The following is a 1,153,433-nucleotide window of genomic DNA, read 5'->3' on the forward strand; positions in this document are numbered from 1 at the left end:
TTTTGCCTTCATCTCCATCTATGTACTCTTGCAAATGCAAAGCAACAGGATCCCTAAATAAGGCACCTTGGAGAAATTGCTAATTTTTTTAATCCATCTGAGTTGAGACCTCTGGCAGCAAGGAGCTGTCTGTAGTAGGCCATTAAATTTTTCTGCTTTTTCCCTGTTTCTTCCCTTCCTTCCACAATCCTCCCGTCTCCCTGTACTTCCCTCCTTCCCTTTTAGTCTATCTGATCCTTTAGCCTCCTGTTGTTTCTCACTTTCTGCTTGTCCACACAGTCAAAAAAACAACTTCTCTAAAAAAGTGTCAGGCAGGAACAAGAGCAAATCAGGTGCTGTGTGTTATAACTCCCCTTCCATCCCAACTGAAACATTTCTACTTAAATGATAAGCCCTGTGTGCTCCTCTCAGTGCAATGCCAAGCACAACAGTTGGTTCTTGAGCTGGTTCTTGGCTTCTTTTCTGCCTCTGTCAAGGTGGGGATTGAAGTGCTCGAGATGGTATTTTGTGTTCAAACTCAGATGCTTATTATTTGTTATCTATATTACAGTCTCACAAGAAGTGAGTTCTACAGCATTCTATTAACAAGCTATAAAATAGCTCACTGTCTTTCTCTAGAGGACTTTTAAGGTTAAACTATCCAATTAAGAAATGACACCTAAATTATTTTTACTTTTAACGTGATAAATAACCATTCGTGTCTCACAATGTGGACTTTTTTATCCAATTACAAAATACCACCCAAATCCATGAAGAAGAAGGCCAAGAAGAATGACCAGGTGCCACCCCAAAACCTCCATCTTAGCTTTGTAGAAATTATTATATTCTAAAACTTTAAACTCTAAGTTTTCCACCATGTGATGTCACACGCTTCTAATCAAACTCCACACCCACAATCCCACTTCTATCATGCAATTTTGGAAGCCTTCTCCACGGTCTCAGGTCAAAAATAGTATTGTCTTGCGGGTCTGTGCCTTTCAGCACAGAAAGTCTAAAATTCTCAGCATCCAGGGTCCCAACACTTAAGTACAAACATGATAAAAGCGGTAACAGCAGCAGAGGTGTGGGTGGCTCAGCCAGCTGCCTTTTCCTTTTCATCCTCATGAGCTGGAGGGTTCACACCAGCACCACTGGGAGCAGGGATGAAAGAGAGCTCCACTTCCACATGGCAAAATGTCTGCAAATAAACTGCAGAGCAGATGCTCGGAGAAATTAAATGATTCCACGTAATTTACCGTGGCAGGAGCATCAATTTGAGAATTGCTAAAGTGCGAGTTACTGAAACGCTGCATTTTATTACATTTTCAACCAGTAAATGTCAGCTGCTTTATTGGTTTTAACATGCTATCAGGTGCACTGATGAATTTAACAAACACACCAGTTGGGTTTCTAATCAGCATGGATTCCTCACCTCAGATACCATTAATTCTGCGTCATTTCTGAGTGCCATGAAGCTGGAGGAGTATTTTAGGTGTAATTTGATCCCATCCTAATCAGTTCCATAGCAATTTATTACACAATTTCTCTGTGTCTTGAGCAAAGCGTTATTGGTTCATGGAGTGTGGATTGTTTTATTTCATGTTAGTTCTATTAAGCAGGTTCTCTTCACTCAGCACTGGAAGAATATTAAGGCTGATTTGCAACTTGCCTTTCAAAGCAGAAAATAGAATGGACACCCCCCAAAATCCCTCCAATTTGGCATTCAAAATCATGACCTGGCTAAGCAGTCAATTCGATGTATGATGAATGCCAAAATCAATTAAAAGAACTTCCTATACAGCTTAAATCTGCTGATGAAAATGGATTTTTTTTTCTTATTGTTAAAAAAGAATGAAAAAAAATCCATCATGGGCACCCTAAAGGCATTTATTGAGTGTAAAGTAACAAAAAAAATTAAAAATCATGGTCTGAAAACATGTGTTTGATGAGGAATGAAAAGGCATCAAGCCAAGATCACTAAGATGATTTTTTTGCTACATAAATATGACACTGGATGTTGCAGCACAATCCAGAGCTCTCTCCCATTCCCAAATCCTCAGCCTGTCAAAACACCTGATGTCCCTGTGCATGGATTGTGTGTCTGAGCATGAACCCCTCCAGCCCAGGCTGGTGTGGAGGTGTCTGCAGAGGGAGGAACACAAGAACACGAGCTCACTTTTCACTGCTCAGCATCTCTGTGAGTCAGGCAGGAGCTGGAGGTGGGAAAGGGTCTGGATTGCTCTGGCAGGGAAGGTTTGGGTGGTGAGGTGAACTCAGTGTGGGTGGTGGGTTGACTTAGCAATTAATATGAAAACTTGCCAGCAACAACAGGTGGGAAGGATCTAGCTTTAATTTTTTTATGCAGGTTGGAGGAACTGTAGCAAATTCGGAGCCTTCCCTCCCTAACCTAAAGGAAGGCTGCCATCTAATGATCACCAGCAGCAATTCCTGCCTTATCACCAACTTGTCCTGCCTTAAAGGAAGCAAATAAATTCCCCACAGAGCAGCTTGTTTTAATCTATAGGTTCAGCAGCTCAGCTACTGCTGACCTTGACCTCAAACTAGCTGATGGTGTTGGGACCTGGCTCCTGACAGGGCACACGAGGATAAAGGTGCTGCCTATGAGCTGTTAAACATCATCTCTGCCTTTTATTGTTCCCTTCTTGCACCTCAGTGGGTATTGGGAGAGTGGTTTAGCTGCCTCTATACATCATCTTTATCCAGTTTCACGTTTAAACATGCTCATAAAGATCTCACTGCAATTAAAAAAAATACTATAATCACTCTAGGGAACAGATTGCTTGAAATTTCCACCAAGTGCTGCACAACAAAGTAATTCTTCTGCTGCTCCTGGGACATCAGGAGCTCTCTGCAATGTGCCACAGAGGAGAGATCCACAGCTGACACCCCCATTTCGTTCACAGGTATGTATTCCATAGATTTTCATGTGCAGAAATCATTCCAGCAAAAACAAGGAAGAAATCTGCTTCCATATTTGAGGTATGCAGAAAAAGAAGTGAGACACATAAACTGCACCAACAATTAAAAAAATTTAAAAATTAGAAGAAGTTTCTAAAAGCAGAGACAGTGAACTGTTGAAATTAATTGTCTGGGGCATTGCTAAAACTCTGTTAATGGAGTATTTTGGAAACAGGTTGGGCAAAATACCTGATATACCAAATATACCTGATCCTACCTTGGGACCAAAAGATGGACTAGCTCATCTCTGGAGGCCACACACAATGATTCTAGCTTTAAGGGTATCAAAAATGAAAAATCAGCAGGTTCTAGAGGCTTTATAAATAGCTTTCAGATTCTTTACAAAAAACATAAATTCTTTTCATAAGTAATCTAATTTATCCCATGCACTTGTGAAAATATGACTGCTTTATTGCCAGCACTAACACCCCTTTTTTTATCTGATAGGGTGAACAGTCTGACCTCTGGAATATTTCCCACCTCCTGGCCCAGTGGTGGCCCAGCTCTCCCGTCAAAGGCACACAGCTGTACAAACTGTCCAGCACAGGGCTGCGGTTCTGAGCTGCCACATTTCACCAGTGCTTTGCACTTCTAAGTAAGGTCATTCCAACCCCTTTCACTTAAATCTACCTAAATTACATCCTCTGTGAAGTCAAAAGTTAATTTAGGCAGATAGTTTAATTTCAGCAGTGCTGTGATGAGGTGACCTCTGAAGGTAGGAGTTAATATCCCCAGGTCCTTATGCCACCACCTTTGCTTTATCTTTCTTTTCTTTTTTTCCCTAAAAATAAACCTGAAATTACTGTAATTCTTTTGGCCTCTTTGGGTGATTCCAGGGGCTGTGACTGGTTTCAGCTCACACAGAGGAATCTCTCTGGAAAAAGAAGCAGCTTTTCCTCCAGCACACACCACAGGCAGACCCTTGTGGTTTGTTTTAAAGGAGAGATTCTTCTGCCTTCTCTCCCAGCAGGGACCAGGGCAGTCCCCAGACTGAGAAATTTGTTTTTCTTCCTGCATGGAATCCTCAGACAGTGGTCCCAGGCCCTTTCTAGTAGCCCTTGCTGTCCACAGGTGCCTGCCTCAGGCAGTGAGCTTTAAATAGATAAGAATTTTTTAATTAATCCTCACCAGCCCATTCCAGCACACATTTTTTCCCAAGCTGGAGCTTTGCTGCACTTGAGAGTGGTCAAACTCATCCTGCTCCAGCTGAAATGCCTGTCTGGAAGAACACCAAGGGGAGGAAGCAGCTGTCTGCAGTGAACACAAGAATGATAGAGTTGGAAAACTTCTAAAATTTTGGATATTTAAAGTGTAAAGCTTAAGGATCAGCAACAACAAAATTGGTGCTGCCCCCACTGAGAGAGGGCTGGTAACTGGTGTCATTTTGTGTAAAAGCACAATTCCCTCACTCATTTTTTCTTTGTTTTTGTCTTACAACCAGGCATCTTCACTCTGAACATGTTTCAACAATGATCAGATCAGATTAATTGGTTGAAAAATCAGAGTAACCCACAAAAAGCCTGAGAAGCTCGTGTTTGGAACTCCAGGGTTGTTTAGAGCATAACTGGTGCTGAAATAGAGAATGGTGGTGCTGCCAGGTGTAAAATTATGCTTGGCTCTTTCTTCCCACTGCTGCACTGTGAAACATCTGAATTTCAGCCTGTGCAGACTGAATCTGCACAATTTTCAGCCTGGCCCAAGAGATGCAGGCCCAAGGAAGTGTGTGACACTTCAGCCAGGGATGATTTTCTCTGATTCCCTTCAGGAAAAAATGCTGAGCCTCAACATTTCCAAGATCACGGAATCATTAAGGCTGGAAAAGACCTCTGAGATTATCGAGTCAACTGAATGAATGAACCTAATTAGCTGAGGCAAAGAGCTGCCATGTAAGCCCAGATTCATGTCAAACATCCTGCAGGGCATGGCTACAGCACTTGAAGCAACCCCAGGATCAGTCCAGGCTGGGGGTGAGCAGGTGTTCACAGCACAAGTATTTGACCTTGCAGAATTGAGTTATTCACAATTCAAAGCACCTATGGAGCTACCTAAGGATTTTATCTGTGTTTAACCAGATATTAGCACTTTTGATTTACTCACTTAGTGCTTTTTACTGCTCAGTGTTCCCCATCTTGGGGCTGTGATATTAAGTCCTCAGAAAATGACCATGTGGTTTGCCAAGCAAATGAGCACTACATGCAAATATAGTTTGCTCTTCTCCACTGTTTGTCTTTCTGTCATATCTTCTGTTGCTCTGTTACATCTTCAACAGCCAAAAAAATCCCCCAGAAATCTTCTGTCTGTACTTTATATTTTTTAACCTCACATCTCCAAAGTAACACAGAAGCAGCTGGTCCCATTTCATTAAAATACTCTTTTCCCTTAAAATGTTAATTCTCATCAGACCTGCCTCACATCATATTAATCCTACAAGCCAGGTAGCAGTGAATGAGCTGTCACTTCTTTTCACTTTAATTTTTGTTCCACCTTTCTTCCTGTGACAGTCAAAGCAATTTACTGAAGAAAACCAGGCCTTGGGTGCACATCAAAGGTTGGAGGGCTTGGTTATTGACTGTGCGAAGGCTCCTACACTTCTGATACCCCATGAGGTTCCATCACTACACAGATTGTCTGCATTGACCTAACAAGCTCTGCGGCCATGGAGAACTCCATTTATTTCAGGGTAAAGTGATTTTCTGGTGCTGCTTGGGCAGGAAGGATGGTCTTCCATCCACCAGGGATGGTTTCTCTCCTCAAGCCAGCTCTTGTAATTCCTTGGATGTAGTAATCACATATCCTCTAAACAGAGAGAGACATGGTTCTCCCAGAATTTTCCTGGGAAGCTGTGTAGAAGCTGTAAAAAACTTAGGCAAAAGAATTCAAACAATTATTATCTCTCATTCTGTAACCATCGTTTATAGATATGGCTCTCCAGAGTGTGCTATTCATAGCTCACCAACAGTGTGACAGAAGATTCCTAAAAACCAATCAGTTCTTAAGTCCACCATTGTTTCTATAAGAACTGTAGATTTCTAATAATAAAGTGTCTTTTCATACTTTCTGATGATGGAGTCTCTGTATCACCTTTGGCTGTCCCTGATACCCCTTCAGTGATACTTGGGAGGGTGTCCTCATTTTCCACAAGATCCATTTTGCCTTGATTGGCAGAAAAAGTGAAAGAAATGTCTGGCAATACCATCTTCTCCAGATCTGCTGCTGCTTCTGCAAAAGCCACATGCTCGCAGTCTGTCGCTTGGGAATGCTGTAAATGCAGGAGAGATGGGATTTTATTCCAGCACCACAAAAGCTCCAGACTTTTTTTTTCACCCCCCTAAATCGTTCCTGAGTTGTTGTGAAGCATCTCAGAGATCTGAGCATCACCATCTGTGGTATTCACATTCTCTGAAAAAATTCCTTCACCCAGGGTTATCTCTTGGGAAGCTGAAAGGCAGCAAGAGACCTCAGAGAAAAGGAAAACAATTCTTATCTCATTTGCTTCTCCTCTGTTGTGCTCACATCTGGAATGTGTTTGGAGATTGTTTACCCACAGGTGATTGTTTGATTGGACCCCAGTGTGAGTTATTTTGACTCATTGGCCAATTTGGGCCAAGCTGTGTCAGAACTCTGGAGTCACGAGTTTTATTATTATCTTTTAGGCATTCAGTAAGTATCTTTTCTGTATTCTTTAGTATAGCATAGTATAGTATTCTTTAATATAATATAGTATCATAAAGTAATAAATTAGCCTTCTGATAGGATGGAGTCAGATGGATCATTCCTGCCTTCATCGAGGCACCCCTTGGTTACAACAACCATTATTCTTCTCTTCAGTGTCTTTCAGAACAGGTTCCTACTAAAGCCTCTTTTCCTCTTTCCCAAGTGCTATTGATGACATTTCAAAGGATCTATTAAAAACATTTTTATTAATCTACTTTTATTAATTTGGAAGGGCTCTTTGCACTTGTTTGCAGCTACTTGGCATGAAATTAAGTGCTCTTCTGTGAGTTTGATAATGAATCACTTTCTGAGATGAGATCAGCTGTAGAACACTCCTCAATTTCTTCCCAATACCATTCCCTGTTTACCTTCTTTCAGGAAATCTACTGTATTTGATTAAAAAAAGAAATTAATATTTGAAAAATAATTACTGTAACTCCTTAATGACCTAATGTGGGTAGTTTGCATTCCAAAAAGACCAGATGGAATAGTTCAAACAAAATGTACTGTGGGACCATGACCCTGGAATAAAATCCTCTGATAGCAATCAGGGGAATGAAACTGAATGAAACAGTACCTATCCACAAGATTATTGGTAATTTCTATTTTAAAATGGTCACAAAATGAAGGTAATGTTCTGTGGTCTGTCTATGATCAGGAAAATTATCAAGTCGGAAGACCTTTGAATTGTGGCAGGGTTGGATGAAAAATAAAATTAAAAGGATTGCCATGGTTACCTTCTAATTGAACTCATGAAAGAATGGTCAGCAAAGGTGAGCAGAGGTTTATGGGGGCACAAACCTTCACATCAGTGATGACTGGTGACACAGGGAGCTAATGAATGTCAGAAATTAATTAGAGCTCACGTTTTCAGGAGCTGCTAGGTCACGGGTATTTACAGTGGCTTGAGATATTCCTGTCTTTGCAAACTGCTCTGCTATTTCAGAACCAACTGGGAGAAATCACTTGGGGTTGGTTTTGGAGGGGTTTGTTTTTGTTATTGTTTTTGTTTTGGTTTTTTGTTTGTTTGTTTGTTGGATTTTTTATGGTATTAGATGAGATAAAGAGTAGTTCCTGTTACTTTTAACAGATTTCTGACACAGTGAGTAATTAGGGGTTGTGGAATAGCACTCACATTAAAGACATGGAGATATGTGCTCACTTTCATGACCTCTGCTGCCCTGGAAATATGTTTGACACAGGCTGGAGTTTGTTTTGCCCTCAGACTAAAGAAGAAGCGATCTGTCATCTTGGCAAGTTTTCAGTATTGATTTATTAGATCAACTAATTCAATTATAGTTGAACTTTTTTTTGCTGGCATGTTTCACAGAATATGAAATGCAATTATCCCATCTGTTATTTAAATTACACAAACTGTAGTCCTTTATTTTATGTCTCCCTTCAACAAGCCCAAAGCCTGTGATTTACTTGGAGCCACAAGATTCAATTAAAGACTTCAAGTGACAACAAATTTCACACAGTCCTTACTAAGATGTTCCTATGGCTAATTGAAATAACTGTAAGAAATATTCAGACTTAATTAAAGGCCTGGATTTTCCTAGATTCAGTTTCCAGCCATGAAATCTTAATATGTCTTAGAAAGATGTGTCTGCATGACCAACCTGCTGGTTTTTATGTTGATTTTGAATTGAGTTTGCTGCTGTTAATTGGTGTTAATTGCCAGATTGAAGGCAGTCCACTAAATACAGCATCTAAAATTATTGGAGGTTATTTGATGAAGAAGCTGTGAGCTCTTTAGGTAAACTGCTGTAGAAATGCAAAGCTTTTCTTGGCTTATGTTTTTTAATTGCACAACAGGATCTAATCAATGCAAATAAAATTCCTTCTTGAAGCAGTGTAGGATCTGTCAGCCCAGGTTGTACAACCCTGTTTGGGGATGAATTCTATGGTTTTATGAGGGCCGAAGAGTCCAGATAAAAAACATATTTTGGTCTTATATACAAATCAAACACTTCTTGCATTGGCCCCTGGAGGTAGCTTGAGGACAGCAAAGGATACAATTCCATCAGCTGCAAACCCCAAATCCCTAAAAGCAAAGGAACAGTTAACACTTTAACGAAATTAGCATCTCTTGCAACATTAACAAAGCTCAGAAATGCATATTTCATTAGATATGAACACACCAATTTTTCATACCTTTGGAAGGTGCAGGAGTAGCAAGCCTTAATTTGAATAACTAAATACCATAATTTTAGCAATATTTTTTTGCAGATATGAAATTTAAATGTGAAGCATGAAGCTATTTGCCTTATGACACATTTTTTATTATTGTTTATTTAAAAAAATATTATTTATTACCAAAAATTACTTTCTACATTTTAAGATTCTTTTTCTCATTAACTTGGTTCACAAATTGGTAGAATCTACAATTACACAAGCTGTAATTACCTTAACAGATGGAAGGGAAAGGCTTTTCCAAAGCATTCCCAGACTACCTAAACCCCAAATTGCCTTTATTTGGCTGTGTATTTAGATATATTGCCTAAAATTAAGATTAATCTGTGCCATGATGCCCAACAAGTTATTTATACATTACACAGGATGAGGAAGACAATCCAGATCTCAAATGTGCATCATGGCTGAGGGTAAAACATCTTTTCATGATATATATATATATTGGATATAGGAAATAGATAATAAAAGTGGATTTTAATCCATACCCATCTATATAAAGGTGTTATTCAGACCACTAATATTTAATATTCTGTGGTTGCCACTTAATCATATGTTCACACCACCTTCTGCAGCTCTTCAATAAAACCAAATAAATTTGAAGGCCGTGAGAGAAAGAGACCCTGTGAGAGAAACCAGGGTCTGTCAGAGAAACCATTTTCTGTGAATATAAGAACTTAAGGCAGGCAGTTCTTGTCAAAAAAGTTCTGAATTCAGGAAAAGAAATGCCTTCTTTCTGCTTGTTTTCTGCACTTCTGGTAAGACTTTCAATTTTGCTTGAATATCTCCCAGACAAGTTTCAATTTTAGTAGATGATCAGGTCTCATATGACTTACAGGAAAAAATATATTTAATATCCTCATGTTTATTTTTGGTGAGCAGATGCCTTCTGAAGAAAAGCAGCCACATGGGGAAAAGGGAATTGTTATTGGAAAATGACTGTGATATTTATCTCTTTTTTTTCCATCGGTAAAGAGCTTTCTTTGGTGTACAAGCATGAAAGAGTAGGCATAAAGGAGCACATGGAAACAACCCATTACTTAATTCAGCTGGTGTGGAAGTTTAATTTAATAAAAAGAAAAAGAAGAAACGTTTTTTCCCCTCTAACAAATCATAAAGAAGCTGATTTTATCCTTCACTTCAGCTGTGAAAACCAATGAACCAAACATCCAAACCAAATTTCCTTTAGCTTAATTAATTGTAGAAGCCCCCAGACAAGAACACTCTACTTCTGTGCTCATGGAATAAAATGCTGGAGCTATCTGGATGCAGCTCTCTGGGGATACTTTGTAGTGCTGCCAGAAGGAAAGGTCACACAGTGCCCTTGATGAAGCACAGCACTGATGCAATAAAAGTGAAAGTTGAGTGTGGCATTCACATTCTCTGGAAAAATCCCTTTGCCCAGGATTTTTCTCCTGGGGAGCTGAGAAGCCTCAGAGAAAAGGAAAACAATTCTGATCTCATTTGCTTCTCCTCTGTTGTGCTCACATGTGGAATGTGTTTGGAGATTGTTCACCCACAGGTGATTGTTTCATTGCATTCTGCCCAAAACCTGATTTCAGCATGACTTAGGAGCCATCAGGCCAAAAATCACCTTTCCAAAGGATTCTACAAATATATAAGAAACTGGTTATTTCTGTCATTCCAGTCACCTCAGATGCCACAAACAACACAGGAAGTGACACATTTGTGTGTGAAACCTGCAGAGGAGCAGTGAAACAAAGCTGGGCTGCTGCTGCAAATATTTTCAGAGCAGTGAACTCATGATAAAGATTACACAGGTGGTGATTCCAACCATTGGGATTCATAGGTGCAGGCCAGAGAGGAAGGAAATGGAAGAAAATTTATCCTCCTGCTTGATCTCTGGTACAGGATTTCCCAGATAATTTCACCCATTGTTTCCCTGCCTGGCTTTAGGTTGAAATTTACCTTCCATAAAAGCATTCACTTTTCATATGAGGAATTCACCACTCATCTCAGTTGTCATCCTTAAAGCTTAATGTGCCATTTCTCATCTGCTTTTTGTATTTTCTTACCTTCAAAGTGGTCCAAAATCACAGAAAACATGGTGGTATCCCAACGAGGTTGTGCTGATCTGCATGGGAGGGGGAATCTTACTGAAAATTATAAAGTGAAAATAAGATTTTGTACTTTAAAGAAGAATGAGAGCACAGCATAGAGCAGGGAGGTGTAACAGAGAGAAAGGACATGAGTTAAAAAAATCCTATTTCATAATCATTTAGTCCAATTTTTTTGGTTTTTTCTCTTCTGGATTCTTAAGACTTGGTTGCACTAAGGACATCTGCCCTTAAGGGAAATTACAGATGTAGGTTGGTTACAACACACATTGTAACTGAACAAGGCTGAAGTTCTTTAAATAAAGGGGTTTTTAATATATACATCATTAAAAGAAAACCTAAACCACTCACCTATATAAGAATTGAGGATGGAGCACACAGGATTCTAGATTTTGAAGTGGAAATGGTGGAATTAATGAAAAATGAGTCACACATAGAACAGGGGCAGCCCATTTCTGAAATAAATATTGTTTGACATGAGCAAATGACCCAACAACTGGAACTGGACTAATGTTAAAATTAATTGGATAAGTCTCCCTGCAGAAAAATCTTAGATTCTTCAGATTCTGCTTGGATCTTAGTTGTATTTTCAGAAAACTGCATTATTCTTAAAGAATTTCTTGTTCTTATCAGGATGTGAGTCCTTGAAGATCCTTTTCAACCTTTAGGAAGCAGTGAGATTTTCAGCAAGCACACAAGCTCTGAGCTAGAAAATTTGCTATAATTTTTCTTTCCCTTCCCCATCCAGAATCTCATTTGATAAATAATCAGAAGTTTCTCAAGTTCTAAAGCGGAACATCAAACATTTCTGCAAGAGCTGGCAAAGCTGCTAAAGGTATGATAATTGTAATGAACAGCATCCCAGAACCACTGCCTGCTTTGACTCACATCCTGTTTCACTCATGCAAGGTATGAAGTTTATACAAAGGATTAATTGATGACAAACTTGCTCCTCCATGGATTACAAGTGAGAAAGTTGTAAAATTATCAACATCCAAACAGTGTTATCACATATTACAATTGATTTGCACAGCAGAGTGCAGGATTTCAAGTGTTCTTTCAAATTGCACCTGGATCAAACCAAATGTTAAGCAAAATGTGAAATTCTGACTGCTTCTGATGGAGAAAAATCTATGTTCTGTGGGAGTTTTTCTTTTCCATTTGAGATATTGGACTGGTATGGATCACTGGTGATCACTTGATTGTGGCATAGAAAGAGTTTTATTTACTGAAAAATCTCTGTAAATGAAAATATATGCTCCTGATATATATACACATGACCCTAGAGCCATAAAGAGTGGCCCAGCTCTGGTTTATTCACCAATCTCTTATGAATTGAAGCCCAGAATAATCAAGGACTGAAATACAGGAAGAGGGAGTAAAATGTGGGATTCAGCTTCTGTACTACCTGGAAGGAGAATAACTACTTCCAGATATATAGCTATTCTATTTTCTTAGGCAATCTGTCACTGTGGGACATCTGAGTGGCAGAGCGAAAAAGTTTCATCCTTGCTAACATTTTCAAGAAATTGCATGTATTTACACTGAATTTTAAATTGTGAGCAGATTAAACTGCCTAAAAAACAAGGTACTGTAATACTGGATTTAAAAAAAAATATCCCAAACAAACAAAACAAACTGAAGAAATTTTTACCTATAAGACACTGGTCAAACTAAACTGATATTGCAATTCTTGCTCTGCAATTCTTGCTCTACTACTCTGCTTTGGCTATGCAGAACAGTGTTCAGCAATTCTTAGAGTGTCACTGAGATGGCCAAACTCCAAAGATCAATACTTGGCTGGTTGTTGAGACAGGCCAGTGATGTTACCTGCATTTGGTGAAGGACAGATCACCATCAAGTGAGAGTAAAATGTGGGGACAGACTGGGAAATCAACTTGTAAAGACCTTGGAATGAAATTCAGGTATCTTATGCTCACAAATATATGGGTTGGTGGACTAGAGGAAGCTTATTTTTTCCTTTGAAACAATGTAGGGATCTGCAAATATCCATGATATAGTAGTTGGGAACAAAAAAATGGGCAAAAAAGGTGAAGTTTCATGCTGAATACAGAAAGAGCATCAACAAGTTTGGCAAGACTCCTCAAACACTTTGGTGGTGGAGCTGGGATTGGTTTGGATGTCGCCGTCTTTCCCAGGTGTTATCATGGCAGCTATGATAACTGATGCTGGTAAAAGAATCAAGCTGTCATTTTCAGAGAGGTTTGAAAGGAAACTGAGCTAAAACAAAAGGGATTTTCAACTTGGAAGGAGAATTTTTTGTCCTTGTTAGAAATCCCAAGCAGTGCTATTCATGCAGGAACTGCCCTGATGTGCAGATTGGCTCTGTGGGATGTCCTGTTCAGTTTCCAGGGCCTTTCCACAGGTGACGGGAGAACACATCACTGTCTGGTTGGATGTTTGGGATCCACCTGGCAGCACAAATTATATGAAGCAATTAGTGTTAAAAATGGACTCAATCTTTCAAACAGTGAAGAGGAACAGCTTCTGCTTGTCAGACTTGTGATTTCTAGATTGATAAGATGGTTTGGGTGGGAAGGGACATCAAACAACATCTTGTTCCATCCCCTGCCTTGGGCAAGGACACCTTCCTCTATCCCAGGTTGCTCCAAGCCCTGTCCAGCCTGGTCTTGGACACTTCCAGGGATTGAGTGGCAGCCACAGCTTCTCTGGGCACCCTGTGCCAGGTCTCCCCACCCTCACAGGGAAGAATTTCTCCGCAATATCCCATCCAGCCCTGCCCTCTGGCATTGGGAAGCCCTTCCCTGTGTCCTGTTCCTCCATCCCTTGTCCCCAATCCCTCTCCAGCTCTCCTGGAGCCCCTTTAGGTGCTGGAGCTTTCCCTTCTCCAGGTGAGCACCCCTAGCTCTCCCAGCCTGGCTCCAAGCAGAGATGCTCCAGATCTCTCCCTCAATCCTGGCTCCTGAGAAAACTTAAATCCAAGCCAGTTATTCAATCTCTACCCCACCTGCAGCTATTTCTGAATTTTTTGGAAGAGTGTGTTTGTGTACCACATGTACCTATATGTACCTGTAGACACACAGGTAGATAAGTTTTGGCACATTAATTGTTCAGGTGAGTGTTTCAGGCCAGAGGTCACAATGTAATAAAAAGTCCAGGTTGTCCAGTTCTCAGAATATCACAGAATCATCCCAATTTTTGAAAAGGCAGATGGCCAAAATAAAAGAGGTGATTACTCCTCATCCGTCTGGCTGGGGGTGACTACTTTTGATTGCAGCTGTATCCTAAAAAAAAGGAGTAAATTTTAAAAATTAGATTAGGATTAGAATGATTTGAATTAAAAAAGACTGCATTTACTCATTCTTTGGAGGAAAGAATGAGTTTGCCTTGAGATGCAGCACTTTTGTATCTGTGAGCATTTTAGTCATAGATCCATTGGATTTTGCGTCACACTGGGAGAAAAACTGCAAAACAATTCTCTGGATGCTCTGAATTTCTGTGAGCAAATAATTGATTTGCAGAGGGGTTTGATGCGCTGGTTATCCTCAAGGAGACATGTAAAGGACTCTGGTCCTGGCCTTTCAAGCTGTGATTGGTACAAGTCTAAATATTTCTGTGATTTCTGGACAAGGCTTGTGGTGCAATGAGTTCCTGGCTTCTTAGAATAACACAAAAAAAACCCTGATAAAATAAGGCTTTTATTTCTCAGTTTTAGCTAAAGGAACTTCAATTGCTTGCACAGTATTAAACAACAAAAAAAAAAAAAAAGCAAGACATTCCTCCTAGTTTCACAGAATTTGTGCCTGTAGGATGCAAATTAGAAGTGTGACCACTTAAAAATATCCTGGAAATATTACTTGGATGGCTTTTCTCAGTATCAGTGACATGTTTGCTGTGTGCTTTAAGCTACTTATAAACTGCAGTGACCCGTTTCCTCTGACAAGTTTGTAATAATGTTCGTGAGTTACAAAAAAAATGAGCATGGAAAATAGAGATATTCATGGAATTCAGAGCCAGAAGAAATTTTCCTTACGCTCTTGTTCTTAATCAAGTAAGATTCCTTCTGCCCAGGAAAGAATGAAAAGTCATTACTATTATCAAAGTCCAGCTTTTGAAAGGTCAGAATGTTAAAAACAGTGTCAGCATAAGAAGTCATCTAACAGAGAACAGCAAGGAAAAAAATTCAAGACATGAAGTATCTTGAAGGGGGCTTTAAGGATAACATTGAAAAGAAATCTATTTCTTAAATTTGGTCAAATATCCTCGGTTATGTTTGTGAAAATTAAAATCCCTCCTCTAGCAAATTCATGGAAGAAAATTGTTGGGTAGGACATGCCTCAAGCTGTCAGAGGGAGAGGAGGGGGCACCTCAGACAGCTTCACAGCTGGCTGGATTCCTCAATGGTTGGGCACCTACAGGGTCTAGAGCTGCAAAAAGAACAAGGAAGGGTAAGGAAATCATTCAGTCCTGATGAAAAATGGGATCATGGAATGGTTTGGGTTGGGAGGAACCTTAAAAACCATTCAGTTTCTACCCCCTGCCATGGGCAGGGACACCTTCCACTATCCCAGGTTGGGTCCCAAGCCCCATACAACCTGGCCTTGGACACTTTCAGGGGTCCAGGGGTGTCAACCTGTAAATCATCTTGTTTCAAATAATAAAAAAACCTTGGGCTTACAAAAGTGCAAGTGAAATTACTACAGTTAACATTACATTTCCAGAGAGAGTTATGACACCTGGAGTTTCACTCATGTTCTACAAAGAAACACTAAACTGAGTCCTTCTGCCCTCCTACTCCTGCTCTCAGCAGCCACAGACAGAAAAGCAGATACTCCTGAATGTTCCAGAATTGTGAATTTTTGAAAAATGGCAGGAGAAAGACAGGAAAAGGTTCTTTGTACTTATCCATTTTCTAGAACAATTTTAATAGAATAGTGTCCCCTGAGACTTTCTCCAAGGTAAACAACGCCAGCTTCTCTTCATAGGACTTTTGTTCCAGACCCATCTCTGGCCATGCTCCAGCCCCTCAATGTCTTTCTTCAAGTGATGGGCCCAGAAATGGACAGAGGACTCAAAGTGCCTGCACACAGTACTCAAGGTGGTTTTCAAACACTTGTTAATGCTCTTTTCAAAACAAGAAAACAGATTTAGCTGAATCCATCTAAATATTTTATTGGTAGAAGGGAGAAAAATAACTTTCATATCCTGCAATTTTAGTAGGATGGAGGAACTCCTAGGATCCAAAAGCCCAGGTTTTAACTCATTTTCATTCCCCAGCTCTTTGATGTGCAACCAGAGAATGCTGTTAATTAAAGCAGGTCCCCAAAGGCAAAAATTGTTGTTGTGTTAAAAGCGAGAGAGAGAAAAAAGCAACCTGCATCATTTCACATTGCAAGGGACCAAAGCAACACGGTTAAAAATTCATTTCCACAGAGTGCTCTGAAACCTGATCACTTGTCCCCAGAAAACACAACCCCTGGGCCAAATATTCAGGTGGTGTTGATCAGTGTGGCTCACACAGGCAGGGAGGAGGCTGTGATTCATGCGAACACTTTGTGCAACTTCTGACCATGACTTGGTGCTGTGGAAAACCACCACACCAGAGCAGGGATCATCAGACAGCCCAGACACAGCCCCAGCAACTTGTTTTTCATTCTTGTTGACCAAATTTGTTTCTGATTGACTTAATGTGTATTTTCTACTTTCATTCCAAAGCTGCCTGAGCTGTTGTTTTATAACAGCTTCATGCTACAGCACATGTGGTTTTCTCCTATTCTTACCCCTAGTGCTGTATGTAGTGCATCCCTTTCAGCCCCCCAAGTCCCCTCAGCTTTTCCATCATCCCTCAGCTCTCCTGGTCCCTTCAGCCCCAGTGCGGTGGCAGGTCCCATCACTCCTGGGACATTGATGTGGATGAGCCTGGAGGTGACACCAGCTGAGCAGAAAGGACCCTGTCACTGTTCAAACACAGCTCAGCAATGACATCTCTCTCTATTGACAAGCTTTAGGCCCCAAGCGAAAATATAACCCCACATGAGCCTCAGCCCTTCCCAGTCTTAACTCTCCCCCAGGTAAACCAGCACCCTGGGAAAGCTGGCTGCCTCCAACCCTAGGATCAGGCTGCCTGTGCTGCCTTCCTGCACTGCCAAAACCATCTCAGAGCAGCTCTGCTCCTCAGAGGGGCTGCCAAAACCATCTCAGAGCAGCTCTGCTCCTCAGAGGGGCTGCCAAAACCATCTCAGAGCAGCTCTGCTCCTCAGAGGGGCTGCTCTCCAGGAATTTGCAGGAGCAGGGCAGCAGCATCAGACACCACTGATGCAAACACAGCCAGGCTGAACACAGCCAGTTTTGCACCCAGCTGGAGATTTGCTCCAGGTCAAAGTAGGAGCCTCTGCTAGGGTTTCTAGGAGCAATGAGCTCTGCTCCTGAGGCAGCTCATTGGCCCAGTAGTGGAGAAAACCCAAGGAAAAACTCATCCCATCAGATGCTCCATGGAGCACTCCAGCACCACATGGATATCAGAGCCCCTCTCTGGGTGCTGCCCCACAGTGTCCTGCTCCAGGATGGAGGAGTGACCAGGGGGTGGCTGCAGGAACACGAGCAGCTGGTAGAAGATTCAATTCTTGAGGACCCTCCAGGATTCATGGGTGCCATTCATCCCAGTGTGTGGAGAAAGCTTTGGCATGAGAGTGCTCTGAACAGTCTTGGTTGATCAAGAAGTCACCCAGCAGCTGCTTCAGATTCCTGCCCAGGTCAGGCAGTTCCTGCACTGGAAATAGGGTGGGCCAAGCCAAAGGCCTGGCAGCATTTTGTGCTCCATTCAGGTCTTCATCATCCTCCTCATCCTCTTTGCTGCTGCAGTGGTCCTGCTCAAGGCAGCTGCTGGAGCTGAGCTGCTTTTGCATGCAAAATTCAAGGAGCCACAGCAGCCCAAAAGAACCAGTAAAACACAGAGTGGAGGAAAGCTTTTTCCAGGGCCCTCTACTCAACCTCCTGCCACAGCCACAATACCTCCTGCTGAAGAAGCTCCTCACGCTGCTGCATCTGCTGGACCATGGCCATATCAGCCTGGAGATCTTGTGTCTGCCCAGGCAGCATGGCCAGCACAGCCAGGAGAAGGATGATTGTCACAGCCGTGGCCTGGAGGAGGTGGGAGAAAGGTTTATCCAACAGAAATAATGGGCTTGAAGGGACCACAGACCCTGGCTGGAGACAGCACAGGTGCCATCCTGCCCAGGCCACCCTGATGGCCATCCCCAGCTGGGCTGTGCCCCATGAAAGGGCAACAGACACCAAAGCAGAGTTATCCCTCGTGGCAGGGAGAAATGATGCATCTGACTCCATGTTCTCAGAAGGCTAATTTATTATTTTATGATACTATATTATATTAAAGAATACCAAACTAAACTATACTAAAGAATACAGAAAGGATACTTACAGAAGGCTAAAAAGATAATAATGAAAACTCGTGACTCTTTCCAGAGTCCTGACACAGCTTGGCCCTGATTGGCCAAAGAGTGAAAACAACTCCCAGCAGAATTCAATGAAACAATCACCTGTGGGTAAACAATCTCCAAACACATTCCACACGTGAGCACAACAGAGGAGAAGCAAATGAGATCAGAATTGTTTTCCTTTTCTCTGAGGCTTCTCAGCTTACCAGGAGAAAAATCCTGGGCGAAGGGATTTTTCCAGAGAATGTGAATACGACACAGAGTTTCCCAAAGCCCTATCCCTGCCATGCTGGAACATTCCATGGAGCCAGGGTCACCTGCCACCACTGGGAGCCCCAAGGACAGGATCATGCCCTGCCCTGAGGGACACAGTTCTTGCCCTGGGTTAGAAACATCCCCAGGCATTTGCCCTGTGCCCCAGCCAGCCCAGCCTTGCTGAAAATATCTAACAACATCCAATGGCTGTCTAAAATAAGAACTGTAACCAGTTTGGGCTGAAGTTTCCCATCCTGGCATTTTCCAGCAGCTTCTTTCTATTCTATTTAACTTTCTTAAAGGTGGAAAAATTATAAGATGAGGAGGGCACAGTTAGTTCTTTTTTCTCCTTGATTTTCTCTGACGTGCTTTATGTGCTTCAGGAAATGCCAATTAAAGAAATTATGTTCTGTTTGCCTTGCCTGAAACAGTATTTTTAAAGAAAAATCAGAACCAAATAAATCCACATTTACTTAATTGTTACTCAGCTCATCCTTTGACGCAAAGACTCAAAATCTATCAGACTCTCTTCTTTTTTATTTTCCTGCAATGCACATTATTACAAACATCTGAAAAGCCTTTGTCTGTTCAACAAAGAGTTATTGAATCGTGGAATGAAGCTCAGAGCCTGCACTGAACATCCTGTACCTCTTTTTTAAAGATAGTTTTTCTACATGTACAGCACACTCCTACCAGATCTCTTCTGGTGTTACAAGGATGAGAAGGATTTTTCTCTCACAGCTGGATTTCAGGCAGTAAAAGCACTAATAGCTTCAAGGAAAAGGTATTGAATTTGAGATTCCATAGTTAATTCAGTAATATTGTTGTACCTTGGGCCTGAAAGAAGACTTGCACAGCATATTTAGATGGGCCCCCTGGAAATTAAAATTTAATTTTACAAAAAGTCCTTCTCATTTTTATCTAGTGGATGTGTTTGGGGCTTATTTTGCAGGAAGGTAGACAGGATTAGAGGGTAGAAGGTAGCATACTGTGGACTAGAAGGAAAATAAATAAATGCCCAAACATTTCAGTGTTCCCCAGTGCCTCTTCTAGGAGGAAGGAGCTAATGCTTACATGCTTTAAACTTGCAAGTTTTTAGCTTAATTTTAGTTACTTTTTTCCACTGCATGTGGGAACTTGCAGAAATTGATGCTTTTAAAAGTACAAATCCAAACCTTTAGTTTTGCAAAGCTGTGCATGAATCAGCTCCTTCTGCCAGTCTGTCCTTCCCAAACTGTGGAATAATAATCCCTTACCAGGAAATCTCCTTTCTCCTTTTCAGGAGGCCACACTATGACTGCTTGTTCTTTCCCATCCTAGATGTTATTTGATTTTAAATCAAATGTTTCATGGGAATGCTCTCTTTGCTAGGAATGTTGAGATACACCCCAGTGGATATCAAAGTAGGTTTCAACTCCCCGGCCTCGAGGAGCAAGAGCATAATTTGTTTTGTTCAAATAACATTTAGATATTTATATCTACTTTCTCCTACTCTTTTCTGGATGATTTTTTTTTTAATATGAAAGTTGCCACAGAGGGGAAAAGTTTTCCCCTCTGTTGACGTGAGTGCTGCACCACTTCTGATGCTTGAATAAAAACTGGGGGTGAACGTTTCAAAAGGCAAAAGAATTATGAATATTTTATACCAGACCCTAAAATATAAGTCAGCTTTACTTCCTGAGGAATTAGTCATGTTTCAGGCAAAAAAACTCTTCCTCTGGTAGATTAGTTTTATTTTTTATTTGTATTTTACACTTTTGTTTGGTTTGAGTACACTGGCACCCAAGCCAGGTTATCTTTGATGTTTTAGCCACCCTATTAACATGCTTTCCAATCAGCCAATATAGCTGAAAAAGGCAATATGCCTGCCATTAATCCTTTCCTGCTTTTTTAAAGCCAAACAAACAAATCCTGAATAATAATGTGGGATTTTCCGGTTTGGCTACAATCAGTTTCTTGCCATTCTCCTCTTTAAAAAAAATTTCCATCTGACATGCCAGCAGTGCTGTCTTGTTTTTGTTCTCATATATAATTAGAATGTCAGGAAAAATAAAAGCTTGCATCAGTTTAGTGCTGAGACCACGGCTTTTTCTTCTGGAGGAGCAGAACATCAAGTCCTCATTAGGATTAGAATCATTAGTGCATAAATACTTACTTGAAAATCCTTAATGTAAAGTGTTCTTTTAATGCTGCGGAAGTGTTTCCTTAATCAGGGCACTTTCACTTTTAAGTTCAAGGGTTTAATGACAGTTTTAGCCAGTAAATGTGGAAAAATTACCCAGCACATGAAACTGTGCTAAGGGAACGTTATGGATTGGGTAAATATGATTAATAGGACCTGGGCTTCACCCCATAAGTTCAAAGGAGTGAATGTATTAAAAAAAACCCAAAACATATTTTAATTTTAAAGGTATGTTTGTGAGGGAGGAAAAAAGTTGAATATTATTGAACACTTCCAGGGATCCAGGGGCAGGCACAGCTTCTCTGGGCAGCCTGTGCCAGGGTCTCACCACCCTCACAGGGAAGAATTTTATCACAGATATCTTACTTGCATTTTACTTTTTTTTTTTTTTTTGAAGCACCAGGGCCTTCTGAATGAAAGGAAGGTGCATTACTTTTACATTTACCAATTCAGAGTTATTTTCATAATTCTCACAAGAGGCTCCAATAATTGAAGCTCATTAGCTGACATTTAATGGTTTATTTGAAATTGTCAACAGATTTGACAAATGTTTTTAAAATCTGGCCTAGTGACAAAATTCTCTCCCTTCCTGAAGGGGCAGGCATAGCAAAACCCTAAATACTTTCTAATTGTGTTTCAAACACAAATGTTGCACCTTTGCCAATGCACATACATAAGCATGAAGCAGGTATTTTCTTAAGAAAGGAGAAAATTGAGAGCTTGAAGTCTCTCTTCTGATAATCCCATCCTTTCTGTTCCTGAGTCGTGAGAGCCCTCTAGGGTTAGTTCAGACACTTGGTGTTGCACTAATTAGACTTCAGAAATCCCAAGAAACAGCACACAAACTGTGCCACATCACATGGGTGGGCATCCTCACTTCTGCCTGCAGATATATCTGCTTCTGTAAATTTACACACAATTTACATTCCTCTGCTTCTAAATCCTCAGCCTAAAGAGCTTTTGTGTTAAAGCCAACTTTCCTCTTCCCTAACAAAGTGGGATCCATTTTCAATCTTGCTACAGTTATTTTCCCCCCTATATTTCTAATATATTATTTTCCCCCTATATTTCTAATTTATAATATTGACAACTTTATTCTGTGCTGCAGCAAAGAGAAATCCCTTTATCTGAGTAAAAGATTTAAAGAGTTGGGCAAGTCATGATATTTAAGAACCAATGGGCAGCTGCTTGTAGGACCCGGTGGCTTGCACCTTGTCAGGTTTAAGATGATATTCTCATTTTAAGATTCTTAATCTTAACAAGATTAAGACTTGTTGTCTTCTTTTATTCGTCATTACTATTATGAAAGCCCAATCATGGCATTAAAATGTTGAACAAGTGTTGGGCTGAGCTGCAGCTCCTTGCAGGACTCTTCCACATGTCTCTCCAAAGGAAATATTGGTACAAAGACAGAAAAAGATGGGCAATTCAAACCCCAACATAAGCAGAACAAGCTCTTTTCCAAACTTCAAAGGTCTTGCTTTGACTTCACACATAAATCATCAGTGAGGAGACACACTGAAGAAAAATCAAAAGCAGCAACAAGCAGCACAGCAAAAACAAATCCAGCTTTTCTGGTATTGTTCTATATATATATAGAGGCAGAGGTTTCTTGCATAAAATTTCAGGTTAAAAGTCCCAAAAGTGTGAGAAACAAGACCATACACAGCCAAAGAGTGGGTTATAATTCCCTGTATTTCAGAGGCAGCAGTTTCACCATTTCCAAACCATTTCTCCTGTGGTCTCTTCCCGTGGCTCAGAGCTTACGTTTCCATCTAACACCCATTTTTAAATTTTCTCTTGCCAAATTCCCTTCTAAACGTCACATAGTGTGACACATATGTAAGCCAGGAGTGGGGCAAAGGAAGCCAATTTGAGTGGGTGATGCTGTTACTCACAATTTAATGCCCAGCTTCAAAACACACAGAACCTCTGGTATTGTGAAATGCGGAAGTCTGATATTGCATTTTTTAAAGTTAGATGTTAACAGCTGTAACCACCACTTGTTTTTTATAAGAAGGAAAAGCAAAACTACTTGCAGGCCAGTTTGTGGCAGAAAAGCTCAGAAAGCCAAAGGCAAAGAGAAGGAATACAAAATGTGCTCTTCACATCAAAATCCCTTTAGAAGAAACTCAAATTACCACCTGATTTTGCTGACAGGGTGACTTAGAGACTCATGGAATCATTTGGATGGAAAAGACCTCTAAAGTCAGAGCCCAGCCATTCCCCCAGCACTGCCAAGGCCACCACTGACCCACGTCCCCAAGTGCCACATCTACATGGCTTTTAAATACCTCCAGGGATGGGGACTCCAACACTGTCCTGGGCAGCTGTGCCAGGGCTGGAGAGCCCTTTTGGTGAAGAAATTTTTCCTGTTATACAACCTAAAGCTCCTTTGGCACAACTTGAGGCTGTTTCCTCTTGTCCTGTTACCTGGGAAGAGAGACCCACTTGGCTAGAGCCTTCTTTCAAGTGGTTGTGCAGAGCCACAAGGTCCCCCCTGAGCCTCCTTTTCACCAGGCTGAGCCCCTTGCCCAGGTCTCTCAGCTGCTCCTGGGGCTCCAGACCCTTCCCCAGCTCTGTTCCCTTCCCTGGACTCTCTCCAGCTCCTCAATGTCCTGTCCTGAGGGGCCCCAAACTGACCCCAAGATTCCAGGTACCTCGGCAATGCCCAGCACAGGGGACAGTCACTGTTCTAGCCCTGATGAGACCAAACTTGCACCAGTATAAAAATGCACAAAACCCCCCATATTTGTGGATATTTTAATGGCTTTTTAACTTAGTGACTGAGTTTTAGAATTTCTAAACCCTTAATACCATCCAGCATTTAAAACACGGGAGCCAGAGCTCAGCAGTAACAGAACAGCCTGAGTCACAACCTGAACATATTTCCCCACTCAGATTTCCAAATCTCCTTTATCCCTTCCCCCACTCCATGTGTGTAGTAAAGAGATATTAAAGATTTTCTCAAAGTTTGTAGTTGATGCACTAAAAAATGAGAGAAGGGTGAAGAGCTTGACTGCAACTGCTGTGTTCTCTACTGGTACTTGCAGCCACATCCTGGAAAAAAAAAATCTTCCTGACTTGTTTTCCTCAGCAATGTCCCTTCAGCTCCTGGCAGGAGGGGATGCTGAGCTGCAGCACATCCTGGATGCTCAACTCCTTCCAGCTGAGCCAGAAGAGGGAGACCAAGGATGCACTAAGCCAGATGCCAGCTCCTTTCACTGCTCACACTCCCTTTCAGGAAAACCAGACTGCAATGTTTGCACCTGTGGGAATGCCAGTTGATGTAATTTATAATTTACAAAACAAGAGTGTTGGAACTGTGCAACCACACTGTAAAAGAACCTGACAAGGGCTAACAGCATTTTGAAATCCTCGGGATAAAACACCTGCACAAGCTGCTAGAAATACAGCAAAACAGTCTTAGTAAATATTTATTTTTAAAGCTGGGGAACTTATGTGCTAGTGGAAGAAAGCTGTTTGATGTGTTTGTGGACAAGATCACACCCACAGCTGCCTGCATTCCTGGAAAATAGGCCACAGCAAGCCAGGATTTACCTGTAATTTCTATGTTCTGAATATTTGGGATTTTCTGGGTCCAGAAATGGTTGGCAAGAAAAGCACTTTACCAGTGCTCTTGATTTGAATATACTTTCATGTGCTTTCTCATTCTTTTGCTTATTTTATGATCATCTTTATTTACACAGTCATTTTGGGGAATCCTAGAAGCCACAAAAAGGGATCAAAGCCCCTCTGTAGTGATTGGTGGAGAAACACAAAAAGAAATCCCCTGCCACTTAAATTCTGTGGTCTGAGCAGATTTGTATCCAGGGCAGATGAAAAGGTGGGTGCTGGGAAGGGCTGGAAGTGACAGCAAAAAATTCTGGTGACTTCTGTAGTAAGAGAACCTATTAGGACATTGCCCTGCATTCAATTTCTTTAAGAACATTTAGGATTATTTTTGGGAGTATCTGGAAGTATCTTGTAGGAAAACACTTGTATAATTTCCCAACCCCTTACACAGGATCTTATAGATGAACAGTGTTTTAAAAAAAATCTCCAAAGGATATGCAGCATCTCATTCCCCTGATATTACAAAAAAAGAGTAATGTTCTCAGAGGAATGAAAATTAAAAAACAACTCATCAATTTCCCCATAACTCTGCTCCAAAGTTCAGCCAAAATTTACCAGACCATTTCCACCAGCCAAAAATTGCTACAAGCTTTAAGGCAAAACTGGCAAACAATTTATAATTTCATTGAGAGGTAAATTTGCAAGAAACAACATTGCAAAACGTCAAAATAAATGTTTTACAGCATTTCTAACCATGAATTTCCTTCACCCTATTCAATTACACTCCTTGCAAATGCTTGGTTTTTCCATTCTCAAATTCTTACCCAAAGTTCACTAACAGCTATAAAAACACCCCCTGTGGCTTAGTGGATTTTGGATCTGGTCAGTTCCAAATTGTTTTTCTAGCTGACAAAAAAGGTAATTTAATTAATTCATTTAGCCAAGATCTTACCAAAGAGAACAGCTCTAGTTCCTTCCTGATTAATCTTGGAAGATACTTCAAAAAGATCAAGATATTTCTGCTTCCCTCATTTTCCAACCTGTCAGTGCAACAGTTTGGGGGTTTAGAGGAAGACTGCTGGATGTGGTCACCAGGACCCAAGGAAAGGAGAGGAAATTTCTCCTGGGCAGAGAAAGCAGCACTGTGCAGGTGATCCCTGCAAATAGCAGCCTCCCAACAAAAGAAAAGCCATATTCTCCTTGTAATGGGAACAAGAAGGCTGAAAATTACCAAAATCTGCTCAGATAACATGCAGAAAGTCATTCTTTGGGTCACCAGCGCAGAGTCAGGAGAATCCCAATGTCAACTCCAAGGCATTGATGCAAACACCACAAAAACTGCACCTGGTGTGAGTGGAGACAGCAGAGGGAGGGAGAATCAGCAGCTCTTTAGATGCTGAAGCCTGATGCTCAGGTGCAGCCAAGACTTCCAAATCTCACTTTTGCCCCCCCACATGATCTCTTGTAATTTATATTCCTGCAGTACCTAATTTTCTGTCTGCCAGTGGGCACAAAGACAATCATCACAAAACTTCAGTGACATCCCAGATTCCCTGGGAAGATTTCTCTTCTAGGGTTTTCCAAAGGTAATCAAGAGGAAATCTGGGATTAGCCCTTTACACAGAGCCCTAATCTGACTTTGCCCCATTGTTAGGGGACTCTGGGATTTGGAAAACCTCTTTTTGTTTGATTGGAAGCAGAAAACTGTAGGTTTCCTGCAAAGATGCTGCTGCACATGTGAGGTTTGGATAAATTAATCACACTGAAGTTGCTTTGTTTTGAGCAAATAATTCAATTTCCAACACACCTAAGAATTAACAAGCCAGAAGATGAGTTACTGTTTGGTCGTTATATTTTCCCAATATCTTGGCAAGGGCACAAGGTCAAACACTTCTTCCAATGAGTATTTATGTATCCAAAATGGAATTATATCTGATGAAGATTTTAAGAGATGTGTTTGCAGGAAGGTCTGAGACTCATAATTCTTTTCTGAGATTTAAAAACCATCTTCCAGAGTTGATCGGAGAAGAGATTTGATACCATGTCTTCTGTTTTCCACATGGTCTCACTCTTCTTTCTTCTCCTGCCTGGTTATCTCCTCAAAGGGGTAGAGGCAACTCTGGCTTTAGTATTCAGCACAATCTGAGAGCTCACAGATGAAAATCTGAATCAAAGATAGTTTATCTAGGACCTATCTCTTCTTATTTTTTAATTTACTGCAGATCAGTTGCCTAAATGCCTTGAAATCTGGACCCAAAGCTGCGAGGATTAGAACACTGATAACTAAAATGTCATCTAAGAGCTGAGTCACGTTTCTAAATGTCTTTGAGACATTTATCATGCATTATATGGTCCAGCAATAATTTCTTTTCAGACTTTTTACTGCAACATTAAATGATGGAAAAAAATTATCAAGCGGTTGCACAGCCTAATAAGGCAAGGAACCATCTCAGCAAGCAGAGAAAAACACAACTGAGCACTAATGAAAGAAATTACAGCAAAAAGGGGCAGGCACAGGCTGCATTACACACATGTCAGGAAGCGATTTAACAGCTGAGTAACCAGAACCAAATTATTGAGACTTGATCCCAGGAGAAATGAAATATGGTGCTGTGCTGACACCTGCTGCACAAATCCATTCACTCAGAAAACCACAGCTTCCCTCCGTGCATTCCAAAATGCAGCTTTCCAGCCCAGAGAAGTTACCCCGAGGCCTTTCAGAACGATCTGATGCCTGCAAAGCACTCAGAGACAGCCAGAGTGTCTGGGAGTGACACCTTCTTGAGCAATTCAGCACGGTAAATTTTCACGTGTTTACAAGACTCACCCTGACACATCAAAGATGTGATTAGAGGCTTGGGAGGAGTTTTCTTCCCAAGGACACAAGTGGCAGTGGAAGTGCTTGTCTGAGGAATATACCTTAAAATTAATTCCTTTTGCTTAGTATTGTTTAATTTTGAGGCTTTGAATGTCAAAGGTTTGCAGAGCACAGAGTCAAAGAACCACAGAATCATCAAGCATGGAAAAGACCTTCAGGAATATCAAGTCCAACTCTGAACCCAGCACTGCCAAGGACACCACTAAATCACATCCCCAAGCACCACATCCACACTGCTTTGAAATCCCTCCAGGAATGGTAATTCCACCACTGCCCTGAGCAGTCTACTCTTTCCATGAAGAACTTTTCCCTAATATCCAACCTAAACCTCCCCTGGCAAAACTTGAAGCTCTTTCCTCAGGACAAGTGAGCAACACCCATCTGGCTCCAGTAGTTTTAGTTGCAAAAATTGATGAAGTCCTTAGGTCTTGTTTGGCCCAGGTCACTCCTCAGGGTTAAACCCAGAAATGTTTCTTATCTTCTTGTGCTCCATCAGGCACCCAGGAATTTGCAGCAAGTTAGGCAGAAGCCTTCTCCATAAACACAGCCATGTGCAGTTCTCTCTTTTTTTCACCTTTGATCCTTTCATACAACACTCTCTTCTTTAAAAAAAAAAAAAAAACAACCAAAAAAACCCCCCAAAATCTCATGAGCCCCATGTTTCCTTACTCATACTTTAGACTCTTCTGCTGAGGGACCACAAAGTTTCATGTAGGTGAAAGAGTGACCCACCAACAAGCCTGTGATGTGAAAAGAGACATTTCCAAATTGAGGCTGCACCCTCCTCTTACATCAATTAAAATTAAAAAAAAAAAAACAAAAACAACCTATTGCATTTTCTGACCTTCATTAGACCCCTTCTCTTTAGCCCAGCTTTGAAATGCACTCCTGGCCACTTGGTTTGGGAAGAACAGATTCATCCAGACATGATTCTTTGCTATGGGAAGGGGGTGTGCTGTAGCCAGATTGATCACATGGCCTTGATTTTTAATTAAGGATGTCCTTATTTTTCATTTCTTTCCTTTAACCCCCCCCCATATTTCACAAATTTTTTTTCTATTTAAGGTCCTGCCCAGGAGAGGCATGCTGCTAACAAGAGCAGTTCCCTGTAATTACCTATGCAGACCTGGTGACCTAAAAGACACATTACACCAAGCAAACATCTCCCAACAGCAAGCAGTGGGCTTGTTACTTCCCTTGGAGCTGGTTAGGTTTAATCATTTTTGGGTTAATTTTTCAGCTAACTGATTTATATCATCATTTTCAAAACTGAAGCTCCTTATTTTCATTTTTCCAATACCCCACATCTCAGAGAGCTTTTAGTTTGTATTTAATATTGGGTTCAGATAGCACGTGTAAAAGAAAAATAACTGCCTGTTAAGACTATCAGGTGCCTCATTTGATACAGAATTTAAGGCACCCAAAATACTACAAGAACCTCACTCAGTTACCTCTTGCTTTCTCTGCCTGTGCCCAATCATCAGTTCACACTAAACACATTTAACTCACAATGACTAATCTTCCCCTCGGAACCCTTCAGCAAATTTTTTCCCCCTTAATCCCTTGGACACTTCTATTTGTTACCTGAAGCACCTCAGCCCAGCAGTCCCTGGGAGCAGCACACAGGGAGCTGACAGCAGAGGCTTTAAACCACCCCTCAAGCACCTTTAAATGAGGTGGCTCAGCTGTCAGAAGCATCAGACTGGATAAAGGAAGGCAAAACACCAGGGGATGAGTCTCTGATGAGCCTTGTGCCCTGTTAACTCTTCTACAGCTGTTTCCATTGCTTGGAAATGCTGTGAACAGTCACAGGTGACAAAAGCTGTGAGCTTTTATGTGGACTTTAGTGTCAACCCAGGTCATATCTGAAACTTGTGGTGCTTTCAGGTAATCTTTCTGAATTATTTTGTTGTCTCTGCTAGAGAGCTACAGCTCTCCTGATTTCATGTCTTGGCTGTTATGAAGTGTGAAGGTTGCAGACTGCCACATCTGCAGAATTTTCTCCTCCCACACTCTGCTGGACTTGGGGAAGTTCATCTGAGCACGTCACTTCTTGTTTGTGCTTTTCCCCTTTGCTGTTATATGAAACAAGCTATTTGTCTTCCTCACAAGCTGAGCAATCCCCTCCTGGTGCTCTCTCCTTCTCCACTTGCCTGCTGTTTATTGTCATGTGGTTAGACTGGGAAAGAAGAGAATCCTTTCATTTTGTATTTTTACAGCTCAGCACAGTGGGATGATGCCCTGAGCCAGAGGCTGCAAAGCTGTAAAATAATCCAAGCCAGCAGCATGGATATGGCAGTATTTCACCCCAGTTTTCATACAAATTGTGGAAGGTACTTAATGTCCTACACTCTCCAAGTTTGGGCAGTGTCATAAGATTTGAGACTTGTGGGTTTTCCTGCAAGGATTAGAGGAATACACCTCCCCTCTTCATCCCAGCAGGGCAAATGCCCACTCCTGTCCCTCACTGCGCGCTGCCACTTGCCCAAACTCACTCTTCTTTTCTCCCTGTCCAGAGAGAAGCCAATTGTACAATAAGGTCCTCATTAAGTATTGCTTCCCATGACTCCTGGATATTTAAAGGAGATATGCACAGCTTTAAAGCTGCTTGTGGTACTGACTCCAGTTTTTTTTTTAGGCAAAAAATTGAAGTCAGCAGAGGGGATGGTAGTTATGGCTCATTTGTACATGGACAGACCCAGAAGAAGGCAAGTTCCTGCCTCCTAAGCCATCACTCAGACATAATTCACATCAGAAATATGAACTGTCTCTCTAAACCATGATGGGGCTTGGAGCAACCAGGTCCAGTGACCCCCATGGCAGGGGTTAGAACAGGATGGTCTTTAAGGTCCCTTCCAACCCAAACCATTCCATGACTCTGGGAAAACAGAGGATTCTCCCTATCCCACCCATCATGCATGGAAACACATATTTCTTGTGTGGAATCTTGCACACTGCATAGCAATATCAGCAGAGAGCTCCACATTTCCACAGAGGCTGGTTGGCATTGTGGGATTGTGAGAGCAAGTAATGGGTGAAATAAATTAAATAAATGAAATACACAAACGCGCTCTGGGTCACAGGCAGGGGCAAGCAAGCAGCTCATTAACATCCCTAAGTGACCTTGTCCCTGCCTGGCTCTGCCCTCTCTGGTGTTACTGAAAACACATTTCAGTGGCTTCACACTATGCTTTAACACTTGTTTTTGCAATGCAGGGAATGAAAAGCAATAGATTTTCGAGGGACCTTAAACTGTTTACTTTTTCTTCCCTCAGCTACCAGTAACTGAAGCTGTTCTTGCAGGAAGTGGATTCAAATGTGGACATTTTAACATTTAAGAACCCTCAGAGGAGTGAATAGCTGCTTAGTGAGCAGTTCACATCCATCTCTGAGTCCAGGGATTAAGAATGTGCATCTTTTATGGCCAGTGCTCATGAGATCCTGTCCTTCAGCTCATGCAGGAATGGACTGAGCTCAGTGTTAATCCCAGCTAAAGCCTTTCAGTAAACACAAGTCAAGAGATTTTCCATGTAATATTTGTAGAAAGCTGGGCTGGTATCTTTGCCCTGGTGCTCACAGCTGCAGCCTTTCCTGGGTTAACAGTGCCTCCCCCTTCCACCAGCACAGCTCACGAGTCTCTGCATTGGGAAAGCCAAGTCAGAATTCTTGAACGGGGCATACATTTCTGCAATTAATAAATCTTCAGTAAGAGATGTGATAAGCTCTCTGGATCTTTCTCCTTAGATGCCTCGAGATCTGAGCTCCGCAGGGAAACTGGTGACTTCTGGCCTTTGGCCCTTCTAGGGTCACTGGGGAGTGTAGTCAGCACCCCGGTGCAAAAACAGAGAGTGAGAACTGGCAGTACTTTCCTCATTTCCAAGAGCTTCACAATAGACCTCTGGGGGAAAGGACAGTTAATCAGGTCCCAAAGGTGTGTGGAGCCACACTCCAGTACATAGTGAGTGTCCAAGACTGGTGTAGAAAGAGCTGCAACGGTTCAGTCAGTGAGAATGATGGGCTGGGGAGCTGCAGAGCTGCACATCCCCAACGGCAGGAGGATGTGGAGCGGCTGGAGAGAGTCCAGAGGAGGCCACAGAGATGCTCCAAGGGCTGGAGCCCCTCTGCTCTGGAGCCAGGCTGGGAGAGCTGGGGATGTTCACCTGGAGAAGGCTCCAGGGACACCTCAAGGCATCTTCCAGAGCCTAAAGGTGCTCCAGAAGGGTTGGAGAAGGGAGTTGGGACAGGGACGTGACAAAGGGAATTATTGCAGACTTGCAGAGGGCAGGGTTAGATGGGATATTGGGAAGGACTTGTTCCATGTGAAGGTGGGAGACCCTGGCACAGGGTGCCCAGAGAAGCTGTGGCTGCCCCTGGATCCCGGGAAGTGTCCAAGGCCAGGTTGGATGGGGCTTGGAGCAGCCTGGGCTAGTGGAAGGTGTTCCTGCCCATGGAAGGGGTGGAACTGGATGGGCTTTGACGTCCCTTCCAACCCAAACCTTTCTGAGATTCTGTGGTTTTGCCTGTCTTGTATAAGATCATGACTCACCTGGGGTGGAGCTGCTCAGGTCCACAGCTCCTCAGAGTCCAATAAAAAGAGATGGCTGAAGGGAACAGAGATGAATCTCATCAAAACTCTCCATCTGGTTATGTTCAGATGTCTCCATGAAAAATTTTATCAGTGCTCAATCCTTCTATGTTGAAAGAAAAAAGAAATTCCATAATAATGAAAATTCAAATCACTGGGCTTGGATCCTCAACTACAAACCTTCCACCCTATCATTTTGTTTGCTTTCAATGGTATGTTCCATTAAGCAGTGACTGTGTCTGTGATTAAAAATTATTGCTTATCTTCATGCCTCATTTAATATTTCCTGTATAGACATCCCATTCTTGAAAAGCAACATAGATCACCCCCAAAATTTTCACTGACTTATTCTGGTGAGCAAGGATCATATGTATTTTATTGTCCTTGTGTTGTCTTTCAGGCAGAAAAATATGAGTTATCATAAGGAAGACACAAGGGAGTCCTGAAAACAACAACAGTTCTTCACTGGCTTAGGATATTTGTTGCACTTGGAGTAAAATTGTCAGAAATGCTTTCTCAGGGAAAGTTATCTTTTTGCTCCTCAGGCATCTTTAATCTATTTAATCTCTGCTTCTTTTTTCTTTCTTTTTTTGTTTCCTTTTTTTTTTTTTCCTTTTTTTTCCTCTCTCTCAAATATAGAATCACATAATGGTTTGGGTTGGAAGGGACCTTAAGAATAATCTTATTCCAATCCCCTGCCATGGGCAGGGACAACTTCCACTCAACCAGGTTGCTCCAAGCTCTGTCCAACCTGGCCTTGAACCCTTCCAAGGATGAGGGGATATGCTACTAAAAGCTCACAGGTTCCCAGGAGGTACGTTCCTACCAGCAATAAGGGAAAAAGGCCTAGATCTGTGTGGAATTAAAAAGATTTAAATTTATTTCTGTCGATCTGCTGAGATTCATTCTTAAAAAAAAAAAAAATCAGCCTTTCTGTTTGCAAATAAACTTAAAAATAGCTAAGATTTTAATTTCTTCCCTGTTCTTTACCTGTCATCCCATATCACTCAAAATAAAGGGTCAGACTTTCGCACACAGGTCTGTCTTAGTTTGAAACCCTTCGCAGCAGCTGCAGAACAGAGTGAGAGAGATGTCAGGTATGGATCAGGACTGACCTTTTCATCAAGACCTCATTCTGTTTGTTGTTCCCGAAAGTCTCACAGCCAGCTGCATGCACTGATTTTGTTTGCAAAGGGATCTAGAGGGAGGTAATTGGAAAAGAGATTGACCTGAAATGTGTGCTGCAGCTCAAAACAGCTCTTAGGGGTTTGTAAATGTGACCCTGAAAGGAGAATTACATTACATCAGAATTAATAACATTTTTCTTCAAGCATGGAGAGAATCAAATGCTGGAAGGTGGCTAAATTATTTATTCTCACTGTGACCACCCACTTTTTGGTTCATCTGCCTTTTTCTCATGTTGCCCCATAATCTTTAGGTCAGAGGAAGAAGACGTGCTTCTGCTTGGTCCTTAATCTCAGTGCATGTTTCTACAAACTTCAAGAGATTAAACTTGCCACCAAGCTATGGAACATGCAAAGAGCTCCTTGTTTAATGCCTGAATAAATGTTTTCACCCCAGAATTCTGAGCAGGGAAAGAAAGCAGCCTTGCAAAAATCCTAGCAGGTTCTCAGCTCCCACCTCAGACCCTGTCATTACTGCATTTTAATTAATCCATTCCTATTTTATGTACAGGAAATATTAAACTGGAGTTGAGAGGGCTTGAGGGGACCTTGGAAGGTCAATTTACCCATCCTCCTGCTTCAGGACAAGCACAACTTTGTGTAAACCCATTCTGTGTGCTCTGAGAAACCTCTGAGGCTGAAGATGTTCCTGCTGTCTCAGCTAATCTCTTTCAGTCCTTTCTTTCTCTGACCATCCCAAACTCCAGTTAAACTATTTTGATGGTTTGGATGATTAAGTGCAAGACTTTAAACTGATAATTGGATTGGATTTGCCCATAATGTGAAGTATCCTGAGACTAAGCATTGTCCTCCTGAGTAATGAATATCCTTGTCTCTTTTCTGAGAGAAAGCATCTCTCCATCCTCCTGGACTCTTGGGGCTGCCCAGTGCAGGGGTTGGACTTGTCTATCCTTGTGGAACTCAGGATATTCCGTGATTCTGTGTGGGGTGGGCTTCCATTGCCATTGTTGTCCTTCACAGCTCATTTCTAGTCCAAGAGCCTCTGGAACAAACCTGGCTCTGAAATCCCATTGGAACCTGGAAGCCCAAAGCTGAGGTTTGCAGTAAAAGCCAACCATGGCCCAACTAATAAAAACCTGCACCTGTGGGACACCTAATAACTGCATCAAATCTCCTCTAAATATCATTGTTATTAGGACAGAATAAGACCTAAGGTTGAGAATTTCTGCGTTCCCAAATAATTCTTTGGCAATGTGACTGCTTCTGACCAGCAAATGTATTGGTCTGACCTCATTAACCCTCCAGTTTCCTGTAAAATACTGAGCAAAGACCCCTTGAACACAAAAAATACCAAGTCCAGCTGGGTTATCTTTGCCCCACCAGGGATTTCAACCATTTGCAGAAGGACATTTTAATCTGTTCAGGTTTTAAATTAGCCTGTTTTAAATAACCGTGAAGTAGTATAAATTGGGATTTCTATTTTGGTTTAAATCACCTTTATCTTTAGCTCCATGTCTTTCAGTTGCTTTAACAGTCCCATGATTCAAAAAAATAGAGTTATTTTTTATGGTGAAAGCCATCAATGTGCAAAAAAACCCAAAAAAACCCCAAAAAACCAACAAAACTATGGATTTAACAGAACAGTTCTGGATAAACAAGTTTTGGTTTGTTCATGTGGGTGAGCAACACTGTAAGTTTCCGTGACCAGTAAACCTCCAAAGGACAATTTTTTTTCTCCAGATTTATAGCAAAATCCTGCAAAATAACCATATTCCATTGTGTTTGCTCAAAAGGATTGTAAAATTGTGAACTGAGCCTGGCATTTGGATGTGATGCAGCCTGAAACAAGATGCAGATACAGGGAATTCTTTTGGGCAGGGGCTTGATGCCAAAAGCCTTAATTTAGTCTAATGCAGACACATGATCCAGTGTCATGTGCATGAATGGTTTAGTGAAAGTCATTATTTGAGTAATGGGGCCTTTTGAAGGGCTTTAGGGTAAAAAGGGTGAGAAAACAAGAGGGTGAATAACTCTAGAGATGCGACCAAAGTAAATATGTAGAGCTCAGTATCTGAACTGCTTGCATTGAGCACATCAAGATCACAGTGGAAAAAAACAGATGGTGCAGCTTCAGAGTACAACAGTTAGGTGGTTAAATGGCTTTGGAAATCCTTGTCATGAAAACCTCTCAACAACAAAATCCAATCACAAATTCAAAAAGGAAAACGTGGCAGGTTTTTCTTCATTGTTACCATATAATAGGAGTGATTTTATTAAGGAAATCAAATCCTACTTCCAAGTAGGAATCAAATAATAAAATGCTACTTGCAAACTGAAAGCGGGGAAATTTAGGTTACATGTATGGAATAAATTCTTCCCTGTGAGGGTGCAGAGGCACTGGCACCCAGAGAAGCTGTGTCTGCCTTTGGATCCCTGGAAGTGTCCAAGGCCAGGTTGGACAGGTCTGGAGCAGCCTGGGCTAGTGGAAGGTGTCCCTGCCATGGCAGGGGGTGGAATGAGGTAGTCCCTATGTCCCTTCCCACCCAAACAATTCTGTAACTCTGGGATTCTCTATAAATCATTGGGAGGGTTCTAACGCAAGTAGCAACATCTCTTCTCTGATTAATGTGTGTGTATCACAAATGCACACTGTATCATATTTTTTTAATAAATAAAATGTTTATTTCATGTTTTGAAACTTCTTTAGTTCACTTTTTCCTCTCTACAGACAGTTACCAAACCTGTGGGTGCTGCTCTCTCTGATCTTCCCCTGACTGTCACCTTTTTGGCGACTCACAGTGTTTAAGAGTGTCTTCAGAGAGAACACAATGGGATATGATGAATCCCATGAGAAAATTGCAGAGGGGAAGGAATCAGATTCAGGTTGCCTCATTTTCACAAAATGCAGACAGACAGAATGCATCTGTATTAAATATTACTTATAATTTTTAGCCAGGAGATGACAAAGCAAAAGTGAGAACAGTACGTTTCTTATGAAAACTGAGACCATTTCTGGGAGACAGAACAGGCCAAAAAGAAGATCTGTGGGACAATGTCCTGATTTCGGCCAGGAGAGAGATAGTTTTCTTCCCAGTAGCTGGCACAGTGCTGTGTTTTGAATTCAGTAGAGGAATAATGTTGAAAACACACTGATGTTTTAGTTGTTACGAAGTCATGCTTAGTCTACATCAAGGACTTTTCAGTTTTCCATGTTCTGGGAGGGACCATGGCCAGGACAGCTGGATAAATTGGCCAAGGGATTATTCCAGTCCATAGAACATAATTTCTGATATTTAGCCTGGAGGATCTGACCAGGAGGGGACAATCACTGATGGGGGAAGGGCTGGTGATGAACAATTGTATTGGGCATCACTTGCTTCTTGGGTTTTGTTCCCTCCTTCTCCTTCTCCTTCTCCTTCTCCTTCTCCTTCTCCTTCTCCTTCTCCTTCTCCTTCTCCTTCTCCTTCTCCTTCTCCTTCTCCTTCTCCTTCTCCTTCTCCTTCTCCTTTCCCTTCTTGTCCTTCTTCCTGTCCTTCCTCTTGTCCTTCTCCTTCTTTTCCTCCTTCTCGTCCTTCCTTTATCATTATAATTATTATTCCAATTATTAAACTGTTCCTATCTCAACCTATGGGGCTTTGTTTTTTTTCTGATTCTCCTCTCCATCCTACCAGGGAACAGAGTGGGGTTAGGGTGACCAAGGGCCTGTGTGATACTTGGTTGCTGGCTGGAGTTCAGCCACGACAGACATCTATGGCTGGGCTATCAATCACATTCACAGCCAGAGAGTATTTAAACTCTGGTGTGAATTTGCACACAGGTTTCATGGTTCAGGCCATCAGCAGTGTGACAGACCCTTGGAGTGAGAACTGTGATTGCAGGGTGAGGAGTGAGCTCTAAATCAGGAAGTACAGCAGCCTCCTCTCCTCGAGGAAGATGATGTGATCAGTAAATTCAGGCTGAAGAGCCAAGGTACAAGGCAGAGGACTGAACCAAAAGTGACTTTCTTTTAGAAAAATTGCCTGGTCCAACTGCACAGATGCAATGCAATGCATCCCTTCACTTCTTCAAATTACCAGTTGAATTGAAATAATTTGGTAGTTTATTTCATTTTTTGCACGTCAGACACAACAGCTGGCCATCTGAAATCAGAAAGTAAAGAAATAGTAAAATGTGCAATGTAACACGCATTACAACACTGAGCAATGTAGCATTTTGTCATGGAAGGGTGAAGAAACCCTTCCAACAAGAAGCTGAAATTTGTCAACATCTACCAAATATACACATTTGGAGCATTACTGGGCTGGTGTCCACATTATGCAAAATCTGCCAGAACAATCCTGGAGAAATAAAGAAATGATATGCAAAAAGTTTTTGGGGGCTGTGAGAAGTGCCATACACTGATAAACTCTTATCAAAAAGAAACCTGAGGAAGAAAACTTGATTATCAGCATTATTTAGAACAAGAAAACATTATAATTATTATTAGATAATAATTACAACAATGTGACTATTTCTGTGAGGAGATAACCACACATGCAGAGTAGTTTTTAGGTTGGGAAGGAAAATATTAGTGAGAAACAACAGCTGGAAAATTTAAACTAAGAGTAGTCCAGTGGCTGGAAGGACAGAGATTTTTAAGAGTGAAACAAGGTCCCAAAGGAGTCAGCAGAATTTCCATCTTTGGCTCTCCATGGATCAGGACTGGATGTTTTTCTGGAAGCAGTGCAGGACAAGTGGGTGAGCTCTCATGAGCTTTGTTCTGCAAGATGTCACCATGATTGATCTGCTGGTTCCTTCTGCCCATTAACTGGGTGTTTATTAGTCACACAGAAGAGACCGAATTCCCAGAGCCCCATCCCAGCAATGCACAGAGCTCCATTAGAAACCTCTGCTGGATCATTCTTGTCCCATGATTAGTCTGACTCTGTGAGCCAAAAGCAATATATTTTCACAGCTCACTCTTCTCTAAACACTGGAACAGCATTTCAATGTGAAGTTTCATGTTGACTTTCATATTGCCCTCATGGTTTTTATTTTTCAATTCGTTTCTTGTCATTAAGGGTTATTAAAAGTTGTTTTCATTTGAGTTGTAAATGAACTGTGTCTCCAAAAGTCAGATTGTCTTTTTTATTTCTGTTTTGACACTTAGTGACTTTTAAAACAAGTGGCTGTACATTGGTAAACAGAAAAAAAGAGTTCACAAAATCATGGACTGGTTTGGATTGGAAGGAACATTAAAGATCATCTTGTTCCAACATGTTAAGCAGGAGCCCAAATAAAATCTTGTGTAGTGCTTTGTGCAGTGAAGTGTTTAATTGAAAATTAAAGAAAATTTTCAGACCTTTCCCATTATAATCAGATATTTTTCAGTAGTGAGGAGCAGATGGATAAATCCTTTCTGGTTAAGCACATACCATTTTCTCCATCAGCAGCTACAATTTTCTGTAAGATATCATCGCACTGTAGAAAAGATTTCCTGAAGATGAAGTTTGCTTAAGAAATGCAAAATGCTCACGTGCACAATTTTCTGTCAGCAGCTTCCCTCCTCTAGCAGGTAAAATCAACTTCCTCAGCAGCTACAAATCTATCCCAAAGCTCTGGGAACTTTGTGCTGATACCTCTGCCTGCTTTCCCCAAGCCAGCTTGGTTATCTTTTTTAAAAAAGATCTTGGAAATGAATTCACTGGCCCTTAACTGAAAAATGATTTTAGCTGCTGTGTAGGCAGAGCTGTAAAACAGAGGAGCTGCTGAGTCAAGCCAGCCAAACCCCATTCACTTCCCCTGCACAACTTTCCATCCTTTTATTGCTGCCCATCACCCTCCTTCTGCCCAAACCAAGGCCACCACTGCTCTCCCAGGACAGTGCTGACCCACAGCCACTTTCTTCAGGCCCAGAGTCTCCTTGGGAAAGGACAGGAGACTCAAGTTGCATCAGGGGAGGTTTAGATTGACAACAGAAAAAAATTTCTTCATGGAAAGGGTTGTTAAACACTGGAACAAGATTCCCAGGGCAGTGCTGGAGTCACCACCCCCAAAAGTGTTGAAAAATAACCCCAAATATGAGAATATGGCACATGAGGATGTGATTTAGTGATGAACATGGTGGTGGTGCTGGGTTGACAGCTGGACTTGGTGATCTCAGAGGTCTTTCCCAACCTTAATGATTCTCTGAGTCCTTGAGATGCCCATTTGGGTTGTTCCTGCACTGGAGGATGAGCACAAGGTGCTGCTCCCTGTCAGCACCACAATCTCTTATGGCTGGCAGGGCTCTGCTGCAGCCAAACTTCCTAAAAGTGCCCCAGAGAAAGGTGCTTGGTCTGTGGTGGGCAGCAGCTGGGTCACAGTGACACGAGAATGAAAAGAGGACAGTCAGCTAACTGGAATCTTCTTTTCCTTAGGACACCTTTCTTTACCTCAAATGTGTTCTGCATCTATTTGATTTTCTTTTTTTAAGGTGTTTGTGATTGAAAGAAGGGCTTTCAGTCACGAAATTCAGTGGGTGCAGCAGAGAACCTCTGAGGATGCTTTGCTTTCTCTGTCCTTTTTTACTAATTTCAGAAGGTCTCGCCAAGCAGGTGTCTTTAAAGAATTTTTTTTAACATAAATGTCGTTACACAGAAAAGCAGATGATGTTATTTCTTAACAAGATTTTCTTCTACTCCCCTCCTGATAATGACTCTGAGAATGAAGGTAATTCAGACTGACAGGTTGAAAGCCATGGCTGCTTCAGAAACACTCAGAGCAGAAGAACAAGATGGTGCTTTGAGCAGAACCTATTTCTTGAAGTAATCTGACTCCAACAAGTGGATAAAAGTTTGTGTCATTTCTGTTGCAGAATTTTGTCGTATCATGTATAAGACTCTTGGAAGTTTTATTCCTGGAAAGTTCAGCTGTGACTGAAAGACTTGAGAGAGAGGGATTAAAAAAAATCCACCAAAACCTCTGAGCCAAAGATGTGGTATAGAATTTAAGCTCATTTTCAGAGAGGATCACATTTAGATGCATTGCACTGAGATGCATTTTTTTTTTTTTTAATAACCACATTACTCAAAGCAGTTTAGCAACAGGCAGGAGGGAAACTGCCTCAAGATATTGAAAATGCTTGTTATAACCCTGCAATGCACTTGGAAAGCTATAAAAATAATAATAATAATAAAGCTTCACAATAGTTGGCAGAGCTAAGAAAAATGGAAAAGCTAAAACAAATGAAATATAAAGCAGAACAATGATGAAATAAAATCTGGACATCTCAGGCTACACCCTGCAGTGTCTACTTTGGGAAAAAAAAAGACATTATGTGGCTGATTGAAATAATGGTTTCACTGGAGTGAAAGCTGCCAGGTTGATTGCCAAATTCACTTCCTGTGAAGTTTTCTGTGCTATAAGTGTCTCTAAGGTGCTCCTCGCTGAGGTAGGGAGAGTGGCACATACTCACACGTTGATAACACACTTTTCTCTGCCTCTGATAAGAAATTCCAATGACACCGAGGTAAGACTCCCACCCGGGGCAGCCTCATCCCCTCTCAGCCTTGGCAGGGAGTTCAGACAGCACACAGAGATTTGTGTGATGGTCACAAAAAGAACCCCAGCCATAAAATGTTCCTCAACAAAGCTCATCAACTCTGCTTCTGTTCCAGTAGAGACAGAAAAAGATGTTATCAGAAGATAAAGTCTTTGGCAACCATCTATACAACAGGGGTTTTTTTGATCTGAAAGCATTATTTCTTCATTGTTTCTTTCCAGTCCCAAGAAGCTGCTTGCTGAGAAAACAGTGATTTAAGAGACTGTTCTGTCATCTCCTGTAGATGGTTGTCAACCCTCAGTACTTATAAATATGGAATAAAATTTCACATACGGATTATAGTTAAGTTTATGTAGACAGAAGTACTTTCAATTTTTCCTTTGATCTGTCTTACCATTTCCCACCATTACCAGAGATTTTATTACACCTCTCAATCAGAAGCTGGGATTGTGGAGATGATTGACATGTGGAAGGATCTTCCACAAGCCTCTGCAAGGCCTTGGAAAAGAATAAAGTGTCTGAAACTGCTTCCATATGTGACTCTTTTTTTTCCTAGAATGTTTCTTGACCTGAGTAATGTCTCATCCCTGAGGTGACAGACATTCATGTGAGAAAAGCTACATCTCAGAAGAAAGTGTATTAGCATTGTATCCATGAAAAGTGTTGAAGCAAAAGATGTTTTAACAGAACAGCTGGACACAGACAGCAAATAGTTTCCTCTTCAGGAGCTTTTTATATAAATCCCATGAGGTTTTTGCATTTACCTATTTTGTTACAGACCATTTTGTCACATTTAAAATGGCCTTTGAGGCATTTTTAGAGAGCTATTACTCAATGTCAGGCTGGCAGGGATATTTCAGACACTGAGCACTGAGCACCCACAATGGAGATTGCAGCAAATAGGGCTGAACTCTTCAGAGACACAGAGAGGAAGCATTAGCAAAGGGAAAGCTGCCAGGCTTCTCAGGGGAGCAGAAGTAATTCTTTCATCACTGCTCTTGCTGATTCCCAGTCTGGGCTGTGTTTATAATAAACAGGGGAGTTGATTTATAAGAAATCCAAAGGGGTTTTTGCTGTGCGGTCTCTGAGTTTGAATATGTGAAATATAACTATAACCACCAGGACAGTGGCAATTATCATATTGGAGTTATTACACCTTCATTTCTTGCAAAGCATCTCCCTTTCAGCATCTCTTTTCCCTCTTTAATACTCATCCTTCTCTTTGAATCTAGATGCCACGTAAAGGTTGTTTTTTCACCTTAAAAGTCAATTTGTTCTCAAGCTTCTTCATCCCCTTGGTGTGCTCACAACTTCTGCACATCCTGAGGTTCATTTTCCACTAAGAGGGACCCATTCAGTCTTTCCACAAAAAGCCAAAATGAGTAGAGGCTGCTGTCCTCCTCATGAGGCTTCTTTCCTGCCAGGATGTAAAGAAAATTGTGAAATAACAGCAACGTGTTGTAGCACTGAGTTAGGAACCAAGAGAATGAATTTGAGTTGGGCTGTTAGAAGGAAAAACATGTAAACCTTGTGCCTGGGACTCCTGGCTCTTCCTCATTCCTGGCCTCCATCGTAATAAAATTACAAATAATCAAAATATTTTGGATTAGACAGTTTTACAATGAACCTCAATGAATAACATCAACTCACATAAAATGCCAGGTTTGCCTCTTGGTAGCTAAGTAAGTATTTGGGGGGAAACAGTGAAGATGCCATTACCGTCTATGAGGGCCAAATCTAAAGTGATTTAGGCTCAGTGCCATGAATTTCAGCAGCACTTCAATGCTTTCCAGGATCTATTTTTTAATAGATCTGAGCTCTTGTGTCTATTTAGCTCAAAGAGAAAGAGGACAAACCATTCTTACAACTCAGAGATTCTGTTTAGAGATGGAAAAATTTATGTTTTCCAACTCTCAGTGGAAGAAAGAAAAAAAGCAGACAAGGTTGTTTAACAAAAGATAAATGGGCGCTTAGAATCAGTGCAGTTTTCGGGGCAGTTGGTTCCAGCTCTTGCTAAATCATTTTCATTCAAATTTCTTGTCTCAAAGAATTTTTGACCACAAATATTTATGGCATTTTTTATCAGATAAATATGATTTCTATCATATATCATATAAAGGGTTGTGATTGTTGCGTAGAAGATGCCAGAGAACAGCCAAGTAACTCAGTACTTTTCATGGGTTTTTTTCCCAATCACATCACATTGAAAACTTGAAAATAACAAAAAGATGAAATAAACTTCTTTTTTTTTTTTTTTTTTCCCTAGGATGGATGTTGTCACTTTGCTTTTCTTTTCAGAAAATTTTGAATCCATCATCCAAGTAAGGCTTGGATGAATAAAAATATGAATAACTGCAGAACTGGCCCATTGGAAGGAGAGAGTGCACACTAAAACTGGGTGAATTGATCTAAATGATGAATTTCATTTTTGTTTTCTTGTGATTTAGGAATATTAATTCCATTAAGTCCAAATGTTGCACTGAGAACCCAAGAGCAGCTAATGGGGCTTCTCCTCAGGCTTCAAAAGCAGCCAAGCCAAACCCATAGCAGGAGGAAGGAGCTCATAACCCCTTCCTCCCTCCCTAAGTCAGGTTGCAGTATTTTTTATGTGCCACATTTCAATAACCAGGCTCCTACATGTCCCACATCCACCTCATTCCTGTAGCCACTCCAAATCCTCTGCTGCTTATTGCAAAATAATAGAGTGCTGTACTTCTGCTCTGGAGTGAGGCGTGCAGCCCTTTCCAAGTGGCTGCAGGACATTTATTCGCACGACAAAGGGATTTATTTGGCTGCACTGAGATTTTTGCCTTGCTGGCTGTTCCCCCTGCACAACTGCCACCACACTGAGACCAGGGAGACGTGATCCAATTCCATTTGTGATTCTAGGACATGTGATCCAATTATGTTTGTGATTCTAGGACATGTGATCCAATTCCATTTGTGATTCTGGGAAATGTGATCCAACTCCACTTGTGATTCCGAGTGCAAACTCTCAAATGAGCTCTAATGCAATCCAATTAGGTGAGGCAGGAAAGCAGAGCAGGAATCTTGATTAGCATCTACATGCATTAGCATTTGCAGCAGACCAGACAAAGTAATAAGCTGTTCCCAAAATAAGCGAGTGGCGTGCGTGGCACACGTAAAACAGTGATTAAAACCTTGTAGCTTCCTTGTCAGTGTCTGCATGTTGAAAGTCTGCTCCCAAGGTCCCCTACTCCATCCTCTGGGGTGTGTGTTCCCTCCTTGCTGCAAAGATAGCTGTGACAATGCTTTGGCTACTTTCCTGTTGGACTTCAGTGGAGCTGGATCATTGTACAAAAAGCTGGAATGTGCTTCTCTGTGGTTTCTGTTATTATTCATAGAATCATGGAATGGTTTGAGTTGGAAAGGACTTTGAAGACCATCCAGTTTTGACTCCCCTCTTCAGGGACATCTTCCACTAGCCCAGGATGCTCCAAGCCCTGTCCAACCTGACCTTGGACACTTCCAGGGAATCCAGGGCATCCACAGCTTCTCTGGGCACCCTGTGCCTGGGCCTCTCCACCCTCACAGGGAAGAATTTTTTAATATCTAATCTAAATCTACTCTCTTCCAGTTTGAAGCCATTTCCCCTTGTCCTGTCCCCAAAGTTCCTGATGAAGTGTCCTTCTCCAGAGACTGAAAGTCTGCTGTGAGGTGTCCATGCAACCTCCAAGACAGGAAAAGCATGATTTGTATTTATATGAATCATTGTATTTCAATTTCTGCCATTGCTTCTTGTCCATGCAGTGGCCACCACTGAGAAAAATCCGGGTCCCCACATCAGGTACTCCTCAGCAACAACTCCTGCTGGGAAGATCTTCTCTCCTGGAGGATAAACAGCCCTAATTGACTCAGCATCTCCTCATGTGACAGCTGCTCCAAGCCTTTAGTCACCTTCAGGGCCCTTCACAGGATCCTCTCTCATGTGCTCTTGTTGCTCTTCTGCTCAAGCTGCCCAAGCAGGGAGGGCTCACCAGTGCTGAGTAGTGAGGAACCTCCATGTGGTACCCTGAACTGGAGCATTTTAAGGGTGGGGTGAAGCCACCCCACCCTCACATGTCCCTAAAACTGCCCCACAGCCAGGCCATCAGCTCACAGAAAGGAAAGTCCTCACTCTGCAGTGGGTCTTGCATGGGTCCTTAGTTCTGCCAAGTTGTACCAGACTGGGCTTGTTTTTATTCTCAATCCAGCTAGTTTTCACAAAGAAATTTTCATCCAACATGTTGATTTCTACTAAATATGGGTCAAGAATTCTGGAGCTGTCCCCTGTTCTTGGAACGTTTTTAGCCACTGTCCTCTATGTTCAGTCTAAACAGAACAAGATTTCTTAGTTATCAACTGAGGGAAAAGCCCTCCAAGGAGATTTACTTGCCTACCTTTGATACATCATTGTCATTCCCAGAGTAAGATTCCTTGGAAAGAAATTGAAACCTCTAGCCTGCGGCAAATCTTTCAGCTCAGAGTGCTGCCAACCTAAAATATTTTCTTGTGGCTTGGTCACAGAAGAAAGTCAACTCACCCCAAATTCATGCAGGCTGTCTGTTCTACTTGTGAAACTCTAATATCTCTGCCACAAGGCTTTCCCCCACAGTCATTTCAAGGCTTTTAATTTTGCCAAAATAGCACAGAATGTGCTCATATTTCTCCTCTTGGCTCGAATACAGCACCGGTTGTGTCCATGATAGGGGGAGGACACACTGTCAATATTGCATTGCTCCTGCTGGGGATGAGCCAAACAATTAAAACAAATCAGTTTCCAGAATATTTGTTCATTTCTATGGCTGAAAATTTAATATTTCTGGGGAAGTTCTGATGTCTACATGAAGAAATTGCTGTATGGTAATGCTGGCCAAGAACTGGATTCTGGCACAATCAGTTTCAGTCTTGTATGTTTATTTTTTAAAGTTCGAACCTGGATATCTCTCAGGGAATCTCAGAGGAACCCAATCAAAACCAGATCCCTGACAAACACTTGTGTAGACAAAATGTAGATATATTTTTTGCAATCATTCCCTTCCTTCCATCTTTATTTTCCCCACTCTCCAGTGAGAATAAACATGAGAATAAACCCATTAAGTCAAAATCAGGGGTGAACCACCATCTTTGTAAACTCTCTGGAAATCTCTAAATAAATTAATCTCTCAGAAAATCTTTTCTCGTTGGTTTACCTCACAGTTGTGGCTTTTGGGAGACCAAGATTCAGATATAGTAAAGATTGTTTTTCTTAACCTGAAGGACTTAAAGGTGAGAAATGTCAAAAATCTTCTGTTGAGGTACTAAGTTTCAAGTGCTACTCCTGTTCCTTTTTTGAACAAGTGGCTTTGGAAAGTGATTCTGTCTCTGTGTGGGATTTTTGGGTTTACAGAAAGGTACTAATGTATTCACACACTTCATGCTGCCATCAGTGTTTCATTTAAGACTTTCAAGTGGCTTTTCTATGGTGTGAACATGGTTCCAATGACAAACCCAAACAGTAGGATCAGGAAAGAATCCTAAAACTGCAAAATACTTTCCAAGAGGCAAGCAGTCACTTTTAAAGTACTTGGATGTTGTCAAGCAAGGATGGTCAGAAAATGAACTTCAGCAAAGAGTGGGGAGGGAAAGCAACTCATCAACCTTAGGCTGAAGGAGGGCAGGGTTGGATGGGATATTGGAACAAATTCCTGGCTGTGAGGGTGGTGAGGCCCTGGCACAGGGTGCCCAGAGAAGCCGTGGCTGCCCCTAGATCCCTGGAAGTGTCCAAGGCCAGGCTGGACAGGGTTTGGAGCAACCTGGGATCATGGAAGGTGTCCCTGCCCATGGCAGGGATGGAACTGGATGAGCTTTGATGTCCCTTCCAACCCAAACAATTCCATGATTCTATGATTATTTTTTTCTGGGGAGTTATTTGAAATGCTGACTTTCCCATCAATGTTATCCCAAAATTTTACTCCTAACCAATCAAAGAAGTCTTCCTAAATCCCCAGAACCTTCTGCCCCAAAATGCACTTTGCAGCTCACAAAACATCCTTGCACCATGTTTCTTCTCCTGGAAACTCTGGAAAAATCAATAGTATTTAATTTCTGATGATATTTTCTGACTCAAAGTTGTGTCTGCTAGGAAGGGTATGGGGGCTTTGGCCACTGTGGGGCATCTTGGTTCATTTGGGTACAGGAAAAGACATTTGATTTGTGAGTGGGAGTGAAACCAGCCTTGATATTCCCAAGCAGATGAATCATACACAAATTCTGAGCATCTGTAATTTCGATGTTGCTCTCATTATTAGAAGCCCATTTATAGTTAATGAAATAGAAGATTAGAATTCCAGTGAAATGAGCTCAGAAAAGCACTATAAAGGAGTCTGGGAGACCGAGGCTGAAATTACTATGGCACCATTTTCTATTCAGTTCTATCTTCCTCTTTCTTTTATTTCTGGGAAAGAATCTCGTAAAGTGGTTTATATTTACTCTGGAAGGTAATTGAATATGCTGGTCATTCAGCTTGACAAGGACTCTTTTGTGGAAAAAGAATTTATTTACTGATAAATTGACCAGCTAATCTGTTTTTTATTACAGAGTTTCTTCACAAGTACTGCTGGCCAGGTTGCAATCTCCCTCCTAAAAACTGTGCTTTTCCTATGCTCGTGAGTCATTTTAATAGCTACAAAGTCACCACTTGCAGCTACCAGCTGTGAAATTGTTCTGAACAACTTAAAAAATTATAAACATCCAGCTGCTTCTTTGTAAAATTTTTTCTTTGTATCCTTGCCCTCCCTAACAGAATAAATCAACAGAAGTTCAGTCTCTGGGTATTCCAAAGGACATGCATATTTCCAAGTTGCACCAGGGCAGGCTTAGATTGAATGTTGGGAAAAATTCTTTATTGAAATGGACTTTTTCCATTTTCTTTACAGAAAAGTTCCCAGGATGGGGACTACAGCACTCCAGGGCAGTGTTGGGGTCCCCATCTCTGGAAGGATTTAAAGCCATGTGGATATGGCACTTGGGGACAGGGCCTAGGGGTGGCCTTGGCTGTGCTGGGTTAAGGGTTGAACTGGATGATCTTAGAGAGATTTTCCAACTTTATTGATTCTGTGAGTCTATAAATATTGAGTTCTGCCATGGTGTTTGAGCAGGAAGAGAAAACTTAAGCATCAATCTTACTAATTTGCCTTATTGTCCGTGCAGTTGGGACTGGTCACCAGATTCTGGCTGTTGCCTTGTTTACAAGTTTGTGAGTTTGACAAGTTTGCGTTTGACTTCCCACCTTCCACCCCTTGTCTCCCACTCTGCCCGTTTCTACTCACAGATTGTCACTTCTCTGTGGCACATCTTGCCCTGCACTGGAAGAAGGAAGTGATTCATCCAGGTTGCTGGACATCCAAGATCTTGGAAAAGTGACTGTTCTCTATTATATTTCAATAAAACTGCATAGTCATAGAATCCCACAATGACCTGGGTTGGAAGGGAACTAAAAACCCATCTAACCCACATCCCTGCCATGGGCAGGGACATCTTCCACTATCCCAGGCTGCTCCAAGCCCCATCCAACCTGTCCTTGGACACTTCCAGGATCCAGGGGCAGCCACAGCTTCTCTGGGCACCCTGTGCCAGGTCTCCCCACCCTCACAGGGAAGAATTCCTTCCCAATATCCCATCCATCCCTGCCCTCTGGCAGTGTGAATGTACTCCCCCTTGTCCTGTCACTATGTGCTTTTGTAAATAATCTTTCTCCCATTTTTCTCCTTGTTCTGGCACTTCCATCTCCTGTTCTGCATATTCAGATCAATATTCTTGTCACACACATATTTTTGCTGGAAAAAAAACCATCTGTAGGTACCAGTGAGTATCAGTCCTGATTTTTCTAGTGGTGCTGTGTATGGCTTCTGTGGGCACTGTTACGTGTCATAACAAAACCATCTTTGTCTCTTTCCTGTTGGGAATATAAATTCTTGGAAGCAGAATGCTTATTCCATGTCTCTGTGCAGTGGGACTGGGACCCCACGAAGGGTTGTAAGGCTGATGTGTTCAGCAGCATGCCCAGGATAGTGTGTCTCAGGAAACAAGTGGCAGAAGTTAATTTTTTGCCATTATTTCTTGGTTTAAGGAAACTTGCAGACTTCTCTTTGCTGCCATGTGCTGGTAACGAGAACTGCTGAGCTCTCCCAAGGGAAGAGTGTCTGAAGACAAGTGTTTTCTGTAAGATTGACAAAGCAGAGTTAAACTCAGCACTGCCCATTAGGCCTTCAATTGTCTGAGAGATTCCACAAACCTGAGTTGAGTGCCTGAGCTGCTGCTCTTGGCACTGCTGGGGGAGAAGGTGGCAGGTGTCAAACTGCTACAAAGAGATTGTACTAAGAAGTCCCTAAAATTTCATGCACTGTCATCTTTAAAGATTTTGTTGCAATGGCAGCACTTCAAATCCTGAAGCTGGTGCAAATTTGGTTTGTTTTTATCTCCTATAGCTGAGAAAAAGGGTTAAAACTTGTGCTAATGCCTCCTGCCTGCTGGGTCTGCACCTTAGCCCATGAGATGCACATTACTGTGAAATGGGGATCTCTTGGTCTTTCCCCTTCCAGCTAGAACTAACTTCATATTAGTTGGCAAAGGGACTTGCATTGGAGTCTCCTGCTGCCTGGGAGAAACATCTGAAGCTGAATTGCACAGAAAACCTAGACCTTGATTTAGCTTAATAAATACTTAATGTTATAAGGAATAAATCAGAGACCTGGGAGCATGTTCCTGCTTGAAGCCAAACTGAGGTCCCTGGGTAGAAGATAAACTTATTGCTTAATTCAGTTGAAGGGGGAAATGCACAGCTCCCTCTGACTGCTGAGCTGTGAGGCTGGACAGGACCCTGCAGGGGTTGGAGGCTGGAGGCAGCACAGAGCTTTATGGGATGCACTCCCAGATCCATGCAAGGTTAATTGGATGGGATATGTGGCCCTTCAGGACCAAAATATATTCCTCTGCAAATCCCTGAATGATGCCACGTGGAATCATGACCCTGAAGCTCTCCATCACAGCTCCAGTGGCTTGGGAATGCCTGGAGAGACCAGATGGTCACTGGGACACAGACCTTTCTCATCTTAAAATACACTCAGGACTTGCCCACCCTCCTACCTCAGCAAAAAGGTGTTCAGTGGCACCACAGCTCACATCTCCCCCTGGTAGATTTGGAGCTGGAGCTTCATATCCCTGCGAGCTTCCCCATGGAGAAAGTGCACAACTGAAAAATAGGGAAGCAGAGCTTGCAGCAATTATCCCTCAAAACCTCACAGGCTTCAAATGGCCTGCTGGAACTCCTTGGTCAGCAAAAGTCAGGACAAGTAATAAATTAGATAATTATGAATTGTGCTCAGTTCTCTTAGTGCCTTTTGCAAGCCCAAGGTTCTTGTTGACATGGGGTCAGCAGATAGAGTTTTGTCACCTGGGGAGCAAATATTTTTTTTGTGCTTTTGCTTTCTTGTTTTGTGTTTAGTAATGAAGTGTGGAGAATTCTCAAAAATATCCCCTTGCTGTGGCTAAAATAAAAAGCAGTAGAACAATTCCAAATATGCAAATCAGGTTAAGGCTTCTTTGGTTTCAGCTAAACAAAGTGTTCCTGTTGAATCACAGTAATCTTGGAGGATATAACTAATTTTTTTAAATCTACATTTCTCTCAAAATTCCAGGCACTTATTTACCTTCGAATGATGAAAACTATTTTGTGCATTTGTTTGGGTTTTTTTTAGTTGAAGTGGGTGTATCTTCACTTCTATCCATTCTTTTCATGGTGATGACATTAGGCAATATATTTGCTACATAATTAAAATTTTACACATTTGTCATAATTTTTTTTGCAATTGGAACTCTTCTGAAGTCAAACATTTCTCTTATTCTTTATTCACTGCATAAATGGCTATTCAAACCCATACACATTCTGGAATTTATTTTGACCTCTGGTTTTAAAAAGCAGCAGTCATGAATTCTTTGATGTTTATTGAATTCCTTGCCTAATTGCAAACCTCATTTCTGAGTTTCTTCTCTAATTTCAGCATTAGAAATGAACTTCAGCAGCTTTTCACAGGAGAAATACAAAGAACAAATTACATTTTAGCAGCAGGGTATAGCAGCAGCTTGTGATATTAATTTGTATTGTGTACAACAGGCAGGGAACATTTGGGTGAGCAATCGAAAAGAAAATGCTATCTGCAAGATATGTCACAAAACATGATGTCAGCTTTCCTGAGGAGCCTGGGAGAAATATCACACCGCCAGATTTCTAAATGCCTTGGCCCATGGGGACAGACATTCCAAACTGCAAGTAAAGCATCTGCAATCTGGTTTCTACAAGGCTAGGAATAAAATAGCCATTATTTGTGCCCCACGATGCCTGTGGGATGAAATGTGCTGCCTGTGTAACTGCCCTGGCTCTCCTGCTGCTCTAACAATGCATCCCCGTGTCAAATTGCTGGCATTTATGGATTTATTGCAAGCCCTGGGGAAATACACCACAACTTGACAGGTAGGAAAGTGAAAGAATGTCCAAAGTAATGGGCTAATGATTAGGTCCAAAAGGAGTTACAACAATAATTTCCCTCATAATTGGAAGAAGCAATGTGGGCTTGTAAAAGAACAGCAGTGTGGTGCAGTGTTCATTTTTATTTCATAAACCCACAAACACACACACACACACACACACACACACACACACACATATATATATATGTATATATATATGACAATTTTCTGTCTAAAATGATCCCCAGAATCATGGGGAAAAAAAATGTTCAAAGCCCACTCAAAAAAAACCCCAAACCAAAATAACCCCAAACCAAACCAACCAACCAAACAAACTTCTGCTCTCTTCTAGAAGGCAGAAATAGAAAATCAAATTCAAACAGGTCTTGTAGTAGAAATAAAAAATAAAACCGCAAAGGGATCTTAAATGATAATATAGTTTATCTCTCCTCCTCAGGGATCTGCTAGCTGGAAATTATTCTTAATAACTTGTCTTATCTCTGTGTATATTGAGAACAATTTTTTGCCTTTGTAGTTTCCTGTGGCGTGTGTGAAGAGCCTGGCCACAGCCTCACCTGCTGTTGTTTTCTCTAGGCTCAATCACTGGAGTTTCATTTTTTTTCCCTTTGGTATTTTCCTGGTTTCAGGTGTGTTGTTCAGTTCATGGAATCACAGAAGGGTTTGGGTTGGAAGGGACATTAAATCCCATCCAGTTCCAACTTTGTCCATGGGCAGGGACACCTTCCACTATCCCAGGCTGCTCCAAGCCCCATCCAGTCTGTCCTTGGACACTTCCAGGGTTGAAGCAGCTGCAGCTTCTCTGGGCAACAAAATCCAAGTATATTTGTATGCCACTATTAGTATATTATATATGTATATATATATATACATATTCTTAGCATTTTGCAGGCAAGGATAAGGTTTGTCCTTCTACAGAAATGTGATTTTTTTTTGTTTTACTTTGAGTTTTTGTTAATAGTTTTCACTTGGAAGTTCAATAAATCTCTTTTCAGTGGATTTGCTGTTGAACCAGTTTTCCTTATTCTGCATTTATAAAGCAGATTACCAGTGTCTAAATATAGAAAGCTGCACTTGTTTGTAATAAATAGCACCATGGTTCCCATCTTTATTAATAATACTCAGAATTCTACTTATCCTCTCCAGTACTGCAAAATTTTAGTTTGTCTATAACCCTAAAATCACATTATTTTATTAACCAGGGTTAGAGTACATGTAATAACACCAAACTCAGGAGAGTTTCAGTGCCATGTGGCTCTGCGTGAACCTCAACAACCTGAGGACAGTTTTTCAGCTCTTTCTGAACTCTCTGTAGAGCACTTACACCCTCTGGACACTCTGCTAATGCTTTCACATCTCACCACAAGGATGTTCTATATGATAACACCAAAAGTGTTAGCATGAAAGTAAAAATAAAGCGTTCGTGAAAGTAAAGAGTTGACATCAACAGCTTTTCCCCTTAAAATTGTGTCTTGAAAGGAAAATAGACTGGTCTAAAACATTTCTTGTTACTGAATAGGTTCATGCTAGCTCCTGAATTCCTGATTTCCTCAGTGTCTGTATTCATCCTGAGGATGATGATGATGATTTCTTAGTGCTGAACTTTGAGGATTTTAAAAAGAGAGTCAATATGTTTTGAGGTTTGGGTGGGTTTTTTTTTTCTTCTGTGTGGTGTTTTGTTTGTTTGTGGGTTTTTTGGGGTTTGGTTTTTTTATTTGGTAGTTTTATTCATTCAGGTTTCCATTCCATAGACAAATCATGACCTGTTTGGGAGTCATTAAAACCAGTTGCTTCCATGAAGGTAATTAAACAATATAAAGTTATAGGGGAGCTTTTAATACCTCCCATCACACCCACCTGTATTTTATATCTGGTTTTGTTACCTCTTGCCTTATCCAGCTTGGCCTTTTTGCCCTGTGCAAGTTTTAGCAGTGTATCTGAGCAAGGATAATTATTTTAGTGAAGGCTGAAGGAAAAAAGACATTAATCATTGTGACCTCTTGGCATTAAGTGTTGACAACTCCCACTTTATGTTGAAGCATGATGGAAAGTTTTCTTGTTTATCACTTGCTACTAATGAATGTTAGAGCTGCCAAGAACAGATTTTTGTGGCGCTGGTTAGTCTTCCCTTATATTTTGTATCAGCTTTCCTGATTTTCCTGTTCTGATTCAGTTGTCCCATTGGAGAAACCAAACATTTTGTTCTAGCAACATATATTAATTAATTTTTAGCTTCAATACATTCATCTAAGGGTATATGTTAAAATCATTTTGGAAAAGAAACATTTAATAGAATTGTAAAATATCCCAAGTTGGAAGGGACCCACAAGGATCATCCAGTCCTGACCCTGCACAGACACCCCAACAATTCCACCCTAGGCATCCCTGGGAGTGGTGTCCAAATTCTCCTGGAGCTCTGGCAGCTTCGGGGCTGTGCCCATTCCCTGGGGAGCCTGGGGAGCACCCTCTGGGGAAAGAACCTTACCCTGATATCCAACATAAATCCCCCTGACCCAGCTCCAGCTGTTCCGTGGATCCTGTCTCTGTCACAGGGAGAAGGATTACAGAAGATATTTTGCTGCTTTTTGGACCAATCCTGTAGCATTTGATCTGGGGGGCCTCTGGCTTCTGAATTTCCTCCATTTAAGGAGAGAACATGTTTTCATTGGTAATTTTGAGTGGCTGAAATTCTGATCATGTTTGTAGCGTTCTGTGCCTAAAGCATTCAATAAACAGTTTTCTAACTGAATAATATGAAAGGCACCAACATGCAAATTCATCTTTCCCTCTTCTCATCCCAAATTGCAATATGGTGCTTTCAAGTTCTGAATTGAGATTTCTTCCCCTCCTGTTCTTCTCCTTCACAATCTTTTCTTTAATTAGGCTATTAAAAAAAAAAAAAAAACAGAAAAGAAATTAAAAATAAATGATGTGTGAAAATGATGTTTTGTCACATTAATTTCACAGATGGTGGAGGCTCCTTCAACGAATGTGAGTATCGACATTAATCCTATTCTCTTCCTTCTGCTAAAAAAGACTTATCCTGATGGAAAGCCAGCCATACTGGGATAAATATTTACAGTGCACATACAGACACGCCCGTACATTGGGATAAAGTGGTTATTTTTTCCTCCTTCACCATCTTAAATATTAATTATTGGTTATTGCATGGGTCATGGCATTCATTGGGTTTTATTCCTAACTGCATGTTTTTCTACCCAAGTCATAAAATCATAGAATCACAGAAGGTTTGGGCTGAAAGGAACCTTAAAGATCATCTTGTTCCAACCCTTAAGTCATCCAACATCATTAGGCTTCAGTTTATTCTTTAGGGAAACAGGGATGAAACTGAACTCTTAGGGAAATGTTGCACAGGTTTGGTAATTCCAACAGCCATGGCGCTATAATTTTGTGTAACTCATTGCAATTTTTCAAAGAACTCTAGAGTAATTTATTAAGCATCAGTTAAAGCCTAGGCTAAGTTTCCATTTTCATCCACAGACCCAACAAAGAAAATTTCCTTCATTTTCTTCACTAAATTTTTGCTCTCAGAAGATCTTTATGCTGTTTGTTTTTTTTTTTTTCTTTATGCAAGTGAGAAGTCTGGCTTGGTCCTGTTTGCACTGTCTGCAATACAAAATTCTCCCTTTCCTTTTCCACACACACACACAGACACCCCCAAAATCTGCTCACCAGAAATCCTTGGAAAGCGCCACCAGCCACATAGAACAAGTAATCTGAAATAAATTTCTGAAGTGACTTACATAAAGGTTGCATGAATTGTGAAAGTCTTGAGTCAGAAGAAAAAGAAATAAAGGCAGGAAGAAAACACAAAATAAGGAAAGAGGGAAAAGGAAACAAACCTCTGTCATTTAAAGGATTTTAGTCTCTCAGTGAACTTCTACTAGTTTCCGAGCACCCCAAAATTAGGCATTTCTTTACAAAATTCTGTTTATTTTAAATATTTTTATACCATTCAAAAATGAGAGTTAGGTATTTGATTTTCAGAATGAAGGCTCTAATAGCACTGAATTCCTTTCAGCATTGCTAGCAAGCCTAAGGAGTCCCCAGCTCACCTACACATTGTAGATCCAACCCCATATTAAAAAAAACCTTCCCAGCTGTAGATGGTATTTACAAAGTGGAAAATCTGGAGTAGGGATGCAAGGCCTGTTTTAGTTCCTGTGTTCTCCTGTGTCCCAGTGAAATCCCACTCACCATGGGTTCAGTCATGCAGAATGTGCTGGGAATGGAGAGTTGAAGCTGGAAATAGAGCTCATGGTGGGAAAAAAAATCAGGGCATTATGGAATGGGTTTGGATAAACCCCAGCCCCTCTTGTGTTGGCTAAAATGTGAGAAAACTCACACCCTCCGACTCTAGGCTACGGGAAGGTTCTTTCTGCACAGCACACCCTGCCAGGGGCAGGAATGATATTAATGCTGTGGGAAAAAGACCAGCCTGTCATTCCTTCTGAAAATGATAAGAAAACAATTCCCTGTAAAAGTTAGAAAACCAGTGCTGGGGCAACTGGAGGGAAAACAAGGTGAAAGTCTGGTTTGTCAGGCTGGCATCCTCCACTGCTGGGACTGATAATTTACAACAGGACACCATTGTTGTGTGAGAAGAAATAAAGACAGCTCCAATCCCATTCAGCTCTGTGGAGGTTTTTGCTCTTAAGACATTGGATTAACTACAAGTTGTTATTTCAGAGGGCTGGTTCTAGTTGTAAGTAAAGTAAACAGCTGCAACAGGGAGCATGGATCTATCAGCTTTGGATTCTCCAGTGTCTTGGAAAACCTATTGGATGCTGTTTTATTAATATGATAAATAAAATAGTGTGATGCTCACTGATGGGGAACAAGTGTGTGGGGAATGAGCTGCAGTGGGTGGAAGGCCCTGCAGAAATTACCCTCCACAATAATTTAGGGTTCTCCCATCAGTTACTTTATCTACCTTGTTCTTGGCTTTTAGGGAGAATGCTCCTGGGAACAGCAATATTCAACCCTATGCTAGGCTAAGGACTTCTGCAACAAGCACTTTTCTTCTGACTGTTTCCCAAACTTTTCCCCTTTTCCAAAAGGGAAGTAAAATTTTGTACACAAAAAACAATACTCATGATGTCATGAATTTAGTCAAGAAATGAGGTAGGACTTAAAATAAGAAATTCTTTTCACACAGGGTGATGAGTCCTTGGCACAGGGTGCCCAGAGAAGCTGTGGCTTCCCCTGGATCCCTGGCAGTGTCCAAGGCCAGGATGGACAGGGCTTGGAGTGACCTGGGATGGTGGAAGGTGTCCCTGCCCATGGTCAGCGTTGGAACTTGATGATCTTTAAGGTCTTTTCCAACCCAAACCATTTAGTGATTCTTGAAGCAGGACAACATTTCAGGTGTCTCTCAGATGATTTTTTCCAATGACTCTTTCATAGAATAGATTTTTTTCCATAGACTCTTTCCTGCAATTGCAGAATTTATATGCAGGCAGGAATAAAAAAAAATTTAAAAAAAGAGTTTCTCCTGTGATTCAGGACAGCAAAAAATGCCTACGGATAGGAAGCGAAATAAGGAGAAAACTACACAGCTTTTAGGAAAAAGTAAAAGGTGACATGGAGCCCAATTATTTCCAAATACTATCAGGATTGTTACTGAGGACATTTCGAAGAAGAGTTTCTCAAACATGACAGGAACTCAGCAGAGGTCTCGATGGGGTCAAGCAATAGCAGTTTTTCAGCTGCAACATATTCAAGCTCATACCTGAAATGATTTTGACAACTTAGAGAAGTCAGTAAAGTTTCAAAAGTTCATCTTTTATCCCTACAAATGAAGAGGTTGTTTTCTTCTTCCCTCTTTCTCTCTCTTCCCTCCCCTCCTTCCCCTACCCAAATATCTTAGCACAAGGCTGCTTTCTTTACATTCCCCTTTGTTCAGGAGCCATCGAGACCTGATCCAAGGTCTGATGGAATGGATGAAAAAAAACAGGACTTCAGGATCTTCCTCTTCATCATTTGGATGAACACAGGCAGCTGCAGCAGCCCTTGAGAGCAGAGACAATTGCAGGAAATTGGCAGCACATGGAGCTCATGCGGAACTCCGTGGAGAAGCGCCCAAACTTCGAGAGGCAGATTGTCACTGAGAAATCACAGATGAACCAGCTCAAACCAGAATTTTGAAGTGTTTTTCTCTTCTTTAGAGCTGTATTTTACTCTACCTGAGCCAGACCAAAGAGAGAGAGGGATTTCTGAGAGAGCTGATGTGAAGGATGCGCTGAAAAATGGTATTGGCCTAATTTTGGAACTTGAAATAGAACCCAGATGAATCTGTAAAATTTCAGTCCTAGGGGCAAAGTTAAATGTGATAAAATGTGCACAACTACCAAACCTCATTACTTCCTCCATATGTTTTCCTTAGATGTCCCAGCTACTGGCTTGAAATTGCTGGGAGCTTCCATCTTGAGGATTGTTTGGGTAACAAAAGGCTGAGAAGAGAAATATGAAGACTTCTTTAAAACTGAGAGAATATGTGAGGCAGGTTAGGATAATGTCCTGGTTCCTGTGTCAAATAGGGTTTCAGCTTTCTGATGTTGAAAAACATCAGACAGAAGAGGTCAGAACAGTGTACTAAAAATCAGAATAATTTTCTCATAAAACACAAAGGATTTAATGAAAACCAAGTAATATGATTTATAGGAATGAGTCACTGAGTTGTAAGAATTTAACAAGGAAAATATTACCAAGTACCAATAAAATGAAAAAAAAATCTTTCTTAACAAAACTATTAATATTTTGGGAAACAGAACTCCACAATTACTAAGAAGACATAAAAGTTGTAGGAAAAGTCTTCTTGTAGGAAAATTTAGGAAGCTCCCACATTACCCATTGAATCACAGAATGGTTTGAGTTGGAAGGGACCTTAAACATCATCTGGATTCCACCCCATGCCATGGGACAGGATATCACCCACAAGGTGGGGAGATCAATTAATAACTGGATTATTAAAAGCAGTCACATTTGAATAAATGCTTGTGTATTAAAGAAGCTCCTGGCTTCATGGTTATCTTTCCCTTGCAGAGCCCCTTTGGGAAGAGGCTGTCACGTGAGTTGGATAGTAACTGGCTCTTGGGTGTAAAAAGTATTTCATGACATTTTATGAGCCATGTCTCAGATTTCCATTGGAATTTAAGACCCAGATGCTTTTGGCTCAATTGCAATAAAAAGCAACGTGCATTTTGTGTCTGTTGCTGGCAATCAAACTTGAGGTCAAGCTCACCTGACGGACTTTTGCAGGTGGGAAATGAAAAAGAAAAACCAGCCCGTAAAAGTCTAGCTGCAGCATGGATTGAGTGCATAGTGCACAGGTTAAACAGGTGGACCTGCCCAGTTTAACATAAAAAATTATTTAGTTTGACTAAAATTTGAGAACCACTACAGCCTAATCCAATTTAAAAGGAAAAAAAATAAAAAAAGAAGAAGAAGCAGGCTCTTATGACTGCATCTGTTTAAAAAACTGAGTTTAAAACTCCAGAATTCTGACTAAGGAGAGACTAAAGTTTCTTTGCTCAGGCCATTGATGATGAGAAATTGTCATTTTTTGGATCAGCAATGTTCTTACCCCAACTTATTGCTCCTTCAGCTTACGTCAAAGTCTTTAACTGCTGCAGGAGCAGTTCTGGGAAACATCCACACTGATGGGAGCCTTCCATATGTACGCACCATCCTTAAATGCTCCTTTTTCCTTTCCCATCAGGCTTATTTAGAGACAAGTGGCATTTTAGCTGTCTTTTCTAGCAGCCCCTCTGTGTCAAAGTTTTCCGACGTGTCGCATTTTCTGTTTATTGGTCCAAAAAAATAAAATAAAAGTAGTTTTGTTAGAGCTCAGTGAAACAGCAGTTGAGGTGTTGGAGATTCCTGGGTTTAGTTCTCTCAGCAAGCTCAGGGAGGGAGAGAAGTGCTGTGATTTCAGCTCTGTGCTGAATGAATGCTGGGCCCTCATTCACGAACACAACTGAAAAAACCTCCAATCAAAGTCTTTTAGACTCTCCAAATATGATTATTTCATACAATATGTCAAATATATTCAGACAGCAAAAAATAAGGGCCACAAAGAAAGATGGATTTTTACTCTATTGCTCATGGGAAAACCCACCAGGCTGTGTTCCTTTCAGTGGATAGGGAATTTCATTGTGAACTCTCCTCCATATATTGGAAGAAATAAGTCCATAAACTTTTGTGTTGATTATAGATTGCAACTGGAGAGGCAAAAAAAGTAGAGCCCTGTCATAATAGTATATCAGAACTTCACAAGATGGATGGGACTTGACCCTAATATTTATAATATATACTAGACTGAGGTGTGCCTTGTAAGACAATTGACTTTCTAAACCTGCTTTAGGTCAAGTAATGCACTTTTTTTCTATATTTATTGATTCATAAACTGTTTAGGAAAGAGGAACCTCTTCTTCCCTTCTTGGTAGAAGATGTAGTTGGAATTAGGACCTTTAGAACTAAAAGTTCCAAATTTTCAGTTAATCAGAATTTTGTAGACACTGACCTGGAGCGAAGACCACATACAGTTCTTCCTGATTTTTTCAGCTAACTCTAAAAAAAATCTATAGTTTGTTTCTGCATGGATTCAATATTGAGTATTTCTCATCTATTAATACACAGTGAGTGACTTATAAAATCTCAATATCCCATTTTATATGCTAATCATGCTTGATTAGAAATGATTAAACCTGTCTGGCTCTAACAATTATTTCGGGGGGTGTGGGGGGTTAAAGATCAACTCTAAAGAGTAGTGACAGATTATAAACATTTAAGATGGTTGAGGGCTCTCAGACCACCCTTTGCCCCTCTGCCCAAGATAGGAGATACTGGCAGTATAATCTAAAAAAAAAAGCAAAAGCCCAGGAAAAGATCTCTCAGCAAGCTCACACTTGGTCTCTGATGGAGGGCAAATGTGCCATGTTCAGGGTGGAGAGACCCTAAATGGTATTTCCTCAGACACAAAAAACAAACTCTGAGATCTGATGTACTCAGGAGATGCCTTGAAGAGCAGATAAAAGGGGGACAAAGGAAAACCTTCCTGCCTGAGCCTGAGCACAACATCTACATCTAGAAACAAACCCGGGAGATATTTGGTGGTGGTGCTAAACTGACACTTGGACTTGATCCCAAGGGTCTTTTCCAACCTTAATGATTCCATGATTTTGTGGCTCCGTGTGGTAAAATTCTGTCCAGGGAGTCCTACCAGAGAGAAGAGATTTGTCTTCTTTTTTTTGGAGATGGCTCTGCATATATTTCTTCCTTGAACTACTTCGTTTTCCCACAAGACTTCCACAAAACAAAAGGAACTGATGAGCTTTTAATTTTTTTCCCCCTGTTTCATACAACAGGTGTTTGCCACTGTTGTATTGGTGGCATTTTAGAAATGTTAGTCTATCCATTTTTGGGTAGATTTTCCCCATGTTTTTCAATAGAATGAGAACATAACACACCACAAACCTTGGGGAGAGAGGAGAGCAGCATTTCAAAATTGTGCCAAAACTTGCTTTTGTAGGAAAAAGGTAAAAAAATGAGAAGGATTCTTTCTTTATGACAAACAAGCAAACAAACAAATTAAAGCCTATTTTTATAGAAAGTGTTAGAAATGAAACAGCTATTGCCATGAGAACCACGAGTGGCTTATTTCTGCCATCCCATGTTAGCTCCTTCCTGTGATCTCTCTCCTCACAGGTTGAATCACCTATTTCTTGTCTCCCACCTACAACTCTTTTCTCCCACAGCCTTTTGGGGGCCTCCTGTGACTAGAAACTCTTCAAAGAGGCAGCTCCTTAGCAATTTATCTGCTCCCCTCAGTATGCCAACATTAAGGAGGAAAAGGGATCTAAGAAGCCACAGTTGAGTTTATTTAATCTTAATCTTCTGAGCCTGAAGCCTCAGCCGGTGGAGCTGGTGCCCTGAGGCTGACAGCAAACACCAAGCAGGAGCCTATTGTTTGCTGAATGTATCCATCAGGAGATTATTGTGCTTGGCCAAGTTGCTTCACTTTCTCTTTGCTGAAAGTATAAGCCCAGGAATCCTCTGCTCCACTCGAGAGGCATTCTGTGTTTAGTTAAGCAAACATTCCTGTAATTGCAGGATTAGTTCTGGAGGGGGATGCTGCTCAGATGGATGAGGATGAGTGCTGCTCTGGAGAAATGGCATTTGTTACCAGACATGTTTCTATTGCTGATATTTTATTTTATTTAATTTTTTAGCAATCATTGCCCACTTTCCCATTCATATTCCATAGCCCACTGGAGATTGCATGTCATACAAAGAGAGGCCTGAGCCCCCCTGCACTCTGTCATCAAGTGCAATTCCCTCTTAGGTCAATACTGTGCTGAGAGCAAAAATCAATATCTTATTCTCTTAATCTACAGCAGAACAGAGACAAATTTCTTTTCCCTGTCCAAGAGCTCCTTATTGATCCGAATTCCCAGTGCCAGTCCACTTATTTCACATGCCTTGTTCAGAAGCTGTTTTCAAGGAAAGTCCTTTCTTGTGCTAACCTACTGTAGTGATAAAAACAACATAAGTGGAGGGAAAAACCTGCCTTGAAACTGGGTGATCTTTGTTGGGGATCTTTGGATTGAATTGAAGCCATTATCATGGAGAGCATCTGGGTGTATCCCTGCTGTGCAATATCCAGGATGGGAATATGAGGATGGTGAGAGGACAGCCTTGCTGGTGAGTCAGTCTGCCTCAGCTCATCCACCTGGTGACTCTTGGAGAGATTTTCACACTGACTGCATATAGGAATGAGCCTTTTGTTGACAGAGTGACAAAACTGTCCTTTGTCTCCTTAAAAAGGAAATAAGCTCAGAAGTTTCTCTCCTCAGTTAGGTGAAAAAACATCTCATAGGACTTATAGGACTTCACCTCGAACTTAAAGATAGCTAATTAGACAGAAGCCAAAAAGTTCTTCTTGAGCAATTTACTAGAAAAAGAAGAGAACAAAAAAATTTATCGCTTTTGTGAGTGTTTTACTAGGAGCAAGAATCCCTTGCCCTGGCTCGTTTTTTCTTTGTAAAGAGTTTTGTTATTTTGCTTTTTATTAAAACCTTTTTGTTTCCAGCACTACTATAGAAGCCATCCTGCTAACTTTATGCCTTCTAAGGTAGCTGAGCTGTCTTGGGTGTGAAATAGATCTCCGAGAACTTGTGAGACCTGTCTCAAGGAGACTCATATTTCAACTGCAGTGTGATGGACTTACCTTGTTCATAGGAAGTTGCCTTAGGTATTTCTGTATCCTCTCTTCTTAGGCTAAGAGGTAGGAACATGAATCCTGGCAGGGAAATTCCCTATTCTCACCTTTCCAGTCCTCATCTCATTCTTCCACCAACAATCCTGCAGCCACACTCTTTCCAAAGAGGGATGTGAAGTGGTTTGAAGGGGCAGGTATCGCTTTTATTTCCTGATCTCCCTTTCCCTAATCGGTGCAATACTTTGGTGAGTGGAGACTGAGGAGAGCTTGATGAGCTGTGGTGCCTGCAGGGTTTCATTCCCACTTCCAACAGAAAAGAGGTCTCAGGCAGCTTTGGAATGGCAGGACAGGAAAGCAGTTCCCAGAGGATGTTGGTAGAGGTGTGCAGATCTGCAACTTGACCTTGCAGATCTTTTTCAACCGGAACAATTCTATGATTTTGTGATTTGATTTGATGATGTTAAACCTTTGCCTTTTTTTTTTTTTTTTCATATTGTATAAAATCCCAGCATCACAGAACAGGTTGGATTGAGCAAGATCTCTGCCTGTTGAGTGCTCCACCCTTGCTCTTGCTTTCAGATCGAAGCACACCATATTCCTTGCACCTTTCCTTGTAGTTTTCTATTCTCCACCATGTTCATCACCCTTCCTTGCACTGGAGAGCCCCAAACTGGGCACAGCACTGACAAATGCCAAATACAAGGCATCATCATAGAAAACACAGCCTAAATTATTTGGTGATGAGACAAGAATTCATTCTGTCCTCTGTCTAAACCACTTTCCCAGAAGATTAATACATCAAGAGCACTAACACATCAAGAGCATTAATATATCAAGTGTATTAATGCATTTAAAACTGATAGGCCGTGCTCAGATCTTATTTTAACAAAAAAAAAAAAAAAAAAAAGAGAAGCAGCAAGTCCAACACTCAAAGTTGGCAGGGAAATGAAGAGCAGCATTAGCCCAAGCTCATCTCTGAAGTAAAGAGATGCTCCAGCCCTAAGTGTGCACAATGTGAAAAGCAGGAACTCCCTGGAAGTGAAATTATCTTGATAAACAAGGGACTGAATTATATTAAATCACTCACAGGTGACAGATGCAGAGTCTCAGCAGATTTTGGATCCAAACTCATCACAAAAAGTTCACAAAAGGCTTGACAGCCTTGCTGAAGCCCACACCAGTGACACCAGTAATTCTCAACAAGTGGGAAATGTCCATTGTCAGGAAGTAAATTGAATACAGCAATAATTTCTGCAAAGCACAAATGGATGCCTGTGGGGTATGGATTTATATGGAGCTGTCTTTAAGGCATTACCCTCATGTTTTTTTCTTCTGTTTGGGAAGAGGTCGTGGTTAGATGGGATTTTGGGAACAGATTCCTGGCTGTGAGGGTGGGAGGCCCTGGCACAGGGTGCCCAGAGAAGCCATGGCTGCCTCTGGATCCCTGGCAGTGTCCAAGACCAGGCTGGATGGGGCTTGGAGCAACCTGGAATAGTGGAAGGTGTCCCTGCCCATGGCAGGGAGTGGAACTGGGTGGTTTTTGTTGCCCCTTCCAACCTAAACTGTTCCATGACTCCATGATCATAAACCTTGGATGACTCTTTAAGTATGCACAGTGGAGCCAAACCAAGCAACATGAGGAATTTGTGCTCAGCTGTTCATGCAGAGCCATTTACACCAAGACAACATGTTAATTTTTTTTTTTTTTCAAGAAAACTGCAGCTGTACTTCACATAAGCAGGTAGGAATGTGCAGGATGGGGTTTTCACGGTGACAGTGAAAATATTTCACTTTTCTGTATGGAGATCCTGAAATCCTTTAAACGTATTGATAAACAAGATTTCAGATGGATAAGTCAGAAACCACATTATTTTGATTTCAGAGCTAAAGATGCTACAGCACAAAGGCATTAAATATTAGCCAGTATCTATTTCCAGAGACAAGCTGGAAATAGATTAAAAATGTCCAAACATCAAGCAAGGTTTTATGCCCTAGCATAATTTTAATTTCCAATGCCTTTATGTACTGAATTTTATAAGGGCTTATTTTGATTAAAAATTCTATTAAATTAAACTGTTGTGGATAAATACTGGGTGTTTTTGTTGACTTCCTAGGTAATACTTTTTAAACATTTTTGTTTCACATTGCACTGTTCTAATTGTTTTTCCTTATTCAGTACATAAAATGTTTGTGAATTATTCAGTGGAATTTTTTTATTCTTCATTAACCATGCTTGGGACTGGGCTTTCTACCTTTCAGCTGATTCTTTCAAAGGGAAATGCCTGAAACTGGGCAGTGAAATCCATATTGAATCACATAATACAGCGTTACAATTTGAAAATGTTTGCTTTAGGTACCATTTAAACCTCCTTGCCAGTTTCCCATTTATTGACACCTTTCTAAATCAGATTCTCTTTGGTTAGCAGGGACTAGGAGTAGAAGCTCTGCTGGAAAACATCTTTCAGCTTTCCAATATCATATTTTCCCCTTGGAATGCTATGGAAATTCCAAATGCTTGGTAGGGATTAAGGTGAAATCAGTGACCTACATGAGACATGACTAATTTTTAAAGGTATTTATTAATATTAATAAATCATTGAACTAAATAATGCAAGGTATTAATGTTTTTGCTGAGTTTCTTGTTCTTATATCTCTCTTTTTGGTTGAATACCAGCAATAAAAATTACATTACTGTAATGTAATATAGATTCCCTCTGCAGCTGTCACACATCCAAAGGTGTTCCATGGGAAAAGCTTTAGGATTAAACAACCCTTCCCTGCAAGTAGGGGCCCATCCATCTCCAGTGACCCCACAAATCCTGGTGCTGACTTTGGCACTGAATTTTGCAGTAACAGCACCCTTTGATGAAAGTTTCAGTGAGCTGTGGTTGGCCAGGGGCACCTGAATCCCACATGGATTGATAGAATCCCAGAACTGGTCAGGCTGGAAAAGCCTTTTCCTGGACCCTACAAATCTTCCCACAGACTATGGAATCCACTCCAGGGCACTAGCCTTGCTTTTTAAGTTGCCAGATGTCTCCAGTGGCTCGGGAGATTGGAAATATCCTCAGCACTCCAGGGTGAGCACAGTGACTAGAATCTCCTTTTCCCCCTCTGGAAATGAAGCTTCCTCCCAAAGGAAGTGCAGACAATTGTGCAGTGTACTGAGTTCTGAAAAATAAGTGAAAAAAAAAGTGTAAGGACAAGAATTCAGTGAGTTTGGCATTGAAATCAGACTGACTGCTGCTTTCACATCAAGGTGAATTGTGCTGAATGCCTGTCATGTTTGAACACAGTTATAATACAATTTTTTTAATCTCTATTTTGACAGTTAAAGTGTCTGCTTAATGCTACACTGATGGTAATTAAGCTAATTACTGTTGGGTGTCAATGGCTTGCACTGCAAAATCAAAATCCCCATTCCAGAGAATTCACAACATCCATTGATTTGTCCCTGAGTTTTCAGAGGGGAAAGTGATGCTGCCTTGGAGAGTAGTGCTGGTATTTATCCTGACAGTGAAGAACTATTCTTGGAAATCCCAGTCTGAACTCCAAGGTTGGTGCAGATTATTTGGGGTTCTGAATACATTATTTAATCTACCTCATGTGCTCAAGTTGAAGTGGACAGGCTGCAGGCAGAGAAGTAATTTCATTTCCCCAAGACTATCCTGAATAAATTAGAAATTCAGGCTGGGCCCTGTTGATTGCAAAAAGGTCTCAAAACCAAACCCTTATGTCCATGCTCAGCAATCAGAGATTTCACTCGTGAGTATTACACTGCATTGCAGGTCACAGCACAAATTTAATTAAATCCTGATAAAATCGATTTGCAGCTCTTCTACTGCTGAAGTTTAGAAGAGAAAACTACGGAGACAGGCGCCCAGCTGGAAAAAGTTCTCAAGTATAAAATTACAACTGCATTTTTAAATGTTCTTCTGATTTGGGATGTGGGAAATGTTGATGGGCTGATCCCAGACTGTGCAGGACAGGGGAGTTCTGCTGACAGCAGTGGAATTGTGTTCCCTTCTACCAGCTGAGGTCCACCCTTTCCTCACACACATCAAGCAGAATTTGGGTTTTTTTGGAAAACAGCACTGACTACACACTTTAACCCCAGCACCCAACCTCCTCCTTGTTTGCTATATTAAAATTCAACACAATTTGAGGTGATCCAACATTGTTTCTGTCTCCAGTGGCAACGTGACATCCTTGGGACATCCAAGAATTATCTCACTGGCATAAGGCACCCACCATTTACATTACAGGAAGTCTTGTGCCCACAATTAGGATTTGAAAGGACAATATTTAATTTCAAGGGGAACTGGACAACCTTTCAAACCAAGGCTCTCAGCACAGCTGGGATGCAGGAGACATTAAGAGATGGTTTCTGGAGCAGGGAACAGGCACTCAGGCCATCCATCTGTAACAGCACCTGGCTGGGACATTTGAGTTCCTGGTCTTGCTCCAGTCTGGTTTCAGAAGGGACCAACTGGATATTCTGGAGCAAGAACCATGGCTATTGCCAGCCCCAGTGGCAGAGAGCACCCAAACTGTCATTTAATGCTGGCTGAGCATCCCAGGGAGATCCTTTCTAACCCACCTGCAGCTGGAAGTGGGCACCCCTCATTTTAAGGAAGTGCTCCACCTCCTACAAGTGATGCATCCCATCTGTAGCACCTTGCCTGTGCTTATTTTCCTTTTTGTTCATTACCTGGTGCTCTGCTCTGCTCTGCCTGGTCCCCACTCAGGCAGAGCATCATCCTTTCCTCCTCGAAGGAGAATATTTGGCATGTGCTTCGTGCATCCCCACTCCCGTCTCGCCTCCCACCGGGAATGCTGACGGAGAGCCCAGCGGTGCCTCTGAGCCCTGACAGCAGGTACAAATCTAAGGATGCACATCGGAGCCGCAGCTCCCCAGCCTCAGATGTTTCCATGACATCCAAAAGGTTTCCGGACATGCTTCTACCACCCTCTTGTGTCAGCTGGCTGTAAGAACAGGATTTATTCAGTGTTGCTCTTGTTCTGCATTTGGTGGTGTCCCAATTGATGTCTAAGGTCAATCTTCCTCCTGGGCATCATTCACAGAGCACAAAGGAGTGGAAAAGAGGATAAACTCTCTGGGAGGGTGGGGTTTTTCAGTAATTTTTCTGCAGGCAGGGGTTTGATCAGTAAGTGAAGCAAATTTCTATTTTTCTTTTTTTTTTTTACTTTTCCATTTCGGAAGCCTGCATTAACATTATGATAAAATTGATTCAACTCACAAAAATGACACATGACCCAGGAAGAAACATCCATTGGAATATGCAAGCTGTAAAAACATTTATTTAACATCACTCTGTAAATTATGCACAAGGTATTAATTCACAACCCTTTTTCATGATAGGGTCTCCAAGGTTTGATGGATGGTGTTTCATGGGATCTAAGGAGCTTTTCCAGTTCTCCTCACTTCTCCTGCGGTGGGCAGGCTGCCCGATCATTCTCTTCCTTTGGTTTGCACTTTTCCTGGGTAAGGAAGTGATCTTTCAAATAATTATCTATTCTGATAGTGCCAGCATAATTTCTTCTTATTGATTTTTTCTTTTTAACTCCGGTTCTCGTAGGTTGAGGCTTTCTAGGGCCACCCAACAGATTGACAGCTTTGAAAGATCAAAGCTGAATACACCCTTTACCTCTCTGTCATCTTAAATGAAATTTTAAGCTCACCTTTACAAGGCTTTACAAATGATGGCAGATTTTTTTTCCCTGCTTTGCCTGCATTGCAATCCCCAGCTCTGTAAAATGACCAGGAGAAGATCAGTCTGGGATGGCAGATGGTGAAATTACAGGGGGAAGGGAGGACAAGGAAAGATCTCACACATATTTTTAAGGCAGATTGTTGAAATCCACAGTTTCCCTGCACTGTTATGATGGTGATGTTATAATGGTAAAGCCTCTGAGCTCCTGTTATAAATCAGACCCCATTAGAACTAATTCCACTTCGAAATTTTCCAACCGGGAAAGTGGGAAATGGGAAAACCCTGGTAAAAATGCCCTTAGCTCCAATCTGTGCTGCTGTGCTGTCACAAAAATATTTTCCCACCTCCTCAGCCCTGTGCTCTTGCTCAAAGTGCTGTGGGGGTGTCAGGACTGGGGTGCAAAACCCAGGGAACCTGGGGGTTCAGCAGGAAAGAGCCTTTCATGTTTTGTTTGTAGAGAGCTGAGAACACTGCTGGTTGCATCTAGATTAAAAAAAAAAAAAGTAAATCTCAGGACTGAAATATTGGTATGGGTGTTTTTATTGAGGCCTGGCAGTGAAAAAAAAAGGGTATTTTCAGCTGGCTGGGAGCTTGGTGCAGAACTCTGAATTGCATACGCACACATCTACACGCATACAAGTAAAAAGTTAGGTGGTAAAAATTCAGATGAAATTAATATCCCATGGCATTGCTGTTGCTGCTGTTGCTGTGGTAACCAAGCATGACAATGTGTCAGACAAGTTAATTTTAGAGAAAGTAAACTGTTTTTTAAAACTGTTGGAGAAACAGATGGATTTTGTCTTAGAATGGACCCTTGAATGTTTGGTCTTTGGAAACAGAGGCAGACCAAATAAATACACATTCACATCCCAATAGCTTGCTGAACGGAAAAGGCTTTCCAGCTGTTTTGGGACCATCTTTATTAAATATATCTCACTTGCTAAAGTATTTTCGTGCACCTCCCTGAACTGATGTGTGGGCCAGTTGAGAAGAATATTTGATTTCTTTTTGCTGTATTTCTGCTGGGTTGCTTGGCCTCCATTCTAAGCACCCTTTGTGAGAGCTTCAAACCTCCCTATTTCTCCCCATTTTTATTTTTCTCTGTAAAGAACATTTATTTAAACATATAGTGAGTTTCTTTCTTGGTGTCTGCTCCTCTGCTGTTAATTTAATATCATCCAGCCTACTTCCACCAGACTATCCTGAATTTTCAAAGAAAATGTGCCGCACAGAACGCAAGATAACTCTTTTGGGGATCTGGGTATGATGACTAAAATGAATTAATCACTGGACTAGAAAATGATGGTTGCTAAGGCACCAGTGGTCACAACCTGATTATGTGCAGGATAAATAGAGGACAGGCCTAAGCAGCAATATTTTCACTTAGTCATTCAACAGGGTGATTTCCCAGTGCTGAAGAAGATGATGAGCCAACAGAGGAAGGAATAAAAAACAGAGGTGGAAAAATCAGATTTGCTTTTAGCATATAGATTCAAAGTCCAAAAAAATCCACCAAGTCAAGATCAAATAGGAATAAACTGAACACTCATCTCAGTGAGAGAAAGAAAAGAAGAAATTGAAAGAAAAAACAACCAAACAAACAAAAACCCAAGCCAAAGTAGAAATGAGGAAAACTTAAAACTTTAAGAAATGAAAATGAAGGGCAACTTCTATGACCAAGCAATTCTGAGATTAACTGACAAGAGAAGCTGATGACAGGAGGGTAAAAGCCATTGCAAGCACTGCTACAGAAAATTTAAAATATATGTAGAGCGAAAGAATTCTTATTAGTAGTAGAAACCTTTGCAGGAGACAGGGGTAACCATTATGAACAATATCACAGAACATCAAGAGTGCTCCCCAAACACTTCCCCCCTGGAAAATTCCAGAAGTCTATTCCGTATTTTTAGTAAGGACAACACTGTTTATAAGTGCTTTATTAAATCAAGGAATAAAGACCCAAACCTGCCAAAGTTTCCCCTTTTCATGATCAGCCAGTCCAGACAACTTTCAGGAGACTTTGATGGATCTGGCTGAGGAGCAGCTGATAAGCTGCTGTGAATGTTAATAAATCATTTCACTGCACTGAAACTCCAGGAGATGGAGGGACAATTTGAGAGATAATATTGAGTGAGGCTGGACACCCTGCATCTGTCACTCCCACACAAAATAATGGCAAACCTTCGATGAGATTCCCTTGGTAAAGGCTGTAAATATAATTAATGCCAATCAAAACTGTGTCTGGAAAATGGACCTTGGCACAGAACCTCAATTTTGTTCTTTATATTACTGTTTTGCCTGGAAAACCTGGTGCTAAATGTAGCAGTCTTTCCTAAAATGCTCACCTTTATATTGCACGGCTTCCCAGCTAAAAACAAAACACTACACCCTCCTGTGGTGTCCCAGCCCTAAGGGGAAGGGAGCAGCCAAGATTTCCACATGCCCACAGTTGAAAAGGAACAACAACAGACAGAGGGTCTGAACAAATTAGAAGTTTTATCAGTAAATCACACATTTGGCATGGAAATTTTTATAGGGTTGTCCCTTATCTTGCAGTATAAACACACAGGGGTGGATTTTGGATAAGGGGAAGAGGAAAGGAAAGGAAAGGAAAGGAAAGGAAAGGAAAGGAAAGGAAAGGAAAGGAAAGGAAAGGAAAGGAAAGGAAAGGAAAGGAAAGGAAAGGAAAGGAAAGGAAAGGAAAGGAAAGGAAAGGAAAGGGAAAAGTATTACAGAAGTAAAACTGAGGTAACCACGACATGTGGAGGTCAGAGTGTGTCATGGCATCGTGGAATGCTTTGGGTTGGAAAGCTCCTCAAAGTTCACCCAGTTCCACCCCCAAAGGAGGGTTCCAACAGTTGCTATAGTTCCAATCCCTAGTGGCTGGAATTAGATGGATTCATTGCAGTTATATGCTATATATACTGCTACTGTTAGACATATATATGCTGTACCATAGTTCTATGCTTTAATTGCAGTCTGACCCCCATACCCCCTGCACTCCTCTCAGCCTGAAGCTCCTCAAGTACAAATATTCTTTTACACCTATTCAGGAACTCCAAAAATTCTGCCTGAATTCAGCAATGATTCTGCAAAAAAAAAGAATTAAGAGCCCTGCACAGGTAGTGTCAAACAAGCTGGTGCCCAGAGCAGCGGTACAAGGCAGAGACAGGAAGTGAGATGATTTTGGATTGTCACCTCTGTTTTTGGACAGCACAAACTGGATGCCTGGTGGCCCAAAGGGAGTTTCCAACCAGTTATGACCAGTGTGATTTTAAACTGTGCTCTCAGGGTGTTTAATAGTGCCCCAACCCTGCTGGCAGCTCCCATGGGATGCTGGAATGACACCGAGTATCTCAGAAGCAACACTAGGTGACTTTCAGGATCTTCTATGCTTCTCACCAGGGGAAAAGCTGGCCTTGCTATTGAAACCAACATTCTCTCTTGCTTAATTTCTTCCAATTGTTCTTAATTGTGCCCTCAGGAGTAGAGTTTTGTGAATAATTGATTTTTTTTGTTTTGTTTTGTCCCCAGACTGAGGCGAGGGGAATTATTCAAGGTTGATTGGAAAGGAAACACATTTGGTTTTTCTCACCCTATAAAAAGCCCTTTTCCATGACATGTTTCAGGTCAAACAAAACAATTGAAAAACACAAAAGTGTTTTGTAAACAGTAAAGTGTAACAGCATGAAATCTTAAAGCATCTTTTGAAATGGGATAAATTTAAAACATGCCATTTACAAACAGTGAACTGAGAGGTTTCAAATGCAGCACTTCGGAGCAAGGGGTCTGATACAGATCAGAGTCAATCAAAATGGATGAGAATCTTCTTTTCCACCCTCCACATGCATTTTCTAGTAAATTCTTTTCCCCATTTTCCTTCCCAGATCACTGAATTTTGCTGTGATCTGACCTGAACAACCCTGCCTTTGGTATTGGTTTGGTATTCAGCTTACAGACAGGTAATGCCCCGTTCCTGAGCTCTACTTTAGCCAAGCTCTACCTCATTAATTCTGCTCTTCTCTCAGCTGTCAGTGCCTTCTTCCTACTAATCATTTTTCTCTTTGTCTTTATCTCCAATTTATCCTTTACCTCCAATTTATCAATATGTGTCTGAGCAGGAGGTGCTAACATTGATTCCTGTGCTAACCTGCAAGGCTACTTTTCATAGATAGCTGGGTTTTGGCATTTTTCCTGCAATTACCATTTTTTGCTCACTTCTTTTTTTTTTTTTTTTTTTTTTTTTTTTTTTGGCTTTACCAATCCCCTTGAAACACATTTCAAGCTGGCAAAGGTCTGCTTAGCCTTCGGGTTTTTTTTCCTAGAAAAATTGTAGATACCTCATTTAGGCTTGGGCTGGAAAAACCTGCACCCTGAGTGTTCCAGCATATTTTTATAGTTTATGGATATCTTACATTACTGTGTTCACAAAAATACCTGTTTCTTGCCCAATTCAAATATTCCTCAAATTCACCTGAGGCAAAACCTTAATGCTTATGCTTGGTACTTCCAAGGATTACTTAGGAACACCTGCATGCATGGATGCCTGAGGCTGTAATAAAGCCAAACCTGTCTGGATGAAATATTGTAGGGAAAAACATTGGAGGGTCACCAAATTGGAAAAAGGGAAGAGGAAGAAAAAAGCCACCAACGTTTTCCAGCATGTTCAAATGTCAGCTGGGCTTGAATCCCCTCCTTCATGGCCGTCTTCAAGCAGGATGGTTTGACAAACAGTGAGGGATAGCTGAGGATTGCTCGCTGGGGAGGAGCAGACATGGGGAGAGGTCTGAGAAACCTGTGCATGGTTTCATAATTCACCTGAGCAGAGCAGTGTTTACTGTCCCTCAAGGTGATCTGTCACCATCATCTTTTCTGAAAAATCCCTTCACCAGGATTTCTTCTTCTGGGAAGCTGAGAAGCATCAGAGAAAAAGGAAAACAATAATTATCTGATTTTCTTCTCCTGTGTTTTGCTGCTTTGGAATGTGGTTTGGACATTGTTTACCAACAGGTGATTGTTTCATTGGTTTCATGTGAATTGTTTGGACTTAATGACCAATCACAGCCAGCTGTGCCAGGACTCTGGAAGGAGTCACAAGTTTTTCATTAGTATCTTGTTAAGTCTCCTGTAAGTATCTTTTCTCTATTCTTTGGTATAGTTTTAGTATAGTTTTCTTTAATATAATATATCATAAAATAATAAATTAGCCTTCTAAGAACATGGAGTCAGATTCATCATTCCTCCTCTGTGGGGAACCCCGAGAAACCACAGTGATCCAACAGCCAGTCCTGCTGCCAGGGTTCAGACCTTTCAGAAGCACACAGAGGCTGATGATGGAGGAGCTCCACATGGCAGAATTTTTCTGACTTTTTCATTAAGAAATGTGTTTATGCCTGCTCACGTGTTTGTTCAGCACCTATGCTTCACTGATTTCTGTTGTATGAGCATACCTTGGCTGTGTCTTCTAAACCTCATTACTGCCTGCTGAACATCCGTTTCAATTGGAATTTTATTCATAAATGCAAATTTGCAAACATTGTTAATTGTGTGTCACACATCAGAGTGATTACAACTCGATCTCCTCTGTTTTGACATAATGTGTACTTCATATTTTGCAGACCCACCAGCCTAGAAAATTCATGATAACTTCTCATTCATACAGAAGCAAATGTTTGCCATTGTTTCTAGAGCTGTTCAACATCTCCCAAGAAAGAAGACACCCTGCATTTAACAGGAATGAACTATAGTCCTGTATAAAAGCAGCAAAACATTTCATTTTTAACAGGAATCAGAAAATATTTTCTTGTTTAGGGAAGAAAATGCAGTAGTAGTACATTCATTTGTTTTGCATTGACTGCAAAGAATTGATGCTCCAAATGTTTGCAACTGTTATGTAATATTAGATAAAGAGTAAATTAACAAGATCCAATTAAAATTAAGAATAAATGTCAACATTTGTTTGATGTCATGTTTCTGGTCTTCATTTTAACACCTTTCTCTGTCATTTCACCTCTCCCATTCCCCCATGTTATGTTTTTCTCCCTTGCTCTATAATAATTTACCATTTCTGATTCTCACCTCCTTTCCTCAGGATTTTCCTTGTCCCAGCTAAACAATGGGCACAAAGAAAAGCAAGAAATGCAAATTTCCACTTGTTTCAGATGAGAGTGAAGTTCCCTCTGCTGACTATGAGAGTGCAAATCTGGCAGTCCAAAGTGCTGTCAAACCCCTTTTTCCAGTGTTGCAGACCCCTTGCAATGGATCTGGAGCACCAGGATTATTTCTTCACCTGGGAATTGGAGCTTGAAGCTGGCACCAGGGTGTGCAATCAAAACCCTGTTTTTTTAATTCTCAACAGCTGGACAGGTTGTTCAGCAGGGAATAAGCACAAGCACTGGCTGGTTTCTCACATGGAACCTGCTGATCTGCTTTGTGAAGTCTGGATTCAAAGATGTTTCTCTCCATGTGAGTGTCCTTGGTGGCACGGCACAGAAAAAGAGATAATTTACCTTTTAAGTGTTTTATTCTATTGAGAAACCAATTGGTGATCTCCACTGGTGCTGCTTTTGGTACTTAAATAATAAATCTTTTGGGTTTCTGAATCTCTATTGTCTTGGCAAAAGGGTTTTATGGAGCTGTGCCTCTCTGGGCAGCCTCGTGGACCAGATTTCCCTCATCAGCATTGTTTCCTGCTTCAAAGCCATTCAGGACTGAAGAGAAAGGGATTAAGGACAGATACTCAGCTGCCTCCTGTCTTGGTTTGAAAAGACAGGTGTCTGATAAGGAAGGCAGGAGCCTTCCTTAAAATGGAAAATGTAAACCCCCTCCCACCAAATTATTATAATTTTGAAATTAAGGGGCTCTCAGGCAAAGATATGGGAATAGGAATAACAGCTCCTTACTAGGGAAATTAAAAATAAAAATGCAACAGTAGTGGCAAAAAAACCCCAAAAAACAACCCACTGCCAGAGTCAGAGCAGGAGCTGAGCCCCTGTGGGTCAGGGTGGTGGCAGCAGTGCCATTCCATGGTGGCTCAGCCCTCCTGCAGTGCCAGCTGTGGTTCTGCTGGAGCAGGGATCCTGCACAAGGCTGGAGCTTTCCTCTGAAGCTCCAGGGCTGCTGGAGATGGGCCTGCTCTCCCTCTGGGAATGCAGGGCAGAAGAAAGCTGCTCCTCTGGGAATGCAGTGGGCAGAGGCTGCTGTGGTGTTCCCAGGGTCAGATTGTATCCAGGTAGGAATGCTTGGCTCCTCCCCTGGGCAGAGCATCTCCCAGTGGGATGATGGAATTTGATCAGCCATGCAGGGACACTCACTGGCCATGAACAGAAGATAATTAATAATTAATGGCCCATGAACAGAAGAGATCTCCTGGAGGGAGGGTTGGTTGCGGAAGAGCTAAAGAAAACTGCCCAATGCACAGAATATAACTGCCCCACCTCTGACATACGGTGATAGAATGCACACTTTGCACACACCCCAGCTACATCTTGCAACCCAGGACACCTCCCCCCTAAAGTAATTTCCTCAAAATTTGCACAGTCCCTTCCCATTAAATGAATTGTTGCTGCACCCCTTCAATCATGACCTTGATCTTCCCTCAAATTATCTGCTTTTAATTGGCCTCCTTGTTTATAGATAAGTAAAGATGTCACTCAGTTAAAAGGTGGAAAGAGGATTGTCCATTGTGTGTTTTTGAGAGACTTAGGAAATACAGTTGTAAATTTCTAGTTAGGTCGAGCTGTTTGCTATGCTCTACAGAAGTATCTACAAGGCTGAAAGTCTTCAATTTAAAACAGAGTGTTCTGTGTTTAATAATTACATAGAAGAAATGGACATGATTTCTCAAAATTCTCCTATGAATGACTTTGTCACTGTTTCCACACTACGAACCCCTTAGCTGCCAGTAAAAATCAAGGAATGAGCTTGCTTTTTTCTTAGCTCAGATTTTCTACATGAGCTTTGAAAATAAATCAGTTTTTTTAGCTATTCCTCTCAGGTTTTTCTCCTGTAGCTCCTTTCCAAATCCTTTCCAAGCTTGCCTTCATGCTTTGTGGATGGCAGACATCTAAATCTGACACATTATTTCAAGCATTGCTCCAGACACAACAGGAATATGTAGAAGAATGGTACAGGGTAAGAACCCTTTTTCAACAGATCTGCTAGGAAATATTTCAGGGAGGAGAAATAAGGGACAAAAAGGAAAAAAAAAATAGGGTTCTATTACTGCTCAGAGAAGGCACTTGAGCCAGAAAGACCTGTATGTGATTCATCAGGACAGTTGAAATGTTCCTCTTGTTATTTTCTCTAATAAATACTTTATTTGGTGATTTATGGTAGATATCTTCTATCTTGCTGTTAGAAACCTTTGGAGATTTGACAGTAATTAATCATGATGAAAAGCCTTGCTTCTCAGGAAGGAAGACCATGCAATTCTGCAGGCTGTTAGTCAATAAAGAAACACTTTTCAGGGGTTCTTAATTGACTACCTTCATCACCAAATTACACACAGAAAAATTCTGCTAAGGATACCTTGAAGGGGAGATTGACAAACCAGAATAAAACAGAACTTACACACAAAATAATATTCTTGTGATGAATTCCTCAAACCCCTTCCTCTTATGGCAGTAGGGTTTTGATGTCTGAATTTATAAATAAAACAGGGTTAGGAGATCTGTGAACTTGTTGTAAATCTCTTCCAGGCTAGGGAGAATTTAAGAAATCTTTAAGGAAAAGTGCCAATGTATAGCAAGGAGGCCTATAAATATATCATGGTGGTTTAAAATATGTTGACTCCATAACTGTGAAATTCACTGTTGCGCAGATAAAACCCTTTAGTCTGGGTGAAGAGTAGAACATGAAAATTTATCCCGGGAACAGCCATTCTCCTGATGAAAAGGTCTGTGCAGAATTTCACAAGTGATGGGATAGACCCAGGGAAGCAGGGATCAAGAAAGGTGCTCCCACACAGATTGGTCTGTGAGGCTGCAGAAGATCCTCACAAGGAAACTGAGAGAAATCCCATTGCTCTACATACTGAAAATTAGGCTGGGTACAGCAGCTGTTATGTATCTCTAGCACTGCAATAAAAAATAATAGGAAGAAATCACCCTGGCACAGCTGGGGACATAAATAACAGTGTTTAGCTCAAAACCAGCTTTGAAGGCTACTGGGATATTCCAAACATGTTCCACGGGTTCGCAGTGAGGGATGTGTTGCAGGGACAAATCTGGGAGGGAGCTGGATTCCACATGTTGCTAAATGTGTTCTCTTTAGATGCCTTTTGGATTCCTTTATGCCTTGACATAGAAGATATACCTTTATTTTCAGTCTGGCACTTTATTCCAGTGGCTCCTTACCTGTGTCTCCAGCACCTACAACACCAATTCCCTTTTGTATAAAGTAACAAACAACTTGGTCCTGCAGCCTGTTTCTCCCTTCCCCACTTCTAAACTCTTGGAAAGGTTTGTGCTGTCCAGAAATCCTTTGTCTTGTCACCTGTGAGCTTTAGAACTAAAATATTTCTTCTTTGGTTCCCATATTTTTATATCTTCATGTGTGCCAAGGGGATAGAAGACTGACAAAACCAACCATGTGAAGTCTCTGTTTTGTCACGACATTCAAGAGTCATGCAGGAAGGGATCCCGCTGCTTCTTTCAGGGTATAATATCTGATTTCCATGGCCCAGACCTCCAGGAAAAGGTCGGAACACAGAATGAGCTCAATTGGTTATGGCATAATGTCAAGATGATGATTTTCTTTACAAGGCTTAGTCCAGCTCCAGGAAAGACACCTTTGTATTTGCTTTTCTTGTGCAGAGGGGGGAAATTCAAGTTGTCTGGATGTGGGAAAATAACGTCTGGTTTTCAGCTGGTAGTGAGGATTAGCCAGCTTTGTGTAAAACATCTCAGCAGCTCTGCTGCTCCTCCTGCTCCCCTGTTTGGAGCTTGGCATTTTACATCAGTGAAGGTGATACTACATGGCTTAAACTGAGGTGGTGGAATGAAAATCGGGCTTTCAAACTTAACACCTATTTTTCTATTCCAATGTTCATAAAAACCAATTTTATCCTCAAGATTGCACTGAAGAAGTACTAAAAAAAGCAATAAAAAGTTGAAAAGGTGAATCCTTTGAGTTAAAAATCACCAGCAAAATTGCTGTCAAGGTAGAGCAAGCTCTGTAGGTAGTAGTAACAGCCTTCCTTTAACTCCACACAGGAAAACAATCTTCAGCATAATGATCTGGAAAGAGCTCTTTGGAAGCAATTGAGGATATGGATATTTAGGTCTCTTAGGAAAGACAACCTACAGAAAGCTTCAGTGGGAAATGTCTCAAACAGAGCTCTGGGCAAAGCAAATATTGTGGGGTGTGGTGGGGTGCAGGCAGAGGTCAAACTGCAGGTCTGTTGCAAGGCAGAGTTTTTTTCTGCATCAGTCTGTTGATTTATTTTGGGGTTTTTAAATCATTCCCTTCTGAAAACACAGGTACTCCTCTGTTTTTCCCTCACAGGGAGGGAAAAAACTTTCCTTTCTGCCATGCCTGGGGGTGCTGTGAACCCTTCCCTGCATTTACCTGGTCTGGAGCTGTCAGCAAGGGCCTGGGAGAATGAGGTTGAGTGTCCTGTCCCACCTTGCATGATCTCAAACCCAAATCACAGAGCCTGGGTGAAAAGGAGAAAGAAAAGAGGAAGAGATATTGCGACCTTTGGCTTTTGACTTCAGAGATGTGGGGGGACCAGAGAGACAGAAAAAGGCAGCACCACCTGAAGCCACAGTCCATGCAATCATGTGAAAAGTGGGTGACCTTGCTCTGGCAGGTGTTTTTCAGGTTATACAATTGCAAATCTATTTATAATACATATCTATATTTAATTTAACCTTTACTTCATACATTTTGCATTTACACAATGCATCTACTATGAGGGTGGGGAGGCCCTGGCACAGGGTGCCCAGAGAAGCTGTGGCTGCCCCTGGATCCCTGGAAGTGTCCAAGGCCAGGTTGGATGGGGCTTGGGGCAACCTGGGCTAGTGGAAGATGTCCCTGCTCATGGCAGGGGATAGAACTGGATGAGCTTTAAGGTTGCTAAAAATCCTGATCCATTGTTTTAGTCCATGATCTAGTCCTTGAAAAGGAGGTCAGTATCTTTGTCCCCAGCCTGAATTCAGACCCTAACCCTCTTCTTGAGGAGTGTCTTTAATAGCTTCACACCACAATTATCTCCCCTTTTCACCTTTTCTGGGTAACCTACACTCAGTTTGTGTCTGAACAGTGAAAACTTCCAGCAAAATGAATGAGGAGCTGCTCCTTTACCTTGCAGAACACGACTCTGTCCTTGAGCACAGGGTTTGGAATCCAGGTGATGAGAAAAGACAAGCACTTGATCTGCTCTGTTTCCTGCAGGTGCTCTGATAACAGAGCTGGCTTGTAAATACAAAGTGGAAACAACCTACTGTGCACTGGAAACCTGGAATAACTCCCTGCCAAACTCTGCAAAGAAAGTTCCTAATTTCAAGAAAGCAGATAATATTTGTCAGTTCTAAATAGGAATGATTTCCCTACAAAAAATATACTCTGAGGAATGGGGGAAAATTAAAGTAAACTGTTGCCTTCTGCCTTTTCCTCCATGCAGAATATGAGGGGTTTTAGCTCAGGATGCTGCTTTTGAGAATCCATTTTCAGAGCCCTGGATGCTGCTCTGCCAGGGCAGGTGTTGATCTCCTGCAGTGCATCTTGCTCTGCATCTATGTTATTTTGCTACAACAGATGTTTACAGCAACACAGAACCAAATATTTGCCTTTTTCCCTTTATTTCTGATTTTCTTTTTTAACCACAAAGAAAAAACATAAATTGTTTCCAATTGTTTGGCTTTCACATATACATATACATATTCCCCAATATTTTGTGACCTTGCCTCAAAGTCTTCTAGAGTGTTGAACAAATATTGAGCCTTTGCAGTGTGCCTGGCTGGGATAGAGTTAATTGTCCTCCCAGTAGCTGGGACAGTGCTGTGTTTTGGATTCAGTGTGAGGATGATGTTGATAACACACGGATTTTCAGCACTGTTTGCACTGAGTCAAGCACCTTTCAGCTTCTCCCTCTGCCCTGCCAGAGCTGGCTGGGGGCACAAGAAGCTGGGAGGGAACCCAACCAGGGCAGGCTGATCCAAAGGGATATTCCAGCCCATATGGCATCATGGGGTGTTTCTATAAACTGGGGAAAGCTGGCCTGGGACCTCTGGTTGGGAACTGGCTGACCATCAGTCTGTGGGTGCATTGTAAATCATTAGTTTAGATTTATTATTATTATTATTATTATTATTATTATTATTATTATTATTATTATTATTATTATTATTATTATCCCCTCTTTTTCTGTCCTGTTATACTATCTTTATCTCAACCCACAAATTTCTTTTTCTTTCCAGTTCTCTCCTCCACCCCACTGCTGGGAGGGAGTGTGTGAGCAGCAGGACACAGAGCTAGCAAGGAAGCCAAATTTCTGACCTCCCTTTTCATTAATGTGTTCAACTATGGCCTATTATACCTCACACAGAGAGGGAAAGCTCAGTTCCACAGAACCTCTGCGTGGCTCGAGGGGAACCAGTTTCAGCTACCTCAGCTAAATGTCAGAGAGACTGAGCCAAGGTCCACCAACCTCAACAAGAGCCTTTTTTTTTTCCTTGACTTCAGTGAGCTTTAGATGGGGAATTAAGCCTACCTGCTAGAAGCAATAGTAAATTTTCAAACCTTTCTTCAAACCCATCACAGGGGAGGAACAACGCCCCAGAGCATGTTAATGAGGATTGAGTGCACTTGGAAAAGCTGTTTATGTTGGACTCTGCTCTCTTCAGACATCTCATGCTTTCTTTAAGTCATTCCCTTTCATTTCCATCTTCAGCTGCAGCTCACTTGTAATATCTGAGGCCCTTTTGCCCCTTGCTCCACTTTTTATGTTCCCATTTCAAAGACAAACTCTGTCTGCACCTTTTTTTATATTAAAGGTCACGGTCAAAGTTTGAAAGTTGGCCTGTAAATTCCCTCTGGTAGAAAGTGGTTCTTTGTTAAGGCAAAGATAGAGAAATAACAAGCTCTGTGATTCAGCAATCACTTTCAGTGCATCTCTGGGACTTTCACAAAATTCTGGAGTCTGTAACACAGACAAGTGTAGGACAAAACAAGGAGACAAATTAAATTGAGGGCTGGATGATTGTGAGGGGTAGAAAAAAGCCCTATTCCTCAGCTGTCACAAGCAACACAAACATTTAGAATTTTTTTAATCTGAAAATTTTCTAAGGATCCCAATTCTCTGTTCATGTTTGTGAGCAAATTACTTTTCTGGAGGGGAAGAGCATGGTTGCCAGTACCTGTTTCCCATTTAATTCTCATCTGAGAATTGTGAGGGGTAGAAAAAAGCCCTATTCCTTGTGAGGGGTAGAAAAAAAGCCCTATTCCTCAGCTGTCACAAGCAACACAAACATTTAGAATTTTTTTAATCTGAAAATTTTCTAAGGATCCCAATTCTCTGTTCATGTTTGTGAGCAAATTACTTTTCTGGAGGGGAAGAGCATGGTTGCCAGTACCTGTTTCCCATTTAATTCTCATCTGAATCTCCAAATTACTTGTAAACATTCTTCTTCTGACTCTGCCTGAGGGCCTGAGTGGTTTACACAAAACACCCAGGAGTGTGTGCTGAATCCAGGTCTGGGAGTTGTTCTCCTGGAGCAGGAAAGCAGAGAGCAATCCCACAGGTTTGCAGTGTGAATAGGAGATCAAAGCACTTGAGCAGAGAAAAGAACCCTACAAATAACCCTCTTGAACCCAAAAGGGAATTGCTGCAGCACTTCTCCAGGTTCAATTTCATTCTCTGCTCAAAGGGACTCAAACTTTCATCTCTGAGAACACTCTAAAACCACCAGGGTGTAAGTGGAGAAACAGAGCAGAGTAAGAAAGGACATGTTAGTATTTCTTCTCACTCAGCCTTGCTTTTGTTGAGTCAAGAGCCCAAAATTATCAGGGTGTATTTTCTGGAGGGGTTGAAATGTTTTGTTTAGTGGGATCCAAAGAAAACTCTAATTTCAGAAAACAATTTAAGATCCAGAAGGAACCATAGAATACTAAAATGGTTTGGGTTGGAAGGGACCTTCAAAATCATCTCATTCCACACCCCTGCCATGAGCAGGGACACTTTCCACTATCCCAGGTTGCTCCAAGCTCCATCCAACCTGGTCTTGAAGAATGAGTGTCTGCTTTTTCTGAGGTTTTCCAGCACAGAAAATATGCCAGGATTCCATGATATCACAAGGATTCCGTGAAAGCTTCAATGACCTGTCCAGCACCCAGATCTGTACTTGTAGGATGCAGTGGTTTTAATCTGAAAGAGGGTAGATTTAAATTAGCTAATAGGAAGAAATTCCTCCCTGGGAGGGTGGTGAGGCCCTGGCACAGGCTGCCCAGAGTAGTTGGGGATGCCCCATCCCAGGATGTGTTCAAGGCCAGGTTGGATGAGGTTGCCCTGGTCTTATTATTTTGGCATTGGCTTCTGGCCCTGAGGGGCATTTTATTTATCTACATTAACTTTAAACCCCTTTTCACAGCCAAACCTTGCAAATATGAGCTTAGCATGCTTGAGAGTCGGACTATGTGGGATGAAAGGAGAGCTGGGGCCATGTGGGGAGAAAGGAGAGTTTTTGTGAGAAGATCTGTGGCACAGTGAGGCTCCTTCTGCCCTGGACCCCAACCAAAGCAGCTGCCATGCACCTGGCTGTTCAAGAACCATTTAGGCCAGGGGATGAGCCAAACACTGTCCACAGCTCTAAAGTGAATTGCCAGCTTGCTGCTCTCCTCAGTGTTCACATCAGAGTAAACTGCTGTGCTTAAATTTGTGCAGGGTGAAGAATTACTCAGATACACTTTCTCTGCATTTTTAATTCTCTTGCATGGAAAACTAAGTGAAAATGTGCTTGAAGCATTAAAAAATATGATCTGATGAGTAATTCCAGCTACAAAATGAGGAAGCAATAGCTGTTCCCGCTCTTGTGCTTTTGCTCTGTGGGTTTCCTCTACCCCCAGCAGTTCTGCCTAATGATGATAGCCACAAAATGAATTTCTTGACTGGCACTTGCAATTACATTCAACTGAAGGTCTGACATGGTAAATGAAGCCATGGAAAAATGCAGTTCTCTGAGTCCCAAACCACACAAACACACATTGATGGTATCAGAGGGAAATGAGACAAATTCCTGATAGGACACATGAAGACATAAACACCCACACACGTGTATTTTCCATGGTAGTTTGTTGTGATAAAGAGGATTTGAGTTCTTCAGGAATTCTACACAGATATTTGAAAATAAATGGAAATGGTGTTTGTGATGTCAGTTATTGTGAGGAAAACAAAATTTCTGAATAATTGACAGAATAATTTAACAGGGAGGCAAAATTGATCAAGGAGGTATTTTTATCCTTGGAAAGCGATGGGATATGTGTAAGGCCATTGCTGTGTGGGATTATTAGATGAAGAAGTAATAATACACTCTGTTATCCCACAATGCTATGGATCTAACACAAAGCCTATTAAAGTCTATGCAAATGTTTCCATTATACGCTGTGGCCTCCCTGCTGATCCACAGGAAAATCTGATTACAAGTTCAGGAAAAATAAATATTCTCTCTCCCAAAATCATAGAATGATAGAATAATTAATGCTGGAAAAGCCCTCAAAGATCCTTGAGCCCAACCATTCCTTCAGCACTGCCAAGGCCACCAGTAAACTATGTCCCCAAGTGCCACATTTACACTTCTTTTGAACATTTCCAGCAACAGTGATTCCACAGCTTCCTTGAGCAACCTTTTCCATCTGAACCTGCCCGGTTTGAGCGCATGCATTGGAAAACGTGATTCCAGTGCTGGGATAACCCAGGATTTGAGTGGATCTGACTGAGATATGTTGGCAAATGTGCCCTACACCACAACTTTGAATTTAATTTGTGCAGATGAAGGTAAAAAATCATTAGCTGTTGACAAATAACTGTAGGTCTGCATGAAAATGAGCTCAGGGGTCTCAGTGCAACTCCTACACAATAATCTGCTAATAATTCTTACACCTTCCTGGTCTCCAAGCACCTTGTAATCTTTATAATGGGTTTATAATACTTTTGTGAGACAGAGAGGGGCTATTTCATTCATCTTCACAGGTGGAGAGGATGGCTAATGCTAACAGGTCTCCACAAATCAAGGGATGGCTCTGGAAGAGGCCCTGGGATTCAGCCAAGCAGCATCTGATCCTTGGGTAACTTGTGCCTAGTTTTTCCTGCACATGACAGAGGAAGTCCAGCAGACTAAACCATGAAACAGAGACAACACAAAGTAGAAAATGTGTAGGAGATCTGTGGGTTTAAATGCCCCTTACATTCAATTGCAATTTTTTCCTTAGGTTTTGTCTTCATTAGAGCAACGTGGAGCTCACCAGTGCTCGCAAAGGACATAATCCAGCTTCTTCCAAGAAATTCCCAGGGAGTTTCCTGGAGTCAAAGCTGATTTTCCACTTAAAGACATCGTGGCAACCACATGTCCTTTAGCCCGGGTGACTTTGCTTGGTGCTTGCTCAGCTTCAGTCAATCTGAAGCTGCTCAGAATTTTGATTATGAAGAAAGGAATAAGGGAAGATCCCTCTGCCATGTTCCCAGCATCACCCCACTGCCTGACAGGAGACTGCAGAAATCCAGAGTGGCTGTGTCAGCCCTGTGCACTGAGACAGCAAGATCAGACCTGACAAATCAGCAAGTTGACATACCAAGGCAAAGAAGACTCAAGGACAAATTTACCACCTAGGAATGTTCAAGGTCAGGCTGGATGGGGCTTGGAGGAATCCAATTTAGTGGGATATGTCACTTCCCATGGCAGGGGGGTGGAACTAGAAGAACTTTGAGGTCCTTTTCTGCCCAAAACATTCTATGATTCCACATTTTTTTGCAATATTTCAATTTTTCTTCATCTAATTTTATTTTTTACAGTATTTTTCTACTCCATGAGGCAGTGCAAAAGTCCCTGGAAAGCAGCATAATGCTCTCTCCCACTTGTTGTTACTCATGGATCTATTGCTTGAACTGTTCATACAGAAAGATTAATTATTTTTCACTCTGAATGAAGATCAGGAGAAATCTGTTGTCTAATGTTAACAGGAGCAAGAACAATGATGCTTTTATTGGGATAGCTGTGTCCCGGGAACCCTTCCAGAAAGAAAATCCTTTGAAGAAAGTCACATCAGGAGGAAATTAGATTCTATTTGTATTTACTGTACTATTCAAGGCAAGGCTCAGAAGGCATGGAAGACTGATTTACCAATTTATCAGTGGTGCCTGCAATCACACAGAATCCCTGCTTGGCTGCAGCAGGATGATCCCTTGTACCACCTCTGGGCCCTTCCACTTTGCACTTAAACAGAGCCTTTCAGCAACTTCACCTGCTAAAAGAGGGGTTGAGGTTAACTCTAAGGTCTGAGTCTATCAAAGGGTCATTTCTGGCCTTGTGGAACCAGCATCTCTCAGTGTTATTTTACAGATTGTGCACCTGACATCTGCTCTGATCAAGGGTGGCCAGTTTGTGCATATTTTATGCTGCAGTGCTGTCAGAGCCTAATGAGAAGTGACAGGATTCCTCTACATCATTTCTATTACTGTTTCCTTCTTCCAGCCCTACTCCTATCCCCTTTTTTTCCTGAGCTTTGTTAGCCTCTCTTGTCTCTGTGCTACACCTGTTATTTTGAGTTATGTCCATCCTCTGTAATTGCTTCTGAAAGGCTGAAGGTAAACACAGAAGAGCAGACTGATAAACAAATGCTGTAAGAAAGCCAAGTACAATAAAAGATAGCAGCATGGAGCAATATTTGGGAGTAGGATGTAATTTTAAAGGTCAATAATGCGCCAAGGAAATTCTGCCTGGAGCACAGCTCGCATTGATAACAGAGAGGATTGCTTGGCTGCTAAGTGAGTTTAACAATCTACCTCTGAGTTTATCTTCTTTCCTTCCATCCTTCCTTCTGCCACTTCCTTCCACCACTTCCTCCCACCACTTCCTTCCTTCTGCCACTTCCTTCCTTCCGCCACTTCCATCCTTCCTTCCTTCCTTCCTTCCTTCCTTCCTTCCTTCCTTCCTTCCTTCCTTCCTTCCTTCCTTCCTTCCTTCCTTCCTTCCTTCCTTCCGCCACTTCCTTCCGCCACTTCCTTCCGCCACTTCCGCCACTTCCGCCACTTCCGCCACTTCCGCCACTTCCGCCACTTCCTTCCTTCCGCCACTTCCTTCCTTCCTTCCTTCCGCCACTTCCTTCCGCCACTTCCTTCCTTCCGCCACTTCCTTCCACCACTTCCTTCCTTCCTTCTGCCACTTCCTTCCTTCCTTCCGCCACTTCCTTCCTTCCTTCCTTCCGCCACTTCCTTCCTTCCTTCCTTCCTTCCTTCCTTCCGCCACTTCCTTCCGCCACTTCCTTCCACCACTTCCGCCTTTCTTTCTTTCTTTCTTTCTTTCTTTCTTTCTTTCTTTCTTTCTTTCTTTCTTTCTTTCTTTCTTTCTTTCTTTCTTTCTTTCTTTCTTTCTTTCTTTCTTTCTTTCTTTCTTTCTTTCTTTTCTTTCTCTTCTTTTCTTTTCTTTTCTTTTCTTTTCTTTTCTTTTCTTTTCTTTTCTTTTCTTTTCTTTTCTTTTCTTTTCTTTTCTTTTCTTTTCTTTTCTTTCTTTCTCTTTTCCTTCTTTTCTTTCATTCTCTTTTCCTTTCTCCCTTCCTTCCTTCCTCCTTTCCTTCTTTTCTCCCTCCTCTCTTTTCTTTTCTTTTTTTCTCTCTCTCCATCTTTTTCCCTCTCTTGCTCTCTTTCTTTCTCTGTACCAGACTTATCATGGCTTACACTTTCCCTTAGAAAATCTTGAAACACATCTCTAGTACTTATTAAAATAATTTTTCATGTCAGGCCTTGTGCAGGAAACACTCACTGGATCAGTACTGCTACAGATGAGAGCAGGTTTTTAATTTCCAGGTTGGATAAAGATCTGTATCACCACAGCTCAAGTTTCCACTATCTCAGTTTCTCTCTGATCTGAGAACAAGCTGCTCTGACTTCGTGTGTTCCCATTGTGGCAGGTTCAGCTGAAAACTTGCACTGAAATGGTCACAGGGAAACCAGTTTCTCCCTGGGAGTTTTGAGTCCCACAGGGATGTCACCAACAATCCTAAAAGCAAGTAAAAACATGGATTCAAGAGAACACAGTGGCTTTTTTAATGTTGCGTTACAATGTAGTAAGGTCTAAACTTTTCAGAAAGTAAAGCAGACTATAGAGTTATGTTTGACCACATCTTTCAGCAGTCACTAAGGATTTCTATAGTCTTCATTTCTCAGCTGACATAAATTCTGTAAGGTAGGTGCTCAAATGCCTATTTTTGCCAATTGAGCTGTTCCAATTATGTCTTGGAAATCACTGATTGCTGCTCCAAATTTGGCATCAAACACCCTGATACAGTAGCAAGACTTAAAGAAAACATACAGTTAGTTATAAACTTTTTAATTTTGTAACATTTTAACATTTTTAAATGTTTAAACATCCACATTTTGAAATTTTAACTTGAAATTCCAATGCAAATACAAGTGAAGGGAGGCAATAATCTTTATACACCCAAGATTTGCTGGCTGCTCTCTTGGTGTCTGTCTGTCTGCATGGACAAACTCACACGCTGACAAATGGGAGTAAAAGATGGTTTAGAAGAGCAGGCTCTGCCTCTGCCCTTTGTGTGGTGCACTGCAGCTTGATTACTACCATGGAATCACAGAATATCTGCAGTTGGAAGGGATCCTTTAAGTTCATCCAGTCCTACACAGGACACCCCAACAACCCCCACCCTGTGCCTGAGAGCATTGAGGTTTTTGTAGGGTGTCCTATTCAGTCCTATATGAAACCCATTATTGTATTTATAAATGACAGCACAGTGAGGTACAACCTGTGGAATTTTTTCCCTGTGGATGTACAATGCTCCCCTGTGCAGGGGAGAGCAACTGGAAGCAGAACCTCTGCAGCAGATCTTTGTCAGGCTCAATATTTACAGATCCCAGATAAATCCTTGTAGCATTCACATTCTCTGAAAAAATCCCTTCACCCAGGATTTTTCTCCTGGGAAGCTGAGAAGTCTCAGAGAAAAAGGAAAATAATTCTTATTTCATTTGCTTCTCCTGTGTTTTGCTCATGTGGAATGTGTTTGGAGATTGTTCACCCACAGGTGATTGTTTCATTGCATTCTGCTGTGAGTTGTTTTGACTCTTTGGCCAATTGGGGCCAAGCTGTGTTGGGACTCTGGAGAGAGTCAGGAGTTTTCATTATTATCTTTTTAGCCTTCAGTAAGTATCCTTTCTGTATTCTTTAGTATGGTATAGTACAGTATTCTTTAATCTAATATAGTATCATAAAATAATAAATTAGCCTTCTGAGAACAGGGAGTCAGATGCATCATTCCTCCCTGCCACAGGTGTCCCTGAAAATACAATAAACCATGATTTGTGGCTTTGGCATTTATAGACTCCTGAGCTATAATAACACATATTTTGGAGACACAGTCCTGTGACAGTCTTCGTTCTGTGGGCAAGGCTCCCAGCACAAGGCTGTAGATGGTCACATGCAGATACACCCGGGGCTGAACAGGGAGCTTGTTCTCCCCTCCCAGCTGCTGTGTAGGGACAGGCTCAGCATCACTCACACTGCAGCACATGCCAGGGTTTTGATCCGTGTGAAATGAGTGCTGTCCATGAGCAGATCTGATGCTTTGTTATCCCTAAGACAAAATCAGCAGAATCTGCAGCTCCATGGGAAGAATTAGGCATAGTGGGGGGTAGATGTCTTTTTAATGAAGACTTTAGGCAGAATTCTGATCCAATTTAAAAGATCCCTCCATAAAATATTAAACCAAACCCCGTTATTATTACAAAGTCTGAGCACAAATGCTACAACTCTCCTTGGGGAGATTTGTGAGATTCATCCTCACACTGGGCTGGGATGTCTCTGAGCCTTTTCTCCTCAGTCTTCCCCAGCCTTATTTCTGAAAAAGAAGATCAGGAAGAGACAGAATTTGCAATATATAGCTCTCTCCACGTTTGACAGACAAATGCAAAAGGCAATTAATACCATTAGCTGCAATTAATAGTGCTTAAAGAACAATGCCCAGGAGGCAGCCACTTAGGGGTCTCATCATAAGCTGCTGATTTTAACAAAAAAAGGATCATTTTCTGGTATTAAGTAATTACGTGTTGCTCTAGGTACTTTCTCTCTTTCCTTGCAGTGCAACACATACCACAAGGAGGAGGAAAGCCTTTCATTTTTTCCCCATCTGGAGCTCTAATATTAAGGCTCAACCACTACTAATAGGCTAATGTTAAACTTTTGCAGTTTTCAATTATCCTCCTATTGAAGCTGAAAATTTCCTGTGCATACATCTTATTGCCTGCCCAACTTCTTTTCATAGTTCCATTTTTTTAGTTCAATAAAATTCAGCAAAACCCCCTCTGGCTTTATTCGTATTGTTTTTCCCTCTGTTAGTTCCCAAGTAATGTGAATGTGGATGTGACTAAAAGCACTGAATTATCACTCACTGGCAGCTTCCTGACAGCCACCAGTTGGGTCCTCACTCCATCTCAGTTGCACAATAAAACACACTGGTTTGAACAGCTTTTGGGGTGGCTTTGCTGCATAATTCTGTTTGGCTAAGAATATTTCAGCTATTCATAAGAGGCTGGGAATTAAACCAGCATGTTATGCTTGTTCAGGATGTCATTGTAGGATACATCCCTCTGAAAAGACTGGATTGCTTCATTTCTCTAATATTTCATGGTGTAAAATCCTCGCTGTTGAATCCAAACTGTCAGTGCACCAAACTTTATACCCAAAGTTCCAATTTATAACTTCCACTGTCCCAGGTTGCTCCAAGCCCCATCCAGCCTGGCCTTGGACTCTTCCAGGGGATCCAGGGGCAGCCACAGCTTCTCTGGGCACCCTGTGCCAGGGCCTCCCCACCCTCACAGGGAACAGCTATCTACATGTAATTAATGGCTCTAAAGCAACCTGCCTTATATCATTCAAAGTTCATCTTTTCCTTTTTTTTATCAATCCCTTCACTTTATTCAGGTCCTTCCCCCAGGGGGTGGTTGGGCACTGAACAGGCTCCCCATAGCAGTGGTCACAGCACCAAGTCTGTCAGAATTCAAGGAGATCATTTGGACAACACTCTCAGGCACAGGGGGGGATTGCTGGGGTTGTCCTTTGCAGGACCAGGAGTCAGACTCCATCTTTGTGAGATCCTTCCAAATCAGTGTTCTGTGGTTCCATGATTAAAATCATTATTCAAGCTTGTTTCTGGGCATGACTTGTTCTACCTCTTCCTAAGACAGGATTATTTATCTTCCTTCATTGTCATTCTGAATAAACAAACTTAACAGCTTTAATAGTTATTGGCAGTTTAAATTTGCCTAAACACAATCAGATCTCTAAAAAGTAGCCAAATACTGCTTTTTCATGTCCCCAGATGTGTTTCTTTTCTCTCTTAATTGTTTTAGGCCAGGTTCAAATAAATGGGTGCTTTGCTGCTGAGTCCAAGAGCACTCAGTTTGGCTGTCACTACATTACATTTTCAAAGTGTAATGACATACTCACGACTTCACCACAGGGCTTGCCACCCTTCTCTCTCCTCTCTGTGCTTATTGTATAATAGGTTCTGTGCCACTTCCCAAACCTAAAGAAAGATAAAAAGAGCAGGACCCAACCAACACAAAAAGCAGCTTCCCATGACAGTGAGCTCCATAGGGATGCAGAACCTGCAGCTCTGGGGAGGTGACTTGGTCCTTCTGCTGGCACACTCAAAGATTTCTTCCCTTGCCTTTTCACTGCCTTAGTCTGGCTCCCACCACACAGCTTTGCTGCCTTTTTGCCAGGAATCTGCCCAATGAGGGTCACTCTGTACCAAGGACCTTCTTTGTCACCCTGTACCAAGGACCCTTTTATTCCCTAAAGGCTCTCCCTTCTCCTTTTCTGACTGACCTTCCCTTCTCCCTGTCCAACAGAATGAAAACTCGAGCATTTCCTTGCTGTATTTACAGTGTCATAAAAGATATCTTGCTGAGGGACATCCATTCCCTGGTAGGATTCTGTTTAGGGTAATGGGAATCCATTGTGCAAGAATACAACCCCCTGATTCTTATCTTGTGCCCTTGTCTTCCCTTTGTGTCTCGCAGCACTTTAATTAAGCTGCAATTTGGAAGCTCTGTAAGGCAGGGATATATCTGTCTTTTGTCTCATAAAGTAGTTTATAGAATGTCATAAAGAGAGAAATTTTGCAAATCAATCTGCTGGCGTGTCACCAACAGGCTGGAGGTGAGGTAACAGGGAGTTCAGGAAATGCAGAGCTCAGTGAAATCTTCTGGGTTTATTGGGATTTGTTAATATCTCTTAAACCCAGAGCATTCCGTTCACGCCCATCTGAAGGATTTTCTAGGACAGAGCTGGGCAGATTTTGAAAACATATTTTCATTCCTTCCTTATTAATTCCATCAGTGGCATTGTGCTATTCTCAACAGCAGCTATGATTTAGTTTATCCCACATTAATCCAGAAAGGAGGAACTAGACATTTAAAATATACTAACTTGAGATGATAAGGAAGGAATTACATAAGGAATAAGGCAGCTGGAGAGAGGAAAAATATAGGAAGGGATATTTTAGCCTAAGGAAAAGCTTTAGGAAATGTTTAAGACTACATGGGAATAGCCATCTACTGGAAAAGGATAAAGGCAGAAAAAGGCCAATATAAATTAAGAATTTAATTCAGACTAATGGCTTTCACATGACATTTGACAGAAAAACTATCAATTCCAAAATACAAATTTTTTTTTTTGCATTCTTACAGGAAAATCATCAGAACTGAGCTTGAGACAATTCAAAGGTGCAGCAAATCCAACCAACACCACCTCCAAAAAGCTTCTGAGAGGGGACAAAATGTCCCTCAACCTCTTTGATTTCCACCAAGACACAACCCCAGTAGTGTGACATTTAGCTTTGGAAAAGAGAAACAGAAAATAAACACAGGAGGCAGGGAAAAGCTGTGCATAATCACCACTGCATTGGACATTCAATTTATCACCTGGCATATCTCTGCATAAAAGCCACCATGCTTCAACTCAACCCTACATGCTCTGAGAACAAATAAATCTTGCATGGACAGAGAGCAGACCCAAAGCTACTGATGTCCTAAAGGCAAGATTCAAGTTCTGTTACAGAAAAGGGAAGGAAATGTTGATTTTCTGATCATCTTTGGCTCCATAATACTTTTAGAGTTTCCTTATCACACAGACCAAAGCTGTCTCATAGGGTTTCTTTTGTCTTATCTGCTGTTAATATTGATATATTCTATCTGGTATCTTAGCCTTGACTCACAATATATCAATGGCAGAACATTTCTTGGCCTTTCTTGAATGACATTTAGCACAGTGTAGAAAAAACAAGGATTTTAAAAAATTATAGTCACCTCTGTGTCCTCTGTTTTTTTGGATCCTTTTCTCCAAAACCCTCTCTTTCCTTTCCAAAGCTCCCTGCCCCATTGGGTGCTACTGAATAGGCACTGATAGCAATTATAAAAAGTTTTATTAATCTTGCTTGAAAGAGTCAGAGGCAATGGGAGTGTAGGCAAAAGGGAGGTGAAATTCAGGTTGCAGAAATGAGATTGCAGCAATTAAAAAGGAGGGGAGAGCATGAAGAAATGAATCTCCAAAGAAAGGGAGGAAGGGACACCTTTAAAATGAATTAGCAATTTACTAGTGCCTCCAACCCCTCTGGTAGAATTAAACATGTTTACTCGTTTCCTCAGCGTGTGCGTGTTCTGGGGAGTGACAAATTAATTAATATTAAATATCTAGCCCATGGTCTGCCTCAGCTTTCAAGGCACATTATAAATATTGGCAAGAAAGATCATTAAAAACAACACAGATCGAATGTTCAGCTTGATTTGTAGAAATTGCCTGGTAGCAAAGGTGCTGTGAAGATGAATGAGTTTGTTAAAAGAGGAGAAGATTTCAAATATCAATTTGTAAGGAAACAAATAGCTCTTTACTCCCTTCTGCAATGTGGCCACAAACGCACACAGAGCAGGGGGGAAAACCCCCCAAATTTCTCTCATTACATGAGAGGCTTACAGACTACTGAAAAACAAAATGTGTCTAGTTCTGCCTCTTGTCAGGAATTTTTCAAGGGCTGGACCACAATTACCAGCAATTTCTCAGACTCCTCTATCATCCTTTCTCACCTGCTGCTCTCTGCTCCACCCCACACTGACCTGCTTCAACCTCTTGCCCCTCTCTGATGGGCAGCACAAAACCCAACAGTGGGATGCAGGAAACCTGCAATTTTCCTTCCCTGGGGCAATGTATAATTGGAACCCTTTTGGTTTAGGATATTTTAAACCAGGTGAAAAAGCATTTGAAACATTGAAAAGGGAATTTTCAGACCAACTGGTCTTAGAAGAACTCGTACTTCTGACAGATGGGGGGAATTTGTAAAGCCAGATGTTTTTACATCTCTGATCTTATTTTGAAGATCTTCAGTTTCATAAGGCTGAAAGTTATTTAGAGTCACAGAATTACTGCATCAGAGAATCAGAGAAAGGCTGACTTTGAAAGGGACCTCTGGAGGTCTTGTCCAACTTCCCTCCTCAGGCAAGGTCACCTAGACCCAGTTGTCCATGACTGGGTTGGAATGAGATGGTTTTTATTGTCCCTTCCAACTCAAACCATTCCATGACTCTTTAATGTTATGATTCCTTAATTCTATTAATCTTTAATTCTATGATTCTCTGATCATAAACTGAGGGGAACTATTTTAGTTTTAATTATTACTACAGAGATTTTACATAACAGGCTTTCTAACATCTTGTAAGGTAACACTGACCAAAAATCTTGTCAGTTTAAGGCAGACAAAGCTCCTTGTTTAAGAAAAAAATTAAACCCCCCACACCTTTTTTTTTTCATTTATGTGTCATTCCTCACAAACTTCCATTCTTTTCTCCATAACTCTCTTCTTATCTTTCCAATAGGTTTTCTTAGATGACCATAGTATGTAAAATATGGATTTTAGTACCATTTGGATGAGGTTTTTCTTCTCCTCCAATTTTGGGACAGATATTTTACCAAGACAACATTAAAATAACACAGATCTTCAGATGACAGTCTGGCAATAGCTCAAAATCTGGGAAGACAGAGAATCCTTTGGGGAAATTGATGAAAATGCCAAGGATACAGAAGGAAAAAGATAACATCTTCTTTGCTGGAACACCCTCACCAATTCTGTTGTGGATAGAAATGATTGCACAGATGTTGGACATCACAGAGAAAACGGATGTGCCCACTCTGGAATCTCACTGCTTTTAAAAACCATGGAAGTTTTATCACAAACCCACCCATGATTTTGACACCAGTGCTAAAAATGCTGTTACAAACCCCACAATCAATAGGCTGGGAAGTGGACCAATCCTTCAGAGCAGCTCCTGCTGTCACAATCATTACTGAGTGGCCACATCCCTGCAGCTGCCAGCGATCCATGCAGGAAACTTCCCTTTTGGAACACTGAGAAGTTCTGCATGGATGCATGGGCCAGAAGAGTCACTTATTTCCATTGTGACATTTTTCAGGCTCTGAAACGTGGAGATCCAGCAGCAGTGAACAGGGCTGTTCTGGAAATCAAAGCCACCTTTACTTTTATAGAGCCTCTGGAGGTCTCTTGTTCAAAGTGTGGTGTAAATCATAAGTGCAATTACATCCAAATATTTGGGAAGCATTGTACTACTAATAGTAATTTTATTTTCCAAAAAGATTGCAGAATCAAGGCTTTCATTATGTGCAACCACTTAAGATTCCAAGTTCCTCTTGCTAAAGAGGCAATGATAGCTTTGGTGTCTGGGCTAAAATCCAAATGAGTAATTACATTCTGCAAGCCTACATTCCTCCTCAAGTTTTATATGAGATAAAGTTCTTTTCACTTAGCAATGTTTCTTTTTAAAGACTGACGTTTTCCAAGCCAGAGGCAGCTGCATTTCACTGGTGGGTGAAATAATCCCTATGTAAACATAATTTGAATAAATCAAGTGCTTTGTGGTTTTCAAAATGCCACGTCCACTCCAATTCATGGTTTTCATTCGTTACATGCATGGGATAAAAACTTGTAATGCAAAAAAATACAAAAGTCCATCAAATCTTTGATTTCAGGGAACAGCCTAAGCACAGACAATGGGGAAAAATGCTTTGGGCAATTCACATTTGCTTTTGAGTGTTTTGTTCATAAACAGCTTTTAATGAAATGGCATTTAAATTGCAATGTAGTGCGTGTGAAAATAAAAGAGCTCCTCACCTGCTGAAACTTCCATTAACAAAACCCCCAATAAGATGAACTGAAATGAAAAAATCTCTGAACTTCCTTGAGATATATTTTAGCAGTCTCCAGCTCAGTAAATAACTAATAGGTATGAGTTTTTGCTTGTGTTGAGAAACATAAACTCAGAAGCATAGATCCAAAGTGCTTTACTTGCTAATGATCCTCAATGCATCAAAGCTGAGAGGTGCTGAGGCACAGGAGCTGAAATGAATACCAAAAAGGCAGCAGTGAAATTTCCAGGCATTTTAAGGTGTTTGCAAATCAGAGCTTGAACTTAAAATATAGTTCTGTTCAGAACACACAGTGCAGAGAGCTGCTGTCTGCAATCTGGATCGTTACTCAGTGGATATTGCCATGTTCAATGTTTTATTTCAGATGAGGAGTTATAGCCAAAGACAGATCAAGTAGTTTCCTTTGGATGTTTTTCCCATGAATGATCCTCTTTTGAAGCATAAAATGAAAGCTGCTCATACAGAATCACAGAATTCACAGAATGACCAGGTTGGAAGAGACCTTCATGATCATCGAGTCCAACCCAGCCCCAACAGTTCAACTCAACCCTGGCACCCAGTGCCACATCCAGGCTTTGTTAAACACACCCAGGGATGGTGACTCCACCACCTCCCTGGGCAGAGCATTCCAGAATTTTATCACCCTTTCTGTGAAAAACTTTTTGCCAATATCCAGCCTGTATTTCCCTTGGTGCAGCTTGAGACTGTGTCCTCTGGCTCTGTCAGTGCTGCCTGGAGAAAGAGACCAACCCCACCTGAGCACAACTTCCCTTCAGGAAGTTGTACAGAGAAGTCCTGCTAGGAAGAGGAAATCCCACTGTTGTTTGGGGTAGAATCCATGCATAGATCCCAGAAGGAAGAAAAGTGAAAAAACAAAAAAAGAGGATGGAAAACTTGTGGTAAGGGAATAACTCCTTTCTCAAGGTGTGTTGTCTGCACTTCCTCTGTGGTTAGAGAGGTCTTGTTTAATCCCTGCTTATCTTGCATGTGCTGTCACCCTCCTCATTCCCTTTCAACCTCCAGCCAGGCCAGGAGCACGTTGCTGCCTTGTTGCAAAATCCAAAAGACTCAGCCCACTAGCACTCTGTTTTGTTCAAATACACAGGTTTATTGGACTAAAAACTTGGAGGCTAAACAGAATAAATCATAAACAATGTTATTACTGCACAACAGTTCTTACCAAGCTAAACCTTGTTATTGCAAGGTATTGATCAGACTGGTCGAATCTCTCATAGCTTAAAGGATTTTACATCATTTACAGTAATTACAGTGTCTTCCTAAGTGCCAAAGGTATCTCTGAACTCCCTGAAGGACGTTCTGAACAGGCAGAATTAAGTGATAATTTCCAAGTTATTTCTGTGAAGCCAGGATTCTCTGTTTTTGGAGAACATTTTATATTTATGTATCTATATCTGTGGGTTGTCGTCTCCCAGACCAGCTCAGTGCCACGGGGAGCAGCAGGTCAGGGCATTGGCTGGCTGTCCCCACATCCCACATTGCATAACCTGGCACCATCTGCTCCCCAGCTGCAGGGAAATCCCACATGTGGCTCCAGTCACATTAAATCTGAAGCTGGAAGAGTGGAGACACTTCATGTTCCCTCTGAGCTGCGACTGAGATAAAAATACCACAGCTTCCTTCTGCTGTGCTTGTGGGCTTGCTGCTTGGGAATCTTATGCTGGAATTTTGACTTCCCAAACGCTGCCCTGCTCTGACTGCGAGCCTGCCCCCCACTTAGACTGAGGTACCTCAGGAAATGTGCTCATTTTCCCCTCAGTAAATAGGTATTTTCATTATATAATCATTATATAATAATTACACCCTTTTTACAGCCCAGCCAAGGGCTGGCACTCTGGTAGTAAATAAGTTTATCAAAGCAACAATCACAGCCAGTCATTTCCATTCATCTCAACGACAGGCAGTGACTTTACAATCTACCTTGGGACATTGTTTCACTATTAGCAAAGCAATTGAGAGAAAAGTGCCTTTCAAGCACGGGCTTTGTTCACAGCTGAGGATGGCATTAATGGTTTTGTGTTGGTACCTGCAAGCCTGGGTTAATCTTTAGTGACAGGTTCCCACTGGTATCTCTGTGTAGGATGAGGGTCTGTGGGTGGAGCACCTCAAAATCCTCTCAGTGAGTACCTTCTGACACATGGATGTGATGGGAGGCACAGCAACTCTTCAGAACAGGAAAAATGTGCGATACTCCAAACAATAGGAAAATGTTGACAGTTTCAACTTTAAAAGTTTGTCTTCAGTCAGAGGCATAATCCAAGTCAAATAAATAACTACAAAAATCCTGGAGAAGGAATTCTTGAATTCACCTCCTCATCCTAGCAGTGATTTGAGATATGACCTTGGGCAAGGTCAAGTTCAGATTTTCTGTACCTCAGCTTCCCCATTTGCAGAAGGGTAATAATAATTCTTACTCCACAAGAAGACCATGGGTCTTAATTACCATCCATAAACCACCTTGAAACCCTTATATAAAAGGTTCTGCAAAAGGGCAAATGTAATTACTGTTATTACAGTGGTGCAGCTATAAAATATTCATGGTATAATGGCAAGTCCAGTGAACACTCAGAAGCTTGTAAGATCAATTACTGTGCATGAATGCACAAGCACATTAGCAAGTTGTACAAGATGCCAGGCAATTTCCTTCCAACTCTAAGGTCCTGTCCTGCAGAGGGTCAAGAGCCTCAGTTTCCCTCTGAACTCCATGAGAGGCCCTTGAAAATTGCAGGAAAGTTGGGTTGAAGTACTTTGCAGGCTTAGAATCTTAAAAGAGAAGTAGAAATCCTTGTAATGGAAAAGAAAAAAAATTTTTTTTTTTAATATTGATCAGAAACCTTCTAGTAAAGTTCCATGGTGGGTTGTGCTGGTTCCAAGCACCTAAGAATGGAAGGTTGGATCCACAGCTGCTACAAATCAAATAAGTCATGGCAACATTTCTTAAGTCAGTGCAGCTACACTGGTTTATGATAGTGATGCTCTTAAGAACACAATGCATTCTTGAGGGTTTTTTAGACACGAATGACAGTGATTACACCAAAATAAACTAGTGCTGCACTGATAAAATAAAATAAATAAGCAAATAATTATATCCGCTTCTTTTTTCCAGAATCACTGGTTACCTATTTACACAGAACAATGTCAGGATTGGTTTGTCATTGAAGTATACATTAAAAGTTAATACCTTAGGATTTAGAACAGCAACTGGATATATTGTGGATTTGAATTATTCCTGTTCCTCCTGGTCTTATATTTGTGGTTACCTAGAGGGTCACAGAGCCAGCTGTTTGGGTTTGAAGCCAATTGTCATTAATGGCTTCCCAACCAATTACAGGACACACTTAATAAGTGATGGTGCTGTTATGCAATGCAGTTGTTCCAGGACTTCTCTCTCAAGGACAACACTGAAATTTTTATGGAGTCTAATCCCTGTTGTCACATTGTCTGGCTGCATTTCCTCAGATTTGACACTCCACACAGCACAGCTATCACACCGCAGCCCTCCTTTCCAGCACACCTGAGCTCATGCCCATTTGGCATTTCCTCAGGTTGGAACTGGTGACAAAGCAAGAATTCTTAAAACATGAATCCCAGTGTTTCAGAGGTAATATCAAAATTTGCTTCTCTAACGTGCTATGGGATTTTAACCTTAATTTTTTTGGAAGAAGAAAACATTTCTCTGCAGCTGTGTGGGTGTATCTCAGTGATGTAGAAAGGGGAAATTTCCCAGGGAAAAAGAAGCAGTCAACATTTCCCTTGCTTCCCTGTAAACCCAATGTTGGAATTCTGGATGTTGAGAGTTTTGGGTTTCTGTGCTGACAGTCACTGACCCCCAAGAGAACACTGCATTTGACTTGAGGCTGTGGAGAAGGCTTCTAAAATTGAATTATACAACTGAAATTACAAGTGTGTAGTTTGAATAGAAGTGTGTAATATCACATAGTAGAAAACTTGGAGTTTCAAGTTTTAGAATATAGTAATATATATATAAAGCTAAGATAAAAGTTTTAAGGTAGTGGTTAGTTTTTCTTCTTTGCTTTCTTCTTCATAGGTTTAAGTATTTTGTAATTAGACAGAAAAGTCTACACTGTAAGATACTAGTTATTAAGTTAAAAATAAAAATAATTTAAATATAGTTTCTTAATTAGATAGTTCTTCCTTTAAAAGACTTTGCAAAGATAGATTTGAGGCCATTTTGTAACTTGTTAGTAAAATACTATGAAACTCACAGCTTGTATGTCTGTAATATAGATAAGAAGTAATAAACATCTGAGTCTGAACATGAAATGCCATGGCAAGCACTTTTAATCCTAACCCTAACAGAAGCAAAAAAAAAAGTTAAGGAACCAACAGCCCAGTGGAAAGGCTGTGCCTTGGAAAGCAGCCCTGAAGCTCTGGAGGAACTCTAACTAAAATTAGGAGTTCTCAGAGCAAAATGCTTTTCCAGTAGTAATTGCAGAGCTGAAACCTCAGTTAGAGGATCTATTTTCAGTGAAGACCAAGAAAATTGTGCCTACAAATAGTTGTGAACTTGGGCTCCTTGACTGCTGGGTGGATTTTCAGGAAGCTCTGAGTGTGGATTCTTCAGGATCAGATGTTTCCAGTCTTCCCAGCACCACGAGAGTTCATCTGGCCTCTTTTCATAGGGAGGGCACACCACAACTGCAAGTGCTTTGACTAAATCCCAAATTTCCCAGCCCACCAGGCATTTGACAGCACAGCTGTCCAGGTTCCAAGATCCCAGCTCCTGGCAGGCTGTCTAACTCTTTTCCACAGGGGAGAATGTGCAGATTCCCTTTGTCCTGCTCATCCCAGGAAAAAGGCAGGACCAGTGGGAAGCACGTTTTGATTTTGGAGAAACACAGAGAGCCTTGGTGTGATCAGACTACCTCAGTGGATTTGGAAAGAAAAGCTGGAATATTTAAGTTCTGAAGAACAAAAATGCAGTAAGGAAAAATAAAACAATGCATCCTCTTTGCCATTGATTCAAGATTTAAAAATTTTTATAGCTTCAGGATCATTTATGGAACTCAAATTTTCCTTTCCATTTGGCTTTTGCCTAAGGCTTAACAAGTAGATGACCTTGACAAAGCTTTCTTGGAGTAGAGGAGCCCAAAGTTTTGCTGTAATTTAGGGCAAATGTCTTGAATTTCTGTTCATGTCCTTGAATTTCTTACATCCCGGTGTTAGTTCAAATCAATTATTACATAAATATGCTTCACCCAGGAGAGGACTGAGGGAGAATAGATGCACAAAGTGGTGAAAAAAAGGTATTTAAGTGTTTAGTGAGAAAAGGAGTAATCATAGAGGGATATTCCAAAGAAGAAAATGGCAAACACGGTGTACATTAACAGCTGATAAAATGACTGGTGAGGAAGATCTTCCACTGTCTGAAATATTTAACATCCACAGCTTTTGACATGGAGTTCATGATACAACACTTTTTTTTTAATGGGATTTTGATACAATATTTCTTTTATTTCATATTTTTATAAGGATATTCAGGGAATGTGTTTGTACCTTTTTTTTGCAGCCTTGGGCTCTTCATCTCTGTTTGAATAACAGTGCAAGGTCAGAAACCCCAAATACATTAAAACTGCTGCAACCTCAAGAAACTGAAAAGGCTAAGATTTAAAAAAAATAATAATCCTTTTAGCAGCCAAGATGAGATGAGTTCACAGCTGATGGGTAGAACTACCTACAATTCCTGCCCAAAGAAAGTCCAGCCCATGCAATAATGGTTTAGGCCAATCCTTTCCCTCCTGCACATCCCAATCTGTGGGACCACCGGCAATATTCAGATTAGATGTGCATAAACCTTTGTAAAGCACCAGGTTTGACCAAATGAATGAGTGCAACACCTCCAAATGTCATGAGTTTTGCAAGAAAATCTTGCCCATTGCACTTGAAAACCTCCCCATCCTGCCTGTCTTTTGCTGTGCTCCTCAAACACTGGGGAAATTTCCTCCTGCAGTAGCAATTCACAGAACGAGTGTTCGAACAATCAGACTTTGTGAACAATAAGTTTATGCATATGCATAAGCTGTCCTAAAACTTCTGTTTAATGAATAATCATAAGGATAATGCTGCTGATTCCCTGACTCAGGCAGGATGTCATTTTGGGTCTTGTACTTAAAAGATGAGAAAAATTAGGACATTCCAGGCATGAGTGTGACACCAAAAGTGATGACAATGGAAATACCAAGGCTGGAATGAGTGATGTGATAGATGAGAACACTGAAGAAATTTAAGAAGGGTGGGAAAGAATAAGAAAGATGAAACTTGTGATGGATTTAATGCCCAAGATATAATATAAGAATACTGGATGTGGTACAGAGGGGAAAAACCAGCTTGCTTCAGAAAGATAGAAGGGTGAAGATAAGTTAAAGCGTATTTCCCACAGCAGGCTCTAGAAGGATCATTCAAAGCAGTAGGGAATAATTTGGGAGCTGCAGTTTGTGCCAGGCAGAGGCAAGGATGGATAGTGTGACACTGGGATGCAGAACTGGGTGTTTAGGTCACCAACAAGATTTTTATCTTGTCTGGAAAATCCTGGCTCCTCCAAGTGTGAAGGATGCAGAGCCAAGCAGCCTTGCAGCTGACCTGGGTGATAACAGGAAACAATGCCCAGTGTATCCTAAAGGAAGGAGGCTGGTAATAGAGAAAAGAAAGGCAAAATCCAGCCAGCTTACAATGGGAAAATGAGGATTTAATAGGGTTTTATTAAGCCATCCCAGAAGAGCTGTCAGAGAGCCAGTCTGATACATGAGAGTCAGGCTGAGGGAGATACATCACAGGTTGAGAGCTGTAAGGCTTCAGAAAGGAGCTAATAGCTCTCCATCTTTCATGTAGGCTGGGCATGGACTGAAGTTCCCTGCTCAAAACACGTTCTCTACAAGGAGAATTTCATCCCCCATCAAAACACAGCCACCTCTCTGGTGGGTTGGCCAGTTTCATCTTCCCTACTAACACTACCAAATAGCTGTGGAAGAGTTAGCAGAGAGTAATTTCCCCTCTTTGAAGCTAATAAAGTAATTTATGTGAGCAAAATGTAATTATCCAAGCTGAAATCCAGCCAGCAGATTGGTGTCACATTTCTGCTGAAGCAAAACCAGCAGAAATAGGCAGGATTCCTTCTTTAGCTGGAGTATGAATTGAATCCTGGCTCAGGCGAAACGAGAGGGCCCTGAAGAATTGCTCCTGAAAGGTGCTGAGTTAACCATAGCTCTCCCTCTCCTCAGTGTGGACAAGGAGAGGGAGACAAAAGTGCCCAACACCTTTTCTCATGGCCTGGTACAGTACATGGATGAGGGTAATTTGAAAAGCTGACCTTAGTGAGGGCAAAGGGAGATTTACTCACATCTCCTACTGGTACAGGAATTGGCCAAGAAACATTTCCTTTGTGCTGCCAAAAATAAGCTTTGTGTTGATCAATCCTGACCCTGCAAGGGAATCAGATTTAACAACATCATAGTCCCAAAAGGCCTGGCTAGAAGATGGCCAGGGCATAATTCAGGGGAAAAAATCTACCAGGTTGGACTCACGGAGTGTGCCTGAGCCCCTTGACACAGGTGGGGATGAGGAGAGCTGTGGCATTCACATTCCCTGAACACGATTTCTTCACCCAGGGTTTTCTCCCGGGAAGCTGAAAGGCAGGGAGAGGCCTCAGAGAAAAGGAAAACAATTCTTATCTAATTTGCTTCTCCTATGTTATGCTCATGTGGAATGTGTTTGGAGATTGTTTACCCACAGGTGATTGTTTCATTGCATTCTACTGAGAGTTGTTTTGACTCATTGGCCAATTGGGGCCAAGCTGTGTCAGGACTCTGGAAAGAGTCACGAGTTTTCATTATTATCTTTTTAGCATTGACTAAGTATTTATTCTGTATTTTTTAGTATAGTAAAGTATTCTTTAATATAATATAGTATAATAAAGTAATAAGTTAACCTTTTAATAAGATAGAGTCCTCCTCATCATTCCTTCCTTCATCGGTAGCCCTGCATTTACAATAGAGAGCCAAATCCAGCCTCATATTGCCCAGACAAGAATTCCCTGGTGGGTCTGAGTGCCACGTCTGAGGTTTTGCACCTCAGCCTGACCTGAGGGGTGAGTGGCTGGAAACAAGAGCAGAGAAACTCAGGGCTGGGAGACTTAAATGTGGCTGCCCTCTGCCATGGCAGCCCCTCCTCTGGCACATCCTTGCTGCACAGAAGGGACAATTTTGCCTTTGCAGTTAAAGCAGGAGTCTCAAAGCAGGTCCCCTGAGCACCTGTGTCACTGCACATTTTGCTGTTCCATTTGTTTCTCTGCAATGTGCCACTGAAATAGGTGATTTGTTTGCAGTATTACATCACCTCCAGGATTATTTTTTGAAAACGTGTCTTATCTACCATGTCACAGTTGTTTCCTCTTCTAACGAGCTGATACCAATGAGCCCACCTGAGGAATTACTCCATAAAAACAGACCATGAAGAAAAAACAAAAACCCAAACCAAAAGGAAGAAGAAATTAAATATTTACTGGCATGTCTGCCTAACTGTCCTTTCCAGCTCTCTGCTTTAAGATGCTTTGAGGATTAATTACTTGATGTTCATGGAATTATCTGAAAATAAAATGAGCTGCACTGTTGGAATTCACTCATGCAATTCCTGCTCTCCAGTAAGAATTTTGTCTCATTTAGCCACTTATTAGTGACCTCTAAACTGGGCTATCAAAAAACCTTTGTCCATTCATAGAATCACAGGATAGCTGGGGTTGGAAAACCATCCAACAACTTCCACTACATTCAGCTGCTCCAAGCCCCATTCAGCCTTACCTTAAACACTTCTTTAAAATCCTTGAAGATTCCACTTATGTAGATGCTGCCTTGCTTACTGAACTCAGATGAAAAAAAGATCAGTCTCTTCAAAGTCATCCAGAAGACTTCTACCTGCTGGTTTGTCCATCGCACAAGCTACAAACAGCTCCACAGCTGCCTTTAATTTGTGAGGCAACTTCCTTTAATCCAGATTGATGCAAAAAAATAGTGGTAATTAGCAAGAATGGTCGTGCTTTCTTCCAACTACATTGTGTTCATGTTCCTCTTGGAGTCCCAGCCCATTAAACCAGATTATTTGACAGCAATCTCAGCTTTGCTTTAAAACATAGGCTGGATCCAGCATAGGTGGTAATGGGAAGCCTCTCTTTTTTTTTTTTTTTAATATCAGTAATACACATCTCCTGGAATCTTCCTAACAGCCACAACAAACTTCTGTGAAATCCAGGAGGCACAATCCCATCTGTTCTCAGAGCTGGAAATTATTTATGGTCAGACAAGACTGTGGTCTTAAAAAACACAAAGGGAAATTTTTCTTAAAAGCAGGACCTGGTAATGTCTTTCTAAAGCGTGGCACATCGTGGCTTTCCAAAATTACCTACTCAACCTGCACATCAGTGTTTGCCTAGGGCTGCCTCTGCAGCCAGGGCTTTAAGCCATTGGAAATATTTACATTTGAGTGTGGAATTCAGCCCCAGTCAGAACTCTGATCCTGAGAAATGCATTGTTTCTAAAAGGACTCCCCAACACAGATTTCACTGCCTTTTAGCAGCTGAGTTGGTGAAACTATAAATAAATGGAGATGCTTTAAAGCTTTTTAAAGTTTTCTAGGGAATCTGCATCCTTAGAGATCTTCCTACAGGTCTTAAAATAGCCTGAGTTCTCTTCCAAGGGTGTTGACTGCTCTAATTTTGCATGTGGGGATTGTTTTATCCCCAAGATAACACAACACACAGACACTGTGATGGTTTCCCTGCCTGGGCCCATCAGTCTCAGTTCTTCATTTGTCACTGAACAGTAGCTGAAGCATAACAGATGCCATGGAATCATGGCACAGATTCAGAGGACAGTTTGGATTGGAAGGGAACTTCAAGATCTTTGAGCTCCAACCCCCTGCCATGGGCAGGGACACCTTCCACTATCACAGGTTCCTCCAAGCTCGTCCAACCTGGTCTTGAATATCAACAGGCAACCCCTCCCCTCAATATCTCATTTCAACCACTCCCTAACATTTATATCTTATATCATTGCCTGTAACTAAGTTCTCCATTTCTTGAAGCCCCCCGAGCTAGCCCCTGCATCCTCCTTGGGACACATCCTAATACTTGGTCTTTTCAGGAATCTTCCCTCAGCCTACACACAACGTGCTCAATTTCATGGAGCAGTGATCCCTGTGTCATTGAGCTTCTAATCTAAGAAACAAATTGCACTTGGGTTTAATGTTATGGATACAAGTACTAAGAAACAGAATTAAAGGCAGTTTTTCTTTCTGAAATTTTCAAGTTTCAAAGGATGATGCACAAAAAGGATTTGCTGGAAACAATTGAAAGATTTCTGCTGTGATATTTGCAGCTCAGCCATTGTTTTCATTCTCAGTTGCTTGAAATAGATTCTCTCTTTCTTTCTTTTTTTATTTTTTTATTTCACTGCAAAATCCACAAAGCAGATGGCTAAAATACTGTTGGAAGCATTATCAGTGTTTAATTGGAAAAAATTGCTTTTTTGTTAATAATAACATTGATTTGTAACACTGCTTCTTATATATACCTCTATTTAATTTAATTTTCCATTCAAAAAAACAGAAACTTTGGGGGGAAAAAAGAAAGAGGGAAATGATTTTGACAACTTTTAATGAAACCCAGTGATTTTTCACGTCTTCTTTGAAGGAAAACTTTTTTTTCTTGAGGTAAACCCTTAACCAGCTGTACAGGCAAGCTTAACAAAGCAGCAGAACCTTTGTAAATCCATCATTCAAATGCAAGATCCACTGGGATGAAATGTGGCAACTGTTTAATAATGCACAGCAGCACTATACAATAATTTAAGATGAGAAGACAAGGACAATGACACATGGAATTGAAAATGCAGCCTGAGTGTAAGCAGGCAAAATGTAATCATCTGAATGTGAATTTTGCCAGGGCAACAGAGCAGGAATTCCTGCACTCACAGCTATTGCCATGAAATCTTTAATGAAAAGTTGTCAAGGTGTCTTTTATGTCTTCTTCTTGGGAAATGACATGCCCAAACACAGAGACCCCAAGCATTGGTTCTCAACAACCTGGAGGAATGAGCTCCTCATGGTGAATCCGTATTATAATTTTTTCTGAATATTCAATGTATTTTTGGAGTTGCCCTTAACTGGATGTCATAAACACTGTTTAGACTTTGGGGCACCTGAAAAGGTCAAAACTGAACCACAATGAATCCCATTTGAATGCACAAGGGTAGGGATGAAAAGTCATCTTTTCATATTTATTTAGAATGTGTTTGCGCTTTTAAAAATTTGTATGACTCCCTCCTTCCACCATGCCTCTAATGCTATGCTATGAAGTCTCATTGGTTTCTTCTGATCAGTGTGGACTTATTTTGCTGCTGGAGTGACAGTTTAATGCCAAAAAAGAATGAATGACCTGGGGCATTTTTGAATTTCTTCCCTTTCAATTCTTTGCAGAAAAAAAATGGCCCTTTGTCCAGCAAGACACTCAGGGGATCAAACAGTATTTCAACTCATCATGTCTGGACCAAAAATGAAGCACTTTGGAGGTCTTAAAAAGTCAAAAAGATGCACCAATCCAAAGAGAATTCATTAGATGAACAATCTGGTCTGGCAGAAGCTGTCCCTTCCCTTTTCTCTTCCCTTTTCCCTTCCCTTTTCCCTTCCTTTCCCATTTGTGTAGAGCATGAGCCCCCTGCCCCACAAAGAACAATTGATCACTGTGCAGGGAAATAAGAGCTGAAGGTGGATAACAAAAGAAACATTTCCCTGAAGGAAGTCACTCTCAGTCACTGCAGAAGAAAGAGTGAGCACATTATGGACCTATTTTTGTATCATAATTCCTTTTGCTATGTTATATTGCCCAGGGTTCTATGAAAGAAGAGGTAAAGCTCTCTCCATCTTCATTAGCAGGGAGCTGGGAGTCAGGGGAGTTGTTCATTAGACAGAGAGATCAGACAGTCATGTAAAAAATAACAGAGCTGGGGTAGGAAATCAGCAGTGATCAGGGAAAGGAGTGGAGCAGGCAGAGTGAGGAGTGAGCAGAAGGAAGCACTGTGGTGAAGGCAGGAGTTCTGTCTGGAAATCAAAGGAGAATCCTGAAAAAGTCACGATGAGATGGAGTGAAGAAGATCACTGGGATGGGGGATTCTGTGGTCAGGCTAGTGGGATGAAAGATGGGTGAAATATAAGCAAAAGTATTGGCAACCCTGGCTAAAGTGAGAAGATAAATACTATCCACAAAGAAACAGAAATACGGATTAATGCTTCTGATTTCCCACCTTTTCACCTCTTGTTTGTTTTGTTTCTCTTTTCATCTGCTTGACAGCTCACCCTGGAAAGGATCACGGCTTTGGTTGTCCCTCAGATGAGCTGAGCATCTTGCTCTTACTGAACAAAGACATAGTGGTGATAAGAGAGGAAACAAAGAGAAACCCTGACTTTCCTGAAATCCACAGGAATTTTTCAGTGATTCCTGAAGATTTCAATCACGAGTTTTGTGAGCTCTTCAGCAGGAGTCTGTATCTCAGTGTAGATACCTACACTCCCTCCATCGTTAATGGCCAGAAACAGGGCTTTCAGGGCTGTCATTCATCTCTTCAAGAGGGAAATGTATAGAAGAGGTAAAACACTAAAATAAGCCTATTTCTTGCATAAATTCTCAGCCTAGGAGGGCCTGGCTCTTGTGTAGATGTCTATAATGCACCGAGATGAATCCTGCTGTCTGTGCCTGAAGAAGTGCAGCGTGTGATAAAGCCATGAAATCAGACTTGTGAAGGAAAGGAATGTGTCAGGCTGGGGGTCATTCCCTTCTCACTTCTTCATCAGGCTTCATTGCTTCCCTTTCCACTTCCCGAGATAAGTCTCTCTCAGGAGAAAAAATGAGAATCCTCCAATCTCTGACTCATTTGAGTGCATAATATTGCCTGCAATGAGGGGTGGTGGAGATGCCTGAGGCAAGTCTTTCCATCAGCTCTGCTGGGACTGGGGAATGATGGAGGAACTGGCTCGAGCTGAGCTGGTGGAGGGAAGCAGACGCTGAATTAGTCATCTGTCGTGATGAGGAGTAGAAGCTGAGCAGGTAAGTTATGGGGAGAAAAAAAAAAACCCTATGCATCATCCTTCAGTCTTCCAGACTCTCATTTCCATTTCCTAATCAAAAATGAACAGGCAGGCAACTGAAAGTTTCAAAAACTTTAAAAGGCCATTCAAAACTTGACAGGGAAAAGAAATATCTGCAGCTCTTCAGAAAGTGCTGGGATTTCTAAGCAGATGGTCTGCTTGCTTTCCTGAAGTATAAAAATTAAATTGATGCTTCTAAAGCGGCATCCAGGCCTTTAAAGATAATAACCAGACACGATGTCATTTGCACTGAAGTGCAAAAAACTCTGGTAATGAACTGTGGGAGCAGAGTGGGTCCAGTCTACCTCCTGTGAACCAAAAGATGTACAGTGCTCGAGGTACAGATGGCACAGGCACACTCAGCGGCTCCTATATGTCTTTTGTTTAGTAAATACTGTATTTAATGGCCTGCCATTAACTGCTGAACACACCAAGTTAATTTTGCATTTAAATAGTAAAACTTCAAGGAACTTCATAATTGCGTATCTTTTTAGCAAATGACAAGCCATATGCTAGGAAATTTCAAGCCACTAATTAAACAAAACATGCCCAAGCATGTTTTTTAACAAATACTGTACATCGTTATTTAAATTCAGGGCAAATACTGTTCTGAACACTACAAATAGCTAAAATGGTGTTTAATAAGATACACCATCTGCATTTGAAATTGATGCCACCCACATTTAAATCTCTTGAATAATCCCACCGAACAGTTACTGGGGAACAGAAATGCATTCATGGCTCGTTCCATGAATCTGATCCTACTGTTCTGGGCAATTCTCGTTGGGTTATTAAACTCACTGGGGTAAAACTGCCAAAGTGCTGCCTGCCAGCTCCCGGATCACACTCATCCAGAAGTGCACCAACCAAACCAAACTGTCCTTTCAGAGCCCTGGAAAGGGAGTAATTAGAAATAAATCAAAATAAATGTGGAGGTTTTTTTCTCTTTCACCCCCTGCCCCCATTCGATTTAGCTACTCAGAACTACCAATATATGGAACCCTACAAATTGTATAATCTCCAGATAACTGCTGGGGCCACACCTCCATCAGCACACTGGAAGAGAATGCACAGAATAAAGCTCAAAAAGGGAAAATTATGGCATTCCAGCATATAGACATTTTTCCACCTCTCTCCCCCCGGACTCCCCAAGAGAACAAGCCTGAAATGCAACAGCTGTTTGGTTGAACATTCAAACATGCACCATGGACTGGGTTTGCAGGTGTTCAGAGTCCAAAGCACGTTGTCTTGTCTATGCCAAGACAGCTGGTGCAAAGTCACAGGCTAATTGTGACAATTCTCCTACCAAGGAGCTACAGGGCGTAGTTATGACAATTAACATGGCACAAATGGAGCCAGGGAAGGGAGGGGCTTCAGTAAAGACATCTGCTGGGAAAATGAAGTCAATATGTCCCTTTTCTAAAAGTTTTTTGGGGTTTGTTTTTTGTTTTTTTGTTGGTTTTTTTTTTTGTGCTTTTTGTTGTTTGAGGTTTTTTTAAATTTTGGGGAGGATTTTCTTTCCTGGTCTGCAGCTGATGTTTTCCTGTGGACACTTACAGTCTCCCTGAGATTATTAATCAGTACAAAAAAACTACTTGCTGCAAAAGCTGTGGGATTGTCTTAAAACCTCTGAGAGCTTGGAAATACAGCCAAGTCTTCTGTTCTACCTGGTTGGGTCAGAAATATATTGAATGACACCCAGAAGATTAAGCCAGAGCTGGTCCTGACATTATAAATAGCAGAGCAAACCAGCAGTTCAGGGCTTCTGCCTTTCAGCATTAACTGAATTTACTTTTTAGTGATTTAGAAGGGTGGCATAAAGATGAAATGTATCATTTATATCTGTGCTGTGAAAGGCTCTAAAACTCATGTGCAGAGCCCCATTAAACTGCCTCTCCTCCAGCCTCTGTGGTGGCAAAGGGACTGTATGTTTTCACAGGCATTTGGCCAGTTAGAGACACAGCCTCCTGTGGTATTTGTGAGGTCCCCAGGACGAAGGAGGAATTGAGAATCTGACTCCATGTTCTCAGAAGCTGATTTATTATTTTATGAATTATATTACATAAAAGAATACTATACTGAAACTATGCTAAAGAATAGAGAAACGATACTTAGAGAAGGTTTATCAAGAATGATAATGAAAATTTGCAACTGCTTCCAGAGTCCAGACACAGCCTGACCATGATTGGCCAAAGAGTCAAAACAATTCACATGAAACCAATCAAACAACGTCCGGTTGGATAAACAATCTCCAGACCACATTCCAAAGCAGCAAAACACAGGAGAAGCAATCAGATAATTATTGTTTTCATTTTTTCTCTGAGGCTTCTCAGCTTCCCAGGAGAAGAAGCCTGGGCAGAGGATTTTTCAGAAAATATTACAGTGACACCACCAGGTCAGTTCTTTCACTTTATGTCCTGTTCTCCATCTGATCCCTTCAGAAATGAGTCTCTGTAACATGTTGTGTCTTTCCCCCTGACAAGGATAAACAAAATGGGCCTTGACAGCAAAAAATTTCAAGCTTGGCTTCAAACTTTGCCACACCAGCCCTGATGCTTTGAATCACGGGGCTTTTTTGAATTTTAAGATGTTATAAGACTTTAGTTGAACTGTTTAGATTTACAGTAGGTGTTAGGAAGGAATTGCTCCCTGTGAGGATGGGGAGGCCCTGGCACAGGGTGCTCAGAGAAGCTGTGGCTGCCCCTGGATCCCTGGAAGTGTCCAAGGCCAGGTTGGATGGGGCTTGGGGAAACCTGGGCTACTGGAAGGTGTCCCTGCCCATGGCAGGGGGAGGAATGGGATGGGTTTTAAGGTCTCTTCCAACCTAAACCATTGTGTTTTAAACCATGAGTTCTCTTTCCTGATGCTGCAGGGTAGTTCCTCTCTCCCAGCTCTGCACCAAGACTCATCTGTTGTGTCTGGTTATTCTGTGCTTCCTGGTTTTCACCAGAGGACAGAGGTGTTAAAACTACTACTGACCTGAGGGACTTGAGTCAGTTGCAAGCAATAAACACATTGAGACTTTCAAAATCCATTCCTGCCACATTTATTTGTCTCATTTCAGCTTTCAAACACTGCTACTTGTGGTGTCTCCCAAATCCCTTATGCATTTTTTAATGCACTTTTCTGCAAGCCACACCAAATTTCTGAACCCAACCACAACAGCTCAAGAGGTAAAGTCCAAAAAACCTATTTGGGACGTAGATTTTAAACAGCACAAACAGTTTTAAGAAAAAAAAAAATAGTAAACTGAATTTCATGGAAACCACAATGCTGAACCCCTGACAATGCTCTCAGAAATGATCTCTCAACACATTTCACTCTGGAAGGGGTTGCAGAAATGCTCAGCTCTGCTCTGCTCTGTTCTCAATAGATTCTGGGGGAGTTTTCAGCACTGACTTCATCAAAATAGAGTTCGGCCAGCATTGAGTACTTCTGAAAATCTCATCCCTCTTCTATCAATCCATCCATTTTTAATTAAGAACAAAGAGGGTTATAGTTGGTGTTATGGATTAATGGTCTGAAAAGTTTCAGTTAAATTTACATAAGCCAAAGAAATGATAAAGCAATAAATCTAACACTACTGGTACATTTTGTTTTCTTTTTTATCCCCTTTTTTTCTCTTTTCTAACATTAGTCTCCTTGAAAAGCAGACAAATAGATATTCTTAATTCCCTTTTTTAAAAAGAATTGCTGTGCTCAGTATGGAGTCCATTTTGACTGCTAAGAATCTGGGGTTAATTCTAACAAGATTTTAAATGCAAAAGAGCCTTTTTAGGCTCCTCAGTAGTGTGAGCCAACTTTCTCTTAGCTCATAGCTAAGAAAGAAAAAGAATTAATTATCTGCAAGAAATAGAAATAGTTTAAAAAGCAGAAAGGAAGAAGGCTAGGAGACAAAAATATTGAATTTTATCAGCCCATACAGCAATACTTCCTTTCATCATCTATTTGGGATCCTCAGTTATAGAACAGAATGGTCTGAGTTGGAAGGGACCTTAAAAACCTTGTAGTTCCAACCCCATGCCATGGGCAGGGACACCTTACACTAGCACAGGTTGTGCAAACACAATCCAAACTGGCCCACCCAACCATCATTTCCACCTTTTTTTCTGGAGTCTTTCTGATTTAGGCTGGAGTTTTTTTGTGAACTGCCTTCTGAAAGCCAGGCTGCTGTTTGAAACTGCTCTTCTAAGGACCAGAGGGATGGAGGAAAGGAAGGGCTGTGAGAATTGGGACTGTTCAGCCTGGAGAAGATTCCAGGGAGAGCTTCCAGCACCTTCAGTGCCTAAAGGCACAGGAGACCTGGAGACGGACGTTTGGAAAGGACATGGAGTTTCGTGACAAAGGGGAGCACTTTAAAACTGAGAGAAGATTTAGATGGGATATTGGGAAGGAATTGCTCCCTGTGTGGGTAGTAAGGCCCTGGCACAGGGTGCCCAGAAAAGCTGTAGCTGTCCCTGGATCCCTGGAAGTGTCCAAGGCCAGGTTGGACAGGGCTTGGAGCAACCTGGGCTAGTGGAAGGTGTTCATTTCCTTAGCAGGTGCACTGAAGGAGACCAAGCAGCCCAGAAAACACATCAGGCAAAAACCACAAATCTTTGTTGTTCCCTGCAACACTGCCCCTGGGAACCAAACATTGTTTGCCACACTGTCCCTGACAGCAGCCACCCGTCCCCCTGTGAGGACAGAGGTCAATCTACAGCAGGACATCCAAGACAGAACCTTGGAAAATTGCAAAACAGGTCATGAAACTTATCCCTAGTGAAAACACATTCACCACTTCTGGATGAAACATGCAAGCAAATAGATATTCCTGAATGCTTGGAGGAGCCTGGTTCAAGCTGATTTTCCTCCATGTATTTGCCAGCACAGGCTCACATTTAGGCTCTTGTCCGTGACATGATGTATTGTCCTGTCATGACTTTTTTATGCCACGTTCTAGCCACATTCTGAATGTCACACATTTTAATTAGCTACAAGCCCATTAAAATGATGCCTTTTCACTCCATGTGCCCTGGGAAGGCTGGGCTGTTTTAAAGGAGTGATTGAAGCTTGCAAACACAAGCCAGTGATATGACAAAATTAACTGGACTGATTGTTTGTAAAAAGCAAAACTAACAATCCATGAATAATTATTTTTTCCCATTAAATGGTATGCTGGGATATCCTTCTGACAAGCCCCTCTCAGGAATAGTGTGTGTAAGTATTTTATGGTGTCACTCTTCCTAGGTAGTGTGACATTTTTTTAATAAGTCATCAAGTCACACCTCATGGTTTTCCTATTTAAAGATGAAATGAACCCCTGACACATCCAATAAATCATAGCCATCCATGCATACATCCATAGACTCACTAAACTTCAGGTTTTAATATGGTTTCTGTTTCGTTTACAGAAACAGTGAATGCCAGATTTCTCCATGTTTTCCCAAAGCTGGATTTTTTTACACTGACCTTGGAATAGGGGAGAGATGGGATACAGGAAAAAAAGAAAAAAAGAGAGGGAAAGAAAGACAGAAAGAAAAAAAGAGAGGGAAAGAAAGACAGAAAGACAGAAAGACAGAAAGACAGAAAGAAAGAAAGAAAGAAAGAAAGAAAGAAAGAAAGAAAGAAAGAAAGAAAGAAAGAACGAACTGTGGGCTGTTTGCATGGACAAATGGGACATAACCGAAATTCTCAGGAGACAAGAAGGTTGTAGAGAATAAATAGGTCAGATTTGTTCAGCTACTCTCTGTATTTAGAATCCGAGAATGGTTTGGGTTGGAAGGGACCTTAAAGATTATTCCACCACAGGGACACCTTCCACTAGCCCAAGGTTGCTCCAAGCCCCATCCAACCCAGCCTTGGACACTTCTAGGGATCCAGGGGCAGCCACAGCTTCTCTGGGCACCCTGTGCCAGGGCCTCACCACCCTCACAGGGAAGAATTTCTTCCCAATATCTAATCCACATATATTTTCCTTCCTAAAGTCTCATTGAGTAGGGTAATGGATTTTTTCTTAAACAAGTAAACAAAAGAACTCCACCCCTATAGATTTTATCATATCATAAAATAAAATATTCAAGATGAAAGTATTTATGTTTGGGGGTTTGTTTGGAGTTTTTTAAGCTGACATTGTGAATTCCCTACAGGAAGGAAATGCTTTTCATTAAAAAAAAAAAAAAAAAAAAAGGTTTGGTTGACAATGCAATTTTCCATCAGATTAATTTCTCTGGAAGTCCCTAATGTGATCCCAAGGGACAGAACTGCTGCTACCACTGTAACTCACAAAAGCAAGTAATGGAGGGGGTACAGTAGAGAGAAAAGTGACCAGAATTCCAGGTAAGTGTTGAGGATTTGTCTGTGCCACAGATCCCAGTGGATATTGCTAACAGCAAAAAGCCCAGTTAATGTCACAAAGGATGCCAACAGACCTTTAACCTGAGGGACCAACACTGTTGGAGTTTTGTACTGGTGTGGAACTGAACTGAGGAGAGAGAACCATCTAACAATTTCCTTTTTTCCCTTTTATTAATGCATTTCTCTTTAGTTACTGTTATCACTAAACTCCACTGTTGTCTTTTGCCCCCTCCCTTTCAGACTGATCATCAGCACTGGATGTATGATCTTATCCAACCACTTAGCTCCAGCAAAGCTCCTCATTAGTATTTCAAATGCAAAGGAAAAATTGATTTCCCCCTTTAAAGAGCTGTATTTCTGTGTCCTGGTGATTAGGTGTGAATATTCTAATACCTTTCCCTGATAAAGAGAGCCTCCTGGGGGTGCTTCAAGGGAGGCATTGCACTCTAATTATTATTAGATGAGTTCCTCCTCCTCAGTATGGAAGTGAGCAGTCTGTAGTGAGGCAGCTTGTTTACTAAAGGGTTGCTTTAAAATAAAATTACTTTTACAATAACTTGGATGTTTCCTCCATGGAAGAAACTTGAGAACTGGATAAGATATGGAAGGGTGAGAAGCTAATTTACCAACAGATAGCATCACATAGGTTTTCCTCAAAACTACTCAGGATTCTAGAAAACTCACTAAGTAGCTGCAGCATAAATAGAAAACAAAGGGGAGAGGAGCATAAGAATTACAAAATAATCACAGCAGGTCATGTTAACCAGTTGCCAAGGGCTCGTGGTGTCAGCCCATGAATATAAACCAAAATGTAATCCCATCTTCTGCTTGAGCAGATTTCAGCCCTGCTTTCCTGGATGAGGACCTGGTGTGGCTGCAATGTGGCATATTCCAAGGGAGAGGGAGCATTCCATGCCTCCTGTTGATGCACTTCCATCTGGCATTGCTAATTACACTTTCACCTGACATGAGGCTTGATTATTAAGTGTCCTGGTTGCTAAAACTCATTCTTCTTCCCTGCCTTAGTGAAATGAAGCAGAGATTTAGTGAGCCCAGCTCAGACTTGTCTCTACCTCCATGTCAGTATTCCCTGGAGCCTGGAGTCTTTGCTGTACATGGATGAGCTGCTTGTTTCAGAGATTGCAGCCTCAGGTGAGCTCTGTAGTGGTATTTTCTCCCTCAAATCCTCTTAGCAGAGGGGTCACATTCTGTGTTCAATAGTCCCTGAACCCAAGCAGCTGGAGGGGCACTCACACACAGGAGGTGGGACTCCTGTCCCCAGACAGCTACACCCACAATGGACAAGCAAGCTGGAAAAGCAGTAGCAGAAATAATTATGCCCCTTATAGCCAATAACAAAAGGATTAAAGGATCTGGAGATGTGGTTTTTCTACACACCAAAGCAAAATCAGGTGTGAAATCTGTGCCTCCTCTACCCAGGGTCAGTGTTTTGGCAGGTGGGGCAAGGAAACATCTCCTTTTCTCCAGTTAGGGAGTATGGTCCTTTATTTCTTTTTCTCCCTGGTGCTCTAAATAGCAAATATTTAAATTTTTTTATTCAGCAAGCCTTTTTTTTTCCACTTGGCATGAAGTGAACAGGTTCCTATGGTCTCATTTATTTCAGTTTTCACCAAATTGATTATTTTCTCTCCCACATCACTGCCATTCCTCTCTCCACTCCGGCATTTGAATCTCAGGTCCCTTTGCATTCAGTCCAGTGTACTCAGAAACAGTTCAGTCTCCAACCAGAAGTTACCTCTTGTGAAAGTCCAGCCACAATTTTCAGAATAACGATAATCCTTGCCTTGGATGGAAACCCCACTTGGGATCCTACACATCCAATGGAGAGCAGGGATCAGTCTCCACAGGATATTCAGGTTGTGATTTCACCTGGCTCATGTCTAGCAAGATAAGAGGTGCATTGGCATCAGATCCTCCAGGAGAGGAAAGGCTTGTTTTGGGTTTGTTCCACAGTTATTTCTGGCTTGCCCACTGAGTGAACAAGATGGCACTAAATAGCTGATATTCCACAAATATGTCCCAGAAGAGATGTGGCTGCCAGTGCCTGTCACACACACAGACAGACACAGTCTCACACACTGTGTGAATGTACAAAGAGCCCAAACTTCTGACTGAAGCTGACTGATTTGTAGCTGACTGAAGTGCTACAAATCATCACATAAAGGAGCCCAGCCCTTCATTCAATATCCTGCTTTAGAAGCCACACAATCCAGAGGATTTTGTGCAGAATGTGGATTATCAGTGTTTCCTGTTCCATGGGGCTTTCTCCCTTTCTCAGTGACACTGCTGTCACCTGCTCAGGACCAGTCTGTGGGCACAGCCCAGGCTGAGCTGAACCCCTTTAGGGAGCTCTAAAAGCTTTGTTCTTGGCAGTGGTGTCACTCTTTGAGGTCCCATGGTGGTGGCAGAGGACAGCCATGATGATGGGAGCTCTGTGCATGCTGTGCTACTGAAGTCAAGGCACGCCCAAGCCCTGTCCCTGCAGACTCCAGAGTTGGAGGCAGATGTCCTGACTTTATGTCTCTGAAGACTTCACCCTTCTGTGCAGCCACAGGGAGTTTGGTCAGAATCCCTCTCACCAGCTTGGGGATGTCTTTTCCTATTTATCAAGAAAACTGTGAACCCTTGACTGGGTAAAATTCAACTCAAGCGAAGAAATTTTCCTTCTGTTGAAAGCAGGAGGAATTTTCCCTTTCATTTAAATGCAACTTCAGACTAAAATCCATCTCTAATTTAGAGGGAAATGAAGAAGTGGACGTCCTTGGTTCAAGGACACTGCATTGAAGTACAGATTAACTTTTAACTGCGGGGAAAGGAGAATTTTGATGGCCAGGGGAACTTCCTTCTGCCCTCTTGCATCAACAGGATAGAGCCTTTTCAGCTGATCAATTATGGCAAAGGATATCTGGCTTTTTAAACACAAGTCATATGCCACATGCCTTTGGAAAGTGACTGGGTCAGATGGAAATCTGCAGAGGGACAAGGAGTCATTCCTTTGGGACTAAGAATCATAAAAACAGAGAAATATTCTGAGTTGGAAAGGACCCATCAGGATCATTGAGTCCAACTCCTGTACAGGACATCCCAAGAATCCCACCCTGTGCCAGAAAGTATTGTCCAAACACTTCTTGAACTGTGACTGGCTTGATACTGTGAGCACTGCCCTGGGAAGCTGTTCCAGGCTCAATTGGTCTTGGTCTTAATTGGTCTCAGCCTCCTCTCAAGAAGGCTTCAGGACTGAAGGATAGGGCAGGCACAGGAAGACACAGGGAGAGAACTTAGCAAGGACCTGGAAGACCACAGGTCAAGACTGGGAGATTGCTGGAGAGAGCAAAGCAGCCATTTAGAACTTCTTGAAACTCAGAAAACCACTGAGCTGACTGAAATCAAAAGGAGAAGCAAGGACACAGTGTCTTCTCTTTCTTCCTCTGCTTTACCAAATTGCTTTGAGTTGTCCTAATTAAAAATGTAATTGTTCTACTCTGTGTAAAACCCAGATTTTTGAATTTAAAGGGCATTGTGGTCTTCAAGGGGATATTACTGAATTATCCAGGCACATCCTTGGGAAAGCTGTGCTTGATTTGTGGTCCCATCACAGTAATGAACAAAACCCCACAGCAGTGCTTTCCAAACTGAATCAGTTCTGCGGCCACCAGTAGCATTCAACCTCATTAATCCTGGCTCCAGGCAGGACATCTTTTCTCTAAGCCTCTCTTACAAGAGATTTCACAAGCTGGATTTTGAAGAGCACCAGATGAACAGTGACAGGTAGGCACCGTGTCACCCCTTCCGTGGACTACAGGACAGAGTGGATGGTTGCTCCTGTCAGCTGAAGTCTGGGACACAAAAATGTTCCCCCAAACATTCACCTTTCCCTGAGAACACAGGGAATCACTGCATCCATGGTCAACTGCTGCCAACAACAGGTCACAGTAACATTGGCTCAGGGGCCTCAAAGGTGAATAAGGATTGGAGTTTCTCTCAGTGAGGAAAGGCTGACAGAGTTGAGACTAATTCATTTTGGTTTGATTTATCTTTGTGACGGCTCTTTTCAAGGTGTATAAATATCTGATGGCTTAGTAAAGGAGAAGGACCAGGTGGTGTCCAGTAACAAGACAAAAGACAATGGTCATAAATGGAATTAAATACAAGGTAAAAAACATTTTTCCTCTCAGGGTGATGGAACTGTGGAGTTTTCATCCTTGGAGATTTTCAAACCCAACTTTCCTGGATGCTTGCCTGGAGATCTTGCTGTAGCTGGTGTTTCTGCGGTCATGGGCTTTGGAGCAGAAAATTTCCAGAGGTCCCTTCTGAGCTCAGCTGTTCTGTGCCTTTGTGCTGTGCTCAGCTCCTCCATATACCACCCCCAAAGAAATCAGCTGCATTTTGCTAATTACTCCAACTCCCACCTTCCCCCTGCCCCCCAAGAAAACCCCTCAAAACAAAGACAGGGTCTGTGACCTTATAAGTAATTAAAATTACTTCCTTAATGGAAGCACTTAAGATCCTAAACCAGGAAACCTTGACCTCTCTTTCCACTAATAAAGATATTATGGATCTAAAGACCAATCTTTTCTGTCTGATGTTGCACCCTCCCCCATCCCTTCTGCTTATGGAAGAAGATGAATCTTTCCATCTGTGAATTACCCAATATGCATTATTCATGGAGCACTTTTATCAGCCCTATTAGCTGCACATGAATCCAGGTAAATGTCAAGTCATCTTTGTTAATCCTTCATTCAGGCTCTTGGAAGTGATAGTGCCCTGAGTGAAATGCATTTGACCTCCCAGAGTATTCACTTTGCCAGAGTCACATTTTGATGAGAAGGTCTAAGTGGTTCTCTGTGGCACAATCTGGACTCTTACCTTTCTGAATAATTGGTAGCAGGAGGTGGCCTTGCCGTTTGCATGTTTCCTTCTGTATCCATACTTAAAATGGAAGGGAAAAAATGACCTTTTATCTCATCTCATGTCTATTTGTGTAATGCCTTGCCTGGTGCAGGTGCCCTGCTCTCTCAGAACTTTAGGAGTTGCATGCTTTGCATTTCTCCTCTGCTCTAGGAGGTGACTCACTGTCTCACATCCTGAAGATTTTTCCCAGGAAGCACATATCCAGGGAAACTACCTTTTCACTCTAACCCTCAGACAAATTCCATGATTTTAACAGGTTCACTGTAGTGGGTTTAAAACATGCCACTTTCTGTCACCTGACACAACAGCTTTCCTTCCACAAAGACCCGAGTTCTTTGGAAAGGGACTCCAGCCAAAAAGAAAGGAGGGAATTCAGGCACATTAGTGGGAATTTTCTGATACCTGTGTTAATCTTCAGGGCCATAATCCCATAATTCCAATGATTTTATATTTTGCAGCATGTTTAGTCATAAATACTTTCCCTCCATCCCTGTGGATATTGAATTTCTGCCTGGATGCTGACGCAGTTTCCAGAGGTGGACTGGAACATCCTAGTGGTGAGGACACTGGCTGCCTATATGGGACACTGGAGACTGGGTGGCATCAGATCTGGGCCATGGGATAGGGAATGTATGACTGCTCCATTCTGCATAGGGCTGGGCTGTAGAACTAATTATCATGATCATAACTTATGACCCAGGAACCTGTTTTCCATCCTGTGCTCTGTCTTGTGCCTTGCAATGGAGCCTGATGTGGAAATATCCATATTTATGCCATGTTAACTTAAAGTAGCCAACTTTGAGAAGTCCACACCAGCTTTTGCCCTGCCTAGTCACAAGTTGTGTCTCTATATTAGTTTGTAGTGTCTGTGGAGACACAAAACTCACCTGATAGTTCCTCTCACAGAGTTTCTGTACTTGGTGTGTTCACACCTGATGCCTCAGGTTTTGGCTTTTATGTTTTTCAGATTCTGTGCTGCTTTAGTGTGTGGGTCAGGGCTTCATATGAGGGGGTGGTGAGCTCTCTGCACAGAGCAGGGAGACAAAACAATTCCTGCTCTAGCTGGGGACCAAGGACAAATTGTCACTCTAGGACATGAAACAGAAAGATGCAGACACTGGATTTTCTAAAGTAAGAAAGAGAGTGTTTAATTTCTGACTATAACATTTATAGATTTCCAAAAGTGATAGTGGATTGGAGGGTGACAGTGACACCTCTGCAATGGCATTGGACAAACCAACAGTCTATTAAATTTTTCCTCCTTCATTAAAGAATGCAAAACAATAAGGTTTTTACATAAAGTGTGTGAGAAAGTTCGTTACAAGAATGTAAACATCAGAAGGCTTAGAAAAACATAAAAATCAGAGTGACAACAAATGATCCAAATCTCAGGCCCAAGAGCATAAACAATGTGGACTGAAGAGAAAAAAACAAGAAGGATGGGACTTCATAACCTAAAGCTGTAACTGGACAATTAACTCCAGTATGCAAATGGAGCAGAACTTATAGAAGTGAGAGACCCCCATGGCTGGTTGTCCATTTTTGTGACCATTTTGGTTCATTTTGGGTGCAGCCCTGGCTGGGCTCTTGTGTTGCCCAAGGTGCATCCATTGAGGCCTTTTAATAAATCCCTGCTTTACTCTTTAACTCCATCTAGTCTCTGTTGTAGGTCAGCCTTGACAAGGCATCACTCCTTTCTGCTCCACACTGGCCATTAATACTTTGGCCAAGGCCATGGGGAGTCCATGGTGGAGCAGAAACACAAATGCTGGGTAGTGTCCAAATCCTTAATCCAACCTTCCCATGTGTACTGCAGTTGTCTTGCAGACTCGCTCTACACTGAATATAAAAGAATGAAAAGTGCCAGAAAATTTGCCTTCTATTTCCAGGCTTTCCTGGTTTCTCTCTGTGCATTCCGTTGTTGATCCCACATATAAAGCATAGAGCAAACGGAGGCTGATGCCAGCTGGAGGATTGCTGCAGTACAGACATGAAATGATGATCCCCTTGGTGTCCTTCTCTTTCATAATCCTTCCTCTAATCTGCTGGCAAGGGAGGCAGGACCATGCTAGAGCTCCAGCTGCCCATCTTGGATGGATGCAGAGACCCAAGTTTACACATAGTTTACTCTGCTTCTGCCAGATCCACAACTCTCACAAAATTTACCATTTTAAATAAAAGTAGTGAAAGCACAACCCTTGGAGAATATGGCAGTGCAAAAAACTTGCAGATACACAGTGGGCAGCAAAAGCGTCTGGAGTGGGTTTGAATTGTTCCTAGCAAAGAGGTTATGAAGCAGGCAAACAATCCAAGTATGATAAATGAAATATGCTCATTTCACAGTCTTTTCAGCTGGCATTTAAAACTCACCATCTTAGCTTCCCAGCTGAAGAAATCTGGATTAGCTAAAGAAATCTAAAGTAGCATGGCTTTCTCAGGATGAAACAAAGCCTTTTAAAAAAAATCCATATCCCCTGCACAGCAGAAAGCCTCTCCACCTGTTTAAATAAGCATTTAAAAAGTTGTTGTGAAGTACCCAGCCTGAGAGAGCACAGGACATAATGGGCCAACCCTAATTTACATCGTGCAGAGATAAAATAAACCCTTGGAGCAGAGTGGCTGGAAAATGGCCTGGAAGAAAAGGACATGGGGGTGCTGGTTGACAGTGGCTCAACATGAACCAGCTGTGCCCAGGTGGCCAATGGCACCTTCTTGTATTTGTGGGGTGCCCCGATGAAGGCAGGAATGACAAATCTGACTCCATGTTCTCAGAAGGCTAATTTATTATTTTATGATACTACATTATATTAAAGAATACTAAATTATACTATACTAAAGAATACAGAAAGGATACTTACAGAAGGCTAAAAAAGGTAATAATGAAAACTCGTGACTCTTTCCGGAGTCCCGACACAGCTTGACCCTGATTGGCCAAAGAGTGAAACAACTCACACCAGAATGCAATGAAACAATCACCCGTGGGTAAACAATCTCCAAACACATTCCAGACAAGCAAAACACAGGAGAAGCAAATAAGAATTGTTTGTTTGGCTTTTTTTGTTTTCTCTGAGGCTTCTCAGCTTCCCAGGAGAAAAATCCTGGGTGAAGGGATTTTTTAGAGAATGTGAATGCCACAGCACCTGGCCTGTGCCAGCAGTGGTGTAGCCCCAGGACCAGGGCAGTGCCCATCCCCTGTGCCAGGCACTGCTGAGGTCACACTGAGTGCTTTGTACAGTTTTGGGCCCCTCAGGACAAGAAGGAAATTGAGGGACTGGAGCATGTCCAGAGAAGGGAACAGAGATGGAGAAGGGTCTGGAGCACCAGGAGCAGCTGAGGGAGCTGAGTTTGTTTAGCCTGGGGGAAATGAAGCTCAGGGGAGACTTTACCACTCTCTACAAATCCCTGAAATAAAGCTGTGGCCACGTCAGGATCAGCCTCTTCTCCAGGCAGCCAGTGAGAGGAAAAGAAGAAAAGGCCTCAGTCTGTACCAGGAGAGGTTCAGGTTGAACAACAGATAGAATTTTTTCTCTGAAAGGGTGGTCAGGCATTGGAATGGGCTGATCAGGGACGTGATGGAATGCATCCCTGGAGGTGCTCAAGGAATGGCTGGACATTCTCTCAGTGCTCCAGTCTGGGTGACAGGGTGGTGTTCTGTCAAAAGTTGGACTCAATGGTCATGGAGGTCCTTTCCAAAGCTGGTGATTCTCAAGAGATTCATAGGAAAAAGCTGAGGAGAGCTAAATGTGAAAACACCAGCTCTCATTTAGCATAGCTCTATGCCACCAGCTCAGAGAGTGAACTCTGAGGAATCAGGGTGACATGCATGCCTGCTCCCAAGCTCTTCCCAGGCATCCAGAGTTATTTGCTGTCTGAAAAAGGATGCTGGGCAGGGAGGACTCTCCATCTGATGCAGCACAGTCATTCTCACAGCCTCCTGCGACAGGCAAACTGGGCAGAAATGGCCAAAGAGCTGGAAAACCTCGATGGCAAGTTTGAGCAGTTGTAGGAAGAGCACCAAGACAAAAACCTTGTGACTCTGCTGCTTTGCCAAGCACGTCACAGACATGGCACAGCCCTGAGCTGGGGCAGCTGGTGTGAAGATTGGTGCTGTGCTGGAAGGGGTCCCTGCCCACGGCTGGGGGTTGGTATTTAATGATGTGTAAGGTCCCTTTCAACCCAAACCATTCTGTGATTGTGTGTTACACACATGGTGGAAACAGAAAACATGATTAAACCTCTCTCTTAGAGAGCCTGGAAGTTCTCTGGTGAGAGCTAAAACTACTTTCTCTCAGGAAAGAGGATTTGAGGTGGATTTTCTTACAAGCTTTGACAACTATGTGACCCCCCCCGCTAAAAAAAAAACCCAACAAAACAAACACAGCACTGGAATCTCTGTCCTTTTTCCACTTAGAAGGGGCATGAACATTTCTCCTGGCTATCCACTTCTCTCTTGGTCTTGTCTTCCTTTTGCTAGTTAAAAAAAAATTACATTAAACACTTTATGAGTGAAGCTTTCCTCTTCCTTAAAACACACAGACCAATAAGAAGGTATTGTAAGCCCCCTCTTGCCTTCAATGGCCCACCAGGAATGTCAGTGCTAGAATGGTTTGTGTTTTGGTGCCAGGAGTTTCAATTTCACACTACAGACAGCCCTATTTTATTATCCATGCTTTATGGATGGGGAAATGAGAATTCTGATAAACAAAAACCAGGCAGGAAGGGGAGAAGGCAAGAAACAGAGTCTCCTTTCCAAGAAAAATTAAAGACCCCAGAATGAAGCAACTGAATGTGGCTGGTAGGATACACAGACCACAACACAAAGATACACACATGCAATTTTTTAGCCCTGTCAGGATCTAGATAAGCCTATCTGGTAATAGCAGCAGCTGATCCAATGACATGTGCAAAACACAAATCCACCAAATATGAGATTACATTTTACATTCAGAAAGCATCTTTCCCTGAGGATAGCATAACATTTTGGAAGTTATTAAATATTAACTAGATATTAAACTAGCCCGCTGCATTTGTGATGTGTAAGGGGGAAGTAACTATATTTCTTATGAGACATCTAAAAGCAAGGATGGAGTGATCTATGACAGTGGATTATGCTTCCTGTACCTATCTACTGTAAATGCTAAAAACTAGCAAATGTGATTCTATTCTGTGTGTCAGCACACACCTAGGGTGACAGAATGTGAACAAACCCAAGTGGAAAGTTGCAGAGAAATAGCAAAAAAATTGGGAAAAAAACTTGAATGTCTCCTACCTCTGACCTTGCACCCCATGGTATTCTGGGCATATTGCTCAGTCTCTCCATGCCTGTTTTCCATCCCTGAAATGGGGATGTAAGTCTTTATTTTATTGGCCTGTCTCACCTATTCATGCTACAATCTCCCAGGAAGGGAAGTGGTTATTATTTTGAGTTTGCAAAGCAGACAGTATGAAAAAGCCCCAGGCCCCAAATGCTACACTGTTGTGAGCAATAAGACTCAGACAATTCTTTGCTTCTCAGTGCACAGCACTGGCCACAACACAGGAAATAATGTCCTTTTGCTACCTCTGGCAGGTGGGAAAGTCCCAAAAGACTTTATCAGTAATCAGGATGGAAAGCTTTCCTGATGGAAGGCTTGTGTGCCTGGCAGAAAGACACGATTATATCCAGTCCTGGAGCCAAACCATCAATACCTGATGGATGAGCCTGTGTCCCTTGGGTGTGGGCAGCTCCAGGAGCTCACACACAGGTCAGCCCATGGAGCAGCCAGGGGATTATCCCAGGACAGCAAATCAAGGGAAAGGAAACGCTTGTTGCAGCCCGGTGTTTCATAGAGATAACAAACGCTCGCTGCCTCCAGATTGGGAGCGTTGCAACCTGCTTCACAGAGAGGAAAAAGTCCACCTTTTAGCCTGTCAGCAGCCTGGAGACAGATGGTCTTTTATGCACTAATCTTTTTCTACACCCCTAGAAAATCAAGGGATTTTGTCAGTTAGAAACTGCATGGCCAAACTCGCTTAGAAGGATGCATTGCGGAACGATTTGGGTCATTATGGATTAGGCAAGATTCCCACTTCTCTGGGAAACTAAATATCCCTTAAAAAAGAGCTGTGTCAGACACAATCCTCTTTGCTATGCTCTGTCCTGCCTGCGCACCTCACAAGGGGCTGTGTACAGAGAGCCTGATCCTCCTCTCTCCCCCATCAGTGATCAGCAGGGTAACGTTGTAATTGGGAAGATACATTGGAATCAGGCTCAAAGGTCCCTGATGGGATTGCTCTTTAGGAGCGAATACTGTTCAAGGGATGCATATTATGCAAAAACTTGGCCAGCAGTCTCTAATTTTCCTTTTTTTCTTCTGTATCCTCTTCCCTGCTGAGCTCTAGAAGACATTGGAAGTCAAGTCTCCAGAGGTGAAAAGCTAAAGCACAAGAGTGTGTTGGCCAACTTGTTTTATTCTCTTCTCCCGGGTGCTCCCTCTTGTAGCAGTTTCATTCATTCCACTTGAAATCCCATTGTTGTTAATCCCATTCATAAAGTGAAAGGAAATATTAGAGTTGAGCAAATAATTTCATGGTGACTGACATTGTCCAGTGAATTCACTGTACTTCACAGCCACTTTTTCTGAAATTTGGTGATATAATCATAGAATTATTAGGGCTGGGAGAGACCTGAAACCTGATTTAGTTCCAGCAGGGACACTTTCCACTAGACCAGGCTGATCTCAACCCCATCCAGCCGAACTTTGCCACAGCTTCTCTGGGCAGTGTCAGGTGTCATACACTGATCAGGAATACCAAAATGTAATCTCAGTTGTGTATTTATCACTGGCTCTAAAAGTTGCATGGCCTTGATTCACGTCTGGATGAACATGGCCAGCCAAAATGTCCATTTCTACCATCCACTGTCACAGGCCACTTAGGAATTCACTTTATTCATCCTTTTTGATCTGTGTATTTTTCACAGCTTCACAGAATTTAAAGCCAGAGGGTTTTCTGGAGCCATCTAATTTAAGTTTTCCAAATTTCACCTGGTTTCTCTTGAGTAAATTCAGTAATTTTTGTTGAATGAAACAGATGTGGCTCCTGGGGGTATAATGAAGCAAGGATGAAGGAAGTCATTCTGTGAGCAGAGGACATAAAAATCCAGCTTTGTTACAGGTTTTTGCCCTCACAGTATCAATTCCAGCTCTCCCTCTGAGACTCTCACTGTCTTGCTGGGTGAGAAACAAGGTGTGTTAGCCCTGTTTCAGAGAGGTGCCTGCCAGCCATTGGGCCAGGGCCTGTGGGGCTGGCCAGCTGCCCCCAGATAAATTGTCTAATGTCAGTTCTTCCTGGCTTTTCAATTCAGAGAGTGCTAATTCCCTTCACCACCCTGTGGATATTGAATTCTCTCTGAAGCTCCTACCTCCTCCCCTTCAAATCACTTTTGGGATTGACTGAGTTGCAAAAGTCAGGAGAGGATGGAGGGAGGAGCAGGAGAAGACCTGGGTTTGTAGACATAAGATCATGTAGCTGTGTCTTCTTGGGAAGCTAATAATGAATGCAAACATGACTGAAGAAGTCACTCCCATTCTCCCAGTTAATGGGAGAGTGTTTATCTTTATTCATTAAACCGTGCTCTTTCTAGAAAGGGAAATTTTGGTGTTGTCTGACACTATTGCCCAATGCCTACATGGGAAACTGGGTGTGAATTGGAGGCAGTCTCTCATCTGAAATGGAGGCACTGAATTTGGGGTTGTCAGGAGCTGCTCTGTGATCCAACACACTCAGTAGGGCACCACCATTAGGGCCACAGAAAACTGAAAACTCCAAAATTGGAAGGGAACCTCCAGGATCATTGATCCAGCCGCTGGCCCTGCACAGACACCCCAACAATCCCACCCTGGGCATCCCTGGCAGTGCTGTCCAAACTCTCCTGCAGCTCTGGCTGCCTCGGGGCTGTGCCATTCCCTGGGGAGCCTGGGCAGTGCCCAGCACACTCTGGGGGAAGAAATTTTTCCTGATATCCAACATAAATCCCCCTGACCCAGCTCCAGCTGTTCCCTGGGCTCCTCTCACTGGCCACCAGAGCCTGTTGGTGTGAGAGAAAGCAAACAGACATTTTCTCAGCTGTGTTTGTGGTACCTCTTTTTTCAGAATTCTTCGAGAAGAGTTAAACTCTAACCAGCACTGATTCTAGTGGAGGACATGTGTTTTACAACATCCCTTTCTCTGAGGATCAATGATTTGCAGAGGTAAAGAGCTTTTCCTCTGCATTAGGTTGCTGCACTGATGTAACTCTGTTCCCTGCATCTGTGCTGCATAAAGCACAAACCCACATTATAGATTTGTGCTGCAGCAGTGGGAAAGTGGCTCCATTCCAGTGTCTGGGTACCCCCAAGAAATGAGGTTTCTACTGCAACAGCCACACAGGAGTAGCTGCATTTTTCTTGAAAAGCCAAATTTTTGTTGACCACTAATTTTGATCTCTGAAGACCAAAAGCAACTCAAACTCAAACCTGAAAAGATGAACGGCAGCTGTAGCAGTCCAAGCAGTGACAATCCCAAGATTATTTCAATAAAAAAGGCAGGAAATTCTTTCAGGATATGGTGGTCTGTAAGCACAGAAGCACATCACTGCATAGATCAATTCACAGGCACTTACCAAGAGGAAATATTTTTTTTGTTAATATTTGTTTAAAGCAAGCCAACTGTGCAATATGTGATTTATATAACATGCCACCTGTCCAAATTATTGGTTTCATTTTTAAAGGAGTGAGAATACATATCTTAGTTCTCAGCTGAGACATGGTTTAAACAAAACAAAACAAAAAAAAAAAAAAAAAAAGACAGATCCAACGTTAATTCCTGCTTTCAGTTCAGAAATGAAGCAGGATTTTTCAATCAGACTTGCTGCAAAATCAGAATAGCAGCAAATGCCCCTTTGTGTGGTGTGCATTGACAGGAAAATCCCAGAGATAAAATCCTGCTTTGTGACTTCTTCACAAAAGGGAGAAACTGTGGAATCACATGATTTTTAATTTTAAAGTGCTGGAGAATTTGAACAATAGTATTAGATTATAATGCATCTGAAAAGGTGTTGCTATAAATGAAGTCACTGTGGGAAAATTTCCCCTGACTGCTAGGGAAGGGAATCAGCACAGAATAAAGTCCACAATCCGTCTGCCTTTACTCTCTGGCTCTCACCTCAACTATTAATTTAATAATTTTTTTCTGCCCTAACAGCACTGAGGTTTCTCTTTTACCTTCAAATTGCCCTGGAAACTTTAATCATTGCAGGGATTACAATAACCATTTCAAATTAATGTTATAATTCAGAGGATCTAGGTTTGCAGGAAACATTATCACTTCTCCTGAAATAAAAACCGCACAGCCTTAAGTGTAATGTTGTTATCATTTTTTCTGTAACTAACTGCTGAAAATTTGACTTAAATTTACGAAGACATCGATCAAGTTAATTGTTTTGTTGCTTAGCAAGAGAGAAGGAGAACTCAATAGGGTTACTAGAGCAGCAGCTACCTACGATTAATAAAGATTTTGAAATCCTGGTTTGTTGAGACCCATGCAGCTTCAGAAATATGATTTCCCACAGCTTGCAGAGCTGCAGGAACAATGACTTGTTTCCAAAACTTCTGCACATGAACAATGAAGTCTTGGTAATTAAGTCCAAAGGCGGGTAAAAGCAACAAAAAACCAACAAAAAAAGCTCTGTAGGATGAAGATTTTAAATCTGTATCTCTTTGATTTACTCAGAGTAAGGTGCATAAACACCAGAGGAGGTTTGGTTTTGGTTTGGGTATTTTTTTTAATAAAAGAGGAAATCACATGTTTTAAAATATAAGCTTGTTTTCCAAAGGGATCAAAGAGACAATCCCTAAATGGAGCATTATGAGTCAGACATCTAGTTAGTTTTAAGGATTTGGTTCCTGCTGATACAGATATTTTGCTTCTTATGGTAGTTTAGCAGTGCCAATGAAAGAAGTTTGGAGGTTTTTGGCTTGGTTTTAATTTGGTATGGGTTTTTGTTTGATTGTTGGTTTTGGTTTTTGGGGGTTTTTTAAGTACCTCTTTTTCAGGTTAGATGAATTCCTTTTCCACCCAGGCAGGAGCAAGGATATCAGTGTCACTGTCTTGGTGTGAATTCACAGAGGTAGCTTGAAGGGTTTAATTTACCCTTTGTCAGCAAGTCCTTGGGGGTTTACAGTTCTGCTCCCTTTGCCAGTGCAATTTTGGTTCCTTGAAGACGGATTTGACTACATCTGTGGGAAAACACCTGAGCTCAAAAATCACGTTAACTAATCAATGTAAGGATGCTCCATAAATCTACATCTCGTCAGTCATGCAAAAGTGTCATGGAATGTGTCACAGGAAAGTGTCTGGATCACAGAATCATGGGATGGTTTGAGGAGGAAGGGATCTTAAAGCCCATCCAGTGCCACCCCCTGCCACAGGCAGGAACATCTTCCACTAGCCCAAGGTGCTCCAAGCCCCATCCAACATGGCCTTGGACACTTCCAGGGATCCAGGGGCAGCCACAGCTTCTCTGGGCACCCTGTGCCAGGGCCTGCCCACCCTCACAGGGAACAATTCCTTCCCAATATCCCATCCATCCCTGCCCTCTGGTAGTGGAAGCAATTCCCTGTGTCCTGTCTCTCCATCCCTCATCCCCAGTCCCTCTCCAGCTCTCCTGGAGCCCCTTTAGGCCCTGGAAGGGGCTCTGAGCAGTCCCTGGAGCCTTCTCTTCTCCAGGAGAGCACCCCCAGCTCTGCCAGCCTGGCTCCAGCCCTTGGAGCATCCCTGTGGCCTCCTCTGGACTCTCTCCAGCAGCTCCAGGTCCTTCTGCTGCTGGCCCCAGGGCTGGGGCAGCTCTGCAGGTGGGGTCTCACCTGAGGGGACAAAGAGGCAGAATCCCCCATCCCCTGCTGCCCACGCTGGTGGATCAGCCCAAGATAGAAGAAGGTAATTAGAGACGTGCTAATTAGCACCCTAGATTTGCACTGATCATCTTTACTGATGCAAAGAGCAAATAAATTTACCTCCACACACAGAAAAATAAAGAAGCCAACCAAAGCTGTAAAACTCATTTCTCTACCAGTCAAGTTATTTATCCAAGAGATTGTAGAAGAAAAGGAAAGAGGAGGATGCTGCTTTTTCAGCCTTGAAAACTGAAGATGTACCTGACAAGCCAGAGGGAAATGTCTGGAAACACCTGGAGTCCTTCTGATTCCTGTCAGATGTCACATCAGCTGAGCTGCAAGTGGGCTTTTTGGCCCTCCAATAGCTTCTTCATGGAAAATAATATTTAAATTACTAAAGGTGAAAGAAAAACTGGCTGGAAATGAGAACGTTATGAGCTGGATCTATTTTTTTGAAGAAAAATTATCAACCTATCACAGACCCCTGCCTTAGGATGAGAAGCAAATCCTCAAGAGGTCTTCCTTTCCCCACAGCAGCCACTGAGACTCCAAAATGTCAAATGGTGCCACTTTGAAAGGTGCCAAATTTTTGGAGACCTGCAACAGCCCAAGAATAAATCTGATCCTCTGAGTGACCCATGCCAAGCCTTTAATCTTCATTGTCCTCTCTAGCCCCTGTGGCCACTTAGAGTGAATAATCCCAATACTTGGGGGAATCCCATATATTCAGGAGGACCATTTATCCATAATTTCCTTCTCCTGTTCCTAGTTTTCATCATGTTTCTGGAATACACACTGATGGTGTAGTTTTATATTACTTCCCTCTACCAGAAACTGGTAGCAAACAGATTTTTCTCTCTCTAATATAACCAAATAAATTAGCATCCAAAAGAAATTTCTATCAAAGACTGCAAGCCTAGAGGCACAGGAAAATTTGTATTCCTGCAGAAGACAATTATTTGGCTTAAGAAGGATAAAGATTCTGCAGGGATTTGATACTAGCTTAAAATTTGCAGGGGTGTTATAGCTATAAATCAGGAGGAAAGTAAAAAGCCTCAGATGGTCCAATTTGCTGACAATTTTACCTCCACATTTATTTTAGAAAATACATCTAATGGCAAACAAGGTTTGTTACTGCTGGGCTTCTCTGTACTGCAGTAGCATCTAAAATACTGCTGGAAGCTTTCCAAGCTCAGCATAAGTTCCACTGGCACTCTGAAAATTGTGCATTTCCTCTCTTTCATGCACCTCAGAAGAGTGTGACATGAGAAAGAAATCTCATCAACGAACCAAATATTGCTCTTCTGACCCGGAGCAATTCCTGGAATCTGGGTTCTCATCCAGGTTTTGGAAAAGCAATTAATTATTGCAGGTGCTTCAGGTGCTCAGCTAGAGACACCTTGAAGAAGGATGAATTTCAGGACATGCTATGCTCTGAATATAATTAGTGGCTTTCAGAAACCTTGGCTTTCCTTGTGCTGTTTGATGAGGAAAGAATTTTAAATTCCCATGGATGGATTTATTTTATCAGTGGTTTGAGTTTTATTTATTTGCTGGACTGCTGTTGTTTGGGGTGGGTTTTTATGGGGACCAGGACTGAAATGTCATTCCTTAAAGACTGCATGATAGGTTTTGTTTTAAGCATTTATTCTACTGAACAGTAATATTTACAACATCCAAAATAAAACATTTTGGTTGAAATGAAAGCTGAAATGTCACTGATCACTTGAAAGGTGTTTGAGTGTGTTCCCTTTCCCTTTAAACCATTCATTAAAACCAAAATATCTCTCACACATCTGTGATCTGTTCCAGCAGGCTAGATCCATATAATTCCCATGTTGACATCAGAATTATATTTCTCCCATAGAATTAACCACTCAATCACCAAATAATGCAGTGCAACACAATATATCTGACATTTTTAATACATATCCCTTTTATTTCAGATAAGCCTAATTGCACTCTGCTCTACCCTTTCAAGACACACAGTAGGATTTTATTCTCCTAAGCACAGTGCTCTGAAAGAAGCCTGACCTGAGATCTGTAAAATCCCACCAGAATTTCAAAAGGCACACAACTGCCTGCATCCACCCCTGATACTAAGCTTACCTTTCTTGTACCACTTGTCATCATTTCCCAGCAGGAAAAACAAAAAGAGAAATCCACTTGGGAATTTATATTAAAAAAACATGGATTTGTTAGTGTAAAATTAACTTTTCAGATTGATTTCTATGCCCCTCTGCACAGGTAGATGAAGCCAATTGATGTTTCTTTGTTGATTGTTGAAGTCACTCCCTCCTAGAAGGCACCAGTCTGGTCAGGCACGATTTGGTGATGCCCTCCTGGCTGTCTCAAGTCACTGCCTTGTCTTGCATATGCCCAAACATTGCATCCATGAGGATCTGCTCCATGGTTTTCCCATCATAGGTGGGGCTCACTGGCCTGCAGTCCCCTGAGTCTTCCTTTCTACCTTTTAAAATAATCTGATTGTCACTTCTGGTATCTGCTTTTGATACTTTAGCCCTTAGTACACAGATTAGAGATGAGAAAAGAGCCTTGAGCCCTGCCTTGAAAGCCTCTGAGTCCCTTTCAGGTTATCTCAGGATTGACAACGACCCATATTCAGAAATCCTTGATCCATGCCTCAAAAATCAGCACTGAACTCTGCAAACATGAATAAACTTCTGCTCTGAAAACCAGCAAAGGAAGAGAAGTGCCTCTTCTTTTACAGATATCTCCCTGTCTTTTGGGTTGTGGGATGGTCTTGTTAGGAAAATCAATCCACAAACACCATTGGTTTATGTCCGAAACGGAGACAGAGGAGTCCTTTTACTTTATTGGAATAAAGGGAGAGGCCATGGGGCATTCCCCTGGGGTCTCTCACATTTTTGGAGAACACAGCCTCCCTTTTCATTCCAATTTCCTGGCTGCATTTCCCTTCTCTCTTTCCTCATTTCTGAGGTACTTGAGAGGTATAGACTTCCCACAATGCCTGATACCAAAGATTTCCCTCTAATGTATAACCCTCCCTTTTAATTTTTAATTCTTATGGAATTTAGGGGTTTTCTTTCCCATTGTTTCTTTCATCTTTCAATGTCTAATTTCATTTATCAGCAAGCCTAAAGTTTATTTGTAAAAGCAAATATCTTTTTCCATTCACCAATCAGTGGAATCCTTCCCATTGTTTCTTTTATCTCCCAGTGCTAGTTTTGTCTACCAGCACACCCATAGCTTGTTTGTGAAGACAAATCTGCTATTCCTCTCAGTCTCCACCAATCACAGAGGGATCCTACATTTGGGAATCCTTGTGATGTCTGGGAAGCTGAATCTGGGTCTCTCTCTATCAGCTCAACAGGAGTTGAGGATCTGGCCGCTCCCTGCAGCGTTGCAGTCCTGGAAATGTGGAAAAGGTCACTCCTCACCTCAGTCCTTCTCTGCTTTTTTTTTTCATCCATTCTTACCTATCTTTTTATCTGGATTTCATTTTATTCCATTTCTATTGCAAGACTCAGCTGCTCTGTTGGCTGCAGTCGGGGAAAATCCTTATGATGACACAGTCAAAGAGATTTGACACTACAACATTGAGGGCAGCGCCTGGGAAGGGCAGAGTGAGGCAGCACAGATGCTGGATGTCAGATAAAACTCACTAAGGGTAAACTTTGACATAATTTTAGTATGTCTTTTGTCTTTCAAAGCAAGCTTTGCCCTTCACTTCAGCCTGTGTTTCATATGGTGACCAATCAGATTTATCTGTGCTTTCAAAGTTTCTATTTAACGAACCCTTGTGACTTTCTCTTTTCATTTCACTCCAGCCCCTGTTTTATCACCATCTTTTAGACTCAAAAAAGTAGGGACAAAACTGTTGCTTAATTCTTCAGAACTGTTGCCCTCTTTTCTCATTTGTAGTCATGGCTTAACTCCTACATTCATTAAGATAAGGATTTAAAGACATTCAGACCTAATTGCACCTTCTTTCACAGTTAGCTGTCCAAGTCGTGCATTTTCAGAATGATGAGCCTCTGAGAGTTTAGATCAAGTAGTTACTTATCTTTGTCATTAAACCCCATTGTTTGGGGTGTTTTTAATCTTGGATTGCATTTTGCATTAGCAATTACGACCTGAGGCCAAACTTTACAACAGGGATGCACCAAGCTTGGCATCACTCCTGTATTTAGCACACAGATAAAATGATCCCTTTTTTCCATGTTGTTGAAGACCCTGAAATTCTACTACTGTTTCTGGGATCTCCATTTGCTAATTGCAACAAAAATTCATGCAGTGTTTAGATAGACAGACTAAGGTACCTCATTTCTGTTGCCTAAATCCAAACCCAAACATTCATTTTTTAAAAATCCCTTTTTATTTTTAAGTACCTTGCTAGTGCGTAGTGAATAATTTGATGAAAATGGAGGCTTTCATTCAATTACATTCATACAATTTGCCCAGTTTGTATCTTTTTCAAGCCTCTGTATAATTGCCTACGTTTTATTCCTTCCCTGCAGCTGTGTTCCTGAATGTATTTCATGGATTGTTGAAGTGCATTCCCAAAATGTCCTCTAAGGATGTTCAATCTTACTTAAGCAATGAATTAAATTTTTTTCACCGAGTCATGGTTATATTGGACAAGCAGATATCTATTTGTCAAGATGTCTTGATTTCTTAACACTTCTGAGCTTTTGGGTCATCCATTTCATCAGCTGTTGACATCTGGACTATACTAAAGCCCAGAAAAAGGAAATTACAGTGACATTCACATCTGCTTAGGCCTTGTTAATGCTCTTGAGTACAGTCTTTCTTGCAAAGAGTGCACTTCTGAGGCACTTATTTATAAAGAACAATCAGTCCAAAAGCCCTCTCTACTGCCATGACTTTCAAGATACTTACAATGCAGCACATTTTGTTGTCAAAGAATCACAGAATTGTGGGATGGTTTGGGGTGGAAGGGATTTTAAAGATCCAGTCCCAACCCTGCCATGGGCAGGGACATTTTCCACTATCCCAGGCTGCTCCAAGCCCTGTCCAGCCTGGCCTTGGACACTTCCAGGGCTCCAGGAGCAGCCACAGCTTCTCTGGGCGCCCTGTGCCAGGGCCTTGCCAACCTCAGAAGTAAAGAATTATTTTTTAATATCTCATCTAAACCTAAATATCTCATCTAAATCTACTCTCTGTCAGTGTGAGGCCATTCCCCAATGCCCTGTCACTCCAGGCCCTTGTCAAGAGTGTATTTCCTTATTTCCTGTGGGCTCCTTTCAGGCACTGGAAGGCCACAATGAGGTCCCTCCAGAGCCTTCTCTTCTCCAGGTAAACAATCCCAACTCTCTCAGTCCTTCCTCCCAGCAGAGCTGCTCCATTCCTCTGATCATCCTGGTGCCTCCTCTGGACTTGCTTCCTCATCTCCAGGTTCTTCCTGTGCTGGGTCCCAGGGCTGGAGCAGCTCTGCAGGTGGGGTCTCACCTGAGGGGGCAGAGAGGCAGAATCCCCCTTTCCTGCTGGGGATCAGAATCCCCCCTTTCCTGCTGGGGATCAGAATCCTCCCTTTCCTGCTGGGGATCAGCCCGGAGGGTTCTGGGCTGTGAGTTCCCATGGCTGGGGCATGTCCAGCCTCTTGTCCTACTGTGGCATTTTTTGCTTCAACACACAGGAAAAAAATTTACCAGTTGTGCCTTTTGGGTTTAATCTTATTCAGATTTCTTAGCCATGAATTGCAAACAGATTAAAGGCACTTCTACTTTTTCGAAGTTCCAATGCACTTAGGGATTTACCTACAGTAAAATCAGGGTTCCCCTGACAAAGGAAATTATTGGCATCTGACTCCATTGATTCAGAAGGTTGAACAATTGCTTTATTAATATATATTATATTGCATTATAATATATTATATTAAAGAAACACTATACTACAAAGAATACTAAAGAAAACTCGTGACTGTCCCCTCAGACAGCTAGAACACAGCTTCAAGTGATTGGCTAAGGAAACTAAACAATCTTTAGCAGAATCTAATTGACAAATCACTTCAGGTAAACAATCTTCCTAAAACACTCCACATGTGCAAAAACAACAGGAATAGCAAGTAGAGATAATAATTGTTTTTTCTTTCTTCTCTCTGTGTTTCTCCTGGAAAAAGCCCAGAGAGAGAGAATTATGTCTCTCTGTTCAGAGAATGTGAATGCTGCACTTACCCAACCCAGTACCTGTATATTTGTTAATGGCTGTAGTTAATACATCACTGGCTGAGCTCAAATGAGTAGATAGAAGCCACAATAAATACATTTAGATATTTTATTTTAGGGAAGGTAAAGGAGCACTTTGCAAGCATTTAAACATCCAGCAGCTCTTTTTTAGCCTGACCAGAGCAGTAAATTAAATCCCAAACCCCAATCATGGAATGTAAATGCTTTTATATCAAAGCTTTTCTGTGTGATGTTTTGTTCTGAAGGTACTTATGTCTGTGACTTTCATAAATGTTCTTTTCCCCTTGGGACAACTGACTGATATCAGCCAGCAGAGATTCTCAAGGAAGCATTTATCCAGTGAGCTCTGCCTGTGACCTTCTTATCTCACATGGCTTCATGCATCTTCCTGCCACATCCAGCAGTTGAAGGCCATACATCATCCAATATTGCAGCCAGCCACCAGCAGCAGCTTTATATCAGATGGAGACACTGGGCCAATATCCAGGGTATTTGCAATGCACCCTCAGTGCCAAGGGGTTGTATCAGCAGGGGAATCAGAACATTGTTATTGTTTAAAACAACCTGTAAATATTAGGACAGCTTGTTCACCAGCAGCACTGTGCCCCCATTCCAGTGACAGGTTTTGATCTGTTCTCTTTAGATCCCAGCTGGATTTGCAGAGCTGAGAGTTGACAGCATATTAACTTTGTTATGCTTTTCAAGTTAACTGCAGAAAGTCAACAAGGAGAATTTGGGGGGGGGGGTTAATACAATGTTCTTTGCATTGTTACACTCACATTTATTTTATCAGCCTTAAAGAAAGGTTATTTCAATGCACAGCAGTGGAGAGCAGGCTGGCAGACATAAGAGAGGATCACAGAAAACAGAAAACAAGTGTACTGGTGGGACAGAGGGGCTCAGAGGTGACTTGTGCAGATCTGAGCCAGGTTTGAGTATACACTGAAAGCACCTTAAAAACCTTTCATCCACTTTTCCAACTAAACAGGCTGCAAAAATATTTTCTTCTTCACTCAGCATCTTGGAAAGGATCTGATTGCTTCTGAAATTAGGTGCTCAAGGGCTTCCTCACACCCACCTGAGGCAGTGGATAAGACTCCTGTTCCCCACAGCAGTGGGACCCCAGTCAGAATATTTTCTGTGATGTTCTTGCAATGCTTTGTCTGAGTTTTAACCACACTCAGGGGAACTGTGGAAATCCTACAGCTCTACTGACATTTTAGGCACTACTCCAGGTGAGTGTAAAAGAGCCAGAAGTGAAATCCAACCCACAAATCACATTTTCTTATCACAATCCTAACTTATTTTTTGACCACTAATGCAGAAAAAAATAAGATCATATTTTTGCTGTCTGTGAGAATAACCATGAGTCTTTGAGTTCACATTATGCACCTTAATCATTCCAACAGCCAGTGTGATTTAAAAATGACCTGGAGCAGCACAGTGTTTGAAAATGATGTCCCTGGTAACAGGGATGTTCATCCATACCAGAACCTGACAAATTTTTATCTCCACCGCGGGGTAGAGTTTGACTTTTCATCCCTCCCACATGACATGACAGGACATTCTACTGAGTGTTCTTGAACTTCATTTCCTCTCTGCTAAGATCTCACTGCTTTACCTGTTGCAGCTCAAGGGGAAGAAAAGCAAAAGGACAACATTTACAGCCCCTCCTGCTGAATGCAGAAAAAAAATATCATTTTTGTCTGTGAAGCCGTATGTAGATTGATTCACAGGCTGTCCTGCTGAGAGTATCAGAGGAAGGGAAAGCTCTCCTTTGACTACTGAAAGCAGGAGAAAGCCTTGAGAATTTACAGCAAAAACTACTCATTTATGCAGATGCATCTAAAAGCTCAGTGCCTGACCTAAGGTCATTGTCTGGGTTCTCAGCAGTCAATGGAAAAGGATTTTGGCACTTGTGGAAGTACCATTGATCCCAGCCTTAGATATTGATTTCAAATAGGTGGGATGTTTTCTCATTGACTGCAGATACAGAAAGTTATACAAAAAGCTAGAGAAATGCTATTTCAGTACCTGCATTTCAGTATCTATGCATCCCTGTGTAGATTACACACTGTCTGATGGCCTGGCAGGGCAGTCCTACATGGTCTGTGAAGGAGGATTAAAAGAAAAGGCTGAAAATCTTTTCACCCATTGAATGACTTCTGCTGGCTTTGAGTCAAGCCTTGAGCTTAAATAGAACTGTTTCCTTTTGGGGGGGGGGAAAAAAATCGAATGTATCATCCAATCAGTGAAGGTGGCAGAACAGACATAGAGGGAAAGAGCAGCTACAAATCCTCAGCAATTCCTTTTTGCCCACCTAAGACAGATGAATAGAACAAGCTGTGAAAAGAGAATCTCAGTATTTCTCCTGATTATATTAATTTTGAGCTGAGGATGGTCAAGCTGCGTGGGAGGTATTTTCTTTCCATTTTTGTAAGCCCATTTGATTTGATTTTGTGTAACTCTCCTATTTCTGTAGAAGATTCTTGTTTTTGTTGGTTGAAGGTACTTGTGCTTTGGCAGCAACTTCCTAAGGAAGAGAGAACAAAATTCACAGAAAACTGACTCAGCACTGCTCAGTACCTGGCAGGATGAGGAACATGAAAATGTGGGTTTGCAATACCTGCATTTACCTTCGTGTGTTTGTGCCCACACTCCTGCTGAGAATTTATCACCTCAGGAATATCTTCAGACCATACTCATTGCTCCAATGCCATCACAGGTTTACTCATGCTGGTAGGAATGGTGAGCGATCCATGTCCACAGCTTCCACACCTTCTGGGCTGCACCTCACCTGTCATCTCTTTCTGCGGCACCTAAAAACTTCTTGTTTCTCACTTGAAGAAGGGAGGTCAGATGGTGAAGGATGAAAAACAAAAGGCAAAGAAGAGCAATGGTTTCAAACTTCCTCTGGAGCTGTTTTTCCCATTGTGAAGAAGCATTGGAACAGATGTTTTCATTAGGAGCCTGATCCAAAGATGATGGAAGACTAAAAGCACTTCCCTTGATTTTGATGGACTCTTCACTGGAAGAATGGACCTCAACCAGAAGATACACAGTGTGGGTTTCCAGTATGATACAACTTTTTTTCCTGGGGAGGGGAGAGATTTCCATGGATCTAGATGAGTCCCTACATCCCATAGCCCTAAAGTTATGGGTTAAATGTGTGCTGAAGTGAGGGAGCTTATAAAGCTTTGTAAATAACTCCCCTGGAAGTGCGACTGTGGCCACAGCACTCGTGGCATCTCTGAGCTGGAGGGCAGCCCTTCTCACTCACTGTTGTTTGAATAATTGGAAAATCCCTCACCCGTTGCTATTTCATGGCCACAGCCACAATCCTCCCCTGAGCTGCAGCCTGGGCTGTGGATGCCTCATTTCCATTTAATAGGATGAGAACCATGTGGCTGTGAATCATCTTCTGCTCTCTCTGCTGCCTTCACAGCAGCACGTTCGCTGTGTTCCATCAGCCACGGTTCAAATTGATGGCAGGGCTCACACCTCATTTCCACATGTGAAATTTTTCACATTGGGAACATTTCCCTTGCCAACCTCCTCTGTTCCAGAGGCCTGCTAATCTTTTAATTTTTTTCCTTTTTCCTTTGGCTGCCATTGTGTGCTAGAAACTTTACAGACAGACAAGGTACCGTCATTCCCTGAAGATTTATTTTATTAACAGTGCTTTTTCTGTCTGTCCAAGGTTTTCTCCACATTTATTTCCACACATGTTCTTGGTTGTGTGTGTGTGAGCATGCCTGAAAATCACTGTACAACCCTAACAGCACTCCAAGAGAGCAGTCCCATGGGGTTTTATCTCAGCCAAACCAGAGCTACTGCAGTCCCTCTCCCTCCTTCACCCTCAGCCTCATATTCCTGCCTTCATCTTCCAGCTGGCACTACCAGATCTGTCAGAAGCATTGATATTTTATGCATTATCATGTAGGGATATAGCTCAGGATGCTGATGCAGTTAGAAACCAGGCAGATTTTGATCATCATCTAGATTTTGGCCAGTCCATTTTCCTGAGCCATGTCATAAGGATTTATCAGGATTAAGGATATAAAGCCATAACACCTAAAGGAAGGCCACAAAAATAGTGAAGGGTCTAGAGTAGAAGCCATAGGAGGAGTGGCTGAAGGTTTGTTCAACCTGGAGAAGAGAAACTGAGGGGAGACTCATTGTGGTCTTCAACATCCTCATGAGGAGCAGCACCAACCTCTGCTCTCTGTGAACAGTGACAGGACTCAGGATAATCGCCCAAAAAGGAGTTTTAGGAAGGATATTATCACCCCAGAGGGTGATTTAGCACTGAACAGGCTCCCCAGAGAGACAGATCTCAGGAAATGCTTGGACAGGCACAGGGTGGGATTGTTGGGGTGTCCTGTGCTGGGCCAGGAGCTGGATTCCTGGACCTTGTGGGTCCCTTCCAACCCAGGATATTCTATTCTATTCTATTCTATTCTATTCTATTCTATTCTATTCTATTCTATTCTATTCTATTCTATTCTATTCTATTCATCTGTGATAGTTCTGTATTGATAAAACAAGCCAGGAAATGAGACCACATGGAAAAGGATGGGATTGATTGCAGCAAACCAAATTTCCAGTGTCCTAAAGTGCCCAGGGCCTCTCACCTGCATACATGAGTGCGTACTTGTATTTGTAGATGTTTATTTCTAAGTACACACAAATTAAAATCCATAGATCAAGCACTGCTAAACTGTTACATATAAGACTGGGAATATTAAAAAAAAATATGAAAGATGCCATCGAGAGGCTTTTAAAGGAGCTGCAAGACCTGTTACTAACCCTGACCTCCCTGGAAGTAGTGTTGGGTAAACACCTCCAGGTATTAATTAATCAGTCAGTGATTGACACTGCCCATCTCATCAGGAGCAAGGAGCTGCACCTGGCACAGACTCCCAGCTCCTTCCATCACCCCTGGGAGGGACACAAAGCTGTGTTTCCTGATGAGGTGTATGGGCAAGGTCTGGGGCAAGTACAAAAAGGGATGCTGAGGAGGCTGCAGCTCCTGTAGGGCTGGTGGCAGCTCAGGGCTGGGTTATGTGTCTGTAAACTGTGAAACCACAATCTTACAGCTGCCCCAGTGGAAACTGGGGTGCTGCTGCTCTGACCTACTTTTGTGTAATAGGAGAGACACCGCCCTTGCTGCCAGGTGGAGAAGGTGCCTTCACCTCTGCACAGTGGAATACAAATCACCTCCTTCTGCCTACAGTGCCAGTAGCTCCCTCAAGAGGAAAGCAGCAGTGGGACCACCTGACCGGGTAGAACCTTTTCCTCACTTGTGTTCCTCTTTGTTCTCTGTATTTGCTGGGATTTCATTTTCCTCTTTCTCGAGTTTTCTACAACAGTAAAATCCAGCTTTTCTGCAAGCAACCTCTGCTAATATTGTTTCTTCCTTTATTGCAAACGTGTTAGTTATGCTGCTGTTGCCTTTACTTAAGCTTTCACTCCTGTCCCATGACCTAGAACTAAATGAACATAATGAACATTTCTTTTTTTCTCTACACTGGATGTTTTTTCCCTCTTCTAGCATTTATCCACCACCTCCCATATAGCAAAGATGTTCTTTTCTTTGCTTGTTCTTAGGTTAGCAGTGCTTGTGAATGTGAAAACCAACTTCTAGTCCCTACTTCTGACAGACAGGAAGTTTTGCCTCATGGGTTGGTACTTTTTTTATCCCAACTTCTGAGTTATTTAGTAATCAATGTTTTATAACTGGTGTTGATTGATAGCTGGAGAACAGTAATCACTGGTGGAATAGGCAGAAATATAATTATTTTGTAATTATATATTGTACCACAGTTTGACTAAATTGACACAAATAATTCTTGAAGGGTGAGTTTAAACTTTCAGAACAATTAATTTATTTTGCTTCCTTCATTTAACTCTGGATAAAACCTAAGATCACCTAAGTCTTAACATAGTCCTCTCACTTAAATGCCTTTAAGTGGGATGAATCAGAAGAAAGATGTGACTTTCACTGAAGAATTTGATTGACTCAAATTCTGGGTTGTTGATTTTTTTCTTTTTAGTTTTCTACGTGAGAAGATTTTGCTCTTCTTGTTCCTCAGGGAATAAATGATAAGAGCAGTCCAATGCCAGTGAGTGCTCCTCCAGCTTCTTGAACTGTTTGATGTCAAATGCAGCAGGGAATTTGGTTTAACTGCTAATCCACGGCTGCCCAAGCTGTTTAATCACTGTCATGTTCCATGGTGCTCTTTCATCATTACTGGTTGCCTGGGAGTGGTCTGGGAATGGGGCTGCTCTTGGGACATGGTGTGGAGAACGTGTGAACTTCCTTTCCACCTTGTACAGTTCTCCAAAGCTGCCTCAGCAGGCTCTGCGTTCCAAAATACACTTAGATGCCCTCATATCAAACCTCAAAAAGGCAGTTCAGGTCTGCAGAGGGTTTTTTTTTCCCTCCTCTTTTAATTTGGAAGTAGAGAGACAGCCTCCAAGAATGAAAGCAAACACTTCATTCAACAGATGAACGTGTTCCTAATCTGAGCACCTTCTGCTTTCAAAGAGCAAGGATAATAACATTTGGAAACCACCTGGATTTCCAGGAAGACTTCCCAATATCTGCCTGCTGGAAGCTGCATTAGAGCACCTCTGAACCCCTCTGCAATGGCAAAAAGAGATTACACCAGAGTCTCTTTAGCTGTAGCCATGGTGGCATCAAGCAAGCCCAGAATCTGAAAATGAATTCAGACTCTTGTTTCCAACCTACCTCCTCCTCCCATCTGGTAAATATTTTCTGTATTTTATGAGGCCATTTTCCTCAGTCCTTCTTGATCTTGATCTGTCAATCACCTGTAGGTAAATCTCAGGAAAAATGTTCATCCTTTCTAAGCAGGAAGCTCAGAGATTGATCTCTCTACTCCAGTCTCCCTCCAGGCAAACTCACATCATCCTCTGTGTGATTATGTACCAATTCAAGCTCAGCAAGGTCAGAACTGAGTTTATAATCCTTCCCTGTGATCCCTCTGGGCTATCTTCATTCTCTTTAGCCATTCTTGTGCTCATCCACGAATTCAGACAGCCTGTGTCATCCTTCAGGCAAGGGATCACGGCTGAGGGCAGGGAAAAGTTTTCTTAACATACCTTAAAATAAAACCAAGCAAAATACCAGCCTTTTCTACTTGACTTTGAGGCAAAACTCTCATTCAAATTCCCATCACTTGGGATTCACTTTTCCTAGCTTTAGCTGTCTTAGGTGTGTTTAGACATGCCCAGCATCTGGTTTAAGCTAAAAACCTAAGCTCCATAAGCAGCTGGAAAAGAGGAATAGGGGTGCTCCACAGGTTATGTTTTCCTACCCTTTAGACAGACGGGAAGGCACGATGCTGTCAGGGCAAATGTAACTGTGACAGGTACATGTGTTCCCAGATGTGTTTCTGTTCTCTGACAATTCAAAACTCCTCCTGAGGCTGTGTCCTGTGATACTGAACAGTTCTTTCCATTTCTTTTCCTCTATTTCTCAGGGTAATTGTGTTCATTTGTTTTTCATCTCTATTTACATTTAAATTCTTCAGGGAAGGGCTTCCTTTTCAGTGTGTGTTTCCACAATGCCCAGCATAGGATAATCTTCTTCTGGCACTGCAGCTTCATGGTGCTAAGATGAATAGTAAGAAATTAGAAGAATAGAATAATTTATATTGAAAAACACCTTTATGATCGAGCCCAACCATTCCCCCAGAACTGCCAAGGGCACCACTAACCTGTGTCCCCAAGTGCCACATCCACACAGCTCTTAAATTCCTTCAGGGGTGGGGACACCACCACTGCATTGGACAACCTGTGCCATGGATGGATGACCTTTTGGAGAAGAAATTGTCTCCAATATCCAATCTAAACCTTTTCTGGCACAACTTGAGTCCATTTCCCCTTGTCCTGTCCCTTGTTCCCTGGGAGCAAAGCCTGACCCCCACTTGGCTCTACTCTCCTGTCAGGGAGCTGAAGAAATTGATATCTCCCTTCAGCCAGGCTGAGCACCCCCAGAGCTCCTTCAGCTGCTTCTCACCAGACTCGTACTCCAGGCCGTTTCCCAGCCCATCTCTGAAAATGTAAATTTGTTGGGTATGGCAGGAGGTTCAAGCAAATGTAATTCCTTGTAAGAAACTTTCCTTAGAAAACCATTGACCTCAAAATGCAGCGAAGATGAATCCAGCTCATGATTCACTCCTAATTTTCTTGTAGCTCTTTTTTTGGACTATCAGTGGTTTGTAATTTTTTTCACTGTAAGAAACAACTGTTGCAATATTTTCTTCATAATTAAACTTGAGTTATTTTGCTGTAAGAGTTTAAAAAGTACATTATTTAATTTAATATGGACAGGCATAGTTTCAAAGTCACTTGTTCCATCATAGTCCTTATAGTTTGTTGCCCACAGCTGACTTAGTGCTTTGACTAAGCTGTCATTTTATAAATTATTGCAGTTATCTATGAAGACCTTAAAAGACACTGAACATATTTCAATACAAATTCACATGGACTGTTTTGTCCAACTAGATTGTAACTCAGAAAACCAAATCTGTGTCCATCAAATATATTTGCATCTAGAATTTGTTGGTATTTAAGTGCTCCTGAAAATGTTAAGTAAGCATTTACCTCAATATTGAATCTGTAGATGGGCTGCATACAAAAATACCAAACTGTCTCCCCCTGACAGTAATTGCCTTTGATGGGACTCAGAGTTAAGCACATGATTAAATGCTTTTTGGCAGAAGTAGAAATTAAGCATAATTTTTATACACAGAAGAATTTGAGACTGATTGTCAGGTTATTTGACTTATCAAATAACCTGATATTATAATCTGATTATAACCTGATATATTCCTTCCACTTGGGGAACTGCTCTAGAACTAGGAATGGCTAGCAAAGGAATGTGTTATGTTTATAATTTATTAATAAAATTTTTGCAGAGCCCTGGTGTGGAAGGCCTGGTAGCACTAGATCTGAAATCGCTGGGATAAGGGTCATAACTTTTTATTGAGGTTTTTGTGCATTAATAGATTCCCACTATTGAGGAGCAGTTTGTTTGCTCATGTGAGATCAATGCTTGGATGAGAGATGCAGTAACAAACTGGTTGGTTTACTTTAGACCATGGAAAACCTTACTGAATTCTTTGCTCAGTGTTCATATATTTAATATTCTCCTGCTTCAAAATTCATGATAGACATAATTGAATGCAGAGGACAGAAATGTGTTGTTCACTTGGCGACAATGTGAAGTGAGGGAGAGGAAGCCGAAAAGCAGGAGGGGGATTTAGAAACAGGCAAAATTTGATTGCATCTCTAGGAAATTAAACACTCAATTTGTCAGCCCAGCACTGAAAAAATCTTCCACAGGCTCTTTAGAAGGACAAAACATAAGGACTTGTTTGTTTACTTATACATGCACACACACAGAGTGGAGGTAATTTATGACATACAAATGATTCCCGTATTTGTGTCTGAGCTCACCTTGCAGGAAATGTTAAGGTCATTCCCAATTTGAAGATTAGTGCAAAGCTAATCCTGTGCTGAACTCAAGGCAATTGAAAAAGTTCAACACAAATGTGCTTTGCTGACATTGAGAGAAATTCAAGCAGGGAATTGGCAGACTTGAATCTATGCCCTTATTAGAGCCCATTTCTCCCATGTGGCTTAGCAAGTTCAGCTTTTTTTTTTTTCTACATCATAAACTATGTGCTTGAGCCGTAACTTCTTCCATCTTGGTAACACTGGAAAGAGGCTAGTGCCATCATACTCCTAAGTAAAATCACAGATTTTGAAAAAGGAAATTAAAAACCAAAATCCTGGGGTTAAGTGGATGAACACACGCAGGTTAATCAAGGAGACTGTGGGGAAGGGAAAAGACTCATGAGTGAATCTGGAGCCCGAGATTTCTTTTTCCAGGGTTTAGTTTGTCTGTGACAGGTTGACCCTGGTTGGATGTCAGTTGCCCACCAAAGCCACTGGGTCACTTCCCCCCTCAGCTGGAAAGGGAGAAAAAATCTGACGGAGGAAAGTGGTTTGATTTATTGCCGATCAGATCCGAGTGGGGGTGATGAGATGGAAAACCAAATCTTAAAACACTTTCCCACCAACCCTCCCTTCTACCCACACTCAACTTCACTCACAAATTCTGTTAGAAATCTGCTTTTTGGGGAGGAACAGGGTCTTGGAAGGAAGCAGGGCTGGGCAGTGAGATCAGATTAGCTCCTACACCCACTGCTGTGTCCTTCAAAATGCTTTGGGTGTGTTTCATCATCAGTAACTCAGTCCTACAGATTGAATGACTGCCCATCCCTGTACATATGGGAGCTTGGGCTCTGATTTTTGGTCATCTGGATCACACTTTAGATAAACAGCTAAAGTAGCCCAAAGTAGGCAAAAAGGGTTCCCCAACAACCCCCAGACTATTTGACCATGGACATTCACTTAAGTGACAATATTAGGAACTTCATCACCTGGAGTCAAGAAAAAAGGATTTCTGCCAAAAATCGGCCACCTGGAGCAGCTCATGTCTTTCAAAATTCACAATTTTTGTTAATTGTGAGTTAATTTGGCACCTTGTAGGAAGATGTAAGACATGTCTGGGCAGAGGTAGCAAAGAAACAGTGGTCTGGTTCATGTTATACAAAAACAATGCAGCACCAAAACAAAAGAGCATCTTGGGTCTTCCCAACAATACAAAAAAAAAATCATTGTTGCAGTATCTATAGGAAGTCCTATTTTCCAGCTGAATTCTGATTTAGCCATATTTCTTCCAGCTCACTGGAGAGAGCAGCTTCTGCTGGATCAGACAGGCATGTACTCCACTCCAAGATAAAGAGCTGTAGGAAACCAAGAATTAAAAACTGCTGGTCTATGACAAAAGGTAAATGGATTACTGAAAGAAAAAGAAATGTCTAATGACTTTTGTATCTATAAGGGATGGAGATTTGTCATGTCCTTCTGGAGAAGACACCTGTTCAAATACCCTTATTAGGATGACAATGAGGATAAGGATGACTCTTATGACTGGGATGCTAATGAGCAAAGCCACGGGTTTTTTTGCTATAAAGTGTTCCCATGGATAGCAAGGAAAAAAGTGAGCCGAGCTGTTACTTGTCACCATAGGAATCAGAGAGTCCCTGACCATGAGAAAACAAAACTGAAATCCAGATATTTGGGTGTTCTCCTGTAAGTGCAAAAGGTTTGGGAACACTTTGGGTGAGAGATGTGTTTGGAATGCTTTGTGCCACACACCTCAGTTGATCATCTGCAAGTATTTTGTTTTATTTCTTACCAAAACAATTTTAGCCTAATATTATGAGTTTCTTAACAGGAAATTCTTGCTCATTCATCTGACACAATTCTGCACTGGTGAGAGTAGACTGTGATTCATGTCAGGTCTTCAGTCAAAGCCTGGTGCTTTCCTAGAAGGTACAGTCAGTGCCAGGGGGTGAGTCTGTCTTCAATAACATGAGCAGCCTTGACTATCACCAACAAAGTCAGCTAGAAACGAGATCATGTCAGATGGGACATGACATCCACATTTAATAGATCATGGGAGAAATACTGTGAAATCTCAGTGGCTGATCTTGCCCTACATTCATCATAGGCAAATCCCCAGCAGTTTCTTTTTTAGAGCTGCCTTTTCAAGTTAACACTTTCATGAGCTTTGCTTCAAACACAAGATTTCTTGTGAAATTCTTTGCATCCTTAGATGGAAGATGCAAACCAAAATAATGCTTGTGATTTATTATTACATACACTCAGACTTTGTAGTGAAGCTGCAGTCTAGTTTCTTGTTTTAAATTAATTGAATACTCCGATCGAAAGGGAGAAAGCGATTCTCTGACAGGGGTGGTTGGAAACACTCAGCAGAAATGTGGAATTAACTGAGAAACCATCACCTAAGTATTCCCAGTCCTGAAGCGGCCATCTGGCAAGGCCTGAAACATTCCCTACTATGACTTGTGAAGGAGAAGGCAGTCCTGTGTGAACTACTCAGGTGAGGTGATGACAGGAAAATGACCTTCTGAAAAAACTTCTGATGCAAGGTCTGCACTGACAGATGTGCAGGAACCTTTGATTGCAGCAATTATGATTTTACAGTGATAAAGCATGTCTCATCCTGGGTCCCACAGTGCCCTGTGTAGGATCACACTGCTGACGTGCTCATACCACGATGCGAAACCAAGGCATGGTAAATGTGGCATTGAGGAAAGGAGAAAAACCTCTGAGAAGGACAACTTGCAAATGTAACCCAAATGCAACTGCAGGGCAAGAAAGTAAATGTCCAGTTTTAAAGCATTATTTATCAGCCAGCTTTGCTATAGCTTTGAGACTCGCTCATGGCTTTTAAACATCAATTGTTGTCAATATTAAAAGTGTGAACTTTTGTTGCAGGGACAATGATTTTGACTACCTGGAGCTCACCTTTGGATTGGCCTCTGGTCAGCCCTCCAGCATCTCATTCTTGTGGCCTCTGACACCAGCTACCTGGTCAAGTATTGCACCTGCTTCACCAAAGAAGGATTTTTTCCTCCCTGATCAGCTTCATTTATGATGCTCTCAAGAAGATGATCAAGTTGGCAGATCATTATCCCATTGATGCCTTGAGGAGCTGGAACAAAGGGAGTTAAGAGGAATAAAGTGGATATTTATTGAAGTGCCTTCAAAGACCACACCCTGGCAATACCAGAGGCACAGCGGTGGCTCTGCCCAGATGGCTCCAAGGTGGAAGGAAAAGAGGGCTTGGTCACAATATCTCACATTTTTATAAGTTTTACTCCATTTGCATATAGGAGTTAACTGTCCAATTGATAGCTTCAAATGATGAAGTTTCATCCTCCTTGCTTGCTCACCCACCCTTCTCTTCTCACATTTATTCTTTGGGCCTGAAGTTTGAAGAGCTTGTCCTTGAGCCTCCAGCTGGAATAGGATTGTTTTGTCTTCACCACCCTGTGAAAAGGTCCTAGTAACACTTAATATAAAGCTAAAACTGCACACCAAAGCATAACAGAAAAACTGAAAACATAAAGATATCATCATCAGTTCTCACTTCAAGGTGGACTATATAATGAATTATTCTTGTGCCCATAAACCACTAGATCCAGGTAAAGGAGGGTTCATTACCTCTCCAGTAGGAGGTGGCCTTTGCTCTCCTTTTCCCTTGTTCTGCAGCCTAGATAATAGTTAGATTATTCCTTCTTTATTGGTTGTCTTCAGATACCTATCTTAGTCTCAGGTGTTGCAGCAGATCTTTCATTAGGGGTAGAAATGAGCCAAGACACAGACTCTCACTTAACAGCATGAAAAGGGTCCCAGGTTACTCTTTACAGTTCAGCCATCCTGACTCTGGCTATCTCCTGCTGGAATATGACTGCAAGTATTTCCTTGCTGCCTCTGACCAGAGGTTTTCACCTGGCTGCACTGTGACTGCAGGCTCCACCAACAGGCTCTAACTCCATCAGACCCAGACTGACCTCACAGCAGAAACTCTCTTGTTTCACTTGTCTATGTGTCTCTCTGGATTGTTCCTTCTTCCTCAGGGCTCCCCCACCTCCTCTAGGTCCTTTTCCTCCACACTGTCCCTGACTGCCCAACCCACCCCTTTTATCACACTTATCTTTATGAGTCACAGCTGTGACCCAATAAGGGCTGCTCTTCTTTGGTATTAGTACAACTGTGACTTGTGATCAGGGCTGAGGTCACTTGTAATCCCTTCTTCTACACCTACAAGCTTTGACTTCAAGTGCTCAGACTCTCCTCTTTTCACAAATTCTTTTTAGACACAGTCCTGTACCTGGGGCTTAGTTCACAGCTTTCAGTTCTTTACCCTGCAGAACAGCCAAGATCCTCTCCAACTTTTTATATCATTGAAAAGATCAGAAAAGTCTTCTCACCTGTATACTCCTGTTCAGAGAAATGGGCATCTTCAGGTGACAGCTCATCTTGTTCAACCCCCTGCCAAGGCCACCTTCCACTAGCCCAAGGTTCTCCAAGCCCTGTCCATCCTGGCCTTGGGCACTTCCAGGGATCCAGGGGCAGCCACAGCTTCTCTGGGCACCCTGTGCCAGGGCTCCTCACCCTCACAGGCAATGACTACTTCCAGAAAGATCTAAAATTGTTATGATAAATAACCATAGAGTGAGTCAAGTGAATAATAACCATTGTGTGAGTCAAGTGAAACTTGAGATAGTTTTGAACCTGACAAGACCTGTGCCCAAATTCCAAAAATTCCAAACATTTAAAGCATCCTGGAAGACACAGGTCCAAGGACATATTTGCTAGAAACCCATGTCTTAACATATCCAGAGGTTCTGCTTTTCAGGATGCTTAGAAAGACACCAACTCTAAAAAATTCTAAATAACACCCCGTTTTCAGCATTTATTTTCAATCACCTTATGCAGCAGAGTAAAAAAAAAAAAAGGAACTCAAAGTTGTATTTTGAATTCCTGTGAGAGCTCGCTTCTGCCATAGAAGAAAAAAAAAACAAACAAAAACCTTTTCTTTTTTTTTTAGGTCAAAACAACAATATATGCTGAGTTTTCTCAGGCAATTTGGGTGTGGGAAGCAGAGAATTTGGGAATATGCAGGAGAACCATTTGTATTATAACTCTGCTAGGAGACAATGTACTCTAATTAGATGGCAGCAGACTGGCAATATCCACACAGCCCTACTCACACTATTAATATTTTATCCTAACTGGGACCCATCATGCATTCTTTAACATTCATTTTCTGTGCTTCACAGGTTACAGGCAGGTCTTCACTTTCCATGCCTACATGATAATAAATCAAGGTCTTTAGCAAACAGTTTTACAAAAGAAAATTGGAGGTTTGGGGGGGGGGGGGTTTGTTTGTTTGTGGGTTTTTTGTTGGTTTTTTTTGGTTTTTTTGCCAAAGATTGGTAAGGATTATGATTTACCCACTGCTGGGACATTTACTCCTACTGTGAATGATAGCAGAGATAGAAAATTGCCTTGAAGATTGCTTTGAATCATATAATTCTCATATTTTTCTATGTGGGGAGGGGGGCTGCAATGCATTTATTTTACCTCTAGGTTTCTATGCATTCTGGCACACACAGGTAGGTTTAGTTGGGAAGGTCACTGAGTAGGATTCCTCATTTTAAATTCAAAGAAAAAATGCATCCAGCCACCACTGGCCTATATTTCAGGAGAGTGTGCCCAGCTTTCCTTCAGCTGGCATTTTAAAATGGATTTTAGTCTATTGCCAAGCAGCTGCTTGTGTGGGGTCACCACTAAAATGAGCTCTGCTGTGAAAATGCATTTCCTGCACAGATGTTGCTGACTGGATTTCCTTGGTCAGGAATGGACCATGAGGTTTCATCATTTTGGTAATGAGTGGAGGGGGGGAGGTGAGGACAAAGCATTGATGGGAAAGACAGCTGCCAGTTAAAATCGCAGAGTAGATCTGTGAAAAAACAGCTGAAACTCCCATACCAGGTATTCCCATCAAGCTCCAAGGAGCTACAGATGATTCTTTTGAATATAACTTCTGCTGTGTGGCCTTCTGAGCCTACAAGTGCTCTTCCTTTCCTGTTAGTTCCAACTTGCTTTACATTTCTGTTTCCTAGCACTGCTTTCTGTTGAGTTAAAATTCCCTCCATCTCTCTCTCCATCTTTCATATCTAGTCTAATTGTTTCTCCCCTTTACTACTTTAGAACAAAATCATCTTGGACTTCTGTTTGGGTAGTGCTTTTTGATGTTAAAGATCATTTGCCTTTCATCTCCTTTAAAGGGGAATTTTCTTTCAAATATGGTCTTTCTTCAGCTTCTTATTTATCTGTTGAATTTTCTTCCTTTGCAGATTGATATTTTTTTGCTCAGATTTCTTTTTTCACTGCTGCACAGTTAAATTGCTCTTTCTCTGTTAGGCCTCTGACCTCATAAATCTGTATCTCCTTTATCTATCAAAAAGATCAGAGGAAAAAGGAGAAAAGAAAAGGGAAGCTCACTAAGTGGGAAAAAAAATCAATACATTATATGCACGATACTCATTTGTGGGAACTGAGGCGATTCTTCAGTATCTGAATTATTGAAGAATCCATGAACTTTACCAGGATTAAGGTCCCATTGTGCTTCAGCAAAGACCATCCTAAAGGAATTTAAGCAAACAGGGTGTACAAAAAGTAGAGGAAAAGATAGTTCTCCATCTGTGTGATGGAGAATTGAGATTCAAGACAAGGTTTTCCAAAGACCTTGATGACCATGTAGGAAAAAAAAGCCCAAATTCCCCTTGTCAAGGTTTTGTCTTCATCCTGATGCATCCTTTGGGCAGGCTTGGGGCCTCCAGGGATCTCTAACATATAGACTGGAGTGAAAATCATCAAGGAAAATGGTTTCAAAGGTTTTGATTTTCTTTGGGACGTTGGGCATGAGGCAGTGAACTAAGCTGGAAAATCTGGTTGTAAATGTCACAGGAAGAATGGAGCACTTCTGAATTTGTGGTTTGCTGCTCATAGAACAGAGCAGTGGCCCCAGAGCCTCCCTGGGTGCTTTCACCAGGGGCTCATTTTTCCTGGGATCCTGGGTTGAGTGGGGAGGCTGTGCCTGCTTGGGGAAGCGTGTCCTGCAGGATTTGTGTTTCTGCTGCTTTCGTGGGAGAAGTGTTTGTTTCTTATGCATTTACAGGATTTAAAGGGACTGAAGGGGGAGGAAGGGAAGCAGGAGGAAAGGACTATTGTATTCACAGGGAAGCTCTGATGAAGGCAGGAGTGATGCACCTGACTCCATGTTCTCAGAAGGCTCATTTATTACTTTATTATACTATATTATATTCAAGAATACTATACTATACTATAGTGGAGAATACAGAAAGGATACTTACAGAAGGCTAAAAAGATAATAATGAAAACTCGTGACTCTCTCCAGAGTCCCGACACAGCTTGGCACTGATTGGCCAATGAGTCAAAACAACTCACACTGGGGTCCAATCAAACAATCACCTGTGGGTAAACAATCTCCAAACACATTCCAGATGAGCACAACAGAGGAGAAGCAAATGAGATCAGAATTGTTTCCCTTTTCTCTGAGGCTTCTCAGTTTCCCATGAGGAAAATCCTGGGCGAGGGGATTATTCCAGAGAATGTGAATGCCACAAAGGACAGTGGGCAGGAAGGAAGGCTGGTTTGCCCAGAGGCCCAAACAACGAAATGCAGCAGTGCTGAAATGAGTCTTTTAAATATTCACAGCAACTATCAAGAAAAATCCAACCAAGTCTTATGCAAAGGCTTCTTTTCTTCACACTTCTCTGTGACTCTGTGCTGGCATTCCCAGTCCTCACTCGCATAAATGAAATTATGAAGAACTATAAAGAAAATCATAAGGATAAGAGTTTATTAGAGACATAAGTAAAAAAAAAAAAGCCAAAATCCAACTCGGAGTTTTCAATTTTAATCTTCTTTAAATAATTTTCTTTCTACAAGTTATCTTATAGAAGCTTCAGGCTCATTGAATAGGCTTTGATACATGCAGAGTTTGACTTACAAGGTTCCTTGAAGAAATTGTTTTTTGTTGTCTCTGTTCATACAATGAAGGAGTTTCAGTCAGGAGGGGAAAAAGCCAATTTAACACTGAGGGTTTTGCAGCACATCACAACATGCTTCTGATTCAGAGTCTTTATCACCATGTTTCACTTCAGTAAACACTGTTGATTAGAACCCAAGCCAAAATATCAGACAACATGCTCCATGTCTGCTTTAATGTTGAATTCACACCATAGTTTATTTAAAGACAAAAGCAATGTTATGGGATTTACCAGCAGCCTCTTCTTGTTGAATAAGAAGTCCAAGCTTCAGCTTCCTTGCAACACTAAAAGATGATGATTTGTTGGCAAAGCCAGCCTTTAACAAACCAGATATGTGCATCTATGACTGGAGTTAACAAGTCTCTGTTGTTGAATCATTCCAGTCAAAAGGCAATTTGTAAGTGCTGCTGTGCAGCTTCCAAACCTGTTTGGAGGGAATCTCTCCCTCGTTCTACCACGCTGCATTTCATTATTGTAAGGATTGAACATAACAGCCTTTTTTCATATTAAAAAAGGCTAAAAACAGGGCAGCATTTTCAAATCCCCACAGAAGCAGATTTTAAAAGATGTCCAGGTTCCTCCAGATGCAAACAGGCACTTTCTGGGATTCTCTGAGCATGCCTACACACATTAGGTGTTTGAAGTACTGTGGGGAAAAAATAAGTTATAATTGGGCCATTAATTATTTTTATAACCCACATTAAAGATGATTTGTGAGTGATGATGTCTGCAAAGGAGGAAAAGTGGTCTGATTTATACGTGTCTTCCTGTCTATGTGAATATTCCTTGTGATGTGGTTTCAGCCTGGCTTTTCAAAATGTTCACTTTGGTAGGATTTATCCCACAGCCAGACGTCAAATACCAACTAATTAAGTCATACTTCATTAAGTAACTCTTTCACTGGAAACAGGTAGGATCCAGGCTCCTGGTTTGGTTATCTATCTTGAGGTAAGATGAACAGCCTTGTAAAACTATTCCTTATTTTCCTGCTCCTAAAGACAGTGCACTGGAATCAAACACTTAACTCTTATGTGGTTAAAGTCCCATTAGAAATCCCCAATGTAATGGTTTCTACTCGAGGTTAAAGCAATTATTTTCCCTCCCCTTTCAGATGATACAACCTCACAACTGTTATTTCAGACATAACTTAAACCCTGTTAGAAATACCTTAAATCATCTCCTTTCTCAGTGGAAGCCAACCAGAGGATTGACAAAGGATAGGCAGATTCTCCCTCTGTCCCACTAAAGAACAAAGAAACATTAATGGGCTTGGACATTTATGTTTTAACATTTGTTTTTATTTAAACATGATGAGGGCCACTTTTTTGAAAATAGAGCCGTCTAAAAATAGGTATTGCATCATTATAACCAAATTACTCTTTCCTTGAGCATGATTTTAGACAAAAATAAACATTTTTCTCATCATTGCCAGAATGAATCATTGCTGTAGCTCCTAGAAGTCCAAACACAGGTTAAGAATCACTGCTGTAGCTCCTAGAAATTCAGAGGTTAGAGCAGAGTTTTTCAGATTACCAACTTGGAGACACCAGCTTCTCTGAGTCATACAGCAAGGTAAAATTGAAAAAATTTATTTCTTTTTAACACTGAAGAATAAAGTCAGCTGCCACATAGGTGCTGGACATTAAAAAAGTTGAGTGGGTCTTCATGTGTTTAATGAAGTGCATGATGTAATAACTTTGTAGGAAAAACATTCATTTCAGACAGAAGTTGGAGGAGGAGGAGTACAAAGAGGGAGCCGTCTTCCCTTCCTTCTTCTCAATAAGAATATAAAATCATCAGAATCTGTATTGCAGAATGAAATCTTATCCAGGGACTGCTGATATCCATTGATAGCCATGGAATGCTTCAAGCATTCTATGAATATTTTAAAAGAGATCTCTAATCTTTGATCTCCTCCACACTGAGATAACTGCCCTTGATTCCTTATCTTGGTCAAAGACTTGAGTAGGTCTCTCAAATGAAGCAGCCTCTCAGTCATTTGCATGTCACCGGGCACTGCTTTAAAATGCAGCTCGAGCCCCTGTGTTTATAGATGAGAAGTCACTAAATCTAATTTTTCTTCCTCTCTAATTGCATTTTGTGCCATCAGCTATGAAAACGTGACCCCATGGAAACTTAATGCTTCTGCTTGCATTACCTCACCTCCCCTGTGGATACACACTGCCTGCCAGCAGTCCCCTTGTCAAATCCAGTGATAAACTACCCCTGGTGGGAACAATCTGCTGCCATTCCCTGATTTTCCCAGTTTCATTTACCAGGAGCTCTGTTGTAACCTCCCAGAGCAGCACTTAATTTCCAGGAGAAACAATTTGGCAGTGAGGACCTGAGCATCCTTTTCAGCCTTGATCAGTGGGGATTTGGGATGGAGGTTGGATCCTGTGGTTAAGGCAAAGGGTTTGGATAAACATCTGTGACCAGGTATGAAGTTCCTGGTGTAAGAGTTGTCACTGTTGTTATCAGTGGTAAGCTTGTCAAGCAATCACCTAAAAATGTTGTTTTAAGCATCAAATAGAGGAAATAGGCATTCAGCAATGAGCTGGTCTAGGGGGAGGCGTCCCTGACCACATCAGGGGTTCGGAATGAGGTGTTCTTCAAGGTTCCTTCCAACCAAAATCAGTCTATTATTCCAATTGCATACAGGATTATTCACCATGTGGCTCAAGATTCCCTTGCACTCCCCACAACAACCACAACCTGCCTTGAGTTCTCCAAGCAACTGGCCTGTAATTGTCTCTGGCACTTTCTCTTCTATGAAACCAGAAAGAAAACTGAATGAATCAGCATATGAAGAAAAATCCCTATTGTTTTAATAAAAAACAGATCCATAACCTGCCCACAGTACTTAAATCTCAAAAGGAAATTTTTGCGTTATTCCACAATGCATGAGGTTGATATTGGAATGTTGATACTTGTGGTGATCTAAAAAGAAATAAAATAAATCCGGGTTTGGAGAGCCCCAAGAAACTGTTCTTAGCTGGTTTTACTGCAGCCAGAGTATTTTTTAATATCCTTGCAACTGTGTCACCACATGGACATGCAGGATGGGTGTAAAGCTTTATCAAACAGCCTTGAGAGACAGAATTGCTTATCCAGTTGTGAAAGGGCTCACTGAGGGCAGGGCAGGCAGCAGCTTTGCATCAATACAGAACATTTTGTGTAGCACTAAGCAGTGCATTGGTCCTTGGATTGCTCAGCCAGGATGGAGCTGCTTTGGCTCTGGCCATTTTGGGACCATATTACCCAAAGTTTCTGGCACTAAAGGACTGGGTGGGCAGGCAAAGAGGCTGCAAATTAATAATCTGAGCCTGGTGGGGCTATTTGATGTCATGTCTCTTGCCCAGTCATTCATATTTAAATGCCAGCTTGAAGCAGGCTTGCTAAACCCACCAGTACTGGACATTGTTGATTAGTGGGGAAACTCCTGGAAAAGTTGGGGTGTTTGTTTTTTTTCTCTCTGTAGCCACAGCAACCTCCTGTGCTCTGCTAGTCACTGAGTTTGTCTGGATCAGAGGTGCTCTGCCAGCCCCTGGGCTGGCTGCTCCTGATTTACACCAGCCTGGGGCTGTCTCCTCAGGAAGGCTCTAATTTACAGTGGCAACCTGGGCTAAAGTGCCAAACTGCCTTGTCTTAGCCCAGGTTTTATCTCAAAGTAATGATGTCGAGTCAATTCAAGTTAAGAACAAGCCTTTTTATGTTTTTTTTTTTTCTTTCTTTTCTGGGAGAGTGAAAAGGAAAGTCAGCTCACAAAGATTACTTTTAAAGCAGAATTGTTTTCAAAGCAAGCTGAAAGTGAACTGTAGCCATCCATCAGCCAGAGTGTACTGCACAGTAAACTAATTTCCCATTTCCACTTCATTTTGTGTTTAGCTCTGTAATTTGTACATCTCAGAGCAGCTACTGTAAAACCTCAGACAACCAAAAAAAAAAACAAAAAAGAAGAAAAAAAGGAAAAAAGATAATCTAAAGTAAATCATGAATAAAAGCCACAACAAAAAAAACCCCTAGAAGTGTCTGGACTTACCTAGAATATCAATGTGTCCCTGACAAAGGCTCTTTGTGAGGAAACCCAATCTGCATTGCCAGCGCTCCTAATTCTGCAAACTTTTCACATCTTCTTAATTGTTCTCTCTGTTAAATCACCCTTTCATATTTTCAACCAAATATATATGTAATAAATTAATTATCTGCCTTATCCCTTGAAGTGATCCATCAAGATGCAAAGATGATGGCTCTTTCATAGAGGTAAAGAATTTGCATACACAAGCTTAGAGTCCCTGACATGTTGTTCAAAGATTAAATCACATGCATTCATCAGACAATGGAATCATCTTATATAGTAAGAGAATATTCAATCAGCTGAAACAGATGCTTGGAGGAAATTTCCTTCTTCAGGCAACATCATGATACTGACAGGTGCATAAAAGAGTCTCAACTGTAGAGCAAAGATGAAAAATCAAATGAATTTTTTTTTTAATGGCAGTGAAAAGCAATTACTTTTTAATGGGCAGCTGTAGCCACTTTAGCAGCTGATGCCAGTTTGAATTGTTTCCATGTGTTATCCAGAAATCTGCTGTGAGGAGGGCACTGCTGAGGAACCACTCACATGCTGTGGAGTGAGGCGTTCCCATTCTCAGGGTGTCTTCTACCCACTCAGCATGGAAGGGGACCTCAAACATAACTATATGGGAAGAATGATAAAAAAGAGAAAATTTCCTGTGTGCTAATCCATGTAGGAAAAGGGCTGCTCTGCTCCCCACACTGCACATAAGGCTCACTTGCTAAGTGCTGCAGAGAAAAGATTTAAATCTACCTATATTTCATAAGATAAGGCAAAGGATTTTGTTGATATGGATATATCTCCTTTTTGGTAGCTTCTGAGGCAGAGGAAAATATCTGAGGGCGGAGGTATCTTTCTCCTGGGCGAGAGAACTCCTGTTAGTTACTTACTTCTGAATTTTCCAGCTAAGTAATAACCTACCAGAAGCAGTTGGGCAAAATGCATTATGGATTTAAGTTGCTATTTTTAAAATATTACTACAGATCTTCTCTCTGTGTTGGCCCTCTCAAGCATCACATATTTCCAGGCCTCTTTCCCAGCCACACAATTAATTTTGTTGTTGTCTATAAGGTAAAACTCTGGACATTAAGGAATATGAATAAATCAGACAGATAAGCCTTCAGAAATGAGATAGGAAACTTCCAGAAAACCAGTTAATAGCAGGAAAAAAGCATCTTCAAACAGGAGAGCACTCTGTCAGAAAATATCCTTTTGCCAAGGGGCAGGGATGGGGAGAAGGCTGTTAGTGAAGTTCACTCACTTTCAATTTTTTTTTCCCTAATTCTCTCCAGAATATCAAAGACTTTTTTTCCAGGTCATGAGGAAAGAAGAAATTCTCACTTGTGTGTTCTCTGATTGCAAGAACTCTCCGTTGCAGGGAGTCGACTTCACTGTCTGTCTTCAGAGGGCTCCTTTGGCTTCACAACTGCAGAGTTTGGGTTTGGGGGAGGTTAGTGGGGTTTCTTTTTTCTTTTCTTCTCTTTTTTTTTTTCCTCCCTGTCACACTGTGTTTTACATTTTAAGAATTTCTTGGGTTTAGTCAAAAATGCCTGCTGGTGCTTTCAGAGCCTCTCAGTGTCTCCAGCAACAATTATCCCAGACCAGCTTCTTTCCAGAATCTCATAAAAATATGCTTTGAGATACAGAGACAGTCTCTCTCTCTCACACACACACAAGCACACAAGGGTTGCAACTGCCATTCTCTGTCAATTATTTTCTGTGGGAAATGAACTTGCTGCAGGAGATGGGGAGAGTCTCATTGAAGTCATCTGTGCTGAATGGTTTCTCGGGGTGGTTTTTTTTTTCCTTTTGGGCTCCTTTTGGTAACAGATTCAACAGATCAGTAGCCAAGACTGTATTGTCTTGATTTTTGCATGCCATTGGTGAACTTAACACTGCGCCTTGGCACTTGGAGATCTGTGCCTTTTATATTCTTGGGCTGAGGATGTTGATGCAGATGTCTTTGCCATCTGAGCAGCTCTGAGTTCTTTTCAGGCTCTCATTTAAATGCAGCGCAGCTCCCTCCACTCTTCTGGCACAGCTTTGCTCCGAGCTGAGGGGAACTCGTGCCAAATGTAAACCATTACATGACCACATCCAGGAGCCTCATCCTCAGCTCTGCTGGGGCTGTTCTGCAGCTTGCTGCCAGTAGGAATAGCCTCAGGGTCACTGTGGCCACAATCCTAAAAACCTGCATGGCCACAGTGATGGCTGCACCCTGACCAGGACAAGGGATGGGGCTGAGGATCAAAGGTTATTGGTGGAAATCCACGTGCCCAGATTTATCTTCCTGGTCCCCAGCTGCCAGAACAAGTTTTGGGGCAGTAGGCATGTGTTAAAAAGAGGGAGACAAAAAGGAGGTGAAGGTTGTTTTTCTCTCTCTCTGCTAAACTGGCTTATTGTCCTCCCTTTTAAACCTCTTTCAGTGTCACTCTTGGTGTTGTATGTTTGAAATCTCCATGCTGAAAAAAAAAAAAAATTCATAATGAAGGTAAAGAATACTCTTATTCAGTTAAAAGAGGTGAGTATTTGTTCTTGCAAGGTAAAATCTTCCAAACTGTTCTGTGTGCAAAAGACAGCTGGGTACACATGGATGAGCTCCTCTTTTGTAGTACTCCCTAAATACTCACATTTAAGCAAACAAGTAAGTAAGAAAAAAAGATGTTCTGTTGATAAAAGCCACAGCTTTGCAGCCTCCACCTGCTTTTCCTTATTAAAAAGTAAAATTTTACTCTTTAGTGCTGATAAATACCAAACTCTAGGGGGGTCTTGGCCTCTGGATGGTTAAAAAGAGAGATGAAAATTATCAATGCTCTGGGCAGAACATATGCCTGGAGCTGGCAGCCTGTCCCCTCTGTGAGTGTGTGCTGGTCAGCAGGGCCAGGGCTTCAGAGACCTTTTTGTCTGCAGTTCCTCAGTGCCAGAACCCCCTGGTTCAGTCAGAGAGCTGCAGCTTGATGCACTCAGCTGGGTGAAAACATTGAATCCATGCTTCTTTCATCCCTATTCAGCAGAGTTTTGTGCTTGTTGTCTCCAATTCTTTGAATCTGTTGGCTAAAGGAGTGCTCCAAGGAGTTCAAAACCACTTAGAAATTCTTTTTTTTCCTGCTCCATGTCAGTACATCAATGCTCCTAACACCTTGTTGCCTGGCTGGCGATGGCATCTGGGCGCCTGCTCAGGACGTGGCAGCTGCATCCTGCAAAAATCTGTTGCTTTGCTCTTTGAAAATGCCACTGACATTATGAAAAGCAATCTCCTGACACAGGCTGGAGGAGTAAATTACAGCACGAAGTTTCTGTGTGGTATTAGGAGTAGAAAGGGAGCGGCAGAGTCACAGGACTGGTCACCACCACGGGGACAGGAGACAAATCCTTCACCAGCTGATCCACTGGTGTGCTGAGAGTGCCAAGGTCAAAGTGGTGGTGAGGGGGCCATGAAACTGCCTGGCTGTATAGAACATGGTAAATAAATACCCTTCCCACCTACAGAGCTCCATTCTCCTGTCGTGGCACAGCCTCTTGTGCTGCCGCCTCAGCCAAGCACACGGGTGAAGGCACAAACACCTCTAAGTGGTTTTACTCTCCTAGTGACTAAGCTGCTTCTTTCATTCCTTTTGTCTTTTGCTGACTCTTTGCCTCCTGCCTCCTTGCTGGCTGACTCTACCTTCTCTCCAGTAGTCTGTGTAATTGTGCCATAACCACTAAATCCTCTCTCAGCCTCCTTGGTATTAACTGCTGTTGTCACCAGCTACTTCTTGTCAACATTACTTGATCCCCTTTGTGCACAGCCCTGTCTTAACTCATTCCACCTGAAATTCATCAGTACATTCAGGGAAGAGATATGTAGGGAAAGAGAACTCTGCCTTTCAATCCTCCTTTATTTGGAAAAAAAAATCTCTCTCTACATGCAGAGCTGAAAAAGGATTTGATTTATGTTACCACAACTCTACTGATTCCACCTGAAGTTTCTCTAATTTCAACTGGTGTAAGGCAGATTAAAATCCATCTCAGAGTACAGTACCTTGCTGCTGTGGAATTACTTTTGACTGGGTAAGAGATAGGAAGCTTTTTTCCAGTCTGAAATACATTTTCATCGTTATCTCTTGCACAGGGCTCAGTGAGAGACTGTTACTGGAATTCTCTGCAAATCACCTGAATTACGGATAATCCTTTAGCAGCCCAGGAGCAATAAAAGACTGTATGGCATGGGAGGGGATGTTTCTGCATGCCTTGAATGCAGTGGAAGCACAAAAACTGGCTGCCAGCTGCACATCCAGACTAGGGGTGAAAAAGAGCTGCCTCACCTTGCCCAAGGAGAGGCAAAGGTGGCCCCAACATTTCTAACGGGCTGCCCTGTGGTTACCTCACTGATTTGCAGCCAGTCTGGCTTTGGGTTGTCTTCTTGAAATGTTTTTTTTAGCAGAAAATGTTTTATTTAAGGCTGGGAATACAAATGCAAAGTGTCCTCTAGTGTCCTGGTTCATCCTGCTGCATACCCTCCATACGGAATATCTTCTCTCTGCTCTCCCCTGACTCCTGACTTATCTCTGCAGATAATTTGCTGTTCACACACCTGGGTAGGGGCAACACTGGTTTTTTTTTTTTTTTCTCCACCACTTCATTTAGTGGAAAGATAGGAAAAGTGCAAAAGGTCCAGCCCCCACCCCAGTTCAGTTCTCCATGAACTCCGCTTTGCACCAGTTAAAGCTACAGCCCAAATCTGGTTTCCTGGAATATTCATTTATATCTCTTTCATGAAAGATTCTCCAGCACTTCCCTCTTTGACAGGAGTCCTACTTTGGGCAAAGTTGTCCATCTGTTTCACTGCCTTGCCAGGAGGCTCTGCACTCCTGTCTTTTAACCAGTTCATGGCCAAAAAGATCACACCAATCTCAGCCTTCATCTTACCTGAAGCTGACACTTTTTTTCCTTCCTTTCATACTTTTTCTCACCATTATAACACTGGCTAGCCAGAAGCAAGCTACACTTGGCTGGAATTTTTTCCTCACAAATCAGAGGAAAAAAAATATATAGTGATATTCACCTTGCAAAATAAATGTGTGATATCCTTATAGGTGCAAGGATTGGTCTGTAATTAAGACAGCAGGATGCTTCAAGCAATATGTCAGTGCAGAAGTAATCACACATCCTGGGTGAGTGAATTTATTTTATTTATTTTATTATTCAAGGTTTCAGACATGAAGGAGGAGGTCAGCAATCTCCTTTAGATAAAGTGTTGTCCCAGCTTCTGAGGAGTTCAGGAAGAAATGAACTTCTGGAAACTTCTGTGATTCCTTGCTAGGAGAGAATTGAGCCAGCAAGGAGTCTAGTTCTTGTATAATTGATTTCATCATCTATATTTATGTGAAGGACAGGAGGCAGGTGAGTTCTGCTTCCCCTCTCAAGCTCAGTCCTGAGCTGCAGTTCTTTGTGCCCTAATAGACATGGTGATGGGATTTATTAATAACCCAAATAGGGTTGCATCAGGCCCAGACTCCAGGCCAGTATCTGATTTTGTTTTTCATTGCTGCATTTATAATTCTTTGCTATATAAAGTAATGTGTTAGCATCCAATTCTCCCATCACAACATTGCTAGCAGGGCTTTCCTTTTACACAGTAAATATTTCAGTGTTAAATGGTCTTACCAAACACTTCAGACATCCATCCCTAAGACAAGCAGTGGATATGTTTCTCCTGCAGTTTTGGCCATCAGTTTTTGATGATAAAACCATGACATTTCTGCAATACACACAGATTCTTTGACTGGGAAGCATAAGGAAAGCAGGAGTCCATCAGAAGGGTTGCTAAAGGCTGTGGGGGTCTGTGAAAGTGCCCAAGTGTTTTGTGCTGAATTCTCTGCAGATTTCCAATGAAGGAATGCAAAAAAAGGGGAGGAAAGTGCCTTATTCCCTTAAATGATGAACTACAGGAACAGTCATTTCACCTCTATTTGAAAAGGATTTACATGGATGAAGAAGAGGCTCTCAGGGGAAAGAGCAAAGGAGGGTGTGAGATGAGAATGACCTGACCAAGAGAGTTCCTCAATCCTGAAGTCATTGCATCACCGAAAATTATATATAGCTTAGATCTGGCTATGCCAGGACTGCTCAGAGATGAGTCAGAGTCAAGCCAAATCCACCCAGCAGAGAGACAGAGCAGAGCACACAAGTTGCCTATGTCTGAAGATCTCGAGTGAGTGGATGTTTGGTAGGGAAAGGAATAAAAATTCAGTTTTGACTGCACTGATTTTTGGTCTGCTAGGAGCTTTCAGTCGGACACTGCCACAGATCAAGGTAGGAAATATTGAATATGATGCCTAGGCTGACCCTAATGCAACACAGAGTCCAGGAGACCCCTAAGCTGCAGCTCAGGCATCCCCTTGGTGTTCCTGAGCTTTTCAGAAGCTTAAGCAAAACAGACCAAATTAGATTTATGCTGTTAAGTAAAAGGCTGAGGTTTAAATCCTGGTAAAGCTGCTTCATTCCCTGCTACTCTGTATTTTAAAGGGCAGACTGTCAGCCAGTGAAGCACTGACCCCATCTCTGTGCAGCACATGGGCCTCCCCTTCCCCTCACAAACCCTGCTCGTGTTTGGTTTGAAAACCTGCAGCAGTAAATGTACAGGACTACGTGACCTGCATAATCCTGCAGCACAGCAAACTCAGAACCCCATAACTCACTGTTTACAAACACATTTACAAGTCTTTTAGCTTGGTGATGGGAGTAAATGAGCAAACAGCCTCAGCAGGCACTTACCTGATTTCCCAAGCACAGTAAAGCCATTTAGTTTATTCCAAAAAGCTGTAGGGGATGAGATGGGAGGAGAACCTCTTCCTGATTCTAATTTCTAAATATATTAGGTGCAAACTCTTCATTTGCACGAGAAAGTTTAACATTTGGCTCTATGAATATGAATCTTTGTTATGGGCTCAGATAAAGATTGTCATCTTTCAAACCCATCACTTTTGCCACATCTATTAGATAAGGTTCTTTTCTGCCATTTTCCCACCCAGCTCAGTGTCTGATAGTAGGAAATTAGCACAGGGCTATAAATTCTCCTTGCTGTCTGATTTTGTCCTCAGTAGATATATTTTTTTCTCATTCAATTCCATTTCTTATTTTGTTGGTGCATTGTATTTCAGAAATAGCTTGCTGGTTTTTTTTGTTGGGATTTTTGTTGTTGTTCTTCAAGCAATTACCATGCTACAGCTACAAAAAGTCATTTGCTTTCATTCAGGAAGGCTTCTCGCTCAGTGCCAACATAGAATATTGTAATATGCTGCAAATCCTTCATTTCTATTTAGGTTTGGAGTGTGCCTATTAGTTTCTAGGGAATAAATCATCACTGTCTGATGACTGAAATGACCTTAAGTCTCTACAGCAATTTGAAATGAAGCTAAGTTGATTCTCATTAAACACACGTAATTTTGCCAAGCATTTCAGTTATTTACTTTCTTTCTTGATGCTCTGTATAATTTCAAATCCTTTTCTGCAGCTAATTATCAAACTATATTTCGTTCTAAGTCTGATTGATACTGCCATGCCTGTTTAGGAGCTGTAGATACAATAGCAAAATGTGCTCTCGTCAAAGCACCAAGAATTTTCTGGGAATTGAATTTCACCTTGAATCACTCCAGCTCAGCCACGTTATCTTTTATTAGCTTTACCTTAAAGCCTCTTTCTCCAGAATTTCCTACGTGGTTATCTCTCAAAACACTTTCTGATATCATTGCTTGGGATATTTAACCTCACCCTGCTATCCAGACAACACATTGATTTACCACATTCCTGATACTGACTTCCCATCACCAATGCCCATTCAGGCTTCTTTGAGCACATTCAGCAATAAGACACCTGAAATACCCACATTGTGGAAATTTTATGGTTTGAGAGCCAAGATTTTTTTATAACTCTTTAAGTGCACCTTCACATTCTTTATTGCACCGAGTATGAAGTTAAATTTACCAAGCAGCATAAATCTCTTCCACCTCTGAGCCCTGTGGAAAAGAAATCATTAAAGGGACATTGCTGTATCATATGTTAAAGGTGGTGAAGGGAAGGAGAAAGACTGAAGCAAAATGTTCACAGGATGGTGCCTGGATTTTAGTATCCAGGACAAGATGTAACTTCAAATTTCAGACATCTGTGGTGTCAACACCCATCCCACACTCCTGAGAGAGGAATGTGCCCTTGGAGGGGAAGATTCATGTGACCAGCTTTAGAAAAGTGCTCCAGGATAAGATGATTAATCCCTTCTTCTCTCCATTGCCTGGAAGCAAAGTGGACAACCAAATCCAAGCAAAATATCCACACTGGATGCTTGGAGTTCAATAAGATGGATCTCACAAGCACATCTGTATTTAAAGATCTGACATTGAAGCCAACTCAAAATGTCCCATCTTGTCCTTCTAGACTTGAGTGATCAAAATCTCTAAAATGCCTGTGTTTCAGGAGGTCTGAGTGCTCCTGGTTCCCATTTTAAAAACACAGGAGCATGGAGACTCTTTAAAGAATTTTATGTCGAAATCAATCTAATTCTACCTCCACTCAGGACAGTTTTAAAATATGGTTTTAGCAGGAATATTTCCCTGACTCTGACGCTTTAAATAGTCACTTATGTATGACTTCCTAAACCCATATTTTTAGGCATCAGCCTTAAAATGTCCCCACTTTCAAAAATTGCTGTTGGCATTAGTCAGAAGCCTTTGTAACAACTGCCTTTGGTTATGATGATTATGCTTCTTTTTTGTTGCTTCTCTCATTTTTCTCTGTTAACGAAATTAAATAGACCTGCCTCAATTATAAGCCTTCCTGAATTACCAGGCTTGTGGGCTGCTTTGGGATTCTAATACTGCAAAGAATTTTGAAAGTAACAAGAAAATCACAAAACCAGATGTATGCATAATAAATTGGCAAAGCCTAATTTTATTTTTTGTTTCAGGCTCCGTTTTGGTGACCTACCTACTTGGCAAAGTTCTTCTAATAGCTGAGTTATTTTATTCTCAGAGGAATTTTGAATTTAAATACAAGTCCATACATTTTGGCCAAAATGAGCCTGAGAAATTAACACTATTTTGGATAGCAGGGGAAAAAAAACCCTGGAATCATCATCTAAAGGCATTTGAAAACGTTCCAGGAACATCATTACATATGTATTTTTAGTCTTCCTACTGGCAGCAAGAGCAGTGTAAGACGAATTTGCATTTCAAGGCTGGAATCAACTGCATTTTGCATGGATCTGATAAAAACATCAGAAGAACAAGGAGATACTTTGGCGCACACATACATTTCCTAAAACTACAAAAAAAAAAAATTGGAATTTTGAGGATGCATTTCTACACCTCCCACTTTGCTACTTTGTCTCCCTTGAATAAGGCGCAAATAAAGTAAACCTCTTAGTAAACCTCACTCATCTCTGTAGGTTTTTCCATGTACATCCCACAAAAGGAATGTCTCAGTGAGTTTACAGATATTGTATAGATACTCAGGAAGAGCAGAGACAAGAGACACCTTTAAATTTATCCCAGTGGTAACAAGTGGGATTTTTCATGGAATCTGTTCTCTCTGGAGCCCCACAGTATCTCCTTCTCAAAACCTGAGCACCTGATCTTTTGCTGGCTCCCAAAAGTAAAGGCAGATCAAGAAGTTACGACTTGGACTTGCAGAGTCATCCCCTGAATTTGTTTCACTGTAGGCTTCAGGAGCATTAATAGAAAAGTTTTTGAGGCAAACTAGATGATGCAGAGATCAAAATGTACAACTGAATCTTCCACCACTGCTCTCTGGCAGCAGCAGCAGCAGGGTACAAATAAAATCTGGGCTATTTGCACAGGATGCTGCACAGCTCAAAAAATGTTGCTTTTTATTGCACTTCCTGACTTTGAAGAATCTCTAGCTGCATGTGATGGCAGAAGGTATTTTATTTTCCAAACTGTGTAGGGACAACAAAATATCTCTTGGAGACATTTTATTCCTGCACACAGTTTTGTTTGATGCCAGGTAGGTGATGTTGGGTTGGAAGCACTCACTCTTCACTCTCTTGAAGCAGCATCTGCTCTTTTAGTGCTGCAAGCTGAAAAAGGAGTATCAGAAACAAGACATCCTTATTTCTCAGGGAAAATGTCAGAGAAAATAAAAGGCTTATCTGGTTATAAAGTAAATATCCACAATTACTAGGGAATGTATCTCTTGCAGCTAGGGAGGAAGTAAAAAGCCTTGCTTGATGCATAACCTTTCCAGCAAACAGAAATAGATTGGCAAAGGTTCCTGATCAAGCTGCTCTGCAACTTTTTCAAGTTCTGCTGTGTCAAATTTGGGCTTCAGCCCTGGCTCTCCCCCAGCAAACCTCCTGCTCCTCTGCCTCTGCATCCAGCCCTGCCTCTCCCCAGCTCCATCCTGCCCCTCCACCCTTGGAGCTGGCCGGGGGGACGGGAAGAGCCACCCTCACCAGTGGCACATTCCTGGCTCCAACATTGTCCAACTTCAGTGCTCAGCCAACCCCGGAAACACTCACAGAATCCTTTGCAATTCCCCAGACCTGGTGGCATTCTGGGATCAGGCTCCTTAGAAGCTGCTCCAGGATGAAAATTGAACTGCAGCCTAGAGCAAATTACATTTCTCTAGGGACAAGCAGGGCTCTTTTATCCTCATTTCTTTTGATCTGATAACCTTTCTATCTCTTTCCCTTTTGAACATCTTTCTCAGTTTCAACCAGAGAAGTCTCTGAGCTGTCAAGTTCCACCAGCCTTTAGGAAGAAAGAAGAAAGACAGAAGGTTTTAACATGTTGATCTCATCCCTCAGAGAAATACCTATTAACTCATCAGTGTGTGTGTCCTGCCTGGGACACAGGCCACCTCCTTAGTCCAGCAGGTGGGAGAGGTGGCAATTTGGCCAGGAAAGAGGAGTGATTTAGGACACAAACCTCAGGAATCCCAGGTTGTTGCCTGCTATTGAACAGCATCTTTAAGTTTTTATGATCACCACAATATGATGTAGCAATGCAGTCCAAAGGCTAATTATGATTTTACTGCAAAAATTACTCCTCATTCCTGTTTAATAAAAAAAAAATAAAAAAAAATTGCCTATTTCAGGAAATAGTATTTTTTTCTAAAGAAATAAGAAAGTGCTAAACAGAGCTCTGCAGCTACACCGTCTCTATAGCTTATTTGTTTATACATATTTTTAATGGTGTGGATAATTTTTTCCTATCTAAGATGAATGATCTCATTTTTGAATAGTTGTTGCTACAAATCACAAAATCAATTCCATTTCTCCTGTGTCCACTTTTGAGTTTAGGTGCCTGGAATTGCACATGGCATTCAAGGTGAAAAAGCATTTTGATTTACACAGGTTTGTATCATTTTCTTTATTATTCCCCATTGTGGTTTTCATTTCACACTTACAATTCTGTTCCACTGACCTTGCCTCCACAGTAAACACTTTCATTAAGTTATTTATAATGACTCACAGATCTACTAGAGCTGAAACAATGTAGAATTTCCATAGCCAGCTGTATAAAATAAACATTTGAGTATTTCAAGATACTATGCATCATTTTTGCATCTCAACATTGAATTTCCTCTGTTGTTCATACAGCTTGGAAAGCTCCTTTTGTCAGAATTTCTCCTGCCTTGGAAACCACAGTAGTTACCTGCAAATTCCCCTTTTCCCGTGCTCTCTGTCTCTTGTAGATTATTAAAGCATCCTTTAAACTCCACCATGTTTGGAGGGCACCTCTCAGCTTCCCCACTGACAGCTTTTCCTTGAGGAAAAATGAGCTTGTCCGTCTCTTCACTGAAATACTGAAGGGTTTCAGCAAATTGACATCTGTATGCCAGCACTCCTGTACTTACAGCAGTACACCTGGAAGAAGGGCTGTGTTCCCAGAGCAGGGATCAGGATTCTGTGCCTGCTTTGCTTTGCTCTGCTGATGCAGAGCAGATGTAAGCTCAAGGCAGGGCAGGAGAACACTGGGATTGCTGTAGAGCTCATGTCTTTGAGAATCCAAACCAGCCCAGCACTGAGCTATGTCACAGCATGCAGCACATTTGTGGGTTCCAACCTCCAACTAGGTGGTTTTTAGCATCTCTTCCAACCCAAGCTAAACTACAGTTCTGTGATTCAGGTATTACTGTTGTAATGTAAACTCTGGGTTTAAGCTAAATATTCATCCTGGTGTCATGACCATTCATCCCTTATATTCTGAGCTGAAGTTTTATGCCAGCAAGAGGCTCCAATGGTGGCCTGAATGAATTCACAGCACTTTTTAAAAAGCAATCTCCACGCTCCCTAACCAGCTCCACCAAAATCCCACCCACAAAATAACCCCTACAATCATGCAATACCCATTCTAACTACCAGGCAGGAATGTAATGTGTTTATTCCCACCCTCCCCTCCAAACTCTCTCTGTGTTTGGAGCAGAGGGATCTGCTGAGCCCATGGTGATGCAGCAGTGATTCAAGGGCTGCCCAGAGCTGGATCCAGGACTCACAGGGAGGAAATGCTGTTTCAGCTGAGTGAAGATGAGCAGCCTGTGCCAGCAGCTGCTCAGCTCTCTAGCACCTGACAACTGCCGACCAAAACCAGAACAGAGTCAGGAGGTGACCCAGCCACAGGTGTTTTAGATTGCAAATGCAAGATATGGCCAGGGGTATGTATTCTGTCACCATCTGCCAGAGGTGGGGCAGTTATCTGCTGCTCATTGGGCAGTTTTCTTTAGCTCTTCCACAACCAATCCTCCCTCCAGGAGATCTCTGCTGTTCATGGGCCATTGAATTATTAATGATCTTCTGTTAATGGCCAGTGAGTGTCCCTGCATGGCTGATCAAATTCCATCATCCCACTAGGAGATGCTCTGCTCAGGGGAGGAGCCAAGCATTCCTGCCTGGATACAATCTGACCCTGGGAACAGCACAGCAGCCTTTGCCCACTGCATTCCCAGAGGAGCAGCTTTCTTCTCACTGCATTCCCAGAGGGAGAGCAGGCCCATCTCCAGCAGCCCTGGAGCTCCAGAGGAAAACTCCAGCCTTGTGCAGGATCCCTGCTCCAGCAGAACCACAGCTGGCCCTGCAGGAGGGCTGAGCCACCATGGAATGGCACTGCTGCCACCACCCTGACCCACAGGGGGTCAGCTCCTGTTCTGACTCCATCAGTGTTATTTTGTATTACCGCATTTTTATTTTAATTTTATTTTTATTTTTCTTAATAAAGAACTGTCATTGCTTTTCCCATATCTTTGCCTGAGAGCCCCTTCATTTCAAAATTATAACTTGGCGGGAGGGGGTTTAAATTCTCCATTTCAAGGAAGGCTCCTGCCTTCCTTAGCAGTCACATCTTTTTTCTAACCAAGACACACATTTTCATTTATTTCTAGTATCAAACCTTGTAGCTGTTGTTTTTTTTCTTTAAAATTACTGTCCAAGATAACCAAAAAACAGAAGAATGCATTGGCTGTTAGTCTGTGTAAAATAATGTCAAATTCAGCTACAACTGTGTTGGTATTTTGGGGGTATTTACTTAACTTAATGAGGAATGTGATCAGCACTAATGGGGAAAGCACCGTGTTTTCATATGTGTATGCAAATGTAAGTAATTAGAATGTGCAAATGAGGAGTAGGTGTCCAGGGGAAGGTTGCTGTTTGCTTTCTATCGCTTGTGCATGATAATTATCAAAATAAAATTTGAAAATGGCCCTCTCTTCTTTTACTCCAAGGTTAATAATACAATTCAGTGGGCTTTAAAAAGGCCAGGCTTACATTACAGATTTGGCATGCTTCCCAAAGTGTTATACAAATTCAGAAGCTGATCTAGAGCCTTTAAATTCTTCCCTTGACAAGACATTATCTTTTCCATGACATGGGCAGCTGATCTGGACATGTGTATGTCTGATATGGATATTATCATTATTGTCAAACCCAGGTTTAAATTTAAGGTGTGAGTAAAATCACCCCTGGTTTTCAGAGGGTTTTTCTGGTTTTCTATTCCCTAAGAAATACAATTGCAGAGAAATTATTAATATTTGTATATCTGATATTAATTGCCCATGAATCAGCAGCTTGTGAATGAGGGGTTTGTAGGGCATTTTTAGAGAAACAGCCCTCACAGAGTCATTGCTCTTGAAATCATCTCCTTGAATATTTGTACATAATTGCTTAAATAAAACTGCTCAGATTAGAAAATCTCAGTCATGGAAAGCAGGGAAATTTCATCTGTGAGCAAACGTTTGCCTCTTATGAAGTCTGATTCCATTGGTCCTGAGCGCACAGAAATTGAAACTATCAGACAGGATTCAGCTTGGAGCCTGCAGCCTGCCATACACACTGGAGATGCAAGGTGAGTGTCAGTCACAGGGAGACAGTTCAAATATTGCAGTAAAATGCAAGGAAAATCTCACAAAATTCTGTTATTTCCTCTCTAAACTCTCCCTGGGTTGTTTTTTTTTTTTTGGTGGTGTTTTTTGGGGTTTTTTGTTTGGTTTTTTTTTGTCGTTGTTGTTGTTTTGTTTTTTGGGGTTTTTTTGGGCTTTTCAATCTATTTGTTTTTTCCTGTTTACACATTAGCCTTTAAAATCATGACTAGATACAGTAAAGCTTTTAGCAAATAAGACTGAAATCTGGTCAGTGCTTTTAATTTTGACAAAATTTTGCTTTGAATGACACATACACCAAAGAACAAATGAAAAAAAAAAAAAAACTGCACAGGGAAACATTAATAAATCTCTACCTGTTGACCAGCTTCAAGGAGCTGTTCCAAACCAAATCCTTCAAAAGCTCCCGAAGTGTTCAGCGCGCATTTGAGGTTATAATGTCCAGCATGGGGAGCCCATCTCTGAGTGCAGCCCCTCATTTCACACCTCAGCACGTTGCAGCTCCCCACCCCAAGACAGGGAATATATCCCTGTGCCTTGCAAAAGGGAGAGGGCAGAGGTGGAGCCAGGTTTGCACCTGAGTGGGTGGGGGATTCTGATCTGATTAATGCCAGCTTAAATGACCCCTCTATTTAGTTGTCCTAGTGACCCAAAACTTTAAAAAAAAAAATTCTAATCTCCCTTCATCCAGAGCAAAGCTGTGCTAAACATTTTAAACATTTGCATGCTGCTGTTCTCTAAGCAAACACTTTGTCTCTTGGCTGGAACGCCAGGATTAGTGAAGGACTTAGAGATGAGAAAGGCTCTTGCCGAGACAAAAACCCTCAGGGAGGCATAAACTGGACTTGCAGCTCCACTGAACACTGTGTCCAGTCATGGACACCACAGCTGAAAGAAAATATGGTCCAGTTGGAGGGAATCCAGAAAGGAGGAGTGAGAGGGATCAAGCTGTTGGGTGAGCTGTGGAGCTGAAGGAAGTGGAGGCTGAGACCCAGAGTGTCTGTAGGACAGCAGCATTGAGGGATAGAGTGAAAACACCACTGCAGGATACTTCTGTAGAATGAAGGAGATCAAATCTTAAATGGTATGGAAAAAATTGTCCTAGTCTGGGGAAAGAGGGACAAGCCCTCCCGTGGAGACCCCTTCCATCAGTCCCACTCTTTTCATGTGTTCCTGTGACATCTTACAGCCAGGTAAGCATTTTGTCTGCATTTCAACCTGTCTCTTCCATGGCTGAGGACAAACCTCCATGGGCTGCATTATTGTGGACCTAAAGAGCAGCAAACCGCTTCAGTCACTTAATTCCTAATTTTCTCCAGAAATTTTGACAAAGACAATTATTAGGATAAAGAAACAGAGAGGAAAAGCAGAAGGAAAATCAACCTTCCTCCCTCTTCCTTTCTAAACATCTCAGCCAGCAGGCTGCAAGCCACAGCTCCCTCCACAGGAATCCAGCAACCCTTGAGGCTGCACAGGGGCTCTGCTTGAGGACACTTCTCGCTGAGGTCATCTGTGCAAAAAGTGCACCTCAGCAGCCTTCCAAAGGCAGCAGGGCTGTGATCAATACCCCAGGAGACAGCTAACATAACTTTAATTTCCACCTCAGTCCAAGGAAATAAAAAGCTGTGTCTTTCCACTGTCAGGCTCTAAGTGCCAGTTTATCAGATATTTTGCAAGGAAGCAGTTTCCTGCTTCCTGCTTGTGTTCATGCCAAGAGGATAAAGGGAGAATCTTTGAAGAAAGAATTTTTTCCTGCTGCTTAGCACAGGTGGAAGAAGAGAAGGAAAAGCACTTGTCTCTGGTGAAGCAGAAATATGTCCTAAAGGCTAAATAGGAATATTTGATATTTAGAGAGAACAGGAATTGCCCTTTCTGGCTCAAAATTAAGTGTTGCACTGCATTGCATTGCATCAATCTGCCTCAAAGATAGCATAGGTTTTCCAGGAGCTCAGGCCTTGTGTGGCACCTCTGTGTGCCTCAACACCAGTTCAGTCAGTAAAAAAGTAAGAGAAGTTAGTTCTGTGAAGCAGAGCTGGGCTTGGCTGTCATCATCAACAATTTAGGCACGTAATGGAAGCATAAAGCTTGCACATTGTACTTAAGAATGGACATATCCTTAAGAAGAGATCCAAACTGTCTGCAATACAGGGATCACATCCCAAGAAAGTGATGCTCAGGCAAAGGCACTTTAGGCAAACACCTTCACTAGTGCCAGATCTTATTCCCCTTGAAGAGAGTGGACTTCTGCCATTGCCTTCAACAGAAAAAGGATTCAGGCAAAAAGCCTCCTTCCAGGCTGTTTTAATTTAAAACTGCAGCAAGGTTCAAGCCAGCAGAAGGATAGCCTGAAAATAATGTATTACATATGTTAAAAATGGGCTTGCTTAACTAAATTGACTTTTAACAATTGTTTCAACAATTAATATGTTGAAAAGAAATTGCAAAGCTACAGGAGTTGGGCTCAATGATCCCTGTGGGTCCCTTCAACTCAGGATATTCTATAATTCCTTGATCCTATGATTTTATGGATGAATTTACATTTTTTCTTAATGGATCTAAAAGAAGTTGGATCTTCACAGGGAGTGTGACCCTGGACATGCCATTGTCAAGTCACTTCACGTGTACAATTGAATGGGTTAGGTCAGTCACACTCAGAATTATTGCAGATAATCTGGTTTTACCTCAAAATATAAGTGACACTAAGATCAAACCATGTTCAGCCACCCGGTCTTGGAGAATAGGTGAAGATTTTTCAATGAATATTAGGTCTGGTGCTTTCAACCCTTCACAAAATCTTCCAACATATCTTGATTTTGTTAAAGTCAGCAGTTTGTAATTTAAGCTGGACCTATTGTGGACTGTATTCAAATATCTCAGGGTATAAAACTGGTAAATACACCCTAGAAATGACAGTTGTGGTATTGCATGCACTGAAGACCTCTATGGAAGAAAACTGGGGAACTCATGAACAGAATCAGTGCAGTGACCAACACTTTCTAAAATCATCAGAATTATTGCACGTGCCCATATGCCCAGTATGGAAATACAGGAGCTCAAACTTGCTGTCAAATATCCACCAATTTTAACTATGAGGCAGCTCCAAATGTGGGACCATGCACAAAGTCTCTGGTTTTATCTAACGTTTTCCCCACAGAAATGATCAGCAGCTTGAAAAATTATTTCTAGGACTGTTAAATGATCAAAAATTCCAGCTAAATTTTAAAAGGCTTCTCTTTCTGAGCATTTTTTTTTCCCCCGGGGACACATACCAGAAAACATAAAGCAGTCCTAAAATTAAACTCTTAGGGCTTTTACCATCTCATTCATAAATCAGTGAAGCTTGGAAGCCAAGTAGGATCAGTGCCATTTCTTCTCTTGGAAGGCTCTGACACACAGCCGTGGACTTCTTGAGTTTGGAAACTTCATTTTGATTTCTGTCCTGCGTTTATTCAGGTTCTGGTAGCTGCCTGTGGTTTTCAGCCCATGATCTATGGGCTCTGGGTGGCCCTCAGGGAACTTCCAGAGGCCTCTTGGCCAGCTCAGAGTCAACAGATGTGCATTTACAGGATCCACAATTCCACCTGGGGGACATTTAGGTGTCTACCAATGAGGTAAAGAATGAAAATTGTTAATTCCTGTGTCAGGCATTAACTTTGTCACAGCTCAGATTGCTGTTTGTGCATCCCACTGCTTAACCATGAGCTAGTGGAGTACTGTGCAGTCATTTTAGGGCTGTGAAAATGTTTTAGTTGCCTGTTCAATGTCCCACTCTTCTCAGAGCCATCCCCTGGCTGATTCTGAGGTGTCAAACACCTCCATGGTGAGGAGTTTCACCCTGGCTGGATGTGATCACCAGTGCTGGCAGCACTTCCAGCCAGGAATGAACTTTCCCTGGGGAGCACTCACACAAGCACCACTTGGATTCTTCAGTCTTCAACCTTCATGAATGTGGTTTATAAAGCATGAGCTGCAGCAGGATGCAGTGAAGCATTTCAGGTCATATTGATATTTGGCTGCATCTTTTAGTAATTATTGCTTGGGTGCACAGCAACTATTACACACAATACAGACAGATAATACTTTTCTCTCTCTCTGCAAAAACAAAAGGCCATAAAATGCTCTTGTCTACCCATTCATTACTTTGACTTTGCAATGGTTTAGGACAAAAAAGCCCAGTAGTATTTAGAACAAAAGCAAACAGGCTTAAGCTGGTGTTGTCAACACCATGGTAAAGCTCTTCACTCTGCTCTAAATGCAACGAGCAAAGTGCCTGACAGTGTCCAACTCCAACCAAAATTCTCACAAAATGGTTTGAAATTCTGATGTGTTGAAGGGCTCTTTTTTTTTTTTTTTGAAAGCAATTTAAGTTTGTACTTTTAAATAAGAAGCCAAATCCACATCAAGAGATATGTTCAAGTGTTTAATTTTAGGAGAATGTTTTGTTGAACTGGTCTAAACCAATTTTTCTAATGAGAATTTCTGCTGGGAAAAAAAAAAAACCCAACAAAAGTTGCTTGAGTTTTATGTGTACTATCTGGCTGTTTCTTAGGGAAAAAAAATAAAAAAAAGAAGCCCCTGAAGTACAATTTCATTCCTCAGAAGAACAAGGCATTTCAGGTGGGTTAAACAGCTCCTTTTGTCTCTCAAGATTGTGTTCTACTGCTGATCTTGATTATGGTAACCAGTTCAAAATATGTACATGTCAGTGAGGATCTTAAAGGTGGCTATTTCTCTTCTAAAAACCCCAACAGAAAAACAAGCTTCAAATCTTAACAGGGAATTGATATTCTTTAAGACTACTCTTGATTTTATGTAAGGGAAGGATTTTCAGAAGGAAAACTCACTATCTCTGAAGATTAAATTCATGAACCTGACTGCTTTTAATGCATTAAGTTAAGCAGATGATAACATCTCACAGATAAAGTCCTGTATTGATAAAGTGCATCTGCCTTGGTCCTCTGCAAGATTGGACAGGGGCATTTTAACAAAGCCAAACCTGCTGAATCACAGCAGGGATTTGGGTGTTCTCTTATTTGCCTCCACACTTAATCCAAGCCTTCAGAAATTGTTGTTATGGATCCTACCTATTGAAAAATATTTTAAAAGAATGTCTAAGGAATGTTTAGAAAGATAAATGCATTTTGAAGGTATTACCAGCCCAAAGCTTGGCCCCTATTGCAGGAAGTTTCTGGAACAGATAAATCTGATATTCCTTCTGTGTATGTCTGAGAATTGATGTAATTGCCAGCTTATTTCTTCAGGCTTTTCTTCAGTTACTATGAGAACAGCAGTTCCTTCCTAGGTGGAAGCAGAGAATTTTTCAAAAACTTCGTTATGTTACACAATTTGGTGTTCTAAGAAAAAGCAATAACCTGTGATGGGACTCAAAGAACAACTCATAACTTGGTCTCAGTAAACCTTTTGAACCAATAAAGAAACTCCCAAGGTACCTGTGCTCTGGAACAAGAGTCTCTTGTTAACACAGTGTGAAAAACAGGCAAACTGCCACAAACAATTAATTCCCAGCACCTCTGAGCTTCTCTTTTTATAGGGACTTTCTTTTTCCTGATATGTCTTCACAAAGGTAATCAGGTGTGTTGGACAGAGCTAAATGGCTTCAAAATTTAAAAAAAACCTCCAAAGATTTATGATTAGTTCTATGTCTTGTTATTTTACGTGGTGATTTAAATTGTATTTTATCTTTCTGGCTAATTTTTAGCAGCCTTTCATTGGAAATAAATAAATTTTAAGGTAGGTTTTATCTCTGCTATCTCCATCTTTCTGGGATTTTGAGGTCTAGCTGAGATCTGGTTTAGTCACTGCCTAGAGAAAAAACAACTCCAGCAGCCTCACGAGGTAGAATCTGTAAGGACTCACTGATTCCATGATTTCATTGACTGTGGGGAATCCCAGACTAAGCATCCCACGATATGGAGCTGCTGAAGTGAGTCCAGAGGAGGCCGTGGAGATGCTCCAGGCTGGAGCCAGGCTGGGAGAGCTGGGGGTGCTCACCTGGAGAGGAGAAGGCTCCAGGGAGAGCTCAGAGCCCCTTGCAGGGCCTAAAGGGGTTCCAGGAGAGCTGGAGAGGGACTTGGGATAATGAGAAGCTGTGGCTGCCCCATCCCTGGAAGTGCCCCAGATTGGACAAGGCTTGGAGCAACCTGGTCCAGTGGAAGGTGTCCCTGCCCATGGCAAGACGTGGAACTGGATGGTCTTGAAGGTCCCTTCCAACCCAAACCATCCTGTGATATCACAATTTACATCTGTTCATGAGGCTGAATCTCATCCCTAAATTTCTTTTTCCTAAGTGAAAACTGCAATTCCTCGATAATCACAAGAATCCTGCAGTTGTGGCATTAACAATGCTGAAAAGCAATTTAGAGCCTTGTCACACCTGATGAACAAACTGCTTCTGGTTTCCAGCAGCAATAATGGGTTATGAAATGTGTGACCCTGGGCTCCATCCTGCTCCCAAAGGCAACATGAAGGGATGTGTTGCCTTATTTTGTGACAGGAATGTACCAGCTGCTCACATTTATCACCTCAACAATTCAGCAGCAAGGACAGTTGCAGATTTAAGTGTGGATGTAGAATCTCCTAAAAAGATGCAGGATGAGGGTGAAGTGGATCAATAACTGGATGCATCCAGCCACAATTATTGCTGAAAATTGACCCTCCCCATCTCTACAGTCTCTCTCAGCTGGACATTCTTTTGTAGATTTATGTGCTTTCTTAAGCTTTTCAGAACAGACTTCCCCTCCCACAGGCTATAAAACTTAATTAATCAAACACATTTTTCCAGGGCTGGAATTTATAAACCCAAAAATAAAGTGAGAAAAGAATCTATAAACAACTGTGTAGAGTGAGATAGAAAATTCATCAAAGCTAATTCCTTACCTCTGATATTATCCAGTGGCAAATCTTCAGGAAAAGTGGATAACTAACAAGACATTTATAGTGAAATCTTTTCCCTGCTAAATCCTTCAGGCAGACAGTGGCATAAGGACTCGCCACTGCAGTTAATGGTTCCAAACTTACATGTACTCCTTGAAAAAGTCTTGTCAGCTTTTGAGCACAATCATTTAAATTTCCATGGCTTTCTGGGGTTATTTAATTATGCTCCATATGAAATACTGTTTCACTTTGTTTGTTTTGAGCTGCTTGCCTGATGATTGAATTGGATGTCTCCTATTCTCTGTATTTCAAGAAAGAAAGAGTAATGATTCCCTGCTCACTTTTTCAATGTCATTGTTTTCTGTGTGTCTGATCATGTCCATCCTGGTTGTTGCTAAGTGAAAGGAACTATTTTATAGGATTTTTCCTTATTGCAGAAGCTGTTACACACCTCTGACCATCTTTGCCACCTTTGCGTGGTTTTCTCCCCTTCTTTTGAGGTGAATTATCCATTCTGAAATAAGTCTCAGGAGACATGAGAGATGAGAATTCAAGGAGGGTTGTGGTGGTGGTTTGGATCTCCATTCCCATCCTAATGATCCCTAAGACCTCTGCTGGCTGCAAGCACTTCCTAATTACTGTTTCTGCAAGGTCTCCAAGATCCCTGCTCTGAGTGGCAATAATTAATGTAGAGCCTTTCACTGGGAATGGATGCTTATGGTGGATTCTTTCCATTTGGGTCTCTTTTAGCAAAATTCCATCTGCCTTTCCCGTTTCCAGCCACGCATATCATAACTGCAATGAAAAACCATCCAAAGGAGTCACTTTTGTTTCTTACACTGCTTCTCCCAGTGTCCACTGAGGTCAGCAGAGAGAAACAGATGGGTGTTCAGCTGGTCTCAGATGAATTAAGTTGCCACAGATTTTACAAAGTTTTCAAAGCAAAAAACCACTTCTGAAATGGAAATGTTTTCCAACTGTGTTCAGCAGCTGAGCTGCACATTCTGGAGATTAGAAAGGGACTGCTTTACCCACAGAAAGACTTGATGGCAACACCACAAGAAAAGAAAGTGGCACCACAGCATAGTTCCTCAGACACATTTTAATTCAAATTGGATGGGATGGTGGGGGAGGAAATGCTGAAAGCCACAGAAATAGAATTTTTCCTCTCTTGCTTCAGTGTAATTTAAAACATCAAACCATTTTTAATGAGTTTTAGTAAACCAAGTCTTGCCTGCGACCTTCTCTTCCAAAATTTAGCCTGGAGAAACTTTTCAAAGCTGATTTATAACTCCTATAAAACTGGGAGGTTGATGGTGGAAACAGTGAGCTCTGGACACCAGTACTTCTGCTGCCTTATTTTTAACTTTTAGTCTAAAGAGAGGCTTTGTAAGGTGTACTTAACGTGTATTCCACTGCTGAAATTCTGCCTGACACTTTGTCCTTATAAAACTCTGGGTTTGATCTGTTCCACTTTGTTGGAATCAAGGAGAAAACCACGTTAGCAAAATATAACATGCAGAGGGAAACACGTACCACCAAGCTCTTACCTTCAATACAGGACCCTCCTTCACAGCAATAAACAGCAAAAAGGACACAAAGCTGCCTGTGTTGTGCTGAAAAAAAGTGGATTCTTCAGCCAGTTCTCATTCTGGTACAAGGCTGAATAAGGTCTTCAAGGTACAAACCTTCTTTTTGTCACTATGGACAGGGCCTGCCCTGTGAGTCCAGTGCAGGATCTCTAGGAGACAACTGTCATGCAGATAATTGGTAATGACTAAGTTCATCGGTCATTTTTTTTCCTTGAGAGTCAGTAATTACAGGATTTTGCCATCATCTTCATTTGCATTCCTGCGCAGTGCTGCCTTACTGATTTCCATTTCACGTGCTTTGGACCCTCTGCACCAAAATGAAATTTGAAGCAAACCAAGGTCCTTTATCTCACAGCCCAGGACAGTGATCATGGCCCCAAGGCCCAGTGGGTGTTTGGACAGCACTCTCAGACTCAGGGAGTGTGTCTGAGACTTTGTCTGATTTTTGGAACTGTCCTGTATAGGGCCAGGACTTGGACTAGATGATCTTTTTATGTTCCATCCAACCCTTTTCTCTCTTCAGCCTTTATTTCTTGTAATTGCTTCTCCATCCAGATGTAAAGACATGTATAGAAATTACATCAAGTCAGAGAAAAGAAAATATTTTTAACAAACCAAGAAATAAATCGGAGAATCACAAAACCCTTAAGGTTGGATAAGACCTCCATGATCATCAACTCCAACCTTTGACCAAACACCACCATAACAACTAAACCACAGGCACTGATTGCCACATCCAGCTGTGCAGACAAAATAATTTCATTTGGAATTCACTTTCCTTCTAAATTTTTAATTTAGGTAGTGCCAGTGTCCACATGTGAGGTGGCAATTGAAATAGCTCTAACAGGAATTTACAATGCAGAGAATCACAGTGTGGATTTTAGGTGTCTAAGGGTGGTGAGATGAGTGATTTGCTGTAGGAGTATCCCTTTCTCTAGGCTGGCTATAAAGGGATGCTCAAGAACTAACTCAGAGCCCTATAAACACCTCAAATCAGAGGAGCTCCTCTCATTTCCTCTCCCCACAAGAACAGGACCTGATGCTGTGACTCTATCCTGCACTGACCTCGATTCAGGAAGATTCCTAGATTAACAACTGAAGTCTTTACTAATTAGTTAATCAACACTTGCATTGATCACTTTCTTTCAGAGAATTTCACAGAGTTCAATGCTGTGAACACAAACGTCCTGGCAAAGCACAGATTTTAGCCCCTAAAGTACAGTTTAGAGCCACCACCATTGTGATTAACACTGAGAAAAACAGGAGAAAAGTTCAGCAAGGCTGATGAAAAACAGCACTCCGGGGAGCAATAAGAAAAAAAGTGGTTTTATTCTGCACTGAGCAGGGTTGGCAGATGGGGATGGTGGTGGTGGCTGGGATATTTTATGATTCTATTGTTTTCTCGTGCATTTTATATTTTTTAACTTCGTTTCCAAAATAAGTGCATGGAAGCCTGGAGATGTGAATATTCATTCCTAGCTCCATTACTTACTGTCCTAAATTAAGTGGTTTCTGAACCTCCCTGCACCTCAGACATCCCAGCTGTGAAACAGATCTTGCCCTTTTATACCCATAAAGCACCTTGGGACTTAGGGAAGGGTTATCACCACATTCAACACAAACCAACGGCTCAAAACACAGTCCTGATCCTGGTGGTCACACTGCAAACTGTGGGGACCATCCCTGCTCAGAGATCAGTTACAGACTGTGAAAAAACCTAGGCTGGTTTTCTCTGGTGTTCCTGCCCACAAAAGGGAAAAAAAAAAAAAAAAAAAAAAAAAAAAGGAGAGAAAAGAGGGAAGAGAGGGAAAATAAGGAAGCAAAGGAAGCACTTCAAAAGGCAAAGCCCATTGCCCAAGAGCATGAGATCTTTAAGTCTGTTGTTCAGTATGTCTGTGGCTCCCAAAGTAGGGAGAGATCAAAACTGCAGCTCCACCACCTCTTCTTTAGAATAGCACTAATCACATTAGTCATTTCACAAGAATGACTCACTTTGATTTTGCTTTTTCATTTTGATCTTTAATGGGTAAAGGTTTGAAATAAAAATTTCAGGTTAAAGAGGGAAGAGCTGGTTGTAAAAGGATGAGGCTGCAAGGTGGAGGCTCTGAAAATGGTCACCACCTGCAGGGAAGGTTTAAAATTTGACCCAAGGGTTCATTAATCTGCTTAAGGATATCAGCTTCTACAGTGTCCTGGCTTGGAGGCAGTTTTTCTTTTTTCCCCTTCAATGCTTTATTCTTCTTTTAGAGGGAAAAACAAAAAAGAGCAATAAAAAAAAAAAAAAAAGCATAAGCAGGAAAATATTTCATTTTTCACTTCTATGAGTTTTGTCATTGCAGAAGAAGAAGTCTGGTCTGATACTGCCTGAACCCCTCAGCAAAGCCAACAACATTATGTCAAGGAAGAAAAGAGACAACAAACCAAGAAGTCAAAGAACCTCAAGGTGATCACCCATCCTCAATTCCATTTGCTGTGCCTGATGCTGTGGCAGGTTACAGACTGAGGCCTCTGAGTTCAGGTGCCTCTGAAACTCTCCTGGAGAACTCAAAGGAGTTCAAATGTCTCCAAAGCAGGACCATCTACTGCCTGAGCCTCACCCTTGGTCCTGGCCACCTCATTTGCAGTGCTTTGCCTAATTGATTGTTCCTTTTTTTTGTCTGTTGGACAGAATCAAGCCCCTGATTTTTGGTCGACTGACCATGAAGAAACAGATTAAGAAAAATAGAAAAAGGCAGTCAAGGCAAAATTTCTTCTTCACATCAAAAATTTAATCATAGAATGACAGAATGATTTGGGTTGGAAGTGACCTTAAAGAACATCCAGTTCCAACCTCTGCCATGGGCAGGAACACCTTCCACTGTCCCAGGTTTTTCCAAGCCCCATCCAACCAGGATTTTACAAATATTACCACACAAATTGCTTCAGCAGGCAGCACCTCAGTTTCCAAACCCCTGAATGAACTTCATTTCCTGACTAGGGGTGGGGGAGAAGAAGGATATGAAAATCACTCCAGAAAAAGCAGCAACTGAATTCCCAAGCTCCACAAATCTTTTCAGCTTCTGGTACACACAGTACATCAACCCAGATTGTTGTCCCCTGAAGTGAGCTATTTTGTCATGACAATATTAATCAGTTTTTCCTATTGTTTTCTTATTTTTTGCCTCCCAGAAACTTTCTTTCACTACCTCCTTCATTTCAAAGGCATTAAACAGCATTCAGGCCCAAACAGTCAAATTATGCCATCATTTTCTTACTGTAGTCTCCTAAAAATGAATACCTGAGAAAAATTGTGCTTGATTTAAGAGGACTCACTCACTCTATAATCATTTAGCATGGGTAGATGTCGAATAAGCCTGCATGGAAGAGACAATGGTCTTTTTCCTTTTTTTCTGGTTTTGTTTTGGGGTTTTCTTTGTTGTTGCAATTGTTTCTACATCTGCAGTTGCAGTCCAGGGCCAGAAACTTGATGTTCATGAAGAATTAGAATGTGCAGCTTGTTGTGGAAGGCGCTGAATTTTGCAGAGATGTGAAGACCTTTGTTATAAATCTAAAGGTTTAGGGAAGTGAGTTCTGCTTGGATCCCAGGGACAAAGGATTTACAAAGCTCTTGTCACTGCCAGAAGTCAAGAGGTGATTTCAAGAGGGACCATTAGGCTGGAAAAACCCGACCAGCAGAGATTTCAGTCCTGTCATTGCATGAGGGGAGCAGAAGGGGCTCCCAGCTGGATTTCAGCTGCACTAATCAAGGAAATTAGGAACGCTCTGGGTAAAATCAAAACCAGAACTGGCAGAGCAGGAGGAGTGCACTTGGCTCAGGGTGCTGTGCCCTTCCTGAGTGGGGAGGGAAGGCTCTGTGCTCTCCTCCCCCATCTCCAAAGGATATTGAGTCACAGCTGGGGTTAAATGAGTCTCCTCTCCTGCATAAATACAAATTTGGCCTTTGCTTGGATGTCTCCAAACCCCTGCCATTGGTATTTCTACTCTGCAAATGAGGAAACTGAGGCACAAAGCACTTAAGTGCTTGAATCACTTTTGAGAGACAGTCTGATTCTTCTCATGGGACATCATTTGGGATCTGCTCCAGTTTCACCTTGTTTCCATCAGAAAGAAAATAAAGGTTATATTAAATGTTATTTAAAATTTGAAATTTCTAGTGAAAGGGGTCCCTGCCCATAGCAGGGGAGTTGGGACTAGATGGTGTTTAAGGTCCCTTCCAGCCCAAACTACTCTGTGATTGGGATCCTCTTTGGGAAAAAAAAAAAACAAAAAAAAAAAAAAAAAAAAAAAAAAAACCAACCAAACAAAAAAAAAACCAAACAAAAAACCAAAAAAAACTTTCTTTCTTTGCTTATTTCAAAAAAACTAATTGAAAAAAGCAAATATTCTTGCATTTAAGTGACTGGAAATGACTGGTAGTTATTAATAGGAACAGTTTAAATGGGTCTACACCCCATTCTATGGAATTCAGCATGGAAATAGCTCCAAAATGACATAAGTAAAGTGCAGGTAGTACAAATTCCTAAGCATATTGGAGAATAAATGTGATCTACAATGTGGTCACATGTGTCCAAAAGTGTAAGAATAATAACAGTTCTGTCAGCCTGGAGAAATGTGTGACTCAGGCATCAGGCAAAGGTTTGCTGCTATGATATGATAGAGCTGTCACCTTTTAATATGTGATGCCAACAAGAAAAAAAAATATTTATAGCTCTCTTCTCAGTCAATTTTAATCAGATTGGGGAAGGAGAACATTGTGGAGGATGGGCCACCACATGCTGGGGTTATATGAACATAAACAGACAAATTACCATTTCTATTTCTGCATCAAGGTCTATCTGCTGCCCTTTTTCCTTTACAGGGTTAATAGGAGATCACTGAAAAAAAAAAAAAAAAAAAAAAAAGAGCAAACAGTATCTCTATGACAAGTTCTGGACCAGCTGTCTTAACTGGAAATCTTGGACTTTCATCCAAAACAGGCATCATTTTTAGCTAAGAGGTCCCTGCTCCTGCAAATGCAGGCAGGTTTGTTTAGCCTCCCACACACAAATAATTTAATGGATTTCAGGGGGCTGCCTTCACTGTGAGCAGTGAACATCTGCTTAATGCTTGAAGGAGCAGCACCCTAATTTTCCAAATAAACCTCTTGATGCATAAAGTAGTAACTGACAGACAATAACTGTGTAAAATTAATTCCCTCCATATGTGTTTACAAGGCCAAGAAAGAAAACTAATGGAGAGAGAAATGTTGTTTTCAAAAATCTATGAGAGGTCCTTTCACAAGAGGTTCATAAACTGGCTGATGAGAAGGGTAAGATGATTTGTCAGTGCATTTGTATCATGCCCATTCCTGGGGTAATCCCAGTGTTTTGTGGATTCCCCATCCCTGGAAGTGTCCAAGGCCAGGTTGGACAGAGCTCTGAGCAACCTGGGATAGTGGAAGCTGTTGCTGCCTGTGGCTGGGGTTGGAAGTGGATTGTGTTTCAGCTCCCATCCAATCCAAACTTTATGTTTCTATCGCTTTATGTTTTTATCATTCTGTGTAGGAATGAAGAAGGGAAAGAATGTGAGAAAATTGGCAGAATGGTCCTTCAATAAAGGAGCTGGGCTGTGACTCAGTGGCTCGTTCCATTCCTATCTCTCTCAGTGTCAGAAACCCTTTGCAACCTCAGGAGATATTATACCACAGCCTCCAGAGCAGCACCCACTGCTGGAGTTTTGAATCCCTCCCAGCAGCACCAGACCCCAGGAATCCAATAGAGAGCACTGCTTTTTTCCAATGGAGAACACTGCTTTTTTCCAATGGAGAACACTGTTTTTTTGCAATTGAGAGCACTGTTTTTTTCCAATGGAGAACACTGCTTTTTTGCAATGGAGAACGCTGCTTTTTTGCAATGGAGAGCACTTTTTTTTTGCAATGGAGAGCACTGCTTTTTTCCAATGAAAAACACTGCTGTTTTCAAATGGAACACTGATTTTTTCCAATGGAAAACACTGCTTTTTCCAATGGAGAATGCTGCTTTTTGTTTTTCCAGAGGACCTGTGTATCAATATAAAGATTTCTACTGCCACCTTCCACTTAATTCCAAGCACAGCTGTCTCACACAAGGGCCACATTGAAATAAGCAACAGCCTTGGATCTCCTGATTTCACAGCAAAAAAAAGTGCAAGGGGTACTTTATCCCTACTTCCATCGGTTGGTTGATTGATTTATTTAATTTTATTTCATTTTTGGGGAAGGACAGAAGTTGAGGACAAGAGGGACAAGAAGGCTTGAGGACTCCAAGTGAAAATAAGCAGAGCTTTTTTTGGAAATATGAGACTTCTTAGTGGGGGCAGAGAGAAGCAGAATGAAACAGCTTAATTGCAACATGTGCCTCTGGAAAATAAAATGCAATAACTGCAACCCAGAGCCCAGCCACAACGAAGTCAAGGTCAAGTTGCATGAGCAGCTTAAACTGTGGCATTTCCTGAGTTTTACTTATTTGGCTTTACAGCCTAAGCATTTTGTTCTTCTAGTTATTTTCTATTCGATATATGAAACACATTCAACCTGCCCGTTATTCATTAGTAGCTGGTGTTTTAAAGGAAATGGAATAAAACCATGGGGGCTATATGGGTTTGTGTGGCAAAAAAATCACTGAGGGACTTGTAATATTTCCTTGGCCTTTTGTTTTGAGGAGCTGCAGAGTGAAATATTGCCCTCAGGACAGAAGGAAAAAAAATAAAAAAGTTGTCTCAGTGTTTCATGAAGAAATTTCAGCCCTTAGCTCCAGGCAATCACAGCCTCAGCAACCCCCTATCCCCTGGTGATATTTTTCCATGTTTTCCCTCCATGTCAGAGTTTATAGGCTGGGAAGGAGGGCAGACACTGTGGTGTGTTATGTGCACACGGTGGTTTGTTCTGGGTGTCTGTGAGGAGTTTGAGGTTTGTTCCCAGCAATTCAGGCCACTTTATTTTATGCTCTCTGAACATGTACATGCAAAAAGCTTTTTAGTAACAATTCTAGGCAGAGTAGTGAAAGGAGCTTTTCATGTCAAATTATAGTGGGGAAAATAGAAAAAAAAAAAACTATGAGCAAACCTCCTGTAAAAACCACAGCAGGTACTCAGACACCTTTCCTTTTCATCACATTCTCAGTTCTGCAAATAAGAAAACATATCTATCCAAAAAACCCCAGTGGAGGTCAATTAATTTTAAGTGAGAGTCTCTATAGAGGAAGCTTTGCCTTTGGAGAACTGTCTTTCTCTCTGCTGGTGCTGTGGACACCCTGGAGATCAGATAACATTTTTAGAAAGACAGTGTAAAATAATATCTGAGATCACAGGGTGCTAGGAAAATTCAGGTTGGAAGGACTATCAGGAGCCTCTGCTCAAAGCAAGATCAACTCTGAGGTCAGACCAAGTCACACAAGGCTTTGTCCAGCCTCAGGAAAGGCTGGAGACTGTGCAGCCCATCTGGAAATCTGTTCTCATAGCCAGGAATTGGAGCTCTCTTATTTTCCCTGTCTCTCAAGTCTGATTCTTTTTATCATGGAAGAAATTCCTTTCGAAGAACCTCAGAGATTAGATATGTGTCATCCAACCTCGTACTCAAAGCTGCCTTTCCAAGGGGATAGAACTCTGTGTGGCACATGTCACCAGTTAGGAATCTTGATATCACAAAGGGAAAAGCATTTCCTTCTTTGTCACTGATATGGAAACGAGCTCTTTGTTGTCACAGACACTCATCTCCTGGAAACTGCTGGTTCAGATGTTAGATTAGCTCATTTAAATATAAGTGAAATTTTTAATAAGTTGTTCCAGAGAAAGTTCAGTGGAAGAACAAGGGAGGAACTGTAGCTGCAAGGTAACTAAGAGGATGAGAGGCAGTAAGAGGATGTCAGTGGACTGGGCTGAAGAAGAAAAGTGATTTTCTGAGGATAATTACAAGTATTGGGTGCTGACAATGGTCTTGATAATGCTTTCACTAATAAACTTGGCAAAACTGAGAGTATACTAATTAAACTGATGACAAGAGGCATCACTGACACAGAGGCACTCAGTCTACTGAAATAATTGAATGGGGAATGGAATAACAGAAATGGGATGAGATTTAACACTTTGAAGTGATAAGGTCACACATTTAGAGATTAGGAGCTATTAATCTAGCAAAGCTTCAAGTTTTCCAGTGCAAACAGCTGAGAGGAAAACATGACAGGATGTGTTGGTCAGTCAGGGGATGGCTGTGAGGCACTGACATGGCAAAGCCATCAAAAAGACAAATGTGCTTCTGGAGGCTTCAGGCTGAATGCTTCAAGGAGCCATCAGGAAATGTTAATTGTGCCTTCCAAAGCAGCTGTTTTCTCATCTGGAGCTGTGCACACACTTCTAGCCAGGCCCGTTCAACAAAGATATAAACAAAAAAATATTAATTCATTTTTGCTAGAAGAAAGAAATTAAAATGAGATGTGAGTGAGGAAAGAGAGATTCTACCTTGATTCATAATATAAGGAAGAGCCAGTGTGGGTCAAACAGGGAACAGAAAGTAATTTCTCCTAATAGGATGTCACCTAAAGAGCCATTTCATAGGGCAAATTCAAATGTTCTCAAGTTCTGCCAGGGGAGGTTCAGATTGGATATTAGAAAAAAAAATTATACACTATAAGAGTGGCCAAGCCCTGGCACAGGCTGCCCAGGGCAGTGGTGGAGTCACCATCCCTGGGGGTGACTAAAAAGTGAGTAGGTGTGGCACTTCACAATAGGGTTTAGTGGGAGGAATGGTGCTTGGTCAAAGGCTGGACTTGATGATCTTCAGGATCTTCTCCAACCTTAAGGATTCTGTGATTTGCCAAAAACTTATTGGTTGTCTATTGGAGAAACATCCCACAATGCTGAAAAGCTTCAGATTATCACAGCAACATAAACCTGCTGAGGCTTCTGTCTTATCTCCCAATCAAACCAATTTATATTATTTTATAAAAAGAAATAATATTATTTTTTCCTAACAAGATTAAATGGATTGTGAAATCTCAGAAATCACCTTCTGTTCTGTTTTTCCATAGAGTTTTGTGTCCTTTCTGTCCTCTCAGTTATATGATAACTGAGAATACAAAAAAAAAAAAATCAGGAAAAGACCCTTTCCAAATGCTGGAGCTGTCACTGTGCCCAAGATGAGGGCTGGACTGGTAGAATGAGGGTAAAAGTGTCCTAATCCTTCTGCCTGGAACTGCATATTTTTAAACCAAGTTTTACACACAGAAGACTACAGGTATATAATGAGGAAGCTGAAGATGAAGGCAGGGACTGAAAGTGAGAAAGTAAACTGATAAATTAAAGAATTTACAGCTGTTCAGGGTTTTATTAGGCTTTGTTTAAACAGAGTCAAGAGCAGTGAAAAAATATCTATCAAAGTGAAAAAAAAAAACCAACCAGTTCCATGGATGTAGATGAAAATAATACTTTAATTTGCTTGGAGGGAGAGAAGGGAAGATAAATTTCTGATGAATGTTGCAGCAATTATCAATATCAGGTCAAGAATACCTTCTCAGCAGCAGCAACATTTTGTGCTGATACAGTGGAATTTTTATAACTCAGGTCTTGCCTTGACCATTTTCCACCACATCAGGTTCCACAGTCTAATTTCTACTTTTTAAAAACAGCTCATTCCAGTGGAAGAGATAATTTAATTTATCAATAAGCCATTTTTAAAATCTACATATCTTGTTTAAATTTTAAGACATATGCCAAGAACGTACTAGCAGATATGCATCAGATTCCTCAAGTGTAAGTTTCTTGAGAAAAAATCTAGAAGAGAGCCTTGGAAAAAGAGCCAAGGCTGAAGAACTGCAATTCCCTCTTCATTGTGTTTTTATGCAGGAAAAAATCACTGAATTCCTGACTCTGACCCCAAATGAAAGCTGTCTCAGCAAGCAGGAACGGAGTGGTGCTGTGATGTTGATATGAAATCTGGAGCTAAGGGGAAAGAATAGAAAAATAATAATTAAGTTATACTGAAGCTCATATTTAAGATGGAAAATCACCGGAACTCGTTGCTGCGTTGCATAGTCCATCCTACACTTATCCTCATTTTTCTCACTGCTAAATTTTAAATGTGTTGCACAAAGAGCTTGTGACATTGCAAAGTGTCTGGAGACCAAAACAATATTCCTTGCTGTGTCTTGAGGAGCAAAGCCTGTGTACAGTCAACAGAGCAGCGTGCAAGGGAACGCAAGCACTTCAGAAAAAGGACAGGGAACAAAATCCCCAACCACGCTGCTTCTGCATGTCAAGAAGGATTTCCCTGAAATCACAACTAAGTGGAACTGAATGCTCTCCACAGCCATACAGGCACAGAGAAGAACAGCAGGGGGAAAATAAAAAGATAGGAGCAGGCAGAGAAGCAGACAAATTGAGGATAGCAGCACCCAGTGCAATAATTGTATGAGAGAGACTGGATTGCACTTTGAAAGGTCACTGGTTTTTGGGCCCTGTGTGGTTCTGGGTGTGTGGATCTGCACAAAAAGGCAGCAGGCAGGAGCCAGCCCCTCCACAAACGCCCATCTCCATCCAGGCACTTTCCAAGGGCGCTGTCATCAGCATTATCCCAGATCTCCCAGGGGAATCCCACCACGCAGCCCTTCCTGATGGTGCTGTGCCTCCACACACTGCCCTGCCTTCCATAGGTGGGGGCTGAAACATACACCTGAGCCCCAAATCCAGATGTTTCTCTACTTAATAAAGCAGGAATTGGGTGAGGATTTATTGATGGAACACTTTGCAGCCAACTGATGTGAATTGCTGATGGAAACGTTAAGAAGAAATGCAGCATTAATCGAGTTATGCTGAGGTCTGGGATAGATCACTGCATGGAAGAAAAACAGACCTGGCAGAGATCTGACTTAGCCAATGTGTAGAACAGGTTTTACACAGCATTTTCCACAGTGGATGCTTCTCTGTCCCTGAAATTCACAGCAAAAACTCAGCACAAATAACCACAGGCTTAGACTCACAGGAGCAAAGAACTGATGTTAGAAGATCATTGGATTCTGATTTCCTCCTAATTTTGATGTAATTATTTTTGGAAGCAACAGTATTTAATCAAATGTTAATGGTAATTTTAAAAAGCCTGAAATCAGTGGCACACCAGAGCCCGGTGTCATATCTGTGTCCAGCAGCAAAAATCACCAATGCCTGCCAAAATTTAAAGCTCAAAGTCACTTCACAGATATTTAGGGCAGGTGTTTAGTAAAAGCCAAGTACCTGTGCCCCTTCTATAGCCAATGGAGAGCAATAGCTAATTCCAGAGGAGCATTCATTTTACACTTAAAAGCACACAGCTTCCTGAGATAAGGTGGCAAGTTTTGCAAAGGCAAAGATAGGCAATGATTTCCATCAGGACAACCACTTACCCATGGACAAGGTGGTCACCTGGAAGCAGGTTGTGGCCCAGATCCAGAGCATCAATTGATTTTGTGCCTCTGGATCCATCAAAAAATGTTTATTAGCTGATGTGTTACCCTGTTCTCCCGACAAGTGAAAGAACATGGAAGACATTAATTTGTGGAAATTACAGCAGTCTGTGCTCCTTTAATATCCTGGAATTAGGAGAATTCTGCTAATAATGAGTCATTCTTTCCATTTGCATTTGGCTTCCCGTGAAAGGACCTCTGAGTCTTCAGAGGAGCTCAGGGTACCCCCAAAAAAATGAACATGCAGAGAATGTCAACCAAGGCGAGGGATTTCATTGTCAGTGGCTGGGAGGGGGACAAAACACAGGGGTTCAGATTTCTCAGACTGAAGCACCTCAGGAGCTTTCTGGAAACCCCAGATTAAGAGAAACATCAAAATGTGAACACTGGAGGAGAAACTGTGGTGATGTCAACACGCACCAGGGCCTGAGCTCCTCTCACTGCTCCCCACCAGAAGTTGCATAACCACATTAGTGCATTAGTGCTCCTGCAGGAGAACAGCCATGCATGGCCTGGAGCTCTGTGGTTTCCTGACAGGGGCTGGCTCATGTCCAGCCAGCTGAGAGCTTGGGCAGGGCAGGCTGGGGCTGGCTGCACCCACCCCCAGGCAGGGCCTTGGCTCTGTTTAAATCTGAAGTGAAACATCTGCCCCCTCTAAAGAGGGGCAATAGGCAGTCCTGGTGTTTGGCCAGGTTGCCAGAACAACTGTAATTTATCCTCTAAAGAGAGTGAGGAGCAGCTGAGGTAGCTGGGAAAGGGGCTCAGCCTGGAGAAAAGGAGGACCAGAGAGCCCCTCGTGGCTCTCTGCAACTCCCTGACATGAGATCATAACAAGGAGTCTCTTCTCCCAAGTAACAAGCAACAGTATTTAGCCTCAAGTTTTGCCAGGGAAAACATACGGAAAATTTCTTCACAGAAAGGATTGTCCAGCCTCAGCACAGGCAGCCCAGGGCAATGGTGGAGTTCCTACCCTTGGAGGTATGTAAAAGCCATGTGGATGTGGCACTTGGGGACAGGGGTTAGTGGTGGCTTCGGCAGTGCTGGGTGAAAATTGAGCTCTATGTTCTTAAAAGTATTTTCCAGTCTAAGGTAATCTAGGATTCTAAGGGAGTTGGCCAAGTTCCTGCTGTCCAGCAAACAATAAAATTCCCATGAGGGCTTTAAGCACCAGCTCCAGACAGGGAGAGTAGCTCAGAATGCAGGTTGTGCACCTAGGCACAGATTAAGGCAGGTGCTCAGATATGGAAGTAGTGTAAAAAAGCCCAGGTTCTATTACAGCTAATAATCATCTCAAAGCAAAATGCCAAGAGGAGCTGAGCTGTTCCAGGCTGCACAGCTGCTGCAGAAATGTCCAGGAAGTTACAGGCAGGAGGGGAATGGTGGAGCTGCCTGGGACAGTGGCAGAGAGCATGACCTAAAATGCTTAGATTTTATTTTCATTTAAGGAGGGGATTTTAAAATGCACACCATTAATATGTTTAAAACTCAGTTCCATCATCTTTAAAACTGAGTCAGACCCTTGGTAATCCCCACTTTGGCCCTCTATAAAGCAGTTTGTACTGATGCCTTGAGAAGCTGATCTGGAACAAAGACTAAACAGAGTTAAATAAAGTAGGATTTATTAAAAGACCTCAATGGATGCACCTTGGGCAGCACAAGAGCCCAGCCAGGGCTACACCCAAGATGGACCCAAAATGGTCACAAAATGGACTTTTATAGGTTCTGCTCCATTCACATATTGGAGTTAATCGTCCAATTATAACTTCAGGTTATGAAGTCCCATCCTCCCTGTCTGCTCTCTTCCATTCACAGTTGTTTGTGCTCTTTGGGCCTGAAGCTTGTAATGGCTGTCCTTGTTTCTCAAGTTGGAAAAGGATTGTTTTGTCTAATGACTCCATGATGAGAACTTGCTAACACTTAATATGAAGCTCAGAGCTCCACAACAAGGCAGCATAGAATCTGAAAAATATGAAAGCTAAAACTTAAAGCATCAGTACCCATGACACTGAATGGACTTTATGGCGAGGGCATTACCCTCCACACACTCCTGGGGCACTCAAGGCACACAGACATCCTTGGTGGAAGAATTAGAAATCAAACAGGAATTTTAGCCTTATCTGTTCCACTTGTCCTTACCTTGCTGCCAGTCCAGATACCAAGCCCTGGCTGTTACACCTGCTACAACCTGCACTGAAACCTCCCCTGTGGTTGATATACTAATTTTCTGTGTGTGAACTATACCCATTTTTCCAATATTAATTATAATTTTAAAGTATCTTCTGTCTCTTACTGGTTCTGCTGGTCTGTTCTTACAAGGCATAGCATTTCTTTTTGTGTTTTTTAATTCAGACTATGATATCAAAGTAATCCCCTCTGGCCTGAAAAAAATGTGAGCTCATCAATGTTTCAGACTGGAAGAAATGCTGTCACTAAATATCAGCCAACGTCTCATTTCCTCCTCCCATCTTCCTCAATGTTTTTTTCTTGCTGGATCCAGTAAAAACCTGGAATCTCAAGCTACAGCAACCAGTCCCAGCAATGAGGCTGCATTTCTGCTTGGGGGATGGTTATGTTTTTTATTTCCAACCACGTGTCCTTTCTGTCAAATTCCATGTCATTTTTATTTAATCAGATTCTCTATCAAGCTGATTCCCTGTCTCCCAAGCCTCCCTGTCTTCCAGCTGGACATTTTTTAAAGCAGTGATTTGCAAACCATTAAAGAAGGCATATAAATAAATTACTGTCTGGAGAGTGAGTCATCATTATTTAATAGGACTGGCTCATAAAAAGTGGCTGTTTGTTGGCAAAGCAGGCCCATGCTGCCCCCAAATTTATCCTGCTGCTCTCCAGCCTCCTGAGGGTTTGTCCTGCTCTATCACTTCCTGATATTCTGCTTCCTGGTAAACAAGGTTTTGATGTTGCAGAACTCAGGGAAGGACAGCAAAGGCACTCCAAGACCTGAGACACAAGAGCTGCCCTGTTGTATTGTGGCGTCAGCATCACGGAGTCATGGATTAAGGTTGGAAAAGACCTTTAAGATCATCAAATCTGATTGTTAAAGGACAAGATGTTCTGCAAATCGCAGCTACATCTTCATTTCTATGAATTTGGGGCCTGAATGTAGGGAATTTTTCCCATGGAAAACCAGAGTGTGCTTTTACAGAACGCAAAGGAGGGGAGAAATACAACAGGGATGGGTTTGACCAAGTCTGAGATCCCTCCCTCTTCTGCCACCCCCCCTCACTTGGGTCTCCCAACATTTCTACAGAGACTGAGCTTATTTCTTCATGTCCAACATTCTGCTAAGGAAGCAATCAGGGAGGATCCAATTAAAATAAACCTCAGGCATCATTCCTTCTTCTTCTGTCCCACCTTACACCTGCTGTGGCCTACTTCCCATTTATATTCCATCTATTTAAACCCCACACAAGAGCCATGCAATCACCCCACCTGAGGCTTTGCTGCAAGCTGTCCCTTGTCCCCATCAGAGTGTTGAGCTGGTGGCTTCCAGTCACTCAGCACTGCTGGTTTCCAGGCACCATCCTACCACTGGAAAAGCTCCAGACAAGTGGAGGAGCTGCACCTTGCTACCTTTTAAAAATTATGCAGCAAATCATTCCAAAAACTCCAGTGATGAAGCCAAAACGTTGCCGTTGCTCGTTGCCACTCCTTCATCCATGACCCCTCTGTAAGGACCTGGCTTAGAAAAACCCACATATGGTGAGGTGTCTTTTGAGGGTTTTGGTTTTTTTTTTTCATTGTGATGCCCTGCTGACAGGCAGAGTTCCCACTGGTAGCCACCACAATACTGACAAATTTCTTTTCATTCCCATTTCCTTGAAGTTCCCACCCATTCCTCTCAGCGTGCAGAACTGGTGTGACCTCAGTGCTTCTATTTTAGGCTCTCAGTAGCATTTGGACAGGTGTGAGGGACTTTCTGATGAGAATTCCAGCTAGAAAAAGGATCAGGTCTATATCTGGTGCCAAATTGTGCAATTCCTATGAAGCAAAAACCCAAGAAAAATGGAATGTTTAAATAGCTTCCACTGAGGACCTGATGAGTGTCTGTGACCTTACATAAGACCTAACACACTTGAAGGGTTCCCATACTATAAAAAAAAAGAGTACTGAATAATAATATTCCACTTTGTAAATGGAAATTTTACTTTTTTCTACTAAAACTGTTTCCAGAGGTCACAGAGCAGGAGGATCAGCCTCTCTCCATCACTTACTTGTGATGGAGATGTAAATTAAGAATCTAAGAGTAAAAGTGCCTTTCTTCTTTAAAAAATGACTAAGAAGCATTAGAAAACAACCTATGGATACCAAGTTATGGCACTTCGAGTAACAAAGGAAATTGGGAAGAGTTACAACATATGGAAAATTAAATTAATTAGGCTCAGACAGGAATCCTGTAGTTATTAATGGGAGCTAGCTAACAGCAGTGGTTATACTGGATCTGTGTCACCAGGTGTGGCAATCCTTTTTCTTAGGAATGATCCTTTTTCCTACCTGAGGAATAGATAATTAATATGCCTTTATGCAATGAAGGCTACAAAGCAATGACCAAGGTTCTCTCCCCCTTTACTCTCCATCTTGTTCCTTTTGTTGGCAAAGAGCCAGGATAGAAAATATGTTTATCCTCAGCAAAACCTTGGTAAAGTAGGCAGAGGAAAATTAAATAATTAGCACCCTTAAAAAAAAGAAACAAACCTAATTTGAGCTTAATTCTTTTCTACTTATAAAGATAATCATCCTAATAGGTATTTTGTATTTGGTTGTGGTTTATCTAGAAATGGCAATTATTAGCATGCCTTGACAATGGAACAAGCCAAGCTTCTAACGAGGTGTAATTATAACAAAAGATATATATAATTAAACATTATCCATTGACAAGCCCTTGACAGCCTGCAGTGAGTTAATCTCGTGGTATTGCTCACAAGGGTTAGGAGTATTCTGTGCCCCTTCTGAGCTAAATGCGCATTTGGATAATATATTTTCCTTTCCCCAGCTCTTCCTGCGACCAGATCGCACATTCCTCATTTCCTGGCAGTGTTTTAAGTGGAATTTTAAAAGATCCATTCAAACCTATTTGCACAATAGCCCAGAGTAATGACTATTGCTGCAAAATTTGTGTCTATATTTGATTTATTGAGAAGTACCAGCATCCCGAATCCTGGTGCATTGAGCTACTGTGAAGGCTGATGATGTTTTGCTGGAAAAAATGAGAAATATATGCAAATATATCATAAGCAGGTGATAAATTGCATTTTCATGCCTTCCTCACCTGCACTTTAACTTCTAGTGGTTTTCCCTCTCAGTTCCTTCTGACTTTTGAAATCTCTGACTGGCTTCAAGCAGCCACGGAATTATTTTACACAAAATCATGTGAAGTTTTTGAGTCTTTTTCTCCATTTGGTCTAAAGAAGGAATTTTTCTTGCCTGAGATCTTGTTTCATTTGGATGCACCATGAGCAGTAGTGTTTCCATGCAAGCTGAAAATCACGTATCTAATGACACAAAGAGTTTATAAGCAAGTGGAGGAATTTTGTCATTGCAAAGCAAAGATGTCCAGCTCCATTACAGACATTCTCTTGGTCCCAAGCTATGACATGTAACCTGTGTTGTCCTCCAATACAGAAAACACTGGTTTACCTTATTCTACATTAAAGGGTTTTCAAACATCAGCTTGGATTTCTCCTCTCTCCACAGCCTTTCCAGCTGGACTAAGGGTGAGTGAAGCACATGAGTGCACATGTGGAATGAAAAATGAGTAACCAAAGGCTCTGAGCATGCTGAATCTGTTTCCCCTAATCAGGAGTAATGCAGCACTGCAAGTGTGGACACTCCTGCCTCCCTGTGCCATACAGGTATCCAAAAGTTAAGATATTCTGTGACTAGGACAATGTAGCTTTCTTTTTCTTTTTCTTTTTCTTTTTCTTTTTCTTTTTCTTTTTCTTTTTCTTTTTCTTTTTCTTTTTCTTTTTCTTTTTCTTTTTCTTTTTCTCTTTTTCTTTTTTTCTTTTTCCTTTTCTTTTTTTTCTTTTTATTTTATTTTTATTTTTCCTTCTTTTTTTCTTATTCCCTTTCTTCTTCTTTTTGTCTTTTTCTTTTCTTTCTTTTTGGTCTTTTTCTTCTTATTATTATTATTCTTCTCCTTCTTCTCCTTCTCTTTCTTCTTCTTCTTTTTCTCCTTTTCCTTCTTCTTCTTTTCTTCTTCTTCTCCTTCTTTTTCTTCTTCTTCTTTTTTTCCTTCTCCTTTTTGTTCTTCTTTTTTTCCTTCTTCTTTTTCTTCTTTTCTTCTTCTTCTCCTTTTTCTTCTTCTTCTTCTCCTTCTTTTTTTCTTCTTCTTATTTTCTTCTTCTTCTTTGCTTTCTTTTTCTTCTCCTTCGTCTACTTCTTCTTCTTCCCCTTCTCCTTCTTTTTCTTCTTTTTATTCTTCTTTTTCTTCTTCTTTCTTCTTCTTCTCCTTCTCATGAATAATTAATAGAGAGCTCTTACTGCTTCACTTGAATGCTCATTTCCTGCTCACTGCCAGGAAAGACATCTGTGGTCAGAAGCTCAGCTGGTGCGAAGAGGTGTGTAATGGACAATGGATGGCTTCTGCCAGCTGAGGATCTGGAAGAAGATATTTCAGCACTGAAAGTCATCCATTTCTGATCAGACAGAGAAGAAGAACTCTGTGTGATGTGAGCAGCAGCCCCAGAAATCAGTATTTTAAAGTTAGAAGAGTGAGAAATTGTTATCTGTGCTTCACAAGTAGACTTGAAATTTTGGGACTAGTCCAAGATCACTTTTCTTCTGCTTTGGAGTCTTTTATATCAATGTCAAGATCATCTCCACAACATCTGAATGCCTTCCACACAGAGCATCATATCATCATTATTAATCACATTTCTTCTTCTGCCTCTGCAGCGAGACAAACATGTGCAGTGAAGTGCTTCCCTTTCAAAGTGTTGTGGGGTTGCTTTTGTTTCTATTTTTAAGGATATTATTAATTAGGGGACATAAAGTCTACCTGTCTTTTAGGACATTTATATATTTTTATGGAGGTGTGAAAAATAGAAAAATAAGGCAAGTATCTGACTCTTTACAGGAGGGAGGCAAAATTTATGAGGATATTGTCCTGGCCTCAGTAAATCTGCTGCACATTTGACCTTTCACTATATGGAAGAAAGTCACAGCGTGGCAAAGAAATGAACTTTTTGACCATGATATTTACTCTGGAGATTTACAAGGGCTTTTAGACATTCTGAGCTTACATCCCACGTCTTGGAGAAAACAAGTGAGTTCATGAATGGCAAAATAATATGCTTTTTATTTGATTTTTAAAAATAGTAAAGTTATGATGAATCTTTGTAAAAAGCATGGAAACACAGAACCATGGAATGGTTTCTGTTGGAAAAGACCTTAGAGATCATCTTGTTTCACCCTCTGCCTTGGGCAGGGACACCTTCCACTACCTCAGGCTGCCCCAAACTCTGTCCAGCCTGGCCTCGGGCACTTCCAGGGATCCAGGGGCAGCCACAGCTTCTCTGGGCACCCTGTGCCAGGGCCTGCCCACCCTCACAGGGACAATTTCTGCCCAATATCCCATCCAAATCTACTCTTTCAGTTTGCAGTCATTCCCTGTTGTCCTGTCATCCCATGCCCTTATAGAAAGTCTTCCTTCAGCTTTCTTGTAAGCTCCTTTCAGGTACTGGAAGGTAAAAAAAGGAGAATTATTTTAAAAGGATAGAACATGTAGTATTTTTAATGGTGAAAATTGGAAAAAGAAAACCCAACAGCTCATACATATTCTTATTTCACTCTTAAAATCTTACTCATAGAAATCAGTAAGAGGAGCTAAAATGTCTGCAGAAAAGCAAAATGATAAAGAGATAAATACATTGTTTGAGAGAGATCCACAATGAGAGCGGAGAGGCAGATGAGGAAGGTGGGCAGCAGATCCAGAAACTGGGCATGAGACCCTCAGGGCCAGATTTTCATTCAGGGGTTTGTCCACTCAGACCACCTTCAAACATATAAATACTCTGTTCTCTTAAACTCCTGAGGAGGGACAATGATGTTTTTAAAGTGTTTTTTAATGGGAAAGAACCTTGTTTTTCCCCTTGGGATGACAACACTGGATGGGCAATGGCTGATGGATCCCCTCTGTGGTTCCTGCACTCTTATTCCATGGAAATCCCTCTTTTGGCCCCAGACTATGGGCTGGCACCAAGGACACCAGACGAAGCATCCACCTGAGATCCTGTTTAAAGCTCTGGCTTTTTGTCACACGTGGCTTCCTCATGGAGACTTCTTTAAAGCATGGCAGGAAAGGAGAAGAGTCTTCTTGTGGGCTTCTAGGAAAGGACAATGTGGGATTTTTGCAGGCAATCCCAACAAGGGAAGAGACGAGAATCTCGACTCCATGTTTCAGAAGGCTGATTTATTATATTATGATATATATTATATTAAAAATGCTATACTAAAACTATACAAAAAGAATAGAGAGAAAGGATTCATCAGAAGGCTGGAAAGGAATAGAATGGAATGATAACAAAAGCTTGTGACTGACCAGAGGGTCCGACACAGCTGGACTGTCACTGGTTATTAAGTAGAAACAACTCACATGGACCAATCAAAGATGCACCTGTTGCGTTCCACAGCAGCAGATAATTATTGTTTTTCTTTTCCTCTGAGGGTTCTCAGCTTCTCAGGAGAAAAAATCCTGGCAAAGGGATTTTCATAAAATATCATGGTGACAGGACAAAAACACCTGGACAAGGATTTAAGCGCAGAGGAAGAACAGCAGGCGCAAGAACTCCTTTCCCCTTTGTTAGAAAGAGTCACCAATGCAGCAGAAGTAGTTGCATTTCACTTAGAGCTTGGGCAAGGGATCAGATTGTGTGTGTAAAAGAAGGTTCTGGTTATTTGTGCCTATCTGTGTGTCCTTACTGCAAGGAGCTGCCTCCTGGCTTCCCTCAGCTTTTCAGCAAAGCCTTGCTGCCAATTCCAGCACGGTTTCTTTCCCTCCTCAGAATTCCCTCCAACACAATTCCCTCCTTCAACTCTGAGCCCATCCTTCAATGCCAAAACACCTCCTGCCCACCCTGCTTTGTGCAGTGGAACCTTGGTCAGTGACCCCGAGGTGGAGGAGTGACAGCCTTGAACAACAATAAATTACAGAGGTAGCACTGAAGGGTTCTTTGTGATGGAATAAAATTTTTAACTCAATCCTCTTGAAACAGAGGAGGTGGAGTGGATTAATCCAGACAACTCATTTTCAATCCACTCTTTCAGCATGAGCTGACATAACTCACATTGACATCTTTGGGACCCAAAGAGCACCAGCCATGTTAAGCCCAATCAGAGAAAAAATAAAGAATGTTGCTATTTTTTTCCCATACATTGATTCATGTCACCTCAGTTAATTTTGGCATTCCTCATTTTTAGTTATCTGAATTCCAGAGAAATAAATAAAAGCTTTATTTATAGCAGAAGTGGTTTTTTGCTTGTATATATAGGTGGCAATTCCTACACCAGTAAACCCAAATAAGACAAACTATTATTTCATTTTACAAATTTGATTTGTATATATAGCCAGCTCAAACTATTGTACAAGAGTCAAAAATATGCCAAGCACTTCCAAACTTACAGAACTGTGACTAAACTTGGTTAAGATTCAATAAGCTCTGCAGAGGTTAATTAAATTTGTATAGATTTATTCTTCATTCAGTGCCGTAAAAGGCTCTTCTCTTTGGCTGTCATTGCCAAGTTGGTGAGGGGGGAAACTGAGAAGCCTGATCTACATCAATCTTCTGTGCTGCCAGATACTGAAATACTTTGCAGAATATTGGTCTGGCATAAATTGAGCAAAGAAGGAAGAAAACAGAACTGCAGCTAAAAGCTGTTTGGGTGCTCTGTGGGCTGCCATGAATGTTAGACTTGCAGGCACAAGTGACACATTGAAACCTCCTCTTGCTGGGAATTAGCTGCAGAAAAATGAACATTTTCCATCTTGCTTCCAGGCAAAATGGATGGTCACTTCTCCAGCAGGGCTATGCGAGGCTGGAATGTGGTAATCTCAGTTCCATGAGGATATTCACAGAATCCCAGAAGAAGAGACATCAGAGATCATCTACTTACAGCTCCTGCCCTGACCAGGGACACCTTCCACTGTCCCAGGTTGCTCCAAGCCCTGTCCAACTCAGCCTTAGGCACTTCCAGGGCTCCAGGGGCAGCCACAGCTTCTCTGGGCAGCCTGTGCCAGGGCCTCATCATCCTCACAGGGAACAATTCCTTCCCAATATCCCATCCATCCCTGTCCTCTGCCAGTGGGAAGCCATTCCCTGTGTCCAGTCTGTCCCTCCATCCCTTGTCCAAAGTCCCTCTCCAGCTCTTTTGGAATCTTTTTAGGTTCTGGAAAGTCTCCCTGGAATATTCTCTTCTCCAGGCTGAACGGCCCCATCTCTCTCAGCCTGCCAATGTTACACTCCCAAACAGCACTCAAGCACCCAGGAAAGTTCTCTGACATTCCAAACTACTGGAAAGGCTACTACTACTTTACTATACTCATCTACAACATTTATCTAGGAAACCAAGTGGGGCTGGGTGTTTCCTTGTACAAAGGGTCAGGCAGGCAGGTTACAAAGCAGAGTGGTCAGCATCCCAGGAGAATTCCAATCCCTGGATTACACACACAGCAGGTGGTTGGAATGAAAAAAAAGGATGAAGGCAGAAGGCTGAGAGATTAAGATAAGATAATATTATAAAGAATACTTTGGATGTCCAAGTCCCTGCTCAGCTTAATCTGCTCTGCAAATGACCAGCAAAGCTGGAAACACGGTTAAATCCAGCTCTCCTCTGCCACAGTCATATTTTCTGGAAAAATCTCTTTTCCCGGGATTCTTTTCCTGGGAAGCTGAGAAGCCTCAGAGAAAAAGGAAAACAATAGTTATCTGATTTGCTTCTCCTGTGTTTTGCTGCTTTTGAATGTGTTTAGACATTGTTTACCAACAGGTGGTTGTTTCATTGGGTTTCATGTGAATTGTTTTGACTCATTGGCCAACTGGGACCAAGCTGTGTCGAGGCTCTGGAAAGAGTCACGAGTTTTCATTATTATCTTTTTAGCATTAAGTAAGTATCCTTTCTGTATTCTTTAGTATAGTTTAGTTTAGTATTCTTTAATATAATATAGTATCATAAAGTAATAAATTAGCCTTCTGAGAACATGGAGTCAGATTCATCATTCCTTCCTTCGTCTAGAAACCCCACAAATGCAATACTTCTCCACCAAACTCTGGGATGTGTGTTTAGTTTTTAGCTCGTGACAAAATGTTCTGCTAAATAGGGATTGACTGCTGGGTCTGAGCCTGAGGATGTTGTTAAAGTAGTGGTGAGAGGAGAAGCAGTTAACATTATTTATTAAAAAGCTTTTAACAGCATTCCTTACAAAAAGCTGCTTAAGAAAGTCATCTATCATGGAGTGAGGTTCTGCCTGGGGTTAAAAACTGGTAAAAAGATAAAAAAGGGTGAGATTTGATAGTCACATTTCATGGATAATTGTCAAAGGAATCCACAAAAGAATGAAGCCCTGTAATGCTCCTACAGGGACACTGAGTAACCTGAAGTGTACCTGTGAACAGTTGGGGTTTTTTTACCAAAAGTCATCAAAAATTATATAGTTATGCTTTAAAAAACTATTTTATTTTATCAAGGTGTAGTTAATGACCACCATATTTCAGGCATACTGTGGATTCCTTGCCTCAAAACTGAACTCCTTGGGGAATGGCTCCGACTTTCTTTTTGACATGAAAAATATCTTGCAAAGTCCAGGCAGAAGCTGAGACAAATATCAACAGATATTGTGAATAATCTGGAACAAGGCCTTCAGCAGCAATTACTTTTCTTTTTTTTTACTTTTTTTTTTTTTTTTTTTATTATTCCAGGAAAAATGTGGTTTATGTGACATAATTTAGATTGGCCAAGACTAAATAAGACTTTGGAGAATTCTAGATGGCCAGACTGAACTCTCTGCAGAACATTCATGACAGATGAAGTTCACTACAGACAAATTTGAGGAGACACATGCTGGAAAGGACAATTCAGCTGCTCATATGCATAGCTGAGTTATAAATTAACTGTAATTATTCAAGAAAAAGATCTTGCTGTCACTGAAGACCACTCCATGAAAACATCTGCTCAGTGCACAGCAGGGATCAAGAAGCAAACAAAATGCCAAGATGTATTCAGAGAGGGTAAAGGTTTTAAGGCTGGGAATATTATAAAGCCATGGCCTAAGTCAGAGGTGTGCAGACATCTTGAGCACTGTCATCTAATGTGAATTAATTTATTGTGAAGAGAAAGGATTCAGGAAAAAACAAACTGTGAGGGCAACATTGAAATAAACAACGGAATATAGATAAATAGAAAATCTAATTTTCCCGTCTCCTGCTGCACATGTTATGGTGTTGGCCACTGTCCAAAAGATGAACTGATAGAAGTCGAATTCTGAGATTTTTTAAAAAATATAATTAACATGTGCAACACATTCCTGTAAACTCTCAGCTCAGGGGCTGAAACACTTTCAAAATAATTGTCAACATTCAAACTTAGATTTAGGTGTCCTAAGAAGTGACAAAACCAACCAAGTGACAGAAAAGGATGTTTGGAGGAAGCATCTCCTCTGACCAGATTATTGAATCTATTTCATAGTCATTAAAGACTTCTGAGGGTTTTACACTGTGGGTTCTCCAGTTTGCCTGCAATATTCCACCTCATATTGCAATACTCTAAGGATTTCTGGAGTACTGCCAGTTTTCTTCAATGTGTGCTGGACTGCTTAACCTGTCTGAATCAAGGACTCAAACTTGAGAAAGAAAGCATCAAGCCAAAGTGTTGAAATAAAATGTTGAAATAAAAAGTACAGCAAACTCAGAAAATGGAAGGAAAAGTAAAATTTAGACCACAAGACTTGATAAATGAGATTCCAGTTCATATCCTTCAGCAAGCCAAAAGTGTAAGAAAATAGTTCAGTGAGGAAAAAGAAATATTAGCCAGAAACAGCTTTGGGAATTATTTCCCAACAAAAAACATTTTAAGGATGTGAAACACAAAAATCTATTTTATGCTTCTCTATGCAGTTGATCATGCATTCCTTCAGGCAGGCAAATCCTATTGACTAAACAAGATTTATGTGCAGGGAGCAACAATGGGATCAAACCTGAGGAACCAAGCAGTTAACATCAGAGCAGGGCAGGGAGCAGCTCTTCTGTCTTGGCAAAAAAAAATTGAGATTTGAAAAATAGTATGTCTGTGTGTGGAGAAAAACTCCAAAAAACCATTAATTGTGGGATAAAGGGAGGGAGGGAGGGAGGAAAGAAGGAAGGAAGGAAGGAAGTGGCGGAAGGAAGGAAGTGGCGGAAGGAAGTGGCGGAAGGAAGGAAGGAAGTGGCGGAAGGAAGGAAGTGGCGGAAGGAAGGAAGTGGTGGAAGGAAGTGGCAGAAGGAAGGAAGGAAGGAAGGAAGGAAGGAAGGAAGGAAGGAAGGAAGGAAGGAAGGAAGGAAGGAAGGAAGGAAGGAAGGAAGGAAGGAAGGAAGGAAGGAAGGAAGGAAGGAAGGAAGGAAGGAAGGAAGGAAGGAAGGAAGGAAGTGGCGGAAGGAAGTGGCGGAAGGAAGTGGCGGAAGGAAGGAAGGAAGGAAGGAAGGAAAGGAAGGAAGGAAGGAAGGAAGGAAGGAAGGAAGGAAGGAAGGAAGGAAGGAAGGAAGGAAGTGGCGGAAGGAAGGAAGGAAGGAAGTGGCGGAAGGAAGGAAGGAAGGAAGTGGCGGAAGGAAGTGGCGGAAGGAAGGAAGGAAGGAAGGAAGGAAGGAAGGAAGGAAGGAAGGAAGGAAGGAAGGAAGGAAGGAAGGAAGGAAGGAAGGAAGGAAGTGGCGGAAGGAAGGAAGGAAGGAAGTGGCGGAAGGAAGGAAGGAAGGAAGTGGCGGAAGGAAGTGGCGGAAGGAAGGAAGTGGCGGAAGGAAGGAAGTGGCGGAAGGAAGGAAGGAAGTGGCGGAAGGAAGGAAGTGGCGGAAGGAAGTGGCGGAAGGAAGTGGCGGAAGGAAGTGGCGGAAGGAAGGAAGGAAGTGGCGGAAGGAAGGAAGGAAGTGGCGGAAGGAAGGAAGTGGCGGAAGGAAGTGGCGGAAGGAAGGAAGGAAGGAAGGAAGGAAGGAAGGAAGGAAGGAAGGAAGGAAGGAAGGAAGGAAGGAAGGAAGGAAGGAAGGAAGGAAGGAAGGAAGGAAGGAAGGAAGGAAGGAAGGAAGGAAAGTTCTTACATGTTCTGACAAAAGATGCAAGAAATTTCCAAAACATTTCAGCATCTCAGCCCCTGAGTTGTTCAGCCTCTTTCTCAAGGGCAGGTGGTTGGAGCTCAGGTATCTCTTGAGCTCCCTTTGTAAACTGGTACCAACAAAACCGTGGAGCAAGGAAAGCAAGTGGTGTCACATGTTGCTTCCTTATGGTACCCAGACTACTCCAGTTTAGCTGTTTGTGTTAGGAATACAAGATCCAGTGCCTCCTGTCTCGTTCCCACTGAGGTAATAGCTCTTTGAAACAGGGGATTGTGGCTCTGTGTCCCTTATCCCCATCTCTTTTCAATTCTACAAGAAATCCTGTCTGCACCCAAATGCCTTTTCTGAGAAAATTGATATCTAGTTTGCTTCAAGAAAAATAATAAAAAAATATGTTTTGATGAAACTGCATTTCATCAAAGAAAAGGCAATTTCTTAGAAATGTCCCAAACACCCCTGGGTAATACTTTGTTTTCTTTCTTCAGAGAGACCTATCTTGCCTTGAAAATGTGCACACTACAGAAATACACTGCTGGCAGCTCTGCTTGCAGAAACTTAATCCCTCCATGTCCACAGATGTAGCTAAGCAGTAGAGTTTTCTTTTGGTGCATCCAATGGTTACAAAACCATCTCCCTGCAAAAAGGGACTGTGGCACCAATAAAACCTATTTTATACTATTTATGTGGTGATAAAAATTAAAGCTACTCTGCTAGCATACTTAAAATAGGACAAAATTAATTTGCAGAAGATAAGAACACTGTAAGAACCTCATTCTAGCCCATAGGACACACGATTATTTACTTCAATTATTGTGGTGTTCATTTCCTATTTTTCCAGTAGCATCTAGAGGCTGTAATCTGGGTCAGCAGCCTCTTCGTTTAAATATTGTTTGTACAGGTAGGTCCCTGTGGAAATATTGCAAGCACTGACACTGCTGTGGTTAAAGAAGAGCCATTTATCAGCTAAACTGCACTCACTGGTCTTTTGCATGCTCTTATTGCAAATACAAGGTAAAACAAGTAAACTGAAAGCAATTTATATGAACACATTTATTGTATTTGCAGGGAATGCCCCGACAAAGGCAGGAATGCTGAATCTGACTCCATGTTCTCAGAAGGCTAATTTATTATTTTATAATGCTATATTATATTACAGAATACTATATTATACTAAAGAATACGGAAAGGATACTTACAGAAGGCTAAAAAGATAATAATGAAAACTCCTGACTCTTTCCAGAGTCCTGACACAGCTTGGCACCAATTGGTCAATGAGTCAAAACAACTCACAGCAGAATGCAATGAAACAATCACCTGTGGGTGAACAATCTCCAAACACATTGCACATGAGCACAACAGAAGAAAAACAAATGAAATAAAAATTGTTTTCCTTTTTCTCTGAGGCTTCTCAGCTTCCCAGGAGAAAAATCCTGGGCGAAAGAACTTTTCCAAAGAATGTGAATGCCACACACATTTTATTTTGTGCATGCAACAGACACAGAGCCTGGCTATGGGTGAATATCATCCCTGAGAAGCTGAGGGGGAAAAGCTTTGAGCCCTCTGGGCTGGCCTCTCAGCTGCCGTTCCTCTGTGCAGAAAATTTGGTTTAGAATCTCCTAAGGTCTCTTCCAACCAGGGTGACTTTAAGGCCAGTGACTGCTGTTGAGAGGACTTTTCATAACTCATGGGAAATCACCCACAGGTGGTTGTTTACCCAGACCTCCAGTTCGATTTTTTAGGGCAATTTTGTTATGCATCACTGAAAACTGCTACAAATCAACTGTCTCCAGGGTGAACATTTGCCCAGACAGTTCAAGAAGCTGATTAATTCAAATAAACTTAATTGCATGACAGCCAAACATTACTTTCCAAGAGGCTCAGTAAGGCACAGCTTTCCCTACGGGCCTGGGTTTGCTGTTCACTTGTCAGTATATAGTGTAAAAAACAACATTTGGCCGCTGGTGGCATCTGAAAATAATTTTTAAAATAGCTTTTCTGATTTTTTTCCTCTGAAACTTTGCATATTTCTTTTGTCTAACTTCCATCCGTCCATCCAGTGTGATATCTTTGAGCTCAAGTATGGGTGAAGAACTCACCAGCAAAATCCTGCACTCCAAGCAGGGCGTGCCTCATCCCTACACACAGTGAGTCCTTAATTGGGAATAATTAATGAATTAAAGAGCACCAGGACACAGGAAGTAAGGGCTTTTCTCTGGAAGGACAATTTCAAAATTATACAGCTGGAAAACTGCTCTCCTCCTCCTATTTTGATAATATATGAGCCAAAACCCCACATGGACTGTATTTTAACCTTTTCACCCTTTCTCCTCCTGGTCTCTGATGTCCTGGAGATGCTTCTCTGGTTTATTAATGTGACAAACCAGAAAACTGCCTTTAATTATCCCTGCATATATCCCTCAATGCTGGCTTAGTGGGACTCATTTCCCATTGCCTTTTGCCACACAGAAGGGAGAGGGAAGAAGGAAGAAAGGAAATAAGGGAGGCTGCACATCCTCCCTTTGGATGGAGATTTCTTGATTGTAATCACTTTTTTCCCCCTAAACTCTTGGAAATCCTGATTGCTGCTGTAAGTACTTAAATAAAGGAAACAGTAAGTTTGAATGACATCCTTATTTATTGTCCTATCCAGCTGTGATGTTTGTGGGTGGAGAAAATTATTTACTTTTGTGCATTAATCGCTGTACCTTAGTCCTGGTACCTTGTTGTGTTGCCAAAAAATATAGTAGAAAACAAGAAAAGTCATACAGGTTATAGTAAGAGTAAACATGTTCCTTAAACTCTTCAATACAACCCTTTTTTATCTTCCTTCCTGATCAAGTGACCAAGAAAAATCACATTGCTTTTGAAAACAGCCTTCACACCTTTGGCTTTAATTTTAAGATGACAAACTTGGGCATCCATGTGGCATTCACATTCTCTGGAAAAGTCCCTTCACCCAGGATTTTTCTCCTGAGAAGCTGAGAAGCCTCAGAGAAAAATGAAAGCAATTCTGATCTCATTTGCTTCTCCTGTGTTGTGCTCATGTGGAATGTGTTTGGAGATTGTTTACCCACAGGTGATTGTTCCATTGGATTCTGCTGTGAGTGTTTTGACTCTTTGGCCAGTCAGGGCCAAGCTGTGTTGAGACTCTGGAAAGAGTCACGAGTTTTCATTATTATCTTTTTAGCCTTCCATAAGTATCCTTTCTGTATTCTTTAGTATAGTTTAGTGTAGTATTCTTTAATATAATATAGTACAATAAAGTAATAAATTAGCCTTCTGAGAACATGGAGTCAGATTCATCATTCCTCCCTGCCACGGAAGGGGTGTCCCTGCAAATACAATACATCCATTTTTATCATCCACATGCCTCAGTTCTTGCTCTTGAGATGTGACATCCGCTGAGCTGCCACATGGCCATGAAGGGGTTAGGGAAGCATTCCCTGCTCCAGGAGGCATCCAGAGCTGGCACCAGAGCTGTCCATTCAAAAGGGAATTATCCTTCACTGCCTGCCTTGGTTCAGCTTGAAAGCTGTGCTCCCAGTCCAGATGAATCCACCTGCACCTCCCATCTCCTGAAATCCTTTCTGGCAAACCCTAAATGGTTCTCATGTAGGATCCAGTCATGGAGGTAGAGGACAAATTTGTTTTGGGGACAATTTGAGGAAAATTTGAGGACAAATTGAGTGTGTTTTAACTGTCTCTGAAAACGACTGATTTAACCATGTCCTTAAAGGATATAGTGATGAAGTGTCATCTTCTTCTCTGCTCTCATACCAAGCTATCTTTAGTTGGCAGATTTTTCTACTTCTAGACCTATTTTCTTAAGAGAACAGAGCTGATGATTATTATTAGCTGGAACTAGATGATCTTTAAGGTCATTTCCAACCCAAGCTAAGCTATGATTCTGTGATTCTATCCATGGTCTATCCGAGTAGGATGTGTCACCATCCTCACATGACATCTTTCTAAAATAAAAAATCCTTTCCCCCTCCTCTATTTCCATCTAAGTGGTGACTCAGTCATTATTTACAAACTGAGCCACCCTCCAGGCTTTAAATGTACCCAGCCTGCAGCGTGAGGAGCACAAATGAGCAATCCTGTGGCATCCTCCTCAAAGCACCATATTTCCCTCTGACCACCCCGTGATGCAGACAGGGGGCAACTCCCACGTGTCCCCAAATCATTTCCACTGACCCACTAAATCAAATCACATGCAAGGGTGAGGCATGCCCACAACATGACACAATGCACTAGCACAGTGGTTTTTTTGAAAAGAGAGCTTTCCAAAATGTTTGTGAGAGCAGTCCCATTGAGACTGTTCTGGCACGCTTACAGCATCCCTTGGCAGCTTTTGTTTTGTGCCCACATTGTGATAAAAATCAGTGCATCCACCTGAACCTTCTTGAATAAAACACAAGAGATTTCAGCAACAAACTGCTCAGCCTTCCATTTGTAGGAACATCCAAAATCTCTCTCCCAATTTGTCCAACTCTGCTGCACAATGCTGCAATTAATTCTGCTCATATCAACGGGCTCCAATGGAACCACTTTAGGAATAAGTGTATATAGTCATTGTTTATTCTGTGTACTTCTTGGAATTATTTTTCTGAGGCAAAAATCTGATTTCTTACCTTCTATTTCTGAAACAAGGCATTGTGTTGACTTGTATTTTCAGGGCAGTGTTAAATTGATATTTTTTGAGCCTCCTATAGTTGGAAAAAAAATGAGGAAATGGGAACCTTTGCCCCTTGAAAGATAGAACATGATTAAGGCAAAGCAGTTTGGTGTTACATTGCAATCTGATGTGATGATATGCCAGCACTGCCCTGCTGAACCTGACACAGAACAGTGTCTAAGGCAACGTGAGTTTCCCTCAGCAGAGGAAATGTTAAACAAACGGGCAGCAAAATCTACCAATCACTTGAGCATGGCAAATGGGCAAAGTGATTGTGCTCCACACACTGCACAGAAGAGGAGGCATAACACGAGATTAAAAAAACCAGCCATGCCCACTGGAAAACATTTGGGGGTTATTCCACACTGTGGGGGTTGTTCTGGAGCCTGTTTTAACCATTTTAAATGGGAGTTTGGTTCTCTCTAAACCCCATTCCATTGGTTAGCTCACTGTCATGTTCTGGCTCTTCTGGCCAGTGCAGCCTTAGGCCCTCAGGACTACTCAGAAATAGTCAGAACATTCCATCCAGCACACCCAGCCCTTGCATGGAGAGTGTACAAACATTTAACCTGTCCTTGCATAAAGGGAGGCTCTGAAATTGCTTCCTTCTCTTTGAAAACTGCGATTGGAGTTCACTGCTGTCTTTTCAAAGTGACACTCAGCACCTTTCATGTCATTTGGTGGTGGCTGGAGAGCTCAGCATGAAAGCAGGAGGCTCAGCTCCCCTCCTTTTTCATTCTGAAAGGGTTTCAGCCCACTTATTTCACCTTGCAGAAGAGAAATTTGATCTTTTTCCACTTTGGGCTGTTCTGGGTACTTTGTACTTAGCTTCTTAATGCTTCTGTTTGATGCATGTGTACAGGAGAGAAAAATGTCATAAATATGTCTCTCTGTAGCCTGGTGCTTCAGCATGGGGAGATTTCTGGCTTTCAGTGGCTTCCTGGGACAGTTCCTGTAATTTAGCAGTCAAAGAATGTGTTTCAGCTGTCCGGGTAAGATGGAGAGAATGCAGAATTACCGTTTTCTCTTACCTGTCAGCAAAAATTGGCAGTAACCTGTTGTTTTTTTTTTTTCTTTATATTATGGGGTTTCTTGGTCCCCTGATTTGTTCTTTGGCTGGAAAGAGCAGCAGCTTCAAAACAGCCCAGTGGCAAATACCTCATCTAAACTATTCCTTCATGACCCTATAAATGATGCTTGTGTGTCAGGGGTGGAATATTTTCTTGTTCTCTTGGAAGAGATGAAGGTTCTCAGGCTGAGGATGGATTACAGAGCAGCACTCTCACCTCAAGGATGAATGTACCATTCCCTAACTCACTGCATTTTAAGGTGGAGATCACAGTGGTGTCTATCCTTGGGTGTCCATCCTTGGGTGTCCTGTGAAGGTGTTCGTATCTGGGACTCCTTCACATCCCTTCATCTATTCCAGCTTAAATCAAAGCCAGATGTTAAAATTCTTGTTGCAGGACAGGTGGATCTGTAGCAGGAGAAGCATTTTTGGGCTGCTTTTAGGCAGTTAATAACTGTATGCATTGCATCAATCATAATTTATGAGCTGTGTTCTTTAATTTCCCACAGATCCTGAGCTTCTACCCTTTTTAAGGACCTTCTCTCCATCATCTGCATCAGGAATCAGCAGCAGCAGCATCTCAGCTCCTGTGCCACTCACTGAATATTGGATGTGGGCTTTGCCACAGTGAGCAATTAGCTGGAATGCCTGGAGTGGAGTGGGCTTCAATGCCATCCCTGTGGTGTGTCTGTGATTTTCCTCCTCCTGTGCATATTTAGGACTCACTGATTTTCTTTTTATCTGCGAGTCACATCAAGCTCCAACTGATGCTTGTGGCTTTAAATACCTGTATAAAAGCATTTTATTTTGCCTTTTGTGTTCTGACAGCTGCCATAGGGGGTTTATTATTTCTTCTTGAATACACTTGTTCTTTTACCTTGTATACCCCAGGACTGTTGAAAATTAGCAAATCAGAAGTGTTGTTTTTATTTGGATAATCTTAATATTGTACAAGTATCAGATTTTGTCTGACCTCAATTCCCTCCCTTCCTGCATTACATAACCTGGCAGCTCAGACTTCTGATTAATTCTTTGTAATTCCTCAAATGTGTCAGGACATATATGTTACAATCATTTGACATATCTGAGTGTAACAGGTGAAACCACAGGAAAACTATTCTCCAGAAAATTGAAATGGTTTCCATTTTGCTATGTGGAATAAATGCACCCTTTTTTTTATTGACTTCTCACCTCCTCATGTGTTTGCAGTGCCATGAATTTTGATGTAATAAAATAGCCTTGTATTTGCACAAAAAATATTTACATTATAAATATAGGCCACATTGCAAAAGTCAATGATTTCAATGTGTATTTTTTTTTCCCCTCAGAAGAGTTTGTGGGTTTGTTTTAAACCAGCCATTTTTCAACAAAGATGTTATATCCACAAGGAAATATAAAAGGATACAAACCCAGTCTGGTTTAAAGCTTTTGGGATATCTGAGCTTCTCTTAATGTTTTGTAACATCATTTTTTACGAGGGCGAGTCAGTCTGGGTTTTTTGCCATTTTTCTTTTTTTTCTCTATGTTTTATTTCAGCTGGTTTTGGTCTTATTTTTCAGAGAGGTCTCATCATGCTGGGCAGAAGTGATAACAGGCTGATGAACATTGGACAGGCTCAGGGGAAACTGAGAAAAAAGGAAGTTCTTGAAGTGTGTGAGGTTTTACCCTGGCTTTTCTTTCTTTTTATAATTTTATTTTTTTGTACTGTGGAGAAGGGCTTTCAGATGAGAAAAACTAGCAGTGATCCAGAAACATGTAGCTGTGTCCCTCTGGAAACTGGGAACTGCTGATTGCTACAAATCTGTTTAAGGCTGGAAAATCTGCAGCTGGCAGAGGCAGCTCTGGGCTCCCAGGGCTGCCCCCGAGGCTCAAGGGGACCAAGGGAGCACATACAGGTGTCACTCAGCCCCTCTCCCTCACTGTGCTTTAGGCTGGAAATCAACCCCCTAAAATCAGCCCCATCACATACGGAGACATGGGAATGAGGGCCTGAAGAAAAGCAGCAAAAATTTCATATGGCACCCGAAGGGAGCTTGACACGACATAAAGACAAACCATGAATAAATCTGTGTCAACTCAAATTCGTTTGTACAACCACACAAAACCCCATTTTTCATGATGACTGCCCATCCCCCTATCATATTTGTGTTCCCCCCAGACAAAGGAAGGAATGATGAATCTGACTCCCTGTTCTCAGAAGGCGAATTTATTACTTTATGATACTATATTATATTAAAGAATGCTATACCAATTATATTAAAGAATGCTATACCAAACTATACTAAAGAATGACGAAAGGATATTTACACAATGCTAAAAAGATAATGAAATAATGAAAACTCGTGACTCTTTCCAGAGTCTTGACACAGCTTGGCACCAATTGGCCAAAGAGTGAAAACAACTCACAGCAGAATCCAATGAAACAATCACCTGTGGGTAAACAATGTCCAAAGACATTCCACATGAGCACAACACAGGAGCAGCAAATGAGGTAAGAATTGTTTTCCTTTTCTCTGAGGCTTTCTCAGCTTCCCAGGAGAAAAATCCTGGACGAAGGGATTTTTCAGAAAATGTGAATGCCACATCCCCCAGCTCTCCAAGCACTGCAGGGTTGAAGTGTGAAGGGTTTGGGGGAGATGAACAGCTTTCAGCTGCTGGTGGGCGAGCTGCAGCCCAGAGCTCCCATGAGGAGGTGATGTGAGGATAAACCAAGGAGAGGATAATGAAGCAAAAGGCACTGACCACAGGATGCTAATGTGAGCTGCTGCCATGGTGAGTGCTCCACACTGCCCCTTCCTGGGGCTGTCCTCACCACTGACTCCGAAGCTTTGGTGAGAAAAAAGCACTTTTTAAAAATTATTGCGATTGCTCTGAGTGCAAAACACTTGGAGTTTCAATGAATCAAAGGCAAAGAATTCAGCTTATCCCAGACATGGAGATCTCAATCCTTCATAGAGATGAAACAGCACTAATGCTGAGTGGCTGTGTGCACTTCCAGTAATTACTAAAGAATAAAGTCTGATATCTGTGGTATAGAAATGTTAGGTTATGTAAAGCTTGCCTTGAATGAAGGGAATTTCGGGGAGAGAAGGATGTGCATTCATGGCTTCATTTTCATTTGAAAAGTATTACTACTGGTAATGTAAATATGCTGTCTCTTCATTAAATAAAATAAAAAACATGCCATTTCCCTGGAAAGCCTTAACAAACCCCCACTATTCCCTGTCAAGCCTGGCCATTCTCCAGTTCTATGATTCTGAGTTTAAATCAGGGGACTTGGACTCTGGATTATTTTTCTTGCCTTATAATAAAAACACTTCTATATTTCCTTGACTGAATCATTAAATCTGTAAAAATCTAGAGAAAACCTCCTGGCTCTGGATGCCATGAAGCACTGACAAGTCTGCCAGTTTCCAAAGGTGCTTAATGCCAACAAAATGATTGAAATCAGTAAAGCCTGAAGATATTCATAACCCAGTAAAGACAACATGTGCCCAAAACCTGAGGCAGTCACAGATAGCAGGGAAATGTGAAAATGGATTCCTACACATGCAATTCAGCCTTGAGTAGAAGTGAACCAGGAGAGGTTTAGATTGAGTTACTGGGGAACATTTCTTCACAGAAAGAGTTTTTAAGCCCTGGCACAGAGTGTTCAAGGGAGTGGTGGAGTTCCCATCCCTGCAAGGGATTTAAAAGCTGTGTGGATGTGGCACTTGGGGACAGGAGTTAGGGGTGGCCTTAGCAGTGCTGGGAAATGGGTGAGCTGGATGATCCTGAATATTCCAGCCTAAATGATTCTGTGATTCTACAAAGGGGAAAGGGCTGAAGCAGAAGAGGTGTCCTAACAGATGATTAATTCAGTATCCACCCAAAATGTCACCAACATTGTCGGTATCTTTTCATTACTGCAAATATTTGGCACTCTGGCAAGCTCCTTTCAAGCACTTTTAATTCTCTTTGCATCCTCTGGATCTGAGGATCATCTCCACCTTCTGCATGGAGAATCAAGGTTTTAAAAGGTGAGACTGTGAGCCAGAAATAGATTTGGGCTGTCTGACATCTGCCTTCCTCATGGGACTGGAATAATAGATTAGCATCAGGGAGGGATTCCTTGCTGCTGCTTTATTTGTGCTTCTGCAGAGGTTTTTCTTCTGTCTCCCTGTCACTCAGCAGTGCTCAGGCATAAATTCCTCTCTGTGCCATTGCCAAGAGAGGAGCCTCTCGACACTTGGAGGTGTGAAAGTGGTGAGTGCAGTTTATTTGAGTGCATGGCGGGGGGCCAGGCAGGTGGGTGGTTTGGCTGGAGCAAGAAGCTGCCAAACACACAGGGTGAGATGTCTTGGGAGGAAAATAGCTCTGAATCCTTCCTGTGTCAGGCTGATCCTCTTGGTTAAAGGTGGAAGTTGTCCCTGCCCATTGCAGGGACATAAAATTATATTTAAGGTCCATTCCACCCAAGCCATTCTGTGATTCTGTGATTAAAGATGAAATTTTAAACCATCCTTCCCCACCCTCAACACACACAGATGCAGAACAAAATTGAGAACTTTTTCACCACTGTTTCTTGCAAGAAAGAGAAATCCTGTAGCAGGATGGAGTTTAATTCTTTCTTTAATTCCTCTGATAGTTAGATTTAGTCATTCCCGTAGGACACAAAGTATGCTTTTTGAAGATGCCCATGACAGGCATTAAAGATTTTTTTATTTTCTCTTCTTCACATGGCAAAGAGAAGTAGAGAAGATGTCCAGAATGCCATAAAATCTCAGTGGTTTGAATTTTTTTTAAAAAGTAATATAAGAAAAATAATGATTTAAAAAAACCTACAACAAGAAGAAAACCTGCAACAAAACAATAAAAAAGGCAGAAAGCAGGTCTTCTGAATGAGTTACAAATTCAAAATGCCCAAAAGTGAGAGGGGAAATGACTCACCCCAAGGTCACACAACAGTTTGGGAGCAACAGCAGTGAAAAAATGCAAAAATCCCAGTTTGTTGCCTTAGAGAGAGGGACCCCCAGCATTCCTAGGAATCTCTGGAAGCAGCTGGGCAATGAAAGTGACTCTCCCTGCCTGTTTCCTTGGAGATGGAGAGCAATGTTTGCAGCAGCAAGCCTGAGAGAAGTTTCCTCCTTGCAAAGGGAGCCAGCTATCCTCCTGCCCTCAGCCTGCTCGGATCCATGTGAGCCAAAAACCTGTAGTGCACAAAAAGATCTTCTTAAAACTGATGTGTGGAACATGGGGATAGGGGGAGAGGTTATTTCAGAGCAGGATGTAGGAAATCCGAACCTAAAGCTGACTCTTCCCTGTACTTCCAAGCTGCAGGGAGTGAGATGCATTGAATATGCAGGAGCCTGGAGAGGGAAGGAGTTTGCCAAGTTACGTAATGCAGTTGGATGTTCTTGCTCTAACTGCTGACCTGGATCAAATCTGCCACCAACTTGCTCGTGCAGAAGTCAGCAGCTGGCTCCTGTACTGGCCTGGGAGACACTCTGTTCATAACATGCATTTTCCAGGGGAAAACTTACCAGAGACCTCAGAGGAAAAACATCCTTCTACAGATTATATATGCAGAGCTATCCACTAGGGCTAAAAATACTCCTTCTCATGCACCTCCTTGTAGTTTCATGACTTTTGGCATTTTGTGCAAGTGTCTGTGTTTGTTCTGGGGTGTTCTGTGAAGGAGTTTGTGTCTCCTGACGTGCAGGAGGGGCAGGGAGGGATGTGAGACTTTGCTGGGCGGGTGAAGGCGCTGCCAGGCGCCCGCGCCAGGACCTGGGCTGCGAGCAGAGACACCTCTGCCAGCACTGCCCTCTGAAGAGATTCTTCCCCAGCTCCAGGGTGCTGTGGCCATGCACTCAGAAAAGCTTTTATAAAGCACTGCCTGACAGATTTGTGTTGTGTGCTGGTATCACTTTGCACTAAGCCAGCTCAGATTTATGGCTCAGCCCGGGAGCAGCCTCCCAGTTTATCTGAGCTGTCGGGTAATGGGACCCGTCTGTTTTACAGGCAGCACCTTTTAGCTCTTTCATTTTCATCTACTTTTTATTTGTTTATTTCCTTTATCACAGAATCTTATCATTTTAAGGAATTATAAAATGGTTTGAATTGGAAGAGGCCACAAAGTTAATCTCATTCCAACTCCCTGCCTTGGGTACGGACAATTTCCACTATCCCAGGTTGCTCCAAGCCCTGCCTGACCTGACCTTGGAGACTTCCAGGGATCCAGGGGCAGCCACAGCTTCTCTGGGCAACATGTGCCAGGGCCTCACCACCCTCACAGGGAAATAATTTTTTCCTAATATCCCACCTAACTCTGCCCTCTGTTAATTGGAAGCCATTCCCCCTTGTCCCACGCCTCCATCCCTTGTCCCAAGTCCTTCTCTAACTCTATTGGAGTTTAGGTACTGAAAAGCCAATTTCTACTAATCTTCATTTGCAAGAATAGCTGTTTGTGAAGTCACTATTCTGGAAAGTTGGATCAAATTCTTTTCTGGTGTGAAATATTCATGCTTTGAAATGCTGGAAATCTGTGATTTCTCTACCTTCCTACTACCTCCACAACTCAATTTCTTTCAGTCACCTCAGCTGTAGCAGCAACACTATTCTAAAGTCTTTGCATTGAAGTCAAAGTCATTCCTCATGCTTGCAGGCAGTCATAACAACCCCAAAGAATCATTGTTGTAGATCAAAGGGCAAATGAATTTATGACAGCCAATTAAGGCACAATTAATAATTAAATGGTGATGTGAATTCTTAACATGAATATTGTTTTTTCTAGCAAGAATGCTGGCATCTGACTCCACATCTCAGTGGAGTCTGTGGCTAAGTATTAAATAACACAGCACACCAACAGAGTGGTGTCACTCCAACAGAGTTAATGAAATATTACACTGGAATCTGCTCCATGTTGCTCAGCTTCCAAGTAAAGTGCAGAGATTTTAAGAGAATACATTAGATGTGAAAAATAAGTAACATATTTGTGTCTTGCTTTCAGTTTTGCTGCAGGCCCTGTCTCTGCAGAGATCTCTCTGCTGAACCTCTGCTGGATGAAGGTCTGGCATAAACTTGCTAAAGGGTCATAAATTAAACAAAGAAAGAAAAAAGAGGCAAAGTAGGAAGCTGCAATATGGTTAGACTTCCCTTCCTCAAGCTTTTAAGTGAGGAAGGGAGATCTGCTCCATCCCTGGGATTGTCCATGGCCAGGTTGGATGGGTCTTGGAGCAACTTGGGATAGTGGAAGGTGTCCCTGCCCATGGCAAAGGCTGGAAAAAAATGGGCTTTAAAGTCCTTCCTACCCAAACTACTCTGTGATACATCCAAGACAGAAGTTGCAGGTGGGTTTCTGCCTCTCACAGGAGGAGGGAGGAAGGAGATAAACTGGGTTATAAAGCACAGCAAAGCTCCTGCAGCCCCAAGGGAAATGTGAACATTCCTGGTGCTGTAGTGGGGTCCCTGGACTCCAATGAGTACAGAAGGCCCCAGTAAGGGATTTGGGCAACATCCTCCACCTGAGCTTTTCTTGTGGCAGATGTGGTTTGACCCTGGCTGGACACCAGGCACCCACCAAAGCCACTCTGCCACTGCCCTGCACAGCTGGACAGGGGAGAGAAAATCTAAAAAAGGGTTTGTGGGTCAAACACTGAACACCATCATGGGGAAAGTACTCACCAAAAAAGAGAGAAAATCTAACAAAGAGTTCATGGGTCACCCCACCAAACACCATCATGGGGAAAGTAAATTCAACTTCTGCACTGACCTGGGGGCTGCAGGGCTGTTCCTCCTGGAACTGGCTTCATGGACACTGCAGCAGATTCCCACAGAAGCCACCCTTGTATCCCCCTCACCACCAAAACCTGGCCACACAAAGCCAATCCGATAGGGAAACATCTACCAGGGACAGGGGTTTGGTTGTTTATTCTTCCCCAAAGCCTCACAGTTCAGAGGATCTGCTGTTATTTTATTATTCTTCTCTACCCCCTGTTATTTTTTTAACAGCTTCCCCTCTAAAATTTTTTAAAATAACAGCTTCTCATCATGCAACCAGTATGAAAACATAGTTTCCTACCTCAACCCATGTGGTTAGGAAACCTTTATTTAAAATGCTTTCTCTCTCCCCACCTCCTTCCTGTACAAAAACAACCCAAACAAATAAAAGAGGGATTTTCTTTTTTTTTTTGAAAGCTGGCAGCAGTTTTCAGAGCTCCCACTGTCATTTCTTTAAGATCTTCAACTTGTTTGTTTAAATGTTCATGTCTTTAGGCCTTTTTTCCTGCTTTTATTGCTGGAAACCATGAGAGCTGCTATTTGTTCCAGAAAATAGATTTATTATTTCTTCTCTACCCCAACTATGACTTTCCTTCCATTTAAAGTAAAAAACTCAATTTACTCCTCCAATATGCACTTTATCTCCTGTGACTTAGAGCCCCAAGCTGTGAAACAGCACATCTTTGGTGGGTTGTGACAATTGAAAATCAAGAGTAGAAGGCACTCGATAAAATTTAGGTGATGCACGCCCCAACCAGCTGCAACCCCATCAGTTCCAGGGCATGGCCTGATGATGGGAGGCAATAACAAAATGTTATAAAAAAAAGGATAAATATGCATTTTGCATTACACCATATCAAACCTTGTCAGGAGGGAGCTGGCTGGGGAATTTGCAGCTGATAGCAGTTATGTGGTGGGTATCTGAAATTTTAATGAGGGTTTCTCAGGTTTGGGGATGCATTTTCTGGAAGCACAGGGGGGTGGGGGTTTGGGAGCATGGCTGGGGAATGTCAGAGGGGTCAGCCTGCCACTGCCTCAGGCTGAAGAGGGAGGTGCCACTGTGCCAGCACAAGCCCAAAGTGACACCCTGGGTTAGCAGGGAGCAGAGCCTGTGCACAAAGTGGTTGGGAAAAGGGGCACCTTCACTCCCAGATGTGCACAAGACCTGAGATCATTCATCCAAATGAAAGCTTTACCCAAGGAGTACATTTATTTAGTGAAAAAATACTCCCATCAAATGCAATTTTTCTTACTAACCCCTAAGAAAACACCCAATAAAGAGTAATGACAGAAAAATCCAGGAGACTTTGAGCAGGTGATTGCCCGGGATTACTTCTTTCTATGTCATTTCAACAGACAAGCAGGAGGAATTTGAATCTAGCCTCCCCACACCTCACAGCAGAGCTCCAGACTCTCTGTGTGTTCTAAGGAAAGCAAAGGGTTGTTTTGAATTTGTCACCAAAAATGCATTTAGAAAACTTCATTTCTGTTCTACATCAGCCTGGAAAACACATTTTGAAACCTGAATTTTCCACTATGCACAATTCTGGACTCCTTGCTATTCTCCTTCAGAGATCAGCATCTAAAATGGTGCAGTGGTCTTTTGATTACCTTCAGAGACCTGGTTCATGTGTGTATGTAAAAAGGTAATTCAGATCATTCAGTTGAAAATAGAAAGATGATTTCTGGCAGCACTGAAATGCATGTGGGAATTTATTTATTTTCCACACTGAAAGAAGTTCTCCCTGCTAGCCAATCCTGCCCTGAACACAATCACAGCTAGTGGCTGCCAACCATGCTGCTCTTTTGAGATACAATAAAGTGAGATTGGTGAGAAGAAAACCTGGGTAGAAAAAGGTTTCTGTGCTGATTGCATTTAAAGATTTCTAAATTCAAAGCAAAATTGTTAAAAGCTCACAATAAAAGAAATTCTGCTTCTAATGAAAGCTTACTGGTGCACAACCACTTTGACAAGGAGCATATGGCAGATAATCTGAAATATTTCTGGATCCCTAAGAGTGTGTAGTACTACAGATTGTGATCTCAGAGTTTTGGAAGTTACACTGGCTCCTGATAGTGCTCATGATTTTTCTTTTCCACGTGAATTATTTTAAGATAAAACCTCACCTTGGAGGAATAAACTTATTTTTTCCACCTGTTGGTTCTGGGGCAGCATGGGCACTGTTATAATTTTACAGTGCTGTGACTATCTTCCATGGCAAGAGGGGATCAGTGTGAGAGGGAAATTGATAGAATATGAGGACGGTTAAATTGTGCCTCTGCAGGAGTGTTTCAGGGAAACATCCTGGTCTGCCAGCATTTTCTCCACACATTGAACAGCAAAAAGGACAAATCAAACATCTTTACCACCTGTCACAGATGCAGATAACTAGACTTGAGGCAGCAGGAACTTAAGCAGAGATGTGAACAAAAAAACCAAAAAACCAAAAAGTGATTCAGTCCAATCCTTGACTCCAGACTCACCAGGATCTTCCCCATAAATAACTACAAGGTTGTTTTCATTTCTTTTTCTGGAGTTTGACTCCACTCCCACAGGCCTGTATGTATTTCCCACGGTGTCTCAGTGGAAAAAATCTGCTTTTAATGGGGGGCAAACTGGTAGATCCCAGCAGCCCCGGCTGTAATCAATTCAAGCTACCCAGGGAGGAGACAGTGATGCAAGGAACAGAATTCAGCCACTCCCATCCAGAAGAGCAATGATACCTCAGTAGGATCTGAATACGATGAGCAAGAAAAAGATCTGTCTTCTTCTTTCTTTTTGTCTATTCATTTTCACTAGAAAAATATTGTATTCATTTTCTGTTTGCTTTGCCTGCACCCAAAGCACACGTGGGTAAGAGGCTGTTTTCTGTCTCATATTTGCTGCTAAAAAATTTATAAATGACTCTACTATTTCAGCGTTTTCTCCCTCTTCATTTTGATCCCTGAATCTGAGGAAATTAGGACCATACGGGTGAAAATCTCAGCAACTGCTGTTGATTTTTCTCCCTCTAAAAGATGTCTTAAACCTCATAAAAGGCCACATGCAGAAGGCAAATATAGTTTCAAAAGAGCCTGGCTGAGACAACCATTCAGTACCATCCTATAAGTGAATCCCTATCTTAAAAGTAAATAAAACTGCATTAAGGCTGGGGAGAAGGAAGAAGAGCTTAAGTTAAGAAGGATTTTAAAGCTGTTTCTTCTTTGAAGTAGTTCAACTGCAAATCATCTCACAGTGTAAAACTCAGCATTAAAACTCGTGAGTTCTTCCCAGATCACCAGTGTGGAGCTCACCCAGACTTTGTGGAACCCGAAAGCAGACTTTGTACATCACTGAAGTATTGCCATGGGATGGGAAGCTTCATAATCCGTGGATGGCATCAGCTGATTCTCTCAGGTCAGGCTGCCTGAGAGGTTTGGGAAATCATTAAATTTGGAGTGAGCTGTATCAGCTTAGCACATATTGGTTCCCATCATGGACTGGTTTTGGAGAAGCTGCTGCACTGTGTTTTTGAAGGACTGGTGTTACTCCACCATGAAAATACTTGAAAAAGACACACGATAGGCCAACTATTTCACCCCATGGAACTGTTCTAACATTACTTAGTGTTTTAGGTTGGAAATGGGGGTGTGTATTCCATTGCCATCTGTCAGAGGTGGGGCAGTTATCTGCTGTTCATTGGGCAGTTTTCTTTAGTTCTTCCACAACCCATCCTCCCTCCAGGAGATCTCTGCTGTTCATGGGGCATTAATTATTGATTATCTTCTGTTCATGGCCAGTGAGTGTCCCTGCATGGCTGATCAAATTCCATCATCCCACTGGGAGATGCTCGGCCCAGGGGAGGAGCCAAGCATTCCTACCTGGATACAATCTGACCCTGGGAACAGCACAGCAGCCCTGCATTCCCAGGGGAGCAGCTTTCTTCTCCCTGCATTCCCAGAGGAACACCAGGCCCATCTCCAGCAGCCCTGGAGCTTCAGAGGAAAACTCCAGCCTTGTGCAGGATCCCTGCTCCAGCAGAACCACAGCTGGCCCTGCAGGAGGGCTGAGCCACCATGGAATGGCACTGCTGCCACCACCCTGACCCACAGGGTGCCAGCTCCTGCTCTGACTCTGGCAGTGGGTTGTTTCTGTATGTAATATTACATTTGCATTTTTAATTTTCCCAATAAAGAACTGTTATTCCTATTCCCATCTCTTTGCCTAAGAGTCCCTTCATTTCAAAATTACGGTAATTTGGAGGGAGGGGGTCTACATTTTCCATTTCAGGGGAGCCTCTTGCCTTCCTTAACAGACACCTGTCTTTTCAAACCAAGACACTTAGCAATGAAGCAGCGGCCACAGAGCATCCCAGAAATCCCCAGCTGCAGAGAAACCATGGAAAAATGGTCTTTCCATTAGCAAGGCCACCTTTAAAGGGTTGGTGGCAGTGCCAGGACCTGTGTGCTGAAATCCTGAGTGCCATTTCCTCTTCTGAGCAAGTACAAAAATCCTCACTAATTCTTCATCAAAAGTGGAGCTTTAATTGAATTTCTCTGCTCGTTCCTAGCGGGATGATGGTTTGCAATTGTCCTGTAGCTGCATGCCTGACTGCAGCTCTGCTTTATCTCACACACTGTGATTATGAAAACTGGCTGTACAGTGAATCATGCTGTGATTTACTTTGAAGAGGTCAGCTAAAAAAAAAAAAAATTCCCTGAGAGGAATTTTATTAGATGCAAACAGCACCAGGACTGAATTAAAATGCAGCCTCAGTAGTCTTATATCCATTTCATCAATATCATTATATTCCTCCCTCTGTTCCACTGTTATAAACTGATTGGAGGTGTTTTTTGCTTTAAAGTGGACAGGTCAAAAGAAGTTGTCTACAAACACAAGGTCAACTGTGCTCCACTGAAAATTATAATAAATAGCTGCATAGCCTCAGTTACACTCCGTGATAAGTGGATAGAGGGTGTAATGGAAGGGCAGATGTGTAAAGTATCATTTAGTAATCACTCAGCCCAGAGGTCTGCTGCATCTTTACCGATGGGCATGAAATGAAAGAACCATTTGCCTCTTCATCTGAGCCAGATCTTCCTAAAGCCTGTGTCTGTGCATGTCCTTCTTGGCTAAATAGAATAAATCATAAGCACTGATGTAACACACAGTCCAGAATTAGTGTTCAGTGCTCCACTGGCACCTGATTTCATCAACCACCTTCTGCTTGAGGACAAAGTCCTGAACTAAAGTCCTTGGATCAGTCCTGTAGAGTCTGTGTAGACTGTGAGATCTTCTAGAGAAAGAAATTCTTCCCTATGAGGGAGGCCCTGGCACAGGGTGCCCAGAGAAGCTGTGGCTGCCCCTGGATCCCTGGAAGTATCCAAGGCCAGGCTGGATGGGGCTTGGAGCAACCTGGGATAGTGGAAGGTGTCACTGGGAGTGGGACTGGATGATCTTAGGGGTCCCTTCCAACCCCAGACTAATATTCTATGAATATTTGTGTTTGATTTGTGTGTAGTAGAGGAATCCCTCTCTCATGTCCAGAGTAGCTAAGAAAGATGATTATTTTTCTGTGTTACCTAATAGGAAATGAATAAAGGATGCAAAAAAACAGTTCAGCAGGTTTGTCAGTAAATTTATTTTTCTGCACCAGGAATGGATGCCTTTTACCAATCTACACATGCTCTTAATAACAATTTTCTTTATTATTGCTAAAGACTCTGCAGAGGTATTAAATGACAAAAACTTCGCTGCAGTGTTGCCTGGGTTGCCATCTTTGATCACATCACTCCAAAATAGTTTATGGAAATCCAAGATTGGCTTGGAGCATGTATTAATCTCTCCTTCCTGAGGTGGAGATGGGCAGTGGAAGTTCAGCATTTCCTGGTGTGGCAGAGCACTCTGGCAACCTGCCCATGGATCTGGCAGGGTGGGCATGGACACACCTGGCAGGAGGGTAGAAATAGGGAGTATTTTGAGGATTGGTACATTTCTGCTCTGGAAGAAGCGGTGGTAAATATTGTAAATATTGTATTGTAAATATTGTAAATATTGTGTTCAGTGAGTAAATATTTCACACAGAGGCATTTGGGCATAGGTCTACACATACATGACATGGATTGTACATAGTCCTGTGCCACCAACATGCAGAAAATACTTAGATATCTGCTAAAACAATAAAAAGAAATAAAGACTTTAAAATAATATAAAAATAATTGCATTTTTTGAATTCTACCTGTTTCTGTTTCTTGAATTATCCATGTTACAACCTCTTCAGAAAACATTATTTTTATCTATAGCTTAATATTTTATATGGCTCATTAGCCAACTTTTGATTGTAATGATTCTTTATTCAAAGAGCCAGTGGTGCTCAAAGACATTGTGTTATATGCCTAAAATCACTTTTTAGATGACTGTGAGTTGCAAAATTAAGGTTCTAATGAGGTTGTTATAAATTTCTAAGTTGATTTTCAAAATTCTGCTGCTACAGTTGTCTGTGAGAATGGGAATTGTTGAAAGAAAATACCACAGTGATTTAAAAGCACTTAAAATTAAAATATTCATGCAATCTTTCCCTGATACTGGCCCAGTTTAGAATGAAGGGGCCCCAGCTCTCAATTATTTTTCTTTTACAATGCCTAAGCCGATGTAATTCTAGGTCTATGATTAATTGATTTTAACTTTGTTAAAACCTGTACTAAACCACAGCTTTATGTCAGAAAGGCAGCACTAAAAGTCAGAGAAACATTGTCATTAGAATCCCTCTAAAGATATAATTGTATATCATCTGCATATAATTAGAAGCAGGTGCACTCTCAGGCAACAAAGAGGTAACACTAAAAAATTCAGTAAAACAGAAATCTGAGATACACAGAGCATTTCCAGAAGATAATGAATCATCCTGGGACACCATAAAGACAAATTAAATGGAGTATCTGATATAGCATGTTGGGAAAGTTCATTTGTAAATTTTCCTGAGTGACTTAAAAAACTGTGAACTGCCAGGAACTGAGGTGATGGATACAAAAGAAATGCTGCAGGAAACTGGAGGTAAGGAAAGGAATTGCCTGTTAGAATGTAAACCCAAAGGTCTGTGCTTCATTCCCTGGGAAGCACCCAAGGGATGCTGGTCCCTGGTACTGGCGCCTGCTCTAGCTGTGGGGAGAAATTTGGGATTTGTGCCTAAACAAAAATGGTCCAGCTCTTGCCATCACACTTGCCCTGACAGTTTCTTACCACTCTATTGCTTCTTTAATTTTCCAAGTCATTATTTCCTTTCTTGACCCAAAGTCCATTCCTATCAAGGGGAATCTTTCCAGCAATGAGTTTTTGTCCTAATTTATCCATTCCCAAGAAAGTGAGTCAGGACCTCTCTGACTGCTGTAAAATTGGCATTCAGAAATATTCATTTAGACTCAGAATTGTTCAGTTCTTGTTTTGTACTGAACTCTGTAGAATCAGGTATTTGCCCAGTGTTCAGTTCTGCACCTATATTCTTACATGAACAATATTATACTATTGTTATTTTCCATCTCTTATTCAACATCCTCCCATGAGACATCATTGATTTTTTATTTCATTTTTTTAAGAGAACCATCATTTCTCAAGAAATCTTATTTTTCTCTTTGCCCAGCATTTTGCAGTCATTGGTTTTTCAAACAGAACAAAAAGCACACCAGTATTTTTGACTATTGTCTTCTTTATTTTTCCTCATCTTTCTTTTCCCCGTGGCTTTTAATAGATAATGGGGAAGGAAAATGAAAACCTGAACACATATTATTTGGTCAATAAACAAAATGAGAGTTCCAAAAAATTACGATCATTTCTTTTTGAATCATCCCCACTTTGATATTTCAGACATCTATTCAGGGAAGAAGAATACCATGTCTCATTCAGAAAAAGAAAAAATACCCCTTAAATCTAAATAAATACTGCATGAACACATCATGAGCTGAAATGGGTTCACTTAAATTAGCATTGAACAATTCCGGACAAGAAATAAGTATGCAAGAAATTCAGTGTGATTTGCAAATTATTTGAGAACAGGAAAAGAGCAGCCAAATACACGGGATAACTGATTAATTGTAATTAGAATGTGGGTCCCTGGCCATGCATAGCAAATTTCCCACTGATTTGATTTCACTGAAAATAGGGTTTGGTCCCTGTTAATGAAATCTCTCCTCAAGTCAATTGATTTTTAGTTCTCCTAAGGAAAATATTTGGTTCAGTTCAGCTGTATCAACTGTCCCTATTACCTAAAAAGCTTCATAAAAATGACACATTATTTCTGTAAAAAGTGAGAAAAAGAGATGCTTCTACAGGACCTGTTGCTGTCTGACAAAAGTATTTGGATTTTTGGTAGCACAAAACAGCATGGCATGGCAGCAGCAAATGCTCCAAATAGATTCATATTGATGGAAAATAGAAGTTTTGCATCAACATACTCAAGGGTGTGTATTTAGAACAATCTCTCTCTCCATTACAACAGCAAACCAGCAGCAGAAATGGATTTTTCAAGAAAATCTATATTTTTTCTACATGGTTTGATAGGTGGATCGGCTGCCAGAGCAGGTGATCTTCAGTGTGGCAATTGTAAAGAAGTAGTAAAGAAAAGAAACTAACCTGAATGTACCAAAATGGCTCTAAAATTCAGATGTTTAACTTCAAATTACCTAATTCAGAGGTATTTTCACCTTATTTGCCTTGTTGCTCAGTCGCTGAAAAAGTCATAGAAGAGTTGAGTTTTGCCAGGAATTTTGGGGTGCACGAGGGCAAATGAGACTCACACAGATCAGAGAGGAGAAATACTGGAAATTGCTAATGTTAAATCTGAGATTAAAAATTACTTTTGCTTCCCAGCTGGGAGCAAACAGAAATTAAATAAGCAGAAACAAACCAAAGGAAATGCTGCTTGGTTGAAAGCAGTAAGTTACTCATTTTCCTGCTTTAAAAAGGAAAGATTTTTTTGTAACAAATTGGAGGCAGAATATTTCCTCAATTTTGGATCAAGGAATTAACAACCTGAAGATTTATTAATTGTCCAAATGTTATGAGATAATTATTGAGGCACAGGAATCATCCAGGCCATGATCACTCCAGGAGACTGACACAGCTTAACCTGATGATTTGCAGAGGCAAAGAGGCAGAACCCAGAGCTGGGGCACTTTGAGTTCTCACAAGAAGCACAAAAGGGGAAAAGTACATTAAAACCCCAAATTATTTGGGAGAGGTAAAAGATTGTGTGGCTAAAAGTGAAGTGCACTGATGCAATATAGTGCAAAGAACAATACTGCAGAGCTCTGAAGAGTGTCACAGACAGTCAGGCTTGTAGTAAATAAATGTTATTAGGCTGCCACAATTACAGCATCTTCCTGTTTTCAGGCTGGTTGAGCCATCTGGCATGGGCATCCAGATAAAAGTTATGCAATTATTAAAACAAGCTAAATTAAATTAACTTAAATTAATCACAGTGTAGGAAAATAACTGGCCAGAAGCATTGAATCGCAGTTGTTTTGAACATTATGACCTATTTTTCTGTTTTTCCTGGGCTTTCTCTAATTATGAGATAACATGTTCTCTTTAAAACCAGTGGCAGAAGTCCAGCTGAGTGAAAAGAAAGATGTGCACAGGGTAATATCTCCCTTGTACTCTACCAGTGTGACATGCACAATAAACAACATGCACCTAATGAGGGGCACAGATGGGGATTTTTATTTCTCTGTTTAGGATGTGAAGATATCACATTGCAGCGAAGTGTTTCCCAAGCTTTTCTGGGAAGATCCAAAAGACCTTTCTGTTTCCCTAAAGTTCTTCAAAGGGTTCATAATTAGGTGGTTTTTACTTAGATGTTTCCAAGATGATTGTTTAAATGCTTTATTTGCCACAAATTTAGGGGGGTTGTTACAAATTCAGCCAATGTTTTGGTGACAATGTGCTTGAAAAACAGTGTAAAATATGACTAAGTGAAAATGGCTTGGCTTAAAGTGCTGAAGAAATTGGGAAGGCACTCAACTAACAGCCTCGCAGAGCTGCTGGGACTAAGAGCAGTTGAGAAGGAGAATCCCAAGAAGGAGAATCCTGAAGAATTTCTTTGTGTATTTACCAAACCTGCTTGCTGGTACATGGAGGGACAAGCCAGCACCTTGACTGCTGCTTTCTCAGGGGCAGCCTGGCTCCAGGTTTAGGGAGATGCTTGTGTCCTGGCTCCAGATTTATGGACATGCTCATGTCCTGGCTCCAGGTTTAGGGAGATGCTCATGTCCTGGCTCCAGGTTTAGGGAGATGCTTGTGTCCTGGCTCCAGATTTATGGACATGCTCATGTCCTGGTTCCAGGTTTAGAGACATGTTGGTGTCCTGGCTCCAGGTTTAGGGACATGCTCATGTCCTGCTGATCCAGCAGGATGTGTTTTCCACATGTGAAGCTCCTGATAGGTGCCTGAACCCCAGAACTGAGGACAGAAGGAGAGCAGCTTCCACAGCTTGAGTCATGAGCATCCCCAGCTTTTCTTCAGTGCCTCCAAATGCTTTTGTGCATCCTAAAACCCAGTAAAAGCCACCCAGCAAGGATGTGCAGACCCTCCTACAGCACAGGGAGAAGCTCCAGCTGAGTTCTGTTTGGCTTTCAGCTTTTTTCTTCTGTTTTGCCCTTTTCCTCAGTTACATCAGCTTTAGGTAAAGCCTTTTTACAGAAGTTCTTCCAATCTATACCTGCATTGCATAAAGAGCCAGTTCAACCAGTGTAATGCATTGGATTGGAACCCCACTGCAGGTAAGATGTGCTGTTTATTTTTGGGTTTATGCCCCTGAGTTAGAACAGAACCACATAGGCAGAACCACATCTAATGTCTTGAAGGGGATTTTGGGGGCTTCAGGGAAAATCTGTACTAGATATTGACATGTCTTTTGTTCAGAAGTATTCAGGGAGGAGGTGGAAATTGGTTTAAAACAAATCATGTCTTGTAAGTGGGGCCTGTACTTCTCAGAATAAAGGACAGGAATATGCCCAGGGAAGATGGAAAGACTCTCATCCACCCAGATTTCTGAAAGGCTTTTGAGATGGTCCCACATGACATCCTTCTGTCCAAATTGGAGAGAACCCAAACTTTATGTATGGAGTACTAAGGGGATAAAGAAGTGGCTCAATGGACCACTTCCACATCCAGAGAGCTGTGGTCAGTGGATCTGGTGCCTCAGGTTTTGGCTTTTATATTTTTCAGATTCTGTGCTGCTTTACTGTGTTCTTCTGAGCTTCATATTAGGGGATAGTAAGCTCTCTCCACAGAGTAAGGAGACAAAACAATTCCTTCTCTAGCTGGGGACCGAGGACAAATGATCCAAATCTCAGCCCAAGAGAACAAACGACGTGGGCTGAAGAGAGAAAAACAAGGATGGGACTGCATGGGCTGGAGCTGGAACTGGACAATGAATTCCAATACACAAATGGAGCAGAACTGATCAAAGTGAGAGACTCTGTGACTGGTTGTGCATTTTGTGACCATTTTGGTTCATCTTGGGTGTAGCCCTGGCTGGGCTCTTGTGCAGCCCAAGGCACATTGAGGCCTTCACTTTATTCTTTAACTCTGTCTAACCCCTGTTCTAGGTCAGCCTTCACAAGATATCAGATCCATGCCCAGGTGGAGGCCAGGAATGAGGGGTGTCCCTCCGAGCTCTGCCTTCAGACCAGGGCTCTTTATCAGTGCCACAGAGAGTGGAATTGAGGGCACCCATGGTGACACGAGGCTGAGGGGTTCAAGAAAAGAACACAGACATCCAGGGGGACCTGGGAAACCTTGGGAAGTGGGCCCAGGAAAATTTCATATCCGAGACAAGGAGCTGTGCCTTGGTCAGGGTGATCTCAGCTCTGCGTTCTTCAGCTCAAGAAAGTTCTGGACCTGCTAGAGGGGGTCCAGAGGAAGCTACAGAGATGCTCCAAGGGCTGGAGCCCCTCTGCTCTAGAGACAGACTGGGAGACCTGGGGGTGTTCACCTGGAGAAGAGAAGGCTCCAGGGGGGATTTCAAAGCCTCTCCCAGGGCCTAAAGGATCCAGGAGAGCTGGAGAGGGACTGGGGACAAGGGATGGAGGGACAGGACACAGGGAATGGCTTCCCACTGCCAGAGGGCCAGCTTAGATGGGATTTTGTGAAGAAATTCTTCCCTGTGAGGGTAGTGAGCCCTTCAAACAGGTTTCCCAGAGAAGCTGTGGCTGCCCCAACCCTGGAAGTGTCCAAGGCCAGCTTAGACAAAGTTTGGAAGGTGGACTGGTCTGTGGAATGTGTCTCTGTCAATGGCAGGAGTTGGAACATGATGGCTTTTGAGGTGTCACCCAAACCACTCTAGAATTCTGTGGTTCTGTATTTTTCACTGGGAAAGTTTTTAACTTTCTTAAGTAGGGATTGTAAAAATGCAGTCAGTGGAAAGTTCTGTTTAAAAATCAAGCCTAAACTTGCTGCTCATCACCTACCCAACAAAATTAAATTGCAGAGGTGTAACAGCTGTAGAGAAACCCAGCTGTGATACATGTGACTTGGACCACTATGAAGTAAAACGTTAGACAGAGGGGATTCTATAGCTGTAATTAGATTTCAAGCATAAGGAACTGCAATTTTATGAATTTCTTCCCCTTCCAAATTGCAGAAAAACCCTTTAGAGTAAAGCTGATTATCAACATACCAGTCTACAGAAATGAAAATGAATAAATTACTTGCCCAAAATGACAGAAGCCTTTACAATAGGATTCCTATCTCTAATAGCATTGTTATTACCATCATAATTGCTACAATAATTTTTCTTTTACAATCTCATAAGTCTGTTTCTCATATGGGCATTTAATTCAGATTCTCTTTCAATTAAATATCATTCTTCTTATGTCTAGGCCTCAGTAGATTTGCCTAAAATATTTTCTTTTGTAAGTTCTCCCTTTCTGAGCATGTGATTGGTCCTTTCAGGTACCGTGGCTATCTGCTGGGGAGAGGGATTAGGAGTCTGCAGGTGTGATCCTCCTTGGCCTTCTTGTTTGGGATTTGTGAACTTGAGCAAAGCACCACAAAAAAACAACAAAAATAACCAGTACATTGGCCTTCACATTTCTTCTTTGAGTAATTGAGTTTTGCAAAAAGCATGGACTAAATGTAAGCCCAACTCTTTTTTTTTTTTTTTTTTCCAAAACAAGGTTTCAGATCTTCAGCTGGAAGTCCCTAGAAGTGCTAATTATTTTTATTCCAGCATCTCTGTATAAACGGTCCTGCTGACCAATCAAACACTGCAGCCTTTTATTTTTTTTAATCTGGTTTGCTCCACTAGGATTAAAGTTATTTTAAAATACACATGAAAGACAGCAGTTATTAGCCAAAGCCTTAGAGATTCCTCTTGACAGTGAGGAACAGAGGGTTAAAGTCATCTATTTGGAAATGTCTGCCTAAAAATCACCCACCAGACACATCAAGTGCCTGGGTGTGTGTACCAGGGAGCATCGTGTTAACCATCTGCATTTGTCAGCTAATAAACCCCTGCACAAATACCTGATTTATATGCATACCTTGAGGTTTGGACACACAAAAAGGGACAAGGGCAAATCCCTGGGAACAATTTTGCCTCACTTGGAAAATGTGGATCTCTCTTTATATTTTGAGAAAGAGCCCATCTTCCTCTTTCCTCCTGAGTGATTGATGCTGTAATGACTAAGTCAGACAGGAAGCACAGGGAAAACAGGTGAACGTTTAAAAGGGGGCAAGAGGGAGAGAGAGGAGTTCCCGTCAGATGATTAATCAGACAAATGGGTTATTTGGAGAGAACTGTTTGCATGCAGCTGAGTTTTCTAAGATGTAATGAAGTAATTGCATTATGAAAATAATCAGCTGCTCTGCATTCTGATCATTAGATGCTGATGATATAATTGTGGTATAATGAAAAGCAGTCTAGTGATTATTCCATAGAGAAGTTCTCTGCAGATAGTATTCAAATTTACTTTATTTTGGCATCTTTTCAAAGAAGCTGCAAGTACAATATAAACAGCTGGATGGTGAGGTAATGTTGTTAGAACTTCTGAAATATGTCCCCTTTTTAAACTATAATCTTGAAAAAGTTCTTTGAGCTTATCTGCATAATGCCAACTGAACTTGTTTGTGTTTTATGGCAGCTCATTAAATAACTTTGTTCTCTATTTCCATTGGGAACCAGCAGTTGTTTTTTGGTTTTTTTTTCTTTTTCCTCTGAATACTTAATTAGAAAACATCCTGAAGCTATACAGAATCAATTCTCTTATATCCTGAATTATATTTTACCACTTACTCTCTTCTTCTGATACACTGTGATAAATCCCAACATCACGTGTGACAGGTGACTGACATTTGGAGCCCTTTGCAGGGTACACCAGTCTGATCTTCCTCCAGATGTAATTTCGCTGCTGTTTGAAAGCCAGGACACTGGGTTTTCTCAAGTTAATCATCGATCTCCAAAGCAGACACCTGGTATCTAAATTGGGATTGCCTTCCCAATTTTTTGACACAGGTCAAACCATTGGGCTTTGATGGGACAAACAGCTCTAAGCAGAAATCTGCCTTCCTCCTGAATATCTGGAAAGTTGTGAGGAAATTAATCTCCTAGCCAAATAAGAAATCCAAGTTATTTTGCTGTCTTGTTAAAAGTTGTGTATTTTTCTGCTGTCACCACTGTATTTGAATGCACCTTGAACAGTAAAATGCAGTTTTATGCTCCGCTGACTATATTGCTTGCAGGGAAATGTCTGGGCTACAACATGGGCTAATCTTTGACTGGTAACAAGCTCTTTGTTTTCTACTCACAGTTTCTTCATTATCCTCCCCCAGACAAATATGTAACTGCAGCTCTGTTTGATGGGGAATAGTGGTGAGAAAGCAGAGTTGAACATCGTGCTACTCACTAAGACCCATTAGTTTCCCTTTGTTATAAACAAGCATTTCCAACCTCAGAATTTCCCAGCTGATTTAAATCCCCTCCCTGCCTTTCTACCCATGATACACATGGCTGTTTTTTGAATTTGTTCTCTAATGCAAAGAGAAAAAACTGCCAATTCAGTGTGGTGTTAAGCCAGCCAAGTCTAGTAGCAGGAATGGATAGAGGGGGTGGAAAGGGAAATAGTGAGTGTAGAACAGGGAATCCTGAGATCTCGACCTTAAATATCCTCCTGCTGTATTGAAAATATGCTAAATACAAAGTTCTTGAGTTGAGGTTATCTTGAGCTTTGAAAGAACACTTCTTTTTGTAGTTACAGCCTTGCATAGCCAAGCCTGCACAGTTTAGCAGGTCACTGTGCTCTCTGGGTCAGTTTGTGCTTTTTCCACTTAGACCTGCTGCAAAACCAGAGTAATCAAATGATTTTAGCTCTTAATGCACAAAACCAGCTTCATCTGCTCTCCTTCTCAGGGCTTCAGAAAATATGTTTGCAACTTCACTACCACACCTGTGATGTGCTGAATCAAGTAAAAAGGCTGGAATAAAATGCTTTGTTTCATTTGATGATGTTTTAACAGGGGAAGTAGAAGCCCACACCTCTCATTGACTCTAATTAGAACAGCACATAATTGGCAGGGCTGAAAGTAAAGCACTAAAAAAACCCACAGATGTTTCTTGTTGTCTCAGAAATCTAAAAGAAGGGGGGAAAAAAAAGGCAGGACCAGAACTTGAAAGGGATCTGTAAGCTTTTGAAAGGTGCTCAGTTGTCTAATTCTAAATTGGTTTAGTAAAACTTAAGCACCTGTACCTTAAAGCTGTGCATATATATATTTCCATTATTACTTAAGACAATAACTCAATTTTAGACCTTTAGAGCCACAATTCCATTTCCTGCTTTAACTACTAAGTGTCACTGCCGGGTGGAAAGAGGCAGAAAAAGCCAACAGGACAGAAAGATATTGCTGTGCTCCAGCCTTTGCATTTAAGCCAACACAGGGAACTTTAGAGTCCGAATGCACTAAAGTTGGAGTTGATATATCTTAGTCTATTGGCCTGTGGAGTTGATTGCTGACTTGCTTTTCCTGACTTTCCTGCTGCAAGGGTCTCCAAATGGCATTGTTACTCTGAAGTGCTGTAACAAGGAGTAACGACCGTGACTCCCTCCTCATTACCTTTCTTTACAGGGAGCTGGATTTTTCATGTAACTGCAAGGTAAGTTTCTCAGATGTTGCTTTTTCAGTGCTTTTTATTTTACTGCAGTAATCAAAGAGAAAAATCATTTCTTTGACATGTTATGTGAATCCAACAGAGAAATGCCGGAGGGAGACTTTGGGAATTGCTGGCTGTGTATTCTACTGGCAGCAGACGGGAAGGATCAGGATGATTCCTGCACTTTTGATGGGTTGTGCTGTCTCCAGATATTGCAGAATCATTGAGGCCGTAGAACTTCCACCTGGAACTCGTAAAAATGTTGGGGGCAAGCAGCATTTCTGTCTAAAATTTACCACATTGAAGCACACACTGAATTAACTTCGTTTCCTCTTTAAATGCTGCCAAGGAGAAAATCACTGGATATACCTACAGGGTTTTTTTTCTCACTACCACCCTCCAGTCTATCTAGGACACAAATGGAAGCTCTGGATATGTGGCTCTTGTGGATAAAAAGAATACTCTTCTGCAGCTTTTCCCTGTTGTATAAATTGAATTATTAACTAGTATGAAGTAAAAGACAATTTCATCACTTTTACTGGGTATTGACATCATCTTTACATTGAACAACAGAAGGAAAGCTGTGAATGTCCAAGTGATCCAGTCAGGTGAATCATGGATACAAATGTGGTGGGGGGAAAAGTCCTGGGAAATGTCAGTGCTGCTGACAGGATGTGATAAAGACAGGTTATACCTCTGTCACTGCTTACACCTATGAGAAGGGTCCTCAGAGAAACTATAGCAGAACATCTCTATTTTAAGTATTTTAAGAGCAGAGCTCTGCTAACAGCTATGCTTGGCTATATTATTATTACATGTACTTCTGGGGCAGCACAGCTGATAATATTAAAAATAATAGTCAAAAACATTAAAAATTCAAAACCTACACACCAGCCAAGCTATTTTCACCTTTCTTCCATGCCCACTGTGCTAAGCAAATCACAGGTATAGTTAAAGAAAGAAATCCTACCCATTCTTACTCCTAATTCACACAGTTTAAACATTCTGCAGAGCAGGGTGTTGGTAACAGATGGATTGTTACAGTGTGTGCCATGAATACCTAGGAAGAATGAAAAGTATTTTGTATCAATATTGTGATTGGGAAATAAAAATCCTTGTGAAGACTCATTCCTGTGAATAAGCAGAATAGTCTGGCGGTGTAAACTGGCGGAGTGGTGGGGAACAACAAAATCATCATCCCATGTAATGGAAAAACTACCTCCAACCAATCCATTTCCATAGGCAGGCAATTCTGATTTGTAAATAGCACGCAAGCTAAATTAAGGGAAATATTAATGGCTCACAGATCAAAACTTTAGAGAGGATATTTAGCACTTGGTGTACTTTTGCAGCTAGTCTAAATAAGGTTTGGGGGGAAGTTTTGAATGACCTTTAATTAAGATAGTTTAAGGGAAGCCCTTGCAGTTCAGACTAATCTTTCCCATAATGCATCACACGTGCCCTTGGTCTCTGCCATAATGTTATCATTTCCTCTGGTAATTATATTAAACTCCTGTGTAGTGAGATTCCCTATCATAAAGCTTCATGTTTCACACCTCATATTATGCTCTCCCGCTGAAAGCAGTTTTCTACTGCAATTGCATTGTCATTGCATGTCCCACCCATACTGAACATGGTGCGTTATGGCCCATTTCCTCCTTTCCCCAGTCCTAATTGAAAAGCAACCAATTTTTACTGCTTCTAATACACGCATTGCTCAGAGCTGAAATATTTTGCTTAAGGCCAACTTCTAGTCTTTGCTGACCATCTTCACTGAGCCCAGAGGGCAGTGGCCAGTGGCAGAGTCCAGCTGGACGCCTGTAGGCAGTGGTGTGCCCCAAGGGCCAGTGCTGGGTTCAGTCCTGTTCTTATTACTCAGCAGTGAGCTGGATGAAGGGACAGTGTCCCCTGAACACGTTTGCTGATACAGAACTGGGAGAAGTGGCTGATCCACCTGGAGGTTGTGAGGCCATTCAGCAGGACTTTGGACAGGTTGGAGAGGCAGGTAAAGAGAAACCCAGTGAATCTCAAGAAAGGCAAATGCGGAGTCCTGCACGTGGGGAAGTATAACCCTGAGCACCAGAAATCCTTCCTTGTGAGGGTGGGCAGGCCTTGGCACAGGGTGCCCAGAGAAGCTCTGGCTGCCCCTGGATCCCTGGAAGTGTCCAAGGCCAGGCTGGATGGGGCTTGGAGCAACCTGGGATAGTGGAAGGTGTCCCTACCCATGGCAGGGGGTTGGAAGTGGATGATCTTCAAGGTCTCTTCCAAGTCAAACCATTCTAGAATTCTGTGACATATAAAGAACTAAGAAAATGTCTAACAAACACCTGGTACTTTTTCATTTATATTACCTGTGGAATGTTATCCAGAAAGTGATTGGTGCTTGATTCCTTTGTTAGGACAAAAAAAAAGTCCTGAATTTTAGCAGAGTTCTGAAATTCGAATGCAAATGCCGTGTCCTGCACCTGAGGAGAACGACCCCAGGCACCAGCTCAGGCTGGGGGTGACCTGATGGAGCAGCTCAGGGGAGAAGGACGTGGAGTTGTGGTGGACAGAAGTGTCCATGACAAACAGTGTGTCCTTGTGCCAATAAGGCCAACAGGATCCGGGGATTTATGAGAGGATTTCCAGGAGGTTAAAGGAGGTGATCCTGCCCCTCTGCTCAGCCCTGGTGAGGCACATCTGGTGTGCTGTTCTGGGCTCTCCAGGACAGGGATGTGGAGCTCCCTGAGAAGGTCCTTTGAAGGCTACAACGATGAAGAGGGGACTGGAGCATCTCCCCTACAGTGGAAGGCTGAAGCAGCTGGGGCTGTTCAGCCACAAGAAGAGACAACTGAGAGGGCATTTATCAATGCATACGAATATCTTGATGGTGGGTGTCAAGAGGAAGGGGCCAGACTCTTGTCTGTGGTGCTCAGCAGCAGAACCATGGGCAGTGGGCACAAACTGAAGAACTGAAGTTCTACCTAAATATGAGGAAAATCATTTATCCTGTAAGAGTAACAGCACTGGGGCAGACTGCCAGGAGAGGTTGTGGAGTATTTTTCTTTGGAGATATTCAAAACCTTCTTGAGTGGAGTGGTTGGACAAAATGATCTTAGATGTTCCTTCCAACCCCAACCATTCTGCAATTCTCTGAAAAATTCCATTCCCATCAATGAAGCCAGGATTTGTCTGCAGCTGTTTATTTGGAAAAGTGGGCTAGGTTTGTGCTTGGAGGCTTTGCTATGTCCTTCCAAGAAGCTGATAACCTTTCCACAAATGTCCTCCCTGAAAGGAAACAATCAGCAGAATGAGAATTTAAATGAGTTGAAGCAGAAAATTAATCAACCAGGAGGTGTTAATGGATTAACTCCTTTCCAGGCAGTGTCTCCTCCAGCATCCCTCCACCTTTCCAAGGACAGGGCGAGCAGGAGAAGTGTCCCCTAGCCTGGAGACATGCCTAGCAAAGCCTGGCTCAGCTGGTCAGGGAAGCATGCCCAGTCTTCTACACCATTTGCTGAACAAACAATCATTTAATCTCCAATTAATCAGGTCTCTTAGGCAAATGCTAAACTGACCCCTAATACCTCTTTCTCTGACTTCTGCAACAAAGTGCTGAGAAGACTGAGTTACTCAGGGCTTTTCTTTTTTTATTATGCATATTATTATATTTCATATTATTTTATTATTTGATTTTCAAAGAAGACCAATGATTCCATTATACAATAGAAAATCTGACTCACCCTTAAAACTATCTTTAATGTTTTTGCAAGCCCCGGGATTGCTAATGTTTAAATCAACAAGAAACAAAATTAGTTCCATCACTCTTTTTATCAGGAACTCAGCAACTAAAAAAGAAAATCTCACAGTAAAATTGCTTCCCACTCCTAAATCCTGTGCTGTGTCACAATTTAAATAATTCAAAATTCCCACGAAGTCCCTCTGTTCCTGAAGGAGGTAATCTATCAGCTTTTTTCATTGTGTTTGCAGGTTAAATATTCACTAATGGTTTATTAGCACATATATTGTAGATGATCAACTTTGATTAATGTCTAAATGCTACAAAGTTTCTCATATTTAATAAATATTTTCAGTACTCCCTTATTGCTTTATCAACATAAATTACAATAACTGTCTAGTAATTGTAAATCAATACAAACCCTGCAGTAAATCATTCTGAAGCAGAGTGCTGTTAAAAAAGGGAAATCACTGAATCATTTAGGTTAGAAAAGCCTTCAAGATCATCAAGATCAACAATTCCAACATCATCAAGTCCAACAATTTCCGCAGCACTGCCCAGGCCACCACTAAACCATGTCCCCAAGTGCCCCATATGTGGTTTTTAACCACCCCCAGGGATGCCTCAATGTTGCCATAGTTTTCCTGTTCCTTTCCCATGACAATCTAATGCAATGCCAATCTGAACTCCTCTTCCATTCCTTTTTTATACTTTCATTGCTATTTTTTACTTCTTTTTTTTTCCCCTGAACTCTCAGAAGCTGGGACAGTATATTGGTTAAATCATCTAATTAGAACACAAATTTTTACCATGCCTCAATTCACTGAGATTAGGAATGTGGGACGTGTGTGGGTTTTTTTTGCTATGGGCTGAAGATGCCAAGTGTGATCTTGAGGTCTTGTGGTTAATTTTACTTTGCCTCTGCTTACCTCCTGATTTCTCCTCTATTTAGTTATTTTACTGAACCTTGTGGATGCACTGAAACCAACAGTCCTTTGTGCACACACCTTGGAGAGAGTGAATTACAGAGCCTTGCTTTCAGCTGAGTGGGCCTTATGAAGGGGCTTCTGAGAATCACAGGATGGTTTGGGTTGGAAGAGACCTTAAAAATCATCTCATTCCCACCCCCTGCCATGGGCAGGGACACCTTCCACTATCCCAGGGTGCTCCAAGCCCTGTCCAACCTGGTCTTGGACATTTCCAGGGATGGGACAGCCACAGCTTCTCTGGGCAACCTAGAGACAGAGCAATCCTGTCTAGATTTAGGCTGGAAGATGTTGCTTTCTGCTGGCTGTTCCCCTGGGTATCGTCCATGGCAATGGAGAGAGGGAAGTCTTTCTACATAGCAGTTCCCAAAGTCGTTCTCTGAAGCAGGCAGGATACATCTTCCTCCACAAGTGACAAAAAAGGAATGACTAACTTTGATTCCACACCTACCTTTTGGATGGCTGAAGTTAAGGAGGATGAATCATGCTGCTGCTGCTGCACTGGTTTCCCTCCTCTTTACAGAACAAGGGTTTTATTGTTGCTTCTATCTTTATGCAGTCCTTGCCTCAAAATCTCTCCTAGTTTTACGGTCTTGGAAAGACCTATTTTACAGAGTCATGCTGTTGAGTTGAAATCACAGGCTGGAGTCTTGGTATGAAGAGAGCAAAACCCACTGGATTGAACTGCAGGATAAGCTATTTGGTGAGCTGCCTTTCAATAAATTTTCCTATGATTATTTTCTCTGGATTGGACAATCTGTTTAATGTTTCCTGCTCTTTCAAAGTGGGCCATTATGTCTGGGATGATTTCAGGCTCCTAATGTGAGTGTAAGTACTTTTAACAACAAAGTCTTTACTGTGCTGGAGTGAGTCACTCCCAGCCAGCACAACTGTTCGTTAAAATTACTGCCAGTTCCTGCATTATTTGTCAAAAATCACTTCTCACCAATTCTATTTACTAGGACTGATGTGCCCTCCCTGAACATTTCTGCTACAAAACTTCTGCTCTAGTCTTCCACTGCTTGATGAGCACAACTTATGACACCCTCCACATACCCCCTTTATAGCTTGGGATCTATATTTGCTTTGCTGTGTGAAATCAGCCTATCATAATTTTATTTTTACTAAACAAACCAACTATAATTTACAGGTATTAGAAAATGTTGTCAAATTCTTCCCTCTTGCTCAATAAACTGATCTGTCAATATATATTTTTAGCAATATCCTGTAATATTCCCACAGAGATTGGTCCCACTTGAAACTTTTAAAACCACATCCAAAACTTCAGCTGCAGCAATAGATGAAGAGACAACCCAACACATCACAGAAATGAAGATTATAACAGTATTTAGGCTCTTCTACTCTCTAGGAAGTTTTCTGAATTTCTTAAAAATATCAGGGACAACCAAAAAAAAAAAAAAAAAAAGAACAAGTGATGTGTGTGGGAGAATGATGGACACAAGATATTAATTCTTGGAATCTGTGAGCTGTAGTGTACAAAATGAAGTCCAGAGCCATATGTTTTGTAAGTGTTAAATAACACCAACTCTCCTTTCCAACAGGCACAAACCAGCCAGCTAGACTGGGAGGTGTCATTAAATGAAAAGAAAATAATAGAATTATCAACTATCAACTTTATTTTCCCTCAAAGGATGATACAATTTATCTCAGAAGCTACAGACATGCATAGCTATGGCCTAATATTGAAGATTTACAGGTTATAAACTCAGAAGACACCAATGTGTTCACTTAATTTTAACCTGGTGCAGTTCATGCACTTTCACAGAGCACTTCTTGCATCAAGGCTGTAACTTTTGACAACATTAGGACTCTTCCAGAAAAACCCCAAAGACTCAAAATGGTGGGGAATCAATAAGCTGCTTTAGTAATCTGTTACACAGAACCCCCATGGTTTCAAAATGTGTGTTTCATTTCCAAAATGATTTAAGTGGTTTTGTCCATTGGCTTTTGCCATGCTTCTGTCAGCCAGATTAAAGAGCTTTCTATTATCACAAGTCTTCTCTCCGTGTTCCTCCTTATAGATTAGAAGGTGACTTAATCATAATCTTTCCTCAGATAAACTAAACAAATCAATTTTGTTCAGTCTCTGGCTGTAAAAAAGGCTTTCCAGACCTCTAGAAATCCAAACACTCCTTTGGACTCAGTACTTTACAAGGCGTGGTTTCATATCTGAAATATCTGACATATTTTCTGCTCCTATTTGTATGATTTCCCCGGTTTTATTGAAGTTTCTGTAGCTTAAATCAGGCCACTTCACCAAAGGGTTCAGAACGTTCTGTGAAATCAGTCTTTTATTGATATTATTTTTTATCGCTGAAAGCTCTTGTTGATGAATGATGCAGGGGTGCAGTCTGACCACTTACCCCATTTATAATCCAGATATTATTTAGATTTTACAGAATTCTGGTGGATCATGTTCACATTTTGTTCACAGACTCCTCTCAGAAAACCACTGAAATAGTCTTTCTCTATGATCTTAGATGTCTTTTCCACAAAATGATTCTGTAATTTATTTTCATCAGAGTTTCACATGATGCTTCAGCTTTTCACTTCTGGATGGCTTTTTTGATAGACAACATCTGACGACAAAGCTTGGAAAACACCATGACTTGATTAATTAATTTATTTGCTTTTAACTGAACAGGTTTTGGGGTCCTGGTCTGCCTTAGTGAGGCAACATTTTCCTCTGAAATTTGCCAAAAATAACTTACAAAGTTTACATCCTGATTGGGCAGAGGCTGCAAATACCATGGGATATTCTCTTGATTTGCAAGTACAAGAGGTGCTGACAGTATTTGTGACAGCTTGTGGGCTTGTTTCACATCATTGCTAAAATATTTCCAAATTTACATCACATGGTGGAGTAGCCAGAGATATTTTCACATGGTTATCCTGCAAATGTACACCAGGAAAGTCTTTTGTATCTCTAAGCCTAAAGGGGACAATGTAGGGAAGACTCTCGCTATATTGCCAAATATTTCTATATATATACTTTTAAACTTCTCATTTACATGTGTTTCAACAGTCTTACAGAAGGTGGTAGCAGCTACCCTAAAGAAAGCTTTGAGCCTCTTGCATGACTTCCTTTTCCAGGAAATACATGTCTTTTTTTTTTTCAGCTGGAGACCTCTTTGCTCTTTAATCCTATATAGGTTTTACAGAGGAAGCAGTTGAATCACTCTTCTCAAGTGAAAATATGTTAAGGAATAAGAACATTTCATGTGTTGTTCATGTGTTTACGACCAAAAAGTCAAATTTAAATCAGAATCTCAGCACCATAATCTTTTAGCAAATGTTACCAGCTGTTCAGCTCCACACTTTCTTCCTTCTTGAAGTAAGTAGGAAAGTGAAAATCCATCATATCAGTCATCTAGAGGTTCTTAGTCCTTTTACCTTGACAGATGATATATCAGAGTGCCTGTCTTTCTGGAAATTTTAGTTTTAATGGGCTGGGATCCATCTTCCTGCAGATACTAAAATAAAAATATGCATCAAGTCATTTAGATGACTTAAGCCTATATATATAGGCTCACTTTTAGATGTTCTTCTGAGAAATAGGACTTAATTTTTCTTCTATGTCTATTTATTATGTCACACACAGCCTATTTTTCTTCACTGAAATGGCCAATGAAAACAGCATGGCTGCTCTGCTATTATGAGATCCTTCCAAATGCTAACAAGTGTGAGATTATTAAAAAAGAAAAAAAAAAAAAAGAAGTAGAGGTGTGTAATAGGTAGAAAAATTAATTTCAGTGAAATTCTGAGAAATTTGCCAACAAAATTATTGTAAGAGAGGAAATAGAAATCATGAAAGGACAATAGGAAAAAAACACCCCACCCACCAAGGGAAATATTTTCTAAGTGTTACAGTAAATTGGACATCAGGAAAATTCCTTCTTCAGGCACATGTAATTCTTTATTACACATAAACCTAAATTACATGTGGAAAATAGAAATATATTGTTTCCTGTGTGGTATAATACCTACTCTGCATTCTTCACTCATAGCTGTGCAGAGCCCTGCATGACAGAGTGTGGATGCTAAACATCCTGTTAGATGATACTGTAATAAAGATCAATATACAAATTTACTGCAATAAAGACAAGCAAATTACCCAGGGGTGAGTGTGGCTTTTGAACACTCTAATCTTTGTCCACACAGCAGCAAAACAATGTCAAACTCTGAATATCTGAAATGCAGGAAGTAAAACAGCCTCTTTAATGAGGCTTTTTTCCACATAGGTGTGGAGATGGGAAATAACAGACAGATCACACTGTAGATTTCAGGTAGCACAGAAACAGTCCTGCAAATAAGGGTTTTAAACTTTTTCTCCCCTTTGGCAAATAAGAACTACTTTGAAAAGTAAGCTGAGATCTTGTGCCTTATGCACCACCCAGGGTGGCTTAATGCCACTGGGGCTTTTGACAGGAATAAGAGATGAGAAAATGAGGAAAACAAATGAGGCTCATTTATATCCATGATATTTTGTATTGGTACTTGTCATATAGAATCATTAAGGTTGGGAAAACCCTCCAAGATCATGGAGTCCAACCATTCCCCCAGTACTGCCAAGGCCACCACTGACCATGTCCTCAAGTGCCACATCCACAAAGCTTTTAAATCCCTCCAGGGATGGGGACTCCAAACTGCCCTGGGCAGCTGTGCCAGGGCTGGAAAACCCTTTGGGTGAAGAAATTTCCCCCAATATCCAAACTAAAGCTCCTGGCACAATCTGAGGCCGTTCCCTCTTGTCTTGTCACTCGATGGTTTGAGAAGAGCCCAACCCTAAATGTGGGGGAAGTTGCCCAAACCAGGATGGCTCAGCTGGAGCCTCCAGTGCACCTCTCCAGCAAGGAGTGGCTTCTTGGCTTTGTGCTCACACCCCAGCAGTTCTCAGCTCCAGATTTTTGATCCATAAACCCATTAGGACTCCAACCTTTCCCAGCATTCTCAAACTTTTCTGTCCAGCTGTCAATTTATCCAGGATCTCCACACTGTCCCTTGGACTGCTTATCAAATTTAAAAGTATCATATTAAAATTCAAACATCTGCTACCTTATCTTTCTTTAAAATACTGGTTTACAGCTCTTTTTTTCTCATGTAAACTACTCATGTTTTCCATTTGCTACTTGTTTACTTCCAACCTCCACCCTGCATTAACAGCAACAAAAATACTAGAAATGCCTAATTACCTCATTTCATTTTTGTTATTGTCCATGGACTGAAATATTTTCTTGTGATAATTCATTTTACTTTCATTTCTAGTCAGCCTGGCAAAAAATGAAAAGAAAGATTAAATGATTTTGACTTGAAAGAGTATTTGTTTGACCTTAAACAAAGTAATTCAAATTCTTTCTTAAACTCTGGTTTTTACTATAAAGAAATTGACTTTTTAAACACAACTTTCGGTTTTAAATGATCCTTTTCAGCATTCTCTTTTTTTTAACATTATGCACATATTTTGCTTGATATGATTCAACTTTTTATTTTCATCAAAAAGATTTGATAGAAAAATTCCCCATACTCAAGAGACATAAATGGACCACAAAATGTTTTAACACTTTACTATGTTCATTTGTGTGCAAATTCAGACTTTATGTCCAATTTCACGTGTTTTTGTTTTAATCTAGAAAGTTTGCTAGGCAATGATGCCTCCATTTAATGCTTGTGCAACACCTGCCACAGAAATGTTTGGACCTTAGTGTGGATTTTTTTATTCATAGTCCAAATCAAATGCCAGGAAAGGACTGAAATTGTCTACTTTTCCTGTCCTTTCCAGATTTAAACTTGGATCAGGTATCTCTCAACAAATATGCTGAACAGAAATATTCACATGAATAAAAACCTTATTTGTATAGCCAAGTGGGAGCACTCAAGAGTTGTTTAATGTCTAAGTACAAAACCATTAACAAGAACATAAATTTTGCCAAGAATGTTGGCAAGAGAAGATGTATTTCTTCAAGGATTTATCTGTACCCATTAGTTTAGGCCTTTAGCAAGACGTTAAACATCAGAAAAATTAGTTAAGGTGTCACTTTAAGGGCCTGAAAAATGTTGGAGAGGGTTTGGACAGGAAAAAATCACCTTTTGGTATGTTTTGTGTGTTTTAAATAGCTCCCAAACCCTCTGGGCCATCAGGATGCAATTACTTGAGGAATACTGAGTTGGCTGCATGTGGCTGCTGTTGGGAGATGAGGGTGGGAGAGAAAACCAAACAGAACTGGTTGTGGTTGTGCCACCAGAACAGGCAACTACAAAGGGCCACCTAATTTTGGGAGTTTTCAGTCCTGTATCCACAAAATAACAATTATCCTGAATTTTAAGCTATGATGGAATCAAAGAATGGTTTGGGTTGGGAGAGAACTTAAAAATCATCTTGTTCCACCCCCTGCCATGGGCAGGGACACCTTCCACTATCCCAGGTTGCTCCAAGCCCTGTCCAACCTGGTCTTGGAAACTTCCAAGGATGTTTGGCTTCTTCATGCCATCAGAGCCAAATAATTTAAGAAGCAAAAGATAATGGCACAGCATTAGCTGTGTCTCCAGTGCTTCTCAAATGAATTATATGACCATTTTTGGAGACTGAGGACTTCCAGCTGTATGGAAATGTCCCATTCAGTGGCAGAAATGCTGGTGGGGAGCAATGATCTCAAATTTCTGGTCTATTTTCAATTGGGATCTGCAGTGTCCTTTTCTGGTGTCACACAAAGGACAGCGAGTTTCAGTATATCCTTAGGATATCATATAAAATAACTGCACTAATTATTCCCAGCTGAATGATCCAGTCAATTTTTTAATATTTTTATGATCCCTTCCCCTCTGATCCTGCAGCACTTTGCATGTTTGGGACTATAACCAGCAATTCTATGTGAAAACTTATCACCAGATTCAACACTATTGGTTCAAGTTGATAGGAAGAATTGCCTAAAAATAAGGAATCAATTTTGAGCCAAGGGTTGTACTTTTAAAACCACTACTTAAAGGGACATGGCAATGTAATTAGTCAGGGATGTAATTAGAAACATTTCAGTGATGGCTTGAGTGAATGACACCTCTTGCTTAGCCGTGCATTTTGGAAATGTTAGACCTGATTCAAGTTCTCAAAGAAACTCTTGTCTTTTGAACATGGTAGAAGTGGAAAAAAATAGCCAGCAATTGCTCTGAGGGAATGCTCTTCTGAGGCTCCCCAAAATGCCTTTGCTACAGCCCTGCCCCAGTATCCTGGCCTTTTTTCAGACTGAAAGGGAATTGCAAGCAACAGTGTCAGCTGGAGCAAAGAGCAACAGGCTTTGGATCTTGAGGTGATTTAGGGCAGCAGCTTCTAGAGACACAGTCAGTGATATTTGGGCTAGGACTGACTTTTGGCTCATGTTCAAAGATTTGGCTCTGGGATAACTTAAAGTGACACAGGGCAGGGTTAGATGGGATATTGGGAAGAAATTTTTGGCTGTGAGGGTGGTGAGGCCCTGGCACAGGGTGCCCAGAGAAGCTGTGGCTGCCCCTGGATCCCTGGAAGTCTCCAAGGCCAGGCTGGACAGGGCTTGGAGCAACCTGGGATAATGGACGGTGTCCCTGCCCATGGCAGGGGGTTGAATTTTGCTGGTCTTTATGGTCCCTTCCAACCCAAACCATTCCACAATTCTCTGACAGCTTAAAATTCAGGATTGTTGTTATTTTGTGGATGAGACTGAAAACTCTCCAAATTAGGTGGCCCTTTGTAGTTGCCTGTTCTAGCAGGGGTTTTGTGGCCAGATGTTATCCTCTAATTGCTTTGGTAGAAACACAGTGAAGAAAGGTGCTTTTTGAAGGGTTAATAAACACGAACAGAGCATGAAAATGATCAAACATGAAATGGATCAGGATAGAAAATATTCATTGAGGGTCAGCGTTATTTGTTCTGCATTAACTTTAGGAAGGCAAAATGGTTTGGAATTGAAGTTGGGACTACAGCTCTAAAAACAGGTTTGAGTTTGGCAATGTGAAATCTCAAGCCTTTCATATGTAGGATCTGATTCTGCATTTATATCTTTAATTGAATGATTTTCTTTTTTAAATAAAACAGATTTCCTTGGTATATTTGAAAGCTCTTCATGGTAGGAGAACAACTGCTATTTTTAATGACTAGCTGTTCAGAAACAGCCTTGTACACACAAAAAAGCTGTACATAAATTTGCTTCTGTGTACACAAAAGAAAAATGGAATATTTTCAAGGCTGTATAACCTGTTCTTTTTTTTCCCTCTGTAAAAGCTGAAGGGTTAAGCTTCTCTGTGTAATTTGCCAAATCAAATGTTCTTTCCCATAATCAGTGATGGATGGAATGTACAGATGTTTCATCACCATTTAATACTGAGCAAACCCCTCCAGAGTTTCTCCAGACCTCCTTATCTGTTATGTAGTACCTGTATAAAACTATGACTGATTTTTGTTTTTTTGCGGTATTAAATCCTTTTTTTAACAGGATGTAATTGATCATTTTTCTGTTTGATTTTTTTTTTCAATGTCTGGCCTTCTGGATTTGGGTTTTTTTTAACTGTTTGGAGGAGGTGTGGGGTCTGGTGAGGTATTTTGGGATGAACCTATCTTTCACTGAAGGCAGTATCAGTTAAAACCCCTTCTCTCTGCCCCAGACTTGGCATTTCTGGTGGCTCAGCTGAGCACAGGGAAGGGTTAAACAGCAGTATAATGGCAACTGCTTGGCACAGGGCAGCGAGTCCCCAGCTCAGATGACACTGCAGCCACTGTGGGAGAGGGACTGGTTAACCACCAGTGCCTCAGAGGAAAGCTTTGCCTTGCACCCTTTGACTTGTTTTTCTTGCTTGTGACATGGTGCAGGCTTTTGTTTAAAATGTGCATAATTTTGTAGCTACAGTAGTTACAGACTTTAATCAGCAGTAAAGATAAAACAGTGTCGCTTTTGTTCCCTTGCTAAAGCTCTTTTCATGTGGTGTCACTGGCTGCTCAACAGCCACGTTTAGCTTGGATGTTTTGTCCAGTCCATGGGAGTAAGAACATTCCTCATTATTTTTCTTCCTACAGCAAATATTTTCCACACATTTTCTCTCCCAGGTTTATGAACCACAGAATTCACAGAATGACCAGGTTGGAAGAGACTTTCAAGATTGTCAAGTCCAACCCATGCCCCAACACCTCAACTAAACTCTGGCACCCAGTGCCACATCCAGGCTTTTTTTTTAAAGACATCCAGGCATGGTGACTCTACCACCTCCCTGGGCAGAAAATTCCAGAACTTTATCACCCTTTCTGTAAAAACCTTTTCCTGATATCCAACCTGTATTTCCCTTGGCACAGCTTGAGCCATGATCAATCCAGGAGTAACATCCATCCTTGCTCATCCCACAGCTGTGCATGACTCCCCAAAAATGTCAGAGCACAATTCCCCCCTATTCCACAACCCTCTCACTTTGCTGATGGACCTGATCTGGCTAAAAACTCCCAAATGTGAATAGTGGAGGAGGAGGTCGATTTGATCCCTAATGAGATAGTCCTGACTAAATCAGGTAGGAGGATTTATTTTCCCTTCACACAAGCAGGTATGCAGACCAGAATGTGCCAGTTATAAATCTTACTTGCATGGAGTCACACAGCTCTCTCCCATTTCATGATTTGGCCCTTCATTTCTCATGGGTAAGAAATAAACAAGCTTTTATTGATAGAAGGAAAAAAAATGTTTTTAAGACAGTTCAACACTTGTGTAACACTACTTGGATTAAGGTGGGAAAACTTAAATGAAAACCACAAAATTTAAATTTCTCATCAGAGATTAAGAGCAACACTCTTCCTTCTTTCCCCCTACGTGTCTGACCCTTTTGTTCTTAATTTTTTACTCCACTGGAGATCACTGAAACAAAACTGAGTCAGTGGACTCTGGTTGCACTGTGCTGTTCAGGGATAGTTTTGTGCTCTCCTCATAGCAAGGGACAGGAAAGAACCTGACATTTTCCTCTGCTGTTTGCCAGGAGCCAGCTGGTCTGACAGCATACGAGTATTAGCAGGACAACAGGCAAAGCCAAGCTTTGTGTGGCATGTGCTCATTTCTTGCAGCGAGGAGGTCAAAAACCTGGCACAATAAAAGCTGGAGACACTTTAAGATTTTTGAGGAGAATGTATAGAAAATATAGGACAGAAATCCACAGAAAGGTGAGTTTTTTAATGCTATTCATAGAGGAGCTTATTCTGAGCATAACTCAGTATGGAGGGCCATTAAAATGAGCTTTTCCAGAAAAGCTGTAATACCTTGACTTTAGTCTCTCATACTTAAATAATTTTGAGTCTATTCTTGTTAGTACAGAAAAGTCTAGATGAAAGGTTTTTCTTCCCTCTCTTTAAATTTGTGGTGCAAAAAATGATGTCTCATTCTCATTAATATAGGGTTTTGTCTCGGAAAGGGCTTTTGACCTCACAGGACCAAGATGAATTTGGCAAGAGAAGAGGTAATAAAGTATTTGGGTGCCTTAAGTTGATACCTGATTGTAAGACAGAGTTCCTAACAGAGGGATATTGTTATAGACTAACTCAAAGGAGTGGAAATTAGGAACCCAATTTTACTGCATTTGCTGGAACCTTCTTGTTCTCTGAGCAGGAGGAGAGGGGAAGCAGTGCCCAGACCTCCTATTTGGCATGAGAAACGAAGAGCATGGAAACCATTTATTGCCTGAAACTGTACTCTGCTGGTCTGCAATCCACTTTTCCCTTTAGCACTAGGAGATGGCATCTCTAATTTCCATTTTCCTGACACTGAAGTGGTTCTAGGATGAAATGTAAAGGCACAGAAGGCTCGGAAGGCACATCTGAGCCAGCATGCAGGAGGTCTGTGTGACAGCCAGAGCCAGCACCTCCTCTGCTGTGCTGCAGTCCCACATCTAAGCACGCATAATTTTCCAAGTCTCTATCATTATGGTCATTTACTTCAGCAATTTAGATTGACTCATTAAAATGCTTCCCCTTCGTCTTCCCAGATGAGGCACATTTAATGGGTGTTTTACACAACCTCACACCTACCAGGGCTGCTCTGAACTCACATGAAGGGCAGTTCAGCTCTGTTCCACCACATTTATCTGAGCATCCAAGTCCCATTTTGAAGGTGCCAAGTCTTCTGTCAATTACTATTCTGGTCACTTCCTGAGTTTCATTACAATTTCTAATGATACAGTTTTCAGAGGGAATCTGGAGATAAAACATGGAAGAGATTAGGCAATTTTTCAAGAGATAACCACTGTCACCTTACAGAGAAAAAAAAAAAAATGAAGTAAATGTCCTCAGTGTATTAGAATGTCTTGGAATACCTGAATGTTTGCCTACTAAGGAAACAGTCCTGAAACTTAGTGTTTGGAAATAACATTGCAAAAAATGTCTGAGAAGGGAGATGTGAGATGCATAACAGTATTATTTAAGCTTATTTGCTCAATATCTTACTTTTACAGTTTCAACCTGCATCTGATGTCCATGCAGATGTAACTCATTGAATTACCTTGTAATTTACACCTTTATAATTCCCTGCAGCTCATAACAGGCACAAGAATTAAGGTCTTAAAGTGGAGGATGTTGTGGCAATTTGCGCTCACTCCTTCCCTTTTCACCCCTGCTAATCCCATTAGGTGCTTTGTAATGTCACATTCAGAGCATGTTATTCCTTTATTCTTACACCACCCTGTGCTGTGGGCAGTAACCTGGAGCCTCCCTGCTCTCACCTCCTCTTGCTTTTTAATGGGAAACAGGGAGATTTTATCAGGAGGCAAAAAAAAAAAAACAACCAGGAGCCAGTACACAGCACCATCATCATCATCATTGCACTTTTGCAGCACCAAAGACAAATATTTCAAGATAATTTGCTATTAATATATATTAGACCACATCCTGTGGCTGTTGCTCCGAGTTTGGGCAGACCAAGGTCAAAGGATATCACAAAATGCAGGATTTGGTCCTTTCTGCTGTGTTAGCTCCTTCTGTACCATTGGGATTTTCCTTTTAAGAGGGACCCACGTTGGAAATGCAGACTACGTAAGCCTTGACCCACTTTTGGGGAAGAGATGTTATTATACGTTACCTTAAAAGGCTCTTAAGATATTTTTGGCCACTCAATACATAATGAAAAAATATATTCAATACTTTAATGCAGCACATTTCTTAATAGTCTAAATGGGTCAAGGCACCACACCCACCTTGGCTTTAATGTTCATTTTTTCTGCTTGTTTGCATGTCTTTTTCTTAAATCATTAGCAAAGATTTTTAAAGCATTTACAGTGTCAAAAAAATTACAGGTTTGAACTACTCTGACAGTGTTTTACTGTTGGGTAAATTGAGATATTATCAGTAACAGCTGAGCACCTCGTGGGATGCCCTGTATTGGCCACTCACCTTCAGAAAACCAGACACTAAATGGTAAATTTTGCTTTTTTTTGTTGATTCTTTCCACATCTCCTGGAACATCTTTGTTTTGTCAGCTGCTCTTATGATTTCTATGACAGCTCCCTCAAATGTGGTCACACCTAGTGCAGCAGTTACAGATATTCTTAGCACTCATGTCTTTTTTACTGGTACATTTACACCTGTTGGGCCTTGAAAGGAGTTGTGCCACGCAAGCTGGTTCCCAGTTTTACACATATTTTCCTGATAGTCTGATGGCTCAGTGACAGCAGAAATCTGGACGCAGAATCAGTCTGTACACTACCAAGACATGCTGGCATTTAGAGAAAATAAATATTTAATAAAATGATACATGTTGTTTTCCCACTCCCAGCACAAAGCAGTGCAATAACAGACACACCTAAATCTGTGCTCCAGCTAGTACCCTGTCCTCGAGCCAAGTATTCTTTAAGAGAGTCAGGGCTCCCCATAAAACACTTGTTTTCTCATCAGCTTTATATAAATAAGCAATTTCCCAGAAGCACTTTCCATTTTACTCCCTATTACTCCAAACTCTCCCAAACCTATATGCATTTATAACCTGCTAAGGGAAAAAAAACAACATTGAAGCATTAAAATCAAAGTATAAATTATGTGTATCTGGGTCCTTCAAGTCAATTGCAAAAGTTGTATTAATGTCAGTGTGTGGATGGAAGGAGAGAGTGAAGTTAGCTAGAGCTTGAATATATAAAAAACAACAAACCAGAAGTTTTTCCTAAAATTTCATGATTAGAATCACTTTTCACACGGCTCTGTGACATCTCATCACAGTTCTACTGAGCACCTTTCTCTTCCATTCCCAGCTGCTTTATGTAACTGAGGCAGCTCCATGGCTTGTGGTAGAAAAGACCAAGAGAAAAGTCTGTGTTCTGTTTCTTTGAGCATAAAGCCTTTCACCATGTGCTGAAAAAATGTTGGTACCACTGGCTCCTGCAGTTCCTCATCTCCTTGATCTTAAATCAGCTCTTTTCCAGATGCTTTTTCAGAATATTCTACCCTCTGTTACTTTTATTTCAGTGTGGTTTCTGCTTGTTTCTTGCTTTGGGATATTCCCTTTCCCTTCTTTCTCAGCAACTTCACATCACCAGAAAATAAACTGCCACTAATCAAATGATTTCTACTTTCCTGACAAAATTTAATGATTTGTTTCTGCCATGTTGCAGTTCTTGAATCGCTTTTTGAGAGACTACAGCACAAAGCAACACAGATGTCAGCCCCTCTGAGGGGATGCCATCAGTTGATAATCTGTGATTAAACCCATGCTTAACTCATGTATAGGATACATCTGGGTTAATTTAAGGGAGGAATATATATGAATTTAAATTTAAGAAATTGCTTGAACTGTAAGTCAGCAACTTTATTGCCTCACAGAAATAAATTTTATCTTTGCCAACTCCTTTTCTAACTTAAACATCTTTTCTTCTGATGTGAAAAAATCCCAAATCTAAAAATACCCAGTCCTTTCAATACCTCTGAAGGAAAAGACACAACTGCCAACTTGGTAAATATGCCCCATAAAATGACAACTTTTACTTACAGTGGTCCACCTGCAGAAAAATGGAATGAGTTCCTTATGTGGGGTTTCATCAATGATGTCTGCATGATAAATCTGTGCTATTCTTATGTCTTTGAGATTTCACCTGATTCTTATTTTACAAAGCAATTCCCTGTATCCACTTAGACTTCACTTAGCATTTTACTACTGAAACAAACCCCAAAACCAATAACAATTCTGGCCATGGCTTGTGCTTGCTGACTTCCAGTTCAGAAACCACTAGAAAAGGTTTCACCAATGTGAGATGTCTTTTATTTTTCAATCACTGTTATACAGAGTAGCAAACAGAGTCAATTAAAATAAGAATACTCTATCTAATGACATTACTTATTTATAAGATTAAAGCTATGTCCTTGTGGGTTTATGGTTATGCAGATCTAAGTTACAGCATTTGAAATTAGCCTTCATCTTGACTTTGGCAAATAAGAAATATTTTTTAAAAAGCCTGAAAAATTTTTGTTTGGACAGAAATGGCTTAATTTTAACATATTTATAATGCAAAACAAAGCTAAAAGATTTGTGGGAACTGTCATAGCAAAATGTTTTGCTTTAAACTGCCAAAATTCTGTTATGGAAATCACTTAGGTTTTATAAAATACTTTATGTAGTTTGCATGAAGAAATAGTCAAGTGGAATGGATCCTAGTTTCCTGTCAGAGAAATTCCCCAATTAGGATATTGGTAGTTTTTTCTTCCACATTAGGGCAAGTCCTGTGACCACTCTAGTTTGCTGTGTCCCTTCAATATTTCTGAGCAGGTTCACCAATTTAATAAAAAAGCGTTTTCTGTTTTCTTTCTATAGGTGTTTTGGGGTTTTTAAGGGGCAGTTCATTCAGCTGTTATTCAAATAGGAAGAATAATTTGAAAATGTCCATATTCCTGCAGTGCCATTCCTGTTTTTGGTGTGCTTGGTGTAAGGCCTGTGAGCCCTTGGGTACCACTTGACCTGACTGACCAAGAGGTGCAACCATTTTCAGAAACAATAATTCAACTGAAATGTTCACAGCATTTCTGATACTGAAATCAAGGTTTTTAGCTAAATGTGGCACCCTTGTTTCACAAGGATTCTCACACTTCTCTCACAATCATCAGGTCCATGTGGGTTTTTTGATATGTCATTTTCCTTCTGTGTGAAATCACCTCCAGGCTCCAGTGGATGAGCCTGCTGCTGGATAACTGCATAACCCTGGGATCATTCACACACAAGCACAAAAAGGAATTATTTAATGAGGACAGGGCAAAGGGGTGTGAGATACTCCATGCGTATTGCTCATGATCCATTCATATGTTCAGAATAAAAAACACCTGAATTTAATGTTGCTGTATTGTTCTGAAGATGAGAAAAGATTTCTTAGTTTTAAGTACATGACCTTTAGCAGAAAAAAAGGGTCTGACCTTTCTAAAAAAGTTAATTAACAAGGAAGACTCTGTAAATTAGGTCAAAACTTCCATTAAGATTTATGAAAATTCTGGTTTACAATACACTGGTCACCACCAGTGGTAGCTCCTGTCATCATATGTCTGTATTTTAGTTTTTTCCTCTTCTTTTACTTACAGAACCTGCTCCATTAGAAAAATTAGCTATCATTTTCATGACTCATCAAGGCCTGAAGGAAAACACCAGAAACATCCACAGTCTTCTCATTTGTGACACAGACTGTTAACGACTTCATTAACTTTCTTCAGGCCATGTTCTTGTTCAAAGTCTCTTGTGCATTTTTACAGGAGTTACTGGAAAGATGCATTGTCTTGGGCTTCTGTCAAGAGGAAAAAAAAGGAATTAGAAAGTTTACATTCATTAAAACATGGGAAATGATTCCTGTAAGCACCATTGTAAGTAAAACAAATCTTGGTCACTGCTTTGTGCTCAAAAGACAGAAAATACATTTGACTGCATTTAATCTCATTAGGAAACAATATACCACAACCATCTGCTTTAACCCTTGATTAAGCACAGAGAATCATTAAAGTAGAGCAAACCAGAAATTATAAACAAGTAGAAAAGTTTCCAAACCCAAGTTTCTTGTTCTAGACTACCAACACGCAACATTACATCAGATTATATCAGATATAAACAATCCCTGTCATGTTCTGTCCTCTATAAATCTCATAAAGGCAACAGGAATTTGTATAATAAGGCCTGAGAAAGGATCAAAATATAGCCCAATACTCAAGACATTGCAGAACAGCACTGGGACACGGAGGAATCCAGTAATTTTCACTGTGATGAGCAAGTATTGGACAGCTCTCCATCTCACCTGTGTGCAGAAAGAACAGGCTGTAATTGTGGAAAAAGCAGAATGTTTGAGGGCAGTATCCCTTGGCTGCTTTCTTCAAGAGCAGAATACTTGCTGAACTGGACGTGCAGTCATGGCAGCACAGAAACCCTTCTGCCCCTCAGACTGACAATTCTGAAGTCAATCTTAATTTGTGACAGTTAAATTAAGATCTGGATGTTAATCTTTCTCCCTATGCTTTTCTTTGGCTGGGAAAATAAAGGGATTCTAGGGACAGGGAAGTTCCAGAAGACAACTTTTAACTAGTTCTGCAAAGGCAGGAGCCAAAAATACATCCTGCAGTTCTTTATCTGTGCACCTTCTGCCTCGTTCCTCTACCACCTCCTGTCCCTTCTCTCACACATTCAGCCAGTTCCCTCCTCCTGTGGTGTCTCTCTCTCCTTGCTCTTCCCCCTGGCCAAGACTCCTTGAACACAAATTCTGTGCACAGATGAACCACACTGAATTACAGCTTGCATCATCACTGTTTACCTCTGACAAGTTTCCTTAATTGAGATCCCCAGCAAGAAAAAAAAAACGATCCTGGCGTTGCGTGGGCTTCCCAGCCATGGACAGATTTCCTGTTGTTTTGATGCAGTGTGCAAACATAAGAAAATAGAACTTGTTTTCCAAGGAGCTAACAACATCAGCAGCACGAGGCATGAAGTGTTTACAAACAACAGATGGGAGACAAACAGCTCGAAGGTGGCGGTCAACGTGGGAAACAGAACTCTGTCTAAGAGCTGCTTGTCTGAACAAGGGGTTTGTAGGAAAGAAGAGCTCTGAGGAGAGAGAGAAAAGGATTTTTTTTCTGATATATGTACAATTAAGAAAGCTTTGAGGTAGAGAAATGGAGGTAGCTTTAAAGAAGTCAAGCCAGTTATTGAAGAAGAGCAGAGAAGATACATTTGCCTGAGTCTGAGTCTTTGAGACAGAAACACATTGATTTTATAAATGTGAGAAAAAGAAGTTATGGCATTTGAACTGAATATTCCAAAATTTATACTACATTCTCTGAAAATATGCATAACTTCTAAACCATTCTTTCTCTATCCCCCTTGGAAATACGGAGACCCAATGAATCTACTGCAAAGTGTCCTTGCAATTAAAGGTGAGAGATGATCTCCACCAACACACAACCCCCTGCTCTGATAATTGGCGGCATCGGCTGAAGTTCAAAGTAAAATTTTAACAAAATTTAAAGCCTGTTCCTATGGTTTTCAGAAGAAACTATTTAAGGAAAAGGCCTTTTAACAGCCTGCTATGATGGGCATTGATCTAAGTCCAACACCAGCAAACAGCAGGTGTATTCTCTGTGTTTCTCCTGAATTTTTTGAATTCAGCTTTCTGAAAGCAGTGGAGGCATCTGCCCCATCCTCTGTGGCATTAACAGACAGACCCCCTGTGTTTTTTCCCAAACAAACTGCATCTGCTGCTTGCCTGCAAGTCTCTTCAGGGGTCTGAAGCAGGCTAAGTCCCTGGATGCTCTGCCTGGCAGGCTCTTTTGAGCCAGAGCAAGGGGTGGCAAAGGGCATGGCAGGCAGGGCCTCTGTGTCACAGCCCACCTTGCAAGTGACTCTCCATAAAATACCCAATTTAAACATCCTGCAGGCTTGGAAGGTTTCACTGTGCTGCTCATGGAACACCCAGCACAGAAGTGTCTCTTTTGGCACATTTACTTGAGCAATACAGCGCTCAAGTAAATGTGTCAAAAATGACACAGCCAAACTGAAATACAGATACCCAAATGTGTTCAGGGACAGAGAGTGATGTTAGTCAATCCCTGGGTATTTATGTCCACTCAGTCAAGTCCAAAAAAATGTCTTGTATTTATACAAGGCACTGAAAGATCTTTTGAGAGCAGCTAACAGCCTCCCTTCAGCACAAGCAGCCAACTATCTACATTAAAGCAACAAGTTGGTTTGTCTTTAAACATCACTAGGCCTAAAAGAAGCTTAAAGTATTCCATGTTCCACCTGCAGCTTTCAGTCTGTTTGAATTGCCTGTGAGATAGATCCTCCTCAATTTCTCTCACTTAGATATGATTTAAATGATTATTTTCCTTAAAAACCCTCACTAGTCTTAGTTTCCCTGTTCTCCCAAATTCTCTTTTTCACTAAAGCACAAATGCTGTACAAATAGGAACAGGCATTCAGGATCAGGTGGTGAAGAAAGCCCATTAGACACAGAGGTGTTGAGATAATACCAGAAGATGTAAGAACTCAGAAAAAGTTCTTGAAGCAAACAATCAAAATGGTTTTCAGCAATGATCTCTCCTGGTGTAGAAGAAAGTTCTACAACAGAAAAGATGAGTAAAAGGTGTGGAGGTTTTTTTGTGTGCACACAGACACAATGCTGAGACTCTATGCTGGGGAAAGGGGGGAAATTCCTGCTGTGGTATTCTCACAAGAGCGAGATGTAGAGATAAAAACACAGTTTGTAATACTTCAAGAAGCAGACTAAGCTATTGTAATACTGAAAACATGTCAAATATTTAGTCTAACAGAAGAAGCTGGTATTGTAAAGTACTTAGATGCAAAGAAAATACAAGAAAACAGAGGAAAAAAAGAAATAAATTATGTGACAGATATTATAGCAAAAGCTAAATGTCCAGGTAAGCCAATGGTAAGGGGAAAAAATAGATAAACTGATTGTTACAATAAAAAAAAAAAAAAGAAAAAAGACAGAAAGCTAGAATTAGCATGAAGAAATAACATTGTGATTATATTTATAAACATGCTCAGTTTAATTTTAGATCTATCCTCAATGTAAATTCTTCTGGCATGCTGGAAAAGATAAAAGTTTTAGGCTGTTGTCTTCACTATCAAAGTCACTTTGTCAGAGAACACATGCCACATGTAATTTTATGGAGAAAAACTGTATTTGCTGGGTTTTAATGGCAGGCAGAAGAGAATTATTTATACTACACTATATCATGTCAAAATCCCTCCTTTCTAATGTTGTTATTAAAGAAAAAAAAATTCCAAAGATGATTCAGAAAGTCAAGTTCAGATTTGTCTGGACATCAGCAAACTATAGATTAACATTTGAAAACTGACTGCTGTGTGCTGAAATTTGCTGTGTGATAGATACTCTTGGAACCAACAATCTGCCTGTAAAGCCACAGTTACCAAAGCAGAGTTCCTTGAGCAGAGAAACTTAACTCCCCCTTGATTTCCTTTCCTTGTTATCCCAGGGACCACACAGCTTTGAGTTTTTCCAAGAGGAATGCACTCAGAGAACCCCAACGCTCATCCTGCCACATAAATCCCGTGAACTGTCCCCCAGAGCTCACAAGACACCACAAATTCTCCTGTGCATCCTCATTCTGGTTGGTCCCTCTGTCCAACCAGAGTTCAGTCAATGATCCCACTCCTTTCCTGATGGCCTTTTCCACAGCTAAGGGCTACTCTACCTATAGCAGGTCAATGGGCACAGCCAGAGGGTTCATCTTGCACAAAACCCACTTAATCACTGGGCTCTAGATTTTGACAGACATTTCCACATTTGACATAGAACTAAAAAAACCAAAAAACCAAAAAAAACCAAAAAAAAGCATCCATGCATATTTCCCTCAAGCAGAACAGTCCTTTTGTCTGTCGTGCTAGTCCAAGTGCCCAGTATCTCCACTGGTTTGGTGATGTTTTTCTCTCTCCGTAGCTGGATGTTGGCAGTGGGAGAGCTCATGGAGTCCAAAGCATGTTTGGAGCTGTCAGCTGGCCTCTCCTGGCTGGTGTGAGCTACATTCACTCACTGAGCAGCTTAGCAGCTTATCTCAGTTTTTAGTAAACAGTGGTATCAAATTCAGTTTTCTTCCTTTTCTTTAAGACAGTGATAAAAATGAGGGTGATTTCAAAAATCACTTAATAAGCTAAAGGAAAGAAAGAAATGTCAGAGCCTCTTTCAGGACCGTGAAAAAAGTAAGTTCATACAGCTCTTCCAGATCTTCAGATTTCTTCATGGCATTCTGGGAGATCTCTTAGCAACAGTCCAGCAATCCATGTCTTCTGTCTCAGATAAAAGCAATCTGGACTAGGTAAGTAATCTCATTTGTTTCTGAAATTGACACACTTTAAACAAAACCATACAAAAACCAGCTGAATGAGTCCTTAGGTTCGAATTTACAAGAGATGCATTTGAAGCCTTGCTACTGGTGAAGGGGAGAAATACTGTTTTTCATAATGATGCTTATTTATTATTTGTGGTCTTACACGTACACTATAGCTCATGCTCATTTCAGTCAGATGCCCGGAGGAACATTTAGCTGACATTCAATTAGCAAAGTAATGCAGGGTGATAAAGCAGTAGGTAATTTACCATGTTCTGTTTGGGAACATTCCTTACTGCCATTAATATTCACAACACACCAGCCAGCTCCAAAGGAAGGCACTGTCCCTCCCTAGAACAACCAGCAATCCAAAACATTTGGATTACAAAAATATAGGCAAGAAACAGAAGGTCAGTAGGTAACAGTTTCCTCACATCACACAGCTCCATTTACCAGGGTAGGAAGGACAATAACAGTACCTAGAAAAGGAATTTGGTGCCACCTGTTAAAGCACAAACTAAATCCCCAGTTTGCCTTGCACCAAGAATTTGCATTTCATCGAAAAGGGGAGGTCAGCCTAGCATGGTCTCTGTTCACACCTGACACTGTGAGGTTAAAACAATTCAAAGTATTTCTGCACACTACTGACTGTGACAACTTCCAGCTACATGGCTGCACCAAATACGTGCCATGCAGCATCTGGTCACATTTAAATTCATATTTAAATGAGTTCTTGCCTAAGAAATTTTTTTTCCCCCAGCTTCAATCCCTGAGAGAAGGGATTGACCTCCTCACTTATTCCCTGTAAGCATGAATGTAGATCCTGACTATATTTTGATATGGGACGAGAAAAGAAAAAGACTGGAAACTGCTGCCTCTACTTGAGGCCTATCAGGCACCTGCACCACTAGCATCACTCCCATACAGGCTGAGGCAGGGAAATTGTTTTGGCAAGATCCCTGCAAGCCTAAAACTGTCAAGCAAAGGTAAAAGCGCGGGAGGACTCCTCCCCCTCCCCTCCTTTGAGTTTCTGTAGAAGCCAGGGAAGCAGATGGATGCCACAAGAGGTGCAAAGGATGCCTGGAATGACAGCACGTCAGCGGGATTCGCACTGCATGGGAATGGCAAAATCCCCTGGTGACACCCACGCTCCACAGGGATCCTCCACCACTGGAGCTTACAGGTTTGGAGCAGGATGGTGGCAGCACGTTCTGTCCAAGAGAGACAGCAGAAGGTGCTGCCAGTGTAGCGAAAAAGAAAAAAAAGTAAGGTTGGTAAGATGAGCAATAAGGTTGAAATAAGGGGGTAATGAAAGTGGAAGGCTTTGCAGAGAGGACCAAACCCCGGTATTTGGTGCACAGAATCAGCAAATCACAGAATCAATTAGGATGGAAAAGACCACTGAGATTACTGAGTCCAACCAATGACCTCACATCACTGAGTGCCACATCCAGTCTTTCCTCAAACACCTCCAGGGATGGTGACCCCACTACCTCCCTGGACAGCCCATCCCAATGTCTAACCACCCTTTCTGTGAAGAAACCCCTCCTAATATCCAACCTGAACGACGTCCCCTGGAGCAGCTCAAGGCTGAGACCTGTCATCCTGTCGCTGGCTCCCTGGGAGCGGAGCCCGACCCCCACCTGGCTACACCCTCCTGTCAGGCAGAGCTGCCGAACACCCAGGGAAGGAAGGACATACACAGAGTTTCTACAGTTGAAAAAAACAGGAGAACTGAGGCTCCTGCAATCAGTGCTGACGGTATATCCATCCATAACCCACCGATCTTCCTTCCCCCCTGCGAGGCGCCCGAGGCAGCGCACGGGCCATGACAGGGACGCACCCAGAGAACGCCTCCCGCTCCTCGTTCCAGCCCTGCTGCCACAGCTCCAGCGCTGGCCCTGGGCCACCCGGCTGTGCCTAGAGAGCCCCGGCTGCCGGCACTGCCTTCAGAGAATCTCGGCGTGGTTTGGGCTGGAAGGGCACCCCGAAGCCCATCTCGTTCCATCCCCTACCATGGGCAGGGACACCTCCCACAGTCTCAGCTCGCTCCAAGCCCGTCCAAGCCGGCCTTGGGCACTTCCAGGGATGGTGCAACCACAGCTTCCCTGGGCAACCTGTGCCAGGGCCTCACCGCCCTAATACAGAGGGATTTATTCCCATTATCTAACCCAAACGCACTCTCTTTCAACGTGAGCCCATTCCCCCCGTGCTGTCACAGCCCGCTCTCGTCAACAGCCTCTCTCCATCACTCCCGTGCCTCCCGCCGCCCCTGCGCCTCCCGCTCCGCACCGCCCGCACCGGGGCCGCATCCCCCGCTCCCGCAGCGCCCGTGCCCCGCTCTCAGCCCCCCACCTGCCGCAGCCGTGCCCGCTCCGTACTCACGGCGGGCCCCGGAGCCGGGAAAGCGGCGGGTCCATCCCTCCCTCCCTCGTCGGCAGGCCCGGCGGCGCAGGCGCGCTGCCGCCTCCTCCCCCCGTGGCTGTGGCGGGGCGGCCGCGGCGGCAGCGCCCGGCTCCGCTCAGAGCCGAGCGAGCGCGGCTCGGGCCGGCGGCGGGAGGAGGGAGCGAGGCGAGCGGGGAGGCGGGGACCGGGCGAGGGAGCCGCGCCGCACACCCGGCCCGTCAGTGACCGGCGCTGCTGGGGAGGAGGAGGAGGTGGCGGAGGAGGAGGCGGCGGCGGCGGCGAGAGATTCTCCCACCCCCACCCACCGAGCTGAGGTGAGGCCAGGGCAAAGCATCCTCCTTTCTTCCCCTCATCCCTTCCTCCCTTTCATCCTTCCTCCCGACCTCCTTCCTTTCATCCTTCTTTCCCTATCCTCCTTCCCCCTTATCTCGCCTTCCCCTCATCCTACCCTGCGCTTCCTGGTCCTCCTTTCCTTTCTTCTCTCCTTAGCCACCTTTCTCTACTCCTCCCCATCCCCCAGGCTCCCTCTCCCCGTGCCCACATTTCGCACCCTCCAGATATAATAATCTTGCCTTCCCCCCCCCACCCTCCCCCCTCTCCAGTTTTCCTTTTTTTTTTTTTTTTTAATGCAATTTCAATTCTCGCGCAGTGAAAGACCGAGAGAGGGAAAGAGACAAGAGTCGGTCACAGAGATAATCCCCCCTCCTGTAAAGAATGGATTTGAATTAATGGTCATTTTGTGGTGTGTGTATTATGGGAAGAGGGGGATTATATTTAGGGAAGAAAAGAGAGGGTCAAAGGTGTGTTGTTTCACTTATTCATCTATTTACCCGCCGTCACTTCGAGGTGAAACCTGGCTCCGTATTATCTTAAGTATTTTTTTTTTGGGGTATTGTTTGAAATTATTCTCCTTTCTTCAGGCGTTAGAGGCTCCTTCCTCCCTTTTATCCATCGCCCTGTGCGCCCCTGTGCTTGGCGGTCGCTGCTGCTCCGATTGTGTGCGCCGGGAGCCGGCGGGGAAGGGTCGCGGGGAGCGGGGCTGGGCGGTGGGGAGGGGGCTGCGGGCACCTCCTCCATCCCTTCCCTCCAGGCCTCTCCCGGGCTCTGAGAGCTTCCCAAGCACCCGCTGCACATCCCGGCCAGCGCCCAGCCCGAGAGGTGCCAGCTCCCAGCGGAGCATCCGCTCCGGTGGCGAGGAGCGAAAGTTTAAAGCGTGGCTTTGTCTTTGCGAGGAGCCGTGGGGATGGTGGCTGGAAAGCGACGGCAGCCGAAGTGTCTCCTTGTGGGGCTCCTTGGGGTGGGAGAAGTTTTGCTCGGCCGGGGTGATGGCGGGGAGTGCCAGGCTTGCGTGGCTGCCGTGCCCAGCTGGGAGGTGGCGTTGGGGATGCTCGGTGGGACATCCGAGTGCCAGGGCTCCGGGAAAGAAACTTTTATAGATATTTACAGCGGGGTGTAGCGTGAGGTGGCAGGTGCTTCCTTCTCTGGAGGTTGGAGGGGTGAATGCCCTCTCGCTGGTTGTGTGTGTGATGCCTGGGTTCTTTTTAAGGTGATGCTCTGTCACTTGGTGGTTGTGTCTCTCTCCTGTGGAGCATTGATCTGGTTGCAGGCGTGCTTCGGACAATTCCAGCCCTTTCAAACTTCTGCTTGCTGAATTTGAAGTTAGTTCATTCTTCACCCGGATAGAAACGTTTCAACTCCCCTGTTGTTTTAGAAATCCACAGATACCACAGCAGCCGATGCTACAGCACAACTCTGAGCCTGGATATTTAACTTGTATGTTGTGCATTACCTTGGCATATATTCCTGAAAATTGTTGGATTTGTCAAGCCTTCCATGAGGGCTGTCTGTGTTTTGGAGTGCCAGGTGGATGAGGAGCATAAACAGGGGCAGGCTTAAACGATGCTGCTGATGTGTGCACCAGATTTTCCTGGCTTTGTGGCTATTACAATGATGCTGGTTTTCCTTTCTTACCTGTAGTGCCTATGATTGGTACAATGCATCGTATCAGCCTTTTCATACTCCAGGTCAAACAGGATTCTTTCTAGAGGAGAAAAAGTACTGACATGAAGGGTGAAGTTCTGCACTCAATTGTGTAAATGCTTGTTTACAGAAATACCACCTCAGCTGGGTACAAGGTAGCTGTAATTCCATTAATGGGCTCTGCTGGTGACAGAAGCCTCAACAGGAAAGCTCCAGTGTCACTCGAGCCCTTACATGGAAATACAACTGTAATTCATGCAGATTTTCTGAGAGCTCTTTTAATATTAATGTTGAGCATGCATGGTACTGCTGAAACGCCTTTGAAGCACTGAAAACCAGGAGTATTTGTAGATTGAGGCTTGAAAGCCAAAGGAAGCAATTAGATCTCCTGCTCTGACCCCTGACTGTTGAAGTCAGTTGGATTTCATCCAGTTACTCTTGAATGCAATAACGTGCATTTGGCTGAAACGTGTTTTCCAGAAAAATTGGAATTTTGATCGGAAGACAGTGAGAGGTAGAGAATCTGCTGTTTATTAAGTTATTTGGCTTCAGCTTCTAGTCGCTGGTTAATGATGTGCCTTTCTCCACTGTGCTAAAGAACTCAAAGTATTTTCTTACCATGGAAGTATTTATCTGCTGTAACACAGTATTCCCTCTCTTTTCTGCTTGAAAAACCAAGTAAACTGAAATTCTTTAAATTTGTCACTGCATGCATTTTCCTCACAACTCAGTTTCTGGGGATTGTTTTTTCCAAATCCACTTTTTCAGCATTTTTATGAAAACGTGAGCTGGATGCAGCACACCAGAGCCTTGTCTCAGGAGTGTTTTGTGTGTTTAAATATTACCTCTCTGGTGCTACTCTCCTGCTTCTGCATCACATTTACATATTAAACCTTCATCTGCAGACCTGCATTTTGATCTCCTTTTCTCTGGGTGCTCTCACTGTAGCAAACCCTTTGCAGGACTGCTTCTTTCCACAAGAGTTCATCATTCCCTAGACTGGCATGTGTTTTCCTGATTGCAGCTTTATAACTTTGTACGTGGCTTTTTTTAAATAACATTTTATTTCTAGCATTGATTGATTATACCCACCACTCCTGATGGCTTTTTGGAACTGATTTATCTCAGTTATGTAGCACTCTATCAATTTATACTTGTGCAAATTATGCCATGATTTATGGTGTAGACTTAGAAATAATTGAAAAGGTGTTTTGTGGTAGTGGCTCCACCTTTGGGGAGCTCCATGTTAATCTGAGTTATGTTGTGATGAGTTCTTCTCAAAAGCTGCTCCTTTTTCTTTTTGAGATGTCACTTAACCAGTTCTTCACCAGTTTAATTGGTTCTGTTTGGTTGTCAGGCTCTCACAGAACACTGCACCAGAGAAGTTTATACAGGCAGACAGATATTTCTGCCAATTGGAAGTATCAGTCATATCAAGGAACTAAATCAAATAACTTTAGAAAGTCAGCTTTCATTATTTTACTTCCTATTATTTGTTACAGAGCTCTGAGGCATCAGTTGAGTCCCCTATAATTTCTCTTAAATTACTGTTTTGTTCAGAACTGCCATTGTTCTAACCTTCCTATGGTTACAACAACATCATATTTGTAACCTAAGTGTTCATTCAGACTGCTGGAATTACCCCAGGATTTTCACAATTCCTAAAAATCCATGCTGGTGGGACGGAGAGCTCCTTGAACACTGCTGAGAGTGCCATTCTCCATGGTGATCTTTGGTCCTGCTCACCAAAAATATTTATTGCAAAGTAACACTGTTTTAACATTGTCTTTGCAATGAGATGGGAAAATAATTAATATTCTCATGAGGTACCAGGGAGTCATCAACTTCTTTGCACATGCAGAATTACTTTTGGAATGTATCTGCCCTTTTGCACTATTGGTGTAGATCAGAGTCCCTGTTTAGCACCACACCTGTGTGACAGCTGAGATTTCTTTGGTTCCTGCAGTTCCCCCCTGCTTTTTTTTTTTTCTGCTGCCAAGAAGTGTCTTCATCCTCACCTATTAGTTTTTTTACACCTACTGTTTCAAAAAGTATGAATTTTTTATCCCTTAACACTTTTCTTCTTGTTACATATGAATTATAACCACAGTATTTATTGAAATCTGTTTTGTGGCCGAATTGTAGTAGTTATGACAATGCCTTGCAGGTATTACATGCTGTCTGAACACACCAGCATGAGATTATTTTTTTTTTTCTGTCTAGAGTGACAGAAAGATGTTTTGTTGCATTTTAGGTGGGTAGGCTTTGCTTTTAGTAAAGCATCTTCTAAGGCTGGGCTAAAGAAAGCTGAACTCTATTCACTTGCTCCACAGTTTGTTCGTGGGTGTATAAAGCAAAGGAATACTTTGAATTTAGATAGAATATCAAATGGTCATGGGAAGATGAAGGGCAGCTATACAGAAATAATAATAATAAAAAAAACCATCACAGAATGGTTTGGCTTGAAAGAGACCTTAAAGATCATCCAGTCCCACTCCCCTGTCATGGCAGGGACACCTGCCACTATCCCAGCTGCTCCAAGAACCAATGTCCAACCTGGCCTTGGACACTTCCACGGATCCAGGGGCAGCCACACCTGCTCTGAGCATCCTGTGCCTGACTCACAGGGGAGAAGGAGTAAATAAATGATACAATATGCAGTTGGAAATGAGAAGGGCAAGGTGCAGAAATGAAGAGTAGCAGCACTAACCTGCTAGTTACTAGACGTATGCTTAGGACATAACTTGCTGGGAGGTTTTGTGGCTCAGGTCTGTAGGAATTGCTCCCTTAGAGCTGCTTTAGGTGAGATGCAAGAAGGAGATATAAAAAAAAGACCAGAATGGGAAGATGAAAGTTACAAAAAAAGTTGTATTTCACAGGAGGGACAGAGCTACTCCTGACTAAGATAAACTTGTTGATCTTGTATAAACACTACATTTGTTACATTTGTTGGGATTAAGTGCTTTGAGAACATTCCCAAGGCACAGCTTCCCAAGCCAGCAGGCTGCTGCAGGCAGCAGGGGCTGCTGAGCCTCTCCTTCCTCTCAGTAGTAGCTCCTGTACTGATGGGTGAGATGCTCCAGCTGGATCAAGAGCACCTGAACCTGACTGGGAGCAAACTGCTGCTGTGTCCAGCCTGCCCTGAGCAGTGCTGGAAAGTAAAAAAGACAGGATTTTTTAAGACTACTGTAAAAAGAAAAGTTGAAGTGACAACAAAGACCAGAAATCAGGGTTTTTTTTTTTATTAAAAAGTGGTTGATAACTCAGTTAACACCATTGTAAATTCTGGTGCCCCCAATATAAGAAGGACATGGAACTGTTGGAGCAAGTCCAGAGGAGAACCAAGAAGTTGCTAAGGGGACCACAGCATCTTCCCCATGGAGACAGGTTGGGAAAGCTGGGGCTGTTCAGTCTGGAGAGGAGAACGTTGTGTGGAGACCTCACAGCACCTCCCAGTATCTGAAGGGACTGCAGGAAATCCAGAGTGGGATTCTTCATCAGGAAATGTAGGGACAGGATGAGTGATGGGTTTGACTTGAAAGAGGGGAAATTTAGGTTAGAAATACAGAGAAATTCATCCCTGTGAGGATGATGAGGCCCTGGCACAGGGTGCCCAGAGAAGCTGTGGTTGCCCCTGGGTCTCTGGAAGTGTCCAAGGCCAGGTTGGACAGGGCTTGGAACATCCTGGGATAGTGGAAGGTGTCCCTGCCCATGGTGGGGAGGTGGAACAAAATGGTCTTTAAAGTCCCTTCCAACCCAAACCATTCCATGATTCTATTCTGATTTTAAGTTATTGCATTGTAGCTTCTTACTGTCTTAGAGGAATCCATGGTGCATCTAAATATATCCCAGAGTGATAACACTGTTGTATCAAGTCTTTGGTTGGGCAGGCTCAGCACTCTGCAGCTGTAAATGAATTTTGTATCAGGTTTCTGGATAAGAGCTCTACATCTCAGTTTTCCCATGGTTTCCTCAACATCACACACGAGCCAGTGACTGAGCAGTGATATCTGGTTCCAAGCAGTGGTTGGTTACAGAAAGGCTTTCCTGAATGTTTCCAAACACTTAGGTTAGGTTGAAGTCATATTTATACAACAAAAGATCAGCTGCTCTGAGGAAATAAACTCCTGTGACCATCAGTTACCAGTACAATTGGTTGGAAGGCAGGATTTTTGTGTTCCTTGTGTTTTGAATATTTTTTTTTTGTTTTGGCATGGAACAAGCAGGTGAATTTTAAAATTGCTAGCAAAATGAATAATCTTTCCCCTAGCAGGACTCTCCCTTCTCCCCTCATCCCCATACACATTTTATTGTTTCAGATATCAGACAAAGCATTTTGGCTTTGTAAGGGGCAGGAGGTAAGCTTTTCTGTAGTTTTTCTTTGGTTGTGTGGACAAAGCACACCTTTCCTTGAAGTACTTTAACTCTGCTGAATCAGCATTTTCTGATAGCCAGGTTTTTTTTTCTTTTTTTTTCTTTTTTTTCCCTCCTTTGGAATATTTTTTGTCTAGCTGTGCTTTTCAGCCACATCACCCCCTGCATTAGTATTCTGCTACAGAGAACAGTGGAGAGACATTTTCAACGTTGCAGCAGAGAGTGCCCAAGTTTTCAGGCTTCTTAAATAATGAGAATTGCTCAGTTAAGTGGAGCTGAATCCTGTAACATTAAGAACATCTCACAGGGATTGCATTTGAGAGGTAAGAAAACCAGTAGATTTTGTAGTTATACAAAAGAATGTCTGTGTTCAGAGTATTTTAAAGATATTTTTGTAGATACTCCACTCTGCTGTTTTTACTGGTGTTACAATCATTATTATGTGACATTTCTTTCTCCTGTGGACTTGTCCTTTACTTTGAAGCTTTGTATTAAAAAAACAACAAGCATCTCTTACAATACGCTTAATGCAGACAAGAAAATTCAAATGGAAGGCAATTTGAGTGTAAGTGGAACTTAAATTCTGAATACAAAAAGCGGAAGTGGTTTTGGTCAGGGGAGGCTCCCAGTTGCCCAGGTGTAAATGGGGCTTAAGCTTTTAAGTTACTTAAAGCTTCTGAATGGATTATTCACTTTGCCCTTCTCTACAACTAATCAAGCTTAATTTTTAATATGCTGTTATTTACTAGCAAAACCCACTCACTCTTGCATGTTTCATTTTTATGGCATTTCTCCATTAAAGCCCATTCAGCACAGCAGGAGCAGCTGAATCCCTCCATTCTCTCCATTGTGCTTGTAAGGAAAGGATCAATTGGAAATATTCCTTATGTTTTAGATACAGAAGCTGTGTCCATCCTGTGCAGAGCTGACAAAACCACTTTTATCAGTTCTCTATGTCTTTTTAAACATCAAAAGAAACTCCAAAAGGCTTCTTCCTAGAGATTGAACTTTCAAGTTAGACTGTGGAGTAAAGCACTTAAAAAATGGAGTAAAATGTTGGTCAGCACTGGTTTTAGTTCTGTTTTAATGCCATCATGTCAGTGGCAATAGTTGTGTCCTTTCCAGAGGATACACACCAAAAGAAATGAATAAACTCTTTCAGAAAGAGGCGTAAGAATTGTTTGCAAACAGATAATCAGAGGCTCTTGCATTTATGTAATTAGGTAATTTTTTTCTCCTTTGCTACTTCTGAAAAGCATTTTGTTGTATGCTTCTTGGGATAGTGAAATTTCTTCTTCAAGGCTGTTCTGTGACTTAATTTTGGAGGGTTCTGTAAATTAATATTTTTAAGTAAATGAATGAACATAAATCAACAGAAAATAGGTGTGATGTCCTCTGTCATTGAATACCAACTTTCTTGAATGTTATTATCAGGCTTTCTTCCAGATATAAAATTAAAAGCTGTGATAAGTTACTCATGATTAATTCTTCATGATATTTATGGAGAAACTTTGAATAAGAACTGAAATATGATTTTTTTTCTGCATATCTGTAAAAAATCATACTATGAAAATGGTTATTTCATTTTTACCAAAACAGAGCAAGATTGAGTCTAACATTTTTTATTGTGACAGAATATTTAAGTAAAATTGTGTCATCTGTGCTTGGTTTTGCTAGAGAATTTATCAAAGTGCTTCATAAATTGTTATCCCATGGGTACAAATGTTGACTGTTCAGATAAGAGACTCTAGAGGCTTATAAGGAAAGGTAAAAAATGGATAAATACTAAAATATGAAATGAGAAAAATCCAGGGTAATCAGGAGAGTAGTAAAATACAAGGAAAATATATTGTAAAATACAGGAAAGCTGATTACTTTAATTCTTGCAATTAAAATCCACAGGTGACTCTTTAAAATGAAGTTATAGAATAGCAAAGAAACAACTTCCATAAAAGTGCCATTTGTTACCTTTTTTTCCCCCTTTAATGGGGTCAAAGTGAGAGAGATTCATATATTTTTATTGCAGCACATGAACTCCTTTCTAATTCTTGTGCAGATAGTCTTCAGTGCTTACTATAATCAAGTCAGAAATGCAAATTCAGAATTACAGCTGCTTAGTCTAATTTTAAACGTCTCTATTATCTCCGTCATCTCCATTCCCAGTGCTTGGATGCTCCCAGAAATACTTCTAAGAACAAGAAATCCTCAGGAAGCCTGTGAGTGAAGGAGGATGAGGTGGAGTAGGGAGAGAATCAGGATAAAAAGGCTCTGACATGTCCTGCTCAGCTGGGAGCGCTGCTGGGAGGCTGCAGAGTTTGCAGAGCTGTTCCTTGCCTTACACGGGTGGCCCCTGCTCCCCCTAAAATTCAAGATGAATTTTATTCAGTGTGTTTTGGACTCTTGTCCTTGCTAAGTGTTGTTTCTGGGTCACATGTGATACCCAGCAAGAGCAGGAAGGTGAAGAAAAGGAAAGAGAAGAACTATTTCTAGCCTGTGATTTAATTTTCCTTGCGTGGCTCAGGGAGAATTCTGTGCATGGCTAAGGCAGCAAACTGAATCCCTCGATGCTCTCACACACTAATTGCATCCTTGAACAAAGTTGTTTTTTTTTTCTTTCACGCTCAAATTCCAATGCTTGCATTCAGGCCTGAGCCCAGAGGATGCAGGTGAGTGCAGAGGAAGTGCTCAGGTGCTTTGTAGGTGCTAAAGAGCAGTGGGGACACAAGTCCTGGGCAGGATTGTCTTCTACTCCTGCAGGGTTTAGATGAAAACCAGCATCAAATCTTATACTCATTTTGTCACTCTCTGTATGCTTTCCTCATCTTCTGAATAACTTAAGTGCATTTCCAAAGCATTTTCTGAAAATACTTTACAGTTTGTTTTGCTCTAATTCTGTACTTACTACCAACTGTATTTTGTTTACAAATTCAGCCTAAGAACTAGAGAATGTCTGTGTTCAGATATTTACCTTCATTTGGCTGGGTAAGAAACAACATTTCATTATTGTTTTTAATTATATTTAATATATTTAATTATAATTTCTTTAATGTGATCAGTGAAACTATCACCTTGCTTCTTGTGGAGTCTTCTTGGAACGCCAGCCAAGGGTATTGAATAGTCCCAGGTGATCCCAAACGCTGCAGCACAACCTAATTTACATGACAGAGTAGTATGGAAGCATACATTTTGTGCAAACATAGCCAAAAAGCCTTCAGAATTAATGTCTCGAAGTAGTTGAGAAAGCTGAGTGACTGTAGTAGCCATGGTAACTTTTTTCCCTTTTGCTTTTAAGTAGAAACTTCACTGATTACAAGGCTCCGTGTGAGCCTTAAGCTGGGGATCCGCTCAGCAAACTACGAGTGTGGTGGCAGCAAAGGAAAAAATCCCAGCTAGCTGGACAGATTGAACACAGGGAGAGCAGTGTGGATTGGATGCAAAAATAGTAGGCTTGCAAACACAATTAGGTTGAGAGCTCTAATTGTGGCAGAGATGCTTTTTTGGAGGCTCCACACTCCATGTTCTCCTTTTTTGCTGCTAGTTTTAGAACTGTTTTGGCTTGACATGTGCTGAAGCTGCACATCCCCTTTAGCTCAGATGCTGCCAGACACTGACTTTGGGCTGACAGATCTTTGCAAACTTGGTTTCATCCTAAGGGTGGAGTCAGCTTAACTTTATTTTAATTTTTTTATGGCTTTTGGGTTCACAAGAGTGATGCTGAGATGCACTGACAACATGAGTGTGTTCAGGTCTCTTGTCAGCTTAATGAGTTTATTTTTGCTGGGTGGTTGACAGTCAGCCAAAAGAAACAAAAAATTACATTGCCCAAGAACAGCTTCTTGGCTGGATTTTCATAAAAAGATCAGTCAGGAGGAAGAGGAAACACTAGAGATGGGTATTTTTAATACCAGTTTTCCATAATGGTGTAAAAATTGGGATCTCTTTATTTTGCTCCCCGTGCACCATAAACACGTTAAAGGTGGTGTGAGGTCTGTTCTGTTGCCATGATATTAAGAAAAAAGTTTGGTGCCACCCTTGAGGTGCTGCAGGATTTGTGATGTCTAAAGCTTTTCCTGGTCAACCCTTGGGAGATAATCCACAGTAATTAAATATTTCTTGAAGCAGAGTGAGATAGGCTGTGGAGTGATTAGGACATGGGTGGATGAGGGAAATAAATGTTTGATTACACAAAAGGAATCTTTAAGGAAGGACTGGAAACCACAGAAATACATAGGAAGTGTATTAAGGGCAAATCCTGGATGTGTGCACAGACAGGGGAATGATACCCAGCTCAGGATATTCTGTGATTCTATAAAATAAGACATTGGGGTTTTAACATCTCAGGTGTGTTTGAAATTACTGCCGAGAATTGCACAGACTGATTGTGTCTCCAAAAATTTTGAGTGACCTTCTACACTCACTCCTTGGCTGGGCTGGTTCAGATGTTTCTCTTTCATGCTGTTTTTCATTAATAAGTTGGTTTTCATTAAGGTGAAAGCAAGATTGTGTAAATGAGGAAAGAATTTTGAAATCACTCTTTAAATAAAACGTGGTTTTAATAATTTCCACCTAGCTTTAATTGGAAATTGGAATGGAAGTCACCTCTGGGCCATTGCAGCTCAGGTATGGGAAATATGGCAAAGCACAGCTGCTGTGGGACAGGTACATCACAGCAGGACTTTTAACAGCTTCTGGTACTTAGAGGTCCTTTTATTAAGAGGAAAATATGTAAATAAAAAAAGAAAGAAAAAGTCCTGTGTCTGAGAAGGTAAAGCTCTTTTATGTATTAAAATAATAAAGCACCCATATTGAATCTAAACTTTGGTTTTCACTTAATCCTCCTCTTGCAGTAAATTCAGTGCCTTGAATCTGAAATCCGTTTCTCCAATTTCAAGAAATGTGCAAAACATGAGGAACACTTAACAAGGACTCAGTAGAAAGATTTATTTTACCAGGAGCCTCTTCCAGTGTTGCAGATGGTTTCTGGCTGTCTTGTTTAAGGGACTAGTTTGGATATTCAGATTATGCAAGATTAAATCCTTTATCCTCTGAAATTAATTACAGAATTTTCGTCAGTGTTGCAAAGCTCTTACCCAACACTTCTGGAGCTGCTTCTGCCTTTGGCTGGGGATTGTGTCTGTGTCTTTTAAGTGGAGCTGGAGCCAGTCCTGTGTGCTATTACAGTGATGCATAAATTGCTTCTATCTCTGGAAAATTCAAATGTTTTTCTGTGTTACCTTGTAGAGCAGTCGTGAGCACTGATTGGGTCTGTTGCATGCTTTAGAAAGCAAATGATTTATGTGAGGAGGATTTTTTTTCGCCATTTTAACATTAAAAAAAAATTAGCCGTAAGTGTCTGGTACATCAGCTCTTCTTTGCATCTGATTTCTGAGCTGCTGCAAATACACAGTACATACTGCTCAACCTTTTATTTTAATGAGTTATTTTTTGTGTTGTTGTTGAATCCAAAGCCTTCTTTTCCTCTGAAGTGAGAAGCTTCTGTTGTCATGTTGGACCAGTAGAAGAAAACATTACAGGTGGATTGAGTTCCCTAAATATGACAGAGACCTGGCAGTGTTCAGCTTTGCTCTTCACTTAGGGCATGGGTCTCATGCAGCTCTGATTCTGTACAATATTCTGGGTTATAACTCAGTGCCAGAAAGAACCCCAGCCATGCCAAAGCACTGAATACTGGATAAATTTCACTGTATTTCTTCCCAAAGAGGCTCGCATGGATGGAAAGATTCCCTGGGAGGAACTACAACTCAGGGTCAGTCTTTAGTGTGGCAGGGTACGTCAAGTAATGGTGAAATTTCATGAGAGAACTGGCCTTTCAGAGAAAATTTGGCAAAGTGGAGATAGAATTTCAAATTTCTTAAATTCTGGGTATTGCAGACATGTGTATCTTCTATTCTGTGTGATGGATCTGAATTAACTTTGAGCCTGTCTTTCTGTACACAGAGTGCTGTGGAAAACAGCAGAAGGAGATGCAAGATCTGTCAAGGGCAGTGATCACAGTCAGTATGTTAGAAAGGTCTCATTATTTGTTTCTCCAAGGAAATTTTGGTGTCTTTTGGTGGAAATTTTGGAGGAGAAACTGTTGTGTTTTCATTTTTGGAACCCACTAAATAAAACAGATAGATTTGGTGGAGGTGTGTCATCCCTTGGATTTCTTCTGTCCCAGCAGTGATACCATACCACCACTTACAGTCCTTGCACATGGTTAATCACCATTAAAAAAGGGTTTTAACCATATTTATCAAGGTCCTCTAGTGAAAATGCCATGCAAAAACGCACCACCACCTTTTACTGAAAGGTGTCCCTGCCCATGGCAGGAGGTTTGTGACTAAATGATCTTTAAAGGCTCCTTCCAACCCAAACCACTGTGTGATCTTGTGATTTTATTCTTTTAAAGAATGACTCCAAACAAAATTCTTTCCTAAAATTCCATCTAAACTTCAGACCAAAAAAAGTGTATGTCTATATATTTCTAAATAATGGAGAGCAAATTATGTGCAAATTATGTAATATTTTTAAAGCTAAAACCATTTGAATGTGTTAAAATTCAGTTCTGTACAATATTGTGAAAAAGCTGAAAAATAGGAAATGTTGTTTACTATTATGATAAATTATTGTGCTTCAGGAGATTCCCAGATACCTTATGTGTCAAAGTAATGAGCACTTCCCATGCTGAATTACTTTTTGCTAAGTTAGGTTCTTAAGCCAAAGGAAAAATTTAATTTTTAAGAGCTGCATTTCTGTGGAGGCTGTTACAAAATGTGAATCATTGTAGTGAGGCCTCAGTAAAATGCAATCTATTATTCCTTGTGTTTTATTTCAAGCCAGCTGAATGTTGGGAGATGCTTTTTTGCTCCACACTGGCTCAGAGTTGCTGCAGTCCAATGTTTTCTGTCCTGGTGCTATTTTTGTTGCTGCTGTTTGTGTTGAAGGCTTGTGATTTCATTAACAGTTATTTTAAAACCTGAACAACCTGACAGAGGGCTAAATAGAGCACAATTCTGTTTCCCATGTAGATAAGCTCAACAACACATGAATAAAAATCAGATTGGCCTCTCCTCCACGCTTCACAAGTCTCCTGTGTGGCTTTGGGAGCCTTTGGCAAATGGGCCATGTTATCTTTAATTTTTAAAATAATTAGCATTTCTTTAATCCAAAGTGTATTTCTGGATGAATTTGCAAATAATGATAGTTGTGGTTCTTAAGACTCCTTTTTTCCTGGCTGTTTTTGTCTGTGTTTCTGGCATGGGGAAGTGGGATCTTATCCCCTTCCCTGGGTGGGAAGCCATGCATTGAGTGAAGGAATTAAACAATTTTCCCAGACTTTGAACCCATTTAAGGTTGTGATAACCCTTGAAATAACCCCCAAACTTGTGTCCTACATGTTAACTGCACCTGTAAAGTCATCCTAAGAGAGTCTTTGTCACTCAGGGTGTCACAACACAGGCTCATGGTTGTCCTCAGAATGAAGGAACTTTGATTAAATTACACAGGCTCTCCTGATCCTTGTTTTTCTGGTCTTCAGGATGGTATGGTGACCTTCTGCTGACACTACACAGGATGTGGGCTTTGTTGATGAATTTGAGATCTGCCCCTGAAGTCTCAACCAGAGGTGCTTGTTCTACAACACCAGCTTTGTTTTTTGAGGTTATCCCTGTGACATTTGTCCCTTCTCCACATTAGGTTCCACGTTCTGATACTTGTATTTATTTCATGTTATTTGCTCAATATGAGAAAACAACCCCGTGCCACGTTTGTTTTTAAGTGAAGAGAAAAAAATGCCTTTCTCTGGAATGATGACAATGAGCTGTTTATTACCACAAGCTGTGCGTTTTATTTTCTTTTACTTAGAAAGCAGTGATTTGTCTGAATTTTTGGAGTGGTTTTTAAGTGAATAATGATATAAGAGCCTTCTTACTTGAGGCTTCTTATAAATGTAGTTATTTATATGAGGAAAAATTGTTCAAGCATGGATTATTTATGTGGAGGAGAAAACTGGCTCTGGATTGATATAATTTTTCTTTCCCATCTGCTCTGAATGAATTTGTTTTCTCTGTGAGCAATGAGTGCTTGCTTGCAACTTTGTTGTAGATACTTAGGAACTCCTTTTAGTACTTCCCTTAATGAAGTGATCCAGTTCCAGCCTCACCTTTTGTTCTTCAGGGCAAACTTTGTTCTCTCATGGCTTCAAAGAAGTGTTGTGGCCTTTCCTCTTTCATTTTTAGCAGATCTGGTTTCATCAGGTGGTTAAAAAGTAGAACCTTTTTTTTTTTTTTTTTTCCTTTGGCCTGGTGATATTGTCATTTTTTCCTTAATTTTTTCTTCTTTTTTCCCTACCAACAACTAAGAAGATTAATTGCACTTTACCCACACCCCCTTTTGATCCCACTTTTGATGCCAGTCCCTTCCTAAGATGGTCCAGGCTATGCCTGGAGCCTGGGCTCAGCCTCCTGAGGGAACTGTGATGTCAATTTACCCACCAGATTCTTTCCAAATGGGTAATTCTGTCACTGGGAATGTGCAGTTGTTGGTTAAAAGAGCATCCAAGCAGCCTTCCTAAAGCATTGTTAATTATTGACAGTACAGAGAGACATGGAGGGGTTTATATCAATAAAGATCTCTCCTACCTAAAGCCAAGAATGACCTAATTTATTTTTATTTTTTTTTAGGTACACCAGCAAGATTTGTCTGTAAACAGTTTCTAAGCAACAGCTCCCTGTCCTCTAGAAAGAATGTCACATTTTATCCCTGACTCCTGGGTTTTTTATCCCTTCTGCCCAAATCTGCCCTGGTTTAGGGGGAGCTTGGAGGAGCCTCTTCTGCAAGGATGATTCTCCTCTTCTGTAGTACCAGCACCCACCCAGGGCTCACTGAGGTGTTGGGAATTAAATCACTGTCTCCCTTCGTGCTGCTTTGCCAACAGCTTTGCTGTCACCGGCCAGCGCTGTGAATTATTTCTGTGCAGCTTCATAAACATTCTGTAATGATCAAAGAGCCCATATTTCTACTTCCATTTAAATCCAGGAGGTGACAAACCAGAAACACCTCGGTAATTTTTTTTTTTTTCTTTAAATGATTACATGGTTTGAACTGGTTTTAAGGGAGAAAGTGAGTTTTCCCCACAGCACAACAGGTCTCTATTTTCACCAAGACTTGTGTGACATCTGTCTCAGACCGGGGAAATTGAGAGGTAAAGAAAAAGAGCCTTTTGTCATCAGGTTTTTATTAACCCTGTCCCTGGAAGTAAATGTTTAGTTTGTTGAAGATCTGGGAGGAAGAAGAGTCACAACCTCATCAGTTAGCAGAGGATGGTGGGACCTACAGAGATATTTTGTTCATTTCACTTGGCTATTTTTAATTTGCTCTGTTTTCTGCTCCTGTTACATAGTACTTCAGTTTGAAAAATGATCTTCCTGCTTTCATTATCAGAGAAGACCTGTGGATGTTGGAACTGTTTGGATTTGAGTAATGGTTATGATTGATAATATAGGCTGTAGCCTATGGCTTGATTTAAAGGAATTGTAGAGTTTATTTGTTCCCTAGATGAGGTAAAATGATAGGTCTTGTGTTTGAGAAAAACAGAGCTCTCTGTATGTTTCCTCTGCTATTGTGAGGAGCTGTCTAGTTTCTTACAACTCTCTTTGATTTCAAATCAAACAAAGGAAATAGAGATTTCTGCCACGTAGAGAATATGGGGAGGGAAAAAGCAGTGGAGGCACTTTTCTGGCTTGCATTAAGAAATAAAAATGAGTAGAAGGAATTCTGTGAGAGAGGTTAGGTGTTATGATGTGCAAGTGGAAAGCACAACACGAAAAGAAGTTGAAAATACCTGTTTAAAACTTAACATCAAAGTCAAAAAATCTGGAGTTAGAAGACTGATGAAACATGAGCTTTTGAAGAACTTTTTTTATGAAAAGGGCAATAAAACTAAGATTTGTGATGTTCTTACTCTTTAGGGGCTGCTAGGGTGGCTTCCTGTCAAATACCATAAAAAAGGGCTGATGAAAGAGTGAGAGTAAATTCTGATTTTTACTGTTTTCAGCATTCTCGCCTTCTCCATTACATTTTGACCAAGAGTAGTGTATCATCATAAAATTCAGACTGAAAGTGAGCTTTTGGGGCTTTGTGCCTTTCTGTTCATTTCTTAGGTAAAGAAAATGGTAATCTCAGGCAATCCCTACCAATATTTGGCTGATATTTCCCTCTAGCTTTGGGCCAAATGTACCTGATTATTTGTCTTTCATGTAGAATTATTCCTCATTATTGTCATTATTTCTCTCTTATTTCATTATTTCTGTGTTATTATGTCTAAATAATGGATAAATCTCATTGAAAGAGTGGCTCTGTTCCTTAAATATTTCACTGTATACTAAATATTCTTTTCTGTACAAGGCAAATTCTTGCACCTTTGCAAGCTCTGGGTTTATAGAAAAACCTCCCTTTTTATAAGCAAAGGATTGTAGCTTTGTTTCCTGCATATTTTAACAAAATGTTTGAAGATTGAAGGGAGTGAACATGCAGTGAGTCATCTCGTGTGGAGAATAAAACCTGATAGATTTGTGAATGAAATCCAGCTTTGGGAAGTGGAGCATGTAGTTTATTATTGCTGCTTTTTGGGGTTTTTTTTCTTTTTTAGTTTATTTTTGCTTTTAACAGATGTGTGAGAAAGGTTTTAATTAGACTCGGGAAGTGCTGTCTTATACATTTGTAAATCAGCAAATACTGGGATGAATTGAATTCAGTGGAACTTTAATATGGGTGGGAATATCTGTCTGAGATGTTTTGAGGAATTTTTGGAAGTGCCTCCACTCCTGAACCTAAACACAAACACGTGGATCCCCAAAAAGTTTGAAAGTGAACTGAAAACTGAAAGCTTGATGAAGTTCCTTGCCTTTTATGTGTCACAACAAGTGTAGGATTTTTGCAGAATTGTGGGTTGGTTCGATGACATCTGTGGAATGCCAAACTCTGCCCAAGTCCAAGCCTGTGTTGTACAAAGATTTCTGCAACTCAGAAACTACTAAACATGCTGATCACAGGGGAAGTGAATAATAAAATCTGTCCTTCTTTCTGTGGTGGTGGTTGGAAACAAGGGGATATGTGTGGTGTGACTGATCCCTGGTTATTCCATCCAGCCCCTAAAAACCAGGTGTTCACGGACTCCCTGAGTCTCAGGGCAGCAACTGGACCAGAGTTTTTAATTAAGGGCAGAAATGTTATTGTTTCATGGATTGCCTCATTCATGTTCCCTTCACCTTGGAAACATTCTGCTGCAATCGGTTCCACGAATCTGAGGGGACAGATGTTGCCTGTTGGATGGTTTGAAATCTGATGGGTGAAGAATTTGAGGTGCATTTAAGTTCTTGTGTCATAGCAGCTGTTGTGAGCTCTGAGCTCTGTTCCACTCTGTCTTCACACAGAATCATGGAATGGTTTGGTTGGAAGGGACCTTAAAGATAATCAAGTCCCCACCTCCTGCCATGGGCAGGGACACCTTCCACTATCCCAGCTTTCTCCAAGCCCCGTCCAACCTGGCCTTGGACACTTCCAGAGATGGAGTGTGGTTTAATCATATTTCTTCTCTGTGATTTATTTAAAAATTGAGTGATCAGGTGTGTTTAGACTCTCTTCATATGGAAAGCATTCCATGTCTCCTGTCGTGGAGACTCTACAGATCCACCTTCTGGTTTGCCAGACCTTTGTGGAGGTGGAAGGACATGAGGCATTAAGAATGTAGGTGTATAATTGATAGTGACATACCAGTATTTTGCATTTTTTCCTGAACAAAGCTGTGCAGAACTTGAGTTTTTCAGAGGGCTCTGGGATCAGTTGCTATCTTCAAGCCAATCATTTTACACATAAAGTAGAGTTACTTCTCCCCATGTTATTCCCACGTTGTTCTCCGTTTTATGCACTGGTGAAAAATGCATTTTCATTACCCATTTTTGCCCCTGGCCACTGAGCTTGATAATATCTGCAATCTGAACAGGGAGATTTATGATGGAGTGTTCTGATTTATTTATTTATTTCTAGTAATCATTAGAAATGATTTACTTTACTCTTTCACTTTACTCTTCACCTCCTTTTTTTTTTCCAAAGTGGTGGCAGGAATTCCTTCTGGAGACTGGTGATACTGTACAATTTACAGAGGGAAGATGTGAGGTTGTGCTTTACTTTCCAGAAAGCTCAGAATCCAATTAAATAAAGGAGCTAATTGTTTTAACAGGCAGTATAATTATACTGCATGGACTGAAGTTCTGCAGTGAAGTAGGAAAAGCTCAGAAAGGGTGAGGCAGAATTTGTCTGAAGACAACTTCACTGAAGTGTAGTCAGGGATCACAGGAGAGGAAAACTTGGTTTTGATGAGTTTGGGACTAAAACTGCTACTGTTGAAAACATCTGAAACAGTGATCACAGAAATTTTGGTTCAAAGCCTTGTAGGAGGTGGGGGAACAAGGCAAATTCACCATGGTAGTGTTTAATCTCCAAAGAGAACTACACATACAGGGAGATATGATTAAAAGGCAATTAAAAAGAACACTCTGGGATTTTGTTCTTGAGAAACTTCACAGAATCATTTAGGTTGGAAGAGACCAGGGAAATCATAGAGCCCAACCATTTCAAGGAAGTAAGGAAAATAAATAATATTCATTAAAATAGAAAATGAGGAGAAGGCAATGAGGACTCAGGACAGCAGCAAAAGCTACTTTTAGATAAGAGAAGTTTTTTTAAAAAGTATCATAATGTGCAAGTATTCAAAGCCCAAAACGTTACACTGGAGGCCAAAAATAATTCTGCAAAAACGTTCAAGATGTGAAAAGCAATTATGAATCTTTTTCAAGTGCTTTGGAAGCAAGAAGTGTTGCAGAGAGTTGGCAGCCAGAAGCAAAAGGAGGTAGGATAGGTAAAAGGCAAAGAGGATGAGGCCCAGAAGAAAAACAGGGAGAGTCTGAGCATCCTTGTTGTGAAACAGCCTCTGAAGGGTGTTCACAGGGAAGCTTCCAGAAAAGATGGCTGAGACTGAAGTGTTGGTTACAGGTGTTTTAGAGGAAACAGATACAATGAGTGACATCATGTCACTAAAACTGAATTACTCTCTAGCTCAGCATGCATTCATGTGTTGCCCTGTCTCAGATGCAGCAGCTGCCTCAGGGGTCAGGTTTCATAGCACAGAGAGCATTGATTAGATCCTGGATTGACATTGCCTGCTTTTTGCCAATTTGTATCACTACTTAATATATTGCTTCCTTTGAAAAGGTGCCAGTTTCACCTTCTTTTCATGTTCTTTTTTATTTTTGTTTTTCTTTTTTTTTTTTTGTTTTGTTTTGTTTTTAAACCCTATCATTTTTCATCATAATCCTATATGAAAACTCTTTGTATTCCACCAAGGTGCCTGTAATAATTTATTTACCTGATAGCCTGAAAGTTTCATTGCCTCTTTTGAGTTTATCTGGGGTCCTTTGTTTTCTTAATCTTCACAGAGATTATTTTTTTCAGAGACACTGATCAAAGATTCACTATCAAGATGAGAACTGTATATGAAAAGTTCCCCTGTGGAAAAATTAATCTGATGTTAGGAAAATTGCTTTTTTTGAAGGACTGGCATTCCATTGTCACCTATTTACTTCTCACATTTCCTTTAGCCTGCAAATACTAATCACTTGTTAATTAATCCTATCAGAATACAGGTTTTTATGTATTTATGCAAGAATTCAGAGCTAGTTTTAATGTTGGTAAAGAAGAAAATGCATTTTCTGTCTTTCTCCTTGACTTGGGGGATTTTCAGTTCCAGTAAGAGTCAGACTGGAGAGGTGTTTTGAAGACTGAAAACCAGATTAGATATGTTGGTTCCCTCTGTGGTCAGAGCACAGAGTGATGGTAATTGCTTGGACAGGTTGCAAACAATTCAAAATACAACTCTGCAGTTAGTGTACCATTTTGTCTTGGATTTTCTGTTAAATATCTCTCTCTATATTTTTTTTTCTGAGTTGGTACTATTCCCTTCTGTATTGCTTCTCCAAAGTCTTCTCAGACCCATTAGTGATGAAATCAGTTTCCTTCTGAGAATAACACCATAGCACCAGTGAAAAAATACTTTAAACTCTTTAAAATGCCCTGCACTGAACCTCATGTAATAAGTCTGAAATTTTTTTTGTGTTTAAAATTTCAGTTATTTTGAGAATAATCCTTAAATCTTTATTTTGAGGTAATCTTTAAAATTTCCATAATAATTTTAAAAGGGCCACTTAGAGGATGTGGCAGCGCAGAACCACGGGCATCTCAGATTTATGTCATCTGACCATATGGATCTGGCTGCTGCTTTTCCAGATGAGTGAATTTTGAGGATTCTCAGTGAAATACCTGACACAGGCTCTCTCTCACTGGACTTGTGTAGCCTGTAACCATGTGTGTTTATAGGTGTCTCTTGGTTCAAAAGGTACAGTTGTAGAGTGATGAATAATTTAAGGATCAAGCACTACTCTTCAGACCTCTTTATGTAAGAGATACAGAAAATTTCCCCATTTAAATGCTATTTTTTTTTTTTTTCTGGTGTAGGGATTTTTCTAAGTTTTAGAGGTCAGCCAGGTTTCTTTCCTCTGTGGAGTTAGGACAAAACCAAGTAAGCTGAGTAACTTCTGTGTATTTGTCTCATACCCCGCTGCTCTCTCCTTCCCAAGAGCAGAGATTTGTATCTGGAAAGCCAAATATTTTCTCTCTACCGTTTCCTAGAGCGCTTTCCCAAGACAAATGCTGTCCTGCTTTGGGTACAAATGGAGAGGGTCAGGGCAGTTTCTAATCCATGACAGCTCCAGGTTTCTTTGAAGTCCATGGGTGTCCTGAGCATCCTCTTCCAGGCTCAGCAGAGGGGATTTTGAACAGCTTTCTCAGCAGAGCAGACTTCCCACCAACTCCACAAAGTCACTGCATTTCTCTCAGCTGTTTAAAATTCATGTGCTCCCAGCTTATTAAGACTGTTTTTCCTCTCCTTTCTCTGTGTTTGTGGTTCTTTCACCTTCAGTCAGTAATAGGAAATCCTGTGCAGATTGAGAAGGCCCAGATGTCAATCATAATGCCTCAGTCTTCCTTCAAATCAGTTGTTTTCAAAGGACAAGAAAATTGTTCATTATACGTATATTTAATGGAATCACACTGCTCATTGAGTTTATGCAGGTTTGCCTGGGGGTGGGAATAAAACCACGATCAATTTAAACATAGCATCAGTTTCTGTTCAGCCTTACTGTAAAAAGGATAATAAGGTTTTCGTTACAGTCTTTGCTTTTCCAGAGGTTTATATCACCTACTAATTTACTCATTATAAGAACATTACATGGAAGGTTCGTGTACTAATCAAATTCCATTTGCAGAAAAATGCTCTCCAAACAGCCTTTCCACCTGCTCCAGAAGACAGGTGGTTTGCACAAATTGCACTGAAACTTCCAGACACTTTGGTTCAGAGAGAAGGGAACGTCAGATCAGGATTCTCAGATCGGGATTCTCTCTATCATGGTGCAGGAGCTCCCTGCTTTCTATTCCTGTGTTTCACCTCATCCCAGGACTTCTGACATATGAGAAAATGCTCTGAGGCTGGAGCCAGGCTGGGAGAGCTGGGGGAGCTCACCTGGAGAACAGAAGGCTCCAGGGAGAGCTCAGAGCCCCTTCCAGGGTCTAAAGGGGTTCCAGGAGAGCTGGAGAGGGATTGGGGACAAGGGATGCAGTGACAGGACACAGGGAATGGCTTCCCACTGCCAGAGGGCAGGGAGAGATGGGATGTTGAGAAGAAATTCTTCCCTGTGAGGGTGGTGAGGCTCTGGAACAAGTTTCCCAGAGTAAGCTGTGGCTGCCCCTGGATACCTGGAAGCATCCAATGCTGGGCTGGATGGGGCTTGGAGCACCTTGGGCTAGTGGAAGGTGTCCCTGCCCATGGCAGGGCGGGAGCTGGATGATCTTTGGGTCCTTTCCAACCCAAACCAGCCTGTGATTTGATGAACATTGTATCTGCACTTGCAGATTGAATTTCTGTTTCAAGAAAAAAGAGAGAGATGGGGAACAAGAGAACTTCACCTTGTTGTTGTCATGTGGGTAGTGATGTTTTCTGTAATGGTTCTTATGACTCATTGAGAGAGAAGGGGAGGCTGGGGTGCCACATATTGCAGTACCTTTGGTTCTGAGTCTTGGACAGCATTCCCATTCTGTTTGTGCCAGGTGCAGTGCAAATACCTGGCAAAACCAGACTCAGCCCCTCTGTTCCAAGTGGAAGATGGATTTTTGCAGATGGAGTGCAAACATAGACTTGGAATTGTTTACCAAGGCAAGGATTTGTGGTACCAACCCATCCCAATCCCAAGCACTGCTGGGTTTCCTGCCATGGTGCAGCCAAGCCAAGCCCTGGGAGGAGGCTGAGAGGAAGCAATGAGGGAACAGATCTTTGGAAGAGTTTCCTCTCAGGTGTCTGTGGCATTCACGTTCTCTGAAAAAATCCCTTCACTCAGGATTTTTCTCCTGGGAAGCTGAGAAGCCTCAGAGAAAAGGAAAACAATTCTTATCTTATTTGCTTCTCCTGTGTTGTGCTCATGTGGAATGTGTTTGGAGATTGTTTACCCACAGGTGATTGTTTCATTGAATTCTGCTGTGAGTTGTTTTGACTCTTTGGCCAGTCAGGGCCAAACTGTGTCAGGACTCTGGAGAGAGTCACGAGTTTTCATTATTATCTTTTTAGCATTCTCTAAGTATCCTTTCTGTACTTTTTAGTATAGTATAGTATTCTTTAATATAATACAGCATTATAAAATAATAAATTAGCCTTCTGAGAACACGGAGTCAGATTCATCATTCTTGCCTTCCTCGGGGCATTCCCTGTGAATTCAATAGGTGTCAAGCCCAGGCTTTGAGAGCGTGCAGTGTTACCTGTTTAACAGTTTGGTCAGCTGCTTTATGGGATGTTTGGAGCTGAACTCAATGTCCTGTCGCAGAAAGCTTATTTTCAGTAATTCCTTAGCTCCAGGGCTAAGTCAAGCAGCTGCTGTTGATGATTCTCATCCTGTGCCAGCTCCTGAGCTGTGCTCTGTCATTTGGGCACAGCTGAAGAGTGCTAAATTAACTTTCATTTTAGAAATACTTACTCCAAACCTGTTTTTTTTTTTTCCCTTCTTGGTTTCACTCAGTTTGTTCTGCACCTGAACAAGTCCTTGTATGAGCAGAACTGGGAGCAGAGCATGTGGATGGGAAGAAGTGGTGAGAAGCAGGTGGATGCTGCTGAAACCATCAGTGCTGCAGCAGGGAAGGCTCATTAAACTGCAGCCCAGTGGGTGTCTGAGTGAAGTTTTGAAAAGCTTTAAAAGTGAAGGTGAGCAGAGTGATGCAGAGAGGTGATTTAGTTCTTGGGAGAAGTTTGAGAAAGCACTGACTTTACAAAAAAACTGAAGTACCTTTGTAGTAGTTTTCTGAGTGCATGTGGTGGAATAAGATTGCTGTTAACAGAGAGTGCAGACAGTGAGGTGCAGGATGATAACATCAAGAAGAGGAGGGGGAAAGCATAGCTCCAGGTATAGGGATGAGTCAGAATGTCACAAGAGCAGTATCTTGGAAGATTTAAGTGTAGGTTGGATTGAACAACATAAGAAGAAATCCAAAAATAATACCTGTGTAATGGGACAGAGAGATAATAATTTTATTTTTGACTGGGAGTGTGATTCTCTAGATAGAAAGTTTAGAGGCTACATGACTTCCTTCTCTACCTCTTGTTTCTTGGTAACTGCTCTAAAAGCTGAGTATCCAGACTGAATGCACCATGGCAGTTCTGTTGCTTTCCATATGACCTTTAAAACCTTTTAGTCACTCCTTTCCACTATTCCCACTCCCTTCAGAAGTAGTTAGTTTTGTTCTTTCTTTTTTTTGTTTTACTTCTGATTTTTTTTATACTGCATTGGTTTTCATGAATGATCTCAATTTACCAAATAATCAGATTTTGCGGCTGAACTATTTTAGTGCTCTCTTTATCCTTGTGGTGGTTGCAATTTCCATCACTTTACCTGTTTTTTTTCCTTTTTCTTCTTTGGTTTTTAATTCTTTCTTCTGTAGAAAATAGGAGATGCTGGGGGAAAATATTTTATTTCAAGTAACGCACAGCCAGCCTGAACAGGCTGAAAATCTTCCTTCTGAGGAATCTTAGCAACATTTAAGCTGATTTTCTGCAGCCAGGTGGATAATGGATTGTGTTAGGAAGATCTTTGTGCTCGTAGAAGGTAGTTAAAGCATTTGATTCGCTCAGTGCTGGTTAGTCCTGGAAAGGTAAAGCAGTAAAAGGAAAGGTAAAGCAGTAAAACATTATTTGGAGTGGTTATTTTGGTCACCTGAATGTTGATGTAAGTCTTTGGCAATTGTTCCACATTTAACTTGGGGGTGCAGATATTCTTACATCTCACTTCTGGTGTTTTTTTTTTTTTTTTTTTTTTTTTATTGTAGCAGTGAACATAGTTCTGTTGGTTTTGGGGGGCAGATGTTGGCTGAATAAGCTCTGTATTGATACTTTGGAACAAGTGAAAATTTACTGAACAGTTTTCTGAACAAGTTACCTGCAAGGCTAAACATTCTTTCTGCATGGATTAAGGCTGAAGTCACAATAAAATCACAGTTTGAATGGAGATGTATGCAAACAGTAATTGATAATTTCACTGTTTTACTTCAGTTGTTTATTGCTGCATTCAGTGTTAATCAAAAGCTGGACAAAAATATCAATCATCGTTAAATCTATTAATTTCTGCCCTCGTGCATGCTTTTGAAGAAACTCTAAATTATACATGGAAGTTGGCACAGAAAATCATGAGGTGGAACATATTATATTAACATTTGATATTAAACCATCCCCTCCCTTAGTCTGGGATGCCCTGGGTATAATTTCAGGAAAGATTTCAAGCAGAACATGTTTGTATGATGGGAACTTAGACTCATTGCAGAGATTAAACAAAGGTAGAAGAATTCAGATGTTAAGCAGGACTGAAAATGCCTCTGTAGTCAAAATTTGTGTTTCAAGAAATTACCATATTTTAGAATAATTATATGAATTATCAAATTTAAACCAGTTAGTTTTCCATTTATAGGGCAATAAAAGTATAGCCAAGCTCTTCCATGGTGCAGTTGTGCTATTAAAAACTTTTCTCAAACACTTTAAAAGTCAACAGTGTGCTCATGATTTACAAAAAAATAAGCAAATGACCAAAAAACTAGAGAGACAATTTGCATAACATCGTTGTAAACTTCTCTCTTTATAAAAGAAATAATTACTGGGTTGAAAAGAACTGCTGATTTGCCTAAATGCTGAATTTCCTGTTTGTACAGCAAACTTTATGTGGCATGAAATCTTAAATGATTGAGAAATCTCATCTGGGACCTGCAAAGGCAAAGCTAGAATAAAAAAGAGAGTTCTAGAGACAGTGATTTCTTGATTTCCTTCATGGAATTATAGAGCTGTTGAGGTTGGTAAAGACCTCTGAGATCACTCAGCCCAACCTTGGATTTAATGACAAATTTCGTGTGAATTTGAACTGTGGGATTGACAGAGGAAAAGCCTGTTATTCCATACAAGAAATAATTGCATCAGATGTAATAAAATTTTAAAAATTTGGAATTAAAAAAAAGATGGTGTTTTTTCTCCCCTCCTCTTCATTGTTATTGTAGATCCCTCTAAGCCTTTAGAGTAATAACACTTAATGTAGCCAGGAATTCAAACCAGCAAGTTCATTAGATAAGTTCCAGTTCAGTGGCACCTGAAATTTCCTCCCAGCTCTTCCTCCACCAGTTCAGTTCTGACTGAGGCTAATAACAGTTTGCTAATTTGTTCACACCAGAATAAAATAAGAAACCAGAAGCTACAGTTTGTAGTTAACCTGTTTGGTCCCTGTGTTTCACTGCTGCAGTTCAGGCACCGTTTGTGGTTCACGTGCTGCTGTCCTTGAAGCGTGCAATGGGAGCAGCTCAGGATGCAGCTTTTGGGGTACCTCCAGGGTGAAAGGGGTGTTCAGGGAAGTGAGGCAGGAGCGGAAGCCCTCCCACATCTACCAAACAGCAAAGCACCGTTTTTTTGAGCATCTCTTAGATGCAGGAACTGGAAGTGTTCGAGTAGCGCAGTGCATGAAGAAATGTGGATGGGTCATGGAATCATGGAATGGTTTCATTTGGAAAGGACCTTGCAGAACATCCAGTTCCACCCTGTGCCATGTGCAGAGACACCTTCCACCAGCCCAGGTTGCTCCAAGCCCCGTCCAGCCTGGCTTTGGACACTTCCAGGTATCCAGGGGCAGCCACAGCTTCTCTGGGCTCTTGGCTCCAAAGCCTCATGACCCATTTAGAAATTTTTTTCTAAAATAAAATCTAAACCTTCCCTCTTCCAGTTTGAAGCCATTCCCTGTGTCCTGCCCCTCCATCCCTTGTCCCCAGTCCCTTTCCAGCTCTCTTGGAGCCTCTTAGGCCCTGGAAGGGGCTCTGAGGTCTCATTGGAGCCTTTTCCAGCTGAGCTCCCCCAGCTCTCCCAGCCTGGCTCCAGAGCAGAGGAGCTCCAGCCCTGGAGCATCTTCTCATACGGCAGAAGTCCTGGGATGGAGGAAATGTGGGACAAGATGAGCAGACAGTTTTTCACCACGATGTTGCTGGACAGGTTCTTGCTTAGGTGCCAGTGTGTAGTAAACTCAGACTATCAACTAGCATAAAAGAAAATAAATTCAGTTACAGCTCTAATTAGATTTCTGAGGAGCACATCCAGCTGGGTCTGCTTTAAGAAAAAGAAATGGCTTGCAATGGGTTTTTTGGTTTTTATTTATTTGGATTAAATTTTGGGCTATAGCCAAACCTAGTTGTGTTAAATTTTCTTATTTGACTATGGAAATGAAAGTGATGCTCTTGGAGAGCGTAGATCAGAAATCTGTAAGTGATGCCACAAATGCTGTTTTCTAAGAGAAATGGATAATAATCACATGATCTTTTTTAAGTGATATCACCATTTCCTATCTAAAAAAAATAAAAATTAAAGTATGTATTTTCATGAGACAGCTTTTCTGAGTAATTTGCTTAATCTGCTTCTTTTTTTTCTGTGTGTATAATTATCATCATACCATTGCCAGCATTATTTAATTTCTGTAATTATCAGTATTAAAATGAAAAGCCTTGGTTTTTTGTCAGGCACTTTAACTGATTTCTCCTCTGACAGATTTCTCTTTCCTCCTTTGGTCTGTTTATTGAAAAGATTGGCAGTTCTGTAGAGTATGAAGTTTTTAGATGCACATTGGCTTTCATGTACTAAGGAAAAAAATAATTATCACTCTTTCAGTTCTGATTATTCCTGTACCATTCCAGAGTTTCAGGAATGGGATATTGGGCACGTGATTTGTGTTACTGTGGCACATGGTTGATGGGTGCTGGGTTCAGGTGCTCTGGAGTGCAGCCTGCTCCAGAAATCCATGCTCTTTTCCAACACACATTTGGAAAATACAGGGAATTTCAACAGCTTTGAGATGTTTTATTAAACTAGGAGATAAGGAGAATGGGGGTTTGGAGAAATCATATGTGCCTCTTTGTTTAGTAAGAGATGCTGAGTTGACCATCCCTATCCCAAGAGTGAAGGTGCTTAGGCTGAAAGTTGGTTGGAGAATTTTTCCTTGTGGCAGAGGTTACATTTCCAGCCACGTTTGTGTGGCAGCAGCTCTCTGGCCACAGAGAGAAACAGACAACTTTCCCAGGCATCATTCTGGGAAAGGCTGTGAGAAGGTCAGAGAAAAGAACCACAAACAATTCTTACCTTGACTTGCTGCGCCTGGTATTGTGAACATGTGGAATGTGTTATGGAGATTTGTTTACCAAGGGGTGGTTTCTTAGTTAGCCAATGGTGATGGTGTTTGGATTGGAGGACCAATTAGGTCCCGCTGTATTGGAGCTGTCTATAAAAGTATGGGTTTCTTTATAAAGAAATCATCAGCCTTCTGTAATACATGGAGTCTATGTCAATTGTTACCCAGCAGGGACCCGCTGACACTTTTGTCCCTCAAATCCAGCTCAGTTTTCAGATCCCAAAAAAATGACTTCCCTGCTAACTGAATCTCCTGACAGAGCTGCCTGAAGGACATCATCCCCACCCCCACCATTTTAGGTCAGAGGGATTTTTCTGCTTCAGCTCTTGGAGTTGTTGAATCTCTTACTATTGGAAGTTGGATTGATCAGTCCTTTTCTCCTTCCCCCACGTTCTGCTTTAGGAATTCACTAAATTATTCCTGTTAAAATCTGTCCCCTCCTTGCTCTCTGAAACAGCAGTGACCAGGGCAGGGATTGTCCCCCTGTACTGGGCATTGGTGAGGCCACACCTTGAGTGCTGTGTCCCTCATGGCAAGAGAGACACTGAGGGTCTGGAGCTGTCCAGGGTAGGGAACAGAGCTGGGAAAGGGTCTGGAGCCCCAGGAGCAGCTGAGGGAGCTGGGAAAGGGGCTCAGCCTGGAGAAAAGGAGGCTCGGGGGGGACCCTGTGGCTCTGCACAACTCCTGCCAGGAGGGGACAGCCAAGGGGGTCGGGCCCTGCTCCCAGGGAACAGGGACAGGAGGTCTCAGGCTGGGCCTGGGGAGGTTTAGATTGGACATCAGGAATAATTCCCTCATGGAAAAGTTGTTAAGCATTGGAAGGGGTTGCCCAAGGAGGTGTTGACATCCCCATCCCTGGAGGTGTCCAAGGAAGACCTGGATGTGGCACTCAGTGCTTTGCTGGGGACTGTGGTCACAGGTTGTACTCCATGATCTTGGAGGTCTTTTCAACCTAAATAATTCTGTGATTTTTGTGATTCCTGTGCATGCCAACTACAATCCACAGGAGGCAAAGCACAAATGTCACCCCAAGGAGCCAAACTCAAATTTCCAAGGACTGAAAGTAAAGGCCAGCAGGGAGATATCTTATCCCACCTTTCCTCTGGAGGCATTATACATGAGAAAGATGCTGAACTGCCCAGTTGGAATAGATTGCTCATCTTTGTCTCAGCTCCCTCTTCCACGAAATTCTGTTACATTTAAACTTGTTTAAATCCAGAATGGCTTCAAGTGGCTGCTTTAGAGCTACATTTTAGTGTTGTATTTTTTTTGAAAGAAAGATAAAGGTTGAAAATAACTATAGACACTAGCCTAGATGGTTGAATAATGTTTGGACAGAACAGAAATAAATTGTAAACATAATTCTTTTCCTTGAAAATCTCAAAGCTGCATTTAATAGAGATACTGTTAGGTAGTTCAAGAATAATAAAGAAGTCTTGCCCTATCACTGAATGGTTATAGCATCATTATTATTTCACTGTATCTTTCTTTCTCCCCATATATTTCCAGATAACCCACAGTGGATAAAACCTTTTAATTTCACTTTGTTTAGATTAGTAATATTCTTGCAAACACACACTACTTGTTCTGTATTTGATAAGGAACATGATAGCCCATTTGTATGGAAAGGGAAGTAACAGATACCTCTGTGCTTTTATTTTTAATTATTAGGTAGTGTGAAAGAGCACAGGCAAATCTGTGTAACATAAACACACACTGCTGGCAGCCACAACTTAAATTTGAAAGGCCATCAGCACTTCTCTGGGGTTTTTTTTGCTGATGTTTTAGGCAGTGGAGCTGTGTTTTAAACGCTCCTTGCTCTGTTTTGCTGTGGGGTAATGTGTGATCCACAAGGCCTAAAATTGTAGCAATTAGAGTGGGAAAAGACCTCTCAGGTTTTATAGCTTATTTTTTTGACAATGCAGGATTCTTATTCCTTCAACAGTGTTTTTAAATATGTGTCTGCTGTAATCACAAATGATTTTTCCAAGAGTTTTTTTCACAGTTTCCAAATGCAGATCACCATAGGAAAGGCATCCTCTGTCTCAGTGTTTGTGGCTTCCTTGCTGTACTTCTCATTCATATTAAAGAATTGTGATTAGAAAAAAAAATTGAAGTTTGTTCCATTTTCCTCCTCATCAGTTACTTTTCTAAAGGCAAATCATTCTTCTTGATCAGTGACCTCTAAAACTAGTTGATTTACATTTAAATACAATCTGTCATTTACGTTCCTAACAAAAGGGGAATAAAAGGGCCACAATATTCACATTGAAACACTAGTTTTCATCTATCACTGTAAAAACAATTTATTGTAAGCATCATATCTATGGAAAATACTAACATTAACATTAAAATTAGAGGGCTATGCTTGACAAACTGACATAATGTTATATTCTGCATTTCCTTTGTCTTCCCCTTTGTCTGCCTCCTTATGAGCTGTTTAAATTCCTTTGCCTAATTTTTAATTTTTTAGAATAATTTGCATTTAAAGAGTGCTGGATAATATTATTCGATATACTTGATTTTTTTTTTTTTGTTTAACTTTTGGATGGAAATTTTAATTAACATACAGAATATTGACATTTAAATAGTTCTTATTTTAAGACCATATATATGCAGGGTGAATGCATTTTTTTTCTTACTGTTTAAATCTGTGTAAAAAATGTTATCTGGAGCTGTAAATGATTTTATTTATTTCTTGGCTATGTATGTATATTATCATATCCTTTCAATTTTAGAAGGGGAAATTTCTGGTTATTATACTGATTTTTATTATACTGATTTTTTTTTTCCTTTAAATGCTCAAATGAATAAAAGAAACAAAACTTTCCAGGATTTTCAAATACCATTTAGAGCCTGAACCTTGAACGAAGGTGTGGAATTAGCCATGACATAGATGTGATATAAATTCCGAAGCTGAAACATAAATCCAACTGTGATTTGGAGTATATGCATAGCACTAAAAAATGCAGATGGAGTTCTGACCTCGAGAGCTCCTGCAGAGAATAAAGGGCATTTTTACCCTGCCTCTCTCTGTAATAAATAAACTGAGGATTGGCTTAAAATTTCATCTATTACTTATTAAAAAAAATAACCAAACAAAAAAGTGCAATTTGGAAAATGTTCCTGGGTGAAATTTCCAGAAGCTTGCAAAAAGGAAACCATAAAGAGGTTTTATCTTCAGCTTCATTATGAATTGATGAACCTTGCAATTTAAATCAGTTTTGCTCATTAATTTTCATGTTAGTGAGCTGAAGTTCATTGTATTGATCAGAAGTTCTAAACCTGATGAGATTAAAACCCACAAGTGCTATAAGAGAACAAACACTGCTGTTGATCTCTGATGTGATTTCTTCTTCAAATTAACAAGGTCTGGTTAATTTGCTGCAATGGAAGAGATCTGGGCAGGTTTAATAATTCACCTTATAGAACAGGTATCAAGGACACTGAGACATCCTGTCTTACTGATTCTAATTTCTGAGATTCAATTTGAGATCATCGAAAAAAATTACCAAGATGATCTTAAATATTATAATATTTTATATTCTTTTGAAATAATCTCTCAGGATTTTGAAGCCAGGTTTCACTCCAGAGCTGTGTTGTGCAAAAATGAGGAAGGTGGAGCAAATGCTCTTGCAGCTGCCACTTGCCCATGGGCAGATTTTTGTTTTTTTTGTGTAGATGTCTGAGTAAAAATGACAGAACCAGCCATATTTCAGTTGCCCCTGGAGAAGTTTTGGAAATTTGCTGGGAAGCTGGAGAAAAGCACATTTTTAAATCATTTTTTGGGCAGATTTCTCTTTGGTCCTGCCTTTCCTCCCCACTCCTTTCAGGAGTCAATATTTATTTCTGTTTTGTGTTATTTTTAAGTGACCTCTCTCTCTAGAGTAATCAACTGACTGCTTGATTAAAATTGGATGTTTTGCATAACCAAATGAGCTTCTTGGCCTTTCTTGCTTTGAGGTTTGGTTCTAGTGGAGACCTCAGTGGTGCTGCTGCTGCTCCAGGTATTTGGAGCGTTTGGAAGTTCTAGTGATTAGGATTTTGCTTAATTTTGATGGGCATTAATACCTTCCTGTGATTGATAATTTTTGAGAGGTTATATGATTAAAGAGAACCTAAGTTGTGCTTTCTCTACTTAGGCTTTTCACATTCTGATTTCCTTTTTTTTTTTCTTTATGTCACCATTATTTATAGACCCTTCAGTGTGAATAATTTACAGGTGAAAGCCTTTTGACTGTAATAAATTGGGATATATTTGGTTTTCCTGGTTCTGTGATATTTTAATTCTTAAGTCAGTGGTTAAAGGAGCAGAGGGACACCTTGGAGAATCCTCTTCTCATTGCCCTGATTTTCTCTCAGCTTTTTGTAAAGCTTCTGTACTCCCTTCAGTCAGTAATTTTGATTTTTCTATGACTTTGTGATCTTTCTTAGAAAAACGTATTGCACTCTCCTTTTCCCCTTTCCACCACACCTTTTCTCTTGAAGCTTACATGAATTTTCTGTCGTGTTTAAAGCATCTCCTTTAAATGGGAAAGCTTTCATAAGGATGAGCTGACCTAAATCAAAGGTTGAGCTCTTTGTCACCTGTCTGTCCCTACCAGTACCTGGGAGGATTATTTCTGCACCTGCAAACACACTTTACTGGGTGCTTTTAATCAATTAACAGTTTCTGTGGCCATTCACTTATAAAAACACTCTTTGTCTTGCTTTTGATTGAAGACTTCCCTTTTTCCATTAACTGTTTCTCAGATGTTGCTGAAACATTGGCTGCTTTGATGTCTCTGCATTTGAGTGCCATTATCTATTAATGAATTTAATAAAAAACCTCATCCATCAATAACCTTTAGTGCCTTAAACCCAGGAATTTCTTAGACTGGCTGTTAAGAACTTGGAGGTAGCTTCAGTCACATTGTTTACATATCCTTAATTATTATTTTTTCAGATCTGTCATCTGAAGTCCTACAGAATGATGAGGAAATGGGCTTAAGATAGTGTCTGTTCTGTTTCCAGCCACTATTTCACGTGGCATTCTGCACTGAGTGGGGCTAATTTGAAGCTCTGTTGATAACAGATAAAAATACTGATAAATACAGGATAAATAGTGATAAATACTCTACTATGGGCTGCTTCAGCAAAGTTCAATATTGCAGCAAAGAATGAATTTACCCAGGAATAATTAAGTTTTTGACACGAATCTGGTGGCTTCAGCAGGAGGACAAGTAGGTCGTGTTAAAACAGGCAAACAAAAAATTGCTTGTGAAGTGTCTGCATTCTCCTGGTTCTGATCTCCAGCCTGGGTTACCAACCTAGCTGGAATTTTCTTGTGTAAGTAAAATTATTCTGGGAATGTGCCTTCGTTCCTGTATCAGGGGAGTTCCCTAGTAGGATGAGGCAATGAGATTTTGCACTGTTGGGTAGGAATTTTCTCCTGAGAAGAGAGAAAAATCAAGAATATAGCCAAGTTATCTTAAGTAAATAATCTCACGTAAATGAGCTTATTCTGGAATATCATGCATCTTGTCAGCTCTGATGTTATAAGACTAAATATCCCAAATTTTGAGACTCAGGTTATGGTAAAGATTAGCACAGTAGAATCAAAATCTCTTCTGAGATGTTTGGAGCTGATAGTTTGTACTTGTTCTTGCAAAAGTATGATTATACTCTACACAGTGCACTCATAGTAATATCTTGTCATGAGAGAGCAAAGTGTGCAAATCCCCAAAGATTTTACAAAATTAATCTACTCCAAACCTTAAAAAAAAACTAAAAAAAGAAAAAAACTAAAAAAAAGAAATTAAAAAACCCTATTGCATTCTAATATTCTTTACTTCTGTATCTTTTTGCACTGGAAAATTATTTTTTGATTTAAAAATCTGTGTAAATTCTATTTTTATGTGATGTCACTGTTTCAAATGTTAAAGCAAATTCTTGCTTGTAATATCTTTAAAATCACAGTTCCACTAGGGATCATTCATCTGGTGGAGTTTAGTTTTTAATAATAAGTTCCTGTGAAATTCTTCATGCCCAATATTAATATTTTGACTTGAACATAGATAAAGCCAGATTAAAACAAAAATAGATAAAGAAAAGCCTTGGTCAAAGTCCATAAAATTTTATGGTACAAATGACTGAACTGTGTTCCTTGGAATAGTTGCTATGGAAATTCTTTTTTTTTTTTCCCCACTGGGTTTTTGTTGTGTATGCAATGAGGCATTTAAATAACAGAAGAGATTACAGAGAAAGTCTGAAAAATAGGAGTCAACCTTTTAGTGCAAGTACTTGGAATAATCATCCCATCCCGGGTCACTTAGCACTGTCCCATCCCTCTTGGCTTTAGGGATTCTGCTCACAAAGTGTCTCTGCACTTCAGAGTTTGTGGTAAAATAGGAAATAGGGAAATTTGGCTACAGAGAATAAACAGGCCACACTGGATGTTGGCTTTATGCTCAGTGGTTTTATTTCTGACTAAGAATAAAGTTCAGTTCTGCTGAGTCTGTCACACTTCATTAGCTTGATATTATAAAGGGAACCAAAAGGAATCCAAATTCGCCCTCCATTTTTTGGTATTTTTGGTAATTAATTTTATTTCCAAACACCTAAATTCCCTGGGCCTCAGTGTATGTTTGACTTAAAAAGAAACTGGCAAATATGCAGTTATGATCATCAGAAACTGTCAACAGAAAGAAAAATGCCTTTGAAATGCTGTGTTGATGGGAAAAGGTAGTTGTAGAAAAGTTTTTGAAAACTGCTTGGAGAAGAAAGAATTGGAACAAGTAATCTGCTGCACTAAATTTAGAAGTATTCTCCAAAGGTTGTTAATAAAGCAATAACGTGTGTCTATAATAAAAAGGAAATGGGAAACTGGAAAAAAATAGCTGGCTTTCAAAAAGACTAGGGACTAAATCACATTTGAGAATTTTTGGTGCTTTTAAGCACCATGAAGTCATCATCAATCTTATATAATAGGAAGTCAAATCTTTTACCAATTGAAGGCAATAGAGAAAATTACTGCTGGTTTCAATAAAGCAGGTTTAGAGCTTGTATCATGGTCTGTAAGGGCAGACAGAAATCTCTGCTCTTGTGAGATCCTCTCGTGTCTGACACACTCCTGAATTGCCCAGCTCCTGATGAATCCTATCTCAATCTGCAGCACTCGGGGTCATAATTGTAACTTAAATGTGGTGGATTGGCTATAGTGCCAGTAAGTATAGCCTAAAAGAAAACTAAAGTTATTTCAAGTAATCTGAAGAATGAGAATGTATGAGACTTCAGTATCAGGTTTTTCATTAGGTTCATGATAAAAAGTCTGAAAAAAATCCAATTAGAATCTAGTTTGGCTTTGAAATTCATGTAATATTTAGGTAGTTTTTAAATTTTATTTTGCCAAGGTTTTTAATGAATCTACTGAGATTGCACGACTCAAACAAATAATTAAGGGTGTGAATTGTTTCAGTAACTGCAAATAACTTGGGCATTGAGAAACTCATGAATTCAACCCAAGTGCAGGGTGCTGTACCTGGTCAGAGCAATCCCAGGCACAAACACAGCCTGGGGGTGGCCCTGCTGGAGCAGCTCTGTGGAAAAGTGCTGGTTCTCTAAAAATCTGATATATAATGAAAAGTAATGATGATAGAGTCCTCCTTTATTTTTTTTTTAATTAATGAGCTGCCAGTCACTTCAGTGACCAAGTCCTCTTACTTTGAGTGCACCAAACTTTCATTCTAAATGTAATATATGTTCTCCTTTCTTGCATAACACAATACCTGTATAGCTGAAATCTTAACATTGAATGTCTCACAAAACTAGTTTATTTATTCTGTCTTTTGGCAGGATGGAAATGCTGTTTGTCTGTTGCAAAGAAAGAGAATGGCACAGATGAGGTGGCATCTTGAAATTACTAAAATAAACTAAGACTGAGGAAAGGATTTGAAATAAAATTCTGTGGCTTCTACTCCAGTGTAACACACACCCCAGGAGGAAAATTACCTGTGGTAGGGCTGGGTCTCAAAAGGTCTCTGAGGAGAAGAGAAGGTGAGTGTGAGGTGTGGGGCTTGTTTGGATATTAAGAGCTCCCTGCAAGCTTCTGGCCTCGGGTAGGATGAGGGATCCTGGACTGCATCTTTTCACACGGGCACTGCAGAGTTGTAAACTCTGCAATCACCACAATTTGTTTTATTTCTGGCTGCCATGACTTCCATCCACGAGTAGGTTGCCTTCATCTTGCTGTAGTTGGAGCCACCTCGTATTAACAGGCTAAGCTAATGTTCTTCTTGGCTGAAAAATTTGGGCACCCTTGAGATGAAGAGTCATCAAAAAGTGGAGCTGTTTCCTTGGAGCAGTCACCACCATGACTGCAAGATTCCCTGTTAATCAGCACAATTTAGTGAATTGCATCACTGGCAGCCAGAGCTGTCACTTCCTGTAGGCAGCCAGGCTCACTGGTGTGACCTGTGGGATGGATACTTCACGGGTTATGATCCCTGAAGGATTTTATAAATAACTCCAGCTTCACTGGGAGGTGCTATCTGTGACTGGCATTAGTGGTGGAATTCAGAGTTATGTATTGGTGTGGAGGTTCTGCACTGAAACAAATGTTCCTGAAAGGTCAAATGGAATGTATGCAGTCAGGTCTGGCCCTGTGCCCAGATTTTATGAATGAAAACATAATATTGGGCTTGTAAAATCATTTTCTTTTAGTGGAAAGTAGTCCTTTTAGCATTCTTCCTTTAGAATTTGTAACTGCTTGTGTGATCTGGTGTGAAAAGTGAGATTTGCTTTGCTGTTCTGTTTCCTTGGGTACAAGGTTGTCTTCTGTGTGGTCCTTTTTTCAGATGATTGCTCCCTTTGTGTTACAGAAGGAATGCCATTCTCACATTTTGGCAGGAGTAAACATCTGTGTATCCCTGGCAGATACTGAAACTCCTTCCATCCAAAACCTTGTTCAGATGTCTCCTTGATACCCAAGTCTTAGATGACAAGGGAAAACAAGAGCAACAACAAAAACCAAACCAAAACAAACCAAAAAACAAACTGAAAAAACCCCAAACCAAAGCTAACCCCCCAAAACCCACAAACCAACAAAAAAAAAAAAAAAAAGCAAAAAACCACCAATAACACCCCCCTGCAAAAAAACCCAAACCAACCAAAAAAACCCAAAAAACCCAAACCCCAAAAACAGAAAAAAAAAAAAAAGGGAAAAATTGATGCATTTTTCTGCAGTACAAGAAAATGAATTGGAAGTTTCTGTGGGAGTTACACAGCATGAAGCAAAGCTGAAGTGCTTAATAATACCAGAGTCCTAAGTGAAGTATATATATTTTACCTTGATTTATTCTGCTTATTATTTTATGAAATTTAGCTTTTATTTTTTTTTCTCCCTCTACACTCTTCATGAAAAATCTTGACAATCATAATGTGGCTGTCAATGGGAACTTTGTTTTTTGTTTAGCTTTTTGAGAGTAGCTGGAGAATTTTAACTGTTTTTCCCTTCCCATTTTACCTTCCAAAGTAAGTATTCATTTGAGAACCTGGCTCTGTATTTTGCTTATAATCTAGTTGAGTATTTTATCATGTACAAACTACCTTGGTTACCTTTGGAGTTTCTACCTAGGTTATAGGAAAAGTACCTGCTTAAAAAAATCAAAGTGTGGCCCTGGTAGGAAGGCAAATGTGTATTCTGTGCCTAGAGGATTTCACTGTGACTGGTGGTGGAGTCATTAATCAAATATAGTTCCTTATTTTCCTGATAAAGGAGAGAAGAATGGGAGTTCAGTAAATGGAGATTTCAGTGATTTGAGTGGGAGAATGTTCTGCCTTTTTTTTTTTTTTTTTTTTTTTTTTTTTTAATGAAATTGAAAATGTCATTCAGCCTTATCTGGAAGTTCCATCCAGCACTCTCTCAGGTTCATGAGTTTTAGTGGTGCACTGAGCAGGAGTAATGCTACATTTGAAACAGAATTATTGGGCCCTTCAATTACTACATGTGAGCCTGGCTCAAATTGTGAAGTGTTTCAGCTGAAGCAAAGGAGACCTTGGTGATGCAAATGACAGTTTAAATACTTGGTTAAATATCAGGAAATACAGATCTCTTCAAAGAACTAATAAAATCTTCCACAACATAAATGCTGTTTTCTGGAGGAGGCTGTGCAGACCAGAAGATATGCAAATATTGGATTTAAAGGTAATTTGTGTAAGCTAACACTGCTAATAATTGGAATTTACGTATGTGCTGGCATATGGGAAAAACTAATTAACCACTCATGCCTAATGTTGCATAATAGGAAATGGTAACTTGCAGGCAAATAAATGCATGAAAAACTCATCAGGTTCTTGTAAGCAGGAGCCATGATTCAGATTTTGGGGTTGAGGCTGGATGCTGCAGCGTTCTGTGGGATCAGCAGCGTGCAGTGTTGGGCTGCCTGTGAGCTACATGAAAAGACAAAACCCTGGGACAAATCCCATTTCAGCCCTGGACTCTGGGAGTGGAATCCTCTGAGGGACTCCTTGGAGGTGAGATTGGACATGGGGTGTGGCACTCCCAGTCCTGGCTGGAAATCCTGTAGGCACTGGAACGCTGGAAGTGGGCAGTGGGAAAGGCAGGTAATGCCTGGAACATCCCAAAACTAGGAATTGAAATGGACTTTGAAACAGAATTGAAACGGCTTTGAAATTTCCTCATCTAGCAGTCATAGGGAATTTCTGATTTTGCATGCAAAATGCAGAATTATGCATGAAGAGATTATATATATATATATATATATTTATATGTATATATGTATGCATATATGAATATGTATATATATATTATTTCAGAATATGTATATATATATGATTTCATACCAGTTATGTGCAATTTTTTATTTAAGCACTTCAGCAATTAACACTTGAGAGAAGGAGATAGAAGGTGTAGAACTGCTGATATACAAGTTCGGGCTTCTTCCTGTTTAACCATGAAAGTTGAATTGTCTCCTGTGTTAGAAAGCTGGCTTATACAGTTTGGTGTTCCTAATAATATTTATCCATATATTATGTTCTTTTGTGATGGATGTGGAAATTTAGAGTAACTTGTCAAATGGTTCTTTTTAATATCAGGAAGAACTGTAAGTGCTTTTTTGTTCCTTTTAACTAGAAGGAATAACTCTAATTTCCTATTTCACTTAAAAGTACGTGTACTTTTTTATTTGTTTTACATTTGGGGAGAGTAAGAATAAAGAAATAAAATTTCATAATTCTTAAATCAACAACAATTTTTCACCCATATAAATATATTTAAATTATCTCTGAAGAAGGCAAATTAAATATTTAGTGTATAACTGTGGATTTCAATACGTTTTCAGCTGTAATTTTAAGCTGCAGTTTACAACAACAGTACAAAATTATACCATTGAGACAGTGTAATTTATGAGATGTGTTTGTAGTTTTGCAGCTGATAAGGACAGGATATGAAAAGGAAAAATCACAGCCACACTGCAGTAAAGTGACAAAGGAGACAATTTATGTGATTCAGACAGGACGGTGCAGAAGATTGTTTCAGGGAGCAAGGTCAACTGTGTACAGAGCTGCTCCTGAAAATGTTACATTTAAATTAATTAAGTTTATTTTAATGGAACTCAAAGTGACTGGGTCCGCACCAGGTATGGCTTTTATCTGCCCAGAATAACTGAGCTACTCTGCATTCCTCTGCCTCTGGCTGGTAAAGTGAAACATTATCTTCAGGCATTCTGAGAGAGTGGAGCAGTGGATGATGGATAGATAACTCTGAATAAGAGTAAGAAACAGCAGTGGTGATTAGAGCACTGATTGTATCAAGAACATTTAAGAAATCATCATTTTTCCCCTCCTCTTATCCACTTGTCTCACTGATGGCAGGATCAAAATTAATTCCACAGAATAATCTCTTCTGATTTCATGCTTTCTTCTTGTGAATACCATGTTTTGAGAGGGAATACAGAGCATCAAAAATATTAATGGGAAGAGATAAGTTTGTGGCTCCCCATCTGAAGAGAGTTGTATAGGAGGTGCAGAAGGTGATGTGAGTGAAGATGAATGCTGAAGTTCTGCTCCCTTTGGGTCATCCCATCCTCAGAGTGCTGCCTTTGTCCTGAGATGACTACAAACAAAAGGCCCAGGACACAGCATAAATGGTGCCAAATAAGTGCTGTCAATGAGTCTGATAACCAGAAATATTTACAATAATGGCATTATTTGGTCTACTTGAACGTAGGCTTTGAGTGTGAGATCTCAGTGGCAACAGAAACAAAATATTAAGCCCTTTATAAGTTGTACTTTTCATTGTTATTTTCGTAAGGAAAATAATAAGCTGAGTTGTCTTAGTTAAAAATTATGCACACACACGTGTATTGCTGTGATATTCCTGGCAAAAGCCTCTGACCCATAATCTGATTTCCAGTATTGTCATTTTTAGCAAACACTTCCTTGATTTAAATTACCCCATTTAGTTGTAGATTTCAGACCTGTGTTTGTGTAAACAAATTTTGCCACATAGAAGTAGGCGAGATAATGGTGAAATTCTGGTATTAGCATTTTGTCTGATTCAGTTATAAAATGTATAACATGGCTTGGATTTGCATATGTTAATAGGTTAGATTCATTTATGGATTTGATTAAATGTGCTCATTGTTGTGAAACATTTTGTTGCAAGACTTGCATAGCTAAGACTTACCTTAGGTTATTACTTTAATTTACTTTGCTTACTTGCAATAAACTCGTGGAATTGTGTAGAACTAGTTTTTTCTTCCAAAATTTTATCAGTTATTACCAATCCTTGCTCAAAAGTTTCCTTATGAATCCAGCCCTGTGGTGATGTTCCCAAATTTCTGTCTAACGAGGAAATTCAAAGTAATGGAAGCTCAGTACCTGGGGTTTCATACTATGACCTCATACATAATTAATTTTTCACCCACTGTGAGAGTTTAGGGATGGTTTTCTGTGATGGTAGAAATAGAATAGTGGTAGTTTATTGATATATTTTTGATTATATTGTATTTTGTATGTTTGGAATTAAATTGAAGTTTCAGAAGGCAAGTATTTTCTTATTAATGTCTGGTTTCAGTTGAGTTTGCTCTGATTATAGTAAAAAATTGATTGCTGGTCGGAATGTTTGATTTCCTTTCTGTGATCTGAGGAAGTAATTAAGTGCTGTTAAATAGAATCCTATTTCTTGAAATGAGTTCGCTTTCCTTTGAATTTCCTCATTAGCTTCTATCTTACAATTAAATAATTGTGCAAGATCATCATTGATTAAAAGTAGTGTAGAGGATTTAAATGTGTATTTCTGCTTTTGGGAATGTGGGAACTATTGAGGGGCTAGGGAAGGGAAGAGGTGCAGAAAAAATTTGGAATATTTGATTTAATATGACTTTTTATTTTCCTGTGAAACTAAAATGACAGTAAGGACCTGATCAACCTGAAAGGGACTTAAAAGTGGTTTTTATATTTCTTTGCTGTCAAGAGACACAGGGTCAGAGAAGGAGACAATAGGAAACAGCCTCAGGTTACACCAGGGGAGGTTCACGTTGGATAGTAGGAGAAAATCCTTCACTGAAAAAGTGGCCAAGGCTGTGGTGGGGTCACCATCCCTGTTCAAAAGTGTTCAAAAAAATGAGTATATGTGGTGCTTAATGTGGTTTAGTGGGTGTGGGAAATTGAAAGATATAAACTTCTACAGACACAGGAGGGTTCGATCTGCAGCCTTGGGAGAAGCTTGGATTGATGTAAAAATAAAGTACACAGGCATTAAGTAGAAAAATCATAAAGTTAGGTTTTTATGGTTGTAAGTAAGAATGTGCCTTAAGGGAGAAACTGTATTGATAAGATGGTGAAGGATTTATAATGTAGGGGTGTGGTTGTGTAGAGTAAGCTAAGAGTTTAGAAGTTATAATATATATAACATATATCTCATGTGTGCACGTGAGATAGAAGCCATTGGATTAAAGTATCCACAGTGCAGCAGAAGTAAGTAAAGGTGATATGTTAGAAAAGCAAAATAAACCCTGAAGCAAGTGTCCATTGGATTAGAAAGTTCTGTATTGCCTTGTAATGAAGAACTTGTGACTACTCTGAGCTATGGCCAGCTGCTTGCTCCTCTAAAATCTCTCAGCCTCTAAGACCAATGTTTATCTGAGCAATAAATTGTTCTTAGCCCAACTGTGGTCCCATCCCTTCATTAAAAGTGGTGATAAAAACAAGTGGGAATGGTGATACTCAGAGGTTGGACTTACTGATCTTGGGGGTCTTCTCCAGCCTTGTTGGTTCTGTGTTAAAAGACAAAAAAGTTACCTCTTTCTGCCTGATAAATAGATAATATTTAATGTTTATAATCTGTTTTCTCTGCTGTGTTTTTTATCCCTCTTGGCACCAGTAGCCCATGGAGAGTTGTCTGAACCTCCCTCTTGTCAGGATGTGAGAACACTGACAGCAGAACCACTGTGTCACTGCTGTGTAGTGAAGAAAATGTCACCACCAGTTCAACCCTTGAGTTTTTTCCATGCCTGCCCTTCTCAGTAGTGATTCCTCACTTCCAGGAACATTGTGGGTCTATGATAAAAAGTAATTTTCATGAGTGCCTCTGTGTGAAGCTGAATGGTTCCTCTGTGTGCCTCTTTTAGTAAACGAAGCTGCTGATGCTTGAAAGGCAAATTGGAGCTGTCGTCTCTGTGTTTCCCCTCAGATCCACTGGGTTCCTTGATTCCTGATCCTCCCTGTCAGGGCAAAGCCATTCCTGCTCTAAGAGCCTGGCACCACGTGCCCTGCTTGCTTTATCACATGGGAAGTGGAAAAGGAGTAGATTTATCTCATTCTTAAGAGCTGGCCCAATCTTTTGTACCCTGGAGGTTTCCTTGTCTGCTGGAGATTGTCTCCAAGTGATTTGTCTTGCTCTCCATCCCAGAGTGGCAGCAGGCTGGGGTGACAACAGTTTTGCACTCCATTTAATGAGGGGATGAAGTGGTTGATGCCTCTGAGTAAAACTGTAGGAAAGCACTTCCTGACAGGTTTCCTGGACCTCTCTCAAGCCTCAGGCAGCCTGCAGCTCAGCAGCTTCAGGGCAGTGTGTTCGGGGTTTTTGTCTGTTTTGTGGTTTTTTTTTCCCTTTCTGTTCCCTTTCATGAATTACTTAAGGCATTTTATGAGCTGATGTAAATTTCTCAGATCTGTAGTGCACTATGACAGGGAGTTCCCAAACCTTTCTGGATAATGCCAAAAGGGTTTTATTAATTTTTTATTTCCGTTGGGAAAGACTAAAGCAAAATGTTGTATAATTTTATCCATGACTTTACAGGTTGTTATTATTATTATTGATTAGGAAAAGGTTCTTCCCCCAGAGGGTGCTGGGCACTGCCCAGGCTCCCCAGGGAATGGGCATGGCCCCAAGGCTGCCAGAGCTCCAGGAGAGTTTGGGCAACCCTCCAGGGATGGTCAGGGTGAGATTGTTGGCATTCACCTGCGCCACACCAGGAGTTGGACTTTGATGATCCTTGTGGGAGCCTTCCAGCTCAGGATATTTTATGTTTCTATGATTTTAGGTATTCTTTTTGTTTCTGCTCTGTGAAGACTTTTTAATCTCTGTAGTTTTTCCTTGAAGTCCTTGACTGCCCTTGTTGCCACTATATTCCTCTGTTCTGCAATATTCTTTGCAGGAAAGTGATGGCTAAATTATATTAATGATATGGATTTATATTGGCATAATGGTGTTTTCTGGTTTGTTCTTGTTCCCTTTTAGAATAATTCCTCACCTTATTTTTGTTGCTGCTCTGTGTTAAGCTGGCATTTACAGAAAGCTATTATATTTCACAGATTGCATTCCTGGGTTTTAATAACCAATTCAGAGTCCATCGTTATGTATGCAGGCAGGATCCTGGTCGTTCCTGGTTTTTATCACTTTGCATCTATCAAAGTTAAATTTAATCTGTCTTTTTCACTGCCATTGTGAGGACTTCAAAGCAATCCTGCTCTATGGTTCTTGTTAGTTGGGAAGGAAAGAAGGGAGGAACAGGTAAATGATCGGATTCTGAGGGCTGGCATTTTGCATTCCAGTAATGCGTTCAGTCCCGAGATCAGTTAATTTATTGTCAGTAACTAGGTTTCCTGGAAACATAAGAGGAGAGGGAAATGACATGAAAGTAAAGGAAAATAGTAAGTGTCGGACTATCTATAGTTTGAGTTCTTTCTGTGTAGTGGATCAGGGAGGCAGTTTGAGATACATACGTGAGAATGGAACCTGTAGCATTCCCATAACCTGATGCCTTCTGAAGAGCCATGAATAGATACCCAAACAGGTGTCCTGTCAGTGTGTTATAACAAGGTGGAAATGGACTTTCTGAGGCTTCCAAAGACATGGCAAAACTTGGTGCTACTCAGCAAACCTCCCCAAAGTGCTAGAGCTGAGAGCAAAGCCAAAGGAGGAGCTCAACCCTGGAAGGATGCCGTTGAAAGGAGATTACATTTGTTCATAAATCCCTTTCATTGTGATTCTCTCTTCCTGAATTTTCTTTATTGTATTGGCTAAGCTGTGTTCTAATAAAATCTTGTTTTACTAATTGAAAGCCCTTGTAGTGTTTTTGGTTCACCTAGGTGAAAGAAAAGCTGTGAGTAGATGTGGCTCAAAGTAGGGGTTGACAGAGGGCCTAATTAAAGTCTCAGTGATGAATCTGAGAAATTCTTTCAGTTACCAATTGCAGATGTAGTCTAGACTGGACACTAATTTATTGAACTGTCTTGTCTTCACTTGTGGTCACACCATAAATATCACCAGCTAAATTAGAAAAAGAAAATTCCAAAAATTTCTAGAACAGTGACCACAGAAGTTCTAGCTTGTAGAATTGACACATCTTTGTGTATGACAGTTGACTGATGAAAATGAAAAAAATCCAAATTTGGTTTGCTAATAAGTTTTTTTCCTTGGATTTTGTTTTTTGGGTTGTAGCACGTTTTTTTGTTTGGTTTGGTTTTTTGTTTTTCTGGTTGATTCTTTGGTTTGGTTTGGTTCTGTTTTTTTCTTTGTTTTTTTTTTTCCCTCTCCCTATTTCAGATGTTGATTAACACAAATCTGAGGCATCTAAACATATATTTTATAAGATACAATGTTGCCTTTGTAAAGCACAACATTATTGAAAAGTTATTTATGTTCTGAAGATGTTGCAGGTCATGGTGGCTTGGACAGCAAATTAAAGCTAAGAGGACAACACAATTACATCTCAGATAAAAAAAACTCTCCCATGTCCTTGGGAGAGGAATAGGTGGGGAAAACACATGTTTAGTTCTAGGTAGTGCACAGAAATCAAAAAATACTGGCTGATGTTGATAAATTAGATTTTCCGTTGCAAAGTGGAGCATTAATAGAATAGAGTAGATGAGAAGCAGCCCCGTCAGTCTGCTCTCAGACAGCAGAAAGCTGGAGCCACAGTGATAAGAATTATTTTTGAAGAAATAGGATGGCACAGAGGAATTAGCGAGGACAAATGGGGAATTTAAGGAGTGGGATGTAAACATGTAGTTAAAACCAAGTGAACAACAACAAAACAGCCACGAGGGATAAGCTTAGAGTGCTTTGTACGTGGCAGCAGAACGAGTGATAGGAGGCCATGGATTAGTGAGGGCAGCAGAATCACCTATTGACTGCCTATTGGGATGCAGGGAACAAAACAAAAAAGAACTCGGGCTTAAAGGCTGAACATCCCTTGATCAGGGACAAATGGTGATTTTGGATACTTTCCATGCCTGTGCAATGAAGAGAAACTGTGATGACACTTGTCACTATTGAATTATCTGCTTCGTTTTCTTTCATTCTGCTGCAAATACCTCACCAAAGCCCAGGAACATTCATGCATCGTTGTGGTGGCTGGCAGCATACTCTGGAGTTATTAAAGACAGGGATGCGAGCCAAATCAAAGAAACTTACTGCCTTGAAAACTGGGTTTGTTCGTAATAAGACGCAAAGGAGGAAACTTTAAAATACTGGTCGTTAGGAAATTAACGACCGTGATGGTGAGTTTTTATTCTACTGCTGTGTGAGTGTAATGGAAACAGCAGCTGCCACGAGATTGTGGTTTTTCTGTCTGCACAGGTGTCCAAGGCCAGGTTGGATGGGGCTTGGAGCAAGCTGGGCTAGTGGAAGTGTCCCTGCCCATGGCAGAGGGTGGGACAAAATGAGCTTTAAAGACCCTTCCGACCTAAACCATTCTGTGACTCTGTGATTAAATCATCTCTAGCTCTGAAAGTAATCCCTTTATTTGGAGAAATGTTGCTTCAAACTAAACCACCTCCAGCGTGTCCACTCTATGACCAAACAGTTCTCTGTGTTTTATGGGTAGTTTTAAACAAACAGTGGATTGCACCAGGCAGTGCCACTGCCTTTCCTGCTCCATGAATTGTGTTGCCATGGAGCATAAATCTCTCGATGTCACTGGCCTGTCTGACCCATTCCAGCACATTTATAATTAGTGGGAGCTCTTAAATCTATATGCTCCTTATCTTAATGGAAGGTAGTGCTGTAGATTGTATGGTGTTCACTGCTGGAGTTCAAGGGGTCTGGAATTCAGTTGGATAAAAGCAGTTTAGTTCTTGCTGGAGCATGTGAATTAACTTATCTGGAAACCTGATTCTTTTTTGGGACTGCAAAATGATCTTCAGGGTGTTTGCATGGCTGTACAGGACTTTTTGAAATGAAGCCAGATCCCATCCTTTGCCTTTTTTTAAATTTTTTTTGTTGACAGTGTCCTGCAGGAAGGAAGAGATGTGATTTGTGTAATCACCTCCACATCATGCACTGTATCTTCTAATGAAGTCTGTTCTGTTTAAAGTATTCCTTATCTTGGAGACAGTAAAGTTCTGAATTTAAAATAAGCAGGGATGAAAAATCCATCTCAGAACCCTGTTCCTCATACATATTTTTCCGTATTTAAAAATCTTTTAAAAGCTGTTTATTTCTATAAAGAACCTGTGTAATTTCAGCTTTCATTCACTTCGCCATTACTGGGGAGTCTGTTACAATGATTGGTTATTTTCTGGTTTTATGGTTTTTAAAGCTCTCTTAAATAAAAATCTGTAAATCTATGATACTAAGTTTAATTTTGTTACCTGCTATGTAATACTTTGTTACATGTTCAAGTGTCTGCTTCTCCCATTGTTTTGTAAGAGGTTAATGTTGAATTGTCGTCAGCTTTGCTCTGACATAATTCTGCTTCTTTTCTGGATTGTCTTCAGTACTCTGCATACTCAGGAAAAATAAGAGAGAGGTCAGGTGTTAGAAGCCTTATCTCTCTCTCTTTCCATGACATTTTTCCAGAGTTGTGCATAAGTTTTGGGAGAAACAGCTCCTTTTTTTTTTTTTTTTTAAGTTACATTCTTTAAAGGCTTCAGGTGGCATCTTTTACATTAGAAATTGTACATGTCCCCTGATTGTCTGCATACCTTCCTTTTGAATAAAGGACTTTTTCTGAATAGGAAACATTTATTATCTTTAATTCCATGAATTCAGTTGAGAATGTGATGTGATGCAGTTCTATGCCACATTGTATTTCAGTTTTTCCCAACTAACAGAACTACAGCAAATCCTGTGAATGCACGGCTGGGGAAGAGGATAAAACTTTTTGGATATTATCATGCATTGTGCTTTATTTAAAACATCCACCAGCATAAAAATAACATCAGGAAAGTTTTCAATAACAAGTGGCCAAGCAGAATTAAGCAGTTTCAGTTCTTATTCTTGACATTTAGTTCTATTGTTGCAGATTTTTACTTTGTCCTTATTCTGGATGGGTGATAAATAATTATGGAGTGGTACCTGTGGCTTGGCTCACAATGAGGCCTATTCTGAACAGCTTTTTCTAAGGATAGAGCAACTTTTAATGTTTAATGTAAAATGTTTAAAAGAAGCGTAGATTTAATGAACACAAGGTTAGATGAAAAATTTCTCTGAGATTTTTAGGAGTTTTTTAGAGGCAGTTGATGAGCAGCTGAACAGATCAGATACAGGATGATGTGACAGCTGGAAGTTGGTGGGAATGTTCAGAGAGGTGGTTAATGACCCCAGATATTAATTGCTGAGGAAAATGTGTGTGAGGAAATGTCAGCTGTGCCTCCACTGGGTGTTGTTTGAAGCCAGTCCTGTTTAATGTGTTAATTTTGGAGTTGGAAAATGGCACAGCTCGTTCTCCATAGTGTGGAGGCTTGTGGACTTTCCAAGGGCAAGGGGAGACTCTTCTCATCCAGAGAAATTGTACAAGCTTTGGGCTGGTTCTGTCTGTAGTTCACATAACTAAAGGATTCTGTTCTGTGCAGGAAAAACAGTGTTGCACCTGTAGGAACAACAGAAAAAAACCCACTTAATTAAAATGATGACTAATTGGATAATTTAAAACTTAATGAAAGGGAAATGTATAGAGATGCTACTACAGCCTTGCCATGCTAGTAAAACCAGCAGGGAAACAGTCTCCTGAAAAAGCCAATCAAACTAAAAAAGCTCAAAAGCTTTTTTAGCTCAAAACCCCCTAAAGCTTTGACTCTCCATAGGAAAATCTGTCACTTGTTTCACTTGGAGGCAGCGGTGGTTGATCTGCCTGGAATAGAGAGTTCTCTCTCAGAGAAATCAAGAGCAGCTGCAGGGTAAGGTTAATTGTAGTTTCCAAGGATGAGGAATTGTAAATAGGATTCTTTTGGTGAAAGGATGACCCCTACATGCAGAAACAGAAGCTTGCAAAAGTCATGGTTAGGATTAAGTTCAATAACTCCTTTGGAAGAACTGTTGGAACTTGAGATACTAATTCTGTTGTTGTAAGGGGAGCAAATGTGTTAAACCAAAGATTCCTAATTCTTTTCTGCCTTTGTAAAATGTGAGCTGCTATTACTAATGCCAAGTTCATACAATGAAGAAAAATAAGAAGTGAAATAGAAGAAGTGAAGAAATGTTTGTTTGGATTTTTTTTTTTTCCTGCAAGGTGTGTGATTAATGCTGCCTTAAGTAGAAGCAGAAAAAGAAGTCTCAAAACTTATGGTTTTATTACTAAAAAGGAAGGTAATTTCTGTAAATTCAGCATATCTACAGTAATTTATGTGTCTTTAACAGATATTACTTTGCTGTATGTAGAAATTCGCATCATTTGGGGGGAAATATGATGGATAGAGAAGGCAGAGTGTAGGATCTGCACCGAGGACCTGATTTAAAATGATTTGGTTTTCCTGGGCTTGCAGCATGACCTGACATGAACCATCCTCCCAGCAGCACTGAGCTCAGGGGCTTTGATCATGTCCAGAGCTGTGAGAGAACTTTTATTAGAAGGTGTTGAGGAGCTGTGTGAATACAGAGCGATCTGGGGGAAAATCTATGGTTGTACAGAAAAGACAGGACAGCCTTTTGCTGAGGCCTGGGCTGCCTCGTGGTGAAGATTCCTTAAAATCTTCTATTTCACTGTGCTTTTAGGGAAACTCCCCTACCTTGACTGCAAAAGTTACTCAGTGGAAAAAAGCATGCTTGTATAAATAATGCAAGATGAATTATTTGAATATAGGAATTTTATGTAGGGCTGTTCAAAGCAGCTTTCAAACACTTTGATTGCTTACTCGTATTGAGTAAATTACTTTTCATGTGGTTCTACTTGGAATATTTATTAAAGCAAAGAAATGCCAACAATCCTAGTTTTCATCCTTCCTAGGAATAGCACTCCCTAAATCACCAGGCTTCTCATGGAGAACCAACCATTAGAAATTTAGGTGTTTAAAGGATTGGATATTGGATATAACTTCCCTCTGGAGTGAAGATCTTCTAAATAATAAACTTCACCTGAGTGCTGAATGATGGGAGAGCCCAAATAGGCACTCAGACTCAGCTGTAGGTGTGTGAGCCCTTAAAATAGAATTATTTTCCCAGGACATGGAATAGATAAAAACTATTTGGACTGCATGCAGTTAAGGTTTGCACAGAATTTTGAGGTCCATTCTCGCTTTCTGGTCAAAGCAGAGGCATCAGAGGGTCAGGCAGGTGGGTGGGGGTGGGACCTCTCTGTTACTCCAACCCTTACACTGGTGTTTGCACCTTCCCTGGGAGATTTTCAGGACCTCTTTGATTTGTGAAGGTCCTTTGCCCTCAAGCCTGATGCAGGTCTTGGTGTGGGCTGTTGCCTCCAAGACTGAGCTGGTTAATATGACTGAAAAATGTCAATCACTCCATCATGGCCTGTTTTAGCTTGCCAGTGTTGGGGCTCTGCATGCTCTCTGTCCCACTGGCTCTGCTACCACGGTAATCCTCCCCTTGTAAAGCCCTTTTCCCTCCTTCCTTGGTGGTTTACTGGTTAGAAATCTGAGTTTGCATCATGAGCTGCTTCCATTTAAGAGCTTGGTTTTGTTGAGGCCAAAGCAGAATCTCGCCCCGCTGTGGAGGTGGAGGGTTAGCGGAAGGGGAGAGGGCTGTGAATCCAAAAGGAAGTTGGGAGCTTAGAAAAGCTCCAATTAAAAATTCTCTGCGTGGTTGAGCTTGGGAGTGGGGCCTAAAGGTTTAGTTTGGCTTGTTTCTTCCCCACCTAAGTTTTAGGAAGGAAGAGAGGAGTCACATTCATGAAACAAAATAAACGAGTATGTCGGGGAGTTGTTGTTCAAGCATGGAGATGGATATTCCTTACACTCCTCCAAACCATCCTGCTCTGTTTTTATATTTTTTCCTTTTTCCTCTCTCCATTTTTTTTAAGCAAGGTGATGGGAAGTGCCTGCTTGAACTCTGATTGTTTCAGCCAGATCTGCTGGAGGCTGTGCTGGGCTGTCATTGACTAATGATAAGAGCTTTTTATCTGCAGAAAGCCATGTTCTCCATTCCCTTTCCCACTGCACTTTTACTCCTCATAGTAAGTCTCTGTCCTCTTAGCATTTCTGCTTTATTTCCTTTCCCTGCACTTGTTATGCACTCCTGATTTTTGTCCTTCTGTCTCTATTTGTATTCTTGTGTGCGTGGAGACAGAGAATGAGCAAATGGGTTGGGAATTGTGCTGGAAACCAGGCTCCCTTGAGGATCAGAGCTCTTGCAGCTACACTTTCTGCTGCTCAGGTCAGAGCAGAGGTGCAGCTGCATTGCTCAGCATTGCAGATAAATGTAAGGGAACGGAATCTTGGCTATGTATATGTAAGTTTTTATATATAAATATAAATATATAAATATATAAATATATAAATATATAAATATAAATATAAATAAAATATAAATATAAAATATAAATAAACAAACAAACAAACAAACAAATAAATAAATAAATAAATAAATATATATATATGTATCTCAGTGCAGCCCTGTGCCAGCCAGGTCAGCCAGGGCTGGGCTCTCCAGGGCTGTGTGTGTTGGTAGGATTTCTGATCCCTGAGCTGTTTTGTCCTCTGCTCCTGCCTCCCCTGTACCCTGAGCTAATCCAGAGCCAGCTCGTGCATCTCTAAACGCTGTTATGCTCTGTAGGCAGACCCAAGGGTATAACCATTCATGTGTTTAGATTTCCACCTCCCAGTGAAGCAAATGTCTGTGAAATCAGTCAGATTTTTTTTTTTCCTCTGTCTGTCTCAAGAGCTTGTGTATCCTGCTGGAAGGAATTCCGTATTCCTGGCAGAAGTCTGTCTCTGTGCAGAGAGGTGTTTGTTTTGACGTGGTTCTCAATCTTCAGATGAGAACCAAGGAAGTGCAGGCTGCGTTGTTCAGTTTTTAACTCATCTTGAACCACTTTGTGTCTGGAGAGGCTGCCCTGTCCTCCACCTCTGCTGCTCTTCTCAGAGCTTTGGTTGTCACCTGTGCTGCTGTGAGCGTGGCTTCAGAGGCGGGCAGGGAGCTGAGCACTTCTCTAGGGTGAGTTAGTGTTCAGGCAGGTTCTGCTCCTGCTGGAATTCACAGCCCTGTTACCAAGGGAGAAGGGCAGAAACCTGCAGGAAGAGCTGAGCTTGGAGATCAGCTGGCTTTGAAGCATGTGTGGAAGTGCCCCACTGATCTGGACACGGGGATTGCAATCTGGGCTGGTGACTGATGGGGGAGAATCAGATGTAAAGCAGATTTTCTTCACTCGTCTATGTAAATGCCTTAAGTATTAGGTGTTAAACACTGAGTATTAAAAAGTTGGTATTTTAACTTTATTATTTGGAAAGATGGACTAAAATTTTACTATTTTGCCTTTTGACTCCTCTCACCCTACTGCTTTTCAACCTTGCTGGACATCTTTCTTTCACTAATAAATGATTTTTTTTTTGCCTTCCAGTTCTAAGTAGAGTGTTGGAAGTACAGACTTGTACTGCCAGCATTGCCAATTTACTCTTGCCAGCTGATTAATCCTACAGCTTTGCTATGAGTCAGGTAGGAAGGGTTTCTTACTTTATTCTGGATGAAATGTTTGCCATCTGTCTTTCATGTCTGCATTGCAGATGTGAGCTGGACTAACAGCTGGAGGTCTGCTCAAGACTGGCAATGTTTATATTTCTAAAAAAAATTATCACTTTGCTTCAGCAAACACTGCTTTTGCCGATGTAGATTTTAAATATTTTTACTCTTACGTTGGAGTTGCAGCACAGAAATGAGCTGCAGTCACTCGTGAGCAGCTTTGACCCTCGGAAAGCTCCTCTGTGTGAGTCACAGGGAGAGTGGATCTGTTGTGGAGGAAAACAGGGAGTTGTAGTGTGACAGACAAACAATTCCACATGCTGAACATTTTGGGTTTGTAGGATGTTCCAAAAAGTAAAATTATGCTGTGTGAAGAGGCTGGTGGTAAGGGTGGTGTGGGGTTAGAATTCTGGAGACTGTTACATAATGGAGAATTCTACTGATGTGGATTTTGGCTCCACTTGTTCCACTTGTTCAAGTAAATGCTTGTTAGTATTTGCTAAAGTAAATACTTATTTTCTTTACAGACAGGCTTTGAAGACAGACTGGCTAAACAATTGCTCACACTGAACATGACTGAGCTGGATAGAGACATTTCTGTATTGCTGTATTTAGGAAAAGCTAAAAGCTTAGAACAAGAGGCATTTTGGCACATGCTCAAGGAAGAAGGAACACAGGCAATAGAATTCCTAAAATATATTCTTGAAGGAAGTCTGGAGCTAGTTTCAGGATTAGGACTGCAATGTCTGTATACTTCTATGGCAGTGTTATTACAGCACTATTAAATTATATTTCCTTTCAGTGGAGTACTTAAAGCTACTTTTGGGGAATATTTGGTCAAATAGTCATAAAATACTCTGAGCATCCAGTCCTTTATCCAACTGAGCAGTCCCTGTTTGCTTGTTTGGTGTGGGAAGTTCAGTGTAGAAATTGCAAGAAGAAACATTCCATCTATTGTTACATAAACACTTGGGCAGGTAATTTCTTTTTAGTCTTGTCATTTAAAATTGCTGTTGTGACAGCAGCTGAAGGAGTGTTGAGAAAATTACATTAATTTTACTTTTTGCTTATTATCTGTTGTGGTGTAGATTTGACTGTGAATGAAAAAAAGTCATGAGTTTTTAATAAGGTTTTTTTTTTTGCATGTTTCCTTTTTATTTTTGAAAACCACTGTGGTGGATTTAGTTTTTGTTAATTATTAGTGTATTTATTTTTTGTTGTGAGGTAGGATTAGGAAAAAGGTAAAGTAGGTTTAAAATTCAAAAGGGTCTAAGGAATAATTTATTGATAGTAGCTAAAAGAAAGAGTAATAAAAATTAGAATAAAATCACCCTTTTATATTGAGTTCTTAGGGATATTTGTTATATTTTTTGGTAAAGGTTGAACCCGAGGCCATATTTTGGCTGTAACAACTGATCACCCAGGTTATTTGTAGTATCACCTGCATGACTGCCATCCACTGAAGTTAATTTGCTTTTGTGAGCTCTGGACTATGGTACAGCTTTGAATTTGTTTCTGAATTATGACAAATTTGAGTACTGATGTTAATAGTGAGAAGAAGTGTGCTTAGTGAAAAGACTGTGGCACATTTGAAAATATCATAACTCATAATTAACCAATTAGAATAATTGTCTACTTCAGACTTATTTTTTGAATTCCAGAGACCAACTTTATATAAAAAAGAAACAGGCTCTGAAAGATAATTAAATATTTTCTGTTGGAAAAATGATGGCTCCCACATCACCCATGTTTACAGCAACTAGAAACTGTCTCACAATTTCCTTTAATCACGCCTGGGTGTTTTCAGCTCTGTAAAACATGAAACCTAATGGGTTCTTGTGGAAGAGTGGAAACTGAATAATAATGATTTCAGCGCTCACTAGATATTATCTGATAATTCTCTTACCAAATGTTTGCAAGTGAGAGGAGGCTAATGGTGGTTTTAAATGTGATTTATAAATATATTGATTAGGGAGTTCTGATATGGCTCTCTTTTTGAGCAAGTATTTAAACCCAGTGAGAATCTTTTGCAGAGACTCGCCAGCCTGTTTATATTGATTGATAGCGATTCCTCAAGACACTCTCCTGAGTAGAGCAGTAGAATTTATTTTGTATATACTGGATAATGCTGCTAAATCCTGAGTAAGTACCTTGCTGATTTATGCTTCATGAAGTGAATTGGGATTCAAGGAGCAATAGCTGAACTTCTTTTGATTTTGTTCCCTTAATTATGGTGGTGATTAATTTATTTATTTGTAAATTTTAGCACTGAAATTAGCTTATTGATTAAAAAATGCCAAGATAAAATACCAAAGTTGCTAAGTTAAAGGTAGTAAAATTGTTTTCTGAAGAAAACAAGTTAAAACTTTTGGGATATTGTATACACAGGGGCCTGATTTCAATCTCACATGATATCCAGTACAATATTACTGGTTTGTCTTTACCTTTTAAATGTTCTCATGGTATACAGGACTTCTAATTTTTAATTTTAATTTTAAAATAAAGGGAAATATTTAAATCAGAATTATTTAAAATGAGCATTTTTTAAATTAAATTTTTCTGTCTTCTTTGGTTTGGTGGACAAGTTAATTTATATGTGGCTTTGCTTGTCACCAAATACTTAAATCACTTTCCAGCTCAACGAGGTGCATTGGATGTCTCTTACAGCCTGACAGCTGGACTTCTCTGTATCTGGAATTTCCAAAATGAAGTCAACTGTTTAGAAAATTGCACGAAAACCTGAAAAGATGAATAAAATGACAGCAATTTTCCGTTGACTTCATTTTGGGCTTTGTTTAAGCTTTTAAGCCGAAGGTGGTCTGGAGAATCTGTTTTGTCTTTAAATGAGTACTCCTTGATGCAGAATTAAGAAATGCTGAATACCCTGGGGGAAGTTTGATTCAAAAATCAGAACAGAGGTGTTGAATTTGTTTTATTCCACTTCTAACTCTTCCAGTTCCTTGCCTCTCCTGCTCTGAGCAGTGCAGGGGGATATGAGGGTTGTAGTAAGTTCATAACATTCCTGCTCCTTCCACGCACTTTTCTCCTGCTCCACTTTGGGGTCTCTCTGGGGGATGGAGTCCTTCAGGATAAACCTGCTCCTTCCTGTGCCCTCCATGGGATGTGGTTCCTTCAGGACACATCCATCAGCAGTGGTGTTGGAGGTACAGGAGTAAAAAAAAATGAGACTATAAACATTTAATGACACCCATTGGATGTGGCAGTGGTGCACCTGGGAGTTCTTGGGAGTAGAGGAACACCAGCAAGGTTATGGAGAAGTATTTTATAAGTGGCTATATATATTTATCCTTTAAATAAATGCTTTGCAGTATGTGGATATTGTAGTAATAATTTTCATGCTGTGTAATTTTATCTGTTCCAGGGAGTATGACTTCTGCAACGTCACCTATCATTTTGAAATGGGATCCCAAAAGTTTGGAAATCAGGACTCTCACAGTAGAGAGACTATTGGAGCCACTTGTTACCCAGGCAAGTGTCTTTGGTTTGTTTTGTTTCCTCCTTCAGCCTCATGCTGTATTTACTCTCTTTACATAATTATCTTAATAGTATTTGATGATAAAAACATGAGCGGTTTTTGTTCGTGATCTCTGTTGGAAAGCTCTGTTCAAACATGTTTGGAGACTCTTGTTCTAAATAATTTATAGTCTCAAAATGTGAGCAGGAATTCAGTAGCAACAACTATTTACTTATGTCTGTCTCATAAAGCAATTTAGAAACTTAAAACAGTCAGTCTAAGATTGGGATCTGACTGAGACATGCTTCTGGTTTGTTATTTCACCATGACAGTTTCAAAATGAAAACAAACCAAAACCAACCATCCAAATTACAGAAACTATTAAAACCTGTTTCATTCTGTCCTGCCATCACCAGGAGTGTTTGTAGAGGCCTGGTGCCTTTCTGTTCCTGAGTTGCTGTTAATAGGGGAAAGCTGCTTCTTTAATTCCCCCAAAATGATGTCTCTATGGTTCTTCTGCTCTTTCAGTGAGTCACTTTCCAAAGAAATGGCATCTGGTTGTCTTTTTTTTTGTTTTTGAGAAAAAAATATGTTATTTCTCTACAAATTATTCTGGACATGGAAGTCTCTTAACTGTGTACGTGACTTTACAGACTCAAGGCAGAGAGTTTGTTCTTTCATTCCACATGGTGATAACATGGTAATTAACTTCCATTATAAACCCTGATAATTTTGTTCTTGATATGAAAGATGGACTAAAATCCTGAATTCACTGTGAAACCAACTGAAAATGAGGTTGCCAGTTCTCTGTTATTCTGGTACTGATCAACATCAGCAAGTGAAGCTGCTGTGCACCAAACTCTGTTGTGAGACCCAAGTTACTGGGTCCTCTGTGAGGAATTTCCTGTTCTCCTTTTGCTTTATTTTCCCCTGCTTTACCCAGAGAAGAGACAACATCAGGCCAGAAGTACCATTGTAGCTTCATATTTTCACCAGGTGCTGGGTTAACTTTGGGCTCAGCTACACCTTTGTTTGATAGCATGCTCGAGCAAATGGAAATCAAGAAATTACAAGCTGAGCTACAGGACATGGATTTCTTCAATGATAAAAACTCATGTTCCCAAGATTGTATTTTGATGAGCAACAATGTGTTTCTATTTTAGCAGCGTGTCAAGGAGACTAGGGAAAATAAAATGCTGTCAAGAGAGGGTAGAGAAATGTTAGGCTATTGTTTTATTCAACTTTTATGAATATTTCCATTCTGATTTCCTCTTTTCATAGGCTTCTAGATAATATGAATAAATAAATAAAATAAAACCTCCTTTTTCAACATATAAGTGATTTCTTGTATTAGAGAAATAAGTAGGTTTGCTTATTTCCCTCTACTTTGATTCCAGTGGAGTATGTTTGACTAAAATGTGTTTTATCAGCCACACAAACGTCATCACGAAAGCTCCAAGTGATGAAAAATGCGTTACCTTCCGATTACCTTTATCTGTTGCAGTTCTAGCTGAGGCTGTTCAGCTGCTCTTTCTCTTTTTTCTCAGATAAGTTAACGATCATCCCAGTTTTCAAGACTTTTTGGGTTTTTTTTTTCTCTGCCTGAAATAGCATTTGCAGTCTGGTCAGGTCAGGAATAATCTCTGGTTTACCTCTGCCTGTGCAGTGGCAGCCTCCACAAGATGCCACGTGCAAAGATTGGGATCTCCTTAAAAAGTTTCAAAGCAATTTCCTTCCTGAGAGAGAGAACATCTAATTTGAAACTTTATCTTGGCAAATAAATAAAGAAATAGATAAATGTTTAGGTATTTAATCCCATTCAGTTTGAGCTCTGAAGTCCACTTCTGGATTCAAATGAGCTGCTTAACGAGGAGATCTTAGAGATGGGAAGTTCTTCCAGAAGTCATTGAAACAAGTTACTGGATAGAAGAGGGGGATTTCATGGCCACAAAATGCAGCAGAACTTTGACAAAAGTTCTGAGCAACCTTTGAAGGCAGTCCTACTTCCATGGAGTAATTCAGGTTGGAAAAGCCCTCCAAGGTCAGGGAGTCCAACCTGTGCCCAGTCCCCACCTTGTCCCCAGCCCAGAGCACTGGGTGCCACTCCCAGTCATTCCTTGGACACCTCCAGGGATGGGGACTCCAAATCTCCCTGGGCACTTCCAATGCCTGAGAACCCCTTCAGTGAAGAAATTCGTCCTGACATCCAACCTGACCTTCCCCTGGCACAGCTCGAGGCTGTGTCCTCTCATTCTCTTGCTGGTCGTCTGGGGGAAGAGGCCAATCCCTGCCTTGGCACAACCTCCTTTCAGGGAGTTGTGGAGGAATTTTCACCAGCAGTGTGGAGCAGATTAAATCCTGAGTCCCCTACAGCCAAAATTTGCCTGATCCCGTGGTTTCCAGCACCAGTAGGACAAATTCATGTTTCATTTTGGCATTTGCATTTGAATAATCAGGGTACCCTCTTGGTCTCCATGCTGTGTATGATTTTGGACAATGCTGGAAAACCTGGAAATTGTAGTAAACAAGTTTTAGGGCTTCAGAAGTGCTAATTTAGTCCTTTGTATCTGTGAACTTCGACTCTGAACTCAGTGTATGTGTAGGCACATGACTGACAGATTTCCAGATGATAGCACATCCACTGGTTTCTACTGATTCTTTGGAGTGTAATGCAGAAATGTGATGTGGGCTTGACAAACAACGCCTCAGTGAGTCAGGGTAGGAGAATGGTGCATTAAAAGTGAATTTTAGACAAGCTCATTAGTGTTCCAGATGAGAAAATATGGATAACCTAGGAACTGATTTAGAAGAAATTATAAGACAAGGAGGTTGTCTGAGCTGGAGGCAAAAAAAATAAAAAAAAAATCAAAAAAATCCATTAACTGATCATGAGAATGCATTAGAAATGACAGAACTGCATTTATTCTAGGAAGCCGTGAACTAGCAAACTAATTAAAACTTTGTGTGGCTGTCAGAGATGTGAGAGGATTGGAGCTGGCTGGGGTACCCTGTTCCCAGTGCTTGTTGTCATGGTGGAAGAGGAGCAGGTAGGGCCTGTCACGTCATTTATCAACTTGCCATTGCTGAGATTTTCTAAGAAATTCGTGCTGGAAAAAAAATATTACAATTTCTGTTCTCCACTGGGTTGAAATTACCAATTGAAATGTGTTTATTTCCTCTGGTTTTAGTGTCACAATTAGCTAAAAGCATAAGGCAATTGTATTTATTGCTAGTTTTGTTTTCTGACCTTTTGTTTTACTATGAGTCCTAAAATTTTTAATTTCATTACATGTTTATAAGGAAATATATAACTAAAACATATTCTAAAGGATTGCTGCCTATTATTCTCACCTTCCTGCGTAGTTACCAAGTGGGTTGCAATTTTATTTGTTAGACCGTGGGTGGTTTTCCTAAGAAAAAAGGATAACATTTTTAGGAAGGTTTTAACTGCAATTACATGATATTTTATGTATAGCTGAAAAATAAGACTTTTGGAGGTTATCCATAAGGAGTCAGAGGATTTTTTTTGTTGCTGGTGGTTTTGAGTGGTAATTAAATATGAAATGAATGCAATATATATATATGTAAAGAAGATAAATAAATGCGAACTATAAACCACCAACTTCCATGCAATTATTTTTTGAAAAACACCAAAAAATAATCATATATGTACAAACAGATAAAAAGATGAAGGAGCTGTGTCAAATTTTTGAAGATGAGAAGATGGGATTGGCTCTGTTGCTAAGATTTAAATTTTCTGATGTCAATCTGTGTTTCTTTTCATTAGTTTTGCCTAGGAATTTTAAATACTCAGCCTATATGGCTGTTTAACAACTGTGCCTTTATTACCAGAACCATGCAGCAGTTGTGCCTTTTAGGATATTTACATTTTTGGACTGTTACTTATTATTCCAGGGTTTTAACAACAGCACAAATAATGGTGAATGTTCCTGTTGCAGATTGTTTGTGACTGATTCTGTTTTCCTTCAGTGTGACACACTTTTGTCCTTCTAGATTTGCTGTGGAGAGACAGTTCTGGTTGCAGTGCATGTTTTGTGAGTTTTCCCAATAAATTTAAGATGCCAGTTACAGCATCTTAAAGGAAGCAATAATCATAAGGCAGACAAAAATAGTTGACTAATGATTTTGCATTTTTAAAAATAATAGGATCACTCAGAAAAATTAATTGCCAATACCTATGAAATAAATAAGTCATTGGGTAAAACTCCAAATAGTTTTATTTCATGTTGTTTATGTAGAAGATCATAATAGTCATAGCTGATGTTTTTTTTTATTATTAATGAACTTAAGAATAATTCAATCCCTTGTACTCTGTGTTTGGAAATTGGGCAAAATTCTATATTTCCATAAATACATAAACATAACTGTATTCCCAAAAATTCCAGTTAATTGGATATTACTTACATTTGGTGAACCTTGGTTTTATTGCATTTGAACCCTAAATCTGGTGTGCTCTTTTCCATGAGAAAGACATTATTTATTAATCTTGCCAGCTGCATTTGAAGCACAGCTTTACTTTTATAGAGTTGGTGAATGTCTTTGCATATTTCAAACAAGTTTGGGAGAACTTGGGTCGTGGAGCTCTTCATGCCTGATACCTGTTGAACTTGCTGGATTCAGCTGAATTTGCCCTCAGGACAGACCAAAGGGAAAATGAATTACAAAGGTTTATTTTTTGATCATTCAAGATCAATTCAATTGTATAATAAGGTTAATATTAGGTCAGTATTGTTATTATTTTATTTTTTTTACCTGAACAGGACTATTCTCCCAGGAGTGAAACTAATTCTTGTTTAGGCTCTTTCTGCCAGAGCAGTCCCAAATCTGTGGTGTTTCTGCGAGTGTGGGAGCTTGGACTGTGCATGGATTAGGTGATGGCTGATCCATGTCAGGGACACAAAGTCAAATGGTATCACAAAAGCAATTTGGAAATTTTCTCTCTGAAACTGAACTTCAAGCATTTTTATGAAGCTATTTTGTTGAATAGGAAGAGACACCTCCTTTCTTTCTCCAGCATTATAGAAGCGTACAATTGTTTAAGTTGGAAAAACCCTCTAAGATCATCAAGTCCAACTGTTCCCCAGCACTGGCCATGTTCCCCAAGGCCACCACTGACCCATGTCTCCAAGTGCCACATCCACACCGTTTTTAAATCATGCCAGGGAGGGAGACTGCATCACTGCCCTGGGCATTCTGTTCTGGTTGCTTGACCACCTTTTCAGTGAAGAAATTTTTCTTGATATCCAATCTAAACCTCCCATGGTACAACTTGTGCCATTTGCTCTTGTCCTGAGTCTCTACTATATATTGCTTAAAATAATTCCTGACCTGAACACTGCCAGTTGCCTTTTTACTTCAGGATGATTTTTTTTCAACCATTAGAGAGGCAGCTGCTGCACTCTGGCCATCCCTGTTTCTTTTTTGCCATTGTTTCAGTAACATTTGTGCCTCTGTGCCAGCTCTAGTTGGGATCCTCTCAGCGTGGAGACTTTTTGTGCTGTCTAGGAGAACCTTTAGCTAAATTTTGTCTTTTCTATTTTTACTCTCCCATTCTTGAAAGCTGTAGGGTACTTTCAGCATGCAGTGCCCTGTGAGATCTGGGCCTTGTCAGTCAGTGCCTCTCATTTTATTCACTGTTCAGAGGTGTTTATGGGTGTGTTTGTACTTCGGATTTTGTACACGTGCAGGTTGGCATTTGCAGGGGGGAGAACGAGCAATCAGAGGGGTTTAAGTCTCATCCATTACTCCCATGTTCTGCTTTTATGGAATGCTGGTTCTTAACTCAGAGCAATGCAATATGATGGCTGCTTTTTCTCCTCTCCTGCTCTACAAGCCAATGTAGAAAGACGGTGAGAAAATTTGTCACTGGTGTGTCATAGCTGGAAATGCAGATTGTGCTGGGAGCATCTTGGGTGTGCAATAAGCTGTGACTGAAAAAGCTCATGGCTAAAATGAACCTGCTCTAATGTGTAATTGTTTGTATGAAATGCTGGATTTCCCATGCACTGGATAAACCCTCATTTTTCTTCATCATTAGGCAATTATTAGCAGCTCGGGGTTACTGGAAAGTGTTTTTGTCTTTATTGTGATACGGACAAAATAATTTTATTTGTAGAATGGTTTGGTTGGAAGGGACCTGAAAGATCACCTTGTTCCAACCCCCTGCATAAGCAGGGACACCTTCCACTATCCCAGGTTGCTCTGAGCCCTGTCCAACCTCGCTGTTTCCTGTAAGTGTAGGGAGGAATTAGTGTGAGCAGTTTCATTGCTGGAGCCCAGGAAGGTCCCTGATCCTGTCTCCATCCTGTATCCTGAAATAGTATCTTTGGAACTTGTCTAGACAGCTTTCTAACCCAGTTCTATTCCTGCAGATGGCTTTCTGGCAGCTTTCATGGAAGGCTTTTCAGAAAATGTTCTTGCCTGGGATTTCCAAACTCTAATCAAGAAGATCAAACTAATTATTGAAGTGTTCTTTTTCTGTTTATGTCCTTGAAGATGTATAGAGAGGGCTAGTGAAACAGGGATGAGTCTTTTTCATGTCCCCAAATCCACAACTCAGCAGGTTCTTAACGATCCTGTTGATTTAATTTGGGTCATCCCTGTAGAAGGGGAACATCTTAAAGGTTTTGAGGGAAAATTGGCTTTGGTTGCATTTTTAGATGATTTTTTTCCAGTTTGCTTGAAAAGCAGTTCTATGTTTTGGGGTTTTTTTGAAAACATCTTGTGAACTGCCTGTCACTTGTAAAATTTCTCAGGGTTAACAAATATATTAGCAAATTGCATTTGTTTTCTTTTATGTTAAAAATGCTGATTAAAGCAGGATAGGTATATCACCTTATGTTTTAAAAGATGGTTGCATAATTGAAAGGCAGTGGCATTGATGCAAAATCAGAAATGGATTTTCATTTTGGCTGATATGGAAGTCCTTGTTGATAACATAAACTTTCATTTACTCAAAGTGTTAGACACATTTTTTTTCCCAGTTGTTAAATGAAAGACTTCAGAATTACTGCAGCAGATACAAGTGCTAATATAGTAATTTATATAACTGGAATGGTTCTAAGTCTAGGATATTTTTGTCATATAAATATAGTGCTTTAACAAGGGGGTAAATAAAAAAAGAAAAGTATTTTTAATATCACTACATATGAATCCAATGTATAAAAAGAAAGAATGTTAGTCACATACTGTATGAGCAGGGCCTTGGTATGGTTTGTTAAGCAGCAACTTCAAAATAGATTTTCAAATATCCAACTGAATGTGAGCTCATCATAACATCATAAAATGATCCTTAAGTGCATCAGCTGCTGGGTGTAAAGTAAATTTTATTTAAGCATTATTACTATTGTATAGTCTTTGTTAATGAGATTATTATTAGAAGGATTTCCCCTTCTCAAAAGAGCTGTTGACAAATTGGAATGAGATCAGAGAAGAATTATGTGAATTATTGTGGTTTTGTCTTTTAATGGAAGCCTAAAGACTTTGGATGCATTTCATCTGTACAAAAGCTTATCAATTAAAAAGAAATTGTCCTAAATTTGCTGCCAGTATAGATTATGAGACTATTTCTGGTAGCACTTACAATGTAAATAATATTTTATGATTCTAATCTAAACTAAACTAGAATATGGGATTCACACTCTGAAACTAAAACATCCAAACACTAAACACGCTCAGCAAGGATTTTGGAGAGGGATTTTCAGGCCAAGTAGTAACTTAGTAAGTTAAGAGGTATTATGATCTTAACCAGTGTATGTTTGTGTATCAGCAAGAGGTTGTCTTGTAGTGAAGGTTTTTTATTAATCCTACAAAATCCTCTGCCTTGAAAATGAAATGATAAGGGAATATAAACTGTAAATAAAGGGTAAATTACATACAAGCTGGAAAGATGGGAAAATCAGTGCTACTTGAATCTTGGATGAAAAATTGGATAAGTTTTTGAAGTGTGGCACTCATGAGGCATTTTAAATCCTGGGGTCAGTTTGGGTCCCTCAGGACAAGAGAGACACTGAGGGGCTGGAGTGAGTCTAGAGAAGGGAACAGAGCTGGGGAAGGGTCTGGAGCCCCAGGAGCAGCTGAGGGAGCTGGGAGGGGGCTCAGCCTGGAGAAAAGGAGGCTCAGGGGGGACCCTGTGGCTCTGCACAACTCCTGCCAGGAGGGGACAGCCGGGGGGGTCGGGCTCTGCTCCCAGGGAACAGGGACAGGAGGAGAGGGAACGGCCTCAGGCTGGGCCAGGGGAGGTTTAAGTTGGAATTTAGGGGAAATTTTGTCATGGAAAGAGTTGAGAAGGGAGTGGAGTCATCATCTCTGGAAGTGGTCAGAAAACATGTGGATGTGGCCCTTGAGGGTGTGGTTTAGTTGCCCTCAGTTAATGGTGGGACTTGTTGATCTTAAAGGTGTTTTCCAACCTTAATTCTGTGAGGTGCTTTAGGTCCAGCAGGAGTCATAAAACTGGGAAAATAATTACTGGAAGAACAAAACCCTGCAGTAATGGGTCCTCTCTTTCTGAATCAAGGAGGGAGCAGGGTTGCTTATTTTCTGTCATTGATCAGATTTGCCAGGGAAAAGAGAAAATAGAACAACACCTCTGTGATTAAATATGTATGTTTCTAATGACTTCAGGAGCAATTTGGATATTGAAGTTTGCAATCCATCTTAGCTTCATTCTTCAGAGTGATCTGAAATTCTTGCTCACTTTCTTCTTTTTCATTAATTTCGTTAGCTGTGTGTGTCATCAGTCTGCAAAAGTTAGGCTAGAAAATAATCCTAATTACAAAAATAATACCCTAATTACAAGGTTTTGCTTTGAGGTGTTAATTAACCTAGTTGTAATGATCCATGTTCTGAGAAGCAGTGGCAGTTTCTGTTCCATTGCCCTTCAATATGTATTTCTGAACACTGATTTATTTGCATTAAAGGACTCAGGCCATGGATACGTGGCTATTTTGGGATTGATTTCTGTTTGTTTCCTTTGTTAATTTCTTTGAAATATTGATTCCATTGGGTGTGCAACTTTTAATGGATCCAAGTAGACTTTTTGGTAATTTTGACTGTTTTATGAAATTTTTTTTTTTTTTTTTTAGTAACTAGAGAGATCTGAGCTTTTGGTGTATTTTAAAGATGACCTTGATTTTCAGCCAGAGAAATTAAGATGCAGTTTTGCCTTAAGAAAATGGTGTAATTGTGCCTTAAGAAGATGGTGTAAATTACCATATTTATTTTCCTGTTTGGCAAATTAATTTTCAGTATCTTTTCTCACAAGCTCATCAGTGGCTGGTGCTGTTGAATATTATGTGTCTGAACAGCAAATGTTCTGATTGGGAAGAAATATCCTCTTCTACTTGTCTCTTTCAATGGGATGATTAATATTTTCCCCTTTGTATATTGGAGTTTCTTTCTTATTTAGTCGATTTCTCTGTACTCCTGTAGTACTTTGGTACTCATTGATAAAACTTCAAACCTTTTACTAATTAATAATGAGGGTATTAAGGATATATAACTCATACTTAGCTTGTTCAGCACAGATTAATTCAATACTGTGCAGATGACCTTTGATGAATACACAAGGAATATTTCTCTGCTGAGTAGAAATTTTCCTTTTTGTAGATATCTGTTTTTTAAAATAAGTCTTTCTAATATCCTAAATGAAGTCAGCGCTAGAATTTTCATTCTCCTTCAGTTTCTTGGGTCAGTGTGGAACAAAGGACTATCTGCACAAATTTCCTCCCCTCATGAATAAAAGGGTGTTTAGACAAAAAAAAAGAAGTCATAGCAAAGTAACCTTGACACTTAATGTGAGTACTGTTCTTTATAAACCTGTTTTAAAGATGCAAATAGACGATAAATTTAAAAATTTTAAACTAAGAAATACAGATTAATTTTCTCTTAAGAAATTGGTGGTGTGGAAAAGGATAAACCAAAAATATTGGGTTTGCATGGCCAGGTTTTGGTAGGGAAGGGACTACAGGGTTCAGTGAGAAGCTGCTGGAAGCTTCCCCACTCTTGGAGCCAATTCCAGCCAGCTCCAGGATGGACTCACCACTGGACAAGGCTGACACCTCTGCACTTTCTTGCTCCAAAACCTTATCTGCTTGTACAAACAATCTTTAAGTTTCCAGAGAAGGGTTTTGGAGAAAGGAGATTTGCAACAGGAATTAATTTTTCTGATTTATTTCATCTTGCTCCCTAGTAATGAAAATGTATTGCATCTGCTTATGCTAATAATAAATATATCCATTGGAAGGTGTTCATGTAAAAACATAATGAATCCAGTGTGCTGAATGGCTTCTGAATGGGGACTTGTTTCCAGGGAATATCTATTAATGTATTCAGCTTTTTCTCAGGGAATTACACATCTCTACACCCCTAGTGAGGAGAGATTAAGCTTTTACTACTCTGCTTGAAATACTTTAATTGGCAGGTACTTTTATACTTTCCTGATAAGGATAGAAAAGTTTGAGGGAAATGCATGCATATAAGGCCTAACATCTATATCTGTTTTAATATCTGTATCTAGAGATATTAAAATAGATATAGATATATATCTACTTTTTCTTTTTTCTTTCTGTCTTCTCAGTACATATTCTTTAAATCTGCTTCATTCCTATGTTCCACCTTATAAGATCTTTATGAATGCTTCCATAGCCTTATATAATATTATATAAATGTAATATTTATATTTTTTATTTTTTTTTAGGCCAAGGGACTCCGTGTTTTCATGTATGTGCAGTGTGATATTGTTGACTGTTGGAATGTGGTGGATTAAGAAAGTTTGTGGCAGTGTTTTTACCCTTCATGGAAAAGTAAATGGTTTTTATTTGAGCAGTTCCTGTCTGACACAACTGAAATACTTGCTAGAGTAGCTGGAAACATGCAGTTGTATCCTTGTTGTAGTGCTGACTGTGATCACTGAGTTAATTTTATAATGGTCCATGCCCTGTAAAATTAGCATTTCTTTCTGAGCCACTGATATGATGATTAAATCCACTGGTAAAGAGATATCTTCATTTTGGAGTTTCTGAATTCAGCAGCATTCCAGCTCATATGTTCAGGATGTATCAGGGCCACATCATTTAGTTCCAGCCAGGAATCACTGCCACTTTACACACCACACTTCTCATCCACATATATATTTTTTTTTAATTTAGGATATTTTTAATGCTGTTACCGCAACTCCCAAGAGTTCCTGAAAGTCAATTTAATTGTGTGTTGGAATCCAAATGCAGAGAACTCTCAGAACTTTGGGCTTGTAAGCCAAAGCTTAGAATTAAACTCAAGAATTGATCTAAGAGCTTGGAAAAGGCTTCCAAACTTAGGTGCTAGAAGCAAGAATATAGTTTTAGAGTTTAAAGCAGAGATGCATTAAGCTAAGTAAAATAAACTTTGGACTTTTAGAGTTTAAGATATTAAAAAAATAGCTACAAAAGTAAATAAAGAGATTTAAATGCAGTACAGGAAGTTTGTGTGCCACAACATGATTAGCTAAAACAGCTTACACTGTACCATAAGTCCATAAGACAAAATGTTTAAAGATTAGGTCAAAAACACAAATATCCTTGTCAGCAGTGTTTTATTAGTCAATAAATCTTTAAAAAGTCACGTAACTAAAAGTCTTGTAACCTTCTAAACCATCCTATAACAATGTGAGCTGAACTCACCCTTCCTACCTATGTGAAACATAAGAAAATGAACTGCATCCTCAAAAACAACTCAAGAAGTCCCATCTCAAATTCATTCCAAAATTCCCCACAAGTGAATTATCCCAATTGTGCTTGTGTTTGAGCACAGAAGAAGAAAGTCCAGGCTTTGAGCTGCATCTGTCCCCATCCCTGAGTGGCAGACACCTCTGGAGACAGAAGTTTCTATTTCCTTGCTGCTTTGCTTGGCCAGTAAGAAGAAATTAGGAACATTATTTTCTGTTTTCATATTTTGGTTGGTACCTGGTTGCTAGAAATTTCAGTCTCTTTGTTAGGGTCTTTCCTGTGTTTCTACCTTGGTTGTCTGTCAGGTTTTGTTTTACCCTCTCCAAGAGCATCCTCTTGAGTTCATCCTTTACTTACACTTTAGTTTTGAATTTTGGGTAGAAAGTAGCATTAGATTTTTAAAGAAAACGTTTAAAGGTTTAAAAGGTTTGGTTAAAGAAAAGGATGGTTTTGGACACTGGTAAAAGTTTCAGCACTTGTACTGATCTTTTGGGGATTTGGTCTCTTTTAAAAAGTAACTTTTTTCTAGCAGTAGACAAGCTGCAAGACTGGAAATGATTATTGTAATCATCATCCTAGAGCTTTTTCAGGTGTTTAAATTTTACTGAACAAAATTACTAAGCACTTTGAAACAGAAGTCTGAAATTTTGAGCTCAGTGTAGCAGATCACTGCATAACATTTTATACATCTTTAATTAGAGATTAGCAATGCCTTTGTTCTGCACACTTCTCAGCCTTTTTCACTTAACTGAAAGTGTCCAAGAGTAAAATTGATACAATCAAGTTACAAAATTGTGTTATTTTTTCAAGTGATTGGCCCTGCAGTTTTCTCAGAGGACATTACAATCTGTGAGGGATGCTGGCTGTGGGGTTTGTGCTTTGGTCTTTTGTTGTTTTTTGGGGTTTTTTTTGGGTGGTTTGTGGTTGTTTTGGTTTTTTGATTTCAGCACTTTATATTTATTTTCTTTGTTTTATGACTGTTTTGGTTTTACAACCCAGCACCAGCCCTGGATGAGCCAGCAAAGATGTTAAAATCAATATATCTTTTATTTTACATCCCTGGTGGAAATGAGATGGAAAGCCTGGAATATCAGTTTGTACTGAGCTGTGGGAGTTTCGTGTATAATCAAATAGTGGCTTTATACATACTTTTGTCAGCAGAGAAATTAGAAACCAATTATGTCAAAAACTAAGAATAAGTGAAGATGCTTGATGAGCTTTCCTTTTCATAAACAGTGATGTTGCTAAAGCTGATTTGCCCTGAAGTGGGATAAATCCTTCAAAAGCCTTGGTGCAACCTTTGCTACAAGACTGCTGGGACAGGGAAGCCAAAGGATCTTTAAGTTCCTGTAACATCCTCATTCTCCTGGGCTCCTCTCCAGCCCTTTGCTCTTACCAGTCACTTGGGTTTGTCCCCAGTCCCCATCCTCTTCCAAAATACCTATAAAACTTAGGAATTGCATGTCAAGAAAAGGCAATTAAATGTTTTTGAACTTGAAAGAAAACTACTGAACATATTAAAGGTCTCATTTTTATGGAATGGAATTTGTGAGGAAGAGCAGTTTTAGAGCACTGGAGGTAAGAGTGTGAAAAGTTCAGTTTCAGATTTTAGCTTCCTGTAGTGACTTTATGAAGGATTGTCTTACTGCTCCCATTTGACCATTTTTGTCTTTTCTTTCAAATACCTCTCTTGTCTGAAAATAAAAATTCTAGTTATTCGATCATCAATCTAGGTCCTGTGATAATTTCTTCTCTTTTTTTTCTTCCTCCTTACTCTTCCTGGATATAAAACCTGGGTCCCCTTAAATTCTTTTCAGAACCTTTGCTTTAAAAAAGGAATGAAAAATCACTGCAGTTTTAACCCAGAGGTTGTTGTGCCTTTCTTCAGGCCACACTCTGTGGTGGTCCTTGATTTTCTCTGCCAAACTCTTTAAGGAGGTCCTTGCTTTTACAGTTGTTGTGTCAGTGCTCCTTAAGGCTCCCATGGTAACATCTGCTTCCAGGTTTTTCTTTACCCTCGACTCCGACACAGCTTTTGAATTTGTGTGTTTTTATTACAGGAAAGGGCAGGAATCAGCAGGGTTGCATTTATTAGTTTAGAATTACCTGGTTTTGAGAAAATCGTTTCGGGTTAACAGCCCGTTGGGTCTGGATTCATTGGCTGGTTGCATATTGAGTTCCATGAGGGCTTGTTTAAAGAAGTCTTCATTGGAAAATCAGTCATGTTACAATTGTTCTGCGGAGCTGGCAGTCTGAGCTGCAGGTTTAGTTGCAAATTTCACATTGAATTGCTGGCAGACACAAAGGTAATGCACACTGTGGATGAGTCAACTCAGTTGCTGTGAGTCAGGAGCTCTTCTAATGTGTCTGTTACTGATGTGGACATCAGCATGCTGAGGCTTCAAAGGAAGGTATAAAATTGAATGTAATATATCATTTTTTATATGCCTTTTCTCCATCTCACTGCCCAGAACTCTGTACAGAACATTATCCTATTGATTTCCTCGTTGGTGGCTGCTCTAAACTTGCACGGGGCTGCGCTGGGGTGGGGCTGTGGGGCTGTCACTGTGCACCCTGTGAGGTGATGGATTTGTCACCACAGCTCCCGAGCACTCTGCAAGGAGCTTATTGAGCCAGAAAATGAGTATGTGTAATCAGCATCTCATTTCACAGAAGTCCAGCAGGGAAGCCTGTGCTGGGTTCCAGAATTTCCATTTCTGTAGGGTGGAACTATCAAAAACTTAATTGTGGCATCAAAATGCGCCTTTTGCTGGAGTCATTAAGACCCACTTTTGTCCACTGAGAATATGTGGGAAACTTGATATTCATAAAGCCTTTATTAACATTTGTAATTTCATTTTATACTCCTGCACAACTCATTTTTACTTTTCATGAGATTTTTATGAGGTTGCTTATCCTTGTAAATGTATTTATTGTGGTCTTACTTTAGTAAATCTCATACAGGTTACTGAAGAACTTTACATAAAAAACATGATCTAAGGCTTTTTTATTGTGTTTTATTCTGGTTTGACACATTTTCTTTTGAAGTAACTAAATCTCTGTATTTCAGATGTTTCTGAGACTTAGTCCAGATTTAGGTTTAATAGAGTTTGGATTTAGTTAAGATTCTGTCTCAATACAAGGTGCATATAAAGAAAAAAATAGCATTTTGCATTACATTTTTCATATTGATCAGGTCAACACATTCTGTTGACCATATTGATCAAGTCTGATTAACCACCTTAGAATGAATGCTCAATTATTTTATGGCAAGATTCACACATTACTCAAATATTTTTCCTTTTATAGGAGATGTTTTAGAGGAGGGTGATCTGTCCACACACAAAGAAAAAAAAAAAAAGGTGGGGAAGGATGAAGGGAAAAAAAAAAGTTTTACTGAATCAGATTGTTTGATGCTCCTTCTTCTAAGTGAATTTGGAAAAAATGTTTTGAATATTTTTTCCCCCATGTAAGACTTTTGATTATATTTTATCCCCCAGCACAGTTAATATTCTAAAATTACTTCTGCTTGGAGATGAAATGCAAATGATGGTTCACTGTTCATCAGGCATTTCTGTTTGCTGTATCCTATTTATTCATTTAGCACAGACCTTTATTTTTTGTAAGTTATTCCACACAGGGAAGCATAAGGCAGCTATTCCCATGGGAGAACCAGGGAGCCAGTCTGCCCTTCTGCAGCTGGAGGGATGGGAGCTGGGTACACTGGGGAGCAAATGATGGGGATCTGGGAAAGCACAGCCCTTCAGGGGCTGAAATGCTCGTGGAATGAGTGCTCACAGAACAGCCTTGTCTTACTTACTGGGAGCACTTCATCCAAAACAAAGGAACTGCTTGCAGACTTATCCTCCCAAGGTAAATTTTTATGACAACAACGCTGTCCCTGAGTCTCTTACCAGATGTGTATCAAAGATCAGCAAGATCTAGTCGTGATGAGAACCTGACCTGCCTTTGCCGTGCTTCTGAAGTGGCTGATTAGAATAAAACATTGCTGGATGAGACAGCTGAGCAGTCACCTAACTTCATGAAAGAAGAAAAATAACAAAAACCTCAAGTATTTGGAGAGTGCCGCAGGCAATTGGAAAGTTTTGGAGCTCAGAAGAGAGATTGCTGTTTTGTGACACACGTTTGAGGTGCCGGGGTACTGCAGGGATGATACACCAGTATGCTTTGAAAGAAAATGTCTGTAAAACATTAGTGTTTGCTCCATAAATTTTTGCTAGTGTTTGTTTTTTTTTTCCTGGCATGGTTGCCCAGCAGTAGGACACTATAAAAATACATTCTTTTTACCCAAACTTTTTCTGCTCATCCAAAATAGAAGTATTTGTAAACATGGCTGAAATTGGAAGATTTGCAGGCATTATGTTGTTATTTTTGGTGAGTCCCTGGCAAAGGGTGCCCAGAGAAGCTGTGGCTGCCCCTGGATCCCTGGAAGTGCTCAAGGCTGGGCTGGACTTGGAGCACCCTGGGCTAGTGGCAGGTGTCCCTGCCCGTGGCAGGGGTTGGAATTGGATGTTCTGCAAGGTCCCTTCCAACTCAAACCTTTCTGTGATTCTCTGATTCTTGAGTTATACAAACGCTGCTGATTTAGGATCTGCATTACTCAAAATAATGAATTTTTTTTTTTTGTAGTCAGGCACAGGAGAGTGAAATTATGATTTTTTAAAAAAATATGGGTGAAAAACTGAGATGCTGGGAAAAGGTCCTTTTGACTTTTTCCTGCTTATTGTTCACTTTGAGATTTCTGAAGGAGAGAGGTGTGGAAATCACTTGGGCATGCTTTGGAAAAGGTTCAAGGTGGAATGAAAAGCCAAAGCAGCCAATTCCACCTTGGGCAGCCTCTTCTCCTTCTGGTGCTTTCCTGAGCTGTGCCTGTGCCGTGCAGGAGATGGGGACACTGATGGGGTCTGCTCATCAAACAGGCTGCAGGACACTGCAAAAACCACTTTTGAGTGATACTGGTCTGGAAATGGTAAAACCACAGTTGATGAGCCTCTTCACAAAAATGTAGTGTAATATCAACAGCCAGAGTGTGAAACTGGAGCAGGAGGGGAGATATAATTTCATGCAAATCCATAAATACTTGAAAGCAGAGTATTAGTAGCAGATTGTCTCAAGTCTAATATTCTCCACTTATTTGTTTATGAGCTGAGAGGAATTAAATTTTTTCCTTTCTCATCCTTACAAGTTTGTGCTGTGAGAAATACCGGGGCATTTATAACGTGGTATCTTATAATTTTGTAGCATGACTCTGGGATTTACTGGTTCATTTTTATTCACTTGATTTATGAAAACAATTGTAACTCCTGCTAATTTTGCTGCAAGTACTTGTTTAGTGCTAAGGATGTAAGTGCTGTGCTGGGTACAGGTTTTCCTTGAAATTCCTCCCTGGTAAGAACTGGAACTTTCAGTCCTCTGTTTCTTTTTATCTGTTGCTTGTTATGAACAAGTGGCAGATAAAAGAAAAACAAAAAGAAAAACAAAACAAAAGCAACAAAAAAACCCCAAACCAACCAAACAACAACAAATAAAAACCAACCAAAAACCCAGAAAAAAAAGAAAAAAAATAGGATCTTATTCCTTTTAGCCTGTGAAATCAGTGGGACTGTCCTGGATTGATTTTTGTAGCTCTACTAAGGAGACGTTTTTCTAAAGTGATACAATCTTAATTCTTTTTATAGTTGCTTGAAAATATTTTAAACATTTCTGTTAACTTTGCTGTTAATGTTCACTCCCCTTGAACTACTGATTGTCAAGAGCCAAGACTTCCTCAGATTTGGGCAAAAAAGGAGGTAGAACACAAAACTGGGGAAAGTTTCACAAAGGGGGTGTGCAGGGAGGAAGGTTTGCTCTCTCCAGTCACTCTCCTCCCTCAGTTTTTTGTTCCAGTTCCAGTGCCTGCTTTTTGAGGCAGTGATTTGATTCTCAGCTAATTCTTGTCAGCACTTTTTGTGGTGTTTGTACAGGGTGTAAGAAACGCCGATTTTTGCAGTTACCTCTTGTATCAGGGACGAAAATCAACCAAGTAAGGAGATCCTGGTGCTGTGTGTCTTGGCTTGTTTAAAACTTTTAAAACTGACTGAAGTGACATTGTCTAGGGGGAAGCCATGGTTTAGGTGCAGCTGCTATGGACTGAGATTTACTCCCTGGTTTCACTGTCAGTAAAGGTGTGCCAGCTGAATGATATTTTGATTTTATCAGTGTTTTAACTAAAGGTCCAGATGATGGAATGGAGAAATGCCTTCAACACCAAGCTTGAGCTAGGGCTGGAAGCCTGCTGGGAGACAGAATGAGGAGTCAACATAACCTTGGCAAAGTGCAAATGATAATCTGAAAATATGGAATCTAATTCAGTCCAGACAATTAGAAAGCTCTGCCTTTGTCCAAGTGTAATTAACTGCATAAATACACATCAGTGACCTGCCATCACAGAGGGGACATGGAATTGTAGTGCCTCATAGATGAGCACAGCCAGAGTGTTGTGATTTACTGAACAGACCTGCACTAAATCAGCTGTGGATCAGGGATAATCCATCCTGAAAAATATTCCTTCCATGCTTTTCAGCCCTGGTGGGGCTGTACTGGTAAGGTAAGGTTGCAGAATCATGGAATATCCTGAGGTGGAAGGGACCCACAAGGACCATCCAGTCCAGCTCCTGGCCCTGCACAGACACCCCAACAATCCTATCCTGTCCCTGGCAGCGCTGTCCAAACTCTCCTGGAGCTCTGGCAGCCTCGGGGCTGCACCATTCCCTGGGGAGCCTGAGCAGTGCCCAGCACCCTCTGGGGGAAGAACCTTTCCCTGATCTCCAACATAAATCCCCCTGACCCAGCTCCAGCTGTTCCCTGGGTCCTGTCACTGTCACAGAGTGCAGAGATCAGTGTCTGTCCCAGGATTTGATGTAATGCCCAGTTTAAGCCCTGCATTGAGCAAAGATTTGAGTTACAGGGCATCTAGATAAGAGTGATAGCTAAGATTAGAAACCTTGAAAACATGACTTTCTGTGAAAGATGGGACAAAATGGAGCAGTTATTCTAAGGAAAGGTGAGTGGAGTGGAAAGTAGCAGTTCTCAAATACACAAGGAGGCAATGGGACAATTTGTTTTCTGTGGCAGGAGTGGGTAGGAAGAGAAATAATGGAGATAATTTCCAACTGGGAGGATTGCAAATTGATATTGGAAGAAGCTCTCTTGCAGTAAGACTGGGGAGGCATTGAAATAGATTTCCCAAGGAAGCCATGCAGTGGATGGTATTCACAGAATCACAGAATCATTAAAGCTGGGAAAGACCTCTAGGATAATCAAGTCCAACCATCAGCACAGCACCACTAGGTTCACCACTAAGCTGTGTCCCCAAGTGCCACATCCACACGTTTTTTGAGCACTGCCAGTCTTGGCAACTCCACCACTGCCCTGCACAGTCTGTTCCTATGCTGGACAACCCTTTCTGTGAGAAACCTTTCCCTGATACCTGATCTAAACCTCCCCTGGTGCAGCTTGGGGGCATTTCAAGGTCTTTAAAACCAGAGTTCTGCCGTGCCAGTGCCAGGAAGGACAGAGAGGGGGAGCTGGTTCTGTAGTGGTGCGAGATAGCCCAAATATTTTTACACCCTTTCCATGCATATGGTGCTAGAATGATTTTTTTTTTTGCCAGAATGTTTTGTCTTTTTGTTTTGTTAAATTTCATTCCCTTGCCTTTCTGACCATCAGTGAGCAGTGGCCATCACAGCATCTCTTTGGAACAACAACAGCTTTATGTATATCCTTTTTTTTTCCTATTTGTGCTCACTTTTTATTTTAGCATTGAGGTTTGTCTCCCATTTTATCCCTAAAAGCAGCAAGTGTCCTCTGTGCTACTTTATGGTCAGCTATAGTTTGATTAATTTCATTAGCATAATAGTGGATTTTATGCATACTGTGCCATCTGTTTCCTTTCCACTTTATTCATATATCAAATGCCAGAACTGTTCTTGAGGTCTCAGGTCTCTTTCCTCTGTCCTTTTATTCCTATGTCCTTTTATTTTTTATCCTTCAGCTGAATTTGAAGGCTGAAGTATTTCACTTCCAAGATCTCTATCACAGGCCTGAGACAGAGTAAGGAAACTGATGGAGACCTTTGATGAGCAGAGGTACTCTGTATGGAAGATCTTGAGTCCAGGGATCTTAGCTGTTACATTTTAATTACATTTATTATTGAGTTATATTAGTCTGGGCTTTGGGAAAGGTTATGATTACAGTCTGAGCAATTTCCTGAAAAGAAAAAAATAAAAAAAGATGTGAACAAACACAAGGCATAATATTAAGATTTTTTTTCATAGTGCAAGCAGGAAAGGTTATGATGCTTTTTTTGACCTTTCTCCCATTTCAGTTCTCAAGACATTTTTCGTTAAGAAGAAAAAGATTGTCAGATACTGCTAGTCTAAAAAAGCTGTAAGATTTTTATTAAGTTGTGGGATTGAGATCAAGGCCTGGGTCAAGAATAAACAACCACACTGTCTTCACACAGAGATTGATAATCAGAAGTAATGAGAAATGCAACTTTTACTAAATATTGTGGGAGTCTTTGTGGTGTTTTGCATTTTTCTGGGCAAGTTCTCTGCTATCTCAGAAAGGGTGATTCTTTCCTGTATCTTAAACAGAAGGAAGGAATGTGCTCCTCGGGAGTGTGTGTATGTGTAGGTTTTCCTTTTTATTATTTTTAGAGACTGCATAGTTTCAGGTCAGCACTGAGACTTATTCTCCTAACAAATCATTCCTTTCCACTTAGTTTGAAAGAGCCTAAATATTCTTGGTGAGGGAATTCTGGCTTCCTCCTGAGCTGGTGCTCAAGTTTTGAGACTAGTAAGCAACCTAACACCTTCTTAAAAATCAGGGAATTCATCAGCTGGAGATAAATCAGCAGCTCTTCTTCTTGTGGCCACAGGATTTTAGATGGGGACTTTATCTGTGAGTGCAAGCTGTGCCCCAAGTCAGAGCAGGGCCAAGTTGGGATTCATTACTCAGTCAGGAGCATTATGTTCCTAATGAATAATGGCACCTCTTTGTGCTTCAGTCCCTTCCCAGCCTCTTCTGGAGCTAAAAAGTTTATTAGAGATGTTGGAACAGCAGGGGGACCACAGCCTTCAGAGCCTCTGTGGCTACACAGGAAATATTTGGAGTTTTCAGAAGCGAGCAGGTGTGAAAACCTTTGCTTGTGCATTAAATTAAATCATTTTTCCATTTATAACAGGTTGTATTTAAGAGAGCATAAATACTTAATGACTTGAATTCATTTTCTGGCCAAAAATATTTAACAGATGTAAGTGGGTTTCTATGGTAATTGTCTGAGGTTGTGTAACTTAATGTCCTTTCTGTGACTCCTGTTTCATTTATGAATAAAAGTGAATATTTAAGCCTCATGAACATATTACTTCCACCTGCATTTGTCTGTATGGGAAAACATCAGGTTATTTAGATCTCAAGTTTGCTTGGTGGTGACACATATGGGGAGTATTGAAGGTGTTCTGTGTGTGAATTGTGTTTGTAAAACAACATCTGTCACTTAAAGGCAAATCCTGCCTCATTTAGAGGCAAGGTTTGTTGTTTGCCCCTTGTTTTCATGTTATATTGTGATTTTTTTTTACCATGTAATTTAATTTTGTCTCACCTACTCAATAGTCAACAATATTTTAAAAAGATATCTAGAACATTTTCTATGAAATCCGAATTCCCAAGAAAGCCTTTGGGGGAGGATAAACATATCAGGGGTTATTCCAGTACTGACCAGCTTCTAATTCTTCTGGAAATCTGAATATATTGATTGAAGCAGTTTCTGCTTGTTTAATATTGCATGAATTCTTTGGGTGCTGACCTGGGTTTATTTAGCTGCTTAAGAATGGAACCTTTCCTCCTGATTTTAATTAATTTGTATTCACAGTCATGGGTGCAAATTTTTCAAATTATTAAAATCAGTGATAACAACAAATTTTGAATACACGGAATATTAGAAAAGAGAAAGTGGCACCCAAGAAATGTAACTATTTCTAATTATTCTTGTATGGCACAGTGATCTGTTTGTGTTCCTGAAAACAAACATTTCCTGCTATTCAATGTGTGTACACCCATCCCTAATTTCATATAGCTACATCCAAAAAAGACACTTGTTCTTTTTAGACTCATCCTTCTTAATTGCTGATATTTTCAAGATGTATGTTAAGACAGTTGTTAAGCTTTAGAGGGTTTCTTGTCAGCGAAAAGCAATTCCTTCACAAATGAATAACTTTAATAACTCTGTGGATGTGTTTTTGGTCACTGCCCCTCTGTTGCAGACCTGTGTGACTCTGCTGGGATGAGTGCAAGGATTGTTCTTCCAAGTTTCTCTTGAAGTTATGGATTAACTTTCAACAATTCAGTATAAATCAATACATTTTTGTTTTCTGGAGATGGTGTTCTCCTGTTTCAGAAACAGTCTGACCAATCAGATTTAATAAAATTTCCTTAGCAGTTTGTATCAAAAATGCTGATTCTTGGCTTGCACAGATTTGAGGAATCTTGTAATTAAATTTCAGAGTGCTGGTGAGTTTATTTATCTGAAATGTATGCACTGAGCAGTCTCTTCCTTGTATCATGTAAAACTGATGAAACTTTTTAAAAGGGTTTTCCACAGGATGTGTTTCTTATTTTTTTTATTCCAGTGCAGTATTAAAAACAATCCAAAATCCTCAAACACCCCAACAACCTCTGTCAGGCATGTGCTGTTCTATACCCCACTCCCACACCTTCCTCTAAATCCTCTTCTCACCTTTCCAACAGTTGGTCAACACAGCAAATCACATTTATTTGGCCTAGGATTTATTGCAAAACCAGTTCACTTAAGAAAGGCCTTCAAACTTAAATATGGGCATTTGAAATACTAAATTGTTTACCTAATAAATAATATTAAATAAGTGTAATTTGTATGATTGACATTTATTTTTCAGTTTGTAGGAAACTCCTTTTACTTAGCACTCTGTCATCAAAATTTGTGTGTACAGGAAAGGTTTGGCTGTTTATTTTTTAATGAGAAAACTTGAGGCAAAAAGTAGTAGGAGAAAGTAAATAATTGGAACGAGAGGGCAAAACCAGCTTGCAATACAATCCTAATGGAATTTTTAAATGGAGTGTTTCAATAAATAGAAATAGAGTCTGAATGTGCTGTCCTGCATTAAAGTAAGAAAGTTCATTTGCTCCTTCTGCCATTGTTTTATTTTAAATGTCAGTAGTCCCAAAGAGAATTGCCTTGAAGAGGTCCAGTATTTACATATTGAGTGGAAAAAGTTCAAGATCATAATTTTTGATAGCTAAATCCTAAGCAGCATCTCAACACTGAAGTGATGCAAGCAACCTTTGCATAAGGGCTCTTAGTTCTGCTGACACTGTATTACCATGTATATGAAATCATTTGAGCAGCTTGGTCTTGGTTTTAAATTCACAATTATTGGCCATAGTGGGCTTTGCACAAGTTTAACTCCATCAGTTGGTGAATAAACAATTTATTTGAGCCAAGTGGAAATCTGGTGTGGCTGTGGCTCCTGGTGGAGCAGGACCAGCAGCTGCAAGTCATCGACTGCTGTTCATGATGGGCCGGTGCTGCTGCCTAAAAAAGATCCTTGTTGTGGCTGCAGATGAGGAAAAAAAGCTGTTCTTGTGGGAGAGAGATGCAGTGGCAGCTCTGGCAGGGAATCTTTCTAGTACAGTTTTGTAACAATCAAATAAACAACCTTTTATATCTCTCTCATCCTGGTGGCACCTCGAAAACTTCATACATTTGCATTAAAGTATTGTTTTCAATTACTCATCATTCTGTCATCCTGGTGGATAATCCCCATAAATAACAATTGATACAATTTGATATATAAATCTTAGTGAAGGTTTTGTTCAGTGATGTAGAATTATCTTCTAAAGTGATTTAACAGCAAACTGCCTTCTGTTAACTCACTCCAGAACATACCTGGCCTAATCTTTTACTCTATAGAAATGTAATTCCCTTTAAAATTATAAGGGAGTATTTTCTGTAAGGACTCAGAACTGTGTTCTTTATTACAAAACAAAACAAAAAAAAAAAAAGGAAGAAAGGAAAAAGGAAAATCAGGTATTTTCTTCCTTCCTTGACAATAATATTCATATAGTTGATATAGCTTACAGCAGAAATGAGAATTTATCTAGAAACAGTGCATGAGATGCATTCATATTTAAATTAAACTTCAATTAATTGACACGGTTAATAAAAAGAGGTTCATTATATCTAAGATAAAAGAACACAAACAATACCCAACCCAAGTATAAACACGCTCCTTGAAGCAGCAGTAGGAGCAGTACTTAGCCTAATGTGCAAGCTTTCAAGTGGCAGACTGGAACAATTTTTATGTTTAGTTTGACTAAATGCTTGTTCTTTTAATCCTTTTTTTTTTCTGCTTTGACTGTGGTACTTAACAAACCACTCGTAGATACTAATCTTAATTTTACTATTCCCAGTCTCTGGAGTCTCCTAGGTTATAGTATGGATGGTATTTTTACCAGCTGTTGCATTCCCTGTGGTAACTGCCTAAAACTTCCCATATTGTACATTCAGCTGGATTAATTTGCAAGTTTCTGGACTTTTTGTGAGTCAATCCTTGTGGGGTTTTTTTTTTGCTACTTAGAGATGTACAGATTTCTACTGACTTTATGCATTGCTCTGAAGGCAGAGAAATTAAACTGCATCCCCAAAGACTTAATGTTGGGTGGTTTTCAACATTTCTAAGTAGCATTTGTGAAGAACAGCCATTCTGTGCTTGAGCAGTATTTTGTGGGAAAGGAAATTTGTGTTACAGGGCTTTGTGTACTCTTAGCAGTTGTGTTGGAGAATTTTGGCATTTTTTAAAGGCTTTCCTTTTAATAATTAAAGAAAACAGTTTAGATGTGCTTGTTAAGAAGCTGACTGAAAAGATCTGTTCTTTTCCTTTTTAATTTTTAGCAGTAATAGCCTACTGAGATAATTGTTTTTAAAATGTAGTATGGAATTATATGCTGTTAAGGATGACATCTCTGTTAAATAGCTTATTCTTACAAATACAGCCTGAAGTCCATATATTTAGTGTTAATTAATGCATTTGGGTTTTAGTAAAAAGCTTATTTTGTGTCTCTTTGCTTTAGTCAGAATGAGCTGAAAACCAATTTAATGTCACTTTGTGTTTCAGACACACCAACTTCTCTTTGGCACCTGCTGTTCTGTTCTGCCAATTGCCACTTAGTGCTGGGAATATATATCAGATTCTTTTCTTTTACATTTCTAAGACTTTTCTTGGCTGTCACTGCCAGTTGAGGTTGTAGCCCTTCAAATTTTGTGATTTTGTTGTTTCCCTCCCCGCAGGGTTAAATTTAATCCAGAGTTCCTGGTATTGTGCTGCAATTCAGAAAATCCATGCTGATGGTGGCAATGGCAAGGGACAGTGGATTAGGAAGGAATATTTAATTTGCAGCAGGAGGGGAAAACAGCCTGAACTTTGCCATGGGGTAGAAAAACACAACCCCGAATCCAGGGATCAGGTTGGCAGACAAATGCCTGGTGCTGGGGTGATCAGGAAGGTTCAGGTGCCATATGCAGTGGCATAGTTATTACTGCGTGTATTACTCATGGTTCTGTTGAAACTAACAAAGGGAAAAAAAAGAAAAGTTGATGTCTCCTCAGCCAGATCTGTCTGTGGAGTGTGTGGGACAGAAGTGGCTGTTAGTTGTGTGGGATGATGTTGCTGCTCTCTGTTCTTCTGACAAAATATCTAGAACAGCAGGAGGAGGACAGAGATGGATCAGTTCCTGGGGAAGCCTGGGAGAAAGCCAGTGCTTACTTCAAGTTTGACCAAAGGAGGTTTCTGGAAATGTTCTCTTTTGCCATGTCTGGAATTCTGTCTCTGAACAACAGGCTGTTTGAATTAGCATCTGTTCTGCCTTGGCAGGTCCCCAGTGATGAAATTCCAAAATAAATGTGCATCCAAAGGAGTGTGGCCAGCAGGTAGAGGGAGGCGATTCTCCCCCTTTACTCTGCTCCTGTGAGACCCAGCTTGCAGTGCTGGGTACATTTTGGGTGCCCTCAGTGTATGAAGGACATGGAATTGTTGGAACAAATCCAGAGGAGGCCACGAAGTTGAAGTTGAGAAGGGGACTAGAGAACCTCCCCTATGAGGACAGGCTGAGGGAGTTGGGGCTGGAGAGGAGAAGATTGTGTGGAGACCTCACAGCACCTTCCAGCATCCAAGGGGCTACAGGGAAGCCAGAGTGGGATTCTTCATCAGGAACTGTAGTAGTAGGACAAGAAGTAAAGGGTTAGACTGAAAAAGGTGAAATTTAGGTTAGATGTTGGGAAGAAATTCTTCCCTGTAAGATCTTGGCACAGGCTTCCCAGAGAAGCTGTGGCTGCCCCTGGATCCCTGGAAGTGTCCCAGGCCAGGCTGGACAGGGCTTGGAGCACCCTGGGATAGTGGGAGGTGTCACTGCCCATGACAAGGGAACTTGGAACCAGATGGTCTTTAAAGTCCCTTCCACCACAAACCATTCCATGATTCTGTGATTCTGTGTTTCTGTGCCAGCTTAGCACCATACCCTTGTAATTCATGAAACAGCTGTACTGGAAAGTGATGTGAGATCCCCCCCAGCCTAAGTGGTTGGGGTGGTTGATCTCCAATGGCAGATACACCCTGTGCATGACCATCAAAAGATAGCTCTGAGTCTCATTTTAGCTGTATAGTAATGACTTGAAAGCTCAGTCCGTTGTTATTAAAACAAACAAACAAACCAAAAAGATCCTAAGGAACCTTTCCACAGACTCCATCAGATCTCTCACACAAGTTGTTTGTAATAACACAGCTCTGTTCTTTTTCTGGTGATAGTTTTTTTTTTTTTTTCCTGTATTGCTGTGCAAAAGGTACACAATAGAGAGAAACGTAGATGAAATATAGGCTTTGCTTTCGAACTGTAGATGAAATACAGGCTTTGTCTTCTCAGTCTCTCTGCAATGTTCAGGGGATATGGGGATTACAGAGGAGGTCAAAACTTGGCTGAACTTCTGGACTTAAATAGTAGGGGTGAAAAATTGATGGCCACCAAATTGCAAGGGAATTCTGCAGGGCTTGTGGTGAAGCTGACCTTGTTTAATGTCTTGTCATTAGTCTGGGCAGTGGGGTGAAATGCACCCTCAATAAATTTCCAGACAACACCAATTTGGGAGGAGCATTGATATGCTCAAGAAGTAGGGCTGGCATGAGGAGTATCTCAGCAGGTGGGGAAATGGGCTGCCAGAACCAAGAGAAGCTCAGCAAAAGCCAGTGCAGAGTCCTGCAGGGGAATGGAGCTGTCTGGTGGTGTGAGATGGGCTGGGTAGAAGCTGACTGAGCACTGCCCTGCAGGGAGAACGTCAGAGTCCTGCTGGAAAATTCAGAACATGGGACTGGAGAGTCACATCAACATGGAGCTGTTTTGGTAGGTTTAACATAAGTATAATGGAGAGTGAAGGGAAGCAAGAGTTTCCCTCTAAGCTCTTGTTCCAGCACCACATCTACAGTACTGAGTCCTTTTTGGGGCTCATGAGTAAACCAGACATTGCAGTACTGGAACAAAACCTAATCCTACTTTGAAGATGGCCCTACTTACTTGAGGAGCTGGGCTAGATACTCCAGAGGTCCCTTCCAGCCTAACTGGGATTATGATGATGTGTGTAACAGCTGTAAAGATGGTGAAGGCTCTAGGGGGGCCCTATGAGGAGTGGCTGAGGTCACTAGGCTTGTTCAGCTGGAGAAGAGTCAGGGTCTACAGCTTCCTCCCGAGGGGCAGCTCAGATCTCTGCTCCCTGTGACAGTGACAGGACCCAGGGGAGTGGCTGGACCTATCCCAGGGAAGCTTTAAGTTGGGTTTTAGGAGAAGGTTCTTCCCCCAGAGGGTGCTGGGCACTGCCCAGGCTCCCTAGGGAATGGCACAGCCCCGAGGCTGCCAGAGCTCCAGGAGTGTTTGGACAATCCTCCAGGGACAGGGTGGGATTGTTGGGATGTCTGTGCAGAGGCAGGAGCTGGACTGGATGATCCTTGTGGGTCCCTTGCAGCTCAGGATATTCTGTGATTCTGTGCTAATTTGAGAATTTTACGTTGGCGATGGAGATTTTATACAGTGTGTGAAATGTGCAAAATAAACAACCTAAATAAAGCACCCTTCAGGGAATACGCTCCTCTGCCTTCCTGGGTGGGAATTCATAGGTGCTCTGGATTTGCAGTCTCACCAGGATACTCTTTGCTGTTCATAACATAAGCCTGAGTGCAATGGAACAGCATGAAGAAGTTAATTTCATTATTATTCTTACTATTCACAATAGACCCCCCCAGAAAATTAAGTAGTATCAGTTCTGGGGGAGTTTTGATTTAATCTATGTATATATAGAGTGGAAGATTGCTTGCTTCTGTTTTCTACTGTTCTTTATGGGCAAGGTTTTCATTAAAAAAAGATATATTAGTTGTTACCGAGAAACCAGAGCACTAACTCACCACATATGTCTGAAATATTTTACTTCCTTCACTTACTGTACTTTACATTAACTGAAACAGAAACTCCTGGGAATCGTTTGCCTTTGGTATTTAGTGATTTATGAGATTGTTTTCAGTGCTATTTAGGGCAGTTCACAAACAATAACATTACCCCGAGGAAGCAGCTCCTGGTGGTTCCATCAGTTGGATCTCCAGTGTCTCTCTTTTGGCTGCTGGAAGCCTGGGAAGATCATCTGCCTGTGAGAAACTTAAATATTGTTCTACCTGCCTTTGTAGTTACCTGCTATCTTATTTTGGTATCCAGCTCAGGATTATTTAAATCCTTTTGTGTTACTTCTCCTGGTACAATGTCTGAGTCATTGGAGAGAAAACCTAAAGAAAATATTCAAGTTTCTATTCCAGATGTGGTATCTAGTGAGGTAGGAAATAAAACTTGCAGGTGTTTTATTCCCTCAGTGTAATTCTAGAATGGTTTGAGTTGGAAGGGATATTGAAATCATCAAGTTCCAACTCCTGCTAGGGGCAGGGACACCTTCCACTATCCCAGGTTGCTCCAAGCTCCCTCCAGTCTGGCCCTGGACACTTCAAGGGGTGGAGAGTCCACAACCCCAGAAAAGCTGTATGAAAAGGTTATGAAAAGCTGTAGAATCTCACTAGAGCAATTGCTATATCCCTTTTTCTTTTTCCTTTGTTTTTTTCCCCCAGCCAGTACAACTTTCTGCCTGCTCTGTGGTTGAGTTCCTTTGATAACTACATCTTAAATACTGCTACTTTTAAGATTGCTAGCAGATTTTTATACCAATGACAAGTGGGAAGAAAATAGTGTGTTAAATATCAGCTAAGAATTTCCCTTTTGTCAGGTGTGTGCTGTTTACAATGCCAAGGCTCGTGCTCTCCTATAGATCCAATAAAACAACGCAAGTACAATGAATCCAGGGATTTCACAGGAGTTTTTCTATTACTCTAGTGTGGTGTGCCCTCATGTGGTTAAATGCAATATCTTCCTTGGATCAGTCTGAGACCCTTTGGATTTATTCTCTGTTCTGCTAAAGAACCAGGAGAAATAAAGACTGCTGGTGGAATGGGAGGCAGTGTGATTCCTAGGAGGTTTTTGGCATTTTTTTTTGGTTTACAGCTCTCAAGTGATTTGGTACTTTTGAGATGAGTATAAGTACACTTGCATTTGGTTCTAATTCAACTACAGATGTGTGTGTTTTCCTTGCTTTGGTTTTTTTTTTATTTTTTTTATTTCTAGATTTTGAGGATGCACTTAGTAATATTTGGGCCAAGGTGGCTTTATTTCTGGTTGATTAATGCTGATAACTGAAATGAAATGAAATGAAATGAAAACTTGCTTGTTGATTTTCTCCCACATAATATATAAGACCACCAATCTTTTATTATTGATACCCTTTGAGACTTAATTTTGTGGTACTAATACATAGCTGTTGACTACATATCTGAGATATTCCATGTGATGTGTTTGTAAGCTTGACTATTAGTGCTGTATTCAGTTTTGGAAGGAATTGGAGTTATTGGAGTTATGAGGTGTTGCTTTTGCTTTATACTTTGATTTGTACTTTTTATTTTATCATTCACATAGGTTGTGGGCAGCTTTTTTGGGGAGCTTCAAATCCTGACAACAAACTGGAGATGATGATGGCTTTTCTTCTACATGGAAAAGTAGTGCAACAAAGTTTCTCCCAAAATTAAAAGTTGGTAAAACTGCAGAAAAACATGCACTTATGGCATCAGTGACATTTACTGTTTTAATTAACAAGGCAAATAACAGATGTCAGCAGGGGCTTGCAGTAGTAATAGCTTATTAACTATGAGAAATTAACTAAAGTTACTGAATGCAAAAAATTACTTCATCCTCAATTACTGCTCAGTGGTTGCCAAGATCATTTAACTCAGCGCTGGAAGTTGACATTCCTGGCTTCTTTGAGGTCCCTCTATTTAATGTGTATTTATCTATTATCAGGTAGATTCCAGCTTTCTGATTTTTTTTTTAGCTGGGGTAAGATAAACTTCATGTTTTACTCTTTCAAGGAATGTTTTGTGCGTTGTGGTCTGTTAAACCACTGCTGAGTTGCACAGAGATGATCATTTGGAGCCAAATAACTTTGCCTTTGGTGGTTTCAACATTTTAAGTTCCCACATGGATACGTGATGTTGTCTCACATGGACAATGAGAAACAGAAGGGAGATAGTGACAGGATCACAAGCAGGAAGGATTTGCCAAATGTTGCTCCAATTAAAATTCAATCTATGCTATATAAAACCCAGAAGGATCCTTGATTTAGAGCTTTGGAAGACTCGAAGGTTTGGAGGTGCCAAGTCCATTTAGGCACCCAGCTCTGGGAGTGTAATCCATAAACAGAAATTATATGATTAGTTCTCCTTTTCGACACATGGAGAAGAGAAGAGAGGAGCTTAGGAGAGATATTTAGAAGATGTTGTGGGAGAGATGTGAAAGGGAGCTTTTTGAAATCTCATCCCTTTCCAGAATTTACATGCTGAACTCTGAGCCTGCAGAGGGGAGCTTACATCACATGGTGATTAATAGAGTACAAGTTTGCTTGGACTTAGCTTGAAATCTTCCTTCAGGGTTAAAAAATGGCTCATTCTTCTTCATGGGCTTCATTCTTCAAGCCTAAGCACGCTGGTGTTGCAGCCCACCTTCTTATGAAATGTCCCAGGTGTTAAGGTGGTCACCCCTGAAGGAAGAAGACCTGCTTCACTTCTCTCTGAGCCTGAGGAACTTCAAACCCACATTTCTTACCCACATTTCTTATCCCCAAGACACTGCTGTGCCCCCCAGTTCATGGCCTGGCCCCTAAGGCAGTCATCCTGCCAAAATTAGGCCATTGTGTGGGGAGGAATTCTTGTTCCTCTTTTCATCTTAGTGGGATCATGAACTACTCTTATGCATAATGAAGAAAGAGATGAGAGAAAATGCATGTTTAACACAAGCCATAGATATGAATTTTTGAAATGGTACAGCCTAATGTGCTTTGGTGTAACAAAAAAGAAAATGAAGTGATGGGAATCTGTGGGTTCTGTGCTGTCTTTGGCTGTTGGACTTGACTGGGACCCTTTTGTGCAATTAGAAAACCCACAGTGAATTACACATTGAGAGGAACATCTTAAAATTTGACTTTCATAATTTTCTTGCATTTAAAGGCATTGAACAGATTTTTTAGGAGTCAGATGAAGCCAATGGTTTTGCTAAAGAATGTGTAGTTGCTCCAATTAAACACCTGCTACAGCTTTTCTCTCTTGGCAAAAGCTGATATTGCCAAAATCCTAACAAGATACGAGAAAAACGTGCTCAGGAATGGGGTTATTTAGTTCTTAAAAGTGAGGTTTTGCAATCCTGCCAGCACAGAGAGGGGATCTTGTAATGGATGTTGCTGCTTGTGCTGCCAGTTGCAGGAGATGGTCAGCTCCTGGAGTTACCAGTTGACAATAGGATGGTGTGAGGAACCTCAAGGTAATGTACAGGAGCACGTGAATCCTTGGGAAACCTGAGGAATATAAATCTTCTGTCTTTCATGAGTGGAATATTAACATAGTCTCTTTTTCCTGTCTACCAGGTAATTCCTGGAATTCATATTTGGCTTCTAAATAGCATCACAGTCCTTTAGTGCCAATTAACAGGAGAAATTTGTCACAAAAGGAGAATTTAATAATCTTTGCGTCCAATTTATTACAAATTAGAGGCAAATTGTATTATGGGAGACATTTTATTAGCTTAATTTGAATTGATTCTTGTTTCAGTTATGGGAGAGTCAGTGAAAACATGCTGCAGGTTTTTGTACCTTCGTTTTTCATGAAGATTTGTAGGAGGAACATCACCATGATTCTTCATTTAATTGTGTTTTTCTATTCTTCTTTTCCTTAACAATATGTTTTGTGAAAACATATTTCAGGCTTGTATGTCTGTTGTAGACATTTTTGATAGTTTTTCGTGAAGATTTCTAGGAGGAAAGTAAGTGTGGGGCGGCTTATTTAATTTTTATTCTTTTTGGTAGCATAACAAGTAGTCAGAAATTCCACTGAGAATTAATACATGCTGAAGAACTTTAAGAGTGCCTTATACAATATTCAATCACATTGGCCAGGATGTAAACCTCTTGCAGTGGTGGGAGCACTGATAAGAAAAATAAAAATTAGCAGCAACAGTGCTGCTATCTCTAAATTACATCCTAAAGGTGCATCATGTGGGCAGAATATAAATATGCAGATTTGCTCAGGAATCAGCATTTGGCAGCAGAAATGTGAATCAGGGCTGCTTGCTGTCCTCAAGCTACACTGGATTAAAATATAAAATATCCTGGCTCTAATCAGTGTTGCCTCAGTTATCTGAGTGCTTCCCAGCCAAAAGGGAGGTGTGGCACTGGCATTTTGTAGCACCCCAGCCAATAATTTCTGCATTAGGGAGAGGAGTCTGCTTATTTCTGAATGCCTCAAACCCACAGGTGTTTGCAAACACTAACTGAGGGGAGCTGGAAGGAGTACAAAAAGCTGGGTTAAACCACTGGAATTCAGTGTGGATGGGCAAAGTTCTGCTCATCAATGAGAATCCAAATATCCACACAGAACAGAAAGAGAATTTCAGTTCTATGAATTAGGTAGACAGCTGGTGCTAATCGTGCGGAGATAATTACAAGAGTTAATTATGTAAGCTGTTATGATTTATGGGGTAAGGACAGTGGCAAATTACTCAAGTTGATAGGAAAAATTGAAGAACAGTTATTATCAAAAAATGGAGTTATGTTACAGACTGAATCGTGCTCGGCAGAACATCTGTGTTCACACATATTGGTGTAATAGGGAAAAAAATACCATTCTTCTTGTTTGGCACTAGAAAATAAGCACAAATATGGGAAAAAAAACCCAGCAAGTTATCTTCTCCTTTGCAGAAATATGGAAAAAATCCAATTTAGCTGCTTTTCTGTTTTGTATGTGAATGAAAGTAGTTGTTGAAAGCATTTTCTCCTGTATTTTGCTCAGTAACACCTTGTAGTTGGAGTGGGATCAGCTAATGAGCTGCTGCTGAGAGCCACATCATAACTTAAGTCTTTGGTGTGCAGAGACAGGAATTTCTATGGGAAAATCCCCTCCGTGTTTGCTCTGCTGCTGGATGTTCCAAGGGAAGGTCACAAACACAGTGCTCAGGTCTGTTCTCTACCTCGTTTGGAGCAGGGAATCAAATTAGATCTTCCCACGGCCGTGCTGGTGCTGTAACCCCCAACACAATCTGCTTCTCTCTCCAGGTGTTTTGAAAGGGCTCTTCTGCCAAAGGAAACAAAAACAAAAACAAACAAACAAAACCCCCAAAAAAAAGCAAACCCAACCATGAGACAGTTAAAAAAAAAAAGAATTTTTGTGTTCCCAGACAGTTGTAATGATTTATTTTTTTTCCTTTGATGCAACAAACTTCTTTTGGCAGCGGCAGGATTTTGAGCGCTCGGGGGGTGACCGTTGTACAGCCAGTGAGGCAATGAGATGGTGCAGTGGAGTGGAAGGGCAGCTGATACCCAGAAAAAAAAAAAGGCCTTTCCACTGAAATGTCAGGGCTGTCTTTGCTCAGGTCATTGAATGTTTCCAGCACCTTGGTAATCTATGAGTGCATGAGAAGAGAGGAATCACTTGTAGCTGCTCACATCCAAAAAATGCCACTAGGAAGAACAAATAATACTTACTTGAAAATACAAAGGGCATGGGGGAGAATAGTGAATTTATTTTTTTTTGTAAACAGTTTTTGTAAATAATCCTTCAGAGAAACCCTTTTACATTGATTTCAACTGCCACAACCAGAGCCAAGTATTTGTCTGAATGGTTTCCATAATGTTTGCAGAGTTGTATTTTATTTGCCTGCTTTGGTTTATTAAAAAACAAGGAAATGTGTAAATGCTGTCCATCTGAAAAAACTCCCAACAGCCTCTGTCAATGGTATTTAAATGTGTAGAATCACAGAATCATAGAATTATTTGTGCTACAAGAGACCTTTAAAGATCACCTGGTCCCATCCCCATGCCATATGCCATCAGTGTCCTCAAGCCTTTCTCCAAAGGGCTGCTCTCAATCCTTTTATCACCCAATTTGTGCTGAAAACACAATACCAATGCATCTGTCTTGTGTGAGGGACCAGAGAGAAACCATAAGGATTAGCGGGATAATTAAAAAAATAAATTAAAAAAAAATTTATATCAATATTTGCCTCAAGATTTGTCAATATATGCTTGTCTTAAACGTGGTTATGGAAAGTCTTGGGTAACTCCTGCAATTTGAGCAGATACTGAGCAAAGAGAAGGCAAAGGGGGAGAATTATTACTCCTAAACTTGTGGCCCACCCCTTTCAGAAATCTGTGGGGAAGACAGTTGCATTCAGAGAGCCAGGAATGTCCTTGTGTGAGCTGGAGCTGCTGACAGGATTGATTTGATGAGTGTGTGATCCAGCTCTATCCCCTTTCACTTCTGGCATTCCCTGCCCACACCTGACTTCTGCCATAGGGAAATCCATGCTAATGGAATTTTCTGCTTTTAGCAAAGACATCTTCACCTTTCTTTTGTGCTGCTGGAGCTGGGTAAGGAGGCCTTAAATCAGGATGGGGCTGAACTATTAATTAGGGAAGTTCTGTTATTCCAGCAGAGATCTGTGCTAGGACTGTGTGAAGCTTCTTTAATAAAATAAGAGGGCAAGGTTCCCTAGTGTGATCACAAAGCCAGGATCATTACAAGGCTGCCAAATGAGCTTATGGTAATTATCAAGTGGTATATTTGATAATTGTACAGAATTTTGGGTGACTTCTGCATTAATTAGTAACAGAAGCTGATTGAGACATTCTTTCCTTTGTACCACTTTAGGTGGGGTAAGATATTTAAAATAAACTAGTTAGCTTTAAAGCCCTGCTGAAAAACGGAGGTATTTTAATAAAATAAAAGGCTATTATTATTTTTCCTATATTTTTTCTTGTAATTTATATAAATTCATAGGTTATTGTATTTTTAAAAATAGGAAGGAAGCTAATAGGCCATGGATTTTTCTGTCACTGGCATCAGAAGCCTTTCTTCCCCTTTGCCCTGTCCCAGTACAGCTGACTTTCTGGAACAGGAGTTCTAATTTTGGAAAAGACTGCTTTTTTTAGCCTCCTAACTCAAAATTTAATGTAATTTAAAGAAGCTGACACAAGGTGGGTAAAATGGCAATCTCCCAGTTTTTATGAGTGGTTTTCTTCCTATGGGATCTCTGTATTACCCAGAACCCCACCTCTGGTCAAGAGACTTGAATCCAGAATTCCTTTTCCAAGGGAATGTTCTAGCTCCACATGGAAATTTCTCTCCTTGTTTGATCTGAATGCTGTTGATCAGAGGGTAGTGAGATATTGGTTTTTTAAAACCAGTAGATTCTGTTTAAAATTTTAAAGTCTTTGCTTCAAGTTTACAAATCATTGAGCCGAACAAAGCCTCTGGCACCGTTTGTGGTCTTGTGCTCTCTTGCTGGTACTCTTCCATGATTATATTTGAGTCCCACCTTTTGACATGATGGAAACTTATTTTTAATGATAGAAACAAAATAAATAATTAAAAAAAAAAAGAACAGCAAAGCATTTATGAAGGAAGTGGGCTCAAACAGAACACACCAATGTTTCCTTTTGAAAAAGAGGATTGACTTTGGGGGTGCCGTTTCCTCCATGTGGGTTACGAGAAATGGTAGAAAAAGTCTCCATCTTCTGTGGTAATTTGGATTTTCCTATGGACTGTGTTAGTTCTGGACTCAGCAGCTCAGAGCATCAGCAAAGGTTTTCTGCCAGTGCCAGATCCTCTTCACCTCTAGGACCTGCACATGTTCATCTGCTCTACACAGAAGTTCTTAACTGAGAAGATTTTGAGCACTTGTAGACAATTTAAGTGATTTTTATCTATTTCTGCATATTAAGCAGCATAACAAAAAGCAGTTCTTTCTTTTGGGCCTTTTATTTCAAAAAGGCCCAAAAGAAAGTAGTAGTAGTAGTAATAAATACTTAATTTCAATTTATAATTATTTCCACACTGGGAAGTTCTGATAAACTTTTCTTATTGTTTGGTGGTGGGTTAGAATTATTTGCATTTCTGTAGGTGTCCTTAACTAGATGCCAATGACAATGATCAACTATGAAGTGATCTTCAGGAAATTTCATGACGAATATTTGCAAGGGAAAGCTAATAAAGAAAATATTATTTGTAGATATGAACAGTGGAAAAAAACCCAACAAAACCCATATGATGGATGAATATTACATTCCAGTAGCCAAGCAGACTCCTTCCTGAAAGAAGGCTCTGGAATACATTTTTTTTTCTCCCAATACATCCATGTATATGGTGTTTTCAAGCCCTGATTATATATTTAGATATAGGTACATATATTTATTCTTCCATAGTCTGTAGTTTTAATATGTGATTAGGGAAAAAAAATGACTGAAAGAAGCACAAATAGCATGGTAACAGGCTTTTTGGTCAAACTGTACCACAGACCTTGTCACTCTTCTGGTAACAGGGATGAGACGACAGTGAATTTTCATACTTGTTCTAGAATCTTTTGGGTTTTAGTGATCTTGATTACAAAAAAGATTTATTTTCTTACAGCAAATTTGTGGCTTGGAAGACTGATACAACACTACAGGTGCCTTGGTTTGTATCCTGGTTAGGGAGAACTGTATCCCTGCTCATTTTTTTGTGCATTTACCACCTGATGGTACCCAATTCAATATTCCAGTTTCACAGAGCAGCAGCCTGGTACTGCTGGAGTCATGCAGGATTCCCCCTTTGCCCAGCACTCAGCTGTGGGATGTACACGCTGGACTGTGTTTTTAAGCTTTCTAATCAGTTTATTGACAGCTCAATAAAGAATTCCTTCAGGAGATTCTGCAAACATGGAGGCAGAATTTCCTTCTGTTTAAATAGTGGCCGGATCATTTCGCTGCCTGCTGTGGTTTTATTACAAAATATTAGGAATACAGTGAAGCAGCACTAAGGCAAAGAGTTCTAACCTGTATAATCTTTGCAGGGGGAGCTCTTTGTACCTTTCATGTCTGGAAAATGGCCACAATGTTTTTGTCACCACTTGCATGTCACTGCCAGTATATTATCTCAAGGGACAATTGCTTTTTGAGTGGTTTCTGACCCTTGTGTGTTCAGATTCCATTTTATCAGTGTCTTCAATTTTTAAAAATGAAAACAAGTAACAAAAACGATGCTTTGGCGCCGCAGCCCTGCCGTGCCTGGTTCTTATCTTTTTCTTTTTTGCTGCTTGGCTGTGATTTGCTTAGCCCAGACTGAGGAGAGGTTAAAAGGAAAACCCTCTTTTGGAGAACGTGCTGCTGGATTTTATACTTCCAATTTTATCTATTCAAAACATGTGGCCACTACATCCCTTCCAGGGCACAGAAAATGGTGTGAGGATTGAATTAGGTGTTCCTATATATAGGGAATTGTTCAAACTGACAAAAACTTGTTTTTCCTGCCCAAAGGTAACGACGCTGGTGAACACGAGCAATAAGGGACCATCTGGCAAGAAGAAAGGGCGCTCGAAGAAGGCTCATGTTTTGGCTGCCTCAGTGGAGCAGGCCACTCAGAACTTCTTGGAAAAAGGAGACCAAATTGCTAAAGAGAGCCAGGATCTCAAGGAGGAGCTGGTTGCTGCTGTAGATGATGTTCGAAAACAAGGTATGTAGGAAGATGTCGATTCTTTTTCTTCTTTTCTGCCAAGGTCGGGATTAGATGTGTGAGATGATATTTCTTTGGACTCAGATCTTTATTAGGTCTTATCTACGTTAAAGTCTCACAGAGCGTGAGTTCTACAGCACTTCACTAACAAGGTAGAAATGGAGCTGTGTCTCTCTCTCCACAAGGTCTTTTGAGGATGAACTGTCCAATTAAGAAATGGAACCTGAATTATTTTTACTTTTAACCCAAAAACCAACCATCTGTGGCCCACAGTGTGGACTTTTTATCCAATTACACAAAACCACCCAAACCCATGGAAAAGAAGGTGAAGAAGACGGTGAAGAAGAAGGTAAAGAAGAAGGAGCAGCCTCCACCCTAAAACCTCCATCTTGCTTTATATATATTACTGTATTCTAAAACCTTAAACTCTTATGTTTCCCACCATGGGATATCATACTTCTATTCAAACTCCACACCCACAATCCCAGGTCTATCATTCATTTCTGGAAGCCTTCTCCATGGTCTCAGGTCAAATGCAGTGTTCTCCTGGGGGTCAGTGTCTGTCAGCACAGAAGGTCTAAAATTCTCAGCAACCAGGGTCCCAACAGGAAAAAATGCTTGATGGGAGCAGAGCTTTGCCCAGTGCCAAAGCTTACTGTACCATTTCAGCCTGGTTTTTTTTTTCTGCTGTGTGACAAAATGATGTGATTTTTTTCACTTGGCTGAATCTGAGCAGTGGTTTAAAGCCTGTGGGTGCAAATGTAGAACGAGAATTATGGTGCTTATGTTTCTGAACAATCTAACAATTATCAACCAGATAAAAGAGCAGTATAGAAATACTTGTGTTTTCAAATATTTAAAAAAAATTGTATCAAAGCCTAAAAATACAAGTATAATAACAATACTAAGACAATTATTTTCTGGGTGTTGGTGATAAAATAAATGGATACTCACAATATCTGACAATTTTCTTTCAAAAGATAAAGTAGGTATGAGGTGCTTTCAAATTTACCTGTTTGGTAGGGGAAAAACATGTTTTCCATATTTGCCTATAACAAAATGTTTCAGTTTTATTGACTTTGTAATTATTTTTATTGCTGCAGAATTAAGTACCTTTCAGGTTTATTCCATTGTAAGTCCTATAATCTAAAGATACCATCTGCCAGTATCATCAGCCCTGGGTTTTAGAACAAGACTGAGAGATCTCCAACTGAGATTTCAAAAGGAGTCTAAAGGATTTGGGTGTAAAATACTGATATTCACTGAGTTACTCCCCCAGAACTCATTCTGTGTTTTTTTTTACCTTGTGAAAATTGGACTGAAGTGATCATAAGAGAAAGCAGGGTTCAATTTTGTGCATATAAGCACTGATTAGTGAATATTCCAGTCTGTTTTATCCTGAGGGTATTTTTTACTCCTCTCCACTCTGTGTATGTTTGGTTTCAGTGTTTTCATGTTCCTGTGTGGTTTGGGTTTTCTTAAACATTCAATTGGCAGTACATCAGAATAAGTTAAGTATTTGCTGTATGCTCTATGTACAATGACATTCCAGTATTCCAGGAGCGTTTTATGGGTTTTGTTGGTTATTTTTTCTGCTGGGTGTTTTTTGTTGTGATGGTGGGATTTTTGTTGGGTGGGATTTTTTTTTAGATTTTTAATGCTGATGCCTGGCTGTTCTGGCATTAATTTTCATTTGTCAACTACTTCAGTTTCTGTTGCTTACATTACTTATTTTGTCTTGTGTCAAGTTGTAGCTCATCATCTTCAGTGGTGACATGAGTGCCCATGTTCTCTCTGAATTTATAACATTTTCCCTTTTGGGTTTGTGATGCTGACTCAGCTTCTCCTCAGGAGCCTTCTCCTGAGTTAGAGGCATCAACCTAAACTTGCACACTCTTTATCTAGACTGAATTTCTGACTTTTTACATGACAAAAAGACTTTTACCTTTCTTAACCTATATTTAGAAAAAAACAACCCAAATAACAATGAAGGAGCAGAGAGGAGGAAAAAAGATCTTAAACAGAATTACACAGAATGACACAGACATTTATCTCTTGTCAACACTCCAGGCTGGGAAAAAAGCCTGTCAGAAAAGTGGAGCAGCTTTTTTTGGGGCCTGTTCAACACGATCCCATAATGAGGAGAGCAGGAGACACCACACACCATTATTAGCACCCACGAGCCGTGTAAATGAGACCAGCCCTGGTGTGATGTGAAATGATATGTTTAGCTGGGTGGCATAAAGAGCTGGATTAATGAACTGAGGCTGTGTTTTCCTGGCTGATTTCCTGGCAGGGCTCCAGCTGGGATAATTACATCGTCAACCTAAAAATGTCTGCGGCGCTTACAGCTGGCTCTTGGTGTGCTCCTCATTTCCTGCCCTGTGTTGCTGGGTAGTGTTGTGTCCTACTAAAGGCAGCAATTCACTCCAGGGACTCCTGCTTTCCATTGATAGGTGTGGAACAAATGCTCTGTATCATTGCAAAACGCTTTGCAATGAATGAGAGTGTCCGTGGTGTTAAGATTCTTGTTCCCTCTGTAGTGTGGAAGGGTAAATTCTGTTGGCTGTAGAAAACTTTGGTGATAAATGGGTTTGATTTGTGAAACCCGTTCTAAAAACACAAAGAACAAAAAACAAAGGATTTGATGCCTAAAGCTCATCTCTGTGTATCTCTGTATCCCATAATGATTCCGTGATAGGAACACTTATACTTCAAAACCACCTAAGTGAGATTATCCAGTTGCTGGGCCATTGAATGCTTTGCTGTGTGGGTGTTCATTCTGGTACTGTCAGAGTTGTGTAAAAGATCTCCCAGATGGGGGACAAAGACCTGGGAAATGTGGAAGTTTATCATTCATGTCCTTTTGTATTAGAGAGAAGGGAAGGCAGACAGGTATTGGAACCAGACGATTTGTAAGGTGCCTTCCAACCCAAGCCATTCCATGATTCCATGACCATAAAGAGTGAGGCTACAAACACTTAGAAGTGCAGAGGAGTGAAGAATTCCTCACAGGAATTAAAACAGATCATATGCTGTACTCACAGCGTAAGTGTCTAAATGCAACTGGTCTTTTATTGATCAGTAGAGAAGAAGGAAATTCCCTGTGGAGGAGAAATTCAGGCCATGATTGACACAAAAATCTATCACGAACTGCAGTTCCACTAGGCTCTAGTTTGATTAAATTTGTTAGGACACAGCCTGGGATGCTGCAGAAAGCAACACAAGGAAACAGGCTATATTCATGTAAATTTATTCTATCTGGTAAATGGCTTTGGCAGTGTCTGTCTGTAGGTATGTGCTGGTGACTGCCTGATTTGAATGTTATTTTCCTGGAAGTTTTCTGGCATATAGATGAAACTTCCATTAGAAACATGATTTAGTCCAGCTGCTGGTTGTTGTGCTTTACAAGCATGGTAGATAAAATTTTATCACACCACAATATAAAATCCATGCTTCAATCAAGGGACAGAAAATACCTATTGATGTTTTTTTGTGTTTGAAGACAGAGTAAAGTTGAGGTAGACTTAATTTTTTGTTCATGGAGATTTATGGACATTGTAAAAAAGAATGACCTGTGTACTCTGTGACGATTTTGACATTGTGGATGAACATCTCTGAGACATGAAAGTGACTTTAACTTATTTGGCAATTTTTTTCTCTCTGACAGAACACACTAGAAATAGTATTTTTAGTACTCTAATGCTTTTAATCATCTAGTTTTTAAATTTTTTCAATGAAATTTTAAAACTAGAACTAAATTCTATGAAAGATGGTTTCTAGAGAAATCTAGAGAACCTAGAGTCTAGATAACCTGTTTTTTAGACCAAAAAAACTCCTGATCTTTTCAGGAGTTTTAAACATATGCTCTCCCTATGCTTACTGATAAACCTTTTCACTGAAGTATACGAGAACTTTTTTTTTTTTTGCTTACAAAAGTTAGCATGTGCTAGTTCTTGACAGAGGAAAAAGTGTCTGTGGAAAGAAATTACTGAGAAATAGGTTTTTTTAGACAAACTAGAATGTCTATTCATCCTGAAATGTGAAGTGGGGCATGTGGGCAGTCCTGCTTAATGGGACAGTGAATCCTGATCTGCACTTTTGAAAGAACTTGTGTGTGCAATAAACAAATTCTCTTTTTTCCAATAATATCTGTGATGAGGCACTCTGCAACTTGCTTTTTGTCTGGCTGGTGGCTCATGCCTGGGCTGAAAGCTTTTAGCACAAAGATTTGAAGTCTTCTGTTCAGCAAATCACTGGAGCTGTGGCCTGAAAACTCTTACCTTGTTACTAATAAATATTCCTTTTCTGTTTTGAATTGCTTGTTATGTATGGAAGCGATTTCAATTGTTATTCATGTTTGCAATGCTCCTCCTGAGAAATTTGGGCCTCTAAATGCCATTCCATGCTAATGCTGGGTCTTTCAGACTCTTTTCCATCCATTAATTACCTTTCAGCTCTCTGAGAATTTGAGCTGCAGAAAGACATCAAAATTCCTATTCCGAAATGATTTAAAACACTTACGAGGAAAAAGCAGATGTTGTAGAGCATCTCCAAGAGTTGCTATGCAGGAAAGTAGGGTCAGGGGTTCCCAAAACCAGGAGTGAGGCTGCTGCAGCTCCATGGCCCCAGTTAGAAGCAGGAATGAGAATGATCCTTTATTTCCAGTAGGCACATGCACACAAGCATACGTGTACAGCTCATCTATATAATACATATACAATATACATGTATTTAATTTATATTTATAGCTGACCACACACATCAGCCACTAAGCACTCCCTGTTCTGTGATTCTGTGAGACACTGGAACTGTCTGCCCAAAGAGGTGGTGGATGCCCCATCACTGGACATATTCAAGGTCAGGTTGGATGGGGCTGTAAGCAACCTGGTCTAGTTAAGATGTCCCTGCTCATCACAAGGGATGGACTAGGTAACCTTCAAAAGCTCTTCTAAACCAAACTATTTTATCTTTCTGTGAAACAAACCCAACAGCACCAATGCCTTGTCCTGCTCCACTCTGTTCCTGATCAGGATTGATCCTTAAGAAGAAAACCAAAAGTGGAGAAAAAATGAAATGCGTACAAGGCATGGCAGGGGGGTTAGAACTAGATAGTCTTTTAAGGTCCCTTCCAAGCCAAACCATTCCATCATTTTATGACTTTCTGTACACATTAAGTTTAGGCTTTTTGGGAGAACTGCTGATGATACTGGTTCTTGGTAAAGCCAGCTGGCTGTCCAAGGATCTTCACTTCTTCTCTGTTCTCTGCACTATTTTCAAAAGATTTATTTCTGTTTAGTCTTGGCTGGAGCATTTCTGGTATTCATTTCACTTTTCAGTGTTTTGTTTAAGCTGCTGTTAGTTTAAATTTATGAAAGTGACTTCCATCTCCTGGGTATGTTTGTTATAAAGAGTAGTTGGTGTTTGATATATTGCCTGAACATGCCAGTTTGAGACAGATTTTGCAAAAGCAGTGAGATAGGTTTGAAAAGTATTATAAATGAATGTATTTGGCAATTTTTTTATTCTATATTTATTTACATTGTCTTTCTTGAAGATTTTATACTATTGTGGCTTTATATCAGGATAAAATCAGAATAAAATTTCTTTAACATGCCAACTTCTGACAGTTGTCAAAAATAATATTATACTCAGAAACTGAAAGATAGGGAAATAGTGTTTCCTCCAGAAATATTTGATTTGAATATCAAAATCAAATCCTAAAATTACTGCTTGTTCTTTTAGAATAAATATGACTGTTAGTAAAGGTTTTATTTGAGAAAGTATTACAGAAATGCTGTGCAGTTAAAAGAAAAAAAATCCCTATCAAGAGACTGTAACTAGGCCATGTTTTGCAGTAAATATTTAACTCCACCATCCATTAGTATGCATGAAATTTCTGAATTCAGGTCAAATGTGGAGAACAGTTTCACTAGGATTTAAATTAAGAAAATTATTAAAAGAAAAAAAAAGTTCTTGCAAATTGGAATAGGTACCACAGGCAGTTATCTTGCCCTGTTCTGTCTTCCAGCAGTAATTCCCAAACTGGATAGGCTTAATCCACAGTGAATAATCCTCAGCAGCATTTAATGTACAGCCTTTTCAATTAAGTTTTGAGCTAACCATGAGCAATGTTCTGCAAGGAGATTTCCTCCATGCATGAAATCTGTATTTGTGTCCCCTCTGTGCGTAATTCAATGTGGAGATTGGAGCTGAAGTCCCTGACCCCTCAGAACAGTTCTGTGAAGCTGCAGAGCACCACAGGGTGAGCATCTCGACCTCCCCTTTTGAAGCTGTTCTGATTTATGTTTCCTCTGAGTCCCAGCTGAGTGCTGGAAATGAAATCACTGTTGATTCATTAGGCAGAAATTCTGAACTGAAATTCTTTTTCTTCAATATTAAAAAAAAAAAAAAAAGAAGGAAATAAAAAAGGAAAAGTTTGAGTCATCTTTGAACTGGAAAATCAGTTATTTTAGTCTGTTGGATCAAAAGTATTTGGAAGGAAATTCCTTTTAGCCTGGCACAGGAGTGACCTCAGATGACTGTGTAGGTCACTGATGGAAGTTTTTAGCTGAGCAAAGGAACTGAGAGTTTCACCAGCTGTCTGATGAAGGACAGGGAAGCTGGTGGGAGATCAGGAGTGGTGCAGAGGCTTTGTCTGGGATATTTAAATTGGGAAGTAGCATACTGAAGGGAGAAAGAGTCAAGGAGACGAGTTTAAGGTTTGGTCATTGCTCTATGCTTCCGTCACTGAACAGTGAATTTTCAGTCTTTCAAAAACTTAACTGGAAAATTGCAAGAATGACTTTGTGATGATTACACACACACACAAAATAAAAAATTATTAACAAACTTTTACAATAAAATTTCATTCTGTTGAGTACATTCTGCAAAATACTTCAGTTTTTAAAAGTGATATTTTCTGTGTTTAGAAATTAACTGTAAATATAAATACTGCTGTAATTCATCTAACATGGGAAGATATTGGGTTTGGATCCATGTTACCGGGATTATTTCTGCTTTGTTAAAAGGGGGAATGGCATTAAACTGAAGGAAGGCAGGTTTAGATTAGATATGAGGGGAAAATCCTCCCTGTGAGGGTGGTGAGGCCCTGGCACAGGTTATCCAGAGAAGCTGTGGGAGCGGAGGCTCTTCCTTTCATGGCTGCCTTTGCAGAAGGTGAGAGCTTCTCTTCAGAGGTTCTTGTTTACGGTTTGCAACCACATCCACTGGTAAAGATTCATGTCACAATTAGAAACTGTTTTGAGGTGAAGTTTGTGAACTCTGGGGGCAGCAAGAAAAGCCAGCAGGGTCCTGTGTGGGATTCACATTCTCTGAACCCTAGAGAAGCAGCGAGAGAAGCCGAGAATGATCAAAACAATTCTTATCTCATTTGCTGTGCCTGTGTTTTGCTAAAGTGGAATGCAGTATGGAGATTGTTTACCCAGAGTGGTGGTGTTTTGTTTCCTTGGCCTATCAGGGCCAGGTGTGTGTGTGTGTCGGGACTGTCGGCTGACAGTCATGAGATGAGTGCAGTGGAGTGCAGCTGAGTGCTTGGCAGATTCAGTTTAGATGTAATGTAATATAGTGTAATACAGTATAATAAAGTAATTAATTAGCCTTCTGATAAGATGGAGTCCTCCTCATCATTTCTCTCCCCCTTGTCGGGGTTGCACTGCATTTACTGTAGTCCTGGGGCGAGGCTGCCATGTGCCTGTGTGGACTGAGCGCTCCCTCATCCCCTCACACCACGGCAGCCATGCCAGAGCCTGTAAATGGCGGGAACCAGCAGCGGGAGCGACGTAGACCCCACACGAGCTGGAAAATTTTTGTCTGCCTTTAGAACCGCTCTGTGGGCTCCTGTCTTTCTGGTATGGGTTGCTGCCATCTTGTCTCTTTGTTCCTGGGGCCCGCGTTGCCCTTTTGGAGGGGAAGGATGTGGCACCATCTTCCCATTGTCCCTCAGCCACAAGGCCGCCTCAGGCAGGCGCCTTCTTGGAAAGACTCATTCCAACATTTTGGCTCTCTTCGTGTCTGTGAGGTTTGTGAAATTGGGGAGTTTTATATCTAGCAGTTATTTACTGTTGTTTTTTGACTGTTGCTGCTCCATTTGTTAGTGAAGAGATGTTCGTTTTCACTTATATCTGCTCATAATCTTTCCTTACTGGTGGCAAGGGATTGGTTGGAGGTGACTAATTTTTGAGTGTCCAATGTTATAAATGGTCTTAAACCAAGACACTGCTCCATTTCTGGAAGGGTTCAAGGCCAAGCTGGATGGGGCTTGGAGCAACATGGTGTAGTGGAAGGTTCCACTGTCCATGGCAGGGGATGGAAAAAGATGAGCTGTAAGGTCTCTTCCAACCCAAACCATTCCATGATTCTGTGATTACCCAGTGGCATTTAATGAGGAAGATACAAGCAGTTCTTGGGGCAGTGAGCTCTATCTGGGAGTCTTCCTTGCCCCCCTGCTCAGTCCTCCTATTTGCCTACAGTACGTTTTGTTCTGTGTTCTTTATTTTTTGACTGCATTTTCCATGGCAGTCATCCAGCTTCAAAAGTTGTATAAAAGCTTCTTTCTCCCATACAGATTAGGCTTTAATTTTGGATATGGTTTCAGAAAGCAGTATTCGATAAGAGAAGTATTAAAGATGACAGCATGAAAATTTGAAATATACTTTCTAATATCTGAGTCCTAAAAGATGCTTAGTCAGTATATAAAAGGCTTTAATTTATTGCCTTTCCATTTACCATTTTGAACACGTCTTCTTCTGAAGTACATTTTTCACATACTACAAAGGCCAGTAATACTTTACAGAGTGAGCGAATATAAAATAATCAAATAACAGGCGCTGATTTCCTCTGAGAAGTGTCAAATTATAGCATTCTGATCTCCAGCTATCTTGTTCTTTCTGTTTTAATCCCTTTATCAGAGACAAATTCTTTTTAGACTTTAGATCTGTGAGATATTCCAGCTGCTGCTTATATATGAACATGGGAAAAGGAGCCTGTTCTGTATAGCTGATGGAATTTAGAATTATTTTCATATCTACTAAAAATAAAATTGTAGGCTCTCCACTGATTTTGATTTTGGATGTTTGCAAATTTCATTCAGCTGTAATTGTTCCAATTGTGCTTTTTTTTTTTTTGTATTTTAGTTGTAGATAAGTCAGTTTTTAACCTCTGTTTATATTATGTGACTTCTACAGTATGTGATGAAATATATGTGTCTTTTCTTCAGAAAATATGTCACCTCTACTTCCTTTCACCTGTTTGTGGTGGACTTCATGGTTTTAAATCTCTCATTATTTTATTTATTCAATACTTATCTGTCTGAACAGAGAATTTGGGTGGGACTTGGGCAAAAAAAGGAGAGTCGGTGGCCTTTGTGAAAAGGGACAAGGGACGAGCAGCTCAGGAAAGCTACAGAGATGTTTGGAGGTCATGCAGGGAGAAAATGGCAAGGGGCAAAGCCCAGCTAGAACTGAAATCTGGCTGCTGCCATAGAAAACAAATAAAAAAAGGATTCAACAAATTCATTAACGACAGGAGTAGAACCAATTTTGGGGGCTTCATTCTGTTCCCATGTCTGCCCTTCAGCTCAGAGTGCTGGGTACCTGAAAGACAACTCCTCCTACTGTTGGAGACTGAGGCAAAGAAGGAATTCAGTACCTCAGCATTTTCCTCATCCTTTGTGACTGAATTTTGCTCTGCATCCAGTAAAGGATGGACATCATGGAATCATGGAATGGTTTGGGATGAAAGGGACCTTAAAGCTGCTCTAGTTCCAACACTCTGCCATGGGCAGGGACACCTTCCACTAGACCAGCCAGATTCCCCTCAGAGCCATCTGCAGCCTTGATTCCCCTCAGCCTCCCTTCTGCCATGCCCAGGTATTTATAAAGGACAGTTCTAACACTCAACCATCGTTTTTTCTATTACCTATACAGGCTTAGACTAAGGTTCATTTCTTTCTGTTCTCATTACAAATCTAATTATAATCATGTCTTGTTTATGAGTCTTTCCCTGTGCACAACAGCAATCTGCCTTTCTGGGTGTTGATGGAGGGCTATAGATTAGTTTTGTGTTTTGATCTCTGCACTGGAATGTAAATTCACACCATGAAGCTCAGTTATCTCATTATCTCTCTGCAAAGAAGCTCTTGCAGTTTTTAAACATTCAAACAATGAGTATAGTTATATAAAGGAGCTCTTATATTAACACATAGGTGTCACTGCATGTATGTGAATTCCCACTGAAACTGGCAATAAATTCTTGGGTTACTAAAATGTTGCCAAATCAAAATTCAGTGAAAAACTGCTGGTCTTTTAGTCTTTGAAACATAATTTTTAAATGTAATTCTCAATTTTGGATAGATAAACTTAATCTTCATGTAAGCTGAGGCTTTGAGCATGATTTTAGAATCTTTAGTAATTTGTTTTATGGCAAAAAAAAAGTAACTGCGTTGGATCTCAAATATAGATTAATATAAACAATGTGTGCAGATTAGGTGAACTAATAGAAGAATTGAAATAATTTTTTTAAAGTGCTCTTGTACCTTCTATCTGTTTCTCTGTGTAAACCTGCTGATGCTCTGTCTGTATTTTATGTTGTCTTCTTTTTCATCTTTTTCTTACTGTAAGTCTATACTGTAGTTTTTCCCTGTGCTGATGACTCTCCCATGTCTACTTTTCTCCTTTCTCATCCTCTCTTATACTGGAGTATCTTTCTAAATTTTTGTATTTAAATTTTTCCTGTTTTTTTTCATTCTTGGCTGCAAACCCCTCAGTTGTCCAGCAACTGTGCCTGTCCTCTTAATTCCAGCTGGGGTTGTGGAAAGGTTTTTTTTTTACTTTTAGCCATGTTTGTTCTCCAGATTAAGCATTGCTCCCTGCTTCTCTTACTACTTCAAGACATTCAGATAGGATCTAAGTGTAAGGAAAAGCATAAATTAGCAGGAACACAAAAATGGCCCTCAAAACAAACAGGGAGCTGATAATCCACCAGCCTGATCAATCTCATCATCAATCCTTCCCCCTCCTCACAGTGCTTCCCCTGTGCTGACATTATCAACTTGCTGCTCCCTCTTTTTCACAGATCACTGGGATTTTTGATAAATTTTGTTATGAAAACACATCTTGCTGGAAAATATCAACCCTTTGAACTGAAGCTTATCTCAAAAAATATCAATTTCAAATAAACTCTTTATTGGGTATTTTCTTTTCATGTGATGATAGAGAGTGATGGAACTGATTCTAATTATGATTTTGAACTTAGTTCACAGTGCCTTGGGCACAGATAGAATCTACCCTTGAACTTGCTTTCCTGTACAGTATTTGTGAGCCTCTTCAAGCCCCAGAATGAAAATAATATCCAGAGTGGTTGGTGTGAGCCTAATGCTGAATGTTGTTTTCTTGGAGTGCTTCTTTTTCCATGAATTTTGGGTGCTTTTCAAATTTTGTTCCCTTCCATACCTGATATGTTAAATTTATTTATGACATCTCTATTTAAATTAATAAATTGTTATGTGGAAACCCATTAAATCATTAAACTCAAGATCTTAATCACTAGGACTTACAAATTTTTCTTTGCCAGTTCCATTCATTTTAGTCCTTTTTTACAAGAATGATTTTAATGAATGTACCATGCACAGTTCACCAGAAAGACATTAACTTTTCCTAACATTTTCCACTGTAGTTTCTTGTTTAGGTGATGAACTATTCTACTGATTTTGAATATGCTTCTTGATGCAACTCTGGAGCATTTGGATAAATAAGAAAATACTTATTTTAATTAGAGATTTCAAATTGTTAGTATGAAAACAGAAGTTGTGGGGAAATTGGTGGCTGAACTACTTGCTAAAAGGACAAGGGAGAAGAGATTTCAACTTAGAGTAGATGTAGATGGGATATTGGGGAAAAATTGTTCTCTGTCAGGGTGGGCAGGCCCTGGCACAGGGTGCCCAAAGAAGCTGTGGCTGCCCCTGGATCCCTGGAAGTGTCCAAGGCCAGGCTCGATGGGGCATGGAGCACTCTGGGCTAGTGGAAGGTGTCCCTGCCCATGGCAGGGGATGGAACAAGATGGGCTTTATGGTCCCTCCCATCCCAAAACTCTGTGATTCCATGTTTCTGTCAAACATTGTAGTTCAGCAGCGTGACTTTTACCAGGATACAAATAAAACCACTTTATAATTCAGTTGAGCTTGAGTTTTTAAATTTGCCTCTGTATTTATTGATATCTCAAGAGGTCCAGTGTGTTGTCGTGTTCCCAGACAGAGTTCTGAACATCTAGAATGTTCATGTTGATGTTCCCTGAACATCAGTTCAGTGAAGGCAGATCAGTTTCATATGTCCCTGAAGGATGTTAATCCATGGAGTAACTGAGTTGCAGACAAAGAGGGATTAGAGATGCTAATGTATCCTCACATCCCAAATAATTTAGTTTTGAATTGAAATTTAATTGGGTTTTTATTGTACTTAAGTGTATCAGTGACGTTTCAAACGCACTATTAATCTGACTATTAATTAGAAAAGTTCTTTCTAAAACATAACATTCATGGATAAATTGTCTTACATTGTCATATATATTGGCTAAATACCTTAAAAGTTCTGTATTCTTGCTATTTTCAGTCCCTCAGGAAAGAAGTAGTTGGTTTAATTAAAATTACATATTTTAATGGTCCATGAAGTGAATGATGTGGTGTGTTCTTGAATCTAAGAGAGAACATTGAATTTAAAATACCTACTAGATTTAAGAATATCCATCCATTGTGCTTTAAAATTCAGAGTGATTCATCTTCCATCACTCTGTCTAAATATCAAATGTAAAGTGAGTCAAATGTAAGTGAACTGGATTGTCTGTACAATCAGTTCCAGAGAGACACAGCTCCAGGAGCTGAAATGTGACCAGAAAAGATCAGGCTTGATCAGAGATGGCCTTTTCTGGCCTTGAAATCCATTAAAATGATGAGAACAGTGGTCATCCTCCCACAGATGGAGAACAAAGTTCCAGCTGCAAGTGGGAGCGGAGCTGAGTTTAGGGGCCATAGTAGTAAAGATTTAGGAAAAAGGTTTTAAGGAAAGGGAAGACTAAACAGCCATTTGTGTGAAGCTTTTAGAATTCTGATTAGAATTTTTATGCATATTTTTATTTAGTGAGTATGCGGGACAAAACTGGTCTACAAATAACTTCCCGCATTCTGATAATGTCAGACAGAGGTTAATACTGAAATGGACATGCTTAGTGTTGGAGAATGGTTTTTAAAATACTGTAAACAAAATACGATGTTTTAAGAGATGCGGAAAATAATCAATGTGATTAATAAAGTATGAGGAACATAGACATGAGAAACCAACCATCCAGGACCAGATTAAGGTCATTATTCCTAAAATCTGACTGATCAGATACATACTGGTATGGAAAGTGAGTGCTCCTACACTATTTGGTGAATTTCTAGACAAATCCAAAGGGGATAAAATTGCAGATCTTTGCATCTTGAAAGGTTTGCTTTTGTTTTTTAACAAGACAGCATCCAAGATGAAAGGATTAAAAACCTGCTTACATAATTTAAATATACCTTATTAACAATTATGGGTTGTTCAAAACTATCATATCATCATTTAGTGTAATCCTCACTCTGTTAAGTGGAATGTGCAACTCAGTTTGGGTCTATATATTATTATAATTTAGGATAGCTTCATAACAGTGCTTTTGCTCTAATTACAAGGAGAGCACTCAAATACTTCCATTATGTCATGGATCAGTTGTTCTGTCTTTTTAATCTTGGACATGTAGAACAATAGGAAAAATCTGAAAGAAATGGATTAATTAGACTGCAGCTTTATTAACTTCTTCCATTTGGGAACTTCTCAGGAGTGGTGCATCCAATCAATTTGTCATTGTTCTAGTAATTATTTCCAGGTGTTTGGTGAATTGTGAGCATCCCCTACTGATCACAGCTATTCTCTGGATTGCTACTTGGAGCCCATCTTCTGTTTGTTAATAAACACTTCAAGGCTTTGGAAAAAATGATATTTCCTCTGTCTATTAACCATTGAAAGCCTTGGTTCAATGCTTTCCTCACAGGTAGATGTTCTACCTTGAGACTGCTCATGGAATTCCAGTAGCTTTTTTTGGTGACCTTTGCAATCATCTGTTGATAGAAGTTTGCAATTGTTAAGCTCTGGGGACATGGTGGAATTGTTGGGGTGTCCTGTGTAGGCCAGGAGCTGGACTCAGTGATCCCTACAATTCCAACCCAGGATGTTCTGCGATTCCATGAGTATTTCTCATCTCTGCAAGTGGTCCTAAAAACCTGCAGGTTTTATCATTTATACTCCAGAAACATAATTGTTTCATGGAGCTGCTGTAATGATTATAGAAATGGATATTGTGTGCAGTTAGAAGGGACTGAAGTACTGCCTTAATCTGTCGTGACTCCCCACAAAATTTCACAAAGCCAAAAAGGGACAATAGGGACAGGAGTGGAAGAAGAATACAGTGAAGCTGAAGGACAAATGGGTCATGAGAAGAAATGGATTTAAATTATCTACAAATACAGGCAGTATGGCATTAAAGTGTCTCTAATGAAGAGAACCTGTCAGATTCTGCAGTTCATTTTGAAGTGAGTTTCCACTTCACATAGGATTAATTGGGGTTAAATGTCTGAGTTGTTTCTAAGATGGAAGCTTGATAAGTTTACGAGTGTAGCTATTATCATATTAAGATTATTATTAATTATATTATCACTTGACTGACTCCAGTGGCAAGGAAGCAGTCCTGATGGCTTCAGATGTCTGTGTTTCTTGGGTCGACCCAATTTTCACTGAAAATAATTTAATATAGATTACAGAACAACTTGAAATGCATTTGGAAAGAAATGGATAACTAAATGGAGGGTTGACTTTTTCCAGATAAAAACGTTTCTCTAAAGAATAATTGAGCTAGCTGAAGCTCCACTGATACCTTTAGTCTAAGAGTAGTTTGATACCACTGCTGTAAAAGGATTAAAATATGTTAATTGGCACTGAGAGAGATGAGCCTTTCTCCCCATAACTGCTAGTTTCTTTGGTTATTAGTTTCTAAATTATGAACTACTAGATTTTGTTAAGTTTTAAACAACCTGCTGTGAACTTTTATACTCATACTTTTTTGTTTTGCTTATTTCATTATGTCTATTTAATGATTTTTACTTCATTATTTTGGAGATTTATTTCACCTAATGTGAGCTTTCTAAAATTAAATGTCTAATCCAATCTCTTTTAATCCCTTTTTGGTTTTATTTGTTTTTGTTTCCTTTTAACCTTCTGTGCATTTTTCCTCTGCCCTTGACTGTTGATTTTTAAATCTTTTTGCAAGGGATATCTGCTTGGACATTCAAGTTTAAGAAGATAATTTTCCTTCTTGCTTTCCTGATGCCACTGGCTAATTATCAAATATTACTTCTTTCTTTCATGGTCCAATATAAATATTTATCTAAAGCTACACACTTCTAATTTGGCAGAAAATGGTAAAATCTCTTCAGTACCAAAATGGAAGTTGAACAATTTTCAGGCTTCTGATTCCAAAATCAAAAGCTTGCTTAAGTTGCCATTTCAGCTTGGATTTCTCTGAAATTCAGTACCTTCACTTACAAGGGGTTTGCTGCTGGGTGCTTGGAATCACTTCCATCTCATCTGAATCCTACTTAGAGCTTAAATAAGGGAAAACCTTGCTGGGATTTCCCGTGGTTGTTTGTGTCCCCTTGGGTTCAATCAGCTCCATATGCCCCAAGAGTGCATTTTGGAGCAAACTCTTTATTTACTCTGGGAGTGTTGGTTTCCCTCAATAAATAATTGGAAGGAAGATGATGCCTTACAATGTTAAACTGGTTAGATGAAGCCAGTCCTGTCCTGGGATCAAATTCCCAGTTAGGAAACTCACATCCAACCCTTGCTCACTTGCTGGGCTCTCAGCTGTTCTGTGGTCGCTCTCCATATCTCCTCTTACATGAAAGATTTGACTCATTGAATAATAATAATAATAATCATCATCATCATCATCATATTAATATTAATAATAGTGGAGTTTTATTCCCAATTTCTAACTCACTCTCAGCCAAGAGCTGGGGATAAAATTTTCAAACAACTGTTTGAATTAAAGTATGTGTTAGAACAAAATCTTTGTGGCGTCAGAATTCTTTGCTCCTAGTTTCAGTGATTTGTGGCACACAGGTAAAGTGCATGGGAAGGTAGGGACAGCAAACTGTAGTCCTCCTCCAATAAACCTTATTTTCTTTTTTACCTTGAATTTCAGCTCTGTAATGCTGAGCAATGTAGTATTTAAGTATGTTTAGAAATTTGGTTTGTTCTCCTTTTATCTAGCAATGATTGTAATTGTCTCCTAAGAAATTTGTAGAGAGTTTTGCCAACCCAATGGAAAGCTAAGAGGAATATGTAGCTTTAGAAATGAGCCACTTGAATTGTATTTTGAAATTTTATATTACCAGCTTATCATCCAAGATACACTGCTTGCAAATTATAATTTGAACACACAGTCCTAATGGTAAATATAATAAGGAAAATAGTTCTGATGGGAATTAATCACTGTGGCCATCTTAAATCTCTCCCCCACTATTTGCATGGTCTTATGGGAAGTTTTGCAGTCTGAGATTTCTTTTAATGTTGTTGTAATGGTCTTAAAAGCAATGTAAATATGCTTTGATTTCACATTAGAAGTACTTTCTTTTTGAGATTTTGCACTGGAGACAAACAGGATTTTTTTTAACAACAGCAAAGTTTGGGTTAATGTAAAATCTGTGAATCAGAGCCAGTCTGCAAGAGGTGGGGTTGTTCAAATTGGAGAAGATGAGGCTCCAGGGAGACCTTCCATTGCCTAAAGGAACTCCAGGAGAGCCGGAGAGGGACTCGGGACACAGCACGGAGTGGCAGGACAAGAGGGAATGGCTTCAAACTGCCAAGGTGCAGGATTAGATGGGATATTGGGAAGGAATTCTTGCCTGTGAGGGTGGTGAGGCCCTGGAAAGGTTCCCCATGGAAGCTGTGGCTGCCCCTGGATCCCTGTAAATGTCCAAGGAGAAGTTAGATGGAGCTTGGATTGCCCTGGGACAGTGGAAGGTGTCCCTGGAATGGAACTGGATGGGCTTTAAGTCCCGTTCCAACCCAAGGGTTTTGTGGTTCTCTGATTTTTTTTCCCAGCAGCGCTTAGTTTGTATACTTTGTGGAAAAATAAAACCCACGAGGCTGAATGCTAACCTGAGCCCCGTTTGTGTTCCGCTGCCAGGAGAGACGATGCGGATCGCCTCGTCGGAGTTCGCGGACGACCCCTGCTCCTCGGTGAAGAGGGGCACCATGGTGCGCGCCGCCCGCGCCCTGCTCTCGGCCGTCACTCGCCTGCTCATCCTGGCTGACATGGCTGATGTCATGAGGCTCCTCTCACACCTCAAAATCGTAAGCGTTTTTCACCTTCTCTCTCGGGGTTTGTGTGCTTTGTGCGTGGAAAAACAGAATAAATCAGTTAGGAAGGTGGCTGTCCACAGTCCTTACTCTCCACTTGGTTCTCTTGAAGTGCTGATCAGAGGTGGGAGTTAACACATTTCTGCATTAGTCTCATTCATTTTCTAATTCTGCAGAAATTAATATTCAAACACTTAAGCAAAATTTGTGAGCTGTCTTCAGTGACTGGACTGATTCTGCTGTTAAACAGCTCTCTGATTTGAACTGAAGCATTTGCTCCCCTCACATCTTTTCCCAGTTACTCTCCCAGTATTTTTGTTTTCTGGCACAGTTTAAGTACTATAGTTGTCTACTCTTCTTTTTTTTTTTCTCTTTATGACTTGCAAATATATCTAAAGATCGAATTTTTAATTTTTAGAGAGACAATAGAACAACTGTCCAATCAAAGATTAAAGAGGAATTAAAGATTGCCAGATAGTTTGGACAGATTTATATTCACTTTTGCCTGCCACCATTCACATTTTTATACAGGGGTATTAAAAAGATTTTCAGTTGAAACTAGGAAATGCATTTTTCCACCTTCCCTAGCTGTTGCACTGTTACCTTTTTATTGCAGAAACAAATCATCAAAAACCTCTGAAGCAAAATAAAATTGTGCAGAAAATCATATGCAGAATATTTTAAGGCTGCAGAGTGCATGTGTGAGTTTAACTGAGGAGATGGAGAGTTGCTTCTTTTAAGCAACTGTTCAAAAAGTATTTCCTTTTTTTCTTTTTTTTCTTTTTTTTTTTTTTTTTTGTCTTTTTGTCAGTGTAACTGTATGACAATCTAATGTTCTGGAAAAACAGAACCCTTCAACTTGCAAACTGTGCAGATAACCTGAATAGCTGGAAAACAGTTTTCATAAGGAAAGAGGCCGATTTTTCAGCCCAGGTTCTAGTGAGCTCTGCTTTAATGGATAAAATGCTGCTCTCAGAATTGTCAGCACATGGCTCTGCTTACGTGCAATGTAAGCAGTGTCTCTCCAATATGCTTTAAACTTTTCCTCTCTATAATGCTCCATGTAACTGTAATTCAAATTGTACTTTCCTAGCAAGGCCAACACTTGAATATCAGAAACAACAGGTTTTTTCTGAACATTATGATGAAAATTTGTATTCAAGCTCTTTTCATGGGCAATGAGAAATTCTGTTCTTGCATCTGAGATTTCTTTTGCAGCAGAGTACTCTGTTATGTAAAATACAAATTTCCAGTGCTGGTTTGTAAGTGGCTTTATTTATTGCACAGTTTGCACCCCAGATTTGCAAGAGCCATGTCTGGCAGCGTGCTTGTCATCTCTGCATTTATCTAATGATACTACAAGTTGAGTTTCAGAAGTCAGTGATCTCTGGTTCTTTTCAGCAAAATTCAACAGAAGGACCTTAACTGTCACTTTTATTTTCATGTTAAAAAGGGTAATTTATTTCTGAGGATTGAACATGTAAATATCCTTATTTTACCACTTTACAGTGCTAACTGCTTTCAGACAAATGAATTACTAGGGGGAAAAGTGGTTATACTATAAAAAATTGATGGAGGAACAGCTCTTCCATTGACTCAAAGGTAACCTTCAAAGACTTGTGTAAGTTACCCATAAAATTAATGAACTAAAATAATTCTGCATGTCAGAGTAATGAAGCCTGATTTATGCTGAATTGTGCTGTAATCAGTTTTCTCTGAAAGCATGTCAAAGGCTTCCCAGGAAATTGTGCATTTTAATTAGTGTTTTAGAGGGAATATATGCAGGTGCTTTCTGGAAGGACTCTTGGTCATTGCATTCAGGTTATCTTTTACACTGCCAAAATTAGAAATAGTGGTTAATGCAGAAGCTTTTGTAACACATTAAAAAACCATGTACCATTATAGTATGTGGTCATGCACACAGAGAATTAGAGATCTATTGTAATTAACTCCAGGCTAGTTAATCAGAGGAACAGATCAGCTGAGTGTTTTCTCAAGGATGGAGAACTTGCTCCAGTATGAATATGTAAAAAATAAATTGTAGTAATAAAAATATCATTAAAAAGGATCTTGTGCTTCTGTACTTTCTAGTATTTCTCATAACTGATTTCTTAATTTTGGAATCTGTGGTCTCAAGCTCTGACTGACATGATAGAGTATGATCAGAATCCTTTGAAATCTGATTATCAGAGTGGAATCTCTGACAAATTTTTCAGGAATTTTGTTTAATATGGAGCAGGGCTTAGAAAATGTGTATCAGTTTGTCATGCCTGTGCTTGGCATTACAAACACAATAACGATGAAACTTTCAGGTATTTAATGTAAATATTTATTGATAAAAAAGGGAAATGGGCATATTTTGCAAGAAGGTCTGCAAGAGCCAGATATTTAATACAGTGATGCTTTTGCAGTTTGTGTTAATGGTAAGGCAGTCAGTTCATTTTTTAAAATCTCTGTTCTCCCTAAGAGTAAAAGGAGAGGTAACTTGGATTCTGAATGAGCCTGTAGCTTGTAAATCGACAGAAGTTGGTTTATAATTTCCAGCATAACAGCTATGAATTTATGTTCCTGAATTATGCATTTTCCAATAGAAATGTATGAGTTTGCTACTCTACTGCCCTGTAATTTGTAAATCTGCAGTAAGTAGGTAAAAGCTCAAAATGAAAATATACTCTCTCAGTGGTAGGAAAACACAAAGCAACTCAAGCAATAAAAAGACAGGTTCTGCACATAATTGTGCCTTTCTAAACTATTAGACACCAGCTACTGCTGAATTGATCAACTCCCAGCAGTGTCTGGAGGGCTGAAAACCCCTGCTTGTCTCCGTGCCAGTAAACCCTTGCCTTTTGAGAGGAAAATTTGTTATGCATGTTCTTATGAACTGCAGCTTTTAGCTGAACAACAGCTTTTATCAAGAAGGATCAGTAACATCTTTTCAGTTCTCAATGTTTTTGCTTGGAATTGCATTTTTATCTTGCAAGGGAGAGAAGAACAACTTTGAATTCCCATCTAGTCACAATAATGCTTCCTTTACTTACTGCATGAAAAGAGCATTTTATCCCTTCAGATACTTTTCTTGCTTTGCATAAGGTAAAGGTTCACAATACATTTGGTGGATCAACTTGTTGGTTTAACTGGGGTTTTATATTTTTGTCTGTTAGCTACAGCATCACTGCAAAAAATGCAGGTGTGGGTTTTTGGGTAGATTCTTTTCTCAGTGTTAAATAACTAAAGAATAAAAGCTTAGAGCTGAGAAAAAAAAGAAATAATGCACATATTTCAGGGTAAATTTAAACCTTAATGATAAGTTTGAATTTCCTTTTTAAATATTTCTTGTCCAGATGTGATAACTTTCTTTGTTTTCCCACAAAGCCTGTACCACACATTAAGAACATACTCATGCATTTTGTTTTGATATTAAATATCAAAACAAGATATTAAATATTTCATCAGATAAGTGTGGGTGGGGAAATTAAAACAGTGATGTCTTTGACATTAGCTTTACATGATCCCAAAGCACAGTCAATGGACAGTAATGCAGAGTGACAGCTGCTCTATTAAAATCCTAATTAAAGTTCATGGGACTCTCATAAACCTTCTGTACAGTGATGGATGTGAAACCTAAATTGGGTCCATGTAAGACAGAGTATGGGGTGTAACAGTCACAGACTTCATCAAAGAGTGGATTAAAATGCTGACAGAGCTGATTTATTGTGTTGCAGGTAGAGGAAGCACTAGAAGCTGTGAAAAATGCAACAAATGAGCAAGATTTAGCCAATCGCTTTAAGGAATTTGGGAAGGAAATGGTTAAACTGAACTATGTCGCTGCAAGGCGACAGCAGGTGAGTACAGGAGTGGTTGGAAAAGTCCATCTTCATTCTAAAGTTCTCCTGTTTTATATCCAAGTCTGGTTTAAAATGTACAATGCACCATTAATTGCTATGTCATGGCCTATAATTTAATTACACTGATTATTTTTGAAAGTGATGAAGTTTTCCAGAGAAGTGCCATTTCTTTAAGAGTACCTTCCAAGAGGCCTCAATTAGTAACAGATTGAAGGGTGAAAAGGGAAGTGATTCAGAAGGTTAAGGATAGTTTTAATTTGATGATTATTCCCATTTAATTCTAACCTATGCAGATTTCAGGTCACTCTGACAGCTGGTAAAGCACGAGCTCTGCTAGTTCAGTATAATTCAAGTTCAGGAGGATCAGAAATCTACTTTGTGCTTAGAACCAGTATTAATAATTTTGAGATTTAAAAAAAAAAAAATTCATTTTTCCATGTATTCATTGCTAAGGCAGCTGAAAAAGAGACCAGAAATTCATGATAACATTTATTCAAGGCTAGTTATTGTACAACTTTGCAATAAAGATAGCTTTCCCCTGAACCCTGCTCTTTTCAAGACACTGTAGAGTTGTATAAGGTCTCTCCAACTTCAATTATATTTGAATATCAGCAATAATTCAAGGATGTGCCATCTTTGTACTGCATTGAACAATGGATTTGCAAAGCTGGCTTTCCATATTCATCCACCTATTTACCTTATTTTCTGAATTGTAGTAATGACAATTTTCTTCTGAATCATGATTGTGGGGCTTTTTTTATGAAAAATAGCATTTTTGGAGTTATACTAAAATTGAATCATTGACTATCTTAAGTTGGAAGAGACCTGTAAGGATTATCAAGCTCATCTCCTTGCTCCTTGCAGGACTACAGAAAGCAAACCATTTGAATAAGGCAACTAAATTAAACTGTAGAATCTAGGCACTATATGGAGAATGCTCTTCTGTACATTCAAACACTTCCCCTGTGGAAATAGAGCTGCAAATATGGGAAAAAGATAAAAATGTGAAAATCAATGGATGTTGGTATCTCTTAAGTTCTCGTTGAAGACACAAGAATATGGCAAAAATTCTCTCTGAAGACTGTTACCTGTCAGGCACATGTGGTTGAAATTAATCAGTGGGTAGAACCTTTAAATCCAGAATATCTGGGTCTTTTTTCAGTGTTGGCAATGGATTCCATGTGTGGACATAAATAAACTATTCAGCTCTCCAGACTGGTTTGTTCATATTTTTAAAGTAGAAGTAATAATATTTTGTTATTTCTAATGAATATTATGAGGGCTGTCTTTAAGTTTATAAGGCTTTCAAGGACAATATGATATACACTATAACTGAAAAAAAAACAGGGGTTAAGAAAAATAATACTACATAATTCTGATAACATGTTGTGCAGTATCTGATTCTTTTTGTCACAGGAAACAAAAGAAAGTATCTATCATATTCTAAATATAAAAACTCTAAATTATATGATGAACAGTGCAAAATATGAAGGGAAGCAAAATAGAAATATTGAGAGGCAATTTATTTGGTCTTTTAGAACTAAAACCATATGGTGTTAGGTCATAGGTTGGACTGAATGATCTCAAAGCTCTTTTCCAACCTAGTTAATTCTTTGATTCTGTGGTTCTATGATATTCATCTATGTAATACTTGTAGTTTGATTTTTTTAAAGGTCTACCTTATGATAATTTTATAAAGGACATGGGTGTAGTAATTAGAAAAACAAGGCACTTGCTGCAACAGGAGTGTTGCCATTATGGAATCAGCAGAAGGAATCCAGTTGTTTGGGAAGAGTAATTTTGAATGTTTTATGTACATTTGTAATGGGTTTTTGCAAAAGGGAAGTGACTCTTAGGTAAGATATTGCGAGCAGAATGTAACAGCTGTAGTGACACAGGAGGACTTCCTTGGCACAAGGGTAATTCTTTCAGTGATTTCTAGTGGATTCTGCCATGAATTCCATCTCTACCAAACCACTGCACGGTGTGCATGCCCAGATGCTCAAGGCAATGCATTCTAACACGAACCCTTTCGTTTCCAACCCTGTTCTCATCCAGGAGCTGAAGGATCCCCACTGCAGGGACGAGATGGCCGCAGCCCGCGGGGCTCTGAAGAAGAACGCCACCATGTTGTACACGGCCTCGCAGGCCTTCCTGCGCCACCCCGACGTGGCGGCCACGAGGGCCAACAGGGACTACGTCTTCAAGCAAGTGCAGGAGGCGATTGCTGGCATCTCCAACGCTGCCCAGGCCACCTCGCCCACCGATGAGAACAAGGGCCACACCGGCATAGGAGAGCTCGCTGCTGCTTTGAATGAGTTTGATGTGAGTATCAGCAGGGTGTGGAGAATGAAGTGTTTCTCCACACAATCTACAGAGCTTTTAACTAAGTTGTTCTTATACAGGACTCAAATTCCCCTTTTCATTCACATCCATTTCCTCAGACTGCAGAGGTATAGTAAAATCAAGTCACTGACACAGGGAGGAATGACACATCTGACTTTATGGATATTAGAAGGCTAATTAATTACTTTTTTATACTGTATTATTTTATATTATATTGCACTACATTTAAACTGAATCTGCACAAGCACCCAACTCAACTGCCCAGAATCTTGGGACTTTCTGCTGACCAACTGACCAACTGACCAACTGTCCAAACTGACCAACAGTTTGGACACCTGCTTGGCCCTCATAGGCCAAGGAAACAAAACACCATCACTTTGGGTAAACAATCTCCATATTGCATTCTACTTTGGTGCAGCACAGGAGCAGCGAATGAAATAAGAATCGTTTTGATTATTCTTTTTTTCTGCTTCTCTCACTGCTTCTCTCAGGTTCAGAGAATGTGAATCCCACACAGAGGCAAAGGGCAGACATCGATTTGTGTTGGTTTTGGTGAGGAATAGTTGTTTGCTGCTAATGGACTGGAATTACAAGGAGCTTTTTGTGCTTATATGCAGTGGCTGGGATAGTGAGAAAAATAAGTTCTTGTTATCCTTAGGATCCTTGACAAATCTCACTACATGGTTATAGAAAATGCAAAGTCTGATTAATCTGGCAGTTTAGTTATGTGACGAAGATCTGGAGTTGCTTGAGTGGTAAAATGATGTTTGTCTAGCAAGTCAGAAAGACAAGACAAAAAACTGAAAATGGTGATGGAGCTCAGCGTCCTGGAAACATTAACATTCAACTTAAATCTTGAATTATGTTAATCAAAGGCATGGAAAAAGCATCTTTCAAACAGAGTTGATAGCAGTCCGTTCAGCTGTGGGCAAAGTGCTGCAGCCTCTGTTCTAGCAATAGATATGGTTTTGCTTAAGCAACTTTCCTGACAGCTAATTGTTTAGCTGTTAATTTCATTAGCAGTCCTGTCTGATGATTTCCCCCTATCTCACATTTGAGGATTGCACTTCAGGCAGTAAACAAAAAGGTTATTGCAGACAGTCTCTGACAACATTTTTGTCTTTCATTTTGACTTAAGGCAAAGACTTGTTGAAGTTATTATTGGGTAATGGTGTCCTTTTTGCTTTGATTAAGACACAAGGTTGCAATCCCAGCATCTGTCACTTCAGGAGCTGCTCAGTCCTGCTGCATTTAGGGCTGAATGTGGAGTAGTGGTGCAGGTGCTTCATCTCACAGCATGTTGGACTGGGTTTGTCTCCTCCATCTAGTCTTGAGGCTTTTCCTGCACAATTACTGTGGGTTAAGATTTAAGGAATCCCTCAGGGTTTTCAGGGCCCTCTCAGCTCACAGGTCCCTGGTTGGTAAGATCCTGGGACTAATATCCCTGTGTGGTCTGATTGTGCTGCAGCTTTTGTGTGGGACTTTGCACGTTATGGACAGTAAAGGTTTGACAAACAGGGACAGAAAACATGTGACTTCTCAGTCCCAAACTGATGATGTTGCTGCTGCCTTCTAGAAAAAAGGCTGTTGTTCAATGCAAAGAGAGTCGTTGTGCTTAGTGAAAATAAATGTAGTGAAGACTGTGCATGACATTAGATATTGTCCCCTGCCTCTATGAGAATATTCACCCTTTTTCTCCTCAGGTAAAGTCTTTTCCACTTTCTGTGATGTTGCAGGAGCCATGCATGTGTGTGGGAGATGTGTAGTCATAGTAGTGTGTTCTGTTCATAATTATGTGTGGAAAAACAGCCTTTTTGGAGAATTCTCTCTTTCTCATTTTAGGAAACTAAATGACAACTTTGACTTATGAGGATACAGAGACTGAAACAATTGTGTTATCCATTTTCTAACTCACTGCTTAGCTGTTGAATGAGATTTATTCACATCTAATTGTGCATCAAAGATGACATTCCTTAACCTCCAGGGAAAGTCAAAATTTATGTCTGGTGATGGTGGGATAATTGTGAATTTACCTTTATGTTTTACAAACAAGAAAACAAGCAATATTAGCAGACTAGTGAAACTATGTCATGAGTTAAAAGGTGATGGAGAAAAAAATACTTGCTTTTTATGGTGGCACTATATTACCTTCAGCAAGGGAAAGGAACTTTGTATTTTCTAATGAAAATAATCTTACGGAATATTTATTTTACAGTCTCATTCATATTAATTTGGATCAGTTTATATTTGGTAGGAAGTGCTTACTAAACCCTGCATTATCTGCCAAGATGATTATTCTGTATTAAAAATAAGTTTACAGGTTTTTTTCTGTTATTTTAACACTTCTCAGCCTTCATTATTTCAGATTTTGGAATCAGTGTTCTGTGGCTTAGCACTTCACATAACTGCAGTGTGAATAATTTGAACATTTTCTCAGTCAAAATATCTTCACATGTAATACAAATAATTATTCTACCTATTTGAAGCACAGCCATTGTGTTTAACTAGGTCTTTTGATAATTATCACACCCTATACACTGGGGGGTTGTGTAAAGTCACCTGTGAGTTATTAGCAGCAAAGTTTTGAAGATAGTTGTCATTTATTGCTTCTCAGAGATAATTTGTGTAGAAATAAGGAGAGCTGACAAACTGTTCCTTAGTAGATTTTTTCCTTTAAAGTCCTATTTGAAGTTGATTGATGACAAAAGAATGTGTTTAATGCCTTGTTGCTTTGTCCTTTCACTTCCATGTTGCTGCTTTACTCTTAGATCATTTAATAATAGGTATTCCTGGTCTTACTAGTAATTTATTATTAAAATTTGGCATATATTTTATTCTTATGAAATCTCTGAGTCCTTACTGCAAATGGGGGTGGACGGTTTATTTCCCCCTCATGGTATTTGGCCACATTTATGGAAGTTGCATGGATAAATTTTTGAAGAACTTACTTTGAACTCTGAAAAGGCTCTGTTTTCACTCAGGAAATGGTAATTTTGATCTGGTAAGCTGTCATCTCTTCTGGTTATCAAGGGACTGCTGTGTTGGCGCATCTTAAACTGTGGGATGGATTTATCTGGTGTCCTCCCCATAGCCCTCATGGTGTGCAGCAGAGACAGGACCTACACATCAAACTGGAGTGGGGTGGGGAGGTAGATAGAAAGAGAATGAAATTATTGAGTGAGAAGAAATGCAATGAGAAGGACCAGGAAACTAAGCCGGATGAAAACTGAGATGAAGATAGATGACATCGACACTGTTGTGCGTTTGGTAACTGCAAAAGGGTAAAAAAATATATGTGGATGTAAAAATATATATTTATATCTAGAAATAAAGTAAAGGAATAGTTTTGTTCCGGGAAGGGGCTGGAGCCCCAGGAGCAGCTGAGGGAGCTGGGAAGGGGCTCAGCCTGGAGAAAAGGAGTCTCAGGGGGGACCTTGTGGCTTTGCACAACTCCTGCCAGGAGGGGACAGCCGGGGGGGTCAGGCTCTGCTCCCAGGGACAGGAGGAGAGGGAACGGCCTCAGGCTGGGCCAGGGAGGTTTAGATTGGATATCAAGGAAGTTTTCTTCGCCCAAAGGCTTGTCCAGCCCTGGCAGAGCTGCCCAGGGCAGTTTGGAGTCCCCAAGCCTGGGGCAATTTGAAATCCAAGGGGGTGTGGCACTTGGGGATGGGGGTTATTGGTGGCCTTGGCAGGGCTGGAGTTGGGCTTGATGATCCGAGAGGGCTTTTCCAATCCAAACAATTCTGTGATTCTGTGATTGTGCCACAGCGAGGGCTGCATACAGATTGTTGGAATATGTGTTCTCCATGATAGAATAGAGAGGGGGCAGTGACAGGCTAAAATAGAATTTACTGGGCACTTGAGATCTCTGGTGAGTAGGAGGGTGCCTGCTCTCTGAATATGGACTGGGATTACAATTCCTGAGTCCCGAGGGGTGGAGCTGTGTTCGTGGGATGTGCTGACAACACCTCACAAGTGCTAATCACAGTGGAAATTCAGATTCTAGGGGTTTCAGACCCACAGTGCTTTACAATTTAAGCAATTCTAAATAATTTCCTTTAGATTTGGATATGAAAAATGAGGGTAATCATTCTTGTACAGTGCTGGGAGGGTGGGTGTAATGGTGGTGTAAATATAAAGCTGTTTACTATGCATGCACCATAACTCCATAAAAGGATTATTCCTGTGTTTGAAGCAGGGCTTGCATTATTTGCAAGAAAATGAAATAGAATTTATACATCCTCTGACTTAGAGAGGGGAGGAGAAGATAATCTAAAGGAAAAAAGGATCAAGACCCCTTTCCTTTCCGCCATGGATGCCAAAAGCAAATATCTGTTGTTTTCTGTATTGCTCCAGAAAGAATTGATGAGATGGCTTGGCTGACTTTTCTCCCTGTCTTCTGGGTTTGTGTGTGCATGTTCTGCCTCTAGCAATAGAATAAAATGATATTTTGTTTGTTAAAAGAAATATATAGTGCTTAGTTTTCATATATGTTAATCCAAACAGGCAAGCCCTATAGCTGATGTTGTTTTATCTGATGTTTTACCTTTTTTAATATTGGATTTATTGTTTCTTTATATTTTGTCTTTAAAGTTGCAATCCAGCAACATTGGTCCTTGTTGCATCTTCAGCTGCTGAGCCTGTGGGTCACCCCGTTACTCTCTGACTTCTGAGTATGAAAATAATCTGGTTTATAAAGGAATTTAATGGAAAAGAAGGGGAAGTGGTCACAGCACCAAATCTGCCCGAGTTCAGGTAGCATTTGGACAATGCTCTCAGGCACAGGGTGGGACTCTTGGTGTTGTCCTGGGAAGGGCCTGGAGTTGGACTGGTTGATCCATGTGAGTCCCTTCCAACTCAGGCATGATTCTATGATTTGATATGGTTCAGAATTAAAAGAGGTGGTTAAAATGATTTTTAGTACTTGAGGTACTTATGTATTTGGGATAGGTCCCAGGGTACTGTACTATTTTTTGTCATGAGCATCATTTGAAGTGAGAAATTACAGGCAGAGTAACTCAATCTTTAATGAATTTTTGAACAGAGCAAGTCAGCTATCTAGGAGATGACTATATTTGATGAGAAAGAAAGTGTCTGGTGACACTGGTCACTGTCCTCCAGGCAGTTAAATGTAGCTCATAATTAATAAATGGGCTATCATAACATATTTCGTGAATACATTAGTGCTCCTTAAAGAATATTTTGCATGGCTAGAGAATGCAGTGCACCTTAAATGGAGTGAAAGATCTAATAAGTGTGTAATGAGGGGAAAACATGACAGAGAAGCTGAAAATACAAAGTATCTGGGTATAGCAATAGCAAAGACTGCTTTTTTTTGATAATAAAATTAGGAGCTGTCAAAATGTGGCAAAAAAGTAGCAGACAGAAAAAAATGCTGTGTCATTAAGTGACTACCTTTAAAATGTTCCTTTTTGGATAAATAACTGCTAGATGATCTGAGAATGGATTTTTTGCAGAACATTTATGGAATTGCAATTTGCTTGTAAATGTGTTCTTGAGAGAAGTGATTTGTGATGCTGCAGGGAACAGGACAAAATGTGAGCTTCGAAAGGAGAATTGAAATGTGTTTGTTTCGCCACTCAAATTCATGAGAAACAATTGCAAAAATATTACTGCACATCTGACAGCAATTTGAAACCAGACTTGTTGAGCTTGAGTAGCTCTTGCCCAGGCAAATGGCAATTTCTGTATAATAGCAACTCTATATTGAATTTAACTAGGAATGCACTGGGGAAAGTGTGCTGCAAATTCAGATAACCTCATGTATGGATTTGGATGAAATATTGAAGAATCTCAGAATGGTTTGGGTAGGAAGAGACATTAAAGATCATCTTGTTTCAACCCCCTGCCATGAACAGGAACACCTTCCACTGTCACATGTTTCTCCAAGCCCCGTCCAGCCTCATTCTCCCCTTGTCCTGTCCCTCCATCCCTTGTCCCCAGTCCCTCTCCAGCTCTCCTGGAGCCCCTTTAAGCCCTAGAAAGGGCTCTCAGGTCTCCATGGAGCCTTCTTTTCTCCAGGTGAGAAGAGACCCCCAGCTCCTCCAGCCTGGATCCAGAGAAGAGGGGCTCCAGCCCTCTGATCAACTTTGTGGGTCTCATCTAGACTCATTCACCCAAGTCCACAAATTTCTTGTGTTGGGAGCCCCAAAATACAGTTGGATTTTTTTTTTTTTTTTTTTTTTTTTTTTTTGTCTCTGGTGCAGCTGAAGTGGCTTTTACACTGCAACAATGTGAAGCCAACCACTTCCTGTGTGAAGGCAGCCAGGCTGCACCTCAATGTTTCTAAAACTTCTATGCAGTAGTGAGATACTTTGGCACTTTCTGCTCTCCTCAGCTCTGGTCTGAGTGGGGAAACATCAGACTGGCCACGTTTTGCATATTAAGAAAATAATAACCAACAGCAAAATGTTGCATTTTACACTAAACCCAAAAGCTTCACCTGTTTGCAGAGCCGTGTGTCTGAGGATGCTGAACTGATGTCTCAAATGAGGAAGAATCAGGGTAAATATTTGGGGTCCTGATGAAGCTGAGGGACCAAACAAGCTTTTCCTTTCAGTTATTGCTGCATTTCCCATTACAACCCCTTCTGTGTATGTTTGGGCTTGTTTATATATTACTGTGGAAATGGTCAGCTCCAAAGTACAAAGGATGGCACTGAAGATGTCAGGATTTTGGAAGCAAATGCATGGCAAAAATGTGATCTCTGTGAAGGGAAGCACCCTGGGTAACTGAGGATTAGGATCTCATTGCTCTCATTCCCCTTTAGCAGCAGGAATGGTGCTGCTGAGCTGTGTTTGCTGTATAGGAGCACCATCTAGTGGGCTTCTGGTTTATTTTTTTTATGTCTATAAATTTATATTTTCCCCCTGAAATGCTCTTGTATAGTAAACTGGTATTGTGGAAAGATTTAGCAATCAAAATTACTTGTTGTAATTTATCCATAACATTTTGCTACCACTTCTTTTGGAGGTAGAAAAAGCCTTTTGCCAACACACCAACAGCTGCCTGTGCTTCTCTATCAAAATACATGTAACCTGTTTGCAGCAGGCCACTTTATTTGCAAAGGAATTTTTGTAATCAACCCTCAAGCACAAATTTGTTAGACATATTAAGAACACAGAAAAGAAACACACTTTAAACACCTAATTATCATTTCTATAAGGAAATGTGTTTTCTGTAGCAGTAGTTATTGCATTATTATTCAAACTATCCCAGGTTTCTTATTTTCTTGTTAATTTAAGCATGGATATCTGAAGTGCTAAATAAAAAACATAATAAATTTTCTTTCAGGTTACTTATAATAGCTTGAAAAGAGCACTAAGTGAAATGTTCTAATTAGGCTACACTTGCTACCATTTTGCTTGTGTTTATTTAGCACCTCTGAGATGCTTCTGTAGCTTAGGTATGTGAGAAGTGAACACCTCCACTATTTCAGGGAAGCAGCACCTCCTTGTACATTTGGAGAGCAGTCAGGAGAGGGGGCTGGCAAGGTGGGGCTGTGGCTTCTGCTCGTGGTTGTGCACTCCTGCCTGAGTAGGATGCTTGTGAAGCTGCTGTGGATGCATCCAGCCTGGTGTGCCAGAGGGAAAGGCCAGAGAATCACAGCATGGTTTGGGTTGGAAAGGAACTTAAAGACCATCTTGTTCCACCCCCTGCCATGGACAGGGACACCTCCCAGTATCCCAGGTTACTCCGAGCCCTGTCCAACCTGGCCTTGGACATTTCCAGGGATAGGGAAGCCACCATCACCCTCACAGTAAAGAATTTCTTCCCAATATCCAATATAACCCAGCCATTCCCCTTGTCCTGTAACTCCATGCCCTTGTCCAAAATCCCTCTCCAGGTCTTTTGGAGCCCCTGTGAATTCTTTCTGTGTTGTTTCATCAGTCCAGAGCAGCTCATCGGCAGCTGCAGTTTAGCATTGCACTGTCACACTCTTCCAGCTGTATGGTGTGTCTGTGTAACACAGCATTGTGGCAGCTAGGAACATTTGATTTATTGCTAAACAGGAGATCAACAGCCTTATTAGCATTGCAGGAGACACGGACAGAGGTGCAGAAACCAAACCTGTGAGCACACAGAATTTATCTTCGTGGTAGTGCAGGCACTTCTGACAAAGAAATACATCAAACACTCTTATTTATATGGTCTTGTCTCCAAGTTACTCAGAAAAACTAGGTCCCTCAGTATATGAAATGCTTCCTTCTACTCAAAGGCAGTTTTTCCTGCTGTCTTGTGGTTGTGGTATTGTTTATCTAAAATATCTATCACACTTTGCAGTGGCATTTACCTTGAAAATTGCATTTTCCTTGTGCTAAGGGCAGTTGTGCATTCAGTGTCTCAGGAAGTGTTAAAAACCCTGTGGATGTACATCCTAGGGTGACTTTTTGATGCTTGTATGAGGCCAGCAGGAGCAGGGAAGTCATTCTTGCCCTATACTTGGCACTGGTGACACCACACCTCGAGTGCTGTGTCCAGTTCTGGGTCCCTCAGTTTGGGAAGGATTTTGAGATGTTTGAGCCCATCCAGAGGAGGCAACGAGGCTGGTGAGGGGCTGGGAACACAAACCCTGTGAATGATGGAGGGAGCTGGGGTTGTCTAGACTGGAGAAAAGGAGACTCAGGGGTGACCTTATCACTCTCTACAACTTCCTGAAAGGTGGCTGCACTCAGGTGGGGTTGCAGGCAGCACTGACAGAACCAGAGGACACAGTCTCAAGCTGCACCAAGGGAAATACAGGTTGGATATTAGGAAAAGGTTTTTCACAGAAAGAATGATGAAGTACTGGAATGCTCTGCCTGGGGAGGTGGTGGAGTCACCATCCCTGGGTGTGTTTAACAAAGCCTGGATGTGGCTCTGGGTGCCAGCGTTTAGTTGAGCTGTTGGGGCATGGATTGGCTCAATGATCTTGAAGGTCTCTTCCAACCTAGTCATTCTGTGAATTCTGTGTATCCCCAATTGTTCTGTTTGTGCTGGCTGTTAAGTTCTGCAACTTTAAGACTGGTTCTGAGAGCGAAGTGGGGGAGAAGCAGCGTGCAGTTTGCAGAAAGTCCACCTGATTCCCCCACATTCCTTCTCATGAGCTCTGTTGTCTGCAGCACGGACAGCAGGAGAGAGCTCTTCTTTGCTTTTAATTAGTTTTTTACTTAGCTGAGGCAAAAAGGTTCCTTGGACTGTGGCTTTTCTTTTTATTGGAATTGTTCAACCCTGCTCTGAACTGAAAATCTAAAAAGCCATCAAAAGTTCAAGCCTATGTCCCACCAAGGCCCAGGGTACGACTTTTTCCAGTGCAGGAGGGACTGATAAGAGACTGAGCGAGCCAAGCTACACCCCACAAGGACTGTCTCTGAATTTGCCACCTCTTCAGAACAATGAGAGATTCCATTGTTTAATGATATACATTTTTTATGTTAGTGAGAACTTTGCTTGTTAAATAAACAGTTTTTTCCACTTTTCTCAAAGCAGATTTATGCCTACCAAATTGGTGGGGAGAGAGGCTGCTTGAATTTGCTTTCTAGAGGGACCCCTTTTTGGAGGCCTCTTCCCAAATTTGCCCTAAACCAGGACAATGTAGCACTTGGTGAACATGGTGGTGGTGGTGGTGGGTTTATGGTTGATGGTCTTAGAGGTCTTTCCCAACCTTAACCATTCTGTGATTCTGTGATTCTGTGATTCTAAATCTTTAAGAGCTATGTTAGGAAATGGGCTCTGTCCTGAAGGTTTCACATTCTAAACAGATGAATTAATGTGTTTAACAAATAAATGAGGCAGAGGTTCTGAAGAAGCTGCTGAAATTTCTTTAAGACTTTCTATGTTTAGAAACCAGATGAGCAGATTTTTCGTGAGCAATAAGGCAATTGCATATAATAATGAAGTCATTAAATTGGAAAATGCAGGCAATGGCACAGTAATTCTAGGTTTTTTTGAGCTGTAAAATTGTTTTAAATTATTAATGTAACATTTTGCTTTTGCTTTCCATTATATTTCTAATAAAGACAGTGAGGGTTTTTTTGGTATGGTTGAAAATGGGATTCTAATGGAGATAAATGTCACAAAGTTTCAATAATGATGTGCTCCCTGATTATACAATACATTTATATAGGATATGTGGCTATTTTCAGTTTTTTTCAGTTGAAGTATGAATAATTTATCCATTATTTAAAATTTCTGAAGTGTCCTCTAGTTTATTAGTGTATGAGATAGTTTATTGCCTTCTGAACAGGAGAAAGTTGGTTTAGAGCAGTACTTAGTATGAAGAGTTTTGTTTTCAGAAGTCTCTAATATTTATTAAAACATAATTCTCAGTAAACACACCTTGGTAAAATTTAAGGAAAAAAGAAGAGTTGAAGAGGAAATAGTTAACTATATTTAAAGAAGATTTTATCACAAGTTTTGACAGTTTTCAAACAAATCTTCAATTATATTAAAATTAATTTTCTTGGATTTTGTTTCAGTAACTGCAGCCAAAAATGATGTATGTTTACAGTTATCTGAACATTTATAAAGAGGTTTGAAACACTTAATTATAAGGACTGAATTATGGTATAAGTCCTTGATTTATGGCTCTAATGTTAGTTAACTAATTAGAAATGTAAAGTGTTCCAGTTCAATTACATTCATCTTTCATTGACTGGCTTTTAAGAAGCGATGGGAAATTGCAACTTTTAAAGAAATTCATTTAGCCAGATTTCCTGCCAACTATTTTTTTCTTCCTTCCAAAGAGACATTATTTCCTTGTTAATATATGTGTTAGAGTTTTATAGGTGTCAATAACATAGTCTGAAGTTGAATTTTGACACCAAGTTCTCTTTGAAGATGAATAATAGCTTTTGTAGCAAAAAATTGTGTTTCTTTGGTTACTGAATATCAAGAGCTGTCATGGAGCTGGTTCTCATCCTGTCTCCTTTTTCCCAAAACTCCAAAACCTGTTTTCCTTGTGACATATTTGAGAAAGAGTTTAAAATAAACATCTAGACTCTCATTTATTTATAACCACCCATCAGAAATTAACTAACATCATTATTTGTTATGTTTTAAGCAAAACTGAGTTTCACGGTGTTGGGATGAGGTGCAACTGGCACAACGTGATTCTGAGAAAATTCTGGATATTGGGAAGGAAAAAAGTCCCCCATAATCACCCATGGAGGTGATCAGGCACTCAAACAATAGGCAGAGAGGTTTGGGAAATCTCCAAGGATGGAATTCTGATCTTGACTGGATGAAACCTTGAGCAACCTGACTTGAAGTCCACGTTGTCTGTGTTTTAAAAAGGTGTTTAAAATATAACCTCCAGGAGTTCATTCCAACCTAAATTATTCTGAATTGTCATTAACAGATATCCCAAACAAATATTTAATAATATTTAAGACTAGAAATGAATTATAAATAAAAAGTTTTATGGGATATTGATGAAAAATTATTGAGAACAACTGAGTGACTTTTATTTTTCTATTTTTCGTGAGCCAAGATTTGATCATCATAAATATTTTTCCTTATTTACAAATACCACAGAAGTATATTCCCATTTTGCAGTTCAAAGTGAGGAAAACTGGCTTGGGTTAATTATGCATCCTCTGTGCTACATAATTTATTATTTAAAATCTAAATAGTATTCATATGTGGTCTGTAAAGAAATTCCTGGATTTATTCATGGAGTACAACACATCTGCTTGTGAAAATGTTGAGTTGGGTTTCAGGGTTTAGACATACTGGAGATATTTGATCTCCAGTATGAGATATATGATTGTTCATCTTCAAGGCTCAAAAAGTATGGAAGAATGCACAGCATTCCAGGATGGGACAGGCTGGAAGAGACCTCCCTCCCAGCTGGAAGGGACCACCTGGTCCCAGCTCCCTGCTCAGACAGGGCCATCCACAGCACAGGGCACAGGGCTGTGTCCAGATGGCTTTGGAATATCTGCAGTGAGGAGACTCCACAGCCTCTCTGGACAATCTGTTCAGTGCTCTCAGTGAAGAAGTTCTTCCTCATGTTCAGGTGGAACTTCTGGGCACAGCCCCTGCCCCTTCCTCTGGTGCCTTTGCTGGGTCCTGGAGCAGAGCCTGGGCCCTGCTCTGCCCCTCTCTGCACCCAGGAACAGCCAGGGACACACAGGGACACACAGGAACAGCCAGGGACAGCCAGGGCTGAGGGCCCCTCTCAGCTGGGGCTCCTCCTAAGGCTGAACATCCCCAACTCCCTCAGTCTTCCCTGGGCAGGGAGATGCTTCAGTCCCTTCATCACCTTTGCAGCTTTCTCTGGCCCAGCTCCAGGAGCTCCAGGTCTCTCCTGTCCTGAGGAGCCCAGAACTGAACAGGGTTCTCCAAATGTGGCCTCACAGGGCTGAGCAGAGGGGCAGGATCCTCTCCCTGCACTGCTGGAAATGTTCTACCTAAAGCACCCCAGGATGCTATTGGCATTCTTGGCTCCCTGCACTGCTGGCTCAGGGACAGCTGCTCGTCCATGAGGACACCCAGGTCCTTCCCCCCAGAGCTGCTCCATCAGGTCACCCCCAGCCTTTGCAGGTCCACAGCTGCAGGATTCTGCATTTGCATATGCAAGTAGATACACCCGTGCATATTTCCATATGCCAGGTAGGTTTTTGGGTCTCACAGAAGCTTTGAGTGCCGGGTCTTCAAATCTAAGGGGGAAAAATGTGATTGATGCCTTGCTGAGAGGTGTAAGATCTGTCAGAAAGTTGCTGTGTAGGTGGAGAACCTTACACCTTGAGAGAAGGGAAAGGGAGGCATTTCTGGAAGGATTGGTTAGGGATCTGAAACAAACAGCTATTCTTTTCAATATTTTTTTTTCTTGCTAATTCCATAAGTGGCTTATATAGTTCATTTGGTGCAATTATAGTCCTGCTACTGCCATGTGAAACATGAGGTTGTGAAAATGAATTTATACAGCTGATTTCCTAAAATCCCAAGCATTACCCTTTGGCTCAAAAGCCCCATTTCATAAATATGCACAGGCCTAACTCTTGGAGAAGTCATTTCTAATTTAGGTGCTTGTAAAACTGCTCTGCTTACTGCTGTGAAACACAGACCCCAGAAGATACATGTGAGACATTATTTCACATTCTGACTAATGCAGCATTTTTTTTGCCAAGTCAGCAGTTCCTGGAGCTGGAATGATACATTATCTGGTTAAAATTCTTCTATTTCTCCTTTTATTAAATAATAGATTTTCATAAACTCCTTGTGTTTATTACTATTTAACTGCTGAGGATTCAGGGAAGTTACAGATTTCTCAGAGGTTCCTTTCTCTGTATAAAAGTGAGAGTTATGGGGTCTGTGTGTGAACTGGAAGTTTTATTGAGAAATAAGATCTTTTTTAAGAGCCTTGTCCTGCTGAAACTAAGAAAATATTCAAGTGGAGTTTGTTTTTAGGTTTGAATAAATCCATTTGAGCATTTTCTGAATTATAATAAACAGAAATAGCTTTTAGTGCTAAAAGCACATGTTGGTCATGTGTCATGTTCCTAAATGTTAATGTACATTTTAATACACTGTGTTGGTTTAAATTTTTTTTTTTTTTTATTTTTCAAATTACTTGTGTCATTTGGCTTGCGCTTGCTGATTGCTCTTGGATATTAAAAGAAATAGACTAATCATAAAGTTATCAGAAAATTGTGAAAATTAAAATGGTTCATTAACAAATCTTGTGTGCTTTAAAATAGGTGTAATTATTAGAAATCAGAATGCTTGTACATTTTTCATTCTCATTTAATGATTTTTTTCTTTTTTAAAGCTCAAATAACAAGTGAACAGTTTACAGAGCATTTTTAGTCCATATGCAATTAGGAGACTTCTTTGCATGATTTCAACAAAAGGTTCTTGAATTACACGGTGTTGTAAATGTGCCTGAGAGTGAGAGCAGGTGATTATTGCTTTTATATTTCTTACCTTGAACTGCAAAAGGAGAAAAGCAGGTCAAAATATAATCCAGCAGTGACTCAAAACTCATAACTTCACATGGAGTTTTACTGTGGGAAGAGTAAAATCAATGTGGTTTAAACTTATTTGATATTTGATAATAAGTTTGATACAGTACACAAGTGTTTAGTAGTGATCCTAATTTAGGAATTAACCTTTCTTTATTAGAAAAGTCTTTGAAAATCAATTCTTTTTCTAGTAGAGTAAAGATATTTTGCTAACCAGTAGACTATTTGACAAACTGAAGATGTTGTCAGGTTGTCTTCATGTAGTGCTCCCTTTTTAGTTAACTAATCCAGACTTTTTTCCTGACGAAAAAACAAAAAAAGCTGTTAAAAGATGCTCTACAGAATGGAAGTCAGAGATTTTGTATTTTTGTGTAAGTGTCATTATCTAGTAATGATTTCCTTGCAGTCTTAACGTCCTCAATTTTTTAAATTCATGAAATATTGAGGGAATATAGTAACATTTCAGCAGTGTAGGCTGCTTATTAAAATAATCAAAATGAAATTATTAACGGAGAGCATCCCACTCTATCTTCAGAAATAAAAAACTGTTACACTGCATATCAATGTCCTGAAGAGCTAAGAAATTTTCAGAATATTTGTGGAAAAGTAATACTGCTTTATCATGGAATGGTTTGGGTTGAAAGGGACCTTAAAGACTATCCTGTTCCAAGCCCCTGCCATGGCCAGGGACACCTTCCACTATTGCAGGTTGCTTCAAGCCCTGTCCAGCCTGGCTTTGGAGACTTCCAGGGATCCAGGGGCAGCCACAGCTTCTCTGGGTAACAAGGTTATGAATTTTTATATAAATATATGTGTATATATATACAACATACAAACATATATACAAATATATATATACAAATATATATATACACAAATATATAATATATATATATATACACACTTAAAAAAACCTGTGTATATATATATATATATATATATATATATATATATATATATATATACACACTTAAAAAAAAAGTGCATATGTATTTCTCTAATATTTGCTTTTTCAGGAATTGGCTAGATAATTGCTCCAAGAAAGTTTTGATAATTCTTGCGGTCCCTTCCAACCTGGTATTCTGTGATAAATTATTTATAGGAAAGACTAAAAACTCTTCCACTATCTCAGGTTGCTTCAAGCCCCGTCCAGCATGGCCTTGGACACTTCCAGGGATCCAGGGGCAGCCACAGCTTCTCTGGGTAAGAAGGTTGTGAATATGATACATATATATTTCTCTAATATTTACTTTTTTAGGAATGTGGTAGATAATTGCCCCAAGAATTGATAATCCTTGTGATCCCTTCCAGCCTGGTATTCTATGATAAATTACTTCTAGGAAAGACTAAAAAAAACCTCTCTAAAGAAACTGAAAAGGCCAAAGACCTGTGACCGCTCATCAATTTCCTTTCCTTTTCAGAACAAGATCATCCTGGACCCGATGACGTTCAGCGAGGCGCGGTTCCGGCCGTCGCTGGAGGAGCGGCTGGAGAGCATCATCAGCGGGGCGGCGCTCATGGCTGACTCCTCGTGCACGCGCGACGACCGCCGCGAGCGCATCGTGGCCGAGTGCAACGCCGTGCGCCAGGCCCTGCAGGACCTGCTCTCCGAGTACATGAACAATGTAAGTAAAAACGGGCTCCTCAGCCCCCCTGAGGCTGCAGCTGCTTTCATGTATCTCAGAAGTTGCAACGTGGCTTTGTGCTGAGTGTAGGGGCGGTGCTGTTTGAGTTGTTGAACTTTTTGATGCGTTGTAAAGGTTTGACAGGAGTTGGGTATGATCAGAAGCTCATGGGGGGTGGTGTTGTACCTGCCAAGGAACTTGGTGCTCTCTGTGAATTTGGCATTGAAGTTTCTTCCTATGTAATAACTAGCAGTTCCTTTGGAAGTGGAATAATTTTTAAAATGAAAACAATGGTGAGTAATCTAAATGTGAAATGGGCCAAGAATTATTTTCTTATTGAAGATGGATATGGGTAATTTTCAGCAGGCTTGCCCCTGTGGGATGGTCATTGTGTTTGATTTTTAGGATGTTACCTATAGATATTCACAAGAGGTCGACTTTTTGGTGTGTGGATTAAACCACTGAAGGTTTCACTTTCTGGAGGAGCTATGAAATACTCACTTGCCATGCAAGTAGTGACTTCAGCATTAGTGCTGTTCAGACAACCTTAAAAACAACTCTCTGGGTAGGGTTTCCAGAGGTGTTGAATTCTTCAATGTGGTGTGAACTAGCAGTGCATAACCTTTGTTCTGCACAAACAGAACTTGTCCCAGAAAATTCTCTCCATCCACTGTTGTGTATTAAAACTCAGATGTTTTATTGCCATGTACTTTTGAGGATGTGGGAAAAAGACCAAAGCAACCTCAAAAACCTGTTTTAAAATTAAAATATTTGCCAAGAGGTGTCAAACTGAGCATCCTCTACTTTGATGTTTCTTTGGGTGCTCTCAGAGTATGACACATTTTGATCCCATTTTGCAGGAACCATCATCAAAATAACACTGAAGAGGGTGTTCAAGGATAGACCTTTAACGCTGGTATTTTCATTGGTACTGTTGAAGTTCTTAGAATGATGGAATTCAGTATCAATAGTGCAAACTTCACTCCTTCAGTCACTTCATTTTACAGTTCAGGCTTAAATGTTTCTTTTCAAAGACACTGTTCCATGTAATAGAGTCACTACAAGGAATAGCTGTGTGAATTGAAAAGCATTATTTGCCTTGTAGTTTTTGGAAATGATGGTTGACAGGTTCTTGTGGAAGCTTGAATGAATGTGAAGTTTTGCTGCTGTGTTATGGGTTAGAAGTTATAAAAGAGAACATTAAATACCAGGTGATGAGGCTGTGGTGGAAAAGAACTTGCTGGGTTTCTTCCTACAAAATCTTGCTTTGTAGAAACAATACTGGTCTAATTCTTAAAGGTGTTTCAAAAAAAACTTTGAGAACTGATGAATGCTGGCTTCTCCTTTTGTTGTGGTGCATCTCTTTCAGTATACAGAGTTTTAGTAATGATGCAATTTGCCCCTGGACCAGAAACATTCTTATTTTATTTCTGACTGCATTTACAGAGGGAGGAAACTTTTAAATTCCTGCAGGCATTTATGACCACTCTGAAGGTCGCTATTATAGTTTCATCATTTTTACTTAACACATAATGGTGTGAGCAGCTGCTTTTATGGTTTCCCACAGTATGGTTTTTGATTCAGTCTTTTTTTTTTCCTTTTCTGTGTCCTTCATAGTCTGAGTTGCACAACCCCTGTAATTTTTTTTTTTTTATTTTTCTGCCTTATACTGAAATGTAGTCAACTTAAGTAAGATTTTTTTATACCTATTGAGTAAACCTTATAAAAACTAAATATATACTTAATTTACATAAAATGCAGTACTTCTGATTTTACCTGATCTGGTGTGGTAGAATTTGACAATGATAATTTCTAAACAGGCATTAGCAGTTACAAGGGATTAAGATGACATATTACTATGCCTCAATTTAATTTTTTTGTACATAGGGACATGTAAAGTAGGGGGTGTCTATTCAGTTCTTTAAGGGTGGATGCCATTTTATACCAGGTTAAAAAATTCCAATGCTTGTTTGAGCATTGACTCCTCAATCTGCCCCTCTAAGGAATTTGAATCCTCCATGAGTCAGTTTGCAGCTGCCAGCCAACTTCTATGCCCTGTGTGCTCTAGGAATGGACAAATTGCCAGACTCCTTCCTTCATTAAATCATTTGAGCCTCTGTTGCTTAAGCTCCAGTTATAATTGTCAGAGGCCAGATCAATACTGGAGATCAGATCAATATTGCAAACAGAGCCTGAAGAGCCATTGAGATGACAGCTGTTATAATCTAATATGGGCAGGGAGTAAGTAAAATATCTCCAGACTTCTCTGATACAATAATTAAGTCCACACTGCCAGGACAGAAGATCAGATCCTGAGCTTGTGGACAGCTCCTGCTATTTAAGGTTGAATTTCATCCATTCTGCCCTGGCTTTGGTACTAAACCCATTTCCTTGAAACCCGTGAGTTGATTTTCTTGGGTTCTGAAAAGTTCTGAGCATGTTCAGTATAACAAAAGATCTCACTTGAAAAGTGTTTTCAAGCTTTCATGAGTTTCAAAAGGGTAAAAGTGAATGGGACACACCAAACATGACACAGTCCTAAGTCTGATCAAGGCTCATTTTGCAAAGATGCGGATCTTTAACATCTTCTGCGTGTGTGGTTTTAAACCACTGCAATCCTGCTCTTGCTTTAGAGACTGTGAAATTATTCAGACATTCATGTTCTGGGGTTTCTTCTGTTTGATGATAGCTGAAAAGTGATATTTTTTTGGGATGAGTGTTGATCAAATGAGCATACAGCAAAGTAAATACTTTGTGGTGGTATTTAAAGGAGGCAGACAATGAAGGGCAGGGTGTTGGCAATGTGCTGTTCAGTCAATGTTAGTTCAGTCCTTCTCCAGCTTAAAATAGTTTCCTTTTCATTCATTTACTCCTATGATTTGGGTTCAGAGGGGTGCTTCTTACAAATCTTCAAGAGCTGAAGGAAAGGGTTATGAGTTGAATAAAAAGTAGATACTTTCAAAATTTTGGCATCCAAAGAAAATTCTGAAAAGAAAAAAACTTGGTAGAAAGGAGAGGGGAGATTTCGACTTAGGTAAGTGAAAATGGTGCTGCTTCTGCAGTTGTATTTAGTGTTATAAAAGATATGTTTTGGTGTCTGCTTCCTTCTCCTCAGATGAATTTTGATTTGCTCCATTTCCTACCTGTCAAATAATGGTTTTAATTAGTCCCTAGGCTCTCTACGAGTTCTGTGAATAATTATATATTTGTATAGTTACTGCATTGACCAGAGTCTCACAGCACCTAAACCAAGGGAGATCCCTGGGAGTTCTCTGCAAGAACTTCTATGGAGATGAGATGTAAACTGCTTCATTATTCTTTGTATATCCAGAAATATACTGGAATATTCTATACAGAAATAGTCTTCACTTGCCTTATCAGTAACTTTGACAAAATCTTTTCCCAGCTTGGTATCTATTATTTCTCTCATGAATTCAACTGAACTTTAGAAGCTGTTACTTTTGGGAAGCAAAGGCAAGCGAGTTCTCAGTTTGCTGTGTCATATGACTTTTTTTTTGCCAGGGTCTCAGAGAAAATTGGTAGGGTGTTTTTTAGCTTCTTACGTATATGTGATAAATCCCATAATTTATTTCAAAATAAAATTACATTTCTAGACTTCTATCCTACAGAGAAGACCTAAATGCAGCTCCACAGAAGTTCTTAATGCAATTGTTTTCCATTTGTCTAAATGAAAGCCTTATTTAACGGATGGTTAGCTCTGATTGGGGTCTGGTTTCCTGCTGGTTTTCTCTCCTGGATCCTTCATGATTTATATTGCAGGCTGTCAGGGAGCAAAAATACCAGGAACCAGGGAGTTTCAGCTTTTAAACTCCTGGCTCAGAAATGCACTGCCAAACTCAACCCAGTGCTGGGCACCCTTTCTAGCAAGGCTCTGGGTGCATGCTGCTGGGTTGATGTCTGATTAACATAAGAAAGAGAGGAAATTATATCTTTAGAAAAATATGCTTAAAAAAGAATGCTTTGAATTCCCATTGACATCATCAGAGTCAGTGCCAGAGACAGACTGAATGTTGTGTTGCTGGGGTGTATCAATGATAAATTTGGAAAGCAGTTGACAAGTGAGTAAGCCATGAGTGTTAAAGACCTCTGTAATCACTCCAGTACTGGCTTGGCATTAATTCAAATCTGCATTTGAAAAGGCATTTCCCAGCTGGTTCAAATATGATTTTCTCCTCTAAAGCCTTTGGGCTCTTTATTAAGCCAACTTGCATTCTCCTGCCTTGCTTTGCCTCTTATCCAGTCTTCCTGCTCCCAGTCCCTGCTGACATTCCAGAGGAGCTTTTCTTTTTTAATTATAATTGTTTTCTTGGGACAGATAATATTTCTATGTGTCTGAGTGGTATGATCAGTCCTTAATGGAGTCTTGTATTACTACTGATGATTTAATATTTAGATGTGAGGATCACATCTGAGAACTAGATTTCCCAGAGAGGCTGTGGAATGTCCCTCACTGGAAATATTCCAGAACCATCTGGATGCAATCCTGTGTAATGTGCTCAAGGAAGACCCTACTTTACCATGGTTTGCCTTTTGAAAACTTACTCTCTAAAGTTACTACCTGTCCTTGATACCTGCTTACTCCTAAGTTGCTATATGTTCTAATTTGTGTTTCTTATAAAGAAGAAAATATTATTTTTTGGAATAACAAAATAGCAGAAAAACAAATGAGAAAGCACAAGCCTGCTGGCAGCTTCTCTTCACAAATATATCAGTAAAAAATTGGAATTGCTCAAAGGAAAAACAGAATGCTGCAGTACATGGAGATGAAATGTCCTTAGCAGACAGCTGGTTATTGTGCTTGATTGGAGAATGAAAAACACGATAGCAACTGAAAAATCTATAAACTCTCAAGATACTGCCAGCTGTCACATTTAACAGCTTCATCTGAATTCATATTTAAGATCAGCAATAATTGGTGTGTACATTTCAGCTCTGGAGCTGACTTGCGTGAGGTTAATCTGGGTGACAGTGAGCAGTAAATTACAGTTATGAGACAGAGGAATGTCCAGAGCTGTCCTGAGATGAGGAATCAGGGATGAGTGACAAGAGAGTGACTGCTGGAGCAGCAGCATCGACTGATTCAGGCGTGACTGGCACAGCAGGGGCAGTTTTTCCATCGGTACCATTGTCAAATTCCTGGCTGGCCGAATGATTTTTAGAGGACAGCAGCTTGTTTAAAGCTTTCCACTGTATTTCAGGCTGGAGATGAGCTATTTTACTATTCACTTGGCTCTTTTAGAGCAGTTTTGTCTTTGTGTACTTGAAAGAAAGAAGTAGAAACACAGTAGTTACTATTGGAGGAAAAGGACAGGTTCCCAAATGTCCTATGCATTGCTTCTTGGTCAGTTTAAGATTTTTGCACTTATGGATCTCTCCTAAGCCTTGACTGCTCAAAATTGTACATAAATCACTGTCTAAGTAGGCAGTCTGCAGTGTGACTTGAGACGCCTTTTCAGGAACCTTCTGTCTCTTCTATTTTGATGATGTCAGGCCCTCATCATAAGGCATGTCTGTTTTTCAATAGATTTATAGAAATGCTGCATTATTTACAATTGCACAAGCTAGTTTTGATTTATTTATTCAGTCATGAATTTCCTGGTTTTGTAATTTCATATTCAGAGTTTGCTGTGTTTTTCTTATCAGATGCAGAGAACCACACTGGTGTTTACAATCAGAAATTAATAAATAAGTTCTGAGAAAATGAAACTTCATGGCTGGGAAATGACAAATATCCTTAAAAATTGTCCTGATTTTAGGTTCTGGTGATTACAGATTTACACATCCCTGTTGGGATGAGGAGATTTACAAATTTCCTAAAGTACTCTTTACAACTTTTATAACAACAATTTATTCTAAAAGGGGAAGTTAGCCCAGGTTTTTGTTAATAAATCCCTTGGGGTGGATTAGAGTGAAATGACCCTGAATGAGTGGTTTTTGTAAATATACACACATAGGGTTTATTGCAGAATAATTTGGTTGCAAAGGAAAACAGACATGTAAGCATTTTGGTTGTTAGCTTTAGTAAAAGTGTAAGAGCAGCTTTAGACAGTATAAGAGCACAAAAATCACCTAAGAAAATGCACAAGGAAGAGAAGGAAAGGATAAGAATAAAACTATCTCGCCACCCAAAGGCTTCACAGTGAGACTTGGTCAGTACAATTTTGATGGTAGTTGGTCAAAATAATGGTCACAGACCAAACCCATCAAATGATGGAAGAAACCTCCAGAACATCACATCTGTTGGGTTTATATTCACTCAGGTTCAGGTAGGAACACCCAGGTACCTCCCCTGGGGTGGGGCATTTCAGCTGGGTGATGTTGTGTTGTGGATCAGGAGCGCCTGTATGGTGGAATGCTGTGGATCAGGAGCACCTCGATGATGGAATATTGTGGATCAGGGACACCTGGATGATGGAATATTGTGGATCAGGAGCACCTGGATGATGGAATGCTGTGGATCAGGAGCACCCGGATGATGGAATGTTGTGGATCAGGGGACACTTCAGGAGTCTTTGATGCCTCCTAATTCAATACAGCTGCCCATCACATTTGGGTCCATCACGGCCCATCATGGCCCCTCAGCAGAGTGAACGCATTCAGGCCACCTGTGAATGTCCCAGGACCTCCCAGGCAGGGGAGTTAACACAGCTGAGTTCACTGATAAGAACAAGGAGACAGTTCCTGCCTCACAGGGTTCCCCTCTTTCTTTATCTCATCCATCACCAGATGTCTCACTGATTCTCTGACTCTGTGATTCTATTTGTGGGAGGAAATGGTGGTTTTGAGCCACAGTGCTGGATTTTCCTTGGTGGTATCAACCAGAGAATGTTTTGCTTCCTCTTTGCTCTTTGTCTTTAAAGGCAGACCATGATATGGCATTATAAAAGTGTTGTATGGCGTGTTAAAATGTAAATAAAGCAGAGGAGGTTTATGGAGTCTAAGGCAGAATTGGTGTATTAGGGTGAGTGATGTTTCTAACAAGACACTTCCCTCCAAATTAGCACGGAAATTTTCTAGACTGACAGTAAATCCAAACTTGATTTTCTCAGTTCCTGTAGGGCTTAGTCTGCCTGGGCCTCTCCTACTCAACATTAAAATTGAGGTCATATCAGTCTTAATTCATTACAGTTGGAGTGCCTTGCCATTTCCACATTTAAAAATTCTGCATTAATTATATAATTGCAGTGTTTGCCCATTAAACTGAAAGCTGGGGCAAAATCAACACATGACAGAATGAATGGCACAACAGTCAAAACGGTGTGGGATATAATTTTGATGATTTTTCATTGCTTTTGACCAACAACCCAAACTGCCTTCCTATAAAATATTATATTATCATGTACCATAGTTGGGAATAAATGATTCAGTAAGTGGACTCCAATTTTATCAATACTCAGGGAACTTGCTTTTCTTGAGAAATGTTTGTTATTCCTCATTGTTTTATCTCATACATGTATGTATGCATACAGAAGGTCTGACTGTACTGTTGCTATCTTTTGAGAGTATTTGATAATTTTAAGCTTAGTGTATAAAAATGTGTTGTTTCTTCAAAAAAATCCCTGTCAAAGTCAAAGCACACTAATCCCTCAAAATTGCATTTTCATGCAATGATTTTCATGTTCAACTCATTTAATTTTGCATTAATTAGTTAGTTGTTTTGTTTTTTCTAAAGTGTGTTCTTACAGAAGTAATGACTTCTGCACCAGTGCTTTTGATACGCTGGAAAGCATTGCCTCAATTTCAGATGCAGTCTGTCTGAAAAGGATGTTGTTAAAGCGGTTTGTCCATCTGAAAAAATTCCTCTATCAATCTTGTCTATATAGTGTGATTCATAACCTCTCTAATTTTATTCCTACTGAAGTTAGCATTTATGGGCTCTTAATTTGTTGTTTTTCCATGTCTGCAAGTCAATATCAATATGAGAGAAGTTTATAATGCATTTTATACTATACCAATAATGTGATTATTAGCTGTGTGTATCCGTGCTTTTGGCGTCCAGATCTTACTTTCAGTATTTACACAATCCAGATTAACATTGTTGGGTGTTGTATTCTTTTGGATGCAAAGAAAAATATTCCCAATGCATTTATAGAGCTACTGGGAGTGAATCAAAATAAAAGAAGCATGGGCCTACTGCAATTAGAGAGCTTTCAGGAAACCACATCAAAAATCTGTGTCTCCTTGGAGGCCACAAAACATCCTCTGTTGCACATTAAAAATCCTTCAGTAATTGTATAAATCTAGTGTTTGACTGTTGAAGGGGGTACAAAACGTCTGTATTTTCAAATACATGGGATTTCTCTCTTTTTGATTTATTTTCTTTAGAAACTACCTCAATCTTCTCAGCACTGGGACTGAATTTTTACTGTAACTGGGCAAATTCTGAATGGCTTTGATTTGCTTGTTGCACTGAAAAATGAGACAAAAATGACACATGACTGGATCAGCATTTGGATAGTCAAGGATTCACTTCACCTCAGGAAAGGTCAAAGCTCTTCTCCTGTCAGTAATGTCACTGCAGTATTTACAGTGCCATTAGCAATCCAAAGTACAGAAAATGTGTCAGTTCTGTGTAAACCTGCAGTTTATCCTGCACTGGTTTGGATTATTTTTATTTGTTTACACCAGGAATGTTTTTACAAATGAGAGGAAGGCTCTGCAAGGCAGTGTTGGAGGAATTTGCTGTAATTTAGGGGATTTTCAGCTGAAATGATGGTGCTGGATATCCAGAAGAGGGCATGCTTGCACATCAGAAATGTTTTGTGCATCACTAAAGATATGCATGCTGATGTGGTACAGCTGGAATCCAAGAAAATGTAACAGTACACAAAGAAAAGATATTACCTTGTTAGTAGCTGTGGGCTCTTCAGAAGCAAATAGATTCCAAAGGTTGTTTGGGGAAAAAATACTTTAATAAAATGAGTATTAAGAGGATGAGCTGTCAGATAGAAATGAGGTGGTAAGAAATGAGGTTCTACTTGCATTTTTTGGTAAATTATTTCAGCTATAGGTCCATGAATACTTGAGAACAAGTTCATTCTTATACAGAATCATTTCCAAGTTCTACAGCAGTGAAATGTATGATAATCTGAAACCAGATATATCAGTGTTTGGTGGGATCTGATATTTGATCTAGGAAATGATCTTACACTTCCAAAGTGCAATAGAAATGCAAGGGCATCACGTTTTGTGACACAGTAACGTGTTGCTTTTTCAGGGTTGTGTATTAGCCAGATGTTGGGAGCACATGAAGTTGGTTTTTATATTTTCACTTGAGGAATCAAAGACAAAAAAGGTTTCTGCAGTAATCAGTTCCCTGAAAACTTGCTTAGTAAGAGTAGGAGGATTGTTTCTTTTTTTTTGAGATGACTGGGCTGAAGGAATAAACTATTTCATTTTTTGTTGAATTATTTTTTGAAGTATTGATTCAATCTTCATAATATTTGGAAACTTTTTCAGAACCTTTGCTTTTAACAGATTTTGCAACTGTTTACAATATTTTGATTTACAATATTTTGGGTACAACAGAATGAAATTAAGCATTTTGTGAAATTAATTTGTCTATAATTTGTCAATTAATTTGTCTCCCTGTCCACATGAAGAGGTTGGAACTCCATGATTATTATTATCCCATCCAGCCCAAACTATTCTGTGATTCTGTACCAAAGCTTTATGCTTATCTGCTTTATAAAGTAAATAGTGTTTAAGTTTAGAATAACATAGTGACCTCACATTTTCATGATACTTATATCAAATTTTTATATATTTGGCAGATCTTTGCTGTCTTGTCCAATTATTGTGTTTATTTAAAAAGAACAATACAAAGAGAATAGCAAAACAGATGCATCATGACTGTAATTATGCATTAAAGTTGCAATGAAATTTTTAGATTTTTGTTTGCTGAGATCCCTAAAATACAGTTGTGGATCTGTAAGTGGCCAGTGGCTGAGCTCTTTGGGATGTGCTCTAAAGTACACGGTGTGGAATTATGTGGTTACTGTGAGGCAGTCAAATGCATTTCCAGGGATGCCCTCAATCCTGGGATCAGATGAATTACATTTTAATTGGGTTTTAAGGCTAAGCTGAGCAAGTAGATAAGGTAGAATTAACCAGAGACTATTAATGCTTATAAACCCTGGCTGAGCTCTCGCTGGGAAGAGGCAGAATGGGTGATCACAGAATGACATAAACCCCCACACCTGGAGCCCCTCAGACCCAGGATGCTGCAGAAAATCCCATTGCTTGGATTTTATTCTAGCATTTAGGAGGGAAAGGAGACAAAAAGCCCAAAGCTGAGTTTTCCCAAGCTGTGAGACCATTCACCCAGGGAATTTCCTGAGATTATTGAGTGGTGGGTGGTTTGTTTCTGACAGAGCAGAACAGAAGCTGCTGTGATGTCAAATGGCCAAAGCATTTGCTTGTGTATTTCTTTTCTCTGTGAAGTACCTCATGATGATTTTGCTGTGGAATTTTTATTTTTATTGGATGAATGACCTTTTTTCTTGTAACTTCTTTTTGTCCTCTGCAGGGATGCAATCAGATTATTAGAATTTTTTAACAGTTAGAAAATTCAAGCACTTGAACTCATTTGTTATTGCATTATATTATATTTTTAAACACTGGCTTTTATTGTTTGAAGCTGAACAATAGTCTAATGACTAAAGGCCTTGCAAGGCAAACTTTAATGTGAATAATTTGTTATCTAAGATGGAACAGGGGTCAGTGTCAGGGCTAGCACACCATATTAGTCCATAAGAGTAAACACCAGCCTTTACTTTTTAAAATTTTCCTATTAAATTAAAAAAAAGGAAAACAGGAAAAAAAGTGAAAGTATGTGAGAGGGGGATTTTTTTTGTTGTTGATGTCTGTCATTATCCACTTATTCAGTAGAAGATTATGTCTTATTCTTCTGACTGGGTAGGTGAACATGAAACCTTGTGCTCCATGCAATATTTTTGATTTCTGCTTATAGGATGAGGATATGGAGTCAAATCATGTGGATGTCAGGGAATGTTGTTCATTCTTACATGTATTTGTAAGGGATTTGCTTGGGAATATGAGGTGCCTGATTTTACTATCTCAATATCTCCAGGACAGGCAGTAAGGTTAATTTACAAGATTTCAAACTTCATTGTATATGTTGTGAGAGTCAGGTCCTGGATTTTATGGGATGTGGTTCCTCCTGGTGTATTCTGCCTGGAGAGCTGTCACATGATCTGTCCAAATGCTCAATTATTAACATTTTGTCAAGATGAATTCTAATTGAAATTCTGAAATCAGATTTAAAAAGAAAACAACAACAGCAACAAAAAATCCTAACCAATTTAATATCAGGATTTAGCTACTGAAATACATGTTGAAGCAGAAATACAAAGGCTTTTAAAAATTTTCTTTCTATTTTTTTTCCTGTCCTTTCACTGTAACTAAATAAAGAAGTGAGAGAATCAATTAAAGGTGTGCCTGATTTGGAGTGTGTAAGGCCAGACTTCCCAAGCAGATTTACATCTATTTGTGTGTACAAAACAATAAAACTTGAAGGCTCATTAGCTTGGAATGACCCAACTGTGTTTTATGTGAAGGGGTCATTTCTTTACTAATGAGCCTCTAAGCCAGATGGCCAAGCCCACAGTAGTCTAACTGCATTAGGGTGATTTAGATTTTTAGGTAAATACCTTTGCTTTTCTGGTCTTTTTCTTTGTGTCTTACAGACAGGAGCTAGAGGGACAGCTTCTAGACTCTGTACACGCTGGTTTTCCTTAGAAGATAAATGGCTGAGGTGACTCAACTTCTTAGGGTTTCCTATCAATTTCTGATGTTTTTTCTGATTTTTAGTGTAGCTGTTGGATATTATCCTCCCTAGAAACTCTCGTGGGTAGGAAGTTATTGTGACAGTCTTTGCCTATTATTGGATTTTATTTCAGTAGATAATTAAACTCATTCTTATTACCTCATCTCTGGGCATGTATAAAAATACACATGAAATGCAAAACTACAATGATTTTGCACAGGTGATAGTGCAAGAATGATATACCCCATTTCTGGAAGTGTCCAAGGCCAGGTTGGACAGGGCTTGGAGCAACCTGGGCTAGTGAAAAGTGTCTCTGCCTGTGGCAGGAGGTGGAATTGGATGGGCTTTAAGGTCCTCTCCAACCCAAACCACATTGTAATGCTATTATTTTCTTTCTAGTATAATTTTTCTATTCCATTTTTGCTTGTGTTTATGAATTTAGGATGCCTCAGGTGCTTAGGGTGAGGAGTGGTTGCTCATTTGAGGCTGGATTCATATCACTCAGGCATGTAAGTGAGGAACCAGGTCCTTGTGGATACCCCCAAGATTGCTACCCTGAAAATATACTGAATTTTAAATGCCCTGGATTATTCTCTTGGAATGCTTTTCTTTTACCCTGACTAGATCATACACAAAAGAAACTTGGAAATGACATAAAAATCTATTCAGACAGCAACCCAAAAGAGAGGAGAATTTAAAGGAGGGCAGCTTCTGAAGGGCAACATCAGCAAGATGGTTTTGAAAATGTTTCAAACACATTATGCCAATGAATACCTATGGTTCTTTCAGCAGTCCCACATTTCAGAGAGATGTGGATGTTGCAAAATGTCTGTTACTGTGAATTAAATAACTTCACATGGTGATTTGCTCATATCTTCTGGGAGTTTGTCTCAATGATGTTAGATAATTGTGTATAGGTTCTTAGTGCTGAGAATTGGTCTTATCTTCAAAGAAGGTGGTTCTATTTGGGGGAATAAGAACATAAAAGGGCTCAGAATAAAGCTTTATCTGGCCTAGTATCTTATCTCTGGTAATAGTCACAGGGGATGACTCAAGAAGAATATAAGAACCTGGCAAACATGCTGCGATTGTGATTCCTCTTTGCAAAATTTATTATCTTAGCCTCCAGCAATTTATGGTTCAGGGAGTTCCTGAACCAAAGGTGATATTTACTGTTTAAAAGTGAATAATCCAGATCCTTACTTAAACAGCCTGTAGAGCATTAAGATTTTAAGAGATTTACACAGGCCTCTGGAATAGCTATTTTTGCATGGTTTTGACCCAGTTGTCCTTTTATGTTTAACTCTTGTTTTCCTCTCCTGAGTTTTGCAAGATGCTTAGTCCAGGATGAGTTGGGAAGGGGAAAAATGGAGTCAGTTATTAAAGGAGGGTTGTGAAAACTTCTGTACTTTGGTAAAACCTTTTTGAACCACGTTTTGTAGATATGATGCACTTTAACATGCATTTACTTCTCAAATTCTGAACCAAAACAGAATGTGCTGCATCATTTTAAATGTATCAAGCCTAATACATTGAAATATGATCACTTTATTTCCACCTGCTACAATTTTCCTATTGTAGAGGCTATACCTGCCTCTCCCTAGCACCAGTAGCTTCCAAAGCAGAGGGAATTCCTACTGGGGAAAATCTGCCTCAAATTAGCTGTGAACATCTGGAGCAGGGATGGTCTGGAATTCTGTACTCTCCCTATGTGCTTTTTAAACAAACCTGATAACAAAGAAACCCACACCTTGTGCAGCACCTTCAGGGTGGCTGCACTGTGTGGTAGAAATGAAGATGCTGCCAATGCACTTTTCTTTGTCACAAACTATTACAAAATGTACAGTAAAGCTTTACTTCAGTGTAAGGGTTTTCCTCTAAGACAGGTCAGAATGAGTTCCAAAATACACTCCCTCCACAGAGGAGGAGTAAAAACAGTGTCAGATCATGAGCAGAGTAAATGAAATTTGGATGTGAATATGCACAGAAATGTTAACATTGTTGTGATTTGCCCATGCTCATAAATCTCCTGCCTGGAGAATTAGGACATGGGTCATTTTCTGGTGGAGACACTAATAATGGGGAAAAAGAAATTTTTTCTCTCTTATCCTGGTTTCTGTGCATTCCCATTTAGCAATGCATTGGCTAGAGTGTGTGTACATCACATTTTCAGCTTCTGTCTCTCTTAACCAAAGGCAAATGAAGTCTCTCCCTGAGTATTAAGTGACAGGAAGAAAGTTATTCAAGTCCATCATTGCTTATAAAATTTATTTGTGACGATGAAACTTCTAATTTATAATTGAGAATGGGAATCTGGTCTCCAAATCACACCTTAATCTGTAGTCTGGGAAATATAAGTGGTATTTTATCTCTTTACTTAGTGTTGCCAGACTAACAGAATGACAATAATATAACTGGGTTTTGTCAAAGCATATAATTAAATGGCTATGAAAACTAAAGAGCATTCCATTCACTGAAGAGTGGTTACACTTGTACTGCCATGTGAGCAAAGTGGCAATAACAAAACGAGAGAGCATCACACTCTGTGTACATTTTGATTTGTTAATAACAAATTTAAAATGATGAATACTTTTCCTACGGTAAAATTCTTACCGAATCCCTTGAGAATTCCATGGCATCGTAAATGTAATTTGCAGTTCTTTACAATTATGGTTTAAATAGACCAAGTCCAAAGGGAGTCTGCCTATTTGATTTCCAAATTTGCATCACTTAAAATCCAATCAGACCAACTGTTCGGATTTTTATGAGATATGAAATACACGAATGGGTTCAAGGCCATGCTATGTTTAGCAAACACATACCTTGTTGTGCAGCATGGGTTACCTAACTCATTCCTTAGCATGCGGTTCGACCTTCAGCCCACCCAGACTGCTCAGTGACTCCTTGAATTGTTACTATAATAAACCCTTCGATTTTCAGTAACTGGTGTTTTACAGCCCAGCAGATTGCATTTGATTTTGTGGATTCGCTCTAACATATTGAGTTTAACGGATTTATGTAGGAATGTAAAACAAAAATAATACAGCAGGAGCTCTGCGTTTTCGAGCACAAGGCATTAGGATTGCAGATGGCCGAGTCGGATAATGACATTGAATAATTTAGTGGGGAAGGTAATCTGGTTTTGACAGAATACATTAACATTTAGCTGATAGTAGAGGTGTCTGGGTACTGAGCTGCGTGCCCAGAGCTGAGGCCCAGCAGAGTGATGGTGTGAGGTGCAGCTTTACAGCCTCACTGACTGTGCTTAAAGAAGAAGTATCTTTTCAAAACCTACTAAAATAGATTTAGAAGACCCTCAGCATTCCAGTCTTTGCAATAATTCTCACTGTCTCGTGTAATTTTTTTTTATTTTGTTGATGAGAGAAAAGGAGCAATAATTCTTTAATGGGCTTTGATTAAAATTGTGTGTTCATTACAGGGTGGATCTAAGAAAACAAGGAGGAAGAAAGCACAGCAATTAGGAGATTTCTCTGCTGTTCATTTCTTTTATGTCAAAATATGGCCTCTGCCTTTTCTCCCAAACTGACAGTGAGACACACCATTCTTTTATTCTATGACATTATTAAAATGTAGTAGACACGATGTTAATGTTGATAGCTGTGCTTTAGAGAGAAACAAGGAGAGTAATAAGCTAGGACTGGTTGAGCTCTGCTGGCAGGAGCTCTTTGGGTTGCATTTGTCTGTGTGTGCATTCCAGTAATGAGTTGTGCCATGTCCCTGCAGTTCCCTCTCCCTGAGCATCCAATCCAAATGGTTTGGGATGGAAGGACCCAAATGCCATCTCATTCCTCCGCCTGCCATGGGCAGGGACACCTTCTACTAGCCCAGGTTGTTCCAAGCCCCTTTCAACCTGGCCTTGGACACTTCCAGGGATCCAGGAGCAGCCACAGCTTCTCTGGGCATCCTGTGCCAGGGCCTCACCAGCTTGCAGACAAGAATTTCTTCCTAATATCTAATCTAAACCTGCACTCTTTCAGTTTAAAACCATTACCTCTTGTCATGTCCTTCCAGGCTCATGTCCCAAGTCTCTCTCCAGGTCTCTTGGAGCTCCTTTAGGCACTGGAAGGTGCTGGATGGTTCTCCCTGGAGCCTTCTCTTCTCCAGGCTGTACCACCATGTTAGTTTGTTTTCTTCCAGCCTGAGGTCAGTTTACCATGGCTGTTTTCTTTGTTAACTGATAGGTCTGGAAGAGAGTAACTAGTTCTGCTTCAGTGAAATACATTGTTCTAACATCTGTATTAATAAAGGTAGCAAGTACATGTAGTTCAAGGAGTATTCATGAGCTCATTGGATAATAAGTATGTGACTTCAATTATGCATATCATAGTTATTCACTTTAAGGCTGGTATTTTTTCAGGCATATCCTGAATAATTTTTGCCTTGGCAGGGAAAAACCTGCTGGTTTGCACATTGTGGAGCTTAAGAAGCAAAACATTTCCACTGTCTGCGTGTAAATGGGAACATTTTTGTTGCCCAGCTGCAATGCTGGAGTCGTGCATCCTCCCTTCCAAGCCTTGACTGTGTCCCTGACTGTACTGCTTGATCATCATCAGAGCTCAGATTTCCAGCTTTCAGCACGGGGAGCTTGCTGAAGGAGACATTATGGCTTGATTTCAGATGGAGCTTTGTGCAGGCTGGACCATTTTCAGAGCCATTCAAGCACTGCTTGAGTCCCCATTTGACTGGCAATATTGAACCCAAAGAAGAATCTAATGAAAGGAAGGGAGGGAGCTCTCAGCAATACATAGCAGAGGGCTTAAATCGAGTTAAAGTTGCTGTTTTCTGCATCTTTGGTCTTGCCTATTATAAAAGGCAATAGCTGTAAAACTTTCTGTAAGGAACTAATGCTGGATAGAGCCAAATGAGGAGAATTTGTGTTGAGCACTTGAAGTTTTTCAATATCATAGAAAATTGAAAACTAGAGGATGTAAGGAAAGAGACCTTAATGCAGTTAGCACAGGAGTTTTATAAAGTAACCCATAAGTCTTATGAATGCCAAAATAGCCTGACCACAGTATTGATTTTCTAATGTTGGTCCTGACTCTCGCCTTGCAGAGCAGTGACATTTCATTACACCCATTGGAACCATAATAACTGAAGTGCAACACCAGCTGATGGAAATGAAATTAAATCTATCTTCAGTAATAAAGCAGTGATGTCCACCAAGAATAGAATACAAACCTGTTTTCTAGTTTTCTAATGTTCTATTACAACGAGTTATAAATAAAAAGTAGGTATTTGTTGTGGCAATACTTCTTGTATAGCAGCTAACAACCAGATAACCTGATCTCTCTTGGATTCACAGCAAGATGTTCTTAAAATAAGTACATCTCCATTGTGAAATTTGTATTCTGCAAGATATTTAACAAAGTTTCTTAAATAGCTTCTTATTTGTGGTGAAATACATCAAAAGAGAGTCCCCTAAACACAAAACAGCCCTTTGTTTGGAAAATATAAATCTGGACACAGACACAGTTTACCTGGATTTTTCAAGACTTTGAAATACTACACATTTAAGAATTACATTGGATGGGAAATTCATTCTGGTAATTTCAATCACTGAGTGACTGAAACATCACCAATCTGAGAGCTGATATTTCTTGTTTTGTTTAATTGTTTTCTTAAGTAAAAATTGCTGTCTTTTTTCAGGTTCCTCATTGCTTTTATTTAAAAACAGTGTTTACCTTTGACCAACAGCCAGATCTTCCAGGTCAGCATGGGGAGGAGAGACCCTTGGCTTCCTTCTTGACCTTTTTTCTGAATACCAGGTGAAAGTAGTTCATTATTTAAATCTGGACATCCAAATCCTCACTTGAGTTGCAAATTTTGATTTCATCATTTTGCTGATACCAAAGGCTTTTGCAAAGATACTAAATATGGCTCGTTGGATTCATGGCATTTTGCTAAGGATTGTTGTAACTGTATTTTTTTAATCCAAAGGGAAAAACTTCCACCACAGCCTAATGCACAAGGAATACTTATTTATTAACCCAGTTATCCTGGGTTACTAAAGGATTGGACTTCACACCAGATATGGATGGTTATATTCCCAGTTTTTTGTTTCAGGTTCTCAGCATTTTTTTCCAGCTTTTTGTGAGCTGCAAACCTTTATCAAAAGAGAGGCAGGACAGGATATTTTTCACAGTATTTTAGCTAATTGAGTAAGTTTTGGGAAAATAAAGTACTAAAATTTACCCATTTTACTTCATTCATTTCTTCTTTGTGGAAGAAGGACCTTAAGCCAGATCTGCTAAATGATCTTTTCAAAGAAGTTATTAAGAATTCGGAACAATTCTTACCATTTTCATTTTGATCTTGATGTCTGTATTACTCTTACTGGAGTAATTTTCATTTCCCTGTCTCCTTTCCAAATTTCCTGAGACATAACTGACAAGATTTACCTGGAACATAATGCGTGAAGACCTCAGCTGGAAGGGAGCAGAAGGGGCCTGACACTGGGATATGAAATGCAACCTTCACCTGTCACTTTATGATATTAAAGTGTGTCTGGCACCTGTGATCCTGTTTCTCTGAGGGGAATGGTGAAAAACATAGTTGTAAAGAGTTATAAACTTGATCTGGTTTTGTTTTATGATGCTGTTAATTTTGTTATTTGCCTTGTATCCTCATTTTTTTGATTTTCAGGGACTTCTAAATATTTCCGGTTTTCTTTAGCTTCTAGAGCTAGTATTTCTTCCTATCATGGTATATTTATTTTGTTAAATAAATAAAGGTGCAGAAGTGGGTCATGTCTATTAGGAAAACATGGTTTCTTCCTGTCCTTTTTAAAACTTAAAAGAAATTCCAGTACCTAAAGGAGGCCTACAGGAAGGCTGGAGACAGAAGTAATTATTTCCTGCAACAGTGGTGAGGCCCTGGCAGAGGCAGAAGCTGTGGCTGCCCCTGGATCCCTGGAAGTGTCCAAGGCCAGATTGGATGGGGCTTGCAGCAACCTGGGCTAGTGGAAGGTGTCCCTGCCCGTGGCAGGGGCTGGGACTGTTTCATCCTTAAAGGTTCCTTCCAACCCAAATTCTGGCATTCTGTGATTTTTAGTGAGTTCTTTTAAAATGCTTTTCTGTGGATGGAGAGAGAGTGGAACTCAGTATTTGATTTTCCTTGTTATTGTTGTTGTCCCAGGCTGTCTGAAGGACCGGTGTGAGTTTATTTGCCCATAAAGGTTATCTGCTTTGTTGTCCTGACCAAAAAGGCTTTTGTAGCTGAAGTGGCTTTGAGTTCACTCATTAAATGGAGGAGGAGGATGCAAGACAGCCCCAAGGAAATCTTTACATCTGTGGGAAGGGTTCATCTTCCAGTTGGTGGTTTCCTTCTTGAGCTCCTAACTAGCACTTGTAACTTCCAGAGAACTCCTAGCAGGGAAGTCTGAGGAAGTATTGGAAAGTTTGCTGCAGTGAAGGGATTAAGCATTTAACAAGATTATCAGTTTTCCTCCAAAAGCAGAGTCAGACATTGGAACAGGTTCAATCTCCACCTGTGGAGCTTCCTGGATAAAGCTCTGAGTTCTGTTTTGGCCTCTCACCTGACCCTGCTTGGAGCAGGTGATTGGTCTTAGTGACCTCTGAAGTCCCTTCCAGACTGAGTTATTTTATGATTCTATGATATTTAAGAGAGTTTGGGCGCAGTGACAGCCTGTCTGACATCCTGCGCTCCTGTCTATTTCCAGCTGACAGAATTTTGTACACCTGGCATTTTGCAGAATGGGATGGAACTGATACTCCTGCCAGGTGGAGAAACAGAAAAACAGAATATTAGTTAAAAATAGATAGTGATTTCTTGTAGAAGAATAGGGTGAAGGGATCCATAACTCCCAATCAAACCCTGTATGCCTGTGGAAATTTTTAAGCTAAAAATTTGGTAATTTTTGCTGCTTAATATAATGGAGAAGGGCCACAGTGTCAGTATCTTGCTTTTTTTTTCTGGAATTAGGAAAATTTAAAATGGTCTTTACTACACTGGCTGTTAACTGTATTTTAGAACTTATTGAAGTAAATTCAGTAAAAAAGAAAAGTGCATTGTTTCTTTGTGAGAGCCCTAAATTCTGCAAGTAAAGTCCGTATCAGGATAATGTACATACAATTAACAAAAAATCAATAAAATACCCTCTTTCTGTGTTTTTCACTGGAAAATCATGTTTTACTTCACCATATTAAATTACTCTCTCTTTTTCCATATTATGACTGTATGTGTTTTATCAGAGAGACTTCAATTGCTGAAGCCAACCAGGAATTTCCAGGCAGACCTAGATGTGGTAGCTTGTCATTGTATTCTCTGCTCCTCAAAAATTTATTTGAATCTTTTTGTAGGATACCAATAATTAAAATGTACTGTTGAGAAATTGGGAATTAATATTTATAATATGTTAACCCAAAGTTAACATGAATAGAATTTATATTGGAGCTTAATGGTCTTACATTCACCTCCACTTGCATTCATCACCTACCTGGGATTTTATTTTTCTATTTTAAATACTTTACAGAGGAAAGCAACAAAAAATGGTGGAAATATGCAATAATAAATAATTTTTAAAGTGCATATCAGGTTTTTGAATAATTTTTAAAATTTGATTTTATTTTTTAGATTTTTGGGGCTTTTTTAACCTAATTTACATTTCTTCTGTAACTTCTTTTCAGAATAATTTTGGTTTTGCATGTTAAGAAATAAAATAATACATGCAAATGAGGCTCAAGCACACCTCACTATGTCAATTTGTAATTACTTCTAAGTTATCAATAGATCTGTGTTCCTGTCCAAATACAGGATTGCAGTTTGCAAATAAATTAGCTAAATTGGAAGCTTGAAGGCTCCAAGCCAAGAAAGTAACACGTTATTAACTTCTGTTACCTGTGTCATTATAACTTCAGGATGCTTGCAGATAAATCCTTTGCCAGTTCTCATTTCCAATAGTGAGGTTGATTTATGCACATTCTGCCTGAAATGATGTTCTGCAAATCTTTCATGAAGTAAAAGACTAATGAGGGGCCTCTTTGGTTTAGAGAATAAATGGAGGCTCCCAGTGAATGCTGCAGATTTCTCAGTGCCTGTATTTGTTGAGCAAATAAGTAAAACAGTGATTTGAATTTGTGGTTGTGCTAATTGATGAGTCAAGGACTCACCTTCAAGTTTCTGTTGCTTGTTTTTCTTGAATGGTCTTGGAATTCTGGCGCAGCATCAGCACTTGTGAGCTGTGTTTTCAGTTAATCAAATGAAAACACATTTTGTGTCACAAAAACTGTGTTCGAAATATGAAAATGTTATTTACTAAGATATAGGCTTTTCTTTACCTACTCATTTTTCTGATATACGCCTTGAAAAAAACAAATTAAACAGAATTCCAGTTTAAAATTAGTGGGCTTTTAAAGAGCCCCATCCAGTCTGGATATCTGGCTGTGATACCTAGGTGGCATTGGCAAGAGGGTAATTTTGGTGAAGAAAACAATTCACATTTGAGTATTTTAAATATTTTGCTGAAACTAATTTAATGATATTTTACTATGGAATCATGCATGTCATTTTTATTTTCATAGAGAAAACCACAGTAATATAACTTTATATTGTGGTGTTAGCATTTATAGACTTCTTTATTAATGGTATGCATTTAATTAATAAACACTCTTAGTAGTTAATAATTGAAATATTCGTATTGTAAAAGTTCATTTAGAAACAAAAAAGTCCTGAAAATTTCTTTAGCAGTTGATCCTCTGTTGGAGATTCTGAGAGGTCTCATGTTCCATGCAAGGGTGAGAAGAATTTAGAATTTTAAACATTTTAAAATACATTCAGAGATGTATAATGGAAATAATCCAGTTATGCTGCTTTTGTGCTGTGTGACAAGCCACTCTGATACGATTCAACTGGAACCATGTTTGTAGAAGATTTGCTTTTCAAATAATGCTTAGGAGTAAGAACTTTCTGTGTTCATAAATTCTGTTTTCATTCCTAAAGGCTTTTTTTTTTTTTTTTTTGCCACTCCAGGCCCTAAGCAGAGGCTCCTATGCTTCATTTTCCACTCACTTTTGCTTTTTGAGAGGGTGAGGATGTGGCTGATCAGTAGAATTGGAATTTAACTGCCTTCTGGCTCTCACCACTGAAATGTGTGGCCAGGAGGAAAAGTCAGAGAGGATCTGAATCCCAGCCTCCCTGTGTGCAGTTCATCTGCTAACCAGGAACCCAGCTATTTTAGGGGGTTAGAAAGTACCTTTCACTGGTGTATTGAGACTAATTTAATCCAGTAAAATTTTCTGTGTGTTTGGGAGTAGTTTCCATCACAATCTGCTTATTTGTTAAAATATTTTAGTCTTCTATTTTTTTCTATATGTGGTGAGTTCTTAATTGTTATTTAAAAAGCTGAGTGTTCCACAGAGTTTTAAATACTCATAAAGATAAAATGAATATTACGCTCTAGATTCTGGGAGAACCTTTTAAATCCATATTCAGGGTAGTAAAAGAAATCTCCAATTCTCTGTTTGCTTCTTTTTTTCCTTGGGCTTTGTGGAAAATCAAGTTTTCTTGAGTGGATCTCAGTGTCCCATGCTTCTCACTCTCTGTTAAGACACTAATTGTTATCCAGTCTTGTGAGCACTTCAGGTGAGTGTTGAAGGCATAATGATGATGTTATTCAATAGATAAATTGAAATGATGGGAAGTCAGGGAATTGTTCCTTTGTTCCCTGCCTTCACCGAGGGGAGGGTAGGTGACATTCAGGACATGACTGATCTGTTGCTCACAGTCTTGTCTTTATGCCACACAAATTTGGAAATATCTGCCTGCCCATTATAAATTTAGTAGGATATTTAAATTCTGTCTTTAATGAGCCACTAACTCAATTTTTTTTTAATGTGTAACTAATTTCTTCTTTAAAAATTAGAGATAAGTGCAGAGATTAAAATAAATACAAGCACTGAGGATTTTTTTCCTTCAGGGCTCTAGCATGGAAATGTAATCACCCGGGAAGAGATCTGGGTTCTCAGAAATGAGGTCACCTTGGCAACAAAATCTTCTGTTATTGTCTGAAAGTAGCTAATCAGTGATTTGGCAGAGCAACAGAATGATAGAAGTGACCTCTGAGCCATTTCCTGTCTTTCTGGTCCTCTTCTGCTGTACAAGGTGATGGTGAGGTGCTTGCACCAGAAGCTGCAGGAGGCTCCTGCCTTTCCTCAGTTCTCCAAAGGGAATTAGAGAACCCAAAAGCAATAGAATGTGTTGTGGTTTATAACACCCCAAAGTTTATAACACCCCATTCCTCCCCAGTGGGATGTGGTACAGAAATGGAAAAAAAAAATAAAAATCATAGGTTAAGATAAAGTCAGTTTAACAGGACAGAAATTGAAGGGATAATAATAATGATAATAAGGATAATGATGATGAAGGATATACAAAAGCAGTGATGCAGAGTGGGGTATTTCACCAGCACAGATCAATGCCCAGCCAGTCCCTGAGCAGCAATCACAGTGCTGACTGCTGCAGGTTGACTTCCTCCAGTTTTCCTGCTCAATGATGCCCTGGGGTCTGGAATTTCCCTTTGGACACTTGGGGTCAGCCTGTCCTGGCTGGTCCCCTCTTGTCCCCTTCTTGTGCTCCCAGCCAGCTCTGGCAGGGCAGTGTGAGGAGCTGGGACATCCATCACTCAGTGCAAACACTGCTCAGTAAAAACTAAAACATCAGTTAGTTTATCAACATCATTCTCAACCCAATATCTTCGACCACTTTCCCTGACCAGTCCGGCAGCAATGGCCTAAAGTCTTTTCAATTTAAAGCCTTTTAAAGTTCATTTTTGTGTTTTTCCCCTCCTTCTATCAATTTAATTATGATTTTAAGGTGTCTGGAGCACAAGCTGATAAGGAGCAGCTGAGGGGCTCAGCCTGGAGAAAAAGGCTCAGGGGGGACCTTGCTGTTCTCTACAACTCCCTGACAGGAGGGTGGATCGATTTATGTTGAATTTTTTTTTTTTCATGTATCTATGAAAAATGACCTGTGTGTTGCTGACCATCTTAGCCTGCAATTCTTTATTACAGTTGAGCTTGTAGATGAAATCTTGGCCTTCTGCAGTCATTAATGGGAAGATTTGGAGTTCACTGCCATAGAATGAACTGTGGAAAAGGAAAACACACGCTGTAATTTGGATGCTGTTCTCTGCTGATAAGGATTTCCCACCGCTAGGCAAAGATAAAAGAAATGAATAATCAAACATTTGCATGTTTGTGTGAAAAACAAATTAAATAGAAGTCCTGCTTCTTCGCACTTCTTTTTTGTGTCAGTGTAACCAGCAGCACTTACTGAAAAATTAGGCTGATATTATAGATGGAAAGAGCAACTCTAAGCATCAAGTGGGCAGGGAATTCAGTGCCTATTTTCCTTGTTTTTTTCCTAATTCCTCACTGCCTTCATCTTCGTCTGTCTTCAAAATATTGTATAGACATTTTTAGGCTATTTTCTGAACTTTTTAGATTCCTTAAGTTTAACTTGTCAGCACATGCTTCAGCTGATATGTCTTGTTTAAGAAATAACAACAGAAAGATTCTGAGGGGGGGGTTGTAGTTTACTAGTATCAAAATTTATTTATTTATTTTATGCTGATTTCCATGTATTTTTCAGGGGGAACACTTTACAAAAAATACCAAAACCCCAAGTAAACATGTAAACATTTTGGAGAACAAGATAGAACATATTAGTTTCACTGTATTTATTTTTAAAAGTGTGATGGGCCATGTAGATTGTTTGTATTTAGTGACAGTATCCACTGAATGTTGCAAATCAATAAACGGCAGCATCATGGCTTTAAATGCCAATATTCAGACAGGCAGAGATCAATGGTACTAAGATATACACACAAGTTAAGGCTTCCATAGTTACTAAATAACAAAATAAAAATCCATGTCTGGAAAAGCACTGCTTAAACAGCAAAGGAGGGGAGATTAGAGAGGATTTGGGGAAAAAAAAAAAAAAGAAAAAAAAAGAGAGTGTGTCAGGTGAAAAGGCAAAGTCAAAGCTTTGTGAAGCATTGGAGAAAGCAGAAAACCATTTCTCCACATCACAACACTAATTCAGCACTTACTTTAAAGTCTTATTTTCATTCTTATTATTTAATAGGAGACACAAACTGCCATATTTTTAATGAAGAACACCTGTGGTTTAATTTTAAAGCTTTAATTAAAAATTTTTGTTGTATTCTTCATCTTTGAAATGTATGAAAAGTTGAAGAGAATGGCTTCCTTTTCAATCTTAAACAGTTGAATTCAAGAACAAGGGAAAGTTGTTCTTATCAAGTTCAGCAGAAAAATTGACCTGGAGACTAAGCTTCTAAATCTCCAAAATTGGCAACCAGGAAAGTGAGGTCTAATTTTCAAATGCTGAGGGGTTTATATTTGAGAAACTTTGTTTTCTTGTGCCATAAAAATTTGATTATTTTTTTTTTTTTTGTTCAGAGAGATTTTTGAATTCAGCTTGACTGTCACAAAAATTGTTTTGTATTTTCTTGTGTTTTCTTTCCTGCCGTATTCTGAAAAAACAAATGACTTTGTAAATATTAATACAAAAACTGTGATGTGGCTCTTTGGAGCAGTGATCCTGGAGAAAAGTGGAGTTTTCATTTGAAGGTCCAGTGGTGGTATAGATGGGCCTGCTCTCCCTCTGGGAATGCAGTGAGAAAAAAGCTGCTCCTCTGGGAATGCAGTGGGCAGAGGCTGCTGTGCTGTTCCCAGGGTCAGATTGTATCCAGGTAGGAATGCTTGGCTCCTCCCCTGGGCAGAGCATCTCCCAGTGGGATGATGGAATTTGATCAGCCATGCAGGGACACTCATTGGCCATGAACAGAAGATAATTAATAAAATTAATGGCCCATGAACAGCAGAGATCTCCTGGAGGGAGGATTGGTTGTGGAAGAGCTAAAGAAAACTGCCCAATGAACAGCAGATAACTGCCCCACCTCTGACAGATGATAACAGGATACACAATCACAGCCACATCTTGCATTTCCAGCCCAAGACACATCATTAGGTGCCTTCCATCCCAAACCAGTCTGGGATTCCCTGATTCCCAGTACACACCACCCTGTTATCCTGGTGGATCTGCAGCTCGCTGCACCCTCCAGAGCAGCAGTGCTCACATTGCACTGACAATGTGCATTTCCTACAGGCAATCAAATAAGTGCTCCTGTGATCCCCAGTGACAGACCTTTGACATTCTGTATTACTGCTGGATATTTTCTTAAATTTCACATTCACTAAGCGCTGTCTTGTTTCTTTTGTCTTACAAATAGCGTGAGTTCCATCTTTTTGACAGTGAGTATATGAGCATAAACTGGAAACTAAAGGTTGTTTTTGCAAGGAAATCTAAAATTTCTACATTTTTAGCAGAATTTCTTAAAAATACAAAGTAGTTTTCCTTCACATTGGAATGATTGTCTCTTGGAGGTGGAAGGAAAACAAGCTTGTCTCTATTTTATTGTCTAAAAAGGAACTACTTAGAAACATTTCTTTTAAATATGAACTACTCCTTTTTTGAAAATGGCAATAATGGATCAAATTGCTCATTGCAGAGTGTTAGAAAAAAGTGAAATAATATTTTTTCGCACTTGTATTTCTGACCTATTCTCCAGTGAAAAATCAGTTCATCTCTGAAAAAAGACCTATTTTTAAAGTATTGTTATTCAGACAAAATCGCTTTTATAGCAGACATTCCTTCAGCTTGATTTTTTTTGTTCCCACAGCATTATCCTGCACAATTTACTTATTGAAAATTGTCCTGAAAGCAGTATGAGATTGCTTTACATCTCTTGTTCTGTCCTGCCAAGCTGTAGGACCTAATAAATTTCTGTACATAAAGATGGAGACTCTGACTCACTGAATCCCCAAGTCAAAATCACTTGAAGGGTTGAGTGCAGGTAGTTGGAATATTTTCCTGCTGATATTCAAATTAATATGATGGAAACAAAGGAAACATCTCCTGAATGTCTCACATTATTTGTTTAATATTAGGCTACATTTTTTTTTTTCTGGGTATGAAAGAATGAACATTTTAGGGACCCTCTGCTTATGAGATAGTAGTGCCTACTTAAAACCAGACAAACAGACATGATTCCCAACAGATCTCCCGAACCCATGGTAATTCGATGCTGCTCTATGAAGTTATGGAAGGAATATTCATTACATGAAGGGAACAAACCAAGAGGATCCAGACTGTTCATTGATTTCTTGCAAAATTAAAAGGAAAAAAAAAAAAGCTACCCAGGAAAAAAAAAGCCAAGGAAACATAAAATTAGTTGTTATTTAGTGGTTATTATATTTATTTTATTCAATAGTGTAATGCCTAGAAAAGAAAGGAGTGCTGTCAGCTTAGATATATGGGATCAGAGTGAAATATGAATGTAGAATGTAGAAATAGAAAACAAAAGAATGTAGAATGTAGAAATAGAAAACAAAACCAGTAGGTGCTGAATGTAATCCTTCCATCCCAGAGCTGTTTCAATAGCTGTCTGCTGAGGGAAGTGTGTAATTCACTAAGGAATACTCGTTCCACATGGAAACTTCTATCCTGGCTTCACTCCTTGCAATGTAATTCCACTCACTCTTTCCAGGTGGTCATTAAAGGGTATTTATACCTGCTCCTTTGTGAGTGGATGCTGGATGGAGTCTCCAATAATTTATTATGGGGTTTTTTTTATCCTTTCCAGTGGTATCAAAGCAATAATTTTGTTCTGTGAGGCCCTGTTAATGAGATAGTAATGCACCAAGCTGATTAAAGAGGCAACAATTAGATGCAAGCACTTGTTTGTTAATGAGGAAGCTGCTTCTCTGAGCTAGACAATATAGTGGGCCTGTAATAGTTAACTAATACCTTCAGCTAATGATAAATTCTTAATTAATTATGATTGTGCCTATAGTGGCAGAAAGAGCTCTTACATGCTTTTGTCTGATTACATCACTTGCTACATTAAGTTCATTAGAAACATGAAGCAGCGAATAAAGGCCAAGGGAGATGAATAATTTTTAATGAATGTTGAGTTGTACTGAAACCATTCACTGAGTAAGGAGGAATAATAGTTAAAATAATGTTGTTCTTCCTCTGTGGCCTACTAAAGTATATACATTCCTGGGGTTTTGTTTTGGTGTTTTTGCATTGATTCTCTAAATTTAGCAAAATAAATATCCAGAGCTTAAGCTCATCTAATATTTTTTTAAATTTTCTTCAGGATTTTGTCAGTGCAAGGATAAACGCTGATGTGAGCACTTCTGTGACAGTCATGTCATTAGAGAACAAAAGATTGCTTCTAAATCTTTCAGTCTACTCTGAATTGTGTCTCTAGGCAAACCTAAGAGCAGAGGGAGGACACAGGGCTGTGAAAACAGGTCAGATCCTGGCTTTGCTAACCAATAACTCCAGAAAATTCAGTGCTGGTGGTTTCTTTTAATGTATTGGAAGGAAATCTACCATGAATGCCCAAGTGGATCTCAGCAGCATAAAACTTGGGGGATATCTCCTGAAAGCCAGTTTTCAACAGTTTTGGATTCTGGATGTGATTATCAGTGTTCTCATTTTCAAAGAGCTCATTTTGGACCTCAGTGTTTCTCACATCAACTCAGAAAAAAAAAATCCCCAAAACATCAAAGTTGGCTTTCCAGCATGACTTGGATTAATTCTTCATTCTTCACTGCTGTCACAGAATTGTTGAGATTGGAAGGGCCTTAAGACATCCTGTAGTTCAAGCCCTCTGCTCAGAGCAGGACCAACTAGTCCAGGTTTTCCTGGTCTGTGTCTGATAAATTTGGGATTTCTCCAGTATCTCTCCAAATGTTTCTTTCTAAATGCATTTCTCTGTAAACCTTCTACTGCAAGCTAGGTAGAAATTGTTAGTTCTTTGTGAGACTGGGCTGACCCTGGTGTGTTATATGTGGTCTTTTACTGCCATTCTGCTTGACTCAGTCTTTTATTGAGTTGTCCATTGTCATTTTTGTTTAGATAATAATTTATTAGTAATTTCCTCATTTCTCAGTAACACAGCCATGCCTACATCTGAGGGAGGGGACTGTGTTTTTAAAAACATAAGATTAACTATTTAATAATTCTTAAATATTTATTTCAGATTGATTCAGTTCTTGAAATTGTTTCTCTTACCTCACATTATGCTTTGACTGATGTTTCTAACTGTTAGTTTACCCATGTAAGATTCCTAAAATTGATAATCTGGTTTTCCAATATTAATCCTGATGACTGTTCTGTCACCAGAAGTGACAGATTTCTCTGAGCAGGTTTAAGGAAGCCTGTGGCTTTCTTTGGGAAACTTTTCAAGACAGGGATTTGGGCTTTTTGCATAAAAAATTTGCCTTGTTGATCTTGGGTACTGTCAAAGATTAAATCAATGCTACTTATAGTTGAAAACCATCTGCATTGTAATTCTTTTATTATTTCCCCCAGATTATTATGTTTTTAGCCCAGGTATATGAAGATGATACTAAAATTCTAACATTGTTAAACGCCATTTAAATTAAATAAAAGACCCTCCCTTAAATATGCAGCTAGAAATCTTTCTAGTTAAGGAACTGCCACACTGATCAAAGTTTATATTCCTAAGAATACCTGATGTTTCCTCTGGTAACTCAGGAATTTCTCCCCAGCATTAACATCTGTCTTCAGCCAAGCTATATATGGAATTTTAAGTCTTAATAGATGGAAAATAGTTGAGAATATGAAATTGATAAATTTTTATTTCTGTAGTGCATTGAGGAAAAACTTACTCCTGTACAAGTTTATGGTATTTTGGAGTTTTAATGTTTATGTACATCTTGTGTGACTCAATATTGGGAAACGCTGGAAGATATATTTGCATATTTAAGGAGGAATATTTTCAGTGACTTGATAAATATATTTTCATTTCAAATTAATGGAGTGGAAAATGTGTAAATAAATTACATCCAGAAATATTCTGATTCTTTAATAGCTGTATTGGGCTGTGTTGCTCACTTTTCTTTTTATGCTTCACTGCTTAATTAGTTTTCCCAATTGTTCCAGGAACACGTGCAGGATAAAATACTTTAGTGTTAGACAGTGGGATATGTGGAGTTTTAGAGGGTTTTCTACATTTCTGCACTGGCATCTTCAGTGTTTGAACGATGAGCCAGGATGAGGCTTTTCTGAGAGGACTTCTGGGGGCAAAAAAATGAAATTACTTGAGTTGGTCAAGCCAAGAATCTCAAAGAAGCTGTAAGACTCATGACTTAAATTAAGGATAAAAAGGAAAAATAAGAAATAGATTTGAAAGTTTTTGAGGTGAAATGGCATTGCCAGGGATAAAACAAATTGAAGACTCTTTCTCCAAAGACTCCAAAGTCTTAGTTCTCTAAGACTCTCCAATTTTATGTGATTTTGAAGTCAAAACACCTCCAACAGATAAATACTATTGGTTTGTGCATCAGATACTACAATTATCTTCATGTGCAGGACTTTTTGACTACTTTATGTTCAAACTATTACAAATTTTTGTGTTGATCACTAGGTATATCTCACAATCAGAAGTTCTTTGTTTTCCAGATGAGAAAGGTTTAAAAAAAAAGCTTAGAAATGTATATATTTTTTCCCCTCATAAAAATCCCCGGTGCCTTTAATTAAAAAGTGGCTTGCAGTCACAGAACTCTGTTCTTTGTGTCCTTTCTCTCTGGCTGTCAGCTTTCTGTCCCCCTGAAGGTTGCAATGCCAGAGTTATTACAGGCAAATACATCAAATGGCTTGTCAAATCATGCTGATTCTCTTTCTAATCTCAGAGCCAGTTTTCACCTCTTCAGAGGTCCAGGAAGGTTGTGAAATTAAATTCAGTAGTTAAAGGAAAATTCCTGCAAATGCAGAAAAGAGTCTGTGCTCTGCAGCCCATTTGTGCTGCAGGATTTACCATTATCTCAAGGGGGTGGAGTGGAATCATGGAATCACAGACTGGTTTGAGTTGGAAAGGATCTTAAATAACATCCCATTCCTCCTCCTGCTGTGGGCTTTTTGTACACAAAAATTGTCTTGTGCATATTGGGTACTGTCAAAGGTTAAATCAGTGCTACTTATAATTGAAAACCATCATCATTGCAATTATTTTTTTTTATTGTAATTTTTTTATTTTATGCATTCCACTGTCCCAGGTTGCTCCAACCTGGCCATGGACACTTCCAGGGGTCCAGGGGCAGCTACAGCTTCTCTGGACACTTGTGCCAGGGCGTCCCCACCCTCACAGGGAACAATTCCTCCCCAGTATCCCATCCATCTCTGCCCTCTGGCAGTGGGAATCCATTCCCTGTGTCCTGTCATCCATCCCTTGTAAATTGTCTCTCTCCATCTTTCTTGCTGGCTCCCTTCATGTCCTGGGAGGCACCAATTAGGTCACCCCAAAGCCTTCTCTTCTCCAGGCTGAACCAAATACTAAGTGGTACCAAATAAGAAGATCTATGTTTTTATACTTTCATTTTATACTTTTATTTTAATACAATTACTTCCTAAGAGTAGAATATAAAAGCTCTATTAAAAATTCATAAATCACACTCATTTCCTTCTTTATTATTTTTGATATTTTGAAGGAAAAATAAAATCTAAAAGTATGTTATTCTCAGGCATTCACTAAATAATTTTCTTTTCTGAATAAATTCAGACTAGAGAAGGTACTGACCTGCTAATTATAAAATCTGATGCTTCCTTCATTTTTCTGATCCTTTACTTTTCTTCTTTTTCTTGCATTCAATTTAAATGAGTCCTGCCATCTAATTACATCTAAAAGGATTTGACTTTAATTACTTTCCACTGTAGGTGTGAAAATAAGCAAGCAGTTACCAGAGCCATTACACCAAATGGTGCAACATTAAATTTCTGACCCTACAACTACCAGACAGAGCTGTTCGGTTTCAACAGCATCTTAGTGTAGTTGAGTCTAATTATTGCCTTCTGTGAATGCTGTCTTTTGAACTTTGTGCCCTGGAATTGTCTCGTTCACAACTAAAAAATAACAAGTGCCTTCATCAAAGTGCAGTGAATTCTCTGGCATTTAAAAATAACTGCCAGAACCAGCTGGGGAATAGAAAATAATTGCCATTCAAATATACAGGTTTTTTTGGGTTTTCCTTCCTTTTTTTCTTGTCTCCTCTGCAGCCAGGTTCCTAAACCATAAGTAGTGAGAAACATTTGGGAGGAAATCAATTCAGTTTAATTAGGTCCTTTCTGCAGGTAATGTCTCCCTGAAGTTTTCTTCACCTGGAGAACTTTTTTAAAACAGCAGCTGTGGTTCTCTTATTAGAGAAAGGTGAGTTCTCAAATCAGGGCAGACTGGATCTGTTATATCCCCACCTTCCACTGAGAGCCTGGGCATGGGCAGAAATCAGGGCTCTTACCTGCTTTGGGAAGTGTCAGCCAGAGCTCTTCCAAGGACATGTGTGTGGGTTGTAACCACAGATAACTGAAAATAAGTTGGTATTCCATTTTCTGCAGGGCAGGCTTGGACAAAACCAATATTTATTTCTTTAGATATATTTGTTGGTTGTTTTTGAAGTAAATTTGTCTCAATAATGTGTAAATAAGTAGAAACGTACACAGAAATATTCTTCTCTTCATTTCCTGTATCAGAGATTATAATCTTTGTTCAAGACACTGAGGCGAATTTCAAACCTTTTTTTTTAGTCCTGAACACCACAAAATGTGATCTAAATGCCCCTTCTGCTGTTAACATCTTTAAAGCTGTGAAGAATTTCTAATGTGTGCAAACCCTGTTCAATGGGAAATGGTTATTTTTGTCTTTATCTGTTTGTAAGACTAGTATAGGTGTATTTTCTCTTTAATCTTCATTGCACCTCCTCTGCTTTAATGTAGGCTTCACCTATATTTTAATATAACTACAGATTTTTTTTAGTGTTCCTATAAATAACTATGCTAGCAATCTCCAGTGATTCAGAAAATTCATGCTCAATTCCCCATACATGTTATTTGGATTTAATCTCACTGATATTTATTAATGTGAACACATTCTCAAAAGGAAACACAGACATACCAGTAACTCTGTTCTGTAACCTGTCTCTGAGTTATTCTTTGCAATAGTTGGAAAGTTCTATGCACGGCATAAAAATTTGGAAAGATAGTAAATATTATCATTATTCTGCAAATGCTTTCACCACACTGACTCGCAGACTTGCCTCCTGCATTAATTTCTTAGTGTATGTAGCCTGTCTTCTTATTTAAGGGACAAAGATTGTCTTTGCTTGATGAAATTTTCCCCAAAAAGAGCATTTTTTCAACCTTTAAGCTCAGAACGTACCGAAGGCAAATGATTATGCCTGTGCTGGATAGTCAGGAGTACCTAGTTTAATTACATTAATTTTTAATATTATTATTCCACTCTTTACAACTGGAGTGCTTCTAATTTGCTGTGCTTTCCATACAGTCAGTGAGAGACCCTGTAGCTGTTGCAATTGTTCAGTTTTGGCAAAGTCAAGGGAGGGAATGGCAACTTTATCAAAATGTTGGTTTTTTTTTTGTCTTCACCAGAGATTGCATTGTATCCTTGTTTTGGTGTGTCACGGAAATGACCCGTTCCACAAGGCAATCTGCGCTTCACTGCTGAGTGGCACAGACTCTCTCTCTGCTCTGTATTTTTCTGTATTTTAATATTTATGTTACAGTTTGACATGGTGGTGGGAGAGGCAATAAAGGGGGAAGGGAATGGGAAGCCCAGCCATTGGTGTAGGAGGTGCAGGAGGGGTAAGGAAGAAAAGTGGCTTCAGCAGCCTGCAGAGACAGAGCTGAAAAATAATACAGATCTTAAAATATAGTACTGCAAAAAGTGGTGCAAGATATCTATGTATTTTTTGTTCTTTTCAACATTCTAGGAATTAAAATACAGTGTGAGTCTTCAATTGGATCCAGTCTTTGCTTAGTTATTCCACACTGGCTGTAGAGGTTGTAGAATCTAAAGGAGCTTCTAAAGGAAAGGGCTGTTTTGTGTAGATGTGGCACTTGGGGACATGGCTTAGGGGTGGCCTTAGTTGTGCTGAGTTAACTCAATGATCCAGAAGGGTTTTTCCAAACTAAATGATTCTGTGATGATATTTAAATCCCCTTTTTATGTGCAGGAAGGGCAAGCAAGAGGCAGGCCAGAATGTGAACCTCACTTTTACTGCCTCTGCACGGCCCTAAGAAAACTGGTTAGGGTTATTGCTTTTTTCCACCCATATAAACTTTCCTCTCCTAGAAACACATAGAAAGGTGGTCACAAAGTTGCTCTGAGGTTTTGTGCCGTCACTGATTCCTCTTGCCAAAGGGAAAACCTTTGAAGATAATTTGTGCTGGACATGTCCTAAGCTATAGCCCAGCTCACCTTTGTTTTGAAAAAATCTAGTAAAAATATATGGCATTCTGTGATACACTGATATCTTGTTGATATTGAATAACAAAATCAGAATTGGATGATCCATTTCAGTTTGATGAAAAAGCAAAACACTTAAACTTTATTGCCCTAGTTTTATACAAATAAATTATGAGATTGATGGTGAAATGAGTTGAGAATATAATGTAAAAAATCTCAGTAATAGTTTGGATCCTCTGTGTGTTCTCCAAGTCATCAATTATGGGTAGAATATTTCTGACAAAGAAAGCAGGGAATTTTCAATTGTGTGAAAAAGAGGCATGAGGAGCTGATAGTTCAAATTTGGATGAGGAAAAAGCCAACAGTTTAACTTTAATAGATATACTCTAAAAGTGTTCATTTCAATTTTCTCTTGACCCTGTTAGGTTTCAAGCTACTCTTAAGTAAAAATAGAGCTTAAGCTAAGTGTTCAACAGGGTACTGCTCTGGAAAATCAAATGGTGATACAGACCATGTTGGTATATTAATACTATGATTTACTTTTTCCCCAATATGGCCATTCCATTTCTATTGTCTAAGATTGTTTCCACATTAATGTTTTACTTATTTGACTTTTACAGAGAATTAGCAAGGAAATCTGTATTTAAGATTTTAGAATCTCTGTACATTCTAATAAGGCTTAAATATAACATTCTGCTAAACACTGTGGAGAAAAGGCCAACTGGAATCGCTAATTGCCAGCCACTTTTTATAGAATGGCAGAATTATTTTTTCTTCACAATAATCCTCTGTAGTTTGGAACATGTTTGACTACCAGTTGTTAAATGAGCTTGTATCATTTAAGAGTAGGAGAAGAACATTTGAGAAAGTAATTGGAGTATATTTGTTTTAAATAGGCAGAATAAGCTGTTACAAATACCATCAAGAATAATTTCTAATTGAAAACTTTTACATGGTTTTCAAAAATAGCTTTTGAAAAAAAAAAACCAAAACACTATTTTTTTAAAAAATAGTTTAAACCTGTGTGTAGTTTATCAAATTATCAATTTCTTTCTGAATTATATGGGCTTCCCTAAATCTTTTCTTGTATTTAGTTTATTGATATATATTCCCACCTGATCATTAACTTGGGGTTTTTGGGTTTTTTTCCATTGCTTTTGTTTTGTTTTTACTTCTAAACCTCAGTTAAATGTGAGAGCATGAGAATTTACAGTTATGGACAATAAATTTGCAAGTGTCTTGACACTAATCACATTTTTATTGCACATTTTTTCCCTGTTTGAAAAATTCTGTAGGAAATCAGAGTCATTGAGGTTGAAAAAGACCTCTAATACCATCAAATCCAACCTTAGTTCAGATCTTACAATACCCTAAGAAGGACCAAATTGGTACTTTTCACTCTCAGAGAGTTTCCTCTTAGCAGTTTGCTGACCTTTCTGTGTGAAATGATCCATCGTGATTATCTTTCCTGGAGGACCCATCCCTCCCCATCACTGCAGCCACCCCGATGGCATTAGGAGGTGTCAGGTGGGAATTGCAGCCCTTACAGCTGCTGGGTGGCCTGGGCTGGGTTCTGCTCTGGCTGATCAAGGATATTTACCCTTCTCTTACTCCCAGCTGGTTACTCCTTTTCTCAGGAAAATGGGTTTCTGTGTCCTGCAGCGTTTTTGAGGAATGGTCCCAGCAGCTGCAGCACGCTGCTGCTGTGTGTGTTCCCAGCCCTAAAAGATCTCTTTGCTGTTCGTCTCTTTGGAATTTGCTACAATGATGGGTTGGCAGGTGAGGAACAGAGTCACACTGTGGTAGAAAATAGGGTTTTAAAATTAATCTTTAAATAAATATGCAGAGAAGGGATGGACTTGTGTAAGTGAAAGACTGAGCAGCAAGGGAATGGAGAGAAACGAGTATCATAAACCACTGAGTAACCAGATGGGCGAGGGGATCTGTGTTACAGGGGCTCTTGGGTGAAAGAAGGAGATTTTTGGGACTAAACAGTCTTAGACTTAGAGAAGTTAATAAACAGTGGAAACAATACCTGTGGGAGAGGAGAGGAGAGGAGAGGAGAGGAGAGGAGAGGAGAGGAGAGGAGAGGAGAGGAGAGGAGAGGAGAGGAGAGGAGAGGAGAGGAGAGGAGAGGAGAGGAGAGGAGAGGAAGAAAAACACATTTCTTCTTATTTTGAAGAAATAATCTTCTGAAGGGATGTGCTTCATTTTGGGAATGACCAACTTCTGGAAGAAAGTTTTGTTTAGTGGAAAATTATTCTGTCATACCTTTCTAGAGGAAAAACGCTCCATCCAAACTCCTTATTGTGCTTTGTAACAGTGAAGATTTCCAAATAGTGAGAGAAGGGTGTGTGGTTCCTTCTGCAGAAAACTCATATCAGAGGGCCAGGAGGCCTGAAAGCTTTCAAAATTAAGCTGGCTCTGTAAATTGCAATAACCTTCACAGACAAATAAAATGAAGAAAAACCCGAGCAAAAGTGAGAAGAAAGGATGATGTGAGGAAGAACAATACATGAAATCATATATTATGTTCTGAAATAGAACTCAGTATATCCTTAGATCATTTTTTTTCCCCATAGAAAAGTATGTATTGTCACTCGGCTGATTATTTAATAGGAGAAAACATGAATTAATCACAAAAGATTCTATCAAGATGGATTACTCAAATTATAGGAACTCTGTTTTGAACATGAAAAAGGTGGTTAGATAGGCAATAACAGGCCAGTGTGCTTATTTTTCTGGAGACAAGTCAAGTAATACATTATATTAACTTCTAAACTCTTTGGCACACACATTCCAGATTTCTTATTAATAGGAGATCTTCATGTCAAAAGGTTAATTGTGTAAGCACTTGCAGCCAGGGAATGGAAATCAGTTATAAGTAATGTCCACTTTTCCAACATTTATTGCTTTCTTATAAAGAGCTGCTTTAAACATCTCATCTAAACTTCAGGATTGGAAAGCTTTCATTTTGGTGGTCATTTTTATAAACTCCCTGTGGTTCAAAGTATAATTTAAGGGTTAATCAGTGTTCTCCATTGTCTGTGGAGACCCAAATATCTGAAAGAATGACATTAAATTTTTAGGAATCTTGAAATCTCAAAAAACTCATGCCCAAACCTATTGGTTGATCTGATTTGCAAGAGTAAAGCTTTGGAGCATTTCACATTGCCTAAAGTGGTGATGGATCCCTTATGGACTAGAGGTAAAGAGGAAAAAAAATATCCCCAAAGATATTTAAACCTTTCAAGTTAAGATGTATATTCTGCATTGGAGTGAAAAAGCCAATTTTTGATACCATTTCCAGCCCATGTGAATTTTTGAAGGATGGTTTAGATTCTCTTTGCATACAATATCTACATGACTAAGTTAGCAGTGCTTCAGGGAAGTATTTCATCTGACTCATGGAACTGGAATTTCTGGAGTTCACATCCTTGTAGATACTGCAGAGCCTTGTCATATATTTGGTACTTCAACTCCCTAAGAAATATAAATATCTCTTTTTTCTCTGAAAATAGACCAGATCTCTAAATATCAGTAAACCAGCATTTAGCAGACTTTGAATACTAAAGCAAGAAATGAAAAGTCCTGCAGCAATTTCAGCTGTCTATAAAAGAGACCAAAGGATTTTGAAATGGATATCTAGAAGAAAAGCCTGAGGCAAGGTTCAATCAGCTTTGGTCTAAACCATTTTTAAATAAAATTAAAAAGGAACCACTGTGATGATTTGGATCTTTGTGTTTATTGTAAGACTAAAAGCTGGATTGTGTTTAGAAGTTAAGTAATATCATACAAATTCCTAAAACTTTTTGGATAATCCAGTTACCTTTCCCAGTTAAACATAAGCTTGACACAACCATTTTTGAGCCAGTGTCTTAATTGGGAAATTGTGCTGGAAAAACCCCACCAGAACAATTCATTCACTTTTACCTAATTGATAAATACTTTGGATGTCTCCCAGCTTCCATTTTCAGAGGAAATACATCGACTAAAACGGAGGGGCTGTGGGGTAGGAGGAGGGAGAGGAAAGCTCAGATTTCCTGAATCCCACAGTTGCAGGTACCAAAACATTGTATTTTGAGTTCCCCAAGTGGGGCATTCTCTCTTTAAACGACAGTGGCACAGGCACCTGTGAGTATTTTTAAAGGCTGTACTGAACATCTACAGGGTGTTTTGTTGCCATGAAAGAGGTGGAAATGTCTGTTATTGATCCATGGGTGCTTCAGGAGAGTGCTTTAAAAATAGAATGAATTCTTCCTTGTTACATTTTAAAGTATTTCTACAAGAAATGGTCTCAGTTATGTTTTTAGTGTTTCTGGCAGGTTTTTGAGATGTGGGGATTGCAGCTTAGTTGCAGAATCTTTCCTCCAAGTGAACTGTTAAAGGAGAACCCTGTGCTTTGAGTAGGGTTGAAAAAATGCAGCTGTTGGATAGGCTCTCCTACTTAACTTTAATTCCCGATGCAAAGGTCCATTTCTAGAAATGTAGAACTGCAACTTTTTGTCTTAATATAAAGACATCAAAATAAAAATCCAGAATACACTTTGGATGTTATCTGGAAAGTATCCAATAACCCTTAACAGTTAAATACTTTAACTTTCATTCTCTATTGGATTATACTTTCTTACTTTTTCTTCCTCTGTTTTTTTTTTTTTTTTTTTAACAGATTGTCTTTAGAGCTGTTGTTCTCAGTTTAAATGTTTATGAAGATGAGCATACAAATAGCTGCTAATTGGTAAATCCTCCTGATTGCATAATGAGTTCTTGGCCTGACTCTCATTGCTCTCTGAGGGATATGTGGTATTATTTCTTTCCCTTTGCCATCTTCCAAAATTTTGTGTAAAAATATAAAGAAATACACAAAGCATATTTTATCTTTTCTTTTGCTGACATTGCCATGGAAACATTAAAAGTAATAGGAATTGCAGGAAGATATAAAGGTAGAGATAAGGAAGGAGATACAGAGCAGTAAAGAAAAAAAGGCAGGTGGCAGTGATTTACTTGTGAGGCAATGTTCATATATCAGTTTATTCAGAAATTGTGTCTTGTTTGGAAAAGTTCTACTTTTTAGGCCAGAAATGCAGGTTAGTCTGATCAATTTGTATAAAAATGAGAATATTCTTTTCATTCAGTAGAAAACCCGAAAAACTCACTTCAGTTAATGTCTTTTCTGATGTTTTCATGGTATTATAACCCTGGTAATGGTGGATATTTACAGCTGAGTTGCATTACAGTAGGTTGAATGTGTCTGGGCTAGCATGTGTTCTGTTTGCTCTTATGTCTTTTTTGTGTGTCTTGGACCACTGCCCAAACCCTTTGAAAAAAAGAAAAAAAGTCCTTCCTGAGAAGCGCAGAGAACTCGCTGAAGCCGCGATCCTTAAATGTGATTTGGTCTGAAGGACTCTGAGAGCGTATTGATGCTCTTTTCTCGGATGCGTGAGTCTAATCCAGTTTTATCTGCATGCTCTAGATATAAACACCACAATTTCCCTTGTTAGCAGGCGCTCCCTGTTGTTTTCTCCATCCAGCAGTCGCTAATTCGCGGCGCTGTCCCTGGCTGAGCTTTGCCGAGGTCCAGCAGGTGGCAGCCCTGCCGCGCGGTTTGGGTTTTGGAGGGTTTCTCAACCCTCAAACTCTTCTCATCCCTATCACGCCTGCGATTTACCACTTGGACAGAATAATGTCCCCAAATCTCCGTTCTACGCCTGTCTTATCCTATTGTGATGTCTGCTATCATATTCCACATTAAAATATGTGGATCGCTTTTGCCGTTGTTGCTGCGCTCCTCAATCCCATGGTGTGGTTTAACTAAAGCACAGGCAGCAATTCCACTGCATTAAGCTCATAAAGCCAATACTTTGTACAAAATCCTGTTCCCTCTTGTGTTTTTAATAAATGGATGTTACGCGACTCGCTGCCGCTATTTTATTTTGAGAAATGGGTGCCTGGTTTGCATGGTCCAATGCTGTGTGGGAATGAAGTAGGATGTTGAGAGGATTAGGATGGAGTGAACATCTTTGTGTCACCTCTCCAGTCACCTCTTCATTATCTGATACAGCAACAGAACTCCCACTGCATCTATTTTTGCTATTTATTTCGTCTGTTAAACAAACCTTCAATTTATCCATTTTAAAGGATGTTCTGGTGTTTCATAAGCACAGGGCAGAACTTGGTAATGTAGGAATTTCTTCTGCCAAAGGATAAAAAATAAGTTTAATGATAATGCATTTGTTAGGACCGTGGTTTTAAGCATTTAGAAGCCAAAAGTGCGTGGTCTGTGTGATATTCTCCAAGTCTTCTACTTACTTTGATCCTTTAAGTCATGTTTGGGCTCTGGAATGAGGACCTGCTCCTTGAGAGAGCAAGGACATAAAACAGAAGAATGCAGCTTTCTGGATAAAGCACTGCTATGGATGTCATGAAGCTGCTATTTTCTGGACCTACTCATACATATGTTATTGTCACAGCCCTTTAAATAGAGTCGGTGTTGCTAAGCAATATTCAAATCATGTAAAGTTCTTCTGAAAGCAGTGAATACCTGTTAACATAGCTTTGGGCTATACTCACTGATTTACTACTAGTAAATCATGAGTACTGAACCGAGTTCATGCATTTTAACCTGTTTTCCTTTTCTTTGTTGTTTTGTTTTTACTCCAAGGGTTTAAATGCACTGCTGCAAAAATCGAACCCAGTGAGTTAGAGTAGGGAACCAGTGGGGGGAATATGGGAGGAAGGTACCCAAGTGGGAATGCTGGGCTCATTAATGCACGTTTTCTGCCGTTCTGCTCCTTGAATTTCAGACATTTAGAACGTGGAGATGAGAATTGCCAGACAGTGTTGTTGCCTGGCAGCCTGCAGAAACCATACGATGCTAAGTGAGGCTGCCTGACCCCAGTGAAACAGATATTTTAGCCCCTTTCTTCTTCCTGCTAATTCTTGAAAGAGCTGTTGGGATACTGCCTGGTTATAGTGCTAAAAATTCCTCCAGTGAAGGGACACATATAGATAGCAGTGTATTTTTAGAAGTGATGCAATTCATATTTTAGTTAGGGTAGTATATTTTTACATTCTTAGTTGGAGATGAAAGGAGATGTTCTCATAAAGAAAAGCTTTATTGCAGTTTATGATGGGAGTGTAGGCTGCTACTAAGTTGTGAATAATGTAAGTAACCTATGGATATTGAGCTGTGTGTTACATAAATTCTGTTTCTCTGTAGAACGAAGATTTGGTGTTAGTAGTCTTGCTTTTATTTCAAAAGGCATTGTAGTCTTTTCCTTTTCAATGAATTAAATCTTGTGGTGAATCATCCTCTTTAAAGCTTAAGGAGGTTTTTTCCTTAATTTTATATCACACACACAAAGTGCAAAACAGAGGAATTCTTATTTTGATATGCTGCATATTAATCTCCTGTGTGTCAATGCAGCTTGTTAAAACAAGATTTAAAGAGATACCTTACTGGGTAAATATGAGTTTCTCTTTATATGAGCTAGTTCTGCTGTGGAGAGAAAAACAACAGTTTTAAATTTGAGAAACTCATTTATTAACTTCCTGAATTTCTTCTATTTTTTTTTCTTTTAATTGGATCTTGAAGAAATAATTTCCTAAAATGATGGCAGTTTTAAAGCCTGGTGTTTTACCAGTGTGTTGTAAAACATCTACTCTGGGTCGATGTTAGGAGTAATGATGATGACAGCAGTTTATTACAGAAGTAGGTGACAACACCACAGTGCAGAGCTCTCTTCTGGTGGGTGCCTCACATACTGATTGGCTTAGTTCTTTTAGGAGGTGATTAATGAGGTTTCTGACACATTGCAAATATTGGAGTGCTTTAGCAAATAGCAAGTTAACAAACACTGGAGGAAACAGCTAGTGAGGAGAATATTTGAAAGCCTAAAATATGTAATAAATAGACATCTTCTCAACATTTGGATTGTTCCTTGGTGCATTTCAATGCAGTTTGTCTCCTGCTTTCTTCTACCAAAGAGAAATAGGCACAGGATGCCCAGAGAAGCTGTGGCTGCCCCTGGATCCCTGTAAGTGTCCAAGGCCAGGGCTTGGAGCACCCTGGGCTAGTGGAAGGTGTCCCTGCCCATGGCAGGGCATTGGAACTGGGTGATCTTTGATGTCCCTTCCCATCCAAACCATTCTGTCATTCTGTGAGATGTTGAGTGGTCAGCTATTGTGTTCTTCATGAATTCTCTGATATTATCTGATTTGTTCTTCTGTGTTTTGAAGTCGAAGATGCTTTATAGCCAAAACAGCTCCACCTGAGAAATCTGGAAGGAATTTCTCTCTACTGCTGATCTCCGGTTCACTCTCCCTTCTCAGGGTGATTTTTTCTAAAATTTGAAGCTTTTACTGCTCCTGCTTGGTTGCTGGTAGTCTTCTTGTTGCAGAGGCTTTATTTATGTGACCCTTTGTTTAACTTCATTTCCTCTTTCATTTGTCTCGCGGTGTTTATAAAAAATTGTGACACTTCTGTTTCCTTCTTTTCCAAGTACGTGTTTAGATATCCTGGCCCTGGGCTTTTCATTTCACATACTTCAGCCAACAGCATTCTGAGATCCAATGTGTCACCTGGGAATTAAGAAATGCCAAACAATAGCTTGGAAATGGCAATTTTTTGTGTTGATAGACTTTGCCTTTTAGCACAAAAATCCTGCCTTGAGGTAGTGCTCGTTCTTTCATAAGCCATTGAACCCATAAAATTATATTTTTGGCTACTATCTTTCATCATTGCTTTTGTAATTTTCTAACAAATACACATTAAGTAACATCTTCAGCACTGTCCCTTCTTGGATGTGAGAAAAGAAGCCCAGAATCAATAGCTAATTTTTCCCAGCATACAAATTCAAATCCAGATTTGGAACATGGATCTAAAATAGGATTATGTTTTTTCCGGGCTTTGAAGGACTGATTTGCCTTTTTAAGGACAGTTCTAATCAATTTTTAGTAAAGTCTATAGATGTCCAACTCATAAGTAATAAGGTGCTGATATTTCTTCTGATAATATTAATTATAAGCTTATTGCTATATTTACTTTTATTTGGACAAATTTTAACTGCTCAAAAATAAAAAGTTAGGATTTTCAATATCCTCTTTTAAAATTCTTCTGACTCTGATCTTGACAGTTCTTGTTTACTCAGTTCAGGATTTCACAAGCCTTGTAAAATCTTGCCTTTGCCTCAGTTTCTCCTGTTGCGGTGCTACTTAGCTGCTTACTAATGTTGATACAACCAGCAGTGGGTAAAAACCACGAGAAAAACATCTCAAGAAAAACGTGCATCTAATGCCTGATGGACAAACTCATTCTGTGTCTGAAAGAGGTACTTTGTGTTCAGATGCAACATTTACATACCCATTATCACACTTAAAAGGTAATTGCAAAAATCAGTAGTCAATTGAGGTCAATTCACATCATTAATCAGGGTCATTACAGGAAATACACCTGCTTTTGTAATTAGGCAGCTACTTTAATAACAAACAAGATAATCTCTAAAGAGAAGGGTTTGGCTATGCTGAGAAGTAAATGCTGCTCAGTAACCTTGCTATTTTTGGATTCAGGTGCTGCTATCCCAAGATTTGTCCCAAACTGTTTAAATTCTGGCCTTTTCATGACCTGTGATCTCCCAAACTGTGCAGCCTCAGAGCTTAATGCAGCAGGGGAAAGTATTTAAATCTCCTTGTCAGTGAGTGAGTCCCCTCAGTGACTCAGCCTTTGATGTCAGTATTGTCAATAAACCCCCTTCCTGGCTTTGAAATGCAAAAAGTGCCCAGCACTGGGTGCTGATCTTATCCTGTGAATACTCCAGTGCTTATGTCACCCTACATTTGGAGTTTTCCTGACAGAACTGGCTGTTATTCCCTGCTGGCTGAGGGAGCAGTTACCTTTCCTAATGCTTCAGATTTTCTGAGAGCGGCACAAGTGATGAACCCTTTTCTTTTATAGCCTTGCACCAACAAAAGAATCCTGACTCCTGCCACTGTTTTGGGATAAAAGAAGAGGATGTTGTCTTCTTCTTCCACAGAACTCCTATCTGTTTAAGTCAAGGAAAAAACATATTGCAGTGCTTGTGATTCTCAGTGACAAAGAAACTTTCTGTAGTGTGTGTCTCTGTATCATGGCTACTAATGAGCCATGTAAACCCCTCATTTGTCACTGACTTCACAGTGATTGATCATTTGCATCGTGTGTGGATAATTACTTCCCCAAATAGAATTCCTAATATCATGACAACTCTCACGGCCCCCTCAAACTGATCCACTTGTGTAACTATGGCAGCTTCTTGTTGTATTGTGCTGCAAAGATTGTCTGATTAGTAAGAAATTGTAATTTACTTGGATAATCAAATTCAATGTACGTAACAAGGAAACTTAATGACCTCTTAGTAGTTCTCACTATGAATTTTATTCTCAATAGCATCATAGCATTAGAGGTTTTTTTTTTCCCAACATTAGCACACAGAACTGGAGTTTAAGACTGCAATTACTGTGCTAATGCAGAATCAGAGAATACCTTTTGATGGAAAGAACCTGGGGATGGTACCTGATCAAGTCTACTCAAAGCAAAACTGCCTTCAGTGTATGATGGGGTTGCTCAGGGCCTTGTGCTCTCACTCAGTCTCCAAGGGTGAACTCCAGCGTCTCTTTGGGCAACTTTAGTCCTCTCCAGGAGTGCTTCCCCATGCCCATAATGGGAATCTGAAATAAATAAATAAATAAATAAATCACTTCGTTTTGTGAATTTTCCATAAAACAACCCATCTCTTTTTTTTTTTTTTGGATGAAATGTATATAAAGCACACATTTATATTAAAGCAATTTTTATTCTCAGTTAATCAGTAGATACTGGAGGGGTAGAATTCATGTGCCTGGAAGAGGTGAGGGGAGTTTTTTGGCACTGGGCTGACTGGATCAGTGAGGTGGGCCTGACACTGGTGGAACAGAGTCCAAAGTGCTGGTGAAAAAAATGAGGGGTAGTGTGTACATGTCGCTGGTGGGGAGATTCCAGCTAGACACAAGGAGAGAATTTTTTTGTATCAGGAACAGTCAGCCATTGGAATAATCTTCCCAGTGTGAGAAATTATACACACTTCCAAAAAATTTAAAAGGTTTATTAAAACCTTACCAAAAAATACAACAGAAGACTGAATAGAGAAGATATTATAGTGCTGGGAGCAAAGGATTTTTCCACCATGTGCTCATCCACACAATGGAGGTTTTGCCTTTTAACACTTTAGCCCCTCCCAAAGTTCTGTCCAGCGACTCATTTGCTGTCCAGTGGTGGAGACTACTTCCTTAAATCTTGGTTGGAGGTCAGGTGCTGCCGTAGTAAAAGCTGACCCTCCCAAATGTCCCAAACCCAGGCCACCCCCTGATAACAACGCAAGGGGATAAAACAGAACTATAAGACTATAAAACTTCTCTAAACATCTTAACATCGTTATTATATGTATATAATATTTGCCTTTTAATTGTGAGAGCCAACCATCACATTACTCATCTGTCACTCCAGGGAAGTGGTAGATTCCCCAGTGCTGGACACATTGAGAATACAGCTGCAAAGGTTTCTGGGCCATGTTGTCTAGACTGTGCTTTGGCCAAGAAAGGCTGGACCAGATGATCCTTGAGGCCCCTTCCAACCTGGCATTCCATGATTCTTTTAAAATATTTGCAGCCAAACTGAAGGAGGTATTTTGCCATGAGGTTGAACCAAGTCATGTGTAAATGACTGTCAGCAGACCCTGCTATTCCAGGTTATTCTGTGTACCCAATATGAGTTAGCAATAGTAAACTGATAATGTATTTGATTGCCATAATTAAAGGCATTTGATTACATCAGCTTGGAACACTGTCTATAATAATGATTAAAATCGTGCTGGGGCACATTCAGCAGTTTCACACTTTGATAATACACAATATGGAATGAAAACCTGGCAGCAGACTGAGGGATTCAATGTTGCATGCAGGAATACAGAGTAAGCACAATTACAGCGTTCAGGAGAAGACAAGTAATGCATTTCAACACATTCTGCTTTTGTCTTTGCTAAATCTTCAAAATGAAGCTTCAGATTTCACAAGTGCAGCGTGTAACTTGTTCAAGGTTCTTTTAATAGGTGTTTTTGAAAGTGTTGAAAGAGCAGGATGCTCGTTCTATTGTTTCTATGTATTTCACATTCTAAATGAAAAGCTTAGCTGTGTTCTTTTCTTCACTGAAACATCTTGTTTTGTCTGAGTCTCATTCTTTCCTTTCCTTTCTTGTTTTCAGAACCTGATGTTTATTACTTACGTTGTGCTTTGACTATATTTTTTCCCCTTTTGTCTTTTAAATTACCTGTTCTTCATATTTTTCATTCTTTGGTCTTTCCCAGTGTTGTTTTTGGCTTTTTTTTCTGCTTCTGTTAAGGTCAGGATTTAAGTTCTTGAGATAATATTTCGTGTTTAGACTTAGGTGTTTATTATTTTCTATCTAAATCACAGTCTTACAAGGTGTGACTTCCTGTAGTATTTCACTAACAAGGTACAAAATGGTTAACTGTTTTTCTCTACAAGGTTTTTAAGGCTAAACTATTTAATTAAGAAATGACACAAATTATTTCTAACTCAATAACTAACTACTTTTGTCTTGTAATGCGGAATTTTCTGTCTAATTACAAAATACTACCTAAACTCATGAAGAAGAAGGTGAAGAACAACTAGCTACCACCTTAAAACCTCTATCTTAGCTTCACATATATTACTATATTCTAAAACCTTAAACTCTAAGTTTTCTACCATGTGATATTACACACTTCTAATCAAACTACACACTCGTAATCCCAGTTCTATAATTCCATTTTGGAAGCCTTCTTTACAGTTTCAGGTCAAATGCTGTGTTCTCTTGGGAGTCAGTGTCTGTCAGCACAGAAAGTCTGAAATTCTCAGCATCCAGGACTCCAACATCCCAGTTTACTTCTCCCCAGCATAGAGAGCATCCAAACTGATTAGACTTAAGATACATTCATTGAAATAGACTTTGTTTTAATTTAGAGGTCTAAGAGAGGCTTTCCTCTCTTCAGTCAGTAGGATTGCTTTGCTTCCTTCAGTGACGTCAAGTCTGTTTTTCTTTATTATGTCTAAATTCCCAAAAAGTTAGAGAAAGGATGGAAAAGTAATGAGTGTTCAATTGAACCTTAAAAGTATTCAAAAACTGAGACAGGAAAAAGGAATAAGAGCATAGAGAAAGAGCTGACAGGAAGCAAACAGCAGAATTGAGCAGAAATTCATAACAATTTTTGTCTCTACTTTTCTTGTTCGTCACCATTTTTTAATACTGTAATATTTCTGAAGCAGTGTGAATGATTTATTGGTACTAATCACCATGCAATTATTTGTTGAGTTGAGCTGACACTTGGGAAATTTCTTGTTCTTATTATTGAGTTTTTGTCAGCTAAATTCTTATATATGGAATAAGAGCTAACTTTGTAAAGATCAACTTCAAACTTACTGAAGGTGTCAAGTCTCAATGTTGCCAATCTCAAGATTAATTTGAAAAGTCATATCAAACCCAAAGAGTTTTCTTGTGCCTTTGAAGTGACAAAGTCCTGGCACCAAAGAAGTGATAGAACAGGCTCAATGTTACTGTGCCAAACTGACCACAAAATAAAATTCATGTTATTCTTGGGTGTAAAGCAAGGCTCTTGTGTTAGAGCTGAGAAAAAAAAATGGTGGAAATTTGTATGAGAGGAGAGGACCTTGAGAAAAAGGAATGAGAAAGGAATTCCCAAAATGTTTTTCTAAGGAGTTTTATCTTTAAGGAAACACCTGGGAACATGAATCTCTACCCCATCCCAGTTTTGGAGTCAAGTACCGTAACTCTGTTCCTCTTGGTAAACATTTTTCTCTTTGCTGTCATGTTGTGACTGGTAGTTTCCACTTGATGCCTGTGAAGCAAATCATTGTTATTTTCAAAAGAATTCACACATAATTTGAATTTCTAAGTGCCAGGTGTTGTTGTTATTATGTTCAAAGAACACAATTGCATTTAAACAAGCTGTCACTACAAAGCTAAAATAAAATATGAAAATACTAAATAAAAACCCCCAAAGTCAGTGTTATTGCTTGTAATTTGATTTACTGCATTTTATATCCCTTTTCTGGTAGGTGGTAATCTTCTCCAAAATTAAATGAAATACTGTACTTTGTCACAGGAGTATGCATGCAGAAAAAAGCACTTTCCTGCGCTTGATGAGTAATTATTTTGCCATCTTAACCAGGGAATTTAATCACACAGATAAAGTACTGAAATTTTACAATATTAAAAATTTACTTATAGTACATTGCATTCTGATTGTTATTGTCTTTTGGAAAAAAAAAAAAAAAACCTATTTCGTTCATATAATGATTCTGTTCCTTAAACAAATGTGGTTTTGTGAGAACTTTTACCAGCACCACCCGCAGATATTTTCCTTGTCAGTTCCAGCATTTAGAAATATATTTCCATCTCAAATGATCTTTAGGTCTCTTACAATGCAGCAGCGCATGAGCCCAGAGTGTCCCACAGAGGTAAACAAGGCTGTACTTGAAAATTTTGGGGAAATACTGAAGTTTGTATCCACCTTTCAAATTAAGCAGAAAATACTTGCTCCTCTGCTAACTCAAAAAAATAAAAACAAAGGCCAATTTAAGTAGATATAAAATAGATAAAAATGGATATTAAATAGATATATTAAAATAGATTAAAAGTAAATTAATTTATTTTTAAGCAGATTTTTTTTTTAAGAGAGAAACTCATGCAAGGAATGAGTAAGACCAGGACACAGATGTCAGAGTGGGTCAGACCAGACCCTCAGCTCCCTGTCCAGTAAGAGTTGTTTAACGAAGAGTTCCAGGAGCATGGAAAGTGTGGAGTGAGCTTTTCCCTGCTGAATCTTCCAAGCTTCCACAGGCTGTGATTTAGAAACTTCCTGAGTTGAAATTAGCATCTGAATCGCTGCTTTAATAGCCATCTGTGGAGCCATAATCCACTCTTTTTGCTAAAGACTTATTGAACCCACTCATATGTTTGAGCTTCCCCGCAACAATGAGTTTCTGAATTTAATTAGATACTGTATGAAATAGTAATTATTGTTGTTCATTTTAAATGTCCAACCTGATTATCCTGTTTTAGATCTCTTAATTTATTGATTGCTGGCCAAGCTTCCAAATAACCATCTCTTACTGACCATTTTCTTCATTTATAACCTGAACTGCTGCATCTACTCATCTCTGAAGAGTTGCTAAGCCCTCAAATGTATATTTAGCTTTGTCATTTTGTTCTTTAAAAGAGAATACTCTGGTCCTACGTTGTGTATATGATTATCCTTTTAACCTGTCGTTTTACATATAATGTTTAGAAACTTGGTGCAGTTTAATAAGTTGATTAAAAAACGTGGAGGCAGTGCTCATATTCAGCTGAATAATATATTTGAAGGCAGATGTTGTGATAAGTCGTGCAGTACAGTGTGTTAAATTTAGGTGGACAGTTCCAGAACTGCTTTGCAACTTCTTAAAGCTGAAAAGAACAAGATCAGATTCAAATCCCTACGGGATCATTAAGGTTGAAAAGACCTCCACAATCAAGTCCAACCTTGACCAAATACCGCCATGGCCACTAAATCATGTTGTGAAGTTCCAATTCTGCTTTTTTTTTTTTTTTTTTTTTTTTCTGAACACTTCCAGGAATGGTGACTCCACCCCTCCAATGGGCAGCCTGTTCGATGAGCTTGTCTGCAGCCAAGCATTTTGGTAATTTATTTTCTTAAAAATGCCTTAAAATTAGAGAAAATGGTCCTAGACTGGAGTGTTGAGCTTCCCCTGAGGGGATCTATTTTGTTATTGTTATTTGTTAGTCACAGCCACCAGCAGCAGCACTGAAATACAACAGCAAAGTTTATGCTGGTGTCACCCAGTTTGTTATCTTTGAGTGACCTTTGGCTGACAGTTAGCTACAGCTGAATAATAGTGACAAATCAGGGTGGGTCGGTTTTATTTGTTTTTAATACAACTTGATAATTGCTCTTTAAATTAGATTTTCCAGAGGTTTCATTGTAATGTTGGAAAAGAATGTCAAGGAAGGAATTGAAAACTTGCAGCAATAAGCACAGTGCCTTAATTTTAGGCTATTTCTATAAAACATTACTGCCATTTTAACAACAAACAGGGGATCAAAATAAGAAGGGGATGCATGAGAAAAAAATGAGGAAGAGTAATAAAGTTACAGACTGCAGTTTAATGGGATGTGATGATGGGGAAAATAAGTTGTGGGTTTGACATGCATTCCCTCCATTTCTCCAACATTAATTTGCAGTATTAGGTAAGTTCCTTACATTTCCTTAATCTCTGTGCACTTTTTTGAGAGGAAGAACCTTTAATGTGAGCCGTCACATGTTGATTTGTTATGTATTAAGGTAATTTGCTTTGGCTGGTGTTATAGAAATAATTATGGAAGTGTAAAATGAGTTGCTGGTCTTCCCAAATTAATTGAAGAGTAATGAGATTAATCATGAGTAGGAGTGAGTCCAACAGAATTTTAATATGGAGGAGCAAAATGGGATTATGTGGAACAGACTATCTTTTATCCCCCTTTTGTTAAGTATGGAAATATTCTGTCATGGGAGTGGAATTCCCTGGGGTGTTCTGTGGTTGCTAAGCAGATGACATCAAGGGATGAAAGCTCTGCCAGTGATTACATGATGTAGTGCCTTGAGTTTCAGGCATGCATGAAGATAAGAAATTGAGAGAAGAAGGGGAAATTGCCTCAGGGTGATCCAGGAGAGGTGCAGGTGGGATTTTAGAATAATTTCTTTGCTGAAAGGGTGGTTGAGCATTGGAACAGGCTCCCCAGGGAAGTGGTGGAGTCACCATCCCTACAGTGTTCACCTCTGTGAGGTGGAAGTGTAAAGAGCTGAGGGTGGAGGTGATCCTGGCTCCAGTCTGTCCCTAATCCAAATGGGACAGCACTCTCCTTCAACCTCTTTCCTCAAATAGGGTCTGGACCACTCTTCATGAGTTGTCCCTGGTGTTTTGACTTGGGCAAACTGGTGCAGAGCCGTGGATTTGTCATTTTGTGTGATGAGAAGTGTTCAGGTGAGAAGTACCCAGCTCTTCTCCACTTGCAGCAAATCAATGTGATGGAAAAGTACACGGTGATTTAACAATTTTGGAGACCTAATTTTATTTCAAATAATCAAACAGGCTAATTAGATAGCTGAATTTCACAGAAACGCTGTCTAATCAAGGGCTTGGACAACAGGGGATTTGCAGAAATGAGCAGATCTTGTTAAATATTGTCAAACTATGAGATATCTCACCTTATGGTGTATTAGGAAAGACACTTGTCCAGTCACAGACATCATTTTGTCATTTAAAGTAATGCAGATAGAAATGTTGTAAAAGTGTAGAAATTCATTAGAAAGGCAATAAATAAAGCAAGGGAACTGGGAAGTTTGACTTTCCAATTAGTTGAACTTTTTCTATTAATTAGGAAGGGCTAAAATCTGAAGAAAAGCCCTGTCATGGGCTGTTTGTTGTGGAGCAGGGTTTGTGTTAGACATGATTCTAGGCTTTTCCTTAAATTCCTTTTTAAAGCTTTATAATTTTCTTCTGACAGGAGCACACAGCCTGGGATGAAAACATCAGTGACCTGATGTTATTTTGTACTTTCAGGCTGTGCTTTGAAAAAGAAAAATAGCTTTGGACAAACAAATCAAGTTTTTTTTATTATAGTAGATGAGACACAATATATTTGAATATTTGATTTTAAATCATATTACTTGTTGTGTCTTTAAATGGTTGATCAGCTTGGGTGGTCAGATGTGAAGCAGCTCAAGACACACCGCAATACTCCTGAAGTTCTCTTGTTAAAAAGTAAGTTTCAGAGTGCTTCAGCAGCCTCAGAAATGAAGCTGGGTAGTTCCTAAATTGTCAAAGGATGTCAGGACTCTGAAAATATTATTATTTTAGTACTACTTTGCTGGCCTGTCTCTTGCTTGGGCTCATTATGGAGCATTCCCAAGGTGGTTTGCATTTCCCAAGAAATGAAGAAATGAAGTTGTGCCCTAGACAGCTGCAGCCTCTATCCCCACCTACAATATCACAAGGCTTTATTTTCCTTCCACAAATGACTCTTGTTGGAGATGTTGGGCACCACTGAACATCCTTTTTGGGAGACGTGATCAGCAATCCACTTAGGTGGGTTTGAGTCTCTTCTGCAGGTCCCTTGGTCTATACCCCTCTGGGAAAACAGGGAATTCTGTGTGTGTATAGCCCTGAGCTGAGTAAGGAGGCTGAGGCAGTGGACGTAAGGAGAGCTCTGGGACAGGCTCACCCAAATATACTGACTCCCAATGACATCAAAGTTGGTTATATTTTTAATGATTAGGCTTTGCTGGAGATGCCACAAAAGCATTCTTTAAGTTAGCTCTGTGTGACAAAGTGTGTTGGCATCATAGGAGTCATTTTTAGGATGCACAAATGGCTTTTGGTGTGTGTGCAGCTTGGTTGCTGCTCTGGAGGGAGCTCTTGGAAGCAGAAGGGCCCCAGGTGAGATGAATTTTGAGTCTAAACTGCAGTGTAATAAATTACATACTGACTTTTTTTTTTTTTTTTGGGGGGGGGGGGGGTTGCTATTTTTTTTTTTTTTTACATTAGTCCTAAAAATGAGGAGTAAGTTACCTTAAATCACTGGTCATTATTAGATATGTAGCTAAATAGTCACAGCTAGATATTAGATATTAGCTACCAAGCCAGACTGAAAGTGCAGATCAATATGTTCTTCTTCATGCACAAAAACTGTTGAAAAAGTGACCACAGGTTCCCTGTAATTCTTTCCCCCAAAGAAACATGTCCTAGAAACAATAGAAAAATCAGTTCTAAGAACCACAGAATTTTCTAGAACAGGAGGGCTGTGTATGCTACCTGGGGTGGTGTTTATTGTCCCACAAATACCATGGTTTGTGCTTTGGTGGAATTCTGTCCCCTCTCCTGTACTACAAACAGCCCATCCGGGACAGTGAGGGCATTGTGACAGGGTTGGGATGTTTGCTGTGGGAAGTGTTTTGGTGTTCTCTGTGGAAACAGGAGGCTTTGTAAATCTGCAGAGTGCTGGTTCTCTGCAGTGAAGGGTGTGGTTTCTTCCCTGCATGTGAGAGCTGAAAAAGCATCCATCAATATAAATTATGGTGAGGGGAATGAACTGTAGCAATTGGCTTATTTCTGATTTTTCTCTTTTTTTATTTTTGAAAAATACTGCAAAACCCATGATAGGAGCTATCATAACGCATCAGCTCTTACCTAGGGGATGTTGATCTTTTTCACTTTGATTTTTTTTGATGAGTGTGGTAGACAAATTAGATTTTTCTTGCTGACTGAGTTGGCATTTTGGTCTCAAAATGACTGCAGATACCTACAGAGTGACTATTAGGTATTAGAATGAAAACATCTCATTACTCTTCATAAATGATGGTACTTGTTGCACAATTGTACTGTAAGTTTGACAGTAATAATTTAAAATGTTAGAATTTATTTATGGTTTGCAAGGTTTAGATTTTTTTTTGCTTGACCACTGGGTTGCTGGTTCACTAAAGTGGAATAAGGTAGATTTAGATGGGATATTGGAAGAAATTCTTCCCTGTGAGCGTGGGGAGGCCCTGGCACAGGGTGCCCAGAGCAGCTGTGGCTGCCCCTGGATGCCTGGAAGTGTCCAAGGCCAGGCTGAGATGGGGCTTGGAGCACTCTGGGACAGTGGAAGCTGTCCCTGCCCGTGACAGGGGTTGCTGGATGTTCTTTATGGTCTTTTCCCACCCAAACCATTCCATGACTCCTCGCAGTGGGGTGATCCCACTCTGGTTGGTCCCACTGAGGATCTTGGCTCCTGAGGTTGCTGTGAGAACAGCTCCATGAAAGCAGTAAGGGTGGCTGTGGGACACATTCATGGGTCTGAAACCACTTCCCACCCACAATCCCTTCTCTGATATTGCTGGAATGAGGTAAAGCCTAATGGAACTAACAATTTGCTCAGGTGCAATTTGCTGTAGGTGCCCAGTCATGATCAGTTTGACATCTGCCAGATGATAAATTAGGAGCAGGATGAATAGTTTTATCATGTTTTGATGATTGTTCTTTTTATCCTTTCTCTTGTCATTGCACTCTGATTCAGGACATCATTGTTATAAAATAAGCCACATTATAAACTACCTGCAGTGGTCACCAAAGGCTAATCTCGTTCTTAAGGCATTTTTTGTATTCTTTAATTACCAAAGAGAATTTAAATTATGAAAGGGCAAGAAAATGCACATGGAAATCTGATTTTATATTTTGAATTTAATCAGAACAATTCAGTGCTGACCTTCAATGGCTCTCCTTAATATCCTGGATGAGTTCTATGACTGTGAGATTGCCAAGTCTTCTATGAAGGTCACAGCCATGAAGTTACTGAGGGACTAAAACCCACAGCTGTATTTAATATTTTAAAGATGGTTTTCTTTCCAATATGAGTAAAAGACTGAACTGACAAGCTTCCTAGCATGGTGAATTTTCTTTGGCAGCTCTACATGATGCCATTTTGTAGAGCAAATTGAATGTCAAAGTGTGTGATAGATTAACAAAAATATTTTAAAATTAAAAAATAATTCCTCCTCTAAAAAGAATTTGATTATTTTTCATGATCTTCTTTTTCTCCTTTTTTTTTCCTTTTGTTTTTTTAGTAGAAGTCTCTCCTTTTACTTTCAGTTACTTTCAGTTAATACAAGTTTCAGAGTTGTATTAACAAGTCTCTGGAAGATCATGCAGATTTGCAGTCCAGTTATAATTATGGTGGGAAATTAAACCTCTAGATACAACAGTGCTGATCGATATATGAAATGTGGTGACTTAGAATCTGCAAAATATTGCAGGAAGCCTTGTAATTAATAATGAATTATGAGACTATTCAGATCAGAATAATTTAGAAAATTTTAAATATGTGAAAGCAATATTATTATTATTATTATTATTATTATTATTATTATTATTATTATTGTTGTTGTTGTTGTTGTTGTTGTTGTTGTTGTTGTTGTTGGTAGTAGTAGTAGTAGTAGTAGTAGTATTTGCTGATAATATTATAGGAAACTGATAATTGCTGGTAATATAGGAAAAAAAGGCATATATATATATATATATAAACTTTGAAAGAGTCATGAGTTTTGGGGCCCTTTTTGTGTTTTTTACATGCAATGATATATATACATTGAAAATTATCCCAGCTATTAAAGCCTTTATTGTGTTGTTTATAAATTGTCATTTATTTGGCTGTAGATTACAACCCAAAAGGAGTCCTGCTTCCTGCTGTTCCCTTCCTCTTTGTCTCTGGAATTATTTTGGACCCTGGTAGTTCATTGTCACTGAGTTTACACATTTGCATAATTACAGCTTTATCTGCATTTTTTTGTTACCTCGTGCAGAAGTGTTTCAATGACAGCACCACAAGCTCTAAGAGAGCAAGACTCCTGTAAGTCAGACCAGAAAGTTTGTCCTGTTGACCTGCACAATAATCCAAAGGAAAGAAAGCAAAATGAAAATATTTCCAAGTATAACCATACATTTCCTAAATTCTGTTTTGTGTTGAATCTTACTGTGATTTAGAAATACAAAATCACTACATTTAGCTATTTAAAGCTTCTACATTTGAGGAGTTGACATTGTAAAATGTAAGGAAGATGTAGTTAACTAAAAAAGAAATCAGAAACCCATATAATGCAAATTTGTCTAGTGTGGCATATTTTACATCAATATTGCTGCTATAAAAGCTGAGCATGGACACAATAAAAGCCATGTGTTGCTGGTTTAGAAGTTACAAGTATCAAATGCTTAAGAATTAGAATTTTTTAAAAATAATATTCCTAATTACATGGCCCACAACAAACAGACTTGAAATTACTTTTTACTTAGCAATTTGGTTTTTGTATTTGCAGCAGAGATATTCCTGTTTGCCACAGAAACTCAGTGCAAAATCTCCTGCAGTTTCAGGGTGCTCAAATATTAGGGAGTCTTTCAGTTTACTTAGAAATGATCCAGTAGTTCAGTTACACAATGGAAATTTATTTATTTATTGATTGGGAAGCTCAGAGTGGTTTATGAACATCCTGAGCAAAACAGATTAAGCCATGATTTCAGATCCTGGTGATCTGGATGTTCAAAGACAGGCTGAGCATGATGTTAACAGGGACATCCAGGATGAGCAGGGATGTGGGATACTTCTAAAGAAAATTCCCTGCATAAAATGTAGATTTGGCCAATGCTTGATGTTAATGAATGTCACCGAGTGAGTGATACCTAATAACATTAATGAGTCTTTCTCTGTTGAGGCAGGCAGGGAAAATATTTGGGGCTTTTGATTTTTCCCCCAACTCTTGATAGGCTGTGTGCACTGAACCCACAGACTGAGGCAAAATAGAACGAGGTGCCTCAGAATATTTACAGTTTCTGTGATGTGCTTTTCTATGATAGTTCTGAGCAGCATGACTAGGAAAGCTTGTAAATTTATAAATATCAAACTTAAGGATTAGAAGTGCTTACTTTGATAGAGTTATGTTTCACTCAGTGTCCTGCTGCTTTGAAGTTTAAGGTAGACGATAACAAAAGAGATTTTTTTTTTTACTCCTCTAATCACCATTTCTGACAAATTCAGAACTGATGGAATATGTCATTAAGACAGAAAGTAAAAAGAACAAGCAGAACCACTGCTTTGTGCCATTAAGGTGTTGTTTTGTTTTTCTTTTACTTGGGTGACATTTTGGGGATAGGCTGCAATTATTTGTCGAATTTTGTGCTTTGGAGTTGAAGAAGAAAGATGTGTTCTCTCATTCTTTTGTTCTCCAGTGTTGATGATAATATTCAGTACGTGTTCTTTTATTTCCCTTTGATATCTCATTATTTCTATACTGCTACATCTCTATTTGATCAGCCAAAGCATTGCTGCTTATTTTACCTCCTTAACCTCCTTTTACTCTAGAAATTTCTAACTGCCCTCACAAGCCCCTGACTCCAGGCCACTCTTTGCCTTTTCCCTCTTCTTTCCTCTTGGTTTTAGTTCTGGTGATCCACATAAACAGCTTTGGTACTATTTTCTATTACAAAGCTAAGACAAATTAGCCCACTGAGATCTACTTTTGTTTCTTTATTTCTCTGGGACTTTTTGGCTGTTTAAGGCTGTAACACTTCTTTGCAGATTTAAAAAATAAATCTTACCCAGTTAACCTTCCCAACCCTTCACACAAAGGCAGTAAAGAGTCCATGCTGTAGAAATGGAAATGCAAATACATTAATTTCTGCCATAAGGTAATTTACCATTTATTGTTACAAGCTGGGCAGCCAGTTAATAATCCTAAGAAAGAGTAGAAGAAAAAGTGCTTTTCTCTCCTTTAATGTGTTGGTTATTTGAGAGAACGTGAAAGGGACTATGGTGGCATTCACAGGGGTCCCAGGATGAGGGAAGAGACGAGAATGTTGACTCCATGTTTCAGAAGGTTTGATTTATTATTTTATGATAGATATTATACTAAAACTATACTAAAAGAATAGAAGAAGGATTTCATCAGAAGGCTTGCAAGCAAAGGAGAAAGAATGGAATGATAATAAAATCTTGTGACTGACCGAGACAGTCTGGAGAGCTGGACTGTGATTGGCCATTAATTAGAAACAACCACATGAGACCAAGCACAGATCCACCTGTTGCATTCCACAGCAGCAGATAGTCATTGTTGACATTTTTTTTTTCCCCTGAGGCCTCTCAGCTTCTCAGGAGAAAAATCCTAAGGAAAGGATTTTTCATAAAACATGTCTGTGACAAGGGACCTTAAATATCATTGAGATCCACCCCCTGCTATGGGCAGGGACACTTTCCACCATCCCAGCTTGCTCCAAGCCCCATCCAGCCTGGCCTGGAACACTTCCAGGGATGGGACTTACTTAAAGTAATGCACAGTCCTGCATTTTTTTATTAGTGCTTTACACTCAAAAAAAAAAGAGAAAAAATGCTCAGAAGAGAATAAAAACACTCTTTCTCTTCCCTCAGAGCTTTTCAGAGCCAATTGAAATCCAGTGAAATCGTGTAAATAAAAGATGCACATTTGAGAATAGGGAAGGTGACTGGGGATCACTGAGATCAGCAGAGCTCCTTGAGCTGTGTTTGTGATCTTTCATTGGACTGATCCCATTTCCAGTTGCTCCTGTCCAAGTCAGGAATAGGGAGGAGATTCATGGTGCTTTGCCTTGCTTAAATCACTGAACCAAAATTTTCTTTCAAGCAGGAGGCAGGCTTGAACCAAAATTGCTCCTTTCAGCCATCATTTATCATGATAAAGAGAAATATCACATAACAGAGAGCTTGAATTACCAGTACTATATGTACAAAGAAGCAAGGTGAGAGAGACAGTCTATTGAACTCCTTTAATCTTTCCTCAAAAAAAAAATCCTTGTACCTTGCAAGTGCATTTTTAGTTCATCTTTCTGCTCCCTGCTATTCTGCTTCTCTGCTTGGAATTAATTGTACCATATATAATGACATAATTGTTTAATTTTGTGATAATTTTTATGCATTCAAAATTGTACTCAAGTTTCTGCAGGAACTGGTACTCTTGTCACAATAGGAGGTTGTGGAAATATTTCAGAAAAAAACCAGCAAAATTATTGTTGTTTTTATTTATGACTTTTGAAAGGTTTGGGTTTTTTGTTTTTTTTTCTTCTGCCCTTGAACTGGGTACTTGTAGTGAAATGGCAGAAAGATATAATTTAATCAAAAAGAACATGCTATGTTGAAAGTAACTTCAAAGCTATGATTAAATGTACTTACAATAATTGGTTTCAAAGCATTCTAATTCCTAGCAGTGTTTGAAGAATTCAGCATCTAATGAAGTAAAATAAATTACACAGCACTTTGTTCATTGAATAACCAGTTTTCTTCTCCTAACCACCATTTATCAACAGTCTTTCACCAGAAAACTTCTCAGCCTTCCTTTAAATAAAGTCAGACCCCAAGCACACTCCTTGTACCCCCTCCCACACACACAGACAAAATGGGCTTGATTAGAACACCCTGGTTGGAGCATGATGTACAAAACCCAATAGTTAGCTTTGGATTAAGAGTTGAATCAAGAGAAAGGAAATGTTCTGTAATGCTTTGCTTTAGAGAACTCCGGATGATATCAATGGAAGAAGACAAATCACGTTTCCCAAATTCTCTTTTCTGATTTTTTTTTTCTAAATTGAGATGTTCCATGTGTTACATAATTTGAACTGTAATTTTTGAGAAGGAAACAGGAAATTTGGTATTTGTCATTGTTGATTCGTACCAGATCAATAGGTCAGTGTTTTGGATGACTGAAGGAAAAAATACAATATTCATATATCCTCAAGTAAACTCCCTGGCAGTGAAAATAATCTCAGTTTTTGACCACAGGATGTGAACTGCCATATGATTCTCCCCACCAGCAACATATTTCAGCAGCAACAAGAAAATTTAGGGGAGAAATTGAGAAAAATTGAGATGTTCTCATGTTTGTGCAGCAGGAAAAGGGATTAGTTGGTGATCTCATAGCCTGGCTTGCTTGTATTTTATATATTTCAATTATAATGAGAAAGTAAATTTGCTTGAAATAGTTATGGAGTAGAGATGATTTTCAGTCCAAGTGATGCAGCAGCTCTTCTGCCTCTTGTCCCTTTGGAAATGCAAAAGACTGAGCTAGAACTGGACTGGGAGAATTCAGCATGTAGGAAATCCCTGATGCCACTGGCTCCTCAAAAACAGAAGGGGAAATAAAGATAAGGAAAGATGCTTGGTTGTTCCCAGTGAGTCTGAAGTTATTCATGTCCTTCATTTGGGTGTAATTTCTTACTGTCCTTTGCGATCATGCTGGATTATTTTTCCCAAAGTAGGAATATAGTACAATTAGAGTTTCTAACTGCCCAGTAATTTAACAAGAAAACATTGTGCCCATTAGTTTTCCTGTTTTAAAATCAAAATAATTTCTTAAGTTTTTTCTACTGCTGTTTGTAGCATTTCTTAAAGATCTGTATGACTTGAAGACCTAGGATCAAAAAAGGAAAATCCCACTTTCTTCTTTCTCCAGTTTGAAATTTTTTTTCTTTCTTGGAGGATTTTACCCAGCATTTACTCTGCAGTTCAGTTATTTATTTAGTTATTTAGTTATATTATCATTTGTCTAGGTGCATTTGTGTCACAGTTCCTACGGGGCTGTCTAAATTTGGAATTTTCGTGCTCTGTGCACACTCGTGGGCAATATCTGTAACCTTTCCTGGGCCTGTTAACTTGAATAACAGAATTTTATGAGTGATATAGTTGGATTAGGTATTTACTGTATTAGGCAGGTGCTGTAGCAAAATTCAGAATACACCAGCAGTTTAATTTATACGCAATTTTGAGAAAAAAATACTTATTTATTACTAAAGACGGTAACATATCAAAATGAGTTTGCATCCACTTTCAAAATGTTAATTTCCAGTCTCTGGGGAACTGGAGGGAATATTTAAGCAACTTTCCTTATTAATTTTCCATTTATAGTGGGTATTGTGCAGGGTCATTTTAAACCCCCTGGGAATATTTTGTCATCGATTAGTCTGTGAAATAAGAGTTCAGTTAGGTAAAGTAATGAAAAAGCAGTGTATATATATATATATATTTTTTTTTTGTGTGTGTGTGAGTTTGTATGCTATATATAATATTCTAAAAAGACATATTGCAGTAATTATTTTTTTACCAAATGTAGGCAGAAAAGTTAAATGGAGGTAACAGAGCAATAGTGGCCCAATGAATGAAATTTTGGAAATTAAAAACTGGAAGGAGAAGCTCTGTCACTGGTGTGAATTGCTGACTGTCATTCTGTTCTGATGATTCAGTGTGGATTAGTTATTGAAGAAATTCCAGCAATAGAGTTTACCTGCTCTTCACTGAGGACATAAAGGATTAGAGCTTTATTTTGTTATAAAATTGTAAAGAATGGTCTTAGCAAACCTCGTTATTGTTGTGGTAATTGTTACTGTAACTCTGCACAAGGCATTGAATGCATAAGAAGAAAAGTACCCTGTAAAAGTTGTTTTTACTTGACTTTGAAAGCTTTGGTTTCTCTGTTGCTGTGCAGAAATTTTAGGACTATTCTTGGCTATTCCATACTTTTGTTTTGATTTTTTTTTTTTTTTGCTTCCTATATAGAAAATACATTCTGTTCTGCTCATACTGAATTATCAGTCCTAAATATATATATATATACATATACACCCATGGAAGCTGCTGCTTCTGTATTGCCAGCTCTGGAAGAAACCTGGTGAACTAGACTTTCTTTTCTCCTGCAATTCAATCTGCCCAATGAATTGCACAGATTCCTTGGAAAACAGTTTCTAATAAGATTCCCACGACTTTCTGAAAACATAGAACAGCAGAGGCAACAGGAGGTGTCTAGGAGGAAAATTTATCCATGGAACAAGTGTGAAGTGATTTTTGCCTAGAATGCTTCCCCACCCTGAGCTAAATCATGGCTTGTAAAGGAAGAGGAGACTGAAAATGAAAATGCATTTGGTAAAAAGTCAGAGGACAGGTTTTATTTCCATACTTCTTGTGCAGGTATGGAAAAGGTACATGATGGGCAGGGTTCTGCAGTGTTGTGGATAACTCGATACTGCTACTCTCTCTTAAGTTTTTCCTAAAAAAACCCAAATTTTTATCAGGATACATAAAAATGCTTTCATAACTTGATTTCTAAGGTGGTTCCATACATGTGTTGTTCAAAACAGAGACATATATTTATGCTTCCTTAATGCCATATTTGGGAAGTTGAAGCAGATTCAGTTTGTTTTTTCCTGAAATTTTAACTTTACTGTTATACCAGCTTTTTGTTCCCCTAGAAAACACAAATTTTTCCCCTAGAAAATACATTTTTCCCCTAGAAAATACAAAATTTTTCCCCCTTTTTTTTAAATTGAAAGACATAAAAGTACAGAGCTGTGCAACGAAAAGTGTTTGCAGATGTCTTTACTCCTTTGTTTCTTTTTAATATGATTTTTTTTTTCTTTAGTGAGTCAATGGATCCCTTTATTTCTTTGGGTTATTAAGAAGCATCACAAACAAGTTATAAAGAGCTTAAAAAGTTCAAAGGAGAGTTTTCAGTGTGTTTGACCCCTCTTTATGTCCAGATATGGTGTCCAAGGCTATGAGGAGTTTACAACACTGAACCCTCTGTTTCCATATTGTATTTCTGCTTTTTGGTATTAAAGCTGAGTTGTGCCATTTAATGCTCTCCTGGAAAGTGCTAAATTTATATTTTGTGGTGATTAGGATGGGTTTAGAGCATGGCCAGGAAAGGGAAGAACATATTCTTACGTACCAGGAGCTCTGGGCTTCATGACCTCCTGTCAGATAATTTTCCTCAAAGATTAGGAAAGAAAATTGGTGAGATGAGACTCAGTCAATGTATCTGTGATCTTAACACACTCTCAGGCTGTGCAAATCTGTATAAATCAGCACTCTCACAGAAAACCCAAGTCTTAGAGAAATTATGGTATTTTCTTGTTAGTCTTCACACATGTAACAATCCCTTTTGGTTTTCTACTGGGCATGTGTAATATATATCTTAAGATAAATGTTCTTATTTCATAGGAATGCAGAATTTTGGGTTCCTAGCTGTACTCTTCCCTTCTCTTCCTCCAAAATAATCTTTTGGGGTTTGGTTTGCTGGGTTTTATTTTTTCCAAAAGTATTTTGTTCTATACTGATTTATGCAGCACTGACTTAAGCTTGAGAAAATTATGGGCACCTCTGCAATAGCCTTTAACCTGAAATTCCTGGCTCTCAGTCACCTTGAGAGCTCCAATATTTTCAGTTTTGCTGTTCCTTCAATTCAGTTGCTTCCTCTTACAGCTGTTTCCCCCTCTCCAGATCCACTTCCAGGCTCCAGCTATTCCCTTTGGAAGTTGGAGGTGATGGTGGTGAGGCTCAGCCCTGTTCTTGGGGCTGCTCTTATGGGATTGGGATAAATTACTCCAAGATGAGAAACAGGAATTTACTTTTGGGTGTACAGTTGGGAAATAGCAACCAGAGGGAAGAGGTTTGTCCCATTTTATTTACAGAACAGTAAAAATCATAGGTAATGCTTGAAAAGAATAGCTAATAGGTAAAGAGTCCAAGAGAGACAAATAAATAATTTTGGTTTAGTGGTTTTTCTTCTTACAATTCTATTTTTGTACAGAAAAAGAAAGCAGATTGTCCTTGACTACTCCAGCAATGTTACAAAATAAGTGATTGTTTTAACATACATAAAAACAAATATAGAAATAAAGACAAGCTATATAAATTAAGGTGGTTTTATGGGATAATTTTTCCTTTTTATGTCAAAGGCAAGCCCTGCTTGTCACTCTGATGTTGAATTTTACAGAAAGGAAATTAGTATTTCCAGATGACAGATTTAAATCTCAACAACATTAGAGTTGTTCAAGGAAAACTTAAGAAAATTAATAATCTGTGAAGGTTATGGGCCCTCTTGTTACTGAAGATCAGTGAGCTAACCTGTATTCCTCAAGTTATACTGTAGATCAAAGAAAAAAAGTATTTTCAGAAATCATCCTAAAGTAAGAATAAATAAAAAAATGCATATATATATATATATATATATATATATATGCATGACAAATATTCTCATTGGTGTATGAGCCTACAGTATCTCCAGATTATCTTGTGTAAATGACAGTGTTGCCTCAGTTTGTTATTGAGCCTAACCTTGGATATTTGGATATAATCACCAAAACTCACAGTACAGACACTCAGGACTATTGCAAGGTCTGGTGATAACTCTGAATGTCTTTGTATCTGGAATTCTTTGTTCTGGCTTCTGTAACTCTTTGAGCAGGTAAGGTGAAAGATGTGGAAAATCTGAAAAACAATGGGGCATAAATGATAGAGGGACATTAATAATTAAATGCACTGCAAGTTAAAAGAAAAAAAATCTGCTACAGCAATTCTTAATGGTACCTTCCATGGACCATTTAAGTCGATGAATTTCAAGTGCAACCATTTGTGCCAAACAAGGTTAAAATGGCTAAAAGAGTGACTATATTTTAATGTGCTATAAAGGAATTAAAAGCAACCAGCAGTCCATAAAAGTATCATCCTTCAGCTCAGAATGCTCTGGTCATTTCCAGGGAAAGGTTTAGTCAGTCCCAGGGCAATAACTTAACTCTGTGCAGCTGCAGTAAAGGTTGATGTAATTGTAGAACTGAGGCTTTCTCAGTTCAGATTCAGTGTTGACAATTCCTTGAGTCAGAAATGAAGTTTCTGCACTCTTTGAAGATGCATTGTATTTTAAACTTTTCTATTTAATTCATTCACTTAATATACAGCTAATTTGTCTAATTTCTGGTGACGTGGTTTTCAGTATTTAATTTGTCGAAAGGGATACGTCACATTCATTTACTTTGTTTATTTACACATTAGCAAATAATTGACAATAAATGGTGATTAGTGTTATCTGTTTAATTCTAGCATTGCAAATAACCCCTCGAATGTCAGGATTTTGCTGATGCACAGCATTTTTGTGTGCTGCACTGCTTCAATGCTCTGAGCTCATGAATACTTTTGTCCTCCCAGTAGTAATTTAATCAGGTAAAATCTGATATTTGATTACCTCTATGTTGAAAGAGAATGTGGCTTTTTTTTTTTTTTAATGGTTTTAGAATTGGATTTAAGTCTCAGATTCAGATGAGTTACTGCTCTTGGAATGGGGCAGACTGTGTTATCACAGAGAAATTTACCATTCGGTGTCCCAGCCATGGCATCCCTCACAGGCAGAGGGATTGCAGTTCTGTGTGTAGAGTTGGCACAAATGTGGTCCTATCCTTCAGGTTGTAGCCCTGTTATGTCCTTGCAGCTGAAAAATCACATGTGGGGCAATGGGTTTCTCTTGATGGGAATCCAGAAAGGGGAAAAAAAACTTTGCCAAAGGAGAGTGAACATAGAAGTGAAGCTGAGTGATCCGTCCTCCACCTTCCCCTTCCCCCATCTGATCCCATCTTTAGCTCTCCTCTCCTTTGTGCAGGAGCCTGTGCTTGCTTTTGAAAGAAGAATATTTTTCAATTTCAGTTCTTCCTAATTGTTTCTTTTTATCATCAAATCCTGCCATATTTGACAAGCAGGAAAGAAAGGAGTTTTCTCAGAAGTTTCTTTGGAGCAACACAAAGTGGGGGGAGTCAGTCTCAGAAAGGGAGAAAATTTGCTTATGTGGCTTTTTTAAAATCAATTTTAGTGTTTTGGTGGGGGTTTTTTGGTGGTTTTTCTGTGTGTTTTGTTTTTTGGTTTTTTGGGTTTTTTTGGGTTTTTTTTGTTTTGGTTTTTTGGTTGTTGGTTTTTTTTTTGTTTTTTTTTTTAATTTCACCATGGTTGCTCAGCATCTTGTTCTGAGCAGCAGCAGAGGCACTGCATCTGTCAGGCTTAGGAGGCAGCTACAGCATTGATATTCTTGCTTTCATGTTTCAGCAGTCATCTTTGCAACTAGAAATGACAGAAGCTCTTTTAAATACCATTTAAAATAAAAGCTACAATTCTGTAGACATTGATGACAGTCCTGTGGGAAGGATTGCTACTTACTGTGAAAATATGGCTTTGTTAAGCTTCAGATAAGAAATGAATGAGATTATTAAAGACAACAAAATGGGTTTATTCCTTTTTTTGTTATTAATGAGTGTGATTTGATAAATACATGGTAAGTTTTGGAATGACAGATCTGCTCCTGACGCAGCAGGCTTTATACAAAATGAAGATTAACATCAAAAGTAAAAAGAAAATCACACAATCATGGATAGGTTTGGACTGGAAAGGACTTGTAGAGGTCACCCAGTTCCAATCGCTGGGCACCTTCCACAAAACCAGGTTGCCCCAAGCCCTGTCCAGCATGACCTTGAACATTTCTAGGGAAAAAGAGAAAAATATCATTTCTTGGTGTCAGGACCATTGGGTGATGGGGGAGGTGTGCAGCACAAGCATTTTCTTACAGCGTGGTGATGGTGGGAGCTGGGCCTCAAAACAGTTGGGAGAGGGGAAGTAGCAGAGCTCCCTGTACCAAAAACAGAGTTAGAGTTTTTCCAAGTGCTGCTAAATTGAGAGGTAATGACCATAAGGACGTTTCAAAGGTGAGAAGCACAAAGAAGAAACAGACAAACTACACCTTTTAGAATCATGGATAGAGAGAAGGACTTTTTGAGAGTAGTCACCATTTATTAGTACAAAAGGAATGAATGAAATGTGTGTTTATTACATGCATTACTTACATTACTATTGAGTAAGAAATGTGGAAGAATAAATTACAAATGCATGGAATCTAAACTAGATTTTTTTCATAATGTGAAAATAAAACTACAGCTGAGTGCATCCTCCTAAATCTAAGAGCAGAAGGAGAGTGGGAACAGAAGAACATGATTAATCTTTAACAGTAAACTTTTTTCTTGTCACTCTGAATCAAAGGCAACCATGCATCAGATGTTGAGTTTGAACTAAATAAGTGATAAAAATGCATGATTTGATGGAGTCAGTGAAAATTACACCAAAAACGTTGCCTTTAACATTGACTGGCTAATTCCTCCCTGATTCTCCTAGCTAAATTTTGAAAATTAATAAAGAAGCAAAACCCACTTGAATTAAAACAGTAGAGAAAGGGGGTATTTTGAAATGAGCTGTCTGTGAAAGTAGGGGAGCTCCTCCATGCAGGAGGATATGCATTGCTATAATTGGATTTAGGCTTTTGCCTTTGAGGAACAGACTTGGAGCAGCCATCACTTTGTTCCTACCTGGATGCTGTAACATCACTTGACAGTCACCTGTTAGCACAGATTAAAATATTATTGCCATCAGAAAATGGAGCACAGGAAAAGCCACTGAAGAGATGAGAATTCATCCAGGCAGTGTCAAACTGTGTCAAAGACCCAAATATTGGGTCTTTGCTTCTAAATTGCAGTGATTTTTGAGGTGATTCTGTGATTCTGTGAATGCCACCAGAAGTTAAAGCTGAGAAAAAAATCTGTGCTTCTAAAATAGTGCCTGAAATCTGAAGATTTTACCTTGTCTTCTTTATATTATTCCATTCTCTCAACATGTCTTATTACACCAAATTTTTAAGGCTTATAAACAAAAGCTGTGCTGTATTTTTATGCTATAAAGGTTTGTTTGTGGGGGAAAAAAATACCTTGGAACTGTCTCCCATAATGCTTCTTTTTTCCTGTGAGCCAAGACAAATGAGAAAAGGACAAAAGCACCCACAAACAAAACCCTTTCTGCAGTGCCTGTTTAACAAAACTGGAATGTAATTATACATGTGGATTGAAAGAAACTGAACTTCATATCCCAGATATAGAGCTGGAGCCCATCTCTGGTGGTAGGGTAAATTAATTCCAGCATTCTCTCAATTTTTCCTTTCTGAATTGCTGAGTACTTCAGAGAGTTGGTGCTGTGAGCTATGTCGGCCCAGTAAAATATTTTTGTGCCAACGCTAAATTATACTGCTTGTTTGTTGTCTACAAATTCATGGAGTTATACTTAGAAATACAGTTTTACCCAAGAGGTTAACTGAATTCTGTGAGAATCTATATTCTTCCTGAAATTCCTGGAGATTTGTTTGTAACAAGATAATGTGCTGCAGCACATGCTCTGGTTTTTCTGTCTTCTTAGTGTGGAGATAGAGAGTGAAATCAGGATAAATCCTCTAGCTTGCTTATAAAGTTCTTTGTGGAAGAAAGACATTAAATTGTGGATACCCTATGGAGTAGAAAACAAGTTTAATGTACTACAGTAAAGGCCCTGACTGTGGTATGTATTTCTTCTATTTTCTTCAATTGCTGTTATAGGATATTCATTATGACCTTAATAGCTTATTGTGCACGAGAAAATTGGCTTAATGAATAACTGGTAGGGATCTGCCCTGGCTTTCTGGTGCAGCCTGAAGCCCAAGTCAAAGCCTTGCTTGTCACAAGACAAGCAACATTTAAAAAAAAACAAACAAAAACCTCTCCATTCAGGATCATTTATTCACATTCTGCCTCTTAGTAGTAGAGTTGTAACAGTCTACTCTGTTCTGCTTTTGTGATAGATGCCATCATTTCACTCAACAACAGCAGGAAGGGGGTAAAAAAAATACTGAAGTGTCTGCACATATGTATCATGTGTCATCTGAATGTTTCATGCAAATTTGTTAACTAAATAAAACCACAACAAGCGATGTGAGAATGAGCTGCAGCTACAGCACTTATGCACTGGAGTGCACTTCTTTCTGGTTGTGAGATAACTGATAAATGATATCATGGAGTCACTGCATGCTTTGGGTTGGAAGGGACCTCAAAGATCATCTCAGTGCAGCCCCTCTGCTGTGGCCAGGGACACCTTCCACTAGAGCAGGCTGCTCAATAATATTTGCATTTTAAAAATGAATTCAGGAATCCACCGTATCCTTATGTGATAGGTAAATCTCTTATTCCAAAATCTGGAATTTGAAGGTGGTTCTCCTGAATTCTGTTTCACATGAAGGGGAAAGGGAGCATCGTGGATGGAGCTGGAGAGTGTGTGACAAGGCAGGGTCGTGTCCTGTAATCACTAACTGTAATGAATAATCATGTAATCATTAATTGTGATTTCATGTTAGTACCAGCTTTTAATTTGCTTTTACCACCTGCCTTCTGGCAGCAGAGACTGTGTCTGGCCCTCCAGGTGCGGAATCTCCTGGAATGTCAGGAGTGGGATTGGTTAACATGTCCAGCATGTCCTAATGTCTTCCTACAGGTGGTTTGCTCCTGCTTCCCTATGGATGAGCAGCATCAACACCTGATGATGGTTGTGACTGTTGAATTTGAAGCAGCCTTAATCTTACTGCTTTCCCTGTGTTCTGATCCCTCATGACATTGCTGAAGTCATGTCTGATTCTCAGTTTCCTAATGTGAAAGTAAATAACAATATTTTTCTTATTAGCTGGCATGTTCTTTTCCTTGCATCCAAGAAGCTGTTGCTTTCTCCAGACTGTGGAAATTTTTCCTGTTCCTTTCAAAGCTGTGAGAATGTTGTCACACATGGTGGCATCGTCACAGCTGACTGAAGACACTTAGCATCTCTTTGGGAGATGATGGGGAGAAATGAGGCATTTTCTCCATCATATGTTAGAGAAAACCCATTAATGTCAAAAAGTGAGGGCTGTGGTATTTGAGTGGTGTCTGCAGTGTGAGGGCTGTGCCATCAGCACTGGGGAACCTGCCTCTGGGAAGGGAAATGATGTTCTTTAAGAACAGTCATAGTATAAAAGGATGTGGGTGGGGAACTGGGTTCCTTCAGCCCTCAAAACTGTGATATTGTTATTTTAGACAGACGTGTAGGTCACGATTTTGTTGTCCCAAATGTTGTGATGCTTCCTGAATCATGGAATGATAAAGTGTAACATTCCTGTTCTTTAGCACAGAGCTGTACTCAGGAAAAAAAAAAAAAAAAAAAAAAAAAAACCCAAAAAAACCCCACAACTGTGTTAGTTAGGATGGGAGTTAGAATCCTGAAATAGAGCCCCCCTCCAAAGAAAAAAGTATATATGTATATAAGTTATGTGAATGGGAAAGTAAAAGCAGGGTCATAAATAGCTCTACTTTTAGCATTTAATTTTGTATCCACATTTAGCACACTTATTCTGGTAACTATTAAAGTTTCCATATATTTATCAGGGAATGAGGGTTTTTTTTTTTTTTAGTGTCGCTTTTAATTAGAGGTTGGGGGAAAATTGGAAAAAAAGAAAATCACACCTAAATCTTCCAAGCGTGGAATTATTTGGAAATAAAAACAGGCAAAGTCAGCCACTGTTAACTCTGTGTTTCACATGTATATTTCCTCTTCATAAGCAAGATAATTCTAGAATTCTTTTGGTTGTCTCACTCCCCCCCTCCCCCCACCAAGACAGAAAAAACCTCCAACTGTCAAGGTTTTTGTTTGGTGTTTTTATCTGTTTTTAATATCTCTCAGCCTGCTTTTTAAAACCTCCAGGTATATTTATTTCGTGTACCTTCCCCACCCTTGATCTCTTATAAAGCGAGGTGGTTGTTGGTGATGAAAACAGCTGTGCCCTGCAAATGAGCTGATGGTGGAGCTGGGAAATTGAAGCAAAGTTTAAAATTTCATACAAATTTGCTCAAGTAACACACAATACAGGAATTGGGACACACACCCCCAAAGTTGTTTGAAAACTCAAGCAGGCAGAAGTGGAAAAATAGATAAGAATTAGATTGCTGAAATCGCCTGGTAGATCTGCTCAGCGTTTCGGCAAAATTAGGAATTCACTGGGAGATAATTCTGTGTTTTTTAGGAGATAGGAATTCTCCATCCCAGATTTTCATCCTCTGTATTCGAGTTGCTTATTCCTAAGATGTTTATTGCGAGATAGGCACTGCTGGCCACCAAGGCAAAAATATAAGCATCCACTGTGGTCCCGTAATAAATAGTTTTATCTGAGAGATCCCTGTGTCCCATTTGCAATCAGCAGGAGCAAGCACTGGAATGTGTTTAGTGCACAGTGGCAGGGATGTCAAATTGTTAACAGCAGCTTGCACCCAGGAGCAGCAGAACAGGTGATTCATGGCTAAACTGAACTGGAGAGAAAGAAGAAAATGTCAATATAAGTTGAATTTTCAGACAGGGAGTGTCAAAGCACTGATCATGGAGTGAAGGGTTGTTTTGAAAAGCTGACAGCACTTAAATCCTCTGCCTCATTGTATTTTTCTACATTCTTTTGGTCCACTGTGAAAAATGTACCTTGTTGGGTCTTTTGTTTGTTAATTAATTTGGGAAGTTCAAGGATTTAGTTTCCAACATCATTTCTTGCACAGGAGGATCTGCAGTTCTGTGACTCACTGTGCTTTTAATCCTGGTGTAAGCATCATTATTCAACTTAAAAGCATTGTATTCTACTTTTTGGTAAAGTGTGGTTATTTTTTCTCTCATTTAAATTTTTTTCTCTCCATGCTCTTGATAAAATTGACCAAGGGTTTGGCCCCTACATTTGCAGAATCGAAGCACCTGCCTGCTGGGTGAGAAGAGAAAGCTGATGGAGAATGTCAAAGTAGTTTGGTAGAGAAAGTAAAAGGGAGAAGTAAAGGAGGGTAGATATATAAAAGAAATATAGATGGTGCAATTAAACAAAGATAGAAAAAGAGAAATGAGGCAGGAGCCTTAAAGGAGGAGGTGAGAAGAATGTCACACATTGTTTGTAAATCTTCAGTTCTGGCAGCTTTTTGTTTCAAGTATGGGGGGAAAATTAAATACATGGAATATTGCTCAGAAATGGGCTTATAATCAGGCAGAAGAAAGATACTGCTTGGTCGTGCTTTTCCATAATGAGACTGTAAAAATCCGTGAAAAATAATTTGAGGGCTAAGTGTAACATGATCTCCCTATGAACCAGAAAGCAGCACTGAGCACTGCACAGATGGAAACAACCCTAAAACCAGTAGTGCCCCAGGTAGCAAATTTTTGTATTCTGTATGTCATGTACCAGTGTTTTTTAATATACCCTTGACTGTCACGCTAAGTTCACTTTGCCCTTCATTATTTCAACAGTTAAGGATTTATGGTTTGTTAATTCTCATTTTTTGTTTGCCACTCATGTCTTTTTGCCCAGAAGTGGAGCAGGAGGGGTGAAGGGAGCTGGAGTGGTTGATAACTCCTGATGTCTGCAGATGGTTGTGGAGCCTTTCCAAGGGCCTGAAGAGATCAGGAGAGAGACCAGAGCACTCCCAGGCATTACTTTTCAATGCAAGGCTGGAGAGATGAGTAAATACAATGCTGCTTTGTGGATGTTTCCTTTCTGTCTGTCATTTTTAGGAGTGGGAAAAGGTATCACCTGTCCAGAGATTCCTGTGTGACTGATATTTTGAATTCTTTTTAATAACAGTGTTTGACCAGCTTTCATCTTTTTTTTTTTTTTTTCAGTTCAGGTATCTTGAAGGCTGATTCCCAGCTCAACCTCTGCTGTGTTTGACAAGCTGTACTTCTGTACTTGTGTTTGTTGCTGTACTTGGAACATGTCTAAGTGATTCTGTTACTTGGTACTGCTGGTGGAGGTTGTTCTGGAGTTTCTCTGTGTTTTTATCTCCAGCCAGACTGGTTTGAGAGCAGTTCCAGCAGAGCAGAAAGTCACAGCCAGATAAAAATGGGCAATAAGAAAGCAGCAGAGTGGTTGTGGAGTGCCTACTTCTTTAGCAACAAGGAAAAAAACAGACCAGTTACACCAAATTAAAAACAAAAAAACCAAAAAACAAAACAACAAAACAACAAACAAACAAAACCAAAACATAGACTTGCTGGTATCACTGCTTAGTGTAGATTTTTTTTTATTTTTTCCTGGAATGATTGATACAGGCATTGATCGTGTGTTTTATCATGTTGGGCTTCCCTGCAAGTAGTACTGATAGAGACTGAAGAGACACTGAGCCATGACCTGCCTGCCAGAAGGGGCAGGACAGGTTTGTGCAACAGGGAAAATTGGAGAGATGGGGGAGAGAGAAAGACAAGAGCTCAGTCAAGTTCCAGTTTTAGGCTTCCCAGGTACCCAGGAATCCTAAAACTGGGTTTAGGATCCTAAAACTGGCTGAGAGATGAGCTGAATGGTGTGTGGAGCTTTTGGGGAATCATTTTTGGCTTTTCCAAAGTGGGTTTGGGCAGCCTTGACCTACCTGCGCACTGAGGCTTGTCTCACTTTGTTGTGTTTTGTTTTTTTCCTTAAAAAGTGGCACTTCAACACAATCTAGTTACTATTTTTAGGGAACAACCAAGCCATGAAACATGTTAATGTTCTGTGGATCAATAATGAGGGATTTCAAGCCTAAAAAAGACAAGTGTCTGGCTCTCTTTTAAGTTGGAATGGCATGCAAAGGTGAGGTGACATTGCCTGTGCCAGTCTGTGTCACAAGCGCTCCTTAGAGGTCACCCATACAGAAGTTTTATAAGGGGCTGGATGAAGATGATCTTAAATTGCAGTTATTCAGTGATTTTATAATCAAACAGAGAGTAAAAAATGTGATTTGAGGTCAGGAGGTCATTAGTTTTCCTACTGGATTTTACTGTAGGTTATATGGCTTCTTCCTATATTAGGAATATAGGAACTGCCACTTTGTGTTAGACTGATGGTCTTTCAGGTCCTCTCTACTCCTGCAACTTTCATTACTTATAACAGGGGTTTTTTAAGCATTTTTTCCCGTACTTTATTCTCTAGTTGTTAGAAATGGTCTTTGAAAATGAAGGCCACCTCAAGGTCATGTTTCAGAACTTTTATTAGTGTTTATTTGTGATCCAGAAGAGGAAGCATTCCCTAAAATCTCATTGCTTTTTACCAAGTCCTGTATAGCTGAAGGTTAAAAAATAACCAGATGATGCCTCAATACTCATAATGTGCTCCTCTCTTAATTGATCAGACAGTCTGATGATAGAAAACATAATTTATCTAATGTATTTCTCCATCTGCAAAAACAATTCAATAATTAGAGCTGCAGCTTGGTAAAGGCTCTGTTCCTGCATCTCACAGAGATGAGCATAATGGACAATGTGTTGCTGAAAGTCATCTGAAAGTAAACACTCACACTTAAGAGTTCAGACAGGTGTTGGATTGATTTAATTTTTAAAGGGAAAGATTCAAAACTTGACTAATATCTAGCTCCAGAAATAGTTTTTCATCCAGAAAAAAATACACTGGCAACTAAACTCAGACAATTTGTTTAATTCCCATGCACAAAGCCTTCAGTGCTTAAGTAGTCAATTTGTTTGGAATCAGGGCCCCTGGACTGTGTTCCCACTGTAATTTAGAGATTCATTTACTTAGATAAGGCACTTAGTCTCCTTGGGTCTGTTTCCCAATAGTAAAAGAGAAACAATAAACCTCAGAAGTCTTAATTATGGGTGTCTTGTTAGGTTTAATTAATTCGTAAGGGATGTTAATGTCACCATATGAAAACTGGCGTGTGGGTGAAGTGTGTGTGTGTGTATAATTACATTTAACTCACACACACGTTGTTAACAGAGCTCTGGGAGGGCTGCAGGGCCAAGCAGGCAGGAGCAAATATGAGTTTTGCTTATGGACACTCCCTTGTGACCTCTCATTATGGTAAATATTTAATTACGCCGTCATCTGCTGTCATCCCAGCAGAAAGCCTGTCTCATTCACTTCACATCAGCTGCAGATTTTCACCTCCTTTAGCCAGGTCAATTCCTCTTCCCCATCTCCAAATGCCTTTGGGAAGCTCCTGAAGAATCGTTGTGTTCAAGTATTTTTCCTCGTTTCAAGAACAGTTCCTTGGCATTCAGCAGATGGATGTGTGTGTGAAAACAGTGGCCCTGTCTTCCCAATTGCAGATCCATTTCAAGAACCAGTTTCCAGCTTGGCTGGCAGGAATCCAGCACTGAGGCTGGCAGAAAGTTTTGCCCAGCTGGGGTGTGAGTGGGGCTCTGCAGCTCCAGGTGCCTGCAGGTGAATGCTCAGTAGCAGGTACTGAACAGATGCACCTTGGCTTTGGAAAACATCATGAACTGACCCATTTTGTGTGGGTCAAAGAACAGTAAGACACCCATCTGTTACAACAATTCCTGTTGAATTTCAGGTCTATGAACCAGGAATTTTGTGCCAATGCTCATTTCTTTCTTATCGTTACTCCTAAGAGAGAATAACTCTGTCTACACAGGAGGGGGTGACATCCATATTTCATGTTCCTAGGAACAACTCTTTTATATTCAAAAAAACTGATGAGTGAGACAATTGTTTTCTAAAATTAGGGGATAGGAGATCCATGGAAAAATCACTGAAGGCAATAAAATGCAGTTACAGGAGTTATTATTGCAGACTTTGCATTGTATTTCCCCAAGCTGTCGGGGTTCACTGATTGTTTTGAAATCCTCTTTCTAAAGGCTAATTTTGTTTTAAAGAGTATTTCTAACTGAGGACTGCCAGTACAGCTAATCCATTATCCAGCGCTGAGCTAAAATACAGTATTTGCAGTGTTAGGCTGTGCTGTATAGTGCTGAACACCTTGTGGTGTTCAAATGTTTGAATTCAGTGAGGCTCACGGAATAAACCCTGCTTCATTCAGCTGGGTGGATGGGTTATGAAATTAGCAGCAGTGCCATCATTAATACCTATTATTCTTGTGCTTCAATGGAAGATAATCATGCTCATTGCTTTTCCAAAAATAGACGTGTTTTTCCAGGACACAAATTACAACTTTTTTTTTTTTTTTCTCTTTTGTTTAAAACTGTTCATTATTATGTAAATAGCAAGGAAAATACATTAGGACAAAATTGGTATTTCTGTTCCATAGATTGAAACTTCTTCAAGAGCCAGAATTTTTAGAGAGGAAGAGAACTGTTATATTAAATTAAAATATTGCTCATTTTACCTCGTGACTGGGACATCTCCCATAGGCTTTTTTTTAGCATTATTTAATTTCTAATTTAAATAGTAGCTTGTTCTTAAGACACAGGCTGCATTTTAACTCCCCATCCAAGGCACACCTTGGACTGTGGTGAAGCAGAAATAAATGATAGCAAAGACAGAAGAATTTAAGGAATATCTAAACAGAGGAGTCAGGATTGTTTTCATCCCTCAGATCCACTTGCATGGGATGAATTTGGTCCTGTGTAAAATCCTTTTCCCAGTCCAAAGCATCTGAGATGTGGAGCATGCCATGAACTTCCAGGATGAGCTGCTGCTGTCACATTCAGTTACAATGGCTCTGTGCTGGTCATCTGAATTTATGTCACTCCCCTGGTTTGGAGCAGTGTCACCATCACTCCTGTCCTCTTCAGCTGAATTGCACATGTTCAATAGAACTCAAACATGCACTGATTTGGTAACCCCAGTTTTCTGTTTCTTGAATTGCCCCATACCAAAGTAGCTCCATATCTGGGCTGTCATAGATCACGTGGGTGGTGATGCTGGCCTTCATCCTTTGGGCTTTAATTCTGCCATGAAAGAGGATATTAGGATCTCTTCCTTAGAAAAATAACTTTAAAAACCTCCAAAATAACAAATAGGGCAGCAGCATTTAATGCAGTTAACAGCTGATATGTCAGCTTAAAGTTTGACTTTTGAGCCAAAGATAACAGTGACTTCAAAGGCCTTGTAGCCTTAGAATGGAGCTGTTATCTCTGCAATGTTGATGAAAGCTGTGGAAGTGTCTTTGAATGATGTGAAAGGTGAATTATACAGCACATATTGGCTAAAGTATTTAGAGTTGGCCAACTGCTGTGTTTTTCTGCTCAAATAGCTCCAGGAGTAAGATTTTGAATAATTACAAACAAAAAAAAAATCTGAAATGCCCAAACCATAATCAGTGTTTTAGAACTGACCTTTAGAAGGTACTTGTATACACTATGTACACAGATTGTTTTGACCAATCAGACTCCTATTCTAAATTCTCAAACCAGTGTAACAAGGCAGGCCCTGTGTTAATAAGGTGATAAACAGACACTAACCATAGGTACTCATTTTTAAAATACCTGCAAACCTGTAGCATCTATGTGCGAACATCTACGAGTAATTTAAAAGTATAATCCTCCCAGGTTATACTGCTGAATAATTGCCAAGTAATATGAATGCATTTCTGTGGCTCCAGTGAGTATCTCTGTAATGCTGGGAAGTACTTGTGGGTGCACAGGATGTGCTTTGAGTGATGAGAGAAATTTGTCTGAGCCACTGAGCTGGATGCTCGCACGCAGCGAGGTCCACAAGGGATCATGTCTAATCTTGAATGTGCAGATGGTGAGGATTAGGTGTGAAAGGATGTAAAACCCAGCAGCAGCTGGGGACAATGAAGTTCACTATAAATCTATTGAATATTTTGAACTGCTAGGTGAGAGCTGGGTAAAAAATGCAGTCAGAAGTGGCATTTTATTGATTCGGTGGATGTATTATTTAAATAAATCTTATTTAAAAGCAAACAACTCTTTAATGAGCATCTGTGGCACCATAAAGCTGGAATATATTTATTAAACTGATCGGGTTCACCATGTAACCACTTGAGTTTCCTGGATCTTGGAATTGGATATACACCTTGAAGGCTTAGTACTGGAGCTCAGCATGCTGCCAAACCTGCTTCACTCCCTCCTTCTCTACCAACAAACTTGGAATGAAGAGTGGACCCAAAATAAATTAGAAAATCTGAGGGGTTAGTAATGAAAAGTAAAAAAAAAAAACCAAACAAAAACAAAACCACCAAAAAACAAACAAACAAAACAAACAAACAAAATAACCCCAAACCAAACCCAAAACCAAAAAACCCAACCCCACCCCCCAAAAAAAAACCAAAACAAAAAACCCCACATGAAAAGCCCACCAAAACAAAAACCAAAAAACCAAACCAGAAAAAAACTTTTTTTTTTTTTTTTTTTTTTTTGTAGACTTCAAATTGCTTTATAAAAGATTGAATATTTGTATCTCAGGAGGGCAGAAAGGTGGTGTGACCTGCACAGCATCACTCAAAGGCAGAGAGAGGGCAGAAATGGGAATTTGGTGCCTGTGCCTGGAGTTGCACTCTCTGGAACATTGCATGGGGTAATTTGGTGTAGCTGATCCACTGCAGCAGGGATTTACCAGTGGGAAATGTCCCTGTTACTGGTCAGCTCAGTGGGAACTGGGAGGGCTGGAGAGGGGGATTAAGGAGAGAGAAGAATCCTTAGCTTCCATGCAGGGGAGTTACTTGGGAGCTGAGGAGAGACAATGCAGCAAACAGCTCCTTTGCTAAACTGGCTTTTCTCCAGAAAAATAATAATAATAAAAAAATAAAAATCGCATTGCTCCAAGACTTTGGAAAAATAAAAGAAACCAGGGGGCAGCATGGCCAGAGGGATATTCCATATCACAAAACATCAGCCCTGTTTATAAATTGGGGGAGTGTGCTAGGAGGGGCTGGGCAGTGGGCACTGCCTTGCTCATCACTTGTTCCTTGGGGTCTGTGCCTCTCTCTGTTCATCATCCTCATCACCATCAATTATTATTAGTAGTATCAATAACAATAATAACAGCAATATTTTTATTTTATTTCAGTTCTTCATCTGTTCTCATCCCAAGCCTTGGGTTTTCCATTTTTGGGCTCCTCCTCCCCCTCCCTGTGGGGCAGAGCCGTGAGTGAGCAGTCCCATGGTACTTTATTGCTGGCTGAGGTTAAACCTTGAAATTTCCATAAAACCTCTCTTTAAAATAACACTTCTTACAAAAGAAGTTTTCTTGACAAAAGAAACCTCTTTTTTTTTCTCTCTTTTTTCCCTCCTTCCAGCTAAATTGAGTTGATTCAGGGATGAAAATCAAAAATGCTTACAGTTTGTTAAAATTTGAAAAAAAATCCTATTTTAAAGCTTTTGAAAATAATGCAAATACTTTGGCTAATGAGACTTATTTTTTAAAGCAATGCTTTGGTCACAGGAGATGCCAAATTGATGGTCCTACTAAATAACAAGCTCCAACCACAGATGAAAGCAGTAGAAGCCATGGATTGTGATGCTAATTTCCATACTTTGAGCTTTAAAATTATTTAGGACTTTCTATTTAAGCACAAAAAGGTTCTTCAGACAGTGCTGCTGCTCTGAAATTTTTATTCTTTCTCCCTTCAGCTTGAAATGGCAAGTTAAGAATCAGTTCTCCTGACTAACTTCTCTTTGTAGATGAATCTCTGCTGAGGGTTCATACTGTGATTCTCATACATTATCTAAAGACATTTGTTCTTCTTCTTTCCTTGTTTTATGTATTTTTATGTATAACTATTGACTTTAATGGAGCTGCTCCCAGTCTTCCCTGCATGTCTGGCATTTATTTTATTTTTGCTTTTGCTTAGGCTGTGTTATGAAATGAGAATAAAGCCACCAGTTTGTTCTTTGAAAATATCCAGTATTATTGCTATTTATTAGAGCCATTATGAGAACTATGAGCTAAATGGAGAGGATGTGAGAAGAATTCTTATTTTAGTGACACATAGAATAGAAGCATTTGGGAAATGGTGGCTCTCACCCTGGGGATCAGTTTGATTGTTCCTATAGATATGTATGCAAGCTGATTCAATTATTCTCATTTTAGTATGTTGATAAATATATTGTTTTTGGATAAAACTGATTTTTTTTTCCTTCTTTCAAGAACGCCAGGATAAATTATGAACTTTGTATGTCTTCTTCTTTAATATAAGAAAGAAGTGAGTCCTATTCCAGATCTTTCCTTTTTAGAGCAGAGTGGTTTTATCCATAGAAATCCCATGCTTTAGCAAGTGTATGAAACCTCAGACTGTACATAAATCAGGAAAATACCAGAAAAAAATGTTTGACTTGTTTCTTGCATACAGGCACTGCACGTCCTCTGCATCAAAGGTGAAGAGAGGTAATTTTTACTTTGGGAGTTGATCTGTATTGCAAACCATGAAGCCTTGGCTGTCCCAGAGCTTGTTCTTCATGAGGCCAACAGAGAGACACCACAAATGAACTTGTTGGCAGCACCAAAGTGTGGCAGCACTCAGACAGAGCCCAGTTGCTATTTTAATTGGCTGAGAGCTTTAATGAGCGAAGTGAGGTTAATGTACAGCCCCAGCTTTGCAGCCCATCAGATTGACAGCATTTCATTTTACTGTCAGTTATCCAAATGTGGTTCTTCTTCCCCGTGATCCTCTCTCATTATAAGTTTTGCAGCAGTAGGGGGATGCAATTGATAAGCAGTCAAATCATTCCTGACAGAGAGGTTTTAAAAGCTTTTAGATTGGATGTAAAGAAGGAAACCTTGTCTTTGCAGAGTCTGCCCAGCCCATCCATCTGCATTAAGCGCCTTAGAGTTACGCTGAGCATAAATGACACCTTAAAGGAGACTAAGTGCTGCTTAACTTTTTAATGTCATCTTGGGAGGTCTGAAGTTGAGTATTTTTCTTTTCGTGGTGTGGTATCAGTCCATCATTTTATGAAAAATAAAACAGTACTCGTCTTTTAATAGTGGACTTTTCTATTGTTCCTTGTGCACCACAGAGAGGGGAGTTTGTGCCTCAGCTTAGGGAGTGAAAGCCCCACACTGGGAATCAATTGATCTGTCCTTAAGTATCTATTTATGAGAGAAGAAATAAAGCCAAAAAGAAGTCTCTTACATTTCTCACCATCAGACCCCCAGTATTGCAGCCTTGTCTTTTAATCCTGCTTCCAAATCCATGAAGATTGTCACTAAAATTAAGGGTTATTTTTGTCCCGACACTTCATGATGGGCTGTTTCAGAACCCCAGTCTTGTTACTGTCAGAAATTTCGTATTTTTGAGATTGCATTTATTCCTTGTCAATTCACACAGGATTAATTTTCTGCTAACCACATCCTTCATCTTAAATCTTAGTCTGCACCATTCCATTTCGTATCTTTCAGCAGAGCAGTTTTACAATGGCCCCTCCCAGCCTTCCTTTTGCTACAACTGCACAATCCCAGCTGTTTTAGATTCCTTTTTGAAGCTCTCCTAACTCCATTTTTTTCCTGCTTTGTTCATTCAGACTCTTCTTTTTGGAACATAAATGACAAGAAGTGTTCCAGATGAAAACTCTCCGCCTTACTCAATCCCATCAATTATTTCCTCTCCGTGCTTGCCCGACACTCCTGGTATTGCACTTTACCTTATTCACAGGTGGATTAAACTTATTTGGAGTAATAGATCTTCCCTCCAGTGCCATTTGCACCTGATGATTGCCTGACTTAAAACAAATTCTTACCAGTGGTCCCTAGATTAAGCAGCTGAGCTTCACACTCTTCATTTCTAACCTGTGTCATACATTTAAACCTCGTGGTTATCCAGCTCTTCACAGTGCGAGGCATTCAGATTTGTGTTTTAGATTCTGTCCAATTTTTTCTGCATAATCAAATTTCCTGACTGCCAGCATGGATGTGTGATTGTACTATCTTCTTAGTCTTGTCTGATTTTTCAGTTTTTCCCTTGCCCAAGCTCTGCCCTGCCATTTCTTCCTTGGACATGCTGCAGCATTCTGCAGACTGGAGCCAACAGTCCCCTTTTTCCCAACCCTGACATTACTATTTTGTGCTTAGACTTCCCATTTTTGCCTCATTCCTGACCCTGTTGCTTGCCTTTTTTTACTTTTTCTTTGTTTTTTGTTGTTTTTGTTTTTTTTTTTTAATATTCAGTTTCAAAATTTCAAACCACAGTTCAACTTGGACTCAGGATATAGGAACATGGCTATAACCTTCCTGTACGCTCTTCTTTAATGAAACATCTGCAAAATGGAACATTACTTAAAGTCTTTATTTGTATTTAACATTAGCTTCAAAAGTCTCATCTAATTTGACATTTCTGCCTCTGAGTTATACTTAAAAGAAGTACAGAAAAGGTCTATGATCACTTAATGTGCAGTGGAAATTACAGCTAAGAATACTGTAAGGAAGTTTTGCTTTGGAGAAAGATTTATTTGAGGGGCAAAGTACTTAGCTATTCACAAGGAGCTAGGTCATGCAAGTATTAAAGTTATTTTCAACACTGTATCAAATTCAAGGTTAAAAGCTCATTCAACTATTTTATATTAAAGGTAATATTTATAATATTGGTTACATTGGATTGTGCTGCTCGAGATATTTTAATATTAACAATGTAAATGCTACAACAATGGTACCTCTGAGAAATATGTAATATATGTCTGTGCTGCTAATACAATTCTTACTGCCATTATCTACTTTATCTCATTTCCATTAAAGTGATGGATATTAAGCAATATGAAATAGAAATGGCCATTTTCTCTGTTTTCTGCTTTTCTAGCTGACAGTAGGTAACTGATGAAAATCTCATTTTATCAAGCACATTTTAGATTTCAAAACTGAACTGTAATGGGTGAATAGCAGGAATAACACTGACAATGACTTTGGTCATTAGTACATAGAGATATTCAAGGGATTTCTAAGGGTGTTCAGTAATTTGCTCGAGGAACATGGCAATTCTTGTAGCCTTGCATAATTTAAATACTTCTTTGCTGTTTGAAGTCATGTAGCAAACAGATAGGAAACTTTGTTTTATGTAACCTAGAAATGAGAGCTGATTTGCTGCCACAAAACTTAAAAATCCAGATGAAATGGTTTAAAGCTTCCTACAGTTCAGATTTACCCTTTCATCATCTTTTTAAAGAACCACAGAATTACCTACAGGACACCTAAAAAATGACCCTGTCCCTTATGCTCATTAAATTGCACAATACAATAGAATTCTTCCCAAAAAGTTGTTTTGCCAGCCTCCTGAGGTCCTCTCCAAACTGACACTATTCATGCTGTACCTAATGTATAACTACCCATCTTTTTCTCTAAATTATTTTGAAGAATAAACAAAGAATCTTCTCTCACAGGAACAGGATGTTCCCCATATCTCCAATGTGCTTGCAGTTTCCCTTTGTCCTTTCTCCCAAGAAGTTTTCAGATATCTTAAAATGCCCTGAAGAGACTCGATGCTTTATCTGAAGATCCCCTTCCCATCCCCTGTCACCTTTCCCTTGGCATAGTTTGTCTCTCTTATTGACTCTCCTAATTCTGCAAAATATTGGAATTGACTCTTCCAGCCATGGAAATGGCAGATAATTCCCAAAAGGGTTTCCTCTGAAGGTGTGATGCAGGGGTGTATGGACCTGAGAATCTCCTAAAAGCAAGGAAACAATGATTCGTCTAAAATTCATATCTACTTTTTTTCCCAATAGCCACTAAAAAAAAAAAAAAAAAAGAAGCTGCAATTTATGTAATTACCACATTGCAGAGGAAACTTTTTGGGGGAAAAGTGAAATGATTATGATCCATTAGTATGCAAAGCTGTAACTCAATACAGTAAAAAGAATTCATGGGCTTGTGATTGCATTCGGTGCAGTTAATTGACTCTCACTTCTTTATTACTTATAAACTGTGAATAAGATTTGACAAAGGCTCATACACACTCACACACATTGGTTTTATTAATCAGTAACTTTATTTTGTATTGCAATTAAACCCATCTGTGTCCTCAGCTCTCTGTTGCTATCACCAGCATGACAAAAGCTTTGTGGGGTCAGGAGCCCTGAGACCACCCCAGATATTTTGTGAAGCTGAGACACAACTCTGTTCACTTCTGCTTACCTCCAAAATACTCAAACCCCTTTTATTCTGAGTCATTTGGCTGTGGTGTTTCTTTGTTTGTTGATGATAAACAGGACTGAGAGGAGCTACAAGCCCAGAATGTCCAACATTGCTGAGCATAAAGCCTTAGGAAATAAGTAATTGAAAATTGTAATTGACTTCACATAATTATATCCTTAATTTTCAGATCATTTGTATGTTAATCCCCAGGCAAAAATTGAAATACACTCTTCTGGGTTGTTTGTTTGTTGCAAAGGCAGAATATTAAAAAAAAAACTTTTGTGTTATTCCCTTGCCTGGCTGTGTTCTACAGGGTTGAAATTGTACAAATATAATGTGCTGGGACAAATCAACACTGAGCACAGCAGCTTTCCTGCTATTGAAATGCTGGAGAGCTGCCAAACAAACAAAAATAAATCATTTCATATGACATTATTTTGACTACTTTGACAAAAGGGAAAAGCAACAAGACATTAATTACAGGGTCTGCCAAACTCTGCCACTGTTAGCAAAGTGTTCTAACTCTCCTTTGCAGGAATTTGATACTGAAATGGTGCCAAAATCCATATGTACCTTTTAGGTGCAGGTCAGTGTCATCAGTCTGGAAACTGCTTCAGGATCTGTAGTGACACACACAAAAAAATCAAAATATTTTTCTTATTTATGAATCCCACTGTGTTACAGTTCCACCACTTCCCAAGATTTGGGAAAGACTATGTGGGCAAATTCATTGAAGGCTAAACTGAGGGACAAGGACAGAAAAGAATTTGCCTGGGTGAATTCTTCATCCTCAGCTTTTCCCTCTCCTCTGTCCCCATGCAGGTCTCCTGGAAATGGATTTTAAACAGAAACCTTTTCAGGGTTTGCTTTATGTCTCCTTTGGGTTTTGTCTTAAATGCTTGGAATAGAAAGCTGCTTTTTGTTTATTTGTTAGTTTGGGGGGTTTTATGTTTTTCCTTCTTTTTTCCCCCCTCTTCTTTTTTCTACCTTAGCCTTTTCTGAATGCAAGATTTGGTTGTTGGTCAAAGGTGAACTCTTTCTTTACACTGTGTTTTAGCCAAATCTGGGCTAAAACTGGGACAGTTCATTTGTTAAAAAAAAACTAATTCTGTCTCTCCCCAGTTAGTGGAGAGGTTATTCTGGGAAAGCTGTCACAATTCCATGAAGTGCTTTAAACACTCCTTCACTCCATCGGCTTTTGGCCAAGTTGTGCTCAGGAGTTCCGATGGTGAGATGGGAGAGAGGGTGTGCTTCTAAATCCAGAGTCTAATTGAGGGAAAGGAGAGCTCTTCACCTGAGAAATACTCCCCCACAAGGGTCTGAAAAGGATGTTAGGAACTCTTAAATTATATTTGAACAACGCAGATCCCAGGAGGAAGATCTCAGAGCACATTTATCCACTTCCTTTTCCTCTTGCTCGAGTTCCCTCCTGTGCCAGGGAGACAAAAGCCAGGCCAGGTTGTGGGGTGAGATTCAGACAGTAAAGCATTTTGTCTGATTTTGTGCTTGTTGTCCTTTCTGCTTGGCTACTTCAGGCTGGTGGGGCTGGAGGCAAACAAAGATGGGAAGGATGTGTCACTCAGCTGACCCGAAATCTTCCTTCAGTGGCACCATTCCAAGCACTGTGTCCAACCCTCCCAGCACCAACTGTTTTCAGGATGTCCAGGAATTTGGGTAGTGGTCTCCTTTTAGAGCCATGGCAGGGTCTGAGGGAGGAGGAGCCCTTCCTCCACCCCAGTTTGGTGTCACTTCAGCTCTTTAACACAGATTGAGAACAAGCTGTTCAGTGGGTTTAGAGGAAACCTCAGCAGGTGGGGATGGGAAATCTTTGAGCTCAGCAATCCCTCCCACTCTGTGGACACTGAGCCAGAGAGGCTGCAGTTTCTAGCAGGACCAGCAGTGATCTATGGGATGTGTAACCACAGAGAAACCTCTTCTTTCACTTTTTTTTTGGCCATTGGTGGGGAGGGGTTTAAGTAGAGAGGGGTGAAACAGAGCCTGGCACTTGGGACAGTCTTCCAGGCTTGAGTCGTGCTTGAAAACATCTTAGTCTGGGACTGAGCAACAAATTAAAGAGCTCCTTCAACTCCTCCTTCCTAGGTGGGCTCTATATTCAAAATAGGCATTCTGAGCATGCACTGAGGGACTCTGAAATCCAAACCACTTTTTTTTTTTTTTTAACAGAAAGGAGGAAGGTAAAATCCATTCAAATGTCAAGAAAAGCAAAAAACAGTTTAGAGAAAGTGAGTGGGAAAAAATCCACAGGTGTGTTAGAAACTGCAAAATGACATGACACCATCCTCAGGTGAAGCTCAGGGTGTTCTCTGCTGCTGATTCCTGCAGGTTAGACACACTGTGGTATGGAGAGCTATGCAAAGAGTTATGCCATTGCCAAATAATTAGGGAAGGTTATCTACCATCCTGAAAATTATGACAGGACTCCAGTAATTTGAATCAAAATATGTAAGAAAATTCAACAAACAGTAGAAAAAGGGTTGTACGATAAGCAAAGAATTGTGAGAAGTGATTAAGATGGCAGAAATACACCATGCTTTTAAGTGAGAATGAAGAGATGAGTAGAATTAAAGGAATTTGTTAAACATATTGGAAGGATATAGATTGAAGCACAATAATTGATTTTTTCTTGTTGTCTTGCATTGTGGAACAAAACCAGAGACAAAGCACTTGAGCTTTGTGTAAAGACTTCATGATTTTTCTTTTTCTTTTTTGTCCATAGGTAAGACTTCAATCTCTTCCATTCAAAGATCCTGATATTTATTTACCATCAAGACCTAAACTAAAATCTGCAGACAAAGGTCTGCTTTTCCATGGTGGCAGATTAATTACATGATACATCTTAAGACTGACTGTAGTACCAAACCTTTATTTTATTTTATTTTTTTTAATATATACAAGGTAGAGAAAGAAGGCAATCCAGAATCAAGTAATTCTTTTTGGATTTCCAAAGGAAAGGTAGACAGCAGTGTTGAATTTAATTGGCAGTAGTGAAGTTGTATATGTCAGTACATCCTGCTGTCCAGAAACTAAGAGCTGAAAGACTCCCATAGTCTTTCAGACTGTGAAAGTATCTTGATGGTAATAAATTGGCCACTCATCTTTTAATTAAGAACAGAGACATTAAAATAAACCCAAAAAACCCAGGTATTCCTGTAGTGTCTCAATGTAGTGTGTGGGAGTCTTTGAGACTGACATGTCTCTGCCTCCTCTCTGTGCAAGAGATCTGCAAAACCTTCTCCAGAGTCAGCTCCCTGCAGGGCCCCCTGACAGCTCTGATGGGCGCTGAGCCTTCCAGCCAGCTCCTGTCCATCGTGGAAAAGAGTCCTTACAAAGGAAGGGAATCCCATTCAAAATGCTGGATAAGTGCTGTCCTGTTGTTTATTCAGATTAGCAGCAAGTGTCACTCTGCAGTTCCATGATGGCTGAGGAGAACAGATCTCATGGTTGGGTCACTGAAAAGGGTAAAAAACTTTTAAAGGTAACTACATCTTCCTATGACTAAAGGGGGAAGACTAAAGAGGGAAGTATTTTCTTCCATTCTCAGTGTCTTAGAGACACTGTTGGATTCTTGAGACCAAACTGTAAGAAATTCACCCAAACAAGGTATGAACTTGTAGCATTCACGTTCTCTGAACAGGGAGACATAATTCTCTCTCTCAGGGTTTTTTTTCCTGGAGAAGCACAGAGAGAAGAAGAGAAAAACAATTCTTATCTGTACTTGCTGCTCCTGTTGTTTTGCACATGTGGAGTGTGTCAGGAAAATTGTTTACCTGAAGTGATTTGTCAATTGGATTCTGCTGAGGATCGTTTTGTTTCCTTGGCCAATTGGAAAAAGCTGTGTCCTGACTGTTGGGAGACAGTCAAATATTTTCTTTAATATGTGTCTTTATGTAGTATAGTATTCTTCAGTATTCTTTGTAGTATAGTTATAGTACAGTATAATGTAATATAATATAGTTTAATAAAGCAATTGTTCAGCCTTCTGAATCATTGGAGTCAGATGTTAATCATTTCCCTTCGTTGGGGGCACCCTGTTTACTGCATGAACTAAACCTTTTCTGTCTGCATAGAAGCTCACCCTGCATGTAAATACCCTGAGATCCAGCTGGCTGCCCCAGTGTGCCTTACAGGGATTGTGGTAAGTCATGGGCAAATGTGTGGAGATTCCCAAGGATTCAACCTTAAACTCTTCTCACCTGGATGTGGTGGGCTTGCTTTTTCATTTCCCTTCAATTACAGTCCTGCCCCAGGACCTGCTTATTAATGGGATAAGGGGACTCTGATCTCATCCTGGGAATGTGTTTCCTAGGTTTTAGATGTTTTGTCTCACTGAGGATGGGAAAGGAAGAAGAGATCCAGAGAGGGCAGATTTGTGAACCTGCTAAGGACACTGCCTGATCAACCAGGGTTCTGCTGTTATCAGAGAAACAGGACAGTGCCTCTGAGTTTCCTACCTGGGTGTGCAGATCATTTACCAAAAGCCTTCTGGGTTATTAAGGCATAACTTGAAAAAGGAAACAAAATCTGACATCTAAGAGTAAGAAAACTTAGCCATAGTTTAATAGAAATGATTAGAATTGTAATCTCCCTGAGACATGTTAATTAAAATAACACAACAAATGGTGCCTCAGTGCAGTTTGCCATCCACTGTGGCTTTAAGTTGTTTTTAATAAACATAGTAGACAGTAATATCAATTTAGCAAAAAAGATAAGCAGGAATAAAATTCAAATTTAAATGCAAAGGTTAGAGTAGAACAGATGACTCATGCTTTATCTGTATTGAAGTAATTATACAGTGAGAATTCAGAACAGTGGCTTTGGACTTATAAAGAGCAAATCACCATAGTGAGATTTATCTTCTAGCTAATTTTATAGGCAATACAAAAGTTTCTAAAACCTGCTGCTTGAAGGATGGGTACAAAAGGTCATTGCTTCTTGATTTCCACCTATTTTTTCCATTGAAGAACTTATCAATCATTCATGTTTACCAAATCATTTTACTTTTTTCCTGAGATTTCTTATTGAGGCTGTTGATTGCTTTTTCTATGCATCTTTAAACTTTTCAAATGATATTCATGTCTGCTAGAAATGGTTGCCAGCACATTTGCAGTGTAAGAGTCTGCAGGCACGGTGATAAACAAACGTGTTCTCCGAGGAGATTTGGGAGATTGCTGAGTTTTTTATTGTGCCTTAACTCACCTCTGAGCATCCTGAGTGCTTGCTGGGACTGGTGGCTCTGTTTTCAGAAATGTTTGATCATAAAACAGAACAAAGACATTTTAGTTATGAGGATTATAGAGATCTTGATTGAAGCATTTTTGAAGTCTGACGTCAATGGATGTCAACCTGCAGCAAGGTAGAAAGTCTGATTAGTGTGAGGCTATGAGGTGGTTTGCAGATGGCTGAAATGCTGCACCAAGACATAAAAACACATAATTTGAAATGTTTATTTCCCCTTCAATCAGAATTTATCACTTTGAATGCATTCGTATTTTTTCCTTAATAATCAAGGTTAAAAAAAGTATTGGTCTAATCTGTTTTCTCTCTGTGTTCAGGAAAACCAGATTATTAAATGCCATAATTAAGTGCTTTACAGATCAGATTCTGCCCCCTTGGACAAAAGGAAGAAAAGATTCCTTAACTTTGGGGAATGGAATGACTTGTCAGTGTTTCAGAGAAAAGTTGAGGGGTGCAGGTGGGAAGATGAGTTGTGGGCAGATGCTAAAGAGACCATCCTCCTTCCCTGTGGTTTCTTTCCCACTCTCCTCTACATCCACTTGAAGTGGGAAGAAACTCAGTGATGGCAGATCAGGACATAAAGGGAACTGGGATGAGGTTTGGGCTTCAATATCTGAATACCTTCGTGCTGCAGAAAAGTTTTTATGAAACCACTCAAAGTAGTTATCAGGCAAATAAAGTCTCTAACCTAATACCTGATTGTCATATTTACTGGTTTGGATATAACTGAGTCCTTTGAACAGCACTGAGCATTTATCTATGCTGCCCGGCTTCAGATTCCTCAGAAATATTTGTCAGTCTTTTAATCCACTCAGCAGAATATTTCCTCCTTCCAGCCACTCATGGAATTATTTCAGTTTTCTTGGGAAATTGCCTTTCATGTTAAATTTTCAGTTCTCTCCTCTGGTTTATATAAAGCTTAACAGAACTTGCTTTTCTCCGTGATGTTGTTCATAAACAGTTTCCATTTTCCTTTTCCTTGAGAGCCCATTTAGGCTGTCATTAGAAAGGTGTGGGGTCTCTCTGTGGCATTGCTGTGATCCATCCACAGCTCTGATTCCTGCAGGGGGGAAAAGCACCAGGAAAAAGGAGTACACGGGCAAAGGAGGGGTGGAACAAGGTTCTGCAGACGTGGATGTGTCAAAGAAATGGGATTATTTCTTCATCTTTTGGTGATATTACACTCAAATTATTCCTGACATTTCTCTCAGGGGCTGGTTTATATTCTTCTGGCATTACAGGAGGAATGTATGGTGAGACATTGTTTGGAAACCTCAGTTTTCAGCATGATTTCAACCTTTTTTACATATCTATATATAGCTGTATTTATTTATACATATTTCCATATCTATATATATATAGCTGTACATACATATATAGATACATGCATATATATATAGATTTAGACAGATATATATATTTAGATATAGATGGATATAGATATATATATATATATGTATAGATGTATACATATATATATAAATAGATATATTCAGACACCTGCAGTATATAATATCCTCAGCATTTTAGCATTTTTACCTGGGTTATTAAATACTTCACCCATCATATTTGAAATTCTACAAACTACTCCCCATTGTTGTATAAATTAATTGCTCTGTAGAGCACCTATTCCTACACTTCCAGAGTTATGAGTTACACGTTTAACTGGTATAAAACTGCACAACAAGTGGATGACTTCTTTTCCTTCCTGTCTAATTCCCCTCTTTCAAGTAAACTTTATTCTAGTCACTCGGATGAGCCCAAACAAACTGGCTTAATGCTACTAGTCAGTAAGCAAATAACTGGGCTTTGAGATCCTGAATACCATTGAGCAAGATGTTCAGATAATCAGAGTGCCATTGTGATTTAATGCAAGAATAACACTGGTTCCAATTGCATTATAAAAAGTTTGGTTTTTTTTACTTTTTTTCTCCTCCAAGTTCCTGTCTGTGTAACATGGGATTATGCAGATGGACCTTACCAAAGGGTTCTTTGTTGGGTGCGAGTCAGGCAGTTTAAAAAACAGGATTTATGCACCCAAGCAAAAGATCTGCACCTTTGTATCCCAGTGAATTTCACTGTGTGGATGTTCCAGCTTTGTTCCAGCCCAGCTCAGATGCTGTGCTGGGCTTTTATTCAGTGCAGAAACACAGAATGTGATATTTTACCTTATGCTGAGGTGCCACAGCTAACCAGGTTAAGAGCTTTCCATCAGATATTTTGGCTACTACCAGAAGTCTTTCCTGTCTAAAAGGTGGAAAAAAGGCAAGAAAACAAAGTCTCCCATGACTCTTAGTCTAATGTCAGCAGGAAAGTAGTGAAGAGATGAATTTTATGTCAGGTAGTAAACCTTGCAATGAGAGAAATGTCAGATAAAAGTCCTTTGAATACACTATTTATTCCTAAAGTGGGGAGATATAAATGCAACATTTCTTCCTCTAAGTATCACAAGTTTCTGCTGTTTTAAACACCTTTCTAAAAAAAAAATATTTAGCTAAAAAAACCCCAAAATCTCTTGCTATGAACATAAGCAAACCTGCAGGGCCAGAATATAAAACATTAGAGATGCTGAGGTTCTTCTGAAGGATTTCTGGTTTAGTTTTTGTACTTTTAAGAGCAGAATTGTAATAATAAACACCTTTAATAAAAGTTCAAAGTGTTTTATTTTAAAAACAAATAGGTGAAAACAGAAGTGGTATTTTTATTTTCTGTACAATATAGTTTTGTCAGCTAATCAGATAAGAAAAACTCCAGGCAATAAATAATTTTGCAAAACCTGAAGAATAATAGTCCTTAGAGAGCAAATGTTTTCAGGACTCCAGTGTGAAGGGATGCCAGGGCCCCAGTGCAGTCAGATGGCTGTAATTACTTGAAGTGTTTTGTAGTGTATGAAATAACTTTTGAGTTCTAAGGGAAAAAATATAAAGACAGAAATAGAATCAAATCGAGCCTGAATTGTGCTGTAGTATCAGGAGGTTTTGGAAGGGAGTGGTTAACAGCATGTTAAACCACAATAATTGGGTGCATTTCACAGGATTTACCTTTTGTGAGAACCAGAATGAAAATATTTAGGCAATTTGGAAGTTCTGTTCCACTTTCCCCATGACTTTGCCCAAACTGTTGCCAGATATATTGAAAAATTGAGATGGTTAAATGATACAACCTCTCACATTGTGTTGTTTTCTCTAAAGAGCCACTCATACAATTTTAGATGGAGTTGTGACAGATGGGCTTCCAGGCAGATCAGGCTGGGTGGAAGTTTAGGTAGTTGCTATGACATCATGAGCCCTGAAATGTTGGTGGGAGGATGGATTTGGAGAACATACTTGGCATGGATGAGGTATCACCTGAACTATGCCATGAATAGTCTTTTGGGAGATCTGACAGAAAAGTGGCAACTTGGGAAAGATACACATTAATTTTATAAAAATACTCCACATACATGAACATTTGTGAAGGGCAGGCAGACTATCCTAAAACTTTTCCCTCTGCTAGTGTATTCTGAGTTGAGCAAGGAAACAAGGAAGGACACAGAAATAAAAACTGGTCCCAGACCTGACCTGTGATGGAGGTAGAAACCCTCTGGCTTTGCTCTTTTTTTAAAAGTCAGTTCTGAAAGGCAGCTGCTCAGGGATGAAGGAGCTCCTGCTCTCCCTTCCCAGGAGAGCTCAAAGACAAATCCTCTTTGGAAACTTAAAATAATGGTACTGTGTTAAGTGTTCAACTGCTGTCACTTTGAAAAGATCCCCTGTGCCCCCTCAGGTGCCACCCCACCCACAGAGCTGCCCTAGCCCTGGAGCCAGCAGCAGAAGGACCTGGAGCTGCTGGAGAGAGCACAGAGGAGGCCACAGAGATGCTCCAAGGGCTGGAGCCAGGCTGGGAGAGCTGTGGTGCTCACCTGGAAAAGGGAAAGCTCCATCCAGGAAGAGCTCAGAGCCCCTTCCAGGGCCTAAAGGGACCTCCAGGAGAGCTGGAGAGGGACTGGGGATGAGGGATGGAGGGACAGGACACAGGGAATGGCTTCTCACTGCCAGAGTGTAGGCTTAGATGGGACTTTGGGAAGGAATTTTGCCCTGTGAGGGTGGGGAGGCCCTGGCACAGGGTGCCCAGAGAAGCTGTGGCTGCCCCTGGATCCCTGGAAATGTCCAAGGCCAGGTTGGATGGAGCTTGGAGTAACCTTGGATGGTGGAAGGTGTTCTTGCCCATGGCAGGATGATTTTTTAGATCCCTTCCAACCCAAACTATGCTATAATTCTGTGTGTGGTTCTGTGAAGCAAACCTGGCAGGTCATAGAATCACAGAATATCCTGAGCTGGAAGGGACCTGCAAGATGCTTCAACATTCATGAAATGTCCATGGCATAAAGTGATTCAAGTGGACTGGATAAATCTATTAATTATGCAGAACACTTGAAAACCTTTGGGACATCACAGTGCAGGGTATTTTTCTTGTGTCAATGAAAGGACAGTTTTGGTAAGGTGCCCTCCATGTGACACAGTGTTTTTCAGCAGGAGGTGAGCAGAGGAAAGTCACCTTCAAACGTGACACTGTCCGTGCTCTGTTGTGCCCCTTCTCTGAAGGTTGTTGCATCTTTAGTAGATTTGAGAGGCAAAATATGTGAAAATTCCTTTGCATCAGGACAAATGTCAGCAGCAGTGCTTGAGGCTGTGGGACAGACCCACTTCTGCCAAATTTTCAGGGACAGTAAGATCTGGCAGAAGGACAGAATGAGCAGCTGGAGAGCAGGAGCATCTTAAATCTCTACAGCTGTTGGCTTCTGTGCAGCTGAGCCAGAACTTCAGTCAATTCCCCATTAGCTGGGACTGTAACAAGATAAATGGAAATAAAGCAAGGTTGCATTCAACTAAATCAAATTGTGAATGGTTAAACTGAAACAGTGTTCTCACATAGATGAATCCTATGGTGCATTAGAAAAATAATTTAAAATAGAGTTCACTGCAGGAGGACTTAATTTAGGAGTCCAGATTAAGAAAAACAAGAATAATCTCTTTTTGAATGAGTTTGTATTATGCTGTATAAGACACACAGGAAAGTGTCTGGTTTGAAAAAAAACAGCTTCATCATAATTTAAACAACTTCAGGAGAAAACTGAGACAGGAGTTTAGTCCTTTTACTCCCACTTACCAGTGTCTAAACTGCCAACATAATGGAAACTCTTGATACCCAGGTAGAATAAGGTATTTATTTCAGTAAAGTCAGCCTGGAGTCTGGGTTTGGGCTTGGCATGAAGGGTTTGTGTGCCAAAGGGAAGAGCAGCAGCTCTGTCTGATGCACAGTGATGCTGCTGAAATCCTGGATGGAAGGAGAAAGGTCAGTACAGAAAACCAGCCCAGGGGACAGTGACAAGTTCAGCAGATTCACAGCCTGACTCACACCTGAAGTCAGCTGCAATCATCTCCTGGTTTCTTTTTTTCCAGTAAGGCATTTTTTAAAAATAAAAGAAAAAAGAAAAAAAAAAAAAAAGGAAGCGATGGTAGGGAAGGTGAGGGAGCTGCTGGGAGATGTCAGGGTCTCATTCCAGTGGTTGTGATTTGCTCCATCCAGATTCAGATTCTTTTTTTCTCAGATTTGTAAACTGAATTTTCTTTACTGTCTCCTGCATGGCATAAGCATTTTTTTAATAACCAATTTCTTCTACTTTTGGCAATTGTGGCTCCTTGTTGAAAATCAGGTGGGCTAGTTGGCTTTGCATTTATTTATTTTTCAAATGATAATTCTTTATGAATCTGTTATATTTGATTTGAAACCAATGCCCTAATGAATAACTGTTTTTTCATGCAAATTATACTAATAAAATCAAATTTGAAATATCAATTATTTTTAAAAGGTCCAGCTGTTGAAATTCCTATATGTTCTTGCTCTCATCAGCTTCTTCTTCCATTTCACTGCCACTGTAGTGAAGTATCTTCCAGTAATGCATATTTAGTGGTACATCAAACAGCTGCTATGAACTATTTATCCTTCCTCTAATCTTTTCTCAGAGTAAAATTACTTTTGTCTATAAGACAGGCATTGCATTATTAATGTTTAATTTCCTTGACACTCATCTCTGGATCTGCTTTCTCATCTTCCTGTATCTATAGCTTTATTTCTGTTTGTGTTTATCTACATCTTTATGTATTCTTTAATCATCTGTATTTTTAATTGAACATAGGCATTTGTATTATTTTCTGTGCTTGGTTCTTTCCCCTGTAGCTTGAAGCTGAGCAATAAAACCTCATTTCCTGCAGTGAGGAGCTCTTCCTCTGTCCCAGGAGTGAGTGACAGGGGTGCTGCTGTCCCTGCAGATCCAGGCTGGGAAATCAATGCTGTCCCCCAGGCTGGAGCTTCCAGGAAGGTGATGGTTTCCTGCTCAGGAGGATGGCACAAACTCACAGGTTTAGAAAGGAAAAAACAAATCACTTTTAAGTTCCTGAGCTAAAATCTACCTATGGATTTTAGGCTGTATAACTCACTGGAAAATGAATTCTGTCAAAGTTTAACTGCATAGATTTTTAGTTGTTGCTTTAAGATGCTTGTCTGGATTCAGTTACAGTGGTAGGCAATAATTGAAAGTCAGCCCTTGTTGGCTGCTGGGGAGGAGCTGGCAACAGTTTGATGTGTTTCACTTGGTTAGCACAGGGCTGAAATACACATTACTTTGTTTGATTTTGACCTAGAAAAGTGTCATTGTGGTAAAGGATCATTGCTTGCACCTGGAGCAAGACCAGCCCATGGGCACTGTGGGCTATTTGCTGTTCTTAGATGAGCCTCAGAGGGAAGTTGTAAACATTATTAATCCTAAAGTGAAGCAGGTGTGTTAAGGATAATAATCAGGTGATTGAAATGAGCCCAGGGAGATGATTTGCTAGACCAGATGTAGGTTCCAGGACAAAATACTGTATTATGCCTGACTTTCACTGCTGCCCAGGTATTTATTTGCATGCATGTATCCATGATCTTTTATTGGCTAAGGGGTTTCTCTTGTGGAGAAAGAGCAACTTCAAAGGTAAAGTTACTGGTTTACATTTGGGAGGGGGGGATGTTCTTTTGTGTGGTTTGTTTGGTTTGGTTTTTGTTTTGTTTTTTTTTGTTTTTTCTTAGCTGAGTATGGAGTATCTGGTTCACATTTGGGCGGATTTGAGACAGTTAATTATTAGTGAGATATTACTAAAATTTCCAAACAATCTCTACAGTCATGGATGAGGCCAATTTTTTACCCACTTTGAATGGAGAGGCAATGAGGGAAAAGAGAGATTAATTAAAGTGAAGACTCGGCTCCATCACAGCTCTGTGGCAGACAGCTGCAGAACTTGAAAAATTACTTTGGGCTGCTTGGCCAAATTCTGGTTATTTGCTTGGCTGCATGATAAAACCATCCACGACCTTCATCACTGGAGAAGACTACAAATCTTTTTTGGTGGTGGAGAAAAACCCAGAAGCAATAGGAGAACACTGCAATTTCTGAAGTGGAAACTTTCAGATCCTCTTTTATACTTACGGGAAAGAATTTTGAAAATTTATTCTGCAGGGAGAACAAAAAAGCCATGGAAATTTCCAAGGCAGTTGATGTATGAAGTGTAGTTTTAAATTGTTTTATCATAATAATGTAACATTTCTGGTTATTAGTATTTTGATTTATGCAGATAAATAGGTTTTTTTACCTGTTGAAAAATGCCCAGCAGTATTATACAAATATGAAAATAGGCAGTAGTGCAATCAAGTACAGATAATTGGTCAAAGGCAGATAATGGAGACTGCCAAGCAATTAAAATACATGAAAAAGCTGTAGAAGCTCAAAGCTGTGACTCTTCAGTAGCACGGAGTGGGTTTGATAGTTCTGTGATTCAGCTTTTCTGTTGTTCCCATCTAATGGACGGATAATGGTTGCCAGGGCAAGTGATGTCAAAACCTCTTTCTGACTTGAAAATGAGATTGTGCCAATTACTGATTGCTGTGTAAGTCCACAGAAAGATCCCAGCGTGGGGATCATTTTCCCTTGGCAATTGTCATTATTATGTGTTTTGGGTAAAATGGCTAAACACAGTGAGTAGTGCAGCTACATCTGTCCTTCCTTATGAAAATAAACCTTCCATTCTCTAATAAATGTGTATCTCTACACATCACCTTTCTGACGGAGGTGAAGAACAAGGGCTCATAAATTTCCTTTTTTTTGGGGTATTGCTGGCAGCAGCATTTACCTATGGATTAAGTGCTGCTGGGCCCAAGGAAGGATGGAACAGCAGTGCTGCTCTTGCAGCCAGAAGTCTACAGCTGTGTCCTGGGCTGTGTGCAGGGGGAGCAGCCAGGAGGCTGAGGGGTGGATACTGCACTGAACTCAGCCTTGTTAGACCACTCTTGAAATAGCAGGGAAACATTATTTCTGCTTATGCAGAGAATCAGATTGGTTTGGGTTGAAAGGGATTTTAAAGCTCATTTTGTTCCACACCTGCCATGGGCAGGGACACCTCCCACTATCCCAGGTTGCTCCATGCCCCATCCAGCCTGGCCTTGGACAATTCCAGGGATCCAGGGGCAGCCACAGCTTCTCTGGGCACCCTGTGCTAGGGCCTGCCTACCTTCACAGGGAGAAATTCCTTCCCAAAGTCCCATCTAAGCCTACCCTCTGGCAGTCAGAAGCCATTCCCTGTGTCCTGTCCCTCTATCCCTCGTCCCCAGTCCCTCTCCAGCTCTCCTGGAGCCCCTTTAGGCCCTGGAAGGGCTCTGAACTCTCCTTGAACCTTTTTCCAGGTGAACACCCCCAGCTCTGCCAGCCTGGCTCCAGCCCTTGGAGCATCTCTGTGGCCTCTTCTGGGCTCTCTCCAGTGGCTCCAGCTCCTTCTCATGTTGGCCCCAGGGCTGGGGCAGCTCTGCAGGTCTCACCTGAGGGGGCAGAGGGGCAGAATCCCCCCTCTCCTGGTGCCCATGCTGGGGGATCAGCCTGGGGCACATGGGGGCTTTCTGGGCTACAAGCTCATGGTGCCAATTAATTAATGTCGCACATTATTCTTTACATGCACATAAAGAGACGCCTGCAGTGCTGGTATATGGCATTTATTACATTTTCTGTGTGATTTCAGCATTTAGCCCTGCTGTGTCTGGTTGTGTCCCCTTACAATTTATTGATTGTCTCTCTGTGAATGACACTGAGTTACCCCACAGCTCTGAGGAGGGATTGTTCCTGTTACTCTCTTGGGATTGATATAATTAAAAAAAAACGGAGAAAGAAGCTTCCAGAGCTTTTCCATTCCTAGGAAAAGGAATGGATGAGGAAGTCAGGACCGTCACCAAACACCCAATCCTGCTGCACTTAACCTTGACTTGTCACCTCCTTGGTCCTTGTGTCGATGACTTGGCTGCACCTGGCAAATTAAGGCATTGATAGGCTCCTTCCAGCATAAAATAGCTTCAGCTTAGCCATTTTAATTCTAAATAATCAGTATTGTTTCCTGTAGCCTGTTATTATCAGCTGAATGCATCCTTTCAGATATAAGATAGAAAATATGATCAGAATATAAATGCTGAATTAATTTGAAATCCATTAGGTTTAATATAGCAATGTCTCTATAACAGCTCCAAATATTGTAGAGAAGAAAACAACACATGCTTTTGCTGCAGAACAAATATTGGCTTTAGCTACTTTTGCAATATTAAAATGTCTTTCTTATTTTGAGTAGCTGAACTGTATGAAGAAAACTATTTATATCAGCTTTTCAGCTCCAGAGGGGAGATAACTAAGCTTGGGTACTTATGTATATTTGTAACTGAGGGGAACAGTGTGGTTTATTTATAAAGGAACCTATATGCACATATTAGTGTGCCGGTTTTACATCCAGATAGTCCACTTGAACACTTTGTTATTTTGTTTTTCTGAAGTGAGTTGGGGCTAAATAAGTTGAGGAACTTCCTATGAGTGCTGACCTATGTGCAGCTGGATTCATTCAGACTTTAGAGTGTGAAAGAGAAGTCACAGAATCAGAATGGTTTGGGTTGGAGGAGACCTTGAAAACCATTCAGTTCCACCCCTGCATGGGCAGGGACACCTTCCACCATCCCAGGTTGCTCAGAACTTTATCCAGCCTGGCCTTGGACACTTCCAGGGATCCAGGGGCAGCCACAGCTGCTCTGAGCAACTTCTGCTCATCCCTCCCCACCCTCACAGGAAAAAATTCCTTCCAATATCCCATCTGTCCCTGCCCTCTGGCAGTGTGAAGCCATGCCTCCTTGTCCTGTCCCTCCATCTCTCCTGGAGCTCTTTTAGGCCCTGGAAAGTGCAAGTCCTAATGCTATTTATCAAAAATGTGTGTTTCTGTTTAAGTATTTTAAACTTAATTAAAAACATGAAGCAATGGGAAATTTCAAGACAGTGTAATCTGAATTTATAAGTAATTACATCAATCTGACTTCTTGTCCCTGATAATAAGGTGTTTGTCACATTGATTCCACAGAAATCCCTTCAGCAGTGGCTCAGTGGTCACTAAACCCACCAGACAACTAAGAGGAATAACCCATAGCTAAAATAAAATTTTGGCAATAAACTCTTAAAATACACAGAGATTCTACCTTGTAATCCCCAGTGTGCTTTTATACCCCTCCAGTTAAAAATATGATTTTGTGGCACCAAAATTCACCTGTCCCTGCCATCACATTATTAGCTGTGCTCATGTAGGTAAGATTCATCCCTCTGGCTTTTAATGTGTTCAGCTTCCAGCTTGCATGCAAACACCACAGTTCCATAATTCACAACTCCAAAACTGTGAGTTTACATCCCAAATCCTTTTTTTACTGTGTTTATAGGGTTCTTGCAGCTATGGAAAAGTTTTGCACATAATGTAAGATAATCATCCTTCTATAGTCAATCAGTGGAGAGGCTCACAGAAGAAAAGAAGAAAAAAAAGTCATAAATTACTTAAGACACCTATCTGTGATAGGTTAAATTATCCTTTGGATCTGTCAAGTGTAATGATCTTCTATACTTTCTTTTTCTAAAATAATATCACTTGGCATAATATAAAGTTGGATTTTGAAACTCCATGTAACTACTCAATCTTTTTAAAAGGCCATAAAAAGTATATGGATGAAGATAATTGCATTCATCACAAATAAAGAATTTAATATTACTTATCTGTCTTTTTTGCCTTTTATCTAGAGATGTCAAAATATATGACAAAGAATAAAAAAGTATCACTTTTGAATTTTGCAGATAGGGAAAATAAGTACTGTCTGTTATTTTCCTCAAAGTCACAGAAGTCTACAGCAATATATCCCAAGTTATTTTACCATGTCTAATGCCTTGTCCATTAAAAGATGCTGCTCTCAATAACTTTTCAACCCAAATGGGATTTCCATTGCACTCACAACTTTACTTTGAAACAGATACAAAATCTGTAGCAATATTTAAGATAAAAACCCAACTCTGAATGACTTTCTCATTCAGAGGGTCACATTCAGACTGCTGCTTGGCAGAATTACCATTTTGTGCTTTCTTTTAGGAAAAACAAGAAGAAATCAGCTTTTAGCTCCCTCTCTTCTTGCCAAGAATACTTTATCTTTTCTTTAAGCAAATACCTTTTGTGCTAAATTCCTGCACTTAACTTTTCCTTTTTTTCTGATACTCTGCAGCTGAAGGGCAGCTACTGCAGTGAGCAGAACTTCCTAGGAATTATTTTACAAAGGCACTTTGCTATTGAAAATGAGGTGTTTTTAAAACAGAAAGAAAACAAAAGATGAATTTGTAGTTGTCCTAATGGCTGCCATTTGTTGTGGTCATCACAGCATTTATTAATGTTTTTATACTTGTCTTAGAACCACAGAATCATGGAAGTTGGAAAAGATCTTTGAGATCATCGAGCCCGATTGGTACCAAGGCCACCACTGACCTCTGTCCCCAAGGGCCACATCCATATGGCTTTTAAATTCCCCCATGGATGGGGACTCCAACACTGCCCCAGGCAGCTGTGCCAATGCCTGACCATCCTTTGGGTGAAGAAATTTTCCAAATACCCAATCTAAACCTCCCCTGGCCCAGCCTGAGGCCGTTCCCTCTCCTCCTGTCCCTGGGAGCAGAGCCTGACCCCCCGGCTGTCCCCTCCTGGCAGGAGCTGTGCAGAGCCACAAGGTCCCCTCTGAGCCTCCTTTTCTGCAGGCTGAGCCCCTTCCCAGCTCCCACAGCTGCTCCAGACCCTTCCCTGGAAACACAGATATCATAGAAATTGTCATGCTTTCCCCCCGTTTTATTCCTTTTTACCCCCAAGAATCTTCCAGGTTTTACTGCATAACCCTCTTTACTGTAATCACTAGAAACTGTTGACCATTCTTACAAAATTTAGTGCTAAATATTCTCACAACAGCCCTGTGTTTCCATGTTTATGAAGTTTCCTTTATTATGAAGGTTCAGTGTCCCGTATCTTTAGGAAAAGTCCTTTTCCATAGGACTCTTCAATATTCCTGAGCCACAGCAGTCATTCAGCACTTTGTGAGTTGTTAGGAAGTGTAATCCATCTGTGGGATTCAAACCCTTCAAACATTCCAGAGTTTTAAAAGATCACTAGCTTTGGTTTAGGGAGGGGTGGAGGGAATAAAAAGTTTTCCTTTTGTTTGCAATAAAATAACAGTTTTTACAGGCTAATGGGGCTCACAGATTTCACAACTGACCTGTCTTAGTTTTGGTGGGAACTGACTCGAAGCTGCATCTGAAAAGCATCATTTGAAACGTGTAATTTTGTTTCATTTTGCATAATCAAGTGCAGTGAGGGGCGACAGTCCCTGAAAATTCACAGCCAAGATCAAACAGAGGGAATGTGTGGAAAGTTTTCCCATCCATAGGATTTACACAGAGGATGAAATCATGCCAAAATTCAAGATCCTAATATATATTAATATAAATAATATTTTCTCAAGTGTCTGTATTTTATAAAAGAAATATTTCAAGGTTGGGTTGTTATCTTTCAATAGATATTTAAACATGGATGGATAATGAATGGATATTTAAACAAGGATGGATAGAAATATCAGTTTGTGTATGTGAGGAAATTGATAGCTCATTTAAAAATATATATCATGATGTACCAAAATGTATATTAAAAAAAGGAAAATTAAATGTTTAGCAGCAAAGCTGAATATTTACTGCTTAAGGTACCTTTCAGCATTATTAAAAAGCAGCGTAAATATTGTATCTGCTGTCCTTGGAAAATACCAGAAAATATTCCTGATTTATTATGTGGGAGAAAGGACATGAAAAAAGATGTGGTGCTGAAAAATTGTACCTCGCAGGAGAAAGAATTGACTAACCAGCAATTTGTAAAGCTTAACTTGCTCTGTGCAAACTCCTTCCACTGATTTTGGTTTCTGGTGTATAGATCATCCATGTCTTCTCTGTGTATGTGCTGAGAAGAATGTGGCTTTTTTTTGGGGAAGGTTATGTTGTATTTTGGATTCTTTTCCTAAGAGAAAAAATGCACCTATGAAGCTGGTATAGCCTCCCCCTTAGATAAATTAATGTAAATCTATAATATGCTATTCTCACTTTAAATGCTGTATTTTTCACATCAGGTCTTTGCCTTTGACCTAAAATAATAATTTTTTTCTATTCTATTTTATATTTTAGGTGAGTTTAGTAGTTTAATAGCAGTTTTCTCAGTTCTCCATGGTGTCTGATATTTCACTTAAGTTTGGTTGGTTTTTTTCTTAAGTGGAAAATACGTACTAAACAGAATAAACCAAAAATCTTTTGTTTTTAATCAAATATTTTGTTTTCAATCAAAACATTATGCTTCTATGAACTTAAAGCAGTGCCATTATTTTTAGCATGATCATGTCGAATGATATTAATTAATTCAATAATTATAAAATATAAGCTAGAAAGATCTCAGGAGGTTTTTTTTTAGTTCATTCCTCTGCACTACCAAAGTTTTTGGTTGTGAAAATTGGTGTGATAAAAGATGAAATGGAGGGAGCGGAACAGGGAGGACCCCAAAAACCAGACCTAGAAAACTCTGAAGTGAATGGCTGAAGAAAAAGGGTGCCTCAGCGTAACTTGTCTTTTAATTAAAATTATTTCAGCCTTTGATTATAAGCACTGATCAGTGACTTATGTTCCAAGATAAATCCCTGTTATATAACAAATGATTCTCCTTCTCTAGGCTCCTCATTTCATTAATTACATGAGTTGAAAGCTATAGCTGGAAACAGGAATAGGCAGCAGGAAAGGAAAAATACAAAACCCTTCTGGGTGAACTTTGGGATCCTGCCTTCAGTTTTGATGCTAAGTAATGCACCTAAATTTTCTTTATGTGGCGTTGTCAAGGTGGGTAGCCTTCTCAGACTGATCTCCTTCACCCCGACAACTGCTCTGAGAATTTGCAGGTGTGTGCTGTGAGTTACCTCTGACACTGGGGGATCTGAAGCAAACACGACTTCAGGATGTCTCCCCTTTGCTCTGCAGTGTGCCCAAGCTCTCTGACAAAAGGACGACCCAAGCTGATTGGAATTTTCTCTGTGCAGCCTTTTCCCATGGGCAGTATTGATATCCAAAGTTTTGTTTAAATTTGGGTTATATCAGCTGTCAAAAATCCCTGCTCACTTTCCCACTGTTCGCTCATCGTGAGAGTACTCTAGATACCTCATGGATACTAAAAGTATTTGATAATTGAATTGTAGCTTGACTTTCCTAAAAAACTGCCATTTCTAAATTTCTACATGATGACAAATATGATATTTGTTCAAAAATGTTCTCTTCATATCCAGATTTGGGTTTTTTTTTGTTTTGCTTTTTTATTTTCTGAAGTGGGATTCTAGTTCCATACAATCCTTAGAGCATCCCTGGCTTGCATGAGACACTACTTTTGTGTTAGAAATAGGTTTCTGTTTCCAGTTTGTTTAGTTTTGGGCCACCAGTAGAGTATTTTGAAAAGCAAAGTCTAATCAAATCAAGTCAGTAAAAAATTACAATTATCCTTGTGATGAATCTGAAAGGCTTTAGCAGCATGCTTCTGGCAAGCTCTTGCAGCAAAGGACTCAGATAATGATTTTCGGAAACTTATAGTTTGGCCAAGTATAAACAGGTTAGCTTGAGGACATCTTGATGGCTGCTAACTCCTGGATAAATTTCAGAGTACCAGTGGAAATTATAAAAGTGTTAGGGTTATTAAGAAAACAGTTGGCAAAATGAATATCAGGAGGGTTGGTAAATGCCCTTAATAAAGGGATTGATACTGTTTCCTCATATCTTCTGACAAGTCTCAGGAGGACTTGGGGGGAAAAAATTAAAGTCAACATTGTGCAAAACGGAGGTGGGGATGTTAAGTTGTGAGGACATACTTTCCAAAACAAGAAAGGCTTGAGGTTATTTCCACAGAAAAAGATAAAAAGAAACTGAGCAAGGGTAGTCTAGCAAAAAGTGAGTGAAGATTATATTTCTTTTCCAAGTGATGTTTGGAGAATCACATGTTTTCCTTCCACTTTCAGTCATCTCCTTGGTATTTATTTCATTTAACTTTCTCTTTCTCTTTGTTATTGTCTTTTTCTCCTTCCCCCTGTTTTTGTGCCTTTCCCTCTCTCTTTTCTTCTTAGGTGTAAAACAGCAGCAGAAGAATATCTACATGTGCCTCCTAAGATGCACTTTCTTTTTTAAATAATGATGAGCTTATCCATCCCTTTTCTCTTCAAAGCAAACAAAATATTTCACTAGCACTGTTTTTTGGTTATTGCCACGGTGCAGCCATCCTTTAAAAGGCTGTAGCAGTTTCAAAAAGATACAACAACATTTGGAAAATGTGCAAGAATTGAAGAATATGAATTATAATGGGGCAGAAGTGTGGATTAAAAATAATTAAACAAATTAGAATGCAGTGAAAATAGGGATGTTAGTTGGAATTCTCAGAAATGCTTTGGAGGCGCATTGCAGTAGATATCACAAGATCCTAAAGAAGGAATTTTGCTCTAAAGAATCCATGCTCTGAGCAACCCCTGAGTAAAGGGGTTTTATCAGTCTAATTATGAAGAGCTGGGCTGCAGTAAAGAAGATTTTTGCTGATGGTCCCATTTAATAACTTTTTTGCTACTCAAGTAGCCCCATCAGATAGAAAAGCAGTTTAATTGAGCAGCACTATCTTTGTTCCAGAAGTCTGGTGCCCTACCCCAAGTCCAGCAAGATGTCTGTTCATCAGTGGAGTGTCTTAATTACAGCGCCACAATTTTGTCTTTTTCAATTTTTTTTTTTCTAGCAACACTTAAATTGCCAACTTCATTGACCTCAAGCTGCTCATATTTTGTCTTGGGCCACTTTAAGTCTTGCATTTTCAATTCTGCTCTTTTTAAATCATTATCATTGCTGTTTACTCATTGCCAAGGAAGCTGGGGCACTTACTTCCTCCCTAAGTACACTTAGCTAAAATAAATTGTGGCATGTCTATTCTCTTTAGAAAGGGACTTCAGCCATTCCTGAGATGGTTGCTGTATTCAGCAAGCACTGATGGACCATTTCACTCCCAGGGAAGTGAGGCAGTGGATGAAATGGTGTAAAATGAGAGGAGATGTGGTGGAGGAACACTTGCTCCACCTCATGTTCAGCAGGAAGGGCTGACTCAGGAAAACACCAGTAGTAGCTGGGTTTGTGAAGTCACAGAAGGAGATGATAGAATAAAATATAAAGAAAACACTGCTACATCAGTCAGCAGGAGGCTGAGCTTGTAAAAAAAGAAGAAGAGGGAAAAAAAGGCAGAATAAAGCTAGAAAATTGAAGTAAAAGGGGAGGTAAAGTAGCTCTTGCCTTCTGTAGCCCCAGGGCAGAGTGTGTTTGTACAGATGCTGTGAAGGCTCTGTTTGATGGGGCCTTTTTCCTCCAGCAATGCAGAAAACAAAGTCATATAATGTTATTTTTGATGTTCTTTCTTCAGGCCTGCCTTTACTCTCCAGAAAGGATCTCTTAATTTGTCAGGATCAGAATATATGTGTCATACAATTTTAAATATCCAAGAGGATGTTGCAGAATTGCAAGAACTGATGGAGTCCTTTTTTCTCTTGAGCCAAGCCTACCTCTGCTTCACTTCAGCAAATAACCCACTTGAACATGTCATTTCTTTGGTTTTTTTTGTTTGTTTGTTTGTTTTTTAATAACCTGTCCAACTTTTTGGTTGCATCTAAAGGGATGGAATTCTTTGAGTTATCATAATCAAAATCAACAGTTTTTGAACATTTTTTTCTGCAACTTGAAAGGCCCAGCTGTAATTCCTACTATGCTTTTGCTAAGTCATGGTGCTTTTTTTATTGCTTACCATGAGAATACTAGAATGCTATTTTGCTCCTCAAATGGAATAATGGACTTTCTTAAACAAGTAACTTTTTTTTTTTCTTTTTAAAACTTGCTTTTAAAAGTACCATAACATACTTTTTTTATATATAAAAAGTAGTGCTGTAAAAGACAATTTGGGAACACTTCAGTCAGTGGACAGGAAAGACTTCTACCATATTTAGAAAGAATTGGGGTAAAGACAGGAAGGAGCTCTTCAAACCAGAATTTTATAGCAGGCATAGATAGGGTCAGGGAAGAAATAACAGGAGTGGAGGGGATTCTATGAAAAAAGAAAGAATACAAAATTCCATTTTTCTACAGTTCTTGATGAGGAATATGTAGGCATAGTCTTAACATTGAAAAAGAAGTCATATATTTGTTCCATTCAAGTTCCACTTTTTTTTTTTTTTTTCAAACTTTTCTAATCTTTCTATATATTTAGTTATCATTTCAGGAGCTGGAACTTTTCTTTTACATTTTCTACCCAGTCTCAACAAATTCTAGAATGTGGGTTGCTACCAGCTCCAGACAATTTAAATACTCAATGCCCCATGGCCTGTGAGGGGACGACTCTGGGAATTTCATTTCTCTGGGCGGATCAGTGATGTTCTGTGAAATACCCACGTGGATCAATTGTGGAGCCCACTAAAATAGCATTTTTTGGTAACTAAATTGAGTTTCTCCTGTGTGATGGATGCATCATCTGAAAATGAAAACATTTGAGTCATATGGATGTCCAGGGAATGTTCCTGTGGTGAAGGGGCTCATGAGACCAATCTCTGAGGATTCTGCCTTTGCCATGTCATATAGCCTTAGGAGAACCATGGAAAATGGAATCTGACTCTGAACTCAAATTGTCTCAAATGCAAGGGTCAAATCTGGTCTTGTGTTCAGCAGAACTATGTCCTAATCCCGAATATTTGCCTGGGGCTGTATCCTCTAAGGAAGCTGCCTTCTCTCCCATGTAAAGATAGCCTGGATAACTGCTTAGGCTGGATGTCTCATTTCTACAGGGTTATATTTAAATGAAATCAAACCAACCCTTAATCTATCTGCAGATTTTTCATATGCAAATGAATGTGTTAATGTTTTATTTTCCTCTTTTTTCCCATAGAAGCAATCATTAGGTGTGACCCAGAGCTGATTGTGCTGCACCATACAAGCACATGGTACTTCAGGAATCATAAAGAGGAGAAACAGGATAGGTATCTGCAGCACACAAGGCAAAACTAGATATGTGTAATCACATTTTATGTCACTCCTTCAAAGCTGGAATGAGCAGAAGTACTCAGCAGAGCATCCATCATTTCCTAAAAGAGAAGAATACCAGACTATCTGGTATTGAATTTTTTTAAGGGAAGATTTCTAGATTTGTGTTTGTGGTTTACAATTCCTTCTCCACCCTTCCCTTTGTCAGTGTTCTTTTTGAGAAACCCCCAGCTGCCTCTTGTTAACATTCCTGCAGACATTGCTGGTACAGGAGGTCAGGCTGAAAAAATGTGTTTCGAATTAAGTTCTTTTTTATAAGACAGTTTATGCTTATTAATTGGATGAGTCATAGACTTGATTCACCACAGAGTTTATATTTACAAATAGTCATGAAATAATTACTCGAATACCATGAGCTAAATCTCTAAATGGAAGTTGTCTTCTAAACACATAATGCTAAAATTCCAGGAATTTTTGAAAAGGAATTATAAAAAACAGAAACAACAACAATAAAAAAAAAAATCCTCCACCAACATGACACCTGAAATGAAGAAACCATGGAAAAAACCCACCACAATTAAGAGCAAGAAAGAAGGCACCTCAGAAGTGTATAATAGCAATGGAAACATAAGGAAAATAAAAATATGAGTGCATGCAAGCTTTTCTGTCCATGGATGCTGAGATTAATCATCAGTGACATAGTAGGTGTGAATAGATTATATCAGTCTTATGTCAGCATTATACAGAAATCATAATATCTCTGAGAGTTCCTTTCAAACAATTATCTTTTTTTAAATTAATAGAACAGCTTTCATTATGGAAACTGGAGGACTATAAAGTCACCAGCATGAATAAATCATTGGATATTGTGCAGGTATGCTGAATTTAGACATTGTTTGCATTTAGTTAGAAAATATCATTAGATGTCATATATCCAGAGAGTTAAAGAATAATGATTATGTTTAACAAATGTATGTTCTGGTGAGGAAAAAAAAAAGAATCAAAGAGTGCTAACAACTGAATATTATACTGGAAAAATATGAGTTCCTTTTGCTCTTACAGACATGCATCTCTGCAGAGGAAAGGTAATTTTAAATAGTATGTCTAGACCATAAATTGATTGATCCTTGTAGATAGAAGCTGGGTCCTTCTAGAAGGAGTGACATAAATGGATTTATTATTACTTTTTAAGGCAGGGTGGGTTCTGACTGAGGAAGGGCTCAGTCTGCCTCAGTGCTTGTGTGCCTTTGAAAAACAGGAGGAGTTCTCATTGATTAATCCTCCAACCATTTTCACCATCAAGGCTGGGAATGGAACAGAATTCTTTTTCTGCAGACCTTGATTTATCCATCTTGGGACATTTATCACAATACAGTTGGCATTTGCTTTTTGCAGCTTGACAGAACTCCGCTTTTCAGAGCTGCTGTGAGGTGGCAAAGCCAAGGCCAGCACAGGGGATGGCCACAACAGTCAGCACAGGAGCCAGGTGGAACAAGATGTTTTATTTCATGCAACTCAGACACAAACCAGGTCCTTTTTTTGTTTGTTTTTTACATCTGCTCAGCATCAACAGGACTTGTTAATTCAAACAGCACCTTGGGAAGGAGCATGGTGGGAGAGCTGCAATTCACAAAAGTTCCTTCTTGTCCTTGACCTTTCCATTCCAGCTCTTGCACAGGCTGCTGAGCGTTGTTGTTAAATGCCAGCCTGGAGTTACGAAGGGCTGAAAAATTATCAATTATAAAAAGAATTGCCTTTCGAATGAAGATCAATGCAAATCCTCCTGTTGAGGCAGGCAGAGCTACATGCAGAAGCATTCAAATGTGGGAGCAGGAGGAGGGATTTGTTTTCTGAGACCCTGTTAGATATAGCTATAGGCACTTACATATCTATCAGAGGAGGTATCTCTATTGCAAATATATTTCTATGCTCAGATCAAAATGTTGGGGGGTTTTGTTAATAGTCACTGCATTCCTCCTTTATTTGCTCACTCCTGCTTTTTGCTCTTCAAGCTGATGTTTACTGTGAGAAAAAAAAATTACATTAACAGACGTAAATTCAGGTGTAAATTTACTTGGGGGAGAAGAGAACTCAAGTGATGGTAGCCTTAACACTTCTTGAAATTTCTAATACACTGCCTGTGCCCCAGGTCCTGGGATGTACAGAGGCTTTGCAGTTGGAAATTGTATTTTCTGCTCGAAATGGAAATACAATAAATCCTGATCCAATTTGCTCTGGGAAGCTGCTTAAAGAATTCTGGGGTATTGAAAATACTCCCTGAACACCCTGAATTAACATAATTAGTAAGAAATATTACTTAAGGGTAATAAAGGCTTAAGAAATTTAGACGAGAACGTGAAGAAGGCATGAGATATTTTCACCAAGATGCTGATCTCATATCTGGTAAAAATATTCATTTTAAAATTATATTAATCCATTCTGAAGTATTCCTCTCAAATGTCTTTGGGATAGGTTTAAATTTTGGGGTTTTTTTGTTGTTGTTGGTTTTTTTGGTTTTTGTTTGTTTGTTTTTGGTTTTGGTGTTTTTGTTTTGTTTTGTTTTGTTTTTTACTTTTGAGACTTTGCGTTGTGCCAGTCAGGATCCTCCCTCTTGCCCAAGAATCTGCAATCAGTCTTGGATTGCAAATCTCAGGCAGGGTGTGGGAGCCCCTACTAACTGCATGCATTCCACATATTTTCTGAGTTTAAGAAAAAGAAAAGATGTTTTCAGAGAAATCTCATTTATTCTGGGGCCAGACACATGTGCAAATACACTGCAAACACAATTTCTGTTTGTGATTCTTCTAATTAAGCTTGTCAGCATAATCCCTTAATTGAAAAAACCTGGCACATTAGTTTCTTTTTAGAATTGGTAGGTTAATTAGTATTCTAAAATAATTTTCTAAAGGGTTTCTGTTGCTTTACAATGCTTACAAGAAAATTACATGACTCAAGATGGACTATCCATAAATCATGGGTCTGAAACTTCATCTATTTTAACTCTTTCATTCTCTAGTCATCAAAGACATTCCACATTGGAAAACAAAAATTAGAAGCCAGTATCAAAGGCAGAAAAAGTTGCAACAATTGAAGAAATTATCTCATTTTTCTCTTCTGACCTGCAAATCACTGCTTGTTATAAAATATGGCCAAAGAACAAAACACATGAGGACCCTTAATTATCTTGAAAACCTTCAGAAATAAAGGTTCCTCTTCGATGCCTCCTGGTATTATTTTTTTTAAGCACTTTGGAAAATTGTATCTGAGATGAGATAAATGCAGCTGCACATTTAAATTAAGATTATCTTTAGGCTAGTAATCTCATTTACTGCTCAGCAATTTGAATTCAAGTCAAGACAGTGCAATTAGTGTCATCATCCTGCTGGGATTTCTCATTGCTTTATGGTTGTATTTACTGTTAGGACCAGACAACTCATATCAAGAATAAGTCAAGATAATACATTATTAGAGGGAGAATATGTCAGTAAATTTTGCTGCTGCAGCTTGATGAGCTGGACTTCCCTTCAGCCATCGATTCTTTGTGAGCTCTAACAAGAAGGTCTCATTAAAACACTTGACAAACTTAATAAATTTCCATTTCAGCGCAGAGATTAATTTATTTCAAATGACATTCTGGAAAGTGTTTCGGGTTTTCTTTCTTTTTCTTTTTTTTTTTTTTTTTTCCATTTCTTTTAATTGCTGGCTTAAAATTACAGGTGCTTTGAATATTTATATTACAGGTATTAAATTTTTAATTTGGAATCATAGCAGCCTAATTTAATTTTTTTTATTTTTATGAAAATGTTGTTTTTATGTGTGATTTTGTATGTGGTCTGTGCCAGTTTCAGTGTCAGTGCAGTCCCTGAGCCCCTGTAGTAGTGTTCCCTTTGCAAAGGACTGTGAGTAGCCCATTCCAGGAAGGGTAAAAGTTTTTTTTTTCCTGGGGTTTCTTCCCTGAATATGCTGCTGCTAAATTCAATAATTCCATGGGAGTAAAGAGGAGATCTCCCCACTGTCCATTCTGTTAAATCAGAAAGAATGCAGGCATGGGGGATTTTTTTTACAAGGAAAGTTGTGAAGGAATTAATCAAAAGCAGAGGGAGGCCACTTCAAACTAAGCAGGCAAATTTAGGTTAGGTTTGAATTGCATGGTTAATGAATAGTTTAGTGTCAAACTTAGATAATTGTTTAAAAATAAATATGTATAGAGCTGGAGGGGCATGGCTGTGTATCGTCGTTCGGTGGGCAATGTGAACTGTGCAAAAATGTGTTGTGCCAGGAGCATTTCCAGTTTCCTGCCATAAAGATGTTAAATGTGTACCTGGTTTTAAACTTTTAAACTGAGTAATGGGATTTATTTGAGAGGACCGTTCATATCTACCAACTGCCTTAATGCTTCAGCAGGCAAAGCAGCTGGTGCTACCACAACTTTGACGTGGTTGTGTGTGATGCCCTCACACCTCTCTCTCTGTCTCTGTATTTCTCTGTGTTTCCATAATTAAGGAAATATTTAGAAAGACTGCCCTGCTCGTCTATAAATCCTCCTCTATGTGTATTTGTGAATCGACCCTGCATAAGATGATTTTTGCCCTGGCTAATAAATGTGCTTCTCGAAAGATGATCCTTTTCCTATTTGCTGTTTCTTCTACATGGAATATGCAGTATTTAATTGAGGGGATCTGGGTACAAGGAGGGAATGATGAAGAGAAAATCCCATGGAGCCTCAAGGAGAATCCTACTACAGCAGAGTTGCTCAGGTCTCTTCTCTATAGTTTTGAGTGTGTAATGCGCCATTCATAAAATTTGTTATCTGAAATGGAATCATCCAGTTCTGTAGGAGCAGATAAAACATTGGGAAATGTCAGTATTTAGCAGACTGAGTAGAAAATCAAAGATAAAACAGTTTCAAATTGCTTAGCTAGTGAGGTTCTTGCAAAACTGAGGTTCACCTGTCACTTATTTTATTGTAATATAATTTGTTGGTTTAATTCTTGCTATCTTAGCTGTCCATCAGATTGTCCACCAAGTTTTGGATGTTTCTTTGTATAACTCAACGTCTTGAGCAACAGCCCTTCAACAGGGAAAAACACCAGCAGAACTTAAGGTCATTTGAGACTGATTCAAGATGTGCTCAATGAGCTTTGGACCAGGTGAAATTTAAAAAAAAAAAAAAAAAAGATTAATTAATTTAAGAACATCTTTTTTACCATAAAAATAAAATCATCAGGTAACAGCAGCACTGGCCAGAGCCTTTTGGATTTATGAGCAGAGCCATGTTCTGACTGTGCTGCAAAACTGGAACGAGGGTGGGGAAAAAACACCGAAAATACCTTAGTAGTATTTTTTTTTTAATTCTTTCAGCATTATTTTAATATCTAACCTTTTCATTTAAAGTCTCCAGTGACAAAGTGTGAGAGGAAAATAAAATTGCTGAAAAATACAGTGATTGCTGTAGAGCCAGTGAGGTGAGATTTGATTCTCATAAAGAAATCTAAATTGCAACATTTCAGTTGATATTGGCATCCTTGGGCAGACAAGATTCCATCCCCAAATGGAACAATTATTTGCCAAGTTGAATTTAGAAGATTTTTGCCCTCTTGGCTTTTGTAAACTCCAGTAGTTACTGGGTTTGTCTGCTCTTAAGCCTGGCCTAGACTGAAGGAAGCAGAAGCCTCCAGCAGAACTACTGCAGTTGTCTCTTAGGGGTGTGGGACTTGTGGTTGGGTTCCCCAGGAGATGGTGGAGGTTGGGTTGACATTCCAGACTTTTTGTGCCAATTAGGATGTGTCCCCTGCTGTGGTTTTTAGGGTAGTTAGGACAAGGATGAGAGATGAGAAATCTTGACTCCATGTTTCAGAAGGCTAGTTCATTATATTATAATATATATTATATTAAAAATGCCACACTAAAACTATACTAAAAAAATAGAAATAAAGATGTATTAGAAAGCGAGACAAGAATAGAATAAAATAAATAACAAAATCTTACAACTGATCAGAGTCTAATCCAGCTGCATCCTTGATTGGTTATTAAGTAGAAACACTCACCAAGGACCAATCAAGAATGCACCTGTTGCATTCCACAACAGCAAATAATCAATTGTTTACATTTGTTTTTGAAGTTCCTCAGCTTTCCAGGAGAAGAAAATCCTGACAAAAGGATTTTCATAAAAATATCCTAGTGACACCCTGCTCCTTCCTGAATGTGAATTTTCAGAATTACATATTTTCAGAGCTGCTATCACCTTCCATAAAGTTGTAATGAAGCTGAAAGGGTCTCTTTTGAGTAGGATTGTGTTCAAGCTCACACAAGTATGGAAAAGTGTGGAGAATGGTTCCCCGCCACAAACCTCAGGCTGCAAACAGCACAGGACTCATATTCAACAAATACAGACTTTCAGGCTTGATTCCCTTAATCTCAAAAGTCCTGTGGTTTAGATTTTAATTAGTAAATGAATGTTTAGTTGTGATAAGCACGTTGATTAAAAGTGCTCAGATTTATTGGAAAAGACTTTTATTTGGCTAGACATGTTTATCAGCTAGATTTGGATTCTGTGATGCTAAATGCTCTATACTGAAAGAAAATTACATTTCCTGCCCTAAGGCAAAAACTTCATTTATGTACTTTCCTAAACAGAATATTGGATGCAATTTGCTGCCGCTGCATTTTTTTTGACTTCTTAATCAAATGTAGTTATTTATTTCACAGGCATTTCTGCAGTGAGATTATTTGAATTATAAAATGACCGAGGCTGTGACTTCAGGCTTTGGGCATCTTGGAAGGGGTTGACTGTGTAGGCACTGGGAAATTCTTTATTAGAGCTCCCCTTGCAAAGCTGTGACAGGTACAGAGCTTATGGAAGTTCCTGAATCACATTTCTAGGGAGTCTCTGCTCTTCTCAGAACATGCTCTGGTTCATGAAACTGGCAGATATTTACAGAAAAAAAAGATGAATAAATGCTACAGAAAAATCAGGTTGTATATAATATGTTATGTTTTATGTATTTATAGAGGATTTGCAGGGGAAAATGATTCAACTGGCTGTGTCATCTTCAAGGTTTGGGAACAGAGATGTGAGCACCTGTTAATGCTGGGGCCACCAGTACAGAATTCTCTTCTTGGTATTTTATTAGTTTTTCGGGAGAAATACACTCAATACTTAGGGAGAGCCAAGCTATGCTGGTTTGCAGATAGTTCATTATGCATAAGTTTGCATATGTAATACAATCATTTTTTCCTGCTTACAATTAAGAAAGTAAAAGTTAATAAATGACAGGAAAATATTAGATTATATTTGATACCAGTGCCCCACAATCATCTGGAAAAGTTCTCTGTGTATTCTTAGATTATGAAAATAATACAACTGTATTCATTAATACATTTATATCTTGACTGCCAGAGTGTGTTTCACCCAGGCTTTGGTCTCCAGGTACAGTTTTAAAGTATCACAGAATCCCAGAATGGTTTGGGTTGGAAGGGACCTTAAAGACCTTTTGGTTCCAGCCCTGCCATTGGCAGGGATACCTCCGACTATGCCAGGTTCCTCAGAGCTCCATCCAACCTGGCCTTTACAACTTCCAGGAATGGGGACATCCATGTTGGACTAAGCTCTTTTCTGACTCAGAGATGGGGCAACTGAGAGCTGTTTTAAAAACTTTCATTCTATTTTCAGTCTCATGTGAAAGGTGAGACAATATAGATGGGCAGCAAATCAATTCCAAGTGATCACCTCATATATTTTTCATAATTCATTTACCACAATCCTTAGACCAACTTTCAGAGCAGGACACCCCCAAAAGGGAGCAGCCTGTAATTGTGCTACTTCAGGAACAAGGTAGGGATGAAATTTATCTGTGTTACTTTTTATATGTATGAAGAAAAGTCACGGAAATCTCTCTTGGAGCTCATTTTTCTTCATTTTCCCCCCGTGCTGATTCAGCCACGCTGAGCTCTTGCAGGTACAAAGTCAAGTCCTGCCCTTCCTGCACTTCACCCACTCTTTAGACAATTAAAAGTGAGCATTTCAATGTTCTCCAGGTTGCCAGCAAAAGGAGGCAAGAGGATAATTTTATAGACTGCCCTAGGTGTTGTGTTAGCATGGGAGGAATCAGGCTCAGAACATGGATTTCTGTCCTGTCTGATGTAGTTTATAGGCACAACTTTAGGGTGGCTGAGATTGGGTAAAATAAATTTTGTGCTCCTTCCCATTCTCTGCCTTCAGGTCCTGATTGGATTCTCTCTTTTTTGGGAATGCCCACCCCAAATTTACTTGACAACTTCATTTTCATTCACTCTTACTTGCTTCAGTGGAGCGTTGCCAGTTTGGAAAGGACCTTAAAGACCATCCAGTTCCAACCCCCTGTTCCATCCCTTGAAAATATATTGTGAGATGAATGAAAAACCATTTCAGGTCATTTATTCAGTTTTCCTAGAAAATCAGGATTTTTCTCCTACTGTGATCTTTTAAAACCTGCCAACTGAAGATCTTCTGCCTTTTGTCCTGGGAGCATATTCCACCTTCAAACAGGCATCACTTGGCAGAGCTTGGAAGGTTTCAGGGTTCTTTTTTCAATGGCTTTCGACCAGTAGTATGATTATAGTAATAACTTGTGTTAGAGTACTATAGTTATCTCCAGAGCATTCTTAATTGTATCTGTGGAAAGCAGTATAATATTGCTCATTGAAATTTATGTTTTGCTGTTATCTTTAATATGGTCACAATTCTTCCTGCAAAGTGTAAGTACACCTGGGTGATGACTCTCATCTTCCATGCTGTGCACACAGAGCCATAATTTTATTTTGTTAATGATATAATTTAGTTACATAAAATGTGCCCAGAAATCTTGTTTTACAAGTAATAAAATTTAAAATAGTAAACTGTTTTATTTACATCGTGAATATGCAAGTTCTATTAATGTAGCTGTATGAAATAGCTTTAGTTAATATTTATGCATTAATATTTATAGATTAATGACATTTGCAATGGAAATTTGCTTGCAGATTCTCCATTATGATATAAAACTGACTTCTGTGGAATATTTAATCAACCTCACATATTGGCTTCTGATCTTTTCGTCCCTACAATTTATGTTGTCTTCCTCATAAACTAAGTTTTTTATAGTAGAGTTTGGGTTAAGTGAATTCTCACTCTAAGTTACATTTTCCAGAAATCACTGTGCCAAATATTGCCAATGTTAGAAGTGGGAAGAGCCTTGTGTTGCAAATTATCTTCCTTCAAACTTCTACAGAACTTTATGTCCAATATGAACAAGGCAAAAATGCTAGAATAATTTTAGCGTTTATATATTTATAAATCTAGCAGTCACCCCTCTTTCCTTCCCATAAATGAATAAATAAATAAATACATTAAATTAAATCAGCTGCAGAATTCCTTGATAACTTGCAACCATGTATTTTAAAAGGGGAATGCATTTTGCAAATTCACATTGTAATTTTGTCACTACGTTAAGCACCCCTATATTTTTTTGCCTGCCTCCTAAGAAATAATTAACGCATCATGTCAAGCTCACTGATGGAAAAGCAAAATGGGTTTGGCATCTGAAGCAGGCACAAGAGTCTGAAAAACCTTGTAAACCTCCATGGGGGTGGAGAAGCAGTGGTGCTGCTTTTAAGATTGTTTCTGGTGCTCCCCTTGACACAGCTTGGGACAAATGCCCATCTTCAAAAAAAGTTTTAACCCCACCACAAACTCACTCTGTTTAAAAGCTTGAAGCTGCAGTATGTGTTTATTCATTCTGATGTTGTTGTGTTGTGCTTTGCTTTAGTTTTGTGTTACAGAACTGGGGGCTCTGCCAAAGCCTGTGAGGTTTGGGTTTCTTTCTTGGTGAGATTTGACAGATTTATCAGTTTACATTGTGCTGCACTCTCAGATAGCTCTTATTTAGACTGCCCTTGAGGAGTGGGTGTCCTTTGGCCACTGGAACAATGTGAACAGTCTCCAAGAGATATCACAGTCCCAGACTGCTCCAAATAACTTAAAGGGAGCTGCTTGACATACAGCCACAGATTCAGAGTGATTTGGGGTGAAAAGGACATTTAAAGCTTATCTAGTCCAACCCCCTGCCATGGGAACAGACACCTTCCACTAGGCCAGGTTCTCAGAGCTCCATCCAGCCTGGCCTTGGACACTTCCAGGGATGAACCATCCAAAATATTCACATCATCACAAAAAATGCCCACTTTTTCTTCTGTTCATGCACCTGGAAGTTTGGCTTAAGTGTGATAAAGCACAAAATTCTGCACCTACCTGAAATGCATAGATGGGCTTAGCCCAAGTGCCCAATAAAGTGTGTTATTAGAACTGGGCCTAAACTGCAAACCTTGATAGGAACCTGATTGCTTCTGCTTTCTCTGGAGATTTACAGCATTCCTTATTTGTGCTGTGCCTTGTTTTCCGTGAATTATAATAGCAGAGCTAATCAAAAACTGCAATAAATACTGATATCACTGACATTAGATCAGCAAGGGGCATTAATACTGGTTGCAAAAAAACCCTGGAAGATAAATTATTGGAGGAAGGGTAGGCATTTCAGCTGATTTTATTGTGACACCAGAAATTAGAATCCAGTGCAATATTGACATTAAAGTATGCTCCTTTTTTTTTTTTTATTTTTTTATTTATTTGCTCAGTAATACAATCAGTAACTTTTCAGTGCATTTATCATACTTAGTATGTAATAGCTTTGGCCAAGTTAGAAACCAAAATAATAGTTCCCTTCCAAACACAACCCAATTCTAATGCTTAAATCCTTATTTACAAATCCTATTTCACTGAAATATTTCTCCTTCTGTGTCTAGCAATTAAGCAGAGCATAATTTGGCATGCTGACATAACTGATCAAGCTATGAGTTGCTCTCAGGGTGCTGCTATCCACTGAGTCTTTCCACAGGGCTCAGTTTGCTGCATTTACCAGCCAGGACACAGATCCTGCTGGGATCTGCATTAACCCAGCAGCTGAAAAATGTTTAACCTACATCTGAACAAACTTAATTTTAAGCCTAGAAGGAATTAGCAGACCTAGGGTAAGGTGAAAAATATGATTCTGTTTAAATTTGGGGGAAGGGAAAGAATAAATGTTTGAGGAGAGGCATGGGCCTTGAGTTTCCTTCAGGCTGCTATCTGGAGCCTCCCAACATTTCTCTTTCCATGAGCCAAATTCTGGAGGGGATCTGTGGTCAAGGGGATTCCCTTGGGCTATTATGATTTTTTGGTGTATTTTATTCTGGAAGGAGGGAGCATTCGGTCTAGCAGACAGGGAAATGAAGCAAATCTCATTTAGAAGAGCTGTGCCGGTGCCTAATTTCTGTATTGTTAAAGCACAAAATTAAATTCTTGTTAGCTCTGCAGTTTTATATAATTGCCACCATTTTTCACTGAGCAAGGAAAAAAATAAACAATGCTGCTTACATTAAGGACCAGACATTGATGCTGCAGGACCTTGTGGCCAATGCTTGGGTCCTCCAGAAGTACAAATATTGATGAGTTCACCCCCTCTTGCCCTTAATCTTTTATTCCTGCAGTCCTTCATCTCTCTGACAACGTCCCACTCTAAAATTCATGGTGTACAGCACTGGATTCCAAAGCAACAACAGCACCCGATTCTAACAGTTTTGAGAGAAAAAACAATGTTCACATTCAAGATTCATGATCCTGGCTGACCCAGCTTTTGCGAGGGAATGAGATTTTACTGTTTTTTCTTCTCTGATGAAAAAAAACCCCATGTTTTCTACCATAACATCTTGATAATATTCATGAAATGTGCTCACCAGTTCTTCCCTGGCATGTTTTCGAAAGTGCAAAATACAAAGCCACCAATAATTACTTGAGGAACATCATTTTGGATTAGTTTTTTTTGACCTGGTGATAGTTTCTGTTTGGAGGTAAAGGTTTCCACCTGAAACCGAAACTGTCAAAACATTTTTCTTACCTACTCTAAGAAAATGCCTGAAGTAATTCCAGTCCTGGTGATTTGGATGCCTCTGACTTCAGTAATGAGAGTTAAAAATCAGATTTATCCCTAAAAGAGAAGAGTGTGTTTTCCCAAGTATATTGTCCTGAGGAGCTGAGAGCTCCACTGATAGATTATTTCTCAAATTATTGCAAGAAATAAACAGCCTCACTAATTTAATTAAAGTGGTATAAAGCTCTTTAAGTGTTCAGAGCTGGAGAAAGGGGACGCAGGAGTTAAACAAGGAGCAGAAGAGGAGATGAAATTGTTACTTAAATACCAATTTGTGAAGGGAAATATGTTTAGGGAGTGCATTTTGTCTTGTATGTATTGAAAAGGAGACAGCATTAGGAGGAGATTTTTACACCTAGTGGGACTTTTATGTTGTTGTAGACAGGAATAGAAGAGCAGGATTGATGCTCTGAGTGTAGGAAGCGCTTCCATTTCAAAGTTTCCTTAGATTTAGCAGTGTAACCTGTTCTTCCCCCTTTAACATTTTAGAGCTTTATTTTTGTTGGAATTCATTGCAGTGCCAGTATAAAAATACATTAAACTATAATACAAACCTTGGGCTTGATCCAGGTATGATGAAGTCAGTAGGAGTCTTCCTACTGCCTTTGGATGAGACTTCTGGTTGTTCTCCTAGCAATTATTTATGCCTTCTGGAAAAGAAGCATTTTTAACACAAAAGTCTAATCCATTGATAGGCTCGTGGTGGAGTTCTCAAGGGTTTTATTTAAACCACTCTAAGATAAGATGTGACAGTACAGAAACCATTGAGTCTCAGTTTGAATCTCAGTGTGTATTTTTTTTTTTAACTTTCAAAACTGACAGAAAGGAAATAATTTTCTATTATATCCATTTTTAGACATTTGAATAAATTGCCTGATTGTTAAAGATACTAAGCATTCACACTTCAGAAGAGCACTTAGTGCTAGTAAATGATGCAGGATGCTTCCCCCCTCAAAAAAAAAAAAAAAAAAAAAAAAAAAGAGAACTAAGAGAAGCAAATGTTCTGAAAATCATTGGCTGTGACCCATTCTGCCTGGAAACAAGAGATACCTGGTGCTCTCCTTCAAGTCCTCCTTTATGGCCTTCAGAATCATGTCAGTTTGTGAGAACAGCTTTCTGCCTGAGGGGTTTTACTGGGTTTGATCTTTGTGAAAGCAGCACAAGGGCTTTGCTTCTCCAGGAATAGTTAAACTTGTAGGAGAACTGAGCATCAGAGAGGAGCCAACACTGGTAGCTGTCACTGCACAGTTTGGAGCCTCATCAAACAGAGCAGAGGGAGCTGTGACAGCCAAAAAGGTCTCTCTGGGTTTAGGGATGTGAGGAAGGAGTATGGGAAGAGCTCAGGGTTGTGTGCAAAGGTTTGGATGGATGGACCCCATCACAGATTGGGAGAGTTGGACGGGAAGAGATTTTATGGATGGTACAGAGCAGCCTGGCTTAGTGGAATTGTCCCTGCCCAGGACAGGGGGCTGGAATTAGATGGTCTCCAGATCCCTTCCAACCAAAACCATTCTGTGAGTCCCTGATTCTGTGCTTTGGGAACAGCATGGAGTGATAGGTGCATTGTAGAGAGCAGCTGGAGATGTTGGGAAATGTGGGAGTGAAGTGAGGATGTTCACCACAAATTAAGGATGGAGTTGTACCTGCAGAGGTAGAGAGATCAAAGATCTCTAAACTTCTTCTGAGAGTAGCTGGTAACAGCTCCTGAAGTCATCAATACGTGCTGAGTTATCCTTCTCTTTTACATTCAAGGCATTGCTGAGATAAAAGTTGCATCTGTGACATTCTTGTGCAATAATTCTTGAATTTGTTTAACTGCTTTTGGAGTTCTTTAATATATGGCTCCAGGATATCTATGACAAATATTTGTGCGTTAGAAAGTATTTATTTTCCTCTGTCTAATCACTCAGTACAGTTCTCCCCAAGGTCTTGTATAATGAGAGCAATGAATAATTATCTTCTAGTCACCTTTTTCATTAAGTTTATAAATGTATGGGTCTTCCTATTTTTTTCCCCTTCTTTCTGCACAAAGAAACATTTTGAATGGAAGAACTGTCATACCTTTATTACTCTTGTCTGTATTTTCTGTTCTTTGGCTCAGCTGTGGCACTGCAGGCACAGGTGCCCCCTACATCTTAATGGGTAGTGGTCTCTGTGTTGTTCTCTAAGCCTTTAAAAATAATTCCTTCTGTTAATTTATAAATGTGCTTTTACAGAACAACTCAAGCTAACACGGGATTTCCTTCCAGAGTGAATTGCTAAAATGGGAAATATTGTTGTAAATCTACCGTTGGGATGATGCAACACTTTAATACTCATCTAGTTTTAGCTGTGCTGAATATTTTGGTGTATTAGCAGATTTCACTCCTTCACCAGCTCTAGATCAATTAAAGACGTAAAGATGAGCAAAGAACCAAAGCAATCCCTGTGGGATTCTGCTCATAACTTCCCCTCATTGGCAACATTGACTGTATTTGATCTTTTAACAGAATACAGATCTGTGAGGGATTTTTTCCTTGTTACCAGATAGTTTCTTGAAGAGCTTCTGTTAATGAATCAATCACAAAATTCTACTGATGTGGTGGTACTGCGCAAGCCTTAAAAAGCTTAATTATATCTTGCTCATCTATCCTTGCCTGGTGATGTGTCTGTGTGCAGTAGGTGAATCTTAAAATTTCTAATGTGGTTATTGTGGAGAGAAAAAACAGACAAAAAAATCTTGTACAATCGATTAAGAAAATTTTGATAGTAAATGGAAGATAAACAGAACTTAAATTCTGAATACATTTGATCAAAATTTAAATAAAACTATAACATACTTATATGTTTTCCTAGCAGCAATTATGATGAAAAAGTAAGAAGACTTTTTTATTTCCAGAGAACATTTATCTTGAAACTGCAACCTTTGGATTTAACTAAGACTTGGAGTGTGTTTATACAATATTCATCTCATAATCCAGAGCTTTTCATGATCATTAAGACTTTATTCCTCTTCCTTCTTTAGTTTCATTATTTCTCTGGCTCTTTTTGCCTTGCTATGAATTATTGAAGAATCTCACCTAGAGATGTATCACAGACAGGATGCTCCTACTGAGATTAAATTCACCTCCTTAAGGATGTTCAAGTCAGCAGATTTGGGGGGCAGGAAGAATTTTTTTCCTCGTCAGAAATATTAACGAGGATTTTTGTCTGTTAAACATTTTGGAACTGCCTCGTTCCCTATAACCCACTTGCTTAGGAGGAGCCAGGAAATTATGGATGGTTGGAAGGTGTTGTGTTCTCTTCCTGCTGTGAGGTTTACTTGTAACTTTTGCACTAAGAATTTAGGCAATAACATAATTATAAGATGGGTTTCTTTGAAGTATTCTATAATCCCTGAGCTAACTACTGCAGGCTGATGACTGGTCTAGTTCAATTTTAAGTTTAGAAGTTCTTCTGAGAGTCCAAGTGTTTTTTTTAAAGTAAATTCTTGACAGTCCTCAGGTAAGCAAATTACAGAGAAATTAAATTATGTTGATACTTCAGATAAAATTTTAGCTGTAACATCTGGCTTCCATTACCCACTGTGCATTACTACCCATCCCAGCCATGCTAAATAATAATTTCCCTGGTGCATTATTATTTTGTTTCTGTTGTGTCAGTATATTAATAAAAATATCAGTATATGATTAAAGTACATAATTCTGTTCTGTCAGTGGAAAGATGCCATTAAAAATAAATAATAAGGACAGAAAGACTGTTTTATTGCTATGAATGGAGAAAACAATCACAGAATCATAGAATGGTTTGGGCTGGAAGGAGCCTTAAGGCCATCCAGTTCTACCCCTGCCACTTTCCACTATCCCAGGTTGCTCCAAGCCCTGTCCAACCTGGCCTTGGACACTCCCAGGGCTGTGGCAGCCACAGCAAAACCCCTGGCCATATTGAAATGAGAATCTTGAAGATGCCAAAATATGAAGGGTTTATAGTACACATTTTAAGAAAAAGTATGTTCTTTGGTTCTACAGTGATATATGTCTTTTGCTATTAAATTCTAGTCGTGTTCACAGTTATACCCCGTTTTGCTTATTTAGGTGCATGCAACTGGCAAATCCCAGTGAAAACGATGAAACTGAACAGGGTAAAATTAAAACATGGTCAGACAATCTTTATTTAAAATCGTGTAAATCTGATGTTATTCACCTTTTGCCTAACACACTCTTCTGAAGTTTCTGTGTTTATTAAAGTGCATTTTTTTCCAGACAGAACTCAAACCACAATATTCTATGCAGATAAAAAAATACTGGTTTGTTGTAAAGTGGAAGAATTTCCTATCATCTGTCTCTTGAGACAGTGGTAATGTTTATTATGTAAAAAAGCCATTTTTTCTTAAAGATGCCAGCAGGCATAGGATAGCTTAGGGAAAATTCCTCTGGTGCAAGGCGCAGACCATGTTCTCAGCTTTATGTACCTGATAAATGTTGTTCAGGTTTTGTCAATGTCACAGGAGCCATTAGCAGATCGCTTCAAAAGTTCAGTCATTTAAAAATGAACTGAGCTTTCTTTATTGACACCCATTATTAAAAAGAAATATAACCAAGTTGTCATGAATGACTTTCATTTCACATCAGTTTCCCATCCATGTAACTGTGCTGGCTTCAAGGGACCTGCTCCTAATCTGTAACCATTATGGATTTTAAAGTCAAAAGGGCCATTCTGATTATGTGTAATCTGACCTTTGGCATAACATATGACATAAATTTCCACTTGCATTATGGCTGGTGATAAAGTCAGTGCTACTTTGAAAGGTGATGAATAATGTATCTCACCCAACTTCATCTCCCCCCCCAAAAAAAATCCTGTCATAGCATTAGCTCTCTTAAGTAAGTGGAAAAGAGACAAGAACCTTTCAAGAGTCATCCCATGTGTTCAGTTACTTGAAGTGTGACAAATTGAACTGTGGCTGAGGGTCTTGTCTGTTCCCCCTGCCTGTGCTCTGGTTTAGACTGGCTTTGCGTGTTAACCAGCTCAGACTAGTTGATGTAGGATCATGGAGTCACAGAATGGTTTGAGTTGAAAAGGAACTTAAAGAACATTTTCTTCCAACCCCCCTGTGGGTCCCTGTGTAGGGACACCTTCCACTATCCCAGAGTGCTCCAAGCCCCATCCAGCCTGGCCTTGGGCACTTCCAGGGATCCAGGGGCAGCCACAGCTTCTCTGGGCACCCTGTGCCAGGGCCTCCCACCCTCACAGGGAAGATTTTCTTCCCAATATCCCATCTGTCCCTGCTCTCTGGCACTTTGAAGCCATTCTTCCTTGTTCTATCCCTCCAGGCCTTGTCCCAAGTCCCTCTCCAGCTCTCCTGGAGCCCTTTTAGACTCTGGAAGGGGCTCTGAGCTCTCCCTGGAGTCTTCTTTTCTCCAGGTGGACACCCCCAGCTGTCCCAGCCTGGCTCCAGCCCTTGGAGCATCTCTGTGGCCTCCTCTAGACTCTGCAGCAGCTCCAGATCCTTCTCATGTTGGCCCCAGAGCTGGGGCAGCTCTGCAGGTGGGGTCTCATCTGAGCAGGGCAGAGGGGCAGAATCCCCCTTCCCTGCTGCCCACCCTGCTTTGGATTCAGCTCAGGCTGAGGCTGGATTTTGGGCCAAAAATCCAGTACATCCAGCCCATCTGTACCTTTCCCCTGCAGCTTTGATCTGAACATTTCACTGAGCCTTGATCAGTTTTCCTCTGGGTTTATTATTCTCACTTAGGAGTTTATTGGTGTTCTGAATTTTTTCAGCTTCAATGCCCAAGTATTGAATCACGGAAATAAATCTCTATCCACCATCACAGGGAGAGTCAGAGTCTTTTCCTCCTGTAGAGAAGGGTAAAACTTCAGATGAAACTGGGTCAGAAGGACACGCTATTTGCCGTTCATCTGGAGTCTGCAAGACATCTGGGATGAATCTATCCATATGCAGGCTTTTGCTTTTGAGTCAATTCATCAAAATAAGCATCCAGAATGTTCCAACTGAATTTTATAAAATGACTCAGGGAATGCACTTGGGTTATCAGTGCCTCAAATCTGCTCAGAGCTATTCAGTAGAGCCCTTTTTGGTTTTCTCCTGTATGCAGATGTATGCTGATGTGTTTGTCAATGTTAACCTACCTCCCCTCAGAGCTCATTTACCAAGAGTCATTAAAATAAATCCAAGGAATTTGTTGCAGAGTTACTCTTTTCAATATCCTTGGGTGTTATATTTTTGGTGTCAAATTATGGTGGATTTTCTAAATTGTGTTGATGTTAATAGGAGCAGGATGAACCTTTGGGAGTGAAGGAGTCCTTAAGTGCAGTTGTGCTACATGAGAGGCTGAAAACCTGTGATGACTGGGGTCAAGACCAGTAAATTGTTCTTAATTATTGATTTCTGCTGGTATAACAATGGATTCTTCTATATCACTGCATTTTAAGCCAATTAATTTGAATAAGTATTTTAAAATTATTATACTTTTTTTTTTTCTCCCATTGTATATTGTTGTGAAATTTTCTGCCTTGCATGGCATGTAGTGGCAGGATCAAAGGGAATGGCCTCAAGCTGTAGCAGGGAAGGTTTAGTTGGAAATTAGGGAAAACGTATTCATGGAAAGGGTGGTCAGGCATTGGAACAGGCTGCCCATGACAGGGGTGGAATTGCCGTCCCTGGAAGTGTTCAAAAGGTGGATGTGGGAAGTTAGTTTAGTGGTGAACACCGTTGGGTTAATGGCTGGACTCAGTGATCTTATTTTCTGACCTTAATGATTTATGATTTCACACCTGCTGGCCTCAACCAGATTAAATTTATAAGTTCCTATGATAATGGCTTATTCCCAGCCTGGTCACAGGAAAGGACATTCACATTTGGGATGGTTCTTTTTAGTTATTACTTTAAATAGCACTGATAAGGGATAATGAATGCAACTGAAGGTCCTTATTAGAAAAACAAAGTGTGAACCACATAAACCTGGTATTTTTGAGATCTCTCCTATTTCTACTCTACCTCCAGAAGCAAGCTCTGGGAAAGCTGACCCCTCACGTTCCTTTATTCTCTGATATTCCAGGGGGAAGTTTCTGGATGCAGAAGGGAGGTAGCTGACCTGCTGACCCAGCTACCCATTAATTCTTGGGAAGTTTGCAGGGCAGTGAAGGTGTAAGAAAGTTGAGAAGACCAGACAAAACAAAAATCTCTGTGATATATAGGATTTCACTGTGTCCATAACCCATCAAATGCTTATTGAAACAAAAACACCCTTAGCACAGAAGAGTCTGGCAGACTTACTTGGAAAGCTGTTAAAACAGAGCTGTGGATGAAGAGAGATACAGGAGTGCTACAACTTGTTTGTTTCATTGATTATATCATACAGAGGCTTTTATTTATTAACTGGGAGTAAATTCTGTTGTCAGCTGAGTCAATACAATTTCTGTGCTAGAGTTCTGTGTGGAGGATAAATTAGATCCAAGATTGTTTTCATCATGTGCATCATTAGCAGTCAAGAAAAAAAATTTGCTTTTCCAAATGTTGCCAAAAATTATCTTGCTGCTTGTTTTAAATTAGAAAAATTAGTAAGGTAGTCAGGAAGGAGGTTCTTGATAAGCTTCTGAAAGGCTTTAGAGACAGATCCCCTCACCTGTGGAATCAGAATTTCGGAATAGTTGCTGAGGTATGATTTGTTTCTGTGAAAGAGCTCCATAAACTGCCTGCTTAACATATACCAGCCCTGCTGGGTCCAACAGAATTGTCACACAGTATAATTTAATCAGGGTCTTGAATACATGTCAGGATTTTCCAGTTGCTGTGTGGTTCCCCTTCACACGTGTAAAGCAAGTCTAAGCCAGAATGTTTAGAAGTGTGCCTGGCAGTAGGCAATTCATCTTACAGGAAGCTTTTTAGGCTACCACAGATATCTCAGAGTTGTTCTTTGCTCCTGTGTCCCCTCTGATAGCACAGCTCGGGCACGGCTTTGCAGCCATTGGGCTCCATCACCTCCTAGCCCTCCTGCACATTCCTGCTGCACCCTTTGAACCACCTCCATTCAGCCACCATGAGATTATTTTATTAATAAGGATGACCTTATTACTGGATATCCAGGCTGTACAATTCCTTGTTAAATACACAGACAACGACGGATCGCTAAAGGACCGGATCCCATTATTAATGTCCTTCTGTGTTCTGCAATCAGAGCCTTTCCCTAAGAACCATTTGTGTCCTGCAGGATTGGTGAAGGGACAATCTCCTTTGTCAAGGCAGAAAGAGAACAAAGTGTCTTCAGGTGCTCGGTGCCCTGTGAAGCTGTTTAATGTAGCAGTGGTTTTAATGCGCTGCTTTATGTGCGCTCACGGCCGCAGCCAGGCAATGCTGCCTACAGGTCACCTGTTAATTGAAGTTTCACAGCCTTCAACTGATGAATATTTTCTGGCAGCAGTTATATTGGAAATAATATTTTTTTTTATTTTATTTGGGAGATGTAGGTGAAATAGAAGAGTCACATGGATATAACTCTGCTGTTCTTCACAGTGAACCAGAAGCCTGCTCTGAGAGGGGAATAATGGAGGATAAAGAAAACCACAAAGGAAACTTTGTTTATTCGTTTGAACCTTAATAGGAAATGTCTGTATACTCAAAAAGCCAGGCCCAGCTGCTTGGTATCTTTTAATGAGGAATTATATTTAATCAGCATTGCCTCAGAGTGGCTGCTCATGAGACTTTCAGTTCTTCTCTAGGAGGTATTAGTCCTTAACAATAAATGAGAAAGGACTCCTAATGACACCAGTTAATAGATGTGAGGGCCTTGTGCCGCTGTTTATGGTCTGATGGGTCAGTTAAAATGAGACAACAAAACATTCAAGTGCAGACGGGAACAATTTGGGCTCTTTGTGGAAAGATGAATGTCTGTGGCTTAACTAGCAGGAGGAAGAATGAGCTTGCACAGCCCACCCAATTACAGTTTCTTTCTCCCAAGAAAATTAAGTCATTTGGAGACCTTGTAAAGGTTGCTGTGTATTTATGTACAAAGATAAAAGGGATATTTTCATGTGAGCAGGCATGCAGCATGGGGCTGCGATCCTTTTGTGCAACTCCTAATGTTTCCTGGACCAAATGTCCATTATCTCCTTACCATTACACAGATGAAAACGCTGTTTGAACTATTTATGCAACTGAAGCTGGCAGGTCTTTGAGGCCACAATGCTGACACAGTGGTCTCTTCAGGACAAGGCAGAAATTCTGCATTTACACCCCTGGCATTGGACATGGAGAGTATTTATGAGAAAGCATAGAATTGTAGAACCACAGAATGGTTTGTCTTGTGGTTTTTCTCACTTTTTTAACCTGTTCCCCCAGGTCTGGTCCAGTCTCAACATTATCCATGAAGGATTTGGGTTCAAAAAGGAAGAAGGGAGTGTAAATAAATCTTGCACCTTGATCATTACACTGGTGGACACTGTACAAAGTGAAAGGAAAATTCCTCCATGAGCAGGTCTTGGGCATGCAGGATCAATGTCTCATGTTGATCTGGTATCCTCCCTTCTGGTAAAGCTCCATCCTTTCTGCTCCATGTTAGAAAAACACATCACACCCTTTCTGTTCCTGGTGATGCTTGTTAAAATACCGTAAGACCTGGCTGACGTGGAGTCATGGAATATCCTGAGTTGGAAGAGACCCAAAAGGGTCATCCCGATAGAAGAGTTTGTGGAAACATTTCTTTATTAAAACCAGCTCTCAAGTCACACTTTCTCTTCCATTTCACAACCAATATGTAGCATTTAGTGCTAGACATGCTTTTCTGGATTTTTCAAAAATACACAGTCTCAATCTTTGATATTATGTGAATCCTTCTGTACTTAAAGGGCGGGGCATGGAAAACCAAGCTGCCAACAGTAAATCTTAGTTTTTATCTGGGAGCATTAGATTTGTCTTATAACTTGAAATTTTAGTAGTTTGCTTGAGTTGGTTACAGTTCCCTGTGTGCTCCTGCAGTCTCTTGGGAGACAGGGCTCTTCTCACATTCATTTTCCAAATACCTCTTGAAGAGGGAGGTTTTTGGGGGTTTGACTGGAAAATGGCAAAGTATTTAGTAATTTGGAAAATTTATGGTTAATGATAAAAGGCAAGATGGGAAAAGATCAGCTGTTAATTACAGGGAGGTTCCCCATCCTGAGGGGCTTGTGCAGGGATATTGTGGCAAAAAAATGTGGTCTTCAGGACTGACTTGACTGTTCCTACTGAAGTCACAGGTGACAGTGTTATTGTTCAGAGCTCAACTACTGCATCTTTTATAAACCACTGCTTATAAAGAAATATTGCAAATAAATGGGAGGTGAGGGAGGAAAATCTTGCCATAACAGTGGGAATTCAGGCTGCTTCAGGTGCTCAGGTATCTGTGGGCTGGGTAAAGCTTTCCACTCGGTGACTGTTGAAAGAAGCCAATTGCAAAGTCAGCATATGGAATTGGAAAAGGTGTGACACTGAATTATTTGTCCAACACACCAACATTTTATGGTCATTGGTGCAAAGATTGGAATGAAGGGAGTTGTTATTAGGAGAGGTAATGAGAAACTGTAGGAATAGAGATACAATAGAGACACACTTGGGAAGTGACCCAGGCTGCACCATCTTTGTTAATAATAAAGAAAACATTTTCTGTGGAGTTAAACACTGTTTAGATGGATGAAGTTGCAAAAAAAAAACAAAAAAAACCAAAACAAAAACAAAACAAAAAAACCAACAAAAAAAACCCCAACAAAATATCTACAGCTTTTCTCTTTTCTCTTTTATTTTTTGTCCCTTTTTTTTGTTTTTTTTTTTTTGATTATTTTTTGTTGTTGTTTTTACCAGTTAAGTTAGTTTTCTAAATATGATTCCCAAAAGATTCACTTTGAAGTCAGAAATTCTGGGAAATTTTCCAATCTAGCTCTTTTATGAACCACTACAGAAAAAAGTGTAGAACCATAGAATCACAGAATGGCTTGGGCTGGAAGGACTTGAAAGCCCATTTCGTTCCAACCCCTGTCACCCATGTCCAATGTGTAGCATGAACTCTGTGCAAAATAAAATAACTAATAATTCTGCAGTAATTTAAACCAACATTTTTAAAATTCTAGCTATGGGCCTGAGCTTGGAAACATAATGTAAGTTATGCAGTAAGAAGGAATGAAAATGAGCACTTGGCCAGGGCTATCTGGTTCCTTATCAGAGATAAATATTTATTACATTATATAGTGTGTTGTTTCTTTGAGGTAGAGAATAGTCTTGAGATAGTAAAATGTTGAAGCATAATAAACTAAAAAGTAAAATCAAATTTAATTTGTGATACGTGTTCATTTTCAGAGTTACATTACAAAGTTAATTAAAAAGTAATATTATCTCAGTTGCTTCAGAAAGCCTTTTTTTTTTTTCATAACCTCTTCCAACAGGAATTGTATGATGTAAGTTTGATAAGCAGAGAAGTGTCCACCTTAAAAATAGTTGTTCATACTCCCAACAGAGAAGTCATTTCAGGCACCTTAACCTTTTTAATGGTTATTTATCTTTTCTGCATGAACTGAAATTAATTGATTGTCATATCTAATTGCTCTTGGGCAGAATTGTCCTCTAACTTGAGTCAGTCTTTGCTGCTCTTTTCTTCTAGAGGTATTGGCTGTTCAAAATATTACATCCTTCTGGTTTTACAGCAAGTCTCTCTGGGACCTATTCCTTGCACAGACAGGCCAGTGCTGCTGAATGCACTGGCAGCAATTTTCTCTCAGTCCTTGTATTTGGGGTTTATCAGCCTTGGACAGGAGTGATAGGAATTTTTTTCACATTTCAGTATCAGTATCTCAGACAGCAACAACGATACCTTTTTAAACTGATGTTACATGAACTCCACTGTGGATTTGAAAACAGCATTTGTCTTGTAATTTTCTGGTTTGGAATCTCAGCTGAACGTTTGATTTGCATTTATAATGACCAGAGATAGATTTGAGTTGTACAGGATGGGTTGCAAAGGCTGTTTTAAGAAAGTCAGATCTCTGGAATAGTTTAGGACTACTGTGGGCTTGGTACCACCCAACTTCTCCAGCTCTTACCCAAGGAATGGCAGCCCCTCAGCAGTGCAGGTTTGATGATGCTCTTGGTATGCCCAGAATATTCATTGAGCTCTCAGAACCACTGAAGCTTTTTTTTATTACAAGATTGAAATAATCACAGAATCATGGAATAGCCTGAGCTGGAAGGGACTCACAAGGACCGAGTCCAGCTCCTGGCCCTGCACAGACAACCTCACCCTGTCCCTGGGAGTGTTGTCCAAACTCTCCTGGAGCTCTGGCAGCCTTGGGGCTGTGCCCATTCCCTGGGGAGCCTGGGCAGTGCCAAACACCCTCTGGGAGAAGAACTTTCTCCTACTTTCCACCCCAACTCTCCGTGACACAACCTCATCCTGCTTCCTTGACTGATTGTTTCTAGCTGTATCTCAGAAATGGTGTGTTCATCCAAAAATAGCAGCACTCAGGCATAAGGGATGTCATATAAAACAGGTTTTGTTTTCCTTTGGAATTAGTTTGATGATTTTTATTTCATTTTTCCTGAGGACATGGCAGATTTCCATGCCTGCGAGAAAGTATATTTTCTTAGAAAAGAAGCTTAATTAAGAGTAGTGACAGTGGCTGTAATAATGAGATACGTGCATAAGTAATATATAGAATGGGAATTTATAGATTCATCCCGAGAACTGAACAGAAGGAAGGACTAATATATAGAAATATTACTGTGAGATGTCTTCAGTGCCAGAGTTTCCATATTCCCAGTAGAAATACAGTGGTAGACGACACCTAGTGGAGTTTGGCAACAACTGCTGCAGGAATGGATCTGAGCCTAAAAAGCTGGTTCATCCTTTGAGTTAAATTAAAAAAAAAATAAATAAATAAATAATTAAAAAAAAATATATATATATATTTTCCTGAATCTGTTGCATCTCACTGTCCCTCTTGTTCTATTTACAGACAGGAGACTTTTTTATCGTTGCTGACTTATTCATCCTGTTAAAAAACAATTAGTCACAATGGGACAGTAAGAAGAAGAAGAAGCAAAAGCCTTTTTTAGCCTTAATTAATTTATAATTTATAAATATTTGTTCTATGCTTTCTGAGGCTTTAGGATTTAGAATTATAAATACATTATTATTATTAGTTGTTAAAAATATAGGTTTGTCTTTACATGGCACATGGTGGGATTCTTGGGGTTTCCTGGGTAGCACCAGGAGTTGTGCTTGATGATTCTGATGGGTACCTTCCAACTCAGCATATTCTATGATTCTACATGACAATTACTGAACCAACCTATGCTATGGAAAAATAAAAGCATTTTTTACTGAAAAATAGCAGAGTATCTGTGGGGTTTTGTTGTTGTTGTATTAAAAAACAAAAACAAACAACTTTTTTAGGGTTTCTTTTGAGTCATGCATTTAATGAGAACCTGAAGCATTGATTTATTGGTGCATCAAAACACCTGGGAAAAAAATATGAAAAATGTTTTTCTCCTTTCTGTAGATAGCTCAGGGGTAATGAAATAGGTGTCTTACAAACAAGCTTGATTCCCTGGTAAAAATACAGTTCAGTACTTAGTCTTGTTGAATAAAATTAACATAATAAATCACTAAAACACCATTTTCAGCATCAGATTCTCACCAGCATCCACATGCTTAGCTTTGTGGACAATGGTGGTTTGTGCTACCAAAGGTGATTTGGGTTCATATTGGAAATTAGACTCTTTGGGTTTGTTATTACTTTTTTTTTTTTCTTTTTTATGTACAGGTTGAAGTCAGCTCTGTGGTACTCACTTGTTCATGAGCCACATTGAAGAACTTGTCAGAAACTTATAATTTGGGTGTTAGTGCCAGGTGAGCAGGGATGTGGCTGGAAGTTTTGTGTTGCTTTAGTTATGTCTCCACTTGTGGACATGAGAGCCATGGGAGCACTGTCGCCTCAGAGACCGCTGGGAGCTGTGACACACCCAAGGCTGTTCCTGAGGGTGGGGTCAGGTGGGTTTGTCCCAGCTGCAGCACTGCTGTGCCTTTCACACCTTCTCTGTCTCAGGAGAAACTCCATTTAATAACCCATCTCCCCTGAAAGCTCCAGTGGTTGATGTTGCTCCATGGCAGATGTGCTGGAATTGGCCGGAATCCATTTTAATTTCTCATTTACTCATTCTGATAATGAAGCCTTGACCTCCCAGCAGATGGGACTTGCAGAGCAGTTCTGCTCGCTACTAACAGAGATCTGTGCCCGAGCATGAGGCTTTTCTCTCCAGTGGAGTGGCATTTATGGTCAGGGATGCAGGGTGCTGGAGTCACAGTAACTTGGAATTATTAGATAAACACGTGCACATGCACCAGAGCAAAATGAGTGCTGCAGTGGTCTCTGCTTTGTGGTGATCTCACCTCCTAAAGTGTTCAGTGCAAACATGAGCTTCCAAAGCTGCTTAAACCCATTTAGATCAGCGGGCAATGCAAGAGAGCAGTCCAAGTTGCCATTCTCTCCATCCCTGGAAGTGTTCCAGGCCAGGCTGGATGGCGCTTGGAGCAGCCTGGGATAGTGGAAGGTGTCCCTGCCCGTGGCAGGGGATTGAAACTGGGTGAGCTTTAATGTCCTTTCTAACCCAAAGCGTTCTGTTTTGCATTCAGAGTCAGAGAAGTTGTGTTACACAAACCTTCTTGGACAGAACTGAGATGTTACAGATAAGAAAGGCTTTATAAAAGAGAGGCCTTGTGAAACCATGGCTCAGGCCTGTTACTTTGGCTAAGTAGAACAGGACTGTCAGAAAGAGACTCAGCTGAATTAGGGGTAGAAAAACAAATTATATAACCATTGTGTGTTCACATCGTGGTGTGTGGTGGTTGGTTGAATTATGTTTGTTATGATTTAAAAAGATGTAACTGAGAATGGGCTAACTGCTTAAAAAGGGCTGGCTTTTGCAATAGAACAGCTCTCCTTCACATCTGTCTGGGGACTCTGTCTCTAGAGACCCTCACCAAGAGACACTCACAGCAATTTCAGTTCCTAACTTGGTAGCACTCAGAGCACCAGTGGCAGCCAGTAATTCCATTTCTGCCCTGAATGGCCTTGTCCATTAACTGCATGAGGAGCCCAAACTACAGGATGGACTCTACGACATCAGTTTGAAAATACCCATTTATTTGCTACAGGTGAGGATTTGGTGGTTCCAACCCTGTGTAATTAACACTGATAAAAGCTGATAGCACTTTTAAAGTCCAAGAATAATTTCTGGAACTGTTCACTTATCCCATCTGTCCTGAAGAAGAGCCAGCCATGAATGTTTTCTTCATTACAACATGTCTGATTTTGAAGCAGCTGTGATATGCAGGATTCTGTGGACTGGCATAGAAATGTCAGGATTTCTGTGATTTGAGTGTGTGTATGTGAGTGTGCCATGCACCAGCTGAAGCAGGAGTGAGTTTGGTGTTTGACATCCAACAGAGAGGAACCTCCTTGACCACAAGCTGGCAAAATCTAAAACTAGGGGTTTGCATTCAGTCCTCTCAAGTCTTCCCGACTTCACTGACATTAGCATCATATTCTTGAGGGGTTTATGCAGCCTGGATGACACATTGCTTGGTGGGAGACACATTTGCTAACCCTTTCCTGGCTAGGCTCAGGTGACCTCATTTTGCTGGCCCTGAATCCCAGCCAAGTTAAATTCCAAATTCCTGGGACATGCTAAGTCAGCTGTCACCACTGCAAATAAATCTGAGCCCAGTGGTGAGATCCAAGTCTATTTAGTGTGTGCTAAGGACAAATCTTCCTCGAGTCAGTGCTTCAGGGCCCCTTGCACAGTGAATAAACAAAATCAAGAGATGGAAGTACCACAAAAACATTGATATGAAAAGAACAACCAGAGAGCCAGTTTCCTGTGCTGATGCTGACCATAATTCCTAGAGTGAAAATAAATTAAAGCCTTTTTTTTTGCACTGCCAAAGACTTTCAAATATTAATCTTACAGCAGCCCACATAGCACTGAGGGCTTAAATACTTTATTTACCAAATTGGTGCTCAGAGTCTGTTGCGAGAGCTTGGAAGGACTTGAATCGATTTATCTTTACTTTCAGCTGTGCATCTTTAGGCAGGGCTGGCTCTTTGGGTGTTAATACCCAAGTGCTGGTGTGCATTTACTTTTGTTTGATACAGGCAAGATTAAAAACCCTGTTGTGATGTTCTGTAAAATCCACAGGTGTTGAGAACTCTTGGTACGGTGGTCAGGTAATACCAGCAGCAATTTTGGATTGTGCTCCACATTTTGTAAAATAAACTGTGGATTTCAGAGTTGGATGTAAGTGGGAAATGAGCTCCAGTCTGGAGCTGTATCTGAGGCCAGGCTCCCTGTGCTCCCATCCTTTTCCCTGGGCATTGCAGGCTGCTGGAGCAGCAGTGATCCCACTAGATGGAGCAGGGGACCAGCACTGCTGGAGAGGTTGGGGCTCAAGGGCAAAAGCACTCAAGTGTCTGTCAGGAAAAGGAAAAGAGAGGGGAGAGAATGGGATGAGAGGCTGAAGAGTGAAAAATGGAATATGCGAGGAAGCAAGGAACACTTCAGAAGGATAGTTTTAGAAAACAAAGCAGAAGGAACCTGTGGAATCACATATCCTCTGAACAGAGAGAGACATGGTTCTCCCAGGAAATCCTGGGAAGCTCTGTAGAAGCTGTGGGAATCTTAGAGGAAAGAATTCAAACAATTATTATCTCTCTTTCTGTAACCATTGTTTATAGATATAGTTCTCCAGAGTTTGCTATTCATAGTTCACCAATAGTGTGACAAAAGATTCCTAAAGGCCAGTCAGGTCTCAGGTCCATCATTGTTTCTATAAGAACTGTAGATTTCTGATAATAAAGTGCATTTTCATGCCTTCTGATGATGGAGTCTCTGTATCACCTTTGGCTGTCCCTGATACCCCTTCAGTGATAGAAATCTACATTTTGTAGTAATACCTTTGCAGGAAAACAATGTGAAAACAGCTACTGAGTCTTACTTTTTTAAACCCCAAGTGTACTTACTCTTTTCTTTAATTCATATTTCCCTGCATTTCTGTTTTCTCCACCTTTTCACCATAACTGGAAATAAAATTTAGATTTCTTTTAATAGGTAAAATTTTATTTTTTATGTTGAAAGTATTACTTAGAGATGAAGTATGCTCAGTAATGCACTCAATTCAGGGATATTTTAAAATGAACACTTTCATTGTTTAGTTTCAGTAGAGAAAATTTAACTTTGTTTGACTATTCTAGAAATATTCTTAAACTACCTCACCAGGATGCTGAACTCTGCTTTTATTACTCTGATTCTGTGCCATATTTTCTTATTGATGCAAGGAAAATTAAGATGTTCAATGGTGATTTTTCCACTGTGGCTGTTAAATATTATTGAAAAGAAATATTTTGCTACTACTTGTAACATGAACACTACCTGTTAAAATACATCTCAACAGTCAGGTACGTAGCCAACTCTGTAACTCTATTACAGAGTTTGCCTTCTTGATGATTTTGGGGTAATAGGAATATGCTAGGGGAAAAAAAGAACTGGTGCAGTAAATCAGGTCTATTTCAGAATGATCTGTATGAAATTAAAGTGGAATAAATCAGCAGAAAGTTGTAACTGAAGGTTTGAGTTTCTTCATGGAAATTACCAAGATATGCTTTGAACTTAGAAATGCAGAGTAATGGAGAATATCTTCCAGCAACAAAGGAAGTTCTATTACAATAAGAAATCATTCAAATCCTATAAAAATCAGTAAGACTCTTCTCAGACATAGGGAGGGCTTTGATCAGACCATCTGGTTCTGGGGTTGCGTCCTTTATAGCATCATATATCCTCCATACGTCCCTTTCAGCATCGTGACATCAATTTCAGAAGAGTTCTGGGTGATTCTAATTTCTGCGACTGCAGATCCATATTTTAATCCAAGAGCAGCTGGGCCCATGCTGGTAATCCACTCTGGTTTACATAAAATTTTCCTTTAGGGGAGAGCTTCACATTTCTCTTTCTATGGTAAAGAAAAGTGATTCAAGACTTTCAGTTAATCCTCTGTTGCTCATTTTCTCTATGGTGCTGTGAGAAAGCTGCATTCCAGCTGTGCTTCTCAGTGGAATTATTTATGGGACTTCATTAAAAACTCTATTAATAAAGACCAATAAATTAAAAAAAAAAACCACAGAAAACAAAAACAAACAATCAAACAATCAATAAAAAAGAGGGGTCTTATCAGAGAATTCCAGAATAGTTTGGATTGACATGGACCTTTAAGATCATCCAGTTCCAACCTCTTGCAGGGACATCTTCCTCTACACCAGGTTGCTCCAAACCCTGTCCAACCTCACCTTAAACAACTTCAGAGATGGGGCAGCCACAGCCTCCCTGGACAAAACATGTCTGGTCTTCCCCAAAGAGTAGAATTTTCTTAATCCAAATACTCTAAAGGTAAATATACTTGGGAATCTTGGCTCCCCAGCGTTCCCTGTGCAAACTTTTTACATCTTCAAAATTCTGCATTTACATTGGTGTCTCTTTAAGCTGGAGACATGGTCGGGTGTAGGAAGTAAATGCTTGGAGGGGATAAGGGAAAGTCAGTCTTAATGACAACCTGCAGTTGCAGAAGCTCTGCCAGTGCCTCAGCACAAAGCAAGAGTTTCTCTGTACTGGGACAGACTCTCTTAAATGCTGTTATCTGAAACCAGCTCTTCTCAGTGATCAGTGTCTGGTGAGTCCAAAATGTGAAATAAATTTCCACAGGTGCTGCAGCCAGAGTCACCATCCCATCAGTATTATAGCACTGGGTTTATAGTGGCAACAGAAATTGCAAGTTTGGAATTAAGAATTTCGAGCCTTATTTTGGGGAGGAAATAGCTCAAGAAGTTATATAGGCACTAAGGTAAGGAATTGCATGTGTTTTGATGATTCATGTCCTCAACGGGTTGTGATCATTGTTCATGAGCTCTCTACATTCTCTCTTGCATGGAATAAAAAATTGAAAGAATAGACACTGCAGTGTAAGAACTGTGGTATTTGGGTGTAGCCTTGAAAATGTTAACGAATCTGTAATTAGCAGCAGGAGTGTTCATGGGAATTGTGAATCATTTGCTGAGAAAAGCAGATCTGAGCAAATGAAATGGCTGCAAATAGCAATGGCAGAGAGCTATACATGGCATTTTGGGTGCAGGATTACTTCATCTAAGCACCCATGAAGTAACAAAGGGTGTTGGTGGCAAAGGAAAAAAAAAAAAAACAAAAAACAAGCAAGAGTTCCATACAAAAGAAAGGAAGTCAAGAAAATGCAGAGCAAATTTTGGTAGCTTTGATGGTGCTGTGAAGATTTCATGGGTAATACCCAGCATCAAGACAGAATGAACAATTCAGATCCTCCTTCCTATTTAGTTGTGAGACAAGCACAGAAAAGTTAGGTTGGGAAGGACCTGTGAAAGTCTGTTCCAAGCCTGTGGTCATCTTAGAGCAGATTGCTCCCAGGTCTCATCCAGGCAAACTTGAATATCCCCAAGGATGGCTGTTCCAGAACAACAGAGAAACAGCAATCTGAAAATAACAGAAATGTAGAAAAGAGAAGCAATTAAAAGGAGACTAAGAGTCTGTGAGGTTGTTTTGGCAGCCCAACACAGCAGAGGAGGCAAGAGATGGACAGTGGGTTGATGATTCAGCCCTCAGAAAATCCTGGGCATTGGGGAAGAAGGAGGCTGAGGCTGTGATGGGTCAGACACCAAATGCAGCAACTCCAGGCCTCCAGCAGCAGGGCAGGTGTTAGTTAGAGTGGAGAACCAAAAATGTACAGCAGGATGGTGGTAAAAAGGGCCAGTGTCAGAGACAGGCAGGTGTAAAAAAACTGGGTGCAAGAAAGTGAAGGAAAACAAGGTGTAGGCAATTCCAAGATGATCTAGGCTGCTACTGGTGGAGAGAAGCCATCAATGTGAAGTCAAGTCTCATCCAACCATGAAAAGAATAAATCACAATTAACTCTATTTGAGAGCCACTCCACTGCTCTTGGAAGCAAATAAATTCAAATGTGATGGAAGTCAGTAGCACGTCTTTGTGCTGAACTCTGTACTGATGCCTCTGCCCCCACAGGTCAGGAAATGAAGGTGTGGGAGGAATATTAACAGAGCAAGTGGATAAAACAGGGTGCAGTGAGATGCACAGAGCTAAGGGAAAGGAACATGAGTTGCAAGTGACTGCAATATGAAAAAGAGGCAAGAAAATGTTTTTGTTATACATATATATATATATATATATATATAATGTTATTTTTATATATTATATTTTATTAATACACACACTGGGATACATATAATTGGAATTTAGAGTAGATACATAATCTCAGTATACACTGCATTGTATCCCAGCACTCTCTGTGCCAGTATTTATGTCAGTAATGAGCCAGTCTAGGTGTACAATCAAGGAAATACCCAGTGCAAGGTACATAGTGCTTAAATTATCAATAATACACATTTTAGAATAAAGTTGGAAAGCAGGAATTTGCAGTTTATTGCTATAAAATGTACATTTTGTGTCTGTTGAGTGAACCTAAAAGGTAAAGGCTTGCTGTGCAATGACAAAAATGCCTACAGTATATTGAAGCAATCCAGAGTTCATTGCATGGCCAGCATTATCAGTGGAAGTAAATGATTTCTCTTTATTTTTACTTTTGTTTGTCCTTCTTCATCTTCTTTTTTTTCCCCTTCTTTTCTCTTTCTTGACCTTCCAGTTTGAGACAACTTGTCCCAAATGACAAGTGAGGCGCTCTGCATTTTTAGAAATCCAAGGGAGTTTACCTTAAGCTTTGCAGTGAGGATTTGAAGCTTTTTGGTACTTGTGTATTCCTTTGGCTGCTGTGAGCCTGGGCAAAGGCACAGGGGAGTCAGCAGTGGGATGTGGAGTTTCTGCTTCTCATTTTGCTCCTCTGTGATTTTACCAAAAGGAGAATTATTTCTGTGTGGGGAGTCTGGCTGTTTCCTACAATTCAGATACCTGGAAATTCAAGCACACTCCAGCTCCTGGGAAAATACATGAGAAGCACAGAGCAAGAAATAAATCAGGTTACTATCACCAGTATATATCCAGTCTATTTTCTTTTTGACATGTATTTGGGTATATTACAAGTTTTTCCCTTCCCGAAAAATAACATCTGAACAAAAGATATTCCACATCCCTGAAAAATATTTTCTTTTTGATTTTTTTATTGTGAATTCATTATCTGAGTAGATTTTTTTAGGTTTCAAAAACTGCCACATGTAATAGAAAGAACAGCAGACGCCTCCTCCTTCCCTTAACTCAGTGTGGATGTTGTGCACAAGAGAGCTGACACAGAGTTACGATATTATTAGCATCATTTAACTTCTTGCACTTAATTTACCTCATTAACATTTTTATTACATTTTGTTACTTTTGCATATTGAGACAACACAATCGTGAAGTCACCCAGCTCAGGCTGAGCAGCAGCACGAGGCTCAGGGGTGCCTACACGCCTGAAACTGCATTAAAAGTGAAACTTCCCAGCTGCTCCAGCACCCAACCCCTTGGCAGAGGTGTGAGATAATTTATGATTCAGGGTTTCCCAATTTTCCAGGTCACATTCCTGCAGTCTGATCAAATGATATGCTGGAAAGAAAAATGGTGTGTGGACCATGGGACCGGTGTTTGATTTCAAGCCTTGATGCACCAATAGCTCAGTGGGAAATGGTCTCGGTAGGATGGGAGTTTGCAGTCTGCCCTCAGCCACCATCAAGGCTGTAAATTCCCACACTTGTGCTCACCTTTGTTTCTTACTGACAATAGGGGGGAAATGTTTATTTCTGATATTTTAGTGGTTGAGTTACTGAAGGTCATAGATATGTGAAAAAATGGGGTGATTTTCTGCAGTGGTGTTACAGATTTTAAAGAGCTTTTTAAAGAGCTTTTTAAAATAATGTTGGTATTAGATATAAGATTCTGATAATTATGATATATTCTCATCCAAATTTTTAGATATCCAAGAATTTAGGGGATCAAATTCTTCTGGAATTCTTGTAAATGCTTTCAGTGGTGGGTGATTGTTTTTTTTTCTTTTGTTTTGTTTTTATGGGGGTTTTTTTTGGGTTTTTTTGGGTTTTTTTGTGAAATGTGAATGCAGTATGCAGTCTGGGTATTAGGAGCATGTAATTTCACCCTAATTTTTTTTTTTTTCAGTGGTAAAGAACTGAAGGTCATGTCATTTATTCCAAAATCTCTTTTCCTTTCAATTTTCAGAATGGTCTTTGCAGCTTAAGGACTGAATGTCATGACATTTTAATGATGATAGAAATTATATAGGCTGCGTTTTATTTTTTCTTTCCTAGAGTTTATACCAGTCTGTAACTACAACAGAAAACTCAATTTAACCTTTAAAACTCAGTTCATTTGACATAGGTGGTCAAAACAGTTTCTTAGATTAGTGATGGCTGATGATTTATTATATAAATAATTTCCTCTAAGACATAATCACATTCACTCTGGATATATAAAAACGAGTAAAAAGACACTGCAGAATATCACATTGTTAAGAGGCTTCTGAAGTGAAAAGGGTCTCAAGCTTCTTTTATAAACCCTGAGCCTTTGCAGAAATTTTGCTAACGAATTTTCCTCCCAATTCTTCTGATTTGGAGGGATTAATTTATTTTTTAACTCCTTCCCCATTCAGTCAATGCTAATAGGTTAATTTGTTTTCAGCTGTTATTTTTACTTGCTTGGCAGTGAAACAAAGCTTGTGCATCTGGTGATCTTCATCAGCCCCTCCAGTGACGGTCTCTGTGGTGGCACCATGAAACTCCTGGGAGTGGGGCTGTCACACCCCACACTTATGATGACTTTTCTCTTCTGCTAATTGCTTATCTGCTGCTTAGCCTAAAAATAGCTGCTGGTGTCTCTGCTTGATCAGGGCTCAGGTAAACAATTTGGGAAGCCTGACGATGGAGAGAGGACTTCCCCCCACAAGATCCAGTGCAATCCTCAGATTTTCACAATTCTTTTGAGAATGGCATTGATATCACTGATGTTTCACTGCCGTGTCTGAGCGTCTTTCTCAGCAGCCTTCAGAGTCAAAATCCCAGGTTTAATTTTCCCCAAATCATTATTTATTCACACAGAGGGTTTGGATTTCTTTGAGGAATGCATCCTCATCTGGTTATCACTTCTATGCTTAGAATTAGACTTCTCTCATGCTAAATCAATTACTTCTGGCAGGTGCAAAGCCATAATCCCTTTGGTACCTGGCAGCAGGAAGAATTAAATGGATCAGGTGGGGAGTTTGAAAGACTGTTAAGGGTCTTAAAAATCAATTGAGTCAGATTCTGGTTGGGTTACACATAATCTCAGCTCAGGTACCATGTGAAGGCTTTAATGTTTGTGTCTAATGTCAAAATGTCTAGACTTCAAAATGCATACACCTTCCTGAAAAAAAAAAAAAAAAAGGACAAGTAAAAAAAAAAGGAAGTTTTTGTTCATAACTGGATACAATCGTACAATTTTATGGCCTGATTTGCTCAGAATTTCTTCTCCCCATCTTCTCAAAATGTGTATTGTCAGCCTTGAGGAAAAAAGTATAGGCGGAGAAAAACCCACATCTCTGCATGATTTGCTGTCCCAGCTTCTCAGCCACAAGAGATCTCAGCCTCAATGGTCTGTAATGCTTCATTGAGAGGATCCAAGAAGAGCTTGCTGCCTGATTAATCAAATAATTAAGCATTGCAGTTATTTAGCCTTAAATTAATATTCATAGAGTGCTGTCTCTAATAATGGAAATAATGTGTTTCAATCAAGTCATAATTTCACATGTTGCTCTGTGGCTTTCAGTTATGTCTTTTATTTGCCTGATGCCCTTGCAGGTAAATTTGTGTTTATTTACACATATCTGTGTGTTTGTGTGGTTATATAAAAAAAAAAAAAAATACTGAAAATGAGGGTTACAAAAGCTATTTCTTATGCCGTGAAGGTTTTTTTGTGGAATGCAGAAGGTATTTTGAGACACAGACCCCCACCGGCCTTTTACCACAGAATAACAGGAGTACAGGAATTGATACAGGAATTTGAACGTGGCAATCAAAACAATAAAAGTGTGGAATTAGTGTCTCCCACTGCAACTTTCACTTTGCACACACAGTTAGATATTCACTGGTTTGTAACAAGGGGAATTATTTATTCTGCTCTTTGTCTGTTGGAATTAATTTCTGTCTGTCTTCCTCATTTCAGAGTGTGAGTTCTGGAGGAAAGAGAAATAAAATCTTGACAAAATTGAATCAGGATTTTCTTATTTAAAAAGAAAAAAATCCCAAACATTGACTTTCTATGGGGTATTTTATTTTCTGTTTGCTATTTATCTGCAGAGACAAAGAGCTTCTTTTTTCTGTTATGGAGAATCACAGCGTCTTTTAAGACAGGATTAGAAAAATATGCAGGTGGAAAAGTTATTGAGTTGTGTGATTTATGTAGGAGTTCCCGGTGCTGTTGTTTATGTGTTCTTTGAAGGAGAAGATTAGCATGGAAAAAATGTGTGTCTGTGGATCATTTTATCTTCCTAGAGGAGCTCTGTTGTCACCTGTAAGCTTGAGACACAGAGTAGCATGAACAGGTCTAGAAAAATTATGTAACCAGGCTAGTGAGTAATAGGTTTATGCCAGAACTATCTCTCCCTTTTTAATGAATGAATTCAAGTAATTCATTTATTCAAGTTTCTGGGGGGTGTTCCCTTTGTAGCACTAACTGTGAAATTAGCTCAGGAACAGTTTGGAACTACAGAATAGTCCACAGCACTGCAAAAAATGTGAAGGAGCCACCTCTCTTTCCTGCCAGGTATGATTTCAGTTTATTTCCAAAGCTGTGGTTGTTACATTCAGAGGACTTTGGTGCTGTGTCCCTGCTGTGCTCACGCCAGGCTGATTTCAGCCATAGATGCAGATCTGTGTTACATTCATTTTCCAGCTTTGTTCTCATTTATATTTGTAATCATTTCCCCTGCTCGTATTGGAGCTCTTTCTTCCATCCAAAGAAGTGGAAATATCTTTTTGACAAAAACAAACCCGAGGTTTGCAGGAGTTATGAGCACAGGGAAGCAGGAACGCAGACTGCTCTGCAGTCTCACGTACAACATTTGCAGTATTGGTAAGGATATTATTATTAGCTTGTGTAAAATATTCTCCTTTAAATCACCATCAGACCCCAGGATTTGAAAGCAGGGAGCTGGAAAGGGCTCCCTGATTTGGAGAAACCCATCCCAGTCTAGCATCAGCCCTCTCCTGAATTTTTATCCTGAACATCAGCTATTCCAATCCCTCAGCAAAGAGATTTCTTTTTTCCTTTGATATATCCACTTGTTGATGCATGCTATGAACTGAAATATTCTGATATATATATATATATATGGGAAAATCTATCCCTAGGAGAAAGCACTTGCTTTTCTAGTGGAACAAAAGACAAAGTGAAATGTTTTTGAAAGATCTGTATGACTTCATAACTCAGGTTATGAGGTGAACTTACACAAAGCTAATGCATATGTAAATTTGGCACTTGTTAATAGGTAATATTTCTGATTAACATTGTCTCCATATGTTGGAGGTTATCCGGATAAATTACCTCCGAAATTCTGTGATTCTATGAAATTCCATGCTGTTCCTTTTGCGGTGATTTTTTGGTAGGTATTTTGAAGTCAAAGACCCAGAGACACAGAAAACTTTAGGCTTTTGATTATCAACAAGGGCTTTTTGATCTTAGAGTGACCCTCAGAACTGAAAACAAAAGTTTCTTTGCAAAATGTGAACAGAGACATCAAAGGTCTCTGAAATGCAGGGATAATGAGGTCCAGTATGTAGAAATCCCACTTTCAGCCAAAGGGAAGATGTGAGGAGAAGAGTTACCTGGATATGATTGTTCAGAAATGCTTCATGTCTGTGTTTTTTTGTCAGGTTTAAATGGGTTTTGTCACTTTGATAAGCTTTTCTAATGAAAAAAAAGTGGAGTCTATGAATAAATAGCATTAGACCATGGCTATCAGGCTATGGCAGGTCATTTAGCAACTGAGAGGCTCCTTTTTTACTTTTCCCACTGATCATGTTTTGTCCTGAATTTAATCTATCCTCAAAGGAAGAGCAACCCACAACCAAAACCACTTTTTCTTGGCTGACTTCAAAACTATCCACAGGAGGAGAATTCATAGGCCTCCTACTCAAAGATGTGTTTTTGAGCACCTTCTAAGAAATTTCAGTTCCTTAGGAAAATACCAAACGCTCCGAGTGAAAAACAGACTATTAAAAATTGCTCCTGAATCCTGGCAATAACGGAGTGTTAGTTGAAAATTTCGCCAAAAAAAAAAAAAAAAGAAAAAAAGAAAAAAAAGCAGGGAATGGAACCAGGTGATCCATCTCTCCTTAAGTGGAGGATTGTAAAGCAGCCTGGCAGGATGAATTCTTTGGGGTAGTGGCCAACTATTTGTGCCATGCTGTTTCCATTTGAATGAAAAATCAGTCACCTCGCAGACTCTGATTGTCCTCCACATTCAGTGCTGTGGCTGAAGCAGAAATGCTTCTCTCTTGAATGTTCCAGCACAAAATGGAAGATAAAACAGCATTCCTAACATAAAATTGAACTGTTAGCCTGCATAAATACACTCAGTACTTAGGAAGCTGCTGCAAAACGCTGACAATGGCAGTGATTTTTCTTTGGAATGGTGAGATTTTGGCTTGGATTGAGTTGTTCTTGCAGCAATGTAAGATCAGGGGTCACCAGCTCTATCACTGGTAAAATCATCAGGAAAATTTAGCCCTGTGCATCCTTTTTTTGGGCACCTTTTGCTGAGTAAAGGGAGGCTCTGCAAGTCCTATACACACAGTAGAAGAGCATAGATCAAATATTTATTGGCTGCTACACACAGAAGATTTCTAAGCTAAATATTACTCAGCCAAGCATTAATAGAGTCTGCCCTGTGCTGCCTTGGAGGTTTTCAGCCAGGTGGGGAAAGGTTCTCCTTCATTGCTCCTTGGAACAGGCTTCCAGTTCCTTGTGATTTTTCTTTTTCTTAAGATTTTTAGCAAGCTTTTCACAGAAATATTTTTCAATGCCCAAATCTTTGAGCTGTATCTTGGACTCCAGGGGAGGAGATAAAATCCTGCAGGAGGGCTGGGAAGAGGAGCAGGTAGGGAGGTTGAAGGGCAGAGCTGGTGATGGAGATTTCAGTGGGGGAGAGAAGGGATGTGGGCTTGACAGCAGCAGGAAAGGAAGCAGAAAGACAAAAATAGTCAATACAGAGCCAGATATTTGGTGGCTAGATGAAACCTAATGAAACAGAGAAAAAATTCAAGGCTTTTTCAAGCAATTCCTTCTTTCCCTCAGGAAACTGGAGAGTGAGCCCAATGATTAATGGTTTCCCATGCCATCAGGATGTAAATCAAACAAAAACAAGATTAACCCCCCCAAAACATTATTTTAATGAAATTTTATCTTATGGCACCTTGGACCATTAAAAATTTTCAGTTAAAAGTTTCATTAAGTGAATTTGGTCCTCAGTGTCTGTTACATGTCCCAGCATTCTTCTGTGGACTTCAGCTCAGGTTTGTGAGGTCTTCGCTGCTTATTTCTGAGCACAGCAACTCAGCTTGAAGCTCTGGACAGTCACTCACTCTCCTAATTTTAATAATTGCTTTAATTGCGTCCTAAAATTGTCCCATTTTAGAACTCTGACAACTTTTTGTAAAAACTGTATATACACTTCACTTCCATGCAATATCAGTGGATCAGGGAGATGGGGGTTTGGATAATTTTTGTCTCTTTAGTATTTTTAAACTGCTGGTTCATCCCCTGCAGCTGCCTTGCATTTTATAGGTGCACTAAATTTGTTGAAGGGTTGTTAAACAATAGACTGTGATAAAAATAGTTCCCTTTGCTGACATTCTGTGTTTTTTTCCTAAACTTACTCCATAAATTACATCAACAAAACTACTTGCACTGATTTTTTTTTTTTTTTTTCCTAGCATTTGAGACAGGTAAACTGAATTGTCTCTGTAGGACCAAGAGCAAAAAGAAGCACATACAAGTGATGGACCTGGTAGTTATTCAAATTAAATACCCTTTTTCTTGCAAATGTGGTTGTTTAAAGACACTGGATTTCCCACACCACTGTTCCTGGAGGATGTACCCAAGAAACTCTTGCACAATATCCTTCCTACAAGGTTTTTGTAGAGCTTGACCCCTGAATACAATTAACAAATTCCTGAATGAATTAATGTGATGTTTGATGAGTGAACTGGAAACATTGACTGACCCTGGTGTTTCTGTAGAAATTTCCTTCCCTGGCAGGGTTACAGAAACTTGTGTGTATCATATGTGGTGTGAAATATTCTTGAAATTAAACTTTAAATGGTATCATTTAAGAACAAGAGATAAGCATTCAATTACCTTGATCCAAGAGGTCAAAGAGGAAGCACCATGGGAGATGCTGACAATTTCAGTGGAAGAAAAGTAAAGGAGAAAATATATTCTCCTGAGTCAGGGAAGAGATTACAATAGAGAGAGGAGTATTTAGAGAGCAGGCAGTGTAAGGAAGCTGATAATAATAAACTGTATCATAACAGGCAAGGTCATTTGGAGAAACAACTGCCTGATTATTCAGCTAATCAGAAGAATCAGCCAGGCTCTCTTACCTGCCTGCTCTGCGGCTCCATACAAGGACAGACTACCTGATAATAAAAGTACCATAATTGCGTGGCTACACTCTTGTCTTGCAAGCCTTATCCTTCAGACTGGAGGTGTGAGGTCAAAAAGATGACTGCAGTTGTAAAAGAGGAAGGACAGACAGGAAGAACTGGGTGATGAGTTTTACTTTGAGAAGGTAAATGCTGGAATTTTTGAAATGTTTGTATACTCAGTGAGGTTTCTCTGCCTAAAATGAAAAGTTGTAAAAATTCCAGCCCCAAAATAACTATATTAGAGAATCTCCTTTTCCCCTTTTGTTTGGTTTGACTTCTGAAATGCATTTTTATGGCCATTTTTCTTTGTGTACTTTTTCCCCTTCGACCCCAGAGCACTGACCAACTAATATTAATATTCTCTAACACAAACCAATTAAACATTCTGATTAAAATCTCCAGCTTCCATTGGAGTTACACTTTAATATCTTCCTTCTTAACTCTGGAATGTGAAATATTCCATTATCAGCTAATGTTTTATAGATACCTAAATAGATACTCATTGAGCATTTCTCCTCTTTGGATGATATCAATGTTAGATGAATTATTGCTCATCTTATTAATCATATTCTTAGTACCAGTGTGCTAATTAATGATCCAACAACTCACTTCCTTTTCATGAAAGTCCTTCTATTAAAGTAGAATATGAGCAAATTATCGGGTTTCATCTAATAGAAAACCAACAACCAATAAATTAAATAAATAAAAAAAGCTAAAAACCAAACTAAAATACAAAACCCTGCAAAAAAGAGATGAGACATTCAGACTCTGATCATATGCTGTTCCTTTAGCTTTGCTTTCTGTTTATGTCCTTTCCTTAGAGTACTTGAGCTGTGGCATCCAGACAAAATCTGCTTAATTTCAAAAGGCAGTTATGGATCTGCACAATTTGTTAGTTTTTCTTGAAATGCCGTCCTTTGTTCTGAGGATTAAAAACTGCCTCAGCTTGTGTACATAGTGTGGGAAGGGGGGAAAAGTTGACAAGATGAGCTCATAAATCAGTGATGATGAGGAGGAATCTGTCATCGGCTCAGCTGAATTACAAACTGAAAACAGGAGTTTCACAGTTGTCAAAAAGAGTATTAATTATGCCAGATTTCCACTTCTGTGGCCTGGCTTGAATTTTTTGTCATTATTTTCTTAAAATGCATGTATATAAAGATGGTTTAGCAATATATTACAGTAATTAAAAAATAATACAGTATTTAAAAAATAAAGTGTTTCCCTGTTAGTGTAATGCCATCTCTTTATGAGTCACCCACCTTAACAGTGGTTGTGAAAGTATGTTTGATTCAAAATTTAGACAATTTTGTATTTATTTTTCAAGAGCCCATGAAAATTTCCTTTGAGCTGCACCATTGTATCATTCCCATTACGATATGAAAGGAAAGGAGAGCAGACCACACATTATTTGTCAAGAGTGTCTTTGCTGTGCCTTGGCTTCACAGCTTTTTCTGCTCCAGTGATGAAAATTGAACATAATTCTCATATGAGCCCTCAGAGCAATGAACTGTTTCACCCTTCAGAGCAAAGAAACAGAAACCAATGTTGTAGAAAAAAGAAGTTAAAAAGCTATTTTTGGAAAAGTAGGTAAGTGCAGCTGAAACAGCCCCTCCCTTCAATCAGCTCTCAACAGTTTGCTGGAGAAGATGCTGGAATATTACATTTGGCAATCACTGCCTCTGTTTAAGGCTCAATAATGCTCGACATTGACATCCTGTCATGAAGAATTAGTTCAAACATTGGATCTGGAGCAACTCAGGAGGATGTGATATGTATGTAGGTGTTTGAAAAGCATGGATATGGAAAAAAAAAAAAAAAAAGAGAAATTGTTAAAGCTGATTATGTAACTTTTAATTCCAGTGGTTTGTGAGAGAATGAAATGAATACAAGGAGGATTAAAGCTGAAAATTCACAATGTCTTGACCAAGAGGGTCAAGACAAACATGGACTTACTCCAGCTCAGTGAACACAACCAGTAAAAGTCCCTTGACCAGTTTGCTTTTAGATAAAAATAATGTCCTTGTACTGGAAGAAGTAGATCTGATGCTTAAGTCAATGAGATATTGTTGCCTTCTCTGAGAGCTTTATAAGTATGAAATGACTTTTCAGATGTCTCCTGGTTTGGTTTTTTATGCATCTGTGAAAATTAATTGCTTTAGTCAAGACTTCCTTACAGGAGGACATCTCCTACCAAATAAAACTTCACCAATTTTATGATAAACTTAGCAATAGAACAAAACTCACTTTAAAAGTCTGAGATTAAAAAGAAAAAACAACACAAACATCCTCCATCTGGTACAAGGTCATGACACAATGACACAGAGAAAGGAAAATATTAAATAGCCTCCAAAATCCCAGCTACACCTGTTCTCTGACTCTGTCATCATTAATTACACATAATATCTGAGGAGATGTGTGGTGTTTTCAGACTGCACCTCTGAAAGGTAAAAACATACCTAATTAGTTTATTCTGCTTAATTAGGGAAATAGCCTCTCAGGAATTTAAGGCAATCTTTCTGTAGATCAGATTTTTATTGTATTCTGTGTATACCTTCTTCTTTTCCCAAAAGTCATCAAACAAAAAGATAAAAACACTGTGGTGAAACAATATTTTTGAGATGCTTCTCCAAACTTTGAAATTGCATTCACTTTCCTGGAAAGGTGATGTGTCTTTGTCTGGTCGCTTAGACATAAAAATGGAAACACTCCTAAAAATCAAGTTGGGATTCCTTTCTGGAGGGTTAAACAGGTCATTTGTCACTGAAGTCTTGTTTGTTTGGCTGCTGGCAAGTCAGAAAGAAAAATCTTTTAGCAGAGCCACCTAAAGATCCTGATGAAGGGGCTTTCAGCAGCAGCATTATTATCTGATAGGGCTGAAATCGCTTTGGGATCTTTGCCACTCCTGACTGGGGATCACTGCTGGGCCTTCAGCAAGGCTCTGTGTTTGCTAAAGGCAAAACAGAAGCAGCAGTTACATTAAAATAGATAACTAATGAGGGACTAAAGGAAGTATTTTGTCTCTGTCCTTATAATAGAAACTTATTTTCTCCTAAAGGCTCTCTCTCCTCACTGCATCTGTATTTTTAGCAGGGTGGGCACACTCTCTGCTGTTAAAATTAGTTCTAAGAGCTCCAGAAGATGCTGATAAGTATTAACTACTTGATGATATTAAATTATTGTAAATGTAATACAAGAAATTCAAAGAGTTCTTAGGATTAGTCTTATCTCACTGATAGTGATAGCATGGCTGGAACAGAAATACCAGTCAGCATGAATATACATATCCACCTAAATATATATATTTATATGGTATTTATAATCTTATATATACACTTATATGTGAGGAGGGAGAGAGAGAGGTGCCAGGGGGAGATTATATATGGGACTTACCCTGCCTGTGCTAAATCAAACACTAAAGATTCAAGGCCAGGCAGTGAATTCATTAATTCAGCTGGGGATTGCATTGGAATGAAGAGATGAACTGCTGCTTTTAACAGTCCTGGAGAGTCCATGTGAAATACAAGGATGGTTTATCCAAATTACTCATGTGGACTCACAAAGAAATTGATTGGATTCTAACTCTTGGCAGTCCTTGCTCTGAAGTCTGAAAATGAGACAGTTAGAAAAGAATGTTCATTAAAAGATATATTTAAAAAGATATAATCCTGAATATACCAAATAAAGCTGCTAATGTGTTCTAATCAGCATTTCTGTCTGCTTCCACATGAGAATCATTTTTGGGAATCGACTGTAATGGCAAAGCAGTAAAGCTTAGGACAGGCTGTGGTTACTCACACACATGTACAAAAAAAGTATCTCCAATAAGGTAATCTTTAGCATTAAATCATATACATATATATATATATAAATGTTCTTGGTAATAATATGTCTCTAGATTATTTCTCTGGATTCATTTACGTCATGGAAAAGTTCCAGTGTTCACAGATTGAAGTATTACGTCAGTCTGGATTTAGTCAGAGATTTCATTAAATCCAGGAATGTTTTCCTGAATTAGGATTGAACAGAAACTTCCTAAAGACCAAACTTTTCCAAGTGCTAACTGTGATACAGCTTTAATGCTAAAGTCACAAGTGACAACAATGACAACAACAACAAAATTAACATTTAAAAATAATTATGAAATGTTACATTCAGAATGCAAATGAAGACACAAAGTGTGTCCCAGAGAGATTACAGCCCAAGCAGAAACTGGAGCAAATGTCTGAAAACCTGATATTACAGCTAAACTTAGAAATTCAGTATATTTGGAAGGCATTCTAGCTTAATATGTACTTTGAGTAAAAGTGAGCCTTGAGGATGCAATGCACTTGCAGGAAATGTGTGCAAGAAATTAGCAAAAAGAGAAGAAAAAGACTTGTAATAGATAAAAAATTAAAAAAAAAAATTAGGATGGGGCTAGATATGGAGAAATTAATCATAAATTCAGGTCTGTAGCCACAGGCCATAGATATGGAGAGACCCTTTCTGGACTGGTGCCATGAAGATGTTTTTGCTTGTGGTAATGTGGAAGGGGATAAAGCTGGAGCCAAGAGAGAGAGACAAGGAAAAGATGCTGGTGCCAGATCTGCAAACAGACAGGATAGGATGGAACAAAAAATTTCAGGCAAGAAAGGTGTGGAGGAAGAAGCTGTTTGCATGGGAAGGTGCATAAGAAAGAACAGCCCAAACTTGTGAGCTTTGAAGACAAGGAAAGGGAGACTGGTGTGCACACAGCTGTTTAAGGCAGAGGGGAAAGAAAACCACAGGGAATTGGTGATAAACATCAGAAGTTTGTGTGAGATACCTTTGTGTGTATTGACAATTAGGGGCTGATCCGTAGCTGGTGAATATCAGGTCTACAGCAAATCTCCTCTGGAGCCAGGCTGGGAGAGCTGGGGGTGCTCATGTGGAGAAGAGAAGGATCATGGGGGAGCTCAGAGCTCCTTCCAAGGCCTAAAAGGGCTCCAGGAGAGCTGGAGAGGGACTGGGGACAAGGGATGGAGGGACAGGACACAGGGAATGGCTCCCACTGCCAGAGGGCAGGGACAGATGGGACTTTGGGGAAAAAATTCTGCCATGTGAAGGTGGGGAGGTCCTGGCAGTATTATCCAGAGAAGCTGTGGCAGCTCCTGGATCCCTGGAAGTGTCCAAGGCCAGGTGGACAGGGCTTGGAACACCCTGGGATAATGGGAGGTGTCCCTGCCCATGACAGGGGGTTGGAATGATACTGGGCTTTGTGGTCCCTTCCAGCCCAAACCATTCTGTGACTTTGTGATATGTGAAGTCTCTCTGTTTGCCTCAGTGACCTTTGAATCAGGGCATTACAGAGCTTTAGCTTTCACATCTCCCACCTGAATATTCATATTGTCATTAAAGCATTCTTCCTGAAATGTCCTTTGTTGTATTTTTTAATTAAAAATGTTTAATGAAAACCTACAACAAAGATCAGAGCTTAAAATAATATTTGGGATGTAATTTAACCCTGTTTTACACAATACTGAATGATTGATTTTGTTTGAGGTATTCTGAAGTCAGCTTTGGCTTTTCATAAGAGTTATTATAGTTCCTGTCACCTCTGTGATGTCTCTCAAATGTCAGCTTACTTGGGCCACATCCAGAGGAGGCACTGCAGCACTGTCAGGAGAGCTGCCATTCCCTGGGAGGAAGAAGAAAATGAAACCACTTCATATGACAAAAAAAAAAACCCTCAATATACTTATAAAATAGCATTGCTTAGTAGTGTCTTGCCCAGTATATAATTTTTCTGATGAGTAAAATATTTTCTGAAACAAAATTTCCTTCAAATAATTCCTAAAAGTGTTTTCCAATATGGTGCATTTCCAGACTGCAGGTTGTGATACAAAGGACTTATTATTTTAATATTTAATGGCTTATTCCCAGTTTAGGTCACTTTAAAAGCTTATATTTCTGGATAAGGATGTTTCTGGTTAAGTGCCTGGCTGAAATAGGCTTATAAATTAACAGCTCTGCTAGTGCAGATGTATTGATGTGTGATCAGTTTAGAGGAATGAGCTGCTTCACCCAAAGAAAAGTGGTGCCTTAAAAGTGGTTTCATGTATAAACAGTATTGCCAGAAACGAGTTTTATGAATGCAACTGAGATTTTAACAAAACACAGAATACAGTGAGAAAAAAAAATAAAAAATATTTAATTACTAGTAAGTGTGGATATGCAGAGCTTCAATATTTACTCATAAGAAAGCAAAATCATAAAATCACAGAATTATTTGGTCTGAGTTGGAAGGATCAGAAAGCTCATCTCATTCAACCCCTGCCATGGGCAGGGACACCCTCCACTAGCCCAGGGTATTCCAAGCCCCATCCAACATGGCTTTGGACAATTCCAGGGATCCAGGGGCAGCCACAGCTTCTCTGGGCACCCTGTGCCAGGGCTCAGCACCCTCCCAGGGAATAATTCCTTCCCAATATCCCATCTATCCCTGCCCTCTGGCAGTGGGAGCCATTCCCTGTGTCTTCTCCCTCCATCCCTTCTCCCCAGTCCCTCTCCAGCTCTCCTGGAGCCCCTTCAGGCACTGGAAGGGCTCTGAACTCTCCCTGGAATACTCTCTTCTCCAGGTGAGCACCCCCTGTCCTCACAGCTGATGTGCTCCAGCCCTCTTGTCATCCTACATACCTTACCTTGATCTTCTTCCTTTATATCTTTACCTACCAAAACATGCATTTTATAAAAAGGGACAACAAATCCAGCATGCAGTGATTCTTTGGGAAAGATGTCAGTGAGTTACAGTGCACCATAACCTGTTCCTGGGCCGGGTTTTCTAAGATATCTAAGCAGGATATCACCCAGCACACTGCTAAGAGCACTGCTGAACGCTGTGTCAATTTGGGGTACAGACTTCAAGAAAGATAAAGTCTGATTGAAAAGGAACATAAAAATAATGATCAAAGACCTAGAAAAAAATCATATCTATGAGAGGAGATTGAGTGAACTGGTGTTTTGTCTGGAGAAGTGAAAATTGCACCCATTTTTCCTCCAGGTCCTGAACGACAAAAAAATGCTGCTGCGAAGTGGAATAGAATAAACAGGTTTCATTTGGCCACTGGATGGGAGAAATAGTTCTGGAATAACATTGCAGCAGGAAAGGTTTAGATTAGAATTAAGGACAGTGTAATAGGAGTAATGAGAATACAGCACAGAAGGATTTTGCCTGAGGATGCTGCAAAATCCTTATCAGTGGCGGGTGTTGATAATAGCCACATTTGTCAAGAATGATACAATTGATTTTGACTTTTTGCAGGCAAGTAAGCTAAATAGATTCTTAAAATGCTTTCCATTATTTTCTTCTGTCATTTTAGCTTCTGAATAACAATATTTAATAGAATTGTATGCAATATTTTAGAAATGAAATTATAAAGACATTGCTGAATTAAGCTGTTTCTTATCCCTGTCGTCAAACCCATTTGGAATTGTTCAAATTTTAGTCCTGCTCTGAATATGAACAATCTGAGTTAGTGATGCCCATTCTTTCTTCTGGCAGTCTTCCTTCTTTTAAACTGAAATAACAAAAAATCTTGGAATGAAAGCAAGTGAAAAAAGCAGGGATCAAAAATAGTCCAATTTATAAACTAGCAGCTTAATAAAATAAACCCAGGGATTTACAGCTCTGTCCTACTCTACCTTTATGTTACATATAAAACAAGGAAATAGAATAAAGCTGACAGCATGTCCTTGTTTCAGTCTCAATTATACTTTATTTTCAAAATCACTAAGCAATGGTCTGTCTGTGGTGTCAATCAACAGGAATTTCCATTACCTTGAAGAGCAGCAGTGTTCAGTCTATCCAAAGTGAATTAGTGACAATGTACGGATGCACTTCCAAGGAAAAATGTGAGTTTGTGCCCTTCTGAGTGACACCAACTCTTCTATCAAACCTTGCTGTGAGCTTCTCCCTACAGCTGCCCACGGACCTGCTGGGGGGCTGGTGGCCACTCGGGAATTTCACACCTCAGAATCCCAACACAGGGATTTCTACACAGCAGCTTTATTGTCAAGGTTAGATGTTCCCTGAAAATTCCCTTAATTCAATTTAATGATTAAATTACGTGCCAGTTTGTGTGCTGTCAGAAACTCGTGAATACGCTTGCATGCACATACATATTTCACTCAAATATTTGTGTATGTAGATTTCTTTAAATCAAGAAAATATTATGAGATGACATAAGTGAAGAAGGTCTTAATTTTTTGTAGTGGAATGCAAAATGTTCCAGTTCCTAAAAAGTAATATAATATTGACAGTTATTTGGAAGAGTCTTAATTCATTTCAGTAGCAATAAAGGATTAAAATGCTGAAATTCTGGGCACAAACAGAACTTTCTTCATCTTCTGTGCTGAACTATATTTACAGTTAGCAAATGCTTTCTAATATGGAATACAAATCTCTTTTATTCCAAATTGAGCTGATTGCTTCTTATCTTACTCTGGATAGAAGATGAGATGGTTGAACAGTTTCCCTTAAGAAAGACTTGAAAATCTTGTATTGTTTTTCAGAGTCACTCTTGTCTGGAATAGAGTTTCTTATCCTGTGAATATCATCTGATGCAGTTCTAGGGGCGGGTGACACCAGCCTAGATTGAAAGTATTAAATTAATTCAGCCATTTGATATGCTGGTGGCAGTACCTTATTACAAGGAGTTATTTTTTCTGACATTAGGCAAATCTCTATTTTCAAAAGACATTACTTACCTACTTAAGGAAATTTCTCTGAAGTGAGATGTGAATTTGAAGTGCAACAGTTGGTGAGCCTTGCTAGGGAAACTTGCATTGCATAATCAGAGCTGAAGGACCTTGCTGGAGGTGATTTCTGTTATTTTAGTGGAATTTACTGCTGAAATTATGGCTGCTTCTGGAATTAGCTGTTCAAAGTCACATTCAGCAGGCTGCTGTTCTCTCTGCTGGGTGTGTCCTTGTGTGGCTCAAGACTGGTCCTTCTTGACTCTGAAATTTGGGACCACTCCTTTTCTATCCATGCAAGGAAATGTGTCCAGAGCCCTGGCTTCACACTCCCAAGAACCCTCCAGATATCTGGGGGGAGCTGATACTCTCTTGCCAGCATAATTCTGGAGAATCTTCACTTATCTTTGAAAAATCTGAAGTCAGCCAGCTGAATACACAAATTTAGCAGAAACTTCCAGAAAAAAATGAAGGCTGTAACATCACTAGAGGAGTAGAAACCTTCTGGATGAACCAGACTGTGATCTGAGAATCATGTCTCTTAGTTACCATGGCAGAAGTAAAACATTTTTTTTTCTTCTCTGATAGCATTGATATGTTTCGAATCTCTAACCTCTTGCACAGAGTTCTAAGGAAATGGTCTAATCACCAATGTTTGTGTTTTATAAATTGTCTAATAAACCAAGGTAGATCTTGACAGTGAAAGAAGACAATAAGGTTATCAAGGAGCACTGCACTGATAGCTGAGAATTAGAGATTGGTGTGAGGTTTAGCCAAGCCCTTGATGGAGTGATGTGTCTGAGGAAAAAAAAAAAAAAATCTGTCTCCAGATCTCTCCAGACGTGCTCCAGTTTAATCAGCATCAGCCATGCTGAGCTCCCATCTGTGGAATGAGGCAAAGGGAAAAGCTCCATAACCAAAGAGGTTCTGGTTTCTCTGTAATCCTGGTGTCCTTGTCAGTCTTTTAGATTCCTGTGGTAAACCCAGACTTGGAAATTAACAGAGCTGAGCTACCAACTTCTAGACCAAGGACAGGTCTAGAAATAACCTTTTGGCTGTGAAAGCCTACATGGAATGGGAAGATTGATATTTATTGCAATTAGCTTGGCTGCCTCCAGGGCTTCTGTGGTGAGGGGTGAAATCAACTCACCTCCAGATTTTGTCGTTTTAGACTTTATTGCCACAGCAGTTCTAGGCCAACCTCCATTCCATGGGAAAAACTTGATCCATGTTTGGATTGGGACACATCCCACTGTTCCCTTAGATGGGAACAGCAATACCAGTGGCACCTTCTCCTCATTGACCCTGGGTTTGTGCTCTGCCAAGAAGTGTCACATCTGAAACAGCAGTGACAGAATCAGCCCAGCACTATGAGCCACCAGTTTGTGAAAATCCATGTGAGCTTTGACACTGAGCACTGAATTCAGGTGTAGGGAGTTGGTGCTTTATTAACCACCTCTACTGTATTTAAAACTCTGGTGTCTAAAACTGGGATCCTTGCCTGTGGATCCTCCTACTCCTTGGCAAAGCTACAGAGTCAAGACTGTGCATCTTGATATAGGTTTGTGGCAAATGCCAAATGTGTTCCTGCCTGATTTTGTCATGTCAGCTGCCATTCTGCCTGAAGAACTGTTGAGGAAATGAGGCAGATTTTGACTGTAAAATGCTGAAATATTAATTCAGTTATCATGCCAGCATAGGTATCCTTGTAAGATAAAATCAGCATAATTAAGAGATTAATACTAATTAAGATCATTAAGATTATTACAGATATAAAGACATTAAAAGACGGGTATTTATTTCAAAGGAGGCATGTGCTTTATGATACATTTATGTTTGTTCACTTTCATTGGGATGGGTTCAGTAACAGGCTGAGTTTGTACATAAACTGCTTTACACAGCACGGGATCTTCCCATTTTCCTTCCCTTGCTTCTTGATTCAGTCCTGTAGTGAACTGAGGGCTGAAAATATGATGAGCTTTTTGCTGTCTCAAATAGTCTGAAAGTTTTTCTTTTTTTTTGTAAAAATTGTTCATCTGTTTTGCTATTGTCATTTTTTCCCCAGCTTTCCAGTGACTTTTCTGGCTTCTGCTGGCCCTGCTCGGAAAGTGCATGCATATATGATGACAGACTTGACTGTGACATTTTTTCCTGTCCCAGATTTCCTAGGAGGCATCATTTAATTGTTAGCCATCCTATTATGTCTCGAAGTACACAGCTGTCAGTATCTCTTCTGTATGGGAATTAAATATTTTAGGTCTTGCAACGTGCAGTTTGCTTAATTTCGTGAATGTCACAGCATTCTGGTGTGAGCTAAGCAACTTAGTTTGTTTTCTGGTAGCCACAGGAAGAACACAGAAGTGATTTAGGTAAAATCCTATTGCTCTGATCAATCCAAGGCAAGAGGATCAATGGGCAGCTTCTGAAGCTGAACATGGACATTAACATTTCAGTTAATCTAAGCAAGTCTCCAATCCTGTGCTATAAATAGATGAGCATATATTGCTTTAAAAAATATACTTACTCCAAAAAAATGTTTCTTACGAAGAAAACCAGGGGAAAAGGAAGGATTTGAGGCAGGAATGCTGTTTTCTAAAAGGATTAAAACCCTCCACATTATTCTCCTTTGCTCTCCTTGCCAATGTCACTATGATGAGAGTTTTCCTCAGTATCTTTCCTTCTGGTTGCTTCAGTGCTCTCTTTTTGCTGTGTAGGCTGTTCCTTTGTTGGCTCCCCAGGTTGTCCATATTTGAAATCACAAGCAGACCAATAGGCCAGGCTGAGAACTGCTGCTTCATATGTTTGGTGTCACAGCTATTTAGACACTTGCAATTTCTTTCAATTACCCAGTTTTATTGGAATCTGTTACTGTGGTCTGCTAGCCAAAACAAGGACTTCACTAAAAAAATAATAAATTGCTGGCTAATATTATTTGCATGGTAATTGCTTTGCAGTGCCTATTAAATCAATGTTTCTGGCACAGCTCTGTGATAGCAATAGTACAGATATTAATATACTATGACAAAAAGCTTTTCTCAATTTTTTTTGTTTTTTTTAATTAATTGCTATTTTCCCATGGGAGGGTTGGGTGGGAAATGGATCCTGTTGTTGCCCTCAGCTCAGTGGGATTATGATGAGGATCGTTACACGGGCTGGGAAATCAGTGATGTTTGCAGATGTTCAGGGAAATGTTTCATGGGACAGGGTCAGCTCTGTCACAGACTTCTTGTACCTTTATAGCCCAGCTGGTGGGCACAGGAGGAGAAAATCCAGGCTGTTTCCAGCTTGAAAATACCTGCTGACATGTGCTGTTCATCAAATGCCTGCCGTGCCTCTTCAGCACAGCTGATCAGCATGTGTGCTCCAAGTGCAGCACCCTCCGGCCAGGCTGGATTTACTCTGTGCCTTCTCTGTGTGTTGAGCACATTCCCAATCATTGTGACACCTTCTGATGAAATGGACTCCTGGCCATTTCCTTCTGGGATGTGCAGGCGAGAAATGAATGAGCCCCAGGTAACTCCCGATGCAGGATGGATAAAGCAATGGTTACCCTGGGGTTTGATCTCAGTTTAATTTCTCCCTCCAGGGTGTTGGCTGTATTGAGGATATGTTTGGGAGGGTCTTGAGAACCTGAAAAGTTGGTTAAGTAAGCCTTTGGTAATATTTGGGATTGTGAAAAACATTGGTAATATTTGGGATTGTGAAAAACAATCTTACAGGAACAACTTTCAATCTTATCATGGAATCACAGAATGGTTTGTGTTGGAAGGGACCTTAAAGTCCATCTTGTCCCAGCCCTGCCATGGGCAGGGACACCTTCCACTCACCCAGGGTACTCCAAGCCCTGTCCAACCTGGCCTTGGACAATTCCAGGGATCCAGGGGCAGCCACAGCTTCTCTGGGCACCCTGTGCCAGGGCCTCCCCACCCTCCCAGGGAACGATTCCTTCCCAGTATCCCATCCATCCCTGCCCTCTGGCAGTGGGAAGCCGTTCCCTGTGTCCTGTCCCTCTATCCCTTGTCCCCAGTCCCTCTCCAGCTCTCCTGGAACTCTTTAGGCCATGAAAGTCACTCTGTGGTCTCCATGGAGCCTTCTCCAGGTGAGCACCCCCAGCTCTCCCAGCCTGGCTCCAGCCGTTGGAGCGTCTTTGTGGCCTCCTCTGGACTCCCTCCAGCAGCTCCGGGTCCTTTTCACCTTGGGAATCCCAGGGCTGGAGCAGCTCTGCAGGTGGGGTCTCACCTGAGCAGGGATGGGGTAGAATCCCCCTCCTCTGCTGCCCACAGGGTTTCTGGGCTGGGGCACGTGCAGCTCTTATCCCCCAGCACCCTCACCTCCTTCCCCAGGGCTGCTCTCATCCATTCTGCACTCAGCCTTGTGTTTGTGCCTGGGGTTGGCTCATTCTGGGGCAGGACCCTGCACTTTGCCTTGCTGAACCTCCTGAGGTTCTCCCAGGTCCCTCTCTCAGCCCCTGTTATGCAAAGTGTCCTGCTTTAGACATCTCTAAGGTGCTTCCTAGCAAAGCTCCTTTGTCTGTAGTGCATCATTTCGCACCAATATTTTTATCTGCCATGATTTAAAAATGTTACTGGAAATCACATCTTTTCTATATGATTTTTTTAAATGCTCACAGGAGTCACTGTAATTTGTAGCTAGTTTAATTACTTATTAGGCATATATAACTGCCAATCAATAATTTAGATACTTTTGGCTCACAAGCTTTTGAAAGGAGCTTGGTTTACGAAGAGTGAACAAATATACCATTCCATCTGTTAGCCAAACCACCTGGCACAAAATCATTTGAGGCGTAATTATGTAGTTGGCAAGAATTTTTTTTTAAAAGAAGTGATTTCTAGAGTTTTCATCCCAATTGATGCTTTACTTCGTAGTGATGGAAACCTGACTAATGCAGCAAGGACCAGTTCTTTTTTTTTTTTATTATTTTTTTCACACCTCTGAATAAAATAACTTGTGTTCACCTTGCAAAAAAATGCCTAACATGATAAATATAGGAGCCAAGAGACAGGCATGAAATAATCCTGAGCCCAGTCATGGGAAGGGAATGGGAGCTGGCCTGTTCCTGCAAGCAGTTGAAAAGAGTCACATAGGAGGTGCATCATTGTCCTTTTAATCTCTGTAGGAACAGACTTGGGACAATTTGGGAAATGATTTTTCCTTCTTGGTGGCATTGCAAATGTTTTTTTCTGAGCTCAGGGTTTTATAAGATTGCTGCATCTGCAAATCTGTTTCCCTATTCTTTCAGTGACAAAATTCCTTCTTTAATCCTCTGGAAGCACAGAATACACTCAGAAGAGACTTAGCAAATAATATTTGCCATGTACAGAAACTTAATTTGGTAATGGAAGAGCAAATTGCTTACATCATTATGTACAAATCTTCTGAATAATCTGTTGTCTGACTATTTTAACAAGCTCACATTATCAAGCATGGGTTTGTTCTTTAAATTTTGCATGTGAGAAGTCAAAATGTGCCTTGTTTGTGATTTTATTCTTCAGTTTCAGTTGAACAAATTAATTATTCAAATTAAATTAAGGATGCTCTGAACTCCATCTGAGCCATAATAGGACACAAAAAGGCATCATCTTAGATAATCAACAGGTAATTTCAGAATAATTGATAGAAGGGCAGCAGCCCTGCTTTAATTATTAAAATGCGTACAAAGTGCCTTACAAGCCTTAATTAAAAATACATTCTTAGGCAATTTCTTAGCAAATCACCTTAGAAAGGGTTAATATGTCTCCCTGTCAAATACATAAATGTACCTGCTGCATCTTAAAAATCACTGCTAAGGGTGGCATTTGAAGCAGGGATTGAGAAAATTGAAGTGATGGAAAGATTTTTACAAGAGGAAAATGCAACTCCTTGTGACTTCTCATCTGCCCTACAAGCCCAGCCTGGTACACTGGAATTAGTTAACTCGAGGATGCAACAGATGCAGCTGAAGTATGTTCACTTCTGCCCCAGGTTTCTTCTGTTCTTCTTTTTTGGGGGGTAGAACGTGCAAGTTTAACAAAACACCCAGTTCTGACAAAGTGTTTGGTGTTACCTCAGCCAGAGGCAGGGCTGAGCTCCTGCTCAGTGCCCCCAGCCCCTCTCTGCACCCAGCTCAGCACCTCCTCTCCTCAGTCCCCAAAGTGTTCCAGGGTCGATTGTTACAGAATAGCAGCAGAAAATGGGCTGTTTTATGGAATTCTTCAGAAAATTTTGTAAAAAGGGGGATTCTTCCAGTTTTATGCATGTCCTACAGAAGACAGAGGAGGGAGTAAGTGACCAGGAATAACCTGTGTGTGTTCAGGATATGGGGATGTAAAGGGCTCACCCAGCCTCAGTTTCCCCAGGTGTGCAGGTTGGTTGGAAACGTGGAAATTGAGTGACTGGTCCATGAGTAACAAATTAAGAAAAACCCCACATTTTTACTGCATGATATTCCCTGTCCCAGATGCTGCTCCTAAAACATTATCTTTTTAAATCTATAAAGTTTTAGAGATGTATGTACCAAATTAGTTCCATGTTCCCATTTCTGTACAACTGTTCCTTGTTTTTAATGCCTTTTTTTTTTTTTTTTTTGCATCGGTGATGTCGTGTACAGTGAGTTCCAAATGTTATTTTTTTAAAATGTTATGATTGTTCCTGATGCCAGGGAGTGCGTGGCCCCTGTCACACTCTGCATCCTCTTCTTGCAAGCAAGCAGGAAAAAAAAAAATAAAAAATCCATCTGCACAACAGCTTGTGCACTGAGTAATGACGAGAAACAACACAGGAGTGCAGCAGGCATTTAATGAGGGATAGAAAAAAATAATATACGGTGAGGAAACATAAAATTGAAGGGGGAGTAAAAAACGACGGGTGTGTGCTTGTTCCAAAGCTGCTGCCCGGTGGTTCGGGTGGTTTCTGCAGCAGCCGGTGGGGACTGGCCACTAGAGGGGGGGTGGATCCACGTTTTGCTCTTGTAGATCTGTAGATTCTTCCGCTCCCTCCTCGCAAACTTTCCCAAATCACTCATCCTTTCACCTGGCAGGGTTTTATCCTTATCTAGCACTCAGATTCTTTTCTAACTTAGCCTTAACAGAATTTTCTAGCTGAAGCCATAGGCGTGGTTTATATCACAATATTTAATTCCTTGAGAGCTGTTCCATTAGACATGTTATTCCACTTTTCTTTTTTCCTCTTTTTTTTCCCCTCTCTGCACACTGGGCAGAGACTGTAATGCAATGCCCTGCAAGACAGCTGTCCAATTGTTGCCTATAACTTCCATCAGCGAGGCACAGATGAACAGTTCCCCTTATATCTTGTCTTTCGCTTTGTATTTGACAATTCAGAATTCCATCCATCAAAGCTTATATAAGCTTCAGCCTTTGGAAGTCCCTTTGCACATCCACACGATTTCCATTATTTTTCACTATATAAATAATCTGTCGTTTGAAAAATGCCATCTATTTCCTGATCATAGCTGAGATGATTCAGCAGTCCTGACCCTGAGACCACACTGTGCTCCATTTTTTCCCTGTATGAATAAAAAGCCACTTTATTTTTGAATTCCTACCTAGTTTTCTATGACAATGGAGCTTGTCTTATTTATGGGAAAGTGAATAGCTTGTCAAAAGCTCTTCAAAAGTCCAAATATGATTTGTTGTTTTAAATTCCCTCGTGCTTTATACAGGCCTTCGTTTCCCAGTTTCTAGTACCTACAAAAAATAGATCTGACACAGATTTTTAGCTTGTTTGTTTCGAGTTTGATTTTCCAGGACTTATTCATCAAATCCTCATTAAGAATTTTCATTAATAGCCATAGCTTGACTCCTGTGCTAATGAAAAATGACAGATTGAGGCTGGAGCATCCTACATGGTGAGAAAGGAGAACCAGGGGAAAAAAAAGAGTTTTCAACTCTTATTAGGAAAGATACTCAGTGCAACTTCATAAAACTACTCAAGGAACTTTTTGGGAAGTTCTTCATTCTGCCAGCTAGAATAACCCAATGCAATTCCCAACAGTTGCTAGAATCAGAGAAATAGACACACAGAGCAATATAGGAAGGTTTGCTTTGGTCTAGAAGTGCCACCCATTGAGAAAACAACTTTTGGCTTAGCATATTCCCCATGAAGCCCAAGCACAATCTCCATGGGTTCAGTTCTCTGTGTGACAGCAATGAAAAGGCAAAAAACTTTAAAAATCGACCAAAAAGCCAATCATGACAAAGCCAAGATGGACAGAGGAATAAGCCCAGGGTTCAGCTCCCCGGGACTTTGTGGATTTCTGTTTCCTACTGGAGATGTAGGTTTATATAGGCTCATTGGTTATCAGAAATCACCACAGAGCTTTGTTATCACCTGCTGAGGATCAGCTGTGTTGGTTGTCAGCTAAATCTCCTTCTGATTCATCTCTTATGGGCACTGTCCCCTTTACAATTTCCCCCTCTTTTTTTTTTTTTAGCAGTGATTTCCTCTTTGATGTAATCCCCCCCCCCCTTTTTTTTTTTCAGCTGGTGCTCTGTGCCCTCCACTTTCCTCAAGCCCTGTCCCACGCAGGGATTTTGTTTTGTGGGTTTTCCCCAGAGAGGGAATGTCAGCTGCATTCCTCCTGCTTGTTTGCTGTCTCCATGATTTCTTCATCTCTCAGGCCATAGGATGCACATCCAATTTATTAGACTACAGCAATTACATAATAAATTTATGGCATCCAGTTGTTGTTTGGGAATTTGATCTGACAGGAGCAGAGGGTTCTGGGTTGCTTGGAAAGGGAGTTATGGTGCAGGGGGAAGGTTTGTGAAGGTGGAGGCAGCTGAATTCGCTGGTAAAGAAAAACAAAATGTCCAACATGGAGTGACATTTGCATGGAATTAAGGTAAACATTTGACATCCAGTGGCCTCTTTAGCACAAGGATTGCAAACCTTTGAGCAGCAGCCACAAATTTGTTTGCTGTGGGAAAAAAATTACACTGGAAAATAATGTGGATCAGAGAAGTAAATTTTCTATTATAAGCTTTATTATGGAGACAAGTTTAAAAAAAAAAGGAAAAAAAAAGAGTGGGTAAAAAAAATCCCTAGATGGTTTATCTCATTATTATTAACATTCTTTAATATTTACGAGGCTCTCTAAGCAAGCCAGGCTGTCAGAGAGGCACTGGACCACAAAGACAGATCCAGGTTTACTCTTGGGAGCTCACTTTACCTCTCATCCTGCAAAGAGGGTTGATAGCAGACATGTTTCAAAGGGCTGACAGTTGTGAAAAGGCTCAAAACCTCAGGAATTCAGTACCTGTGGACTGTTCTTGCAGCTTAGTTTGGGATTTTCAGAGCTCTCCTCTTCCTCCTTCCCCTCCTGTTTTTTGATTCACCCTGCCTGTGAGACTCTGGGAATGAAAAATGTGAGAATGGGTAAGAAGGGTTAAAAATTAGATGGAAAGTATATATTTTGAAAGGTATTCAGAAATCTGTTTTCAGTTTGAGTCCCCCAGCTCTCAGGAGGATGTTTGCTCATACCTGACTGTAACCACTAGGGTACAGAGGTGTGCTACTGCAGGAAGATCTGCTGTACATGAGTTGCATTTTTTTCATTGGATCAGCCCTTAAATCAGTTTGATGTGTCCATGCATATTTTTATAAATCTTTGATTTTACCAAAGAAATTTTCTACCCTCTCTGCAGTGTCTGTGCTCTCAGGAGAAAGGCACATCAGCAAAAAGGGCCAGATTAAAGTTGGTAATAAATTAATAACTGGGCTTTGTGTCTAATCACGTCAGTCAGAGAACTCTGCTGTGCTAAAAGTGATAATTCAGTGATGAAGTAGATTTTTCTACTTACCTGTTGCCTTTGAAATCTTGGATTTAGTCTTTGTTAGCTCAGAAATGGAAGGGAATTGGTCATGTTCCCATAGCACCCGTGCTGAAAGACATCTTTCTGGCAGTAGTGACTGTGTATGGTGAGGATGTGCAGAACATGAGAGCAGGGAAATGATTTAAAATAAAAGTGCCTTAGCAGAATAGTCGGTGCTGTTTGCCAAGCACAGATGTGCATAGTATTAATGTATCAATCCTTTAGCACTGCCACCTACCTCTGATTTTCATCATATTTACATATTTGGATTTTTAGGAAGAGGAGAGATGGAGGGAAAGGTGAAAAGCTGGTGTTTATTTTCAACTGAATTTCTTCTCTTGTGATGCAAATCTGGGACTTGGAGCTCAAACTCCTTTCAGTGCAGCCTCTTCCCTTTGAGTGTCTCCCCCAGCTATCACCCCAGCAAAGGGAGTAAGAACAGTAATTGCTTTAAAGCCTCAAGAATTGTGCCTGGATGCCAACAAGTGACGTGATCTTAATTAAATAAAAAAAAAAAAAAAAACCAAACAAACAGAAAAACCCCGAGAAAATGAAACAAAAAACCCCAAAAAACCCAATTGCCCTGTTCTCACAGAAGTACAGATTTCATTGCGAATATGTTCACTTTAGAGCAGACAGGGTGCAATAAAATTACAGTGCTCTGCAGCATTCATCTCAGCTCTTCACAGCCACCCACCCAATTACAAGCTGTGTCTTGCCAGCAGAAGACTGTTGCTTGGTTTCTGTATTATTTTTATAGCTTTGCTTTCCTCTCCATAACTTTAGAGGTAGGCTGTGCTTACTCCTTTCCTTTCACCAGGTTTTTCTTCTGCTGTTAAAAAAAAATAAAAAATAAAAAAATGGCTGGTATGGAAAGTCTTTCTCATGGCTCTAAATGTGATTTGGTTTTTAATGTAGAATATGCTCCGAATAGTTGTTTCTAATACCTTAATAGCTCTGGTTTATGTCAGTAATTATATGAAAGGTTAATCTTTAAATCACCAGCATTTCCTAAATTCCTAATCAACTTCATGCTTGGAAAGGAACTCGCATAAATACTCAATTTGTTAATATTAGACTGGGTTGGGCAGGTCAAGGAAAAGTATAACCTTGGTGCATAATGGTAAATTGCACACAGCAAAAATATCTCAGATCTGTTTGTCATTAGAGCTGTGAATGTGGAAGCTGACTATGAGTGTAGATATAATTAGCAGGAGAATCCACAGTAGCTCAAGATCACCCATCCCTCTAGATGAGGGTTTCTTTAAAAAAATATATATATTTTTGGTAGAAAAGTCTGCTTTTCTAGCAAGTCTTTGGTGAACTGTGATTAGGATAGCTAAGAAAACCAGCCCAAAAAAATTGGTGGCAGAGGCACAGCGCAGGATGGGCAGGCAGAGTGATGGATGAGGGGACATTGTGCTCCCCGGGGACAGGGAGGTGGCGGAGGAAATGACGGGGCTGCGGACACGTGTTTGGGGAAGCGTGTCGGGCTGCGCCTCCCTCCCTGCTCTGCTGGGAAAGGCAAGGGGAGAGAGATGCTGGGCATCTTCCTTAAATCCCTGCTGTTGTCCTTGCCACAGCCCGAACGTGGGAGGGGAAGGCACGGAAAAATCTCATTTCCCATGTGTGCACAGTGCCCCCCTTGCCTTCTCACCAGCTCTCATCTTCCCTTTCATCCTGTCCCTTCACCCCTTCCTTTTCTCCCTGCTGCTGAATGGAGCTATTTAGTGGTGTACCCTCCTTTGCAGAAGCTGTTTCATCCCTGCTTGCACAGTCTTTAAAACTGCTTTCTCCACCCACCCTCAGTCTTGGTTTTTCATCTGTGCTCCTTCTTTAGGTTAACCATCTTTACAAAAGGAAAAGGCAGAGGAATCCAGAAACACCCTGAGTTTGGTTGCCATTGCTCCAGTCTTCCCTCTTATCTTTTGTCTCCTGTTAATTTCATTATTATCACTGCTATTATTATAATAGCACTAGAAATGAGCTTCCTCATTAAACACTCCCTTTTTGCCATTCTGAATACCACTGTAGAAGCTGGAGGGGGGAGGAAGGGGGACTCAGAGAGTCCTTTTGCTGTTAATGCAGAATGAGACTCACACAAGGAGCAAATGTAGTCCATCTCAAAAGCAAATGAGAGTTGTTTTTTTTTTTGTTTTTTTTTTTGCCAGCACTGAAGAAAATTATCAAATAGACTCGTTTCAACTACCCCTCAATGCCTTAGCCATGAAAACATACAGAATATATTAAAGCATACAAAAATACCCTTAGGGATGGTTCATGGTCTTTCTGTGGCACAGGGTGGGCAGGGAGCTGGATCAGCCTGGTCCAGAGCATCCTTGCTGTGACCACAAGGAATGGATCATCCCTTGGGCTCACCCCCTGCAGCACCCAGACATGGCAAAGGAGGGAATTGGCACCTTTAACAGAATTTCTTTGTATTTTATATTTTCAGGCCAGAAACAGAATGTGGTACATTAGCATTGATTCTGTGGTTTCATAGCATTTTTTTTTAAAGTAGTACAGAAAGGAAGGGAAAAAAGGCAGAAAGGAAAATAAATCATCCCTTATATACATTCAAAGCATACACAGCAACAGTTCCTTCAGCACTGGGTGCACTGTGAGTGGGTATTGATGTTAGCAGCAAGAGAATGCATATTAGAGATCTGTAACACTGGTACTGCTAACCAGCTCAGGAAAGGTAGTGCTTTTGCTTGCCTTTCACCCTTGTCTGTGTGCAAAAAGACAGTTAAATATTAAAAAAAAAACAAAAACAAAAAACAAAACAAAAACAATGTTAATTACCTAATTATAAAAGGGAGATTAGTCCTATTAAGTGGAAACATCAAAAAGGGAATATTTAAAATATTTCCCTTCCTTTGATGTTCCCCAAGCATTTCATGGACAAAACACTGTTCACAACTCACCCCAAAAGCATCTTTTTTTTTCCTTTTTTTGTCCTTTTGATTTTTGAGCCATTGAATAGGCTACAGTAAGGGCATCAAAAGAGAGGGAATAACTTATCTCTGGGCAGTTGTTGAACATGAAATTTGGGAGAAAGAATTGGGGAAAATCTGTCCCTGAAGTTGCTCTAAATGCAGTACAAATATAATAACTCTCATATACACCAATGCAAGTAGCCTGGAGCAGGATGAATAACTGGATTTGCAATAGCTGGATTGAAATGACATACAGGCTCTTTTATTTCTTTATTACCCACACAGATTTCATGTAAATTTTCAGCCTGGATGTGGGCACCCTGTGGAGTGCCTTCATGCCTCGTAACAGCAGAGACACCCTCTTTTCTCCAATAAATATTCAGAGGGTGTCAAGATCTCCAGAAATCCTCTGGGGATCACCAGGAGGTTGTCTCTAGAAGGGATTACCCTTAGGAAAAGATTTCTGCATGAGGATTTTGAAATACATCCTTTAATAAGTGCTGTGCTCTCCATGGAGGGATCCATCCATCATCCTGCTCAGGGTGGCAAGCCATTGGTGGCCATCACCTCTCTTCAGGAGAAGTGGCAAGAGGCAAAACCCAAATCAGCTCTCACTCAAGAAATCACTGCACCTTCAAAGAAAAATGCTCTGTTCCGTTTACTTGGGCTGTCAATGCCAGATGCATGGAGCACAGAGGTGAATAAATTCCAAAGGCAGAATTGCTCAAATCTTTGCAAACGTAGCTGGAGGTTGCTAACACCAATAAACAGCAGGGATGACTCCAGAGGGGTGCAGTCACTCGTGTGTTTCAAATACAACCCACAAAAAGGCTAAAAATACACGGAAATACAACCACGGGAAGATTGTTTGTTGGTATCAGGCTTGTCTCAGGTTCACAGGGGCAAAACCATGACTGCACCAACACATTTCCTGATAGCAACAGGGGGGTCATTATCAAAATAAAGCCAGTTCATATTTTGTTTTACCATATGCAGACAGTATTTTAACAACCTTGGTTGATTTTGGAAGCTTCCTGGCAAGTGGCTGTACCCAAGTGCTGCCTGAGGGCTTGGGGAACACATAGCCCTGTCCAAAGTTAGAGAGCCAATTTTTCACAGTTAAATTCCCTATTGATTTCAGAGAAAGGTTTAATGGGGAAAATAAATATAGCTGGGCCCACAGTTACATTGGCATAAAGTACTTTTGCTTCAAGCATGGTCAGGAACCCAAAGAGAGGAGGGGCTCTGTACCTTCCCTCTGTTAGGTTTGTACATGTACACTCAACCCCTCAGGTCACTTGGGAGTTTCAGGATGGATCAGGCCCTTGTGGGCTTGAGGCATAGAGAGAGAAATGTGCATTTGTTTAAGAGAGAAAAGCCTGGGTTTAACAGTGCTTGCTTGTTTGAAAGCTGGGGGTGAATTTGCAGTGGCTTTAGGAAAAACAAGCAGTTGATTTTCATTAAATTTTCTGTGAAACTGTCCTCTCCCAGTACATAATCTCATTGCTTTCACAGATGGCATTACAGTCTCACTGAGTAAAAATTTTTGATTAAGAGGTTATTTTCATGTTTTATAATACATGGTATGAGACAGAGGAAAATAAGTTCTGACTCCTTAAAAATAGTTTCAGTCAGAAAATAAACACAAAATTAACTCTTTACATTTAAAATTAATGGCTAAAACCTGCTATGCAAGAAAACAAATTATTTCTTCTGTGCCTGTTTTTCTGCTTTATAAGCCTGCTGTACCCTTGTAAGAGTAGATAGCACTTTAATGCAATGAAAAAAGGAAAAAAAAAAACAGTGCTGCATTAAAATGCATGTAAAATTTTGGAATTGCTCCTCTCTTGGTGGTAACCTGAGGATAGAGAAACATGTGCAAAGCATAGAAATTTCACCCAGTTCATCATCCATCACATTTTATTCACATGTAATGCTGTAGGAAGAAAATTTCAAGATGCTCTGCCTGATGTTATAAAACTCCCTCATCGTCAATTAGTGTGAGAGGAGCTGCTGAAAAGATCAATCGTTTGCTTGTTCACATTCTGGAATGAAAAATCCAAAATACAAGGAAAGGAAGCCTTTATTTAAGGGCAGTCAGATAAAACAGCTGTGGGATTCTACATCATGAAATCACTGCTTATATCCATCAATGCCATTTTTCAGTCCTTGGTAAGGAGGGTACATCTGCCTCCAGCCTCTGCAGAGGTTTTGGGGTTGTTTTGTTAGTGAAGGCTGGTGGTGGAAGGGAGGGACACGAGCTGGGCTTTGCCAGCACTTTACTACAGGACCCAGAAGGGTGCTCTGAAAACTCTCTGTCCTACCCTGGCAGTGGTTTTGCTCTTGAGTTTCACCACTGAGACCCAAAGAACTGCTTTTGCTCTTCTCTGTTCACCATGGCACCACAGGGCACAAAACAAGGGGGTCTTTGCTCTTGGCACAGCTCAAAACAACCATAAAAGTGGTAAATGCAAGTAAAAACCCTTCAATTTAACACTATTTCTTTTTGGTTTTTATATTAAAGTAAATTCTGATGAGCACATTTTGGCAGTGTTTCACTTGTTTGGCTTTTGTTGGTTGTTTTTTCTTAGTGAGTCCTCACAATATCATCAGTTTTGATACAAAATACTTTTAGGGGTTATAATGCAGTTTTTATGGATCTTACAGTAACTAACAAGAGAGCTGTACTTAAAAATCCTCAGAAATCCTGTCCTAGTGACACAGTCAAAACTTCAGCCTTTCTGAGGTGCTCTGGCTCCTTGTTGTACTGACGTCCACTTACAGGTAGCACATTAACAAAAATAGAATTCCAGTGTCATGCTTCATATCTTCAGCAACATGATGTACGTGAATGTGTGCTAATTACAATGGGAAGCCACCTGGGTCATTTTAAGCTTTCTATTTTACGTGGCTTCTTTGCTCCTCTACTTTTCATTTCAACACTCAGCATGAAGAGAGAGGTTAAACTGTTGCATTTTGTATACAGGGGACCATTCATGTAATATACACCAGTCTGTAAAAACTGTAAATGCTATTTTTTTTTTTTTATTTTAAACAGTTTTCTTAGTTTACAAAAGATCAATAATTGGTACCTTTTTTTACACTCTCAGATTCCTGAATATTGACAGATCTTCAAAGGGAGTATTAGCATATGAAACCTTAAGATTGGCTGTCCTGAAGGTTTTTAAGACACGATAAAGCTAAAATATCAAGTCTTTTGGACAGCCTCTCTTAAACAATTTGGGCAGGGGTGCACGTCAGAAATCACCAGCAAAGCCCAGCACCCCCCCCCCCACCCCGTGCCACTGTCTGCCTGCACGCTGTTATTTGGTTGCACACTGTTTAAATCCCAAAGGAAAATCACACCTCGCATTCCCTCGCTGGCTGCTGGTGACAGGAGCAAGATCCGTACTCATTAATGATCACCAGGGCTCCCTCAATGTGGTTGGGTTTGTAATCAACATAATACTCCTGGGCTGACATGGCAGCCATTTGGTGCATGGTCTGTTTTTGCTTCTGCTTCCTGCGCTGTGTGACAAAGCACTGTCTTAGTTGCCTTAAGCCGGCTGGGAAGCACTTCCAGGAGACATACAACACCAAAACCACGATGAGGAAGGAAAAAATCAGTGCCATGGTGCCCGTCACCACCTTGTGAATCTGCACGGCGTTCTCGGAGTTCTCGCCGGGCATGGTGATGGTGACGGCGTACGTGGTCCGGTCCTCGTCGCCGTCGGGCGCGTCGTAGGTGGCGGTGGCCGAGCCATAGCCCGGCGTCTGCTCGCTGTTGTTGGTCACCGGGGAGAAGGTGTTGACGCTCGTGGGGTCGGCGTCCTCGCACAAGTGGAAGGCGTAGACGGCGTCCAAAACATCCTCTCCCTGGGCGTACTCGGGGGTGGCACAGAGCAGGTTGCTGTCGTAGCGACCCTGGAAGTTGCTGAGCCAGGAGGCCAGGGCGCAGACGTTCCGGCTGCAATCCCAGGCGTTGGCGGAGAGGCTGATGCTCGTGAGGGACTTCCAGGAGTCGAGGACTCGGGAGTCGATGTAGGTCAGCCGGTTGGAGTCCAGCTGCAGGGATTTGAGATGAGGTACACTTTCGAAAACGTGAGGTTCGATGTATTCGATTTCGTTGCCAGAGAGATCCATCTTTTCGAGTTGCCATATCCAGTCCAAAGTGTTTACTACGATGGTAACTTTATTCCTTCGCAAGCAGAGGGAGTGCAGGGAGATGAGCCTGGGAAAATGGGCTAAATTCACTTTCACCAAGTCATTGTGCTCGAGGTGCAGCTCAGTGAGTTTGAACAAGCCAGCAAAAGAGTTTCGAGCCAGGCTCTTTAACTGATTGTATCCTATGTCTAGAAACTTCAGGCTGCGACAGTCCTGAAAAATTCTCACCGGCACGAACTTGATGGCGTTCGACCGCATGTGCAAAGTTGTCAGTTTTCTCAGCCCGTGGAACAGGTCAGGCTCCAAAGACTGCAGGTTGTTGTATGATAAATCCACACTGCGCAAGTTTGGCATGGGGCGGAAAGTGGTGTTGGGCAGTTGGGTTATTTTGTTGGAACTCAGGGTGAGCTCTTTAACTCGCCGCAATTTTTGAAAGGCATTCCCCTCCACTGAGCAAATGTGATTGTGATCCAGATAGAGCCACGTGAGCTGCATTAACCCTGTGAACTGTCCATCATGCAGCTCTGAAAGGCTGTTGTACCGCAGAGACAAGCCCATCATGCCCGACAGGTTGCGAGGCATCTCTGTGAGATTCAGTGATTCACAGTACAAAAGCCTGCCCTCACACCGACAGAGCTGTGGACACCCACTATTCACAGCTGGAAGCATTTTAGAAAAGATACCCAGCGTACACAATATCAACCCCGGGGGCTTCCTCAGCAGCCAGTTTAAACAGAGACCAATAAGAAGGAAATCCATTAGCAAGAATATTTCCAAATATGCTTGAGAATGTCCATTGAGTCTTTTCAAATTCTACATCATATTTTATTTAAAGGAGGAAAAAAAAAAAAAAAAAGGCAAACCAACGAAACAAAGCCCGAAAACCAAAGCAAAACAGCAAACAGAACAAACACAGAGGCAAATATTTCACTTTACAGCATGCAGGAGCTGTGCAGCATTAAAGTTCACAGACATTCAAAGGTAAAATGATAGTGATTTTGTTCATGTTAAATGCTGCAGCAAAGGAAAAAAAAAATCTTTCTTCATGAAAGAATTTAATTAAAAAGTGTCTTACCCACCCTTTTCCAGAGAGTGACAACCTCCATTCAGTTGCTTCCTTTGTGTTTGGACTAATTATATGCAGAGCTAAAAAAGACCCCTCTGTGCTACAAATTCAGTCCCTTTCAATGTTGTGCAAGGCTGGCAAGCTCACAATGTCTCACTTCGCTTCTGCTCAACGAGCGAAAGGCTTGTCCAGCTAGCTTTTGAGCTGCCTCCTAGGACCTGCAAGTTTCAGAACTATGTACATGAGCTTGATCTTCTCCTTCTCCCTCTGTCCTTTCCTCTGCAGTTAACACTGTGGCGTGAAAAAAACTCCAAACTCTTTACTAACGACTCCACAGGATTTGTCAATCTGTTTAATGTCCATCATTTGCAACGACCATGGACCGGCACCACCTTTACTCCAGAGAGAGGTTACCATTCATTCACAGACCGGCTAAGGGTCGCTTTATTTCCCATTCTTTGTTCGCTTTGCTTGTTAGGTGATGCTTAGAGCAGAGAGAGACAGCAAGAATCCCTTCCCTTCAGCTGAGCAGTATGTTGCTAGAGCATGCAGAGGCACCCAGTGTTCACTGAGTGTCGTAAGCTGCTCATGATTGTACGCCTGCACTGTGCATCTCAGACATGGGCAGATTGAAAAGGGGTGGGCATAAAACCAACATCGGAGCGAACCAGGAAAGTAATATATGCTCTTTGATGAAATGGAAAATACTTTAAGCCTATCTCGCCATTTCTCAAACAGGCACGCTCACACAGCCGCACAAATCATCAAAAGCGAGGCAGTGCTAAGTAGGAAGCTTGAGAATTAGGATTCTTTCTCTTTTTTTTTTTTTTTTTTTTTTCCTTCGGATGCTTTTGTTTAAAGTCTGAATTTATAAGCTATTAGCCAGGAGAGGGAGAGACTCGATTACTTGCTTTGGGAAGGAATATGTAAACCAGTCTTTTTGGATTGCTTTTTCTCTCTAATTCCGATGATGAGATTTGCCTTTTGGTCTTTGGGTGGAGGATTGAGGGGTGTGTGGGGGGAAAATGTGTTTTTTTTTCTTCTGACATTGTCTAAATAGAGCATGATTTGAAATTCTGTGCATTCTTTCTCAGAGAAATACAGCCAGAGCTGTGCAAATAGGAATGTCTCATTTCATATAAGCTTTAATTACATTTGGTCTTGTTCCATCCTGCATATTTTGTGTGTTCAGCACGTGCCTTTCCTAAAGGCTTTTTTTTTTTTTTTTCCTTTTTCTTTGCAGTGTATGCTATGGCACACAGAACTCAAATTCTAGCAGCATAAAGATTACTGTGCTTTTTGAATAAGATCAATGCATAGGTTGCTGTGAGCATGTCAGCAGCATGCAAAGAGGGGGTTTCAAACCCCATTAGTTAATAAGTTTAGCAGATTGTGCTGGTTTTTGTTCGGTGTTCCAAGAAAAAAAAAAATCTTTGCTGGCTAATTTGCAGTCCTCATTCTCTATGGGAAAGGCATCGTCAGTGAGCTCTGTAATTTTTACTGACTGAAAAATGTATGGTATTTCTGTCAGGAAAACACTGGCCATCTTTTCCTATTATGAAGTAGAATCTCAAGCCCTTGTGCTGGTGAGAGCGATCGGAGCTGACAGCTCCCAATTCTGCATCAATACCCAATGAAGAAGTTCCGCACGGATTTTAGGATGCAAGGATTGCAGAGGATCGTGCTGATTTTAAGCGGGCATCGGATGCAAAATGCTGGAGGGACAGGGCAAAACCACTGTGTTTGCCTTCTTTTTCACAGCTGTGTTAATTTAAAAGAAATTCCTTGTTTTGGTGGTGTCTGTTGCAGAGCTAAACATTGTGTTTGAGTGTGGCTGCTGTGAGTGTGTGCTGGGAGAGATCAAGGAATGCAGTAATTTGATGCAGTAAAAGTTGCTTTGCAGAAGTCCTGGCAAACTTAAAGCTCTGGTGCATAAAAATAAAAATGTGTGAAGGAGATTCATTACTAATGGATTTGCCAGAAACAATCTTAAATAAATTACAAATATAAACCATTTAAATTGCGGTTTCGGAACCTGGAGATCAATGTGCTTTTATGCTCCCCGTTCAGTTTATTTGCATTTTTCTGCTCTTCACAACCTTTCAGTGGTCTCAAAGAAAAATGTTATACTGTAATAGTATATGAGACTCATCCATGTTTTAGCACTTGGGCAGGAGAGCTGAAGGTGGTTTTCCTCTCCCCAGATCATGCAGTTTTATTCAAAGCAGGCTGTTTATGCAAGTGTCCACTGGTTGCAGTACACCTTAATTCTGTTTCTCGGTACACAAAAGCAGGAAGGAAAGCAGTGACAGAACCGACAGAAAGAGCATTGAAGCAGGGGAGACTAAAAAAACCCATCCAAGAATATATTCCAGATTGCCTTGATGAATATTTTGGTGCAATTAGCAGGGAAAAAATATAAGTATGACTTGAACTTCACAGATACTGAAAAAAGCTTCAAAGCAATGAGGTTGTGTCCCTTAAAAATCTGCAACCCTACAAGTCTTCTTGGGGGAAGCCTTAATGCCTTGTCCCATGTAAAATTTGAGGTGAGGTCTGCAACAGTAGCCCTGAAAATTTCAATTATATCTTCAAGGAAAGCTACCATTTTCTGCAAATCAGATGATGATAAGGATCACTTAGTTACCATTTAAATGCTATGTATGAAGACTTCTTCTAGTAGAGATGAAGTTCCCTGATACATCACCGAAGAGCTGATTTTTTTTTTTTTTCACTGCTTCTCCTTGTTATCACCTGGGATACAGCTTGGATCCCAACCAATGTGCCTATTCCCACTCTGGCATATAATCCATTATCATTTGGTTTTCAAAGGCAGGAATTAGAGCAGACAGTAGCAAACCTATATAGCAGCAGCTGGAAGACTGACAACCAGAATTAGGGACCCAGAATTAATGGCCCTAAGTGCACTCTCTCAGAGCTCTAACAGAGGGCTATTGACTAAGAAACTCTGCTCTTATCCAAAATTTGGTTGTAAAAAAGAATCCAGGTACTCTTGAGATGAGATACCTCAGTGTATGTTTGAGGCTGTGATGTTGAGGCACAGCAGTGACCGAATTCAAGAACTGGGGCATCTGAAATACCTTTTGTAAATTGGTGTCCTACTGTATTTTTTGCAATGTACCATTTTTGCAATCAAACCAGGAATCCACTTTGAAGATGATTGTAATGCGAAGGGCTTAATTTCCACTGTCTGAGCTGTTATCACAGCCAAACTGTTAAGTTTACACATTTTCTGAAGTTTCAAAGCATCTGGCAAGTCTCTATAAATTAGCAGACTTAAATTAGCTTTATTAAATGTGCTATTATAAAACATTTTAAGAATGGCAAACTAAGTTTGTATGTGTTTAAAGGAGCTTGATTAAATCAATGTAAAGTAGGTTACGGAAGAACAACATGAATAAACTTTTAGAAAGTTTAAGTGGGAAGCTTCTTCTTGCAGTCATGGCAAGGATAATTCAGTGGCAGCAATGGTCAGAATTTTTCAGGCTGTAAAAGAAAAACACCTTTCAATGTATTTGCTCTACACATTTATAATATTTATAATATATATTCTATAATATAATAGAATCATCAAGATTGGAAAAGACCTTTAAGATCATCCAGTCCAACCATTAAATGTCCCATATAACTTAACTGGCCTCAGAATCATTTAATCCTTGCTAATCCCTTGGATATTCCTTTGCTGTTTGTGCCTGCGTATTCACTTTATCTTAATTTGCAATCCAGGACAGGTGGGGTTGGGACAGAGTGCATGAGATCAGAATGTGGGCTGCTGATATCTAACTCTTCATACACACATCTTTTCATAAATTCTCCACCAAAATATGAAAAGGCAAAACAACCTATTAAATACTGAGTATACTTCTTCCTTTTGGCATTTTGTGAGTGGTTTATATCAGAATAATAAAAAGTGCTCTTAGTGATGATTTTAATTTCCTTTCATGAATGGAAGGACTCAAACTTTGATCTTTGGTAGTCTTTAATTTTCGAGTGTGCTGAACCATGGCATTTTGCATAAAAGAAACATTTAAAAGCAGAAAAGGGGGGAAAAGATATGACCTAAGGTAAAGCAAACTACATCTGTTATTTCTCTTGAATTTCTGTCTTGGTCATCCTGAACATTTATTGACTGCCCATTCTGTATAAAATTTAGGATTTCAGCTGATAAGAAGTCCATTTCTATAACAGGTCTGTTTTAGTAGATATAAAAATGAGTAACATTATACAAGATTTTGACCAAAATAGTCCTGCTGGCTCCAGATGTGATTAAATTCTTACAGTACCTGACAGACACATTGGATTTGTGGCTACCTTTAAATCATAGATATTCTTATGTAAATGACCTTTTTGTTTTTGACAAGGTGATAAACATTTTTCTGTCTCGTTGCAGTTATTCCATCCTCATCAACCACAGTTCACTTGTAGGTGGTCATGCATAGCACTAGAAGGTCACTGACAGAAGAGAACCATTTGCAGAATTGTCAGTGCAATGCAGAAATGTCAGTTTTTAGGACAACATATCCAGAGTATGAAAAAGTAACTCTCTCCTCCATTCATGACTAATAGACTACTTGAATAAGCTAAAAAAGGACTGAATCTCTTAAGTATCTGTGAAAATACCTTTGGATTTCTGGGCATGATAGCAAAACTCTTGGCAGAGTTACTGGTTCTGAATGGCCAGAGGTAATGGGAAAAAGACAAAAAGTAAAATTATGCTTTTGTGATTAATCAACACATGAAGATCATGCAACATCCTGGCTAGGCAAGGGCTGGTGTGTTATTGTCACGTTACCAGGCTGGTGGAACTCCTGGTTTGCAGGAAAAGTGAAAATTTAAAGCTTGGGTTTTGATTAACCCTTGCTAATTTATATCTGTAAAAATGTCTTAGGAAGTCATGGAGGAAGCAGCTGTGGAGTGCAATGATTAGCAAGTGTGAAGATTTTAGTTGGTCATTATTTGATTGGAAATCAATTAGTTCCACCTTCAGAAGTGCTAAGTGAGACACTTCACAAAGGTTTATCTCAAGACCTTCCAAGCATTTCTGGAGATACTGGTAATGAAATGTAATTAATTTCCAATTCTCTTCAAAGCAAAGAGGACCACAGTTTATCCACACTCCTGAATATGTCTACTGTGCCCTCTGCTACTGTTGATAGTTCATCTGTGAGGGTTTTTTTTTTTTATAAACTCTGGTGCTAAACAGCCTTTTATTTGTGCTTTGGGACTCATTTTGACTGAAAGGTTCTGTTCTTCCATGGATGTCACTTCTCCCAGATGTTTCACCTGGGGTTGGTCAGTTAAGTGGTTGGTTGGTTGTTGGTGTATTTACTGAGACTTACCAGGAGGTTGGATGAAGTGACAGAATAGAGGATTGTTTAGGACTGTGAAAAGTCCCCCCTGGAGCCAAACTAGTTATGGCCCGAAACCCATCATGTTTTACCAGCATTTTTTGTCCTTTTCCAGAATAACTTGTGTTGCCTGAGAAGTTGTGAGGTCTCAAGTGGGGATGCAAGTAGCATCATGCTGTAGAGAAGTGATTGGTAATACATTGGGATAACCTTCCTGAGGCAAAACCCTTCATTCTTTTTACCAATGGCAATACCTTGAGGAGCAGTGAACACTTTTTAGATTTCCAAAGTGCAGGACATCGGGAGAATTGAGAGGAATTTATGAAATCAATTATTAAAAGCAAGGATGAACAAGTTAAAAGCTGTTCCTGGCAGTCTTCTAGAAAGTCTTTTTACAAGTGGATGAACTGCTCTTGGAAATTTTTCCTAGAACAGAAAATCTGTTCTCAGCATTAGACAACCAGTTGTTCTTAATCCATTTCTTGTGCTCATTTCCAAGTGTATTTTAGAGCAAAATCAGAAAAGACAAAAAAACTTCATGCTGGCCTTTGTGGATGCATTATTTCTAGAAATACAGGTTAGTTATGAAGTTGGTGCTGGTATTTTGAAATTGTATAAGACTTTTATTGAGTCCTCTTCCATCACATAGAACACCATTTGAACTGACTCCACAGAAAAATAGAATCATAAAATTTGAGAATAACTTGGGTTGGAAGGGACCTTAAAGAACACCTTCCATTGGCTGCTATGGGCAGGGACACCTTCCACTATCCCAGGTTGCTCCAAGCCCTGTCCAGCCAATTATATCCATATTCTGAAGGGAAAACTCAGGATAAATGTGTTGAAATCCTGTTTGCATGTGTATTGTATCTTACAGGGAGATTAGAGGGCCTCTGGATCATTAGCTCATAGACAGAATTAATAATGCAGAAACCAGGTTGAAGACTCATATTTCAGAGAGAAGTCATTGTGATTTTTGTAAGCTTAAAAGATGATGGTTTGTTGACTACCTGCAATATTTATGGTTTCATTACGTTTTATTTGCAACTGATGTAATGTCTAAGAGAAATAGTCATGGGTCAGGAGTCTCAGAAGGACATATTTAAAGGCATAACAAAAGATAGTCATGCCTTCTTAAAAAAAAAGAGAGAATAACCTGACCTTCTTTTTTTAAACCAATTTAAAAATACTCAAGGCGTTACTGAAGAGTTTATATGGTGGAGGAGGTTTGTGTGTGGTATATGTGTAATCTTAGAAACTCAGCTTTGCTTAACAGCTAATTTAATTTTGTGAGATCTAATGGCAGTCTTTGAAATATGCATTCCTGACTCTTGTTTGGTCTTGTTTCAATGTATTTTGAAGACTTTTAATGTCTTAGAATGAAGAAACATACAAAGTAATCCAAAGTTTATTTTACTACATTACTCTTAATAAATATATTGAGGCATACCAAATTCTAGAAACATATCCAAAGATCCTGAATTTTCCAAGGTTTTAGAAAGAATATGCCAAATACATTCTCAAAATCTGTGCAGTAGTATGAATGTAAATTACCCTGCCATGTTTTTAATGGTGAAACAGCAGATTTGTAACAAAGCTTTAGGGTTCACTTCAGCTGTGTTTCATAATCACATTCCCTCTCCTGCTGCTGTACTTTAGAATCTTTAATATTCCTGTAAAATGAAGAGCTTATTGTTTCCTAAAACTCAATTTATATTTTAAATGAGTGGAAAGATGCGTAATCAACTTGAAAAGGCAGGAAAATATCATCCTGTTTTTCAAGATATAGAACATTTTATGGAGTGTTTTGAACTCTAGAGACCAGTTTTAAAGAATGTTTGGCTTAGTTCTGCTTTTTTTTTTTTTTTTTTGTAGTGCAAATTAATTATGATTTGACAAGAGTGTACTTGATTTTCTTCTTCAGATTTGGTGCAAAGCCAAGCTTTATTAGTTAGAGCCTCTAAATCAAAACCAAAGGTCAGTATCTGTAAAATGCTTGTGGCTCAAGATATATTGTAGTTTTTTCCCCATTATTCAGGTGTTTTTGTCCATGAAAAGGTGTTTGTGTTTAAGTGGATGCTATGTGATACACACATAGCTGTGAACAAATACCCACTTTTCATGATTGCATCAGTAATGTTCCTTGCAGCAATCCAAAACATTTGGGAAACCTTTGGTGTGAAACTCCTGAATAATCCCCCTTCATGCTTGGTGTGGTCTGTGAACGCTGGCAGGGGGTGTTGTGTACCCATGGCAGGTAGGGGACAAAAGGTAATGCACAATTGTGAGTGCCAGACCTGCTAAAACTCAATCCTGGAAGCAAGTCCAGACCCTCTCTTTGCTTCCTTTAATTGTATCTCATTTTTTTTTTGCTTGTTTTTGCCCTATTTCTTCTTACATCTACAGTTGTCACTGATTTTTGTTGGGTGTTATTGTTTCCAGTTCTTAATTTCAGGGATTGTCTCTTCCTATGTCCCTGTATAATGCCCAGCATGGACTATCTTTTGCTGTATGAGAAAATCACAGGCATTTTGGGTTGAAAAGGACCTTAAAGAGATCATTTCACTCTAGCTTCCTGCCATGGGTATGGACATCATCCAGCACCCAGGTTGCTCCAAGCCCTGTCCAACCTGGCCTTGGACGCTGCCAGGGATGGAGCAGCCACAGTTTCTCTGGACTACCTGTCCCTCATAGTCAAGGATTTACTCTTCCCAATATCCCATCTAACCCCGCCCTCTGGCAGTGGGAAGCCATTTCCCTTGTCCTGGCACTCCACACCCTTGTCCCAAGTCCCTCTCCAGCTCTCCTGGAGCCCCTTTAGGTGAAATGGCTCTGAGGTCAGCCTAGAGCCTTTTCTCCTCCAGGCTGAACACCCACAGCTCTCCCAGCCTGGCTCCACACAAGTGGTGCTCAAACCATAATGAAAATTATAGTGACACAGTTCTGGTGTTCAAGGCAACTGTTGGACAAGAATTCAGTGTATTGCAGTGCTCCCAGGTATGGGATCTGTACAGTGAGGTTTCTGCAGCCTGTTGTGCAGCTGAGCTTGGGCCATGCACTGACAGCAGGGCAGCAGAACTCACTTGAAGCTGTTCCCACGAGGGCCATGAGAGCAATGAGCAGCAGAAGACATTGAAAACTTAATGGGAAGAAGCTTCCCTAGTGCCAGTGGGATGAAGTTGGGTGGTATTGGCTTCTTTACCTTCAGCCCAAAGAAAATCTGTTCTGAAAGCCTTTATCCTTTGATCTGTGCTGCTTTTCCTTGGCCCTCTCTCTGCAGGACCGTGGAGCCTGTTGGAAGCATCTGCAGCACTGCAAAGTAGCGCTGACCTTGGGATGCTTCCCTGAAACACATTCAGAAGCTTCTGAGCTGTGTTCTCTGACTGTCTGGATTTTCTGGCACCGTTGTATCCATTAAATACTGATTAGATTTAAGAAATCCAAGAGACCAAATAATGCTATCATCTCTTCCCTACTTATCTTAATAATATTGCCAGTAATATTCCTATATATCAATTCTAGGATATTCTATACCTAGTTTGGTGCAGGGAAACAGGGACAGTATGCTTTTTTGTTTCAAAGGCAGAAGAAAGCCATTTTATTTATTGATTTGATTTTTCTGTCTTGCCTAAAGATGAGGGTAAAAAGTGAAAGCTGCTTTCAAGGACTTGTTAAAGAAATACATCATTTTTCATAATGTTTAATGAATTGCTTACAGTACTTGTTTTACTTAAAACTGCAATTAAAGATCACCCTCTAGTCAAAAGAAAACTGTGATAAGAACGTGACTTGAAACTGGGCAGAACATTTTCTAAAGCCCTTTGGGAGTAATTCCAGTAATTATTCAATCTGACGTTTTCCAGAGAAATAACCCTTTATGTGTGAACTCCATTAATCATAATAACACAGTTCACATGTCAGATACTTCTCTCCAGTCACTTCATACTCTCCATTTATTAAGAGACTAATAAACATCTTCACTAAATATGAGAAAATATTAAACTGCTTGCAGAAAATCCTAGTGTATAGGTTTGGTCTTGTGAGGTGGGACATGATCTGTTGATTTCTGCAAATACCTTGAATTTCTGGGCTGTAGCTGCTATCAGCATCAAGTCTCCTCCTCATTTGGTGTCATTTCAGTCACAGCACTTTCAGGACATTTCTGTTTTCTTTTTTCCTCTGAACTGCCCTGGAGAGGTCTGGTTTGTCTGTCTGTCCAGTGGTAAAGACTTCCTGTATGGACTTCCTCAGCTAAATAATTGGTCTTTTGCAAGACCTGGATGTAGGAAACAAAAATTCTGCTTTAGATCACCTACAAGCACAAGACTGAATACTTGAATACTTTTTTTTTTTTCTGATATGAAATTACTACACATTATTGGAACAGCAAAATTAATGTGGACTAACTGTCTTTGATGATAAGCAGCTCTAAGAAGATTTGTGTGATGTTTTTCTGTGTTTCATCAGCTGAAGATATTCCTAAATATTATCTTGTATTAAAAAGTGGTGGTTTAAAAATGAAATGGTGATTAGATGCCCATATTTGAAGAATTTATAATTCTCCCATTTTCAGATTCTGACATTCTTTTGTGCTTTTGAAGCTGGCAAGTGCAATTATCAGTGTTCTGATGAGGAGTGATAAATATAATCTATTGCTGAATGTGGATAAAGACACAAGCAAATAAGATTGGTTTGAATCAGCTTCCTCGTGCATCTTCTGACTTCTCAAAAGCTGAGTGGAGGATAATTCTTTGTCTTTGGAGATTTACTTTATAATGTTTGATTGGGGGTTTTGTGTGTGTATTTTTTCGTTCTGCAACCATGCAGTACCTGGACTGTTACTGTGACTAAGGCTTGAAATTCAGGATTTTTGCATGGCAGTTGTCATTCGTTGCACATTCCAGTAGATGGCAACTCCAGTCTTCCTGACATTTCATCTCCATTCAAACCAGTAATACTTTCTGTGCCCCCGCCCCTGCATCTCGCTCACATTAAATAGCTACGAGTTTCACAGAAACGTGAGTCAATATTACTTTTATTGAAATTACCACACAGTATCTGATTTCAAATCAAACAGTACCTAAAGGATGATTAAAAAAAAAAGGCCTGTAAGTGCCAATCCTCCTGGATCATAAAGCAGGAGGATTGTGTTACACACTGATTCCCCTGTAACTTTAGAAAATATTTTAGGAATTTTCATTAAAATGATTAGTACCCCAAACTCCTTTTTGTGTGAAATAAAGGAAGGGGTTGGATGCAAGTACAGCACACTGGCTTTAAGACTGATGGTCTGGCTATGAAGTGTATCTCCCCCTGATTAATGCTAAATTATTTTTGCTGTTCATAGTAAACACTTTGTCAGACCTGTAAAACTTTGTAAGTTTGTGAATTTCATAATGATATACCTGGATACATCTTGTTTTGGATGAGGGCAGGAGTTGGCCCAGGGGTTCTCGGCATGATTTAGCCATGGGTCTGTTCTCCAGTTTCCCTCCTAACCGAAGCGCTGCCACACTCAGCTTCTCTTCATTGTGTTCCTATTCCCTCCCATCAATTGTATCACCAAAGCACCAGTGCAGAGGAGTCTATTTCTGGTTTTTCCTCTGCTGACTTTCACAACTTCAATACTTGCCTGTAGAATTCGAAGCCATAAAACAAAGCATCTCTCTGTGAGTGAATGCCAGACATCAACCACAGGCACAAAAGATTGTGCTTGCTCTGCCTGGGAGGGAGGCTAAGGATCATAACAGTCACACAAAGGGTCCTTTCTCTATTTCTCTCTTTCAAGACTGTAGTTTAATTTTCAAATCACTTCCACTGTGTCTAGCAAGGTTTTATTTTGGGGTTGATGGTTAGAAAGGGACAGAGTGAAGGACAGTTAAAAAAAAAAAAAAAAACCAACCCTACAAATCTAACTTAAAACTAATACATGCTACTTACCAGGGATTTTTTTACCTACTTTATGCATAGAGAACTTTCAGTAATCCCATAAGAAACTCTCAATCTGCCAGACTCTGTAGGAAAAATTGCTATTTTATATTAAGTCCTACGGTCATAGAGGCAAACATTTCTTGTTTAAAATAAACTGAAGAAAAGTTCTAAAGTAGAGCAATATTTAAGGCCAGATTTATATGTTCACACTTTTATTGGTTTAGTAAAAACCTTGATTTTCAACCCAGACTTGATTAGTCTATGGATATTTTTACTTCACAGAAACAGTATTAAAATAAATTACACTCATATAGGACAAGCAGAATATTGGTCCATTTAAGCCTGACTGATTTTTATGTAACAAATTAGTGTGCAAGGTAATTAGATCTCTTTTGGATGCCTGTTTCATCTCTGGAAGGAATCCCAAGAACCTCAGAAAACTGACTTTCAGGTTATATACAGGTCCAGGGTCTATTGCAGCTAAGTGGCTTGTTTCTCATTATCGCATTTAGTGCTGCAGAAACGACTCCACCAGAGTCTTTATTAAAACTTGCTTAAGGCCAGCATTTTCCCTTGGGTCAATAATGACTTTAGAGGGATGGATGTAGAAGCTGGATTTGTTCTGGAATGAATTATATCTCATCGGGGCCCCCAGGCTAGTATTTCAAATTCGCCACCAGGCACTTCATCAAAAATTCTGTTCCAGGATTTGGAAAGACCTTGTTGCTCCTATTAGGGAGTGCAGAGCATATATTTGTGGATCTTTCCCTGCACCTGAACCGTATGACTCTACTTTTTTCACTGCTAGAACAACTTTGAATGCCACCTGCATCAGTGAGGATGTGGTTTGGGAATGTGTCCTGAAGATCTCGTGCCTTGGGAAAGGTCGTTGGCAGTTATTTCTGAATAAGACAGAGAGCACAGCAGAGCACTGAGTTAAGTACTCGTAAAAGCCATCCAGATCCCACAGCTCCTGGTGTGAGCACAGTATTTATGAGAGGGGCAGTAAATACCATTGCTTCCTGCAAGTCTTGCTCATGAATAATCCACATATTGCACATCATGGAATCACAGAGTGGTTTGAGTTGGAAGGGACCTCAAAATCCATCTCTTTCCAACCCCTGCCATGGGCAGGGACACCTTCCACTAGCCCAGGTTGCTCCAAGCCCCATCCAGTCTGTCCTTGAACATTTCCGGGGATCCAGGGGCAGCCACAGCTTCTCTGGGCACCCTGTGCCAGGGCCTCCCCACCCCATCCTGGTCTCAGCTTACTCTCCACCTGTATCTCAGCTGCTGGGAGTAAAAATCTCTTTGCTCAGGAGAGAGGAGGAATGTTCACAACATTCACAGCCCACCCCATATGACTAAGGAGAGGACATGAGGATGGGGAATGGAAAATCAACCTCAACCTGTAAAGGAAAGACAGTTACCAAAGAGCTGTTGGGGTTTAACCCCAGCCAGAAACTGAGCACCACAAGCCACTCATTGTCACCTTCCCCACTCCTGCTGGCTGGAATGGGAAAGAGTGTTGGGGAAAAATATTAAACTTTGGGGGTTAAAGACACTTTATTAAGACAGTAAGGGTAGAAATAATAGTAATAATAGTAATAGTAATAATAATAATAATAATAATAATAATAATAATAATAATAATGGACAAAACAATTTATTCACATTGCAATAGCTTGTCACTGACTGATTCCCAGCCCATCCCCAAGCAGTGATTGGCCCCTCCAGCCAACTCTCCCCAGTTTATTCCCTGGGATGGTGTCTCATGGATGGGAGATCCCTTTGGCCACCTCAGGTCAGCTGTCCTGGCCATGCTTACTCCCAATTTTTTATGTGTTTGCTCTCTGGCAGAGCATGGGACACTGGAAAGGTCTTGATTTAGAGTAAGCACTTCTGAGCAACTAAAAGATCAGTGTGTTATCAACACCCTTCTCATCCTAAATCCAAAACTCTAGAAAATTAACTCTATTCCAGCCAAAACTATGACATATCTTCATAAAAAAATTTCTTCCTAAAAATTTGTGTCACTCATATGAGCAAGTATTTCTGAATTCAGTAACTCAATAAATTTTAAAAAAATGTGGCTTTTTTTTTCTAGTTTGTAAAATCTTCTCATGTTGATGATCAGATAAAATTTTGACTTAGAATAAGATCTTTAATTTATGAACCCAAACCAAAATTGCATGTTTTCCCTTTGCTGGTCTGGTTTTAAAACATGATCATGTGGTATTTACAAATGCAGTAGTTTGGGAGTGTTTGTTTTCTTTCAGTGCTTTACAGACTGAGGTATCCATTGAAATGCAAAGGTGTTTGATATTAAAAGAGATTGCTAGTGGATAATAGGCAGACAGGTGTTTGGCTTTCCTTTCTGCTTGTCAAGGACAGTTCCTTGGATGGCTCACAAGCACATTCACATCCTCATTGTTTCCTGCTGACTGGATTTTCCCTGAGTGCTGTGTTCAGAGATTGCAAATGCGACATTACCTAAGAGGCCCCATCAAAATCGGGAGCAAATGGTGGCTGTTACAGTGAGCATTGCACTCTAACTGCTGTGTCTGTAGCACAGTATTAAATATAAATAATTACTTTTATATATACAGTGAAATTTCCCCTATAGCCATTTCCATGGTTTATTTCTAGCCTAACAACTGCAGGAATTGAAAAAAAAAAAATCTACTTTTGCCATATACTATACATCACACTCCTTACTTTTCATTCTGAAGTCGATTTTCCAGATGTTTCTCTATGAAACAGAATAGAGTAGTTTAGCAACTACAGGAGACTGTAAAAATATATTTACTTTCTTGCAATTTTCTTTTGCAATATTTTATATTGGAATTTTAGAGAATACCAGTTTAGATAACATCATGTCAAGGCTAATGGAGTAAATTCTGTGTGTAGTTAGGTTTTTGCTTGACAGTTTATAAAGCTGAAACAACATTTCACAGAGTGGGAATTAAAAAACCACCCTCATATGAAATGTGTAATCCAGTCAGCTTAATCAAAATATCAAGAAACAGAAAAAATATTGATAGGTGCAGTAAGGGTAGAATCACAGAATCATTTAGGTTGGAAAAGCCCTTTAAGATGATGCACCAAGGCCACTACTAAACCAAGTCCACAAGATTAATTTCTCCAATGTTTCACTTAATCCCTAATGAAAAAAAAAAAAAAAAAAGATTGTTAGTTAACATCATCTTTTGCAGAAACTTCTGACATTTAGCTTCCACTTTAACCAGTAAAGATAGAATACAACAGTGAAGCTATTTTAGGGGCTTATTTTATTTTAATTTCTTAATACTTTCACTTGAAGTCTAAAATAAGTTTGACTTCTGTGCTGTGTATTTTTAGAATATGGAGAACAGGCAGAGTTTAAAAATTTGTTCTGATCTGTGGATCCTCTGGAGGTGAGGTGGATTGTCACCAAAATGGTGGGATGGGGACTCATTGCCTTTAAAGCTTTGGGTCTCAGCCTTGACCCTATTCTGGAGCCTCCTTAATAAGAATACTTTACTTGGAGGTTCCCATCTAACTCAGTCTCCTTAAAGAAATATAAAACCCTCTGAATAAGAGTTAAAAAGTTGCTCAGCTCCGTTTTACATTATTCTTTCTATCAGTTATAGCTGGGCAAGCTGTATCCTTGCTTTATTGCTAGACTTCTCAGTCCATGGAAGTGGATTTAAGAAATCACCTGGTCCATGTCTTTGCTCTAAGGCAATATCCATTGGGTCATTCCTGACACATCAGCTCCTCCTGAAGGCTCTGAATACTTCTCAAGGAGAAGGTTCCTACCCCAGAGTGTGCTGGGCACTGCCCAGGCTCCCCAGGGAATGGCACAGCCCCGAGGCTGCCAGAGCTCCAGGAGAGTTCGAACACCACTCCCAGGGATGCACAGGGTGGGATTATTGGGGTGTCTGTGCAGGGCCAGGAGCTGGATTCAGCCATCCTTGTGGGTCCCTCCCTACTCAGGAAAGTCTGTGATCTGTCAATCTGTGATTCACTTCTCAGATTCCAGCAGTTTAACAAGCACAGTGCACCCAGGCTTCTCCTGTTGGTGCAGTCTCATGCTGATCTTTGGTAGCTGCTTTTGATATGTTTTGTTTCCCTCCTAAACTTTCCACATTTTCTGAGTACACAGTGCCAAAAAAAACCCCAAGGTGTTGAAGCTGAGACCTTGCTGACAGGGAGGACAGGCTCTCCTGGCTGCTGCTGGCTTTTCCTGCTGGAGAAGGGCACCTGCCTTTGTGGCAGCTGGGTGACACTGGTGGCTCGTGATCCTCCCATGGTGTGCAAGAGCCCGTGGAGCCTCTTCTGCAGATTTTCATTAGAGCTGCTGCTTGTTCTGGGTTTTATAGCTGTTATTCCTGACTGAGTGAACATCTTGCACATGACCCTGTTGGAATAACATCTCTTTTTTTTTTTTTTTTTTTTTTTTTTTTTTTTTTTCCCTTTCTGAGAACATAAGTGCAATTTGTCAGAATCATTTCAGAGGTTTTTTCTGCTCTTCTGAGCACTTTCAGTGCTTCTCAGCTTAATGTCACCTCCTAATTTAATAAGCATATTCCATGTGCTATCACCCAGGTCATTAATGATGATATGAAACATAGATGGAGCCAGGAAAAAACCTTTCTGTGTCATTTCTAAGTGAATTGCTGTAGGTAAAAAGCTCATTATATAGCATGGATAATTATGCTATGTTAATGAAACTGTGTAAAGAAGGAAGTATCTGCTTCAAACAGTGGTGATGGAAGAACTTGCCTACACCAAGATTTCCTTTTCTCCTCTCAATTTTTGCCTGAGTTGAAGTTACCTGACTGTGCCTCGGTGCCATGAGGCTCACGAGCAGGACATAGGAAGAACAAAATAGATTTTCTCCTCTTCTAGAGCTGAGCTGAGTCCTGTAATGAGAAGGAAAGAGTGTTTAGGTAACATGCATAAGCAGTGCAATGCATATTTCATTCCTCTGCCTGCCCAGAAAGTCTGTGGAGTCTGAATAAACTCTGTAATTTAAATAAGGAAATTTGCAAGAACTCACAATAAAAGGGATTTTCTTCGTCTTTGCTCTGATCCCACAGGTGCCCACACAACTGCAGCTCCCATCTCCACCATTTCATTGTGTAACAGCCTTTCCCACAGAGCTCGAGAATTGTGAGCATTCACTTAAATGCACAAATCACTTTGTGCTGAATTATGGATTTTCCTAAATGTTATTTTAATATGAAATAAGATTCTGCTATTTTAAATAAATACACCTTCTCATGTCTAGCTGTAGAGCTTCTGTGAGAAGACTTCCTACATTAATCTATTCTGTCTCTATGAGCTCAGTATAACATTTGAATTACTGATTACCTGCATTATGTGTAAAAATTGATGGAGCTGGACAGCTGTGCCCCTGAGGACTCTCAAAGGCATTAACTATTGCAGTGAAGGCCTGGAATATATTATGTGCATTAAGTTGGGGATATTTGCCTGCCTTTTTCATCCCTGTTAGTCAGTGACCATCTCACATGCAGAATGCATTCAACGAGGTGACCCTTTGGCACCTTTGGTTTTCTGAGCTGAAATAAAACTCCTGTTTTTGTTTTTGTTTTTTTTTTTCCCCATACTGTTATTCTCCTGGAAATATACCCAAAGAGGTTTGCTTTGGTTTGATTTGCTGGGATGGTTATTTACAAGCCCACACATACTCACAATAAATGACAAACTGATAGAATTTTTTTATTATTATCTAAACTGCATTTCCATGAAATTTTGGCTTATGTGGAATGATATTTTATACTATTTCTTATAATTTATTTGACACCTGTCCAATGCTCTAGGCACTTCCAGCTATCTAAAGTATATCTTCAGATTCCAGTGCAATAGTATTTTTGCAATTCCAGTATTTTTTTTGTGTCATTTATCTTCAAAACACCTGCATGAAATATTCCTGCTTACAAATAGAGAAGGTAAACAGAGGCTAAAGAGAGCAAACACCACACAGGATTCCTATGCTGAAGCAGAGGTTTTTTGCTTCAGAAGTCATAAACTGACACCGTGGGCATCCAACCCTTTTCTTCTGTCTCTTATTGCACAAAACATCCTGCTCAGCTCATCCCCACACAGAAATTTGCTTTTCATGCCCACGAGGTCGTAACACCTTAGTGAGGCATGGAAAGAAAAAAGAGCAGCTTGTCCAGAGCTAGCTTGTTCTTTTGCATTTCTCATTCCTTTATTTGTGTCTCTGAAGGGGTTCACTGTCACACCTGGGCTGGTGACACCTGGGCTCTCAGGTGGCCCCTGTCCCCAGCCCTTGGTGACCCAGATAAGTTGTGCTGTTTTCCAGGAAGATATTCCCTCCATGGGGTCTGGAAAGGGCTGGCAGCAGGTGGATTCAGAGCTATTCTGCTCCATCCTTTTGACACCACAGCCTTAAAACCTCTGTGGAAGTATTCTGCTGAATCATGTTACAGTTTTTAAAGGCTCTGTATAATATGAAATTACTCCTCAGTGCAGCTTCAAATCTCATGTCCCTTATTAAATGCTTAGGGGATTTTTTTTTTTTTCCCAGGGTGGTAAAATCTATTATCTCTGTTGCTAATTATGATCTTCTCATTTTATCTGGCTGCTACTCCTTCCTGCAGGGCATGAGTCCTGCTTTGGTTTGGGGGGTTGCAGCAGGAGAGGGCCACATGCCAATGGCCACACAAGCTGGTGGTGGTATTTTTTCTGCACCTGAGCATCAGCTGTGCAGAAGCATTTGCAGAAGAAATCCCAAAGGCTGATCCCAATCCTAATGCCTTTGGGATTTGTATTTCCCTTGAAACACTTAATGCAGAGCATGTCTTGTTTTGTCTCATGGATTAGAGATAAAGGAGTGAACCTTTGTAATATAACCTTTAGAAATATTTTTTTTTGCCTGGACCCACCTGTGTCACAGACATGGGGAAAGCTTGGCTGGGAGGAGGTTTTGGCACCACCACCTCCCAAAGAGCCATTTTACCCTGCAGATTATTGTGGTTTTGGGGCATGAGCTTCCTTCCTTGTGGGTTATGAGTTCCCCCCTCAGTACTTTCTCCCTAAGCTCCCTGTTCCTTGTCCCATATTTTGGTTCCCAAATCAGTCCAGATTATTTGGCCAGAATGGAATCTCAGAGCTGGTACTGGACAAGATTTTACTGGACTTGTCATTTTAAGGCAGGAACCACTGACAGCTTTTGCAACCCTCTCTCCTCTCGTGTGAATCTCAGATATTTGTGTGACCAGAAAAGCTGAGCTGGTCAAGGCTCTTTGGCTCTATGTGAGGGGCTGGATTAAAACATGGCTCATAAATGGATAGCCAGGAATTACTGCTGGATTTGAAAGGCAGGGAAGTAGTGGCTCTGAATTTGGGAAGTTGAACTGGTGAGTAGTGAGAGAGGAGAGAAAATAGAGGAAGAACAGACTCAGAAGGAGTTAAAGCAGATAGGGAAAAATACAATATTGGAAAAAAGCAGGGGGAAAACCCCATAAATTTACAGGTACTGATATTGTGAGGAAGTTTCAAGTATTTGATGGAACTGGTATAGAAATGTTAGTTTTGAAACAGAAGTTATACAAATATATATGCCCAGTGATTTAATATTTAGAATTTTGTGAGAAAAATGTGCCCAGTAAAACTGGTGCTGGATCCTCAAGGTCTGCTGAAGCTGTCAGCAGATCTGAACAGTTCTGCAGTCTGCTACTGGCATACAAAGACCATATTCATTGGTTTTACTCGCAGCAGAGAGGAATTTAACATATGGGTGATATAGTTTAACCTGCTTAGCATATGGAGAAAACACTATAATGCAAATTTCCCACTACCTTGGTACACTGCCTAATAATTTAGGATAGTTGAGTGTGCAATTAAAATTAAAATCTGTGAACATAAAGATGCTCAGTAGCCTTGGAATAGGGAAAAAATTAGGGTAATAACAGTGACAAAGTCTAATAGTGGGAATTTAAAATGACATTTAAATTGAATTCTTGCCTGTGTTTCTAAGTGTGGCAGTGCTAAATGGGGTTTTGATCAGTGCAATATGGTATCCTGATAGCAGCACAGACAGGAAATTTGCTCACCGTGCATCAGCAAAAGGTTCCTGTGGGTGGTGGGGTTGTCCCTCCATCACCAGCACTTGATTTAAATGGGATGAACGAGTTAAAGATGGGTCTGTAGACACAGAAAGCCAGGCTAAAAGTCCATTTCTGTTCCTCGTGAGAAGCTTCCCAGAGCTGATTCAGGGCTTCTCTTGGAGCACCCTAGAGCACAGGAGAGGTTCAGACAAGCGGAAAAGGTCACAAAATGCCCCAAAGAAATTGCTCTGCATCGTGTAATCTATAGGGGAAGGCAGGAAGATACAGCTTTTTTGTTGTTGTTCTTTTCTTCCCTCTCCAGAAATTTACCCTACATTTCTGCTTTGAACAGATGTCTTCAGAAAGTGTGTGGGAAATTTCCAGGAAAGTCTCATGCACTTGAATTTTATTATGTTTTTCAAGTACGATAATGGTTTCAGAGATGACTGATGCTATTATTTCATTTAGTTTGCAGCATTTTGTGTTTCAATTCCTTTTATTGAGTTTGCACAAATGCAATTAGCTGTCATACTTATCACAGCACTAAATCACTGGTTAAAAAGGAGAATATATAGAATTTCAATTTTTTAATACTTTTCTAGACTTGTGAAACGCTCCCTTTTGTTGTTTCTTTCTTTTTTTTTTTTTTTTAATCTTTTCCAGATTTGATATTCATGTGTCTCTGTGAGGGCAAACATTCAGTCCCACTGTTCAAAATAAGCCTTTGTGTTGATCCTGTATGGCAGGAGAGAGTGAAGGCTGAAAAGTCAATTGGTCCAAAAATTTGGGGCAGCATTGAAGTAGAGAAATGGAAGCAACGAGGCAGAGGAGAGCATTTAAGTGGGATATTTTGAGGGGCTGGGTTTCCAGCTTAACACACCAGGAGGTGTCTCCATGGGAGCCTCATGGGCTCTTCAGATGTCTCAAGTCCAGAAATTATTTCATAGGCTGTGGTATTTTTCAGGGTCCCCAGGCAGAGGAGGAAGGAATGAATCCGACTCCATGTTCTTAGAAGGCTAATTTATTATTTTATGATATTAGATTATACTAAAGAATGCTATACTAAACTATACTAAAGAATAGAGAAAGGATACAGACAGAAGGCTAAAAGATAATAATGAAAAAGTGACTCCTTCCAGAGTCCTGACACAGGCTGACCACGACTGGTCATAAAGTCAAAACAATTCACCTGTTGGATAAACAATCTCCAAACACATTCCAAAGCAGCAAAATACAGGAGAAGCAAATGAGATAATATTGTTTTCCTTTTTCTCTGAGGCTTCTCAGCTTCCCAGGGGAAGAATCCTGGGCAAATAGGATTTTTCAGAAAATAGGATGGTGACAATGGGTGAATGAGGATGACTTGGATGAAGCAGGAGGCAAAGAAAGTGTATTGAGCCATGGGTGCACCTCAGCCCAGGGAACAAAAACACTTTTCTGCAAGCAGAGCAGATTCCTGAGCACACACAGGTGTTCTGCAGAGTATTGACAGTCTGTCAGATGAAACACAGGTTATTTAGTGAGTGTATGGAAAGAGGAAAAAGCAAGGAGCATGAAAAGAATTGTGACTCTATTGTAAGAAAACAACAGGAGCCCAGACAGTCAATTTGAGATTGTTTAAATAGACAGAAATTCAGCAATAAACATCAGAACTGCCACTTAGAGAAGCAAACCTTGAACCTGTGGTCAAGAAAAGTAGAAAAGATGTAAGAATCTCCAAACTGGAGGGACAAAGGACTGAACCCTACAGGCTGAAAGGATCCTCTGTGACAATATTATTTCCAATTTGCCCTTTCCCACTGCAATGCCAATTCCAACCAGACCCCTTGGCTTGGGAGCTGGGAGTTTGAGGATGCTGACCTTGATGGAGGGAGCTGAGTTTCATTCTGGAGGCATGTCTCTGTGCTTATACATATGCATAAGGATTTGCATGTGTTTGAGGAACATAAAATAAATGTTGGGTGGTGTTTGCAGCCTTTGCTGAAGTGATACAGAGGGAGTAGGTGGCAACTGCCCCAGAATGGGGAAGGGCTTTGATGGTGAAGTAGGAGGATGGTAAATATTATTTATGTTTTGTGGTTGCTGTAGCTAGCTCTTCTGTTTCCACATCACCAAACATTTTAGTTCTAAGCCCTCATATGTTTATTTCACACACAGTGTTCCTGATTTTGTTTTAATAAGGCAAATTTCTAACTGATGGGCATGCATGGAGATATTTGAAGCACAGTATCTTAAGATATAAAAAGAAGAAAAAACTTAACATAAAAATGCATTTAAAATGTCTTATTTTAACCAGCATTCTTTTAGGGTTTATGTGTCTACTTCAAACTCTTCACATTGCCATTATCGTATCTATGGATTTTATCTTTCTTAAGTTCAGTACAGTGGGCTAATGCCACCTGAAGGGGATGTAAAGAGGGGAATCACCCCACAAGGGCTCTCAAAGAGGAATTTTGAAAAGACAGTGAATGTTGAAATTTGTTAAAAATTGCCCTACTGTATTTATAAAGTGCATTCTAGGAATCACTAGAGGGTTTATTCCTTTTCCACTGATTTGCTAGTTCAATGCAAGTCCTGCAAATGGATGAAATAAAGAGTATTTTATAGATAGTCTGTAGCGGTCATAGAACATTTATCAATGCAAGCTGGTTGAAGCATCATTTAGCTGTAGGAATGCTCTCTGGTGCTATAGTAATTGACATTTAAATAAAGACTTGGGCAGAAGAATGTTTAGGTTATTGGTTTTTAAAAATAAATATTTGCAGATCATATTTACAAAACTGTGTTTCACCCTCCGTTTTTGAAGCAGTAAGCAGGTCTGTTCATTTTCTATGCATTCTTTTAAAAGGATTATTGTATTTAAATGCTGGTTTTACGGTGCTCAATTCAATACAAGGCTTCACTTTAAAAATGAATAGTTTTTACAGTGTGGATCAGTGCAGGAAATCACAAAGTTGCAGTTTTTATTTACAGTCCAGGTGAAATCTTGCCTTTTATTTGGAGGTGAGAGATCAGATCAGAGCCCAAATTCTCATTCCAATTCCCTGAACTCCCCAGCTGATCCAGCCACTGTTGTGCATCTTTTCCCAGCAGAGCTCAAGCAGGGTCTCAAATCTCCTCCATAGAGTGGGAGAATGGGAGAATGCAGAGACAAAATCTGGGACATTTTCAGAAATCTAAATTTTATTTCTTAGACTGGTGAATTAATTCTCATTCTGGTAATACAGAGGGCAGGTTTTGAGTAGTTTCAAATACTCTGTTTAGGAAAAAAAAAACAAAAAAAACCAAAACAAAACCAAAAAAATAAAAACAACATACTGAATCAAAAATACACTTCAGAATCCAAATGAATCATAGAATGGACCTTTAAGGATCATCTGTTCCTATCCCTCTGCTGTGAGTCAGGAAATCTTTGACTAGATCAAACTTCTGTCCAACCTGACCTTGAATGGGGCCTGCCCAGAGATGAGGCATCCTACCTCAAAATGTGACCTTTGAAATTCCCAAAATACTTGAGAAACGAAAAAAGAAAAAAAAAAAAAATCTCTGCATTTATGTATTTATTTCAGCATAACGTCTGTGGAATAAAAAGGCCCAAAAAATCCATGTAGTGTAGAGCAACACAAAAAGCAATAGGAGAATTTGTTTTATATTCCTTCTACAAGGTGTTTTTTTGTTTGCTTGGGGATTTTTGGGTTCTCTTGCTGTGTTGTTTGGTTTTTTGTTTTTTTTTTTTTTTTACTAAAAACTGTGCTGTGTAAAATAGTTTGTGCTCTCTTTCAGTGACCTCTGAAGTCAGTGAGCTTTTCCACTAAACATCAGAAACTTATTGTCAGGCACAGGAGATTAGACATGATCATGATTTCTAGTCCAGGAAACTGAAAATTGGTCTATATTGATGAATGTGCTGTATAATAGGCTGTTATAAATCCAGTTGGGTTATTAGGATTTATCACAGGAGGGAAGAATCATGGTCACATTTAACTCACTGGATTCAAGGTTCACAGAAATAACCAATTCTAATAATGCTTGTCTTATAATAAAAAATATCAACAGCCATACCAAAACTAGTTAAGTCAATATAATTCAAAAGTCAATTTAAGCCAGAAGTCATGAGGATACAAAGCCTAAAGTTTTTGTAAAATTCTGTATTCAGAAGAAAATATTTTTCCACATCAGGTTTTACTGTTCTAAATAATTTCTCTGGGTGCAGGGAAGGTGTTTTGAGATTTTATTTTATTTCTGATTGTCCTACTCTGATTTGCTTGGTAATAAATTAAGCTAGTTTCTCCCAGTTGAGTCTCTTTTGCCCATGACAGTAACTGGTGAGGGATCTCTCCCTGTCCTTATTGCAACCTTATCCTGCCCAGCTGAGAAGGGCAGTGACATTAAAGGAAAAATGGCAGTTGAATTAAGATATTTAACACAGTGCATAATATTGGGCCCTGTCCTTCTTAGCATTGAAAATATTAATGATACCAGTCAAGAAAACATGGCTCTTTTGATTGATTTTGATGGTTTGATGGTAAAACATGGTGTATTGGAATTACAGAAGCATTACATACACACAAACGAATAAATACATGTCACCCAGCTTTCTTTTTGTCTTGATAAAATTTGAAGTTATGTGGTATTTTGGAAATAGCTTTCAGAGGAAACAACTCATTCTTCTGCACATTGTTGCAATTTGTTTCTGATGTCAAAACCACAGTTTTGTAGAGCAGAATGATATTAGAAGGAGAGAATTTCACTAGGAGATGCTATTTGCTGTAATAAACTACTCTGAAGTTCATCAGTCAAAAGGGAATGCTGGCAGAGGCAATCGTTCTACCAGCCTCATTCTGTTTTTTAAAAAAGCACTCTTTACCAGAATTTAGCTATATTAAATGATTGATGGGCACTCTTCTCTTGATTTAGCAAGTCATCTAAGAAAAGAAATTTCCCTTTTGAGTTTAAAAATATCTGCAAATGTGTACACACAGTTGTGCACTTAAGGCAATTATATTTTTAAAGATAGATCTCTGTGTAAAGAGAAGCTGGTGAAGTATTAACTTTGTGAACAAACTCATTCCTTTTGTTTTGCATGAGCAGGTAAGATTAAGCAGGCTCACCAGAGACATTTATCAGTGCCTTGTCTGATGTGGCCATGGGTTTGAGGTTGTCCACTCCCTGTCCATGCCCAGCAGGAATGAACCCATCAGGCCCTTCCTGATGGCTTTGTGTCATTTTCCTACATCACAGGGAAGCTTCTAAAATGACTTGGCATTTTACCTCTAAATACAGGCTAACCCCACCCAACAATTACTGTATTTGGAAGTATGCACATTTATAAATTATTTCAAACATTAAATTAAATTTTGAATTATAAACTTTAATTATTAAACTAATTAAATAATAAAGTATTAAAGATAAAAATAATAACATATAATTCCCAGCCTCTATTAAAACTCAAGTTTCATTCCCCTCCTGATGCCAGAGAACAAGCTATGAACTCACAGATATCTCAGAGGCAGAGCTCACTTGATCTATTTAGAGTCCTGTTCTGCATCATTTCCAGCTACTGTGCAACACTGACTTGTTAAACACTTTCCTGTGGCCAGCCCTAGTCAACCCATCTGTGTTCTGTGAAGTTCTTCTGAAGGTCAAACCTCAAAGATAGTTTCAGGACCGATGCCAGAATGAGTTTACACTCTGTAGATGCACTTTTGCTCTTTATCTTAGGCAGTCACTGAATGGCTCTGAGTGTTCAGAAGTCACAGCCCTGCAAAGTATAATTTGGATATCCATGTGCTATTTAATCTGAGGAAATAACCCTTTCTGATCTTTTTACAATGAGTCTTCTATGTGTATGAAGAAAAGAAAGTAAAAGATTGTATTGCATGTTGTTGAAACAGATTATTAAGGAAAAATATGAAAGAAAAATAGTCCTGTTTGTCAGCTATTAAACATGAATTAGGATTCTCTTATTTAATCTCTCCTATCTCTTGATTTTGATCTGGGACTGAATTTCACATGAATGCTCCATAAATATTTTAATGTCTTTGTAATTATTCTTTAAATAGACAGCAGTATTTAGCCAGGTCATTATGGCAAATTTGTGTCACCTTTTGTCTTGGGGAAAGGTCCTCTTTGATTTTTACAAGGTTTTCTCCTTTCTTTTCCTCAATTCTTGCAACTTTTAATAATAGTTGTTAAAAAAAATAAAAAATAATAAAACCCCCAGCCTTTTCTTCTTGCAGCCTGTTGTTATGCATCTAGGTGTTAATTAATGGCAAGAATCCCCTCTGTTCTCTCAGAAGAAAGAAGGGCATTTTCCTACCCCATGCTGTGAGGTAACTTTTCAATAAAAATGACTTTCTTTTACCACTGGTTTCAGGACTGAGGAGCAAAATGAGTGTGTGGCATGACATGATTGAAAGACAAACTTAATGCAAGCAATGTCCTGCATTGTTCCAAAATCAAATCTTCCCTGAGGTGCATCCCTCAGCACCCACAGGAATGCTGGTCTTTGACATAGGAGATCACAACACTATCCTGAACTGCTTAAATGAGGAATATCACCCAGATATATTCATAATTTACTGAGTTTGTAGTGGTGAAGATGGCAGTGAACTGTTGGACTCGATTTTAGAGGTCTTTTCCAACCCTAACCATTCTGTGATTTCCTGACAGCTCATGAAACTCTAGAAATTCTCCTCGAAATCCTAGCACAATACAAATAGTGGAGCACAGCAGAGTTTCACAGGTTGAGTCTTTACACTTCTCTCCCACATACAAAATCATTAGAAATATAAAGTTTTCATTCCTGTGATTGCTCCTGCAAGATAAAAAGGAGGAAAAAAAAAGACTGTTCACTTTATACTGGAGAGATAATATGCATCATGGCACTACTTTGAGATGAGATACTTCCTACCCATTTCACACTTTAGAAATAATTACTTAACACAGTGCAGCCCATTTTATTCACAGTAACTTTTTCTCAGTAATTTACTTGGTAGTTTTGAAGTGAAAAGCATCACGTGGTGTGGAAAGCTGCTGAGCTTCTCCTGCCGAGCTTTAGTTTGTTTTTTTTTTTAAATTTCTTTAGGTGTTTGATCATCATGGAATTGACTCACCCTTAACACTAATTGCCACACTGAAGAAAACTTCACTAAAATGTGGTCTATTAGATACCAGGACTGGGAATTAGAAGTGGAGTCAAGTTCCCAGAGTCTGTGGATTCAGTTGTTCTCCTCTTGGTGCATATCACGACCAAGTGGAATGTGCAGAAGTTCCTCAGTTTTCTTGTTTGAGTGAAATCATTCATTTTTATAGTAGGCATTTATTCAGTTATAATATCAAAGATAATGCCAGTGGGATTATAGGTTGTGACATATAAGAGCAGAATAATAAATAGGAAGTGTGGAATGCTGCATTTTATTAATACATAAATTGATATTGAACTCACAGAAGGGCCAAATTGCTGAATTATTGGAATAACACTATTTAAAATGCTTCATATCCTTATATATTAAAAATAAGTTTGATTTGTAACATCAGGCATTTTGGGAGGGAAAGGATCAAACCAGATGTAGTGGTCAGTCAGCACTTTTACCACGTGCAATTAGTTTTGTAAGCATTTGTCATTAAAAGGGGCTCCAAACAGCAGCAGATGTCTGTGGCAGTGCATGACTTGCCCTGAGACTTGCAAACAACCCTGTTTGTCTTGATACAAACCATTACCCATTCCTCAGGGAAAAATCTCCTGCAGAGAAGAGCTCAGTACAACCCTAGATCTGGAGTTCACCTCCGAAGCCAAACTGATTGCTCATGGAAGGCACATCCAGGGTAATTCAAGAATTTCAATTCCACAGACTTTCAGTCCTTTTAAAAATGTGCACATGTGTCTCATTGGATGAATTTTCAGAAGGATCTAGATGACTTAGATGAATATAAATAACTTTGGAGCTGACAAACCAAATCCAAGCCTGTTCTAATGTTCTTTGGATGGCTGGTCTTCCTCTGGCACCTCTGAAGTCTCGTTCGTTTCATTTATGAACATCAGAGTGAAGGTGGTGCCAATTAGCATCTGTTTCAAATTTATTTCAGGGCTTGCACTGGAAGCACAGGTTTCAGTCTGCTGTGATTTCATTTAACATTCCTTAACATTTTTTCCACTTCATTTCTTACAAGAAGTCTTTGTGGCAGTCTACCAAAAGAACTAAGTTGCTTTTAACTCCTTCTGCGGTATTTTCAGGTTTTTAGTAATGCCAGAAGATGAAGGTGTGGCAAAGAAACTTGGAAAAATAGGATAACTTTGTAATTGTCAGTATTTTAAAGGGCAGAGTATCAACTGTGCAGTGGTTTTGCCTGTTGCATATTCACTTTCTTCCTTTCCCATTAGCTGTGAGATGGGCTCCAGTGGCACTTTCCTTGGGAATTTCAATGCCATCATTACCAACGGGGCAGAGTTAACTTGTTACACTGCACAGTCATAGTAATAACTCTTTTTGGAGGCATTTATGTGCTGTGCAGAGCTATTCATTCAATTACCCTGTGGACCAGGCAGGGATGGTCAAATTAATTACTATCTCATGAATATAGAAGATAAAGGGCCAAATCCAATTAAAGTCCTCAGAGTCTCTGAGCTCAGAATTACAAGATGATCATTTTAAGTGATTTTACCATAGGGGCACCTAGACCTGGGCTATGCATTGTGGCTCTTGAAAAAAAGTGAAGTCACTTCATTCCAGGAGATTCACTGTGCTGAGTAAAGTTCAGGCCCCCATTTCTTCTGGATCTGAAAATTCCAATTAGGTCTGGGAGGAGAAGGCTTTTTTCAGCATTTTTCAGTTCTTTCCTGAAGGCATGCATTGATAGGGGTTTTAAAATTATTTTTTAAAAAAATTAAAAATTTGTAACACACATAGAGGTTATTCTACCTCCTATATTTTAATTTTAATTGATGAGGATAACGTAGGGCTTCAATCTACTTTCCTATCATGGGGATTCACAAATCCCTATTTCCTTTACACCTCTGAACTGTGTACCTTTTTACCTATTCCAGTGAAACTGAGCTGTGGTGTAGATTGGGGTGAAAGAGTCAGAGGGACTCCAGGCACAGTGCCCACCCCAGCATATCCCACCTGGGGAGTCCAGGCAGGGATTTCAGGGGGGTTTGCATTTGTTTGTCCTTTGGAATCTACCAAATTTGCAGCCCTGCCTTCAGCAGGAGAAGGAGTCATCCCTGCCCTTCTCTGCTCCCATTTCACCCACTTAATCCAAGTCATCTGCTTGAGGATTCCAGAAAAAAAAAAATCTTTTATTCAATGGAAATGTGGAGTGTCCATGAAAAATGAATGCTCCAATCATTCAGTGGAAATAATGGCAAAACTCCTGCTGACCTGGGAGAGAGCACAGAGAGGCTTTGTAAATGCACCAGTTATCATTTCAGTAAAGGTCTTTATATATTTAATTTTATTCTAATAACAAAACAAAAGCCAAAAATATTTCTGATATCTACAAGAGGAAATAAGGCCTCTAATCAGTCTGTAGAAGTAAAGCATTATTTTATGCCTAATTAGTTTGTAATAGCATTTCCAAAGGGTTTCTTTTTCTGTAAAAAAGACTGTTGATGAAAATGTCACAGAGTTATTTTGAACAGGCTTTTGCTGCAGATATCCCACATGGACATTCTGTTATTTTGTGCTGGCTTTTACACTAATGCCCTGTAATTGTGTTTCACTTCCTCTGATTAAACTGACAAGTAATTTGAATGGATATCACTTAACACATTGATCTGAGGCAGTGGCAGGAATAGACCATGGCTTTGCTCTGTGAAAATAGAGCTGGTCCTTTACTCTTGAACTCTTTTGGAAGTCGAGTTGGAGTTTAAAAACTCCTTTTTTTTTTCTTATTTTAATTTTTTTTTTTTATTTCATCGCTGTTGCCTCACAGTTGTGATGTCCTACAAAGGAGCATGTGGACACAAAGACTCCTGTACTCAAAGTGAAAGCTTAATTACATAATGAGGATTGAGTTCTTTTCTTTGCTCTGTCTCCATTCATTCCAAACAGGAGCTGAAGTTATGGTACATGTGCAATTAAAGCTCACACTCATTGTTTGCTTGAAGGTGGGGTTTTCACAGGAGAGTGTCAGAGTGAAAACCCTTCTTGCCAGGCACATATGCCCTCAGAAAGTCCGACACATCCCCAGGTAATTGTGGAGGCTGCACAGCAGCTGCCAAGGGGGGTCCAGCACTGGAAAGCAGCAGTGGTTTCACCGGATGCAAGAAACATCTCCCAAAATTATGTCAAATATTGTCTCACTGTGTACTGGAACAAAGTGTTCAGAGAAAGTTGGATTATTAAAGAGAATGCACAGAAAAAAACCCCTCCCTGGGTGCTCTGGAGGAAACTGGCAGGATAAGGGGAAAAAAACTAACAATTAATTGGATAAAGCATTTAGTCCCCTGTTATAAGTAGAAATATTGAGTTGACATTGACTTTCAGCTGCCTGCCTTGATGATCGCATTTTTGATTGGACCTAAACACGACTTGTTTCCTCATGGATCACCCAAGGAATATAAGCACAATGCAATTAAAAAAGAAAGAAATGCAGATGTAATAGTCAATACACATCTCATCCAGAGGTCTATTGCATAGTGACAGATGCAGCCAACCAGCTGAAATCCTATTTTGCAGTGATATTTGTTAATCAAAGCACTGTAAGTGCAGCCAAAACAGTTCTGTGCTTCCAGAGCACAGAGAGGCGACATGTGGGGAGGTTGAATTCTGTGTAATACTTGTCTTTGTGCCCTGGACAGTAATTCTACACCTAAATAGAAAGGCAGAGTTGGAACTTCTATATGTCCATGAGAAATGTTCATTTTTATACCTGTAAATGTGAATGCTTTGATGAACCTCCAATGGTCACTTCACTTGTCAGAGGTGCTAATTTGGTTAAAAAGCTTCTTTGCTGGAAAAAAAATGCATAAAGGTCCATGCTGTGGAAGCCAACACTCCAGACAAATGTTGTTACCAAATGGAGCCTTTTTCTTGAACACCTAAACGAAGAAAAAGCCTTTGCTTGTAACTAAACAATGTTATGTGGTTCTCCTATTCCTCCAAGAGAGAGCTGGAAAACACTGAAAGGATGATTTCAAGGAATGCTGGGATGTCTTAGGAAGTCCTGCATTTAATTCCTGTGACTCCTAATGCACCCTTTAGTCTAAAACCAACCATGGAGAGAAGAGCTACAGAAAGCTGCTTAAAAGTGAATAAAACATAAAACTGACAGAAATACCAGACGTGGCTATCACCTCCACTAGAGCTCTGACAAATATTTCCACTAATCTGTGACAGGCACATAACAAAGATTTAGTCAATATATTTCAGAGTTATATGCGTGAAGTAATGTTCATCACATGTTGTCAGACATTCTCTACTTCTCTACCCCTCCTCTTTTTTAGTTGCCCATATTGCATGAACCTTTCCACTGACAGAATTTTAATAGAATGCATGACACAAAGTTTTGGTAATAACTATATACGACTCAGGAACATTATTATGCTTAAAATAATAGAATAGACTTTTCTCAAAAGCTTGTATTTAAGTAGGTAAATTTTGACATTTTCTATTTGCATAGTTCTTCACTAAGGGCTTTGATATCTGAATGGAAAGAAAAAAAAAAATGTGTACTATCTCCTTCTTCTCATTATTTTAGATTAAGAGAAGGCATCCAGGAGCAATTTAAAAGCAGATTGCAATTTACAGCTGCAAAGCAGTTGGTGGTTAAATGAGGAGTTTGTAGTGGACCCTTTGCAAGTAGAAGTCTTTGAAGAAATTAGAATAATTTTGAATTCTGGAGTAAACATTTCTGACCTTCTAAATGGAAACATCTGCAAGATTTTGCTTAAATGATGAGTGGGGAGATTCTCAGCTGGTGTAAATTAGTGTGGCTTCAGTGAGGCTGATGTTTTTATAACAGTTTACATCATTCACATGTCTTTCTTCAAAAATTCTATTTTTTGTAAGCATTTAAGCATAACAGCATCAATTTTCTGTACCAGCATCTTCTGAATAGAAATGTGCAGTTTCTTCTATGAAAACCCTGATGTTTTCCTCTTTGAGCAGGCACTGCAGAGGAAAAGATGTTCTTTAACTGCACGAAATATTCTGCCCGATTAAAATTCTAACACACATTGCTATAAAATCACCCCTAAAACAGGAAGGAGTGAGGGGAAGCTTCACAGACATCAGCTCCCAAGGACAGTGGGACAGAAAGGAGGATGAGAAGTAGATTTGCATGCTAACACTCCTATCCCCTGCATTCCCAGGGACGGAGATCACATTACACACACACTGCCAGAGGTTTCTCCAGGACAAATCAGAAATCCTCTCTCAGGGTATCACTCTTGGCTCCTCCAGCTGTATTCCCTTGTTCCCCCCCGTTATCAGCAAACTTCAGCTCCAAATTAGGGTGATGTTGCCATATGTCTGTTACCTGATTAGAGAAATACAGATAGAACTGGAGGGGCTTTTTGGTTTTCTTCATGAAGTTGTGGTGTTTCTGTGACCCAGTTCCCTCAGCCTTTCCTCACATTAGGCATTCCCAGTGCTTGGATCATCCTCCTGCCCCTTTCTGGACCTTTTCAGCCTACCCACTTCTCTTTTACCTGTTTGAAAATATTAAACACTATTGAGCCCAATATTGATCCCTGAGGATCAATATTGTCCCATGCGTGACAGGCTGCCAGCTTGGAAAGGACTGGGAAGTGTTAAGGTTCAATGTTGAAACTAAATTATGAAGTGTTTTTCTTTCAGACAGTGGGAAGAGGGTGATTTTTTTTTTTTTAAATATCCCATCCTAGGAGGGCAAGAATGTCTTTTGCAGAAGCTTGTAAAAACCATGCCCTTATAATGCTGTTTTAGTTTGGTTTTTTTTTTTATTCTCTGGAAGAAAATAATGCAAGTCACACATTTGTCCAAGATACAATCTCCAGCCTGATCTTTAGGAGGGCTGAACACTCATTGCAGCTTTTAAATGGCAGTTTATATCAAGTAACTCAGTATTCTTCTAAGAATTAATCATCAAATGCTTCAAGCTCCCCTCCACTGTCAATGGAGAGAAGCAATCCCCTGTGATGATAAGTACTCTGTATTAAAATAAATATGCAAGACAGATGGGTGCTCTAAAAATGCCTGCCACTATATCTTGAATATAGAAGGAGCTAAAATAACTAGATTTGATTCAGTATTTCAGAATGGTAAAATTAAATGGGTTGGTCCCACCCTGAGCACTATCACTGCTTTCCGGAATGACAGAGAGTGCTACATTATAATCTGAATTTAATTAAATGGCACACCTCTGTAATGATGGCAGGATATTCTTGCCAGGGGAAAGAATTTCTTATTGCTGCATGGCTTTCACCCCCGTCAAAAAATCCCTCCAAACAATGCATGTGTTTTATGAGATAAAAATCAATGAGGTTTGGTAGTTACACAAGCTTTGTCACTTAGGAAGATCCCACCAGATGCTGTTTCTGAATTTTCAGTGCTTCAGAATGCTGTAAAATCCTGTCTTGGCTAGTAGCTAGAAAAGCAAGAATATGTCCTCACCACAGGGATGTTGGAAACCCTTGTTCAAAAGTACACAGAAATACGGAACTATTCAGTGTATCCTCTACAACTGAAAAAGAAAAGAAAAGATCACCAAACCCAAAATGTTGCTGCCTTCATTCTCAAGAGTGAAAAAAGTTCTCCATTTTATGCAGCCTCTAATAATTTTAAATGTAAATTCTTCAGCCAGTTCTTTTTTTTTTTTTTTTTTTTTTCTTTTGGAAGCTTAGATGGCAGCACATAATTATGGGTAAATATCAGTCAATAATAGCAGCTGCCACCTGGGAACCAGGATGATCAAGCCCTAATACTAAATGGCGTTTCCAATCCAACTGCTGCCACTGATGATGTTTCTGGAATTATTTGGTTATTGCCAGAAGACAAGAAGTAGCTACAAAAGTGAATTATTCAAAACAAGAAAAATAATGGCACAAACCAAAGTAAAATACTTCCCTACACACAAGTTTTCCCACTTGGGAGAGGTTAAAAGAAGAAACTGCACATGGCTGATATTAAACAAACTATTTAATTCACCGATTCACCACTTGAAGGCATTCAGATATTGTGGGGATGTGGCCTGCATTAAAAAATCACACATAAAATATAACAGGAGAATCTTCTGCAACCATTAATGGGTACAGTTTTTATTATTTCTTTATTTTATTACATACTTAGTTTTAATTATGTACAGACCTAGATAAAACTTGCTTGGATGCAGGCCAAGGATAAGATTTGCACACCTCAGGTACTGATACTGTGTCCAGCTCATGGTTCATTTTCATTTTATTGACTTTATTTACTAGCTGAGATTGCGAGGATGTGGCTTCCCCAGCTTTCCCCATAGTTGTAATTATTCATGCTACCCTGGAACCAGATAGACTCACTGGTCAGGAGGTAATTAAACACTGCTGAGAGCAATTGTTTCATTTAAAGAGAGCTTACAGTCTGTATCATACATTTATGAGCAGATTATTTAGTCAGTGGCATTCTAGAACTGAGCACTTCTGTGGAAGGAAGGGGCTGTAATTCAGTGACCAAGATGGGATTTCTCTGCATCCACAGCAGGGTGGGCAGCAAGAAAGGGGGGATTCTGCCCCTCTGCCCTGCTCAGGTGAGACCCCACCTGCAGAGCTGACCCAGCACAGCAAGGAAATTCTGAAGCAAGTCCAGAGGAAGCTCCAGGATGATCAGAGGGATTCAACAGCTCTGCTGGGAGGAAAGGACAAGAGATTTGGGATTGTTCACCCTGGAGAAGAGGAAGCTTTGGGGTGACCTCCTTGTGGTCTTTCAGTGCCTGAAGGGAACCTGCAGGAAAAAGGGAGAGGGAACATTTACAAGTGATGGAGTGACAGGACACAGGGAATGGCCTCACACTGGCAGAGAGCAGGTTTTGATCAGATATTAGGATGAAATTGTTCTCTCTGAGGGTGGTGAGACCCTGGCACAGGGTGCCCAGAGAAGCTGTGGCTGCCCCTGGATTCCTGGCAGTGTCCAAGGCCAGGCTGGACAGGGCTTGGAGCACCCTGGGACACTGGAAGGTGTCCCTGCCCAAGTCAGGGGGTAGAATGAGATGGGCTTTAATGTCCCTTCCCACCCAAACCATACTGTGATTCCACAATTTCTGTCTTTTCCTTTCTCTGTGGTGGCTCAGCCTTTCTGCTTTGCAGCCACATAAACAAAGCTCTTAAGACCTTACTACACAACAAAATTATCTTTTTTTTTTCTTTCACCTGACAAAATAAATGTATTATTAAGAGGACATGAGAATGCACAAATTTTAGTTCCACAGGAGGGGTTTCTATAGCAAAAATTGAAGCTGGAAAATGGGTGACTGCAGAACCTCCAATGCAGTTCCTTAGAATAAATTCTAAAACCAAAATAATTTATACGAGTAAAAATACGACAAAATCACTGAACTGAGTACAACAGTAATTCATGTTCATACCACATTCCCAAGAGACTTCTTAACACTCAATCTTTCCTCAAACTCATTATTTTAAGAAGTCTTCTTCAGCTCATCTCTAGAGGAACCACGCAGATTTTGTTAAACTTGTTTTCCTGACCCATCTCTTTAGAAAATTGCTAGAATTTTCAACTTCCAGTGAAATTTAGTCTCTGCTTCTGCTGGAATATATTGTTTAGCCTTTTCCTGATCCAAAATGAATTGTCTTCTGTCAGAAGGTGACTATGTATTGGTATGTTTAAACCTAGGTTTCTGCTTAAAAGCACTGATGCAGCAGCCTGTTGTTCAAAATGTTTTTCCTTTTAGTACTAAGCTTCTCTTCATCACTTTTAAAAGGGCTATTGAGCATTGGCATAGTTTTAAAGGAGTGATGTTCAACATTTAAAATAAAATATTAGGACAGATATATTTTTGAGCAGCAATTTACACCTTAATAAAACATTGTGATATTGAAGTTCTGAATAACCTGTAAATAATGGAGCCCTCTACCTAGGGGATGGTGAAAATATAAAAATAGATCAGTGTTTGGTAGCTTTTGGATCAATAGATAATCTTTCCAGCTGTCTCCTGGAGGCTAAATTACTTGAAACAGTAGTGAGGGTGTCTTGGACATGCAACACTTGATGTTTGAGGAGATTGACTCTCCCAGATATTTTGGCTGCTGCTCTGAAGCAGCAGAGAAAAAAGAGGAATGTATGAAAATGGTGGTTCCAAAACATCTTACATTGATTATTGTTATTAATATTGTTACTGTTTAATTGAAACCCTGAGCTTCTAAATTACAAACTTTAAAGGAAAATAGTGTTCTCTAACAATCACTCCTTTATTGTGATACTCACTGGGGTTTTGTCTGTGACATTATTTTGTAGCCTGAAGCTCCCCCAGTTTTTGTGTATTTCTTGGCACTCCATCCCTTTCTTTTATAGTTTACCATTGTCAGCCTTGTTTATCTGGCTTTTTTTTATAATAACGTGCTCAAAGTCTTGGCTTTGCTTCTCCAACATCTCTAGGTGATCCTAACTTTTCAATGCAAGGATATTCATTACAATAACATGTCTCCTTATCATAATAATTTTAGTAGTAGTGATTCCATTTGTTTCATGTACTGAAATTTGAGCTCTGTGATTTCCTCGTTAGTGGTATCTGGAATTATTAAAAACCAACAACACAGTTTCAGTCTGGAGCATCTTCTTCCAAGGTTGACCATATCTCATCTAAAATGCACTGAGTCTCTGGGCTGATTGGCCTGACTGTCCTTGTCTTGGATCTGTGATATTCTCTAGGGTTAGAAAAATGTCCTGTTAAGTACCTCATGCTGATCAAAAGAGTTCTGTAATGAGCAAATCGTGGGATGTAAATGTCCTTAATAGTTGTGATACATATTTTGGGAGTTTAATATTTTACTCTAACAGTTTAAAGTGTAAAAAGGAAAAATGGAAGGAGAGGGAAAGGTCTTTGTAAAAAGTAAAACCAGAGCTATACCTTAGCAGAGATCTTTCTAGTGTTCAGCAGACACTGAAATTTCTCACCATCCTTAAGTGCATTTTGTTCTTATTTGATTTCATTTCCTAACCAAATGAAGTTCCCTGTATAAATAAATTCTAGCCTTAATACCATGCAGTTTTACCTGTAAGGCTTTTCAGACTTTGCTATAAATGCCTGTGTTCTGTCTTTATTGTTCAGGTAATACTCTTGACACTGGTTGAGACTGTAGCCATTTTCTGGAGTAACAGAACAGTCAGTGCCTTGATTTCTTCCACTACCAGACATGGATGTGTTGAGAAACTACACAACTTCTCATGTCAGCTGGCAAATCAGGCTTAAAAACTTTAGAATACTATATTCAGGGAGTTAGATCTGACATTGAGTGACCTGGGAGGGAGCTGAAACATAAAGGTAGAAATGCAGTGGAAGATCCTCTCCTGATCTGGGGTTGTCTGCAGCCAGCACAGCCCCTGGTCAGAGCCTGTGGGAATTGGCTCATCCTGAACTGAAAATAAATCAGATGGGCAGGGAAAAGCTCTAAGGGAATTAGAATGGAAGCAACTCAGACTGAGAAAATTGTTTGAAAATATCTCGAGTACAAGCAGTATGCAAATGCTGTTATTGGTCACAAGAAATCAGGGACTTGATTAATATATTCTCCTGTTGCAAAGTTCTCCTCATTAGACCGTGAATAGATGTAATTCTGTCCATAGGAACTTGAATACAGATATTTTGGCATTCAAGGAGTTCTGTGCATTTCTCCTCCTTCTCCTTTTAACCCAATGCCAGCAGCAATTTTTACTTCCTTTTCATCCCAAAGTATCTTTCTTCCCTTTGCAGAGAAAGATTAACAGAGAAATGGCAAATGGCTCAATACCAAGCTTTTTCATTTTTTCAGGAAACCAATAAATTCCTTTCTATCCCTTCTAGGAATGAAGGCCAAAAATTTATCACAAAGCAACAATAAAATAAGAGTATTTAAGGACTTAAATAAATAAACTTTAATAAACTTATATTTTCAGCGCAGAGCAGATGGTGTTTGACAGACCTGCCTGAAGCTGTGTAGCATCACATGCCATGCTAGTTATTTTTCAATAATGTGATTTACTAAACAAATTTCTTTGAAATCATTTGCTGAAGAAGGGGGTTTATATACAGACTAAAAGGCCATTTTATAAGTAACAGGTGAAGGTCAGTTAAAATATCCTGGATAAGTGAAAATGGTGCAGAATGGGAGACTTCAGCCATATTTGTGTGAGTTAATAAAATACTGCCACTGAGAGAGCTCAACTGGATCTCTTGTTTTGGTTTAGTTTTCCAGCACATCCTATTTAGCATCTCAGGCAGCACTGAGGCACAGTTTGGGCAATTGCATGCAGCAATGTGGAACAGGCTTTGCTCAGCTTTGGAGGGACAAGGGACTGGCCAGATGGATATGGACAGTTTGTGTTGTGTGGCCTAAGGGTCACAGAAGGGTTCCCAGTTGTTTTGTGTTTCACAATAGGATGTACCTTAAGGGCCACTGTTTATATAAACAATGTTTATTTAAAACTGGAGTCGAAAAGTTATGAGATTGATTTGAAGGGAGGTTTAGGAGGAGTGTTGGACATGAGCCTGCTCTCAGTGAGAGTTTCCACCTGAGATATACAAAACACCCAGATTAGGAACCTAAATTACAAACTTTGAGGTCAATCTCAAAATTTCTACTTTTTTTTTTTTTTTATTATTATTATTTCCAATGCCCAGGAGCCTTTTCCTCTAAATGGTGCAGTTTCTCAAATGCTTAATGTATTTACTGTCACTGTATCCCGTAGCTGACTACCCTGGAAGGATTCCCAAGTTCCTGCTCAAGGACAACTTTCTGACCCCCTAAGTGGGTGCCAAGCATTAATTGCTTGACCTCACCATGCTGGTGGTGAATACAAAATATATCTGCCCTGCGTGAGATCAGTGAAGAGGAATTGTGAACCACTTGTTTTATTTGGGACCTGTAAAATACCATCCCTGGGTAGTCTTAAGCATCTTGGTGTTTCTCTTTGATTATTCACATTGTGCTAGTCTCACAGGAATTTTGGCCTATTTAGCAAATTATTCCCTAATTTTATTAAAAACAAGGAAAGAAGAAGTGACGAACAAAGGTTATCTTTGCCCTAAAAAAAAGAAAAAAAGTCTTAACATGTCTTCTGTGGTTGTGGATTTTTCTAAGCCAATCCATTAAAGCTTAAATAATGATAAGAAAGAGTTTAAAGACTATTACATAAATTGAATTATTTGACTGGGAAAATAAAGCATCCCAGAACATGAATGTCAGCAGGGAAACTTGGTTCAGCAACTGCACCGCACACAGCTGGAGTAATTTTCTTTTTTTCTAAGTTTTCTTATACTATAACTCTGTAGTCTAACACACTATAACCTGGCTGAAACTGGCTCATCTGGCAGTCCCTGATGTACTGTTCCAAAATCAGGAGAGGCTTCCTGAACCAAACTGAACTTTTCTGCCTCAGCTTTATTGTGAAATTTCAGCTCGAAAACCAGGCTCGATTGTGTGCACATATGACATCTGGTGTCTTGAACAAAATACCAGGGACTGAATTTGGGACATCTGAAACCAAAAGCCTGCGCTGACATTGCTCAGGCTAAAGAGATGTGGTTCTTCAGCTGGGGACCAGAAGAACTCAGTCAAAGGATGAGCACAAGAAAAGTGAGATAAAAATATCAGCGGGTGACACAGATGCCTCCTCTTGTGTGATAGCAAATGCATTCTCTCTCTGTTTTCTGGTGTCAATTTGTGTGATTAACTCCAGAATTTGTAATGGATCCTTTTTAGAAAGCTAAGAGGTAAATTTATGTTTTGTATTAAATTCTGGTGGCACTTGATAGTGTTATGTTTGAATTTCTAAATAAAAAAAAAGGGGATGGGTTTTATGGATTTTTAAATGATCATAAAAGCTTTGGCTTCGTGTCATAATTAGAATTACAGGCAGTAACAGAAATCAGGCGTTCTCTGGAATGAATGCCTAAAGCAAAGACTGGAACAGAGGCCTCTTGCCAATGCAGGGCTGATAACTGTGCTGTACATGTGAGAGGGTATCATTGAAAGGGTGTCTTTAATCCCCATCCCACCCCAAAAGTGACTTCTCAATAGCTCCCAGAAACGTGTGCTATTAGACTCAGCTGGAGAGAGAAAATCGCTCTTAATCATATGCAAGGAACAATTCTAAATAGAAGCATTTGAAAACAGCCTTGGGAAGGAAAGAGTACTGCCAGAAAGAATGGAAGATCATTTTGATTCTTGATGAAAAGCTTTCAAAGAGAGTTCAATGTGCAAAAGATGTGACAAATCTTTAGAGAAGTAGTTTGCTCTTAAGAGAAAGGTAATACAGCTAACAAAGTCACTTAATGCTTTTTGTGCCATTGAATCTGAAAACCTTATTTTCCCCCCATTGGTTATGAGACACAAAAGGCTTTTTTCCCCCTTTTTTAATCTTCATGAGGAGTTTTGCTTTGAGACTTCCTGCAGGAAAGTGTTTTAAGTGGAATTCTTCTTTATACTGAACCCAATGTCTGCCAATATGATTCCTGTTACAGGCGTAGGGACCATTTTCCTTCTGTCCTCAAGCTGTGTTGCTGCTTATTATCATGTTTAACATTCCCAGTGCTTGGCAGGATGGAGATTAGAAACTCTTAATATTCATTTTATAGTGAAAGGTCTTGCCAGATTTTTTGGAGTATTAGCTATAATATATGCACATAATTTATTGGTGGAAAAGTTCTGAACTCTCCGGTGAGTCACCTTAATCTTTGTTCTTATCACTTTAGGATTGTTCTAAAATAATCTTCTGTGCCTCCTGCACATAAACATGTTAAAAACATTACTTTGGAAATAACAACTTGATGGTAGCAAACAAAAAGGCTGCAATAATTTCCTTTGATGAATCCTTACTATTTTTTTTTTTTTTTAAAGTTTATATTGCCTAGAGAATTTTTCTCTAACTCTAAAATTTTTGGGTTTTTAACAGACTGGAAGGAAGGAGAAGGGAGACCCACTCAACATTGCCATTGACAAGATGACCAAGAAAACACGAGACCTTCGGAGACAGGTGAGCCCTGCTTTTGGTAGTATTTCCTGATTTTCCAGGGAAATCATTGCTTTCCAGCTTCAGACTGGTTTTGCCACATGAGGAGCTATAAAGAATTGGTGTCCTCATTTAGACATGGCCCTGCATTGCACATGACATTAAGGAAAGTAGCAACATTTCCTGTGACAAAAAAAAAAAAAAAGGGAGAAAGAAATGCATTCCAAGTGTAACCCCCAATGGTCTTTCCCTGTGGGAGGGGAGGCAGATTGTCCAGACCTTCCCTGCCTTGGCAGCTCAAAAACCCCAGTCATAAAAACACTGGCATATGTGCTTATTTGTGTTTTATTTGAATACTCTCACTGGAGTAACAGGAAAGATGAGCAGAATATGAAAAATTGTAAGAGTAAAATGTAAGAGTAAAGAGTAAAATATATTCAAAGAGATCCTCCAAGGTACTGTATTAAGTAAAGATCCTGTGAAGATACAGAAAGTCATAATAAATAACAGTTTTTCCAGAGAGGTGGATGCCCCATCCCTGTGAACACTCAAGGCCAGATTGGATGGGTCTGAGCAACCTGATCTCATTGAGGATGGCCTTGGCCATGGCACAGGGAAGTAAACCAGATGATCTTTAAATGCCCCTTCTAACCCAAACTATCTTATGGTTTATGAGTAACCACAAAACCTAGTTCAAACCATATATTTTGGCTTTCTTTATTACATTTATCATTGTGTTTTGTGATAAGAAAGAAAGGTTAATTCGAAAAGCTTGAGATGGAAAAGAAGTGAAAGGAGATTGGCAACCAGAAGGGAGAGGTTTCTCTTTACACCTTCAAGTTAAGGCAGGGCAGATTGCCTCTTTTTAGCTCCTTTTTCTCCCTTTGAGGTGATCCCAGTTCTGCATTTTTCGGAAAAAAAAAAATTAAAAAAAAAAAAAAATGAAAATTCTACCTGGCCTCTGTGAAAATGATCCTAAATCCAGAAAACTGCCAAACCAAGTAAAGATTTAAATATATCTTCAGGTACCTATTTGCAGCATGGTAATTTTGGAGAGAGTGGCCCCTGTAGGCATTTTGAAATCAGTGCTCTGTGCTGCTAAAATTCTGCTCATTTCAGTTCCTCCTTAACCTTTAGCAGACATGTTTGAAGATCATCTTCTCAGAGCTTATTTTGCCAAATAACAAACCCATTGCAGTGGACCTACAGACAATATGAATCACTGAGTCTCCTATATAAAGCCTGGCATCACATCTGCTGCTCAGCTAATGACTGAAGAAAGATCTCTGCTGTTCTGACCTCCAAATTTGTGGGATCCTCGGCTCTGCAGTGGAGCTGGGACCATGTGTTGCCTCCCACCCCTGTTCTCACTGCTTCAAGGAAGTAGCAGACTAACACATGAGTGAGTTCTGTGTGAGGCTCTCAGCAGTTGCCTGAATTACTCATCCCTACAGCCAAATTTACTCTGAAACGTGATATAAAAATGGCACCTGTCTTAGTAAGCTGTGTGCTTCTCATGTGTATTCACCCTCATGGAATGTTCAGCCTCAGAGAGGTTGGAACTCTGGATGTGGGTAAAGTGAAGCATGGAGATTGTATTTTCCCGCTTGGAGATGAAGCTTGTAGTACAGTTTCTGATATTTATGGAAGTTAATCACGTAGGTATAATGTTTATTAAATGGTGGCAGTTGCTAGTAAACTAATCAAGATTAAATCATAATTGTGCTGGGTTTTGCACAAACATAGAGGAAGATGGAGTCTGCTTTCAACAATGTGCATTCTGACTGTAAATCATGATCTTTCAGAGTCATGATCAATGCTCTGCTTCATCACATGAATATAATCAGCACAGTATCTGTGTGTGGCTGCCCAGTCCTGCCTGTGCCCTCCCTGCTAAATTCCAGAATGTGAGGGTGTCACGGAGGGCTTGGTTTGATGGCTGGAGAGGGGGGCCTGAAGATTCAGAGGAAATGAGCTGCAGTGGAGGTTACAGTGTCCCACTATTTCAGTCTTTTTATTCTGGGCAAAATCATTGGAGAGACAACCAACTTGGAATATCATCATGCCTTTTGTCTTAGTGAATCCCTTTTAAAGCTTGCTTTTCAGACTTTGGATGTTTAATGTTAACACCATAAAACTAGATAACCTACAAGAGGCGTTTTGGTGATGAAAAATAATAATATAGATAAATGGATAGATTTTTTTTTTTCCCAATTGGTAGTCAGGCTCCCTTTCAAGTCTTCAGTATTCACCCATCTAAGACTGATTTTTCATTTTCTCCCCAGGTCACTTAGCTTTCTATTTGGGAGATTTGATTTCATTATCTGCATAACATGCAGACATGGGAAATGATTGTGGATGGAACACATGGTGCTAAAATTCCACCTCACCATTCGCAGTCACTTCAATATTTCTTATTCTGATGGAATTACATCTTTTAAACTTATCATTTAAACTCTCCTGGGAATAGGGAAACAATTATGGAGATCTAATTAGATGTTCTTACTATAAACTGCCAGTAAGAACATCAAGCTGAGTCAGACTGAGCAGGTTCTTGGAAGAAGCAGATGCACGTCACCAGCCCATGGCTTACTGCTGCCATTCCTTACTGGATTTTCATGGAGTCACAGGGTGGTTTGAGTTGGAAGGGACCCTCACACCCATCTCTATCCATCTCTACCCCCTGCCATGGGCAGGGACACCTTCCACTAGATCAGGGTGCCCAAGCCCCATCCAGCCTGGCCTTGGACACTTCCAGGGTTCCAGGGGCAACCACAGCTTCTCTGGGCACCCTGTGCCAGGGCCTCCCCACCCTCACAGGGAAGAATTTCTTCTTAAAATCTAACCCAGGCTCCTCAGTGCAATTTAAACAAGCAGGTACTGTGGCCTCCAGCAGAGACCACAAAGATGATGAAGGGTCTGGAGGATCCCTCTTAAGAGGAGATACTGTAGAAGTTGGGCTTGTTTAGTCTGAAAAAGAGAATAAGAGGGATTTTATCAATCCCTATAAATATTTCCAAGGCAGGAATCACAGGATGGTGCCAGACCCTTTCCAGTGTTGCCCAAGAACAGGACAAGGACTAATGGCCATAAACTAAAACACAAGAAGTTCCACATCAATATGAGGGAGAACTTATTTATGTTGAGAGTGGCAGAGCACTGGAACAGCCACCCAGGGAGGCCCTGGAGTCTCCCTCTCTGGAGGCATTCCAAACCCACCTGGGCACATTCCTGTGTCACCTGCTCCAGGTGACACTGCCTTGACAGGGGGTTGGACTGGATGGTCTCCAGAGGTCCCTTCCAACTCTAAAATTTCTGTGATTCTGTAACCCTGCCCTCTGGCAGTGTAAAGCCATTCCTGTTGTCCTGTCACTCCATGCCCTTTCCACAAGTCCCTGTCCAGCTCTCTTGTAGCGCCTTTAGGCACTGGAAGGTGCTAGAAGATCTGGACGCCTTCTCTCCTCCAGGCTGAATCAGCCTTTCATTTTGAACAAGCTGGAGAAAGCACTGGATCTGATAAGAAGTTGTGACATTTGGCAAGATTTGGGATCTCTTTTTCCCACTGGCATGCAAGCCTGTAGTTAAAAAATACAGACAAAACCCAAAAGGCAACAAAGGCATGCGGTACAGCAAGCCAGGCCGGCAGCAGGTGCTGTTGATTCCAATTCTTTTGCTAGTTTTTCCTTCATAGGAGGAAAGAGAAACACCAACCCAAGAGTTCAAAAGCCACAGGTAACCCCAAGGCAGCAGGGACTCCTGGCATTTCGAGCCTTGCAGCCCTGGGGTGACACTGAGAGAGGCAGGAAGGACACACCAGAGGGTTTGGTCACAGCCCCTGGAGTCACAGCTCAGAGCAGCAGCTGCTGTGCTGTCACCACCACTGCTGTCCCCTGCCACCCTGAGAGCTGAGCTGCTTCATTCTGCATGAGCCACTCGAGGTGGAGTAACCAAAACCATTTGTTTTGCCTTAAATACCACCCATCTGTGCTGCCATTACAGCAGCCTGCCTGGATTATTCCATTTTTGCCCATTCAAGGCTTCCTGTGCCTCCAAGTGGAAGGAATTGGACAGAATTAAGATTTCTTTTTCCCCCACCAATTCTCAGTTTGTACTGGAAATGATACTCTCATACAGCTGTTAAGGAGAATTCATCCAACTCCTACAGAATGAGGTTTATGTTATTACTAAAGCTTCTTAGAAATACTGCATGAAATAAATTCTCCACAGAAATTTTCTTAAAAACTGGAAAACTTGCAGAAATTATCCAGAAATTTAATTTTTGAAATGATTTTTTTTTTAAGAAGCCTGAGAGCTTTGAAAAGTCTAGTGTGGATTTTTTTCCAGCAGTTTCCAGTTTTCATTTTGAAAATTATTAATTTATTTTTAGCCTAACATTGAAAATACAAATATTTACATATAAATAAATATTAAAAATTAAACCCTCATTTTTATAATGGCCAAGGAGGTTTCCCTTTGTTTCAAAGAATTTTGCTCGGTTTTAAATTTTCATATTTCATCTGAAAGTAGAAAAAAGAAAAAAAATATAAGTACTGTATTTTTTTAATGTTGGATTTCTGCTTCTCCTTGCAGTTTTAGGCAACAAAACTTCATTAAAACATATATATTAATAGGAACTGTGGAGTAGAAAGTCCTGAAATATCTGCATTACCAGTTGCATTTTGATAAATTCTTTTGAACATTTAGTCTGACGTCCTAGGATTTCACTTTAATGGAATGGATGCCTAATAGAAATTAATCTTACTTTTAGAAAACTAAATTTCTGTGTGCAGTATCAAAAATGCATTTTTTTGCCACCTGATTATAGTTTTGTGGCCTTTGTGTGTTGTTGGGTGAAATCCAGCTCAAGTTTTTGGACAGGTACACAAAAAGCAGAATAACATCAACATTGTCTTAGAGCTACTTACAAGTAGGAGCTAAGGTGGTGATTTTGAATATGGAAAAAAAGAATTCTTCACACCACTGTCTGAGGCAAAACATTCCGCTTTAGCACTTCTTTTTATCAAAAATTCCCTCTTCTCAGATTGTCTTTTCTAGCCAGCATCCGATAAACCTCTGAGGATTCCATGTTGTGTAGACACAGGACTGAAAACCAGAATTGTGAACACCTGAATTAATGAAATTCTGCTTTCTACCACAGTTATCTCAGGTCCTTGATTCTCATGTTTTCTCTCATCTTCTCACCCCCATCATTCTGCCTGCTCATTCCTCATCATCTGAGGCTGATTTGTTACTCCAGGTGAAAGGCAGAGAGTGATGGGCGGCTTTTGCCTCCTGCTCAGCTGGTTCCTGTGTGGGTACTCTGGCCAGCCAGCTTCTGACTTCACATAACAAATTTCCCTCCCCAGGAGACTGATTTGGGTTACTCTTTCCCTACCCAGACAGTTTTCCATCAAACTCCAGCTATCCACCATCCTTAAGATCTTTTCTCTTTGTCAGATGGTTTTAAAAATTGGCCAACTGATTAATATGTGTTTAAAAAAAAAAAAAAAAAAAAGGGGCAGATTTTCTGTGAGGAGCATCATTCCCTCAGAACACCAGTCCAGAAAGTAAAGCCCAGGGTATGGTTCTGCTCTCCTCTGCTGTCTGCAACTGCACTAACATTGGTATTGTATAACCCTAGGAGGTTTCTACTCATAAATAAACCCCTTATGTGATTTCCACAGTGCCACAGAGCTTGTTTTTCTATATGATTTCTCAAAAATGGCTTTCAGGTGTATCTGGGGTTTGTCCTTGTTACTGGTGATTTAATGAGAGCTCCTTGGTAGGCTGAAAGCTGTAAGAGAGGTCTTTCCAAGATTTCTGCATTGGTTTAGATGAGTTTTCCCTCTTTGTGATGGGTTAGTATTTTGATTGCTTCTTTTCAGTGGCTGCTTTTTCCAATAGCCACTATCAGTGTCCTAGGAATGGGGACACACTTTGGAGTACTCAGGATCAGGTTTGGCCATGTAGGCATGAACTGATATTAATAGTGACCGTGCTGTGGCGTCTTTCTACCAGGCACACACTCTGCAGAAGCCAAAATTTAAAATAAAAAAAATCCAAGTTATATTTGCCCTTTTAATACCTCTAATGAATTCTTTATGTATAAAGCAGTAAGTACATCCTTTCTCATGACCCTTATTTATATTTGATCAGTCATTTACATTCCCCTGTGCTCAGAAGGGCTCTTGCAAATTCCTTTGTAAGACACTTGGAGGACTCTGGGCATGATTTTCATCAGCCTGTTATCAGCCATATTCTCTAACATCCCTCCCTTCAATCTACAATTTTTATTTCATCTTTAGTCACATAATATCCTGAGTTTGAAGGCACCCACAATGATCATTAAATCCTTGACAGTAGTGTTTCAGTAGCTGTATTAGGCTCCAAGTCAAGCTTGCAAAAGCCTAAAGTTTGATGAGACCAAATACCTCCTGTAATTTATTTGTGCAAATTTGGTAAAACAAAGACCTTGGGGACAACTTGATCGTACTCAGCTTTTATCAGCTTCGTAGGTCTCTGAAAGGACTTGCAATTTGCTGTCCTTTGTTTAATATGGGTTACACCAGTTTGAACTAGATCCCAGTCTTCAGCATGTTCTTAAGCTTATTTATCATCTCCCTCTGTTCCTTGAGCAGCAGTGTCTCCATTTGCTCTTTCTGTTACTCACTTCCACGTAGATTAGGTTGTATCACTGTTTATGAATGCTATTTAGGGTAAAAAAAAGAGAAAAGTTTAGCACTTTGAAGCCTGCCAAAAATTGGTGTAGACTCTAGAAGGACTCTCAGAATAAAAAGCGTGAATATTAACTCATGGAATTAGACTGACAGGATACCTAAACTGGAAGAATGTGTTCTGTTGGAACAGATTTTATCACAGCTAACCCATACAATGTCAATTATATTATGGATAGACACTTATATAATTTTTCAGTCTATGGGTTAAATCTCTCTACTCAAAGATATGCAGAGGTTGCTTCTTCACAGAATGTAAATTCTTTGAGGAGAACACAGGCCTTCCTCCAAAAGAGGAAATCTTATCATCCTGTTATTGCAGCAAAGCTGCTGTCTCACACCCAGACCGGATGACTTGCAAGTGCTGCAGGGAGGGCCAGCAGCACCTGGAAATTAAATCTTGGTGCTCTAAAGCATGATTAACTGACTTAATTTTTTTGTTTATCCTCTTTACTGTGCTCTGTGTAGATAAGCAAGACTTACTGTCCAGTTTTAGAAGAACGATCTGAAGCTCGGAAAATAAAGTTGCTTCTGAAGGTGAAGCTACCTCAGTTGAGGTATTCCGTGTTGTACCAGAATTAGGAGGTGCACAGCATCTAAATATTAAGATATAAGCCCAAGGGAAGCATAATAGCTCAAAAAGAAAAAAAAAATCTTTAGTGGAAAACAGTGAACCCAATTCTAGTCAAACTTAATATACACTAAATAACAAACTCCTTTCAGCTTCCCAAAGACATTGAGAAGCACACCCAAAGAAATAAAAAACTCATACTTGAGGGGGTAGGGGGAAGAGGAAAGAGAGATCTTTGAACATTCACATCAGCTGATGTCAGTTATAGAAATCAGGTGGTGATATAAAGAAGTAGTTTTCCTTCAGCTTTCCTGACAGTTACTGGAGAGTTCATCTCTGGAGCATGACTTGGGGTTTTGAGGATATGTCTTGCATAAGCTCTTTATACGTAGGGAGCCATGATTTCTAATCTGATCAATCATATTTCTGATTGAAATCAATCTCAATTAGAAATCAATCTGATTTCTAATTGAGGCACCCTAAAGGAAGGTTTGTGTGAGGAGTCCTTTGGCTTTCCAGCTGTCCACTAGAGCCAGTCAATAATGCAGCAATCAGTGCATTTCTGGGGGGGCTGGGAAACTGTGTTCTCCTTCTCTGATGTGCCCTTTGTTGCAAACAAGAGGACATAAGGTTATAAATCCCAAAGGGGACCTTATTTTTAAATTCAAGATCTGTATAATTTAAATAAGAGAGGAAAACAGGGAACAAAAGGGTCACAGACCTTCCCGAGCTCACATAACACTGAGAGTTTGTAAGAGTTGCTGCAGTGTTCTGAAAATGCAAAGCTTCATGCAAGTGTGAAGTAGTAGCAGAATATCCAAGGACGTTGTAACTTCAGAATTTAGTCTGGCAGGAATGTTTATTAATATTTCTTTTGCAAAGGCAGAGTTGAAGCAAGGTCACACTTACTCAAATGATCCACAGGCGTCTGTGCTGTATTACCAAGGAGGAGTTTTTGGCTGTTTCCAAGGGGAAGTGCAGTGTTATTGCTGAGAATGCCCCATTCTGTTGCATGAAAATACATCTTGGCAAAATGCTGGCATTTTCTAAAGGGAGCCAGCCACAAATTAATCTAAACCTTTGTGAACTTAAGGCCACCTGTGGCATCAGCTCTTGCTTGTGAGAAACTCAGCACCTTTTCCTTGTTGCTCAATAGGTTTGATTTTCACCTGCAGTGACTCCAGTGCTCTTGAATATGGAAATGTGGAAGCTGGCTTCCCAAAAGCAGTCTATCAAATGCTAATACAGATTTATTTCTGTGCCAGGGCTACATGTTTATGCCTTGTGTTCATTTAATAGGGGTGCACTGCACTGTGTGTAGTTCTTTTCTAGATTTGTAGTTGTTTTCTAGGTACAAAGGTGTTAGGCTGGACTCTGGTGTGATGCTGGCTTAGAAAGGAGAGGTAGCAATGCCCCACTTGATGAAGTCCTCTGCTCTTCCAGCTTCCACTGAATTTATGGCCCAAAGTTAGGGACATTCTGAATGTCACCAGCATGGTCTGAAAGACCTGTGAGCCTCTGGCATGCTGATCAATACTTCCACTTTTTGTCTGCTCCCATTTGGTAGAATAACTGGTGTATTTACTTCAGGAAAGGACTTTTAGTAAAATTTTCAAACATCTGATCTAAGGAATTAGGAAAATTGTACTGTTATTTGAATTACAATCAATAAGAATTTTGATTTTAACTTCTTTGAATGCACATGTTTTTGTCTCCCTCAAAATGCACTTCTAGGTGTTTATCACTGTGACATTGAGGTTTTTATGGTGCTCTGAAGTGCTCCAGAGGAAATGGAGAGTGCTTTAATACTGCTGATTTACTCTTGCAGGTCTGCAGTAATTTCCTTACTGCCTAATTATAAGGCTTGGTTTAATTTACTCTACACATAATGTTTACTGATGCACATATGGTGCCATATTTCAGGAAACTATGCCCATATCAGGTAGTTTTGGGTAAGGCTGCAGTCTGTAACAGTTTCATCAAACAAAGGAAATTTTGAGCTGCAACATAATATTCACGATGGATTTTCTTTTCTGGCAAAAGCCTCAGTGTAGTAACCATGGCTGCTTTTGCTTTTTGAAATAGGGACTTGATTTTATCTTTTTTTTTTATTTTTTTAACTGAAGTGACTTTAAGTGAGCAGAGGGTTGGCCTTACCAAGTGCCTTGAGAAGAATTAGGAGGCAAAACTCTGACAGCTCTATTGCCTTGGAAGAGATTACTGCACATAGTTTGTGTATTATTCCTTAAACACTGAGCCCTCGCGAAACCTCAGATATTTCAACAAATCTTTGTGTTTAGGAGATGCCTACCTCTCCAATCACTGCAGAGGAATACGTATGGAGTTCTTAAAAATCTTTTTAATAAAAAACACTGTAAATGTGGGAGAAGCTCAATGGAAGTGTGTAATGTTGCTACATTATAAATAAAAATACCCACAAACTAATCAAAAAAAAAAAAAAGAGAAAAAAAAACCCACCAGAAATGTATTTCAAGAGACTTCTGTTGATATTAGTTCTACATAAAGAAGCTTTCACTGTTCTGTAGTGTCATCTCGAGAATGACCTGTAGTCACATCAGCTAAAGGCACTTAGAGAAGTTTGGATTCATAACAATAGCTTCAAATGTCGGTGCAGTAGCATGAGGTAGGGAGCACTATAAACGTGGAGGAAAACATAATCCTTTCCCAAAGACTTCTCTAATTTCATCTTCCTAATGGCTTTATGAGCAGTGGCAAGGTACATAGAGTTTAATTGCCAAATGGGATTTCAACATTACATTTGTTTCTTAATTGACATTAATTTTGTTCACTAACTCTATTTCTAAGTGTTATGAAATATCTTTAATGTTGTGTTCTACTTGTAATTAAGCAACCAGATACAAAAGGTTTGTTTGCAATTTTTACTGTGTAAAAATTACTGCAAAGAAGAAAACAAAGTATAAGAGAAATGGGAAAAAAAGACAAAAAAACAAACTAAAAACAAAACCCAGACTGATTTCACTGCTGTAAGGGCTTTTTGAAAGGCATGGGTGATAATTGATAGTATCAGATATCAATCATCTCTGTCCATGGGGCAGGATTCACTGGTGACTTTGAGTGACTCTTAGACAGGATGATGAAAAATCCATTTTTGCAGCACACAATCAATTTTTAATCTTGTTTCAGCCATTGTCTGGCACTTCAACAGACAGGTCTACCCAAGAGCTGTCATCAGCTTCCACTGGGCTCAGTCTCTAGGTCTTGGAGAAGCTGAAGATAATATTTACTGTGCCAGGCTGTTCATGCAGCTGGGTTAGGTGGGACTGCAAAAGTGACACGTGTGACATTTATTGTATTAAACCTGTAAGGCTTATTTGATCTGACTGCTCACAGTGAGGATAACTTCATTAATAGTTTTTGTAGAAAATTTCCTTTCAATCTCCCCAAACCAGCTTTTCCCCCATTTGTTTTTTATTTATTTATTTATTTACTGTATTTGATTTTAAAAACCATAAAGCTCCAAAGCTCTACTTCATTTAAGTATCATTTCAGCAGGGCCTGAGATGGTAAATGAAGCTACACAATAGATTGTGGTTCTTAGTTTAATCTTTGCATTTTTAATCAATTATCTCTATTCTTCCTCATTACCCTCTTCTTTGTCTCCACCTCTTTTACATCAAACCATTTAGGATTGCAGTTTTGGTGACATTTTTTGATACTTTTCAGTCTTCTTAAATTTTCACAAGGTTATTTTTCAAAGTCATATCTCTTTTTTTTTTTTCTCTGCTGGGATAACCTATATGTTTGTTTTTTTTCCCTTCTTTGTTCCTACATGCAATTTCCTGTTCTGCAATTTCATCCTCCCACATTCACTTTATCCCAATTCTACCCTCTCAGGTCATACGGAATGCAAAAGTTAATCACTGTCTTTTCACTTCTGGGTTATTTTGACTTCCCTAATGCTCTTCACTGTCTGCTCAGTTCCTACCTGTATTTCTGGTTTTCCCACATTTTTGATGGGAATCTCTGTACTGTCCTGTACCTTTTAATCCCCTGTATAATTCTTTATTTTTAGAGATAATAAATATTTAATAGAATCCCAGCATTACCATCAGAGTTGGGTCTTTATTGTTCTATCCAGACATGAAAGACAGAGTTCATACCCTGATAATCTTCACATGTTTGGGGGATTTGTGGTTCTCATTCCCCCAAACATATAATTTTTTCTCTGCTTTTATGTAACTGCATTAATATTGCTGGGAAGCCTGAGGCTTGCTGTCACTGAAAAAAAAAATTTTTGAAAAGGCAGTATAAAATTTTTCTGTCATAAAAATTGATAAACCACCCACCTTCGGCCCTCAAAAAACACCCAACAAACAAACAAATTAAAATCAATGGGGATTAAGTACCTTAGCACTTTGTAGCTGGGCTATTCCATGCTTTGGGCCATGAACCATTTTGAGGAATCCTTTGTAGTGGCCTATACTAGGAGGAATGTTCTTTGTGTGTGTTTCTTATACTCTTCCAAATTTTTGGTCAAAAATTGTCACTTCAGCTTGCTTTCTATTAGAAAATTCACCCCAAATCTTTTCCTGATTATGGCTGCTTCTCCATAGAGAGATGAAAGCTCACACATGAGAAGTATATTAAAAAGTTCAAACTAAAAGAGAGCAGGTTTAGATTAGATTTTAGGAAGAAATTGTGAGGGTGCTGAGGCCCTGGCACAGGGTGCCCAGAGAAGCTGTGGCTGCCCCTGGATCCCTGGAAGTGCCCAAGGCCAGGCTGGACAGGGCTTGGAGCAACCTGGGATAGTGGAAGGTGTCCCTGCCCATAGCAGAGAGGCTGGAACTGGATGATCTCTAAGATCCAGGCCATTTCATGATTCTAGTAAGAATTACCTCTCTTTGTAACAGCATTTCTTCCTGATTTATCTTTGGCTCAAATCTTACTTTTAAAATCTATTCCACAGATCTGTAGTTTGAGTATCCAAGTGTGATATGTGTTCTAAATATTAGTCTTTTTGCTGTTTAATCTGCCAAGACATAACTGGTGGTGTTGCTGTTCCCATCCCCCAAGTTACAATTCTTTGGTCACATCCTACGTGACACAGTCTGCAGAATTGACTGAGACTTTCTCTTTAGCACCGAGCTGCAACAGCTTCTAATGGTCACTGCCTTATTCTCCAGAACTCAATTTCACAGCATATTGGAGGTGACACACCTTAACTGCAGTGGAGAAGGCTTTATTTTCATCCCTTTCAATTGAATTAATGCCTGTTTGGGAGCTCTCTGCAGGTGCAAACTGGAGCTGGTTGCAGCGCCCGTTAAATGGAAAATGGTGAATAAGGTGCTCCTTGGTAAACTTTTGTTACAGGCAGCTCTGCACTGCCAGCCTTTATAAAGTTTAACAATCTGTTGGAGTCATTAATCTCCTGCTGTGGCTTTACCTTCCAGTGGCAGGATTAGACATTTAATTCTCTACTAGACTGTAAGTAGCACTGAGACATTTTGGATCTAAAATTGTTATATAGCCATGGAAAACATCGTTTTGGTGGGCATTTAACCTCTTTGAGCTCAATTATGGCTGTGAACTGACAATGATAAAACAGCCCTAAATGGTGCTTAGAACAGGAGAGCATGATGCTATCAAAAACAGCAACTTGACTCTGCAACATAAACTGATGAAATTGACTGAACTGGAAAGGCAAAAAATCTGCCTGTGCACCATTCATGCTTTCAAAAATATTTGCAGGTCTTGATGTTTACCTTCTATATTTTTTGTTGGTGTGGCAAATTTATTAATCTGTTAGTTTTATGTACATTAATAAAGTTTTCCCTCTGACAAACTTAATTAAGCAAGACCTTAATATAGCGTGTTTCCTCCTCTAATAAATGAAGTTTCATGTGGTGGAATCTGTGCTTTAAATTCATCACTAAATTAAAAATCCTGTGGGGGGAAAAAACCCTAAAGCGTTGTCTTACGAGTAATAGCGTGTGTCATAATATTTACATCAGAACTCAGCATAAATTAAGGCATTGCAAAGGCATTTGTTAATACAGGTGCGTGAGCAAAGCCCTGCTGCTGGTTTTGGAATAAAACATGACAGGCTTTTGCTGCTTTCAGATTCAAGTCACAGCCTTCTCCCATTCCCTTCTGAACTGACACTACCTGGATGAAACTGAAATCTCTGGGCACACAAGCCATCACTTAGACTGGACTTTGTTGCAGTATGCACAGGAACACACAAGATTGCTTTTTCAGTAGTTATTTACCTTGATGAATAGCCCTAATTGGATCAAATAGACTGGTAATGGTGAGCCAGTACTTTTAAATGTCTCTTCTTGTGCCATTAATATTACCTTGTCATGTATCCATTTGAGCTCTAGGATGAATGTCTTGCCTTCATACTGCTGTCACATTTAACAAATGATTTTGTCAAGTCATTCTTTACAGCTTGTGGTGAAGGATGGCAAAATTTGTGGTCTCCTCCATATATAAAACCAGTTAACTCTACCTTTCAACTTCAATGCAAGGACGTCCTAAAACTCAGATAACAAATTCCTAAAGAAATTGTAGTGCCTGTTTACAAGAGGGGCCAGAAATATTCTACTGACATCCATGATTAACACAGCAGAAGAAAAATAGAATGTATTAATTTTGTATTTATTAAACCTGTGACAGTCAGAATTCAGGTTCTTTTTTTTCAGCTGCTACAGTTATGAACTCAGAGTACAACGCACAGTTACCATTAGAAACGAGATATCCATTTTATTCATTCATTTTGATTCAGAAAGAGCTCTACTGTATATTTACTATGGTAAACCCCAAATTGCTGGTTAGCTGATGCTCTTGCTGTCCTTTTTATTGATTTCTGGTGTGTGGTTGTAGGCTGAAGATATTTAACAGTGATGAAAATAAGCTGCTTACTGAACATCCTGAGACTGCTGTTACAATTCCAGGGGGCATATTGTTATAACCTGATCCATACCGCCACATTACCTTGGATTAAAAATTGAATTGCTTGTTCATTCAATAAATACAAGCCTTTGGAACTGATCCCTCCTTATGGCAGGATGCAAACAGGAAAGTGTTGGTGCTCATTTAGCATTTGAAGTAAGGTTTTTAGTGCAGTGGACAGTAGGTTTTCACTGGCACATACTCAACTTGAGCAAGTGGAATTTTTTAAAGGATCTTTCGCTGAGAATGACCTGGAAGCCACAGGGGATTTTTAAAAGCTTGGTGTGTTCCTTTGGAAATGCTACCATTTGGCCTTTTTTGATACAATGGGCATCAAAGTCTAACTATGGGTACACAAATCAGGCATCTGATCTGGAGTTTGCCAGCAGGCCCTGGGAAATGAATGTCTGCAGAGGAGAATTATGCAAATTTATGATGCACCTTCTCTGGCAGTATTTCTCCCTTAATGATGGCTATAGGTGAAACTACTGATTTAATAGAGAATCACAGAATGTCCTGAGTTGGAAAGGACCCACAAGGATTATAGAGTCCAACTTCTGGTTGTCCTGCACAGAGCAACCCCAAGAATCCCACCATGTGTCTGAATTCTTAAGTTATTTTTTTTTTTATAAATACTGACTGAAAACCTATCAACCACAGAATGCAGGGTGCTGTGCTGCTGCACTATTCTCTGACACTGAGCACCTTAGAACATCTTTTCTTCTTTTTCTTGCAATGTTTTGATGTATTTGGAACAATATTGTTATTTATATTGAGATGGTACCGATGAAAACTATTCATGGATTGGGGTCCCATTGTGTGAGATGCTGTGCAAATAGACCCAAAGCATGGCGTGAAAGAGCTTTTAATGTAAGAATAAAATAAGAGTCAGCAAGTGGAGAGCAGCAGATTGATGGGAGAAAAAAATAGAGTACAAGATGGAAATGTAATAGGTGGTAGCAAACACACCCCAGCTTCCAAACTGTTGGCAGGTCTCTGATAGATGATTCTTTTCTTCTTTTTGTCTTCTTTCCTCCCCCTGTTTGTATGTGTTACTGAGTTAGCTATTCTGAGTGCCTTTAATCATTTTGAAAGTGAAAAAAACAAAACTTTCCAGGTTGAATCTGAGTAGAATTAATTTTTAAGGAGAATTGAGAACTGCTTAATATGTTGACTGCTTCAGTTGTGATGGAAATAAAATGAATACCTCCTACAAGCACATATATGCTATTTTGCTTTGCTTGTTTTTACTGCACCACTCAGAGAATGAAGGAAAATATTCAAAGTTAGCTTTCTCCTTATTCAAATAGAGCTGAGAATTGCTGTCATCAAACAGCAAATGCATCTTGGATTGTGTATTTGCAATGTCTGACAATAGGCCAGTTTTCAGTGTGATTGGGTGTTTTGATGGCACCTTGTGTAGCTAAAGCTTTCTTGTCTGGGCTGCAGAATAGAGAAAATTACCTCTCTGGATGCTTCATCTAAGTAAAAATGCATGATTTAAGGAGACTAATAGGTACCCAAGGCTCCAGGCTGAATAGCTCCTAGCTTCTGTTTGAGTCCACAGTTTTTCATTCTTAACAACCCAAAAGCTGGAGAAAACATAATCAAGATGTTTCTGATCCACAATCCTGCAGAGCAATTAAGCTTCCAAGAAGAATTATTTAAGATTTCAGTCATCTTTCTGGCTGTCTTTCAAATTTTAGTGAAGTTTGACATTAATTAGTGGTCATTGGCAAAGTGGAAAAGAGGTTAGTGACATCATTCTTACAGTAATATTGTTTCAAATAGATGTTTATATGGACTAACAGGTGTTAAAATCTTTAGTAACTTGTGAGGTGTTTTTTTCTTCCTTTAGAATAAATAGGAATATGTTTTCTAATCTGCCTGGAAAATGCTAAAAAGGTTTTCTGTTTATACTTCTTGGAGCTATTCATATGGGAATACAAAGCACAAGGCATCTGCTACACAAAATATTAATTATTGCATGGAATACTATTCACTGGAGGAATTAGAGCAGGCTTAGAAATATTCAGGCTAATATTTTTTAATGGTTGCTTGGAGTTAAGCTCCTTAATCCATATTTGGCTTTTTAGTGAGCTGAACTGTTTTTTCAAGTAGTGTGGAGCTTTCAATTCTCATCAATTTTCTATGTCTTACATGAGTTATCACCATCATTCTGTACAGATCCATTCAGGCCAGTAGGATTAGGTGTATGTCAGCACAAATGCCAGGAGGGCTTTGCAGAGCCTAGGCCCTCAAGTTTTTAATTTTGCTTGCGGGAAATATTGAAAAAAAGAAAGCAAAAAATCCAAATTCCCACATCATGCTGCGAGATACAACACAGCAGTTCTTCAATATGAACAGTGGGAAGGTGTGCTGATAAATGTCCTTTATTTACTGCTCTGCTGTCCTTTGTCACAGCTCCGGAAGGCAGTGATGGATCACATCTCAGATTCGTTCCTGGAGACCAACGTCCCACTGCTGGTTCTCATCGAGGCCGCCAAAAGCGGCAACGAGAAAGAAGTGAAGGAATACGCTCAGGTCTTCCGTGAACACGCCAACAAGTTAGTGGAGGTAAGTTCTGGGAGTTTCTGTGGTCGAGGTTACCCTGAGATGTGTTAGAAAGTCTCTTTTCCCAGCCCGGCAGTTGGAGTCAGGATTCCTCTGTTCTGGTTGTCAAGGTTGTTTATTTTCTCTTATCTAATACATTCTTTCTCTGACCTGCTGAGGTCTGTTCAGCAGGTCAGCCTGAGGCACACTGCCCGCCCCTGGGCTGATGTTGTCTTTTTATACTAAAAACTACGTGTACTATATTTACAATTACGTTCCAATACCTATCACCTATGTTAGACAGTCTGTCTCTACTCTAAACCAATCCAAAAGTGCCACCATCACCCAGAACATGGAGGTGAGGAAGGAGAAAGAAGAAGGACAGGGCACGCCCAAATTCCTCCATCTTGGGACCCCAAACCTCTATTCTAAAAATCCCAAAATTCTACTTTTCACCCTGTGACAACTACTATTATTCTAATTAAACTTTCCTGACTTGTAATTCTTCATACAAAGCTTATAACTTGTTCCATGGGTTAAAATCAAAGTCACAGGTGCCTTTGGCTTCATGCCAGGGTCTCGGAGCCCCCTTCCAGAGGCTCGAGCCATCCTGAACAGTCAGAGGAATGTCCTGGGTTCCGACAGTAAGTGACTTATTGACACAGCCAGATTTCCATCTGGCACCTCCAGGAGAGGCAGGAAAAATTACAGACTGGGTGAAATGTTAGAGGTGTTGTTTCAGGAGTTTTGGTCAACTTTATGCTGGTGATGGTCCCGGAAATGTTTGGCTGATGGGCAGAGGAACGTGCTGTGTTTTAGTAGTTCATGAAAGCAATTGAGCATGTTAGAAATGGTGTTTGTAGGAGTTTGGCAAAAGGCATGAGCAGCAAGAATTAAATTTCAGTTAGGCTCCACTAACAGTACAATTGAGCTGAATGTCTATTAAGTAAAAAGCCAAATCAGTGCTTCCCAATCTGGTCCTGGCCAAGGACTGCTCTAGACTTAATTATTTGTCAGTCTGAGCTGAAAAAGGGCAAAGGACCTACAGAGAAGGCATAGCCTTAAGGACATATATGGTCTTGAATGTTCTGTAGTTCATATATAAATATACATATTTATAGTACCTTCTCTTTCTGAAGAGACACTCTGTAAAGTCAACCAGTGATAATTACAAGTGTTCTGGGGTGATATTGAAATAGTTTTATTCTACCATGAGGAATATAAAATGTAATGATTGAAACCTTGGATACTCATAGAATGGACATCTAATAAATTATGATAATTTTCATCTTGGCTTGCCCTCTAATACAGAAGTGCTTGTGTTTTTAAAGACAAATAGAACTCAGTGATTTCCTCCATAACATTGTGTGGCATTTTTCTGTACTAGCAATGTTTTGAAGGCTTTGTAGCCCCTTTGCAACATATTTGCTTGTCACACAATATGCTATTTAGCAAAGGGAAATGCAATTAGGGAACTACTGATCTGACAGGTACTGAATCATACCTCTGAATGTCTTGTGTTAAAACAGGACTCTTAATTCTGTAGAGCCTGAGCTGAGGCAAAGAGTAAGGGTTTCTTGGTTAATATCGACTAAATCTGGATATTTCCCATATAAAATAAGTGTCTGGATGTGGTTTTACAGTGGGAGTGTGTTTTCACATGTTCTGGAGCATCTCATTCTTGCCATGTACCAAACAGGGAGTCAAGGTAGCTCATTCTGCTCTGGAAATCAGGTGTTTGCTATAGTGCTTAACTTGTACATGCCTAAAGGAAGGTCTTGGTGGTCTGAAATTTCCGTACCATGCTGAATCCAGTAAGGTTTATTGCTGGAGTCTGCAAGAGGATCACAGGGTTGTCAGCAACCCTCCCTCCCAGCCCCTGTGTACATGCAAAGATTTATTGCTGCCTCCTTGTGACTGGAGCTGTGGCAATGAAAGAGGAAATAGCTGGTAGGTGTATAAAGAGAGGGAAAATAAACCCCAAACAAATGGAAAACCCCTCCACAATGTTTGTTCATAGTTATTATAGTGGCAGTGGAGTTGGAGGCTTATATGCAGTGAACATATGTGGGGTTAGTGTTATAGCACTCACATCCTCCACAGATTTGCAGAATAGTGTTGCAATGGCAGGTCTAATAGCATTATTAAAAAAGTTAAAAATAGCCAAGTAGATATTTTAAAAATATCATAAGAGGTAATGGCATAAAAGGAGGAAAAATACCTTTTAGGTGTGTAGTTTAAAAAAAAAAAAAATTACCAAAAACTCCCTGCCAGAAAAACCCACAACTTTAATGGGAAAAAGAAAGAACTGTAACGCTGTTAAACTGTCAGAGAGAGAATTTAGGTTTATTCTTAGGAGGAAATTTTTTACTGTGAATATGGTGAGACCCTGATGCCCCCAGAAAAGCTGCCTCATCCCTAGAAGTGTCCAAGGCCAGGTTAGATGGGGCTTGGAACAATCTGGGATAGTGAAAGCTGTCCCTGCCCATGGCAGGGGGTGGCACTGGATGGGCTTTAAAGTCCCTTCCAACTCAGGGCATTCTGTGATTCTATGAAACCAAAACAAAATGCACAGTTTCAATTATTTATTCAATTATTTACAAGCCCAGCATTATATTATATTTGTATTTTAGACCAAATTGGAGGTTGGTTAATGATTTTTGACATGGTGGTTAGCTTGTACCCCACCAAAACCCAACAATGTTGATTTCAATAGATGTCCCAGGGCTAATACCTAATATTTTTTATTCCATGTAGGTTGTTCCAGACTATTAGAAGCAGATTCTTAATTGAATCCTATATGTCTGTGACAGCTGGTACTTGTGGGTGCATTCTTACTTTTTTCCAAGGATGGGTTCTTTCAGGTGGATCTTGCCCTTTTCATATTAAGAACTATTTCTGTTCAGGTAAAAAGCATCTTGAAGAAACTAATTTCTAGTGCAAGTGAAAGTTTTAACCCCAAATTTCAAGTTCATCAGTCTGCAGAAGCAAATACGTATTTGGAATATATTTATATCTCTTTTATACTGGATTCTGCACTTCAAATGGTTTTGTCGTTTTTACTCACTGATGCACAATGGAATCTTAGCAGATGGACTTCTCTGGTTTTGTGGGTCAAGTATCTTGCAAATAGTAAAGTGTGGTTTAAAGATGAGCCATAATCAAGTGACTATGAAATGTAAGATGCTTTCCCAGGCACGGGGCCAGAACTGCTTGCTAAGATATGCAAACACAGCTCTGCTGAAGTGCGTGGAGTTGCACTTGCTCATGGTAGATGAATCTGGCACTGCCAGTTCAATACTGTGAAAATCTGTAGTATTAATCATTAATTTTGAAATCCAAATCTGAATTTTTTGGATGTCCTACCAAGCCCAATAGACAGCCTGTCAAAAGGTCAGGAAAAAAATAATACATGTTTTAATATTTCTTTATGTGAAACCTGCATTTTTCCATCCTGAGGGAAAAAAAAATTGCACTTCTTGATATTTGTTGAATACAAATGGCAGAATTTTCTCTGCATAGCCAATACATTTTAAAAAATATATTTTGTCAGCTGGAGCCTTAAGGAGGTTAAGTTTCTTTTATAGTCCATATTGCAGAATATTTAAATCTTCTCTCAAAAGCCATTTTCATTATATAATATTTTCCCTTACTTACCTCTTACCATAACATTAATAACAACAAAGATGGATTGTTATTTTTCGAGACGTTCACTGACAACTGGATTTGTGTATGGGTTTTGTTGGAAACACAGAGTAAGGTGTCACTTAACTATAATGTAAATCATACAAAATAAATCAAATTGTCAGACAGATTCTGGGGGTAAATCATAATAATATAATAAAACAGAATTTAGATGGTACCAGTTCAGGCTTGTATGGGTAACTCTTTTCCTTGCAATGTTTTTTCACAGTCATCTCTCTTTTTTTTTTTTTTCTGCCTTCTGAAACTGAGGTTAGAGAAATGATGGTGCCTTTCCAGGTCATGATCTTTACATCACGAATCCCTTTATGTTTTTTTGAGAAATTATCTCCAATGACTGAAAGTAAAAGCCTGAGTTGTGATGCCACCTTCAGATGTGACCTTGGGAAGTAATTTGACTTCTCTACCCAAGCACCTTCATTAGTAGCATAAGGTTAATGACAGATAATTCTGATCTCTACCACACAAAGGCACCTGACTGATGAATCAGCTCAGATTTATTCAATGCATCTATCAAAGAACTATAATGAGGCTAATTAATTAATTTTCATTGTTCTGTTTACTAGAGGTTCTTAGGTTTAACTGTTGGTCCCCTGGACTGTTTCTTGAAAAATTAAATTATCAAATCTAATAGGTTTTCTTGGTAACTGAGATTCAGCATCTAGTAAAATCTTAAGAGCCATTGTAGCAGGCTGTCCAGTTGGAATTCAAATTGTAGTGGATTTGATCATTCTCAAAAAAAGGATATAAGTCCAAGAGATTTCTACCAGTTGTTTCACTTTGGGGAATTTTAATGCTGTTATGGAAATGCTTCACCATTTTGGTGGTCAGTGAACATTTACAAGAGTTAAACTCAGTGGCATTATTCTTATTTCCAACAAAACCTGAATGAAAGGGTGTTTTCTTCTTCAGTATGAACTAATAAAGCACCATATTTAAAGCACTTAAAATCAATTTTTCAAACGTCCCCTACTATCTTTGCATTAATTGATTTTTATGAAGAATTTTGTGGAGCCCACATGGATCTCTCAGTTTCACCTCATACAAAATTAAAAGATTTCTGGAGACAGGACAGATATCAAAGTTGCCTTGTAAGAACACCTGGCCAGTGGAAGAAGTGAGTTAGGCAATGTTTTATGGTGAATTAAAGTGGATATAGTGAAAGCACATCAATAATATCATAAGATTGGGTGGTAATTTGTAGCAGATGAAATCTAACAGAACCTGGTTTTTGGTTTATGGTCTCTCTGTCCATTAAGTTTGCAGGAGCCTTTATTAATCTTCTCCATGTAATTGTCACTTTGAAGAGGGTAGTGGGGTTACTTTGGGGCAGTGAGAGCCTTGGGGTTTTTGTGTGTTTGGTTTTAATTTTACAAAAAAAGACAAAGAAGAAAAGAGTTTGAACTTCTTTATGAGACACAATTCAGCCTACCTTTTATTTTCTAAGAATTGTATTATTTGGAGCTCCCTAGTTTTGACTGATTGTTAGCTTTGCCATCATAAATGTGGGAACAGGTTTGCATGCTGGAGACAGAAGGGGAGAAAAAAACCATTGTCAGTGTGCACTGCACACAAAACAAGAAGCTGGGCCGGCTCAGTGACCCCTTCTTGGCTCATTTGGTAATGAGAGAAAAGGGGCAAAATTGTGAAAGAAGATTTTACTCTGGTGGTCAACAGTGGATTTAATCTCAATTTACATCAGCATTAACAGAACTAATATCCAAACCAGTATTAAATGCAAAACTAGACTTTCTCCTAGGGAATGAAGATCATCTGTGTAACTCTGCAATGCACCTGAGGTCGATGCAGTGCTGGGAGTTCACATGGAGCACTTCCAACTCCTTCCAGGAGGCACTGGTGGCCTTCATAAGGAATAGGTGACAGTGTTTTCTCTGGGCTTTTGTAAATAATGTATAAATTCATGAACTGACAGATTTTAATTTAAGACAGGCAGAACTCAGAAGCCTAAGCAAAAAAAAAAAAAAAAAAAAAAAAAAAAAAAAAAAAAGGCTAATTTATTTCTGCAACTTCAGTTCAAGGAACAAAGACTGTTCCTGCTGATATTCTCACACATACTTGACATGTTCTATTCTTTTTTTGTTTAAGTGCACACTGCTGCTTCACCAGAGTACACACCTAGCTGTTTGCTTCTGATGATGGAGAAAAAGTATCAATATTCTGCCATAGCTTCTGCATCCAGCTTGCATCCTGAAAAATGTGTACATCCCTGGGTTTACTCTTACAGACTGATCAGCTTTTACTCTGCATTTTTCTTTTAGCTGACATTTCAGCTGGATAAGAAGTACTGTTTAGGAGGTGTTAATCCTTGCTTCTAATCAAGGAGTGTTAAGAAGGTCATAGATTAGTTTAATTCAAGCTCTTTAATAAAACGTTGAGAGATTTTATTTGAAATTAAAGCTGTGAGCTACCTTTGTGTCCTAGTGTTTCATCTGCTCAGTTTTAATTTCCATCCCAGACCTTTCTTCCCTTTGTGTGCAGCAGATGTTCCTAATTCCTAGTAAATATCAGGAGTGTACTGGCATAGCTAAAGCCACAAGTCCACTTATTTGCAGTGAGACAATGAGAAGTTTGGACTGTCTGAGTGAAATTCCTGAGTCCCTTCTGCAGCCAGATCTTCTGTCTGTTTGTCCTCCTTTGAGGCAAAATGAGCTCCAATTCTTTCAGGATAGAACTTTCTGGTAATGCAGTGTTATGGGTGAACTCCTCATCTGCTTTTTTTTTTTACTGACTTTAACCCCTGGGTATTGGTACTCCACTGGGATCCATGCCAGCTTCATCTTCTGGTGTCTCCATTAATGCTGAAATGGAATCAAAGTGCCTTAGAAAAGGTGAGACACAGAAACAGCTGCTGCTTTGTGACTTTTAGAGCCTCCTGTGTTCCTTACCCTGAAGAAGGTAGGTTATTAAAGGAGGCAAATACTCAGTGTCTGCATGGTCAAGACTGTTCTTGTCCAAAAGCCAGCCCTGCCTTCAGGATGTGAAGGTCCATCTCCAAGGCTTGGAAAGGGAGCAGTTGCAGAGCCTGTGATCTGTAAACTGCATTGTTGACACAGAAATAGGAGAGAAATGAAACAATTGGACGTGGAGAACTTGGCTACAGCAGATGCTGATCCCTCAACATCTGCCCTTGACAGATTTCCAGTGAAACTAAGGAACCCAGGATGGCTGGAAGGGGGAGGAGCTTCCTTATCTCATGGCTACTTTGGCAATATGGCTCTGTTCTCAAAATTTCTTCCTACCTATAAACAATCACATCAGAGGCAGTGAGGCTATTACCAGTCTCTTGAGTAATCCTTTTCTATTCATGTGTCCCTTTTTTCTTAGACTACTGCACTCTTACCTTTCACAGCAACACCAAAAGGGTTGAAGGACAATTTTATTTGTTCACATGTATTTCTGTAATGTAAATAAGAATCAAATGCTACATGAAGTTAGCAACTTGTGGGTAATGATGATGGTTTTCTTCCTTCTCAGGAGAGTACAAGATTAAAATTTAAATTTGAAAAAAATACTAACTGGGAAATTGCTGCAGAATCCCCCATGCCAACTTGAAAGCATTTTTAGCTTTGGGACTGTAAACATAAAGCCAGTGCTGGGCTGGTTCTGTTATCTGATTTCCTAGAGGTCATCATTTATTAACAAATGACTTATCATGTGGTTTTACACATTGGAAAAAAATGCTGGAGGATTTGCTATCAACAAAAGTGTAAGGCAGCCACTTCTTCACATTTTTTTTCTGTAATCCTTTCACATTTTTATGTGTTCTCTATTATTTATTTTCATGAGAAATATTTTGTTATCTCACTGCAGGGAAATTTATTTTTAATAATTTCCCAATATTTTCCAGTTACCTGATTTTTTTATATAATTAATTTTTAACCATGCTTATTTTAGGCCTCTTTAAAAGAGATAAAACCAAGTTACTCCCTTTTTAATCAGTAATATTGTAAAAATATTTTTCTAGTGAATGACACCCTTTGATCAGGGGACTCACTTCAGTCTGATCATGCTCTGTGCTGTGTGATTCATATTTTCCCAAAATAACAGGACTCCTACAAACTCTAGTATCAATTTATGCCTACTATCCCTTACAATCTGATCACACCCCAGCTTCTGTGATTTATAACTTGTTAATAATACAATCAAGAGTACTTGGTACTTTTGTTAATTAACTGATTGCATAAATTAAGGATTTAGCTCCTCCAAAGCAGTTGTTTGAATTTGTAACCTTAGTACACCATGGTGCAGTACAACACCTTGCATGTTGGATGTTCAGAAAGGATGTTTTCTATACAGCCCCACCTAATTACCCTCATTCTTTATTTTTTATTCTCATATCCTCTTTGGTACAGTGTTTTATTTGTACCCTAACCAGAACTGATGTTTTTTTCTTGTGCTTTCTTAAAATGGGTACCTCAATGTGTCTTCTAAAACCTGTGTGTTGGATACATTTTTGCCACTGAAGACACCTTAACATTTTATTACTCTGTAAAACGTTAAGCATCTTGGCCTTTGTTCTGTGATGTATTAGCAGGGTTATATTTCAATCATTAAATATTAGCCCTGTGCTTTTACATGAGCATTTACACTGTAAGAGCTTCGTTAAACAGCCTGTCCTAGGGCACAAAGTGTAAGAGAAATCATGGGGATGGTGGGCAGTGAAAGGATGAAATACAGGAATCTGCACTGTTTTTTCCAAAGTCACAACAAAAAGGAAATTAAACAAACAGCTCTAATTACTGTGGAGAAAGGGAATTTGTCATTAACAATTGAGCCATATTGGGGCAGAAATGGAGGGGGAGAACTATATGAAAAGTCGGAAAGTTCAGTAAAAGCTGTAAGTACTTCTGAGGAAACTGAAAAAAAGACATTTACAAGGAAATAGTGAGTCAGAAATATTGGAGAGCATTCAGACCTGCTCAAAAATGAGTAGATATCCAGAGAAAACACATGTCAAAGATTTGAGCACAGAGCAGCATGTTTAATGATGGAGTTTTGAACTGATGCAGAAGAAGAAATTAATCCTTTATCTAGAAATGTCACAATCTTGAACAAAAGTTACAGCAGTTTTGATTTAAAAAGATTTTGCAAGCAAAATACATATGTCAAATATTCAAATACAGACCACTGAATAATAAAACTGATTTGTTAATTTATTAATCCAGAAAAAAAATGCATCTAAATCCCAGTATCAAGAGACACTGGAATTGCACTGGAGTGTCTCTGTTGCTTCAGCTGATGCAATGTGTGGGTCATAGTGGATTTTACCCTGGTTTTTCCCCTCTATCCCATTAGCTGGATTCTAACAAGCCTCATGGTTGTGGTAAACCAGTCATAGGTATATCCCACATTGCTTGTTTTGTGTGTTTTCCTAGAATTCCAGGTGTTTTCAGGAATAAAAAGCACCTTTTGCCAGTTTGGATTGGTTCAGTAACTGTTGTAGCTGTGTTTTGACACCAATAGTCTCAGCCTTGAATGGCCTGTGCACCTTTAAACTATTTTTCTGTCAAAGCAGATCCTGAAGATAAGCAGTAGAGTCAGATAAACCATGTCTTTGTTTCCCCCAGGACAGTTGTTATTTGGACAAAATATTCATCTCTCGCTGGAAGCTTTTGCTACAGAATTGCATGAGGGAAATTTTAGGAGAAATCAGGATGACGATATGAATGAACACAGAGCAGGCTGTGAGAAATAGTGATCTGGGAGAGCTGCTGCAGTAAGAGAAGGTTTTAGGGTGAATTTTTAGTGAATTTATTCATGCCTGCTTGTAATGCTGCTGCTGAATGTCAAGCACATATGAGGCTAGATTTTTTTTTTTTTTTTTTTTTTTTTTACTTATTGACAGCCCATGGATTCAAGAAGAAATTTCATCATGTCATGTAGAAATGGACCCAGAAAGAAAGTATTCTTATTCAGAATTCTCTTAGGTGAAAAGTTGAGCTCAATTATGACGGAGAAGACATGTTGGAAAGCCTCACGAAATAAAAGAACAGCAAGCTCATTCAGAAAATATCTAGATATTACTGAGTAAAATACCATAAACCTAATAACAAATCTCCCAAGTGTTTGAAAATTTATTTTTAACCTTAATTAAATTTTCAAAGATATAACCAATCACCTCACTATTCTGCTAGAATAACATTATAACAAGTGTGTGGATCAGGCTTCACTAGAAAATCTTTTATGAAATATTGATGGCAATAAAGGAGGACTGACTCCATTGCTTAGCCTGAAAAAAAATCATTGGTTTCACTACTTTATTTCCAGGCTTGGCCTTCTGAAAATCAAATAAAACAATTAAGTGGATTTTCCTCAAAGTCTCAGAAAGTTTCTTCTATGGCCTCGGAGCAGGCAGCAGCAACTTCAGCCTGAGGACAGCTTCTTAAGGAACTTTTAAGTAGCCTTAAAAAGGATTTTAGCATGAAAGTGTAATCTCAACAGTAACTTCAGTTTCATAGTACACAGGGTATAAAACTCCTGGTTTTATGATCCTGAAGTGCTTCCAAGACTTCAAAAGTTGAGGAAAAGTGGGTCTGTAAGCCTTAATCTCCTTACAATATATTATGCTTGGAAAAGCACAAGATAGAGAAGGGAGGAAAAGTCCAGATTTTATCAACACCTGCACTTCCTGCAGTCAAAAGGTTTGTAGGATTCAGGTCTTGCTTCTGAAGGATGAGTAATTGAAAGGCTGCTGCCATCATCCTAATGATGGGGTCATTATGTCTGGGTGACAGAGTCAAGTCACTGCTTTGCAGCGAGAACCTTTTATCACAGAGCCAGAAATGGAGGTGTTGCTGTCTCCTCATAGTCTGTAATTTCATTCTCCTACCTTTGGGGCACCAATCACTGGACTACAGTTTTTCTTTTAGTTGTAATGAAGAAAGGACAGTTTTTGACCGTAGCTATGCATAGCGTGCACCACATCAGCTGTAACCTTCCCAAAAGGTTCTACTGTTCAGAGCTTCAGGGGATTTGGAAATATCAAGATTTGGATTTGTCATGGCCAAGGAAACAGCTAAGAGCAGCCATAAGGTCTGAAACCACTCTTTGTGTATCCATCCAGTGCCATGGATACTTTTTTGTTACAGGAATTGTTCTTGCTGCAATGTCAGAAGGAACATGAAGGCACTCAGCAGTGTGTATTAACAGTAGAACAAAAAAAAATTAAAATAGCAGAGGGGGAAGCAATAATGATACTTTATTTGACTCAGTCCTCAAAAGGATTATTATTCTTGTTGGGATGCTTATATAGTTGTAGAGTTTATGCAGGAGAGCAAAATCACTGAGGCTTTGTGGGACCCCTCTCAGGCAATAACAGTGTCAGAGGACATCCCTTTGAGCAAAAGTGTTTGGTGGTTTTGTTGGTTTACGTTCTAAAAATTGAAGGAATAGCTGCTACTGACCACAGGTCTTCCAATATTGTGTAACATTAAACCTCTAATCATGCATGGTATTGCAGCTAATCACTGAGTTACCTTAACACCCACTGGTTTAAAGAAAGTAAAACACTTCAATAACACAAATACGAAGGTGCAACACTTCACATTCCCAGTCTATGCAAGAGAAAGCAAGAGCAGATGAAATTTTGTACCTCGGCTTGCACACAAATATCTCAATATTCCTGTAGTCTTTGCCCACTTCAGTGGATACTGGTAAATAAATAAATAGGAGGAACAGATCACTGGCAGCATTGTACAAAAGGTTCTACATCAATGTAAGTATTAATTACACTCATTCCTGACAGATGATTTTCAAAAGCCTAACAGATAAAAGCTTTAAGACCATAAATCATTAATTTAATCTGATTATTCCCAGTCAGTCCTTTATTTACTGTCTGCTCAATTAAAAATTGAGGTTAATGAATCTTTCAAATGTACTATAATATTCTAGTATTCATTATTTTCCCCTTCCACCCCAGGTAAAAATCTATCTTTTTTTTTTTCTCCTCTCCATCCCTTTTTGCATTAGAGAGGCACTCCTGAGTCACACCATATATTTTCATTTCTGAAAGTCGCTGATAGCACTTTTCCCATCTGAAATGTGTACAGAGAATGAGATGGCAAAAAGCCAGGCAGCAGTAGGAGCTCTGGAGAGCAAATGTGCAAGTGCAGTTTTACCTTGGTCTTACCTTACAGCTTTCTGTCTTCGCCTTTTGCTGCAGAAGTTACCTTCTTTCACATTGACATCATGGCCGTAAATAATCTTTTATTTTAGTTTTATTTCTAATAAAACTCAGAATTCTGCTGAGGAACTTGCATTTCTGTCCCCATTTTCTGGAATTTCCAGATTTGCAAACGAATGAGGTGTTACCCAAACATACCCAAAATTGGTAGCAATCATCAGAATGATTCATCATTTTTATGCATCTCAGTTAGAAATACAAAAAATCCTTCCCCAGTGTTTTTGCTGAGTCCAATCCCATTTTTTGTTGTTACCTGCCTTCATAAAGTCTTTTCTCTTGGAGAGGAGAATTATTTCCAACATCTTCAAAGCAGAATAGCAATTTTTATTCCTTCTTTTTTTTTTTAATGTTTGACACAAATGAGTTTGGCATTTTGCACACTGTAGGGTGAATGTGTAAAACAAGATGCTTGGTTGGGATAAAATGATAAATCTTCCTCCATCTTCACAGGCACAATGCCAGTGTCCATCCACCAGGCTAAACCCAGGCCTTGCCTGAACTTACAACTACAACAGCTCAGGTTCTCTTTGGGTGGTGCTTCTTGTCTCAAATGCTTTTAGTGCTCAAGAGCACCAGATTGTCTGTCTTGCATCAGTTTTGGGGGTTTGGAGTGTTTTCTTCTGGTTTTCTTTTGGGTTTTTTTGGGTTTTTTTGGTTTTTTGTTTTGTTTTGTTTTTAACTGAGAATTTTTTTTAATTTAATCATTAATTTGATCTCCACTTTGTAGGCAATATCCTATTAGTAAACCTGTGGCAGATGGAGAAAAAGGATCTGATCATTGTGATTTCTATCAGTGGTTGATTAGTGAGATTTTCAGACTCCTTGTTCCAATTTCTGGATTGTATCCATAATATCTTTTGACTTTTGGTTGACTTGTTATTTGCATATCACTTAAAATAGTAGACTAGATACAAGTGAGCAAAAAACTTTGAGCATTTAGAAACCATTAGATGCAGCCTACTCTTTACTATATTTAAGCCAGTAAAAGTAAACATAGTAGACTTCCAGGATTAATTTTAAATAGCTAGAACCTTGCTAACATACAAGACAAAGTTTATTTTGCCCAACTTTTGCCTTTAACCTTTTAGATGGCTATTGTCTGCACCCTCAGGGGCAGCACAGTAGGGAGATCGAATTTTAGAAGGTGTTTATTGTCATCCCAAAGTAGAGGAATCAGGCAAAATATGTGGGATGCATTGACTGAAGTTCCCTTTCTCCCTCGTGTATCTTTGTAGGTATCTGCCCTCTTTCCAGCTCTCCCTTGGATGCTTTCTGATGCTTAAGATAGAAAGCTGTTAGAAAGCATCCAGGGGAAGGGCTGTGGAGATGGAGAAGGATCTGGAAGAGAAGCTGGATGAGGAGCAGCTGGTATCACTTGGTCTGTTGTGTCTGGAGGAGATGGGTCAGACCTCATCAGGGTCTGCAGCTCCTATCTCTGCTCTCTGTGACAGGGACAGGACCCCAGAGAATGGCTGGAGCTGGGCCAGGGGGATTTAGGTTGGAGATCAGGAAAGGTTCCTCCCCCAGAGGGTGCTGGGCACTGCCCAGGCTCCCCAGGGAATGGGCACAGCCCCGAGGCTGCCAGAGCTCCAGGAGTGTTTGGATGTCACTTCCAAGGATGCCCAGGGTAGGGTTGTTGGGGTGTCTGTGCTGAGCCAGAGGTTGGGTTTGATGATCCTTGTGGGTCACTTCCAGCTCTGGATGTGATTCTGTGGATCCTAGAAAATTAGGGGCAAAAAAAATGTCTTTCAGACAGGTCATGATGAGTTGCATATGGTGAAACCTCTGGAATGACGAAAGTCATGTCTGTGGCAAAAGCTTTTGCCACAGAAGATGCTGCTCTTTCCTGTGGTGTACTTCTAAATCTGCCATCAGTTTCTTGCAGAGGGGATGTTGTGTGCATGTAATTACCTCCTGGTGAGAGCTTGAAATGCTTCATTTACATCAAATTCTTCCCTTGTAATAACACCATCATATCAAGTCTCTTTGCAAGTGAGACAACCAGTGGCATGTGTGTCTTAGGGGAGCATCAGCATTTCCCACCTCATGCAGGCTGAAGATATGTTTCCCTGATATTTTCTTTGAAGCTGCAGCAAAAGAATAACATCCTGGAGCTACTGTCCATGGTCAGTTTGATCTTAACCTGCCTGAGTTCCCCAAGCTTATTTTAGTTTGCAGTGTCTGTCAAAGATGCTCCTGTTTCCATCTTGTGTGTGTGGAAAGCTCTCTTGGCATGTAACTGTAACACAACAGATGGGACATGCTGCAACTTGGCTGACCTCTACTTTCAGCATTTAAATAGCTAAACTGATTTTATTACCATAAAATAAACTTCCAAGAACTTCTTATGCTCTAGACCAAGCTAACAAGTGCCAGCTGCAGCCCTGCAATTGGAATAGCTGAGGAGAACAGTTTTTATAGTGTTTTTGTGGGATTGGAAGAGATTTCCATTGATTTTAGTAAAAACCAGAGGGATGAAATGCCTGGAAAACACAGATTTTCTTCCAAACAAGATGAGGTAGTGAGAATAACATTGTTAGGAGCGCACATGGATTTTATTAGTATGAGTTTCCAAAGTCATGCTTGTGGTTTTCACTGTCATTGGAAAGAGACTGAGGACAAACAGGGCTTGGAACACTGGCACCTGAAAGTGGTGCTGAAGAAATGGTCAGCACACTTCATCTCAATCTGTCATTTCAAGAAGATTTTCTCTTTGGTCTCACTGTTCTGTTGTTTTCAGCTCTTGATGCCCCCATTTCTTTGGGATTTACCCTCCTTTTTAGGCTGATTGTAAGAGCATTAGCTACCAGCTCTAAATCTTAAACCAGCCAGGTTTTATTTTCAAACAGAGAATTTTGGGAGGAACTCAGATACTCCACTGCAAAATTCAGGGATGCAATCCCCTCCAGAAAAATAAACACTAGAAGTTTATATAGCTAGTAAAATGTAAAAGGTAGGAATTACTAAAAAGCAGTTAAAAAGTACCCTTGCCCTATGCACCTTGGCTTCTGAGGGAGGGATAAAGGTCTCATTAACATTTTCTTACACTTTTTCAACAGTTTCTTGTCTTTAGAGATGATGATTATTATTATTATGGTAAAAGTCACATCCTAGATTCGTTTTTCATACATAAATTTAGGCTCCATCCTTTTGGCTCCTGTCCCACTTGTTGGGTGGGAGCGTGAATGCACTCAGCTAACATTGATTGGGAGTTTGAATATGAAATATAGATATATAGATATATGGATATATAGAATCACAGAATCATATTTTTAAAAATGTTTGACACATTCTTTAAAATTGAGCAGAATACATGGAATGCTTGTATTTTAAAAAACAATCTGACTGAGGTAGCACAGCAACATATTTGAATGCTTGCTTCCCTTTTGGCTGCTGGGAAGCTATCATGTGCTTTGTACAAGGGCCTTTTATTCTGATTTCTTCAATTATACCAACTACAAATGTTATACACACAGTTACAGATAGAAGCAGATACCACGATCTGATTACAAAGACATTGGAAAACTGATTTTCCTTTGCCAGATGTAAGCACACTATTAAGTCTAGTTCTAGATGGCATGATTTTTTTTCAGTGTTTTCAAAAAAAGGACAGAACAACTTTATGCAACTAAATAATACAGATTATTTCAATTGAAGTTATTACAGTAGGGAGGCAGAGATCTATTTCTTTTACTCACTGATCCTGTTCCTTACAGCTTTTTCTGCACAGGTTTTTATACTTGTTTTCATTCTTCCTGTGTGAATTTTTCTTCAGCAATATAAGAAATAAAACCCAGCTCTTGTGTGCTCTTCTTCATGTCTTGTCTAAGCATGACATTTTTTGTTGAAATACAGATTTGAAAATAAAAAAAAGCCCAGCTATATTTGTGTGCATAAAGAAATGGAAATCTGAATCTTACAAGAGGGACTTATTTAGTCTTTATTGAGATGATTCATAGAAGGCGTGGAGGAGAGAGAAATAAAGGAAGAGTACTGTGGTACTGTGGCTTGAAACTCTCATTTCATAAGCAACTTCATTACAAAGTGAAGAATACATCTTTGTTATATAAATAATCATCTTCAAGAAGTTCTTCTGATTAAATTAAATTTCATGTTTGTGCCTCATTCTGCAACTCTGTCATGCTTATGATAATTATCATTATTATTTTTTCTTCTTGATGTCTAAGAGAGCCTTTCCTTGTGTTTGGAGACAGGGCAGAATTAAAATTTCAAATAATTAAATTTTTCTCATAGGATATATGAGATCCTGCACTTAGCAGCAGAGCAGAATACTTGCTATGAAGGTGGAGGAGGCTGTCTGTAAAAACAAGACTAAAACAGCAAACAAACAAACCAAAAGCCTAAACAGGGGGCAATTAAAACCCTGCTTATAATAGGCTGAATGTCAGACAAATGAAGTGTGAGAAAGTAAATAATCATTCAAATTCTCTAAGTATTCAGTAATCAAATTTCTAATTCCAGTCCAATTTCTAATCTGTAAAATCTAGAAAATTTCAAACTCTATGTCAAAAAGCAATTTGGACAGTGATTCCAGGATTTTATTCCTACAATGAAAACAAATCTTCTAAATTTTGTTTCGAAAATCCTACCAGAATATGAGGGGTTTTTTTCCTCCCAAGCCCTTACCTTGGATGCACTTACCTTTGTAAAACATTTAAAATGTCCTATTTCCCCAAACTTCCTGGGAACTCTTTGTGCCTCTCTGTTTCTGCTCCTTTTTTTTTACACGTGACTGTTCTAAGTGAAGTTTTTCATTGATTTGTATTGCCAATTCATTATATTTTCTTAAATTATCATTATTTCTTTAACATCTTTATCTGCTTCTCTGATGCTGTAGTTCTGATCTGGTTTGTTTAGGTTTTAAAACTGCTCCCACAAATATGAGTCTTACAATAGATTATCATCTGTGCTTGTAAGCTGTCAGGATTGTTATAATTCCTTCTGATTGATCAGGCAATAGAGTTTCTATTTCTGCCTAATGTTTTCCCTGCTCTGCAGTTACTTGGTCTGGTGGGCATCGAGGAAATCCAGGTTGCTTTGGCAGGTCCTCAGCGAATTAAATCCAAGCCTTTTGGCCTTGTAGCTATATTTGTAATTCTGAATAAAGGAGGATCAGAGAGCTCATGCAAGAGCCGGGATAATTCAATGGAATTCTCTTATTTAACAATGCAGATGTAGAATAACATCTCTTTCTAAAGCAACCCTTTGCATCCCTTGTTACAGGAGTGAGTTGCATTTTAAGGGAAGATCTATTGGGAGCACATGCATAATCTAAAGGGATAGTGTTTATTCATTTGTGGAAATCACTTTGTGCCTGGAGACTCTTGTGAATCTGGCCTTGAAAAGAAAAGTTCCTTCCCAGAAAACTGTTTGTTGAAACGTGCACAGGCAGGATGATCACGATAAGGGTACCAGCAGGTGATATTTAATCCGATTTTTTCCCCCCCACCTCATTTTTTGGTTATGCTCTTTCAACTATTTTACAACATACTGACATGTATTTTGTCATGTCAGTGCCCTGAAAAACCTCAGAAATTCATAAAATATCACAGAAGCTGGAGGTCTCAGGCAATTGATGATAATGGTTTGATAAATATACCTGCATTTACAGCATGTGAATTTATGGGGCTGAAAAATGGCAGGATGGTGCAGCAAAATGTCAGTTCCATGAAAAATAGGCAGAAATTTTCAGTGAAAGGAGCACTGAAAAATAAGACAGCTCATTAAATGTTTGGGTTGATATTAGATGCTAACCTAAAAACTAAGAAAATAGTTTTGATAATAAAGGGTAAAGCTGGCAGGTAAAAGTAGTGGGTTTATTTAAAAATAACAGGGAGAGCAACTCAGGAGCTGCTGAATGAATCCATAAAACTGAACTCAAAATCTCCTGACACCTCTAAACAAATCTACATTGGGAATGTTAAATACAGAAATGCATACAGTATAAAAATATAGGTTTGAATTATTCTGGAAAAACCTGAGACTTGAGAGAAGCTGTGTGAAATCGCCTGTGAATGTTTTCCTGGTAAGAAATACACTTTTAAGTCAACATATTTGTAAAAGCTGGCTGGATCTGGCCAATAGGAATTTACTTGATATCAAACTGACAGAATTTTTTGGTGATTATTTTTCTTTGCAGCCACCAAACAGAAAAAAAAATATTTGAACAGCTATATTTTTGGCACATATTTCACATACAGATCATATGTCTGGCACAATTTCTTTGTTTTTATTCTCTTGCTATGAAAGAATTTTCCTGAATTTGTCATATATGTTTATAATCAATCTCAACCCTCGGCCATATATATATTTTCTATTTCAATAACAATAATGATCTGGAGGAAAAACACAGGATAAATTCCTATATTAGTAACATCTTTTGAAATTGTGTGAGAATTCTTGCATATTTTAGAAACTTGGTCGTGTTTCCTGCAATAGTGTGTAATATCAAACATAATGCCCTGACTAATTGCTGTTGGAACTATTTTACTCATCCCCCTCAGTTTTGTTTAGCTGATATATTCTTCACTTCCTTCCTTAAGCTGAAATGTGGAAATGCCAAGGTTCTTTTGTAAACAGCTGATAAACTCTGTTATAAAAAACACCAGACTGTTCTGGGTAAAAAAATAAAAAAAAATAAAAAAAATAAAAAATTAATTGTGAGTTTGATTAAAAACAGCCTATAGATAATAGAGAAAATAAAGGTGATATAAAGGTGATCCTGGCATGTATTTAATGCATGCATTAGGGGGAAAATGCAATAGCAGGTTGGCATGATCTTGGTTATGTCTGTAAACACCTTTTTTTTTTTTTCTCTTGTTTTTCTTTTTTTTCTTTTTTTTTAATGTGCTTAGAGAGCCACAGTTGTCCAGGAGTGAAGGAAATAAATTTTCATGTTCAATTTTCTGTGCTTGTCTTCCCTGTGAGGGTGGGCAGGCCCTGGCACAGGGTGCCCAGAGCAGCTGTGGCTGCCCTTGGATCCCTGGAAGTGTCCAAGGCCATGTTGGATGGGGCTTGGGATATTGGAAATTGTCCCTCCCCATGGCAGGGGATAATCTTTAAGGTCCCTTCCAACCCAAACCATTCTGTCATTCTTTTCACCTGGAAGTCAACAGACTGAGACATGTGATCTATGATTTCAGACAGAAAGGAAATCCTGTGTTTTACTTAGGTTGACGGAATATAGATTTTCTTTATGTTTTTACAAAAATAATCTAATACTATTAGAAAAAGTAGATATGTTAGAATATCTGAACCCTGTAGCAATTTAAAGCAGAATCATATACTATCAGCATAAAGGATTGTGTGTAATTACTCTCTTCAAATAAATTTTGCTCACTGTTGAAGAAATACACCATTTAGCAAATGCTGACACATTTTCCTTTTTAAGACATAAACAGTTAGATAGGACTGCTTTGATTTTCAAGAACTAGAATTCCCTTGCTTTAGCACTTTTATCTGCTTTAGCCTGATTTTTGCCAAAGAATGACTGTTTTATTTCGAACACCCTTTGAAGGAGGCTCAGAATTATGTGCAATTGATTGTATTTGGGTTTGGAACAAAACCTTTGCTGATTTTCAATAAATCTCAAATGTTTTTCTGCACAGTGTTTAAACTTTGCTACGAAAGGCAGTGGGGAGAAGTTAAAAGTGCTCTGGAACCTGTGTGCAGGGGTTAAAGCTGTTTGTGCAGGCAAAGCATGGAAATGGTCCAAGATGTTTGAAAATTAAGTTGTTGTACAAGGATGGATAAATACTAACTCTTCTTCCCACCAAATTCCAAAATCAAGGAGACACCACTGCTATTGGGAAGGTGGAATGGCAGAGGACAAAGACTTTTACCTGCTGGAAAATGTCACCAGCTGTGACCCTTTGGTACAGTGGTTTTTCCCTTGGCTCTCTCATTTGTGCTGGGAGAGCAGAAGCAGATTGAGACTCTGTAAATTTGGTTTCCTACAAATTGCTCTGAGCTGCTGAAGCCAGTTTTTACTGCTAAGGCAGAATGAAAAACCCAAGTGTTCCTTTGGCTGCAGAAAGCACTAGTAACCTGAGAACCTGAGTAAAAATAATTGTATGGGTTTTGTTAACTGGATGAAGTTGCAGAAAAATGAATGCATTTTGGGCACACAATTTTTTAATGACTTACAGCAACTGAGTTTCAAATTTATGGTATTATACATAGAAGCTGAGCCTCTCTTCTGGAATTACATTGCCCTTCATTACCTCCTGACATGTGGAATTAGCTTGGAAAAAATAGTGCAGCAGCAGGAAAAATATTACAATTCTTATTGTCTCTGGTTCATCATCAGGAGATTTTTGTTTTTACTTTGTTTTGTTAACAGACTAATGCAGATTGAGACATCACTGCCAAGTTAAAATGCTCTCTCAATTCAGACCAGGCAGATTATAATCTACCTTTTTACAGTGGACATGAGGTTTTAACTTGTTAAAAGCAGAAGACTGCTTGATAACAGCAGCTGGGCTATCAGTAAATATTAAGGAGGATTATTCTCCTAGTTAGTTTGAAAACAGCCTGGAGTTGAGAAAAGAAACGTCCACTCCAAAATCCTCATGAGTTGTTCTCAAGTTGGAAAGGATACCTATGACTGGGGTTGGGTGGGAATTCTTCTCTAATTGGCTTATCCACTGCATAAAGGAAAGCAGACAAAATGAGGGAGTTTGTTAATTGTTCAATAAATGTTTAGTTATTTAATTAATTTAACTAATTTAATAAATTTACTTCCTGTTCTGCAAGTAAGGATTAGACAGCTTATAAAAAACTTTCAGGGAGCTGCTTGAAGCTCGTGTTGTTGGCTTTTATTCTGTTTTCACCCATGTTTAGGGAGTTTTATGAAAGCCTCTGATCTCATATACAGACTTTGGTCTGCAAAGCAGAATCATCAATATGTTTATGGGTCTCATCAAGGAAGGAGCACAGGATTGTCACATTTTGCTATTATACACTCACCTTGCATATTCTGATGTGAATATATAGATAACTGGGCAGTAGAGACTTCAATGCCTTGAGGAAAAGAGCCATTTATTAAAGGAAAAATGGAATTTTGGTTAATACATGAGTGCACTTCTAACATGAAGAACAGCTCACTAATGCCAATGAGTGAGTCTGGAAATGGATAAAAATGCTTCAAAATACTTGAGAAGCTTTCACTAGCATATTTGGGCATCTGAATTCCAATTTGAACAGCATTTCTTAGGAGAAAGAGCTGCCACTTGAGCCCTCTCAGCAGCATATTTGGCATTTGACTGAGGACTGAAGATGGGCTTCAATTGCAGTGTGTAAATCCAGGGTAAGAACATGAGTTCAGTCCTGTATGTCTAATTATACCATTGGAGATGAGTGCAGTACCTGCCCTATTTCATATTTAGGGTTTTTCAAAGGAAGATTTATTCCTGGCTGGAATGTTTCTTTGAATGCCAGTGTTGAACGTCAGCTGGAGCATTAAATGTTACTTTGAGGATCAAATGTTACTCTGAGTGTCTGTAGTTTGAATTTGGGTTCCTCTAGCCCATGTAGATGAAACCAGCATTTCTCAGGCTGTTGAAACACTGCAGGGTTTTGTTGTTTTGTTTTTTTTTTCCCTGCCATAAATCATGTGAATTCAAGTAGAACATTAAGACTTTCAACTTGACCGTGTTTGCATTTAAGCTTTTCTCTTGAAATGAGATCGAGATATTAAATTTAAATCACCTCTGTGCTCCCTTCTCAAATTGAATGCTTGTCTAAACTGGGAATAACAGAATGTGAAAATCAGCTGTTCCTCTGTGAACTTCTGAAATGAGTAATGCTGATCTTAAATACACCAGTGTTTTCTCAGCATCAAATATCAAATGTTCAAATATCCTCAGCACAAGTCCATTTGCCTTTATTTATACTGGGTTTTGACAGCTAGGAAACAAAAATTTAGGAATTTTGACCTCAACTGATAAACTGAAAAATATTTTTTTGTTTGAAATTTTAATGTTTAAATAATCCTGAATGGCTGCATGACTACTGGTGTATGTTGTGTGATATTTTTCAAATATCACTCTTGTGTCACCACAGTTCTGGGTGATTTTACCTCATTTCTTGATAAGTTTCTTAAGACTGCAGTGTAATGTTGGTGTAAGTAGCAGTTAATATCCTGCAGACAATTTCTCTGTCATTCCCTCAGAAAAGGTGATTTCTCAGATGGGGGCTGCCTAGGGTAAATTCTCTTTCTGTTGCCTCAGAGATAGAATTGATTTCCTTGATCTTACACAAATAAACGTTTTCAACAGCTGTTGCCCCAAAACCACTGAGCTCATTTCTCCTGTCATTCACACCAGCATAAATCAGGATTAATTCTCCTGTGGCAGGTGATCCTGTGATACAAAACACACAGAAAGAACCAATAATTTGATATATCAGAAAAACATTTTTGGAGAAAAACAGAGGAAAAAGCAGGATTAAAGCTTTTAGCTTATAGAGGTTGGAGCACCTGCTGCCTTTTGGGACCTGTTGTCACTGGGAGGAGCCCCTGTTGCACAGCAGCTGTCAAGGAGCTAAACAAGGAGCTAATTTAAAGAGCTAAACAACATAGTAATGGAAAGAAATCAAAGATTTCAAATACACACACACATAGATATATATGGATAGATATAATTAGCTTCCTGACAGTAGGAAAAAAAAAAAGTGTATTTAAGAGCTGAAACAAAAAATACTGACCTGACTCTTTGGCTTATTGTTATTCTGGCTTCATTCTAATGCAGTTCCTTCCTGTTCAATATCAGTTTATAAAGCTGTGTTCACTGACCCCCAATAACTAACAAATCCCTCTGTGCAGCTAGATGAATAAATTCCAGTTCGTGGTAGTGCAAATGTATGCTGATGGCTGTTCGGTGAATGCATAACACATTGACCATTAAAGAGTTGAGGGTTAGAAGAATAAAAGGATATAAGATTGATGTATTTCTGTAATACATTAGCCATTATTTCTGGTAGCAATGGTATATACATTTTTTATATAGACTATGGCATGCTCTTTGGCCAGTAAATCATGCCCCGTTCATGCCAGTGAAAGAAAAACTTTGGTGATCAATTGTCACATTTAGAAAATACTATTTTATTATTCATTTCAATACATGGAGTGGCACTACAGAGACACTTCTACATAGAGTGTCTTGAACATTCTGGAATGCCATTGTGCAGATGGAGAAGTGAAAGCACAGAAACATTTCTATTGTTGGTGGATTGATTGTGGAATTCATTTCTACCTCAGTTATTCGAAGCTACAATTCAAGACCAGAGTGTGTTCTAGGAGCCAGGGCTGAGGTAAATCACTGCAGCTTTGCTGCTCTGCCTGAGCTGAGGATCTCCAGCTTTGTCTCAGGGGACGGATTGAGTGAAGAGGCTCCATCATTTTGTGTGAGGCCGGATGGGGTTTGTGTCTGTATTGAGAATTATTGAGTGAGACAATGAATAGAACCCTTACAATAGAAGTGCTGAATTGTTTGTAGCTGCCCTTGACCCCCCCTTTGTCTCTTGCTCCTGCACACGTAACTTAAAGAATTCATATTTAAAATTTGCTAACTTTTTTAATGTGTTCAGGGCTTCTATTGCTGTTTCTCACTCTAAGAAAAGGGATTGGTTTTCAGAATTGAGTTGACTGTGATCCACTTTAGATAACATGAGTAGTGATCAAACTTCCATCATTATTTTTGCATTGTTAGGGGAGTCTGAGCTATTACAGACGTCTGAGTGGAGACAGCAATAACACATTAAACACATCAGAGGCACCAGAATGTCACCTGTTCTGGTGACACAAAGAAGTTCTCTGAGAGAAAGAAAAATCCTTCAAAGATATGTTTTAGTTTTATTTTTTCTTTGATCTTCCAAGTGCATAAGATATAATAATAACTTATTATAAGATAATATTATTATCTCATTATTATTATTTTCTTATAAGATAATATCTTACAAAGATATTGTAAGAACCTGGGTAACGTGTGACAATTTAATTTAAAATATTAATTTTTAAACTCAACCAATAATCCTTTGGGTCATGTTCCAAGCACAGAAATGCACATGCAAAAAAGACAGTATGAAGGGATGTCACAACTTCTTTTAGCTAAAAGTTTCATCTCCACTGGTGGTATCTTCTTGGTATATCCCATTTAAAATGATTTTTGGTTTATTATTTGTTTGTTTGTTTTTAAGGGACTAAAGTTCTGTGAATTTCTTATAAAAATAGTCTTAATGGATACAGATATACTGTGCAGTAGGTAAATGTGATTTTTCCTTGTTCTCTTCACTCACAAATCTGAACAGACCAGACTTAGTTTAGCTCACAGTGAGTCTGCAAAGGAGAAATGTGCAGAGGTGTTTATTGGGTTGAGTTTTTTCATTTTCCTTTTGCTGTCACTACTCAATCTCTTAATATACATTTGAGTGGGCCCTGAGCACAGAGTGGAGCTCACTCCTTGCAGTTGGTGCAGTAAATCTGACCTCATCACACACTGCTGCTGTTTGTTTTCCCTAATTAAATGTTCCATGTACAGAAATCCATGCAACTGCTGTTAGTGCAGGCTCCAAGTGAAACTAACACCTGCCTGCAGTGGCTCAGGCACAGCTGATCCTGCCTTCAGACAGGAGCATCATCTGCCAGGTTTCCTTCCAGCTCCAGTTTCCATAACTTGTGGTAGTATTATATTAACGTCTGTGCAGAGACATGGATGTTCTGTGGTTTCTATAAAAACTGATCAGACTTAGCCACAGTGTTCCCACCATTGAAATAAACTTGATTTGCCTGCTCCAAAAGAAGCAGGAATAACCCTGGTTATTCCCAACCTGCTTCACAGATGGGAAATCTGTGGGTTAAAAAAAAATAAATACAGGTAGCATCCATCACCTTACCCAGACATATTATTGAGTGAAATTATCACTTCTCAAAGCTGCATGAGAGGACTTAATGATGGGAGAGGACTAAAAAGTGGAGCATTATTAAGTTCCCCCAGCATGAGGGGACTTAATAATGCTCCATTTTATTGTATATGTCCTTGCATTTTCTTTTTTTTTTTTTCCCCTTCATTTTTTTTCCTGTTCCAGATTGACATCTCAGAAATCATTTAATCTAAAAACTGTTCCTGGAAAACTGAATGATGACCTGTAGTGTGATGAAAGATAACTTCCCAACAACACAGGGGGAAAATGTACTCTCATCATTCCTTCACCGGTGGCTAATTTTAAAGGTGATTTACTAAAAGGTTTTTATAGGAACCTGAAACCAAAGTGCTGGAGCTACTCCTTGGCCCAGTGCAGGGTTTCAGACATCCAGGCTGATGTTAAAAGTGTTAATTGCAGATTATCCCAAGGGTCAGGAGGCCGTGTGGAAGCAAATTGGAGCATCTTCCAACTCCAAGCCTATCCTCATGTACCCAAACTCTCCTGCTCCCCAGCCAGTTTATAAAGCTGGGTTTATAAAGCTGAGGTTCTTCAGGTGTGCAGTTCTTGCTGTGGTTTTTAGGAAGAAGGATTTTCTTCTCTCAGAGAAGCAGCTCAGTAAACACCAGACAGGATGAATCATGGTTTCTTAGAGATTTGTAGTTTGTGGTCAAGTGTCAGATCCAAGTGAAGGTTTCACCACAGATTTTAAGAAATTTCTCCATTCCTTAGGCTCCCCAGGGTGGGCCGTGAGTTAAACCCTTTCCTCGGTGAGGCATCAGGAGGATAACAAGGTTTGTGTCCTCAAAACAGTTGCCTGTTTTCACTGAAATTTAATTTTCGTTAAATTTTCATTTTTCATTGAATTTAATTTTCACTGAGGCTTCTCTGTTCCTTTGAATTAAATTAAGCAAAAGCTTAAAAAATTACTAAGGTGGACTGCTGGAAGGACTCTCTGCAGCTTCATCCTGGACCTACTGGCCCTTGACTTTCAAATGGTAATTTCCAAAAATCCCGAATTCAAAGTGCTTTTGCCTTTAAAACTTACAGCAGAGACAGTTGACTCACTATTGTCATCTCTGCATGCCAGGAGGAGTATAAATCAAAGCACAGTGAATTAAAGGGATCGGCAGTTCTGTTTAGAATTTTGATGTCAGTATCAATTTCTTAAATTTATGTTTGTTTCCATTCTTTGTTTAATGCTGAAAGTCACATGAAGAGCTCTTGGTATAAAATCTCATCGTTAAAAACTAGTTGTTTGTTAGCTGCATTCATCTTTTTTTTTTTGTTTGAGGAGCCACAGAACAAGTCAAAAACATCACTGTAATACACAATAAATAATCTGGGTTTTGTTGAAGTGGTTTTGGGTGTTTATCAGCTAATGATGATCCTTTGCAAAGGTAATCAGCTTTCATGCACATAACTGCAAATATGTGACAACTGGGACAAAAATGTAAGACTGGCTCAGACAGGTTTTAGTCAGATAAACATGATTGAGTTCACAAGTAAGATGAAAATTTCCACGTTTACTACAACAAAACCAAAATTCTATGCAAGAACTCTTAAGAGTGCAGTCTTAAATTAGGAGAAATTGTAATTTGAGGATATGTGCCCCAGCACATTGAATAATTATTACTATATTCCCCATTTCAGATGAGGAGAGAGACTTTAATATGAAAGCAGTTTTTCTCAGCCCATTGTCATATCTTTAAGAACACATTGAGGTTTCTCAGTGCCATCTTTTTGGCCAACATCTTTCTGATAGATATGAGAGAGATAAAATATATGTGAGATATATATATATATATATATGTGATATAGAAGAGGTAATTCAGGGTAAAACTCTGCCTAGGATTATGTTTGGAGTTGAAAAAAAGAGGGATGAGTGTGTGCAAGTGCTCAGGTCTGTGTTTACCTTAGTGGTATAAATGCAGCTGCTGGTAAACAACTATATTTAAGAAATCTCTTTTTCTGGTCATGCCAAAAGGATGGACAGTGACAAGACAAAAAGTCAGGAATAATGGATGGATGAGTTTTTTATAATACAAAACTTGGAAAATAACTCATATCGACATACAGCTTTTCTGCAAAGTACTCTGTGTGTTTGTTTTATGGTGTCAGACACTTATTTTAAGGGCAATTAGCATAAATATCACTTTTTTCAAGAGAAAAGGCGATTTATTAGCAGAAAAAAGGGCTGCTAAGCAGGCAAGTAAACTGAATGTTGTTTTGAGCCAATATGAGCTCTCTCCATGCCAGGGTTAAAGCTGACAGGAGGAATGGGAAAGGGAACATCCAGTTCTGTTGCCTTGTCTACACATTCTGGTTCTGGGCAGATGACTTAGTTTTGCATTCCCGTTGAGCCATTACTAAATTATTGTAAAAACATTTCATAAACTATTCATGCACAAAAATTGAGTTCATGTAAAATCAGTCTTTCTCTGAATGGGATTTTCTGAGCCTTTCAAACACCACTCCAAATTAAATTTCTTCAGTCACCCCTAGGAAGGAAATCAGCCCTCTGATTCTGTGGCTCTCCTCTGGACCCACTCCAACAGGTTCATGTCACCTCTGTGCTGAGCTCTGCAGGTGTGGTCTCACCTGAGCAGGCAAAGGGGCAGAAACACCTCCCTCAGCCTGCTGGCCACTGGCAAAGCTGTGCTGGCTGTCGTGAATCACCTCCCTGTTCTCCATGTGCCTTAGCAGAGCTTCTAGGAGCTTCTGCTCCAGGATTTTCCCAGGCACAGAGGTGAGGCTGACAGGGTCAGCTCCCAGGGTCCTTTTAAACCCTTTTTAAAGATGTTGCCCTTTTTCCAGCCAATGTTGCCCTTTTTCCAGCCACCTGGGATTTTCCCTGACTGCCATGACTTGGTGAATATGATGGAGTGTGCCTTGGCAACTGCATCAGCCAATTCCCTCAGGGCTCAGGGGTGCATCTCGTTGGATCCCATGGACTTGCACGTTTGTCTTCCTCAGCTGGTCTCCAACCCCATTACTCTGTCAGCTGGAGGGTCTTTGCTCCCTTTTCTCCTTTGGGAAGAGAGGTTGCTATTGAGCACTGAGGCAAAAAACTTGCTGGGTACCTCAATTTCTTCTGTTCAAACTGTTGTCAGTTTGCCAGTCTTGCTTATCAGGGGGGATGCACTTTCTGTGACCTTCCTTTTCTGGCTGATGTACCTCTACAAGCCCTTATTGTTCTTTGCATCCCCTGCCAAATTCTGCTCCATCCACATTGGTCAGCTAAATAAAGTTGGTTCTACCCAACCTGCAAGTTATGTTTCTTTAGGGATCAGTGATTATAATTTGTGCTTTGTTTATACCCTGGGGTGTCTGATATCACACTGTTAATGCCTTCAGAGCTTCTGTTAATGTCTTGAACTTTTCCGAGTTCCAACACAGTCCCCTCTTTTTCTTCAACAGCTGTCAAAATACAGCTCCCTGATAATATAACTAACATTTAATTATCACAGCCTAGTCAGGCATGCATCCATGTCCCAGGGTCACTGAGCAGTTTGCCAAAATAGTGGACTGTTATTAGATAGATGGATTGCTTTGGTAACTACTTGCTATTAATATCTATTAATTACAGCACTGCCAGGGGTATGTTGTCAAAATTGCTTTATGGGATCGACTCACACACATTGCAGTGTTGTAAATCTTTCCATAGGACACCAGCTGCCCTCTTGCTCCTTGGATATTTCAGGATCCATTGCTCATAATTCATTATGTGTTTTAGTAGCAGTGGCCTTGGCTACAAATTGACCAGAAAGGATTAATACACAAAACTTCCTGAGTTTTGTTGATGTACCAGACTAACAAATTGTTTTGGCCATTTCGCGCACTTGAAATGTAACAGTTACTGTTGGAGAAAGGTTCTGTTGTGTGTGACACTGTGTCTCTGACATTCAGAGCCAGTGCTGTCATTTTTGTTGTGTTCCTCTGCATTCTTTGTTCACTGGTGTTTCACTGTGAATAGACCAGTAATGGAGGAATAGTGTCTGAAATCCTTTACCTGTTATCAAATTAAATAGAAAAGGAACCCAATCCTGCTAACAGAGGTGAAAAACACTGAGATGGGTCTCTGGTCTCTGACCTCTACAGAAGGAATTCTTGTAGTTGGGCATTTTACCTTTGCTTTCTTTGAAAGGATAAACAGATGTACCCATGTGATGTAAAATGCAGTTTTACCTGTAACTCAAAAAGTCAGTAAATGAAATTAATCACTTTTAGCTAGACTGTCTACACTCAGCAGTCATGTGAGTGGCATGGTTTAAAACAGCTTATCTACTCCATGATCTACCTAGATGAGCAACAGGGAGCAGCTCCCCTGCATCTTTACAAGCTGCTTTCTTGTAGGAGAAAGACTCACTGCATTCTATCAGTTCAATGCTACATTGCTCAAGGCCAGTTAAAATTAAAGTACAAATCTGGTCTTAACTGAGTCCTGCTCTCCTTCTTGTCTTACTCCAGCTGTTTGCTGTTTATTTCTTCAGCAGTGGGTGCACATGAATAGAGAGAAAATTCAGAAATTACATCAAGATAGTGAGCAAATCATTGAAGGGAGGAAGCTGAGTGCCCTGCTCCCTCCCCAGCTCCTGGAGGAGTGAACCTCAGGAGGGAACCCCTTTCCTGCTGCCCTCATCTCTGGGCTCCCCACTGCTTCTATCATTTATTTCTATTCCAGCTGAGTGGCTCACAAACACACCCTTGAGGAAACAAGGGAGGATCATCCATAATTCCTGAGGGAGTTTTCAGTCACAGCACAAAGCATTTCCACTGGTTTCAGCTCTGGGGATTAACATCCACACGCACTTTTTTAAAGTCTTTGAATTTCAAGCTATTTGGAGATTCAGTGGAACAGAGAATTCCTGACAGATGTGGGCCTGGATTTTTAATTGTGAGATTGGATCTTCAGGTAGGAGCTGGGCAGTTGTTGTCAGGACCATTGGTTCCAGCTGAGAATGCAGCTGATAGTTCTGGGCAGTGTCCACTGCAAGTGTCCAACAGCATTGCTTGAATAATTTTACAAATTAAAATAAAGTAGAACTGAAACCCTGAATAAAAAAGGAAAAATAAAAACAAACAAACAAACAAAAAACATGAAACTGAAACTGGAGTAATTTTCAGAATTATTTTTCTCAGGTTTAAATTGGAGAAATGCCCTGAGACAATCCCCTGCTTTTTTCTTTAATCAGTTTGCTTTCTCCTGGTTTCCATAGAGAATTGTTGAGATGATCCTGCTGAGAAATCACAATTACCTGGAAGGATGGTTTAAAATCAGAGATTGTCCCACTCTTCTTCTAGAAGGTCTTTAGACACAGTAAGGAGTTTGCAATCAGGCACATTTATCCCACTTGAGGCTCATCAATCTGGTGTAAAAACTTGCCCTGTTTCAGGAAGACAGAGTTTTGTGATCAAATTCCATATATAAAGAGAAAGGAAAGAAAAGAAGAGATGGTATTTACTTCTACATTTTTTTTTATTTATATCTGAGATCATTATTATTGTCTGATATGAAAAGTAAAAGATCAAACATAATATGATACCTTTTTCTTCTTTTCTTCACTGGCAGATCTATAATTGAACATAAGCCAATGTTGGCTTCTTTTCAGTTATGAAAATATTTAAGTAGAAGGACTTTTCAAGGTAGTTCATTTCTGATCTCCCTTTTATTCCATCCTATGGGTCATAGTTGTGGCATGCACCAGAATGGTCCTGGAAAATGAAGGAGATTCAGAATGATTTAACAACACTTCATTGAAATAGTCTAAAATTAGGATCTTTTTGTTTAGACTTGAGCTTTCTGTACACATGAGGTTTCCAACACTCTTAGGTTTCCTTCAAAAATCTCAGACGAAGACCTGCTGAATTTAATGAAGTCTGAGGTACTTGGAACATTACCAAAAGCAGAAATCTTTTCAAGCTCTTCCAACTAAATCTGATACAGAGCGAGTCTGAAAGGAGTTGGAGTGTGTGGAAAAGCCTCATTCCTGTAGTAAGTAGGAGGGAAAATGCTGTTGACCTTTTGAGAGTGAAAAGAGGTTTTCAGAGGTTCAGTGGGCAGCATATAAGACATGAAATAAAACATTCAACTGTTGTGCTTGACGTGCTCTGTAACTTTCTAACATCCTGCTGGTACCAATCTCCTTAGATTGATATAGTAAATGGCTGAGCAGTTCGTGTAAAATATGTTCAGGGTTTGGTGATAGAAATTTTCAAGGCAAACATCAGACTCGTTAAATCAGGTCATTATTAATTTACAAAAGTAATGCCTTTTTTTAGTGCTTTGCATGCAGTTAGATTATTTAATAGATGTGAAATATATGTACAGCTGAACTTAAAAATCTATCTCTTATTTAGAGAAGTGACTGGTTAATATAAATGAGGGAAAATTGGCCACATTATCTAGTATGAGGTTCCCCCCATGCCATATGGAATAGGCTGGGAGGGAGAAGCTACAGTCTAATATTTTCATGGCAGTACAAGCTGGCACTGCAGAGCATGACGAGGAACAGGAATCTGCTGCAATGTGTACTCTCAGTGACATTTTGATTTTTCTGGCACTTGTTTGTGTATGTGCAAAAACATCCTGTCCAGTGATAAATAGAGTTTTGCTCATAATAGAATGCTTGAGCGAGTACAGCGAGGATAAAGAAGTTGAAGATCTTGGGGAACTTGGCTTCAACTCTGCCCTCCTTTAGAAAAAAAAAATCTCTTATTTGTGGCTCCATGAATATCACTGGGCTGCCTACAGCAGAACCAGCATTAATATATGTCGGATTTTTTAAGGATTCAGAGATTTCAGAGATTGAAGCAGTATCTGGATAAATTACTAAGTGAATGGATAAATAATTACAAATAGTTGAGATACCACAGCTCAGCAAATTACGTTTCATCAGCTGAACGTGGTAATTGATTATTTGCTTGGCTTTAGTCCCCTGTGAGTGCTGCAGAAGTCTCTCACTTAAACCACCTTCAACTCAAGCTGAATCACTCAAACAGTTTCAGCTTCTCAAATGTGTGGTGTAGACACAGCAGTTTACCAGTGTCTTGGGTTTGTGTAAATTACTCTGCATTTTCCTAAATAAAGAATAATTTCTTGCATTTTTTTTCTTCCTATTATTTCCACCAGTTAATTGCAGTGAAAACATAAATTACATAAATAGAAAAATGTGAATGAAACTATTTAAGAAGAAATCACGTATTTATAAAAATATGGAAAACTAAGAAACTGAGATAGAAATAGATTACAACCTCTACCTTTGAATGGTAAAATGGTTGGGGAAGCTAAACAGAGCCTTTTCAGTATCATTTCTTCTAAGCAATTTATGGTGAGAAAAAAAGAATAAAAGGAAAATGTTACAAAATAGGATATTCTGCAGCTTTTGTGTTGCTATTGCTCTTTTGCTGTAGCTTATACTGCTTCCTTTTTTCACATTTTTGTTCTGAGCAATAGATTTTTTTTTTTTTACCTTTTCACTTAGGTTGAATTCCAAATGGCCATGTTAAATCTTTGAATTTAATTTTGAAACAGAAGACAATGGATTTTGGTAGTCAGAAGAGCTCAAGATATCTTGATAGTCATGGTTACCTTTAATAATACAAAGGGCTCAAATGAAAAATGGAAATAGTCTAATTTATAATCACAAAAAAAAGGTAGCTACACCTTATTTTAATCAGTGTGAAAATGAAGTAAATTGATATGAAAGATCCTTGATTGCTTTTGTAGTTTGAAATGCAATTTTGTGGCAGAAATAAAAGTTTCCTGTCCTAAGGTCCCCACAAAGACTAATAAAAATTTGCATTAGAAAAAAAGTCATTCCCCACCCCACTCTGCTATCCAGCAGGAAACTGAGGCTGAAATACAAAAAAAAAAAAAAATTACAGACAGATAAATTTTATAGGAACTGGTCCTGTATGTATTTTAAATAACTGAAATTAATGGAACTCCTTGTGTGATTAAAGACAGATACTGGCAAAGGGTAGAAATGCACTGATAGAAATCCATATGGAGGAGTTTGTTCCTGCTTTTTCACATCCCCAGTTCTAGGATTGGTTCAGTGGATTTGGTGATTGCAGAAAAATACAGCATCACTGGAGCTGGATGTTTATCTTCTTGCTCATTACATCTCTGTGCTCTTGCAGGTCAGGTTTAAGGTGTTCAGCAATTGTTTTGATGGTAAAAGAGCAGCTTAGCAGATCTGAAATTCTGGACAATAATGTTCATCTCCACAGCAGTTTCACTGTTATTAAGTTCTCCACGTGTTTTTGGGAATGATTCACAGTTCATTGATTTTGGTGTTTAAAATGTGTTCCTTGATATAAATACTCTTCAGACAGTTCACACTGATCTCAATACAATCTTAAATTCAGTTTAGGCACTCATTGAGTTCAGTGTTCTCAAGGAACTTAGTAAAAAAAAAAAAATTAACTACCTGGTTGCTTCCATAGCCTGTCAGGAAACTTCCCCTTCAATGCTTTGGTGGAGACAGAGCATTTGAAGTGCAAAGGTAAAGGCTTCAAATCAAAGTTCTGCTAAATTGGCAGCTGCACTAATACAAAGCCTTTTCATTTTCCTTTCCATAGTCTCTGCTCCAGGAAATTCCCACCCTCAAAAGTGTCTGTGCTCTTCAAAAAACATGTTCTATTAAATACACCCAAGCCAATCAAGTTATAATGCACCAGCAAAACACCTCTTATTTCACTAGTACTTTTTTCAACAATCACCAGGGGCAGCTGTAATAAACCAGACATCTTCCAGATGTACATAATAAACATCTGGAAGAGGAGTGAAGCAGGCACATGGAACAGTCCCTGGAAGGGGCTCCCTTTTTTATCCGTTATCCAAAGGGATCAGTTTGGCAACTAATCCAGATGTCTCAGCTAAGTGGGGTGCAATTGTATATTAATTTTTTTCTTCATAGTTTTAGATAGGAAAAATATTTGAATTTGCTGAATTTATAATAAGCTTAAACAGGGGGAATTACCTTTTGGTTTCTATCAAGTAAGAGCATGCATGTGGACCTTACCTTGCTGTGGCAAGAATATAAATTGATGGTGACTTGACTGTGTATTTGATAACAAAGTGATTAAAGAGTGAGGTACCTGGTGACTGAGCACCTAAAGCTTGTGTTGTTTCACAGATCCATGCTTATGAACTGAAGCTCAGGCTTGAGCAAGTAAAGGCTATTTCTTGCCATATTTTAAAAATTAAGTTTTAGGTAAAGTCATAGATTTGTAGTGCTGAATTCAGTTTTATCCAGATTGCATCTGCCATGGCAGAAATTGCTTATCCCTGTGTTTATTTGACATAATCAGATCTTGCTGTGGTGCAGGCTGGCACACTCCCTGCTGGATTGTGGAATAGTATTGCTGCCTGACTGCTGATGATACAGGGCTGGATTTATGCAAGGCTTGAAATATACCACAGAAACTATCAAACTTAGGGTTATACATGATATGTAGCATTATTTCTTTTAAACAGATAACTATAATGCTCTTTGATATATATTTAATGCAGCAATAATTACATTTGTGCTCTTGTGTTGATAGTAACACCCAAAACAATGTACTGAACTCTATTTTACAAAAAAAAGGGAGGGAAAAGATTTCTCTGGTTGTGTCTGTATCCTTCTCAAAAAAACAGGACACTTTGCAACATCCAAATATTATCTATCAGATTATATTTAAAGACTAATTAACAGACACAGAGAAGAATGAAGTTTTATTTTTTGCTGATTATATCTGCATTGCTCCCTTCCAGAGGAACTCAACAACTTGCTTTATAGTTTGATGACCATTTTATGACACCCAGCAATCTTCATCACATATTTCTATCTGCAAAAAAGTAAATGTTAAATCTGAAGCCTTGGGACAAATTCTCATTGTGTTAATCACAAAATGTAAGGGCAGGCTGAAAAGCCACTTAGTTCCAATACAGGAAGGAGGCTCTTGCTAAACTTAATACCATTTACTAGTTTTTAAAGTCTGTAATTTCCACTGCTGTTAATGAATTCTAAATATTATCCTGCTTAGCTGTTGTTTCTCGTGAAGATGAAAGGGTTTTGTTTGATGTGTGCAAAGAAGTGACTACAGAAAATGGTAAATTAATTGGAAGATGTCATCTCAGGAGAATGTTTTTGACAGGAGGGCTGTAAGGCTGTTAACAAACAGACCAACTCATTTGTCTCATCATGAAATGAAAATAAAAATCACAACATTGTGATAAAACCTTGACTAGGAAATGCCTGCAAGACTCTTTGAAGCCTTGGGTTCTTTTCTTGCCTGGGCTCTGGCACTCGGATTTATGCAAACCACGCTGCACAGAACTGGAAGTGAAATAGGTTCTAAGCAGAACAGATGGATCAGGGCTAAGGCAGGGATGTGCGCTGCAGATGAGAACAGATTAATAGCACAAGGGGAGACTGGAGGAAAATTGGGAAGATGGGGGCATTTGAACTAATTCATGAATCATTTCCAACTGATAGCTATGCCTTCAGGAACAGTGAATAATATCAAGGAAGCATATTTAAATTTTTATAAGTTTGTTTTAATAAAGATTGGAATAAAGTGCCATCATTTTGGATGATTGAAAAGTATCCTGCATTCCCCCATCCCAAAATGTACCTTAGTGATTTAAATATCACAGTGTGCACTGGGACATGAATTGCTGTTTGGAAAACCCAGGGCAGATTCATGGAGTTGGCACAAAGCTTTTGGGAATGGGTTTTTTTGGAAGAGCTGGGAGAACATGCTCCTCCACTTGAATCCAAGCCACAGAGATGCAGCTCTGCTGTGTCTGGAGACGTGGTCTGATTTCCAGATCTCATTCAGATGTCTCTCCAAGTCTTTATCTTATCCAAATAGCCTTCAGTCTTAGAGCTTCATACTTCCCAAAGCTGTGCCAGGGCAAGTAAATGTGGATTTAAAGATCTTTGAATGAGATCTTCAGATGCATATTACAGAACAAGGTTTCAACAGAATTATTTCACATCTCTAAGTTACTTTACTGTTACTAATGGATGTTTTACTGCCAGGCAGACAAACATATAGAAATAAAGAAGTGCTGAAAATTAAAATTATTTTAAGATGCACAAAGCCAATGAAGATATTTGAGAGATATGTAACTGCCCACTCTCAGTGAAATTATCAGTTTTGATTATGGGTTGAAAAGTATGATTCTATGTGTTGGGACATCAAAAACCCTTTCTTTTGCCAAGCTCAGAGTGTATGGATGAGCCTGATTGCCTGTATTAATAATGAATATAGTTCATAAGAGGAAAAATAAACTGAGAGGAGGAAATGTACAGATAAATGTCTGGATGTTTTGAATTCCCTATATGACTTCTCAGCAGATAATTTTCAAGCTATAGAGGAGGATTTGAAACACTTGACAGTGAAGGAAGATTCTGAGAAAAATCTAAAGAAGATGGGCTGTTCAGTTTGCTAGTAAGGAAATAATGTACAAGGGTTTCTGTTCACCAACACAGCAGATGTATTATTCCTCTTGTAAAAAACTCTTTCATTTCAGGCAAAGCTTAATAAGAACAGAGGAAGGTATAAAATGGCTCACTTGCCTAAAACTTGGTTCTCATCCTGATGATTTCATGATTTCATTGCAGGTTGCAAATCTGGCCTGTTCAATCTCCAATAATGAGGAAGGTGTGAAGTTAGTCCGTATGGCAGCCACACAGATTGATAGTCTGTGCCCGCAGGTGAGTGAAGATTCCTGCTAAAAACTACTTGAGAAGTCTTTTAGCACTTAAAAGCACAGAAGAGCATAGCCTTGTCTTTGTCATGAGATTGTTGCCTGATTTCCACAAACTGTGAAAAACACATCCATATCTTGAGACCCTTCATATCGAATGGGTTGTATGCTGTACTTTTAACACAGTCCACCATCTATTTGCTCTTTCCCTTGCAAAATAAAAAAAAATAAAATAAAATCACCACTCCTCCTCTAACAAATGGCTTTGACTAACAGGTGATTAATGCTGCACTCACATTGGCTGCCAGACCCCAGAGCAAAGTAGCCCAGGACAACATGGACGTGTTCAAGGACCAGTGGGAGAAACAGGTGCGAGTTCTCACTGAGGCTGTCGACGACATCACTTCAGTGGATGATTTCCTCTCTGTTTCAGGTACTGAGGTCAAGAGACTTTTCCAAAAATATACTCCTAAATTAAAGTATTGGGTCAGAGCAGATAAAAGCCATAATTACTAAGCATCATTAATCCATCAGTCTGTGTGTATTGGAATGCTGATCTTCTGTACTCAGTAGGACCAATCACGATGTGTTAATTAATCCCTAGTAGAAATGGTTGGCTCTTCACCTCCCAGAAAATAGCACCTATTTGTGCTTCTATTCCTAGAGAAGCTTTGTTTCAACTCAGACAAAAATAGGGTTTTCACCACCTTCTAAAAATTTGTTCCAGACCTGTTACAGGCCAAGAATATTAGTTGAAATTGTTTGAATCCTTGTGCAGTTGCGTGAGGAAAGAGGAGGAAAGGTGGACTTTACACAATCACAGGATGGTTTGGGTGGGGAGGGTAAAGAAGGGATAGAAAAGAGAAGGACACTGACCCTGGGTCACAGTCTTTCCTCCATCCTCCTAGTAAAGTGCTCCAGCTTGTGGCAGAGTGTATTGTTGTAATTTGATCATACCCAGTGAATGCTGTAGTTGCAGAGTGGTGCATGGCTTGGGTTAATTTCTGCTGCAGAAAACTCATTTTCCTATTTTGCTTAGATGGGTGAATTTCAGTGTTGTGAGTAAGGACATAGAGTGTGCCAAGAGGGCTTTGCTTACTCAAATGTCTCAGAAGAGCCAAACTTCATGAGACAGTCTGGCCAAAATGTTATTTTCCTTGATATTTCTTAATTTTTCCAAAAGAAGCTTACGACAAAAAAAAATCTTGAAAGAAAAAATATATTTATTATTTAAAAGAATCCTTTCTTATCTTTTTTTGCCCTATTTATCTTGTTTGGTTGTATCCTGCTACCCTTATTAACGGGGAAATGGTTTGGTTTAGTTAATTACACTCCTTTGTTCAACAGCCCTGCAAGTGTTTCCTGCAAGCCATTGCAAGAAAATGAAAATGAGCTCTCTGAACAGTAGGGCACTTCAGAATATGGGAGCACATTGATTTTTATTTGAGATTTGAAGCTCCAAACACTTTCTGGCAGAACTAGTTCTAAGAGAAAGGGATGGCCAGGCTGTAAACTGCAGACCCAGTCCATGTGCCAGAGTTGGAAATCTGGCTCAAATGGCTATTTTCTTCTTTGTTTGAGGACTTTGCTTACTCCAAGTGCTTGTGTCCATAAACCAGAAGTAATTTGAATGGATGATGGGTTTTTTCTTTTCTTTTTCTCAAATCTTAATTCCTTCAAACAGAGTTTTGACTTAGATCCAAACTTTCCAAGGCAGCTGAGAAGTATTATTTCTGTAAAGTTGAGATTCCTTTTTCCTAATTCTTTGCATGGACATCTCTGTTAAACATGAGGAAACAGAAATCCTGTTGCTCTTGCTGTAAAGCTTGGAAGCCTCAGCTTACATGGAGTATTTTTTATTTTGGATGTTAAACCAGTGAAGCATTCAAAATGCCACTATCTAGTTAAATGTACCTCCTAAAATGACACCTCCTCCTCTTCATAATGACTGTCACATTTGATAGTGTGTTTTAATAATGTGGTGGCCACCAGAAGAAAGCTGACTATGATTTTAAGAAGCTATTTCATATTCCAAATGAACTGTCCAAATTCATATATAACTTCTTGTTGGGCAAAGTTTGTTTGTGCCATGGTAAAAGCAAATTGGTGATGGTGAAATGGAAACAGCAAAGAAAAAATTTAACAGAGCACTGCTTTTTTATTCTGAGTAGGGAGTGTTTTAAACAAAGAATTTTGCCTTGCAAGTTACTCAGATTCACAGCTCAAGGGACTTTCAATTTCTATCCAAAGTTGTTGCAGTGTAAAATTCGACATCATGTAAAACATTTCTGAAACCCTCAAATGATCCAACCTCAGAATTTTTAACTGTGAAGATTAGTGAGTCATTCTTTCTAGTGGCAAAGGATAATTAACAAAAAACAGTTGGTGAACTGATTAATTCTGTTTTACTACTACTACAAAGAACAGAATTTCCTTTTTGCTTCAGAGGTGTCTCTAGCAGAAAATCAAGTTGCTCTTTAGAGTCACTGAGTTTGGTCAAATATGAAATTCAGTCATGGTCTTACTAAATTTTTTTTACTCTACTGACTGCAGAGAATAATGCCTGACCTAGTCAGAGTCTTCACGCTTTCACATAATTTGTATGTGAGAATACTACCTAAATTCTGATACTGCAGCACATGAGAGTAGATGGCCTGATCCAGAGCCAGAAAAATAGCAATGCATCTCCCAAGAATCCAATGAAGGTGCTTGATATCACCTCCTCTGAGCAGAGTCACTGTTGTCATCTCTTGCTTCAGATTATGCAAAGTCACACCTAATTATAAGGGTGTGTTACTAGAAATTCCCAGCTTATTCTCTGGCATAGATGGAGTGAGGAGATGAACTGCTCATGCCCAGGTTTTGTGCTATCTACAAAGGCCATTTGCTGTTGGCTTTTCAATGTGATTTTTTTTCCCTAGCTTACTTAGGCAAAATGAGCCAAATATAATAAACATTTATGGGAGAGTGTAAATTCACCTTCAGAAAATTGCCCAACTGTTTATTAGAGAATCTACAAAATATTTGACTGCTCTCCCTTTTGCATTCATTTTAATTACAATTTCATTATGATAAAACTTAGTGTGATATTTGAAATTAATGTGAGTGGTTTTCAAGGAATTACAGGTTGGGACACACAGCAGAGGTAAGAAAGATGGTGCAGCCCAGTCCTACTAAAGATAAATATCACACAGATTTTTATTGTTATGTGACAATATCACAGAAGAGCTTTTGTTTTACAGCCTGGATAAAGGTAGATATCCATTTTTTAATATAGTGACATTTGCCCAATTGAGTAAGCTTTGCTGTGAGGAAGAGTGCAATTGAACCAGGTGTATTTTTAACCTGAATTCCAGAAAACCACATCCTGGAAGACGTGAACAAGTGTGTGATTGCCCTGCAAGAGGGGGACGTGGACACGCTGGACAGGACCGCGGGCGCCATCCGGGGCCGCGCAGCCAGAGTCATCCACATCATCAACGCAGAGATGGAGAACTATGAGACTGGGGTGTACACTGAGAAGGTGCTGGAAGCTACCAAACTGCTCTCTGAAACTGGTGAGTTTGGTGAAATGCTGAAAGAATTCCTGAAATACTCTTATTTAGTCATTTAAAACTTTCAGTTGCTTCTCTGAGATCTGCGACTCCGAGGGAAATCTGTTCTTGAAAGCAAGATACAAACAAATAAATTCCTGGCTGGGAGTGTGTTTTTATTTTCTACTCAGTGCTGTTGCAGAAGTCATACTGACAGGAGCCCTGTAAGAGAAGAGATTCAGTAACACATCAAGACTGGGCCACTACATCAAAGTTTCTATGATTTGAATAAATAATACACAGCCTTTTCTTCTGAGTTGATTGATTATGTATTATACATCTTCAGAAAATCACTGCAAACATTACTCTTTGGTCTGTGCGGGTGAATGTACTTGGTGATGACTGAAGTGTTGCTAAACAAAACAACTTTTCATTGAAAAATACATATAAGCAACTGAAAATGCACCACCTGATTGAAAAAATATAAAAGTCTGCTAGATTGTATAAAAATACATAGATTATATAAAAGTAGAAAAGTCTGCAAGATTGATAGAGTGAGAAGAAATATTCTTTTTTTCTTGTTTCAATCTGTTTTTGCCTTGCCAGAGCAGGGATTGGATTCATCTCAGTGTAGGTGATTAGGTCTGTGCTGGTCATTTTAAAGCCCTTTATATCAGTGCTCTCAGTAATTCAGTGCAGGCAGCGCTGCCAAGTGCTCTCATCTGAAAGCAGTGGCTTTGGGTGCTTTGGGGTGAATCATGCTCCAAATTTCATTGACTTCACAGACTGGGTCTCCACACACTGATCTGGTCCCCTGGTAGGATAGAGGTGCACGAATTGTGAGTGTCTGGAAGAGTCTGAGCTGATCCTCCCCTGCCTCGTTGCACTTATTCATCTGAGGTTAAAACCATCAAGATTATTTTAGAAGGAACAAATGAAAATTGCCCCACTTCAGGACACATCAAATGTGACTTTTGGACCAAAAGCCCAGGAACTGCCATGTGAGATGGAAAAGCAAAAACTGTTCTAGCTCTGCAGTCTCTGTGTTCACTTTGAGAACAGGAATCAAAAAAATAAGCTAAAAACTGATTTGGGGACGATTAATATTACTTGTTGTATTGTAGCCCCCAGCTTAATGTCAGCCTATTTTTACTACCCAACAAGAGATCAGTGGAATAAGTACTGTAAATTTAGCTCCTTTTAAAAAGTTTATGAGCTGGTTTTATGAATTCACAGAAGGAAAATAATCTTGCCCGTTTGACATGGTAAAATGTTGTGTTGCACTCTTCTGTTAAAGTTGTATTTTGGTTGAGGAGGGGCTATGAAGAATTCTTCTTACCATAAGGATTTCTATATTAAACAAAATAAAATGTATGTCCAAGCTTTATATTTAGCTAAAAATTTGTCACCCAATATTCTATAAATTTTCTTATTAAAAATATTTCAGTGGGCAGGTAAAAAAAGCCGTTATATAGATCAATAATATGCACAGAAATTACTTATATTCAATTTTTAACTAACTTTTTGATATAATTTGAATTATAACCAAGTGTTTTAAACTCTGGACTGAGTGCATCTTGACAACATCAATGTGTTAATGTTGGGATTCAATAGTTAAGAACAAGTCCCTGTTCCTCCAAGTCAAAGTTTTTACTTTTTTTTATTTTATAAAGTATAAATAAACTTGTGAGTATTAAAAAAAATAAAATATTATGTTTACAATATTAAGAACTTTATCTCATGTACAAGTTGTGTAGCAGCAGTTCAGGGGACAGAATGGACCAAAATTCAATGAAGCTGATGAAGCTTAAACAATTTCTTCCAATTGTGAATGTCATTAATGTTGGAGCACAATTTCTGCAGCTTTTCAGACCATTTACAAAGGCATTGATTATGATTTCTGTATGATTAAAAGAAGTAGAAATAACTGTGCCTTAGAGTAAAGTGGTTAAAATGGAATTTAGTCCCCCTGTGCCGTTCTGGAATCACCATTCCTGGAAGTCTTCCAAAACCCCGTGGGTGTGGCACTTGCGGGCAGGGTACAGTGAACACAGTGGTGCTGGGGCAATGGCTGGACTCGATGGTCTGAGAGGTGTTTTCCAACCTCAGTGACTCCATGATCTGGGTACCTATGGATCCATGCATTTATTTCTATGTTCTTTCAGTTCCTCACCTCGAGTTCCTGCCCAGATTTTATTGAATGCTCAGGAACAATGGCAGTGATTGATTTGGATTGATTTGGAATCAGGTTCCACCCACAGATACGTACATCAAAATCTCTATGAGAAGCACAATCATGAACATCTCACTGTTTTCACTTTTACTCCTTCCTTTTTTTTTGTTTGTTTGGTTTTTTTTCCTTTAACTGACATCAATTTAATTTTAAATGAATTGCTTTTTGAAGCTAGGCAAAATTTAGTTAAATGATGATGGAAAAGAATGGAAAAGAAATAAGCAGATTATCTTTCTCTAATAATAATTATTTGCTTCTAATTGTCCACTCAGAAAAGGAAAGTCTCTGTTAAGCCTCTTCTTCCACAGATTTCACCGTGGTCTGTGAGTATTGGGTTGGATTCACAGTGGAGAAATTTGGATATGGTGTTTTGGAAAGACAATCACCTTGCTAATGGTTTTGTTTTGTTTTGTTTTTTTTAAGGGGGAGAAAATTAATCTCTCATGAAAATGATGTTGATAGTTTCTGAGAAATGGAAACTGCAAACATTGCTTCAATAACCAGTCTCACCTCCAAGTTTTATTAGTTTGTTGTTCGAATTTTCAGCCATTGGAATATATGGGGGGAGGTTTTTAGTGTTTCAGTGCTTTGTTGCCTGTGCTTGTCTAACAAACTGCCTTTAAAGCCAAGTACTTGATAGAGGCTGGATTCTTTTCGCTGGCAGCAGTTTTAGGGAGTGACAGACTGGTTAAAGTACTTTTAAAATAGAGGACTTTCATTTTCCTTCAAAAAAAACCCACACCAAAACCCTACCTCTGGCCTGCTGATTTTCTTATAAATCCAAGAGGAAACCTATAAAACCATGGAGTCGATGGGGCTTGCTGGGAACAAACACCAAACTCATAGATTTTAGTGACTGTTACTTGTGCAGGAGTAAACCAGACCTTCAAGGTTCATTTTTTTGTTGTTGTTGTTGTTGATTGGTTGGCTTTGAGGTGGCTTTTCGTTGTTTCTTTGTGGGGTTTTTTTTGTTTGGTTGAGTTATTTTAGGGTGCCTCTGATAAGTGTTATATTGGTATTCAGATTTGGAGGAAGATGTGAAATCATTCTGTTACAAGTTGTCCATGGCGGGGGAAAAAGGAGAGAAGGGTGGAAAGGAAAGGAGAAGAAAGAAAAAGTTAAAAGCAAGGATAAAGGCAAAAGGAAAGGGAAAGAAGTAAGAGGAAATTAGAGCAGAATTGCTCTTTGAATATTGAGGTCCCTCATCCTTCTCAGTACCCAGAGTGACCAAGGCCAGCTGAGACTTTCCCATTGCCTTCAGTGAGGAGGAGACTGAAGAGTACTCAGCAGCTGCTTCAAAAGATATAAAAAGTGAAGGCAAGAAGCGTGTGCTTCTAAACAAATAAAAATAATTGTCCCAAGAAAGAAATTAAGGAGTAGGCAATGAGGCCGGATCCTATTTTCCAAGATTTTTGAGGTTCAGGAAGGAGAAAAAGCCATGATATTCTTTAAAGGTCAAGAGAGTTGGATTTAAGCTTGGAAAACTGGATTAGAAATTGCAGGTTTGTGATGAAAGGAAGGGAATGGGAAATGAAAGAGATAAGAGCAGAACAAGTAGGACTGGAACTGCCTGGGAAAGGCTGTGAAAACTTCCCAACAATTTTTTTTTTTTTTTTTTTTTTTTTTTTTTTTTTTTTTTTTTTTTTGCTCCAGTTTGCACTGGGCTTTCTGGAAACCATCCTGGAACAGCAAGTACCATACTACTTGGGTTACTCCTGTGAAGGACACTGGAAATTTGAAATCGTCTGATTCACACCAGAAATTGGAGTTTCAGCTTTTAGCATGTTTTAAAAATATCCCAGTAACTTTGTAACTTACTGGTTTTAAGTAGGTCACTCTGACTTCTGTTTTGACACAATTTTGTTTTATTTTGTCTTTATCAGAATGAACTGAAGTTGAAAATCAGCACTACTGGCAATTCAGCAATAAGGCTGTGAGAGTTTTATCAGTGTGAGTAGGGCAAACTTTAAAGATATTTATCTCTAGCAAAAGGCAGCTCAGTGATGTTATCAAACCTAATACTAAAATGTGGGAAAGATGGATTTTTCAGCAATGATATGAAGGGAAACAAAATGTAGAAGCAAGAAGATGAATTTAAGCATAGCTGTAATAAAAAAAACCCCATATTGAATCTGAGGGAGAGCTAAAAGATGTGAAATGGAGCCTATTTAAAAAACAAATTATGTTAAATTCATATTTTATGGGACTTCAGGTAGTTGTAGTAAAACTTATGGGTACCATCATCCTGAGTACATGAAATCACTTATCCAGGAGTTCTGATCAAATTATGACTTTTATTCTGCAAAGTACTGCAGCATTTTCTTTAAACTGAAATGCAAAGGTCAAGGTGCCACCAACAAAAAAAACCAACAACAACAACAAAAAAAAAAAAAAAAAAAAAAAAAAGGAAAAAAGTAAGGCATGATTAAAGAAAAGGTATTTTATAAAAGGACCAAAGAACACCCAAGATTGTGTTCCACTACTGCTTGGTTTGATCCAAAGAATTTTTAACCAGAGAAACTCTGATCAATATACAGAGGGATACGCTAAGAAATCATATAAAATGCATTATAAAGCAATTAAATGAGACAGATGAATAAATCACCACTGTAGTTCAAAGCTGAAAAGTTAGTTCTTCTTCTCTCCACTTTTAAACATGGAATAGAGTGCTTAAGGAGAATCTAACATAATTAATCTAAATTTTCAAAGGCTTTTCCTAACATGCTGCACCCAAAGCTGTTTGGGAAACAGGTAACCATGGGGTGAATGTTAAAGCCTTGGATGGATTAAGAGCTGGTGACAAGGCAAAGCACACCTGATCATTTCTCAGCAAGCAGAAAGGGGAATCTTGTGTCACTTCAGGGCCAGCGCCATGGTTGGTGTACGGTGAATTCATTAACAGGTGAATAGGCAGCAGCAAAGTTTGCCAAAAAGAAAATGCTGTTTGGGTTGGTTGGGAGAGAAAAACAAGTCTAAAAGATAATTTTATTTAATTCCTCAGGTAAATGGAACAATTAAATCTATATTATCCTGAATACTCTAAGGAGATATTTGCACTTTGTTCTCCACAGCCTAAAGATCTTCCAGAAATGGAAGAAGGTCAAGATAAGGATTATATAATCAAAGAAAATTCAAGATTTAGCTGTGAATTAACTCAGTGAGAGTTTAAAAAATACCAGAGTAATCCATTTTGGATGTGCCAGCCACTTTGTATAATGAATAGTGTGTTAATATAATAGAAATGCCCATTTTCATAAACCAGTATTATTTAGTCACTGTTCAAATCTGTTCTCAAAAACATTTCGTGCTCTTAAAAGCCATTTTTTTAAAAATAAGTAGGGTGCTGGTGGAAGTAGGAAGAAATTTACCAGGTGTGGAAAATATAGGCAGCAAAATGGAGTCAATATCCATCCACCAACACCAACAGAATGTTTTGTGAATACAAGTGTGAATTGTACAATAATGTTTTAAAATAAAAGCACTGGTATTCCTTGCATCCCCTTGCCTACACACACCTACACATTGATATACACAAACTTCTAGCTAAGCCAGGAAGGGTGGTTTGCTTTTTACATAACCTACTTGGTATCCAACAGCATGAGACTGAAGAGCTTGCTTTCATTTGAAATATTACCCTGAAGGGTGTTCTGTTTGGCAGGAATAATATTTTGGGGGTGCTCGCTGTGTGTAGTCCTGCACAGGTAGAGGGGAGAGTGAGACTGAAAATGGTGAGACACAAATGTCCCTGCAGCTGACATTCGTCACCCTTCTCTGTCCACTTTGGGACACATCTGTCCTTCATCAGTGGCCTCCTGTGCTGGCCAGGAGGCAAACAGCACTTACCTGGCTTCTGCCCTGACATTTATCTTTCTATCAATGCAGTTCAGTCAGGACAAAGTTTGAAGGTGAGCTTTTTGTTTGTGTGTCCCTGTCTCCCAACACGTGGTGCCATAACTACAGAAATGCCATTGATTTCTGTAATGTCCATCTCACCTGGGCTGCACATGAGCAAATCCATTTCTTCCATTCCCATGTCAATCTGCTGGGTTGCATAAACCCACAGATAAAGTTGGAGCCTTCTGGGAAGTGCCAGAAAACTTAACACAAGTGGGCCACGTGGTCAGGACTTGGCCATAAATTCAAGGAAGCCTGAGAACTTTGTTTTTATGGGCCGTGGCTAGATCAGTGTTTGGCAGTGAAGGCTGATTCTTCCTGAAAGTCTTGTGTTCGCTGCAAACTGCTATAGGGTGTGGATATTCATTATTCATTATTTTACAGCTGTCATACAGCTGATATTCATTATTTTACAGCTGACTTTTAACCATTTCACCCGTGTGAGACACACAGGGTTTGATAGCCAAAACAGAGCTGGGGAAGGGGCTGGAGCACCAGGAGCAGCTGAGAGAGCTGGGAAAGGGGCTCAGCCTGGAGAAAAGGAGGCTCAGGGGGGACCTTGTGGCTCTGCACCACTCCTGACAGGAGGGGACAGCCGGGGAGGTCGGGCTCTGCTCCCAGGGAACAGGGACAGGATGAGGGGAAACTGCCTCAAGCTGTGCCACAGCAAGTTTAGATTGGATATCAGGGAAGTTTTCTTCACCCAAAGGCTTGTCCAGCCCTGGGCAGTTTGAGTCCCTATCCCTGGAGGGATTTAAAAGCTGTGTGGATGTGGCACTTGGGGACATGGGTCAGTGGTGGCCTTGGAAGGGCTGGGTTGAGGGTTGGACTCCATGATCTGAGGGATCTTTTCCAACTCAAACGGTGATATGTTATATAATGTTTCGGTAGACTTTTATAAAGCTTTTTCTTTTCAATTAGCAATATAATAGTCATGACTGAAATGTAAATTATATGAGACCAGGACTTAAAAACATTCTGTGAAGTATTTAGAACCTTCTGATAAGGAATGTACAGTTCTTTTAGAAACAGACTTTGACAAACACTTTGAGCTAAATAAGGTATCATATTTCATTCCTTATTCATCTGTCAAACGAAACAGAGAAACTGTGCTGTCTTTGACAGAGGATGTCAGATATCCCTTAGGAATGATCTTTTAAATACCTGTTTTAAATACTTGAATTTCCCAGTAGACTGCATTCTTTCTTCAGTTAAGTAAATTCAAAAATTAAAACAAAACAAAGAGAAAACAAAAAATGAGCCACACAAACACAAAAGCCAACAGAAGAAATTTCATCCAGAGTCCTGAAATTTTTAAGCTGTAACTTTGTGAATGTTTAATACTAAAAGCTCTTAAATCTGGATAATGGCTGAGATTTTTTTTTTTCCTAAGAGCATTTTTTTTGTAGTGTAATGGATCATTCATAGTTTTTTTTTTCTTTTTAGTCTCCCCTGATAACCTTAAAATCCTGCCTGTCATTCTAGATAATTTTCTTGATTTATGTGACACAAACAACTATGATGTTTAGAACAAGCACAGACATTTTCAGAGAGCCTCAAACTTTTAGCAATGTAGCAGTCCAAACCTTTAGACTGCCATGTCACCCTTGAATCATCTTACCTACAACTGACCAGATTTTTATAGCCATTTAAGGGCTATGTAGATAAGCTGATTGGCACTTTAAACGATGTGTCTCTATCAACATGGCATAAGGAAAATCAGTTTTCTTAAGGATGGATACAAATGCTTAAACAAATACAGAGGTATGAGGGCCAGCCAGCGGGCACAGCTGGTGCAGTGGGTACAGGAGAGCAGTCACTTCTCTGCTGCTCAAATATCTGATTTGTCTGAGAACAGTCTGGCTCTAGGGAACAACCCCAGGTCTTTGAGAAGGGTGCTTCCCTTGGATCCAAGTCCCTGGATTATAAAAAGACTCAAGGAGGTGCTCGCCTTTTCAAAATGAAGCTCCAAGAAATAGCTTTGCTGGTGCTTTTCAAAAATTGTCCTCTGGCCAGAAAAATGAGATGAGACCCCTGGGAACCCTTCAGTTCCAGTGAGATTGGGGTGGAAAAGAGCCACTTGGTGCTCAGCCTGATTCAGAGCCAAAAGTGTGCCAGGATTTGGTACAATCTGGTTGATTTATGCCTAAATTTGGTTGTCTAAAGCAGACATCTGGTCTGAGCCAAACACCTCCCTCTCTGTTCAGTGGGCAGAGGGAAAGCAGAATTTTATCCAGTAGAACCTGAGTCTTTTAAAGTAGGATAGGTGTGATTAATTTTCTCATGGAAGCATCTACTGTTCTCTGTCTGGTATAAGGAAAGAGATTTAAAACTTTCAGTTGTATGATGTAAGACAAAACCAGAAAAATTTCCTCACTCCCATTGATGCTACTAAGAATTAGAAACCCATGCACCTGAAGGGTTCTTGACCTTTATTGCTTTTTTTGTGTCTTAATTATCCCTTTCCACATTTCTGAAGATTCATATCTACTTAAGATTCTGAAGAATTCAAGTTCCTAAATAATAAGGCCATAAAAGTGCAATAAATCAGCAAGGCATTCATTTAATCTTGCATATTAATGAAACTTTTTGTTCTAATGCTACAAACAGGAACGCCCAAACATTTTTTAATTTCTATCTCAATAATTTTATTATGTAACCTAGCATTTCTCTGTCTATCAGGTATCTTATTGTTCCCATATCACTAAACAAAATTTGCAGTGATGTTTCTAAGTGCAAAAATTGCAGTACAAACTGATTGCCATAGGAGAAAAAGTCAGCAGGAAACATATTTTTAGGAAACAGGTAATTACTTGATAACTTTAATTTGTAGGAGAGATGGGTGGGTGGGAGAAAAACAAGAGCTTTAGAGAAAATATTTTCTTTGTGGAAGAGAGGGGTTGACAAAAAAACATACAAGTTTGATCAAGGCATGAATTTACACAGGATGATATGATGGATTTCTATTCTGCATCGGCCAAAAAAAAAGTATAGTTCAGAAGAATTAATCAATTGATAAAATGGAAGTAATTTCAACTTTTCTGATTCCAATTTTTTCTCCAGCAGCCGTTCAACCTAGATTTTGTTGTCATTGGTCTTGCTTTCAGTGCCATTGGAAACTCATCCACAGAAAGGCTTTCAGATATTTATTTTGTTGGAATGACAAAGTCAGTGAATTAGAAGTGTTGCTATTAACTTGGGACCTGATTCTGTCAACATTTATGCAGGTGCCTAATTAATTCATGTAGTTAGGCTGAGAGATTTTAATGGACCACATTTTTCAGTCTAAGCATATGTGTGACTGTTTTCAAGGCCACAGCTCAAACTAAGAAACCCTTGTTTAATTTTTCCCAAGAAGTATTGACTCGCTTCTGAATCTAAAATTTACAGCCAATTTCTCTGTGTATAATAAATTAATTGTTATCTGATACATTTGCAAGTTTTAACTCCAGATTCAAATGCACTTTGCCGGAATTTTACTTGTGGTTCTTTCCCTTTGGCACAGGAATATCCTTCTTTGCCTTCTTTGTGTGGTAAATAATAAAGAAGAAAGACTGGAGGTTTTTTAGTTTTTTTTTTCATGGAGCTCAAGAACCTTAACTGGAGAATAATACATTTCTCCACTCTGTTTTCTATTTTCTAAAACTTCACTGCATTAAATGACAACATATGCTTGGAGAAGCAATAAGTAATAGCCCCCTATTAAAGGTGTTTTTTCTTGTTTGTCCAATCAAAAGTGAGCACTGATGTAATAACACCATTGGCAAGCAAGCAATTCATAAAGCAGTTTCATATCTATTCCCATTTTGAAACAGAAGATAATGTTTACGTGTCATATTTTAAATTAGGGACTAAATTATAGCCAGGTCTGCAAAATCAGAACTGGTCAGAGAAGCTTCCACACCCAGTGGAGGTAATAAATGTGGTCAGGAATGAATACCTCGTGTTCAGGAATATGAATAAACTGTAACTTTCCACCTTACAACCATTTAATTTAAATTTCCTTTATTTTGTTCTAAGTCACATGTGGCCTTGACAAATCCAGCTGTGTCACATTTACTTCCCCCCATCACTGCACTGTCAAGGGAGATATTCAAAAAGCTTGATGCAACTTATTGCCACAAATCTGTTGCCTGTCCAGCTTCTGCTGATTATGTACAGATAATTAAATGTTAATTGCTCCATGTCAAGTTTAATTTTATTTCTGGGTTCTGAAACTATGTTGAATATAGTATAAATCTTCCTTTCTTTTTTTCTCTACCTTTTCATGAACTTTTATATACGGAATTTATACCTTTATCTAAAATAGACAAGTGCTTCTTTTTTTTTTTTTTTTCCCCAAATCCCTGGAATTTTCACCATTAATGTTTTTCTTGAGTTCTCCAAAAATGGTTCAGAAGTTGCTTTGATTTTTTTTCTTAAAAACTACAGGGTAAATTGTACTATACTCTGTAAACTTGAACACATCTGTAAAAGATAAATTTCCTTATGCTTATGTAGATCTTCTTCAAACTGCCTATTCCTAATTCAGGCCTGTTGCACCTACTATTAATCACATCAAATACTTGACCACCTCTGCTAGTTAAAAAATTTTAGACAGAAATTTAAGGTTAAATTTAATTTAACCCTAAATATTAGGGTTCTTTACCTCCTTTTTTTTTGTTGTTTTCATTATTGCATCTCTAGTGTTACTTGTTTTATCCCAACAACTCAGAATAATTTCTCTTTTATTCTTTAGGTTTACTTGTTTAGATTGTATTTTTAATGATTGCTTTTTGATATTCAGGCTTGAGACTTCCTTATGCAATCATATTAGTCTCCTACTACACTTTCAAGTGTTCAATTAATTAAGGTAATTTGATATATGCATTTATTAAATACTCTTTCCAAAACTTTCATCTCTCTTAAACTCCTTTTCTAATTAAAATGTTTCCCCTCTGCCTGGCAATGTTTTGTTAATGTTTACTTCTTTAAAGTCTATTGTTGCTGTCACTTTTTCCTGTTTCTCCAGTGTATCCCAGGAACTTACTGAACATTATCTGCATGGAAAATACAAATCTGTTCTTTCATCTGTCTATTTGAACAGATATATATATATACACACATATATACATAGTGATGTATAAACTAGATTTGAATCGCTGTATCCCTTTAAAGGTTCCCTCATTTGCATCCAATGCGTAATATTTAAATGCCAGAAACAGAAAGTTTGAGCTCGTGGTTGCTGCCACTTCTTCAAAATGTAAAATATTCTTAAATCATGCTTTTTTTGTGGTTTTACTTTAAACCAGATACTGTGAAACAAATTTAAGAACATTTAGTCAAGAAGAAAATATCATTTCCTATCACAGTAGAAGTTCCTGGGAAAGAATGTCTTTGCTCTTGATGAAAAATCACTGGAAATTCCCCTTTGTATTCATCAGTTGGGTTCAGGTTACCAATATGTGTATTAAAAATAGGGTTTTGGGAAAAGATGGGCAAGAAAGGTAGTATTTTAGCAACAAAAAAAAATCAATAACTGTTGTGGGAATCATCATTTCCTGTTCTTCTAATTATATTGCCAAAATAGTAAAGTCGGTGATACATGATCTGGATGCCTAAATGCTAGAATAAAAGTGCTGTGAATATGATGAAAAGATGGCTATCTAGAAATCTTAAACTTGACCCTAGTTCTTTAGATTCTTAAAAATTAATCCAACTGCATCTTTTTATCCAGGTTTCTAATGCAACATTGATTATGTTTGTCCTCCATGAGCACAGTCCTCCAATATTATGCTAAAATTATGAAAAGGAGTGAAAAAGTACAGGAATGTAGGTGCAGTATAGTCAGTGGTACCTGATGTTCATGTTTTTAGGGTTTCAGTTGTTAGAGGACTGGGGAAGAGTTATTTTCCTGCAAACATGATGTGCAGAATTATGCCTTCAAAGGAATCCTCTATGAAATTTGAAGAAAAATCTCTTGCTACTTCAAGCAATGGTCTAAAACCATTTACAAAAGTCAATAATAGCTTTAGATTGTTTGTTAAATAAGTTCATACCACAGTTTATAGTATTTTTAGCTGATATCTATGGCTATGTTTTGTGTTATATACATGGTGGTAGCGAAGAAACAGAAGATTCATTTAGGTGTCTTCACAAAAGTATATCCTTGATTTTGCATTTTGTCCCTCTTAAAATTAACATCATTTACTATGAGCTAGAGTGTAAATTATCTAAACTAGCAGGCATAATGGCTACAGTTTGCTCTGATCACTTGATACAATTATTTGCTGTGCTCTTTACAGGTTGTAAAGCTCTTAAGTGAACTTCACTGCCTGTTCAGGTATCTTGAAGCCTTTTAAAAGTTAATAAATCACAGTTTTTTTAGGAGGTTTTCTATTCTTTGTTTCACAATTGGGAGAGACTATAGGGATGGTTGTTTCCATGCTGTCAGATAAAGCACCAGAGCCGCCCATGTGCAGGGTGGGTACAAACCCATCCATGAGCCTCCCTGTGCCTGGGAATTTCCAAGACAGCATGTGCCGTGCCTCCTGGAAACCATCCATGCCCCAGAGCAGCAGAAAAAGTGTTCAGGAGAGAACACTCATCTAATCCTGCTGCCTCTCCTTGTGTTTAACCCAGTGATGCCACGTTTTGCTGAGCAAGTGGAGGTGGCCATTGAAGCCCTGAGTGCCAACGTGCCCCAGCCCTTCGAGGAGAACGAGTTCATCGACGCCTCCCGCCTGGTCTACGACGGAGTCCGGGACATCAGGAAAGCTGTCCTGATGATCAGGGTATGTAAAGCACCTGGGCACTGAAAAGCTGTGACACATAAACTTTAAGGAATTTAGAGATTTTAGAGGAGCTGAGATTTTAGTTAGAGATAAGCTTTATTGGAGTTAATTAAAATAAATGGGTAGGCCTTGATGAAGTTAAGAGTTAGTAGTTAACTAATAATTGATTGCTTGTCAACACAATATTGTTAGCTGGGTTTATAATGGAGAATATAGAAACTGATAAATCGCTTTTAGGAACATAAGACAATTGTGGGCCTCTATTTTGAAACCCATTGAAAACGGGGCGTAGGAGTTCTACCAAAGGTTCATTTGTCATGTTTGCATTGAAAAGGTAGAAAGGTCAGAACGAGGAAGACTTCATTTACTTCCTCATTTTGGGATCCCTCCCCATGAAAGGGACCACGGACCCATTTCAAGGAACAAACTATGCATGCTTAATAGCTTTTGAACTAATTACTATACAAAGTGGGGAATGGATGTACCAAAGTTATGAATATGTATTTGTATTTTGAGTATTCAGTACTTGTACAGATAAAAGGACTCTGTAATCACCTGTAAATTGTGGTGTGTATTGGGGAGTTATCCTGCACACTGCCTGGCATCATAACAAACATACACTTTCTAACTTTAAGTGTAGAGAGTTTTTGTCTGTCACAGTTGGATATCAGTACTAGATCGATATCCATATTTTTTAATCAATCAGTTGGGGTTTACAGGGAGGTGTCATGGATAAGATGAATGCAAAAGCTCCTCGTGTTGTAATAAGCCAGAAAATCTTGACATTGAACATGCATGAAATAGAAGTATATACGACAACAAAAGAATTAGTAAATAAAGAGATGAGGTTATTTAGTGGATAAATCACAATTAGTATGTTAATCAGCTAGAAGATTTAATCACAACTGCCAATAGATGCAAACTCCCATTACTGTTTCCATAGTAATAGCATTAATTTGCCAAGCTCTTCAAAGTTTGTGAATGTTTTTTGTTTATTTGGGGTTTTTTTCCCAATGTATGTGTGCTGCCTGGGATGTGAGGTATGTCTGGTTAAAATCTAAATGAATAAATCATCTTGCTGCTCCAGTGAGCTGCTGCAGGGATGGTTTTGGATGTTTACCGAGGTAAAAAATGTGTCATTTCAGTGTTGACTAACCAGTTGATTCAATTTGCTTAGACATCTTTTAATAAAATAAACAAACAAATAAAAGACACCACAGAACAACATCGTTATTGTGATAGTAGGTGTGTGTTGCTTTTCACTTTAGTCAGCAGATAAAGATTTTAAAAACAGCAAACCAAACCTGGTTTAAACATCTCTTCAGCAACTGAAATTGTTATTTGAAACCCAGATTGCCTTGAATCTGCCCTAATGAAAGCCATGTGTACATGGCTGTGGAGAAAATCACAGAGGAAACTGTTGAGGCAAATAACAGGGCTGAAACATCAACTGATCCCTTTGAGCAAACAGGTAACATGCACTTGTGCTTGCGAGTGTATTATGGCACTGATGTAAGACTTCAGGCACTTGGAACATTCCAAAATAGCTCCATTTTAGTCATCTGTCACTATGTATTAACATTTACAGAAAAAGCTTTTGACAGGCTTAATTTCATAACTGCCAAACATAAATTCCATTCTCATACCCAGTGCTCGTCCCAGGTGTCCTGAATTATAGTCATGGCTGGTGGTGGGAGCAAACCCATCCTGTTCCCTGGGTGTGCAGCATTAGAGGATTGGCAAGGAAGGGAAAGGGAAGGGGAGGGCAATCTTTACTTGAATTACTTCCCTGTGAGGGTGGTAGAGGCCTGGGACAGTTTGCCCAGAGAAGCTGAGGCTGCTCCTGAATCCCTGGAAGTGTGCAAGGCCAGGTTGCATGGGTCTTGGAGCAACCTGGGCTAGTGGCAGGGGGTGGGACTGGATGGGCTTTAAGGTCCCTGCCAACCCAAACCATTCCAGCGTTCTATGATTCTGGGAAAGGAAAGATCTTCATAGTGAAGGATCTCTGTTTTCCCTTTGATTTTCCAGTTCCTTAGTTGGTAACAGCAGTTTCCAAACTTTTCTTAGGACAAGAACTACTGCTTAGCAGACTTTAATCTTCTCCAGTCGTTTCAAACTGTGACTGTGGCACAGACTCAATCATCAGGTGGGATCTCCTACGAACCCAGGTTTTCCCATCCCCTACACAGAGTTCTATCTCCCAGCAACCCCCTATACAGCAGAGTTATCCCCAAGAGTTTGCCATGAGATGTCCATCCTGGTGAGATGTTTTTAAGTTAAAATTTTGAAATTTGAAGGCCTGATCACATTCTTTGTCACTGACTGACAGTTCTGTGTACCTGGAGAGATGATCAGCATTCAGGCTTCTCAGCCTCCTTAGGAAAATCCCAAGTTACTTTTGCCATTATATCACTACTACTTTCCACCCGTTGTATGATATGAGTTAATGAATTCTGTTTGCCCAGATTAGGAAGATTTATTTTTGCCTTCAGACAATTAACTTATTTATGGAGCTCAATGTAATACTCCTTACCCAGGCAGAGAACTAAAGCACATAAATGGACTCATTATCCATGAGAGTTAACTGGAAAAATCCACATATATAAGCTTACACAGACCAGAGTTTGCTGAATCAGAACCTTATTTGCTGTAGAAAACAAAATTAGTTTCACTTTGAGGTACTCTTTAACATTTCCATCTGAACATCTCACACGGAAATGGGATGTATAATTAAAGGGTGATGCTATAAAAGCCTTTAGAATATTTTCATCTAATAATCTGTCAAATATTATGCACCCTTTAATTCAGGTGGCAGAACTTTTTCAGAATTGCAAAAAAGGAAAAAAAATCCAATCTTGCAAACTTTTTAGAGCATCTGACACAATTATTTTCAGGCAGTGATTGTTTGTGTGCAAGCCATGAAAGATTGAATTTATCTGAGATGAGTCCCCTCATTCCAGAGAGTAAAGAAAGCCACTTTTCAAATTAATTTTGGTTGGCATTATTACTTTTAGTAAGCTGAAAGAAAGGGTGGATAGTCTCTGTTCTTCTCTTTTTCCCACAAAGGGGAGAATTTATTGTCCCTCTGGAGGAGAAAGGAGACTCATTTTTTCATTGAGGACTATTATTATTATCTATACAGAAGAAAAAGATCTCTTCCACAAGTTAAGAAGTAGTAAAATGAATTTAAGAGTATAATTATAGAACCTAGAAATAAAATAGAAAATAATAACTTCATTCCAACACCTTTCCTATCACTGTGTAGGGATGAAATTGCACTTTGTGCTTTCATAGCTGCTTATGAAATTCCCTCAGTTATTAGCCAGAAACTTTCTCTACAGGAGGACTCACAATGGCAACTTTTCTCATTCTTATGCATCTCCAAGGCCACTTTACTGTTACTTACTGGTTTTAAACATGGCCTTTGCCACTAGCAACATCTTTTTAGAGGCATCTACATCAACTGAGTATTTAGATCAACATTTGTTTAGATCAGGAGTGCACTGTTGGAGCCAACGTCCTTCTTGCCATGTTTTAATTCATGTTTCAGAGTAGACTTTAAACATCTGTGAACTTGATTCTTTGGGGGGATGCCTGGAGATGCTCTCTGCGAGCATCTTAGGACCTGAGGGAATGGCTGGAGCTGTGTCAGGGGAGGTTTAGGTTGGATATCAGGAAAAGGTTCTTCACCCAGAGGGTGGTTGGGCACTGCAACAGGGTCCCCAGGGAAGTGATCACCAGGTGTTAAGATCTGGTTATTAAAATTGTTAGAGATATGCCTCTGCCTGTGTTATGGTGCAAACAAGACCATATGCTGAAGTTGATAATATGGATTTTATTTAACAGTAGTGTGAGGTAGAGAGAGAGAGAAAGAAAAAGAGGGGCAGGGTGGGAGATAGAAAGAATGACAGATTAGGCAGAAAATATCACTACCCTGTGGATCCTGACAGCATCTCACTGATCCTCTTCTTCAGGTCTTCTCAGTGGTGAGGGTCCCACAAAACACAGAGTTCAATGGGTTAATGTATGGTTGGGCCAGCTGGCAATGCCTGGTGCCTCCCCTGGGGGACAAGTTTGGAGCTCTCTGTTGCAGCAGACTCTGGGTCTGTGGCATCACTTTGCATCACATGCATGTCTCTGCTGCAGAGCCTCAGCAATGAGTCTGGGGGTGTTTTGGGGCTCTTTGATGGTTTTCTGATGGTTTATGGCCCCTCCCCTGCTGCCCCTCATGTGAGTGTCCCATGGATGTGGCCACCTCAGGGTGGGTGAGTTTTATAACTGAGCCAGTTTAGGTAAGGCAGGGTGGTGTGGTATTCACATTCTCTGAACAGAGAAAAACAGAATTCTCTCTCCAAGGATTTTTCCTGGGGAAGGCAGTGAGAAGTTCAGAGAAGGGAAAACAATTCCTATCTCTACTTGCTGCTCCTGTTGTTTGGCACATGTGGAATGTGTTATGGAGATTGTTTACCAAGAGTGATTTGTTAATTGGATTCTCCTGATGGTTGTTTGGATTGATTGGCCAATTGGGTCAAAGCTGAGTTGTGACTGTCTGGTAAGGGTCATGGATTTTTCTTTAGTAGTATCTCTTTAGTAAAGTTTTAATATAGTATTAAAACTATATAGTATTATAGTTTTAATATAGTATTAGTCTAATGTAGTACAGCTTAATAAAGCATTTTTTCAGCCTTCTGAACCATGGAGTCAGAGCACATTATTCCCTACATTGGGGTCACCCTGCACCCAATAAGGTGGGTGTTCACTCCCTCTTTCACACACCCAAAATCTCTCCTCCCTCCATCAAACTGAGCTGATTCTTCTCCCCCAGCCTTGTTTAGCTCTCCTTAAACCTCTCTTTAGACCTGGACAATACTACCACCTTTACCTTTGCTCAAGTTCCCATCAGGTGGCTTAACTCACAGCCCAGTTCTCCTCAAGCAGCACATTTGAACAAGGCTTCAGTGCTCACAGCTTCTTTATACAATTTTGCCGTACTGGCCAAGTCCTTTTTAAACAGTGTTTAAGACCATTAACCATTTCAGTCTCTCACACCAAGCCTGACAGAATTCAGGAAGCATTGGGATAATGCTCTCAGGAACAAGTTTTGACTCTTGGGGATGTCCTGTGCAGGACCAGGAGCTGGACTTTGATGGTCCTTGTGAGCACCTTCCAATTCAGGATATTTCATTCTATTATTAACTCCATTTCTATTATATTCTGTCATTATGGGATTTTTCTTCTCCTTGGGAGAAGACCTCAGGAAAAATGACTGTGGGGTCCTCAGCCCCAGCTGTTTGGGTGTATTAATGCTCTTCTCCTCTGCCAGACCTGTCAGGCTTAGCCACCATCACCTCTGGGGCAGCCACTGGGGTGAAATCCAAAGTGCTGCAACATTTTGTGTCCTCTGTAAAACCAGATTTGATGTAGAATCCCATCATCTTTTGAAACATCCTATCTCCAAAGGGTGTCATGGGATCCAGCGTTTCCACTGAGTGCCTGCTGCTCTTCAGATTGAATTTGAAGTGTTAGATTTTACTGTAAATCACCAAACAACTGAAGACCTGTAGTGAGAGAGGGTCTCTGATTGAGGCACTCAGGTGCTGCTTGCAGCTGAGTCACTCAGGCTGCAGTGGTGCCAAAACAAATGTACAGAATAGCATGGAGTTGGACTTAAAAGCACCTTGGTAAAGTCTGGGGTTTTTTTCCTCCTTGTCTTTTAGAATTAGAGGGAATTTTCATTGTAAAAAATAGGGGAGTATCTTTTCATCTCTTCAGCCTTTGCTCTCATTACAAGGTTAGCTTGACTTGGTGTTCACAGTGCTGAAATTCTTGTAATTGCATCTTACAATTTTTAAGTGCATAACAAAGTAGGGTTTCTATCTTCATCAAGTACATTTGATTTGGTGAAAAATGAAACAAATAGCATTTATAAATCTGCATATATATGCCGTTTTATTACTTATGCTTGTAGAATTCACATTTTCATACTGCAGTCACAAAAGATTAAAAAAAATGACATAGATGGAAGATATTTGGTTCACAGCAAGCTCTTCAACCAAACAGCCAGAGAGATATTAAATATATATATATATATATATATATATATATATATATATATATATTCCAATGCCTGGAAGTTGAAAGTCACCACATTCATATTAGAAATAAAACATGTATCTAAAAAGAGGAAAGCATATATTTATTGTGTGATTTATCTGGAACTGAGAAAATTCTTCTTCACTGGAAGACTTCCTCTGAGTTAGATGAATGTTGTGTGTAGTAGAGATCCTGTACTTGAAAAAAAATCTTGGGAACTCCTATGGCTTGTGCTACAAAACAGATTAAAAATTATGAAAATGGTCCATTTTCCTGCTGAAATCAATCAGTGCATAAAATCTATTAGCTTTGAATATTACTCTAGCTGCTTCTGCCACTGGTGGCTGTCAGCTCTGTTTGAAAGCTGTCTCCAACCTCAGGTCTGTGATTCCTACATTTGTGTAACCATAAATCCAGGTGTCTGCAAGACAGAATCAGTCTTTTTGTCTTCCAGCTCAGAGAAATGAAGTCTCTGCCTCTGTTGTCTTGGAAACAAGGTTTTAAATATCAAGGTCCTGTTAGTTGTGCACAAAAATTAGAGTCATTCTGGTGTATTTAGAAGGCCTTGCTAAGGGTAGTCCTTTAAGTCAAATTCAATATAACATTTTTTTGTACCTTTGTGTCTTAAAAAAAGGGAGACCCTATTTTATGGGCTGCATCTCCAGGGGATCAGCTGAAACAAAGCAAAGGTGCAATGGTGAAAATCATGAAAATGTTTGAAATGGCAGCAAACAGATAAAAGCTAACCCCACTTCTTCACCCTAATGCAAAATGCAGCTGTTTGGGGAAGAAAATGAGAGTGTAAAATTCACCACACTTGAAAACATGAAAAGAGTGAATCTGAAAGATCACTTTGAATTAGATCTCACTTGTACAGAGGGGAAATGGGAAGATGTCTTGCGCTTGTAGTATATTGCTAATAGTTGCATTACTTGCCCTTTTGGTTTGCACTACATTTTCTCCAAGTTCAACATTTATACCCATTAAATTTCAGTCTTTTAAAGGGCACAGATTTCAAGATCATGAATGTCAGCAACAGCAACACATTTTTTTTTCTGGATATTTCTTTAAGAATAAGTCCTTGCATAGAATTTTCAGAATATTTTTTCTTTTTAAGAGGCAGCCTCATGTTCTTACCAGTTACCATGTTGAGATGTAATATTTTGAATATTACATCTTCAAGTTTGACTATGAAAACCTTGGAAAGGACTGCACATTATGTTTTATAATCTTATTTATAAAAATGGAGACAGAAGAAACTAAGAGGAGTATATTTGGGCTGTGAAAGGGTACTGGCTTTACAATGACCAGTGAAACTGGCTTGTTGAGTGGACTTGGAGAATGGGGAAGAGCCAGCAGGTTTATTGAAGCTCTCCACCCTGTTCTTGTTCTAAACAGAAAAGCCTAGGCAGATGAAAAGCTGAGCCTTGTGACAGAAAACATTCTTTGCTCAGGGAGTTGTAGGATTCTCTTCGTACCTTGCTTGTTTATGACAGATTTTAAGGTCTCATCCTGCCCTCAGGCAGCTGAGCAGAGGAAACAAAGAGATTAGAGATGATTGGAAAACAAGACCATTGGATGGGTACCAATCCTTCCACTTTACCTGTGACAGTAGAGAGAAGGTAAATTCATTTTTCATCAGAACTTCTTCTCCTGCCTGTCCTGTTAGACACACTCTGTGAATGCCTCTTCAGAGGTGCAGACTGAGTTTCATTACCACACTGTCACACTTGGTTATTTCCTCCTGCAGCTCAGCACCAAAGCCCATATTTAATTCATACTCTCCAAGTCACACGAAGATGGCTGTGTTTTACTCTCCCCATCCTGTGCACTTCACTGTGCAGCTACAAACAGGGATGTGCACTTGGTGTTGGAAGCCAGGCTGGAACAGAAATATCACCAGAAGACTCCTCTGCCTTACGTTAGAGGGTTTGGAGCCGTTCCTGGTGACTGAGCATCCCCCAGACAGAGCTGTAATGACAACTGGCAGTGATTAGCACCTCTGCTAGGAAACTTGACGTTGCCTCCAAGCACCGAATGCCAGCCTGGATGATTTCTTCTGTGGTGCTTTGGCCTTCCAGGCTGTCACTGAGGGTGATGGGTGATGGGTCCAGGAAGGTGAGGATTTCTCTGCAGTTACTGTGGTTTTCTTTTCCTGTTATCTTTGTCATGATTGGCACCCACAGAACTAACTCAGGCTGTTGTACCAGGTGCTATTCAACTGTAAAATGGAATATAATCTTTTTTCTAAAGATTCCACTTTTTTACACCATCTATATTAAATATCATACTAAATACTAATTTTAATAAGACTGTCTGTATATAAATAAAGACATTTTTTTCTCAGAACTTTTTGCTAGAGGAACAGATCCATAAATTTTTTTTTTCTCCCTCCTTCCAACATTTTAAATAATCAGAAGCCTGAAAATATGTAACTTGATTTAATCAATCTTCCAAGAAACCTTCCCATGATTTGTAGCATCACATTGGAGATGTCATGGTCTCAGGTGGGGGATGACTTAAATTCCAAAGCTCTGTATATGAAAAGGACTATGTGAACTAACAGGATTGCACAGATTACAAATTTGATGTTTGTTTCAAAACCACTTGACATAATTTACAATTTCTTTCAATGGGAAATCTTTTATTTGCTTGGATAAATTTTTCCTCCAGGATGTTAGTTGCTTTTTCCCAGGTATTTACTTTCTCTTTTGAAGATAACATGTAGTTTCCAGTAACATAATACTGTTGGTGTCCATTTATATATGAAATAACATTATTTTAAAATACTGCATTCCAGTTGTTAGTGTTTCCAAAGGATATTTGTTCCTGGAACCGCATTCATCATATTTACAGAGTTAAGAAAAATTGCAGCAAGAAAAGTTGTGGCAAGGTAATGACAAATGCCATTTATAAAGAAAACTAAGGTTGAAACAATTTAATTTTAAAGACAATTCAATTTCAGTTCCTGACTGCTGGGGCAGACAAATTCATTTCAGAGAAGAACACAACAGCGTTTCCTGGGCTGGTAGTCAATGAAATAAGAGCTCGCTGTGCACAGGACTTGGTCTGTGTCCTTTTTAAGCCTGTCATCTCTTCTCTGTGGCTTTTGTGTGTCTCTCTCCAGACCCCTGAGGAGCTCGAGGATGACTCAGACTTCGAGCAGGAGGATTATGATGTGCGCAGCCGAACGAGTGTCCAGACTGAGGATGACCAGCTCATTGCTGGCCAGAGTGCAAGGGTGAGTACAAACCCCACATGCCTCCAGTGAGTGTCCAGTAGTGACCAATAAAATCTCTGCCTCAGAAAGCAAAGGTGATTTCCAGTCCTCAGGGTCGTTTAAGAAAGGATGGGACCAGGCTGATGGAGCTGTTGAAGGTATTTTTCATGTCAAACCTATTTAAGTAGCATTTATTGAATGGTCTTGAGGCTTTTGTGGTGCCTAGTATCAGCTGCTTGCTCCAGCTAGTGCTGTAAGAGGAGGCTTTGCAGGTTTGGAATGTGCTGAAACTGTGGGAGTAGTCAGCAAATAAAAAAAATTTTAAAAAATCCTATCAGCGCACCATGTGCTGTACCCAGAGAAATCTTACATTAGTCATGTTTCCCAGTGTGCAAACCTGTCAAGAAGATCTGTTTAAGCTAGTGAGTAGTCCCTGTAATTTAATTGTAATTGAAGACATTTGCTACTGAGTCAATGTAATTTTACCAGGGTAATTACATCATGATAAACTCCAGTCACTGTGATTTGCGACCTCAGCTTGTGCATGGGGATTGCAAATTAAGCTGATGAGTGCTTCGGGGGTCACAGGTGCTGGGGAAGTGAAGTCTGTTAGCACTCAGGATTATGCCACCCTCTGATGAATGTTTACTTTTTACTGAATAGGCTTCTCAGCTCAGATTATTAAAAAAAACCAAAACAGAATATAATTTTATGCATCATGAAAATATATTTGACTGGAAAGAAAGGTTTTTTTTAAAGAAAAGCATTTTAATATTTTCCAGGAGAAAACCAGCAGGAAACTGGGAATTATCTGAATGATTTTCATGGCTGTTTCACACAAGTCTGATTTGTTCTGTTGTGCTAGAAGTGAAACAATGGACGAAATAAGAAGCATCCTTCTCACACACTCAAACACGAGCAAAAATTGGTAACAGGAATGGGGATTTCTTACCTTGGAGTCTGGAGGAGGATTTGTAGGGCTGAGAACCTAAAGACCAGCAGGCAAAGATGCTGTGAAAGCTCAGAGGACCAGGACAGAGTTTTCAGCTGCTGTAGGTTGGGGCTTAACACAAAGATTTTACACTCTGAAAAGAAACAGTGGAGTAACAAAAATCTGAAAGAAGCTTACTCAGAGGTGTGGGAGAAATGCAAGGCTTGGATCCAGTGAAATGGGCAGATATTTCTTTTTGTCTTAAAATTATTTCACTGAGTATTGAAAATAGATGGTAAATTAACCATATGATCAGAAAAATGGGAGTTTTATCATGACATCCCTAACGCAAAAAAGTACCTGGATTCCTTACTGTGAGACTGGTGACAAAACTGTTTTGGATGTAGATGACTATCTTCTGTGATTTTTATATTTTAAAGAGCATAAACTCCTGTTTGAGATATTCAAAGTATTGACTACTAAAGCAAATCTCTGATATAACAGAAATGAGATACAGTACAGATGATTTTGTCGGATTTCACAGCCTTTCTCATCTTTTTGGTTACATTTAGGACTGGGTAGCATTTCACCCTTTCTTGATCTGAAACCCAAGTAAAAACTGCAGCAATTTTTCTTACTAAGAATCGAGTTCACCTGGAGATTTAGGATTCTTAAATTCTACTACTTTTATTGTGGTTATTACTACTGCTGCACTTAAATCCCTCTGCTTTGATCAGCTACACACTGTATAAACATAATATATCATAAAGACAGTTCCTGAATAACATAGATTGCAATGTGGCACAGGAAGCAGCAAATCATAAAAAGCTAAAAGGGAAACAATGCTAAGCAGAAGCTGCCCAGTCCCCACTCTGAGCAGAATAGAATCTTGTCTGAACCTTTTCTGAGGAAAAGATGCAAAATACTTTTATTCGTGCCATGTAATGGATTTGTTTAATATGCTTACTCCATAAGGCTGGTAGTACTTTAGTAGAAAGGCTTGTGTTGGTCTTCGGTAGAAATAAAAGTGGAATTTACAGGCTACATTTGCTGTAGGTTATGGCTGCTTTGAAAGCACATCAGCAGCTGGAACAGAATTATTAAAGCACTGTTTACCAGTTTAAAGAGTGTTCAGGTGAAGCAGCCACTTGGAGAAACCACAGGCAAGTCATACAGATAAACTTCCCAAATTTCACTACTCCTATCATACTCACTTAATTTCAGTTAATTCCTCAGTTCTGTTGTTTTATGTGCATTTTATATATTTATTTATTAGCTTGACTTACACTGCATTTCTCTGTGCAAAGACTATTATCCTAACATTTGAAACTGCTGAGTTACATTGATAAGGCCTAATTAAAACTCATCTTGAATTTTAATTTGATTAACTTGCAAATTTCTCATTTTCTGATCTACTGTTTATAACCCTTTTTCATTTCAGTTTGGGAAAAGGTCAATTACGAATTTTTAAAAGCCAAGAGCATTTTAAGAATATGTAGAAAAAGACTTCAGCTGATTGAAAGTGACATAAACAAGAAAAAAATGTAATGACACTTAAATATGTGTCGCACCCCATTAAGTGCATAATGTGGTCTTCAGAACCCCTAGAGCCAAATAATAGCTTAATTTGGAAATCATTATTCAAAGTGTCCATTTGATCTTCAAAAGTAATTATTATAATTTTTTTAGGGATTTTTTGGAGGGGAGCAGGAACCTTGAGCTTTGTTCATGCTGAGTCAGATCAGTACCAACCTGTCCAGTACCTTTTTGCATCTCTTCCAAGAGAAAATTGGAACACTAAATATCATTAAAAGATACACTTGTTACAATTCACTTCGAATGTATTGTCTTGTGTGTCATAGCTTATTTCAGTGTTGTGTTAATCTGAAATCCTCTGTTTCTGACAGAGGATGACACATGGGGAGACACAGCAATTCAGTCTGCCTTTTCCCATAAATGTCACTCGTTTTATTCTTCGTCAAAATTGAGATTTAATCCTCCTTTGTCAACTGGTGAATAATCACGACATCATAAATATAAATTTTATCATCTTGAAAGTGCAAGAAGAGGCATAAACATGCTGTGAATGTGCTTTTACCTGTCCTGACAGAAATCAAATGCCTACAGGATTTTGCTTGGTATCTTCAACTCCCATAAAAAGTAACTCAAGCTGTTGGGACCACTGGAAAGATCCAGCTTGTTGCTTCCTTTTTATTCACGCCCAACTCCTGTTCTTTCTCCAGGCTATCATGGCCCAGCTGCCCCAGGAGGAGAAGGCAAAGATTGCTGAGCAGGTGGAGATATTCCACCAAGAAAAGAGCAAGCTGGATGCAGAGGTGGCCAAGTGGGATGACAGTGGCAATGACATCATTGTGCTGGCCAAGCAGATGTGCATGATTATGATGGAAATGACAGATTTCACCAGGTAAGGACAAAACAACCCCAGCTGAGGAGCTCAGATGGGCCACATCTTCCCTTTTCTGCTTGATTTGTCCCCTTTTGAGATGATTTGCTGTGGTTTTGAGGATGCAAAGCCAAGGAACGCTCATCATATACACTGCCCTGGGTATTTGTCCAAGGGGGATTAATCACATGAAGTTTTTGTGCTATTTGCAAGTCTCTTTTATTTGAAAATCCTTTTGTAAAGTTAGTCTGTGACCTTACAGACACTCCAGTGACATTTCCTTTAGTACCCGTCTAAATGCATGTGCCTCTCTGAACTTTCAGCATTTCAGCATAATTTGTGTCAATCAAAAATAATGGCAAAACTATTTATACCATTTGAACACTGAGCTTCCTTCCAAAAAAAATCCCAAATGAAATTAAACTGTTTTGATCCAATGCTTCGTGGGAGTCTGTCAGTAATGATTTTTTTATTTTGCTTTCATTTCTTTTCTCTATCGATGTCTTATTCTTCTCTAATTGCAGAGGCCATTCATTAATGATACAATGTAAACAGAATTATTGTCTTTTACTATGGTCATATTGTTAATCACACCAGGGAGAAAGATTTACAAGATTGTTTAAATTCCAGATCACTGTAGTAAATTAAGTTTTGTTCAGTGTTTTTTTTTTAATGAGTTCAAAAGTTTAAATGGTATTTATCAAAATATGATTACACAAACCAGGATGAAAATCTTCCTGGATTTTTTTTTTCATGAATAAAATGAGACATAAATTTATTCGCCTCTTTGTGTTGCCCCATCCCTGAAGTGTTCAAGGCCAGTTGGTTGGGGCTTGCAGCAACCTGGGATAGTGGCAAGGGGTGGAAATGCATGGAGAGGATATTTTACTCAATTCTGTGTTACTTTTGTATTTGTATTGTCTTGGTGTCTCTGATCCTTCTGTCAACAAAAAAATAGAGTGAAATCTGCCCCAACAGTGTCATTGTATCATGGAAGGAAGAAATTATGTTCTAAAGAAACAGCCCAGAGTATGCACAGTTTCTGCAACCTTTTGGACAACCTTTGATATATTGACCATGAAATTGGAAGTTTTATAATTGTATTTTCTAGCATCAAAAGAACAAAACTAATTTGAAAATGAGATAAAGACTACTGACACATTTGAAGTAAATAAAAAAAAAATCAAAGTGCACCTCTATCTGCATCAGATTCAATAACAAGTTGTTTAATATATTCCATTAAAAAAGAAACAAGCCTTTCACACCTTTTTGGTTGGCTGTAACCTCAGCAGTGTTAGAATAGAATAATTTTTCAAATGCATGGAGTTTGTGACAGTCGGAGCTGCTCATGTAATTAATGTAGAAGCACATGAGGTCACCAAGAAGTATTTTTGCTGCAGTTTAAGTTCACCAGAAGTGGTATACTTGTATTTCATCTGTTTAAAGTGGTAATGAAAGTTAGAAAAAAAAAGCCTTCTCTTTAATTAAAAAAAAAAAAGTTTGATCGTACTGTCGTTTTCCACATAAAACAAATGGAAAATTAACTCGCTTCCAGTTGTGACTTTCTCAGGAGCAGCAGCAATTTTATTGGTACAAGCAGCATTAAAGTTTTGAGTCTGATGAAAACGCACAGAAGTCTGTAGAGACCGTCTGTCTTAATACATTTTGGTAGCTTTAATGACTAAAATCAGAATTTTGTGCATAATCTTAAAAGGCTTAAAGCTAATTATACATATTTTAAGTGTAACATTCAAGTATGTAACATAATGATTATGCTTCGCCTCTCTTTATTTTCCAACAAAAAATCTTCTAAAAAAATCTTTTCTAAAATGTGACATTCTTGCCTTAGACATCATGGGCTGAACATTTAGCACTGGCTTGGGAATCACATCATTTTGAAATAGTTGTGTATTCCAGGAACAACATTGGCTTAATGAGCACTTAAAAATGCATATACTATTAAGTACAGCTCATGTGCTTGAAGGCACTATTGGACTAAATTGCCAGTGAGGCATTTTGTAAGGGAGAGGAAATACAGCAGAAAGATTTCTTAATCAAGCTGTACTATAAAGTACTTAAAAGGCAAAATTGTAATAAATTAAGAAGACATTTGTGTTACTATTTTAAAAACGAGCACTAAACAGGGTCACTAAAAGTGTTGGCTTTCCTATTTATTGAGATTGTGGGTAATTGTCTTGTGTTTCACAGAGGGAAAGGCCCCCTGAAGAACACATCCGATGTCATTAACGCAGCCAAGAAGATTGCAGAGGCAGGATCCAGGATGGACAAACTGGCACGGGCAGTAGCTGATCAGGTAGCCCCAAAATGAGCTGAAACACAATGTAACCTCGATGGATGAGTTGCCTTTTGCAGGAAAAGTCTGTCTGACCAGAAAATTACCTGTTGAGAGTCTGGATCCTGATCTTCCCATTGGTTCTTCTAGACCCGTCAGCATTTTGCAAATCAGGAAATTCATTAATGAGATTCTCTGAAATTCAGGAATGCCTGGCTGATTCCCCAGCCTCACTTCTGGGCCTGTTAGAATTAGACAGAGACTCCTTCAGGTTGGAAGAGACCTGTGAGATCATCACAGCCAAAATGGCTTTGCTGTTAAAACAGCAGTAGGGATTTGGATGCTCTGTTGCCCTTGCCAAGTGCTTTGGAATGCTTAGATTCTTTTCAGCTCATTCTTCCAGCAGTTTTCCCTTGATTTGGAACTTTACTCCTTCAAGGTTCTCTGACTCCCTATTTTCTGGTTTGCCTCAGTGTATTGTGCATTTTGTGGGGTCTGTGTCCTCACTTCCTTTGCCAAATTCATGTCACAGCTGGACAGATGACCTTGGTGTATACATATTTTCATATTTATCTATTCATCTGGAGAGCAAGAGGAAGCATTGTCTTTAAAGTCAAGAGCCAAATTTCAAATCCAGGTCCTACATAGCTAATTTTAGATTCAGACAAATTAAACTACACTATTTTTCCCTTTGTAAATTTCCTATAGTTTTTTTCATTTCATTGACATCAAGAGAAAATTTGCTGGAAGTGGGAACTGGTAACTTCCTTGCCTCTAGTCTTTCTCTTCAAAATAAGAATGTAATTTTCTTCTTCAAGTAAGAGTGTGATAGTGTGTAACACACCTTGCCATGTAATTTGGGCAAAAAAGAGTGGCAAAAAACCCCAAAGCTTCCATTTTCCTGTGGCCTCAGAAATGTTTGGTTTAGATCTTCTTCAGCAGCAGCATTTTTCCTGCAGTTAACCCATTCTAGTGCTTCAAACGTAGCATCTGTTCATTTTAACATAAGAAAGAAGAAATCCATCTGTCAGCTGATGAAATTCCTGGTCTTCAGTGTTTGAAGAGGTGGAATATTTTAAAGAAAGAAACAGGAGACTTATCATGCTAGGGTGCCTTGACTTGAGTCATATTTTAAATTTCAGAGGACTGTAACCCTAATAATAAGCAGTGAAATTATTTTGAGAATGAAGTATTTGTTTTAATGCTTGCACTTTAATGATATTTCACAGAACTCTGGGGAACCTCAAGCAATATAATTTTTTTTTGTGGACAGCTGCATTTTTAAGTATTGTTCCAATGAAAGAGCCCTTACTTTTTTTCACTCCAAGGTATTTATATTTAAAGCCTTGACAACTCTTCAGAAGTATTGCTTTAAATTCATTCCTTTCAGTTCAGAGACTTCAAGAACTGAGTAAATATTTTTATAATAAATTGGCATCAGTAGGGAGAAGAGGTCTTTTAGGGATTAATGCCTGAAAGGTGTGGCAACTGTTTGAGGAAGAGATGCTCTACAGCGGCCACAGTAAAGCTCCAGCTTTGTTTATTATTAGTTTTAAAGGGCAAGAAAAAAGCCAAGTGACTCCATTTGGGGTTACAGACAATAATATATCCAACTACTTCACCATGAGCATTAGCTGCTGGGGCCAGAGCAATGATCTCAAGGTTGGAGCTATGATGTTGTTGACTCATATGCATTTAATTCCATCAGGTTTTTATTTTAAATGCTCTGAAAACATATTTTAATTGAGCATAAACTCTGTAAGGTGATAAAAAGGCATATTTGGAATCTTTGTTCCCCAAGCTATGCAGCAACATTGTCAGTCAGACTTGGCTGGGTAGCCCCAAAGAGTATTTATTGGAGACATGCTGTTAGCAGTGGGCCCTTTTAGCTCTGTTTCATCAGAGTGAATTACTGAGGTCTGCTCTCCCGAGGCAAGACTTGGAATATTAACTGCAAGGCTGTTGTTTGTTATGCTGTTGATATTGTGAGGGATGATGCAGTTTCTATTAAGAGTCCCAGAGACTATGAATAAATTGTACTGGGGCTGGGGCCCTTTCTAGTTCTATTGATTGTGAAACCCTCACAGCATCCAGCACATTCGACCCAATCTAATCCTCTGAATGTCTGCACAAATGCCAGGGGAGCTGCCAGGCAGACAGGAGTTGGCAATGGGATGGGGGTAACAACTCAGAACTGGGTTTATCTGGACATTAACTGGTCCATACTGGATGTTAACTTGGACGTTCAGCAGGCAACCTGGAGTTTCAAGTTAAACCTGATTTTGGGTGTTCAGTACAAAAATTCCATAAATTAATGCTGAGCAGAATTTAAAATTATTATTTTTATAATGCTGATAAAGAGCTTTCTCATTTTTCAGAAAGGTAGAGTGCATCTTTAGGTTGCAATTCATAAATCTTGATTTAAATGAAAGGTAGAATTTGAGTTTCCACATTTTATCTATGTAAAGACAAAGTGGAACAGATCCACCTAATACACACACACTGCCACTATCTGATTACCTGTCTCTAATCTCATGAACTCAGCTCCATCTAATCAGGATTTGTGTTGTCTGCAGTGCCCAGACTCAGCCTGCAAGCAGGACCTGCTGGCCTACCTGCAGCGCATTGCCCTGTACTGCCACCAGCTCAATATCTGCAGCAAAGTCAAGGCAGAAGTTCAGAACCTGGGAGGAGAACTCATTGTATCAGGGGTAAGCTGGGATTTGTGTTTAGCCATTTGTTTCCCATGTAGCACTTGAAAGGGAGAATATTTGATTGCAATAATGTTCAAAACAAAAATCCACTGAATCATAAGCAAGTTTTGGTTTGTTTTGTTTGTTTTTGTTTTTGTTTTTGTTTTTTTTTTAATTCTATCACCATTATTCCAGGCCTTACAGTAACTTCTGTAGAGCAATTTGATTTTCCAATTACCCTTTGTTTATACTAACCTTGTAGAATCTTCATTCTTCCAAAAGAAAAGTAATTTCATAGCCTAGAAAGTCATTGCCAAGCTGTGAATATTATAATTATTTGGAGCTTTTGTATATTTGCTCATTATAAATCTTCTTTCCTTTGTTAGTACTGGTAATTTCCTTCCTCTGTGCAGAAGCCAACTCTCTATGAAGTGCATATTGTTAAGATGGTGATGACTAATGGGATTCATTCACTCAGGTTCCAATGCACACTAGGTTTAGCAAAAGACTCTGGAAGGCCAGCAAAATACTTTAAATTTTGATGCATATGCTGTTTTCAAGTGCTATTGCAAGCACAGTGATTATATACTCTAATACCACCCAGTTATTTCAGTTATTTTCAATGAACACTACAAACTTCTTACATACAACCTTCTGCAGAAATAAAGACAGGCAGCAGTAATATTGTAAGCAGTGAGTTTTTACATTTTTAAAATATTTTTTTCCTTCTCCTGTGTTGGCCTTTGAGCCTCTGGGAGTATGCTAAAACCACAAAGAAGCAATGACTGCTCTTAGTGACTTTTTTTTTCTTTGACACTAGTTTAGCCCCATGACATTTCTGTTATCCTCTCACTCAAGTACAGACCATATGTATATAAATTTGTGATATATTCCACTCACCTGAGTGGTTTCAAAACGATAGTGATTTGTGAGACCCAAGATGCTGAAAACAAATTGGTTCCAAATGTGATTTTGAAAAAGCACCCTTTCATTGTTTAAGCCCAATCAAGTACGAAGATCATTACGACAACAAACTTGTGCCCTTCATTCCATCCATAAGATTCCCCAGTGGCATCACTGGCCTTCCTCAAACATATCAGAAGTCACACAAAGTGTTCTCAGTCACGTAACATTTTTTTTTTTTTTGCAAAGCACTATAGAAGGTCTTAAACATTTGCCAGGCTTTCTTGGACCAGGCAGTCTGAAGTCATATACACAATCCTAAAAGGAGCTGCTTAAAGGTTCCTGTGTCTGTCCTGCAATTGGTCTTCACTTCTTGACGTATGTACGTATGTGATTTTAATACCTTGATCTTCCCACAGCAATGAAAAGATCCTCTTCCATTTTCCTGACACCAGCGGCGTGATCTGTCCTTGTATCACTGACAGCTGCGCTGCGTCGTAATTGCTATGATCTTTTCTTACCTCCTGCCATCTGGGTCCAGCCTTTCATACCCATTGAGTTGTCATGTCCATCTCTCTAAAACAACTCCCCGAATCAGTGCTTCTCCTGGCTTGGCTTTTGTGGTTGTGTGTGTTTCTTTTTTCGAGTCTCTTTATTCAGTGTTTGTGGATGCTGAATAAGCCATTGTGAGCCTTGCGCATCTCCTCGTTCCTGGAACATCCCCATCCGTTGTGGAATTATAAGTGGCCAAACTGCTTGAGTTCATCATTCCAGTCTGGCATTGTTGGCACCCGCTGCTTCCCAGGCTCCATCATCATTGTGTTTCTGTTTGGTGGGGTTTTCACAGTCGGTCTCAAAGGCAAAATGTGCTTCAACCACAGATATTACTTGGGTCTCTTCTAAAGACTCAGTAAAACTGACCTACAGAAAATTTGAAGATTGCCCAGCTTGCTTCTTCTGCTGCTCTGAGCAGGAGGAGGTATAGTGAATTGAACTCGTGTGCATCCCTTTGTGAGAGCATTATCTTGTGATCTGACATGCCCCAGTCACTGCAGAGCTTTCCTGACAGTGTTTTCTGAGCTGTTCATCCTCAGGGTGCTGGGTACTGTATGCTCCTTTGCTATCCAGAGGTCTGGTATCCAAGTGCACATCCACATCTGCTTGTCTACTTGCTGCTTCTGCTTCCATCTTCTTCTTCATTCTCTCTTGGATAGCCAATTACAAATAAACAGTATTTTATTTATACTAAAATGAAATACCATTATTTGGCAACTTGCATACAGTACAATGTTAGAAATACTATAGAAATCCAGAACTCAAGCTTCCCAACCTATGACTACAGAAGTAAGTTTCTGTGATTGTGCTATATTGAAGTGTTTTGATGTAACTATCAAGCACCACGACAATTATTACAATATTGTAATTTACTACTGTGTTTACAAAGAACCACGAGACAATTCAGAGCGATCCAAAAAATGACTTGCAATTCAGAACTATTATGGGGAGTAGGATCTCTGCTTGATTTTTTTTCATTATTAAGAGTATTAATCAATATTTATAAATGAAATGAATGTATGCATATGTATGTTTGAATCTTTGTGTGGGTGTATGCATAGTTATATATAAAGGAAAGAGACATAAAACCAATTAAAAGCTAAAAGACAGATGAAAGCCACCCCACAGTTCTTACAGTTTTGTTAGAGAAAAATATGTTGCAACAACTTCAAAAATACTGTGTACATAACATTTAATGTGCCTTATGTCTTTTGATGAAACTTCTATTTCCTTTTTTTCTCCCCAAGATTCAGTAGTTCAGTGTGGTTTACCTCTGAAAATAAGCATAAAGCTGATCTTGTCTGCTTTTTTCCTCTATAGATTGGTATGATTCTAGCATAGCATATGAGGGGTCCTTTTTGGCATCAGTGACTTTGCTGCAAATAGGAAAACAGATCAAAAAGTAAGAAAATGTCACAGTCCTGAATTGTGAATTATTTCAGTAAAGAACCTGCTGTTGTTTTCCTTTTTCTTTCTCCCATTCCTTTTCCCCTCTGCTCCTTTTTCTCCTTTGATCTTTCCCATCAGACTCCCTCCATGCAGATAGCAGAATTATTTTTACCAGTTAAGTAAGACCTGGCAACTGGGAGTTAGCACACATCAGCTAATCCCACATTAATATTAAAAGTGCAAGGACAATTTAGACTGTCTGTTGACTCGGCCCTTTATGTTCCAAGGTGAGACTCTTAATTCCAATGGAGCTTTAAAAAGTAAAATAAGGAAAATCCCTGATACCAGTTCTTCAGTGAGGAGCCTTGTAAACCCAAAAAAAGATTGCAGGGAATAAGCAAAAGTGGTGAGGAGGATGTTAGATAAAAGCAAAAAGAAATTAATATCAGAAATTGCAAAATATTTTAAAAATATTTCTAACTGTGTAGATGATAGCCTTGTTCCTAACAGAACTCTCTTTGACCTTGGTCCATAAACAGATTTACATTTCTGTAATTTTAGATTTCAATATTCAGTTTCTAGTTCCCCTCTGAGAATAAACAATCTCCTTTAATGAAGTTACAGAGTAAAAGCACTTCAAAATAATTTGCTTTGTCTCTTGCTTTGGTTTATTTAAGGTAATGCATATTTGCTTCATAATCACTTGCAGTATTGTATTGGAATGAATCCTCTGAGGTGCTGAGAGTACACTGCTCTCAGTGAAGTAAATCCCATTTACATATACTTAACTCTTGCTGATGGCCTTGCCTTTTTGTGGGAGCTACTTTTGTTCAGTTGCTTTTAATGATGTTTCTTATTTAGATAAAAAAAAAATTAGACTTCTAACTCTAGGCCTGCTTTATTTTTCTAGCATTTCTGTCTGCCTCTTGTTAGCAAGAGAATGACAATAAAACAAATCTATATATTCATTTCCTATCCTAGAATAAATATCCATTTGTTCTGTTTGCCTCTGCTCAGAAGCTGATCAGCTCATTTGCCTACTATCCATTTAGGCTGTGAGCTTGCATTTTTTAAAGTTCTTGTTTATGTTAGTAGATTTGCCACAGTTTTTCCTGTAGGATTAGATTGAGCAGAATTTAAGAAAATCCCTTATTCAAGGCAGCTCCTTATCATGTTCAGGTTTGATTTAGAGCCCTACAGATAAAATCAGCTGTATTATCAGAAAATTTGCCAGAGTCTTAAACTCCTGAACCAGACAGATATGCAGTGTCATGCAGAGTAGCAGCCATGTGCCTTTAACACTGTCCAAAAATATGGAATCAATAGCTAAAGCACACTCCAAACATACACTTTAGCTGGATCCAGTTCCCAGTTATTTTCCAAGTCCTATTTATCTTAACCTTATAGGCTCAACTGTGCTACCCAGAGAAGGATTCCTATATTCTGTTGAAGATACAAGGCAGTGTAGGTGAGATTGTGACTTACTCAAGGAGTTCTTACTTGGTGAATTGAAGTGAGGAGTTTAGCAGGAACAGGAAGGTGAAAGGGCTGGAGCCATGCCATTAGTTTTGGGTGGGACATGATGAAAATTGACAAAACGCCTGCACTGGAAGGGTGGATACATAAAAGTATCAAAAAATACAGACACACTGCAAAATAATTATATGTTTATTTGTGATCAGTGGTATGAGTAAGGTAACCAGAAAGAGCCAGTCCTAATCTAATATGAATAATTTAATGAGTCTCATTATTTATCAGAGAATAACAGTGAGCATCCAGCAGTTATTCCAGATGAGCTCACCAGCAGTTTCCCTATCAGTTCTGCCTATGGATCTTACATCTAATAAAAATGGCTTAAATATCCTACTTTTCTTTTAATTAAGGCTGAATCACTGTAAACTACCTCATACTGTAAAAGCAAGTTGGTATCGTGTGGGCTGTAAAGTATCAAGTTACTCCATAATAATTCTATAGACTCAAAGAAAAATCAGGTAGTTTGAAGTTCACCTGTTATTAAAAGCGAGCAAGGCCGTCTTTCATTGAATTTGGATTAAGAGCACTTATTTAAGAGCTATTGACGGAGTGTTTCATTTCCCTGAAACAGAAAGCCTTTCTGGTATGTTTTCCTTTGTTTTAAAGTTGGCAATCAAAGAGAACTTTTGCATTGAAAATGATTAAGAGAATGGGAAAGTGTTGATTTGGAGTTTGGTAAACACAGCAATTTCACTCTCCCGAACCAGAAAAAAATTGAGGATTACGTGAAAGAGAGGTTCCTGCAGGGAGAGTTGGTAAATGGACAAAACTGTTGGGCTCCTTCTCATCAAGATTCTCAGGAGTGCAAAAAGGTTACTGATCTAGTGACAAAATGAGTTTTGCTATAAGTTTATCACAGAAATAGAACAACTGGCTCACATATGGTTGTCTCTAAACTGTAGAGAAGTGGATAAGGAGCTGGCTGATTGGTCACACTCAGAGGGTTGTAGTGAAGGCTTCACTGTCCAAGTGGACACCAGGGATGAGTGTGTTCCTCAGGGGTGGTGGTGGGACTGGCACTGTTTAACATCTTTGTCACTGACATGGACTGTGGGATCAAGTGCACCCTCAGCACTTGTTTTGTGACAGCACCGAGCTGTGTGGTGCCACTGGCACGCTGGAGGGGAGGGATGTCATCCAGAGGGGCCTGGACAGGCTGGAGAGGTGCGTCTGTAAGGACCTCTTTAAGTTCAGCAAGGCCAAGTGCAGGGTCCTGCAGCTAGGTCAGGGCAATCCCTGACACAAACACAGGCTGGGAGGAGAATGGACTGAGAGCAGACCTGAGAAGAAGAGCTTGGGGGTGTTGGTTGATGAAAAGCTCCACATGACCCAGACGTGGGCACTGGCAGCCCAGAAACCACACATTCCCTGAGCTGCATCCAAAGCACCCTGGGCAGCAGGGAAGGGAGGGGATTCTCCCCAGCTTCCAGTTAACCAGCCACAGTATAAGAGGACACAGTCTTAAGCTGTGTCAGAGGAGGATTAGGTTGGACATTAGGAGGGATATCTTCATAGAAAAGGTGATTAGACATTGGAATGGGCTGCCCAGGGAGGTGGTGGAGTCACAGTCCCTGGAGGTGTTTAAGAAAGACTGGACAAGGCACTCAGTGCCATGGTGGTGCTGGGTCATAGGATGGACTCAATGAGCTCAGAGGTCTTTTCCAACCTAGTTGATCCTGTGATTCTGTGGAAGCAGAGGATAAAGAATAGCATTTAGGAAATAATAAGGAAGTAAGCCAAATTAATAGGAGATATGAAACATTCAGGGGAAGAAAGCCACGCCAAAAGCAAGATAGGAGTATGAAATCAAAGAATTGCAATGTTGGGAAAGGACTGAGATAAAGTCAGGACCATAAAGTTGGTTAATTCCACAATAATCTTTACTTTTCTAATTTAATAAGCAGGGAGAAAAAATAAAAAACTCGGAGACTTTATTTTGACATTGTTAAAAGACAGCTTCCAGGACAGGAAGGCTGGGGCTGGGTTGTGAAAGTGAGACCTTGATCTACATGGTGTATTCAAGTAGCTCATGTCATCTGCTTTGGGAGACATAACAGACATGAAAAATACAGAAAGATGTTTTAGCTGGACAGCTTGGGTTGGAGACATATTTAAGTAACCTCTGCATAAGCGTTTGAATGTATCCAGATAGACTGATATGTGTGAGAGTAAAATGCAGCCATAGTAAGTGCAGTCAGTTCCAAAATATATGTGAAGCATATATATTTATACAGGTTTGGATAAACCTTCATCTGGAACAAATTTGTTTGAGCTGACTAATTTAGGAGTCTACAACTCCTGCTGGCACAGAATGTCCCTCAGTACACTGTCCATGAAGGGACTACCTGATGATGTGGTAACATAAAAAATTTATCATCCTGACACTGAGTCAATTTAGTACTCCTAAAGGACAAAGGCACCAGTGAGTTATGCAGGTTAATCAAAATGAGTGCTGATAAAATCCCTCATGGTCATATATTCATTATATATGATGTATTTTACGGAAGCTCTGTCTTAGGGCTTTCTCAAAGTTAAAAAGGTGAAAAATTCCTAATTATCCCATGAAACATCTTTAAGATGAATAAAAAGAAAAATTAAAAGAGGCAAATAGATGTACCTGTCGTGACTCTAAAGCCATGTGCAATACCTCTCCCAAATATTTGACAATAATAAGAATTGAGTTCATTATATGTAGCTTACCTGTTGCATCCCAGTAAAGGGAGCATGGACCAGGAGCTCAGAGGGTTCATGCAGTTGGCTTCCTTGGTGGGATCCAAGCCTGGAGCAGACAGTGTAGCAGCTGAGAAGATCTAATGTTGGTAATCAGCTCATTTCAAGTTAAAAGTTACACTCGAGTCCTCCAGAGGTCTCTTTTAAGTGACATTTATACAGAGTTTTGATTCAGCCAAGTGAAAGATCCTGCAGGATCTTGTTCCTGTGTCAGTGAGTTCACAGGGTTTTGCCTTTGTCAAAGGCGCTGGGTTGGATGACAGGGCACACCCTGAGCTTTGAGCATCAGGGGGATCATAACTCTGATCCACAGAAAAAGCTGTGCAGAAGCCTCTGGAAAGGTTAATCTATTTTTCTTAGTGTATGACTGTTCCTTCAAAGGTGGATGGTGGCAGACAGAGTTTATGAAGGAAAAGCAGATAAACAAAGCTCAAGACACAACTGAAAAATCCAGCAAGAAAATATTTTTTGTGCAATAATCTCAGTTCTTTTGAAGCTCCAATTTTTATATATATAAGGCTATGTTTAGGGCTATGAAAATACCTCAATTTATATGAATGCATGTACAAACACACATAAATATGAAATTATATATCCTGCATAAATGGAAAGATGTTATCTAGAATTTAATTTGCAAGGCCAAATTACACGGCACTTGTTTTCATTATAATATATTCATGGAGACAAGAAGCACACACACCATCTATATGCCTGCATTCAGTAGGTTTAAATTTAGACAGGTCAGACTTTTATCCTTATTGAGAAGCATTTTGGCTCTGGGGAACATGCTCTTGTGTTTTATCAAGTGACTAATATTCATGCATTTGTAAAGATTAAATTTATTGAAAGTTGTCATTAGAACAATTTTCTGCAAAGAAAAGCATGTCTGACACCAAACAATATGAAGCCACTTAATTCCTTGTAAACACTGTAAAATGTTACAGATTCAAGACTGAGGCTTTAAACAAATATGCCCATAGAAAAAGGTCAGAGAATTGGAGGAAATACTATTGTACGGGCTTCATTACATATTGCATTTGCTTTAAAAGTAGTAGCCACTCAAAAATTCAAGGCTCACCTGCTGCAGTGGTTACAGCTTCACTTCAGCCTGTTTTCCTATTCCAGGCCATGCTGAATGAGCTGGGAAGAAAATTGGAATTTAATGGCTTTGTGATACACAAATTACAGCAGCCCTACAATGATTAGCAGGGCTCAAAGACCATTCTAACACACCCTAAGATGTGGTCCCAAAGGACTATTCCTGTAAGAATTACTAGAAAGAAAGAGAGGACTTTGGTGTTATTTTATGTTCACTTGTTTTCCTATCTTATTGCCTTTAACAGAGACGGTTTGGGACCAAGTATCAACATTTTGTATTAAATAAGAATTCCTTTCCCCTGGGACATTCTCAGTTGGCCCCCCTAATGCACAGCATAGATTTGCTAATAGGTTCATCCCAAGGCCATAAATGAAAATTGCAGGGGACTGAATTTCCATAATGACAGATTTAACCCACAATAGGAGATTTTGGATTGTGTTTCTTGTACAGAAGTATATCTTGTAGCTTTTGCAATTATTTAACTCCTTGAGTTGGATAGTGGTGACACTAAATCCCACTTATGAAAGTACTATCAGATGGTGCTTTTGTAGATATTAAAAGAATAACAGCTAAAGTTCAGTCTCATCACTTACTTTGACTGTAATTGTGTTTCTTGACGACAGAGTTGCAGACAAGTAACACACACACAGAACTTTTCACAGACAAGAAGATGTGCACTCAAGGGAAAACACCATCAGGTTTTTCCAACCTGAGCAAAATCAACTGCAAATACTGAACAGAACAGCTTACAACAAAATTTTTCATAAAATCCACAAAAGAGGTGTGTTTCCATTAAATTAGTGAGGTCATAATGGCCTTTAGGAAGAGAGCTGAGTGAGGAAGGGTAAAAGTAGCCTTCTATCTTTAACCTCTGAAACATTTTCTTCCACACTTGGGACATATTATTATTAAAATTATTATTTATGTACCTCATGGAAGCAAAGGAAGAATAGTTCTGTTATCACATCTAATCTTACATGACTGATAAGCAGCTGCTTCAACAAAAAGGGTTTGTTTTGTATAATGTAATTAGGACAGTGATATGAAGTTAAAGTAAAAACTATCCAGTATCAGAAAAATCAATCCTAACCTCTTACTGTTAGATATTCTCAAAAGCTTTCTTTTAACACCAGTTGTTTCTGATTCTGGCTAATACATCATCAAAACCTTGTGAACTGTGTTAGCAGGTAGGTAATAGTATAGAAACTGAGATGAAATGCACAAGTAATATGTGCAAAATCTCATCAAAGACCAAGCTAGAATTCTGTAAAACTGGATTAGACCATCAATATCTGAGCCAAAAGACTGCAGAAACATTTTCATCCCCTTTGGATACCTGCGACTGGGTTCAACATTTCCATTGTCAAAAAGTTAGAGAAGTTACAGCTTTACTCAGTGTCAGGTAGGACGTCCATATTTCATCATTCCTTAACCATGACAGATAATGTACAAAAATGATTTTCCCACTTATCCATCATGGTGATGCCCTAGAGCAGCTGGCCTGCTTTGGGTCAGAGTTGTGTCTGTGTAAAGCTCTCAGACTTTTATGATATGTGTCCCTTTGGCATTTTTACGTGGCCTTTTCCAGCTTTCATTTCAATTCCTTAGAATCCATCCTTTTTTGCCTTCTTTGTCTGTACAGGTCTGGGTGATGCTTCTACAGGGCTGATTCTCTGTGCTCAAACTCCCCAGACAGCACCCAGAGGTACCAGTGTGGTGCCTCCCTTTCCCACCACGTGCTCATCCTTTTAAGCAAGAAGAAAAAGCACATGGGAATTTTTTTTTCCATCAGATCTTTGAGGTCAGACTAAACATGGACCCCTACTTTAAGTTGATTTCTAGTGCCTGGGTGCAAGTGACTAAATCAATTATTTGACCAGCATTTATATGGTTTTCTTATGCTGTTGAGCTTAACTTACATCCCTTAAGAAAATATTTGATATTAAAATCTTCATTTACTGTCTCTTTGTGTTTCCACACATTCATTTAATTAATCTTAATTGCGTTCCTTGGAGCATTTGGAAGATTTATGCACTTTCTTGAATGTACATACATTTAAAAAATAATTTCATGAGGTGTATTCTCTCTCTTTTATTCAGTAATGTGTTTAGGTCTATGTGCACACCTCTTAACTTTGCTCTTCACTTTATATTCTCTTTATCAACTGCAGATATCATACTAAGCAGGTCAAAACAAGATTCAGATTTAAGTACTACTAGCCCCAAAATACCACCTGGGGTATAATCTGCCACCCAATCTATTGAACTGTTTATATCACCTTATCATGGTGGAATTTTCCATATTTCTCCATATTTCTTCTCTTTTTACTGGAGAACGTCCTTGGTCATACTCAGTCTTCCAGGATTTAATTCTGCTTTTTCCATATGTTTCATCCCAATATAAGACAATTTAACTCTTTATCTCTCCAAACTCTCTCTTTACAAGATCTTAGAACTGCTGTTATGTGTGTAATTTTGGTGATATTTAAGTTATATCCTCTGATCACCCTTCTCTTTATCAGAATGAGTAACCTCACATAGACCCCATCAGGACTGGTGGCCATAGGAGTTCGAAATATGTTCCTACTTTATTTGGCAAAAACAACTGTGGTGCAGTAGTCAAGCCATATGTTCCCCAAGTTATGAATTCACTGAATACTACTTGTTACTTTTTACCATAACAGCCTTTAAAATTTTGATTTTCCTTTTCTCTTTATCAGGCCATTAGACATAAATATTAATAGGGATGCAATACAGGGGACCAGAGGAGGTTTTCCTCCTGTCCGTCTTCAAACATGCAAATAGTTTGCAATCAAGAGATGATGTACAGGGAAAACAGTTAGATTATGAACAGCACTGTCATCACTTAGCATTCCTCAGCTGCAGCCTAGTTTTGCATTGTGTTCCTGCAGTTACATCTCATCTCTAACAGTCACAATAACTCTTCATTTCGCCCACTGGGCACCCATTTTTGTTGAGTTTTTAATCCCACAAATGCACTGCTTTAAAGCAACACTTGCAGATACTGCAGGATAACCACGATGATAAAAGTTTTGAAGGTTAAGAAGGAAAATGCTTGACTCTGTTGTCAGGTGGAGTGACTGGTACTAGACATGAGTCACGCACTTCCTTTTTTCAGTAGAAGGAAAGGAGAGAAAAAGCAAAGAACACACTGACAGGGCAGGGAATGCACATCAATCATTATTAAGACAGAAATACTAATCATTATTAGATTATAATTCACATGAACCTTGTAGCACCAAAAAGCCTGAGGGAAAGCATCAATATTAACTCCATGTGCTTATAATACATACCCTCAAAAGACATTTAAGGAGTATTTATTTTTCTTCTTCCAAAAGGCAGGCTCTTACACTAGCAGTCTTTACTGGCACTAAGTCCCCCATACTCTAAGCAGTTTTATTTAATGGAGTTAGGTGTAGCAGCAGGAAAAAAAATATACAATTTTTTTCAATTTTAGTCTACAGCTAGGTAAATAAGAAAATCCCAGTGGATAATATAAACAATTATGTTTACTCCCAAATCTACTTTTCCAGAATTTGGATGATAAAAATATCATTTACAATAAAGTAGACTGAATATCCCATTTTAAGTCCTCCAGTATCAGTCCTTGGGATGTTATTTGAAAAAAAAAAAAAAGTGTGCCTCAGCCTGTACAGCTGTCATTGTCTAAAAATGTGTCTTTTTAAAAAACATCACCTCTTTCCAAATTTATTGCTATTTTCTGGAACTTGAAAGTGTGCTCTGTAAATAAATGTATGCCCAGAATTTTTATACTTCCCTCACTTGTTCTTTCAGCACAGTTTGTCAGTTCTCAGTTTCAATGCAAGAAAACCATAATTCTGTTCCTGCCCTCCCTCATGCATTGGTGTAGGAGGCCCAAACCTCTGGATTACTCTACTCAAGGGTCAATCCACAGGTGTGAATTGGATGCTTATCCCACATGGGGCAACACAAGTTGCAATTTCTGTTGTAATTTCTGTTGCAATCACTGGAATTTTAGCTGCTTGCACTGGTGCGGATGTTTTTGTGCAGTTTGGCTGTACAAAACCACACATAAAATTGAGTCACTTGGGAATCTATCGACCAAATTCATGCCCGATCTGATGTCAGTCAGCGTTTAATTGGGATAGAGCTTTCTGTCCTCACTGGTTGTCATCAAAAGGTGCCAAAAATGTTCCCCTTTTGAATCAGCAAGCCCTGTGCTGTGGGAAGGAGTGAGAGGAACCCCCAGCCAGTGGGGTTACTCATCGTGGAGGAGGCCCTGTGTCCTTGGCCAAGCATAGCTCCTTCAGCACACGTTCCCCTCTCTCCTCACTCTACGCTACGGCACAATATTTCTCTTGCTCTCTCTCTCACTATCTCTTTTCTGTATCTCTCGGAAATCAGACTGGAGTTCAGAGCACTTTCACTACCTTTTATGAGGTAGAGTGTGATGTCATAGATGGGGGCAGGGCTAGTCAACTTTCCACCCACCCACCCACCTGTGCTGAGGGAGCTACGCTTGAGACTGGAAGCGGTGACTCCTCAACGGTGAGTAACCTCCTGTCTCATCTTTGTCTTTATAGGTCTGGGGGTGGAGGGAAGACACATGAGAATGGGGTTTTTTTTTATAGTTTCTCTTTTTTTTTTTTTTTTTTAATTAACCATAGGACTCACAGAGTTAATTGCATGTGTTGTCTTAGTCACCTGTGAAGAAGCGTTTCCTCTTTCCAGAAGTCCCAGAGTTAAATTCACCTGCAAAGCCATTTCTCTGCACAGGTGGTCCATTGGCTGATGGTTAAATTGATCCTTCAATATTTATCTTGCCCTGTGCAAAAGCAGGCTCTGGTCCCCTTGAACTCAGTTGCTGAACTTCCATTAATTTAATTACAGTATTTAATTACGGTGCTGGGCCATAATTTTCCTGAAGTTCTTTATGATTAAAGATAGATGGTGTTATTTATATTTTTATGATTATTAACTGTGGATAATGGCTGTTTATATGGGACAGATTTTTTTTAATATTCTCTATTACTGTTTTTATTCAATTTATCCAGAATATTTATTAATCTGTGTATTGACAATAAGCCAATTATAAGACCTTTTTCATAGATGAAATAAAATTCAAAGGTAAATTGTAGAAGACATAACATTAAGCAGAAAACCCAGAAGAGATGTAACTCAGGCTTTGCCTTTGAAATTATAAATCAAAGCATTTTATTTTTTTTTCTTTGATAAGAACTTGAGATGGGCAGGGAGGCTGCTGACTGAATTTCTTAGTGTGTTTTTTTTTCTCACTACCTAAATGTTACAATTTTACTTTAAAGCATTGTCTTGTAACCTATTTCCCTCAGCCCCAAGTATTACTGCTTCACTGTTTTAATATCCCTCAGCATATTAAAAAAGACAAGATGGACTACGAAGATCTTCCTTTTTTGTTCTGCCTCCTGGGTATCTATTAAAGCTGTCAAGATGTCAGAGCTCTCATACTAAAGGGCAGAAGAAGGATCATATGAAGATTTTGGACCCTAGGGATACTGCAAATCTCGCTGTTCTTGTTCATTTAAAGTTCTTTACCAGCTTCATGTGGGGTCTGGTCATATCCCAGTGAGTGGCACTAAAAGGCAGCACCATGTCCTGGATAAATTTCAGGAAAAGAGTGCAGGCCCAGCCTTTTCAGCAGAGGGGGTTCACAGGCTGATTGATGAAGTACTTCTATTTTCAGGTGACTGGGTGGCTTTGAGCAATTGGGTGAGGGCGCAGACCATTCCATCTTCTGGTCAGTGGCATTGCTGGGAATTGGTCCATAGTGATGGATAGATATTCCTCCCTGATGACTCAGGGATGCTCTTTGTGTCCAAGAACAGGACATCTAAATGGAGTTCAGGGAGGGTGAGAGTCTTGTTTACAAAGCTACCTACCAAAACTTTCAGAAATGGTTGTTTCCCTTCCTGTCAAAGAGAAAAATAATGACAAAGAATATAAAAAATGTCTCCCTGACAGGATTTTCTAGCTTTGAATAATGTGCACAAGGTGTTTTATTACTACTGCTTATTCCTTTAGTAAACCAAACACTGAAATCTTCAAATCTTCCTTTGCAAAGTCACAAACTTGCCTGGCAAATTTAGCTTCCCCAGCAAACTTTAATCTTTTCAGGAAAGGAAAAGGAAAAAAACATGTTAGTCAATCTCTAATGTTTCACTGGGAAAACTTCATGGGAATTGCTGCTCTTAAAGATGATATGAAGTTTGTTCTTTTCAGAGGCAAATGCTTGGAGGTAAAATTTAATTTAGATCCTAAGCACATCCTTTGCTGATGAGTTTATCAAATTGCCTTCTCACATAATTATTCTTGCATAATGCAGGAGACCTCAGTTTTTGCACAGAATTGATAAAACACAAAGAGCAACCACACAGTGCCCTAATCTCACTTCAATGATACAAAAGCATTTTGGTGGCACAGAGAAACTCATTTTAAGACAGTGTAAGTATTGGGGAAAAGGAATCAGAATTGGTGTCATTCAATAAGGATGGTGAATTAGAGACAGTGATCAGCACTGAGGGGATACCGTGGAACAGAGATGTCAGTGGATTATTTTGAATCCAGAGAAATTTGCATCCTAAAGTTGTCTTGTAAGTTGAGCAAATTAGCAGTTGGCTGACTTCTGTATACTGGGGAGTTTGTAGAGGGAAAGATACTCCAAATTACACAAACTGTTGCAATAATTAACCTGAAATCTGTCTGTGCCAATTCTAATAACAATTTTTTTGTCCAGGTAACCCCAGACTGTGAGTTTGGCTGAATAGCTTAACTTTGGGCGAATAAATAAACTAATGTAACATTTACTGAGCTAATTCCCCTGTTAAATTATTTTACTGGCAGCTATGATTTAAAAAAAAAAAAAAAATTAAAATGTCCAAAATGCACAGATCCCTACATTTATAGCCTTGGCTTAAATGTGTGTTCACTAAATTATAAAGTTTGTTTAATATTATTTATATGTACATTACATTAAATTAAAATGTTTATAAGGCCTAGATTTCAGCTGATTTTATTTAGTGTTTAATATGAAAACTTTTAAAGCAAATATCTGAGAAATTTCTTCCAATACATGCTAATTCAAATGAGTTAAATCTTCATAAATTATTAGCAAACTGAAAGTTAATTTTTGATGCAGTATTCTTAAAAAATTTATACTTGCAAACACGTTGTGTATAATCATCTCAAAACAAACCAAATAGATTAACTAGTCTATTTACTCCTATATATTTAAGGAGATCAACATTTAGGTGAAAGATTTATTCCTCAGTCATAATGGCAAAGGGTGAGCAATAGTTTAATGATATAAGATACTCTACAGAGATCAAGCATTTTTTTCAGTATGATTAAAGCAGCTATGTGAAATTCCCAATTTTTCTCTGTTTGCCAAGCTGGTTTATCTTACATGTTGAATTAAAACTTTGTGGGTTGGTTCTTACCTTCTTTTTCTCTGTGAGAAGTGAGGGAGAGCTGTGAAATGCTCCATCTGTTCCCAAACCATGTCAGCTGGCAAAGAGATGCTTCTTCCCCTGCCCTCTCTTACTGCAGTTTTGGGCTGGTTTACACCATTGCCTCAACACAAATTGTGAGGATTTAATCTTGTTTAAGTAGAAGTCACAATGTCAGTGCACAGCATTCGAGAGGACTCTTCCTGTTGATTTAACTTGCAGTCCTTTTAAACCTCGACCTCAGCTTGCTGGAATTTACAACACAAATTTACAGACATTTACACTTGAACTGGGTGTAGTGGATGGAGGATTTCAGTTTCAGGATTGCCTTAACACCTTGGACTTTCTTATCCTTTGAGTTGCACTCAAAGACATTAAACATGATTCTCTTCAGTCATAATCCTTTGGATTTTTATCAGTCCCATCTGAGTGTCTCAAAGCAAACACAGGGTGTACCCTGGTGAAAGTGAAAACAGAAATAAATATTGTCATTATTTCCTTACTACAAACAATGCTGAACCACACTCAAGGCAGAAAGGCTCTACAGAATCACGATGGGTTTCGAACACTGCATACTCCTTCATCACTGTGGTGGTTTTGGTTTGTTAATTTAAGATTTTTTTTATTTTGGAGATTTCTTAATTAATGTGTTGATGAGTGTGGTGGGTTTTAGTGTTTGTGAAGTACTTATGTACTTATTTCTTCTTGTGAGATAGGATTAGGAGAAAGGTAAAGTAGGTTTAAAATTTTAAAATGGTATAAAGAAAATTTTATTAATAGTCACTAAAAGAAAAAAGTAGTAAGAATATATTTTTTTATATATGTATATATATTTTTTTAGAATACTTCTTTTTTCTTTGTTACTTTTTTTCTATTTAAAATGTAAAGAAATAAAACTTACAATTTTTAGTTAGTTTACTATTTTTAAAATAGTATACTACTGAAATACTCAGTTAATGTTCAAGACCAGTGTTTCTCTGCCTTGCATTTGAAATTCCAGTTTCCACTCTGGATGGCCAAATTAAAACAAAACCAAAACCAACCAACCAAAACCAATAAAACAACCCCCAAAAAACAAATGAGCCACAAATACTGCCTCCCCGCCCCCCCCAAAAAAAAAAAAAAAAAAAAAAAACCACCAACAGGAGAAAGACTTCACCCAAGTATGGTTTGAAAAAGATAGAATTAGAAAGAAATCCTGCAGTAACAGTGGGAGGCTGCCCCACTCAAGCTGTGCAAAAAGATGAGAGGAGGTCCCTGGTGTAATGGAAACTGATTATTTTATTATTCAGAAATATTTTAATTGAATTATGAAGAGGTTTTTGCTCTCATCTCTATTGCTGTGTGAATACTGACTCATCTAGCCAAGTGCAAACATCTGCATCTGGGATGTTCACTCCAGCCTCCCTTACTGTGGAACGCAGGAGCCATTTCCAGAGGGCAGAGATTCTTATTTGAGGTAGACACTGACAACTGCTTAGATTGGTAATACCTTAAAAAATACACAGGCAAAAGCAGGTGAATTAAACTGTGTTTACAGAGTCAGAAAGTTTAGCCTTGGGCTTCTTTTGAGGGTTAATGTTGATATGGAAGTTAACTCCACTTTCTGTGAGCTGATGCCTAACTTTTTTCTGAACAGAAATTTTTTAAGTGCTTCTTAAGGAGCATTTATCTGTGTAAATTTTCTGTCTTGATGCTCTGATCTCTTTAGGTTCTGGAGGTTGGAGAGATTTGTATGTCTTGTAGTTTGTGGGTTTTGCCCATTTGACACTTTTGGGGACCAAAAGAGAATTAAGGAAAACAGTTGCAAAAACATTCATCAAGTTGTTTGAATTCTTGGACCACTAGGCCAAATCCAAGGACAGTTAATTTTTCTTTGCAGATATTGAGCACCTGCCTAGATTCACTGTACTATTTTTAGGATTCTAATGCAATTTAGGATCTCTAACCTGAGTTTTAAAGGTGTAGTGCTCTGGCCCATCTCTGTAGAGAAAGAACCCATGAAAGATCTCGAGTGCTCCATGGTTTTCACCAAGCAGAAAAGGAATCTGGAATCTTTTGGCCCAGAACCTGGAATTAGGTATGTTGAGTGCAGGATAAGACTTTATTTGTAGAAATGAAAACTCTGAACACTTTGACTCGGTCAACAAACACACCAAATCAATGGATTTTAGGAACAGTCTTATTTTTCCTGCTTTCATTCCTAGAGAAATTGCTCAATAAGAGGCATCTGAAAAAAATCTGGGGGTTCAAGTGACACCAGCCATGACTAATATTTAAAGACACTCAGTTTGACTTTTTCTGATGCCAGCTAACTGCATCAGTCAAGTGTGTGGCTAATCATGACTAATGTACACTATTTAAATAAGAACTTTATAAGAAAAGAGCCTCTGCAAATGCCTTTTCATTCCACTATACTTCTGAAGCCTATACCTTCATCTCCTTTACATAAATCCTGGATTATCTGGAGATGTGGCTGAATTAATTTGTTTTGTGAAGGGATGGTTGTCCTGAGGTGAAAAGCACAGGAACTATTTGGATTATTTGAGTCATTGAGGATATCAGTACTTCTGCATTTGTTGCTCAGGGAAATGCCTGAAGTACTGAACTGCAAAGGAAAAGACACTCCAGGAAAATTTTTAATCTCAAACACAAGTATTTTCTGAAGAGAGTCATACTGGATTTAAACAATTTCAGTGAGCTATTAAAATTTTGTCAAAAAGTGATATTTTTTCCTCCTTTTCTACAATTACTCATTTTTTCCCCATTTGGATAGGACACTTGCTCTTTCAGCAGTGAAAATGAGATTGCCAACATCATCTACACAGGTCGTAGGTACATTTGTATGTGTACAGAGAAGGTTCAGAGAAAATATTGTTGCCTACAACTACTTCTGAGGAGGGTTTGGAAGAACCAGATCCAAACCTGGCAGAGTTCCATGGACATAGGGACAGGAAAAGCAGTAAAAAAAAGTTTTCACATGGAAAATACCAATTAGATATGAGGTAAAAATGTTTTAACTGGAGGGTAGTGAAATTCAAGTGCAGCGTGGAGTTCTCTAGCCCAGAGATGTGAAATTATTTATCCTTGGACATACCCGAATTTCAGCAAAATCCAGCACAACCTCATGTAATTCAAATTTTCAACAGGACATTGCACTAGATGACCTCAAAAGGTTCTTTTCATCCTTAAAGAATATTTGCATAATAAAACATGAGTAATAAAAATGAGCCCTTAGAATTCAGAGCAAGATTTTATTCATTCCAATTCATTCTCAATTTGCTGTCATCTTTACTTGTTCCTTCCCTGTGAATTGCAACAGCCTTTACAATTTTTTTTTTTTTGTTCTGGTTTCATTTGCTTGCACTAAGTAAGAACAGGCAATTACTACCTGTTTTAATGGTTTTTAATGACATTTAGTGTTAGCTAAAGTTAAAAATGTAATGAACAGATGCATTTACAAATTGTTTGTTCAGTAATTGACCAGGGAGAAAAATCCTTCTAGCAGGAAACTCTTGTTACTTACTGAATGTTGTTTAACCATTGATTGAGTTGGCCAAACAAATAGAACAGTAAATAATGAATAATTTATTTAGTATAAAATTGTAGAATTTCTATTTAAAATTTTTTGTAATATATGATTAAGCCATCTATGTCTGACTGAAATAGAGCTTATCCTTGAAGACTATGGTGGAATTTTGTTTTTTTTTTCTTTTCTTTTATATTTTATTTCGTTGCACACTGTTGTAAAGTCTTGGAAAGTGCTCAGAGAATCAAACAGAGAGAGGAATGTTTTCACTGATTGAGTTGATCAACACTGGAAAGACCCTCAGCACCAAGGGAGTAAAATCCTTTTAGCACCTCAAAAATGATCAATATCTTGAATGGTTGAAGCCTTTATCTGCTTCTACAAGACGTAAAATAAACATGAACAACAGCAGGCAAACTTTAGGAAGCAAGGAATAGTTGTCCTGGTATCATCTTCCATTCTACAACAAGATTTGATTTGATTTGATTTATTCTGATGTGTTTGATGCATTGTTTCCAAGCCTTTTCCTGAGAAAAACCAGCTGTGCCTGTGGAGCACTTATCTTCAAAGTGTCCCTGTGCTGACCTGGCAATCATGATTTTAGAGACAGGAAAAGAGCTGGAGGAGCAGATTGGCCTCAAAAACTGGCAGATCCTCACAGCTGAAGATGTGGAGATAAATCACATACAGAGACCACTCTGACACTGGTACAAATTAAAAAAAGAATTTGGGGAAATAGCACATTTCTCAGCATTGTAGTCTTAAGTCCTGCTTTGTGCTGCTTTTCATTTTGTTTTCTTTGAGACAAAATCAGGAGGAATAGCAGGAGATGACACATTTACTCGTGTTAAGCATAGAGTGTTTCTGTGCTTTATTGATTTTTTTTTTGTATCCAAAGTCTCCTGCATTTTACCACTGAGTACAATTTCCAGCCAATCAGACATGATTTGGACTCCTTTCAGGTAAGAGTGTTAGAAAGACATGGTTTTTCCTTTTTATTGTATGTGTTCTCTAGATAAAGAACAAAAAGTTTTGCTCCTAAAACTCAGATTAAAAGAGCATTAGATTATTTTGGGCTTTTAAAATGTATTTCTATCTTCAAATTACAAGTCAGAACTCCAGCTGGGATCAGGGAGATCAGTATCACAGATTAGTTAGAGATCATTTATTTCCTCCTTTTTTCAAATTTAGCTGCAATTGGATATGATAATGGAAATGTGTACTGATGTTTTTGACAGAGACCTGCCCATGCTTTTCTGTGACCTCAGGTTCAGACCGTGTTGTGTCTTGGCTAGATTTCAGGCATGTGAATCCCTGTGTAAATTAGTGTAAATTGCTTTTTTATTAGGCTTAATACTGAGTTTTGGCAGACTTCCTACTCTAATTTTCTTCAGGAATCCTCCTAGCAATATAAAAAAAGTTTTAGTTATAGTTGGAGTTTGCCTCTCCCATCAGATAGGGTTTGGAATTCATCTTGCTGCAGACGTTTTATCTTGTTGAATGTTAGGTTTAAATCAGTCATACAGAATTCTATTTCCTGTTAATCATCCAAGAACTCAGAGCAAATTCCATGGGGCAGAATGGTTTTGAAGTTGTAAATGTGGTTGTGCCAAGTTTGCTTCAGGGAGCGTTGGAATTGTGATGGCCATTAGACAATCCTGCTTTGTCCAGGACATCCCACCCTGGCCCTCATCCTCCAGACATTCCTTCTGTGCAGAATGAGGAGGATTTGGAAGAAAAATATTACAAGTCATCGTGGCAGAAGACTCATTCCCTTGTTTCTCAGTTGTGGGTTGATGTAGAAAGTGTTTCTTCCTCTACATTCAGCCTTAGCAAAGAAAACCTGGTATAAACAACTCATCTACAAAACTCCTTTAGCTTTATTCACTGAGGATTTCTTCCTTGTCCTATAGAGTTTTTCCAGATATTTTGGCATGCAGATTTTGTGAAATACTTTAATTCAGCAGCAGACTCTGAAAGTTCTGAGACAGGGCTGTAGCATGAAAAAGACTGCTAAAGCAACTGAATTTTTAAAATGCAATGCTGTATAGGATTGCTTGTCCTTACAGAGGTTCTGGTGAGTGGTAAAAACTGTACTGGCTTGACCCATTTTTTCTCCTGTGAAATGGCAGATAATGAGTAGAAAAAGAAAATTAAATGTTTCTGAGAGATTTTTTTTTGTTATGGGTCAAAATAAATTCCCCCATTAAATTCTGAAATGAATGCAACAAGATATTAATTAAATGTTAAATACTGAGGAAATTAACCTATGTTATATTTGGTAACTAGACAAATTATTGTATTATTTTCATAGCAATAGTATTGGAGAAATAATTTATTCACTGTAAATGCATTTGTTAAATAGAAAAAAAATAATATCTATCAAGAATTGAATAATGTGTTTTCCACCTTTGGGACCTGCAAGGTAGAGAGACACTAGCAATAATTATTTTCCAGAAAAATAATTAAGTAATTAGGTAATTAGTTAACTTTCAGGTGTTTCCAATTGTCTTTTTGTCATTTCACCATTTCAGTTGTTAAAATATGAGCTTTCCCATTAAGTGTTCTTCTCAAAGCAAATAAATTAGGATATCATTTTGTCATTTACCCTTTTGCTTCTGAAATACTAAAATATTTACTTGGAGTAAGTAAAGCAAATGTAGAAGTGCATTGCTATTATGCCTGTTTACATTTTACTTGGAATGTCAGTTCTGAGAGTATTTTTATTTGCTTCTGCTTTTGCAAATTAGCATACAGCAGTTGGTAATGTGTTTTAAAATGCGTATAGTCCATAGAAGACAGAAAATATCCACAGTTATTGCTGTATTTTTGTGCTTTCTTCTGTCCTTGGACATGGCAGCCTTTGTTTAATACAACCAAATGGGCTTGGGAATCCCCTGGGTTTCTTACCTGTAATTGAAAAAATGCAGATGAGGGTGGTTATTCAGTGGATTGGGCACCTATAAAACACAACTATCCCCAGAATGAATTAAATATTCATCATGTATAAAGGAGTAAGTTAATTGCAGTCAAATGTGAAAACAAATAGCTAGGGAAGGACAAGTACAATACAATTTTCTCTGTGTGGCTGCAGATCCATTTTTAACATTATTGTGACCGCATTACATTCCAGATAAGACTTCTTTTGAGAGAGAGAGAGATTTTCAAGTATTTAGGATAGTTTTCTCCAAATGGACCATAGCTAGCAAGAGCCCTGTGAGATTTTGAAGTGACTGACTAAAACAGCCCCTCAGTAGAGCTGATAAAAAGCAGATGTCTCCTTCCAAAGGAAAGGGAGCATCTGAATAGCAAGCAGGCCATTCTTGCGTTGGCTCTCTCTAACAGGGTCATGTTTTATGCATGAAATGTGCCACAGAAACGTAAGATGTGATTTTATAAATAAGATCTTTTTCTGGCATACCTCTTGTAGGTATGGATTTACTGTTAAGTGCAGCTGAGAGGAAAATGTTCTGTTGCATAAGAATACAATCTGAGAAATTGATATTCCTGATTTACCATCCAGGTTCATAATTGCATAATTGTAGCCTTATTTTCTCTGGTGACTGTTGATTGACCTTTGGGGTGGGATAAGAGCAACTGTACCTTGTCCAGGAAAGTGTGAACTTCCTTTGGAAAGGAGAAGCAAGGAATTCACCCAGAATTCACAGAAATCCATCAGACTTGGCAGTGCCTAAGTCCCCTGCTAAAGGTGTACAAATCAAATCTTAGCCAGGAGTATTTGAGGAGCTACAGGTTCTATTTCAACGTGTAAAATAAATTATATTTTCTCCTCCCAATCTCTACACAGTGGACAAGACCAAAATCTATTTATCAATGGCTCCTCATACTAATTTTTTGTTTTCCTACCTTTCAAGGTCAGTAGGGGCTGTTGTTATCAGCGAAGCTGCCTTCCTGCATAACTGATGCCCAGGCTCCCTGAATTGATGTGCACTAAAAATGTCCACTAGTTAATACATATTAAGCAAAACCATCCAATATTGATTTCACAGTTTCAAGAAATAGAATCAATCTTTCATGAGTTCTTGTGATTAATTAATATAACTGCTAAATAAATAATTTCAGGTAATTAATAACTAAAATGACCTGCTTCGCCTCCCAGCCTTTAAGTTTTGTTTTATCTTTGTCTCACGTGTGAAACTTGAAATATAATCAGCTTTGTTACCATGTACTTGCTGATTTCAGTCAGTGAAAACTCATTTTTTTAGTCATTCACTTGAAGGTGGGAAAAAATAGAGCTTTTTCCAATAAAGCATGGGTTTTTTTTTTTTGTTACTGAGTTTTTCTAGGTTCTTTCCCAGTTTCTCAGTATTGTTCTTGCATGGAGAAGAGGACTGAGTATCCCATAACTGTGGACAGACAACAAACTGAGTATGATAATTGAACCTATTTCATCAGTCTCCTCCTTTTTGTGTACTCAAGGAGTGGTTGCCTGGCATCTTGCATAAATAAATAAAAATATAGGAAAATAAGGAAATAAAATTCCTTATTGTTAAATTAGGTATTATCTGCTGTAGATCTGGCCAGAATTAAATCTACATTTGTGGCTTTTAGCAGCTAATTAGATATCAATCGCTTGCCCTCTGCGTGACTTGACACTTTCCCAATTGTTATCTGCAAATTTCATCAAATGAGTGACTTCCCTTCCAAGTTTTTTTAGAAGAAATATTAATATTGTGAAGCCTCCAAATGGTTTCTCCGAGACTCCACTGTGAAATTCACTGTTGAGCACTGGTTTTGGTTTTTTGGGTTTGTTTTTTTTTTTGTGTGTGTGTATATGTGCTTCTGGAAGCAGCTGCTGGAGAATCTGGAATCCTTCTGTGTATGTGTCTTGATAGTTTTGTGTCAACTGAGTTTTTAATCAAACTGTCATGTATTACTAAGCAAAAGACCTTTCAAAGATCCAATTATATCCACAGCATTATTTTAAGCAATTCAAAGTTTAATCATACCAAAATATGATGTAGGTTACTTTGAAAATATTTTAACCCACACAGCCCTTTGCTTACCTCTAACTGCATTTCTTTCCTCTATTTATGGAGTCTGCCACAGACATTGCATCATTTAATTTGGGAGTGCTGTCAGCTGAGCTGGCCTATAATTTCACAGGTCATTTTATTTTCATTGCTCAAATATTTAGAGACTAGAAACTATCTGCAATTCTTTTGATGTCTTCACCCACTTTCCAAGGGTTTATTAAAGTCAGCAGTAATAATATAGAACATTCTTAAGCAACCAGCTTTTTTTAAAACTACTCATTCTGTATCCTTACTCACTGGAAATACAGATTGGGGTTTTTTTTCCTCAATTTCCCTTATTTTTTATGGATATTTACTATTATAAATCTGAAGACATCTCTGGAAGCTAGATTTTCTCCTTTCTAAAACACAAATTATAATTCTTCCCCATTACAGCAAGGTGACAATATAGGAGAATATCTCTTTTCACTGCTTTACAGTTAAGGACAAAAATTTCCAGCTTTATTCCTTCCCATTTCTTCAGCTATTTTGTTAATGCAATTGCTGGTTATTTTATTTAGATTATGTGTAAAAGAAGCCAGAAATCTTGATTATCTCAAGATTCTGCAAACTTCTGCAAATAGTGCAGGAAAATTGCATGACAGCTGATAAGCAGCTCAAAAACTCCTCAAAACCTGAAGGATCTTCTTTAGGGGGAAGAAAAACCTGGAATTATATTCTTGGCAGATCTTTTCCACCCTTTCTTATTCCAAGTGACCAGGTCCAGTGCAGTTATTCTTAGGTTCTTTATGAATTTTGATTTTCCTCAGCATTTACTGTTCTTAGAGTTTCATGGGACAGTAACCTAAGTTTATCTTTCATGGTTGAGAGAACTTTTTATTTTCCAAAGGCAGGAAGAATATTTTTATATTATTTATATATATATAAGCCTAAGCAGCAGAACACCATTACTTTGTGCAGCAAGTCAAAGGCTCTGTTGGCTGTTAGGACCAAAATCCATCATTATATCTATAATTCTTTGTGTACTGCAGGGAGTAAAGGTTGCCTTCTGTACTATGAAGTAATTTTCCTGGTGGTGCTTTTATTTGAGATGTTAATTTTCCTTCTTATGATTTTCTTATTATTAACATAACATTTGGAAAAGTGCACAGGTTTCTGTGCCCAGATTTTGTAAGGAATTAACACACTCAGGGCTTGAGTCACTGCTGCCTCATTCCAGCTTTGTGTGGCAAAGCACAGCTTAAAGCTGGAGCAACGCAGTGGTGTGGGAAGATCTAAATGTTAATTGGAGTGATGTTCATTCAGTTTAATTCTTCTTTGCTGAGCCATAATACAAGCAAAGACCTGGAGGCTGTAAGAAAATCATGGGAAGTGCTTAGGTGGCCAAATTGGATACATGGAATGGCCACCAGCAGATTTTGGAGAACACTCACAGCCTGTGATGGGGTTTTATGTCTCTTTTCTGGTTCCAAGACTTGGAAGTGTTTTACAGGATAAGTGGATATTAGGGTTAAAGACTGAGTATCTGCATCTTAAATTAAGATTATTAATGGTGAAAAGAGGGAGCTCTTGCCTACTCTAACAGCATATTGAAACTGAAGAGAGTTAAAATGGCATCAAAATACAAAATCTGGTTTCCTAAAAGGTGTCTTTGCAGCCTGCATCTGATTGTGAAGAAGTGGAAGATTCTGCATGCCCTCATCACTACAGTCCATAAAATTACTGATTGCTGTGTTCAGAGGTGTAGATTGAACGCTGTATATAAGTTTAAACATCTAAATTTGGTGCCCCCTAATTTTAAAATGCTTCCTTTAATTATTCTGTTTCTTAATGTATGTAAACCAGCTTTTTGTGGTGGAAAATGTGAAGCTGTTGGAAACCTTCAGCAACCGGAATTCATTCAGGAATGTGCAATAGAGGCTCAATCCAGTCAGTTTATCCACACTGATTATGAAGTAAACACTATTTGATGGTATCACTTTATATTCAATATCAATCCACCAGTGTTTCAAAAAGAATCATTTAACAATGAATAATGCTTGATTGTAGATCTCTGTAGTAAATTAGAATATCCTAATTTAATAGAGTGTGATCTGTTATTTGCCAACAAACATACAGATTGCCTTATAAATCATGCAGCAGTGTGGTTATAGAATAACACTAGACTGGATTATATTTCATTACTCCCTATTGAACAGTCATGTTTCTGCCATGTAATGTAATTTTCCATCTTTTAACTTCGTTTCTTTTACTAACAGAAATACAAATTAGTCCCAAGGAAAAATATTTACTAGGGGCATGCAATTAACTGTGCATTTCAGGGAATGGCACCACGTACGTGAATGTCATTAAAATGCTTTTTTTTTTGGTTTTCACCTCACTGTATGTAGCTGTTTATGTATTTGATGAACTATAATGAGTTTAAGGCCAGAGCAGAGGAAATAAAACACCCCAGGTAAGTACAGATTAATGTGGTTTCAATGTCCGTTTTTGTTCACATCAGTCACTGACCCTTCAGAAGGAGATTTCTCCTGAACTCTTCTGTTAATGATGCAAAATGCTTGAGGTGAAGTATGGTGTGGCTTTTGTTATTGCCTTATGACTGTTTGTCCTGCTTACCTTGCTTACGTTTATATTACACAGCCATGTGCTCCCAAAATAGGGAGCAGGAAAGGTTGGGAGTGACATTTGCACTAATTAAAAATAGCTAAAAACTTACTGAACATATGGGGTGGAATCAAAGAGATAAAATAATACTACATCCCATATCATTCTACAGTCTGGGAAAGACATAAGTAACTGAAGCAGCTTCCATGGTATATCTGAAAGGCTTTATCACAAAAAACGAGAATGTCACTCTTCAGTATTTTAGGAAAGGGATAATTGAACATCATAAGTAGTAACCTGCCCTGATACAGTCCTTAGGAGCATATTTTTAGGACTTATTACTTTCAGAATATCCACTTGGATCTGGCCAGTACCTGATTCACATTGTGGAACACTGAGGCATTGCCTTGGAAGTCCCATATGTTAAAGATATATCCCATATAAGATATGTTAAAATCCTTTTGAAAATTTCGGCCAGGGGTATGTACTTCACTTCAGTATGATGGAAGCTTGCTGACTGGAAGTCCCAGTGTTTTGAAGCTCAGCAAGTCCTTGAGGACTCTTACATCCTGAGGACACCCAGGAACCTCAGGCAGGTTCATGCATGGGAGAAGCACAAAGGTACAAAAAGCCTGGTAACCACAAAGTAACATTCCTTGAGACCAGAAGTAACTCACACGTTGCAGGAGCTGCCAAAACCTGCAGTTAACTGTCTCATCTTTTCATTTCTGTAGGGGTTTCAGAAGCTCCTTTCATCTTTTCAGATGGGATTCTTTAACAAGCTCAGTGCTGGCCTCACACTGTTCCTGTAGACATCACTGGGGGTGTTATCCTGGGCTAACAGGAATAATTAGAACAAACTGGAACACTTGGGAAAAATCCCTGTTGACCTGTTTTGCAGTAGATGTGTAACAGTAAATTTTTAAAGGTTTAAGTAAGAAGTAAAGGGGTTTTTGTGAGAAAACAGAAAACTTCTTAAATTGTAGAAAAAGAATCAACAACCAAAAAAAATCACAAACTGACAAAAAGAAAAAAAAAAACAATGCTCAGACAACACAAGCTTTTCCTTTAACTTATAAAAAAAATTTAATGTGAGGTACCACAGTCTTACCCTTACTGTTTAGTGCATGATGTTGCCAGTGCTGGATACTCCAGGGTACCCTGAGGAAGAGGATTTGTTCCATCTTTAATGAGATCTGGGAGGATCCAGGCTCCAGTCAGGAAATGGCTCATTGATCCAGCCATGGAATGACCTTGCAGTATTTTGTTTTGGAGTAACCTTGCTATATTTCATTTTGTTTTCTCTTTGTAGCTGGACAGTGCCACTTCTCTCATCCAGGCAGCTAAAAACCTGATGAACGCTGTGGTCCTTACAGTGAAAGCATCATATGTGGCTTCTACTAAATATCAGAAGGTCTATGGCACTGCTGCAGTGAACTCTCCAGTTGTATCTTGGAAGATGAAGGCCCCCGAGAAGAAACCTCTAGTAAAGAGAGAAAAACCAGAAGAATATCAGACAAGAGTGAGGAGAGGGTCCCAGAAGAAACATATTTCCCCAGTACAGGCCTTAAGTGAATTTAAAGCTATGGATTCATTCTAAACCACTGAGCTTTACCAGGAGGGTTTTATATTCTTTTTTGTATGCGTACCTGCCGACTTGTGTGCGTCTGGCATGGGGTGGGGGGGACAAAGTGACAATTTGCATGCGACCTGAGACTCTGTTCCAGTAAATAACTCTCTGCAGTGCCCAAAATTCAGGGCATTGCCTTCTGATGTTAACTCCAAGCTTCCTTTTTAAACTAAACTATAGCATTAAATTGGCCAAAGAATTTGCGTCACGGGGGTATACGTGTGGAATAAATGATAAATTCCAGTCTAAACCCTGAAATTTTTATGCATGCAAGAAACATTAGGTTGGCAGGTATATTAAGTGAAAAATAAAAAAATAAAAAAAGGAATTGTAATGGTAGACCATAAAGCTTGTATTGCTTCTGTTGCAGTGCAAAAATGTACTAGCCAATATGCTTCAATGTGTGGCCCAATAATTAAATGATATAACTTTTAAGTCATCTTCATTATAGTATGTGAATTTTTAAAACAGATTCAAACTAATTCATCTTAAAAATGCTTCTTTTGAACCAGATTTTGTTCTTTATATTCTAGTAGTGTTATGACTGCTCACATTTCAATTAATCCCATTAATATGACCAGAGGTTTACTTTTGCCAATTGAATTCCTTATGGTGGAGTATGAAGCACAATATGGTGATTGACATTGCCTTTTCTATTATGATTATTATTCTGATTATTATTATTATTATTATATTAGTAATAGAAGACCTGGTGGTGGAATGTTTAGAGACACGGAAACTGACAGTGTGAGAATTTAGAGGCAAATATGTAGGTGTAGCTTGGATTACAGGTATCTGACATACCATTGTAACCACTAACTCAATAAACTCATTTAACCTTGGAATCCTCAATCTGGCTCGTCTCCTTTATTGCACAGGTATCTCCTGAATCCTAGTTGATGCATAGAGTCACTAATTCTGCCTTGTGATTCCTTTTTGTTCTTAATTTTTGTGAACTTTCTCATTTCTTAATAGGCAGAATAAGGCAAACATGGTCAGTAGGTTAAAAGCAGAGTTTTAATCTGAGACTGATTTAACTCTCAATACATACGAGACATATGTGTCATGTGGAATGAAATTATTTGTTTAAATGCAACACCTCAGAACAACCATAAAGATAATTTAACTCATTCACTTGTAAGGTTGGCACTTCAGAACCCTGGAATCACCTATTGTGCCATGCTTTACAGACCTGTACAAAGTCCACTGCTCAAATATCTACTTTTATTCCCTTTTGACACCAACAGTTACTTAATTACAGAGCCTGTATATCATTATCAAAAAGTCTGGGTGTATATATAAAAGAAAACAATGAGAATCTATTAATTTTCCATATAATTAGATAATCAAGTTAAGGAACATTCATGGCCTCACAGGGGATTTGAAACACTGTGATAAACACTGAGTTACTGCAATAGTGACAAGTGTAGCCCTTGCAGAGTTTTTGAGAGATGTTTGGATGTTGTCTCAGATGCACTGATTATTCCTCAGAATAGCAAAGCACCAAATTTTGTTCTATTGCCCTCCTACACAGTCTATGTAAAGAAATGTACTCTCAGAGGTCTTTTAGGAAATTACTATTTTTGCTTTCTTTAGTTGTTCTGTGTAATAAAAGCAGTTCCCCAATCAGAGCTGGAGAGTGTAGACATGACCAAAATATCTGAGATGTGGGGAAGTCCTTGCAGAGCTTTCCCTACAAAGCCCTGGAGTCTGACATAGACTGACATTGCTTGTGGTAACAATTAACCCCCTAAAATTAATTGGGATCTTTACAAATGAGACTACAGAGACAAAAGACAGATACAGAGTCTAAAGACAAAAATAGCAAATAACAGACAAGTAAAAATGTCCTGGCCGGATGCATGAAAAAGGAAAATAGGCTACTTGTCATGAAGAAAAGTAATAGCTCTTCTTCAGAAGTGTTTTCCTCTGAAACTCTGATGGATTAACACGATGATTGCTTTAAAATCATGCTGTTGCTCTAAAAGCCATCTCAAATTTGGAAAAGTTTAGAGGAAAGCACGGAGTCTAATGGAATCTGTGAACACATGGACTGTCCAGTGCTGGGGTCTCCATGGATAAAGATCCCAGTGAAAGGAGTCTGGGACCAGTCACTCTCTCAGAATAGTGACTGTGTCTGTGAAATGCTCCAGGAAAATCAGTCAGTGAGGGAAGAATCCAGAGTGACTTTGGCCAACTTAGTCCATGGCCATTAGAGTCATACTTTAGGATGGATTGTTTGCCTTTTGTCCATCTAGGCTCTAAATATCTTCATGGTCACACAATAAAATGTAGTGTTGATAAATGATAAAGTAATGCACATGAAAAAATGAGCCAGGAACCAGCCAGGATGTTCCAGTTCAGTGCCCAGCTCGTGTAGTAAAGCCAACAGGATGAGGACAGGTTTGGCAGAGGAAAATATTGGGTGCCTCTGTTTGAATTGTTCATGCAATTTTTATTCACTCATCTGAAACAAGAGATGGGAATGTACATGGAAACATGAGAAGCATTACAAAATCTGGAATTTCTGTCATGCAAGGAGAGTCTAAATCAGGCACCGACAGTTTTGTACTGTATGTTCTTTAAGGTCCCTTCCAAGCCAAACCATTCCATGATTCTATGAATCTAAATGAGCAAAAATAAGCACTAAATCCAAATAATCAAAAAGTAACCACTGGCCCTTAGAAGTGAGAAATCCAGTGTTACAAAGTGAACTGTCAAACAGCAAGTTCAATATTTTGAAAATTTTTTTTCTTAAAATAAGTAAATTGTGAAATTCATTTTCACAATGTCACAGTTGCCACAATGATAATTCTACTAACTTCACCAATAAAGCATTCATCCCACAGACCTTCCGTCTTGAGATCTTGCAAATCTTGCGGATCTAGAAGAATTTTGAGCGTAGTATAAAGGGTAAGCATAAACAAATAATGTGGATTTCGTAAATGTTCTCTAGAGACATTTCTCCACACCTTTGCTCAGAAATCTGCAGCCCTTTCTCATGACCAGCACCCTGGTTCTCAACCAAAATGTGGTATCACACATCTTCCTGTGTACTTACAACCTGGAAAATGTTCAAATGTACCTGAAATGCAGGAGAAGTGAATATATTTATATATTTCTTAATGACAGAACATAGTTATTTTTAAATAATTTGCTTCCAGCTGATAAATATACAGCAAGTGACTGTTTTGAAGACCAACATGAAGGTCAGAGAGGCTTCCCTGAGCTGGGGACAGTTTCTAGAGTGGTTTTAAATTCTGTGGTCACTCTTCTTGTTATTCATATGCCAGGCATTGAATTTTCTCTGTGAGAATTAGACACCCAAGTTACCAAAGTCAGTCAGAAATGTCTATAGCTTTTCACCTGTGGCCATAAGAAGAAGGCTAGAGAAAATTTTTGGCTTTCCATTTTGATAAACTTTCCATTTGATAAACTTCCCCTTTTAATAAACCACAGGAAAATGACCATGAAAGTATTTCAATTTATAATACACATCTTCAGCAAGTAGACAGTTCCTGAATTAAGAACTCAGAGAACACAGAAAGCTTGTAGATAACTTTCAAAATTATTTTCCTAAGTTTATTTTTTCCACACTTACTTGTTTATTTATTAGACTGAAAATCTGAAAGGGAAGAGTTAACATAACTAAATCTGTATTTTAGGTCAAGGAGCTACTGAGCAGGTCATTATTACGAAGGAATGGAGGTTTGAGGTGTAGCAGAATAACTTAGTCCATTACTCAGACATAGCACTTTTTAATCCTTAATTCCCACTGATCTCAATCTCATTAAACTCACACATGACTTTAAGTGCTTGGCTCCATATGAAGGACAGTTTTCATATGTTCAAAGCTGAACAAATGCTTTGACAATAAGGGAGTGGGGGATAAAGCATCTGCAGAGATTCACTTTGATCCAGTTAATTTCCTGCTACGCTGCCCTCAGAGGGTGAAATGCTGATCTATAGTTCAGTTCTTTTACACCTTAGAAAAAGGTGGACCAAGGTGTGGAAATCCAGAGGGAAACAGCCCCATGAAAACAAAAATACTGTGTGGATATTTTTATATCTGGTGTTTTGTTCTGTATCTCAAAGACAGCTGGCCATAGCAAGGTTCCTGTGTCTGTCTGAAACTCAATTTTAATACAGAGGATGGATATTTATAGACTCAAAATGACATTTCTCTACATAAAAATGCAGATTTCAGTCAGATTTTCAAGCAAAAATTCAGTAGGTGTGGGTTTGTTTGTTGTTTTTTTTTAAAGGAACCCCTTGGTATGAATCGGAATTAAAGGCTTGTAATGGAAACAAGTCAATGTATCCTTTTTCACTCTTATAATACACTCAGTTGTTTTATAAACAACCCCTCAGACCAGACTGGGCTGTTCATTTAATTTGTCAGATGATGAATATGTGTGTGGAGAAGGAAGGAAGCTGGAAGAGACAAAAAGGATAAAGTTTATTTGTTGAAACTTCATCAAGAGTCTGCCCAGAAGGGAAAGGTCAGGTCTGAAGCGATGTCCAAGGGCAGGAACATCATCCCACATCATCCTAGCAGGAATTCAGACACCTCTTTGGAAGTTGAGCACACCCTGCTCTTGCTGCTGAGCTGCACCTGCAGAGATCAGGAATAACCAAGATTTTTCTCCTGTTTCTCACTGAATGACCAAGTGCATCCTCAAGCAAGGGTTCACACATTTCTCCTGCTTTAGATATTTTTCCCTTTATGACTCAGTTAACACCAAGTTATGGAGAACTTGACAGCTTGATAAAAGCTGTGGGAGGTAGAAATGTATTTTCGTGCTCTAGTTATACCTTTAAAGCAATAAATATTTAATTACTTGAGGAATGTTTCCTCCTTTTGATAATGTTAGGTGAGGTGTCATAGGTGAGTAGCTGTTTCCCAATCTTATCTTCCCCCTTTGGGCAAAATTTCAAAGTTCCAGTATTGTTTGGTAAGTCCTGCATAATAATGGGCTTGAAAAGAGTGGAATCACTGCAGAATGTGAAATGTTTATACTTACCTGCTTTATCCCAGCTCACTAAAAATTAAACACAATGAAGAAAGAGAGATAAAGTAGTGTTTCCAAAGCCTCCTAGAATATTCAGAGGTAATGACTCTGCTAGAAGGATGCGTTTGATCTATTATTTTCTTTTCCTGAAATATTTCATGCAGAAATTATTTAAAAAAAAAAAAAAAAAAAGGTTCTTTGGCCTGCATTTTGAGGAGGTCATATTAAATTATCTTTATGGCTCTGTTTCCTCACCGAACCATAGAATTGGATGCTAGCAGAAGGATAGATGAAAACAAAAATCCACTTTTAACTCTTAATCTCTCATAACCTATTTGAACATTTTTCTATAACTGTGACTGTTTTTAATTATGTGTACTCTAGGTATGCCTGCACAAAAATTTCCAGGATACAGAGAAATGACCAAAAATCTGACAAGCAGAAATCTCCTCCCCAGGAAGAAGCTGTAGCATTTATTTATCTGGAAAATTGCATGAATGTTACATAAGATCTTTGGATGGGATGTACTGAGTTTTTTAAGATCTCTGCAGATCCCAATGCCTCAATTTGTGTATAGATTTGTGTGTTTATGTGTATTTATGTATATATACATATATATTGGGCCACTCACTCCAAGGCAGACGCTGAGGAGCTGGAGCTGTCCAGGGAAGGGAATGGAGCTGGGGAAGTGTCTGGAGCCCCAGGAGCAGCTGAGGGAGCTGGGAAGGGACTCAGCCTGGAGAAAAGGAGGCTCGGGGGGACCTTGTGGCTCTGCACAACTCCTGACAGGAGGGGACAGCCGGGGGGGTCAGGCTCTGCTCCCAGGAACAGGGACAGGAGGAGAGGGAATGGCCTCAGGCTGGGCCAGGGGAGGGGCAGGGTGGATATTGGGGAAAAAAAATCTTCATAGACAGGGCTGTCAGGCATTGGAGCAGGCTGCCCAGGGCAATGGTAGGCTCACCATCCTTGGAAATTTTCAAAAAATGTGCAGATGTGGCACCTGGGGATGGGGGTCAGTGGTGGCCTTGGCTGTGCTGGGGGAATGGTTGGACTGGATGGTCTTAGAGGGCTTTTCCAACCCAAATGAATCTATGATTTTACATATATATACATATATAGATATCTATGAGCCCAGATGCAGGTTTTAGTGGGTTTATATTTGGTTTTGCCTGTGTGGAAGCCCAGTCTGGCTCTGTTGAACCCCAGGCTGTGGTTTCCTCAGCTTGCACTGAGCTCTACACAGCCCCAGGCCAGGACCTGCAGGAGCTCCCAGACACCCTGTGCTCCGTGTCACACACAACTTCCATTATTAATTCGGCCCTGGTCTGCCATCATCATATTTTCTGGAAAAATCTACTTGCCCAGGATTTTTATCCTGGGAAGCTGAGAAGCCTCAGAGAAAAAGGAAAACAATAATTATCTGATTTGCTTCTCCCGTGTTTTGTTGCTTTGGAATGTGTTTGGAGATTGTTTATCCAACAGGTGATTGTTTCATTGGTTTCATGTGAATTGTTTTGACTCTTTGGCCAGTCAAGTGCCAAGCTGTGTCGAGGCTCTAGAAAGAGTCACGAGTTCTTATTATTCTTTGTAGCCTTCTGTCGGTATCCTTTCTGTATTCTTTAGTATAGTTTAGTATAGTATTCTTTAATATAATATAGTATCATAAAATAATAAATTACCCTTCTGAGAACATGGAGTCAGATTCATCATTCTTTCCTGCCACAGGGGTCCCTGAAAATACAAGACTGGTCTACACATGAGGCCATAAGGAAGATCCATTATTTGGTCCATAATTGTGGAATAAATTAAGATCACTGGACTTTGTCACAGAGTAGGTGAAGTCCACGTGCATCTGAGGTTCATCTGTTCCTTCAGACAGAGCTGTGTGTCTGCAGAGGGCACAGCTGGGGGCTCAGGCAGCTCTGGGGTCTTTCACTGAGTCATTTATTTGTCCTGGGAAGAAAAGCTCCTCCAGGTTTCCCTAGTGCCCTGATATAAACTGATCTGGGTGCTCAAACAATCATCTGTATTTGGGGAGCAAAGGGCAAAGATTTGTGATGTCCCTTCGCTGGAAGCGATGTCTCAAAAATCCCACACACACTGTGGGAGATCCCTGTCACTGGGAGCAGTTTAAACCACAGGTTTGTGATTGTGTGTGTTAGTGGAAAAATTCCCTGCCTGAGGGCACAGGGTGTGCTGCAGGTATCTCAAACATCATCTTTATTGTACACTGAACATGAGTCACAGTCCACATGAAGAGATTTTAGCTTTTCTCAGTGTGTGCACCTTCAAGTGCTTCTGCTGGTCCTAGAGATAATCCTTCTTTTTCCTTTTACTACAACAGTGACTTTGTAAAATGATTGTGGGAAAAAAACAGTTTACATCTGAGCTCCTATTTTGCATGGACACATGAAAGACTTATCTGTGGGAAGGAGTGATAAAAGTTCATAAATCATAGGTATTTCCTGGAGTCACAAAAACTGCATTAGAAAAGCCCTTCCAGGATGCCTTTTCTCTTTCTTTATTTCCTTATATCTTCTTTCCTGTTTTGAATTATCCTCTTCTACCTTTTCTTTCTCTTTTATGAATAAACTTCCATCGCTTCAGCCTGAAGAAGCTGGAAGCATCTCTCCTGATTGAAGGGGACTTGGATTGCTATTTCATCCACTAAAATTCTAGGCCTGGGATTTGATTTTTTGCACAAATCAATCCTTTTAAAATTTTCTTTGCTTTTAAAAGAATTGTGAAAATGTCTTACAGTCCATATCTCTGTGACAGCATTTCTGTGAGAGCAATTACACTTTGTATCTTGAAAATTTTCAAATAAGCATCTTTGGGAGGAGGAGAAAAAGGATTTTGCCCTCTAAGATCATCCAGGCATCTCTGAAAACACTCTGGAAAGAAAACTCAAAAAACAAATCCTGAAATGAAACAGGACATAATCAGGTATTGTCATCTTGAAGTTCTATGACTAATTCCTTGGAAATAAGAGAAGAAACAGGTTAAAATAACTTTAGATATGTATTTATTTGAACAAAACTTATTTGATGTTAAATTTTAGAGAGATGTAAAGGTGTATGGAGCCTTTATCATTTAAATTTGAATAGATCTTAAGGAAGAATGTAGGAAACTTGGGGGTTTGATTGATCTTCAGTGTCTCTCTTCACCCTTTTTCATTATCTTAAGGACTTTTCATGGTGAAATTGCAGTCATAATTTGCAGAAATTGCATGAAATGAGCACATTGTGCTTATCCAGCACAAGGATGAAGGGTTTCCCATCCCACTTTGCGTAAATAAATGCTGTATATTAAAGAAGAAAATTTAAAAAAAATAAAGTCTGTAAAAGTTTTATATAAATGTTCAGACTAAAAGAGACCTAAACCACTGTGTTCCCTGAATAAGACACAAATATTAGAGACTCTCACTGAACCTCCTCAAACAGGCTGATGATAAGAAAAATAAAACTGAATAAGTCTAAGTCTACATCCACACAGAAACTCACATGAAAACAAGTAATCTCTGTTAATTTTCTGAAGATATTTCATCAAGAAAAATTCTGTTTGTACTGTTGTGGTTGCATTTTGGGACATATATTATTATTGGATTATACTTTGTCACCATTAATTTCCTCAGCTGATTTTTATTGTGTGATTCCTAAGAATTTAAAAGATAAATGATCTGCAGTGGGTTTTTTTTTCCAATAAAGCAGAAGTCAATAGAAACCACTCAGAAAGATAAAAAAAAAAAAAGGAAAAACAAGAAAAAAAAAAAAAAAGCACCCTGATATATATTTAATTGTCTCTTGATTTTTCCAGATAACAAATCTACCAATATTATACCACAAACCCAACACACAGCACTTCAACTCCCCTCCTGAAGGGGCTGCACTCTGTGGTCACCATCCTTCACAGAGAAACTTTTTCATCTTTCAGATTCAAATTTTGTGGATTATGAGAAAGTTTCAAGTCTCAGTCTGAAATTAAATGGTACATGTATGCTGATTTCATGGATGAAGCTTTTCACACTGGGATTGTATTGGCCAGGCTGAATCTGGAGAATTTATAAATTAGCTTGACTCCTGTCCCCAGATCATTTAATTGTGCACAGCCAGGCACAAGGATCTTTTAGTCCCTTCCATCACTGCAGAAAGATAGAGCACAAATCTGCTTTCAGACTCAAATATAACTGTAAAAGACAGGTGTTTTTTTTCCATTTCAGAAACTACTGCCTTGGTTTAATAAAAATGTGAAGAAAAACTCCTTAAATTACTTTTTTTTTTTCCCTTAATCTCCTTCTCAAATGCCTTTCAAACTTGAGGGGAGCAGGGGGGAAGAGAAAGAGAGAGAAAATTACTAGGGCAGCTGTAAAGCCTGTTAATTTATCCTGGTTTTACTCCCAAAACTTCTGCCAGAGAGTGTGGTTTGTTAATTGACCTGTAGAGCATCATGTGTTGGGCATACTAAGCTGTCTCCTGATAATGCCCTCCTCATCAAGGCTTATTGCTTTGGTGCAGCTGATTAGGAAAAGAGGGCATCAATTAAACTTCAAAAGAGAAATGGCAAGGCTGCAGCTGATGTGGGAATGCCCAACTGCAGAGGGCACGCTGACCTTTGCTTCCCTGGGCCTTGGTTGAGATAAATGCAGAGATTTATTTGGGAGCTGAGACTCCCATTAAATTTAGTCGCTCCCCTGGAGCTTCCCCAGCTGAATGGAGGGTGGATCCTGGCTGTGAGGATGTGGGCAAGGTAAGGCTCTTGCTGAAGGAGGAATTCACATTCATTGGTTTGATTTGATTTAATTTGGTTTGACTTGGTTTTGTTGTGTTGGGGTTTTTTTTGTTTTGTTTTTTTGGGGGTTTTTGTTTGGTTTTTGTTTTGTTTTGTTTTGTTTTGGGGCTCAGGGGTGACGGCAGGAGCTGCAGAGGCTCCTCCTCAGATTGTTGGAGCTGAGCAGCAGAATCTTTCTCTCGTGTGTGACAAGGGCAGCTTGCAGGAGGTAACCTGCATTTACAGCACTTCTACAGGAAAAAAAATGAGCCAACAGACCTCATTCAGAGTCAATTGCATCTATTATTGATGAAGTATTTTGGATTGCAGTGACATTTTAGTTTTCCTTTCAGGATTGGTGTTTCTTACTTGGAAGGTTTTTCTACATTATTAATTCAATCCTACAGAGCACCTTGCTCTTTTATTTTCTGCTTTCACTTTCTACTTATTCCTTCCAAAGCTGTGGGATTTCAGGTTTGCAGTCAAGCTATTGAAAGCTCTGTTCTTGCTTAAAGAAGTACTTCAGCACTGATTATTTTATGACTTTTTTTTTTTCTCCTACCTCCTCAGCATTTTGTGTTCATGAGGAAGCATCATTATTTATATTACCCTCATTGGGTGGGCATCTTATAATTCCCCACTGTGATGGCATCAAGAAGGTTTTTTTAGTGTCCTAAGAGAGAGGAAATGTTGTGACAGAGCTTTATCCTTTATCACACATTTCTGCAAGAGAAGGTTTGGGCTGAGGGCATCCATATCACAAAGGGTTTTTAATGGTTTCAGAATTCTCATTGATCTTCACCTCAGACTATTTAGGTGGGTCCAGGCCTCTGTGTTGCCTGTGTTGTTTTTTGAGATGTTATCTATCTTGTGCCACAGAACATGACCTGGAGATAACCAAACTGGCTGTGCCTGAGCTGCAGCTGAAACCAGAAGCAGTAAAACAGCCCCACAGCCTTTTTCTGAGCAGGTAAATCCCTGATGAGCAGCATTTTACAATGGCTGAAGAAGTTATCCAGGGTTTCAACACAGAAAAGACATGACTTTTCTCTACAGTAATCTTTTATAAGGAGATTAAAAGAACTGTAAAAGTCAAGATTCATTATGCCATAATATTGCTGAACTAAAATGCAAAAATGTCTTGAGGAAACAGGATAGTCATTAAAAAAAAACCCCAGTATGAACAGCTACCTTTGTCAACTGCACTATCACAGCTGGTTCCTTGAATTCAGGCTAGTTTTCCATCAGTCACTGATGGCTTTCTGACTGGAAACTGTCTTCAGAGAAGCTCCCTTCCCATCTGCTTCAATGCCTGCACCTCTCAGATGCCCTTCCCTGCGCTAGGTGCTCCCTCCCTTGTCTTTTCCCTTTCTTCTGGCTCTGTTCTGGAGCCAAATTTCCCTTTCCCCAGGGATCATCTCCTTCTCCCCACCACTCTTCCCAGGCAATCTCTGCCTATTCCAAGCTGGCTGGGGAGCCTCTGTCCCAGGTGCTGTAGGGTGAGGATGTGCAGCTCTGTGTCTCAGGTGTGTGAACTAGGATTGTCCAGAAGCAGGGCCATCCCAGACCATCTCCAAAGGATTATTTGTCAGAAGCAAAATGTTCCTTCTGGATGACCCACTCTGTGGTGATTTCCCTGGGAGAAGGGCTGACAGCTGGCTCTGCATTATCCTGTCAGGCTGCACTCTGCAGTGACCTGAGACCCTCTTTGCTAAACCACTGAGCTCAGTTTGTTGCCTGGCTGCAGGGAGTAACTGGGCTGGGATAGCCCAGGAAAACACCTCAGGGGCTCCACACTGTGGGCCAGCAATGTAGAGTAGGAGGAGAGGGGTCTGCTATTTCCCTGCAGCAATTCCATACACTTTTGGGACACTTTTCCCAGCTACTTCAAGTTTGAAACTGAACTATTGCCCTGCCTCACTTTGGCTCTGTTGGGATTTTTTTTTTTTTTTGGGGGGGGGGGGGGGGGGGGGGGGGGGTTAGATTTTTATTTACTTGCTGACAAAGTGTGATTTCTCAGAGAAGGCTTTGATCAGAGAGATTAAATTCCATGTTTTATGTTATGGGGACTTGTGTGTTGTCTGTGCTGTGTTTCTGTGGGAGCCAACCACTCAGCATTACCCTCTTAGCAGCAGCTTCCTTTGCCTGGAAATCATTTTTTCCCTGGGCTTTCAATCTCTCATCGATAGACCCTGAAGTGCTGGTGTGTTTGCTACAGACACTTGAATTGCTCCACTTTTAGATTTGTGCCTTTGTGAGACTCACAAAACTTGTTTGCAGACCATGGTGCAGAAGTGTGTGTGCTGGGTAATATAAAACTGTTTGGTTTACAGCAACTAGGGCACAAAAGGCAGTATTTGGGCATTTAGCATAATTACTTGGGTGAGGTTGCATTTGGAGGTCCAACTAATCTTGCCCCAAAATGTCAGATTGCTTAAAAAATAAACAGAAGTCTTTCAGATGTGGGAGCTGGTGGTGGAGGTGGAGAAGAAAACCAGACCACGGATGGAAAGGATGTGTGGGAGTTGAGTTTATCTGATCTCTTCAAAACACCCAGAACTTCACTGAATGGGGGAGTTTTGGTGTTGAGTTTTGGGATCAAGTGGGGGACCTGAATTTATCTGACCTCTACAAAATACTGAGAAATTCTGCACTGAATGAGGGAGTTTTGGGGTTGATTTCTGTGATCAGGTGTGGAAGTTTTTCCTGCTGCCTGGTGTGTGTTGAGATGAGATCTCTCCCTGCAGTGCCCAGAGGGTTGGGGCTGGGGAGGGGCCCAGGAGCAGCACAAAGCTCAGTGGGGGTTTGTTAACTTGTTTGCTCTGACTTTATTCTCACTTCTGGCTGCCTGTCTCATTAACCTGCCTGATCTGACACCGTGTCTGTAGGAGGCCACTTGAGCACAGAAGCTCTCTCCCCGTGGATGCTTCAGAAACCAATTTAAACTTGACAATAAGTGGTGGAGGAATTGCAGGAGCTTCACTCCTGAGGTCATAAATGTATATCAATGAATAGGAACTTCATAAGTATGCTATGCAAAATCTTCTGTCTGCAGTTAATTTTATATTAAAATCCATATATTGGCAGATTAAATCCAGTAAAATATGGATAATACTGAAGCAATGAGTCATATCACCAATGGTGAGGCCCCTTGTGAAGAATTTTATCAGGAGTTTATATTAATCTTTTTTGAAATTGTTACAAATATCTTTTATTGCAATTATCTTTGTCTGAGGTTCTGGTAGGAAACTGTATCATTTAGTAATACAAATGCTTCATAACTGTGGATTCTTGTCCTGTGCAGTAACATTAAAGTGACTTTATATCCCTTATGTGCACAAATGAAACAGAAGAGAATTCAAAATGCCCTCTCTTTATCATAAATGGATTATAATTATTTTGCCAAAATGACCCTTCAGTCATAAGTTAGCTTAGCTTACAAGGCACTGATATTGAATAAAGATTTTGTTCTTGCACGTCTATTTTCTCCAGCAGTAGTGATTTGACCCCAGTTGAAATTTGTACCTGTAAGGACATGTTTTCCACAGAGTCTTTTTGTTTTGCTTTGTTTAGAAGAAGGGAAGAGAACCGTTCTTTACCTCATCCAATCTAAAATCAATCAATGGCAGCTGATTACCTTTTTGGAATGCTGCTGTTGTTTTAATGGGATTTTTTTTGTTTGGTTTTTTTGGTTTTTGGTGGGGTTTTTTTGGTGTAAAATTGAAAATGCTAGCCCAGATTTTCCTTTAGCACCATTGACAGGGGACTCAGGGAATGCTTGGCCCCTGGAATGGCTGGCTGTGGGACAAGCTGCAGCACCCTGGTGACTAACACAGATGATGCCAAGGAATTCCTGCAATGAGGGGGTGGGAAGCTGTTGGGTAGGAGTAGCTGAAGGCACCGTGGCAGAGATCCCTGGCATGCAGAGCATATTCCAAGTGTTTGCTCTGCCTTTTTCACTGGCAGTGTGTTCCTTTAAAGGATCACCAGCTCGGTGAGCCTGGTGCCTTCTGGATTCTTCACATGTGAAACTGCTTGAGAAGTGACTCAGGCCTGTTGTGCTCCTCTCCAGAGGAAAGGGGAAATCACTGGCATTTAACTGGAATAATGCAGCATCTGGCCCAGATTAATCCACAATTCTGTGTGTACATTTAATTTTTTACAATTTTTAGGCTTGTACATACCAATTTGTGAGACTATCTTTCTAGGAAAGTGTAGGGAAGAGAAGGCTCTGGGAAGAGCTTCCAGTGCCCAAAGGGGCTCTGAGAGAGCTGGAGAGGGACTTTGGGCAAGAGCCTGGAGTGACAGGGCAAGAGGGAATGGCTTTAGGCTGAAGCAGGATATATTTAAACTGGTTATTATGTGGAAACTCTTGACTGTGAGAGGTGAAACAGAGATTGCCCAGAGAAGCTGTGGCTGCCCCTGGGTCCCTGGAAGTGTCCAAGGCCAGGCTGGATGGCGCTTGGAGCAGCCTGGGATGGTGGAAGCTGTCCCTGCCCATGGAAGGGGTAAAATTGATCTTTAAGGTCTCTTCCAACCCAAACCATTCCATGATTTGTTCTGTGAATAAGGTCCTGTATTCACAGCTTTGGTTTTAGCAGCAGATGATTTGAGTGAGTGAGTTTGGATAAGCTAAAAAAACCACCCAAACATTAAACAACCTGAAGCTTCTGAGGTATTCAGACTGCAGGAAGCTGTATTTATTTGACAAAGCCTTACAAAGAATTCTAAATAATAAGATCCTAAAAAGCATTCTCATGCAGGCCACAAGGAGGATATTTCATCAATAATTGATGGTTGAGTGTTTAATATTGGCTACAGCTGTTCTTGTGTGTATCTTTTTATTATTGCAGTGTGGCTCCACCAAGACTTCTGATTCTGCTCTGAGGCCTTGCTGCAGGCATTTAAACTTCCTCTCACAAGCATGCCACAAGTACAAGGCACAGAGCTAATGGCTCTGAGCATAAAAATAAGAAGGAAATCAGAGATCTGTGTTACCAATGAGCTCCTGTCTGTGTTCAAGTTGGAATATTTAAGAATAACACAGAGCACCTTGACATCAGCACCGTTAAATGTCAAACAGGGGGGAAATGCAGACAGGTAGAGAAAATGAAGCCTCACAACCATCAGGTTTCTGTATTTTAAAACACTTCAGAGCAAATGGAGGAGGCTCTTGTGTTCCCAGCGCAGAGATGACTTGTGATGCTCCAAGCCCAAAACAGGCACTGGCAGCTCTGGCCTCTGTCTGACAACCTCTGGCCCTGTTGGACAGAGCCTGGATGATAATTTTTCTGAAGAAGGACAAGATATTATTCAAATTATGCACCATGTGAACACCTCTGTCATAGAAGTGAAGAATAAATTTGCTGTAATATTTTTAGAGCTAGAGGTGAAGGGTTCAGTTTATAGAATATATCCAAGGCTGGAAAGATTTCTGTGCTCCCCATCTTCCTACTATATCTTTCTATAACTGACAGCAAAATTCTTTATTTTGATGCTGTGTCCTTAAATAAAATCCTCCCTGTCTCCTGTTAGTTCCACCTTAAACAAATACAAGACAAATATTTTTAAAACACTACCTGCTTTGAATTGCAACATTTTCAAGCAGACTTGACTAGGAAATTGTCTGTATTTAATTTGAGAGGAATAATATTTTTTACATTATTTCATAAATATTTTCTTAGCATATAATTTAGGGAGGAAATTTCAATAACTAGAGATTCCCAAAATGCCAAATTTATTTCCACTCACTGTAAGAAAAATATATACTGAGGCTTTGAGGGTTACAATGAGCAACTGATCTTTCTGTTGTCAAACTTTAAATAAAACAAAGCTTTCTTTGGAGAAAAAAAAAAACAAAAACCAAAATCCCACAAAAAACCCCACACCAAAACAACAACAACAAAAACAGCAAAAAAAACCAGCACATTTCTTCTCTGAGGGAAAAAAATTAACAAAATGCAGTTCCAGCTAGGTGTGTTTTGAAGAGAACCAGAGACTCCTCCACAAAGGACATCATCATCTGATTTAAGCCAGAATAGCTACACTGTCATCAGAAGGTAATCTTTTTAAGGTCTTTTAAGGTATCAACTGGGAGGATTTTAAAAAGAGGATTGTTTCTGCATTCTTCACTCAGTGTTTTAGGCAGGACTAAGCAGGCTCTGCATGCTGGAACACTTGCCCAATATACGTGTTTAAAAAGGCCTCTTTTTTGGATGCTGGCCTTTTTGCCAAAGTCTATCTTTGTGCTGTGTCTTTATGAACCAGCTGAGAAAAAAAAAAAAAAAAACAAACCAGTAATTCTGTCCCATTTGAATCATAGAATCATAGAATTACTGAGGTAGGAAAAGCCCTCTGAGATCATCAAGTCCAACCATTCCCCAGCACTGCCAAGGCCACCACTGACCCCTGTCCCCATGTGCCACATCCACATGGCTTTAAATCCCTCCAGGGATGGGGACTCCAGCAATGCCCTGGGCAGCTTTGCCAATGCTAACCCTTCTTGTGAAGGATTTTTCCCAAATATCCAACCTAAACCTATTTTTTTTCCTAAATATCCAACCTCTGGCAGAACCTGATGATGTTTCCTCTTGTTCTATTGCTTGTTACATATTCTTACTATGAGTTAGTGATTATTCTGATTTTTTTTAGCCCAAATGGTGTGTGATGGCATAAAAAAAAGCCTTGTAGCAATCTCTGTTTGCAAAACTGACACCATACACTTTAATAATGTGCATTTTCCTGAAAGGAGGCATTAAATTAGCTTGATAGGATCACTTTCAAAGGAAAATGTGATTTATAGCATCTTGTTTTAGGTCTTTATCTGCTATATCTTGTGTCAACCATTATTTTCCTTGTAACCAGTGTCAAGCTGATGTGCCTGTAGGTACTTGGTTTATCTAAATATTGGTTTATCTAAATACCAACCCTCTCTCCATTTGAAGGATGTGGATGCAGGGCCCTTGGGATTGCTGTGTTTTCAGATTTATTTTTTTTTTCCAGGATTGGAAATCACCCACATTCATCTGGGCTAATAGGGACAGGTAAATCTTGCAGTCAAAGATGACACTGCTGGGTGCAGCTGAGCTCCAGTTCATTACATCCTCACACATAATCATGAAATATGTAAGATTAACTGAGCCCTGGGAAATGCCTCTTTCTCACTGTTGGTGATGAAGGCAGTTTAGGATGATTTGCTCATAGGTGTCCACACTCTGCCAACTCCTCAAATTAAATATTGTTCAAAGAAAGTAAATAGGGCAGTGGAGGGATACCAGAGCCTGTCAGCTGAGCAATATTTCTGAGGGAAATGGAGTCTGATGAGTGACTGCCAAGGAGGAAATCACAGGGCAGACAGAGCATTACTGACAGCACATCTTTAACATTGCAAAATCAGGCAAAACTCATAGTTGAGACATCTGACTCACTGCTACCTGCACAGCCAAATTTCTGTTATCATGTTAGTCTAAACTGTGGGACAATTTTTAATTACTTAAGCACAGACATTTTTTTCAGCAATATTCTGTCTTAATCCACAAGTATGATGGAATTCTGGGGATACATCATGGCTGCATTCAGAGGATGTTGATAAAGTCTGTCAGACTTTATCTTCTCTGTGAGCAGCTGGGCTGGGCAAGCCCAGGGACAGCAGGGAAGGGACACATCTTTGTGGTGAGGCAGGGACTAAATGAGATTTCCTCCTCTGCCTTCAATTAGGTGATGCCCAGCAAGTCACTTAAACCAAACTTTGCACAAATGGTCATTAATTGAGCATCACTTACCTCCAGATCCCTCACCTTCACATCCCAAGTGGTGACTGGCAGGAGTCTGAGCTCCTGCAGTAGCAGCCAAAGCCACTGAATCTGTGCTTGGAAACAAGAACCAACCCAGGATATAGGGATAAGTACCCTGAAAAAATATTCTAGGTGTTTCACGCTGGACAATCATTATTATTTGTATTTACTCAATTTTATTCTCTTTGTGTTTCAGCTGCCCCTTGGTAGAATGGACACATATTGCCTCCCACCAAGGGTAATTTAATCAATGTTTAAGAAGTAGTTGGTTTTTGTAGTGATGAGCACACTAGAAGGTTCAGGAAGAAATTAATAATTATGTTTTTGAAGCTGGAGTTGACTAGGGCAGAGTAAATGCAGGACAGGCCACTAAACTGAAAGATGAGTGTCAAATGGCAGCTGATGAAGCGAGCACTGTCCTTCCTGCTCTGTGGATGAGGTGTGAAACATAAGCAATTATCCTTCTGTCTGTCCTGAACCCCAAGAAATCAGATAACTGTGAAATTGGACCACTTTTTCCAAGTGGTTATGGTGAAATGTTTTGGTGAAAACTTGCTTTAGAGTGTCATGTTATCCTGGGAAAATAAATTACTTATTCTTTCTAAAATTATTTGAACATTATTCAGAATTTCTTCTTTCAACTGGAAAGAAAGAGAAAAAAATTGAACAAAGCATTTTACTCAAGAAAACACAATTTTCAACATTTTGAAGCCTGGAAGGACACTGACTGAACTCCAAGTCTGTCTGTTTTAGTGTGTAGGCTTCCATGAAATTCCAGAGCAAATCATCAATGCAGACACAAAGTTTATGTATTTACTATGTCTGTGTAAAACTGAGCAGCTGTGTCCCTAAGAAATGCAAATTTGTCTCAGGTCACTCTTCACAGAATCATGGAATGGGTTGGGTTGGAAGGAACCTTAAAGGTCACCCAGTTCCCACCCCTTGCCATGGGCAGGGACACCTTCCACATTCTTGTGATGTGAAAAGGAACAAAGCTGAGTCAGGTAGTAATGGAGGCATAAAATTTATCCTGTGATCAGCTACTGGAACTTATGTTGAGGGATTTTTGTGAAGGAAGATGTACTTCACACCCCTGGCATTTCATGTATCCAACGTGCTTGTGAAAATAATCCTTTCCTGGAATAATTGTGAATAATGATGGTGATACTTGCGTAATTAAAATGCAAATGCACAGAAAATTCTCTAACAGTGATTCCTATATAACACCTCTTATCATTGGAATATTACTTTTTTTTTTAAAAGGAGAAAAGAAGCAGAACCATTCCTTTTGTTTTGCAGATAAATTGAGGTCAGATACATTACAAACAGTGCAGACAGCAGAAATTGAAATATCATAAAATGCCATTTCTACAGTATCATGTATCATAAAAGTAGAATAAAGAAATTAATGTTCACTGTTCTATTCAATAAACTAGGAATTATTAAAACTTACAATAGATTAGACATTCTCTTTATGCCAATTAAGTCATCATTCTTGTGTGCAATATCTACCTGCAAAAAAGGATTGAATTGCATGCTGCCATCAGACTTAATGGTGCTGTTCGAATATGTTCTATTGAACAGTTCCTTTTTTAAAAAAATATTTTCCTTTCAAGAATCTGACAAAAAGAGGGTTTTGGGATAGGGTTTTTTGGCAGTTAGAATTAGCAAGGGGTTTTTTTTCAGCTTTCAGAAGGAACGCGGCATATTGGTAACAGCCACATCTAAATTAGTTAAAGTAGAAAAGTACTAATTTCTTATTTCCCTTTCCCTGAAAATATATTATTTTTCCAAGTGTTATAAACAAAGATGTTTGTTTCGTCTGTCAAAAGTTAGATTGGTGGATGATTTGCCCATTTTCTATGACGAGTATCACGTACAAGAGCCATCTTTTTTGAAATTGACCACAAGACTGAGCAAATGGCTTGAGCATGGTGAAATGTCAAAGGCAGATCCTAGCAGCTTTGCCCTGGGAAGCACAACGCCTTATTTGAGGAGGTAAAAGCATTGCTGAGGATGAGCAAAGGCTGGAGGATCTGCTCGCTAGCAGAGATACCCGTGAAGTGTCGTGACTAATTGGACAAGCGACTCTGAAATTAGCATTTGCTGAATGGTTTAATAAAAATCAGCGTGGTACCAAAAAAAAAATAACAGCAATTACTGAGTTGCGTAACTCTCAGGAAACATCTATCAGACATCACAGTCTAGCTGAAGATGGATAATTTAGCATTCCTCTTCCTCAGAACTGCCTGTTCTTGCTCAAGATGGTCTCTCTCCACCATATCCCCCATCTGCTCCACCCCCGCTTCCTATCCTGTCTTGTTGCTTGTACACTTTTTTTTATATTTTATTTTTTTATTACTGTTATTCATTTTAAGGAATCAATATCAGTCTTCCAGTTGAATCTTCAGGCTGCTGAGGGCCTCTGCCAGTTATACAGTGACTCCAAGTCCCATTAGTTTCAAGTCTCTGGTTTCCATTTAATCTTAGTTTATCTAGCCAGGCCATGGTACTGCTGCCTACCAGTGCTATCAGTGTTTGGGTTGCAATTTTGTGTTGGCAGGGAAATTTCACAGAGGAATCCCTTCTCAGCAGAGCTGCTTTTAACATCCTGTGCTCAGTGCTGATTCTTAATTTATTTGTGAATGAGGGAGTAAAATGTCACAGTCCAGAGACACTGAAGGAGGGTGGTTGGGAGACATCAGTGTGTCCTCAGGTGAAATACAGCTTGTGTGTATTATTACTGTTGTTGTTGTTGTTTTTCTGTTTTTGGTTTTGGTTTTTTTTTTTTTTTTTTATTTCTTGGGCCATGACAGCTTAAACTGGGGGTGTTTATGACCAGGATCTTGAGGACAATTTATGAAGACTTGGCCAAGGCTTTGGGTCATAACTCACCACTGGTGTCAGGGGGCCTGAAGGAGCTCCCTGGGGTGCAGTTCATGCAGGTGGAGTTTTTGTGAGGATCACCAGTGTAAAACCCCTGATCCAGCACTGCTGCAGTGACATGTGGGCAGGTGGTGTGACAAGCAGGATGCAGTGGTCAAATCTCCCCCTCCCAGCAATGTCTCCCTTCACTCCAACAGCCCCAAGGACTCTTGATGCCCCTTAGCCTTTCACACTCTTCCAAAAGGTCTTCTACATCTCACAGCTCCTGTCTCTGACTTTTGCAAATCATTTGACCATGCAAACTATTTGATGTTTAATTTCTAGGAATTTTGCCTATAAAGATGTTTAAATCACCTAAGATAGGACTTCAGTTTGGGTTGAAAAATCTAATAATACCTTTGCTGGCTCAAAGATAGAATGGGTCTTTTAGATGAGATCCTGAAGGGATTGTCTGCTGAATTTAGACACTTTTAGATATAATAAAATCTTTTTCTAATGGAAGCTGACAATCTATGAGCACATAATCTCCTTGCATATCTTCAGAGGTCTCAGTTATCAAGATTTCCAATTTGAAAGCACATCCCTCCCAGATAACACAACCATATTGAAATGTCAGCAACTTACCAGTTTCCAACCCTTACAGGGGAAAACAACTTTTACAGTGTGGATACAGCATGTGATAAAATACACAGAAGCTTGTAGCTACCTGTTTGTCTTTTATTGACATTTCTGACATGTGTAAAATTACTGTAATATAAAGAGGGTTAACCACAGTGTTTAGCTGAGAGACTGCTCAAACAGTGACTGAAAACAAGTGCTTCTCTAATAATCACAGGCAATTAAAAGGAAAAAAAGTTAAAGGAGAGGAATCTTGTTTATCTAATAAATAGGTCGCTAGAGAGAAGCTGATAAGAGGAGAAGAAAAAAATCAATGACTGTCATGAGTGGAGAAGTAAAAACCACTAAATTTTCTGTCCTACTCCGACAACACCACTTCTCTTGACAGCGTCATAATTGTTTGGGCAATTTTGTGTGACAACAAAATTCTAGGTATGCTGGAAGAAGTTTTGTGACCTGCTATTACAGCTTTAAGTTTCCATTAAACAGTCGCTCTTTGCATTCCCCTGCAATTTGTAGCTCCAACTTTTGACCACAGAAAGAACTCTTCTGGTTGGTTTGTGCTCTGCATGATAATGAAAAATCTTACACTTGTGCTGCAGCAATGGAACAGGATTAAGCCTTGAGGACAGCAGACTGTTCTGCTCAGGGTTTTTTTTTGTTGCATATAAGGAGTACACAGGGAAGAAAATATTTAAATAAACCCCATATTCTTACAGCCAGGTTTTTAAACATGAAACACATTCAATCATAGACTCATTTAGGCTGGAAAAGCCCTCTAAAGTAATTAAATCCAACCATTAACCTGGCACTGCTGAGTCCTCCACAAACCCATGTCCCCAAGTGCCACCTGAGGATTTGTTTTTGTGGAAAGAAGTGGAAATAGGTAGAAATAAATTAAATGTCTGTGTAAAGCAAATTGAGGGAGCTACGTCCTCCAACTGAGCTGATGTAAAATGAGGAATAATAAATAACACTGGGACAAACAAGATGCTCTGAAGAGAATGCCTTCCGGCTTGTCCTCTGGTGGAAAGTTCTGGCTATTCCTGTGCACTGTGGGAAGGTGATGGCTGCTGTTGTCTCGTGTTCCTGGGGGAGGTGAACAATTGGCATTGGTTCTGCAGAGATTTTGTCCTCCTCAGAAATAAACCTGGTGTATTTTGGGAAAGGGAAGCTATTGATAGATTCAGATATTCTCCAATCTTTTGTTGAATGACCTGAGCATTGTCCAAGTCAGGGATGAGGTTGCCTGACCAAAGAGTCAGACTCCACAGTGCAGATATTTAAATTATTCCAGTGAGTCACTGAAGGCTCTTCTTTTAGTAAGAGAAAAGAAGCGAGTGACTGTTGGGTGCTGCTAGTTGCATCCTAAAGCAGACAGCTACCTTTGGGAAGAAGATCACGCTCTAAAATAGTTATTTTTGCCTTTGACAGGAAATAAAAAAGGACCCTGAGGTGTCTTGCTCAGGTGTGAAGGTTTATAAAGTTAGGAGATGTGAGTCCTAATCTGCATGCATTCGGAGAGAGAATATTAGGGAATGCAAAGGCAGGTGAGGAACAAACATTTAATGAAAATAAGGGAGTTAAAGTATGATGACAAATTCAAAATTTTTTAACTTAAATGAGAAGCAGGAGAATTTAAAAAAAATTGTGATTTTTCCTGCCTGTCAAGGTTGTTTTGAGATGAAAATGAACTTTGTATCAACTCTTCCACTGAAGGATAAATTAAGCTTGATGAGCAAATAGATGAGTAAAGCATGTTCCATCTTGTGAGAAGAGTTTTGCTTTTTCAAGCCTTTCTGCAGCTAAGGAGGCCAGGATTAGCACTACTGCAATGTTTTTTTAAGTAAGTCCAGCATTTCCTAGTGCAATATTTTCTAAAAGATGAGAGGAGTGTGAAAATTAAAAAGAAGAGAGCTTTGTGCCAGCATTTAAAGAGCTGCTTACTTTCCCCCTTGGAAACAACGTATGGCTCCCTGTGTGTTTTCTGGTGTTTCTTACAGGAAAAATATCTTTCAGTCTGCAGCCTAAGTTGATATATCTTCCTCCCAATTTTATCTATTTTTCTTTAATCTTTAAAGATTAGAAATGTCAATATTTGATTAAATATTAAAATATTAAAATTTATTCCTGTTCACCTCATTATTAAGTACCATAGCAGTCTCTCAATGGGAAATCAGATAATGCTGAGATGGTTTTTAAAAACTGGCTGTTGGTTAAGGATATTGTTGCTGCAAAATTATTCTGGTAATATGAAGGAGAAGAAGAGCACATATTAAAAAATATGTTGTTGCAGAATATTTGTAGACAGATATTCTAAATTAGGGATATCAGGAAGGATAAGGTTCTGCTTTATGGTATGTTTGGGGCTGAATTTAGCCATATTTCACCAAAAAAAAAAAAATACAGCAGAGATGTGAGGAAAAGTCTGAAGATTTAAATTAGAATACATTTTTCCTTCTTCTCTTTATTCTTACCTCTATACTGTAAAAAATACAGTAACGTTCCCTGCAGAAGAAAACACAAATCAGAATTTTCCCAGATGAATTCATGAACCAACAAGGCTAGAGATTAAAAAACTCTCTCTCTCTCCCTCCAGTCTAATCTTTAATTGCATTGTATGAAATGAAACAAACCCAGAAGGAAGAGGTCAGGGGTAGCCTTTCCGCATTTTTCCCTGGAATATTTAAAATCTGATGCAGTGCATTCTCCTGGAGAAAGAGAAGGTTTTGAATCCTCTCGGGGAAAATCAGGCATTTATTCTGCATCCTGGCAGCGTGCATTAAGTTCTGAGCTAGAAAAAACTGGAGATAACTTTATTTTCTGAGTAAGAGCAGGAGCTGAGGAATAAATTCGGCATCCAAGACTCCAAGTCACACAGCCTGGGAGGGACCACTGGAAATCATCAAGATTTGCCTTATGCCATGGACAGGCCATGGAAGTTACACCTAACTTACAGGCTAAAGCCATTATTCAGAAGAGAAATTAATATTCATGCATAGTATCCAGAATCTTCTTCTTTTTTTAAAAAAAAATAGCATTACTGAGATTGCTCAAAAAAATTCATCTCTCTGGTGACCTAAACATCACAGTCTCCTTCAGTTCATTCCTTACCACAGTATGCAACATGTGTCTTTTTGAACACATGTCCAAAGGCTTTTAGGCTAACCAAAAGTACATCTGAAAAATCTGAAGAAACGTTGAATTTATGCATATAACACCTAAAGCATTTAATATTCTTCCATGATGAAGAAAATCTGTGAAGAAAGACTTCACAATCATGGATTGAATTGGCTTGGGGTAGTTTTACAGAGTAAGTTGAAAGGAGTAAAAATTTTCTTATCACAAAATTTAGTCACCTTAGTTATTGTGTTCTATGTATGGGTAATGATTTTTATTCCTATAATGGCTCCAAATGTGCAAAGAACCAGGTTTCATCTCTGTCAGTGATCTCACAATCTGCAGAAGACATTTTTAAATCAGTGTGTGGACAATAATACAGTCAAAAAACATGAACAAATCGTGACCAGAAAATTCAAAAGAGCTGAGACACATCCATAGATTTCCAGAAATGCCTTTTTGTCTTTCTGCTGCATTTTCTGTGCCTTTGTTTTTTTTGAGTTGGAGAGCTGTGGGGATGCTTCACAACCTGTGCACTGCCTGTCAACACCACTCCCATGGTCTTGATTGAAGACTCCAGATGCAACTGCAAGAGAATTAATAACAGAAAAACAACAGCAGGAAAGGGGCAAAAGAAGGAACTGATTTTATACTGTTCAAAATGGCTGGGTTTCAAAGAACAAGTGAAGAGAGGGGGGAAAAAAATGAAAAAAAAGGAAAAAAATGTTACTTGGAAGGAAATACAATAATTTTGTTTAATCCTGAATCGTTGTTGCAATCAATTCAATTTTGTAGGTAAGCTCCCATGGCACATCTATTCCAAGAACTAACAAGAGACAGAGCTGAAATATCAACAACCCCAACAGGAGACCAAATTTTCTGTTATGATGAAAATCTCTGCTTGGAGAGGTTTCAGATCTGTGTGATCAGTGTGAAATTGAAATTACTCCAAGTGATTTTGATGAGCCACTTTCACAGACAAACTGTTTGATGTTATTGCAAGAGAGGAAACAGAGTCATGAGACCAAATGAAAGCTTTGGGAGGGAAGGAGTAAGAATTATTTTTTTTAAATATTCACTATAAATACATGTGATAGAATTAAAAAACAAACAAACAAAAAACCCCAAACCACAAACAAACAAAAACCTGCCCCAAAACCAAAACAAACCAAAACAAAAAAAAAACCCAAACAAAAAAAACCCCATGAAAAACCAAAACAAACCAACAAACAAAAAAAAGGAGACTATAAAGATGAGCAGAGTTGAGCAGATATACAGGATTATTCTTTTCACAACAAAAGAAGAAATGAACAACAGCAGAAGATAATGTTCAACAGCACATCAAAAGCTGAACTGTGTGTGTATCAACGAAATCCTTCATTTTGAATTAACAGAGTATTATATTAATATGAAAGGGATCTCATGTGCTTTCTGTAACTCATAATAACAAAGTTCCTGCCTTTAGTGGGGATGAGATCTTTTAATCTTACAAGGCATTCATGCTGACAAACAAGCCAACCCCTTAACAGCAGCCAACTCATTCATCTCCTTATTAATTTGCGTCACCAGCAGCTCTGACTGAAATTGAGCCATTCTGGATCAGGAGCTGCTGTTGGGCAAGGTGATTTTGGTCCTACTTTCCTCTTGCTGGGTATACAATATTTATTGAGCTGCACTTAACTCTTCCTTCTCTGCCATGATTTTAACTGGGGTTCTTGACATTTTATTGCAAACCTTGGGGTATTTGGTGTAGCACGGAATGTCTCACCCTCTGAATGTAGATTCAAGTATATGTGAGGGTTTTCTTTTTTTAAGACCTGACTTGAACTTTCCTAAGACTGGTTTTTCAGTTTCCAGAGCTATTATTTACCAGCCTAGCACAAAGAGCTGTCTGTAGTCTTCACAGAGCAAGGTCACAGAGTATTGGGAATGTGCAATAAAACTGGCGGGTTTGTAGAATTTTCATCTTAATTTGACAATAAGATATATATTTTTTAAGTTTTTAAAAGTACAAAAGACCTTTAAATACCACTAATTAAACCATGGGGACAGTTGATAGAACTGTTTTTAAACATTTCTGAGGGGCCAAGCATAGTTTGTCAGCCCAGCAAGCAGAGCTGCAGCAAAACTGGAAACTTGGGGAGTTCAAAAACTTGGCCCTTGTTTAATTCTTGCTCTGGAGGGTAGAAAACCGTGCCAGCTACTATTTGGCATGGCTTACTTCTTACATGCTTACTCAGGTTGGATGAGCTCTACCAGCTGATATATTGGCAAGATAGAATCAACACTTTGTGGGGTTTTTTTAAAGGGATTTTTATATAGTCCAGTCTCTCTAAAAGAAAATATAAAAACAACCTTCTACCTGCTGACATAGATCCAACAGTATCTGAAGTCATGGAAGTAGGAATTTCACGGCTATTTGTTTTGGAAAAAGGATGGTCAGGAAAATCTGAAATTGTTCTTGCCTGCAAGAAGAGCCCTGGTTCTGATTCTTAAGGCTGTGGCTATTTGATGACTCTTGCCAAAGCAGTTTTTCTTCAGCATTATTTGCATGTTGCATGATATAATATATAATTGTAAATTGACAATGTTTTCATCTACTTTTAAGATACTTTGAACTTTGGTTTGCTTTGCTTTGTTTTTTTTTCACTGTGTTTTTTTTTATCTTTTAATATTTTTTTTTGTCTACTTTGGGCCAGAAATTGTAACTTCTGCTTCCCAGAAAAACAGGGCAGCAGAGTTCGTGCCATGCAATTAATGCTCTGGTTTGTCTGAGTGACCTAAACTTGAGGATGAATGGAATTTAGGTCTGTGCCTGTATCTTTGCAGTTACAGCACACAGAGATATTGTCTATTATGTTGTTTTCTATTACCTGAATTATCATCAGAAGATAGAAATAGGGATCTAGAAAGATGAAAAAAAAGCAGGGAGATATCCATGATTCTCAAGTACTTTAATATTGCTCCTTCTGTCATACAGCAAGATGCAGATACTTCTGAAAAATCTCTTCAGCTGTGCCCCATTGGACAGACACCCACAAAGATCTGGTCAAAATTTCACTCAATAAAAAGTCCCAGGAGTCTTAAGGTACTGTGCAATGGGAAGTATGATTTGATAGAGAGCTCTGTGAAGTTGGATACTACAGGATTGGTTTTCAGGTGTCCTCAGCACACTCAGCTTTCCTCCTCTTGAAAGAAGCCATGGTTGCTCTTTGCTTTGTACTCCCCTTTTCAGCTTGTTGAAGGAATTCATGTCATGACTTACTCCTACTTGATATGTGACACTTTTCCACCAAGCACATTGCCTAGTGTTCTCCAGGGCCAGGGTCTCTTCAAAGTAAATTTCACATAAGTAAACCCAAGGGGAATGTGTGCCCTTGAAATCTCTGAATATATATAATCTAGATCAGCTAGTCCTGTGGCTGAATAATCTAATTATAGTTCTCATTGGTTTTAGTTTTGATTTTTTTGGGAAATATGTAGAATTAATTTGAAAGAAAAATAATTTCTTCATTCAAAATTAGTTATGTTTATGTGGTTCCTTTTACTCTAATGGGCACCATAATCTTTAATAAATTAGCTATGTACAGAAGTTGTTTATTCAAAGAATTCACAGAATTCACAGAATGACCAGGTTGGAAGAGACCTTCAAGATCATCGAATCCAACCCAGCCCCAACACCTCAACTAAACCCTGGCACCCAGTGCCACATCCAGGCTTTGTTAAACACACCCAGGGATGGTGACTCCGCCACCTCCCCAGGAAGCCATTCCAGAACTTTATCACTCTTTACGTAAAAAACTTCTTCCTAATACCCAACCTGTATTTCCCTTGGTGCAGCTTGAGACTGTGTCCTCTCATTCTGTCAGTGCTGCCTGGAGAAAGAGCCCAACACCACCTGAGTGCAACCACCTTTCAGGAGCTGTGGAGAGTGATGAGGGCACCTCTGAGTCTCCTTTTCTCCAGGCTGAACAACTCCAGCTCCCTCAGTTGTTCCTATATAAGGTTTCATCTTAAAATGAAAGAGGGTAGATTGGGAAGAAATCTTTACTGCGAGGGTGCTGACGCCCTGGCACAGGGTGCCCAGAGAAGCCGTGGCTGCCCCTGGATCCCTGGAAGTGTCCAAGGCCCAGCTGGAGGGGGTTTGGAGCAACCTGGGCTAGTGGAATGTGCCCCTGCCCATGGCAGGAGGTGGAACTGGATGGGCTTTAAGGTCCCTTCCAACCCAAACTGTTCTGTGATTATTCCATGATGCAGAGCTGTGGGCTGAAGCACCCAAATGTTAAGACTGGAAGCCATCCTGTGCATGAATAGGAAGTTTATTGTGCTTTTCTCTCTTTGGCTTCATATGCCAAGACAATCAGCAGCCAACTGATCTTCCTGAAGTATTTTGGTGCAAAGAAAAGTGTTTGAATGTGTAAGGTCTCTTTAGAAATTGTCTTTGAATCAAGGCTTACCTGTTTAGCATGCAGCAACTTTCAGAGACACTTAATCTCCAGGACAATATTCATAAATACTGATGGATTTTACAATAAGGTTGAATGGCATGAACTGAATGAATCCTTGGTTTCTACTTAGGGGTTCCTGCAGTCTAGTGGAACCAAGAAGTTACTGAAAGAAATTATTGGGTGAGAACACACCAAATCAGAACACACAATCAGGGACTGCATTTTTTTAATGTGGGGTGAATCAAATAACCCTTCTGTAGGCTGTAATATCACAGCACTTGGAAAAAAAATGCATTGCACTTGTCATTCTCTTAGATGTACTCACAGGGCCACCTAGCTTAACTTGTGAGTGGCAGGGACAGCCTGGGACAATTTGGCTACATGCACCTTATCAGCCTCTGTGGGACAATTATGTTCATCAGAAGAGAGTCCTGTTGCTAAAAGCCCAATTCAAATCACTTTGAAAAAACTGGAAAAGCTGCCATAGGTTTTTGGATCAAACCCCCTAGTACAAGCTGGATGTAAGAAAAGCTGCTAAATTCGGATGGAATTCTTTTCATCCAGATGAAAGATAAGCTCTTACTCAAGCTGTGAACTCCCAAGGGGAGAAAAATGAATAGAAAGGTTGTACAGACACAAGGGGCTCAGTTGTGCCTGACCCTGTGTGGGTGCTGGGGGAGTGGGAGATGAGTGCCAACAGGCTTTCCAAGCTCCCCCAGGAGAGCCTGCTCCAGACTAGACACACTTGTGGTCCTTGAGATGAGGGAGACCAAGAATTGGCACAGAAGAAAAGCCTGGAAAAGGGAAGGGATGTCAGGATGCAGAGTGGTTTACCCCCACTGGCAGATTCTGAATCCTTTAAAGCAGGGCAGCTGCTGTCACACACTGGGCGGGATGCTGGCATCAATAAATCAGCTCAAATTAGCACATGCTTAGAGTTGCACATAAACTGATTTGCCTAAGAAGATTGGTTTCTGTGCTCCCAGGAAGCCTGGCTGGGATGGAACAGGGCTTTCTGCACAGGACTAACGCTGGAGAGAGATCAAACAGCTGGATGTGAAAGGAAACAACTGATAAAAGCTCCACAACATATTTTTAAAAGTATGCAGTCTTAGATGGGCTACCAGCATGTGTGTGCTGCTGCTCTGAGATGTACTGCCTGCTTCAGTGTGGAACAGGGAGGCCCAATTAAATTATCTCCACGTACCAGGAGGACAATGTACAGTTCCTAGGTATGTGGGAGGACAAGGGGAAAAGGCTTTTAGCTGAAGGATGATAGATTTAGATTGGATGTAAGGAAGAAATTGTTCTCTGTGAGAGTGGGGAGGCCCTGGCACAGGGTGCCCAGAGAAGCTGTGGCTGCCCCTGGATCTCTGGAACTGTCCAAGGCCCGGCTGGAGGGGGTTTGGAGCAACCTGGGCTAGTGGAAGGTGTCCCTGCCCATGGTAGGGGATGGGAATGAGATGAGCTTTAGGGTCCCTTGCAACCCAAACTATTCTGTGACTTTGTAGATCCACCACATCAGTAAATCCCAGCTTGTCAGACTGGGAAATGTGCCTCCTGCTGCTGCACCTCTGCCCTGGTGTATGGAAATGAGCTGTGGGTGTTTTATTGATCTGAAGGATCAGAATGAGGCTCTCAAACTTAGAATTGTATTTGTAGCAGTGAGCTACAAGTGAGCAGTGAGCAGAGTTAGAACCATTATTATATTTTTATGGTTATGGGGTGAATAAGGCTGGAGGGGTGGTCAGTGAACCTCACTGAGGGTGTCAATGCAAACAAAAGCAAAACATTTGGTGCCACTGGCAGTTCGTGGGCTCTTCAGCCAAGATAGTTTTTCTCTGTCCAGTTGCTGTATTTTTCCTTTAGCCTTTTGACCTTTATAATCAACAAGAAAAGGCCATCAATTCTGCCTTTTACTGAAAGAACATTTCCCTTTGTCAGTGAGAGGGAGAAGTCATTGGGCCATTTTTTCCTGAGCTGGCAGAGCTCCACTAACTGATATTTTTTCAGTGAATTCAGGATCTGTGATGATTGATTCACCCATTTAATGACAAAACAGGCAAGTACTGTATAGACAATGGCAGTGAAAGCTTCAGTGTACTTCAGGAATGATCTGGAAGGACCATGATCAGAAAGTCATTCTTTCTTTCTCCATTTTAACTTCTTTCTCCCACTGAACGTGCTGCTCAGTGTCAGCTGAATATGCAGCTTGTACATGGAGATGTGCAAAACCCAAACTGTTTTGGTTTCAGTTGACCCCCTCCAAAAATCTGGTTGTGTGTCGCCTCTTTTAAACAGATTCATGCTGATTGTGGGTGTAGTGGAAAGGGATATCATCTCACCATGCAAAAGTGAGGAAGTTTGCTCTGAGCATGTCAAACAAAAATGTTTGGCCTTTCTGATGTGCACAGTTTTTTTCTTACTGAAATTGTTTGAGAAATGTGATGTATCTTTTCACACCTCTGGGGTCAAACGTAGTCAGGAATTTTTTAAGATCATACCATTGAACCCAAAACTTATATAAGACAAATCATTTAAAACCATTAGAAAAATTCCAGTGTGCTTCAATGAGCTTAAACCTGTTTCCTAAGATGAATCTTTTTACCAGTGGACCCACTCCTTTCTCTGCCTAAGGTATAATGTTCTGAAGTATTTGCAAATTCTATCAGTACTTCTTTCTCTTTTCCCTCGAGCTAGGGCTTAGTCAGAAGCCTCAGCCATTTGTCTTCAGCCCTAACTTGAAAATGCAAGGAATAAAGCTTAAATACTGCAAAATTCATTCTGACTCCAGCACAGCCACATTTTCTCTCTGAAATGTTGGATCTTTATACAAGCAGAAGAATCAGTGACATTTTGCTGTGTCACTAAATCCATGCAAGCAGAAGTAACTTTTGCCAAAGTGAGGAATATGAAGTTGTTACACACAGTTAAGCTTTAAGGGTTATGCCAGAACAATTCTTTGAGTCTTTATAAATCCAGCTGAAGATGGCATCAAATTTATCTTCCTAGGCCTTATGCAGGAGGATAAGACTGATATATCAAATCTCTCTCTGAACTAAGTCTCTATTTAGCAACCAGTATTCTGTCTATCTATACAAAATGTTTTATACACATATTTATATGTATATCTTTATATTTTCATTGAAGTTGGAATTTTGTGATTTATTTAACCACGTACAGATGGATTATACATCACAGGCTATTGAACAGAAGAGTCAGCATACATCTGTAATGTCCTACAAAATAATTAATGACTGTACACACAGATTAGATATTTTAAAACAAACCATTGTAGCTTCAGCAGCCACATCCCCAGGAAGAATTTAGGCTACAGTAATATAATTTGGTAACAGGAAGATTGTATTTTCTGCTGCTTATTATCAGTTGTCCCAGAAAAATACTATTTTAAAGGTGTTTTTTTTGTCACTCTCCTTTAGAATATTCTGGCAGAAAAGCATTGAAGTTATTTGAGGAACTCTCTTTAAGTGCTGTACGCCAAATATTTTTGCAAAAAATAGCAACATTGGATTAACTGTATTTTAGAATTTCCTCTTATAGCTCTTGTATTCCTAGTTATTGCACTGTGTGTGATTTTTGCTGTATCTTTAGAAAAAAAACAACTTATGTGTTTATTTATACTTAGCTCTTGACATGCATTCATTATGTTCACAGTGAATATCATTTTTCTGTGTGGGAATGGCATAAAGTAGAAGTAGAACAAGTGAAGTGAAGTCTTGGAAGATGAACACAACCCACTGGATGTTTCTCTCGTGACAACAGTGGGTTCTCCCTCCCCTTCCTGCCCCCTCTCTCACCTTCCCCTCCTCTCTGTCCCTTTGATGCCTTAAGGAGCTGGAACAGAGGCTAGAGAGAGTTAATAGGAATAAAGTGGATATTTATTGAAGGGCCTTCAAATGCCACACCCTGGAAGTACCAGAGCTACAGTCGTGGCTCTGCCCAGATGGCTCCAAGATGGAAGCAGAAGAGGGCTTGGTCATGAGATCTCACGTTTTTATAAATTTTAGTCCATTTGCATAGGACTAAACATCTAGGAGTTAATTGTCCAATTAATATCTTCAAATGATAAAGTTTCATCCTCCTTGCTTGCTTGCCTGCCCTCCTCTTTTCATGGTGTTCATGCTTTGGGCCTGAAGTTTGCAGAGCTTGTCCTTGAGTCTCCAGCTGGAACAGGATTGTTTTGTCTTCACCACCCTGTGAAAAGATCCTGGTGACACTTACTATAAAAAAAAACAGAACAGAAAAACTGAAAACCTAAGGTATCACCTTTGAACCCTGCCCTGTGGACAGTTCCCTGCACTCAGGGTCCTGTGGGAGCAGGATTGCAGAGGGACATTCCTCACCTACCAACCCTCAGGGAATCATGGCTTTTATGGGTGGTGCAAAAGGCACAGCTGTTCCTTGGCTCTGCTCGAGGCTTAGAGGGACATAAGAGGTGTTAGATGCTGAAATGATCCAGCAGCACAGCTGCTGAGGGTAGAATTAAACTTTAAAATTAAAATTTAAAATTCTCAGCATCCAGGGTTCCAGCATGTACAGAGAGATGTTATTTAAACCCTGAAAAACAGAGAGATGTTATCTAAACCCTGAAAAACAATCACCTGAATGTGTCTTCTTAGATCAGTGCAGAGTGAATTTTGAAATGCAGCATGTGAGAGAGATTCCTCCTTCTGCTGTCCCTGTTCCATGGAAGTTAGGTTGCAACAGCATCCCCTCAAGCTGCTCTGGCCCATGTAGAGGGTCTGGACTACCTGTGTCAGCTGCAATTTGTCCTTTGGAGGTACCTGCCTTTCCCACTGCCTGCATGGCACCACATTTACCCCATCCCTGGAAATGCCCAAGGCCAGCTGGGATGGAGGATCAGCAGCTTGGTCCAGTGGGTGGCATCCCTGCCCATGGCAGGGGGATGGAACCAGATGATCCTTAAGGCCCCTTCCAACCCCAAGCCATTTTATGATTCTGTTATACTTGCTTTAGAAAAACCCACAAGAGTTTATTAGGAATATGATTAAGTGGTTTTTTTTTTTGGTTGGTAAACTAATTTCATTTGTTTTGCCTTAATGAGTATTACAGATAGGCTAAAAGTAAAGTAATTTTCAGTCCAGATTGAAAAGTACTTGAAACCAAGTACTTTTAAATAAGTTTATAAAAGTCTGTAAAAATCCACAATTGGCATAAAAACGAAAATAAATTTATATTAAAAATTAACATTTATTTTTAAGAAAATGTTTAACATATGGAAAGTGGAAAGAATTAATTTTAGTTAAATGACCACAAAATAAATCAATCCTTTTTCAGTTCCCAAGTGGTTTAGTCGCACCACTGGGAAACAGTTTATTTACCTAGTCCAGATTTGATGTCTTTATTTGAGGAGTTTCCTTCTCATCTGTAACTTATCACTGCAGGTCTCAGAACTCTAATTTCACTCCATCTCTACATAAAAATAACTCCTAATGTCATATAAATATTTCTGGAATAGATAGACTTTGATTTAGCAAATGTGTTTGCATATCTTACAGTCATGGAATTTGGTAAAATGTATTAGATTTGCATGTGAGACTTGAAAACCTTTGTTCAGATAGTCAAGGATTCTGACTGAGGTGGCAAAAATGCCAGGTTTTGATCAATTTGTAGTGAAGTATTCAGAAGTTTACCAAGTGGTTCTTTGTGGTACAAAAACTCACTGGCAAGATCTGCAAGACTGCAGACAATGGCAGTAAAAACTTCAGGAATGATCTGAAAGGACCATGATGAGAAAGCCATTCTTTCTTTCTCCATTTTAGTTTCTTTCCCCTGCTGAAATAACCCCTCGTTATTTCTTACTGGGGGGTGGGGATCTCCCTCATCACCTAGTTTCAGATGGAATCTGGTGCTCCCCACCCAGGAGCTGGAGGTTACACCTGGTGGTGCCTCCAGGTCTCTCTGTTTCCTGTGGTTCAGCTGGAATGCAAACCCTAATTTGGGTGGCAGAGGTTGTGTGTGAGTGGTGCCCGTGCCCAAGTCACTCAGAAGTGTCACATTCACTCCGTGGTTTGAAACAGACATTTTCATAAAAATCACCCTTGGGATTGTTTTGTTGGGTTTGAACTCATCAGTTCCTCATGCAGACTTTCAAATAAATAAAACATAGCGTGGTATTACTTAATATCATTTTCACACTAATTTGATGATCTTGTAGAGGAATTTCTTATTTCCCAAAAGAGCCAACAGATGACATCTATCTAATTTGCCAGTTAAAATTCGTACATGCAGGTTCTGTGAGAAAGTTGATTGGAACTCACTTGACTATTGAATGAGATTCACATCAGAAATATACTGACTACATTAATATTGCCTAAACTTTCAAACCACAAAATACATTTTACCTCATTTTATTTGTAGAAGAATGACACAATAATTTTGTGAATAATCAACTCTTCAATTTTGCTGCATTTACATCCTGGTATAATAATTAAAATTGCACCCTTCTATTCAGATTACTTGAATGGAATAATAATTCCTCAGCTCAAGATATAAGTAGATCTTTCTTCTTTAATCCCCAACTTCAGAAAATAGGATTATTTTATAATCATATGTGGGTTCTATACTTCTGTTCAGTCTTCACCTGGTTTAGCCCACAATGCTAAAATATGGGTACTTGAATACCCATGACTAAAATTCAAGGACTGTATTATTTAAATTGCACTTTATGGAACACACCTTTCCATCAGACTATTCATTGAAAAGCAGGAATTTTCATCAGTCTGCAACTGAAGTTTCATTTCCTTCAGCATCTTGTGCTTGTTGGTGGCTGGCAGATAATGCAGAATATTGTACAGTAGGCAGTTATTTTATGCATGGCATCAAGGAAAGCTCCTTAGGAAATGTAGAGGATTTATATATATATATATATATATATATATATATATATATTCCCTAATACTTATCTATTCACTATTTAAAGCTCTTAAGTCTAAAGACTTAAATATTTGCTTTCTCTTCCTGAATGTACTTTGATCTGCTTATGACTCTTGATACCAAATTGCTGTGCTGCTGCTACACCTGACATTCCAGCAGCAAGAGGGGCCTCTGGAATATCTGCTCAGCTGCAGACTCCAGGACAGACGCTCCCCTGTGTCCCCAGCCTGAAGGAGAAGGCTTTTCTTGGTAATCCTTTTGCTCCATCCATTTTCCTGTGCAGCAACTAAGCAGGGCAAAATACAGAAATGACACACATATGTCTTGTCTCCTCCACTTTGGGAAATTTCCTTCCTTTTCTCTCTACCCATGAGTGCTCTTGTTCTCTGCCAAACAGCAGAGCTGATACTTCACCTCTCCAAGTGCAAACCAAGAGGAGGATCTCTGCCAAGCCCAATCCATTATAAAACTTCAGCAGATCTGACACATATGGGTTGATGAATCTTCTGATGTCTCCTACTCTCACTTCTCGCAACAGCAACAGGAGGAGATGATTGTCTCAACCTCCTCAGTTTCAGCTCACACAGCTAGGAGCCTGCTCTAAAGTACTGTGGTGGTTAAACTGATATTCTACAGAGATTTATTTGGGAATTTTCAGTATATGAAGTAGCTAAAAGGACACCTGGAATGATCTCAGCAGAGAAAATAACCTGAATAACCTCTATTCTATGCTTTGGACTCAGCTATGGCCACCACACTAAACCCTAAATAGGAATAGTATTTTGTTATTTGTACCAGAGCTGAGAACAGATTTTACACAAGGACAAAACACTGTTGCAGATGGCAGGAATGCCCTGCACCTGGTGACAATGGCAGGCCTACTGCTGGACTATAAAACAATAGACCTACCTTGAGAAAATGCTGCTTTCTGCATCAGTAATCTCAGTGCCTCTCTAGGTACAATTCAGAGCTAAGTTATAAAAAAACCTGCAGGGTACATTAATATTCTATGATGCCACAGAGTTCTTTTTCACATTCATATATATTATATTTCTGCATATATGTTTGCACAATTAAATAAATTATAATGGCACATTAGAGGAGAAAGAAAATTAAATCTCTTTTTATCCTAAGCTTCACTATATGAAAAACTGCACCAAAAAAAAATCTCATAATAGCTAAGATATTAAATATTCTTATGAAGTTCTCTACACCTGATTATCTGCTTTGTGAAAGATATGAAACCTAGTGTGTACAGTATCCAAGCATCTGTAGCACATTAAAAGCAACATCCACAGTAGTGCATCATCAATTAATACTTTCTGAAAAAGGTTCTTGTCTAGCAATTTGTACTGGAAGCACAAGCTTGTGTTTGGAACAGTAGGAATGTGTCATTTTTTGACCTCCCTGCAGATTTTGAGATGATGACAGATCCTTCTTTCTGTAGCTCAATCCTCCTTATAAAATGGGAATAATAAAGTTAGCCTGTCTCCAAAGGGTTTTCTAAAATGCAATCATGAAACACATATATGACATCAAGATGGTGCAAATACAGTCACCTGATTCATTACAATTTTTAATCTGTGGAAACTACACTCACTTTCCATGTAATCTCTGATTTTTTTTGTCTTTTTAAAGAATTTTTGAGCCTCAAGCCTTTGCAGTATCACATATTTCTATGGGATTTCAAGAAAGTAAACAGGCTTCGCTTGGATTTAACTCTAATTTTGCACAGTAAAAGAAAAAATATTTTTTGTCATCATGGCCACTCTAAAAAAAAAAGAAAAAAAAAAGGGAATCCTACTTCAAATATTTATTTCTGTCCTAATTAATGTATAAAATTCTGTGCTGAATTTCTTTTCAAGACTGAACAAGCCTGAAGACTTTTCTTCTAGGACGGTTCTTAGTTTCAAACTTGACATACACACCCCTTTTATGGCTTGTGTGTTTTGTTGGGTTATAATTGCCATTAAAATCATGGTAACTCGTGCTGAATATTGTGCAAACCCAGAGACACCCACAAAACTTGCACTGAGGAATTTTAAACTAAATTAGAAAGATGGGCAGAGTGTGAATAGAGAAGGGCTGGTCATGGTTAAGAGCAAAGACTAAAGGTGCAAAAATGGCATTTATTGCAGAGGAATAACTTCAGGGAAAAGGAAACAACATGAACTGAGCAGCCATTCCCTGAGGAGTGTGAGACAGACATGGGGTGGCCTCAGTGAAAAAGGAATGAGAACATGGGAGAAAGAAAAGTCAGCCAACACTGCATGTACCACTCTGCAAAGGAATCAAATATTTACCTCCTTTAATGCTAATTTTCCTACAAGGTGTAAGCTCTTTTTCGTCTTCCTCTACATGTTTTTGTTCACGTGTGACAATGAAGGAAGAAAAGGTGCCATAGAGACTCTCCTGCCAGAAAAAGGCACATGTTCCACACAGTTTGGGGTAAAACAACCCAAAGACAAGATTCTACTCTGTATTTCTCTCCTCCTACTGCAACCATATCTACTTCACTTGGTCCTGCCTCTGAGACTCCCCTCAGATTTAATTAATCTGCTGGCACTATTACTAAAAACTGCACTTTGAGACAATATTGAGGATCTCCTCAGCTGTTTCTGTTCCAGTTGCTGAATTCTACCAGGCTGTTTGCAGACATTGCCTGCCTGCCTTGGTTGAGAGCAGCACGTGAAGAGAAGTGTTCAAGTAGGTGGGATTGCCCTTCAGCTCCCAGAGAAGTTGGCAGACCTGCTGGAAGCTGACATGGTTGTAACCAAGGAGTAGTGTTGGATAATCACCAGGAAGTTTATGGAAAGTTCAAGAAAGAAAAATAAGACTTTAAGTAGGAAAAAGTCAACTTTTCCTCCCTGTTACTTTTGAATTTTCAGTCTGGCAGCAGCATAATTTAAAAAAAAAACAAACAAACAAACAAAAAAAAAACATTGCTGTGCCTGCTAGGCTCCCAAGTACATGATTATTTGGCTATTTTTGTTGCTATAAATAACAAAATTAGAAATTTTGATAGCTAATCTCTGAGGTTTCTGAGGGTTTGTTTTATGATTTGGACTCAGTGGGGCTAATTTGCTGTGGTTTGCTGCCTGCCAAATGACTGCAGTTGCATGGCACCGAGGCCCAGCTACCTGCAGGGTTCTTCATGGCTGGAAAAAGCCAGCCCAGCACTGGAGCTTTCTTTGCACAGGGTTTGCTGCTGGGTTTGTGACTCCCACCCTCGGCTGGAGGCCTTTCCCAGGCAGAATCTACTGAAGTCCCTGAATTTCTTGGTTTAATACCAGCTGGGTTTATTTCAGCTGTGATGTCAGGCAAGATAAAGTTCCTAAAGCCCCTAAAATTCCAGGTAGAGAATCCAAGCTTTAGGCAAAACCTCATACCCCCAAAGTTTCTCTTTACCTCCAAAGGTCAGCTGGTACAAAATCCCATCCTAATTTAGAGTCATCTAAACCTAACTGGGGAGAAGACTACTCTGAAGCTGCTGGAGTTAAATGCCTGGTGAATTAAACTTCTGTCTGCATCAGACTCAATAATGTTGTTTCCTGACTCTCCATGTTGTAAATGTCTGTTCAGGTTTTGTTTTTTTTTTTTTGTAACATTACAAGTTTCAGCTGGTTTTGAGCTGAAGCTTTATATTCTTGTTGACTTCTCTGAGCTAAATTTTTTGGGACAGGTTTTGGAGAAGGAAGGACAGCCAGAGAAGAGTCTGCCTTTTCCCCCTACACTAAATACAAATGCAGGCATGCTAATTTAGGGAAAATTATCTTGTGAAAGCACCTTGATAGGATTATAGCTTGAGGTTTGGAGATCAACAAATAAGAACGAGCATCCTGATAATGAGAAAACAGGAGAGAAAAATAAGATATCTGGAACTGATTGATCCTGAAGTGCTGATTCAGTACTGAGACTGTCAGTTCTTTGATACTCAAGGAAAGCTCTGTATCTCATCTGCAAAAAATACTAAAGTAAAGATGGAAAGAGCTTTTCTTTGAAGAGACAAATGAAAATATGCCTAAAATATTACACAAATGTGTTTTGAAAGGGAGATGAAAAAAAAAAGCAGTCTTAATCACCCTCTACCTCTGTTCCCTCTCAATAAAATGAGGACAATGTTATTTTTCACAAAATCCCAGAATGGCTGAGGTTGGAAGAGACCTCTGGAGATCATCTGGTCCAACCACCTGCTCAACAAGGGCCCCCTTAAAACATTTGTCCAGGACCATGTCCAGATGGATTTAATTTTCCACAGAGATATTTTGAAATTTAATTAATGTTTTTGAAGCATTTGGTTACTATAGTAATAAGCACTGAATTCAGGAGGAGATGGAGCACTTTTCTCTCTGTGGAAAGAAACAGAAGAGAATTAACATAAACTTATATAATTAGAAAACATATTATAGTGCACACTGGAGCCCATTGTCTGATTGTTGTGACCTTGGTAATTTTTTTGAGCAATTTATATGTTTTTTGTTTTATAAATGGTCTAGTGGTCAAACTAGCTAGTCCAAACAATAACATATTTTCTTTATTATTTTAGTGCTTAAGTTATATTAAGGCTTTGTGAGTACTCTTGGACTGCTTGTGCACGAGTAGCAGGAAATAATGTGCTGCTTTCCCTGATCTTATTTGTTTTGAGTGTTACATAATTCTTGGTCAAGTGAATCAATAAGCACTGAATATCTTTGCTGTTGTATGAAGAACATGAATCTCATGACCATTCCTGCTGTATGAGCTGAGATTTCAGCCACTTAGGCTCCTTCCTTTTCTCTTTTGTCTGGCAGCATTTCTGTCAAACCAGATGAACTTTGGCCTCAGTGTGAGATTGGAAAGTGTTTAATTAGGACCAAAATGAATGCTGTATCCTACTTCTTCTCAGTTTCCATAGCTTCTGTTCATTCAGTGCTAAAAAATAATCCTCTCTCCTATTTTAGCTGTGTTCTGTGATTGAACAGAAGGGAAGTAATAACACTTCCTAATCCCTCTTAATGTTAAAATGAAGAGTATAAAACCTGGACTTCTTGCACCTTGCCCTCTCTGATTTGCTTGCTGCTTCTTGCCATATTTCTTGATTTCTGAGTATGGATTTTTGCATCCCCTCCCATCCACTTTATCTGTTTAGGAAACACTGATCTGAATTCTACTTTCTGAATCCTTACTCAGCTACAATAGTTCTCTAACTCTAAAGAGATTTTTTTGTTGATTTTATCTTGCATCAGACGTGTTTTGAATTTGGTAAATTGTTTTTGTAGACTTGCTTTAACATTTTGAAATGCAGTGAAAAAGTTAAACCCAGGGGAACCATATCCATCTCCATTTTGTCACAAGTTTGTTGCATTTGTCTGGATTTGCGGTGGTCTTTTGCTGCAATATCTTGATGGATTAGGTGGATGGTATGGAAGAAAAGAGAGAATTTCTCTTGAAATGTGTTTTTTGTATCTCTTAAGGAACTGAGAGGCAAAGGCATGAGACAGTCATTGACATATTAAGAGTGACACTTTAATGTGTAAGTGACACAGTTCTCTCCTGGGTGGGATTGTCAGTCTTTTATAGACCTGGAATATCACCAAATTGCACTTGGGGTTCCAGTCTCAGCCATTACATCAGGGCAAGGTACAAGACTCTATTAAGAGGATGATACTTTTCCTTTTAACCAACAGTGCAAGAGGGTATTGGCCAGTGCAGGAGTCTGGTCACTTATTGGGAACCCAAAATGAATCAGAAAATTGAGCAGGTTTGGGCCAATCTACAGGTTTTTGGGGTTTTTTTTACTAAGCACTGAGGCAATGAAAACAGCAGACACAAAATATCAAGGTCACATTTTCTTAATGCAGCTCTCCCCTGTGTAAGGACTAGAATAATAAAACTCTCTGAGATTCTGAAAACTGAGGTTTTGGCTTCCATTCAGCAGCCATCCATCTCGGGGATGTACAGTTCACATCACCTCCATATCTGAAAGTCTTGCATCCTTAAAGTATTGATCCTCCCAGAAATCCTGGGAGGCAGAAAAAAAACCATTTCCCCTGTTTTAGAAACAGGGAATTAAGACACAGGGCATGAGGCCTGAAAGAGCAAGCCTGTTGAGGTGCAGAGAATTTAACCTGCCTTAAAAGTTGTAAGGCCAAGCCCAACCCATCCTCCCCTTATCCTAAAGGAAATTAAAACCTCTGCTATGGTAAAGACTCAGGTGAGCTTTTAAACACTTGCAAATAAAAAACCCCAACAAAACAACACATTGATTTTAACTTCTAAACCATCACACCTTTTTGTTTTTCTATCAGCTGGATAAATATATTCTTGTTTTCTCTGCTTCAAAAGCAGTCCTAAAAAAAAATCCTTCATCTTCTTTGAAGGCTTTTGGGGTTTTTGTGTGCATATTATTTCAGAGCTCCTTCACAAATTATCTTTGCAGTGATATAGTTTAACTGCTTGCCACTTCCAAAGCAGACAAAATCTTGATCACATAGAATGCGATCAAAATATTTCTCTTTTAATTTGTTAATCTGTCTTGAGACTGTATTTAGTCAAAATGGGATGTAGAAGTTTTTACATTGTTCTAATCTCTTCATTACACCCCATTATTTGGACACCCACGTAAATTACCATCAATTTATTACAGTCTTAGTAGTTATAGAGAGAAGCCAATCAGCTGTGTTTAGCTGAGAAGGTTTAAAATTAAGTTCTTCATGTGAGTTGAAGATTTTATGGAATTACCATGAGTCATTTTTTTTTCTAGACAGACCAATCAGCCTGGGGGTAGAAGCTCCTGTCCATGGGGGTCTTAGTTTGATAATAATTGTCCCTTAATTTAGGCATAAAGTTAGAGGAATTTAAAACTGATCAGGAATAACTGATGAAGACTGAGATTTTCTTCAGACTGCTATTTTTGCTCAGATTCTAGAGAGACCAGGGCATGTGCAGGTTGACAACTGATCAGAAAGATCAAAGCCAAATGCAGGAGTTGCTGTGGGGTCTGGGAGTCGACTGAGACTCGTTTGCACATGAGAGCAGGGGAGAGGGGGGATCAAGGGGCAGCTGCTGAATAAACCATTTAAATCCTGCTACAGGGGAGATCTATATGTGTGTGTGTGATCAACAGTCCAAATGCAGTGTGAATATCTACAAATTTTGCATGATGTTCTTAACTTGGAATCTGCTTTTTCATTGCTCCCCCTTTGACAGTGCCTGGGAATTTGGCCATTTTAGATGATTCTCTGTTTTTAAGAAAGCCCTCTATAACAGGTATATCAGTGAAGGTATCCAAGCCAAGTATTTCTCTCTCTCTCCTCTATCACAGGCTCCTAAATTAAAAACATATGCTTCTGTATTAGGTTAGAGGGGAAGTATTCAGGGTGAACACCTTTATGTTCCAATCCTCACTGAAAAAGCATTGCTATTCTGGAATATACTCAAGGCTGGCTAACTTCAATGGGACTGCCAGATTAAAAGGAAAAAAATAATGTGCTTTATTGAGTTAGGAAGAGTGTCTTGTTTCCCACTAATGCAATTCCACCAATTTAAACTCATTTCTGACAATTGGAAGGAGAGAAGGATCGGTGTCAAGGTCCCACATTGCTCTCCAAAGCCAGTAATTTACAGGGGAGTGGGAATACTCACAACAAATCTCCCAATGTTGTTCAATCCTTTTGAGATCATGGTCTGAAAGTGAGATGGGAGTTCTCATGGGTGAGAAATGTGTAGGGCTTATGGAATTAAACCTGGTGATGGTGAGAAAGGTTTCTTTATGAGCAGACTTGCATTGTTTGGGCTAACCCCAACCTGCAGTGGGCTGTCCTGAGAAAGATGGAGTCAGGCTGTGTGATTTTCCAGTTATGTTTTCAAAATGACTTGTGATTGGGAGTTTTGGTTGGGGTTTTTTTGTTTGTTTGTTTTGGTTTTGTTTGTTTTTGGTTTTGTTTTTTTTTTTGTTTTGTGGTGTTTTTTTGTGTGTTTTTTTTTTATTTTGTTTTGTTTGGTTTGGTTTGGTTTGGTTTGTTTTTTTTTTTTTTATGGAAATAAAGTGAAACTGAGTTCTCCTCATCCTGCATCTTTGCAGACAAGGTTTTGAAAGGACAAAAGGCAAGAAAGTAACCCTAAAACAGGACAATAAGCGTCTTGCATATGCAGAAAGGAAAGCTGAAAGAGTTAATGCAACATTTCTGAAGTAAATTTACTCTGATAGAAGGGAAAAATTGGAAGGCAATGAACTTTGGAGGAAAGATCAATTACAGAAACAAAGATAGGTGGGTACTCTGTAGATAAGAACAAGATGCCATAAAAGAAATTCACTAGTGATGAAACACTTCCCTCAATATTTAAAAAAAAAAAAAATCAACCCAAAATATTTAATTTATTTAACTACAGAGAGGGTTTTACTAAGAAAAGGACTGGCTACAGCCCAGTAATCTCTCCTGACTATTTGGTGTCATTATTTGTCCAAATATTTCTTCAAGAGGTTTATTTTCTCTGCCTCTTCCTTAATTAGGCTGAGAAGACTAAAATTTTCATGCAATTGGATGAGTTCTGTCCTGGTTTTGCTGGAAAGTTCAGCTAAATTTGGTTGAGATCAAAGCAATGTGTGCAGCATGACTGGTAAAACAGGAGCTGAGATCTTAAGATGCCATTCCTTACATTGCACGAGTTCAAAGATGGCACAAGTCAAGACACTGATCGTGACGTGACATACTTTAAAAGAACTTTGGAAAAAAAATCCTCTTCCACTGAGATACAAGCCTAAAAACAAATTTATGAATTTAGATTTTATCATTTCACAAATGCTATAAAATTCTTTTTTATGTTCTTGCTCTGCTGGGTGTTTTCAAACCCCTCTAAGTCTGGTATATTTCGGCAGAATTAATAAGATAATTTTTTTTCTCTTATTTCTTTCAAGATTATGTAGTGAATATATTTAACAAAGCTGACTAAAGAGAAAAGGAAAAAAAATCACACCTAGTTTAAAAATATTTGTTTACCCTCCACCTTCTTTCTGAAATTTGAAAGCCATGTGAAAGATCTAAAAGTAGCTGTAAACAACACAAGGAAGAAAGTTTCATGAAAATTTCCCTGGTCCCTGCCAGTTGAAAAGAATGAATTCTAGCAAGGAAATTTCATTAGCACTTGAAAACCTTGAGTAGTTCTAAGATCCAGTGTGACTCAGGTTCTTAGAGCTGTTAGAGGCCTCATTCCTCCTGCTGCACACCTGTTTAATAAATTTTTCTATTTTCCCTCTTTTCTCAGATTACATGGCATAGATATACTTGCTGGTATGTAAATAAAATTTCATGAGGTATTACATCAAATGTCAGGCAGATTCCAGTGGGACTGTGAGATACACAACAGAAAGATCTGAATCTCTCTGTCTTCATTAGCAGAACAGAATTTGTCTATGATTTTTTTTTCATGAGTCCAATAATATTTCACTAATGATCATGTGGAAAAATGTAAATAAATTACTTCTAGAGAGGAGAGACTGTAATCAGCCTTTGTTGTACAGAAGGACATCAAATCCAGACTTCACTGGGCTAATTCCTGTACAAATCCAAAGCAAAAAAAAATGTTCCTTTTGCTTAGTTTGATTGTTAATTAAAGGAACATATAAAAATAAAACCTATGTTAACAAATGTTTGAATCTCAGAGGACAAGGTATTTTTTCACTATCTCAGCTGAGAAGACTCCATTTATTTTTGGTTTATTTATGTCCTTCCTAAAAACCCCAAGGAACTGTTGGTGTGGATCTGTCCTTTGGACTCTGGTCACTTTTGTAGTCTTTATTACAGTGGCTACAAAGTGTCACAGTGAAGGGAGGAATTGATGGGGACATAGTAAGTTTTTAAAGAACTGTCATAGAGGTTAGCAAGAGAGAGGCTCAAGACAGATGAGATGAGGACAAAAAGTCGCCAAAGAAACTTCATAGAAAAAGAAAAAGAATTCCAAAGTTTTAAGGTTTGATTTGCTCTAGAAATGGAGAAAAGTGGATTAAGGATCACAGAATCATGGAATGATCTGGGCTGGAGGGGATCTCAAGCATCATCCAGTTCCACCCCATGTCATGGGCAGGGACCCCTTCCACTGTCCCAGGGTGCTCCAAGCCCCATCCAGCCTGGCCCTGGACACTTCCAGGGATCCAGGGGCAGCCACAGCTTCTCTGGGCACCCTGTGCCAGGGCCTCCCCACCCTCAAAGGGGAGGTTTTTTTCCCTAATATCCAATCTAAATCCACTCTCTCTCAGTTTGAATCCATTCCCTCTTGTTCTGTCCCTCCAGGCCCTTGTAAAGCCTCTCCCCATTTTCCTGTGGGCTCCCTTCAGGCACTGCAAGGCCACAGTGAGGTCACCCCACAGTGAGGTCACTCCAAAGCTTTCTCTCTCCAGGCTGAACAACCCCAATTCTCTCAGCCTTTCCTCCCAGCAGAGCTGCTCCATCTCTCTGATGCCCTTGGTGGGTTCCTCTGGACTTGCTCCAGTGAGGGGGGAGAACTTCTGGGGACAGAGACATCACCAAATCAAACCCCAACCATGAGGAGGAGGCAGGGAATGAAGGTGCCCACAAGACAGGGAGCCAGGAGGAGACTCCTCTGCTACAACTGCAGCACAGCTCTATGTGAAATACATCCTCACATCTCTGAGTAAAATCTCTAAATGTTTAATTAAGGCAGTAATTTAAGGATCATTGCCAGCAGGAAAAGCAGACTGTCTGCCCTTTCCGCAATCACTGGAGAATTTCTGACTCGGTCGCTCCTGAGGACCTGACATCCTTCAGTGCTTTGCTTTTTATTTTCTGATGTGAACCTCTCACCCTGTGGGGAGAAGGCAGGAGAGATTGTAAAAATTTGCCCAAAGGATGGAGAGTTGGTTTGTTTACTACAACAGTTTAATTTATTGTACATAAGTGCAGTATGTAACAACCATGTTACAGCCAGGAGAAAATAAGCACTGGGGCAATCATCATGGACAGGCCTGTAAAAAAAAAATAAATTAAAATTGCCCCTTCTGTACTCTGGTAAAAGGAAGGGGAAGAGTAGGTTGGATGGTGGGTGGGTTATGCTGGCAAAGGTCTATACAAGGAAAAGCAGGAAAGAGGAAGGTTTTTTTATTAAACTAATAAATCAAATATATGTAATTAACCTTTAATTTTTTTAAAATGAACTTGTTGTCGAAATGAATTTTGATGTTTGCAGTTAAGCTGTAATTTTTTTCCCTATAATTAAGACTGTAGATGAGAGGTTGGACCTCTTAACTTTCAAAAAATGTGTTCATGTCAGGGATAAAAATATATGCAGTCAGGGGAAGGTCTAATTTCAGAGAAGTTTGAGTTCTTCTTTCACTCAGATGTCTTTGCACTTGCTCAGGTTACTTCTAACTTGCTGTGTGTACTTCTCTGAGGTTCACTCTCTGTGCAGGTGTTTCTGTGCAGACAGTAAATATAACATCAGCTTTCTGTTTAATGCTTTGTGTAGGACCATGACTTGAAGTAGGGAATGTGCTTTTTCAGAAGATGATTATGAGAGTGTTGTTTTTTTCATGGTGCTTCCCACTTTGATTGCCCACACTGTTGCTGCCAAGGGTCCTTAATTCCCTGTAATAAGCCTCTGGAAAACACACATGATGTGCACATATATATGCTCATGGTGGTCCCCTAAGCTCTGTTGCCCCTGTACATGTGGAAAAATGCTGTTTGGACACATCCTCTGGGGGCAACAGCTTAAAAGGTCTTGAAGGTGTGGTTCCTACCAAGGAACCATTTAGGTTTCATTTTTGTGAAATGAAATTCCATAAATTTTTCTGAAATGCCCCCATGACTGCTTGGCCCTAAAGTCCAGAGAGGGCAATTACCTGAATTTCTGAGTTTGACCTCTTAGTGGTAACCTCAGAAGGGACATCCCAGTGACCAGGATTAGTTTAGGAGAAATTGTATTTTGTACCTAGAGACTGTCAGATGTGAAAAGGGAGTTGGTGGGGTGGAGGGGAAGCTACAGCACCAATATATCACTGTACTGCTTGTGACAGAGTCCCGTTCTGAAGGCACTGAGGAAAGCAATACATCATGAGGTGACTCTTGAATTTTCTCTGCGTCTCTTGTGTTATATTGCCTGACCCCCAAGACTGCTGATGTATGCTCTCCTGAGGTGCTGCTTTCATCCCCACTTGACCTCTTTTCATTGCACCTCATTTCATTTCAGTATTTTGGCGTAGTCCCTCCATTTAGATTTTTTTTTTCTCTTTCAATTGAATTTGATTTTATCCTATATCCTTTCCAGAGTGTTTGTTCCACTTTGTTCTCTGATTTCAAATTCTCCCTTTCAGGAAAGGCAATGAAATCTTGTGATTTCAATGATCAATTGGGCAAAGTTTTGTCCATTTCTGTGCATTTTATGTCATTTCATTCACTTTTCTTTTTTTCAGTTTGTTCCAAAATGTTCTCCTTAGTTTCATTTAATCCTTCAATTTCTCCTCCTGTCTCTTTATTTATCTTTCTTTCCTGATTTTAGGATTTCAGTGCGAGTCATTTTGGCAAATTGCTGTCCTTTTCACTGCACTTCATTTCATCTCAATAAATTTGGTTGTAGTCACTTCATTTGCAAATTTTATTTATTTATTTATTCAATTACAATTAATTTGATCGTATCTTCTTTCCTGAGTGTTTGTTACACATTTCCCACCAGTATTTTTGAAACTGGGGAGTAGTTGCGAATTAATGAGATCTTGAAATTCTAGCAGAATTATCTAGAAGTGTGTGTTATCAGTACTACAATCTATTCCCTCTAGCTTTAGTTTGAAGGTTGATGGGGTAATAGCATAAGTGACAAAGATAAATATTATATAAAGCTCATTCAAATAGACTTAAATTTCAGTATTTCAGTTTTGCATGTTACAGTAGGTTCTAACTCAAATAGTAATGCTAAAAAATAAATATAATAAAAAACACCCATAATTTGATTATCAGGAAAGAAGTAGGATATATTTTTCCAGGAGGCTTTTGAAAGGAAAATAATCACAGTAGTGAGATTAAAAAAAAAAGGAAGGATATAAATATAAAGGAGAAAAACAATGCCAGAAATTGTCAGGGGTTTAAAAAAAGCTTTGAACTCAGGGAAGGTGGGAATGTCTGCAACAGTAAGATTTAAGAAGCCACAAATATCAGCACTGCAAAATCAGTCCAGAAGCAGAATCTCACTCTCTTAAATCTGTCACCTATTCTTGTCATTAGTAGCAGGACTTGAAATGTTAATGAGCATGCCCTGATAGAGTATCCCAGGGAATTGCTGCCATTACTAAATTAAAGGTGTAGAAAATGAAGCAGAGAGACCTGTAACACAGGTGCAGGTGTCCTGTAACTCTGTGCAGCTACTCTAACCTTGTCATCCAGCTTGCACCCAGAGCTCCTGGTGACACAGCAGCACTGGCACAGGGCAATTCAATTTTCCTCTACTGCCTTCTCAGAGCCATTGAAAAGCTCTCATATCAGTTAGTTTTCAATGAATCCCACTTTAAGTGATGCTTTCAAGGACATGTAAACCTTTGATGGCTCTTTGGGGAATTGAATGCAAATTTGTTCCTTATGCAACTCAGGCAAGCACATCATTTTTCATAATAGTGCCATAGATATCAGAAAATTCGTGCACCAACCTGAGAAAGCCACTGAGGGTTGGGATGGAAATGAGGTGGGAAGATGCAAAGCATCTGACTCTGTTTACACGGGCTCTCAAGACCTTGTAATTCACATGGTGAATGAATTTTACAAATTTTATTGAAATTTAAGCTTTTTTTTAGTTCAATTTGGGGGAAAAAGAAACCATCTCTACAATAAATACATATTCTGATTTGTTTAAAAAAAACCAAAAACCCAATGTTATTTTTTCTCTTTCCTTTCACTTCGTTCCACCAATTTAAATAAAGAAATTGCTAGTCTTCTGCAATCATATATCTCTTTGAACAATATAAACATTTCTTAACATCTACAATCCTGCTAGTGACAACTTTGTGTCCAGTTTATTATGGGACATAAAATGCTTCAAACACTGACCTGATCTGGTCAGCATCAGGACCTGTTTTCTGATACAGTCATCTTTCTGCTGGAAACTTTTGCTCTCTGTCATAATTAATCAAAGCTTTTAAAAGTCAATGTAATTAAGAGCAAGGCAGTTCTAATGGACCCACTGCAAGCTGTCTGCACTACATCTAAATAAAGCAACCAGTCCGTGTAATCATTTCCTTGGCACAAAGGAAGTTGTCTGACCCTTTTCTTGTCTCTCATCTCCAAAAATTTGTGTGTCCATGTGTTCCTGCTATGCTAGATGTTGTTTCCCCCATTTTAGAGAGAAAATCAGAAGCCAAAGTGCTGATTCACTAGGGAAAAATACTTTGCTGGAAAGATGAAATCTACAAACTAACCACCCTGCCATGAGTAAGTGTCAAGAATAAAACCTGCTATTTGTGAACCTCTCAGGATAAGATGTACTTCAGCAGGAATGGATTTCTGCAGTGTTCCTTTTGGAGAGAGGAAAAATCATCGTTCTGTTGTGATCATTTGTTTTTCTACTGCAGTAATGCATTCAACAGCCAGTCTTACATCCATAAACTCAATGCAAGTGAAATTTCCTCTTGAAGTGTTTCTAAGGTGAGCTGGTAGGTGATCTGTATGAGGATCCATAACACATATTTGACAGCATGTCCTCCAGCTGGTGGCATGTCAGCCATTAACCATGTGATGATTTCTGCAGGATTTGGGGACTGAAGTGGGGCAAAATGAGATATGAAGGGAAAAGCTAATTGAATGAAAGCTAGTAATGAAACTTCATTAGATTTGGCAGGAAATAGTTGATAATATGAATGATTCAAGATGCTTTAAGATGATAATATCCTAGAGTCATAGAATGGCTAAGATTGGGAGGGACCTTGATAACCATGGGCAGGGACAACTTCCACTAGCCCAGGTTGCTCCATGCCCCATTCAGCCTGGCCTTGGATACTTCCAGGGGTCCAGGGGCAGCCACAGCTTCTCTGCACAACCTCTGCCAGGGCCTCACTACCTTCAAAATAAATAATTTATTTCTAATATCCAATCTAAATCCTCCCTCTTTCAGTTTAAATCAAATCACCCTAGTCCTACCTTGTTTTGTTTGTTCTTTAAAAATTGGTTTGACTTGTTCAACTCCCCTCAAGCTTGTTTTAAGTGATTGGCTGTATCTTTGATCCCTATCCCCTCCTGGAAGTGTCCAAATCCTACCCTAGCCAGCACAGCATCTTGTGGCATTCACATTCTCTGAAAAAAATTTCTTTGCCCAGGATTTTTCTCCTGGGAAGCTGAGAAGCCTCAGAGAAAAGGAAAACAATTCTTATCTCATTTGCTTCTCCTGTGTTTTGCTCATGTGGAATGTGTTTGGAGATTGTTTACCCACAGGTGATTGTTTCATTGGATTCTGGTGTAAGTTTTTTTGGCTCTTTGGCCAATCAGGGCCAAGCTGTGTCGGGACTCTGGAAAGAGTCACAAGTTTTTCATTATTATTCTTTTTAGCCTTCTGTAAGTATCCTTTCTGTATTCTTTAGTATAGTATAGTATTCTTTTATGTAATATAGTATCATAAAGTATTAAATTAGCCTTCTGAGAACATGGAGTCAGATGCATCATTCCTGCCTTCATCAGGGCACCCCACAAATACAATAGCATCGCGTGTCAGACAGTGTGCTCTGTGCCTGATGGAATGGCCGTGCTCCAAAGCTGTCCAGCAGGATCTGCTGTGGTGCAGGGCTGTGGTCCCTGGCAGCCAGGCATGACAGGCACTTGCTGGAGGATCCTGCACAACTTCCATCCCCTGTTTTCCCTGTTTTCCCTGACAGGTGGCCCCAACCAAACCTGAGTTAGGTAGGGCTGATTCAGCCCAGGGAAATGACAGTGCACTCTTTGGAATTTTATGCTTCTCAGGATCCCTGTTCTTTAGGATATGTGTTTATATATGAGCTCTCAATAAAATTGACAAAAACAGATCATTCCAAACTATTCTGAAGCCTCAATAGATTTGGAATATGTTTAAGATCTGTATCTCCTTTGCACTGGAGGTAATGCAATAATCTTCCTAAGCATTCCTAAACTTTGATTTTTGGCTGCTTTATTCCTGCTGCTGATAGTGCTTTTTCCAACTGGCATAACTGCACACAGGAAAGCTGTTCAGTAATATCTTATTTCTATTATCAATGCACTCATACACAGACAGGAACAAAAATATTTGAAATACAAAGTTACATTCTATGCTACAATGTGATCACAGAGCCATTTTTTCAAAGAACAGTAAGAACCTATATATTTTATGCCTTTGGCATTTATTTCCCTTATGCTGTGTGGCACAAGTCTGATAAAACTTCATGGGATGCATTGCAGCTTTAAGATATTGCTGTGGAGTGTTAGCCTCACTCAGAAACCCAAACAAATCTTCACATTTCGTTTATTTGCTCTGTATTGGCAACAATAATTAGCAGTAAATATTAATGTGAATGCAGAGGTGTGTGAATACATTAGACACAGCACCAGTGAAGCCTTTGTGATGCCTAAAGCCCCAAAATGTGACAATTGTCAGCTGCATACACGGACAGAGACACAGGAAGGTCACTTGTGGTGTGGATGAGACTTGGATGGTTTTTGGCAGATGAAGATAAATTGCTGAAGATAAATTGCTGATGATTATGTATCAGTTTTCACAGAAATCCCGTCAGGAGCACATGACCAGGCTAGAGCAGGAATAGGATACATTAAATCATAGCAGGAGTCAATATTTAAGTTGGAATAACTGCCTTTTTTTTTCCCCCTCTTTTAGTCCCGGCCCCCTTTTTTTATTTCCTCCTTTTAAAATAAACCCAGAGATTAACTCTTCATTTAAATTTGAGTGTCTTGGATGCAGAATTTGTTGCCTGGGAGTTTCTGACTGAGAGCTTGAGGGTGTAGTCTCAGTTATACAATTCTTTCCCAAATTCTGTTCCTTCTCCCTCTTCACACCCTCCACCCCTCCAAAAGAAACAAAACCACCACAGATGAAAAAACAACACGTGATAGCCTCAATATAGACATTGTATTATCTGAAAGATATTATGGGAAATTGCTGCTTCTTTACTGATTAAAGTAGAAATGTTTTAAGCTCTTGGGAAATAAATAAGCAATGAATGTGGAAGCACACCAACAATATGATATTATAGACTGTGTTCTCTTTCTAGCTCAGCAATGAGAATAAAATTCTGATTATAGCTATGAATTCCATTTTCTTAGTACAAAGAGACTGTTTTAATACCATCGCTGTTATCAGAAAAAAAAAATTAAAAACTTAAATTTAAAAGACCACAGCACAGCCCAGTTCTTTTTATTCATTAGCACAAGTTCATTAGGTGGAGTTCAGATTACTGTGCTTGCCTTCCCAGAACATCAGCAGGGACACCCACAGGTTTAAAAAAGTGAAAATACCTAACTGATAAATAACAATGCAATGCAGATTTTTCCACCCAAACTAGTAATTTTTCCTGATGTCACCAAACTGCTCCTGCCTTGCAGGAGGCCATTGGCAGCTCGGGGAGTGTGAGGTCAGGAGAGCTGTGCCAGCAGCTCCTGGGGGTGCTCTGCTCTCCCCGTGTGATTGAAGGTGCCTGTTGATATCAGAGGGCTCAGAATTTATTTCCTGAGCGTTGCCATCTTCACTGTCAGCTGTAAAACGTGGCACTTTTACAGTCCAGAGCCGCAGGGTTGGACAGGAGAGCACAGCATGGAATAACAGGCAGGCAGTTATACAAGAGGTGTGGAGGCGATCCCAGGAGAAAGCCAGGGACTCCGACTGTGGCAGGTGCCTTCTCCAGCAGGGCTCAGCTGGACAGCTGCTCCCTTTCCAAGGAAAATGGGATTTAAATAGTGAGCAATAATTATTGTGGGTCCTCTTCTCTAGGAGACCCCACCTCTTTCCTGGCTTTTTCCAGGTGGGTTGGGCTGGATGGTTTTTCAGGCCTCTTCCATCCCAAACTATTCTATGATTCTCCATAAAAGTGCATAATCTGCAAGCACAAAGTGTTTGATCTCCTCAGAAAGTGCAGGCAAGATATTATTGCCATATAATTTGTGTTCTTTAGCTGGCAGAGTACTACTTCCAACAGTCTTGGAAGAATATGAGGGCAATCTTTATTCCACACTAATGAAGGCTCTTTGTTGGTGCCTTTCCAGATTATTGTTTTTTTCTTAACAGCAAAAGAAAATTTGCCTGGAGAGATAAGAATTAGCTGAGTACTTGGCTTCCAGAGTCAAAGAATATCTTAACCTCTTGCAGCACTTGGTAGAAGCAGATCACTTGCACATCCTTTCTACAGGGGGAATGGGAAGTTTGGGCAAGTGGAAAATAATTGCCCAAGGCCATCCTTCAAAGCAAAAAGTAAAACCTGAGGCATTTGGGAGCTGACTAACCAGCCAGTTCACTGGCAAAGCAGCTCTTTTGTGAGGGCAGAATATTATCTGCACAGGGTGGGATTCTTGGAGTGACCCTGTGCAGGGCCAGGAGTTGGATTTTTGTGATCTTTGTTGGTCCCTTCCAACTCAGGATATTCTGTAATTCTACCTCCAGCAACCTCATCCAATTGGCTTTGGTACAGTGCAGTTAATATTGGTGCTTTGATAAGTCTGAAGCCTTGTTTGACCACAGGAACAGAACGAATGTGCAGGGATAGGGTAGAATTCTGTTTCCATGAGTTTAGCCAGGAAGAGGACTGGAGAAAGTATTGCATCATGAGTACAATTTCATTATGTGTGTGAAAGAAGGCTGCACATTCCTCACTTTCCATCCTTACCCCACCATTCCATGGAACTTCGACACAAGAGATCTGCAGCTACCCAGGAAATTGCTACTCCCAGCAGGGGCAGAGCAGGCAGCTTCTAGCAATTATTAATTATGTTAATTATGTCAAGGGGTGAGGTGGAAAAGGCACTCTCCAAATGAAAGTGGGCAAAGTTACACGTCCCTTTGATAGCTACAGTGGCTGAGCACCTACTCAGGAACATCCAGTCCTCTGCAGCTCTACTGAGTGCCTTCCCTCTCCCCAAGACTGGAATAGAAACTCAAATTTATACTATTGTCACCTGCTCATCACTGCTAAAATGATTTTTAGGACTCTTCCACAAACCAAGTCTCTTGTGGGGATTGTGAGACTTTGTGTTCTCCATTTTCCCCTCTCTGTATGTTTGGGGTGGGTCATTTGGTCCTCACTCATGAGTGCCCAGGGCAGGTTCTCACCAGCAGCAGAGCATTAAGACCTACTTGGACAATTTGAGACCTACTGACCCTGAATTTGAGACCAACTCTTTTCCCAAATCTCATTTTAAGAAGTATTTTGAAAGTTTCTGATTCTTTCCTCCTCTATATTTAGTTTATATTATAGGTTTTAAAATAAAACTTCATAGGAAAATATTTACAAATCATTCTTAGAACATCTGTAAGTACAAAACATATCTTTGGCTGTTTGTCAGACAAGCTTATTGATTAAGAGTATGTTCTCTTGAATCACCAAGGTCTATGTGAAAATTGGCTGCTTTAGAATTGCCCTGCCTGGTAATTTTGATGCCCAACTTGCAATTTATTTCCTGTGTCCTGGTCCCTTTTTATCAAATTCATGTTTCAATACTGTTTCTTCAAACAAGCATTTGGACATAACACAACAGAAAAGATGAATACTGAATAACTGCAGTAATCTGGAATATGACCAGAGCCACTGAAGTTTGCTCCAGGCTGAATTTTGAAGATTTCTGTCTCTGTTCAGATCTCTTAACATAACCAGTCCCTTTTCTTAGAGGATCCTTTGGATTATTTAGCATCATTTGAATAAAACTTGTCTTTACTTTGAGGATTCTTTCAATTCTATAGCATCATTTGAATAAATCTTCCCTTTACTTCCACAAAACACAGATCACTGGGATTCAATGCAGGCACAATGTAGATTTTTGTAAGGATTAGTGGTGAATTTTCTAAAGATCTTAAACACACCAGCTGCCACTAAAATCACCTGTTTTCATACAGTAAAACCTAAAGTATTATTTTTACCCTTTATTTGAGAAAATGTGTGAGGCAATCAGTATTCTTAAAATACTTTGAAATTTTAAAAAAGGTATCCAAGGACTTGGGTGTGTTTGTGTGGGATTTCACACACACACATATACCCTATTGAAATATTTTAGGATTTATTTAATCTCTTGTAGTAATAAAGTAACTGTATTTTGTTTTCCCTCTGTTTGAGACTCATCCTTCCTCACTGCCACACAGTTTATGGCTTGCACACAAATTGTGTTATCCTTTTATATATTTTTTTCCCTTGCTCCAAAGTGTAAATTGTTTCATGCCATTCTACAGGGTTTTTCTCCCTTAATGATATGGAGGGAGATAACTCCTAGAGCTGACAGGGGTAGGAGTAGCAGGATAAGTAATATCTCAGCTGCAGAATGATATACTGCTAGTGGGAGTAAACTCCAGATTCATATCCCAAAACACTAGTTAGTCTATCAGCACTTCTGCCATTATCTCCTCAGCCACAAATCCAAAGTTTCAAGGTCAGCTGTAACTGTATTGAAAATCTGGAGATCTAAGAAAAGCCCAGTGAATTAACAGCCTTTTTCTGCCTGGATTTTGTTTCTGATCTGAGGCCACTCAGACACCTCCATTTGGCTGGATCAGTGCAATAGGATAAGGGTAAATATAAAGCCTACACAGATCATGTCACATTTTTGGAGAGGAAAAGTCATTTAAAAAAAAAAACAAAACAGGTATTTTAGACCACAGAAAGTACAAGGCCAGACAGCATTTTGTGCTGAGACTTCAGTAATTACTCATGTAAATAAACATACACCATTAATATAGGCACCCTGATAATTTGTTCAAAACAAAGACTGATTGAATCAGTTCAGTTAAACCTGGATTTAATTGTTCCAAAGTCTTAAGAAAAAAGGAGCAAGGGGGAAAAATTACATACTTAGCTTCAAAATTCTACATTTAGGTATAAATAATCAACTCTAATATGGATCAACTGAAGAAGGAAGCAGGAAGTGTGATAAAAAATCAAGAAATGTTGCCTCTGAAGAAAACTGGAGAGATCTGGGTTATCTCTTGTAGAAAGTAGGAGACATAATATGTAATATAAGTGCTACTGCAGAGGGGGAAGAATAGGATAATAGATGGGAGGCTGGTGACAAACTCAAGGTTACAACTGATTTGTTGGCCAAACTTTCCTAGTGAGCTAGCATACACACAATCTTGCAAACTCAGTGCTTTATTTACTGCATGGTGTAAACCTGTCTGAAGTAAATTTCCCACTGGTACCAACCTCTAAGTCTCTCAGCAACGCAGATCATCTTTTGCTTTGCTCTTGTTTCCCAGCAATCTATTAGCATGAGGCTGGCACTAATGCCTTTCCCTACACGAGATCAGGGTCTGTAAAACCATTGTATGAGTAAACTGTTCTTCTATTCACATCCATCAATAAATTTGGAACTGAAGTGTACATGCTCAAAGCAGGCTTTAACCTTCATCTTAACTTTTTGAGTAGCTTTTTACATTAACATGCTATAGCTGTCTCGTAGTCTCACATCACTATCTGAATTTAAGACTGAAAGTACATCCAGCTTCAGCAATTGCTTGTCACTCACCTGTTGAAATCTGCATTTATATTGCTAATTAATCTGAGTGATTTCTCTTTCCTAGCACTGTGCCCACTACTGTACTACCCTTACCTGAACTGGCAGAAACCATTTTCCATAATAGGTCAAGAGAATGCCTTTAAAAAATCCTTTCAGCTAATGCAAAAAAGGTTCGTGGCTTTTTTTTTTTTTCTTTAATATTGCAATGCTTTCAGCACTTTCTCCTTTTTATGTTTGCTCATGTTCCCTGGAACTTGGTTTTAGATGAAATGGAAGCACACTGGATGGATGCCTTTTCCTTATGACCTGAAATTGGCTTTAAGCAGCCATTTAGGAGCAGTTCAGAGGAAACTTTAAAGACTGTATGTGATGATGTGCTCATGTCACTTCTCAGACCAGTCATCTGTACCATCCAGGGTAGGGGGTGAGCAGGTGGAGCAGCCCTGGGAGATGGACTTGTGTGACTGTGTTTGAGGGGTCCCAGGACGAGGGAAGAGTTGAGAATCTGGACTCCATTTTTCAGAAGGCTGATTTATTATATTATGATATATATTATATTATAAATCCTATATTAAAACTATACTAAAAGAATAGAGAGAAAGGATTCATCAGAAGGCTGGAAAGGAATAGAAAAGAATGAAAAACAAAAACCCGTGACTCTCAGAGAGTCGACACAGCTGGACCCTGGTTGGTTATTAAGTAGAAACACTTCATGTGAGACCAATCAAAGATGCACCTGTTGGTAAAGAACCTCCAGACCACATTCCACAGCCATCAGATAGTTATTGTTTACATTTCCTTTCTGAGGCTTCTCAGCTGAATAAGAGAAAAATCCTAGCAAAGGATTTTCATAAAAATACCATGGTGACAGACTCAGACGTGCTGGTGGGTGAGAGCTGGACATGACCCATCTCTGAAATCCTTCATGTCCTGGGCTGGTCCCCCAGCAGGAAAGGGGGGATTCTGCCTCTCTGCCCTGCTCAGGTGAGACCCCACCTGCAGAACTGCTCCAGCCCTTGGACCCAGCACAGGAGGGACCTGGAGCTGCTGGAGAGAGTCCAAAGGAGGCATCAGGATGATCAGAGGGATGGAGCAGCTCTGCTGGGAGGAAAGGCTGGGAGAGGTGGGGTTGCTCAGCCTGGAGAAGAAAAGGCTCTGGTATGGCCTCACTGCAGCTTTCCAATGCCTGAAGAGTTCAATAAAAATGGAGAGACACTGCTCAGAAGGCATGTAGTGATTGGACAAGGGGGAATGGATTCAAACTGAGAGGAGGTTTAGACTGGATATTAGGAAAAAATTGTTCCCTATGAGGGTGGTGAAGCCCTGGCACAGGATGCCCAGAGAAGCTGCGGCTGCCCCTGCATCCCTGGAAGTGCCCAAGGCCAGGTTGGATGGGGCTTGGAGAACCCTGGGACAGTGGAAGGGGTCCCTGCCCATGGCAGGGGGTTGGAACTGGATGGGCTTTTAGGTCCTTTCCACCCAAACCATTCTGTGGTTGTACCTTCTGAACTTAATTAGGTATTTCAGACATAGGGCCTCAATAGTCACCCAGAAGATTGCTTCTGTGACAAATTTTCCCACAGTGCCGCTTTGTGTAAGAGTCTGTTTTGTTTCTTCTGATTTCTTATTTTTAGCTTTTTAGCACCACATATTGACACTACAGAACAGCTTGGTATCCCTCCAAAGAGACAGTCATATTTAGCATTTATATGAAATGGGAGAATCTTTATCCCAGTCTTGAGCTCTCTATTTTAGATGAGCTTTGAATGACTGAAACAATGCCTGGGAAAGGTACAGGTTTGTTATTTGCTGCAAGGCTGAGGCTGGAATCCTCTAGTACTTGGACAATCTTTGCAGGCAGTAGAGTGGTCCTAGAGTTATGGATAAAGCTGGACATTTAATACACATTGCAGTGTCTGGGATTTTCTTTGAGCACTTGAAGATCAGAAACTAGAAAAAAATAATAATTTTAATTTTCTTTCCACTTAACTCTAAATAGTGTATTTTGATAGCAGCTGACATATGGAAAGCTGGGGGGAAAAAGTGCTTTGAAATGTAAGTAATGTTTGTCAGAAATAGAAGCCGTGTAATGATATGACAATATCTCAAACAGTTTGTATGGTGCCTTAACCATATTATTTGTTTTGATTTGACTGTGATAGAAAACACCCATCCACAGACTCTGCCTGGCTTGTCAATTATGTAAAATCACAAACCCTAAATCAAAGCCATCAGCTCCTTTTTTCTGCTAAATATCAGCACAACCAAACACTACCACCTGCAGACACTGTCCTGTATCTCAGTCCACCTCTGCTGAGGCCAGTGAGGAAAAATGGTCTACAGGGTTAACTACAAGTCTAAAGAAGCTGTTGACTCTGTTTGTGGATTGAATTTGCACATATTTAATAACACCTTTGGTTCACAATTTTTTATGGTCTATGTACTGCGATCATACAAAAATTAGGTTGTGAGGGAATACATAAGGTCTGTAGTGAAGGCTCCTGTGCAAAAAAAGGATTACTCTCAAAGTCAGAGCATGTTAGTCAGGACTATGTCCAGTTGAATGTTGAAAATTTCCAAGTATGAAGGTTTAAACCACTTCTTTGGACCTCTGTTCTGGCACTTAACCAGTTAGTGGTAGCCTTGGCAGCATTAGGTTAACTGTTGAACTCAATGTTAAATGTCTTTTCCAACCTAAATTATTATCTGATTCTAATACTACCTCCTCAGTTTTATTTTGTCTCCATGTTTGCTGAGACACAATCACTCCCCTCCTGTTCCTCTATTCTGAGGAAAGATAGGAAATTTGAAAAAACAAATTTCTATGCCTGCAATGGCAATGAAAGACCCATGCTGGAGTCTTGGGGTCTAAGAGAAAGAATGTTTGTGCTCACACATCCTGTTGATGTCAGGCTGTTAAAGAATGCCATGCATACCAAGGAAAAGATAGAATTCAAACATCCTGCACAGATAACTGCATGGCTCAAAAGCTGTCTGGAGGTGATGCCTGTGGAAAAGATTAAAAAAAAAAAAAAAAAAAAAACAGCTGTGAAGGAAAAGCAGCAAATTTGGAATAGAAGCCCCACTCAGAGTCACCATGTCCTGGTAAATCTGATCGTGATTGTCCCTGCTTCAGATCCAAGGCTCTACATCAGAGCTACAACAGAAGCTGCATTTACTTGGGGAGATGGAGGTGTATTTAAAAAAAAAAAAATCAAATGTGTTTTATATAGGATATATATTTGGAATGAATTTTCTGCAGAAGCTGAGAATTCAGCAGCTTTGCCTGATAGATCCTCCCAAGGGAACTGTGGCTCAGAGCAGTATCACACTTGTGCTGGTCTTCACAATGGAGCAATCCGGGGAACAGATAAAGTGCACAGAGTGAACACCTAGAAGAAAGGCTTAAGTTTGCCAGTGATAAAGAGCATTCATCCAAAGCTAGAGAGAGTTGTTTCGGGCAGGCTTCTTGGCTTTATTTTGTTAAATTTCGGTCTGATCACCACTCGAGCTTAACAGAGGTTTAAAAGCTCTGAGAGCACAAAACCAGCCATCCTATCATCCAGCTTATGTCAGCTTATTTTGATTCAATAGGGACATTGCAGACAGACCTGGTACTGCTCTAAGCGCTTTGTGGGTGCACTTTAGTGCTCAACCCTCCTTTACAATGCCCAGACTTAAGAACTAAAGGGAAAGGAAAGACGAGGGGAGAAAAAAAACCTCACAACCTTTTCACTTGCTCTGTGAATCCATATGGTTTCTGAGGCAAAAAGATGGAGTGTTCATGATGGTGCATTTGGATTCCTTAAGAAAAGCATCTCCCTCTTGGATTGATCCCATGGTGGAAATAAGGCACTGAACTTATTTTTAGATACAAAGCAAGTGGTTCACAGCCACCTCATTTAATGAGTTTCTGTGATATACTGCAACAGGGGCAAAAATCTCAAGTGCAGGGCTGTAAATGAAGTCTCCTGGCTGAGGAAGTAATTCTGTCACTGCAGTGCCCATGTAGGTTAATTCCTAAACCCAAAGCACTGAGGTGTTTTCAGAAGTGGATGTCTGTAGGAGGGCAGGCTTTCAAAAGCAACTCATGTACCCAAAGCGTTGAGGAGCTCCCTGTTCGCTTCCCGATGCACCATAAAAGATTTCCTAATTACTGTTAAACAATTAAACATTATCTGCCCCCTCTTCGCTATCCTCAGGACCTGGAGAATACAGGTACATCCACAGGACAACCTGAACCTGGGCCCTTAACCTGGTAAATAACTTCCTGTGAAGCAAATTCCGAGCACAATTTGGGAGTCATGACATTGCTGAGATAATTCCCAGCAGTTTGCAATCAGCTACAGCCACACATCCTTTCCAGAGCTCTTAACTTTTGGGGCTGTAAATGTCAGCAGTGATACTGATTCAGCATAGAACTGTAACCTCAGTCTGTTTGGATGTGTCTGGGGCTCATGAGAGAGGTCTGTAATTATTTGTAGACATTTTTTGCCCAGGATTCAGACTGTAGCTGCTTTCTGCACATTTCATCTTGCTGGATGTTTGTTGACTAAGCCTCTTAAAACATTTGAAACATCAGATGGATGGTTGTGAAGTCTAAAAAATATTAATAATACCTGGTTGTTTGAAGCCAGAGAATAATGAACAGAATTCTGAAAGAAGCAGAAGGTCAGAAAATGCTGGTATCTGATGTTTTATACATGCAAAACCATGGGCATAGCAGAATTAATTTCTTTGGGCAGCAAGGCAAGGAGTGAAGGAAAGAGCAGCTTAGATGGGAGAAGGATGAACTGTGAAATGAGCAAGCTTAAAAAAATAAAATAAATATTCATGGGAAAGATGTTACTTTTAACATTTTAAAAAAGAAAAAAATTATCTAATTTAATATGTTGTAGAGATGACTGCACTGCTACAGAACAAAGCACCTTTCTGATTAAAAGGTGACTCTTAAGGTCCAAATCCTCCAAAATAAATAGTAATAATAAAAATAACACATTTAACTTATTTATGCTGCAGAAGCTACATAAATAATGGTCAACAACATATTGCCTGCAGCTGCCTGCAGAATTTTAACTCTGTCCTCCTGCACACACATTAAAATGGAAACTTAACTGGCAATTCCTCTTGAGCCCAGGTTATACAAGTATTTCTTTCTTATTTCATACAAAGACGTAAGAGCTTTGTATTCAGCAGGGAGCAGAAGATTACAGATGCAGCCTGTATAATGTTCTCCTCTATTTTGATCATACCTTAAATTCTGTAGGTGCTAAATGAAGGGATGAAAACAGAGGCTCTGTATGTCCCCAGCTGCTGGAATCCATGATCAATGGGATCTCTCATATCATATTCAGCAGCACAATGTTAATCAAGGTCACTGTCTCTCTCTTTTTTTTGCAGTGATTAAGGGTCATGTCAGAGAAGACATATTTCTTTGATTGTTTATGTTATTCACATCTGATAGGAACTAAAATCACTCATTCCCAGCTAGATGTTCCTGCCTGAGGCAGTTTAAATGGATGCTGTGACTTCAGCAATGTTTTTAGTTCAACTTTTGCTGTACATACACATTGTGTGGGATTTTCTGTGAGGAACACTGGAGTTTTGAGGATTATATGTTGCCAGTGGGCACATTCCCTTGATTTGTGTGTTTTGATCTTCCTCGTCTCCAACAGCCCAAAATCAGTTTGAAGGTGATAAACAGAGTCTTTCAGGCGTTCTTTTCTTCACCTGGCCTTAAAGAAGGTCTCTGCTACACAGAAATTCTGAGAGGAGGGAAAAATTGTGGCTGTTAATTGCATAAAAAGTTCATTATTCAAAATTCACAGCTAATTAGCAGCAGCACACCAAAGCTAGTTGGCTATTTTAACTGCTACTGAGGAGTCTGCAGAAAATCTTTTTGAGCCCCCCAAAAAATGAGAAATTGGTGTGAGTACAGCAGAGAGGGCTGGAGGCAGGAGCACAGGAATGAGAGAAGTTGCAAGGGGAATTAGAGCAACCTTACTTTCACTGCCTGCGGCGACACGGAGAGAAGACAGAGGAGAGTTTTGGGGCTGCAAAAGGAAAGGTCAAGAGGCAAAGGCCACATGTTTCAGCAGTGGAAACTCATGCTGGATTTTTGGAAATTTATTTTCCCTTCAGCACAGGAACAGAGGCTCAGCAGGTTGGGAGCAGAATCACAGACCCTGAAGATTTTTCAGACTTGAGAATTGCCCAAGAAAGAGACAGGACCAAGAGAAATGGCTTTAGACTGGAGGAGAATAGGTTTAAATGAGATATTAGGAAAAAATATTTCATAATGAAGGTGCTGAGGCACTGGCACTAGTTGCGCAGAGAAGCTGTGGCTGCCCCATCCCCAGAAATGTTCAAGGCCAAGATGGACAGGGCTTGGAGAAACCTGGGATAGTGGGAGGTGTCCCTGCCCATGGCAGGGGCTGGAATGACATGATTTATAAGATCTCTTCCCACCCAATCCATTCTGTGGTTCTGTGACTCTATGAAATCTGATTTATCTTTGAGGCTGCTCCTGCTTTGAGCAGAAGTTTGCAGAGCAGACCTCCAGAGGCTGCTTCAGGTCATGACTGTTGTCTGATTCTGTGATTCTAGTTGTGTGCAATCTCTCCTAGGGAAAGGGAGATTCCCTCTGAAATAAGAAGAGGCATTGGAGAAGCAGCGAATGCGATGGGTTTTAATTAATAGGATGAGATCAAAGGGCTTTCATCCGCTCAGTTCAGAATAGTTACATATGACACAGTTCAAAAGTCAAGACAACAAAAGTTGCAGGGATCTATAAACATCTCAGAAATCTCCAGGAGCTTTCCAAAGCATGTATCTTCTGTTAATAAACTGAGCATTTCTAATTAGTGTAAGTGACCACAAAACTCCAACCAAGGAGCACAAATTAGAGAAAGCACACAGCCTAATTTAATGACTCTAGAAGTTATTACCTGCCTACACGAAGCCTGACATGAGGAGAGTATTGAGTGAATTATGTGGATTGAATGAGAAATGTGGTGGGTTTGTGCCAAGTGGAGGAATGAGAGGGGAGGAGGGGGGAGTAGCTCATTTACCCCAGATCAGAAATCCATATGCTTGTTAACCAGGCACTGGCTACATCCCAACATGAAAAATGAAGTTTACGTTGTGTGTGTGAACCAGTAATTTGCATTGATTTGCACATGATTTGTGTCTAATTTGCTAATCGTTAAACTCCATGTGATATGTAAATAGGTAGAAAGTTAAAACCTCGGCTTTAAATTCATTCACTCTGACAATTTAATCTGGTTGGCAGGAGTTGCCTTCCCTCACACAGTCTGGGTACATTGAAGGTCACACTCCATGAAAGAATTGCAAAAAGGCTTTTCTCTCATTGGTTCCTTCCATTTTCCCGTCCAAAGACAGACAGCTTTTCCAGCAGTTACCTATTTTTAAGGATTTATGGGATGCTTAGATTATTCCACAGCCATTTATGTGACTTGTGGGCCACCTGTGTCTAAGACTGACCAATACAGCTAATTATCCCTTTGAGATCCCTGAAATATGGGTGGGATGCAGAGCAGAAAATGTAGGAATGACAGACATGAAAACAGCTGCCTGAAGGCCCTGCAAGACTGGTGTTAATGTGAGCAGGGTCAGGCTGAAAATCTACAACCAGACCTTCTAAGATTTCAGATAAATAAACACAGATTGGTTTATTTAAAATGTGCTTAAATGCAAAAGGACACCATTAATGTATGGCGCCATTAAACGGACAAAAAATAGGCAGAAATTTGGCAGGGTTTTTTTCTGAGATAGAAATAAGAGGTGACTAAACTGGGATGTTTGATATTATCAGCACCTCAGCTGTCTTGGGTGATTTCAGGATCATGAGAAATGTTGATATCAAAACTGGATCAAAAAAAGTATGAAGAGGTTTCAAAGATCAAATGGGGTTTGACCTCCTGTTGAAGAAAGGCTTGTCAGCAATGTATGCAGTGTTAATACATTTAGTTGGCTGTAGGAATACATTAAATTTCCTGATGTCCTATGAGACAAAAATGGTTAGTAAATTAAGTTGTTTCATGTGTGGGTTGTTTGGTATTTTTTCTTTAAAAAAAATTATCACAAACATTTTAACAACACAAAAATTCACAAAGAGTAACTCGGTGAATGGAGCACTGGATGATGAAATAAAATAATTGTTTTATTCACACTTGTTTGACATGAGTCTATAACTCAGACTGAACAATAGGAGTAATTAGGTATGACAGAGGAGGGAGAAGAGGTTTCAAAGTGGACTTTGCAGAGCTAATGAGCACCAGCCAATTGATAACTCATCAATGGACCTAATCCTACACCAGTGAAGCCATTGGAAATATTTGTCTTCACTGGATGCAAAACCAGACCTCTGAGGTCAGTTTGAATTCTGCCAGCAATGCCTTGGCTGTCCTTCCATTCCACTGCCCTGAGCCCTGCAGCCTTTGCATATTGGACTATCCATTGATTTAACACTATTTGGATGCTCTTATAATGCAAATGCTGACCTTGACAGGGGAAGGTTTTCACTTTCTGACTTTTTGTTTTGCGGTTGCCAGGATAGCTATTAATGCATACTTAGTAGAATCCAAAATTAGTCACTCCTGAAAGTAATTATGTGCTAATTATGCAATTATTTTATTTTATATAGGCAGCAAAAAAATTCAAAGTACTTCAATTATAGTTTCTTCAAAAAATCAAGTCAACTACTACTTGACTTAAATAGTAATTTATAAAATAATTTGTCACTTGACATTTTAAGACTTATGAGATTTTACAGCATTTTTATTGTATATCTAACAAAACCATTTTCTTGATGTGCCTTTCCCCCCCTAGTATTAGAAATTTGATGTGACTTCACCTTACCCATCTGTCTGAAATCAGCAGATTCTATGTTTATATAAATTACTTATTATCAGATTAGTATATGTTTGCCTGACTCCTAGCAGTTTTGATGGAGTTGGAAATAAACCTTAAACAGATTTGAAGAAGAGGGGGGCAGAATAATTTTGTTTGTAAGTGAGGCTGATCACACCAAGTTTTTTATGTACCTCATGCTTCATTTCCTCTTTATGCTTTTTGAATCTCCTGAGTGTTGTTGTTCCATTTGTCAAGTGGCAAAAGTGGCAAATGGAGAGAGACATGGGTCAAAATTTTCTGTGAGAATTCTGAACAGGCAAACAACACAAAACAGTGCTTCAACCAAAGAAAACCAAATAAGCTCAACCTGTTTTGGTTGGCCAGCCAGTGTTTCCAGCAGCACATCCTGACTGATGTATGGGAGCTTTAAACCAGGCACAGCTCCCCAGGGAACAGTCCAGATCCATGACAAGGCAGCTAGAGCATCACAGTGGCTTTGCCTGTACTGCTTATTGCAACAGGGAAAAGATTTTAGGAACAGATGATGAGGGAAAGCAGTAGGAGATGGAGGAAATGTAGCAGTAGGACTCCAATACAGAGGAACACAGGATTTTCTAGTTCAGCTCCTCATGAATTACTTTAATACTCATTTAAAAGATGCTTTATCTCCATAAAAATATTGTTCCAGACAGTATCTGCTGTGCTCAGAGGGAAACTCTCATTTGTGTACAGGAACAAATAGCATCAATCAAATCACACTTATGACCCTTTCTGCATAATAATATAATAATAGGGGTCAAATTTAGAATTACTCAGGCTACTCTGGTAATGAGGAGTTCAAGTGAATTTCAATCTTATTATTGTAAACAATATGGAAAGACATTCACAGAAAAATTACAAAATAATGTTGTGCTGTTTGATAGCTGGGAATTTAAAGGCAGGGAGAGGTGAATGATAAACCAAAGATTTTAAGTGCTTGTTGACTCTGAGTGAGCCTTTGTTGATGCTAAATGAATTTTTATCAGTATCAAAAATCAAGCAATATTCAGGTGTTCACATTTACTAAAAAGGATTTTGCCAAAACCTTTTGATCCTGCACAGAAAAGTCCATCTTTACATGAAATCTGCCCTCCCTCTTCCCAAAGGAAGATTTTGCTCACTCTCTTGAAATGTTGTCAGTTGCCTGCATCTATTTGCTCTGGATATGGCCACTCTTTGGAAAGTTTTATGCCGTTCTTGTCAGTAAAAGTACAGCTGGGGAGAAGAGTGAGACGTTCCTGGAGTCCTTGATCCCACCCAGCAGCTGTCAGTGCAGACAGTGCTCCCTGAGGGGCTGTCCCCTGTAACCCTGCACTGCTTCTTGCTCTTCCCTGAAGGAGGTGGTGGTGGGGCAGTGGGGATGTCGGTGTGTGTCTCATCCAAGCTTTAAATTGAAACAGGCTATAGGGATTGAATCTTTATCAGCTGCTGCAGGAAGTCTGCTGATACTGAAATATGAAAATATGCTCTAGAATTTAAGTCTTCCTTCAATGCCTTCTGTAATCAGCTCCCTTCTTCTGGTTTTGCCTCCCTGACTCGTGCTGCTGTCGTTGACTGGCAGGCAGAGACCGCAGCATTGCCAATTTACATTTGCAATCAATAGAGTGCTTTGTTTTTCAATTAAGTTATTAACATGCATTTGATAAACAAAGTTAACTTTCAGCTGACATTTATGGCTATGTACTGAAGCAGAAACTCTTAAAATCTGATTACACAGAGCTCTTCCTGGATTCATCTGTCATATACACCACTGCTTTCTACTCTCCTTAAACACCATTCAGGACTCCTCCCCTGCTGAAAAGCTCTAAAATGTTTTGCCTTCTGACATCAGTAATAATATGCGCACTATTTTAATCGAGAGCTAGTTAGCAAACAAAACAAGGAGCTTGGACACACCCAAACATAAGGATGGATGCAATTTCCTTAGTGTGTATTGTCTGGGAACTTTGTAATTTAATTAATCTTAATGTTTGCTTTGCAAAGTCCCTTTTGGTGATCACCACGCAGATTTGAGCAGCAGGTTCATCTGGCCTGTCCCTCAGCACCTACAACCTTGTCTTGGTTTTGAAAGACGGGAGTTTGCTAAGGAAGGCAGAAGCTTCCCCTGAAATGGAATATGTAAACCCCTTCCCTCTGAATTGCTATAAATTTTAAATTAAGGGGCTCTCAGGCAATAATATGGGAGCAGGAATAACAGTTCTTTTATTAGGGAAGAAAATAAAAGGATGAAATTAACAATGCAGTAAACTAAAACAACACTGACAGAATTGGAACACAACCTGACCCCCTGTGGGTCAGAATGTTGGCAGCAGTCTAATTGGAATTGTGGCTGCAGCCCTCCTGCAGAGTCAGCTGTGGTTTTGTTGGAGCAGGGTCCTTTAGAAGGGTGTAGTCTTCCTCTGAATATCCAGTGGAAGAGGCAGCTGTTCCTCTGGATAGCCAGTGGAGAAAGCCCTGCTGGTGTTCCAGAAACTCAAGATCATATCCAGGTAGGAATGCTTGGCTCCTCCCCCTGGGCAGAGCATCTCCCAGGGGGATGCTGTAGTTCTTATCAGCCGTGCAGGGACATTAAATGGCCTGTTATCAGCAGATGTCTCCCCAGAGGGAGGACTGGGTGTGGAAGACATGAGGAAAACTGCCCCCTTAGCAGAAGACAACTGCCAAACAGATGGCAAATGGAATGCAATTTATTGGCAATCCAGGACAACCCTGAAGACGACACACAAGGAATCTGGCCTTTTCCTTGTGCTAAGCCACAATGGGGCTGTGGGCCTCCCTCTCCAGTCTACTGGGTCCAAAAAGGAGGGAAGAGCTGCAATCCAAGTTGAACTGAGACAGTACATCTTTTTCTGGGACCCTTTGGGATGTGCCAGCTTGAAAAGAGATGGAGCAGGAGACAATGTGCCTGGTCACAAGAGCACAAGGGAAAAATGGAGGTAAACAACTGGAGAGCTGTCAGTGCAAGGGGGTAACTTCCCCTCAGTTCAGAGTGAGTAGTTCTATTGCTTTGAACTCCAACAAGCTCTCCCAAATTCAAGCCTCTAGCTGGAGAAACTGTGAAAGCACAAATGCAGGCTGAAGGCTGTGTTTGATCAAGGGAGAGACCAAGAGCAAAAGAGAGTGAGATTCGAGGTACACACAAGAAATGACGCTCTGCAGTGAAAACAGCTTTACTTTCACAGCAGAGAAGCAGAGGATGGGGGAAAAGAAGAAAAGAAAAGGCAAAAAGTAGAAGATCACAGGATCAGCCCTCCTTTGTCACAGGCTGCAGAAGCTGTGAGAAATAGGTCGCATGGGATTGTGTGGCCAGGCTTTGGGAGCAGGGATGATACAGGGGTGGCTCCTGGAAACTTTCCCCATTTCCAAGGGGTGAATTCCAGACCCACTGCTGTCCAAGGTCGAGCCCATCCATGATGGTGGTGGTGCCTCTGGGATAATAGACTTAAAAAGAGAAAAAAAGCCCCAAACACCAGTAATTTCACTTGGAGAAAGGAGTGAGAATAAGAAAGAGAAGCAACTCTGTAAATGCCTGGGGACTAAGAGAAATTTGGTATTGTAGATAATATTTCTTTGGCTGTGGTTTTTGGGGTTTTTTTGGTTTTTTGGTTTTTTTTTGTTTGTTTGTTTTGTTTTTTTTGTTTTTTTGGTTTTTTGTTTTTTTTTTCAGATGGAGAAGAAAGATTTCACAGGAAAATTGCTTAAAACTTAGGGGTTTTGTCAACTGGGATGGCACAACTGGGATTCCCTGTGAAGGATATTAGAAGCAAGCTTAGGATGCAATATGCTTATGAGCTCCTAATCAGGTGTGACCAAACAAACAATTAGGTATTTACATCACTATATTTTGGAAGGTTCAGCCTTTATTGTAAAGCTGAGAATCCCAGAATCATTGAGGTTGGAAGAGGCAAGCAATGGGAACCCTAAAATGTCTCTGGGCAACCTATTTCAGCATTCAATCCTCTTCACATGAAATTAGATTTTTCTCAAGTTTAAAGGGAATTTCCTGTATTTCCAGTAGTACCCATTGGCTCTTGTCCATCCAGTAACCACCATGAAGAGCTGGGCTCTCTTTTCCTTATTCCCTCAGGTGTTTATCCATGTTGAGAAGATCCCCCTGAGCCTTCTCTTCTCCAGGCTGAGCAGCACAAGTGATCTCAGCTTTTTCTCATGTGACAGATGCTCCAATCCTTTAATCAAGTTTGTGACCCTTCCCCACTCCAAAGCATCCAAGAGTTGTCCTTGTGCTGAGTAGAAGGAAATGATCAAATCTCTCACCATTGCTCTGTTTTCAGCTTTTTTGTATTTTGGGGAAGACAATTTATCTTCCCCTTATTTAATGTTTTGATGTTGAAAGTATAGAGGGAAAAAAACCCTGTCTGTGTGTAAATGGCCATGGAAGGAGTGGTGTGATGGGAAGAGAAGCTTCACCTTCAGATTGCAAACTTAAATGCTAGTCCTGGAAGAGAAAAAGAGTCTGTTTTTGTAGCAGATGGAGGATTTCAAAGTTGTCAACTTTTGGGATGCTCTTATTTATTAACATATTTAAACTTCTTCTTCCAATGATAAAAGAAAGAATAGTGAAGGAGAATTAAAAACCCTCCTAAGAATGTGAAACGTTTTTTATGAAGCATCAGAATAAAACATTAAATCAGGAAAAAAGTAATCCAGAGGACAGGAAAACCAAGCAAATTTGGTGGCATATGTTTTAAAACTTTTTGCAGCAGTAAACACATAAAACTGGATTGAGTATTTGAATTTATTTTGAAGTTTGGTGTTTTGGGGTTGCGAGATACTCTCTGCTGAATAAGTACTCAAACAATTATGGATGTATGTTGGAAATATTAAACAATTTTCAATCCTAAATAGACTTCAATTAAGAACAAAATAGAATATCTTGTAAAATCTTTCTGGTATTATTTTCCCTCTAAAGTTTTTTTTTTTGAGTACTGAGTAGACCAGGATTTGAATTGTGTCACAGTGGAAATAAGTTACTATGCTGTTCACTAAAATAGGTTTGTTTAATTTGCTGAGATTAATCATTCAGATGTGAAATCAAACATTCCACCTGCAGTTCTTGTTAAGATATTTGGCTTTTCGCTGTTAAACTTTTGGGTCTTGCATCTTCTTATCATAATAGCAATTAAAAGTTTAAAGAAGTGCATTCCTAGATGCAAATTGATTCTGTTAACATACAGCAAAGGAGAAGGAAAAATGGCTGTTTTGATACAGATAATTTTGTGTTTGGAAATTATGGGCTTACTGACATGGAAAGATTTTATGGCAGGTCCAAAGCATTGGCCACCTGAGTGGGAAGGATGCACACTATTACTATTGACATTTTGGAGTCAGGAATGGCTTTATGGAGTAATTAAATTGGTCAAAGGTCTCTGGAGGTATTGGCAATAACCTCACGTTTGCTGAATGTCCATTTCCCGGCTGCAAGACCATTTTTCACCTCAGAAATTAATTGTGTTTTTTTCATAGAAAAACAAAGACCTATTCAAATGTGTCAGTAAAAAGAACTCCTTTTTGTACAAAACTAGATTTTCTCTCCCGATCAGATGCCATCTGAACCTCCTTTTTTTTTTTTCACTGTATTTTTAAATTAAAATATGGAGATTTAAAATTTGTTGTGCTACAGGGGTTGTACCTAAAGTGAAAGAGAAGACAGGGTCTTGTCCTTAGAAATTGTTCTCTCCTCAGAGCTAAAAAGACCCCATGCTTTCATGATCAATGATAATCTTTAAGATATATGTCTGTTCTGCTGAGTAACTTCTGATTTCTTTAGCTTGGTCTCTTAATCTGTTTTTTACTGGATATTGATTTCAGTTCACTTCTTTTCTGGAAGTACTGTACCAAAGATTATCTTTCAATAGACTTCAAGCATGAGTGGCTTAGTAAAAGTCTCTCATCTTATTAGAGGTTTATATTCTTACAGCAGGTTCTCTTTCTCTTGTAACACACAGGCTGGTACTGCAGACAGGTAGATCTGTAAAGTCTCTCTTAACTCCTTAGGTAACTGCTTGCAACGACATTGAAATCTGCATTATTTCAATAAGAAATGCAGATATTATCTTCATGCTCATATTTTGCTTCAAATTTTGTATCAAGTTTTCATTAAGATGATTTCTTTCAGAACAGTTTCGGGAAAAAATATGCAATTCTTCTTTGCAATCTGCTGGGAAAGGCTTTCTTTTTTTCAGAATAATATGGAGTGGACAGAGGAAAATTAATTAGGAGGATTCAATTATAATCAGGCAGACTGATGAGTGATTAAACAGATAGTGTCCAGGAAAGCATTCTAATTACAACATAGGATTTCCTTAATCTGATGTAAATTTAATTAATTTCAGGTGTGTGTTAGAGTGACTGTTTGATGACCAGTGACAGAAAGGGACTCAACATCTCCAAATCAAGTGACCAGAGATAACCATTTACTTAGGGGTGAGGGGCAAAATTCATGATAGCACTAACATGCTTGGTGTGCACTTTGCTGCCCAGTTGTGATCCTCAAAACTTACAACCAATTTAGATGTTTTTCTATGTGGCTCAAGTGTGATTTCCTTCTGCTCAGGTCAGCTGTGAGGTCCTGTCCCTCCAAGCCTGCCTAATCCACAGCTGGGGTCAGCACTGCACACCTGACCCCATTGGAACTTCAGCTTAGAAAGACTGAAAAGGGTAAAAATTTCATGAAATCCAAGCAAAGCTGAGCAGTGTCACTGTGCAAAAGAGATTTTAAGGTTCTTTGGAGGAATTGAGCCATGAGCTTGCAACAGGGTGGGGAAACATGGGTTCGAGCCCTCTCTTCTGGGAATGTTTTCTCTGTGTAATAGAAAAAGTCATCACTGGAATTTCTGTAAGGTGCTTTAGTGCAGTGATGCTTCTCTCTGGCTCCCAGACAGTCTGGGCAATCCTGCAGCTTACCTGTACTAATAGGAAGGTTTGGGTCCATGGAGTTTGATCTTTCTAATTTTAAACTCTCAAAACTCCAGGAAGCAGCAGCCCTGGGGTGAAGTTGGGTGTCATTGTGGGGCAGCGTTCCAAAGAACATCACCTGGATTTTGTGCCTCCAATTTGCCATGTGGGCACCTGAGTCCCAGAGACAGAAAAATTGATACCTATCTATTGTCATATCTCTCTGCTAAACCTGGAAGCTTGTAAAAATCACTTTATAATTAGGACACAGTGGGCGTGTAATAAAGGCTCTTCAATTAGCCTGAGTAAGCAGTTTTCATGCCTGGATGTGTACAAAGCCTTCACACAACTCTTACCTACATTTAGGGGGAAAAAAATAGAGCAAATGTGAGGATCTGCTGTCTTGGACTGAAATATTTGGAATTCTGAGAGTCTGAACAGAGCAAGGGCTGGAGCACAACTGTGGGACAATTTTGTATCAGGTACACTAAGAATGTCAATTGTCATGATTAGTAAATCTGATAAGGAGGAGAAAAGCCACTGTGCAGCTGTGAAAAAGGTTGGACATTAAACACGTGCTCTGTATGATGTTCTTGGGCAAGTGTTTCTGTTCTAGAAATCCCAGGAGCAGTTTGGGTTCTTTGCTCTGATTTAACAGTTGCATAAGCTGAAAAGATCCCAAATGTCTGTGCTGTGATGTGTCTGCTGAAGGACCCTGGAGGATGTTAAGTTGGATTAAATGAATTTATTTTTGCGTGTAGGCCTTTTCTTGGAATCAGAGACTGAATCCTAGTAATAATACAACTGTAGAACAATAAGCCCCCATTGCAATGCAACCCCCTTGAAAGCCTGTTGGGAATGGCTTATTAAGAAATAAGAATATAAATTTCTTGAGAAGGAGTAAAATACAGTTAACCCATTTGAAAATCAACTGCTTAAAAAAACTAGGAAAAAATCCCACCCCAAACCTAAGAGTTTATTCAGAATTCATACACAAACCTAAACTGACTTGATCAAAGAAATAGCAGTTATTCTTCCTTCTCAATTCCTCCTCCCCCATAGAATGAAGACAAACAGTGGAAAGTCCTCATCTTTAATTTGAACTTTATAAAGCCTTGACAGATCCATCTGCTTCATTCTTTGTAGGGAAAAAAAACCCCAACAAACCCACATGCTAATAATTCTGACTTCATTAATCATTAAAAAACAAATTATCTGAATTCTACCACATCACAGAATGTAATACACAGTAGATTTCTACATGTGGTGTCTTGCTCATAATTAATACTCCTGTCTTTTGTGGAATTACATCAATCAAGAATATTTCCCTTTGCCAGTTTAGGTCATGTTTCTTCATTTATAATTTTATTTTGTTTATTGGACTTTTGGGGGAATCGGTTTTTGTTTAGTTTCTTATATTTATGTGCTTTCAGCATAAACTCTATTTGCCTTTTAACACCCAGTTTTTAATGAGACTGTGCAGCAAAATCAGACAAGTGATGCCTGATGAAATATCCCTGTTGTATTAAGAACCAACCTTTGTTCTTAAATTCTTTACAATGCCTCGAGTTTTTAAGTCAAAATTCTTAAAGATTTTTGAACTATTGTTATGTATAACAAAAAAATTCTGTGTAAGAGTATCTGATCTGGGGATTTAGAAAGAGACTAACTGAGATTAAACTGGGATTCTCACTCTGCCTCACTGTGGAAACATCTTGATAAGAAAGTAAACAATGTTCTGATTTCAAATTTGCTAATTTCTCAGCTTGAGACTTCAGCTACAAAATAGTTAGTTTTGGTTTGTTTGTAGTTTTCTGGTTGGGGAAGTGGACTTCACAGAAACAAAAACAAGCACATGACCTCTTATCTCTCACCTGCTAAGCATATTACAAGATACAGCAAAGGAAAAAATACAGTCATAGCACCACAGAGGTGTTAGGGTTGACAGGGATCTTAAAAAACATCTGGTTCCAACCTCTCCTGCACTTATCACTATCCCAGGTTGCTCCAAGCCCCATCCAGCCTGGCCTTGAACACTCTCAGGGATGGGGCAACCAAAAGTCAGCCAAACTTCACTGTGTTTCTTTTCCAAACACAGGAGGCCACAAGTCTGGCTTTGTTCTTTTAGAAAGAATAATATTTTTTTTGAACATGAAGAGGACCAAAGAGCTGTATTTACTGACAAGCTCTTCAAGTTTAGGAAGGATTTGAACTGTGAAAAGTAAACCATCCCCACACCTTAGGATAGGAAAAAGCACCTCATGACATTTGCACTAGAGCTGATTGAAAATTGCAAGTAATATTCACAAGCTTCATTGTCTGGAATATTCACTACCACATCTGCCTCTTCTCATGCCCTAGACAAAGTTTGTTGTACTCTACAACTTACATCTGAGGCTCCCAGTAGGAATGCTTCCTACCTCATTCCTCTGATCCTATTACCCATTTTTACCACATGTCTGTGAGCTCTTCTTTTCCACATCAAACCTGATCATTTTTTTTTTTTTTAAGGTCCTTTCTGATCTGGCTTCTATTAAGCTTCTTAATTTGTTTTAATACAGTGCAAAGTAGTAATTCTAGTCTAATTAATTTTCCTATTTCTTCTTTTTTAGTTCTCATGCACAGGCAGTTTGCACACAGAAGCCAAATGAGTAGAGAATATGTACTCTGGACTGTGCACTGAACCCTAAATCATTTCCAGATTAATCCACATAGTGTTCGTACCTGTTCATTTTTTTGTCAACTAAGTCTTATTTAGTGAACATAATGTTCTAAAGGTTCAATATTTTAAAGGAGTTCAGGAGTTTTATGTTCTTGATCATGTTCCATATCCTGTGTCCTCTGGATTGCTCATAAATCTGGGCTGTTTGGTTGCCATTTTTTTCAGTGTTTTTTCACTCCAGTGAAACTGCAGCCTTTGTGGGACAGAACTGGATAGTTCATCACATTTCCAGTCCATTTGAATGCAACATCTGTCACTGAACATAGGACTGTTTACTGTCCTCAGCTGAATAAGACATTCATAATGGGGGAAAATTAAAGTTTTTCTTGAAGGAGCTTTTTTCTTTTTTTAATTGGTCACATTAATCATAGACTTGGTTTTGATTTCCTGATGGGCTGAGCCTGCCTTAGGAGCTGTAGCATCAGCTATTTCCCCCTTACTTCTGTTTTTTGGAGGGAGGAGACAGGAGAGGAGGGGGATATACCAGTGTTAACTCCTGTCTTTCTCTAACAACAGTCTGAAAGTGGGAAAAAAACAGTGAAAGAAAATGTTTTGCTGCCCTTGCTAAAGAGACCAGGCATTTAGCGAAATGCTATGCCAGCTCTTCTCCTGCTGCCCAGCAGTACATGGGGATAAAAATGCTCCATCCAAAAAGAAAGTGGATTATTTTGAGCTTCCATTCCTTCTGAGGCTCCAGTTGTGAACATTTTTTTTCCATTTAATATGCCCATGGGATGTAGGGGAGGTAGATATTTCCTGGGATTTTGAACTAAGCCCTCTTCTTCAACATGCAAACATAAAGTTAGCAAACTCCAATTTGAAATTAGTGAAACTCTTTATCCATACCTTGTCAAATTATTAAAATCTTTCTCTCCATGCTCAAATCAATTATCTCAAAGATTTCATTTCAACATAGTTTTTATGCCATTTATTTTGCATGAGGGCATTTTTCTTACATTCCAATACAGTTATAGAGCCTGCTAACATAGTTAATAGATGATATAACTTGGTGGTCACAGCTGCTATTTAAACTCTTTAGTAAATATTTAAGTATTTTTATTTCTAAACCAGTTATTTTTAAATGGTATCAAAACTGTGCTTGAAGAAGTTTGAGTTTCACAGATTTGTATGCCAGGAAAATGGTGTTATGGTCTTTGACTGTGATGTTTTTTCGTCTCAGAGGCTGTGGATCCCCCCATGGCAAGAGCTAAATCACATCCATATGAGAGTACCAGGAGGAATTATCATTCTCACTGCCCAGAGTTTGACCTTTCTTCTGGCACAGCTGTCCATTTTGTCTGAGATGTATTCAGGCAATCTGGTTTCCCTATTCAAGAATAATTCTTTGGGTTCTTTTCATTTACTTTTTCTCATTGTGCTTTCAGTAGTCAAACTCATGGAGATTTCACAATCACTTTGAAGAGTTTAGTTTGCAGACAAATAGCCATTTGATATTGAGTCCAAAATTGCCTTCACTGAATTTCCAGCTGTGCTTTCCTTTTTTTATTGGCTTTTTTTGTTTTATTAATGAAGTCTGTCCCATGTCTGCCACCTTAAAAATTAAAAATCCTTTCTTTTCTTAATGCTCAGTTTTCAAATGCACATAGAGATAGTTATCATCTCTGTCCCCACAGCCATCATTCAGCCACACTGTACATAATTGCTTCTTTTAATCTTTGCTAATAATGCATCATTTCATTAAAAGCCAGCAAGACACTTATTATAAAATGTACTCTCATTCATTTCAGCAGAACTATGTCATGTCCTAGAGAAGCACATGTCAGAGCAGCCTAAAGTGTTGTGCTTGCCAATTTTAAAGTGGGCAGTAGGTCCTGCAGGTAATAGAGGAGGTTTTGTATAATGACAGTTCAGCTGGAATCACTGATTAGTTCAGTTAGATTTCCTCCCTGCTTGGTCTGTAGCTTGACAAACAATCTGGTCAGAGAGAATGAGCACAAATAACATATAACACCAAGTTTGGTGGTATTTGTGGTATGAGCCATAGGCCTACCTGAGCTGTTCTTTGCCCTAGTCATTTCCTCACTCCTCTTGGCAGAAACACTCTCTGTGCCACATTGCATCACTTGTCATGGAAGTTTAATGTGTAAATGCAAGATAGATGTGCCGTATTTTTCTACATATACACAGGATGTTCATGTCAGAAAGAAAATAAAAGTTTATTTTATTTAGGATCCACTGTGCTTATATGCAAGAGCAAGACTAGGAAGCATCACACAGATTAACTGTTACTTTTGTAAGAAGCAAAAAGATAATTCTCCTTAGTCTCAAAATACTTGCCTGCATTCTTAATTCAGGGTTGTTTTTTTTCTGTTCAAGATCAGGATACAAACAACCTCTGGGATTCAGTGTCAAATCGTGGAATCACAGAATAATCCATCAGACAGATTGGAAGGAAGCATGAAAGATCACCTGGTCCAGCTTTTGGAACCTAAATGGGATTATTGAGTATCCTGCCCAGTCACCTCTGAGAAGTGCCAGTGATGGGGACTCTACAACAGTCCTGGGGAGGTTGTTCCAGTGTAAAGAATTTCTTTTTTATATCTGAATTCTCTTCTGGTACAACTCATGTCTTCTCCATGGGCTCCCTTAGAGCTTCCACACTCTTTGTAGTCATCCTGTAAGTACTGGAATTCTGTGCTGAGGGTCCCCCAGAGCTGCCTTCTCTCCAGAGAAAAAAGACTCAACTGACTCTGTCTTTTCAGCCCTTTGAAAATTTTTGTGGCCTCTTTCAAACCACCTCCAGTCTGTCCACACCTTTCTTGAGTTGTGGGGACCAGAACTGGACACCAAACTCCAGGTGTGGGCAGTCACATTAAAAACCAGTTTGTGTTTCTTTAGGAGAAGAATATATAGGGTGATATTATTGCAGATCTAATAAGATGGATTTACTCAAAAAGGCTTTTAAGTTTTAGTGGGGTTTTTTTTTTATACCACATCATTAATCCATATCTTTCTTGGCTGGTGTGTTTAAGAGTTTTAAAGCATCTGTCCTGTCTTTCTTAAACTTTCTAGGTCCTCAGGGAACTATTTTGTTTCTCTGTTTTTCTAGCCTGTTGCTGAGTGGAATATAAGACTATAAAGTCTCTGTGAAAACTTTTTTCATTATTCATTACCCTTGGCACTACTGATGGTGACAAATGTCATTACTTTAATGGCCATCATTACCCATTGTCGTAATTAAGGGAGATCATTTGATGACACCAAATATAACAATCTTTAATGCATCAAATTAGGAAAAGATGTCATGACTAGGTACACAACTTCACCCATAATTTTTAAAGATGAATTAATAAATTAAACACTTTCTCCTCATTAATATGACAACATCATAATTTTTAAAGTTCACAGGGGCAAAGAAATAGGGTGCCAGATGTTGGTTGTTTCTTATTTTCTCCCAGTTTGGTGATGACATGGGAAGCTAGATGGGGGCTTATCCCCACTTTTGGGGGCTTACCAGAATGTTTCATGATTGGCAGTTATGCCTGGCTTTTGCATGGCTGCACTTCTCTGAAGAATCCATTAGTCAAATCATCCTCAAGTCAGTGTAGCTCAATCATTGTTATAGCTGACAAATGTATCCTTAATTTAAGTGACAAGGATCTGGATCTCTTCAACAGATGGTCATGAGCCATGGACTACTATGGATGGTCTGGCAGATATTTCTGAAGGCTGAAGAAGTCTCTGGATCACTTCTTGACAGAAACCATGCTGCATGAAGTAGCAGTGCTCCATAATAGAAATGGAAATAATTCTGCATAACACAGAAAGCTAATGAAGGTCTGCTCATGGTGTCAAATTCTTCCATTTCAACAGGTGGGGTACACAGCTGAGAAAGGTTCTCCACCTTTGTTGGGCAGGTTTACTGGATGGACACTTAGTTGGGCTGTGAGCTGAGGTCTTGATGCTCTTTGAGATCCTGTAGGCCATCAATGATTAGGTATAAGAAGGAATTTTTCTGCAATGAGGGTGGTAAAATAGGTTGTCCAGGGAGGTGGTAGATGGCCCATCCCTGGAAACATCAAGGTGAGGTTGGATGGGGCTATGAGAAATCAGTCTAGTTGAGGGTCATGGAATCATGGAATGGTTTGTGTTGGAAGGAACATTAAAGAACATCTTGTTCCACCCCCTGCCATGAGCAGGGACACCTTCCACTATCCCAGGCTGCTCTAAGCCCTGTCCAGCCTGGCCTTGGACTCTGCCAGGGATGGGGCAGCCACAGCTTCTCTGGACAATCTGTGCCAGGGCCTCACCACCCTCACAGGGAAGAATTTTTTCCTAATATCCAGTTTACACCTATTGTCTTCCATTTTGAAGCTGTTCCCAAGGTCCCTTGGGGGTGTCCTTGCAAGGTGTTGGAGTAGCTGACAGGTCCCCTCCAACCCAAACCCTCCTGTGGTTCTGTGTTCTGTGCTGACACAGCAAAGAGTGTGCTCTGATCATGGGAGCCTGGATTTCTGTTTGGTGGTAGGATCAGGAAGAACACACCATATGGTAAGTGGGCACAGGGGAAGAGAAATTTAGAGACAGAACAGGAAACGAAAATAAAAGATTGAAAGACGGGAAATGAGAAGATCCATGGAGCGTGGGTCAACATGTGAGGAGAAACATTTGGCAGGCATGAAGAAGGAGGTTTAGCCATGGATTGTATTGGCTTTGTGACAGATTGAGGACCTCTAGAGTCACTCGTACAGTCTACAATTTGTCTAAGCAATGGAGAGCAGGTCACTTCATCTCTCTGCAAATAAAGACCTTCCTTTCCAAAGGGTGTGAAGTTCCACCAGTAGTGAGGATGTGACACACAGATCTTGTTATCACTGCCTGAGAAAGAGCAGGAGAATGGTTGATAAGCAGCAATTAAGAAGAGGATATAGCTCAGTACAGCTCTTGAGAGAGGAACCCCTTCCCTCAGAATGAACATAATTGTTAAAACATTGATGTTGTCTGCAACTCGTGTAGCTGTGTGTGTATTAACAAGATGGAAGATTTCTGTCTGGATATTAACAGGTTTTTTTTTTAAACTGACTTTTTTAGCTTGTGAATCCAATGAAATCAGTGAGTGGCACAGCTGCAAACTAATTGGCTACCTCTCAGTCATATTTATTGATACAAGAGCAAAAATGTCTGTAGGTGTGCAGTTCTGATTTAATACTGAGCCTTACTGCTGACAGTAAGGACTGCTCCAGAGTTTAAAATATTAAAAATCATGCCCTTCAGGACTGAAAAATTCTGAATTTTTTTTTTCAGGACATGCAGTTTTTAAAAAATTTATTAGGGCTCGTCAGTAGATCAATGGACAGTTAGACCTGCTGATTTGGATTCATAAACTGTAAAAAGTGTTGCACTTTCTACAGATTTTTTTTTCTCTTTGAGTAACAGGAAGAACTCTTTGAGAACACTTTCAGCCTCAAGGACAGAATACATAATTGTGTTCATGAGATAAATCTATCACAATAGGGGAAGAATTCCCTAGTAAGTATTAAATGTGAGATATAGGGAAAGAAATTTTTTAAAAAAGGAAAGATTAAAGCACATTCTACCTCCCCATCTCACCCTTTAGATCTCAGCTTTCACCATAACTTAAATCAGAAACGTGCATAGTGGGTAATCTGTGTCCAGCCATTTTACACATCTCACTGATTCCCAATCCATGCTGACATGACAAACTCTGCATTTCTGGTGTCCCATAAAAATGTGAGAATCTCACATGAAAAAGGAAACAAACAAACAAAAAAAAAAGGCAAAACAAATAGCCTTGCGAAGTATTTCCTTCAGAAGAAACTCTCATTTTCATCCTTTTTGTTTTGGAGCTGTGAACTGGATTAAAGCACAGCTGTGTACTTTGCAGTGAGCATGAAAGGATGTTGAGTTCTGCACTGTTCACACCTAAAGTAGCCCAGGAAACCAAGAAGCTCTAGATCAAAAGCCCCCATTTTTCTTCACTGTCATTCAATTAATGAAAAGCTAATCTTTGTTGATTAATTTATCTGTCCAAACAACAGCTTAAGGAATAGAGAACCACCAAACCACCAAAAAAAAACCAAAACAACAACAACAAATCCAAAAATAAAAAAATAAAAAAACCCACTGCTGCCAAGTGAAAAATTCTCTTTGGAGGCTATGTAGAGTGCCTGCTTGAAAGTTTTTTTTAGCATTTTAACTATGGTTGAGGGTGAGTCCTGTTTGAAATGCTAGATATTCAGTCAGAGACAAGGATATCTGGACTGTGCACCTCCAGAATGCAGGAAGAGGCTCTCCCTTTCCTAAAGAATTAATGTCTATTAAATAAAACAGGAAGGTAACAATGAACTAATTAGGTCCAATATTTCTTTATGTTTCCATCAATTTGCAGTCAGCATCCACAAAGCCAGAATTAACTTACTGTGTCCTGAGTGTAGCATATTCCATCTTTCTTAGTGGAATTCTTCCTTTTTAGGTTCCACTTCTCAGTACCAAGGCAATGCAAGGTTGTTGGCCAAATACCCTGCCACTGCACTGAGACTATACAAAGGAGATAAATCAGTGGGAATCTTGTGAAGTTATCCCAGTTTCATTCCCTGTCAATGAACTTATTAATTTAATAAATTTTAAACATTTTTTCTGTGAGCATCTTTGACAAAATATCACCGTGTGACACTGAAAATTCACTAAACATAAGGAAATGGTCACACCTTGAACCAGGCAAAGTTTAGATTAGAAATTAGAAAAATATTTTTTCACAGAAAGGTGTTGTGGAGCTTGGGTACAGACTGACAAGGGCAGTGGTGATGTCACAATTCCTGGAAGTGTTCAAAAAAGCCATTTGCATATGGCACTCAAAGACATGGTTTAGTGGGGAACATGGTGGTGCTGCTGGGTTGGAGGTTGGATTTGATGATCTTACAGTTCTTTTCCAAATTTAATGATTCTATGACATAATGATCATAACCTCTGCACTGAAAAAAAAAAAAAAAAAAAGAGCAGGAATCAATTAGATATGGAAGCTCAGATTAGTATGCCTTGAGACATAAATAGTTCTGGATACTTGCTTTTCAGGAAAATTCTCAGGGTGATCTGAATTTACCTTCATAACAAACTCTCTGACTGTTTCTGTGAATCTGTGTTGAAAAGTCCTGTTTAAGACAAGACGTTTGGTGAGATGAGTCTCTACCTGCTCAGTTCTGAGAGCTGTAACACTTCACTGACTGCTTAGAAGGGATGGCAAGAAAGAAAATCAATTAATGCAAAACATCTATTTTTGCAATTTAATAGAATTTAATATAAGTGTGTCTCTCAGAGCTGCCAGTGAGTCTCTGAGTACTTCTTGTTATCGGCAGCTTAAGACATTTTTATTCAGGGCTGAAGGGAAGGTGTTAGATGTGTGAAATTCTTTCCCTAGCTCTAGTGCTGAGCTGTTTTTTAATTTCAGTGTATCAGTCTGTAAAGTGGCAAGTCATGATGATTTACTTCTCAGGAGCGCTGCAAGATTTCACAAATATTTTTAAGAGTTTTGGGATGCTTGGATGAAATGTATGATAAAGTGAAAATGAGAAGATATACAGAGTTCAAGTGTGCTTCTTTGTTGATGTTTGGTGTTGTGACTGCTGTGTTTGGCCTAGGTTGTCCAATATCCTGCCTGCTTTGGCTGTTGGAGCCCACAGCAACTCTAATGCCCACTTCAGTTTAGTGTCCAGTGTCTGTGTGCTTCCCTTTCCAAGATAATGCAGAGTGTGTACAGAAATAACATTTTTTTTTTTGTTCATGAGCAGAATCCTTGTGTAACTGAGGAAAACAGGAAATGATGGGAACAGTCAGGAATTAAATGCTGGTCATGACTAAAAGTGCAAAATCTCTGACCTCCTGCATTATAAATAGTCTTGGGAATATTCTTAGTGATTTTGCCTTTCTGTTTCTCTCACATTAAATGGAGATCAGCTTTTTTGAGTGTTTTTGTCTGGTTGGTTTGTGTTGGTTTGTGGGGTTTTTATATTTAGATGTCCTAGCTTTATATTTTTCCTAAATTATATTTTCCATGATGAAGCAGTGGTCCTCCTGTATACTTCAGGATGATGCCTCAAGATGGAAAAATTCTTCTTGTTTTTCCAGGTTCCATCGTAACAATGGAGCATAAGGAACCTACCTGAGAAGGCAGTGCCAATGTTTGTATCTTGTACCTGCAGACTTGTGGGTATTCTTCTTTGAATTTTTTTAACCTCTTTTCCCTGCTTGAACAATTCAACTTGATGTCAGCTTTGTAATATAATTCAACTTATAGCTCCAGATAGATTTATTCTTGAGCGCTCAGAGTGTGATCTTTAAGCACTCTGAATAACAGACCTGAGAAATGCAGTTAGAGTGGTTCTGTCAGTAAAAGTGAAATTGGGAATAATAGGTTGCTCTTGGCACATAAAAGTAAGACCCATGTCCAGTGATATTTGTGTTTGAAGTATTACTGTGAGCTGATGATTGGAATGCTGGTCTCTAGAAGGAGGTGCTTCACATTTGTAACCTAATATTCTCTTTCTGAGTGTTTAATATTTTAAGAGTTTTTATCTGTATTAGATTAAATATTTTTGGAGGCTGCTGGCCTATTGTGTTTCTATCCCTATAAAGTACTCTGCAACTTCTTTCTCATTTTATGCTGCTGTTTAGTAATTTTTCAGACAATAACACACTGACTTTTTTTTTAAAGTTGATGACCTAATTAGAACAATTAAGTTTTGCACAGCATAAAGCATGTTAAAAATTGGCTCAACACTGGACCGCAAAGGTAGTTTTAAAAAATAGCTGTATTGCCATGTATTAGTGATGGTCTGTTCATTGCAGTCCTCCTGTGACTAGTTATAAATTCAATTCTACCCATATATTTTATGATCATTTTGCTTGTTTTGGCTGGGGCAGTTCTTTTTCTTCCCAGTGGCTGGTGTGGGCCTTGCTTTATTAAACTGTCTTTATCTCAGCCCAAGAGTTTTGTAACTTTTACCTTCCTGGTTCTCTTCCCAGTCCCACTGTCTCTATCAGACAAAATATTTAAAGATTAATATTTAAAGATTAGATCAAAAACATAAATATCCTTATTAGCAGTGTTTTATTAGTCAATGACTCCTTAAAAAGTCTTGTAAGTAAAGTCTTGTGTCCTTCTGAACCATGCTGTAAGGTTGTGAGCTGAACTCACCCTTCCTGCCTATGTAGAAAATAAGAAAATAAACCACATCATCAAAAACAATTCAGAGGCCCCATCTCTAACTCATTCAAGTCTCTTTCAAAAATCCCCATAGTGGGGGAATGAGTGAGGGGCTGTGAGGGGCTTGGCTGCTGGCTTGGGGTTAAAGCATGGCAATACTATAAGCTGAAATTGCAAATTTTGTAGTATTCAAATGCAAGTACAAGTCTGAAGATTTCATGGACTACCAGAAATTGCTCAAAAGCTCAGAGAGTTTTATAATATCAGTGCAATTAGCTGTATAAGACTTAGATCAAGTGAGAAAATGTCTGATACTGGAAGGGTCTTTGAACCATCAGAAGCATCTTAATATCTTAATACTCAGTAGCAGAAACTGAACAAGTTATGGGAAGGATAGAACACAGCTTTTGAACAGTCCAAGAAAAAATCAAATGCTCTCAGTTTAGGATCACTGTGAATCAAGAGCAAGAGATTTACTCAAGAGATTTCACCATTCAACTATAACATATTAAGGCTGGTGCTGAATTTGGACAGACTCTGAGGCCTACATTAATCAGTTATTCATAATTCACTGTCTGCTTGGAAGTCCTGCATAAAAAGAAGACCAAAAAGATTATGTAGTGCATTCAGAAACTGAATCAATTTAATTTTTAATAGGGTTATATCAACATATCTTCAAAGATTACACTCAGATTTGAATAACTTCAAGACTGAAATTACTACTTCTTTCATTTTAACCAATTTCACTAAGAAATTTTGCCTATTGGAAAGTTTTTGAATTCATGACAGAAGCTTCCATATTAAAGAATCTCAAAGCAGGTAACAGTGATTCTTAACGGTTTTTATTAGAACCTGAACTAACCTTTAAAATTACAGTTGTACCATCAATGAAATGCAACACAGCACACGAAGAGTGTCTTTACTCTTCATTAAAGATTTCATAACATACTGTAGATCTTAGTTTTTGCATACTTTGTCAATGAACCAGCTTCAGGTATGAAGTGCAGCACGTTTGCTTCAGAATAGCCATCTGTTATGGTATGGCCATCATGACAGTGACTCATTCCGGGTGGATGAAGTTTGGGAGCACTGGGAGTCATGTGATCTTTCATCTGCACGACATTTCATTCTTTCATGGAACCCTACCGAGTGTCTGGAGCACAGCAGTACTTGGATGCCTGTTTTGTTTTCAAAGACACTCACAGATTTGCAGAACCTTAGGCACATTTTACAATCCTGCTTTCCCTCTGGGCTTGTGGGAGGGCTGAGAAAAATGTTGAAACTATCTCTCTTTCACACAGAATCACACTCTCCTGTTTCTGCAGAGCAAACCTCTTGCATATGTTTCCTATATGATTTACTTCTTCACCCATGATCTACATTTTTTTAAAAGTCTACTTTCCTTTTATCCTGGTGCTAAATGTCATCCAGGATTCCAACATTTTAAACTGTGAGACTGATAAATGGAGCTGAACAGGAGGGCTAATTCTGATGTCCTAAACTGGTTTTGTGGTCTGTGAGTAATTACATACCTTGTTGAAACCAGTAGGCTGTAAAATAAACTGTCAGGAGCTCTGTGTCCTGACACATTTTACCATTCCAACCTTCTGATTATCACCAAATCAATGTTTTGTTCACTGAGGCTTATGCCATTTGATGAAAGTTTGAACCTGATAAGCTACTATAAGGTGCAGCCCTGCTATGAGCTACTAAGGGCCTCACAGAAGGCCAGGTTACACTTTTCTGGTCATTTAATGCTCAGTGTCTGAATGAAAAAAAAATGTCTACCAGGTCTTGGACCCATGGATTTTTGAGTAATGTAAGAAAAGCAGTTGAAGCAAACTTTTCTATTGCTAGACAGGCAAGCAGGTACAAAAATACCACAGGGTAAAAATTTCAAGTTGAACTTAGTTAACTATGGTAAAATCCAATATTTTTCTTTTTCCCTTCAGATTTTCATATTTATAACATTTTCTTAACTAAAGAACAGTTTAAAAATACAAACGAATTTCAGTTCTCTCAATTCACTCTGATAAGAAAAGCTCTAGGGTTTGAAGGAGAGCAGTTTAAAGGAGAACAGCGTCACTTGCCTTGGAACCCTTTCTTACACATTGTGCACAAAATGTAAAAGGTAAAGAGGAAAGTTTGCCTGCAAGTTTTAGCTTGGTCCATAAATACTTGGTAGATTATACTCAAATCTGAAACAGCAGTGTTTTGTAACAAGCACAAGGCAATGCTGCCTAAGAAGCTTTTTGTAGCTTCCAAGGAAAAATGAGGACAGTAGCTCCTTAAGTTACAATAGCAAATACACTACAAAGCGGGGAAAAAAATGCTGCATTAATGTCTACTTCTTCAAACACCATTTAACTTGGTTATTTTCCATAGCAAGGCAGGAGGGAAAGGTCTCTTTCTTCTACCCTGTAATTTAGCTGGTTTAAAAAGGGTTCATCTTCTAGATTAGACACCTAAACCAGTGGCCAGTGTGGGCATGTCTATCAGTTTAGGCTAATTTTGTTTTATAGTAGCAGGAGATCATATCAACAGCATCAGTGCAGGTATTCAGCTGTCACAGAGATTTTGTGAGCTCTGGAGTCTTTTAAATTCCACTGACTGATCTTTGGTGACTTGTGATAGGATCTGAGGGAATGGCTGGAGCTGGGTCAGCAGAGGTTGATGTGGGATGTCAGGAAAATCTTCTTTCCCAGAGGGTGCTGGGCACTGCCCAGGATCCCCAGGGAATGGGCACAGCCCCGAGGCTGCCAGAGCTCCAGGACAGTTTGGACACCACTGCCAGGGACAGGGACAGAGTGGGATTTCTGGTGTGTCTGTGTAGGGCCAGGAGCTGGACTGGATGATGCTTCTGAGTCCTTTCCAGCTCCGGATATTCCATGAGTCTGTGCTATAATTCAGTTTCCCTCACATAAATTCCCCAGGAAAAACCCGCAGATATCCAAAGGGCCATGAGTCTTTTCCAGATGCTGCATTCTGTCTGCAAACCCCAGCATCAAGCCAAATTTTGAGCATGTTGGTCCTTGAGCTGAATCTCACTCTTATTTCCTTAATTCCATATTTATGTAAATATTTTTGTTGCTTTACATTAGGGAGCTTTGAACTTCAAAAAACATTTCAATTTGTGATGTAAACCAGACAAAAGTGGGCTAAACTAAAGATGTATATTCTTTCAAAATATTTCTGGTCTTTGTATGAGATAAGCAACAATGTTTAGAGGATGAGGTCCTCATTAAAATAGCAAATACAATGCTCTGTGTAAAACCAAGGCAGTACTGACTAGAAATTTAAAAAAAAAATTGTTATTGTTTATAGATAAAGCAGTAAAGAATGAGCATTGCTGAATGAAACAGATTCAGAAAATGGAAAAGCTGTAGTTGTTCTGGGAAAGCAGCCTAACATCAATAAATGAATAAATACATACAACATCCAAGCATTTAACTCAGCAAATGAAGGTTAAGAGAGGACTTGCTGATGTTCTATGTAAATTCATTCTCTGAGACTTCTGAAAGTGAAGGGCACTTTAGTCCAGAAGAAAAAAGAAGTATAAGAAACTGTAAACCACACAAATTTAACAATTAGCATAATTAGTCAACAGAACAACAACTCTATCATTTATCTTTGGATTGAAAATTAATGACTTCCTAAAAGACATTCTAGGTCAAGTACAAGTTTTTAATTTTGGTGTAACAATAGCTTGGAGAAATTTTCCAGTAAAATATTCAAAACATGGAGTTAATGAAGTGGCTAAACTGTGATAGTTTACAGATAAAAGGGGGAGAAAAGATACTTTTACTGTCAAATGCTCAGGTGATCTCCTCTGCCTGCATCAACACATGACAGAAATATGCATTAGTTAGATTTTTAAGTACTAGATAAGATTTTACTTATTGCCAAGAGCTACTCTTTCCTTGTTTTTCTGAGTTCATTTTTTTTTAATTATTTTTTGATCAAAATCTCCATTTTCTACATAGGATATGTATTTGCTTGAAAACATCTAAATGATAGAACAACCATCTAGTATTTCAGTTTAAGGCTAATTGCAAAAAAGATAAGCAGTGACGTACCTACTTATCAGACCTGGAATTTTAAGTACTGTCAGTTGTCTTTGAAATAATTTTGGACTAAAAGTAGGTGAGAATATAGTAATATATAGTGTATATTACTACAATATAGTTTTTTTGCTATTTGCATACACATTGACTACCAATGTCTTACTTTGGTTATTAACATTTGCAACAGTTAATTTACACTCTTAATGTATTATTTCATAAAATCCCAGTCAATTTGTACATTAAGAAATTGGGTGACTGGCACCAAATTTTTATGTATTGCAAGACTATTTTTATCAATTTTCACCTTCTACTTTGCAATTCTGTGTAGGAAAATTCAAGAAGGAAAGAATTAGGTAATGCACTTTATCTATTTTTTTAATTCCTGTGTACAATAAATCACACATGGTGAAGCACCTTCCTAAAGAGATAATTAAAATTGGAATGAAGAAGTATGAAGTGCCTCTTTGGAGAAGAAATGAGAATGGCTGGAAAAACAGTGATTTATTAGTGTGATCCATAAAGAAAAGTGGAAAAGAGGAGGGGAAAAAAGGCTCAACACTCAGTTTTCATAGGAGACTTATAAAAAATCTACTGACTAATGGTGGTTTGTGGGACAGATGGATGGAATTCACTTACTATATTTCTCACAATTATTTAATGTCACAGGCATATATAAATAGTATGTATTTATTTTCCCTCCTGCTCTCTTTCCCTCATTCATAAGCTCCAGCCCACCTCCAGTTTTGACTATCTGAAACCAAAACTGCAATCCTGAAGTTCAGCTGCCACTTTACCCCAGATGCTCTTTAACTCAATTTTTCAATGGTTATTTTCCCAAACCTCTGAAGTTCTGCTTCTTGGCATTACCAGACCTTCAAAGATCTTGTGTCACCAAAAACATGGATGTGAACATCCCACCTCTGGGGTATAGTTCTGCTATAGGATATTCACCTGCTGGAATTATTCTCCCTTTTGTGTTTGAGTGTGGATTAAAAAGAAACAGTGGGCTAATGGTCATGGATCAGTTTCAATAGAGGCTGGAGTAGATATGGACTCTCTTTGCTGCACCTGTACTTGAACCCATCTTCCTTCTCACTCAGTTTTTGGTGAGCATCTCACACTTCCTAATATTTTCTCTTTAAAAGGAAGGCCCATCTGCTGCTGTGATATTGAAAGGTAGGTCACAAAGGCCTTTCTTTAGTAAATGGTTGGTGCTGTTGGTGCCTAGTGACAAAAAAAAAAAAAAAAAAAAAAAAAAAAGAAAAGAAAAAAGAAAAACAACCAAAAAACCCTATTTGAATACTGAAGTCCTGGAGAGTGATTGGATTAAAAAGGTAACCTATTTCCAGTGTAAGACCTAAAGTAAACCAGGCATAGGGCTGGCAGGCAAAGAACTAGGCAGAAAAACTTAGAAGTCAAAAACCTGTAAGTTTTTTCTTGCACTCTAATAAGGAGTAACTTGAATTGTCTAATTAGTTTTACATAGCCAGAGAATGGTTCTCTGGAAACTGAGGGAACAAAAAAAAACCCAAACAAATAACAAAACTATAGACAATTGAAGAAAAAAGAGCAAGGGATATGACAGTCCAAAACACAAGAAGTGAGAAATATAGGTTGACAAAGGTGAATTAGAAAGCGCCTCTATTTCAACAGTGAAATTCTTTCCTCAGTTATAACTCAGAGTCCATAAAAAATTAGTAATTAGAAAAGGAAGAAGAAAACCAAAGGAAGCAGGTTCTGACCTAATAACATCAAGAAGCAACACAAGGACTCACCCTGTGGTGAGACATGTTTGAAGTATCTCTCTTAATTATAGCTCTGCTAATTTGTAATAGTTGTTAAATAAATCTACTGTATCCTGTAGTCTTTGATAATGAAATAGTGATGGAATGGCATGAGGCTTTAGTTTTGCTTCAGAGTCTCACAGTGAGCCAGAGGAGGCATTTGCCCACATGGCTGAGGATGCCCTGCTTGCTTTTGTTTAAGCTCTCCTTGGTGAGAGCATCAAAAGGGTTTTCTCACTTGGCAGCCCAAGCAGATTCCTCATGTGGATAATGAAGGTGAAGTCCCCTAAAATTAAGGCTTCTAATATTGAGCATGGTAGTACATAAATCCTCATGTGCATCTCAGATTTCATTCTCCAAGACAAGAACTGTTTTGCAGTAGTTGTGCACTAATTTTGGAGTCACTTTGGGTACACCCTGGAGTCGCAGTTGACAGCAGAATTTGATTGCCAGTAACACAGGCTAAACTGTAGGAGTTATGGATGGGGAAGTGCAATTAGGTCATGGAGAAGAGTTGTTCCCTGGGTATCTCCTCATTTTAAACCAGGTTCATTTAAGATGAAGCTATGCCTCATTGTTCTTTAGAGATCCCAAGGGTCTCTGGCAGCTGGACTAAGCAGAAATTCATCCTGATGGCTACACAGTGATCAAAGCACTCTGGAATGGCTGCATGCTTACCAAATGTATTTTTACAAAAGCATTACGTATGTATTTTATAACCAGAATAAATGTGCTGGAAACTGAGAACTGGAAGTCTGTTACTGGAAATTATTTTTGCAAACTGTACTTATCCAGCAGCAATAACACATTTTAACATCTGCTGCTACCTTCCTGGAGCGTATGGATGTAGCTATTACTAGAAACTTAACAAGCCCAGTGCCTTGATCAGCTGCTTTCCAAATCACCTTATCATAGGAGGAATTCTTTAGGGAATTACAGCCATGGTATGTCATAATGCATTTAGCAAATGACAAATGCAAACGTTGAAATGCATATGCAGAGAAGGAAAAATGCATTTCCTGGGCTGGATACTCCTTGGGCTGTGAAAACAGCCTAAAATCAAATAAAGGCCTAGAAAGTATCTTGAATAAAACCCCACCAAAATCACTGTGGAAGCAGATGAAGGAGATGATGGTTATAAAATGTGTGCAGAAATGGATGGGGCTCATCAATATCCTCCAGCTGTTTTACTCTGAGGGTAAGAAGCAGCAATCCCAGTTAAATCAATCTCATGGCTGATGAGCATTGTTTGACTGAGACAAAGCATCTCAAGCAGCACAGAATTCCTTAGCAGTTTGTATCTGTGCAGTGCCTTGATCCTTGCTTTGTGTTGTCCCTCACCCAAGTCTCAGTTTTGCTCTTTCATAAATTATTCTCAAAACCAGTGAACAAAGGCAAACAAAACCCATTAAATTCTTAAGCTGGTCATTGTATATCTTATCCAAGAAAGACTTTCTGGGATTTTGGACTTAGATGCTCTTCAATGGTGACTAGGGCCACGTTAAGATGAGTCTTAGAAGACCTGTTTTGTTGTAAGGGAGTCTTGGTTCTCGTGTTCTTTTATCCTATTCCTGTCCCTTGTTGTGTTGTTTCTCATGTTATTTAGACCTATCTGTTTTCCTCACCTCTCCTGTGCCTTATCAGCCATTTTTAGTCTCTATATCAGTAATAACCAGAGCTAATTTAATCTAGGGACTTTATCTGTGGAATATTGGCTCATTTTATATTTCATCCACTTGCTGCAGACTTTAATATAATTTACATTATCACTGATTTACTGAAATGCAGATAAAAACATTCTGCATTATAAAGTCATCTTCTCCTCATGTTCTGACTTGGCAGCTCTTTTAGGATGGGCATTGGCAAAGACTCCTCCCTCTGATTACACAAAGAGTGTCTGCAATGTTTTTGAGGAATCTCCTCTGTGTCAATTTTCACAAAGAATTGGTGTGGAAGGCATGCACTTTCCATCTTCCATTGCTGTCTGTGTTCTACAAAATTCCAACTTCAGCTTCCAAATCTTGAAAATCTACTGCAGTCTTAGAGCAGAGATTCTGCTCTGTTTTCTGTAAGGACCTGAATGTACCTTGTATTGGAACTGTGTCCTCCTAGCATTTCCTGCTCGTTGCAGTGATTCTGGCATCCCACAGCTACAATCAGAATACTTGGAGGCCTTTTCAAAAGTTAGGGAATTAGCACTGTCCTCTAAACCTTGACCAGTCCAGCTGCTGTTTTCATGACCAGCCCAGTTGGTTTGGAAAAGTCATCAGAGGAATAGATTGCTCCAAAAGGAGAAAAAACATTGCACCAACCTGCTCAATTTTCTTGGTGTGGTTGGGCTTGTGTCCCCTTGGATAGGCACCTTCTGCATGATTGTGGGGGAAAAGTCAATGATTTGTATGACTGTGCTGAAATATCGATCAACCAAGTCAGAGCAAATGGATTTCATTATAAAAACTTCTAAAAAGTAACAGGACACAGGTCTGCCTATGAATTATTAACTAATGACTAATGTAATAATAAAATTTTACTGCAGTACTGCAAGGATAACTGTGAAACAGCAGCTGTAGCATCTTATGTACACTCATAGGAGAAAAGTGAGGCTGTGGCTCTAACAACAAGCTGAAATAACTTCCAAATATTTACCCATAAGTCTATAGTAACATTTCTTTAAAAGAGTAATGGGTTGTCCTCAATAGAGAATGGAACTGTCATTTCATTTCCCTAAACAGCTGCAGTTGCTGCTGATTTATGAAGACTGACTCGATTTCTTTTGTAAAAGTAATTAGCAATCTGTTCCTAGATTACTGGATTTATACTTCATAGAATTTGTATTTCCAAATCACTTTTTCCTTGGAAGATGCCAGCGTATAGTATCTCTTTTAGCTGACTGTAACTGTGCTGTCTGACCTTTTACTCTTCCAAGTCTCTCCCTCAGTGATGAGGAATGAATGGTGAGTGATGCTGGATTTAATCACAATACAGATTTAGGACATGTAGCAGGAAAAAGTCAAATGTTTCAAGAAGCAGGTGCAAAGCAAAGCTCTCTGTGCAATGTGTTAAGTGCTCTAAAAAGCTTGAATCTACATTAATCCTCTCTAGCTTTCAAGTTCAAAAAAGCAAATAAATGTGAAATCACCTGAAATCAGGTTTTGAATGTGCCTTTTCACCACTGTAATTTTGCAGGTCATGGGCTTTAGCAAAGGAAATTGAATCCCATAAAGCATTAAAACAAAAGGAAGACAAAGAAAATAATTTTAATGAAACTATTAGGAAGTTGTGATATGTATCAAATCAAAATTATTTATCTATCAATCCTCAAAGATAGCAGGGAGGAAAAAAATTATAAAGACCCTATGTCTTAGATATAGTGGTAGATTTAATTTAATTAGGAACAGACATTCTCAGCTGGGCAGTAGGAATTAATGTGAGTGCAAAGAATCATGTTGGGGAACAGACCTTTACATGAATGAGTAACTGAGGATTAGCCCATGACTGTGCATTTGTGCATTGCTGAAAAAAGGAGTTTGGGGACAACCTTTATTTCAGAGAAGCTCCAGGAAGCCAAATCCTTTGAAAATATGTGCACCTATTAACCTATTACAGGACATCAGTAGTCATGAATTCAAAGCCCACGATCTCACAGACCTGATTGCCTTGTCCATACTGCAGGTTTTTCTCTGCAGGGTCATCAGGTCAGGCTCTGATTGAGAATGCCTCTGTTTCATGGTTAATTGTTGCATCTGATAGCTGCATGTTTGGCTCTGGGCTTGAGTGCTGATGCCTGGCAATGCTTCTGTAAGAGGAAATCACTTCAATTAGCACCTGGAGGGTTTAGGTTGGATAGTAGGAAAAGTTTCTTCACTGAAAGGGTGAAGGCTTTGGAACAGGTGGCCCAGGAAGGTGCTGGAGTCCCCATCCCTGGAGGGATTTAAAAGCTGTGTGGATGTGGCACCCGGGGACAGGTTTAGTGGTGTGTTTGGCAGTGCTGGCTTCAGGGTTGGACTCTGTGATCTTAGAGGACCCCTCCAACCTAAACATTTTGATGAATCTGTGATTGTCTCACACTTCCATGCTTTCTCTGGCAAATCCTCACTCCAGACCTTCCCAGCATTGTCTCTGTGTCCATGCACCAGTGCCCATTTTCACTCAGTAGAGTTAAACTTGAAAAAACTGGTGTGAAAGCTCTTCCTGTGATCTTAGACCCAAAGACATGGATCTCCAGAACAGCATAACTGAGGGAAAATCAGAATTAATTAGCTGCAAGTAAACCAGGCTTGCAGGTTTACCCAGCTGATATAAAATAGGTTGTGATTCTTTGTTAAAGATCACAAATCTGTTAATAATTTGATATGTCTTCAGGTATGCTTATTAAGAGTGACAAGTGGCTATTGTGAGCTGAATGACTCAGTACACTCAGACTCTTTATGCAGAAAATAACATTTAGATTATATTAGAAATATACCTTAGTTCATGATACAATTTGATCATTTGCTGAAAACATTGCCTTTTAGAGAGGTTTAAATCAAACTAGAAGCTAAAATGCTTCAGTTACTTAAATACCAGTGGTATAAAGGAATTACTACAGCACTAGGGCACTGGGCTCCATAAAATAACTTTTTGCCAGGAGCTGAGAAATCCAGCTCTGCCATCACCACTGTGGGGGTGGAGCCCAGTGTTCCTGGAGATGGCTGAACTCCTGCCTGCCCTCAGGGAGCAGGGAATTAATTCTTCACTTTGCTATTCCTGGAATATAAAAATAGATATGTTGGAATACACATATATTGATTTTTACATATGTTGTGTTCCTATTCAGCCAGAAAATGTAGCAATTGGAACCTCTATTGACATTTACATGTTGAAAATGTTTTTCTTGTCAAAGTTAGCAGCCCAAATAGCTCATGGCAGTGATACATTCACATGGATCTCACAGGGACTGCATCCCAACACATTTTGGCATTTAAATCAGTTGCATAACCAATGTAGATGACCCCTTCCCTTCCTAAATACCTTGGGAATAATCCTGATAGCGTGTCTAATAAAAAGGAAGTTTCTCCAAAAAATATTCTCTCCCATTCACCATGATAAAAATAATGAAATAAATATGGTATAATATTTCATTTCTGACTGTTGATTATTTATGTTAAAAATCCCCTCCTTCACAGATAAGCTTGGTTATCTTTTGTCAGTGGCTCTAGGAACTTTGAAATGGAATGGTGAGTAGGCACATTTTACATTTGGTGTGCAGAAAATCAGGCACTGAACTGATGAGGGAGGAAGGGTGTGTATTTGGCTTGATTAGCAACTGGAACACACAATCTCCACTTTCTGCTTTGTCTCAAGTTTTAAGTGTGACTTTTGTACAGTTTTTTCTGTCTGTTCATTCCATACTCCGTCCTCAAAACTGGACAGAGTGTGGCTTGATTTCTTTCACTCTTTTGCTGTTTAAAGTGTGATGCCTTTTCATAACATTTCGTGCAATGAAGCTCCAGTTTTAGTTTCTGTCACTAGGTAAATCCCAAATACCATTGTCTGATATGGGAAATATGGCAAAAAGAGATGAATTATGTTCCCTTTCAAACCACAGCACTTCAACTACTTTTCTCTTACTTCATCTTTAGTCCCTCTCCAAAATGCTTAGAAAGGTTTATCTTGGAAGCTGGCAGGAAGACTAATATGAAAATTGGACTATTGGAGCTTCAAATTAGGGATAGCAATAAGCTTACTGAATTCTTTTCTTTCATAGCAGCACATTAGTAAAGAGTCAATTATTAACTCTGCTATTTGATTTATTCCAACATTTTGAATGTATTAGAGGTCAATGTATTTAAGGGTTTTTTTTTAATTATTATTTCAAGTGGAAATTAGGTTCTCAGAGGTTAAGTAGATTATAATAGATCCCAGCTCCTGGGCCCATGCGCTGCTATGTCAGTAGGATTTATTGTAACTCATACCTTCAGAGAATAAGAATTAAGTGTAATTTTCACTTTTAGTTAATGAGATTATGTGCTGTTCAATAGGCATTTTCAGTGTGATTTGATAGTGAATTCTTACTGAGAGATTCAGGCTTTGGCTTTATCAGTATGGTTTCTTAATTTCTGATCACTTTTTTTGTGCCTTTCCAATTTGAACTCACATTTCCATTTTGATATGCAAATGTATCACCAGATAGAGTCTTAGTGCTTCACTTGTAAGGATATAAAGCTGAGTAGGCTCAGTGAAAGCCCACTGAACAGCTGGATAAAGGCAGGGAGTTTGTAAAATATGTTTTATTTCATATTTAAACAGGTGAATTATGTATTGTCCCTGGAAATATTCAATAAATGTTCAAATGGGGTGATCAGAGACATGAATTAGCAGTGGACTTGACAGTAGTGTTGAGTTGATGGCTGGATTTCATGATCTGAGAGATCTTTTCCAGCCTAAACAATTCCATGATTCTGTGACACTATGATTCTCTATGTCCTAAAAGGGAGTGGAATGAGACACCACCACTTGCACTGTTGGGGCAAAATCTCAATGTATAAATGATCCTGAGAGTACTGAGAACATTACAGAATCCACTGCTTATTAAATTAAACTTTTGTAACCACTTGGAATTTTATTGTACTGATTTCATTGAGATGTAATGATGCAAGAATTCAATTTATTAACTGATTTACTGTTTACTCAGAAACTGAACTCGCACGCTTATTTATTGAACTATCTGGATTGGTTATTTTTTTTTCTTAATTCAAGCAAATGCAAACCAAAGCAGTTGCAGAATTTGCTGTATCCACTGTCAGAACATGGTATGACTATTCAGACAGAACAAGGGATCAGATTGTTCCTATGTATTGTTTAGGCATGAAGTGGGGAGAACACAGCAGCAAAGAAAAATTAGAGTTTTTTCATCTGTAAGCAATGAACCAATCTTGCTTTGCCTTTGCCATCAGTCTGAAATTATTGTCCTTACTGCCACTGAGGACCAAACCAATTTGCTTTCTAACTTAGATGCAAATAATTTTTAGATAGATAATGCCCCTCTCTGTATAAGAGGTAAACCTAATTCTGGTTATTTTTAGAAACAAAAGGTTTGTAGAAGAGGTAAACCTAATTCTGGTTATTTTTAGAAACAAAAGGTTTGTAGAAGATTTCTGAGTTTCTACTTTGGCAGATCCTTGGAGTAAGGGTGAGCTGCTGTGTGTTTGTGCGAGGGTGGATTTTTTTGGGAAAAGAGGCAAATATTGAGGACATGGGTAGAATTGTTTGATTTTAATTTTTTTTTTTTTTTTTTTTTTTTTTTTTTTTTTTTTTTTTTTTTTTTTTTACTTTGCCTGATGATTTCCCGTGAAGGCTTTGGTATTGTGACATTTATGACCTTTGAATCACTCCCCAGAATGCCTTTTTTTTTTTTTTTAATTTGTTTATACTTTCAAGCAGAGACTTTCCCTGATGGCTTTCCCAGATACATTATTAGGAGAACAATCCATATATTCCTGCAGATGTATGTAGAGTTCAACAGCCAGAAAAATGTTAGAACTGGAAATATCTTCCCACTGGTTTTTTTATTTTCCTAATAACTGTTTGGTCAGTGTCTGACAATCTTAGTGATCCAAGAAACTGCATCATAGGAAGACTTAAAAATCTTCAACCTGTTAATTGATTGCAATGTATAAAGGAGAGATTGATTTTTCTTCACAGTTATAAATGATTTTCAGAAAACTGAAAAGGCTATTTTGAAAAGCAGTGTGAAATATTCTGGCAATCTATAAGTTGAGGGGTTTTTATAAGTAAATATAGACCTGCCAAATTAAGGGGGATCTTTGTCTTCAATTAGGATAAAAGTTCCAGCATTGAAGTAAGAATCAGATTTATCTATTTTCCTGACTCAGAATCTGAATTTAAAGAGAAAATAAGTCAATTACTGCAAATATATAGTAGAAAGTAATTTCCTCATGATAGATTTAATTGAGCTTGGTCTCTGAGGACAGCAGTATCATATAATTTCAATTTAGGAAGAAATGAGATCTTGCTTTGGAATTTCAGATCCTGCCTTTGCAATTTCACTTTGGCCCTAGTATAGAATTCCACGAAATCTTGGAATTTCAGAAAATCCACCTTCCTTATCAGCTGAAGCTACCATTATCCTAGAGAAGTGCACTTTTGTGTACCGTGGATTCATGGAAGGGAAGAAGGAAATCTTTAGATTCTGACACAACAGGAAGGTTTCTCATTGTGTTGGATTTGAGCCCTACTAATTCTGCAGGCTACATCCTCATCTGATGTTATCTAAAATTAACTTCAAAGGAGAAAGAAATTTTAGAGTGCATCAGGTAAGGACGTCCCTTCAGGGTAAGAGTAGCATCTTACAAGCATCCAGGACATTCTAATTTAAATATTGCATTGTGTTGCAAATGGAAATTCCATCACATAAGTGGGAGCTGCAGAAGAAAAGGCAGGTTGCTGCTTGACAATTTTACAAATTATTTAGACAATAATTTGTTGCTGGGGAAGTTAATGTCAGGACTGTTTGGTGAATAAAGTGGTTTCTTATGTTGTTGATGGCTTGTGTCACAGTTGTTAGCTCAAGAAAAGAGCTGGGGTAATGGTGGTGTTCTTATTATCAATACTTATTATTTAGTATGACTGTCAGTGTGAGTGGTGCATGAAAAATACAAGGCAGGGCAGGTTTTTCCTGGTAAGACTTGGATGAGCTCATTAAATAAATCCTGGCTGAGCCAGAAATTGAAAATAAGAAAGGGAGATGGAAAAAGAGAGGTCATGCATAGGCAATAAAACTGTTTATTCGGAGTCTAAGTTGTAAATATGGGTGGGTGAAGAAGCTCTACCTGGGCCTGAATGGGGGTGGATAAAATCCCAGGTGATGAAGAGGGAAAAGGAAGAAACAGAGATGCTAAACCAGGGTAGAGATGGTTCTTTACTGTGTCCTGAATTGGCTGATGTGTTACAACATGATTTCCTTATTAGCCATAAACAACAACAAAAATGTTGGTTTGGTTTACAGGAACAGAAAAAAATTAAATACTTCTACTGGAGTCTGATGGAAAAAATAATTAGAGCCATAATTCATTTGTCTATTGGTGGTGTTTTAGCTTTTTTTATTGCTGTATTTCCTACAGATAATATTCAGGCTGAACTCTTGGATTCATCAGCTGAAAGCTTTTGGGAACCAAGTTTCCCAGAAGCATTGTTTGGAGTAATCATCAGACTCCATTAACAGAACTCTTTCATAATGAATTCCTGTGCCCCATATAATTTTGAGTTGATTTTCATGGAGAAATTGTTCTTGAAAAAGACTGTGAAATGAAAATCTTATTGTTATTCTGAAGCAATTTCTGAATGATTATAGCTTTATTAAATAGCTTTAATGCAAATTAACTAAAATCAAGTATTCTTGAACTTGTGTGCCTGTATAAAGCCATGTATGTGCAATTCTGAAATAACATCACTTGTCATATTCCTTATGAAGATAAATCTTGTGTATAGAAGTATGACAGGGCATCAGAACTATTATAATTATTAGAATATCTTTCCTATTGTCCTGGAAAAAAAAATGCCAGTAATTTAGAATATAATAATTACTTGTAACTGCAGAGTGGTGTGAAAATTTTGACTGTTGGGCTCCACTCCCCTCCCAGAGGTGGGAAGATGCTGCCAGAATCCAGGGTGTTTAGGGAAAGCAGGTTCAGAAGAGAGGGTTGGCCAGAGCATGTTTGAAGGTGATTGTGAGTTCCTTTTGAAAAGGCCCCAGGGAAGCTCGTGAAGGACTTTAAATAATTCACATGGCAAAAAATGCATCCAGAGAGCTTGGAGTCAATAAAGCCTCCAGCTCCTTACAGTACTTTATGGCTGAGTCCTAGTGGATTAATTCAAGCTCTCAGAGGCAAAGACACCACATTCTCCATGTGCTTGGGTGCAAATGTGAGATACCATATGGGACTCAGCCCCGAGAGGGAGGACACAATAAACCCACAGCCAGAAAGCTGAAATAAGAAGTGGGATTGGTTCCTTTAGCATAAATAACACTTTTGCTGCCCTGCCTTTCATGGGCCTACATTTCTGATGTGAATAATTCTGAGTAGGAAAATTGGGATGGAGTAGAAATCTGTGTGGGATGGAAGATAAATTTAGGTCTGTAATGAGGGACAGTTTGAATTATGAGCCCTGTGTATCAGCTGTTAAAGACATTTTTCTTTGCTGCATAAAATGCAGAAGTTTCAAAATGTTTTCCAGCCAACAGTATTTCTTTCACTTTCTGTGGATGTTATGGGTTTCTTAAAAGGAAAAAAATTTGCAAATAATGTAAAAAGCTTTAAACAGAACAAGTGACTGGTTTCCCAAAGCCTATATTCAAGGGAAAAGAAGCCCAGCTCTGACCAAGCAGTTATTTTATATTAAAGATATAACACTTCAGCAGATGCAAGGAATGTACAAGATAAATCTGTTGACATAATTGAAAACTATTTCTCTTCTCTGGGTTAAAGTTAATATATAATTTTTTTTCATTTTAACAAGTTTGTCCAAATTTGCTAAGAAAATATGCAAATTCTGACTTATTAAAAATCTAATCAGAAGATATATATGGAGCCTGTTTATCCGTGGTTTCACCATTTCATCTGTACAGTGTAACCCAGTTAGAAACACTAGATGTTTGAACAGGGATAAAAGGCTTTTTTTGCTACCACTGTTTATGTCAGTCATCCAGCGACCTCCAAATTTTGAACAAACCTCAAGACAACATCATTAATCAGGGTATGGAAAATGTGATCTTTGCTTGTCACTTACTTTGCCATGTTCTAACAGAGAACATCTCAAGAGATTGTTCTGCTTTAAAGTGGAGGTGGAATTACAAGTGTATGTGGTTTCCTAAAAAAAAAAAAAAAAAAAGAAACCAAAAAGCCAAATAAACACAAACAAAAACTCCCCCCAAAAAACCCCAGTAATTTTACATCTGCCCTTTTTGCTTTTTGCCCTGGTGCCCCAAAAGGTGGCATCTTCTAGAAAGAAATTACAGAGAAATTCCATTTTCAAGGAATTCCTGCTATGGAGAAATGCCCTCTTAAGGCCTGTCAGTGCTGGAAAGATTTAATGTCAAGTTAGCAAAGAAATAAATGCTCAAACCTGAGATGTCCAGTACAGAACCAGGGTCCTGCAGAACATAGGACTAGATATTCCATGAGAAAATACAAGAATTTCACACTGGGTAGAAGTGTAATGATCTGTTCTTTACATTGTATCTTCTGCTAATCTCTAATACTCAAATGATAATAAAACTAAAGGATGATGCTCAATAACTTCTCAGAATTTTTAACATTAACTGCTGTAATTCTACATAATTTTGTAGTCTTGCTGATGTCCAGTCTTACCAATGTCCAGTCTTTATTTCAGCCTGTTAAACTGGAAGATGTTTTTTTTGGCTGTCGGTAATTCTCTGACACTGATTGTCTGTATGGGTTAGAGCTGAGGGGGATTTCTCTCCTCCTTGTAGAAAGCCCCACACTTTATCCTTCCAGTGACTCTTATCCATCAGCCCCTTCATAAATCCCTTCAATAATTAGATAAAGGTTCCTTTTAATAATAGGAATCTTTTTCAGCAGCTTTTACTATCCTTGTGTCTCGTATGCTGCTTCACACTCCTGACAGGGTAGAGAAGGGAAGTGTGAGAACAAGGAATGTAATTTCATTTAACTTTCCACCGAGCAGTGCCAGGGAGAGGCTGGAAATGAAAGAGCCACGACTTCAAGAAGCCCCACAGTCTTCTTCTTCTTCTGTCCTGAAATTTCAGTGTGAGTGCAGCATATTGATGGGTCAGCTCCTCAGCTCAGCTGCCAGCAGAGGGTACAAGAGCTGGGAGATGGCATGTTCAGAAGCTGTCACTGGGGCTGAGAGACTCCTCTGTCTGTTTGGCTCCATCCACCCACCCACCCACCCAGCCAGCCATCCATTCCCAGCCCTTATGGTGCCAGCAGATGCTGGAGTGAGTCACAGCCTGTTTCCCCCTCTGAAGGCACAGTTCTGTTAATGAAGGATGTGAGGAGTGCTCTTGGCACAGAGGTCTTTAGTGGCTGATGGAGGCAAAACCCAGCTCAAAGCAGAATAAAGTGCAGATATCACTAACAGAGCATCCACAAGTGGCATTTGCCACAGAGGAGAGGATGCTGGGGGAAGAGGATGGGATTTGGTGTGAAGCTGGGAGGATATCAAGATTATTCGTTCCCTTTTGGGAGTGACAGCAAACACCATGACTCAGGGACTGGCAGGACTGTGGGACTGAAAACAGGCTACCTTTGGCTCCATCTGTGCTGGACTCTGACAGAGCATCTGGCACTGCTCCTCACAGTCTGCAAAGCTTGACTGATCTGGGTAGAAAGACAAAAGTTAAAAATATCCAGGCTATCTATGAATTTCCCAGAAAACCTATCCTGGGATAGGTTTTCCTGCAGTATAGAGAGGAAAGGAGTCAGGAGGTATCAAAACCAGAGTATTTAAATGGCACCAGATGGATAGTTTTGACCAAGGGATATTAGGTCAAGTATAGAGAGTAGATTGTATAATGTAGTAATTTAAATTTCTCCCTAGTCAAGAGACTTGTAAACAACCAAGACACAGAAGGCTAAAACAGGCCAGTCATGTTTGAATTCTCAGGCATGAAATCCAAGCTGGAAATCCTTTATGTGTGAAAAAAAAAACCCAAATTACCTGTCAAGAACAAGCCTGTGTGCATTGCTGCCAACACCATACTCAGAAAGGAAAACTGATGGAGCTGGTTATTGTTAAAAATCAGAATGCAAGGAAAGTTGCTGGGGTCAGTATTAGATGTTCATAAATCACAGACCACTGAGAGTTACAGGACTCTAAATACTAATTCATTAAAGTTGCATGTAATGAAATTGCTGGGGAGGAATTTATTGTGGACTCCCTATTCTCAATAAACGATGACCTCAACTTCATCAAAAATTGTGTTTCATGGAGCAATTTTAGCTGAGTTTTAATTTGACATAGTGACAAAACCTACTTAGATTTCAAAACATCAGAAATACAACACAGTCCATAGCAAGGGAAAATTTTATATTCTCAGTAAGAATTTAATTACTAATTTAAAATATAGCAGCTTTGCAACTAACCCATGATTATTGCCTGGTCAGGTTTGTTTTGTGCAAAAACAAAATGTGGGAATGTTACAAATGAAACCAAAGGAAGTGAGGAACTAAAACAGGCATTAGCATTAAAAAATTATGATACAGGACATTTTAAAACCAGATTTGCCTTTCCCTAAGTCTGATGTTCACAGGGAGGGGAGGACTGCTTGTGTCTGTGAAGAAAATTAAGACAACTGATGGGGCAGCAGCTTCTGTCAGATGCAAATGATCTGAAAATGCTGATGGCAAGGGCAGGGTTTTGCTCAGTTTGGGAAGGCGTAGAACCTGTCCAGGCAAAGTTTGAGAAGTGGAAGAGGGAAAACAGCCGGCACTGCTCATGTAGGGAGAGTGGATGGTCACTAAGGGCAGGCACCCACTGATATCACCCCAAAGAGCATCAGAATGAGAGACAGGCTGCAGGTCCCTCATCCTGTGTCAGCTCCAGGCTGCCTGTCCTGCTGTGAAAGGCATTCAAGCTCTCCTGGTCCTCAGGATGGTCCTTGCAAATCCTAATAAATCAGCAAACCAAGGTAATGTGTCATAAACATTGAGGGAGTTAGCCAAAAGGCCCTCTGGATCATGAGTGTTTGTTAGTAGCCAAGTCTTGATTCCAGAGTTTGGAAGATTACTCATTTCAGTATGAAATGGGCTAAGATGAATTATATGGGGAAACATACTGCATCAATCTGTTGATTTATTCTAGATAAAGTAGCATAACTAGCAAATATGGAGGCAGACACCAGCAGCAAAGGACTAGAAGAAAAGAACCATAAGATTAATGTCAGCATAGTTTCAAAGAAGTTTTTTTAAAACAAGACCATGTTTTATTTGACAGAATTTCAGGTCTAGCCAAAAAGGTCTGTTTGTGATAGAGAAACTTTGGCTTTCTCAGAGCATTTGATGTATGACTGGCTGTCATTTGAATAAAAGAAACTTTCCATACATAGAATGAACAAAGAACATTAGGTGGATTAATAACTTTGTAACAGACAGATCTCAAATTAAGTTCTTAATCAGATGTCTTTAAAGAAACTGTTCCTCTTGGGCTCCTGTCCTTTATCCAACAACTTAGATCTTGTCAAACCATGAGTACAGCAGACAGACTGCTGGGGTATAAACAATGTTGGCATGAACTGAAATGCCTGGAAAAATGGTCACAGTTCACCAGAATATGTTCTGATATATTTTGGATGCAGTGATACATTTGGAAATACAGAACTCAGCTTTTCCTGCAGGATAGGGAAGTCTCCTTCTGGGCAGAGATGTAGAGAAGATTTAAGAGTTGCCTCAAACAGTCTTCTCATTTTTCATTTCAACAGCAGACTGCAGCAATTGATTTTTCAACAACAGACTGCAACAGCTCTCCTTTTGTGTTTTGTTTTGATTTTGTTTTGGTTTTGTGCTCAGGAGAAATTTTCAAATATCAATGAATTCTTGAGACCTTGGGGTTAACTATCCAGATGACACTTCAAACAGCTTTTTTTGCATTGGATCTTTAGATTGTCTTAGCACTGAAAAAGTCTCAAAAGGAAGTTCTTTTCAAAATTAGTTCTCCCCCATTCTTGTTGTGCTTTGTGGTATTTTATTAAATTACTTATTTGTATGTAAGAGAGAGGAAAGGAAAACTGGTTTGAGAACATTTACAGCTACATAGAAATGAATTATTTTCTTGTGTTACTCTATGCAAAATGGGGCTGATTAAGGAACAGCAATTTGACAGCTTCTTACAGCAGTTTAAACCATCCATATTGAAGTAATGATCAGTCAAATTGCATGAATTATGGTTTTCTTTCCATAGATAGATGACTGCATTATTCCTTACCATGGTTAAAAAATAACCTACATATTAATTTCAAAGGAAAAGGAAAGAGAAAAGAAAAGAAAAGAAAAGAAAAGAAAAGAAAAGAAAAGAAAAGAAAAGAAAAGAAAAGAAAAGAAAAGAAAAGAAAAGAAAAGAAAAGAAAAGAAAAGAAAAGCTTGTATGTTGTGCAAAGAGAAATGAGCCTGACTATCAGGAAAATCAAACAGGAGGCCCCAGGCACAGCTACATCCCAGGCAGATATGAGAGCTTTTTGGCTGGCAGGTGAGCTTGACTTGTACCTACTTCCTAATGGAAATGGTATTTATACTCCATCAGCCCCTTCAGGTGTCCTGGTAGACTTATTCCAATAATTCTACCATTATAATAAATTTGGTGAAATCTTATTTAGTCCCATAGTTCCTGCTGAGAGATGCAGAATGGGGTAGTTATTGCAGAATTGTGAGCTACCAACTGGATCTCTGTTATACTTAGAAGGAAATTTTTTCTCTTTTCCTGTATTTTCACATTAAGGCTGACAGGTATTCAGCTTGCAAACCTGTGGGAGTGAAATGGGGTTGTTTATGCCTTTAATCCACAGAGGATGTCTAAATGGATATCCCAAAGGGAAAACTAATACTAAGATATCCTAAAAAGACAAGAACTTCTGAAGGTGTTTTACAGTTATAACCTGCCAGTGCCGTTTTTAATTGCTTCTGTTCAGCTCTATGTGGAAGCTCCTCCAGTGAAACCACGGCAGGACCCATGAATATGGCAGTTCTTAAAGTCTGTGCTCATCTCATAAAGCAATGCTGCTCTCATGCGGGCACAAATCTGAAGCACCTTTATTGATTGCAAGTGCTCCATATTTAAACTTGGACACCTGATCCTCATTTCACCACTGCTGGAGCACTACAGGCCATTTCTCTTCCTAATTTCTTTCTCTTTGAGGGATTTGGGTTTTAAGCTGGCTGATTTCAGTAGCAGTGATTTCCCTCACACATCAGGTGAGAGACATCAATACCAGAACAGAACCAACAAAAATCAGTGGAGCTTTGATCTCAAACCAGATCTGTCAATAAAGAAGCTGTAATACAATAGAAAGAGAGAAAGGGAGAGAGAAAGGAAGAGAGGAAGACAGAGGAAGAGAAAGAGAAAGAAAGAAAGACAGAAAAGAAAGAAAAAGAAAGAAAAAGGAAGGAAGGAAGGAAGGAAGGAAGGAAGGAAGGAAGGAAGGAAGGAAGAAAGAAAGAAAGAAAGAAAGAAAGAAAGAAAGAAAGAAAGAAAGAAAGAAAGAAAGAAAGAAAGAAAGAAAGAAAGAAAGAAAGAAAGAAAGAAAGAAAGAAAGAAAGAAAGAGAAAGAAAAGAAAAGAAAAGAAAGAAAGCTGCTAAAAAGCCTTGAATATTTGTTGATATTTACAAAAAACTGGAGAGGGTAATGCTTCAGTATTGTGTACAATTTCACCCTATTTTGAAAATATCTTTGAGCTTAATTCAGTGCTTAACTCTATTTCTTTGACAGTGCAATCAGTTAAGAAATAATGAGATTCCAACAGGTAAAATTGGGTGTTCAAAGCAAGACGTTTTTATCCTGTTCCTGTATTTCAAAATGACCAGAATCAACCTACTGCACTTGTCTTTGCTGCTCAATGCAGAGTGGTAATTAGAGATGCTGACTTATCTTTTCTTAATTATTGCTTTATTCAAAAATTGAAACCAGTGCTAATTAGTCTAGCTATATAAAAACAATAGTTTCCAACTGGTTTGCTTAGAGCTCCATTTGCTCCCTCTACAGAGAGCTCTTTCTTGCCTTGATTTTAGCATGTGCATAAATGCGGCTTTGCTTCCCAGTAATTGTTCTAATGGCAAAAATCTTCAGTAATTTCCAGAGATTCCCTTGTGTGCAGAGTTCTGTATGTTCTGCCCAAACTTGGAGATGTGGCTGTACAAATGTTCAAGGGGATGTTTAGTTTTTGCCTTTTTTTTTTGAGTACTCAAACCTTGCTTAGGGTTCACTCAAACCTTGTACTGGTTCACTTTTTTATTCAGCTTCTTGCCAGAAGCAGATCAAGGCTGGAAGCTGTTTTTAAATATTTCCCCTGAGCATCCTGTTTTCAACAGGGTAAAGAGTGAACGTATTGAGAAAAACTTTCTTCCTCCCTTCTCCTCATCCTGTAAGGCTGGGGCCATATCAAGAGTCTTATTTTATTTGTTCTTTAGAAAATTTGATGGGGGTCATGCCTGGTTGATGGGTTTTGTAGTCTGAGAGGTGAAGCTTCTCTCTCAGACTGGTGCTGCAGCTCTCCTGGTGTCAAAGTTAGGCTGGGCTACAACTGGGGAAGGGGAGGTGGAGGTTAGAGAAAACGAAGAGCAGAAGGCACACAAAAGAGAGAGAGAAACCCCAAAAGCAAGAGGAATTGGTCTTCCCATAACCTCATTCAGCCTCTGGAGGCGACTCTGCACTGATGTCTCCATTGACATCTCCGTTGGAGGTCAAGCCCCCAGGCTGGACAGTTCAAGTTGCCCCCTCAGGCAGGTGAACTCCATCTCAGCTCTCTCCTAATGCCCCTATTGCCTCCCACATCACCAGCTGGGAGGCAGCAGGAGCTGTAGTTCCCTCCCTGAACTGATGCCTTGTCAAGGCTGACCTAGAACAGAGACTACACAGAGTTAAAGAATAAAGTAGGGATTTTTTAAGAGGCTCCAATGGATCCACCTTGGGCAGCACAAGAGCCCAGCCAGGGCTACACCCAAGATGAACCAAAATGGTCACAAGATGCACGACTGTCACAGGATCTCTCACTTTTATAAATTCTGCTCCATTTGCATATTGAAGTTCATTGTCCAATTACACCTTTAGGTTATCACGTCCCATCCTTCTTGTTTTTCTCTCTTCAGCCCACGTTGTTTGTGCTCTTGGGCCTGAGATTTGGATCATTTGTCCTTGGTCCCCAGCTAGAGAAGGAATTGTTTTGTCTCCCTGCTCTGTGCAGAGAGCTCACCATGCCCTAATATGAAGCTCAGACCCATGCACTAAAGCAGCACAGAATCTGAAAAATAGAAAAGCTAAACTCTGAGGCATCAGAACAAGAGAGAAGTGAAGGTGTAGCAGCACAAAGGGCATGGTGGGGTCAGTTGGGATTCCAGGCCAACCATCCCACATTTCTATTGGCAGCAGCCTAAAGGCCACACTGGATTTTAAGGATCAGAGTATCCTTTGAGGATGCTGATGATAAATGCAAGAGGTTTGGGAAATTGGTTATGTGACTCATACTTTTCCCCCACCTCCTTCCCATCTCCTCAATGAGAGTCCTTAGCACAACCACTTGACATTTTAGGGTTATTTTCTGTGAGGTTTGGCAGTCAGTATGGGTCATCCTCAGGCCTTTCAATATTGCCTGCTCTTTTGTACTACTGGGTGTATTTTTAAAGCATTAGATCTGACACCTTTTCATTTTTTCCTATAGGTTTGTTGCCTGAACTTCACATTTTTTTTTAAGCTTTACTTTTCTTACTCCAATTCTCCGTACAAGTAAATTAGTTCAGAACATGTTTAATGTTATTATTATTCACTGGATACCAGGTACTTTATAAACTCCAGCTTCTGGCACTATCCTGCTTTTACAGAGCCCTTTTCATCACCTATCTAACACTACAATTTAATTGGTTTCCAGCTCACTGCACATCCCTCTCCCTCAGAAGCACACACACAAGGCACTGACACACACGCACTCATTTATTTCCCTCCCTGCTCAGGCTGCAGACTGAATTTAAGAAATCCAAGCCTGCTGCAAAGCTCAGCCTGTTAGAGCCAGTGGACCTGGTACTGATGGGGATATTGATTTTCTACAACTTCCAGGGAGGCAGCAACAAACATTTTATCATCGACTGGACTGTATGTTCTTCTTAAATCCCTGCTGCACGCTGCAGCTCAGATAGGGCTCTCTGCTCAGCGTGGGGCTGCAGATTGCCTCTTCATTTTTGGACTTCGGCCTCTTACCTGGAGTCTGAAGAATAATGTCTGCTTTCTGCGGGAAACGCAGCAGAGAGTTTGAAAAATACATTTTGTCACAATTCTTAGTCAGAATCCACTGTTGTAGTACATGATTTTATTTGTAATCTTTAGCATAGTTATCCTCAGAATTCTTGTGGCATGGACATCACCTTTATCCTCCAATTTACAGTTAAAAAAGACCTTCAAAGTTACAGAAGCATCTAATTCCAGTGGGGAACCCCATTTAGGTTTAAGCCTGAAAATATGGGATTAAATTATATGTGTTTTGCATGGGTTTGAACCCTTTCCCTTCTCTACCTCAAAGTCTCCTTTGGATCAGGTACCTTTCTTTGCATGTTGGCAGAATATCAGATTATTAGGGTTTGGTTTCCTTGTTGTTGCTTTTCTTTTTATGTAATACTGGTTGTTGATTGGGAAGATAGAATCATAAAGGCTGGAAAAGATCTTTAAGATCAAGTCCAAGATGGGCTAGGTGGACCAGAAGCTGCAGGACAGGCACGTTTTTCTTCTTGTACCTTTCTTGTACAGATGAATGGAATATCTACCTACTGATTTCATCTTTGCCTTAGCAAATTCAGAATATAGATATAAGCTCTAACTTTCTCAGTCATTGAGATGGGTGATTCATCAACCATAAGTGTTTTAATGGGGCAGCTGAATCAAGCATGGGTGATCTGAAAGGAGCAGCAAGAGATTCTCTAGGTATTTCCCTGTATCTGTAATGAATACTCAAAGACATGGAGAAGAAAAAGGACCATGTTTTCTTGCTTATGTCCAATTTTCTTTCTGTTTGATGATAAGACATTCCTTCAGCTGTATGTAGAGAAGAAGGAGCCACCATATGTATAAGAAATAATTAATTTTCTTCCCTCTAGAGAGCAGTCTGGGGCAGTCAGAGGATGTGTGGGTTAAAGGAAGACAGTTTCTGCCAAGGGCTTGATCAGGAAACAGTAACAATTAGAAAGAAATGCTTTACTTTTTCAAGCCAAATATTAGCACATTTATTGCTTTCCAAAATTATTATGCAAAGGTTGCAATACTTGCTAGTAATAAATATATTAAAATTAGTGGGGCATGATGCCTATTACCTTAATAATAATTTTTGGTGACAGACTCCATCTATGCTGCTTTTATGCATTGAAGTCCACATCCTTGTTTAGTGAAAGTCTAAACTGGAAATGAAATCTTTTGCCAGGAGATGAATTTACTCTGAGACATGACTGCATTAGGCCTGATTTATTTTAATAAACACATGGAACAATAGGTGAGAACAAACATTTTTTGTAGCAAATGTAATTACTCAGCAGAGTTTGTCATGGAGAGAAGCTGCTTTTCATTTAAGGCAAAGTGAAAACTCTGAGGAAATGTTCATGATGGATTTTTTTTTGAAGGTCAGGGTGTCTATTTTCCCAGCTGTGTGTGTAAATACAGAGAATCCAGAAAAGATGGCCAATACATTGTTTTCAGACACCCAAGTCCTTCTCTGTGCCATGGAGTGGGGACACTCCTGGCTTCTGTTTGTCTCAATCATTTCTTCATCCATAAATCCAGGGAACATGGAGTTTGTGTGAGATGTAGTTCATTAACACTCATTAATGAGATGACAGTCACTGATTTGGAAAAAGGGGGATATAAAATGTAGACAGACCATTCTGCAGCGCTTTTATTTTTTTCAAATGCAATTTTTCCACTATACAGCTGTTGAAGAACACACATCTGCTCTTCCTTAAATGTTTCCAGGGTAATACAGCTCCACAGTCACTTGCTGTCTGCCGTCTACTGATGCATCTAAAGTTTTCTGATGATTCTTAGAGGTTGTCTAAAGGGGTATTTCTGGGGTTAGAAGTGCTATTAAATGGGTGACTGGCATTCTACCAGGTGATACATGAGAGTCTTTCAAAACCATGGTAGGATGTAATTAAGATTTCTGACAGAACATGCAAACCTGCAGATGTTAATGATCTCTCATGAGCTCTTTTTTAGGATAATGGACTTATGCCTTGTGAGGCAGAGTCTGAGCACATACCTCAGCCAGATAAATGCTAGCATTGCAATTCTAACAGCTTTTTTTTTTGTACAGGTCTCGATGCAAATAACTGAGACCTGACTTATTTCATTTTCCTTAGAAGACTGTTTAGTCAACTTGGACCTATTTTGTATTTTTGCTTTCACTCCTGTCTCAACCAACACCCACTAATGAGCTACAAGCATCAATTCTGTAGATGTATCATTAGGACTTTGCTCATTAATATGAGATACAAGGTTCAGTGTACAGAAAAAACTTCCCAAAGGAGATTTACTCCTTGTCTTCCCAAGTGGGGGAGAGCTGTTAATATTTTTCTAATGCCCACTCAAGTGCAAGAGATAGCACCTATTTTTTCTGAAGGGCCATTATCATTTCCAAGGCAGTAAGAGCAGTCAATATCTGGAAGAAGGAGTGCTGAAACTGCCTCCTAAATAAATTAAGGATCAATAGTGTTTGGTGGGAGAAAGGAGGATTTTAATCTAAATGAAACCCCAGGGAGATTTAAGAAAAGGATTGGACATAAAACCCAGAACACTTTGCCAAGGAAAGAATGATTCCTGATGCAGCAACCTGAGCACATGGAATGGGCAGGGGAACATGTTACTGGCCACAGAAATAAAGAAAATGTTGACAGTATGTCAAACAGACACAAGGAGGGAAAAAGAGAGGTTTGGAATTTAATCTGATGATAATTTGATTATTCATAATTAGTTCTTTTATTTTTCTTCTGCCCCCTCCTCACATACTTCCTACCTTTGTTTTCATAAATCTTTGTTGCTGCCTCATTGCTTTGATGTTGGAGGTAAATTTTAATTGTTTTCACCAAAAGCGGCTCCGGGTGAGTCGTAAGTGGAGATTTTGATGGTCAGGAAAGGGATGGATCTCCTGTCTCACACAAAGCCCTGACCCCTTCTAACGGGGCACAGAAGGAGGCCTAGAGGAGGAGCTGGAGGTGGATGGTGTTTCCTAAACTCAGCATTACACCCCAAAAAAGCTTCCTGGATCTGCAGAAAATGGAGCTGTGACTCCCAGATCCCAGCTGAGCCTGGAACATCTCGTGGGAAATCTCTGCACAGGGAAAAGTCTCAGAGTTGCAGCCCTTTTGTTGCATGGAAAAGGTGGCCAAAATCAGTGGGAATTCTCCTGAAATGGGTGAAAAAAACACAGATACAAACAAGTAACTAAAGTAAAACTGACCTTCCTGTGTTTAGTGCCCATGCCCTGAATTGTGAAATCTGCCTGTCCAAGGAAGCTGTGAGATTAATGCAGGGATTTACAGAAATCCTTGGCTAATCTAATTTAAAATTTGAGAGTAAATTTCACCAATATCTAGACCAAACTTGAGCATGTACATATTTTAATGAACTTAAATTATGCATACTTTCTTGAATTTGACAGGTCAAATTACATCTATTAAAGTGAAAATTTAAGACAAATCTTTTTAACTTAAATTCACAATCACTTTTCTTGCACAGCTTTTGTCACATCATTTAATCTTTACACATTTTGATGTGTCTAAATTAAGAAAATAGAATCTTGATCTTTCAGATTTTTCTTCTTTTCTAAAGAAAAAGAAAGTTTAGTTTGAAACTTTATCCATATTTGAGAGTTATTAAGTCACTTTTTACATAGTTGCAGCTGGGACTCTGTTGGTAACAGATTATTAAAATGATGATTTAAATGACACATCATAGTTATGTGGTTTCCTTTGGTTTTGCACTTTTAAAAATAAATAGAGATAATTTATAATAATATGAATAAACAAAAATAAATAAAAACCTTATTTAAGTAGAATAATGAGCTTTAAATAAACATTTTCTTAGATAACTAAAAAAAATTCTGGTACTTTTTACTCATAAAAACTGAGACAAAAATATGTGAAGGCAGAGAAATAACTCTATTGGGTTAAAAACTCACAATTCAACTTCTCAAAGACAAAGAGGTGATTTTAATTTAAAAGTTCATCAGGAATTCATAATATTTAAATTTATCTAGCCTTCCATATTCTTATTAGAGCCTTGACCAGAAATTTATACCCAACTTTATCAGGCTTTTCTCTTAACTGGCTTTCTTTTTTTTTTTTTTTTTCACTTTATGTTTTATTGCGTGTCCTAAGCAAAACAAATGTGTTACAACAAAAAAAATAATCTTTGCAGTTGCAGAAAGACAAATCACTTCTTGCAAATGTGTTATTTGAACAACCATCCATCCTCTCCCATCAAGAAAATGAATACTAAATTGTGCATTTCATGAGGCAATTAAGTAAAATTTCTTGATTGATTCCCCCCTTTTCCACTAGTGAAAATTCTCTTGTCCCTCTTGCAAAGCCTCTGGGAAAGGATGAGCCCTCAGCATCTATGTCTGAGTAACAGGAGGATAGCTCCTTTTTCACAGCTCTCTGTAGCATACAAATCATTCAGTCAAAAGCAGTCACACTCGAGTTCACAATGACAAATATTCTGACAGGATGTTAAGATTTCTAAAAAATATTTTCTTACCAGATATTAAAAGTGTTGCCAAAAGTATTCAAAATGAGAAAATTCTTGTTGTGTTACAATATCAGACACATTTTCTTATTTTTTTGCCAGAACTTTCCCATCTCACAGAAAACTAATACAAAATTTGCCTTCAATCTTTTTTCCTTCCAGCTCCCAGTTACACGTCAAGCTGTTCTTCAGTCTTAAAAATGAGAGAATGAAGATATTATTTCTGCAATCTGAAACCATCAATTTTGGCAGTTCATGATGAATTAGTACAGTACAATACAATGAAGTAAAATACTTATTTTTAGCAAGGCATATGATTTTTTACCTGATCTTTCAGTGTTCTTACAGACCTTGATCTTGCAAAAAAGCAGGAAAGGCATCTCCTCAAAGGAAGCCAGGTATTTTAGGGTATAAAATTATACCTATTTAGGCATTATATAGATGTGAATTTCAGTGTCCTCAGATATGACAGGTGGTTTATTCCCACTGAAAGTAATGGGAAAGTAGCTGAAAATTCTTTACTTTTTTGAGTGTTTCCTGTTTTCAATAGTGTTTGTCTGTACTTGCCAAGGAAAGGAGAAGAAAGAGCACCCTGAAACATGTCTGCACAGCTCAGTGGTTAGTGCAGGATGGATATACAGGATTTCACAACATTTTGTTAACATAGTTAGATGGGTAATTGATGTATAAAATGAACTGACAGCTTATGGACTTATGGACTGTGAACTGCAACATGGAAATCCCCTGTGTAAAGGCAGATCTACAACTGTAGAGTTAAAGAACTTGGATAACATTTTCATACAGTTAGATTTTCTTTTCCTTCTTTCTTTCTTTTTTTTTTCTTTTTGGCCTCGGGATTGTACCTATCCTATTAAAAATATATTACTCTACCTTCATTGCATTGGTAATGCAATGTAGGAGATAGATAGCATCTACTCTAAGTATTGGAAATGTGACCTTGTGAATATCCTAAGCGAAATACAAAATGTAGAACTAAAAATGGATTGATTTTGAATAGAGGAGTCAGATATATTAGAACTTCTAATGGCATATCTGCCTTTCCCTTTAGAAATGGTCTATGACAAATAAAATAAACTAGGAGTAATCACTTCATTAATATTAAGACAACCTAATGATCATAGTCAACTCAGCTTCAAATTCAAAGGTAGTTAATAAAAAAGTTATTTAAAATAAAATGGAGGTTACTGTTGATGGGTCATCATTTAATCATGCATCATGAGGGGAGAATTAGGCTTTGTAATACCATGGTCTGATTTTCCAATGAGGAAAACCAACTCTCAGTTTTCTGCAATATAGAAAAAAACCCCAGCGTGACGAAGAAGAAAGAGTGAGTAATACAAACAATAAATCCTTTAATCTGGAAAAAAGTATGATACAGGGCAAGCATTGGTCTCTGAGGTACAAGGCCTTTCATACAGATGTTAAGTCATTCCATGTCTAATTCTGTAATTCTAATTCTTACTCACTGTGGATCAGCGAGGGGTAAAAGTAAATTTTGACTGTTCTGTAGCTTTCCATAGAAAGGCTCAGAATTTAATACAAATCCTAGTGACAAACTCTCTGTACTTCAAGGCAGCACAATCAGGGAGACAGGGATGGCATTAATTTCTATCACAAATCTCCTTTGCCAGTCTATAGTAGATTCTTGAAGATATCTTCATCTATTTCTGTTACTGTCTCTCATTTAGACCCGCCCAGGCAAGACTGTATCAACTGATTGACCAGCTTTGTTCCTTGAATCTTCTGGTACTTTTTACACCTTATTCTTTCCATTTAATAAGGGAAAATGAACTTTCCTCGTGATACAACCTGCTCAGTTTGCTTTAATCATTACTCAAGGCTCAATAACCTCCATTCTGGGCAAAACCAGAACAAAAACCTCTCTGTGGATCTCGCCCTATAAATCTTTACTGTGATTTCAGCCCCTTCTACTTCAATAGGCACCAGCTGCACGAGAAAGCTCAATTGCCACGGCTGAGGATTTGCAGATGGAGGTTCCCTGCCCTCCTCCTGCTGCTGAGGTGGTATTGATTTCCCTCCCCAGTTACTTCAGTGTGCAGCTAATGAGGGTTCTGATGAGCCTGTGTGCCTCTGACATCCCTGCCAGTCGATCATCCCCCACCAATGGAGTGTTAAACACCACTCAGGTGGCACAAATACATGGTGTAATTTGTATTTCCTGTCCCACTGTGTTAATTTGTGGCAGTCCACTTTGGATGATGCACACTTTTACTTTTGTGCTGATGCATTGAGCTCGTATTAATGTAATGAAATGAGAGGTGCATTGTATATTTGCATTTATATAATTTCTGGGGGAGTGTTGGCTTTGTTAATGCAGTGCACTTCAGAGTCTCAATGAAGTATTAGTGTGAGGTGATTGAAAAAACTCAGGTTCTGCTTCTGCCCCTTATTGTATTAGAGGTGTGTCCCAATGAAGGAAGAGATGATGAATCTAAATCCATGTTCTCAGAAGGCTAATTTATTATTTTATGATACTATATTATATTAAAGAATACTAAACTGTACTATTCTAAAGAATACAGAAAGGATACTTACAGAGGGCTAAAAAATAATGAAAACTCGTGACTCTTTCCAGAGTCCCGACACAGCTTGGCCCTGATTGGCCAGAGATTCAAAACAACTCAGAGCAGAGTCCAATGAAACAATCACCTGTGGGTAAACAATCTGCAAACACATTCCACGTGAGCAAAACACAGGAGAAGCAAATGAGATAAGAATTGTTTTCCTTTTCTCTGAGGCTTCTCAGCTCCCCGGGAGAAAAGGGATTTTTCCAGAGAATGTGAATGCCACAGCTCCTGTCAATCATTCACTAAACAAGCCAGCTTTGATTACACTTCGATGACATACTCTTCCTTCAGTATTCATACACATTGAAATGTGGGAATGCCATTATTGAAATCTAGAAATAATTAATTATTTCTCAAATATATATCAGGCTTTTGCAACATTTTAAGAATTCAGAACTTTCAGTTTTATTGTAAAGTGATTTTTTTTTTTTTTTTTTTTTATTCCAAGTAAAACAAATAGGTTTCTAAATTCCTTCCACATCAACATGATAAACTGCTTTTCTGCACTAGGGAAGTGAAATTACAGCAGTAATTAGATAGAACTGTTTTGAGTCCTCTTTACCTATTGAATAAAAGAAATCCAAACTATTTTCTATAACTAACAATGGCATCTAACAAAGCTGTCTTTTCTTCTAAATTCGGAAAAAGCAAAGAAAGAACTTGAATTAAAAGGATATTTTACCTTGAATTTGCTCTGTAACAATACCTTAGGGAAAGCTGGAGAATGAAAAGATACTTTGCTCTGTTCCTTAGGAAAGGTGATGTGCCTTGCCACCTACATTTTCTATTCCTGTTCCTGCCACAACCTGCCCTGTAACCTTGGACAAGTAATTCCTTTCTATATTTCAGTTTCCTGAGCTGTGAAGCTGAAATGTCCCAGATAGCAGGAACATAGAGAAACCAGCTGGGACTGGAGGTGTTGTTGCATTGACATGAAAATGGATTCCCCAGAGTTTCTGACAATGGAAACAAGGTTGAGCAGTCCATCCCTCCTAAATCAAGATGCTGGTGGTTTATCAGTCAGTTTTACTAACAGAAGGAAAATGCTCCCTGAGGAATAATGAAACATCTATTCTCCCTAAAGAGAAGTTAATCATCTTTTGCCTTTTTTATTGTAGAAACTAGTATTTGGTGTGCTGGGATCATGGCACAGCCCTAGGATTTCAGGGCACTGTGATAGCCACAAATATTAACAGCAATAACCACAACATATTGTGTGGCTTTTTATGTCCAGAGTCCCTTCAGGTTATCATTTGTTCCCTTACTCTTTCCCTAGACCTTGGTGCTCTGCCAGATTTGAAACCAGCAGTACTAGAAAGCAACTAGGATTAAATGCTAAATTATTTCACAGCCAGGTGAAATGGAGTCAACATCTTCAACTCCAAACACAGCAAAGGGTCAGTGTTAGAGGGGCTGAAAAAATCCACACATGCAACTCTTCCTAAATAAATCCTCTAGGATCTTTGGGGGAAAAATTTTGGAAATTCTTGCATTCCTATAATCTTTCCTGAACTTGCATTCTTTTTGAGGGATTGAGAGAAGTGCCTGGCCCCTGAGAAAACCTGATTCCATATGAATTTCCTGTTGTTTTTATTGCTTTACCTTTATCTTCTGCAGGCAGAAGGCAAGGAACCCTTGCTGTCTAAGGGTCAATTTTAGGTATGGGAAGAAAATCTCAAATTCTTCTTAGGTGGGTGGGAAATAATTTCCTGTTGGGAAGAGGTTTACCATGAAAGAATTCATGGTTTTGGCATCTGCTTTCCAGTAACAGCAATCTTTGTAACTAATTCAGAATTCCGTACTCTTAGCCAAACTGAATGACTTGTCCTGCTTGCCATCATCTATCTGAAAGTGTTCTTTGGCTATCTGTAGAACTCTCTGACGTCTGATAAAAGTCTTAATGTTTGTGGATAAGTATCTGTATTTGTGCTATTTTATTTGATTATGTGGCTGGGAGTGTAATGTTTTTGGTGAGAGAGTAGAAATTATGAATGATACTGTCATGTGCTTCCCTCTGTATTCTGGAGGCCTTTATCTTCTAATCACCCGTTTTTGGAATTTGGAAGCATGGAGATCACAGAAAACATTTTATCAGCCCCTGGATATGGCAGGCTAAAGGGGGGATGATTTTGTTCCAGATTCTGTCTTGGTATGGTAACCAAGGGGACTTTGGTATAATTGAAGGATTTGGAGGAATGGGCATCAATTGAGACTAAATAAAAAGCTACAGACTTCCATGTTATGTCAAGAATACCAACAAGTTCCTCAAGAAGAAATATTTCCCATTGTGGTGACACGCAGACAATATGACACCTATCTGAACTTGTTACCCTGAACCCACCTCTGAGAAGTTTAATTTGATGCCCCAAGTCTTCCAGATCAGCCGTGACCAAGTAGTGGCTGCAGGAGAATATTTAAATATTTGCAGTGGTTCAATGAGCAGGAACTGCTTTGACAATTCAGACATACCCAGGCCAATATGCTGGTCTGCTCTGTTGGTTCTTGCCTTGCTGATCCAGCATTTCTAATAAGTTGTGCACCTTTCTGGTGTGGTTTACCACCCCACAGCTCTGCAGTAGAATGTGATGAATAGCTGAAAAGCTTTTTTTTTGTCAAAAAAAGTCAATAGGGTTTCAGAATCAGCGAAACTAATCACAAATTCACAGCGAATTAATATAATTGTTTCAGCTTGGTAGCAGGAGAAGGGGAGGAGATGAAGAAATCAAAGGGATTCATGTCACCACTTCTGAAATAAAAGATTTTGAAGCACAACACTTGTGTTTGGAACTTTATCTGGATTTAATTAAAATAATTCATTAGTATGCATGGAATATATGAAAAATAGTAATTTCTTTCTGTGCCACTCCTGCCCTTTCTCTGTTGGTATTTTAACTGAAATCAGCTCTTTGAATAATCGTAAACTGAACTGAATGCTGCACCGTGGAATTATCACAAGGCCTCATGCAGAATTTTAGAGTGGAACCAGCCCCAGGCTCCCACCCCAGCCTGGGCAGGGACTCAGAACGTGGCAGTGGCCAAGTTTCTGCTCAGCACACACCTGGGGGTCTCCCAGGAAGGGGGGATGTCCTGCTGGGCTCCTGCTGCCAGGTGAGAGCCCCATCCCTCAGCCACAGAGGAACACTGATGGGAATGGATCCAGATCCATGTGCTGCTATCTTCTTTCAGGTAACACACAGAAATAGAGCTATGGAATATTTTTGTTCCATCCTGATGCTTCTGCCAGGCAGCTGCTGTGAAAAATCAACATAACCACATGTTTCCAGTGGTCAGTTCCATGAAAACTGTGATCATGCCTTGCCCAAGGCTACACAACTTTAATTTTGAGCCCAGTCAAATTATTTGTGGGAGCTGGTCATGCTTAGCTGCTGAGATCTCATCTAATCTCTGCTTGAATTACTCCTGGCTGTTTGGTGTTCTACACACACAAAAAAAAGTGTGAGTGTGTATACATATATATATTTGTGTGAGGGTTTTTTTTCTCTGAGAAAAGACCTTTGGGAGGATTTCCTTTCATATTAGCAGTTGTGTATGACATTTCTGGACCTGGCTGCTGTTAAAAAAATCTCCTAAGGAAGTATCTTTCCTTCCTTTTATGGAAACCTGCTACAGCAGGTAAATAATGTGAGGTATCAGGAAGAACAAAGAAGAAAAATGACCTGAATTTCTGAATGTTCTGATTCCTATTTTGTATAATAATACTGAAGTTTGATTAAACAAGGCTATTTTATGTGTTTGTTTAATACAAGGAAAATGATTCCCTGTAGACTGAGTTACCCTTTTCCTCTACTTTTTGTCACTAAAAAATGTGTGGCTTGGGCCTATTCCCTATTTATCTACTTAAACAATAAATTAGAGATGTGCATGCACAGAAGTAAAACAATCCTTCAGTAAATCATTGTTAAAATCACCTCTAGAATAGATGAAGGGTTCTTCAGGTCGCATATGAGGCTGCTGGTTTGGGGCCAATAATTATCCATGGGGTAGGACACTGTGCAAGCTTTTCTGAATCTGTCTTTTGTCTTGAAGTCACCATCTATCACTCCTCAGACACATAAAATTTAATCTGTATTTGGCAGAAAAGGAAGCAATTAATGTCAGGAGAAAGGAGAGGGAATTGAGCAAGTGAACACCTATCCTGTAATTGAGTGATGGTCCATCCAGGAAATACTTCCACAGCCCTCGCTATTCCAAAAGGGTCCTTCTGGCCTTGCCCAATGAAAAACGTTTTCTCTGCTGGAATTAAGAATGTAAAAAGGAGTTCAGCAGCAAGGTATTTATCCAGCACTGCATACAGTAGATTATCTCAGTTCCATGCAGTGTTCTGCTAAAGAGCTTCAGATCCAGTGTCCTACATGGATCTGGGAGATTTCTACCACTGCAAGGCTGCAAAATCAGATTTTCAAAGAAGACAGTTGGATGTGTGAACCAATTTGTGAGCTTTTGGCTTCTTCTGTGGCCTTGATAATCGATCCCACTCAAATACACAAATACCAAATACACATTCCAGGGGTGAAAACCCAGATATGCCAACGAGACATTCTGGATTCTGTCCCTGTTTCTATGTTTTATACATTATTTGACCATGCATAAACTATTTACCGCCTGTAAACCATTTTCTCTGTCTGTAAAATCAGAAATATGATGCTATGAACTCCACAAAAAGCTGCTCTGAAAGAACACAATTGCTTTTATTTGGTGCTACAGAATTCATGAAATACCCACATGCACAAGCCATCTCACAGGTCCTTGTCCAGTGGTAATTTATGATCATATGGTAGCAGATCCTAGGGGAGAAGACAGAAGGAGTCTTTACTATCAGATGGCAACTTCCTTATCACCAAAGCCATAGCATCTTGAATTTTCCTGAACTCCGCCTTTGACAGGGGTAAGCTGTACATTGAAAACCCAGAATTATTGGGCAAAAGAAGCATAATTACTGCCATGAATTGATTCCCTCTGAAGAATAATGTTGTAACACAGGTGGTTTCTTTTTCTGTACATTGAATTGCAGCAAATATAAGCATGTGAAATGAAACACATACAGCTTCTTTAGGTGGTGTCCAGGCAGAAGATAACTGAGGATGGTTTGAGCCATAAGTTTGATAATGAGTAGAGGAGGGAAAAAAAAGCTTCTTTAGGGAGGAGTATTGCTTAGTTTATTCCACCAAACCTATTGTTTATCAGTAGGATAACATTGTTTTTCCTCCTATCATATGGCACCCAGCTCCTGGTTTGTATGAGAAAACCTTTCAGGATTATTCAGTGCTTTGTCAGTGGACTTTGCTGATTTGGTATTGAAATTTCTTTTGAAACTAATGATACCTTTCAATTAGAATTTATTAGATTTATCTCATAGCCCCAGCAATGAAGTAGAAATAATTTTGACAAAAGACTATTAAAACAATAAATGTCCAAAGGACTCTAAATTTCCAAATTCACAACACTAAACGTCCAAAGTTAACTCTCACTGCTTCCTTCTCTTCAGTTCCCACCGTGTCGTCTTCAATTTTCCCTCTATTTGCAGTTAGGAAAAACTTCACTCTCACTGCCATTTGAAATTTTACTACTTTTCCTCATGTCTTGTTTCATATTAAATAAAAATACAGAAGCTCATAAGCAATGTTACTTAAAAAGCTCTGAAAATCTAATGAGGTGACTGTGGTATTTCTCTCTTATGCCTTTTTTTCTGCTTGCAGATACAAAATGTTTTACTTGTTTTTCAAGGGCTAAGCAGCCATAAATGTGATAGCATAACTGAGAACAAACAGGACTCATTCTCACCTTGTTATCTCTGCATGAGTTTCAATATTGCATAGGATTTATGATGTGCTGTGATTTCTCACTCACAAGGCTGTTTCAGGACAAGCCCATAAGGCCAGAGCTGTGATTTTCACATGCATGGAGGGCAGTGTTTATTATTCAAATGGCACCAAATGGAAAATCTCAATTCAACACGTGTTCTACTAGGTTTATATAAAAAAAAAAAAAATAAAAAGTGAAACCAGGATAATTCTTTAGAGTGTGCAATCCATGGTGGGTGCAGAGTGGCAAATGTTGCTGTTGCTGGGTTGTCTGTTCTTTTGCAGAGCAAGGTGATAGTAAAGAGGGTTCATTCAAACTGCTTCGAGAACAACTAATCAGCCACATATCATCTTTAGTGCTCTGTCTTCCCAAGGAAAGTGGAAGGGATCCAATTAAGAGTGGGGGATGTTCTGTTGAGATTTCTTTAATAACTTTATAGTAGAAGAAAGCAACATATGGTGTCAGGGTGTAATGGCAAAGAAGAAAAATAGCAGAAAATAAGAAAATGTGATTTCTGAAAGATTTTGGAAAATACATCAACACACTGCCTTCAGGAGCTTATTTTCTAGGTTAGGAGATGTGGGCAGACTCAGGACAGAAGCCTGCCTTAGGACAGAGGAGAGGATTAACTGAATATTCAAGGAACAGGGGTCAGTTCATCTGGAACTTCTTCCCTGGTCTCGAGTGCTCAGGCCAGTGGTGATCAGCTGCAGAGAAATCACTCAAGGAAATAAATGCTCCATTGCTACATGGTGCTTCAATGGCTTCACTGTCATGTTCCTGAAGAGAATAAAAGGATCTGGACCATCTCCTTGCCCCCAGCCTGTATGAGCCACAATCAGGTAGGAATAGATCAGAGGGAGACAAGGAAGGATGGGAAGTGGGAAGGTATGACTATTTGAATTGAAATTCTAAAAAATAAAATAAATTTTTAAACATTCATAAATATTTCAATTTAAATTTAAATAAGCATTTGAATTATCTGGGTTATCTGTTTTATCATCCCAGACTGAACCCAGAATTTAGACCTGTTGTAAAGCAAGGGGCAAACCGTGTAACCTCTGTCTCAGTTTTTGTCTCTGTAAGGTAAGGATGAAATTATTTTCTAAAGTATCCTTTTCTCAGAAAATTAACTTTCAAATGTGTTGTTAAAAAACACAGCAAAACAAACAGCCTACCAGTAAACCTAGGCTGCACAGATTTATTATCTGTCTAAAGAATTTGATGGGTGAAACTGAAAAAAAAACCCTCAGCCTAACAAATAATAGTGTTATTAATGGGGCTTCTCAAAGTATATTTTCTTGGCAATAGAGGCATGCCAATAAAGGTTAATTAAAATGACAGGCAATTGTGATCAGATTAAATGGGGTGTGTACTAATCTCCTGCACTTGCACGAGAACCTAAAAAGCATATGACTTGGGGATGACAACTGAAAGCACAGTATTTTTAGCTGGATTCAATAGAATTTTCTTACACTCAATTAATTTCTGCATAATAAGGAGATGAAACATTTGCTTTTCTTCCCATCATCTCTATAGGAGGAGTGAGGCATAATAGCAATATTTCTGGCAGGAAAATACATCTATGAAAATCTGAGAGTATTTCAGGAAAGAGAAATGCACCTATGAAAGAAGCAGTAATTTTTTTTCATTTTCTTTCTATTGACAGGACCTGAGGGAATGGCCTGAAGTTGTGTTAGGGGAGGTTTACATTGGAAATGAGGAAAAAAGCTGTTCCCCCAGCGGGTGCTGGGCACTGCCCAGGCTCCCCAGAGACGGGCACAGCCCCGAGGCTGCCAGAGCTCGAGGAGAGTTTGGACACCACTCTCCGGGATGCACAGGGTGGGATGTGCAGGGCCAGGAGCTGGACTGGGTGATGCTTTTGAGTCCCTTCCAGTGCAGGATATTCCATTATTCTGTATATAACATTATTGGATACTCCCCTGGATAGGTGAGAACAATTTCCAGCAGCAGAAGGCACAGGATGGCTCCTTCTCCCATTGGTAGCTTAATCACTAATTTCATTAGGGCATCACTCAGACATTTGGATGACATCACACATTTTGGGAGTGAAGGGCTCTATCTGGCATCTTTCACTGAGCAACTTCTCGTGATGTTTTGTCATCTGCAGTAATCTCTTTTGGAAAAGAATTGCTCAGGCCCTGAGGAGTGCAAAGGCAGGAGCAGAATGAAAGTTTAGATCCATAGGTTGGTGCCTGTTGGTGTGAAATGCTCATCCTGGTCACTCACTAAAACAAAGAAACCAAAGACACAGAAAAAAATCTTTCTGTCCTCATCCTTGACCCAGAGTGTACCAACATCTCTGGAGAAGAGGAAAAAGTATATTTTTTCTATTTTTTCTATTTTTTCCTTACCAGATGAGCCTGTTCTTTGAAGATTTCTATAATAACCCACTGAGAAAAGCACATTGTTGTTATGGATGAAAATGATAACTTTTAACATCTGAGGTTCATAATATTGTAATCCCATCAACAAGGACCCAAACCCAGGGCTTTTCTTCATAATCCAACTCTCTTGATAATCAATAATGAGCAGGCTGCAGACAGATTCAGATTCCCCTTCTCCACCTGTTGGCAGAACTGTATCTGAAAGGTACAAAATAGATATCCCTACGTGTAGCAGGGGGTTGAAACAAGATGATCTTTAAGGTCATTTTTAACCCAAACTGCTCTATGATTTTATGAGCATATGAAAATTACTTGAAGGGAAATTATTGAGGTAAGAAAACTTAGAGCTTGTTGTTATTCCTTTTTTTTTATTTTTTTATTTTCCATTCACTGTAGTGGTTTCCAGAAGCAAAGTACTGATATCTCAAAATACCTGTGAAACTGCAGGGCTGGAAATGCAAATGAGCTACCATGAAAACTGTAGTTTGCTCACATTAAGTTAACACATAGTAAAGATGTAGTAGTATTACCATAAACACAGTTTGGTTTAATTTATGGACTTCTTTACATGCACACTCCTGTATCCCTGAGGGCCATAAAGCAAAAACCTGAAGAGAAAATAGAAAATGAATAAAATATATCTTGTCTTCATTTGTGTCAAAATCACAATAAAAAGAGGAAATATAATCAACTTAGATGTTGTTTTCTTCTTATTTATAAACCTTACTGTTTCACTCTGTTTTAATTACCATCATAGTGTTATTAAAGTGTGGTAGCACAGAAAAGGCTGCATCCCACCTTGGCAGCCAGATTAGTATCTAGTTCTAAATGGAGGACACTTAAATTAAAACTAGTTCTATAAATAATTTCTCAAGTCTCTATTTTCTGGGGTGTTGCTTCTCTTTTTTCTTCTTTTTTTTTTTTTCACAAGTGCAATTCCTTCTAATTTTATGGGTCTTCCTGGGCAATTCTTTGAGCTGGATGAAAGGAATTGAATATTTCACATACAGAGCTGTGTAAGACCAACCAGTGTTGTTTCTAGATGAATGGTATACTGAGCTGTGTCTTCCCCAGGGCAGAGGAAAATATGTTGAACTAGATACAATTGCTGAAAAACAATAACACCAGTTTTTTATCCCAAAAATGGATGCCGAATAGGAAAATGGAGAGGGAATATCAGAACGCACCCAAAACAACGCCAATATTTTTGTTTTATCACTGCAGCACGTCTAAACCTTTCAGATTTTTTTTCTTTAAGTCAGAGAAACAAACAGACTAAAGCCTTTTCATATTGGAATTGCTCTTTGTGAAACTCTCTGAAGGACCATACAGATCTTGTTACGATTTGACTGAATGGCCCTAGCTGGGTGCATTGCAATCTGCTCATGGGTTTGGATTTCATTGCTGAGTTTCTGTGCAACAAAAAATACACCTCATCTTAATAAATTCTCTCTGAAGAAACAACACACTGAGACCTCCTGCTACACACCCTGCTTTGTGATCAGGACAGAGCTAAACTGCTTTGATTAAACTAAAAAATATTAAAAAATTTAAAAAAGCCCTTTGCTGCTTTTAATTAACAAAGCACCCTTTTTTGTTTGCAAGGGTTTTGGTGGAAAAACTTTTGTCATTGGCTAGCACTGCTTGGCTGGATTAATTATAGATGCATTAATAATATATAGTGCAATTTTATATTACTTAATAATTTTGATCTTTCATGGTATAAGCCTATTGAGGTTATTAGAGCTGGGGTGTTTTTTATTTTTGCTCATTGGGTTATCTTTAAATTATTATAGGTAAATTAATTGCAAAAGAAATAAGGGCATAAAAGCAGAGAGGAGGGTAACAAATAAGTTATGGAACTCTTTGTTTCAGAGCAATTCACCACAACATTCAGTAGGGAAATATAGGGATCCACTTTTAATAGGATAGATTTTTTTTTTCTTTTATTTGCAATTCTGTTTTGTAAAAAGTAATGCTAATTATATGACTATAGAACAGAGCCCTGGCATAATTTTTTCAGGCACTGTTCAAATTCCATACATATAAGGTAGTATGTATGTATTCCATACATATAAGGTAGACATTTGAAACAGGCAGAATCTCCTCCATATAGAAAAGCCCTCCTTCCTCTAAGAATTTAATAAAAATGAACCTTCAAAACTAAAACATCTGGAGTTAATTTTCTAGATAAAGAGACAAGGCCTTCTTCAAGCAAACCTTTCCCTCAACTTGCTGGCCAGGCTTCTTTTCACGCAGCCCATGGTACAGGTGGATTTCTGGGCTGCAGGTGCCAGCTCATGCCCAATTCTCCATCTACCAATATTCCCAATTCCTTCTCCACAGGGCTGCTCCCAATCCATTCACCACCCAATCCATCTGGACACCTGGAGCTGCCTTGGTGCAGGTGCAGGACCTTGCCCTTGGCCTGGCTGAGTTTCACAGCGTTCACCCCTCTCCACTCCTCCAGCCTGTCCAGGCTCCTCTGCATGGCAAGAATTCCCTCTGAAGAACCAACTGCGCTGCTCAGCCTGGTGCCACCACAAGCTGGCTGCAATTAGCTCCCACTGGCGCTGTCACGAATGAAGATATTGGACAGATCTGGTCCCAGGACTGACCCTCAGAGTCACCACTTGTCACTTGTAGCAGCCACTGTCGGCAGCTCCTTGGATGTCACCATCCAGCCAATTCCTTATCCATCAAACAGTCCACTTCCCAAACCTGTATCTTTCCAATTTAGCAGCAAGGATGTTGTGTGGGACCATGTCAAAGGCCTTGGAAGAGACTCAGAGAGGTTTCAAATAAGCACCCTGGGACATTTAGGATTAGGGATGAATTTAGGGATTAGGGAATCAGCTGGGTTTGGGTGCATACCTGAATTAAGAATACCTGTAGGTGCTTTCAGTCCACAAATCTTGAACAGCTTTCCAACATTAATGATATCATCCTTGCCCAGAGCTGGAGTATATTTTCTTATCTTTATTTTACAAATAGGAAAAACAAAGGGACAGCCTGTGATTTTGAATTGACCCAGTTATCCTCAACTGATTTCAAAAGAGAATAAATGCAAAACTGAGCTTGAAGAATCAAAGTTACCAAAGACCTCTAGGCTGGGGGATTTTTGTCAGTTTATAGCCTCCCATTTTTGAAGCACTTTTGAGTGTCTGTCCCCAGTTGTTGGTAATAAAACACTTTTAGAAAGTCTCATTTAAAGGATTTGCCTACAGGAATAGGGCCAGATTGTAGTAAAGGGGGAACTGAAGCTGGTTCTCTCAGGAGCTTCCTGTGCTCTCAGCCAGAATAGAATCCCTTTCATGGTTTCTTTTTTTTCTCCCTCACCAAGTCAGACCTTCTGTGTGACCCTCGAAAAATACCCATGGAGAGGTGATCAAAGAATAACAGCATGTGGGGTTTTTTAATTCCACATCTGCATGCTGATTTCAAAACAACTTGAAAACATGTTTCAACAGAATCTGTTTGATGGGTGAACTGAGCAGCCAAAAATGGATTGCAAATATACCTATTTATCAAGAGGCTGATGGGGAGAATTTTTTTTTTTTGTTGTTGTTTCCACAGGGGAAACTTTAATCTCTAAAATTGAAGATAAAGGAGAGGGAGATGTTATTGATGGAGATTGCAAATCTGCCTTTAATTGATTGAATGTTCTCAGCGATTTTGCAGATATGAATTTTACTAGCCCTAAGAGACACTGGAAACTAAAATATTTGTCTAATACTTAAATATAGCATTTGGCTGCATGTATTTAATGCTGTCTAAATTAAAATTTCAGACTTTCTGTACTTTAAGCCTCTGTTCAACAGCATCATGGGGCCAGTAAATCAAATACCTTTAGACCTCTAACTCTACCTCAAACCTTGTGCATTTATTTGTGAACTGGTGGAATAATTCTGTAGGCTCTATGCAATTTTTTTCTTTTTCTTGTCTTCTCCCTGTTCAGTTTGCATTGCCCAGGATGATGGATTAGTTTCAAATGTCAAATATCACCATCTATTATGATACTCCTGAGAAGCGGCTGGGGTGAGGCGCCCCCCACCTGCTTCTGACAAGGTCTTGGGTTCACTCTTGGAGACCTCTGAGTGTGTGGCTTAACTGGTGTTTAATGGATCCCAATGAGAAATCAGAGCAGGGGAACATGTTGCTTGCAGTAATTAGTTTGGTTCACTCGCACTGGCATCAAACACCTCAACACCTTTCCCTGCTGTGGTGCCTCCTGTGACAATGAACATTGGTAGCAGCAAGACAGGCTTATTCCCTGACAGTGCAGGAACCTCTCACACAGAAAAGAAACCTGTGATACTTTGGAATAGTTTTGCAACTCTGTCTTGTCAAATTTTAGCTTACCTTCAAGTTTTTGTTTTGATTATTTTTTTTTTTGGGGGGGGGGTTGTTTGTTTTGTTTTGCTTTGTTATTTCATTAATTTCTTTTCATTTAGAAAGTTACCTGGTTTATTTCTATTTAAATAATCCTCATTTTCCATGGCTTGTTTTCCACTACCTGTTTTCCTTTTATTTCATAAAGCCAGACACTGAAGTAAATTTACTGTAAAAATGTATATATTTTGTAAAATACAATGTACCGTAAGAGATGCTCTTGAATGTTGATTGAAAATAGAAATTAATAATGAAGAATGGCAAGGAGAAAATAAAAGATATGAGTGTAAGTGGAAGGGGTCAAATTTTGCCAAGCTGGCCATTAATATTACTCAATAGTAGAGAAACAAATTTTTTTTTCATTTTCATGACAATTAGTGGTAAAATGATCCTTTCTGCACTGAGATGAAAACAAGAGCTTTAGTAGTTTCCCATAAATAAATAGTTATTTTTAAAAGTCAAGATTAACTTATTTCTATCATGGATATTTCTCCTGGAATAGATGGGTCTGGTATAGAAGTTTTGAAATGCAGTTTTCATAGCCCATGACATTATTATGAAAAATAGTTCAGTTTCTTCTCTTCTTTTTGCTCTTTCTTTGTGTGAATATGTGTTGACATATATATATATATATATATTTATATGAGAAATAAATACATTTACATAGATATAATATATTTATCTACATTAGTTTATTTATCTAAGCAATTTACATTTTGACAAAAAAGAATATATAACAGTCGGAAACACTTTTCTTAAACAATGTTCCACAGAAACTGACACTTTCTTGTGAAACATTCTCTTCTTAAAAGAATTACAAAGACTTATAATATGAGCTTTTTTACCAACCTTATCTGAAAGACATGACCAAATTTAAAAAAAATTGAGAAGAACACACAGGCAGGATGCATATGTACACAACAAACAAGGAGGAAATTTACCTTGTGTGCCCAGACCTATTAATGAGTAGCATGAAAGAAAAAAATCTGGTTGGAAACCAAATTATCTTGCATCCACAATGATCTGATTACATGGAGTGGAATAGCACATGCCTCTCCTGGAGGAACAGCACTGTAATAGTCTCATTAGAAGCCCTGCAATATTTATGGCTGGCTGAAGGGGTTACACAAGGTGGCAGCTTGGTGTGAGGTTAATCAGGACCCAAATGCCAATGGTCTGACAATGCTGCCACAGGAAGCAGATATCACAGAGACACCTGGCAGACAGGGAGATGCTCAAGTGTTTTGTCATTTAAGGCATGCATTCAGTAAAGACAGTCAATGAGGACATAGATCTTAACTGTTCACTGAAGATTTGGACACTTCTCTTTTTTTTTGGGTTTTTTTTGTGGCCATCCTATGTGCTGTTACAAATTGTCTTTCTTAGTTTATCTGCTCTTTCTCACATTTTCTTACCAGCAAGACTTTCTTGTGCATGGGTCAGCAGAGAAGCAGAGAAAAGATTTTCAGCACTGTTCATTTTGGAGGGCTTAGGGAGATGATAAAAGTTGATCATTCAAACATATCAAATTCATCTCATCCTCGTTGGGTATTAATGGCATTTTGTCTATTACCAGAGGTGATTAACTCATCTTTTGTCACAAAGCAACTCAGCGTGACTCTGACGTGTGAAACTTTCCTGAGTGTTGGTTTATCAATAACTAAAAAGGTAAATATTTGAAGGGTGCTGGGGATTTGTTTAATCGGCCTCTTTGTTCCCTATTCTTATTCTTATGTTTGGCTACATATGACATTCCTTTCCAAATTCTTCTTCTTAGCTGTAGGAAATTTTTGATTCTGGTTTGATTCTGACACCACTTAAGAATGTAAGACCTAAATTTCTGGGATCTAAATTCCTGGAGCATGATTGCAGGCAGTAAAAGTACTCTGTTAGCAACACAGTTTTCCTCTCATAGGTACACTCAGAGTGCCTCTGACAGGGATTTGTTCACTTGATATTTTAAGATGAAAATTTCATGACGACCAGTACCTGTTCTGTATGCAGAGAAGCCAGATGGAGCCATGAATCACTCTAAATATTTCTTTTGAGGTTAGCATAAGTGAATTGCTTTTCAGGTGGAATCCATCAGGATGAACACAAAATGTGTTCTTGTCTACAAATTTGTCCTGCTGCATTATATTGCTCTTCTTCAAAATGTTAAATGTCTTGATTTGCATTTGCAGGAGTTGATTGAGCCCTTGTTCTTACTTCCATGAATAAGGATTGAATTTTATTCTTTTTTTTTCACTGTAATTTTTAGTTCCGTTTCTTTCAGAGTCACTATTATATGGGCTTAATTTTCAAACCATTTTACAAATATATCTTTTTCTATTGTCACTGTGAATTGTGATAAAAATGTTGGCTTTATGTTCTTTCTTTCTCATTTATTAGTTTGCTCACCTTCTGAAATCCCCAGTTGCATCTTCTGATGGAGACTGAATGAAATGCTGGTTTAGAAAATTATTCCATGCAATAGCTGTGTTAGATTGTTTTTTCCAGGAAAAAGAAAGAACAAAAGTAAAGAAACTCTCATTTTTTACCAAATCATGTTCTAAGCAAAATTTTCAGTACTTCCATTACACTGATCTGTGAGGGAGATTTCAGAATAAAGTCCTCATTTTCAGTAAAAGATCCAAAACCCATGATGATTAACATCCTAGTTCCCTACACTTTGGGGTGGAGGGAATTCAGGACTATAAGCAGCAGGACTGTGGTCTAGTGGAAGGTGTCCCTGCAATGGCAGGAAGCTGGAACTGGATGGTCTTCAAGATCCCTTCTAACCCAAACCATTCAGTGATTTTGTGTTTCTATGACAACCTGACACCATTTTGTGTTTCTATGACAAACGTGAACTCAGAATCACTTTGCAGAGATGACCAAGGTGGCTTGTCCTCACTTAGACATAGTCTGTAACAATATAATCACATCCAGGTGATGCTGTGACAGACAAACATATCTCTGGTTTGGGACAAACCTTGTCCCAAAGTGTTATAAACATCTGTGATTCACACCTGAATGAATTCTGAATGCAAAAGTCAGTGTTGAAACTACCAACCAACCCTAAAACTCCATATCTTACCTGTTACCTCTCTGTACCACCTTACCTTACTCTACCTTTCCCTCCCTTCAGTGAGACTGGAAAGCAAGAGGGAAGATAAATTATCTTCATTGGCTTATATATCTAAGATACAGGGCTTTAAATAAAAATTATGGTGGATGTAGAAGTGATTGATTGGAGCATGTTGTTTGCATTGTGTTTGGAAATGAAAATGTAGGAAGGAGGGAATTTCAATAGCAAAGTGGAAATGGTTGTCATCAGGATTAATGTTAAATGATCATTCATGTCTGCCTTATCTCACGCTAAGTTTTCTCCGGTAGAATTTTAATAGTGTAGACTTGATTGTGCATTATGGTGATAAGATCCTGCCAATGTTTAGTTGAGCTGGTTAATTTACAGCAGCTCATTTAAAAGGTAGCTCTTGTGTTAGGGAATCTGTCCTGTTGGATTGATAACCCAGCTTTTAGGATATTATTTCCATGGATGCAGATCTTCATCTTTTCTCCCCATCTATGCCCTTCTAATTATTCAAGTGTGAAGGGAATTTCCTTCATTTTTAGACACAAACATGCTCACCGCATGATTTATAAGGTTGTCTGTAAAGTGAACTGATTATTTAGGCTTGTAACTATTTCTATTGAATTTTGTGGTATGTTAAGTTTGTGCCTAGGGATAAATATAAACTCTATCTCATTTAATCCCAGCTTGGAGAGAAATTTTTCTTCTGAAAACATTTTTATGTATTTACTCACAAGTTTTATCATCAAATGTAACCATTTAGCATACAACTCATGTATGCTTATAACACTTCACAGGCACTTTTCTCACCACTGAAATTGGACCACTGATGCTGAATGTGGCAGCTCTTTAACAATTCTCATCTGTGCAATGTGAGAGTTTAAACAGAAAATGGCCTTACTACTTCCCCAGCTTTAATGCATATTCAAACATTTTCTGTCAGCTGTCATTTAGTTCCCTCAATTCTTTTGTGTGTGTGCACTGGCTGCCATTTTTGTTGTCACTCTGAACTGAATCCCAGGATCTTGAAAGATTTTCTTCTATACTGGTCTTCCTAAAATACTCGGCACTCTAGGATTCAGAGAAATTTCAACTAATCCATTGAAAAATGTGACTGGCAAAATTAAATTCTCTGCCTGGTTCTTGCAGCCAACCCTCATCTCTTCAACAGCCACAGTAAAAGATGTAAAAGAGATTTAGCAGCAAAGGATTTCAAATTCTCACATCTTTTCCACTCACTTTCTGCACACATCCAGACAATGAAGTTTTACTGGCACAAATGTTCACAGCAAATGAAAATCAAATCCTCGTATGAGCATCTCTAGAAGGTGAGATTTAAATCTGAAAGGCATCCTGTGGGAAGCTCTTCTGTGTTCACCATTCAAAGAGCAGGAAGGTAGAAAACATGGCATATTTTCTAAATGAACGTGATAAGCAACACATGCTGAATCTCAAATATTTGCACTCAGTCCCCAGGGAGAAATACTGGGAGATGACAATGGTGAAATAAATTCACACAGCATCCAATGTAATACTCATTAAAATGAATGAAAAGACAGTTTGAAATCAGACCAGGCCTGTAGGTCCCAGCCTAGTAAGGTAGCCAAGCACGTGAGAAGTCATTGTCTTTAAGCTTGTGTTTAAAGGCATGCACATGTTTAAATGCCAAGTTCCTTTTGGGCCAGAATATATTAAATAAGGAACTAGGGATTTGCCCTGCAGGGAAAACAAACAAACAAAAAAGGCAGCGACGACGACAACAACAAAAGGTTAAATTTGTTTGATATATTTTAAATATTGAACAAAACATATCCACCAGCTATACAGAGACATTCAAAGAAAGTTTTCTACAGACTTTGCATTGGCAGAATGTCAAATGATTCACCTTTTGCAAGTGGCAGTACAGCAGATGCCATCAGATAATTTCTCCAAATCCTTTGAGGCTGGGGTTATTCTTTTGCAGATGATTGTTCTGTATAATTCAAGTATGCTTTGGTGATGAGAATTATAAACCTTGTGTTTTGTCTTTTCCCTTAGAAATACAGAGTAAAGCACTTCACCAAAAGTCTACCCAAACGAAGGACGCTTAAAAGTTAATTTTTCATGACACTATGCTCCACACTGGATTCTAAAGGTAAAACCTATTGAGAATATGTCCTTTTTATTTTTTTCCCCCAGACTTGTGTTTGCCTTTGAAACATTTTTATTAAAATATTGACCAGATCTGGTCTCCAGAAGTTAATCAAAGCTATGTCTTATAGCTGTAGTTAAGTTTTTCTGTTATTAAACCAAATAGAGTTTTCCTCTGGATACAATTTGAGTACTGCCGAGTGTAACTACGGGCACAGCCAACATCAGGAGAAGGGATTTTTTTTTTGTACCCACTTTAGAGAGAATGGTTATTCAAAAACATTTCAGAGGAATTTTGCATCCGAGGAATACCAGAGCCAGGTTGTGTCTGGAATACATTGCTGAACTTACATTTTAAACTACTTGAACATGAACAAAATCTGCATAAACAAAACCAAAAGAGAATGGAACTTTGTAGGTAATAACGTAAGGAATGGGCAGAGGCAATGGACCATATTAATAATGTAATTTTAATTTGAAGTTCTAGTCAACTCTGATTGCAAATCACTGCTTACTTTAATGCTTTAAGGTCTCTGTACATGAAATATGACAATTTCCAGGCTGTTCAACAAAGAAATCATATTTAATCCGGAAATATGGAATGTACATTATTGGAATGTTTCATTTTGCTTTGTTATCAACTTTGTCATAGAATGAAAGAAATTCAATTTCAGATTGCATTCAAAACAGAAATTATTGATACTTTATCTGCTGTTGTTATGACAGTCAGAGATCTTTCTGTATTTCAATTCTGAAATCTTAAATTTGATACACTGCCTTCAGGCATTTAATAAGAAACAAATCTTTAACAAACTTTAAGTTGAAAAATAACATCATGATTCTCATCTCATTACCTTTTCTCTAATGTGCTTCCTTTGTAACTTATCACTTCGTGGATGTGCACATCCAAACATTATAAATCAAATTTCATACCTGCATAAAGCACTGAAATAAATGGCTTTATGCTGTCGTAAAAAAATCCAGTGATGAACTGGGCTCTGATCCTGCTTATTTTGTTCTCCTGGGAAATAAGAAAGGAAGACAAAGACAAGTAAAACATCCAGAAGAAGATCAAATGTGAGACAACATAAATGGCCTGAAATTGATTCCTTTTACTCTGGTGACATTTCATTAACTTCAGGGAAGTTTTGGAGGATTTTTATAGAGAGGCAAGTGAGAAGAGAATAGGGAGAAAGGAAAGAAAGACTTTTCTTCCAGACCCCAATAGCCTGATTTGCTGAACTGTGATTTTATATAGGGAAGAGCAATACACTACTTTCAACTCTCCAAAATAACCTTGTCTCTTATCTCTTTATTCACATGTGACTTTGAAGCTCATTTATATCAAGACTTTCTGGGGAAAATCCCAGCCATGCAGCAGCCTGGAAAAAAGGCTCCTGCAAAAAAATCCCAATCACAACTCTGGTATTTTTAAGTGTAAGTTATTGTAACCTTTTTTACTAGTCACAATAGGAGGCTGTGACTATGTGATTATTCAGAAATGTCCCAGGAAGATGAGTCATTTAAGGAAATCAAATATATTGTGTTTTCTATCTGCTGGTGACTATTTTTTAGTTACTCCAACCAGAATAAATGTGCAAACACATAGCCACTGGGAAGTGGAGCTTTTATTTAAGCAATGAACAGTCATCTGTATTTGGAATATCCCCTATTTCACATATTCAGTGGGGAAATATGAACACTAAAGCACTTTTTGACTCAAAAATCAGGCTATAACCAGATTTAGGCCCAAAGTTCCTGCTATTTTTATCATTGTACAGTTTAGTACTTCTCTTGATTTAGGTGAAGCATTCAAATTTTGGGGTGGGCCTCAGCTTGCAGATTCTGCTACATCTCAAAGTAGGTGTCTGTGAGAGTCTGGAGGCAGTTGTTGCAAACCAGGGATCTGGAGCCACTCCAAACACAGCAGCTGAGCTGTGACATCTCCTCAGGTTTAGACAGTGTGGAGAAAAACACACATCCTCTGGACTCGTGTGGCTGCAAGACACCCTGAGTGTCCTGGAGTGTCCCAAATGACACCAGGTGGGTTTGGCATTCATAGACCCCATGGCAGCCATAAAGCACTGAAAAAAAATAACATTATATAGAACTGGTGAGGAGGCACCTCCAGCAAACAGCTCTCAGGGCTCTGCTAAGATCACACCCAGGGCAAATCTAATCAGTGTCATAATTACAGAAGCAAATTCAGGCTCAGTCTGATGGACCCCACTTTTGCTGGAGAAACCAATGTCATGGCAGTCAAGAGAGCCACTCTGCTGTAGCAAATGTAAAATTAAACTGTGACTGTAGAACAGCTGATAATAAAACATGAATAAATGTCCCAGAGAAGCTGTGGCTGCCGCTGGACCCCTGAAATGTCCAAGGCCAGGTTGGATGGGGCTTGGAGCACCCTGGGATAGTGGAAGGTGTCCTTGCCCATGGCACAGGGTTGGAATTGGATGACCTTTAAGTTCTCTTCCAAACCATTCTATTTTATAGTTTTATCACTTTCTACAAAATAAATAATGAAATATCCTGTAGCTCAGGCTATGCACTGAATTCAAGAACTTGCCTGATTTCAATACTTGCATACAGCTGGTGCTCTTGTTCTTTGAAATCTGTCAATTTTATTCTCTATTTTAAAATGTTTTAAAAACTTCATGACAGTCAGGCAGTGCCAGTATAAAAGTAAGTTTTACAGCCAACTAAAATCCATGAAAATCAGTATTCCTTATAGGGAGATCAATGCAGCTTCTGGTGCAAACAGCAGTGCCCCAAGGTGTGCTTACATTATTTTGTGAATGATACCTGCTGTGAAGGGTGGTTGAGCACAAAGCTGCCAGATGCTCTCTGTGACTTGCATATCTGTAAGGTCATTTGTGTGTTCTGATGACTGAGGTGTAAATGATAAAATTATGGAACAAACAAAAAAATCTTTACCGAGCCTAAGTTTTACCTCACAACTGCAATGATACAGCAATGATGGACTTTTAATGGAGCTAAATTTAATTCAGAAGAAACATAACTGAGTCATGATTGCACCTGTTTCCAGTTGCTGCTGATGCAGTTTTCTCTCTCAAGCTTTCAAGAGTTGCAATGGTGAAGGAAATGTTCTTCTGGGTATTTATTGATGTCACACATTATTTCATCCAGGAGAGTTCTTGATGGCTTTGGTTTGTCAGAGCAGCGCCAAGTGGAAAGGACAAAATTCATCTTAGTCTTTATAAAAATGCAAATGTGAAGTTATCCATCATTGTGGTGTTATCTAAAGACCTCAACAAATGCTTCATCCCTTGTGCTGCTCTCCTGTCAGACTGGGGAGGAACTCCTGGAGGTCTTCTAGGTTAAATTCACAGTCAAAAAGATTGAGGTGAAAGAAAACACTGAGATGGAGATGTTCACAGCAAATATTCCTGGGAGATGGGGAATATGCCATTCAGCCACCCAGAGACAGATCTGAATTTACTCCTGGTGGAACCTGGAGATGACCCAAGGATTTGTGTTCCATTAAATAAAAAAGGGATGCACCAGTCACGCAAAGAGCTTTGTTTTGCTTGATAATTTTGGATCTCTCAAACAAACCCTGTGTCAGCACAGCTGAATAAAGCATTAGAAACCATGGAACAATGAATGTCAGTTATGCAGAGTGAGTGCTGGAAATTTAAGGAGCTACAAGGATGTAAGAATTCTACAGTCAAGAAAATCAAGCTTTTTGTGCAATGGTGTGACTGTGACTCCTGATGTACAAAGCAGGGAATAATTCATTAAAAATGAATGTTAACATTAGCTTTCCTGTGACATCTGTGAGCCCAGTGTTGGAATACTCTGTACTCAGTGAGAATGCTCAGTGATTTTAGAAAGATATTTAAAAGATGAAAAAATGAGCAGAGAGCAGGCACAAATAAAGGCTTTTGAAGACATAAGAAATGCCAGAGAGCGATAAATATTTGGATTTTCACAAGGAGATTGAGAACTGACTTCATTAGAGCACATAAATACTCTCTCTGAAGAAAATGCCAAGTGCTAAAGGACCTTTAATCATGCATAATTTTTGAAATTTAGAAATGGATTGATATAATTTCAAAACAAAGCACAAATCCTTAACATGGAAAATAATTACAGTGAACTACAAAAACTGTGACAACTTCTCAGTCTCCTGAAATCCTCAAAGTCATTCAAGAGCATGAATAAAAAGTGATTGCTGTCTGTCAGGACATAATTTGATGACATTAAGTGGTCTGTGATATATCAGAATCTGACTGGGTCATCTAATACCTTGAAACTTTTGAAACTATGAAAAGAGTTCATGCAGGATCTTCAAGAATACCGAGAAGCAGAGGAACCAGGAAGTTTGAACAAGGAATTTCTCTTTTGCTGAGAAAGATGGATGATGTCAGGATGAACCACAGAGAAGACTGGCAGCACAACCAAAGTTCGAGGCGGGCTGAAACAAGCCTGTGGATCCCTGAGAATACAAAAGCAGCTTGAAACTCAATTCCAAAACCAAAGTGCTGCTTTGTGAGTGCCTGAAGGTGTTGCTGAAAGCTCACACACAGTTTTGTGGACAAGGCTATCAAGGCTTTGTTTTCTTTGTTCATATCACTTGTAGCAATCTTAATTTGTCTTTCTTTCAGGAGCAAAGATAGGCTCCAGAATTCAGAGTAGAGAGTCCTTTGGGACTTAGATGACATTTATTTATCTTTGTGTAATGCATCTGGAACAACAGAGGGAAAGATAAAACTTCCATGTCCAGACACACTGATCTGTTAGTGTGTTTATAAAAAAAAAAAATACTCTCCCAAAGGATGAAGTTCAAAAAGAAAAGGAATTAAAGATATTAAACATGAAATTATGTTAAATAGGCCATTGAAAAATATATTACGAAACTGAAATCTGAAGCTCTCCTGGGAAAGCTTGTTGATCAAGTTTCCAACCCAGATTATGGATCAGGTAGTTATGGGCAGGTTCAACAAGACTCAAATGTTTTTGCATTTTTTGCATCACTAGACCTTCAAACCTTCTTAGATTCATTGATATCTTTAATCACACTTAGTGATAAGCAAACATGAAAAGATAGAGTCCTCTCATTCTGAGTGCATTCAGATAATTTCAGATTAATTTCTGGTGAATTTATCTATATTTCTATAGTTTGTGGGTACTTATTTATAAAATGTAGAAGACAGCACAGTGAGGAAATATTAGGCAGTCTATCCAAAGCACAGACATCTCTTAGGCAAATATTTGGCAAGAGCTACAAAGTATTTTATGCTTGCAAATAACTTTGGGGTAATTTTCTTTAAGAGCAGGGCTCTGGTTTGTCAAAGCATCCTCTATTGTGGCATTCATGTTTTCTGGAAAAATCCCTTTGCCCAGGATTTTTTTTCTGGGAAGCTGAGAAGCCTCAGAGAGAAAGGAAAGCAATATTATCTGATTTGCTTCTCCTGTGTTGTGCTCATGTGGAATGTGGACATTGTTTACCCACAGGTGATTGTTTCATTGGATTCTGCCGTGAGTTGTTTTCACTCTTTGGCCAATCAGGGCCAAACTATGTCGGGACTCTGGAAAGAGTCATGAGTTTTCATTATTATCTTTTTTAGCCTTCTGTAAGTATCCTTTCTGTATTCTTTAGTACAGTTTAGTATAGTATTCTTTAATATAATATAATAAAGTAATAAATTAGCCTTTTGAGAACATGGAGTCAGATTCATCATTCCTTCCTGCCATGAGGGGCCCAGCAAATACAATACTCTAAGCCATTTTTGTTACATTTACAGAATCTAAAGCTAGAATACGCAGCTCATAGAACTTATTCAGTGATTCCTATATTAATTCCCTAAAATCTTCTGGTTAAACCTGCTAATATCACTTAAAAACCCTTCTAATCTTGGAGACTTTAGCTCATGGAACTGATCATGTTCTTGGATAAACTTTTGAAATGCTGAATTAACCTTCTTTTTAAACTGTGGGACTCATTTCTTATGTAAATTTGTCTGTCTTTGGACCCCAGAGATAACATTTTGTTTGTTCAGTGATTTCTTTTATCAATATAGACATTTCCCCTTCATCCATATGGTGCATATCCCTAAAACGTGCCCAGACTGAGATCCCTTGGCTTCCCTGTAGGATATTTATGAGTAGATGATAATCTTGCATACGACAGGGAAATTGCAAGGCTTGGGTCTTGTCTTCAGGGAAACTTATTTGGTTTTTTATATAGTTGCTTCTGCAGTAATACTGTTCACTATGGCAGCCAAGGTAATGATGATTTCTGATGATGCTTAGATTTTGCATTAAAAAATTCCTTATTTCCAAAGCTTTCCTGTACAGCTGATGGCATTTCTTATCAGTCATCTTTATGAAAAAAAGAGAAAAGAGCTCAATTTTCAGGCTTTAGCCATTCTTTTCTCTTGCCAGAACATTTGAGAGTAAAGCTGTCTGAAGCAGATACTGCTTTAAATATGATACCATGTTCCAAAGTCACCTAAATTTCTAATTAACCCTGGTTATATATATGTTGGGTTTTTTTCAGATTTACCCCAAACTACCAGCAGAGAGATCAGAATCTATCAATGTTGTCTTGTCAGTAAATCTTAGTTATGTATGGAATAGGCTTTGGATTCAAGAAGCTGAGGTTTTTCTTTCGTAATATTCTTAATACTTTTTTTGGCAAACACATTCTTAATTTTTAGGTAAACTGTTCAATGTTAGTGGCGCTCTCTGATTTATGTGCTTTACATGTTCACAGGATTGTGGATAAATATAGTTTTGAACTTGTGTTTGTGTTTTTAAAGACAGGTACAGCTGGAGTACACAGTGTGAAATTGTGAGGAATTTTGGGTTTTGTTTCACTACATGGCTTTAATTATAAGAGGTCAATAAACAAACAAACAAGACCAAAAAATATTCAAAGAAGTATCAAATATTGAAGACCAGAAGAAAGCTTTGTGATTAAGTTTGTGAATTCCCCAAATTAAAGAAAGCAAAAGGTGAATAAGTCAAAAGGGGAAAACTTGAGTTTGTTTTATTTTTGATCCTGAAATTTATTTTTTTTCAGAGATGTCCTTGTTTCTCTAGCTGCAACAAATTACTCCACTTGCAGAATGAATATCTAATATCCCAAATTATCAAAAATTATCTGCATGGTGATGGAAATTTTACAAGCATAGGAAGTATCAACAATTTCTGTTGTCCAAAAATTTCTGCTGTATAGGCCTTTTAGTATCAATTTATTGCTTTTGATTATTTTTACTTATTAATTAGTTAATGATTCGTCCACTACCTATTTACATACAGAAATAATAGTTCAGTAATTTTTAACTGCAAGATATATTTAATTCTAGGGTTAAAAATCAAGTTTGTGAATGATTTTATGTATGTATAGAATGAATTTGTGTTACATTGATTCCTTTCCTACCAAAACAGAAAGAAGGAATAAAACAGAACAAATAAAAAAAAAAAAAAAACAAACACAACAGCTTACACTTCCCTTGATAGCTTTTTATAAATTGCAGGGTTATGCCATTTTTCATGGAAAAATATTTTTCTTTTTCTAATTGAAGATTTTAGTTTTAAATATGTTTTTCCAGCTTGTCTCTTTTATGCTTTTGCCAAGAGAATAATCAGCTGTGCAGAGCTGTGATCCAAGGAGAACTATTTGGGTTTTTTAGGCCTCATGTAAAGATTATTGGTCTTCCCAATGGGAAGGGATTTGAAAGGTCCAGCTGAATCTGGGAAATGGTCACAGCACTGGTGAGCAACAGCAGAACTCACAGCTCTGCAAATTAAATGAAATAATTACCCACACTTTCAGACTGTAAAATGTAGGTATTCTCATGTGATTATTACCACTGCTTCACCATGCTCCTGGTTCCCATACATAGATAGTTATTTTAGTATGTCAGGAATTCTGACATTTTTATGGTGAAATGTTAAAGCTTGAGGTGTTATCATCAATAGATTCTGCTGAAATGTCCAACAGCAATCTGGCAAACAAACTTAATAGGTAAAGTTAAAATTGTGGTTTCAAATATAACCCACATTTATTTCTATCGCCTGAGAGGCTGCTTCCTAAAATTTCTCCTAAATAAAGTAACATATTATTGTTTTTATTATTATTATTGTTGTTGTTTCTATTCACTTGGTTTCTACTTTGCACCTCAAAATACGTTTAGCATCATCTCAGAAGTATGATGCAAATAACCACCACCAATTACAACTTGAAGGTGATTTTAAGTTAAATTAATTGATCATTTCTAATCCAATCCCCAAGTGACAGACTGAATGCAGGCAGAAAACTTCCCTTGAGCCCAGATCAAATGCCCAGTGATGAGGAAAAACTTGCACTTTTCCAGTCTCAGCATCCTTTTCACAGACAAATCCTTCAGAAATGTCAATCCGGAAGCTCCAACCAGAATCTACCTCGCTCAGAAGAAACACATAGTACCCATTTTTAATTCATTATCCCTCATTTCAGCTATAAGCTTTTGACTGCTTCACTGTGGTTAGATTGCTTCTTTTTTCTTTCTAATATCTCACTTCCCCAGCCATTCACCCACTGCCAGTTTAATTTCTCTGTAATGCCATAGGTGAGCTGTTTTCATCTCCAGTGTTCTTAAGAACATTAGTTTGCAAAAGGCTCCTTGCAAGACAGAATTGTACAGACAAAAAAGAAGTCAGAAGCACTCACAGGAAAAAGAGATTACACTAGATGTCTTCATCCTGGCACTTAAATAGAGCATGACACTCTTAAAATATTAGTAGAACATGGGACATCAAGAATACAGTAAAATATTTGTGTTCTATTAACAAAAAAAAAGAGATGTGTAGGTGCACAAAGGGAGATTAAAAACCAGGAATGACAGGGTGGGTTAGGAAAAAAAGATCTGGTAAGGTAGTAATACTATCATGTGGAGAAAACAGTATTGTACTTTATAACAGATGAAAGCCTCTGTCTATGGCATGAAAGAGATAAAAAAGAAAAGCAATAAATTCTGCATAATCCAAACTCATTGTTCAAACCATGCACTGCTCATTCCCTGTCACCAGCCAAAGGATAAACATCAGTGCTATGTATGTAAAGGCTGCTTTCATAAATATTTAAAAAGCACTACACTGAGTCAGTGCAGTAAATAATACCATATATTAAAATAGATGGAATATGTGAATTAAGGTCACTTGCTGGCACAGAGAATGGAGGCATCAATCTAAGCCTGCTCAAACCTGGGATCAGCAGATTCCGTTTTTTTCCCACTCAAAGAAACATTAACTGAAATATGTAAAGAGAACGCAGTTCAAGCCTGTGACCCTCTCAAGTGCTGCTTCTGGTTCAAGAACAGCTTACAGGGGCAAGGAAGAAAAAAAGTGAAATAAAAAGTTCTCCCCAGAAAAAGCGGTTCCACGTTTGGTTCTCATTTGTTTCCTGTCATGTTTAGGGAATATTAAACCCTCTTTTTCTTCACGGCACATGAATTTCTGATCAGATATATAAGTAAATCAAGAATTATATATTGTTTGTCTTTCCTGGCATTTAATCTGAGTGAAGCCAATTTCAATTTTTTTTAAGTAAATATACACAGCCTTGTACATGGGGAAATTGACTATAGGTAGGGTTAAATTGTCCTTTTATTTTTTTGGGATTTCTTTAGTGTTGGCCAGTATTTCAGTGCAAAATTAGACAGAATATCAGAAGGAATAAACATTAAAATAAATATTTTATTTGTTACACATGAATTTTCTTCCATGTGTAACTTCACAGGCTGCAAATGAAAATGTTGCATGCTGAGATTATTCAAATGCTCAACAGGAACAGAGGCAGAGGGTCTTCAGTGGAAGAGAATTTCACCAGTATATCATTCTTTGAGGAAGAAATCCAACTTTTTGAAGTGATTCTTCTAGAATGATATCCTTAATTTTAACTACTGCAGATGTTGTTTACCATATCTCTGCCTCCCAAGCCCATCCTACCAAACAGTCACTACTCTGTCTTGGAAACAAAAATTACATCCTCTGAGGTTTGTGCATCATCATCCCCAGTACTAAATGTCAGTTGCTATTTTTTGTGCCATGGAACAGTAACCCCACAAAAAACCTGTACCCCTTACCACAGCTCCTTCACTGAGCAGGAAATATCTTCAGCACTGTAAACAATTCTTCAGTTGCTGTAGGTAAGGAGTAATGGAAAAAAACCCAAACAAAAAACATAAGCAGTTGTTCTCATAACTATAAGGAGGAAAATGTGCAAAGAAATAAAAAATAATTGGGTTAGTAACAGGATATTGCATTTATGAACAGATATCTAACAGATATTCTACACCTGCCTATTTATTTTCCTCCTTACCAGGGTGATTCCTGTATCAAACTCATAACAATTTGTAAATGTGTCAATGCATTTCTTTTAGAAAATTACTGATTTTGGAATGACAGCAGATGAAATATTCACTGTCCACCCAGGGATAATGTTCCAATGGTTAATTTCACTCATCCTTAAAATGTCTCCCTTATTTCTGTTCTGACTATATCTCCCTCCAGCTTCCAGCCATAGTGTCTCATTATACTTTTGTCTTATAGATCAAAGGGGTCTCTTCCCTCAGAAATCTTTTTATGTTAATACTGATCATCCATAATTCTATAAGTTGAATTTTGATGCTATTGAAGCTGATTTGAGTTTTCATAGCTTTTTCTTTTTCTTTTTCTTTTTTTTTTTTATTTTTGCACTTAATGAATACAGGAATGTTAAGTTGCAATGCCTGACATATTTCATATTGCTTTATTTTAGTCTCTGCACCTGTTTGATAACCTGATGAACTATTGATAGTTTGGGGGGATTTCTAAATGTTCCTGTCAGTAAATTTGTTTTTGTAAAATGTTTTCCAAAGCCTGCAAGACCCTGGAAAATCTCTTTTTATTGCCATAGCCAGTGACCTTGTCATGGGATAATGTTTAAAATCTTCCTTTTTCTGCCTCAAGTGATATTATACTTTTAAAAAGGGATGCACTTTGGAAAAAAAAAAGGTCAGTCCTTGAGACCTGGTATGTAACATGACATGGAAAATAGTTTAAAGTTAAATCACATTATGAAATTCAGCTAGTCAGTATAATTTTAATTTTGAAGAAACTGCTTGAAGGCAACCTCGCACTGACCCACTTTCTTGCCGTCATTCCCTCAATAAAAATTGATAACACATTCCTGCCCTTGCAGAATTTCCATATTGACAGAGGAAATTTAACTCCCTGCATGATTAATGGCCCAGGCAGGGCTCTATCAAACATGCAGCGTGCACTGGGATATTCCATGCCTCTGACAGCCCAAGAGTGATGATCCTTGGGAGGGGTGGAGAGCAGACCGTGACAAAATTGCAGTTGCTGATGCCTCCTGCCACATCAATAAAATGGCACCACACAACAAATGGGCCTCCTGACCTCATCACTTACAGTGGAGCAGATCATTTGTATAAACAAGTTATTTAGGTGCCTTAATGTACTTTGTGGTTGATTAATAGGGCTTCCCCTCACCTTTTGCACATCAGATTCTAGAGAGTGTTTGAGAAGGGAGAGAAGCAAGGCACAGGCCTGGGGGTGAAACAGCATGCTGGAAATTTCAATTCTGTGCAGAGATTTTCTGCACATCTTTAGTTCTAAATTGGGCAAAAGATGTATTTTTTAAGGCTTCACCTTAAGAAAGTGGCGTTCATTAATATGTGTTGTAACATTCAGGGTGCCCCGACGAAGGGAAGAAAATGATGCATCTGACACCATGTCCTCAGAAGGCTAATTTATTACTTTATTATACTATATTACAATAAAGAATACTATACTATACTATACTAAAGAATACAGAAAATATACTTACTGAATGCTAAAAAGATAATAATAATGAAAACTCGTGACTCTTTCCTGAGTCCTGACACAGTTTGGCCCCAATTGGCCAAAGAGTCAAAACAACTCACATCAGAATCCAATGGAACAATCACCTGTGGGTAAACAATCTCCAAAAACACATTCCACATGAGCACAACACAGGAGAAGCAAATGAGATAAGAATTGTTTCCTTTTCTCTTAGGCCTTTCTTGCTGCCCTTCAGCTTCCCAGGAGAAAAACCTTGTGTGAAGGAATTTTTTTCAGAGAGTGTGAATGCCACAAACATGCCTATAGGTGCTACAGAAGTACTCCAGAAATGCCAATTTCATGGCAGACTTTTTGTATGTGATAGTGTGAGATGTGCCAAGCAGCACAGCAACCTAATTTTTAAACCAGCTCAGCTAGTATTTGCCCTTCTGAATACAGATATCTGTTCTCCTAGCAAACCATTAAATAGCTTTCATCGTGCTTTAGGTAATTTTTCTCTTTTCTTCATCTTATTTTTGAATTTGAAAACATGGGAGAAAACAGAGCAGTTCCTGTTACAGCCAGAGCTGATCTGGAATGTTGTGCTGTGTGTATTCATAGCAAACCAGGATTTGCAATAAAGGCAATGTTTTATTGAAGCAATGATTTAAACTAATGTTTTCCAAAACAGCAAAGTGTTCTGTGCCCATCTGTTTGACTTGTAAGGAATGAATTTTCAAAGGTCATTCCAGGTATCCCAGGATTTCAAGTTGTCATCAGTTTCTGAAGTATGAGGCAGGGAAATGATTCAAAGGCAGGGCTGTCTGGTTTCTGGGTAATTCCCATTATGCAAGGAAGTCTTCCACTCCAAAGAACTCTACCTAAGCCAGTTATAAAGCTACCATGCTTTATAAGGGAGCCTGTGCCTGTTCCTCTGCCTGAAAATAACAAATGCCTGAATTTATTATAATTTTTAAGGAAACTTTTAGGGGTTTTTGCCTTGGGTTTGTTTTGGTTTGGTTTGGTTTTGGTTTTTAGACATTTTGAGACTCTGTTTCAATTTAGATAAAAGCTATTAAAATAATTTCTGATTTTTGTCTACTGGAAAAAATACAGCATTAATAAGGTAGATAAGATTCTATATTCCCTTTGCAGTCTTTATTTCTGTCCTTCTCTTTAGACCTAGATTCTGGAAAGTCTGGCTAATTCTTTTGCTTTTGTCTTTCTTGTGATTTCTTGGCACTGTTCAAAGTCAAAAGAGGACATTGCTGAACAACACAAGAAAATCTCTTCTTAAATTCCAGTTCCAGCTAGAGAGAGAAAGAGCTTAGACAACTGTCAGGAATACCTGTTCTTGTCCTATATCAACTATAAATCTTGTACAATATAATTATAAAATTAATTTTAAAATCAGATTTCTTACCTATACAATCCAAGGCATTTAGGGAGGCTCTTTGAATCCACATCTCTTAAAAGAGCTGCAAGAACAAGTAGACTGCATTATGCACTTGTGTGTGAAGAATTATTTCACATATTTTTATATTTTGCTTAAATTTTTCTCCATTTACCCTTATATTAAAACAAGAGCAAAACATTTTTTATTTTTGCCTACCTCACAATAGTTGGATTATATGTGAAGAAATACTGGTCTGCAATTTAAGTTACTCCAACTTATTCAGGCCTTCATATTCTCCTTAGTAGTTTACCTTTCCTTCCACAACACATGCAATGTACTATTTATCCTCCAGCAAAATTCTCACTCCACTCACCCAGTGTGTAAATTTCAAGGAAATATCTCCTCACTTGATGGAAGCCTTATGATTAACCAATGAGCCACATTAACTGGAATGTGTTCAGCTTTTCACAGAAATGCAGGAAGAAAAAAAAAACAAAAAACAGATTATGTTCTTGGTTGAAGGATGAAAAATTACTTTTGGGAAAGGCTGTCCATTCAATGCTCTGTTAGTCTGTCCATGTTTCTGATGCCTCAGGTTTCAGCTTTTATATTTTTCAGATTCTGTGCTGCTTAATGTGTAATGCTGAGCTTCATATGGGGGGATGGTGAGCTCTCTGCACAGAGCAGGGAGACAAAACAATTCCTTCTCTAGCTGGGCACCAAGAACAAATGATCCAAATGTCAGGCCCAAGAGCACAAACAACGTGGGCTGAAGAGAGAAAAACAAGGATGAGACTTCATAATCTGAAGCTACAACTGGACAACTCCAATATGCAAAGAGAGCAGAACTTATAAAATCAAGAGACCCCTGACTGGTCGTGCATTTTGTGGCCATTTTGGTTCATCTTGGGTGCAGCCCTGGCTGGGCTCTTGTGCTGCCCAAGGTGCATCCATTGAGGCCTTTTAATAAATCCCTACTTTAACTGTGTAGTCTCTGTTCTAGGTCAGCTTTCACAAGGCATCATTCCCCCTCTGGAACAAAGCAAAACTCACTTTCTCCTAAGTCCATAAGATTTCTTGTACCTGCAGATAATGGATCTGTATCTGCTCACAGGGATCTAAGGATCTTACTAATTCTGGTAGTTGGCAAGGCTCTGAAAATCACCAGTATTGCCTTTCAGTCTTTTGCTCCATCTCTGGATGCCAGGGAAGCAGAGCAAGAGGAACCAAGCAGAGCTGGGCTGCTCAGTGCTGCTCTGAATTGCTGCTGCCTTTGCTGCCTCCTTTCCCCTTTCCCCTTTCTCCTTTCCTTTTCCTTTTCTCATTCTGTCCTGGGAGGAGGCCGCTGGGTGTGTGGTGAGCTCTGGGCAGGACTGACCCACAGTTGCTCTGTTTTCCTGCTCCTGGATTTTTCCTGGGTGGTGTTTGCACAACTTGTGCCTGTCTCCGGACTGAAGAACACTGACCTTTAGTGTTCACATAAATACCCAGCTGTGTACTAAACCTTCTGAGTGTTATGTATTGATCTTCACATCATCCCAAGTGTTTTATCAGGCAGTAACATCACCTTCTTGAGAAAGCTCTTTGTCTTCTATGGTGCTAACCTTTCCTCACTGCATGGCGGCTAAATCATGACAGAACCTAAACATCCTGGCTGCTGTTTGTGTGATCAATATTCATTTGCACAGCCAATATTCCTGGTACTGCTGCAGTCAGGGGTCAGGGCCTGGTGCAGCTTTCAGCACAGGAGGGGCATTTCTTTCCTGGAATTGTCATTACTCTTCTCTGTGATCTTTTCATCAGGAAACTGCTGTGTTTCACATGTTCCTGGCAGTGTAAGCAAAGAGGAGCTCAGACCAATACTTAGGTGAAAACACAGCTTGATTTTGCAGTTAATAATGTGACTGGGACTGAAACCAGAAGTTTCTATTCTCTTTTAACCCTCATCCCACCTCTGCTTTTAGGTAGATTTTGCTGTTACACTGTGAGAGCATCTGTTAATTCAGTTGCTACAGAGAGCAGGAGCTATCTGTCAGCACAGATGCTTTACTGCAGCACCATCCATTTTAACTAAGGATGTATGAATTAATATTTCTGATTCAGTTATGCAATCTTTGCTGAAAAGTGCTGTCTCCTATTCTGACACCTCCCTTGAAAAAGGAGTACCTGGCTAAGCAGGAATGTAGTAAATACAGTCCTGCTGTCTCGATGTATTTTAAAGAGATTTACTGTGGCAGCAGGTAAAGGAGAGAGAACTTTCAATATTACACTAAAAGTATTTGCATCTAAAGTATGTTCTTCTCATCCTGCTCATAGCCAGGAGAACAATTAGTTTATAATGCAGCCATGAAGATTTGCTGGCAGTATATCAGGTGCTTTGGGACAGGAAAGTTGGTCCAGCTGCACTGGAACCACTTGCACAGTCTTGTACAGAAGCTTCTGTAGGTTTTTCCTGTTGGAAAAGGAAGAAGAAAAATTCCAGCAGTCTTTCAAAATCTTGAAAGGGAATTTCAGTCAGGTTTGTCACTACATTGGTGTTGTGCTGTTTAAGAAACTTCTTGGTGAAATCATTCCTGAAAGTGGAGTGAAATGTCCTTTATTTCCCATCCTTTATACCCAGCTCTGACCCTGGGGAATCTGCAGCTGCTCCTGTGCTGTGCAGGAATGATTGATCCATGAACCAGCATGAGATGTCATGACCATGGCACCCCAACTCTGCAAACCAAGTGATAAATCTTACTTCTCCAGCATGACCCTGCATTTATGATGATTTCCTCTTGCTGTACCTTCATTTTTCCCAGAGATGAGTCACACTGTGTTTTTGTGAGGTTGTGACCACCAGCCTGGATAATTGTTTTTTCTCCCTAGCCTATTCCTGCAGTTTTCCCACTCAATTTCATTTACCTGGTAATGAGGGGAAGAGGCAGGACAGGTTTTAGTGTACACCAGCAAGTCTCAGAGTAAGGCTGACATTTCTATTTTGAACTCAGCCCTGCAAGTAACATCTTGCATTACAGAGCTCATGTGATTTGAGTTACATGGGGGAGTTTATTGTGCCATAACAAACTCTTTGCAGTGCTGTAGAGGAGTTAGAAAGGTAAATAAACCAAAACAAAAACAAAGACAAAACAAAAACACGCTGAAGAAAAGAATTGGGACAAAACTGAAAGCATTATTCTGTCAACATTTGCAACTCTACTCACTTTTGTAGGAGCTGTGAGCAAACAAAATTCTAATTTGAAAATAAAGGGGGGAAAATCCAAGCACTGGGGATGAATGCACACATTGGCATTTTAATCTGTATTTACACAGATCTCCCTCTGAGATCTCACAGCCCTGTGGGAACCAGCAGCAACAGGGCAGGAGAGATCTGGCATAAGTTAAGATGGAAAATATTAAACTCAAAGGGAGAAATAAATTGAAAGTTGTCATAACATCATAAAAACCAAGGGAGCAGACAGGTGAGAATCACATACAATATCTTTTCATATTGACTGAGGAACATCTTATGACATCAGTTTTAACACCTGAATAGCAAAAAAATGCAACTAGAATTATTCCTCAAATATGCAGAGAAAAAAAAAAAGAAAAAGAATAAAAGGGAATTGCCCTGGTCTCTGGTCTGATATTACCTTTTGGATATTTACAGGATTAATTCACAGCCCAGTGTTGCTTACAGAACACAACTTTACAAACCCCATCCTGAGGATAATTCAGCAGAGAGAAGCAATTATCACTTCTCCATCTCCTTGAAAGGTGGGACAAGAGCAGTTTGTTTTATTTACAGAAAGGAAAATCTGGGTTAAATATTAGGAGAAAAAAGACTGTCAGGGCTAAGATACACTGGGATATATTGACCAGGCAAGCTGGGGAGTTCCAACATGGGAGATCATCGTGAACAGATTATACAAAAACCTCTTATGGATGATGGGAACAACTGAACCTACTTTAAAGAATACAAAAACCTGCTTTTTTTGGTCTTTACAACTGTATAGTTCCATATTTCTGTCTGATCTGAGATAAAATAGGAAACTATCTGAAAATTTAAATAAACAACAACAACAAAAAAAAAAAAACAAACAAAAAAAGGCCAGCAAGTGCAATGTAATTTATTCTCAAGTACTTTGCTTTCCCTCACAGCATCTTCTTTAGCAGTCCATGTCCATGAAAAGCCTCTCTCTGCCTCATTTCTTCCCCGGGAGGAAAACATTAAAAGAGAAAGGGTCTGTTCTGAGTGTTCCTATAAAAAAGAACACACTATCCACTCAACTATGAGGCTTCTGGCACCTTCTTATTGTCTTGGGTTTTTTGCTGGTTCCCTTTTCTCAGTATAGAGATATGCCACAAATTTTGCTCTTTTTTTGTCCCTGTTCAAAGTTCACGATATACAACCCCTGGATATTGTGTTCATTTACCAATAATTTCCCTGTAGTGCTATATCTTCATTATTTTGCCGGTGTGACAGCAGACTTGTCTTTCCAAAAGATCTTTTTGAGTCTTGGTCACTCTACTAACTCACATTAGCAAATCTTAGGTGCTCTGCATTGTAGCACTCCCTCGTAACATCTCTCTCTCTTGATTAGCAGCATAGGGAATGTGGATCTAACCTTTACTTTGCAATACATTTAAATTAATTATCTATAGTAGATGGTGGGATCAGCAGTCTGGGTATGTTTGTATTAGAGAATTAGCACCTGGCATAGTTTTGGTGGGGGTTTTTAAGGGTTTTAGTTGTTAATCTAAGCTGCCACTACAAAAGTACTTTAGAAAATAGGTATTGGACATGCATTTGCCAGTTCTACATTTGCCAGCTCAATATATTTATGCTCCCCAAAACACTCCTGCTTTAACATTATTTTCTCCCATTAGACTAAATGAATGAGTAAAAATTTCTCATAAAATCATAGAATCTTTGAGGAAAAGATCTCTAAGATCTTTGAGTCCAACCGTCCACCTAACACTGCCAGGTCCACCCCTAAACCCTGTCCCCAAGCACCACATCTGCCCATTTCTTGGACATTCCAGGGCCACTCTGTTCAATGCTTCCCCAATCCTTGCTCACATGAGCAAGTGCTTTGTTTCAGGTGGTGTCCAGCCATACCTGCAGCCTTCACAGCTTTCAAATTGCTCCCTTGACAGTATTGCTGGACTCCACAATTTGCATTGCATCTTCTTCCAAGGGAAAAACAGTGGGGCTGTGATTTGCCAGTTCCAAATTTTCTAAACATCTCTTCCCTGGTCTTCTATGGTTTCAGAAAATATTTGCTCCTGGGTTTCTGCCTTTCTACAACAATTACAGTAGAATTGAGCTAGAAGAGTTCTAGGGTAAAAATACACCTATAAAATATTTCCCAGTTTTAAGATGGCAAAGCCAAGATCAAGCCTAAGTCAATAATTATAAATAAACTAGAAGGCAAAGATTAATTTCATGTAAGTTGTTTTCTTATTAAAATTCACACTGTGCTTTGGACGTAAGAGAGGCGAAGGAATGCAAGAGAGTTTCTATCCACAGATATGAAAACAAAAAGTGTTGGGTTTTTTTTTTCCCAAAACATGGAGGGCTTCTGCCTGTATTGATCCAAATTTACTGCTGTGGTGTGAAGAAGTGCACAATCCTTAGAACACACTGAGTGTTCACTGAGTGAATGGCACACCGTGCCAGCATTTGCACTCCTTTTACTGAAGTGTTCTGAGGCCAGGACCCACCTCTATTTCAGAGGAGTAAAAAAGGGCTTGGAATTCCATCACTCCCCGGGTGATGTGGTAGCACTGCAATACTCACTGGGGGATATTGACTAAAGGCTCACTGGTGTTCAACCCTAAATCACCACCTGTGGGACTGGGAAGGGGACAGCACCTGTGGGCTGCTCTGCAGAGAGCTGCCATGCTTGGCTGCGCATCATTGAATGTATGGATTCAATGCACACAGGCTGGAGATTTTACCACTAATTCAGAAAGACAACAATCCACAGAAGGAGTTCAGGCTTGAAGCTGGGCAGTTGCCTGATCAATTTGTGAGATCAAAAAGAAGTGAAGACAATACTGCTTTTGTTTTCAGGGTGTTTTGTTTGGATGTATTCTCTTTCTACCTGCTGTGTAGACCAGCAGATCTTTTCTGATTGCATTCTTGCTGTGCAGCCATTCCTCCCTGCAGACAATCTCTGACTACTTGCAGAGTTTTTGTGAACACTGTACAAGGCAAAATACTTCAAATGACAGTGACCTTGCAGCTAAAGCCTTGTAAAAGTCAGCAGGTTTTTTTAGCTGGAATGTGTGCATATGTTGCATTTTGGGTTTGGTTTGCATGGATTCATGCCAGCTGAGCTACAGGTTCAGACAATACATCAAAACCCACTCCAAATCTCCCCTTTTATTCTCCCTTCACAGTGAAACCACCGCAAACACTTGGCTTCTCTATTTGAAAATAAAAGTCATGACTCACCACTGCTTTCTTCCAGCTTTACACCAACTCCACTGATTTCAGTGCCGACCTGATTTCAGAGAAGTAAATTGACATAAACTTGAAACGATACAACATAAAATCAGATCCCTCAGGCTTCAAAGATGTATTGCAATGATGTCTGTTCGTTGACCTTTGTGAAATGAATATGGAGATTTTGGTTGATTTTCTATTTGCAGCACAGAGTCAGCTCTGAAGCCACCATCACTAATGCAACTCTGTGCAGAGCAAGGGCTCAGCAGAAATAGACTCCTCTACTCCATCAGGACAAGTTTAAGGGACACTGTCATCTATCTTAGGAGAAGAGGCCACCTCTGGGGTCATCAAACACTGCCTTCTGCATCCATATCACGCACAGAAAAAAATCTCTTTTATGCATTGAAAACCTTTCCCTTAAAGAAGATTTTGTTGTTGTTCCTTTTTGCTTGGCAATAATCCTCTCCAGCTATCACACGGGTCAGTGAAAAAGCTTTGGCAAGGACCTTAGGGAATTGCTTTAGTTTGGTTTTTTTTTCACCTTTCAATCCTTTGACATGAAAAATAAAATATTCAGACTTTGAACAAAGAAACAGTATTTCACAACTTGCAGGACAGGCCTGCCATGAGAACTGTTCTTGTGTTGGGAGCTACATGAACATCACAGAATCATGGAGTGGTTTGGGTTGGAATGGATCGTAAAGATCATCCCATTCCAACTCCTGCCATGGACAGGGACATCTTCCACTATCCCAGGTTGCTCCAAGCTCTGCCCAAACTGGCCTTGGACAATTCCAGGGATGGAGCAGCCACAGCTTCTCTGGCAAATAAGTACTGAGATGATTTTGCTTCTTCAAGAAGGAGTTTTATCCCACTCCTACCCAAGAGACGTGATTGTGGCCATTCTTTATCCCCTCTCAGCAGTTTTGGGATAGGTCCTACCACCTTACCCTGCATCAATGACTGAGATGTGTAAAGTGAACCTGTAAAGCCTGTAACAACACCCATGTCTTGGTTGATTAAAAACCAAATGATTTCTTTACAGTCTTGCTGGATCAACAACAGTTTTAAAGGAGTGAACAAATTGCAAATTCCTGCAATGTTTCAGGCAGTTGTGGTGCCTGTGCCAACACAAAGTGTTGCACCATAAAAAACTGGGGTGTAGTTTGAACTTTCTGTGAAAAATTTACCTGCTGCCTTGGAAAGCTGGTGGAAATCAAGTGGTTTTGTTTTTCCTTCTTATGCACAACCTGATCAAAATTTGTTTTAGCTGGATTTTTCCCAAATCTCCCTAAATATTATCTGCTTTGAAAAGTACTTTGACGTTCACTGATGAAAAGCACGCCAGGTAGTAGCTGAATACTGTTATAAACACATCAGACAGGAGATCTGTAAAACTTTTATTATTTCCTGCCTTATTCTTATGGTGAAGAACACCACATATTTCTGTTTTCATTTATCTTCTATTACTTGAAAACATCAAATCACTGTTAATAGTAAAAATATGCAGTTTAGTACTTTTCTTACCTATATATTTATCTTGGCAGACCACAGAGAACCTTGATTATTTTCAGTCTCCAGCCAATGAAAATTGTCACCTTTTTTCCTTGATTTACACCCAGAGCTCTAATCATAAACAATCTTAAAAGGAAAATGCGTGAGGCTGTCTGCCAGAACTTTCAGAAAGAGCCTGTCATAACTCAGCAGCCATTCCAAAAGCAATTTTCAAAAACTTAATTTTGTTGGCCTTAAAGATATTTGTGCTTTAAAACTTAACTATTAGTTTCACATCTGTGTTCTTGAGGGGGAGAAATGCAGAGTATATGCTTTCTGTAATAAACTTACTCTTCTCCAGAAGAAAAAGGGAAAATATATATATTTTTTAGTATTTTTTTCACATGGAAATTCCAATTAATATTTGGAATACCTAACTCCAATTTAGCTGAACAGAAAACTATGAGAAGTTACAGCTGACATTTTATTCTGTAAGGACAATGAGTGTGAGTGGGATAACCTACTGAAAATAAGATTATAGAAAGGAAATCCTATTATGTGTTTCTTACCCAAGTTTTTTTTTTTATCAATAGCTATTGTCTATATTTTTATATATTTATACATGCACACAATCACACATACCTATATGTATATATAGATATACATATCTATACATATATATTTATTTTTAATGTGTATTTAGATGGATAGAGATGTAACTACAAAATTAAAACTGAGAGGAAATAAACCAGTATTTTAGGAAATGGTTGCTAGAAGCATGCCATTGAATAATTCCAGTGGGATTGAAGTCTTCCCTTTTTCCTATAGGATGTTGTAGGAGTAATTAATTATTAAGCAAGTATAAGAGGGAAAGGAGCAGGTGCAGCCACAAAAGTTGAATTTACAAATGTTTTGCTCATGACAATTATAGGAATAAAAGGAGACAAAAAACCAAGTGAGATGGATCTGTTCAAATTCCCCAAATGAACCAGATGTCCAAAGAGCTGGACCACACTTATTCGTGGAAAATTCATAAGGCCTGGATGGTAAAGAGTGAGACTTAACTCTTCAGCTCACAAAATAAGTTGTGGTGGAAAGGATTGTTCTTCTGCCTGTCTAAATACGGATTCCAGGATTTCTTATTTCAAAAGAAATATTTTACTTTTTCATAGATGTCAAGCTTTTTTATACATAGCCTGACCTCAACTTGGTTAAATGGCATCATTTTAGTGTGGGTGATCCAGTCTCTATGTGCAAGTCCAGGTATTAGGTAGGATTTAAAAATATCTATAAAAAGTTTGCCAGTTCTACTGAATATTTTTCACACCCCCACACCTTCCCACCTATCACACACATTTAGGACGGGTGCCTGTCCTTGAGCCACCTGTCTCCAGTGATTTCCCACAGGGAGTTCTTGTACCTTTAAACTAAACTCTTGACATTTGGGAAACACAAAGCTGAGTGTCGATGCCCTCATTTCTGCACAAATTTCCAGCCATTGGAACAGTGATTTAATAAAACCTCATTTGGAAATCCCGGAGAACATTCATTAGCCACCCAACATTTTATGAATGGGCTTTTTACTGAGCTTCAGCAAACCAGAATTCTGGTTATGCCACTGCTTTAAACTGGGGACAACCTACCCAACCATTCTGCTACTTACGGAACAACCAGCTTTAACAAGAAACCTGAGCAATGACATGTCCAAACCAAAAAATACTTCAGAAATGGCACACCATGTGGAAAAACAGTGGAAAGAGCTCATCTGACTGCAGACAACACAGAACTGATGTCACCCATGCAGTGCACTGCATTGTTCAGTTGTCACAATGCTTGCCCTGTCTTGGATTAAGGTTTTGCTCAGCCTCAGGCCAGGAATGATATCTGAAATAATTTCAAACCTTTTGTCCTCACAGTTCTTTTGAACCAGGCCAGCCTGTTTTCTCCTTGGTGCTTTAGATATTTTTTTCCTCAGCAGATGAGCCACAAGTACAGCAGCTAAGCAGATCACAGGAGCACACAACCCATTCTGAACATGGACACTCTAATCTCTGAAGGCAGCAGTATTTCATAGCCTTTGTCACAGGAATCCTAAGTCTTTGCAGATTCCTTACACTTCCATGCTGTTCTAATTAATACTCCTTCCTTTAAAAAAAAATCCATTCAGTGTAAGTGGGCTAAGTGCTATTTATCTAAAAGCCCTTGGCAGCTGAAGTTGGGATTAATCTTCTAACCCAAATCAAATCATGTCAGCTCAGATCAGCTTCCTTCTATAATCTGATTTTTTCAGGAAAGTCAGCTTCTCCCTGCGTGTGACCTGTGGCAGCAACGTGGATATGGAAACTTGGCATCTCAGTGTGAGCAGGATCCTGTGACACTGGAATTCAGCACAGATTTCTTCCTGTCCTCACAACTTTACCAGTTTAAATCACCTGAAGATGTGGCTTGAACTCTTGAATACATTCCATGAACCATAAATTTAAAAAGTAGTAAGTCCAAACCCTTATTTTCCTATTTTATTGCTTTCTCTTGTGGTAAAGTTTTCCGGTGTCTATTCACCAATCTTAGCCCTGCATAATTTTTAGAATAGCAACATAAATTCTCATACTTGTTCTGCATATGTATATCCTTATATTTAGCTATCCTCTGAGCTTCTATGATGTTTTGCAGCATTTACTTCACAATCTTTATGCAGAAGAAAACCTATGCAAGCCTCCATTTAAAAATGAAAAGTCTGTAAGAGGCCTGTGGAAATTGCAGTAAACAGCAAATGTTCCTGCAGACAGATATTGACTTTACAGTGTGATTAAATTATATCCATCCCTTCTCTCTCTTTCTGTCGTGCATCTGAACTAGACTTCAATCACTTTGGCTTAAATTCACAGTTCCAGAGCAATTCTTTTCAGCGGTGACTGTTGTTGATGATAATTTTATATTCTGAGCAGATTAATGTAGTACTATTTTTTTATTAAACATGTTGCCAAGTATGGTGCATCCCTTAAGTTCTCATTCTAGTTTGGCTTTTGTGAGTCTGTTTTAATGTTAATCATATTCATATTCTGAATACAGAGTTGCTGATCTGATCTACATTTTGGCCTACAGACTCAAGGTCAGTGATACTGTAATATCATAGAGTAAATTTGAGCCACAAAAAACAAGCAAACAACCAACCAAACAAAAATGCCCCCCTCCCAGAAAAAAACAAAAAATGAAAACAAAAACAAAACCAAAAAACCTAAACAGTATAAGAAAACAAACAGGTCTCAGAAATATTCATATTTCTCAAAAATATCCAATAATCCCAAATGCAGGACTGGAGGGTTGAAAAATTACAGATAGGGGAAAATTTGGTTCACACTGTTTTCTGTGTACTGGGTCTTGTTTGGCTTGGTTTTGGTCTTTTTGATTTTTTTTTTTTTTTTTTTTAATTCTGAAGGACAGTGTTAATTCTAAATCAGTCACAAACCAACTGAAAGTTACTTCTTTGCTGGCATTAATTTCATATCATATGTTATGGCCTTTCTGGCAGGAAGCTAAATTAGCTTTTTCATTATAAGTGAACATTTTCTCTCTTTATCTCTTTTTTTTTATTAATGTGTTCAGCATCTTTGACAAGGAGACACAGTCCCATCTGCAGATTACTACCTGCATGTGATGTCAAATTTGCTACTTTGCAACAAGATTCCTGTGAGCAGCACAGCTTAATCATAAAAGGAAGCTATTTAGGGTTGAATCCATAAAGGAAATTAAAGTGTCAAGTCTGACTCCTGCATTCAAGACATGAGCCCCTTCCACATCTCCCTGGGACATTTCTCCCCTGTGTCTCCTAATCTGAAGATCTCCAGGCAGTGTGTCTCGAGATGCAGAGGTTCCCCAGGAGTCTCAGATTTCCTTAGGAGTATTTCCAAACCCATCTTGTTCTTGAGAAAACTGATTTTTCCATCTGCCAGATGCCTAATTCCCCTCCAAATCACAAACTGGGGTTTGTTGTGCCTGTCACCAGTGCCAGGAGTGATGGGAACAGAACACAGGGTGTGGATTTAATGATTTTTGACTGCCCAGGGACTTAAATGCCATAACTCCCTCTTTCTTCAGGTTTCTTCTTATCGCAGCAAATGAACTATTCCTGTGTGTCAGGAGGTCAATATCTTTGGATTTCCCTTAATGAACTACTTTAATTTCATGCAGAATAACTGAAGTTTCTTTATGTTAACAAGAAAACAGTCTTATTATGCCAGTGTAGCCTGATGGTTGTTGTATCTCGTTTGGAAAGGATGACTAAAGGATGAACTTTGCTGCAGTGCCCTCTAAATGATTTTATCCAATGTGTAGTAGCAAAATTGCTATAAAATAAAGTTTTCAATTTTATTGCTGTGATAAAGATGAGGCTTTAGGACAAATATACTGAATGGAAGCACCTGTTTACTGAGAAATTACCTATGTATTCTTCAACAATAGCAAATTATTCTGCATGAGATCTTCATGATCTCTTTTACATACTGGTTATGGAAATAAGACAAAATTTCTAGAAGAACAGAGTGATGTCTTTTCACTTTCTGCAGAGACATTTGCCTTTGGAGCTTATGCTATTTGTCAACAAAATTGAAGAATAGTTGGCAATCATTCTGTCCTTAAGCACTTCCTCTGTCCTCTATAATGCTAAAGTGCCCTTCAAACTCAGGCATAACTTTCTCACTGTCTTTACGTAATATGTAAATGCATGTAAAGATCTCTTAAAGATCCCAGATAGCAGAATGTAACACCAAATTCTTTAGATTATTCTGCTGTGAGACAGGTGAGCTAGCAAAGCTGCCAATTGCACCAACATGAGCCACTGAAATCCCAGCATAATCAATTAAGCTCTTGTGTTGTGGCTCACCTGTCCTTTGGGAAATTTTAGCTGGAGCTGTGAACCTATGAAAATAATGTATCCACCTCAGAGAACAGCCTGTACACACTCAGTTCAGCCATTAGTTTCCCTGGAAACTTAGCAGACACCAGAGCAACATGCCTTCTCTGGGAAGTGCTGCTCAGGAGCCGAGATCCTGCTGCCTGCGCATCTCTCACCGTCTGCAGGTTGGTGCTGGGTTTCCTTTGGAAGCTCAGTCTGCTTTTGGTGACTTCAGTGACTCATAGCTACACAATACTCTGCGTTTTTAACACCAAGGTTTCCAGCTGGAGATCACTGAGTGAAGTAAAAAGAAAAAGCCTGGTGGCATCCGTGGATGATGCAGACATTGCTGGTCTATGAGAACGCCCATGGCATAGAACTGATGAGCTGCTTGAGGAAGAAGAGCAACCACTATTTCCTTAAACACTTCTGTTCTGGCATCACTCCCAATTTGTCTATCTGCTTACCATTTTCTTTCTCTAGCAATTGGTAGCTACTTTTCCCTTTCCAGAAGGACTTCTGGCTTTTCACATTACATTTCTTTTACTGTGTTGCTTTATGCAACAGACACAATTTCAGTGTCCTCTCATGCAATGAACTTCTATCATAATTTCTATTCCTTTTCTAGGCTTTGATTTGTTAATCTAGCCAGCTTTAATTTTGATCTTATTTTGGTACAATCAGATTGATATCAAGAAAATTCTTGGAGAATGATGAGATCATAGCAAGACTGGTACAGCTGATCAAAAATGAATCTACCAGGGCTACTGTTCTTCCAATTTTAACATTAAAAAATACTTACAGACTTACATGGGTATCTAAACCAAAGACATGTAGCCCATAGGTCCATGAAAAATCTCTGGCTAATTTGATTTTTTCTTGTACATCTGTAAAAAGGGGAATAGTTTCCACTGAAAACCTAGAGTGACATTTTTTAATACTAACAATAATACTGACAATATTTAAAAAATCACAAGAAAATGAGGTAACATTAATAGCTCAAGCTTCTCCAAGTTTCCACCACAATGTGGTAGAGGCATCCACGGAAATGATGCAAAGCTTCTATGTTTATTTCTATTCTATATTTATTTCTATACTATATTTTTTCTATTCTATTTACAGGAGGAAATAATTTGATCCCCTCTTATTAGCCTTTAAAATGATTCTACTCTTCAAACCCAGTGGAGTCTCTGATGAAGCAGCACATATTCTGTACAAATGTGAAGTGACCAGTGTGAAGAGATGTGGCTGGAAGCTGATGAGAAATGTAATCCCAGAAAAACCCTCCGTTCTGTAAAAATTAAGGCAATTAAGGCTCATTGAGCACTCCTCTGGACCCACTGTCAAAGCAAATAAACAACCACCCAGCAGGGCATGAATGTGTAATCAGATAGAGTCTGGTGTTCACTGAGATGTGTGCTTATGCTTTGGACACAATGTCAAATTCATTATTTTGCCTTAGAATCTTTTGTTTCTTATACCTCTGCCTGCAGCTCAATAATTTATCCATAACACATTTAAAAGAACACAAGATAAACAGTAAAAAAAAAACAAACTCATAGAAACTAGCACAGCTGTACACAATGGGAATTTAAACACCAAAGTAAAATAATCTGTATTTAAAAGCTGGCAGGAAATACAACTGTGATTCACTTAGACAGATATTATTAACTTAATGGAATATTAATAGGATATTCCATTTATATCTCCTGTTCTGTCCCAAAGTCTCCTGAGATATTTTTCAATGAGATTTTAATGATAATATAAAATGCAGCTACTCCTGAGATAAACATCTAGTAGAAATTAGTAACAAATGCATAATTTAAGAGCTGGGTAAGAAGAATTTGCCTACTAATTCTATAAATTGCAATGTAGAGAGAACACAGGGCACGTTTCTAAAGCTGGCTCGTGCAGTCATTCAAAATTCACACAATATCGTAGGAGCACAAAATTTAAGGTTTTATTATGGAAAAATGGAGTAATTTATGTCGCCCTGTTCTTCTAAAGTTCTTCTAAGCCTTCTGATGCTTACATTTTTGTGATGGAGTTTCTCACGCACTTTTCATGTAAATAATGATTGTTTTACATTCCTTTCTGGAGGAGGAGAGAACTGATGAACTGTTGGTTTGACCAGTGTGGTTGGAGAGGTGGCAATTTCATCCTCCAACCCATGGTCACTTTTGGAATTCTATAAATATCGAAGTCCAGAAATAAATGTGCCTTTTTTTGCCTTGGACATCTCAGTGTGTGAGTGTCGTTCATTTCGTGTCCTATTGTGACAAATTTCTGTTTGAAAAGCCCTCTGAAACCATCAGATCCAACTGATCCCCCAGCACTGCCAGGGCCATCATTAAACCATGTCCCCAGGTGCCACATCCACATGGCTTTTGCAGCCTTCCAGGGATGGGGACTCCACAACTTCCACAGGCAGCCTGTTCCAGAGCTTGATGACCATTTTGGTGAAGAAATTTTCCCAATATCCAATTTAAACCTCCCCTGGCCCAGCCTGAGGCCGTTCCCTCTCCTCCTGTCCCTGTTCCCTGGGAGCAGAGCCTGACCCCCCTCCCGGCTGTCCCCTCCTGGCAGGAGTTGTGCAGAGCCACAAGGTCCCCCCCGATCCTCCTTTTCCCCACTCTGGTTTCCATTTCATCTTGTCTGCTCAGAGTTATTATTTTTCTCATTCTAACTTAACCACAGAGCAGAAACTCCCATGCCCTCTAGCTGTGTAGTACAACTGGAAAGTCTTCCCTTCCTTTCTGCTCACACTTTACCTGTCTGGAGTGATTTTTTTTCACTAATTGACCACTTCTTTGAGGTAACACAGTAGAAAAATATAAGTGATAGGACAGGGAAGAGGATTTTTTCCAATTTTTCCGACACATTGAAAGAGATAAATCCTTTCTTTCTCTCTTGCATCCCTTTGGACATGCTTTTAACCTACATTACTAACAAGCCTTGTTACATCTTATTTAGAAATGCCAGTGAAGGCTTCAGTTTCTGAAGGGTTAAACTGACAGGCTCCAGGAACTTCAAGGTGGTCTATAGAACGTAGGACATAAATCCAAACTTGTTTTTGCTTTTTTTGAAGCATGCAGATTTGAGCTGACTGGATGTTGTACATTGCATTATATCCCTGCAATTAAATGGTAAAACATGTCTTCTAAGAATCCAAACCTGCTCTCATAACTTAGGGTAAAAACATTTTTATGTCATGTTGGTCTGAATCAGATCATCAGCTACGTTTTGACTTGAAATCTTGGGTTTCTGCTCCAGGCTTCTCCCTAAAATTCTTGATATTATGAAAGGCTGGTGCAAAAGAATAAAGTTTTATCAAGTTATGTGCAAGAATCAGAAAATATCCTTACCTCAATTATTATTAATATGGTTTATTGAGATAAATCAAGGATGCTTCAGCTATCCTATTTTTCCACACAATTTTGAAGCCCATAAAAGGAGAAAACTATGGATCTGAAACTCTTACAGAAAAAAACATCAGAACAAATTTGCCTTCTGGAGCCAGCGTTGTCCTTTTTACAATAAAAAACTGTCTGCATTTTTGGCAGACAAATGACTGCAAGATGTCACTGAAGACAGGTCTTTTTAAGGTCATGTTCTACTTTGTTATTTCATAGTTTATTTTAACAAATCTGGCATTTTTCTTTTTTAAAGGACACTGTTAGCTGTCTAACCTGAACTGAGCAGATTCTTCCCTTTTATATAACACTGTACCTTAAAAAAAATAGGTTATATTTATAAGGTACTTGCAGAATAATGAATAGCCAGAGATAATTGGCTGAGGATGTTCCAATTCTCTCAGAACCAAAGATCCCAAATTGTGAAAATTAGGAATTACAGCTCAATCTGATCCAGCTGTTGGCCTGCCTGATGCTGCTCTTTAATTAAAACATTCATTACAGAGCTAGAAAAGGGCTACAATGGCATATCATCTTAAAGCATGACTCTTTAGTCACCCTTATCTTCCTGGCTCTGTGCCAGACAATTTTAAAAGGGAACATACATGAATAGTGTATATTTAAAACCGAATTCTTCTCATACAGATGCCATTTCTCAGAGTTATCACTGGACTGCTGAGAATTAGTATAATAATAACAATAATTGTCCAGCCCTACAGAAAAAAAAAAATCATAATGTAATTTCCCACTCCTAGGGTAAATTACCATATTTAATGTCAAACTAACTTTATTCGTGAGGAGTAAATTGAAAAAACAAGGTCATGTATGATAAGGGATAGGATATGTAAGAGGCCAGTTGCAAAGATAGGGTACATGTGTCGTTTACTCAGGTGTTTTTTGTCTTTTTATATATTATAACTCTAGGTGACCTTGTTGTGGATGAAAACAATGAAGGAAAGAAAAGGAAATCTCAATGAGGATTTACATTATATATATATTAATGACTTAAATACAACAAGAAAAAAAATCACACATTTTTTCTGAATAACAGAATATCAGACAATCAAAGATATAAGAAGGGGGGAAACTACTTGTTCTTTCATCTGGACCCTGAAAAATTGCTTCCTAAGGTACATTCCTGACCATTTTCAGAAACAAATTATTTTTAGTCTCATGTATTATTTTCTGACATGATTTCTCCCTGTGGCCTGCAGTGTCCTGTCACAGTACTTCCCTTAGGTAATGCAGCACTCAGGTCTGAGTGCCATGGAATGGGACCTGGCTCTTAGCAGTGCTATTTGGCTCAAATAATTCAGCTTTTTCTGAATCTGTGGCACAGACCCACCAAAGGCTTCAATTCTGCTTTCAAAGAGATTGCAGTGGGAATCTGAAAATATGGCAGCAGCGAACATTGCAATAGTAAAACTGCTCTCAGAAGGAGCCAGTGTTTGTTGGACACTGAATTTTTTTACTGGATACCAAGAGGAAACATTATTCAAGAAATTTAAGTTTTCAGAAAGTTTGGTATATTTGAATTAAACACTTACAAGCTTTTTAGTTTTAATCCCAAGGCCATTGGTCATTTGGGAACTGTATGACTACAAGCATTGTTCAGACCCTGACACCTGTGTGTCCCCATTTTCAGCCAAGGGGTAATGTGCAATACTCATTTCAGATGCACTCAGGAATTTTGTGTTAGGAAAAAATATAACTATGGGAAGATATACTGTCCATTATTTAAGTCATCAATAGGAAGCATAGCTATGTCTCCTTGAATTCTGAGACTGACCAAAATTCTTCTCTGACTGAATTCAGGAATCAAATGCTAATTTAATAGCAATGCCAAAAAGTGAAAGTTCCCAGAGTTGAAAATGCAGATTTATGTTAGTATTGAAAGTTCTCTAACAATAAATAACCCTTTGGAAATGCAGATTCATATATCATTTGCTCTGGTGTCATTTAGGAGTAAATTATTGATATCCCCATTAGACAAGAGGCCAGGTTGTAACCCTGGTCCAACAGGCACCAAGTTTGAGCCCACCACCAACTTTGGGATCAGTGCCCCAAGACCATCAGTGTTTAAGAAGTATTTGGAAAATGCATTTGGAAATGCTTGACAACATTGACTTTTGGTCAGCCCTGAGCTGGTCAGGCCGTTGTACCAGATGATCAGGACAGGAGTCCTCCAAATGGAATATTCTGTTCCATAACTTCATTCCTCCAATCCCTGCCCTGAGCTTCAGGGGTTGAGAGAAGTGGGAAGAGAGATGACTGCTGAAATCAGTGATGAACACATTTCTCCCAACAAGACTGTATCCTTGCACAAAATATTGTGTAAAACTTAGAATTCCTGTTGGTTCCTATTGCATGTCATCTCCTCAACTGCTCACCATACCTCTACAGAACAGATTTATTAATCACATTAAAGGCAATTTGGCATATGAGTGAGATCAAGTCATCTATCATAGCATGTCATCTGTCAAAGGACCCAAACAATTCAAGGGTACTGTTGGTCATTAAGAAAACCCTGAAGGTGAACAGTTTGTTATACACTTTTTTTTTGTTTGTTTACAATTTCACTTGTTTTCACATGCTAAGTCTGGAAACTTTCTGTAATTCTATGGAGATGATGGGGTCAGCTTTTAAAGCTGAGACATAAATCCTCTTATATCTTGCTGGGGTTTCACCGTCCGTTCCTTTGAGCCCAGAGTGCTTCTTTATACAAACAAACAAACCCAGAGAAAGAACTCACCTTCTATTCAGAAAACACAAAACTAACAGAGCCTAATCTGTCTTGCATTTAGATATTTTAGTGGTGTCAGGGGAAGAGTGTTTTGTGTTCAGCTTTGCTGAAGAGGGAGATATGATAAATGTTAAACAGACTCTCAGTGCTTCGTGCAGGGAGATTTGGACAGAGAATGCTAATGCTAGAGTCCACAGAACTGAACTCCCATCAGTGGAAGATGACAGATAAAACATGGGTAACACTAATTTAAACCCATTAAACAGATTCATAAACCTGTGTCATCACCTGGGAAGTTGATTGTGAAATGTGCTCAGCTTTGCAGCAGGTTAAGGATGCTTGGAACTCAAAATGCAGAAGTCTAAGCTCTTTAGGTGTCTGTAAAAACTCTGCATGTATCAAAAAGCAACAATTTGGTTAATATTCAAAAATTGGTGGCACTTTTTGTGCCCAGGATGAGCCCTCGTATTCCTGTTACATTTTCCCCTGGGTATCTTCACTGAGACATTATGGGTTTGCCCCTGGCCAAAATGACACAGAACATGCCTGGCTGTACCTCTGTGCTCCTTTTCCTGCTTGCTGACAGCCATGGGCAAACTTTCACTTTAATGAGAAAATACCTCAGTTCTAAAGATATGAAGGCAGGACATGGAGTGATTGTTTCCATGCTGACTTGTTTGAAATCTTTGCTTTTACAGAAGTGCTGTGCTGTGAGTGTAAAATGCACTTGACTCCACTTTAAACATTGTGTAAGCTTAAAGCACAAAGTAAAAGGGCTTTATGGAAAAAATGGGAAAGATTACAGTTTTGTTTAGAAAGTCAGAAACGCATTTACATAAGAAACACATAAAACCAAGTATCGTGTGCATACTGATATGGTAGTCTGCTTATAGCTGCAAATTCAGATATTTTCTGATGCGTCTAGCAGAAAGTTAAAGCTCCTGCTTGGTAGGGATTTACTACCAAATAAAAAGAGCAGGTTTTTTCAGGGTAATTTTCAATCTCTGAATTTCCATCCCTCAGCTTTGTTTCATAGCTTTACTTTTATCTTGTCTGCTGCAGAATGTAAATTAAATTTCAGAGCATGTCCCTCATTTTTTCTATTAGTATCAGAGACCTTTCTTTCTGTATTCTGCTTTTCTGTTTTGGTTGTGCAGCATCTAACAGAATAATAATTTCAAACTTTAGAACTTATCCATAGGAGAGTCTCTTTGAGAAGTAGAGATACCTTAGAGCACTTCCTGTACACTCTATTTAATTCCACTTTCAAAGCAAGAAGCTGACTTGTACTTTTCCACTGTAATTCGGCATTTTCTGCGCAAATCAGTTGGTTTTGCACAGTGCTCTTGCTAAGATTTTTTGGTATCGTGCAACAGTTTGTCTTTTGGATCAACAGAATCTCATATGAGATTTTACATGTCACTTAACTTGCTTTTCTCACTTGCTTTCCGTGTGCAAGGTTTTATTCATTCAGAGAGTGGAACTGAGACCATCTCACCCCAGCAGAGACAAATATTCTCCATCAGTTATTTTGCCTCTGCTGTAGGACACTCATGTACACACCTGAGCTTGGCACACTGCAGAGGAGCCTTCAGGCTGTTGCAGCTGATGTTTGTGAGCAGATGGATGCTTGGATGGGACCAAAATTAAATTAGTACACTGCAGGTGGTGACAGAACAAATTATACTGAGTGTTTTTAGTGCAGAAATCCACCGAGCACCAAAGGCAATTCAAATGGAGCCCATGTTCCCAGCAATGGGATGTGTAAATAACTCACAATTTCCTAAATGCAGTGATTAAAGGTTGAATTTAACATTTTTGTCATCACATGTTGCTTGGACACATATTTCAGCACTTGCACAGTGGATAACTCCCCAGTCATTTTTCAGAGAGTCTTGTAAATCTCAGTCAAGGTCATTATGAGCTGTCCTTTGCCTGTGTTTCCTCTTGCATGGCTGGGACACGCTGGCCACGAGTGCCTGCTGAAGGAGGAGGTGCAGAGAGGGCCACAGGTGCCTAAATCTTCATTTAAATGTCTCTATGGACAAGAAATCTGCAGGGGGCTGGCTGGTGAGATGCCAGAGGAGCTGTAGGAGAACTGAGCCACCTGGATATCTCCCTCCTCATTGTAGTGCAGTAGTGTTGATAAAGAGGTCTAGTGAGGAATGGCTCAAACATGGAATGTAGAGAACTGGAACCAGGAGGGTGAATCTGAGGGACAAACGGACAGAAATACACTGGAGCTTCTTGCTGGGATATATTGCTCTGAGGGAAGCAGAGCACAATTTTTTCTGAGGGATTGCACTGCAAACTTGCTGGGGATAAGACATCAAAACTGAATTAATATCATTTTTCTCTCAGTCATAATTTTTCTCTGCCTTTCTATGTGGTAGAGGTGAGGCAAATTTGTGTTTTTCATCAGTTCAGTGTCATATAGGATCATGCATATAGGAATGACCTTCAGGTAAAATATTCTCTTTCCAGTCATGAGAGAACACAATCTGCTAAGATCAAACACACTGCAGGAAGAAAACCTGGGCAGGATAAATTTTGAGTGCTGTGTCTTTTTTATCCAAGAACATTTGTGCCTGCTTTTGAAGCTTCCGCACTGAGGCCATATGCAGGAGACCCCTCATCAAGTTAGGAACTCTGATAAAGTGATTTTCCTCTACACAGGACATCCCTGCTCAACTTTTAGATAAATTTCTTCAATACCTGTTATTTAGATCCACACATTTAAGAGAACATAGCAGTAAGAGACCCAGAAAGAGGGGCCTCTGTGTCTGTGACTGCTGAGGTTGCGCACGCAAGAAGTTGGATACTTGATGGAAAACTGAGGTCCATGTCCTAGTCCAAATTTAGGTTTTCTGTTTGGTTGGTTTTCTTTGTTGTTGTTTTTCTGTGGGTGTTTTTGGTGGTTTTTGTTGTTGTTGTTGTTTGGGTTTGTCAGTTGCTTTTTAATTTTTTAAAATTTTATTTGGTTTTTTTTTCTTTTCATAATTGTTTTTTCTTTTCCTTTGGGTGTTTCTTTTGGATTTTTGTGGGGTTTTTTTTGGTTTTTTTGGGGGTTTTTTGTGGTTTTGTTTTGTTTTGTTTTGTTTGGTGGTGGTTTTTATTGTTTTGTTTTGGTTGGTTTTTGTTTTTTGGTTTGGTTTGGTTGTTTTTTTCTAAATAATTGAACCATAGCCTGTATAAATTCTTGTATAATCATTCCTGGGTGGAGGTAACCTCTTGGTTTGGTGAAACAAGAGCACAAAAAATGGATAAGGCTCAAAATGGTTAATTTGGCTGTGGGATCATTTTAAGCTTCAGGTTTTTTAGTGAGAGACCTCCAGCTGGGAAATACTGATTTACACAAGGATAACATTCTGATTTAGGATGACCCTGCTTGGGCAGGGAGATTGGATCAGATGAGTCTCTGTTGTCCTTTCCATCCTGACCCATTCTGTGATCCTATGGGATTCTGTAACTTAAAAATAGGGGATAAAAGTGAACAAATATAAATATTTTACAAATTCACTTCCAAATTGTTTTTCTTCACTGCCCCACAGCCCTTTTCATTTTAAAACAATATCTTTAAAAGCATTTGACAGGAAATAAAGCATGTAGCAAACACCTCTTCATATCTTTACTTAGAAATTCTTCCTGATAAACAACACATGTGGTGCCATATTTTAATATCAAAATAGCTTCATAGGAATATTATCAGAGTCTTTTATCATCTAAATAATTTAACAGAGAATCCTTTAGGTTTGTAATTTTAAATGCACTCTTCCCATGTGTTTGTCCTTTGTGAATTTTTATTTGTATATTTGGTTTTGGTGGGGTTTTTTTTGATCCCTTTAATGGTTTCATGGTATTTTAAATGCAAGATTTTCATTGAAATCTTTCTAATAGCTTCTGCTAAAGAGTGAGGCAAACTGCATTTGGCTGATGGGAGCTCCATTCCTTTCAGTGGAAGCTCTTACTATTTTAAAGCCAAGGTTACTATTTCAAATCCAGTCCTTCTGACCACTACACTTGACCAGTATGGGATTGTGGTCAAGGCCTGAAAGAAGTCAGGGGCACAGAGAATTTAGGAGATCATTATAATCCTACAAAAACCAGAATTTTTACATTAGTTACCCTGCATATTCCTCCACTCCTTGGTATCTGACTTTTTCATGCTGTAGATGACTGGGCAGAGGGAAAATCTCCTTATGGCCATGTTAATACTAAAATTTGCTGTTTCTCAGAAGATCCGTAAAATAAAGCTGAAAACTGTCCTGTGCACCACCAAAGAAGGAATGTGGGACTGAGAAAGAGTCCCTGGGTTATTAAATACAATCCTTTCCTTTCATACTCAATTAACCGTGTCTCTAAAGACCTTTTATTCAAAATACAGGATGAGAGAAAAGATCTTGGAGATCGGAGAGCGAGACAGAATTACTGTTAAGAGTAATTTCTATATTTTTTTTGTTAGTTACTGGCAGCTGATAAAATTTAGTGGTGGTGGGTCTGGCCAGCTGATTGGGGATACCTTGTTGCCCGGTACAAAGGCTCAAACCAAATGACACCAACCAGATCCTGAGTATGTTAGAAATAAAACCACTCACAAAAAATATCCCATGTGTATCCCATGTGTATCTTTACAAAATCATCTGTCAAGATGCCTCATTCAACTTTTAATAGGCAGAACAGAGCTTAGCAATTAATGTCACTATCTGTTATTTTCTTTGTAAATGATGTGTTTTGGTTTTTTTTCTTCAAATAGTTCCTCCTATGCACTAATCTATTTCAGTAATAACTAAATCACTTCCCCTTGGGATAAAGTTCAATTCAATTCCTTTGAGTGTGAAGAAATGCCACGAATGTGCCCTGCATCCTGGGAGAAAAGCAAACCATGCTGCTTCCATCAGGAGTTCTCTTAAAACCAGAGCTGGGCTTGTAAATGGAACTGGTGCCCTTTATGAAAAAGACATGGGAGGCTCTGACAAGGGTCATGCTCACCTGGATTAAATTAGTTCTCTGAAGTGTAGTTTAGTTTCTTACTTTAAGCTGTCTGTACCATCAATATGCATCTCCAAATGCAAAGCTACCTTTTTTTTCCTATTCCTGACAAAATAAATTGAAATTTTTCAGTTCTATTCCATAACACAAATGTGTTTTTCATTTGTCTATGGAAAGCCTTGCTATGTGGAGAAAGGGCAGAGCTCAGCTAAGAGGTCATCATGGACAAAGGTACAGAGCACATTGCACTCAATGAAGATGTTGCAAACTCAGTATTTGCAGCTTTAAGATTTAAAAATACCTCCTTACTATTTTGTCCCTCCTTGCTTTTCCTCCAACCCTAAAAAAGGAAGTCTTCTAATGACCCTGCCTCCTGAGAGGCCAGATTTTCATTTGGATACTTGAATTTCTAGGAACATGCATGGTTTAAGACACAGCCAATTGCCTCTAGATTGGCTTATTCAAAATCTGTCAAGATCAAGTTCCTTATTAAGATGGGATGTAAGTCTAAAAATGGATAATTTTAACCCACGATGATTGAGCTTAAGAACATAATCAGAACGTGTTCTGTGTCTATTTCATCTCAGTACAGTGTGGAATCTGAATTGAATGGCTGTTAAAATTTTAGAGAAAGTGGGAAAAGTGCAGCAAATCAGAAGGAACAATCAAAGACAAAGTGAGGATTTAATTTATTTCTGAACAAAAGTAGGAATAACTATTATCTTCCATTTGTATTTAAATTCCATCTATGTTAGATCTTCATCTAGTTGCCAGAGGATCACTTTATTTTTCACTTTAAAACTGGCAGATTTTGACAATGTTCCTGTACTTGAAAGACACTGTGCTGTTTTGCTCTGCATACACTGCCTCAGACCTCAGATGATTTTAGAAAGTGCAGCAAACTGCATGTCAGTTTTCTCCATAAATGTCTCACAGGGTCTGCCTATTTCAGAAAACCCATCTCTCTGTGGGATAATTGGCAATCAGCTCATTATGAAATCTCTCGTGGTTATGAGCACAAGGAGTTAAATGGTGAGACAAAATGCACATCTCTGCAGAAATCCAAGAGCTCTTGTTTCATCATATTGGCACTCAGATTTTTGTCTGAGGAACAGGAGGGGTTTGACTTTTGAAAGCCGTGATGTGTGGTCACAATTAGGTGTATCCTCTCAGCACTCTCTCATGACGGTCCTTTCTTACTGACTTAGTCAATTTTCTGCAGGTTTGGACATAGATCATGCACTGCAAGCCTCTGGCAGGCATTCTCCCAGTGTTCCATTCAGATCAGCAAGCCTTGTGATCATTCTTGAAGCTCACATTATATGTGGCACTGATTTTTGCACAGTTATTATAGAGCTAAGACTATATATAAAAATGCTTGCAAAATGAAGTAATTTTTTTTCTTGTGCTGAGGAGCCCAGAACTGGATTGTGTGACCTGAGCCATGCAAATGCTGGCCAGCCCAAAGGAGGAGCAGAATCACAGAATGGTTTGGCTTGGAAGGGACCTCAAAACCATCCTGTTCCAACTCCCTGCCCTGGGCAAGAACACCGCCCACTCTCTCAGGTTGCTCCAAGTGCTTTATTCTGCTGCCCAGGCTGGTCTAATCTGCTGCTCTGAAAATGGGAGATGGGACCAGAGGGCATGGCTAAAACCAGCCTTACTGCACTGTAGATACATGGCAAATAAATCAGTTAAGACCTCCTCACACACATTTCTCCCTCTCTTCAAGCACAGCCCCAGTTGTAACACTGTTAAACTCAACAGTTCACAGGTGCTCAGTGGAATTGATTATACAAACACCCACTTTTCACTTCAGGCTTCCTTAATATTTTCATTGCTATTTAAGTTTCATGCAGTATGAAATAAATAAATAAATAAATAAAATAATCCCATGGACTAAAGGCTGAAGTGCAAATGAAGAAATGCCTTCAGATAGAGCTTGGGGTTAACATTAAGGCATCTCTGTACATTACCTTATAATTCCTGCTTCACTACCCTACAAGTCTTAACATTTAAGAAATCTCCTGTTATTTATCCAGCTTGAAGACTCACTTAAGAAGAACTCGTATTTAGCAAAAGAACCATGGAACTTGGTCAAACAATAAATAAATAAATAAATAAAAATATTATAATTATATTATATAAAATATATAATATGTAATATGTAATATGTAATATATCATATATCATATATATTGTATTATAAATTATGTATTATATAGGTTATTATATATATAGTGGATATATATAGTGGAGATCTATAAATGTATGTGTGTATATATATATATATATATATATATATATATATATATATACAGATAGATAGATAGATAGATAGATAGATAGATAGATAGATAGATAGATAGATATCCACTGTTCTGTGGGTGCTTCTTTTCTTGCAGCTTTTATTGCTCAGCTGGCTGCATGCATTTATTAGAGAGCTGCTTGATTCCCTGAATTTTTAACCTCATACATTGAATGTTTCCCCTCACATGGATGTGGTATCACCTGCAGGCTCATGATGTGATCAGCTTCGGAGTGCACCAGTGTGAAGTCAGCAAATGATCATGGGATGGATTTTTTTAATCTCCATATTATCCTGGAGAACTTTTCCCTCCAGCTTATCTTAGGAGCCAATACATTTGGGAATTCATTATCCTGTTCCAGTCAGTGGAAGGAGATAATCAATTATCCTGCCATGGATACAGAGGACAAAACCTAAATATTAATTTTTTTAAATCTGGTTTTAAAAATCCATTTTTCAGGAATGCCCTTCACCTCATTTTAGATTTTAGAAATTCTGTTATCTAGAAAAATATTTACTTCTCAGATTATTTTTTTCCATGTAGCCCAGGCATGTGTTTCCAAGTGACTGAATTTCCCTGTTTGTAAGGAGCCCATAATTGTGTGGTTTGTACTGGATGCCTTTTTGACAGATCCAGAGAGAATCCAGGCCTTTGAGATAATCTTTTCTCATTTAACCTCAAGTCTTTGGAGTCATCACAGGATTCTCTCACTGGGAAAAATGATCCACTCAATGCAGAGAGGTCAGTCTAGATGATCATGATAGCACATTTACCTGCTTTATCTTTAAATTTTATGAAGATATAGAATTACCTGCCCTTTGCCTCTCAATAGCCATTGAATCACTGATTGTAATTATAAAAGTTAAGAGAATTCATGGACTTTATCATCCAAGTTATTTAGTGTATATTAAGAGTTTACATACTCCACAAAGAGAACCCTGAGGTCGTGGCAGGACACAAAATAAGCACAGATGACAGCATAAGAAGAATACAAAACTTCCAGCCTTTTGTTTTTGTATGTAATTTTGATTCAAGTTTGTAACTCAAATGTTTTCATGTCGACTCTTACTCTACTTTCATTTCTTACTGTTCCCATTGTCACATTGAGTGCTGTGCTATTTATCTTCTTTCCTTTCCTTCCAAAGAAGGAAAACTGTGCTTTTGAATTTCTGAAAAGTTACATTTTTCACAAATATGTTAGGCTCACTGGGAAGAGAATGGGGGAAGGAGAAGTAACAAATTAAGAAAACATTTTAGAATAAATTTTCAGATCTAGGTGCTGTTTCTTGGCAGTACAGACATTTGACAAGAAGCTTTCTTTTGAAGAAAACACTGCTTTTTGTTGATGATGTGCATCCAGATAACAAACCAGAACTGGTTATAAATTCTATATTCATAAGAATCCTGAAAAATAACATCAAACCCTTTTAAAAATTGATACATTCACTTCATACAGAGCATTCCCAGCAGTTGATAGGAGGGGATTCTTCCTCTCTATTCAGCACATTCCAAATCCAGGTGCACCTGGATTTCTGGGTCCCTGCTGGGCTTCCCAGTACAAGAGAGACACAAACATACTGGAATGAATCCAAGGAAGTTCCTCAAGGATGATTAAAGGATGAGTAAATCTCACCACACAGGAAAAACCTACCAAAACTCTTCATTGGGGAATAATCTGAAAGACTGAGACGCCACTCTCAGATTTGTTTCTCATGATGAGTGGATGTTCTACTGCCTTTGCAGGATTTTCAAACAAACCTATTCTTTCATCAGAGACATAGCTGCCACTGGATTTGGAATGAAAAGGCCTATTTTTGTGCACAATATATCCATCCTTGCAAGTTTACTTGCTGCAGGGGAGGGAAGCAGCTCTGCTCAGTAGCTGAAGGCAAGGCCAGCAGGCATCACTGTTTAAATAATTGTAGCCTTGAGCCTCGTTTTGCATCAGCTGAGCCATTACCCTTCCTTCTGCTTTCTCCAGGCTCAGAGAAGCCTAAACAGTGGTGACAGATTTTTTGCAAGGTGATCCTATTGGGTTTTTTTGGTTTGTTTTTTTTTTTTTTAATAACATTGTGTGGAGGGCAGAAGTTATAGCTCTGCAAACTCACTCCATAAAGGCCAGATGTTGGATCTATAACTTGTGTTAAATACTTAAAATCTGTTTGGATTTTGTTCTCCAGGTAAAAATAAAACAGCAACAAATTTGACCATGGAACTGATGCAGAAATTTCCATGGAGGATAGGAGTTTTGCCACTGCAAAAATGAGCATAATCAAGAAATTCGGTGATGAGGGTCACTGATGCAGAGGAGCAGGGAAATTCCCAGGTATCAATTTGAAAAGGAGTTTGTCCTTATTTTCATCTAAGTTCAGCCCCTACCTGATGGATGTAAATCAGTTAATGGTCCAAGATGGACATGCTCTATTTGTAAGACCCTTCCCTGTGGAACTTCAATTGCTCCCTTTGGAATTCTGTTACTCATTCCCATCTCTCACACAGACACTGCTGCATTTGGCCATTTGCTTCTTTCCTTTTTTTACACCTTTTTCAGTTTTACTTCATGGTTTTTGATGTAAGCAGAGTAGTACTCAAGATGTGACCGCACCCAGAAGCTACACTGTGGCTTTAAGGTATTTCCTCTTTGATTTTTCTATTTCACTCCCAATAACACAACATCTTTGCTTTTTGGCTTACTTCTGCTTATTAATATTTTCTCAGAGTTATCTCAAGTGATTCTGAGATGTTTCTCCAATGATCCTATCAACATCTAACATATATTTTTATTTTTCTGTCACTGAGACCCCTGACCTCCTTCAGCTGTTGTTACAGCCAAGTCTCTCTTTACTTCTTTGTGCAAATTTGAATAATCAGTAACATTTCTCAGCTCATTCTCTGTATCTTTTTTATATTACATATGCTGGCAACTTCCCTTCATTGTAAAGGTTTTAATTATTTCCTACCTTTTCCCCCATTCATTAATCACTAGTTAATCCATGGGACAACTTTTCTTTTTATCCCATGACAACGAAATTTCTTTTGAAGAGAAGTGTTTTCAAAAGCTCTTTGAAAATCCAGGTTTAGTATTTATATATGAGTTTAAGAAGTGTACTCTTAAAGGACATGTTTTACGTACGAAAAATGACTTTTATGTTTTGGGTTTTTTTGTGGCTGTGATTACTTCTTTATGCTTTGTTTGACTTCTTGATATTATTTCTATGAAACTTCATTAAAATTATAATTTTTGAGAAATAAAATTTCATTAATATTCTATGCAATATAACAAAGTAATTCATTATATATTTCAAGAGAATTTCATGGGAACCCTTCTTGTGATCTTAATCATGTATTTATTAAATATGTGATTAGATTACTTTCTCTAATTTTTATGCAATATTCCATCAAAATTTAAGAAGACATTTCCTGAGTGTTTCATGAACTACTTAATAATTATTTTTATTATTTTTAACTCGACAGAAGTTCACTTTTATGTTTATATATAAATGCACCTGTACAACACACCTTATTTGAAGCATTCGTAAGAACATAACTGATCACATTTCAGTAAAAGTACTAATATTTAACGTAAATTACTCTTTCTCCCTCAATCTTTATCTTTACCACAGATTCATGGGAAAGTTTGGGTTTGAAGGGATCTGAATATGGTTTCCAACCTTGCTTACCTGCTTGTGTTGCTGGCCCGAGGTGTACCCAGGGATGGAGAGCAGACACCTATGGATTGCTTTCCAGAAGGCAAACTCTGCTCTTCCCTCAGCTGAATTCTCAGCAGCTCTGTTGCCAGATGCTGCCTGGAGATGTTGTGCTTTGGAGGGAAAAGATTATCAAGAAAATCAAAGAATAAAAATGTGAACATTTTTCTCCATTTTTATGGCTTTTTCCCCGCAGGGAACTGGGCAGAATGGAGTTGGGAAATTGCTTTGCATACTGAGTGTTAAATATGCCTTCTGGGGCAATGGCACCTTGACTTGCAGAGGAAAAGTAAAGCTGTCTAGACCTTTCTTATGGTGGCAGAGCAAATCTCTGATCATTGGGAACAAAGAAAAAGACTTTTTTTTATGAATCTTGAGAGACAACTAGAAGTTACTTTGGCTGCCAGTTACCAAAATGGTCCCTAATGAGATCCTACCAGGATATAGCTCATCTGTTTGATGATCTTGGAGGTCTTTTCCAACCTTAATGATTCAATGCTGGCAAAACAACCAAGGAACAATTTTTTTCTACATCTTTCCCACAGACAAATATGTGAAATAAATACTGTCATCAGCAGAGGGGTTAGTGGTGTTCTCAAGTTCCTCCCTCATTTGTGGTCTAATTTCACACATGTTCAAGCTTCTCCTCTGAAATATTTCCTCTGAAGAGTTTTACCTGCTGCTAAAAGGCCAAGCTTTGTGTTGGATGAAATGTCTACATAAATGACCTCAAAACACACACGTTGAACGGTGTGATGAAATGCTACAAAATACAACCCACACAGGGACATGATGCAGCAGCCTGAAATGTACCTTATCACATGCAAGGATAAAACACCATGGATGACATCTCACACAGTTCTGTGATGCTTTGAACAGCATTTCAAAGAGAAATTCCATGAAACCTGTTACCTCAAGCAAAGCACTGATCAAATGACAAGGGAAATTAATTTGCATGTTGTCTGGTTTTTGCAGTATTGCAGTAGGAGTATTGTGGTCAACTTTTTATCGCTGGAATTTGTAGGAACAGTGGGGGACTGGGCAGCAGAACCACAGAATGGTCTGGATGGGAAGGGACCTTTTTTTCCCCACATTTTATCATACCAAGGTTTACCGGGCATAAGGTAGATTTTAGCAGAAGCCGTTGGAGCTAAGTTGTGGTACTATGAGCTTTGAGAACCATTGTTTCCATAAATCCAGCCATAGGGATGGAAACAAAATGAAGAATAAAAATTTCATTCTTCTTCTTCTCCAGGACTCTAACAGAGCCCTATTCCAGAAGGCAATGAAGTTTTGTTCATTAATAACTTCTCATATCCCATCTAACAGCCTGAGAAAACACCTCAGGAAGCCTAGGAAATATCACATGATGCTTGAAGCTGATATTTCCACAATGCTATTGAGCTCCTGGCTGACTTACCCACTGACAAGAGAAACTCTTCAGACTGAATTAATATCAGAATCTACTTCAGAGTGATCTGAAGAGCTCTCTAACCCCTCTGAGAGTACTTCCAGGAGACACTGCTTGTAGTAATCACCCAACCCACACATTGCTCCCACACAGAGATTCCTGGATTCAGGCATTTCAAACAGCAAGTTGGAATCCTGCTACTAAATTTCATAAAGCTGCCACACAACTCTGCTGCCTAAAAAGAGGTTTCATTCCAATTGAGTGACATTGTGGCCATCTAAGAGGAGTTGGAAAATATGACACTGGTATTTTATGGGACTTTTCTCAGCAATTGGTTGAAATTCCTAAAGATTAAAGAGTAATCCTTGTGCCAAACTCTGCTGCCCACTTAATGGCTGAGCCGCTGAAGACTTTCTAGGGAGTCTGAGGTTTCCAAGTTGAGCTGACAGGATTCCTCTGTCTTTCTGGAGTGGCACCTGGTGCTACTAAGCACTTTAATTTAAATTGTTATTCACTAAACCATTGTGACACTTTTCTTTGCCAAGGTATGTTCAGGTTTTAATAATCCCAGATCCTGATTTCTGAATATTTCATGCTGATCCAGGGAAAACAAGGTATTGAGAGCATGTCTATAGCAACAAGACAAACACTGTCACTGTCATAGTATTCACAGAATACATACACCTAGCTAAACAATGTAGTTATTATTTCAATTTTTTAAGTTGTCACATATGAAGTCTACCTGTAGCTATTGCTTTTTGAATGAATAGTTTTTTGAAGTAGAATAGGTTCTGCTTTCCCCTTAAGTTACTCAAAACAGACATGGGTGAAAATAAAAAAAAAATATCCACACCTCCTGAGATCTAGACAGCAGGAATTTATAAAACATGAACATGCCATCTACTGTGAAGCTAAGAAGGAGAGGTGTGTTTAATCTTGGAACTGACTATTAACTCAGTGTCTGTCCTTTTTGCTTGCCATACCTAATCAAAAATAGCTCCCTAGCCCTCAATTCATGCACTGACAGCTCATACCACTATATTTTAGCACATGCTACTGTGGTTTTTCACATGAAAGGATCCTAAGATATGTTTAAGGTGAAGCATCTTAGTTCCATGTTTCTGTGTCAGAATGTCACGGCAGCAGTGGCTGCTCAGATCTGCTCCTGTTTAGCTTTCATTACCCACCATCCCAGACTCTCCTTCAATACAAACAGCAGGCTTTAATTTGAAACAGGCTGGTGAGACAGACAGATTCAGGCATTTTTGGAATGAATATTTATAGCCTTCCACTAGGCTGTGAGTCACCCCTGCAAAATAGAGATCTCTGGTTTGGAATAGCAGTCCCTCAGCAGAGGGAGAAAAGTGCCAGGTTTGGGGAGAGGGATGGGATGCTGTCATCTCATGGCTCATGGGCCAGTGCTGCTCACAGTCACAGGGCTGCCAGGGATTCTGTATTTAAGGAAAAGAAAAGCCACTGAGAGGCATCAAAATACTTCTTTCAGGACAGTTTTTGCTTACTATCAGTGCCCATAAGCCCATGGAAGTTGGGTATCATTTCCAGAGGGTTTCCTGGAGGCTGAGGAAACTTGACCAACTTCATGCAAGTGTCCACATTTGCAAAAGTTTTAATGGGTTTCAAGGGTAATTCATGCTGGCTGTGCTTAAAATTCTTCATAAATGTCCTTCTTATTCCACCTCACGCCTCTGGCAAGGACTCCTCTCTGCCTTAGGACTTTTCACACTGGGATGTTTGAAGTATCTCTAATTTTTTATCATGGAAACTTGATGTTACACCTTGTTACTTATAAAAACCTACACTTTGCCTCCTGCTTATAGGGCCTGGGAAGAGGAGGAACCATCAGCCTGGTAGTCATGAAGTTGGAATAGAACTATAATTCAAATTTTATACCAGAGTATTTCCCCAGAGACCGTGGCCTGGGGATTACAGAGAAACACCAGCTGGGGTGACCTACATGCTGCACCTCCCCAGTGTCTGACACTCAAACATGTAACTGCAAAATTCCCCAGCTTGAAGCTCAATTTTGGTCTGAGTACTTCCAGAAATTTCACAAATTCCTCTGGCAGAGGCAGAAATATGATTATGAACTTGGAGAAAAAGCTTTCTTCATCTTCCAGATGAAAATCTGCCTTCTAAACTGAGATCACATCACCTAAATGGAGCCAGGACCACAGAGTGAAATGTAACACAAAACTTAGATCACCAATCAATATACATTCTTCTCTGGTAAGACCTTTTATTGTGTATTTTATTTTGTGCATGCAGAAAATGTAAATACATCAGTATTTAAATAAGTATTTAAGTAATAAAATGTTCAAAGAATATATTAATTTTGTATTATTATTTTAAAAAACCAAAAGTTATTAAAAATAAGAGACTCTCAAATTAATGTCTAGAAAAATAAATCTGATAAAAGAGTAAGCTACATACTTGCCATCTAAACAACTGCAGTGCAACAGTTAATGAACAGGGAAGAAAAAGCAGTGTTTTCTTCTTTCTTTCATAGCTATGGAACAGAAAAAAATCCCATAAATGTAACTTGAATTTAATAAGCTCCTGCTTAATTTATTGGATTAATTTAAAATACACCTCATAATGACTTCAGCCTCTGAGAAGTTTCAGAAGCTTTTAATGCTTCAAAGGCCAGATGCTGCAGCGTGTGGTGTATGTTCAGGCATAGTGGGTCTTACCAGATGAAGAAATAACATCCTTAAAAGGGTTTTGTGCCTCAGAAATGCTCACACGGGTAATTTGCCTGACATTTTAAAAATTTAATTTAGGGTTCTTAAGAAAGAGACATAATCATCAAAAGCAGCTCACTTTCCATCCACAGAAATTCCTTAATGGTTCAAAGTATGTGCATACTCTGAAAAATTACTTGACTCACAACCGTGAACTTTTAACACAATTAATTTAATTTGTAAATTGAACAATATGCATCATTAATGACTCACAATTTCCAATTTGCTGAACGGTTTCTGCCTCATCTCTCAGGCATTTTGGTCAAGCCATTTTCTGTAGCTTTATGTTGCCTTTAGGTTCTGTGCAACTTTCCCACCTTAACTCTGTCCTGTCCAGTTTGGGATTTGCTGCTGAGCACTGTTGGTGAAGAGAGAGGCCTTCTTAAGAGCTGTTCACACAGAATGAGGAGCCCTGCCTTCTTCTTCCTCCCTGCAGATGATGTGTGGAGTAAGATCTTAACTGGAAAATTGTTCCTGGGCTTCAGCATCCAGCTGTTTAAAGGCATTTACAGACAAAGTAGGTACTTACATAAAGTACACCAAATTTTAACCAAAATCTTTATGTTTGTACAATGCATACAGACTGGTGGCTTGCTCCACCACTGGTTTATCATTGCATGTGGCATTCATGTTTGAACAACACCTCAGAATCACAGAATCACACAATCACAGAGGTTGGTAAAGACAGCTCTGAGATCAATGATTCCAACCATTCCCCCAGCACTGCCAATCCCACCACTGACCCATGTCCCCAAGTGCCACATCCACATCCCTCCAGGGGTGGTGACTCCCTTGCTTCCCTGAGCAACCTTTTCCAGTGCTTGACAAGCATTTCTGTGAAGACTTTTCCCCAGTATCCAATCTAAACCTCTCCTGGAGTAGTTTGAAGCTGTTTCCTCTTGTCCTATTACTCGTTACCTGGGAGAAAAGCCCTTCTTGGCTACAACCTCCTTTCAGGGAATTGTAAAGAGCAATATTGTCTCCTCTGAGCCTCCTTTTATTCAGGCTACACAATCTCAGCTCCCTCAGCAGGAAGTAAAAGAGAGCTGTGAGATTTTTAACAGCCTGATAATACAAAGACTCTGTGAAAACAAGGGAATTTCTAAGAAGACTTTAATTTCAAGAATGATTTCTAAGGCATTAGTCAATATTTCCTAAATCTGCCAAGCATTTCTGTCACGTATGAAAGGCAGGTGGAGGAGTTTTTGGTATGATCATGGTATAATGAACCTCTTTGGGAATTTTCTTCCTCAAGGGTTGTGCCAAATAATGAGATTGATAAAACTGCCTCTTGGAAAAATGAAGTAGCGCTAGGACAATCAATTCTGGCTACCTTTCCATTTGAAGTTTTGGCTAGGAGTGGATGTTCTTTGAACATACCATGGTTTGGAATGTTTCAACAAAATGAGGCAGGTGGTTTGACATGCCTGGGAGACTGTGATAACTGAGATCCCTTATTTATGAGGCAGCTTGTGTTGAAAGCCATGTGCCCATTCTGAAACCCAGGAGAAGATGAACAGAAGAAGCTTCCATTCAACATTGATGTAAGGGATACTGGATCAAATAATTCGGCTCTTCAACATTTCAGGATGATGGACCAACAGGATAAATTATTCCCCCAGAGTTTTAACAACTTTATTTTTCTTTCCATAGGTCTCTGAGCTAATAAATATAAATAGTGTCTCTATCAGTAGGGTGATATTTATTTTCATAGTCATATAGTCTTAATATCACTATTAAGACTAGTGATAGCCACAACCTAAAAAATGGTAATTTCTGTCTCAACTTGGAAATCATTAAGTACTTTAAAGGATGGAGTAATGTGGTAGCACTGATCTGTGTGCTTAGCCACTGTGAGAGAGACAATATAACGTTTTCCTTTTACTATTTTAGGTAACACAAAAAGACATGATAAGGAGAAATTCAACAGAGAATTTAAAAGGCAGCTGGATTTGCTGAAAACTATGAACAGCTGAAGATAAATGCCTGAGTAAATTAACCCATCTTCTCATAAAGAGCCATACGTAAAAGTGGAATGCACAGAGATAGGAAACCTGTGTAGAGATTGAGGATTTTATTGGCCAGGTGTGTTTGACCCACAGGTAAGTGACAGCTAATAACATCAGGGAATGAAATGTGGAAATGCAAGACGACAAGACAACCTTTATTTGGACAAGATTTTATTTTCATTAAAATCACATATTTTAAATTACAAAATTAGATATTTAACGTAGTAAGAAATTCAGTTTCAGTAATATTTAAAAACACATTTCAAAATTTTTTAAAAATGAAACAAGCAACAAGTTTTGAACTAAGAAAAAAAAATAAAAACCATTGCTATTTTTCTAAATCTTAAATGCTGAAACAGTTCATGACCATCACAGCTTTCTTCACTATGACAGTCTAGTGCTGCTTTTTGCTGCTAAACTTTTCAAAGAAATTATTTTCCATGCAGGAATATACAAAGAGAGATTCTGTAGAGAAGCTAATTGGGGCATTGGTGCAACATTACTGTCATCAACAAAACAGTATATTGAGTTGCAGTTACATTTGATTTACTGATCAGATATTTTTATTTTGAATTATATTAATTTTAGCATTTTTATAGAAATTGCATAAGGTGGATATGCTGAAAAAAATGAAAGTATATTGATATTGAAATATTTTTTTAATGTAATTACTTATAATAAACTTTACTAAATGTAAATCAGATGTTAATTGACTGGACTAAATATCTTGGATCACTGCATACAATATCAAGAAAAAAGGATTATGAAGGGAAAAGGCAGGAAATTAATCCACCTGTGGTTCCCACTTTTTTGTCTGCAAATACCTGTTCACTGTATTGATAAGAAAAGGGAAAATTGTTTCAAATTGAAAGATAGAAGGGTTAGAAGGGATATTGGGAAGGAATTGTTCCCCATGAAGGTGCTGAGGCCCTGGCACAGGGTGCCCAGAGAAGGTGGGGTCGCCCCTGGATCCCTGGAAGTGTCCAAGGCCAGGCTGGATGGGGCTTGGAACACCCTGGGCTGGTGGGAGTGTCCCTGCCCATTACAGGATGGGCTTTAAGGACCCTTCCAGACCAAACCGTTCCATGATTTCCCAATTGCACCAAAATGAGTCACCACTGCTCTGATATCATCTTGCTGCAGGTAAGGTGAACCATTGTGAAGTTCTTTTATCTCACTGTAGTTATTTGCCCTAAGCCTCTCAAGCAAAGCTAAGGACACAACAGGAGGTTGAGGGCCTATTTCACTCAACTTCTCTGTGATTTTTCTGTAGATAAAACCTTCTTGTGGAAGGCAACAGAACTCCTCAGTCCTCCATAATGTGAAATCCTTTGTATTGGAAGTTTAACCATAATGGTGCTGATGCAAGTTCACTGAAACTTTTGCCCAAACTTTTGGGGAAAGTTCTGATTTTGCTGTTTTGTTTTTGTTTGTTTTTTTTTTTTTTTTTTTTCTCAGTGTATCACATTAACTCTTCCATCTGTGTAGAAGAATATGGTCACTCGTTTGCAAATAGGAAGAGAATATGATAGACCTAACATCCTCACAATTCAACAGAAGAAATCTGTGTGTATTTTTCCCATATCCTCATGGCTGTATAATGGTTTAGAAGCACAGAAACTAATTGCCTATCTTCTTTCATGTGAAAACATGTTATGTTTCTGTCTTCACTCAAGGCAGGATACTTCCCTGTCAGTCTCTGTCACTGAAATTCTGAAAAAAGCTCTCTTGCGCTGGCTAAATTAATTTAAGATTGTTCCTACTTGTAAAAAATCCACTTAATTTTCTAATTATCCTACCCTGATGTGTCAAAATGATAATGTCACAACATATCAGTGAAAAGGTCAGAGGAAAAAAAATAATTGCAGCTGGTATTATATTTGGTACTGGGAGAAGACTGTAAGTGGTTTAAATTACATGGAAACCAAGGTTTGGTGGGTTTTTTTTTTGACTGGAGAGAACTCCACATTTTAGTTTTTACATTGCATAAAAATCTGTGTCTTGCTGTCTGTCTTTTACTGATGACAGCAGGACCTTATTGAGAAAAAAATAACTGGCCTCTTTCAAAGTGCAGTAAGGCTCTTGAAAATGTACCCAAAACCCCCCAGTGTAATGTTCTTTAAAAAAAAAAAAAACAAAAAAACAAAAAAACCAACAAAAACCTTTCAGATTCTAGAGCAGAGCTACAATTACCATTAGCATATTCTATAGAGTAGTCAGGGTGAGAGAGATAATCTGTCTTATTCCATTCAGTTGGACTGCACTATATATATAACATATATATGTATGCATCTATGGAGAGAGAGAGAAGTGTATTTGTGTGTGTGCATCAATATATTTTAAGTTAAAATTTTGGTTACTTCAGTATCTGACATATCTTGAGAGCTCACAGATATGCTACTTTGCTTCTCTACAGCTTTGAAATCCTTCTTGTTTATGAATTCCATGCACAGTGCCCTGCTGGAAGCCCAGTCCTGAATACTTCTGTTAAGTTTGGAATAGCTTAAACAACAGCAAGGCAAAGCAGATTGTGTTATTTATTCTCACTACTTATTGTTGTTCCAGCCCATTAAAGAAATATTCCCCATGTCCCATAGGACATATGAATTCTGTTGGAAACATATTTTATTTTACAATACAAGAAAATATATTGAACTTCTAATGTAGGTGCATGCTAATGAGAAAAGAGAGCTTGGAAAATAGAAATTGTGCAACTCAGATAAAAATTTTAATGGTAAAATACATATTGAAAAATAGAAAAATATATGAAAAACAGAGGTGTTGTTCTTCTTTTGTCATATATAAATAAGAACTATATATTCAAGTTATACAGGGCTTCTCTTAAATTATTACCACAATTTGTATGTGAGATTTGAGGTCTTTATTAATTCAGCAACAGTTAATTCATCTGCCCTTTCAAGACTGTGAGTAAAGAAAGCTTTTACCTCATACTTGCATGAAATTGGAATTGAAGAGACTGTGCTAAAATTAAATCAAGGAGAGAAATAAGAAAAAAGCTCGGAGTCACATTGCAATCTGCTATGTCTCACTTGACTAATAATAAAATATAAATGCTATGAAAATATAGCAGAGAGTCCAGGCCATGTTATCATCAACTTTTTATCTCCCTTACATGACTTTTTAATACTCTTTATCAAACCTGGTCTAAATTTCAGCTGAAGAGTTGCATTTACTGTAATTTCAGCTTCTTGTTGAGTTTCCACATTTCAACAGAGAAAGATGAAAAATAGCTCTTCCTGACTTTCATCACCTGCAAAAAGGAAATAGTGAGTTCTGAGTGAAATTTGCAATCTGGACCTGGTTTAAATTCTGGGGGAACCAGCTGGACACATGTAAGGAAGGAACATCACCCATTTTTTAGTTAATAATCCACTGTTTTAGGCACTCAAAGAAGAGATAGGGCAAGGAAATTCAATTTTCTTCTTTACCTGTGGCGATTCAATCCCAGATCTCTCATTACTCACAAGTGTATCCCAGTTAACCTGCAAGATGTGATTGTGCCTTTCTCTGGAGTTATCCCACTGACAGTATTCCACTTACTCTCGTGGTGCTTACATATTCAGTGGAATTAGATCTCAAATCCTGGCACTCTAGATTAGTTCCTAATCCCTAATTTATGGAGTTATTTTCCCTTGTTCTCTCACACTGGCTAAATAAATGGCATTGACTGGGGAGACTGTGAGTGCCCTAAAATAAAATATGCTTCACTATATGAACAAAGCATTCTCAGCATGATGAGAATACTAAACCTTGATCTCCCCCTTCCCACGTGAGAGCCTGAATGATGGGGCTCTGCAGCACAAGGTAGTGCGACAGAATTACTTCATTTTCCATGGTGGGACAAGCCCTGCATTGTTTTACTGGAGAGCTACAAACATCCAAGCATAAAACAACCCTCTGCAATTTAACATGAAAATAATTAACCACTGAAAGAATCTGCCTGGGGATATGGCTGATTTTTTTGTCATGTGAGGCTTTGAAATTATGCTTCAATAGACATTAAAAATAAATTATTCTTTCATTTTAACCTATTTATGTCTTATTTGAACAACCAGTTTTACATTTTATGCAAGAGTCAGTAGGTGAAATTTGAAGTCTACTAAGCTGCAAGGCAACAGATGATATTTATCTCTTATGTGATTAAATCTATTAATTTTTTTTTCAAGTTGCCTTGTGATTTTTGTGTATTGTTATTTATTGTCCACTCTTTTTGACCCTTGCTTTATAATTCTGAAAAGTCCCCCTACATTTAATTTAGTGAAATATATATTTAAGGTCACCTAATTTATTCTTGTAATTAACATTTCAATGTTTGTTAACATAAGGGTACTTAGAGCATTGGAAATTGTAAACTATTAATCTTAACACAAGTTTCTGTATTTGACTAAAATATTCTGCAAAGCATTATGGCATAACACTAACCAAGAGAATGAAAAGGTCAAAAATTACTTTACTGGTTGGTTTTTTAGAAAGCTGGAGCAATAAGTTAAAATTAGGAGTCATTCAAAAGTCTTGGAGGCAAATTAAAATTCTATAAAGCTGCTTTGCCATTAATAGATTAATTCATTTTCACTAAATCACACGTTAATGGGAAATACAAACAGAATATATTTTACATTTAGATTTTTAAGTAATATTCCGCATGAAGTAAATATACCCCATTATGTGCTGGCCCACTAAAGGTGAGGTAAACTCAGCACTCTTCACAACAGCAGCCACAGAGGTGTTTCCTTTCTCAAAATGATATCATTACTTTCCAACACAGAAAGGCCATGCAGAGGAAGCAATGACATAGGATTCACATAAAGTTTATCATGGCATCAACTCCCCTTGGCAAGCTCCAAATGCTGCACAAGCACTTGTCCAATAAAGCTTTGAAATATCTCAAAGGATAAATATTTTTATAGCCTGTCATGAAGAAAAGCTTTTCCTCATATTAAATTGTAATTCCCTACATTTCAATTGATATCTGTTGTCCCTTGTATTTTCCCTGTGCTCATCCAAGATTCTGGCTCCGTATTCTCCTTCCAGGCAGCTGAGGACAGCAATATGATATCTTTAATTTCTAAGGCAAAAGAAACCAAATTCTCTCAACCTCTTCTACACTGTCCTCCACAACAAAGTGCAGAGTGTATTTTTTTCTAGGGCTACAGGTCTTACATCTCCAAGTCACTGCAGACGTAGAGCTGGGACAAGTTTCACACAAGAATTAGAATGGCTGCTGTTCTGGAAGAATCTCGAGATACATTCACCCAGCACATGCCACAGAACAGGGGAGAAAATTTGCATTTCTGCCCCACCATGATGAATTGAGTGCTCTGAATGCACAGTAATGAATTCTGGTCAGCCTTCTGAGGCTGTTAGTAAGGGCCTATTGCAGTCTTGGATACATCTATGAGAGTATGTGCCAAATACTGCAGGTAATGGCTGTGCTAAGTTACTGTCAAACCAGTGGCAATAGCTGGTCACTAAATCTTAACTGGGCTTTTACTGCAGCTGAAACAAGCCGGGAATACTGAATTTTCTCTTCCTGACTGAAAAAAAAAGGGTCTTGAGATCCAGAAATACTTCAAATAGGACAGCGGGACCGAGGTGCTATGTGAGGAGTTTAAGGGCTCAAAGAAGGGTTTTAAAAAAGAAAAAAAAATCCACACTAGAGGGGTCTCTAGAAGGGAGGTATAAAGGCACAGTCTTTTGTATTGGGAAAGACTGCTGTGGTGGCAGGACCATCTGAGATTAGGGAAAATACACTAGAAGAACTCCTTGGTGGAAAAAAAAACTGCAGCCTTGGAGCATTGCTCCTTTTTACTGTGTCATACAGGCCTAAAGGATTCCATAGCACAAGGCTGCCTTCGATAAGGACCTCCCACATCCTTATGGGAAGTATCTGGCAGAAGAAACATAACTAGATCTGTTCCACATATCCTGCCATCCCTAATGGGCAATACTCAATGCCTGTGAAGAGAGGGAAAGGGAACTGAACCATGTCTGTTCCTCCACTGCTCTTTAATCCACCAGGAAAAGGGAAATCAGGACTCAGTGGGTGAGAACTGGATCCAGAATGGTTTGCGTTGGAAGGGACCTTAAAGCTCATCTCATTGCACCCCCTGCCATGGGCAGGGAAACCTTCCACTAGCCCAGGTTGCTCCAAGCCCCAGTGTCCAACCTGGCCTTGGACGTTTCCAGGGATCCAGGGGCAGCCACAGCTTCTCTGGGCACCCTATGCCAGGGCATCCCCACCCTCACAGGGAAAAATACATTAAATTCTCTTCTAATTTAATTTTGAAGTGATTTTTCCCTTGATTTTTCTGAGACAAAATTTTACCAGATATCTGAAAAACTTTATTCCTGGAAGAGCTGGGCTGATTTTTATCACAAGCTGAAACTGATAATGAAATTAGAGGAAAATATATCCTACCAAATCAAATTACTTTGCTGTTGAATGCTTGGAGCTTTAAAATAAATAGTGCTTAGTAATACAGGGATTGGAAGGAAAGCCACAAAGTAGAAAAGATTTTTTTGTGAAACAAGCCAGAAAAGAGCCACATAAATCTGAATGAACTACAAACCAGAAAGGTACTTGTTCCATTAACAGATTTTGCATAGGTATTAAATAAAATCCTGTGGTTTATTTAAAAAAAAAAGGCTATTTCAATTCATGTCAAGCCAATGCTATTCCATGTTTCCTGAACACCATCTTTATAAATATTTATTGATTTCAGGGGATGGTTTATTAAATTAAAGGCAGTAAAAAAACCCCAAATGTCTACTTGGGTAGAACACATATTATAAAGCTTAGTCAGTTAATTTGCCTCAAATTAACTTCATCAAACTATGAAAACCTAATTTCAGAAGCCAACACTTTTTAATCGTGTAGAAGAAGCACCTTTTTAGGACACAATCCCCCCCCCCCTTTTTTTTTTTTCCCTGTGTGTGTGGATATTTAGACTAAACATGCCATTAAGACGTTAGAAAGAATGCTTTAAAATTTTACTGTGGGTGCTGTTTCACCACAATTTCGGGAAGCCTCAAGCTGACCTGAAATCAAAGATTTTCCTTCTGGTTCAAAATAAATGATCCTAAATACAGGTCACTTCATAAAAGGCCACAACAGGGCTTTAATTGTTTTCTATGATGCTGCTGTGCTTTCAGCTGAAAAGAGTATGAAAGATGCATGCCAGCATAATATAAACTTCTGGTATCTCTTCTATAGTAAAAATTGATGTTTACACAGAAAAATACAACTAGAGAGTACCATTAGAGACAAATAACCAAGTCATATACTAAAAACAGAAAACTACATTAAATGCCAAAGAAATCCAAGTTTGGTACCTTACATAATCAAACAGAAAGTAGGTTTCTAAGTTTCTTGATGGGTTTTTTTGATGTGGTTTTTTTCCCCCTCATTTAATTCTGTCTTCAGTGATAGCCAACACATGAAAAGAAAGGTCATGACCAATTTTCAGCACTGAATCTCACATGTACTATCAGGCCCTTTGAACAACTACCATGACTCCCACTTCTGTGCAGTGTTAAAAATTAATGATCAAGTTCTTGGTGTCACAAGCACAACAGTACTGAAAAAATGCTCCAGACCAAGTGCCTCGCTTTTCCTTTGTTGCCACCAGTGTGACAGCCAGCACAGATAAAATAGTATTAAACCATTGTTTTGAGGGCTCTTTTACTCTGTTTCAAAGCACGTAGCAGAAAGCTGATGACAGGTTTGCACATAAACAGGTCTCTTGGCCAGTTTAGTCTGTGAGCTAGACCCATTGGAAGGGTTACTTTCTCATGGTTTGAAATAACTTTTGAGATAGAGTTGAAAAAAAATAAACTTTTTAGTGAATTTAAAATCCATCCAGCCTTCAGCTTTCCTCCAGCCTTTAGCATATCCATGCATTTCCCCAGGGTTAGGCTAATGTGTTTCTCAATTCCTGGATTGCTTTAACAACATGAATAAAAGAAGATAACAAAATGAATTCCCAAACCTGTTCAGAAGCACATGAGTTTTGAATTTTAAGTATTTTGTTGTTTCTAGGCAAGCCCTATAAACAGAATATTCTCAATCAGATAGAAAACTTTGTGAAACACCTCCATGGTCTCTTACCAGCCACCAGCCAAATAATTTTATACCTGTGTCATGAAGAGCAAATCAACAATGGCACCTTCTAGAAAATTAATTAAGAGCAAAGAACTCTTAATGATCACGGGCTATTTTAGATAGGGCTTAACACCAGGGAGTTTCCAATTATAAAATGTGAAAAAAAACCCTTTAAAGAAAACCAACAAGAACATGTATGTATGCTTCTTGCTGTCAAGTATTTTGGATTGCTGTCAAGTCTTTCTGTGATATTTTATAAACACAAAAATTGGAAAATAAATAGTAGTAAAAGGCTGACTCATTTGTCATATTAATGACATTAGGTGCTGGCAATATAGATGGTATTACACTTTTTCAGATTTTGACCTGTTAAACGTTTCCCAAAGAAGTTGTAGTGCCTTGTGTGACTTTACAGACACAAGGCTTGATTTTCTTCTTAACCTGTCACAGACCCTGAAAAAGATTCAGTGTTTCACAGGAGACAAAGTAAAAGTGACTGATTTGCTCTAAAAAAATACATGAATTGTAATAACCAGTCTGCCTTGGGTGACCTCTTGAATTCCTCTGACTTTAGGTAGATAAACTGTACAATCTACTATAATATAGGTTTCTTCTAGTGCCAAGAAAGAGAGATCTCAAGATATTTGATATTTTAAGATATGAAAGTCTTGAACTGTTCTAAATTCAATGATATCACAAAGAAAAACTGAAATTTCCTGGGTCCTGCTTCAGCTGTTTTCTTGTTGGGAATTATTTGGTTTAAAGAAAGTTCTCATAGTGCACTATGAGTGAAAAAGCAGGTTTTTCACAGGTGCACAAAGAATCACAGAATGGTAAAGGTTAGAAAAGATCTTCAAGATTACCCAGTCCAACTGATGCCTGGGCAGGCTGACCTAGAACAGAGACTAGACAGAGTTAAATAATAAAGTAGGGATTTATTAGAAGGCCTCAATGCATACTCCTTGGGCAGCACAAGAGCCCAGCCAGGGCTGCACCCAAGATGAACCAAAATGGTCACAAAATGGACAATCAACTGGTCTCAGACTTTGATAAAGTTTTGGTTCATTTGCATATTGGAGTTAATTGTCCAAATATAGCTTCAGGTTATGAAGTCCCATCCTTCTTGTTTTTCTCTCTTCAGCCCACGTTGTTTGTGCTCTTGGGCCTGAGATTTGGATCATTTGTCCTTGGTGCCCAGCTAGAGAAGGAATTGTTTTGTCTCCCTACTCTGTGCAGAGAGCTCACCATCCCCTCATATGAAGCTCAGACCCACACACTAAAGCAGCACAGAATCTGAAAAATGTAAAACCTAAAACTTAAGGCATCACAACCATCAACCAAGTTACATCCATGAGCCCTGTCCTCACCTACTCTGTGGGCCACTTCTTCATAGAAGGAGATTAGTTTGGTCAAACAGGATCCTTCTGCTTTTCATAAATCCAAGTTGGCTGGACTTGATCTCTTGGCTGTCCTTCATGTGCCATGTAATGGCACTCAGGATGATCTCTTCCATAACCTTGCCTGGAACAGAGGTGTAAAGCCCTGGTCCCAGCAAGTTTATTTAAAAGGGGCTTAAGATACCACATTTCCCTGAGGTGGCACAAAGGAAAACTCCACAAAAGTCCCCAGGAGGTTAAAAAGCAAACTTTACTGGCAAACTTTTAAAGATCAGGAATTTGGCAAAACTTAGGGCAAGAATTCAATCAAAATAAAGCACAAAATTTCACAGAGCACTGACTTAACAAACTCTAACCTATCCAACCATAAATTAACCAGATTTCAAGAAGAGAAAATTAGGAGTAGGAAAAGAGAGAAAGAGAGGAAAGCACCTGTACTACTGAGATCACATTTAAAGGGTAAAGAAGATCACAATAATTATTTTGTGTGTTTTGATAGACACTACCTGTGCCAGTCTTTATTTGTAGAGATAATCTCTTGTTAGCCAGAACAATCCCTGCTAGTAAGACTTGCACTTTCATTTTGTGGGTTTTTTTTACTGCAAGATGCCAGTTATCACATCTGTCCTCTTGACCACATTAAACACTTTCAGTTCATAGCAGATATAAATCTATTTTTCTGCACTGGGTCTAAGTCCCCCTTGTTTCTCTTGTGTCTATCCTTTAACAAGATAATAAAAATCAGTTTGTCAACCAGAAAGAGGTCAGATGTGGAAGTCAATCTGAGTTTCATTGTCCAAAAGGGGAGGAAAGATAACTTGGAGGCAGAGAGGGTCAGACTCGTGTGGGGTCTGCTGTTTGGCCTCCCTGAACAGGCACTTGGGCTCTGCATTTGCTTTGGGTTCCCTTTTCAGCAGCACAGAGAACCAGGGCAGTTACAGGAGCAGCAGCAGGGGAGGTGGAGAGATCACAGGTAGCAACAACATGAGGCATAGAAAGTCCAGGTGAGAAAGGAAATGCAAAAATCTGTTTTAAAAAATGCCATTTGCAGAAAGTTTCTGCTGTTTTAATTTTTTAAAATATAACCTTGTCATAGTAATTAATGGATTTTTTTAAAAAAATGCTTCTCAGAATGTACAATTTAATGGATCATTTGTTTGAACACCAGCTACAAAACTTTGCAGAATTTAGGAAAGAGGGGAACGACTTGTGTTCCCGACCCTATTTGTCATCATCATAGATTGAAATGTGAGGAATGAGGGACAGATGTTCTACAGCAACAGAATTCTCCTTTCAAAATGAGATAGGATTCACCACCAACTGAGCAACATAACTGCATAAATCAAATTAATCTCAACCACGAGTATATATTTGCTTATACTGTCTTTACAAGCTACTATAATACATTTTTGGGGGAAGTTTTTCTTTTTAATGTATTCAGTAAATAAGAAAAGGCTGCACTTGGCTGTCTTAGATTTACTCATTAGGCCACAGAAACTCAATTACTTGCAATTATTTCTCCTTATCCACACTGAATGATCTGTGAGAGACTTAAGAGACAGCAGAAGAAAAAAGAAGAAAACAAAGAGTGCAAATAATGTGAAACAACAATGATTGAAAATAATGTGAAACAATAAGAATTACGGTTTTAAAGGTGAGTAAAACTTAGGAACCATGTATAGTGTAGTGTTTTTATTGCTGTTCAGGCAGTAAGTCCACCCAGTCAGTGATGAGTTTAAAAAAAGCATTAGAACCATAGAATGGTTAAGTTGGAATAGACACTGAGTCCAACCCTTAACCCAGCACTAAAACTAGGCCACCACTAAACCCTGCTCCCAAGGGCCACGTCTACATGTCTTTTAAATACCTCCAGGGATGGTAACTCTACCACTGCCCTTCCAGAGCTTGACAGCCCTTTCTGAGAACAAGCTTTTCCTAAAATCCAAACTAAACCTCCCCTGGTACAATCTGAGGCCATTTCCTCTCGTCCTATTGCTTGTTACTGGGAGAAGAGACTGCTCCTCACCTGGCTCCACCCTCCTTTCAGCGACTTGTAGAAAATGGTAATTTTCCCTCTGAGCCTCCTTTTCTCCAGGCTGAGCCCCTTTCCCAGCTCCCTCAGCCACTCCTGGTTCTCCAGACCCTTCCCCAGCTCCGTTCCCTTCTCTGGATCTGCTCCAGCCCCTCAATGTCTTTTAACATTTAACCTCACTGTCACAATCCATGCCATGAATTCCTTACAGCTTTTGAGCTAGTAGAAACAATTGTCTTATGAGAAAAATGCCAGGGAACTTTTGTTGGGAGACTCCCATAGTGTGAGCACTCCAAGCAGGTTACAAAGGCAGCTGTCAGTTCTGACACTCAGTGAACTTCAAGTGCTTGGATTTATAGCCTTAGGGAATATCTTGAGGAATAATTTTTCATAATTAAACATCTGAAGGGGTTTTGGTCAGTGTTATTGCATCACAAGGCATTAGAAAGGTTCCAGTTTGGGCCATTGGACAGACTCGAAACCTCAGATCTATAGAAGCAAACATTTGTCACTTCAGCTGCCTCAGAGACAGACAGATGTAGGAGGTGGTTTTCCATCACATGGCCAATGACTAGGGAAAGAATAATAATATCACTTGATGGTAGCATTTACTGACATTGACTGACAAAGAGAGAAGCCAAGAAAAAGAATTCTGGAGTTTCTCCCAGTGCTTCATTTCCTAACACTCTCTGTGTTTATACTTTTCCCTGGTCATGATAATATATTTTTCTCGCTCCATTTCCTCCCCTTCAAATACCTTTTTCAGGATACATCTGTTCTTCTTCTAATTATACCTTTTTTTAATCACTCTGCATGCCTTTGTAATATTTGGTTACCTTTCTCACTGTTTTCTGCCTTAGCTTTACTCTTTTTTGGTATTTCTATATGATTAGACTGTAAACACCTTTAAAAAAAATCTTTCACTCCTCTGAATCCTGTTATTGAAGAAGGTTCAGCTGTATTAATTGAAACTTTAAAAATCACATGTACTGTGAAGCAGATGTCTGAAGGAGGATACTTTATCCTGAACATTTTAAGCCTGATTTAAAGTCCAACAAGTTGAAGTATTAAACTTCATTGTGTAGTTTTTCTCACCAAGGAACCTCCTGACAACCTGTTGTATGGGGTTTTTTCTCCTGCAATATCCATCCCTAAGCAACGCAGACAATATATGACAAACAATAGCCTGTGTCCAAGAAGTTTAAGCAATCTCAACAGAACATATTCCTGTTTGTTTCCTTGCGGATAAACCATTCAAATGCTTCAGTATCTAAGTTCTAAGGAAGACCAAAGGACACTTGTTTTGTTCCACATTAGAAACTTAAGTTATTGTTCTTAGTCAAGTTTTTATGTCCCACCCTTTAACCATCATTTAATAAACCTCTTGAAACCAGTCACCTCCTGTGCCCCAAAAAAACTATTTGTCTTCCACACAACCATGAATGGACCCTGCAAAAATCCTACTTGAAGGCTGCAATGAGTCAAATCATGCTTTTTAACGGAGAATATGATTTAGGTTCTGTTCACTGCACAGACAAACAGTTTTTAGGACTTGTTCTTCTGGAATACAGCAGCTGGAAATTTCCATGTACAATTCTCACCACGTTGACAAAACAGAGCACGGTCAATAAACTCTACTTGTGACTCCCCACAGTTGTGATGATGCCTGGTAGATTAATGAACAAGCAGAGCAAGATCTTCTCTCCAGAGCACACAGGCTACAGATTTATCTTTTAGAAAACAGAGCCATATTTTCGCTCATCTTTTCTCCAGGAGATGAGAGAAAAATATTTGTAGCCACGGCTGTGTTAACAAGAATGTACAAACTTACAACACTAGAAACAACAGCCCTTATCCCTCAGGCCTCAGAAGAAAAGCCCATGTTTCACCACAAACTCAGCTCAGGAGAAATATATGTATTTTTTTTTGCTCTGGAATAATTCTGATATATCAGAATATATCTGATTTCTGTACACAAGCCATAGGATTTCTTTCTTGGCATTGCAAAGTGTATTTGGATCAGGTTTGAAGATACGGATAAAGGTGAAATCCTTAAAGAAGGAATCTGCAACTCCCATCAACCTCTCACCCACTGGCAGCTAGCAATAATTAGTAGAACTTAGTTATCTTTTTTATTTGATGTCCATGGCAAGGTGTTGGCAGCAGGGCCTGCAGGGAATCCTCTGTCAGGAGAGCTTGGGGGCTGCCCCATCCAGCTGCAGATGGAAATATCTGTATATATGTAACATATATATTCATGTATACATCAGATAACTGCAGTATCACACTAAGACCTTATCTAATCTTACCGTGAGTCAAAAATGTCACATCTCATAGAGCAGCAGGAAGGTGATCCACACTTTTCATTGTTTAATATAAGAGTACATGGCATAATTAAAGACTGTAACAAGTGAGGAGCACTGGCTGTGCTGTATCTTTTTCAGCCCAAAATGGCATCTCTTCTGCTGTGTCAAAGCTATTAAAATCCAAACCCTACTAAGATTCAGACAGAATTGCTAACTTTTCACAGACATGATTGACTGGTCGTTGCAAATTGTTGAAAACCAACCGATTAGGCTTTTAGACAATCAATTGCACAATGATGGGCAGCAAATGAGGAGGAACCAAGAAAATGCATATGCTTAGAAACTAATGACTTAAAGACTCTAACTCACACATGCCAGGCAATTTAATCCTAAGGAGTACAAGCTGTGACCTCTGAGTGAGATGTGGTAACTTGGCAATCAGGGAGGTAGCAGTGGCATGATGCATTGGTCTTTCTTTGCTAGACCACTAAGAAATTATGAACTTGCAGCAGCTTGAACTCATAATTGACCTAACTCTTTTGTTGTTTCCGATTTCAGCAAACCCCTCTCTTGTATACTTACAGCCCTAAGAAATGTGTAGGATTTAGAAACACACATACCCTGTTATAGCATAATACCTCATAAAGGCTGGTGAGTTTTCTCTCATCCACTCTTCCTGTTCCTCCTACTTCTTCTTCAAAAGATGTGCCTGAGCCTGTCCCAGAAACTAAGAAATAGTTCAATCCTTAGAATGTTTCGGTTGATTTGAAATGGTTTGAATGATTAGGAATGGCCCTTGTTCTCCCACCATTAGGATCTCCAGCAGATCTGATGACCGAGTTGTGAGTGCTCCACAACAAGACTCTTTTCTGATACATACAGGAGGCAGGCTTTGGGTGAAGTTTCCAAAAAATAGTGAACAAGATTTTTGGCATTAAACTTGCCAAAATGACAGATTTGGAGATTTCCAAGTGAGAAAATTGTGGCACTTCTATATGTACATATATATGTATATATATATATAAAAGGGAGGGAGAGTTTCTAGCTCGCACATACATGTATAAATTTAATAAGATTATATAGTAAATAAGATTTATATTTCCTACTCATTCTGCTCATTTCTGGTCAGTAGCTGCTAGACCTGCCTACTAAAATTAACCAAGACAAGACAGCAGATGAACATAAAATTAATGACACACATTGACCCTTATATTTTGTGGCCTTTAACTTTTTAGTAGAGGATTTCACAGCCATAATATTTAACGCTCTTTTTCATTACAGATCTATTTTGCCAGGGTTTTTTAGCTGCAATAAATAAGATTTTGTGAATTGATATGTTTGTGAATAGCAACCACATCAAGCCACATCTGAGCTTAAATTATCTCAACTTCTACTGGAAAGGGGAAATCTGAACACTACAAAGAGACTTATTATGAAAATCAATCAAATAAAATGTACAGCTAAGAGTGTCAATTCCTTACAGTGGGCATCCTTTCCTGAGTGGTTCAGACTCCTCTGAAATAAACACATTTTGTTCCTCTGTAATGTGTCAGTCCTGGGTTAGTTAACACATTCAGCTGGAGTCTAACAGCAATGCAGAAACTGAGGAGAATCAATGTCTTACTGTACACAGTGATTGCACAAGTTAATTGCTCTTTATAGATGAAATATTATTCTTGAAATATATTTCTTTACAGTAAATACACTGGCAAACAACAATTATTAAATAGCTACTTTCATAAATATGACTTTGGTGACTACTGATTACTTCACATCACTGGTGCACATAAAATAAATTAGAAGTATTTGCTTTTGCTTTCTTTTTAATAAAAAAAGGAATATAAGAAGTGAGAATGAGACTACAAGTGAGTGCAAAGCATGTATGAAACATTAATTGTTTTAAGAAGCCATTCCTACTCAGTTATCTGGAAATATCCTGTATTCTCTTGCTCCTGGAGTACACTCGACCAAATTTTAAATAATTTTATTTTCTTTTGCTGTGAAAAGGACCAAGTGAAGCATTAACCAGATCACTTATTTGTCAAGCAGATGAGGAGGTGAGCATCAAAGTTGTTTAAAAGGTGCCAGAGGTTTTGCCAGTAAAACAAATGACCATCACTTTGGAAATAAACGGCTTAATCCCTTTTTTGCAGAAGTTGTAGGTCATGGTATGGAGCTTTTATATAGTGCACCCCACCTTTGAAACACTCCAAGGGAAGATCTGCACAGCCATGCCACTTCAGTCTAGGACAAACAGAACAGTACCCTAAGTCCCTCCCAACTTGTACACCTGTGGTGCTTGCTTAGGACTTATTTCCTCACAAGCCAGCCCACGTTTACAGTTTTGCATATGGGAAATGGAGCAAGGCAAATGAAGTGCCTTGCCTCAGGCTAGGCAAAAAGACTGGAACAGAGAAGAAGTGTCCTGCCTCGAGGCACTGTTGCTGCCTGCCTTCTGGGAGGGATGTTTGATTTGCAGAGACTGGACCTGTCCAATTCCCTGTCCCCATGCTGAGGGTTTCAAAAGGCACTGGCTGCTTTGCACTCTTTCAGTTATGAAAAGTGAATTAAATATTTACCTGGGTTATCAACTGCTTCATATTGATTGTGGGGGTTCAAGCAGCCAGAATGTATAGAATGAGGTGTTCCTAAGCTCTTGCATCATTTTCATGAGCATGTAATCACAATTGGCATAGAAAAAGTTCACTCAAACCACAGAAATGGGTACAATGGGTACATGTAGTATATGTATCTCCATACTGAGCATATATAGAAATCTAACTCTAACCTAGAGTAAACCAGTCCTTGGGGAAGCACAAAGTGAAAATACAACCCCACATGAGCCTCAGCCCTTCCCAGTCTAACTCTCCCCCAGTAAAACCACCCTGGGAAAGCTGGCTGCCTCCGACCCTAGGATCAGGCTGCCTGTGCTGCCTTCCTGCACTGCCAAAACCATCTCAGAGCAGCTCTGCTCCTCAGAGGGGCTGCCAAAACCATCTCAGAGCAGCTCTGCTCCTCAGAGGGGCTGCCAAAACCATCTCAGAGCAGCTCTGCTCCTCAGAGGGGCTGCCAAAACCATCTCAGAGCAGCTCTGCTCCTCAGAGGGGCTGCTCTCCAGGAATTTGCAGGAGCAGGGCAGCAGCATCAGACACCACTGAGGCAAACACAGCCAGGCTGAACACAGCCAGTTTTGCACCCAGCTGGAGATTTGCTCCAGGTCAAAGTAGGAGCCTGTGCTAGGGTTTCTAGGAGCAGTGAGCTCTGCTCCTGAGGCAGCTCATTGGCCCAGTAGTGGAGAAAACCCAAGGAAAAACTCATCCCATCAGATGCTCCATGGAGCACTCCAGCACCACATGGATATCAGAGCCCCTCTCTGGGTGCTGCCCCACAGTGTCCTGCTCCAGGATGGAGGAGTGACCAGGGGGTGGCTGCAGGAACACGAGCAGCTGGTAGAAGATTCAATTCTTGTGGATTCTGTAATGCCTAATAAATATCCACAATCAGCAGAGACACTGACTTGCCTGTTTTCTTTGTGACTAAAGCAAAGTTTCCTAGATGAAGGACTTTGTGCAAGAGATAAGACAATGTATTATTGGTGCTGTGGGATGTGGATGAGATGTCCAGCTCTGTCCTGAGCTCCAAGACTGAAGTTTAGCTGACACCTGAAGAAGTCAGTGGCAGACCCTGACTGTCCTGAGAAGACACAGCAGGCCCACACAAGGTCTTTGGTGAATCTGAATTGTTCTGTCCAGTTATACAGTAGAACTTACAGACAAATGTCAGGGGTTTCTGTGGTCCCACAGAGATGGGATTAGTAGCAGTTTCTATTTTTGCTGATTGTTTTCAGTCAGAAATAAGTAGCTCACACAGAGAGACACATGCAGGTGACTGTGAATGTATCAGCCTGGAGATAACAAAATTTAGTAGAGGCATCACAGCTCAGGGACAGAGGATGTGACCTGAGTACTATTTGTGATTTACAGCTGAAAGATCCTCTGCAGATATAAAATCTTTGCTAATAGAATAAAAATCCATTCAGTTTGACAGAGCTGGGATGTTTCATGCTAACACCCAGGACACAGCAAATAAAGCAGCTCTGGGAGTGCTGCTGCCACTGGCCAGGGGGACTGGAAGTCTCTGCTGTGGGAGGTTTTGCTTTGCCTGCAGTGCAGAGAGTGTCTGCACTGTGCCTGTTTTGAGGAGTCACACTTTCCACTAGCTCTGCTCTAGCACTGCTTTGCCCCAATGGGGTTATAAACAGATCATCACAAGTGATCAAATTGATTCTTCTCACATGAACAGTGGCACTAATATTCTGGGCATGCCATCCCCCTGCAAACATAGAGTAAAATCTGCCAGCCCCTTGTCTGTGGACTTGGAAAAACAGTTGTGGAAAGAGAATTCAAATGGCCCACCAGGAAATCTCAGCATGTAGATCCCACAGCTGCTGAGCTTGAGCAAATCTGGTGAATTGTGATGTTAAACCATGAAAGCTTGTTTATTTATGACTGTCTAGATGTAGTTCTCCTGAGGAAAGTTGCTTCTATGCCCTGAAATATGCTGCTTATTCACAGCTCTCAGCGCTGAATTAGTGCATGGCTGCTGGCATAGGTCCTCCCTTTTGACTTTGAGTCAAGTTTGAAGTCTGATATGCCAGCTAATATTAAGCTGAGACTTAGGGCATTCTCTGTCCACTTCCCCATACTGAAAGATGTCTGAAGTATATTTGTATATATATTCAAATATATAATATTCATATATTTGTATTTGGGGAAAGTAGTTCACCTTTTCAATTAATTTTTCAAAACTCCACTTACAAAAATAATTTAATCTCACTGTTCCTTGTACACTGAATGAACCCAGGAGCTTGGCAACCCTGTAAACACCTATCAGACCTCAGTGAGATGGCTGCTGGTGGAAACAGGAGCCAGAGAAATCTCAGTTTGAACTACAAACTTTATTTTCAAATGCAGCTCACACTGTTTTTGTGATAAGGCTTTCTTGGGTTTGTTTTTTTTTTTAAAAAACCCACTGCCTCTGTCTTTTTAAAAGCAATGGCTGCTTCTTAATGCAATGAGATTTTTCTTAATAATGACACAGCACATAATTCTGAAAGCCTGGGGGTGCAGTTTAGCCATTTGGAAAAATGACCTTTTGTACTATTACTGGCACTAGCTACCAGGCTTTGGTGCTTGAATTTTGTTCTCTCTGTACCATAGAAAATAGTACAAAACCTGTTGCTCAGTGTGCTGGTTTTGACTGGGGTTTGGTTCATTTTCTCTAGTGACCAGAGTGGGGCTATGTTTGGGATTTCTGCTGAAAAGGGTGTTGATAATACAGGGATGTTTTTCTTATTGCTCAGCAGTGTTTGCACAGCATCAAGGCCTTTTCTGCTTCTCACACTGCCACGCTGTTGAGGGGGCTGGGGATGGCCTGGCTTTGGCTGGGATAGACTTAACTTCTTCTCAGTAGCTGGTACAGTGCCTTGGTTTTGATTTAGGAGAAAAATGTTGACAAAATACTGATGGTTCTGTTTTTGCTAAGTCCTATTTATCCTAAGTCAAGGTGATTTTTTTTTTCTTTTGGGTCACATGCTCTGTCAGTGAGAAGGTCCAGAAAAGAAACTGGGAGGGAGCACAGCCAGGACAGATGACCCAAACTGGCCAAAAGGATATTCCACACCGGAGAATGGCATGCCTAGCATATAAACTGGGGGAGTTATCTGGAACAGAGCCTGATCTGGTTCAGAAAGGCAGCTCTGGCATTGTTGGTCATTGTTGATAGTGAGCACTTGTATTGTGCATCACGTTTGGAGGTTTTTTCTTTTCAGTTGTATAATCAATGTTATTATTATTATTATTTACCACTATTATAGCATTTGACTTTGTTTTCAGTTACAAAGCTTCTCTAAATGATTAATCTTTAAACTTCTCTAAACCTACAAGTTTTACTTTAGATTCTTCTCTCCACTCCACCAGGGTGGTGGGGAAGAGAAGGGTGTTGAGCAAGGGCTGCATGGTGCTAAATTTCTGGCTGGGGCTGGAACCAAAAGAGGCTACTTGGGTATTTGGGAGGAGACACAGACAGCACAGCTGAGCCCAAGGTTAGGGTTAGGGCACCCCAAAGGGATATTCTGTACCATATTCCATCAGAATACATTCATAAAGAGGAAGAACGAAGAAGGAGGAGCCTGCTGGATGTCTGCTGGAAACTCAGTGCAGCAGAGGCAGCCTGGGAGAGCCCTGGAGTGTGTGGATGAGAACTTCACTTCCTGGCACAGCTGGTGAGCCCACCAGGGGAACCCCCTCTGGAAAAAGCGGCAGGCAGCTCAGGATGTGTTTATGGATGTCCTTAGGTCATGTAGGAAGAAAACTAGAGAGGCAAAAGAACTTATTTGGCCACTTCTGTCAAGGGTAATTAAGAGTTGTTTTATGAATACATTAATGGCAATAGGAGGGCCAAGGGAAACCTCCGTTCTTTACTGGACCCAGGGGGAAACACAATCACCAAAAGTAGGGAAAAGGCTGAGGTATTTAACACTCCCTGAAGGTGTTAAGGAAAGACTGGAGATGACAGTGCCATGGTGGTGTTGGGTCACAGGATGGACTCAAGGACCTCAGAGGTCTTTTCCAACTTGACTGACTCTGTGATTCTGAGGAGATGTTCAGAGTTATGGCATTTGTCTTCCCATGGGCTGGCAGGTGTTCAACCATCTCCAGGAAAGATGGGCTCCATTGCCTGTTATGGTGACTTGGGAAGATAAATGTTTTATCTCCAAACGTGTCCCATTCCTCTTCCTTCTCTCTCCCTTTTTAATATTCTGATTTCATCTTCTATTGTCCGGCAGATCCCTTTGGGCAGCTGAGCTCAGCTGTCTGTCTGTGTCTACTCCCAATTCCCCATCCAGCCCCAGCTCAAAGCAGCCCCTGGGAACGCTGGCCATCCTACTGAAGGATCAGGAAGGTGCCTGGGCTGCCCTGCTCCACGGCAAACACCAGCACAGCACAGAGCTGCATGTCGGAGGGGCCGCTCAGCAGCAGCCGGCAGGAGTGGGAGCTGGGCAGCACCGTCAGCTGCCAGTCCTGCCACTGGGGCAGATGCTCCCAGGCTGTCTGCACCAGGTTCTGCACCCAGCAGGCGACTTCCTCCACGTCTAAGTAGGAGCCTGTGCAGAGGTTCTGCAGCAGGGGTGAGTGCTGGGCCGTCTCATTGGTCTTGGAGGGGTGGACAAAACACGGAATATTCCCCATTTTCCTCAAGCAGGTGCACTCCAGCACCACACGGATGTTGGAGCACCTCTCCGGCAGATATGTCTCATAGTAGAGCTCCAACCTGAAAGAGTGCCTGGAGGGTGGCTGCAGGAACACGAGCAGCTGGTACACGATTCGGTCCTCAAAGATACTCCAGGATTCATGGATACCATTCTTCCCGGTCGCCGGGTGCATCTCCGGCATGAAAGTGTCCTTGGAAAGCACTCGGCAAACACGGAGGACGTCATGCATTATCTTCTTCACATCCTTGCACGTGTCAGACAGTTCCTGCATTGACAATAGGTTGGGCACAGAAAACAGCCTGACCCTTTGGCATGCTCCCTTGAGCTTCTCATCCTCATTGTCATTTTCTTCCTCGCTGCCAGAGCTGTCCTGCGCACGGCAGCTGCAAGGGGCAAGCTTCATTTGCCAGGCCAGCCAGAAGACCTCCACGAGCAGGGCTACTGCAGCAGCCCAGAAGAGACAGAGCTGCAACCCAGAGAGGAGTGGGGCTTCTTGTGGGGACCTGATCCACTGAAGCTCCTGCTGCAGCCGCATCACCTCCTGCTGCAGAAGCTCCTCACGCTGCAGCATCTGCTGGACCATGGCCATATCAATCTGTGGATCTTGTGTCTGCCCAGGCAGGATGGCCAGCACAGCCAGGAGAAGGATCACAGCCATGGCCTGGAGGAGGTGGGAGAAAGGTTTATCCAGCAGGTTTGGGTTAACAGGCTTGAAGGGACCGCAGACCATGGCTGGAGACAGCACAGGATCCATCCTGCCCAGACACCCTGATGGTCATCCCCAGCTGGGCTGTGCCCCATGAAAGGGCAACAGACACCTGAGCAGTCTCCTGAGGCCCCATCCCAGCCATACTGGAATGTTCCATGGAGCCAGGGGCACCTGGCACATCCCCAAAGCCTCTCTGGCACCACTGGGAGCCCTGAGCCCTTCTGCCCCCCAGCCCAGAGAGTGGCACCCTGCCCTGCCCTGAGGGGCCCAGGACTCACTCTGAGTTAGAAACCTCCCCTGGGCATCTGTCCCATTCCCCATCCATCCCAGCCTTCCCTGTGCATGTGCACTCACCAATTGCCCAAGTTCAGCTGCAGGGGGATTGCCTGGTGTTGTCCCTGGGGATGGCTCCCACTGTCACCTGTTCCCTGTAATGTCACAGCCACCAGAGCTGACAAGCCCCAGACTTCAACCCTACCCCCTGCTCAGTGGGTTCTGGGCATCTGCACCAAGTCCAAACCCACTGCAGGAGGTCCCAGAGGGTCTCTTGACAAAGCAGGGACAGGCCCAAAAGCCAGCACAGAGAGCCCCAACTCCCTCTGTCCTCAGCCCCAAAGGCAGAATCTTGCCCTGCTCCAAAGGGCTCAGCCCTCACTCAGGGTGAGGAACCCCCCTGGGCATCTGTCCAGTCCCCCATTCACCCCAACCTTCCCCGTGCATGTGCACACACCCAGTCCAGCTGCACTGGGGCTGCCTGGTGTTGTCTTTAGGGACAGATCCCACTGCGACCCATCCTCTGTGATGTCACAGCCACCAGAGCCTCATCACCCAGCTGACAAGTCCCAGACCACATCCCCAGCCCCTCTCGGCGAGTTCTCAACATCCTCACCCCAAGTACAACATCACTGGGCAGGAGTTCCTGGGGATCTCCTGAGAAAGTGGGCAGCCCAAGCCACCCTGATGGTCATCTCCTGGCTGGGCTGTGCTCCATGAAAGGACAAGAGACACCCAAGACACCAAGAGACACCAAGAGTCTCCTGAGGCCCCATCCACACAACAGTGTGCCATAAAACCCTGGGCACCCAGAACATCCCCAAAGCCTCTCTGGGCACCTGGCACCCCCCAGGAGCCCTGAATCCCTCTGTCCACAGCCCCAAGGGTGGTCCTGGCACTGACTGGACTGACTGGGATGGACTGACTGACCCTGTGGTAGACTGACAGACTCTGGGATGGACTGACTGACCCTGGACACAGTCCATGAACCCAACCCAATGGACAGAGCTGTGGCCTTTGAACTAATGGTTGCCCCACCTAAAGAAACATTATATGCAATCTCTCTCTGACCATATATTTAAAATTTTGACCTTTGCTGTGGTTGGGTCAGGTATTTCAATGGATTCTATAAATCCAGTTGATTTTATATAGAAGTCTGACTTGGATATACTCAGTTTTGAAAATACTGCAGGAAGTTCTAGTGAGGATTTCTGGGGACAATATCGTATCCCTGAAGAATTTCAGATCCAAATACAGGTCTCTAGACACCTCAAAAGCTTTCCTTAGCCTTGCTGCGCATGTGCCAGGACTGTCAGGGCTGAAGTTTGTGTCGTTCACCATGTGCAGAACTGTACATCTCATGGGCCTCCTGTCCTAAAGCCTTCTCTAAGCAACAAGAGCAAAGGGGATGTCAGCAGGATGGATGCTGTGCTCAGTCTCTCTTGTTGAGGTGGTGGGGACCTGAGGTCCCAAGTGGAGGGAACACAGAATCCTACAACCATGTAGGTTAGAAAAGACCCTTGAGCTGAAGTCCAGCACAGCCAAGGCCACCGCTAAACCGTGTCCTGAAGTGTCACATCTGCATGTCCTTTGAATCCCTCCAGGGATGGCGACTCCTCCACTGCCCAGGGCAGCCTGTTTCAACACCTGATCACCCTTTTGGTGAAGAAATATTTCCTAATGACCAGAATTGGTGGCAGCTGGTGCCTCCACACCATGCAAAACCTGGCTTTTGCTTTTTACACAGAGCTGGTTCACACGCCTTTAACAGGCTCGTGCACACATTCCTGCCCAGCCAGTGTCACTACCTGGAAAAATGGGGGTTAATATCTCATGAAAAAAGCCAGAAAACAACTTATCACAACCAGAGGGTTCCCGTGTACTTACCCAAGTCATCAGTGAGAATCAGTGTCCCTTGTCCTGTATCTTGCTCTCGGAGGTACCTCAGTGCCTCAGACTGTGCTTATCTCTTCCACATGGATGTGATAAGGTTCAGCTGACTAAGTTTGTATAGCTCCTTGTGTAGTCTCAGTTTTGCTGCTATGGGCTTTGGTGCTGCTTTTCCAGAGGCACATTTTCCCAAAGGTCAATAACAACACAAGTCACTGCTTTCCTTACGGCATCCCTGGCTGGCTGCTGGTGCTTAAAGCAATCCTGTCCCAGAGGAACTAGTGCCAAGGGAAGGAGAAGAAGGGATCTCCACTGACACATTATTCCACTTGTGCTGGAATAATATCTCCTGAATGGACTTGGAGAAAAACTCAATGAAACAGTCAGTTGTGGATATGGTAGAAATTACTCAGAATTTCCATGGCTTTATTAACAGGACTAGGAAAACACAAAAATTCATTCCGGTAAAATAAAAGTCTAAATATCCTGATCTTATCTTCTGCCCTTTCTGCCTTTCAAGCTGCCACCTTCCAGATGAGAATACTGGAAGAGTCTGGATTATCAGAGTAATAAGAAAATAATGGCAGGAATGTGCAGTTTGCAGGTGTTGTATGGTCACTTAGGGAACCACAGCCTGTGGCATAATTTAGACCACATCCAAAGGCTGCAATGATCATTTTCTCAGTTCCAGAGGTTGATCAAAACATCGTTTTGAAAATTAATGATTTGTAGTTGGCTCCTCATCAGCCTTCCACCTCTCTGCCTGTAAGAAGTAAAAGAAAGAAAAGGAAGAAATCCAGCCAAAAAAACATGTCCCAGTTGGGTAATACACTTACAGATTGGAAAGCTGTGATTTTTTTCAAAGAAATAATGGGCTAAGAATTTTGTTAGGGAATATGGCAATAGGGAATAATTGTAGAAAATTATTGATCATCTTATTGTTCCAGCAAAAATGTATTATAATGGGATTAAATACAGATCCAAAATGGGTTAAAAAGTTAACGTATTATACTTTCTGTAGGATTTTTTCCATTAAGGGTAGAAAGAACTGCAGATGGAGAAGTGTGTGCTTACACCAAGTATTATACATCACATTCCTTATGTAACTATATATTCTGTGCATATTAGGAATTATTTAGCAGCACATATGTTAACATATGACTTTTTACAAATGCCACTTATGAAGCTAATAACAAATAATACCATTAAAAAACAGACCCAAGGAACAGAATACACTTGGTACAGAAGCAAAACTATCAGGTTAAGAATATGCTGCTCCTTAACACTAAATATTTAGTTCTAATTTGAAGGAGGAGGAGTCATACCAGAGAATTAATCTCTAGTGCTATGAGCCTTGATGAGTCTATGCACACTTTTGCCAGCAGGTGCATCCAGCTTGTTCCTAAAAGACAGAGCTATAATCACCATGGGGCACATTATCTTATGGTAAATGTAATTCTTACCAGTGCCTTGAAGAGTCTTGTCCATTTGTGTGTGTTCATCTTGTGGACAGCTGCTACAGATGACAGCCCTGGAGGAAGGCAGGATTGTGCTGGGGAGGGCACAGGCTCATCTGCATGAGGAGCAGAGACTTGTGTTGAAGACAGTCTCTTGTCCTTGAAACAGCTGAAAGATCATTTCCTCAACTCAGCATCTTTCCTCACTGTGAATTTGCAGAAGAGTGTGAAATAGATATATATAAATGTATGTGAATATGTTATTTTTTTTCCAGTGGAAGTTGCTGAAAATTCTAGAATAAGATTAAAACATCTGTAATATGTCATCACACAAAAATGAAATGAAAAAAAACAAAAAAGCCAGTAAGTTTTAAACTTGTTCAACCATTTGAAAAAAAGGAATTTTAAAACCTTAACTGCCAGTAACATGGAACAGGTTGTCCAGAGAAGCTGTGTCTGCCCCATCCCTGGAAGTGTTCAGGTGTTGGATGGGGCTTGGAGCATCCTGGTGTGGTTTAGGGTGTCCCTGCCCATGGCAGTGGAGTGAAACTGGATCATCTTTGAGGTCCCCTCCAGTCTATGGTTCTGTGATCCTATTATTTCAATTAACAGGTTAAAATATCATGTTTCTGCTCTGCCTGTTTAAATAGTTTCGTGGCTGAGTCTGAAATGAGCCACTTCAGTTGCAATTTTTGATTAGTAAAATCTATTTTCATGTAAATAAATATGAGAGAATTCTGCTTCTAACATTGGACCATGTACAGGAAAGCATGAAGGGTCTGGCCTAGCAACTGCTGAGTGTGCACCAGAATTATCAAAGGAGCACCAAACCCAGATGAACCTCAGATGGTCTCTGGGCACTTTCAGGGATGACAGCTTTACTAATTTAATAAAAAAAATAGGTAGTAAATGTGATGGCAGAATACAAGCAAATGGCAGATACATGAGAAATACATGATAGAAGGCAAATAAATTGTAAGATAATGCAAGATGCAATTCTAGGAGAAGTCAAATCCTTTGGTATGGAAAGAACCACAACTCACTGGATTTCAGCTACCAAACACCTGGATTTTATTATGCTGTGTTATCAACAATGTATCATTTCACACTTATTGCCAATGAAGCAATGGATTCTGTGTAATAAACCAAACGCTTGCTTGTGTCTGAGCAAGACCCAGGAAAAGAGCATCCAGAAGAGATGAAGTCAGAAACAGAGTTTGGAGCAGATAATTATGGTTAACAGAGAAACAGTTACATGAAGCAATAAACTCCTGGAATGGCATCTGTGTCTATTCAGGGAAAAATATCCAGGGAATCAGAAGACAGGCCTGGGAGGTTTGTTTGTTACTCCTTGCTTATGACTGTAGTTCACAGAATCACAGAGCAGTTTGGGTTGGACGAAACCTTAAAGCTTTTCATGTTGCTCTTGATGTCACTGGCCACATTTAATTCCATCAGGGCTTTATCTTCCTGCCTCAGTCCCTGGCCGCTCAGGTAATTTCTCTGTGCTACTCCCAGCTGACTGCCATGAAGAGAAAGGTGAATCAATGGGGTATAACATGTGCATAATTACAACTGGACTGGGTAACTGAGGCATTTACTGAAAGAAGATGGAGAATAACAAACTGTTAGCACAATTTTAAAAACTGGTAACAATATCGTCTCTAAGGCAGGCACTGGGATGGGAAAAGCTAAATGATTCCACATGAGCAGAACAATTTTCACAGTCAGGCTTTTCTTACAGAGCCTATCAATTTATATTTTTTTAATTAGGCTGGTTTAATTTATTCATTATTGTTATTAAATTTACAATACTTTTCAGTTCTTAAATAATTCCTGTATTTTATCCTGAGGCAAAATCTCTTTAGCCTCTGGCACTTAAACTCAAAGCTTTCTCACTCATCTGCAATAACTACACTATCTGACTTGAAACAAAAGAATAAGTAGATGGTGCCACACAGGGCAGATACCCAGCAGTGTTATAATTTAATACTTCAGCCACTCATCTTGGGAATAGTTTGTGCCATTCATCAGTGTGGAAGCTTTACTTCATGTTGTCACTGGGGCATCTCCGTGTTATCCAGTGGTATCCAGCTCAGACAGTCATGTTCAGGGACCAGCTCCTTTTGCTCCTGCCCATTGATACAGGCTCTTTTACAGGGCACTTCAAGCAAAAATCTGCTGCCTGTGCTTTGAACCATGCACCTAAAAAGCCTCTCTTTGTTCTGTGATCAGAGCAGAAGCCTTAAAGGTTGTAACAAGTCATTCAGTAGGAGAGAGCCTTAAATGGGGTGACTAACATTTTTCACCTCTCTTTTCCTTTTTTTTTTTTTTTTTTGCTTTCTGCAGTAGTATTAGTCTAGATAAATCCATGGATTAAGACTCAAGAATTACCAACATGAATAAAACACAGCATTTGCAGCTCATGTCTATTCTTCTTTCTCCTCAGGAAAAATTGTGTGTGGATTGATGAGAGCTTTGATTTCTAAGGTTCAGTTTGAAGGAATTGCTTACCATTTTTTATTTTCTTTTCTCTTAGAATATATTTAGTCTGCTGTGTTGGTGAAAGTAGTGCAAGGCATGAACTCGATGTAAAGCACAAAGTGACAATGAATTTGACGACCTTTAGATAGCAGACAAATCTTGTCTCCTTCTTATACAAAGGTATTTCGTGTGAGAGAAAAGATGTTTTCATTGTAAGAACAAAGTTAAAAACCACAAATTTTCTTCCAGAGCTTTGGGTGTTTGCTTTGTTTTTGCAGATGTAACTCACTCATGCTGAAATAATACTCCTTGTTTCTTCATAGGAAACCCCTGAAGGAGCAAAAAAGAACATTTTTTCATTATGAGAATTTAAATATGGGGGAAGAACAGCGGCAGCTTGTAGCTGTTCAAAGTGTTTATGGCAGCATAGTCCGTTCACTACAATGCCCATATCACATTTGACTTTTGCCCTCGATTGTTTTTTGCTGAAGCTGAGTTTTAGTTCTTTTTCCAATCAAATACAAGTAATAATGTGAGATCTGTGCCCCAGTCTGCCAAACTGAGGATTCAAGACCTTTTAGGACAGTAATGTAATTTTTTGTCAGTACAGCAGAGCTCCCGAGTGCTCTTCCTGAGAACTGCACTCAGATTTCATTTCATAAAAAGCTGATTGGCTCAGTGCAAAAGAAATTCCAGTCACAAAATAAAATATATTTTGTGTCAGGGGATTTAGCAGTGGACATTTATGCTACCTGACTGTGATAAGGCAGGCAATGACTTTTCAGGAAAACAAGCAAGAGGAAGAATTTCTATTAATTATTCTGCTTCATCTGTCTTCTGGCTTTATCCTTTTGTATGTAAAACTTTATTTTTCCTATACCATTTTCACTAATATTTAATTTGTACAAAGATTTTTTATCTTTAAGGACAGACTCAAAACCGTAGAAGTAGATTTTTTCTTTAAAGAGGAAACGTGGCTTCATTTCTCAGGAAAAGTACCTGGAATTCCTGAAAATGTCCTTTCTGCAAAATATAATATCTTCCTGATTAAGGAAGGAACATTCTTTTCTTTTTCTTTCCCAGGTACTGTTTCATTTCGTGTTCTCCATGAAAGCAAAAGCATTTTACTACACCTTAGTTTTATTTACTTATTTGGAAATGTCAGATTATTTATGTTTATGATCCTGCACCTTGAGACAATTAGATTCCTTTGTGTAAGAATGCATTTCATCTATAACCCCAAGCTTCAGGATCAGGTGAGAACTCATGTCTGTAAAATCTCTTGTCATATTTCAGCTCTGAGACACCCTTCTAGACAAAACTAACTCATCCAGTTGTTGGAGTGTTTTTTACATAAGCACAAGTCAGTTATCATTTAGAGACTGGATTATGAGTCCAGGAACTGAAGACATTTGTTCCAGCCTGCCTTCAGTTGCAGAGCTTTCAGATTTCCAGCTTCCTCTCCCCACAGAAGCACTCTCGTGAGAAGACTTGTGCTTCTTTCACCATTCACTTCTTCCAGAATTATCTGGAAGAAACTTTCCTCTCTTGGGAAATTTCACTAAAAAAAACCCCATCAGATTTTAAAAATTTAATATATTTTAAAGCCATTTTGTAATGTAAAACATTATTGCCAAGCTGTCCTACTGATGACTCAATGAGCTTCATGAGTTTCAGGGAGTTTTATCCTCACACGATCTTTGTGACGTAAAACAATCAAAACTCATTTTTCCAGTGGAATGCTGCACAGAATCACGAAATCATGGAATCCTTAAGGATGAAAAGACCTATAAGACCATCAGGACCTACAAGATCATCAAGCTCATCCTCTGAGGGACCACCACCATGTCAAGTAAACCACAGCACCAAGTGCCACAGCCAGCACCACTGAGACAGACCAAATGTTCCACTGGAGACCATGAACAAAGTGAGCTTGGAAATCTCCAGGTCTTTTAAGCTGCTGGATGTCACTGTTTACTTGTGGACCCCCATCCTTTAAGCCTTTCTGGAAACAATATTCTCAACACTCTGACAGGACCAAAAGACCAGAGGAGGCAAGAGATGGAGTGGTTACAGGGAGGTCAGGCTGGGTTAAATGCCTGGTCTGCACACTTCGATTGAGTTCCTTTAAATGGACTATGGGAAGCAGTGTGGTAACTGCAAAGTCAGTTTTTATTTATTTTCCAAGGACTCTCCATGAGCTATTTGTCAACTGGAGGTCTTTTCTTTTCCTTTTCTTCTTTTCTTTTCTTTTCTTTTCTTTTCTTTTCTTTTCTTTTCTTTTCTTTTCTTTTCTTTTCTTTTCTTTTCTTTTCTTTTCTTTTCTTTTCTTTTCTTTTCTTTTCTTTTCTTCTTTTCTTTCTTTTTTTCTTTTTTTCTTTTCTTTTTTCCTTTCCTTTCCTTTCCTTTCCTTTCCTTTCCTTTCCTTTCCTTTCCTTTCCTTTCCTTTCCTTTCCTTTCCTTTCCTTTCCTTTCCTTTCCTTTCCTTCCCTTCCCTTCCCTTCCCTTCCCTTCCCTTCCCTTCCCTTCCCTTCCCTTCCCTTCCCTTCCCTTCCCTTCCCTTCCCTTCCCTTCCCTTCCCTTCCCTTCCCTTCCCTTCCCTTCCCTTCCCTTCCCTTCCCTTCCCTTCCCTTCCCTTCCCTTCCCTTCCCTTCCCTTCCCTTCCCTTCCCTTCCCTTCCCTTCCCTTTTCCTTCCCTTTACTCTTATTTTATTTATTTTTTTCTTTTGTTTCTAATTCCTTTTTGTTTTGTTGCATGTTCTTTTTTATCTTCTTTTCCTTCTCTTTTGTTCTCATCCCTCTTCTTTCCCTTTTCTTATTTGCAAAAACATATTTTAGGAAGCAGAGAGATAAAATCCCACCAGAAGAAAATAAGTGATTTCCTGGGGGCAATGTCACTGCTAATATGACACGTCCAAAAGCAGATGTTGGTTGCTTCAGGCTGCCCTATGATATTTTTTTAATCTTTGACAGTGCATCATGGGGACTGGGAGAGCTGCATTCATGCAGACAGCGATCATAAGGATCTGAAGTTGGTAACAATATTGCAAAATTCATGCTGTCCTGAATAAACTGCTCAGTAATAGCCTTACCCTCTGCACAAGGCTTTCAACAGGGCTCCAGCTGAACGAGACATGTAATTCAGAACAGATGAAGCATAAAAAGCCATAAATATTGTACAATGGCTCCAAAAGGATCATGCATGACTGCATACATCCTAATTGTCCTTGGTTTGTGTGTAGATTCAGCAGTGCAAACACCAGCACTGTGCCATGAGCACTACCAACATGGATTTCTAAACTAACCTCAGGAAACAGTGTGGGAAAACAATGCTTGATTATTAGTGCATGATTTCGACCCAGAAAGAGCTACCCAAGTGTTCATCTGGCAGCACAGCAGGCTCATTGTCTGTAATAAAGGAACTATTTCTGAAGGAAAACACAACAAAATGTAAACAGAAGAGAAACCCCAAAAAATCCAGTAAGGTGTGTAAGAGCTGGATGTTGCACTCATGCAATGCACAGGAGGCTGTGCTGCAGGGAGGGTTGCCATGGAGACGGAAGGATGATAGTAAAAATGCAATAGGATCTGAGAGTGAGGTTCTGGGAGCATCCCAAACCAACCCTCAGCTCCTACAGAAGTAGAGGCAAGTCGAGATCTGTCCCTGTTTCTTGCTAAAGCAGGCTGGCACTGGGCAAGATGAGACTGGGACAGGCAGCAAGAGTGGCACAGGAGCCACCAGGAGGTGTCACCTTCACAGGAGCTGTTCCCCAAGAAGCAACCATCCCAGGAAGAAAAGGATTTCATTACTGCTCCCCAAGAATGCTGCCTGTGCACAGCTTTCCTTTCTCAGAATGAGGAGTAAATGACTTGGCCTTTTAAATAAAATATCTTACCTCAGCGAGTCTGGCTGGTGAATCATGAGGCCTGTGTCCTATTCCCACCTCTCATAAAACCTTCCCTTTCTACAACAGGGAATGATAAAATAGTTGCTGCTTCCTTTCTTGTAACTACAACAACAGCTGGGGCAGGGAGTGATCAGGGTGAGCCCCGTTATTCTGTGCAGCAGAGCACAGAGGTGACAGCCCCGTCCCCTGTCCCCATCCCCCTGTCCCCACACAGCCACGGCAGAGAACACAGTGGTGCTGGCACAGTGAGAGGCACTCACAGGTTGTCACAATGGGTTCAAAGCTCCACCTCGGAACACAGGACTGAAATCTTGTCCCTGAAATCAATCAATCAGTGAGAGTACTTCAAAGAGCACAGTGAGGCCGCATTTCTCACATTGAATGTTAACTCCAGCAGAGGAGATGCTGCTTGCACGGTCAGCTGAGGCTTTGGGGACTGAGGCTGCTTAACCCCAAGTGTTCTTTTCTGATGGCTTTTCATGTTCACCATGACCCAGCCACCCTGTGGCCACACAGAATCCCACTGACCAATCCATGCCAATGGTAGGATTCAGGTGGATGTGAGGATCTCTCATTCTTAAATCAAATCACTCTTCTCTCCCTTGGCCCAAGCTAAAACCTGGCTAATAGAAAGACAGACTTTTTACATTGATGGGTCTTTTTGCTTTGCCTCCTTTTGACTTTTAAATAATTTTTCCTTTTTTTTTTTTTTTTTTTTTTTTTTGTTGTTGTTGGTTTTTTTTTGTTCTTTTTTTTTTTTTTTTTTTTTTGCTTTTGAATGCACCTCTCATTTTTCCTGTTGCTGAGTTTTCTAGCAAGGGAAACTAACTGGCTTCCTACATGCTGCACCCTGGGAATTAAAGGATGTGTTTATTGTGTTTATAGCCCAATAAGGTAGGATCTAGAACCCTGCTGATAAACAGGGAGTGAACCAATTTATCAATATAGATATCATAATAGGTGTAAGTGGTGGTAAAATTATATAATCAGTAATTGCTTGTTAAAAAAAATTCTTAAAAAATGCCAAAGAAACAAAACCCCTAATTGCAGGTCCCAAAGCACTTTCAAAACCTACGGTCCTGGAGAAATTCTCTCTGTACAAGAAGCTGAAGTTTCTTTCATGTGCACAGCACGTTGTTCAGATCTAGTATGGAAACAGTATTGAAAGAATTACCTGTTACTAAAGGAAAATTATTGGGACCACTTTTGGTCCAAAATTACAATGTGTAGCTGATTAATGGGGTATGCCCATGAGGGGAAATAAAATTTATAAATTAAACCCTGAAAGCTGTTAAAAATTCTTAAAATGCCTAAGAACTATTTTTCTCTGAACAGTTATGATAGATGTATGAGACCATTTATCACAGCCAAGAATTTTATGGTTTTTAATCAGGTAAGAAAGTTAAACAGTAGAGAAAACTTATACATAACTTCTAAATCATTTAAATTATTTCTTGTTGTGCCCATGGAAAAGCAACTCTTTCCACATATTGCTAAGTTCTGCTCTCCTTTTAGTCATTGGTTTATCAACATCTCTCTGAGTAACAGAATATTATTTCTTGCAAATCACCCAATCATGCACACATAAATAAAAGATAGTAATCACCTGCTTCCTGTAAATAGTTCTGCTTATCAAGTATTGGGAGTTTTAAACTTGTTTTTAATTTTAAAAATGCCCATTTGGAAAAAGCACATCAGTAACATGCAGTACCAAACTCTTCTGAAGTTACACATGCAGATATTTCTTGTGCCAAAATAAAGGTGATATAATCAATCAAAATCCTCTTTTTGCCACTCTGTGATTCCATACAATCTTTAACTGTGTGTATTTTTTTTTCCTCGCTATAGGAATTCAACCTTTTGCAATCAGCATTTTGGATGGTTATAGAGGAAATGTGAGCAAGAGACCTGAAGCTCTCACTCAGAAGTTTGGGTTCTGTAAATCTTTTTGAATTCAAGGTTTGCCAGATGAAATGCAGAGGGTGACCTTAATGTTCTCTATATTCATTATATAAATTTTTAATCCATAAATTTCATTAATTGCTGCAGTTTACCTATTGAATTAACAGATCTAAGGGAGTTGCTTTAGCAGTTCACAAACCCTAAAGATTACCAAGGTTGCTCCAGTGTTTCCTCAATATTCCACTTCTTCCAATTGCATCACAGTCTGTGCTGCTTCAGAAAAGTCCACATTTTGATGACAGGGTGGATTGAGCCTGTTTTTACCCCTGCTAAATGGAATACAACATAATACAGTTTCTTTATAAGAGAATTATCCTGGTTTATGCTGTGTTTTGTGGCTTAGATGGTCTTCTTTTTGACCCCACACCACCTATCCATTATAAAATCACTTGTTATACACACAATCTGTAAAAAATTAGGGGCTTTGAATCTTAAATCCTTCAAAACTAGCTAGACTCGGAAACATGACAGTGCCTTGTGAAGAAGCACATATTTTTAAATAAGGGAAAAACTTAGGATTTTAAAAATTCACATGTTTTCTATTCATCAGGTTTTCATTCCTATGTCAGACTTTGGCAAATTTTGCTGGAATCTGACTACTATATCATCAGTGAGAGGTAAAAATAAATACACATCAAATGTGGCTGCTTCTTCACCTTGATACTAATCAACCACCCCACCTGCCTGGGATCTCAGTCCTTGCAGGCATCACTATTCAAGTTGTTGGTTTTGGCATCTTGCTTTGATTGCAGTCCTTCCCTCCACGATGTGTGGTCTGATCCTTTGCATACCCGAAGAAGCTTTTAGGAAGTGCCAGGCTTTAAAAAATCCTTTACCCTGTTCCTGTTAGACTTGTGATTTCTACAAGATATCAGCCTTCAACTTTGCACTCTTATTGATCAGCTGCTTTTCCTATCAACACATCTTCTCTTCACATCCACTGCTGAAAAAGTCACTAAACATTTGTGAAGAACTTCTATTATCAGTTTCAAATCATTTTTTAAAACCTGCCTTGCCTCAGATTACCTATCCCTCCAGTTTTTGCAGCTACATGGAAAGCTTTTTTTTTTTAAACACAGCTTTCTCAGCGTCTCTTTAGATTTGTGTCTTACTGCTGGGATAACTTACCATATACTCTTTGTTGACCTAAAGACCACAAACACCATCCTTTTTCTGCCTTGCATCACACTTTCCCATGCACTGATCTTTGATTAGAGCTCTTAAGGCTACAATCAAGGCTTGAGTGATGCAATTAGATTTATATTTATAACAATTTTTGTATAGTGAGCCTCTAACAAAAACTACCAATTGTTTTGGAGCAAGACCTGTGACCTTAGATATTTAAATCCCAGCTGCCTCAGTCCTGTGACTAAATATTTAAATCTCAGCTAACTCAAGGAATGAAATAACTACCCCAAGGAATAATGCAGTGGATGATGAGTAGACCAAGTCACTTGCTAGATATATTTTTATTTCTTTCTGTGATTTATGACACCAGTCCTTACAGCTCCACGGCTGTTTGAATATAAAGCCTGAGTTTCAGTACAAATCCTGGCATCTATCCTCTGGAGGGGCTGGCAAGGAGAAAGCCTTGCTCCAAAGCACACTGTGCTCTTGAGTTTCACTCCAGCTATCTCTGCTTGAAGGGTTGCACTGCTCAGAATCATCATGGGAACCTGTGATGTGGTCAGCAGGCTATGACAAAAAAGGCAACTGGAAGAAGAAAAGCAGGAATGGGCTAAAGCAAGCTGGGAATTGTCATAAAAACCACCCAGGCAGTGAGGGGAACTGTCATGGAGTTCCTTAGTGATGCTGGGGGACATATATCAGAAAGGTCTGGGTTATTTGCTTGAGACAATAAATACAGAAATAGGTGCTCAAGTAAAAGCACTGAGGAAGCTTTCTAAAGATATGCAGATCAAAAAGCACTTCAAAACCAGACTCACATTCAGATCTGTGGGATGTGTTTGCCAAGTAACTAAAGATTGCAGTTCCTTTCTTTTTATGAGGGAAAATATGTGTTTCTTTCTGCTAGGCAAACAAACCCAAAGCAGCTGCAGATTCCAGGAAGCTGAAGCCAGACCAGACACAACTGCTGGCTGGTCACTCAGGATTCCTGCAAATACCTTCAGCAATCTCCTTGTTACCTGCCAGTTATTATAGCCAGAGCATTCATGTTGTTATTCGGTTTGTTTAACTGTTCTGAAGGAAATAGGAATTTTTATATTTTATTTTACTTTTTGAAGTGGAAAATATTCCTTCCTTCTAGAGCAAAAATGTGGGAGGGACACATAAAGCTCTTAAGACATCAAAAAGATTAAAAAGTGCCTGTTCAATATAGACAAAAACACAATGTACTCACTTTGTTAAGTTTATCCAGAGCTGCTTCAGGGCACTTCCAGCCTGTCTGCTTTAATTAAAAAACTCACCATAAAATAGACAATATCATATTTCTCCTATACCTTACATTGTCTATGTCCTCCATGGGGGTCAAATGGAACAAAGCATTAATAAGGCAATTACAGGAATAATTCTAGGAGTTCACCAAGGAGATCTTGGAGCTACAAACCCCCCTGCAGAACAAAGCAAACTATCCCACTCTGTACTCTCCCACCTTTATGGATGTGAACATCTGGAACACACATCTCATAAATGATTGTCCTGCAGAGAAACACTGTGTGTGCTCAAGGCATACACTGCAAGTGGTGAAACTGCTATGTCACAAGATTGGACATCAAAATTTCTTCATGAAATGGCTGCTCAAGGGAGTGGTGAAGTCACCATCCCTGGAAATGTTCAAAAAACACATAAATGTGGTGCTTAGGGACATGTCTCAGTGGTGGCCTGGCAATTCTGGGTGTGTGGTTGGGCTTGATGACCTCAGAGGCCTTTTCCAACCTAAACAGTTCTGTGATTCTGTAAGAAACACAGATTGGAACATGTATTAATTAAGTAGAGTGAGGAGTGTATGGTTTTGGTGGCTTTTTTAGAATAAAAACCCATACATTTTTACCCATCAAATAGTTCCATACGCCAAGTGAGATATTCCATGACTTTTTTGTTGTTGTTGTTGTTGGGGAAGAGCTACACAGAAAATTTGCTGTGGACATAGATCAGCAGAGAGCAGGAGGGTAAGAGACGAAGTTGGGACCTTTGAGTCTTCTCTGAATCACGTAACTTTGGTTGCAACAAAAATTTATATGCAGAAAACTCCCAATCACTAGTGCTGTTGGTTGTACACCCAGAATAGTGTTTGAATAAATGTTTGATGACCAAGAAGCTCTGTGATCCAGTGATGACTTGTGCTAGAGTGTTTCTGCCACCAGCAGCCTCCAGAGCACACTAAATCAATATTTCTTGTTGGCTGTGGGAAGTTGTACAGTTATGACCACCAGACATTGCTCCCTAGGTCACTCTGTCACTTGCCTCCTCATGCTTGGCCCTGCTGTTGCTCTGCCCTTTCCCACCCTGACAACACTGCTGCAGGCTCCTTTTCCAGACTGAGGCAGGGTGGATATTTATTCTGTGTCTAAAAACATCTCTTTGGGGAAAATAACTGCATTAATCAATTTATTCCACCTCCTCTTTCCTCACAGCCCTTTAGCCTAAATGCTAAACACAGTAAAAGTTGTAACATCTGGTTCTGTGTTTTTTTCTAAGGCTGACATGGGCTTTAAAACAGGATCCTCTTTTTATATTGGATCTATTGCTATACCAGTTATGGAGTGCACAAGTCCTTTAAAACCCTAAAAAATGTCCCGCTGTAGTAAATCAGATTTTCCACCAAAAAATTTGTCTAGCTGTATTCCCATTTTCTCAATCAAGGTGGCACCTCATGTGCCACAGGAGTGATGGACTCTGACCTGACTTCAGCTTTGATGTACACACTGAAATTCCTTTTCCACAAAAACCAGATCATTCCCTGCTGACTGTAGAATATATCCCTGAATAGGGAAATGGGATGTTTGCCATCAGACTATCAATGTAATCCACAGATTTATTTATTTTGCTTTTGGTCCTTGAAGTACATCTACTGCTGGTGCAAAATTTTTACCCACAGATTTCTTGTAGGTGCCAAGAATTAGATGATAATAATAACAACATGAAATAAGGATTACTTGAGTTTAGCATTAGAGGAAAGTAAAACTGACTGTGAGCTGCTGTCTTCCCCTTCATGGCATTCCTCTCATTCCATGAGATCAAGTATTTTGTCTTTTGAATTATTATCAGTCAAACAGATGGCAAAAACCCAAGTGTGCTTCACTGACAGGTATTTTCGGAAAGCTTTTCATTAAAGGATAATGGGATAAATTCAATATTCAGCTACATGAAGGTACAGCCAGCCTATGCCTCTGGAATTACTCCATATATAAGCTGGGAAAAAACCCACACAGAGCGGAATTTGGTCCATTATCTTTAGGATTAATGCCTGAATGACATTATAGATCTGTCAGCTTTTCCTGCAAATGTAACTGTATTGCACTTCATTATGGATATTATTAATTAACACTCCATTTGCAGGTGATCTAATCAGTTAATATATGCCTTTGAAAAATGTAATATTGCCCTACTGCAAATGGATGTTTAAGCTGACTTGTAGAAATCTATTTCTGGCCCTTTTCATTCCAATATTCCTATTTCTGACTTCATTGCTTCAACATTTGGCAGGGAACACTTAGACTGTGTCAGGCATCCCGTGATCAGTATCCATGGGCTAAAAATGTTGGGAGAAACCAGTGTGAAAGCTGCAGGGTTTCCTCTAAAAGTACTAGCTCTCTGTTTGAGCTACCTCTCAAACAGCATATTTGACAAGCAAAAAATTAAATAAATTATCCACAGTTTTGCTAAGATGCATTCCTGTCAGCATGAGTGAGTTCTCACAGATTTTTAATGGACATGTATGTAGATGTAAATCAGGAGAGAAAATGAATGGGAATTGCATCATAATCCATTTAGGAGAAGTTCTTCATTTATGCAGAAATAATAAAGAGCCTCAAATTCATGATTAAACATAAAAATTATGAGAGACCTTTACTCCTCCTCTGCCAGTATTTCCACACTTCTTGCTTTGTGTGAAGCTGTAATTTCTTGATTAAATTAACATTTTCTATAGGCATGTTCATGGAATGAGCAGCAAGGGTTATTACAGTCTTAAAGCAGTTTCCTTGGCATTTTACAAGGCAAGCATAAATTGCATTTCGAATTTCAGAGTTTCCACATCCCTTGAGGGCCTTCAGTGAGAAATGTGCTAACTTAAGCAAAAGAACATGAAATGCCTGTATTTTTGGAGCACTGTTGGAAGAGTAAAGTAACTACAGGATGAAGGAATATTTGGGGGAAAACCCAGCATGGATACCTTCACCCTAGTTGCAAGGCCTAGAATTTAGGTGTTTTGCTAAGTTTAGAAACATTGCAATAGTGTTTATAGATTTACCAGATTATTATTCTGCTTTCTGTACTGCCTTAGAAAGAAGACTGAACCATGTATGTAAAAGGTTAAGGAGTAGAATACAAAAAAAACCAAAACTATCTGGAGTACAAATTACAAATTAGTCAACCCAGATATTCTCAAGCAGTTGGAACCAATCAACAGCACACCAGATTATTAGCACTGCATTAAAGTGTCATTCGTAGATCACTATATAAATATTCATATAGAGAAATAAAAGCTGTTTAATCACAATTGTTTGTTGACAAGAAAAACAGGGACAAAGTATCATCAGTATCAGTATCAGAAGAGGGACCGTTATAAGTAATGGAGGTTATGTAAATGCTTAGGAAAAGTTTTGTCGTTTAGACAGATATTTAAATGGCTTAACTACACATAATTAAAATATATTTTATACTTCCATCAGAATCTTAGAATGGTTTGGGTTGGAAGGGACCTTAAAAATCATCCATTCCACTCCCCCTGTCCATGGGATACCTTCCCAAGCTGCCCCAAACCCCATCCAGTCTTCCCTTGGGCACTTCCAGGGATGGGGCAGCCACAGCTTCTCTGGGCATCCTGAGCCAGGGCTTCTCCACCCTCACAGAGAAGAATTTCTTCCCTATATCCAATCTAAACCTGAAGCTTGAAATACTCAGGCAAAAGCACATATTTCAATGATGACAGTAACTGGAACAGTTTATCTCAGCATTCCTTCAAATAATGCCACCAGGACTCGGATTCAGCTCTATCTGAACATCAACCACAAGCATCATCTTTGCTATCTCTGATCCTTTTCCTTATCATGGTGTAGGAATGGCTACAGCTGTTTCTCCTCCTCCATATCATGTGTTTGTTTGCCAGTCACAACCCAATTCATTATTCTTCTCGAGCACATCCCCACGAGGAGCACATCTGAGATCATCTTCAGGAGCCAGGCTTGCCATGCGTGCAGACAGATGATTTGTAGCAACAAAGCTGGATTTGGAACAAGCCCTAATGATTTATCCACAAGGCTAGGTGGGATTGCAAGCTTAAATCTACTGCAACAGCTTCTTTCTTGCCACTGTGGGATAGATAAACAGCAGCATGGGAGGAAAGCAAAGTACTCCCAGACCAAGCTGCTCTCATCCCAGAACAGTCAGTCCTGGTTATTACTGCACTTCTAGAGCGTGATATCTTCCCGAATGGAATTTATAGGCACTTTGAATACGTCCTTGCAAAAAGAGAGGAAAATGAGCCTAGTGGGGCAAAGATTTGCCTTGCAAAACCTCATGATTTTTCAACTCTCCTCTAAAAGCCAGGTTACACTGGATGCACAATGCCAAAGGGTTGATGAGAGTCAGAATTCTTCTGGAAAAAGGAATGAAAGTAAAATGCCAAGACTATGCTGAAAAATGAGAGAAGGCAGAATGTGGCCCACACACATTTATGTCAGTGTTACACATAAATATTAAGACTATAGTGCCAGTTCCATACCCAGCTGGCTCTGCTGCAGTAGCTCTCTCCTTTCAGACTCCTGGCTTGCACCTTACTCTTAGCTGATCTTCATTCCTTTTAGCTTCACTGGGCCAAATTCCAATTACCTGGAGAGAGAGAGAAAGTGGGATGGCTGAGGACATGCACAGAAATAGTAGTTAAATCTCGATGGACCTACCAGCTGCAGAAGCTTAATTTCTATAAAATATTATTACCTTTTTATCTTCAGATAAACAAATGTGACATGCAATGACTGGGATAGATGAGACAAATGGTAATGAATAAAGATGCCACCTTACTATATCCCAGTGGATGTAACTGGGGAGCTGAAGTTTGTTTTTTTTTTTTCTTTTTACACATAAAGGATATTTTCTTTATGTCAGTTTTGGTCTTGTTGAAGAGAATGAGTTGTAAATTTAGAAAAAATTGCTTTGCTTGACATTCATTTCTTCATTACCAGAATAGATTTGGAGTACTTAAAAAAAGCTTTCACAGAGTGACTGCTTGAATGAGTGAAGTAAAAAAAAAAAAAAATTAGCAACAATAAAAAACCCTAAATACAATCAAGAGAGATTATAAATGTCTCATTAAAATTGATGACAAAAGCTCACTCCCCCTCATCAGCATCCAAATCCTTAATCCCAAAAAGGAATAGAACATAAAAAAAAAACTTCCTTAGAATTAACATGCCACCAAATTTTCCTTCCAAGCCCATGCAACCACAGAGGCCCAACTCCTGCAGAATTATCAGTGTTTATTCACCAGGAATTACAGCTGAGTTGCATCCAAGTGCATGAGAGAAGCAACAAAACTAGCAGGTGATTTTTTTTTCCATAACATTAACAACAAAAACTCCTTTGTGTAATAGTATTTTCCACTTTTCAACTTCAGCAGCCATTTCAAACAGTGTCATTTTGCTAAGTGCTGACTAAAAGAACATGGTAACTGTCTGCAAAGGATATTAGGAAAGGGGAGTAAAATTTTAGGTCCTTCAGGGGAGCATTACTAAACGTAAGAGAACGCAATCAAAACTAGAAAAATCAGTGGCCCCATGCTCTTAACACCCACCAAGCAATATCACACTTCCCATTCTGAGTCCCTAATTAATTGCTATATCTGGTTTTTGATAACCCCTGTCAGGTATTTATAGAGTACCGTGTTCTTGCTCATTGCCAGGTGAGGCAGCATTAATGGACTGGTTTCTGTAGGAAATGTGAATCCACGCTGTGTGTTTACAGCAGTAAGTCATTAGGCTATCTAACAGCTTAATAGGAACTGACTTTGAAATGTGTAATTTTGTGTATTTAATCTTACAAGTGAAGTGTGAAAACCCCAGAACTGAGGCTGTTGGGAAGTACCTGCAGTGAAAAAGCTCGGTGCAGTTGTTTCAGAAGACCTTCAATCTGAATATTTTTCTATACACCCTCCAGGCCATTTGCAGGCCACCAGAACCAATCATCCAATTTCCAGTGCATTATTAGAGCCCTTTTTCCTGAGTGCAACCTGGGAAATGGCTGCTGATTACATGGATTTTTCAGGCAGTGGCAAGAGGCTATTTTGTGTCACTGCCTCTCTGAGCCACCCCACAAGGTGACAGAGGCTGATGTGGAAATGACCCAGAGGAAATTACTACAGACTTTCTTCGGGTCCCTGGAAATGATGGTGCCCAGGAGCAGCACCAGATTTACCCTAGGCTGACTCCCAGTTTGAGCCTGAGTTTGAGGGGTATGCCTTGGGCACAGGTCTGCAAAGTGCAGCTGGCAAAATAAGTCACTTGCAGAAGTTTTCTGCTGGGTGACATCTTCTCAGGCTCTCTTCTGGTCCAAAGAGCCACTGAACACAGGTTTTACGCCTCGTGGTCAGCTGTACTGGATATGTGCAGTAGATTTTGGTGGATAGGAGTGGCATCTTCTCACTTCAAAGGGGTATTTAAGACCTGATCTGCCCAGTGGAGGGAGAGCATAGCTCAGGCAGAAGCCCAAAAGCTGCAGCCAAATAAATCAAGTCTCATCATCTGCCTTTTGCTGTGAAAACACCAGATCACAGAACTCACATTAGATACAGAAATTGGATATTAGACACTAGAAAAGTCTCTGGATTCTAATGAAACCTAAGGTCTTTAGGTCCTCTTCAAATTAGCACAATTTTTTACCTGAATGACTGTGACTAAAGAGAGTTGGATATGCACTTCTCGGCTGCAGAAAACTGAGGACTGCTCTCCTTCTTTCGGGAAGCTAAACTTTCTTTTTTCCAATTGTGCTTCATCTTCCTTATTCCTCCTCACATACATTAGCTCCTACCTAAATCCTTCACACTGCATTTAGAGCCAAATAAAGCATTAATATGTTCATCTGTGTGAAATGTTCTCTTAACTATTACCTCGGGCAGTCATTTAGTTGGATCTGATAGGGGAATGCGTGACATTGTTAAGGTTAATGACCCAATGATTAACAATACACATTTTGCAGCTCAATGCTCCCAGCCACTGTTTCAGAGTAATGTGAACAAGGACATGTATTATGCTACAATATATGGAATGGAGTCTTTCTTCCCACATAATAAGTGCTGTAAAAGAAATCAGCCCATGCTGAAATTGGTAGTTTGAAAAGATGGACACAGTTTTATACTTATCAAAAATGTGAGGAATCTCACAAAGCTCATAGATGATATTATATTAGTCCTGATTAGCTCATAAAACCAGTCAGCTTATATATAATTTGTGTCCCACCGCATTGAGCTAAATCACCCACAATTTTAAAAAAAGAGACTTTTTATGCCTATAATGATGTCTCACTAAAGCTGTAGTGCTACACTGGATCATCCCCAGCACAGATCTGAGCTGAAGATCCACTTGACTGCACTTCTATGCAGAGCACAGGGTATGAGCTGTGTGCTGGGCACGGGCACACAGCCGTGTTTGGCACAAGGGCAGAGCAGAGAGAGGATCCCCCCAAAACTGAAACAGGAGCATGACTGGGGGATGTCTCAGTGTGTGCACCATGGTGGGTTCACAGGGGTTACACAGGTGAACCATCCTCTGGAAATAGGATCTGTGTTTGAGTGCAACAGTGGCAGCTACAACAAGGTGCCTTCTCCTTGAATACCAGATTCTGTGGATATTTTTGACTCTCACAACAAATCTCACAACAGAAATCTCACTCAGTTTCCCTTAAAAAACCAGAATTTTCTCTCTTAGGTTTATCACATTGTTTTGAGAGCACTGATATCTGCAAATAGCACAGCTGCAAGAAATGTTACAATTACCATTTCAGGAATGCAATCCTCATTTGAGTGTTCCAAAATAATTTATAAACATTAAGTAATTCACTAAGTTTCACAGCACCCACTTTTATTATTAGCACTGCATTAACATTTTCAAGTATTTTACAGGAATTCAAATCTGTGCTTGGACTTGCTTGTACAAGATAATTTTCAGGTTAATTTTATCCATAACATAATGAGCTAGGCAAGTAAACAGGACAGTGTTTGCTAAAGGCAAGTTTTGCTAAAGAAGGACAGGAACAAGATCATGTTGTTAGTCATACCTGTCATGAAAGCATCTTAACAGATTAGTGAATACATTTATTTTTATTAATTCATTATAAATTAGGAGGTGAGTTGAGACATAACTGAGAACATAGCAATCCTATTTGGTTTCCAAATTTAAGCACTTGAACGTTCTGTTTTTCTGAAGGCCTGTTCAATAATATGTTCTGTTTAATTAGTGGAAGAGGTAAGTATTCTCAGTCTCTAAAAGTTTTAACAGCCATTAGGTAATTAAGCATTAACTGAAGCAACTTTCTTAATTATTTAGTTAAAAACCATGGAACTAGGGCCCAGATTCTCACTTACATTTACATTTTAGGTCACTGCAGGAAAATATATATGCTATAAATTACACAGCAGATATATATGGGTTAAAACATATGTTATTTTATTTATTATCATGAGTTCCTTTTGGAACAGATTGCCCAGAGAAGCTGTGGCTGAGCCCTCCCTGGAAGCATCTAAGGTTGGACAGGGCTTGGAGCAACCTGGGATAGTGGAAGGTGTCCCTGCCCATGGCAGGGGATGGAGTTGGATGGTCTTTAGGGTCCCTTCCAACCCAAACCATTCTATGATTGTAAAATATTAGTCCTGAAGGAATCCATCTCAAAGGGTCACTGCAAAAGGCACATCTCTTTTCTCAACAATCTTCATCCGAGCCCCACAGTACTCACCTTTCCCTCACATTGGCTCAGGCACTACAAGATTTTAGAGTTCTAAGGAGTCAGAAAAATGTGTGAGCTGAGGATTGGGCAATTCCCATTCCCCTACATCTCCCTGAGATCCCTACATGTCTCCTGGTTGCACCTGGCAACCAGGCAGCATGTTGAGGCATTCCAGTGGGATCAGCATCAGAATGCACCTCAGTGCCGGGAAAGGTCACTTCTGAGCACCAGATGCAGAAACTGTGGGATAATCCCTGCCAGTCATATAAGAAGAGGAAATTTCATGAAGAGAAAAAGCTCTCTTTCATAAGAAAATCAGGATGAAAGGCTACAACTTGAAGGCATGGATCAAAGAAGAAGAGGTGGGAGGCAAATGTTCTCTTCCACACTTGACAGACGTGGCAGATGCAGCCAAGATACTGGCAGTAAAACAGGCCAAAGACACAGAGCTGTTAAGCAAAAATATCTTTTGTTTAATTCTCCCCTTTACCTCTAGAACCTCATGGAAATAGACAAGGCTGTCTGACTCACTCTGGACTGCCTTTGAAATGGTATCTTAATAACTGCTTTACTGGCTCTGCACCAGCTCAGAGTTTGTGACATTTTCTGCTCAGGATTCCAGAGCTTGTTCAATGTATGTGCAACTTTCCCTTGCTCCAGGACAGGGAATTTTGAGTCAAGCTATGAATAGATGAAAACTCTTCAGTCATCAACTTCATAGAATCATAAATTATTTAGGCTAGGAAAAAAACTTCTAAGATTTTGGAATCCAATCCTTAACCTAACCCTTCCAAGGTTACCACTAAACCATGTCCCTAAGCAACACATCTACATGTCTTAAGTAGCTCCATGGATAGTGATTCCACCACTGTCCTGGGCAGCCCATTCCAAGGATTGACAACCCTTTCAGGAAAGACACTTTTTTTTTGCAATATCCAATCTAAACATCCCCTGGTGTAACCTGAGGCCATTTTCTCTTGCCTCATACAATTTTATACTCTCAAGTGCCTGCTTGTGCCAGGGCTATTGCAGCTCTCTGAAGTAAATTCTACTCTACAAACTTAATCGTTGCTTGCAAATAACCAGAGAATCACAGGCTGGTTTGGGTTGGAAGGGTCCTTAAAGCCCATCCAGTTCCATCCCCTGCCACGGGCTGGGACATATTCCACTATCCCACGTTGCTCCAAGCCCCATCCAGCCTGGCCTGGGACACTTCCAGGGATCCAGGGGCAGCCACAGCTTCTCTGGCCATCCTGTGCCAGGGCCTTCCCACCCTTACAAGGAAGAATTTCTTCCTAATATCTAATCAAACCACCTTCAGTTTAAGGCCATTCCCCCTTGTCCTGTCATTACACACCCTTGTGAAAATGAAAAGTCCCTCTACAACTTTCTTGTAAATCCCTTTAGTTACTGGAAGGAATCGACTTCAGGTGATCTTGTTAAAATTGTTCTCAGAATATTCAGTTATTAGCAAAAAGCTTTTGAATTTTTATCAGTCCAGATTTAAAAACAGCAGTGATTGTTCTGCTTGTGATCCTTCCTTCTGCATCCAACAGTATAAATAGATATTTGGAATATTGGCCAATTTTGACCTTTTTTTTCTTTAATCCAAGTTACCTTTTTATATCAAAACTGCATCTTACTTTACTTGCTGTCAAATTTCCTTAGTCTTTTACTTTGTAAAAGCTAAATATATATTGAAATGAAGTGTTTTCTATGATTCAGTATAACACATGACTAAGATATTGCTAAATCTTTGCAGTATTGGAGATAAGCTCTTTGTCTAACAAGGTCTTTGTGGAAGGATGTGAAAAGTGGAGATCATTTATAGCAATGCATTCATCAGACATGGGTTTTGGCAGCTATTTAAACAGTGTGGCAGCAAGTCAATCTTCCTTCCATCACAGCAGATACATGATACACTTCATTGTGCTTATGGCAAGAGTTTCAATCTCTCAAAAAAACCCCTATGGATATCTTTACAAAACTTGAAATGTATATCTAAAAAAATACATTTTATGGTCATTCCCCTGCCCAGCATAAACAACTGGCAATTCTAATAAAGGACAAAGAGTTTGTGTTTCCATTTTCTTTTTCTTTTCTTTTCCTTTTCCCATGAGTTATCACGTGCTTTTGAGGCATGAGGTACATTTGACAGATAATTTAGATTGTTTTGTTAAAACCTCCTTATGATGCAGAAAATATATTATGCAAACTGAGGATCACAATTCAATAGTCTTCAGAAACTTGCAGTGTTTAGTCAAAGGCTGTTGATCCCACTTCATTACCACTGGAAGATAATACAAAGTTTAATGTGAGCTACCTCAAGCCTGCTTTAAAATCACCTGCTTATTGCTGATGCCCCATCCCGCTAATGATCTCAAATAATCTGGCTTTCTATAGCCAAAATTATTTATGACTTCAAAAGGGAAAGGAAAAGGAAAAGGAAAAGGAAAGGAAAGGAAAGGAAAGGAAAGGAAAGGAAAGGAAAGGAAAGGAAAGGAAAGGAAAGGAAAGGAAAGGAAAGGAAAGGAAAGGAAAGGAAAGGAAAGGAAAGGAAAGGAAAGGAAAGGAAAGGAAAGGAAAGGAAAGGAAAGGAAAGGAAAGGAAAGGAAAGGAAAGGAAAGGAAAGGATCAAAAGATTTAGAAAACAGTCAGTCTACGCGTGTTAATATGATATTTCCAATTCTGTCTCTGGAAGTGAAATTTCTCCATTATCATAATGGCTGTGAAAACCACAGAGCAAAAATCAATTTAATCCAGAACCAAGTGTTTCCCTGAGCTAATCAGATTAAGGTTAACTAGCATCCTAGCCAGGACCCACTTAGAGATGGATAAATATGAAACAAATCTTAAACTCCTGATCCAAGACCCCTTAGACACTTGACTATTCAATCCTTTGCCTAAGGGCTGAGTTTTAAGGTTCCACCAAAGATTTAGTTTTCTGAATAGATTAGAGAGACAAAGGATATTCCAGGTAATCAGGAGTGAGCTGACTTGCTCCATGAAGACACACTGCAAGGCACAGCAAGGAGGAATCTGCAGCAATAATCTCCATGGCTGATTTCATGGCCAATGACAACTGCTCCTTGTTTTGCAAGGAGACTGACCAGCACACCAACCACACTGATTATTAAAACAAAACTGCAGAAAACTTCAAAGCACCACTAAAAAACTCAGTATTTGGAAACACTGTCATGTCAGTACAGACAGGGGGGCTTTTACTCTTAATTGTGTTTGTAAATGATCTTCTATCACAGGCAGAAAAGCTGAGCACCAGTGAATATCTATAAGAAGCAGAAATGTTAATTGTAGTTAAATTAATTCTGCCTTCATCAGAGCAAACAAAATGCCACTTTCACTTTAACAAGCCTGCACAAACAAATTAATTCTAAATGAGGCAGCATCATCCTGCCAGCTCTCTTGCAGGGCTCAGTTCTACCTTCTGCTCCTTCTCTTACTCTGTTTGGAAATTTTCTTTCATGTAGGAAGGCAAGATTTCTACTATGAGGAGATGCCACATTGAAAAAAACACATATATAAAGGAGGTGAAAACCACATTGGCCTGAATGCATCTTATTCAACTTTAGAGAATTAACTCAGGCACCGATTCACCCTAGACTTTTTCTAGAAGAAGATGTTCAAAGGAAAGCAAAATGGGCATTTCTGAAGTGTGAATTAGATCTAGAAGTGTACCCACAGAGTACAGAAGGGGCCTGGGTTCTCAAGGAACAAAATACTTCCTTGCATAGGCCTGTAGTAAACTGGAGTAGATTAAAGTCCTGCATTTGAAGCACAGCCTTGAAAAGTGGAGGATAAGAGAGAATGGAAAGTGTCAGCATTAAGGCCTACAAGATGTTTTTCACCATCAGAGTGGGAAGGTGAGAGAGGTGTGATGATCCTTATTTTAATGCTAATATCCATCCTTTAAAGCAGGGACCCTGGGGTGTTTATTCTTTGCTTATTAAGAAAGTTTTCTAGTCTAAAATGACAAGGCAGAAATCAAAGGTGTTATATTAGAGGAAGGAAAATAGGACAGGAGATTAACCAGTTTGCCTTAGGTGACCCCTTAAGACACTCAGTGAGCAGGGAGTATTTGACAGACCTCCTGAATCCCAGTCAGACACTCCAACCACCCAAATTGCCATTTCTCCAGCTGTGTAATCATCTGGCCATGTTCCACAACCTTGAAGTGATTGGCCAAGGTCAAGAAAAGGAGTGGAGGGCAAGGGAGATCTCCTTCATTTCTGTGTCTTGCCTTCATCCAGCTAAAGGAAAAGCTTTTCTTATCTTTGATTTTCAAATCACAGTCTATGACTTCCCTCTTTTTTTTTTCCCAAGAACATCTTTCTTTTTTTACCCGCCTCTTGCCTTCATCCTTCCTGCTTCCTTTTTCTATATGGTTCCTTTGGTTGCGTAGCAACAGCACGTTCCTTAAAAAAGGGACTTGCTGGATACAAATGACTGAATGGAAAAAAGTGACTTGTGCAAGGTCTTAACAAGACCATAAGCCAACCATATTTTCTGCCTGGCTCTTTTCAAAGTAATAACTAAGGAGGTGTGTGGGCTGAGGGGAGGTAGGAGTCAAAAAGAATCAGCATTTTTGCCACTCATTTCCAGCTGTCCCTTTCTAGGCCCCTGGCCAGGATCCTCTGTAGTTTCCTGTGTTTGGAAAGACCAAAGGAGAGTGTGATAAACAAGGAATGAGTGTTTAAGAATCAAGCAGCCAATGAGAAACCCACCTTAAGGAAAAAAAGGAAAGGAAATAAAGGGAATAAACCTGGTATTTTTCCTCACAGCCATGCTTAGCTCCTGCAAAAGCCCAAACTGTACTTCCAGCTCTGCAGCTTTGAAGGATTCTTCCCTGAAAGCAAACTGATTTGCTCAAGGACACAAATGAGCAAAAACAAGTCCTAAACTCTGAAGTTACTGATTCTTCTCAACATATAAAATAGTTACTGGAGATCCCACTGTGGTATCTTATTTACTACTGCAGTTTAGCTGCATTTATCATAGACAAGAGAATTGAGCAGGATACTCCAACAAAGACCATTGTACAGAAAGCATAATGCCTGAGCAGATATAGTAATACATAGAAATAGGAATACTGAAAGAGGTTGGATATCTTGGTCAACCTGCTTTTTTCATCTCGATCTCCCATCTTCATCTATTCATTTAGCTTCTCTGATGAATCCTTTCCTGTAAAGCAGAAATAGTCTGGTTCTATTTCAGGGAAGTTGTGTGATGAACGTTTCTAAAAGCCTATGAGGATAAAAGCCAGATTCAAGTATTAAAGTACTAAGTATTAAATGAATTGGATGAATTAAAATAAAGTTGAGAGAGAGCCTTACCCCATCCTTCTCTTTGACTATTGGGAAATTTGCCCATGTCTTCACTTTAATTTGTGATGACCAGGCTATTAAACTTGAGCTGCGGACCAGCAATATTTTCCTTTGAAATTTTGTAAAGGAGGAGAGTTTTGATTCCTTCCTATCTTTTATGGATAAAAGCAGTAACAAAGTATTTAAAGAATTAGAATATTTTTTCATTCCATGCCAGAAGGCTCAAAGAAGATGGGACTTGGAGTCAGAATGGTTGAAAGGGGTGACACATGAGAAAAAGATCTGTCAAATGGGATAAGGAACTCAAAATTCAGAGGGCTGTAATGAACACTTCAGTAACTGTGATCCCACACCCTTAGAAAGGAATTCAGAAGAAAATATTAGATATTTTGAGGCAGTTTTAGGATTAATGAATTAATAGAAAGGTTGATTAAGACTGGTGAGAAGTTTCTAGGAACAAAGATCATTTATCTGCATCACAGAATTAACCACTGAAGACACATAATCTGAACCTAATGCTGATTGAGGACCAGCCATTTTGTTGATCCGACTGACAAAAATAAAACTGTAAAAAATATTTGGGCTTGTTAAGGAAGTTATGATTATCTTAAAGCCAAGGAAGCTTACATATTTGATCCAGACAGGAGCAGAAATGTATTCAGATTGAAGACTTTCAGGAGTCAGGTGTGATAAGTTCCAGGAGACTGAGACTGCAATAACTGGAATTTCCTTTTGGACATGGATGGAAATTGTTTTTAGGATTCCATAAAAAAACTAAGACACATTGCACTGAGAGATCTTCAAATTGAAACGTATCAGAAAGTGTTTGAAGATATTTATAACTAATAAGTCAGCAAAGGCCATAAAATCTCCATTAAAGGTGTTCATAAGCAGGCTAGACTGCACCTCCATATTGATGCTGACAGTATGGTACAGAAAATGCAGATATTTTACTGCATCTCCCACCCAAACATCCTCACCTCCTTCAGTTCTTGTCTAATAAACACCTTCTAGAAGGATTTTGTCACTTGAATCCAGACATAAACAACAATTATACAGTGCACATTCTTCCCTGAAATGCAGATCAGTCATTAGATACTCCCAGGCACTTTCACATTGATGAGCTCTGCCCTTGTTTGCCAACTTCTAGTAACTACTCTGTTAAACAAAATCCTTCAAATACTGTTTTGTGAGTAAATGTGCTGCTGGTGCAGGGAAAATTAAAACACTAATAAATTAATCTCTCTAGCCAGCATAAACTGATTAAGCTATCTCCACTACCTGTCAAGAACTGCACACAGGACTACAGCTCTCTTTTAAGAGCACGGGGAACTAATCTCTCCTGATCTCTATCTTCTAGCAGTAGTGAAATATTTCATTTGTTCACTTTGCCTCGTCTTTTCATCTAATCTAATGCTGTCAGCAAAGGTAACATTGGTTTGTGAATACAGAATGCTGCATGAACTCACATTGAAGACTCTACATTCTTATCAGTTGGCTACTGAAGAACTCTGATTGGAAAACTAATTTCAGGGTGGCATTCACCTCCTGGAACAATATTCATTCACTCTCAATATCCTGGAAGGGTGAGATGAATTTCTTCCTGGAGGTGACTACTGCTCTTCACTGACTGCTAAGGAAGGCTACAAAATGAAATTAAAATACATCCTGAGACTGCAGTTGGTGTAAGAACCTCCTCAATGACTTTCTGTTCAGTCTTTGACTTCACAATGACCACTTCTTCATCCCATCACTGGTCAGAGCCATCTGACCTTTGAACATTATGAACCTTTTTGCTGTAATTATTTGCCATACTCAGTACAATACTAAAAAAAAAAAAAAAAAAAAAAGCAAACAAAAAAACAAACCAAAAACCTAACACAATTCAAATCTCTAAGGAAACCACTAAATGTTAAGATAGTGCATGCAAAATAGCAACAAAGTGCATTTTTTTATAAATTCAGTGTTTCCTCTGTGTCCTGATATGTAAGAAAGTAACTTTGCTTTGATAGAACATCTCAAAACATTTACTCTGCTGGTTGATTTAATGAATCATGTTTATTCCCAAAGATGAGCTCTCCAGATGAGCTCTAGAGAATCTTCTGTGGCAGCTTAACACTGAAGAGCCCTCAGCTCTCTCTGTCTCCATCTATGGGAGTTTATCACACCCTTAGCACAGGCTAAGAGAAAACATCCCAATGCATATTCTGCTGCCTTTAATTGTTCTGTAGCTGAATTTACAATCACAGTGAAAATGAATTTGCACTGGTGTGGTGGTCTGTGAAGTAGAGAAAAAATGACAGATAACTGCTTTTCTACACAAAATAAAACTGTATTTGGCACAGATAAACACAAATAGCAGAAGAGGTGGTATAATCTACTCCTTCCCATTAGTCCAAGCAGTTTATTTAGAGCCATGGAGGTCATGGAATCATAGAATGGTTTGGGCTGGAAGGGATCTTAAAACCCATTCAGTCTCATCACCTGCGATGGGCAGGGACACCTTCCACTAACCCAAGTTGCTCCAAGCCCCAATGTGTCCAACCTGGCCTGGGACATTTCCAGGGATCCAGGGGCAGCCACAGCTTCTCTGGGAATCTGTGCCCGGACCTCACCACCCTTACAATAAAGAACTTCTTCCTAATATCTAATCAAACCTTATATGTTTCAATTAAGGTCATTCCCCCTTGTCCTATCACTACATGCCCTTGGGAAAAGTCCCTCTTCAGTTTTCTTGTAAGCCCCAGCAAGTCCTGGAAGCCTGGAAAGCTGTGGGGAAGCCACTACCAGAGATCCGAGAAATCAGATCTCTGAGATAAACTTCAGGGTATAAAACACATCAGGACTAATCCCAGCTAACAACTATCTCTAGTCCTGCAGAGGATTTTAGCTAGGAAAGCGAGCTGATGTTATAACAAATGAGCATAGCCAGGAGAATCACAAAATAAAACACATAGCTGCATCAGTGATGCACATGGTGTGCACTTGGGGCTTAATTAGTGATTGGCTGTAGGCCTGAATGTAAAAATAACCTGTGAATTACCCACTGGGGAGGCACTGGAGCCCTGTGAGAGGCAGGCTGGAGAGGGCAGGTTCCTGCTTTCCTACAGGGTGAGGAAGTGCCTAGTTAAGTCTTCAAGCATGTGGCCAATTCTTGACTATCCAGCCAGCAGTGCACTCACTGCAGCACATGGGAGAGCATTTGGTCTCTCCCTCAGCATTGACAGAAGCAATGAGATTTCTTTCAAGCTCAGCTGGTGTTCTGGAGAGTGACTAGGGCAGGGAATCAGATTACCAGTGTTAGCAGATAATCAGCATCAGTGCCATTCCAGCTGGACTGCTGCTGCTAGCTGGGATGAGGGTAGCTGGTGAACACCTACACAAACATTCCCAGGTGAGGCTGAGTAGGAAAGAATTCATCTCTGTCTGAAGGCCATGCAAATCACGAGGTCAAGGGGGAGCAGAGACTAAATTATGAGTCAGAGTCAAAAACAAAAGGTGCCTTCTACTCAGGGCTTTTCATGGAGGTACCAATCTAATCCGTGCAAAGCTTCACATGAAGTGAAATCAATCTCCTCTGACACCTGATTCCTTTGGAACAATCATTAGAATAACAAGTGGAGAGGCTACAATGGAATGGAACCAAAGAATCATTTCTGTTTCTAACAACTGCCAAAATACCTATTTACCACTGAGACCAGAACAACTCTGAAGCAGCTGTTGTGCTCTTCTGGGTAAATAATATGTGTTAAAAAATGTATAAACATTTATACATGCTTACCTTTGAGACATCAGCTTTTCTGAAGCAGACATTTCTCTTGCTGCATACATAATACATGCTTTGTTTGAAAAACTGCCTGAATTCATAAGGGGAGAAAAACCTGTAGGGCTCGGGTTTGCACAGTGCTGTTATCTCTTGTAAATGCAGATGTAGTGGAGCCTTAGCACATAACAAGATTTATATTTTGTGTCTAAGGTCTTCTGTGAAATGGTCAAAGCACTGCTGTAATTTTGGCAAATACTTTTATCTGCAGATTTCTAGGAAAGGGCAGAATTTTGAAAGCTACACCCTGAACTGCAAACTTATTTTGCTTTATTCCAGTGTGAGCCACAGCAAAGAAAAAGTGAAAACCTCCTCAACCAGTGGTGCTGCACAAGGTTTTCATCTCTTTCTCCATTACCATTAGGGGTCTAGTTTCAGGTAATGCTTGAGGATCCCTCTACAGCCCATGAAGGATGAAAAATGTGCTGAATGCAGAGCCTGGATAGTATAAACTCATCATAACTATTAGCACAAGTGACCAGCTGATCTACCAGGAGAAAATTATGTTCAGCCAACGCATGTGACTAGCCAGAAGCCCAGCTCTCCTTGCTGACCACTGAGCACAGCTCAGCTGAGCAAACTGTAAAAGGGGCACCCCATCCTCAGGGAGCATCTTGCTCCTGGAGTGCAGGAGCCTTCATGGCATCACTTGATGAGAAATCTGGCTGGAAATGTGGATTCTCTGTTTGTATTTTCTACCTCTGTTGAGGTCAGGATTGAAGGGACTTGAGATAGTAGCTCATGTTCGGACTCAGATGTTTATTATTTCTTATCAGTGAAACAGCCTCACAGCAGTTCTGCAGTCTTTCATTAGAAGGCACAAAATGGCTTACTATCTCTTGTTACAAGGTCTTTTAAGACCAAACTATCCAATTAAGAAATGACACCTAGATTATTTTCCCTTTTTACTCAATAACTGATCCCTCGAAGCCTGCAATGCAGACTTTTCTGCCCAATTACAAAACATCACCCAAACCCATGGAGAAGAAGGAAGAAGAAGGTGAAGAAGAACAACCTGCCTCCACCCTAAAACCTCCATCTTGCTTCATATTTATTACATATTCTAAAACCCCAAACTCTAAGTTTTCCACCCTGTGATATTACACACTTCTAACCACGTCCACACCCGTAATCCCAGTGCTATCAATCAATTTTGAAAACCTTCTCCACAGCCTCAGGTCAAATGCAGTGCTCTCTTGTGGGTCTGTGCCTTTCAGCACAGAAAGTTTAAAATTCTCAGCATGCAGGATTCCAACAGGGCACCCCATCCTCAGGGAGCATCTTGCTCCTCGAGTACAGGAACCTTCATGGCATCACCTTCTCCAGCCAGAGGAGAAATCTCCACTCAGAGGTGTCTTTGTGTCTCATTGCCACCCTGCTTGAGATCCTCCATATGTTAGCAACTGCTCTGTAAAAACTACATAGAGAGATATAACAACTGGCTTTTCTTCAGCATCATCTTATCCAATCTCCACAGTCTGGTTAATAAAAATCCATTAAATTAGTCATGTCTGCTCAAGGAGTCTATGAATGGCCTAAGTGAAATTTAGCAGGGCTCATGCAATGCAACATTACCTCTGATGAATTAGACAAAGGTAAATGACACTGTGGTGTGTGGGATGCTGACCCTGCTAAGAAATATCTGTGTCCCTCCCTCTCTTCTTCTTCCCCCCCACATTTTACTCCTATCTCTTGGCAATCATTTTATATTTCCAAACTTGATATTTAAAGTCAACCCTTTTACTCTTTAATCCAAACAAATTCTTTTGATTGTCCACACTAAAAATCACCCACTCATCACTCGGCTTTTCATATGCAAATCTGCAGTAACAGCATATTATAAATATTTGTTCCACAGCAGCAAGGGAGTTAAAAAGTATGACATAAGAATTAAAAAAAAAAAAAAAAGTAGAGCATTTTTAATCAGAAACCTCCTCACTGAGGAAGAAATAAATGCACATTCATTATCCTTGTTATTCCTCTCTAGGCACAAAAGCTAGGTGACAGTTTGTAGCATGAGTCCCTTGCAATTATACTGCAACTTGTTTTCCTGTTCTAATCCACTTTCACATTTTCAACAATTTGATCAATCATTATTCTCCATCTAGCATTTCTCTCATTGCCAAGGTCAATATAGTCTAAAGAAAGACCTATCTGAGTCTCCTTTTTAGAAATGATGGAGCTTTAATTATTAATTGATATCTTATTGATAAAATCATTATGACATGTCACAGTCATTGAAGGGGAGGGCCTCTCCTATGGTACTTTTTTTATCCAGGAGATCTTTTTTTTCCTAATATTTATTTTATTAGTTGCAGGATTCTCTTAATTAGTAATTATTCCAACCACCTGATAACACCACTATAAATCAAAATTATCAATGTACTCATAAGTACAAGAGTATGGAGATAATAGGTAACTTATATACTAATGATGCTAACAGCAAATTCTTTTGGCACTTTTTGTGTGGATTGATGTTATCTTGCTTTACAGAAAAAAAAAGTTTTATGAACTCTATTATTTTTCACAGAAATTTGATGATTGCTTTGTGCATGAAAACCTACTTCTGCATGGAAGTAATGCTATTAAATAAAACTTGATTTTCAGAACTGCAGAACATGGACGACTCCTACTAGAGATCAGGTGGAACTACTGATTGCCATCATCTCTCCAAACCCCAGAACCACAGAATGGTTTGGGTTGGAAGACTCCTTTAAGGATCATCCAATTCCACCCTCCTGCCATGGGCAGGGACACCTTCCGCTGTCCCAGGTTGCTCCAAGCCCCATCCAGCCTGGCCTTGAACACTTCCAGGAATCCGGGGGCAGCCACATCTTCTCTGGGCACCCTGTGCTGGGGCCTCCCTACCCTCACAGGGCAAAATTTCTCCCCAGTATCCCATCTCTCCCTACCCTCTGTCAGTTTGAACCCATTGCTCCTTGTCCTGTCTCTCCAGGCCCTTGTCCCAAGTCCCTGTCCAGTTCTCTTGGAGACCCTTTAGGCACTGGAAGGTGCTAAAAGATCTCCCTGAAGCCTTCTGTTCTCCAGGCTGAGCAAGCCTCAAATTTCTCAGCTGGTCTTAAGAAAAAATAATAATAAAAGATAATAAATCACTGAATTTGCTTGTTTTCTTGTTAATCAGTTCAGGCTCTGAAGAAGTCTCCATGTGACGCTCTGAAGTGCTGAGCCCTGCAGTGGAATCCCTGGGTGGAATCTTCTGCTCTCTGTTACAGAGAGGCCTTTCCATGATCTCATGATCTTCCCATGCCTTGGTCACTGAGCTTCTGCACCTGCCCTCAACAGGAGTTCACTATGTGACAAAATTTTGTATGTCAGGCAGTCAGAAAAAACAAGAACCCATGAAAATTGAGGGGCCTGGTCATGTGTGATCAGATATGACAGCTCAGAAAGCAGCTCAGCACAGAACTTAGAGGAAGTGCTCACAGACTTGTTAATTTGGTGCAAAATATGTCACGGAAAAGGAAATGGGGAATTTTCAAGGAGGGGATACAGCAGAGGTCTGGTTAGCAGCTGCTTTGCCCATGTATTTCTAATTAGTCTGTTCTAAATGTGTACTGCTAGAACAGCTCAAGATGGAAATAAATTGCTCTGTGCACTAACAATGAAGAGGAAAACCCAGCAGATCAATACATTGGCTGCTGATGACAGTGATGGTCGTAAGGCAAACAAGTTTGCATGTGATATATCAGCTGCTAAGAAAAAGGTGAAAACAGGAAAGAATGTTTAAAGAAAACTTCAACAAAAAGAAAGAAAACTTTACTACCATTCCAAGAACTAAATCTATTTCCAAAGAACATTGGTAGCAACCTACTTCTGAAATATTCAAGGGAAAGATTAATTTCAAGCATCAAGACAGACTAGAAGTTATACAAATTATTCAAATAGTGAAATGGGTTCAGTGAATTTCTAATGTGCATTTTATGGTTAACTACTAGTCTACAGTTAAAGTCAGTACAGAAATCTCATACCAAACCAAAGTTTTGGACCATTGTGGCCTCTGAAGAAATGAAAAGTCCTGGATCTTTTTGCACCTGGTTTATTTTTTTATTAATTTTGTTTGTGCTCAACAGTTTTGTTGGCCTTTCCTTTGCAGTACCTGAATTTTTTTTCAGTGTCACGCGAGACTCAGCAACACCCTGGGCAGGAGGCACAGCCTGCCTCTGGTGACAGAAATTTTAGGAAACTTCCACACTGTGAGAAGTTGGCTAAAACAAAACATCGTGTTGTCAAAAATGTTACTACATGTCAGATAAGATGAAGGAAACTATTCACTCCCTCAGTATGGAAAGAAAACCTTCCTGAGTATAAAACCTGACCACTAATCTTCTCACTTTTCCAGACTTTTCCCTCAGTATTCTTTGCTGATAATCTGTCCTTAAATCTCTCTCTCTCATGTTCAGGAGCTAAAATGAGACTGACTTTTTGTGGTAGCTCACCTCTGGTAGTGCACAGGAGATACAGAGATGCTTTTAAATTCAAACTTGGCAGTGTGTTCTAAAGCCAGAATATTAATGGGGTACCCAGGCTAAAGGGAATGCAAATAACCATTCCCACTGAGTATTCCCTTATTACAGTCACATCTAATACTTCCCTAGAGCCACAGCCAAGCTCCTGAGAGCAGAGGTAGGAGAGAAAAGTAGCTGAGAGTTAGGCAGGTCCTGTGCTGAACTGGAGAAGCTGGGAAATATATGAAGTGTGTTCTTCAGGCAGCTACGTGCACACACTGCTTAAATTTTAGAAATCCGACTTTCACCTTCAAAATAAATTTGCATCTTAAGGTAGTAATTCTATCCCTGAAGACAAAATCCCTTCACTCATCCTGATGCAGCGTGATTACACTGACCTGTGTCATGGAGCAAGTAATATCTAATAAATATGTTGAGAAATAGGTAAAAAGGAGTTATCACATAGAGGCTGCACGAAGTGCAGGTTCTCTGAATGAAATCTATAGACATCTCCTGCAAGTAGTGCATAACATTTTAATCTGCTTATATATGTTACATCTCTATTAGGGACAAGAATTTGATTGGATATACATAATTTAGCTGGAGGCAATGTGGAGTCTTTCATAAGAAGCAAATATTAGTTCCTCTGCCAGTCCTATGTGGGTCTTTAGCACTGGAACTGCACTCTTGTATTAATTTAGGAGATAATTTAAAGTGCATTTAATAAGATTCATTACCCTTAAGCAGTACATTAGTTGTTATCACTAATAAATAATCTAAAAAGAAAAAAAGAACTCAAAGAATTTATCCAGTTTCATATCCAGCCTCTTTTCCTAAATGAAATTTTTATTAGTGTAATTGAAGATAGCAGGAAGTACACGACACAAGACAGCTCTGCATATACAAATTTGGACATTTTACAGGCTTGCTTTGACTTTAAAATGCACCCTTGAACGTCGCAAATGCATCACTCGTAATTTAAAATCTGAGTCACACTGACGAAGCCGAGTAGCTGTGCAGGCTGGATGTGTCTGGGCTCTCAGGAGCAGTCACACCATAGCTGGAGCCATCACAGTGCTGCTTCCCTGCCATTCTGGGGAGTAGGCGTGAAGGAGACATCTGTGCTTTATCAGGTGCTATTTTTATATCTATTATTTTAGGTACAAAATAATCTCAGCATCTGACGATGAGACATTCTCTGGCTTCCAAAAACATGGAAAGCATCAATCTATCACAAACCCAAAAGAGGCAACAAGTCTCTGTAGCATATGCCAGTAAGACTTCCTTTTCTTAAAGTTTAATTTTCTCTTGGAAAGAGAAAGTGGAGCTGACCTCTTTCACCAGACAACATTTGGATCCTCTCCTGTCCAGAAGGATAAGCTTCCTCAATGTTTGTAGGATTCAGATTATTCCTCAATTGCTTCATACTTTCTCCAAGGAAACTTCCTCCATCACTTCTGTGCCGATCCCCCCTCTCAGTATCTCTTCACAACCTTTTGTTTTCTAATTAATTTCTTCTTTCTACAATACAGCTCCATCACTTCATTTTCAGGATTTGCCGTCCCTCAGCAATCTGTGCCCCTAGGGCTGTTCAGCAGGAATTGTAAGCTCAGCACACGGTCAGTTTCCATGCAAAAGGCACAAAATCTTTTGCCCTGTGTGACTCCCCCAGCAAGTCAAACATGGAATCACTGTTCTGTGTGGACTAGTGGATGAGAAACCTTTTTGACAAATGGATACAGAAGCTGCAAAGGGGATGTGTGTGTAAAATGATATTTGCCACATACATTAAAATGTCCAAAGACTCCATTTGTTCTTAAGAACTATATGTCACAGAGACTTGGACTCAGATGAATGCCCCATGCCTGGAATGTCCAAGGCCAGGTTGGACAGGGCTTGGAGCAACCTGGGATAGTGCAAGGTATCCCTGCCCATGGCAGGGGGGTTGGGACCAGGGTCCCTTCCAACCCAAACCCTTCTGTGATTCTCTGATTCTCTGATTCTCTTATTCTCTGACTCTAGGTCCCATCTAATCCACATTAACACCTTCAACATAAAACACTAGTTTTACATGAACCCATTGTTTTTTTTCTTTAAAAATAATTTAAAATTATTTCCCAGAAATGAGACAGAAGTCAGAAGAAAGAGAGAGGTTATTCTTCTTCTTTTAATGAACACACCTGAAAGATGGAAGGATCTAGATTAGCTCCAATGGGGAACTCAAACTTAGAACACTTTTGGTTTTGGTGCGTGTCTACCTGAAAAAAAAGGGATTTTTTTTATCCAATTCTGCTTCCTCCTTCTGTAGCTGTCTTCTTGAACAGTGAACCACCCCTGCACATCTGCCACAGGAGATGTCTAAAGCTTTCAGAAGGTTTCAGCTGTGGTGCTTAGACCAGAAGATGAACTCTCATTCCATAGATTGGAACATAAAATGGGATTATTGCCATTATACTCCTTTTTGGGGTACAATAACTGAATTACACATCATTATGTGCTCCACTGCTCCAAAAGCTGAAGGCCAACAAGTTCTAAACAAAAGACGTCCAAAGCTGTGGATCCCATCAGGAGAACCCAAGTTTATGAGGATAAAATTTGCTGCACTTTGAAAATGCAGGAACTGTGCACAAACTGCTTTCCACAGACATAGGAAATGCACATTTATCTATGAAAAGAATTGTGAGTTTCCCAAATTTTAGCCATCAATGTCCTCATTTATATCTGCCAACCATTACTGGTGACAGCCACTATTTAATAGACAGGCATGTGGAAATCAGGGTTCATGTGTGATACCACTGTGCAGCTGTGAAATTCTTATTGCTGGCACTGGTTCCTCATACACATCCCTGAGGTGGAAAACAAGATGCATTTTCCAAGACATGAGTAAATTTTGATTGTGAATTATTCCATGTAGCTGCACAGCTGAAATAGCCATGTGGGGAGGATGTTTTTTGTAACTCCGTCTCACCGGTTTTCTTGAGACAAAATAAATATATTTATAGATTTTTTGAGGTTGGAAAAAATTTTGCAATTGTTTCATTTCTCCACTTTTAATTAAACAATCCTTCAATTAAATTTCAGTTGGATTATTTGAGATAAAATAATATTAAAAAAACGCTGAGCTCTAAAATGTAATTTATTTAAGTGAGAATTTTTTTACATTTTCCCAGAGTTATGGGATATTGTTCAGAGGAATTATTTATATAGGTATAAATATTTTAAACTAACAAGGCCAAGGAAAAAAATCCCTTTGTCTTTCCTTCTTGGGGAAATAACTCACACTCCTTCCTCCCTAACACCACCTGTGGGACATCCAGTGTCAAAAGCATGTGGGACATATTTATGCAAATAGCAAACCACAGAAACTGAATTAAAGCAAAACAGGGGAGTTTAAGGAAACTAGAGAATTTTTTTTCAGCAGTGCTGCATTTTGTAGTTTTTTACTGGTACCTATCCAGATTCATTTATTCTTCCTGCAAGGAAAACCTGCAGGACCTGATGTTGTGAGTACCCTGAATATCCCAGCAGGAATGTAAAGCACTGAGACCAGGAGGATGATCAGCTTGCTGATAATTCAGGGGCTGTAGCATTTTCACCCCTGGACTTAGAAAGGGAGACAGAAATAGCAAAAATGTTCACAAGGTGTGAAAAAATGAAGGTAAACAAAGTACATCCTTGGCTGGGCACTTCAAAATGCTTAAAAGCAGATTATGAAAAGCAAATATGATACAGAGACTCTTTGGAAAGAGGAAGACTCTTTCCTTCAAAGGCCAGGAAAAAGCATCAAGCTGTGCTCAGGTCTGTGACAGAAGGGGACAGTCACACTGCCCCAGCTCAGCTTCCCTCTGAAATGCACCAGCTATAATCCATGTGGGAGTGGGAGCCACTCACCCCTTCTCTGTGCCACATCAGCCCAGCTCACCCTTCCTGGAGGTCTGAAGCACCAGTCCCAGCCAGACTTTGTGCATTTGAGGCAGGGATCTGCAACTGGAGCCCAGTGGAGGGAAAAGCTGGCTCCACCCTGGGCTAAAACCTGTGAATGTCCAAGAACTGGAGGCTCATAGATTCCATCTGTACAGTGAAGAGAAGGGGACAAGCCCCATTCTTAGCCCTTTGGATGGAGGGAGGGAGGAAGGGAGGAAGGGAGGGATGGATGGATGGATGGATGATGAATGGATGGAAGGATGGATGGAAGGATAGATGGAAGGATGGACGGATGGATAAAGGGATGGATGGATGGATGGATGGATGGATGGATGGATGGATGGATGGGAGAGAGGAAGGAAGGAAGGAAGGAAGGAAGGAAGGAAGGAAGGAAGGAAGGAAGGAAGGAAGGAAGGAAGGAAGGAAGGAAGGAAGGAAGGATGGATATAGCTACATTTTCTTACATACAGTGGCTCCATGCAGAGCAGCTGCTGAGGCCAGGCTATTACAGAAAGCTGAGAATTATCAAAATTGTCATGGAGCATGATAACCAAATATAATCCGTAGCAGTTCTCCAAAACAGAGCAAAAAGGATCTTCTCCACTGCAAAACAGAGCTGGGGCTTGTTTAAGGACTGGGATTTGCAAGTGCCGGTGGAATGCAAGTGAAAAATGAGGAGATATACTTCCTTTTAACAGATAAGAAAATAGTTCAGCAAATCAACCTCACTATATGTCATTTATAAAGAACTTCCTTTTCTCTGGAGGAACTCTCTAGCCTTTCCTTGTTCCCAAAGAGACAAAACCAAGGGTTACAAAATTTTCAAAGGAAACACACTTCAATTTCCTGGATCAGTGCAAAGCTATGCCTACACAGTCTAACAGCTAAGGGAAAAGACATAAAATAAAATGTACTAAAAAAGAATAGAAACGTGTATATCCAGACAGCAGGTATATTTTATATCAATCTTTGTGAGGAAATTCCCACGAAGCAGAAGAGAAATACTGATAAACCCATGCAGAGCCAAGCATCTAAATACATAAGACCTAGACTGAATATGATACTTATACAAAATAGAAGGACAAAGAAGAAACAATACATTTAAATCACAAAATTCTTACTGTGTGACTATGCAGGGGAAGATTTTATATCATCCAGAGCTTCAGAACAGTTTCTTTTCATGCATAAAATTTTGCATGCAACAGATCTCTAATTTCAATGATTGACATTTTCTGTGCTGTTCTAAATTCAAGTGCATACTGTTCTGTTTACTTTAGAAGATGACAGGAGTTTTGAACAGGTTTTTTACATCTCATCATTCAAAGAAAAAGCCTAAGGAATTTAATTTATAAGGGAGTTAATGGTTGGTACAACTAACAGATAATATTAACAGATAATATGAACTGATTACCATAAAGCAAACTGGGATATTATTTTTCCCCACCATGTTAAAATGTGTTCTGTCTTTTTAAAGCATGAGCTTTGAAACAATTTCAAATGACTTAAACCTATCTCCACTAATGTATCTTCTTATTCAGCCATAGAAAAAACCTGAATTGAATTCTGAATTTAGACTCTGTTGAATCAGTTCTATGTGCAGTTCCTCAAGACTGGGAGAGGGACTGGGGGCAGGACACCCCTCTTTGCTTTTGCCTCCTGGCACCACTCTAACTTACCTATTTTCTCTTACCTGCACTAGGAAGTAAGAAGGTAGCACTTCATTCCTTTGAAGAAATACCTTTGCAGCCCTCACAAGAGCTCTGACAAAGTGTACCAAAAGACTTCTAAGATTTTTAAGGGGAAAAAATGATCCTTTTGCTCTAGGAGTGGTTCTCCTTTTTTTTTTTTTTTTTTTTTTTTTACTATCAACCATTACAGTGGCCAAGTTTATTTCTTGGGATTTTGCTCCAACAGTTCCTTCTGGTTGCACTTGTGAAGTTTAAGATTAATGAGTACTTCAAGTAGAGCCATTTCTAGTATACTTATCACCTGTTCTACTGGAGAGAATCCAGATGCAGGTGATCAATACATCATCATTTTTGTACACACAGCTTCTCCTGATTTTTGTCTTTTTGGTTCCCTTAGGTATGTGCAATTCTGCCTTTTCTTTGCTGAGTTCAGAGGTGCTAATAAAGGCTCACAGCCTTCTATGAAGACCTTAGGAATTTCATACCAGGCAAGAATTAGCTTTAGTTTTTTGCACGACCTGTGCAGCTGACAACCATGAAATTACATCCAGGTCTGTATGTATGAAGAAATAATACATACGATAATGAATGCATGTGCCCTCTCAAAAAAATCAGACTAATACACAGAAAAAAAAAGCTGTTGCTGCCTGCTGCCCAGGTCTCTCAGGCAGTTTGGTAGAATTCATGATATTAGCAAATGTTTCCTGGGGATGGGGGTGTGTTTGGATATTCATTCTTGTTTGCTTATTTTTCCTCCCACGTTATATTCTTCCCAGCTGTTCCTTAGAATTGAACCATCCTGGTAAAACCCTAGAAACTGCTGCACTTGGGTCATGTCCTTGTTTGTGTTCCTGCAGGATTTTGGAGAGCAGCTCTTCGGAAACCTCAGAGGATTCACAACTCTTTCATCCCAAAATCCCAGTGCCAACCTGTGTTTAATACTGTGGCCATTTCATCCCCTGGGTTTTCTCTTCTTGGGCAGCATTGAGTACATTTGATTCACATTGAATAAATAATTAGCTAACAATAAATTAATAAATGTGATTTATATTGATTGAAAGAGCATGGTCTGGTCAATGCTTGAACACCTTCCTCAAAAGTCTCTTCTTTCACATGAGTTTTTGCTTAACAAAGAATTTCCCTGAGACTATTTGCTGCTAACAAAGATTAAAAGAAAGCACCATCTCTGCTCAGAGTCTCTCAATCTAAAAGAGAAAGTTGTTTGTTGAATATGAGTTGTCTAGGGGCAGAGATGCTTCAATCTGTTTGGGTGTTATCAAACTGCCAAGTATGTAAAGACTGGGCCTTTTGCAGGACTCTGTGAGTTTCTGAGCAGCCTACACATGCTGGGATGTACCATTTTTTTATTTCTCTGATTTTTTTAATATGGATACTATATGGGTGTGAGTTTTTTATCTCCAGACAGGTTTTCTTTGATGGAGACAGATTTAGATAAAGATATACCAAAGAACTCTGCATCCCTTGACATTACATCTGCATCACAGACAGAATAAAGAATAGAAGAGGTAGATGTATCAATACTTCTTTAATTATGCTAAATGACCTTGTTACTTCCTTTCCAAAATCTGCTCTTTCTGGTGACTGAAACATTGCTGCATTTACAGACTTTCCTGAGCTTTTTCTGGAGCTGCAGAAATGCAATGGTTCACCAGAACTTCCATTTCTTAATAATAAACAGCACACATTTATCTGCTCCTTGTCACAGGTAGCAGCCTCATTCAGAGCAAGGCCAGCTTGCTGAAACTATCTCAAAATCCATCATCCTCAGTTTTATTTCTGTCATAAACCAACACATCTTCTGCTTGGCAGAGGATGCCAAGCAACCCTGGCAGCATCCTAGATTTCTTTTTCAGAATTTTTCTGTTGCTAGAGTGATGCTGACTGGGAGCCAGCTGACACCAGTATCTTCCAAATATAATGATGAATACAGTTAATGCTTAGCTTCTTCCATGAAAAAGCTGGGGAGGAGAAAGGCCAAGAGGACTTTCAAAGTATATAACTTTGGGAGTATTTGGTTTCTGATAAACAAGCTAATATAAGAAGCTTGTTTTTTTTCTCCACATACATATGCTAATTTTCTGCTGAGCTTTGGGGCTTTCATTGCATATGGGTCCTTAAGCACTTTTATCTGTCAAACACCTCTCATATCTTTCATTCTCTTTTGCTCTTTTTTTTTACTTCTCCAGTAGGAAAATACAGAGGTCAGAGACTGCTGCTGGAAGTGCTGATGTCACAAGTTTGATTTCATATACTCTTGGCAGCTCTTCTGTTCACATAAAGACATGTGGCTTCATCTCTTCAATAATTTGTCTTTTTGCTACATGCATCCTTGACCTTCTTTTGCCATCTGCACCGTGGGAAAACATCAGTCTTTGCATTATATTGTCCCAAGGACTTTACTTTTCTCTAGCTCATCTGGATACTGACCACAAACATCCTATGATGCATTCCTGTGTATCTTTTCATTTGCCTTTACAAATATCCATTATTAGATTGCCTGAAAAATTATGATCTAAATTGTAAGGACAACTTTTGGTTAAGATTTTCAGCATTCTGTTAATGCCATTTTTTTTCTATTATAACAGAAATAGGGATTTGCTCCTACCTAAGGTGAAAATGCCTCAGATAATTTTTATTATTCTGGAAAAGTGGCATGGTCCTGTAGAATGCTCTGCCTTTGGTGTAAACTATATCTTCTTTCTTCTGCTAAACACTGGTGTCAGCTGTACTTTCTGCTTTACTGTAATTCTCAAAGATTTTCCATCTCCCTGCCCTACTAAAATTTTCTGGTCTTTCAATTTTTATTGTAGCAAATTCAATGGGACTCTTTGAACTCTTTTCTTATTGCTATTTTTCTTTATTCAGTCAATATTGTCAGAGATTATCTCCCTTCCTGCTAAAAAAAAAAAAAAAAAAAAAAGTATCTTTGTTTTTTGGTTTTTTTTCTGTGCTGGATCTTCTACCAGGAGTGAGATCAACGTGTAATTGAATTTGTGCTAATAGGCTAATGTCTCTGGCACCAGCAATTATCCTTGTCCTGACTACATCTCCTTTTACCATTTCATTTTTGCAATATTTGGTTCAACTCACCAGAATAATGACACCTTGCATTTGAACCCTTCATATATTTTATCACTTCTGCCCATCAAATGGGCATCAAAAGCTTGTCATTGTTGCAATTGGTTTCTGACTGACAGTTTCAGAGCATAAAGCTTGGTACTATTGGAACAATTCTGACAAACATCAGATGCTGTTATTATTGGGCTGTCCCCTCTTGAAGCAGAAACATCCTTCTATCTTCTCTGAACCCTCAAAGGCCAGATGTCCAAAATCTCAAGATTGAATTGCTCCAAGAGCCATTTCCCATCTCTGTTCCAGTACTGAAATGACCACTTTGTTAAAAAAAAAAAAATCATGGATCTTTCCCCTCAATTTTTCCCTGCCTTTGTATTCTTGTGTTTCTTGTTGCTCTGGGAGTCTGTTATTTATTTTGCTTCTCAGATGGAATAAGACAAGCGATAAAAAAATTGACTTGCCCTTTGTGAGTTCCCTACCTATTAGATCTTCCCCACATGAGATCTTTCAGCATTTCAGTAATGTACTTTCCTTTTAATTATTTTTATTCTAATATTTCCTGCCCTCCTTATTTTTTTTAAATAGTAGAAAACTATCACTAACTCTCAAAAGAAAATATCTTGAGAGGGAAAGACCCCATTTCTTTCCAATACTGCACAGACTATATATTCTTACAGGCACTAGTAAATTCATTGACTGTGAAATAACAGGTCACAGGGAAAAGCAAAGAACCCCCTGGAATCCTGGAGAAGCACTGACCTCATTTAACTAAACACAGGGACAACCTGTGCCACTGACTTCAGATGACTGATTTCCTCCCTGTGTCTCTGCTAAGAAACTGGGATTTAATCACGAGCATAATCTACCTCAGTTCCCAAAGGAATCACCCTGGATCAGTTTAACTTCACCTAAAGGTAGAAGTTTTCTTGTTTCATAGGGCTGCATGTAAATCTTTACACCTTTGTGAGATGCCAGTAAAAAGAAAGATTTGCCCAAGACACCCTGCCTGTTGCTTGAAATGGTGTATTAACCCAGATTATATTTTATCCATGTAAGGTTTCATGGTTTTTATTCCAGACACAAGGAAGCTTTTGGCATTTTTTTTTTCCTCCTCTTAGTCACACTTTCCCCTTTCCCTGTCTCATCTGCCCTTTTCCTTTCCTCTTCCCTTTCCTGGCTTAGAATATGATATTTCTAGTTCATGATCTTGAGCAACTCCATTCTCTCATACACTGATGAGGAATTTCACCTTTTTTCTTTAAAACCCCTTGTTTTCTTGGCCCTATGCACAACATGGCAATTCCTCCTTTGGTAAATGAGCTCAAAATGTTGCCTGCATGGGGAACTGTTATTTTCTCTCTTTTTTTTTTAACACCTACGCTTTTTTTGTACTCCCTATGATCATTCTGTACCTGTAGAAAGCCAGTGCTTTGTATGGATAACAGAGTGTGTTGGACTCAAAGTCCTGTACTGGAAAAATATCTGGATTGAATCCCCTCTTTACTCCCTGTAATTTAGGGGTTTGCTAGCAGGATCCAATTTCAAGACTCTAATTAGAAATGGTCTGGAAAAATAAAGAGCTCCAAGGCTAAACACAGGATAGCTTTTTCTGCTGCCTATAATGCCATAATTCACCTGCTCCTTTGATGCTTGTAAAATGTTAACCTGTCATGCTTGTTAATTTTTTTTTATTATTTTTAATGCACTATAAAATTATATCTTCCTACATATTTTATGCTTTTATTCAGGTTTTATGGGAGCAAATAATGCTTGCAAAGCATTATAGGAAGCAGATTTCTATTTACCTGGCATGAAGTGTGCTGCACAAGCATTAACAGCTGCAAAGTGTTTCAGGGACAAGAGGTAAAGGCTTGTAAAGCTCACAGTTTTTTTTGGTAGCATCCATGACCTTATTCATCAGCTCCTTTTGCTTTAGGTGCTTTAGACATCTCAGCCTGTGTAAAACCTGCATAAAAACTCGTCATGCCTTGTTAACAGTGAAGCACTAAAAAAGAATATATCCTTATTTATTTAGGGAATTTAGGTTAGATTTGCAGAAGAAATTATTCCCTGTGAAGGTGCTGAGGCCCTGGCACAGGGTGCCCAGAGAAGCTGTGGCTGCCCCTGGATCCCTGGAAGTACCCAAGGCCAGGCTGGATGGGGCTTGGAGCCACCTGGGATGGTGGGAGGTATCCCCACACAGGGCAGGGAGTGGAATGAGATGGGCTTTAACATGTTTCCAACTCAAACCATTCTTTAATTTTCCAAATTACCTTCCCCCAGCTCTTATTTCCACGTCTCACACTCAGAGAAAGCAGCTGGAAGTGTGTGCCACCATACTTCCACTCACACCCATATAGCATCCATATAAAACTACCCTCACAAAACAGTCCCAGACACGGCTGCAATTTCTATGGCAGAAAACTGCACAGAATAGAACAGATGTGTCCAACCTGGAGTTAGTAAGCACATTGATTTGTTTTTTTCCTGAAATCAGTTTAGGTTTGATAACAGATCTGAGCAGATACCCCTGTAGACTGTGCTTTTTATTGTCCCAGCTCCTGATTCTCCTTAGGGCTCCAACTTGTAACTGTAATAATTTTTATAGTGGGACAATCAGTGTTGACTTTAGATAATTATTCCTTCCTTTGAAAAGCCACAAAGGAAGAAAAGCAATAATTTGTATTTTATCGCTACAGTTTATGAAGCTCCAAGTGCATTATTGTAAAGGTTATGAATTGATACTTTGACATTTTCCCCATCTATCTTTTTTGTCACTATCATGCGATGGTGGAATCACCATCCTTGGAAGAGTTCAAAAACTTTTTCAATGTGACACCTGGGGACATGCTTTAGTGTGGCCTTGGCAGTGCTGGGTTCAGGGCTGGACTTGATGGTCTCAAAGGCCTTTCCCAACCTAAATGATTCTTTGATCATAAGATTCTACATGGATGGAATTAATTGCTTCCATAGTTTTGTAATTACAAGGAAAAGGCAATTTTCTGAAATGCATTTTTTTCTTTTAAAAAAATTCTGGATGAAATTTGAAATTAGCTTTTAAAAGGAAATTTTAACCACTGTTTAATACAGCAATTCAGATATCCCGTTTATGACTCACAATTTTCTAAGCTATTGGAATGAAAAACATAAATCCAAATACCATAAGACATTCAAAAAACTCATCCAGAATTGGTCATAAATAATTCTTGTGTAAGAAATTTCAGTTCTCCTCATGACTTTGATGAAAGAGTCTCTAAAACCAAAAGTAAGGCTCACAAATCAGGGATTATTTTTAACATCTCATTTACCCCAGAGGATGTATATGGTGTGTATCCTTTTGCAAAACTACAACCATAAATTAATGCAATGTTTGCCTCTCACATCACATCATCTCAGCAAACATCTGCTAACCACAGTTTGAAACCCTAAGTAACACATGGTTTAGTCCTAAGTCCTCTTTTAGCTGTGCCCCATAATTTGGATGAATTACTTCCATCCATCTGTATCTGGAATTAAAGGATCTGTCCTACAGTATTGTAGGGAATTATTTAAAACAAAAAATGGCCCAAAATGGGATAAAATGGCATCACACAATGTCAAGACTAAATATTGACTTCACTCAGGATCCTGTAACTCAGGCTCTGACTTTAACTGCATTTTTCTTTGATAAATATTGTGCAAAGAGAAAGGAAAAGTTCATGCTTAAATGCAGTTGTATGGCTGCAGGAGTTGGCAAAACTGATGAGCTGAATCCTGCAAGTTACGTGAGGACATCGAATTTGCCACTGTAAGAGCTCAGCTAACTTTAGGAACAGAGTTGTTGCCATTAGCAACGGGCCAGGCATTTATAGAGGGAGAGATGTTTATCACTCAGGGCTGCTCTGAATTTTTAGTGCTTGGCCCACTGGTAGGGAAAAGAAAGGGGTGCTGCTGCATTTATTCGGTATTAACTCTGCTCTTGTGCTGGCTGAGAACTAATGTACTGTGCTGTGCAAAGTGCAGGTTGCAGAGAGCCACACACCTGGATTTGCTATTGAATATATTTGCTTTGCCACTGTTTTATTTCAGAGCTTTTGGAAGGAGTTTGCTTTGATTCTGCACTGCCTTGCACAGGCTTTAATAGTCTTCTCCCTGTAAAGGTTCAGAAAAGCCATTTCTTGATCCCTTATATACAGATATGAAAATATTTATGTGAATAATACTATATTTTTTTCCTTATTTTGATAATATGTAGTTTTCTTTCTGCTCCTTTTGTTACTACTGTATGCACTGTGATGTTTGCCCCATTTCCCTTTGCTGTCAGTAGATCCTCTTCTTCTTTCTCCTATTTTTAGTGTTTGAAGGATTTTGGCCCTGACTTCCATCTTTTTTTCCTTGACACTGACTTTCTATATTTGCTAAAACAACTGAAATATTAGCCTTCCTCTCCTGTATTTGTATTTTCCACTGATATAATCACAACAATCCTGATCACTGGGCCTGTACTCTAGGTGTGATTATCTTCCTTTCTTCCCCACATAAAATTTTCTATAATTCTCAGCCAGTTTATTAGCAGTTCCTATCTTGATTATTGCATTGAGACAAATGTGTACAGGAGCTGCTCAATAATCATGAAATAGAGTCTGACATATAACCAGAATTTGTTTTCTTTCAATTTGTAAAGCATAGCCCTTCTGTAAAACCTGGTTTACAAGATCAGCTGTTTTTAACCAGAAATGATTAAAAAAATTGAAAGAAGTTAAACAACAGTGCTGGCATTGAAATCAATAAACTGACCATGACTTCACTCACTTTGAAACAAAAACCTCCCCAGTCACTGAAGCAATGAGTTTTTAAACAAGTCCCACAGCAGACATATTTGATTTTTAAAATGTAAATATTTTAAAAGGGACCCTCATGTACTTATTAGCAAGATTATGTAGTAACATTATATGTGAGTGGATCCAGAGACATTCATTACACAATGATTTCTCTGCAGCAATGTCTCTCGGATAATCTCACACTTGAGGACTAAACTGAATATGAGTCTCTTGTACATTGTTCCCTTGTCATTTGCTCGTCTGTCTTACAACCCAGTGCTGTAAAATAAGTCAACTGCAGAGCTGCTGATACAAGAAAATTTGAACATATATCTCTTTCCATAATTGTGATGGGCAGTTCCTTGGTCCATGATCCAGAAGAAATGTAAAACAGCCCTAGAACTGAAATCTTTAGGGAAGTATAAATGACAGTGGGCAGTTTTAATGCAGAGAGAGTAATTAAGAGCTGAATGCTGATTTATTCTGTTTACTTTCAAATGTTATAATTATAAACCACCATTCTTGGTTATTTTGTGGGGTTTTTTTTTTTTGACAAAACAGAGCTCAAAGAGAAAGAGAACTCTGGTCAGCAAAACATGGCTCAAAAGCCAAAAAAATAATTACTCCAATTTCTTGAAGTAGGTGGTGGGCACAAAGGAAAGGAAAGGCACACAGGAGAAATTAATACCATGGAAGCTGAGCAGATGACAAGTTTAATTGTCATAGCTGTGTGCCTGAAATAATGAGCTTAGCACAGTAACTGAGAAGGAGCTGTACTTTAGACTAACAAGCTGGATATTTGTAACACACCAAAGAAAATGTGGAGGTCTTTGTAATATTTTCAGAGTACTAGACAGAAAAGATGCATGTGGCATTCAGTAGGAGAGGACACAGAAACTGGAAAATGCCCGAATATGTCTCTGAAATATAAAAACTCATGAACTGTGTGGATATGGATACTAAAGCCTGGAATTTGTGTGAATGCCAATTATATAGGTAGATTAATTAACAGCTTCAAAATGGTGTGAGAGAAGATGAAAGCCATTAGAAGGTGCACAACAGAAGGATTAAATACATATTCAAGCAAGAATTATGGCCTGGATTATTTAGCTTCAAGGTGGTAAACAATTTTTCCTATTCTGCTCTGTTTGATCAGTGATGCATAATGTCTACATCTGTAATAGGAAATGAACCATCCTTGGGATTGCTCTTTAGTTATTCAGTGTTATTCAACAGTTATGGTTATCCAGAATCCAGATCTGTGCTAGTGAACCCTCCTGTCTCTAAATCCAGGTGAGCTGTCTGCTCAAATCCTCTCTGCCCCTTTCCAACAGCCATACTCTTCTGGAAATCATCTGGAAGAACGCTCAGTGGCCAAAGCCAAAAGCATTTTTGACAGTTTAACAGTGTGGGCAGTTCAGTTTTTTTGAATAGATAAGAAGGTAAGACCATGAATGTTAGAGTGTCAGTAGAGAGCTGGAATACTTAGAGAATTAGTGGGCCCTAAAACAGAGACAGCAGTAGTGCAGGGCCTGAGCCTGATCTTAGTCTGAGGCTCATGAGAGACACTGAAGTGCTGGAGCATGTGAGCTAGACACCCAACCCACCCTCAACTGCCCTCTTTTCCTGGATGCTGCTGTCAGGAGTTGTGCAGAGCCCCAAGGTCCCACCTGATCCCCCTTTTCACAGAATCACAGAATTTTTAGGTTGGAAGAGACCTTTAATATCATCGAGTCCAACCCATGTTCCAAGACCTCAACTAGATCATGGCACCGAGTGCCACATCCAGTCTTTTTTAAACACATCCAGGGATGGTGACTCCACCACCTCCCTGGGCAGTTGATTCCAGTATTTGACCACTCTTTCTGTGAAAAACTTCCTCCTTAATTCTAGCCTGTATCTCCCATCATTTCTCCAGGCTGAGCCCCTTTCCCAGCTCCCTCAGCCTCTCCTGGTGCACCAGACCCTTCCCCAGCTCCATTCTCTTCTCTGGACAGCTCCAGACCCTTAAGATCTCTCTTTTCATGAGTGACCCTGAACTGGACACATCATTCCAGGTGTGGCCTCACCAGTGCCCACGGGGGGACAATCCCTGCCCTGGTCCTGCAGCCACACCACTGCTGGCACAGGCCAGGTGACACTGGCCTTTCTGGTCACCTGGGCACAGCTGGCTCGTGCTCAGCTGCTGTCACCAACACCGCCAGGTCCTTTTCTCCAGGCAGCTTTCCAACCACTCAGCCCACGGGTCTGGAGCTCTGCAGGGGCCTGCAGCAGATTTTCCACCTTCTCCTCTGCTTTTTGACTGACAGTCTGAAAATGCCAATCTTTTAAACATTAATGCAACATCAAGCACACTTAAGGTTAAGCATTCAACTTACACTTAAGAGAAAGCTTTCTAAGTACATTTTTCTCCATTAGCTTGGGCTAACAACTCCAATATTTCTATTTTTAGTAAGCTTTTGATATAGAGGCTGTTTAGCCTCCATATAAAAATTTCCATGTGCCTCCTCTATGTGCTCACATTTGTGGGGAATGAAGTTGTGGAACCTGAATGTGTTGATATGTACTTTTCCCCTCAGAAAGACACAAGGAATTGGGATTTTCCAGCCTGGAAAAGAGAATGCTTTGGGGAGATATAACTGGCCTACTGGGGAAGATGGAGAGGGGATTTTTGAAGAACATATAGTAACAGGACAAGGAGGAATGGCTTCAAAATGACAGAGAACAGCCCTTTAACAAAATGATGGATGTGGAATTTAATTAATTCATTACAAACTGTGTTCCAGAGCATTAGCAAAATACCCTGGTATTTAGAAGTGTTGATTAGCAGTTAACAGGGACACATGTTTTCTGTGAATTTAGAATTTAAATCTCAGCATGGTGTGTGATATCCTTTAAAGATTAAACCATCTCAAATGAGATTTCCACGTCAAAGGAAATTCTCATGAATACTTTCCTGTAAATATCTACTTATTAAATACTTGCCTCTGCTCCCACTGGAGTCAAAGTATGTGGAGTCAAGGGATTCTAAGGATCTGGTGACTTAAATCTGTTTGACTGCAATAGAAGCTTAGATGCTAACTCATGTGTGGACAGCTACAGAGAGACATCTGAAAGGAGGCTGTAGCCAGGTGGGGGTTGGTCTCCTCGCCCAGGTAAGCAACAAAACAAGAGAAAATTACCTCAAATTGTGCCAGGGGAGGATTAGACTGGATAACAGGGAAAATTTCTGCAGAGAAAGAGTGATCAGGCACTGGAACAGGCTGCCCGGGGCAGTGGTGGAATCACCATCCCTGGAAGTGCTAAAAAAAAATAAATGTAGTTGCGGTGCTTTGGGACATGGTTTAGTGGTGGCCTTGGCAGTGCTGGTGAACTGATTTGACTCAGTGACCTCAGAGGGCTTTTCCAACCTAAATGATTCTGTGATTCTAAATGTGTCTTGGTCCACAGACTGAACCCAAACCACGATGAACTTCCTCACTTGCACTAGAGGAAAAGCAACCAGTAAGGCCAGTTTGAACTCAAGAGTTTCTAATATGTTTTCTTTCATTTCCACAAGTATTTGTAGAATTGGAATAGTTTTCCAATGGAATCTGTAGTCTCTAGAGCAACATTCATCATTTCTAATTACAGCTTTGTAGAAAGTGTAGGACTTTGTGCACATGCACCTATGTTTACATGCTCCTGTCTGTGCCATCCTATTGGTCTACTGGTCCTCAAGACCCAAATTTGCTCTTGCAAGAGGAACAGTCTTTTCTGAAATGGATTTCTCTTCCAAGAGAAAATTATTCTGGCTGCTGAGCAGAGGCTATGCTATAGCCCCAGTCTGACAGTGTATTTCTATTCATGTTAAAAGTATTTCTCATGACTATGAACATTCATGGGAATTTTCATATTTTCTTCCCTCAGAGAAGAAAAGTTCGTTTATGTGCTCTCTTTGGATTCCACAGGCTGAGGAAAGAATGTGAATGTTCTATGATCACAGTAAAAGTCAATGCCAAGGTTGAAATTGTTTACTTATATTTTAAAGTTTTGACTAATGAATAAAAAAACCAAACAACTCAGGGAACAGGATTTGATACCATCCATATCTCAAATGTTGAACTGTCTTGGGCTGACAACTGGTAGTGACAGAGTGGGAATTACTAGATTTTTATTTTGACACTTCTTCACTAGATTCCACACATTTTCTACTAGAATGTATTTTCATAAAAAGATATTTATTAGTCTGAAAGATTCCATACTCTTAAAATTGTAACCTTGTGTAAAGAGCTTAAATATTTGGGGCAGGAGGAGACATATTAAGAAGAAAAGTGGATTTTCTTTGTTTTGAATCTCCATTTTAGATGACTTTCATTGGATTAGCAAAATCTGAATTCATCCACACAGTATTAACTGTGATTTGTTCCAGCTCAGGATGGTAATTTTATTGCTTTTTTCTTTTCTTTTCCAAAGAGAAATGAAAGCAATCTATCTCTTAAAACATGACTTTATGAAACTTAATACAGAGTAAATTCCTTGCAAATATTGTTCCTCAGCCACCCACTATAAAAAACTTAGATACGTGTGTTTAAATTGCTAACCTGCTCACCTAAAAGGAACACAATGTAAGAGACAAGAGATAAGGTTTACAATTTTAGCAGATGCACAGAGTCAATTAAGACTTCCATTAAGTCTAATTGTTTGATTAGTTTGTTCCTAAGGACCATTGCCACTGCCATTTTATTTGGATTTTAGGTGTAGTCTGTCTGAGCATTTAACTTTGCTTCTTTTCAGCATTTTCATTCTCCTAATCTAGAATTGAAGCTGTTGCATATGAAAGCAAATTGTGCACATGTATAAAACCCACCCACCACCACAGGAGGTATTTTTGCATTGAGAGATGTTCTTGCAACTAATGATTTGAAAGTTATTCTTTCCACCTGAAAAAAAAAACAAACCCAAAAACCCAAAAAACTACAAACCAACAAACAACAACAAAAAAAAAGAAACAAAAAACCCAAACAAGAAAACAAAACCAAACAAAAACTTCAAAACAACAACAACAACAACAACAAAAAAAAAAAACTCAGACTTCCAAAAGGTGGAAATTTATTTAGAAATTATTCTGAAATGTTTCTGGTGGCAATCAGCTTTATCAGTAGTAGCTGCCCTGAACAATGAATGGTCACAGAGCAAATCAGTAGCACTGTGTATCAATAACATGGACTGAACCTTCAGACACAGCAATTAAATATTCCAGTGACTTCACTTGTATCTATTTGCCTATAGATACTCATTTGCATATGCACAGGAGCCCTTTACAAAAAGATGGATGTGGAATTCAATTAATTCATTAAAAAACTGTGTTCCAGAACATTAGCAAAGCACCCTGATATTTAGAGGTGTTGATTAGCCAGTTAACAGGGATGCACATTTCCTGTGAATTTGGAATGAGGAGTTTAAATCTCAGTATGGTGTGTGATATCCTTTAAAGATTAAACCAGCTCAAACGAGATTTTCATGTAAATACCTACACGTGAATTACTTGCCTATGCTCCCACTGGAGTGAAAGGAGATGGAATCACGGGATTCTAAGGATCTGGTGATTTAACTCTGGTTGACTGCAATAGGAGACAGAACAACAAAGTTATTTACTCTTCCTCTAACTATTGCTGGATGAGGAACACAAATTCTTTCACACCGCAACCAGTTGACTGTGGAAATTACTTCTCTTTTACATTACAACACATCCAAATTGTGTGTTCCAGCACTGATCAGGAGCTTAAATTTTCAACTGTAGGACAAGATTCTGTGGTGGATTTGATTCCACTGTACCATTTGCAATAAAAACCTAATTATAACCAGTGAAATTTAACTTACCAAAAATTATCCAAGAATTCAAATGAAAATTATGGACATGAATGCCCGTGAATATACATTCACGTACATACCACATATAATCCTTATAATCAAAGAAACAGCTGATCCTGAAGGCATTTTAGGGTGTTCTTCCCACCTGTGCTTTATTTATGCAATGCAAACCCAGTCTGGATGTGAACAGGAAGGTTAATTACACCCTGCACAAGCCTATTTCTCACTAAAAGGGGTTAAGAGTACATCATGCAAATGAGTCTTCAGGTCAGACTATCAGAATCTGGACTTCATATTCAAATTGCCCACTAAGTGATCATCTCTGTACCTTCTGTGTACCCAGTACCTCACACACCAAACTCACAGGTAATACTGAACCTCTGCATAAGCAACAGAGTTTATATTGATGCACTGAAAAGAAAGTCTGTTTCTTCATGTAGGTTTGATTTTCTCAGTTCTTAAATCTGCAAGGCCATATTACCATTTATTAGAATTAGCAGGGAAATAACACAGAAAGTACAAATACACTGGATGTTAGAGAAGTTCATGCAACAAGCCTTTGACTGACAGAGTTACTTGTAATTCTTGTTGCTTAGCACTGAAATTTTTTAACCATCTATCTATGAAGGCAATTATGTGAAGAATTAGTTAATCCCCCAGACATCAGCTTTACCTGCATTATTTTAAGTACCAAAATCACTGAATAACACAGCCTGCAAGGAGATGGAAACACTCGGCAGACAGGTAAACATATGCATATGAGCAAACACTGTTTTGGGGTAGCTCCCAGAACAAGCTGTACACTTCCTAAAATAGAGACGGGCAAAAGTCTGAAATCTATGCAATCTGCCAGAGGAAGATGAGCTGATTTTCTAAGATACCACTTATAAAGTATTAGCAGCACATCACAGACAACAAATAACTGAAACATTATCTGCCAAACAGAAGAAAATGTTTCTTGTTGTAAGATTTGTCCTACAGCCATCAGCTTTCAGGTGAAACCTGACAGATGCTCAGCCCATCAAGGCTCAGGGAATGAGGCACTCGGCTGAAAGTGGGGCTGTGATATCTGAGAAGACACAGGCTGATGTCAGAGAACCCTCTGGACTTTCCTGGATAGAAGCAGCAGGCAGTAAGCATGGAAGATTCAATTTTTAGGCACAAGGACACCTCTTTTTGTGGCATGTGAGAGGCTGCAGAGTAAACTACCTCATGTTGGAGGGGAAAGGTAGACTCAGACCTCGGGATAAGTTACAATCTCCACGCTTTTATTCTCCAGAATGCTGTCAAACACGAAGGCAGACAGAGATCCGGAGTCTCAAAGCATTGATGAGATGGTGCTGTAATGAAGACAGACTTATATTTACTATGAACTGGGGAAATTTTTGGGTTTTGAAGAACTTGTACTGAAAAGATACTTGTTCTAAATGTACCCACTGAAAGTCATAGAAAAATATTTAAGCTAGGAACGGGGAAAAGCCAAAAGGCACACAAGGTGTCCCCCAGGAAACAGTGCTGCAGCTGATTTTGTTCAGCTAAACAAACTCTACTTAAAAACAATGAACAGAAAAATAAATATTTACATCCAGATGCTTGTAATCTTGTTCTGGTAACCAAAAGTCAGAAGGAAGGTTAGGAGCAACAAAAAGACCTCATAAAACTGAGTGAACCATGAAAAAAAAAAGCGGTCCAAGTGCTTTATGTAGTTATGAATAATGCATCTATAGAAAAACAACATAAACCATGTATATATGATGCCAAATATTGAACTGAATTTTTCTAAACCAGACAGTCAAAGAAGCCAATGAAATGTGGTACCTCATCAAAAACAGCATTGAGAAAAAGGAAGAGGTGTCATTTTTTTTTTCAACAAAAAAGCATAATTTTATTTCATCTCCCTGTTTTGAAATAGGTTCCTAGAAGTTTAGAAAGTAAAGTAACCAAGATTCTCCTATGTGCTTTATCTGGCTTGGCTTTGCCTGTGTGAATAGATACAGATGAGGATAAAAGCAGCCCCAAATGTGTAGAGAAGAGTGGAAGACACATCCTAATTTCCCTAATTAAAGCACTCCCCCCTTGCCTATTAATTGTTCTGCTGCCAGACCTCTCAAGGCTTGGCAATGTAGGAAGGAAGTACCTGTGTCCATCAACCTGCAGGAGCAGCCTCCTTAAAAAATTTTCCAAGCATCATTAGCTTAAGAATGTTCCTTAAATAATACAAGAGGTGGACCAAGAACTTTGGAAATGTTCAAGCAAACTTTTTTGTGCCTCACTGGGAATTATGCACTGAATAGATTTGTTCCAGAATTGTTAAAAACTATCACTTCAGTTTACTGAAATAAAACATTACGGGCTGGTTTTTGGTTTTTGTTTTTTTGTTTTGTTTTTTTTTTGTTTTTTTTTTAAATCCAAATGATAAATGTATGGATATAGCTATAATGCAGTGTGAAGTCTCAGCTTAGAACTTCTTAGTTCTAAGAAGAACTTCTTAGAACTAAGAAGAACTTCTTAGGTTGGATTACAGATCACACTTAAAAGTCTGATCACACTTAAAAGTCTGACACACTGACTTGGTGTCACAGTTTGCCTGGCACTGACACAGAGTCTGATATTGACAGCTAAAAATATACAACATATAATATACAACAGAGAGAAATTCTCTGCTGGTAGATGTTTGAAAGACAAACTGTGAAATGCTTTCCAATTTGAGTTATGGAATTTAAGCATTGTTTCTGCAGCTTGCCTGGCATTCAAAAAAACCTTTAAAAGACATCAATATTTTAAGAGCAGCAGGACAAAATATCTATCCCAAAAGATGAGCTCTAGATTCCTTGTTAAGTTATGAGTTGTAAAGTGTCTGAAAGTTAAGTAATGGTTTAAAAGCAGAACTGAGAACCTTTAGCAAGATACCTAAGATGAAATGCAGTTTAAATTAAGTCTGGCATTTGGGCCTAACATTTTAAAGGAAATGTCTTTAATACAGAGAAATGTCTTTAGTACAGAGAAAGGCTGCAGTGAAAAGCAGAGATTACCAACCCAGGTTCCGATAAATAGTTCACTCCCAAATAACAATGTGGGTGTTATGTGGTGATCAGCCTCTCCTAAACCATCCTGACTTCAGAAATGTTTTGTAACCGTGCTGTTGTAACTAAACTGATAAATTTAACCTGCTCAGTCAGCAGTGAGTTATTTCAGCCCTCTGTGGCCCTCAGTTCTGTGAGTTTTGCCTCCTGCTCACATTTTGTTGTCTGTAGTTATCAGCACTTCCTGCCCTACCCAGCCAGAAGCTGGAGAGTGTCTGTCCTTCCCCCCAAAAAAGCATGCAATAAACTACAATTTATAATTGGAGTAACATCTGCTGGAAGAAGTGGATGACATCAGGAATTGTATTCAATACAACATGGTGAGCCATTGTAGTAACTCCATTTACCAGTCCATTACAACTGGAAGTTGCTTTCTCACCCATCCCCGTCCTCACTCATGATCCTGGCAGGTGTTGGTACACATTGAACCCTTTAAAAGCTGTTTTATGTCACTGATTTTGCAGAAACTAAATCCAGGAATTAAAAGTGCATTGTTTTCTCTCATGACTTAACGGAATGATCCAGCCATCCCTGAAGATGGAACAAGGCAGGAGGTAGGGTTGGGAGGTCAGCAGCAAGTCATATGTCTGAAAAACAGAACTAAGGAAGATCAAAGAAATGGGAGACATCCCCTTCTCCTGGTGGCAGCACTGTCAGAAAGACAAAACCACCAATGAAATTGCATCTCAGGACTCTAACTCACATAAACCACAGTGACCTAAGATTTGCTGCAACTCCATTTCAGACACTCTTGAGTCAGATACATTCCCAAATTCCAGCTGCTGAGATCAGGAGCTGCCTACCTGGGAATGCAAGGAAGCAGCCTGGCAGAGCACATGTTTGCTCAGTGCTGCCTTTTGGTGTCATGTCACACAATTAGCACTCACGACTCTGCAGGAAACAGGCAGCACTATATTAAAGGGCTGGAACTATATCTAGACACAGTGGGTAACATCAGAGGAATCTAAGTTGATGAAATTTGCACTTCCTCCAAGCCCGAATAAAACACGAGTTACACCGAGTTGTGGTCCCTGAGGCTACTCATGAAATACTCTCTGTATGTGTCTCCATCAATCTGCCAATGCTATTTTCAATGCCCAGCTCTGTTTCCTCTCAGATGGGCTGGAAGACTGAAATTTTCAAGGTTGCATAAAGATAGATGAGGTTTGCTAAAGCAGGACAATCCTCTAAACCACAACCAAAATCTTAAACCCAACGCAGAATATTAATCCAAGGGCCTGGATATGGTTACATGGTTAGTATATTATTAGATGGTTAGGAGGAATAGTTTGTCAAATGGGGCGTGATGATTTCGGCTGGGATAAAGTTCATTTTCTTCACCAGTAGCTCGTATTCTGACTATAAAATAATTGACTAAATAGCTTTGATACTTTCAGGGTCCTCCCTGAAAATTAATTCCTGGTTTTGATCAGTAATGATCACCAGCTCAAATCAAGGAATTTGATGGAGACCTGCTTTGCCTCTAATGGATTTTGGCAGGGACTCTCACAACAATGCAAACCCTATTACAGTCAGATCCTAAAAATGCTCTCTTTCTTGTTTTACTGGGAAAATTACCACTCTTTTCCTGTTTTCCACACTTTCTGTCAACTCTATGTAATCCTCTAGCAAATCTGCTCCAGGAGAGTTAAACTACAGAAAAATTCAGGCTCCTCAAGCAGCTGGAGTTTGGGGGTTAAGCACTGAAAGCTACTGGAGAGGTGACCTTGTTGAACGGTGAATTCTCATGTCACAGATAGGGGTGACCAAGAAAATAAACCAAAAAATCACTGTCAGAGGGGATTGGTGTGTACTTTGCAGCCAGCTAAGGGCCACTGACATTTCACAAGGTGGGCTCAATTAGTGGAAGGAAACTGTTTTGTCCATTTAACTCCTGGTCCTGAAAGGAGGAGGGCAGGGCAATCTTGGGTACAGTGACTATGAGAGATTCCCACACTGATCCAGAGCACAAATAGTGTGACAGACCCTGTCATCTGAGATGTGACTTCATTCTCAAAGCCTGCAGGTTATGTCAAATTAGCTCCACAGCTTCACAGGTGGCCTAAGTTACATTATTTTTCCTTTCTTCCCCTGCTCTTCAGCCTGTGAGTTTATAAGCCTCTGTTTAGGCAAAACCTCCATTTTTTTTTAGCTTTCTCAAGGACTTTTGCATATCTACCAGAGACAGTGGATGTCTTCTATCTGCAGTAACGTTTGTACTTTTTAGAAGTCTTTTTATGCTATTGGCAAATCAGGTTCAGACATGTTCTCTCTTGCAAGGCCAGCTGCTCTTTAGTTTCTTCTTCGTAATTTATCTATCTCACCAAATTTCACAGGAAAACCATGAATACTGTCTGAATAGCAATGCTTCCCACCAGTTTTGTGCAGGTATTCCTAATGCAGGAAGCTCTATCTGTACTTATATCCTGGAGTCTTTTAACTATAACTGGACTGAAGAGATTAAAGACACCAAGACTGGTATATTGGCTCTGGCCTCTGTTGCTGAGCCACAGCACCAATTATATAAAATAAACACCCAAGGAATATCCACTGATGAGAAATACTACTATATCAGTTCAGAAAAAAAAAATCTATCAATTTGAAATCCTTACAATTTTCTTTTTTGGATTTATTTGATTTTATAATATTTATATTCATTGATTGAAGTTCTTTGTGCTCATGTTTTGGATTGATTTGGGAACAAGCAGCACTGCCTTCAAAATATCAGCTCAGAAACAGCTAAAAGCAAAACAGGTGCAGCACTAATAATAACACAAATCACAAAAATATTTTTTAAGAAAACAGAACAATGAATTTCTATTGTATTCACTGTTTCTCTGCAATAATTTTTTAACCCTTTCATGCTTCTACTTTCTCTAACAGTCTGACAAAATGTGATTTTTTTTCTGCTATCTCCTATAGGATAGAAAGGAAGAACAGATATCAATAATAAAGGGATTTTAAAAATCAGAAAAACAAAACAATGGAAAAATAAGACTCTTCAAATCTGAAAACTTCTATTTAAAGGTCTTGTGCAAGGCTTTCTTTTCACCAATGATATTTAAACCTTTTTGAAGCCAAAATAACAATATTTTATTTTAAATTTGGGCAATAAAAGAAGACCAAAACAGACCATTTACTTCTAATCTGTTTTTAGGGCCTATAGTGAAGGTAATATTTGATCCATAAAACATCTTTTTCTTGTTTGCTTTAAACCTCGGCATTGACACAGTAATAAAGTTGAAAAACTAAGTGATAAATCTTACAGCAGCCACTTTTTTTTTTTTTTTTCCCAAATATGCTTCCTTTGGTATTTCCTGCTAAACGCTTGAAAGCAAAAGATTTACAGTTTTCTAATATCACGTAACTTTCTCTGAAGCCCAGTTAAATACAAAGCCAGCCTGGGATGTTCTCCAGCCCTTTAAGATGCATTGCCGCCTGAAGCTCTTCATCTGCTTCCAGACCCTTGACAGGACACCCAGACAGATACCTCAGATGAGACACCTGCCTGGGGTGACTTCATGATGCTGAATTTTAGCCCCATTCATCTGTTTAGCCCAGAAACATGTTCTGCACCTTTAAAACTAGAGAGCAAAGCAGGAGAGAAGGAAAAGTGATGGAATCTTTTTCACGGCTCTATTCAAAACATAGAGATGTGAGAAACACAGCTCACTGTTTTAAATTTTTTAAATTGATGTTTAATAAGAGATAAAAGGGACAATATCCAGTGCTGGGGTGCTTTGGCAATCTGCCAATAGCACACCCTTAGCTTAAAACAATGTCCCTCTATACTTCTACATTACATGGGTTAAATGCATATTCATTAGAGTTATACATATTCAAACATTCCTGTGAGTTTAGATGTTCCAGGAATTCTTTTGCTTGGTTTTAACCTTTGACTTGTCTGCATGACATCCTGTATGATTAAATCAATTTATTTTATTTCTTCTCGAGGCTCCATTCTGTTGTTTTTACACTTCCTGATAACTGGAGAGTCAGTAATTTTTTCTCTTGCTGTCCTGTTTCTTGTCACTGTTCTCTTATCATTCAGATAAGATGGTCCATAAATGTGAGAAATAAAATATCTATTTCACACCATTATCTGAGTTAGTTACACAAATAAAAGCATTTTAACATTACATAGTTTTTATTTTACTATTATGCTAAAGCCTAAGATATATATTTATCACACTACTACTTACATAAGCTGAAAGATTATACTATACCAAAAAGCAGTTAAAAGGAATCACAAATTGTACCATATAAAAATCTCTGTGGTTAAAAATAACTTACAAAAACCAATACATAAATGCAAAAGCCAATACTACATTGTCATTTATAACAGAGATAAGCAGTGCTCAGAATTCTCCTCTCTGCAGACGGACAGGGAGTTTTCCCTTCCTGTTTTCACTGGTTTTTCTCCCATTAGCTGAGGCCAGAAGGTTTTTTGTTTTTTTTTTGGAATTTCAGGTATTGTTTTGTCTTGGATGTGGTTGTGATATTTTATGAAAATCCCTTTGCTAGGATTTTCTTCTCCTGAGAAGCTGAAGGGCCTCAGCTTCAAGTGTAAACAATTTGTTATCTGCTGCTGTGGAATGCAGCAGGTGCTTCCTCCATTGGTCAGTGTGGGATGTTTCTACTTGGTGGCCAGTCCAGGAGGCAGCAGCTCTCGGACTCTCTGGGAGTCACAGAACTTTGTTATTCATTCCTTTCTATTCCTGTCTCACCTTCTGATGAATCTTTCTCTCTGTTCCTTGTAGTATAGTTTAGTATTTTTTAATGTAATATATAATATAATAAACCAGCCTTCTAAAATAGAGTCAAGATCTCTCCTTCCCTTCACCAAGTCCTAACTACCCTGGAGACCACTGCAATACTTGGAACAGCAGGACATCGGCTAGGACACTGGACCCAAGCCCCAGAGAGACAGAGAAAGCCAAGGGCACAGCCACCAAAAGGACTTTCTCTCTGAATTTGCCATCTCTTCAGAACAGCAAGAGATTCCACTGTTCCATATTATTCATGTTCTCATGCTTGTGAACACTTTGCCTGTTAAATAAACAGTTTTTTTCCCGCTTTTCTCAAAGGAGGTTTATCTCCTGAACAGATGGGGGACAAGAGCCACTGAATTTTGCCCTTTAGGGGAATATTCCTTTGGAAGTTCCCTTCCAAATTTGTTCCAAACCAGGACAGACACCTAAATTTCAGACACCTGAATTCTAAGATAAGCGAATCATCCCTTTATTCTGGAGCCTGAGATTCTTTTACACTAAACTATGAAAAATATAGTCTCACAGTTCTGGATTCTTTGATTATGGAGGGAGCAGGGTTCGAATTTTTTGCTTTCCAAGATAGAAAATTGAAGTTTTTCATCAGACCTATTTACACTGTGAACTTCCTGCCACTTCAGAGCTTCACATTGCGGGGAGAGAAATGGCAACAAAATGGATATTTGAAGCAACAATCAGCTGTTATATTGCTAGTGAAGGTAATTGTATGTTCATTCTTTTCAAGGATGAGAGGCTGAAATGGGCATATGAAAATTAATAAAATCATTTATAGCCTTTTTACCACACGTACCAAAATTTATTTAAGAATCAGTCAAAAAAGTATTTTAAATCTCAGTCCGCTGAGAATCCCTGGCCCTACAGAATATTTCTCATAAGAATTAAATACCTCCATTTTTATTTTTTTTTGTCTTACCATAAAGGAAAAGGAAAATAAATAAACACTATAAAGTTATAATAAGTTACTATGAAAATTAAGATAATCCTTCTCACCTGTCTTTAGGAAACCTATTTAATCTGGAAAATAATGAGACAAGTTCTAAGAAACAGGTAATTAATGTTACAGAAACTTTTCATAATCCACATGCTGCTCTGCATTTAGCTAAAGGTTGTGGATGAATGCCTGTAGTAGCTGAAGTCTGTGGTGAATCAAGCCGTGCAATGTGACTCACTTGTAACTGCTTTGGAATGGATTATACTCGTAGAAGAATTTAACAGTTGCACCAATCAAAAGCAGTATTAAGTGTGTGATGTAACAGAAAAGCTTCGGTTGTAAATCAAGGGACAGACTCAAACAATCTTGTCCATGGGCTCTGAAGGCTGACCTCACCATCTCAACACTCATCCACAGAAAACGCCCCTGAAGGCCAACAAATAGCTGGTTTACCAGCCTCTCTTAGTCCAGTGCACATTTTTTGGTGGTATTTTGCTTTATTGCTGGACTGGGCTTTATTTAGAAGGCTGTGGAGGCTCCCCTTTTATGAAGAATCTTAACAATCATCTTAATGTTGATGTTTAAACTAGGGGTGCAAACTCCCACCTCACCGCCTCAAGTCTTGCGTTTGTACACAGCAAGAAGCATCTACTTGATTCAGCTTCTTTGTGCTCTCATTGTGATGCAGAGAATACAAAAAAGTGAGTGATGTCCTATTCATTATATGTGTCACTGCCCCATTACTTTACAGGATAATGTGGTTCAGTTTCAGTTCATAAAAATTCCTTTTCCATAAAGAACTCGATGTATTATAGCTCATATAAAGGGGGATTTGGAAGTGAGCATTTGATTTATTCACCATAAAACATTAAATAACATGGTGACCTCTAACTGATCTATGGTGCACCAAACATTCCTGAGGAATTTCAATTTTTCTGCAATCCCTACAAAGCAGGCTCAGGTGCACATTGGAAGGAGACTGATTCAAACTGCCCAGTTGTGCAAATAATGCATCCAAGATGCCACTGGCATATGTTATTCACTTTGAGGATTTCATGATTCTGCTCAGCATAATCCAGTATAGCTGAACAAAAGAAATTCAAGTCTTCCCTGACAGCCTAAAAAAATAATTGGAAGAGAAAAAATTAATTAGATACAGTTTGCAATACAAAAATGGACTAAATATTAATATACAGATTAAAGTTAAAACAATTTTCTATGTGAAAATACATTCCCCCCCCTTTTTTATGCTAAAAGCATTTTTTTTTATATGGATGCAACAAAGTCCTCGTATTTTCAGCCACTAAATAAAAATTTCTGAAGTCTGGTCCTTGTAATGGCACACAGAGCAGGATGATTGAAATTATTTTAACTGAAATTACTAATATCCAGTCATGATTAAACAGATATGATACAAATCCAAAGGAGAATATGAGGATGGGTGTGCCAGGTCAAAACAAATGCCTACATATGCAGCGACAAACAGCAAACGTCCAGAGACCAGGGTAAAACACAGGACACACATAAGATATTGAGTATCCTCACAGATGCTGCTTTTAATCTAAGGATTTAATAATGAGATTTAACTTTGCTTTGCATTTTGTACAGTTTGATTACCATTTTAAGGAGAGACTGTCGTTCATCTGTTGCTTTTATGTGGGGCAGATCTTTGTGGGCAGTTTGGGGATATATCTAGGTATATCTATATAGATGGGTATGGTCATTGCCATTTTTGATCCATCCTTCCCTCTGGGCCTGCATGTCTCCTAGTATTTCTGAACCATGACGCACATGTTTCAGTGAAACCATCTCCTCACATGGATTTATATTGCTTTTAATTTCCTTTTCATATAGAGCCAGACCCCTGAAGGTCAGAAAATAAGCTACCTGATTGCCACAATGCATCAAACAGAGCAAACTGCCTCAGCTTCCTCCTTCAGATCTTGTGGGGCACTTGACAACAGGGGTACCTCTGCAGCTGGCTGTACCTCACTTTTCTTTACTTGCTTATTAAAGGACATTTTTTTCCATGGCAAATGCATGAAGGCTTTTAGAATCTTTTGGGCTCCCTGAAATGCAAAGAGGAACTGAATCCCTATTTCTCATGTCCAGACAGTGCAGGCAAACATTGTCAGGCTCTTGCTGTAACAGCAATAGCTAATTCTCATTTACTTTGCATTCAGCGTAGCTACCAGGGCTGCTGCAAGAGCACTGAATCTAAATCAGATGAAAAAGTTCATCAGATTGGAAGAGCAGATGGTGAAGGGTCTGCAGGGGAAGATATATGAGGAGTGGCCAAGCCTGCAGGGGGCTGAGGCCAGACCTCATCATGGTTTTCACCATCCTCCCAAGGGGCAGCTCAGGGGCAGCTCCAATCTCTTCTCCCTCTAACAGTGACAGGACTTGAGGAAATGGCTGGAGCTGTCAGGGGAGGGTGTGGTTGGATTTTAGGGCAATATCCACTTAGGAAAATATCAGAGACCTGGGTGTAGGAAAATATCAGAGAGCTGGGTGTATGTCTAGCCCCCAGAGGGTGGCTGGGCGCTGAACAGGCTCCCCAGGGCAGTGGTCACAGAACCAGCCTGGCAGAGCTCAAGGAACATTTGGACAAAGTTCTCAGGCACAGGGTGTGACTCCTGGGGGTGATACTGTACAGGGCAGGCGTTGGACTCAAAGTTCCTTGTTGGTGCTTTCCAACTCAGGATATTCTACAATTCCATTAGTAATGCCTGTCTTTTTCATAGATCTCCTTCCCCCCCCCCCCCCCCCCCCCCCCCATTGCACCCTGCTGTAATTAAAGACTGTAGAGTTTTGCCATTGATTTCAGTAAGAGCAGAACCACAATTTAGGTTACTGCACAGGCCATATATTAAGGACTGTTATGGATGAGTGTCAAAATTCATATTTTATTTAGGTAAAAAGCAAATGTAAGGTAGTATAAAGTATATTAAAAGTAGTTTTAGATATTAAAGAATTGGGATTAATGTGGGGATCACGTTTGGACGTGTTTCAGAAAAGCCAGGAAAACGGCCGGCAGGATTGAGAAACCGGCACACACACACATACCACACCAATAGCTTACATTTACATGTGAAGCACAGCAGTAACTCAGAGTTTCGAGGTTTTAGTTAAGCAAAGAATTACGCCATCACCAGCACACCTGACTACTCACACGGGAGGGAAGGAGCTCACACTATTCAGATTTGTAATCTGTTTCTGGGAAATCTCTTAGTTTGTAAAAGGGACTTCCAGTAAGGAATGAATATCTGGTATTCAGAATGTTAACAAGGATATCTCTCTCTGTATGGGACGGTGCGGATTGTTAAGCATGATTGAGTCCTGTCTAGCACAAGACCAGAAGTGGATGAATTATTCCCGAAGACATCGAGGACTGGACCATCTTCTATCAGATAGCATTCTACTAGACCGGAGAAACCTTTGGGGCTTGTTTGATTAAGAAAAGGACAATGGACTTCCTAGCCCGCGTCAAGAAAAAAGAGGATAAAACCTGGGTTAGTGAAGGCCATGGGGTGCCGCTGCACTCTGAAGCTGCCAGTGCTTGGAGCTGCATAGCGTGTCACCCAGGGTCTATTCCCGGGCTAGACTCTGACTGATTCGTGGCTGACCGAAATTCTGTCATTTTTACGCAAAATAAATTTTGTACTTTGTTATTATATCATAATTTGGCTCTCGCAAATTATTGATAAAATTAGATTGGCAATTTCATTCATAACAAGGACCATACTTTCATCTTCATTATTTCAATTTCTTCAACCATTTGCCTGGTCGTGATGTGCTCTTTCTTTCCCTGTCAAGTCTTTGTATTGCTACCTATGTTTAAATTGTTCAGTGAGATGTTCGTTTTAGGAGCTAGCAAAGAATTATTTTTCTGTAAATGTTTGGGATGTCTCTTTGTGGTGCAAAAACGAAATCAGGAATAATATAAACCTGTCAAAACATTAAGGTTTGTACCAGTCAGGTAGTTGTGGTTGCCTGGGACAGGAGACATTAAAAAGTGTGAAGCTCTAAGGAACTTCTAAATGATGGGTCTTTCAGAAAAATAAAGACACATTTCCAAGGTATTAGAATTTAAAAATACACAATTTTATTAGGGACAGAATTGTATTATTCTGAAAAGCTAGATGAGCTGAAAAGAGCTAGGGGTCCCAAGAATATCCATTTGTCCACAGTGAGGGAATGCCTCAGTGGGTGGTGAAGAGAGAGTTTTGGTGGAAAAACTGCAGATTGGGGAAGGAAAAAAAAAGAACACTTTCTTCTTAATAGAACTGAACAGTGATCTCTGCATTGTTCAACCCATACATGCCAAGACCTAGAAAAAATGCACTCATGCCTTCTTCCTCCCTGCATGCTCATGTGGCCACTGCACAATGCCACTGCAGGTTGGAGAGCTGCCTCTGTTTTACTGGCTGCCAGCCACCCCTGCATTGGGACACTCTGTCACCTGAACTTCTGGCCTGAGGGCAAAACAAAATATAAGCAAGGTAAGGCAACTTTGAGCATTTTAACCACGCCGAAGAACCACCCCCATAATGAGGAAATCTCAGCTCCAAAGCCAAAAGGAAAAAAAGACAAAGGAAAAAAAAGGAACACAGAGAAAAACACAGAAGACATGAACGGCTTGGGGGCAAGGCTGCTCTGCTCAGGGCCCTTCCCCTGTGCGAGTCCTTTCAGCAGAAAGCCAGAGCCAACAATGGGGCCCTGTTGTCACACTGATTGTGCTTTATGGCTTTGAAGCACACAACTGATTGCCGATCTTGCCTTCATCACTAAGTGCTCTCTGTATTCTCATCCCTCACTATCAGCTGCAGCTGCAACTCATCTCTGCTGCTGAAGTTGGATTTTTCCACTGCCAATTCACGGATGTGTTATAATTGAGTGCACTTCAAGTATCTACCCTAAGAACCATTGATATTTAGAACTTTGCAAAAGTTTTTGTTGCTGTTGTTTCGGCTTCCTTTAAAATTCCTATCCCCTGAGATTTTATACTGTGGATTCTTTGGGTTTCCACTGACTCCTCCTGCTTAGTATTGGATAACTGAATTTATTTATTCTGCTCTGCTAGGGGCAGGAGCAGAACAATGTGTTTGGTATTTACTGAGACTCCATCTTCTAGCAGCACAGATTCTTGATATCCTTGATGTTTGCCTCCGAGGAAAACAGACCATTGCCCATTTTGCATTTAATCTGTTGGAATTGTGGTTTCTCATCTGATTACAGCATTTTAGTTTTGTTGGCTTGATCTCCTCTCTAGATACAGTGCATTGTTCCCTGGCACCATCAGGAAATGCTGGGGGATCTGGGCATTTGAGGGGGAGAAAACACCCAACACTCAGAGTTAAACACTTGTCTCCCAGTCACATCGGCTGAAACTGAATGGTCCCAAAAGTGACCAGAAGGGCCATTAGTATGAATTCCCAATTGGTATAAACCTGGCCTGGCTCCAACAGAGCTCCAGGGCTGCCCATGGGCAAGGCTAAAAGGCCCTACAGGAGTTCTGTGTGGAAGGGTGAGAGAGATGGGGAGACAGCTGAGAAAAGTGAGAAAAAGAAAGATCCAGGGGGCCTAATTTCAAGCAATAAACCTCCTAACATTTAATATTCCTGAAGGATAGCAGAGATCTATCACCAGGTTTTTTCAATATGCATTTGGAATTTGACTGTCTATTGTGTTGCACCTTTTTGTTATTACAAATATTACAAACTCTACTGCTGCCTAATTTGTTTTCTATATGTGAAAAACACTGCCAAAGACACAAAGCAATGACAAATCTGACTTTTTATAAACAATACAGAAGAATATCTTTTGTCTTTCCAACTTTACAATTTTTCACAAAGTTGCTCAGTTTCTAACACTGAGTTAGACATAAAATTCAGATTAGGCTGATGTGCCAGGCTTGATATTCAGGGAGATATAGTGATCACAGCTGCCTTCTGAATAGCAAGTTTATCCCTTTAAACATGCAGTATCTTTTATTTTAGTCCACGAACAAGTCACTGACATTTCAACTTCACTGTAACATATTATTATAAAGGGTGAAGAAAATACAAGTATTTGTCTTGGAATATTTCTCCCTCAGGCTACAGAAATTTACTTGGTTTGTAGAATTGTTAAATGCTGATAGAAAGACAGAAGGTGAATTCACAAGAACTTAATCCTTAGTTACTTCAAATTGATCTATGAATTATGATTCAACAATGAATAAAATGTATTGGTGACTGGTTTATGGTCCTATTAACAGCTAGGTTTCCTTTAGAAGTAAGTAAATAAAATGTAAATAATTATGCTATGTGTTGCAAGGAACTTTGCAGGAGACGTTCATTAGTGAGAACTCTAGAAAAACTTAGAAGAAAATTATAATTTATCTGGTGCCAAAAGACAATGGTCAGGACCTTTTGACCTTAGCCACAAGGATGCTTATTTCCTGAAAAAGCAGTTTTGCAAATATACATTTGGCTTTTAAAATAAACAGTTACAGCTTCTACATTTCTGTGCATGAAATTTTACTTTTCCCCTAAACCTTATGCAGAACAGGCTTCTCTGTACCTTTGAACAAATAAAGCATGATAGATGTAAAATTAGAAAACACCAATGAAATGCAATAGAATTCTTCCCCTCACTTTGAGAAGGAAAATATGAAGTCTGTATTTTGGTGTTGAGTTTTTGGGGGAATTACAAATTCTAGTAGTCCACACAGGGGCAACACAGGAATTCACTTCTTGACTGAATAACTGAATTCCTTCCACAATAAATTAAGCTGCCTGGTAAAGTGGTGGATTATGTGGTTTCACCTCAGCACAGGATCAGAACAGACAGAGCATGACCTCAGGGGCCACAAGGGAAGGATGCAATGCACAGGTCTACTGGTAAATAAAGAAAGTGGCAAGATAAAATATTCAATACACCTCACTAACATTAAAATGACATAATGGCAACTGATAATGGACACAGATCTCAGGCCAGTGTGTGCTTTGAGCTCATCTGCATTTCAGCTGCCAGTGTGTTTGCAGCTCAGTAAGCCTTTGAGATGATTCAGGCTGATAGACCTAACCTTAGTTCTAAGCAAGAACAAGTTCCATTGAGACAGAATGTGGTTTTCCTTGTCTACACAAATGCTTTGCTCTAAAACAAATGTACCAATGGCTGAAGTGAAGGGTTTATACTCATCTCCTGCACTTTGACAGTTTAAGGCAAGAGGCAAAAAAAGAGGGAGGACCATTTAATAACTACATGCATCACCAGTTTTTTAGAATAGAGAATGACTTCGACACAAAATCCTAAATATGGCTCAGTGAAAGGAAAAGTTTCCCCAGATTTATGTAAAAAGCTGGTTTCTGTTTTTCACAGGAAAGCAGGCTAACCTGCTGCCAAAAGCAATCTGCTTATGTAACACACATTGAAGTGAATAAGGGAACAGTGTCACATGCACTGGGATCCTTATCACACTCTTCTGAAGAATCATAAACCTGAAGACAACAGGATTATGCTAATGGAGTGTTACTGGGTGGGAGCAATCTAAGTGTCCAGATTAGCTACATCGTGCAGAGTACAAAAACTAAAGAGTTGAGTGAAATGTCCTAAGGCCAGAAACAAGCAAAAATGATGAAAAGCAAATTGGTTGAGGTCTGTTTGTTGCATTTCTGTGCTCCAGGGAGTTTGCAGTAACAGTGTCAGTACCATAAACGTGGCTATAGATCTTTATTTTCCTGGCCAGCCTGACCTGGAAGCCCTACCCCAGCCTTTGCCCAGGGGCTCTGGAGATCTGTTTAATCCCCATCCTGGCCCTTGTCTGATCGGCACTCTGGGTTTAAGCAGTCCTGTTTCTGTCTCCTGGATGGACCCTGGCTGTATCTGAAGTGCACCCACCTCCAGTCACATGTCTGGCACTCCTAGATGAACAAGTGACACCAAAGCTGCAGCCTTTTCTCCAGTTCTGCCTTTGGCCCATCTCCTGCTGCTCCTGAGCAGGGGAGTTCCCAAATGGATCTGCAACTGGGGTCCTCAACCTGCCTTTCTGAGACTTCCAGGAGACCTTATGAGAACCCTGCTCTGCTGCTCAGGTGTACCTGGGCTGGGGAAGGCCCTGCCTGGGCTGTGGTCACTCTTCATTTGCCCTCTCTCACTCCCCTGCCAGTGTTGTGCCTGACACAGATGACACTATTTGAGTAGATGGATTGTCCCAGATCTATCTCATTTAAGCCAATTTGCATGTGAGGGGTGAAAAGTATGATTGTTCTATGGCCTCCTTTTTGCTATTATTGCTGAGCTCCTCAGGCCTCAGTACATTTAATGGTGACTAAGTACTGCTTTTCTGACTTACCCATTGTGCTAAGCTCTTCTTTTCCCTCACAAACTCCTCTAAAAATGCCCTTGACTAGCACAAGTAACTTGTTCATCAATATCCATGGCTATTGATAACAGCTGAGTTTTGTTCAGACCCAGCCAGGTTTCTCTGCCAGCCCCCAGCTCTGCTGACCAGAGCAGAGTGCAAAAAATGCAAAGGCACTGCAGAAGCCACATCTGCATTTTTGTTCTGTTGGATGCTCATGACTGCAGGACACTGGGAGGAAGGAGGGGAAGCTGATGTCTTGTAGGCAGAGCAATAGGGGATCTGAGTACATTTACACACACAGCATTCATAAGTTAAATTTGAAGCAATCATTGCCAGACCACCAGGAATTAATACTATGTAATGGAGGGCAGAGGGAAGTACTTGCTGCAAGGAAGAAGGAAGGTTGCTGCTAACAGCAAATCCAGTGATGAAGGGAAATAAATGCAGACTTGCAGGCAGACAGACACGTTACAGCAAAACATTATAGTATTAAGGAAGTAATGATGCTGCATACCATACACCTTTCAAGGAAGATCATTAGTAAGAATATGTCCCAGCAGTCTGAAATGAGGGAGTGCTAATAGAAGACAGGAGCAGGAACACAGGGTCATGGCTGTGATTTAATTTGATCATGCTCAGGAGCACAGCTCATGAAATATTTTTCTCTTCACAGAGGACAGTCAGATGTGTGGGTAGGTTTGCAGAGTGCATTGCAACATCAGAATGAGCAGCACCACAATGCTGTGCACTGATGCTGATATGTGAATTGTGTCATTGTAGATGGCTGACCTTTGCACATAATTAGATAGTTGCTGTTATTTAAATATGAGATTAAGGAGTGTCTCTTGAGTAAAAATAAGACTGGTTAAAGAAGGAATTTTCCCTGGAAAAGATGGAAACTTTGTGCAATACTAGCTCAAGGATTGCCGTTTCAATGTGCAGTACAAAGTCACACGAGAGCTGTTACACACAGCACACTTAGTACATCTCCTTCACATGGTGCAGAAGAATTTTATGAGATGCAAATCACTTCCAAGTAGATTTGAACATAGCAAGTACAAGCCTTTGGCACACAAGTCTTAAATACTATTTTTCTTTTCTCATCCAAGGCATTCCAGTGAAACATTAGTTAAGAAAAAGGATTGGTTCCTGGTAGAACTAGTTTGGCTGAAACTTCAGTTCTCTTTTTTGGTATTGCCAGCTAAATGTCCAGATTGTATCTGCAAATTTCTGCCATCTAAAAGTTAATAAGGACTAAAGATGTTTTGCCTAGTGCAGGAACTTGTCTCTTCTTAATGGCCAAAAAGGGATTCCTAAAAGGAATCACTGCAAGGAAATACATCAGTGTGTTGTCAGGTGCCAACTGCTTCTAGCTCAGAGATTTTCCAAGTCAGAAGTGGTTTCTACACATCTAATCCACCTGTCTAATCTAGTATTGTAACCCAGCTTTGTGACCATGGTGGAGAAAGCCAGACACCTCCCCAGAATGAGTTATCCACTCTGTGTGTGGGTCCAGGGCAGATTAGATGAACTGCTCTTGGATTCCATTTTTTGTCCTTTCAAAAGTTCTGTTACTTGAGAGTCACTACTGCATTTTAGTGTCACATTGCATTTTAAAGGGCAGCAAATTCATTGAACATAGCAGGAGAATCAAAGGCAGAAATGAATTTGACAACATGAGGAGACACAAAATCCAGGATTAGCGAACCCACCTCAATTTGCCGTTTTAATCAATTCATACAATTTTAAAACTACACACATTGTTGGGTTAGTTTAGCTCAAGATAGCCACATGAAACAAATACCTTTCACATTCTTACAGGCTGAATGGTCCAAGTCACCAAGTGAAGCTTACACTGAGCAATAGGATCTGAGTTTTCTATCTCAGACAGGGCTCAGAACATCAGCATTTGCCTGCTTCCATCCTCCAAACTGTACCTTTGGTTTTGAGAGCTTGTACACACACAGCAGAGAAGGGAAGGAAAAAAGCTGGGAAACCCTAATAGGAAACATTCAGCTGTCAGGAAAGCAGCAGCAGAAGAAAATAGTTAGGCATGTTTGTTTAATTAAACACATAGTGTACACATAATATGCAAATTATGTGCAGGCCTTAGGCTCTTGGCAAACTGCTAGTGCAGCCCTCAGTATGGTGAGGTTTGGGCTTCCCCACTGCTGATTGTTTCCTTGATAGATCTATAAATATAGCCTATTAATCTGATGAATGTGATAATCTAGACTTGTGGGAGTGTGTATAAATGCGAACTGATAGCACAATTCCTTTTCATCACATTGTGTGAGCAGAGGGTGGGAAAATTAAATGTCTTGTCTTTTCCTGGGTATTGAGAATCCAGAATTTGAATTCTGTTTCTCACAGAATTGTTCTGGACAGAATATCCAAAATTCTGCTGGATAAACACCTCATGGGATGGGGCAAGCAACTGGCTCATGGGTTGGGCACAAAGGAATAATTATAGTGAGCGGGGTGACATCAGACTGGCCACCTGTCACTAGTGGGGTTCTGCAGGACTCCATCCTTGGTCCTGTGCTCTTCATCATCTTCTGAAATGACCTGGATGGGACACTGAGAAGGTTCACAGATGATACAGAACTGGGAGGAGCTGCTGTCTTCCTCGAAGGCAGAGAGGACCTGGAGAGAGTCCTCAGCAAAGGAGAGGGCTGGGCAATCATCAACCATGTGAGTTCAACAAGGGAATATGCTTCTTGTGACTCTTGGCATGGTCTTCTGTTTTATGCTCATGAGTATTGGCATGAAAAGTGAATATCCATTCTGGCTTTCAAGAACTGCTAAACTCAGAATAAGACACTCAGTTCTGCTGACTGTACTTCCAGAATGATGGAGAATTCAGAGGGCCTCAACAAGAGAAGAACTAGAAAACATGACTTAGGAAAGTTTTTACTGAGTCCCTGAAGAAAAGACATTCAGGACACATAGTACTTATTTTCAAATATAAGAAGCATGCAGAGAACTGAAAAGATAAAAGGAACATTAGTCTTGTGGATAAAGCAAGATGTTGTACTTGCTTACTTTAAATCCACCGGTCACTAGCATGAAGCCCTGGACTGACAGAGTTAAAAGGGTGTGGAACCCCTGTCCTCTGACGATTTTGAGATGCTTTCCCCCTGTCCTTTTCTGCTTAAGCAACAGCCTGCAGTGGTGGTGGCTGCATCAGGCTTAAGCTGGATTCTGGGAAGAGTCTGTAGCTAAGGGCCATAAACATTGCTGAAAGGCTGAGGGCTGGTTGAGCAAGCAGTGACTGAAACACGGCTGGTATGCAAATATGACTGCAAGGACTCCATAAACAATGGACAGGGCTCACAGATCTCTGCTGCACAGCAGGATCCATCCTTGAGTTGAGACACCTCTCAAGGTTACTCCTTGAGGCTGAGAGATTTCTTGCTGTCACAGATTCTTTTTCATGGTTAACTTTGAAATCTTAGCTAAGTAATATATAGGATTGAGTGAGGACATATAATTCTTTAGACATAAAGAACTGGACAAGTCTGGGACTATGTCTGGATCCAGCTAAACCTAAATTCCTCACTAAGAAAGTGTTTAGAATGCAAGAACACCCTTTCCGAACTTCATGACTCAATGGCAGGGTCTTCCTGAGTGCATTGTCTCACCCTGTCCCCTGTGCAGTGAATAATCCAGTGTACCTTGCCATTATACCTTGCTAAAACACTGTCTCATTTATTATGAAACTTTGTTAAATCACTGTTTTCTATCAATAAACATGTTGCTACTTCTCTCTTGGGAGTGAAGTGCGTCACTCCATCCATGACAGCGTCCAACAAGGTTTCTGAATGCTTGTTGTTAAATATTACATTCATATCACAGCTTGATACTAAGGCACAAACAAATTAATTCAGTTAAATATATAACAATTTTTTCCAAGCAACTAAACTATCCACAGCATGAAAGACCTATTCTGCATTTTCAGCATGGTGCTAAAACATGCACATTACATTTTTTTTCTTACTCTAGGAGGGACTCTGTTCAAAGTCAAAGAATGAGATCAGCTGGTTTAGATACTCAACACTTAAAAAAACCCCAGTGAAGTCCATAAAATGTGAAAATGTTTTAATGTGAGAATAAAGTAATAAACCAAAAGCCCTTCACTGTTCTTTTCCATCATGGCTTATAAACAGCAAGAATTCTGCAGCTGTATAAAAACACAGCAATGGAGGGTCATGAGTCTTCCTTCTTTTATCCCAGTGGAAATCAAGAGTAACCCCACTGACACCTGAGGAATTACAATGATGTAAAACTGGTGTATATGAGGGGGAAAAAAGCCATCCAGAGGAGTATACTTCATTGGTTTCAATAAATTCTCTTCCTTTTTAACACCAGCTGTGTAAAAACCTCCAATAAAATTTTATGTGCTAAGTCTGGTGCTGAAATGACCAGACACTTTCCAATAACATAAAACTGCAGTAAGCAATTAGAATATTTCTGCTTAAATACGTTGTTCCAATTTGTTTAGTGTCTCATCCTGGAGTAATTCTCCCACATCATCCACTATCTCCAGTTTTATCAGCATGATTTTCTCCAAGATACAGAGGAATATTATATTGAAACTTGTATTTATATCTACATCTTTCTATGTATTTTCCCAGATGCTATATTTCACCTCAAGTTTTTCTATTGCCTTGTTAGCAATCATATTCAAAACGCTTGTATTTTATACTACTTTATTCCTACCATGAGAATATCAAACCATCTCCAGCACAAATAGTATGAAGTCATGGAGACTTACAGATTTAAATACTAGAGTGCACATTAATTAGTATTACAGACTTTTATGACTTCATCTAATTTTTATCTTACTGTTGTATTTTGAATTTAGGTAGCAGCATATGAAATTTTTACTATTAAACTCTAGACTTTCAAAGTAATTTGGCCAGGATGTAGATGGCATTGGAAAGTTCTTTAAGTATATGTTATTGATGTTAAATCCCCACATTTGCTCCTTCAGTTAATGAATGCATACATTTTAGTGAAATTGTGCAAATGTAAAATCTATGGTCACCCATTTCAAGGCTGTCCTATTCCTTTTGCTACAGTGAATAATCCATTAAAAAGGTCAGGACTGACTTTCTTCCTACAACTACCATGGCTATTACAGTGAGCAGAAACAAGTATTTGAATTGTTTCACTATTGATTAGCCCAAGCTGCTTGTTCAGGCTCTCGAATGTGAGCCAAGATGTTAAATGCCTGTGACATGCAAACCTGTAACAGCCACTACCAGCTGGTGATCCAGCACAGAGACAAAATATGTCAGCCATGAACTCTACAATCAGTCCTTGCATGGTGAAGACATCAGATTAGAGAGTGTGGATAGGGAATAATTTTTTAGTCTGCTGATCAAATTTAGCTAGATTAAAAGTTGTTGAACTGAAACATCCCTTAGTTATGAATTTTTGCTAACCAAAATTCCATTATGGTATCAAATAAATGGGATTTTTAGTGTCCTCCATCACATCCACACTCTTGAACAAAGTTTGTTTTCCTCCACCTTTTGAAATATAAGTAAATGTTTGTTGGCATTCACAGCTTTTTAGAGATGGGGCAACTGAGAGGTGTTTTAAAAGATTTTATTCTATTATCAGTCTCGATGAAGGGTGAGACATAAGAGATGTAAAGCTCTGTGCTGCTCTATCAGAAGCCAACCTATTTCCTGGTTACAATACCTCATTAATGTTTTTTAGCCTATCAGCTTTTGCCACACATTGCTGCTAATACTTCTAACAACAATCACCTATGTTTTTACCCCATGTGGTCCTGCTACAATGCATCTTTCACACTTCTAATTCTCTAAAATATCTGGTCTTTTTGCAAGGCCATATGCTGAAACTTGTTTCTAGTCCAATCTCTCTTTCAACCATGTCATCTCTATTCCATGGCCTTCCTAAGCCAGCACACCTCTCAGTGTTTGCATACACATGTACAAGACTGTGTGAGCTTTCAGTCTTTAGAATTCCTTACAAGTCCATTTCTTACGCATGTTAAAATGAAGCCCATCTTTTCTAACAGGAATTGAGAAAAATGTCACATTTGCACTTGTCCACAGAACTTGTTTGCTTTAGCTTGGGCATCCCTGTTTAGTCTTTGCTACGTGCAGCAGCATTTTTGCGCAGGAGGCTGTAAACCTGATTCTGTGATTCCCTCTATCCTCTGTCCAGGGAAGAACTAGATCACTGTAAAGATTGTGAAACAGAGCATTTTCATGAATTAGAATGAGAATATTTTCAATGCAGGTACAATACTACTTCTACACCAAAGGGGAACCAATTATCCAAAGCTGGACAAGAAATGTCTGAGTTCAAATCCCAAACCTGTCAGCTGTGAAGTTTTGGAGCCCTTTTCCAGTGTTAAATCTTCAAGGTGAAGACTATTTGCCTCCCTGTTTGACTCCTATTTGACTATTTGTCAGACAGGAACTTCCCCTGTTCTAAAATGTTTTGCAACACATGAAACATGAAACACCCTGTAAAAATGCTCAGCAACATTCACTCAGACACTGAATTCCATCAGTTGTGCTGAAATCCATGATTTTTATCTATATATTTGCATATATATGCATCTACTCCATTTATGTTTGTAAATATTATATGCATGCATGCAGAGTGTAACTAATAAACATTTCATAGAGGAAAATTGAGGCACAGAGTAGTTAAATTTGCTAGGGAGATTGCAGGCATCTGTATGAAAAGCACGAGCTGAAGGAAGAACTCCTGCACCTTTACTTGAACCAATGCTGCCTCTGCCAAATAAAGAACTTGATTTCTAGCAAAAAATTCACTCAATTTAACAGCTTAAATCTTACCTTCCTCTCCTTTTTGTGCTTGTCACTGTATCAACTTGAAAGAGTCTCTCTAAAATTGTCTCTCAAGAGCCTATGTTTTTCAAAAGAAACAGGAATATATGAGTCTCTGAAAACATCGATTAATGTCAGCCAAACTCTCTTTCCAAATGAAAGATGAAATGCAAATAAAGATTATACTGAGTGTGTGAAGTGGATTCAACACACCAATTACATGAGAGAGTGTGGTTAGACCATCAAAAATGCACAGACACCAGACAAGAAGATATAAATAGTTACAATGAACTTGATTTTAAGCACCCTGTAACTTCATATTGCAGATGTGTATATGGTGTCTCTCCAGATTGAGACTGTTTTTACCCCACAATGCTCTGTAGTTCTTACTGGTTTTACCTGGTGAATTTTTCTCATTATATATGTGACTGCCATTTTTTGGCCTTTTTTTTTTTGTTTGGTTGGTTGGCTCCTCATTACTATTCTCATATTTTCCACTTTCTTGGGTGAAACCTTACACAATAATTTTTGCTCTTTTAATTTAGAATGAAGATGGCTAGTTTTCATTTTCATAGTTCTGGGTATTTTCACTTACCACATAATCAGTAACTAACTTTAACATTCCTATACATTAATTTTTTTTAATCTTAGTTATGCAGAAAGATGAAAACCAGGTCAAATTAATTGGCCTGAGGCTGGCTGAGTGATTTCTGTGTCTTTGCATTGTGGCCAGAATAAATCCTGGGCTGCTGAGATTGAATATTTTACAATGACCTTCCTGAGAGCTCCCTCAGGAGGGAAATGGGAGAAGAGGAAGTGAATTCTCAGGAGTAGGAACAATGTTCTTCACTCTGGTGCTTTGGCTGATCACAACCACTGGAGCAGCACTGGAGCCAACCTCTCAATATCAAACCTCCACCAACCTGGGGCTGGGAGAGGCACTGTGCTACACACAGGCATAGATATATTGATGATTAGCTAAGTACCTCTAATTAAAATGGGAGGAAAACATTCTGCATATAAATATTTCATACAGATATAAAGCTGTGATTTGCATGCCATATATCTTAGTGACAGTGGCACTAATGAGGACATCTTTGAAGAGAAAAATAAAGCAGCAAGGCTTGTAGTAATTTTTTTGCAGAAACATCAAATTCTATTCTTTCTGACTTGCAGTCAAACAGTTTTTGCTAGAAATCATTTTCTCTGGGCAAACTCTTAACCCCATCCTGAAGAGGGTGATTACTAATTTCTATTTTTTCTTCTGTTCACGCAAAAGTAGAAGTGGTGGGGAGCTCTCTATAAATAACTCCATCAAGGAGGCACTTGGAGTTATGGCACTTATGGAAAAGGAATATTCCATCCAATTTATGCTTTTGTCTAAATGGCTTCTCTTGATGATGTGTAGGAATTAATACTTGAGAGACAGATGTCCAGAGAAGGACTGTTCAACTGCTTCCCCAAATGAGGACCATAGTTCTAATTCTTGCTGCTTTCAAATATGTATCTATATTTAAAGCAAACATCAAAGGTCATGTTCACATGTGCACTGCCATCAAGAGCATTTCCACAGTGCAGCTGGTTAATCTGGTGACATCAGCTAGCCATTCTCAATTTTAATTCTGATTTCTCAAATACTACATAAATGTAAAGTAAAGCAATCAAAACAAACTGCTACTCATGGGAAGCACCAAAACCCAACAGTTTACACTAGAGAAGTTTTCACAAAACAAGCTATAGGCCTTCAGTTATCAAATACGTGGCAAAAAATTAAAATATTCACAAGTATCTATGTTTTATAAATACAATCTGCATGTGCTGCAACATTTTCCAGCCAGAAACAATATAGCACACATCAAGTGAAACTGTTTAAATGCAGATGAGTGATAAGGATGGACTCAAGTTTAAAAACATGAAAAGACTGTAAAGAATATGAAAACAAGTTGGTCAGCCAAGCAGCCCCTTTGCAAAGGTAATGGATCTTAGTTAAACAGAAGGCAGGAGCTGTGTGAAGAAGCTATTACTGATCAAAGAAATTACCCTGAATTTATGAGGAAGCAGCGAGAGCATGAATTGATGCAAGGCACTTACACAAAATCACATTCTGAGGGAAACGGAAAGATTTCATGGACGATTAATGTCTGCGCAGCAGAAGAGGTGAAAGCATAACTTCATTTAATGTAAACATGATTATGATCCTGATTCTGCATGAAATTCAACTTCATTCTTATCTGTTTTGGGACACTTGGAGAGTTTTAAATTCAACACGTTTTTAAGTAGGATGCTGAACTGTGGAAATTAGTCATTATGTGTGATGAGTGCTAACAAGGGTATGTGATGAGCTAAATATTAAAATACATTAAAATATATATCAGAATTAGGTTTTTACCACTGTTACAAAAAGAAACTCTGTAGAGAATTATGAAGAATCAGAACATGAAGTTGAGTTATGCAAAAAAAAAAAATACAAAACAACAAAAAACAGGCAGAGTCCAGAATGTTTTATTTACCACTTTATAACCACATAATTCTGTCTGAATGTTTTTGGAATGGCTATACAAATATTGTCAGTAGTTGTCTAGTCTCCAGGGATATACAGGCCATAGGAAATAATTTTAAAATTTACTTTGATTACTTATATGTTACCAACACTTGTGCTTCACCCTTGTGCCACTTTTGAACTCAATGAGGAAACATTGTGTGTCTAAAATATATTCCTGAACACAATGAAACCTGGTGTCCTGGTTTATTATATATGGTTTTTAATGGTTTTTGTATCCAGGTGTCCTGGATATAAATACTATCAGGATACAGAGAATCTGCCTTTACCTTGTTAGCTTGTCCAGGGATTAAACATTTTCACTTTTAATTTCAATATAGTTCCCATTTAAATTCTGACTTCAACTAAAAGATACAATGAAAGAAAGTAATGTTTTCAATAACAAATGTGATTAATATACCAAAACTTTAACAAGCAAAGCAAATTTACTGATAGAACAACATTTTTCTCGTTAGTAGGAACTATCATCAACAGGATTTCTCTTAAAAAATTAATCTTAATTTTAAATGTAGTCCAAGGTACTCCCCCCTACTTCTGCTCTATTGGTGTTCACTTGTTACTTGAGGACCCCAGTGGGTCTGCAGAACCAGTAAGATTTCTGAAAAAGTACCTACACTGGCACTGTGTGCACTACTGATGCATATAAAATGGGAGAGGAACTGGAATGGGGTGGAAGTGCCTTCTAAATACCAGCCAAGAAGTTTGGGGCAGGGAAGTGAAAAAGCACATTAATTCCTCTATCCAACACACTCTAAGAGGGACAGGTTTGGACTTGTGACATAAATCAGGAGTACCACTTGGATCAGAATTTTTTTCTGGCAAAAAGCTTGCCTTACACTCCCAGCAGAATGTCACATATCGTGCAAGAGGGAAGTTTTCAAAAGAACCCTCACGCATGCAGAACACACACTACTGCCAGGTGAATTGCAAAGTATCAAAGAAAACATTTCTGACAGAGAAACACCCCAGCTTCCCAATGCCCAGACAATTTCACCAAGTGCCTGACTGCAACAGGCAAGTTAGGCCTGACATCTGTCAGCCACATTAAAAACTCACTGGGTCTGGCACTAAATCCCTTTGCTTAATCAGGTGAAAGTTGCAAATACAGAGATTCCAGAGCAGTTCAGCACGTCCATTTTGTCCCTGCCACCTGGTCTTGGGTTAGCACAGGACTAGGGATTTGAATGCCTCTGCTCCCTTTGTACAGAGTGAGCTTCCTCAGTGTAGCTGTGATAATCTTTCAGGAAGAGCTAGTTTCAGGAACTCGGGAGATTGACTCCAGGCCACAAAAAAAGCCCATTCTTGGCTTAATTCCACAGCCTGTGAGTAGAAAGAGAAGATACTCCACAATTAAGTTAAAGCTTCTTCTAAGAGAAAGGCAAATGTGCAGGCTTAACCAGAGAGACCTTACAAAGCCTTGGGCCAGCCTCAGTTAAACTACACCTATTGTAACTACTGACACACACAACCCAACAGAGGAAGACACTTATTTTTGTCTTTGCAAGTCCATACTGCTTGATATTTCATCTCTGTGAACAGCCCACAGGAGGTGAAGCCAACAAAAACGGGACTGCTTGCTTGTGATGCATCATCTGCGTGTGAGCAAAGTGATTGCCTCAAATATTTTGGTGGAGAATGCTTTCACTGACTGGGAAGGCAGCTGCTGTGTTGTCACTGTGAACCAAAAGTCCCAACAGAAACACTGATGACTCAAGAAACTGAGGGTGAAAAGGGCTCTGAGAATGCAAACTTCAAGGAATTAACAGATTAACCACTGAGGGATACCAGGGGTGTTCTTCTTATTCTCCTTCTTCTTCTCCTCCTTCTCCTCTTTCTCCTTCTTCTCCTTCTTCTCCTTCTTCTTCTCCTTCTTCTTCTTTTTCTCCTTCTTCTTCTTCTTCTTCTTCTTCTTCTTCTTCTTCTTCTTCTTCTTCTTCTTCTTCTTCTTCTTCTTCTTCTTCTTCTTCTTCTTCTTCTTCTTCTTCCTCCTGCTTCTGTTCATCTGAACATAGGGCATAGATTCAAACCCAATTGTTCTAATAAAAGACAAAGGGGAAGAAACAAACAAACAAACAAACAAAAACAAAGAAAGAAACAAAACCCCAAGCCCCAAAAGAAGCAAATAAAGAAAAGATCTCCATCAAAATCAAACCAAGCCAATCAACCAACCAAAAAAAAAAAAAAAAAACAAACAAACAAAAAAAAAAACAAACAAAAAACAAAACAGGGAAAAAAGGAGGTATTTATAAAATTGTAAGGTGGGCAGAGATATTGCACATTTGATCAGATATCCAAGGATTTTCCCATGGCAGAGGATTCTGAAAGACCTATGGTGGGAGGGCTGGGGCAGGCAGTTTCCAGGAGTTCCCAGAGTATTATTAATGTCTCCATTAATATGATTGTATGAAGAACATTTTTTTATGCTGGAGGAGGGGCCTGGGGAGGCGGTCTCTAATGGACAGCTAAAAGGAAAGGAGAAACAGGTTTACTCTGACAAAAATTCAACTTGCCTCCTGCAGGAGCACCAAAGAGTGAGGGTGTGTCAGCCTGGACCTAGAACAGATCTGCTTTTTCCAGTTCCCACCTGAGAAGGAGAAAAGTTAGTTCAAAATCCTGCAGCACTTCCACTTTAGCTAATCTTTGGCAGGGAATGTTTGGAGATGCTCTCTTTCTTTCGGGCTGCATTTGTAGCACCTAAATCAACAATTTCCAGAGTTCCCTCATTCTGATCACAGTGTCTGATGGGGAGGACATCCAGAAATCCCAGAAAATGTACAAAATCCATTAATTCTGCCTTGGACAAAAATTTTGGGGAGAAAAAAAGAATGCATCTGCGGAAATTCTAAATAGGAGTGAAAGTGAGATGGCATCTGTGTATAAAGTTTCAATAGGACCCTTAGGATGCAATAAACCATGTAAAGACAGTGAGAAAATATTTCATATTATTTCCTTACTCCAGAGTTTCCCTTTTCATTCTAGACACTCACAGTAGTGCTCCCCTCTGACCGCCTGAAATATTATCTTGTAGCTGTATTCTCAGTCTCTTTCTACAGTTCAGGGAAAAATATATGCTCTTCCTGAGAGAAATTCACCCAGTGTGATACCAGCATGAGATTCCTCTCAATGGCCTGTCACCCTCTCTGAGTCTGGTATGTTGCTAATGCAATTGATCATGTCCATATTCACATGATTAGAATATCAAAGTCAACATATAGAAATACTTGGATCAAGCTTCAGCCATTAAATTATAGAGCTACATACTTCATATATTTATTTTATAATGTAATAAATCCACCCTATAAATACAAATAATCCCATCTCTGGCAACATTATGAAAATTGTTTTTTTATGAGTTTGGTACCTGACTTGCACATGGAAAACTTGTGTAAAATGAGTGATTATATGACATCTGTTGGACAGAACTGTGACAAACGATGGAAATGGAAGAATCCTTATCACCAGATGATAGTCTGCAATGTTTTACTGTAACGTGCTGACACTACAAGACGTCAATACAATACTAACAAACTGTCGAAGGAAAACTCTTGTGAGTACATTTGTAATGAACTGAGGATGATACTCAGATAAACAGAGAATAAGAAAACCTTGTATTCATTAACGAATATGGCTCTAGTTTTAAGTAAAGTGCACTGCACTATAAAGCAAGGTTTAAAATAATTAGATTACTTGCAGTACATCCCAGGGACCAGCGACTCTGGTTCAAGCTAAAATAAATGAGGCTTCTTTTTTTAATATTATGAACAAGTGCTGTGAGCCTTGGGCACATCATTTTCATCAGCCATTAATTAAGGATTCTGATAAATATTTCCTTCATAAACTACAGCAAGGTCTCTTAAATTATTATCTAAATAGTAAGTGCCACTGAATCAATATAGGCCATTGCACTGCTGATTTCAATGAAATGCTACCTCTTTTCTCTGTTAGGGATATAAAAATTCTGATCATATTCTGTAGCATAGCAAAGACAATTTAGAAAGCTTTAAAAACAGCAGAAGCAGTAAGGAAGGAAGCAAGTTGTCTGACAGATGCAGAAACTTACAACACGGTCACATTAAGCCATAATTAAATTTGGCACTTCAGCGTGGTCCCACAGGCTACACTGACTGCAGTCACACCTGTGGGGAATTCCAATTAAACACCAACATGGGCAGGGGTGAAATTCTGAGAAATGTCAATCCATAATTCACAACACGCAGAGCAGAATCCCCCACCTATTGCACTTCCCTTGCTAAATTAGCAACTGATTTAACTCAGCAACAATGTGCAACTCAGTCTTGCATGAACACCCAGATTTGCATTCCTTCATTCAGCCATGCTTCTGGATATTGCCATGACAACATGTGGCATTCTGCTTTTAGAGGACTTGACAAGGGCATGACTTCAAGTGGCACAACTGAGAATACCTGGCTGTGCTGTAATAAGGGGTCCTGCAGGTAAATGATATTCTACTCCCTTCCAACACAAATCATTCTTTGATTCTATTAATACTTTTTTGATAAAGAGAATTTCATTGGTTTTTTTGCCCAAAGGAAAAAAAATCTGAACTCATTCTGTATTAACCGAAGTGTTCTGGTGATTTGCTGATCTCAGGAAATAAATTTGAGACAAAGTATTTTTATTTAGCAGTGTTTTCCACGTGTAATAGAAAAATGGGCAAAGTTCAAATCTGTTATCCTCTGAAAGATATGCTCAGAGCTGTGCATCAAGTGTGAGTGGGGAACTTTGCATCTCATTCTTGAGCTCTGGTCTCATGGTCTTGATGTACCTGGCTGGATACATGCTAATTTCCTTGGGAAACCAGCTAGTTTTCTTCAAGATTTAACCTAGACACAGCAGAAAAAATGGTTTTCTACACATTCTATCCCAACAAGAGTATGGATATTGACTGTAACAGGCTAGGTTGTCTCCAAAATCACTCAGCCACCTTTATGCCTAGAACAGCCCTGTGCCCTCCACAGCAGCTCTGCTGTCACACAGAGAAGAACTTGGCTGCTCAACTGCAACACACATTCTATATTGCCTTGGGCACTTTGAATTAAATTTTCTCATGGTACCTTTGTGTCCACAGGGCACCACAGGGAGCCCACAGGAAACTGAGCCAATGCAGTGCTTGGACAGATGGAAAGAGTCACTCACTCATCTCTGCAGAGGCTCACACTCCTCAGCATGAAACTGAATGTATGACATCTCTGACTTCTCTTACATTCATTGATCAGTACAATTCTGAAGTGCTGTTACATCTGTAATTTTTCTGGGACATTCACAAAGATGTATTCCATGGTCACAGAAACACCTGATACCCCATAAAGATGTTTGTTTTATTCTCTCCCTCTCCTGCTCTTCCTGCTTCTTTAATATCTTAGCCCACTCAGCTGTTGGTCACTGTTTCTACCAGGTACACTTTGACTAACACTTTAGCAAAGGCTAAACATACAGGTCCAAACTCCAGCCAGGTCTCAGGAAACAAAAAGCAAAATAAATTCACCAAAGCAAACAAGCCTTCAAAGGTAACCTAAATTCAACTGTCACACAACTCATTTTCCAGCATGTGACTTCACAGTCATCTGAGCTGTACAGGACCACAAATACAGTGATAAAGCATGTGCATACAAACATGGCATGAAGATCTTTGTTCATATTTCCAGTCACACAAGGAGATCAGGATAAACAAACCTGAGCTGTCCTTGGAAATGGTGTTCACTGTTTTCAATCACCTTCTTCTTGTTCACATTTCTTTCTTGACTGTTTAAAATGAAGTGAGTGCAACATTGATATTTTCTCCTCTGACTGCTGTTTTCTTCATAGAAGAGTGAGAGCTTTCTTCCAGTCACACTGGCTGACTCTCACAGCACCCCACTGCCTTGTGCATGTTCAGCCTCCCTTGTTAGCCCTTAATCTCTCGCTGCTGCTGCCTCTTTTCCAAATCCTGTTGGGAGGTAGAGATATCTTGGAGTAGGCATTTCCAAGAAGAACTAAGCAAAAGAAAGGCATTTAATTTCTGTGGTTTTTCACATTCTGAATCACAATACTGTCTCTCCCACCCATATCTTCCCTAAACTGCTACTCCCCATGAGCCACCACTGTGATTTTTCATCTCAGCAACCTAGTAGCTGGGAAACACAGCTGTGCAGAGAGGCAGCACACACTCATAAGTGAAAGGAGAAGAGGGACACTCCATATGGAATATGGACAGTCCATATTCTTATTCTTGTCCTGCTCCAGCTGGTAGAATTGCCTGGGGACTTTTCAAAAAAAAATTAAATAAAAATTTCTGTTGCATGCCCACCACTGGACAGACTGAGGTAGATTCTGATATGTAAGGTGATATTACAGCAGCTGCCCCACAGCAGCAGCAGAAAGTATGTGTACTGTGCTGAAAGCTGAATTTATCTTATGTGCACTTGAAACCAATGGTTGCCTGCAGAAGGGAGCCATTGTTTTCCTAAGAAGTGGAAGTTCAGGCACAGGTGGCAAACAGGATATTAACTGAATAACATTGCAGACACTGTTTGAATATGAGAAGGGGGAAGAGGAAGATGAAGAAATACTAGAGAATAAGAAATATCCAAGATGGGCAATGATGAGAGAAGACCCAGCAGTGCACACAAAACCAAGCAATCAGAAAGCAGAGAAATGTGAGGCTGAAGACAAAACAGATCAAGGGCTCTAACAATATCACATTGTTCCCAACTCACAAAACCCATTTAGTGAAAGAAAGCAGCAAGGTAATGAGAAAGCATTGAGAAAGGAAAAATATAAGTTAGTTTATCAATCCAAACTAGGTTTTGGACTTTGATTTGGTGATTTTCACAGATGTCACTATGTCACACAGTCATTTAAAGAAACAGGTGTGAGTTGCACAGCAGAGAGAAAAAGGAATGTGTTTTCCTCTTGCTGCCTTAAGCTGAGTATAAAGATAACAATGTATGGATACAGAAAAAGCTATATGATTCTGTTTTCTGCAACTTTCATGAATTTGCAATGATCTGGGCTGCTCTGGTTGTGTCACTGTCACCTCACAAACTCAGAGTTAGCTCTAAGACTGCTGGAGGTACTGTACATGTTCAGGGTAAGGAGGCACCTGTGTCCCTCCCATCAGCTGCCCTGCTGTTTCCCAACCCGCTGCCTCTGTTTAGTGCAAAAAAATGGTGTGTAATCCTCAGCAGTAAGTGCATCCCATCTGATGCAGAGAGGACTTTCTCTATTTGAATACTGAAAGCTGCTTTAAAGACTGAAAATCTGGTAGAGAGTCCCTTACAGGAGAATGTACATTGCTAAAGAGCAACTACACACAATGCTGACTCCTGAACACTGATTAGAACACTGCTCTACAGAGCATTAATATGCAATTTTCATAATTAGTAAAAATATTCCTCCGTAGATGCAAAGTCATAATTATGAAAACTTTGGTTTTGTTGAGCAGAAGAAATGCATTTCAGCTGATTTTATATGTGTGTTCTGTAGACCATAATGATTCCATTACCAGGTAGTATATTTTGCCCTTTTATTCAATTTCTCATAGTTAAGCTGGCATCAGAGACCCTCTTTCATTCAGAGACCAAGAAGAAAAAGATGATTTTTATAAGTGCCATTTATGAACACAAATTCCTTCCTTCTAATCAACCTGGTAATTAAACTCTTATGAAAAAGTGCTACCAAAAACAGAAAAAAGAAACCTAAGTATCCTGTTGAAGTCCTTTTCTTGTCGAAAGCTTCTTTTCACTTGAGTTTCCAAAGTAAAGCTGCCTTCTTCTAACAACACTTATGGTTTTCAATGGCTGTTTCTAAAGTGTTCTTATTTTTTTTCTCTTTTCCTGTCCTTAAAGCCTGATTGTACTCACACCAATGAAAAACACAGGTTTCTGAAAAAGGTTGTAATTAAGATCTCTCCCAGAAAGATGAGTTGGATGTATTTATTCGTTTGCACTCACATTACAGAAGTGTTTGAAGGACACTTCAAAGTAGTGTAAGGCACAAACACATCTTCAAATATTGTCTTGCTCTAATGATTGTTGTAATATGGAAGGGAAAGGAAGAAGGATTTGACTGATGTGGGGGTTATTATTTCTATTTGCAAGTGGACACTGATGCACAGACAAGTAAGTGTCATGCTGAGAGTCACAAAGAAGTGCGCCAGAACTAGAAATGCACCAGGTCTCCTGAGTCCATGGCCTCACCCACGAACCAATTTTCACCTTTCCATGTGCTTTCACCCTTCACTGTCTTCCAAGGGGTTTACACTTTGAAGTTCTCAATCATATTCTAAACTCCCAGAACAGAATACATTATGGCTAAAATAAAGTTACAAAAGTAACCTTATCAAGCTGACAGGCCATCTATCAGAATTTGCCACATAAATAAAACTAAATCTCATAAACAAATGACTGGTTTAATCAAATCGTCAGGGTTTTGTATTCAACCAGACACTCCGTGTTTGCCTTATACTCCTGTTCCACAGTGCTGTGCTGCTCTCATCAATAATAATATTGGGTATTCCTTGCACAGCCAAAGGGGCCCAAGATAAACCACAAAATATGTTATTGAGTTCCTGGGCAATGACCTGAGCTGATTTTTCTGCATAGCAAACTTGAGGCACTTCTTGAAAGACTGTAAGTGAACTTCTTAAGAGAAATTCTTCTCTGTGAGGGTGGTGAGTCCCTGGCACAGGGTACCCAGAGAAGCTGTGGCTGCCCCTGAATCCCTGTAAGAGTCCAAAGCCAGGTTGGGCTGGGCTCTGAGTAACCTGGTCCAATGGAAGGTGTCCCTGCCCATGGCAGAGGATTGGAATGAGAGGATCCTTAAGGTCTCTTCGAGCCCAAACCGCTCTGGGGGGTACTAGTCGTCGGTTTTTCCGGGTCTGGATTGAAGGCACTTGAGACAGTAGGTTCATGTTCAGACTCAGGTGTTTATAATTTCTTATCAGTGAAACAGTCTTGCAGCTGTGAGTTTGGCAGCTTTTCATTAGAAGGCACAAAATGGCTAAACATCTCCTATTACAGGATCTTTTAAGACTAAACTGTCCAATTAAGAACTGACACCTAGATTATTTCCCCTTTCAACTCAATAAGTGATCCCTCAAACTTGTCAAGGGACAATGGAACCTGTTGAATTGGACAGACTTTTCTGTCCAATTACAGAATGCCACCCAAACCCATGAAGGAGAAGGAAGAAGAAGCATGAAGAAGAAACTCAGGACGACACCCTGTGCCCTCCATCCTGCTTCCATCCACAACATACTAAAAATCCCAAAACCTAAATTTCTCACCAAGTGATACCCCTCCACTGCTCTCTATAATCTATTTCACACTTTTGTGGATTCTAGTCTGTCTTGAAGTCTAGGAAATGTTCTCCATGGATGAGGGTCAAAGTCAGTGCTCCCCTGGTGGTCAGGACACCCCAGAGCAGACAGAGAAATATTCCCACTGCCCTGGGTTTCCACACCAGTCCATGACTCTATTATTCTACGATTTTAATTTCTTGACTAGTATTTGTTCTGGTTAAATAGTCTTGGATCTACATGAACAAACACTGATAAGTGCACTTCCTGGCTCTAGTAAATTAACTTCCAGTATTGTAAAGGTCACAGGTAAAAGGACACAGACCTCTCTCAAAAACTCCTGACATGAAGTATGACAGGAGACCCCAAGTCTGCCATACACTGCTTTTTTACTTATCCACTATAGTCTCTGCATTATGCTTTAAAATCCACTTCATTTGAATCTGTTCATGGACAGGCAAAGTGTAGAAATTGGTTTTATGGGTATTAGAATTGATTTCATGTGTGGGATCTGCTGGGCTGCTCCTCACATAGGGCAGGACATTCCTGATGGCATTTTATGCATTATCCTTGTGAGGTGGTGTTTCATGTATTTCAGATCTCAGCATTTATCATTAAGCAATCATCTTTATCAGCAGGGAGACAATCTTTTAATGTAAACACTCAGGTTGTTCACAGCAAGTCAGGTGTCACAGAAAACAAAAGAAACTTGAAATTGTAGTCTAATTCACACAGTTTCAATCTCGGGTTGTGATCCAAATGTATCTCATAAATAAGAGTTTAGAGACCTCCTGTTTCAAATGTATTAAGTTTGTGTAGAATATTTTTTAAATTAAAACTTTTAGATGTAATGCTAATTACGCATTTGTTCTATATTAAATTTCTTTTAATTTAAGTTTTCTTTACTTTTTTGGAAAAACCTCCCAATTCTTGTATCAAGACAATTTTTCTCGGTCTGACAGTGAGATTTCAGTCAGGGGTAAACAACATTATAAAAATGGAATATTACTTTTTGAGCTAAATGTTTAAGACCTTAAGGTGGCATCATCAACTGGTTCACTACCAGAATTCATCAACTTCTCACACATCATTAAACAAGTAAGAGGAAGGCAAATCTTCTCTATCACAACCTTTGAAGCTTAAAAATTATATCTAAACTGTTAAATTCACTATGGGAGTTTTCATACAAGGGATTTGATACCTTTCACTGAATTTAAAGCTGGAAGAGACTATTAGATAATGGTTGCAGTTTTCTGTGTAATACAGATGAAATATTTGATGATATCCTTTGCAAAGGTCTTAATAACTTGTATTTATCTACCTTTTTGTAAAACTTCATGACACAAATACAGACACATGAACTGTAAAGAAGCTGTGAAGAAGTGCTCAGCAGAGATTTCAGGAGACTTCATAACTGAGAACTTCATAATAATCATTACTTGTAACAAATTGGGTTAAAGAATGAAAAAAAACACCTGTTCTGAACAAACAGAAGAAATGCAGGGAAATAAAAAATCAGGAAACAAAACCAATGTAAAAACTAGAAAATCATAAGACATAAAGGTGAGAGAGCTAAATTTATGGAGTCTGGAAGAGTAAAAACTGGGGGGGCAACATGGTCTTAGTCTATAAATATCATCGAGGTGAGGATAGAAATAAAAGGAGGAAATTATTCAGTTTCAAACTATGCAGGCTGGCAGATAAGGCCTGTCCCTAAGAGGGAAGTTTAGATGAAAGGTTCAGCTGTAGGAAGAGATGAAACAGTGAGCAGAAAATGTGACAGTCAGGATCTGACCCTGAAATGAGGTGTTTACAGCAAAAGATGTATTTCACTTGTGAATTTTCATCTGACAAATCTCCTGCTACTTCAGGAACTTGAGCTGCCATTGATTTCTCATGATCTCCTCTCAGGCAGGTTTTAAGCTTCTGACGCATTAGTACACTGAGCTGCTGGTTTGAAATTGGTCATAGGTTATACAGGGAGGGAAAATATTTGATGGCCTGAAGTAAGCTGATCTCTTTGAGGTATCATGGGGAAGTTTATGAAGAAGAAATATGTTTATAGCTCTTTCTGAAGGTGTTACAGAGATACCAACTTCTGTGGATGATCCAAGTGCTCTTTTCCATAGCAACTTCCAAATATCACATCTATCCTTGTTCTTGATTCAAATGCTTCATAGAACAGGCACTTCATTTTCCTTCCTATGCTTCACATCTTTCTTTACTTGAATACTTCCTCAAAATTACTCCTACTTTATTCAAATGTCTTCAGACACCTTCTTTTCCTGCTATTCTTGCTCCTTCTGTGACCCTGCCTTCAATCTCATCCTTGATCGTGACCACAATCTTGCAAGAACTTCTGAAGTTACCTTCACAAATGGAGAGCAGTCTAAAGAAGGAACTTTCAAAGCCTCCTCTCTCCCTCCTTCACCTCTTACAGTACTATTTAAAGTACCAGATAAGGTTTATCTCACCTTAGAAATAGCTCTTCACAAAGATGTGTCAGTCCTCTGCCAGCTCATGTAGGACCATAAAGTGAAAATGTAGCACATCTTGGTAATGACTAAAGTTGAATGACAAAAACATCAAGGTCTGGAGGCTGGGCCTGTTTAATGAACTTGGCAGATATTTATGGCATTTCTCAGCCACTGTAAGCCCACCTGCACGGTGCTTTTAATGAAAAATGTAGCTCTCACTTCTCAAAACTTGATGGCAATTTAGTGTAAGCTTTTCTTACACTGTGGGGGAAGAAACAAATTTCAGACCTGCAACATCATCAAAGAAATAATTCATAAGAACTTGGATCTTGTTTCTTTCCATGATTGTCTTGAGACAAAATAGAAGAGTACATCTCTCTTCTAAAGGAATGTTTGAATTCAGTTCTCTGAATACTAGATTTTGTTTACACTCAATGAAGACAAACCTTATTTATAGAAAAGGGAACTTGGTCTCTTTGGCTAATGTAGTCAATTTAAGTAACTTCTTAAAATTCAAAAGGCTAATTAGCAGTAAATATAGGTGTATATATATATTATATAAATATATATAAATATATAAAACACTAAAAATTAGAGCCTTATTTTTTCATGGATAATAGAATCAAGTCCGATGGCTTGCTATACACATTGGAAATATGGAGAAATTCCCAAGAAAACCAGAATCATGATTACAGAATTAAGAACTTGGTAAATATTTGTAGTACAGGAAATCTGACTCTAGCACATGAGATCTGATCACTGTGGGGGGAAGAGCAGGCACAAGATCTTTAACTGCATGAGACACATGGAAGAAAAAAACCGAACTAATCTGTTTTCCTTCTTCATTATGGATAGAACAAGCAGTAAGAGGCTTATACTTCTGAAATAGAGCTTCAGTTCGGCCTCAGGAAAAAGCTTTCTGAAGATAAGTAAAGTACTGGCATAGATTTACTGGGGAGATTATGCATCACAGAATCATTTTTGTCTTTCAAGAACAGTTTAGACAAACTCTAGTTAAGAATGCTTTAGATAGAGTCAATCCTGCCCTGAGGCAAGGAAAACTTCTGGGGTTTGATTCTGCCAAGAAGAGGAAGAATGGACCAGAAAGCCTCTTGCAATCCTTTTTAAGGCATTTCCTTAATGGCAAAGATTAATGAATGAAAACTGCAGCTAATTTCATGTGGGTGATGGATCAAATCTATATTTTTAATAGGGAAGGTAATAATGAAAAAATTGTGATAAGTGACGTGGTTGATTCTCCATCCATTCAAACAATCTTTAAAATAAGACTGAATACAGAAATATAAAATAATTGCCAAATTCAGTTTTAGCTAATTACCAAGACAAAGGAGTTATTTCAGGAGAAGCCCTATGGCCCACTTCATGCAGCATGTCATAATAGCTCTAATTAATAATCTATTAATTTTATTTATTTTAGTTTGTTTGCTTTTTCCACTGGCCATGTTCATTTATCAAACTGCTTCCTCATTCTTGGTCCCCTGACAGCATGTAAAAGGCTTAAAAGTCTTTAAAAGAGATAACAGTTGATTCCAAATAAATTTTCTATATGTTAATTCTTCCACACTTTGTTTGCTCACTATGGGTAAGGGGACGTGGGAGACTATGGCTTCAGGACAAAAAAAAAACCTCACTAATATGTTTGAGGCAAACATCTTTATAATAGTTAATGATGATGTGATTAACAGAAATACAGATGAAGCCATTCTCCACCTCAATGGAAACATCCTTAATTAAGACAGATTTAAGTACTAGGCATTAGATTGCAAATGGAGGCAGGAACAATGAAAGTACTCAGAGCAGTTTCCCTCTTTCTATGCAGCTTTTAAACTCCATTTAAAGAATTCCCTGATTTATTCTCTGGTTTGCAGTTTTGGGCCTACATGCCTGAGAACAAGAAACATAGACATAAATAAGAAACCATACATTAGAAAAAGAACTGTATTCATCTCCATCTGCCACTTCCTTCCCCATGGGACAGAGCAAGGGCCTTGATGAGTGCAAGTGCAGTTTAAGGCCAGCTGGTCTGCACAAAAGTAGGAGAAGAAAGATTAAGTCCAGCCCAAAAGGAATTTGAGTCTCTGTGTAAGTCAAATATTAAAACTACTTAGACTCATGAAACTACTCCAGCATCCACTGAACTAAAAAGTTAATTCCCTCTAATTTTACATGGTGATGTATCTTCCAAGAAAAAAAAATGAGATTAAGTGAATTGATATTTTAATTTAAAATCTTTGTATGAGTGTATAAAAATTAGAATAAACATTCAGGTTCCTGAGACCTGTTCAGTTGGCTTTATCTCAAAGTTTTACTTCATTCCTCTAAGACTTCTTACAGAACTGTCTCATTTCTCTTGGAGAAAAAAAATCCCACTTTTTCCTCCTGCCTCCTGCCTGCAATCTTCTAAAGTACAGTAAGACTCTAATGGTGAAAATTAAAAGGGATAAAAACAACCTGGAAAGAATGGCTGTGTACCTGTTCATGCAGTTGTCACACACCAGTGGCATCCATCTGTGCACTGGGGACTAGAACTAGAGTAAGAAATTCTTTATGCCTGTGTTTTCTTTTCTTCCAGGTGTTTCAGTCACTGCAGACTTGCTCTGATGCTTTATTTTCACCCTAAGTCAGGTAAATGCCAGCAGAAAGCTATTTCCTCTGCACTTGAGCAACACTTTTAGTCAGATCTCAGCATTGCTCATTGGGGCTGATTTAATCCAAGATGCAAACGAGGGCAAAGATTTTATTATTGAGTATCAGACATTTCAGTCCCATCTGCAGAGGCAGTTAAAGGGGTGTCTCACAGACAACAGGAAAAAGGGGTAAAAGAGCTCACTGTCAATCTGGATACTGACTATTCATATCACCAGTTCTAGCAACCCAAAGCAAGATGAATATTTAAACTTCTTGCAAACACAAATGATGTTGAACAGGGTAAGTGCATCTCCATTTAATATGCAGGGAGCTTAGGAAGACAGAATATATTTATTGTTAATAGAATATTCATCTCAAGCTATACCAGCATGGCTTTTGTTTTGATAAAACTTGTCCTCAAGAAGCCAAACACAAACTTCTGAGTTTTCCAAGGATTGATATCCATGCTATGGTTAACTCAGCAGGGGCCTGAGTTGCCAGCTTACTTCTACTCTGAAGGTGATTCTACATCTTTACAGGGGGAGCGAAACCACAAAACCTCAGAACAAAAGGTTTATACCTTCTTTTTGCAACTGTAAAAATAATGCATAAAGGTGTAAGACATCACAGGGCAACACACAGTGCCCCTTTTCACCCTTCCTGTAGAAGAAAATGACCTTAAATTGAAAATAAATTTCATCACAGGAAATCCAAACAAATATAAGTACTGGCAAGAAATTGGGCAGCATCTATACACGAAAAATAGTGTAACAGCATTACAGATTTTACTCCATCTTCAAAGCATAGGATTTACTTCAACTTGTGTCTTCAAAGAAAGTGAAAAGGCTGAACTAGGACTAAAAATTTGCTAAGTCCAAACCAGACAACTGAGAGCTGAATTTTGAAAGTATCATGAATCCAGATTAAAGAGGATCCATGTTTTTTGATCTGGACAACAAAAATATCACTCCCAACCTGAATCCAGACTTGCAGGAACAGAATCAGATGAGTCTGTTCAGTTCATTCACATTTATTTATTTATTTATTTCTACACACACATTATTTCCCTTTGTTTCTCTTCTCACGTGATTAAACATGGCATCACATTCAGCAGGTAGACTTGATGGAAGAAGATGATAAAAAGGTAAAAAAATTACCATTAGTTTAACTGAATAGCACAAACTCATTAACAGGGCTGAAAACAAAATTACAAATTGTTTGTCGCATCCCAGTGGTCTCAGGGAATTCTAAAGGATAAATCAAGGACATAAGAATCAAAGCCTCAGTGATGCTGCTGGAATATGCTTGAAGCTATTTAATAGCTCTTGCAAAATGGGTTGAGGAGAAGAAATAGTCATTCTGAAGCAAAGTGAAGGGATGAACAAACAAAATCACCACCTAGAAAAGTCTTAAATAGCCTTTATTACTGCCACAGCAGCAATAGTGCTATTAAATAAATACAGTCTTCTGTGGCTATTCATATTTAAAATAGTCAATACCCAGTACTTTTTAGCCTGCTCCATATCTCTTTATTGCCTTTCTAGTAGGAGAGACAAAAAGCATTAAAAACTGACTCATATTTGGATGACCAGTTTCAGATAGTTATGAGCAAAGCAAATGAGAGGGCCATGACCAGGGAGCAACTCTGCAGAAAAGGAGAGAATAAAATGTTGCTCTCTATTGTCTCTTTATCAGTCCTCTTAAACAGATGATAAATTTAAGTTCTTTTCAGGATTACAAAACAAAGCCTTTAAGTAAAGTGCCATAATACACAATTGGACATTTAAAACTTGTATGCAGAGGAATGATGTAAGTAAAAAAAAAACAAAAAAAAAAACAAAACAAAACAAAAAAAAAAAACCAAAAAAAAAAACCAAAGCCCAAACACAAATAAACATATTCTGGAAAATTGTAAGTAATGTAGAAGAGTCTGCATGGTGCAATATGTTATTATGTTCTCAGAGAGGAGAGTGTGAGGGTAGTGGCAGGAATAGGTGGTTTCAGAACAGATGTTACAGATCAGTCCAGCTCCATCTGAACTCCACATGCTTCAGTGGACAGAAACAAAAATGCTTTAGGATGAGACTGTGCAAACCACCATGCTGCTTTCAGATAGATCACTTATGTCATTAATGTTTTGCTAAGTTCACTGATAGATTTGGGTACTGGACTGAGTGGAGAATCATGACAATACCTTCTGAGATCCTGAAGGCAGCAGTCCCAAAAGAGATGGACACCAATCCAAGTGAAATGGAGTACAAAATACAGAATTAAATGACAGCTGTTCACCTTTCATTTGAGTGCCTCTACAGACAAAACTTTCCAACTGGTGTTTAATTTCACCTGACAAATTGTTCATACAGCTTCTCCTCAGTACAGAAGAGAGAGCAAGTGAGCTAATAGCCAACAAAATTCCTCCAAACACTCTGACTGGAACATACCCTAGCTGGTAAATTAGAAAAAATACTGTATGAATACACTGCTTTTTCTAGAAATAGATCATGACCAAAGATTTTTGGGTTTTTTTGTTTGTTTTTTTGTTTTTTGGTTTTTTTTTTTTTTGGTTTTTTGTTGTTTTTTTTAAAGTCAAATTTGTAATGAGAGATTGTTCTCTAGGTTATATATAATCACATTTTACTAGCACAGAGTATAGGGACAACAGTGTTGGCATGCAAAAAGGTATGTCCAAGTTAGAAGTTACATCTTTGCCTGCATCTGTTTTGCTTAGAATCCCACATGCTTTAGCAGGGCAGTAAAAAGAAGAGGAAAGTTGCTCTTTTGGGCTCAATTCTTAGGTGCAATCCTCTTAGACTTTAGTTCTTTCTAATATTGATTTTTTTTTTTTAATCTAAAGTGAAATGATCTTTTAAGATGATGGTGCTGAAAGGTGATGTTTTTCTGTAATTAGTGAAACTGTTAACAGCATTAACAGTGTGTTAAGAGAGATTCAAGCTCATGTGTGTGCATGAAGTGGTTTAGGAGTGGCTCTAAGGTCCCTTGGAGTAAGTTGGAATTTGTAAGGCAGTCATCCCCTTTTATATTTGGCTTTCAAACACTTGATTACACTACAAAAACTGCCTATTTGTGATGGAGAGTCCTTGATGGAAATACTCTGTAAATTATCTCTTTCTGGGCCTCTCTGTTGCTGCATCAGCCTAGAGAAGGAGCCACGGGCTGGAGGACCAGCAGCACAGGCTGGTCTCTGCTCAGGACATGGTGACTGAAGCCAAACCTGCAGAATTCAACCCCCCAGCCTGGAGGTTTTCCAGAACAGGCTACATGGACTGAGTGACATGAGGGTATGTGCTCTTTCTTTTCGCTCTTTTTCCTTTCCTTCCCTTCTTTTCTCCCTGGCACAGAACTCAATGAGTTCTTGATGTTTCTTAGATTTATTTTTGTTAATATTGTATTAATTATACTTCTTCATTTAGAAAAAAAAATAATATTGATATATCCACAAAAATGTTGGGAATTTTTTTTCTCTCCTTCCGTCTCATTTGTTCATTTATTTATAGTTCTACTGTACAGAGCAGAAACCCAGCATTAAAGCCTGAGTTTAACTTTCAGTCTGTACTGACCAGATGGATTTAAAAAAGGAAATAAAAAAAGCCAACAAACCAAACAAAAACAAACAAACAAACAACAACAACAAAAAACCAAAACCAAAAACAAACAAACAAAAAAAAAAAAAACGGACTTATTTTCTATGAAATAAAGCTTTATTTTCCTCATCTCAAACACTGAATCTCCAATCCAGGATGCAGTTTTTGAGAGTAGTAAGTTAGAATTACGAGATGGAAGAATGTTATGTAAAGACAGAGAGAGATCATGTTTACTGGAAGAGTCTGAGTATAAAAACTTCAAGTTGAAGAAGTGTATACAAAACAGAAAAAGATAATAAATAAGAAAACATAAGAAGTCACCCTGTGCTTGGCAGTAGGACTCCTTTCTACAAAATGTGTGCCTACACTGAGATATCTTCTCAGAGGTAAATCCTTAAAGGAGGCAAGACATTTCTTAACCCTGCTGAATTTGAAGCAAGGAGATGAGGAAAGCTGACAGAGTTGACGTTGGCTAACTGGCCGAGGTAATACACAACAATGCCTGGTCTCCTCCAGGAATGGAGCATTTGGATGTAAAGAAAATCTTAACCTATTTTGCACAGAAGAGGTTTAAAATTGAGGCCAGTTTTGCTGCCAACTAAAAAAGTGCAGCAGCTTATGAAAAGCAGGATCTTTTCTAAATTCAATGCACAAATAGATACTTCTCCACAGGAAAAGAAAAGTTTAATAAGAAGTACCCTGTTATCTACATTACATACAAAAGGAAGGATAGCTTGCTCATTAATTGTGGAAGAATAAGTCACAATATATGCAATACTCATTGTGTCTAACACTCAGTCTGGAAAGGACATTTTTAGCATCTCATCACAGATTTTCTGCAAGGAAGTACAGTGACACATTTACTTGTACAGGCAATATCCTGAGCAACAAAGAAAACAAACAGCAGACAGGATAAATCAGAACTAAGTTCAGATCTGAAAAATGTGCTTACAGTAATGAATGCTGTGCTTGAAACATATTAATCTGAAGGACTCCTTTACAGGGTACTAGAAAGAAAATATTAGAGAACTTTTTGAAATCAGTAACATCTAATAAAAAGATTTTTTTTGCTTATTTTCTAATGTGTAGACATATTTAAAGACCTCACATGTAGTAGTGACTAGGTAAGGATGAAGATATCCAACTACATGATGCAGGTTGGGGAGTGTCCCTCCTTCAAGATGATCACTGAGGGCAGACAGATTACTCTGCAATAAACTTTGTAAGTTCCCTAGTTTTCAAGATTTCATACAAGTAATGTTGAAAGAAGCAATGAGAAATTGTGCTGTACAATGTCATTTTTACTTCAATGTCATTTTTACTTCCCTTTTAGTTGTATAATGTTTGCCAATTGAGTAGTAGTGCATAGGGGAGGTACTTGGCAGCACTGCCAACTCAAAATCACAATTGTCTTCTGGGCTTTGCTGTTTTAACATTGAGGACTGAGCACGTTTTCATTCTACCAATGACAAATCAGCCTTTCTAGAAAAAAACTGAGTTGTAAAGGAAGGTCACTGAAAAGGTTTAAGCCACCAAAAAAAGCCATCAAGGCAAGAAGACAACGTAGAGAATTTAAAAAAATAAATTTTAAAAGTCAAAAATAGCCCCCCACACACAAAGAAAAAAAGAAAGAAGAGAAAAAAAGAGATACAGCTCAAAAGAAGAAAATGGCTAAAACATGGCTTAAAGCTGAAGTAAAGTAGTAAAAGCATGAACAGATTTTGGAATTGCAAGGATTTAGAAAAACCAAAAGAGCCTGATTTGATGGAATAGAAATAGATTTTAAGATAGAAAAGGCAAACCTTGCAGTGGTTCCTAATACAGCATTTGCCTCTGCTATAAACCTGATCTTTGCCTGAAGCAGAGGCAGATTGTCAAAGCCAGGGGGGAAAAAGGAAGGGAAAGATGGAGGAATTAAGGCCCTACATTTCAGAGCATTTCAAAGCAGTGCTGATCATCTCCTTGCCACAAAGTGCTTCTGTAAGCACCCTCTACTTCTGTCCCAGAAACCCCACCACAGCCCAAACAACTGTGTAATACACTTTTTCATATATTCACACTATTTTATAATTTCATGTAATTGATATAGGTTCAATCAGAGAATAGCCTTCTCTAATATATAAGAACCCTTAATTGCTCTGGAGCAGAATCCAGACTGCATGAGACCTGCTGAGATGGTAGTAATTCATTTAGGAAACTTCTCTAATCTATTCATTATGGATTAACTGTTTGGAAACTCCTTATAAAATATTATCAAGCTTTAGGTAAAATAAGCACTTCCTTAGGACAGCAATGAAAACACAGCACTTACTTGTGCAGCAATTTCAGATCCTTAAAAAAAAACAACCCTAAACAGTAAGAAAAATTGAATGTGTGGAATGGAAGCCACTACTGGGGCAGGGCAGAATGGGCTGAGGCAATGCAAAATCTGAAGGATTTGTTACAGTGCTGGGATCTACAAGCCTTATCTTGTAAAGCTGTGGCCTATTTCCTTCCCAATCTTCCATCTGTCCTTTCAATACCCTTCTTCCTTCCACAAAGAAATGAGAAAATGTGGCTACTTGGCTGGAGATAGGGAGGATGCTTGCATTGGTTTTGATAATTTTACTCTTCAAAGAATCACAGAATGGTTTGGGTTGGAAGGTACATCAAAGTCCATCTTGTTCCAACCCCCTGCCATGGGCAGGGATGTGGCATTCACATTTTCCTGAACATGATTCCTTCTCCCAGGGTTTTTCTCCTGGGAAGCTGAAAGGCAGCCAGAGGCCTCAGAGAAAAGGAAAACAATTCTTATCTCATTTGCTTCTCCTGTGTTGTGCTCATGTGTGGAATGTGTTTGGAGATTGTTTACCCACAGGTGATTGTTTCATTGGGCTCTGCTGTGAGTTGTTTTCACTCTTTGGCCAATCAGGGTCAAGATGTATCAGGACTCTGGAGAGAGTCACGAGTTTTCATTATTATCTTTATAGCATTCAGTAAGTGTCCTTTCTCTATTCTTTAATGTATTATAGTATAATAAAGTAATAAATTATCCTTCTGATTAGATGGAGTCCTCCTCATCATTCTCTCCCCTCTTCGGGGTTCCTTGCATTTACAATACAAGGACACCTTCCACTGTCCCAGGCTGCTCCAAGCCGTGTCCAACCTGGCCTTGGACACTTCCAGAGATCCAGGGGCAGTCACAACTTCTCTGGGCACCCTGTGCAGGGCCTGCCCACCCTCACAGGGAAGAATTTCAATTCTATACCTGTCCTCTGTCAGTTACTGTGAGTGACTCAAAGATGAAATTCCTTCCAGTCTGACAAGACTGTTTCCCTCAAAACAAAATAAAATAAAACACACAGCTTCACCCTCAAATATGCTTTCACACACACAGATGAAAAGAAAACAACCAAACACTTCTTGAAATATTTGCTCACTCTCTGGAAAATTCTGAAAACTATGAAATGGTAAGCCAGAAACACCTTTTCCAAGCAAGATTTACAGACATACTGAAAATGAACATGGGAATTTTCTAGTCAGCAAAATACTAGGGAAATAGCCAAGTATTTGAAACTGCAATTAATGCTGGAAAACACTGCTTTAAAAGCAGCACATTTACTAATCCATGTGTAGGTTACCTTTCTGTTCTTTCTGAAATTACTGTATTAAAGTAATGTCATTTACAAGATTTTGAAAAAGCTGAAAATCTATTAGGATATGAATAATAAATCTTAGTCACCATTTTCTGTAATACAGAATAGAGCTGGTTTCAGAAGAAAATGTAAAGTCATAAAGTTCTGTTTCTGACAATGATCTGAGGGTATTTTGAGATTAGTTTGCAGAGATGTGACATATAGCTGTGAATTACATACATGGCAATTTAGTGCTTCAATTTACCTGAGCTACCTAGTACAGTGATTCCATAGTTATTGTTTCTCAGAGAAAAAAAGGAACTATATGTGTTTTTTTTATGATGGATGAGGTCAGATCATGAATTTAATATCAGTTCAAGGAAATATCCAGCCAAATTATAAATCCTAACGAGAGACAGGAGAACTACTAAAGGAGCAGACACAAAATTCGCACAAGATTCATTCATTTTTGTAGAGAAGTGATTTGACTTGCTTTGATAAATTCCTAATGCAGTGTGGAAATGGGTTTACCAGACACAGAATGAGCATATCTGGTTACCTGCCAAGGAATGCAAAACTCACTGGGAATCCCATTCAATGTCTATTTTCAAGTCCCAGTGAAATTAAACGTCTGTTAGCTTAAAGGGTCAAATAAGTGAGCAGCGTCAACATGATTTTCATTTTTATTTTCATTTGTGTATGAGCTCACGCCTGAATTCCTTCTGTTCTGAGCCTGAACAGGTATTAGTTAATCCCTGCTGATTGTACTGCAAACAATCCCACTAATGGAGGGGGAATGAATAACAATGGGTAAATCCTCTTTCTGAAACACAAACCAAGCTTGTCACAGGAAGAGTAAGGAGGTTTATTTTAAAGACTTATGTGATCAACTTCAAAGAGCTTCAGGGTACTTGGAAAATGTAAAGGATGGAAAACATACTTGCACCTGCTGCACTTTTGTGAAACATGGCCACGTTTCTATTTCTAAATCTATTTGCATTCTTCATGGCTCTGCTGCACTGATCTGCCTGTGAGTTGAAAAATGTCAATTTGGTATCAGGCATTGAAGACACCTCATGCTTACCTGGATGAAATGTGTTCAGAAGCCTCCCTAGCATGGGGAAGAGAAGAAGAAGTACAGGCAAGGAGAAATGACTAAAGCTCACCTTCCTCCTTTGCCACAGATTGCTTGTGCCTCATGGGGTTAGATTAATTTTCTATCTGTCATGTGTATTAATATCTACACTTCAGTGGTTTGGTTCTAGGTGAAAGAGGTAACTAAAAAAGCAGGTTGCAGAGCCATGACTCTCTAAATATTGTATGAGAAAAATCAAAATCAGTCCCCTTAGAAATAAGAATAAAAAATATTCTAGCAGTTAAAAAAGTCAGGTAGAAATAACCAACGGGAAATACTAAGCTCAATGGGAGCCTTTTTTGGTTTTCTGTCTCAGAGATGGCTGCCAGGACAGGTTTCCTTTTTTATAAAGAGTTTGCTGTGATGCTGTGTAAAGCTGTGCCAATACCTCATAGGACTGAGGTGCCATCTCACCTAGAAATCTAGTGAGATTTAACAACTAACTTCTCAGGACAGGCAGTTTTGGAAACAAACAGAAAACCTTCATCAGTTATCTGAATTTTCAGGTCTAGGAAACAGAAAACATGTTTGAAGCTAAACATACCCAGTCTGCATGTTTGGACTTTCTGTTACAGTGCTCCAGAGTTGGCTGCTGGTTTTTCCAAACCTCAAACAGTTTTCTTTAGAAAAGGGATGAAAATATTTCTCTACCCCCCTGGGATGTTTCATGTATCACATCATGTACAAAGGTCCCAATAAGAGGTACTATTTGGAATACAGGAACCTAATTTACATGTGTTTAGTTGTGCTATAGACTTTTCAAATACAGCATTAATTTATTTAATTTAAAAATTGTGGGCATGATGAAGTGGTATAATTTTATGCACATGTGTTGCACCATTACACAATATTACTCTTTAAAATCTTGGCTTGTAGGATGTATTCATCCATGTTTAGCTTTTGATTTTTTTAATGGGTACCCTTCCTTAAGGTTTATGGTTATTCATATATTTTCTTTTTCCTCCACATAGCAGTCTAAATTGAATTTAGAACACTGGGAAAAATCAGCTGCCTAATTATTAAAGCAACTCACTTGTTTTTATCTATTCTAACCTCTCTTGATGCTGAAGGCAAATGTTCCCTGTGCTTCCATGGGAGCAGAATTAAAATTCAGAAGAGCACACTGGAAAAATTCCACTCCATTTGGGTGTTGTTCTACAATATCTTTGTCACATACCAAATGGATTTATCTCGTGTACAACATGAATTATACAACCTCCATATACAACAGGGCCACCAGTGATATAACTTGGGGGAAAGAAAAGGTTTAGGAAAGTCAGCAGAACAAAAAGACAGGGAAAATGTTCAAATGGCACAGGTTGGCTGGAGTCACAACATTTTGAGACTCCTTTGGCAGAGTGGCAATTCATCTGCACACCAGTGTGCTTGGAAACAACTTCATTTTCTCCACTTTTGACAGTGGTGTTGGTGCAGCACGCTGCAGTTCATTTGCCCCCAGGTCTGAGAACACTGCCCACAGGTGAGACAGTGAGCTCCAGCATCCCTCCACGCCCAGAGGATGGATCCCTATCAGTAAGACCAGCATGGCAACGAGTACAAAATGCTGATCTCTAAGTTAGAAAGTTCAAAAGAGGTTAAAGGCTGAATGGCACAGGAATAAGCTAGTTTTTCCCTCACTGCTTTGACCTATGTTGTCAGAGCTCCATAGGTCTATAATATAGCTGCATGTCCTCTAACTGAGCTGTGAATCTCAGCATCTATAAATAATAATATTCAACAATATTGAATATTCAATAAGAGTATGAGAGCAAAGCTCTGGAGCAGGTTCTAATACTGCATGACTTGTATATTAGCTTGTGAATTATCCCACAGACCCCTTCCAGTCTTTATTACGAGTAGCTGTATAAAAAATAAAAGTTTCTGTCAAGATAAATTTCCATTTATTTACATCTGATCCTTTGTTTATTTTATATGGTGATAAGAACTAGACCTGTTATAGAGATTATACCTGTTATACCCGTTATACACATTTGATGCTCAAATATGTAACATTAACTGAAATTCTTTAACGCTGTTGTACATGTGACACTTCTGAAGGAAATATATGTATGTACTGGGAGAAACTACAGGGATCAAAACACATTTGAATTTCTGTTTCGATTTATGAACCTTTGTCTACAAGAGCAGTTCCACAAGTACTTACTAATCCATAGCTAATGTGAGAAATCAAATAATATGAGTGAAATGGGAATTTGCAGTGATTTTCAGCCATATACAAATATGCACTTCATTAACCACAACCTGCATTTATTTCAAGGGGGAAAAGAAAACCCAATTTATGCAAAGCACCTCCCTTCTGTAACTTTCACCTTTAATTTCAGAAAGACTGTGGCTGATGGAAAAAACACAGATTTACATCAGCAGATGTCCTCTCTGCTATTTTCTCTGCAAAAATGAGGTTTGCTTTTAAAAACATGAGGTTTGCTTTTATCCTTCCTTTGGACAGCAATGCTCATGAGGTCATCTACAATGGCTGGAAGATCATCTCATGGCAGTAACAGGTGTAATGAAAAAAGATGATTTGGCTGTTTCCTTTAGGTGTAGGGGGTTGCCTCCCTGGATGATAAAAATACTCCCAGTTTCTAAACCAGGTTTAAGTTACCTCCCTGTTACCCTGAAATAGAAGTCTCCAGCATGAGTCTAACTCAGAAGTAAAATAGCCTCAAGGTTAGCTGGTTTTTACCATGGAGGCCAGCCTGTAAATGCATCCTGTGAGAGTGCCAAGACTTCTTCCAAGCACATGTTGTTAATGAAAAGATCTTTGGGATAAAACAACAGCAACAACAACAACCCACCTCTTTTTTTAAAATTTATTTTTTAACACGAGCAATCATAAAACCTGAAAGCAGCTTTGGAAAATACAAGTTTTAGTACCATGGAGCGAATGAGCTGAAAACATTTTATGTGGTGGCTGCAAAAGTATCAATTGAGGCATATAAATTGTCTAAAATACACATTAAATAAATGCTCTAAGTAGCCATATCCAGAGCAGGCATTACAAGTTGGCTGAATTCGGGCAGAATGTGTAAGGTTATGGATGAAGCACTTTGTAAGGTGCAAGAATCAATGAATTAAGTAGTTAATGTGCTGTTGGCCTCATGAATATGAAATCTGGTCTGAGGGGGAAGAGGGTAGATTAAATAAACTTGATGGAGAAAGAAATTTGCTAGGAATTATATACTCTGATATATTGAACCATGGAAATCAATGAAGTACTACCCAGGCAATGAAGACAACTGATACAAGCAAAAAACCTGGTGTAATTGGGTGAGCATTAATACAAGCCTTGTTGGGGAGAAATAAATGGCAAGAAGTAGTAAGCAGCACAAAAAAAAAAAAAGAAAAAAAAGAAAGCTAAGGACTAGTGAGGAAGTATAAAGCATTATCTGGGCTGATTGTGAAACATAGCTGGGTGATAAAAGGGTCATCTGGCATGCTGAGGAGGCAAAAAGGGATCTGAGAACAGGAAGCAAATGAGCACCATAGATCACACAGGCTAAGAAGATAAATGGAGAGGTGATGGTACAGGCAGCCAGGGAGAGCATTAGCATAAAGAGGTGATAAAAGTATGCAGTTGGGAAGGGAGACTGTAAAAATCCAAAGATAAATCTGACAATAAACAAGTACCAATATACTTGTCTGGGAAAAAAAAAAAAAAAAGGAGAAAATCCTTCCATGTGCACAGACTTCAAAGAACTCAAGTGTTTTATGAAGATCACGATGGTTCCAATGCAATACTGTCAACAGGTCAGTCAGGCCTCGATTTAAGCAGAAACAGGTCCTGCTATGAGCAGCAGATCTGTAAAAAGCCATAATGCCAGAAAGAAGCCACAGCTGGTTGATGTCTGGGATTATTTAGACTCCTCTGCAGATTGGGCCAGGTGTGATCTCAGCTGCTCTGCAGCCACTCCAGAAATAACCCTGTTCATCTCTTTTTCAACTGTGGTAGCTGAATGTGAGATGGCATTTTAAATAACCTGGTGGTTAAAACTGTTATAAAGTCCTTGCTGCATTTTGAATACTTGAAAATCATTGCAGCAGATTTCTTGTGCACCATTTTTTTTATCAAATATCAAAAGTACCATGCCTTACAGAGGAAATCCAAGTATGAAAATCAACCCAACCATCTCACCATTCCAACAGACAAATTTTGAATCCCACTTACAAGAGAAATTAATAAATTACTCAGGAAAAGCAAAACCAAACAAAAACCAAAGCAAACAAACAATAAAAAAAAAACAAAAAACCCAAAAATCCTGACAAACCCGTACCAAAATGTAGCCCATTAGAAAAAATCACTTTAGTCTGAATCAAATGCTGAAATTTTAGAAGCTGTATTATAATTGTGTTATTATAAAGTCAGGTTCTATTTTCTCACATACTTGTGCTATGTGGAATTGAAATTCAATAAGAATAAATAATATACCACTCAACTACCAGTCTAGTTACTCTCTCATCTGTACACAATAAATTTCTAAAAACTTATTCTTGCAAGCCAAAGAGTGTCTCTGTGGGGCACATCAGCATTATTGGGTTTCTGGTCAGATTAGGGGAACCAACACAGCTGGAGGTGAAATTATCTTTCCTGCTGTCATACTACTCGTAGAGATGTCTGTGGAGTGATTTAAATTCAAACATTTCTCACAACACCAAGTCCATTCCAGATGATTAAACTCACAACAACTGATAGTGAGAGATAAGCTGTGTTGATTGAGGTAGATCTTGGAGACTTTTTGAGTGTGTGTAAACATATATTTCCTTACTGTAGCCATGGTATGTGAGGCAGAAAGGACTGGATTAAAGGAAAAATTCGCCTGTTCCAGAGTTCATGACCTGATCATGCCCCAGGGTGTTCAGAAAGGTGAAGTGGAATTGGGCATAGGATGCACCAATCACTCTGGACCATGAGCTCCATTCACTGGCCAATATGAGCCATGAATTCCTTCCATTGATTAGAAACTCAGTTGTGAGGAATGTGTATGAATTCACAACCAGAGTATTTCTGAGCTACCAACCCTGTTCCGATTCTCCCTCCTTTTGACAGAAAGTACAAGATGTTTGCTGTTGAAATCATGGTAAAATTCCCAAGAACTTGGATGGAGGAAAGTTTGGTCAAACTGCACGTTTGAAAGGACCCCTACGACAAATGCTTTAGTAAGCTTTGCACCATTTTGTGGATCATTTTTTGAGCATCTAATCATGCAGATAAGGACATTTTGTCATTTACAGGACGAGTCTGAACACCTGGAGACAGTTATTTGAAAAATAGAGAGTCCTGCTAAGGCAGGAGAGTCACATCAGCAATAATTCTGTGTTTTATTTTCTCAAATTTTGAGAGATCTGAAGTAGGTCTTTAATGTACTCTGCCACCATTTGCTATTCATCAATTACTTAGCTTTTGCAACAGTTTTAATTCACCCCAAGGGTTATGCTTTCTTTTATGCCTGTTGAGATACCAGAGGTCAGAATTTTCCTTTGCAGAAAACAGTGACCATTGCAAGCATATACAATTTTATTTCATTTGAATGTGTGCATATATACAAGCTAAGCCTTGAGATAAATTTTAAAATGGCCTTAGTTTTTGGTTTTTTTTAAAATTTCATTTTGTATTACCATTTGGATAGTTCAGCTTCTCCTTGTGCTATTTCTTTGATTTTAAGACATAGAAAAAGATGATAAGGGCCTTGTGAGAGTGAGTTCCCTCAGGCTATTCCTTTAGGTACAAGCAGACTCAGTATATGGTTTCTCTAATTATATTCAACCAGTGCTGTGGTGTGGAGCATCTGCACAGGACACTTCAGGTCTTGACTGATTATTCTGCCAGACTGACAAAGGGTATTTCTCACCTCTGACAGACCAGTTCCACTGAACATGCACCAGCAATTTTCTGCAGAAACAGAGCTGGTGAATGAGGACATAGGATTTTTTTTTTCTTTACTTTATTAAATCCATATTTAATACTGGAAAAAATCAGCTGCTGGTGCATGCCAGCTAATACATGGGATCATTTCCATTTAAGTGCCGAATCAGGTATTACACACCAAAACTATTAGAATCTCACTGGTATCACTACAATCAGCACTCAGGATCAGTAATGAGAATAAGAAACAGGTGAACAATTAGAGCTTAAAGCAACATGTGCCTCCCTGCACCTCACATTCTGGTTTTGGGATTATTCGGCTGAAGGATACAGAATCAGACTGATCTTTGAGAATAGTTTTATGGGTCATTGACACAAAAGCTAAAGGCTGTGAAAGCAATGTGCTGATGGATATTTTCCCATTTTCTGACTTGACAGAGATTGCATTGCTTTGTTTTTTTTTAATTGAAAATTGGATACATATTTTTACCATTAGAATATCAACCAGCATCTGTCCAACAAGGCAGAAGAGGTAAAATGGCAATGACCTTGAAGACAGTATTTCAATTTGGAGGTAGCTCTTTTCCACTTTAATGATCTTTATAGAAAGTGCGGACAATAGGATTTAATCATTCAGCACCGTTACCCATATGAAAGTGATGGTGACTTCTAAAGCACTTCACCTCGTAATAAAGCATCAGGAAAAGTATTTGTATGCAGTAGAAGGTAGAAGCTGATGAAGCACTGGGAAAGTCAGGAGTCTTTTACTCTCCTGAGGTAGATTCATAAAGAGTGCCTATCAGCAAACAGGGCAGTAACTCTGCCAACATCTCCCATTTGTGTTGGGAGTGACAGAAACTGATGAGATGTATTTGGTAATTAGGGATGCATTTTTAGTTTTAACAGGTTTATGAGTATTTGATATTAAATGCCTGAAACGTCAGCAGTGCCACATCTTTCTGTGTGGTTATGTCACAAGCTTGAAGGAATCTAAATCACTCATTATTCCCAGAGCACTTGGTCAAATTTTATGGGTTTTCTCCACTAGAAAGTTAGGTGCCAACATTTTCAGCATTGAGTTTTTCATATTCAGTGCCTCTAGATGCTGTAAGGGATATTTTTAAGTGGACACCTATTCTAGGAAAGGAGAGGTGAGCGCAATTTAAATGTGCTCATTCCATCTGTAAGTGATAGGAAAAGGATGTGATATCCCTGCCCTTTTAACCATCACTGCTTCTCAACATGTAGCTATGGAAGTGCACTGCTGTAAGCTGAAATAGGTAATGAATATAACTAAAAAACAACAGTCATAATTACTTATTACACTGGTAGACAACTATTCATAAAATCATTAAGTGGCAGTCACTCTCAATTTTATATGTTAGCCATGGATAGTCCAGTCTTATTTTTCAGTTGTGAGTGGTAGGCAGAGGGGGAAGGCAAAAAAAAGCGGTTTTGCATGCAAGAAAGAAAGAACCATCACCTTGTTATGAATGAAATTGCTAATCTAATCCAATCAATAATTTGCAAGAGCCAAATTATGATATAATAACAAAGTATAAAATTTATTTCGCGATCGAATGACAAAATTTAGGTCAGCCACGAATCGGACAGAGTCTAGGCCAGGACTAGACCCTGGGTGATGCACTTACACAGCTCTGAGCCCCTTCATGCATCGGAGTGGTAGTGGCACACCACTGCGATTTTGAGTTCAGTTCTTATACTCTTTTTCTTGCCGCGGGCCAGGATGTCCTTTGTCCTTTTCTTAATCAAGTGAGTCCAAAAAGCTTCTCCAGTCCAGGATAATGCTATCAGATGAAAGATGGTCCAGCTCTCGATGTCTTGGGAATAATTCATCGACTTCTTGTCTTGTGCTAGACAGAACTCATATACTCACATTTACAATACACAAAATCACATGTCTAAAGAGATACCCCAGTTAACAGTCTTGATACATGATAAACAGACCTTACTGGAAATCCCTTTTCATACTAAGGGATTTCCCAGAAACAGATTATAAGTCTGAATGGTATTGCATCAGATGTGTCTTTCCCCCCTCCGGTCATCAGCAGCCAGGTGTGCTGCTGATGGCGTAATTCTTTACTTAGCTAAAACCTCCAAAACTGTGTTGCTTTTTCCCCTTCACATGTAAATGTGGCCATGTTCTGTGGTATCTGTATGTCTACCAGTTTCCCAATCCTGAAACCATTTTTCTTAGCCCCTGGAAACTTGCCTGGGCAAGTTTCTTGTGCTAAAACATAACCTCCTAATTCTTATAACTACTTCTAACTTATTTTTATTATTCCTCACATTTATAACTATATTATATTCACCATAACATTTATTATTTTATGAACTTTGACTCTATTCATAACAACCTTACAAACAAAAGCCTAGACAAAGTCAGTATTATTATCAGATTTCCAGGCACTTCAGGCAGAGTCAATGAACACCAAACCCAAACTCTGTGGCAGATGCCTATATATTAAGTTAAAGGAGGAATTCCTGTATTCCTGTAGCTGGGCAATAAATACATTGAGTCTATATCTAAGGGTGTATTTCTATAAGGACACATACCTATATATATATATATCCATAAGGCCTTGAGGGGAAGTTTTGTGAGGAGCAGCTGAGGTCACTGGGCCCGTTCAGCCTGGAGGAGACCGAGGGCAGCCCTCACTGCACTTACAGCTGCCTTGTGATGGAAGAGGAGGGGCAGGCACTGATCTCTTCTCTGTGGTGACAGTGACAGGACCCAAGGGAATGGCCTGAAGTTTTGTCAGGGGAGAGACATGAGATTAGACCATTAAGGCTCATGGAAACTCTGATCTGACACAGGAGAGCAAGTCTTCAAACACTGTTTTCTCATTTTCCTTTCCAAATTGTGGCTTTTTATGTGGGATTCAACTGACATTTATTAAAATGTTCTCAGCAGGTTAAGTGACAAAATATTCCGTGGCAACTGCCTGGCTCGGTGTCAGGTCAGTTCTTAAACTGTGAGGAGCTAATCAATGCTGCTCCAGGAGTACAATTAGAAAGGTGGAAAAGGCACTACTGCTACAAATTTTCACTTATGTGATCCCAGGGAGAAGGAACAAATTTAACTTTCATCTCCCTCCCCATTTTTCAGTTCCTTTGAAATAGGAAACTGCTCATATTTTTCTAGCAGAGACTGCTCCCAGGAGTTGACCCCTATTTGTCTGTCCTTTCAGGCAACTTTGGAACACTCCAACTATGATGTCACCATTTTTCTACTTTTCCACATGAACTTCATATTCTATTACATCATGGTTGAAAGCCATTTGTAAAGTAATGTGATTATCTACTGATGTCTAAAGGTTCCCCCTTTGAGGAGGATCCCTTCTGCAGCTGAACCATCCTAGTGCTCGTTTGTCACTGTGATATTTTATGAAAATCCCGTTGCTAGGATTTTCTCCTGAGAAGCTGAGAGACCTCAGGGAAGACATGTAAACAATAACTACGTGTTAGTTATTGGCTGTGGAATGTGGTCTGGAGATGGTTTACCAACAGGTGCATCTTTGATTGGTCTCGTGTGAATTGTTTTTGCTTGATGACCAATCATTGGTCCAGCTGTGTCGAGGCTCTGGTCAGTCATGAGCTTTTGTTATCATTCTTTCTGCTTGTATTCTTTTCTAGCCTTCTGTCTGTATCTTTCTCTCTATTCTTTTAGTATAGTTTTAGTATAGCATTTATAACATAACATAACATAACATAATATATAAATCAGCCTTCTGAAATATGGAGTCAAGATTCTCATCTTCCCTCGTCCTGGGGACCCTCGAACTCAACCACACTGGTTCAGAGTGCAAACCTCCCAGAAAATGCTGCCCCAGAGCACACTTTTTATTTTAAATTATCCCATGTGCAAGAGAGCACTTTTCACACACCCAAGAGCAGCCTCTGGTTACCAAAGCTGTTTGGTTTTTCTTGTTTCCGATGTCACATCTTAGATAGGTCTGGACAAGAAGACATCAGTTTGAAGCTATTATTTTAAGTTTGGAAGACAGAAAGTGGTGCTAATAAATATAATTGAAGACAAGGTTAGGAATTTCACCGAATTTTGTTTTTTAAAATTTATTTTGCCAAAAAAAAGCAAGGAATAAAAGACAATCTCTGTGTTCAGACATTTGGCACTCTTCTTCTAAGATTGGAAGAGGATACGATATTGGAATCTAAGCAAATCCAGCCTTGGAGTTAGAAAAGGACTGCTAAACATCACAGAAGATAAAAATGTATAAAAAGAATCCAGGTTCATTCAAAACAAAATGAAAAATGCAACTTTTTTCTGAGCTCATCCAGGTAACCAACAACCTTACTGGGAGTAACAACATGTGCCACTGCTGTTTGTACTGCTCAGCACACAGGCTGAACAGGACAGCTCACAAAATAATGGAGGTAACAGCTCTGCTAATGGCATTTTGGCAAACAGAACATGACACAGCCCTGCAAAACCTTCATCACAATTTGACCTAACAGGATGTGACATTTGTTCCAGCACTTTTCAATCTGGTGTCATACCACACCTGAGAGTGTCACTGCCCTGTGTAGGGATCTGGCCTGGGTGGGTGTGATCACAAGGCTGATTCCCTGCTACCACACTGATATTAAACACAAAAGGTGACTTCATATTGAGTTGGATTTCACATTGGTGATCAGGGCCAGTTTAGTGATCCCAAATACTTCCGCAACTGGAAAAGTAGAGGAAAAACATTTTACCTGCTTAGGGTTTGGATTCATGGGACTTTTGTGCTGCCTGTTGCCTTCACAGTGACAGCTCTGAAACAAGAGTCTCAGCAGCAGCACAGCTTAAGTTTGTGAGCAGCAGGACTAAGTGTCAATCCTTCCAAACAGAGTACTGTTAGCCTGAGACAAGTGCTTCAGAACATCAAACCTCCTGATCCAGGCCAGCATTAGTGTGAAGAGACCAGTTTCCCTCTCAATGTCATCCAGAGATTTTTTCCTTCTTTCATCTTAATACATGACATTTATACACAGCCTGTCCTTTGGGTCTGAATCCTGCCAGAAAAGGATTCAGGATTCTACAGCAAAGGCAGGCAAACCCTGTAATCCCCCACTTAAAGGATTTTTCATAGCCTTTGCCAGGGAAGGATAACATTCACAGGAAAATGCTGAACTCCACAAGTACAGAGGAAGCTCAACCTATGTTCAGTTGTCTATCAAAAACAAAAGGAAGGGGGTAATTTTTGGCCACTGATCCTCTGCAGAAGCTGTGCTGACAATGGGCCTGAGTGTCTGCATGTTGAGAGGAATCAAGAGCCTTGCCAGCAAAGCCCTGACAGCTCCTCTGCAGGGAGCAGGCCCTCGGTGTGGAAAGAGCAATTCCATCAGAAGGAATTTGTATTCTCTGTTGCCAATGTTTGTCGCTCTCCTCCCACAGTGCACGGAGTCAGTCACTTACAAACACTTCCTCAACAGAAAATCATACACATATATATTAATATATACACTTAACACAATTTTCTAATGAGGGTGAAAGCATTACTGAAGAAATTATACTTCTTCCAGAGATGAAAACGACAGGACTACAGCTACACTTCAGTTCCTAGCCCATTCATATTTTCATTTACAGCAATAAAGAAGCACATAATAAACCTCCCTGTGATGTACACTAGCTCCCATGCATTAACTTCTGCTCTTACATTCAGAGAATTAGTAGCAGAAAGCATAAAATTTCTTACTTTTTGCTGCTGTGGGAAGAGCTCACTTTCTTAGAGCCAAACTTCAAACCTCCTTCTCCTAGGAAATAAATTGCTCATCTACCTGATTGTTTCACTAGGTTGGCTTTGTGCCTCACATTCCCTTGAATAATTAATTTCATAAAGCAACCTGCTGCATGCTCACTTCACTAATGTGCATTTTTCAGCTCCCACTGTAAAGGATCATTTCAGTGAATGATGGGTAAGAATTACAGGGAGGGAATGCCACATCACAAGAGAATAAAGACAGATAAACAAAACTTTTACAAAGAACACTATCATTTATACTAGTGAAAACTCTGCCTCACCTCCCAAACCTTTAGTGTAATTTCTCTAAATTCTCCACTGGAGTTTGCTCCCTAGGACTTAAATTTTGGACAAGATGAAGGAAAATGCCATGAGGGTGCTGGATAATTTTAACCTTTTAAAGGGTTTTGTTTATTCACTTTGCCACATGGTACTTCAGCCTGGCTCCCCCCTTTGGCACGGGTATTCCCCTTAACTCCTCTCCCTTTTTCCTCTGCCAAAAGCCAAGGAAAAAAGCCGACATAACTGAAGGCAGCAACTCTCAGGTGGATGCAGAGCAAGGCCTTATTCCCCTTGTTATAGACCATGGAAAAAATTCCCTGAAATCCAGTATCCACAGTGCAGTGCCAAAGCTGCCATTATCATCAGACCTTGGGAGCAGCAGGGCTACCACAGTGGGCTGCTCAATCAGCTGGGAGTTGATTTGTCACCAGGGTTTGTCCTCTCTGAACTGTATTTATTGGCATCGTTGACTGGGATTCTGCTGGCTATAATGCCAATCTGCAAAGGGAATTCTGATGCCTGTCTCAGTTCCCATTCATGTGCTGCACATGTATCAGCATCACCTAGTGCCTTTACCTTGTTGTAATGCAGTGAACAGCACCAACAGCAGTTGTGATTGTGGTCATTGTCTTTGCTGCTGAAGGCATAAGAAATCAGAAATCTGTGCTCTTTCAGGCTTTTTTTTTTCCTTTATGCAACAATAAAGATTTTGCAAAAAGATGCTTCTGAAACAGAGGGTTAATGAAAGGACAGAAAAAAATATAAAACTACTACAAATACATCTCATGCCTCTTTCATTGCTGAAAGATAATAAATTAAAAAAATAATAAAGTGAGCAAAACACCCATCAGTGTGCTCAGTTACTGGGATGCTACTGGTGCCTACAGGGGGACACTACAAATGCAGAGCCTGATGCTGGAAATAGCAAAATACCCACCTGAATAATAACATAAGAACAGGAGCTCAGTTCTCAGCTGGCATGCACACAGCCAGCATCCAAACCAAAATGGGAATCAACACAGGAGGTATAAAAATCCTCACGAGCCAACATGAAATTCACGATTATCCATTCTCCATGTTGGAGCAAAACTGCTATAACGTGCAAAGATTTTCTTGTAAGGTTTTTTTTTTTTTTCAGCCACATGCAGCCTAAAATCCCCAGTTTAACGATATCCAAATAATGGAAACCATTTTGCTTGCCATAGGATTCCAGACGAAATAAGGATTCCAGGCAGAAATTGGCCTTGTGTTCATGAATAACTCATTCTGACAGAACTTATTGATTTATGGGTTCAAGCACACCGTGCCAGCCCATCACAATGCACACACAACCCTCCTTTAATAATTTACAGCACTGATGTTTGGAGTCTGGGTTCCCCAGCTGCTAATGCCTTTCTCACAGTGGGGTAGAAGGGATGCTCTCAGTTTGCTGAACTGTAAAATCAAACAGATTACAATGCGGCCGTGTGAAAAATTTGAGATATAAAAATTTGGATTTTTATGTACACACTGCAGCATCTTAAGAGGTTTTAGTACGTAATATATTGTGCTATTATATCTAAAAACTAGGGTTGTTAAAGAATTCTCCTATTGTTGCAAAAATTTTGAATTCTTTAACACAACACTTTTCTTTAAACTCCCCTCCCCAAAAAAATCACAAAACCAAAAAACCAAAAAAATCCTGCCAAAAAATCACCACAAAAAATTCCTCTGAAAACAAACAAAACAAGTCAGGAAAAACCCAACCTCACACACATTCATTTTAAAGTACTGGTTTTGGAAAAGACAATTCATAGCAGTCGGGTATATATTTAATTGAAAGAATTATGATAGGAGAAAAGGGGCAGGAAAGATCCCTTAATGCCTGTCTCTTTCTCTCTCTCCCAATGAAAATCTCAATTCTTTTACAATCTTTCAACAGCATATACACCCTCCATAATTCTACTTCCAGAGGTAACCTTTATGTTTAAGAGTTGAAAAAATTGCTATTTCTGTAAGATTTCATCCTCTAAGCAGAACTATAATTTTATTGTCAAAGTAGCTGTAGAGCACACGGCGCATCAGGAATAAAACAGAAGGTTAAAGACTGTATTTCCTCAGGCTGTTAAAATACAGAAAATGAATTAGGTGCCCAGTTATTCCTGAGGTAAGGGAGGACACAGGAACCATCTGTCTAATCTTATTTTATGCTTTTAGCAGATCAACATCTTCCTCAAATACTTTTTTTTTTTTTTTTTTTGGTTGTAGACAGGATTTCCTCAATGCAACAAATCAATTTATCCAAATCATTGTCAAAAAGCTCAGTGTCACCATAAAACTGGTGTTGGGTTGTAGCAATAACAGAAACCTATCTGTTACTTGTGATACAGCTGAATATTCACAGAGCTCCCCTCACTGCTTTCTCCTCCTCTGTGTTTTACAATGTAATTTCACGTGATTTTGAACAGTTCTATCGTGGTCATTTAATGCATTAAAGAAGATACTGCCATTTAAATATAAATCTAAAGCATTACTTTGCTAAAGTTCATTTAATAATAACAAAATGTCTTTTCCTGATTTCTTTGGCTGCCAGTTTGTTTTATTCCTAGAAGCAAACAGCAGACAGCAGAAGATCTGTGAAATAATTTTTTTACCATGGAATAATACTGGACACTTGGAAGGAATAGGTAATCTTCATATATGTCTTGACTCAGTTCTTCTAGCTTAAAATCGGGAAATGACTTTTGTGCTTTCATATTTTAATCAAAGCTTAAAAGATAAAAGCTACTCAGTTTGACGTAAGAAATTGGCACCAACTCATGTCTGACTCTTCTTAGAATGACCTACCCTGCTGACAAAAACAATTAAAATAATATCACTGTTAGTTCAGTGCAAAAGCCTTCATCCTGTGAGAAACAAATGGAGACAAATGAAAGATTAAAGTAGCCCACAGGTGACTTTAACTCACAGCTGATCTTGGTGAGTTTTTGGTACTTTCATCCCCTGTGTGCTCCAACTCTTCCACTCCATTAAACAGCTGGAAAATAGTTATTTGGGGATGCCAAGCAACAGACAGAATTTGAGAAACAAGAATAATTTATCACTGGCTGGGGGCTGTGTACAAATCACAAACAGGATGGAACTGCTAGGAACGTGTCTTGAGTTGTATTTTCCAGCATCAGTCTCATTACATGGTTATGACAATGGGAAGATGCCAGCAGCTCCCATCCCAGGCAGCAGACTAAGAACTTAATATTACAACTCACTTTATAACTTTTTTGACCAATCACACAAAGCAAAAGCACATTGACAGTAGTTCCGTCCAATTACTATGAGCACACGTACCTTTGGTTGAAACAATGCTTGCTTATTTCAAATAAAATACCTGCTTTTAAACCTCAAAACACAATGCACAGAGCTCCATTATTAAGCTTAGCATTTCCTAATATCTCACTAGATATACTTTTCTTCAGCTTAGGGAGTTATTCTAGACAAGCATTAATTTACAGACCATTATTCTATTTGTCCTTACTTTTCTACTTCTTACATATTTTTTCTGCTGACACATCTCATGGCTACTCCCCAGCTCTAATCACTGTTCTGCCCTCTCTGAGGCTGCCTTTTGCAGCTTTCCCAAAACCCTCTGATTTTAAGGATTCCCACAGCAAAGAAACTCAGGGAGACATACATCAGTAGGAGACCCAGGTCTCTGCAAGGAGGTCAGCGCAGGATTCACACTGAGGCTGTGCAGGAATGTACACAGCCAGCCTGTGGTTTTCCTTGTAAGCAGCTCACTTGAATAAACACACAAGATACTCCTTTTATTTTTCCCTGATGATGCAGTAGATCTGTGTTAGGAATGTCTGTATAACCTGGAGGTTAAATATAGATACCAGTTATTCCTCAGGCAGAGGAATAATCCAAGAAGCAAAGAATTTTCTCCCCCCCTAGTTTAACTTCCCTCAAGAAGAGATGGGAGGTAACAGTAACAGAAGTTTCTGAACAGCACTCAGAGTGGCTTCTTCTACTTTCTGGTGTACCCGCCCGAGTGATTTTTTGTGATCCTATTGCTTTCTGGTCTCTCCAGGCTCTTCTCTTGATAGCCAACATTTCTTGGTAGTCAACACAATTCCTTCTGCCTTGTTGCCTGACCAATATGCAAATAAAGATTTACAAAAGTCATCCAGCTTTTTATAGAAGTTTGCACAGTTTAAAGATGCTGTGCTTAAGGATCAGAGCAGCAGCTGAGGGGCACTGTGCAAGGAGCTGAGTGAACTTCAGCTTAGACAAAATCTTCAGTCTGCCAACTTTGCTGCCTTTAAAACACACTTTCTAAGAATAATTTGAGAAAGCCCCCCAGAGCAGCCTGCTGGTTTATACAGTTTAAGAAATTAAAAACTTGCACCATGGAGTTGCAGGAACTCCACTGTGGCACACAGAGGACCCAGGAGTTACTGAGTGCTGAGATTATGGAGCGTGCACTTGTGAAATGCTGACTCCTGTCACATTCCTTTGAGAAACCTCAACCCCCAGTGTGCTGCATGTTGATAATCACATCTGAAATGCCACAGTGTGGGCAACTGCCCTGCAATACATCACTCTTCTGTTTAGTCAGAAAGTGATAAAAAAGGGCACAGAAAAATAATAGATAACACGCTTCATTTTTAGCTCTTCTTTAGAGAGGGGAGAAGAAATTGTAAGGGCTTCCAAGCCATCTGTTATCCAAGCATGTCAGATTGTTACAGGTGAGAGACAGTTTTTTTAAATATTTTTTTAATACCAGGAGAAATTTATAGGAATTCTGATGGAAATGCTGTTCAAAACATATGGTAGTATCCATAATACACCTGTTTTAGCACTCTTAACGTTGTGGATTTAATCATTTATCCATTATTAGTCTTTATAGCTGCAAGATAACCATCAGATGTGTTTCAGTGAAAGCTGTGCAAGCCAAAATGATCCAACCTTGAATAAAAACAAATTACACATTTTACGTAACCAATAAGTAAAATCTGAAAACATTGTCTAAAATACTAAAATATCAGAGTAGTACCATTTTCTTTAACACATTCATCAGCAGGTTGAGGGACATCATCCCTCTCCTTCTTCTCAACACTGGTGAGACCACGACCAAAGGACTGTGTCCAGTTCTGGGCTCTTCAGTAGAACAGAGACATGGACACCTGGAGAGAGTCCAGTGAGGAGCAACAAAGAGGATGAAGGCACTGGAGCCCCTGTGCACTCAGGCTCAGGCCAGAAGGCTCAGGGTGATCTTATCCATGTTTCTAAACAGCTGAGGGAAGGCTGAAAAGGGGTAATATACTACTAGACATGAATTTATTATGTCTTCCCAATACTACCTGAGCATCACAAAAAGAAATGTGAGATTTGCTTATCAAGTAGAATTCTTCCAATGATTTCCAACTTCAAATCTGTCATTGAGTAATTTGTTTCTGCAGCTTGTATTAGTGGGATATTTAAATGCAATTAAACTGAAATCAGGCTAATTTTATACAATATTTTAAATTAAATGCAACACTTGTCATGGATATCACCATAAGGAAAAAGTAAAGTTTACAACTGAAAATATTACTGTGATGCTAACAGATCTTATTATCAGGGGCAATCCCTACTTACCCCTGTTTTAACAAAGGACAAATTGTACTCTAAAATATGATCTAGCTATTGATTAAAGAGGGAGTCTAGAAAACGATCTTAAGTCATTTCACCTTTAGATAGCTACTGCAACATGTGGTGAGATTTCTTCTGTCCTTACAATAGGAAGTTGCCTTGTGCATTGTCAAGTCCTCCTCTCCTTCAAGCATTTTCCTGCTCCTCACCCATAATTATCTTCTCAAGTGCCTTTCTGACAGAAACCACTGCTGAACTTGTTCCTCACCAGTAAACCCCCTCTGCATCCTCTCACATAAGATATTGGAGGTGCCATTTCCTCCTGTAAACTCACTCAGCCCAGAAACCCATTCACACTTGTAAAGTCTCCAAGTACTTTAAGCATAGACACACACTTAGAAATCATAAAAGCTGAAAGAAGTGTGGGCTGGAAGAGGGCATCTGGTCCAACTCCTCATTCAAACGAGGCAGTGAGGAGTTAGAGAGGGTTTAGGAGGTGATCATTCACAAGAAACAGCTCCCACAGACTAGCAGAACCTCTTCATAACACCATGAATTTAGGGTTCCCAGCCTCTCCAGCCAGCAGTAATTCTTCTGGCAAAGCGGTGTTTTAGCATCTACAGTAATTACTGCCAGTGGGTGTAAACGACTGATTCAGCAGTTGCACAGATATTAATCTTTTCCAGATTCTGTGGTATTGCAGGAAATGTTCCTTTTAACTGCCCTAGACAATGATCAATTCTCTGACCTTTCATCCCCACATATGGGAGGCAATAGGCAAGCAGGCACCCATTTTCATGAATATTTAAGGTTAAAATTCCAACATCACCAGGCAAACTTTCTGTCCTTAATTTGTATTGTGGAAGGAAATGCTATATCCAATTCCCTTTTTGATTTAGATGGAAACTTAAAAGTATGAAAATTTTGGATACAAACAGGGAAGAATTTGTTGGAGCATGAAACAGGCAGACAGGCACACAGTTACGTACCACAATAATGTCTCTAAGCCATTTTGTTCCTACATAAGAATGTTCACTAGCAATGGTTAGGGGGGAAAAAAAATCAAATAATTTTGTCCTTCTGTTAGCAAGCAAAAAGGCATCCACCACCCCGAGCAATTTGGAAGGAGCATTAAGGAATAGTTAGCAGTCCATTTTCAGCATCATACCTGGAGGTTTCCATCAGTTATACTGATGGAAATACTATTGTTCTCAAGAGATGCATAACTGATTGTCTAATTGCTTAGGCAATGTCTTGAAAAATTACTTATTAAGCAGAAAATATGCCAATAGTAATTCCATGCTCACAAAAAACCAATGTGAAAAATATTTCAAAAAAAGCAATTACATAACTGTCTCCAAATTGCCATCATTAGTCATTCCCATCAGAAAGCTCATTCTTTCACAGAAATCCTCAGAAAAGAAAAAGTGTTTGCACCTCAAATTACTGCTTATTAATGTCTGGTGAAAAAAAGGTGAGCTGGAGGGACCTGCATTTGAATTTCTCCTGTACTAAAGGTTCTGGCAAGTCACATGGTGAATGCCCACATGACCCTCTGCAGCAGTTTGCAAAACTGTAACTGGCTCAAATATGAGCACATTGCCCTACATGGATGGTTCAAACCTTGTATCACAGCTGAGAAGTGACAGATTTGAGCTCCTTGTTAATGAATTTTTCTGCTTGTAAACACCTCAACAGGCTCAGGCATATCCCACTCATGTGGACATGCTCCGTGCCTGACATGCTGGTTTGTTAAAAGGATTAATTTGTTTTTTTCCTTAGGTGAAGGATATTGCAGGGACAAACAAAAAAAAAGAACTCCAAGGTATTCAGCAATCAAGAGTGGGAACATAAGCAAACAGAGACTACATAACTTTTATTCTTATGAGAACCTATTTACAAAGACCATTGGTGACTGATTTTTAACAGATTATCCTTTCTTATTTAGTCTATAAACCTCCAGCACAAGCCACAGGTACTCCCCAATACAAATGAATGGTCCGATGCAGTGAGCCAGATGAACATTAGCTAAAACACTGCTAATTTATCATTAGTTTTGTTTAAATGTAAAACTACCTGGCCTCTCTCCTCAGCTGATTAAGAACTGATTTTTTCAAGGGTCAGGTAAAGGACCAGAGCACCTGTGTGCAAGCCAGCATTCACTGCATTATTCCAGGCTATATATACTGGAGGAAAACCACCTACACCTTCAAATGCAGTGTAGTTCACGTTAGTGACCAAACATGTTTGTCCCTCTCAGATGAGACAAGGGCTTAAGAAAATTTGGAGTCCTGCAGAATTCAAATCTTTGAGGAAATGTAAGAACTGATGGTATTTTTTAAAAGCCAGTCTCTGCTTTTGCAAAACTTTTCCCAAGTATTTTCAATATTGTACAGACAGCTCATTTTAGCAGAGGAATAGCTTAGTCTAGCTCTTTGAAGGCATGAGAAATTCAGGGACTTATGAAATATTCTACCCAGAGACAGGCCAGCCATTTGCTCTCTCAAGTGTTACAACATTTTGCACTCCAATATTTTTCCTGTCATATAATTTTACAGATTACATCTGTATTTTAAATTCAGCATCAGGGTACCTTCTCCTGAGTTTGCTGTGCCCTGATGTACTTCCTTGGAGACATTACTTTTTTGCAGTGTTCACACTGAAGTGGTCACTCCAAATTATTTTGGCCATCAATAAGAACTGTATCTGGTGATCATTCCTGTGCAGCTGAGATGTGATTGACAGGCTGAATATAAAATAAAACAGGTTATGAAGCACAGTCGGATGGAACATAAAGCTGATCATACAGTGACCATGTGTGCAATTATTACCAAAGCTGTGACTATGAGCTGCTGTCGAGCAACCTGTGTGATAAATATGTATAAATAACAAATAAATATGTATTTCTGGTAATACATTATAGTAATGAATTGACCACAGCCTTCAAATATCAAACTAATTATCTAGCACATACAGAATTGGTCCCAGTGCAAAGTTTTCCTCAAAAATTTCACTTTTTCACTTAAGACTCCCCTGACATGTAGTGGTAGAAAGAGAAAGATGTGCTGGATTTGTTACATGAGCACAATTATTCCAAAATTTTATATATATATATATATATATATATATATATATGAATCAAGCATGAGAAATCTAAACATTTGCAAATGCTACAGAATGATGCACACAACAATAAGGTTTTACTATTTTTTGTGTGTGTAGAGATGTTTGGCTTTGTGGAATTTTGGGGCTTGCTTGTTTGGGGGGGGTTCTTTGGTTGGTTCTAGGTTGTTTTGTTGGGTTTTTGGTTTTGTGGGGTATTTTTATTATCACAGATCCAGCTGTAGATATCTTGCAATACTGAGCAACCCCAATACCTTTCCAGTCCATGCTGGTGTTAGCAGCAGTGGGCAAGATTCACATTCACAAAAATTAAAATATACCCAAACAAACGATAAAGCATGATTTAGGGCAGATGTAAAACCTGACATGAAGCTACATCAGTAGCTGTTCCACTCAGCCAAACTCAGCAGAGCAAGTGGAAATCCAAGAGCAAAACATCCTCCTAAACTGCATCTTTATGCCAAGCCCTCCAAAGGATCTCAGTAGTTCCACATTAACTGACTCAGAAAATTACTGAACTGTATGCAACGAGCCAACTTCTAGCAGAGACAGCAAAAGCTTTTGTCTCAGCTTTGATGTGAATTAAAGCAGGCCCTAGATGAGTATTTCTATGTTCATTTCTTCTGCAGGTTTTATAATAAAATCTCTGCCTTCCAAAAGGAAGAAATATTATTTAATCTTTTGAGGGTATTGAAATTCAAAGCAAACAGCAAATTCACATTTGCACAGTTAAGAATCTAAAGAACTAATCTGAAGTATTCTCCTGCTGACACTCCTATGCCATGAGATTCCATAATGAACTAAAGTGTGTATTTTTGTACTCTAATTGTTAGCATGGGTGCGAGCCATTGACATCACTCTTCAACCTTAGTTATTGTTTGCCTTTGACTCCCATGAAAAGTAAGTATAGACAGAAAAGACACCCTCAGAAACAGGGAAGGAAATGTAATTGGGGTCCTTTTTACATATTTAATCTATGTGTGATGCACATTTTGGGAGAAAATGGGAGTTTATGGGCAGAGTCTTACTACCTGTATTACTTCATTATATGGACGATGCAGAACTCCTAATTCTTTTTGCAGTTCAAGGAGGATATAGAGATGCTGTACATGAACTCCACATCTGAGAGTAAAACTGCTCAGCCCCAAACACTTCTCATCCTCAGACTAAGATCAATGAACATAGCTTGGTCTCAAACAACTCCACACTTTGGAATAATGCAGATATCTACTTTGGTGTTAAAAGGGGAACTGAGCTCTTTGACTGTACTGCTGCCAACTGAGACTGGTCAGAGACAGGTTTGACAAGTCATCACTCGGCTATCAACTCACTGAAAATCCCCAAAAATTTTAGGTTTTGATTACACTGTCTGTGAGCCACTCTCACTGAGACTGAGGGAGAAGTTCATCACAGACTGAGAGGATTGAAGGCACTCAAGATCTTGCTGTTTATCCTCCTCCAGAGCAGCACCAGCTATACTTGCAATTCTTCATGACAGTTATTTTTCTAACCTGTCCTCAAAAGCCTTCAAAGTTGGCAGCAAGGCTGCATATTTTCTCGCAGATCATTATACAAGCCTTTCATTTCAGTGGTTCTTCCCCCTCTAATTGCCTAATATGAGTTTTCCTAGCCACCAACTGGAGTCTCTGCTTTGCAAGCAACACCTGATGAGTAGGGAAAACATTCTGGTTTTATATGTCCACATACAGAAGGTACTGTACTTACTGCACCCCACCCCACTAATTCTGTTTTTAGAGCAGAGAAACACCTGGAAGACCACACTGTCAGACCAAACACCCAACTACCATAATATTTTTCTTTCCAACAGCAGTCAGTGACAAATGGGTTAGAAAAATCATGTAAAAATTGGTATGGGAAGAGAAACCTCCCTTGTAGAAGTCTCCAAAATTTCAGCAACTGCAGCCCAGAGATTCCTGACATTAATTTGAAGATTTTTACATTTTTACAACCTGATAATGTTTTTGGTTTGCAAAACATCCTTTGGAAGGTCTGCAGCTTAGTTACTCACTGCACAAAAAAGAAAAGTTGAATAATCATCCCATAATCACCTTTTCGGTACCCCTGGAGATTTCATGTTCTCTATCACATTTTAATTACAACAGCCTTGGGTCATTCTGTCACTCCTCATAATTAGTGGTTTCCAGACCATTATTCTTCTCCAGACTCAAGTGTTCTCTGTCCTTCTTGAAATGCCACATCCCAAACCATAATGCTGGAACACAGGATTAAGTGGTGCAGTGCTGCTGGCTCATTTTTGATACATTATTTGTGTTTCAGAGTAAAGCCTTGCATTTTTCTGTAGTTATTAACATCCTTTAAATGCTTTCAGACTTTATTTTAAAATTAGCAAAATTTATTTGAACTTTTGCTCACTCTCTCAGTGTAGCTGCAGCCCTGTAAATCAAATGACCACAAGCTCTGATCTATCAGCTAAAAACTGACTACAGTATTGATTGCTCTGAAATCCAAGAACTCCGAGAAACTTCTCCTAATACATTCTTCTGTTTTGATAATAAATCTCCAGGAACTACTCTCCATATGTTTTTCAAGACAGTTTTGTATCTACCTTGGCATATTTCAAATTATATTTAGACTATTGATCCCTGGGTGCTTTATGAGAATGTCAGGTGAGAAGATTTACTAAAATTGTTATCATTACTTACTAAAGGGTGAATATTCATGCAAACAGAACTGCAGTTTTGACACTCTCCTTTGTCTACAGCACTTGTTAATGTGTTGTAGAGGGAAACTGGATCAATTGACTTAAATCCATAGCAATTATTCACCTCCTTGTTTTCTGGTAATGATAACTTATTTTTCAACCTTTTTTTTTTTTAAATAACATGAAGCTAATCAACCCACAACTCCCAAGATTTCACCCCCTCCCCAGCTCCTTTCAAAGTTCAAAAGCAAATTCTCCCTTTGCCAATCCTCTGGTTACTCATTTATTCTCCAAACTGCTTTTAGAGATCATTGGCACCTCTGAAGTACCCAGAATGAAGTTTACTGGGTGCAGATGTTTAAAAGCCTCTAAATTATAATTAGAAAATGTTAATGGCTTCTGTGCTGAGGGCTTGTGTGTTTTTCAGTGGCTGCCTCTGTATAACAGCCCAATTATGGCTTGTGGTTTTTTGCCCCTAAACTTAAGAAAAATGGTGAAAATACTTTAGCCACATCAGCACATAAATCTACTGTTTTGTGCCCTTCTTCTGAGCATTAGCTGGATATTTTACCAACGTTTTTATTAGTACTAACCTACTTCTATTTCTCAATGTCCCTCAGTGACTGTGTCTCCTTCTGTGCTTTGGCTTTTCTCACTGGTTATTTTTTATGCTTTCTCCTGCCACTTCTCAAAGTGACTGTGCATGTACACATGCAATACACTGGTGTATTTGTTAGATTTCTTCATGCCCACTTCCACAGAGTAAAATCTTTTAGCTGGACAGAAGCTGCTTTGCCAATTTAAGAACAAAATCCCCTAAACAACACAATAAACCCAAGTTTTGGCTCTTTCAGATTCAAAATAGAAGTTAATTTTATTTTACCTTTGTTACCTCAGGCTGGAAGAACTAATTTTCAGATCTTGTTTAAATCCACTTGGATTCTATTCCCAGCTTTCTGCTACAGAATGAGATACAAATTAGCCATTTAATGTAGTATTAGATGCTTAAGCAAAATATTTTGACAGCATCAAACCAACTGGTTTTTTTTTTTTTTTTTAGGTCTTTTTAAAGCCATAATTACTACATTGGCAGAAAATGTACCCTTGGAGGACAGAAATATCTCCTGTCCCTTCCTGCCCCACACAGTTTCAGAATAAGGACAAAAAAATCACAGTGAGGATGTGTCAGAGGTGTGGTGGGATTATTACACCATCTCATACTGGAACAAGATAACTGAGGCAGGAAATTATAAAAAAGCATAAAAACATGAGTGTCAAGGAGAAGATGAGTAGGGAAAAACTGATCTTGGCTCCTTCCACGGAAGAGCTACTGACCATATACAGACCAATCCAGGTTAATGGCAAAGCAGGAAAAACGAGAGAAAGCTGCATTTTGTAAATTCACCTGAGCTGGGGAATCCCTTCCAAAGAAGGGATGGAAGCTTCCAAAGGATGCTGGAAGCTTACAAAGACTCCAGCAGGGATCGTGCAAGGTTTTGAACAAAAAAAGTTTGGTGAGGATTGCAACAAACACAGAAACCACTGTGTTCTCTGGAAGAATTTGACTTAAAATATGGCTGCAAGCAGGGAGCACTAAATGTGACAGCTTAATTCCTCTGGTTCACCTAAAATATCAATTTTTGTCTGAAACATGATGCTGAGGTATCCAAATATCACACAAGTTTCAAGATTCTTTTTTCCTCTAAACACACAGTTTTCTTCAGCACCTACTTTATAACATTTAATCTTCTGCATATAATTTCTTGGCTGCATGTGACAACCTCCTTTTTAAGCCACCAAAGTTGGTGCTATTTTTTCCATTCTTTCCCATTCTTCCAAACGTATTCATATCAGGGTGTATTTGTGAAGCTTGTTTTCCTGATTTTGTATTCCAGCAATAGATTTTCATGTGATCAGGAGTCTGTAAACTCTGATTTAAACTTTTCTCATTATTAGGACAGTAATTTCTTTCTCAGTACTGTATTTCCTAATTTCTGAGAAAGTTTCTAGATACCTTCATGACAGTTCTTGCAGTGAAGTGAAGGCCATGAATATGGTCTGAGATCTCTGCTACATGGTTGCCTAGTTACTTAAAGCCCATTAGGAACATCTTGTCTTGAACTCCTTTACTAAATTTGGTTGAAACAGGTAGAATCCAGAAGTGATTAGAGCAAAGGAAGCTCATTGGTATGTCTTGTTCCTTCAGAAAAGCAAAGCCACATTCCGCATTAATTAGCTGCAGTACAAAGCAAGTTTTATCTTCAGTGCTGGGTAATTGGCCAAAAGTAAAACGGAAAGACTTTATGCTTCTTTCATAAAAATACCCAGTACTACATTCAGTGAGCTAGAGTGAAAATTTTGCTAGGGAATTGTTTCTTTAATTTATTATTTAATAGCTTTTTTCATTATTGAAGTATCTAGAGTTTTGTGTCAATGAACAAACAGTTTCTGAGTAACTTCATCTTTCTACAAATTCCCTGTTCTTGTCCCAATAAAACTGGAACACCAGAACTAATAAATATGGTTTTATTTTCATGCCTCTGGCATTTTCAGAAGCTTTACATCTCAAGTTGGACTAATACGACTAGAAAATTCCCTGCACTGCTAAAATCCATAGCAAAGACAAATTTTCTATCCAACAGCCTCTTACTTTTACAGGAAGATGTTTATGATGAGAATAATTAAAACATCCCATTTGCTTTTTGTGTCTCCTTATACCCAATAAAAGAATCCTTGGTCTTTTAATCACTCCCCCCACCAAAATCTACATGACAAACTCTTTCATTCATTTGCTCCAGTGCAAAGCTATAGATAAAGAGGCATTTACTTGATTTTTTGTGGGATTGGGAATATTTTTTTTTTGCCTTTTTTAGTGATAACTGTAGTGGAACAGATTATTAGAGATAGGACTTCAAAATATACATCAGCTGGCACAGCTTTGCATGCACAGCAATAAAGCCACAGGCTCACCTATAAAGCAGAGCTTTCTTCTACTTACATTATTTATCACAACCTTAAATTCTTGTTTTTCCAATCTTAATAGACATTTCCTATTTACATAAGCAGGTACTGAAATAGCAAGGATAAATGGAACATTTTCTCTAAAAAGAGAAAATCCTTCTCTTCCTCCTTCCTTTCTAGGTCATCTCCCCACTATTGCTCATTAAGAATTAGAATTTATGCCATATGTACAACTGTGCTGCAATGGCACACACGAAAATCATTGGGAAAATACATGATTAATCCCTGCATGATTCTAGGTGGAAGGTCAGTCTCAAATGAACCACAGGAAAATATTTTAAGATATATTGTAGGACCCTAGCACCCCTTGAACTGAGCTCCACGTGCTGAGGGTACAGCAGTTCCACCTCATGTCACCACAGAAGTTTCACAGGCTGTGACCATGGTAGAGCTTTTCTTCCTTTGTCTGTGAATGAGTCCCTAGTAAGTTATCCTTGTGCAAGAGCTGACAGGAATTCTGTTTGACATTGATAATCACCATGTCTCTACCCAAATCTTCCTCACTCAGTGCAGGTTCTGTACTAATACACAGGGAAAAGGCTCAGGTACTGTAATAGAGATCTTGAGTGATCCCCATTATTTACTCACTTAGGGAAAAAAAAACACCCTTAAAATTCCAAGTATACAATTTTTTTTTTTTTAAATTTTATTCCGACTCTCCCACCACAGGCAGAAATAAGCCAATCAATTCAGGAATGATGGTCAAGGAGAAGGAACCTGGGCACACACACTCAGCACATCCACACACACAACTGACAAAACCACTACTAATAATCTAATGGAGAATGCAAACCAACAGCTCTGGAACACACAAGAACATTAAGAGATTATCTGAAAAAAAACTTCAAGGATTTAAAAACACTGAACTAGAAAGTACCATATTTGCATTTGTTTAGCAGCACATCAATAGGGATTTCTTTTACTCTCCCTTTTCCCTGACTAATCCAGGCAAACTTAATTGGACTTAGATCGATTTAAAAAGCAGCTTTGACTTACTTGTCTACTGATCTTCTGCTTTAAAATGTTCTGATCTGGAAAACATACAATAATATTTATTTCTTATCCTATCATTAAGAGCTTGATTTTGCTGGATTTCAACTGAATAACACGACAAGTCTGAAAGCACTTTTAATTTAGGTCCCTGTTGGCTTTAGGATATATTTGTTCTATCCCATGAAGTCTGGTATTTTCAGATTCTAATCCATCCCATCAATAAGGCAGTTTCCAAACTTTTTTTTTTCTCATTTTTTCCTCTTTTGCCTGTAAAAAACCCACTCACTGAATTACTTTAACTGGAATATGTCTAACTCTTCCTTCCCAAAATTCCTGAAAATCATTTTGATGGAAATGTTTACCAAGTGCATTTATAAATGAACCCTTTTCTGCTCCTACTCTACATTTTACATATTAAATTCTTGTATCTTCAAGTAAAGTTCTGCAACCTAAATTAGTTTTTTCTTTAGGTTACCACCTGTATGCCTCTCACTGGAAAGAATTCCAGTTGCCCTGGAGAAGAAATAAGTATTTCAGATATTTTTAAATATATATTTACTACATCATTCTTTCTGATTTTCAGTGCTGAAGACATTCTTGAATTTTGTATCTCAAGACCTATCAACAGATTAAAAGTATCATGCTGAACATCTTTCACCCTTACTCCTGAAACAGAGGGTATTTGATTTTCCTCATTGTATATAAAACTGAGAAGGCTGCAGCACATTTCTTGACTATACATGATGTGCAAAACTTGAGGTTCTCTCAGACTAAGGTTTATTGTTACAAATTGTTTGATTAGGACATGCATGCCAGCAGCTTGATAAATTATACTTCTTTCCCTGGCTATTCCCAAAAAAATTCTCAACAGAGCTGAAATTATTGGGTGTCGGTGTTGTATATTTCATTTAAAAAACAGACTGAGAAGACTCAAATATTCAGAATATTTTCCATTTCAGTTATTCTCAAAAAGTGATGCAAAGAGAGTATCTTCAGTTTGTTCTAAGTTTTTGTTTTGAAATAAATATAAGAAATTGAGATCAACACTGAATGCTTTTCAGAACTTTAAAGGAAAGATTCACATGAAATAATTATTTTCAATCTGCTGCTTTGCAGATGTGTGAAACGTGGATTTTTTCCACTCTACAAAATATACAACACAGAAGCATGGAATGGGAGCACTGTTTCTTACCACCTTCTAATTTAGAAAGATACTGAGCTAAGGATGATCCTCCCTCAGAGTTGGTGCTTTCACATTTCAGTTCAACAAACACCAATGCTATTTTTGCATAATTTTTGGGATTTAATCTCTGACTCATTTCCCATGTGTAAAATGAAAAGAAATTTGTTAGGAAAACTTACTTTTTCAACTTAGTTACTATTAATTTTGGCACAAGAAAGTTTCATTATCCCTTTAACAACCCTACTTTGGCTATTACACAACACTTGGGTACATGCTTGAAGAAATAAATGTGTTTAAATATTTATTTCAACATACATCATCTAATAGTCTGAAGATTTAATCAGGTTCTTAAAATATTCCTATACCTTAAAATATTTTCATGTAGGGCTGTATTTACATAAATGTTGTGGGCTCCAAGTATCTCTGATTCATTCATTCACTTTGGAGTTTATCTATCTCTGCACTCAACTCTTGACAAATTTGCAGCTGAATCTGTGAGTGCCACCACCACAACTGCAAAATGGGTTGTTCCAGTATGATGAGGTCATCTAGGGAGGCTTCCATCAGAATTGCCACACCCCCTTGGAGAGTTCCAGCTACCTGGTACCACAGGCTGGTTAACAACATGAGAGAAATGCTACACAGCTTTAGAAGTTCCTTAAAAAACAACAATTTTTTCTTCCCCTAATCTTTGCCTCTTTGCTTCAATTAAAAAAAAAGTGTCAGAATTCTATACAGAATTAAGAGATTCAATTATGCTCAAAAAAAATCTGGGTTATCAACCTTTTGACATTTTTCAAGGAGAGTTAACTCAGCCATCCCACAGAGATGGAGAAAGATTTGGTTACTGAAACAGAAATTTACTTAATATAACAGTCAGGATCCTTCCTTCTGTCCTGGCTCACTTCTTTGCTCAGTAATCTGGGACACTATATATAGTTTCTCATCTGTAACATGCTTTTACCTGGAGCTTTGAGCTAAGATAGCTTCCACTTGTGTTTTTTTTTCCCCTGACCTCCTCTTCAGCTAATAACACCATTTAAAACCAGCTAATGGAAGCTGGAGAAAGCCTGCCACTTGACATTTTCAGTACTGCAGAAACAAATTAAACTCTGCAGTAGTGACTAAAAGAATTGACTTGCTATTTCATTGTCTGCTTCTTGCCAACCTGACAATCTTCCTGTTTCAACCCCACTTCAGGAAAACTTCTCTTATAAAAGATATGAATTCAACAGAAAATGAATTGCCCTTTCTGGCACAAGAGCTCACTCCTTTGAATCTTTCTGTTCTAAGCTCAGTTAGGGTAAACAAGAAAGCACCTGTGGCACTGGCTGTGCACAGCTGAATTAATTCTATTAACACTGTAAATTCTAATGGGGCAGGGTTAAATGGACTCCTGCCAGACAAAGAGCAGTAAATTCCTAAACTGAAAGGTTAAGGCATTTGGATTAGCCTTGCTCACTCTCCTTGGAAACTCCAACCCACAGCAACTCTTCAGATCGAGAGCTTTTCAGGTCAGAATGCAGAGGCAGATTGTTCAGCTGCCTAGTAGGGTGATAAATGATTTTCTTAGGCTGTGAACATTTTCATAGACTGCAGAGAGAGAAATTTAAGGTCTTCTAAGGTTGAAATAAATGCCTATTTCAGAGCAGGCACTTAAAGCATTTACCACAAAGTGGGGGACCAACTTTGGGCTGAGATTAATGCCCAATCTCAGGCTCACAGATTGCTGAGGCTTGAACCAGACAGCCCTGGCCCAGGTGAATGCTGTAACCACTGGAACACCTGCAAATCTTTCTTGGCATGCACAGAAAACCCTTAACAGCAGAAATGGGGAGTATTTGAGAGTGAGATTTCTTGTCCTAACAAGAAGAAAGGCATCCAGTTCAGCTATTTGTCTGAAGCAGCATTTACACTTGTTCTGTTTATGGCCTATATTTCAGAGCACTCAACAGCTTAGTGATAAGGATGCTCATTGAATTTTCAGAATTGAATATATAGTCTCTTGTCCAAATCAGCTACAGAAGACTCTTCAGTCTGAGCAACTATCTGCATTTCAAACCAGCTCTTTATTCCAATACTTAATATCTCTCTTTACTTTCATCTGCAGTTTATTCCAGCTCCCCAGCTTTTTGAAAAAAAATGCAATTCACTGGAAGATTTTCAACTTTTTTATGTAGATACATAAACACCTACAGATCAGGGTCCATAGCCAAGTGTGTGGCAGCCACTACAGAATAGCTGATGAGTAGAGAACACTTCCTCTGCACTTTGAAGAGACAGTACTGCTGATTTCCAAATTTCTTTGATATCCAAAAATCTGATATGATTCTTTGTGTCTTGTTTGTGTGACCAAAATCAGCTGGAAAAGGTGTATAAAAACACAGGTTGTGTTTTGTATACTTGAATCATACAATTACTCCAAATTTTCTTGCTCAGAATTGTGTTTACAACCAGAGTATACACCAGCTAATAGCATTTAAACTGATGGGAGCTATATAGTAATAAGAGAGCTAAGAATCTTTAGGCTGGGATTTAGAAAATCCCTATAAATAACCTTAGGCAAGAAAGACTGAAGAGTCAGTGCCTAATCAGTCACCCGTGGCAGTACTATGACAAAACAAACATTAAACTTTTTTTTAATTTACCAAGGGAAAAAAAAAAAAAAAGGTAATACCATTTTGTAATAATCACTTCAGAGGAAGGATTTACAAAGTATCAGGGGGAAAAGGAAACAAACATAGAGACTTTTGGTATTTAGATTAACTAAGAACCCAATAACAACAAAACCAAGGTGGAACACCAAGTAACTGCTGTAAGTTTTCAGAAATCAAAAAGTTTCACTGGAGAGTTGACTTTTATTCCATGGATATCTAAAAATTAAAAAATAATTTCCTTTTCCTTACAACCACCTCTATTTTAGTCCACCACTTTTCAAATAGCTTTGTTTTATTTCTTCCTTAAATTTTTCAGTCCCTTTTTGCTCATTCTCACAGGCAACTTCTTTCTATTGTGTGCCATTATTCCATTTCCTTTTAATTTTCCCAGAGAAAAAATACTGCTCCAGAATTTATTTCAGAAACAGTAAACAGTGTAACATTCAACTTCCAAGTCGCACAGGTAAGTGAACAGCATGACTGGTAAAGGAAAAGTAAAAATCAAGGCTGTATTTTAAAAAGTGTTCAGCCTGGAAGACAGTGGCTGTAACTGGACATGTCTTGGAGTCAAGAGCCAAAAACATTTCTTACAGCTGTTGATGACAGAAAGTGAACATATGGAGCAAGTGAGGAGAAAAACACTGGAGGAATGAAGAATACTTGGAAAGTTAAATCATATTACAAGGAGTAATTTATCAAATTCTCCATCAGCGTGCCCTTCCTACAAGGACTTAGGATGGAGGTCTTGATAACTTCTTGTAAAAGTTGAAGAAAAAACAAAAATAGGTTGAAGCCACTAGGGGCTGAGAAGTAAAAGAAAATAAAATTAGTACTTGCTGTCCAGCCTAGGGGTGAGTGCTTGTCATCCTGACCAAAAGTGAGTTTTAAGATTAAAAGGCAAAAGTCAGAAGCCATTGCTTACACTAAACCCCTACAAGTTCTGCTGACAGAGATTCTCTTTACTGGACAAAACCACAACCCTTTATTGGCAGACCAGTAACATGGACATTTAAACTACTCACTAACCATTCCAAGGGGAGAAATGGTATGCATTAAAAAAAGATCAAGTTATTCCTCTAATTAAAACTTTACAGTGAAGTTAAATGAATGTTACGTCCTCATTTTCCACCAGACACAAAAAACCCACACCGTCTTCAGGAACAAATAAATAATAAGGACAAAACCCCTAATTAATCAGGACCAAATTAAAAGAGTGTCAAGTGTGAAACACATAGATCATCTACAGGCAACAAAGAGTTCAGTGCTTAATCACTTTTTCTAGTGTTCAGGTAGAATTTGTATCTGACAGAGCATCCCCCTAAGCTTCTTGTACCAATCAAATGTACACCAAGGTCAGTACCCAGTGTTGTAGCACTCCAAGGAAGATTGAGTGGAAAGTCCTGAATTATAAACAGCAGGTAAGAATATGCAAACATCAGGTATCACAAATCAGCTGAGGCAAGATAATTTGTTGAGGAAGACAGATGCTCTTGAGAGGAACCCCAGGAGCAAAGGACCTGAGCCTCATTTGGCTCACCTGGCTATATTTATTTTTAAGTCTGGGTGGCCCCAGACCTTCCAGGACTTGGCTGCATAACATAATTTAGAAATGAGCTAAACACTCACTGCTCACACACATCTCAGTAAGATTTACTGAGCACAGAGGAAAGCTAAATAACCAACAGGGAAACTGATAAATTGTCTTCTCAATTAACACTCCATGAGATGTGTTCCATCACTCAAGCGCTTCACTTTCTCCGAAGCCATTTAGATGCAGAACTATGGCATGAAACACAAGGAGCCCATAGCAGAACCTTGTTTTGAATAACCATCCTAAGAACCAGAAACCGAGAAGTCAAAATCAGTCTTGCTACTGCACTAAGCATCTTCCTAATCAAAACCAAGTATTTAACATGAACAACAGAGTTTTTCCCAGCACCTTTTCTAGACAGAAATAAAAGTTTTATATGTGTGTCTGCCAAAGGCAGTGATAAAGAACCTGTAATTTATCCCTTCTATCAGTCACTGCAGCTGATGAATCACTGTGACATGTAGCAAAACTCTGACAGCAAAGAAAGAAACCTCCCAAAGCCCCAGCAGCACTTTTTCTGAGCCAGGTGAAGTTAGTTGTTGCTGAACTATTTTAACTTGGAATCCCAGGTAAAATAAAAAACAACAAAACAAAAGCAAGCAAACAGACAAAAAAACCCCACCCTAAACCAACCAAAAATGAAGGATTAGTCATTTTAATGAGACTATCGTTCCATTGTTATGTCAATTAATGTCATTAATAAATTTAATAAAGATTAAAAGAGGTGCCAGTTCAAGTTAAATGGAAAGTAGAATTACCCCGTTCAAGCAGTGAGATACTTTGCAAGCCATTTTATTGCTATGCAACTTAATATTGGACAGGAAATCTAAAACTTTCAGGCAAAATGATCCGAAGAAAAGAACATGGTGGTATTTATATAGAAATTTTCATATTGAAGGGAATATATATCCATATGGCACATGAATGTCTGGAGTCCAATAACTCTTGGAAAGAAATGATAAATGCTCTAAAGGGCATAATTAAAAATTACATTCCTTTAACCTCAGAGCTATGTATTTCTGTTTGCAGAGCATATATAGACATTTACAGATCTATTGGGAAAATCCAGGATATAAATTCAAAGGCAGTATCAGTATCAGATGGATGGTCACTGGATTTGAATGCAACGAAGATTTGCTTTTTAGATCTTGCTGAGTCCTTTGAGCTCTGCAGATGGGGAATATGCATTAGAAGTTAGCAATTCACAGCCATGCTTTGATGCTTAGAAATTGATCATTGAATATTATCTCCCTTCTCCACCAAAAAACTCACCCCAATATATTTAGAAGCCAATAAAAGGAAAGAAGAGGACTGAAGGTATTCTTTGCAAATACAAGTACATTAAGCACAGCAAATTGTTATCTACCAGCACAAAAACCAATTTATTCTTGTTTCAAGATGAAGATATAAAATTATAATGAAAAGGGTTCATGTAACTCTAAAACATTTGTTCAATAGGGTAACGTCAAAACAAAAATGTATTTTTAGGGGGAGAAATAGGATTCCATCACTTTGTTATACAGCACCACAATCTGCTTGTTCATCAAATACAAATCTGCAGAGTGAAGAGTGATCAGAATTACCACTATGGTAACACAAGCACCAAACTTCCTTAACTTTCTCCTCTCAATCCTGCTCCTTCACTGAATGAAGTTGAGTGATTTTGCAGCCAAAGGAAATCAACAAAAAACAGCATGCCAAAGGGAAAGATTACTTGAGAATGCAGGTAAAGAAGTACAAGTAGTTATCCTGGATTAATGGAAAGGAAAATCAGAGACAGTATTAATGGTTGAATTAAAACAAGCAGCGCCAAAAACAACATCTGAGAACTGAGTATCAACCAGGGAGTTTGACCAAAATGATAAATTTAAACATATAAATAGAGGATGGCCATTTTCTTAACATGTTTTGGGCTAATGGTATTCAGAAAATTAGGTATTCAAAGAGAAGAAAACAGAATTTATAAATCGATGTTATATGTTATGTTCTGATTGCTTCAGTCCTGGGCAGTTCCATTGCACCTCTTGCATCTCTTTCCACAAGTGGAAAGCATTAGCTTTAAATCACTGCAAGACACACATAATTACTTAATCCTATGCTGAAGGATCATGTGTGACAGTGATACAGCAGTCCCTGTGAAATACTGGAGAATCTCCTTAGTATTTCAAAGGAACAAAAAAAAAATGCTGCCTCATAATCCACATTTGCAGAAGATTTATTAGAAATCTGAATTGAAGTCAAGCCTTTTAGTGGTCTCCATTTTCTGGTTGGTAAATCTAATGGCAGGATAGACTTTCCAAATGCAATAATATTGATCTGGGCAATGTAGCACCAGTAAATTAAAGTCAGCTTTTAAAAAATATCTCCATGCCAACTATATCAGAGGCATGTGCAATGAAAGGCTGCAGAGAAGGAATCTGAAGTAACACAGAATCAGGGGTACACAGAAGAAACTACAATGAAAATTGAAAGATTCAAAAACTTAGAAATGTTATTTGTTTCAATAAAAATTATTTCTCAAGTTTTTCAAAATGCACACAGGGACATCCTCTGATAATTGGCAATTTCTGTGTAAGTGGTGGTAGTTTGTAGAGCTTTATCTCTCTTCTGTTTTGCATAACTTGAGGACATTCACAGTGTTTTAACCATTTTGATTGACAGATTTTTTTATTTGTCAGCTGCAATTGCTGTTCCACTATTCTGCAAGGCTAAAGCACCTAACAATTTTTTGCTAGCGCTCCCAGGTTGAATTAAATCAACCAAAACATCCCATGTTATCCCAAAATGGCCTGTAGACATCAATAATGACGGAGTTCTCACCATCCTTTGCTCCAGGTACTATCATCAAACCTGCTTATTTCAACCTCTTTCATGACACTCCATTTCCAGCATGTTGTTCCATAAGGAAAGAGAAAACAAGAAGAGAAGTCAATTATGTTGCTTAAACTGTAAGACACTTAGATAAAAGATGTAATCAGCATAATATGCAAACATAGGCAAAAGAAAATCTAAGCTTAAAAGTCATGATTTACACCCTCAACTGTCACTTTTGCAGCTGAAAGTTTCTTTCATCCTCTCATATATGAAGAATTACTCTTTATGCAACCATGCAGTAGCTATGTCATGCCTTCATTTCCAGTGGGGATGGCATTCTAGGATAGCTAAGGATTTACACTGTTCTTGCACACATATGCATTTTTATATATCTATCTATACACAAGCACCCATCCCTCAGTGACATCCTTCCTCCACACCTCTACACACTGGAACACCTTGGTCAGGAACTCAAGCAAGCAAGCTCAATAAACTCCCTATTTAGGGAACACAATCTATGGACATGAAAAGTTATCTGAAGAGCAATCAAAAAGTGGCCTCTGTGAAACGTGGCTACACAGAACTACAGGCAGAGGCTTTGTTTTGCATTTAAAAATTAAATATATGCATTCAAATAAAAGCATGCCACAATGCAGTACCAGCAAGAGAGGGGTTTCACATCCATGTATACCCTCAGGAATGTCCCCACTGGAATACTATCTGAAGACAGAATTAATTTTCCCAGCAATGCACTCACTGCAGCTTCAAACTGTGTTCTTTATAGTCTATAAATCTTAAAAGCATATTTGGTATTAATGTAAGTCTAACCTTGAATCAGGCATAACAGTGGTCTAAGGAAAAGGACATCCACTGCCACTGCTGCCTGAGTGCTCTTTGTTCACACTGTTCTTCCTCTGCACAATTATGTTCAACACTGCCACAAGAAAAGGATGCACTGCCTCTACTGCTCTGCCTCCCTTCTGCAGCCCTACACAAGACTTAATGAAATAAAGTCGTTTTTCCCAAAGTCTCTTGACACTATTGAAAATGCAGCTTCTTTCAAGCACTTTTGGCTGGATTTAGCACATTAACTGCAGTTACCTATTCCTTCTGTAGCACAGAGGTGACAGCATCGCAAGGTAACAACACCCTGAGGAACAAGACAGGTATAAACAGACAAAATAAGATATATTCTTTTGTTTGACCTTTCCTCTTCACAGCAAGGAGTGGGTGGATAGCTTTTAACCCCTCTCCACCTTTGCCCATACATAAGTTCCCTTCTATTGTTTCCCCCATACCTTTTTTTTTGTTGTTGTTTTTTGCCTTTGAAAGATTTTTCTTGGTGATGAATGAGCTGAGAGAGACTGAAAACATGAGCTGAAATAAGCATTCAAAACCACCAAATGTTGATGCAGAAAAGGGTAGCCACAATGGTCCAGATCTTGATTCAGAACTCCATTTGCTCAATTTTTCTCACATCAGACTTTGCTCTATCTTTAAGCCAAAACCTTTGCAAACAGAAAAGGTCTCATATGGGCAATATTGGAATTGATTAAAAGCAAATAGTTTGCAATAGAATCTCAGTTGTGCAAGTCTTTACCACAAGATATTGTTAGGTTTAACTAGATTAAAAATGATTGAGTATTCCTATAACCCATTTATAAATATTAAAAAGAGATGGCAGGACTTTGAGAAGATTAAAATTACATGCTTTGGGGCTTAAGCTAAATTTAATGGGGATTTAGCAGAATCCCCCTCTGTGAACAGGTAGTTTACAGCATCTTTCCAAAGGTTTTCTTGTGCTTCCTTGTGAAAGCAGCTTACACTCAGCCATCTCAGGGGCTGTATATCAGGGACAGGCTTTTCATAGGAGACTTGCTGATTTTATTATCAAATGGCAAGTTTTGGGTATCAAAAATTGGAATGGCTATGGCTGTATCAGATATCAGGGGTTGCTGAACAGGAGACCCTAAGCAGGGGATGCCTGTATAGACAGAATGTGAAGATCAGGGTAATGTTCAGGTTGCTAAAAAATACCTGTAGCAATCCATGTGAGAGAAATGACTTGTGTGGTGAAAGTTCCACTTAGCAATAGGGATTATAATATTTATTTTAAGCCTACAGTGAAGTGCAGTATTTTGCCAGTGAGCCAGAAGCCAAGGAAAGGATGAGGTCTGAGTCACAAAAAAAAATTACCAGGAAACTAAGGTAGCCAATACAGGGTAAACAAACTATTCCATTTGTTCAGGAATTCTGTAAATTGCAGTTTCTGGCTAATCCACAAATAGTTGAAACAGGATTGAACTGAATGGAAAGGTGACAGAGATGTGTAAATCTGGCTGGGTGTGGCAGTCACTGCCCAGGGTGTGGCCGGGCTTTGGTCAGTGGGTGAGGGGCCAGTGCCTCGTGCTTCACAGAATGGTTTGGGTTGGAAGGAACCTTAAAGATCATGAAGTTCCAACCCTCTGCCAAGGGCAGGGACACTTTTCAAGACACAGGGTTGCTCAGAGCCCCACCCAGCCTGACCTTGAACACTTGAACACTTCCAGGGATAGAGCAGCTCAACAGGGAAAAATTTCTTCCTAAGATCTAGCCTAAACCTACTTTTTTCCATTTAAAGCCATTACCCCTTGTCCTATCACTAGTTCTGTGATCCTATCACTTTTTTTCTATGTACTTTTATCATTATTTTCCCTTTCCTTTCTGTCCTATTAAATTGTCTTTATCACAAGACACAGTTTTACCTTTCTCCCATTCTCACCCCACTGCAGGGGAGTGAGTGAGCAGCTGTGCTCACTGCTGGGTTAAACCACAGTGGGGTCCTTGTATTCCAGCTACATTATCAGGTAGACACTTTTCCAGGGGAATTTCCTGGCCATTTAAATGTTCTTGTTTCATTGCACAGTGGGGGGCATTCCTTTCAAATACGAAGGATAAGGGCTCTGGTTATTAAACAGAAATTCACCAGCTGCACCCTCCGTACTTAAAGACTCCCAGTACAGTGAAAGCACATTTGAATTTGTGCTTCAGCCACATCCAAGGAATGATTTTTAAAAGCTACTTCAGGAGGTGGTGACAGCCTTGATGCAAAACCACACGACTCAGCACTGGCCACAAAAGCATCCCCTGCTCATGGTCTGCTGTTAGGTGACCCCTGACATCCAAAACAGCCATGGGGCTTCCTTCCTCTTTTTGATGCAGAAAAGCTGTGGGACAGTGTCAGACCACAGTGAACGACACAGCAGTGCCAGCAGTAACAGCCCTTAGTCTATCCCCTGTAGCTAAACTGTCTCTAATAATTTTGCCATGATACTAAACTTGCTGCTGATGTTGGAAAGAGATTGGATTTAGATACAGATCTCGTGGTGCAATTGCAGGATAATAAGAATGCATATAGTGTGCAGCAGCCACTAAAGCATCCTTTTAATCAACTAGTCAGGCACAAAATTCACATCACATTTATGTTTCTGAGCTTTTCCTGTGCAATACAGTGACTCTGCATAACATAAGCTGAGAATCAGAGGCCTGTATTTTTGTTTTCTGTGCACCAAAGCTTGGTTTATTATAAGTCACTTCAGCTAAGACCCCTTACATAACCTTAGTGCTGAGGGTAAAAACCAGATATTTATTCCTAATGACCACAGTAATTTGGGGAAGCAATAATAAAAATCTAGAAACAAAGGAGCTTTAGTCTCCTTTCAGCAGCATTTAATTAACTTACCTTCCAAAGCCCAGCTCCACTCCTCCTAGGTTTTTGTTTTATTCACAAGCAAACAATCACTGGTTTTGACAGCTTGGTTTACTCTCTGTAGTCACTGCTGAGTGCCTCAGCTTCCTGATCTTTAGCTCTGGCTGTTGTCTCAGCAAGTACCTACAAAAATATAAATAAAATAATTTTTGCACAGAAATTTTGTATCTCTACTATCTAAATTATTATTCATTAATTAGCAACATACTGTTAATGCTCTTTTTTTTCCCCCTCTAAAGTCATTACAGACCTTTCCATCACTTGTTGGCTGGAGATCAACAGACATTGCCACAGAACTGGTCAATAATGGTGACTGATTTGTCCAAAATATCAAGTGGTTCATCAAAATGATCAGTATTATAATAGGATTTTAAGGTAAATAAAATACGTATTTTACAATGGAAGTAAAAAGTTCAAGTAGTTGCAAAAATTATTCTTCTCTTGTACTAATATTTGTTGTACTGGAAGTTTGACAACTAAGAGAGAGGTTTTATATAATTTAAAAAGTTTGATTAATAAAGATGAAAACCTTGTAATCAAGATGACATTAAATTAAATACTTCAATTTATCTCAGATTTTCTTAAGGTCACATTTTGTAATGGAAAGTACTTGTCAATGCTGACATAGAACTCGTGTTATTTCTTCATCAATTTGAATTTGCAGCTTTCTGCTTAGCATTTTTTGGCTGAAAAGTTCAGCCCAGCCCTAACAATTGGTTAATTTAGTAATGAGAAATGCCTGAGTCATATCTTGACTAATTGCTTAGTTGCCTTGTGCACTGTGACAAATAGACAACCTCTCATATGCATCTCTCTGATAAATGTACAGTACAGTTGGCTCCTCTCTGAATATATCATGGTGAACAAGAGGAAAGAAGAGACATTTCTGAGTATGTCACAAGGAAAATTTTTGGCTTTTGATGTCAATGCAGAACTCGGTTTCCCCCATGTGTCACTGGAAGACCTGCTTGAAAGTTCAAACACTAGAAAAATGCCACGCACACTTTGTACTGAGAGTGACTGGAATGTGTTTGCCCAGAGATTTTGTGGAGTTTTTATCCTTTGAGATACTCTGAGTTCAGTTTCTCGTGGCCCTGAGCAAGCCCTTGCACTGGGCAGCAGGGCTGGAACCACATAACTGCAAGAGGCTTCTACCAACCTCAGCAGCTCTGCACTTCTCTTTGGTCCATACACTTCCTCCAGAAGAAAATGTTACAGGTTTGAAATCTCATCTGTTCCTCCCCCAGAGCATTTAACAGCTCTTAGACAGCCATGAGATGACACTGAACAGATGCCAGAGACCACATTGACGCCCTCACAAATGGAAACTTTAACTCCTATTCCACAGAATAATTTTCCTGCTTTCTGGTACTTCTATGACACCATGATCCTTGAATTCCTGGCTGCACTGTGATCCAGTTTCAATAAAGACTGTGGAAGCTATTCCTGACTAATGTGCTCTCTAACACGTTATTCTACCACCTTCCTGTAGCTCTTAAACAATATTCAAGAGTTGGGCAAGACAACTAATATTTCTCTACTCTGAAAGATGAGTATCAGTCAGCGACAACAACTAAATTATTTAAATTTCTACCTCTGGGAAGCACCTGAGTCTCTCTGGGTTTTTTTTTGTTTGTTTGTTTGTTTTTTGTTTGGTTTGGTTTTTTTAGACAAATTTATGTTGTACAGTTTGATGCTAGTTTGTGTTTTCAATAATTTACACACTATCATCTCCTGTCTCTCACTGTCTCACTGAAGAAACTGTATTGCTCTGTCTCAACTTCCACTCATTTGCTGTGATGTTATGAAGCTCATTTTAGACACGCAGGAATTTCCCCCTCAACTGAATAAGGACTTATACACAATGTAAATCTCACTTAAAAGACAAGTAAATAGAAGTCAGGTATAGACATATTTTGCTTTAACACGAGGGCATGTTTAATACTTAAAATAATTATTGTCTGATCTACTTAAATTCTTAATAATGGTATTTACAAATGCAAATCCATTTCATAAAGCTTGAGCTGCAATTTAAAAATGTACACAAATGTACAGGGTCACAGCTGGGGTTTTTCTTTAATAAAAGGAAAGTCAGAAGTTACTTCAAGTTGGTTTAAGGAATTGTTTTGGTTCGTTTTTAAGGGGAAATTCAAGGCTATAGAATCATGCAGGCTGGATGGATTTTCTTTCTATTCTCACCTCCCTGTACTGGAAAAAAAAATCCCACAACAAAACAAACAAACAAACTTACCAAAACCCAATTTACTTCTGCAGACAGTATCTATGAGCAAGGGTCATACAGCAGCAGCTGTAAATATTCTGGTAACAGATTCTGGTAACAGATTTCTATATCATTTCACTGTGCTCATGTCTTTTACCTTGTCTTGAATTCAGGCTCTTGGGGTAGTCCTGCCTTGTTCTGTTTTATTCACACATTTTCTAGCACACAGCAGCTGAAATGCAGCTGTCAGGTGTTCTCACAGTTTACACATATTCTGACAGCTCTCTAAAAAGGATCCGTGCACCTGATCCAACATCAAGAAACTTTCAGGTAAAGCTGCCTTGCAGAAAAATAAAAGACATGAATGAATCACTTTTTGTCACAAAGCTCTGCTAATAAACATGGACTTTCCAAATCCGTGCTAATTTCAGCAAAAGTTTCTTTTAAAATACAACCATGTGACATCTAAACACATTTGAGTGAACCATTTCAAACTCCCAGAAGTGAAGCATTTCAATTTCTGTTTTGAATGTGTTTCTGAGTGTTAGAATTATAGTATGAAAATATAATTAAGAGTCACCTCTGCCTGCCCCTACTGTAATGTTTCAATCAAGCCCAAATAATTTCCATTTTCCCCTCTGGAAAAAAACACTCTCATAAAGACTTCATGCTGGCAGATTACTTCTATACTAAAGTCTGTTACAGCATTGTAAAACTTTCTGCATTCACAGAATGTGAGAAAACTAAAGCCTTTGCTGATACCTACATCAGCAAAAGCCTATTTCTTGAGTGATTTGTCATTTCATGACTAAAACATGATTTAGGAATTCTTGGTGCTAAATATCCACTAAGAAAACTATATTCTTTAGAACCTCTCACTACTGCCATGTCCGTGCATATACAGTCAAGTACCCCTCATATATAGCCCCTATTTAAAAAAAAAAAAAAAAAAAATTTAAACAGTTCTCAGAGGCTGCTTTCATTCCCTTTCTCCTCTCACACAAAGGTCAGTAATTTTACTATTTTTGCTCTATTCTCACTCCAGTCACTTCTGCTCTGAGTGAGGGTTCATGTCTCATCTTGTCTCTTTAGATTTCACACTTCTGAGTGCATGGTCTATACCTCACTTTACATCAAATTTTAAGAGATTAAGATGCTGGTCTTCTCTTGTTACCAATAACTTAAGTCTGTGCTTTTCTGAAACACAAATTCCATACGAAGTTGTTTCAGCCAGACCACATAAAACTCAAACAAGGTGAATCAACCTAGGCTATGAGCTTAAGGCAATTATGAGAACTCAAATAACAAAAGGAACATTCTATTGTTAGCACCATCCAGAGAGAAAGACACAGTACCTGGAAAAAGACTGCAGTTTTAACAGCCAAATGGAGTCTGACACAGCAGCAAAATATCAGCCAAATAAGCAACGAGCGACTAATTTGTTAGGCATGCTTAGCCCACCAAAAGGATGATTGATGACAAGAAGTAATGCCAACTGCTTACACTGAATACCAGGAAGAGCAAACCCTTGCAGCTCAACATTCTTAGGTTTTTATTTTATATTTATGGTTGTTCAAGTGACACATCAGACACAGACCTGAATGAAATATCAAGTTTTTCTATTCACTGTGCAGTGCATCAAATAAATTCCTCAAATATTCTGCTGCTCTATCGGCAACATCTTTGCTCTTCTTTTACTTTTTTAAGAGCTGTGGCTGAACATCAAGCACTCAAACAAGTTCCAGATAGGGAACAAATACTGCAGGACAAATACTGCTACAATACTGTGATTTGTCTGCACCGTCCATTTTTAACTCCCTCACTGGAAAAAGGAAGCATTTTACAAGAAGAAGAATTACCAAGAACTATTTAACAATAAATTTCACTTTTGAAATGAAGAAGTACATTCAAACTCTAATACTTCTAATAACTTCAGTTCATTCTAGGGAATTCATGCTTTCCTTCCCATCCTCCTGATTTCATTATGTGGAAGTAAACCAGGTTAGCATAAGCCCTTTTAGGCCTCTGTTATTCACATTCTGTCCAAAAAATCGTTAAGAAATCTGAATTCATAACATCTCAGGGACTGCAGTGATATATGTACTCTGAATCCTCCACCAGCTATTATGTCAGGTCAAGATATCCCTTTTCCCAATGCACAATTCTGCTGACATTTGTCACCTCCATCTGCCCTTTAGCCCATCTTTGTCTAATTTAGTTATAAATGCCTTATTTGTAGCACTGAGATCAGTGCTCCCCATCTCATTTCCAGCCAGCTCCTGGATCTGGATGTCATTCCCCTTCAGACAGAGCAAACACCAATGCAGCCACTTTCAAATCCTTTTTGGCAGTTCCACTTCATCTATCTAGAGAAAAAAAAAATCACATGTTCTGGAGGTACTGGGATTTTTTTCAGCAGATTTTACTTTTTCAGTGGAGGAACACAGATGACCAGGTGTACATGATGCTGCCCTGTGCAGCTACTTCCTTTCTGAACCTTGGCCAGAATCCTGCTCTGATTTTCAGAACTTTTGAAAGGAACAATTTTGACTATTTGGAAGCTGGGCTTTTCTGAAATTACAGTATTGTTGCCTGGTGTAGGGCAGGTCATGATGGTGAGAGTAGGAACTTCCGCTGTAAGTAGATCAAACAAAAATTTCTAAGCCAAAAGGAATAAAAGCAACCTCTGAGCTCACACCATTAAGAACCAAATGAAAAGCCTGACCATGATTTCCTCTAAGTTCAGCAGTTCCCTTAAATCCTTTTATTGAGAAAGGGCAGAGCAATCCCCCCAACCTGGGAGACTGGATACAGCAGGGAGGGAGGGAGAGAGACCATGGGCATTGTTGGCATTGTGGGGTAGGCTCAGACACTCCAGTGATCAGGGCATGAAGGTGGATGGATTGTTTGATTGATTGATTGATTGATTGATTTATTGACTGCCTTTCACTCCTGACCCATCAGCCACGGCAGAGCCATTGTTAAGAAAATAAACAATTACAGACTTTTCCCTCCCTCCTTCCCAACTCAGCACTGGTCTCAGAATCACTGAACTGTTTGGGTTCGGGAAGACCTTTAAGATCAAGCCCAACCATTCCCCCAGGACTGCCAAGGCCATCACAAAACCTTGTCCCCAAGTGCCACATCCACACAGGAATCTCCAGTTAGGACTCCTGCAAAGTAAACTGGTATAATTAATGAAACTACCATGCACCGAAAATTACATGAGAAAATAAGAAATAGAAAGTCAGTAATTAAGGTAGCATCATCAAACATTTAATAGAGCTCAACATACTTGAAGGCTTCCAAGAGTGCCCATACATCTTTAGGAGCAGCAGAGAAACTCTGAAACTTGCACTGTTGCCAAGTTTTCAACTATTTTTCACTGAAACCTGCTCACCATCAGACATTTCAGTGATGAGTGTGCCACATTTTCTTGTGAAATATGAAAATTATTACTGAGACAAACATACATATTTTAGTGGAAATAATACTTTAGAAAAACACAGGAAGAAATTGTGTTGAAGCAATGTTAGTTCAAAAAAAATCTGAAATCTGCACAGAAATATGGTCTTCTGCAGGAGAGGAGAGGGAAAAGAAATCAACAAGTATATGAAATGCAACAACCAGGGTTTGTTTAAAAAAAACCAGCTGTGGTACATCTGAGCCACTCTTTTCCACCAGACAGAACTGCAATTTACTCCTGCTAAAAACCTGGCCCAGAACACACTGATGTGTAACATCAATAGCAAACCAGCCGGACTTTCAGAGTACACATCAGTAGTTCCATACCCACTCAGGAACACAATAATTCTCCATTAACTTCAACAGATATTGGATTAAAGCCTCAAGTCCTATTGCAGCTAAGTTTCCTCACTGAAACCTTCAGCTGTAAAATTTTTCCCTTTGAGAGATTTTGATCAGTTAAAAGCTTAGAGGACAAATTATGTGCCCCTCCACAGACACATTTTGAGCACAGGAAATTCAAGAATATCTGCATTACCTTGTATAAAAGCCTAAAGGAGAAACTCTAGCTCATGGAGCACATCCTTGAATCTGAACCTGAAATGTGGGAAATGGAAAGACAGAAACTTGCACAGATTCAAGAGCAACCTTGGAAGGAACTTAGGTTGATGTAAAGTACACAGACATTAAGTAGAAAAATCATAAACATGTTTCTATAGTAATAAGCAAGAATATACCTTAAGTAAGTAAAAAACTATATTCAGTAAGATGGTGAAAAGTCTAAAGAATAATAAGGTGATTGTATAGAGTAAGTTAAGAGTTTAGAAGTTATAATTAAAACCTGTGGGGATGTACAACAACACCCTGTTATGCACAGTACAGCAAAATTAAAAGAAGGTAAGAAGTTAAAAAGGCAAAATAAAATTTGTAGCATCTGCCTATTAAGTTAGAAAGTTATTTATTGTCTTATAACAAAAAACTTGCAAGTAATTTTAGCTATAACAAACTACTTACTACTCTAAAATCTCAACAAATCTCTACAGCTAATGTTCATCTGAACAATAAATCATTCTTAATCCAACAATGGCCCCATCCTTTCATTAAAAACACTGACAATAATACTCAAATATCCAGTTCCTAACTGCTGTTCTTCCTCTTGATGCCAATGCTTTTCCCAGCTTTTCTCCATTATGCTTCATGCCTGAATATTGTATTTATATCATGGCTGTGGCATTCAGTCACTGCAGTCACAGTGCTGACAACGCAGCAGGTCTGAGAGCTCAGAATGCCTCAATCCACACCACACCAGCTCTGGAAATGCCATTTGAATATCCAGATATATGGTGCGTTCTGATAGCTTAAGAAATGCAGTGGTTTTGAAGAAATGAGGTCGTGGCTGAGTTTGACACCGTGCAGGTGACAACACTGCAGCAAGGCTGTGGGAGCAAAAATGACTTTCCCTTCAGGAATATCCACTCTGTATCCTTGTAAAGCATGCACACACCCAAAAATAAACAAACAAACAAAAAAACCCAAACAGTTAATTCTGCAGAATGAGCAGAAAGGCAGCATCTACTATACCATTTAGGCAGAATGTTAGCTAAATGTCCTGACCATGTTCAAGATTTAGAAAAACAATACTTCTCTAGTAAATCCACATTAGCTTGGTATGGTCCCAAAACAAAGGGGAGGGAGATGGAAAATTGGTCATGAAATATATCATGAAATATCAGAGGATTATATCAGAGGATTATATCAGGATTTAACCTTTTGCAAGAAGAATGCTTGTTGAATAAATATGCCTGCCACACATCCCTTTTGAGTGATGAGGAAGACATTTGTACAGAGTATATCCAAAGATTCCAGGCTACTAAGCTGTATTAAAACATCACTTTCCATGTATCCAAACAAACAAACAAAAAACAAAAAACCAAAAAAACCAAAAACAAAAAAACCAAAACCACCACCACCACCACCACCAAAAAAAACCCCACAAAAAAACCACAAAAAAACCCCCAAAAAACCAAAAAAAACCAAAACCACACACAAAATAAAAAGAAATTTGAGGCAGTGATTGTAGAAATCTGAGATCCAAACGTGGTCCTATATGAATAATAAGTAATGGAATTTCAGTATTAAGTATATCAATGGGGAAGATTTATAAACATAGTAAATACTTCATGCATCTGCTTAAATTAAAAACACCTATGTTTAAATATTTAAAATGTTTTATTTCAAAGAAAATTATACTTAACCCCACCCTCTTTTTTTTTTATAGGTTTCCACAAGTAAAAGGCTTTTTGTCCAAATTGGCTTTGTAAAAAACATCTGTCCCAACAAAGGCAATGTCCTTGATCCAGCCTTAATATTATCTACAGTAGCAGAAGATTTGACAAATGTGAATTATCTTCCTGAGGTTTTGGAAGTCAATTCAAGAAATCTGCCCTTTTGTTGCACTATTTAGTAAAATTCAGATTACTGATAACTCAGCAAACAAATCCTTTTGAAAGCATAAAGGTAAATACAAGGCAATTATGAAACTTAAGATACTCAACAGGTTTGCTTCAGTTTTCTACTCCTGGCTGAATGCCTTGCCAAAACACAAACCTGCAAAATTTGAAAAGGACTCTGAATTTCACTAGAAAAATTGCTTCCCATGTATCCTCTCCCCGTCCCAAGCCAAGAATGAAAATGTTGCAGAACTTGTTTTATATTGGTGCTTACAATCTGGATCCATTCTGGAATCCAGAACTGAAAAATAATAAGTTTTCTAACAAACCAATATTAGAAAACCAAACACTACTGACGTGTAGTATTTCTGTGAGACTGAGCAGCAACAAATCCCTTAGTTTTTCATGTAAAATATTAGGCTTTTCTTATTTTTTCTTTGAATGAGGTGAAAAAGTTGTTGCATTTGGGTTGTTTCTTTTATAATGCTTCTTTTTTTACCTCCTGACAGTTCTCTGGCTTTCAGAAAATTAAGAATTACTTCCAGTTAACACACATATATACATATACAAAATGGAAAGCAAAAAAGCAAAAATCTAAAAATTCTACTCATGCATTTCAGGAAATACAGACATCACAGAATACCACACAAAGTTTAACTTCTATTTTTACATTCATTATCTATGAAGTGAAAAAGAAACAGAACCAAATTTTTCCCTTACTACCCTTTAACTCTGTACACCATGAAACAGATTTCATTACCTTTCTGGTAGAAAATGGCATTTTTTTGATGACAAAATATAATGTTGCACACATATTTGCAAATGCACTCATTGCTACATGACCCAGCCCAGACACAGCCCCTAAATACAGAACCTCAAGGGCCAAATTCTTTCAGGTATTACACAGGGCAGGAAAAGGATTTAGCACAACACAGAGAAACAACATTGCTGCAAACCTCTTTGAGCCTTTTCTATCCAAGGTACGTTGTAAATTAATTTTGCACTGATCAGAATGCCAACCTGGAGCTTTATTATATCCCAGACAGTTCAGTTTCCCACCTGGAAGATAATTGACTCAATAAGGTATTAAAGGACTTGTAGGAAAAAAAATAATATCAAGTAATGCAGGCTAATCAATAAGAAAGTTTGAAGCATAAGGCTTCAGGATGTTAAATTAAACAGTCTAGCAATGATTTATCCCAGTTTTAAAAACCCAGCACTAATTCAGTTTTAATTTCAAATTACCATGTCAGACTGGAAAATCAAATCACCTAAAGCAGCCCCGCATCACAAATGCACAAGTCAGACCTCATACCCAAAATTACAGCACTTTTTTTCCCCCATTTTGTATCATAGCAAAGACCCTAAATCAGGCAGGAACACAGAGGTTAGCCCTTGTGACATCCAACAATTCGTAGGGTTCCACTAATAAATCCAAAATTAAAGGCACTGTTGAAGAAGCACAGGGATAACAGCTCTCCACTTCTACTACAGAGGCTGCTTCAGAATTGCTCAGTGGAAGCAATTGTGCCAACTAATTAAAAAAACAAAACTAAAAAGAAAACCAACCCCCCCCCCCCCCCCCCAAAATTCTAAAGGAACCCAAAACAAATCACAACAAACAAAAAACAACAAACAACAAAACCAACCAAACCAATCCAAACCCAACAACAACAACAACAAAAAACCAACAAAAAAACCCCACCAAACCACCAAAATCTTAACCCCCCAAAAAAAACCCACAAAACCAAAAACAAACAAGCAAAAGCATCAAACAGAATCAAAACAAATGCCACAACCCCTCAGACAAACAGCAGAAGAATCCCAAACAGTTTTGTTTTCCCTCTGGAACACCCCTGCCAGTGTTCAGGACCAGGCTGGATGGGGCTCCAATGTCCCTGCCCATGGCAGGGGGTTGAAACTTTGTGCTCTTTTAGGTCCCTTCCAAGCCAAACCATCCTATGATTTGAAAGACTCAATAAAGTCATTAAATACATAGAATTTACTATCAGGCAGGGAGCAAGAGAGTGAAGTTACACTTGGGAGAGAAAAGGTCGTAGCTTTTTTTTCCCTCACTACCCAAATCTAGTTTAATTTGCAACAAATTAAATCACAGAATCATTTGGGTTGGAAAAGACCTTTAAGATCATTATGGCAAACCTAACAGGGCGAAGCCCATCACTAAACCATGTTCACAAGTGCCACGTTTACACATCTTTTCAATGTCTCCAGGGACAATGACTCAGCCACTTCCCTGGGCAGAGCATTCAACTGCTGGTAACTTTCTCAAAGTTGAGCCTGTTTTGGCAATGACTGTAAGCAAAGTGATGTACCTCTCTTTATCTCAACTCATGAGCTTTCTCATCCTATTTTCTCTCCTGTCCTGGTGATTAACTTCTGTGTGAGAAGCTGGGTGGGAATTTGGTCCTTAATCATGGTTAACTCATCACAAGAGTATGTGTGATGCCTGCAACAAGGAGTCCACAAAAAGAGAGAGTTGAAAACAAAAAGAAATTAAATAAGGATTTTAAGAAGACAAAGCACAGTTCTAGGCTGATGATTTGTTGCCCACTAAACAGAAAGAGAAAATGTTCCTTGTCTGAGTGAAGCAGCCAGCACATCTATTTTGTGCGATACTAAATATAACATTACAGCTAATCTGTCCAATTTATAGCACCAAGATAGCTTTTCTTGCTTCTTGTCTGGACTATTAAAACATATCGCCATAATAAAATAATATCTCCAGGGGTGTTGTGGTCTAACTTCAGCTGGCGAGGAAGCCCCACGCAGCCACTCAATCACTCTCCCACGGTGGGATGGGGAAGAGAATCAGAAAAGGAAGAAAACTCATGAGCTGGGATGAAGACTGTTTAATAGATAAAGCAAAAGTCATGCCCACAAGCAAAGCAGAACAAGGAATTCATCCCCTAATTCCCATGGGCAGGCAGGTGTTCAGCAATCAATCTTAATGCGCCTTTTCCTTCGTATTCCCCTGGCTTTACATGCTGAGCATGAGGTCCTATGTTTGGGATGTCCCTTGGTCACCTGTCCTGGCTGTGTCCCCTCCCAATATCTTGTGTTGTGTGGTCACCTAAAAGCCTTTCCTGAGAGGACTCTTGTCCCCTCCTTCTTTGCAGAATCCCTAGCAAGGAGCCACAAATAGGCTGCTGGTGTGCTGGGACCAAATACTGCCTACAGACAGGTAGTGCTGAAAAAAGAGTTTTCTTGTCTTCTAAATTACTGACACCCTGTCAGCACTTGTCCTTAGCCAAGACAGAATCCCACTCAATTTTTTGTCCAATTTTGGTGCTGCCTAGGAATGAGGGCTGTCTGCCCAAGGACTGAGGCAGCTAGGCCTGGTGAAATCAATAAAGGACACCCATCATGAGCACACTCCTTAGCTGTTTGTCCCTGGACCCCATGCTTTTCTAACAATTGTCTCTGAGACAAGTTCTGGGCTCTGTCAGACCTTGATCTCTGCTGGAGCTGCCTTTGGAAAATGTCCAAAGCCAGTTTGGAAAAGTCTTTTTCAGGCATATGTCTGTGCTGAATACATAAATCCTGCCAAAATACTGCATCTCCTTGAACTCCTCTGATGTCAGGCAGGAGGGATGGAACCCTGATTGCTCTGACACAGAAAGACAGTTCTCATTTGATAAAAGCTTGGAACATTTTGCTTTTGAGGTTTAAGAGGAGTCACTCAGTCCTCCTCCCTTGCAGCTGCTCTAATGAATCTACAGGTTGATTTGTGTTAGGGTAGGATAGAATTGGCCAGTCTTGGGTTATTTGCTCCCCAACCCAGTTGTGTGAAAAAGGTGAAGAAAGAGCAGAGCAAACCTCAGCTTCCCTCAAAGCTATTGGTTTTTCATGTAATATTTTTATATATTAGGATTTCCTGAAAGCTCAGACGTTTTCGTGTGTTATTTCTGAGACTGCCTAAGAAGAAATGAAACTTCAAGCACACCGGTCTGTGCTTTGCTCCTTGTACTTAGCAGTGTCAGAAGTGGGCTACCAAGCTGTGGCCAGGGCCACAAAGGTGAGGGAAGCACTCTCACTGGAAATCAAGCTGTTTTAGAGGTCCTCTGACTCAGCTATTTGTTGGATCTAAATTCCTATTCTCACAAAATAAATTCTGTTAGAAAGTCTGGCCTGTCCCACCTGGATGCACCCTTGTCATTAGAAAAAGCCCCTCAGATTCCTCCAGTCATGGATGAAAATCACACACACCTGTGCCTGAGGGAGGAGTAAATTTTCCTTCTTCTCCTAAGAGTCATAATCACCCCATGGACTTGGGAGCTGCTGATCCATATTTCAGGGAGTGACAGCAGAAGAAGCTCTTGGGACACGTGATGCAGCTCTCCAGGTTCAGCAACAAATGGCAAGTCCGATATAATTTTTGTCACAGAAACTTTCTTTAACCATTGTCATTATTCTCTATTTAATTGCTGGTTTTGGCATTGGTTATTGGACTACAGTAAGGTTACTAATTACAGTGCTCTAATCCAAAATCCCTTTCTGTGAAAAGTCATCTGAATCTCTCCTTTCCATCTGACAATACAACAGTTCTTTGAACTTCTGCTCACTTTAGACTCTCAGTTATTTAAACCCTTTTTTTTTTTTTTGGTTTGTTATGTGGGTTTTGGGTTTTTATTCTTTGAAATTGTTTCTTTTTATAGGATGGAATAGATGAAATAAAAGCAAAGTGGACTACAAACAGCAGTTGTAAGAACAAAGCGTCCAAATAATATTTCATTATAATTTCTTTTTCCTTTTCACTAAACTAAGATCATAGGATGGCAAAAGGACCTGAAATAAAAGGAGGCCACTCTGTGTGCAAATTTCTACCCTAGAGTTTGGAAAGATATTTAGAAATGCTTTTAAAAGTTCTCCAAATGAGGATTAGACCCAGAAGCATTGTAGTGTCTAAATATTCATATTTCTAGGTAGATATAAGCGTCAAGATGTTAGGAAATCTGCAGATTTTGTTCTTTGGCCTGCTTTCAGAAAAATACTACAGCCAAATTTTCAATCTGAAGAATTTGTGTCAGTACAAAAAGGTGTTTAATTCTGTTTTTACATGAAATATTGCGAAATCTCAGTATTTCTGCCCTTTATCTGTAAGATTACAGCACAGAGGTAATATTTTATTGTAAAGATGCTGTAAAACATGAAACAAAGCAGGTGACTATTTAGTCTCTAGTTTTATAAAAAGAAGAAATTTTAGTGATTCAGTGTGGGCATTGATGTTGGTCTTGTCTATGTTATTCAAGGGACCAAACCACATTGGATTTTTGCTGGAGGAATGTTTTCCTCCTGTGGTCTGGTGCAGAACCTGATCTAGACTCTTTTTGATCATTAGTTGTTGATATTCTGTGCCTTCTGTTTTCAGTTTTTATAACGTTTCCTGTGAGCTCTTCGTGGATTTAGACAAGAAGTTACTTGAAGAAGAAATATCCAGGCCTGGCATAAGATAATGAGTCATGGCTGAAAACTTTCTATGTAATAGAAATACAACTGGAAATAACAACAAAAATAGATTGATCACAGTAACCTAATTTCTTCCATCACTGTGGTCATCCCAGTGTCTTCCCAGAACATGTAATTCCAGTATTAGTAGTATGTACAATTCTATTTTGTGTTTTTCCTCTCATCACCTGTTACCTGGCAGTTCTGTTCATTTTTTTTCCCTTGGAGACAGGCAAAATTGCAGAGGCTGTGGCCTATGCAGTTGAATTGCTCTGGGTAGTATGATAGTATGGTCAGACTTCTGTAAAACGCTGACAATTTTTGAAATAATGAAAGAAATGAACTTTGTGACTAATACAGATCCAATAAACAGAACTGAAGTTCCATTAAAATTTCATTAAACTATTCAGCCATACTCTTCACACTCCATTCCTTGTCTTCGTGGGCTAAATCAGATGTTAATGCACATATATTTTTGACAGATTTTGATTACTTTCCTGCTTTTTAGAAATTAAATCTGACAAGCCAGCAGACCCATTCTATGGCTGGGATAGAGAGGTGGCAAGAACAGGAATTACTGCAGGCAGGGGAAGCTGTGTTAATATTGAAGAGCAGTTTTCAAATAAAGCAGAAATTAGTGAAGTGCATTAAGAAATCCTTTAAAGTCTCAAAGCACTGTCTCTTTTCCATTTCAATAAAATCACAGTAAATTTCTGCGAAGAGCTTAATGACAGAACCATTTGCTGTTGTAGTGGCTGTAAAGAAAAATGACTTTGTGAACATGAAGGAACAACAAAATCTTGCAACAGTAGCTGTTAATATGAAAGCCTGTTTTTCCCGGGCCAGGAATGTAAGTCTTGTTTACTAACATTACAATTTATAAACTCTTGCACAACCTTATTACAAATAAATAATCACACCGCAGAACAATTCCATTAATTTCCTGAAATAAGGTTGCAAAGCTGAGTGCACAAAAGCTAAGGAACATTAAAATTTATGTTGTCTTTTGTTCCTATATTTTTCCTAGAGCCATTTTCCACTAAGTAAACTGAAAATAAAAACTGCATTACGTGGAGAAACACTCATGCCCTCAGGAAGGGTCAGTAGGGAGATTTGCCTTCACTGTGTAGATCCATGTGCTTTTTCGTTCTCTACCTGATATCAGGAGGATGAAATATGCTTTGATAGCATAGCTTTCAAATGATTAGTGGTAAAATGGGCTGTCTTAGCTGAAATATTTCAAAATATTTTTAGCCTAGTGTGGACATTTAGCATGAAAAAATGTCAGTTTTAGTGTTTTGGGCTTGTCAAATGAAGTTCTGCTTGCCAAAATCAAGACCTTGGTTTTACTAGATAACCTTGATCATACCACGGTTGTGATGGTGGAGAACAGGTCAGACTCTGGAAGTTAGTCCTGGTTCTTGGGACACCTCACTTCCCTACCCATGTTCAGCAGTCATTACAATTGCAGCCTTTTGGCACATTCATTTTTTAAAAGTAAAAGGAAGGATTAATTACTGCCTAAGAGCTCTGTTATACTCTCTTTAAAAGGTCTAATTGAAAGCACATAAAATTCAACAGAAAAGCTTGAAATTACTTTGTGGCACATTTTTACTGAGAGAAAAGAGGCACATCCGCGTACAGCCTGGAGAGAACCTTGAACTGCTTAGCATACATATTAGAAATTAGGGGAGAAATTACTTTGTATTCATGGTAAAATAATCTCCTGACCAAACCCTCTCAGACCCTTTTGCAAGCAAAGCTGGATGTCTCCTTTGCAATTTCCTAAAATCCCAGTGTGAGTCTGCACTGGGGGAGGATAAAACCCACAGCTATGGACCATTGCCTGAGGAGGTTGTTTTCCATTTCTTCGTGCCCATGAGACCCTGGAGTATCCCAAAGAGGAGAAATGCAAGTTCCCTCTCTGTCTACCTATGCACACTGTCTTAGGGAAGGAAATAGCTCTTGAGGAGCAGATTCTGTACTTCCATTCCTGCCAGCTTTGCTGTCCTTGCTCCATTGAGGGAAGTTTATTTCTCCATTTGGCTTTTCACAGCTGGTTCGTATTTCAACCTAGATAAACTGATCCCCTACAAAGACAATATCTGGAGGTAGCAAAATTTTCTGCTGACTCTTGGCCCAGATGTTCAGCTTCCAGCTGCTTACGATTGCTGAATAGGTTTTGATTCATAAACAGGCAGTATTGACAGTAATCCCTCACAAAGCCATTCCTTCATATCAGGCATTTGCAGCACATAAATTCTATTCTCCGAGGAAAATACATTATGTTTTCTCCTTTTATATACTCAGAAACACTGCATACAGTACATAATACCATTCCCTCATCAAGAAATTTAACAAAAAAGAACACATAGCCATAACCTGCTTCCATCAAGGTGTGCAAATGCATCACACCTGCAAGTCACTGGAGATACTGTCAGAATGGCAATAACAGTAAAAATTGCAGTGACTTGTCCCTTTCTTGGATGGATGGATGGATGGATGGATGGATGGATGGATGGATGGATGGATGGATGGATGGATGGATGGATTTCTTTTTTTTCCCCTCCAGGTTTCATGTGATCAGCACTGTCTCTCCAGGAAGTTTGCTGATTCTCAGCAGGACTTTAACAACAATTTATTAAGCTACTTCTGTAAATTCTGCTGGCTACTCAAAGGGAGCCTTTATTCTTCTTTGTATATCAAGTCATTGAGCTTCCAAATCACTGACACTCAGCTAATACCTGAATCAGACACCTACAGAAAGAGAAACTGCACAGGAGTCAAATATTCAAATAGGAAAAAGATATATCACTGACTGATTTACCTGGTTAAATGTAAAGATGGTCAATGACCAAAAGACAAATGGATGCTTTTTCCATTGCAGTGATGTGCTACTGTCAGAGTTTTTTTATACATTTTAAAACAAAACATAGATTGCAGATATTGTTAATGTACCAGTATAAGTTCAGTGAAAAAACAGTGCATAAACTAGCTGGTTTGTAAACCAGCTTTGTAAACCATAAACAACACTTACATTGATGTATATTTATAAAGGTACTTTATGACCATTATCAATGTACTAAAAGAAAACACAGTTTTGCTAGCTGATAAATACAGGGGATGAGGGTGTGTTTTGTCTGCGTGGAGAATGACCAAAGAAGACTAGAAACAATTAAACTGGAATTTTTAAATACAGAAAATATACTTTTCCACCAGGTAAAAAGTCAAGATGCTCCTCCATTTTCATGGTCCAATTAATTTTTGCCCTCTCTTGTAAGATGGCAGGGGTTCATTCCTGTGTAAAGATTGAACCTAAGCCTGTGTAAGTAAAAAGAGCAGATTTTAATTGGCTCCAGGTAATTTTGAAACAGCACCACAGATAAAATTATCTATCTTAAAATTTTTGCAATATATAGAGGTGAAAGAAACCTAAATGCATAGAAAAAATGTACCTTGAGCTTGGTTTACTACTTTACTAGTCACTTCTGATTTTGTAACAAAACTCCTTCCTCTTTTTGGGCAGGATGCATCTTTACACCAGTACCTCAGAGCACTAAATAACCAGAAATAGTTAAGGGCAGTGCAGGGGTTTGCAGACAGCCCCTATACAACAAGGAACAGTTTAATGAAGTAAGTACATGTTCTGCTACCACGATTGATGTTCCCAACTAACAAAACTGCTGTGAACCTCTTTCTTATCCATCACTTGAAGTCTTCTAGAAATTTTATATGATAAACTACACATATACAAAATCACTTGACACAACTGTTTGGTTTTTTTATTTTTAGAGAAAAAAGAGAAATACATGATTTATGAGATCCAGCTGTAGGGACAGTTAAGCATTTTCCTTTAGGTTGACTCAGCAGGGAATCTGATGCTGAGTCACACTCATGGAGTGACTGCCTGGGGACATTTGCAATAATGATCAGAAGGATTTATAACACCAAAGCTCAGCAAGACACCTCTTAAAACATCACCTGTCTTCATGGACATTGTATTTCATTACTGGGACTCCAACTAAACCAGAGCTTCAACAGATTTTTTTTTTTAAAAGATCACATGGTCAAGAAATCTGTGTTCACATTATGTGTAGCCTGAAATCTTTTGGATCACAATCAAACCATTTCCTCTTGGTTTAGTTTTGTAGTTTTTGTTTTGGCGGTTTTGTTTTTTTGGGTTTTGTTTGTTTGTTTGTTTGTTTGTGGTTTTGTTTGGGTTTTTTTTGTGGTAGATATTTTGTCTTTCCTTTCCATACCTGTTTTTTACAGTAGCCTATTCCAGTCTGCCCAGGGAGAGCTCCTCTGCTCCTCTCAATGCTAACCTTGTTCTCAATTTTGCCAGTTCTCCTTTATGTGTATTGGATAGGATGGCTTGGCCACCTTGTACTTACCTTATTCTTTATTTGGCACCTTTTTTATCATGTGGGTGTCTTCAAGTTTTATTCCTTTAGTCATCACATTGTTCAGATGTTGGAAGACCTTTACAGAAAAAAGTCACGTGTTGTTGGTGTGCTGTTAGACTATTTTGGTGTGTTTATATCTGGGTTCAAGGCCAGCTAACTTTTTTTTTTTTACTTGACTAATGAATTTTTAGTTTGAAATTGTCACAGTCCTCTGCTTTGGCTACACCAGTCTTCTCTGTTTACAGCAAATAAAATGGGTATTAGATAACATGGGAAGTCTAAAGACAAACCTCCTCCAGAAAGGTACATTGTCCAAATTCTTTCAGTTTGGACATCCTCTTCTTTGTGTGAGTAATGAAGGCAATGACTCAGCCAGATTAACTTAAAATAGCTTCTATAACTCCACGTAAAACCTGTGTCTCTATTTGTGGTGTGTTTGCCTGCACTCTGTCTAATACCTGCTGTCACATTTTCTTCCTCTCCTGAGAGTCTTTGGATTAACAAATGCCACCTTGTGTCTGTGTTGGCTCCGGAGGTCAGACTGCAGAACAGCATCAGCACTAAGGAGAAATGCAACAACATAATCTAGTCACTGCTGCATCAGAATAACAACCAGCAGACATGGATTTTACTCCTGGCTCTATCAATATCAGTTTGTGTGGCTTTGAGCAAATAATTCTGTTTACTGCCCTTTCAGCGTTTTTATCTACAATAAAAAAAAAAAAAAAAGTTTGTTTTTTCAGTTACATCCATGAAATTAATACATTGAAAATAATGTGTGAAAACTAAATACGGCCAACCATTCTGAGGTATATTTGAATTGATTGTCTGCCTTGCAATCCAGCGTGAAAAAAGATCTGCAGAAAAAGTATTAAGGTTCAGTACTGTAGGACAGTTTCATTGCCAGTGTTGACTTTCCTGTTTGCTTTTAGTTTGGAAGAGAGGAAAATAAGCTCCCTCTATGTCCTGTAATTTTTCATTTAAACCTAATTGCTGAATTATTCCACGTTGGCTTAAAATTTGGGCTAAAAACATCCTTTAATTGTCATGTCAGCAAGAGATAAAAAAACTCCCCAAATAAATAGATTTGGTGGACAAATGTACTTAAACTAAAAAATTATTTATTTATTTATTTATTTGGTTGATCAGTTGGTTGTTTATTTATTAAAATAAGGAGGTTAAGAGAACCAAGGCCTATGTTATATTTTTACCTAATTACTCTTATGTTTCACTAGCTTCTAGATGATGCCCTGTATTTCAAACTCCAGTGCTTGTGGTAGATTCAGAAATCCATAAATATCATTTTCTGGCTGACATAATGCAAAAGACTCACAATAAATGAGAATTAAAAGCGTGGCTCTGATGACTGTCCATGTAGTAAAGAGATCTTCAAGGAAAATAGAGGTGTTTCCATAGATAAATGATTTTTTATGGCATCTCTTAGGAGAGTGGGGGCCACTCACATCAGCCTGGCCTGGGGGCAGGTTTCTGCCCAGCAAGGAGGTTGGGATGAGGTGGCCTCCAAAGCACCTTCCAACCCAATCCATTCTGTGACTCTTTTTTTACAGAGAGCAGAGATTTGAAGAAGCCACAAAATGGAAGTAACATCAGCATTTTGGTTTGGGAGAAGTGTCCCTGGTAGCTTTTGCTGCCTGCACCATGCTTTGAACATGACAAACATTGTGTACCATCTAAATTGACTGGCTGTAGAGTAGTTTGCTATATTCAGGTCCCAGGACATCATTAATTAGGACTGACTGAATTCAGCTGAGTAGATTAGGTTGTCAATGAAGGCAGATCTCTCAAGTTGATATGGTAAATACAAGGTCTTGGCAGCATGTGAAGAGCAGCCACAAAATTTTGAGCTTCTACACTGGTCTTTATCTTGCATATATCTGTCACTCTTCCATATCCCAAGACTGTTCCCTGCTTTAGTTTCAATATTTTCTTATTCACACAGAAATACCATTCATTTTGAGAGTATAGGATAATTTTTTATATTTTAACAGCTTTCCTGAAAGCATGTCAGTCTTGGTGATTAGATTATATACAGCAAATGAATATGTTCTTTTTTTTAGCTCCAGAACCATCACTATTAAATGGGTATTGTCATTACATACAAATGACCAAAATAAATGTGTAGTGACCATCTGGAAAGCTCATTTCACAATCTGAATTTTTAGTGTTGGAAAATCTCAACCCATCTGCTCCATATTTCTTACCTCAGCTAAGCATGCAATGGACTTTACCTCCTAATAAATTTAATTTTGTTTTTAAATTGTGTTCCTCCACTATGGCAGGTTATAAGAATACCTTGAGAGAAAGAACAAAATTCTGAAAAAAGAAAAAGAATCCACTCACAGACTGTTTTTTTAAGGAAAACCCATTTATTTTTACCAGCCCATGGAAATCGAAGGGAAAAATAAGTGAGCAATAAGAGCCACACAAGATGTGTGCTGCTGTCTACAGATTATCTGAAAGAATGGGTCTGTGAAATATCATTCTGTCATTTTCCAGAGTCCTTAAACCTTTTAAGTAATGACTTAATTGTATAAATTTATGCTCAGATTTCACACAGTAGTGCTGAATTTTTAGATGGACTTGGGGTGTCTTTGAGACTACACCATAGAGGTATAATACCAGTTTGAATTGAAAAAAAAATTTTTTTTTTCAATTCAAAAAGTAAATCAAGTGTAATCCACGAGAATACCTCCTTTAATCTCTCAATGCTTGCATTTCTTTAATATCCATGTGCTTTTTTATAGCAGACAATGTAGCAAATTGGTAAGTAATCAAAACAAGGTATGTTTCTGAAAAGCCAGAATATATTCAAAAAGTGCTTTTTTTCAACATGGAATCTGACATAATAAGTGAGAATTTTTCATGCTGCAATCTATTTACTTGCTGATGAACAGTAAAGTCCTCACAATCTTCCTTAAAAAAGTTTCTTACAAATGATTCTGTCATCCTTACAGACCTTGATGCAAGAACTAATTCAAAGACCTCTACTAGACAAGGTTTCCAATGAGAAATACATTTCCTGACTGTATTCTAAACTTTGGGAGGAGGAGACTACCTGCAAGAAAGAAAATATCTGTCATGTTTCTGAACTTGCAGAAATGTTGTTAGTCTGCTTAAGAAAAGCTTTCCTGGAGATGGCAGACTGGCTGCAGAAGACTTTAGGGGCAGACCAGGGTGATCATAGTTGTTGTTATCACATATTGTCAATTCTACTCTGAATAATTCAGTAGTAATTTTATATTATTGCAGGTGGAAGTCTCACTAACTTCAGTATGCTCAGACTCTCTGATAACAAAGGGGTAAAAAGGATAACCTGGGGAAAGGTTTCCCTTAGAAGTTGAGTGAGCTTTAATTAGTTTCCTGAGTAAAAATCTTCTAATGCACATGTCAGACCTACATGCTTCCTCATCAAGCCTGTGAATGTGAGACATATCCACAAATAACTTACAGAAACCTCCTGGATGCCCAGCTCCTCTAAAAACTTACACTTAGCGAGCTGTTGGTTGCCCTCCCCACTGTAATTGACTTGGCTAAAGGTAAAATCAGGAATTATTGCCCCCTTTAAGTTTTTCGGCATTTTCACTTCCAGCTGATACATACAAAAAGTTGAAATTCTCTGAAGTGCAGGAGGAAAGCATAAGTCATCTTGAGTTAGCTGATCTTCTCCCAAAGTTCACAAGATGCTGACTGTGGAGGAATCCCATTCTTCTGTGGTAATAAATTCTATTTCTCAGAAAGCCAGAGAAGAAAAATGCAGTAAGGAACAAAAACTAGAACCTAACTTGTGAAATACTTTTCTTTCTTTCACTGCTTTGGGTGTTCAGCACTAGATATTGAACTGTAGCTCACATTCAACACATTAAATTTTATCTTGGATTATAAATGACCAGAAATCAATTGCATGAGAATTCTATTTCCAGATGGGAAATAGAATGTATCTTTCTCAATACCCTTGCTACAGTGACAAGACAATCTGAGAAAAGAAAAACTTTGTCTTTAATTTTATGTCCTGTAGTAATATTGGACACAGTTACCTGCAGCTTCTTTGTGGAGGGCCAGTGCTGTCTCTGTAGAGACTAAAAATGTTCTGGGGTTGGTTCCAGCCACTCATTAGACAACAGAGGGTCCTGAAGTTTAGTCATGGCTCTTCCTGGCTTGAGCAAACATCTTAAATAAAGAAGAAGCAGATTAAAACCTAAATCATACAGCACATCTTATTTTATGGGGAAGGAGTTTAAAATCACAGATGTTAACCAATCATTTTTTGATGCTGAATTGATTGGAAACTTGATTAAAAGCTGAAGAGTGCTTGCTGAGTAGAGAAGCATTATAGCACCCATGGAACATGGATTCCAGAAATGACACATTAATCTGCATAAACCCGCCACGTATGTGTGCTTGGCAGGATGAGACCAAGCTGTTCTGCTTAGGGCTTGACTGACTTGGATTTCCACAAATACTTAGAACCATCTCAGAGGCTGTGAAATGCCTTTCTGTGAGCTTGGCTAATGGAACTCTGTCCCCCTCTTCAGTTGAATTGGGATTAATACTTTTTACTGCAGGTAATCACTTGCAAAGTGTATCCTACTTCCGTTTTGAAGTAGGAGCAAATAGCATTGGATAATTCTAATTTTAGTGTGAAATATGCCTGTTCTGAACTATCCTGACAGCCACAGCAACTGAGGCAGAACTGCTTTTCTCTTTTTTTAGACTCAAGGATGCAAGAGAATTCTTGAAAACTGAAGGACAGGCAGCTGAGAGAGACTCAAAAATCATTTAGTGGTGAGTGTACAAACCCACGCTTATATCACTGGAAGAAGATGTGGAGGTTTCTCATTTGCTAAGGTGTAATTTATACATTAGTATTAGCTTTGAATAAATGCACTTTGAAGAGAAGCTGTCCAACATATGCAGCTTATATTCTGGAAGTCAACTGCTATTTGAATTACCTCCAATGTCTTGCAATAATAACAGCCAATGCTATTCATCCATCTCTTCCTATTTTCTTTATATGCTTCCTATATGAATGCTGCGCCCTTCAGCCCAACAAGCTTGGCTGAAAGAGAGGACTAAGGCAAAAACTCCACATCCAAATGCTTAGAGGGTACTGCCCAAGGTTTGGGGTACGGAACATTGGGGCCAGTTTGTGAAGAAACTGAATTTATACCCCGTAAATCAAAAAGAATCTGAAGAGTTTACCTAAAGCCAAGTAATCACTCAATTCATGACAACAATTCTTGGAATTGCAATTAGAAAAGGATTTTTGTTTTTTTTATCCTTTCCCAGAAGGTTATTTGTGGTTATAGAGAATAACCTGATGACAAAAGGTGATGACAAATCTCAACAGGGATCAATAGGTGAAAAACATTCATAATAGCTAAAAATAGAATGAATTAATTTTCCATGGAAGAGCTGTGCTACTGGTGATTTCTCACTGACAAGGACAGAGGTGGATTGGTCTAGTGTTGCCTACACTATATTTTTTCAGCATTTTAAAGAGAAACTTTATTCATAAAGAAATAATTGCTTTGTGTGCCAGTGTCAGGAACATTAGATTTCTTCAAGAAACCAGTGAGAAGATTGGTACAGATATTATGAATTGCACGTCCAAGTTCATCTAAGCCTGAATGCACTGACACTACTGACAACTCTACCCCTTCTTTGATAGAATGAGTCTCACAATTCCAGGACAAATTCATTCATTTCCTCTGTTATCTCTGCCTTTCCTGTCATCACTTCTTCCCGAGTCCAAGGGGAAAGGTTTTCACTGGCAGGTGAGAGCATCTTATTTAAACTCATCTCTGGCTGTCATAGCTGCTGCTCAAGGCTCTTCCTGCAGCAGCCTTGGATCCTTACAGCTTTTTCTTAACACCCATGATTACACTCAGAGTCACTCTTGAGTTATTCTGCCACCTGCATCACTTACGTGCATCTTACAAATTTCTCACATACAATTTATATTCCTGCCATGACTTCTGAGCCTTCCCCAGCCACTGCAGACAAGTTGGTCCCTTTTCCCAGCTCGTCCTGAGTTTCATGGAAGCACTGCCAGCAGCTTGAGCTTTCTGCCTACATGAGCTGGCAAGGCTGCTAAAGTCACTTCTGCACTGCTTTCTATCAGATTTTCTGAGTTCATCTCAAACATAAAATAAACACTACCAATCACATGGTCCTGCACCCTGTGTCAGTTGCCTAGAAATTGGGAATTTTAGCTGATGGTTATAATATAATGGGACATCATTTTCTTATCACTGAAAATACTTATTTTCAGTCCAGAACTGGTTTCTGTATCTTCAACTTCACTAACATGTTGCGTGAGGTGGTGTTAGAAATATAACAGATATTTCCTTTTCCTTTTGTTGTTAGTAAAGTAGAATATCTAATTCTTACTCTCTGCATGTATTATTCACTTGCCTTTCCATCAGCTGACTGAGGGCTATAGGACACTAGAAATTTTGGAACTTACAAATCTCAGCAAACACCCAGTCAAATTTCTTAAACTTTTTCACAGTTGATGTTAAAAGATCTCCACAGAATCTGGTGGGATTATAAAACTCCCAGTGCTAAACAAGGGAGTTTTATCACCTCCAAATTATTGTCTGGCATTTAAAACCTATCTAAAGTTCCAGAGCTCTGACATGTTTTCTTGCCTGTCTCAGAGAACAAAACTGCTAATTCTTACTAGAAACACCTTCTCTTTCCCTTCTGTGTTAAGGGAGCAGAGAACTCTTGTGGAAATGGGCAACCGGGAGGGAATATTCACAGTCTCATACTAAATCTTTGAAGATATACAGAAGCCTGGCAAAAAGCCCTGACTTATTCTTTTAATCATCAGGAAACACAAAACTCAACAACACTTCTTTAACAGCTTTAAATCAATTTCTTGGATAGCTTTTCACTTGTATCCCAGAAAAGCAATGTCATGGAAGTTATTTTCCAGTTACCTCAGCAGTTGCTGGAGATATTTAAGGTGATCACATAAGAACACTCAGATATCATCCTTAGCTCAGTTACGTGAAACAGAACTAACACGATCATTGGCATGACATCAAAAGATTCAAGGAAAAGCAGGATGAAATTAAATGTGGTGAGTCTAAAAACAGTTTGAGACAAAGGAAGTCACAGAAGCACCAATAATTAAAATATGGGTCCTAAATAACTCTCATAGCCAATTATTTTCATGTATCAAATATCACTGTACAAACTTAGGTGCAAAAGTCTGCATTGAGTTCTTGCTGAATAAATCATTAAAAGGATCTGAACTTCTGCACGAGAAACAAAACTAATTTCTCAAGAAAATAGCTTTGTTGAAAGCCTGTGTTTTCATAAATATTTATTTTTCACTCCTCAGTGAGCACAGTATTCAAATGTGAGGAATTCACAGGATAAGTAAATAGATAGATTTGAATATTCTGATCCATATGGGGATTCCACCTCCCCCAATTTAGTAGGCGTTTTATCAGCACCTTCATAACAGGCTGCTGACAACGGTTAACAATTAATTGAATCCCAGAAACAGCCACAAAAGATGCTCGGTGTGATATTCATTCAAATAAAAAAGATTTATGAATTTCTTGACTTGAGTTTTGGGGATCCAGTATCTTCATCTAACAAATACTCATTTTTCTGTTTTACACTCTTGATCATCCAAGTTTGCCCTGCTCTGTTCTAATGAAAAAGTAACTGTAGCCAAAGTGGTTTTGAGATTTTATTACTCTGATGATGGACATTGCTCATTTCTCTGGGAACACAAACACAAAACTTGAAGTTTATATTCCTGCCCTGATTTCCAGTGTCTCAAATCTATATCAGTACAAAATTCATAGTATTCACCTTAAGGTCTAGTAAGTAAATGAATGAAAGGTAAAACTTTTCTAGGTTCCCAAAAAGAGCTCTGAAAAATTCATTGGCTTCCCATCCAAAGCAAGCTATTGAACAGACTAAACCTGGAAGGAGAAATACAATACAGACTTGTCTTTATTGAGCCTTTTATTAGATGCTTTTATCTAGCAGATGCTTCTGTAGTTAATAATATGCTTTATTTCTGTCTGATTTTAAAGAACCATGGTGCAAATGATTGCACCTCTTTTGACATGTTAGAATTATAGACAGGTTCAAGTATAATTACCTTTAAATTCTGGCAGATTAATATCACTACAGATTACAGAACTCTAAATAGTTTCAGCACTGCACTGCTTTCCTCTTCACACACAAGATTCAAATATGTATTTCAGCAGATGCATTTTAACTTTTATTTAAGAATCTGAAAGAAATTTTACTGCAAGAAACCAGCTTGGAACTTGTAGACCTAATTGCATGTATGGATCTATGGAAGAAAGGTCAGAGGATCTCGATGTGCTTTCTTTAGAAATACATATAGAAAAAAACAATTATAACACTGCAAGTTACAGTGGGAGAGCCTGTGTTTGCCTTCCCAGATTCCTCATATCAGCTGTAAAATCTGAGCCAAATAGGGGCAGAAGGAGTGGTCATTTCATAGAATGGTTCATGTTTGAAGGGTCCTTAAAGATAAACTAGTTCCAACACCCCTCCATGGTCAGGGAACCTTTCACTAGACCTGGTTGCTCAAGGCCTCCCCCACACCTTTTTTTTTTCCTACCAGCATCTCTTGCATGAATTTAGCACCATCAAACAACCTGACAGTACAGCTGATCACAGTTCTGTGCCAGCCCTAGGGAAGAGATCATGGCACAGAGAATCTGGAACATCTAAACCATCAGCAGCTAAGAGATACCTACAATGTTTTTTATTTGCTGTGCACTTCTATCCTAGAGAAGCTGAATTAAATATCACTTAAGTACCTGAACAAGAGGAACAGATCCACAGCACAATCGGAACTGGCAACAAGCTGGTGATTCAGAAGTAAGCCCCCAGCCATAGGGCAGGTCTGAGATAACATCCAAAAAGCAGCAAGCAGGGTCAGATCAGCACAGAATCGAGTATCACACACAGAGCAGAGCTCAAACAAACACTGCAAACAAGTGCTGAGCTTAAATTCAGTGCCTGGACAAAGGGAGCTCGTGGGTGTGGGGAGGTCCCAGCCGAAGCTGCACAGGGTCTCAGAGCCTGCTGGTGTAGTCAGAGCTCTGGCAGCACAGACTAAAAACATCTGTGTGACAGATTTCAGCCTCAAGGCAGGAGCAGTGAAACAAGATAGACCTTTCAGGTTGTGTTATAGAGCATCATTCAGGTGGGAATATAGTGGTTCACCTTTCCTCTAGCTTTTCTAATAGCCCCTGTTTTTTTACAGAGACTCTACCCTTCAGTATGTGTGGCTTCTGAAATGCTAGCCCAATTATCTGGGGAAAGACTGAAGCAGGATCCTAATTATGAAAAAAAGATGGTTCTGAACTGTGAAGAGTCTTGTGTGAAGCCATGAGGTTTATTAGTAAAGTTTTGCAACAGCTGCTCTATGAATGACTGTGGCAAGAGATGTGTAGAAACAGATCCCTGGCTGTGGGTGCAACACTTGAATTCTAAGTGTTTGTTGCTCTTCCTGAAAGATTTTAAATTATGCATCAGTGTGTGTAGCTCTTTCTTCTTTGGTTACCTCTCTTTGCCTAAAATGGTGTTCCTTTCCTCAAGAGAGCTTGGTGAATATTCCTAAATTTAGGATTTTATTGCCTTGAAATCAGTTATCTTGCTTTGGTAGTTACTTAACACTTATGTTGCTTCATTTTTGAGTCTGTGGTCTGTGTATTTTGGTGTAACATCTCTGAAATTACTCAATCATACATGAACAATAGCAAGAAATCTTATCAGAATGGGATTTGTCCTAAAACTTAATGTAGTTATGACTGACAGGTAGAATGAGGTGCTGGAACAGACAGGCTTTAAATGCCTCAGTACTTCCTGGACAGTTGTGACTTAAATACAAACACCATTTAAAAATGCTGTGGGAAAACATGTTGTATTGATTTAGCTGGGATTGCCATCAGCTGCTCTTATTTCTGATTCAGTTTCACAGAGGAAATGTTCAGGAACCTCATTGAAATGCCTCATCTGTCCTGGAAAAGTGTTTCTGTTTCTGGACATCACCAAGGAAAATTGAGAGAAACAGAAAAGATGTGGGAAAAGATAGTTGCAGACAGATGGTGTTAGTGGAAAGGTGGGTGACATCTGTCTTGTTTTCATCCCCAGGGAGACACATCCTGCTTTTATAACCTTTTACTTGCATTAGAAACAGCTCAGTGAAGATCCTTATCTCAAGACACTCATCTAAGAAACAGGATGAGCATCTTATGTGCCAGATCTGAAAACAACCAGAAAGTGGAATTGGAGGGTAATCCCCCTGTGAGAGGTGAATCCAGCTTCATGTGGATATGAGTATGTTGAATGTACACAGGTCTCCATCAGAACTATTTTCTTGGGATATATATTTAAATCTGATTTAGTTTCCATGTGAAATTGTGTATTTCTCCTCTGAAAAACAGAGTATCCTTATGCTCTGATGATTTTTGCTGGTATGTGCTTATCTGATAAGAGCTTATCTGTACTGTTTGGGGTACAATCCTCAAAGCTTTTCAGGCCAGAACCTTAGAGGTTTGAAGAGAAATAGGATGATGTATTGCTTAACTAGGAATTAAGCTATGAACTTATTTTAAAAAAAATTGGTGTAGATGGTCCTTGCAGCTGCTTTTTTTTGCCTTCTGTCACTCTCTCTGTCTGTCAAATCAACCAATTATATTTATTAAATATAGAATGAAATACATTTATTCTTTTAAATAGGTTCTCAGGGCAAATGCTGATCCACCATGACAGTGTAAATCCATGTTCGTGGCAGGGGATGCTTCAGTCCTACACAACTGGAATCCCATTAAAGCAAGGAGCTTTGCAGTGGTGCTCTGAGGGATAAGGGATTTTCAGGAGTCCTCCACACAGGTATATGTGCTCACTAAGAGTGTCAGGGAGAGGTACAAGAGAATAAACCTGATTCTTTCTAGAGTATCCATGAGAGGTTTTACAGCTCTCGGTCGCAGTTACTGGATGCGCTTTTTGCTCTTTAAGTGGGTATGGCTCAGTGTCAGGGCAGCATTTTCACCATTTCCCTCTGCTTAGGGAGCTTCCCTCTAGGGAAACCTTCTGGAGGAATGCTGGGACTGGCTTTTCCCAGACAGCAACCAGGCTGGAGGAGGAGGAAGTTTGTGGAGTGCAGAGGTGGGCACAGAACAGCAGGAGGTACATAACCTATAGCACAGCAGAGATCAGAAAATGCTGACAAAGGTGGAACTGTCACATAACCAGACCTTGTGTAGCAGAAAATATTTTTTTTTCTGAGCAACCAGAGACGACTTTTGGTGCAGTTCTGGATCCCATTGAAAAGAAATTGGCCTGAGACCAAGCTTAAATGAAAGAAATTTGCACCTGCAAAGACAGAGTGCTCAGGTGGAATCAATCATTTTTATTTCTATTCTGTTGCTTCTTTAGTTTCTTCCACTTCAGAAAGTCCTATACTTGTTTTTACACCCAAACTATTTTTTTCCAAGTCAGCTCATGATGGTTTTTATGTACTTCTTAAGATGAAATGTTCTAGTCAGTCTTGCATCAAAGTCCTGCCTTCCTAGGATCCAACAGGATAGGATAGAATAGAATAAATAAATAATCCAATAGAATAAAATAGAGTGCATGAGACAGAGTAATAAAAGTCTTGGGAGGGGTGAACCTGGTCAAAAATGGGCCAAAACTGTTCAGAGACTCATAGAGCCTGGGAAATAAGGAACAAGACCTGATGTGGCTGCAGAACTGGATTATTTAGGATGGAGCAGATGGTTGGTTTGCCTGGAGATCTGTGCTGATGGACAGACACAGACTCTGCAGGAAAGGCAAAGAGCTCAGAGAGCACAGCCTCACCCTCCAAGAAAAAGAGCTGCTCAGGTGTGTGGAGCTGTTCTGGGCAACAGCCAGGTGCAGAGCTTTGGGTCAGAATTAGAGAGGCCAGGCAGGGTAACTTAATGCAGGGGATTTTACAGACATGGTCAGGGGGAAAAACAGATAAATCCATGGAACTGGAGATTCTGTCCTGCCAGTTACTGAAAGGGGAGTGTGGAGGGGTGCAAATAGTTCAGGAGGCTCATGAAGGGAGTCAGAATTAGCCTTTTAATATGAATTGGAATCATAAGATCATCAAAAATGTGAAAGACCTCCAAGATGTAGTGGTTCAGGAGTCAGGTGTAGATGTCTTTGTAGTAAAGATAGTTAATCCATGGTGCCTATGAATTAATAGACTAAGAGGCTGTAAGGGCATTATGATACCTTCATCTGGTCATAAAGGATTCATTTTTTCTTCAGAAAGTTTCCTCCCCTGAACCTTTGCATGAGATAAATATAAATATTTATTACTTATGCTATATTTTGTAGATACTACTTTGCTGCTCCTTATATTTATTTAAACTGAAGTAAATAATATTGTAAGGGCTTGTAAATGTGTTAAAGACATTTAATCTGTCCTTTGGAATAGTCAGTGGATCAAGATGAAGAACTAACATATATTGCCTTCTTTTCCTGATTATTTTATCAAATATATGTAACATAAGGGAAAAAATGAAACCACCAACATTCACTGCACTTTTGTGTGGTTATCCAATTGATGTTGCTTGTCTTTCTGAACCTTTAAAAAATAACTAAGTATAAACAGATGGCCCATGTACATGGCCACTTGAGACAGTTCAGAAGGCAGTAGCTCACTTTATTAATCTTTAAAAATCAACAAATTAAATCCAGACTAGTAAAGAGTTATGCAGATGTTCATGACAGGACAGGGTAGTCCAGCTGATTAGTGGTGCAACCAAGGACACCAAAAGGCTTTTAAGAGCTCAGCTTCGTACTAGTTGGGGATAAAATATAAACTTTTATATGCTACTAATCTTTACTGTTAGAAAGAAATAATGCTCTCAGGAAATGCTCATATATGACCTTTTTCTCATACTGCGTTCATTCAAATACTGATACTTAAGTTATCAGCCTGAAATACCTTTAGGAAAACACCCTTGGGCTGAGCAGAATAGCCCTCCCAGGGAATCTTAACATCTACATCTGCTGTACTAAATTCATGTTTCTGATGATTATCAGCCAAAGAAATAGAACACAGATTATTGTTTTAACCGAAAAATGGTGACTGTAGACTGCAGCAGAGTTATTAGCCAGCTGTAGTTTACTTGTGTGCTCTGATCACACGTTCTTCTTTGGTCTTGGAAAATGCAAGACAATATTCATGTTCTCTGTCCCAGTGTTTAGCAACTATAAGGATAATTCAGATATTTTACTAATGGTATTTAAAGTGTGCAGAAGACTATGGGTCATTATTGGTATATTTTCCTGAAAGGAACAAAAATCATTCCCATTTCAACTTCTGCTCTTGGTGTTTGACTGTGAAACCTCACATGACCACCAGCACAGCACTTATTTCCAAAAATCAGTAAAATCTGTGGTAATTCGTTTGAATGTTCATTTCTGCAGTCTTTGAACATATCTAATGGTTAGTGTTGGAAACAAGACGTTCTGTACTAAAACAGAAAAGAAAGGAACAAGATAAGTCACTGTTGCTGTTGTGCAGAGTACTCAGATCACCTCTTTGAAACATTTTGGGCTAAAAATCTGAGAGAAGATGACAGCTTTTTCTTCTACAAAAGCAAGATCTCACCATTTATGCTTGAACATGTTTGAGAAGGCTGGAGATGCAGTAATCTGCCTAAAAGCAGGTTTCCATAGTCTCCCTAATAACAAAGGAAGAAAAGAGGTGGATAAGCTTCAGATACAAGATTTAGCTTTAGATACAAGACTGGGAATCAGGATGTCTGAAAAACTTTGAATAAAGAGACAAGATCCCTGAGGAGGGTGAAACACCCCACCTGAATCTGTGAGAGACCAGAGCACAAATGAGCAGTGCAGCAGTGCCTTGCAATCTTTATATGCACACATCTGAGAGAGTTTTCAGTTTTGTGAATGTATAGTGAACATCGCTGGTGATGCAGGTTCAAGTCTAAGGATACTGTGGAGTTTACAGTCTTCTCTGATTTTTTTTTTTTTTGGGAAGTGAGTGGATCATAACTTAAAATGTCTGATAATTGTCTCCATCAGCATCCCAAGCACTAATATTCTACAATATTCTATCAGAATGGGACAAAGTTCTCATCCACTTCTGATCAAGGTATTTTGTATTGCAGCTGTTGTACATGCAGAACCAGCAATATCGTTCATCCACAATGCAGTCTGTCTTCCTCACTACAAAAATACTGATATTTATCCTGCATTTTCATTTGTTTCAAAATTAGAGGGGACGGAAATCAACTGTTATCACACCATAAGATAAATGTTAAAGTAAGATCCATAGGTGTGCATTACTTTGTGATGTATTTCGCTTTCACAAAATGGTATTTGAACATACCAAAACTTAAATGCTGCCCAAATTAGGATAGCTATGCCACATCCTTAGAGGTTTCAGCAGACTATCATTGCTTAATCGAAATAAAAGTGTCAGAATTAATGTTATTCTTATGAAATATGGTGCCAGGAGACTTACAGTAAAACATGACAATTCTCTGACTCTTCTAGATGAAGTAAAAAAAAAATCTTTATGGATGATGATTAAATGAAAGATGTGCCTTTGGATTGAAAACAGTGTAATGTTATGTTGGTCATTAAAGTGAACTGCTGTTTTCCTTTCATTTTTATGACAGAATTGAAAAGCACTTGAAAAATACTGATCTTGCAGGATGAAAGAGTATAGTATGATCCTTTGCAAGTGGCAATTTGCAGAAGTGAGTGCCGAGTTCATGGTTGTACAGGGAGTGAGATTTATTCCATCTGATTTTAGACGTCCACAATGAGATGTGTACGAGTGAGTGAGTTAACTTCTATAGCCAATGGAGAGAAACAGACACTTCCTGGAAAGAGTTCCTGTGTGTTATTCTCTTCAGGAAAATATTCCCACTGTTAGGGAATTCAGAGAATGTGCCTGCTGTGCAGACAGGCACTCAAAGGCAGCCTCTGATGTGGGGCCTATTCTGATCTGGCAGGCAGATCGAACACAGTTATAGAAAGATTTAGGTAGAAGGAAGTTTTCAATGAAGGACTGACAAAGTTAAATCAATTTGCTCAGGGTCTTATCCAGTCAGATTCTGAAAATCTTCAAGGACAGAGGTTCCACAACCCCTTGGGTTGATTTAATCCTTAACCACCATCACACCAAAGGATTTTTTCCATTATGTCCAATCAGAATTTCCCTTTTTGTAACTCTTCTGGTGCCTGACTCTTTAGGTTCTGGTCTCTCCTCAGCACAGTCTTCATCATATTTGTCTTGTGCTGCTTCCAGCACAGAATGTCTGTCATCAACATAGGCTTCATTCCCAGAGATATCCAGGCTTCTTGTTTGGTGCCATCCATCAGGATGCATTTCCTGCATCTTTCCCCACTTTTTCCTGTTTCCAACACTGTGAACTGTGAAGTTCATCCCTCTTTGTGGTATGGTTTTCCAAATGGGTATCCAGCTATGTGAGGACAAGCTTCGATGTGCCAAATATGCCAGGGCGTCTGGTTATTCTACATTCCAACACAGTACAGCCCACTCCAGTAGAACATTAATCCACTTTTATGTTCCAGACATGTATATTGGAGATGTTCTAACCTGTATCAGTTGAAGAGCAGATGCAGATTACAAGAAAGGTGTGTATTCACACACCTTGGATGTGAATTTTCCTGCTGTGCATAAAATCCCTTTCCAAGGTCGTTACTCCATAGAACTGATGATTTGGTACTCTTGGTTTGTTATTAAAAAATTGTTGATCTTATGGACAGACCTCAAATTCACTGAGAATTGTGCTCAGATCTGTGGCTAAATCCTTGATTTCTTGTTGCATTAGTTGGCCTTTACCTTGATCACTCCAGATAAATTCTCACCTCATTATCCAGGACAGTGTAGTTTCTCTGGTGGCATTAATGAAAATGTGCTTGTATTGCCTAGAGTGGCTGAAACAGCTGTTTAATTTTTTATTTAAAAGCTTTATATAGTTAATCTTAATTTTATGCTGATGGTAGATTGAAACTTTCTGTGTTGTGAAATTATGTTATTATTCCCATGGCCAGAAGCACAAAAAAAAAAAAAAAAAACCCACTTAGGAAGCCTGACATTGGCATTGAAGCAGTTCACAGCTTTGTAAATTTTATCACATCCTTGGGTTTTACAGAACCTGGGTAAATATTAATTGACAGTAAGACTGAAAATTATTCAAATAGATGGATATTTGTTCTTGTGTGTGGAAGACTTGTGAAGATCAAATGTCTCTATTATATACACTCCATTTTCTGGAAGTATGCGGCTGCTCTTTGACTCCCTCTGTATTTTCCCCTGTTTCTTCAAACCTTTATTATTCTGAACTAGTGATCTTGATTAAAGAAAATTAAATAACTGTTACACACTTGATTAAAATTCAGTTGTGGTGACTTGGCCCTTAAAATCAGATGGTACTGAGTTTAGAAATGACATTTCCTGTTCAAGATGAGCACCAGCTGTATAGCTTGGACATGGATTTCAAGCCACAAAGATGTTCAAGTCTGTGGGTTTAGTTTTCTTGTCTATCATCACTCTATATTTAGAGATGTATTTTAGAGATGCCTCTCTAAAGCATGTTTTCTCTTTTGTAAATTGCATCCTATTTCTGTCCCCCTGCACCCCCCTCATTCTGTACAATTAACTGTATTTTAATCTGGCTGTGTGATGCACTCTGTTCTGAACAGGGACCATCATTTATTACAGCTATTTTCTGCAGTGTCTGTAAATTAGATAATTATTCTCACCAAGCTTTCCAAAAGGAGTCAAGTCGGCTTCTGCTCAGCAGTGTGAGTGCATTCTGAGTAATTCAACACTGTCCAAATTATCTCTCTTTAGAGTTCTGAGGAGGTAGAACAATAGCTAAAAGAAACAGTGAACTTCTTTTCCCAGAAAAGCAATTCTTTAGGATCTAAATCTTCAGTGGTTTTCCTGCTGAGTCTCACAAGATAAGTAGGCTTTGGGTCCAACACTGAAAAGGGAGATTGGTAATCCAGGCTCCCAACTCCTTGAAAAACTTCGGAGTGATGTATGGACACCTGGCACTCCTAAACTCTTGGTAATCAGAACAATAATTTCTGGTTTTTTTGAATGGAATTGTCACTGGAAATCCCACACTGAATAAGCAGACGTCATTCAGAACCAGCAGTTATTTCTAAATTTGGTGTTAAACCTTAGTGCAGGGTCAGTCATCTGTTTCCTGTTTTCTGTTTTTCTATCAGCATCTCCATGCATAATTCTATCTAATTTTCTTTCTAATTGAATACCTCATAAAAATTCACCCATGCCATTCCTTTTTTTTTTTTCTTTTTTTTTTTCCCTCTCAGGAAAGATTTCTGTGTGCTTTTCATTTATTTGTTCCATTTTTCTTTCTTTCTCTTTCTAATGGGCAGTGTTACCATCACAGTAATTTCAGTGTAGGGTAGGGGCTCTGGCTCTCAGTTTCACCAGGACTTCAGATTTCATTTTCATTGCTTGTGGTTACAAAAGGTTTAGCATAGCAAAAAAATTCCATGCCTTTGTAACATCTCACTGAATTAAAAATATCAGAGTCTGCTATGACACAGACATGGTTTTGTGGAAATAGAACTGCATTCTGGAAGGATCCATCTATTTCTTAAGCACTCTTCCTTCCCTCCCAGGATGTCTTGACCATCTTTGTCTCAGTTGAGAAATGATGTTTTGGCAAGAAATCTGACCTTATCATTGTTCATTAGAGACAAGCTCAACAAGAGGACCGTTCAGAAAATCATACCAAAATTTCTGATTGACCAGTGTTTTCAAGTTTTTGAAAAATCAAAGCAATAGAAGTTTCTGACTCTGCCACTCCGTATCTCAGGAAACAACTTCAGTGCTGTAAAAGGATAGGTACAGTCTGGCAAACTTACATTTCTGAAATCATCTATGAAGAATTATTTTGGTGGATGGGCCAAGCCAGCAAGGCTGCTATGTTCCAAACTAACAGAGATGTCTGCTCTTGCAAGAAAATAAAATTCAACTCTTCTCTTGCCTTGCTATTACACAGTTCAGAGCTGGCAGCTGAAGGCAAACAAGTAATCACCTCTGAAGATAAAGACAAAATTCCAAGATTATGCACAGTCATATTAACCTTGTTTTTCTGAAAACATTAAAAGAATATATCAGAATAATGCATGAACACCACATTCACAAGATGCTTTCAGTCACATCTGTAGTAAAAAGCTGTCAGGTGTCACCCTGATTTTCTAAGACTTTGCTAAGCCTTCTGATGTTTTCATTCTTGTAACGAACTTTCTCACACACAGTTCTGTAAACAACTTATGTTTTGCATTCTTTCATGGAGGAGGAGAGAATTGATGGACTCTTGGTCTGTCCAGTGTTATTGGAGAGGTGGCACTGTCACCCTCCAATCCACGGTCACTTTTGGAAAACTATAAATGTTGGAGTCAGAAAATAAAGGTCCCTTTATTTGTTCACCTGGAGAGCAGCAGTGTCCGTGTCGTCTTTTCGTGTCGTATTACGACAGTCAGGCACAACATTAATGTAATATTTTTAGTGTACAACATTAGTGTAATATTTTTACTGGTTTTCTGAACGATGACTGGATTGGACAGCTCTGCTTTGAACATGAGAATAGGTGTGTTATGAAGATTTTAATTTGATCCAAGTTAATCAAGAGTGTTATAAATCAGAGAGCTTTTAAAGAAATGTACTTAGCTTACACAAACCCCTATGCTGCCCTGCTGGAAGAAGAGGAGGTAACATGAGACATAATTTGACTAATTTGGGGCAGCAGAGCTTTGTTTGACTCTCAATTTACTCATGGTACTAGTAGAAAACTATTATCCTAAAGCATAACACTTTGATGTTCCTTGCCATGAGTCCTCATGTTAGAACTGAGTGGATGGTCTAAAGAGGGGCTGATTTATTGCTGAAAGTTGATAGAAATCCACTAAAAATTTCATATGAACTTTTGAGTTGCCAAACAAGTGTTAGTCTGTTTCTTGTGAAGGAACTTCCTTCCCACCAGGGCTGAACAGTCTCGGGAGTCCCTTGATGGTCCAGTAACAAAGACCTTTCTTGGCCTTGGTCTTTTGAGAAAATCAGAGAAAGTAACAAACCTTGACAACCCTTAATCTTTCTGCCAAATTATTCTCCCTCTCATATTAAATGCCATCTATTCTTTGCTACTTCACAGGTGATTTAAACCAACTTGATTGCATGGAAGGCTTTGCAAAGTCTTTTTTTAGTCTGTAAGGATGTGATGCTATTTATGAGTCAAAGTAGGCTACATTTAATTGTCAGTGAGCCTGTGATTTATTTGGCAGGATTACTGGATTTTACTGATTTATCTGTTTATTTTGTTGCTGTCATGCAATGCCCTTTAGTTAGTGATGGACTAATACATTCAGTTTTGTTTGCTTGCTTTTCCCTCATTAGTAAACAGCTCCAGACACTCTTAATTTGCTTAAGCCATATGCTTTCCAGAGGCTTTGGCCATTCATCTGTGATGAGAGTTGTGATGCACAGTGTGCTGTGCACAGCTCACCTTGTGCTGTCCCAGGTGGATCAGGTGTAACAGAGACATTTTCCTTTTTCCTTCTTATTTCACAAACAGCACCATTAATTTCGGTGGGCACATTCCTGCTGCAAGTCTACCAACAGCTGAAGCAGAAGCTGCTTGCCAGCCATGTGGGAGTGAGGAAGGCTGTGAGTTATTTTAACTCTTTATTGAATTAACTCCTTGAATTTTATGACAGCAGATTTTTTCTGTGTGTTTTTAAAGCAAAGAAACAAAACCCCCAGCTCTTCCAAAATTAAATGCACTGAAAATAGGAAGCTACAGAGCCTTCTGGAACAGTCTGGTGGATTTAGTAAGAATATTACAATAAACTTTTACAGATCTGTACATAAATTGTAGAAATGAAAATACCAAGTTCCATAGATATAACTGTAAAAACCCTATAGAATTTAAATGAAAACTAGAGTCTTTTTAAAATTGCTTCTTTAACCATCCTATAAATTGTTAAAAGGAGAATATTGTTCTCTGTTAAACTCTTTAAGGAGGCTCTGAGAGTCTCTAATATTCTAATCAGATTTCAAGAGGTGACCCCAATTCTGCAGTCTTCCTCACATGATGGAATTCATTGACAGCAGTGGATTTGTTCCAAAAATGCAAATCCTATGCCTTTCATCATGGGACATTATAGGAAATTTATCTAATATAAATTATCTTACTTCAGAGTGCAAACTCTTCCTAGTGCAGAGTCTTTTACTCCTAGGGCAGAATCTACAGGTGGGTTTGGTGGATAGCTGTCACGGTTGCCTTCCCATCTGAGTTTGTGTCAGGAATTAACAATACAGTTTTAGAGCTGACCAAATTCCTTCCCCAGTGGAACAAAGAAAAGTCCCAGGAAGAATTATGCCACCCTGGGAATACCTCCATACATCCCTTTATTCTCTGGATTTCTGGTTGTACTCGTAGTTGTAGATCCCCTGTGCAGGTGTGAATGATTGTTGGACCAGGGCTCTCTCTCGTGCTTAGAGAGAAGAGCTGGCACAGCCACAATTATTCCTGTTCATCATGATGGGATAAAAAAACTGGAAGGTGCTGGCAATTCAAGATCTACAATAAAAGCATGAACTGCACAAAAAGAAAAGAAGAAACTGTGTTTTTTTCAGTACTAAGTCCCAGCCTATGGCCCTTCCTGCTACTGACTGTACAGTGAAGTTCACTACTGCCATTTTACTTTAGGGTTCTTAATGAACAATTAAATGAAGACCTTTGATGTGATGTTCATTTTGATCTATGTTTAATTTTGAATCTGAGTGATATACAGTGGTGATCTCATTTGCTCAACCAGTGACAAGCACCTCAAATGCATTTCCTGAGAACAAGGTCTTCACACCTTCTTATGTTGCTCATGAAGATGTTTTTTATTCACCTCAAATTCAGACCTAAGCCCTTTTGTGCTTCAGGACTGTGTTGCAGTTGGTTTCACTTCTTTTGGAGAGAAGCTTATCACAGAGACAGGACTTGTGTTTTCCTTCCAGTCAGATGACTGTGCTGTAACACAATACACTGCACACGAGATTTTAAACACTTCCGTACCAAGCCTGTCTCTGCCGTCTTTTTAGTGCCTGTCAAAATAGTACTCCTGCAAGCCTTCTGTTTTACAGAGGGTGAAAAAAACCCTAGAACAGCAGAAACCAGCAATCTCTGTATTCCAGCAAAAAGAAGAGAAATGGCTTTGAGATTGCAATGTAATTTCAGGCTCTGAAAATGAAATTGGCTTCATGGAGGAAGAAAGGGAGGGGAAAAAAATGGAAAAGAAAAAGAACTGCTACTGAAACATTTTCTTTCTCTTTTGGCTTTAATTGCTTCTCTTTCTTCTGGCCTGATTGCTTTTAATGTGAAGTATATGTTTAACATTGAAATAGTGAAAACATAAGTTGTTTGCCTGAAATCTGCTGTATTTTAAAGGGAGATGTCTTCTCTCCTTCACCTTATCTTCATGTCTCTGTATATGCTTTTGGACTCCAGGATAAATCAGAGGGAAGAAATTATACACTAGAAAGAGATTTACTTTAATGGTGGAAAGAGCTATTTGTTAAACAAAAGTATTTTGAAAGATTACCAAAGAATGGGCACACTTTGAAAAGCAATCAAGTTGTTTTTTCTGGCCACCATTATTGATCCTGTGCATGTTTTTAGGCTGTCCCAATTGTGAGGGAAAACATTAATTTAACACACTTAGGCAAACAGATCCCATTTATTTATTTATTTATCATTTAGGGCTGTATTGAAGTTCCTCATCATGTGAAGTGATGGAGGAATTTCACAATTCCTAGGAAGGGTCAATTGAAATGGCATTGTGTCTGGCCATGGGATCAAACATCCATCACTGATACTGTGAAGAAAATTAACTCTGTTCCACCCCAAGGGGGTTGATGTTCTTTAAAAGGTCCCTCCCAACCCAAACTATTCTATCATTTGTTAAATATATTTAACTTTATCTACATAATTAGTAATTCATTCTTCACATTATCAATTATTATATTAGTTCTTATTTTAATCCACAAGTTTTTCCTGTCTTTGATTCTGTTCCCCTTCCCACTAGGCCAAGGAATTGAGGAAATGAGCAAGAGGTTGTGTGGTACTTAGCTGCCAGCTGGGGTCAAACAAATGACTGTCAAACTGGCGTTAATACAATCACAGTTAAAGAGAAAAAAAAAAAAGCCTTGCTTTTTAAAAGCAGTTGAAAGAATTTTATGTATATTTCTGTAGTATTCACATTCTCTGAAAAAATCCCTTCACCCAGGATTTTTCTCCTGGGAAGCTGAGAGGCCTCAGAGAAAAGGAAAACAATTGTTATCTCATTTGCTTCTCCTCTGTGTTGCTCATGTGGAATGTGTTTGGAGATTGTTTACCCACAGGTGATTGTTTCATTGGACTCTGGTGTGAGTTGTTTTCACTCTCTGGCCAATCAGGGCCAAGCTGTGTCAGAACTCAGGAGAGAGTCATGAGTTTTCATTACTATCTTTTTAGCCTTCTGTAAGTATCCTTTCTGTATTCTTTAGTATATTATAGTTTAGTATTCTTTAATATAATATAGTATCATAAAGCAATAAATTAACCTTCTAAAAACATGGAGCCAGATTCATCATTCCTCCCTGCCATGGGGATCCTCCCAAAATTCAATATATTTCTCTTTTTTCATGGTCTTATCAGTAAAAATATTATGAATTCTGGTTGTTAACAGGAAAGTCTCCTGCAATCAAAAGTGAGAAAGAAGACATGTTAGCAGTACCTAAATGCACAGAAGGGTTACTGCACACCAGGAAATTGCCTCTTCTCCATGGCCACAGATCAGCTGAAAAACAAGAGGCTTAAAATTCTGTCTGGGGAGGTTTATGTCAAACTGGAGAGAAACTTCCCTAGTGGCTCATGGTAAGGATCATGAAATGGTTAATAGATTACCTGAAAGAACTACATAATTTCCATCACTCACATTGAAGGCCAGGGAAGATAAATAATTACAAATGTCAACTCTTTAATTGACTGGGGCTTGAGTCAAAGGCATAATGACTTGATGCTGCTTTCATACTTTTTTTTTTCACATTTATTATTTAATAATATATAAATGACCATGGATTAAATCTGTTAATTCATTTGTCTTGGGGCTAGTAAACCCTCTTACAAACAGGGGTGCCCTTTGAGAAAAAAAAAACTAAGCTATGAAAAGAATTTTTAAATTAAAAAATGAACCTGAAACTTAAGGAGATTAGACAAAACAATCACTCAAAGTTCTCACTTCTTCTCCCTGACACTGGAAAGATCCCAAATGACCAGCTTAGAGTTAGACATTGATGCTGTCAAAGTCTAAACTCAACTGAAATGCATCTCCTCTCCTGCCTAAATCCCCAAGGCCTGACTTCAATAAACAGGCTCAGTCTATCTAACAAAAATCAGAAATGCAAAGCTCTTCCCAATATGAAATGCCAGACATTTTCTTTTCAAATAACATAACTTGATTAGTGTGGCCATCTGTAAAAATGAATACAAGACTTGGTTGAATTCTCACCTTTTCCTGGAAAAGGTCCAAACACAGATCAATCTTTTCAGAAAAGAGAACTCACCAGAAAGCAGAGTAAATTACCTCCATAGGAAAAAAAAATCAATATTTATGAAGTCTCTACATTTCAGCAATGAAGTCTGAATCCTTTTTTTTTTTTAATGGATGGAAGAGAAAATTTCAGGATGTCAGTCTTGAAAGGACAAAGGTAATTGCTGGCAGCCCTGATTTTCACACACAAATTCTGGAAGGGAATGTGTCCTTCTTGCTGACAACTTTAAGTTGTTCCCTAGTTAAGAAGAGGCATTTTTCAAGCTATTCTTTGGCACATGTTGCAGAAAGCCCAGCTGCCTAGGGTCAGCATTCTCTATTCCATCCATGGATAAGTTTCAGGCACATAAATATTTCATGAGATTTTTTGAGATGTCTGAAAATCCTGCCTTATGTCTTTTTAAGGTAAAAAACCCACAACAAAATCCAAGTTAAACAAATCACACACACACACACAAAAATATGGAGTATCTTTAAACTTCCTTAAAAAACTCCAACTAACAACCTGTTGTCTTGCTCTGCTGTTTGCTTTTAATGGTGCCACATTTGAGTCTAATTTTGGGGGTTAGATTTTCTCTCATTAGTTAATAACATGCATTCATAACAATTTGTGTGATTATAACTTGACTTTATTATCTTTATAGCACCCTGAGTCACTTGGCAAAAAAGAGGCTTATAAATACAGCTCATTACATTGACATGCTTTTTTAATTTTCCATTTTCCTCTTAGAAATGCAGTGTTAAAATACAGCAAATAGTGAATTCTAAGGAGAATGGGAGGTGCATGTATTTAATTAGCTTCCCAGAAAGAGAGAAGTCTTCCTGATATTTGGTTATTTTTGGTTTTTATTGCATCTAGAAAATTCAGTAGAAGTTTATCAGTGTTTGTAGCCCTATTTACATACATACAATTTTCTTTAAATCCACATGAACACTTTTCTTTTTAAGTCCTCAAAGATATGCAGCAATAGTTAAATGGCATCTGGTCAGATTTCACTGTCACTAATACAGAGATTTTACTGAGAGAGTGCAACAAGATAAACCAACTTCCTGTATGTTCATAAACTTTTTGGGGGGTGATTTTGACATCACATTGCACACAGCTCAAGCTAGGCTGATATCTGTACCCAGGCTAATGTATTTGAGGGTAGGCTTGCCTTCAAGTCACCACTGTCACCCTATTCCAGGCAACGACATTTGGTTTAAGGCATTGGTATAAGGTATTCCTTGGTACAGGGAATAAATAATTGGTACAAAGTATAAGGAATTATCATGTTTCTTGACATTATTAATAATCTATAATTTAATTCCTTCTGTTTATATCAAAAAGCAAACAATAATGCAACTTGTGAAGCCTAAGGTTTAATCAGTGGGAGCTGATCTAAGTAAACATAGCTTTTACATTCATCTCTGGACTCAACCTAATCCAAGCTGTTTTCCTGACCTAATCTTGGACCTTCTAAAAAGCCACACTGAGAAGCTGGCGTGCTGCAGCCACCAGCCAGGTTTGTCACTCAGTCAAGGTTTGCTTTGCATTCTACTTTTAGTCAGTAAAACTGACTAAAAGTTTTTGTCTTGAAACAAAAAGAAATGTTGAATAAAGGTACTTTCAAACATGAATGTCCTTACTTGCAAAGTCCTAGGATGTGCTGCAGGAGTGAACAAGACATATTAAAGCTTGGGTACATGATATTAGACTCAAACTCTCAGGTACTCTGCACAGCAGCAGCTTCCCTCTGATTGTTTGAGCCATCAGCATCCCAGTCTCTCTTTCAGGATCACTTCTGGATACATTTTTCTCCTCAGACCTGGGATTGGACAGTAACATCCTCTTTATCTCATCCTCAGTTCCTGTCACAGCCCAAATTCCAGTCAGCAGGCATATCTGGGGAGGGGTGGCTTCAGCAGTCACAGATGAGCGGCTCTTTCTTTGCAGTTTGCTACAGTGGGCAAAAACCCTCTGATAATTTTAGAAATGTTTAAGCCATTATTGATTTCAGTCTCTCACATGTCTTCCATGGGTAGGACAATAGACTTTTAATAAATTTTTCATATTAGACATCTGTTGAGGATTCAAAAGGGACACTTCTATTCTGACAAAAATGTCCTTTATGCTAGCAGAAATAGCCTCTACCACTTTCTTCACTGCTGCAAGAACTACATGTGATTCAGCAGATTTGGAGCCTGGTTGCATCATTTAACATCTGTGTCTCTATCTCACTGGCAAGGTCAATTTGTTTCTGCAAATAGATTTCCCTCAACTACAAGGGGCAGTCAGTTCATGAATTCCCAGGGGTTCAGTTCTTCTTGTTCTCCCTTCTCTCTGACACAATTCCAATTGGGGATGCTATTAAGCATTGTAAAGTTAACATTCTGCTGTGTATGGATAGCAGCACTCCATTTTCATCCATCTTTTAGGTCTTTTTGTGCTGAAGTCCTCATTGCAGTCATACTGTCCACATGGTATAAAGCCGACTTTTGAATGAGTTGCAATTTTATTTTATATTTTTGAGCATTGATGGAAGGCCAGATTGTTCTTCTACGCTGCTAGTGGGCTGGACTTTTGTAGAACACAGAGAAATACAATATTTCTAAAGGAAACCCCTTTCTTTTAATTTTATACTTCCATTGAGATTTTAATTTTATATTTACATTGACTTTTAAAAACATTTTTTTTCTTTACTACTAGTTTTGAAAGAGACCTACCAAATTTCATTCTTCAGTATATTTCTTTTCTGTGGCTAACACTGGTAACTACAAGAGGAGTTAAAAAATATATTATAGTTTATTGGTTCTAGGCTTGTTATTTTTTCCCTCAGGTGAAGTGTATGGTGGATCAAAAACCTTTTAGTAAAAAGTACTAATTCAGTATTGCAGCTTTAAAAGATCAGTCCAGAACTGACATATTATTCCAATATTATAGGTTATTTCCTTGAAAACTAGCTGTCTCTACAAATCAAAGTCATACCAAATTAAAAACATTATGGTTTAGATTTTGTTGAGCAGGAGTGATTTCTTTAAAAAGACATCTTTAAATACGGGAGTAAACCCATGTGACATTATTTGAATTCAGCACCATTGGTTTGTTCCTTTGTTAAGGTTTTTCAAACTGAAATTGAGTAAAATCATCAATTTCATATATGTTTGTAGGAATCCCTCTAACTTTTTGTTCCAAGGAAATGCTTGGAGTACATCTCCTTAGAAAAGCAAATGTGGAAATAGTTTATCAGATGCTAACAAGAGATCAAGAGCAATATGAAATAAGTACGTGGCATTTAATCTTTTCCCTTGTAACCTGGTTTCCTGACGTAACTCCACCAACTTCAATGAAACTACATCAAAACAAAACAGCTGGCTCCAGGCAAGTGAATTTAAAGCCCTTTGACAATGGGGCAATGGGAGTCCTCCCTTTTCCAAACATCAAACAGCCAATAAAACAGAAGGGATAAATCTCCTGCTGCTCTGGTCCCATAACTCACAGCGACAGCTCGGGTCAAGGAATAGCTCAGTTGCATTAATGCAGCAGTAGTGATAAAATAGTGATAAATCTTCAGGAGCAGCCAGAGCCGAGGTGTTTGGGATGAAGACAAAACACACAGAGCTGTGCAAAGCTGCCTCAGATCTGTCAGGGTCGGCACCAGGTGGGGTTAGCAAATCCCTTTCATTCCTGAGAGAACAGAATAGAGATATTCAAGGCAGGTCTGGAAACAGCAAAACCTTTGTCCTAAGCTGGCTAATAAGGTTTTCCAGGGTCCAACTCATTGCATAACTGGGGTACTGTGTCCGGTTCTGGCCCCTCAGTTTAGGAAGGATGTTGAGATGCTCAAGCGTGTCTAGAGGAGGCAAAGAGGCTGGAGAAGGGCTTGGAACACAAACCCTGAGAGGAACGACTGAGGAAGCTGGGGGTGCTCAGCCTTTGGAGAAAAGGAGACTCAGAGGTGACCTTAGAGCACTCTACAACTCCCTGAAAGGTGGCTGTGCTCAGGTGGGGTTGGGCTCTTTCTCCAGGCAGCGCTGACAGAACCAGAGCACACAGTCTCAAGCTGCACCACGGGAAATACAGGTTGGATATTAGGAAAAAGTTTTTTACAGAAAGAGTGATAAATTTCTGGAATGGCCTGCCTGAGGAGGTGGTGGAGTCACCATCCCTGGGTGTGTTTAACAAAGCCTGGATGTGGCACTGGGTGCCAGGGTGGAGTTGAGGTGTCAGACAATGGGTTCAACTCAATGACCTTTAAGGTTTCTTCCAACCTGGTTATTCTGTTAATTCTGTGAATTAATTCCATGTGTTTGCAGCGTTTTGCCAATGCCAGTGGGATAACCCACCAGAGCTGATGTGTGAAAACACATGGAATTAGCTGAAGCCTGGCAAACCTTATTAGCACAGATCTGCAGCACTTGGTACTGCTCAGAACATACTTTAACCCTCCTCTCTCGGCAGTGTGAAAAACAATCCCAAAAACGAAGCACAAGATAGATAGGAGGTAATGTTTTTAATTGGGAGGTTGCATGTGGTTGAAAAACTAATTAAAAGTGAATTTTTCAATTAAAAGAAGTGAATTTTTCAATAAAAATGCTGCTACAATGTAAAAGACTGAGACAAGCACACAGGAAGGTTAAGACAAGATGATTACAAAAATGCTTCTGTGATTCTTCGCTCTGGAAACTGGGCTTCAGTCTACTGATTACCTCTTGGGAAATCTCTTGAACACCTGTCTGATCTCATTAATAAACATTTTAATCTATTCACACGTCTTGACTGCAAACAGAATCTTTCTTTTTAATGGCCGTGAAAGGTGGATAGTGCTGTGTCTGTACAGTCCTAGAAAATGAGGCAGGTAAGGAACACAAATTAATAAACTCTTCCAGCAACTCTATGTGTTTGTTCAAAACACTCAAAAACTCTTGGGATAAACTTGTGTACAGTGAAAAAACCAACATGATAAATTATGCAGGGATAAATTATTCTCCTGAAAAGCCACATTTTTCTGCACTTGATTAATTTACTGAAAATGCTGAGAAAGACAATAATATCTGCTGGGCAGTGTTTTCAGTGGGGTCCATAGAAGATAGTTGTTCAGCAGTGTAAATCTGTGCAAATTGACTGTGTGAAGCCTCTTGACCATTATTATAAAGGGGATGTGTTTACTACTTCAAGGCTTAAAAATCTATCCCATTTTAAGAGGAAATTTATAAAAGGGTATATGTATTTGTTATAAATTATTATTTCTTTACTTAACAGATTTACCAACACAAATCCAGTCCAGATTTGGAGTGAGAGATCTATGGGTTATGTGCAGTTTACAGAATGACAACAAATGTTGCCAAACTGTGATTGTTTTCACTTGTTTTTTCCTATATCCTTATTTCAGTTGTGTTCCCTGACATGGGTAGGAGAATGGTCAGGGAAGCACTGAGAGGAGCTGTTAAAACAGCTTTTCTGTGAAGGCTGAAACATCAGGCAGGGTAACAAAACCCTGTAGGGGTAAAGGGGAACGTGGTCCTGTTCAGAGGTCTTACAGCTCTTCCTGCTTTGGACACATTCCTTCAACCTCCTTCAAGACTTTTCTTTGCCCTTCCTATTGGATTTCATTTCATTATTAAACTTAATAGCATGTCCAGCCTCCTACCTTTCAGAGGAGAAGAAAGATCTTTTATATCCCCTCTCTTTTCCTCATGCCATGATACAAGCATTGCAATAATTGGGGCCTTTCTACTCCCCATTGCTCCTGAGCCACCCACTTTGAACCTGAAGGTTTTGTTTAAAAAACCCCACAAAGTGCTGTGGAGCTGGTCTAATTAAACCCATCATCCTCTGAGCCATGCCATGGACCACAGCATTTTGGAAAATGCTCTCAGACACATAGTGTGGTTTTTGGGATTCTCCTGTGCAGGGCCAGGAGTTGGGTTCAATGATCCTTGTGGGCCCCTTGCAACTTGGCATATTTTTGGTTCTATGGTTTCTCTCCACTCTTAAGCTTGATCTGCTTTTAATGTATTCCAAGAGTGGAAATGTACCTGGCTTTCTATCCTGTGCCTTATTGTGGCATGGATGTATCCCAGTGTGTGATTAACACGTGGTATGGACATTCTGGTTATGATGTGGAGTGAATTTACAAAACTCTTCATAAATATTACAAAGCTGGAGGATTCCTGGCACTCAGGGGAAGTTTTAAGATATTATCCTCCTGGCTTTATTCTTTGTAAAATAATGTGATTTTCTAGGCAAGGCATATGTAAAACTGAAAGGACAGTAGCTTGTTAGTTCTTCTTGAGGACCTCCAACATGTCTGATTTTAGGGAATAGGAAGGTAGCCAAAATTTGCTGAGAAGAGAACATCCTAAGTAGACAAAATGCTTTTGCCATTCATAATTTTATCAGAACTTTATTTCATTTCCTAAAGGTAAGAGATTTGAGAACAAAGTTCATTGAGTCTTTCTGCATAAGGAAGGGAGATTGTCAGTGTTAATGTCAGCATAAATGCAAGATTTCATGGTGCTTTTTCCCTGAAAGAATTTCACACTTGTCTGAGATCCAAGGGCAGGGCTTTCTGGATCCAGCTCCTAATGCAGAGTCCTTGAATAACACAGAGTAACTTGTTTTTGCCTTTTTTTGCCTCAGTTTCCTACATTTGCCATGAAAGTCTTCTGACTGAATGAAAACATGATAATCTGGGTTTTTGATGGAGACACAGACACCTGAAACACAGACCTCAGTCCTGACACCATTAGGGTCAGAGTATTATCTGACACAATTCTGTACCCAGTGATGTGTTTTATAGCGTCACCACAGCTGTTTTAGAAGTTTCTAAAAACACATTGAAAATAAATAAATTGATTGACTTGAGGTGTTCTTATCCCTCTTCATTGTGAAGGCTTCTAGTTCCAGATCTTTCTGCTGCATCTCCTCAAGGCCAAGTTGCTCTAACTGAATAGCAGGACCAACAACCTCTTTAGGGAATGTCACATCAGTCCCGCATTAAAAAAAATGGAAAATAACAAAGCCACAATGAGGTAAAACGTAGATGAAATAGAGATTAATCAAATAAAAAATATAGTCTCTTATCCTAAGGTATTTAAGAGGTTCCATTAGATCCCGTATGGAAGGACAAAAATCTGACTTAAAATTAATTTCTGTTCACAACAGAATCTTTTCCAAAAACATTGCATTTTCCATTTCTCATTATTATACTTCCACAGATCTGCAGTACCCCTGAAATTTCCTTTTCTCCATTCATCTTTCCTGCTTTGGAGTTAATTTGTATTTCCTTCCATTACTGACCCTGTCACTTTGCTTCCACTCCAGACTCCCATTGTTCTGCTCAAACTATTTATATTCCAGTCCTTGGTTACACTTCACTCCATGACTTATTTCTGAATTAGTTACAATCCCAGACACATTATTCAATCTACTCCTTTCTTTTCTCAGCATCTTATCTCTCTATCAGAATTCATCCTCCCACTTAGGTTTTCATCAGACACATAGGTCAAGGATAGCTGATTTTTATTCACAGCACACAACTCAAAAATATGAAATGACACTTTTTTACCTACTTCAAATTTATTTTTCATAATTAACACACATTTTGTCTGCAAAAAAAAAGGACATTATTATGTGCTCACAAATTTCTCTGGATAGTCATGAACTGGGCAGGAAATCTTCTTACCAGGCAAGTTTACTTTGGCAGTTCTGCTTCCAGCTGATCCAGAAATGCAGATGTATTTCGTGGGTGGATACTGGATAGGTACTCCATTGGGTTTGCACCTCACCAATACACACTTGTTTGCTACATGATCCCGAAAAATTTTGGGGGAGATTTTATTTCATCCATTCTCTTTTGTCTGTACTGAATGATGACAAAGTGGAATAAGTTATATTCTGTTAGTCCTGATGGATGTGCATAGGGGCTCAAAATAATGTAGTTTTTGTATTTTATAGGAAGTACTTTCCCAGAACCAACCTGAAAGGTTATTGCACACATCCAGCATCTGATCTTTAGTAAAGTGGGAAGGACAAAGCATGAAATACTGAGATTAATAAGCTTTGGAACAGTCCTTACAAAGATGACACAAAGAATTAATTTAATACTGCATTTTGTACCAACCTGAACAAAATCATGTTTTGTTCTGCGTGTTTTCCTTTTAACTGACCTTTGTGTCTATTTTCCAGGACATTGTTTACTCTGGTTTATGCTGTCTGGCTTTATAAATGGATCTGTTGTGTGGTAAAGTCTCAAATGTGGGTGTTTAGTTATTTTTTTTTCAGAAATGCAGACAAATTATGCCCAATGCTTTTACCTTCAATGGGTTCAACAAAATCAATTCAGTTATATTGGTAATGTACTTTCCAACACTCAGCAGCCATCTAGGTTTGAATTTTAATGAAACTAACACACTGTGTATTGGCTGCTGCATGAGTAGTAGTATTATGTTGCACTTATATAATAATAATTCTATTTACTAGGCAAGATACAAATTAAACACCCAGAATGTAATAACATTAAAAAAAAAAAAAAAGACATCAAGATACTTTTTCAAGCACCATTACACCTTAAAATTAAGTGAGCTGCAATGCTTTGTTTTACTTTTGTCTCTTCCCAGGCAGAGGTCCTGTCTCCTTAGGCAGGGAGCTACAATAAGTTTAGCTACTCGGTATTGATGTGAGTTGCTGCACTGAATACATGATGATGTGTAACCAAGACAATCTCTAGACACAGTCTGGACCATTTTCTGTACTACACAACATATGGGAGAAAGTAAATCTGGAATTATCAGCCAGCTAGCAATGAAACAGCAAAGTCTGGGGCCGTTTCCTACTGCTTGTGCTGGTAGAGAAGAGGTAATTCCAGTACACCAGTCCCTCGTTCAGATCCTTCAGGTACTCAATTTCACCACTTCCTGGAAGCCTTTTCTAAAAAATTCAACAGCACAAATTGTTGCATGACTGGAGAAGATGAAGAACAACTTCTTTGGTCTAAGGAAGCATCTCACTGCTGAAAACAGTAATTTAGCACTGAAGGTGGAAGTATTGGCAGGACAATGAATGTGTGAGCTAAGCTGAGCTAAATGTCTCTGGGAGGATATTTGTAAACTAATCCCATTTGCTAGTCTTAATGTAGCTATTGAGAGAGGTCTGTTTGTGAGATTTTGTTTTATTTCACAGGTTTTCACAGAGATTCTGAACTTAGATACCTGGTTTAGTGGTGGCTTGGCAGTGCTGGGTTCAGGGTTGGACTCAATGATCTTAGAGGTCCTTCCCAACAGAAACAATTCTATGATTCGTAAAGTGATCGAAGTGATTTCTAGTACTGTAAGAACCCTGTACCCAAGGCATTGTCAGATGGAACCATCTGCATCCTCCTGCTTTCTCTTGTCTTTGCTGTTGTGTTTATTATCCCAGATTAGTCACTCACAAACACATTGGGCACCCTGCAGTCAGGACATATACTCATTTTCTCCCTCTGACAAAGCTTTATGAACAACAACCCCTCCTCACTTGAGAGTTCTAATTAGCAGTGTACTATTAAGAGGAAAGACATCATAATTTTGCCTTAGTGCCAATGTTACATAATTAACATACCCCAGAGTGATGTCACACTGCTGTGAAATACCTTGAAGTGATATATCATTCCTCAGTTAAAACTGTATCCCAAGAAATACTAGAAAAGAAACAGAAGTCCTACAACATTCCTTCTCATCCTAACTTAGAACAGAGATTTTCCACACTTCAGCTTTGTTTCTGACATCAAAGCGTAAATTTTACAGGTTTTAATTAATTTCTCATGCAAAACCCCACCACGTTTGCAGTGCATGTATTATTTCCCCTCTGCTGGTGTTCCTAGAGCCCTGATTCCTGCTCTTCTTTCCCTGGCATGTATTGTGTGCAGAATGGGGCTCCTGTGAATTGTCATAGTTCCAGTTGAATGAAGATGTAATAATGTGTTTCTTCTGAGAGTTTTGTCAGGGGCCTCAGCTAACACTGTGGGAAAGCATCAAAAACACAAACTGGGGATGAGTGCTCAATGACTCTTTGCAAAGCTCGCTCATCAAATGTGCTTTCCTCTTTATTAGTACTGTAAATGCTTTGAGTGTGGAAAACTCATTTTGTGCATTGCTACAGAAAAGCTTAGTTGAAAATGGACTATGACATATGCCTGCAAATTTTCAGTTAAAATAGGAGGAAAATGCACTTTATAATTACAGAATCACAGAGTAATTTAGGTTGGAAAACATCCCCAACATCATCAAGTCCAGCCTTTGACCCATCCCCACCTTGTCATGCAGACCAGAGCACTGAGAGCCACATCCAATCATTCCTTGAACAATCCCAGGGATGGGGACTCCAAGCCTCCCTGAGCAGTTCCAATGCCTGACCACCCTTTCAGTAAAGAAATTCTTCCTGATGTCCAGCCTGAGCCTCCCCTGGCACGGCCTGAGGCCATTTCATCCTCTCCTGTCACTCATTTCCCATGTAAATTTATTTCTGTTCATTTTGTGAGCCCCCAGTTCAGGTTCCTTGAGGCTGGAATTCAAGGAGCCTGAGCACTCACAAATTCATAGGCAGCTGTAGCTCTTTGAAAGAAATATAAGTTTATGAATTGTAACCATTGTATGCCCAAAGACAAGGAATACTACTATCACATGACCATTAAATTATTCAAATTTTATGCAAATTATGGAGCTAGTAAAGGCGGTTTTTGTATTGCTTTGTGTCTTAGCTGCCCAGTAAGCTTCAAATTTCAGCAAAATCTCCCTTTTTCTGGTCATAGTGTCCCATGTGAACGTACATACTCTGTTGTCTAATAAGGATTGAGCCGAACTTCATCCTTACCAGAGCAATCAATCGGGTGGCTCTACACTATCCAAATTCTTCATTTGAAAGGCAGGAAAACAAAGGCAGGGTTTATAGTATGTCAATTTATTTGCCCATTAGATTTGGGTGGAATTGGTCAACAGCCTCAAAAACACTGAAGAAATAAAGCAAACACCCAGAAAGGCATGTGTGCAATGTGCTTCATGGCTTACAAACCACTCTACAAACCCACAGCTGCACCTCCAGCCAGGGCCAATCTATTTATCAATACTGCTTCTGTGAAATTATGCTGATTTTTGTCCTTTGAGATCTGAGATCTTTGATAATTTCTGTTAGAAATCCCGTTTTGTTGGATTCATTGTACTTTAATCAACATTCAGCTTTCCTTAAATTCTCTAGGGCAGTAATGAAAAGGAAAAGCAGGAGATAAATGAATCGTGGTTTCTGCAGTTCTGTTAGAGAATTTTAAGAAAGGGTTTGGGCTGATTTATTGGCTATTGAGTAACACAACAGAAAATATTCATCATCCTTCAATCTAAGGTCAGAAGATGTTCTCAAAGATCTAAAATCACAGTAACAATTGAGGACCTAAATTTACTGCAAATGAGTTGTAACATCTAAAGATCAAGAGATAAAAGGGGAAAAAACCCACTGTGTTTAAGAGGTACCAGAAGGTGGGTAACACTTGTAATGTCAAATGAACAGGCTGTGATAAAGGATTTGGTTCCTATAGGCTATTTCAGAATTAATATAATAATAATAATAATAATAATAATAATAATAATAATAATAATAATAATAATAATAATAATAATAATAATAATAATAATAATTTTGTTTTGTTTTATTTTTATTATTGTCATGATGATGAACATTCATTAATTACAGTTTCAAATGTTCATGTGCTGGATGGTATTTTGTATAGAAACACAGGTTAATTAAACTTATAAAAGGTCACATTTAATACCAATAATCATAGAACCTTAGAACCACAGAGTGGTTTGGGCTGGAAGGGACTTTCAAGACCATCTTGTTCCTACTCCCTGCCATGGGCAGGGACACATTCCACTATCCCAGGCTGCTCCAAGCCCTGTCCAGCCTGGCCTTGGACCCTTCAGGGATCCAGGGGCAGCCACAGCTTCTCTGGGCACCCTGTGCCAGGGCCTCCCCACCCTGACAGGGAAGAATTCCTAATAAAAAACACAAACAGACCATTCTTATTGGAGAGAGATAAGGCTGACAAAATTAACTAAATGTTAGTGGTGACAGAGTGAGCTTAAAAGGAGAATATGCCATTATGTAAAACCAGGTATTAAACTTCACTGGGGATGACTGATATGTCTTTTAAGTTAAATGAAAGCAAAACAGAGCTTTAAAAAATTATAGGAAAGGAAAGATCTGCAGTATTGTTAGAATTTTATGTGAGGAAACAGAGGGACTATAAAGTGGGCATTGACAGTACAAATGGGAATAATGAAGCAGTACTGAGGAAGAATATTAAGATAAACATAAAAGGTTCTTTAAATACAAGAGAAGACAAAGATAGGAAACAAAATATTGCGAAATTGAAGGAGAAAACAAAGCACAGCATGAACAGCTAAAAATGAATAGGCAAGTGAACCACATCTTTACTAGGAGAGTATCCTCAACACAGTTGTGCAGACATGGATTTCCACCAACTTTCAGGAACAAAATGAAATAATTTGAGCGGTAGAATAAGAAAAGGACACACCTCATAAGCATCCTGTGTGTAAAAGATTTCATTCAGAGGTGTAAAGTGAGTTCACAGTTCATTGTTTGGGTTTTTTTTTTCAGATTTAGTCAATGGTGGCTCTAAAAGGCCATTTCCTCTGGAAGTCACCACTTCATGAATATACACATGTAGAAGAACGTGCTAAAGGAAGGAAATGAAGATGCAATGTCTAAACCATAAAGTTGATAGCTTTGGGGGCTAGTTAGATACGGTTTAATGGAAATCTGAGGATTTCTTGTCAATGTCAAGAAAGATGTGTTGCTTGATTCAGTCCCTTAAAATTTGTTTTTCATTTTCTCCATTTTCTTTTTGAAGCAGCTGCTGTTGACCACTAGTGGATATTCATCCTTCACTAGATTAATCACATTTCTTCTTTTCTTAAGTGCCATGAGAACTAAAATCAGAACTCAACTCCTGAGATACAGAAGTTCTTTTACTGCAGACAGTAGTTGTGAACTTTTTGTTCCCTGATTTTGTGAGGCTTAATAGGCAAGATCCAGGGCATTGCTTCCTTCTTAATGTGCTGATTTTTTCTGGATGATGGAAGAAGCAGGAGGAGGCATGACATTTGCAGTTTATAATTATACATACTTGGGTCCTTTCCTTCTCATAATAGTGAGTGATAAAACCAAAGCACGTTCTTTCCTCTTGGTGCCTATTCTGTACATAATGCATCTGTATTATGTGATAATCAGCACATCTCCCACTTCATTATAATATATATAGCCAGGAGTTGCAGGAGTTCACACACTCTGCCATATTCAATTTATTGCCTTCTGGAACCCTCAGAAGTGCTGCAAAGTTTGGCCACTGGCACTCTTAGGAGTATATATTGCCCTGAGAGGGAGATGTGCTGACTGCTCATTTAAAAGAAGCAAATACCATCACAGAAGGCTGCAATGAAATAACTTTTAAGCATTTGATTAGGAGCCTCCAAAGCCAGAGAAGTTTAGAAGAAACAGCAAGGGCAGCTAATAAGCTTAATTCAGTAGTATCCTGGCAAAGGTTGGCAATACACTTGATACTGAGGGAAATCTGGTGGAAGGTTGCTGAGTGAGCAAGCGTGCTAATGGAGATACAAAAACTGCATTAACTGATGGGACTGGGGAGTGGAAGTCTGCCTGAGTTTTTAATATACAAACTCTAATAATTACAGTATTTCAGAAGAAATAATATATCCAACAATTTTCTCTCTCCCACTGTCCCCCACAGTGAGGAGGGGACAGCTGGTCCAGTGGTATGCTGGAAGAGGAATCCAAAAGAGGCTTGAACGTGGTTTCAAAGTGTTTTCAGAGAAGTCAATGCATTTACATTTTGACAAAACTTGAAGTTATGTAAGAAAAACTTAGGAAAAGCAAATATTTCAGAGGTCAGGGATCTCTCAGAAAAGGTGATATGGCCCAATGCAGAAACAATTAATAAAATAAAATCTAGCTTTTATTTCTGCCTCTAGCACTACATTTCCATGTCAGTATTGGCGTGTCACTTCATCTGACTGCTCTCCCCAACAGCACTTCTCAAAATGGGCTGAGAGTACTGCAGGGATGGGCTGCTTCTTATGATGTATTTGCATTTATATAAATAATAATAATTTAAAAAAATCACACTCACCAACAGATTTGGTGGCCAAGAATTTTTAGCTTTCAAATAAATACATAAACAAAAAGATTACATAAACCTGAGTTGAAAGTGGAGGCTCCTGTAACAGAAACAATGAGCTTGTGCAGCACAGTTACAGAGAATGCAGGTAGGTGAGAAATGCTATTAAGCCAAAAGATTTTAAGAAAGCACATACAATGCTGCCCTGAGCATCTCACTGCAGAGGAACCAGGGCAGGAGACTGCCCAGGAAAACTCTGCATCCTGTCACACCAGACTCTATAGAGTTTTCCTGATCAGTGACTGGTGTGAACAAGAGAAGCTCTTTTCTACCCATGCCCCTTCTTTGGTACTTTTATATTTGAATCCAGACACTTGAGTCTGAGAAAGGGGGATTTTCTTTTCACTGAACTCTGCAGAAAGCCCCTGACTTGGGAAAGGGGAGTGCAAGTCCTGATTGCACTCCTGTGTCCCACCTGTACTGTACGGACACGGAGTGGAGACCACAGGAGGAAACCTAATTGTTGTTCCCTGGTCATCATTCTGACACCTGTGTGTCTTGGTTTGAAAAGATGGGTGTGTGCTAAGGAAGGCAGGAGCCTCCCCTGAAATGGAAAACATAAACCCCCTCCCTCTGAATTACTATAATTTTGAAATTGAGGGGCTTTCAGGAAAAGATACAGGAGTGGGAATAACAGCTCTTTTTTAGGGAAGAAAATTATAATAAAATAAAAATGCAGCAATATAAAACAACACGGCCAGAGTCAGAAGAGGCCCTGACCCCCTGTGGGTCAGGGTGGTGGCAGCAGTGCCATTCCATGGTGGCTCAGCCCTCCTGCAGGGCCAGCTGTGGTTCTGCTGGAGCAGGGATCCTGGACAAGGGTGGAGTTTTCCTCTGAAGCTTCAGGGCTGCTGGAGATGGGCCTGCTCTCCCTCTGGGAATACAGGGGAGCAGAAAGCTGCTCCTCTGGGAATGCAGTGGGCAGAGGCTGCTGTGCTGTTCCCAGGGTCAGATTGTATCCAGGTAGGAATGCTTGGCTCCTCCCCTGGGCAGAGCATCTCCCAGTGGGATGATGGAATTTGATCAGCCATGCAGGGACACTCACTGGCCCATGAACAGAAGATCATTAGTAATTAATGGCCCATGAACAGAAGATATGTCCTGGAGGGAGGATTGGTTGTGGAAGAGCTAAAGAAAACTGCCCAATGCACAGCAGACAACTGCCCCACCTCTAATAGATGGCAAATAGAATACACCCCCTGCCACATCCTCCAACCTAAGACACTCTGGCACCAGGCCTGTCAGTAAAACCTCAACAAGTTGCAAATGCACCATCAGAGCCATAAACAAAGTCTCTGCCTGTTCATGCTGGCAAATGAAGCACGTGGTTTCACTTCAGTGCAGGTTCCACAGTGTGCCCCCTTGGACAAAGGCAGTCTGCAGTCCCTGTGACAGCACCTGTAGCTGGGGTTACACATCACACCCACACCAATTCACATAATTTTCTTCCTAGTGGGCAGTAATGGTCCTTCAAATGCTTCAGATCCTATCTGAAATTAAATGTTGGGCATTCTGTACCAGGCCTTGTGGGAGATGGAATATTTTTTCTTGAAATCAGTGCTTATCAGTCACAGACATACTTTCCTTTTCATGTGATGTCATTGGATACATCCCAAAAATTAGTGCATTGTGGTGAGAAACAGAAATTTTATTGTATTTTTCATGCAATGATGCAAGAAAGCTCTGACCAGCTAAAGGATAAATGTTAGAAAAATAGCAATTAATGGAGAAAATGGAGAAACCCCCAGCACCATGAGGGGAGAGAAATTACACTTTGCTAGGCACCTAAGAAAAGCAAAAAAAAAAAAAAAAAAGGAAATAGGTGATGTGATAAGATGACTCATTTTGGACACAGATACTGCAAACAGTGGGGGATTTAATTGCCTTGCAATTAAAGGGTGAAGGCAGAGAGAGGGCAATAGCTTCTATTAGGCAGGAAGACAGATCAACCAGCAATGAATCATTCCTAAAAACAAAGACTTTTGAAATACTCTGATTATTTGTAGATGTCTGCAGGAGAAGTAATGTGTGAATGTGGGAAAATTCATATAGACTATATCAATGCTAGAGTTCCCCTAAAGATTGGAGTGTCTACCATACCATAAGAGACAGATAAGATATAACTATAAAAACTTCCAGCTGATTCCAAAGCAGAGCTATTTTGCCATTGTAGTCCTATAAATAAGAGTTAGAAATGTATTAAATTCCCCTTCTTTTTTTCCCCCTTCACTTTGTTAGCAAACCAGAGAATTCTCTACAGAGACTACTAACAGCAAATACTGCTAAATGAAATGTGATATATTTGAGGCCATTTCCCTGGTAAATAACTCGGGAAGATATCCAAATAGAATCAGTGATTTGTTAGAGATACAGCACACTCACAAAAAAATACCACTTCTAGCAAAATATCTTTTGCTGTTAATAGGCGAAAGGAGGAAAACTGAAGCAGAGGGATGAGAGAGTATCTGCTTAGTACAGGAATAAATGAAATTATCCTTGCAATTCACAGAAAGCTGTTTCCCAGGTCACAGTGGGTATGGCCATGAGAAGAAATCCCATCATTTATAACATCATGCATTATCCCAACATCTTCTTATAACAGATTAATAGATAAACTGTCTAATCTCATGTTCTTTTTGATTGTGTTTGATTATCCAGACATATTTCATGTCATAAAAGTGGGTTTGTGATAATTGGATTTTGCTGTGCTGACATCTGACCTTTATTAAGGTATATTAGTAAAGTGGATTCCTTGCCAGCAAACTTTAGTACAGCAGAAAATTTGAAAAAAAAAAATCATTGACAGCTTAAGAAAAAGAGAGCTTGTGCTTATCTTTTTCAAAATTTACTTCATAGAATGTAACATTTCTGAAAACACCCTGCCCTGCACAGCAAACTCCTGGAGCCTGATTGGCAGGGAGCAGGGGGGAACAAGGGTGATTCTCTCACTCTGTCACCCTAAAGGTTTTCTCCCCTCATCTTCTTTTCACTCTGTCCTTCTTGTGTTTATGACATAATATGGGCTCCCTCTGGTGACTAATTGAACACCTGCAAATTCCCAAAGCTTTTAATCAAAGGCTGAAGCCTGATGGACTGAATCATCTGCCTGCATACAGGGGACTGTGACATCCCTCTGCATTTCAGTGTGTGCAGGAATTCCATCACAAACTTACGTAAGCAAAAAATCTGAAAGAAAGACACCTATTTTGCCCAAAGTTTTTATTCTGATATCTTCTAACCATTACAGACCATCCACTGCAGCTGAGCAGTGCAAGGCTGGAATTACAGGTTTCACATGAAGACAGTGATTTTTGCAAAGCCTTGTTTGTGATCCAGGGATGGAATAGGGAGTTATCAGGGCCATGTGCCTGCTCTCAGGGTGGGATTCTTGGGGGGAACCTGTGCAGGGCTAGGAGTCAGACTTGGATGATACTTGTGGGCTCCTTCCAACTCAGGATATTCTATGATTCCATGTAAAAACCCACTGTAGTGTTCTAGAATGTTGCAATATGATTTTTTTCAGAGGAGAGACAAGGTCAGTTTTTAAGATGCACAGCAAGTTCAAAAGGAAGCAAGGGTAGACTGAGGTTGCAGGGATTTCTGAGGCAGAATGCAGAAGTTCATGGAAATCACCACTGCTGGTCCTCTCATTCCCCAGCATTTATTAGAGCAGACTTTAGATATTAGATAATATCTAATTATATTAATATCTTTAGATAATAGGGCTTTTTTAGATATTCTTAGTGCCTGCAAACCCCTCCTAACCATGTTTTTGGTTACAACCACAGAAACAGTGCTTCCTTACAGCTGCCACATAGTGAATGCAGGTAGCTTTGAACAAAATTAAGCAAAAAAATGTTACTTTAAATGAAGAGAGAGTAATGGGTTTTATTTAATGTAATGCAATTTCACAGACAAAAAAATCTCTACTTTAAGCCACCTTGAAGGTCTCTCACTATTTTTCCCACATTGCAGGAGCACAGAGATATTTGAGATGAAGACAGGGCATGTCCTTTGGAGTAAACCTTTTAAGGAAGAACATCCTGACATGTGAGATCACCAGCAGTTCTCTATGTCTTTTGGCTGGATAATAGGGGAACCATAGGAGAAAAAGGAATAATATCTCATTTTGAGCATCATTCCAGAGATTTGTAATTTTTCTTACTGCATTAGCATTATTACAACATTTAAGACATTTTTTAATGCTGTTTATCCACTGTAATAAGTTTCATTACACTTTTTCCTAGGAATTTCATAAAACTTTTCAAAGGCACACCAAGGGTTAACTTTATTTTGGGTTTCAGCCTAAGGCCTGTCAATATGCATCTTCATTCTACAACATTGTTGGTTTTTTTGTAGCATAAACTTTTTTTCGTACTTTTTCATTTGAAAATGCAATGGTAAATTCTACAAGCATTAAATCTCAGTCTCTCACACTACCAGGCTGTATTCAAGGGTTTGGTCAGGCTGAGAGAGTTGGGGTTGTTCAGCCTGAAGAAGAGGAGGCTTCAGGGAGACATTTGAGCACCTTTCAGTACCTGAAGTGATGACAAGAAAGCTGGAGAGGGACTTTGGATAAGGGCTTGGAGTGCCAGGAGAAGTGGGAACAGCTTCAGACTGACAGAAGGTGGGGTTAGATGGGATATTGGGAAGAAATTCTTCCCTGTGGGGGTGGTGAGGCCATGGCACAGGGTGCCCAGGAAGGTTGTAGAATTCCCACCCCTGGAAGTGTCCAAGGCCAGGAGCAACCTGGGACAGTGTAAAGAATTCCTGCCCTTGGCAGGGGCTTGGAATTGGATGATCTTTAAGGTCTCCTTTAACCCAAATCATTCTGTCATTCTGTGATTCTAAGTCAGACTTCTCAATGAATTAATAATATCCTGGAAAGACACTGGAATTGTCTTGAAAGTGGTGACTCAGATTATTATAATCTCATTTATAAATAGTCACATACTTTACAGAATCTCCAAAGTCACCTACTACAGAGTTGGTGTGTTTAAGTCCTTTCTCAGTCTCTGTCATTTTCCTGCTATGAGATGATCTTTTTACACCCCACGGTCTACATTATACAAACTTCATGAATGCTATTTTAGCAAATACAAGGAATGAAACATTTCTTTATATCACCTTCAAGAACCTATAATAATAATTATTTATGTTGCTTTTGCACCTTCAGTTTTTTCCACTTTTAAAAAATTTGTCCACAGAATTTTTTCTAAAAGTTTGGGATTCATTAGGTTTTTCTAATTATCAACTACAATTTCTTTTTTAAAAAAATTATTTTTATTAGCTATGGATGTTTCCATATTTTCAACACACTTTATTCCAGTTTCCCGAAATTTCCTTGTGTAAATTCATTGCTTTATTGAAAGGAATTAAGCAGCAAGTGGATTACTCCCCTTTTAACTGTGTAGAAGTGAAAAGTTACTGTAAATTCTTTGTTATTTCTGTAATTTGAGATATCAGAAATGCATCTTTTGGGAAAAGCTTTTCATGTTTTCACAGTTGCAACAGAAATGAATGTGTAAAAATTATACAAGGGTTTTTTCTGCTTGCAAAATGCAAACCTTTTAACAAAGGGTCAGTCTTTGACAAAAAAAATTCCTTTTTTTCAATGAGCAAGTAATGTGCAAACATGACTATGAACAGCACAGTGGTATCGTAGAATCAGAGGATGGTTTTGAGTTGGAAGAGCATCTCATTCCACTAGACCAGGTTGCTCCAAGCCCTGTCCAACTTGGCCTTGCATGTTCTCATTGCTCCAGGAGCAGCCACCTTGTTCTTCTCTCTGATTTGTTTAGTGACAGGAATCAAGATCTTTGTTCTTAGAAATAGTGAAATCATTTAATGATCCATTATGTTTTCAGAGTTTCTTACATCTGACACTCAAGCAGCTGGAAAAATGTGTGTGCATAAAACACAGGAGGTTTTACAGAAATAATTGCTGTCTTTGCCATTTCAAGAAAAAAAACCCAAACCTGTCTCATTCTGAAAGAAGCCTCAGTTAATCTTTTTGAAGAGAACAGACTGAACTGCTAAACAACTCTTTCCACTGCAGCACTATTATTGCATGAAAAGGTGTCAGCCATTTAAAAGCACAGAAAATATTAGATTTAGTCATGGGCTATGGGCTCTCTTTCTTCTCTCCATTTTCCTTCTGATGGTAGAACAGATCCCAGGCAGTTTGTTCCACATACACAATCTTCAGCTAAATGTGTGTGTATGAAATAAAATTTATTTTATGGATTAAAAATGTCATACCAAAAAGAATGAGTAATTAGGAGAATACAATCTTTGGCAGTATTTTTTTTTCTTTAGGTGGGTCACAAGTTTTGCTTGTTATTTTCACAGAAAGGAGATGCATGTTGTGTGCTCTGCACAAACTTTGTAAGAAAGTTTCATCAGTCAGGGTCTTTCACCATCAAAGATCCTGAAGAACTGCAGCCAGCTGTAATTTAAGGTTGTGTGGCTTGATACTTGTATAATATTGCAACAGAGCGACTTGGAAGTGGTGGAGTCACCGTATATGAAATAATGATGTCCTGTGTGAGCTTCTTTCCTTTAAAAAAGCACTGAGCCTGGAAGAAAATTTCCATTAGTAATTGGTAAGGTCAATGTGTGATAATTGTCAGAGCCTTCCAGAACAAATGCCTTCATCCCCACATCCAAGTCTGCTTGGCACAATACCCACCCAGGGCCAGCACTATTCCAATAATCGGTAACAAATCTTGCCAGACTGGTTTTTAAGTTTTATATTCAATTTTCTTCAAAAGCAGAAGCAAGAGCTTTTGAATAATGACATTTTTAAAGGCAAAATCCCAAGCTAAGAGCATTACTCCTGGTATGCAGTTCAATGTGGTTTTAAGAGAATAGATTTTTTTTTTTTCCTTTTGTGATTAATTTGCATTGCTGTGTGCTTTGAGCTGTGAAAACAAGGTCACTTTGTGGTGGCTTGGTTGAGTGAATCAGTCTTGGTGTAATAAATGATGGAACTGAAGGACACAATAACACTTTAAAGGTCAAATCAAAGAAACCATGGATGTTACCTTGAAAATTTGATAAAGCAGGGCCTGTTCATGAGGCAACAATGGCACTGGAAAACATGCAAGAATCAGTTTGAAATTTTCTCAGAGGCTGTTCTTTCAACATGTCAACCGCCGGATAATGAAAGGGAAGCACAGCAATCACTATACTACTAAATCCTTGTCTTATTAAGGAAGAGAAAATGAGAAAGGAAAAATTAAACTAAATATTATAATAGTTTTCATAAGCTGTCATAGAATTACATTCTTCTCTTAAACACATATAGTCTTCAATTCCCTATTGGAATTGATATTAATTTCTAATTAAAGCTACAGGTGTCATTTTCAAAGTGAAAAAAAATTCAGTTTTGGGACATCTTTTTAAATTTTTAAAAAAATTATGCACATGGTAAAAAGCATGTACTTAAATAAAGACTAATCAAAGAAAGCAGATAAACTCACTTGCTACACAGACATCTTGCAATAAAGTCTCTTGAGATACACAATATATTGAATAGCAAGAATGCAAATACTTCTCATTTAACCAAGCTTAATATATTTTTTTCTGTGGAAATACCTATGCAAAATCACTATGCTATTTAATGAGATAAGCTGTTCCTGTTTAAGGCTACAAATATTTTTTTCAGGTTCCCATTAAAATCAGACAAAACTGAAATAATTTGGGAAGCTTTTCTAAGGGAGTAATCCTCATAGCTTTGCCTGTCTTGTCTTTGATACTGAAATGTTAGTAATGGCAAAAATTGGGAAACTGGCAGGCTGCTCCTTGGCTGTTTCTTTTTGGTGCCACTTCGAGGATCCTTTGTTCATTGTATCCTGGTCACTGCCTCTTTCCTTAAAAGAGCTGAGGTCTAAGAAAAACAGTATAAAGGAGTCTTTTAGGATAATCAGTCTAAATCAGTCTAAAACAGAAATTAGGAGAATATTACTGAACTTTGGAGATGGAACTTTTCTTTAGAGGCTGAGGAGAAGAAAAATATAGTTCCTGCTTTCATCTTTTACTGGCATAAGTAATTTACAGATGCTGTTGGCGGCCTCATTAGTTTTTGAAATTTGTTGATAGAGGTGCCAGTCTTTATTTCAGGAAACCCTGGAACATCTTTCTTCTGCCATGAGCATGTGCTGAGATTTCTTAAAGAATAAAAAAACTGGCAGGTGTTAAAGCTGTTTATATATATATATATATATATATATATATATATATACACATATATATATTTGTGTTGGTTTTAGGAGAATGGGTTTAAGCTGAAAAAGGGTAGATTTAGATCACATTTAGGAAGAATAAATTTCCTCTGAGGGTGGTGGATCCTTCAGGCTGCCCACAGAACCTGTGGATGCCTCATTTCTTAAAGTATTCAAGGCCAGGTTGGAGGGGCTTGGAGCAACCTGGGATGGTGGAAGATATCCCTGCCCATGGCAAAGGGTTGGAACGAGATGATCTTTAAGGTCCCCTTAAACCCAAGTATTCTGTGATTCTGTAATACTTTAATACTTTTAAAATTAATTCTGAGTAGGTTAGATACTATTTTTTAAAGTATTTACCTTTTTGCTTCCCAGTTTCTGAAGACATCATTTGTTTCTTTGGGGTTTCTTAAGAAGTTTTGTAATCAACTCCCTAGAAGTCAATCCTTTGGTAAGGATTGGATATTGAAATGGATGAATATTTTAACTGTGATTACAACCTTAACTGTGTTGTTCCTAACCAAACTGCCAATTAAATAGCTGTGCTCTAAAGAAGCTTTTTTTATCTTAAACATTTTTCTCCAAAGTCACACTTAAACTTCAAGCTCTGTATGAGAGGGATGTGCTGCTGAAAATGTTCCAAATGCCTCAACATTAGCTGCAAACTGGAGGAGATTTCCCCCCTTATTTAGAAAAGAAGATAGAGAGGAAATTCTGCTTCAGGAGAGGGTGGCTGGATTGGATAGGCTGTGTGCCATTTCTATACAATATTTTTCACAGAGATTGTGGAAAGTATTATCTCCATACTCCATATCAAGGGGTATGTCATGCTGTTTGGGAAGAATCTCCATATACTCCATATCAGGGGGAATTTCAGGCTGTTTGGGAAGAAGAGAGAGCCAGCTGGCTCTGTGCCCTAAAGCCAAAGCTCCCACCTCTGAAGCCCAGAGATGTGAAGTCTGTAGGGATAGTGCTTTTGGCTGTGGGATTGAGTTAATTTTCTTCATAGCAGCCTGTCTGGTGCTGTGGTTTGGATTTGTGACCAGAACAATGTGGATAATTCAGGGATCTTTTCCCTGTTGCTGGGCAGTGCTCACACAGAGCCAAGGCCTTTTCTGCTCCTCACCCCACCCCACCAGCGAGGAGCTCGGGGTGCACAAGGATCCAGGAAGGGACACAGCCAGGACAACTGACCCCAGTTCCTCAAGGGTATCCCAGATCATATGGCCTTGTGCTCAGCATGTTTTATATTTCTTTCTTTTACTTCTTAAACTGTGTTTCTCTCAGCCCCTGTGTTCTTTTACCCTTCTAATTCCCTCTCCCTTTCTGATGGAGGAAGGGGTGTGAAGACCTTATCTGCCTGGGTTAAACCATGGCAGGTTACATGAAATCAATTCTTCTGAACACTCCCCACAACATCAAGATTATCAAAGCTCTGATCTAAATGAAGAGATGGATGTGGAGGCTGTGACTGCAGATTCTGGAGCTCACAACTGAGGGCTGATGCTCTTTTGCATCCTTTTTCTCTTCGCCTGAAGATCTACATCTTATCTTATACCTACAAGGAAAACACAGGTCTTTGTGCAATCAAGAGTTCTCATTTTGTAAACTTGTGCCCATCCTTTATTAAAGGAAAACAGACACCTCCTGGGGGCAATTTTTATTAAACTGAACACTTTACTTTCTAAATCAAGCTATTAAAAAACACATCAAATATGGGAAGGTGCTAGAGATTTCTTTTTTCTTTGAATTTTAGTCAGGATGAGGCATGTTTGTATCAATCTTGCAGAATTAATACAGCTTTTGTCTGTGTCAATACAGTCTAGCACCCAAGCTACAGTAGGAATTCCTTTGCTTCTTTCAAAAGAGCATTTTAAATCCATTTTTTTTCTATTCCAGCATCAATTTCAATATATGTCGCAGCTGAAGTAATGTTGAGTTTAAAGGTCAAAACTCTGTGCTCCTGTAACCTGAGAGACCTTCAGGGTGGGTTAAAATAGAAAAAATTCCTGTAGCCTCCAGGCTTGCTTTTTAACCATGGGAATTAATAGTGAGTCACTTTTGGGTGGCAGGTGTCTAAATTGTTAAAACAGGTATATGTTAAATGTGTTAAACAGGTAAACCTGTTTTTTAAACCTTGTTAAACCCGTTGTTAAACAGGTGTTTAAATGCATGCTGCATTTTGTGTCAGCTTTTAAACTGCATCACGGAAGGGATTCATGACCTGGGACATGAATATCTGCAGGAGAAGCAATATGATTGGGAAAAAAAAAAAGAAAAAAGCTTCATTTGTCTAATTTACTTCTGGATTATACATGGCTGAGTGTTTACTCTGTGAAGTTTTAGAAACTGTAGCCATGTAAAGCAAACAGACCTGGTATTCTACTACCTGCTATGAACTTGTTCATGTGCTTCATGTAAGCTTAGAGAGCTATTGGGTATCTACAGGACAGCATAATAAATGTCTGCACAATAATGAATTCTAATAGGAATTGCTTTCTAATCACTAGTTGAGCATATTATTTATTTTATTTTTTACTTTCTGCTCTTATTTGATGTGCGTGTTACTTGCTTTATTTTATTGAGTACTGTCCTGCATCTTTATGGAGCTGTCTCTTGATGTTATGTGTTCCTTCTTTATCTATTTTCGTGTGGCACTAATGCCACATATTCACAGGAAGACTGGGGCATTTAGTAAGGGAAGTTCTGAATAGAGGTGACAACTTTGACTGCCATTAGACCCTTTGCCCTGGCAAAAGAACAGCAACAACATTGAAAAGAATGGGAACAACATTTTCCCCTTGGAAATATTTAGCTCCTGTAGAGGAAGTAAAATGGATGTAGTTTTTTGGTACCTTTCCTGGTTTTAACCCAACAGTTTTTTCCCTTCCTTCCAATTCCACCCTGACATTTTAGAATTGAACTTTGTTCTTATTTCAGCAACACCAAAGATGTAGGAAGGGGAGAGGGAAGAGAGTTGCTTTGTTCTGCTTATTTTCTCCAGTAAAAATGAGATGGGCTATTGATCCAGTGTATTTTCAGCCATCTAACAGCTAACTAAACCTGAATTAGAAATTAGGAATGTGGTTGGGAAAGATTATTACTTAATTTGAGCATGCCCGGTTCTTCTCAACATGTCCCATTGATGATGTAGAAATTCCAAGTTTTCACTTAAGATGTCCTAGGTAAGTTAAATCATGTGAGCTTCTGCTGCTGTGGCCAGACAGTCCATACTGATGTTTTAGTCTTAGCAGTCCTTAGATGGTTTTGGGGAAAAAAAAAAAAATAAAAAGAAGAAAAAAAAAAGGTTAGAATGATGTAACTTGAGATTTCTTTTCTTCTTTCTCAGAAAGAATGCAGAATTTGGTGTTATTGTCTTTTGACACAGTGGTTCATTCTTTCCTGGCTCAGACTCTGCTGGAAGAACCAGGAGAAGCATTTGGGACAAGGGCACCTCGAGATGCAGGTCATCCAGCTGTCTTCAGGTTTAAGAATCATTTAATTGTTTTGTCTTGCTTCAGTGGGAATGCCAACAAATGAATCACCTTGACTCTTTATAGGTATTTAGGAGAAATGGGCACTTCTGACCTTTTTTCAATGTCTGTGTTAGGCTGCTAGTATATGAAATATGTGGTTTCTCTCCACAGACACAGAGGGTTTTCCTCTGAGGCCTCAGGCATATCCTTTCACTTTTTCCATGTCTCAATGTGACCATATTATATTTCTTGTCCCTTTTCTTCTCTTGCATAAGTAGACTGTGCTGTTTTCCACTCTAGAGGCTGCTTTTCAATGCATTTTGCCTGAGTTTGAAACAAAGTTTCTCTGTAATATAAGCAAAGGAGATGAAGAACCTTCCTTTCTGCTGCAAGGTTAAAACACTTCTGAACTTCATAAATCTCTGCTGTTGACTGTGCAGCAGAATTACACAGACCTTTCATGTCTGGGGTTTTTTTCAGGTATGTTTCTGATATTATGAGGATGTCTCACAGTATGATCTCGAGCTGAAAGATGTTAAAGGAAAAAACAGACGAGAGAACTATTTCTCTGTTTAAAAAGAGCTACATGTATACCCAGATGTATCAAAATGTCAAACAACGTGTTCCTGTGTGGAATATGTTTAAATATGTCGTTATAATTATCTTTCTGAAGTGATGCCATTAGTTAAAAAATCAATGCTCTGAAGTAATGCTTTTAGAGAGAGTTCAGTTGGAAGTTTGTTCTCCTAGATAAGACCTTTACTCAACATCCATCATTCAAAGCATATTTAAGGAAAGCAGATGTGTCTCTCATCTGCTTTGCTTTTACTAGAAAGAATGAAGATATACTTTTTAAAGTTGTTCCACAAAAACAGACTAATTAAAAGGCATGGTTACACACAGTATTTCAGCTTTCTCAATTCAAATGACCTTTATTTTTTCCTTTCCTCAGGTACAATAACTGCTCTTGAAAAAAGACTATTTCAGTCTGAGTTCTCAAGGCTGAGGGACTGGACTGGATATGATCCATGTTTTCCAGTGAAGTCACATTGTTTTATACAATACAGTTTTCAGGAGATGGGAGAGATACCATAAAAAAGAAAATAAGAAGTTTTTGTACCCTCAAGCACAGGATCTTTGCCTGGTTTGATAGGGAGGCTTTGGATGACTTCTTTCCAGGGCTCTTCCTTAATACGTAATATAAACATTGGTCTGTTGGATCTAAAAACAAAATAAAAATAATACATTTATAAGATTTTGTGACTTTTACCACAGCTGCCAGCCTGCTATCCACAGTCCTTTCCTGGCAATTCCCTCAGGCTAAGGTAAGGAGTATGTCTCCAGGACTCTGGGTGAGCTCTGTGTTCCCCACAGCTGGCCAGTGACACCAGCCCAAAGGCACAGCTCTGCTGGAGACCGTCAGGCAGAACAGAACAGGGTTTGTGTTTGCATGTCCTTGGAGGGGATTTGGGGCTTTGCATGAGAGAGGGATCCCCCTTAAATCCTGACTGGTCCCTAAGATGTGGAGGAAAGCATGCTTCACAAGGAGAGCTGTGTTTAACTCTCGTACTGACAGGTTTTATATGTCTCCCAGTTCAGAGGATTCATATTTAGATAATCCCTCAGGGATCTGGAGTCCATGCCAGATTCCTAAAAGTTGCAATGTCATACTTGAGGCATCCAAATCTTTTTGTGTTTGTGGCTCATGAGTCACTCCTGACTGTCCCATTGGAGCTGGTGCAGGGCTTCCTTGCCCCATTTTCTTGTTATATCTTCTGAGATTCTGGTTGGAAAACAAAATGTATTAATTTTTCTTGAAAAAAAGACTAAACAATATTTTCAGGAATGTGTTAGAAGGTTAATTTATGGTTCTAAAATCTAAGAGAATGAGTAGGAAAAAGACAAGGAGCTACATAACCAAGTAAGAGTACCATACAGAGCAGTGAATATTTGACAAATACATGAAAAAGCAAAAATCTTCAGGAATCTATGGCTGTCCCTAAGCTACCCTATCTACACCTGGCTGGGAGTTTGGGAGAAAGGTGTAGGAGGAAAGGGAAGGGAGAGAAGAAGAGAGGGAGGTAGAGAAAGAAAGAGAGAAAGAAAAGAGAAAGAGAGAAAGAAAGATCAGCAGCAGTCATGGTTTAACATTGATCCTTCTGATGGGGCTCTCATTCCTGGTTCAAGACTTGAGTGGTCTGGATTCTGCCCTGCAGTCCACACTCTCCTCTTGTTTCTATTGCTGCCTTTTTGCTGTCCTGTGTTAATGCTTCTTCCCAGAGACCAAAAAAAAAATCCTTGTCCCAGAGAAGTTCTGTTCTCCCTCCACATGTTTGGCCCCTTCTCTGGTTACAATTTCTCCTTCATCATGTCCAGCTCTTGGTGTCCCTCATCTTCCTCTTGGGACAGCTAATTGTCATTGGTTTTCTTCCCTTGGCCGAGTCCCTGGGGTCAGTTACCTCGTCCCTGTTGTTCCTCCTTGGCCAGGGGCCCTCCTTGGGTTGGAAAGTTTGCTTCCAGCCAGTCCAGCACCCTCTGGTCACTGGGGATTTTCTCCAGTTTCTGGAGAACTGGGCTGGGCAGAGTGTGCTCTGCATGGGCCAGGCACCTCATGTTCAGCTGCTGTGGGGGCTCCCTCTGGGCCAGAGTGCTCAGATTCTCTGCAGGCTTTGCAGGCAGTGGCAGAGATGTGCAGGGGAGGTTTTGCCTCCCTCTTTGCACACAGGACACTGCTGGGTCCTGCTCTGACACTTGGCTGTGGTGCAGTGTCCCTGGAAGCCAGCCCAGGGGAGCTGACACAGCCCTGCCATGTGCCCACTCCTGCTCTTCGGGCATGGAAATGGCTAGAGTGGTGCCTGATATCAAAAGAGAAAAACCTTTGCAACATTGTCAAAATAGTAAAATAAAAACCAGACCTTTTTCTTTGGGAGCTGCCAGTTTCCCAATGGTCATGGGCATACCCGGCACTGTGTTTCTACAATTTTATAAGTTTTATAAATTAGCATATTTAACAAATTTTGTCCATTTAGAAGAGCAGTTGGTTTGGTAAACTATGTAATCTTTGTAAAGCAGTATTTGCTGAGGAGAAGTTAAGATCCTTGTTCAAAGATGCACAACAAATTTCTGACAGAGCCAGGGAGAAGACTCTCTTGTCCTACATTCGAGCCACCATCTAGGACTTATTGTTTCTCCCACCTGTGTATTGATCACACATTTGTTGGCTGCTTGCCAAGACAAGGCCAGCTGATAAGCTAAACAAGCAGAAGGAAACCCAACACAGCCAAAAGAAAACAAGGTACTCTGGAGATTTGCAGCTCTCACCTAAAAGGAAGGCAGATAAGACAATCAGAGGGGTGGTGCCACCTCCTCAAACCTGTTGAGTTCCTGAAGCTTTTGAATAGTTGGTTCTACAATTCCTCCTGTTGTTTCTCTGTCAGTTTTAAACCTCATAATCTGTGTCTTTGTTTCAACAAACTTCTCTTTTTTTGCATAAGTACTGCCTTTTATTTGAAATCGATGTGACTGCACGGGGGAGAATAAGCTCAGGATCTGGTCCTAAGAGCTGCTCCCTCATGTTGCCAAGTAACAAGAGAGGGATGATGTTCTGTTTTTCAGGGAGGCCAGGAAAGGTCAAAGTGCTTATGTGAAAGGATGGTATGTGAGAATTTCGACGTGCATGTTTAAAGGAAAAATAGTTAGCAAAACTGAATGCTAACAATGTACAAGAAACTGGCTTTAAAAATAGAGTTCGAAATAGCTTCATTTGCTTTCCTCTTGCAGCTTGTAGCCCTTTGGTCAAATCAGAGAGGACCTTTGTTCTTAAACATATGCATACTCCCACTGAAATCCATGCCTTCAGCATCCATGTGTGTAATTTTGTAAAGGTGATTCACCTAAACTTCAGTGAGGAGAAACTTCTTCCACAGAAATGGAAACAACAGGAGGAAATGATTGTCGCAGAGAAACAGTGAACAATCAAAGAGCTTTCACCATACGAAAAAAATTGGAAAGAAGTTTTCATGTGGTGTTTTGGAAGGAATTTTTATATGGACAGGTGGTGATAGGACAAGGGGGAATTATTTTAAACTAAAAGAGGAGAGATTTAAATTATATGTTAGGAAGAAATCCTTTATTCAAAGGGTGCTGACGCACTGAAACAGTTTGCCCAGAGATGTGGATGCCCATCCCTGAGCAACATGGTTTAGTGGAAGGTGCTGCCCATGCCTGTGGGGTTGAAACAATATGATCTTTAAGCTCCCTTCCAACCCAATGCATTCTATAATTTTGTTAATTTATATATTTTATTTTCCCCCGTCACCCCATCACCTTGGAGTTTTCCCTGTTCATTTCTAGAGCTTAGGCACTTTTTTTTTCCAAATACTTATTTCATACCACATGTTTTCACAATAATTTTGCATTTACTCTAATTAAGTCTTTATTGATTTGACACAAACCAACAACTGCATTTTATTCTGGAAGTCAGCTGAAAAATGTATTTCATCTACTAAACACAGATAATACACTTGCGAGTGCAGCTGGCATGTAATAAACTCTATTATCATTTTTCTACCTCTTCAAACACAGTATCAATCACATATTGATATTTGCAGCCAGAGATTCTAATTGATAGTCTGCGTATAAAGTCTGCACTACAATGAACTAAACACCAGCTACACTTAGATGCATTTTAATAAGGGTTTCACATTAAGAGAATTCTTTGATGTGGAAATTATTTTTCATTTGAAATTCATCTTCTTAACCTCTTCTGAACAGCATTATATTTTATTGAAATGGGAGCATTACTGTAGTACAGAGGTGCAGAGAGTCCAGGAACCTTCCCAAAACTACTGTGCTTCAGGTACAGGACTCCACATTTTCCTGAAATACTTATCTGGGCACATGGATGGCACACAATCCTTATATCACTTAAAACCTATCTCTACTTTGCAGAGAAGTTGGTTTTCTGCAAAGTCATAAAATACCATTTATTCAGTCCATGCTGTATTTTGGATACCCTGTTTTAATTTTCAAATTTGCTAAAATATATTCATGTTATTATTTTCTGTTCATATTGTTTGCAAATACTTTCCTTCTTTTCCAATTGTATTTATTCGTTCCAACAGCAAACCCACCAACATTTCAAGGCAATCTAGACAGGATCCCAGGACAAAAAAAAGGAAAATGACGGTAGGGAAATTGCTTTACTTGCAGGAGGAAAGGCTTCTGGATTCCAAGTTATTAACCTAACATCACTTATCACTGTGAAAACAGTGGAAGAGGAATTTCTCCCTCCTCCATATTCTTCTTGTCCCACCCTCATTTGCAGAATGATTCTTCCCATTCAGGCTTTGTACCTGAATGCTTCTGCTAATAGAATAATCAGTTTCACAGACATTCTTGATTAAGTTAAATACTTAAAAATATTTAAAACACTTTGCATAATATCCAGAGATAAAAAAGGAGAAAATTAATGGTAAACTCCTTTCTATGAGGTTTTTGTTTTTGGGGGTTTTTTTTGCCCATTATCCATCTGGTGGTGGGGAGGTTTAGAAGAAGTTGTCATAGTAACAGGGCAACATAACTTTTAGAAACTGCAACTACTACATTATAATAATGGAGCAATTTTCATAGCCTTGTATTTTTCTAGTCCAGGTTGTGCTTGAACTAAATCTTATGCTGGCAAGATGTGAGGTGCATTGTGGGTTTGCTTTGGTTGGTTGGTTGGTCAGGGTTTTTCTTCCTCAAGGTTTTTAAGAGGTTCACAGACAGAATGAGAACATTTAATTCCTATCCCTGAAACAGGATTACTGCTCCACAAACAACTCCTACCTTGAGTACTGTGTATGTCACCAAGGTACCAAGGCTCTCTCCCCATTCCATGCTCAACACCTGCCCTCCTGAGTAGGAAACCACCTGGAAATGGCAAGGAAAATATGTGTTTGAGCTCCCACCCCTTCTGGGGCCCTAGATCCATACATGCAGTGCTGGATTCATCCCTGAGAACAGCAGGTATTTAGAAGATGGAACAAAGGTAAAAGCTAAGCCAGACCAGGCTCCTTGGAGAGTCAAGAAAGTGCTTACAGAAAATAAATTCTGGCTGCATCTGAGCTGAGTCACCCGCAGATCTGCTGCTTCTTATCAGTGCTTATAGTGCTGGGAAGCAGAACTCTGGAGGGCCCCCGACTGGGACATTTCAGGAAGCTCCTGGGTTAGGGGGAAGAGCTCCAGAGTGCACTGGCTTCCTCTGAGAGCAGCTGCCTAAATCAGGAAAGAAAAGTTTTCCACTTTTTTTTTTATATTTTATTTTGGTATTTTTTTTGCTTAATCAGAAGACTGTTGGAGAAGGCATATCTTATAAAACTAGCCAACAGAAATAGGGGAAGAAGTCAGGCTGCATGGACAACAGTTGTGATAATTCAGCTAGGTGGAGAAGTCCTAACTCCTTCCTGCTTGGAATACCTCTGGCTCTTGGGTGTGGAACAAAAAAGCACAGTCCCAGCTGCAGTTCTGTTCCTCTTAGCTGTGCCCAAGCTGCTGCTGACATTGGGTTTGCTTTCGGCTGCTGGTCCTGCAGCTTTGTCTGCAGTGTCACCCAGTTCCCACCTGCTATCCTGAACATTCTGCTCAAGTCCAAAATCATTCCTAGCATGGAAAAAGGAGTTTTGTTCCAACAACATTTCATATTTATCCATTAAAATGAGTAAAATA

General features: G+C 39.4%; 3 protein-coding genes across 7 annotated transcripts; 1 reads left to right on the forward strand and 2 right to left on the reverse strand.

The window, feature by feature from the left end:
• Window positions 1–255,809: 255,809 nt before the first annotated feature.
• On the reverse strand, window positions 255,810–265,709 carry LOC119700408 (formin-like protein 3). The gene is made up of 3 exons (XM_038135530.1): window positions 265,433–265,709; window positions 264,259–264,647; window positions 255,810–257,336 (listed from the first exon to the last, which is right to left on the reverse strand). Exons 1-3 carry the CDS (start codon window positions 265,707–265,709, stop codon window positions 257,262–257,264), a joined length of 741 nt encoding a protein of 246 aa, XP_037991458.1. The 3' UTR covers window positions 255,810–257,261.
• On the forward strand, window positions 264,491–729,278 carry CTNNA2 (catenin alpha 2). 5 transcript variants are annotated; one of them, XM_038135463.1, is made up of 19 exons: window positions 270,734–270,986; window positions 320,252–320,358; window positions 358,127–358,322; window positions 375,600–375,766; window positions 379,495–379,614; window positions 381,676–381,942; window positions 397,352–397,555; window positions 612,500–612,580; window positions 629,222–629,374; window positions 665,816–665,908; window positions 666,178–666,334; window positions 669,258–669,458; window positions 682,183–682,334; window positions 691,555–691,668; window positions 694,822–695,003; window positions 697,191–697,296; window positions 699,852–699,986; window positions 712,584–712,727; window positions 728,109–729,278. In XM_038135463.1, the coding sequence occupies exons 1-19, from the start codon at window positions 270,914–270,916 to the stop codon at window positions 728,394–728,396; spliced, it is 2,940 nt and encodes a 979-aa protein (XP_037991391.1). In that variant the 5' UTR covers window positions 270,734–270,913; the 3' UTR covers window positions 728,397–729,278. The 5 variants fall into 5 exon arrangements, with proteins under 5 accessions (XP_037991388.1, XP_037991391.1, XP_037991387.1 ...); XM_038135460.1 differs by lacking the exons at window positions 270,734–270,986; window positions 712,584–712,727 and adding an exon at window positions 264,491–264,623; XM_038135459.1 differs by lacking the exon at window positions 712,584–712,727 and having other exon boundaries at window positions 270,746–270,986.
• Window positions 566,306–572,659, reverse strand: LRRTM1 (leucine rich repeat transmembrane neuronal 1). Its single transcript, XM_038135464.1, has one exon. The coding sequence runs from the start codon at window positions 571,744–571,746 to the stop codon at window positions 570,184–570,186; it is 1,563 nt and encodes a 520-aa protein (XP_037991392.1). The 5' UTR covers window positions 571,747–572,659; the 3' UTR covers window positions 566,306–570,183.
• Window positions 729,279–1,153,433: the final 424,155 nt, after the last annotated feature.

This window comes from Motacilla alba, chromosome 4, assembly GCF_015832195.1.
Source record: "Motacilla alba alba isolate MOTALB_02 chromosome 4, Motacilla_alba_V1.0_pri, whole genome shotgun sequence".
Classification (NCBI taxonomy): Eukaryota; Metazoa; Chordata; class Aves; order Passeriformes; family Motacillidae; genus Motacilla; species Motacilla alba.

Bases quoted from the DNA above. Each gene is read 5' to 3' on its own strand.
- LOC119700408 (XM_038135530.1), bottom strand. From the start codon at position 265,709: ATGTCCCACCGAGCATCCCCAACGCCACCTCCCAGCTGGGCACGGCAG. The intron at 264,648-265,432 runs GTGCTTGGGAAG...AGGGGAAGAAAG, and splicing joins CTGGCCGGGATGTGCAGCGG to GAGGATGCTTTGCCCTGGCC. The intron at 257,337-264,258 runs GTGGGGGGCTGA...TCCTCTTGACAG, and splicing joins AGCGGGCACGGCTGCGGCAG to AAGCCCAAGACAATGCATCT.
- CTNNA2 (XM_038135463.1), top strand. From the start codon at position 270,914: ATGAGAATTGCTCAGTTAAGTGGAGCTGAATCCTGTAACATTAAGAAC. The intron at 629,375-665,815 runs GTAAGTTCTGGG...ATTTCATTGCAG, and splicing joins ACGCCAACAAGTTAGTGGAG to GTTGCAAATCTGGCCTGTTC. The intron at 697,297-699,851 runs GTAGCCCCAAAA...TGTTGTCTGCAG, and splicing joins CACGGGCAGTAGCTGATCAG to TGCCCAGACTCAGCCTGCAA.
- LRRTM1 (XM_038135464.1), bottom strand. From the start codon at position 571,746: ATGGATTTCCTTCTTATTGGTCTCTGTTTAAACTGGCTGCTGAGGAAG.